The sequence below is a fragment of the Bos indicus x Bos taurus genome, chromosome 26 (genome assembly GCF_003369695.1).
Source record: "Bos indicus x Bos taurus breed Angus x Brahman F1 hybrid chromosome 26, Bos_hybrid_MaternalHap_v2.0, whole genome shotgun sequence".
NCBI lineage: Eukaryota > Metazoa > Chordata > Mammalia > Artiodactyla > Bovidae > Bos > Bos indicus x Bos taurus.
Window position 1 is genome coordinate 31,034,252 of NC_040101.1, and position 1,084,747 is coordinate 32,118,998.

The following is a 1,084,747-nucleotide window of genomic DNA, read 5'->3' on the forward strand; positions in this document are numbered from 1 at the left end:
GCGACTTCTCTGGTGGTTCAGTGGCTAGGACTCCAAGCTTCCAATGCAGGGGGCTTAGTCTGATCCCTGGTCAGGGAACTAGATCCCATGTGCTGTGATGCAGAGTTCAAATGCCACTGAAGATCCCGTGTGCTGCAGCTACAACCTGGCACAGCCAAATAAATACTTTAAAAAGTATATGAGAGAGGAGAGAAGTGAGGGGAGAGATGCAAGGAGATGGTTCCACCAAGACACACCCAGGAAACAAATGAGTTAAGTTGAAGAGAGTGGTTGATAAGCGCTCACTTTCCTTAGCAAGCGTAATCTCAGTACAGAAGGAGGACAGCATCAGCCTAGGGCCTCTACTCTTACCTTCTCGGCCACAATTTAGCCACATGGTGACTACTGAACAGATCTCCTCTTACATTTGATTTTTATTGTTTAGCACACAACTTAGATTCTAAATATCCTACCCTTTATGACAGCATACCCTCAAACACAATCATTCCAAAGTGCTTTTGTGCTTGAGTGCAAAGTGTGATAAACTCCTCTGTCCCTTGACTTCTTGCTAAGTGTAGATCTGGGTATCAGGAGCAAGATTAACTGCAATAAGCAGATGTAGATTTAGTTAGAGGTCCATGCAGTGCCCACTGCTGCCCTGGCTTGCCTCTTACACTACGGGGCAGTGCTGTCTAGCCCTGAAGGCTTCAGATTTCCAAGCGAGTATATTGTTAAAGGGATTCATTCCTGATCAAGTTGTTGCTGTATGGTTCCCACCTCTTCCCTTTCAATTCTTTTGAAGAAAAAAGAAAAAAAAAAGAAAAAGGCAGAAGGGAGATGGTAGGTACAGACAGTCTCTTGAACAGATAATCCTAATGAAGTCAGGAGGCAGGGGAAATACCTGCCAATCTTCCTTCTGACCCTCACTGCCCTTTCCCTGGACTCTTTTCCCTGGCTGCCTATTTGTCTGGGCAATGTTTGCCTCTCAAGAATCCTTTGAATTATCCATTGGCGGGGAGGCAGTCTTAAATCCATTCTAAGTGTTAAAATTAGCGATGGCCTGGAAAGCATTTTGTTTACTTCAATACACAGAGTTTGGTTAGAGGGGCAGCCTGCAGGGCTCAAGACAGGAGTACTGAACTTAATCTCCAAGAAACATATTCACGAGGAAAAAAGCTTGAGACTTGAATCCCACATAATACATAATGTCCTCCCCTAACACCCGGTAACTGTCCCTTTCTAAAACTCAGAACAGATATTATGAAGACATGAAGAAAAACCGCTTAAGGTACTTTACCCTTATCAGCACTGATTTGGTTATGAGGATGTTTAGGTTGCCAATCAATATTTATTTTGGCTTAGCTAAGTTGATAATGTTGAGGTAACCTAGGGTTGTTTTCCCCTCAGTGAATGACGTAAGTAGTGACCATGATATTTTCGGCCAGTGCTGTGAAGACCATACTTTTAAATCAAACTTTGGGAAGGCTGGGCTATAGAACATCCCACTCAGCAGTTGCCCTTTGCCTCTGCTTAGGGAAGCACGTAAAGTTCATTGTCATTTCACCTTCAGTGTTGAACTTGCAATCTTAAAGGAAAGTGCTGTCAATGAAACACTGTGGACAGTTACCTTTAAAACTAGAGGTTAAATTTCTGAAAAAAAGCAAATGATACAAAGGTTGGCAGCTGTTGCACACAGGTCTTCTGGCTTTGTTACTTTGAATGAAAGATTCATTTTGAGATTTGTCATATTATCCAATGAAGCGAGGCTGAAGTATTGCGTTTTTTCCTGAAAAACCAAAAGCACAGGCTCTTCCACCATTTATTGAATACTTACTAAGTGCAAGAAATTAAGGGAGACTAATACAGACTAAGATCTCTAGCCAAGGGTGTGCAGATGTGCAATGATGATAATAGCCAACATTTAGTGAGTGCTTACTATGTGCAACTAAACACTTGATATTTATTAACTCATATAATCCCCACAACTCTTAAGGAAAGTACTATTGTCTCCATTTACTGAGCAGGACCCGAGAGATTAAATAACTTGCCTAGACTTACCTGAGTTGGTAAGTGGTAGGGCTAGACTCTAAACCTAAGTAGTCTGCCTCCAGAGCTGGGTTCTTAACTGGGCGTTTTCTAAAATATTGCCAACAAGATACAGAAGCATAGGAAAGAGAGACGGATTTTAAGCAGACTGAGGGTTAAAGCAAAGCTTTATGGAAGACGCATTTGCTCTGGATCTTGAAGAGAGGGGCTGGGGAGGAAGGAACAGCCTGACTAAAAGAAGACACAGTTTGAGTACCGGCCAGCTGACGACAGCAAGATGTGGTTGAGTGCCCGCGTGGGAGAAAAGCTGGAGGGGGAGGCCGCGCCTGGATCCGGAAGGTCCTTGAGGACCAAGCTCTCAGTAAGGGAAGGGGAGCAAAAATCTCAAACTATAAGGGTGGCAGAAAGGAATTCCTGGACACTTCTCCAATTAGTAGGATGGCCCCCTGTCTGAAACCAAGGCAGGTGGCCCACTAATATTTCTCTCTGGGGAAAACAGCCGATCGAGATGGTCAAGGTCGTCCACGAGGGCTCCAGAGCTGCACGTCCTGGCCCAGGACTCACGTCCGTGCGCAGAGGCCGGATTTAGCTGCCAACCGAGCCGGGCCAGGCTGGGTCAGGAGTGTGCGTACTCCCGGGCCTGGCAACGAGAATACCAGCTTCGCGGGTACTGGAAGGCCAGTCCTCCAGAATTCCCGTCAGCTACCTCTCTCCGGCCTCTTGGCCCTTGAAGGTCGAGGAGGCCACCTCCTCGCTACGCAGCTTGGCTCCTCCCCTCAGCCCCGGGAGGGCTAAGGAACAACGGCCTCAGCGATAGGAGCATGCTCTGCCAATCAACCCTATCCCCGCCCCTTCCCAGCCAGCGTACGTTGCATTGGTTGCATCATTACCGGCTCAGATAAGAGTCTTTTCTTTGATTGGCTAATATCATCCCCGCCCGCCTGTCTTTTTGAGTCAGAAGCTCGCGATTGGTTAACCGCGTTGCCAAGCTCCGGACGCGGCTCGACCATTGGAGGCCGCGGGCCCGCCCCCGCCGGCTAGGTGAAGGTGAGAGTCTCCTCCAGTCGCCGCGGTTGGACCGGACCGAGAGGATCCAGGCGCTGAGTGGAAGCTTTCAGTCGACTCCTGCTTTCTAGCTATGGCGCCTCCATCAATCTTTGCCGAGGTTCCTCAGGCCCAGCCGGTCCTTGTCTTTAAGCTAACTGCTGACTTCCGGGAGGATCCGGACCCCCGCAAGGTCAACCTGGGAGTGGGAGGTAAGGATGCAGTGCCTAAGAATGTGAGCAGCGTGGGAGTGGAGCGGGCTGTGGGGACCGTAGGAGATGCCGAGGTCTAGCTTGGAGACGAGGCAAGATCCCCGAGGCTTAGTTCAACCTGCCCCTTGTTTATGGAGTCCCTGGAAAAGGGAGATGTATCTGTGAACACACAGAATAGGTGTAGCAGTCAAGACACAAACTCATGTTTTCTGATTCTGCATTGTGTATTCATTGTGTATTTCACTGCATTCTTTTGCCTCTCAAGAAATGGGGCAGTCAGGGATTGAAAGGAGAAGGAGAAAAATAAGCCTGATAGGCTTGGAGTCCTGGCTACAGGGGAGTGGATAAAGGAGACCTCTTAGCCCTACAGAGCTCTGGTCTGGGTCAGTGAATATTTGAGTGACTACAAGGTATCAGTCGGGTACTTTACCAAGCCTTGTTCAGGAAAGACTGAAGCTTGGTTTTAGCCCCAAGGAGATTAAAATCAGCAGGTGTTAAGTGAAATAATAAAGATCTAAAATGCTTCTGAGACAGGATAATGCTCCCTTGGGATCTGGGAAGAATGTTTTGGCTGTGGTGGGAATGGGTAGAGATGGTGGAAAAGAGAGGAAAGAATGTGGACAGTAGAAGCTTACTTTCCACACATCCTTGTCATCATTTCTTGCGTGTATTTCTTGGACCTTGGACAGCTGAGAGCATTGGGTTCTTTTTTTATTACTACCAAGAAAAAGATCTGGACTGGAGTGCCTCTGAAGTTCCTTTAACTCCTAATCTTCTCTGAATTTGTTATTTCTATCAACGTCATTGGGATGTTTGCAGCCGCACCGACACTTACCCAAGGGCATACAAAGCAAGCCAAGGAAAACAGCATGAGTAGGATCGTGTTCTGTGCTAGGGAACAGACAGAATAGAAGGACTAGAAATTCAGAAAGAGAAAAATTGAAGTGTTTTGTAGAAGAGAAGAAGTGGCAAGAAGGAGATTCAGAATCAGGTGTCCCACAGTGATTCTGTTCAAAGGATCTGTTAAAGTTTTCACCAGGGAGTATGGAGTAGGGGTGAGGAAAAAGCAGGTAATGGGTACATGGTAATGAAGCAGCAGGTAATGAAGCTGGGTAATGGGTACATGGGCATCCATTATATTATTCTCACAACTTTTGTATATATTTGAAATTTTCCATAATAAAGCATAAAAAGCCAGTTGTACATAGTTTCACCCACAGAGGGAAAGTGATGCTTTTAGCAGGCAGCAAAGTGGGGGTGATATTGAAAGACCTTGAATTGAATTGAAATGAGCACTATTCAAGCTCTTAATTTAAAACCAATCCAGAACCTCCAGATATTTCTTCAGAGCTGGGTATAACATGATGAACTAGTATTGATGTTAATCTAAATACATCGTTTTAAAACTTCAGATTTTATTTCCTCAGTTACCTTTGAACTATCCTACAGGCTTTTGGTGAGGATTAAATGCATTTAAAATGCTTAGAACAGTGTCTTGCACCTAAGTAGGAGTTATGTAAGTACTAGCTATTACTGTGGTTGTTTTGGCATTTCTTTGGGTGGGTCACATAAAAGATGTTTAGTAAAAATTTTCAGCTCAAGAACTGCAAAATGAAATAACCCTGGTTCAGAAATATATTGCCCTTGCAGAATTAAGTACCCTGCCTGCTAAGGCCAGAAGTGATTGACTCAGAAGCGCATTCTGTGGCCCAGATTGGGGTCACTTTAACTGTGAAAGTGCCTTTGTCATGTGAGAACTGAGGAATTCTTTCTCTTTATTAGAAGCAAATGGTTTAAGTGCTCAGGATGACTCTGGAGGGTTGTTTATTACTATTACTGTTTTAGAGGTAAGAAAGCTGAAGCCCAGATTGATGAAACATTTTGGTGCAGGTCATAGGCTGTAAGTGGGAGAGCTGGGATTATAGGCCATGTCAGGTACCTGGGTCTCTGTCCCCTTCTCTATTTTGGGCAGCTTCAGGTGGTCCAGATGGAGCCAGTGCACTGTAGTGAGAAGAGTGAGAAGACTTGGGTACAGGCCTGGGTCTGTAGTCCAATGATGTGACCTTGGGAGTGTTATTTAACATCCCAGGCGGGACTCTGTCTATTAAGTGAGGAGCCAGAAAGGAATGATCTTCCTCTAAAATTCTACTCTTAAGATTCACAAGCATGTTACATGACTGTAATATAGGATAATAATGTTACTGATCTAATCAGATGACTTTGAAGTAAATAATTATGTGTGAAATATGACATATAAATGAAAAGTGCTATATAAATGTTATTTTTATTGATCACTGTGACCCATTTTTTTTTTTTTTTATGGATAGTAAGTGTTCAGATAAGGGTCTCATTAAAGTATAGTGTTGTGAGAAGTCTCTTTATGGCTTTCTTATGTCCTAGCTCTGTTTATACACATCCCAAAGTATATCCTTTGTGAAGGAAATGTAATTAATCTTGCCGACTTTGGGGAAGATGCTTTTTTTTTTTTTCCTCTTTCTAAGTTAAGATAAAGCCTAATGGAAGTTATCCAGTTCAAGTTCTAGTGACGCTGGGCATTTAAAATGAGCTGCAACTCTAATCTTGTTAGCTCATTCCACTTGCAGGTAGTTTCCCCAGGAATTTTTCTTGCTGTTACTATTTGCATAATTTCCATGTAGTAACAGAGCAGAGCATCATATTTTCCAGTGTTGAATATGATGCTAAGTTTCAGAACTTTAAGGGCAGGGGAAATATGTGTCTAGCCTGATGTAGCCTGAAGCAAGACATTTCTTCACAGACTCCAGTCCGTTTATCATGTAAACTTTGTTTTGTTCCAGATAAACTGTGCTTGATTTTATATTTGTTGTTTTTAATGTGGTTTCCTAGCATTTTCAAATAAAACTGTGGGTGAGATGTGCTGTATCAAGTACCCCCGGCCCTTTCCCAGGGACCCTAGTTGGAGAAGGACCTTAAAGAGGCATATGTTCATGGGCTCTTGGATGGGGATGGATGAGGGAAGGAGAGGTGATGGTTTAATCACTTAATTTTCCATGTTCTTCTGGAAATTGAGACCACTGTACTCACCTGAACCTGTGTGACTCCTTAAGAGCTGGTCCTTGGGGAGAAGGCAGTGGTGCATGGAGTTGGGGTGGGTGTGCTGGTAGAAAGACCTCTTGCACAGTCAGTCCCCTGGGGCCTGCTGGCTTCAGGCTTTCCCTGAACATCTCTTGCTCATTAGAAAAAACACAGGGATCCATGCACTTAATAGTATGGCAGCCTAGCCCTTATCATCCTATGATCTTGGGGAAACTTCTGGCCTCAGTTTCCAGATCCCTAAAATAGAGATCATAATATTATTTTGTGAGTTGTTATAAGACTTAAATGACAGTTGTGTTTTTTCTTTTTTAAGGTGAAGTGTTTAGCACAGTGCCCTGTATGTACTAAGTATTCAGTAAGTTCTTGTTATGACTGTGGCTTCAGCCACCGTCCATGTCTGTAATTATAAAACCTTTTTCCATCCTGTACTACTTCCCTGAATGCTGGACCCATACTTGCTACAGTTTGCTGGACACGTTGTACAACCACCTCAAATTCAGTGTGTTTAGACAACACGTGAATTCTACCCTCCCCCCCATCTTTTCTTTTTCTCTTCTGCTTACTTGGTTGCCCCCTCTCCCACCTCACCCCCACCAGTCTTTATTCAGACTGGAGAGACTTTGGAGGTCGTTGGTGACACTTTCATCAATTCTACATCTATTTATTTGGTCATTCAGTTCAGTTCCGTTCAGTCGCTCAGTCGTGTCCGACTCTCTGCGACCCCATGAATCGCAGCACGCCAGGCCTCCTTGTCCATCACCAGCTCCCGGAGTTCACTCAGACTCACGTCCATCCAGTCAGTGATGCCATCCAGCCATCTCGTCCTCTGTCGTCCCCTTCTCCTCCTGCCCCCAATCCCTCCCAGCATCAGAGTCTTTTCCAATGAGTCAACTCTTCACATGAGTTGGCCAAAGTACTGGAGTTTCAGCTTTAGTATCATTCCTTCCAGAGAAATCCCAGGGTCGATCTCCTTTAGAATGGACTGGTTGGATCTCCTTGCAGTCCAAGGGACTCTCAAGAGTCTTCTCCAACACCACAGTTCAAAGGCAGCAATTCTTTGGCACTCAGCTTTCTTCATAGTCCAACTCTCACATCCATACATGACCACTGGAAAAACCATAGCCTTGACTAGAAGAACCTTTGTTGGCAAAGTAATGTCTCTGCTTTTCAATATGCTATCTAGGTTGGTCATTACTTTTCTTCCAAGGAGTAAGTGTCTTTTAATTTCATGGCTGCAGTCACCATCTGCAGTGATTTGGGAGCCCCCCAAAATAAAGTCTGACACTGTTTCCACTGTTTCTCCATCTATTTCCCATGAAGTGATGGGACCAGATGCCATGATCTTCGTTTTCTGAATGTTGAGTTTTAAGCCAACTTTTTTACTCTCCTCTTTCACCTTCATCAAGAGGCTTTTTAGTTCCTCTTCACTTTCTGCCATAAGGGTGGTGTCATCTGCATATCTGAGGTTATTGATATTTCTCCCGGCAATCTTGATTCCAGCTTGTGCTTCTTCCAGCCCAGCGTTTCTCATGATGTACTCTGCATATAAATTAAATAAGCAGGGTGACAGTATACAGCCTTGACGTACTCCTTTTCCTATTTGGAACCAGTCTGTTGTTCCATGTCCAGTTCTAACTGTTGCTTCCTGACCTGTATACAAATTTCTCAAGAGGCAGGTCAGGTGGTCTGGTATTTCCATCTCTTTCAGAATTTTCCACAGTTTATTGTGATCCACACAGTCAAAGGCTTTGGCATAGTCAGTAAAGCAGAAATAGATGTTTTTCTGGAACTCTCTTGCTTTTTTGATGATCCAGCGGATGTTAGGTTCTGTCTTTTCTTTTCCTCATAAGTTTATCGTGAATGTGTCCCCTTTTGTTTATCCCTGTGGCTGCTGCCTTAATTTAGGACATCATTATTTCCTTTGTGGATTATTGCAGAAACCTCCTTACTTAACCATCTACCTCTGTCCTCCTTCCAGTTTGTTTTCCATCATGTCACTCAAATGATTCTGTTTAAATGTACAGCTGTCCATGTCACTCACTTACATGCTTTCAGTGGTTTCCCCATTGAGACAGTGTTCCTTAGAAGAGACTCCCAAGACTCCTTGAGCCATTCCTTGCTGCTTCTCCATGGATCTTATTTCCGAGCCACGAAAATGCAGATCCTCATAAACCTCATCTCTCCAAGCCCCTGGGACCTTGCACAAGTGTTCCCCCTGCCTGGAATGCCCCCTTTCCTTGTCTGTCTTTGAAACTCTTACCATCTTTCATACTCTGTCTTTTGTAAAATCTTCCCTGATCACTTACAGGAGAATTAAGGACTCTATGCTGTGTTTCCTGGGGGGAGACCAGACAGTATCTTGTTTTATCTTACTCATCTCTGCGTAGCTTTTTCTAGTCGGTGCCTGGTTCATGGTGGATTCAGTGAGTACCTGTCAAACACATGAGAGAATGAAAGAATGAATGAGAAGCTCATAGGTCCAACAAACAGGAATAGAATCCCTCTGGCAGAGCAAGAACAGTGGTTGTTGATAATGCCTCTTCCTCACTGCTCTGATCAACTCAGAGTGACTGCAGGACAGTTAGGACATTCAGCAGGACAGTTAGACAAGGCATTGAGAACAAATCTAGAACTGAATCTGGGGGAGCCTGGACAGTGAAGAAGGAAGCAGAGGTGTGAACTGGCCAATTTCTCTTTTGTCACAATATGGACCCAGTGCCTTCCTGCCTCCAGTCATATAACAGGATTTTTTTATAGTTGCATGGAGTATGTTTGTTACTGGTAAGAGCATTCGTATTAGGACTTTTTCTTTATTTTTCATATTTTATTTATTTATAATACATGATTTATAAATGACATGATTTACATGATTTATAAATCTATGTAGCATAATTATATAATATATTAATAGAAATCTTCTAAACATAGATGGGAAGCATAATAGAATTAGTTTTTCTATGGGCACCCATATTCTTGTACATCTAAATAGTATCCCCTCAGTGCTGTAGTCTGGATATACTGCTATTGCCCAGAGTTTTCTGGAAACCTTCTTTTCTAGAGCATGTTGGACCCACAGAGGAGGCCATCTTTTTATAGCTGTTCTCCATTCATATTATTCAGTCCATTCACCCGCCTACTCTGCTGGGCATAATGCAAGTACTCTTTTCAAAGATTAAATTTATGTTCAAAGGATGAAAATATGGGACAGTTGAGGATATGCAGAATAATGAGACATAATAATGCCTCTAAAGACAATTCCAAGAGAATAATTCAGGAATATTTAGAACAATGGTAGCATTGTGATCATAGATGGGGTGATCTCTTTCAGGGACAGTGATTATTTGAGAGTAAGTTATTTCGGTATCTCTTTGAAAAACCAGACCAAACCTCGCCTGATAAAGCAGGATTTTTGAACTCGTTGAAAGGGAGTTAGTTTGGTGGGCCAGTGGGTCTCGTGTGACTGATAGGACTGTATTGTGCATCAGATTCACCTACCCAGAGACTGGTTGTTGATTCGTGGCTGTGTCAGTCTGGAACTCTGTTCACATTTTTATTACTGGCTTGATATGCTTATCAGATTTGCAGATGACACATTCCTGGAGGACAGGGTTAGTGGACGGAATAGAAGACAGACACAGAATCAAAATATCTTACTAAGTCTTATTTGTTGTCTGACTTTTGATCTAGTAATTTTACATCTAGAAGTTTTTCTAAGGAAGCCCTCATGAATGTGTATAAAGATACAGAAATATTTGTTACCTTGTTTATATTAGCAAATAATCAAAAGTAACACAAACAGTTACTAAATTATATGTAGAAAGGAATATTGTCTAGCCACTAAAATTGTGTTGTAAATGGCTCATGTGTATGAAAAATGCCCAAGTACTTCTATGCTAAGAGAAAGGCAAATTTAAACTACGCTGAAATAGCATTTGCACTCTTAAGTTGGCAAAAATTCACTCAGTGGCTGAGGATGTGGGGAAGCAGACACTCTTATACACTCATGGTAGAAATGTAAGCTGATAAAATCCCTAACCTATGGTAGGAATGTGTGACTCAGACAGTGTAAGAATCTGCCTGCAACGCAGGAGACCCGGGTTTGATTCCTGGGTCAGAAAGATCCTCTGGAGAAGGGAATGACTACCCACTCCAGTATTCTTGCCTGGAGAATGCCATGGACAGAGGAGCCTGGCGGGCTGCAGTTTTTGGGGTCGGAAAGACTCAGACACAACTGAGCAACTAACACACACGGTAGGAAAGTAAACTGATGGAATCCCCATAAAAAAGCCCAGGTGGCCGTGTCTATCAAAGCTACAGATAACACAAAGTATGCTTAAAGGTAACATATTTGCATTTAAAAGGACCGTATTCTTTAAACTGTTCATCGATCGCTACCAGTTTCTTCCAGTCAGTTGTCTTAACCATATTTGTCATGTGTTGGAAGTGAAAATCGGTTGAAAGTAGTAAACTAATGTATACCCTCAAAAACAACAACGAAGCTACAAATACACATACTTCTCAACCTACTCTTCCATTTTCAACCCTGCCTCTTACAGCTGTATTTACGTACATGTAAGATGACGTATGTACAAGGCTCACTGAGGAATTGTTTTCTAATAGCCAAGGATTAGAAACAACTCCAGTGTCTATCAGCAGGAGTCTGAATAAACAAATTATGGTGCATTTATCAGTTATGCAGCTCTAAAAAGAATATAGACATAGTACAGAGATTTAGGTAGTTAATGGTGATGAAAGATATTCATAATATACATTTAACAAGTGGAAAAAAGCATGCTGAAAATTCTATATAAAATTGATACATAATTTATAAAAGAGTATACTCATGTAAAGTTTGGAAGGTTATACACCAAAATTTTTATATTCCTCATCTCTGGGTGCTGGAATTACGTGTTAATTATAATGTTTATTATTTTGTTTCTAGGCTTTTCTAAATTTTCTGCAATCGAAATGTGTTGTTCAAAAAACATCAACTACCCTAAAAAGTGATTAGAAAAAAAAAAAGTCAGGGATTAAAGCTGAGCAGAAATCAAGATAAGAATTATTTTAAAAATGTCAGTTTCACCATCCCTTGCCAAAGTATAGGCTTATTGGAGACCTAAACATTCCAGCAGAAGCAAATTCCTGTCAGGAATCCTGCTCAGAGAGGTCACTGGCTTGGATACAGGCCAAAGCAGCTGTCCTCTCAAGCTGTAATCTCAGAATGATCATAAGGTACTATAGGGAGAAAAAAGTCAGTGATAGAGGTAACCCAAAGTAGACTGAAAATAATTGTAGCATAGAAGAAATGCTTAGAAATGTGCTTTAATCACTATTAAACGTTATGAAATAGTTAAACTTACATCAGTGAAAGTGTGAAGCTGAGGAAGTGAGTGGTAAGAACAGTCAAATTGGTAAACACTGGCTGTTATCAAAAATCAGCAAGAGGACAAAGATGTGTTTAAATTGGATGTTGGACGATTGTGTAACCAGTTGTTGGAATCTTCAGTCACAGAGTGTCTCCTTGCCATCTGTCCCATTTCTGCTTTACAGTTCCTCCCTCTAGTGCCCTCTTTCTCCGTGTTGGTGTTTGCAGGTGAGGCGTTCATCTAAAGTAGCACCGAACCCTTCTCCTGGGGAGATGCAGAAAGAAGGCGGTTGCAGGGCCAGTGGCCTGGAGACCTCAGTGCCCTAGTAATATTGACATAGCTAGCATTTGTACGCTATTTTTAATTTGCTAAGTACTTTTGTGTGTACTCTGTCACTCAGTCGGACTCTGTCATATCCCAGTTTTATTTCAGCATTCTACTTGTTGGAGGTAAGAGCTGTAATTTCCAGAAGGATAGGAATCACATCTGTCCTTCTGCCTGTCCAGCACCTAGGCTGGTGCCTGCTGAAAGCAGGCAGTGAGTGAGTGAGCAGCACAGTTCTGCTTTGATTGGAAGGTGGTAGAACTCGCCCTGTTCACAGTTCCAGACTCTTCCTTGGATCAAGCCTAAGGCTCCCCTGTTGTATGTCTCTTTCTTGTGTCCTAGCTTATCGCACCGATGATAGCCAGCCCTGGGTTTTACCAGTCGTGAGGAAGGTGGAGCAGAGGATTGCTAACGACAGCAGCATAAACCATGAGTATCTGCCCATCCTGGGCCTGGCAGAGTTCCGAACTTGTGCTTCCCGCCTGGCCCTTGGGGATGACAGCCCAGCTCTGCAAGAGAAGCGGGTGAGTTTTGGGTGAGGATCTGTTTTCTCTTTAGAAGCTGTGAGGGTAAAAAGAGGTTAAAAATTAGGTATCGTGTCTATTGAACTGTCAGTGAATAAGGGTTTAAAGAGTGTGACCTCAGGAACCTGATTGTGGAAGTAACATGCTTTTGTATAACGCATAGGTTCTTTAGTTGTACACTTTTGCCCAAGAAATGGTCAGATTTCAGCTGCTGGGTTTGAAGTAGTCAGTGGGAATACCAAGCCAAGGGAGTTTAATGAAATGATCAAGACATCAGGGTCTGGATCCAGCTCTGCCACTACTTTTGACCAAAGGCAGCCCCTCCAGCCCCTACGACTCATCTATGAGTTAGAGAAAGACTAGTTTATGGTTCATGGTCCCATAAGGAGTATTTGCATAGGGAATCATTTAAGGGACCTCTGAACGCCCCAAATTCTGAATTTCAGAATTCTGTGTGTATATGTATTCCATACCTTTAATCAGAGTTTCTGAAGGAGCCTGTGGCCCTCCAAAGTCTAAGAGCCACTAGTCTAGATGCTTGAAGATCCTGCCAGTTCTAATATTTGATTCTTCTAGTCTTAATCTCAGCGTCTCTCATTTAAGTGCTTCCTGGTACATAGTCTATGTGTAACTAGAGATACATGGAAGAATACATTTGGCGAGAGGCTGTGTGTGACAGAAAGTAGTGTGATAGAGATTATCAGTGTTATAGGAATCCAGGGAGAGAGACTGGTGGAGTCTGGAGGTGGGGCTTGAGCTGAACCTTGGGGAATGAGACCAGGGCTCATTCTGGTTCTGTACTCTGACTCTGTTACCTAGGTGGTTTTAAAAGCATACTGGTGGCAGGATCCCATACCAGGCTTGTTATCCCATACCACCCTCTGCCCTTTTATTTCCTTTCCCTCCAATTCCTTCCCTTCAAGGGTATTTTTAAAAAGCTCCTCCTTGTGACTCCAAAGGACAGCCAACGTTGAGAACCATAAAGTGCAGAGGAAGAGAAAGGAATATTTGTCTAGAACACTAGGAGTCCAGGGACAAAGGTTGGAGGTAAACAGGTCTGGTGCTGCTGCTGCTGCGTCACTTCAGTTGTGTCCAATTCTGTGCGACCCCATAGACAGCAGCCCACCAGGCTCCCCCGTCCCTGGGATTCTCTGGGCAAGAACACTGGAGTGGGTTGCCATTTCTTTCTCCAATGCATGAAAGTGAAAAGTGAAAGTGAAGACGCCTCTTAGCGACCCCATGGACCGCAGCCTACCAGGCTCCGCCGTCCATGGGATTTTCCAGGCAAGAGTACTGGAGTGGGGTGCCATTGCCTTCTCCGAAGCAGGTCTAGGTTGTAAAAAGACCTACCTGAGTAGAGCTGGGAACATGTTGGATAGATCAGGCAGGCTGATTTGGCAGCCAGGGCAGGGGAAGCCCCTTGAGGGTTTGCGCAGAGGAGTTACCCAATAAGGGTATTTGAAGAAGATAGACCTGGTTGGAGTGTAGGAGGGGGATGAGCTCAGGTTTTTGCAATAGTCCAATTAGGTATTGTGCAATTTAAACCAACTGCCCTATTGCTCTGCTGGGCCAGTGTCAGGCCATTGGAGCAGCCTTCATGCAGGTGCAGCCTTCATGTATGACAGGGACCATGTCTTGGAGTCATTGATTTATTCTCATGCTGTCACCCACACGCCCTGATAAGCACACAGCAGGGTAAAATGAACACTGCTCACTCTTAGATAATGGAGGAGACAGGGAGGCTCTGGATGAAGATCTTGGGATTCAGATTAATGATTAGGTAAGTATCAATAATTAACTTGATGAGGGTTTTATCTGGATTGGTATGAGAGACTGTGAAGGAATACTGATAGACATAGGATAGAAATGGTAGAGATTATGGTTAGCATTGGGCAGTTGCTCTGAAAATCCAGGGTTTCCACAGAGGAAGAGAGAGAGTCCTGATGAAGTTTGAAAATAGGGAACTTTGGTAACTGGGGGTGATCTTTTGAGAGATGGTTGATAAATTAGTTTAAACTCAATTGTTAACAAATGGAAACAGAGATTCTGTGTTGGCAAGCTTCTTCCTCCAAGACTGTACATTTCGTACATGCTTGTTAACTATGCTGGCAGATAGATGCTCGTTCCCCTGCCCAGTGTTCCCCGTTTTCCTCACTTAATACCCAGGGCTGTTGCTGGTGGAACAGAGCCCTTCCTCTTAGTCTAGTTCATCCTGTGTTGTGTTTTTGATCATAGAACAACTTTGAATGGCAGTCCGTAAACATTTGAAGACTTTTACTCTCTTTTTTTGGTAATGGTTTAGGGTACCCTCTTGGCATGTCCAACACCCTAGGTACCCATTGATACTGAGTTCTGAGTACTTCCTCTTTCCCTGAACCTCCCCCAGGTGACTATCTTGTTCAGCCCATTGTCATCCGATTGGATTCTCATAATAGCCTCTGGCCTCTAGTCTCTTCCCCATTCTAGTGTATAATGCACAGTGCAGCTAGAATGATCTTCCTCAGCAAAAAAAAAAAAAATAAGCTGATCCTGTCACCTGCTTCCCCTGTCACACACACAGTGTCTCCTCCATTATCTACAGGGTAAAATGCAGACTCTGCCCTGGGCATGCTGCGTGTTTTGTAGCCAGGCTTCATCCTGTTCTTCCAGTTAGTTACTCTTGCTCCCAGGTCCTGGCGTCCGAAGAGCCTGCTGTTTTCTAGACCCGCTGGGCCCTGCCATGACTTGGCACTTTTGCCTCAGCTGTTCCCTCTGCTGGGAATGCCTCCTTTACTTCTCAGACTCTCCAGTCCCACCTCCAAGTCCTTCAAGGCCTCATTATTTCCATGTTGAATCCTGAGCTCTCTCAGGTGGAGCTAGCTATTTGAGTGCTCTGAGTCATCACAGAACTGCATCGCTGGGGAAATAGCAGTGCTTTCTGGATTTAATGTACAGTTCTGTAAGCCTGTCCCTCCCACAGACCCTAACTTCTTCCAGGGTAGGAGTGATGGCTTATTTGCTGACCTCATAGATCTTCAGCACTTAGCTCCTAGCCTGGCACCTCAGAGACCTCAGATGTTTGAGTTCCGTCATTCGCTCAGTTAACAGATGAGTGCTTACCACTAGGCACTGTTCTAGATGCTGGAGCACAGTGGTGACCAAAACACCCCAGGGTCTCTGCCTGGCTTACAGTTTTGTGGGGAGAAACCAAGATTAAACATAATAAATAGGAGCACAGTATAGTATATTGAAAGGTGATAAATGCTAAAAAAAAAAAAATAGGGCAGTGGAAGGTGTATTAGGAGTGCTGAGGGTTGGAGTGAAAGTTTAACTAGGGTGGTTGTGGTAGAAATAGAAATGACATTGGAGCCAAAACTTGTAGGAGTTGAGGCATGAATGAAAGAAGGAACCAGAAAACAAACAGTAATCACGTCTTTTCTTAGACTGTTCTCAAGATTTCACATTACCATGTCCGTTAACCACTTTGAGGAGCCCTGTTTTCTAGACTCGTCACCGCCTCCTACTGCTTTTCCATCTTCAGATCTTAGAATCTGGACTAAATGTCCAACTTTCATCTCAGCTGATAAACATTTCAGCTTCTGAAATTACTGGGCCCCTGCGGGTAGGAGGTCTTGGAACCATGAGATGGCATCACAGTTTCCTGGCTTGGACCACTGCCTCTCGGAGATTTGGGGTTTTCTCTGTGGCTCTCACCTTGTTATTGTTCAGTCGCCCAGTAATGCCCGACTTTTTGCGACCCCATGGACTGCAGTGCGCTGGGTCTCCTGGTCCCTCACCATCTCCCGAAGTTTGTCCAAGTTCATGTCCATTGCTTAGGTAATGCCATCCAGCCATCTCATCCTCTGATGCCCTCTTCTCCTTCTGTCCTCAGTCTTTCCCAGCATCAGGGACTCTTTTTCTTCATCTAGTTCAGTCCATGTTTATTTAGTGCCACGTGCCAGATACCACCCAACTAACTGGGGGCACCCAGATCAACACATCATAGTGTTGACTACAAGTGGCTCCTAAACGGCTCTCCTGCTCCTCACAGGGAAGTCATTACATCAGCAAATCGTGACCTTGGACAGGCGTTCTAGAGCCAAGTAGGGATTCCTTCCGGCAGTGTGGCTAAGTTGGGAGTACAGATTATACACTGGCATAGTTTTCTGCCAAGTCCTAACTGCATTTCTCTTGTTCTGGATACCCCTGTTTAGCCACCCAAGCCCCATTGCCTGCTCCCTTTGAAGTTTGCATTTATTTTCTTTGCTATTATGGTTTTTTGCTTCATACCAAATACAGGACTTTCTTGGGCTTTAGAGCAGTTTGCCAAAAATCAGTTCACAGAATGATCAAATTGACATACTATTGATTCACCCGAAGTTTGTTCCTGCTAGTTGTCGGTACAGTTTAGAGCAACTAGCGTTTCACTGAATTCATCTAGCGTACAATATATTTTTAGAGAGAATGATAATTTCTTGAGAATTTGATATGTCACTGTCATATACATCATGAATGTCAAGGATTGGTTAATGTTAGTGAAGTGGGTTTATCTCTTCCAAATGTTTTTAATCTAGTGTACTGACTTTCTAGGGAAGCCCAGTTGGCTCAGTGGTAAAGAATCCACCTGCCAAGCAGGAGTCATGGGTTTGATCCCTGGGTGGGGAAGATCCCTGGAGAAGGAAATGGCAACCCAATCCAGTATTCTTGCTTGGGAAATCCCGTGGACAGAGGAGCCTGGCGGACTACAGTCCATGGGGTTGTAAAGAGTCGCTCATAGCTTAGCGACTAAACAGCAACAGTTGACTTTCTGACTTCTCTTAGTTAACGGATTTGCTTTCTAGAGTGAGAAAGGGTGGAGTTGGAAGCTGAGCACAGAAAATAAAACCTATGCCTGAGAATGTCTTCACTGATATCCACATGCCCCTGTCACATATCCATGGTAACTTAAAAACCCTATTCAAGGGAAACCTTGCTCATTCGTATAGGAAATAACACGCACGGTGCTGAGGTGTTTGAAATACGAAATAAGGAATAAAGTTGACATTCAACTTAGTTGATGAGAAATGAAAAAAAAAAAAGTACATTTGGGTTACATGACCCTTGCTAGCCATTTGCACAAGAAATCCAGGTAGATCACACTGTGAAGCCGAAACCTTTAATGGGAAAGTACTGGTGTTTGGGGGCGGGGGTGGGGGCGACTCCTGTGAGGAGCCGTGTTGGATGTGCACTGACCTTTTCCACTCCCGTCCGCGGCCTTTGCTTCTTGCAGTGGACGCCGTGCTCCATTCCTTGTTTCCCTGAATGTCAGTCTCATTTCTGTTTCATGTTTCAGTGTTCTCTCACAGATGCTCAAATCTCTGAATAAAAATAGAGCAGCGGGGAATAAGAGCGACAGTTGGTATCATTGCATGGTTCCGAGCTTACAGGGGATTTCTGCTCATGGTTCAGTGTTCATCATGACATGTGGCTGAATCAAAATTTTTTCAAGTTGCTTTTAGGATGTCTCCATTGGTTCTTGTTTTACTGAGCATTTATATCAGAAATAGCTCTATTTTTCTCTCCTGTTATGATGGTCATTTGGTGACCATTTTCTTTATCTAGCAGACTTAATATTTCTTTTCTCTCGTTTTTGAACATGAGAGAATCAAAGTTTAGTGACACATATACATGGGAGAGGCCTAGGAAAACTGACTCACTCCTATATTTGTTAATAATCACATATTCAAGGGATAACTCATTTGACCAAGGGGTATTTTTAAATGTACTCTTGGATACATAGTGTTTATTAATATTTATTTGGGACATTAATATCCATATTCATGAAAGAGAGCTCTCTTTTTTGCTTTGTCATCTTCTTGCATTGATCTTATGCTAGTTTTTTATTTATTTATTTATTTTATTTATTTTTTTTTATGCTAGTTTTTAAAAAAAAAGATTTTGGAAGCTTTTTTCTTTATCTACAAAGATTTGTTTTTTTCCTTTTTTTGTGGAAAATTTCAAACATATATAAAAGTAGATAAAACAATGTAATGAACAAACCCCCATGGATCCATCAGCTAGCTTCAACAATGGTTTATATTTGGTCACCCAAGTGGAATTATTTTACAGCAAATTGCAGAACATCTAAATATAATTTTTTAGTTATTAAAAAATTTCCAACTAATGCATGAATAGGTTCTCCTTATCTTAAAAAAAAAGAAAAAACATAGATTAGGCCAAAGTCCCTTTGACCACTGTTCCACCTCCTAGCTCCCTCCCCAGAGGTTGTGGCTGTTATTACATTGGTACGTGTACTTCTTTGTCGATAGACTTCCTTATGTGATCTTTTCCTCTCTTTTCTTCTTTAGATATTTAAACAATATGTAACTTACGACATTTCTCCAGTTAGAATTGTGAAAGGGCAGGATTAAAGATGTTCACACAGAACAACAGAAGTGGGGCCCCGTGACTAGATGTAGACTGAGGCGATCTGGAAGTGTGCCCAGCTGTGCTGCTCACCAGCTATAAATCCTCTGGCAAACCACTTCTCTGAGTCAGTTTCCTCATGTATAAATTGGGGATCTAGTACTTATTTTATAGGGCTGTGTGAAGGTCAGATAAGTATGTGTGTGAAGTGAAAATCGCTCAGTCGCGTCTGACTCTTTGTGACCCCATGGACTATACAGTCCATGGAATTCTCTAGGCCAGAACACTGGAGTGGGTAGCCTTTTTCTTCTCCAGGGGATCTGCTCAACCCAGGGATCGAACCCAGGTCTCCCACGTTGCAGGTGGATTCTTTACCCTCTGGGCCATCAGGGAAGCCCAAGAATGCTGGAGTGGGTAGCCTATCCCTTCTCCAGCAGATCTTCCCTACCCAGGAATCGAACCGGGGTCTCCTGCATTGCAGGCTGATTCTTTACCAACTGAGCTATCAAGGAAGCCTATGTGTGTGAAAGTATTTTGTAAAAGGCAAAGTATAGGACTTTAATTATTGCTCAAGTGAGGGCATTCTAAGCCTGAGGAGAGAAAAGTAGTGTTTGCATAGTACCTTTGTTCTATGAGGACATTTCTAAGGATTAATAAGCCTTCATTATGGCGATGAGAAGGGGCATTGCAGATTGATGTTGATGGCAAGCTCAGAACATTATTTTACAGGCTACTGTTGGAGGGCAGTTTTGATCTTGGGATGGGTGCAAAGGAATGAGTTTGCCTTGAAGGCCACACTTCACGTGGCCTAGGTATGTCCTCTACCTCTGTTCAGAGGGATGCTCCCTTGGGAGTCAGACTTCAAGACTGCCTGGGTGAACACCTGGCCTTTCCGCTCAATAGCTGGTAACTGAGGAAAGTGCTTCACTTCTCAGCCTTTGTTGTTGTTCAGAAGATCAGTCGTGGCCGACTCTTTCCAACCCCCTGGATTGCAGCCCGCCAGGCTTCCCAGTCCTTCACTATCTCTCAGAGTTTGCCCAAACTCATGTCTATTGAATGGGTAATGCCATCCAACCATCTCATCCTCTGTCGTCGCTTTCTCCTCCTGCCCTCAATCTTTCCCAGCATCAGGGTCTTTTCTAATGTGTCGGCTTTTCCCATCAGGTGGCCAAAGTAGCTTAACCTTAGTTTCCTTATTTGTAAACGTGGGCAAATAATACTTCTTCGTGTACCTAGGACATTTTATAGAGAGAACACATTTAAGGAAGTGCTCATCATTACTGTATTTTCCCTAATGTTATCTGACCTCACCCTTAAATGACCAGCAACCCTGCTGTCTCTCTTTCAGGTAGGAGGTGTGCAGTGCTTGGGGGGAACAGGTGCACTTCGAATCGGAGCTGAGTTCTTGGCGCGCTGGTACAATGGAACAAACAACAAGGACACACCCGTCTATGTGTCCTCGCCAACCTGGGGTGAGTCCTGTAGCTGTAATGAGAGGAGAAACAGAGGAGCCAGGGGAGTTATCCCCACAAGTCTCACCGCTTACACTGAAAATGTATGCCAGCCCTGGATCAACTAACGGTGAATGGCTTGAGCAGCGGATTATGGCAAGACATGGGTAACCTGATGCTTAAGTTCAGATTGGCAGTGCTTTTTCCCAAGAGTCTTGGCGAACTTGTGTTTTAGTGAATGTTGGACCTTCCCGGAGGAGGGAGATCCCTCTGCAGTGGGGTGTAAATCAGCATGACGACAACTGGTTGAACTTGTTCTTGGTTACAGTCATTCCTCTCCATCTTAACCTCTCACCTCGTGTCCCCCAGTAGACGTGGAGCCTGTGACGGCCCTGGAAGCTGCCTTGTGTCCTTTCCGTTTATGCCTCCTAGTGTTCATTTAACATTTTACCCCTTTGTTTGCAGAGAATCATAATGGTGTCTTTATTGCTGCTGGATTTAAAGACATTCGGTCCTATCACTATTGGGATGCAGCGAAGAGAGGACTAGACCTCCAGGGTTTCCTGAATGATTTGGAGGTGGGTGATTAGAAGAGAAAAAATGGACAGAATGCCAAGGTTTCAGGCAGAGTGGGGGACAGTCTTTGGATCAGTTGATAAGTGAAGAGTCTGAGCATCCTCCCCAAGCCGGTGCTCTTTTCTGAAATGGCACTTAGGAGGGAGTGCCTGTCCTGTGTGCCCCTGACTCTGCCCCACCACGTCCCTGCTGGCGTCAGAGCTGACATGGCTTCCTTCTCCCCAGAAAGCTCCCGAGTTCTCCATCTTTGTCCTCCATGCCTGTGCGCACAACCCGACTGGGACTGACCCGACTCCGGAGCAGTGGAAGCAGATCGCCTCCGTCATGAAGGTAACTGCCTTTTCAGAGCCACTCTTACAGTGGTGTGTATTAACAGTTGATGTATTCAAAAGAAGTACCTGTTTACTGAAGCATTTGGAAAATGGAGAAAAGCCCAAAGAAGAAAGTAAGTATTAACTATAAATTCCATTACCCAAAGAAAGCCGCTGATAGCAATCTGGTATACAGAATGTCAGGCTCTTTTCTTTTTCAATATTTTTAGTGTAGTTATACATGCTTAAGTGTGTCACGTTACACATTGATTAAATCACCTGATGGTTGTTTAGAGCCCAGGTTTCTTATTCTTGTGAACAATATATGTAATAAACCTTTTTATGATTTCTTTGGGATAACTTTCTACATTGTAATTTCTAGCTCAGGGAGTGTGTGTGTGTGTGTATTCATTAACGTATTTAAAGAATGCTTCTTGATAAACTGTTATGTACCAGGGGCCATGGGCGTACAATAGTGAGCAAAGCAGAGGCGGTCCTACCTTCAGAGAGTGTGGCCTGTTCGGGGAGATGCCGTGTTGATGGGGTGCCGTTGAGGCACATATCCCAGACTTTGGGGAGTGTGTGTCTTTGGGAGGGCTGATGGTAGCAGAAGAAGCTTTCCTGGAAGAAATGGTTTCCCTGTTTAGCTTTGAAGGATGAGGATAGGTTGGGGCTGACAGGGAAGGAAGTTTCCTACAGAGGGAAGAACACTGTCAAAAGCCCAAGACAGAGGTCTTGGTCTATTTAAGGAAGAGAAAGTAATTCTTGCTATGGGCTAGAGTTCCAGGGGAGGGGCTGAGTGACAGGCCAGGGGAGGGGCTGAGTGACAGGCCAGGCCCTGCGCTGAAGCCTCAGACTTGATTCTGAGGGCGGTGGGGAGCCCCTGGAAACCTTTGATATCCTGGAGTGACATGATCAGTTGTGCCCTGTTGGCAGAGCAGCATCATGACTCTCTAGGACTATGTACTTAAAGAAATGAGCTTTACTGATGTCATTAGATTTGTTGGTTGGTATTTAGGTGAACAGAGAAACAGACATAAAGTGGAGTTGGATACAGAAAGGAAAGATGTAGGAGGAACAGACAGAATGAGATGTTCCTTCCAGGCATCATTTGGGGAAGGAAGGCCTGTGTCTGAGGTTGGTTCCAGGAACATTTCCTGCCCTGACTCGCTTTGCTTCCTTGCAGCGCCGGTTTCTGTTCCCCTTCTTTGACTCGGCCTATCAGGGCTTCGCATCTGGCAGCCTGGAGAAAGACGCCTGGGCCATTCGCTATTTTGTGTCTGAAGGGTTCGAGCTCTTCTGTGCCCAGTCCTTCTCCAAAAACTTCGGGCTCTACAGTGAGTGCTCTCCTGCATTACAGCCCAGCCACCCCGGCCCCACCCCCGCTGGAGCCCCAGGGCTGACACCTGTCCTTCTTTTTAGATGAGCGTGTGGGGAATCTGACTGTGGTTGCCAAAGAACCAGATAGCATCCTGCGGGTCCTTTCCCAGATGGAGAAGATCGTGCGAATTACATGGTCCAATCCCCCAGCTCAGGGAGCACGGATCGTGGCACGTACCCTGTCTGATCCTGAGCTCTTTAATGAATGGTAAGGGGCTCACGCCCGATGGGTGAGGGGTGGGGATGCAGAACAGAGATTGTCCCATTACATCTCACTGTCTCTTCCTTTTACTTTGGCAGAGGCAGGACAAAACTGCTTGAGCCTCTTTGAGTGTCAGTTATTTCTCTAAAATAGGGCTGGCATCTACATGTGTGTGTAACACAGAATCAGGAATGTAGGAAGGAGGCCTTGGGTGAATGGGAGTTTCCTCTCCTCTCCCGCCTCCCAGGCTTCCTCCTCTTAAAGTCAGGAAATACAGGGAGGGATTTCTGTTAGAATAGCATTAAGTTCGTGCAACAGTTTGGGGGCTCTTCGTTTTTATCTAATTTGTATGTATTTTATCCTATCCTTGAAACAGTAATTGTTGTGTAGTAGCTGAATCTGCAATCTCTACTTAATTAAGCCTGATAAAATATATTATTCTGTCTTGAGCAGCACCTTGCTGAAGTGTGAGTTAAAACATAAGTGGTATTACAGCCAGTCTACTGGCCATAAACTCCATCAGTGAATATAGTCCTTCCCTTCTGTCCAGTAAGTCCATGCCTCTGGTCTCCTTATCTACCCATCCAGGCATCAACACACCATAATAGATAGGTTCTGACTCTGTTTTTAGCTTATAGTTTAGATGACACTTAAAAAATGTTTATGTTGTTGTGTGCCATCTCTGCTGCCTGTGTTGGTATTCATATTGCTGTCCACTCAGGACAGGTAACGTGAAGACAATGGCAGACCGCATTCTGACCATGAGATCTGAGCTCAGGGCACGATTAGAAGCCCTCAAGACCCCAGGAACCTGGAACCACATCACAGAGCAGATCGGAATGTTCAGCTTCACCGGGTTGAACCGTAAGTGGCCCGCCCACCTGGAACGCTCACCACTGGACACGGCACTCCTCACAGGCAGTGCTCCTGGGCTTGGCTCCCTGAGCCGTTGCCCATTTGGCCAGCCAGACTTTGGACTGGAACTAGCTTGATTTTCTCAGTGTGGCCCCCCCCTCCATCTCCTGGACCCCTGGGGTTTCAGAAGAGCATTGTTGTGGCCCACTGTCCTGATCATAACTCAGATATCTTCATTTTGGTGGGCTCGGGAAGTGGCTCAGGGCTGACTGGGAAGTAATAGGATATGTACCTCGGAAGCTTGATTTATGAAACGTCTTTTATAAATGCTCAAGCACCTTTTGGCTTGTCCTTAATCTTAAGTATAAATATTACCTATGATTTTCCAGGGACTTAATTTCTTAACAGGTCTTTCCTAGTCTCCAAGCATTGCCTAGGTTATAACATTCTGTCTTTATAAAAAAGAACTTAGATTTGTAGTTGGAATTCAAAGCCGATTGAAAGTCTAGTAGGCAGCCTTACATGATCTTGGTCAGCCATCAGTGGAGCACATCAGCGATGGGCCATCCCGTCTGATGAGAGAGGACGCGTCATTTAGTAAATTATTCCCAAGCACCTCAAGTCAAGCCACTGTTCACAGGGTGCAGATATGACCTCGGGTGGCACTTGTGTCTGAGTGGCTCTAGAGACAGATATGTGCTTTTGGGTTGTAAGGGAACTGTCAGAGGTGCTGGTAGGTCCTTTAAACCAGGGCCATCAGTGCATCTGTTTGAATTGGGCTCAGAAAAAAATTGGTAGAGATTATAGAGATTATATTTTGTAGACCCACAGAGATACTTTGGGTAAAATGAGGCTACGTAAGAAAGTAAACGGATAGCTTAGTTAACCTTGCGTGTCCTCACCATCCTGATGTGGGGAATTAGTACACTGGGCTAAGGAAAATCATCCTTATACAATTTTTAAGATATTAAGTGTAGTGGAAATGGTAGTAGTAGTAAAATGGAAATGGCTTAGTAGTAATATTCTGAAAGCTCACAAGGTGGAGATGTCGTCCCATAAAATATCCATATTGTCCTGCTGTCCAGCGTAGGGACTTAGTTTTATTATGGATTGGAAAATGCTGAGAACAGATGTGGGCTTATAACATAAAGCTGTATATGTAGAACTTGGCATCATTTACCCACCCCTCCCTTTAAAAAAAAAGAGAAGGGTTTTTTTTTTTTGTGTGCTCCCAACATTTTATTAGGAAAAATTTTACACATACAGAGAAGTTGGAGGAATTGTACAGTGAACTCCATGTGCACACCACCTCGTTCTTACCGTTCTCATGTTGCAGAGCTTCCTTTACTACATTTCATCTATCAGAACAGGGACTTTCATCCTGAAATGATGTTTTTAAAATTGTGTATGTTACCCTTTTTCTAGGGAAGGAGTCCCTAACTTTTACTCACTTCTCAAGTGTGGTACTCCCCTCCCCCACAAAAGTAGAGGAGTTTCATTTCTATTTAAAAAATGAAAGTGGAAGTCCTGTATCCACATCTACCCCTGGGGCATGGGCTTAACAAGCATGCTCTGTTGGGAGTTACAGTGCCTACCTCAAAATTCCAGATCCAGTGAATAGCTGTGGGCCTTGGGAAGGTCACGTAGCTTCCATCTATGCCATCTGTAAAAGGGGGTGATAACTGAGCTAAGATAAAGGGAGTGGAGCACTGCCTGGCACAAGTGCTTGCTCCTCTAATGATTATGATTTTATTACCACGTTAGTCTGCTTGGGCTGCTGTAGCAAAATGCCGTCGACTAGGTGGTTTAAACAAGAGGTTTATCTCTCACAGTTCTGGAGACTGGGAAATCTGAGCTCAGAGTGCCAGCACCATCAGGTTCTGGTGGGGTTCTCTTCCTAGCTTGTAAATGGCTGTCTTCTTGCTGTGTCCTCACATGGGGTGGAGGAGGGAGGGAGAGAAGGGGAGAGAAAGAGAGAGCTCGTCCATGAGTAGGCTCTCTGGTCTCCTCTTAGGAGGTCACTGCTCCCATCACACATGCTTACCCTCATGACCTCATCTAAACCTGACTCCACTTCCTAATACCATCATATTGGGGGTTGGGGCTTCAACATATGAATTTTGGGGGGACACATTCAGTCCATAACTATTAATATTATCCTGTTCTCTCAAACTGATGGTGTCTTAAGGGTGCTAATTACTTAAGGGGAAAAAAATCACCTAAAATCCACTAAATGGCTTTTACAATAAATCACAAAAGCTCTAGAGATTATGGCAGAAAGGAAGTACAGACAGTCCCTTCCCATTGTCCACAAGCGTTTCTGCAGACTCAGGGGAAAACCCTCCTGTGTGTGTGTGAATGACAGTTCAGATGCGCCAGGCCTGAGAGGTCTGTGCAGTTTTCAGCCTGTGAGTTCACATACACAACATTTATCCAGTAGCTCTCATCTCAGGGCCTTGTCCAGTGTACTGTGAAAATGAAGTGTCAAAGGGAAGTTGCTCTAGGTGCTCAGAGTTAAGCAAATACAGTTGAAGAAACAGATAAATGAAGCGATTCTTAACAGTTTTTCATATCGTGGGTTGGTCTTGAGTCTATGGGTTTGGTTGGGTTGATGGGCTATCCCAGTGAATGTAACATTCAAGGTTTGATGGACAGGTAGTCCCAGATTAAAATTCCCATCAGGAAAAACCATGTTAAGCTTTCTGGGGATTAGAAACTTAGCTCATGAGAGTAGCTTCCAGAATCTGTTGAGCATTAGTTACTTCTTGCTATGCCAACCTAACAAAATAACTCCTGTTGTTTTGCTTCTCTGTGAAGGGGGAAAGAAGGAAATTGTCACTATAATGGACTCTTTGGACCTCCATTGCTTAAAGGATTCCTTCTGCTCTGATTATATGTCTTTTTTGGTTTTCAACAGCCAAGCAGGTTGAGTATCTGATCAATGAAAAGCACATCTATCTGCTGCCAAGTGGTCGGATCAACATGTGTGGCTTAACCACCAAAAATCTAGAGTACGTGGCCACCTCCATCCATGAAGCAGTCACCAAAATCCAGTGAAGAAACAGCACTCACACCAGCACCACCAAAGCGGTCCTCTGTTTCATGTGTTCCCTGCCTGCACAGACCTGGTTGTAAACATCACAACTAGATTAGGGACTACTGAGGGACAGAGACGGCTCCTCTGGTAAAGTGGCTTCTGTTTAAATTGGCCCCTCAGGAAAAGCACATCTCTTGAAAAGAAATAGGGGCCTGGGATTAGAGCCATTTTGGAGGTCAGAGCAAATTAAGGTTTTTATTTGAAGAATAAAAAGGTACTTTGATAATGAAACTTAAATGTCTTGCCCCCTCGCTGGAATCAGGAGTACTGCCCGTGTCACTCACGTGCTCCTGTGTGTTGGTTTACTTCGCATCAAGTCGAGTCCCAAAGATGAAGTTGTCTGAAGAGCCAAGTGTGACTGTGGGTGTTGGCTGTGTCATTAAAACTCCTCATCTCGACCCAGAGTGTCTGTCTCCCTGCTCTTTCTGCATGGTTGTGTCCCTAGCCCTACGCTTGAGTTCTTTAGGGTGACCAAGGTAAGAAATGTATTTATGTCTCACCCACACCTTTAACTGAGATGGAAGTTTCACAGAACAGTGTTCACCCTTACTGTGCGTAGTGGATTCTGTCTTCTGTTCTATCAATCGTGTTCCATTTCACTGAAGTAATAAAAGTAAAAGTGCTGATCGAACCCATGGACTTGATTTTGTCATCCTCTAATGGGTCGTAACCCACAATTTAAAATGAATGCTATGGTGGGACTTAGCAGTTGCCAAAGAAAATACTAAAATGTATTCTTGTGGTCTGCCTCCCTTTGTGAACTCACCATCCCACAGCCTTTTGTCAGTTCTGTCCTTCAGGGGTCAGCCATCATCTTATATCGGAGAAGGCGATGGCACCCCACTCCAGCACTCTTGCCTGGAAAATCCCATGGGCGGAGGAGCCTGGTAGGCTGCAGTCCATGGGGTCTCGAAGAGTCGGACACGACTGAGCGACTTCACTTTCACTTTTCACTTTCATGCATTGCAGAAGGCAATGGCAACCCACTCCAGTGTTCTTGCCTGGAGAATCCCAGAGACGGGGGAGCCTGGTGGGCTCCTGTCTATGGGGTCACACAGAGTCGGACACGACTGAAGCAACTTAGCAGCAGCAGCAGCATCGTCTCATATTACACAAGAAACTGAACTTCTGGATTCATAGAAGGGTTGACATCACTCAGGGTGATTCTAAAACTTAATCCCTCCCTCTGTAGTTGGAGTACCTCAGTCTATTGAAACGATTAGAGCCACTTACACATAGATCGTATTTTTCCAGGGAGTCCAAGGCCCTCTCCAGATGATAGTTTAGTAGAATTTCAGCCTTACCTCAAACAAGAGGGCTACGACTTGGCATTTTAAAATATTGAAAAATAACTCTTGTTATGTTAACAGGATCTGCTATGTTATCCTGCTACAAGATCTGTTATGTTGACAGGCATCCTTTTTAGGATGCCTTTGAGTTGTTATAAAATCCTATAGATTTTTTTTTCCAGACTAGAAGAATATATTTGCCATGCATGTCCCTGACAAAGGATTACTATTCTGAGTTACAAAGGATTACAATCCAGGATTTTGTAATTTTTAAAATCCTACATATTAAACATTAAAAGAAAAATACAAATAACTAGAAAAAAATGAACCAAGGACATGAATGGGTAAATCAGAGGGAAAGCTCAAATCAAGTATAAACAACGAAAAGGCTCTGAACATTCCTAGAATAATGGAAATATAATTAAAGTAGCAAGATACCATTTTACACTTACTACCAGATTGGGGAAATGGAAAATATGGCACAAACATGTTGGAGAGCATTTTGGCAGCATTTTGAAAAGCTGAGGATGTATGTACTGTACATTCAAGGGGTCATAAGCAGTTTATGTACACACTTTAGAGAAACTCACATGTGCACATGGAGAGAGGCTTAGGGTTGGACAGTGACCAGGGCACAGTGAAGAGCACATCTGGGCCAGTCTCAGGACTGGACATGGTACCGGAGCTGTGTGTGTGAGTGAGGGTAAAGCTCATGGTTAGTTCTGAGTGGATGAGAGGTGAAATGAGATGTCATTTATGATATCATCTCTTAAAATGTGCTGCACACTGTGGTTGCTTATGAGTACATACGTATGTAATAAATTTTAAAATATAGGTAGGAAAGGTATACCTCAATCTCGGAAAGGTGAAAGGGAGTAAGACGGTGAGATGCTTCACCTGTAACTAATATTTTCTTTAAAAATTACATATCTAAGGGAAATCTGAGAGGCTTCCCCGGTGGTCCAGTGGCCAAGACTCCACGCTCCCAATGCAGGAGACTCGGGTTCGATCCCTGGTCAGGGAACCGTACCCCATGTGCTGTAACTAAGAGTTTGCATGCTGCAACTAAAAGATCTTGCGTGCTACAGCTAAGGTCGCAGACTCCCTGTGCTACAACCCAGACCTGGTGCGGCCAGATATATAAAACTAAATGTTTCAAAAACGAAGGTCTGAGGAAAGACTTCATTGAATATGATTTATTGTCCGGCACTATTCCAAGCCCTTTATATATATCTATGTAGGTTCACTTAATCCTCAATGATAAATCAATGCAGTGGGCATTAATGTTACCATCACCCTCCACTGAGGAGAAAACAGGCACAGTGAATCAAGGGACTTGCCTAATACCAGTATCAGTCACGTGACTCACAGGTGATAGGGATCTGAAGCCAGGGAGTCTGGCTCGAGTCCACAAGTTTAACCTGTTCCTTAATCCTGCTGCTGGGCCTTCCTCTCTGAATCTCCTACAGCAGGAAGGGTGAGTACCGAGCAGCTCTCGGGGTCTCACAGCGTGGCCTGTGACTCCCTCAGTGCCAAGGGAGGGAGTTCTCTGTCAGAATTCAGTCTTTCTGGAGCCTCATCTGAATCTTTGCCCTTTGTGACTCAAAAAGGTACAAGGTGACCACGTTTATTCAGGGCTGCCTCCTTCACTTGCCTCTCCCTTCCTGAAAATACCTGTCCAGTTTTTGACTCTTCCCTCACAGGAAGAGGAAAGACACTCCTCACCAATTCCTATCCCTCACCAGCTCCTCCTTCAGTGTCTGCCTGGAATAGGACACCATGTATCTCCTCCGGGTTCCTGACTTGTCAAATGGCACAGCAACCCCTTTGCCTTTCAAGGGAAGAGCCACACATCCCTCCCCAAGAGCCCAGTTACGCTAGAAGCAGACTTTCCCTCGGTGCAAGGCAAGAGCTCCTCTCCATTCCCTTAGCCGATGAGCAGTGGCTGGAAGCGTTGTTCAGACAAATCTCATGTCACGATGGAGGATTCTGGAAGGAACAGAGGACAGTGGGAAGTCACTGGAATCGGGGACTCTAACGTTACTTAGCACTCAGGAATTATTTAGTCCTTAGTTCAGTTCAGTGTCTCAGTCATGTCTGACTCTTTGCAACCCCATGGACTGCAGCATGCCAGGCTTCTCTGTCCATCACCAACTCCTGGAGCTTGTTCAAACTCATGTCCATCGAGTTGGTGATTTCATCCAGCCATCTCATCTTCTGTCATCCCCTTTTCTTTCTGCTTTCAATCTTTCCCAGCATCAGGGTCTTTTCCAATGAGACAGTTCTTTACATCCGGTGGCCAAAGGATTGGAGCTTCAGCTTCAGCATCAGTCCTTCCAATGAATATTCAGAACTGATTTCCTTTAGGATGGACTGGTTGGATCTCCTTGCTGTCCAAGGGACTCTCAAGAGTCTTCTCCAACACCACAGTTCAAAAGCATCAGTTCTTCAGTGCTCAGCTTTATGATCCAGCTCTTACATCCACACATGACTACTGGAAAAACCATAGCTTTGACTATATATGGACCTTTGTGGGTAAAGTAATGTCTCTGCTTTTTAATATGCTGTCTAGGTTGGTCATAGCTTTTCTTCCAAGGAGCAAGTGTCTTAATTTCAAGCCTGCAATCACCATCTGCAGTGATTTTGGAGCCCAAGAAAATAAAGTCTTTCACTGTTTCTGTTGTTTCCCCATCTATTTGCCATGAAGTGATGGGACCAGATGCCATGATCTTAGTCTGAGCCACCAGGGAAGCATCTTGGTCCTCATGATTACCACAAATAACCCAGAGGAATCTCATACCCACTCCTTGGGCTGTCTTAGAATGGGAAGTTTCTGGGCCAGGGGAGGGGCACCCAATGCCTCAGCCTGGGGATCACTCTGAGGCTTAGCAACCTTCAGGAGCTCCTGTAGCATAGGTACATGGCACTATCCTATAAATCTTGTTAAGTCAGCAAGTCAGGAACACTCAGTGTTGGGCTGCACTCCACGGGCCTGCAAGCCCTGTACTTACCCAGCCTCAAGACAAAAACAATAAAATTTTACAGTCTTTTTATTTTAATTTTTAAAAAATTAAAAAAAAAAAGGTTGCATTGTGCTGCATGTGGAATCTTAGTTCCCCAACCAGGGATCAGACCTGCACCTCTTGCAGAGGAAACGTGGATTCTTAACCACTGGACTGCAAAGGAAGTCCCGAAAATGCTACAGTCTTGAGGGGCCGATCAAGATTTTAGAAGTCATCAGCTGCAGCCTCTCTCTCCCAATGCAAGGGTCTCTTCTGTGTTGTCCCTGACTCACCACTTTTAACTGGGTTGGGTCGGGGGTTGTGTTCTTTCGATACTTGATGAAAAATCCCATTCTGATGGAGCATTTTCATTAAAGAGGTCTTTTACCTTGATCCAGAATTTGATTTCCATCTACCCTATCCCCTGGCTCCCCTCCTCCCTTCCTTTAAACCACACACACTAAATTTCTGGGTACTTTCTAACTGATGACCTTCCAAATATTTGAGAGTAGTAGTTGGTATTCCTTGCTTTTGCTTCTCCATGTGAAACTCCACCCTCCATGATGCTTCAGTGTTTCCGCACAGATTATGGCTTCTAGATCCTTCACCACCCGGCTGGTTCCCCAGAGTCCTTCAGAGAACTCATGTCGGTGTGTGACTGGGTCTGGAGGATGCGAATGGATATGACCTCACACTCATCTCTCCATTACCTTTCATTTTATCTTCCTTTCTATCAGTATTTGTTCTCCTTCCTGTTTAAAAATGCTTGCCCTTCATAAGGGAATGAGAAAAACTGGAGTCCAGTGATTTCTACCTTCTGTTAGAAGGTAGAAAGACCTTCTGTCTTCCCAAACAGCTTTAAACTGAATTCTCAACAGGGGTGATAGGACCTCTAAGGTGGCAAAGATTGGTTCATGAGGGCAAAAGAAGGTCTAAAATATTAAAGTGGTTTTGTGGCCTTCCAAAGCAAAATCCTACTTGACAAAATCTTATTTCTGGGTATCTTATCAAAATCATAATTTCTCTTGTTGGGGAGAATTTGAATTTAGTATTTCTCTCTGGGGGGATTGCTAATGAAAAACCAGTTGGAAACACTTCTTTAAGCCAAAGTATACTTACCAAAGTGTGCAAATGTTTTTAGCATATAAAGAAGTCCCAATCTCATGAGAATCTGGCCTTCTTAATTCTCTTCTTACATGTCTATTCCCTGAAGTGTGTTCCTTTTTCCCACTAGTGTTCACACGAATGGCCTTGGGCAAGTCTGGGAAAAGCTGGCCTTAGCCAGTTACACAAGGTTCTTTACTGCAGGGCCTCCGTGTGCCTCTACATGTAGGCACACTCGTTTCTTTCTCAAAACCACCCTGGGAAGGAGCATGGTCCCTGTGCTGTGTCACAGTCTGTGAAATAGGTTATGAATTGCTCAAGGTTCCATGGCCAGGAAGTGGTGAAGGCTAGGTGCATGAGTGTTGGGCCGATCCTACCTTTCAAGTTCACATAAAACCCCCAACAAAATAGCTATAAGTATCATTTATTTAAGGCTTCCCTCGTGGCTCAGATGATAAAGAATCTGCTTGCAATGCAAGAGATCTGGGTTTGATCCCTGGGTTGGGAAGATCCCCTGGAGTAGGAAATGGCAACCCATTCCAATTTTCTTGCCTTGCTTGGAGAAGGGAAAGTCTACCCACTCCAGTATTCTGGCCTGGAGAATTCCATGGACAGAGGAGCCTGGCGGGCTATCGTCCATGGGATTGCAAAGAGTCGGACATGACTGAGCAATTAACATCACATCATTTATTTACTGTTAATGAACTTTAGGAGCTTCCCAGCTGGTGCTAGTGGTAAAGAGCCTACCTGCCAATTCAGAGGACATAAGAGATGCAGGTTTGATCCCTGGGTTGGGAAGATCCCCTGGAGTAGGAAATGGCAACCCATTCCAGTTTTCTTGCCTGGAGAATACCATGGACAGAGGAGCCCGGTGGGCTACAGTCCAGGGAGTTTCAAAGAATCGAACACTACGGAGCATGTGTGCACAGTGAACTTTACAGCCTGTGGCAGCTCCTGGGAAGAATCGCAAGCAGTTCTCGTGCAGGTCGCTCAGTAATTGTCCTGTGTGCTGGTTGGAGACGGTAGTAGGTGAGAGATTCCAACCTTCCACAAAATCCATCAATACCTCAGTGACTGCCCACCTGTTGGTTGTCCCCTTGTTCCTGTCTTGGTTTATAACTATTCAATAAGCCCTCCCTGCTCCCTTGTTCCTTTTCCCAGCCTCTGGTTGGAAATCACTGGAATTGGGCTACTTTGGCTCCTCTCCAAAGGGCCTGCAGAAGTGAGCCAGTGTGACCAGCACATTGCTTCAAACGCTAGACTGGATCTGGCCGCTAAGACCTTGAACTTGGAAGGCACCCAGTCCAGTGCCTCGCAAACACAGGGCTCCGAAAAATGCCAGCGCTTCTCATTTTCATCCTCATGCTCGTTTCTTGTCTAAAGTCACACTCTGGCTTCTCATCTGGGTTTTACTTTCCGTTTCTGAAATTTGTTCTTGCAAGATCTTACCCATCTGACATCCCAAAGCAGAGCGCAGGGCTTTCCTGTAACCTTACCTGCAACCTCACACCTGGCCTTGAGAGGGGTGCCTCTTCAGGCAGGTGGCCCTCAGGTAAGGTAATTATGTGTGTGCCTCACCCCACCCTACATCTCATACGAAAACTACTTTGGAACTCTGAGATGCGGGGGCAAGGAAAACAGCCATAGTCCAGGAAAAGGATTTTTATTTTATTTAAAAATTATTTACAATGTATTGAGGCTTCATAAATACTTTATTTCAAAATCCTCTTTTTTTTTTAACCTGAAGAAAATCTTGGGATGGGGTGGGGTAAAGGGAGAGGAGTGGTGACAGGCTCTTTAGGGGTTTTGCAAAGAGACGGGTGTAAAGCAACAGCAGTGACCTAAGGGGTAATGAAAGGAAGACCAGCCAGGCGCAACCCTTGGGTCAGTGGCCAGCTGGGCAAGAAGACTGCATGACTGCAGACCTTGTTTGAAACAGCATTCACCGGTTTGGGTCAGAGGCACCCAGCACCAAGGGCTGACACTCTGGCTGTTTCTACCAGGCAAGGGTAGGTGTTGGGGGTGGGTGGTAGCTGTGTTATTTACGAGAAGTCATGCACTGCTGAGCCTCAGGCAGGGCCAGGCAAAGGATGTGAAGTCAATAACACACTGCTGAGAAAGGCAAAGTCCACTTCCACATGCTGTGCCCCTCCTGTCTGCAGACACCTGCTGGGGTTTGGTGGGGACCCAGTTACGTGGGTGTACGCTGTACAATACCATAGGGTATGCCAAGGACTTCTGACGATTTCCACTTGGTGGGTGCCAGCTTTCGCCATCGATTTGATGGACACTTGGGAAGACCATTTACAACTAAAAATCTGTCTCAAACTACGCAGTATTCACTTCATTCTGCATTGCAGAAACTCTGGGCTGAAAGTTCCACTAGTTAAAATAGTGGATTTTAATACTTTACGGGTCTGAGAACTTTGAGAATCATATGAAAGCTTTACCCTCTGGAAAACACACATAAGAAGGCAGACACTAAATTCTGACAGTTAGGGGTTTCATAGACCCTCTAAGTCCAACAATGGACCCCCCTGGAGTGACGGACCCCAAGTTAAGAACCCCTGAGGTAAATGTTCCCGTGGGTAAGCATTTTCTTTTGAGATGCAAATAACCCAGAGGAATGATCAGTTTCTCCACCCTCTATGTGATTATTGATTGAATGGGTATAGGGAGGTGGGAGTAATGGTTTTGGAGGAAGATGAGGGAAGCCTGAGAATTACATCCCCAGAGAAAAGTTAGGGAATGGTTTTGAGATGAGCACTGGATCACTGGATCCCTGATCGAGGGAACCCAATGGGTGGGATATACATCAGAAAGGGATACAGGTGTCCCAAAGACAACCTTCACTTCCACATTTTCCATAAGGCTGGCTCTGTGGTTTCTGATCAGTTTACTCTTCAAGCAGGTTCGTGCAGTCATCCTGCCATCTGGTGGTCACGCTTGGAATTGCACCTGTCCCAAGTGAAGCGAAGCGAGGTTCAAGTTGCTCAGTCGCATCGGATTCTTTGCGACCCCATGGACTATACAGTCCATGAAATTCTCCAGGCAAGAATACTGGAGTGAGCATCCTTTCCCTTCTATAGGGGATCTTCCCAACCCAGGAATCGAACCCAGGTCTCCTGCATTGCAGGCGGATCTTTACCAGCTGAGCCACAAGGGAAGCCCAACATCAGGTGAAAATGGTGTTCAATGTACCAGCTCTCTCTGGTACTTTATTCAGAGATCTGGTACATTCTCAGAATAAAGTACACTCAGCTGACTTGACGGAGTGGAGAAAAGGGTGGGGGTGGGGGAATGGACAAAAAAAGAAGAGTGATTCTTCCATGTTCCTGTGCAATACACACTGAAGCCGCGTGAGAGCTTGCATCCTTCTTGGCTGACCTGGGCACTCTTTGGTTTGTCATGGCTAAAACTTTTCCACATATATATATATATATATATATATATTTTAAAATGTAAAACCTGAAGTTCCATCTCTGGCTCCCAAATGGGTTTCTCTTCTTCTTGCTCCTCCTCTTCCAGAGCAGATTTACTGATGGACTGATGACTACTAATCAGGAGCCAAAACAGATGTGTCCCTGGGAAATACAGTGACTTGAGGGTCCATCTTACATTCTTTTCATTCCAGCCGAGACACACCTCCCAGGCTGCTGGAACCCTCTTCTAACAGGAAACTGGTCACCAACAGTTTTCTGTCCTGTAACGTCACACGGCAGCATGACTGAGTCCCGCTGCTCTAATGTTCTGGAGAAATTCTTGGTGTGTCTCCCGAACTACCCCTCCTACCTGCTGCCCCAGCCTCCTTTGTTCTCTGCCAGTGGCACCTTTTGAGCTAAGGGAAGCATGAATATGGTGCCAAGGGACACCAAGGAACAGGAAGTGCATCAGGGGTTAGCCTAGAGTGGCATTGTCAGCCTGGGGTCATTTCTTCTGCAGTCCCAGACTGTGCTGTGGACGAGATCATTTCCAGCATGTTCCACTGAGGCACCTCCTTCCGTCACGGCCACCGCAAGGCTCTGAGTCAAACTGGAGGCAATGAGAGAAAATCTGCCACACCGATGGCTAGGGGTGAAGAGGTGGTAAAGAAAGCAGTACGCTCTGTCACCAGTGGGAGGCCTTGGGGAGAAGCAGACGACGGGAGGATGGGTTCTCCCCAGCGCTCTGGAATCTCACGCCCCCAGTGGACGCCAACAGCCCTGTCATGTGATGAGAGGCGTTAAGTTGGAGTTCTCCTCAGAGGTTCTCTCTCCATCTGGTGACCTCTTCCTTTTTCGACCACCTGAAAAACACATTTTCTAAGGGTCAGTCTGTAAGGCTGGGAGAACATGAGTACTCTCTCGGGGGCCCAAGCGCTCTTCAAAATAGAAGCAGGAATGGAGACAAAGCCCTCGATAGTTTGGCAGTAGCCTGCATTGTCTCCAGGTGCTGACATCAGCATATGCACGTCTTGAAGGATTAGAATGCACCTTCCACCTGAGATGACATCTCCAAAAAGCCACACGTCCAGACTAGTACCAATATAGGGAGATTTCCTGGACGGGATCGAGCGAGGCCCACACGGTGTCCCAGGAGCATGCCTCCTCATCCTCAGCTCAAATGGTTGCCAGACACCCTCAGAAAGAAGACTGGTCTCACGGACGTTGATGTCCCTGAGCCAGAGGTGGCGGTGTAGCTGGGAGCCATCCCCAGGGACCTGCACTTTCTAGATCAGAGGCAACCTCCCTCTGCACTGGGGTATGTGGGGGTGGAAGGGTACTCTGTTCCCAGCTCCATTGTTTTTGGAAAGGACTATATTTCACCTTGTTCTCCCTGCCATGGACTTCCTTCCACAGAGGATATTGCTCTCCTTTTTATTGAGTTTCCTGAACACAAATTTTCTTTAAAAGACCAGGTTGTAAGTATTTTAGGTTTTGCAGGCCATTTGGTCCCTGTTGCAACTACCCAACTCTGCCATTGTGGCCATCAAAGACTAGTGGGTTCTATAATCCAACAAAGTCAAAGTGAAAGTGTCTGACTCTTTGCGACCCTATGGACGGTAGCCTGCCAGGCTCCCCTGTCCGGGGAATTCTCTAGGCAAGAATACTGGAGTGGGTTGCCATTCCCTTCTCCAGGGGATCTTCCCAACCCAGGGATCAAACCCAGGTCTCCCACATTGGAGGCAGATTCTTTACTGCCTGAGCTACAGGGAAGCCTCCTTATTTTTTATAGGAATGGGCAGGGGAGGAGGTCAGGATTTGATCTGTGGCCATGGTTTACAGACTCCTGCCCTAGACAACTACCCACTGAATGGCACAGATGCCCAAACTATTGAGGGTGCAGTACCTGCCCAAACCCCATTACAGGTTTCCACAATTGTAGCTCATTAGGGTTCCCAAAAGGAGTCAATGTTTTCTCCTTCAGGAGTAAGATCCTAGCATGTTTTCGTACTAACCAGCTGGTGGGTGGTTTTCATCCTGGTAAAGAAGTACTCACTCAAGGTTCTCAGCAACTTCCTGCCCATGGTTTCCTCCAAGTCACTGCTGCAGGGGCTGGCCTCTGTGTCCACGTTGATATGACAACATTCACTATCTGATGCTGAGAAAAAGAAAAGAAGAAAGAACACAAGCCTTTCCACCTGAACACCCAGGGATCCAGGTAGGGTGTTTTTTGTCAATGTTCCTTGGCAGGTGAAAGCTCAAAACCAGAGCCAAGGCAGTGGTGGCTGTAACATAGAAGGGATGTCCAGGAAGAAAAAGGCTCTAATTACTTAGCAAGAGGCTTTTTAGGGCCACAAAAGGAACTAAGAAACAAGAGAAGAGGAGCAGGAATCCAACTTTCCAAGCACTGTTAGGTCAGACAGAGACGGGAACACGAGCATTTCCACTCAGTATCTGCCAGATAAGAAGCACCTTGGAGGACAGGCCGGGTGTCACCTCACACTCCTCTCCTTGCATGGACCGTGCAAAATCACAGGGCTCAGTAACAACTAAGCTCATGTGCTCTCTTCTTCCACCAAACCCAGGGGGGATTCAGAGAACTGCCCGATCTGAGAGCTGGAAAGGGACCCAGGCCCTGACCACCAATGCCTCTGAATCTCATTGGGGAGGCAGATGGTGTGGTGGACTGGGCAAGTCGTTTCCCTTCTCTGGGCGTAGGCCCTTTTGTGTCATATGAGGAGGATAGACTGGAATAATCTCCAAAGACTGGCCCATCTCCTCTATTCTCATTCCTTTGATATAAACTTCTTGCTACATGTGTTAGCTATTAAAATCAGTGTGCACAGGAGGAAAACCATCATTCTAAATTCAGGTCCTGGAGTTGTGATTATGCATATCCTCGATTTTCTGAGTTAGCTACAAGTTCAAACACGTTGTCTCACTGACTTCAAAAGTCTGTGAGCACTTGTCAGGCCACTGCTCTGGACCTGGGGGATCTCAGACTTGCGGACTGGGGTGGGTCTGGAGGCGGGATGGGTGCTGGCCTTGGGGTCGTTGGTGTAGGGGGCGGCAGAATACATGGAGATGACTAGCTTGATGAGGCAAGCATAGAAGGATCTCAGGACTGGTGGGACGCTTGGAGCTTGGAGCAACACTGCAGTCAAGACAGGAGTATTCAGTGTCTCCATAGGAGGTGCTATGATCTCAGAGATCAGGACAGATCCTACAGATTACTGCTAGTCTCAGGGACTCAAAGAAAGGGAAGAGCCCTGCCAGTAAGAGCAAAGGCTGACCTCAGTTTCCTAATCTACGTGCTCAATTGCTCATTTGTGTCCGACTCTTTGCAACCCCAAGGACTGTAACCTGCCAGGCTCCTCGGTACATGGGAATTCTTCAGGCAAGAATATTGGAGTGGGTTGTCATGCCCTCCTTCAGGCGATCTTCCCAACCCAGGGATTTAACCCAGGACTCCTGCATTGCAGGTGGGTTCTATACTGTCTTGAGCCACCATGGAAGCCCTTCCTAGTCTATAAATTAGGCCTAATAATAACTTCCTAATATTTAGGGAGCACAGTATCAGTACTGTGATGCGCCATCCTATAAATGTTATTTCATTTCTGCTCAAAACTACTTCATGAAGTAGCCACCGTGATTTTTATCTATTAACATAAGGAAGAATTGGTTTCCTTGGATGCTCAGTGGTAAAGTACCCATCTGCTAATGCAGGGAAGTTTGATTCTGGGTTGGGAAGTTCCCCTGGAAAAGGAAATGGCAACCCACTCCAGTATTCTTGCCTAGGAAACACCATGGTCAGAGGAGCCTGGTGGGCTACAGTCCACGGGGACGCAAAAACGTCAGACATGACTGAGCGACTAAAAAACAAACATAAGGAAAGATATCTATTAAGCTAACGGAACCGAGTCTCAGGTTAAAGTAACTTGCCTAAAGTTGCCGAACTCCTAAATGGGGAAGCCGAGGTCTGAATCCAGGTGGAAACCTAGCTAACAGTGTTCTGAGAACAAACTACCGCGGATCTGATGCCTGGGAGAGGCATAGTAAGCCTTAATGTTCCTTCCCTGGTAGCATAAGGAAGTGGGGAGTTTTACGTGGGGGCTCTGGTCCCAGACTTCCCTCACCTGGCTCACCTAGGGCCATACCAGGACCCAACGGCCTTGACCCATTCCCCCTTTACTCCCACGGGACTCAGTTTCCCTCCCTGACCTGCTCTAGCGGGCACAGCGGCAGGGGACAGCGAGAGCTGTTGCGTGTTCTGCTCCTCAAAGTCGGTCATTTCCTCCCGGGTGAAGGCCATCTCCTCCATCCTCAGGTACACGACCTCGCCGGGACTTCTCAGCCCATCTGAGCGGCTGCCTGGGGAGGACAGTAAGTGTGTCACCTCCCTGTTCTGGAGGAGACCTGGGGCTCCCTGCGGACGAGACTGCAGCTCTGGGCGGGGCCGAGGAGGGAGGCGGGCAGTCCCTGGCCGGGCTCATCACCTCCCAACCGGCTTACACGGCAGGCTGCTCCGGTGGCTCAGGAGGGTGGCAGCAGGGTCATCCTTGGGAGTCTGGGGTGTGCCCCGGGTCGTGGAGGCCTCCATGTCGGGGGACTGGGGTGAGCTCTCCATGTGGCAGGCGGTGAGCGCGTTCTGGTACTGCTGCCGTGTGACCTGGAAGATGGAGGCAGAGAGGTGGGTCGAGGTCAGAAGTTGGGCAGACCCCTCCCTGGACCTGGCTCACCTTCCTGAGCTCAGAAGCACCCCCAGTAAGGTTCTGTGGAAGCTTTGGCCTTGGTGGTCTGGGATCCATGTTCTGGGGCCCAGCAGTTAAGGGGCAAAGAGGGAACCCCTTTGCCACCAGCGTTCTTCTGTTCATTTTTATTGGCTCTGGACTCTTACACATGGAGGAACCTTCTCCTGAGACCCAGGAGAGGATGGAAGGCCTTTCAGTGAGCAGGCGGTTGCCCATGGGGAGGTTTAAAACACAGGCTTATGTTGTTGCCAAGGGCCCTCTTCCTAACGGGCAGTCAATGGGGACTCAGCAAGAACAAGATCCCCAACTTGTGTAGAGGCTGAAATAAGAAACCTCCATATGAAGAACATAAACTTTGGCAAAACCACGGATGAAGTCACTTTATTACTACTGTTTTTTCTAATGACTTCCATAATCATATAGGAATCCATTTGATAAATCCTTCAAGAAAGTACTGCCAGGAAGAAGCTCCTTTCTGTAGATGCACTGTATACTTCTTTATATTGAATGAGGACTCAAATATCCACTAGGTTTCCTTTTTTTCCTTTTATGACAGGAAGCTCACAAATTTATTTATTTGCAGTAACAAACTCATTCCTGATAGTATTTGCACCAAATTGGCTTGTAATCTCAACTTTTTATTTAAAACATCATTGAGTTATTTATTTTTGGAAATCCTATGTATTACTGGAAGTGCTATAAATATACTAAAGAGATGGAACTGATGATATGATTTTCAGATGTTGGTGAAGTGCTAATGTTACGCAGAAGAGTTTGCTTTTGCAGACAGACATTGTAATATGAGAATAAAACCTTCCATCCATTCAGTGCATTATGGCTTACAGAGCACTCAGGAATGCGTTATCTCCTTTGGGCACCATGGCTGCAGGGGGGTAAGCATGAGAGGTCCTGTGATGCCCATTTTACAAATAAGGAAATGACGTTCAGAAAGGTTGGGGATTTGCCTAAGCTTTAACAGTTAGCAAGCCTTCAGAGTTCCAGCACTGAGATGTGCATTCTGCTTGGGAAAGTGCTACTCATCCTCAGGGGCCAGGGAGAGGGAAAGCGAGGTGGGACTGTAGAATTCCAAGTTCTCTGAGGAGAAACTCCTCAGGGTCTGATAATGGGCAGGATCTGCCCTTGCAATCTGGTCATTTCAGTTTAAAGGGCCTTTACGCTTGCTGTCCAGGGGAAAGCATCTGAGCTCACCTCTGTACATTGTAAATGCATCTGGCTGCATTAGGCTGCCTTTCACAAAACTTTAGGGGAGGTCCCTCCAAAATTGCTATGTTATTTTGGGGGCCCATAGGCATCAGGTGGGAGAAGACAATGGCAACCCACTCCAGTACTCTTGCATGGAAAATCCCATGGATGGAGGAGCCTGGTAGGCTGAAGTCCCTGGGGTCGCCAAAAGTCGGACACAACTGAGCGATTTCACTTTCACTTTTCACTTTCATGCATTGGAGAAGGAAATGGCAACCCACTCCAGTGTTCTTGCCTGGAGAATCCCAGGGACGGGGGAGCCTGGTGGGCTGCCGTCTATGGGGTCACACAGAGTCGGACACTACTGAAGCGACTTAGCAGCAGCAGCAGCAGGCATCAGATGACTGAAGAGAAGTAGGATACATGGTCTGAGCCAAGGTTATTATCAAAACTCAGTCTTCTAATGTTACCATGGGTTTCTAAAGGTGACGCTTTCTTTGGAGTCTTGAAGTTTCTCCTGGCTTAAACAACAGGAAAATGTCCTAAATGACTCTTGGTAAGCTCAACAAAGCACTTGATATTATTCTATTTGGGTTCTTTTAACTAGTTAGTTTAGATTTGGCTTCCAGTTTAGTTCCCTGGTGACTCAGATGGTAAAGAATCTGCCTGCAATGCAGGAGACCTGGGATCAATCCCTGGGTCAGGAAGATCTGGAGAAGGGAATGGCTGCCCACTCTAGTATTCTTGCCTGGAGAATTCCATGGGCAGAGGAGCCTGGAGGGCCACATATAGTCCATGGGGTCCCAAAGAGTTGGACATGGCTAAATAACTAACACTTTTACTTTTTCACTTTTAGTTAAAGACCAAATGATTCTTTGCCTAAAAACTATGGTGTAAAACACACTGCCTATTCAAGACAAAGGCATTGGGCAATGCCTTGGTTACCTGCTCTAGGGATCTCACAGCCTTGCTTTCACAATGCTTCTCTTTTAAGTTAGAAAAGTCACAAACAAATATGATGTCAACGAAAATGAAAGTTGCTCAGTTGTGTCTGACTCTTTGCCACGCCCTGGACTGTTGCCTGCATGCTCTTTTGTCCATGGAATTCTCCAGGCCAGAATACTGGAGTGGGTAGCTGTTTCGTTCTCCAGGGGATCTTCCCAACCCAGGGATTGAACCCAGGTCTTCCGCATTGCAGGTGGATTTTTTACCATCTGCGTCAAAGTGCCACCTTAAAAGAAATTTGAGAAGGCACTAGCCAAATGTATTCAGCAAATCTCTCCAGCTGCATTTCTAGATCCAAGCATCACTTTTTGTCAGTTCCCTCCTTCTGTTCACCTGTGGAGCCTTTTCTACCTAGCACAGTACTATCCAAGAAAAAGATAATGTGAGATCACATAGGTAAATTTTTTTTTGGCCGAGCAGCATGTGGGATCTAAGCTGCCTGACCAAGAATTGAAACCATGCCTCCTGCATTGAAAGTGCAGAGTCTTAACCACTGGACCACTAGGGAAACCCCCACATAGGTAATTTAAAATTCTCTAGTCGTCACGTTTTTAAAAAAGTAAAAGCAAACAGGTGAAATAATTTTATATATTTCATTTAGCTTAACATATCCAAAATAGCTTCACTTCAATGTGTCACCAATATAAAATAATTAATGAGGAATCTTACATTCTTCTTTGTATCAAGTCTTTGGAATCCGATATGTATTTTACATTCTAGCAAACCTCAGTTTGGATGAGCCACATTTCATGTGCTCAACAGCCACCTATGGCCACTGGATTCTGTATCAGACACTGACGGTCCAGCAGATCAACTAGATAGCTCTGCCCAGTTTCGACAGTCCAGCCTGGCACGGCCCCAGTGTCCCGCTGCTTGCCAGCACAGAACCTCTGGTCCGGCTTAGCCCCTCTTTTACATTCCTTGAGTGCGCCATGCTCACTTGCCTCCCATACCCCTTCCTTCCTTCTCCCTCTTGGCCTTGCCTTCACTCACCTTTTATTCCTTCCTAATTCTTAAAGGCCCAGTGCTTTCTCCAGGCAATACAGTGCTTAAAGTGTCATAGGATTTCATAATCAGTTAGATGCTACCCTGCATTGGTCACTGTCGTTTGACTTATGGTTCTTTTCCCCAATTACATTTCTTGAGTACAGCTCATGGTGCCTAGAACCATCGTTAACTGCTTACCAAATACTTACTGATTGGCACCAAGCGAATGAAACCACTGTTCAAAGGACACCATGTTCTTATTCTCTTTTCACTACTGTAGCTACCATTTCTTAGCAATAGCTTGAGTTCAAGTTGTCTTTTACTGTAGCCAATTAAGAACCCAGTTCAGTTCAGTTCAGTTCAGTTGCTCAGTCGTGTCCAACTCTTTGCGACCCCATGAATCGCAGCACGCCAGGCCTCCCTGTCCATCACCAGCTCCCGGAGTTTGCTCTAACTCATGTGCATCGAGTCGGTGATGCCATCCAACCATCTCCTCCTCTGTTGTCCCCTTCTCCTGCCCCCAATCCCTCCCAGCATCAGAGTCCTTTCCAATGAGTCAACTCTTTGCATGAGGTGGCCAAAGTATTGGAGTTTTAGCCTCAGCATCAGTCCTTCCAATGAACACCCAGGACTGGTCTCCTTTAGGATGGACTGGTTGGATTTCCCTGCAGTCCAAGGGACTTGCAAAAGTCTTCTCCAGCACCACAGTTCAAAAGCATCAATTCTTCAGTGTTCAGCTTTCTTCACAGTCCAACTCTCACATCCATACATGACCACTCAACTGTCCTCTAAATTACAAAAGAAATGGAGATCAGTTGATCTCGAAACTAACAGGAGTTAAAGGTACCCTTTGGGACATTTTGACTTAGCAGTCAATGCGTCCAGAAGTTCACCTTTCAGCCAGAGTGATGTTTCCAATCCTCTTATGGTGTTCTGCTTACATTTTCAACTCTTGGGTGGTTTATTCATCCCTCAAGGGCTTCTCTGGTAGCTCATTGGTAAAGTATCCACCTGCCAGTGCTCGAGATGAGGGTTCAATCCCAGGTCAGGAAGATCCCCTGGGGAAGGAAATGGCAACCCATGCCAGAATTCTTGCCTGGGAATCCCATAGACAGTAGAACCTGGCGGGCTACAGTCCATGGAGTCCCAGAAGAGTTGGACACAACTTAGTGATTAAACAGCAACAGAAATTAATTCCTCAAAACACAATTTTGCAATTTAGAGATTCTGCCTCCAGATGGTGATGGGGCATCTGGGCCATGGTTACAATTCACTATATAATGTCTGCCAAATATTCTTAATTTAAAGATGATATTAATATTTATGGAATACATTAAAGAATTCCTAAAGATTCTTTGGTACCTTCATAACTTATTAATGCCTATTAATCATGGCTTTGGGACTTTCCCAGTGGCTCAGTGGTAAAAAATCCACTTGCACTGCAGGAGACTTAGGAGACGAGGGTTTGATCCCTGGGTTGAGTTGATCTCCTGGAGGATGGCATGGCAACCCACTCCAATATTCTTGCTTGGATAATCCCATGGTCAGAGAAGCCTGGTGGGCTTCAGTCCGTAGGGTCACAAAGAGCTGGACATGACTGAAGTGACTGAGCATGCACGCACGCACACACACACAAACACACACAGACACAATCATGGCTTTAATACCTTTCCCAGATACTCACTGGATATTGGATATACCTTTCTTTCTAATTTTATATTGAACTCAAATTACTCCTGGACTTAATGAACAGTTCTAGAAGTTAGTCTGTTGGACAGGAAAAGCCTCTGCAGCCAGTCACAGGGGCTTTGGCCAGTGAAATCACCCCTGAGCTTTCTCAAAAACTCTCTTTGTATTAAAAAAAAAAGGTGGGTTTGAGGAGGTGAGTAAAAGAGCAACCTGAACATGGCCCTAAAAGTCCATTCAGTCAGGAGAAAAATGTCATCTTAACTTATATTAAAAAACAAAACAGAAAAATCAAACCCTTATGTTAAACAAGAGCTTGAACTTACAATGTTCCCTTCCGTAGAACAACCCATTGCAATTGAAGTTTTTAAGTGACTTGAACCACAAGTTGAAAGAGATTTCTGAATAATACTTTACTAGGTTTCTAGCCTTCCCTAAATTTCTACTTCTGACATGTAGCTTTCTCAATTTCAGAATATCTAGGTAGACAAAAGGACCATGTGCAGTGATGCCCTGCTGCCCCAGTCACAGCAAGGCCCTCTGGCCTGAGATAAAGGATAACACCTGTACCTGAAAACTGACCGCGGATTTGGAGTTCTCAGCATGCCACTGGCTCACTGTCAGGAAAGAGACATTCCTTTTAAGTTCCCTGTTATTTATAGAATGTTCCATTTGTTTTTAGGAGTGGATACATGAGCTATGTGAGATCAACTGTAAGTTTTAGGAAAATCCTTACAAACTTAGTGTAGGGTATTCATCCTAACAGGGCTTCCCTGGTAGCTCAGATGGTAAAGCGTCTGCCTACAGTGCGGGAGACCCAGGCTCGATCCCTGGGTCGGGAAGATCCCCTGGAGAAGGAAATGGCAACCCACTCCAGTACTCTTGCCTGGAAAATCCCATGGACAGAGGAGCTTGGTAGGCTACAGTCCATGGGGTCGCAAAGAGTTGGACACGACTGAGCAATTTCTCTCACTCACTCATTCATCCTAACACATTCCATTTTGAGGAATAGCTAAATCCATCTCCTAAAAGTGCTCTCCAAGCTGTGCACTCCCAGAGATCTTTCAGAAAACTCTGGGCTTATCACAGTTGCTCATTACACATGACACCTCAAAATTTCCTTCACTTTTCTCTCCAAAGCCTCATATGGATTTTCTCGACTTATGATACAAATGGTGTATGGACTAGATGTTTGTGTTCCTCCAAAACTCATACGCTGAAATTCTAACTTCGAAGGTGATGACATTAGGAGGTAGAGCCTTGGAGGTAGTTAGGTCATGAGCAGGGAGCCCTTATAAGAAGGAAGCCTGCTTCCTCTGTCTCTCCCTCTCCCTGCTCCTTCCCACCATATGAGGATACACAGAGAAGACAGCCATTTTCAAACCATGAACTGGACTCTCACCAGATACCACTTGGATTGACCAGCACCTTGAACTTGGAGATCCAGCTTCCAAGAACTTCGAGAAATAAATGTTGGTGGTCTGAGTCACCCAGTCTATGGTAATTGTTATAATAGCTAAAATAGACTAAGACAAGTGGAAAGACATGAGAAACGAACTGAACAAAAATTCCCAATGCACTTAAAACAGAATCCAGACCCTGTGCTCTGGCCTAAAGATGCCAGGTAACACTGCTACCCACACTCTATTCCCAACTCAGATCAGCCTCTGTCTGCACATAACATGCCAGGCCAAATATCCTCGGACCACCAAACTCTTTCCTGGCTCTGTCATTTCTGTCTTGAACATTCTCTCCACAGCCCCTTCCAGGTCCCAACAAAAAATGTCCTTTTCTCAGCCTGCTCTAATAACCATTTCTAAAGCAGCCTCCTCGATAAGTCGCAGCATTGGCACTCGCCCAACACCTCATCACCTGAGCTGGTCAGACATGGGAAGAGCACAAAACGCAGGCCCAACTGAGTCTGCGCCTCTGAGGACTACCTGAGTGCCTGAACCTGAGCGGCTTGGACCTGGGAGGTGCATGCAACCCAGGGCCAGCCTCGGATTGTTCCCGGCCGAACAATCTAGAGCATGAGCAGTGTGGCCAGGGAGGCTACACGCGCCATGAGCGGGGGCAGACCCAGTGTGGCTGAGGCACTGTGAGCGCACGCCAGTGTCATTTGTTTGCAGCATCCCTCCCTCCCTCCCCACAGCGCGACTGAATAAAGAGAAGAAATACAGCTCCACCCACCAGAACACCGACACAAGCTTCCCTAACCAGGAAACCTTGACAAGCCACCTCTACATACCCACACACAGCGAGGAAACGCCACAATAAAGAGAACTCCACAAACTGCCAGAATACAGAAAGGACTCCCAAACTCAGCAATTTAAACAAGATGAAGAGACAGAGGAATACCCAGCAGATAAAGGAACAGGATAAATGCCCACTAAACCAAACAAAAGAGGAAGAGATAGGGAATCTACCTGATAAAGAATTCCAAATAATGATAGTGAAATTGATCCAAAATCTTGAAATTAAAATGGAATCACAGATAAATAGCCTGGAGACAAGGATTGAGAAGATGCAAGAAAGGTTTAACAAGGACCTAGAAGAAATAAAAAAGAGTCAATATATAATGAATAATGCAATAAATGAAATTAAAAACACTCTGGAGGCAACAAATAGTAGAATAACAGAGGCAGAAGATAGGATTAGTGAATTAGAAGATAGAATGGTAGAAATAAATGAATCAGAGAGGATAAAAGAAAAACGAATTAAAAGAAATGAGGACAATCTCAGAGACCTCCAGGACAATATTAAACGCTACAACATTCGAATCATAGGGGTTCCAGAAGAAGAAGACAAAAAGAAAGACCATGAGAAAATACTTGAGGAGATAATAGTTGAAAACTTCCCTAAAATGGGGAAGGAAATAATCACCCAAGTCCAAGAAACCCAGAGAGTCCCAAACAGGATAAACCCAAGGAGAAACACCCCAAGACACATATTAATCAAATTAACAAAGATCAAACACAAAGAACAAATATTAAAAGCAGCAAGGGAAAAACAACAAATAACACACAAGGGAATTCCCATAAGGATAACAGCTGATCTTTCAATAGAAACTCTTCAAGCCAGGAGGGAATGGCAAGACATACTTAAAATGATGAAAGAAAATAACCTACAGCCCAGATTATTGTACCCAGCAAGGATCTCATTCAAGTATGAAGGAGAAATCAAAAGCTTTTCAGACAAGCAAAAGCTGAGAGAATTCTGCACCACCAAACCAGCTCTCCAACAAATACTAAAGGATATTCTCTAGATAGGAAACACAAAAATGGTGTATAAACTCGAACCCAAAACAATAAAGTAAATGGCAACGGGATCATACTTATCAGTAATTACCTTAAACGTAAATGGGTTGAATGCCCCAACCAAAAGACAAAGACTGGCTGAATGGATACAAAAACAAGACCCCTACATATGTTGTCTACAAGAGACCCACCTCAAAACAGGGGACACATACAGACTGAAAGTGAAGGGCTGGAAAAAGATTTTCCATGCAAATAGGGACTAAAAGAAAGCAGGAGTCACAATACTCGTATCAGATAAATTAGACTCTAAAACAAAGGCTGTGAAAAGAGACAAAGAAGGTCACTACATAATGATCAAAGGATCAATCCAAGAAGAAGATATAACAATTATAAATATATATGCACCCAACATGGGAGCACCGCAGTATGTAAGACAAATGCTAACAAGTATGAAAGGAGAAATTAACAATAACACAATAATAGTGGGAGACTTTAATACCCCACTCACACCTATGGATAGATCAACTAAACAGAAAATTAGCAAGGAAAAAAAAAAAAAAAGAGGTGTGTAAGGCAACTGGAAATTTAAACATCACTGGATATTTGATGATATTAAGAATTTATTCTTAAAAAAAAAAAAAAAGAAACCAATATTCATTGCAATACTATTTACAATAGCCAAGAAATGAAAGCATGAATAAAGAAGATGTGGTACATGTATACAATGAAATATTACTCAACATTAAAAGGAGTGAAATAATGCCATTTGCAGCAACATGGATAGACCTAAAGATGATCATACTAAGTGAACAAAGTCAGAGAAAGACAAATACATATGATATCACATATGTGAAATCTTAAAAAATGATATAAATGAACTTATTTACAAAACGGACAGACCCAAAGACATAGAAAACAAACTTATGGTTCCCAAAGAGGAAAGAGGGAGAGGGATAAATTAGGGATATTAGATTAATAGATACACTCCTATATATAAATCAGAAAAGCAACAAAGTCCTACTGTATAGCACAGGGAACTCTACTCAGTATTCTGTAATAACCTATAAGGGAAAGAATCTGAAAATAATATGTGTAACTGAATCATTTTGGTGTATACCTGAAACTAAAGAACACTGTGAATCAATTATATTAAAAAAAAAAAACCTACAAAGATCCAAGAGAAGTGCAAAACTCAATTGTTTTTTTATCATATGTCATATTAATTTTACTCCATTACAGTTTACCATATAGTTTCACATATGTTAAGCAATTGCTTTCAACAGCTTACATAGAAGACAGCATTTATCCCTGCATCTCAGAGGAGGAAACAAAGTCAGAGAAGTGAACTCCTAATATTTATCCAAATAAATGTTAGTGGAATGGAAATTAGAGGACCTTCTAGTTCTTAAAAAAATGTGTTTCCATTTCACAACAAATCTTTTTTTACAAAAGGTTTGGAATGGTGGTGGGGAGGGAGTTTAGTATATTGCAGAATATCAGAATTTGGAAAGGCAGAATGGAGAGACATTTAAAAATTGAAAGAAGTGATTTTAAGATGAATAAAATTGCTATTAAGGCAGTTTAGCAAATCTATCATGCAGATAAAAAAAAAAAAAAAAAAAAAAAGCAGCCTCCTTGCCAACTCTGCCCAGGCACTGTTTATCCCATGATCTGATTTATTTCCTTCAGAGCCTTCATCACTCTCCTAAATAACCTAGGTTACTGATGTGGTTACTTGTTTATCACCTTTCTCCTCCTATGAGCCTGGAAGCTCTAGAAAAGCAGGAACTTGCAGTCTTGTTGACCACAGTATCTTGTTGATGCCTAGACAGTGCTGAGCACGAGCAAGTAGTCAGTAGCTACCTGTTGAGCCACTGACTCATATCATGACATTCAATTTCTTTTCCCACAAACCATGTGCCCAGTACTACCAACCACTGAGTTAGCACAGCAGAATTTCTCTCCTCCCACTTTTTCTTACCTCATTTCTGAGGACGGTCTACAATTACAGGGCTTCAGGGCTGGAGGCAAAAGGGAGCAGAATCGTGGGCTGTGGTTTTCTGAGGTTCAACCTCATTGTCACGATAGACTAGTTAAAGTGTCCACAATCATACATACCATGCATACTGTTGGATTAGTTACTAAAGCACTTTCCCCTGGCTCCATCAGCTCTGATTTCCCTGAACTCTCTCAAAGCCCAGTGACTTGAGGGCTTGGACTCTGGAGACAGAGAGACTTAATCTTGCAGCTTGCAGCTTGGTTCTGCCACTTCCCAGCTATGAGATGTTATACTCCTCAAACTCCCACGTGTATGTGTGCTGAGTCACTTCAGTTGTGTCTGACTCTTTGTGACCCCATGGACTGTAGCCTGCCTGGCTCCTCTATCTGCGGGATTTCCCAGGCAAGAATACTGAAGTGAGTTGCCATTTCTGTCTCCAGGGGATCGTCCTGATCCAGGGATCCAACCAGCATCTCTTACGTCTCCTGCATTGGCAGGTGAGTTCTTTACCACTAAGACCACCTGGGAAGCCCCCCACAAGCTCCTACTTCATCTATAAAGTGGGGATGACAGAGTACCTACCTCTTAAGGTGGTTGTGGGACTAAGTGGATAATTCAGATCAAGGACTTAAAGTGCGTGGCACAGGGCACGCCACCAACAGTCATTACCCCAGCCCATTCCACAGGTACAGCCCCTCCTCTGGTAACTCTCCAGGGTTACTTTTATCAACAATGTGTATTTTAGTTCAGGGTGTCTACAGAGTCATGGAACACAGAAAGCCAGTCAGCACACACCACCCTCAAATTATCAGGGTGAGTGTTCTGAACAGAAGGAAAGGACCTTTCCCCACCTTTGTGATTCAGCACACCCTCATCCCCTGTAACCGGGACGACAGTCACCGAGTGAGCACGTTGGGTGTTCAGCTGGACTCAGGTAAATGGGTTCCCTTCTGATCTCAGGCCAAGTGTGTAATGATTTGTGGAAGGCTAGCAAACAAAACCAACAACATAAAACCTATCAAAGCAAGAGAAAGCAGGAAATCTTAGAATGTGTTTGTCTAATATTAAACTCAATGAGGGGTATGAAGAAACAGCTTTCCTTAATTACAAGGTGATAAGCATTGCTGCCTCTCTCATACTTGCAAAGTGATTCTCTTCAGATAGCTCAGGGACAGGGCAAGGTGGTATGATAATTACTACAAAGATTTTCAGCTCACAGACTGCATTGTGTTTTAGATTTCTAGATAATAATATGTGAAACCTGATACATATGTAAGATCATAGCTGGGATTCCCATGTGGCTCAGTGGTTAAGAATCTGCTTGCCAATGCAGTAGATGCAGGCGATGCGGGTTTAATCCCTGGGTCAGGAAGACCCCTGGAGGAGGAAATGGCAACCCACTCCAGTATTCTTGCCTGGGAATCCCCACAGAAAGAAGAGTCTGGTGGACTAGAGTCCGTGGGGTCACAAAGAGTCAAACACCATGGAGCATGCATGGAGGCACTGGGAAGCCACTATACATGACTATATTGTTGTTGATTAGTCTCTAAGTTGTGACCAACTCTTTTGTGACCCTATGGACTGTAGCCTGCCAGGCTCCTCTGTCCATGGGATTTCCCAGACAAGAATACTGGAGTGGGTTGCCATTTCCTTTGCCAGGGATACGCTCTTATATGCTTGGTTTATTAATCCCCTGCAAATGTATCTTGAATAAACCACATCAACCTTGTGCCAATGATGGGGCAACTAAAGGAAACAGTCCTGCTGGCAACTTCTCTCAGGCAAGCTAATTCCCTATCTCTTCCTGCCTCAGTTTCTCCACATGAAAAATGGGGAGACAGTCAGGAACAACCAGGGTTCAAATGAACAAAGGAACGACAATAGTGACAAATAATGAACAGAATAAAACTGACTGGAAAAAAAAAAAACAACAACTGACTAAAACCAGGGCCTTTGGAAAGCCGAGGTATGGGGAACGGGGAACAGAAGGGTGCAGGGTCGGGGTGGGGGTGGGTCCTCTGCAGAGTTACCTTCACGAACTGCACGTCGCTGAGGATGTGGACCGAGTAGTCGGGTGTGTAGAGGTTGTTGCTGCTGCTGCACAGCTGGGTGTTGCTCCCCCCAAAGTCGCTGCGCTCACGGTTCGGAGACTCCGAGCGGTTCAACCCACTGCAGCGGGAAGGGGACCGGTTTACTGCAGACAAGAGAGGAGATGGGGGAAAGGCAAGGAGGGTGGGGTGGGGAGGCAGTAGTGGGAGGAGAAGGAGGGAGAGAGAGGAAGGGGTGTGGTTTACTGAGGTCCCACAGGACATTTAGGTTATGGCAGCATGGGGCCCTCACCTCTCCCCGCAGAGCCCAGGAAATGCCCTGCTGCTCTGTTTCTGAGTATCAAATTCAGACCTCGGGGCTCCACGTGGCTCAGGCTCCTTCCCTCCCCACGACCTCTACCAGCGAGGAGCTGGGTGGCCCACTGCCCTTCTTGGTTCAGGGGTAAGGAAGGGAAGGAGATGAGGACCCCATTGTGAATGTGGGTGGCTACCCCAGACCATGAGACCCTTTATTTACCAAAGTGAGTTATTTTATATAAACTCCATTCACAAACCTTCTTTTAGAAAGGCTGAAGCCTTAGGTTTGCCCTAAAAACCATCTGCCAAGCACAGATAACCAGCCCTCACTGTGGTGAAGCATTTCAGAGGGAATATCAGGCCTGCCTCCAGGCAGGGACCAGCAGAGGCCCACAAACCATATGGATAGATATTTAAATCACATCAATAAACTGTTAAAATATGCTCTACACTTCTCCTTGACAAATAACACCGTCCTGACAACCTAGTAGGCCAGGTCAGGCTCCTTAGAGTTTTGTGCCAGAAAATAGGCTGTAGGGGGAGACCCTGCCCTGCCCTAGGGCTTCCCGGCCTGGTCTCCTAGAGCTGTCTGGGTGGAAAATTCAGGATTCTTGTATCTGAAATATGGTCTAGAAGGAAAAACACAGCTCTGGGTGGTACATCCCTTTGGCTCCACGAACTACTCACCCCGCAGAGAGGAGGTGGAGCTGGGGAGGGCCAAAGTGGAGCCCCCTGTGGGGTGGTTCTCAGGCAGGGCTTTCTTTAGGCTCACAGGCGGGAGGCTGGAACAATGCTCCAGGCCTTTGGTCAAAGGCCTCCTGAATATTCTGAGTCAGTCTCTCTTTCCATTTTCAAGAACAATTTCTTGGGAACATTCAATTATGACCGTATCACTTGGTTTCAAAATGGACTGGGAACTGCCCTCCCAGGATCAATAGAAGAGAGGTTCTAAGGTGACTTTAGCATTACCTCCACCACAGAATAACCCTGAGTGAGACTGCAAAGCCCTTTCCACCGCTCTGCATCCCTCTGACACCACTCTGCATTTCTTCCCAAGAAAGAGAAGTGGGAAGCTGTGGCCTCTCCTGACACAGTCAGTTCAGGGGCGCCAATGAAGAGCCTGATTGTTAAGAGATTAGGCTCCTTGGTTCCTTCAGGGAAGAATTTTAGGAATTTAATTCTGTTTCTTAAGATAATGCTGCCATCCATCAAAATGATTAGCATCTCTTTGGAGTGACTTCCGGTCTGATTAGCTGTCAAGCTGTTACTGTTGTGGAAAGATTAAAATGACAATATGTTGAATCATTTTCTCATTAGAGCCAGAATAATCACTGCCTTGATCAGAGTATAGAATTAAGGGTTCTACCTTCAGTGTTTGCCTTCTCAGTTAAGTGTCATCCGCATATACACTGTTACTTGAACCAGAAACCTGGGAGTCTCCTGCGACTCCTGCCAATCCATCAGCCCCACATCAGGTCTCTGTTTCGGCTCAAGTCCCAGTTACCGTCACTCTTGCCTAGACCACAGTCTGGTCTTCCCACTTATAATCTCATAATCTGTTCTCACCTCAGCTGTCAAAAGCACATTTTCAAAACACAAATCAGGGGACTTCCCTGGTGGTTCAGTGGTTAAGAATCTGCCTTGCAATGTAAAGGACACAGGTCAATTCCTGGTGGGGGACTAGGAACCAAGACCGCATGCCACAGCTAGAGAGTCTGTGCGCTGCAACGAAAGAGCTTGAGTGCCACAACTAAGACCTGATGCAGCCAAATAAATAAATGTTAAAAAAAATACACAAGTCAACTTCCAGTTGAATCTAAGCCCCCATGACTTGACCCTAAGCACTAACCCCACCACGGCTTGACCCCTGCTTTCCCATCTGATCTCCTCCTGGGGCTCCCTTCCCACCATGCTTGTTCTGCTCCAGCCTACTGGCCCCCTTGGGGATTCTCAATCATGTAAGCCTCCCCCACCTCAGTAGATGCCATTTCCCCTTCTCCCTCCTGCTCATTTTACCCTCATGCCCCCTTTTCTCCCCTCATTTTACCCCCCAATCCCTGCACTCACTTTTCAGTCATTCAGTTCAGTCGCTCAGTCGTATCCGACTCTTCGCGACCCCATGAATCGCAGCATGCCAGGCCTCCCTGTCCATCACCAACTCCCGGAGTTCACTCAGACTCACGTCCATCGAGTCAGTGATGCCATCCAGCCATCTCATCCTCTGTCATCCCCTTCTCCTCCTGCCCACAATCCCTCCCAGCATCAGAGTCTTTTCCAACGAGTCAACTCTTCGCATGAGGTGGCCAAAGTACTGGAGTTTCAGCTTCAGCATCATTCCTTCCAAAGAAATCCCAGGGCTGATCTCCTTCAGAATGGACTGGTTGGATCTCCTTGCAGTCCAAGGGACTCTCAAGAGTCTTCTCCAACACCACAGTTCAAAAGCATCAATTCTTCAGTGCTCAGCTTTCTTCACAGTCCAACTCTCACATCCATACATGAGTACTGGAAAAACCATAGCCTTGACTAGACAGACCTTTGTTGGCAAAGTAATGTCTCTGCTTTTGAATATGCTATCTAGGTTGGTCATAACTTTCCTTCCAAGGAGTAAGTGTCTTTTAATTTCATGGCTGCAGTCACCATCTGCAGTGATTTGGGAGCTCAAAAAAATAAAGTCTGACACTGTTTCCACTGTTTCCCCATCTAGTTCCCATGAAGTGATGGGACCAGATGCCATGACCTTAGTTTTCTGAATGCTGAGCTTTAAGCCAACTTTTTCACTCTCCTCTTTCACTTTCATCAAGAGGCTTTTTAGTTCTTCTTCACTTTCTGCCATAAGGGTAGTGTCCATCTGCATATCTGAGGTTATTGATATTTCTCCCAGCAATCTTGATTCCAGTTTGTGCTTCCTCCAGCCCAGCGTTTCTCATGATGTACCCTGCATAGAAGTTAAATAAGCAGGGTGACAATATACAGCCTTGACGTACTCCTTTTCCTATTTGGAACCAGTCTGTTGTTCCATGTCCAGTTCTAACTGTTGCTTCCTGACCTGCATATAGGTTTCTCAAGAGGCAGGTCAGGTGGTCTGGTATTCCCATCTCTTTCAGAATTTTCCACAGTTTATTGTGATCCACACAGTCAAAGGCTTTGGCATAGTCAATAAAGCAGAAATAGATGTTTTTCTGGAACTCTCTTGCTTTTTCCATGATCCAGCGGATGTTGACAATTTGATCCCTGGTTCCTCTGCCTTTTCTAAAACCAGCTTGAACATCTGGAAGTTCACGGTTCACGTATTGCTAAAGCCTGGCTTGGAGAATTTTGAGCATTACTTTACTAGCGTGTGAGATGAATGCAATTGTGCAGTAGTTTGAGCATTCTTTGGCATTGCCTTTCTTTGGGATTGGAATGAAAACTGACCCTTTCCAGTCCTGTGGCCACTGCTGAGTTTTCCAAATTTGCTGGCATATTGAGTGCAGCACTTTCACAACATCATCTTTCAGAATTTGAAATAGCTCAACTGGAATTCCATCACCTCCACTAGCTTTGTTCGTAGTGATGCTTTCTAAGGCCCACTTGACTTCACAGTCCAGGATGTCTGGCTCTAGGACAGTGATCACAGCATCGTGATTATCTGGGTTGTGAAGATCTTTTTTGTACAGTTCTTCTGTGTATTCTTGCCACCTCTTCTTAATAGCTTCTGCTTCTGTTAGGTCCATACCATTTCTGTCCTTTATCGAGCCCATCTTCGCATGAAATGTTCCCTTGGTATCTCTGATTTTCTTGAAGAGATCTCTAGTCTTTCATATTCTGTTATTTTCCTCTTCTTCTCTAAGATCCGGTCTGGCCACCTTAAGAATATTCCCCCTATTTTCCTCTATCACTGTCCCCTGTTCATCCCTTTAAAGCACTTTTCACAAGTTTTAATTAATTACATGTTTGTATTTATTTGTAATGTCTGCTCAGTTCAATGCTAAATTCCATGAGGGCAGAGAGCTTGTCTTTTCTGGTCATTGTTGTATATCTGGTATCTACCACAGTGCCTGGCCCAGAGTAGGTGCTCATTAAAGAAGGATGGAATGAACAATCAGCACCTAACAGTCCCTGAAGGAGTTTTTATTTAGAATCTAAATTTTGTTTTTAAAAAGGTTTCAGACCTTTTAGTCACTCTGGAATCAGAAAGCCTTTTCCAGCAACCTAAGTCATTCCTGGTAGACTGACTTCTTGAAGTGAGGGGTGGGCAGAAGGACACTCCAGGAATGCACTGCCACGGCCCCATAACTCGAGGAATAGGCCTCAGGAAACATCAGAACCTTCTGTTTGTCTATTTAATAAGAGCGTGTGAAACCAGGAGGCCTGGAATCCTACTTACCAGCCGGGTGACGCTGGAGTGACCAGGGGCCGAGAGGGACAGTGATGGTGATGTGGAGAACAGAATAAAGCACCAATGTGACTGTGAAGAGCAGCAGTATTGGGCAGAAAAAGACGCATTTCACATTTGGCCCTGGTCCCTTGAAATAAATGGACAAGGTCTGGCTTGCCTAGACCCACTGTGGCCGTTCTGAGGTGGTGGCTGACTAAGTCAGTTGGTAGTGCTTCCTCAGGTCTGGTTGTCATGGAAAAGGGGGCAGGCAGCCCTGCAGGAGCGTGGCTTCCTTGGTGCAAGAAGAGTCTGGAAAACCACACCTTGATCTGGTAGGTTTTGTCCTCAACTCAGTTTGTAACAAAGAGAGTGGGTGTGAGCAGGGGTTTGTGGCTTCCGTTACCCTGAGAGATAACCACTGCTCCTTGATAATCCTCCACTTTGCCTGGTGGGACCTGTGCCCCACAACCCCACATCTCTCTGTTCTACATTCTCATCCCTTATGTCATCATTCAAGACAGCTTCAGTGAGGCTGATAGGGAAATATATCGTGCCTACTAATCAACTTCCGCTTACTTACAAGCTATGACAAACCTAGACAGCGTATTAAACAGCAGAGACATTACTTTGCTGAAAAATGTCTGTCTAGTGAAAGCTGTGGTTTTTCCAGTAGTCATGTATGGATGTGAAAGCTGGACCATAAAGAAGGCTGAGCACTGAAAAATTGATGCTTTTGAACTGTGGTGTTGGAGAAGACTTTTCAGAGTCCCATGGACTGCAAGATCAAACCAGTCAATCCTAAAGGAAATCAGTCCTGAATATTCATTGGAAGGACTGATGCTGAAGCTGAAACTTCAATACTTTGGCCACCTGATGCCAAGAACTGACTCACTGGAAAAGACCCTGATGCTGAGCAAAGCTTGAAGGCAGGAGGAGAAGCAAACAACAGAGGATGAGATGGTTGGATGGCATCACCGACTCGATGGACATGAATTTGAGCAAGCTCTGGGAATTGGTGATGGACCGGGAAGGCTGGCATGCTGCAGTCCAAGGGGTTGCAAAGAGTTGGACATGACTGAGCGACTGAACTGAACAGAATTAACTTCTGCCTGAATCACTTCCACTTGCTGTTGAAAACAGAGGAAACAGTTTCACCCCTGTTTTTCCCAAAGCTCTTGTCTTCACTGGCACCCAGGGCAGGCATGTCGCCCTGCTGTCACTCATAGGGCCCACAAGTCAAACACAAGCAACATCACTGTTGTGCTGGGAGGAAAAACATATTTCTTGGTTTTTTAAGTAAAGACAATGCTATTGAAGGTTCATTCATAATATCCCAAAGGATTCTCTACAGCAAAAGATACAGCTGTCTTACAAAGGTTGGGTCTATAAAAGCCATCTTTAGAATGAAAAAGAAATCTTCATTTCATGACAAAGAAAGTCCCAGCTCATCTGACTGTTGTGCAAGATCAATGATTTTGTGTCCCAGAGCCTGACATTCCTCAATAGGTAGGACGCTGATGACTCGGCATTTTGGTAATTGTGCACATACACTCAGAAGTTTTTGAGCAAGGGAAATGGAAATGCTTTTAATAAAAAAAAAAAGAGAAGAAATCAGTAACATACGAGTGTCCCAGCAGCATGGCAAACTAGTTCAAGTTGTATAATTCCCCTTGGCATTTTCTAAGAGCACAGAGGCGCAGCTTGGGGGAGTGAAGAGAGAAGAAAAATTCTAAGCACAGGGCAAAGAAGTCTAAGAGGCGACGGATTGGGCAGTGATGCATGAAACTGACCACAGGATCCCTCAATAGGGCTCAGGCCAAGCTGTTGACATCTCCCTCGCCCATCTTGCTCTTACATCATGCTCTCAATTTGGGTGGAGAAGTGTGGCAAGCTCAATCCTGCAGACTTCACGTGGTTTGCCTGTAAGGTACATCTGTCCTGGATGGCAAGTTGGAGTTACTGAGGTTGGGTGGAGAAGACACTGGGGTAAAATCGGGTTGTGGTGAGAGAAGGGGTGGAAGAGGATTTTAAAGAGAAGTCAGGGCTGGATGGAATCTCCCCTCATTCTGTACGGATAGGCAGGGGCCCTGAAAACCTAGACACACCTCTGCGACTCTTGCTTTACTTGTGACACCTGTGCCCAGAGCTCTCACAACTCTATCCCAGGAACAGGAGCCACACACAGAAGAACGCTTCATTCTCCTTTTCAGTCTGGGGATGTGAGAAGAGGTAGGGTTCATCAGCTGCCTGCTTACATCTTTCCAAGTCTCACTGAGGGACAGAGAGGAACAGCCCGATTTGGTCATCATCACTATGCCACAGGCCATCTGTGCTTTCTAAACTGGATGCGGGAATTTAATTACACAGGCTTATAAGAGTACAAACTAGGATTATTAAAATTCATCATTCTGGGGTACTATTCAACATCAGAAAACCAAATGCCAAAAGCTCTCTGTCAAAGCTACAATGTGAACTCTGCAAATCAGCCCAAGTTAGGAGCCCAGATGAACTCGCTCACATTACATGGAGCTTTAATGGTTCCCAAATGTTGACTATGCAAGAGCCGACCCAAAGGAATATTTCCACTTACCACATTTCACAAAGTAAAAAGATTATTTTTAGGTTCTTCCTTTATATTCTGGGGAAAAAACTATCCTCACTGATCTCAAAGTACATTACAAATGCAACTGGGCTTTGAACAAGGACTCTCGCTCGCGGCCTCTCTCTCGCTTTTGTTCTTTCATGGATTCAGAAGGACTGTCATGGGGAACTTGAAATCATCTCCACCATCAGGAGAAGAAAAAAGGAACGAATCCGGGGAGAGGGAATGGTAACTGTAGTGGGGCTGTGTACTCTCAGTGGTTTTAAATAAAAACGCCTGCAAATCTGGCTAATCACATATCGCAGCACACTCTGGAGGTAATCCCCACACACTCTGCTCTCCTTATTTCACCCTCAGGCTCAGCTAGAAGGAAACTGCCTATGAGTAATAGTGGCAATATTTGGAGTAGGGACCACCAGCCTCAATCCAAGGTGAGTACATACCATAGTTGATTAGCACAGCTGCTTTCAAAATGCAAACAAGTCACAGCCCTCTAGAGGGCACAACAGGCCCACATTCAGAAACACAGTAAGGTCCCAGGCAACAGAACAAGGCCTAAGAGAGTTGGATTCTGGTCCTCAGCCCTCCGCATCCTAATTACACGTCTGACACTGAGCCAACCGCTTACTTTCTTAGAGTTGTTTTCTTACCTATTGTCCCCAAACAATTTCTGCCCATCTCCTAAGGTGGTTGTCGGGATTTAAACAAAATAACCAGGTCTTTTAAAACCTAAAAGCCCTCTTAATTTCCAGGGACTCTCCTGGAGGTCCAAAGGTTAGGACTCTGTGCTTCCACTGAAGGGGGCAAGAGTTCGATCCCTGGTAGGGAAACTAAGATCCCGCCTGCCATGTGGTGTAACCAAAAAAAAAAAAGATGGGAGTAAGACATAACAATGAAGACCTCCAAGACCTTTTAGAACTAACACCCAAAGAAGATGTCCTTTTCATTATAGGGGACTGGAATGCAAGAGTAAGAAGTCAAGAAACACCTGGGGTAACAGGCAAATTTGGCCTTGGAATATGGAATGAAGAAGGGCAAAGGCTAATAGAGTTTTGCCAAGAGAACCCACTGGTCATAGCAAACATCCTCTTCCAACAACACAAGAGAAGACTCTACACATTGACATCACCAGATGGTCAACACCGAAATCAGACTGATTATATTCTTTGCAGCCAAAGATGGAGAAGCTCTATACAGTCAGCAAAAACAAGACCAGGAGCTGACTGTGGCTCAGATCATGAACTCCTTACTGCCAGATTCACACTTAAATTGAAGAAAGTAGGGAAAACCACTAGACCATTCAGGAATGACCTAAATCAAATTCTTTATGATTACACAGTGAAAGTGAGAAATAGATTTAAGGGACTAGATTTGATAGAGTGCCTGATGAACTATGGAATGAGGTTCGTGACATTGTACAGGAGACAGGGATCAAGACCATCCCCACGGAAAAGAAATGCCAAAAAGCAAAATGGCTGTCTGGGGAGGCCTTACAAATAGCTGTGAAAAGAAGAGAAGCAAAAAGCAAAGGAGAAAAGGAAAGATATAAGCATCTGAATGCAGAGTTCCAAAGAATAGCAAGGAGAGATAAGAAAGCCTTCCTCAATGATCAATGCAAAGAAATAGAGGAAAACAACAGAATGGGAAAGATTAGAGATCTCTTCAAGAAAATCAGAGATACCAAGGGAACATTTCATGCAAAGATGGGCTCGATAAAGGACAGAAATGGTATGGACCTAACAGAAGCAGAAGCTATTAAGAAGAGGTGGCAAGAATACACAGAAGAACTGTACAAAAAAGATCTTCACAACCCAGATAATCACGATGCTGTAATCACTGTCCTAGAGCCAGACATCCTGGACTGTGAAGTCAAGTGGGCCTTAGAAAGCATCACTATGAACAAAGCTAGTGGAGGTGATGGAATTCCAGTTGAGCTATTTCAAATTCTGAAAGATGATGCTGTGAAAGTGCTGCACTCAATATGCCAGCAAATTTGGAAAACTCAGCAGTGGCCACAGGACTGGAAAGGGTCAGTTTTCATTCCAATCCCAAAGAAAGGCAATGCCAAAGAATGCTCAAACTACTGCACAATTGCACTCATCTTACACGCTAGTAAAGTAATGCTCAAAATTCTCCAAGCCAGGCTTTAGCAATACGTGAACTGTGAACCTCCAGATGTTCAAGCTGGTTTTAGAAAAGGCAGAGGAACCAGAGATCAAATTGCCAACATCTGCTGGATCATGGAAAAAGCAAAAGAGTTCCAGAAAAACATCTATTTCTGCTTTATTGACTATGCCAAAGCCTTTGACTGTGTGGATCACAATAAACTGTGGAAAATTCTGAAAGAGATGGGAATACCAGACCACCTGACCTGCCTCTTGAGAAACCTATATGCAGGTCAGGAAGCACCAGTTAGAACTGGACATGAAACAACACACTGGTTCCAAATAGGAAAAGGAGTACGTCAAGGCTGTATATTGTCACCCTGCTTATTTAACTTATATGCAGAGTACATCATGAGGAACGCTGGGCTAGAAGAAGCACAAGAGGGAATCAAGATTGCTGGGAGAAATATCAATAACCTCAGGTATGCATATGACACCACCCTTATGGCATAAAGTGAAGAAGAACTAAAAAGCCTCTTGATGAAAGTGAAAGAGGAGAGTGAAAAAGTTGGCTTAAAGCTCAACATTCAGAAAACTAAGGTCATGGCATCTGGTCCCATCACTTCATGGGAACTAGATGGGGAAACAGTGGAAACAGTGTCAGACTTTATTTTTTTGAGCTCCCAAATCACTGCAGATGGTGACTGCAGCCATGAAATTAAAAGACGCTTACTCCTTGGAAGGAAATTTATGACCAACCTAGACAGTATATTCAAAAGCAGAGACATTACTTTGCCAACAAAAGTGCGTCTAGTCAAGGCTATGGTTTTTCCAGTGGTCATGTATGGATGTGAAAGTTGGACTGTGAAGAAAGCTGAGCACTGAAGAATTGAGGCTTTTGAACTGTGGTGTTGGAGAAGACTCTTGAGAGTCCCTTGGAGTGCGAGAAGATCCAACCAGTCCATTCTGAAGGAGATCAGCCCTGGGATTTCTTTGGAAGGACTGATGCTAAAGCTGAAACTCCAGTACTTTGGCCACCTCATGCGAAGAGTTGACTCATTGGAAAAGACTCTGATGCTGGGAGGGATTGTGGGCAGGAGGAGAAGGGGATGACAGAAGATGAGATGGCTGGATGGCATCACCGACTTAATGGACATGAATTTGAGTGAACTCCGGGAGTTGGTGATGGACAGGGAGGCCTGGCATACTGCAATTCATGGGGTCACAGAGAGTCGGACATGACTGAGCGACTGAACTGGACTGAAGACATAATATATGTAAATTAATGCATCTGTATTAATAAATCAAGTATGGGGCCAGAATGTTCCCAGAACTGCTTTCTGTAAATCCAATGAGTGAGGCTTCTTCTTCTGCTGAGATGGAACAGAAGTAAGAATGACTGGAAATACTCAATTATAGGATTATACTGATGAACTAGAACTAACCTTTTTTTAAGTAGGAAGTTTTCATTAACTAGGTTTTCTGATGAGCTGAGGGTTGATTTTTAAAAAGTATATTCCAGCTCTCATGCTTTCATTCTTCTTCTTTTTTAATGCTTTGATCTTTTTAGTTGAAAATATTTTAAAAATGTGCATCTTCCCTTTCTGCTGAAACTAAAGAGCACATTATTCATTCATCAAGACTCCCCACGTGGGAAGGATCTTGAAGGTCCGTGATGTGGTCATTTCTAATTTTGCTGGCATGTGGGAGTGACCACTCAGCTGGTGAGGGCACCAGAATGGCATCTCTGATGGGCCATTCTCCTGTAGTCATCATAAAGGCATGAGCTCCCACAAAGTGAGAAAAAAAATTTTATTTATTGGTGGAAAATCACCATGAAGAGAGAAAACTGATAAAATTGGAGAAGGTGGTTAATTTGTTTTATACAGATAAGCATGGGAACCAGATGGCTTTTGATGGAAAACTGTGATTTGTGAGAACGTAGAAGTCAACATAAATAGTTCTGAAGTTGCAAATTTGGGGGTTTGAGGTCTCAGCCTATTTGAATGTTGAGAATCTACTATATACACAGTGAAATACAATTGATTTCTTGATGATGAGGCTATGGTGGGGCCTCAGAATCACTACCATAGCATTGGAATAAGGAAGATGGATGTAGAGGGTGTGGGGAAGTGGATTGTGCTTTAACTTCAGGGTAACTTAAATAAATCCTTATTTTGGTCATTATTTCCTCCATGAAACTAAGAGATCAACTTCTAGGGATGAAAAAAGGAAACAAGTTCTTAACCGATTATTCAGATTTATTATATTCTATTCCATCTTAGAGTTATAGTATGGAGCTGCTTTACCTGATTAAAAGGAAATCGGTAACTTTTCATTAACAGGAGAGGTTCAACCTAATGAAAAGCTGTTCTGAAGTTTTTAATATAGCATCCTTTGTGTGAGCAGAGCCAGAGCGATTATGGTCACTACATAGTAACATTTCAAGGAAGATGAGGTGGGGTTAGTGGTTAACTGAGGTCAGAGACCACGTAGAGGAAAAGACAGAGGAAAAATGGAAATAAAGCATAGCCTTTCATTGTTTTCTCCCATTTTTCATCTGCTGCACCTCTTATCCCTCCTTTCTGCAGTCAGACAAACGATAAGGAAAAACTCAGACCGTTCCTCTCCAGCCCTCCCCATTTCTCACATGGATGCACACAGGCATATCCCTGGGGGCTAAGTTCATAAGTGACACCGCTGCACCAGCAATGCTTGGGCAGTGAGTACCAGTGAGTAGTAGCAATGCATCGTGCCATGCCTACATCCTGGGCGTGTCTGTTGGGAGAGGCTAGTTTTCATGCGGGACAGTGACAGAGACCAAAGGCCTCTTGTAAACCCCATGGATCTATGGAGACCCCATGGATCTATGGAGACCGAGACCCCATGCATGTTTACCTGGGGAGCCTGCCAGAGAGTCCCCTCTGCTGAAGGCGAAGGTACGAGACACAGAGACGGGCACTAAAGAGTCAAGGATTTGTGAGTTGTGAAGGGGAAGATAAACACAAAAGGAGAGAGACAAAGAGCAAAGTGGGTGAGACAGTCTGCTCCTGGATCTTCACAACATCCCATTTCTCTGCCAAAGGGAGTCTTGCCTCTGGAAACATGGAAATCGCATCTTCTCACAAAGTCACTCTCCGGAAAGAAGAAAATAAATAGATTTTGCTGAAGTTCTTCCAGAAAGATGCACAATAATCTCAGAGGGGATGAGACCCACCAGTGACAAGAAAGGCAGTGCCCCAGCAGGGAGTATGCATGGGCAGTGTTCCGTCTGTTCCTTTTTGAGCCAGCACATGTGTTGGGAGCCCAGCACTGCATCCCCTCGGGGCCCTCCAGACTGCCTTAGGGTTTCTCACCTGCGGGAGGGCTGAAAGCAAAGTGCAAGCTCCTGCTAGGGGGGGCATCCTCGAGGAAGAGGAGGCCATCTTCTGCCTCGGACTCATAGGAGTTCCCTCTGTGGGCACAGTGCTGGGGAGGAACTGTGCACAGCTAGAGCCTTGGGACACAGGAAGGGCAGTTTCTAGCAATCTTCATGTGAATCAACTTGATAAACTAAATCAGTCACTTCTTAGCCAGTACAAGTGCTCCAAAGTACCCCTCTTCCTATCCCCTTTTCCTTCGCTCTCTTTCCCCACAGTCTGAAATGGTGCTGGCTATCACTTGGGGCCTGGGTGGAGTGGAATGTGTAGTAATATTCCAGTCCTTCACCGACCTTGATCCTGATCCAGCAGTCCGGGAGGCAATCTGTCTTTATCCCTCTTATCTGATCATTCCCAGAGTCCCTTCCAAGAAACTGAAGTCAGTCTGCAGGTGACAGCACTCTGAAATAGGTGGCTTTGGCAGTCTTAGTTGCTGCACCCAATGATTTGCCCGAAATTACCCAATAGTGTAAAGGGGAGAGGGGAGAGGGGAGAGCCTTATCCTACCTGATAATCATTTATTTTGTCAAGAAATCACATTCTTTGTCAAGGAATATTTAAATGGGCCCCTAGTGTTGCAAGACACACTGGAATAAGAAACCCCATTGTCTCGAGAAGAATCCTCGTACTTCTGGCCTACAAATTAAATATATCTCAGTCAAGCAAATAGGAGCCTTGTTCTCTCCCACTTCCACACCCCTGTGGGCATCTGTTCTGGTCACGCTGAGCTCAGACCCCATTCCTCCGGATTACCAGGCTCACTTTGGTCCTCCTGGGTTCCCTGGCAATCAGAACCAAGACAAAGGAGACAATACTGATTGTGTTTCCTTCACCCAGCACAGGAAAAGCAGAGGGATTGACTTATAACCTCAGACTCAACTTTGAGGCATCGGTCACAGGGCCAGTGTTCTGGCAAACTCATCATCTCATTTATCACCCTCAAGGCTGACAAAGCTCCAGATTGGCATCAACGACAGGGCTAGTTAGGTAGACTGAGACCCTACAAGAATCCATCACTTTGTGGTCCAGCCTTAAGCTCTTTCTTGACCTACAAGTAAGGTTCTTGGACAGTGAAAGATGCTGGGTGGTTGGACCTGGGCTGAGAGGTGGACCTGGAATAAGCAGGGGCAGGGGGGTAGTGGTGGTGGGCTTGGCAGTTATCCACACCTAACTCTATTAGATGTGGAGGGCTCGTGGGGGAGAAAGGAAAATGTCTCTATATCCCTACAAGCTAATTTGATTTCTTTTTCCTCCTGAAGATGGATAAATAAAGATGCTCAGAAGTGTGGGGAGGGAAAGAGAGGTTAACATTTCTTTTTAGTTAACCAGTTTTGAAGGAGAGATTACTATTGCAGGTTTATTCTGTCTCAATGATAAAATGGATTTTGATAGGAAGAACTAGAGACAGGAAGGAAGGAGGAACCAAATAACATTTTCCCACTACTTAAAAAAATTTTTTTTAAAGAAAGAAAGTCATGTAAATTAGATGGGCTTGGGACCTTTACGCAGCAATTTACCCCTAGAGTCCCCACTTCTTTTGGTCTTATGTAAAGGCCAACACATCTAGGTAACACTTTGAATCTCAGTAGTCACTCTACCTTGAGCAAGGACCAATGTGATGGCTGGTGGAGACCTCCTTTAGAGAACCAAGGTCTACTTGGTCCTGTAGACCATCCCTCTCCCATATCTTGACTTCTTGTTCTGCAAACTGATGCTTCCTTCACCAACCTTAATTGACATTTGCCAGTTTATATAACAACATACCAGGGTTTTTTGTTACAGCCCTCCTTCCACATATGTGGGACCACTCCTTGGGTGTGGGCAGCTATTTCAATTTCTTTTAAGTCCTCTGTTGGGCCAGGATGGGAAATTACACTGTAAATTGTCCCAATATTCCCACATAGAAATGACATCCTTGAACATGTTGGATCTAAGATCTGTATTTCATTGTGCTGTTTGAACAAGTCAGGCCACTGGAATGCACTGAGGTAAATAGTTGCATTGAGGTGATTCGGAGCAGGTCATTTCTTTAGTTTCTCTGTTAAAACAGTACCTACTTTTCAGGTGCCGTGGATTGTGATTTCAAGCTTTGGGACCCTCTGATAAATCCCAATATAAAGCACTATGGAAGATTTTCTTTTTTTTTTTATGATGAGAAAAAACACCCATTTGGCATTAAAATGGCCACCATAAACACTAAGAGCTGAAAGCAATGCAAAATTCAGACTGGTGAATCAAAGACAAATCTAGAGAAATAATGCTTTTTGGATCACACTTATATCACAACAAATGCCATGCCCTCTAAACACAAGTACGATAACTGATGCAGGAAGCAGAGAGAAGGTAGAGTACAGAAGGGGCAGAGAACACCCACCAGAAGCCTGTGCCAGCCCCTGCCATCAGCATGCATGGCCAGCCGCAGACCCCTCCCCACCTGCTGAGATGTGGTCAACGAGCAAAGAGAAGCAGATGAGCAATATACGTGCCAGCCTGGGCTTTCCATCCTAAGATCTTGCTGTTGCTGCTTACTAAATGCCACAGACACAATAATAGCATATTACGGTTTGCAAGTAGAGGACAGAAGGTGAATTACCACAGCAGAGAAGGAACGGTTCAACCTCCAGCAGAGCACACAAAACCACCTGCTTGCATTCCCTGGCAGGTGATAGCAAATGGTGCCTCCCCTCACAACCTCCCTCGCTGGGCATTCATCATTTTGCACATGAGCAGAGAAGCAGCAGAAAACATTCTAGACTCTCAGAAACTAAGCTCCCCCGCCCCCTGCCCTGTGGTCTGCGGGTACCTGGCAGAAAGCAGTGTTCCTGGCAGAGCATACAAAGAGGCTGCCAGCATTTATGTTAGTCCCAGCCCAGGCTGAGAGTGGTTGGTCCGGGTCCCCAGCCTGGGCTGAGGCAGGACCTCGGCAGGGAGGACGAGGGAGGGGTTTGAGAGATACATACGAAAGACAGAGGATCCAGCCAGACTTCCAACCTTCCGCACATCGTTATCTAAGGACAGAAGGATGCAGTGTGTTTCAGAGGCAATTCAGAAAACACACCTTCTTAAAGGAATTCTCCCTCTCCCACCCCACCCACAGCACCAATCAACCCTGCAAAAACAGGTAATCAGGTGGAAGTATAAAGAGTAAATGTGTTTTTTCATATTGAAAATTACCACTATCCATCCCTAACACTGGATAATGTTACAGTCTACTATGTACTTCCACTTCTAAAGTCCGGGAAGGTAAAAGGCTTGTCCGGGGTCCATAACAGGAGTCATGACTTGGAACCCAGATGCATTTTCTCCACTATCCCACTGCTTCCCCAATAAGCTATGGCTTGGAAACTGGAATACCTGAGCAAGCAGTGGTCATGATGGCTGGGACACCATAGTAGGTGAAGGCTCCGTTCTCGAAGCGAAGGCCTTCCTTACCAACCTCCACTTCCACTTTACCCTGGAGAAAGAAGGTAGTGTGCTAAGGGTGTGGACAAGCACTTCCAGCTCTTTTAGTGAAGATGACCCTAAGTACTTCTGTTTGGATAATAAGTGGACCTAAAAATCTTATCACAGGAGAATGTGAATTCCATCCAGATATGTTTTGAAACAGCAGCTTTAACTTCAGGAGCCCTTGGCAGTAAAGTTCTTGTTTAGTTAATAAAGCAGTATCCAGTCATGAACATGCAAGCTTTCCTTGAAGACTCTAATGGCTCCTTCATGAGGCAGGTCCAGCTAGCTCAGGACCCTATAAACCCCATAAACTGCTCCAGTGGTATAGTCTGAGACTGCTGCTGCTAAGTCACTTCAGTCGTGTCCAACTCTGTGTGACCCCATAGATGGCAGCCCACCAGGCTCCCCGACCCTGGGATTCTCCAGGCAAGAACACTGGAGTGGGTTGCCATTTCCTTCTCCAATGCATGAAAGTGAAAAGTGAAAGTGCAGTCTCTCAGTCATGTCCCACTCTTAGCGACCCCATGGACTGCAGCCTACCAGGCTCCTCCATCCATGGGATTTTCCAGGCAAGAGTACTGGAGTGGGGTGCCATTGCCTTCTCTGATAGACCATCTCTATTATCTCTAGCTGAGATAAAGCCAGATTCTGTGAGAAGCTTGAGCATATGGTATGCTATTAGGGGTCTGAAACCGTGTGTATGCACTGCATGGATCCATCCCAGACCCTACAAGGCCTGTACTATTTTTACCCCCAGTTTTATAGATGAATCAATTTTGAGGCTCATAAAGATTAAATAACTGAGTCAAGGTTAGTTAACAAGTACCAATATTGGAATTTTAAAACTAGGTCTTTCCAATTTCTGAACCTACCCTCTTGCCCCTATATTTTACCCCCGCCAAGATTTATTTGAAAATGGTTATGTTTATATTAGGCATAAGACTCTACTAGTGTTCCTTGTGTTATATAAACAATGTAAACACCCTTCTCAATTTCCAACAGTAAAGAATGCGACTCCATTTCTGGAGAAGAAGGCATTTTAACGAGGTTATCTGGAAGGATGGGTTTGAGGCATATACCATGTCCGAGCAGACAGGTGGCAGGGGGACTGTAACAGAGAGGCCCTTTCTAAGTCACTGTGAATTTAATTAAGATTTTAAGACAATCATTGTATTTAGGGTTCACCAGATTCTACTGGGAAGAGACTGTGAATAGGGGCGGGGCTAATGGTGGAGCCAGGCCAGGAGGCGGGGCTGGAACCTTGCCTGACATTTATTAACAGGCCTCTCCGCTTATTTACACCCCCTCAGGGCAGGGTGGGTGACTGTACTCATGTGAGTACCAGGAAGATGCTGCAGCTCTCTCATTTGCTTGTTTATTCCCTCATAGCGCCCTTAAGGAGAAGATTAAGGGACTGCAACAGTTGAAGTGTGGCAGAGAGAGTGGACCTGTTTCATGTGCCTCCAGAGAGCAGAGCATGGACCAGTGGGTGGAAATCAGAGATGGTGAGGTTTTAGCTCGACAGAGAGAAGAGCTTAAAACAAGGAGTGCCTGCAATTTGGGAGGCAGTGCACAGTTGCATTCCTGGGCATGGCCAAGCAGAGACAAGAGGTGATAGGGATTTTGTAGGACACCAGTTTAGGAAGTTCAGCAGCAGAACCCCTCGGCTGGGAGTTACCCACTGCACCCCCAACCACAAACATTGCTGACATCAGACTAAATGCCATCAAGATCCCATCACTCTAGGATGCCAGCCAGTCACACCTGTCTCCTTCTGTGAGTCATGGACAAACGCCCGCCCCAACTGGCCTTGCTCCCAAGGCAGCCTTGGAACCTGGCTCGGAGGAGGCATGGGCATTCCTCGTCAGCCTGGAGAAGTCCTACCTTGCCCTTGGAGGGTCCAAGGCTTTCCCACTCACCTGCAGAAGCAGCACAAAGTAGTCCACGGGGCGGTTGCGCTGGTAGAGGTAGTGTTCCGGGGCCTTCTTGTTCTTCTCATCAAACTTCAGCTCCTGGATCACGTTGGGATGTTTCAAGAGCCGAAGCAGGATCTTCTCCGAGAGGTACAGAGACTTAAACGGCTCCACTTCTAGGGGAGGGTGAAGGCAGGAGGAATCGGCAGCAGGGAGGAGTCAGGGTGGACATAACCAGAGCCATTCATGCTCCATGCTCCATCCTGCAATTCCCGTAGGTGGGTGGGTCGGGGGGTGTCTTAAGCCCAAGTGTGCATCTTCGGGCCCTCTGGGGATATGGGTACCTGCACTGGCATTTCAGGTCACTGTTATGACAGTGTCAATTTTGTTATTAATTTTCTCATTCACTTTATTTAAAGCTGCACATAGACTTAAAAAAGAAGAAAATCCTGCCATCTGTGACAGCATGGATGAACCTGGAGGATGTTATGCTAGGTGACATAAGCCAGGCACAGAGGGACAAATACTACACGATACCATTTATATGATGAATCTAAAATAGTCAAATTCATAGAAACAGAGAGTAGAATGGGCTGGGAGAATGAGGTAATGGGGATATTAGTCAGAGGGTACAGAGTTCCAGTTGTGCCAGATGAATAAATCCTAGAGATCTACTGCACAGCATATAGAGCCCAAGAACAATGCTATACTGAAGACTCTTGAGAGTCCCTTGGACAGCAAGGAGATCCAACTAGTCCATCCTAAAGGAAATCAGTCCTGAATATTCACTGGAAGGACTGATGCTGAAGGTGAAACGCCAATACTTTGGCCACCTGATGCCAAGAACTGACTCATTTGAAAAGACCCTGATGCTGGGAAAGATTGAAGGTGGGAGGAGGAGGGGAAAACAGAGGGTGAGATGGTTGGATGGCTTCACCTACTCAATGCACATGAGTTTGGGTAAACTCCGGGAGCTGGTGATGGACAGGTAGGCCTGGCGTGCTGCGGTCCATGGGGTCGCAAAGAGTCCGACATGACTGAGCGACTGAACTGAATTGAACTTAAAATTTTGCTAAGATCTTATATTAACACACATACACACACACACACACACACACACACGAATAGTAATAACACATATAGAAAGTGGCAGGAAACTTTTGGAAGTGATGTTTATGGCACAGATTATGATGATGGTTTTATGAATGTATGTGTATCTCGAAGCTCATCAAGTTGTTTACATTAAATATGTACCATTTTTTGTATGTCAACTATATTGCAATAAAGTGGTTTAAAAAGCAGCTGGAGTTAGACATGGATAAGTAAGCCATGTGAACATGGCTAAAAATGTTTTTGTTTTAATGCTATGATCAAATGAAATACAGAGAATTTAATCTGACTTATTTGTATGATGTATATCTGTTGAGTGAAATGAAATTTCAAGTTAACAGGAACACTTAATTATTTAAGTGGAAAGTTCTCAATAAGAAGCATCATTGCATTGTCTTTACATATTAATAGATATTATTATATACTATATTATTATGTTATGTTATACTATACTATTATATTACGGCATATCATTATATTTACAGATACATTTGCTTTGTTCCAGGAAATCAGATATCCAGTTGACATCTGTAGTCATTGAAAGACTATATTAGAACTATAAAGTCAGAACTATATTACACGTTTAAAACCCTAAAGAAGCTCCAATTTAAAATTTTCTACCTTTTAGCATCTGGAATAGTACTAGCATTCATTATGCACCCAATAAATACATGCTGGATTAATTAAATAGTGAACTTACTAATGTGTGTGATTGTTCTAGGTCAGCACATAATTAGGCATGAATGAGGAGATTAGACAGTTCAAAGACAATTTTACCTTCTTTACAAGAAGGAGAAGTTTATCTTTGGATCCTCTCTTTTTTTTTCTCTAAAGATTCTGGGATTCACAATCCATGTCTGTATTTGAAGAACTCATAGCTCACAGGCCTACATGGCCCCTGGAGAGTCCGGGCCCCCAGGGCTTTGTAGCTACATAGGACATCGCCTGTCCCTCCCAGATGAACCCTCTGGGCCACCAACCCCCACCATGAAGCAGGTAGAGGAAGGGAAAGTGCAGTGGTGGATTCCTCAGCTCTTTTCTCAAGTAGAAGAGAGAAAAGCAGAGTTGCATCATACTCACTTACCCTGAGAAAATCGGAGGCTGAAAACGAGCAAATGTAGGGTCCTGTTGCCCCTGCCCAAGGATAACCTCCTCTTCTGGAACAGAGGTTCTCAGTCCCTGCACTGGACTCGTTGCAAGGTGTTAAGGATGACTGATGCCTGGGTCCCGCCCTCCAGAGCTGCCTTGCCTGCCTGGGGTGGAGATGCAGGAGGGCAGGGTCATCATACCTGTGGCCATGAAGCGGTGTGTGGCCAGCAGAAGCTGTGGCGAGATCTTCACCCTCATCTCTGAGTCGGAAAGCTTAAACAAGGAGAAGTCGTGCCGCTTCCTCTCCCTGTGTGGGACCCTCTGCTTTTTCCGATTGTCTGCTGTGGGGACAGGGGACAGATCGCAACTATCTCAGAGTCACTGTTGATTTTTGGAGGTTTCACCTGAGACAGGTCCTTTGGGACCATGGGGATTTCTGGAAAGTGTCAACAAGGCTCTGTATTAATCGCACTGAAGTGGTGAACAGTGGAAAAGTGGAAGGCTGGCCTGGGGCTCCAAAGTTCAGGCTTCTAGGGCTGGCTCCCCTGCTTATGAGCCGTGCAGCATCTCTAAGCATCACAGTCTTGTGTGCTTTAATTTATACAATAGAGTTAGTGATTAATCATAACTCTTCTGCTCATAAGTTTAGTGTCTGCATGCTTAGTCACTCCATCGTGTCCGACTGTATTCAACCCCAGGGACTGTAGCCTGCCAGGTTCTTCTGTCCATGGGATTCTCCAGGCAAGAATACTGGAGTGGGTAGCCATTCCCTTCTTCAAGGGTCTTCGAAACTCAGGGATAGAACTCAGGTCTCCTGCATTGTAGGCAGATTCTTTACCGTCTGAGCAACCAGGGAAGCCCCATAAGGTTAATGATTAATTGTAATTTTTCTGCTCATCTCAGGTAGTTATTATAAGACTCCCATCAGAATCTATCTGTGAAATGCTTACAAATAACTGTATGCTTACAAAAAGGACTTCACACACGAGGGACTTGTGTTCTTAGCATCAGGGACTCTGGCAGGGCCTGGGGGTTTATGCCTCGGCCATACTCCTGTCCCCAGAGCTGGACTCACCTCGTGTCTTCCCACTGATTGAAACCATGCTCTGAGCGGTACAGACGGATGCCACCCAAAGGAGGTGGGGGGTGGTCACTCCTCTTTCCACTCACAATTCTCTTGCTTCAACCCTGGCCCCTCCACCGGGAGAGAATTGGGGGAAATAAAGGAAAGGAGAAAAATGCAACTAGCTCTATAATCCATAAAGGTGAGTTCTCCGGGTGGGCCTCAGGCAGGAGTATTGTGATTATTGATTGAAAAAAATCTCTGCTTTTTCCAGTTTAATTTTTCTCTCTGCTTTTTAAAATCTTGTCTCTCTCTCTCTAAATATATATATATATATATATATATATATATATTTTTTTTTTTTTTTCCCCCCAGGGGGTGACTTCCCTGGTGGTCCAGTGGCTAAGACTCCACGCTCCCAAGGCAGGGGGCCTGGGTTTGACCCTTGGTCAGGGATCTAAGATGCCACATGCCACAACAAAGTGTTTGCATGTTGCAACTAAAAAGATCCTGAGTGCTGCAACTAAGACCTGACACAGCCAAATAAATCAATAAAAATCTGTTTTGGGATAAAGGGTAGGTTTTCTTTGGTCATATGTCTCTTGCTTTCCCTTAGTACTGAGTAAAATATTGAAACTTTAACCTATCTTAACCTGTGCTAGGGAAGCAGAGAAGCAGATTAGGGTTTTTCTAAAGTTGCCCTGGAGCAAAACAGCGGTTCAGGGAACTCTCAGTGCAGGCTGAACAGACACACTGGAAATGAAAGGGAGAGAACTCCAGGGGACGGGCTCCCTGGGACTCTCCCCCTCCTGATTTCGCTCTGCCACATGACTGAGTTCCCTTCTAGAAGGAAGAAAGTGCCCTCCTTCACACTGCTCTTTTGTGGGCCTGCCTTGGATTTCCGGCCCCGGCTTTAAGGCTCCTTGTGTCTGGTTGCCACAAATGGTGAGATCCCACAGTGAGATCCAGGCCCAGCTGTCCTGAGGGTCAGGATCTGGGGAGAAGCAACACAGTAGTCCTGGCTCCTCAGCCTTCTCACCGTTCTTAAGGATTCATGCTTATTTATAAGAATGGGAAAATCATAACCCTCTCTTTTAGAGAGGGGATGGTTTAGCAAGACAGCAGCAAAGATATCTATCAGACCACTCTTTTCCATTACTAGTAAGTAACCTTCTGATTTATATGACGTGTTCGTCTAAATATTCCCTCTCTCTCCTCCATCAGAATGCTACCAAATAGTTAATCACTGGAGAATCAGTTTCCTCTGATCTCCCTCTTCATTCCTTCTATTTTATTTTATTTATTTTTAAAATACTTTTTTTTGATGTGAACCATTTTTAAAGTCTTTATTGAATTTGTTAAAAATTGCTTATGTTTTATGTTTTGTTTTTTTGGCCATGAGGCATTTGGGGTCTTAGCTCTCCAAGCAAGGACTGAACCCATACCACCTGCGTTGGAAGATGGAGTCTTACCCAAGGACTGCCAGGGAAGTCCCCATTCCTTCAATTTATCAGGTTGTTGAAACAAATGCCCTAGGAAGAGCTTACTCACTTAGACTGCTGTCACTACTATTAACATCAGCCACTAACACTTTAGTGTGAATATTTTCACCAATATATCTATTGAGACACTTGGGATTTCTAAATCTAGAGCAGAGTGATAGTCAGAGGTGGAGAAGGGGAAAAGGACTGGGGGATGGAGAGATCAGCCCCTATTTTAAGGTGATGAGCTGGGCCGGGGCTCCACTGCAACAGCAGACACTGTGACGCTCCTGCTAAGTTTCATCAAGGCTTGGCCCACCTTGGTCTGATCTCTTCTCACCCCAAAGGGAAGCACTCTTTCTGCACCACTCACTGCCTTAGCGTCTTGAAGTTTTTTCTACTAGGAGCTTGTCTCTGAACAGTTGCCCCAGCAAACCAAGGACACAGATCTGGAGTGGGTTCTCTGAGGGGAGGATGGGGACTGCTGTTATACTTGATGAAACTGGGAGGAGGGGACACTTACTGGCCTAGGGACTCCCGTGGATTTGATAACACTCCCATTTTTGAGGAAAGCAGGCCTTTGTAATGTTTGTGAGCAAAGCTTTGATAAGACTCAGTAACGAAAGCAGTCACTATCGCAGGGAGGAACCTGTGTTGTTCCTGGGAGGATTGGGGAGGAGGGTGAGGAGACTAGACCAGAGCCAGGGGTGAAAGGGAGGAGGAGGGGAACCAGGCAGCAGGGTTGAAACATACACAGGACAAGAGCAGCGTCTAAAAGGACGACTTAGGTCTGGCTTAGGTTGTGCTGGGTGATGTCATGAGTCTCCACAGCACGCTGATGTTGTTGTGAGTGAATCATGAGTGGAACCCCCAGGGATGCCGGGGTCTATGTCCAGGTGGACAAAGAGACAAGCCAGGAACAACACAGGGGACAGAAACAAGGGCAGAGAGGTCATCCGAGGTGCACTTCATTTCCTCCATCCAAAGGCCAGGAGGTCTCCTTTTCATAGTCTTGGCTCTGTTCCTAAAGGTTCTCTCTTGATAAACATTTAGCTAGCATACTCTCAGTGACTCATCGGTGGTTCAGGCTGGGGCATCTTGCCATGCCAGCCCCTGGGGCACACACAGCAACACTTGGGGCTTGTCCTGACCCCCTTTCACACTGTTCATTAAATTAAGCCAGCTCTGAGAACCTCACAGGAAAATATGATGGCTTTGGACAAGAGCCACTTACTGTAGAGGTCAGTTTCATCCAGGATCTCTGACTTGATGATCTCCTCTATGATGTCCTCCAGTGTGACGATGCCCATCACCTCATAGAAGGGGTCCCCTTCTCCCTCGTTATTCACCCGCTGGACAATGGCCAGGTGAGACTTTCCTAGAGACAAAGGAAGTCACAGTTAAGCATCTGGGATATTTTCAGAGAAATTTCCTTTTGAGAAAATGATACTAAATTTCTCTCTGACCAATCTTGGGACTGAACCACTGAACCCATTCCAGGATCTCTTTAAAACATGAAGTCTGTATACAACCTCTTATAAATGCAAACTTTATACTTTTATATCACTATCGCTTTTGAAGCAAGTTACTTGGACTTCCCTGGTAGTCCAGTGATTAAGAATTTGTGTGCCTAACAGGGCACATGGGTTTGATCCATGGTCTGGGAAGATTCCACATGCCTCGAAACAACTAAGCCCATATGCCACAACCACTGAGCCTGTGCTCTAGAGCCCTCGTGCTGCATCTAGAGAAAGCCCATGTGTGGGAACAAAGATCCAGTATAGCCACAAATAAATAAATAAATAGAAAGTTATCTGATATACACAACGCCATTTAATTTTTTTTTCCTGTAATTTTCCTATATTAAGAAGTATATCTAAGCTGAAGGAGGATGAATAATCTAATTGAGAGAATTAGAATTTGGAGTTAGAAGAACTAGGTTAGAAGCCTGCAAACCTCCTCGCCCCCATCCCTAACTATCTTAGTGACTATCTGTGCAACTCACCCTGGACAAACCAGTATGTTAAACCTGTACTGAATCTCAAGCTTCTCATCCAGCATTAGAAGATAATACTAAAATGGTGATTTTCAATATGGCTCCCAGAGGCTTTGATATGCCTCCCATTGAGAAGCATGGTCTAATCAACTCCCTCGGGCTTGTGGCTGCTTCAATCAATCGAGAACAGGGAAAGTGAAAGTGTTAGTCGCTCAGTTGTGTCTGACTCTTTGTGACCTAATGGACTGTAACCCATCAGGCTCCTCTGTCCATGAAATTCTCCAAGCCCAAGGGATCTTCCTGACCCAGGGATCAAGCCCGGGTCTCCTGCCTTACAGGCAGATTCTTTACCACTTGAGCCACCAGGGAAGCCCAGAGAACAGAGAAATGTCTGCAATGAGGCTTCTGAGAATGCATCATAAAAGGCATATAGCTTCTGCTGCAGAAACACTCTAAAGAAGTCTGACAACTACCGTGAGGCCACCATGGTGAAGGGGACCCATGTCGGTGCTTAGGTGACAGTCCCAGCTAAGCCTGGCCTTTCCACCATGCCACCAAAGTGCCGGACAGGTTAGAGAAGAAGCCTTCTATGGCGGTGGATCCTGCCCCACCTGCTGGCATTCTCCTCAATCATCTGAGACGTTTCTAACCACGGGCACAATCACTGTGAAGCAGAGATAAGCAATTCCCACTGAATTCCTGACTCAGGAATCTGTGAGCATGATAAAATGGCTGTTGTTTCATGCTTCCAAGTTTTGAGGTGGCTTGTTAATAGCAGCAGTAACTAGTGATTGTGGAGTTCAAATGGCCTAGTGGATGTGTCCAGGATCAGTTGCACAGATAGTCACTAGGGAGTAGGGGCAGGGAGGTTTCCATAATGCTTTCCATAAAGCCACTGTGTAAACTGTAATATGTCATAGGCAGTTAACTTACTGCCCAGCAGCTGACTAACAACAGTTAACATTTATTGAGATAACTACATGCCAGGTACTATTTGGAGCACTTTACATGTATCAGTTCATTTCATCCTCATAACAACCCCTGAGACAAGTACCATTATTATTCCTATTTTACAAGCGAAACAACTGGGGCACAGATTGGTTAACTAATAAGCCTAAAGTTACAGTCTGTAAGTGGCAAAGCTCGACTTTGTGAACCCAGGTAAACTGGTTTTCGGTCCTAATCTAGAGACTGTCTTACCTGAGTCCTGCTTCACCTTGGTTTATTTTCATCCACTGATAGATGCATTTTCTGGATCTGTTTCTCAAAGGACAATCTGGGTGGTTCTTTTCCTTGGCTAAGAGAACATCTCCTTAAATTAGGAGACTATCTAGGGTACGGATTCAGATGTTATTCTTGCCCCTCTCCAAAAAAAGGAAGTTCATGCCTTATCACTGCTACCCTGTATAAGCTTTTGCTCGCCCACTGTTAGAAATATCAGACTAGTAAGCTTGCCAGTGCATAATTAACCATTAAAATTTAAACAACATGAATTTACGTATCAAATACTTCAAATCGCAAGACAGCTACTTATTGGGATTTTTAACGAGACAGATGGCATCTATATCACTCAAAAATAGTCTCTAATTTCCTCTCCACCTTCAACTCATCCTGCGACTTACTCCCAAACTGACTTGATCAGGCCACTCCCCCACTCAAACACCCTCCCTAGTGTGCACAAAGTCAAATCTAGGCTCATTAGTTTGGTATTCTCAAGACTGTAAAATGTAGCACCTCCCTGTCTTTCTAACTGCATGCCCTACCACATCCTCCAAATATCCCGTACTCCAGAGGAACCTCGTTACCTCCAGCTCCTAACTTCCTCCACGTCCATTTTCCAGGTTCTCACTCACACCATCTCCTTTTCCCATTCTGTCTCCTTTATAACTCCATTAAAGCACTTATCACAATTTGCTGCTTCTCATAACTTAAAATGTATGTGTCCTCTACAGCAGCAGTCCCCAAACTTTTTGGTACCAAGGACTGGTTTCGTGGAAGACAATTTTTCCATGGATGGGGAGCGGGGTGGTTTTGAGATAATTCAAGTGCATTACACTTACGGTGTATTTTATTTCTAATCTAATGCTGCCGCCGATCTGACAGGAGGTACCAGTCCGTGGCCTGGAGGCTGGGGACGCCTGCTCTACTGGGCCTACATGTCTTCCTCAGATTGTAAGATTCTTCAGGACAAAGGCTCATACACTTAGTCAGGGTTTTCTCTACACAACAGGCAGCCAATAAGTGCCTGATGAACTGAACTAAGACTGAATAAAAGTCCACAGTTTATGTAATACATGATATTAAAACCAGACAAAACCCTTTTTAAAAACTAAAATACAGTGTGTTTAAATTAACATTTAAACTGAATCAGTGGTTCTAAAATTATCCTTTGAAACAACTACATCCTGCCCAATTGGATTGAAGTGTTTTGTAGCTTAAATTAGATTATGTTAATTGTTAGGATGTGCTCAATTTAAAATTGTTTTTTTTTTTTAACACATGTTCTTAAACTTCTGGCACCTGCTCTCACTTTTCTGCTAACACGTGCTAGCATATGACTAGCATAATGGAAAAAGTTGGAAAAGTGATTTCTTAAAATTATTTTCTATAATTGGATAATTTTTTGTTATGTGGAGCCCAGAATATATATAATACAGCCATACTTCCTGCCACCAAGAGGTTAGTTTATATAATGGGATTAAACAAATCAACATCTTATGTTGTTTCACAAGAAGTGTCCCAACTTCCAAGTGAAAATCCACCTTTGGTCTACACCTTTCAAGGTCAATTTGAGGACAAACTATATGATCATCAGGGAATAATGATTTCAAGTCCTAATTATATGATATTCAAGACAATGTACTTGTATAATCTATTTAGAAACATTTTATAATTCACAATCAGCCTTTATGATTCTGTCAAGTGCCTGTAGAGATCTACAAACAAATGAAGGAAGTCATTGTTTCTTGGGGACAGACTGGAACAGGAATCAATAATCACATACCCCTGTTCTGAGCTGACAATGGGACAAGAAAGCCAGCTGTTCCCATGACACACATACCCCAGGTCCTTCCCTCAAAGCAGCTGGCCTTGGAGACGCAACTCCTGACACTCCTCCTCTTCCTGGGCCCCAGAAGTGCTAGAGCTGTGGGCCTGGGATGGAGAAGGTTCATGTCTCTATTAGAGATCTTACCAACCCTGAGGGATGACCTATGAGTATTCAAAACTGCGGCAGTGGAGGCTCAAATTTCACAAGTGTTTCCATCTTTTGCTGGGCAAAAACTGTTTCTAACATGCTTTATGTCTCCTCGCATGGATGAGTGCTGTGTTTACTTGCAAATGGCACACTTGAGGGAGTGGCTTCAATCTTGGTTAATCCCCTCTGATGTCCTTCTGTGAGGTTCTGTGAATGCTGTCCCTCTACAGACTAGCAGAATTGCTCAAGTTCCTTCTCACAACCACTAGCCTATTAATTTCAATTTCCTTCCAACTTACTAGAAATTTGGGTATCTGTGAAAGAAATTTAAAATATCAATAACCTCAGGTATGCAGATGACATCACCCTTAAGGCAGAAAGTGAAGAACTAAAGAGCCTCTTGATGAAAGTGAAAGAGGAGAGTGAAAAACATTCAAAAAACTAAGATAATAGATTCTGGTCTCATCACTTCACGGAAAATGGATGGGGGAACAATGGAAACAGCCAGAGACTTTATTTTCTTGGGCTCCAAAATCACTGCAGATGGTGACTGCAGCCGTGAAATTAAAAGATGCTTGCTCCTTGGAAGAAAAGCTATGACAAACCTAGACAGCTTATTAAAAAGTAGAGACATTACTTTGCCAACAAAGGTCCATCTAGTCAAAGCTATGGTTTTTCCAGTAGTCATGTATGGATGTGAGAATTGGACTATAAAGAAAGCTGAATGCCAAAGAATTGATCCTTTGAACTGCAGTGTTGGAGAAGACTCTTGAGAGTTCCTTGGATTGCAAGGGGATCAAACCAGTCAATCCTAAAGGAAATCAGTCCTGAATATTCATGGGAAGGACTGATGCTGAAGCTGAAACTCCAATACTTTGGCCACCCGATGCCAAAAACTGACTCCTTGGAAAACACCCTGATACTGGGAAAGATTGAAGGTGGGAGGAGAAGGGGATGACAGAGGATGAGATGGTTGGAAGGAATCACCGACTTGATGGACATGAGTTTGGGTAAGCTCTGGGAGTTGGTGATGGACAGGAAGCCTGGCATGCTGCAGTCCATGGAGTAGCAAAGGGTCAGACATGACTGAGCGACTAAACTGAACTGTGAAATAATTTAGGTTAATGATGATGAACGTTAACATTTATATGCTGCTGCTGCTGCTAAGTCGATTCAGTCGTGTCCGACTCTGTGCGACCCCATAGACGACAGCCCACCAGGCTCCCCCATCCCTGGGATTCTCCAGGCAAGAACACTGGAGTGGGTTGCCATTTCCTTCTCCAATGCATGAAAGTGAAAAGTGAAAGTGAAGTCACTCAGTCATGTCCGACTCTTAGCGACCCCATGGACTGCAGCCTACCAGGCTCCTCTGTCCATGGGATTTTTCAGGCAAGAGTACTGGAGTGGGGTGCCACTGCCTTCTCCATAGAACTAACAATTTGTTAAGATGTTTCACACAGGGTACAGGAGAGTCATGGACATTGTGAGAAGATTTCCTGAGAATTGTGAGAACCCTTCATTTTGTGAATTAGAGATGTTTGGCCCTGCTTTCTCCAGAATCTATTGAGAGACAATAGGAACTGTGTCATATACAAGTGTCTTATGCATATTTTGAAGCAAGATAGCTTCTTTCTCAACTTCTGGATTCTCTCTCATTGGGTGCCCACTTCACTTGAAGAATTAAAAAAGACTATTTCTTTAGGATTGTTACTGTAAACAAGATGGTACATGGAGGACAGTAACGCCGTGTTGAACTGCTGAGGGTGCTTTGCTCAGTACTTTGCTCTGCACACTCCCAGCCTATAGGTAAGTCCAAAGCAACTGGGTCCCTGGAAGAATCACCCTTCCTTTTGCTAAAAATAGTCAAAGTGAAAAAATTTAAGTTTGCTAATTCCAAGGCCCTATTTGATCTGATTAAGATATAAAGACTCAGGGCTTACCTGGTGATCCAGTGGTTAGGAATCCATCTGCCAGTACATGGGACACGAGTTTGATCCCTGGTCCAGGAAGAACCCATATGCTATAGAGTAATTAAGCCTCTCCACTGCAACTACTGAGCCCATGTGCCTAGAGCCCACCCTCTGCAATAAGAGAAGCCATGTTCTCTTATGAGAGATGAGAAGCCTGTTCACTGCAACTACAGAAAGCCTGCATGCACTTAAAAAAAAGATACAATCAGGCAAAAGGCAATTCTTTAAACAGAAAACTCATGAATGCTACCACTTGATGAGGTATTTTAACATGTCCCTTGACCATACTACCATGGCACTGAACACCAACAGATGAAAATCGCTGGATTGAATTGAAAGATAAGGAAACAATGGATCTTACTGCAATGCACTTTCTAGAAATTAAGGCAACATCTGTCTCTGTTGTAAGAATACATTTCATTCTGGTTTAGTAGTGTTCTACTTCTGAACTGGTAGCTACTGGCTTGAATCCCTACCATGTTCCTGGTATCCAGCCTCAGCAGAAGTCCCAGTCCTGTCCTGATGATTTGGCCTGTTGACATGCCTTTCCTGGCTTCCAGCAGCTGTAGACTCCTTAAGCCTTGATTTGCTGCCCTCTAGGCTACTTGCCCGGAGAAGGCGATGGCACCCCACTCCAGTACTCCTGCCTGGAGAATCCCATGGACAGAGGAGCCTGGTAGGCTGCAGTCCATGGAATCGCTGAGGGTCGGACACGACTGAGTGACTTCACTTTCACTTTTCACTTTCATGCATTGGAGAAGGAAATGGCAACCCACTCCAGTGTTCTTGCCTGGAGAATCCCAGGGACGGGGGAGCCTGGTGGGCTGCTGTTTATGGGGTCACACAGAGTCGGACACGACTGAAGTGACTTAGCAGCAGCAGCAGCAGCAGCAGGCTACTTGCCTGGGAGAAGGCAATGGCACCCCACTCCAGTACTCTTGCCTGGAAAATCCCATGGATGGAGGAGCCTGGTAGGCTGTAGTCCATGGGGTCGCTAAGAGTCGGACACGACTGAGCGACTTCACTTTCACTTTTCACTTTCATGCATTGGAGAAGGAAATGGCAACCCACTCCAGTACTCTTGCCTGGAGAATCAGAGGGATGGGGGAGCCTGGTGGGCTGCTGTCTATGGGGTCACACAGAGTCGGACACGACTGAAGTGACTTAGCAGTAGCAGCAGGCTACTTCCTCTCAGACTCTGATTTGCAATCTTCAGCTCCATTGCTGTCTACAGCTCAATGAAACATGCAGTAGAGAATACACACCTATGGCTTAAGACTTGTTTGGACCACAGTGTTAGGATGATTTTGGTGAAACTGGAGAAGTAATCCTCAAAGAAGCATAATGGGTAAGAATATGGGATTAAGTCATACTAAAGCCCTCCATTAAGCAGGGCCACCTGGGGTAGAGGTACCCCAGTGCTTTGGAATACATTCCACCTAGTTCAGTGTTTCTCAATGCTGGCTCTATACAAGAATCATCTGAGAAACTAATAAATACACTCTGAAGACTGGATCTCATGCCCAGATATTCTGATTTCATTTGTTTGGGATGGGGCCATGACACCAATAGTTAAAAACATTCCTCAGGTAATACCAATGTTCAGCCAAGTCTGAGAATTATTACTTGCTTTCCAGTCACGTTCTCAAAGTGTGGTCCCTGGACTATCAGCATCACTCGAAATGCAAATTCTCAGGCCCCACTCTAGACCTAGTAGATCAGAATCTCAGGGGGTATAGTCCAGTGATCAGTGGTTTAACAAGCTTTTAGCTGGTTATGATGCAGGCTAAAGTTTGAAAACCACTGGTTTATAGGTAGGCTCTATGGCACTCTGGTTATTTGTCTGATGACCTCTACTGAGGAAGAGAAACAAGCACTGAGATTTCTAATACAATCCTCATCTTTTCTGTGTACTTGGTTTAAGTCACAAGATGTTAAGTACTCATGAAAGGAGAGGAAAGAACCTCCTGGACAAATGATAGTTGTGTGGCAAGCTGATGAATGCTTTCTCTCATATGATGTGGTGGTTATGGTATTTTGTTACAGGGCATAGAGTGGCAGCTGACTCTTTCATGCTGAGCCTGGAAAGAGGTTTCTTTTTTTTTTAAATATAAATTTATTTATTTTAATTGGAGGCTAATTACGATATTGTATTGGTTTTGCCATACATTAACATGAATCCGCCACAGGTGTGCATGTGATCCCCATCCTGAACCCCTCTCCCCCCTCCCTCCCCATACCACCCCTCTGGGTCATCCCAGCGCACCAGCCCCAAGCATCCTGTATCATACATCCAGCTTTTGTACCAATGAGACAAGTTTGAAGTATTGCACCATCTATTAGGCTCTTGGTATAAGTGAGGTCAATAAAATTTCCCACTTCTGAAAGTCAAACTAGTCTTTTCTGTTGCCTCAAGAATCCAAAGGGTGGTCCTAGTACTGGTTACTGGTAGTGCTCTGTCTTTACCACCTGGCATCAACATGCCCAAGCTATAAGTCAGACTTCTTAGAAAGGTGACTAGGTTTTCAAACATTGCTTTTGAAGCAGTGGTTCTCAACTGGGGCTGATTTTTGCCTCCCAGGGAACATTTGGCAATATCTGGAGACAATCTGGCTTGTCACAACTTGGGGCAGGAGATGATATTGGCATCTAATGGTTGCATGTAGTGTTGCTCTCCAACAGCCTCAACATAAGGAGTGTCAAGGTTGGAAACCTTGCCCTAAAGAAAGTTACAAGTGTCAGCAACATTACAACTGTTCTCTGGTATTTGAAGAAGTTGGAATAACCTCCAAAGGTCCTTAATAAATGTAGCTTCTAGATGGTTTAGGCATATCCACAGAGAAGAGCTCCCAGGTACCCTATTAGCATACCTCCAATGCCTTGAAAAGAAAATCAAATAATTGATTTGCTTTCTCTTTCAAAAATAGTTACAGCACTTTGGTAAGGTAATTGTTCCCAAGATAAAATACAGAAGCCGGGGGAAAGCTTACTGCTTGAAAATAGAGAACCAAGGAAAGCAGAAATCATTTTATGGTTTTATGGTTTCTGCCTCACTTATGACCTTCACCTTGCAAAATCTAGTGGCTTTGCTACATTCTTATTCTTTCTGGTATCCCTGCAATATCTTTTATTCATTTGGTAGGCAGTATTGAGTGCCTCTTCTTTCCTTCCTTTTTAAAAAAAATATTTATTTATTTATTTGGCCGTGCCAGGTCTCAGTTGCAGCCTGAGGGATCCAGTTCCCTGACCAGAGATTGAAACCGGGTCCCCTGCACTGGGAGCACTGGACCACCAGGGAAGCCCCAAGTGCCTCTTCTTCCTTCTGTGGTCTTGGTGACTCTCTCACACTTGAAGTGTGGGACCAGCAGCATTGCATATCACCTCATTCAAAATGCAGGCTCTTGCATTTGAGTCAGTTCTAATGAAGTGGATGAACCTAGAGCCTATTATACAGAGTGAAATAAATCAGAAAGAGAAAACCAAATATCCTACCTTAACACATATATATGAAATCTAGAAAGATGGTCCTGATGAACCTATTTGTAGGGCAGCAATGGAGATGCAGACATAGAAAATAGACTTGTGAACATGGGGGAGCGGCGAAAGAGAGGGTGGGATGAACGGAGAGAGTAGGACGGCAATGTGTACACTACCATGTGTGAAACAGATCGCCAGTGGGGATTTGCTATATGGCTCAGGGAGCTCAAACCAGTGCTCTGTGACAACCCAAAGGGGTGGGAGGGAGGTCCCAGAGGGAAAGGACGTATGTATACCTATGGCTGATTCATGCTGATGTATGCAGAAACCAACACAATATTGTAAAGCAGTTATTCTTAAATTAAAATAAATGAATTAAAAAAATGATGCAGGTTCTTGGGTTCTATTCCTGACTTACAGAATCTGGATCTTGGTGGGTGGGGTCCAGACAGCTGCTTTAATGATATCCCAGGTGATTCTTATGTACATTAGAGTTTGAGAAGCACTGCTCTTGACACTTGCTATTCAGTGTGGCCCTTGAACCAGGCGTCACAGGATCACCTGGGAGCTTGGCAGTTTGAGTCATGATCTGTAGATCCTCAAGATCTCAGGTGATTCTTTTGATCCTTATGGAGTTGAGTATGAGAAGAGCTGGCCAAGACTACCCTGTTTTTCTTTCTGCCCTTATGACTAATATTTTTCTGCTCCCATTGTGGATTCCTTTACTTTATCCTCACCTGAAGGTAAATATTGGAGAAGGAAATGGCAACCCACTCCAGTATTCTTGCCTGGAAAAATCCCATGGACAGAAGAGCCTGGCGGGCTGCAGTTCAGGGCGTCACAAAAGAGTCGGACACAAATTAGTAACTAAACAACAAGCACAATAAAGATAAATATATCTTAAAGACTTTAGCTCAGTGAGTCTTGACACTGGCTGCCTGTGGGAATTAGCTGGGGAGTTTAAAACCTACTGAGACCTGTGTCCCACCCAGGAAAGTTCTGACCTAATCAGTCTGGCGTGTGGTCCAGGCATCGGGATGTTCAAAACATCTTCAGGTGACTCTAAAGTGGGCAGTTGCAGTTAAGAACCTCCATTCCAATCCCTGATCCTCTGCTCTTCTCTCTCCTCTGGATTAAATATCCCTGGGACTTCCCTGTAGTCCAGTGGTTAAGAATCCACCTTACAATGGAGGAAATGTGGGTTTGATCCCTGGTTGGGGAACTAAGATCCCACATGCTGTAAACAACTAAGCCAGTGAGCCTCAACTAGAGGCTGAAGATCCTGCATACAGCAACTAAGACCCGAAGCAACCAAATAATCAATTAAAAAAAAAATCCCAACAGAGCCTTTCAATGTCACCATCACCTCTTTCCTGAACTAAATTTATATCTTAACATCAGAGTCTATTTTGAACTGTCATCTTGTTTTAGACGTTGTGCCTGAGCTTTCCCCTTGTCTTGTCAAAATCACTTATCCAAATAGGAACACACGGTTTCCAAGACCCACTATCCCCACTCTCCCTCCCTCTCCACCATAACAAACGGCACCTTCAGCTGTAACCCAGGAATCAGTTTTTACCTTCTTTTTCTTTGTTCCTATTTAGAAAAAAAAAAATCCCCAAAAACTTCCAATTCTTTCTCCTCTTCATTCTCTCAACTGGTATTTATTAAATACTACTATGTGCCAAGCACTCATCTAGGCACTGGACATGCAGCAATGAACAGATGGACAAAATCACCTTCTTCCTGTAGCTTACATTCTAGTACGTGGGGTGAGAGATAATAAGGCAGATAGATATATGAACTCTATTGCTCTGGCTACGGGAGAAGCACAGCAGGGAAGACTGGTGAGGGAGTGTGTGGATGGAGTGACCATGTAGTACAGTTTCAGCAAGGGATGCCAGATAAATTCCCTGAGAAGCTGGTATATAAATACAGATCTAAAGGCGGTGAGTTAGGGAGCCCTGTGGATACCTGGAGCATATCAGCAGCATAAGATGCAAAGGCCTTGAATTTTGGAAGTGTAACTGATGTGCTTGAGGAACGGTTGCAGAAGTGAAAGAGGACAGTAGTGGGCCAAGGTCAAGGAGGAAAGGGGTGGGGTATTTGTCACTTTGATAGATAGAGCCTGAAAGGTCTTTGTGAGGACTTAGGCTCCTACTCTGGGTGAGATAAAGCCATTGTAGAGTTTTGTGTTTGTGTCTATGTTTGGTTTTGGCAAAAAAGTGATATGATCTGACTTACATTTTAAAAGAATCTCTCCAGCGGCTGTTTGAAGAGTGGACACAAAGTGGACAGAGGTGGAAGCAGAGAGACCTCACAGCTCTGGTATTCATCCAAATGAGAGATGGCTCATGGCATGGACCAGGGTGTATTGGAGGTAGTGAGATGTAGACAGATTCTCTATATATGTTGAAAGCAGAACACATATGAGGGACTGGATGTGTGGCAAAAGAGACAGCGAAGTTTGGGCCTGAAAATCTAGAAGAATGGAACTGCAGTTTAGGGAGTTGGGGCATATTGTGCAAAGTGTAGATTTAGCAAAGAGAGCAGAAGTTCAATTCTGGATAGTTTGAAGTTTGAGATGCCTTTTAAGCCTCCAAGTGGAGATGTCAAATGTCAGTTAGAAATTTAAGTCTGGTTTAGGTTGGTAATCTTTGGGAGAATGAATGAAATAAACAAAGGGAGTAAGAGAAGACAAAGAGATTTATTTCTCAGCCCTGTGCACTCCCAACATTCAGAGGTTATAGAAATGCAACATTCAAGCAACAGATATTTGAGTGTCTGATAGGGGTAGGTCCTGTCCCAAGTGCTGACAATGTATCAGTGAATATGAAATAGGAGGAACAGAAAAGGAGACTGAGCAGGAGTGTCCAGAAGGCAATGAAGCCTCATATTTCCCTCTTTCCAATTGCAAGTATATAGTTAATTTCCATACTCTCATTGTATGCTGGAGAATTGCACCAATATCCTACCCAGTTCTCCTGTTGGTTTTTTTCTGCTGTAATCAATCCTATCCAGTAAAAACAGATTGACTGCCCCCAAACACTACATTCATGAGGTTATTCCCCATCTCAGTAACATGGACAGGTAACCGGGGAAGATCATTTCTGGACTCTTCTTCCTGCCATTAGAGGCCTCCATGGCTTGGGGTATATACGTTGCCTTCTTTCCCACTAACTCTATCAAAATATGTTGTGCCAAAGAATTGAGGCTTTTGAACTGTGGTTTTGGAGAAGACTCTCGAGAGTCTCTTGGACTTCAAGGAGATCCAACCAGTCCATCCTAAAGAAAATCAGTTCTGAATATTCATTGGAAGGACTGATGCTGAAGCTGAAACTCCAATACGTTGGCCACCTGATGCGAAGAACTGACTCATTTGAAAAGACCCTTATGCTGGGAAAGATTGAAGGCGGGAGGAGAAGGGGATGACAGAGGATGAGATGGTTGGATGGTATCACCGACTCGATGGACATGAGTTTGAGTAAGCTTCGGGAATTGGTGATGGACAGGGAAGCCTGGCGTGCTGTGGTCCATGGGGTTGCAAAGAGTTGGACACGACTGAGTGACTGAACTGAACTGAACTGCAGCTTTAAGAGCTTTCATTGATCTGGTATGATATTTGTTTGTAGATTATGTTTTTTTATTTACTGTGCCTGAGGAAGGTCACAGTGATACAGAAGGAAACCTAACTGATGACAGGATAAAACAAATGCAAGGAAATTTCCACAATCAATTTGGTCTCTGGGCCCTATCCAAGGTAAACAGCTGTCATTCTTATTTTCTTATTGTATACAATGACTTCCATATGGGCTGAATCAGGGAAAGCACTTGTTACACAAAATAACTAACTAGATAGAATTCATTTAGGTAGATCAGTGAGGTGAAAGGCAAGTGGGGGAGTGTCTTAAGTACTATATAAGCATAATCTTTAGCCTTCATGTTAATCTTACAATGTAGGATTGTTTTTAAAATATTGTCATTTTAAGAAGGAAGGTAAGCCTCATTTGGAGTGGTGGAGTGACCTGCACTAGTCACACAGCTAGTAAACAGAAGAGCGGGGCCCAGGTTCCTGTGACTATGTCTGGCTGTGGCTCCATGGTCTGAGACAGCGAATCACAGATGTGGCTTCTGGTTCTGCCTCTGTCATTAACACTGAACAGGACACTTGTGTCTCCAGATCCCATGTGCCTCTTCAACAAAATGGGGATAAATTCTACTGACTTCACATGCGTGGTGAACACAAAATGAATTACTGTTTGAAAAGATCTTTGCAAATGTAAATGCTTTGCAACTATAAGGGATTATCATCGCTATTTTTATAATTTGTCTTTTCTGGGCCTCAGCTTTCTCTGCCTTAAAATTAAAGGACGGGGGGATTTACCTGGTAGTGCAGTTGATAAGATCCTCCTGCCAATGCAGGGGACACGGGCTCAAGCCCTGGTCTGGGAAGATTCCACATACTTTGCAACAATTAAGCCCTTACGCCACAACTGCTGAGCCCCCATTCTAGAGCCAGTGAGCCATAGGTATTGAAGCACGCATGCCTAGAGCCAGTGTTCCCCAACAAGAGAAGCCACTGAAATGAGAAGCCTACGCACTGCAAGAGTCAGCACAGCCAAAATAAATAAATAAAAATTACAAAAAAATTAAAGGATGGGTTCAGGTGATCTCCAAGGTCATTTTTCATGCTCTAAAATTCTATACTAAACAGTCCTGGGCCACAAAACCAGTTTGGCTTAACAGGGTGCTTCTTTGTCATGAGATGTGCTTTGCTTAATCACTTAGTCACGTCTGACTCTTTGCAACCCCATGGACTCTAGCTTGTCAGGCTCCTCTGTCCATGGGGATTCTTCAGGCAAGAATACTGGAGTGGGTTGCCATGTCCTCCTCTGGTATGATGATATATGACATACCAAAATTTTAACTGCCAATAATTATAGCCTCTTAAGTTTACAAAGGAGCTTGAACTCCTAAGTTTTATATTTTAATATTAAAGAATAAGATAAGAAATATTACCTTGACACAAGCTAGACTTTAAAAAAAAATTTATACAATCAAATCAAATCACTTTCTATCAAATCAGGAAGAGCAACACAAAAAATATCCTACCAGTCCCGCAGCAACCACCTTAATCTGGAAAAGCAAAACAGTCCCTTTTTCTAGTTTTTTTTAAAAAGTCTGTACTTTGTAGTAATCCTGCCCTACTTCATCAGAAATAATCAATGCATTTATCATAAAAAAACTTCTCGAGCCACTAAAAGGCAATTATAAAAAAAGCCAGCCATGTCACCCAGAACACCATGGTAACCAGCATCACCAGGCCTTGAAGAAAATAGGTGTTAGTCACTAGACTCTAAGCTGGCTGGCAGTCTGTTCTTGCTAAGCAACACTGCAAAAATAGCAGCGTAACCACCCATTATCTGGAGGTGACTTCGCACGGTTTTGAGTCTGGTCCCAGGAGGAACTATTCTAGGTCTGTACACCAACCCCATACCTGAGACTCCCAGTCCAAGCCTAATTAATCATTTATTCAACAAATATTTATTGAAGCCTATTGTACGTCAGGCATATGATTCCCAACCCATGTATTTACTTGGTTTCTCAGTTAAATAGAATGATTTTGTGATGAGCGAGGTGGGGACAGGGCTTTGCTTGAGGCTGACTCAAAAACAACCAGCAGCTGACAGCCAGAGGACAGAGAAAAACAAAAGAGCAGAGAACTGATTTACAACGCAGCATAAAATAACTACACTCTCATGACCATGATCATGCGTCATCAAGAAAAGGTTGTTATATTTAGGATCCTTTATTAAGGCAGGCAGGAATGGGCTTAAAACATTTTAGAAATATCACCACCAAAAATGGTTAACATATACAGTTTTGGCGCTTGGAGAGAACATAAATTATGTTTGACAAACGTCTCGATCTGCCTAGTTTCCCATTTTGCTGGAAGAAAAGGAACAATATAATCACAGCTTTAACAGCTTTTGAAGGTCCTCTCGGCTCCCTTTCCTTTTCTCGCTCAAGCTCCTGCCTCAGCTAAAATGTTCTTTCCCTTCATAACTGCTTATGAGAGTCCCTCTTCATTCACTTCCTCAGAGAAGTTTTCCCAGATCCTTCCAGTGAATCAGTTCTCCCTAGCAGCCAACCCCCCTCACCCCCAGGGGGTGAGGCCCCCAATCACCCATAGATGTTGTCTGGATGCCCTTGTCTGTACCCCAGGCTGCTCTGTATCATTTCCATCAGGGTCCTTCCTCTTTTCATGTTCTTGGATATTTATATTCAAATCCACCTCCCAGAGCCCTGGTAGCTCAGCATTCTGATAACGTCGATAGAAAGAAGACTGGTTGGCAGAGGTGGTGCTTTCCCCACTGGGTGTCAAATGGCCCATGAACCCTGCAGGACACCCGCTTGGCCCTCTTTCCTCAGAGCCTTTGCAGGTCTGTTCCCTTCTGGAAAGCTCTGGTGAACTCCTCTCCACCCTTTAGGATTCAGCACAAATATCACTTGGGGAGGGGGTAGTTTATCCTTACCTGTAAGACCAGGTCAGGACCCCCTATTATATGCTCTCAGAGCTCCCTATACTTTTCCTTCAAATAACTTGTGTTCCTTTGTAATTGTTTATTATTAGTGTGTATCTCCTTACTTGACTGCAAGCACCAGGAAGACTGGAGGCCTCATAGAGAATAATGTCATATGGAAGGAAGGAAGGGAGAAAGAGAAGAATGGAAGGAAGAATTGAGAAGAATCTAGTTTGGAAAGGAATAGCAGGAAATAGGGGATTGAAATTGTTATTAAAGGTCCAGGAATCTCTAAATATGGACATAGAGGTAAAACAGTTTATGAGTACTAGAAAAATCTATTCACCACTAAAAAACTAAGATCATGGCATCTGATCCCATCATTTCATGGCAAATAGAAGGGGAAAAAGTGGAAACAGTGACAGATTTTAGTTTTCTTGGGCTTCACGATCACTGTGGACAGTGACTGCAGCCATGAAATTAAAAGACGCTTGCTCCTTGGAAGGAAAGCTGTGACAGACCTGAAAAAGTGAAAGTGAAAAAAAACAGTGGAAAAAAAAAGTGAAAGCTCAGTCGTGTCCAATTCTTTGCGACCCCATGGACTATACAGTGCATGGAATTCTCTAGGCCAGAATACTGGTGTGGGTAGCCTTTCCCTTCTCCAGAGGATATTCCCAGCCCAGGGATTGAACCTAGGTCTCCCACATTGCAGGCAGATTCTTTACCAACTGAGTGACAGACCTAGACAGTTGTATTAAAAAGAAGAGATATCACTTTGCCAACAAAGGTCTGCATAGTCAGAGCTTTGGTTTTTCCAGTAGTCATGCATGGATGTGAAAGTTGGACCATAAAGAAGGCTGAACACCGAGGAACTGATGCTTTTGAATTGTGGTGCTGGAGAAGACTCTTGAGAGTACTTTGGACTGCAAGTAGATCCAACCAGTCAATCCTAAAGGAAATCAGTCCTGAATATTCATTGGAAGGACTGATGCTGAAGCTGAAACTCCAATACTTTGGCCACCTGATGTGAAGAGCTGACTCTTTGGAAAAGACCCTGATGCTGGGAAAGATTGAAGCCAAAAGGATAAGGGGACAACAAAGGTTGAGATGGTGAGATAGCATCACCGATTCAATGGACATGAGTTTGAACGAACTCCGGAAGATAGTGAAGGACAGGGAAGCCTGGTGTGCTGCAGTTCATGGGGTTGCAAAGAGTTGGACATGATTCAGTGGCCGAACAACAATAGAAAAATCAACAGAACCCCTGCCCTGAGACATCAAATGCTTTAAGGGAGCCAGAAACATGACTAAGTCTATCTGGTTGTTAAAAAATAGAATCAAGGCAAGCTACTATGTCCTCCAAGTAAAAGAGGACCCACAAAACATGATAAAAAGAGGAAATAGAATTTGACTGCAGGCTGTGGGGTTTAGATTAGATATAAACAGGGTCTGATAACAAAGGCTGTTATGTCCTAGAAAGGATAAGTAAATCTAAAAAAAAAAGTGTGAATTAGACTCTCTCTCAGGTCTCTCAGTGCTCCTTTCAGTTCAGATTCTCTTGTTACCTGGTATATCTACTGCTAGGCAAAGAAAAAAAGAAGACTGCTGCTGCTAAGTCACTTCAGTCGTGTCTGACTCTGTGTGACCCCATAGACGGCAGCCCACCAGGCTCCGCCGTCCCTCGGATTCTCCAGGCAAGAACACTGGAGTGGGTTGCCATTTCCTTCTCCAATGCATGAAAGTGAAAAGTGAAAGTGAAATCGCTCAGTCGTGTCCGACTCTTAGCGACCTCATGGACTGCAGCCTACCAGGCTCCTCCGTCCTTTTTTCCTGGCTAGAGTACTGGAGTGGGTTGCCATTGCCTTCTCCAAAAAGAAGACTACTGCATAAAAGTATTAAAACAATCATAATGAAAAGTTGTAAAGAAAGAAATATAAATCAGCAAGTTTAGCACCTTGTATAATTAATTATTTTCACTTTTCCTTCTTTTCTTTTGTTCTTCCTCCCTGGATATGATGGACTATGCTTTGTTTACTGTTACTCTAGTTATTGTTTAGAAGGTAAACATCTTATTCTAAGTTTTACTAATTATTATATAGCAATGTTTAACACATTTTAAAGCATATTACCTCTAATTATATCGGTGAAATATACCTTTGAGTGAAATAACTTTTTATTTTCTTCTATAGAAGACAAAGAAAGGGGCATTAATGTTTTGGCAGCTTTTTATAGAATTAAACAGTGGGATGACTATTCTTTCTGCTAAAATAGCTCACAATAGAATTTGGAGTGATGACGCAGAATACTGACTTTTCAGATTATTCCCCAGTGAAAACGTTACACTGTGTGTCTGTGCCAGAAGTACTTACTGGCTGGTTGGATGTACTTTAGGGAACAAATCACATGCAGTAGACCAAAAATTGAAGTGGACCTTTTTCAGCCCCATAATTGCAGCTCAATGTCTTTCTTGTTCACGTCTATATTCCCAAGTCCCACTCAGGTGCCTGGCCCAAAGCAGGAATTCAATAAATATTAATTGAATGAATGAATGAATCAATCAATGAACAAAGGCCGATTTTGAAAACAGCAATAGGCCATTTACATAATTTTAGATGGCTATGCTTGCCTACAGATCGAGTAACCCAACATTACATGGATTTTGCCATCTTTTGTTTAGGAAGACAGAGCTGTATTGTTTAACCAAGTTAGATACTGGAGCTACAGTACCCAGAGGCCTTCAACTTTGGAACAAAGCTTTTTTCCTTCCACGTGTTATCTATATAAGATTAGTGTTCTCCTAAAAACAATCCAATAAATAGAAGAGTAAATTTTAGAAATTAAGTTCAATAAATTTCTAGGGCTGTGTTTTATGAATTAGTGTTTCCAAATTATAGAACTCAACTCAAGGAGACTACTGTGAAAATAATACCACCTCATCAAAAAATCACTCTTCAGATTAGAATGAGATATTTGATCTCTGGAAGAAGGTAAGACCAGAGGGTTTTTCTTTTATCCTGTTTAAGAATTTGATTAATGTTGTTATTGCATGCAACATGTTTATCATGGCAAAATATTAAAAGTTACTATTTCCAGACAGTAGAATGATTATCTTCTGGTAATTTTCATACTTTGCTCTACAGTTTTCAATTTTCTAGAGTGAATAAGTATAGAAACTTAAAACTTTAGTAAAAATTTTATAAAAGCAAAATAACCCTATCATAATCACTGTCTTCTCCATAGTCTCATTGCACATTAGTATTTCTATTATTTCATTTTTGCTTTCTCTGGTGGCTCAGCTGGTAAAGAAGCCACCTGCAATGTGGGAGACCTGGGTTCAATCCCTGGGTTGGGAATATCTCCTGGAGAAGAGAATGGTTATCCACTTCAGAATTCTGGCCTGGAGAATTCCATGGACTGTATAGTCTACGAGGTTGTAAAGAGTCGAACATGACTGAGAGAATTTCACTTTCACATTTGCTTTAATGATTTATGTACAGGTCTGTCTTATCCACATAACTTACATGTTAAGCTATGACTCATGAAATGTAACATTGTAGGAAGTTGGGGGGAAAGACCAGTTCAGGCTGCTTTCTAGCTTTTCAAAGGGGAAAGCTGTTTTCCCATTAGGCTGAAGGCTCCTTGAGAGGAGGGATTGTGCCTCATATACCCAACTTTTAGCACAGTGTTTGGGAAGGGCTAAAAAATTGTTACCTAAAGAAGTAAAGAAACATAATGCTGCTGCTGCTTAGTCGCTTCAGTTGTGTCTGACGGTGCAACCCTATGGAGTGTAGTCTTCCAGGCTCCTCTGGTCCATGGATTTCTCCAGGCAAGAGTACTGGAGTGGGTTGCCACACCCTCCATCAGGGGGTCTTCCCAACCCAGGGATTGAACCCAGCTCCTGCATTGCAGGTAGATTCTTTTACCACTGAGCCACCAGGGAAGCTCAAAGAAACAAATACATAACACTTTTCCCCTAACATTTAAACTTTGACTTTGTCCTTCTGCATGGTCCAAAGTGATTGGACTGAAGATAATGAATGATTCATTTACTAGAGCTCTGCAGATCCCTTCCATTATATTGAAGTTTAACTCCTTCCAGTCATTCATTCAGTCATTCAATAAAGACTTATTGAAAACTTACTGTGTCATATCCATTGTTAGGTGCTACAGCTACAAAGGTAGATATGACAGCCTCTGCCCTGCAGATGCTCTTTATATGAATGGGTGGCACTTTTCAACAGATACTAATAATACCCCGTTAGTTCAATAATGGAGATTTTGAAGAATTAAGTTGGCCAAATCTGAGGTTTACAGAAGTTTCACAGAGAAGGTGGCTCTTGTGCTGTGTGTTAAAGGAGGGGCTAGAGTAGGAATTGGGCTTCCCTGGTGGCTTACATGGTAAAGAATCTGCCTGCAATGCGGGAGACCAGGGTTTGATTTCTGGGTGGGGAAGATCTCCTGGAGTAGGAAATGGCAACCCACTCCAGTATGTTTGCCTGGAGTAGGGACTAGTCGGGTGATGCATATTTCTGTTAAAGAGGACAGCATGAGTAAAGGGACAAAGGCAAGAAATAGCACAGTGTGGCCATGAAGTTTGGCCTTGCTGGGGCATGAAGCTGTGGGAGTGATGAGTCCGCAGGGGAGGGCTGGGAGCAGGTCCTAAGGGCACAGCTTAGACCTCATCCTGCAGGCAGTGGGGAGGACTGCAGAAGTGTTTGAAGCAGAGGATAATGACACTAGGCATTATTTATTGGCTCCGGAGAGGATGGATTTGAAGGTGGAAAAAAAATTGGAGGACGTAGAACTTCTCAGGAGGCATTTGCACAAATGAGTATGTAATAGATTTGTGCTTATATTTAGTAATCAGGGCTAACATTTATTTAGCACTTATTATATGACAGTTACTAAATAAGCTGTATTATGCAATATTGTCTTGCTGCTGCTGCAATATTGTCTTAATATTATCTTAATATTTCAAATAATCCTGACTCAAACAGGCCCTCTGTATCAACCTAAAGGGATGGGATGGGGAGGGAGATGGGAGGGAGGTTCAAAAGGGAGGGGATATATGTATACCTATGGGTCGTCCCTTGTGGCTCAGGCAATAAAGCGTCTGCCTACAATGCAGGAGACCCGGGTTTGATCCCTGGGTCGGGAAGTTTCCCTGGAGAAGGAAATGGCACCCCACTCCAGTATTCTTGCCTGGAAAATTCCATGGATGGAGGAGCCCGGTAGGCTACAGTCCATGGAGTCACTAAGAGTCGGACACGACTGAGCCACTTCACTTCATGGCTGATTCATGTTGAGGTTTGATAGAAAACAAAATTCTGTAAAGCAATTATCCTTCAATAAAAAAATAGAGTAAAAAATAATCCTATTATTATCCTTATTTTACAGCTAATGAAGCAAAGAGTTAAATAAATTGCCCAAGGCCAGGATGCAACCCAGTGGGGTTTGGTACCAAAGCTTATGCTCTTAATTCCTATCTCATTTGTTTAATTTCTGTCTCCTGTATTAGTATGAAAGCTCCATTCAGACAGGGTCCCTGTTGGTAGTATTCTCCACTGTGCCCACACAATATTATTTATTGAATAAAATTAAAGAATAACCTAAGCGGAATAAATAGTGGACTAAGTTATGCATAGGTATTCAATAAAAGAAATATGCAATATTAGCAAACTTTTTTGCAGACTTTGTTCAAATATGGGGCTGACTTTGGAGATTATTATGGACTGAATGCTTGTGTCCTTTCCCCTCTCCAAATTGACATGTTGAAGCCCCAACCCCCAGTGGGCCTCTAAGGTTCAATGAGGTCAGAAGGGTGAGGTCCTAATCCAAAAGGATGGGTAATTTCATGAGAAGAAGAGAGACCGGGGCTGTTTCTCTGTCTCCCTGTGCGTGTGCACTAAGTAAAGGCCACGTGAGGACACAGTGAGAAGGTAGCTGTCGGCAAGCCAGGAAGACAGCTCTTATCAGAGACCAAATCAGCTGGAACCTTGATCTTGAACTTCTCGCCTCCAGAAAAGTGAGAAAATAAATTTCTGTTGTTTAAGCCATTCAATTTGACATCTGTTGTGGCAGCCTGAAATCACTGTGGCAGACAGTGATTAATAGGATGAGGGTGGGGGGAAGGAGAGAATTTCTAGCCTGGTAGCCTGTGGGCACAGTGGTGCCACTAACTGGGGTAGAGAACCCGGGAAGAGGAAAGATTGGTCACGGTCAATGGAACAACACTAATTATTCTGTACTTAAAGTTCACCTCACTCAAACACAGAAATAAAATTGAAATCAGCCATTTAAGATCATTTATTCAATAAATATTTATTCAAGCTCTTGCCATGATGGCCAGGACTTTCCTGGTGGCTCAGCAGTAAAGAATTTGCCTGCCAACGCAGGAGATGTGGGTTCGATCTCTGGGTTGGGAAGATCCCCTGAAGAAGGAAATGGCAATCCACTCCAGTATTCTTGCCTGAGAATTCCATGGACAGAGGAGCCTAGCTGGCTATAGTCCATGGGGTCATACAGAATCAGATACGACTTAGTGACTAAAGAAGAAGTCATGAGGGCCACTGTGATTGTTCTGAGTACATAGAGTAAGTAAGATTCATTCTCTGCCCTCAAGGAATTCACAGTCTAGTGGGGAGAAATATTGTTCCTTTTTGTAAAGCTAGCATGCTTGCTTTCCTTTCCTCTATGTCTAAAGACTTGGAACTCCTAAGAAATATATAGAGAAAATCTTAAATGGATATGAGCTTTGGAGTTACAAGACCCAGACTTGAATCTGGGCCTTGGAATATACCAACCAGGTGATGATCTTAGGCAGAGCAAGTAACTCTTCTGATTCTTATGGTCCTCACCTACAGAGTTGTTTTACAGATAAGAGAGGTAGAAATTTTTTGTAAAATGCATATTAGCAATTAATGTAATTATAAAAAGCTACATTTCCAACCTGCAGAAACAGGAGGTGAATCAGTCACGGGCAGCAAGTCTGAATTGAAAGACCAGCTTTGAACTCTTTGGATGGCAGGAGTTTTGGGATGGGAAGTGAAATAAGACATGTGGTGGGGAAAAAATAGGCTTTCCGGTCCTTTGATCTGGTTCAAATCATGATTCAGGCAATTATTAGCTCTGGAAAGTTGAGCAAGTCATGTACTCAGTCTGAGCTCTAGTTTCTTCATCTGTAAAATGGAGTTAATAATTCTTACCCAGGAGGGTTGTTCTGAGTATATAAAGAGCTTGGTGTGGTGCCTAGTAGAGCTGTCGCTCAATTAATGGTAACTGTTGTTCCTATTAAACTGACTGTTTTCCTCTCCTACCTCCTAAGGGATTTGTTTGCTAAGTCACTGCTAAGTCACTTCAGTTGTGTCCGACTCTGTGCAACCCCATAGACAGCAGCCTACCAGGCTTCCCTGTTCCTGGGATTCTCCAGGCAAGAACACTGGAGTGGGTTGCCATTTCCTTCTCCAATGCATGAAAGTGAAAAGTGAAAGTGAAGCCGCTCAGTCGTGTCCGACTCTAGTGACCCCATCGACTGCAGCCTACCAGGCTCCTCCGTCCGTGGGATTTTCTAGGCAAAAGTACTGGAGTGAGGTGCCATTGCCTTCTCCGAAGGGATCTGTTTAGGCAGTTAAATTCCCTGAAGTACAAGGGAGTGAGAGAAATGGAAGGGCTGTTATGACTTGACTAAAATGTTATTTTTAAAGATAAAGAAAGATAGTTCAATTCAGTTTTCCTCTCCTAACCTATGATGGAAACATAATTCTTATAAAAAATTACCACTGTATTATATGGCTTGCAGTCAGAGAACACCTACCTTAATAATTATACCTTATATTTATTCTATTCTAAGTTAATCTACCAATCATTGTTAATAAGCTCCTCATAAGGCAATGATTCTCAAAATTTAATGTACACGTGAGTCTCTTGGGGACTTGCTAAAATGCAGATTTTTATTCAGTGGATTTGGAGTGAGGCATGAAAATCTGCATTTCTAAAAAGGTCCCAGGTGAGGCCCATGATTCTGGTTCATGGACCATACTTTGAGGAAGGAGGGAGGTTCTAAGGGGGCATGGAAATATTTTCCTTGGTGTAACTACCTGCTTCTCTTTGGAGATCTACCTAATTGCAAACTAACCACTTGCTGATAGAACACTACCAGGCCTTTTTAAGACCAGATTTAGAAATTCTGCAACAAGACTCATATCTGATTAATTCTGACTTTTTCGAGCAACCTTCTATGCGCAAGGCACAGTGCAAGGTGCCAGAGATACAGTGGTTAGAAAGGCACAATTTCTGCTTCAGGAGACTGCCTTTATTCTAACACTGTCCTCCCTTGGAGACTGTTACCATTCTTAGGGCAATCTTATTGTCTCCCCTGTTCCCTAGCTCTATATAGATGCCCAGTAAATAATTAATGAAGAAATGAGTTCCCAGGAATTTCATTAAAAATGTTGTCTGGCAGAGAAAGGCAAATGCTGTATGATATCACTTATATGTGGAATCTAAAAAATAAAACAAAGTAGTGACTATAAAAAAAAGAAACAAGGCTTATAGATACGGAGAATAAACTGAGGGTTTATTTCTCCAGTGGGGAGAAAAAAGAGAGAGGGGGTCCCATAGGGGCAGAGGACTAACAGGTACAAACTATTATGTATAAAATAAATAAGCTACAAGGATATATAGTGCAAAACAAGGACTATAGCCAATATTTTACAGTTACTATAAATGGAATGTAATCTCTAAGAATTGTGAATCACTATGTTATATGCCTGAAACTTATATAATATTGTATATCAACTATGCCTCAATAAAAAAAAGTCTTGTCTAGCAGTGCATGACAATGAACACTATCTTGGCTATCACATGTAGAAAGTGAAAGTTGCTCAGTCATGTCTGATTCTTTGAGAGCCCATGGATCCGCCAGGCTCCTCTGTCCATGGAATTCTCCAGGCAAGAATACTAGAGTGGGTTGCCATTTCCCTTCTTCAGGGAATCTTCCTGACCCTGGGATTGAACCCATGTCTCCTGCACTAGCAGGTGGATTCTTTACCATCTGAGTCACCAGGGAAGCCCAATCACATGTAAGAGGTGGTTACATTAAAAAGGGGCTAATAGGGTGAGCCTTAGGGCTTCCCAGTCCATTCTAAAGGAGATCAGTCCTGGGTGTTCTTTGGAAGGACTGAAGCTGAAGCTCCACCTCACGCTCCACCTTTGGCCACCTCACTCGAAGAGATGACTCAATGGAAAAGACTCTGATGCTGGGAGGGATTGGGGGCAGGAGGAGAAGGGGACGACAGAGGATGAAGATGGCTGGATGGCATCACTGACTCGATGCACATGAGTTTGGGTGAACTCCGGGAGTTGGTGATGGACAGGGAGGCCTGGCGTGCTGCAGTTCATGGGGTCGCAAAGAGTCAGACACGACTGAGTGACTGAACTGGACTGAACTAGGGCTTCCCAGGTGGCTCGGTGGTGAAGAATCTCCTTGCCAATTCAAGAGATGAGAGTTCAATTCCTGGGCTGGGAAGATCCCGTGGAGCAAGAAATAGCAACCCACTCCAGTATTCTTGTCTGGAAAATCCTATGCAGGAGCCTGGTGGACTACTGTTGATGGGGTTGTAAAAGAATTGGACACGACTTAGTGACCAAACAACAACAAGGGTGAGCCTTAATCCAATCTGACTGGTGTCCTTATAAGAAGAGATTCACACGCACACAGAGACTCCAGGGATGAGCACACACACACACACCCCGAGCGGCCACTCTGTAAGGGCACAGCAAGAAGGCTGCCATCTGTGAGCCAAGAACAGTGACTTCAGAAGAAATCAAGCTTGAAGACACCTTAATTTTGGACTTTCAGCCTCCAGAACTATGAGATAATAAATTTCTGTTGTTTAAGCCACTCAGTCTATGGTATTTTGTTATGGCAACCCTAGTAAACTAATACAAATTTTCATAACTTTTATGCCCAGAACCAAGACTGTGTTCTGGAGGGTACACAAAATGTCAGAAAAATGCAAAGACTGGATGGATGAACCTCCAAGTGCAGTGGGATTGAGTCATGGAAGGACTGGGGGGAAACAGAAGAGGCTGAGATAGTAGCCCAGATTGGGTTAAAACAGCTGCAATACATGTACATTTCCTTTCCCTTCTCATGATCAACACAAAATGTAGGATTGTTCTGTCTCCAAATCTGAGATCAAAAGTAGCTTTTTTGACTTTTTCCCCCTTCTCAGGTTATGTTTTGATATTCAATACAATTTTACTTGTTTAAAAATATTGTGGCAGGAGGAAGACCACAGATTACTCTCTGAATGCAAATTCTTCATATACAAAGAATACCTGTGCTGATAAAATAGGTAATGAGACTGAATTTTTGACAAACAGAAAAATATATCAAAAACACGCAGTCAAGTGAGATTTCTGCTAGGCACAGGCAGCTACATTTGCAACCAGATTCTAAAGTCAAGGGATTAGTTTTTTGCTTTGCTTTGTTTTCAATAAACATGCCAACTCATATGTATAGATGAATGCCTCTTTCAAAATTCTGGGAGGTTCTACACTTATTCTAACTGTGTTACTGTTTTCAAATCATTTCTTGAATTGCTTTAAGGGTCTGTGAGACGGTCTTCTGAAAGCTCTCAGTGGTGACTCATGAAGGTAGATTTGACTTTCAAAACAACCCAGGGTCCTTCTGGGTCAACTCTGGTTAACTAGGGGGACCAGTCAAACTGTAATGTCAAGCAGATCAGCCCTAAAGCTTCCAGGCTGATTTTTCTGGAGTGAATCATTCTCAACCTCAGAAGACAGTTTCCAAAGGCAAACGCCAGATACATAGTAAATATGTTACAGGCATGACAACAAGGGCAGGGGATGTGACTGCTCTGAAGGAAACTCCATTCATTTGGATATGCAAGTTTTTTAGTGGTTTCTTTTACCAGAATATTTCCTCAGATCTAGATCTACTTTAATTTACTTCATGAGACCAGTTTCCAGAAGTCCAAGGATGTCACTACCTTAGTTAACTTTTAATCTCCAACCTGGGTACTTGGTCTGTGTCCAAGACAGCTGATGGAAAGATCAATATGGGGGAAGAATAGCTAAGATGCCTGGGGCTTGCGCTATGTGATTCAAAGGGCAAAACTAGGACCCAGAAAGAAGCTCTGGAGACATAAATTTCTGCTCCTAGTAAGAAATACATTGTCAGCTGCTGGAGCTGTCCAGCAATGGAGTTTGCTCTGGAATTGGAAATGGCGAACTTCCACCCAGAGTGTAGAGTTCAAGGCAAAGACTACTTGTTACAGGAACCTTTAGAAGTTTCTCCTGCAATGGGGAGCTATGCAGTGTCCCCCAAGGATTAGCCCTGAGTCCTACCTGCACAATACCTGACAATTGGTGGGCCCTGAAAAAATACTGGAATGGAATGAATGAGGCATGCAGTGAATCGTGTGAACCACATAAAGGGGAAGAGGCAGGGACTCAATCAGCCTCAAGGAAGGTAGGGAGAAGTGCAATGAAAAGACCCAGGGAGCCATGAGGTAGGACCTTCCTCGAGTTTTTGGTACCATAGGAGAGAAGCTGCTCTGGGTACCTGAAGCCTCACGTGTTTACGAAAGGTTAGGGTCCCTGGGGGGTCGCACCGAGTCGGGCACGACTGAGCACGCAAGCACTCCAATACTTTTAAAGGGGGGAGGAGTGGAGGGAGGAGATAGACCACATGCTCACCCTTCTTAAATTCCTCCAGCACTGTGTCCAGCCGGGTATCGTTGAAGACGCAGTGCAGGGGCCGGTTGTAGAAGCGGGTGACGGTGAGGAGCGGCGTGCAGTCGTCGGGGTCCACGAAGGCCAAGTCCTTGACAAACAGAATGTCCACAATGTTGTGCCGCTGGTCGCCCTCGTATACGGGGATGCGCGTGTAGCCGCTGCGCAGGATCTCGGAGACTGTCGCGAAATCCAGCACCGCGTCGGAGCGCAGCATGAAGCAGTCCCCGAGGGGGGTCAGCACCTCCTCCACCACTTTGGTGCGCAGCTCCAGGGCGCCCTGGATGATGTTGAGCTCCTCTTTGACCAGGTCGCTGTAAGGGTCCGCGGCTCGCAGCGTCTCCAGCAGCTTCTCCCGCGTGTAGAAAGTGCTGATCTCCTGGCGCAGCGCCCAGTCGAGCAGGCGGCCCAGTGGGTAGCACACGGGGAAGGCGGCCGCCATCAGAAGCCGGGTCAGGCACACGCTGTGCGAGGCGATGGCCAGCCCGTGCCGCGAACACACTGAGTAGGGGCAGATCTCGGCTCCCAGGAACACCGCGCCGGTGCACACGAGTGCCGGCAGCCACGGGAAGTGAATTCCCGCGTCGCCGTAGTCCTCCCCCGTGCCCTCGACCCCTGGCGGCAGCGAGGCGTACAGCCAGCCCGCCAGGGCCGCGTTGGCTCCGGCTTGGCCCAGGAGCAGGGTGCAGAGCAGATGGGTCCCCCTGCCGCGCACGGCCTGCACTCGGCGCGCCTGCTCCTGCTCGGCGGCCGAGCCGCTGTTCCGCAGCACCCGTAACTCCACCGGGTCCAGCGAGAGCAGGCTCAGGCGTAGGCCGCTGAACAGGGCAGACAGGGCGAGCAGCAGGAGTGCTCCAAGCGCCCGCAGCCAAGCGGGGGGCAGCAGGTCCCCGCCGGGGCCGTACAACCGCGGGCGGACGCGCAGCAGGAAGCCGCCGGCGGCGCCGTGGTGGTGCCAGGCGCGCCCGTCCCAGGCGCACAGGGAGAAGAGCTTCCCGCCACCGCCCGCGCCGCCTCGCTCCGCCTCACCCTTGCGGAGTTCCCGCACCCGCACCTGGACTAGGGCTGAGCCCGCCACGCCTCCGGGTCGCAGGGGCCCCAGGACCTCCACGTCCGATGCCCAGTCGCTCTGCTCGCGGCAGCGCTGCGGCCCCGGGGGGCGCGTGGGCACAGCGCTGGGCGCCGCGCCGCTCCCTCCCGGAGGCTCCTCGATAAACACGAGCCGTGGAGCCCAGTCTCCGGTGCTGTTCTCCCCCGGGGAAAAGGTGGGTGCAGGTACCGGCGCCGCGGGCGCCGCGGGCCCGGGCTGGAAATAGACGCGCAGGAGGAAGCTGGTGCCTTCGGCGGCGCGCAGGGTGCCCCCCTCTAGGGACACGCGGCCTCCGGCGGTGTCCTCGGGCCGCAGGCCCAGTAGCCAGGCGGCGGCGGCCGGGGGCCGAGGGGATAGGGAAAAGAAGAGCAGGAGCACAGCGCCCCGGCTGCAGCAGTCCCGGAGCCTGACACCCACCGCTGCAGCGGCCGCCGCCATCCTGCACCCGGCGCGGCTGCACGTGATACTGCAGAAAGCCGAACGAGACCTGGAGGGAGGAGGAGCCGAAGCCGGGAACCCGGCCCCGGGCAGGTCACCACGTGTATGCCCCCCCGCGCGCGTGAACCGGAGGCCGTGGGGGTTCAGACCCAGCCCGGGCCGTGGGTCCCCACGAGAAGCTGGAGATGGTCATGCATCATTGCACTGTGACCCCGACCCACTTGAGTACCCAGAGTCGCAGCCTAGGGAAAGCTGGTCTTGGAGCATGGCCTCCTACTAGAGCATTAGGGCACCCCTGGGCGAACTCCTACCCGGCAGTAATTTCCTGCTGGTCCTTCCACTTCACCATTGGCCAGGGAAATTTCCCAGCATTTCGCCTCTCCTCCTGCCTCTTGCGTTCCCCCTCCTGGTGAAAAGATATTCTGGAGACAAGTCTTGAATCTGTGTGTTTCGTCTCAATTTCAGCTGACCTTTCATGTTTTAAAAATTTACGGATTACGTAGGTTAAATCCTTTTTAAGATCCCAATGTCCATTGATTGGAAATTGTGGAATGAAGCTGTGATTCCACTGTGTGATGGAATACTATGCAGCAGGAAAAATATTGATGTGGCTCCACGTGTTCGTGATATGGAAATACCTCTGAAGTAATAGTTGAAAATATCAAGGTGCAGAACAGTGTGTGTCATATGCTACTGTTTGTATTAAAAATATATAAGTATAAATGTTTATGTACACATATACATATATAAAATAATAGATTTAGTATGCAGAGGATACACAAGAAATTTGTAACAGAGTTCAACTCAGGGGAGCAAGCCTACAATACAATGCCAAAAGCAGGAAATTGGCATTGAAGAGTTTTGTCTCATTTTACTGCATGTATAGATTTATATAATCATTTCTGAATCAAAATGCAGAACTATTCTAGCACCATAAAGAGCTAGGAGCGAGACTTTTTACTGAATTCCTTGTATTGTTTGAATTTACCATGGGCTTGTTACCTTATTTTACTTTTATGCATTTTGAAAACAATTATATAGTAAAATTCATCCCCTGGTGTACTATTCTATGAGTTTTGACATATGTTCATATAATGACCACAATAAATACTAGTGCCATGGGGACTTCCTGGTGGTCCAGTGGCTAAGAATCGGCCTCGTAATGCAGGGGACGTGGGTTCTAAGATCCCACATGCTGCGGAGCAACTAAACCAGCATACTTTAGCTACTGACCTCGTGCACTCTGGAGCCCGCTGGGTGCAACAAAATATCCCACATGATAACAAGTGGCAACTAAGACCAGAGGCAGCCAAATAAATAAATATTTAAGAAAAAAAATAGTGCCATCATCCTCCAACTTTCACTCTTTTTCTTTGTGGTTAACTCTGCCCTCCCCCACCCCACTTCTATTTATCATCTAGCAGCTACTGATCTGATTTGTTATCTCCTTAGCTTTATTTTCCAGAATGTCATATTAATGAAATAATACAGAATATGGCCTTCTGGCTCTAGCTTCCTTTACTTACTTAGCAATATGCAGTTGAGAGTCACACATGTTGCTGTGTTTATCAATAGTTCATTCCTTTTTATAGCTGGGTAGTATTCCATTACATTGCAGAAGGAAATGGCAAACCACTCTAGTATTCTTGCCTGGAGAATCCCATGAACAGAGGAGCCTGGTGGGCTACTGTTCATGGGGTCACAAAGAGTCAGAAATGACTGAGTGACTAACCATATTCTATTACATAGATGTATCACAGTTTATCCATTTACCAGTTAAAAAACATTTGAGTTAGTTCCAGCTTTTGGCAGTTGTGAATAAAGCTGCTACAAATGTTTGTATGCAAATTTTTGTGTGAACATATGTTATCATTTCTCTTGGGTAAATTTGCCACAGGTCTGTATTACCTTTTAAAATATTAAAGTAACAATACTTTGGCATACTACCTTTGGCACCTCTAATTAAAAAAAATCATATATGAAATATTTCATCGAATTTCAAAGATACTGATTGAGAAAGACTTGCAAAAGATGAAGCTCAATATGGTGCAGACTCAAAGTTACCTTCTTTTCATAACAAACTCTTATCATCCAGAGTGGAAATAGCCCCCCTCCTTCCTTGTCTGTGACTACATAGGCCTTAGTGGGCTGCTGCTCACATTCTGGTCTCATAGGCTGCTTTTCACACTCTGCAGGGAGGGAGTGTGAAGCAAAGCTGCCATTGCCTTAAAATACATAGATCCTGTGTGCTACAAGCTGCCTCTTGCATGGACTGCTTAGAGAACTGAAGAAACGTTTAATCTAGAGAAGGAACATTGAAGCATTTATTGGAAATGTAGAGGAAAGGGTGGAGGTGTCAGGCATGTGATTGTTTAAGGCAAAAAAACATATTTTCACTTTTGTCCTCACACTTAGATCTCCCTCCTCTCTCAGCACAAAGTTACCTGTTATCATAAGGGTTCTCTCACCTCTTTTAGGTCACAGGACTTTATCATCATTATAATACCAGCTGACACCTTTAGCAAGCTTTGGAGTTACAAAGGGATTCCATATTTATTATCTCACACACACACACATACATGCACACAGCCTTGTGAAGTAGATGCAATTGTACCCATTTTACAGATCGGGTGAAATGACTGGTAAAACTTGTTTGAATTCTAGGTTGATGCTCCCTCGCTCCATAGGGCTGACATGTGCCAAAATAGAAGCTATCAAACATATTCAATTAGGAATTAAAAAACCTAAATGTCTAATATAAAGTATTACATTCCCATTGAAAATAAAGTTTTAATACAGAAAAGCTTACATAAAAATAAACTATAACCCCACCAAGCAGAGATAAACAGTTAATATTTTGACACATTTCCTTTTTTATTTTCCACATAGATAACTGAGAAGAACACATACATCTATAATTGAATACATATTATGCATACAATTTTAGTCTGCTTCTATCACTTAACATATCAGGAACATTTTCCCTAATGTAATAAAAATTCTTTGATAAGCATATTTTTTTAATATTAACAAGTGTTAGGCTTCAGAAAGTCAATTCACAATTCTGGACCCATTTCTTTATCTGTGAAATGAAAGACAGTTTTAAGGTCCTTATCCTTTCATGAATCAGTGAGTACGGACTAATGTACACCAGGTGAAGATAATCTAAAGAGACTCAGTACTTTTCCTTTTCTGAACAAGAGGTTCTGGAAAAGTACTGGGTTTCCAAAGCTTTACTGTAGCTGAAACGATTCCTGGGGACAGATTCAGGCAGTGTGATTCTAGTAAGGAAGAGCTGCCAAAAACAGTTCTCCAGAATCTGGATGTTGATTATCTTTCTAGCTTACAAAGTGGGCAACTCCTCAGTTCTCAGAGAGATGGAGGAAATGATACTTGCCTTTAACCTCATGACTAAGATATTTCAGAATATATGTATTAAAATGCTTTTATTTGCTTAATTACTTGTTCATTCATTCAATAAATACTTGTTAATATTCAATAATCCTTGCCATGACTGAGTTTAGATTCTCCTAAGAATGACAGATGTGAACCAGAAATTGCTTACCTATCTAATTAGTTAGTTATTCCTATGAAAGAGATGTTCAAAGTGCATGCGAGTATATAACCTAGGCCAAAGAGGAAAGCCTGGGCAGATTATACCCAAAATGAAATAAAATGAAAGAGGAAGAACTTAAACATTAGGAAGAACATGAAACATATATTTTGTATCTTCTTTTTTGTAATACTTTTAAAACTATGACAATGTATTAATAATATCCCTGAGAATGATCGCAAAGAATTGGACATGACTGAGTCACTATAGATGGTGACTGCAGCCATGAAATTAAAAGACACTTACTCCTTGGAAGGAAAGTTATGACCAACCTAGACAGCATATTCAAAGCAGAGACATTACTTTGCCAACAAAAGTCCGTCTAGTCAAGGCTATGGTTTTTCCTGTGGTCATGTATGGATGTGAGAGTTGGACTGTGAAGAAGGCTGAGCGCCGAAGAATTGATGCTTTTGAACTGTGGTGTTGGAGAAGGCTCTTGAGAGTCCCTTGGACTGCAAGGAGATCCAACTAGTCCATTCTGAAGGAGATCAGCCCTGGGATTTCTTTGGAAGGAATGATGCTCAAGCTGAAACTCCAGTACTTTGGCCACCTCATGTGAAGAGTGGACTCATTGGAAAAGACTCTGATGCTGGGAGGGATTGTGGGCAGGAGGAGAAGGGGACGACAGAGGATGAGATGGTTGGATGGCATCACTGACTCGATGGACGTGAGTCTGAGTGAACTCTGGGAGTTGGTGATGGACAGGGAGGCCTGGCGTGCTGAGATTCATGGGGTCGCAAAGAGTCGGACACGACTGAGTGACTGATCTGATCTGATCTGAGTGACTGAACTGAACTGACTGAACTGAAGAATATAATCTGTTGACATTTATCAAGTGCTTACCATGTGCCAAGTACATTATCCCTTTTAATTCTCACAACAGATGAGACAACTTAGGCTCAGATTGGGTAACTTTGCGAAATTCCTGTTGCTGGTGGGTAGTGGTGCTCAGTTGGATACACAGTTTGAGTTCAGAGAGTACAGCTTAAAAAGTTAAGAAAACGGTACCAGTTAACCCTTACTATGTATTAGGCATAAACTAACTCATTTAATTCTCAGAAGAACCTTTGGAAGTAGGTGTTATTATTATTTCCACTTTATATGAGGAAGCTAAACTACAGAGAGATTAAATACCATGTTAGCCAAGATTATACAACCAAGGGCAGATGCCTGCCACTGTACCACACAATTTTACACAATACTCTACTACAGCTACCTGTCATATCTTTGCCCATTTACTTACACCGTCTTACATAGTCACGTATATTTCTACAACTATAGTATTCTGTTTCTTTTCATTCATCATTATAACATGTTTTCCCTCATTAAAACTAATTGTAAACATGTTTTTCCTTTTTCCTCCCCACCTCCAAGTCCATGTGTGCTCAGTCATGTCTGACTCTTTGCGACCCCATGAACTGTAGCCCGCCAGACTCCTCGGTCTGTGGGATTTCCCAGACAAGAATGCTGGAGTGGGCTGCCATTTCCTCCTGCATCCCACCTCTGAATTCTGTTGTTATTGTTGATTATTTGTTGGTTTTACCACAAGCACAGAGGATTGAGTAAATCATCTTTTTCAGTTCATGGGCTTTGTAAAGTCCTCTTCCACGCCATCCTGAAAGTTCTTTGGTGGCTCAGTGGTAAAGAATCTGCTTGCCAATGCAGGAGACATGAGTTCAATCCATGTGTCTGGAAGATGTCTGGAGAAGGAAATGAAAATGCACTCCAGTATTCTTGCCTGGGAAGTCCCATGGAGGAGCCCAGGGGGCTGTAGTCCATGGGGTTGGCAAAGAGCTGGACACGATTTAGCAACTTAACAACAAAAACAACACTACATTCTAATCCCAATCCCATCTCCTCCTGCTTCAGGCAGCCATTCCAACTTTTTTGATGTGTCCTTAAAACAAGTATAAAATATTGTTTGGGGCTTCCTTGGTCATCCAGTGATTGAGAATCCATCTGCTAATGCAGGAGACACGGGTTCAATCCCTGCTCCAGGAAGATCCCACATGCCATGGACAGAGCAACTAAGCCTGTGTGTCACAATGACTAAGCCAGCACTCTAGAGCCCGTGCTTCACAGCAGGAGAAGCCACTGCAGTAAGAAGCCCGTGTACCACAACTAGAGAGTAACCCTTGCTCTTCACAACTAGAGAAAGCCCTTGAGCAACAACGAAGACCCAGTATAGCCGTAACTAAATAAATCTTTTAGAAAATACTGGTTTGTGTGTTTTTTTCTTTTATTGTAATATGGTTCCCATACCATAAAATTCACCCTTTTAGGATATACAATTCTGTGGTTTTTAGCATATTCATAAAGCTGTGCAACCATCATCATTACCTAATTCCAGAATATTTTCAGAAACCTCCCCAAAGAGGCCCTTATTTATTAGATGCTTCTCTCCCCCTCACCCAGCCTTTAGCAACCACTGGTCCACTTTCTGCCTGTGCTTTTAATTTTCATTAGAAGTGCTGTAGAACTTGTTCTGCTTATCACGTTTTCACTCAACACTACATTTGTAAAATCTGTCCATGTTGCTGAATTATGACTGATATGATGGTTCTCAATGCTCTTCCACACTGCATTGCCACAACATTAATTTCATTCTAATGTCCCTTAGAGAGGGACACTTAGATTGCCATCAATTTTTATCTACCACCAACAATGCCACAGTGACATCCTTACCATTGCCTTCTGGATCAGTGGGGGTTTCCTCTGATATGTACCCACTGTGGGACTGTTGGGTCACAGTGTATACATATACTCAGTTTTACTCAGTACAGCCAGATTGCCCTTAACCAGTAATGTCTGAAGTTTTCTGTTTTCCTACATCTTAGCCTACACTTAGTATCATTCACTTTTCAAATCCGGCCAAGCTAATGGGCATGAAGTACTTTTTCATAAAAACAACAACAACAACAAAAACTTGCCTGTCTCTTATTTCTAACAACTTTAAGCATCTCTTTATATATTTGTTAGCCTTTCAGTGTGAAATTGAATGGATTGGGGCTGAAGTTTGAGGCTGGCATTAAAGTACATCTGCTCTTTTCTAGGACATATATTCAACAGTGCTTCATATCTGAAAACACTAACTCACGCTTTACTTGGCTTGAAGCCCTGCACCAACCCAGACAGAAACATGGAGAGGGAGCTCCCTGATAGAGCAGGGGTAAAACAGCCTGGATTTGTTAATATCTATAATAAACAGTTAATTGTGTGCACAGCATTTCTCAGATAGAGGCATTTCTAAGAGTTAATAAGAGAAGCCCCTTTGCAGGGCAAAGAGAGATTTATCCCCCTAAAAATGTCAAGAGCTTTTGAGGGGAATGATTACACAGCCTCTGGGCAGTCAGAGGCTTAACTGATTAGTCAGCTGATCAGTTCATTCAACACCTGAATCAAGTAATACAGTGGCGGGATACCAGCCTGGGTCACAAAGAGTTGGACCCAGGGGCAATAACCTTCAGTCAAACAGAAAAAAATATTATTAATATTGAAGGTATTTCCTTTACTGAGTGGGGATGTGGATTGAAAGCTACTTATATGTGATTGGCTTGATGTTGCTTTCCAGGATAACCTGGTTCTCAGATGGGCAGGAGAGAAAGTAAATCTTATTAAGATAGTCTTTAATGCACTCAAACATTAATTTTTTTCGTAGCTCAATGATTCTCAAATTTTTTATGCATAAAAATCTCTTGGGAGTTGTTTTTTTTTTTTGGACAGGTTCTGGAAGAATAGATCGGAGAAGGCAATGGCACCCCACTCCAGTACTCTTGCCTGGAAAATCCCATGGACGGAGGAGCCTGGTAGACTGAGCGACTTCGACTTCACTTTCACTTTTCACTTTCATGTATTGGAGAAGGAAATGGCAACCCACTCCAGTGTTCTTGCCTGGAGAATCTCAGGGACGGTGGAGCCTGGTGGGCTGCTGTCTGTGGGGTCGCACAGAGTCGGACACGACTGAAGCGACTTAGCAGCAGCAGCAGCAGTAGGCTGCTTGCCTGGAAAATCCCAGGGACGGGGGAGCCTGGTAGGCTGCCGTCTATGGGGTCGCACAGAGTCGGACACGACTGAAGTGACTTAGCAGCAGCAGCAGCAGCAAAATAGATAGGAAACTGTTAACAGTGGTTGCCTCTCTGAAGAGAAACTGGTCGCTGGGAAACAGGGATAGGAGAGACCTTTCCCTTTTGACCTTTTAAATTTTGTACAGTTAATATACATTTTCTATTCAAAAATAATTTACATTTTATTAAAAAATGCACATCCCTATTTTGATTCTGTGAGTCTGGAATAGGACCCAAGAATCTGCATTTTAACAAGCATCTCCTGTGGTTCCAATATAGCTGACTGTTGGTTCACTTTTTGACAAAAGATGATATAAGAGTGGCTTTTATTCTTGTTTGGATTTACACACTCCTGTGAATTTCTAATGAAAACTATGGGCCTTTTCCCTAGAGAACTGCACCTGTACTCAAGGACATAATCATGTGAATATGTGGTGAATACAACTGCAGGCATTTGTGCCATTCCGGTGGCATTATGCCATCCATGTTTCTTATGTCAGGGACCCTGATATAGAGGTTTTGTTCTATATCATGGCAAGGAGTTTTAAGAGAGGGAAATTCATAGAATTGAGAAGAATTTCAAGTGGGGGCATTCATGTGTGCATGGGTGTGTGTGAAAGAAAAGAGCAGAGGCAATTTCTACTTTTGATGACGGGGCTCCTTCTCTATTTCTAGAAGCAGTTCCTAATTAATAAGGGACAGAAGATGGATCCCTCAACAATTCCCTTCTAGCTACATCCTGTCCACAAACATGCTAATGAAATCTGCAGATGACTCCAAAAGAGGATATGCTCCAAACACCAGGAAAGCCAAAGAAATTATAGAAAACATTAGCAATATGGCAAATAGAATGACCCTCAGCTTGGGAAAATTTCAAGTTGAAGTATCTAGGGAAAAGTAATCAGAAAGAAAATTTTTCATGGGGAGGGCAACACCTGGAAAATAGTAATGTCTATAGAAGGCCCAAGGGTGATGCTAAATGGCAAATTAGATACATGTCTGTTGTATAATATTGTGAGAAAAATAAGACACTGACCTCTTGTCACAAAGCAGGGAGATAATGGCTCTTTCTGTTTGGCCCTAGTGAGATAGCACCTGGGATGCTGTGTTTAGTTTTGGACACTTCATTAGTGGAAAATTGTTGATTAGCATTTGGGAATTTGGAGGCAAGAAACAAGAAACAATTAAAAGCATACATTTGAAATGACTCAACCATTCAAAGCCAACAGTAAAGAGAGAAAAAGGAATAAGGAAGCTGCACTTAGATTATGCTGCTGAGAAATCAAAAGTCTCTTCATTTCAAGTTCAGCATAGAACCACTGATTATTGGAGCTGGGAGGGACTTTGGAGATGACTTTTGCTGACCTTTAATTAAATTTCTGGGCAGTGCCAAGATTTTAGCTAGGCAGGTTGCTGTTGAGCTATGGATCCCACAGAGATCTAGAAAGGTTCCTCTTAAAATATAGATCTGATATTATTCTCCTAATTAGAACCCTCCAATGGATTCCACAGCATTTAGCATAAATTCAGCTTTTTATCAGGGCCCAAACTGTTCTACTGAATCTGGCCTTTACCTAAATCTTGACTTGTACTACTCTCCACTGAGCTCACCAATGTTCAGCCACAATGTGCCTTCCTCCTCCACCTCCTGCTGTTTCTAGAACTCTCCAAGATCTTTTCAACCTCAAGGCCTTTGCATTTCCTGTTTATTTCTCCAGTTCCTTGCATTATTGATTCCTTCTCATCTTTCTTCCTTCCATAACCATGTTGTCTAAAGGCTCCATCCCCACTCCATCATCCTGCTTATAGTGTTATCACAATTTGTAATTATTTGCATTTAGTTACTTGTTTGTTATCTTTTTCTTCTATAAGGACGTAGAATGCAGGAGAGTAAGGACCTTTTCTATCTCACCCATTCTTATATGTCCAGTGCCTTGAATGAAGTAGTAGCTAACGTATATTGAGTTCTTATTGTATTTCTGAAACTGTTCAGTGTCTGACATGTATCAGCTCATTTAATCCCCACAACAACCCTATGAAATTAAACTATGATTATCTCCACCTTCCAAATGGGGAAAATGAAGTGCAAAGAAGTTAAGTTAAATTGCCCAAGATTAAACAGAAAGTTCTAGGGACAGGATTTGAATTTTGGCAGTGTGACTTGCTCAGGGTCTGAGAAGTTAATGGAATAGTCAAAGATAGCATCCAATACTTTTGACTGCCTTGTGCTCATCTGCCTGGAAAATTGGCAATGGATTAATTACTTGGATAGTTATACACTATAACCTTTTCCTCTATGAGAAATTCTAGTAAATGAGAATTTGCTTCCATATTTGAGAATGTGTGATCTTGAGTCATTCCTTTTGGGGATAATGAGGAAAAGAGGCAATATAGGAAGAGGGACAGGAACAAAAACAGAAGGTTAAATATATGGTGAAATGAGATTTGAACTTTCTGTGATATGGTCTTGTGAGAGGCAAAGGAAGCTAAGAGGAAGTAAAGCAAGGACATATTTTTCTGGACCATTAGGAAGCAGGGAAGTGAGCTGGGATAAGAATAATTAAGGGCATATGCTTTGGCAGAAATTTAATATGGGCCAAAACAAGACCTATATAACCCCATATTTTAGAGAGACAATTGAGAAATACCTTTTAGCTAGACCAAACAGACTAAACAAAATATGTCAAAGGACTTTTTGCATTGAGCATCCAAGTGCCGCAGTCTCTGTGAAACTGTGAGATCAAGAATGTGGGAGTCAGTGACAACCTGGTGTTACAAAATGAGAAAGGCATGTTTGGATAGAGCCAACAGGGACAACATTTTCTTAATTTTCAGATTATCTGTTACCAAACAAACCAAATTCCGAGCCAGCCAAAAACAAACTGGAAAGTTTTAGCACGCATGGTAATTTTAGCACACAGTGTAATTTCAATTACACTGAAATTATTTGGACATATCACTATTATTTATACAGTTCATGAGGTTCTCACAGCAAGTATACTGGGGTGGTTTGCCATTCCTTCCTACAAGTGGATCACGTTTTGTCAGAACTCTCCACTATGACCTGTCCATCTTGGGTGCCCTTACATGGCATGGCTCATAACTTGAGTGACACAAACTTCTTCACCACAAAAAGGCAGTGATCCGTGAAGGGGATAACTGCCCTGTATTTTGGTCATCTGATGCAAACAGGTGACTCATTGGAAAAGTCCCTGATGTTGGGAAAGTTTGAGGACAGAAGGAGAGAAGGGTGTCAGAGAATGAGATGGCTGGATGGCATCACCGATGCAATGGACATGAACTTGGGCAAACTTCAGGAGATGGTGAGGAACAGGGAGGCCTGGCGTGCTGCAGTCCATGGGGTCACAAAGAGTCAGAAACAACTGGGTGACTGAACAACAATGAACAACAACATCACTATTATTCATAGATGTGAGGTGAATGTCAGGAGAGTTCCAGAAAAATGTCTACTTCTGCTTTATTGACTATTCCAAAGCCTTTGGCTGTGTGGATCACAATAAACTGGAAAATTCTGAAAGAGATGGGAATACCAGACCACCTGATCTGCCTCTTGAGAAACCTGTATGCAGGTCAGGAAGCAACAGTTAGAACTGGGCATGGAACCATGGACTGGTTCCAGATAGAAAAAGGAGTACGTCAAGGCTGTATATTGTCACCCTGCTTATTTAACTTATATGCAGAGTACATCATGAGAAACGCTGGGCTGGATGAAGCACAAGCTGGAATCAAGATTGCCAGGAGAAATATCAATAACCTCAGATATGCAGATGACACCATCCTTATGGCAGAAAGTGAAGAACTAAAGAGCCTCTTGATGAAAGTGAAAGAGGAGAGTGAAAAAGTTGGCTTAAAACTCAACATTCAGAAAACTAAGATCATGGCATCTGGTCCCATCACTTCATGGGAAATAGATGGGGAAACAGTGGAAACAGTGAGACTTTGTTTTTTGGGGCTCCAAAATCACTGCAGATGGTGATTGCAGCCGTGAAATTAAAAGATGCTTACTCCTTGGAAGGAAAGTTATGACCAACCTAGACAGCATATTCAAAAGCAGAGACATTGCCAACAAAGGTCCGTCTAGTCAAGGCTATGGTTTTTCCAGTGGTCATGTATGGATGTTAGAGTTGGACTGTGAAGAAAGTTGAGCATCGAAGAATTGATGCTTTTGAACTGTGGTGTTGGAGAAGACTCTTGAGAGTCCCTTGGACAGCAAAGGGATCCAACCAGTCCATCCTAAAGGAGATCAGTCCTGGGTGTTCATTGGAAGGACTGATGCTGAAGCTGAAACTCCAATATTTTGGCCACCTGATGCGAAGAGCTGACTCATTGGAAAAGACCCTGATGCTGGGAAAGATTGAAGGCAGGAGGAGAAGGGGACGACAGAGGATGAGATGGTTGGATGGCATCACTGATTCAATGGACATGAGTTTAGGTAGGCTCCGGGAGTTGGTGTTGGACAGGGAGGCCTGGCATGCTGTAGCTCATGGGGTTGCAAAGAGTCGGACACGACTGAGTGACTGAACTGAACTGAACTGAGGTGAATGTTAACGTTAACAGCCTTAACAGCTTTATTAGCCTGAATAAAAACATACCTACAAGAGCTTTCATTGGTTCAATCTTGATAACCTTGGATTTTTCAACTCCTTTTTCCCTGACTCTAGTCTTCACAAATCAGAGATTGATATTTTTAAAATTTTATCTTAAAAAAATTATTATATTGAATTATAGTTGATTTACAATGTTGTGTTAATTTCTATGGTACAGCAAAGTGATTCAGTTATACACGCATACTTTCTTTTTCATATTTTTCCCATTATTATTTATCATAGGATATCAAATACCATTCCCTACAGTCATTTTACAGTTCAAAGTGATTTATACCATCATTACAGTATTAGAGTATAATAAATCTCACTCTATGCTTTCTTTTACCTGTTAATTTTAAGCTTTCATGTTTTCTGATTACTTATTAGTGTCTTTTCATTTCAGCTTAAACAAATTCCTTTAGCAACTCTTGTAAGGAAGGTGTAGTGGTGATGAATTGCCTTAGCTTTTGTTTGGGAAGAGATAGGTATTCATAAAACAAATCTGATTACATCAACCCTCTGATTCCAAAGGCTCTCTATTTTTCATATGTGGCTTATCAAAGTCCTTCATGAACTGCCTTCTCTTTGCTTTGTCACCCTGCTTCTCCATGATGATAAGTGGCAGAGCTGGGGTTTGAACTCAGATGATTTACTTCCAGAGCCAATATTCTTAATGGCTTGCTTGCATTGCCCCAGCAGTCGGGCATACTGAATGTCCTTTATTGTCTCCAGGGAGCTATGATTTTTCTTGTCTCTAGGCTTTATGACAAGCAGTTGCTTATGCTTGAAACTTTCTCTGTCCACTCTCTTGGCTTGGAAAAGCCCTTTTTATTATCTTTCATATTTTATCTTTCAAGTTTCTCTAAGCTTTATGAGATTCCCCAAGTCTGGGTTAGAAGCCCTTGTCTTATAGTCCTATAAATGCTTTCTCTTCCTCTGACATGTAACTTATTTGTTGTATTATAAGTTCCAGTTTATTTACCTCTTTAATGAGATTTTTAATTCTGTGATTTTCAGAGGCTGGGCTATTTTATACATCATTACATCCCCAGTGCATATAGGAGGCACTGGTAAGATATCTTGTTGTATAAACGAACAAAAAGATCCTATTCTGCAAGTTTTAGAAACTTAATACTGGGGGTTGAGAAAGGAGTACTGCTGTCATTTTCCTGTTTGGATCTCTTGCTGGGGAGGTTCAAAGCACAACCTAAAAAGAACTCAAAGGCAGTCATGATGCTCAGGAGAGAGAGAGATCTGGGATGAGCGGAATTTGGTGCTGCTTTGCTCCTACGGTTTTCTCTCCGTGGCCTTTCTTTGCGGGTGGACCAGTTTTTTTTGGCTGGGCGGAGCCAGAAGCCCCCTCACAGCCCAGAATATCTCGCGGTGCCTCATCATCGGCGAGAGCAGCGCAGAGCCTCCTCACAGCCAACAACGGTCCTGCGTCGTGTCACTGAAAGTGCAGGAACTTTCCACAGGTCGTCGAACATGCGGTGACTTTCCAACACGTGTTCCGCCTCTGCTTGACTTTCTGGGGCGCCCAGAACATGGAACTGAATCCGAGAAAGCCTGCGGAAGAACGATGGTCCTCTAATTGGCGCCCCCTGAGGGGAAGAAACCCGGTGAGTGAGGAAGACCCCACCGAGCCTTGCGGGCGTTGCTGCAAGCGGCCACCCCACGCTTGACTCGGACCTCACCCTCTGCTCTCCCTTGGGCTGAGAACAAAAGGGAAAGCCGGCGCAGGGGAGCGAAAAAGAGGAACCCGCGAGGCGGGTATTTTTCCCTGTCAGCAGTGGTGAAGAGTCCCACGGTCGGTGGACAGAGGAGGGCATGAACCGACACCCGACCGTAGGCTGAGGGACCCTGAGCTGAGGTCCGAGAGCAGCAAGTGGCGACTCAGAAGACAGGTGAGCAGCACCCTCTTTTGAGGACTCCGAGAGGGACTAATGGAAGAGGGGGTATACCAAGAAAGTATGGACTCCCTGTTAGTGAAGGGGATGGGGACTGAGGGCACAAGATTTGGGGTGTGGCCCTGAGGGGATCAAATTTATACTCACCATTCTGGAAGATCATGGAAAATACTGGTTGTATTTAGACTTAGATGTGATGCAATCGGGTGACCCTTTATGGGACTAAGTGGATAGAACTCAGCTGAAGAAACAACTTGTAAAACGTTAGTATAAAATCACCTTAGAAGTAACTCCAAGTACTGTCTGCGAATCTCCAAGCGTATTTGCTTAGCCGGAGTCCAGAGATGTAGCTGTATTTATTTTTTGCTCCTCTTCATTCTGTTTTGTCCTCCATCCTGTCTTCCTGCCCTCGATTTTCACTCCTCTCCTTGCTTCATCTCCTCCTCCTCACTACCTCCTTCCTTCCATCAAACCAGGAGTTCTTAACCTTAGAATTCTGGGGGTCCTGTGAACTATTGTGGAAAGAAAATCACATTTGTTTAACATATAAATAGAATATTTAATCTTTATCAATTATGAAAGTGATTGTAACCACAGGAATATTAGCAGTACCTAGACTGTCATCAATAGAAATCAAGTGATATTAACAGTGCCTGTACCTTTATCACAAATCACAGATGTCATTCATTTTGTGGTATGTAGAAATATTTTTGCTCACTACTATAAAACTGAGTTATTTGACTTGCCACCTTATCTTTTATTCAATACATTGACACTGAAACATATTTAATGTTTTTTTCATTAATTTTAAAAATATTTTGACAACTATGTGTGCATGCTCAGTCACTTCTGTCGTGTCTGACTCTTTGGGACCCTATGGACTGTAGTACAATATAATTCATTGCCTTTGCGTACTTTTAATCCATTCCTGATCTTGCTATGGTGCTTAGAAGGTAAATTGATGATCTTGAGAAAGTGAATGACCCAAATCACTCGACCACAAATCTTTTTCTGATTTAGTTGGTTTGCAGTTCTTTCTTTCAACAAAGTAGAAGGAGGACCTAATGTAGCTGTTAATTGATAGATAATTAGAAGTAATTTTTAGTAATAGGTCACTATAGGATTTTTGGCAAATAAGTCTGGAGATCAAAGAATTATGTGCTGTTGCCATAGCAAAATGATTATTCCTAATTACTTATGTAAACAAGCTTTTTCAGAATTTATATTTAAAAATAAATAAATATAGGAAAGGGATTGATTTTGTAGAGCAACGATTATCAACTTTGCTACTAGGGAAGCCCAGAGCAATTGTTACTGTGGGTAAAAGCATGAAGTCATAAAATAAAAGCTACATTCATCTCACTAAGAAATATGATGCAAATACAATTTTTCTTAGGTTTTGTATCTACATAAATTTTATTATGTTTATACTGTTTTGTTCAATTGCATGCTGGTACTAATTGTAATGACAGTGTAATTCAGAAGAAAGTTTTAATGCTCTGAGCCTTCAGAGCTATGAGAGGATAAGTTTATTTTGTTTTAAGCCAACAAAGCTATGATCATCTGTTACAGCAGCCACAGGAAATTGTTCATTGTTGTTGTTTAGTTGCTAAGTTGGGTTTGATACTGCGACCCCATGGTCTGTAGGGGTTTGTAGTGTATATATTTGTTCAGTTTTTGTAGATAAACCAAATAGTTTTCCAGAGTGGTTGTACCAATTTACACTCCCAGGAGCAATGTATGAGAGCTCTGGTTGCTCTACGTCAAGGGTTGGGGGTTATATATTGAATAACTGGATAGTAAGTATTTTAGGCTTTATGGGCCATGTGATCCTATGGCAGACACTCAGGTCTGCTATTGTAGCATGAAAGAAGCCATAGAAAGAAATAAAGAAAGTGAAGTTGCTCAGTTGTGTCTGACTCTTTGCAACCCATGGACTGTAGCCTACCAGACTCCTCTGTCCATGGAATTTTCCAGGCAAGAGTACTGGAGTGGGTTGCCATTTCCTTCTCCAGGGGCTCTTCCCGACCCAGGGAACGAACCTGGGTCTCCCGCGTTGCAGGCAGATGATTTACCATCTGAGCCACCAGGGAAGCCCCTCTGAGCCACCAAAGAAGCCATGGACAGTATATAAATGAATGAGTATGGTTGCATTCTTATAAAACTTTATTTATGAATAAGGCAGTAATGAGTCTTATTTTGTTGACCCTTGCTCTTTGTCTTCACTAACACTTGGTATTTTCTGTCCTATTCATTTTAGCCATTCTGGTAGTGTGTAGTGGCATCTCATTATGGTTTTATTAAAAAAATCACACATCTCTGATGTTGAGCATCTTTTCAGGTGAAGCATCTTTTCAGGTGTTGAACATTTACATATACACTTTTGTGAAGGGCCGTTCGAGTGTTTTGCTAATTTTTAAAATGTGAGATATAATGTGGGATATAATCCACATACTATCAGATTCAGCCTTTAAAACAGTATACAATACAGTGGTTATAAATATATTTACAGAGTTGTGTTACCATCAACATTACCTGATTTCACAGCGTATTTAAGCCCCCCCCAGAAGAAAATCCCACAACCATTAACAATTGCTTTCCATTCCTTCTACTCCTAGCTCCTGGAGACCACTAATCTACTTTCTGTCTCTATGAATTTCCTTATCCTGGACATTTCATATAAGTGGAATCATAGAATATGTGATCTTTTGTGTCTGGCTTCTTTCACTTAGCATAGTATTTTCAAAGTTCATCCATGTATCTGTAGTAGGCAGAATAATGGCCTCAAAGATGTCCATGTCCTAATCCCTGGTACCTTGAAAGTGTTACCTTATATGACAAAGGGGCTTTACAGATGTAATTAAAGACTTAATTGATATGGAGAGATTATTCTGGATTATCTGACTGGTCCAGTCTAGTAACAGGAATTTTTAAAAGTAGGAGCGCTTTCCTGGCTGTAATTGGAGGGAGATTTAATTACAGAAGAACCATCAAAGAGGTGCAATGTTGCTTGCTTTGAAGATAGAGGAAGGACCCTTGAGTTAAGGAATCTGGGCAGCTTCCAGAAACTGCAAAGACAAACAAATGGATACTTCTCAAGAGCCCTCCTGACAGCTTGATTTTAGCCTAGTAAGAGCTGTGTTAGGGTTCTGATTTGCAGAATTTTAAGATAATAAATTTGTGTTGTTTTAACCCACCAAGATATCAATAACCTCAGATATGCAGATGACACCACCTTTATGGCAGAAAGTGAAGAGGAACTAAAAAGCCTCTTGATGAAAGTGAAAGTGAAGAGTGAAAAAGTTGGCTTTAAGCTCAACATTCAGAAAACAAAGATCATGGCATCCGGTTCCATCACTTCATGGGAAATAGATGGGAAAACAGTGTCAGACTTTATTTTTTTGGGCTCCAAAATCACTGCAGATGGTGACTGCAGCCATGAAATTAAAAGACGCTTACTCCTTGGAAGGAAAGTTATGTCCAACCTAGATAGCATATTGAAAAGCAGAGACATTACTTTGCCAACAAAGGTCTGTCTAGTCAAGGCTATGGTTTTTCCTGTGGTCATGTATGGATGTGAGAGTTAGACTGTGAAGAAGGCTGAGCACCGAAGAATTGATGCTTTTGAACTGTGGTGTTGGAGAAGACTCTTGAGAGTCCCTTGGACTGCAAGGAGATCCAACCAGTCCATTGTGAAGGAGATCAGCCCTGGGATTTCTTTGGAAGGAATGATGCTGAAGCTGAAACTCCAGTACTTTGGCTACCTCATGTGAAGAGTTGACTCATTGGAAAAGACTCTGATGCTGGGAGGGATTGGGGGCGGGAGGAGAAGGGGATGACAGAGGATGAGATGGCTGGATGGCATCACTGACTCGATGGACGTGAGTCTGAGTGAACTCCGGGAGTTGGTGATGGACAGGGAGGCCTGGTGTGCTGCGATTCATGGGGTTGCGAAGAGTCGGACCCGACTGAGCGACTGAACTGAACTGAACTGAACCCACCAAGTCTGTGATAATTTGTTATGCATATGTGCTAAGTCGCTTCAGTCATGTCCAACTCTTTGCAAGCCTATGGACTGTAGCCTGCCAGGCTCCTCTGTCCATGGATTTCCCAGGCAAGAATACTGGTGTGGGTTGCCATTTCCTCCTCCAGGGGATCTTGGATTGAACCCTCTTCACCTGCAGCTCCTGCACTGCAGGCAGATTCTTTATCGCTGAGCCACCAGGGAAGCCCAACAAAAGCTTAGTAGGAATCAGCAAATGCAACACAAAGCAGCACAGCTCCAAGTCTAAACTCTCTAGCAGGCAGCAGCACAGCTCAGAGAGCTTGCTAGCTAGCAGACAGCAACTGTACAGTAAAGTGCACGCACACCAGCAGTCAGCAGAACTAGTTAGCAAGCTAGCAGAAGGAAGGAAAGACCCTCAGTGGCTGTGGTCATCATCTGAACATTCTACTCACAGCACCAGTTGTATTATGGTACCCTGTGAGAGGCAGGATCAACCTCTTTCACCAAAAATTTCATTAGGATGTTGAGATTGATTTTACCACAGATGAATCAAGAGGATAAAAAAGGCTTTATTATTCATGGAATGAGGCTTTCTGGAGGTGAGCAGGGCAGGCTCCCAAGCAGGTCCAAGAATAGCTTGAGAGAGTGAGGAGGAGGGACTAGCTTTAGCTTTCATTGTGGAAATAGGTTAGGGTGTAGATGGGGTGATAGTGGCCCATGATAGTTACCATGGGCCAAGGCTACTGTGTTTTGAAACTTACCAATGCCAAAGTGGGTAGCAGGCAGGCTGTCTTGCTGGCTTGCCCATTTGTGGGGCACAAAGGTGAACAGGGGCGGTAAGGCTTGAAAGCTGCTGGAAACTTTTTATTCCAGTGGATCTTTGATCAGTTGTAGGAAATCCTCCATCATTATCTCTTCAGATGCTGCTTCTGCCTTGTTCTCTCTCTCTTGTTCTTCTGGAGCTGTAACTACATGTATGTTAGATCTTTTGACTGTGTCCCACATGTTTCCATGTTCTGTTTATTTTCTTTCTCTTCATATTTTTTTTTCTCTTCTCTACTACCTCTAGCAGTCCTTTTTCTTTTTGTGCTTCAGTTTGGATATTTTCTGTTGATATCTCTTTGAGCTTACTTCCTGTCTTTGGTTAGGTCAGTTTATTTTTATATATGTCCATTGGGTTCTTAATCTTATATTTTATTTTCAGTTTTAGAATGTCCATTTAATTCTTTATATAAATTTCACTTGCCTGTTGAAATTTTGTATCTTTTTATCTCTATCTTTTCCTTTCTTTTGTTTAATGTATGAATCATTTAAAGTCCTTGTCTGCTAATTCCAGTATCTAGATCACCTGTTTTGCTCTGCTTTTATTGGTTACCAGTCAAGTGGTTATATTTTTGTATACCTAGTAATTTTTGTTTGAATGTCAGATGCTTTATATTAAACACACATACTCACACCCCAATAACAACTTTAGAAGGTTCAGATAATGGAATTTTTTTTTTTTTTTACCAGAGAAGTAAGAGTCTAAGAAGGTTGAATAGCGGCCACCTTAATCCTGTTGCAAACTTATTTAGGTCAAGACTGGTTTTCAGTTTTGGTGAGATCTAGTCCATCTTTGTTTTACTTATTCCGAGGACATGGTCCTTTATGGTTTTTCACTGACAGCATGAGAAGAAGGGGGAAATCCTATGTTTAGAACCAATATTAAGTTTTCACTCTACTTTCCAGAGATATTTGAATTATTCTTTCACCTTTTGAAATTTCAAAATATCTCACATCTTTTGGGGAAAGACTGGCTGTAGGCTTGAAATCACAACTGCCAAGACTACTGGTTACTCTATTTCCTAAGAGCAGCTTTCTGAAGCCTAAATTCTTAGTCTCTGGCTGTGTCCATATCGGAAAATGCAATGAGGAAAAAAGTGATAATAGATGGTAGCATTAATCTGTCATTCCCTCCAATGCTTTCACCTCCCACTGGTTATATTCAAGACCCTTTATCTCCTAAATATCCATAGACTCTAGAAAATTCTACTCTACTTTCTGGAAGTTTTGGCTTACCTTCAGAATTTAGCGAATACTTTGAGGAAGAAACTGATCTTGTGTTTGAGGCTTTTCAAATCCTCAGTTTTGTCACTCCATCCCAAGCAGTTATCAAAGATATGGCTCATTTCTCTGCCCTATAGTAGCATTCCTGTGCTTGCCCTGACTTCAAATCTCAGCTACTGGCTTGTGCCCCAAAATGACAAATGTCTCCCAAACCCTGTGCATTCTAAGATTACTTCTGAATGGTTCTCTGCTCTCTGGAATTTTGCCTCTGATATTTCTTATTGCCTTTGCTGCTCTTTTTTCTTTTTCCTCACTGCATGGCATGAGAGATCTTATTTCCTGACCAGGGATTGAATCATGGCACTGTGCCCCCTGCAGTGGAGGGTCCAGCACCTACCACTGGACTGCCAGGGAAGTTCCACATTTGTAGCTCTTTGATGGTTTTAAATATGTGATTTTTGTAATTTATCCAAATTTTAGTTGTTTTTCAGTCTGCTTCAGACTACTTCATCCTACATGGAAACATAAGTATTCATGTCCATATTAAAAAAAAATCTTTTGGAAGGTTGTGGAGCAATGTTTTGAAGACCACTAAACTAGAAATTGATTAAATAGATAATTCTGGTAAGTATTTGGCATGTTTAAGGAAATAAGTGCTATGAAAGTCAAGGTTAAAGAAACTAGTTTTGGGAGTACACTTTCTGAAGGCACTGTTGTCTAAGATGATTATCTAAATGTTAAGCAGGAATTAGTTGGGCATTGTTGAGGGTAGATTTTTTGAAAAAATTTTGGACTCTCTTAGCTAGCAGACTGCATCTGGCCAATTCCTCATGCTTTCCAGATAGTCGGTCCTGAGCATTTGGAAACTGTGTACTGTGCTTTCTGGTGTTCTGAGGTCTGAATGTGCCCATATCATACTTCCTATTTGCCCTTCATGTTAACCCACCTTTCCTAAAATCCTTATTATTTCATGTAAATTTAGATGTTAGATTCTTGGAAACAGTCCTTTTCAAATTGGATCTGCCAACTGGATTCAACTTTGGGTTCTAATTGCACAAGCCTAGGGTAGCATTGTTTTAAAGGAACTTTACTTTCCAGTGGAGTAGTTCACTTTTCTAGGACACTGGAATGAGGAAAGGAAAGGTTTGTTAAGGTCCCTTACCTGTGCTATGTCAGAGAGGAGTGCAGCTTCTTTCAGGAGTCTGGGAGAGTGAAAAGTGTTTTCACAAGTCTTTGAGGCTGTGAAAGATTACTTTAGTTAATTCTTCAGGACTACAACAATTTATGAAGTAATATTATTACCATTGTTTTACACATGTATAACTGACAGGCTAGGTAACTTTCCCAAGATCATCAGAGTGGGGATTCAAACCCTGCAGATGTAATGCTCATATCTGTATTCTTGACCACTACCTTATTTTGAATATTGAAAATTGTTAGTTGAGGTATACTCTAACTTGATATAATTTAAAAATCAGATTCCACTGGTCAGACAGTGTTGTTGCTTTCATCTGATAGAAATATCCCTAGGATATATCCTTAGGGGTATTTTTGCTCTGAAAAATTTAGCCAGGAGGTGAAGACTAAGGGAAAACCTATAACTTCATTTGGAGTTTACTGCATTAGCCTTGCTGATCAGCAGTGGACCTGGACAAGTATTTGTCCAGTCATATTGGCAAGTGTTTTGGCTGGTGGACTTGGAAAACCACAGAGATAGCCAGGGTTTGGACTGAGAAAGACATTTTTACCACTCTTTGATCATATTTCCCTCTCCTTTCTGTTTCCTGTAATTGGCTATAATCTGGGGCTGACCAACGTAGATAGCATATTCAAAAGCGAAGACATTACTTTGCCAACAAAGGTCTGTCTAGTCAAGGCTATGGTTTTTCCAGTGGTCATGTATGGATGTGAGAGTTGGACTGTGAAGAAGGCTGAGCGCCGAAGAATTGATGCTTTTGAACTGTGGTGTTGGAGAAGACTCTTGAGAGTCCCTTGGACTGCAAGGAGATCCAACCAGTCCATTGTGAAGGAGATCAGCCCTGGGATTTCTTTGGAAGGAATGATGCTCAAGCTGAAACTCCAGTACTTTGGCCAGCTTATGCAAAGAGTTGATTCATTGGAAAAGACTCTGATGCTGGGAGGGATTGGGGGCGGGAGGAGAAGGGGATGACAGAAGATGAGATGGCTGGATGGCATCACTGACTTGATGGACGTGAGTCTCAGTGAACTCCGGGAGTTGGTGATGGACAGGGAGGCCTGGCGTGCTGCGATTCATGGGGTCACAAAGAATCAGACACGACTGAGCAACTGAACTGAACTGAACTGGGGCTGAGGTTTAAAAAATTGTAATTGTATTATTAATTGAAATCTAAATTTCTGTTTTCTTGATCAGTTTTTCAGTTATTCATCTGTGTTTATATATGGTTTTATATTGTTTAAAGATTAAAAACTATTTTTAGTGTTTTCTTTTAAAATTGAAAGCTGTAAAAAAAACTTGTTTTTCTCTTGAGTATTACCCTTAATTGACTCCTCCCACCCTCATCCCTGTTTCTGTACGAAGAGCAAAATGTTCCTATCCACTTCCCCAAAACATATTTTAGGACTGAGTACATAGTCTCCTCAGAGTTTTTAAAAATGCATTTTAAGTCATGGCTTGCTCAAGTTTTCAAATTACGATTTTTGTATGACAAAGGTGAAGTGTTTTAAGTTTTCTTTCAATGTGCCTTATTGGTCTTTCAAGACACAGTTCAAGCCCCCTGCTCTCAATAAAGCCTTTCCTAACTGCTCTGGCCAATCCTAATATTTCTCAATCCAGCTCAGCATTTGCTGAGCATATATATATATGCTATATATAGCATATATAGCTTTATGCTATATAATCATGCTTTTTGAGATAGTTCACATAGTTTGCTTTTTTTTTTTTTGGTTGTTTTTTATATCCTATAGTAGTTTTATTTTATATTATTTTATTTTATATTTGTGGCCCTTTAGATTCAATAGTGGCTCTCAGATAGGTGTTGTATGTGTGTAGTGGTAATGGTGGGGGATGGTAGCTGCTATCAGACTTTACAGGTGAAGAGGATCATATCTTGGAAGAGCATAGAACTTCTGACCTCTTGCTTTAGCCAGTAAGGTGGTTGTTCAGTTGCTAAGTCGTGTCTGACTTTTTGTGACCCCATGAACTGCAGCACTCCAGGCTCCCCTGTCTTCCATTATCTCTTGGAGTTTGCTCAAATTCATATCCATTGAATCGGTGGTGCTATCAAACCATCTTACCCTCTGCCTCCCCCTTCTCCTTTTGCCTTCAATCTTTCCCAGCATCAGGGTATTTTTCAGTGAGTTGACTCTTCACATCAGGTGGCCAAAGTATTGGAGCTTCAGCTTCAGCATCAGTCCTTCCAATGAACATTCAAGGTTGATTTCCTTCAGGATTGACTGGTCTGATCTGCTTGCTGTCCAATGGACTCTCAAGAGTCTTCTCAAGTGTCACATTTCAAAAGCATCAATTCTTCTTTGCTCAGCCTTCTTTATGGTCCAGCTCTCACATCCATACATGACTATTGGGAAAACCATAGCTTTGACTATATAGACCTTTGTCAGGAAAATTAACATTTCTGCTTTTAAATATGCTGTCTAGGTTTGTCATATCTGTTCTTCCAAGGAGGAAGTGTTTTTTAATTTTGTGCTGCAGTCACTGTCAGCAGTAATTTTGGAGCCCAAGAAAATAAAATCTGTCACTGCTTCCACTTTTCCCCTTCTGTTTCCTATGAGGTGATGGGAAATTCCCATGGAATTCTCCAGGCAAGAATACTGGAGTGGGTTGCCATGCCTTCCTCCAGGGGTTCTTCCTGACCCAGGGGTTGAACCTGTGTCTGTTATGTCTCCTGAATTGGTGGGCAGTTTCTTTACCACTAGTGCCCCCTGGGAAGCCCCCATATAGGCTTAGTAGAGTGTTATACACATAGTAGGGATTCAGAAAATATTTGTTATTATATGAATGAATCAAATGATGCTTTCTGATGGAAACTTACCAAATGTTCACTTCCTCTGTTATTAGCTAGTTCCAAGCTGGTTTTCAGAAATTTCCAATGTGATGTATCTGGCTACTTGCCTCTTTCCTTTCCTCTCCTTTTCCCCATCTTCTCCTTTCCCCTCTCCCTGTCCCTGTAAACTTTTTGGGGGGACATCTTCAAACTAAAGCCATTTAGTCAGACCCTTCTTGTTTCTAGATTTTGTTCCTCCTTGCAAATTTCAATTAAAGTTCACTGGAGCTTGCCAAGGGCTGAGAGAAAGACCAGCTTTCCTCTCTTTCTGCCCAGACACCTGCACAGGCCTTTCGCAGTGGGGCTCACTACAGTGTGATTCACTTGGCAGCTTGGAACCCTCTGCAGGCCACTATATTTTTACAACTAAATAACTAAATGGGACTGAGAACGAGAGAAGAAAAGAGAGAATATGAACCAAGCAAGAAAAAGTGCACAAAAATGAAGATAGTCTGAAGATGTGGGTGGTGGTGCCAGCTCAGGTCTTTACTAGATGTGTGATTTGGGGGAAATCTCTTCTTGGAATCTCAGATCTTCATTAGAAAAAATTCAAGAGAGAGGATGACTTCTGTGTTCCCTTCTGGCACTAAAACTTAGTGATTCTCTAACCACTAACCAGAGAGGGCAGAAAGAAACAAATGAAGATCAGACCCTTGTGAATTCAGGATGGGAACTCTTATTGGTTGACACATCTTTTGTGACCTTGTTGCTATATTATTCTAACATCAGTGTTGTAAGGTCTCTTAATCTTTAATCCTGCTTGTTACTCTTTCCTCCATAGTATTACTTCTGGAAACAGAATATCTATAAGAAGAGGGCTCCTCCAGGGTTCACTGTAGGTCTAATTCCTTATGGTTGTTCAACAATTGCTTTTCTCTCTTTTTAAAAAGCTATGTTTAAATACACATAATATCCCCCCAATATTAACCATTTAAAAATGTATAGCTCAGTGATATTAAATACAATCACATGGTTGTGCAGCTATCACCACCCTTTTCATCTTGTAAATCTGAAACTCTATACTTGAAGTGAGGTTAAAGTTGCTCATTCATGTCTGACTCTTCGAGACCCGATGGACCATATAGTCCATGGAATTCTCCAGGCCAGAATACTGGAGTGGATAGCCTTTCCCTTCTCCAGGGGATCTTCCTAACCCAGGGATCGAACCCAGGTCTCGTGCATTGCAGGTGGATTCTTTACCAGCTGAGCCACAAGGGAAGCCCAAGAATACTAGAGTGGGTAGCCTATCTCTTATCCAGCCGATCTTCCTGACCCAGGAATTGAACTGGGGTCTCCTGCACTGCAGGCGGGTTCTATACCAATTGAGCTATGAGGGAAGTGAAACTCTATACTTATTAAATATTAACTCCCCATTTTACCTTCCCCCAGTCTCTGGAAACCCCAATTATATATACTTTCCATCATGATGATTTTGACTGCTTTAAGTTCTTCATGTAAATGGACTCACACAGTGTTTTTCTTTTTGTAACTGGCTTGATTCACTTAGTATAATGTCCTCAAGATTCACTGAAGCATATTGCAGAATTTGCTTTCTATTTAAGGCCTAATAATTTTCATTTTGCTTATCTATTCATTTATTGATGGACTCCTGGATTGCTTCCATGTTTTAGCTGTTGTGAACTGCCATAAACATGGGCATGGATGTGCAGCTATCTCCTTGAGACTTTGCTTTCAATTCTTTTAGGTATATACCTAGAAGTGAAATTAGGGGTCATGTGGTAATTTTATTTTTAATTTTTTTAAGAACCCCCACCATTTTTTCCACAGTGGTTGCACTGTGTTACATTCCCACATACAGTAAGCAAGGGTTCCAGTTTTTTCACACCCTCAGCAACACTTGTTTTCTTTATTTTCTTATATTAGAATGGGTGTGAGGTGGTATCTCATTGCGGTTTTGATTTATATTTCTGTAATGATTAGTAATGTTGAGCACTTTTTCATGTGATTATTGGCCTTTTGTGTATCTTCTTTAGAGAAATGTCTATTCAAGTTCTTTGCTCATTTTTTAATCAGATTGTTTGTTTAATCAGATTGTTTCATTGCTGCATTTTAGGAGTTCTCTAAATATTCTGAAATCCCTTCTGAGATACATAATTTGCAAATGTTCTCTCCCATTCTATGGGTTGCCTTCTTACTCTGTGGGTAGTATCTCTTAGGGCTTCCCAGGTAGTGCTAGTGGTAAAGAACACACCTTTCAGTGCAGGTTAGATGTAAGAGACAGAGAGGTTTGATCCCTGGGTCAGGAAGATCCTCTGGAAGAGGGCACAGCAACCCATTCCAGTATTCTTGCCTGGAGAATCCCATGGACAGAAGAGCCTGGCAGGCTGCAGTCCTTCGGGTTGCATGGAGTCAGACATGACTGAAGAGACTTAACATGCACACACACAGTATCTCTTATGGTACAAAATTTAAAACTTTTCATGAAGTGCAGTTTGTGTTTTCATTTGTTGACTGTACTTTTTGGTGTTATATCCAAGAATCATTGCTATATCCTGTGTTTTCTTCTAAGAGTTTCATTGTTTTAGGTCTTACATTTAGGTCTGTTGATCCATTTTGAATTAATTTTTATGTACAGTGTTAGGTAAGGATCTAATTTCATTCTTTTGGGTGTGGATGTTCAGTTTTCCCAACACCATTTGTTGATAAGACTGTCCTTTTCCCATTGACTGAACTTGGCACCCATATAAAAAATTATCTGACCATATGTATGTGAAGCTTTATTTCTGGGCTCTCTGTTCTGTTCCACAGGTCTATATGGTCTTTATTGCCAGTACCACACTTTTTTGATTGAAAGTGAAGTGAAAGTTGCTAAATCACGTTTGACTCTTTGCAACCCCATGGACTATACAGTTCATGGAACTCTCCAGGTCAGAACACTGGAGTGGGTAGCCTTTCCCTTCTCCAGGGGATCTTCTCAACCCAGGGATCGAACCCAGGTCTCCCACATTGCAGGCAGTTTCCTTACCAGCTGAGCCACAAGGGAAGCCCAAGAGTGCTCGAGTGGGTAGCCTATCCCTTCTGCAGTGGATCTTCCTGACCCAGGAATTGAACTGGGGTCTTCTGCATTGCGGGCAGTTTCTTTACCAGCTGAGCTATCAGCTTTTTTTGATTACTGTGGTATTGTAATAGATTTTGAAATCAGGGAGTGTGAGTCCTATAGGTTTATTCTTTTTCAATATTGTTGTGACTGTTATGGTCCCTTGAAGTTCTATATGAATTTTCTGCAAAAAAATTCTACAGAAATGTCATTGGAATTTTGATAGGGATTGCATTGAATCTATAGATGGCTTTGGGTAATATTTACATCTTAGCAGTATTCATTCTTCCACTCCATGAACATGGGATGTTCATTTCCATTTATTTACATTTTCTTTAATTTCTTTCAGGAATGTTTCAACTACAAACCATTGTAGTCGAAACACTGTACTAGTCTTTCAGCTCCTTGATTAATTTGTCGGCATTCTGGATTGCACGAATTTAACTCAGATGACCATTATATCTACTACTGTGGACAACAATCCTTTAGAAGAAATGCAGTAGCCATCATGGTCAACAAAAGAATCCAAAATGCAGTTCTTGGGTGTAGTCTCAAAAATGACAGAATGATCTCTGTTTGTTTCTAAGGCAAACCATTCAATATCACAGTAATCCAGGTCTATGCCCCAACCAGTAATGCTGAAGAAGCTGAAGTTGAACGGTTCTATGAAGACCTACAAGACCTTCTAGAACTAACACCCAAAATGATGCCCTTTTCCTTATAGGGGACTGGAATGCAAAAGTAGTAAGTCAAGAAATACCTGGAGTAATAGGCAAATTTGGCCTTGGAGTACAAAATGAAGCAGGGCAAAGGCTAACAGAGTTTTGCCAAGAGAATGCATTGGTCATAGCAAACACTGTCTTCCAACAACACAAGAGAAGACACTACACATGGACATCATCAGATGGTCAATACTGAAATCAGATTGATTGTATTCTTTGCAGCCGAAGATGGAGAAGCTCTATAGAGTCAGCAAAAACAAGACCAGGACCTGACTGTGGATCAGATCATGAACTCCTTATTTCGAAGTTCAGACTTAAATTGAAGAAAGTAGGGAAAACAACTAGATTGTACAGGTATGACTGCCGGGGACCAGCCCCGGCTGATCCAGGGATTTCGAAGCGGGGACGGCGTTGGCGAGGATCAGGAAACAACTGCTTAATTAAACGTTTTATTAAGGATATAAAGAGTGGTGAAATAAGGATAGCTCAGCGAAGAAATTCAGTGAAGAAAAGAGGCTGAATAAAATTCCAAAGCAGGGAATTCACGTCACCTACGAAGGCCGCAGGCGTCCTCCCGTTCTCCCGAAGGAGAGGAGACACTAAGGCCTCCCCGGTCAGATCTTAGAAGCCCAGGCAAAATTAGTAGGCTTGACGAGCTTCCCTGCCTCAGAGGAAAAGTTCAGCTAGAAGGTGAAAGAAAGAACGACATGGGGAGACCAAATTCCGGTGAACAAAAGGACATACTTTATTTTCCAAAGCAGTTTTATACCTTAAGTTGTGCATAGAGGATAATGGGGGAAGGGGTAGAGGCATGCAAAGACAGCAGTTCCTGATCCTTATGAAGTCAGGCTTTCAAACTTATCATATGCAAAAGTTTAGGTGATTTACATCATCTTCTGGCCAGGAAGCCTGTTAACATTTTAAGAAACTTATTTTTCTCTAAAGGTGATTATTCTAAAGTCAGGCGCCAGCCTCCAAAAAGCATTGGAGAAAGTTGCATTCCTATAGGGCAAAGGTGAGGTGGGCTCAATCAAGAAAAGAATTAACTCAAGGGTCCAAGATTACAAAGATTGAGGCAACTGCTTACATTTCTATACACCCATTATATCAATCAATACACCGCCAAGGACACAGTAGGTAAGGGATATGGAGACTTAGCAGCAAAGATTGGCCCAACAAGTGAAAAACCCTTCACCAATACAATTTCTAATCAATCTTTTAACTACTCAAAGGAATCTGTGTTTAGACAGTTTAGAACATCTCCTGCCTCTCACAGTTGGGAGGCTCTGAACAATCACATGTTGCCGGAAAAAACCTATTCAGGCAGGCTAGAGGACTTCCAAAGGAGTTTGTAGGTTGAAACACTGTCAAACCCAGGAATTATTAACTGGAGCTGTAAGCTAACTCTTTTTTCAGAGAGAGGTAGTGGGGGACAGCCCCCTGTAAAGTCAGAGGCGTAGGTGAAAGCACAAAGCAGAAAGTAGGCAGACTCTGGTTTTGGGGGTAGATTGCTCGAGAATTTCCAGGGAGACTCCTGAGGCTTGATCCCGCCTTTGCGTATGTCAAGCCTCCTTCCTCATGACCTTTGCCAGGGGCAGAGCTCGCTCCCCACATATGACCTAAATCTAATTATGCAGTGGAAGTGACAAATAGATTCATGGATTAGATCTGATAGAGTGCCTGAAGAATGATGGGTGGAGGTTCGTGACATTGTACAGGAGGCAGTGATCAAGATCATCCCCAAGAAAAAGAAATGCAAAAAGGCAAAATGGTTGTCTGAGGAGGCCTTACAAATAGCTGAGAAAAGAACAGAAGCTAAAGGCAAAAGAGAAAAGGAAAGATATACTCTTTTGAATGCAGATCAGATCAGATCAGATCAGTCGCTCAGTCGTGTCTGACTCTTTGTGACCCCATGAATTGCAGCACGCCAGGCTTCCCTGTCCATCACCAACTCCCGGAGTTCACTGAGACTCATGTCCATCAAGTCGGTGATGCCATCCAGCCATCTCATCCTCTGTCGTCCCCTTCTCCTCCTGCCCCCAATCCCTCCCAGCATCAGAGTCTTTTCCAATGAGTCAACTCTTTGCATAAGGTGGCCAAAGTACTGGAGTTTCAGCTTGAGCATCATTCCTTCCAAAGAAATCCCAGGGCTGATCTCCTTCAGAATGGACTGGTTGGATCTCCTTGCAGTCCAAGGGACTCTCAAGAGTCTTCTCCAATACCACAATTCAAAAGCATCAATTCTTTGGCGCTCAGCTTTCTTCACAGTCCAACTCTCACATCCATACATGACCACAGGAAAAACCATAGCCTTGACTAGACGGATCTTTGTTGGCAAAGTAATGTCTTTGCTTTTGAATATGCTATCTAGGTTGGTCATAACTTTCCTTCCAAGGAGTAAACGTCTTTTAATTTCATGGCTGCAGTCACCATCTGCAGTGATTTTGGAGCCCAGAAAAATAAAGTCTGACACTGTTTCCACTGTTTCTCCATCTATTTGCCATGAAGTGATTGGACCAGATGCCATGATCTTCGTCTTCTTAATGTTGAGCTTTAAGCCAACTTTTTCACTCTCCACTTTCACTTTCATCAAGAGGCTTTTTAGTTCCTCTTCACTTTCTGCCATAAGGGTGGTGTCATCTGCATATCTGAGGTTATTGATATTTCTCCCAGCAATCTTGATTCCAGCTTGTGTTTCTTCCAGTCTAGCGTTTCTCATGATGTACTCTGCATATAAGTTAAATAAACAGGGTGACAATATACAGCCTTGACGAACTCCTTTTCCTATTTGTAACCAGTCTGTTGTTCCATGTCCAGTTCTAACTGTTGCTTCCTGACCTGCATACAGATTTCTCAAGAGGCAGATCAGGTGGTCTGGTATTTCCATCTCTTTCAGAATTTCCCACAGTTTATTGTGATCCACACAGTCAAAGGCTTTGGCATAGTCAATAAAGCAGAAATAGATGTCAGAGTTCCAAAGAATAGCAAGGAGACATAAGAAAATGATCTCAGTGATCAATGCAAAGAAATAGAGGAAAACCATAGAATGGGAGAGACTAGAGATCTCTTCAAGAAAATTAGAGATACCAAGGGAACATTTCATGCAAAGATGGGCACAATAAAGGACACAAATGGTATGGACCTAACAGAAGCAGAAGATATTAAGAAGAGGTGGCAAGAATACACAGAAGGACTATACAAAAAAGATCTTCATGATCCAGATAACTACGATGGTGTGTCTACATCTTGGAGTTAGACATCTTGCAGTGCGAAGTCAAGTAGGCCTTAAGAAGCATCACTAAACAAAGCTAGTGGAGGTGATGGAATATCAGCTGAGCTATTTCAAATCCTAAAAGATGATGCTATTAAAGTCCTGTACTAAATATGCCAGCAAATTTGGAAAATTCACCAGTGGCCACAGGACTGGAAAAGGTCAATTTTCATTTCAATCCCAAAGAAAGGCAATACCAAAGAATTTTCAAACTACCACACAACTGCACTTATCTTGCATGCTAGCAAAGTAATGCTCAAAATTCTCCAAGCCAGGCTTCAACAGTACGTGAACCGTGAACTTCCAGATGTTTGTTGGATTTAGAGAAGGCAGAGGAACCAGAGATCAAATTGCCAACATCAGTTTGATTATCAAAGAAGCAAGAGAGTTCCAGAAAAACATCTACTTCTGCTTTATTGACTGCTCCAAAGCCTTTGACTGTGTAGATCACAACAAACTGTGGAATTGTTAAAGAGATGGGAGTACCAGACCGCTTAACCTGCCTCCTGGGAAACCTGTATGCAGGTCAAGAAGCAACAGTTAGAACCAGACATGCAACAATGGACTGATTCCAAATTGGGAAAGGAGTACGTCAAGGGTGTATATTGTTACCCTGCTTATTTACCTTATATGCAGAGTACATCATGAGAAATGCTGGTCTGGATGAAGCACATGCTGGAATCAAGATTGCCGGGAGAAATATCAATAACCTCAGATATGCAGATGACACCACCCTTATGGCAGAAAGCGAAGAAGAACCTCTTGATGAAAGTGAAAGAGGAGAGTGAAAAAATTGGCTTAAAACTCAACATTCAGAAAACGAAGATCATGGCATCTGGTCCCATCAGTTCATGGCAAATAGATGGGGAAACAAGGGAAACAGTGAGAGACTTAATTTTGGGGGGCTCCAAAATCACTGCAGATGGTGACTGCCGCCATGAAATTAAAAGACACATGCTCCTTGGAAGAAAAGCTATGACAAACCTAGACAGCATGTTAAAAAGCAAAGACATTACTTTGCCATCAAAGGTCCATCTAGTCAAAGCTATGGTTTTTCCAGTAGTCATGTATGAATGTGAGAGTTGGACTAAAAAGAAAGCTGAGCACTCAAGAATTGATGCTTTTAAATTGTGGTGTTGGAGAAGACTCTTGAAAGTCCCTTGGAGTGCAAAGAGATCAAACTAGTCAATCCCAAAGGAAATCAGTCCTGAATATTCATTGGAAGGACTGATGCTGAAGCTGAAACTCCAATCCTTTGGCCACCTGATGTGAAGGACTGACTCTTTGGAAAAGACCTTGATGCTGGGAAAGATTGAAGGCAGGAGGGGAAGGGAATGACAGAAGATGAGATGGTTGGATGGCATCACTGACTCAATGGACATGAGTTTAAGCAAGCTCCCGGAGTTGTTAAAGAACAGGAAGCCTGGCGTGGTGCAGTCCACGGGGTCGCAAAGAGTCGGACATGACTGAGCGACTGAACTGAACTGAACTTCAGCACTTTATTCTTTCTGGTGCTATTGTAAGTGGAATGTTTTTGTAATTTCCTTTTCAGATTGTTCATTGTTTGTGTATGGAGATGCCAGTGATTTTTGTTTGTTGACTTTGTACCCTGCTGCTTTGTTGAATTCATCTATTCTAACAGCTTTATTGTGGAGTCTTTAGGATTTTCTGTATATAAGATGATATTGGGACTTCCCTGGCCTTCCAGTGGTTAAGACTTTATCTTCCAGTGCACTCAGTGCAAGTTGGATCCCTGGTTCAGGAGCTAAGATACCACATGTCTTGAGGCCAAAAAACCAGGATGAAAGCACAGAACTAATATTGTAACAAATTCAATAATGACTTTAAAATCCACATAAAAATAATCTTAAAGATAATATATATAAAGATTCTAATACCTGTAGAGATAATTTTACTTCTTTTATTCCTATTTGGATGCTTTCACCCTTATTTTTCTTGCTTAATTGCTTTGACCAGAGCTTCCAGCACTATATTAACTAGAAGTGGTGAAAGTGGGCATTTTTTCTTTGTTCCTGATATGAGAGGAAAAGTTTTCAGTCTTTCACCACTGGTTATGTTTGCTGTGTGCGTTTCATATGTGGCTTTTACTGTATAGAGGTGGTTTCCTATTTCTATTTTATGTAGGTTTTTATCATGAAAGATGTTGAATTCGGTCACATGCATTTTCTGAATCAAGATTATCATGTTTTTTTCCTTTAATTTTGCTGATGTGATGAATTATTACATTGATTAATTTTCGTATACTGAACTACCCTTGCACAGCAGGAATTAATCTCACTTTGGCATGGTATATAATCCTTTTAATATGTTGCTGAATTGTGTTTGCTAGTATTTTGTTGAGAATTTCTACATTGGTCTTCATAAGGGATATTGATTTGCAGTTTTCTTCTCTTGAAATGTCTTTCTTTGGCTTTGGTGTCAGGGTTATGCTAGTCTCATAGAAAGAGGTAGGAAGTGTTTTCTCCTTTTAATTTTTTTGGAAAAGTTTGAGAATGGTATTAGTTTTTCTTTAAGTGTTTGGTTGCATTCACCAGTGACACCATCAGATCTAGGGCTTTTCTTTGTATGGATATTTTTGATTACTGATTTCTTCATTTACTGATTCTTGGTAGGTTTTGTGTTTCTGGAATTTTTCCATTTCATCTAGGTTATCCAATTTTTTTTTTGCATACAGTTCCTCATAGTATTCTCTTATAATCCTTTTTATTTCTGTATAATTGGTACTAATGTCCCCACTTTCTAATTTTAGTAATTATGTTCTCCTTTTTTAAAAGTCAATCTAGCTAAAGATTTCTCAATTTTGTTGATATTTTCAAAGTATCAACTTTTTGTTTCATTGATTTTTTTTTCTATTTTTCTGTTCTTGGTTTCATTTATCTCTAATCTTTATTTTTTTTAATATTTATTTATTTTTGGCCGCATTGAGTCTTAGTTGCAGCACACAGGATCTTCACTGCAGTGTGTGGACTCTTTGTTGCAGTGTGCAGGCTTCTCTCTAGCTGTTGTGTGCAGGCTGCAGAGCACAGGCTCAGTAGCTGTGGTATGCAGGCTCCCGAGTGTGTGGGCTCTGTAGTTGTGGCACATGGGCTTAATTGCCCTGCAGCGTGTGGGATCCTAGTTCCCTGACTAGGAATTGAGTCCAAGTCTCCTGCATTGGAAGGTGGATTCTTAACCACTGGACCATGAAGGAAGTCCCTCTACTGTAATCTATTTTTTCATTCTGCTGTTTTTGGGTTTAGTTTTTTCTTTTCCTAGTTCCTTCAAGTTGTAAAGTTAGGTTATTGGTTTGAGATCTTTCTTGGTTTCAAGACTTGTAGCTATAAATTTCCCTCTTGGCACTCCTTTTGCCATGTCTTGTGAGTTTTAGTATGTTGTGTTTTCATTTTCATTCATTTCTAAGTATTTTCTAATTTCCCTTGTGATTTCTTCTTTGATATATTGGCTTCTTAGAAGTGCAATGTTTAATTCTCAAAATTTTGTGAATTTTCAGTTTTCTTTTTGTTATTGATTTCCAGCTTCATCCTGTTGTGACCAGAGAAGAAACTTTGTATGACATTTATATTTTTAAATCTATTGAGACTTAGTGAAAGTGAAAGTCACTCAGTCATGTCTGACTCTTTGGGACCCCATGGATGTCCATGGACTTCTCCAGGCCAGAATACTGGAGTGGGTAGCCTTTCCCTTCTCCAGGGGATCTTCCTAACCCAGGGATCAAACCCAGGTTTCCTGCATTGCAGGCGGATTGAGATTTATTTGTGGCCTAATCTATGGTTTATCCTGGAAAACATCTCATGAGAAGATGTGTATGCTGAGAAGAATGTGTATGTTGCTGTTTTTGGGTGGAGTATTCTGTATGTCTGTTAGATATGGTTGGTTTATTGTGCTACTTAAGTTCTCTATTTCCTTATTTATCTTTTGTTTGTTTAATTCATTACTGTGAGTGGGATATTGAGATTCTGTCAGTTTTTGCTTCTTATATTTTGTTGGTCTGTCACCAGGTGTATAAATGTTTATAATTGTTATATCTTCTTGGTGAATTGAACCTTTTATGAACATATAATATCCTTTTTCTTTTATAAACTTTTCGACTTAAAATCTATTTTGTATGATATTAATTTAGCTACTCCTCATCTCTTTTGGTTACTATTTGCATGAAATAAACCTTTTGTGTCTTTGTATCTGTAGTGAGTCTTGTATAGACAATGTATAGATGGATCATGTATTTTAAAACCCATTTTTACAATTTCTGCCTTTTATTTATTTATTTTTAATTTGTTTTTTAAAAAATTTATTTATTTTAATTGGAGGCTAATTACTTTACAATATTGTAGTGGTTTTTGCCATACATAATTTCTGCCTTTTAATTGCAAAGTTTAATACATTTGTACTTAATTGCTGATAAGGAAGGACCTACTTCTGCCATTTAACTATTTTTTTTCCTATGTGTTATATGTGTTTTTCATCTCTTGATTTTTCCACAGCCTCATATTGTGAAGGAAATGAAAGTATCATGGTTTTAATACTTAAAAGTACTTTTTGAAGTGTACTCATTATATGATTCAGTACCAAGATGAGAAAAACTAGTTTTCAAATGTTAAATAGTCTTTAAGGAAAGTGAAACATTCTTGAAAAAGATGAAGTTATTTAAGAGTTCATTTTAAAACAACCATTAGTTAGATGGCTTTATTTAATATTTATAGATGGCTCTGTGGAGATATAGAATAATAGTAATGGCAGTCTCCATTTGTTGAGCAAGGACATGCACAATGTTAAGTCATTACATTCACAGGACAAAGGAACAATGAACTGATTTCTTATGCTTTTCCGAGTGATATTTTTATAATAACAGAAAACAAGTAATATTTATTTTCAAAGTCCTCCCAGTAGATAGCAGAGTCAGTTGGATATTTTTGTGAGTGTTCTCAATAAAACATCTTGTTAAATGTAGTATTCAGTTCAGTTCAGTCGCTCAGTCGTGTCCGACTCTTTGCAACCCCATGAATCGCAGCACGCCAGGCCTCCCTGTCCATCACCAACTCCCAGAGTTCACTGAGACTCATGTCCCTCGAGTCAGTGATGCCATCCAGCCATCTCATCCTCTGTCGTCCCCTTCTCCTCCTGCCCCCAATCCCTCCCAGCATCAGAGTCTTTTCCAATGAGTCAACTCTTTGCATGAGGTGGCCAAAGTACTGGAGTTTCAGCTTGAGCATCATTCCTTCCAAAGAAATCCCAGGGCTGATCTCCTTCAGAATGGACTGGTTGGATCTCCTTGCAGTCCAAGGGACTGTCAAGAGTCTTCTCCAACACCACAGTTCAAAAGCATCAATTCTTCGGTGCTCAACTTTCTTCACAGTCCAACTCTAACATCCATACATGACCACAGGAAAAACCATAGCCTTGACTAGATGGACCTTTGTTGGCAAAGTAATGTCTCTGCTTTTCAATATGCTGTCTAGGTTGGTCATAACTTTCCTTCCAAAGAGTAAGCGTCTTTTAATTTCATGGCTGCAGTCACCATCTGCAGTGATTTTGGAGCCCAGAAAAATAAAGTCTGACACTGTTTCCACTGTTTCCCCATCTATTTGCCATGAAGTGATGGGACCAGATGCTGTGATCTTCGTTTTCTGAATGTTGAGTTTTAAGCCAACTTTTTCACTCTCCTCTTTCACTTTCATCAAGAGGCTTTTTACTTCCTCTTCACTTTCTGCCATAAGGGTGGTGTCATCTGCATATCTGAGGTTATTGATATTTCTCCCAGCAATCTTGATTCCAGCTTGTGCTTCTTCCAGCCCAGCGTTTCTCATGATGTACTCTGCATATAAGTTAAATAAACAGGGTGACAATATACAGCCTTGACGTACTCCTTTTCCTATTTGGAACCAGTCTGTAGTTTGGTGCAAAAGTAATTGTGGTTTTGCATTGTTGAACTTTGCCATTTGATATTGGAATACATTCTTAAATAAATGTACATCATTTTAATGTACATTTCTTTTTTTTTGCTAATGACTTATTACTTGCTGTTTATTTTATATTTATTTAGACTGTAGAAGTGATTTTAGACAGAAAGCAAATTCGAGGGATTTTTTTATTCAAGTTCAAAATGGGTCATAAAGGAGTGGCAACAACTTGGCACATAAACAACACATTTGGCCCAGGAACTGCTAAAAAATGTACAGTGCAGTGGTGGTTCAAGAAGTTTTGCAAAGGAGATGAGAGCTTTGAAGATGAGGAGCATAGTGGCCGGCCATTGGAAGTTGACAATGACCAGTTGAGAGTAATCATCAAAGCTGATCCTCTTACAACTACATGAGAAGTTGCCAAAGAACTCAACGATGACCATTTTATGGTCATTCGGCATTTGAAGCAAATTGAAAAGGTGAGAAAGCTTGGTAAGTGGGTGCCTCATGAGCTGACCGCAAATCAAAAAAATCATTGTTTTGAAGTGTCATCATCTCTTATTCTGTGCAACAACTCTGAACCATTTCTCAATCAAATTGTGATATGCGATGAAAAGTAGATTTTATATGATAACTGGCAACAACCAGCTCAGTGGGTTGGACGTAGAAAAAGCTCTAAAGCATTTCCCAAAGCCAAACTTGCACCAAGAAAAGGTTATAGTCACTATTTGGTGGTCTGATGCCTGTCTGGGGGCTTCCCTGTTGGCTAGATGGTAAAGCATCTGCTTGCAATGCAGGAGACCTGGGTTTGCTCTCTGGGTTGGGAAGATCCCTGGAGATGGGAATGGCAACCTACTCCAGTATTCTTGCCTGGAGAATTCTATGAACAGAGGAGCCTGGCAGGGTACTGCCCATGGGGTCGCAAAGAGTTGGACATGCCTGAGTGACTAACACTTGCCCGTCTGATCCACTACAGCTTTCTAAATCCTAGTGAAACTATTACATTTGAGAACTATATGCAGCAAATCAGTGAGATGCACCAAAAACTGCACCACCTGCAGCAGGCACTGGTCAACAGAATGGACCCCATTCTCCACAACAACTCTTGACCTCATGTTGCACAACCAGTGCTTTAAAAGTTGAACGAAGTTGGGTTACGAAGTTTTGCCTCATATTCACCTAATCTCTCGCCAGACTACCTCTTCTTCAAGCATCTTGACAACTTTTGCAGGGAAAATGCTTCCACAACCAGTAGGAGGCAGAAAATGCTTTCCAAGAGTTCACTGAATCCCAAAGCATGGATTTTTATGCCATAGGAATAAACAAACATTTCTTGTTGGGAAAAATGTGTTGATTTGTAGTGGTTCCTATTTTGATTAATAAAGATGTGTTTGAGCCTAGTTATAATGATTTAAAATTTACAGTGAATTTAAAATTTAACCTGTAATTACTTTTTCATCAACCTAATAATTACAAAAGTAACCTCAGTGATAAGTAACTTAGGCTGTTCTGGGCACTAGTCTTTATTAACTCTTAATTCTTCCAACAACTCATGAGGTAGTTATTTTTTTAATGTGTTAAAATTTTTAAATCATTTTACAGAGGATAAATTGAGGTACAGAAAGGTTAGCTATATAGTTTTTGTAATATGTTCAGTTCAGTCGCTCAGTTGTGCCCGACTGTGACTCCATGGACTGCAGCATGCCAGGCTTCCTTGTCTTGTATTCTTGTAGCTATATGGTTAAGAGAGAACACTTTTCTTTACTGTCTTTTTGAGACTTCCTTCTCAAGCAGTTTTGAGGAACTGTAATTTCAAAGCTAAACACTGAAATTCCATTAGAACTGAGAGAAAAGAATCAGAGAATGGAGACCTGAAAATCGTAAAACTGTTAGTACAGAAAAGGGCAGAATAGAATTGTAGCAAATACTTATTGAATGAGGGAATGAAATCTCATTTAACAGATAAATTGAGGCTCAGGGAGTTTAAGTGCCCTGTTCAAGTTCTCCGGAGAAGGCAATGGCACCCTACTCCAGTACTCTTGCCTGGAAAATCCCATAGACGGAGGAGCCTGGTAAACTGCAGTCCATGGGGTCGCTAAGAGTCAGACACGACCGAGCGATGTCGCTTTCACTTTTCACTTTCATGCATTGGATAAGGCAATGGCAACCCACTCCAGTGTTCTTGCCTGGAGAATCCCAGGGACGGGGGACCCTGGTGGGCTGCCGTCTATGGGGTCGCACAGAGTCGGACACGACTGAAATGACTTAGCAGTAGCAGTAGCAGCAGTTCAAGTTCTCAGAGCTATTAAGTGTGGAAGTTTGGATTTGAATCCAGAGCTGGAAGTTTAACAACTGCATTGCTTTTAACATAAGACTGGTATACTTACTGTTATTTATAACACAGAGTAGCAGAAAGACAGGGCTGTGTTATTACTGTACATATGCAGGGTAGGTAGTGATGATAGGGACTAGTTCCTAATTTGGCCAGAGTTTCTTTGTTGCTATGCTTCAAATTGTGGCTGTTTCACTGTTCCCCAGAGCCTGGGAAAGGTTAAAGGGAAATGTTGTCATTGTTTGCTGATGAAAAGTGTGAAAGAGCAGTTGAAGTGATTATTAGATAGTTAAGATTTGGGGAATGAATCTCAAATATCTGTTTTGTTCCTTTTCTATATAACAGGGAACATTTGAGTCTCTACTATACTGCAGATGTTAAGTAAATAAAGTTGTGTTTTAAAAGATGTGGCATTCATACTCTTGGTGATTTTGCCAAACTTCTCTTTTTGTTCATTTCTTCCATTATTAACCTTATTGAATCCTTCTTCAGATAATCTGGTTCATTCACTACCCCTCTAATAGACCGTTCACTTTCCTTTCTCCGAGCTCTTGCCTAATGGAGGCTGTAATCTCTCTTGTGATAAATCTGGAATATTCATAAATTCACCATCTTGGAAGGGACTGTGAAGAACTTCTGATCCAGAAAGCTGAAGAGACTTGTCCTGCCAGGGTCATACTACAACAGCTAATGACAAGGTTAGTCTCTGAACCAAGTCCTCCTGAACTTGCAGTTATAGGCTCTGTGCATAACTCACTTTTGGATTGCTAGGAGCAGTCTCTAAAGAATATGCTGAGAGGGCCTCTGGGTCTCTTCTGACATCAACTTCAAAATATGTGCCAGTGTGATTTTCATATACAGAGTATGGGATTTTTCAAGAAAGTCACGTCTGTTTTATTTACTCAGTGTAGTCCCTGACAGCAATATGCAAATATAGAATTTATTTAGTCTGCCTCCTCTGGTGACTTGCCAGTCTCTGAGTGGGGAGGAACACATTTCATGTTTCCCATGGGTTTTGTTTGTCATAGCTTGATTTCCCATAATGAAAAAGAGTCCTGGGTAGCCCCATATGGGATGAAGCTGGAGATTATTAAATGCTTCTGTCTTATGTACATTGGGCATTCATATTTACGTATGAAGTTCCTCTATATATTGAGTTTAGAACTTGCCAAAATCTATCACTTAAAAATTGGTTTCTTGGGTATTCTGACAAACCATAGTATTTGACAAAGGAAAGTTAGCTATTTAGTTACAGTGTAAGAAATTGTAACCTGGGTTTTATTTGCAGTTTAGAAATCTTTCTTGGCAAAGTGTACTCTTTTAGGTAAAGAATAAAAGCCTTGGTTCTTATTTAGAATTATGAATTCTTTTGCCTCTGTTTTTGCCCATTACCAGCATATTCTTTTATCAGAATGGATGTTCTTGGTCCAAAATCCAGCATCGTTCTACCTTTCTGTAATTTTTTATAGCATTTCTCTGAAAGAGCTCATTTATGTGCTTTCACTTTCTGTGGTATTAGTAAATTAGAAGCCATTTCTTCTTCCTTTCTAATTGGTTCTGTCATTTATCAAAAAGAACAATTACAACTATGTTGTTCTGAAGTGAGATTTTTTCTGATGATAAGTGAAGATCTAAGGAATTTATATGAGCTCAATGATCAGGAGAAAAATAATGTTTTTTTTTAATAAATTGTAGTTTTGAAGACTTAGTTATCTTTGGTATTTTGAAGTCTAGAATCTAAAGAGGCAATTTTTTTTAAAGGAAATATGTGCCTAGAACATAGTCTCTTTTAAACATTACACTGTTACTCTCTTGTCCTTTTTCATAATACCCCCTTGTTACTTCAGTAAAGGAATAATCTGAACCTTTTATATATTAAACAACTACTGTGTGACAGCTACTTTTATGTAGTTTAACTTATTTAGTCTCTTCAACAACTTTATGAAGTGGTTATTTTTATACTAATTTTTACTGATGAAGAAATAAATGGTGAGAAAGCCCAAGTAATTTGCCTGAATTCACATAATGTGATAGAGCTGGGGTTTAAACCCAGATTTGTTGATTTCTGTGGCAGTGAATGCCAGTTGCCTACTTGGTATTCATCCTCTCTTCTTTCTTATAAACAGAACCCCAGTTTTATTTGAGGTGGCCAAAGACTGTATTTTTCAGCCTCCTTTTCAGCTAGGAGTGGCCATAAGATATAAGTGGAAGTTATTGGATGAGGCTTCAAGGAATGACTCAGCTGGGAGATGTCTTTTGCTCTTCTCATCTTTCCTGTCTAGAAATTAGATGTGATGGCTGAAATTCTAGCATGGGCATGAGGAAACCTTGAAAATGGAAGCTACTTGCCAGTGCTAAGAAAAACAGAAATCTGCAACGCTGATGATAATGTAGTGTTACCATGATAGTTTTGAATTGCCTGCCTACCTTAAGACTATGTTAATGAGGGAAAGAGAGAGGGAAAAACCCATTTGTCAGATCTGTATAACAAGCAGCTGAATGCAGTTTTCTGATTAAGACAGACTTCAAGAACCATTCTACCTTTGTTGTACCAGAGCAGTATAGCTGGTTTGCTTGCCATTTTTTGAATAGCTGAGTGACTAACTTTTAAAGTTTAGTACAGTCCAGTGTCACTATTCAAAGTATAGTGGGTAGACCAGAGCACCGCATCACCTGGGAGTTTGTACAGCATTTCAGGCACTACTGTAGACCTATTGAGTCAGCATCTATAATTTAACAAGATCCCCTTGTGATTTGTATGCCTATTAAAGTTCAAGAAACACTGATTGCCTTATAGTCACAAGAAGTTCTTAACTGAAAATGAATTTGTAAGTATACTTATAGGTATGCCTTGATTTATGCAATAGATGTATTTATAATAAACAGTAGGGCAGTTGAAGCTTTGTAAATTAAATCATATTAAACACACCAGGATAGAGCGGCAATTAAAAAAAATTTTTTTTTGGCTGACATACTACTATATGCCAGTTACTTGCATTAATTCTTAAAAAAATCCAATGAATATAGATACCGTCATCATCATCAAAGCATTGCCATTTATGAATGAAGAAACTAAAGATTTGAAAGTTTAAGTAACTTGCACACTCTCAAACAGCTAGTTTACAGCAAAACTGGGGCTTGAATTAAAATCTGCCAGATTCCAGAACCTGTGTTCTTAAGCATTTAAAATGATCTCATGATGTAGTCTTTGGTAAGATCTTTCTCTTTTTAAATGAAATCCCCTCTGATCTTTTTTCCTTACAGATTTTGATTTGCTGAAACAATTTATGTAATAAATATAAGAATATAATAATGCTGTTAGATATTAAATATCAATTATTACTGGCACTAACAGCATTATTTCTGCTAGAACTCTTTAATTGAACATATATAAAGTCATAATGATAATACTCAGAATACAATCTGCATTTTGAAAGTTCCTAAGTATCCTTCTTTGATTTTATAGTTTAAATTTTATTTCTTACACTTATTTTTTCTGATTATGTGTTTACTATAGAGTGTTTTGGAAATATAGAATATAAAAAAGAATAACATAAAATCCCTTGTAAACCCAGAAATAGCTACGTCTGCCTTTCAAACTTTTTTTTCTTATATATATATTACTTTATACATATTCACTGTCAAAGTATTATAGACTCCTGTTTGAAGTTTTCCCTATCAGTTTTTCTTAAAGTGAGATGCACATACATTAAATAGTATTAAATGATAGACATCTTGAAGATTCATCCTCTTCTTAGGAATTTGAGAATCTGTATTTCATTATATTGTGCATATGGCATTTACACTATAAAGAGTTAGCTAATTGTTCCAAAAACTACTAGGATGCACAAATGGTATTTCTATTATTAAATGTCTTCTAACATGGAGAAGTGGGGTCATTATCTAAAGTACCTTCAGAAGTGGAAGGGCTTGTAGGGATCTCACCTAGTGGGGAACGAATCCCCTTCCATTATCCTATCTTTTCATGGCTTCATCCAGTGAAACTGAGCTCACTATTTCAGAAGGCGTCCATTTCATTTTTGTTGCACAACTTTATTTGGTAGATTTTCTTCAAACTGGGCCCAAACCTTGTTTTCCTTAGTTTTATACCTGTTCCAAAGAATAGCAAGGAGGGATAAGAAGACCTTCCTAAGAAATCAATGCAAATAGAGGAAAACAATAGAATGGGAAAGACTAGAGCATGCATGCATGCATTGAAGAAGGAAATGGCAACCCACTCCAGTATTCTTACCTGGAGAATCCCAGGGATGGAGGAGCCTGATGGGCTGCCATCTATGGGGTCGAACAGAAGCGACTTAGCAGCAGCAGCAGCAGAGATCTCATCAAGAAAATTAGAGATATGAAGGGAACATTCATGCGCAGATGAGCACAATAAAGGACACAAATGGTACGGACCTAGCAGAAGATATTAAGAAGAGGTGGCAAGAATAAACAGAACTATACAGAAAAGATCTTAATTACCCAGGTAACCACGATGGCGTGATCACCCACGTAGAGCCAGACATCCTGGAGTGTGAAGTGAAGTGGACCTTAAGAAGCATCACTGTGAACAAAGCTAGTGGAGGTGATCGAATTCCAGCTGAGCTATTTCAAATCCTAAAAGATGACGCTGTTAAAATGCTGCACTCAATATGCCAGCAAATTTAGAAAACTCAACAGTGGCCACAGGACTGGAAAAGGTCAGTTTTCATTCCAATCACAAAGAAAGGCAATGGCAAAGAATGCTCACATTACTGCACAATTGCACTCATCTCACACGCTAACAAAGTAATGCTCAAAATTCTCCAAGATATGCTGCAACGGTATGTGAACTGAGAACCTGCAAAATACAAGTGCTTCAGCTTCTCTCCGATTTTTCTCAGCATGCAGTGTAAGCATCTCAGGAGAATGAGGTGATCTCATTCAAGTTTTTTTGATTTATATTTTTGTGTACTTTTAATGTACATTTTTTGGTATAGAAATAAATATTTATAATTCATAAATTAGTAATGTATATTGATCTGTTAAAATATGGTCACAAAGTTTGGAGTCCACTTTCTATCCCTCCAATGTCCTTTCAAATTCAGAAGTCTCTCTTTTATAGTATTTCTCTGGGTAATAGTGTCCTGGGAATCTTTCTTCAACTGACCTTCCTAAGATGCTGATTTTAAATTTATACCACCTGGTTTCTTTCCCCAGAGAGTCTCTGGCTTATCAGTACCCCTGCAGATGTGGCCTGCTCTGGTAGAATAACATTTTGTGAGGGTAGACTCTAACAATATATTGTACCATGAATTATTTAACTATAGTTTTATTTAATTTTTTTTTGTTTAAAAAAAAACTTATTTTTAAGTTAGGTCTTAGCTGTGGTATGTGGGATCTTCCTTGTGGCATGTGGGCTTCTCGTTAGTTGTGGTAGATGGCCATGGGCTCTGTAGTTATGGTGTGGAGGCTAAGCTGACCCGTGGCATATGGTATACTAGTTTTCCCTCCAGGGATTGAACCCATATCCCCTGCATTGGAAGGCAGATTCTTAACCACTTGACCACCCAGGAAGTCTCTTAAGTATTCTTTTATTGTTAGATGTTTATGTTCTTTCCAACTTATAAATGATACTGTTTTCATATTTGTATGTGAATTCATGTATCATTCTGATCATTTCTTTAGGATAGTTTCCTAATTGGAATTATTCTATTTAAGACATTTGATATATATTGCCAAATTGCTCCCTAGAAGGTTGAATCGCTTTATTCTTTCACTGGAAATAGATGAGAGTATCCAATTATTATAGCCTTGGCAAAAATGAGTTATATTCCTTGGCATTAATATTTTATTTTACTGTTTTCTAATTAAATGGTCAAAATGAAATTCATTGTCATTCTATTATTAATTTCTTTGATTCTTAGTGTTCTAATTATTTCTATAATTAATTTGTATTGTACCAGATTCTGTCTCTTCTGTACATTATTCTAAAAAAAATTAAAGTATTTATTACTTTACATAGTTTTTCCCCAAAAGTAAAAATTTTAAGTTAAGAGATTTTTTATTGCTAACTTGTTATAATGTTCATGGCAACTAAATGATACTAGAAAAATATTTTCAAACACCAGTTTCTAGAAGTCTATTTCTATAGAACGAGTTTCTTTCCAGAAAGCAATTAAGATCTCATTTGTTAATATGTCACCCTCCCCTTGAAAGTGGTGTGTGTGCATGAGTGTGCACTTGAATGTCAGCTGTGTGTTTGTGTGTTTTAATATATGCAACATAGCAAAACACTGATGGCTTTTTAAAAGTACAGAAATGATCACAAAAGTGGAACACTTATTTTTTCTTTTCAATAATACTTTTCAAAAATTGCTTAATTTTTGAAGTTTGATAATATTAAACACATTTGCCATAGGACAATTAATGAGTCACCATGTGATATAAAATATTTTAAAACATTTTTGTACTCATAACCCATTATTTTTCTATTCTATTGTGACTGTTAAATTAATTGATTAATTTTATTGATGTATAGTTGATTAACAATATTATATTAGTTGCAGGTGTACAACAGTGATTCAAAATTTTTATAGATTATACTATATAAGTTATTATAAAATATTAGCTGTATTCCCTGTTCTGCAAATTATTTGTTCTGAACATTATTTGTTATTTGCTAAATACCCTTTTCCTTGATTTAATTTTTGGGCTAACAACAAATAAATGAAAGAGTATTAATTAAGGCATCTAGGCATCTCATAGAAGTAGATTTTGTCTCTGTAGGAGTAAGGAAGAAGAAAACCTAATATTTGCAGGTTTGAATCAGTGCACTGATGATTTTAAAATGCGGATTATCTGAAGGGAAGTGCAGAAACATTTTACTGCTGTAGAATCAGAGTTTACTTTCTTCCAGGTTCCTACCTAGCAAAATTGTTTTTCCCTCTGTCACAATGCATTCTTTCCTTTTTCTTTTTTTTTTACATTACTCAAGTTGCTCTATAAGCTTTGGGTCTGTGGTGTATGTGTGTGTACATACTTTAAATGCCATAAAATGATAGAGGTGATTGTTTTTATGTTATTTCTCCTCCCACTGCTTGGGGGATATCTTGCTTTGAATGGGGGATAAATTAATTTCCAGCATTTTCTAGGTTTGCTTTAAACATTTTTCCTGTAATTAGATAAAATCTTGCCAGATGATAGTCACTATCCATTTCTCCCACTTTGTCTTATTCTTTCAGAACTGACCTGGTGACTCAAAGATTATGGCTCTGGGTAATATAGTACCATAATTTAGTATTTCTATTCCTAGCACATAATCTTAACAATTACTGTGAATGGTTGCAGTCATCAGTTTTGGCAGGTACCAGTACATGTATTTATATCATCACTGTCACTGATTTAATAACCCCTGTAGAGAATAGAACTCAATATTGTTTCTTTTCTGCTGTTACTAACAGCTTGTTGTTGTTCAGTTGCTAAATCATGTCCAACTCCTTGTGACCCCATGACCTGCAGCATTGCAGGCTTCCCTGTCCTTCACTATTTCCTGGAGTTTTCTCAAGTTCATGTCCATTGAGTCAGTGATGTTATTTATCCATCTCATCCTGTGCTGACCCCTTCTTCTTTTGCCTTCAGTCTTCCCCAGCATCAAGGGCTTTTCCAGTGAGTTATCCCATTTGCCAGCTATGGGGTTTTTAATACTCTAAATACAGATCAAAAACTCCACAGATTTAAAAAAATTCTAGAATCCATAAATGAGCATTATAAATATAATTTGGATGAGGCTATAAATGCTCAAGGTGAGAGTACAGGGGAAAAGAAGAGGCTGATAGGTTATTTAAGACATATATACATTAAAGGAGTTAGTGTGTAGTTAAAAAAAAAACTGGGCTGGAAGCAAGATTCTTTTAAAAATTATGACTAGATAATTGTGCCACACAAGTGCCCAATTATGAAATTTTAACACTTTATTAGAGTTTTTTTATGCCAATGAAATAAAGGCATTTAGTGATACATGGACTAAATCTGTTGGGTTGTAGGTAAACAGGCATTACTATGAAGCACTGAGCATAGTGTCTGGCTCACTGTGTGTGCACGTGTGCTAAGTTGCTTCAGTTGCGTCCGACTCTGTGCGACCCTATGGACTGTCACTGTTTCCATTGTTTCCCCATCTATTTGCCATGAAGTGATGGGACTGGATGCCATGATCTTAGTTTTCTGAATGTTGAGTTTTAAGCTAACTTTTTCACTTTCCTCTTTCACTTTCATCAAGAGGCTCTTTAGTTCTTCACTTTCTGCCATGATTACTAAAAAACCAAAAAATTTTTAGTGTTTGTTTTGCTGTTTTTTCATGCCTGTGTTCATGATAGCATGTACCAGTAGTCAGTTATTAACATTACTAGGGTTTTCATGTGTGTATATGTGTGTGTATGTCTTTCTGTCACACACACATACACACAGAGCAACACACATCTTGCATCCTGTAACAACCTATTTGCTTCACTTCCAGTAAAAGGGTTCTCTTACAGTCTCATGTCCTAAAGATACTGTGGCCGGATGGAGATGATTTGGGTTGGTACCTGGAATGAAGTTGGTTGTCCTAGGGGCAACACTGCAGTCATCTTGCTAGGGGAAAGAGGATGAAGACACAGGAAGGATGCTGCTCAGCTGGTAAAAGGCAGTATTTAAAGTGAATGGACTTTACGTATTCCTGTGATGAGCTCTAAGAGCGAGAGGTTGGAGATCGGGATGGGGAAGATGGAGAATAGAGGGGGATACTTTCTGGCCAAACAACCTAAGCACGTAATACTTAGCAGAGTGACCATAATATATTCCAGTTTGTCCAGAGGAGTCCAGTTTAGATCTTGGTCCTTGTGTACTTATTAATAGTATTCTCTTAGCTTTCAGAAGTGCCCAAATTGGATGATAAACTATATGGTCACCTTAACTTTAGTTTGCTAAGGTGTAGGTGTCAAGGAAGTTCCCATGGCTCATTCTATCTACATGGCCACCTACAGAGAAAATAGAGACATATTGGGGGTAAATGATAACGAGAAAAATTAGCTTCAATCAGTAATGTAAACTTTAAAGATTTAAAAAGTTCTTTTATCTTTCTTATTTTTTAAATTATGAAAATATGATAACATACTTACAGGAGACTTTGAAAATACAGAGCAAAGTTATGTATAGTTCCACTATATATTACAGTTGTTTGTTTTAAGTAGATAAATTTTAAGATTTTTAGCTGGAGTTTCAATATCAAACTCTCAGAAATTTAGAATGAGTGTACATAGAAGTAGAATATAGTAGACCTGAAAACCATTGTGAACCAGTTTGACATAAGATTTGTACAATTGTCACACAACAGTGGGATCTGAATTCTATTTAAGTTCCCATAGACTATAAACTAGAAGACATATCCAGAGACATGAGACTGTGCAGAAATTTCATGGTCTATAAGTATTGAAATCATACAGAGTCTATTCTCTTATTACTGTGAAATTATGTTAGATATCAGTATTAAAGAATATTTTAAAATAACCCACATAGTTTCAAGTACAGTGTGACATTTACCAAGAGAGATCTTTGACTTAGCCATTGAAAGCCTCAATAAAGTTAGAAGACTGAAAAAATCACAAAGGGTAATTGCAGAGAAGAAAGCATTTAAATGAGCAATTATTATAGAAGATACTTTAAAAAATTCCATATGTTTGGAAATTAAATGTCTGCTTTTGAATGAGTGGTATGTCTAAGAAGCCATTACATGGAAAATTAGAAAATATTTGTAATAGAATAAAAACAAAAAGAGAATTTACCATAATTTGTTGCATACAGCTGAGGCAGCTCAGTGCCATTAAATATAATGTGGAGTCTTGAATAAGGTATGAAAACAAATAATGGACATTAGCATAAAATTTTGTGACATTTGAACAAAGTGTGTACTTTAGTCAATAATACTGTATCACAAAATTTTTAGCTAGGCAAAAATTCATAAGTTTTCTAAAATATATTTATTATATAATACATCCTATATATATACATATATGTGAAGTGAAAGTTGCTCAGTTGTGACTGACTCTTTGCAACTCCATGGACTATATACAGTCTATGGAATTCTCCATGCCAGAATACTGGAGTGGTTAACCTTTCCCTTCTCCAGGGGGATCTTCCCAACCCAGAGATTGAACCCACATCCACTGCATTATGGGCGGATTCTTTACCAGCTGAACCATTAGGGAAGCCCATACATATATGTATATATACACAAAAGCCTTTCTACTATACTTGGTAAAGGCTTGAGAAAGAACATAAAAAAGAAGAGAGACAGAGAAATTGGAAAACATAAACTAAATGAAATGGGAACCCTGAATATGAAATAGAAAAAGTGAAACAAACTAGATAAAAGTAAAAGATCCTCATATAGTCCAGTTGTTTTTAAACATGGCTGCTCATCAGAAACACATCTGGAGCTTTAGAGGAAAAAAATGCCTGGGCTTTTGTATTTTTTAAAAAAAATTCCAATATAATTTTGATATTCATCTGAATTTTAAAAAGCGATTACAGAGTTTTCTATTAAATGGTAGTTTTACTGATACAGAATTCTGTTACTTTCTGTTGACCAATCATGATACAGTTATTGTATTAAGCAGAAATCATAATAGTAGAAGATGTTTATCAGTTTTCACAATCAATAGCCAGACAAAAAATATCATTACAATTGCAGGCCATAATGGAAACATGATTAACCTAACCATATAAAATAATTACATACAATTTGGGGGGTTAAGTAAAGTGATGTGGTAAGTGGAAGTGTGTACATGCACATGTTCATTTACCAATCTAGGTCTTTTGGTTCCTGCATTTAATCCATTTACATTTAAGATAATTATCTACATGTATGATCCTATTACCATTTTCTTAATTGTTTGGGGTTTATTTTCTGTAGGTCTTTTCCTTCTCTTGTGTTTCATGCTTAGAGAAATTCCTTTAGCATTTGTTGTAAAGCTGGTTTGGTGATGCTGAATTCTCTTAACTTTTGCTTGTCTGTAAAATTTTTGATTTCTCCATCAAATCTGAATGAGAGTCTTGTTGGGTAGAGTATTCTTGGTTGTAGGTTCTTCTCTTTCATCACTTTAAATATCATGCCATTCTCTTCTGGCTTGTAGAGTTTCTGTTGAGAAAACTGATAACTTTATGAGAGTTCCCTTGTATGTTATTTGTCATTTTTCCCTTTCATATTTTATCTTTGTCTTTAATTTTTGTCAGTTTGATTACTATGTGTCTTGGTATGTTCCTCCTTGGGTTTATCCTGCTTGGGACTCTCTGTGCCTTTTGGACTTGGTTGACTATTTTTTTTCCCATTTTAGGGAAGTTTTCAGCTATTATCTCTTAAAATATTTTCTCAGGTCCTTTCTCTTTTCTCCTTCAGAGACCCCTATAATGTGAATGTCGGTATGTTTAGTGTTGTCTCAGAGGTCTCTTAGGCTGTCTTCATTTTTTTTTTCATTCTTTTTTTCTATATTCTGTTTTGCAACAGTGATTTCCATCATTCTGTCCTCCAGGTCATTTATCCATTCTTCTTCCTCAGTTATTCTGCTGTTGATTCCTTCTAGTGTATTATTCATCTCTCCTTCTTTGTTCTTTAGTTCTTCTAGGTCTTTGGTAAACATTTCTTGCATCTTCTCCATTGTTTTCCTGAGATCCTGGAACGTCTTCACTATCATTATTCTGAATTCATTTTTTGGAAGTTGCCTATCTCCCCTTCATGTAGTTGTTTTTCTCGGGGTTTGTTTTGTCCCTTCATCTGGGACTTTCTGCTTTTTCAGAAGAATTTCAGAATCCTAATTAACTTTCTGTAATGTGGTTTTTGTTGCTGTGGGATTGTGGTTCTTTTTGCTTCTTCTGTCTTCCTTCTGATGGAGGAGGCTAACAGGCTTGTGTAAGCTTCCTAATGGGAGGAACTGTCATGGGAAAAACTGGGTCTTGCTCTGGTGGGCAGGGTTGTGCTCAGTAAAGCTTTAAGCCAATTGTCTGCTGATGGGTGAGGTTGTGCTCCCTGTTTGTTATTGTTTAGCCTAAGGTGACCCCACCCTGAGATCTGTAGGCTCTGTGATAGGGTTAGTGGCAGTTTCGAAGAGGATTTGTGCCAAGGGGCCCCTTCTAGGACTGCTTCTGCCAGTGCCCCTGTCCACATGACAAGCCACTGCTGATTCCCACCTCCCAAGGAGATCCTCCAACACTAGCAGGTAGGTCTGGTTCAGCCTCCTTTGGGGTCACTGCTCCTTTCCCCTGGGTCTTGATGCATGCAAGATTTTGTTTGTGCCCTCCAAGAGTAGAGTCTGTTTCCCCCAGTGCTGTGGAAGTCCTGTAATCAAATCCCATTGGCCTTCAAAGTCAGATTCCCTGGGGATTATGAGTCTCTTTGTTAGATCCCCAAGCTGGGAAGCCTGACTTGGGGCTCAGAATCTTCACAACAGAGGGAGAACTTCTTTGGTATTATTGTTCTCCAGTTTGTGGGTTGCCCCCTGGTGAGTATGGGATTTGATTTTATCAGACTACACCTCTCATACCATCTCATTTTGGCTTCTTTATCTTTGGATATGGAATATCTTTTTTTGATGAGTTCCAATGTCATCCTCTCGATGGTTGTTCAGCTGCTAATTGCAATTTTGGTGTTCTTGCAGGAGGAGATGAGCGAATGTCCTTCTACTCTGCCACCTTGAACTAGAAGTCAAACTTTAAACTTTAACTTCAGCTTGCCCTTATCTCAATAGGAAAAATGAACTGAATGCAGAAGTGCTGAAATTCTTCAAGAGACTATAATACTAGATTTTGGAGGAGCTGAATTCTACATCTAACTCAGTCAGTAATTTTGCTGTATAACTTTTCCTCTTTTGCTGTGCAAGGGCCTATATTTCCACATGTGTAAAATGGAGTAAATTAAAGTATTTCTTAAGGGACTTCCCTGGCCTTTCAGTGGTTAAGACTCCAAGTTTCCAATGTAGGGGCTGCAAGTTCGATCTGTGGTCAGGGAACTAAGATCCCACATACCATGTAGTGTGGACAAATTAGAAAAAAACATGGAAGAGACCTCAGAGACTCCCTCTGCCTTTAAAAAAAAAGAAAATAAATTATTTCTTAGGTCCTTTGCAGTTCTGATATTAAATGACTATTTTTTTCATGAGATGTGAACTGGAAAATAGACCCCTCATAGAATTTTGTTCTAATTTATTAAGTTAGGGATTCCCTGGTGGCTCAGATGGTAGAGTCTGCCTGCAATGTGGGAGACCCAAGTTCAATCCTTGGGTCAAGAAGATCCCCTGGAGAAGGAAATGGCAACACACTCCAGTATTTTTGCTTGGAAAATCCCATGTATGGAGGAGCCTGGCTGGCTGCAGTCCATAGGGTCACAAAGAGTTGGACATGACTGAGCAACTTCACTTTCTTTTCACTTTAAAAAGTTATATCCATGTAAGAGGTATCACTGAGCCTACTTTTGGTGACGTATATAACCCAGCTGAGTGTTGCATCGTTTGACTTTATGCTACATGAAGGCAGTCTCCAGTTTGCTCTGTGGAAATTGAGGAAAAAAATTGTTTTTCAGACATCTGTAGTGCCATCCTTGTTAGAGAATTTCATTACCTGCATTTAGCCTACTAAGATGGTATCTCAGACAGAATGGAAAGTTCTGAAAATATCTGACTGCTCCTAGAGATGTTATCTCTTGCCAAGGCAGTTCTGATGATGAAAGTGAAATTCCCCTTTCTATCTCCATGTCCATTGACTGATAGATTGTAGCTCAGGAGCTCCAAGCTGTTTCTGTTCCTATCTTCTTGAACTCCTTGCTCATACTGATAAATACATTTAGCTATACTTTGTACAAATGGTATCAGAGAAATTGTATCACCACAGATCATTAATGATCTGTTTGCTTTTATCCTTTATAAGGGTTTGCTTCAGATTGGATCTTAGAAGTCATGTCCCTGGCATTAGATATAGTGAACATATCCTCATTGGTCAGAGCATCATGGCTTCCTATTTTCCCTGCCATTAAGTGGTTATTCCCTCTCTCTGTAGCGTTCATTTTTTAGAGGGTCAGTTACTGGATCATTTATCTATCACTCCATCCATCCATCTATCCACTGCCTATCCATTCATTCACCCATTTTATATGTGCCCTACCTAAACATCTGTATCAAGTAACTCCAGTAGAGAAGGCTTATCTCCTTTGTTTCTCTTGGAAACTATTGGACCCGTTTCTCCTAGGTTTTAGTGCCTAGACTTGGACCCTGTTTTCTCGGATTCTGTTTTGTCTGTAATTTGTTAAGCACCTACCTTTAACCTGTTTTATGGTTATTGCGTATTTTAATATTTTGATTTTTTTCTTTTTATTTAAAAAAGCTCCTTTAATGGAGAGTTTCCAGAAGATTCCCAGAATAGAATTAAATAATGAACCCCAATGTTTCTATCACCTAGATTCAATAATTAAAACATTTTGAGGATGTTTTCAGCTATTTTACCTCTCTTCTCTTTTTTCTAGAGTATTTTAAAGCAAATGCCAACATTTTTGAAATTGTGGTTATAAATACTTCCGGATGTATCATTAAGGCTGAAGATTTTTTCCTTTTTTAAAATATTACTATGACATCCTGGGTTTTGCTCCATCTTTGATGTTCTAATCTTTGCTTAAAAGGAGCTTTCATAATGGGAATGATTTAAAGAAAGAATGAAGAGGAAGTTGGAGTGTATATGTGGGGGCATGAGAGTAGCAGTAAAGATCAGAGCTTTTGTTAAAGGGAATTTAAATCTGTCTTTTAAAATTAGATACAAGTGATCAGATGATTCAAAACACAACTGTTTACCTGATATCACCACGTTGCAGTTTTTATTTATTTATTTAAATATTACTTTTGTTTATTTATTTGGCTGTGCTGGGTGTTAGTTGTGGCATGTGAAATTTTAGTTGAGGCGTGTGGGCTCTAGTTCCCTGACCAGGAATTGAACCCAGGGCCCCTGCATTGGGAGCATGGAGTCTTAGCCACTGACCACCTGCGTGCGTGCTAAGTTGCTTTACTGCTACTGCTGCTAAGTCACTTCAGTAGTATCTGACTCTGTGCGACCCCATAGACGGCAGCCCACCAGGCTCCCCCAACCCTGGGATTCTCCAGGCAAGAACACTGGAGTGGGTTGCCATTTCCTTCTCCAATGCATGAAGTGAAAGTGAAAAGTGAAAGTGAAGTCGCTCAGTCGGGTCTGACTCTTAGCGATCCCATGGACTGCAGCCTACCAGGCTCCTCCTCCCATGGGATTTTCCAGGCAAGCGTACTGGAGTGGGCTTTAGTCATGTCCAAATCTGTATGACCCTATGGACTGTAGCCTGCCAGCCTCCTCTGTCCACAGGATTCTCCAAGCAAGAATACTGGAGTGGGTTGCCATTTCTTCCTCCAGGGGATCTTCCTGACGTAGGAATTGAAGCAGTGTCTCTTAAGTCTCCTGCATTGTCAAGTGGGTTCTTTACCATTAGCACCACCTGGGAAGTCCCTACAGTTATTATTTAATCTGACTTGTAAGCAGATGCTTTTCTAGGGTTTCCCAACACAGGTCCAGAACTTGATGATATTCTAATACATATTTCATTATGTATCTCTAAAAGATAAGGTTTTTAAAATCATAACTTGAATTATATAGTTATATCACCTATAGAAGCATATCACTTGAAAGAATTGGCAGTAAGCCATTATGGTCAGCAAATGACCAATTTTCTTTTAAAAAAATTTTATTTTTAATTGAAGGGTAATTTCTTTACAATATTGTGTTGGTTTCTGGCATGTACCATCATAAATCAACCATAAGTATACATATGTCCCCTCCCTCTTGAACTTCTCTCTCACTTCTCACCCCATCGTACCCCTCTAAGTTGTCAAAGAGCACTGATTCGACCTCCCTGAGTCAAACAGCAAATTCCCACTGGCTATCTATATTGCATATGATAGTGTATATGTTTCTATGCTACTCTCTCCATTCGATCCACCTTCCTGTGTCCACAAGTATGTTCTCTATGTCTTCATATCCATTGCTGCCCTGCAAATAGGTTCATCAGTACCATCTTTCTAGATTTCATATATATGTGTTAATACATGGTATTTGTTTTTCTGACTTACTCCACTCTGTATGATAGGCTCTCGGTTCATCCACCTCATTAGAACTGACTTAATGCATTCCTTTTTATGACTGAGCAGTATTCCATTGTATATATATACTGTAGCTTCTTTATCCATTCATCTATCGATGGACATCTAGGTTGCTTCCGTATCCTAGCTAATGTAAATAGTGAGCAAATAACTAACTTTCTAATTGCTTTATAAATACTCTGTATTTTTTTATTTTGTCTGAATTATGTTGTGATTGGTTTATTTATGTATATTTATGGGCTCCCCAGGTGGTGCTAGTGTTAAAGAACCTGCCTGCTAATGTGGGAGACATGAGACTCAGGTTTGATTCCTGGGTTGGGAATTTCCCCTGGAGGAGGGCATGGCGATCCACTCCAGTATTCTTGCCTGGAGAATCCCGTGGAGAGGAGCCCTGTGGGCTACAGTCCATAGGGTCGCAAAAAGTCAGATACGACTGATGCAACTTAACACACACATGCACACACACACACACAGACGTATATTTATGCATATGTGTGTGTAATTGAAGTATAGTTGATTTATAGTTGTAAAACTAATGTTACCTTAGTTTCAGGTGTACAGTATAGTCATTCAGTATTTTTATAGATTACATTCCATTTAAAATTATTATAAAATATTAAACTTCCTGTGCTGTACATTACATCCTTATATCTTATTTATTTTATATTTAGTAGTTTTACCTATTAATTCCCTTTTTCTGTCTTGCTCCCTCATCTCTCACTGGTTTGTTTTCTGCTTCTATGAGTCTGTTTGGTTAAATAGTTCACTTGTTTCGTGAAATTAAAATTCCACATATAAATATTTTATTTATTTTTAAAATTCCACTTATAAATGAAAATATATAGTACTTGTCTTCATCTGACTTCACTAAGCATAATACCCTCTAGGTCCATAAGATGATGTATTTTTTAAGTAAAATGCCTCCCCGTGTACAGTTGTGTGTGTGTGTGTGTGTGTGTGTGTGTGTGTAGAAGAAACTAGATCATTTGTCCTGTAGAAAGGAAACTGAGTCTGGCTTTTCCTATTTGCATTTCCTTGATGTTTAATGGATTTCTTTTCTTTCTGTATTTTCATGTGACCTAGTAATTGAGTTTGGAGATCCAGATTCTTTTTTTATTTCTTCAAAACTTCTTAGATAATGCTCTGTTTTTCTACCAGGTGGCACATTATATCTGATTTTCTCTCTTCTTATAGTGGTATTTTCCTAAGGATCCACAATTCCTCTTGGTAGCGAAATCTGGACTTTAAGGGTACTCATTGCTATATTCAGTACTATAGGATTTTTTACTTAACCTCATATTTGTGTTTGTCTTTTAATATTACATGATATTCTAATTTTTTTTCCTTTTCTTTACTGAGAGCTGTGGTTCTCCTGAATGCTGGATATGATAGAATAAAAGAGAATATTACATGAAAGTTGATTTACTTTATCCCACATTATATATGTAACAGTGTAAGAATAATAATACCAACACTACCGCCAACAATTATAACTATTATAGATGTATAAATTACTGGGCTTTAAAGTCACTGGAAATAGTTCCTCTGTGTGTAGTTATATTGCTATGTGGATACACTTTTAGGTTGCTTTGTTTCATTTTATTTTCAGTTTTTAATGGCTGCTTAAATTTTTTCTTTTATAATTAGGTAAATTATTTATATAGTTCTAAGTCAAATCAGTAAAACAAGCTAATTTAGAAAATTCAGAATGAGCCATCAATATGGTGGAAGAATAGGATGTGAAGCTTACTTTCTACCACAACTACATCAAAAATACATGTGGAACAGTTCTCACAGAACATCTACTGAATGCTGGCAGAAGACCTCAGACTTCTGAAAGGCCAAGAAATCTCCATGTAACTGTGTATGACAAAAGAAGGAAGAAAAAAGAAAGAGAAAGGAATCTGGATGGGACCTGAACCCCTGGGAAGGTGCTATGAAAAAGGAAGTGTTTCAGCACCCTGGGAAGTCCCGTCACTGGTGGGGAGATCTACCAAAATGGAGGGAGATCTTCTGAGCCTTGGAGGAGAGTATAGCAACAAGTTTGCAGAAGGTAAAATGGAGACCTACACAGACAGGTCTGTGCTCATAGCCTGCCCTGCACTCATAACCTCAGATGCTTGCCTGCTGGTACAGGCAGGGGCTGGGTGCTAAAGCTCAGACTTCGGAGGACAGACCCCAGGAGAGGACTGGGAGTCGGCTGTGTGGAGATGGCATGAAGGGGCTGGAGTGTGGTGCAGCCACAATAGAGACTGAAAGAAGCCTGAGCCCATCAGAGGCAAGTTGCCATTGTTGGGGGGCATGTGAGGGGAGGGGCAGAATTGCCATAAGATCTTCTTTCCCTGAATATGTGTGCTCAAGCAAGAAGACACTGCCTACTTGAGCTCTAAGGGTAGATGTGAGCTACTGCTGCCATCATGGGCCCCAAGCTGCCACTACTGCTGAGAAAGCAGTGCTGTCCACAGTCGCTGTCCCCACTGACGCAGGCCCCTGGAGCACATGCAGGTTGGCACATCTGCACGCCCCCTTTCAGGAGGTTAATAGACAGCACACACTGAGGAGAGAGGTGGAAACATCCAAACTAAAAGCCCTTGTGCTGAAAATATTAAACCCATACAAGCTATGCAGGGATGTGCCTGCATATAAATAGCCTTCTAAGACTATAGTAGATAATTGTTTCTCCTAAACTCAGAGAGAGAAATATAAGTAAAATGGAGAAGCAGAGGAACCACTCCTATTTTTAAAAAAAGCAAGAAAATTCCCCTGAAGGAACAATGAAATAGACCTATTCAGTCTAATAGACTGTACCGTCCAATCTACTCTTGATTCCCCCTAGTGTATATTTTATTTCAATTATTGTATTCTTCAGCTCCGTGGTTCTTCTTTATATTTCCTAACTCCTTGTTAAAATCGTCATTGTGTTTATCTATTCTTCTCCTGAGTTCAGTAAACATTTTCATTGTGTAGATTGCTTATCTCCACTTTGTTCAGTTCTTTTGAGGTCTTGTCTTGTCACTTTGGAACATATTCCTTTGTCTCCTCATTTTGCCTAGTTCTCTGTGTTTATTTCTGTGTGTTAGATGTTGGTTATGTTTCTCCAGTAGTAGAGAAGTGGCCTTATGTTGGAGACATCCCATGAGCTATATGCTCTAGGTGTGTCCTCTATATGGGCTACGTGGGTCCTTCTGTTCCGGGGCCAACTACTGTGGGCACCCCGATTGGTGGGGCTGGCCCCTGACCTAGTTAATTGCCTGCCCTGCCTCATCTGGTGACTTCTGGCTTCTTGGTAGGCAAGTATATGTTCTGGCATGGCTGACTGTGTGACCTGGGGGGTCCTGAGGCTGGTGCTGGCCCACTAGTAGGCAGTCCTGGGACTTAGGGTGGCTTGTTGTGCAGCCTAGGGCATCCTGGGTCTGTTTCTGGTCTGTTGGTGGGTAGGGCTGAGTACCAGCATGGCTAGCTGCATGACCTGGGGGACCAGGGCTGATGCTGGCCTGCTTGTAGATGGGGCCAGGTCCAAGCATGGATGGCTGTGTGATTGGGGGAGTCCTGGAGCTTGTGCTGACCCACTGGTTAGCATATAAGCCTCCTTGCACTAATCGTCTAGAGGGAGAACTCCAAAATGATGCATCCCAGTACCAGTGTCCTTATGTTAGAACAGGGTCCCCAGAATGGTTGCCACCAATGTCTTTCCCTAAGGGAGGTCCAAGTTGCCTCCTGCCTCTCCCAGAAGCTCTCCAAGATCAGTAGTTGGGTGTGCCCCAGGCTTCTTTCAAAGCATGTGAGATTTTTGTGTGCACCTTTTAAGAGCAGAATCTCTGTTATATGTAGCCCTCCAGTTCTCCTGTATGCAAGCCCTATTGGCCTTCCAAGGCAGACTTTTTTGGGGCTTGTCTTCCAGTGCAGCAACCCCAGGCTAGGGAGCCTGATATGGAGCTTGGACTCCTTGCTCCTTGGGGAACTTCTGCAGTTGTGATTGTTCTCCATTTATAGTTCACCTACCTATGGGTCTGGGTTTTGACTATACTGTGTTTCTGCCCCTTCAACCTGTCTTATATGGTTCCTTCTTTATGTATTAAGTAGTGAAAATTTTTTTTCTGCTAGTCTTTGAGTCTTCAAGTAAGTCTCAAAGATAGTTGCTCAGTAGATAGTTGTAATTTTGTTGTGCCCATGGGAGGAGATGAGCTCAGGGTCTCCCTACTCTGCCATCTTGACCATACTTATATTCTCTCCTTCACTTTTATCTGAGCTTTCTGTTTCCTTTGCCTAAATTGTCTATGCACTGGACAATATGGATTCTTTTCCCAACTATTTCTCCTCATTATGGGGTTTTGTTTGTGGAAGGGGAGTTTTGGGTGGTTGGTTTTGTGAGTTATCATAGAACCCAGATGCTTCAGGTGTTTTGAACTTCCTGTGGATTCTTTTTCTTTTTTAAAAGAAATTTATTTATTTATTTTAATTGGAGGCTAACTATTTTACAGTATTGTAGTGGTTTTTGCCAAACATCGACACGAATCAGCCATGGGTGCACATGTGTTCCCCACCCAGAACCCCCCTCCCATTCCCCTCCCCATTACATCCCTCAAGGTCATCCCAGTGCACCAGCACTGAGCACCCTGTCTCATGTACTGAACCTGGACTGGCAATCTATTTCACATATGATAATATACATGTTTCAGTGCTATTCTCTCAAAACATCCCACCCTTGCCTTCTCCCACAGAGCCCAAAAGTCTGTTCTTTACATCTGTGTCTCTTTTGCTGTCTCACATATAGGGTCATCGTTACCATCTTTCTAAATTCCATATATGTGCATTCATAACTGTATTGGTGTTTTTCTTTCTGGCTTGCTTTGCTCTGCATAATAGGCTCCAGTTTCCACCTCATTAGAACTGATTCAAATACATTCTTTTTAATAGCTGAGTAATATTCCATTATGTGTATGTACCACAGCTTTCTTATCCATTTGTCTGCTGATGGACATCTAGGTTGCTTCTATGTCCTGGCTATTGTGAACAGTGCTGTGATGAACATTGGGGTACACGTGTCTGTTTCAATTCTGGTTTCCTCTGTGTGTATACCCAGCAGTGGGATTGCTGGGTCGTATGGCAGTTCTATTTCCAGTTTTTTAAGGAATCTCCACACTGTTCTCCATAGTGGCTGTACTGGTTTGCATTCCCACCAACAGTGTAAGAGGGTTCCTTTTTCTCTGAACCTTCTCCAGCATTTATTGTTTGTAGACTTTTTGATAGGAGAAGGCAATGGCACCCCACTCCAGTACTCCTGCCTGGAAAATCCCATGGATGGAGGAGCCTGGAAGGCTGCAGTCCATGGGGTCGCTGAGGGTCGGACATGACTGAGTGACTTCACTTTCACTTTTCACTTTCATGCATTGGAGAAGGAAATGGCAACCCACTCCAGTGTTCTTGCCTGGAGAATCCCAGGGATGGGGGAGCCTGGTGGGCTGCCGTCTATGGGGTCACACAGAGTCGGACACGACTGGAGTGACTTAGCAGCAGCAGCAGCAGCAGCAGACTTTTTGATAGCAGCCATTCTGACTGGCGTGAGATGGTACCTCATTGTGGCTTTGATTTGCATTTCTCTGATAATGAGTGATGTTGCTCATCTTTTCATGTGTTTGTTAGTCATCTGTATGTCTTCTTTGGAGAAACGTCTGTTTAGTTCTTTGGCCCAATTTTTTATTGGGTCGTTTATTTTTCTGGAATTGAGCTTCAAGAGCTGCTTGTATATTTTTGAGATTAATTCTTTGTCAGTTGCTTTGTTTGCTATTATTTTCTCCCATTCCGAAGGCTGTCTTTTCACCTTGCTTATAGCTTCCTTCATTGTGCAAAAAATTTTAAGTTTAATTAGATCCCATTTGTTTATTTTTGCTTTTATTTCCATTACTCTGGGAGGTGGGTCATAGAGGATACTGCTGTGATGTATGTCAGGGAGTGTTTTGTGTACATTTTCCTCTAGGAGTTTTATAGTTTCTGGTCTTATGTTTAGATCTTTAATCCATTTTGAGTTTATTTTTGTGTATGGTTTTAGAAAGTGTTCTAGTTTCATTCTTTTACAAGTGGTTGACCAGTTTTCCCAGCACCACTTGTTAAAGAGATTGTCTTTTCTCCATTGTATATTCTTGCCTCCTTTGTCAAAGATAACATGTCCATAGGTGTGTGAGTTTATCTCTGGGCTTTCTATTTTGTTCCATTGATCTATATTTCTGTCTTTGTGCCAGTACCATACTGTCTTGATGTCTGTAGCTTTGTAGTATAGTCTGAAGTCAGGCAGGTTGATTACTCCAGTTCCATTCTTCTTTCTCAAGTTTGCTTTGGCTATTTGAGGTTTTTTGTATTTCTACACAAATTGTGAAATTATTTGTTCTAGTTCTCTGAAAAATACCGTTGGTAGCTTGATAGGGATTGCATTGAATCTAGATTGCTTTGGGTATTATACTCATTTTCACTCTATTGATTCTTCCGCTCCATGAACATGGTATATTTCTCCATCTATTTGTGTCATCTTTGATTTCTTTTATCAGTGTTTTATAGTTTTCTATATATAGGTCTTTTGTTTCTTTAGGTAGATTTATTCCTAAGTATTTTATTCTTTTTGTTGCAATGGTGAATGGAATTGTTTCCTTAATTTCTCTTTCTGTTTTCTCATTGTTAGTGTATAGGAATGCAAAGGATTTCTGTGTGTTAATTTTATATCCTGCAACTTTACTATATTCATTGATTAGTAATTTTCTGGTGGAGTCTTTAGGGTTTTCTATGTAAAGGATCATGTCATCTGCAAACAGTGAGAGTTTTACTTCTTTTCCAATCTGGATTCCTTTTATTTCTTTTTATTCTCTGATTGCTGTGGCTAAAACTTCCATAACTATGTTGAATAGTAGTTTGGGCACCCTTGTCTTCTTCCTTACTTTAGGGGAAATGCTTTCAATTTTTCACCATTGAGGATAATGTTTGCTGTGGGTTTATCATATATGACTTTTATTATGTTGAGGTATGTTCCTTCTATGCCTGCTTTCTGGAGGGTTTTTTTTTTTATCATAAATAGATGTTGAATTTTGTCAAAGGCTTTCTCTACATCTATTGAGATAATCATATGGTTTTTATCTTTCAATTTGTTAATTTGGTGTATTACATTGATTGATTTGCGGATATTGAAAACCCTTGCATCCCTGGGATAAAGTCCACTTGGTCATGATGTATGATCTTTTAAATATGTTGTTGGATCATGTTTGCTAGAATTTTGTTAAGGATTTTTGCATCTATGTTCATGAGTGATATTGGCCTGTAGTTTTCTTTTTTTGTGGAATCTTTGTCTAGTTTTTGTATTAGGGTGATGGTGACCTCATAGAATGAGTTTGGAAGTTTACCTTCCTCTGCAATTTTCTGGAAGAGTTTGAGTAGGGTAGGTGTTAGCTCTTCTCTAAATTTTTGGTAGAATTCAGCTGTGAAGCCATCTGGTCCTGGGCTTTTGTTTGCTGGAAAATTTCTGATTACAGTTTCAATTTCCGTGCTTGTGAGGGGTCTGTTAAGATTTTTTGTTTTTTTCTGGTTCAGTTTTGGAAAGCAATACTTTTCTAAGAATTTATCCATTTCTTCCAAGTTGTCCATTTTATTGGCATATAGTTGCTGATAGTAGTCTCTTATGATCCTTTGTATTTCTGTGTTGTCTGTTGTGATTTCTCCATTTTCATTTCTAATTTTGTTGATTTGATTCTTCTCCCTTTTTTTCTTGATGAGTCTGGCTAATGGTTTGTCTATGTTGTTTATCTTCTCAAAGAACCAGCTTTTAGCTTTGTTGATTTTTGCTATGGTCTCCTTTGTTTCTTTTTCATTTATTTCTGCCCTAATTTTTATGATTTCTTTCCTTCTACTAACCCTGGGGTTCTTCATTTCTTCCTTTTCTAGTTGCTTTAGGTGTAGAGTTAGGTTATTTATTTGACTTTTCTCTTGTTTCTTGAGGTAAGCTTGTATTGTGTGAACCTTCCCCTTAGCACTGCTTTTATTGAGTCCCATAGGTTTTGGGTTGTTGTGCTTTCATTTTCATTCATTTCTGTGCTTATTTTGATTTCTTTTTTGATTTCTTCTGTGACTTTTTGGTTATTCAGAAGCATGTTGTTTAGCCTCCATATGTTTGTATTTTTAATAGTTTTTTTTTTTTCCTATAGTTAACATCTAATCTTACCACATTGTGATCAGAAAATATGCTTGGAATGATTTCAATTTTTTTGAATTTACCAAAGCTAGATTTATGGCCCAGGATGTGATCTATCCTGGAGAAGGTTCCATGTGCAATTGAGAAAAAGGTGAAATTCATTGTTTTGGGGTAAAATATCCTACAGATATCAATTAGGTCTAACTGGTCCATTGTATCATTTAAAGTTTGTGTTTCCTTGTTAATTTTCTGTTTAGTTGATCTATCCATAGGTGTGAGTGGGGTATTAAAATCTCCCATTTTATTGTGTTATCATTAATTTCCCCTTTCATACTTGTTAGCATTTGCTTTACATATTATGGTGCTCCTATGTTGGGTGCATATATATTTATAATAGTTATATATTCTTCTTGGATTGACCCTTTGATCATTATGTAGTGTCCTTCTTTGTCTGTTTTCACAGCCTTTATTTCAAAGTCTATTTTATCTGATGTGAGTATTGCTACTCCTGCTTTCTTTTGGTCTCCATTTGTGTGAAATATCTTTTTCCAGCCCTTCACTTTCCATCTGTATGTATCTCTTATTTTGAGGTGGGTCTCTTGTAGACAGCAAATATAGGGGTCTTGTTTTTGTATCCATTCAGCCAGTCTTTGTCTTTTGGTTGGGGCATTCAACCCATTTACATTTAAGGTGATTATTGATAAGTATGATCCCATTGCCATTTACTTTATTGTTTTGGGTTCGTGTTTATACACCCTTTTTGTGTTTCCTGTCTAGAGAAGATCCTTTAGCATTTGTTGAAGAGCTGGTTTGGTGGTGCTGAATTCTCAGCTTTTGCTTGTCTGTAAAGCTTTTGATTTGCCCTTCATATTTGAATGAGATCCTTGCTGGGTACAGTAATCTGGGTTGTAGGTTTTTTCTCTTTCATTACTTTAAGTATGTCCTGCCATTCCCTTCTGGCCTGAAGAGTTTCTGTTGAAAGATCAGCTGTTATCCTTATGGGAATCCCCTTGTGTGTTATTTGTTGTTTTTCCCTTGCTGCTTTTAATATTTGTCCTTTGTGTCTGATCTTCATTAATTTGATTAATATGTGTCTTGGGATGTTTTGCCTTGGGTTTATCCTGTTTGGGACTCTCTGGGTTTCTTGGACTTGGGTGGCTATTTCCTTCCCCATTTTAGGGAAGTTTTCAACTATTATTTCCTGAAATATTTTCTCATGGACTTTTTTTTCGTCTTCTTCTTCTGGGACTCCTATGATTCAAATGTTGGGGCATTTGACATTGTCCCAGAGGTCTCTGAGGTTGTCTTCATTTCTTTTATTTTTTCTTTTTTCTTCTCTGCTTCATTTATTTCTACCATTCTATCTTCCACTTCACTTATCCTATCTTCTGCCTCAGTTATTCTACTGTTGGTTCCCTACAGAGTGTTTTTGATCTCAGTTATTGCACTATTCATTATTGATTGATTCTTTTTATTTCTTCTAGGTCCTTGTTAAACATTTCTTGCATCTTCTCAATCCTTGTCTCCAGGCTATTTATCTGTAACTTCATTTTGTTTTCAAGATTTTGGATCATTTTCACTATCATTATTCTGAATTCTTTTTCAGGTAGACTCCCTATCTCCTCCTCTTTTGTTTGGTTTGGTGGGCATTTATCATGTTCCTTTACCTGCTGAATATTTCTCTGCCTTTTATCTTGTTTATATTGCTGTGTTTGGGGTGGCCTTTGTGTATGCTGAAAGTTTGTGGTTCCTCTTTATTGTGGAGGTTCCTCCCTGTGGGTGGGGTTGGACGAGTGGCTTGTCAAGGTTTCCTGATTAGGGAAGCTTGTATTGGTGTTCTGGTGGGTAGAGCTGGATCTCTTCTTTCTGGAGTGCAACAAAATGTCCAGTAGTGAGTTTTGAGGTGTCTATGGGTTTGGTGTGACTTTGGGCAGCTGTATATTAATGCTGAGGTCTATGTTTCTGTGTTGCTGGAGAATTAGCATGGTATGTCTTGCTCTGGAACTTGTTGGCTCTTGGGTACAGCTTGGTTTCAGTGGTATGGAAGCTGTTGGATGAGCTCTTGTTGATTAATGTTCTCTGGAGTCAGGAGTTTTCTGGTGTTCTCAAGTTTTGGATATAAGCCTCCTGCCTCTGGTTTTCAGTCTTAGTCTTACAGTAGCCTCAAGACTTCTTCATCCATACTGCACCGATGATAAAACATCTAGGTTAATGAAGAAAAGATTCTCCACAGTGAGGGACACCCAGAGAGGTTTACAGAGTTACGTGAAGAAGAGAAGTGGGAGGAGGGAGATAGAGGTGACCAGGAGAATAGGGGGAATCAAAAGGGGCGAGCGCAGTCTAGCCAGTAATCAATTCCCTATGTGCTCTTCACAGCCCAGAATACCCAAAGAGATTCAAAGAGTTGGGTAGAGAAGAGAAGGGGGAGGGAGGAGATAGAGGTGACCTGGGAGAGAAAAAGGAGAGTCAAAAGGGGGAGAGGGCAACCAAGCCAGTAATCACACTCCTAAGTAAAAATGGTTACTGAAGATTGGCTTCTTAAAGGTGCAAAATTGATAACAAATACCAAAGAGCAAAGATTAAAAATCTAGAGTAGAGGTTAGATTCTAAAAAATGCAATATTAAAAAACAAAATAAAATCACAAAAATTATAAAAAATATATATGAAATTTGCTTTAAAAATAGGGTCTTTTTTTTTGCAAGGTAATAGTAGGTCATAAAAATGAAACTGAACAGAGTAATAAAGGACTTACAATTTAAAAATTTAAGAAGTGATAATAGTAAAATATATCTAGGAATTTCTCTGGAGCCTTTGTGGGCAGTGTGGGGTCAGTTCAGTTTCAGATAGTTCCTTGTTCCAGCTTATACTTCTTTGTGAGGTCTATAGGCCCCTTCCAATGTAGTTGGTGCTAACTACAGGGTTTTAATCTGTTGCACCTGTCACTTCCAAAGTGGTTCCCTCTATTTTGGCTTCTTCTGTTTGCATGTCTCTTCAGTGTCTAATCTCTGCCCTGACACAAGGGGGCGGAGGTGGTCACTTATTTAGGCTCACTTGTTCAGTTGTGCTGTGGGGAGGGAGGAACACTGCAAACAAATATCACTGGCGTGTGTGGGGAGTGCTTGCAGTGTCTGGGCCATACTGGGTTGTCCCCGCTAACAGTGTGTGTGCTTTCCTGGTCTACACTGCTCAGGCTCCAGGTTGCTCTGCAGGGGAACTGTCTAAAGTGGGCCCTGGGTTGTGTGCACTTCCCAGATCTATGCCGCTCAGGTTCAGGTTGTCGGGTACTCCACAATGGCACAGAGTCAGTTGGGCCTGTGTTTTGTGCCCTTCCCAGGTCTGAGCAGCTCAGGCAACCAGGTGCTTGGCGAACACACTCTCCCCAGGTGGGGCGGTGTGTCTTATCACCTCCCCCGTCCCAGCTGCTCAGTTTCCTGGGTGCGCAGTGGGAACGTTGTTTCAGGTGTGCCATGTGTCTCCTCTGGGGAGCTGGTCTCTGGCTGCAACCCTCCTGGCAGATGTCAACTGTCCAGGATCCCAGGAAGACTTGTTTAGCAACTGGGGGCCTGCTCACAGTTTGGTGGAGGATGCTGTCTCTTGGGCCAAGATTGCCCCTCACCGGCTCTGGCTGTTGCCCACCTGCCTCTCTGCCTCTGGTGGGAGATGGGCCAGTCCGCAGCTGGCTAGCTCTCCTCTGGTATTTGCTCAGTCATTTGTTCTGTGAGCGGCCTGGCATTGCTTTAGGCTAGAGCTTTTTGTGGGGAAGTTCTCTCTCTCTCTATTTTTTCTCTCTGGCTATCTCACAGTTAAATAAGCAGGGTGAAAATATACAGCCTTGACATACTCCTTTCCCTATTTGGAACCAGTCTGTTGTTCCATGTCCAGTTCTAACTGTTGCTTCCTGACCTGCATACAGGTTTCTCAAGAGGCAGGTCAGGTGGTCTGGTATCCCCATCTCTTTCAGAATTTTCCGCAGTTTATTGTGATCCACACAGTCAAAGGCTTTGGCATAGTCAATAAAACAGAAATAGATGTTTTTCTGGAACTCTCTTGCTTTTTCGATGATCCAGCAGATGTTGGCAATTTGATCTCTGGTTCCTCTGCCTTTTCTAAAACCAGCTTGAACATCTGGAAGTTCATGGTTCACGTATTGCTGAAGCCTGGCTTGGAGAATTTTGAGCATTACTAGCGTGTGAGATTAGTTTCACTAAAATTTTAAAGAACTAAAGAAGTTTCAGTATTTAAACATTAAAACATAGATACATTTAGCCTAGAGGAACAAGGTGGAGCTAGCTTTGGCAACCTCTCCTAAAAAATGGTGCTCAGGATCTATTTGCTGTTCTGTGAAGTAATGCTTATCAGATTTGAAATATGAATTTTAATCACTTGGGGAACCTGTGAAAATGTAGATTCTAATTTGGTAGGTCAGAGTGGAGCCTGAGATTCTACATTTCTAACTGCTCCCAGTTTATGGTAATACAGCTAGATCTGTGGACCACATTATGAATAGCAAGGCCTTAAAGCAGAAGTATGATCTGTTCAGATATTCAGTGAGCTATTAAAACACATTTGCTTTACATTTACATTTTTATGGGAATTTATTGTATGTAATATCTTAGAGGCAGATTATTTATATTAAATATAAATATAAAATATAAATGAGGGGAAGATCCATTTACAGTTTTTAGCTTCATTAAGGATAGATTAAGAAGCATATTTAAATTAGTATTAGAGGTTTAGTTTAGCTGTTAAATATTTTTCTGATATTATTAAGCATTTCATTTTTATATGTGCCCTACAAATTACTACAATATCTCTATAAATTGGGTTACTGTTCTTATTTCACATATAAAGTAATTGAGATTTAGGAAAGTTAAACATTTTTCTTAAGGCTTCTTATTATTTAAATAGTAAAGCTGAGATGAATGTAAGTCTGACCTTGAAGCCCATTTGTTTGGCACTCTAGTAAGCTGCCTTCCTAAGATTGTTTTCCTGGGAAATGGGACTTACATAAATGTTTAAACAGGTCTTATGGACCCCTGTAAAGTAGTTTATATGTTTATCTCTCTAGGAAAATTAAGGTAGTTTAGCTTTGTGAGTCTTTACAAAGTGTTGTAAGGCTCACAGAAGTGATGAAAGGGGTATGTGAAAATTCACACACACACACATTTTCCTTAAGTGAGATTCAGTATTGTAAGGAGATATTTCCTCATCTCTAAACCTTAGATGATTTCCAAGATTCCTTCAAGCCCAAATATCCTATAATGTATGTGACATTTTTGTTTTTTAAAATGGATTAAGATAGATAGGGGAATATAAAACATTTTTCACCAGCAGATGGCACTCCAACATTTCTACAGCAAGCAAGCCTTAGCTGTTCCCAAAGTAGAAACTACACAAAACTGGCTTCCCTTGTGGCTGAGCTAGTAAGAAGTCTGCCTGCAATGCAGGAGACCTGGGTTTGATCCCTGGGTTGGGAAGATCCCCTAGAGAAGGGAAAGGCTATCAATACTCCAGTGCTCTGGCCTAGAGAATTCCTTGGACTAGTTCATGGGGGTCACAAAGAGTTGGACACGACTGAGTGACTTCCACTTTCACACAAAACTAGGAACAGATAAATAAGAAAGAAGAAAACAAAAAAAGCCCAAGCATCCAACTCATTAAGGTATGATATATTTCAATCATCATTTTGATGGAAAATTACATGTACATTAAATAATAGACCCCTTGTTGTTGTTTAGTCCCTAAGTAGCGTCTGACTCTTTTGGAACCCCATGGACTGTAGCCTCCCAGGCTGCTCTGTCCATGGAATTTTCCAGGCAAGAATACTGGAGTGGTTTGTCATTTCCTTCTCCAGGGGATCTTCCCCACTCAGGGACTGAACCTGCATCTCCTGTGTTGGCAGGCAGGTTCTTTACCACTGAGCCACTGGGGAAGCCCACTAGGCCCCTATATAAACACACAATAATATTAAGTCATAATCTTTACAGTACTCCACAGCACTTTCACCAAAGTCTATTTACAGCGCTTACCAAATGGATTTTAGTTAACTTGTTTGTTTTCCCAACTGGCCTGTGAGGTTTCCAAGGGGATAGATATTCTTTGCCTCCCAAGGTGGAGAGGCAGACAACACTATCTAGCCTGTAATCAGCACACCCAATAAATATTTCTGCCTTTCACTTTCCAGAAAATGGATTAAGTATTGCCTTGAATGCAAGAAAGTGTTTATGAGCATTGGTCCCTTTAAAGCCTTTTGTTTAATTTTCTTCTTTCAGTGATTACCTTATAGGCATCACCTCTAATGTGTTTGATATATGTCCTTTGATATTTTTTATCCTTATAAAATATATTGTTTCATGTGTGTATATTTTATTTGTGCTAATGGTTATAATGCTATAGCTATGCTTTTGTTTTTTTGTTTGTTTCTCATGTATCATTCTACTTAAAGCCTATCCATGTTGTATGTACATTTAGTTTGTTGCATCTAACTGCTGCCTTCCTTATTTTACCTGTTCATTTCCCTGTGCTGAACATCTAGGTGCCTAATTCCTTAGTATTAAAATCAATTCTTTACTGCCTATCCTCATTCAGGTCCTTTGATGAGCCTTTTGTGAGTTGTTTGGGAATTTATTCCCAGAGTGGGGTTGCTAGGTTGTAGGGAATACACATATGTAATTTCACTAAATATTGCTAGATCACTCTCCAGAATGGGTCAACCAATTTACACTCCCATCAGTGTGCAAGAAGTTTCCTATCTCCCCACATCCAGAGTTAGTTATCCAGTGTTCACATTTTGCCAATAAGATGGTGTAAAGTGAAAACATTTCTTGAATGAAGGAATAATCAGTTGAGAATCCACTAAGCTACTAGGATATATGATATGTACTTGCATAATTTTCCCCCTTTGAGGATGATACCTCACTATTTGAACTTTCATTGTCTAAATGTAGGAACAGAATAGATTAAAAAAATTTTTTTGAATTATCCCTTAGTATTTGAACTCCTCATTATCTGAAATCTAGAAATCAAATAAATTCAAATAATATATCCTTTGTCATCTAAATTTTCTTCCTGAAACTAGAAACCAAATAAAGTTGTATAGCAAGGGATCCAGGATATACTGAGGCCCCATTCCAAATCAGTTACCAGCATATCTGGGGGTGGGCCCAGGCATGATTATTTTTAAAAAGCTCCTCAGGTGATTTTTATTTTATTTTTTTTTTTAATTTTATTTTATTTAACTTTACAATATTGTATTGGTTTTGCCATATATCAAAATGAATGGAGGAAGGAGGAGGGTTCAGGATGGGGAACACATGTATACACATGTATACCTCAGGTGATTTTTAAAAAATTAATTTATTTTATTTTTTGTTGTACTGAGTCTTTGTTGCTTTGTGTGGGCTTTCTCTAGTTGTGGTGGGCGGGATTCTCTTGTTGTGGAGCTCAGGGGCTCTAGGCGGGTGGGCTCAGTAGTTGCGGCTCTCAGCCTCAGTAGTTGTGGCACACAGGCTCAGTTGCTCTGTGGCATGTGAAATCTTTCCAGACTAGGGATCAAACCTGTGTCCCCTGATTGGCAGGCAGATTCGTGTCCACTGTACCACTAGGGAAGTTCTCCTCAGGTGATTTTAATATGTGGCTGAGGCTAAGAATCACTGCCCTAAACTCTCAAATTGATTTTACATATTCCTGAAAGGGAAAGACATTTTTTAAATATTTATTTTCATTTGTTTATTGATTTGGCATGCAGGGTCTTTGTTGTGGCATGTGGGATCTTTTTTTTTTTTTTTAAGTTGTGGCATGTAAACTCTTAGTTGCAGCATGTGGGATCTAGTTCCCTGATGAGGGATGGAATATGGAACCCCTGCATTGGGAGCGTGGAATCTTAGCTACTGGACCACCAGGGAAGTCCCGGAAAAATATTTTTAATTTTTTAAACACAGTATTATTATGGCTAGGCTTCAGAAGATCAAAAAAGAAAGTTAAAGTATCTGATGGAAATGAAACATACTTTCTAAAAGTCACGTCATGTTAATATCTCTAGGTGACCAAAAGGAGTAGAAGAATTGGGAAATTTGCTGAGTGTTAAGGCAGGTATGGTTTAGCACAACTGGCATTGAATGAGGAAGAACTTGGATCTACTTATGTGGGGACAAAACTACTCCAAAGAATTAGGGATCTAGATGTTAGTTTAAGCAGAGGCAAAATACTCAGTTGAGTAAGTATGTATGGATAGAGTGTGTCAGCTGATTTTTATTATTGAGGAGTGAACTGAACCTGTGGTAGTCTTTCTGTTGTCAATATTTATATAACTCCCATTATTATGAACTAAGCACATTAGGGTATTTAAAAAGGTCAAAGTGTGCCATTAGCCTAGGGAGCAAAAGCTATTCGTTTATGTGACACAATTGTGTTCCAGGCAGCTGTTTTATTACAGGCTCAACTTCTCATTGTTGAGGCTGAAATAGGAGGTAATTGAAATAAATATGATATACATATTTTACTTTCTTAGAAATTATCTTTAGTGTTATTTCTTAGAATTATCTCACTCAGAAAGTGGTATAGTGGAAACTATATAATATAAACAACTTATAGTTATTTTAAGGTATGTATAAACAACATAATGAAGTTATAAAACATATGAAAGGCAATTTGAATTTTTGTCCTGGGACTTTATATGTAAAAGTTCTCAGGTATTTTCAATAACAAACACACTGAAAGTGTAGTCTAGTTTTCATTCAGCAGAGCTGGTTTTAGTCTCAGGTCCTTCAAGAAGTGGCATTTTGAATTTTTTGCCTCTTGATTTCCTTACCTGAATTATGAGGAGACAGCTTGTCCAATCTAAGCTATGAGCATAAAATGGGACAGTATATAAATAAGTTATTATACTATTTTCAAACCTTAGATTTCAGGTCGTGTCCGACTCTTTGCTACTCCATGGACTGTAGCCCACCAGACTCCTCTGTCCATGGGATTCTCCAGGTAAGAATACTGGAGTGGGTTGCCATTCCCTTCTCCAGGGGATCTTCCTGAACCAAGGATCAAATCCTGGTCTCCTGCATTGCAGGCAGATTCTTTATGGTCTGAGCCACTAGGGAAGCTCTTATTATACTATTTTGAAACCTTAGATTTCAGGTGAAGGTGTATAAATTTCTTATTTTATCCATGCAAATTACATTTATTTCCAATATGAAATCCCATCAGTGACGTTGATAGCTGAATAGTAACTGTGTGCCAGGAACTAATACCTCATTTAATTCTCACAGTGCACATGGAGGGAAGTATATTTATGCATATTTTATAGATGGGGAAATTGGGGCTCAGCAGGAGTAAATGACTTATTCACCAAAGGTTCACATGAGCAGGCAGGAAACTGTGAACTGGGTTTTAGTCAAAGTCATTTGAGCTGTAGAGCCCATACAGTTTCCAGTGTCACACGTTGCTTTTCAGGACTTACCTGAATGTATAAAGGCAGACAGGACATCTCTTCAGTGAGTGTGACTTAGGACATTAATAATTTTGAGATATTTTTCTGTTACTTTTTTTTTTAACCTATAGCAGTTCTTCAAATCTCTGTCATCCGTACCTCCAAAAATGTTAAAGGATTTCAAATTGAACTCATTAATGAGTTAACTACATCTATTATGGTTATGATCTTCCCCACATAAGTTTACTGGTTGATGGTGACAATGGAAAAAAAATAATCAAGTTAGAGTTTCTTATATAATGAGGTGGAACAATCAGTTACAAATTCTTTTCCCCTTCAACTTTCCATATGGAGAAAGTGTTGCTATCCCTTGCTCCTCTAAGCAGGACAGAGAGCACAGTCTTTCTTATTCCCCAAAACTGTCCATTTTCCACTCCTGTCTTCCCCTCTCCCAGTGGAGAACTGAAGAAGGCACGTAAAACCTATTTAACTTTTCTTCGTTTATCAGATGCTAATCATAGGCAAAAGAGCCGGCAGGGTTAAAATATGTGGAACATACTCATTTTATTACTCCATTTATTGACAGAGTTGACTTTCCCCCCACGTTTATCAATAAGTTATTTATATATAGCTTAATTCTTGCTCCAGTTGTCAATTAAGGGAATATATTTGTGGCAAGTGTGGGAGAAGGAATAAGAAATAACAAGAAACAAGTAGTACAACTGTATAATATTTTAGGATTTATAAAGCACTTTCTCCATACATCATTTTATTAATTTCTTATTTAAAGATATTAATTTTAGAGTCAGCAGCTGTGATTTGTTGTTGTTTAGTCACTAAGTTGTATTTGACTCTTTGCAACCCCATGGACTGCAGCATGCCAGGCTTCCCTGTCCTTCCCTGTCTCCCAGAGTTTGCTCAAATTCATATCCATTGAGCTGGTGACACTATCTAACCATCTCATCCTCTGCTACCCCCTTTTCCTTTTGCCTTCAAATGCAAAAGCATTTATGTTTGGGCTTTCCTGGTGGCTCAGATGGTAAAGAATCCACCTTCAATGCAGGAGACCTGGGTTCAATCTCTGGGTCAGGAAGATCCCCTGGAGAAGGGAATGGCTACCCATTCCACTATTCTTGCCTGGAGAATTCCATGGCCAGAGGAGCCTGGCATGCCTGTATAGCTATGACTTAGAACAGTTTTTTAAAAGTACCCAAGGTAACAAAGCTAGAATATGTAGAATCTGTAAATATAGGACTTAAACTCAGGTCTTCCAACTCCTGTTCCAGGGGTTTTCCCATGAAAAGTTGGGACAAGTTGACCAGTTGTTTGAGGGAATACAGTACTTTAGCCTTAGAGAGTGGTGGTTAACACAGACATATGCTTTGGAGTCAGTGTGCCCTGGGTTTCAATCCTTGCTGACACTTATTAACTGTGTTCAGTTCAGTCGCTCAGCAGCACACTAGGCTTCCCTGTCCATCACCAACTCCAGAACTTTGCTCAAACTCATGTCCATTGAGTCGGTGATGCCCTCCAACCATCTCATCCTCTGTCGTCCCCTTCTCCTCCTGCCTTCAATCTTTCCCAGCATCAGGGTCTTTTCTAATGAGTTAGTTCTTTGCAGCAGGTGGCCAAAGTATTGGAGCTTTAGCTTCAGCATCAGTCTTTCCAATGAATATTCAGGACTACTTTGCTTTAGGATTGACTGGTTTGATCTCCTTGCAGTCCAAGGGACTCTCAAGAATCTTTCCCAACATAACAGTTCAAAAGTGTCAGTTCTTCGGCACTCAGCTTTCTTTGTGGTCCAACTCTCACATCCACACATGACTACTGGAAAAACCATAGCTTCGACTAGATGGACCTTTGTCAACAAAGTAATGTCTCTGCTTTTTAATATGCTGTCTAGGTTTGTCATAGCTTTTCTTCCAAGGAGCAAGTGTCTTTTAATTTCATGGCTGCAGTCACCACCTGCAGTGATTTTGGAGCCCAAGAAAATAAAGTCTGTCACTGTTTTCATTGTTTCCCCATCTATTTGCCATGAAGTGATGGGAACACTTATTAGCTGTGCATTTGTTGCTTAACAAGTCTGAGTCTCCATTTTCTTATATGTAAACTAGGTGTAATAATGAATTGTATCTACCTCTCAGAGTTATTCAAGATCAGTGAGATTTTCCTGAGCACCATGCCTGGACCATAAGATATCAATAAATAGTAGTCATCATGGACAAATACCCAGGCAGCAATGACACAGTGGACTGGCTGCTGTAGCTTCATGCTTCCTGTCCCATTATGGTGGAATGAATTTTTTTTTCTTTTTTTTCCTAGCTATTAGACTTTAAGGAATAGTTCTCTCAGAAGGGAGGAATAGTTCTCTCAGAAGGGGAAAGCAGGCATTGAAATGACAATGATTTTCGGTGTTTAATAGAAGGAAAGGGAGTCAATAAGTTTGTGACAAGCTAAAAATGAGGAAAAAGCATAGGAGACTGGAAAGAAATTATTATAGTCACAACGACCATCATTAAAAAGTATCCTGACTGTATGTTACAAAGTAGAATTTGGCCATAAACACAAGATATATCGTTAGTTCCAGTCACCAGTCATAGTACCCATATTGGTCACTGGCATATTTCCATTGCTCTGAGATGAAATGATAAAATATTATAGTGATTTTTCATGAAGCTAAATTTATTCAGTTTACACACTTGCTGTTTATTTTGACATATCATTTCAGCTCTTTTTTGGCAGTTAATGTCCTTTTCTTTTGGGAAAAAATAGTAATAAGTAGTTGATACATTTAAGGTTCTTACTAGACAAAATAAAAATTTGGCAAATATGTTGGTTCTTCCACACTAATACTTATTTTGAAATCCTATTGTTTAGAAATCACTGGACCAGTTAATCTTCAAGATTTCTTACAAATATGGAAACTTAGACTCCCAGAAAGCAAAATAATTTATCTATAAGGACCAAGGACCATTCAGTAACACCAGGCAGAGCATTTCCAAGGAGAGATTTCAATGCATCTAGTTCCCAGTAATTCATATTTTATACAGTCCCAATTCTTATCCCCTTGGAAATTACAATCTAAGGCAGAAGAGAGATAGATTGTTATCACCTGGCACACAGAAGATAGGATAGAAACATCAATATACGCATTAATAATGAGCTACTTACAGAATATAATTAGGGTTAGATGAGAGGTAAAATAAAAACTGTGATATGGGGAGGGAGGTCCTATTTGGAAAGAGTAGCCCTGTGGAGAGTTATATCCAAACTAGACCAAAGGACTAAGCAAGTCATCTCAGAGTTAATCAGGACTATCTGGGACTCCTTAAATGTTATTGAATCACTTTATTTGCCTAGATGTCCTCAGGCTGGACATGGCTAGAGTTTCAGTGGCCAGGCTAGAGAGATGGTTTTCCTCAGGAAGTAAGAAAAAAAACACTGTTTTGTTGGGTTTGATTTTTATACTACATAGAGGTTCTGGTGAAGACACTGAATACGGGTTAAAGTAATTAACTAGGCCACCGAGAAATTACTGAATGGTTGGGTTACTAACAAAAAATATGGATAAAATTTATAATTAAGCAGATTCTCATTATAACCAAGTTCATTCTTAGTCACAAGAATAGCTATTTTTGAAAGGTATATTAATTATAGACATCTAGTGGGTGAGTCGGAGAAGGCAATGGCACTCCACTCCAGTACTCTTGCCTGGAAAATCCCATGGATGGAGAAGCCTGGTGGGCTGCAGTCCATGGGGTCGCTAAGAGTCGGACACCACTGAGCGACTTCACTTTCACTTTTCACTTTCCTGCATTGGAGAAGGAAATGGCAACCCACTCCAGTGTTCTTGCCTGGAGAATCCCAGGGACAGAGGAGCCTGGTGGGCTGCCGTCTATGGGGTCGCACAGAGTCGGACACGACTGAAGCGTCTTAGCAGCAGCAGTGGGTGAGTGATTTCTTTATTTCATTCAGGTGGTCTTCCTCTGGTCCCGATTAATGTGGCTTCTGAAAGTACATTCACTTGTAATCCAGAAGGTGTTTAAGCCCTTGGAAAATCTGACTCCTTGTTAAAAATATATAATTAGTTTTAATTTTGAGTATAAGCAATGAACTAATGGCTTCTGAATTTGGAAGATAAGTATTTCCTAAAGGAGATGACCAGAAAAATGCTAATAACTGAGAAAACAAATTACTGAAAAGAAACCTAAAAGTTTACTGTCACAAATAAAACTATGCATTTATTTTCACATTCTTCTTGAGAGCAGTCTATGATTTTAGTGTGCTGAGCATGATTTGATTTACCATTAATTTAGCTCACAGGCATTTATTGAATACCTACTAAGTGCCTGGTTCTGGCGATACAAAGATAAGTAAAAACCTTTGTTCATCAGGCTGTTCCCATCTCTAGGAGTTGCTCAGTGCACATTTAAAAATTACAATAATTTCTATTGAAACGCACACTATACTACACACCCTTACATAGAAGCACACACATATTTTCAAGGATCTAGACGTGTTAGACATTTTTAGGAACTGTGGGAAGCAGGTCTTAGGGCCAGAGATCACCTCTAATCCTTCAGTATATTAACATCTTGGTTTTAAATATCATCTTTAAATAATATGCCTTGGTTCCCACCGCCCCCCCCCCAACTTTGGTCTCACTTTATGCAGACTTCCTAAAAGGTCTTCATGGCACTTCCCAGTCTAACCCACCTAAGCTCTATTTCCTGGTTGATTAGTTTGGTAGAAGTGCTTCAAGGAACTTCAGTTGAGGGGAAGGAGGAAGAGGTAGGTTGCCATTTTGCTGTTTTTTGGTGGCTGTGATGCTGCCCTTGGCTCACGAACCCTTGGGGGAAACCTTGGCTCTGCATTTTAAGAGTTTTGCATGTTTGATACCAGTAGGCCCTGGGAGGCTCATGCATTCCCCACACCACATAAAGTAGTTCTCTTCATCTGCCAAGTAGAAGCCCCATTTTATTCCAGAAAGAAGCCGAAAGGTGGAACCTGACAGTATGACTGCAGCAAACCAGGTCTGGCCTCTCTCTCTGACTTTAACTGGGGACCTAGGGCTCAATCCTAGCACCCTGGGAGGTGCTGTGGGTTGGGGATCCATGAACCAGGGCGGGTGGTGCACCCTGCAGCTCTTGGCTGTTCTGGAGCATCCAGGAACTAAGTGTGGGAAGATTCTGGCTTTGGCTCCCGACTAAGTTTGGAAACCTAATTGTGTTACTGTTCTGTTCTGGCACCAGAAAGGTGTAATTCCCGGTGGGAGGGATGAGCCCAAGGTTGATATAGAGGTGGGGCTGAGGGGGTGGCTCTGCTGCTGCAGTGGAGTAGTTAACCAGTGGCTCAGATGGGCGCAACGCCTCCCAGACTAGGCAAGCATAGACAGGGTTGCTTTGACTTGGCCTAAGTCAGTATATAGTGAATCCCCCAAGACATTTTGGCCTCAGCTGCAGGCAGATGGGAACCATGGACAGCCTTTTACCCACACGGGCAGATAAACCTTTTGATCTGGTCACTCTGTGTGTTCCTTCTGGCCAGTCTTTGCCCTATGGAGGTCAGAGGCGGCTTCTGTGTGTCTGCCCAGCGCCTCGCAGAGGTCCATACTTGGATCCATGGAATCTCCCTTTGCTCTCTGTGCTTTGGCAGGAATCACAGTCGCCACTGCAGGACCCCTCTGCAACTTAAGCAGCCTTGCTCTCGCTGCTTTACCCCAAAGAGAAGGGCCTGGAGGAGTCGAAATGCCAGACGCTGTCAGGGCAAACAGGCGAGCGACTGGTGCAGCCTCGACTCCATGGCGCAGGGGCTTTCGCGTCGGGGTCGCAGCTAGAATCGCCCTCCCCAGAGCCTTACTGGGAGGGAAGTAAAAACAAGACGTCCCGCCCGTACCCCAAATGTTACAACGGTATAGTTTCGATCCCTCCCTCCGCTTCCCGAGCCTAGAGGGTTAAATCAGGAGGGTACAACACCACCCCTTCCTCTTACTTCCCGCCTCCCCCCTCCACCCCCTTACCTTTAAAAAGTTAAAAAATGTCTGCAGTCGAAATCTCTTAAAGGGGCGGTGCTGGTGAACGAGTACTCTTGGCACGAGTCTCTGAGAAGGCTGGCTAGGGGCGTGAGTTCGCTCCACCAGCACCAAAACACTGAAGGGAAAAAAAAAAAAAGAAAAAAGAAAAAAGGGAGAGAGAGCTCAAGAGAGGGGGGGAAAGGAAGGGAAAAAAAGGGGGGGGGGAGGCAGACAGACACACACTTTAGATAAGGACAATTAGTCACCAGCGAGACCCTGTAGGAAGAGAGGTTTAAATCAGAGGGATTTAATGAGGGTGCTCTGTGCCTTCCCTGAAGCCATGCCCTCCAGCAACTCCCGCCCCCCCGCGTGCCTAGCCCCGGTGGCTCTCTTCTTGGCTCTGTTGCTCCATCGCTCCCTTTCCTCCCAAGCTGGAGACAGGAGACCCTTGCCTGTAGACAGAGCTCCAGGTATGAAGGAAAAGACCCTGATTCTACTTGATGTGAGCACCAAGAACCCAGTCAGGACAGTCAATGAGAACTTCCTCTCTCTGCAGCTGGATCCGTCCATCATTCATGATGGCTGGCTCGATTTCTTAAGGTAAGGCAGGGGCTTCGATGGATCATTTTTTTTTTTTTAAAGTAGCAACCCCCACCCCTTCCTATCCCCCCATTCCAAAGGGGGAAGAAGAAGAAGAAGAAGAAGAAAATACACCAGGCGGATCTCTCAAAGAGAAGAAAGGTTTTCTTCCTCCAGGAATATTTGCTGTTAGGCTGTAACTGGTGATTGAGAAAAGCAATGTTTTCTATTAAGATGCACATGTTTGCAATGCAGAAGGCATTTCAGAAACTTATCAGTTATGACTGAAAAAATGTTGTGCTTACATATATCCACAATTAGCCTCCCGGACTCCTTCTGAAGAGAAACAAGAGATTCAGGGCAGTTACAAAAGCGAAGAAAAGGTCTCGAGCAACAAAGACCCGAGAGGAATGGGTGTGTGTGAGAGAGTGCGTGTCTGCGTGTGTCTGTGAATGTTTAAGCGGGATTCGCACGAAAGTGGAATTTTCCACGGAAAGATCGTTTCGTCAGTTCTCTCCCACTTCCAGACAGAAAATCAATCTAGGCAGAGGCTTGAGCGGTAGGCAAATTGGTTCGGATGTTTTAATTTTATATCCTCTGCTATCCTCTCCAAATTTAAGGACTTTGAAAGATACTTTTAATAGACCGAATGGTCCCCCAGTCCCTCCTCCTTAAATCTGCGGTAACTGCATAGCTTAGTTTTTCTTGAAAGAAAGAAAGAACCCTCGCTGCGGTCATAGCGTAAAAAAGGAGAGCGGAAAGGGTCCTAGAAATACTCTAGGGATGTTTCGGAGGTCTGAGTCTCGCACCGGTGGATTAGGAAGCCAGGAGATTTATAATCGTGGATTCTACATTACTTTAGGGCTTGGACTCTTAATTGGGGCGCACCCTCTCCCCGGTTATTACTGTTCAGCAGTTAGGCAACCACGATCCCTTCACAACAGGGAGAGAGTTGCATTGTAAAAATAAATTGTCTACAATGTCGAATACAAATGTTGAGTTTTAAAAAATCCCCTCCAAATTGGAGCTCAGCTGTGGGCTCCCTCGAAGAGCTCCGAGCGCTCTCAGTCTCACTTCTCTGCCCTGAGGCCGCGTCCGCCGTGCGTCTTTCGTGAGTATCTTTCACTCTCCGCGAAATTCGAGTTTGCTTCTAGTGTGCGCCCGCCCCTCAGTTCTCCGGGTCTCTCCTGCCCTCGGCCGGGCGGGAGGACGCTGCAGGTAGCGGGAAGCGCAGTTTGGGGCGTTTCTTCCACGTGGAGCGAGCGTTGCGGGAAGGCTGAGTGCTTGCTGTTGCGGCTGCCGAGGCCGTTTCGGTTCCTGCCCGCGCCTCTGCTGAGAGGGCGGGAACAACTCTGCGCGGCCCGGATTCCTCTTCGGCAGCTCTTCATGCAGCAGCGCGCGTCTTTGAGCTCGCCCGGAGAGTTGGGTGGGGTGGGGGGCCGGCGACGGGGGGGCGACTACACTCCCTACTTGCATCGCGGTTCTCCAGCTGCGCGGACTCCTTTGGAGTTCTTTTGCTTCTTATCTTAAAAACAACAACAAAACCTTTACTGTTCTCGCTAAATGCTTGCCTCAGAAAAGACTGTGGAAGGCGGCTTTTCGGGAAAGAAGCCGTGGCGGGGCGTATTTGCATTGGCTGTGCAGGCTTCCGGCTGGATGGTTGTTGGAAACGCCGGTTCCGCGGGGCCGGACTCGCGCGACGGTCTCCTCTGCCAGCCGTGGGCCCACACGACGCCCGATTGCGCCCGCTTGGTAACGCAGTCCTGGAGTCCACGGCCAGGGTATCCTTCTCCCTACTGGGACTTCTCTGGGCGGCCACAGCTTTTGTCCGAAACTCTGAAACCGGAGTCTCCGTTGTTCCCCCACCCCCCCTTTCCTATCCACCGTCTTCAAGATGCTCTTTAGTACCATTTGGATTTGCATTTTCAGAACCTGAACCAGAAAAGCGTTAAAAATAACTTAGAAATCCGAAACTCAATGGCAGATGCCCTTAGCATTAAGCGTATCCGCATTGCTCTTCTCTGCGCCTTCCCTAATTAGCTTTTGGCTTTTAAAAAACCTATTTATGGAAATCCTGAACCTAAATAGCTGTAAATGCCATTGTTCTGATGCTCTTCAGAGTCTGCTGCGACGCGCACGTTCCACATTTCGGCAAACTTCACTTTCCTCAGAGCTTCCAAATGATCCCAAGTGGGAATGGAAAAAGATGGAGCCCAACTGGGGGGGGCGGGGGCGGTGTGGAGAGAAGGTCGTTACCTTACCTGAGATCTGGCTGAGTTATTTCAGGGACCGAAGAGACCTTGCTTTTACTGTGCAAGGGTGTAGGGAGTGTTCTCAGAAAGACAAGGATTTGGGAGATGCATGCAGTTGTTATAAGGTAGTGGAAAAGGAAAATCAACTGGCGTTGAGAAAAAGAAAAAAGAATCAAACTTGATGTCAGATGCCTGGTCTGAGAGAAAGAAGGCGGGTTTCACCTTCTGCATAGAGGTTGCGGTTGCCCCTGGGGCAGAGGAGGCAGATTCCCTCTTTCAGCCGAGAAGTTTGGCAAACGTCGGAGCCCGAGGTCCCTGCGCTGCGCGACTCCTTTCGGAGCGCTTTCCCGGCAGGGGCAGAAGCCCAGCAACTGCGCCTTAGTCCAGTATTCTCAGCAGAAGCGTACCCCCACCTATGCACACACTGTTAACAAACAGTCTAACTCTTTGTAAATACTGCCTTACGTGAGCACCGTCGGGGTGCCTGAAGGAGAGGGCCGCGACCAGCTGGGCGCAGGAGGCGAAGTGCCGGGTCCCTCGGCCCAAAGCTAGGCGGGCTAGGGTGCCAGGCGAAACTCCACAGAGAGTAGAAAGAGGGATTTGCTGGTGCCCTGCGGCCTCTCGCTTGTCCCCCGTATCCTTTCCTTTCTCCTTCTCTACCCCTGCAGCTCCAAGCGTCTGGTGACCCTGGCCCGGGGACTTTCGCCCGCCTTTCTGCGCTTCGGGGGCAAAAGGACCGACTTCCTGCAGTTCCAGAACCTGAGGAACCCGGCAAAAAGCCGTGGGGGTCCCGGCCCGGATTACTATCTCAAAAACTATGAGGATGGTGAGAAACTTGGTTCCCACTTTTGTTGGGTGGGTAAAGTTTGGGGAGTGCAGGGGAGCAATCTGTGTGTGTGTGTGTGTGTGTGCGCGTGTGAGGGGGCGTGCAGATTTGGAGGAGGACCAGGTTGGAGCTCACTTGAAAAACTGGTAGCTGTAGGCGAGGGGACACAGGAGTGTGGGAGTTCTGAAGTGATTAGGTAAAGGGGGCTCCTCAGGTTCTCCTTGTCCAGGCTCCTGGCTTTTCTTGGGCGGATGAGTCTCAGACAGAGGCCCAGAACTAGTAGCCAAAACTTCTGGCTGACTAGTCCTGTGGGGAGAAAGTTCAAGGAATTTCTTGAGAAAATTCTTTCAGGTTCGTAGGCTGTTAAAGGGTCAGGGTCACATTTCCTTCTTGAAATTACAGGAAAAGTTGCCTTTTGTTTTTCTTATTCCTTGCTTTCCTGAGATGAGGCTACCGGTCTTCAGCCGTTTTTGAAATCCACTAAAATTTTCTGGAACAATCCCTTTTAGATTGGTCCCTTGTTGGAAAGGTTTGAAAATCTTTGCAGTGAGTTCTCCTTTAGACTGCCTAATCTCAGAATCACACTTTCCCACCCCCTAAATTTCAAAATGGGGTTATAACTGCCAGCTTTTCCTGCCAGGATCAGAGTTGAGTGCTGGAAGGGCTTTGAAAACTCTGAATCCCATTCTAATATGAGAGGCCAATTTTTTTTTTTTTTTTTAAATATACGAACAGTCTCATTTTTACTAGGGAAAAGTGAAAATAATATTTTTAAAAATTGTTTAGAGGGTTTGGTTTTAATATCAATGAACTTTCTTTGTGGGTAAAATAGGCAAGATGGCAATTGTTGGGTCTTCAGCCACTAAGGTAGAAGATTAGATTCTACCTTAGATTGCATAGAAGAAGCATTAGTGTCCATTCCTGGAGGACTATCTCTGCCCTGCTGTCCCTTTTCATATGTGAGCTACAGTTTTATTTTTAAAGGGCTCAGGGACATGTTCTCAGAGCTCCCTGGATTTTGTTACATCTTGTCCTTATAAATCAGCAAAACGAGGAAAAGCCTGTTGTATTTTCTGGGGCTTTCACTGAACAGGAATTCTGGAGAGTTGGGATCTATTTCAAGGTTGGCTGAGAAACTTTTTTTTTTTTTTAAGTGTCAGATGAGAAAGAGGGCAAGGCTGAGGCTTCTTGAGTTTGAATCCTGAATCAGACTTACTCTTTTACAACATTTGCCAAGTGTGTAGGTGTTTAAGACTACATCTTTTCAAAGGTAAATGTCATTACTATGAAAATGTGGATTGCAGGTAGACTTTGCTGTCACTCAGCATAAAAGGCTGAAAGCTAAAAGACAATCCCGAGCAGCAGCTCTGATGGTAATTTGACCCAGTGCTTTTTAGCTCCCAGGGTCACTGTCAGCTTTGTGTTCAGGTACAAGAAGGGAGGATATTAATGGTTTTCCTGATGAAACTGCTCTTCTTTGAGTCCATTTGAACTACTTCGTCTTTAGTTTGTGAAAAAACTTGTAAGAGTCCCAGGAACCACTGTGGGGGATAGTGGGGGGGCATTATAAGTTTAGGAATTAGCCTTTTTCTCCAAAATTTGTACCTAGGGTTATATTACATATTCACTGAGAATGGGAGATCTGCTTAAAATGAAGGTTACAGTTTGTTTCCATTTGTGAAAGGAGAAAGTGGGCATCACGGGGAGAAAGGAAATTGGTAGAAGGCCGTGCTCCATAAAACTTCATAGAATTAGGAAAAAATCAGAAATAGAAAAGATCTAAGAGGTCATCTTCATTCTTCCCACCACTTCAGGGGCCAGTACAGTATCATTCCATATGGAATACTTTTCTTGTCTTGTCCAACATGGTATTAAATATCTCTAGGAATGTAGTTTTCACCACTCCTGTGGGAGAAAGTTCTTTTGTCCCATAGGTTTTTGTTGGTAAATTTCTCCTGAATTTTCCCTTTATATTCTCCAAATATGTGAATATTCCTTTTTGCACTGTTTTAGACATTTATCTTCAAAATAATTTCTTTGTTGTGAGTGTCAGCTTCAAAAAACAGGTTTCCTCTTAGCTGTTTTTTTATCTAGACTACCTGGATTTAATTCTTTTAAAACTTTCTTTAAAGTCAGTCCTTCCAGACACTAATCTGTTTTATTGCTCCTAGCTGAACTCCTTTTGATTTATGTCTCCCTGGTAATAAGATGCTCTGAACTATATCAGTATTTGAGGCCTTTGCACAGCTAAAGAGAGTAGGAATGCCCTGTTTCTGTCCTTTGATGCTCACATATCCTTAAATCACCCATATTGTCTTGTTACATGTTGTGTTGCAGAATTAAAGGCAAAAATGGTTTTGGTATAGGCTCAGCAATTTTGTAAATATTATACTTCAATCATCACTTTTCATCTAGTGATAACTATCATCATAATGAGCCTCATAAAATAATTAGGTTTTCTCAGTAAATGGCTGTGTAATAGGGTCATTTGGGCATAAGTACCTAATTTTTTTTAAAAAGAGATGTATTGGCTTAAACATAGTGTAGAATAATGACATACATTTTGAATAATTAGATATAGCTACTGGCACATGATGAAACTGAGTGACATAGGGAGGAGAATATGGAATTTGGATTCAGAAAACCTGTATTTCAGGCCTGACTCTATCACTTATGAATATGTGGCCCTGGGCTTGCTGCTTCTGTATAATATATGGATGATGATAATACCTGCTGTGCATTGCTTCTGTGAGGGTTCTGAGAGGTAATGTGTATAAAATATTTTGTCAACTGCAAAGGCTAAATATGAAGGCTAAATATTCCTACTTTTATTAAAGGCAGCTTCAGAAAATTTATAATATATATATTTAATATTTTAAAGTGGAACTAAGAAGTAAATAAAATACAGTAGACCAAAGAAGAAAGACCATAGAAGAAAGGAGATAGAATTAGGGAATTGTTTGAGAGGGTTAAGAAAATGTAGGGAGAATTCTCTTTAAGAAGTAGAGGTGGAGAACATAAGAGTGATTATTTTTTTGTGTGTGGTAATGAGAGAAGAGACTAATACTTGGTTTTGTTATATACTAACATTTAAAGGAACTGATACCCAGCTTGGGTAATGTACACTTTTCTGGTTAATGCATTCATATTGCTACCTTGAAGTGACTTTTTGTTTTTGTTGTTTTTCTCTGAACTAACTGAGCAATTAGCAAGTCATGTGGCTTGTATTTTCTGAATACTTTTAAAGCATTTTAAGGCAGCTGCATTTCCTCTTTCTAAAGTCACTGTTTATATATCACTTTGGGAACTTCTCTAGTTAGTCCTTTAATACAGTTACCTATTCCACTTTAGCTTAGGCAACTTGAATTTCATACAAACATGATGGAAGAAATGAAAATAGGAAATAGGATTATTCTTCATACTTTGGGGTCTTACCCTGTGCCTAACTTCCTTTTGGTTCTATGTGATGTTACGCTATTCTTGCTCCTAACAAAGAAATCATAGGTTAATCTTTTGTTCTTAAATTTATTTTGCTACAGTCTGCTCCTCTTTGTTATATATTCAGTGTGCTTTATTTGTATGCCTGTCTCTTTACTGCCATAATCATATCTTTAATCAAGGTATATACCATTTATTGTGCACATCAAAAGCCAGTTTAATATTTTTAAAATATCATGTTCATCATGTCACTCTTTTGCTGGAAATCTTTTGATTATTTTTGGATTGCTTACAGGAAATGTTCAAACTCCTCAACTTGCCATTCAAAACCTTTTTAAAATCTCAGCTTATCTTTTGTACTCTTATGTTTTCATATACCTTTTATTGCAGCTTTGCTTGATTTTCACTGTTTCCTTAAAACACCTTTATCTCAACCCCTTGTGTTCAGCCATTCTGTATGTGCTTTAAATGCCTTTTTCTTGGCTTTGTTAAAATCTTACAACCCACTTTACCCAATTTTGCAAGTGCCCCTTATTTCCATAAGCCTTTCCTGAACAGGTCATTTCATAGTTATCTTTTCTTTCTTTGGACGGTTGCAGCTTTCTTTCTTTTGGCCCCTTCTGTCTTTTACTTTTTAATAGAATGTAAATTATTAATAGGAAGGGACCATATATAACTGTTGCATATCCCAAAATGTCTAGCATTCTAACACAGAGTAGAACTTCAGCAAATATTTCTAGATGCCTACTAGGTTAAAAGCATGTTAAAGGCACTGGAAAAATGGAGGTTGCCAATGAAGAAATGTGTAAACACATACATAAAAATTCTATTCATTTTTTACCTTCAATGCATTTTCCCATGAAGTCCATTCTTAATATTTATTTAATGACATACTTCATTATTTTAACTGTGTTCTCTTTATCTTTGGTAGTCTAAGTGCCTTGGTTTAATACTGTGTGTTAAATCAAATTTACCACCTGATTTAAAGCCTTGCACTGGAGTCACACTTTTTTTTTTTTTTTATCATATCTGTTTCTTCTTTGCCTTTACTTTAGTTTTGCTTGGTTGACCTTTTGTAGTTTCTACATCTAATTTTCCAACTCACAGTTTAATAGTACCTTTTCACAAATTTAAATGTTGTTTTCAATTTTCATTTCCTGAGAGCTTCTGAAATCCTAAATAATGAATGTGGAGTACACTTTGTAAACTCTAAGGCACTATACAACTAATATTATTGTTCTCCTTTCTCCAGGAAGTTTTCCTAGTTTTAGTAGAGGTGAGGTAGTTAATTCTTTGTCTTTCTATTCTCAGTCCATCCATCAGGACATATGACATAAGAACAGCACAACTGCCAAAATATATATTTGCCTTGAACATACACACTTTGCACTGTCTCACTTTATTTTACATAAATGTTTCTTGAAATTCAACTATGTTTAACAAGTCTTTATTGATTACCTGATCTGTGTTTAGTTTGATGCTGGACAAAATGGCAGATTATCAAACAAATAAAAGATACAGTACCATATCAACATTAGAGCACAACTGTAATTATTGCTGTAGGCAAGATCCACTAATCAGTATTAAAATAAGTAGGCGTAGTTTAAAGCAAAATGGGATATTTGCATAGCATCAAACATTTCTCTCATAGTGTTAATTAATTATTGTGGTGGTTTTAGCATATGGCCACCAATTCTTTGATACATTTAGGATGTGGAGCTTCTGTTCTCTGCTTGAGTGTGGGCTGGATTTAACAACTTGTTTCTAAAGAAGAGAGTCTGTAAGGGGGAAAATAGTAACTTTACAGTGGAGAAGCTGTCTGATATCATTTCAACAAAGTGATCAAGGTTAACATCAGCAGATGAGTCATGTTGATATCATGTATTCCCTGATATCATGTGATGAGAGGACACTTTACCTTTGTGATATTCTCTCCTCAAATCCATAACTCTCTGTAAATATGAGAAAACACTAGTCAAATTGAAGGATACCCTACAAAATACTTGACCTTTCCCCTTCAAAAGACATTGTCCAGCTATCAATGATCTAATAGCTTGTTAGTGAGATAACATTTGACAGGGAAAATAGAGATGAGTACTGGCTGGACTTACATGAGAGTTAGGTTGGGCCTTGTGAAATATAGAGATGAGGAGAGAAGACATTATATTCAAAGGAAAGAGCATGAGGCAAAGCCGAATTATGTGTTTGGGCAATATTACCCTATTTACCACCCTGCCTAAATAGAAGGTACATGTTAGAAATTATCTTAGTTCATATTGCTAGAAGCATAACATTTCTTTTTATAGAAGCCTATTTGCATACTTTTGTTAATTCAGAAATGTGTATAATTTAAGTTATGAAAGGCACATACTAGAAAATATTCTAAGAATATTTTCTTAGAATGAATATTCTAAATGAATAGAATGAATATTCTAAAAATATTCTTTTTCTCAAATGTCTAGTTTGGATTTAAAGAAGTTCTAGTGTAATGTATTTTTGTTAGCTTCAAAATATGTAATTACAAAAGAAGAAAGTACATGTGGAAGAGTAAAGTTTGGTTGGGTAAATCCAGATCAGATGATGGGAATGTTGAATTTTAAACATAGTAAAATGGAATTGGCCCTATAGGAAAATAGAGGCTATTATAAATATTTTTACTCTATTGGAGAAGGGAAGGACATGTTTTCAACATGGGCAGTGACCCTTGCCCTTCCCCATTTTTTTCTAAATCATTGCACACATTCATATATTTTAGCTAAAGTGTGTTACAACTGCACTTGATGAGGTTTGAGTTATGAAGCATGTTTGAAGCACAGATAATTTAAAACTAAATTATTAATTTGGTTCTTATAGGGTATATAAAGTAAAGGTTTTAGGATTTACATGATAATTTTTATCACTCTTCTTTTATAGAGTAAAAACAGGCTACTATTTCATGTTTATTCACTCATGAATATACTCATTGAACAGGAAGCTAGTTCCAGGCTCGTTTGGTGCTGAGGCTGAGAAGATGAATGAGGCCCAGGTACAGTTGTCAAATTATATACTCCTGACCTCTTATCACTTCAGAGCATCAGCCAAAAATAGTTTCTAAAGATTTTTTAGGCCAAGAAAAGCCTCCACTCCAATGTCAGCATTTAGCATTTCATGATTTGTCTGCCAGCAACTTTAGAAGGATTTGACACAATTTAATATTGTATTAAAGGGTGTCAGAAATTACCTGAAGTTTTATGTGTATTTTATTCTGCCTTTTGGAAACAAAGTGGATGTGTTTTCTGTAATTTTTGAAATTTGGTACCCAGGTCCGGAGTGCTAGTTGCAGCTCACTATATATACCCCTGTGAATTTAATGTGGTATCTCACAAAGATAGTTATCATGCCATTTGGTCACAGTTTAGTAATTGTGGATCTATCTAGTGCTGGAAGTGGTAGAGAAGAGATATGAAAACTCTCGTCTACTGCTTGTAGAGTTGACTTAATTTCAGTGAATCAGAAAATAGATGTTTCAATCACAACCACATTTTGCATAATTTATCACCTGATAATTGGGTACAAAGGTAATCCACAAATTGTTGTGTGTTCCTGTTATGTTGCTGTTGCCAATACCAGATACCACTATTTCTCTTGCCATATTTATTTACATCCTATCTTCTCTTCTCCCAAGGCCTCCTGGTGGCATGGGTACCTCATGGAAGAAAAGAAATTTCTTTCAAAATTCCGTGGGCCTCTTCAGCCTGCCAGTCACATGGTCTGGGTTTGTAGAGGCAGGAAGGAGCCTCTTCTGAGAATCCTTCATCAAAGTGGATTAGATGTTAAGACTCTTAACGTCTGTGCTTCTTAGTACCTTAATCAAATTTTCAGCTGTCTCAGTCTGTGAGTAATGGATTGGAACTCTGAATAGTGTGTGTGTATATATGAGACAGAAAGAGATAAAAATAGACAGAGAGTATGAATACATGAGCATGAAAGAATTTTGTGTGTTTTGTTTTTTTTGCACTTGTCCACAGATAGTGATGTAGACAAGTAAATACACATTGGTGGACTAGTAGCTAGTACTGTGGAGGTTCCCTGGTGGCTCAGACAGTAGAGAATCTGTCTGCAATGAGGGAGACCTGGGTTGGGAAGATCCCCTAGAGAAGGAAATGGCAACCCACTCCAGTATCTTGCCTGGAGATTCCATGGACAGAGGAGGCTGGCAGGCTGTAGTCCACGGGGTCACAAAAAGCTGGACACAACTGGGTGGCTAACACAGCTAGTGCTGTAGAAGGTATAGATATCTTGTTGGACTCCTTTGTCTTTTGGTTTCATAATCAGTTTTGTTCACTTTAGTACAGTGGAAGACTATAATTTTGCTTAATTCAATACATGTTTTTTGATTATAAATCATATCCCAAGCTTAGTGCTAGATACTGTGGCTACGCAAGAGGAATAGAATATGAACCATACTCTTAAAGTGGTCTTACATATTCAATAGAATTTTTCAATGGTCTTGAGTATCATGTTTCTTTTTTAATCAGACTAATCTTTGTTAAGTCTTTCCATTTTGCTCATCCTATACCCTCTACCTGAACACTGATTTTCTGTCCTGAATTAAAATTTTTACTTGTCCTTCAAAGCTCTGCCCAAATTCCCTTTTTCATTGAGGTTTCTGGTGGGCCAGTCCTTATTAATCCTCCCTCATTCTCTAAATTTTTCTGAAATTCTTCTCTGAATTATTGATCTAATTTAGTTCAAGTGCCCCAGAATTTATGTTTGATTGACTTAAGCAGACATCATTTTTGTCTCTAGGAATTTAAAATTAAAACACTGGTTGATATACACATAAAAATCCATATAGAGATAACTATCATCACATTGCATGGAACAGACACATGAAGTAAAACGAAATATTTATATTATTTACAAACCTTAATGCATGTGTTTTGCTTTTTGTGTAGTGAAGAATGAAGAATGAAAACTATAAACTGTATATTTAGAAAAGATGGGGTACATATCTGTATCTGTATGTTTGAATTGAGGGATTTGGAAATTGAACCAGTACCTTATTTTTTACTAGCCCTGGAAAGGTAAAAACACCTTGAAAGATGGAAGATGAGATTGGAAAGCTGGGAAAAGTTGAATTGCTCAGATTTGGGTTATTATCTTAGAAATACTATGGAAGGATGGATATTCCCCTGCTGCTTAATAATAGTAATATTATCTAACATTGTTGGGTGCTTCTTATGTGTTAAGTACTATTTTAAGGAATTTAAAGAGATTAATATTTAATCTTATCAGCCCTATGAAGAATGTAGTCTTTTTCCTACTTGATAAATGGGGAAACTGAGGCGCAGATTGGTTCAGTTCAGTTCAGTCGCTCAGTCATGTCTGACTCTTTGCGACCCTGTGAATTGCAGCACACCAGGCCTCCCTGTCCATCACCAACTCCCGGAGTCCACCCAAACTCATGTCCATCGAGTTGGCGATGTCATCCAGCCATCTCATCCTCTGTCGTCCCCTTCTCCTCCTGCCCCCAATCCCTCCCAGTATCAGAGTCTTTTTGAATGAGTCAACTCTTTGCATGAGGTGGCCAAAGTATTGGAGTTTCAGCTTTAGCATCAGTCCTTCCAAAGAACACCCAGGACTGATCTCCTTTAGATTGGTTAACTTGCCCAAAATCACCTAGGTGAAGAGTTGTAGAGTGGGGAGTCAGTGACATCATTTGTTAAACCTGAAGGCTTAAGCAGAGCCTGTGTTAATGAACTTGTTTTTCAACTAATTAAATGGGTCATTGTGTAAGTTGTTAACTTTCCTAAAGTCTTTGTTATCCATAAAATGAAGAAAATGGATCCTAGTGTCTGTTTGGGGCATCTAATTCTAAGATTCTGTGAGTTAGAGATCTCCTTAGACATACAAGGTGTGTAGGAAAAAATAGCAGTCGGCACAGGAAATGATATATTCAAAGGTTAAAGGATGTGGAACAAGCTGTAAGGGCTATAGGATTTCAGAGAAGGAGGTTAAATGAGAGCTGGAGTGGTCAGGACAGGTGCCTAGGAGGAGAGATCTTGATCTGGCCTTAAGGGTAACTAATAATAATAATGCTTAATAATAGCATTTTGTTTTGAGTTCTGTTTTACATATATTATCTCATTTAATTCTTAAATCAATCTGTTGACAAACGTGTGTGTGCTCAAATGTGTAGTATGAAGAAATAGGGACTCAGAAAAGACATGTCACATGCTGAAGGTCATAAGATGAGTAGTTAGTGCAACTAGGATTAGAACCCAGTCCTGTTTTCTCTACACCATGCTTAGATAAGAGAGATCCAGTCTTTGATTCATTCACTAATTCATTTATTTGTCCATTCATCTATCAGGTGCTCAGAAGCCCTATACCAAGTATCATGGAACATTAAAAAAGAAATGTGTATCCATAGACCCTCCCATGAAGGTATTCAAAGGTCTGGTGGGTTAGGACACAAAATATGTGTTAGGAAAAACAAAAGAATAATCAGAGAGAGACACATGAGCAATTAAAAGAGATGGTTGTCACTTTTTATAATGTGTTTGCTTGTGTGCTGGGGTCTAGTTTAGTCTCCGGTTCTTTTTGAACTCTTCTTCATTGACAAACTTCTGGACAGGCTGCAGGATATCATTTTTTGTAGATTTTGCATCTGAATCTCAGAATCCCTTGAGATTGTAATCCAAACCCAGAGTGAGGTTAGAACTAGTTCAGAGAATGACACAGAGGGGACTTTGTAGAGCACTGTGTGGATGCCAGTATCACTTGAGACTTCCAACAAAGAAATTAGAAGCCTTTAAGTTCAGGCATTCATTAGGAATCACAGTGTACCCAGTGAGAGGGATTCATTTACCACAGAGGAGGCCCACACTGAGTAAGCAGTTTAGTCGGTTCAGTTCAGCCACTCAGTCATGTCCAACTCTTTGCGACCCCATGAATCGCAGCACGCCAGGCCTCCCTGTCCATCACCAACTTCCGGAGTTCACTCAGACTCACGTCCTTCGAGTCGGTGATGCCATCCAGCCATCTCATCCTCTGTCGTCCCCTTCTCCTCCTGCCCCCAATCCCTCCCAGCATCAGAGTCTTTTCCAATGAGTCAACTCTTCGCATGAGGTGGCCAAAGTACTGGAGTTTCAGCTTCAGCATCATTCCTTCCAAAGAAATCCCAGGACTAATCTCTTTTAGAATGGACTGGTTGGATCTCCTTGCAGTCCAAGGGACGAGCTGGAAATAGAATATGAGCTTTTGGTGATGGGCACTAAACCATGCGCATTTAACAAAATGTTTGCGATCACCATTGAGATAAATCTTTATGTGTCTCTCAGTACCCTAATGGGCTTCCCAGTTGGCGCTGGTGATAAAGAACCTGCCTGCCAATGCAGGAGATACAAGAGATGTGTGTTCAATTCCTAGGTTTGGAAGATCCCTTGGAGGAGGGCATAGCACTCCAGTATTTTTGCCTGGAGAATCCCATGGATAAGGGAGGCTTGGTCCATAAGGTCACAAAGAGGTGAACACAACTGAAGCTACTTAGCATGCATATGCACAGTGCCCTAATATGTATACTCTTCATCCGAATGTTTATTTCTTTGCTGCTGCTAAGTCGCTTCAGTCGTGTCCAACTCTGTGCGACCCCGTAGACGGCAGCCCACGAGGCTCTCCCGTCCCTGGGATTCTCCAGGCAAGAACACTGGAGTGGGTTGCCATTTCCTTCTCCAGTGCATGAAAGTGAAAAGTGAAAGTGAAGTCGCTCAGTCATGTCCGACTCTTAGCGACCCCATGGACGCAGCCTACAAGGGCTCCTCCATCCATGGGATTTGCCAGGCAGGAGAACTGGAGTGGGTTGCCATTGCCTTCTCCTATTTTCTTTGTAGTTGTTGGAGAAAAAACAGATTGTGGACTTACTGGCCATTATGAATCCTCTAGGAAGAGTAGACTCAGGTTAAATTCACTGTGTTGTAGATTCAAAAGAAACTGCAGTTCAGGTTTAGCCAAGTTATAACCCATAGGTGAAACTAAACATGTAACCTGAAACCATTAGAAAAATAAATGCTATTGTTTCATAGAACATTTGTAGAAGCAAATGAATGGTACCCCAGCCCAAAGGTCAGGATTTTCAACAACTTGCTGTAGAAAACTTACACTTATTAAATGTCACTAGGGGTTTTTGTGTAGTGGATGACTGAGGTCTTTTGTTTCTTCTATTTTCCTCGTGGCAATAAAATTGAAATTTAGAAAGCTTTCAAAATGAAATTTCTCATAGAAGTTATAACCACAGGTTTTAAGTTTTCATCACCTAAATGTGGAACAGAACGATTGACAATTTGCGGGGGAGGGAAAGAGAGATTTGAGGACACATGTGGTGTGCATCAAGAATCAGTGTAAATCAGGAAGGTGTGGTAAGGGGGATTTCCTGTGTTACAGACCTGCTGAAATAATGCTCCCCCACCTGCCATCAGTACATTCCAAATTAAGGTGCTGGCTTTTGCTGACACCTTGCAGGGATGGTGTGCCCCTTACCTGACATGTTGTAGTTTCCTTGAAGCTTCAATCAACAGTTGGCTGCTAGGAGAGGTCATCCTGGGGATAATGTGTTACTTTGATTGTGTCCTTTCTTTTGTACCTGATGAGTTTGGCTGGTACGTACCTGTGGGGCCAGACTAATATTTTGTTCTTTTTTTATCCTTGCCATAGGACAGTTCATTTCCACATTTCCAGTCTGATAATAATAACTGCCAATTATTGAGCACTTATACATCCCAAGTACTAGGCCAAAAACTCTTCAAAGGTGATCGGATTTTTTGTTCCTCACACCCCCTATCCTGTTTGATAGAAGCTTAGAGAAGTTACTCAGTAGTTCTGAATTCTGGCTTCATTCCCCTAGTTAGGGGAGCTTTAAAAATTATTGGGTCAAAGGAGTTAGCAGCAGCAGCAGCAGGCTAATTAAATCAATTTCTGGTGGAGCCAAGGCTTTGTGATTTTTAAAAATCTTTTTAGAATCCAGGTGGTTCTAAAGTGTGCACTGGAGTAAGAATCCCTGGATGAAGTGATTTGCATAAGGTACTCCAGTGGGTCTGCTGTGGAGTTCAAGTCTAGACAGTCTGAATCTAGAGACCAGGTATAGTCAGCTCTACTTCAGTGTGCATGTAAATCACCTGGGTATCTAGTTAAAAATGAGATTCTGCTTTTTCAACAAATTCCCAGGTCTTGCCCATGCTGCTGATCTGGGTACCACATTTGGAGGAACTAGGCTTTGCTACTGGTTACTAGTACTAGTACCTATGGTAGCCAGAAGAGGTAAATGTTCTCTGAAAGGCAGCAGCAAGATGGGGAACTGGGAGGGGCTTCTCAAACATTTTACTTTAGTAATGATGGCAGGGATCATAGGCTGATTATATAGACTTTTCAGAGTTTTCCGAGGGCTAAGGCAATGGCACCCCACTCCAGTACTCTTGCCTGGAAAATCCCATGGATGGAGGAGCCTGGTAGGCTGCAGTCCATGGGGTCGCTAAGAGTCGGACATGACTGAGCAACTTCACTTTCACTTTTTACTTTCCTGCATTGGAGAAGGAAATGGCAACCCACTCCAGTGTAATTGCCTGGACAATCCCAGGGACAGCAGAGCCTGGTGGGCTGCCGTCTATGGGGTCGCACAGAGTTGGACACGACTGAAGCGACTTAGCAGCAGCAGCAGCAGCAAACAACCTGTTTCAGGTTATTTTCCTGTTCCTGAGATCCTTGGAAGTTTAAGACTGGCAAAACTAGTTAAAACATCACTTGTTGAGGTGCTTTCATTTATTCAGTTCAGTTCAGTTCAGTTGCTCAGTTGTGTCTGACTCTTTGCAACCCCATGAATCACAGCACGCTAGGCCTCCCTGTCCATCACCAACTCCCGGAGTTCACTCAGACTCACGTCCATCGAGTCAGTGATGCCATCCAGCCATCTCATCCTCTGTCGTCCCCTTCTCCTCCTGCCCCCAATCCCTCCCAGCATCAGAGTCTTTTCCAATGAGTCAACTCTTCGCATGAGGTGGCCAAAGTACTGGAGTTTCAGCTTTAGCATCATTCCTTCCAAAGAAATCCCAGGGCCAATCTCTTTCAGAATGGACTGGTTGGATCTCCTTGCAGTCCAAGGGACTCTCAAGAGTCTTCTCCAGCACCACAGTTCAAAAGCATCAATTCTTTGGTGCTCAGCCTTCTTCACAGTCCAACTCTCACATCCATACATGACCACAGGAAAAACCATAGCCTTGACTAGATGGACCTTTGTTGGCAAAGTAATGTCTCTGCTTTTGAATATGCTATCTAGGTTGGTCATAACTTTCCTTCCAAGGAGTAAGCGTCTTTTGATTTCATGGCTGCAGTTTACTAGTCAGGTATAAATATGAGTTGTAATTTAGGTATAAATGTGAGTTGTAATTGTTAAATTGGCCACCTTTCAAAACCTCCTCCTCTTTTTTTAGGGAGGCTGAAACAGGAATTCAGAGATGAGAAGTTACAAGAATTCCAGGAAGTTTAAATTAAATGCTCATTCAATAAACATGTATTAAGCACAGTTACTAGGTATCAGCATTGCAGTATGTTCTCCCAAAGGATACAAAACTGAATGGAACACAGTCCTTACTCTGGTAGAACTTACACTTTAGTGGGAAAAATGTCATATGTTTACAATAGATAATGATGTGATGAAAGTATAAATAGACAAACTACAGAGGAAGAAGCAGTAAACTTTATCTGAAATAGTTGAGGAAGACTTCATTGGTATCACTGTTATTACTTCTGATTGTCATAGATGTTATTGTTTCTGATTATTGTAAATATTTATAGGAGTTTAGGTTATTAGAACATTGCTGAGATTTCTTAATGTTTCCTCTATATTACATAATAGTTTTATTCTTTTGAGATTAAGTGTGCAGATGATTCTCATCAGTAACATGCATGAAAAAAATTGAGATTAAATGTATTTTCTTCTGGAAACAATATCAGTAACATCATCAGTCTACATTTATTGAGCACTTCCGAGATGCTATAAGCATTGTCTTATTTAATCTTTAAAAAATGGCTTTATTGGTATATAATTTACATTCAATACAATTCACACACCACTTACACACTCGATGGCTTTTAGAATATTCACAGAGTTGTGCAACCATCACAATCACATTTTCATCACTACAGAGGGAAACCTCACATCCCTTAGTTATCTCACCCAATCTCCTCCCACACCCAAATGGAGGCAACAACTAATGCACCTTCTGTCCCCATGGATTTGCCTATTCTGGGTATTTCAGATAAATGAAATCATACAGTCAGTAGTTCTCTGGGAATAATTACTTTAACTTAGCATAAAGTTTTAAAGTTTCTTCCTTTTTATAACATATATCAGTACTTATTTCTTTTTATTTCTGACCAGTATTAGACTGTATCGATATACCATATTTTGTTTATCCCTAAAAGAATGTTTCTTTTAGTTCATGAGTGTAATGAAACCTTTTTGATGCAATGCTAAATCTCCTGCCTGACTGTTTGATTGCCTTTGATATATCTTACTTTTCCGTTGGTCTTACTGTCGCTGTCTTAGTCTAGACCATCTGCTAAAGTGGTAATCTCCTAATTGGTGTCAGTAGCCCCATTTTCTTTGAAACAAAGGTAATAAACAGTTCTTGAGCACTGACCCTCTGCAAGGCATTTTATATTATGTTTCATTTAATCCTAACCAGGCAGATTTTCTCACCTCTTCAAGTTAAAGAAGTGCTTCCCTGTTGACTCAGCTGGTGAAGTACCCGCCTGCCAGTAGAGGAGACATAAGAGACATGGGTTTGATCCTTGGGTTGGAAAGATCCCCTGGAGAAGGAAATAGCAACCCACTCAAGTATTCTTGCCTGGAAAATTCCATGGATAGAGGAGCCTGGCAGGCTACAGTCTTTGGGATCACAAAGAGTTGGACACACACACACAAGTTGAGGAAACTGAAGTTCAGAGAGGTTAAATAACTTGTCCTATCTTTACAACTAGGACTTGCTAGAATCAGAGTTTATGATTCTAAAATTTGTGTTCTTTTCAGCAATACATGGTTGCTTCCAGTCCATTTTAGAGTTTTGTAGTATCTGGTTCAGTGATGAGTACGTTGTGGGTGGTCAGAATGCTTACTTACTTGTTTTGAACTCCTATTTTAATATACCCTTACAGAATTTAAAAGCCAGAGAGGGACTAATGATCCTCTTACTATAAAATTATAATGCCTAAGGACTCACTCCACATTTCACCTTAGAGTAGACCTCTGTTCCTTGGTATCTCTGCCCTTGAGTGTGTGGTGGTGTTTTTAAAAATCATTATATGCCCTGTGCTAAGCACAGGCCTGGCACATAGTAGGTGCTTGATAAATGTTGAAGGAATAATGAATGAGTTAGCTTGTGGTGATCTGGAATCCATCAAAATTGAAGACAAAGGTCTTTAATTCACGTACCTTGAAGGTAGTTGTCCTTCCAGTGGTCGCTTCTGGATCTGTGTTTGCAATAACCATTAACCAAAAGAACCCCAGAGTCTACAGAGAATCCATGAATCTAATCTAATGAAATATTCACATGCAGAAAACAGAGATCTTTAGGAGTTGCTGCTTCCATGTGAAGAAGGAGCCCTCACATCTTGAGAGTCTTGTATTAGACAAGCTTGTTTATTCAGAAGGAAAAAAAAATATAAAGAGAGACTAAAAACAGACTAAAGCCAAACGGACAACTCCTAGTAACTGGATATGAGGCAGGAATAGAATTCTTGGATTCTGTTCCCAGCCTGGCAGTTGATTTACTCAGCTGCTCCCAGTCCCTGACTTGCCCCCAAGTAGTTGCATTTGCTTTACTAGTATAGGAGGGGGGCTGTGGTGAGGGCATGAAGTGAGCATTGTGAAATCTTGATGACATTGGAAGACTGATGAGTTACCACCATAGACACCAGTTTCATGCTCATTCTTTGACAGTCTTGGTTTACTGGAAGTTAGAAGAGCTCTGGAAATAACTGTGAGCATAGTTTGAGAAATAAAATTTTCTTGAGAATGAAGGAATATAGGGTGGATTTTTTTAACAAACATTAACCTTTGATCCTTTTCATGGGTTTTTAGTTGTGGTCAGGAGTATTTGGAAATGAAGGAATATTATTCTTTTTATCTTTTTTATTTTTCTGTAACTGCTTAATATTTGGGAATTGATGAACTACAGATAATGATTATGTGCCATTGAGTCAGTGTCATTTCCAATATACCAAGGCCATTTGGGAACCAGTTGTAAAAGGCATTCCTTGAAAGATGAAATTGGGATTGGGGATCAGATTGTGCAAGACAATCTGAGAATTAACTTGAGAGTTAAGTAAAGGGGTTTGGGTTTTATTCTTTACATAACAATCAAGGAAAGGTTGTGATTAAGAAAATTATATGTGATATTTTAGGAATATTTGTTTCATAGCTCCTCACAGAACAGAAAGTGGTAGATTCCTAGCTGCAGAGGGACCAAGGAGAGACTAGTGAGAATATCCAGGAGTGAGATGTGGACAGATTACATTAGTAAAGCAGCAATGAGACAGAAAAGGAATAGCTGGGGAGTCATTACAAAGGAAAAATTGACAGGACATGGTAATTGATTTGATATGGATAGTATCCTCTGCAATTACTTTGTGCTCCATTTCTAACATGAAAGGGAGACTCTTTTTAAAAAAGAGATTCATTGGGATCAAACGGAGCTTACAAACTGAGGGATTAATAACATTGGCATGAGCCAAACTTAATTTTTTAAAATTTAGTCAGTGCAAAGCAGGTTTTTGGCTGTCAGTTCAAGTAGAAATAATCTCCTTTTTCACTTCTTTCTTTTCCGGACTTTTCTTTCAAAAGGCAATTAAAGTCAGACAGTTGGATTATTGAGGATGGGGTTAAAAATCTTTTCTAAGTATTAGTACATGGGAAGAAAACACTTTTGTATTTCATACCTGTGTGACAGTTATGAATCTAGTTAACATGTAGGGGGAAAAATCTTTCCTGTAGCTAATATGCACTCTTAAACCTGCCCTGTCATCTTACAGTATTATATTCTTGCTTATAAATAAGGATTAGGTAAGTGAGTGGATGGCTCTGTTAATTGTCATCATCTTATCACCATGTTGGAGGAGTAAATGGCAACCCACTCCAGTGTTCTTGCCTGGAGAATCCCAGGGACAGGAGAGCCTGGTGGGCTGCCATCTATGGGGTCACACAGAATTGGACACGACTGAAGCGACTTAGCAGCAGCAGCAGCAGCAGTATCACCATGTTGTTGTCATCATCATATAGCTTTTTCTTTTTCTTTTTTTTTTACTGATGACTTGTATTAAGCATTTAATGTGAATCAGACATTGTACCCACATTTAATCTACTATTTTATTTAATTCTCATAATTTCTGCATTTACAGACAGCTGATCTTCAAGCAGGGTGCTAAGAATACACAGTGGGGAAATGATAATCTCTTTAATATATGGTGTTGAGAAAACTGGATATCCTCTGCTACTGCTGCTGCTAAGTCGCTTCAGTCGTGTCCGACTCTGTGCGACCCCAGAGACGGCAGCCCACCAGGCTCTGCTGTCCCTGGGATTCTCCAGGCAAGAACACTGGAGTGGGTTGCCATTTCCTTCTCCATTCATATGCAAAAGAACAAAATTGGACCCTTATACTATGAGCAAAATAAACTCAAAATGGGTTAGAAACTTCAAAATAAGACCTGAAACTGTAAAATGTATAGAAGGAAACATAGGGGAAAAGCTTCATGAAATTGATCTTGACATTGATTTTGTTGGTAAAAGTACAGGTAATGAAATAAAAGACAAGTGGGACTACATCAAACTAAGAAGTTTCTGCAGAGCAGAGGAAACAACAGGGTAAAAAGACAACCTGTACAATAGGAAAAAATATTTACAAACTGTCTATCTGACAAGGGGTTAATACCCAAAAATATAGAAGAGGTCCTCACTTAATAGCAAGAAAACAAATAATGCAATTGAAAACTTGGCAAGTTCAGTTCAGTTCAGTAATTCATGGTCTTTGGGACCCCATGGACTGCAGCATGCCAGACTTCCCTGTCCTTCACCAGATTCCAGAACTTGCTCAGACTCATGTCTATCGGGTTGGTGATGTCATCCAACCATCTCATCCTCTGTTGTCTCCTCCTCCTCCCTTCAATCTTTCCCAGCATCAGAGTCTATTCTAATGAGTCAGCCCTTTGCATCAGGTGGCCAAAATACTGGAGCTTCAGCTTCAGCATCAGTCCTTCCAGTGAATATTCAGGATTGATTTACTTTAGGATGGACTGGTTGGATCGCCTTGCTGTCCAAGGGACTCTCAAGAGTCTTCTCCAATACCAGAAGTTCAAAAACATCAGTTCTTTGGTGCTCAACTTTCCTTATGGTCCAACTCTCACGTCCATACATGACTCCTGGAAAAACCATACCTTTGACTAGGTGGACCTTTGTTGGCAAAGTAATGTCTCTGCTTTTTAATATGCTGTCTAGGTTTGTTGTAGCTTTTCTTCCAAGGAGCAAGTTTCTTTTAATTTCAGGACTGCCATCACCATCTGCAGTGATTTTGGAGCCCAAGAAAATAAAGTCTGTCACTGTTTCCATTGTTTCCCTATCTGTCATGAAGTGATGGGACTGTATGCCATGATCTTAGTTTTTTAAATGTTGAGTTTTAAGCCATCTTTTACATTCTTCATCTTTCACCTTCAGCAAGAGGCTCTTTAGTTTCTCTTCACTTTCTGCCATAAGGGTGGTGTCATCTGCATATCTGAGGTTATTGATATTTCTCCTGGCAATCTTGATTCTAGGCAAAGGACTTGGAACAACATTTCTCTATAGAATATATACAAATGGCCAGCAGATCTATGAAAAGATGCTCAACATTACTGATTATCAGAGAGATGCAGATCAAAACCACAGTGAGATATCATCTCATACCTGTTAGGATAGTTATTATCAAAGAAATAGAATATGACAAGTGATGATATAGAGAAATTGAAACCCTTGTGCACTGTTGGTGGGAATGTAAGGTGCTGCAGCTGTTACAGCTGGAAAATAGTATAAAGACTCCTAAAACAAAGAATTGTCATACCTTCCATCAATTCCAGTTCTGGGTATTTATCAAAAAGAATTGAAATTAGGATCTCAGAGGTATTTTCACTCCCATGTTCTTTGTAACAATAGTCTAGATATGGAAAAAACCTAAATGTCCATTGATGGATGAATGGATAAAGAAAATGTGGTATGTACATACAATGGAATATTATTCAGCCTTAAAAAGGCAAGAAATTCTGCCATATGCAATAGCAGGTATGAATCTTGAGGATACTGTGCTTAAAATTTTAAGAGGGTTGATCTCATGCTGTCTTCTTCTTTTTTTTTTTTTTGTTCAGTCATTCAGTCTTGTCCAACTCTTTGCAACTCTATGGACTGCAGTATACCATGCTTCTCTGTCCTTCACTGTCTCCTGGAGTTTGCTGAAACTCATGTCTGTTGAGTCACTGATGCCATCTAACCATCTCATTCTCTGTTGTCCCCTTCTCCTCCTTCCCTAAATCCCCAGCATCAGAGTCTTTTCCAGTGAGTCAGCTCTTCTCATCAGGTGGCCAAAGTATTGGAGCTTCACCTTCAAGCATCACTTCTTCCAATGTGTATTCAGGGTTGATTTACTTTAGGATTGACTGATTTAATCTCCTTGTTGTCCAAGGGACTATCAAGAGTCTTCTCCAGCACCACAGTTCAAAAGCATACATTCTTCGGTGTTCAGCATTCTTTATGGTAGAACTCTCACATCTGTACATGACTGCTGGAAAAACCATAGCTTTGACTATATGGACCTTGGTCAGAATAGTGATGTCTCTGATTTTTAATGCACTGTCTAGGTTTGCCATAGCTTTTCTTCCAAGGAGCAAGTGTCTTTTAAATTTCATGGCTGCAGTCTCCATCCTCAGTAATTTTGGAGCCCAAGAAAAATCTGCCTTTATTTCCATTTTTTCCCATCTGTTTCCCATGAAGTGATAGGTCCAGATGCCATGATCTTTGTTTTTTGAATGTTGAATTTTAAGCTAGGTTTTTCACTCTCTTCTTTCACCTTCAGCAAGAGACTCTTTAGTTCCTTTTCACTTTCTGGCATTAAGGTGGTGTCATCTGATTATCTGAGGTTATTGATATTTCTCCTGGAAATCTTGATTCCAGCTTGTTATTCATATAGCCTGGCATTTCACATGATATACTCTGCATATAAGTTAAATAAACAGGGTGACAGTATACAGCCTCGACACACTCCTTTCCCAATTTGGAATTAGTCCATTGTTCCATGTCCGATTCTAACTGTTTTTTCTTGACCTGCATCCAGGTTTCTCAGGAGGCAAGTAAGGTGGTCTGGTACCCGTCTCTTTAAGAATTTTCCACAGTTTGTTGTGATCCATACAGTCAAAAGCTTTAGCATAGTCAGTGACGCAGAAGTATATGTTTTTCTGCAGTTCTCTTGCTTTTTCTATGATCCAGTGGATGTTGGCAATTTGATCTCTGGTTATTCTGTCTTTTCTAAATCCAGCTTGAACATCTGGAAGTTCTTGGTTCAGGTACTGTTGAAGCTTAACTTGGAGAATTTTGAGCCTTACTTTGCTAGCATGTGAGATGAGTGCAATTGTTCAGTAAGTTGAACATTCTTTTTTGTTGCTCTTCTTTGGGACTGGAATGAAAACTGACCTTTTCCAGTCCTGTAGCAACTGCTGAGTTTTCCAAATTTGCTGACATCTGAGGTGCAGCACTTTCACAGCATCATCTTTTAGGATTTGAAATAGCTCAGCTGAAATTCCATTACCTCCACTAGCTTTGTTTGTAGTAATGTTCCCTAAGACCCACCTGACTTTGCACTACAAGATTTCTGACTCCAAGATGTAGGTGTGTGATCACACCATCCTAGTTATCTGGGTCATTAGATCTTTTTTGTACAGTTCTTCTGTGTATTCTTGCCACCCTTTCTTAACATCTTCTGCTTCTGTTAGGTCCATACCATTTGTGTCCTGTATTGTGCCCATGTTTGCATGAAATGTTCCCTTGGTATCTCTAATTTTCTTGAAGAGATCACTAGTCTTTCCCATTCTATTGTTTTCCTCTTTTTCTTTGTGTTGTTCACTTAGGAAGGCTTTCTTATCTTTCCTTGCTATTCTTTGGAATTCTGCATTCAGATGTGTGTATTTTTCCTTTTCTCCTTTGCTTTTCTTCTTTTTTCAGCTATTTGTAATGCCTCCTCAGATACCCATTTTGCCTTTCTTTTTCTTGGGGATGGTTTTGATCACTACCTCCTGTACTATGTTACGAACCTCCACCGGTAGTTCTTTAGGCATTCTATCAGATCTAATCCCTTGAATCTATTTGTCACTTCCACCGTAAGGAATTTGATTTAGGTCATAGCTGAATGGTCTAGTGGTTTTCCCTACTTTTTCCAATTTAAGTCTGAATATTTCAATAAGGAGCTCATGATCTGAGCCACAGTCAGCTCCCAGTCTTGTTTCTGCTGACTGTATAGAGCTTCTCCCGCTTTGGCTGCAAAGAATATAATCAATCTGATTTTGGTATTGACCATGATGGATGTGAGTTTGAGTGAACTCCGGGAGTTGGTGATGGACAGGGAGGCCTGGCGTGCTGCTATTCATGGGATCGCAAAGAGTCGGACACTACTGAGCAACTGAACTGAACTGATCTGGTGATATCTCTGTGTAGAGTCATCTCTTATTTGTTGGAAGAAGATGTTTGCTATGACCAGTGCGTTCTCTTGGCAAAACTCTGTTAGCCTTTGCCCTGCTTCATTTTGTACTCCAAGGCCAAATTTGCCTGTTACTCCAGGTATCTCTTGATTTCTTACTTTTGCATTCCAGTCCCCTATGATGAAAAGAATGTATATATATATATATTTGGTTGTTAGTTCTAGAAGGTCTTGTAGGTCCTCATAGAACTGTTTGACTTCAGCTTCCTCATCATTTGTGGTTGGAGCATAGACTTGGATTACTGTGATATTGAATGGTTTGCCTTTGCAACGAGCAGAGATCATTCTGTCATTTTTGAGATTTAACCCAAGTGCTGCATTTCATACTCTTTTGTTGACTTCGAGGGCTACTCCATTTCTTCTAAGGGATTTTTGCCCACAGTAGTAGATATAATGGTCATCTGAGTTAAAATCGCCCATTCCAGTCCATTTTAGTTCACTGATTCCCAAAATGTCAATGTTCACTCTTGCCATCTCCTGTTTGACCACTTCCAGTTTGCCTTGTTTCATGGACCTAACATTCCAGGTTCCTGTGCAATATTGTTCTTACAGCATCGGGCTTTACTTTCTCCACCAGACACATCCACAACTGGGCATTGTTTCCGCTTTGCCTCAGTCTCTTCATTCTTTCTAGAGATATTTCTCAGCTCTTCTCCTATAGCATATTGGGCACCTACCAACCAGGGGAGTTCATCTTTCAGTGTCATATCTTTTTGCCTTTTCTTACTGTTCATGGGGTTCCCAAGGCAAGAATGCTGAAGTGGTTTGCACTTTCTTTCTCCAGTGGACAACATTTTGCCAGAAGTCTCCACCATGACCCATCCTTCTTGGGTGGCCTTACATGGCATTGCTCACAGTTCAGTTGAGTTAGACAAGGTTGTGACCCATGTGGTCAGTTTCCTGCCCAATACATAGTAGATAAATAACAAATGGTGTTTACTCTCTTCTTTTACATGAGTCATGGTATGATTGCTACACAAAGTGATCTGTGGCAGAAAGGACTCTGTATGAATTAAGTTAGAAAACAGCCACTGGGAGGCAAGCAGTAGGGGAGATACATGTGGGGCAAGAGAAGCATCAACATAGGGTAGTTCACAGAGGGTTGGAGGCACCCTTTTTGCTTCCTAAACTGGGCAGAGCATCTCTTGGGCCTCCTCTGACTAAGAACAGTGAGAACTCCCCATTATTCAGTGTGGTCAATCTATTGAAAGAAAGGCAGGACATTCCTAGGATATTTAAAGGGTTTTCCTCTATCTCAAAAAAGATATGCCTCTCCCTTTAGAGCCACAGTCAGAGCTCATTTAGAAGAAGATTTTCTACATAAATAAAAATAAACAGGCAAACAAAACATAAAAAAAATCATGCTCGATAGGAATTGGTTATATGTACCATCAATCGAGTTCTTTCAGAATACTAGTTTAGTTAGTTTAAGATGCAAATCCACTCTTAATTTCGGTTTGGTATTGTTTTATGTATAGGCCTTACTCGGCAATCTTCAGACATTGCAACAGAGAGCACTTGATTAGAATTTCCACACAATAAGAAAAACCACTTTAGTAAGTTATGCTTTTTAAACAAGGGCCTCTCTTCTCCCAAACATGTATCTTTTCTTCCTCAATTGTCTATCTGACATGTATAAAAGGAAAGATACATATCTCTGCCTTTTGGAGGAATGAAGAATCTACCATTTAAACTTGCTCTCATGTGTTTTGTCTTCTTGGCCTGTTTATATAAATATAAGAAGCCAGAAGCCAGTGAAAATAAAAATCATGAAGCTATCCATGAGACATGAAGAAGCAGACTCCTTGCGTGATAAACAAGCTCAGCTGCAGGAAGATCTATGGTCTGATATTCATTATTGAAAAACTTCCATTGGATGGACAGTTTGTCCAGATGAGTTAGTTAATTTTAAGAGCTCTCTGTCCTCTTAGAAATATACCATTCCAGATTGGCTGAAAATGTGTTTATTTTGAACATTCATCAGTAATTTTGGGTCAGCCACCCCACAGCTTGGTTTGCTTTGGTGCCAGCTGCATGTGTCAGGAAAGTTAGATGTCTCTTGTTTTGTTAAAAGGAGGAAAAGTCATGTGGGGGAATGGGACTCTTGGAGAGAGAAGGGAGTGCGGAGTTTTCAGTTTGCCTCAGGATTGAGAAGCTATGAGGAGAGGCTAGTCCATATAACCTGTAAGGAATTCAGGGGCTTTTTCCAAGGATAACTTCTCTTCTCTGCAAATGAAATTCCATTTTGATATTCCAAAACTATTTAAACAAATCATTTCACTTGTGCAAAAGCTCTTTTTCTATGCTAGATTTACTAATCCTTACAAGTTCTATTTGAATCCTGCTTTTACTCCTAAATTTTTTGTTATTGCTGCTGCTGCTAAGTCACTTCAGTCGTGTCCGACTCTGTGCGACCCCATAGATGGCAGCCCACCAGGCTCCCCCATCTCAGTGGCTTTGTTAAGCCTTCTCTTGTCTAAAGTTCTGAAGCAGTAGGAGATAAGAACCATTGCCCTTTACCAATGTATTATACTCTTTGTGTTCTCTGGTGGCTCAGTGGTAAGGAGTCTGCCCTGCCAATGAAGGAGACATAGGTTTGATCCCTGGTTCAGGAAGATACCCTGGAGGAAGAAATGACAATCCACTCCAGTATTCTTGCCAGGGATATCCTATGGACAGAGGAGCCTGATGGGCTACAGTTAGTGGGGTAGCAGAAGAGTCAGACACAACTTAATGACTCAGTTCAGTTCAGTCGCTCAGTCATGTTCGATTCCTTGCGACCCCATGGACTGCAGCACGTCAGGCCTCCCTGTCCATCACCCACTCTCAGAGTTTACTCAAACTCATGTTCATTGTGTTGGTGATGCCATCCAACCATCTCATCCTCTATCGTCCCCTTCTCCTTCCTTTAGTCTTTCCCAGCATCAGGGTCTTTTCCAGTGAGTCAGTTCTTTGCATCAAGTGGCCGAAGTATTAGTGTTTCAGCTTCAGCATCAGTCCTTCCAATGAATATTCAGGATTGATTTCCTTTAGGATGGACTGGTTGGATCTCTTTGCAGTCCAAGGGACTCTCAAGAGTCTTCTCCAACACCACAGTTTGAAAGCATCCGTTCTTTGGCGCTCAGCTTTCTTTATAGTCCAACTCTCACATCCATACATGACTACTGGAAAAACCATAGCCTTGACTAGACGGACCTTTGTTGGCAAAGTAATATCTCTGCTTTTGAATATGCTATCTAGGTTGGTCATAACTTTCCTTCCAAGGAGTAAGCGTCTTTTAATTTCATGGCTGCAGTCACCATCTGCAGTGATTTTGGTGTCCCCCCAAAATAAAATTTGTCACTGTTTCCATTGTTTCTCCATCTATTTGCCATGAAGTGATGGGACTGGATGCCATGATCTTTGTTTTCTGAATGTTGACCTTTAAGCCAACATTTTCACTCTCCTCTTTACTTTCATCAAGAGGCTGTTTAGTACTTCTTCACTTTCTGCCATAAGGGTGGTGTCATCTGCATATCTGAAGTTATTGATATTTCTCCTGGCAGTCTTGATTCCAGCTTGTGCTTCATCCAATCCAGTGTTTCTCATGATGTACTCCACATATAACTTAAATAAGCAGGGTGACAATATATAGCCTTGACGTACTCCTTTCCCTATTTGGAACCAGTCTGTTGTTCTGTGTCCAGTTCTAACTGTTGCTTTCTGACCTGCATACAGGTTTCTCAAGAGGCAGGTCAGGTGGTCTGGTATTCCAGTCTCTTTAAGAATTTTCCACAGTTTGTTGTGATCTGCACAGTCAAAGGCTTTGGCATAGTCAATAAAGTAGAAGTAGATGTTTTTCTGGAATTTTCTTGCTTTTTCTATGATCCAGTGGATGTTGGAAATTTCATCTCTGGTTCGTCTGCCTTTTCTAAAACCAGCTTGAACATCTGGAAGTTCATGGTTCACGTATTGCTAAAGCCTGGCTTGGAGAATTTTGAGCATTACTTTTCTCAAAAGTGCAATTGTGCGGTAGTTTGAACATTCTTTGGCATTGCTTTTCTTTAGGATTGGAATGGAAACTGACCTTTTCCAGTCCTGTGGCCACTGCTGAGTTTTCCAAATTTGCTGGTTTATTGAGTGCAGCACTTTCACAGCCTCATCTTTTAGGACTTGAAATATCTCAACTGGAATTCCATCACCTCCACTAGCTTTGTTCATAGTGATGCTTCCTAAGGTCTACTTAACTTCGAATTCCAAGATGTCTGGCTCTAGGTGAGTGATCACACCATTGTGATTACCTGGGTCGTGAAGATCTGTTTTTGGATAGTTCTTCTGTGTATTATTGCCACCTCTTCTTAATATCTTCTGCTTCTGTTAGGCCCATACAATTTGTGTCCTTTATTGTGCCCATCTTTGCATGAAATGTTCCTTTGGTGTTTCTAATTTTCTGACGCCTAAAGAACAACAAATTCTAGTGAATGTAGAGTGATAATTCATGTTTTCATTTTCCTAAATCACATCCCTTATGATTGTACAGTGAAAGTAAGAAATAGATTTAAGGGACTACATCTGATAGAGTGCCTGATGAACTATGGATGGAGGTTCATGACATTGTACAGGAGACAGGGATCAAGACCATCCCCATGGAAAAGAAATGCAAAAAAGCAAAATGGCTGTCTGAGGAGGCCTTACAAATAGCTGTGAAAAGAACAGAAGTGAAAAGCAAAGGAGAAAAGGTAAGATATAAACATTTGAATGCATAGTTCCAAAGAATAGCAAGGAGAGATAAGAAAGCCTTCCTCAGAGATCAGTGCAAAGAAACAGAGGAAAACAACAGAATGGGAAAGACTAGAGATTTCTTCAAGAACATTAGAGATACCAAGGGAACATTTCATGCAAAGATGGGCTTGATAAAGGACAGAAATGGTATGGACCTAACAGAAGCAGAAGATATTAAGAAGAGGTGGCAAGAATACACAGAAGAACTGTACAAAAAAGATCTTCATGACCAAGATAATCACGGTGGTGTGATCACTCACCTAGAGCCAGACATCCTGGAATGTGAAGTCAAGAGGGCCTTAGAAAGCATCACTACCAACAAAGCTAGTGGAGGTGATAGAATTCCAGTTGAGCTATTTCAAATCCTGCAAGATGATGCTGTGAAAGTGCTGCACTGAATATGCCAGCAAATTTGGAAAACTCAGCAGTGACCACAGGACTGGAAAGGGTCAGTTTTCATTCCAATCCCAAAGAAAGGCAATGCCAAAGAATGCTCAAACTACTGACCGCACAATTGCACTCATCTCACACATGAATAAAGTAATGCTCAAAATTCTCCAAGCCAGGCTTTAGCAATACGTGAACCATGAACTTCCAGATGTTCAAGCTGGTTTTAGAAACGGCAGAGGAACCAGAGGTCAAATTGCCAACATCCACTGGATCATGGAAAAAGCAAGAAAATTCCAGAAAAACATCTATTTCTGTTTTATTGACTATGCCAAAGCCTTTGACTGTGCAGATCACAATAAACTGTGGAAAATTCTGAAAGAGTTGGGAATACCAGACCACCTGACCTGCCTCTTGAGAAACCTGTTTGCAGGTCAGGAAGCAACAATTAGAACTGGACATGGAACAACAGACTGGTTCCAAATAGGAAAAGGAGTATGTCAAGGCTGTATATTGTCACCCTGCTTATTTAACTTCTATGCAGAGTACATCATGAGAAACGCTGGGCTGGAAGAAGCACAAGCTGGAATCAAGATTTCTGGGAGAAATATCAATAACCTCAGGTATGCAGATGACACCACCCTTATGGCATAAAGTGAAGAGGAACTAAAAAGCTTCTTGATGAAAGTGAAAGTGGAGAGTGAAAAAGTTGGCTTAAAGCTCAACATTCAGAAAACGAAGATCATGGCATCTGGTCCCATCACTTCATGGGAAATAGATGGAGAAACAGTGGAAACAGTGTCAGACTTTATTTTTGGGGGCTCCCAAATCACTGCAGATGGTGACTGCAGCCATGAAATTAAAAGACGCTTACTCCTTGGAAGGAAAGTTATGACTAACCTAGATAGTATATTCAAAAGCAGAGACATTACTTTGCCAACAAAGGTCCGTCTAGTCAAGGCTATGGTTTTTCCAGTAGTCATGTATGGATGTGAGAGTTGGACTATAAAGAAAGCTGAGTGCCAAAGAACGGATGCTTTCAAACTGTGGTGTTGGAGAAGACTCTTGAGAGTCCCTTGGACTGCAAGGAGATCTAACCAGTCCATTCTGAAGGAGATCAGCCCTGGGATTTCTTTGGAAGGAATGATGCTGAAGCTGAAACTCCAGTACTTTGGCCACCTCATGCTAAGAGTTGACTCATTGGAAAAGACTCTGATGCTGGGAGGGATTGGGGGCAGGAAGAGAAGGGGTCGACAGAGGATGAGATGGCTGGATGGCACCACTGACTCGATGGATATGAGTCTGAGTGAACTCTGGGAGATGGTGATGGACAGGGAGGCTTGGTGTGCTTCGATTCATGGGGTCACAAAGACTCGGACACGACTGTGCGACTGAACTGAACTGAACTGAACTGAATGACTAATGATATTGAACATTGTCTTCTATAGTTATTTGCCTTATATATTTTCTTTGGTGAAATTTCTGTTCCAGTGTTTTGTTTTTAAATGGGTTGTTTTTCTTGTTACTAGGTTGTGGGAGTTTAGTATATTCTGGATACAAATCCTTTGTCAGCCATTTGTTTTGTAAATATTTGCCCCCTGTGTATAGTTTCTCTTTTCATTTTCTTAAAATGTACCTTTTTGAAGTGTAAAAGTTTTGGTAAAGATGGGTGGTCAAAAGAGTAAAAAACAATAATCATTAAAAAAATGTTCTACATCCTTCAATTAGATGAATTCAGGTATGCATTACTAAATTTCCACTTTTGCCTTGAGGACAAAAGGAAGCTCACAGCTAAATTCACTGCTAAATCATACTAAACCATCATTTCCTTAAGTCTGGGATGATCCATGTGCCTTGTGAGGGCAAAGGATGATTTTGTTTTTGTATGTATTTTCAGCATGCCTGATACTGTACCTGGTAATAGTAGTAACATTTATTGAATACTCACTACATGATAGGCAGTGTGCTAAGCATTAGAAAAGTTTTTTGTTTGATAAAGTCCAATTTATTTAAAAGTTAATTTGTGCCTTTTGTGTTCTAGGGTTTACAAAATGAGTTTTAAATGATCAGAATCTACTTTGAGTTTATATTACACAGTTACATGTATGGTGTAAGTACCATATTTTCCCTCCCATCCCTCATGCCATTGATATCATAATTTCATTGTAACATATGCCATGCTTGAAACCTGTTGTTCTTATTTTTGCTTGAACCATTCAGTTATCTCTGAGAGTAACTAAAATAAGAAAACCAATTTTTTTTAACCTTCACTTATCTTTTCTGACACTCATCAACTGTTTTTTACTTCCACTTTTTTTTTTCCTTCTGCCTGAATGCTTTTCTTTAACATTTCTTAAAGAGTAGGTATACTGTCAGTGAGTTTGAGAAAATTATTTCTCCTTTACCTTTGAAGGATATTTTTGCATAGTGCAAAATTTTGGGTTGACCTTTTTTTTTTCTTTTAACACTTTAAAAATTTCATTACATTTTCTTCCATGGTTTCTGTTGGGAAGTTTGCTATAATTCTTGCTCTTTCTTTTTTATTTTTGGCCATGCTGCTGGCCATGTGCAGAATCTTAGTTCCCAGATCAGGAATCAAGTCATGCCCCTTGCAGTAGAAGTGAGGAGTCTTTAACCATTGTACAGAGAAGTCCCTGTAATTCTTTTTGCTCCTCTCTAAGCAGTATATCTTTTGTTTTCCATAAGTGCTTTTTAGATTTTCTCTTTGTCTTTGGTTTTTAGCATTTTGACCTTGATATGCCTAGGTATGTGTGTGTGCATGTTTGATTATTGTTATTTATCCTGTTTTTAAATCACAAATAAGATCTTTTGTTTGTCACCATTAAAAGTCTGCATTTTAAACAGATTCTTGAACTGCTGGCTCATATCCTTCAGCTCATTCAACTTTAGCACCTGTCTCATCCCCAGTGGCTTTTCCAGAACTACAAATTTCACCATTAGCTCCATGAGTTTTCCCAATTTAAACTTGAACTTTTTTAGCATTTTTACTTTTCTAATGAAGACATCACAGAGCACATAAAGAGATTGGCAAGCCTTTTCTATGTCTTTTCCAGTGGTGTCTGAAATCAGTTTATTAACCATCTTTTCCAAGTCACTTGTCTGCACCTCTTGGGTAATGATTTCCATCATCTTCTTGTGAATCTGGCGCACCTGCTGGTGCTGGGCCTAAGAAGTCTTCTGAGTCTGGTTACTGTGATTTTCTGTGTAAAACTCACACAGAACAGATGAATCAAGTAACCATTGGTAGTCGTACATTAATGTGAGCTTCAATAATGGTCTGCCATTTTTTAACTATGGAGCACATTTTGTCACAGGTAAGATCCATGCCATGGAAATTAGTCAGGAAGTTTTTGCCCTGAACATCCACAATAATTAACTTGAATTTTCTAAATGCAATTTCATCATTTTGCAGGTCAACAAGACTCACTTCAAAAACACAACCCTTGAGGCCATCAGATGAGATTTTGGTGCCTTGAGTTCTCGTGACCAGTGTTTTCCTGATATTTCTTATATTGAACTTAGCTGGTGCTTTCAGATCATACCAGTCTTTATTAGAAAATGGGTCAACCACTTTCTTCATGGTTGCCTTTTTGCCTCCTTTTGTAGGGCACTTATTCTTACTGACCACCATTGTGCTGCTCAGAGAGCCAAAAGGGCTATTTATCCTATTAGTGCTATCTGAGTTTGTTGGATCTAGGCCTTGGTTTGTTGTTTGTTGTCTGTCACTAATTTTGGAAAATTGTCAGCCATTATTCTTCAGCCCTCTTGTTCTTTTTTTTTTGCCTTCTAGGATTCTAGTTTTGTGTATAATATACCATTTCATAGTGTTCCTCTGCCCTTAGCTTCTCTGTTCCTTTTTTGTTGTTGTTCTTTTTTTCCCTTCTCTTTGCATTTCATTTTGGTAATCTGTGTTGACTTGTCTTTTGCTGGTTTGCATTGTTTCTGACAAAAAGTCTACTCTACCTTATGTGTCTTTTTGCTCTATCTACTTTTAAGATTTTCCTTTAATCTCTGCTTTTTAGCAATTTGATTGTGATACACTTTGGTGTGTTATTCTTGTTTCTTCTTTTTAGGTTTTTATGGGTTTATAGTTTTCATTTAATTTAGAAGTTTGGACCATTATATTTTCCTTCTCCCATCCTGTTTTGGCACCAATTACTCATATAGTAGGATGCTTAATATTGTCTAATGGCTCTGTGATGCTCCATTAAATTTTCTTGAGTCTTTTCCCTCCTTATATATGTCATTTTATGCCATTAATTTTTTGCAGTGCCTTAAATTCAGTATACTTTTCAGTTATTATTTTTTATTTCTAGAAATTAAGTTTGTTTCTTTTTATATCTTTTATATTTCTAATTTTCACTCCTTTGCTTTCTTTTGTCTTCTTAAATATATAGACAATATTTTAAAACAATTTTTTAATTTCTGTGGCTACTACTTTAATCATCTGTGTCATTTCTGTCTGTTTCTGTTTATTTATTTTTCTGCTGCTTATGGGTCATCTTTTTTTTTTTTTTTCTTTGTGTGCTAGTAGTTTTAAACTGGATATCAGAAATTTAAAATTTTACATTGTTGAATGCTGGATAGTTTGATATTCCTTTAAATATTATTTGTCTTTTTGAGAGATGAAGTTAAGGTCCTTGGGATCAGCTTGATTTTTTTCAAGTTTTATTTTAAGTTTTGTTAGAATAGTCTATGACTAATTTGACTTCTCTGTTGTAGCAATACCTTTCTGAGGCAATACTTTTCTTTTTCTGTACCCTTCTTACTAGAAGCCTTGTATGTTATGAGGTCTTTTCAGTTGCCCAGAATGTGAATTATTCCTGGTCCTGTGTGTACTGTGCTGATTGTTTTACTTATTCCTTCCTGGTGGTTCTTTTCCTTACCTTGGTAGTTTTCTCACATATGCAAGGATGTCACTACTGGAGCTCATGTTCTTTGTGTAACTCCCTCCTCTCCTGTATGCTGCAAATTTAAGTTGCCTTGGCCTCTTGTAGCTCTGAACTCTGTGTCATCAACTCAATAAGACTGCTGAGTTCTGTTTTGGTTCCTTGTTTTGTACTACAAGCCTAAAAGTTCTCTCCAGGTATGGATGGCAAATGATAGGGCTCATCTTGTTTGTTTTTCCTTCTTTAGGAATCACTGTGCTGTGCTTTATGTTTTTATGTCAGAAAGCATTGTTTCGTGTACCTTGGTCCTTTTAAAAAGTTATTCAAGGTAAGGGGGTTAATGTGGTTTCTGTCATTCTAGCATAGCTGGATACTGGAATTTGTGATATGATTTTGAGTTTCCCAGAATGTCTCCCTGTCACCAAATAGATTCCTGACTGCCTTTCAGGAGGTTTATAATTCCATTGTTAAATAATCATTAATTTGGCTGCTTTGGAATTTGAATATTCTGTTAAGATGCAAACATGCCTCATAGGAAAAGAAACATGGCGCACAAGTACCTCAATGAATCAGAATATTAGCATTGACATATATAAATACTATGTGTAAAATCGATAGCTAGTGGGAACCTGCTGTGTAGCACTGGGAGCTCAATTCAGTGCTCTGTAATGATTTAGAGAGGTGGAATTTGGGGGATAGGAGGAAGGCTCAAAAGGGAGGGGAATATACATATACATACAGCTGATTTTTTCCCTTTGTTGTATAGCAGAAACTAATGCAACATTGTAAATTAATTATATTCCAATAATAAAATTAAAAAATAAATATTTATGGGGCACCTGAAAGCATAGAAATGTTAAGGAAATAAAGCTCTGGGTACCTGGACTCACAAACTACTTGTGAACCCTGCCCAACTTATTTAGCTTGTCTGGGCCCAGTTTTATCATTTGTAAAATATAGGGGAGGTGGATTAGGGGATTAGTTGGAATATGGATTAGTTGGCCTCTGGCTGAGAGCAGAAGTAGGCCAGTGCCTTACTCTTTAAGGAACTTAAATATAGTTGGAGAGACACAACTAAATTTCCTTAAAACTCTAGCAAATCATAAAGGACAATTTAGTAGAATGTTATCTGTGCCAAGTGCTATGAGAGTTCAGATATTACCATAATATCTGAACCTAAGAGAGTAATATGTAAGGTCTGAAGGAGTAAGATAAGGCTTTGTGGCAAGGCAAAGGTGAAACTCAACTTGTTCCTTGAATGATGGATGTTTTTGGATAAACCAAAGGGACAAAGGTAAGGGGAATAAGATGTTCACTTTTGCTAGAAAATTTTCATTGTCTAATGAAAGTTTAATTTTCTGAGACTGGATCAATTTCAGGATGTTTATGAAAATGGATATGATTGTTCTTTTCTCTATATCACTAAGAGATAACAACAATTAACATTTTAATAATGGTTATCACTGTTGATTATTTTGAGATTGTTATAGTGTTTTTCAGAGTTAGGAGTTTTGCAGTCACTTCCTAGTGTTTCTTAAACAAATCATAAATTTTGTACCTCAAATAAAACTAGTTACTAATGTTCCTCATTATTACTCATCCCCTTGATTTCTTTTGTGTTCCTTATCTTGGTTAAAGGCATCATCTCCTACCTTATCTTATCCTACCTTATCTCTTAAGGAAAATTTTGAACTATTTTTTATTCTTTTCTGAGCCTAGTCTCCCATATTCATTTGGCCATCAGATATCATAAGTCTTTAACTTAGGCCTTTAACACAGGTATACGTGCATACACGTGTGCTAAGTCACTTCAGTTGTGGCCGACTCTTTGTGACCCTATGGATTGTAGCCCGCCAGGCTTCTCTGTCCTTGGGATTTTCCAGGCAAGAATACTTGTTGGAGTGGGTTGCCATGCCCTCCTCCTCCAGGGGATCTTCTCTACCCAGGGATCTAACCTGGGTCTCCTGCATTGGCAGGCAAGTTCTTTTACCACTAGCGCCACCTGGAAAGCCCCTAACATAGGTGTAGTAGTCTAATTCTGAAATCCTCTTTCTTGCTACTGTGCTGCCAGCCCTTACCATTCCCTTGGAATACTGTGACATATTAATAGACTCTGCTCCCCAGCTCTCCTAATAACATTTTTCATACTACTATCAGAATTATTTTTGTGAATAGTCTTCAATAGGTAAGTCACTTATTTGATTTACAGTCTCTGACATCTCTCCAGTGCTTGGAAGATAAAACTAGAACCTTAAGGGTACTCAAGTCTTAGTATTCTAGGTATGATATATGGAAAAGGGAGAATAATCCAAAGAGGAAGGAGAATTAGCAAAGGCATGAAAATATATATGTCCTGGGATTCTCTATCGGATAGACTTCCATTTTTCCTTTAGTCAAGACTTGGCTAAGAAGTCAACCCCCTTTATCACACACTCCTGAATTCATCCTTTCCCTTTATTTTGCAGATTATAAGTGCATATTACATTGAATCAGAGTTACTTCTGTTCTTACTTGTGTACATAGTAGTAGGCTGTGAATTCCATGAGGGTAGGGACAAACATTTATTCATCTTTGAATTCCCATTGTTTAATATAGTGTGTTGAGCACTATATCCAGGCCAGAATATTGGAGCGGGCAGCTGTTTTCCTTCCCCAGGGGATCTTCCCAACCAAGGGATCAAACCCAGGTCTTCTGCATTGCAGAAAGATTCTTTACCATCTGAGCCACCAGGGAAGCCCTGAGTACATTGTAGGAGCTGATATATTTGTGTGAATTGATCATCAGTATAGATAACAAACACTCTTGAAAGTCTGGTCCATTCCAGGACTCCAGTTCTGTAGGTCCCCTGAGGCTGCCACTAGGAGGCTCCAAAGCCATCCACATGAAGAAATTTGGTTTGCTTCCAAGTTAGACAAGGAACTGATGATGCTTGATAAATCCTTATCAAAAGTTCAGATGTCTAAACTTTTATTTTGATTTATTTAGAATTCTGTTTTGTTTTCTGGTTGACTTTGACATTTAGCAGCTTTGGACTACACATTACCCTTTGGAGAACTTTAAACCTAAATGATGTAAGTCAAGGATATAAACATTCTAGTCCTAGTTAGTCTACCCATACCATGGGGGATGTCAACTTTCAAAGAAGCTAAGTTAGTTTCTCCAGGCACAAAATGAAGACAAATGCTACTGACTCTATTCCAGTGCCTAACTAAGTATTTCTTCGCTTCATCAAAAAGTATGCAGTAAGTATAATTGTTGGTACCTGTCCTTACCTATCATTTTAATATATCAGATTCCAACAGAAATAGCCATCTAAGATTATTACTGCTCAGTCAACAATTATGCCAGACTGTTGGCTTTAGTTGGTGTCATTACTGCTGCTTTGGTGCAGTAAATTCCAAATCATTAGCAGGTTCTCTTTAGAAACTTCTTGATATTGGGATCATCTTAGAGCTTTTGAGTGGATTTTATTGTTTGGGTATGAGGAAGAGAGGCGCTGTTTGTGTAGTTATTAATAACACTGATCGCTTCACATACCTCTCCCTTCACTTTCCACATCTAACACCTGTCTTTTCTTCATGCCCGAGTTCATCTTCTATGAGAGTTTTTCCAGGATGTAGCATTCTCTTTTTTCCCCCCTGAATTTAGACTAACTAAATCTTAGAGTTGGAAGAACTTTAGTTCATGTAGTCCAGTATTCTACCCAAAGTGTGACATATCAAGTGAGGGTAAAAACAACCCCAGATTTGTTGAGTAAATCAGCAAAGCCTTGGTTTTGGCCAAGGCTGATTATGTCGCTTTTCTTGTCCAAGCCCAGTCCTTTTCTGAGAACTACTACATTGCTTCAAGCTGTGTGTATCCCTGCTAATAGCTATTTATTATTACATAGTCCTTCCATGAGGCTTAGTTGCCGTGAGGCAACTTATTTAGCACTTTTGTGAGGAATCAATCAGGTCAAACAAAATAACTCTATAGATGGAATCTTAGCAATTGCAGATGAATGAAAAGTAGATGTTCTATATTCTTATACTTTGTATAGATTAGTATTAGATCCAGTTCTGAAGGATTCTCACTTGAAAATAGACTTCAGGTTAATAGGGTGTAAGCTCTGTTGTACAGATGAAAAATCAGGGCTGTGCTCAATTTTGTGAGGCTGTCCTTAGAAATATCTAGCAGATGAATGATTTATGCTGAGTTATTGTGGGAAGTCTCTGCTTCTGGGTTCAGCCTTTAGCCCAATTGTATTGCATGTTTTCATGAACATTCTTGGGATGAAACCATGGTGTCTTCATCTGGGAATGATGTAAAATTAGAGATATACTGTACACCACAGAGTAGGAAGACAGCTGGAGCGGAGCCTTGTATATTCATGGACTTCTGCCAAGTATCCATATATATTTGCATACATTTAGTAGAAGTGGATAAAAATACTTGCTGAGGCAGATTCTTCCAGGGTGTCATTTATTCTGTTAGGTGTCCCAGTGGGAAGAGCACCAGCAGTTAGGAGGCCTGTGTTCTAATCATTGCTTGGTACAAACTGCTGTGCAGTCAAAATGTTGGGGAAATCACTTCATCCATGACCCCATTCTCTTATCTGTGAAGTTTGAGGATATTCTACTCTCTACCCATCCCTCTCAGCAAAGTACAGCCTGCAGGCCAAATCTTGCAACCACTTGTTTTTGTCAAGTTTTATTGGAGTATGCTACTGCTAAGTCACTTCAGTCGTGTCTGACTCTGTGCGACCCCATAGACAGCAGCCCGCCAGGCTCCCCCGTCCCTGGGATTCTCCAGGCAAGAACACTGGAGTGGGTTGCCATTTCCTTCTCCAATGCATGAAAGTGAAAAGTGAAAGTGAAGTCGCTCAGTCGTGTCTGACTCTTAGTGACCCCATGGACTGCAGCCTACCAGGCTCCTCTGTCCATGGGATTTTCCAGGCAAGAGTTCTGGAGTGGGGTGCCATTGCCTTCTCCATTATTGGAGTATAGCCATGCTCATTTATTTATGTATTGTCTATGGCTGCTTTTGCATTACATTAGCCGACTTGAGTAGTGCAACAGAGGCTATGTGGCCCACAAAACCTAAAATATTTGCTGTCTGGCTCTTTATAGGAAAAGACTGCCAACTCTGACTCTAGAGCATATTTGAAAAAATTGGTGAGGGAAGAGGGGTGGTTCAGGCATCAAGACTAGGGATGCTATTGGTATCTAGTTGGTTGAGGCTAAGAATGTCAAATGTTCTGTGAGGCATGACATAATGAAGAACTGTCTTACATGAAATTCTAATAGTCCCTCCTAGGAATTTCTTTCCTATTTTTAATTCCAAGGAGAACCACTTTGGAAAGCTGTGTCAACTCTTTTAGGCCACTAAAATAGCAGTTTCCCAAGTTAAATGGGTAGGTTAGGAATTTTTTTTTAACAACTTCCCATAACTTGAAAAACAATATACACCAAGAATCTAAATCAATTATTATGCTTAATATTATGGTAAAATGTTAGAATCATTTTTCTTAATATCAGGAAGAAGACAACAATGCCCGTAGGTCACCACTGTACTGGAGGTTATAGCCAGCAGAATAATGTCAAGAACTTTGAAGGATCTGAAATTTTACCCTTCTTGTAAGCTAACACAGTAACTTGCCAGTTTTATGAATGTTGACAGAAGATATGAGACTCCTGTGTAAAACAAAAAGGAGTATATTTTTTATAGCAATAGCAGTGGCCAGAGTATCAGCAAATTTTTGTGTTGTTTTTCTGAGTCCAAATTTCCATAGAAAAACGGGAAGACTGCTAGGTGATACTTGAACATGCAATGGGTTATATAACCAGAGGGTAACTCTAGATTAGGCTTCCCAAGTAGAGCTGTGCTAAAGAATCGACCTGCCAGTGCAAGAGATGCAAGAGATTCAGGTTTGATCCCTGGGTTGAGAAGATCCCCTGGAGGAGGAAATGGCATCCTAATCCAGTTTTCTTGCCTGGAAGGTTCCATGGACAGAGGAGCCTGGCGGGTAATAGTCCATGGGGTCATAAAGAGTTAGACACGACTGAGCATGCACACACAACCATGAGATTAGGGAACCTGAATCATTCATAGTGAGGAGTAAACAGGCATGCTCTTTATTTAGAGGGGAATATTATCTTTATTGCATTGGACATTTAAGTATGCCTGCCCTTTGCTCTGAAGTGAGGTACTGTCTCTTTCTTGTAAGACTGTTAAATATACAAATACCTTTGAAAAGATAACGTGGAACAAAGGCAGCCAGCGTCACTGATTGTAAGGTAAGCAGAAATGCAGGAGTTCCATGTCTTTCAACAAATAGGAAAAGTAAATAAATAAAATATGCAAGAAGAAGGAATAAACAACCTTGTTTTTATTAGCAGATGTGTGATTGTTTACCTAGTGAATTTATAAACTTCTAGTCTCAAATGGCTAGAAATAATAAGAGAGTTCATTGAGATTGCTGAATTCATGCTCCAAATAGCAAAACCATGTGCATTTTTATAAACTAGGGACAAAAGTTAGAATATATTATAAAATGATACTATTTATAAAATCAAAAGCTATACTATCTTTGAATATATCTAAGAAATATTTTGCCAAATTTAAATAGAGTATATTGTAAAATTTATTGAAAAATGGAAGAGAAGCTTACATGGAGATGCAAAATGTCATGGATAGAAAGACTGAGTATCTTTAGTTTATAAATTTAATGCAATTTAAACTCCTACAAGCTTTGCGTGTGTGTTTGTGTGGGTGTGTATGGTGAGTGTGTAACTTACTTAACAGATTGATCATCTCAAAATATGTAGAGAAAGCATTTGATAAGATTTAACATTCATTCATGATATAGGCTCTTAGTAAACTAGGAAGAATAAGGAACTTCCCTAACCTGAAAAAAAGTATCTAAAAAATGCTATGGTAACATTATTCTTAATAATGAAAGACTGAATACTGTTCATCTGAGATTGAGAAGGAGGCAAGATGTTCACTCTCACCACTCGTATCCAACTTCATACTTGCACATAGTGCATTACAGCAAGACAGTGAAAAAGCATGCAGTTTGGAAAGGAAGACATAAAGCTATCTCAGTGTGCAGATAACATGATGATTTACCTTAGGAAATCTCAACGAATCTATTAAAAATTTCCCAGAACTAATAATAAGTTTACCAAGGCTGCAGGAAAGGTAGACATAAAACTGTCTCTGTTTGCAGATAACATGATAATGTATATTGGAAAAAACCCAAAGAATCTATAAAAAATTCCTAGAACTAACAGTGAGTTTACCAAGGCTGTAGGATAGAATGTTAATGTACAGAAGTGAATTATGTTTCTATAAAATGAACATTAGAATCTGAGATTTCAAAAAAGGACATATATAATAGCACCAAAAGGTATAAATCTAACAAAATGTATATTTATGCTGAAAACTGTAAAACAGAGGTGGAAGAAGTCAAATATATGAAGAGAGAGAGAGAGAGAATGTGTTCATGAATTAGAGGACTCAATATTGGTAAGACATCAATTCTCTCTAATATGTAATCAACATATGTAACTCAATCCCTATCAAAATCAAATAAAACTCTTCTATAGGTGTGTGTAATATGTGTGTGTGTGTGTGTGTGTGTGTATGGGTGCTTAGTCACTTCAGTAGTGTCCAGCTCTTTACGACTCTATGGACTGTAGCACACCAGGCACCTCTGTCCATGGGATTCTCCAGGCAAGAATACTGGAGTGGGTTGCCATGCCCTCCTCCAGGGAATCTTCCCAACCCAGGGATCGAAACTGCCTCTCCTGAATCTCCTGCATTGCAGGCAGATTCCTTACCACTTAGCCACTGGGGAAGCCCATATGTATGTGTGTGTGTATATATATATATATATATACACACATGCACAGTTAAAATAAAGCTTCTTAGGTCAGCTCCTTTTTTTTTCTTTCCAAGCCTTTAGTGTGGTTGTGTCATTCATTGTAATAGAGTTAGATTCATTTGTAAATCTACATTCCATATGTATTTACACACACATATATATGTAATATATATTATATTTTAAACTTTATGACAAGTTTATAATACTTATTACACACGGACACACACAGGAATTAGAATAGGCCAAAAATATCTGAAAAAGAAGAACAAAGTTCTTTGAAATTCACATTTTTCAAGACATTATAAAGCTACAATTATCAAGATATAAAGTTTGATAACTTTATCAAAGTTATCAAGTTATAAAGCTACATAGATCAGTGGAACAGAATAGAGAGCTTAAAAGTAAATGCACACAAGTGTTGTGAACTTATTTTTGACAAGCGTGTAAAGGCAGTTCCAGTGCCATTTGTTTTGGAAGGAATAATTGGAAGGAAGTTCTGTGAAAAGATGAACCTTAATACATACCTCATACTTTATATAAAAATTAACTCAAAGTTGATCATATACTTAAATATAAAACACAAAACCTACACAACTTCTAGAGGAAAAAGTAGGAGAAATGTGTGTGGCTTTGGAGTTAGTGAAAACTTTAAAAATAACTATCAAAAGTATGATCCATAGAATAAAAAATTGATATATTAGACTATAAAAACTAAAAACTTGCTGTGTGAAATACCCTATGAAAAGAAGTGAAGCCACAGACTGGAAGCAAATATTTTTAAAAATCACAAATTTGATAAGAGATTTATATCCAGAACTCACAAAGAACTTTTAAAGTTAAAGAAGGTTAGAAGCTGAATTAAAAAGTGGACAAAAGATATGAGCAGATACTTCACCAGAGAAAATATTTAGATGGAAAATAAGTATATAAAATATGTTCAACATCATTATCATTAGGGAGTGGAAATTAAAACCACAATGAGATCCTGTTTCAAATCTATTAGAATGTCTTATCAAACAAAACTGGCAATGCCAAGTGCTATTGAGGATGTGGAACAGTAAGAACTCTCCTACATTATTGGTGAGAATGCTAATTATACACCCACTTTGGAAAAAATTTGGTAGTTTCCTATAAAGCTAAACATCCATTTATCATATGACAATCTAGTCTTGCTCTTAAATGACTCAAGTCAGTTGAAAACTTGTATCTACAGAAAAAGCTGTATTGTAGATGAATGGCTCAGTAAACAGTGGTACATCCATTCAGTGGAATACTGTTCAGCAATATAGAATAATGAACTATTGATTCACAACAACATGGATGAATCCTAAATGCATTTAGCTAAGTGAATGAAGACATATCCCAAAGACTAAATGTTGTATGACTCCATTAATAGGACATTCTGGAAAAAAAATGAACTGTAGGGCCCAAAACCCCAAATCAAAAAACAACAAATCAGTTTGCTAAGGGGTGAAAATGGAGAAAGGGATTGATAATGAAGGAGTGGCATGAGGGAGCTTCTTGGGTAATCAGACTGGTTTATGTGGCAATGTGCTAGTGGATACTTGATTATATGTGCAACTATCAAAACTCATAGAAATGTTACACCACAAAGTGAATTTTACTGTCCTCAAATTTTAAAAAATCAACCAGGGTGATGGGAAACTAAAAATGGAATTTACAAATGAATCTTACCTCTATTGCAATGAATGACACAACTACACAAAACGCTTGAAGAAGACAAGATTATTAATAAGAAACTTTATTTTGACTGAATTCTGCAAGACTAATGAAAAAAAGTACTGAACAAAACCACTGAACTGTAGTTGACAAATTTGTTTCTCCAAGCAATGCGTGTGTGCTAAGTCGCTTCGGTAATGTTCAACTCTTTGTGATCCTATGGACTGTAGCCCCCCAGGCTCCTCTGTCCATGGGATTCTCTAGGCAAGAATACTGGAGTGGGTTGCAGTGCCCATCTCCAGGGGATCGAACTCTTGTCTGTTGCATTGGTAGGCAGGTTCTTTACCATTAGCATCACTTGGGAAGCCCTCTCATAGGGTTATGGAATAGCAATTCTGAAGCTGTTTTTAATTGCTGTTGAACAGATAAGTAAATACAGTAGATGGCAAGCAGGTTTCTCACTATTAGAGAAAAAAATGACAAATGGGAATTCTAGAATGAATCCTTTGGTATCAGATTGGATTTGGAGGCATCTGTATGAACTAATATATTCTATTCCCCCCTCTCCCTGCTTTTAATGTTTATACAGGTAGATAGATACAGAAATAAATATGGACGTGTGGGCATATATCAGTTGTATATACATATGAATTTCCTATCTCCTACTGAGAAGGACCTAGAAGTAGTAATACCCTAATAGTAATGAGCACATGTTGTGCCTAGATGTTGATTTTTAAGTTGTTGTTGTTCAGTAGCTCAGTCGTGTCTGAATGAGTCAGCTCTTCGCATCAAGTGGCCAAAGTATTGGAGCTTCAGCTTCGCATCAAGTGGCCAAAGTATTGGAGCTTCAGCTTCGGCATCAGTCCTTCCAATGAATGTTCAGGATTGATTTCCTTTAGGCTTGACTGGTTTGATCTCCTTGTTGTCCAAGGGACTTTCAAGAGGCTTCACCAACAGAATCAGGGCTTTTGGAGAAGAGTATGATTCCAGAACTGGGGCAGGGAAAATACAAGGTGACCCTGGAACATTTGCAGTGTTAAAAAGTAAGGAAGTGCTTTAAAAAAATGATAGTATGTCAGAAAGACACAGAAGTTAACCTCAAAGTGCTCCAAATAGCTAAAGCTGGAACAACTTGTGTAACAGAATAGGTAAATATGATGATATGAAGAATAAAACACCTATGAATTCATGATAATATAAACAGTGGTTGCATAAATTAGGAGAAGGGACAGCTCTTCTCTTACAGGAGAATTCCAGTTAATAAATGTAGATGGAATGAGAAAAATGAGAAGTCACAACTAGAATACCAGAGGAATAATTGTAGGCAAGATTCACTGATGAATGCTAAAATTATTGAGTAGAAGTTTATAGAAAAATGTAGCATTGCATAGCCTCAAATAGTTTCTCCTATAAAATTTTCATTTAGTTGTCCAGGTATGAGATACATGGTATTAACTGAATTGAAAAAAAGAGGACAACTTTAAGACATTTTGACGCCAAAGTGGATAAACTCAGTGACTTGAAGGGAAAGGGAGAGAGAGGAATTCCGAGATGAGTGGGGATCAGAGACTAGAATATTAGGAAAGTATGTAGTTGACTAGGTCAGGAAAATTAAAGGAAAAACCAGTGGCAGGGGCAGTGAGGGAGGTAATGAATACTTTGGCTTGGAACTCCAGTCTCTTAGCACAGAGGCTCTTCTAGTATCTGTGAATCTTCTCCAAGGGACTAGATAGAATCTTTCTTTTCCTGCTGCTGTTAGTAGAGGCTGGTTTGAAGCCAGGAGGGGAGGAAGTATCTCTAGTCTGTCTCATCCTTGGTGAGTTTGTGTAAGAATAAGCCCCACTTTTTGTTTTTTGGTATTGTTTTCTATAAATCTCAAGCTCATGTTCTTTTGCCTTTTTCTTTTTCTTCCACCCTAAGTCCCAAGGGACTTCCCATTCTCCCCTCTTGAGCATCCCATTTGTGGTCTTCTATTGGCTATGTCCTAGGCTGGATATGCTTGAGGGACTGAATTGTGACAAAGGTAGGCTGATGTTCTTCAGGCCTGCTCCTTATTCTTCTGGATCTGGCACTGCTAATAGCAGCATACAAGATTTTTTCAAAGTTGTGCTATCTAAACTCATACAATCTACAGAGAAAACTGAACATGGACTATAGAGCAATAGCATTGAGGTCCCAAGGTTTTAAGGCGACTTAAGTTTTAAGTAAAAAAAAACAAAACCCTACATTTCTGGTTATTTTTATTACTTAAAAATTTATAATTGTGATAAAATACACATAATACAACTTACCACCTTAATCACATTTAAGTGTTCGATTAAATGGTCTTAAGTACATTCACATTGTTGTGCAACAATCACCACCATTCATCTTCATAACTCTTTAAAAATCTTGTAAAACTGAAACTCTATAGCCATTGAAAAATAACTTCCCATTCTCCCCTCCTCCCAGTTCTCTAGCAACCACCCTATGTACCTCATACAAATAGAATCAGAGTATTTGTCTTTTTATAGCTGGATTATTTCATTTAGCATAATGTATTCAAGATTCATCCATGTTGTAGCATGCGTTAGAATTTCCTTCTTTTTAAGACTGAATTTCTTTGTATATCTACCACATTTTGTTTACTTATCTGTCAATGAACACTTGAGCTACTTTTACCTTTTGGCTATTGTGAATAATGCTGCTATGTACATGCTAGGGGTGGTTTTGTTAGGTTGTACAGTAGGTTTAGGGCTTCCCTGTTGGCTTAGTGGTATGGAATCTGCCTGCAATGCAGAAGTCACAGGAGATGCAGGTTCAATTCCTGGGTTGGGAAGATCCCCTGGAAGAGGGCACAGCAACTCACTCTAGTGTTCCTGCCTGGAAAATCCCATAGACAAAGGGGCCTGGTGGGCTATAGTCCATAGAGTCACAAAGAGTCAGACATGACTGAAGCAGCTTAGCACACACATTAGGTTTGCTGCTGCTGCTAAGTCGCTTCAGTCGTGTCCGACTCTGTGCGACCCCATAGACGACAGCCCACTAGGCTCCTCTGTCCCTGGGATTCTCCAGGCAAGAACACTGGAGTGGGTTGCCATTTCCTTCTCCAATGCATAAAAGTGAAAAGTGAAATTTAAGTCACTGAGTCGTGTCCAACTCTTAGTAACCCCATGGACTGCAGCCTACCAGGCTCCTCTATCCATGGAATTTTCCAGGCAACAACATTAGGTTTAAGTCTGGCTTTTTAAGAAATTGCTAAAGTATTTTCTGAAGTAGCTGTACCATTTTACATTCCCACCAGCAATGTGTGAAGGCTCGTGTTTTTCTACATTCTTGTTAACACTTGGTATTGTCAGTCTTTTGTATCACAGGGGTAGCACTTTATTGTGATTTTAGTTTACATTTTCCTAATGACTACTGATGTACAACTTTTCATGTGTCTTGTGCTTATCCTTAAAGGCCCAGGGAGGCATGAGGCTTCTGAGCCGGTGTGGGCAGAGGCCCTTGATGTCCTGGTCTCGTCCTCAACGCTGGGGCCCTGGTAGCGTGGGAATTTCTCAGATTTGCTTGTCTCTAGCTACAGTAAGCCAGAGGTCTTCCCTGGTAGCTCAGACGGTAAAGAGTCTGCTTGCGGTGCAGGAGACCAGGGTTCGATCCCTGGGTTGGGAAGATCCCATGGAGAAGGAAATGGCGACCCACTCCAGTATTCTTGCCTGGAAAATCCCATGGATGGAGGAGTTTGGCAGGCTATAGTCCATGGGGTCACAAAGAGTCGAACATGACTGAGCGACTTCACTTTTCACTTTAATGACTACTGATATACAACTTTTCATGTACTTACTAGAAATTTGTATATCTTCTTTGATAAAATGTCTCTTTAGATGTTTTGACCATTTAAAATTGGATCATTAGTTTTTTAATTAAGTAGTATTAATATATTTTATCATATATATGGTTTTAAAATATTTTCTTTCAGATGTCTTTTCAAGTTCTTAATTTTTTAAAAAATTGAAGTATAGTTGATTTATAGTATTATATTAATTTTAGGTCTGCAAATGGTGATTCAATTTTTTTTATAGATTATACTCAATTCAAAGTTATTGTAAAATATTGGCTATATTCTCTGTTCTGTACAGTGTATACTTGTAGCTTATTTATTATATACTTATTTTGCCTCTTCCTCTTTCCCTCTACCACTGGTAACTACTAGTTTGTTCTCTGTATCTGCCTTTTTCTGTTTTATTTATTCTTTTGTTTCATTTTTTAGATTATTCCATATATTAATATGTTTGTCTTTTCCTGACTTATTTCACTAAGAATGAAACCCTCCAGATCCATCCATGTGAATGCATTATTAATTATTCAGTTGTATAAGCTACTTATGTATTTTGGATATTCACCCCTTATTTGTCACATCATTTACAAATATATTTTCCATTCAGTAGGTTGTGTTTTCATTTTAGCAGTGGTTTTATTTGCTGTGCAAAAGCTTTTAAATTTAGTTAGGTTCAATTTATTTTTGTATTTTCATTTTCTTAAAGATTAAAATCTTTTACTTTTGGTGAAGCTCAGTTCATTGTTTTTTTCCCCATTCTATATTGTACTTTTGGTGTTATAACTAAGAAATTCTTTATCTAACCTAAGGAAACACACTTTTTCCTATATTTTCTAGAAAATTAATGACTTTAATTCTAATATTTAGACATATCCATTTTGAATTAACTTTTTTTTGTTTGTGGTATGAAGTTAATACCTTCATATAAGTAGGGCATAGCAACCCACTCCAGTATTCTTGCCTGGAGAATACCATGGACAGAAGAGCCTGGTGAGTTATTGTTCATACTGTTGCAAAGAGTTGGACATGACTGAAGTGACATAGCATGGACATGAAGTTAAAAAAGTCTCAAGTTTTGTTTAAACTATTTTGAAATAGTTGTAGACTCATAAAAATTTGTAAAAATGCACAGTAAAGTTAACTAAACTACAGACTTTATTTGTATTTCACCAGGTTTTACATGTATTTATTTTGTATGTGTATTTAATTTTAATGAAATTTTATTACATACATGAATTTCTGTAAAAAATATAGCAATCAGAATACAGAACTACTGCATCACACAAGAGCGACAACCTCATGCTACTTATTTATAAGCTATTCTTTATTGCTATAATTTTGTCATTTTGAAAACATTATATAAATGGAATCATAGTATATAACCTTTCAATATTGCTTTTCCTCTCCTGGTTTTGATCATTTTTGTCTTCTTACTTTGTCAGTCTAGCTCAAGGTTTTCCAATTTTGTGTATCTTTTCAGAGAAGCAATATTTTGTTTCCTTGGTTTTCTCTGTTGTTTCTCTGTTTTCTGTTTCATAAATTTCTATTAGAATAGAAATCAATAGAAATATTTATTATCTTCTTTCTTTGTGTTTAATTTTTAATTCTTCTAGCTTGTAAGTGGGAACTTACATTATTGATTTGAGATTTTTCTTCCTATCTAATAATATAGGTGTGTACAGCTATAATTTTCTCTTTAATCATTTAGGCTCTGTTCCATACATTTTGATATGTTCTGCTTCCATTTTCATTCAGTTCAAAATATTTTTTAATTTCCCTTGTGAGTTTTTGACTCATACCTTGATTAGAAGTTGTTTGTTTGGACTTACTTTGTGGGCTGGCATAGGAATATCCTAATTGTTTCATATATGCTTAGAAAGTATGTGTACTCAGCTTTTGTTTGGTATGTTCTATAAATGTCAGTAGGTTAAATTGGTAGATAATATTTTTCATACGTTTGCTACCCTTACTGTTTCTCTGTCTAGTTCTATCAAATACTGAGTGGAGTACTGAATCTCCAACTCTAATTGTTGAATTACTTTTTAAATTTAGCCAGATTTTGCTCCATGTCTTTTTTTGCTTCATTGCACTTGTTATGTGTATATATATTTATGGTTGTTATATCTTCTTGATGTATTGACTCTTTTATCATTATGATCTGCCCCTGTTTGTCTCCAGTAATATTACTTGCCTTAAAAATAATTTTGTCTTGCACAGAAAAGGAAAGCATCAACAAAATGAAAAGGCAACTTACTAAATAGGACAAAATATTTGCAAATATATTTCATAAGGGATCAATATCCCAAATATATAAAGAACTCTTACAATTCTAGAACAACAGAAACCCCCAAAATTCTCATTAAAAATGGGCAGATGATTTGAGGAGACATTTTTCCAAGGAGGGCCTACAGGTGGCCAGCAGGTACATGAAAAAATGCTCAACATCACTAGGGAAATGCAAATCAAAACCACAATGAAATGTCATCTCATATCTGTTAGAATGGTTATAATAAAAAAAGAATAACACTGTTGATGAGGGTGTGAAGAAACGGGAACCTCTACACTTCAGTGGGAATGTAAATTGGTGCAGCCACTATGAAAAACAGTATGGAGGTTCCTCAAAAAATGAAAACTAGAACTCCCATATGATCCAGCAATTGCACTTCTGGTTAGTTTTCCAAACAAAATGAAAATCCTAACTTGAAAGATATGCACCTGCATGTTATTGCAACACTATTTACAATAGTCAAGAGAGAACCACTTAAGTGTCCATCAGTGGATGAATGGATAAAGAAATTGTGGTGTACATATACAACAGAATATTACTCAGCAATAAAAAGGAACGAAATCTTGCCATTTGTGACAACGTGGATTGACCTTGAGGACATTAGGTTAAGTGAACTAAGTCAGATAAAGACAAATACTGTATGATCTCACTTATATATGGAATCTAAATTTTCAAAAAACAACCATACTTTTTGATGCAGAGAACAGATTGGTGGTTGCCAAAGCAGGAGGTGGGCAAAATGAGTGAAGGAGGCACAAATTTCTAGTTATAAAATAAATAAGTCACAAGGATGTAAGGTACAGCCTGGTTATTATGATTGATAATACTATATTGCATATTGGAAAGTTGCTAAGAGACTAAATCTTAAAAATTCTTGTCATAGGAAAAATTTGTAACTGTATATGGTGACAGGTGTTACTCAACCTTACTGTGGTGATCATTTTACCATATGTACAGATTTATAATGTTATATCAGTTATATCTCAATAAAAAATTCTGATTACCCAAAGCTTAAGAAAAATAAAACTTAAATAGGTTGTCTTTCTCATTCCACCCTTAGAGAAGTTTGGCTAGAAAGACTTACCTATGTGTTAGGTAGTGTGAAAGAAGGGGAAAAAAACACTAGGGCAAACCAAAGTCAAAATCAGTGACTTTTGTTAACTTGATCTGTGGATTCTTTGACTAAAAGGAATGATGGAGGAGCAAAGTTTAACAAGGAATTAGATTTAAAGAATGAACAAACAGAGATGAACAGTATAGTAACTGAAACGAAAAAATATACTAGAAGGAATCAATATCAGAATGACTGAGGCAGAAGAATGAGTAAGTGAACTAGAAGACAGAGTGGTGGAAATCACTGCCACAGAACAGAATAAAGAATGAAAAGAATCGAAGACAATCTCAGAGACCTCTGTGACAGTATTGAATGGACCAACATTTATAGGGGTCCCAGAAGGAGACCTGCTGGGTATTATAGGGCTTCTGGGTACTATAGGGCTTCCCTGATAGCTCAGTTGGTAAAGAATCCCCCTGCAATGCAGGAAATCCTGGTTCAGTTCCTAGGTTGGGAAGATCCCCTGGAGAAGGGATAGGCTGCCCACTCCAGTATTCTTTGGCTTCCCTGGTGGCTCAGCTGGTAAAGAATCCACCTACAATGTGGGAGACCTGGGTTCAATCCCTGGGTTGGGGAGATCCCCTGGAGAAGGGAAATCCTCCAGTATTCTGGCCTGGAGAATTCCATGGACTGTATAGTCCATGGGGTAGCAAAGAGTCGGACATGACTGAGCAACTTTCATTTTCAGAAGTAGAAAAGAAAGAGAAAGGGCTGAGAAGATATTTGAAGGTATTATAGCTGAAAATGTCCCTAACATGATAAAGGAAACACTCAAGTTTAGGAAGCACAGAGAGTCCCATATAGGATGAACCCAAGGAGGAGGAACACGCTGAGACACAAATTAATCAAACTGACAAAAATGAAAGACAAAGAAAAAATACTAAAAGCAACAAGTAACACACAAAGGAATCTCTATAAGGTTATCAGCTGATTTTTCAGCAGAACGTAAGCCAGAAGGGAATGACATGATATATTTCAAGTGATGAAAGGGAAAACCTACAATCAAGAATACTCTATCCAGCAAAAATCTCATTCAGTTTCAATGGACAAATCAAAAGCTATGGATAAGCAAAGTTAAGAGAATTCAGCACCACCAAACCAGCTTTATAACATATTTTAAAGGAACTTCTCCAGGAAAGAAAGCAACTTAAAACAAAGACCAGCAACTTAAAACAACCTTGTACGTATATAGACTGCTGTATCAAAACCTCCTAGGAATAGCAAACCCCCAAACTACAATAGATACACCAACTAAAAAGAAAAAGGATCCCCAATACCACACCAAAGATAGTCATCAAACCACAAGAGAACAAAAGAGGAAGGGAAGAAAAAAGACCTACAAAAACAAACCCAAGACAGTGGGTTTAAGAAAATGGCCAATAGGCATATGCTGTTGTTGAGTCACTGAGTCTGACTCTTTGTGGCCCCATAGACTGTAGCCTGCCATGTTCCTCTGTCCACGGAATATTCCAGGCAAGAATACTGGAACGAGTTGCTGTTTCCTTCTCCAGGGAATCTTTTTGACACAGATTGAACTCGTGTCTCTTGTGTATCCTTCATTGGCAGGTGGATTCTTTACCACTAAACATCACCTGAGAAGCCCTATGTAAACCATAGGTAATCAATTAAAATTCAATTCATTGAGTGAGAAAAGCAATAATATTAGAAAATGCAATCGTTCTTTTTTTTTTTCTATTGAGGAATTAAAAACTCAGTTATTTTATTCCACAAGCTTGAATCTTGCTGCAGATCTTGTAGATCATCTCTCATTTTTTTAAAAAAACAAAATGCACAATATTAAAAACTGAACTAAATTAAGGTTTGGGGGGCTTTTGTATCTTAATGTGTATGCGATACCTACTTGAGGAGTTTGGTTACATTGGTATCTTGATTTTTGAGACCTGACTTAGAATCCGAAGCTGCTAAATTCAAGCAAGGATCTGTTCTCTTAAGCAGTGACTTTGTTCATCTTATGTTGCCATATTCAGTTCAGTTCAGTTCAGTTGCTCAGTCATGTCCGACTCTTTGTGACCCCATGGATCGCAGCACACCAGGCCTCACTGTCCACCACCAGCTCCCGGAGTTCACTCAAACTCATGTCCATCGAGCCGGTGATGCCATCCAGCCATCTCCTCCTCTGTCGTCCCCTTCTCCTCCTGACCCAATCCCTCCCAGCATCAGAGTCTTTTCCAATGAGTCAACTCTTTGCATGAGGTAGCCAAAGTATTGGAGTTTCAGCTTCAGCATCAGTCCTTCCAAAGAACACCCAGGACTGATCTCCTTTAGAATGGACTGGTTAGATCTCCTTGCAGTCCAAGGGACTGTCAAGAGTCTTCTCCAACACCACAGTTCAAAAGCATCAATTCTTTGGTGCTCAGCCTTCTTCACAGTCCCAACTCTCACATCCATACATGACCACTGGAAAAACCATAGCCTTGACTAGATGGACCTTTGTTGGCAAAGTAATGTCTCTGGTTTTGAATATGCTGTCTAGGTTTGTCATAACTTTCCTTCCAAGGAGTAAGCGTCTTTTAATTTCATGGCTGCAGTCACCATCTGCAGTGATTTGGGAGCCCCAAAAAATAAAGTCTGACACTGTTTCCACTGTTTCCCCATCTATTTGCCATGAAGTGATGGGACCAGATGCCATGACCTTAGATTTCTGAATGTTGAGCTTTAAGCCAACTTTTTCACTCTCCTCTTTCAGTTTCATCAAGAGGCTTTTTAGTTCCTCTTCACTTTCTGCCATAAGGGTGGTGTCATCTGCATATCTGAGATTATTGATATTTCTCCTGGCAGTCTTGATTCCAGCTTGTGCTTCTTCCAGCCCAGCGTTTCTCATGATGTACTCTGCATATAAGTTAAATAAGCAGGGTGACAATAAACAGCCTTGATGCACTCCTTTTCCTATTTGGAACCAGTCTGTTGTTCCATGTCCAGTTCTAACTGTTGCTTCCTGACCTTCATATAGGTTTCTCAAGAGGCAGGTCAGGTGGTCTGGTATTCCCATCTCTTTCAGCCATATTAAGATACATATATTGTCTCTGCATAAGTGGGAAGGAGAAACAGAGATAGCAGTTTTCCTTGGAGTGTTTAATATCTCCCCCCTCATAAAACTTGTAACAATTTAAAAGGAGAATAGGAATTCCCTGGTAGTCCAGCTGTTGAAAATGAAAGTTGAAAGTTAGTTGTACAGTCATGTCTGACTCTTTGCCATCCCATGGACTGTAGCCCGCCCGGCTCCTCTATCCATGGAATTCTCCAGGCGAGAGTACTGGAGTGGGTTGCATCTCCTCCAGGTGATCTTCCCGACCCAGAGATCAAACCCAAGTCTCTTGCATTACAGGCAGATTCTTTACCAACTGAGCTACTACAGTGGTTAGGACTCAGTGTTTTCACTTCATAGGCCCAGGTTTCATCTCTGATTGGGGAACCAAGACCCTGCAAACTTTGTGGCCAAAATAAGTAAATAAATAAAGAGATAAATGAAAAGAATAGCATAAACCAAATATTCCTTGAACATATTCATTTACTTGCATTATAAACATTGCTTCAGTAAACTAGATCTGATTGGCTGGAGAAAATGTAAAGTATCCTTATCATTGTTGTATTAAAGGGTATTTTCCTCAACTGCAAAGCACAAATGAAAGTTTTTATACAATAATCTTAACAAATTTCATGAATATCATTCCAAAGTCCATCATCTGATAAGAGAAAAGAATTTTCTTTCTCAATGTAGTACACATTTCACTCTGGGAGGAGTCAGCAATTTCTGGCTCCAAATACTAAGGCACATTTTGGCTTGTACCCCAAAAGGTCATGTCATTCTTACACAACTTAATCATCAGCTACATAGAGAAAAGCAACACTGCAATTTTTCTGATCATTTTAGTGAGGATGACTGGCTCAATTATATTTGAGCAAGTCAGTTATATTTCAATTCAGTCATTGAAATGTAATTGACTGGTTCTCCTCTTATTTTCATAATAGACACTACTACCTAGACCACATTTACTTAACTATAAGAAATGTCAGGAAGAATTGGAACTTTTCTGAGTGTGCCCATTAAAGCTGAAAATATGCCATCTTGTCTTTTACACGAGCTGCAAACATTTTGCATTGTTCTCATTATGCAATACAATATGCAAATATTCCAGTTGCCCTTCTCACCAGACTGCAAGGCCAGGACAATATGCACACCAAAAATGTTTTGTTTGATCTTTGTTAACTTGATTAATATGTGTCTTGGGGTGTTTTGCCTTGGGTTTATCCTGTTTGGGACTCTCTGAGTTTCTTGGACTTGGGTGATTATTTCCTTCCCCATTTTAGGGACGTTTTCAACTATTATCTCCTCAAGTATTTTTTCATGGTCTTTCTTTTTGTCTGCAGATGAATGGATAAGAAAGCTGTGGTACATATAAACAATGGAGTATTACTCAGCTATTAAAAAGAATACATTTGAATCAGTTCTAATGAGGTGGATGAAACTGGAGCCTATTATACAGAGTGAAGTAAGCCAGAAGGAAAAACACCCATACAGTATAATAACGCATATATATGGAATTTAGAAAGATGGTAACAATGACCTTGTATGTGAGACAGCAAAAGAGTAAAGAACAGTCTTTTGGACTCTGTGGGAGAGGGCAAGGGTGGGATGATTTGGGAGAATGGCATTGAAACATGTATATTATCATATGTGAAATGAATCTCCAGTCCAGGTTTGATGCATGATACAGGATGCTTGAGGCTAGTGCATTGGGATGACCCAGAGGGATGGGATGGGGAGGGAGGTGGAAGGGGGGTTTCAGGATGGGGAACACATGTACACCCATGGCGGATTCATGTCAATGTATGGCAAAACCAACACAATACTGTAAAGTAATTAGCCTCCAATTAAAATAAATAAATTTATATAAAAAAACAAAACCAAAAATGTTTTGTTTTATCTGTATCGTTTTCTTACAATTTAGTGTTATTTGCTCAGTATTTTAGAAAACAGGAAATAGGAACAGTAAGTATGTGTTACTGATTTTACTGAATTTTAGTAAGATTGCAGAGTAGGACTGATATCTTTCTTCTCAATAATTAATCTATTTTTATAAAAGTGCAAAATTTTCCTCCACAAACTTACATAATCTAAGGATTAGATAGATGTCATTTGCAAAATAATATTTATGCTGAGAGATTGAGCTTGCAAAATTAATTACTGTAATCTTTAAAACTATGTGAATTATTATATTTTGGAACTTTTATAAACATATCAATTAAAGCTTAAAGAAACAAAAACTATTTGATAATGTAGAACTTTAATGTGCACAAGATTTTGTGTGTGCCCTCCAAGAGTGGAGTCTTTGTTTCTTCCAGTCCCATGGAAGTCCTGCTGGCCCTCAAAGTCAGATTCTATGGGAATTCTTAGTCCCTTTGCTGAATCCTCATGCTGGGAAGCCTAACGTGGGATTCAGAACCTTTATAACACTGGGAGAACTTTGGAATTGTTGTTCTCCAGTTGGTTCATCCAACAAGTATGAGATTTGATTTAATTGTAATTGCACCCCTCCTACCATCTCATTGAATCAATCTCTCTGATAATGTAGGACTTATATAGAGATATAAACTCAATAGTTAGTCCACCATAGAAATATCAATAATTCATAAACCTCTATAAAGGAAACTAAGCATCTTGCCATCAGATATGTTTTTCTTAATGTGGAATATTCAGGATAGAGATGTCATTCATCAGATTAAGTAATAACTAATTAGTTCTATTTCAGTTAAGATAAACTTCTACTCATTTGTAAAGTTTTTTAAAATTAATTTTTGTTGGAGTATAGTTGCTTTCCAATGTTGTGTTAGTTGCTGTACAGCAAAGTGAATCAGCTATAGATATATATATATGTATGTATATATATACACACAGACATATATTCCTTATGTTTTGGATTTTCTTCCCATTTATGTCAACAAAGAGTCAAATTCTGTGTGCTGTACAATAGTTTCTCATTAGTTATCTATTTTATACACGATATCAATAGTGTATATATGTCAATCGCATTCTCGTAGTTCTTCCCAAGCAGAGAGGGAAACCCCTTGGTGTCTATACATTTGTTCTATATGTCTGTGTGTCTATTTCTGCTTTGAAATAATATAATCTATGCCATTTTTTCTAGATTCCATATATATGTATTAATATATTTATTTTTTCCTTTCTGACTTACTTCAGTCTGTATGTGAGTCTCTAAGTCCATCCATGTCTCTGCAAATTACCCAGTTTCATTCCTTTTTATGACTGAGTAATATTCCATTATATGTAGGTACCACGTCTTTATCCATTCATCTGTGAATGGACATTTAGTTTGCTTTCATGTCCTGGCTATTGTAAATAGTGCTTCAGTGAACACTGAGGTACATTTTTCTCTTCACTGGGTATATGCCCAGTCAAAGGCATATATCTGGGATTGCTGGATCAAATGGTAGTTCTACTTTTAGTTTTTTAAGGAGTTTCCATACTGTTCTCCATAGTAATTGTTTCAATTTACATTCCCACCAACAGTGTCAGAGGGTTCACTTTTTTCCACACCCTCTCCAGCATTTGTTTATGGATTTTTGACGATGGACATTCTGCCAAGTATGAGGTGATGCCTCATTGTAGTTTTGATTTGCATTTCTCTAATAATTAGTGATGTAGAGCTTCTTTTTATGTGTTTGTTGGCCAAGCATATATCCTCTTTGGATGAATGTCTATTTAATCTTACACCCATTTTTTGATTGAGTTTTTTTTTTTTTTTTTAATATTGAACTGTTTGTATGTTTTGGAGATTAATCCTTTGTCAGTTGCTTTGCAATTATTTTTACCCAGTCCATAGGTTGTCTTTTCATTTTGTTTATGGTTTCCTTTGCTATGCACAAAGCTTTTAAGTTTAGTTAGGTCCCATTTGTTTATTTTTGTTTTTATTTTCTTTACAGCATGTATCAAAAAGATCTTGCTGTGATTTATGCTAAGAATATTCTGCCTATGTTTTTCTCTAAGAGTTTTGTAGTGTTTGGCCTTAAAAATAGCTCTCAATCCATTTTGAGTTTATTTTTGTGTATGGTATTAGGGGGGCTTCCTAGGGGGCTCAGTGGTAAAGGAGTAGGAAATGGCATCCCACTCCAGTATTCTTGCCTGGAAAATTCCAGGGGCAGAGGAGCCTGGCAGACTATAATCAATGGGGCCACAGAGTTGGACAAAACTGAGGAACAGAACATGCACACATCTATAATATTAACTCTTCCCTACACCCATGGCCTTGTACATCTTTGATAAATATCCTTGCTTTGTGTTTATCTAGTCTTTAATACAATTTAAAACAGATTAGGGTTGAATAAAGAGTCTACAGAGAGTTTAACCAAGATGGTGGAGTAGGAAGACCTTAAGCTCACCACCTCTCATGGGCCTACCAACATTACAGCTATTTACGGAGCACCTACTGATGAGAAAGACACGAATCTAACAGAAAAGACCTTCTACAACTAAAGATATAAAGAAAGACCCACAATAAGATGGGTAGGAAGAGTGGAGCTGTGCTATAGTAGAGACTCATACCCTTAGGTGGGTGACCCAAAAAGGGGAAGATAAATAAAATTGCAGAGTTTCTTCCCAGGGACTCATGGGTCTAAGTCCTACAGCAGGCTCCCCCACTGAGGGTCCTGTACTGGAAAGATGAACCCCTCAGAATGATTGACTTTGAAGGCGAGCAGGGCTTACTTTCAGGAGACCAAGAGGGCTGTGGGAGGTAGAAAGTCCCCTCTTAAAGGGCATACAAAATATCCCACACCCTCTGGGACCTAGGGTTGAAATAGTAGTTTGAAAGAAGCCTGGGTCAGAACTACTTCCTCATCTTGGAGAACCTCCTGTAGAGGCAGGAGGCAACTGGAGCTCAACCTGAGACCATAGCACTGGCAGAAGCCATTTGGGGAGCTCATTATACCATGTGGACACTGATCCTGGCAAGTGCCTATTTGGAATTCTTCCTCTAGCTTATTAGCACCCGGACCTGGTCTCACTTGCAGCCTATTGGTACCAGTACTGAAATGCCTCAGGCCAAGCAACTAGCTGGGCAAGGACACAGTCCCACCCACCAGCAGACAGGCTGCTTTAAGATCCCTGAAGCCCACAGCCACCCTGGGACAAGGCCATGTCCTCCAGAGGGCTGAGGACTGGGCTGCACACACCCCATTACAGGCACTAATCATGGGACACCCAGTGCCCTGCAGCCAGAGACCCTGGCCCATCAGTGGGCCAACATCAGCCCCAGGACAGTTGCAGGCCTTCAGCCTGCATGGCATGACCAAGATAACCCGTCAGCAGGCTGGCATAAGTTTTGGGATACCTTGGACCTGCAACCAGCCCCACCTACCAATGGGCCAACACCAACTCCATGACCTCCAGGGACGTGCTCCAGGTATCTTGGACATGGCTCCATCTACCAGTGAGACAACATTAGCTACATAACTCCAACATCCTCAGTTCTGCCCATCAGTGGGCCAACACCAGCTCTAGAACCCCTGGGCCCAGTAGCCAGAGACCTCAGAATCCAGCTCTGCCTGCCAGTGGACTGACTTTAGATCCAGGACCCAGCTTTACCCACCAATGTGCAAGCATCAGCTCCAGGATTCCCTGGGCCCCAACTCCACTCACCAGTGTGTGGCCACCAGTCCTAGGACCACTGTAACCTTGCAGCCAGCTGTATAGGACCCAGCATGCCCATCAGTTGGTCACCTCCAGCTCTGAGACACCTGAGGTCCCTCAGCCAGCTGTCTTGGGATCTGGCCCCACTCACTAGCAGGTTGATACAAGTTTTGGGATGCCCTGGATCCCTCAGCCAGCTGCACTAGGAGCTGGCTGCTCGCCAGTGGGCCAACACCAATACCCTGCAGGCAGAGATCCTGGGACCCAGCTCTGCCCACAAGTAAGCCACCACTAACCCCTTGATCCCCTGTGCCCTGATGCCATCAACCGGCAGGCTGACACCAGCACTGGGATCCTCTGGGCCTCCTGCCTCACTCCCCCATTCCCACCCCCACAGCAGGCTAACACCAACTGTGAGATACCTTGGACTCCTCAGTCAGCCACTTCATGATCCAGCCTCATTTATCAGGCCAACATGAGCTTTGGGACACCAGTTGTGTCCAAAACGTGCAACTAGTTGTATCAGGAACCAGCCCCACCTACTGATAGGCTGACACTAGATCCAGGAACTCAGGTCCCACCAACTACAGAACCTGACTCTGCCCACTAGTGAGCCAGCACTAGCCCCAGGACCCCTCATGACTCCACAGACAGCCACCTTGTGACCCAGCTCCTCAACCAGCAGCCAGCAACCTCCACACAAGGCAGGACCTGGTAATCAACTGATCCAAGGCCAGCCATGCCTACGGAGGACCCATGCAGCCCACATAGGGGGCCTGCCTAGAGCATATGTTATGGTGACCATATGGAGAGGAGAGTATGCTGCTTGGATGCATAGTATGTCTCCTACAAAAGGTGCCTTCTCCAAGGTCTGGAAATGTAACCAACCTACCAGATGTATAGAAACAAAAACAGCAAATCAGGCAAAATGCAGCAACAGGAACAAGTTTCAAATGCAAGAACAAAATAAGACCCCAGAAGAATTAAGTGGAGATAGGCAATCTACCCAATAAAAAGTTCAAGGTATTTATTATAAAGATTATCAATAAAGATAAAGAATTTGGGAGAATGGATCAAGAGTATGAGAAGTTAGAAATTTTAAACAAAGAGAAAATATAAAGATGAAGACAAAGCAGAGATGAAGATCACAATAACTGAGATAAAATATACACTATAAGGGAGACTTCCCTTGTGGCCCAATGGTTAAGAATCCACCTGCCAATACAGGGGACACAGGTCTAATCCCTGGTCCGAGAACTAAAATCCCACATGCCAGGGGCAACTACGCCTTTGTGCCATGATTGCTGAAGCCCATGCATTCCAGAGTCTGCACTCTGCAACTTCTGGGTGCATGCTACAGCTACTGAAGCCCTCCTGCTCTGGAGGACATGCTCTGCAACAACAGAAACCATCACAATGAGAAGTCCACACACCCTAATTAGAGAGTAGCCCCCACTCACTGCAACTAGAGAAAGCCTGTGCACCACAACAAAGACCCAGCAGCCAAAAATACATTAAAAAAATATACTAGAGAGAACAAACTGTAATTTAAATGATATAGAGGGACAGATTAGTGAGCTGGAAGACAGAATAGTGGAAATCATTGAAACTGAATAGAAAAGAAAAAAATGAGCACAGTATAAAGAGACCTTTGAGACAACATCAGGTATATTAACATTCACATTGTAGGGGTCTCAGAAGGAGAAAAGAGAGAGAAAATGACAGAGAGCATATTTGAAGACATAAGAGTGGAAAACTGCCCTAAACTGGGAATAGAAACACATCTAGGTCCAGGAACCACAGAAAATTCCAAACAGGATCAATCCAAAAGGCCCACACCAAGTCACATTGTAACTAAAGTGGCAAAAATTAAAGACAAATAAAGAATATTAAACAGGGAGGGAGGAGAGAAGAGGGTTCAGGATGGGAAACACATGTATACCTGTGGCGGATTCATGTTGATATATGGCAAAACCAATACAATATTGTAAACTTAAAAAAGAAAATTAAAAAAAAAAGAAAAAAAAAAGCAAGAAGGGAAAAAGGAACGAGTTACCTATAAAAGAACTCCCATAAGGCTGTCAGCCGACTTTTCAGTAGAAACTCTGTAGGTCAGAAGGGAGTGGCATGATATATTTAAAACTATGAGAGAGGAAAACCTACAATTAAGAGTACTCTACCTGGCAAAGGTTTCATTCATATTTGGAGAGATCAAAAATTTTGCAGACAGGCAGAACCTAGAAGAGTTCAAAACCACAAAATCATCTTTACAAAAATGTTAAAAAGGCTTTTCTAAGTGGAAAAGAAATGGTCGTAACTAGAAATGTGAAAATTATGAAAACAAACAGCTCTCTGGAAAGGCAAATACACAGAAAGGGTAGTAAGTCAATGAGATAACAAAGCAAGTGGGAACATTAAAGCACAAAAGTAGTAAAAAGTCATCCATATCCACTGTCAGTAGTTAAGGGAAAAACACAAACATGGAAAGTAAGCAATATGCTACTAGACAACTAATGTATCAGTGAAGAAACCAAAGAAGAAATAAAAAATATCTGTAGACAAGTGAAAATGAAGACACAGTGATCCAAAATTAATGGGATATAGCAAAAGTAGTTCTAAGAAGGAAGTTTATAGTTATGCTTTACCTCAGAAAAGAAGAAAAATATCAAAGAAACAAACTAACCTTACACCTAAAAGAAGAACAAACAAAACCCAAATTTGGCAGAAGGAAAGAAGTCATAAAAATCAGAGCTGAAATTAATGAAATAGAGACTAACAAAAAATAGAGAAATCAGTGGAACTAAGAGCTGGCTCTTGGAAAAGATAAAATTGATAAACTTCTAACTAGCCTCATCAAAAAAATACAATAAAAAGAGAGAGAGAGAGAAGGCCCAAGTCAGTAAAACCAGAAATGAAAAAGAATTTACAGCTGACAGCACAGAAATACAGAGGGTCATAAGAGATTGCTATGCACCAATAAAATGTGCAACCTAGAAAAAAATGGACAAATTTTTGGAAATATATAATCTCCCAACCAAATCAGGAAGAAAGTACAAATAACAGTAACGAAACTGAATCAGTAGTAAAAATTCAAGACCAGATGGCTTCATAGTTGAAGCCAAACATTAATATCTATCCTTTTGAAACTACTTGAAAAAATTTCAGAGAAAGGGACATTTCTGAACTTATTCTGTGAGGTCAGCATCACCCTGATACCAAAACCAGACAGAAAAAATCACACAAAAATAAAATTGCAGCAATTATCTATATGAACGTAGGTGTAAAAATTCTCAACAAAATATAAGCTAACTGAATCCAACAATGCATTAAAGGATCATACACAATGATCAAGTGGAATTTATCCTAGTAATGCAAAGATTTTTCAATGCTTACAAATCAATCAATGTGATACATCACATTAACAAATTGAAGAATAAAGCCATGTGGTCATCTCAGTAGATGTTGAAAATGCTTTTGATAAAGTTCAACATCCAATTATGATAAAACAATCTCAGGAAAATGGGCATAGAGAAAACATACCTCAATATAGTAAAGGCCATTTATGATAAACATACAGCTATTAATAACATCATGTTCAATGGTGAAAAGCTGAGTGCATTTCCTCTAAGATGAGGAACAAGACAAGGATGTTTGTTTACTCCCATCACTTCTATTCAACATAGTTTTGAAAGTCCTGGCCACAGAAATCAGAGAAGGAAAAGAAATAAAAGGAAGCCAAGTTGGAAAGGAAGAAGTAAAACTGTCACTGTTTGCAGATGACATGATACTGTACATAGAAAATCCTAAAAATGCCACCAGAAGACTAATAGAGCTCTTCAATGAATTTGGTCAAGCTGCAGGATACAAAGTTAACATACATCTATTTGTTGCATCTCTATACAGCAACAAACTATCTGAAAGAGAAACTAAAGAATCCCATTTACAGTCACATCAAAAAGAATAAAATATCTAGGAAGAAACCTACCTAAGACCTGTACTAAGAAAACTTTTAAGATACTGGTGTAAGAAATTGAATATAACACAAACAGATGAAAAGATACTCCTTGTTCATGGATTGGAAGAATCAATATTGTTAAAATGATCATACTACCCCAGGCAGTCTGTAGATTCAATACAATCCCTATCAAAATACCAATGGCATTTTTTTCCTCAGAACTAGAACATTTAATTTTAAAATTTGTATGCAAGCACAAAGGACCTTGAATAGCCAAAACAATTTTGAGAAAGAGGAACAGATCCTGTGGTATTATGCTCCCTGACTTCAGATTGTACTACAAAGCTACAGAGATCAAAACCGAATGGTATTGCCACAAAAACAGACATAGATCAATGAAACAGATGGGAGAACCCAGAAGTAAACCCACAAGTTTATGGTCAATTAATCTATGACAGAAGAGATAAGAATGTGCAATGTGGAAACACAGTCTCCTCAGTAAGTGGTGCTGGGAAAATTGGATAGCTACATGTAAATAAATTGAACTGGACTACTTTCTCACACAAAAGTAAATTCAAAGTGCTTTAAAGACCTAAATGTAAGAACAGAAACCATAAAGTTCATATAAGAAAACATATGCATAACACTGTATGACATAAATGATGGAAAATTTTTTTTGGATCTGTCTCCTAAGATAAAGAGAAATGAAAGCAAAAATAAACAAATGGATTTCAAAGCTTTTGCACGGCCAAGGAAATCATTGCCAAAATGAAGACAATCTACTGAATGGGGAAGAATATTTGTAAATCATATGACTGATTGGGAGTTGGTCACTGTTGTGATCTATCTATCTTATCTTTATCCTTTCATCTATTGATGGGTCAGTAGAATATTACTCAGCCGTAAAATGATGAAATCTTGCCATTTGCAATTACGTGGATGGATCTGGAGGGTATTATGCTTGGTGAAATAAATCTGAGAAAGACAAATACTGCATGTTATCACTTACATATGGAGTAATCTAAAAAATGAAACAAAAGAATGAATATAACAAAACAGAAAACACAGATAAAGAGAACAAATTAGTGGTTACCAGTAGGTAGAGGGAAGGAAGGAGGGGCAAAATAGGGACAAGGGATTAAGAAGTACAAACTACCATGTATAAAATAAATAACCCGCAAGGATATATTGTACACCACAGGGAATATAGCCAACATCTTATAATAACTTTAAATAACTATTAATATAAAAATACTGAATCATGAACTTGTATACCTGAGATTAATATAATATTATGAATCAACTGTACATCAAAAAAAAGTCTATATTGCAAATCTATGTTTTCCACAAACATTGTTGAAATGTACTTTTAAAAAGTTTAGGATATACGTTAGGCTGTGCCCATTGTTTTCTTAGTATTCTTAATGTTAAGGTAATTTGTTCATTTTATTTCAAGTTTCTGGATTAAATGGTGTTGAGGGTATCAGTTATTGCTTCTTCTGCCTTCTGAACAATATGTTTGTTATATAGGAAATAGTTTAGTAGATATTCTGTTGTTTGAATTAGATTTCTATCAGAAGATGTCAGGATAATTGAAACCCCTCTTTTTTCATATAGTGTATTTTGGAACAAGTTTTGTAATGTTTTTTGGGAAAGTATCATCCATGTTTTTTTTCTGGATAGATCAGCTGTAGTGTGCTACTGTATAGTATAAGGTTTTCTTTTTGGTTCCTCAGTTTTATTGATTACTATACTATTAAGTTCATGAGTTTCTATATAGGAGTAACTTCTGGAACAATCAGTGAATTTGGCTTTGAAAATTTTGGGATTTGGGACTCATGATTTCTGAACTTGAGCAAGTCACTTAAGCTTTGTGGACCTCGGTTTTTCCATATATAAATTAGGGATAATAATGTTACTCATTATCATTTAGGATTACAAAACAGATTCTTGTTTTTTAGTTGCTAAGTTGTCTCTGATTGTTTGTGACCCCATGGACTGCAGCACGCCAGGCCTCCCTGTCCTTCACTACCTCCCAGAGTTTGCTCAAACTCATGTCCATTGAGTCGGTGATGCCACCCAACCATCTCATCCTCTGCCACCCGCTTCTCCTTTTGTCTTCAATCTTTCCCAGCATTGGGTCTTTTTGAGTGAGGCAGCTCTTCACATCAGTTGGCCAAAATATTGGAATGTCAGCTTCAGTATAAGTGAATGATTATTCCAATGAATATTGAGGACTGATTTCCTTTAGGATTGACTGATATGATCTCCTTGCTGTCCAAGGGACGCTCAAGAGTCTTTTCCAGCACCACAGTTCGAAATATCAATTCTTCGGTGCTCAGTTTTCTTTATAGTACAACTCTCACATCCGTTATATGACTACTGGAAAAACCATAGCTTTGACTATACAGACCTTGGTCAGCAAAGTGATGTCTCTGCTTTTTAATATTCTATCTAGGTTTGTCATATCTTTTCTTCAAAGGAGAAAACATCTTTTAATTTTATGTCTGCAGGTACCATCTGCAGTGATTTTCAGTTCAGTTCAGTTGCTGAGTTGTGTCCGACTCTTTGTGACCCCATGAATCACAGCACGCCAGGCCTCCTTGTCCATCACCAACTCCCGGAGTTCACTCAAACTCATGTCCATCGAGTCGGTGATGCCATCCAGCCATCTCATCCTCTGTCGTCTCCTTCTCCTCCTGCCCCCAATCCCTCCCAGCATCAGAGTCTTTTCCAATGAGTCAACTCTTCCCATGAGGTGGCCAAAGTATTAGAGTTTCAGCTTCAGCATCAGTCCTTCCAAAGAACACCCAGGACTGATCTCCTTTAGAATGGACTGGTTGGATCTCCTTGCAGTCCAAGGGACTCTCAAGAGTCTTCTCCAACACCACAGTTCAAAAGCATCAATTCTTTGGTGCTCAACTTTCTTCACAGTCCAATTCTCGCATCCATGCATGACCACTGGAAAAATCATAGCCTTGACTAGACAGACCTTTGTTGGCAAAGTAATGTCTCTGCTTTTGAATATGCTATCTAGGTTGGTCATAGCTTTCCTTCCAAGGAGTAAGCAATCTTTTAATTTCATGGCTGCAGTCACCATCTGCAGTGATTTTGGAGCTCCAGAAAATAAAGTCTGACACTGTTCCCACATCTATTTCCCATGAAGTGATGGGACAAGATGCCATGATTTTAATTTTCTGAATGTTGAACTTTAAGCCAACTTTTTCACTCTCCTCTTTCAGTTTCATCAAGAGGCTCTTTAGTTCCTCTTCACTTTCTGCCATAAGGGTGGTATCATCTGCATATCTGAGGTTATTGATAAATAATCTCCCAGCAATCTTGACTCCAGCTTGTGCTTCTTCCAGTCCAGTGTTTCTCATGATGTACTACTCTGCATAGAAGTTAAATAAGCAGGGTGACAATATACAGCCTTGACGTACTCCTTTTCCTATTTGGAACCAGTCTGTTGTTCCATGTCCAGTTCTAACTGTTGCTTCCTGACCTTCATGTAGGTTTCTCAAGAGGCAGGTCAGGTGGTCTGGTTTTCCCATCTTTCAGAATTTTCCACAGTTTATTGTGATCCACACGGTCAAAGGCTTTGGCATAGTCAATAAAGCAGAAATAGATGTTTTTCTGGAACTGTCTTGGTTTTTCGATGATCCAGCAGATGTTGGCAATTTGATCTCTGGTTCCTCTGCCTTTTCTAAAACCAGCTTGAACATCTGGAAGTTCATGGTTCATGTATTGCTGAAGCCTGGCTTGGAGAATTTTGAGCATTACTTTACTAGTGTGTGAGATGAATGCAATTGTGTGGTAGTTTGAGCATTCTTTGGCATTGCCTTACTTTGGGATTGGAATGAAAACTGACCTTTTCCAGTCCTGTGGCCACTACTGAGTTTTCCAAATTTGCCGGCATATTGAGTGCAGCACTTTCATATCATCATCTTCCAGGATATGAAATAGCTCAACTGAAATTCCATCACCTCGCTAGCTTTGTTCATAGTGATGCTTTCTAAGGCCCACTTGACTTCACAGTCCAGGATGTCTGGCTCTAGGTGAGTGATCACAACATCGTGATAATCTTGGTCATGAAGATCTTTTTTGTACAGTTCTTCTGTGTATTCTTGCCACCTCTTCTTAATATCTTCTGCTTCTGTTAGGTCTATACCATTTCTGTCCTTTATCGAGCCCATCTTTGCATGAAACGTTCCCTTGGTATCTCTAATTTTCTTTAAGAGATCTTTAGTCTTTCCCATTCTGTTGTTTTCCTTTATTCTTTACATTGATTGCTGAGGAAGGCTTTCTTATCTCTCCTTGCTACTCTTTGGAACTCTGCATTCAGATGCTTATATCTTTCCTTTTCTCCTTTGCTTTTCACTTCTCTTCTTTTCACAGCTATTTGTAAAGCCTCCTTAGACTGCCTTTTTGCTTTTTGGCATTTCTTTTCCATGGAGATGGTCTTGATCCCTGTCTCCTGTACAATGTCACGAACCTCTGTCCATAGTTCATCAGGCACTCTTATCTATCAGATCTAGGCCCTTAAATCTATTTCTCACTTCCACTGTATAGTCATAAGGAATTTGATTTAGGTCATACCTGAATGGTTTAGTGGTTTTCCCTACTTTCTTAAATTTTTCTTACTTTCTTCACTTCAGAGCCCTTCTGAATTTGGCAATAAGGAGTTCATGATCTGAGCCACAGTCAGCTCCTGGTCTTGTTTTTGCTGACTGTATAGAGCTTCTCCATCTTTGGCTGCAAAGAACATAATCAATCTGATTTCAGTGTTGACCATCTGATGATGTCCATGTGTAGAGTCTTTTCTTGTGTTGTTGGGAGAGGGTGTTTGCTATGACCAGTGCATTCTCTTGGCAAAACTCTATTAGCCTTTGCCCTGCTTCATCCATACCCCAAGGCCAAATTTGCCTGGTACCCCAGGTATTTCTTGACTTCCTACTTTTGCATTCCAGTCCCCTATAATGAAAAGGACATCTTTTTTGGGTGTCAGTTCTAAAAGGTCTTGTAGGTCTTCATAGAACCGTTCAACTTCAGTTTCTTCAGCATTACTGGTTGGGGCATAGACTTGGATTACTGTGATATTGAATGGTTTGTCTTGGAAACGAACAGAGATCATTGTGTCATTTTTGAGATTGCATCCAAGTACTGCATTTCGGACTCTTTTGTTGACCATGATGGCTACTCCATTTCTTCTAAGGGACTCCTGCCCACAGTAGTAGATATAATGGTCATCTGAGTTAAATTCACCCATTCCAGTCCATTTTAGTTCACTGATTCCTAGAATGTTGACATTTACTCTTGCCATCTCCTATTTGACTACTTCCAATTTGTCTTGATTCATGGACCTAACATTCCAGGTTCCTATGCAATATTGCTCTTTACAGCATCGGGCCTTGCTTCTATCACCAGACACATCCACAGCTGGGTATTGTTTTTGCTTTGGCTCCATCCCTTCATTCTTTCTGGAGTTATTTCTCCACTGATTTCCGGTAGCATATTGGGCACCTACTGACCTGGGGAGTTCCTCTTTCATTTTGCCTTTTCAGACTCTTCATGGGGTTCTCAAGGCAAGAATACTGAAGTGGTTTGCCATTCCTTTCTCCAGTGGACCACATTCTGTCAGACCTCTCCACCATGACCCTCCCATCTTGGGTGGCCCCATATGGCATGGCTTAGTTTCATTGAGTTAGACAAGGCTGTGGTCCGTGTGATTAGATTGACTAGTTTTGTGTGATTATGGTTTGTGTGTCTGCCCTCTGATGCCTCTTGCAACCCCTACCCTTACTTGGGTTTCTCTTACCTTGAATGTGCGGTATCTCTTCACGGCTGCTCCAGCAAAGCACAGCCATTGCTCCTTACCTTGGATGAGGGGTATCTCCTCACAGCTGCCCCTCCTGATCTGAACATGGAGTAGCTCCTCTCAGCCCTCCTGTGCCCGTGCAGCCACAGCTCCTTGGACATGGGGCAGTGATTTTAGAGCCCAAGAAATAAAATCTGCCACTATTTCCATTTTTTCTCCATCTATTTGCGATGAAGTGATTGGACTGGAATGTTGAGTTTTAAGCCAGCTTTTTCACTCTCCTCTTTCATCTTTGTCAAGAGGCTCTTTAGTTCCTCTTCACCTTCTGTGATAAGGGTGTTGTCATATACGCATCTGAGGTTATTGATATTTTTCCCGGCAATCTTGATTCCAGCTTGTGCTTCATCCAGCCTGGCATTTCGCATGATATACTCTGCATATAAGTTATATAAGCAGGGTGACAATATACAGCCTTGACATCAGATCAGATCAGATCACATCAGTCACTCAGTCGTGTCCGACTCTTTGCGACTCCATGAATCGCAGCACGCCAGGCCTCCCTGTCCATCACCAACTCCCGGAGTTCACTCAGACTCACGTCTATTGAGTCAGTGATGCCATCCAGCCAACTCATCCTCTGTCGTCCCCTTCTCCTCCTGCCCCCAATCCCTCCCAGCATCAGAGTCTTTTCCAATGAGTCAACTCTTCCCATGAGGTGGCCAAAGTACTGGAATTTCAGCTTAAGCATCATTCCTTCCAAAGAAATCCCAGGGCTGATCTCCTTCAGAATGGACTGGTTGGATCTCCTTGCAGTCCAAGGGACTCTCAAGAGTCTTCTCCAACACCACAGTTCAGAAGCATCAATTCTTAGGCGCTCAGCTTTCTTCACAGTCCAACTCTCACATCCATACATGACCACAGGAAAAACCATAGCCTTGACTAGACAGACCTTTGTTGGCAAAGTAATGTCTCTGCTTTTGAATATGCTATCTAGTTTGGTCATAACTTTCCTTCCAAGGAGTAAGCGTCTTTTAATTTCATGGCTGCAGTCACCATCTGTAGTGATTTTGGAGCCCAGAAAAATAAAGTCTGACACTGTTTTCACTGTTTCCCCATCTATTTCCCATGAAGTGGTGGGACCGGATGCCATGATCTTCGTTTTTTGAATGTTGAGCTGTAAGCCAACTTTTCACTCTCCACTTTCACTTTCATCAAAAGGCTTTTGAGTTCCTCTTCACTTTCTGCCATAAGGGTGGTGTTGGTATCATCTGCGTATCTGAGGTTATTGATATTTCTCCCGGTAATCTTGATTCCAGTTTGTGTTTCTTCCAGTCCAGAGTTTCTCATGATGTACTCTGCATATAAGTTAAATAAACAGGGTGACAATATACAGCCTTGATGAACTCCTTTTCCTATTTGGAACCAGTCTGTTGTTCCATGTCCAGTTCTAACTGTTGCTTCCTGACGTGCATACAAATTTCTCAAGAGGCAGATCAGGTGGTCTGGTATTCCCATCTCTTGATGAATTTTCCACAGTTGATTGTGATCCACACAGTCAAAGGCTTTGGCATAGTCAATAAAGCAGAAATAGATGTTTTTCTGGAACTCTCTTGGTTTTTCGATGATCCAGCGGATGTTGGCAATTTGATCTCTGGCCTTGACATACTTTTGCCAATTTTGAGTCATTCCACTGTACCAAGTCTGGTTTCAACTTGTTTCTTGACCTGCATGCAGGTTTCTCAAGAGGCAAGTAAGGTGGTCACAACAAGAGAAGTCACTGCAATGAAAAGCAATGAGAAGCCTGTGCACCACAACAAAATCTATTTAGGATTTCAAAAATAGCTTACTGTTAATGGTTTGGGCTTCCGTGGTGGCTCAGATGGTAAAGAATCTGCATGCAGTGCAGGGGACCTGGGTTGGGAAGATCCCGTGGAGAAGGACATGACAACCCACTCCAGTATTCTGTCCTGGAGAATTCCCATGGACCTGGAGGGGTACATTCCAAGGGGTCACAAAGGGTCGGACACAACTGAGCGACTCAGTACACATTAATGGTTTATACAAATAGTGCCTTTATGTTACATAACAAGAAAGAAAAGATAAGCTTTTCAGCACAAATATGATAGCTCAGTAATGACCTTAGGGGCATAAGCTCACCTCATCTTCCTGTTCACCATCTTTAGTATGTAAGACTTTTGCCCTTGTGCTTTTTGAGTCATTGCCACAAAATGGCTATTATAACTTCGGGCCTTTTGTTATATTTCAGGCATAAAGAAGAGAAAGGACTAAAATGCTCAAGGAAAAAAACTTTTTTTCTTAGTGAGGTTCTCTCTTTTAATTTGGCCAGGGAACCCCCTAGGGATATATGGCTGCACTGCGTTGGCCAGAAGTATGTTACATGGCTACTAATGACTTTCAAGGAAAGCTGGGGTATTGTATATTTTGGCTCTTCACTCTCTATAGTAGAGGAAGGCAAAGGTGAATATACTGTGTTTAGGATATAGGTCAGCTAGTCAACAATGTTTGCTTTCGTCAGTGGTTCAAAGGATTTAATGATGCACTGTATTTTAAAAATTTTATAAAGTGTAATTTAAATAAAAGTTATTTATTATTCCTCTTACCTTTGATTATGATCTTGTAAACTAGAGTTATTTTTCATTTTATTCTAATTTTATATTCAAGGCTCAGAATATCTTCGAGATTAGTTACTTACTTGATTGTTAAATGAGTTCATCTTGTTGCCTACATCATAGAAATTAGTATAAATATGTTTATGTATAAATATTGCATTATTTGCAACCAGCTTCTGTGTTTTTATCTAAAGTGAGTGAGCACTATTCTCACATTTGGGTAATCTTTGTGAACCATACATATTAATGCTTAATTGTCATGAGTTTGTTTTTATATCTGAGCTTCTCTTTTAGGGCTCTTTTGATATGTTTGAAAATCTTTTGCACAGAATGATGGCCCACCATTCATGTCTCCTACCTTGTTTTCTTTTAGGTGTCAATGATATCGCTTAAAGAGCCAAATCTTTCCTATTGGTACTGTTGACATGAGCATTAGTTTTTCTTTTCCAAAGCCATAGATGTCAACAGTTTTGTTTTTTTTTTTAATTTTTAGCATTTTCTCCCTAAAATCCTTCAGTTTGTTATGTAAAACTTGAAAGTTTCTAGAGTTACCTTTCAGATTGCTGCATGACAATGACCTTCATAGTCACTAGTATTCAGGCAAGATTGTATTGTTTTTCCCCATGGTAAAAGTGTAAAGAAAAGGCCCTAGTTTCAAATAATGAAGTCATTCTTCATAAAAAAAAAAAGAAAATGCCCCAGGAGGTAAATAATTCCTGGAGGTGAGCTGAGAAGGGGAACCAAGGAGTGAGAATCTTAAATGAGGTCAGAGAAAACTAAGAAACAGAAGTCTCCAAAGATTTTGAAAATGACCAGAGAAAATTTTAGGATGCATTGTGAAGTGGGAGATGCTTCAGGTTTATTTCCGAATCTTTTCATTTTGATGAAAATGTAGTAGTTTACAAATTCTGTCATACTGGGTGAAACAGGACTTTGTGTATATAGTTTCTGTTTGTTTTTGTTTGTTTGTTTTTGCTGCCTGCCTTCCTTCTTTTTTTTTTTTTAGACATTGTTCGAAGTGATGTTGCCTTGGATAAACAGAAAGGCTGCAAGATTGCCCAGCACCCTGATGTTATGCTGGAGCTCCAACGGGAGAAGGCAGCTCAGATGCATCTGGTTCTTCTAAAGGAGCAATTCTCCAATACTTACAGTAATCTTATATTAACAGGTAAGGGTATTGGAGTCGGCTGAAATCTTAGAGCACTGTAGATTGATGGTCTCCATTGGTTAGCAGCTTGATGCTTGGGAGACACTGAAGTGGGATTCAGATGATCTGTCTGTCTCTTTCCACATATCCTTTTTAAAATCATGATGAGTATTCATATAAAATATTTATTATATTTTGCAGATGTATTTTGACCTGAGGTTATGGGTGGTTTGGCATGTGTGTTCTCAAAAGAAGGACCAATGAAAACCTAATGAAGCCTTGTAAAAATATGACTTTTTAGATGTGTGCCAATAGATTTGAGAGAATTACTAAATTTGGTGTCTAAGAAGCAGCTATTTTCCTCTTTCTGTGTATGCCCTTTCTGTGAACCCAGTGAATATAAAGATGAAATGTAAAAGAGATAATGATCCACAGGCAGAGCTGAGAATGTTCTATTTTTGGGAGAGTTTGAAACTATCTAGGGAATTTGATTTTCTTTTTGAGAGCAAAGAGGCAATGAGACTGAGCCATATTCACTTACATCTTTGGTTCTAGGAGGGAAGTGAATATATGTGAAAGTTTAAAGGAGAAACAACTTTTTGCGGGGCTGCTGCAAACTTTGTTTGTAAAGAGCATGTGAGTGGCATGCCTTTGTCAAACTTTGGAAAAAATTCTAATAGCACACTCTAGTGTGAGAATCATGAAGGACTTGTGATGAACTAAGAACAGCAGTCTGCGTTACCTCCGTTTTCCTAAGGGTACGCAAGGCACATCTGCATTATATTGATTCAGATAAACTTGAATAAATCGAAGTGTATGTTTTTTTTTGTTTATGAATATTAGAAATAAAAAGATGCAATGTCTGATGGGCAATGAACATCTCACAGTTACTTTTGTAAGCTCCAAGTTAGGAAAATTTAAAAATTTTTTACAAACTTGCTGGCATTTCACCAGGAATTACTGAGTGGCAACCAAGTTGTTTTGCTTTTGAAAAAGCGCAAGTCTCTACTAACGTTCCATCTTGTAACTGGTGAAAAACCCAACAGCGTAGATGAAAGCCAGATTTAAATGTGACTTTGGAGAGCAGAAAAGAGGATTATGGGTTTCATAAGTATAGGCCCTATTTTTTGTTCTTGGATAGGTCATTAAGGAGGGAAAACTTTAAAGTGATTTATGGCTAATAAATCCTAAATTGGTTAGTAAAACTATGTTTAAGTTTAGATGTTTGGAAAGAACATATTTTTCTCCAAATTTCTTTAGTCTACCTCAGATGTACAAATGTACATGTGTATAGTATTTTCCAATTCAGTTGTTCTAACATTTTTCAGCATACATTAGAGAGGTCAAATCCTGTGTTCTTTAAGGTGGCATAGAAAGAGCTTAGGGTAATTCTAATCCTAAACTGTGCATCCAGAGTGTGGCTTGAAGGCATATTATCTTTGAAAACACAAATGCTCTATTGAGTTCAATGGAATCTTTTCTAATTCTCAGTAACATAATCCCTTTGGATGTTTATTCACAGTTCAAACTGTTGGAATCAACATTGTCAACTTTTACCCTGACAACTTGCTTACTTTCTACTAAACAAACTTACCCTAGAGAAGAGCCTCTTTCCTGCTCTCACTTCTCCCAAGCTGCTTCAAAGAGCCCTCAGGCATTTTCCACATTTTTCACCCAAATGCCTGTGCAGAGGTGGTACCTTGCTGCAGACAGAGCATTTGGTGTGCCCTGGTTTGTTTACATGAAAGTTCGAAAGGTTTTGGTTCCAGGTGTTGGGAAGAGATGGAGTCATTTCGTTTTAGCACCAGTGGTAAAACTATTTTAATATCTTTTAACTAACTCTTTGATTTTACACAGTGTGGTTTTCTAATTGTTATGAAGTTTAATCCTTGATTTCTTGTATAAATTTTGAGAACATGGTCTCCAGACAGCTAAACATAATATTTAAACATAACTAAACTAACTTTTGTAAATATTTCCCTTTTCGGTGATGAATGTATATTGGTAAGGAGGGTGAGGTTGAAGGGGCAGAGACCTCTCAAATGAAGTGACTTTCTTTACCAACATGTTCAGAACACCTACCCTAGGATTTCTGCTTGGTGATGTTTCACTTATTTTGTATAACTGTGGAATAATGTTTGAAATGTCTGCGATGAAAGTTTGTGGGAATAGGATGAGGAAACTGGGCCTCCAAAATCTCAGAAATAGATCACTCAACCTCTCTCCCCAACTGTTTACAGAATTTCATGTATATGGGTAGCAGTGTATGATAATTGTTTCCTGCTAGTGGTCAGTTATTGGTATAGTCTTTATTTTTAAATTGGACAACTAAGATAACAGTAGAGGAAAAAATTAATAAAGTGATTCAAATGTCAGTATAGTAAGAAATTAATAAAGTGATGGAAATGACAGCTGCTTAAAAGTGTACTAAAAATGATGGCTATTGCCCCTACCTCACAAATAAGCCCTCATTCTTAGGTATTCCATCTTAGTTGATCATACTGACAGCGTTGAGATGAGGTATGCCCTCATATTCTGCATTCTAGCTCACGATCTCTCTTAAACAGCCATCCCTCAGATGACGGCAGATGATATTCTAGCTCTGAGGATCTTCTAAACAACCTTACGGTCCTAGTGACAACTCAGTCAATAGAAACAAGTAGACCTCATTATATTTTTTAAAAAATGGATTGTATTTTTGCCTGATGCTAAACATGTCTTAATATCTTCATGTGAATGATTTACATGGTATGGGAAATAATGTTAGCCTTAGCTAATCTAGAAGGTTTTTGAAGTAAACTCTTAAGGTTGTATGAAGGTGATGGAGGAATTCCAGGAGAACTTCAGTGATAGAACTGTTTTAAATATGCTGTATTCTTTCACACTAACTCTCCAACACATGCGTGTAATCTTGTCCTGTATTATCCTGTAGCTTCTTGAATCTGAGAGTATTAAATATCACTGTGCATGTTACTTAAGGAGTGATAAATGAAAGTGAAAGTTTGGTAGGTGACTTTAAGAAAGAGTAGGAATCATAACTTCTGTATCTTTGTGCTTTCATGATTCTTAATGTGATAATTTTCAGTGTTTGTTGAAAATGTTCTGCTGTATACACAATGAATAAATTCACTCAAAGACTACTTCTTAAGGGTTGATTTGGATGTCTGTTAAGTTTGAATAGGTTCACATATATTATTTGTCTCCCTTCCCTTGGCAAACCCCTCTCTTTTAAGGTGTAAATTGAACTTTTGTGGCAGATGCCTGTACTATAATTAAATCAAAACAGAAAATAAAAAGTTAAAAGCCAGCCTTAAGGGGCAATATACTTTCTAGGATTTTTTTTAGAACATAAATTCACAGAAGGCAAGGAATATCATATTTGTGCAAATATGCATATTGTGCTGCATTCTACATGGTGAGTAGAACATAGTGAATGATCCTGAAATGAAGTCAACTTTTGAAAAATTAATGTTGTAAAGTCATCTAGTCAACTCTCATTTCCAGGCAGCCTGAAATATGTAGCCCTTATAAATGGATGGCATTCGTCAAGATGCTTTCCAAAATTCTTTTTTGAGGACACTTGTCATGTTATTGTCTGGTACTGTAGGTTTTGTACTTCTTCTTTCAGTAATTAGATTTCAAAGTAGACTGGAATTCCTATGGTTAGCTTTACTGTATTACTGTGAAAATGAATTGAGCAAAAGAAGCTCATACTTCCCTGTTATGGTCAATCTTTCTAACTTCAGCCGAGCAAAGGGCTCAAATAAGTGGAATGAAAATTGTCCTTTCAGTTTTCAAAGGACAGGATCCAGATCTGTTTAATTATTTGCATTATACAGTGTAGTACTGAGGGCTTCCCAGGTGGTGCTAGTGGTAAAGAACCTACCTGCCAGTTCAGGAGATGTGAAATGTGGGGTCAGCCCCTGGTGGAAGATCCTTTGGAGGAGGACAGAGCAACCCACTTCAGTATTCTTGCCTGGAGAATCCCATGGCTAGAGGAGCCTGGCAGGCTACAGTCCATAGAATCTCAAAGAGTCAGACATGACTGAAGAGACTGAGCACACATGCAAGCATGAATATTTCATAGTTGTTTAATTGATCTTCTATTGCTAGGCATCAGAGGCGTCTCTAATTTTTAGTGATTATAAATAATGTTGTGATGAACAGCATTGCATATATATCTTTGTGCAGTGCCTGTGAGTATGAGTGCTATGTCAAAGGAATGCACATTTAAATTTTTGATGCATTTAGTAAGTTGACTTTCAGAAAGGTCATGCTGGTTTATACAGTGTATGAGATAACTCATCTTGTCTTTGCTCATACTGATTATTTTCCAATCTTTTATCTGTGTTACTGTAATAGTGATTGGTATTGCATTTTTTTTTGTAAGTGCAAATTGTAATTTTTTTAATATAAATTTATTTATTTTAATTGGAGGCTAATTACTTTACAATATTGTATTGGTTTTGCCATACATCAACATGAAATTACATTTCATTGGTTTACCAGTGAGGTTAATAATCTTTTTACATTCAGTTCAGTTCAGTTCAGTCGCTCAGCCGTGTCTAACTCCTTGCCACCCCATGAATCGCAGCACGCCAGGCCTCCCTGTCCATCACAAACTCCCGGAGTTCACTCAGACTCAAGTCCATCAAGTCAGTGATGCCATCCAGCCATACATTGGTTGCCATTTTTATTTCTTCTGTGAATTGTACATTTCTTTAGCCTATGTTTTTAATTGAGTTGTTGGTCAATTTATTATTGAATAATAAGGTCATTTTTTATATTAGGGATATTAATCTTTTGTTATGCATATTGCCAAAAAATGTATTCTTGGACTTTTAAAATTTATCTTTGTCATATATATGACTAAGGGACTAATGCTTTCTTTTACTTTCACTAAGAATAGTTTAGTTGTTTTTTCATTTTGTTTTATTTTTTTTCTCTCTCCCTTCCTCTGTGTTTATCCTGACAGGCTAACAGTTTGAGGATTGTCTCTATCCTGCCCTTCGTGTTCCTACTCTAGAACTAGGTATTATAATGGTGTTTGGTTCTACTCTGTAATGCTATTGGGGATGTTGTACATCTAGTTCCGGGGCAGCATAACCTGCCTGAGTTAAGTACTTTGCTTTTTTCTTGGTGCTATTTTTGGGAATCTTTGCCTTGGAGTGTGTCAGAACTAGAGGAATAGTGTTCTGTTCTTGTATTTGAATAATAAGATAATGAGTGTGGAGTTACTTCCTAGTAAGAGATTTGTTTCACCTTTTTATAAATGAAGGAATCACTGTGGTCCCTTGGTATAGAAATGTGTAAATGGTTAGGCAGCTTTTAATTCTACCTCGTGTATTGATTCAGCATGTGAGTTTTGAAATCAGATAGTCTGAGTTTGATTCTGGAACAGCTACTTAACAGCTCCGTTAACTTGGGAAGTTTTTTTATCCTCTGTTTAGCTTTAATTTCCTCAAATCATTGTATCTTACATACTTCAGAGACTTGTTTGAAGATTAAATGAGGTTTTGTACATAATTCCTTAGCGTAGTGCCTGAAACAGTAAATATTCACTAAATGTTAGATTTTATTATTGTGATTAATCTTACAATGTTTTCAAATGCACATATTACTCTTGGGTGACTTTGTTGCTTTTGTGGTACTGAAATCTCTCTGCTTTAAGATGTCAGTTGACACAGTATGGTAAGATAAAACTAATCAGAAACAGTTTTGAACTCTGCTGTTAATTTATGGTAGTTTCATGATAAATCTCCTACCACTCTGAACCTTAGATTCTTAGTTGTCTACGATGTGTGTAATAATTAGTAAAATAAAGCATGAGTCACTATGTCCCCTGGAAAATGAAAGTCTGAAAATGTGTCATATATGGGAAGCTGTGTTCAGAATGTCTTGATCAAGCGTTTTGAGTTCTTTGAAAGCATGATACTAACTAGATGAATATTAGTTGGTATTAGAATTATTCCTGAATATCTGAAAATGCAGCTCTGAGGATGAGCAGAACATCAATTAGATGGTATTTTACATATTAAAATGAGCCCAGTGCTATTATCAAAACAGTGAAATGTCTGCATAAAAGTCAGTGGCCATACATAAGTGCATAGTCATGAAGTTATGTAGCACATGATTAGAAGTTCCCCTTTTCTCCAGCTCTTTTTGGTTTTAAGTACAAATATACATACTCTGTTGCTTGTAAGTCCTTATATGAACTATTACATAAGTGAAGATTCTTTTTGAACTCAATTCTTACTACTATATTCAACAGACACAAATTACATTTCAGTAAATGTGATCAGGAAAAAAAGGTAACATAGGAGAAAAGGATATAATTGCAAAAACTGTTCATTTTGTACATTACCACCATTGTACTGACAATAGTACAGAGAATCACTAAAGAATATATATATTTTTAAAGTGGTCACATTCTGCTTCTCTCAGAAGTAAACTTGGGAGCATTGATTGATTTCTGTCCCAAGTTGGTAGAATCTTTGTCTTTATGAATCACAGAGTGAACGTCCTCTTTTTCAGGAGTCTTTGTTAAGAGACTTGAGGAGATGATGATTACTTCCTGCTTTTCACCCATATTCTGTAAAAGATGATGTTGGAAGGAGTCCTTTGAATTTATTTATACATTAGCTCTCCTGTTTTCTTACTATGAGAAGCAGTTTCTCATAGGTTCCTTCATTTAGGTTGATGGCATCACATCAAAGCATAATTAAATAAAAGCAACTTTTTTGGATGGTGAATTAAGTGTGGATAGCCCTCTGCAAGTCTGGTTGAATCCAACAGTGAAGTTTAGTGAATTTAGGTCAGTGATCTCTAAGGTCCAGGTAGGTGTGGCAAAGGATGTATAGGCACTTCAGGATATGTATGAAGAAATCCATCGAGTCAAGATTTTCTGATTACTAGACAGTTAACTTGTCAGAAGATTATTAATTTTATACATTTTAAAATTCTGAGAATAGGGTGAGAATTTTCCTATTTGAGAGTAACTGACAATGTTCCATCATCTGTTAGTTTAAGCATATTTAAACATATTGCAGTTCAGTGTGCACAGCCAAGTGGACTTAAAGGGACTTTTGAAAAGAAACATAATTAAATATAATTCTATTAATAATAATGCCAGCATGAAGCAACAGCAAGAAAATTGAAAAACTGAGAGTTCACCTTTTAGTAAAAACTTTGTCAGCCACAGAATGCAGTAAACATGATCTGGCAATATACTGTCCAAAAAAATGCCTGAATTATCAAGAAGACTATTTGAAAATCAAATTTGCATGTTATTTTTAATAATATGTGTTATTGAAAGTTTATATAATGCCCAGAAATTATTATTAATACTATTTTAAGAATAGGAGCAAAAAGGTGTTTGAATCATTGTTAAAAAAAACACACAAAAAACATTGCTGATGAATTTGAAATTTCTATTTTGATCTATGTTTTATAATGTAACTAAAATATTACTGCAATTGGTGCATAAGTAGTATATGTATGTATCACATATATGTAATTTTATGTTACATATGGATTGTTTATGATAAAAATATTTTACTGGTATGAAATAAAAAAATTTAGGGACCAGAAACCTGTGAAGTCCTCTGTTCCTCATAGCAGTATAGGAGACTAGATATGAATAGGAACCTTAGGGTTAAACAGACCTAGGATTTAATCCGGAGAAGGCAATGGCACCCCACTCCAATACTCTTGCCTGGAAAATCTGATGGACAGAGGAGCCTGGTAGGCTGCAGTCCATGGGGTCACAAAGAGTCGGACACGACTGAGCGACTTCACTTTCACTTTTCACTTTCATGCATTGGAGAAGGAAATGGCAACCCACTCCTGTGTTCTTGCCTGGAGAATCCCAGGGACAGGGGAGCCTGGTGGGCTGCCGTCTATGGGGTCGCACAGAGTCGGACATGACTGAAGTGACTTAGTAGCAGCAGGATTTAATCGTGCACTTACCATGTACTAGTGTGAACTAGGGTAAATTGCTTAATTTCATTCCCATTTGTAAAATAGAGAAAATAATATCTTACATAGTTTGTGAGGACTGGATTAATTTAATGTTATAAGTTCTTAATACAGAGCCATATGCTCAATGAATGTTAATTTTTGTTGTTATTATTTTAATTATTGTATTATTAATAAAGAGATTGTCCTTTTGGGAATCTTTCATAAATAAGCTTATGTCTAAGGTACTGTCACAATGCACAGTGAGAGGAACTAAATAGATTCCAAAAGAAGTAAGTCCTTGAGTTTTATGATTATTGTCAGAAGTAAAGTTTTCTGTGCATTTGTTTTGTGTGTGTTGTGTGTGTGTGTGTATAAGGGTCTAGATTTTGGAGGAAGTAGAGAGTTTATTGTGAGATTATAATTGTGAGATTATATACATGAACACACTTGCCCACTTGCCACACTTCTTCCCCAGAGCAGCTCTTTTCTCTGTTAGGGTTCTAAAGAAGAGAAATGCAGCTATTCTATAGTTTCTTTAGTCTTTGGATCATTTCCTTTGAATGTAATGACCTCAGCTGTTGTAGGTTACATGTTCCTTTTCATAGTATGAAGAAAAGTTGCAGATTTGCAGGTAAAGGTTTACACATAATCTGGGTAAGTGTGGAAGTAAGACCCCATGAATCGCAGCACGCCAGGTCTCCCTGTCCATCACCAACTCACAGAGTTCACTCAGACTCACATCCATTGAGTCAGTGATTGCCATCCAGCCATCTCATCCTCTGTCATCCCCTTCTCCTCCTGCCCCCAATCCCTCCCAGCATCAGAGTCTTTTCCAATGAGTCAAATCTTTGCATGAGGTGGCCAAAGTACTGGAGTTTCAGCTTTAGCATCATTCCTTCCAAAGAAATCCCAGGGCAGGAAATGATAAATTATACTATGCAGGGGAAAATAGCATTTTGTTCATTTGAACAGACATTTGATTGTCCTGTGACTTATGTTGTAAAATATATTGCTGTTACAGTGATTGATAGATGGTACATTGGGGAGAAGATGTCAGAATTGAGAGATCTGGATTTCTTTTTGCTTTATGTGTGTCCTTGGGGCAAGCTTCAGCTTTCTCATTCATAAATTTAGAATTATAGTATCTGCCTTTTGTCAATATTTTTTCAGCCTGTGTCTGAACACCTATCATTAGTTAGAACCACGCTAACCATGGGATCTCTGACGCTGGGAGGGATTGGGGGCAGGAGGAGAAGGTGACGACAGAGGATGAGATGGCTGGATGGCATCACTGACTTGATGGACGTGGGTCTGAGTGAACTCTGGGAGTTGGTGATGGACAGGGAGGCCTGGTGTGCTGCGATTCATGGGGTCGCAAAGAGTCGGATGACTGAGCGACTGAACTGAACTGAACCATGGGATCTGTGGATGATAAGACATGTTCTGATTCCTGCGCTCCCTGGAAATGTAGTCCAATAAGAAGATAAACCGGCAGACAATTATGGCTCACTGTGGTTAGGTTTATATTAAAGGAATAGGAGTGTGAGTTGACCTAGGAGAATCAGAGGGGCTTTTATGAAGGAAATGGTGCTAATGATCTCTAAGTTTCCTACTTTTATTTTAAAATTCTGGTTAGTGTGTGCTTCAGAAATTAAGGATTCTTTTGCAAACTGAAAGGGATTGGGACAGGAGGAGTTTTCTTCAAATTTGTTGATAGCCTTGATGCCTTCAAAAATAATTTAATCCATTTGAGTTTATTTTTGTGTATGATTTTACAGACTGTCTTAATTTCATTCTTTTACATATGGTTGTCCAGTTTTCCCAGCACCATTTACTGAAGAGACTTGTCTTTTCTTCATTATATTGTCTTGCCTCCTTAGTCTTAGATTAATTGACCATAGGAAAGTTAAAGTGAAAGTGAAGTCGCTCAGTCCTGTCCAACTCTTTGCAACTCCATGGACTATAGCCTACCATGCTTCTCTGTCCATGGGATTTTTCCAGGCAAGAGTACTGGAGTGGGCTGCCATTTCCTTCTCCAGAGGATTTTCCTGACCCAATGATCGAACCTGACTCTCCCGCATTGTAGGCAGATGCTTTACTGTCTGAGCCACCAGGGAAGGTGTATGGGTTAATTTCTGGGCTTTCCTTCCTGTTTCTTTGATCCATGTATCTGTTTTTGTGCCAGTATCATACTGTTTTGATTACTTTAGCTTTTTAGTATAGTCTGAAGTCAAGAGAGCCTGATTCCTTCAGCTCCATTTTTCTTTTTTAAGATTATTTTGGCTATTCAGGGTCTTTTGTGTCTCCCTACGAATTTTAAAAACTAAAAACTTTTTTCTAGTTCTGTGAAAAATGACACTGGTAATTTGAAAGACCTAAATAAATATAACAGATACTGTAAAACTCTTAGAGGAAAACAGGTAGAACATACTTTGACAGAAATTGCAGCAATATCTTTCTTGTTTCATCTTTTAGAGTAATAGAAATAAAAACAAAAATAAACAAATGGGACCTAATTAAACTCAAAAATTTTTGCACAGAAATAGAAACCATAAACAAAATGAAAAGGCAACCCACAGGATGGGAGAAAGTGTTTGCAATGATGCAACTGAAAAGGGATTAATCTCCAAAATTTACAAACAGTTTGTTGGGGATTTTCTCCCCGGGACTTGGAAGCGACGAACCTGAAAGAAGGACACTTGGACAGTCTCTTGCAAGGACTGACAAGTTTATTTCTGCAGTCAAGCTTTTTTATAGAAGCAGGAAAAAAGAGCTTAAAGTATGCGGCCAGCAGAGTGCATACGGAGTTAACACCTAATCAGTAGAAACATTTCAAGGACAGCACGCTCTAAATGACTCATGGGCTTCTCCCACAACCTGCTCTCACAAGTAACATCCCTATTTATTATTAACTCTTGGCGCCGAGCATAACCAAAGGCAGGAGATGTCTTTCTGTCCATAGTGCAAAGCCGAGTACTTCTGGCCCTTCGCCATTTTCCCAAGGACTTTCTCCTTTTACGGCTATTTTGCACTACACTTCCCAACACAGTTCATGCAGCTCAGTATTAAAAAAAACGAACAACTCAGTCAAAAAATGGGGCAGAAGACCTAAACAGACCTTTCTCCAAAGAAGACATACAGATGGTCAACAGGCACATGAAGATGTTCATTATCTTTAATTACTCGAGAAATGCAAATTAGTACTACAATGAGGTATCACCTCACATCAGTCAGAATGGCCATCATCAAAAAGTCTACAAACAATAAATGCTGGAGAGGGTGTGGAGAAAAGAGAACCCTCCTACACTGTTGGTAGGAATGTAAACCAGTAATAGCCACTATGGAAAACAGTATGGAGGTCCCTCAAAAGGCTAAAAAATAGAACTACTATGATCCAACCATTCTAAGTGAAATATGTCAGGCAGAGAAAGACAAATATGATATTGCTTATATGCAAAATCTAAAATAAATGATACAAATGAACCTATTTACAGAACAGAAACAGACTCACAGACATAGGAAACACACTTACGGTTACCAAAGTGGGAAGGAGGGAGGGATAAATTGGAGTTTGGGATTGACATATATGCACTACTATATTTAAGATTGATAACCAAAAAAACCCAACTATATAGCACAGGGAGCTCTGCTCAATATGCTGCAATAACCTAAATGGGCGAAGAATTTGAAAAAGGATAGATCTGTGTGTATGTGTGGGTTTCTCTGGTGGCTCTGCTGGTAAAGAATCTGCCTGCAATGCAGGAGATCTGGGTTTGCTTCTTGGGTTGGGAAGATCCTCTGGAGAAGGGAATGGCTACCCACTCCAGTATTCTGGCCTGGAGGATTCCATGGACAGAGGAGCCTGGTGGGCTACTTTAGTCCATGGGTTGCAGAGTTGGATTACTGAGTGACTTTCACTTTCACTTCATGTATATGTATAGCTGAATCATTTTGCTGTACACCTGAACTAACAAAACATTGTAAATCAACTACAGTCCAGTGTAAAATAAAAATTAAAAGGAATAGTTTATAGATAACATATCTTATTTTTTGTACACTAAGATTAGAGATATTACATGTAGGTACCTGTAGATATCATTTAGAATTAAAATTATTGAGCAACTTGGAGGATCTCAGTCTTTCTTCATTCTTGTTCTTTTTTCCTTACCTCTTTGTTTTGCTTGATTGAGGACATACATTAGGGCAGCACCCTCTGCTTTCTCTCTTCAAGTTTTTTTAAGTTTGACTTAAAAAATTTTTTAAATGGGAGGATAATTGCTCTATAATATTGTGTTGGTTTCTGCCATACAATGTGAATTAGTCATAGCTATATATATATATATATATATCCCCTCCCTCTTGAGTCTCCCTCTTATCCCACCCTCATCCCTCCTCTCTAGGTCATCACAGAACACCAGGCTGGGCTGTCACCAGAGAATATTAATTGGTGAGAACTCTCCCAAAGGCCTCCAAGTCAACACTAAGACCTGACTGCACAAAAGGCCAGCAAGCTCCCGTTCCCTTCAAGTTTTAATCCACCCTTATGGTTTGAACTGTCAGTAGAGGTTGAACTGTCCAATCCATTAATAAAGGAGACAGAATAAAAATATCATTTTTATTGTCATCAGAATTCAAGTGGGTCTGATTTGGGCCCTGTAGGTTATAAAATTTTATTTGCCCCCATTTAGACAAAGGATACAAAATTAGAAACTCAAAATTACACACAAAAGTTTATATGGAAAGGCAAGAGACTCAGAATAGCCAGTACAATACTGAGTTAAGAACAAAGTTGAGGACAGATACCATCTGACCTCAAAACTTATTATAAAGCTACAATAATCAAAATAATGTAGTATTGGTGAAAGAATAAATAAATTAGATAATGAGATAGAATAGAAAGCCCAGAAATAGACCCATACAAATGTAGTCAATTGTTTGTTGACAAAGGAGAAAAGGAAATTCAATGGATAATCGTTGGTCTTTTCAATATACTGAGCTGAAACAATTGGACATCCATCCAGTGTAGAAACAGACCCTTCACTTTTCACAAAAGTCAACTCAATGAATCATAAACTTAAATGTAAAATGCTAAACTATGAAACTTCTAGAAGATAATACAGAAGAAAATCTAGGTTACCTTAGGTTTTGTCATGAGTTTTCAGATATATCAAAAGCATGATCCCTGAAATAAAAAATTGAAATTTGAACTCAAAAGTTTCTGTCCTTTGAAAGACATTGTTAAGATAATGACTGTGTTGGTTCAGAACTATTCTGAATTCTTATTTTTAATTTGGAATAATATAAAATGATGTTTTATGTTTGTCCCGTCAGAAATTATTTTCCCTTTCTCCTTGTGATAATTATTACAAAAGGAAAGTTGCTGATCCTTTAAAAAAGTATTAGAAATTTCTATTTTATGAAAGGGAAAAAAATGACCAATAAGGAAGACTTTAATGATGCTTTTAATGAATCTTTTGAATAATTTTAATAGGATCATTTGGCTTCCCAATCCATTAATAAAGGAGAGACAGAATAAAAATATCATTTTTCTTATAAACAATTCAAGTAAAATGTTTATTTTATGCCTTGCTTTCAATTGCCAATTTCTCTTTACCCTGAGCATATTTTCTCAAGATTACTATTTTCTCAATGCATTTTGTGAAAACATATAAATTCTCATATAGATGAGTCTCACTTCCATAAATCTTCCCCTTTCCATTGCACTGAACCCATACTTTATGTTGGAAGAGAGGAGGAGGCTTATTATTCTGTGCTCTTAACGCAAGGACATGGTATACTTGTCAAGCATGGAGCTTTTGCACATACACCCTGAGGAGTCGTTACCATATTTGTGCTATGGCTGCCACTCCCATCTCTTCAGAGAGGAATTTGGGCTGGAGAGCTGACCAGGAGCTGAGAATGCAATTTCCTTTCAAGTGAACCTAGTTGAATGAAGATTATGTGCTAAGTAGGAAATAGTCCAGGAAGCCAGTGTCAAGGAGCATGGGTTTTTCCTTTAAAATATCTTCAAGATTATATTCTCTTAGCAGGAGGAACCCCCAAACTAACACCCTTGTGTTTTTGAGTTAAATAATTCTATTTATGATGTTTTAGAGATGTTTACTGGTGACAGACTAATTTGCTAGCATATGAGTTCTGGAGAACAAATTGGTCTACCTTCCTGAAAGCTTTAAAAAATAGTTTTAAAAATTTATTGAATTATAGTTGACTTATAATGTTATAATAAGTTTCAAGTGTACAACATAGTGATTCCTAATTTTATAGATTACAAACCATAAAAAGTTATTATAAAATATTGACAAAATGCCTTGTGTTGTACAATACATTCTTGTGACTTATTTATAACTGCTAGTTTATACCTTTTAATTCCTTTCACCTATGTTGCCCATCTCTTTATCCCTTTCCCCACTGTGGTAATCACTAGTTTGTTCTCTGTATCTCTGAGTCTGTTTCTGTTTTGTTGTATTTATACATTTGTCTTGTTTTTAGATTCCACATATAAGCTATAACATACACTACTTGTCTTTCTTTATCTGACGTATTTCATTAAGCATAATACTTGCATGTCTCTCCATGTTGTTGCAAATGGCAAGATTTCATTCTTTTTTATGGTTGAGTAATATTCCATCATGTGGACATACTACATCTTCTTTATCTATTCGTCTGTTGATGGGCACTTAGGTTGCTTCCATGTCTTGGTTATTGTAAGTAATGCTGCTGTGGTTAGTGGGATGCATATGTCTTTTTGAATTAAAGTTTTCCTTTTCTTTGATAAATACCAAGCGGGTGGAAATGCTGGATTGTATTACAGATTTTTTAATTTACTTTCCCCTTGTCCCTGTCACATTACTGTCTCCAGATCTGTATTTTGTCATACTCCATATGAGTAAAATAGCAGAACCTGGTTTCTGTGGGACCTCACACAACCAGTGCCATCTGGTAGTGATGTTTACTTTTATTTTTTCTAATTTAATTGTCTTATCTGTGATGATTCTACTTTTTCATGTCCTGGCTTTCCAGTGTATGGAAAAGAAAATTTTTTCTGTCATCATCAACCTCTTAGTAGAATAAGTGAATGGGAGAAGAATAGAGCCCATGCTAGTTATGAAGATAAACTACATTCTGGAGTATTTGGGGGATATTGAATTCTACTAGTTTTGTTCTATTTTTTTTTCCCTTGAGAAGAAATGGCAGTAAGTAGCCAGCCTCACATAGCACAAGAGATTCCTGTTTAGCATTATCATTCCATACCATTTTTGTTTGGAAAATAATCCATTCCACTCTGTGCCAGTTGGGAATGACTCTTGTTTGCCTGGCTGAAGTCATCATTCCAGCATTTGGTACTCTAGGCAAGAATTCCAAGAAGCTCATAAAAGGCTATCCAGATAAACAGTTTTCCAAATTAAATTTATTGCTGAAAGTGTTGTTAGGAATCAGACCAGGCTTGCAATGTTACAGGTAAGTAAACTGAGGCTACTTGTTCAAGGTCACGTAGTTGCCTATGCTATGCTATGCTAAGTCACTTCAGTCGTGTCCGACTCTGTGTGACCCCATAGCCGGCAGCCACCAGCCTCCCCCGTCCCTGGGATTCTCCAGGTAAGAACACTGGAGTGGGTTGCCATTTCCTTTTCCAATGCATGAAAGTGAAAAGTGAAAGCGAAGTCGCTCAGTCGTGTCCAACTCTTAGCGACCCCATGGACTGCAGCCTACCAGGCTCCTCCATCCATGGGATTTTCCAGGCAAAAGTACTGGAGTGGGGTGCCATTGAGGTAGGACTAAAATTCAGGCTTTGGATTTTTGGGTTCATTGCTATTTTCACTACACTTCAAAATACTTTCTCTCCTGGAAATTAAATAACTTCTGTCCAATTGGAAAAAATTATGCAATTAAAGAATTAATTCACATATGTACTCCAGAAGTTTTATTGAGGGCTGCTTTGACTAGTGTAGAAGTAGACACACAGTATGGAGGTAAATACTTTTAGCCACAGATGAGCCAACTGTCAGTCTGTTGGTACAACTGACAGATCCTTGACAACACAAGGAGGCTAAATGCTCTCTCTCAGATGTGGTGATCCAGAGTACTCTACCTGTGAATAGGGAAGTGGACCTTTTGCCTGAGTCTTGAAGGAAGGATATGAACTGTAAAATGCATGATAGGATGCAGGTTAACTTTATTGAAAATGTGACATCATTTAACCCTTTGTGGCCTACTAAGACTTCGAGTCCCTGTAGTAAAGGCATCACTTACAAGAGCATCCAATTTAAGAAACCACTTCAGACTGAGAGGATTAAGGCTATAGGATAAATCCAAGAGGGACTTTTAAAATTCTCTTTAGGTATTTTATTTTAGAGGGCTGGGTGGTAATTGCTACTAGGATTATTTTTTAGGGTAAATGATTAGATTTTAGGCATAGATAATGGAGAAAAACAATATTCTTCAGTTGTATGTTTGTATTTTTAATAGAATTATAATAGTTTACCTAGGTGAGAATACAAATTAGCCATGAAATATATATAGAGACTTTAGAAGAAAGAGATTTCTAAATTTGAGGGGTGTACATATCATGTTACTAAAATAAAGTACTTTTCCCCTTCTAATCAGAGTCTCTCTTTCTTACTTATGGGTTGCTACACATCACTTTCAGTTTACCCTCTCTTTTTAGTTGATGCCTATTACTCCACAGTTGCCAAATTCATGTTTTGTACTTTTCTGCTAATCTCTCTGAACACAAGTAAGCTTTTAACAGACTCTCAGATACTCTCAGCATAGGTCTGTTTTCCATGTCTGTTTTTGTATCTCTGTATTTCTTTGTTCTCAGCTGTTTCCTTTCTTATAGCTCAAAATGACAGTATTTTCTTTTCATTAGCTCTAAACTATCTCATAAAGAGGAGACATGCAATGTCATTGTCTACTTCAACTGTTTAGAATTTCATCTAGAGAGTAATATAGTTTGTTATATTTTATAGGAGTTGTTGTATTTTAGTCACTAAGTCGTGTCAGACTCTTTGCAACCCCACGGACTGCAGCACACCGGGCTCGCCTGTCCTTCACTCTCTCCCGGAGTTTGCTCAAATTCATGTCCATTGAGTTGGTGATGCTCTCTAACTATCTCATCTTCTGCTGCCTTCTTCTCCTTTTGCCTTCAATCTTTCCCAATATTAGGGTCTTTTCCACTGAATAGGCTCTTCACATCAGGTGGCCAAAGTACTGGGGCTTTAACTTCAGCATCAGGAGTTCCATATTTTTATGTCTTGTTTGAAAAAGCAAAATAGATTTAAGCTAATTAAGAAGTCTACTTACAGGTAGTCTTTTCTTATTTCTTGATGTAATATGAACATTTGCGGAAGTCTAGTGAGATGCCTTCTTAGAAAAATGAGTCCAGTGGATCCTTAGTGTTCATTTTTTTCCCTTTTCTCATTCTAAGAAAACCAGACAAGTTCAGTGTGCAAGTCCCTGGGAGATATGTATTGAATGTTCATCCAGAAGTTTCATGACAATTCCAACAATATTCTGTTGTGACTTTGAGCAGTCTTTTATCAATCAATCACTTTTTAACTGAAAATCAAATGTATAAAGGTACAGTGCTGGGAGCCATGGAGAAAAAGAAGTTAAGTATGTATTCTTGATTTCCAGAGTAGCTAAAACAAAGTGTTAAATATTCATTTAAGAATAAGCACCAATATGAAACATCATTTAAAATGACAAAGTTAATCACAAATGTGAAATTAAATTGTTACAGTTTATGTTTAGTGTTGGTTGGGGTCAAGGAGGACATGGTTGTCGAGGAAGACATGGTTCCTTTGGGAAAGGAGTCTATGAGAGAGCAGTAACTCATTTTCTAAATTAGCTGAGAAATGGCAAAGGGCTAGAAAACCAATAACAGAAAATTAAAAAAAAATTATAGTGGCAGAATAGAAACTGATCAGTATATAAAAGTATAGTTAACCTTTCAGAACTGATTATTCTGTTTAAAGGAAAGTTTAAATAGCCTGTTTCAAAAGATGCCTAGACTATTATCAGATTAATGTCACAGAAAAGAACATGGAACATGATCTAGAAAAATTAGTGAAGATTAGCAAATTCTTAAAACATAGGAGTCAGAAAGGCCAGCAGGACTAGAATTCTGATGTTAATATAAACAGTAGGGGTTTGAAAATAACTTTTTAAAGTCTCAGCTTCCTCAGCTATAAAATGGGGAGTTTCATAGATTACTGTGAAGGTTAAGTAATATGCATGCTTAGGGATTGGGGCTTTCCTGGTGGCTCAGATGGTAAAGAATCCTCCTGCAGTGTGGGAGATCTGGGTTTGATCCCTGGGTTGGGAAGATCCCCTGGAGGACGGCATGACAACCCACTCCAGTATTCTTGTTTGGAGAGTCCCCATGGACAGAGGAGCCTGGTGGGCTACAGTCCATGGGGTTGCAAAAAGTTGGACACAACTGAGCGAAGGGGACGGCAGAGGATGAGATGGCTGGATGGCATCACCGGCTCGATGGACATGAGTTTGGGTAGACTCTGGGAGCTGGTGATGGACAGGGAGGCCTGGTATGCTGAGATTCATGGGGTCGCAAAGAGTTGGACACGACTGAGGGACTGAATTGAACTGAACTGAGCAATTGAGTACCACACAGCATAGAAAATCTTAGGGCTTAGCACAGTGCCTAGTTCATAGTAAAACCCTCAAATAAATGGTAACCATTATAAATTTCGTATAACCAAAGCTTAGAAAAAATAGAAGGGGTTTAAAACATAATATTATTTTTAAAAATTTGCACTGTTTTCTCATATTTTAAAATCAGAATTGTTCTTATATCAGGTTATGAAAACCCAGGCACTTCAGTTAACTGATGCAGTTTTTAAAAAATGATTGGGGCACTTCCCTGTTGGTCTAGTCTCTACAACTCTGTGCTCTCAATGCAGGGCCTGGGTTCAATCCCTGGTCAGAGCACTAGTTCCCATGGGCTGCAACTGAGTTTGCAGGCTGCAACTAAAGATCTCACATACCATAGCTAAAGATTCCACATAACATAAGTAAAAAAAGATCTTGAACGCTGCAACTTTAGATTTGACACAGCCATATAATTAGATAAATAAATACTAAAAAGAATTTTAAAATATAGAAATTATAAACCAGAAATTAGTTACAGAAAGAAAAGTGGGAAAAAAATGTAAACATTTGGAGACTATATAACTTGCTACTAAAAAGCTGATGGAACAATGAAGGAATCAAAGAAAATCAGAAAGTACCTCAAAAACAATGAAAACAAAAACATTAAAGGAATTTGAAAAAGAACAAACAAAGTTCAAAGTCAACAGAAGGCAGGGAATAATAAAGATTAAAGAAGAAACAGAGATAAAAACCAAACAGAAAAAAAATCAATGAAACCAAGAGCCTTTCTTTGAAAAGATAAAATTGTTAAGCCTTTAACTAGGCTTAAAAGATCAAAATAAACTAAGAAGTGAAAAGAGGAGAAATTACAACTGATATTATAGAGATGCAAAGAAATAAGAGAATAAAGTTACATGCCAACAAATTGGACATTTTAGAAAAAAGGGATAAATTTCTCGAAACATGCAGTCTTCTAATACTGAAGAAGGAAGAAATAGATAACCTGAACAGGTTGATCACTAGTAGTGAAATTGGATTAGTAATCAAAAAACTCCCAGCAAAGAAAAGTTCAGAACTAGATGACTTTACAGAAGAATTCTACAAACAGATAAAGAAGAGCTAAATACCTATTTGCAAATTTTCCAAAAATTGAAGAGGAGGGAACATTTTCAAATTCATTCTATGAGGCCACTATTGCGTGCATGTGTGCTCAGTCTTTCAGTCGTGTCCAAGTCTTTGCAACCCCATGAACTGCAGCCTGTCAGGCTCCTCTGTCCATGGAGTTTTCCGGGCAAGAATACTGGAGTGGGTTGCCACTTCCTACTCCAGGCTATCTTCCCAACCCAGGGACTGAACCTGCATCTCCTGTGTCTATTGCATTGGCAGGCAAATTCTTTACCACTGAGCCACCTGGGAAGGCCTGAGACCGTTATTACCCTGATACCAAAACTAGGCAAATACACTACAGTAAAAGAAAGTTACAGGCCAGTATCCTCGGTGAATATATATGCAAAATCCTCAACAAAATCCTCAGCAAGCCAAATTCAGCAATATATAAAAAGGATCATACAATGTGATCAAGAGGGTTTTATTTCTGTGATGTAAGGATGGTTCAATATTTGTAAATCAATGTGATACAGACCTTAACAAAAGGAAAGATACAAATCACATGATCATCTCTATAGATTTAGTAAAAGTATTTGACAATATTCAACATCCATTCGTGATAAAAACTCTCACCAGCATTGGTACAGAGGGAACATATCTCAACATAATAAAGGCCATTTATGACAGATTCACAGCTAACATCAAATTTATCAATGAAAAGCTGGAAGTTTTCCTCTAAAATGAAGAAAAGGACAAGAGTGTCTACTTTTGCTACTTCTATTTAGCATAGTATTAGAAGTTCTAGCCACAGCAATCAGAAAATGAAAAGAAGTAAAAGGCATTCAATTGGAAGGGAAGTAATATATCACTATTGACAGATGACATGATAACCCTAAATTCTCCATTAAAAGCATCTTAGAACTAATCAAGGAATTCAGTGAAGTTGAAGGATACAGGATTAATATAGAGAAATCTGTTGCTTTTCTATATACTAATAATGAGTTATCAGGAAGAGAAACCATCTCATTTAAAATCACAACAAAAAGAATAAAATACCTAGGAATTAACTTCACCAAGGAGGTGAAGGTCCTATACTCTGAAAACTATAAAACACTGATGAAACAAATTAAAGATGACACAAACAGATGTAAAAATATTCCTTATTCATGTATTGGAAGAATTAATATTGTTAAAATGTCCATACTATCTGAAGCAATCTATGGATTTCAGAAAAATATCTTATTATATCACTTATATGTAGTATCTAAAAAAACGATGCAAATGAACTTACTTACAAACAGAAATAGACTCACAGATTTAGAGAGCAAACTTAGAATTACCAGGGGGAAGGGTTGGGGGAAGGGATAGTTAGTGAATTTGGGATTGACATGTGCATACTGCAATATTTAAAATGGGTAAGTAACAGGGACCTACTGTATAGCACAGAGAACTCCATTCAGTGTTATGTAACTATCTAAATGGAAAAAGAATTGGAAAAAGAATAGCTACATGTATATGTATAGCTGAATCACTTTGCTGTACACATGAATTAACACATTGTTAATCAACTGTAGTCCAATATAAAATAAAAAGAGAAAAAAAGAAGTTGGGTGTAAAAGTGCACACTGTATGATTCAATTTATATGAAACTCTAGGAAAACAGATTTAGTTTACAGTGACAAAAAAATTAGATGCTTGGGTGCTTGGGTGGGGATAAAGTGATTGGCAAGGAAGGTGCTAAAGAAACTTTTTGGGGTGATGAAAATGTTTTATATCTTTATGAGGAATGTAGTTATATGGGCATACCTTTGTCAAATTTTATCAAACTGTATAATTAAAATGGGTGCATTTAATGTAATTTCTACCTCAATATTTTGAAATAAGTTCTAAATAATAATGCAGTCTCTATCAAATACCTATGACATTTTTCACAAAATTAAAACAAATAACCCTAAAATTTATATGTGGTTTCTATTTATACCACAGAAGACCCTGAATAGCCAAAGCAATGTTGAGAAAAACAATGCTGGAGGTATCATCTCCCTGATTTCAAACTGTAGTACAAAGCTACAATAATCAACACAGTATGTTACTGGCACAAAAACAGAACACACATCAGTGGAACAGGATGGAGAGCCCAGAAATAATCCATACAGTTCAGTTCAGTTGCTCAGTCGTGTCCGACTCTTTGCGACCCCATGAATCGCAGCACGCCAGGCCTCCCTGTTCATCACCAACTCCCGGAGTTCACTCAAACTCATGTCCATCGAGCCGGTGATGCCATCCAGTCATCTCATCCTCTGTTGTCCCCTTCTCCTCCTGCCTCCAATCCCTCCCAGCATCAGAGTCTTTGCCAATGAGTCAACTCTTCGCATGAGGTGGCCAAAGTACTGGAGTTTCAGCTTTAGCATCACTCCTTCCAAAGAAATCCCAGGACTGATCTCCTTTAGAATGGACTGGTTGGATCTCCTTGCAGTCCAAGGGACTCTCAAGAGTCTTCTCCAACACCACAGTTCAAAAGCATCAATTCTTCGGCGCTCAGCCTTTTTCACAGTCCAACTCTCACATCCATACATGACCACAGGAAGAACCATAGCCTTGACTAGACGGACCTTTGTTGGCAAAGTAATGTCTCTGCTTTTCAATATGCTATCTAGGTTGGTCATAACTTTCCTTCCAAAGAGTAAGCGTCTTTTAATTTCATGGCTGCAATCACCATCTGCAGTGATTTTGGAGCCCTCAAAAAATAAAGTCTGACACTGCTTCCACTGTTTTCCCATCTATTTCCCATGAAGTGATGGGACCAGATGCCATGATCTTAATTTTCTGAATGTTGAGCTTTAAGCCAACTTTTTGACTCTCTTCTTTCACTTTCAACACGAGGCTTTTTAGTTCCTCTTCACTTTCTGCCATAAGGGTGGTGTCATCTGCATATCTGAGGTTATTGATATTTCTCCCGGCAATCCTGATTCCAGCTTGTGCTTCTTCCAGTCCAACGTTTCTCATGATGTACTCTGCATTTATGGTCAATTAATCTATGACAAAGGAGGCAAGACAGTATGATGGAAAAAACACAGTCTCTTCAGTAAGTGGTGTTTGGAAAACTGGACAATTACATGCAAAAGAATGAAATTAAAACATTTTCATACCATATACAAAAGTAAGCTCAAAATGGATTGAAGACCTAAATGTAAGACCAGAAATCGCAAACCTTCTAGTGGAAAACACAGGCAGAACACTCTTTGACATAAATTGTGGCAGTATTTTTTTTGGATCTATCTCCCAAGATAAAAGAAAGAAAGTGAAAATAAACAAATGTGACTAAATTAAACTTAAAAGATTTTGAACAGCCAAAGAAACTATCACCAGATCAAAAAGACAATATACTGAATAAGAGAGAATATTTGCAAATAATATGAGTGATAACAGGTTAATATCCAATATATATAAATAACTCATACAACTCCATGTTAAAAAAGCAAACAAAGGCTTCCCTGATGGCTCAGAGGTAAAAAATACCTCTTGTCAATGCAGAGGACATGGGTTCAGTTGGTTCTTGGTCCGGGAAGATCCTATGTGCTATGGGACAACTAATCCTAGGCACAACTACTGACTCAGTGCTCTAGATCCTGTGAGCTGTAGTTACTGAGCCTTAAATACTTATCTTAGTAAAGAAAGAATGAAAATCAGTGTACTAAATACTTAACTCAAAAAATTCAAGAAAGGAAAATATATATATTAATATTAGTATGTATTTACATAAATAAATTAAAAAAGAAACAAGAAGCAAAAGTGATTATCTTAGAGATGGACACAGGTAGGGGAATAGGATGAATAAAAGATTGAAAGGGAAACTCTATATGCCATTTTATGATGTTTTGCATCTTAAACTTTGTGAATGTATAACTTATTCAAAAGTTTGAAGAAAATTTAAAAGTTGGTGTTATTCTTTTTTCAGGAAGATATTCTCATGTAAAAATTCTACAACTATGATGAACAACTAGAGTATAGGTCTGAGAGAGGAATTCTTGAGAGGTGGAAAGGGCTGTACTTTTTAAGAATCATCCTTCTTGGAGAATTAAATAATTCAGTTTGCATGCCAAATGTATATTATATAATTTAAGAGTCTTAGAAGTCAACAAATCTCACTGGAACCATGAAAACATTTATTTTTTGACTGCCTGCTATGTCCTAGGTATGTTGTTTCTAAGTGTTAAAACAACCTTGCAGAAATTGATGGTGATATCTTCAGTTTACATCCTGTGAAAATGTGGCATAGAGGAGCTAAAGGACCCAAGCTGGCTTCAATGTTTGACGTGTGTGCTAAGTCGCTTGAGTTGTGTCCGACTCTTTGCAATGCTGTGGACTGTAGCCCACCAGGCTCCTCTGTCCATGGGATTCTCCAGGCAAGAATACTGGATTGGATTGCCATGCCTTCCTCCAGGGGATCTTCCTGACCCAGGGATTGAACCCATGACTCTTATGTCTCCTGCATTGGCAGGTGGGTTCCTTACTACTAGTGCCACCTGGGAAGCCCTAGGTGAATGTTTAACTGCAAAAGTCACTTAGACTTCTTCACTTAGACCAAGTTGTCTCCCAACACTATTTGATCATACTTTCTGATATTCTGAAGTAGTAGCATTCAGAACTGATGATGCCTAGGTTCCTGAGAGTTTCTTTGAGTATTTTACCCATGTGATTTTTCATTGGAAATTGTAAACTGACATTATTTCCTAGGATCAGTGGATGTGTTTTAAACTGAGCACATTAGGACCACAACTTACCATCTATAGAGAATGGATTAACTGAGATGTGACATTTACTACTTGTTAATGATAGCAATAATAAATATCACTTATTGAACATTTATTGCTTAGCATGCATTATACATGTATTGGATCTTGTGATTTTGTTGTTCAGTTGCTAAGTCGTGTCTCTTTTAACCCTGAGGACTGCAGCTTATTAGGCTCACCTGTTCTTCACTGCTCCCGGAGTTTGCTCAGATTCATGTCCATTGAGTCGGTGATGCTAACCATCTCATCCTTTGCCACTCCCTTCTCTTTTTGTTTTCAATCTTTCCCAGCATCTAGGTCTTTTACAAAGAGTCAGCTCTTCACATCAGGTGGCCAAAGTATTGAAACTTCAGCTTCAGCATCAATGAATATTCAGGATTGGTTTCCTTTAGGAATGACTGGTTTGATCTCCTTGCAGTCCAAAGGATTCTCAAAAGTCTTCTCCACATTATAATTCAAAAGCATCACCTTCTTTATGGTCCAACTCTTATATCTGTACATGACTACTGGAAAAACCATAACTTTGACTATATAGACCTGTGTTGAGAAAGTGATGTTTCTACTTTTTAATATGCTTTCTAGGTTGATCATAGCTTTCTTTCCAAGGAGAAAGCCTCTTTTAACTTCATGGCTGCAGTCACTTCCCTGGTGGCTCAGATGGTAAAGAATCTGCCTGTAATGCAGGAGACCTGAGTAGGGAAGGTTCCCTGGAGAAGGAAACGACAACACACTTCAGTAATCTGCCTGGAGAATTCCATGGACCGAGGAGCCTGGTAGGCACAGTGATGGGGTTGCAAAGAGTCAGACATGACTGAGTCAGTTTTTCAGTCAAAGAAAAGAAAATCTGTCACCACTTCCATTTTTTCCCCTTCTGGTTGTCATGAAATGATGAGACTGGATGCCATGTTCTTGGTTTTTTGAGTGTTGAGTTTTAGGCCAGCTGTCTCACTCTCCTCTTTAACACTCATCAAGAGGCTCTTTAGTTCTTCTTCACTCTGCCATTAGAGTGGTGTCATCTGTGTATCTGAGGTTGTTAATATTTCTCCTGGCAATCTTGATTCCAGCTCGTGATTCATCCAACCTGGCATCTTGCATGATGCACTCTGCATATAAGTTAAATAAGTAGGGTGACAATATACAGCCTTGACATACTCCTTTCCCAATTTTGAACAAGTCTGTTGTTTCATATCTGGTTCTAACTGTTACTTATTGATCCATATACAGGTTTCTCTGGAGATAGGTAAGGTAGTCTGCTGTTCCCGTCTCTTTAAGAATTTTCCGTAATCATTGATCCACATAGTCAAAGACCTCAATGTAGTCAATGAAGCAGAAGTAGATATTTTCCTGAAATTCTCTTGCTTTCTCTATGAGCCAACAAATGTTGGCAATTTGATATATGGTTCCTCTGCCTTTTCTAAACCCAGCTTCTACATCTGGAAGTTCTCAGTTCATGTACTGCTGAGCCTAGCTTGAATGATTTTGAGCATAACCTTGCTAGCATATGAAATGAGCACAACTGCATGATAGTTTGAACATTCTTTGACATTGCCCTTCTTTGGGATTGGAAAGAAAACAGATCTTTTCTAGGCCTGTGGCCACTGCTGAGTTTTTAAAATTTGCTGACATATTGAGTGTAGCTATTTAATAGTATCATCTTTTAGGATTTTAAATAGCTCAGCTGGAATTCCATCACATCCACTACCCTTGTAGTAATGCTCCGTAAGACCCACTTGACTTCACACTCCAGAATGTTTGGCTCTAGGTGAGTGACCACATCGTCGTGACTATCCAGGTCATTAAGACCTTTCTTACATAGTTCTTCCGTGTATTCTTGCAACCGCTTCTTAATCTCTTTTGCATCTGTTAGGTCTTGACCACTTCTGTCCTTTATTGTGCCCATCCATGTGTGAAATATCCCCTTGATATCTCCGATTTTCTCAAAGATATCTCTAGTCTTTTCCATTTTATTGTTTTCCTCTATTTCTTTGAATTGTTCATTTACGAAGGCCTTCCTATCTATCCTTGCTATTCTCTGAACTCTGCATTCAGTTGGGTATATCTTTCCCTTTCTCCCTTGCCTTTAACTTCTCTTCTTCCTTCAGCAATTCATGAAGTCTCCTCAGACAACCACCTTGACTTCTTGCATTTCTTTTTCTTTGGGTTGGTTTTGGTCACTACCTCCTGTACAATGTTAAGAAACTCTGTCCATAGTTCTTCAGGCACTCTGTCTACCAGATTTAATCCTTTGAACACTGTATTATCATAAAGGATTTGATTTAGATTATACCTGGATGGCCTAGTGGTTTTCCCTACTTTCTTCAGTTTAAGCCTCAATTTTGCAATAATGAGCTGATGATATGAGTCACAGTCACCTCCAGGTCTTGTTTTTGCAGACTATATAGAGCTTCTTCAACTTCAGCTGCAAAGAATATAATCAATCTGATTTTGGTATTGACCATTTGGTAATGAACTGGCATGTAATGTGGTCTCTTGTGTTATTGGAAGATGGTATTTTCTATGACCAGTGTGTTCTCTTGACAAATATCCTTTAGCCTTTACCCTGCTTCATTTTGTACTCCAAGGCCAAACTTGCCTGTTTCTCCTGGTATCTATTGACTTGCTACTTTTGTGTTCTAATCCCCTATGATGAAAAGGACATCGTTTTTTGGTCATAGTTCTAGGAGGTCTTGTAAGTCTTCATAGAACTGTTCAGCTTCAGTTTCTTCAACTTTAGTGGTTGGGACATAGCCTTGGATTACTGTGATATTGAATGGTTTGCCTTGGAAATGAACCGAGATCATTCTGTCATTTTTCAGATTGCACACAAGTACTGCATTTCTGAATCTTTTGTTGATTATAAGGGCTACTCCATTTCTTCTAAGGAATTCTTGCCCTTAGATATAATGGCAAGATATATTAGATATAATGGCAAGATATAATATATATAATGGCAAGATATAATATATATACAATATATATTATATAATCCTTTAGAATTCTAAGGGATTCTTGCCCTTAGATATAGTAGATATAATGGTCATTTGAATGAAGTTCACCCATTCTTATATGTTTTAGTTCACTGATTTTTAAGATGTTGATGTTCACTCTTGCCACTCCTGCTTGACCACATCCAATTTACCTTGATTCATGGACCTAACATTCCAGGTTTCTATGCAATATTGTTCTTTATAGCATTAGACTTCACCACCAGACACATCCACAACTGAGCTTCATTTCTGCTTTGGCCCAACTGCTTCATTCTTTCTGGAGCTATTTGTAACTGTCTTCTACTCTTCCTCAGTAACATAGTGGGCATCATCTGACTTGGTGTCTCATATTATGGTGTCATATATTTTTGCCTTTTCATACTGTTCATGGGGTTCTCATGGCAAGAATACTGGAGTGGTTTGCCTTCAGTGGACTTTGTTTGTCTTGGGTCGCCCTGCACAGCATGGCTGATGGCTTCATTGAGTTATGCAAGCTCCTTTGCCATTACAAAGGTGTGATATGGGAAGGGGATCACATTAATATATGTATATATATTACATATATTTACCATTTGTATATAAAACATCTATAGGATATTTTAGATGTTGAATAAGGGGGGAAAAGTTTCATGGTTAATCAGGTTTGGGAAATGCTGAGTTAAAATGACTTTTCACTGAAGGACTTATCAGAGTCTTTAATATGCTTATATGCATATGAATTTCATTGAGGGGATATCGATTATGGTTTTCTCTAACCTTATTTAACCAGTAACCCTTTCTCTCCTCTCTTCCTTCCCCCATCTTCTACATGTTTTGAGATTTGGATTATCTGAAGAATATACTTTCAAAAATACCATCTAAAAATATTTGTTTGGAAACTTCAGGATTCTTAGAATTTGAGTTTACGCATATAATAAAGATAAGAAAACTTTTGAGTTAAAAAGCTTCTAAAAAGAAACCTCAAAGAGAATTAAAAACTCATAGTGAATTTTCAGTTAATGACCAAAATAACATTTCCTTTGTTGAAAGCAAGTATGATAAAAAGACCAGAAAAAAGTCAATGTGGCAGAACTGTGACATTGAGAACATTTGAGTTAAATGACATAACAATGACATTCATGCCCCCCACAAAAGAGTAAATAAAAAGTAGCTGGGGCAGAGGAATATGCTGGCAGTACTATCAAGAAACAACACAATAGGGAAGGGAATACAGAATACCAAGTGGAACATGTGTAGGAGACTTTGTGCTTTTCACTTTAAAATTTTAAATCAGAGCAGCTCTACTTTTTATGTAAAGAGAGAATTGGGCCAAAATTGTTAGTAAGTAGTGGTTGTGACTTTAAAGAATTCTGTTATAGATTGATAAAATAATCGTGGAGTCTGGGGTTCAGTTTTTGCTCTATGAGTATTAGTGAAGTGATTCTGGACAAATAACATAATGTTATTTACCCTCATTTCACAAGGTTTAGAATCAATGACATAATGAATGTGATTCTCTGTGCTACATGCTGCTGCTGTTTAGTCACTAGCTAAGTTACACAGAAGAACTGTACAAAAAAGATCTTCACGACCCAGATAATCACAATGGTGTGATCACTGACCTAGAGCCAGACATCCTGGAATGTGAAGTCAAGTGGGCCTTAGAAAGCATCACTACAAACAAAGCTAGTGGAGGTGATGGAATTCCAGTTGAGCTATTCCAAATCCTGAAAGATGATGCTGTGAAAGTGCTGCACTCAATATGCCAGCAAATGTGGAAAACTCAGCAGTGGCCACAGGACTGGAAAAGGTCAGTTTTCATTCCAATCCCAAAGAAAGGCAATGCCAAAGAATGCTCAAAATACCGCACAATTGCACTCATCTCACATGCTAGTAAAGTAATGCTCAAAATTCTCCAAGCCAGGCTTCAACAATATGTGAACCGTGAACTTCCTGATGTTCAAGCTGGTTTTAGAAAAGGCAGAGGAACCAGAGATCAAATTGCCAACATCCGCTGGATCATGGAAAAAGCAAGAGAATTCCAGAAAAACATCTATTTCTGCTTTATTGACTATGCCAAAGCCTTTGACTGTGTGGATCACAATAAACTGTGGAAAATTCTGAAAGAGATGGGACTACCAGAACACCTGACCTGCCTCTTGAGAAATTTGTATGCAGGTCAGGAAGCAACAGTTAGAACTGGACACGGAACAACAGATTGGTTCCAAATAGGAAAAGGAGTACATCAAGGCTGTATATTGTCACCCTGTTTATTTAACTTATATGCAGAGGACATCATGAGAAATGCTGGACTGGAAGAAACACAAACTGGAATCAAGGTTGCCGGGAGAAATATCAATAACCTCAGATATGCAGATGATACCACCCTTATGGCAGAAAGTGAAGAGGAACTCAAAAGCCTCTTGATGAAAGTGAAAGTGGAGAGTGAAAAAGTTGGCTTAAAGCTCAACATTCAGAAAATGAAGATCATGGCCTCTGGTCCCATCACTTCATGGGAAATAGACAGGGAAACAGTGGAAACAGTGTCAGACTTTATTTTTCTGGGCTCCAAAATCACTACAGATGGTGATTGCAGCCATGAAATTAAAAGACGCTTGCTACTTGGAAGGAAAGTTATGACCAACCTAGATAGCATATTCAAAAGCAGAGACATTACTTTGCCAACAGAGGTCCGTCTAGTCAAGGCTATGGTTTTTCCTGTGGTCATGTATGGATGTGAGAGTTGGACTGTGAAGAAGGCTGAGCGCCGAAGAATTGATGCTTTTGAACTGTGGTGTTGGAGAAGACACTTGAGAGTCCCTTGGACTGCAAGGAGATCCAACCAGTCCATTCTGAAGGAGATCAGCCCTGGGATTTCTTTGGAAGGAATGATGCTTAAGCTGAAACTCCAGTACTTTGGCCACCTCATGCGAAGAGTTGACTCATTGGAAAAGACTCTGCTGCTGGGAGGGATTGGGGGCAGGAGGAGAAGGGGACGACAGAGGATGAGATGGCTGGATGGCATCACCGGCTCGATGGACATGAGTTTGAGTGAACTCCGGGAGTTGGTGATGGACAGGGAAGCCTGGCGTGCTGCGATTCATGGGGTCGCAAAGAGTCGGACACGACTGAGTGAATGATCTGATCTGATCTGAAGTTGTCTCCAACTCTTTGCGACTCCATGGACAGGCTCCTCTGTCCATGGTATTCTCCAGGCAAGAATACTGGAGTACATTGCCGTTTACTTCTGCAGGGGATTTTCCTGACCCAGAGATTGAACCCAAGTATCCTACCTTGGCAGGCGGATTGTTTACTGCTGAGCCACCAGGGAAGCTTTTGAGATAATTCAAATAATGAACTATTAGATATTGCCTGAAGCCAATGGAAAGCTACTGGATTATATTCATGAGAGTACCAGTCTTAGATTTACAGTTTAAAAGTATCATTCTGCCACCTGTGTGGAGAATGTGTAGTATTCAAGATAGGGGGAAAGGAGACCAGAACAATGAGACTATTGCAATTGTCTAGGAAGACAAATGAACAGGGCTAAAAATAGTGAAGCTGAAGAAAAAGGGAGGTGTACTCAGGAATTAGGGAGACAGAATTGAGAGGTTTTGGTGAACTGAATGTTTATGTATTTGTCTGTGGGAGTGGGGGGATATGGGTGGAGATCAGGCTAGGAAGAAAAAGAAGCATAGGATGAGTCTGGGTTTTCCAGGTAGTTCCAGATTGCCACTTTACCAGTTTATCTCCCTGTGTATGTAGTTTTATAAGTGTCCTGAAATTATTAGCATTTACAATTCAATTCAGTGAAAAACAAAAAACAGAAAATAAAATAATTTAGTAGCTACATAAATGAAGTTTATGAACTGAGTGCAGCTTTCATCCTAAAACTCTTAAAAACTGTTTTTAAAATCATCAGCATTAGTTGTAATCTTAGTTTTATTCTCTTTAATTAGGATGTGGGTCCAGAAATGAAAAATCTTGCTCTATGCTGGTTATCAGGGCAGTAGTACACCAGGGAATATAGAGGACTTAAAATCTAGCTCTTTCCTTGGGTCAAAAGGCTACACAGGCTACCACCTGGTTCTGAAGTGCTTCATTTGATCACAGCCTTCATGCATCATTTCTGGTATTGTATGCACATTTAAGAGAAAGAGAGCCAAAATCAAACCAGTCTTAACAAAGAGAATTTCAGCAGTCACATTAGGAATACTCAGAGGACCATAGTCTGCCCTCAAATGCATATCCAGAATTTCCACTGACGTCAGTACTTATTACTCACATGTATCCAAGGGCAGAATCTGGCCCTTAGAAATTAAATTTAAAAACTCCTTGTGTGAGATGCTAGAAAGTATCACAGATCTGCTGAAAGGGACAAGTTCATGACCATGAAAGGGAAGTTTCTCTGTGGTAATATCAACATTGATGGCTTAAGATGGCCCAGAGATGCAAAATACGGGCTCAGCTCATTACTGTTTAAGTTTACAAATACTTGTGATCTGCAAATGCGTTTTCAAGAGTATACATGAGTTTTCAAACATGCAGGAGCTGACTCTAGTAAAGTTTTCATCCTTTGCCTGTTGTATGGTTTCAAATACAATGAAATTAAAATTCTAAACCCAAATATTCCAAAATCACTCTCATTTTATAATTGGAATAAAACAGAGAAAGAAAACTAACTATTTCTCCAAATTGTGCTACATTTCATCTGTTGTTGGGTGTATTTTCCACAATGAAGGTGTCTAGAGTTTGAGAATTGCTGAGAATCTTTTGGATTCAACAAATGGGAAAATGGTACTCTGCGTGATCTTCTGATTTGCAAGTTGGTTGGAGATTGAGTTCTTGCCAATACTCAGGAGAGAAATTGTCAGTTTTTTACATAGTAGTAAATAGAAGGGAGTTTTCACTTTGTGACACAGACACAAAAGTGGGAAACACATTTGTTCTTTGAATGAAGGATGACAATTTGTTTTCTGTAAGAAATTCAATTCAAATACGTACAGAGGTTACCATTTAAACTCTTCAGATGAAAGTTCTCTTGTGTATTACCATATTGAAGCTATTTAATGCTGGTTAATAATACTTCCTTTTCCCCAAATCTTCGGTTCAGTTAAAAAAACACTAATTGTGTGACTCCTTTAAGCCTGTCTCAGGGCTGGTATTCTGGGCTGAAAATCCAGTTCCAGCTATCTAAGTACTTAGTATCTGTTGATGGGGTAGACACAATACACTATGCACAGAAGATAAATGTAGTAAATTCTATAGTAGACATATAAACAAAATTCTTGAAGAGAATAAAGTCGGGGGAAGGGGAAGTTTTCACATTTGCCTGCTGTTTTTGAAGGGCCACAAATAACCCTGATCATCTGTGATGGCACTTTGAAAACAAGTGTGGTTTTCACTGATAACAGAGGTGTAGTTAGGATAATGAGAATAGTGTTCCAGGTGGAAGTGATAAGCCTGAAAAAATAATTAAATGGGTGCTTGATATGAATACTGGGGAACAATGAGGCATCTTGTGTGGTTAGAACATAGAGTGTATTGAGTAGTTATAGTAGAGATAAAATAGCTGGGACCAACTTTGGCCCCTGAATGTCAAGCTGAGGGATTTGGACTTTGCTATGAAAGCACTTCTCAATTTCTTAATGTTTTTGTCCAATCTCAGTCCATATCAGAATAAAATTCTAGTCATTTTTCTTGCATGTTGATGTATGGCAAAACCAATACAATATTGTAAAGTAAAAAAAATAAAATAATAATTTAAAAAATTTAAATGATTAAAAAAAAAGTTTCAGATATTATCTCTAAACCTCTTAATCCAGTTTATATCTTCTCTCTTTCAGTGCATCAAATAAATGTGTTTCTCCACTTATTCAGGAAAGTTTTAATATTGAATAAAAAGGCTTATGAATCAGGATGGTGGATATCATAGAAGGGATTCAAGGTGAAAAACAGTGATGTAAAAAATCTCTGGGTGAGAAAAAGAAACAAATGAAGGAGAAACAGTTTTCAGCTCTTATTTTCTCATTTTAGAGATGATGTAGGTGAATACCATAGGCATGCAGCTAACCCCAGTCTGACAAACTGTGGTACTGGGAAATAATCTTGGACCTCTGTGTTAGCCCCAGCACACACACTTGGACAGATTACTCCACTTCTCTGGGTTTCATATTTCTTAGTTTGAAAATGAGGAGTTGGTCTAAATATGCTCCAGGAACTCTTCCTCTGTTGATTCAATACTGAACAGTCTATAGCAGTCTCTCTCTATATATATACATGTTTGTTTTCAGTTGCTAGTATCTTAATTTCAAATGCAATTCCCATTTCCTGCATTTGTACTCTCTTCTCATGGTTGCTGGTTTTGATATCATATTTGTTTGTGAATCAGATTTGTGTGTGGATGATTTCCTACATTTACTGTATGTTTGCCTTTACCATTGAGCTTTCTCATTTGTGATTTTCTTGTTTGTAGTTGTGCCTTTTTTTGTTTTTTCCCTGACTAGAGAATTTCCTTTAGCATTTGATTCAAAGCTGGTTTGGTGGTGCTGCATTCTCATAACTTTTGCTTGTCTATAAAGCTTTTAATTTCTCCATCAAATTTGAATGAGAGCCTTGCAAGGTAGAGTATTCTTAGTTGTATGTTTTCCCCTTTTATTACTTGAAATAGATCATGCCACTCCTTTGTAGCCTTTTTAATGTGCTGAAAAATCAACTGATAACCTTATGGGGGGATTTCCTTGTATGTTTTTTGTTGCTTTTTCTTTGTTTCCTTTAATATTTTTTTCTTTGTATTTAATTTTTATTAGTTTAATTAACATGTGTTTCAGTGTGTTCCTCCTTGGGTTTATCCTGTGTGGACTCTCTGCACTTTCTGGACTTGGGTGATTATTTCCCTTACCATGTTAGGGAAGTTTTATTACTATAATCTCTTCGGATGTTTTCTCAGACCCTTTCTCATCCCCCTCCTCCTCCTCTACTTCTTGGACTCCTATAATGTGAATTTTGATGTGTTTAATGTTGTCCCAGATGTCTCTGAGACTGTCTTCATTTCTTTGTATTATTTTTACTTTACTCTGTTCTGTGGAAGTGATTTCCACCACTCTGTCTTCCATCTCACTTATTCATTCTTCTGCCTCAGTTATTCTGCTATTGATTCCTTCTAATGCATTTTTCATTTCAATTATTGTGTTGTTCATCTTTATTCTTTAAGTGTTGTATCTCTTTAATAAACATTTCTTGTATTTTCTTGGTCTGTGCCTCCATTCTTTCTCCGAGATTTTGGATCATCTTTACTATCATTACTCTGACTCCCTTTACTGGTAGATTGCCTATCTCCTCTCATTTAGTTGTTCTTGTAGGTTTTTATCTTGCTCCTTCATCTACAACATATTTCTCTGTCATCTCATTTTTTTCTGACTTACTGCAGCCTTTCTGCAGGCTATGGGATTGTAGTTCCTTTTGCTTCTGGTGTCTGTCCCCTGGTTGGTGAGGTTGGTTGAGGGGCTTGTGCAGGATTCCTGGTGGGAGGGACTGTTGCCTGACCTCTGGTGGTTGGAGCTGAGTCTTGTCCCTCTGGTGAGCAGGACCACATAAGGGAATCTGTTTTGGTGTGGCTGTGCACTTAATATGATTTTAGACAGCCTCTCTGCTGATGGGTGAGACTGTGTTCCTTTCTTACTAGTTGTTTGCCCTGAGGCATTCCAGGAGTGGAGCCTGCAGTCTGTTGGGTAGGGCTGGGTCTTGGTGCTGAAATGGAGACCTCCAGTAGAACTCATAGGGTTTTCCAGGTGGCACTAGTGGTTAGGAACCTGCCTGTCAATGCAGGAGACATAGAGACATGGGTTCGATCCCTGGGTTGGCAAGATCCCCTGGAGGAGGGCATGGCAACCCACTTCAGTATTCTTGCCTGGAGAATCCCCATGGACAGAGAAGCCTGTGGGCTATAGTCCATAGCGTTGCACAGAGTCGGATGTAAATGAAATGACTTCACATACACGCATGTAGGAGAGCTCATGGATGAGATGGTTAGATAGCATCACTGACTCAATAGACATGAATTTGAGCAAACTATGTGAGACAGTGAAGACAGAGGAGCCTGGCATGCTATATAGTCCATGGGTTTACAAATAGTCAGATACAACTTAATGACTAAACAACAACAAGGAGAGCTCATGTTTATTAATGTTCCCTGGGGCCTCAGCTACCAGTGTTCTTGCCTCTACAGTGAGTTACAGTCAATCCCTACCTCCCCAGGAGACCATCTAAGATCCCTAGATAGGTCTTGTCCAGGTTCCTATGGAGGTACTGCTTTGTGCTGGGTCTCAGGACACATGAGACCTTGTGTGCAGTCTCCAAAAGTGGAGTCTATTTTCCCCAGCTCTGTGAAGTTACTGCATTCAAGCCCTGCTGGATTTGAAAGCTAAATGCTCTGGGGGTTCTTTTTCTCAGTGCCGGACCCTCAGACTGTCTAGGAGGGCTATTTTTATGTTTTTAGCATGGATAACTGCCACTTCTTTCATTAGGTTTGCTGACTGTTTATCCCCTCAATAGGGAGTTTGACTGGTGGTGTGGTGACCAGAGCCTGCCCTACTACACTGTTGGTTGAAATGTAAATTGGTACCGCCACTATGGAGAACAGTATGGAGGTTCCTTAGAAAACTAAAAACCATATGATACAGCAATTTCACTCCTGCGCATATATCCAGAGAAAACCATGGTTCAAAATTATAATGCACCTCAATATTCATTGTAGCACTATTTGCAATAGCCAGGACATGGAAGCAACCTAAATATCTATCAGTAGAGGAATGGATAAAGAAGATGTGGTACATATATAAAATGGAATATTATTAAGCCATAAAAAGAATGAACTAACGCCCTTTGTATCAACATAGAAGGACCTAGAGATTGTCACACTGAGTAAGTTAGTCAGACAGAGAAAGATAAATATCATATGATATTGCTTGTATGTGGAATGTAAAAAATGGTATAAATGGACTTATTTACAAAACAAATATAGAGTAACAGATGTAGAAAACAAACTTATGGTTACCAGTGGGGAAAAGAGGGGTGGAAGGATAAATTGGGAGAGTGAGATTGACATATATACACTACTATATATAAAATAGATAACTAAGAATGATGTACTGTATAGCACAAGGAATTCTACTCAATACTGTATGATGGCCTATATGGGAAAAGAATCTAAAAGAGTGGATATGTGTATGTGTGTATGTGTGTATGTGTGTATGTGTGTATGTGTGTGTATATATATATATATATATATATAAAACTGATTCACTTTGTTGTACAGCTGAAACTAACACCACATTGTAAATCTACCATATTCCAATAAAAAAAAATACTGAACAGTCAAAGCTACCCCTGGCAAATTTTTCTCTGCTGCTATTGGGCAGTGCTTAGGCACATTAGCATTTCACTCTGGATGCACTCACAGACCTGCAATCTTATGCTGCTCCCTCCCCTTGTCTCATACCTACAGGCCAGGAAGAGTGGTGGAGGAGATGGGAATGGGAAGTACTAGACAGAGAGAGGAATATTGATAGTCAAGGTATACTTTGAGTGGAAGATGTGCAACATATGGACTAGGAGAGGGAGAATTATAACATAGGTAAAACTGATCTTTCTCATTGCTGACTATGTTGCTTTTTAATGTATCTTCTTTGTGTCAGGTATTATTGATAGGGAGTGGCAGGTTGGGGACAGTGTTTGGCTTGTTTTTGTAGATTGTACTCTCTTAACTTCTTTGGAAATCCAACCAGTCCATTCTGAAGGAGATCAGCCCTGGGATTTCTTTGGAGGGAATGATGCTGAAGCTGAAACTCCAGTACTTTGGCGACCTCATGTGAAGAGTTGACTCATTGGAAAAGACTCTGATGCTGGGAGGGATTGGGGGCAAGAGGAGAAGGGGACGACAGAGGATGAGATGGCTGGATGGCATCACTGACTCGATGGACGTGAGTCTGAGTGAACTCCGGGAGTTGGTGATGGGCAGGGAGGCATGGCGTGCTGTCATTCATGGGGTCTCAAAGAGTCGGACACGACTGAGCGACTGAACTGAACTGAACTGAACTGAACTTCTTTGGATACATTCTGCTGGCAACTAAAGGCATGTATTTGTAATAGGTGCTATCTTTGGGGTTACCAGCTTTTTGTTTGTTTCCGTTTTTGGAATTTTGGTCCTTGAGAAATAAGCTTCAAATGGTTGACGTCATTCAGATCAGTTTCTAACCAATGGAGCCAACCTGCCCAGCAAAAATTGTGTCCCAGGGAGGTTCAATATTGGCTTGTTTGCAGAAATATCTAACTTTAAAAATAACCCCTGAGAATAAGGGAAAACCCATGTCCTGTAGATATTTGGTTCCCTCTGTGAGACTCTTTGGTCTACATGGGAGTTAATGGGCATCAAGTGGTTTGTTAGTGAAAGGGGCCGATACATATTTGCATAGCAAAAAAAGTGAAAGTTAAAGTCGCTCAGTAGTGTCTGACTTCTCCAGGCCAGAATACTGGAGTGGGTAGCTGTTCCCTTCTCCAGTGGATCTTCCCGATCCAGGAATTGAACCAGGGTCTCCTGCATTGGAGGCAGATTCTTTATCAGCTGAGCTACCAGGGAAGCAAAAGGGCCACTTTATATTTTAATTTCATGCAGCATTTTCCACTGAGGGGAAAAAGCCTGAAATCATTGTCATTGTTCTTAATTCTCTGGAATTGAAAATATGGACTTCACTGCTCTTGAAAGTACGGGTTACCAAGAAAAGCAAATGCTTCTCTGTGGCATTCTTTTGACATTCTAGAAACATTACTCTGCCTAGCATTTATTTTAGGATGAGAAGGAATCAAGTTTTATGGTCCTCTCTGCCAAGAGCACAAGCTAAACAGATCTCATACTTCTGACCTGGCTGTGAATGGCAGCCTTTTCCCAATAGCTGTACCTTATGTTTCAGGTTGAAGATGGGGTGACCAGGCCTGAAATGACTGTTGGGAGAAAACCTTGAGCACTTACTTTTTTAAATGCTTTTTTTGTACATTCTCATACAGCTTTTTGGTTTAGACTTGCAGATGAACAATGGCTTCTGAATCATAGGCATTTTTCAGCCTTTAGAAAATATTCTTATTTTCTTCTTTGTCACTTGTAATTTTTCTTTTCAGAAAAAAAAAAATTATTGACCCCAAAAGCATATTTTTTGGAGAAAAAGAAACTTGGGGCCCTCTCAGGAAACACTTGTTTCTAGGAAAAATGGTGACACGATAGTTGAAAAGGGATAGAAGGCTTTTCACCATCCTCTGGATTGCCCGTAGTGGATCCAGGAACAGTGTTGTCTGGACTAAAGAAGAAAAGATCTTTGCTGCTTTAATTTTTAGTGTTCTCTGTGCCCTGGATCTATGATTTGTCTTTCATAGCTCATATGTGCATATATATTTTGATCTTACAGTCCATCTGTATAGTTTTTACCTTCACTTTCTGATAATGCACACATTTTACCAACATTCTCTACCTTTGGCTTACTGATGAGTAAGGAAGAACTAAAAGGAAAAATAACAATGGGTTGTCTCTTTTCCTTTCTTTCCATGCCATCATTTTCATTGTAAGTAGTTGTATGTTAATACAGAGAAGGAATACACGTAAGAAAGGATATAATAGGCTTCTTTTGTGAGAATTTCTTAGAATGCCACCTCCTTATTCCTGCATTCAAAGCAGGTTCTAGTTTGAATTGAAAAGCGTGACTTCTCACAGCTATTAGACTCAGTCATGGGCTTCCCTGGTGGCTCAGCTGGTAAAGAATCTGCCTGCACTGTGGGAGACTTGGGTTCAATCCCTGGGTTGGGAAGATCCCCTGGAGAAGGGAACGGCTACCCACCCCAGTATTCTGGCCTGGAGAATTCCATGGACTGTATAGTCCATGGGGTCCCAAAGAGTTGGACACTACTGAGAGACTTCCACTTTCACTTTACTCAATCGTAGATGTAACATGCTTATCCTGGACTCACTTTGAGTCTTCCGGAACTCCACATATTGTGGGTCCATCTGAATTCTGTACTTGTAGAGCAACATGAAGTCTATATGTGAGGTGGCAGGAGATGGTGAGAATTGGGGGTGGCATGTGGAAGATATACATATTATTTGTTACCTCTACTTGTGCACATACTGCATTGTCCCTTGGACTTCACTTATAAAACACAAGTTCAAAGATGTAATTGGTAATAATAGAGATTAAACCAACCATAGGCCCTTCTGAGTGTGGGCCTTGTGTGACTGTATAGTTTACATGTCTTTGAAACTGGTCCTGGATTCTTCACTCACATTTATGATGCCTGGGCTGGAATGACTCAAAGGTTGAACTCAGTGGGGCCTGTTGACTAAGAGACATGTACATGTGTCTTCTGAATGTGAATTTGGTTTCTCCCAACAAGGACTCTCCATGTGGTAGAGTCTTTGTGGCCGCTGCTGCTGCTGCTTAGTTGCTTCAGTCGTGTCCAACTCTGTGTGACCCTATGGACTGCAGTCTGCCAGGCTACACTGTCCATGGGATTTCCTAGGCAAGAAAACTAGAGTGGGTTGTCATGCCCTTCTCCAGGGGATCTTCACAATCCAGGGATAAAACACAGGTCTCCTGCATTGAAGGAGCCACTGCAATGGCTCTTTACCACTGAGCCACCAAGGAGCCACCAGGGAAGTCCTGGTAGAGTCCTTAGAGGACAATTATTCCAAAAGAACCAGATGAAAACCTTTTGGACTTTAATCACCTCATCTTGGATATCATATATCACTTCTTGCCTACTCTATTGGTTCAGTTCAGTTCAGTTCAATCGCTCAGCTGTGTCTGACTCTTTGCGACCGCATGGACTGCAGCATGCCAGGCCTCCATGTCCATCACTAACTCCCAGAGTTTACTCAAACTCCTGTCCACTGTGTCAGTGATGCCATTGAACCATCTTATCCTCTGTTGACCCCTTCTCCTCCTGCCTTCAGTCTTTCCCAGCATCAGGGTCTTTTCCAGTGAGTCAGCTCTTCGCATCAGGTGGCCAAAGTGTTGGAGTTTCAGCTTCAGCATCAGTCCTTTCAATGAATATTCAGGGTTGATTTTCTTTAGGATTGACTGGTTCCTTTAGGATTGATCTCCTTTTAGCAAAAGGGACTCTCAGGAGTTTTCTCCATCACTGCAATTGAAAGCACTGATTCTTCAGTGCTCAGCTTTTTTATGGTCCAACTCTCAAATCCATACATAACTACTGGAAAAACCATAGCTTTGACTATATGGACCTTTGTTGGCAAAGTAATGTCTCTGCTTTTCAATATGCTGTCTAGGTTGGCCATAACTTTTCTTCCAAGTAGCAAGCATTTTTAATTTCATGGCTGCAGTCACCATCTGCAGTGATTTTGGCACCCCCCAAAATAAAGTCTCTCACTGTTTCCACTGTTTCCCTGTCTATTTCCCATAAAATGATGGGACCAGATGCCATGATCTTAGTTTTATGAATGTTGAGTTTTAAGGCAGCTTTTTCACTCTCCTCTTTCACTTTCATCAAGAGGCTCTAGTTCTTCTTCACTTTCTGCCATTAGGATGGTGTCATCTACATATCTGAGGTTATTGCTATTTCTTCTGGCATTCTTGATTCCAGCTTGTGCTTCATCCAGCCCAGCATTTCTCATGAAGTACTCTGCATATAAGTTAAATAAGCAGGTTGACAATATATAGCCTTGACGTACTGCTTTCCCTATTTGGAACCAGTCTGTTGTTCCATGTCCAGTTCTAACTGTTGCTTCCTGACCTGCATATAGGTTTCTCATGAGGCAGGTCAGGTGGTGTGGTATTCCCATCTCTTTCAGAATTTTCCACAGTTTATTGTGATCCACACAGTCAAAGGCTTTGGCATAGTCAATAAAGCAAAAGTAGATGTTTTTCTGGAACTCTCTTGCTTTTTCTATGATCCAGTGGATGTTCGCAATTTGATCTCTGGTTCTTCTGCCTTTTCTAAATCCAGCTTGGACATCTGGAAGTTCACAGTTCATGTACTGTTGAAGCCTCACTTGGAGAATTTTGAGCATTACTTTACTAGTGTGTGAGATGAGTGCAATTGTGCGGTAGTTTGCACATTCTTTGGCATTGCCTTTCTTTGGGATTGGAATGAAAACTGACCTTTTCTAGTCCTGTGGCCACTGCTGAGTTTACCAGATTTGCTGGCGTATTGAGTGTAGCACTTTCACAGCATCACTTTCAGGATTTGAAATAGCTCAACTGGAATTCTATCACCTCCACTAGCTTTCTTTTTAGTGATGCTTCCTGATGCCTACTTGACTTCACATTCCAGGATGTTTGGCTCTAGGTGAGTGATCACACCATTGTGATTATCTTGGTTGTGAAGATCTTTTTTGTACAGTTCTTCTGTGTATTCTTGCCACCTCTTCTTAATATCCTCTGCTTCTGTTAGGTCCATACCATTTCTGTCTTTTATCGAGCCCATCTTTGCATGAAATGTTCCCTTGGTATCTCTGATTTTCTTGAAGAGCTCTCTAGTCTTTCCCATTCTATTGTTTTCCTCTAGTTCTTTGCTTCGATCACCGAGGAAGGCTTTCTTATCTCTCCTTGCTATTCTTTGGAACTCTTCATTAAAATGGGAATATCTTTCCTTTTCTCCTTTGCCTTTAGCTTCTCATGTTTTCACAGCTATTTGTAAGGTGTCCTCAGACAACCATTTTGCTTTTTTGCAGTTGTTTTTCTTGGGGGTGGTCTTGATCCCTGTCTTTTGTACAATATCACGAACCTCCACCTGTCATTCTTCACGCACTCTATCAGATCTAATCCCTTGAATCTGTTTCACACTTCCACTGTATAATTATAAGGGGTTAATGGATAAGGCAATGGCACCCCACTCCAGTACTCTTGCCTGGAAAATCCCATGGACGGAGGGCCTGGTGGGCTGCAGTCCATGGGGTCGCTAAGAGTCGGACACGACTGAGCAACTTCACTTTCACTTTCACTTTATTTAGTTCATACCTGAATGGTCTAGTTGTTTTCCCTACTTTCTTCAATTTAAGTCTGAATTTGGCAATAAGGAGTTCATGATCTGAGCCACAGTCAGGTCCTGGTCTTGCTTTTGCTGACTGAATAGAGCTTCACCATCTTTGGCTACAAAGAATATAATCGATCTGATTTTGGTATTGACCATCTGGTGATATCCATGTTTTGCATCTTCTCTTGTGTTATTGGAAAAGGGTGTTTGCTAACACCAGTGCTTTCTCTTGGCAAAACTCTATTAGGCTTTGCTCTGCTTCATTCTGTACTCCAAGGCCAAATTTGCCTGTTACTCCAGGTGTTTCTTGACATCCTTCTTTTTCATTCCAATCTCCCATAATAAAAAGGACATCTTTTTTGAGTGTTAGTTCTAGTAGGTCTTGTAGGTCTTCATAGTTCAACTTCAGCTTCTTCAGTGTTACTGGTCTGGGTGTAGACTTGGATTACTGTGATATTGAATGCTTTGCCTTGGAAATGAACAGAGATCATTTTGTCATTTTTGAGATTGTATCCAAGTACTGCATTTCGGACTCTTTTGTTGACTATGATGGCTACTCCATTTCTTCTAAGGGATTTTGCCCACAGTAGTAGATATAATGGTCATCTGAGTTAAATTCACCCATCCCAGTCCACTTTAGTTCACTGATTCCTAAAATGTCTATCTTCACTCTTGCCAAATCCTGTTTGACCTCTTCCAATTTGGTAGAAGTAGTCAAAAGACTACTCTAATTCAGGTGATGGGACATAGAGTCGACTTACTGATGGAAAGAGTGTCAAAAAATTTGGAATCATGTTTTAAAATTGCTTCAATGTTAAAAGTTATCAGGTGTTCAGGTGTTTTAACAGTCTTTTTTTCTTTCCCCTCTTTTCCGATTTCTTCCCATGTAGGTCTTTCTCTCTCTTAACGTATCCTCCTCCTCTTTCCTCTTTTATTTACTCACATTGCAATACACTTTCTCTCATTGTTGAACAGGAGAAAAATTTTAGACAATTGGAGAGAATCATGAATGTGGGTGAGAAACTAAGTGGGAAGAAGAGAGAAAGTGAAATTAGCACTTATCTAACTATGTGAATCCCCAGCAGTATTTTAAAATTCTAGATATGTAGGTTATCTCCATTAACTTCATCTCAGTCCCACCTTCTTTTCAAGACATATTGGTGGTTATACAAATTTCCATTTTTAGCATTTATTTCTCATCTATTTGCCTTTGAATATAATCACTTCTACTAACCCTGAAAGATGAACTCCCCAGATTGGTTAGGTGCCCAACATGCTACTGGAGAAGAGTGGAGAAATAACTCCAGAAAGAATGAAGAGAAGGAATCAAAGCAAAAACAACAGCCAGTTGTGGATGTGACAGATGATGAAAGTAAAGTCCAATGCTGTAAAGAACAATATTGCATAGGAACCTGGAATGATAGGTTCATGAATCAAGGTAAATTGGAAATGGTCAAACAGGAGATGGCAATAGTGACCATTGACATTTTAGGAATCAGTGAAATAAAATGAACTGGAATGGGTGAATTTAATTCAGATGACCGTTATATCTGCTACTATGGGCAAGAATCCCGTAGAAGAAATGGAGTAGCTATCATAGTCAACAAAAGAGTCTGAAATGCAGTCCTTGGGTGCAGTTTCAAAAATGACAGAATGATCTCTGTTTGTTTCCAAGGCAAACCATTCAGTATCACAGTAATCCAAGTCTGTGCCCCAATCACTAATGCTGAAGAAGCTGAAGTTGAATGGTTCTATGATGACCTATAAGATTTTCTAGAACTAACACCAAAAAAAGATGTCCTTTTCATCATAGGGGACTGGAATGCAAAAGTAGTAAGTCAAGAGATACCTAGAATAACAGGCAAGTTTTGCCTTGGAGTACAAAATGAATCAGGGCAAAGGCTAACCAAGAGAACACACTGATCATAGCAAACATCTTGTTCCAACAACACAAGAGATGACTCTATACATGGACATCACCAGATAGTCCATATTGAAATCAGATTGATTATATTCTTTGCAGCCGAAGATGGAGAAGCTCTATACAGTCAGCAAAAACAAGACTGGGAGTTGACTGTGCTCAGATCATGAGCTCCTTATTGCAAAATTCAGATGAAAGTAGTATCGACGAAAGTAGGGAAAACCACGAGGCCATTCAGGTATGACCTAAGTCAAATTCTGTACGATTATACAGTGGAAGTGACAGATTTAAGAGGTTAGATCTGATAGAATGATGGAAGAACTATGGATGGAGGTTCGAGATATTATACAGGAGGCAGTGATCAAGACCATCCCCAAGACAAAGAAATGCAAAAAGGTAAGATGGTTGTCTTAGGAGGTCTTACAAATAGCTGGGAAAAGAAGAGAAGCTAAAGGCAAAGGAGAAAAAAAAAGATATACTTATTTGAATGCAGAGTTCAAAAGAATAGCAAGGAGAGATAAAAAATTCTTCCTCAGCGATCAATGCAAATAAACAGAGGAAAACAGTAGAATGGGAAAGACTAGAGATCTCTTCAAGAAAATTAGAGATACAAAGGGAATATTTCATGCAAACAAGGGCACAATAAAGGACAGAAATGGTATAGACCTAACAAAAACAGAAGATATTAAGAAGAGGTGGTGAGAATACACAGAAGAACTATACAAAAAAGATGTTCATGATCCAGATAACTATGATGGTGTGATCACTCACCTGGAGCCAGAAACCCTGGAATGTGAAGTCAAGTGGGCCCTTAGGAAGCATCACTATGAACAAAGCTAGTGGAGGTGATGGAATTCTAGTTGAGCTATTTCAAATCTTAAAAGGTGATGCTGTGAAAGTGCTACACTCAATATGCCAGCAAATTTGGAAAACTCAGCAGTGGCCACAGGACTGGAAAATGTCAGTTTCCATTCTAATCCCAAAGAAAGACAATGCCAAAGAATGTGCAAACTACCACCCAGTTGCACTCATCTCACACGCTAGTGAAGTGATGCTCAAAATTCTCTAAGCCAGGCTTCAACAGTACGTGAACCGAGAGCTTCCAGATGTTTAAGCTGGATTTAGAAAAGGCAGAGGAACCAGATACAAATTGCCAACATCTGTTAGGTCATAGAAAAAGCAATAGAGTTCCAGAAAGGTCCCTACTTCTGCTTATTGACTATGCCAAAGCCTTTGACTGTGTGGATCACAACAAACTGTGGGGAATTCTTAACGAGATAGGAATACCAGACCACTTTACCTGCCTCCTGAGAAATCTGTATGCTGGTCAAGAAACAACAGTTAGAACTGTACAAGGAACAATGGGTTGGTTCCAAATTGGGAAAGAAGTGTGTCAAGACTGTATATTGTCACCCTGCTTATTTAACTTCTATGCAGAGTACATCATGCAAAATGCTGGGCTGGATGAAGCACAAGCTGGAATCAAGACTGCCGGGAGAAATATCAATAATCTCAGATATGCAGATGACACTATCCTTATGGCAGAAAGCAAAGAGGAACTAAAGAGTCTCTTGTTGAAAGAGGAGAGTGAAAAAGTTGGCTTAAAACTAAACATTCAAAAAATGAAGCGATCCCATCACTTCATGGCAAATAGATGGGGAAATAATAGAAACAGTGACAAACTTTATTTTCTTGGGCCCCAAAATCACTGCAGAGGGTGATTGCAGCCATGAAATTAAAACACGCTTGCTCCTTGAAAGAAAAGTTATACTATTCTAGACAGCATACTAAAAAGCAGAGACATTACTTTGCTGACAAAAGTCCATCTAGTCAAAGCTATAGCTTTTCCAGTAGTCATGTATGGATGTGAGAGTTGGTGTATAAAGAAAGCTGAACACTGAAGAATTGATGTTTTGAACTGTGGTTTGGAGAAAACTCTTGAGGGTCCCTTGACAGGAGGGAGATCAAATCAGTCAATCCTAAAGGAAATTAGTCCATAATATGCTTTGAAAGAGCTGATGCTGAAGCTGAAATGCCAACACTTTGGCCACTTGATGCAAAGAACTGACTCATTAGAAAAGACCCTGATGCTGGGAAAGATTGAAGGCAGGAGGAGAAGGGGACGACAGAGTATGAGATGGTTGGATGGCATCACCGACTCGATGGACATGAGTTTGAGTAAGCTCCTGGAGTTGGTGGTGGACAGGGAAGCCTGGCGTGCTGTAGTCCATGGGGTTGCAAAAGTCGGAGATGACTGAGTGACTGAACTGAACTGATTTCTGGTCTTGTGTTCTCTGCACTTCAGTTCCCTCTTAACATTCCTTGACTTTTCTAGAATTCAATCAACATTGTTTCAAATATTCTGTAACTAGCATTATGTATTGGGGAAGGAAATGGCAATCCACTCCAGTGTTCTTGCCTGGAGAATCCCAGGGATGGAGGAGCCTGGTGGGTTTCCGTCTTGGGGTCGCACAGAGTCAGACATGACTGAAGCAACTTAGCACCAGCAGCAGCATTATGTAAAGAGATAAAAGCTTACTCTAAGTAACCTGAAGTGAGATGGAGCTGCAGAGATATTTTGGCCTATATTTGTGAAATAAATCTCATGGCATATTCTAAGAAAATGCATTTGGTAAGAACACGGTCTTCAGTGAAAACTGATAGAGCTGGGTTGTAAAAATCATCTTTAATCCATATGCTACTTGAATGATGGCTTCTGACTCAATCTCCTTATTTCAAAGGATACCACTTGAATATTACCTTAAATCTCAAGCAGCAATCATGAAACAGCACTTTCATTTGCTAAATGGAACTAAATCAGAACCATGTAGTCTTCATACCACTCATATTTACGAAATGGTTGAGCAGTGTCAGGATAATGCCACATAAAATAATGTGATGGATCTACACATTATTCTCTCACATCCCTAAGAGTTCTTGGTTCTGGGCTCTCCAGAGTCAATGCCAAAAATACCCTTTTTTTGACAGAATCTATGGCTTTAAGAAGAAAATGTATCATGGTGTTTGTCCCCAAAGCCATTGTCTTCTACATGTGATAGGCCTAATTTAGATTTTTATTAGATAATAAAGATGGAATAGAAGCATTTCATATTGGATTATTGGTACATAAATTTGTTTTCCATAAGGAACATTAGAGGACCCCAAGAAAATGTTTTTCCATTTATAATAATAAAATATTATTATATTTATTATTATAACATAATATAATTATATTTATTATTATATAATAGAAATTATCTTTTATTTCAGCAACCTAAGACAATCATTTTCATTTTTGATATGGTTAGATAATTACAATAACATGTCCATACCACTTGGTATTTCACTTTTCCCATGAATATACAGTGTGAAGAATGTGGACTTTGGCGCCAGACACATGTGGATTCAAATCTTAACTATATCATGTACAGTCTCTATGGATTTGGTCAAGTTATTTACCCACTTTGGTTCTCAGTTTATGTATAAAATAAGATGACAAGTGACACCTAAATATAGCTAGAATTCAACATAACTAATCTCTGTGTACTATTCTAATCAAAGAAATAGCAATTTAGCAGAAAATTGTAACTGAAAGTAATTAAGATATTTTAAAAAATCAAAATAATAATTTATGGTATATAGTTGTAAGCAATTGATATACAATAAGTTGCATATATTTAAAGCAGAAATTTAATATAGTTAACATTGATATACACCCATGAACTCATCACTGTAATCAAGATAATGAATACACCTATGTTCCCCCAAAGTTTCCTCATGCTCCTTTGTAATACACTCCTTTCACCCTACCCTGGCTCCCTTATCCCTAGGGAGCACTGATCTGTTTTCTGTCATTATACATCAGATTGCAGTTTTAAAAATTTTATATTAATGGAATCATACAGGATGTATTTTTTGTTATTGTTGACTTCTTTCATTCAGCATAATTATTTTGAGACTCATCCTTGTTACTTTCCACTAGTATTATTGTATGGAAATTCTAATTGCTTCACGTGCTTTTCAATACTTGATCTGATCAGTCTTTGTTTAGCTATTCTGACAGTAGGCAGTGGTATCTCACTGTGGTTTTACTTTGCATTTTCCTAATGAAAAATGATGTTGATCATATGCTTATTTGCTACCAAATAAGCATATTTTGGGGACTTCCCTGATAGCTCAGTTGGTAAATAATCTGCCTGCACTGCAGGAGACCCTGGTTCAATTCCTGGGTAGGAAGATCCCCTGGAGAATGGATAGCTACCCACTCCAATATTCTTGGGCTTCCCTTGTGGCTCAGCTTGTAAAGAATCCGCCTGCAATGCGGGAGAGCTGGGTTCGATCCCTGGATTGGAAAGATCCCCTGGAGAAGTGAAAGGCTCCCACTCTAGTATTCTGGCCTGGAGAATTCTATGGACTGTACAGTGTCAGACATGCCTGAGTGACTTTCACTTTCATGTTATTTTTGGTGAAGTATATATGTTCAAATATTTTGCCCTCTTAAAAATTGAGTTGTTTATTATTGAGATATGAGATTTTAAAAATATATTCTTGATAAAGTCCTTTATCAGATATTTGAGTTGCAAATATTTTGTCTTGGTCTGTGGCTTATATTAACATTTTCTGAACAATGTCTTCCAAAGAGCAAAAATTCTTGATTTTGATGAAGCCGTTTATTGTTTCCTTTCATGGGCCATGCTTTTGGTGTTTATTACATTCTTAATGCACAGGAAAACTTAAAAAAGTCTTTAGGCGTTTCTTTCCATATTACTCTGGACAAAAGCACTAAAAACCTTGCTCTATTCTTTTCCCAAATCGCCCCACTATCTAGATATATAGATTCTTTTGTTTGTTTGTATCTACCCCAGTTTCACTCTCTTTATTATAGATAAAACATCCCAATTTTATTTGTCCAAATAAGCAGAGATTTTTTTTACACGTTTACAAAATAAAAAACTGCCACAGTTACAGTATTTGCAGTGTCTACTTAACTCTGTTTGCTGCTGCTGCTGCTAAGTTGCTTCCGTCGTGTCCGACTCTGTGCGACCCCATAGATGGCAGCCCACCAGGCTCCCCCGTCCCTGGGATTCTCCAGGCAAGAACACTGGAGTGGGTTGCCATTTCCTTCTCCAATGCATGAAGGTGAAAAGTGAAAGTGAAGTCGCTCAGTCGTGTCCGACTTTGAGCGATCCCATGGACTGCAGCCTACTGGGCTCCTCAGTCCATGGGATTTTCCAGGCAAGAGTACTGGAGTCGGGTGCCATCGCCTTCTCCGTAACTCTCTTTAGATGATAACAAACATGGGCAATGGTAGCATTATATGAGATAGCACATGACAGTGCTGAGTACAAGTAAATGCTTGATGAGGCGATCATTGTCATTGCCATTCTATGCTGATTTAGCTAAACAGTTTTCAGCATCACTCACAACTGTGAAGTTGAGTGTTGGTATTATATACCTATAACTGTGGTGTATATATAATAAATGTACATATAAGAAGGAAGGAAAGAAGAAGTTCTTTTTTGGAACATACTTAAAAAATTTTTGTTTTAACCTCATATATATGAGATGTTACTTACCTAAACCAATAAGGATGTCCAATATCTATAACATGATTGAGAACAGAGAGGCCCAGCTGTGGTGACTTGTTCCCAATATTGCCCTGTAACAAAATATTTCAGTTACTAACTATTCAGGGCAGAGATAGGGAAAAAAAGTTTTCTTTTGGCCTTTTAGGTAGCTGTTCTCAATTTCTCCATGAGGTGGCCTTAAATATTTAGAGGACTTTTGAGAACCAGGTTGGTTCTAGAGCTTTCTTTAAATGTTCTTAGATGACATTTCTAGCTTCTCAGCTGGCTTTAAGAATCCATTGAAAGCCCAGAGGTATAAGAACTAACTGAGATCTGATCTGTGATCTTGGGTTTTGTTCAGACCAGGTTAAAGAGTACCCTCAGGGGAGCGCTGGCCTCATAGAATCAGTGGGGAATTATTCCCCCCTTCTCCATTTTCTGGAAGAATTTGTGAAGGATTGGTATTATTTATTCCTAAATTTTTAATAGAATTAACCAGTAAATCCATTTGGATCTGGTCTTTTCTTTCTGCAAAAAATTTTAATTACTAATTTAGTGTCTTTACTCATTTATAAGTCTATTCAGATTACTATTTCTTTTTGACTTGGTTTTGATCATTTGTGTATTTCTAAGAATTTGTTCATTTTATGTAAGTGGTCTAATTTGTTGACATGAAATTGTTCATAATACTCCCTTATAATTCTTTTGATTTTTGTAGCATCAATGTTGTGTTCTTTTTCATTCCTGATTTTGGTGATCTGTCTTGTCATTTTTTTCTTAATGGGTCTTAGTAAAAGTTTGAAAGTTGTTTACCTTTTATGAGAAGCATTTTTAATTTTATTTATTTTCTATGTTTCTTTTCTATTTAGTTGAATTGCAGTCTAAACTTTATTATTTGCTTTGGGGTTGAATCTGCTCTTTGCTTTCTAGGTTTTTAAGGTAGAAGCTTAAGGCACTGATTTGAGATCTTTTTTCTAGCAGAGTCATTTAAAGATATAAATCTCCCTCTAAGTATTGCTTAGGTGAAAACAGACAAATTTATTGCTGGATATTTTGTACTTCAGAAGATATAGTAGCAGTTTTTAATCTTGGTTTGGCAGAGACTATCCAGATATTTATTCTGTTTGGACATTGGTGTTGAATATTTATTGCTCTGCCAAAGCTACAATCTTTAGGGGCATATACACTGTTGCTGGGAATTCTGTTTTGTCCCAAACATTTGTCCTCCAGAGAAAGTCTTACAGAGCCATTTTTTCCAGCTGTCTACCTATACCTACTCGGTTTCTGCCCTACATTTGTGATTTTCTTTAGCTTCTCATTTTAAGTTCAGTTGTTTCCCGTGACAATTTGAAAGTAAAGAAAGGAGAGGAAGTGAGGGATATAGTGTTCCAAATGATGAAAGGAATTAGAAGTTAGAAGGATGCAATTTTGTTCCTAACTTCCCTAGTCACCAGGGTCAGACATTATTTTAGATGAATGAGGTGATGTGATTTTAGAGATGTCAAGAAGGTATTCTTCATACATTCATTTCTTCTTCCCACCGATCTTTGACTGGTTGATGCCCCACTTAATGTTAACATCCTTGGCTTAGATATTTCTTCTATAATTTCCACACCCTTTGCACTTAGTGAGATCTTCCATCTTAAAAGACTGTGTCTTAGCCATAACACCCTGTTGTAGCCATCACTACACTTCAGTGTCACTGCTTGTCTGTTTTCCATGTTTTCTGAGGGCTGTTGCTGCTGCTGCTGCTAAGTCACTTCAGTCGTGTGCGACCCCATAGAGGGCAGCCCACCAAGCTCCCCCATCCCTGGGACTCTCCAGGCAAGAACACTGGAGTGGGTTGCCATTTCCTTCTCCAATGCATGAAGGTGAAAAGTGAAAGTGAAGTCGCTCAGTCATGTCCGACTGTGCGACCCCATAGATGGCAGCCCACCAGGCTCCTCTGTCCATGGGATTTTCCAGGCAAGAGTACTGGAGTGGGGTGTCATTGCCTTCTCCATTTCTGAGGGCAGGGCCCATCAATTTGGTTCATATTGTATATAGTACGCAATACTGGGTATGCAAGTCAAATATTTAAAAATAAATATTTGGTTGTGCTGTGTCTTAGTTGCGGCATGTAGGATCTTCAGTCTTCAAAGCAAGAATACTGGAGTGGATTTCCATTTCCTTCTCCAGGGGATCTTCCCAACCCAAGGATTGTACCCGCGTCTCCTGCTTGGCAGGTAGATTCTTTACCACTGAACCTTCAGAGAAGCCAAAAAATTAGTTCCCTGACTAGGGGTCAAATCTGGTCTGCCTGCGTTGGGAGCACTGCATCTTAGCCACTGAACCTCCACGGATGTCCCCCTCAAGTTGAATTTTAAATATCAGTTTTTGATATTTAGCAATTACAGCTTGATTTCTTCTATGTTGTTCACTCATCCATGTTTTTCCTGAAAGCAGGCTTTGCTGGGAGGGAGCTTGGGGTGCCTGGGAGGCAACACCACAGGAGAACTGGGCACAGAAAGGGGTACAGGGAATGCTAAAGACTCCATTTGCCCCTGGGCTTAACATGGTTTATTGAAATTCTTGTTTTTTGGTAAATTTGCAACATTTTATATTACCTTTAGTGATGAAATGCAAGGTGTGTGTGTTTAATTTGCTTATCTGACAAAACTGAGCTGGTGATCTTTTTATGCCTCAGAGAAATATATTCAAATTTAAAATGATCTGACAAACTGAGAAAAGGTAAGATATTAAAAGAAGAGAATTTCAGTCTGGGGTAATTAGTCTAGAAGACAAGTAGGTCAGAGATGGTATCATGTTCTAGGAATAGTAATAATGTCTGTAAATTGCCTTAAGCATGCTGCTGCTGCTGCTGCTAAGTTGCTTCAGTTGTGTCTGACTCTGTGCGACCCCATAGACAGCAGCCCACCAGGCTCCTCCGTCCCTGGGATTCTCCAGGCAAGAATGCTGGAGTGGGTTGCCATTTCCTTCTCCAACGCATGCATGCATGCTAAGTCACTTCAGTCGTGTCCGGCTCTATGCGACTGTATGGACAGCAGCCCACCAGGCTCCTCTGTCCACAGGATTCTGTAGGCAAGAATACTGGAGTGGGTTGCCATTTCCTTCTCCACATTAAACATGAGAATAATACTAAAAAAAAACTGGTATAATTTGCAAGGACATTTTCTCTACACCCTTTTTAAAGAGAACTATAATTCTGTACTTTAAGTCTAGAATCATCATATTTTTAAGGAAAGCTTGACAATTTTTGTTTCTTGACTCAAAGATAATTTTAAGTGAGAAATTTGGGTAAGAAATAATAACACTACATGTTTATTTTCACCTTAGATTCTTTTTGTTGATAAAATATAACAAGATTAATAACAATTATACTTTGCTTTATAATCTGCAAAATATTTTCTTTTTTGTCTTTAAAAATTATGAAAGAAGTTTGGGTAGAGAAAATTACAGGATATATATATATATATATATATATTTTTTTTAATATACATATAAAAATAAAATATAAGGCCTCCTCTCCATATTCTCTAATCTCACTTCCCTGGAATGGATACCATCAACAGTTTATAAATTTCTAGATCTTTTTATATTCACTAGAAACATATTTGTATGTGTATAACATATATAAGAAAGGAATAAGTATAAAATATCTATATGTAAGTGAAAGTGAAAGTCATTCAGTCATGTCCGACTCTTCGGGAAGCCATGGACTACACGTTCTATGGAATTCTCTAGGCCAGAATACTGGAGTGGATGGCCTTTCCTTTCTCCATGGGATCTTCCTAACTCAGGGATCAAACCCAAGTCTCCCTCATTGCAGACAGATTCTTTACCAGCTGAGCCACAAGGGAAGCCCAAGAATACTGGAGTGGGTAACCTATCCCTTCTCCAGCAGATCTTCCCGACCCAGGAATCGAACCGGGGTCTCCTGCATTGCAGGCAGATTCTTTACCAACTGAGCTATCAGGGAAGCCCTATCTATAAGTGCATATTTATTCACAATTAATTTAGTTATTTTATTGGATATCCTAGACATATATTTTTAAGAATTTATAGTAATATTTCTTATTGATAGTTTGCTAGCAGTATGATATCCAGAGTAAAGGTTATTCACATTTTAAATATTAAAAGGAAATTGTCTACTAAGAATTCTCTGTGGAGAATAGGTGAATAGGCTAAGGAGACACTGAACAAAGAAGGATCCATAGAACAAACTGACTGCTCTTCAGGGCCCAGCCATTTGGGCAGCAGTTTTTAAGAAGACTATGCCTAAAGCCGCAGTAATAGCTTTGCAATGGCCTCTAGTTGGTTGTGGTGATACGAGGTGTTTGTAATTCCTTTGGCTTAGATTTGACACCCATTTCCCTTCCTTGCCTTTCCCTGCCAACTTTATTTTATGGCTTTTGGCTCAGATCTTGGATATTAACTTTGCTTACTTCATAATTTCTGGCTCTGATCATTGGCTGTACCTATGGACAGATTATTGGCTGCAATCTCAGTGGATTCCCTGGTTCCAGATCTAAGATTTTGCCCCTGGTTGAAGGCCATGGTGGTGATAACTGGGCTCTTAGATCTTTGTATTAGTGGATGACAGAGGTGGAGAGTTGCACTGGGGAAAATGAAACAGAAAATATTTTAAAATGCCCTCAAAATGTTTAATGAGAAAATTCAGCTACTAGATACCAAATATAAGTGAGGAGCTAGGGGTAGATTGGAAGTGTATGTTTCATTCTTCTTTCTGACTGGGAAGAACTCGCTATTGGCAGTTTACTCTCTCATCATATAAATTCTCCTTAAAAATTTTGTCACCTGTTGTTTGAGAGGAACAAAGGGACTAAAGGAAGCTGGTGTGTACCTCCTAGCCAATCTGAAATTCAGAGAGTAACTAAGTTCTTGTCAAATAGAAAGCAAAGTGTGGAACATTGTGAATAGTATGATTCTATTGTTATAAAATGAAACCCTACCTTAGAATATTAATATCAGTTAGCTAACTCATAAGCAGTAAAATGCAACTCTGGCTAATTGAAGCAAAAAGAAAAAGAAAAAATCTCTCTTGATAGGTATTTTGGTGACAGATTTATAGCAGTCTTTGAGCAATTTCTGCCCATTTTCTCTCCCCATCCTACTACCCCCATGAGCTTACTATGACGTACATACAACCACACTCTCTCATATGCATCAGTGGGGAACAGTAAAAATCTTTTTGAGAAAATATTTGACAAAATATTCTCTCTAATAATTTCCAGCAGATGGAAGTTTCTACCCCTAAGTTAATTTTTGCTAACGAACATTTCTATTTGTTTAGATATTGTTTATTTTTTTATTTTTAAATTTTATTTTATTTTTAAACTTTACATAATTGTATTAATTTTGCCAAATATCAAAATGAATCCACCACAGGTATACATGTGTTCCCCATCCTGAACCCTCCTCCCTCCTCCCTCCCCATACCATCCCTCTGGGTCGTCCCCGTGCACTAGCCCCAAGCATCCAGTATCGTGTATCGAACCTGGACTGGCAACTCGTTTCTTACATGATATTTTACATGTTTCAATGTCATTCTCCCAAATCTTCCCACCCTCTCCCTCTCCAACAGAGTCCATAAGACTGTTCTATACATCAGTGTCTCTTTTGCTGTCTCGAACACCGGGTTATTGTTACCATCTTCCTAAATTCCATATATATGCGTTAGTATACTGTATTTATGTTTTTCCTTCTGGCTTACTTCACTCTGTATAATAGGCTCCAGTTTCATCCACCTCATTAGAACTGATTCAAATGTATTCTTTTTAATGGCTGAGTAATACTCCATTGTGTATATGTACCATGGCTTTCTTATCCATTCATCTGCTGATGGGCATCTAGGTTGCTACCATGTCCTGGCTATTATAAACAGTGCTGTGATGAACACTGGGGTACATGTGTCTCTTTCCCTTCTGGTTTCCTCAGTGTGTATGCCCAGCAGTGGGATTGCTGGATCATAAGGCAGTTCTATTTCCAGTTTTTTAAGGAATCTCCACACTGTTCTCCATAGTGGCTGTACTAGTTTGCATTTCCACCGACAGTGTAAGAGGGTTCCCTTTTCTCCACACCCTCTCCAGCATTTATTATTTGTAGCCTTTTGGATCGCAGCCATTCTGACTGGCATGAAATGGTACCTCATAGTGGTTTTGATTTGCATTTCTCTGATAATGAGTGATGTTGAGCCTCTTTTCATGTGTTTGTTAGCCATCTGTATGTCTTCTTTGGAGAAATGTCTATTTAGTTCTTTGGCCCATTTTTTGATTGGGTCGTTTATTTTTCTGGAGTTGAGCTGTAGGAGTTGCTTATATATTTTTGAGATTAGTTGTTTGTCAGTTGTTTCATTTGCTATTATTTTCTCCCATTCTGAAGGCTGCCTTTTCACCTTGCTAATAGTTTCCTTTGATGTGCAGAAGCTTTTAAGTTTAATTAGGTCCCATTTGTTTATTTTTGCTTTTATTTCCAATATTCTGGGAGGTGGGTCATAGAGGATCCTGCTGTGATGTATGTCAGAGAGTGTTTTGCCTATGTTCTCCTCTAGGAGTTTTATAGTTTCTGGTCTTACGTTTAGATCTTTAATCCATTTTGAGTTTATTTTTGTGTATGGTGTTAGAAAGTGTTCTAGTTTCATTCTTTTACAAGTGGTTGACCAGTTTTCCCAGCACCACTTGTTAAAGAGATTGTCTTTAATCCATTGTATATTCTTGCCTCCTTTGTCAAAGATAAGGTGTCCATATGTGCGTGGATTTATCTCTGGGCTTTCTATTTTGTTCCATTGATCTATATTTCTGTCTTTGTGCCAGTACCATACTGTCTTGATAACTGTGGCTTTGTAGTAGAGCCTGAAGTCAGGTAGGTTGATTCCTCCAGTTCCATTCTTCTTTCTCAAGATCGCTTTGGCTATTCGAGGTTTTTTGTTTTTCCATACAAATTGTGAAATTATTTGTTCTAGCTCTGTGAAGAATATTGTTGGTAGCTTGATAGGGATTGCGTTGAATCTATAAATTGCTTTGGGTAGTATACTCATTTTCACTATATTGATTTCTTTCACCAGTGTTTTATAGTCTTCTATATATAGGTCTTTAGTTTCTTTAGGTAGATATATTTAGATATTGTTTACATACAATGTCTTATTTAATCCTTACAACAATCCTATTTACATATAGGGAATGTGACATACAGAGAGTTTAAATGATTTGCCCAAGCTCATACCTAGTAAGTGGTAGAGCACAGGGCTGTATAGTCTGTCTTCTTCTTCTTTTTTTTTTTTAATTAAAGTGATTTTATTTTATTTATTTTTTTGGTTTTATTATTTTTTAATATAAATTTATTTATTTTAATTAGTTGTTAGGTTGTCCTGCCTGTTATGGGTGAAAATATGGAAAAGGGGGAATTTTTTTTTAACAATAGCTAACATTTATTATTTATTACAATTGCACTTATTTCACATGCCAGTTAAGTTATGCTCAAAATCCTTTAGGACATGTATTACATACTTTACGTATAAAATGTTACTTAAACTTCACAACAGTCCTTTGTGGGAGGCATTATTATTATTATTATTTTTAATTAATATATTTATTTTAATTGGAGGCTAATTTCTTTACAATATTGTGGTGGTTTTTGCCATACATTGACATGAATCAGCCACGGGTGTACATGTGTACCCCTGTCCCAAACTCTCCTCCTACCTCCCTCCCCATCCCATCCCTCTGGGTTGTCCCAGTGCACTGGCTTTGAGTGCCCGGTTTCAGAGGCATTGTTATTATGTTTTATGGATGTAAAATCCTAGTAGCTCAAGAGCATACAACCAGTAATGTCAGTGATGAAATTTAAGCGTAGATCTGTGTGATGCCAGGACTTGTAATGTTAACAGTTCTTTATACTGATGAAAAACAATAAAACTTAGATGCTTTTAGTCTTCTAAGTATTGAACTTATAAACCTACAGTTATAAGTATAGATACTAAAATGTAACTTTCAGAAATTTCTGAGAGTAACAAGAACGGACACACATCACTGGAGGACTTGGTATGAAGTGAGCGTGGTGCATACTGGACCATCTGGAGATAGGAGAATAAGGTTGGAATCTTAGGCCTGCCAACTGATTATATGAATTTGTGTAAGTCAGTTTATCTATCTGGTTTGAAGATGTGTATATGAAATTAAAGCATAGGATTCAGTTCAGTTCAGTTCAGTTGCTCAGTCGTGTCTTGACTCTTTGTGACCCCATGAACCGCAGCACGCCAGGCCTCCCTGTCCATCACCAACTCCCAGAGCCCACCCAAATCCATGTCCATTGAGTCGGTGATGCCATCCAACCATCACATCCTCTGTCATCCCCTTCTCCTGCCCTCAATCTTTCCCAGCATCAGGGTCTTTTCCAATGAGTCAGTTCTTCATGACAGGTAGCCAAAGTATTGGAGCCTCAGTATCAGTCCTTCCAATGAATATTGAGGATTGATTTCCTTTAGGATGGACTGGTTGGATCTCCTTGCAGTTCAAGGGACTCTCAGGAGTCTTCTCCAACACCACAGTTCAAAAGCATCAATTCTTCGGCGCTCAGCTTTCTTTATAGTCCAACTCTCACATCCATACATAACCACTGGAAAAACTATAGCCTTGACTAGATGGACCTTATCTCAAAGGATCTTTCTAGTATTTATTACTGCTATACATTGATTGTAAAGAGGAGATATTAGGCTGTCTTATAGTTTGGTTTTACCTGGCTCTCTACTTGGAAATTATGCTGTGTGGGTCTGTTGAGGGTTATTTTCCAACTGATGGACTCCCTTTGCCATGAGCAGGCATATTTCTTGAAAGTTTAAAAGTGGAAAAGGAATTTATTTTATATATACATTTATTTAGATCTCTGGCATATATACTTGAGAATGAAAAGTTTACCACAGCTACTCATGGTAGGATGTAACACTTTAATTTTTAAAAAATCTGCTCTGAGTAAGGTATCATGTGAGGGTCTTAATGTAAACATTGTGCATTTCTGGAACTAATCCTGGAATAACGGTCTTTATTGGTATTAAACAGGGATTGGCAAACTATTGCCTATGGGCCAAATTTAGCCTACTGACTGTTTTTGTATGGTTTCCAAGCTAAGAATAGTTTTTGTATTTTTAAATGGTTGAAAAAAAATCAAAATAATAATATTTTGTGACATGTTAAAAATATATGAAATCAAAATTTTGGAATCCATAAATTGAAACTTTTGTTTACATATTGCCTTTGATTGTTTTTATTCTACAGTGGCAGAGTTGAACAGTTGTGACAGAACCTGCAAGGCCCACAAAGCTTGAAATAATTTCTATCTGACTTTTAAAAGTAAAAGTTTGCTTTTATACCCCTGGTTTAAAGCAAGATAGAATAGGAGACTAAAAAAAAGTTAGTTGGGCCAGAAATGAAGATAGAAGATAGAGGCATAATCCTCTACCTTTTATTCCTTCCATTGACCTTCCTGTTCCTCAGTAATCTCCTTTTTTCACCTTCTCTTCCCTCATGCACCCCCAGTCTATATTAACAAACACATACATGTGAAAGAAAGAAGACCAAAGTCTTTCATTATTTTGAGGGTTTGCAGTTGCTCTTAAATTTTTTAAATTATATTTTCCTTTACTGTTTTACATCTGGAGTTTGGACCATCTGGGAAAGAAAACTGGGGACCTCAGTATGTAGGCTCTTCGTTTGGCCACAGCTAAAAGTAGTGCTAAGACTAGTCAAGAGGGGTCAGAATGAAAATGAAGCTTAGTTGGCCAGTACTGGGATATTTGGACCAGATCTGACAGTTGGAGCACCATTTTTGACCACCATGCTGGCAATCCTATTTTGTTCCACTGTAAAGAAAACCTTTAGGGGTTAAACTCCTACATTCAGTTCTTTGTAGGGAAACAATAATGCAAAACTAAGGGCTCAGTTTGGAGGAGGAATTAAAACTGATTCAAACAAGATTTCATTAACTAATTTGGGGAGAATTTAGAGCTGTTCTGAGCTATACAGTTACTCCTTTCTTCATCTCCACTGGCACTCTGAGAATCGGATCACCTGGGGAAAGCAGATTTAAAAAATTCCAGATGGTGTGTGTGATGCTCCAGCTGTGGAGACTCTCTCCCAGTCAGGCAATCTGCCTTTCTGCCGGAACCCTCTAAAACTGTGCTGCCCATTTGTCATGCTTCTCCAATTGCAGCCTTCTGGATAGCTTCTCTTTGCCTTGTCTGACTCTTCCTTTCCAGTTTTTGTCATCCCTCCTCCATGAGCTAATGTAGTAACATCTCTTCATTGGCTATAAATCCATAGAAGAACCTGATATAAAATACGATTTTGTGAAGGAAAATTGGAAAACATCTGTTTTTTACCCATAAGATTCAGTATTCACTTGTCTCATATGCCGACGTGACTGTGCATGTGTGAAAAACAAAAGAAACGGGAAGAACGGAGAGAAAGGCTAGCATTAGGGTGAGCGAGAAAAAATTCATGCACATGTTTTTGTAGCTCGCTGGTCAAAGTAAGTTAATTTCCATGTCAGCTTAATTAGAATCCTGGGTTAATGTTGGGAAAGGTCAGTCTCACTGACTTGAATGACCTTAATGGGGCTACCAGAAGAATGATTACTTCTGGATTAGTTCTGGATATTATCTTGATGATAAGCTTTGTCTGGAGTTATTCCTAGCTTATAGTGTCAAGCCTGGAAGCTTATGGACATCTTTTGCGCTCCAGAGGGTTCAGGTGGGCTTTCCTTGGAACCCGGACACTGTGGAGGGGTGAAGGGAAGAAGCAGATACTAGATGAAACCCCATGTAGTTGGTTGCCTGCTCCCGTTGTCGTGTCTTTCTATAGTGAATGTGCCTTAATCTGTGGAATATTAGATGGGTAAATTTTGGAATCTCTCATTTTACCTATGTTATAGGTGATAACTGGAAGTGGACTTCTAGATCCACCATTTTTCTGTTTGTTTTCTATTTGTCCTGGCTTTTATCCCCTCTCCCCTTTTCCTCTTTTTCTGTTTTCTTTTGGATTAATCAACGTTTTAAATGTTTCATCGATAGCTCAGTTGGGTAAAGAATTCGCCTGTCACGCAAGAAACCTGGGTTGATTCCTGGGTCAGGAAGATCTGTTGGAGAAGGGAGAGGCTACCCACTCCAGTGTTCTTGGTCTTTCTTTGTGGCTCAGCTGGTAAAGAATCTGCCTGCAATGCGGGAGACTTGGATTCGGATCTCTGGATTGGGAAGATCCCCTGGAGAAGGGAAAGGCTACCTACTCCAGTATTCTGGCCTGGAGAATTCCATGGACTGTATAGTTCATGGGATTGCAAGAGTCGGACACAACTGAGCGACTTTCACTTTCACTTTGATGACTTTCTAGCTACAACTTTGTATTATTTTTAAATGGCTTTACTAGAGATTACAATATGGATCTTTAAGTGATCACATCTTAGAGTTAATATAGTACAATTTCCAATAAAGTTTTATACTTTAAGTATAGAAAGTTTGTAACAGCAATTCCACATGCAGCCCTGTCCTTTATGATATTGTTGTTACATATTTTTACATCTACATATATTACAATCCCCATAATACAATATTATAATTTTTTCATTAGGTAGTTATTTTCTTCTTTTTGTTGTGGTGAAAAGCACATATAAAATTTATCATCTTATTTGTTTTTAAGTGTATAGTTCAGTAGTGTTACATATATGCAACCAGTTGTTTTTTCAAGGAATTAATAGACGGAAAATACCATCTTTTAAAATTATCCACATATTTACCTTTTCCTTTTATTTATCCTTGTATATAGATTTCCATCTGATGTAGTTTCTCTTCTTCCACAGTACTTCCATTGGCATGAAGAGTATCTGTTTGAAGACAAATCCTCAAATTTTGTTCATATGAAAATTTTTTAGTTATCTTTCATTTTGAAGAATACTTTACCTAGCCATAGAATTCTAGGTTGATAACTTTAAATTTTTGTTTGTTTTTTGATTAAAAAAATTATTGTTCTACTTTCTTCTGGCCGTCATTCTTAATGTTGGAAAGTCAGCTTACATATATATTGTTCTTTCTTTATATGTAATATTTCATTTTTCTGTGGCTGCTCTCAAGATTTTTAAATTATCTTTGTTTTTCTTCTCTTCTACTAAGATGTGCCTAATGAGCCTCTCTTTATGTTTTTCCTGTCTTGGTTTTTTTTAATTTTATTTTATTTTTAAACTTTACAAATTGTATTAGTTTTGCCAAATATCAAAATGAATCCGCCACAGGTATACATGTGTTCCCCATCCTGAACCCTCCTCCCTCCTCCCTCCCCATACCATCCCTCTGGGTCGTCCCAGTGCACTAGCCCCAAGCATCCAGTATTGTGCATCAAACCTGGACTGGCAACTCATTTCATACATGATATTATACATGTTTCAATGCCATTCTCCCAAATCTTCCCACCCTCTCCCTCTCCAATAGAGTCCATAAGACTGTTCTATACATCAGTGTCTCTTTTGCTGTCTCGTACACAGGGTTATTGTTACCATCTTTCTAAATTCCATATATATGCGTTAGTATACTGTATTGGTGTTTTTCTTTCTGGCTTACTTCACTCTGTATAATAGGCTCCAGTTTCATCCACCTCATTAGAACTGATTCAAATGTATTTTTTTTAACGGCTGAGTAATACTCCATTGTGTATATGTACCAAAGCTTTCTTATCCATTCATCTGCTGATGGACATCTAGGTTGCTTCCATGTCCTGGCTATTATAAACAGTGCTGCAATGAACATTGGGGTACATGTGTCTCTTTCCCTTCTGGTTTCCTCAGTGTGTATGCCCAGCAGTGGGATTGCTGGATCATAAGGCAGTTCTATTTCCAGTTTTTTAAGGAATCTCCACACTGTTCTCCATAGTGGCTGTACTAGTTTGCATTCCCACCAACAGTGTAAGAGGGTTCCCTTTTCTCCACACCCTCTCCAGCATTTATTATTTGTAGACTTTTGGATCGCAGCCATTCTGACTGGCATGAAATGGTACCTCATAGTGGTTTTGATTTGCATTTCTCTGATAATGAGTGATGTTGAGCATCTTTTCATGTGTTTGTTAGCCATCTGTATGTCTTCTTCGGAGAAATGTCTATTTAGTTCTTTGGCCCATTTTTTGATTGGGTCGTTTATTTTTCTGGAGTTGAGCTGTAGGAGTTGCTTGTATATTTTTGAGATTAGTTGTTTGTCAGTTGCTTCATTTGCTATTATTTTCTCCCATTCTGAAGGCTGCCTTTTCACCTTGCTAATAGTTTCCTTTGATGTGCAGAAGCTTTTAAGTTTAATTAGGTCCCATTTGTTTATTTTTGCTTTTATTTCCAATATTCTGGGAGGTGGGTCATAGAGGATCCTACTGTGATGTATGTCGGAGAGTGTTTTGCCTATGTTCTCCTCTAGGAGTTTTATAATTTCTGGTCTTACATTGAGATCTTTAATCCATTTTGAGTTTATTTTTGTGTCTGGTGTTCGAAAGTGTTCTAGTTTCATTCTTTTACAAGTGGTTGACCAGATTTCCCAGCACCACTTGTTAAAGAGATTGTCTTTAATCCATTGTATATTCTTGCCTCCTTTGTCAAAGATAAGGTGTCCATATGTGCATGGATTTATCTCTTGGCTTTCTATTTTGTTCCATTGATCTATATATGATCTTTGTGCCAGTACCATACTGTCTTGATAACTGTGGCTTTGTAGTAGAGCCTGAAATCAGGCAGGTTGATTCCTCCAGTTCCATTTTTCTTTCTCAAGATTGCTTTGGCTATTTGAGGTTTTTTGTATTTCCATACAAATTGTGAAATGATTTGTTCTAGCTCTGTGAAGAATACCGTTGGTAGCTTGATAGGGATTGCATTGAATCTATAAATTGCTTTGGGTAGTATACTCATTTTCACTATATTGATTCTTCCAATCCATGAACATGGTATATTTCTCCATCTATTAGTGTCCTTTTTGATTTCTTTCACCTGTGTTTTATAGTTTTCTATATATAGGTCTTTAGTTTCTTTAGGTAGATATATTCCTAAGTATTTTATTCTTTTCGTTGAAATGGTGAATGGAATTGTTTCCTTAATTTCTCTTTCTATTTTCTCATTATTAGTGTATAGAAATGCAAGGGATTTCTGTGTGTTGATTTTATATCCTGCAACTTTACTATAATCATTGATTAGTTCTAGTAATTTTCTGGTGGAGTCTTTAGGGTTTTCTATGTGGAGGATCATGTCATCTGCAAAATAGTGAGAGTTTTACTTCTTCTTTTCCAATTTGGATTCCTTTTATTTCTTTTTCTGCTCTGATTGCTCTGGCCAAAACTTCCAAAACTATGTTGAATAGTAATGGTGAAAGTGGGCACCCTTGTCTTGTTCCTGACTTTAGAGGAAATGCTTTCAATTTTTCACCATTGAGGATAATGTTTGCTGTGGGTTTGTCATATATAGCTTTTATTGTGTTGAGGTATGTTCCTTCTATTCCTGCTTTCTGGAGAGTTTTTATCATAAATGAATGTTGAATTTTGTCGAAGGCTTTCTCTGCATCTATTGAGATAATCATATGGTTTTTATTTTTCAATTTGTTAATGTGGTGTATTACATTGATTGATTTGCAGATATTGAAGAATCCTTGCATCCCTGGGATAAAGCCCACTTGGTCATGGTGTATGATCTTTTTAATGTGTTGTTGGATTCTGATTGCTAGAATTTTGTTAAGGATTTTTGCATCTATGTTCATCAGTGATATTGGCCTGTAGTTTTCTTTTTTTGTGGCATCTTTGTCAGGTTTTGGTATTAGGGTGATGGTGGCCTCATAGAATGAGTTTGGAAGTTTACCTTCCTCTGCAATTTTCTGGAAGAGTTTGAGCAGGATAGGTGTTAGCTCTTCTCTAAATTTTTGGTAGAATTCAGCTGTGAAGCCGTCTGGACCTGGGCTTTTGTTTGCTGGAAGATTTTTAATTACAGTTTCAATTTCCGTGCTTGTGATGGGTCTGTTAAGGTTTTCTATTTCTTCCTAGGTCGAGTTTGGGAAAGTTGTACTTTTCTAAGAATTTGTCCATTTCTTCCACGTTGTCCATTTTATTGGCATATAATTGTTGATAGTAGTCTCTTATGATCCTTTGTATTTCTGTGTTGTCTGTTGTGATCTCTCCATTTTCATTTCTAATTTTATTGATTTGATTTTTCTTCCTTTGTTTCTTGATGAGTCTGGCTAATGGTTTGTCAATTTTATTTATCCTTTCAAAGAACCAGCTTTTGGCTTTGTTGATTTTTGCTATGGTCTCTTGTTTCTTTTGCATTTATTTCTGCTCTAATTTTTAAGATTTCTTTCCTTCTACGAACCCTAGGGTTCTTCATTTTTTCCTTTTCTAGTTGCTTTAGGTGTAGGGTTAGGTTATTTATTTGACTTTTTTCTTGTTTCTTGAGGTATGCCTGTATTGCTATGAACTTTCCCCTTAGGACTGCTTTTACAGTGTCCCACAGGTTTTGGGTTGTTGTGTTTTCATTTTCATTCATTTCTATGCAAATTTTGATTTCTTTTTTGATTTCTTCTGTGATTTGTTGGTTATTCAGCAGCGTGTTGTTCAGGCTCCATATGTTGGAATTTTTAATAGTTTTTCTCCTTTAATTGAGATCTAATCTTACTGCATTGTGGTCAGAAAAGATGCTTGGAATGATTTCTATTTTTTTGAATTTACCAAGGCTAGATTTATGGCCCAGGATGTGATCTATCCTGGAGAAGGTTCCATGTGTGCTTGAGAAAAAGGTGAAATTCATTGTTTTGGGATGAAATGTCGTATAGATATCAATTAGGTCTAACTGGTCTATTGTATCGTTTAACGTTTGTGTTTCCTTATTAATTTTCTGTTTAGTTGATCTATCCATAGGTGTGAGTGGGGTATTAAAGTCTCCCACTATTATTGTGTTATTGTTAATTTCTCCTTTCATACTTGTTAGCATTTGTCTTACATACTGTGGTGCTCCCGTGTTGGGTGCATATATATTTATAATTGTTATATCTTCTTCTTGGATTGATCCTTTGATCATTATGTAGTGACTGTCTTTGTCTCTTTTCACAGCCTTTGTTTTAAAGTCTATTTTATCTGATATGAGTATTGCTACTCCTGCTTTCTTTTGGTCCCTGTTTGCATGGAAAATCTTTTCCCAGCCCTTCACTTTCAGTCGGTATGTGTCCCCTGTTTTGAGGTGGGTCTCTTGTAGACAACATATGTAGGGGTCTTGTTTTTGTATCCATTCAGCCAGTCTTTGTCTTTTGGTTGGGGCATTCAACCCATTTACGTTTAAGGTAATTACTAAGTATGATCCCGTTGCCATTTACTTTATTGTTTTGGGTTCGAATTTATACACCATTTTTGTGTTTCCTGTCTAGAGAATATCCTTTAGTATTTGTTGGAGAGCTAGTTTGGTGGTGCAGAATTCTCTCAGCTTTTGCTTGTCTGAAAAGCTTTTGATTTCTCCTTCGTACTTGAATGAGATCCTTGCTGGGTACAATAATCTGGGCTGTAGGTTATTTTCTTTCATCACTTTAAGTATGTCTTGCCATTCCCTCCTGGCTTGAAGAGTTTCTATTGAAAGATCAGCTGTTATCCTTATGGGTATTCCCTTGTGTGTTATTTGTTGTTTTTCCCTTGCTGCTTTTAATATTTGTTCTTTGTGTTTGATCTTTGTTAATTTGATTAATATGTGTGTTGGGGTGTTTCACCTTGGGTTTATCCTGTTTGGGACTCTCTGGGTTTCTTGGACTTGGGTGATTATTTCCTTCCCCATTTTAGGGAAGTTTTTAACTATTATCTCCTCAAGTATTTCCTCATGGTCTTCCTTTTTGTCTTCTTCCTCTGGGACCCTTATGATTCGAATGTTGTAGTGTTTAATATTGTCCTGGAGGTCTCTGAGATTGTCCTCATTTCTTTTAATTTGTTTTTCTTTTTTCCTCTTTGATTCATTTATTTCTACCATTCTATCTTCTAATTCACTAATCCTATCTTCTGCCTCTGTTATTCTACTATTTGTTGCGTCCAGAGTGTTTTTAATTTCGTTTATTGCATTATTCATTATATATTGACTCTTTTTTATTTCTTCTAGGTCCTTGTTAAACCTTTCTTGCATCTTCTCAATCCTTGTCTCCAGGCTATTTATCTGTGATTCCATTTTGATTTCAAGATTTTGGATCAACTTCACTATCATTATTTGGAATTCTTTATCAGGTTGATTCCGTATCTATTCCTCTTTTGTTTGGTTTGGTGAGCATTTATCCTGTCCCTTTATCTGCTGGGTATTCCTCTGTCTCTTCATCTTGTTTAAATTGCTGATTTTGGGTGTCCTTTCTGTATTCTGGCAGTTTGTGGAGTTCTCTTTATTGTGGCATTTCCTCGCTGTGTGTGGGTTTGTACAGGTGACTTGTCAAGGTTTCCTGGTTAGGGAAGCTTGTGTCGGTGTTCTGGTGGGTGGAGCTGTATTTCTTCTCTCTGGAGTGCAATGAAGTGTCCAGTAATGAGTTATGAGATGTCTATGGTTTGGGGGTGACTTTGGGCAGCCTGTGTCTTGAAGCTCACGGCTGTGTTCCTTTGTTGCTGGAGAATTTGCTTGGTATGTCTTGCCCTGGAACTTGTTGGCCCTTGTGTGGTGCTTGGTTTCAGTGTCAGTATGGAGGTGTTTGATGAGCTCCTGTCAATTAATGTTCCTTGGAGTCAGGAGTTCCCTGGAGTCAGGGTTTGGACTTAAGCCTCCTGCTTCCAGTTATTGGTCTTATTTTTACAGTAGTTTCAAAACTTCTCCTACTATACAGCACCATTGATAAAACATCTACGTTAAAGATGGAAAGTTTCTCTACCGTGAGGGTCACCCAGAGAGGTTCACAGCGTTACATGGAGAAGAGAAGAGGGAGGAGGAAGTTAGAGGTGACCCGAATGAGATGAGGTGGAATCAATAGTGGAGAGAGTGGGCTAGCCAGTAATCACTTCCTTATGTGCACTCCACAACTGGACCACTCAGAGATGTTCACGGAGTTATACAGAGAAGAGAAGAAGGAGAAAGGAGACAGAGGTGGCCAGAAGGATAAAAGGGGGGAATGAAAAGGAGGGAGACAGATCCAGCCAGTAATCAGTTCCCTAAGTGTTCTCCACTGTCTGGAACACACAGAAATTCACAGAGTTGGGTAGAGTAGAGAGGGATTAGGGAGGAGACACATGCAACCTTGTGGAGAAAAAGGAGAGTCCAAAGAGAGAGAGAGCAGTTAAGCCAGTAATCTCGCTCCCTAGTGAAAAATGGGTTTTGAAGATTGGGTTCTTAAAGGTACAAAATTGGTAACAAATACATAAAAGCAAAAATTAAAAATCTAGAGTAGAGTTTGGAATTTCAAAAATATGATGTTAAAGAAAAGAAGGAAAAGATAGAAAAAACGAACAAACAAAAACAAACAAGGTCGCGAAAATTATAAAGAAAATATAGGTACAGAATTGATAACTAATACCAAAAAGCAAAAGTTAAAAATCTAGAGTAGAGTTTGGAATTTCAAAAGTACAATGTTAAAAAAAAGAGGAAGAAAAAGAAAGAGAGAAAACAAAAACAAAAACAAAAACAAACAACGTCGCAAAAATTATAAAGAAAATACAGGTACAAAATTGATATCAAATACCAAAAAACATTACTTAAAAATCTAGAGTAGAGTTTGGAATTTCAGATATACAATGTTATATAAAAGAAGAAGAGAAAGAAACAGAGAAAAAAAAAGTCACAGAAATTATAAAAAAAACTATAGGTACAAAATTGATTACAAATACCAAAAAGCTAAAATTAAAAATCTAGAGTAGAGTTTGGAATTTCAAAAATACAATGTTAAAGAAAAGAAGAAGAAATAAAAAAAAGTCAAAAAATTATAAAAAATATATATATGAAGTTTGCTGGAAAAAAAAAGGGTCTTTTTTTTTTTGCAAAGTAATAGGTTATAAAAGTGAAAATTAAAGGAATAATAGAGAACTTAAATTTTTTTTAAAAAATTAAAAAAAAAAGAATGATCGTAAAAATACTAAAAATATATCTAGGTCTTTCTCTGGTTTTGTTGTGAATATTGTGGGTTCAGTTCATTTTTGGCTAGTTCCTTGGTCCGTCTTATATTTCTCAAAATCTATAGGCCCCTTCCTATGTAGTCGGTAGTAACCACAGGGTTTTAATCTATTGCCTGTAGCTTCCAAGGCGGTTCCCTCTGTTATAGCTTCTTCTGTTTGCTGGTCTCTTCAGTGTCTGGTTTCTGCCCTGACACAAAGGGGATGGTGGAGGACACTTTTTTTTTTTTTTTTTTAGGCTCACTTGTTCAGTCGCACTGTGGGGAGGGAGGGAGGGATGCTGCAAACAAATAACACTGGCGTGTGCTCGCAGTGCCTCAGCCACACTGGGTCTGCCCCCGCTCACGGCGCATGTAGCCTCCCTGCCCACACTGCTCAGGCTCTAGGTTGTTCTGCTGCGAACCATCCGTGGCTGGCCCTGGGCTGCCTACACCTCCCAGGTCCAAGCCGCTCAGGTTCAGGCACTTGGGTAGTCCTCAGAGGCGCAGACTCTGTTGGGCCTGCGTTTTGTGCCCTTCCCAGGTCCAAGCAGCTCAGGTGATGAGGTGTTTGGCGAGCGCGATTGCTGCGACTTATCGCGTCCCCGCCGCTCGGTTATCTAGGTGTACAACCGGTGCACCTTCTCAGGCAGATGTTGACCATCCAGACCCCCAAGAAGTTTTAGTTAGCAAAGAAGCCTGCTTACAGTTTTATAGATAATGTCTCTCTGGGGCTGTGATTGCCCCCTTCCGGCTCTGGCTGCCTGTCACCAGAGGGGGAAGGTCTGCAGCCGGCTATCTCTGTTCAGTCCTTTGTTCCGTGTGCGGGCCTGGTGGTGTCTTAGGTTAGGGCTGGCTTTTCGCGTGGTAGATATCCCACAGTCTGGTTTGCTAGCCCAAATTATTTTGCTCAGATAGCGCTCAGGGTATTCAGGCCAGGTCCTTACTCTAAGCGATGCAGCCCGCGCCACGCCTCCCTGCCCAGCCCCTGCTTGCTAATGGAGTGTGCAGGCGTCTGCGCTGCTTCTCCGCTGTGGGAGTTACTGTAGGGCTTGCAATCTGCGAGTTTGAATTGTTTATTTATTTTTTTCTCCCTGTTATGTTGCCCTCTGTGCTTCCAAAGCTTGGCACAGATTCGGCAGTGAGAAGGTTTCCTGGTGTTTGGAAACTTCTCTCTTTTTAAGACTTGCTTCCCGGGATGGAACTCCGTCCCTCCCTCTGTTGTCTATTTTTTGGTCTTTTATATTTTTTCCTACCTCCTTTCGAAGACTTGGGTTGCTTTTCTGGGTGCCTGATGTCCTCTGCCGGCATTCAGAAGTTGTTTTATGGAATTTACTCGGTGTTTAAATGTTCTTTTGATGAATTTGTGGGGGAGAAAGTGTTCTCCCCGTCCTACTCCTCCGCCATCTTGGCTCCTCCCCTGTCTTGGGTTTGATGAGCATTTTGTCTCTTAAAGTCAGTGTTTTATATCAAATTTGTAAAATTTTCATCCACTACATTTTCAAAAAATTTCCGCACAATTTTGTGCTCTTCTCCTGAGATTCTTATTACACAGATGTTCAACTATTTGATATTGTTCTATATATTAATAAATTCCTTAAACTCTATTAATTTTGTCTGATCTTTTATTCTCTGTGTCTTCAGAGTTAATACATTCTATTGACCTGTTTTTCGAGTTTGTGATCTTTTGAGGGATGCCTCCAATCTTTTGATAAGCCCATCTCTTCAGTTTTTTAATTTTATATATTGTATTTTTCATTTCTAGAGTAGTTTTCATTTGGTTCTTTTTTAAGTTTATGTTTTTCTGCTTAGATGCTCCATTTTTTCATTCAATATGATTATCTTTTTCTTTAGTTCTTGGTCATATTTATAATAGCACCTTTAAAGTACTTGATTGCTGATTCTGCATCATTTTGGGTTTCTTTCTTTTTTTTTGACTGCATTTTCTTTTAACTATGGATCACATTTTTTCCCCCTCTTCCTATGTTTGTGTGTGTGTGTGTGTGTGTGTGTGTGTGTGTGTTAGCTTCCTATGTTTACTAATTTAAAAATTTTATCTGGACATTATATATATATATTACAAATATTTGAATTTGTCTGTGCTAGGTCTTAGCTGTGGCACGTGGAATCTTTAGCTTCAGCCTGTGAGATATTTTTAGTTTCTGCATGCGAGCTCTTAGTTGTGGCATGTGGGATCTAGTTCCCTGTCTAGTTCCCTGACTGGGGATTGAACCCAGGTCCCGTGAATTGGGAACATGGAGTCCTAGCCACTGGACCACCCAGAAGTCCCTGGAAATTATATTTGACACATTATAGAGAATCTGGATTTTGTTCTCTTTCTCTGAATAGTTCTTTTTTTTTCCCTTAATGCAAGGAGACAACTGTTCCTGACTCATTACCTTGAAGCAGTGTAGACGTTGTTTTACACTTTGATAGAGCAGTTCTGTTTTACTTTTTCTTTAAATTTAGGGTGAGATGTAGTCTTTGCTCCTATGGCATTACTCCTTTTGCAGTTTTACTGCAGAATCCAGATGATTGTCAAGCCTTACTGACTTCGAAAAATTCAAATTCAAAGTACTCCTTGTATTTCACATCAACTGAAATCTCAGCCTTTTCAGTTTTTCAGCTGTTGCTTTCCAGCAGACTTTTTGGAGTATCACAGTTCAGCAGTCAGTTTACACTTAGATTTTATACTTAGATTATAATGTTATTTGGAATACATTCAAGTCAAACCCAAAGAAATCTGTTATCCAAAAAATGAGTAACAATGTGAAACTTGCTCCTTCAGTTCAATTCAGTTCAGCCACTTAGTCGTGTTCAACTCATTGCAACCCCATGGACTGCAGCACACCAGGTTTCCCTGTCCATCACAAACTCCCAGAGCTTGCTCAAACTCATGTCCATTGAGTCGGTGATGCCATCCAACCATCTCATCCTCTTTCATCCCTTTCTCCTCCTGCCTTCAATCTTCCCCAGCATCAGGGTCTTTTTCCAATGAGTCAGTTCTTTGCATCAGGTGGCCAAAGGATTGGAGCTTCAGCTTCAGCATCAGTCCTTCCAATGAATATTCAGGACTGATTTCCTTTAGGATTGACTGGTTTGATCTCCTTGCAATCCAAGGGACTCTCAAGAGTCTTCTCCAACACCAGAGTTCAAAAGCATCAATTCTTTGGCATTCAGCTTTGTTTTTGGCCCAACTCTCACATCCATATTTGACTACTGGAAAAACTATAGCCTTGACTTCCCTTGGGCTTCTCTTGTGGCTCAGCTGGTAAAGAATCTTCCTGCAATGTGGGAGACCTGGGTTCGACCTCTGCAGGGTTGGGAAGATCCCCTGGAGAAGGGAAAGGCTACCCACTCCAATATTCTGGCCTGGAGGATTCCATGGACTACAGTCCATTGGGTCTGAACGAGTTGGACACGACTGAGTGACTTTCACTTTCACAACTTTGACTAGACAGACCTTTGTCAGCAAAATAATGTCTCTGCTTTTTAATATGTTGTCTAGGTGTATCATACAGCCTTGACGTACTCCTTTTCCTATTTGGAACCAGTCTGTTGTTCCATGTCCAGTTCTAACTGTTGCTTCCTAACCTGCATACAGATTTCTCAAGAGTCAGGTCAGGTGGTCTGGTATTCCCATCTCTTTCAGAATTTCCAACAGTTTATTGTGATCCACACAGTCAAGGCTTTGGCATAGTCAATAAAGCAGAAATAGATGTTTTTCTGGAACTCTCTTGCTTTTTCGATGATCCAGCGGATATGGGCAATTTGATCTCTGGTTCCTCTGCCTTTTCTAAAACCAGCTTGAACATCAGGAAGTTCACGGTTCACATATTGTTGAAGCCTGGCTTGGAGAATTTTGAGCATTACTTTACTAGCGTGTGAGATGGGTGCAATTGTGTGGTAGTTTGAGCATTCTTTGGCATTGCCTTTCTTTGGGATTGGAAGGAAAACTGACCTTTTCTAGTCCTGTGGCCACTGCTGAGTTTTCCAAATTTGCTGGCATATTGAGTGCAGCACTTTCACAGCATCATCTTTCAGGATTTGAAATAGCTCAACTGGAATTCCATGACCTCCACTAGCTTTGTTTGTAGTGATGCTTTCTAAGGCCCACTTGACTTCACATTCCAGGATGTCTGGCTCTAGGTCAGTGATCACACCATCATGGCTAACTGGGTCATGAGGATCTTTTTTGTATAGTTCTTCTGTGTATTCTTGCCACCTCTTTTTAACACTTTCTGCTTCTGTTAGGTCCACACCATTTCTGTCCTTTATTTTACCCATCTTTGCATGAAATGTTCCTTGGTATCTCTGATTTTCATGAAGAGATCTCTAATCTTTCCCATTCTATTGTTTTCCTCTATTTATTTTTACTGATCACTGAGGAAGGCTTTTTTCTCTCTCCTTGCTATTCTTTGGAACTCTGCATTAAAATGGATATATCTTTCTTTTTCTCCTTTGCCTTTCAGTTCAGTTCAGTTCAGTTCAGTTGCTCAGTTGTGTCCGACTCTTTGTGACCACATAGGCCTCCCTGTCCATCACCAACTCCCGGAGTTCACCCAAATTCATGTCCATAGAGTTGGTGATGCCATCCAGCCATTTCATCCTCTGTCTTCCCCTTCTCCTCCTGCCCCCAATCCCTCCCAGCATCAGAGTCTTTTCCAATGAGTTAACTCTTTGCCTGAGGTGGCCTAAGTATTGGAGTTTCAGCTTTAGCATCAGTCCTTCCAAAGAAATCCCAGGGCTGATCTCCTTCAGAATGAACTGGTTGGATCTCCTTGCAGTCCAAGGGACTCTCAAGAATCTTCTCCAACACCACAGTTCAAAAGCATCAATGCTTTGGCGCTCAGCTTTCTTCACAGTCCAACTCTCACATCCATACATGATCACTGGAAAAACCATAGCCTTGACTAGATGTACCTTTGTCTTTAGCTTCTGTTTTTTTCCCAGCTATTTGTAAGGCCTCCTCGGACAACCATTTCTTCTTTTGCATTTCTTTTTCTTGGGGATAATTTTGATCACTGCCTCCTGTACAATGTCACCAACCTCTGTGTATAGTTCTTCGAGCACTCTATCAGATCTAATCCCTTGACCCTATTTGTCACTTCCATTGTATAATCATACGGGATTTTATTTTAAGTCATACCTGAATGATCTAGTTGTTTCCCTACTTTCTTCAATTTAAATCTGAATTTGGCAATAAGGAGTTCATGATCTGAGCCACAGTCAGGTCCTGGTCTTGTTTTTGCTGACTGTATAGAGCTTCTCCATGTTTGGCTGCAAAGAATATAACCAATCTGATTTTGGTATTGACCATTGCATGATGTCCATGTGTAGAGTCATCTCCTGTGTTGTTGGAAGATGGTGTGTGCTATGACCAGTGCATTCTCTGGGCAAAACTCTATTAGCCTTCGACCTACTTTGTTTTGTACTCCGAGGTCAAATTTGCCTGTTACTCCAGGTATCTTTTGACTTCCTACTTTTGCATTCCAGTACCCTCTAGAGAAAAGGACATCTTTTTTGGGTGTTAGTTCTAGAAGATCTTGTAGATCTTCATTGAACCATTCAACTTCAGCTTCTTCAGCATTAGTGGTTGGTGCATAGGCTTGGGTTACTGTGATATTGAATGGTTTGCCTTGGAAACAAACAGAGATCATTCTGTCGTTTTTGAGATTGCATCCAAGTAGTGCATTTCACAATTTTGTTGACTATGATGGCTACTCCATTTCTTCTAAGGGATTCTTGCCTACAGCAGTAGATATAATGGTCATCTGAGTTAAATTCACCCATTCCTGTCCATTTTAGTTCACTTATTCCTAAAATGTCTATGTTCACTTTTGCCATCCCCTGTTTGACCACTTGCCAATTTGCCTTGATTCATGGAACTAACATTATAGGTTCCTATGCAATATTGCTCTTTCCAGCATTGGACTTTACTTCCATCACCAGTCACATCCACAACTGGGTGTTGTTTTTGCTTTGGCTCAGTCTTCATTCTTTCTGGAGTTATTTCTCCTCTGATCTCCCATAGTATATTGGGACCTACCAACCTGGGGAGTTCATCTTTCAGTATACTATCTTATTGCCTTTTCATGCTATTTCATGGGGTTCTCATGCTTTTCGTTGGATTCTCAAGGCAAGAATACTGAAGTGGTTTGCCTTTCCCTTCTCCAGTGGACCATGTTTTGTCAGAACTCTCCACCATGACCGTCCATCTTGGGTGGCCCTACACATCCTGGCTCATAGTTTCATTGAGTTAGACAAGGTTGTGGTCCATGTAATCAGTTTGGTTAGTTTTCTGTGATTGTGGTTTTCATTTTATCTGCCTGGCAACCCACTCCAGTACTCTTGCCTGGAAAATCCCATGGATTGAGAAGCCTGGTAGGCTATTTATAGTCTGTGGGGTCATAAACAGTCAGACACGACTGAGCGACTTCACTTCACTTCTGATGGAGAAGGATAAGAAGCTTATGGAAGCTTCCTGATGGGAGAGACTGACTGAGGGAAAACTGGGTCTTGTTCTGATGGGTGGGGCCATACTCAGTAAATCTTTAATCCAGTTTTCTGTTGATGGGTGGGGCTGTGTTCCCTCCCTGTTGTTTGACCTGAGGCCAAACTATGGTGGAGGTAATGAATATAACCTAGACCTCTTTCAAAAGGTCCCATGCAGGCATTCAGTGCCCCCGGCCCTGTAGCAGGCCATCGTTGACCCATGCCTCCCCCAGAGACTTCTGGATACTCACGGGCAAGTCTGACTCAGTCTCTTGGGGGTCACTGCTCCTTTCTCCTGGGTCCTCGTGTCCACAAGGTTCCATTTGTGCCCTCCAAGAGTCTGTTTCCTCAGTTCTGTGTAAGTTCTGGCAGTTCTATTCGAATTGTAGCTCTCCTATAAATAATACATCATTTTTCTCTGGCTGCTTTGAAGATTTTTTTCTTTAAGTTTCCAGCAGATTGATTATGATGGGTGCAATGTAGATTTCTTTATGTTTATACTGTTTGGAGTTCTCTGAACTTCTTGAATCTGCAGGATTACATCTTTCATCAAGTGTGGTAAGTTTCAGGCATTATTTCTTTACATATTCTTTCTGCACTACACTTCTCCTGTTCTCCCTCTGAGACTCTGATGACACAGATGATAAACATTTTGGTATTGACCCTCAGATCCTTGAGAATCTTTTAAAATGTTATTCAATCTTTTTGATCTTTTGTTCAGATTGGATAGTTTCTCTTGATCTATTTTCATAGTCACTGACACTTCATCTGTCATTTCCATTGTGCTATTAATCCTCTGCAGTGAGTTTTTTATTTCGTTTACTGTATTTTCAGTTCTAAAATTTCCATTTGCTTCTGTTTTATATTTTTTATTTATTTACTGTGACAGTATATATTTGCATTTATTTTAAGAGTGTCCACCTTTATTTGTTGGAGAATTATTATAATAGCTACCTTAGAGTCTTTGTCAGATAATTCCAACATATGTGTCATCTTGTCATTTGCATCTGTTGATACAAGTTGAGATTTTCCAAGTTATTTTTATGCCATGTAATTTTGAATATATCCTGGTCTTGTTCAGTACTCTGGAGATTATTGATATTTTTGTTTTAGTAGTCAATTCAATAGAGATGAGTTCAGGCCAGAAATCCAAACCAGTCCTCCATGGGTTATGGTTTCAATGAGAGTACTGTTTTCAAAGCCTTTATAGTGCTATTGAAAAATATTCTGCATGTATGCCTCCCCAGCCCCTGTGACAAGTACAGTGGTCCAGTTCTTGGTTCAGTTCTGATAGATTTAATATGGTGATTAGGATCAGATTTATGAATACCCAGCTCAGTGATAAGCTTTTGAACACATAAATAATTCATTTACTCTCCTGAGCTCCTCCTTTTTGAACCAGATTCCTTTGATGTCTGCTTTTCAGTTTTGTTGAGCAGGACCAGAGTAACCTTTGATCCAATACCGATTTTACTCCACCAATGAGGGAATCCCTTAAGAGTAATTTATCCAATGTCCCATTAATTATGAGGCTTTTGACTATGGCTGGTAAAAATATTAACTACTCCCAGACCTGTGTAAACCCCATAAACTATTCATTCTGCTTCTTTTGTGTGTACATTCCTTGCTTCTGACAATTATAACACATGTATGTGCAGATCAGTAATCAGCAGAAAAATCAGTGGGGTCCCACTGAATATCTCCTGAAACTCTCTCTGTGTACAGATATAAATTCTAGCCACCTTGCCTTTTCTGGAATCCTAGTTTAATCTGCTCATTTCAGGGAAACCAAGGAGGAAAGATTCCTGCTCCTTCTACTGAAAACTGGAAACTTTCTACAAGCAGTAAACTGGTGCAATTATTTTTTCCTTTTCTCAGAGATCACTGTCCTGAGCTACCTGATGTGCTATGTCTTCAAAACTTTTATTTCATATATTCTGCCTGGTATTGCAGATATTTCAGATGAGGAGGTAGGTCTAGTCCCTATTACTCCCTCTTGGTGAAAAGTAGAAGTCCCCACTCTTTTGACAGCAAGTTCCAGGTTCTGACCATGAAGAATAATGATTAAGAATGAAGATTAAGACTGATATTGAACTGAAGCCAGAGTGTTGGGCATCCAGATAACATGGGTTCTGAAATGAAATATAATGGCAAAAATAAGGTCAAGTCACACAGGAAAGTAAATTAAGTCCAATGTAGTAGCTGAAGTCACCAAAGATTTGGAAAGAATAGGAAGGTAAGAGAGCATAGACTTTCAATGAGAAAGAGTTGAATTAATAATTTGGAAAATGTCCCCACAACATGATTGCTCTATGAGGGCAAGGACTTTGTCTTAGTCATTGATGTATGGGTTAAACACTGTTATGGGTGCTTGATAAACATTTATGTTGAATGAATATTTGTAGAATTAATATAGTTGAGGCTAACCTTCCAATTTTTCCCCTTGAATATACAGGAATGGGGTAATAAGTTATGCATAGAATACCTATCTTACTTCATTTGAAAGCTAGTTTTTGGTTAATTAGGGAAGATGAAAAAAAAAATAAAAGAATGTATTTAAAAAGAAGGAATCTTCCCATAATAGGACAAGAACCCTTGGAAGAATCTTCATCTTTTACCTCTTAGCCTTCCAATTCTTAGTTAGTCTTCAATTATAAGATGAGCTCAGACATAGTATAGTCAAATAGTTCCCTTCTTTGTTCTAAATCAAAATTACCAAAGAAACTAATACACTATATGTTCTTAAATAGTCTAGTTCTTTGAACTCTGCATGTCAATTACGTGAAAGTAGTATGTCTCGAGTAAAAATACATTTATGCAAAATAAAAGGCAAACATACAGACACTAAACACCAAGTTGCCAAAAGCTGGTTTTCAAATGTAAAGAACCATCTGTGTGAGTGGATTCATGTCAGTTGTCCTAGTTTTTCTACTCCAACAGTTATTTCATATAATCTTATGCAGCATCTCTTGAGAACTTAAATTTTATACTTGCCCTAAAGAAATGAGGAAGTAATTCAGAAAGTCCCTACTTTAAGGAGTTTATAAAGTAATCAAATTTCCATAATACGTAACACAATATTATAACTTCTCTGTAACAAATTCCTTCCAAGAATAAGAGGACACAATGAGGAGATAGAATTTCAGCCGGGACTTGAAAAATGCTTGAATTTTTGTAGGCTAAGATGGAGAAAAGATGGGAGGGAATTCTAAGTAGATGTAAGCATAGAAAGAAAAAGATATAGATCAGTTGTATGGGCCAGAAAACAACCAGTTTTGATAGTACTTGGATTATTTATAGGGTACTTTTGAAAGGCAAAACGGGGAAGGCTGTGGAAGTCCTCAAATACAAAGTTAAACAATTTGTAGTTAAGTCAATAGGTCCATCTCTAAGGTAAATGTAACATACTGGCAATGAAATAGGAATAGGTTCAGTATTTTTTAAGCTTATGTAGAGAATGCCACAAGTTCAAATATGGCAAGGTATTAGTGACTTTTGTTTCTGGGATTTCTGATTCCTTTTTAAGTATGAGAGCAATCACAACATTCACAAAATATGCACGAATCAACCTAGGCTTTTCGCCTAAGTTTGAATGTCTGCATCAATCACACCACATATATCTGCCTGAAGTATAAGCATGATAATCTTAATCTCCACTTGCCACATCATAAATAAGACATTTTAAAGGTGTTTTTCATAGTTACTGCTGAAAGTTTGGAGCACATCATAAGAAAGTGAGAAACAGCTGTTGGATCTAGATTTAGCAGACACATACTTGCACATAGGGCAATCTTTAGAAAATGTCTTCTAACTTGTTCTATTACTTCTTGAGAGCATGAGGTCCTGCTTATATTCATCCACTACTTAAAAAATAACATGGAAAGAAAAAATTCAGCATATAAGAAACTTTGGGTCTACAAAAGCAGAAAATACACCATGATTTAGTCATTAAAAATCAATCTTCAAAGTGAATACCATGGAACCCTAAGGATTCCATTGAAGTATCTCAGGATACCCACATACTCCCTCTCCCATTTATTTCATATCCATATTTACCTATTTTAACATACATTGTCTCTGCTTTTTAAAAGTTTTTAAATATCTTATATTGAATGAACACTTATTGATGTGGAACAATTACACAGAACACAACTGACGTAGAAAAAGCAAGAAAATGCCAGAAAAACATCTACTTCTGCTTCGTTGACTATGCTAAAGCCTTTGACTGTGTGGCTTACAACAAACTGTGAAAAATTCTTAAAGACATGGGAATACCAGACCACCTGACCTGCCTCCTGAGAAACCTGCATGCAGGTCAAGAAGCAACAGTTAGAAATAGACATGGAACAACAGACTGGTTCCAAATTGGGAAAGGAGTACGTCAAGGCTATATATGGACACACTGCTTATTTAACTTATATGCAAAATGCCAAGCTGGATGAAGCTTAAGCCGGAATCAAGATTTCTGGGAGAAATATCAATAACCTCAGATATGCAGATGACACCATCCTTATGGCAGAAGGCAAAGAGGAACTAAAGAGCCTCTTGATGAAAGTGAAAGAAGAGAGTGAAAAAGTTCGCTTAAAACTCAACATTCAAAAAACAAAGATCATGGCATCCAGTCCCATCACTTCATGGCAAATGGATGGGGAAGCAATAGAAACAGTGACAGACTTTATTTTCTTGGGTTCCAAAATCACTACAGATGGTGACTGCAGCCATGAAATTAAAAGATGCTTGCTCCTTGGAAGAAAAGCTATGGCAAACCTAGACATCATATTAAAAAACAGAGGCATCACTGTGCAGACAAAGGTCCATCTAGTCAAAGCTGTGGTTTTTCCAGTAGTTGTTTATGGATGTGAGAGTTGGACCATGAAGAAGACTGAGCACTGAAGTGCTGATGCTTTTGAATTGTGGTGCTGGAGAAGAGAGTCTTTGGACAGCAAGGAGACATAACCCATCAGTCCTAAAGGAAATCAACCCAGAATATTCATTGGAAGGACTGATGCTGAAGCTGAAGCTTCAATACTTTGGCCACAAGAAGCAAAGAGCCAACTCATTGGAAAAGGCCTTGATGCTGGGAAAGATTGAGGGCACTTGGAGAAGGTGATGCCAGAGGATGAGATAGTTGGATGGCATCACCAATTCAATGGACATGAGTATCAGCTAACTCTGGGAGATGGTGAAGGACAGAGAAGACTAGCGTGCTGCAGTCCATGGGGTCGCAAAGAGTTAGACATGACTGAGAGACTGAACAACAACAAAAAAATAGAGTAAAAATCTAGATCTATGTTTCACTCCCTTACCTGCTGTCTCAAGTAAGTAACATACCAACCATGTCAAGCCTCTATTAGAATAGGAACACTTGCTTTTCCTAACTCACAGGACTACTGGGATAATCACATTAGATAGTGCATGTAAAATCTATGAAATGAAAGACAGTAAATATATATATATATTTCCCATTTCCTCTCTGAAGCAGCAGGTACTCTGGGCCGTGATTCTCCTTTGGCCTTTCCAGGTAGAGGTTTAGCGAGATCATCAAGATCATCATATTGCTATGGGTTATAGGTTGTTCAAGCTAGGGACAGCAGCACAGAGAAATGGAGCAAGTTCAGTGGAAATGGACTCTGGGAATCTTGGAATCAAGCAGTAGAAAAGGACAGTTAATACTTATAGTGGAAGGAAGAAATGAAAAGGAAGAAAGTCGGCTCTTTGAATTAACTGACTTATTTCTGATCTAGCCAAACTAAAATAGCTAAAGCGTCAGGGCTTTATTTTTACACTGTAATTATATTCTAGAATATACTTCTCCTTAATTACTCTTCAAAAGTGATTTTAAAGTGTAAATGTCTACCTCTATCCCTTAAAGCTTACATACTAGCTTCAATTATCATTAACCATAAGCAAGAGAGTTCGAGAAAAACATTTATTTCTGCTTTATTGACTATGCCAAAGCCTTTGACTGTGTGGATCACAATCAACTGTGGAAAATTCTGAAAGAGATGGGAATACCAGACCACCTGACCTGCCTCTTGAGAAACCTGTATGCAGGTCAGGAAGCAACAGTTAGAACTGGACATGGAACAACAGACTGGTTCCAAATAGGAAAAGGAGTACGTCAAGGCTGTATATTGTCACCCTGTTTATTTAACTTATATGCAGAGTACATCATGAGAAACGCTGGGCTGGAAGAAGCACAAGCTGGAATCAAGATTGCCAGGAGAAATATCAATAATCTCAGATATGCAGATGACACCACCCTTATGGCAGAAAGTGAAGAGGAACTCAAAAGCCTCTTGATGAAAGTGAAAGAAGAGAGTGAAAAAGCTGGCTTAAAGCTCAACATTCAGAAAACAAAGATCATGGCTTTGGTCCCATCACTTCATGGGAAATAGCTGGGCAAACAGTGGAAACAGTGTCAGACTTTATTTTGGGGGGGGGGGGGTCCAAAATCACTGCAGATGGTGATTGCAGCCATGAAATTAAAAGACACTTACTCCTTGGAAGGAAAGTTATGACCAACCTAGATAGCATATTGAAAAGCAGAGACATTACTTTGCCAACAAAGGTCCGTCTAGTCAAGGCCATGGTTTTTCCAGTGGTCATTTATGGATGTGAGAGTTGAACTAAAAGAAAGCTGAGCACTGAAGAATTGATGCTTTTGAACTGTGGTGGGGAAGACTCTTGAGAGTCCCTTGGACTACAAGGAGATCCAACCAGTCCATCCTAAAGGGGATCAATCCTGGGTGTTCTTTGGCAGGACTGATGCTGAAGCTGAAACTCCAATACTTTGGCCACCTCATGCAAAGAGTTGACTCATTGGAAAAGACCCTGATGCTGAGAGGGATTGGGGGCAGGAGGAGAAGGAGACGAAAGAGGATGAGATGGCTGGATGGCATCACCAACTCGATGGATATGAGTTTGGGCAAACTCCAGGAGTTGGTGGACAGGGAGGCCTGGCGTGCTGCAATTCGTGGAGTCACAAAGAGTCAGACACCACTGAGCGACTGAACGGACCTGAACTGAACTGAACCATAAAATATGTTTTCTTTCATAATATTTTTCTGTGATTTATATATATGCATATATGTACACATATACTTTCACACATACACTTTTCTCTTTGCAAAAATAAGATTATGCTATACAGATGCTCTTCAAATTGCATTTTTCATTTAAGTATATATCACAGGCACCTTTCTGTATCAACTCATATAGTTCTACTGTGTTCCTTTAATAGCTGTACGTATTTCAACTGAACAGATGTACCAAATTTATCTAATCATTCTATTAATGTGCATATACTAGTAATTTTCTATTTTAAACTATGCTACAAAGAAAACTTGTAGTAAAATACTCATGGGCTTATTTCTATAAGACAGGGTCCTGGATTTAGGATTGCTAAGAATGTGCCTCTTAAATTTTATACCAATGTACATTCCTACGAGCAGTGTCCATTTTCACAGAAGTTTATCAGCTTTTTGCCTTCTTTATTTCACATCCATTTTCTTCAATCTGTTGTTCACATTTTTACTTTATGTATTATTTTGTAAAACAAGTATTCTGATGTAGTGAAATCTATTTCCTTTATTAGCAATAACTTTGATGACTTATCTAGATATACCTGAAATTGTGAAAAATATTCTTCCAAATTTTTGTAACATTTTTATAGTTAGAAAAGGAGTTATATTTAGACTTTCATCCAGAGTTTATTTTTGTACATTATGTGAAGCATAAAATTAAATCTAAATTTCTGTTCTTAAAGTTGCAAAGTCCAGTATTAAGTTGTTGTTGTTCAGTCCCCCAGTCGTGTCCAACTCTTTGTGACCCCATGGACTGGAGCATACCAGGCCTCCCTGTCCCTCACCATTTCCTGGAATTTGCCTAAGTTCATGTTCATTTCATCTGTGATGCCATCCAGCCATTTCATCCTGTGATGCCCTCTTCTCTTTCTGCCCTCAATCTTTGACAGCATCAGGGACTTTTCCAATGAGTCATCTGTTAACATCAGATGACCAAAATACTGGAGCTTCAGCTTATTGAATCTATCTTTCCTCATTGATCTAAAGGGTCACAATCTTTTTGATACATTAAATTTCCATATATATTTACCTATTTTCTAGACTCATTCCTCTGAGACATTGGTTTTCTTCACCTTTCTTGGTGTTTTAAAAATTTTACCATTATAATTTCTCAGATACTCTCATATCTTTATTGTAAATAAGTTTTAGAATAAACAAGCCAAATTTCATCCCCTAAAATCCTCTTGGGATTCAGATTGTAATTGTATTACTAACAGTAGGACAAACATATATTATATGTTTGTCACCTAATATATATATGTCACCTAATATGATCAAAGATGAAATATATAGAATTTAGGAAGAAATAACATTTAAGTTTCCTCTTCAAAAATATGGTTTGCTTTTATTTTATTCAAATCTAGCCTTATGAACATCAATAAAACTTTGCTTTTTAAATTTAGATTTCATGTCTTTTTGATTAAATTTATCTCTATTTTAGACCAAATTAACTTTAAAATGTTTATACCTGCTGCTAAGTCTCTTCAGTTGTGTCCAACTCTGTGCAACCCCATAGACGGCAGCCCACCAGCCTCCTCTGTCCCTGAGATTCTCCAGGCAAGAACACTGGAATGGGTTGCCATTTCCTTCTCCAATGCATGAAAGTGAAAAGTGAAAAGTGAAAGTGAAGTCGCTCAGTCGTGCCCGACTTAGCGACCCCATGGACTGCAGCCTACCAGGCTCCTTTGTCCATGGGATTTTCCAGGCAAGAGTACTTAAAATGTTTATACCTACATGTATTCTATTTGAAATTAAAACAATAAAGAAAAATCCCTAAAATAATTCAAGAATAAACAATTATATAAAGCAACAAAATTCATATTTCTTCTCTACAACATGAAATGCAAGAAAACAACACATTACAAAATTTAAGAGGAAATGACTACTGTCGACTACAAATTGGCACTTGCCGAGATCGTTGCCGACGATTGAACAAGGGCATTTGCCATCTGCCTCTGCAGAGACTGAACCCTGCACTCTTGCAGCTGTTGACCTTCAACACTCCCTGAAGGAGTTCAGGGTAGAGTAAGGCACTCTGTGCTCGAGGCAGTCTGGTGGGACAGGTTTTATTTAGTTAGTTCAGTCACTCAGTCGTGTCCGACTCTTTGTGACCCCATGAGTTGCAGCATGCCAGGCCTCCCTGTCCATTACCAACTCCTGGAGTTCACTCAAACCCATGTCCATCGAGGTGGTGATGCCATCCAGCCATGTCATCCTCTGTCGTCTCCTTCTCCTCTTTCCCCCAGTCTCTCCCAGCATCAAGGTCTTTTCCAATGAGTCAACTCTTTGCATGAGGTGGCCAAAGTATTGGAGTTTCAGCTTCAGCATCAGTCCTGCCAAAGAACACCCAGGATTGATCCCCTTTAGGATGGACTGGTTGGATCTCCTTGTAGTCCAAGGGACTCTCAAGAGTCTTCCCCACCACAATTCAAAAGCATCAATTCTTCAGTGCTCAGCTTTCTTTTAGTCCAATTCTCACATCCATAAATGACCACTGGAAAAACCATGGCCTTGACTAGACGGACCTTTGTTGGCAAAGTAATGTCTCTGCTTTTCAATATGCTATCTAGATTGGTCATAATTTTCCTTCCAAGGAGTAAGCATCTTTTAATTTCATGGCTGCAATCACCATCTGCAGTGATTTTGGACCCCCCCCCCCCCAAAATAAAGTCTGACACTGTTTCCACTGTTTGCCCATCTATTTCCCATGAAGTAATGGGACCAGATGCCATGATCTTCGTTTTCTGAATATTGAGCTTTAAGCCAGCTTTTTCACTCTCCTCTTTCACTTTCATCAAGAGGCTTTTGAGTTCCTCTTCACTTCCTGCCATAAGGGTGGTGTCATCTGCATGTCTGAGGTTATTGTTATTTCTCCTGGCAATCTTGATTCCAGCTTGTGTTTCTTCCAGGCCAACATTTCTCCTGATGTACTCTGCATATAAGTTAAATAAGCAGGGTGACAATATGCAGTCTTGACGTACTCCTTTTCCTATTTGGAACCAGTCTGTTGTTCCATGTCCAGTTCTAACTGTTGCTTCCTGACCTGCATACAGTTTCTCAAGAGGCAGGTCAGGTGGTCTGGTATTCCCATCTCTTGATGAATTTTCCACAGTTTATTGTGATCCACACAGTCAAAGGCTTTGGCATAGTCAATAAAGCAGAAATAGATGTTTTTCTGGAACTCTCTTGCTTTTTCAATGATCCAGTGTATGTTGGCAATTTTATCTCTGGTTCCTCTGCCTTTTCTAAAACCAGCTTGAACATCTAGAAGTTCACGGTTTTGAGCATTACTTTACTAGCGTTTGAGTTGAGTACAATTGTGCAGTAGTTTGAATATTCTTTAGCATTGTCTTTCTTTGGGATTGGAAGGAAAACTGACCTTTTCCAGTCCGGTGGCCACTGCTGAGTTTTCCAAATTTGCTGGCATATTGAGTGCAGCACTTCCTCAGCATCATCTTGCAGGATTTGAAATAGCTCAACTGGAATGCCATCACCTCCACTAGCTTTGTTCATAGTGATGCTTTCTAAGGCCCACTTGACTTCACATTCCAGGATGTCTGGCTCTAGGTGAGTGATCACACCATCATGATTATCTGGGTCATGAAGATCTTTTTTGTACAGTTCTCCTGTGTATTCTTGCCACCTCTTCTTAATATCTTCAGCTTCTGTTAGGGCTATACCATTTCTGTTCTTTATTGAGCCCATCTTTGCATGAAGTGTTCCTTGGTATCTCTAATTTTCTTGAAGAGATCTCTAGTCTTTCCCATTCTGTTGTTTTCCTCTATTTCTTTGCATTGATCACTGAGGAAGGCTTTATCTCTCCTTGCTATTCTTTGGAACTTTGCATTCAGGTGCTTATATCTTTCCTTTTCTCCTTTGCTTTCGCTTCTTTTCTTTTCACAGCTATTTGCAAGGCATCCTCACACAGCCATTTTGCTTTTTTGCATTTCTTTTCCATGGGGATGGTCTTGATCTCTGACTCCTGTACAATGTCATGAACCTCTGTCCATAGTTCATCAGGCATACTGTCTATCAGATCTAGTTCCTTAAATCTATTTCTCACTTCCACTGTATAATCATAAGGGATTTGATTCAGGTCATACCTGAATGGTCTAGTGGTTTTCCCTACTTTCTTCAATTTAAGTCTGAATTTGGCAATAAGATGTTCATGATCTGAGCCACAGTCAGCTCCTGGTCTTGTTTTTGCTGACTCTATAGAGCTTCTCTGTCTTTGGCTGGAAAGAATATAATCAATCTGATTTTGGTGTTGACCATCTAGTGATGTTCATGTGTAGAATCTTCTCTTGTGTTGTTGGAAGAGGGTGTTTGCTATGACCCGTGCATTCTCTTGGCAAAACTCTATTAGCCTTTGCCCTGCTTCATCCATACCCCAAGGCCAAATTTGCCTGTTACTCTAGGCGTTTCTTGACTTCCCACTTTTGCATTCCAGTACCCTCTAGAGAAAAGGACATCTTTTTTGGGTGTTAGCTCTAAAAGGTCTTGTAGGTCTTCATAGATCTGTTCAACTTCAGCTTCTTCAATGTTACTGGTTGGGGCATAGTCTTGGATTACCATGATATTGAATGATTTGCCTTGGAAACGAACAGAGATCGTTCTGTCGTTTTTGAGATTGCATCCAAGTACTGCATTTCGGACTCTTTTGTTGGCCATGATGGCTACTCCATTTCTTCTAAGGGACTCCTGCCCACAGTAGTAGATATAATGGTCATCTGAGTTAAATTCACCCATTCCAGTGCATTTTAATTTGCTGATTCCTTGAATGTCGATGTTCACTCTTGCCATCTCCTGTTTGATCACTTCCAATATGCCTTGATTCATGGACCTGACATTCCAGGTTTCTATGCAATATTGCTCTTTACAGCATTGGAATTTGCTTCTACCACCAGTCACATCCAGAACTGGGTGTTGTTTTTGCTTTGGCTCCATCCCTTCATTCTTTCTGGAGTTATTTCTCCACTGATCTCCAGTAGCATATTGGGCACCTACTGACCCGGGGAGTTCCCCTTTCAGTATCCTATCATTTTGCCTTTTCATACTGTTCATGGGGTTCTCAAGGCAAGAATACTGAAGGGGTTTGCCATTCCCTTCTCCAGTGGACCACATTCTGTCAGACGTCTCCGCCATGACCCTCCTGTCTTGGATGGCCCCACACGGCATGTCTTAGTTTCATTGAGTTAGACAAGGCTGTGGTCCATGTGATCAGATTGGCTAGTTTTCTGTGGTTATGGTTTCAGTGTGTCTGCCCTCTGATGCCCTCTCGCAACACCTACTGTCTTACTTGGGTTTCTCTTACCTTGGATGTGGGGTATCTCTTCTCAGCTCCAGCAAAGCTGTTGACCTTCAACACTCCCTGAGGGAGTTCAGGGTAGAGTAAGGCACTCTGTGCTCCAGGCAGTCTTGTGGGACAGGTCTTTAGATAGATGTTTTAGGAACAGATTTTATAATCTCAGTCTTTGCACCTCCTCATATCTAGGAAAGCAATAAATCCTTTCATGGTGACATCAGATCCTAGTGACTAGCAGAAAATGCTTAATGATATTGAACTCCCCCCATTCACCAAAATCTTATATATTGACCTTCTCCTACTACCTCTTTGGAGCAGTGTCTCAGAGCTATCTGAGGTGCTGCCTCCCTGGCTGCAGTCCTCATTTTCCCCCAAATAAAACTCAACTTGCAACTCTCAAGTTGTGCATCTTTTTAGTCAACACTGTGATGACATATTTTTATACTAAGCCAACCTGTCATTCATATATAAAGGAAACAGAAAGATATTCATGGGCTAATATAATAATTCACTCAATTGACCCCTTTAAAATATCTTGCAGATATGAAGAATAGAGGGAAAAAAAGATGGAAGAAAAATTAGTAAAGTCTCAGAGACCTTTAAGACAACTTCAATTATATCAATAGACTATAAAGTAAATCTCAGAGCAGAGAAAAGAGGAAAGGCACAGAAAAATAAACAATAGTTGAAAAGGGTTCCCAAATGATGAAATTCATTCAGATAAATATAAAAAAGCTCAAGAACACCCAAGAAAGATAATTGCAGAGAGATACAAAGTTATACACATCACAGTCAAATACTGAAAGCCAAAGACACAGCAAAAATTTAAAGTCTCAAGAAAAAAACTATCCATTATATAGAGAAGAAAAAATTAGCATTAAAGGTGACTCTAATCAGTATCAGTCGAGGACATGGTACCAAGTCCAAGCTCATTCTGCTCGCCATATGACAGGCCAGTGAATCTGGGACACAAAGCATTGAGGCCAGGAATATGACTTCATTTGGAAAGCTGACTGATGAACAAGATGGTCAACTAATGTCTCAAAGTAACCATATTGTTGAGGTTTAGATGCCAGACTCTTTTATAGAGTCAGAGAGAGAAGCAATGAAGAACTAAAGTCAAAAAGCAGAATAGAGAGGAGAGGCAGTGGGGAAGTAAAGTCAAAGAGCCTTCAGTCTTACAAAGCATCTCTCAGAATGGTCTGCCTCAGGGACGTGATGTGTTAAACTCTTCTTTCACAGGTCAGATTATCTCCCTGTGAGCTAAACAAAGGCACTTTAACAGTCAGGAAGAGGGACAGGGTTCTCTGAGGTAGGACATTATGTATGATTGCAATAAGAAAAACAACAAAAAAAGAAGTTAAGAAACAGTTCTAACATGGAGTCAGAATTGGTTCTTCTCTGCAACAGACAGAATGCAGTGGAAACACATAAAGTGCTGAGAGGCAAAACTGTCAACCAAAGATTACATATCCAGCAAAACTATACTATAAATGTGAAAGTAAATAAAGACATACTCAGATAAATGACCAAAAATGAAAAAAAAAAATTATTAGCAGGATTTTATCATAAAAACTTTTGCTCTTCCAAAGACATGTTTAAGAAAAAATTTTGGAAAATAAGTTACAGACTAGGAGAAGGTATTTTTCACAAATCACTTACATGATAAAGGATTCGTATCCAGAATATGGGTATATGCAGAGTACATCATGCAAAATGCTGGGCTGGATGAAGCACAAACTGGAATCAAGATTGCTGAGAGAAATATCAAGAACCTCAGATATGCAGATGACACCACCCTAATGGAAGAAATTAAAGAGGAACTAAAAGCACCCCACTCCAGTACTCTTGCCTGGAAAATCCCGTGGGTGGAGGAGCCTGGTAGGCTGCAGTCCATGGGGTCGCTAAGAGTCAGACATGACTGAGTGACTTCACTTTCGCTGTTCACTTTTCACTTTCATGCATTGGAGAAGGAAATGGCAACCCACTCCACTGTTCTTGCCTGGAGAATCCCAGGGATGGGGGAGCCTGGTGGGCTGCCATCTATGGGGTCACACAGAGTCGGACACGACTGAAGTGACTTAGCAGCAGCAGCAAAGAGCCTCTTGATGAAGGTGAAGGAGGAGAGTGAAAAAGCTGGCTTAAAACTCAGCATTCAGAAAACTAAGATCATGGCATCTGGTCCCATCACTTCATGGCAAATAGATGGGGAAACAATGGAAACAGTGCCAGACTTTATTTTCTTGTGCTCCAAAATCACTGCAGATGGTGACTGCAGCCATGAAATTGAAAGATGCTTGCTCCTTGGAAGAAAAGCTATGACCAACCTAGACAGTATATTAAAATTCAGGCACATTACTATGCTGCCCATATAGTCAAAGCTATGGTTTTTCCAGTAGTCGTGTATGGATGTGAGAGTTGGACCATAAAGAAGGCTGAGTGCCAAAAAATTGATGCTTTTGAACTGTGGTGTTGGAGAAGACTCCCGAGAGTCCCGTGGACTGCAAGGAGATCAAACCAGTCAATCTTAAAGGAAATCAACTTGAATATTCATTGGAAGGACTGATGTTGAAGCAGAAGCTCCAGTACTTTGGCCATGTGAAGTGAAGAACTGACTCATTGGAAAAGACCCTGATGCTGGGAAAGATTGAAGGCAGGAAGAGAAGGGGATGATAGAGGATGAGATGGTTGGATGGCATCACCAACTCAACGGTGACGAGTTTGAGCAAGCTCTGGAAGATGGTGAAGGACAGGGAAGCCTGGCATGTTGCAGTCCGTGGTCCAAAGAGTCAGACACAACTGAGCAACTGAACAACAACAACCCAGAATATATAAAGAACTCTCACAACTCAATAGTAAGATGAACAATTCAATTAAAATACAAGCGGAGTGAAATGTAGGTGCAAAATATGGGCTAGAGAGAAAGGTTTGGGATCAGCATCATATGGGTAGGATCTTCTAAGTGAGACCACTTAGGGTGATGTGGAGGTAAAAAAGTGATGGGCTTGAACAGTAGCAAGACAAACAAAAACAAATCCTTTAGGATGGAACCTGGCTGTGTTTTAAGTATAGATGAGTGGAAGAAGAAAAGCCTGAGAAAGAATCCTCAGAAAAGTAAGATGCAATCCAGGAGAGGGTAGTGTAACAGATTCAAGGGAGGAATGAGACTGTCCAGAAGAAGGAGCAGGGTGTCAGACACAGTGGAGTCACCAAGAAAGAGGAGGACTGAAAAGAGCCTAATGAATTCAGTTTTCAGATCATTGGTTGATCTCAGCAGGAATAATTGCAATGGGATGAGGCTGAAAAAAAAAACCACTAAGAATCTGAACGGACACTTTACTACTACTACTACTACTAAGTTGCTTCAGTCGTGTCCGACTCTGTGCGACCCCATAGATGGCAGCCCAACAGACTCCCCTGTCCCTGGGATTCTCCAGGCAAGAACACTGGAGTGGGTTGCCATTTCCTTCTCCAATGCATGAAAGTGAAAAAATAAAGTGAAGTCACTCAGTTGTGTCTGACTCCTAGCGACCCCATGGACTGCAGCCCACCAGGCCCCTCCGTCCATGGGATTTTCCAGGCAAGAGTACTGGAGTGGGTTGCCATTGCCTTCTCCAGAATGGACACTTAACCAAAGACAAATGGCTAATAAGCACATGAAAAGATGCACAATATCATTAGTTATTAGGGAAGTGTAAATTAGCACAATGAGATACCACTTCACATTCATTAGAATGTCAAGAGACATACCTCAGAGATATTGCAGATTTGGTTCCAGACCACTGCAATAAAACAAGTCACATGAATTTTTGCCTTCTCTATGCAAATAAGAGTTATGTTTACATTATACTGTAGTCTTTTGTAATAGCATTATGTCTAAAAAATGTACATACTTTAACTTAAAAATACTTCATTGCTAACAAAAATTGCTAATCATCTAAGCCTTCAGCCAGTCTTAATCTTTTTCCTGGTGAAGGGTCTTGCCTTGGTGTCGACAACTGCTGACTGATTGGGGTGGTGATTGCTGAGGGTTGGGATGGATGAGACAATTTCTTAAAAAGAAAACAATGAAGTTTGCCACATTAATTGACTCTTCCTTTCACTTGAACACCAAGGGGCCATTTTAGGGTTTTTTACTGGCCTAATTTCAATATTGGTATATCTCAGGGAACTATGGTTTTTCCAGTAGTCATGTATGGATGTGAGAGTTGGACTAGAAAGAAAGCTGTGCACCAAAGAATTGATGCTTTTGAACTGTGGTATTGGAGAAGACTCTTGAGAGTCCCTTGGACTGCAAGCAGATCCAACCAGTCCATCCTAAAGGAAATCAGTCCTGAATATTCATTGGAAGGACTGATGCTGAAGCTGAAACTCCAACACTTTGGCCACCTGATGCAGAGAACTGACTCATTAGAAAAGACCCTGATGCTGAGAAAGATTGAAGGCAAGAGGAGAAGGGGGGTGACAGAGGATAAGTTGGTTGGATGGCATCACCAACTCCATGGACATGAGTTTGAGTAAAGCTCCAGGAGCTGGTGATGAACAGGGAGACCTGGCGTGCTGTAGTCCATGGGGTTACAAAGAGTTGGACATGACTGAACAACTGAACTGAACTGAACTGAACAGTTCGAATAAGTACAGGTTTCTCACCAGAAACAGTAATGGCCAGAAAAAAGTGAAACAACATTTTAAAAATGTTGAAAGAAAAGAACTCTCAACTCCACACTCTGTATTAGGTGAAAATATCCTTTAGAAAAAGATGAAATAAAGATCTTCTGAAACTAATGAAAATAATTCATTTCTTGGAAACGTCTTAAAAAATTGCTAAAGTGAGTTCTTTAGCAGAAAGGAAATGGTATCAGAAAGAAGCTTAGAAGCTCAGAAATGAAGGAATATTAATAGAAATGATAATTTATTAAATGCATTTTATTTTGAAAGTGAAAGTGTTAGTCACTCAGTCATGCCCGACTCCTTGCGACCCTTCTGTCCATGAAATTCTTCAGGCAGGAATACTAGAGTGGGTTGCCATTTCCTTCTCCAGGGGGAACTTCCGGATGCAGGGATCAAACCCACATCTCCTGCATTATAGGCAGATTCTTTATGGTCTGAGCCACCAGGGAAGCCACAGTTAAAAATCCCTAGAAGAATGGAAAAAGTTTATACTCATTCCCAGTATCTGATTGGTTCCAGGACAACTCCGCATGGATACCAAAATCCAAGGATGTTCAAGTCCCTTACAGTTAGCCCTCTGAATCCACAGGTTCTGTATTCTGTAGATTTAACCAACTGCAGATTATGTAGTATTTTTACTATGCAGTTGGTTGAATTCATGGATGCAAAATCTGCAGATATGGAAGACTGACTGTATATTGTGAAAATGCTAATAAAAAGAAATTTGTAGGGGCACATTAATATCAGACAAAGTAGATGTAAGAGATAAGAAAATAAAAGATAAAAGGTAAAGAAGGATCTTGCATAATGATAAAAGGATCAATTAACCAAAAAAATATAATCATCCTAAATTTGTATGTACCTGATAACAGAGCTTCAGAATAAATGGATCAAAAAATTACTGGGATAAACTTATTATTTAGATAAGTTATATTTGGCATGATTCTATTTATTGGAAATTGCACAGAATGTAGACTAATTGACAGCAACAGAAAATCAGATCAATGGTTGCCTGGGTACAAAAGAGTAGGATTACCAAGAACCACAAAACTCTGAGGGATGATGAATATGTTCATTATCTTGACTATAGTATTGTTTTCTTATGTATATAGCTATATTAAATTTATCAAATTAGTACTTTAAATATCTGTTTATTGTATATTGATTATGACTCAATAAAGCTATACAGAAGCTTAAAAGATACAGATTGGAACAGCTCCAGTCTTCTACATTTGTCTTAGTTCATTGTCTGTATGATTCTCCCTATTCCTACTCTTCTTCCTTACCAAATCTCTTTATCTTTTTTGTATCTCTGGTGTCTTGACCACTTCAAGCTACTTCTTTGCTTCTGGATAGCCCCTTTCTAGGCATATATTAAAGAAAGTCAAGGGACTTAAGGAAGTTCTGGATTGTCTGACTTTATCATTTCAGCTGAGAAAATAGAACCTAATCTAAAAGAAAAGGGTATGGGAAGGGCAGATTGAAAATAATTTTTTTAAGATCTTGTATCTTGAAATCACAAAACTGCCCAGTTATTTATTAGGTTGATCTACTGGAAGGAACCAAAAAAGAAGAAAAAAAACCCCCACAAAAACAAAAAAACAAGCACATTAAAATATGCTCAATATCATTAGTCAGTTAGGAAATGCAAATAAAAACCCTAATGAAATACTACTTCACATTCACTAAAATGGTCCATTTTTAAATAGAAAATAAGTGTTGGCAAGGATGTGAAGAAATTGGAATTTTAATACAGTGCTGGTAAATTGTATGCTTATGGTCTGAATGTGTGATGTGCTATCTCAGGGATATGATCTGTAGTTTGAGTTGGTGTCATATGTGCTTGTATTTGTATTCATTAAATGATTGTAGAAAGACTTAGTAAATAAGTGCTGTCTTTAGGACACTCTAAATTAGTGAGTAATGCAAAACAGAGGGCCCAGACCAGTGTTAGGACTCTAGAAGAGTCCTAGAAAGGAAAACATCTTAATTTCAGAAGATTATAATTGGAAGAGTAACTTGTATAGTCATAGAATATTAATAACTAATGAACACTTACATGAATATTCTGAAATTTGAAAAGCATTTTACTGTGTGTAATCTCATTTGTTCTTATAATGTCTCAGTGATATAAGTGGCATAATATGAATACTTATTTAATGAAAGAGAGAACTACTTACATTTTAGTACACTTATTGCCAGCCTAATTAATGTGTTTTTTTGCTGGATTAAAGATCACTTAATGCTACCATCAATGAGAGAGAATCCTTTCCCTCTTAAATATTTTCCATTCTTTTTGAAAGGTAAGATCCCTTCCTAGAGCTTTTGCAGTTTAAGGCAAACACTTGTCTCTAACTCCTTCATCCTTTGGGCTGAAGAAACAATTGGATAGTCACTACTGATGTGAAGACTGCAAATATTGCAGGGAGAAAATAATACTGAATCAGGCATCTTGTGCCTCAGTGAGAGAACCCTTCAGGATAGGATGTGTAGGATTAATGGAGAAGCTGTTGTGTTTGTCATTTATGATGTGTACTATGTAAATGGCGGCTCAGAGGTTAAAGCATCTGCCTGCAATGTGGGAGACCCAGGTTCGATCCCTGAGTCTGGAAGGTCCCCTGGAGAAGGAAATGGCAACCCACTCCAGTATTCTTGCCTGGAGAACCCCATGGACGGAGGAGCCTGGTAGACTACAGTCCACGGGGTCGCAAAGAGTTGGACACGACTGAGTGACTTCACTTTCACTTTTCATGTAAGGTATAGATATTTAGAGAGAAAATACTGCTGGGAAATGTGAACTTGTTGATATGGATGGTTTGATAGTAATCTTCACTCTTTGTGTAAGCCTTGAATATATTATTGTAAGTTGATGTTTTCTCATCTATAAAATAGAATTAATATAGTGTCTGCCTCAAAGGACTTCTCTGGAGGATGAAAAAATATCATGCACACAAAAAATATAAAATCAGACCTGATGTGGAGTAAGGAATTGATACATATTAGCTATTAATATTAATATATCATTATGATGAAGACAAAGGTTAGATACTCTAGTAGTAGGAAATCTGTTAGAGAGCAGTTGGAAATGGAAGAAAGACTATCATAAAGAACACCTTTAGCTAGATAAAAAAGTCTTGGAAGAAAGAGAAAGTCACCTCACCCTGGCAAATCTCCATGAATAAACATTTGGACCTCCAGTGGCACAGCCTGATCTAACTGCAAAGATAGATCTTGGAAAGAGAAAGGAGAAAAGATCTCTACTCCTAATCAGTTATGAAAACAATGAGGTGGAGTATTCCCTGGACTTGGGGATGAGACTTGAAGCAAGGATGGAATTAGGAAAGGAAGCAACAGACAATAGAAGTCTTATCAGTGCATTTATCTTGATTGAGCTGATTTAGGTAGTGAGATTCTATACTTGAAAATTACTTATTCTAGATTATCAAACACTGTAATTAAATAGAATCAGAATTTAATTAAAAAGACATTTATTGAGTACTTTTTACTTGTAAGGCAGTGCCTTTTGTACTTTGTTAAACTTGATATGTCAATATAAGACAAAGCCCATGTTCTTCAGTCCCTTGCTTAAATGAACAGATGAATTTGCAACACAGGTGACCTTTTGGATGAGAAATACTGAGAGAACTGACAGGGAAAGAAGTTCTCCCAGCAGCATGGTCTAAAGAAGAAAAATACCTGAAATCAGTCTTGAGTGTTATTGGTAATAGGAACTGATTATAACACAGTGCTTGGAGTCTTTGTTTTGGGGGACTGCCCAATTTGTTTATTCATAGTTTTTCAAGCTAGATATAGCTACACTTTAAGCATCGTATTTGTACAGTTGCTCAGTCAGTCATGTCTAACTCTTTGCGACCTTATTAACTGCAGCACGCCAGGCTTCCCTGTCCTTCACCATCTCCTGGAGCTTGCTCAAACTCATGTCCATTGAGTCGGTGGTGCCATCCAACCATCTCATCCTCTGTCATCCCCTTCTCCTACTGCCTTCAATCTTTCCCAGCATCAGGGTCTTTTCCAATGAGTCGGCTCATTGCATCAGGTGGCTAAAGTATTGGCGCTTCAGCCTCAGCATCAGTCCCTTCAGTGACTATTCAGGATTGATTTCATTTAGGAATGACTGGTTGGATCTCCTTGCAGTCCAAGGGACTCTCAAGAGTCTTCTCCAACACCATAGTTCAAAAACATCAATTCTTGGGTGCTCAACCTTCTTTGTGGTCCAACGCTCACATCTGTACATGACTTGGAAATACCATATCTGTGACTAGATGGACCTTTGTCAGCAAAGTCATGTGTCTGTTTTTTAATATGCTATCTAGGTTTGTCATAGTTTTCCTTCCAAGGAGCAAGTGTGTTTTAATTTCATGTCTTCAGTCACCATTTGCAGTGATTTTGGAGTCCAAGAAAATAAAGTCTGTCCCTATTTCCATTGTTTCCCCATCTATTTGCCATGAAGTGATGGGACCGGATGCCATGATATTCGTTTTTGAATGTTGAGTTTTAAGCCAGCTTTTTCACTCTCCTTTTTCATCTTCATCAAGAGGCTCTTTAGTTCCTCTTTGCTTTCTGCCATAAGGGTGTTGTCATATACATATCTGAGGTTATTGATATTTTACCTGGCAATCTTGATTCCAGCTTGTGCTTCATCCAGCCTGGCATTTCACATGATATGCTCTGCATATAAGTTAAATAAGCAGGGTGACAATATACAGCCTTGACATACTCCTTTCCCAATTTGGAACCAGTATGTTGTTTCATGTCCAGTTCTAACTACTGCTTCTTGACCTGCATACAGGTTTTGCAGGAGGCAGGTCAGGTGGTATGGTATTCCCATCTCTTGAAGAATTTTCCAGTTTGTTGTGATCCACAGAATCACAGGCTTTGGCATAGTCAATGAAGCAGAAGTACATGTTCTTCTGGAATTCTCTTGCTTTTTCTATGATCCATGGATGTTGGCAATTTGATCTCTGGTTCCTCTGCCTTTTCTGAATCCAACTTGAACATCTGGAATTCTTTGTTCACTTACTGTTGAAGCCTAGCTTGGAGAATTTTGAGCATTACTTTGCTAGGATGTGAAATGAGTGCAATTGTGTGATAGTTTGAACATTTTTGGCATTGTCCTTCTTTGGGATTGGAATGAAAACTGACCTTTTCCAGTCCTATGGCCACTGCTGAGTTTTCCAAGTTTGCTGGCATTTTGAGTGCAGCACTTTCACAGCATCTTCTTTTAGGATTTGAAATAGCTCAGCTGGAAAACCATCACCTCCACTAGCTTTGTTTGTAGTAATGCTTCCTAAAGCCCACTTGACTTTGCACTACAGGATATCTGGGTCTAGGTGGGTGATTACACCATCGTGGTTATCTGGGTTATGCAGATCTCTTTTGTTTAGTTCTTCTGTGTATTCTTGCCACCTGTTCTTAATATCTTCTCCTTCTGTTAGGTGCATACTGTTTCTGTCCTTTATTGTGCCCATTTTTGCATGAAATGTTCCCTTGGTGTCTCTAATTTTCTTGAAGTGATCTCTAGTCTTTCCCATTCTATTGTCTTCCTTTTTGCATTTCTGACTTCTTTCCATTGTTCACTTAGGAACAATGAGCATTTTATTGGCTTGCTATTATATAACAGACTGCTCCAAAATTCAATATCTTTAAACAACAAATACTTACTATTATTCATAAGTCTGAAGGTCAGCTACCTGGGGATTAGCTGATCTATTCTTGGCTTTATTTAAGTGTCTCTGCTCTTTGGACCAGTGAAATAATCTGGCTATATTGTTAGAGTGGTGGTAGAAAGCAAGAGAGCAGATGAAAGCCTCTTAAGGCCTAGATTAAGATATAAGTCAGATATAGGTCAGTGTCATATCAGCCTCATTCTGTTAGCCACAAAAAGTCACCAGACTAAGGTTGGTTGCCAATCAAAGCTAAGATTGACTCATGGAAATAGAGGAGAGTCAGTGAAAATTTCTGGACAGTTATCTAATCTTTCAACATTAAGCTCTGAAAACACTGGCAAAGGCTCTTCAAAAACCCAAATATTTGGGGCACATTACATTGATTTCCATCATGTAAGTCATTCCGTTGACTAAAATCAGAACTTTTAACAGAACATTTTATTTGGCTTCCCAGGTGGCTTAGTGGTAAAGAATCCACTTGCCAATGCAGGAGATGTGGATTCCATCCTTGGGTCAGGAATATTTCCTGGGGAAGCAAATGGCAACCCACTCCTATATTCTTGTCTGGGAAATCCCATGGACAGAGGAGCCTTGTGGGCTACAGTCCATGGGGTTGTGAAAGACTCAGACATAACTTCAGTTCAGTTCAGTTCAGTTCAGTCGCTCAGTCGTGTCTGACTCTTTGCGACCCCATGAACTGCAGCACACCAGGCCTCCCTGTCCATCACCAACTCCCGGAGTCCACCCAAACCCGTATCCACTGTGTTGGTGATGCCATCCAACCATCTCATCCTCTGTCGTCCCCTTCTCCTCCTGCCCCCAATCCCTTCCAACATCAGGGTCTTTTTCAATGAGTCGGCTCTCCGCATCAGGTGGCCAAAGTATTGGAGTGTCAGCTTCAACATCAGTCCTTCCACTGAACACCCAGGACTGATCTCCTTTAGGATGGACTGGTTGGATCTCCTTGCAGTCCAAGGGACTCTCAAGAGTCTTCTCCAACACCACAGTTCAAAAGCATCAATTCTTTGGCGCTCAGCTTTCTTTATAACAACTAAAATAAAAATAAAAAAAATTCCGCTTGTGTAGCAAATTAAAATTTGCAGAGAACTTTCACAAGTGTTATTTCATAACTTCTTATTAGTATAAGAAGAGATTATCATTTCTAAATAAGGTTCAGAGACATGAAAAGGCAATCCCAGGTTAACAGTCTTTAGTGATGAAGAGACAGGATTGGGTTCCACCTGATTTAATACAGAAGAAATTCTGAAACGTGGGTAGTTATAACTCAGGAGCCATCTTGGGCCCTTGAGCAGCAAGTCGTCCTTTGTCTTAGCGTCAAGGGCAGAAGGATTGGAAGAACTGGCTTCTACATATTTTCTTCTCTTAGACTCTGAACTCTAAGAAAGAAACCATGTTTTTCTTTCTTTGACATCAGATCGGTGGAAAATGGATTATTTTGTTTGCTTCTACAGTTTCTTTTCATTCCAAAAGCCTAGAAGGTTGGAATTGATTACTACTTTGCCTTTGGAAATAACTAGATTTGAAAGCATTTGTCAAGTAGTATTTGGCAGTGGTTAGAAAATGCTTCAGTTTATATAATTCAAGTTTTACTTTGGATTTGGTCTGAGTATGTAGCAGTTACTACTAGTTTTCTATCCAGCAGCCATTCCTGCCCTTCTGCTTGTTAAAAGGTCCTTACATATACTCTGGTTTCTTTTCAGCTCATATAAATCTTTTGCTTTTTTTCAAAGGATGTCACTTTTGTTTAGGAACAGGCGACTGTATGCTTCAGGGAAGCTGATTCCTTCTCAACCCTAGGTAGGTAAATATTAACTACTTTAAGTCAGTCGTGGTAATTCTAATCTCTTTAACAGTGATTGATTTGGGAATGGCCAATGAGGTAAAAATGGAAGTCTACTGGTGAGGTGAAGCCTTCTGGGGGAGGTTTCTGCACTTCTGAAAGAAATGCACTCAGAAAAACAGTTCCTTTTTTGCCTCCAGACACCACAGTGTGAGGAAGTAATGCCTGTAGTTGCTGCAGCCATCTTGCTAGCATTAAGGGCCATACCTGAAAACAAACCTAAGCACTCTGATGACAGCAGAGCAGGAATTGGAAAGGATTTGCATCATTGAAGATATCACTGAACCATTGAAGTAATCAACCATGAAAACACCTTACTTCAGGACTCCTCTTTGTATGTGAGATATTACTTTTATTTTTTGTTTACAATACTTTGTTCTTGTTTGCTGCTGAGAGTGATCTAATTAATTGAGAGTAGGACCCTGTAATGAGGTACTCTACATCTTGCCCTGACTTGATCCTGAAGGAGAAATTAAATATAGTGATCAGGAGCATGAACTTTGAGTGTGTTAGACCTAGGCTTGAATCCTGCATCTTGCTTTTTATGAGCTGAATAACCTTGGGTCAGTAATATAATTGGAAGGACTGATGCTAAAGATAAAGCTCCAACATTTTGACCACCTGATGCAAAATGCTGATTGATTGGAAAAGACCTGGCTGCTGGGAAAATGGAAGGCAAAAGGAGAAGGGGGCTGCAGAAGATGAGATGGTTAGACATTATCACTGACTGAATGGACATGAATTTGTGCAAACTTCTGGAGATAGTGGAGGACAGAGGAGCCTGGTATGCTGCAGTCCATGGGGTCGCAAAGAGTCAGACATGACTTAGTGACTGGACAACAATAAAGCCTTTTTGTTTTCTCATCTGTGAAATGAGAATAATAATGTTAGCCATCTTATAGGAACCTGGAATGTTAAGTCATGAATCAAGGTAAATTGGACATGGTCAAATAGGAGATGGCAAGAATGAACATTGACATTTTAGAAATCAGTGAGCTAAAATGAACAGGAATGGGCAAATTTCATTCAGATAGCCATTATATCTATTACTGTGGGCAAGAATCCCTTAGAAGAAATGGAGTAGCCCTTGTAGTCAACAAGAGTCTGAAATGTAGTACTTGGGTGCAGTCTCAAAAATGACAGAATAATCTTGGTTCGTTTCCAAGGCAAAACATTCAACATCATAGTAATCCAAGTCTGTCCCTAACCACTAATGCCAAAGAAACTGAAGTTTCTTTGAAGAAACTGACTGGTTCTATGAAGACCTATAAGACCTTCTAGAACCAACACTGAAAAAAGATGTCCTTTTCATCATAGGGGACTGGAATGCAAAAGTAGTAAGTCAAGAGATACCTGGAGTAACAGGCAAGTTTGGCTTTGGAGTACAAAATGAAGCAGGGCAAAGGCTAACAGAGTTTTGCCAAGGGAACACACTTATCATAGCAAACACCCTCTTTCAACAACACAAGAGATGACTTTACACATGGAGATCACCAGATGGTCAATAGCAAAATCAGATTGATTATATTCTTTGCAGCTGAAGATGGAGAAGCTATATACAGTTGGCAAAAACAGGACTGGAAGCTGACTATGGCTCAAATCATGAGCTCCTTACTGTAAAATTCAGACTTAATTTGAAGAAAGTGGGAGAAACCACTAGATCATTCATGTATAACCTAAATCAAATCCCTTGATTATACAGTGGAAGTGACAAATAGATTAAAGAGATTAAACCTGGTAGATAGAGGGCCTGAAGAACTATGGATGGATGTTTGTAACATTGTACAGGAGACAGTGACCAAAACCATCCCCAAGAAAAGTCAAAGTGATTGTCTAAAGAGTCCTTGTGCTGAGAAAAGAAGAGACGCAAAAGGCAAAGAGAAAGGGAAAGATATACACATCCGAATGCAGAGTTCTAAGAAGAGCAAGGAGAGGTAAGAAAGTCTTAAGTGAACAATGGAAAGAAACAGAGGAAATCAATAGGAAATGGGAAAACTAGAGATCTCTTCAAGAAAATTAGAGATACCAAGGGAACATTTCATGCAAAGATGAGCACAATAAAAGACAAAAACGGTAAGGACCTAACAGAAACAAGAGATTAAGAAGAGGTGGCAAGAATACACAGGAGAACTGTACAACAAACGTCTTAATGACTGGATAACCACAATGGTGTGGTTATTGACCCAGAGCCAGGCATCCTGGAGTGTGAAGTCAAGTGGGCTTTAGGAAGCATTACTATGAACAAAGCTAGTGGAGATGATGGAATTTCAGCTGAGCTATTTCAAATCCTAAAAGATGACACTATTGAAAGTGCTACACTCAAGATGCCAGCAAACTTGGAAAACTCAGCAATGGCCACAGGACTGGAAAAGGTCGGTTTTCATTTCAATCCCAAAGAAGGACAATGCCAAAGAATGTTCAAGCTACCGCACAATTGCTCTCATTTCACATTCTAGCAAGATAATGCTCAAAATCATTCAAATGAGGCTTCAGCAGTACATGAACAGAGAGCTCCCAGATGTTCAATCTGGATTTAGAAAAGGTAGAGGAACCAGACATTAAAGTGCCAACATTTGCTAGATCATAGTGAAAGCAAGGAAATTCTAGAAAAACATCTACTTCTGCTTCATTGATTGTGCTACAGCTTTTGATTGTGGATCACAACAAAGTGTAGAAAATTCTTAAAAGAGATGGGTATAACAGACCATGTTACCTGCCTCCTGAGAAACCTGTATTCAGATCAGTAAGCAACAATTAGAACCGGACATAGAACAACAGACTGGTTCCAAATTGGAAAAGGAGTATGTCAAGGCTATATATTGTTACCCTCCTTATTTAACTTACATTCAGAGTACATCATGCGAAATGCTGGACTGGATGAAGCACAAGCTTGCTTGGAGAAATATCAATAACCTCAGATATAAGATGGCACCACCCTAATGGCAGAAAGCAAAGAGGAACCAAAGAGCCTCTTGATGAAGGTGAAAGAAGAAAGTAAAAAGCTGGGTTAAAACTCAACTTTGAAAAACTAAGTTCATGGTATCTGGTCCCATCATGGCAAATAGAAGGGGAAACAATGGAAGCAATGACAAACTTTCTTTTCTTGGGCTCCAAAGTCACTGTGGGTGGTGACTGCAGCCATGAAATTAAAAGACACTTGCTTCTTGGAAGAAAAGCTATGACAAACCTAGAGAGCATATTAGAAGAGCAGCGACATCACTCTGCCAACAAAGGTCCATATCATCAAATCTGTGATTTTTCCAGTAGTCCTGTACGGATGTGATAGTTGGACCATAAGGAAGACAGAGGGCTGAAGAATTGGTGGTTTTGAACTGTGGTGCTAGAGAAGACTCTTGAGAGTCCCATAGACAGCAAAGAGATCAAACCAGTCAATCCTAAAGGAAACCAAGCAGAATATTCTTTGGATGGACTGATGCTGAAACTGAAGTTCTAGTACTTTGGCCACTTGATGCCAAGAGCTGATTCATTAGAAAAGACCCTAATGCTGGGAAAGATTGAAGGCAGGAGGAGAAGAGGGAGACAGAGGATGAGATGGTTGGATGGCTTTACAGATTCAACAGATGTGAGTTTGATCAAGCTCTGGGAGACAGTCAAGGACAGGGAAGCCTGGTGTGTTGCAGTCCATGGGGTTACAAAGAGTCTGACATGACTGAGTAACTGAACAACAACATAGGATTCAGTTCAGTTCAGTTGCTCAGTCGTGTCCGACTCTTTGCGACCCCATGAATCGCAGCACGCCAGGCCTCCCTGTCCATCACCAACTCCCGGAGTTCACTCAGACTCACGTCCATCGAGTCAGAGATACCATCCAGCCATCTCATCCTCTGTTGTCCCCTTCTCCTCCTGTCCCCAGTCCCTCCCTGCCACCTGACCTGCCTCTTGAGAAATCTGTATGCAGGTCAGAAAGCAACAGTTAGAACTGGACACGGAACAACAGACTGGTTCCAAATAGGAAAAGGAGTATATCAAGGCTGTATATTATCACCCTGCTTATTTAACTTATATGCAGAGTACATCATGAGAAACGCTGGGCTGGAGGAAGCACAAGCTGGAATCAAGATTGCCGGGAGAAATAACAATAACCTCACATATGCAGATGACACCACCCTAATGGCAGGAAGTGAAGAGGAACTAAAAAGCCTCTTGATGAAAGGGAAAGAGGAGAGTGAAAAAGTTGGCTTAAAGTTCAACATTCAGAAAACGAAGATCATGGCATCCGGTCCCATCACTTCATGGGAAATAGATAGGGAAACAGTGGAAACAGTGTCAGACTTTATTTTTTTGGGCTCCAAAATCACTGCAGATGGTGATTGCAGCCATGAAATTAAAAGACACTTAGTCCTTGGAAGGAAAGTTATGACCAACCTAGATAGCATATTGAAAAGCAGAGACATTACTTTGCCAACAAAGGTCCGTCTAGTCAAGGCTATGGTCTTTCCTGTGGTCATGTATGGACGTGAGAGTTGGACTGTGAAGAAGGCTGAGTGCTGAAGAATTGATGCTTCTGAACTGTGGTGTTGGAGAAGACTCTTGAGAGTCCCTTGGACTGCAAGGAGAGCCAACCAGTCCATTCTGAAGGAGATCAGCTCTGGGATTTCTTTGGAGGGAATGATGATGAAGCTGAAACATAGGATTAGGATTATGTAAAGAAATACATTCCAAGCCTTATCATAATATCTATTCAAGCTAAGTGCTCAGTAAAGTTTTCTTATTTATTAATGTTTGAAAATGCAGATTGATGCCACTGTCCACACAAGGGCAGCTTGTTCTGTCTTGTGGAGACAAAAATCTAAGCTGTGAGAAGACTTATATTTATTGCAGAAAATTTTAGAATTTATAGGACGTTGTAAAGCTCCTAATGGAGGGACTGACTACCTGAGACTTACCTACTTCCATGTCCTTTCCTCCTCCTCTGGGAAGGAGTAATTGGACTACCTGATTTGGCTACTTTGACTGTGGAGATAATGCTTCAGAGGGACCTGACTCTGCTGTTCTTGCCAAGAAGCATCATCCTTTCACATAGTTGGTTGCTCTGGTTTGCCAAGTCATGTCCATGGCCTCTGTGTTCCCTGGCCCTTTAGGCTGAGCTGAGTCACTATTTTCAGCCAGTATTTAAGACAGAAGCTTGTAGTTATTCTCAAAAATCACTTAGAATGCTATCACCTATTCCCAGATATACTTCTTTTGCCTTTGGGAGGTTATCCTGGTTCCTAGAGAAAAGCTGTGTATGCACTGCTTTCACTCATGTAGTCTTGAGTGTTCATAACAATTTAGGAGACCTCCATCATGATGTTGCTTCTAGTTACACTGCCCTCAACCACACCTCCCAACACACAAGCATATACCCTCCCTGTCTTTCCTCTAGGTATGCCTTTAAGGAGAAAAGCATTTTATAGCTTCAGTAGGAGGTAAAAAGCTTGGAAAGACCTGCTGTAGAGAAGCTGCTACAAGACTGCCTTGGAAATAGAGTATCAGATTATCTTTCACTCCAGGGGAAAGACAGTGAAATGCACTGGGGTACAGCCCGAAACAGAACTGGGCTGGGAGCCAGGAGAACCGTTTCTATAAAAGATTTACTGTGGGACCTTTGGAAGTCACTTTGCCTTTCTATGTCTATTTACTCATCCTCAGTTAATAACTATACATTAACTGAATTAACTTATATAATGACTATAAAATTTTGATTTATGAATTATACATTCATTTAAATAATTACTTAGTGTTTTATTATTTAAGTGCCTCCAAGAGATCAGGAACAATGTCTGGGTCTACTCACTATTGTAACTGTTAGCATAATTCCTGATTTAGAATAAGTTTAAAAAATAATTATGACTGTAGGAATGAATATTTAATAGAAGAAACTCTGTAAGAGGATCCCTAAAGTCCCTTTTGTTCTGTAAATAAAAGGAAAATTATATTTCCTCATGCCCTCCTTCATGTAAAATGGAAGAGTGCCTCTTTTAGAACAAATACAAAAGAATATTTGAGGAGGGAACTATCTCAGTCCCTGAAGTATCAAGATAACTGGGGCATATGAAAGAACTTTTGAGGAAAAATTGGCTATTTTAACTTGACAAGAGTGAATTTGGCAAAGCTAGAAAGTATATACAAGTATGCACTTATCTTGAAGACCAAGGTAGGATCATGTACAGGTAAGACCATTACTTTGGACTATCTGGTCTCAATGAGAAATAAGAGAAAGTTCAATTCTTCATATTTTGAAATAAGTTTGGGAGCTTCCAGAAAAGTAGTTGGGAAACAGAAGAATTCTGTAGAAAAAGTTGACCCCTATATATGAGATGTCTCTGATGCAGAGGACATCTTGAAGTAATATACATCTTTGATGACACTTCTGCAACACTTAGTAAATCTGACCTTTCCTTTCATCTGTCATTATGCGGAATCACATAGCCTAGCAAGCAGCTAACACGTTGCAACCAAACTTCACAACTGTGGGCTGGGAATTTGTGCTGTCTCAGATTGATTAGTGATATTATCAGTGTTTAAACCCATTTCCTGTCACCTCGGAGGATGTCAGTTACTTGACAGGAAGTCATACAGCAGGGCTGCCAATGCAGTTGTTTAAACTTGTCAGTGAGTAGAGTGGTGGCCAGCTTTACTCTGGTCTAAAGCTTTTGCTTTTGGAGAAGGAAATGGCAACCCACCCCAGTGTTCTTGCCTGGAGAATCCCAGGGACGGGGGAGCCTGGTGGGCTGCCATCTATGGGGTCGCACAGAGTCAGACACGACTGAAGCGACTTAACAACAACAACAACAGCAAAGCTTTTGCACATGTTGAGTAATGTAGGCATTTAGCATATCATGGAAGCTCCTAGTTTTGATACTAACAGAATGTACATTTGCTTGAGATTTCTAAGTTCTCAAAGGTTTTGGCAAATGCTGACACGGAGACTGTTGTAGTTTAAAATGAGCCTTATTTTGTGTTTAAAGAGTCATTCTGCATTAGCTGTATCTTCAAGTCAATTTTGAAAAATCACCTCTTTGGGGAATGGGCAAAAGAGAAATCCCAAGAGGCAGCACATTTCCTCTAATAAATTCAAGCAGCTTTTTCTTTGTATTGAAGATATTATTTGTCATACATTTTCCTTGTCATACTGAGCATTCCCAGACCATCATTTAAAACAGATTGGTAATTTGGCCTTTAATTTTGGCACCTGTACGTCTTTTAAAGCTCTGGTCTGTGTTTGGAGACTTAACTACTCTGTAAGTTAATACCCTTTTAGGGCCTAAACACCACCATTAACAGCAAATTGGCCTCTTAGGATTCTGGATAGAACCATTTTTTATATTTATTTGTTTAATCTTTATTAGCTTATGGTTGTCCAGCAGCTCTAAGGGAGTGAATTGCCCATGAGGCTTGGAGGCATGTTTAAATCTTTCTCTATAACTTCAGGTTGAGGAGAGGGTTTGAGCATTGTAAGTACTTTGGACTGCTTATGAGTCTAACCTTGTTTCTAGGCAGCCTTTCAAACCCAGCCTAAGTTGTTCACATTCTCTGGCCTATAGGCCTAATAAGTCCTAGATTTTCACAGCTGAAGGATACCACAGAGATCATCTGGTCAAAACCACTTATTTTATAGGTAGGCAAACTGAAGTCCAAAGAAGGGAAGTTATTAAGCTGCTAGAGTCTTAAGTTATTTCTCTTCCCAGGGTGTATTTGCTTTTTAGTGGTAGTCTTCTAATATGAATTCTTTAAAAAGCAAGGAAAAGAATTCTTATTAATGGAGTTTCACAAACTGTCAAATGGTGGGGAGCTATTCCTAGACAGGGAAGCTCTTCAAGTGCCTATTTCTTCTACTTTTCCTGTTTATTAATACTAATTCCGCCACTGCTAGGGAGTAAGACTCGTTAAAATTAAAGAGGCTTCATTCTACATAATACCTGGGTGTGTTTATTTTAGGAAAACAATTAAGCACAGTGCCTGGAATGAAGTAGGTGCTTAAAAATGTGTATTTAAAGCATATATCAAAATAATTGTAAAGATTTTGGTATAATGAAAAGTAACATTGTATTTAAGAACATTTTAACTGAGTCCAGATTTCCAATTCTAATAATTGCTCATCTAAGCATGACTGATGATTGCTGAGTTGTCAATATTCTGAAATTGTGTAGTTAACATTTGTCCTCATGAGAGTTTTGTGTCTATTCTGAAGTATCTGACTAATCTTTTGCTGATTCTTGGTTTGTAGGGGTTGAGATGAAAACAAAATCCTAGATTTTTAGTGTTGGATGACTTCTTTGAGGTCATCTAGGTCAAGCAGTTATTTAAAACTTGCTTGATTTCTCTTTGCACTAAACCTGTGAAATTATTAACCAGATTTTGCTTAAAGCACTTCCAAGATTGGGTGGCTTCTCATATCATGAGAAGGTTCAACCAGCTTTGAACAGACTTATTAGAAAGTTTTATCTTTTAAAAATAAGTTCTTATCTTTAGCAATGCTGTTAATATCTTAAAATTTCTACCCATTGATGATAGTTCTGATCTCTGGAATCAAAATACAAGATTCCTTTTCTACAAGACTGAAGTTCATAAGTCTGTTTTTTTCCCAAGCTTAGAGGGTGTATTGTTAACATTATTCCTGCTTCTAAGGAAAGATGAAGATTCCTAGTCAGGCTGATTCAGTTGTAATTTTTCTTTGTGCATATGTTTTATTTACCTTTTATAATATTTGTGCTTAAAGATTTTCAAAGTAGTAGCTAATAACACATTTAATTTCCTTGTTAGTCTTTAGACTTTCCAAAATTTCATTTCTTCCAAATTCAACACCGCCCCCCGCCCCCCCCCCCCCCCAAAAAAAAGACTGTGTTTTGGATTATTTCTTCATGGGAGAGCAACTGTGATCACAACAGAGAAAATTCTAAAGGTCTGCCATTAATAACTGGTCTTTGGATGATTCCACTTTTCAATCCAAAATAAGTGAATGAATAGACAAGGAAAGAGTATATACTTCTCTGCTTAAAAAAAATTCAGCTGATCGTGAATGTTTTCCATTTATGTCTAAATGTTGCTGAATGTAGTGTTACTTACAATATGATCCACAGATCGACCTCGTCAACATTACCTGAGAAATAAATTCTCAAGCTTCACCCAGACCTATTGGACCAGAGTCTCTGGTCTCCCAAATCTGAACTCTGACAAATTTTCGGGGAATTCTTATGCACACTAAAGTTGGACATGCATTGGTGTAAACTTAGATTGACATTCAACATCTACTGAAATGCCAAAATGACCTTTCTTATTCTTTCCTTATTATCTGCTTTCAAGGTTTGCCCAAATTCAAATGCTTGATATTACATCATAGATCCTTAACTTACTTTTCTGCTAATTTCTGCTCACACCATTTACTTGATTATGTATGTCGTTATTGCCTTCTTTTTTTTTTCTCAAGACCCAGTTCAAATGTGGCCTGTTCTATAAATCAGGAAGTCCCCAACTATAACTAGTTCCTCCTTTTTCTCAAACTTTCATAGCAATTTGCATCTCCCTGCACATTACATTCTTCTCTAAATTAGAATTGTTACTTGTCTCTTCTCCAAACCTACACTTACTACCCTGTTCAACCCTGACCATAAATTTTTCAGGAGGGTTCTCTTTTTAACTTTTCCATAAGCATATAGTCAGGGATCAAGGAGTTCATTGAGCAAATGAAATAATCTGCTATCAATGGTAAAGCAAAATACTCAGAATTTAGAGAGCTGGGTTTTGGTCCATTCTCTGCCATCAGTCAGTTTTATTTCTGTGAGCAGTTCTTCACCTCTCTGGAAGTCAGAGTTCTCATCAGTAAAGTAAAAGGTTTAGACTAGCTGTTTGTTTCCCAAACAGTGGTCTATAAATGAATGTTAGTGCATGATGAATTTTTCAGCAATTTAGGGTGAAATGAGAAAAAAGAAAAATGTAATAAATTTTTAATGAGGTTAAATTTATTTAATTTTTAAGTTCCATGTTTATGTCCTTCACATATTTTTGGTATTAAAATGTAACAGCTGAAATGGTGCTGATAATTAGCGGTAGTAGCTATTTTAGTCTTTATTTTGGTAAAGCAAACACCTATGAAAAAATGAGTAATCATATTTTGGTGCCCTCAATATTTATTTTTTTGAAATGTTACTGGTCCATGAAATCTCTAAGTATGTGAATCACTGGCTTAGATGCTCTCCAAGTTTCCTCCCAGGGTTAACATTCTATAGTCTGTGAACTGTAGTTGGATCAGGTTATGTCCAACTGTGGTTGGACATAAAACCCCTATGGAGAATCCAGGTGCTGTCGAAACTGAAGTTTGGAATTCTGCAAGAGACTGGCTGCATTTGTCTCTGTGGTCCACCATTGATTCAGTACTTCAGGATGATGGCAAGGACATGTGGCTGCCAGTAACCCTGCTCTGGGGAGAAATTGAAAGCTGGCCCTAATGCTCAGGCCTCTTTTAAGATCCTCAGAAAAGCTTTAAGAGCTTTGTCACTGAAAAACTACATAATTGAACTAAAATGTAGATTTCAATAACCACGCCCGCCCCCCACACACCACCCCCCCACCCCCGCCCTGCCCCACCAACCTCGAAAAGTATTTGGTTCACACTTGACAGGTCAGTAGGGAATTTACAGGTATAAGTTAAGGAAGTGGTGTCAATTGATAGTAAGGAGCAATTTTTCTAAAGTGATGTATGTTTTCAGATACGAAAATTCTATTGCAGTAATAAAAGGACCATTTAAGAAAAGCTTATCAAACTGTCCTCAGAATTGCTTCATTCTATTTCCATTTCGGTCTTCATATCCATTCCAGTCCCCCAAGCACTGAGTCTAGCTGCTTTAATGTTCAAGCAGGCTTGACTCAAGAGGCTTTCTGTATCTAATTTTACAGTAGCATATCTCTCAATTATTAACACATTAAAGGCAATATATTTGCAGTTTAGAAATCTGATATTCATTGGCTTGGGATATTTTATTTAAAAAATATTTTCCAAAGGGGCTGTGAATTGTTCAGTTTTTTTTATCCAGGACTAAAGAAAACATTAATTCTGCCAGGAAAAGTTTGTTCAGCAGGGCAGAAATATTAGCATCTTGGAGTTCGCCTGTCAATCTTGTATTTTCATGTCCTTTGCCTGGAAACAAACCTACAAGCTAGTTGACTTCTGTTCTTTTCCTCTTGGCCTCTCATTTTTCTGAACATAGAGACTCAAATTAAAACAAAGATAAAATTCCAGGGGAAGCTGGCATTGATCAAGATTTGGATTAAATTAAATTAAGTGCTTTTATTGAACTCAGAAGTATTAGTTATTAAAACCAGAAGGCTTTAGCCTGGTTAGTGTAAAAAAAGAAAGCAATGACTCACGCTGCAGCACAGACTTTATTGGGAAATTAAAGCAATCATTTTCCCTTATTTCATTAAAACTTTTGCAGACAAACACATGTAAACAAGATCAGGAGATGGAAAGCAGTGAGGAGTCACTCTTCTTGGGCTCTGGTGCTTTGTGGGTTCCAGCTTTCGATTACAAGAATTTAGGGGAAAAAATCTTATCTGGGAATTGAAAATAGGAAGGCATAGTAGAATTTTCTTTTTGGAGAGGATAAGTTATATGTATTGACTAAGTGCTGAATAAGTGTTCCCGTATTTCTGTAGTGACTTGAAATTATGTATATAGGGAAAAGGAGAGGGCAGCAGCATAATGTAGCATAAAAAGCATTAGCCAAAAAGTTAAACCCCAAAATCCTAGCTTTAGGTCCACTGCTTACAGGCTGGTTGAACTTGGGTAAGACACTTAACCACTCTGCTCCTGTTTTCTCAGTTATAAAATAAAGTGCTAGACTGGATAGTCTCTAAAGGCTGTGTTCTCATTCTGTCATCTATTTCTATGTTTTGTTTTGTGCTTTGGATGACCACCATGACCTACAGTGAATACAGCAATTAACCAAGGTTCAGTTCAGTTCAGTTCAGTTGCTTATTTGTGTCTGACTCTTTGTGACCCCATGGACTGCAGTGCACCAGACTATCCTAGAGCTTGCTCAAACTCATGTCCATCGAGTTGGTGATACCACCCAACCATCTCATCCTTTGCCATCACCTTCTCTTCCTGCCTTCAATCTTTCCCACCAACAGGGTCTTTTGCCAGTGAGTCAGTTCTTTGCATCAGGTGGCCAAAGTATTGGATTTTCAGCTTCAGCATCAGTCCATCCAATGAATATTCAGGACTGATTTCCTTTACATTTGACTGGTTGGATTTCCTTGCAGTCTAAAGGACTCTTAAGAGTCTTCTACAACACTACAGTTGAAAAGAATTAATTCTTCTGTGCTCAGCTTTCTTTATAGTCCAACTCTCACATCTATATATGCCTACTGGAAAAACCATAACTTTGACTAGATGGACCTTTGTCAGTAAAGCAATGTCTCTGCTTTTTAATATGCTGTCTAGGTTGGTCATAGCTTTTCTTTCAAGTAGCAAGTGTCTTTTAATTTCATGGCTGCAGTCACCATCTGCAGTGATTTTGGAGCTCCCAAAAATAAAGTCTGTCACTGTTTCTATTGTTTCCTCATCTATTTGCCATGAAGTGATGGGACTGGATGCCGTGATCTTTGTTTTTTGAATGTTGAATTTTAAGCCAGCTTTTTCACTCTCATCTTTCACCTTCATTAAGAGGCTCTTTCTTTGCTTTCTGCCATAAGGGTGGTATCATCTGCATATCTGAGGTTGTTGATATTTCTCCCAGCAATCTTGATTCTAGCTTGTGCTTCATCCAGCCTGGCATTTCTCATGATGTACTCTGCATATAAGTTAAATAAACAGGGTGACAATATATAGCATTGAGGTATTCCTTTTCCAATTTGGAACCAGTCCGATTCTAACTGTTGCTTCTTGACCTGCATATAGATTTCTCTGGAGGCAGGTAAGGTGAGTGTGGTATTCCCATCTCTTGAAGAATTTTCCACAGTTTGTTGTGATCCAAACAGTCAAAGGTTTTAGCATAGTCAATGAAGCAGAAGCAGATGTTTTTCTGGAACTCTCTTGCTTTTTCAATGATCCAATGGATGATGGCAATTTAATCTCTGGTTCCTCTACCTTTTCTAAATGCAGCTTGAACATCTGGAAGTTCTTGGTTCATGTACTGTTGAGGCCTAGCTTGGAAAATTTTGAGCATTACTTTGCTAGCGTGTGAGATGAGTGCAATTGTGTGATAGTTTGAACATTCTTTGGCATTACCTTTCTTTGGGATTGGAATGAAAATTGACCTTTTCCAGTCCTGTGGCCACTGCTGAGTTTTCCAAATTTGCTGATATATTGAGTGCAGCACTTCCACAACATCATTTTTTAGGATTTGAAATAGCTGGAATTCCATCACTTCCACTAGCTTTGTTCATTGTGATGCTTCCTAAGGCCCACTTGATTTCATACTCCAGGATGTCTGACTCTAGGTGAGTGATCACACCATCATGGTTATCTGGGTCATTAAGATCTTTTTTGCCCATCTTTGCATGAAATGTTCCTTTGGTACCTCTAATTTTCATCAAGAGATCTCTAGTCTTTCCCATTCTATTATTTTCCTCTATTTCTTTGCATTGATCATGTAGGAAAGCTTGTTTTATCTCTCTTTGCTATTCTTTGAAACTCTGCATTCAGATGGATATATCTTTACTTTTTGCCTTTGCCTTTTGCTTCTCTTCTTTTCTCAGCTATTTGTAAGGCCTTCTGAGACAACCGTTTTGTCTTTTTGCCTTTCTTCTTCTTGGGAATGGTTTTGATCCCTGTCTCCTGTACAGTGTTAGAAACCTCCATTCATAGTTCTTAAGGCACCCTATCTATCAGATCTAATGCCTTGAATCTATTTGCCGCTTCCACTGTATAATCATAAGGGATTTGATTTAGCATATACCTGAATGGCTCATGGTTTTCCCTACTTTCTTCAATTTAAGTCTGAATTTGGCAATAAGAAGTTCATGATCCGAGCCACAGTCAGCTCCTGATCTTGTTTTTCTGACTGTATAGAGCTTCTCCATCTTCGGCTGCAGAGAATATAATCAATCTGATTTCAGTATTGACCATCTGGTGATGTTCATGTGTAGAGTCATCTCTTGTGTTGTTGAAAGAGGGTGTTTGCTATGACCAGTGTGTTCTCTTTGCAAAAGTCTGTTAGCTTTTGCCATGCTTCTTTTTGTATTCCAATGCCAAACTTCCTGTTATTACAGGTATCTCTTGCCTTCTTACTTTTGCATTCCAATCCCCTATGATGAAAATGACATCCTTTTTGGTGTTGGTTCTAGAAGGTCTTGTAGGCATCATAGAACCGTTGAACTTCAGCTTCTTTAGCATTATTGGTTAGTGCATAGACTTGGATTACTGTCATATTGAAAGGTTTGCTTTGGAAATGAGCAGAGATCATTCTATCATTTTTGAGACTGCACCCAAGTACTGCATTTCAAACTCATTTGTTGACTATAAGCGCTACTCTATTTCTTCTAAAGGATTCTTGCCCACAGTAGTAGATATAATGGTCATCTGAGTTAAATTCACCCATTCTGGTCCATTTTAGTTCACTGATTCCTAAAATGTCTATGTTCTCTCTTGCCATCTCCTGTTTGACCACTTCCAATTTACCTTGATTCGTGGACCTAACATTCCAGATTCCTATGCAATATTGTTCTGTACAGCATTGGACTTTATTTACATCATCAGTCACATCCACAACTGGGGGTTGTTTTCACTTTGGTTCAGCTTCTTCATTCTTTCTGGAGATAAGAGTTTTGTCCAGGTTGGCCCAGGCCAAATTTGGCCTGCCATCTATTATTTTCATTTTTAAAAATAACTAAAGAAGTATATATCTTATTCAGATTTCCTTAGTTTGTACATATGTTCTTTTTCTGTTCAGGATCTCACCCACATTACCATATTACATTTAGTTATCTGACTTTTTTTAGGCTGTTCTTGATTATGACAATTTCTCAGACTTCTCTTTGTTTTTGGTGATTTTGTCAGTTTTAAAGAGAACTGTCAGAAAATTTATAGAATGTTTGTTTATTGGCATTTTTCTGGTGTTTTTCTCATGACTAGACTTAGGCTTCTGGTTTGGGAAAGAAAAGCACAGAAATAAAGTGTCATATTCTCATTGTGACATATTAAGAGTACATAGAGCCAGCATCGGAGAAGGCAATGGCACCCCACTCCAGTACTTTTGCCTGGAAAATCCCATGGATGGAGGAGCCTGGTAGGCTGCAGTCCATGGGGTCACTAAGAGTCGGACACGACTGACCGACTTCACTTTCCCTTTTCACTTTCATGCATTGGAGAAGGAAATGGCAACCCACTCCAGTGTTCTTGCCTGGAGAATCCCAGGGTTGGGGGAGCCTGGTGGGCTGCCGTCTATGGGGTCGCTCAGAGTCGGACACAACTGAAGCGACTTAGCAGCAGCAGCAGAGCCAGCATGACTTATTTCTGTTCGCATGGACCTTGATAGCCTTGCTGAAGTAGTGTTTGTCAGATTCCTCCACTATAAAGTTACTCCTTTTTCTCCTCTTTCTATAATATGTATTTTTGTAAGGGAGTCCTTATGTTCAGCTCACACTTGAGTGGAAAGTTTTAACTTACCTCCTTGAGGATGGAGTAAATACATAAATTATTTGTATTCTGCATGGAACATTCATCTCTTTCCCCTTATTTGTTTATTTACTCAGTCACTTATTAATATCAGTATGGACTCATGGATAGTTATATTCTTTTGATTTTATTTCAGTATTACTTTATTTCATTGCTCAAAATGTTCCAACTCTGGCCATTAGGAGTTCTTTTTGTTGGCTCCCGTATCCCTTTGACATATTCCATCATTAAGTTTGTGTTGTTGTTATTGTTGATGTTAAGCACTTCTGTTTGCTGCCTGTTTTTGTAAATACAATTTTAATGTAACACAGCCACACTCTTCTATAACATATTCTGTGGCTGAATTTGCAATAGAAAGGCAGAGCTATGTCAGTGCAATAGAGACTCTATGACTTGCAAAACCTAATTACTATCTGAACCTTAACAGAAAAGTTTGCTGATTGTTTATCTTAGACTATTCCCTATGTTTTCTAATGTTGCATTATAGCTGTAGCTTGATGGAATATAGTTTCCAGCATTTTCAGATTTAACTTTATATAATGTTTTTACTCAGACATGATCTCGGCAAGCCTTCACTAAACACTCATGGGTTTGGGTAGCTATGTTTCTTTGGCTATGACTGTTTCCTTTACCAGGGTACTTGACTAGTTGCAAAGTGCCTGTTCTGTCAGCAGTTTTTTCATTGAGAGGATACGTTTAAGTATCAGGTCTATTGAGTCTTTATTCCTTTTACTAACTCAGAATAAAAGAATTCATATAACCAAGGTCTGAGGTATTTAGTTGCCTATATCTTTGAGAAATTCCTAGATGGTAGCACTAGGTTTTCCCCATGGAAGTAGACAGGTGGAGAATTTGATCTGAATTGAGGAATGTTGTTTCACACAAGTTCATCAAGCTTCTTTCACTGGTAATTTTACTCAAATTGGAACCAAAGGTTCCAGTAGTGAAATATGAGTACATTAGCTCACTTCTTTTAAGTGTTCTCTAAGCCATATGCTCTGACCTATAGAGAGAGAAAATAAATCATCAGGCTCCATAGTGGTGTAATATGTCTAAACATCTGGATTTAGATATAAATCTTATTTCAATATGGTTTTCACGCTCCTATGTCATCATCTCACCAAATTGGTAAAGTTGTCAATAGAAGGTGATTACAGAAATGGGGTGATTTATTTCAAATAATAAGTATATTAATGTTCCAATGAACCAACATTAGTGTTATAAACTCAAATTACAGTTCAACCCTGTATTAACACAGATAGGACTGGAGTGGATAAGGATAATACTCACAAGCTTTCTCTGGTGTATTGAGACTGATATCCTGTATAATAGCATGCACACAGGGGACAGGATTTGACCCGCAGTATAGCTTGATTCAGATTATAGCATAGTGATTCTTTATAATAGAATTTTAATATGAAAATAAAAATAATGGACTGAGAAAGTTGAAGTTCTCCCAGGTACATTAGCACATAATATAAAGTCCTATTTTTTTTTTCTTTCACTGCCAATCTTTTCTAATATTATCTGTAGTCTGTCTCATAACCTCCACTTTTAATCCACACTCTCATTAGTTCTCAGAAATCTGCCTTTTTTTCTGATTGTTTGCCTTAACCAGAACATTTGAAGATCGCTATGACCTAATTGCCAGTTAGAATTGTCTTTTTTAAGCCTTGGTTTCCTTGATTTAGATGCAAATTTGAAACTGTTTCGCATTTCTGAATATGTGTGTGTGTGTTTTCGTATGTTTGTTTTATTTGTAAAATCTAGCTCTTAGCCATTAACTTTTGTCACTCTGTACGATTTTTCTTGGTGAACTTGTTCCCTACTTGGTTCATAGCAGATGGTGTGTGTGGGGGTGCTAAGTAGCTTTAGTCATGTCCAGCTCTTTGCGACCCCATGGACTGCAGCCTGCCAGTCTCCTCTGTCCATGGGATTCTCCAGGCAACCATACTGGAGTGGATTGCCATGCCCTCCTCCAGGGATCAAACTTGCGTCTCTCATGTCTCCTGCATTGGCAGGCAGGTTCTTTACCACTGAGTCAGCGAGGGAGTGAAGTCGCTCAGTTGTGTCCGACTCTTTGTGACCCCATGGCTACCAGGCTCCTCCGTCCATGGGATTTTCCAGGCAAGAGTTCTGGAGTGGATTGCCATTTCCTTCTCCAGGGCATCTTCCAGACTCAGGGATCAAACCCAGGTCTCCCGCATTGCAGGCAGATGCTTTACCCTCTGAGCCACCAGGGAATGCTTCTTTACCACTAGCACCACCTAGATAGCAGATGGTGGTCAAATCTAAATCTTCAGTCTGATCTTTCTCCTGAGTAATCATTTCTATCAAACATTTTCATGTGGTGTCTTGAGTTGTCTCAAATTTAGTGTGTCTTTGACCTGCCTTGACCTTCGAGCAGAATGGAAGGAGACAAAGAACATGTCTTTTGATAATAATTAATGAGTTTACAAGGTTGGAATCTCTTTAGTATCCTCTGTTATCCAGGAGGTGTCACTACAGCCTCATATGCATCCTGAAAGTATAGAACGTATCTTTTTGCATGAGTGGATCTCTTATTGTAGGATGGCAGTCTGAATACTAGGTTATCATTGTCTGGCCTTTCAAATAGTGCATGCATGACTATCAAGGAGGAAGCATTGAAATTCAAGACACAAATCCTTATATACTCCTGAGAAATGATGGGGAGTTTCTGGAAGGCTGAGTGATCTGGTTCAATTTTTATGTATGGGAAAAATGACTTTAGGTCTAGCATCCAGAATAGTTTAGAGGTAAACAAAGGAGGATTTATGTTTCCATAGATGTGAGGCAAAAGTGTGGTGGTTATTTGCAGGCATGTTTATGCCCTTCTTAAAAGAAGCTTTCATATACGGATAGTACTGGCCAAAAGCACATGAAGAAGTCTGGTCTTCTTTCATATCTTCTACATCTAGAATTCTTCTCTACGTTTCTTCTCAAAAACTAGATGAGCTTGTCTTCAGGAAGGTATTTGAAGGCTATCACAGGAGGGGAATGCAGTCAAAATTATCTCATTTAATTTAGTAAAACTAAAGAAATAAAACCAAGAATTTCAAAAAAATACCTAAAAGGAGAGTCTTGGATGACAATGTGTTTATCTGTACTTCTTTAACCCAAATTACAGCTTTCTCTGTCCTATTTGCCTGTGGTGAAATATATCCAACCAACTATTGGCTTGACCTTGTGACATCAGAATAAAGATCTTGTCATATTTCAGCACATTTAAACTCGTGTGCAGTTTAGTATCTGGAAAGGAGACCTCAGAAACGAATGATTTGAACATGGCTAGTGGGAGCATTTTTCTTGTATTAGAAATAAACCAGTGCTCCTGATGGAAGGGAAAGGTCACTGTGCTGTGGGGTGTGCCTTCTGTGACGTGAGGTTTTGACCACTAATGACACTTGTGCTTTTCATTACGACAAAGGTGTTAACCACACAGTGCTGGCTGTGCTCCAGCCCACGCCATTGCAGCCTTCTGCTTCTACAGTCTTCCTCCTCTTTGCCTCAGTTGGCTGTAGAATTCTTCACTTCCTGTCCTAAAGTTTTGTGAGGTGTCATGGCTGTTAAACAGCTGCCATGTTGCAGGCCAGATGTCGCTGCATTTTAGTGTGCATGAAATGTTTCTCCTACAAAATATTAGATAGTTTAAAAATCTGTTTTGAAGGTTTGTAAAACACTTAGGATTCCCTCAGATAAGAGGGCTATTTGTATATTCTTAAATTATCTGTGAAAAATGTGCCAAAGTATAACATACAAAGAGTGGAAATACTGTAGTCCCTCAATCTCTTGATAGTGAAGATAAGTTGACAGCTATTTTGCGGGGAAGAAGTGGGTGTAATGCAAGTAAGACTTTTAAAAATCTGTAGCGAGGTTTCTAATCAAAGGCCTTTAAAATAAAGTCATTGCACAGTTTTTGGAGTGAGAAGGGTCTGTTTGGACTGAGGAAGGGACTTTATTTAGGGACAGGAAACAAATTTAGGGACAGGAAACAAAAGGAAAGAATAAGGCATAATCATATTATTTTAAAAACTGGTTTATTGAGGTATAATTTTGCATAACGTGAAGAACAGATATCTTAAGAGAGTAAGTTGGATTAGCGTTCACAAATGCATACTCTTAAGTAACTGCATCCCTATTGGCATCCAGAAATTTCTATCACCTCCAGATAGTTTCCTCATATCCTTCACTGGTGAGCACTCACCCTATCCCACCCTCAAACAACCTCTGGTCTGATTTCTCTCACCATATATTGAGTTTGACTTTTCTAAGAGGACTCCATATAAATAGACTTACTCAGCATGTACTTTTTTGCATCTGACTTCTTTCACTCAGAATGATGTTTTTGAGATTCACCCATGTTGTTGTTTATATCAGTGATTTGTTCCTTTCTTTTGCTGCTGAATAGTACTCTATTTGGAGAAGGCAATGGCACCCCACTCCAGTACTCTTGCCTGGAAAATCCCATGGGTGGAGGAGCCTGGTAAGCTGCAGTCCATGGGGTCACTAAGAGTCGGACACGACTGAGTGACTTCACTTTCACTTTTCACTTTCATGCACTGGAGAAGGAAATGGCAACCCACTCCAGTGTTCTTGCCTGGAGAATCCCAGGGACAGAGGAGCCTAGTGGGCTGCTGTCTATGGGGTCGCACAGAGTCGGACACGACTGAAGCGACTTAGCAGCAGCAGCAGCAGTACTCCATTATATATATTACAGTTTGTTTATCCATTATTCTGTTGATGGCTCTGTGGATTATTTCCAGTCTTTGGTTATTATGAATGAAGTTTTCATGAATATTATTGTGGAAGGCTTATTTGAGACATACATTTTCATTTTTCTCATATAGATACCTAGGAGTGGAATTGCCGAGTCAGAAGGTAGATAAATATATGTTTCATGCTTAAACAAACTGCTGAACTGTTTTCCAGAAAGATTCTACCATTTTATATTCCCACCAATAATATTCAAGAATTCTGGTTGTTCATGTTCCCTCCAACATTAATTCTTTCTCACTTTACCAGTTCTAGTCTATGTAGAGTGGTACTTCACTTTTTAAAGGTTTTTATTTTCAATAAGTTTAGATTTATAGAAGTTTTAAAAACTTCTGTAAGTTTGGCTTTGAAAGTTCCTATAAACTTTTCACTTAGCATCCCCTAATGTTAACGTCTTACATCTCCCTGGTACCTTGATCAAAACTAAGAGATTAAAATATAATGTCATGTCAATTATACTTCAATAAAAATTAAGAGATTACATTGTTACAGTACTATTAATTGATCTACAGATTTTATTTGTATTTCCTCAGTTTTTCCACTATTGTCATTTTTATTTGTTATTGTTGTCCTAGGATCCAATCTAGGATACCATATTGCATTTAATCTCATTATGGTTTTTTAAATTTGTTTTTGGCTTTGCTGGGTCTTTGTTGCTACATGGGCTCTTCACTAACCGCTCTTTCGTTGTAGTGGATGGGCTCATTGTGGTGACTTCTCTTGTGGAGCACAGATGCTAGGCATTCAAACTTCATTAATTGTGGTTTGTGAGCCAGTAGTTTGGACTCTCGGGCTCTAGAGTACAGGCTCAATAGTTGTGCACAGGCTTAGTTTCTCCAGGGCTTGTGGGATCTTCCTGGATCAGGGATCAAACCTGTGTCTCCTAAATTGGCAGGCAGATTTTATTTTTACCACTAAGCCACCAGGGAAGCCCTCATTATGGTTTTGATTTGAACTTTTCTGGTGACTATTGATCATTTTCTTCATGTGTTTTTTGGCCATTTGTAGATTTTCTTTTGTGAAGTGTCCAGGTGTCTTGTTTCTTTTGGAGGGGAATTTGCTTTTTTTATCATGGATTTTAAAGAACTCTTTATTTGTTCTGAATATAGTTCTATTGTCAGATATACATGTTGTGAATATTTTTTTCCAGTCTATGGTTTGTCAGTTTTCTTAATGGTATATTTTGCTGAGTAGAACTCAGTGTTTATCTTAAGAGGGAAGTATGTTAGAATTCCTATGGATCAGAAAAAAAGGCTCATTTAATATTTTAAAAATTAACCTGTAAGGAAGAACATACAATGACTTCTTCAAAAACATAGGTTGAACTAAGTTTGCCTGGACATTGAGACATAAAGGGGGACACTTTAGGAATGTGCTTAGTCTTTCAGTCATGTCCAACTCTTTCTGACCCTTTGGACTATAGCCTACCAGGCTCCTCTGTCCATGGGATTTTTTTCAGGCAAGAATACTGGAGTGGTTTGCCACTTCCTTTACCAGGGGATCTTTCTGACCCAGGGATCAAACTCTTGTCTCCTGTGTCTCCTGCATAGGAAATGGATTCTTTACCTACTGAGCCACTGGGGAAGCCCGATTTCAGGAATGGGCCTAATAATAGCAATAGTAGCTGCTAATACTTGGGCACTTACTCTGTAGGAAACGCTTTGCTTATTGCTCTATAGCATTTCATTTTATCCTAACAACAATCTTATGATCATCCACTTTTAAAGGTAAGGAAACAGAGGCTTAAAGAAGTTAAATAATTTGTTCAAATTGTGGTTAGAAAATGGTGAATTGAGGTAGTCTGACTCCAGAGGCTGTAAGCTTAATTTCAGTACTAACCTGACAGAAAGAAAGAAAATCTGTGAACTTCAGTGTGTGTGGCTATGAGCATCAAAGCCAAGGAACACTGCTTCCTGATATCATTGTTGTGGAAAAAGGTGTATATTGATAATTTTCTGGAAAACACTATTTTATTTTTGGAGAAGATAGATGCCCTTCTACCTAGAGCATTGTGTATAATTTTTTTGGACACCAAAATTAAAAATGATAGAATCAGAAAGGACTAAAATAATAGAGGGGAGGAAAGTGTAGTGATGGAGATGTTCAAGAATAAATCATGTAGATTGGAACTGATGTATGAGATGAAGAGCTACAATAACCAATATAGAAAAACAGCCAGAGTATTAGCGAAATGAGCATGGTCTTAGTCATTGAGTCCCAGGACTGTAGGTTAAGAGGGCTATCATTGAGGCTTCTTTCATGGATGGAATCTCAAGTAAAATAAAAGGAAAAAACTCTTTTATACAACTTAAAGAACTTGTTAACTGAAGAGGTTGTAAAGGGTGAAAATATATTCAGGAGAAAGATCGAAAGGTTTGATGAATGGCAGTTCCATGGATTATTTAGGAGAACCTTGGACTTCCCTGTAGCTCAGATGGTAAAGAATTTGCCTGCAGTGCAGGAGACGCGGTTTTGATCCCTGGGTCATGAAGATCCTCTGGAGAAGGGAATGGTGACCCACTCCAGTATTTTTGCCTGGAGAATCTCATGGACAGAGGTCCCTGGCAGGCTACAGTCCATGGGGTTGCAAAGATTCGGACACAACTAAGCAACTAACTCTACTATTACTACTACTAGGCTGTCACAGAGATAGGACAGGGCTTTGAAGTTGATATCCAAGAGGACATCTGTGTTTCCTTTTAGCATATTTCAGGGTAAAACTTTCAGTTCAGTTCAGTTCACTCAGTTGTGTCTGACTCTTTGCGACCCCATGAACTGCAGCACGCTAGGCCTCCCTGTCCATCACCAGCTCCTAGAGCTTACTCAAACTCAGGTCTACTACGTCAGTGATGCCATCCATCCATCTCATCCTCTGTCGTCCCCTTCTTCTCCCACCTTCAATCATTCCCAGCATCAGGGTCTTTTCCAGTGAGTTAGCTCTTCACATCAGGTGGCCAAAGTATTGGAGTTTCAGCTTCAGCATCAGTCCTTCCAGTGAATATTCAGGACTGATTTCCTTTAAGATGGACTGGTTGGATCTCCTTGCAGTCCAAGGGACTCTGAAGAGTCTTCTCCAACACCACAGTTCAAAAGCATCAATTATTTGGTGCTCAGCTTTCTTTATAGTCCAACTCTCACATGCATACATGACTACTGGAAAAACTATAGCTTTGACTATACAGACCTTTGCTGGTAAAGTAATGTCTCTGCTTTTTAATATGCTATCTAGGTTGGTCATAGCTTTTATTCCAAGGAGCAAGTGTCTTTTAATTTCATGGCTGCAGTCACCATCTGCAGTGATTTTTTGATCCCCCCAAAATAAAGTCTATCACTGTTTCCACTGTTGCCCTATCTATTTGCCATGAAATGATGAGACCAGATGCCATGATCTTAGTTTTCTGAATGTTGAGTTTTAAGCCAACTTTTCACTCTCCTCTTTCACTTTCATCAACAGGCTCTTTAGTTCTTCTTTGCTTTCTGCCATAAGGGTGGTATCATCTGCATATCTGAGGTTATTGATATTTCTCCCGGCAATCTTTATTCCAGCTTGTGCTTCTTCCAGCCCAGCGTTTCTCATGATGTACTCTGCATAGAAGTTAAATAAGCAGGGTGACAATATAGAGCCTTGATGTACTCCTTTCCCGATTTGGAACCAGTCTGTTGTTCCATGTCCATTTCTAACTGTTGCTTCTTGACCTGCATACAGATTTCTCAGCAGGCAGGTCAGGTGGTGTGGTATTCCCATCTCTTGAAGAATTTTCCACAGTTTGTTTGGTCCTCACAGTCAAAGGCTTTGGCATAGTCAATAAAGCAGAAGTAGATATTTTTCTGGAACTCTCTTGCTTTTTTGATGATCCAACGGATGTTGGCAATTTGAATGGTTCCTCTGCCTTTTCTAAATCCAGCTTGAACATCTGGAAGTTCATGGTTCATGTACTGTTGGAGCCTGGCTTGGAGAATTTTGAGCATTACTTTGCTAGTGTGTGAGATGAGTGCAATTGTGAAGTAGTTTGAGCATTCTTTGTTATTACCTTTCTTTGGGATTGGAATGAAAACTGACCTAGGACATTCTATATGCCTGAACAACTTGTCTTTTCCAGAATATGATGTTGTTTTTTTGGTTGTATAAGCAGCGCTGTCTCACTCAGATGCCTAGCCATCTTCATCCTTTAAGACTCAACTTGAAAGCAGAAACACCATGCTCATTAAAAAAAAAAAAGACTCAACTTGAAAAGCACCTCTTTTGTGAAGCCTTGCCCAGCATTTTCAGGAAGTCAGTTATTCTCTACTCAGTGCTTCTTGTAACTTTTTCTATTTTAGTTCCAATTACAGTTCTTAGGCAATCATACAGCCTATTTTTTACTGGTAAATAGCTAGATGGCAGATCTTGTGGTCAAAGAGATAAAAACAGGAACAGGAAAGTACAATCCTCCTATGTACCCAGAACTAGAATACTGAATATTGGTTAACTTGTAGTAATTCCCACCACAACTACTATCCATACTGTGAGCTAAGGCTCAGAGAAGTTAATTTGTCCAAGGTCAAATAGCTGCAAAGAACTATAGTCAGATTGTAACTCTTTGCAGTCTAACTTCAAACCCTAGCTTTTAATCAGTGCAATATGAAGATGTTTTGACTCCTGAATCACATTTTATTTTACTCTATACTTGACTATCATGGAGAATACTTGTAGGGAAGAAGGATGTTACTCCTTTCCTTAAGTGCTTTGTGCCTCTGTAACAGGCATCATTATTTCTTGTATATACTTTCTTGTTTAATAAGGTCTTTGAGTGAAAGAATTTTCTTATCTTCACTCTGTAGATCTAGCACAGCCTTGGACATGATAGGTGCTCAATGAAAAATTTATTGAATTGAATTAAATATTTCTGTACTCTAGTCATCCAACACAGAGGCTGGGCTATGACTTAGAAATAAAACTCTCATTGGTTTTAGAAATAAAACTCTCATTGGCTTCAGCTTCCTTACAGATCTCTCCAGTAAATGACTGGCAGCAACATAATCTCATGCCAGTGTTCTGGAATACATTAGCATTTTCTATTTTAATATGTCTTATTTTGGCTCTTTTAGAGAGTTATTACTAAAGAAGTTCTATTGTAAAATGCTTACTGTGAAAAAACAATGGTTTAAATTATAAAATTGATTCTAAAGAAGGCAGAAAGTTAAAGGAAAGGGGGATATTCCAGTCCTCTGAAGCCCAAGGGAACAATAAAATACTTATACGGTAAATTTTATTTTTGTCACTTCTAACATTTATTTTAAAAGATAGCCTTGCCTTACATATGACTGTATCATGTATTTAGGAATATGTAGCAACATATTGTTTTGCTTTTTGAAGAAATAAAAGTCTGATTGGGAGGACAAGATAAAGTTAAAAGTTGCAATTGATGAAATATGCAATTTACTTTTTTTCTACATGAATGGAAAAGAATCTATATATCTTTAGAGAAATATTTGTGGAACTTATGAAATGGAAGAGGTGGTTGAAACCTGGAATGGTCAGGGAGGGTTTGGGAGAGAGTGCAGCCTGCTTCAGCGCTGCTCCAAAGCAGCTTTACGCGGCTAGAGAAAAACACCCCCGTGGTAAGTAACTAGTTTTGTTTTAATGTCATGATTGTTGTTGTTATTGTTTAGTCACTCAGTCGTGTCTGACTCTTTGCAACCCCATGTACTGCAACATGCCAGGCTTCCCTGTTCTTCACCATCTCCCGGAGCTTGCTCAAACTCATGTCCATTGAGTTGGTGATGCCATCCAATCTTCTCATCCTCTGTTGTCCCTTTCTCTTCCTGCCTACTATCTTTCCCAGCATGAGGATCTTTTCCAATGAGTCAGCTCTTCCCATCAGGTGGCCAAAGTACTGGAGCTTCAGCTTTAGCATCAGTCCTTCCAATGAATATTCAGGATTGATTTCCTTTAGGGTTGACTGGTTTGATATCCTTGCAGTCCAAAGGACTCTTCAAGAGTCTTCTCCAACACCACAGTTTGAAAGCATCAGTTCTTTGGTGCTTAGCCTTCTTCGTAGTCCAACTCTCATATCCATACATGGCTACTGGAAAAACCATAGCTTTGACTAGATGGACCTTTGTTGGCAAAGTAATGTCTCTGCTTTTTAATACTCTGCTAGGTTCGTCATAGCTTTTCTTCCAAGGAGCAAGTGTCTTTTAATTTCATGGCTTCAGTCACCAGCCGCAGTGATTTTGGAGCCCAAGAAAATATCATGATTAAGCTGAAATAGGTCTTGGTGATGCCCAGCAATCTTACTCTTTTTCTTGTCCATTCACTTGCCTATTCTTTCTCTTCTCTCCTCAAAACACTTCTTTTTCTCCCTCTATCCCTTACTTTAATTGGCCTAACAAACATGAGTCCTTTAAACCTAAGTCGGACCATGTGATTCTTCTGCTCAAAATCTCTCAGTGGCTTTCCATGTCTCTCAGAGTAATTCCACAGTTCATAGAGCGGTATGCTGGGCTCTGTGGTCTGCCATCCATACTCCTCCCCCACTCCCTTATGCCTGTTCACCGTATGACCTATCTCTTACTACTCTCACATTTGTTTCCTCCTCTGACCTCCTTGCTTTTCCTTGAAAATACAGAGCATGCACTTATGTAAGGGATTTTGCATTAGCTATTCTTTTCCTTAGACATTTCTTCCCTCAGATGCCTGTGTGGGTTGTCTCTTACTTTTTTCAGGCCTATGTTCAAATGTTAGAGAGAGTTTTATGTAGAATACCAAGCCCCACTCTCACCACACTCTCCAGCTCCCTTACTCTGCTTTATGTCTCTTTCTCTCTTTATATATATATATATATATATACATATATATATATATACACACACACATACACTTGTTATACACACACACACTTGTTTATCTATTCAGTATCTGTCACTTCTCATTTAAATAAAGGACTTTGTTATATTTTTTGTTACATTCTCAGAACTTACATGTCATACACACTGCATTTTGAATGAATGAATGAGCTAGTAGACATTTGAAAAATGGGTGGACATTTGACAGATGAAGGCTACGCAATTCATTTCATGTTAGGGAAATGGTATGAGAAAAATATAGAGATAGGAATATGTATGATCAATTGTAGAGACACTGAGTAGACCAGTATGACTGGGGCATTGAGTTTGAGTTGAGAAATGGTAGTACAAAATTTGGAAAGTTATGCTTGTGTACAGTGTGAAAAGTTCTGAAGAACAAACTGAGGTGTTTATTTATATGTGTAGTTAATGTGAAGTGATGTCTGATTTTAGAAAAATGGTGTGTGTTTTTCCTACCACTGGGACAAAATCCGTTAGACACACTTGACAGAAACTTAACAGTCTGTCCAGTGTCTCCAGTACCAGAGTTTCAGCAGCTTGCCTTATTTTGAAATATAGATGAACAGGTTTTAATTAATTTTCAGTTTTGAGCTGGAAGATAAATTTGACATATCATTCAAACCATTCGTTGCATGATATTATAAGTACTCTCATAGCAAGAACCATTGTTTAGCACATTGTCTGGTGTTTAGTAGAAGCCAGGATTTATTAGCAGTATACACGCTATCAATATTTGTTATGTGGAAACAAGTCTCTAAGAATTTAAGTGATAAAGAATCTGCCTGCAATGCAGGAGACCCAGGTTTGATCCCTGGGTTTGGAAGATCCCTTGAGAAGGGAATGGCAACCCACTCCAGTATTCTTGCCTGGTGAATCCTGTGGACAGAGGACCTAACAGGCTATAGTCCATGGGGTCGCAAAGAGTTGGACACAACTGAGTGACTAACCCTTTCTTTCTTCACTTTCACTTTAAGGTTACTCAACAAAGTAGTTCACAACTGTAAGGGCTTTTGCATTAGCTATTCTTTTGGCAACTGTTCTTTATGGTTTCTTTACGGCCAGTAAGTCAAAAGATTAACCATATAATCCAGAGTTTAGAATTAGAACTTTTCCCCCTTTGACGATTAGCTATTAAAAATACAGCTGTATTTGTTATATTAGAGGTAAATAACAAAATAAAATGTACTTTGGATTAAAATGGAATGGGATAGAACTGTAAGCATGAGTTACTTTTACTTAGTTGATTGCTAATTACGATTATAATCTTATCTAGAATGCATAGTGAATTTTATTTACATAACTTTTGTCTTGGCCTCTGCTTGGTTAGTTACTGGCAGCATTGACATTAGAATGTTACATCTGTTTCTAGGCACCTAAAACCTCTTTTCTATTGATTGCTGATGTTCCTTTATTCCCTGTTAGCAAGAAGGAATACAGTTTATTTCCCTTGCTTTAAGATATCAGACACTTAGTAACTTTATCCTAAGAACTGAGCCAGGAATCTGCTTGTCTCTGTGAAAATCTTGTGTTATGAACTCTATATAGAATTCCTAGACAAAACTTACTCCATAGGGCTTCTCCCTTGCCCCTAGCTCTTTCATCTGTTTTTATTGTTTTTTTGTGTGTGTGATTGATTTAAACATATTATAACTTGGCAACTTTATATCCATCTCTCTTCTCTCTGCTCCAGATTTCTCACAAGACTGTGAGGAAGACAGTGTCTCTGTTTCTCTGTGAGTATGTGCTATAGCAGTTGAAAGAGAGATTTATATGTCATTATTCAGAGTATACATTTTATTTTTTGTGACAGATGATCTTTTTTTTGTTTGTTTTTCTGATTTTCTGATGGAAGTTAAGTCTTTTTTTCTCTAAAAATATTTTGAAACATGTATTGAGCAAGATGGAAGAAAACCCAATTTTTGAGGGAAAAAAGGGATAGAAGAAGTATCTTCTGATGGTAGTATCTTCTCATTTGGAAGTATCTTCTCATTTGGAAACAGTTATTTAAAATGAGCATGGAGTTAGACACCAGTCAAGTGAGCAGTTTGAGGAAAGGAGGCCAGTGAAGAGAGTATTGTTTAATCCAGGACTCAAGTATTAGTGTTAAGGAGATTTTAGAGAAATAGAAAATACTGTATGAACGGAAGGATAAGATTTTTTTTAAGAGTTGTAGGAGAGGAATGAAAGTAGTGGAAGATATAAGGCATTTAGGAGGGCAAACTGGTTTTAGATATACTGGGGAGAAAAGAGGAGATGGGCATAGGGTGGAAATAGCCATGAGGTAGGTGATGATATTGGACAGGAAATTAGAAGAGATATCAATACTGGGAATAGAGATTTGAACTTTCAGTACTCTAGTAGTCTTTTACCTAAAGACTGTTTGGATCTCATGGTGGAATCAGAGTGAAAATGAACAGGAGGAATTAACATTTTTTGAGCCTTTCATTAAACTGGTTACTATATCACTTCATAGCAAATAGATGGGGAAACAGTGGAAACAGTGGCTGACTTTATTTTTCTGGACTCCAAAATCACTGCAGATGGTGATTGCAGCCATGAAATTAAAAGACACTTACTCCTTGGAAGGAAGGTTATGACCAACCTAGATGGCATATTAAAAAGCAGAGACATTACTTTGCCAATGAAGGTCTGTCTGGTCAAGGCTATAGTTTTTCCAGTGGTCATGTATGGATGTGAGAGTTGGACTATAAAGAAAGCTGAGTGCAGAAGAATTGATGCTTTTGAACTGTGGTGTTGGAGAAGATTCTTGAGAGTCCTTTGGACTGGAAGGAGATCCAACCAGTCCATCCTAAAGGAGATCAGTCCTGGGTGTTCATTGGAAGGACTGATGTTGAAGCTGAAATTCCAGTACTTTGGCCACCTGATGCAAAGAGCTGACTCATTTGAAAAGACTCTGATGCTGGGAAAGATTGAGGGCAGGAGGAGAAGGAGACGACGACAGAGGATGGAATGGTTGGATGGCATCACTGACTCGATGGACATGGGTTTGGGTGAACTCCGGGAGTTGGTGATGGACAGGGAGGCCTGGCGTGTTGCGGTTTATGGGGTCACAAGGAGTCGGACACGACTGAGTGACTGAACTGAATTGATTCTAACCTTTCATACATGTTATTTCGATGATTCTTACTTAATCCTGTGAGGGTATGAGCCTCATTTTTCTGATGAGGATGTCAAGGGACTTGCTAGCATATGGTTAAGCCAGGCTTAAACTCAATATTTTGTTTCCAAAGTCCATGCTTTTCCTAGTCACATCATTGATTCTGACACCTAGGAATGGAAAAGCTGGAAAGGAACTCTGGGGGTAAGGATTAAGAAATACACAAGGATAATAGTTTTGGTATTAGAAGAGTAGATGGAGAGTATGGAAGAATTGTTTAAGAAAGAAAATGGGGTTTTGCTAAGGCAAAAGTGCTTCCCTCATGGCTCAGCGATAAAGAATCCACATGTCAATGTAGGAGGCACAGGAGATCCCTCAGGTTTGATCCCTGGGTTGGGAAGATTCCCTGGAGAAGGGAATAGCAACCCACTCCAGTATTCTTGCATGTAAAATCCTGTGGACAGAGGAGCCTGGTGGGCTATAGTCCAGGGAGTCGCAAAGAATTGGACACAACATGTATGGATGTGAGAGTTGGACTGTGAAGAAAGCTGAGCACCGAAGAATTGATGCTTTTGAACTGTGGTGTTGGAGAAGACTCTTGAGAGTCCCTTGGACTGCAAGGAGATCCAACCAGTCCATCCTAAAGGAGATTAGTCCTGGGTGTTCATTGGAAGGACTGATGCTGAAGCTGAAGCTCCAATACTTTGGCCACCTCATGCGAAGAGTTGACTCATTTGAAAAGACCCTGATGCTGGGAGAGATTGGGGGCAGGAGGAGAAGGGGACGACAGAGGATGAGATGGCTGGATGGCATCACTGACTCGATGGACATGAGTCTGAGTGAACTCCGGGAGTTGGTGATGGACACGGAGTCCTGGCGTGCTGCAATTCATGGGGTCACAAAGAGTCGGACACGACTGAGCGACTGAACTGAACTGAACTGAGTGACTGAGCAAGGCAGTATGAGAGTGCTGATTTACTAGCAATATTTTTTTCAAAACCGGGATATATAAATGTGAAATTGATTCTACTTGAAATCTTTTTTTCAGTTGTTTGGTGGCTGATATGCTTGAGTTCTTCTCTCAGTATTTCATATACTCAATACATTGGAATGTTGCCACCTAACATAAACATATTCCCATCTTTAGCTAAAGGTTCCACGAGGAAAGTCAAAACATTCTCTGACATAAATTGTCTCCCAAGGCAGTAGAAATAAAAGCAAAAATAAGCAAATGGGACTGATCAAACTCACAAGCTTTTGCACAACAAAGGAAACCATAAACAAAGTAAAAAGAAGACCTACAGACCGGAAGAAGATACTTGCAAATGAGATAACCAACAGGGGCTTAATTTCCAAAATATACAAACAATTCATAAAACTCAGAATCTATAAAACAAACAACCCAATCAAAATATGGGAGGAAGACCTAAATAACCATTTCTTCAAAGAAGACATATAGCTGGCCAGTAGGCATATGAAAAGATGCTCAGTGTTGCTAATTATTAGAAAAATACAAATCAAAACTATGATGAAGTATCAACTCATACTGGTCAGAATGGCCATCATTAAAAAGTCTACAAATAACAGATGCTAGAGAGGATGTGGAGAGAAAGGAACCCTCCTACACTGTTGGTGGGAATTAAGAATAGAGTTGCCATATAATCCAACAATCTTACTCCTCGGCATATATACAGAGACAGCTTTGAAAGATACATGCACCCCAATCTTCATAACAGCATTATTTACGGTAGCCAAAGACATGGAAGCAATCTAAATGTCTGTTGACAGATAAATGGATAAAGAAGATACAGTGTGTGTGTATGTATATACATACACATACACACACATGTATATAATACATATAATGGACTATTGCTCAGCCATAAAAAAGAATGAAATTGTGCTATTTGCAGCAACATAGATGGACCTAGAGTAGAGACTGCCATACTGAGTGAGGTAGGGCAGATAGAGGAAGACAAATACCATATGATATGTGTGGAATCCAAAATGGGACACAAATGAACTTATTTACAAAACAGAAACCGATGCACAGACATAGAAAACAAATGTATGGTTACCAAATGGGACAGGGGGTAGGGGAGAGATCAATCAGGGGTTTGGGATTAGCAGGTACAAACTACTATATATAAAATATATAAACAAGATCCTACTGTAAAGCACAGAAAAATATATTCAATGTCCTGTAATAAACCATTATGGAAAAGGATATGAAAAAGAATATATGTGTTTGTGTGGGTGTGTGTATAACTGAATCACTTTACTGTACACTAGAAACTAACAACCCACTCCAGTGTTCTTGCCTGGAGAATCCCAGGGAGGGGGGAGCCTGGTGGGCTGCCGTCTCTGGGGTCGCACAGAGTCGGACACGACTGAAGCGACTTAGCAGCAGCAGCAGCAGAAACTAACACAATATTGTAAATCAACTATACCTCAATTAAACATTAAAAAAATTAAGCATATGAAATGAGTGCCATTGTGTGGTAGTTTGAACATTCTTTGACATTGTCCTTCTTTGGGATTGGAATGAAAACTGACCTTTCTAGTCCTGTGGCCACTGCTGAGTTTTCCAAAGTTGCTGCCGTATTGAGTGCAGCACTTTCACAGCATCATCTTTTAGGTTTGGAAATAGCTCAGCTGGAATTCTATCACCTCCACTAGCTTTGTTCATAGTGATGCTTCGTAAGGCCCACTTGATGTCTAAGGCCCTCCAAGATGTCTGGCTCTAGGTGAGTGATCACACCATCATGTCTATCTGGGTCATTAAGATCTTCTTTGTATAGTTTTTCTGTGTATTGCCACCTGTTCTTAATATCTTCTGCTTCTGTTAGGTCCATACTGTTTCTGTCCTTTATTGTGCCCATTTCACATGAAATAGTCCCTTCAGTTTAAGACTTTTCCTTATTACAAGATTCAGACTTAAATTGAAGAAAGTAGGGAAAGCCATGAGGCCATTCAGGTATGACCTAAATGAAATCCCTTACAGTGGAAGTGACAAATGGATTCAGGGGACTAGATCTGATAGATAGAGTGCCTGAACTATGGGTGGAGGTTCATAACATTGTATAGGAGGCGGTGATCAAAACCATCCCCAAGAAAAAGAAATGTAAACAGTCAAAATGGTTGTCTGAGGGGGCCTTACAAATAGCTGAGGAAACAAGAGAAGTGAAATGCAAAGGAGAAAAGGAAAGATATACTTATCTGAATGCAGAGTTCCAAAGAATAGCAAGGAGAGATAAGAAAACCTTCCTAAGTGAACAATGTAAAGAAATAGGGGAAAACAATAGAATGGGAAAGACTAGAGATCTCTTCAAGAAAATTAGAGATACCAAGGGCCACAGGACTGGAAAAGGTCAGTTTTCATTCCAATCCCAAAGAAAGGCAATGCCAAAGAATGCATAAACTACCACACAATTGAATTCATCTTATACGGTAGCAAAGTAATGCTCAAAATTCTCCAAGTGAGGCTTCAACAGTATGTAAACCGAGAACTTCTAGATATTCAAGCTGCATTTAGAAAAGGCAGAGGAATCAGAGATCAAATTGCCAGTATCTGTTGAATCATAGAAAAAGCAAGAGAATTCCAGAAAAACATCTACTTCTGCTTTATTAACTACACCAAAGCCTTTGACTGTGTGGATCACCACGAACTGTGGAAAACTTTTAAAGAGATGGGAATACCATACCATTTACCTGCCTCCTGAGAAACCTGCATGCAGGTCAAGAAGCAACAGCTAGAATTGGACATGGAACAATGGACTGGTTCCAAATTGGAAAAGGAGTATGTCAACACTGTATATTGTCACCCTGCTTATTTGATTTATATGCAGAGTACATCATGCTTGAAATGCCAGGCTGGATGAAGCACAAGCTGGCATCAAGATTGCCGCAGAAATATCAATAATCTCAGATATGCACCACCCTTATGGCAGAAAGTGAAGAGGAACAGAAGAGCCTCTTAATGAAAGTGAAAGAGGAGAGTGAAAAGGATGGCTTAAAATTCTGCATTCAAAAAATGAAGATCACGGGATTCAGTCCCATCCACTTCATGGCAAATAGAAGGGAAAAAAGTGGAAACTGTGACAGATTTTTTCTTGGGCTCCAAAGTCATTGCAGATGGTGACTGAAGCCATGAAATTAAAAGATGTTTGCTCCTTGGAAGAAAAGCTATGACCAACATAGACAGCATATTAAAAAGCAGAGACATTACTTTGCTGACAAAGGTCCCTATGGTCAAAGCTATGGTTTTTCCTGTAGTCATGTATCAATGTGAGAGTTGGACTGTAAAGAAGGCTGAGCACCAAAGAACTGATGCTTTTGAATTGTGATGCTGGAGAAGACTTTTGCGAGTCTCTTGGACAGCAAGGAGATCAAACCAGTCAATCCAAACAGAAATCAACCCCAAATATTCATTGGAAGGACTGATCCTCAGTATGAAGCTCCATTACTTTGGCTACCTAATGCAAAGAACCAAATCATTGGAAAATATCCTGCTGATGGAAAAGATTGAAGGAGAAGGGAACAGCAGAGGATGATTGTTAGATAGGATCATCCTCTCAATGGACGTGAGTTTGAGCAAATTCCAGGAAATAGTGAAGGACACGGAAGCCTGATGTGCTGAAATCCATGGGGTTGCTAATGTCAGACATGACTTTGCAATTGAAGAACAAGAAAACATAGCTGTTCATAAATTTGCAAGTAGCACTGAATTAGGGAAACTGGGCCATTGCTCCTGGGTGAGCAATACAAGGAGCAATACAAGCTCCTATGAGCTTCTGATCACATTTTCTTCAGCCAGTCAACACACAGCCTTGTTTATATTTGTTTTGTTAAAAGACATTTTATTTGATATGCACTTCCTACAAATAATTTTGTTATCAAACGGAACTCAGATCTGCTCACCCATGAAAAGCAAAGCCAATCTACGGACACGTGATTGTGGTAAAGAAAAAGTACAGTGTATATTGCAGGACACCATAAAGGAGAATGGGCAGTTAATGCTCAAAAGAGCCAAACTCCCTGATAACTTTAAGGAAATATTTAAAACAAACAAACAAAAAGAACATTGGTATGAGGGCTCTCGGATGTGTGATGATCTCATGGACTTTCTTCTGAGCGGTTGATGGTGCAGTAATGGGGTGACGTTTGGGAATCTTAATCATCAACCTTCTGGTTTCAGCCAGTCTGGGGTGTATTTTCTTGTGGTCAGCATGTAGTCCTCTTCTTCCACCTGGATGGCAATCTTAGTTTCTGCAGAACAACTCAAAAAATGTGCATCAGATTGTTGCATAGATCCCTTGGGGAGGAACTCAAACTCTATTTTATTGCTAAACATTGTTTAAGCTATCATTACTTTTCTTGATTGACTTTTTCTTTATTTCTGCATTCCCTCACTTCCATAATTGTTAACTTCTTGTTAGAACTGCTCTTAGAACTTGAAAAAGGCCTGGGAGACTAAAGCTGTTTTTTTCTTCAGACAAGAAACAGGGGACATGGAAGGGCTTTTACACCCAGGAAGACCTTACAAGGGTCTCCTCAGTTTCAGTTGTATGGAGTATTTCTTTATAATAAAACACTAGCTCAAAAGATAGTAACATATTCATGACCCTGAATACTGTGACTGTAAATTCCTTTCACTTGAAGCCTCACCACCACATTTTTGAAAAATTGGTCATCATCATGTGAATCCACACATTGACTCACTTTTCCATCTTTTCCATAGCTTCACCACACACTATTGATGTTATTGTAGCACTGTTGAGAGTGGCCTTTCTCTTGAGGTACTGTATTATTGATTTATTAACATTGACCTCAAGACCAACAAAACCAGGATTCACTTTCTGATGGAAGTTTATCTGCTATATGTAGTTCCTCTGGAAGACACATCACAGCTTTCTTATACTTAAGTACACTAGAGAACACTTTAGCGCTGTGCTTGGGGACCACGTTAAATAATGATATCACCAAAAAAAGCACAAGAATGTGAAAAACATGGCATAAAATAGACTGAGAAAAGCGTACTTGTTTACAATTTGAAAACTGAAACAAGAAGGCAGACCATCACCTTATTTGACTTCTGTTGGGAACATGCGAATGGAATGTCTAAATTTTGCCATGCTGCACATTTCTGCAAATGAGCATGAGCGCACCATGAGTACTGACTTTGAGGTTACAAATAAATACATTTAGCAAGTACACAAATGAGCAAATATAAAGTCAGCAAAAATAGCATCAAAACTTTGATTGGGCTTATCACAAACCAATTTTTGTGCTTTGCAATTTTCAGGATTTTTATGATGCTTTGAATGAATTAGGTAATATTTTAAAGTTACCACATGCTTTCAGTTCAGTTCAGTCGCTCAGTTGTGTCCGACTCTTTGTGACCCCATGAATCGCAGCACGCCAGGCCTCCCTGTCCATCACCAACTCCCGGAGTTCACTCAGACTCACGTCCATCGAGTCAGTGATGCCACCCAGCCATCTCATCCTCTGTCGTCCCCTTCTCCTCCTGCCCCCAACCCTCCCAGCATCAGAGTCTTTTCCAATGAGTCAACTCTTCGCATGAGGTGGCCAAAGTACTGGAGTTTCAGCTTCAGCATCATTCCTTCCAAAGAAATCTCAGGGCTGATCCACACACTTTACTACTGTGTATTTCTCAGGGTAGCCCTGTAAAGAGAAAATTTTGACTCTATTATCAGATTACTATTAGACAAACAGAAGCTGAATAAATAAAGGGATAATTTACATATTTTAATATATTTATTTTTTAAATGAAGGATGAATAGTTTACAATATTGTGTTGGTTTCTGCTGTACATAGCCACATATCAGCCATAGGTATACATATGTCCCCTCCTTCTTGAACCTCTAGGTTGTCACAGAGCCTAGTTTGAGTTCCCTGAGTCAGACAGCAGATTACCACTGGCTATTTTACATATGGTAGTGTATATATTTCCGTGCTTCTCTCTCCATTTGTCCCACCCTCTCTTCTAAAGGGATTATTTTAAAATCACAGAATAATCCACTGTTTAGTCAAAAAGCATCAGTGGCAAAACAGCACCAGACTGAGAGGGTGTTTTGCCCACTTCTACTGATGCTACCCTACATCCCTCTCTTTTTTTTTTTTCAATATCGCTGATGGAAAAATCATTTCTTTGAGACTATAGCCTTTTCCCCCTCTATATCTTATGTCTGCTCAAAAGTACATTTTTATCCAACAAATTCTCTTTCAAGGCTTTATCTATCAGTTACAGTTTTTGACATTTGTGTAACAAGTATGATGTGGTGGTTAAAACCGCATTGAGCCTGGTTCAAATGCTGGTTCTGCCTTTTACTAGCTATGTAGACTTAGGCATATTTATCATCCATAAGTCTGTCTCTCCATTTTTAAAAATTGGTGAAATAATGATATTAATATGAGTTGACTCATTGAAAAAGACTCTGATGCTGGGAGGGATTGGGGGCAGGAGGAGAAGGGGACGACAGAGGATGAGATGGCTGGATGGCATCACTGACTCGATGGACGTGAGTCTGAGTGAACTCCGGGAGTTGGTGATGGACAGGGAGGCCTGGTGTGCTGCGATTCATGGGGTCGCAAAGAGTCAGACATAACTGAGCGACTGATCTGATCTGATATATATATAAGTAATAATTGGGCTTCCCTTGTGGCTCAGCTGGTAAAGAATCCACTTGCAATGAGGGAGACCTGGGTTTGATCCCTGGGTTGGGAAGATCCCCTGGAGAAGGGAAAGGCTGCCCACTCCAGTATTCTGGCCTAGAGAATTCTATGGACTGTATAGTCCATGGGGTCGCAAAGAGTCAGACACAATTATGTATAATCATATACATAAATAACCATTAGGTTGTCCTAAGAGTTAAATAAGGTAATTTGTATACGATGCACAGCACAATGCTAGGTATGTATAAACATTTTATAAGGAGTAGGTATTATTATTATAGAGAACCTATTTTAAATAAGGACACAATAGTTCTCTAAAGCAGGAAGTGTTTGTATTGTCTCTGTTATTTACTATTTGTTGTATCATGAAGTCTCAAAGAAGTTAAGTGAATTGTTTCCCAGACTCCACTATCTTGGAGCTGTCCCTTCTATAAATTTATAATGAATACTGCTCTTCTACTGTTAGAGTATTAATTACAGGAGTTGGATATGACTGAGCGACTGAATTGAACTGAATGTAATAAGTCACCCAGAATGAAATGTGGGCAAGGATTCATTTGTTGTATTCATGGTTGACTTCCTGATTGCCCAGTTCATTGTCTGGAACATAGTAGGCCACACTATATGATTACTAAATGAATAGATTAAATCTCAAGGTCACAATTTTTATGTAGTAAACTCTTTTTCCATTTCCACTCTTATTTCCCCAAATTATTGCCATAAGACCCATGCCTTTTAGGCACTACACTAGGTTGAAAAAGTAAAGAGTATCAGTTCAGTTCAGTTCAATCACTCAATCGTGTCCAACTCTTTGTGACCTCATGGACTGCAGCACTCCAGGCTTCCCTGTCCATCAGCAGCTCCCAGAGCTTGCTCAAACTCATGTCCATCAAGTCAGTGATGCCATCCAACTGTCTCATCCTCTGCTGTCTCCTTCTCCTCCTGCCTTTAATATTTCTCGGCATCAGGGTCTTTTCCAATGAGTCAATTCTTCGCATCAGGTGGCCAAAGTATTGGAGTTTCAGCTTCAGCATCAGTACTTCCAATGAATACTCAGGACTGATTTCCTTTAGGATTGACTGGTTGGATGTCCTTGCAGTCCAAGGGACTCTCAAGTCTTCTCCAATACCACAGTTCAAAAGCATTAGTTCACTGGTGCTCAGCTTTCTTTATGGTCCAACTCTCACATTCATACATGACTACTGGAAAAACCATAGCTTTGCTTCCCTGTTGGCTCAGAGGTTAAAGCATCTGCCTGGAATGCAGGAGACCCGAGTTCGATCCTTGGGTTGGGAACATCCCCTGGAGAAGGAAATGGCAACCCACTCCAGTACTCTTGCCTGGAGAATCCCATGGAGGGAGGAGCCTGGTAGGCTATAGTCCATGGGGTCGCAAAGAGTTGGACATGACTGAGCGACTTCACTTTTACTTTGACTAGACAGACTTTTGTTGGCAAAGTAATGTCTCTGCTTTTTAATATGCTGTCTAGGTTGGTCATAGCTTTTCTTCTAAGGAGCAAGCATCTTTTAATTTCATGGCTGCAATCACCATCTACAGTGATTTTGGAGCCCAAGAAAATAAAGTCTGTCACTGTTTCCATTGTTTCCCCATCTATTTACCATAAAGTGATGGGACCAGATGCCACCATCTTTGTTTTTTGAATGTTGAGCTTTAAGCCATCCTTTTCACTCTCCTCTTTCACTTTCATCAAGAGGCTCTTCAGTTCCTCTTCACTTTCTATCATTAGGGTGGTGTCATCTGCATATCTGAGTTTATCGATATTTCTACCAGCAATCTTGATTCCAGCTTGTGCTTCATCCAATCCAGCATTTCTCATGATGTATTCTGCATTAAATTAAATTAAATTAAATATGTGGGTGACAATATATAGTGTTGACATACTCCTTTCCCAATTTGAAACCAGTCTATTGTTCCATGTCCAATTCTAGCTGTTGCTTCTTGACCTGCATACAGGTTTAGTAGGAGGCCAGTAAGGTGGTGTGGTATTCCCATCTCTTTAATAATTTTCCACCGTTTGTGGTGATCCACACAGTCAAAGGCTTTGGCATAGTCAATAAAGCAGAAATAGATGTTTCTCTGGAACTCTCTTGCCTTTTCAATGATCAAACAGATGTTGGCAATTTGATTTCTGATTCCTCTACCTTTTCTAAATCCAGCTTGAACATCTAGAAATTCCTGGTTCACATACTGTTGAAGCCTAGCTTGGAGAATTTTGAGCATTACTTTGCTAGCGTTTGAGTTGAGTACAATTGTGTGGTTGGTTGAACATTCTTTGGCATTGCCTTTCTTTGGAATTGGAATGAAAACTGATATTTTCCAGTCCTGTGGCCACTGCTGAGTTTTCGAAATTTGCTGGCATATTGAGTGCAGCACTTTCACAGCATCATCTTTCAGGATTTGAAATAGCTCAACTGGAATTTCATCACCTCCACTAGCTTTGTTCATAGTGATGCTTCCTAAGGCCCACTTGACTTCACATTCCAGGATGTCTGGCTCTAGGTGAGTGATCATACCATTGTGGTTATCTGGGTCATTAAGGTATTTTTTGGTAAAGTTCTTCTGTGTATCCTTGTGACTTTTTCTTACTATCTTCTGCTTCTGTTAGATCCATAGCATTTCTGTCCTTAATTGTGCCTATCTTTGCATGAAATATTCCCTTAGTGTGTCTAATTTTATTGAAGAGATCTCTAGTCTTTCCCATTCTATTACTTTCCTCTATTTCTTTGCATTGATCACTTAGGAAGGCTTTCTTATCTCTCCTTGCTATTCTTTGGAACTCTGCATTCAGATGGGTGTATCTTTCCTTTTCTCTTCTGCCTTTAGCTTCTTTTCTTTTCTCAGCTATTGTAAGGTCTCTTCAGTAAACAGTATAAAGATACACAAAACACAGTTCCTGTGACTGCAGTAACGAAATGCCACGAATGTAGTGGCTACCACAGTAGAAATTTATTCCGTCACAATACTGGAGCCCAGAAATCCAAAATCAAGGTGATGGCAGAACTGGCTTCATTTAAAGTCAAAAGGGATGTTCTGTCCCTTGTATCTTCCAGCTTCTGTTGGCTCTAGATGTTCCTTGGTTTGTGGCTGCATCACTCCAATCTTGACCTCTATGATTCCATCCCTTCCTCCTATCTGTTCTCTTTATATCTCTTATCCACTTGTCATTGGACTTCGGGCCCACCCTGATACTCCAAGATGATTTCCTCTCAAAATCCTAGATTACATCTGCAAAAACCCTTTTTTCATGTAAGGTGACATTCATAGATTCCAGATATTTGATGTGAATATTTTGAGGGGCTATTTTTAACCTATCACAGCTTGCAGTAACTGTCAAATTTGTTTTTATGAGGGTGCAAACAGTTCCTTACTTCAGGTGTGAGAAACGATTATGTTGCCAACTACAAATGGGAAGATGGCAGTATGTACAAAACACCGCTCAGCCATGCTTAATTGTTGTCTTTTTAAAGTATGTTAAGTTTTGAATATATTCCCAGCTACTTGTGCTTAGTTCTTACTGAGAAATTTAATATGCAGTTCTGCTCATCACAAGCCTCTACAGCCAGAAAAGACAGTGGAATTCAGGCTCTGGTATGAGATTGCTTGGCTATAGATCCCTGGCCGTACCCCTATCATTTATTAGCCATGTGGCCTTTGGCAAGTTGTGCCTGGAAATGGGAATTATGATAGTAGTTGCCTCACTGAGTTGTTGTAAGGATTAAATAAGTTAATATGTGTAAAGCATTTATTATAGTTGCTGGCACACAGCATTTAATTAGTTAATGTTTATTAATTATTTTTAGCTATTGTTGTATTTGCCTTTGTGAGGATATAGGAGAAATATAAGACCTGGGGCTTTTCCTTGAGGTCTCTAAAATCCTGTGGAAAATACAAGACTAATATAGTTGGGTTCTAGTTGTAGGACGAGAGACCAAAATTATGGAGTCTATACTAGAGATGGTTATGATAAATCTCATAATGAGGTAAGGATGCTTGATCTTGTGCTGTGATAGAGAATGGAGTAGAAGGGTGGGATGAAAAGTGAAAATGTTAGTCATTCAGTTGTGTCCAATTCTTTGCAACCCCATGGACTATAGTCTGCCACACTCCTCTGTCCTTGGAATTCTCCAGGCAAGAATACTGGAGTGTGTTGTCATCTCCTTTTCTTGGGATCTTCCCCACCCAGGGATTGAACCCAAGCCTCCTGCACTGCAGGCAGATTCTTTACTGACTGAGCTACCAGGTAAGCCCTAGAAGGTGGGATAAATGAGTAATTTTAATGGAAAAGTGGGCCAAGGCTTGGTCATTTAATTTTACTTCGCTATATGGGAAAAACAATCTTTCTTAGTTCCATTCTGTTTCTAAAACCAGCATTGGTTGGTCTTTTTACTAAGGTAAATTAATTATAAGATTCCTTCCTGATCTCAAGTTTTCTGAATCTGAACTCTTCTGGTTTTTTAAGAAATCCACCAGATCAAACAATTTGTTTAGGTGAACTGAGTGCCAGAAACCTAACCTGTTCTAGCCTCTGCTGTTGTCTGAACTATACTCTTTGGATTAATCAACCCATATACACACTCAATCCTGCTCTTATAACTCTTGAAACACATGAACTGGGTCTCAAATCCCTCTATATGGGAAAAGATTAACTGAATAAATTATATATGCATATATTTTTCTATAAAAACTTCTCTTTCCAATCCCCTCTTCTGATGGAAATACAGAGAAATGGCCTAGAATAAATAGCAAAAGCCTTCTGAAATAGGTGGGCGTTGTTTCTTTTCATGAGCAAATAGTGTGATCTTACAGTAGTTTTCTACTTTGTAAGAATGCAGCAAAGTACATACTTATTCAGCCAGATACATGAACATTATTATTTCAGCAATTGCTATAGTTTCTCTATTAAATCTAATAATATTTCATGAAAAGCTGGCACCCAAACAAAGTGAAAAAAGGAATCAATTTAGGAAATAAAGTTGAATATAAAATTAAAATTAGAACCTCCTTTATTTTCATAGTTCAGCCTTTATGTAGCTGTTATACAGTCAAAGGAGATAAATCTAACATTTCATCTGCTGTAATGAACACCAGAATAACAAAACTAATAGCATTAGGTTTTCCCATTTATAAAGGTTTGATGTTATCTTTATTTAGCATCAGTTCCCTGCTTCCAAAACAATGCATCTGTAGTCAATCTTAAGTTAGTGGTTGTAGCTGGAGAGATATTAACAATAAATGGGAACAAGGTAATAAGATTTTTATTTATTTTATAATGAGTATATTGGTGCCTAAAGTTGAATTACTGGGATTAATATAATTCAGAGTTTTTCACAGTGTCTTTCTATGATCACTAGGTAATTTTTTTCTCTATAAAGTTGCTTCAGATTTTCAAAATGTCACATTAAGAGTATTTTATTTGGGATTTCAAATCATCCTCTTTGCTCACTCAAGCTCCCCTGGACTTTGAACCTCTCTCTTTTGTCACTATGGATACTTTTGGTAGTGTTGGTGGTGGGAATATGGATGAACACAGTTTTTTAAAAGAAATTATTTCATTTTTTTGGTATATTTTGTATACTAAAGGAAATTTGAAAAATACAGACACATAGAAAGGAAGGTTAAAGACAGTACTCAAATATCCTCCTGAAAAATTCCAATGAAAAACACAAGATTCTTATTTTTACCCTTGGCAAAATGCTGTTCTTGCTTTTAGAACTTGTTCACAGTTGGTAAAGCAAATTTGCAGTTTACCTTTTGTTGTTACTAAGACGTGATCAAGACCATCTAGTTCAGAAGTGCTATTTGTACAGCAGACACTTTTTAAAATTTTGTAGACCTAAGTATCTTGCTTTAGAAGCAGTATCTTCACTATACACAAGAATTTACCTTCAGAAACAAAGGCATGCATGAGCAGGAAATTCTTTGAACATTATCAGATGGTGATACATTGGAGGGATATTCTGAAATTAGTGAATCAGCATGGATGGCAGCTTTCTTCTGAAGGATATTTCTTTGTGTCAAAGTTGTTATTTCCAGTTAGTTGATCTAGATGGAAAATTGCTTATCTATTGAGGTAATTTTGACATGTGATTGTGATTATATAGCTCAAATGTAGAAAATTACAGACTCTTTCAATTTTGTACTACTACTTTATTGAGGGTTTTCTCAGCAAGTATTATTACTGTAGCTTCTGATTGATGGAAGACACAATAGACCTTAAGTTTATATTATTATTTATTATATTATTATATATATATATTATATATATTATATTATTATATTATAGTTTATTAATGTAGTTTATTATCATTTTCACCTGATTTGTGCAACAAATTTTTATAAAATTATATTGTAATTTTATTGTACAATGGAGGTCACTGGAGTCCTTGTAAGAAAAAAATTTCACAGTTTTTTTTTTTTTTGGTTGCTTAGTGAAATCTAGAATATATACACAATTCAGTACAATGGTGTTACTATTACTTGACTTAGGAATTAATATATGAATTTATTATCTTAAAAAAAGCATTTGCAATTAGTAATTTTGGTAACATTATAAAAACAGAGAACTATTATTTTTTACATACTAGACTGGCCAAGTTGGAAAGTTTAACAAAGTCAAGTTTTGGTGTGTGGATATAGGAACCCTTGTGCACTGTAAGTGGGACTGAACAGGGATAGATGTTCTGGACAGCAAATGAAAAATATCCTTACTCTCTTATTTTGAAATTCCACTCATATGTGTTTACTCCCATGGAAATTCTCATGTGGATTCATAAAGGAACATGTACTAGGGTATTCACTGCAACTTTATTTGTGGTAGAGAGTTGTGTAAACTGGATGCTCACTACTGGGAGCTTGCATAGGTAAAATAAGCACAGAGAGTATTATGCAACAATTAAAAAGAACCAATTTGTTGTTATACATAACAACACAGATGGATCATAAAAACATTGTGAAAGAAATAGTGATATAACAATATCATTTATGTAAATTAAAAAAATGCTGACATGATAAAAGCATATGCAAAGAAAAATAAATAAAGCACATTTAAGTGGTTTTCTCAGAGAAGGCAATGGCACCCCACTCCAGTACTCTTGCCTGGAATATCCCATGGATGGAGGAGCCTGGTAGGCTGCAGTCCATGGGGTCGCTAAGAGTTGGATACAACTGAGCGACTTCACTTTCACTTTTCACTTTCATGCATTGGAGAAGGAAATGGCAACCCACTCCAGTGTTCTTGCCTGGAGAATCCCAGGGACGGGGGAGCCTGGTGGGCTGCCGTCTATGGGGTCACACAGAGTCGGACACAACTGAAGTGAGTTAGCAGCAAGTGGTTTTCTGTCTTCAGGATAGGGGAAAACTTTAATGTAATGTGGGTATAACGATAAACAAAAAAACTAAATGCAATAAGCGAGGGGATTTGCAAAGATTCATGATGATATGTATCATGAACTGAGTATAATTAATTCTGCCTTCTGAATTTGAGATTATAAGTAAAATAAGAAGCAAAAACAATAACAAGTTAAAAAATAAAAACCATCTATAATTCTTTTACAAATTCTATATTGTTTGAAAGAATGGTTTTGTTGTTGTTGTTAACCTTTGTAACTCTGGTACCTGAAACATAGTAAATTTTTGTTAGTTAAATGAGTAAATTGGATGGATGAATTAATATAAATAATTATTTTTCAGTGATCTTATGTTCCTTACAGTTGTTATCTCCATGGTTTAAACTGCTGAATCAGGGAAATAAATATAGCCTCTCCATTTTGGTGGCTCTGCATGTCATATCACAAATTGTTTTAATTAAATCAGTGGCTTTATAAAATGCAAATTTGCTTACTTCCATGACTAACTGCTTTATTAGCTCCGTTTAAGCTTTTAGAGGAAAATGAGGTTTTTTTCCCTCTTTTTAAAACTTTTAATTTTATATTGGAGGATAGCCAATTGACAATGTTGTGAAAGTTTCAGGTGCACAGCCACATGACTCAGCCATACATATACAGGCATCCATTCTCCCCTAAATTCCCCACTCATCCAGGCTGCCACGTAACATTAAGCAGAGTTAAAACTCTGTTAAAACTTAATCTGCACATGATTTCTTCTGACTATATATATATTTTTAAAAGATATATTATTTGTTTGTTTTATTTTTGGCTGAAGAGGGTCTTCATTGCTGCATGCAGGCTTTCTCTAGTTGTAGCAGCAGGGGCTACTTCTTGGTTGTGGTGCATGGGCTTCTCATTGAGGTGGCATCTTGTGTTGTGGACCACAGGCTGTAGGTGCACTCGCTTTGCTAGTTGCAGCACGTGGGCTCAGTAGTTGTGGCTCATGGGCTCTAGAACACTGGGGCCCAGTAGTTGTGGTGCTTGGATTTAGTCGCTCTGTGTCATGTGGGATCTTCTCAGACTAGGGATCAAACTGGTGTCTCTTGCACTGCATGGTGGATTCTTAACCACTGGACCACCAGAGAAGCCCTGACTGTTATCTTTTTGCTTCATCCCTTTCCTCAAACACTCTGAACTCCATGTCATCAGGAATTTGTTTTATTTTACAAATATGATATGTTTGGTAACTAGAATAATGATCTTTCACCCAAGAAATTTACAAAGTGATTTCAGATACTTGTGACAATCAAAAAAGTCTGTTTCAAGCCAGTTACTTTTGTTAAGCACTGTCCTGGATTAAGGAGCTGCAGTGATAAAAGAGTACATTGCTTACGTCAGCATGCTTTTTAGTATCAGCCCACTTCTATTGTGGAGGGTTGTTCTTTTTTTTTTTTCAGTTGTTAAGTCATGTCTGACTTTGCAACCTCATGGACTGTGGCACGCCAGGCTGCTCTGGCCTCTGCTATCTCCTGAAGTTTTCTCAAATTCATATCCATTGAGTCAGTGATGCTATTGATATCTAACTGTCTCATTGTCTGCTGTCACCTTCTTCTTTTCCTTTCAATATTTGTGCAGGGTTATCAAATCATTCATTTTACACTAATATAACCCTTTCCTTGACTTTATTGAGCCAGAGGAGATCCTGTAATTACAAAATTTAAGAATTGCAAAGGGTCTTTGAGATCACTCTAATGTAAACTCTCATATCACTGGTCAGGGACTGAAGGCAATAGACATTATTCTGTCTTCAGAATGTCACAGTGTATTCTGTCTTCAATCAAGGCTACTTTCTAGAAACTACATCATGCTCATTTTTAGTTAACCTCAAATAACCTATAAATGAACAGTGGAATTTTTATTCTGATACTGAAATGGTAAAAGGAAAGGTTAGTGTGGAAGGTCCTTGGTTGTTAAGACTTGACTTATGTAAATTTGGCTTTTTGGTTTTCCATAAGCCAAGATAAATTTTTCATGGTGCATAACATGTGTGTCTTGCTTATCCTTGAGTAGTCTGTTGTGTGAGGGATGAAAAGACTCAACAGGAGTCTCACTGAGAAGTCATATTTTCTCTCTGTCTCTTTTAATTGTAGATAGTTGTCTAGTAATGTAAAGTGACTTTTTGTATGCCAAGGAAAAAAAAAGTACTTACTGAGAGTTTCCACAGTAGTCACTCTATGAAAGTCAGGGATTTTTAATGATAAGAAACCCAAACAATATAGCTCTGGGATTCAGAGAGTGCTGATTACTCCAAAGGCAAACTAATCGTATGCTTAGGGTTCTAGGGAAAATAGATGTACCAGATTTTAAAAAATAATATTATTTTTTGAAAGCATTGAAGTGATTGTCATGGGGAAAATTAGATATTTCTTTGACTTTCTTACACTTTTTTTTTATACAGGTTGGCATTGTTTTTATTTTGAATTATATAGTGGAAGATGTATAGGGAGAGGAGAGCCCATAATTCTCAGTCCTGCAAAGGTTTTAGTCTCTAATCTGAAAAATTCATTATTTAATCCAAGAGTTTATGAATCGTGTGTGTGATAGACTTATTTAGAGTATTCCCAAAGGCCTCAGAATTTCAATCGTTAGTGGATCAGGCATTCCTCCTCATCTCACTTCTATCCTCTGGTCAATTTGGAAAGACACCCACCATAATTGGGTTGTTTCTGAACTCTCCCAACTCAAAAATCTTACAAGGCATCTATCCATAACAAGTGGCAGTTTGGGGTCACTAGTGGTTACTCAACTGAATCATCATCCAAATATTTTACTTTATTTGCTTTACCAGTTCATTATTTGAATTGTTTTTTTTCCAAATTTAGCTTAGAGTCTGTCTGAAGCTTGACCACATGTGAAGTTTGACATTTTGAAGGTCAGCTGGTTTGAGTTACTTGTATGTAAGCATCAACAGACTTTTTTTAAAAAAAAAAAAAAAACAGGGAAATGTCTATTGTTTTTTCCACTTGAAAAACTAAATAAAACATACAAATATCTCATGAGCTTTTCTTGGACTTTCCCAGAAAGAATCTTCATTTATGCTGAGACAGAGCACAGAGAAGTTACAACCTCAGATGGTTTGGAGACAGTTCACAATGCAATAGCTGAATAGTTAGATAAGGGGAAATCTGTGGAAGGAAGACTTCTAGTGACTTAAGTGGAGAGAAGAAAATATGACTTCTTTGTGTCTATGTTATAGCACTCTACAGTGTCATAAACTCTAACACGGAACCACATTTGGGACATGGTTGGGGTGGGCCTAGTATGTCAATATGTGCTAAGCTATTTCTGTGATATTCTGTTGCTTTTTGGTTTACAACTAGCTCCCATATCCATATGATCTTTTTGAGCTGAAGCCTCTATGGAAACTCTTGGCTAAACAGTTTGGAAGTCTCCCACCTTCTTCTAATCTCTCTCCTCTAGATCATAGTTCATATAGCAGAAAATGATTTATTAGAATGCCAGGAAGATCATACACTCCTTTGCATAAAACTCACCTTTTTTCCCCGTAGCCTGGGAGTGCCAAGCATGATCTGAATCCCGGCTGAGGTAGAGAGAGGATCAGGGAGGGAGTAGACCAAGGGATCCTGGCCATTGAATGTTAGAAAAACTATGGTTTAAAGGGCGGATTCATTTTGATATTTGGCAAAACTAATACAATTATGTAAAGTTTAAAAATAAAATAAAATTAAAAAAAATCACTATTTAACTACTCTTTTTGTTACCCTAGCAGTTTTCCTATTGCTATCTTTGAAGTCTTTTCATTATAGTATTAACAGCTATAATTTAATGTATTATTTGTTGTTGTTATTCAGTTGCTAAGTCATGTCCAACTCTTTGTGACACCGTGAACTTCAATGGCACTTTGATAGAACATGTTCAGGGTAAACAACTGCTTCCCCTTCTCTCCCACTTTACTGTGTTTCAGTCTGGTCTCTTTCTGTTTCTCCATGTCATCTCTTTTCTTAGTTACTTTAATTGGCCAAGCTGTTTCTGCCCCAGGAGCATGACACAAGCTATTCCTTCTGCCTGAAGCTTTCCCTCCCACTTTTTGCCTTGTCAGTTTCTACATATTCTTTAGAACTCAGTATAATTCAGTCCTCATCAAAGAGGATCTTCCATGAGTGATTGAATAAATGCTGAGAGATACAAAGAGGAACAATGCAGAGTAGTAGTCCTCAAGGAGAATGTAATATTGCCAAGACGATACATTCCGAGTAAGTGAAAAGTTTATGATAAAAAACTAGCTAGTAAGTTGAGATCTAAATGCTTGAAAAAGGTAGTGATGGTTTTCAGTTGAGGTTTTTGTTATGGACTTTACAGAATAGGTACGTTTTGAAAAGAACTTGAAGGATGCTATTTGCATAGATGTTGAAGAGGGGCATAAGAAAATGGAATTCCTGTGCGGGAGAGGTGAATAAGGGAATTGGATTGGAATTGGAATTTGAGAGACTGAGGAACATTGAACTTTAGAGAGAAAAAAGCTTATATTGAGATTCAAATGACTTTGAATGCCTATCATATGTCAAGCATATTAATAATTTTTACCTAATTTTATTTACTCCAGGTATATGAAAACACTATTACTTATCTTTAAGCAGCTTTCCTTATCTTTGAGATTCATAAAGGTTAGTTGACTTGCCCATACAGCTAGTAAATGCCATAAATTGGAGTTTTAACTTTTTATCTCCTTACTTAGAGTCTAGTTCTCTTTTCTCTTCCCCATGTTACTTATTACAGTGGTTTAGTTGCTAAGTTGTGTCTGACTCTTGCAACCCCATGGGCTGTATGCAGCCTTCCAGGCTTCTCTGTCCATGGGATTCTCCAGGCAAGAACAATGGAGTGGGTTGCCATTTCCTTCTCCAGGGGATCTTCCCAATCCAGGAATTGAACCTGGGTCTCCTGCATTGCAGGCAGATTCTTTACCAACTGAGCTACAAAGGAAGTCCTTGTATATATAGACAGTCCCAAAATAATAATCTTGGGTTGGAAATGGATTGTAGAGGACCTGAATGTGAAATCTGAGCTTTATTTTTTTTAGACAAAAATATCTTTAAAAATCTTTGATTACTTTTTTTTTTGATTGTGGAAATTTCCTGATTAAAGTAATATTTTAGCAGGATTATTCTAGTAGGCATGTGCAGGGTGTGTGAGAAATGGGAGAGTTTTGACAGAGATCCTAATAAGGAAGGAGTTGGAATTGTCTAGGTATGAAGTAATATGTGGCTCTATCTGGAAACAGAAACATGGGAAACAAGTTATAATAGAAATTAGGAAGAGGAGCAAGGGCGAATCAGCAGTGCCTGGTGAGGATTAAATATAGTCAGCTGGAAAGAGAAACCATTGGTGATTCCAAGATTTTGAGTCATCTGTAAGAGAATGGTTTACTTCTATTAAAAAAGAAAAGGAAACCAGGGATTGATATTGATTTGGGGGAAAATGTCATGGACCTGGATTGTTTATATGATCCCAGCAAGACATAGAATTGGAGATAAGAAGATGTGACTAGAATTTGGGAGAGAAGTCAGAACTTGAGAGATTTAACTAAAAATAATTAATAAGTAGTAGCAAATGTCATGAATGCATTTGAATTCTCTAGTAGAAAGGGTGTGGATAGTGAAGGGAAGTAAAATATACCACTTTGGAATATTGATTATTTTAAAGTTACTTAAGAAAGGGCTGGTGCAAGAAGGACACCTGACCCTCCTTTATCCACTTGCAAGCAGGAAATAAATCTTCCATGTGAAAGGTACCCTTCCTGAACCAGGAGGGTAGAAGGGAATTTAGTGTCAAGAAAGCTTTATAAACAAACTTTGTTACTTTTTTACTAATTTACTGCCTCAGATTCAAACTCCTTTGTTCTCATTGTGAGTGCATGGGTGCTAAATCACTTCAGTTCAGTTCAGTTCAGTCACTCAGTCATGTCCAACTCTTTGCGACCCCATGAATCGTAGCACGCCAGGCCTCCCTGTCAATCGCCAACTCCCGGAGTGCACTCAGACTCACGTCCATCGAGTCAGTGATGCCATCCAGCCATCTCATCCTCTGTCGTCCCCTTCTCCTCCTGCCCCCAATCCCTCCCAGCATCAGAGTCTTTTCCAATGAGTCAACTCATCGCATGAGGTGGCCAATACTTTGCCAATACTGGAGTTTCAGCTTTAGCATCATTCCTTCGAAAGAACACCCAGGACTGATCTCCTTTAGGATGGACTGGTTGGATCTCCTTGCAGTCCAAGGGACTCTGAAGTCTTCTCCAACACCACAGTTCAAAAGCATCAATTCTTTGGGGCTCAGCTTTCATCACAGTCCAACTCTCACATCCATACATGACCACAGGAAAAACCATAGCCTTGACTAGACGGACCTTTGTTGGCAAAGTAATGTCTCTGCTTTTCAATATGCTATCTAGGTTGGACATAACTTTCCTTCCAAGGAGTAAGTGTCTTTTAATTTCATGGTTGCAATCACCATCTGCAGTGATTTGGGAGCCCCCAAAAATAAAGTCTGACACTGTTTCCACTGTTTCCCCATCTATTTCCCATGAACTGATGGGACCAAATGCCATGACCTTAGTTTTCTGAATGTTGAGCTTTAAGCCAACTTTTTCACTCTCCTCTTTCACTTTTTCAAGAGGCTTTTTAGCTCCTCTTCACTTTCTGCCATAAGCGTGGTATCATGTGCATATCTGAGGTTATTGATATTTCTCCTGGCAATCTTGATTCCAACTTGTGTTTCTTCCAGCCCAGTGTTTCCCATGATGTACTCTGCATATAAGTTAAATAAGCAGGGTGACAATATACAGCCTTGACATACTCCTTTTCCTATTTGGAACCAGTCTGTTGTTCCATGTCCAGTTCTAACTGTTGCTTCCTGACCTGCATATAGGTTTCTCAAGAGGCAGGTCAGGTGGTATGGTATTCCTATCTCTCAGAATTTTCCACAGTTTATTGTGATCCACACAGTCAAAGGCTTTGGCATAGTCAATAAAGCAGAAATAGATGTTTTTCTGGAATTCTCTTGCTTTTTCGATGACCCAACGGATGTTGGCAATTTGATCTCTGATTCCTCTGCCTCTTCTAAAACCAGCACGAACATCTGAAAGCTCACAGTTCACGTATTGCTGAAGCCTGGCTTGGAGAATTTTGAGCATTACTTTACTAGATGTGAGATGAGTGCAATTGTGTGGTAGTTTGAGCATTCTTTGGCATTGCCTTTTTTGGGGATTGGAATGAAAACTGACCTTTTCCAGTCCTGTGGCCACTGCTGGGTTTTCCAAATTTGCTGGCATATTGAGTGTAGCACTTTCACAGTATCATTTCCCAGGATTTGAAATAGCTCAACTGGTATTCCATCACTTGCACTAGCTTTGTTCATAGTGATACTTTCTAAGGCCCACTTGACTTCACATTCCAGGATGTCTGGCTCTAAGTGAATGATCACACCATCGTGATTATCTGGGTCGTGAAGGTCTTTTTTGTCACTTCTTCTTAATATCTTCTGCTTCTTTTAGGTCCATACCATTTCTGTCCTTTATCGAGCCCATCTTTGCATGAAATGTTCCCTTGGTATCTCTAATTTTCTTGAAGAGATCTCTAGTCTTTCCCATTCTGTTGTTTTCCTCTATTTCTTTGCATTGATCGCTGAGGAAGGCTTTCTTCCCTCCTTGCTATTCTTTGGAACTCTGCATTCAAATGCTTATATCTTTCCTTTTCTCCTTTGCTTTTTGCTTCTCTTTTTTCACAGCTATTTGTAAGGCCTCCCCAGACAGCCATTTTGCTTTTTTGCATTTCTTTTCCATGGGGATGGTCTTGATCCCTGTCTCCTGTACAATGTCACGAACCTCTGTCCATAGTTCATCTGGCACTCTTTCTATCAGATCCAGGCCCTTAAATCTATTTCTCACTTCCACTGTATAATCATAAGGGATTTGATTTAGGTCATACCTGAATGGTCTAGTGGTTTTCCCTACTTTCTTCAATTTAAGTCTGAATTTGGCAATAAGGAGTTCATGATCTGAGCCACAGTCAACTCCCAGTCTTGTTTTTGCTGACTCTGTAGAGCTTCTCTATCTTTGGCTGCAAAGAATATAATCAGTCTGATTTCGGTGTTGACCATCTGGTGATTTCCATGTGTAGAGTCTTCTTTTGTGTTGTTGGAAGAGGGTGTTTGCTATAACCAGTGTGTTCTCTCAACAAAACTCTGTTAGCCTTTGCCCTGCTTCATTCCATACTCCAAGGCCAAATTTGCCAGTTACTCTAGGTATTTCTTGACTTCCACTTTTGCATTCTAGTCCCCTAAAATGAAAAGGACATCTTTTTTGGGTGTTAGTTCCAAAAGGTCTTGTAGGTCTTCATAGAACCATTCAACTTCAGCTTCTTCAGCGTTACTGGTTGGGGCACAGACTTGGATTACTGTGATATTGAATGGTTTGCCTTGGAAACGAACAGAGATCATTCTGTCGTTTTTGAGATTGCATCCAAGTACAGCATTTCAGACTCTTTTGTTGACCATGATGGCTGCTCCATTTCTTCTAAGGGACTCCTGCCCACGGTAGTAGATATAATGGTCATCTGAGTTAAATTCACCCATTCCAGTCCATTTTAGTTCGCTGATTCCTAGAATGTCGACGTTCACTCTTGCCATCTCCCGTTTGACCACTTCCAATTTGCCTTGATTCATGGACCTAACATTTCAGGTTCCTATGCAGTATTGCTCTTTACAGCATCGGAACTTGCTTCTATCACCAGTCACATCCAGAACTGGGTGTTGTTTTTGCTTTGGCTCCATCCCTTCATTCTTTCTGGAGTTATTTCTCCACTGATCTCCAGTAGCATATTGAGCACTTACCAACCTGGGGAGTTCCTTTTTCAGTATCCTATCATTTTGCCTTTTCATACTGTTCATGGGATTTTCAAGGCAGGAATACAGAGGTGGTTTGCCATTCTGTTCTCCAGTGGACCACATTCTGTCAGACCTTCTCCACCATGACCCTCCAATCTTGGGTGGCCCTACATGGCATGTCTTAGTTTCATTGAGTTAGACAAGGCTGTGGTCCATGTGATTAGATTGACTAGTTTTCTGTGATTATGGTTTCAGTGTGTCTGCTCTCTGATGCCCTCTTGCAACACCTACCGTTTTACTTTGGTTTCTCTTACCTTGGATGTGGGGTATCTCTTCACGGCTGCTCCAGCAAAGCGCAGCCGCTGCTCCTATAGTATTGTTCAAATCCATGGTTTCCTAATTGATTCTTTGTCTGGATGATCTGTTTGTTGTTTGGATGATCTGTGCATTGTTGAGAGCAGGGTAAAGTCCCCAACACTTACAGTGTTACTATTTTTTTCTTATCTGCTCTGTTAATTTTTACTTCGTATATTTAGGTGCCAAAGAAGGCAGTGGCACCCCACTCCAGTACTCTTGCCTGGAAAATCCCATGGACAGAGGAGCCTGGTAGGCTGCAGTCCATGGGGTCGCTAAGAGTCGGACACAACTGAGCGACTTCACTTTCACTTTTCACTTTCATGCATTGGAGAAGGAAATGGCAACCCACTCCAGTGTTCTTGCCTGTAGAATCCCTGGGACAGGGGAGCCTAGTGGGCTGCCGTCTATGGGGTTGCACAGAGTCGGACATGACTGAAGCGACTTAGCAGCAGCAGCATATTTAGGTGCTCCAATGTTGGGCACGTACATATTTAAAATTGTTACATCTTTGTTGATGTATCGACCTCTTTATCATGATATAATGCCCCTCCTGTCTTTTTTTGTTAAAAATCACTTTTAGCTTACAGTCTATTTTGTTTGTTACCATTTTCTTGAAATGTCATTTTCCATTCTTTTACTCTCAGTAAAAGAGTGTGTATATTTAAGGCTAAAGTGAATTTCTTGTGGGCAGCATATTGTTAGATCTTATTTTGCTTTTTAAAATTCATTCAGCTATTCTATGTCTTTTAATTGGAAAACTTAATCTGTTTACGTTAAAGTAATTATGCAGCTAGGAACTTACTATTGTCATTTAAAAAATTGTTTTCTGGATGTTTTGTAGATTCATTGTTCCTATTTCTTATTCTGCTGTCTTTTTTGCTTTGATAGCTTTTGGTATCAGTATTCTTTGAGTTCTTTATTGTTAAAGAATTAATTGTACAACTATGACAGGATTTTACCTTGTAATTACCATGGGGCTTTCATGAAATAGCTTAAACTTATAACACCATATTTTAAACTGATGACAATTTAACTTCAATAGAATCTATAAACTTTACACTTTTTCTTCTTTTCCCCCTCACATTTTAGGTTTTTACTTTTAAAATTTACATGTTTTAAAAAAAATAAATTGTGTAACTAATAATAGATTATTGTATATATGGTTGTTTTTAAAAACTTTTTTAAAGTGAGAGTTGTAAGTGAATTATACACCATGATTAGCATATTGCAGAATCTAATTATGACTATATATTTATCAATATCAATGATATTTATACTACCTTTTAATAGTTTTATAATGTTCACTAGTGTTCTTTTACTGCCACTCAAAGAACTTCCTTTAGCATTTCTTATAATGTGGTAATGAACTCCGTCAACTTTTGCTTGTTTAGGAAAGTCTTTATCCCTCCTTTGTTTCTGAAATACAACTTTGCTAGGAATAGAATTCTTGTTAATATTTATTTTCTTTCTATAGTTTGAATATATCATTCTATTTCTTCCTGGCCTGAAATTTTTGTTGAAAAATCTGCTGATAGTCTTATAATGTTCCCTTGTATGTAACTTCTCTCTTTTTTCTTACTGCTCTTAAAACTTTTTTCTTTTTGTCTTTTGTTTTTGAAAATTTAATTTCATGTGTCTTGGTGTAGACTTTGGGAACATGGATCTGGATGTCCATTTTTTTGACCAGGTGAGGGAATTTTTCAGTCATTATTATTTTACTTGCTGTTCCTTTCTCTTTTCTCTTTCTAAAATTCCTATTTTGCAAATGTTTCTTTTTGTTGTTTTCTGTAATTCCTGTAGGCTTTTTACACTCTTTTTCATTCTTTTTCTTTTTGTTCCTCTGACTGCTGAATGGGCTATGCAGCTCTCTGTGTGTTGTGGTTAGGTCCTCTGGTCAGACAAGCTGAAGGCTGTATTCAGCAATGAATGTGGCTACAACATAGATTCCCTGTCTGGGTGCATTGGGAGAAGCAGCTCTAAAGCCAGTAAAAGACTTTTACCTGTTGTCTTAAGCTGACAAGACTGAGCGACTGATCTGATCTGATCTGATCTGATAAGCTGACTTGCAGCTCAAGTTTCCTAACCGAACAGGGTCACCGACTTTGCAAAACTATCAGTGCTGCCTGCCTGCCTCTCCACATGGGTGCTTCTGGGCTGTACAACTTTCGGAAATTGTCTCAAGCCCTCTCAGTTAGACAGGGCTATGTCTCCATACTCTCCACAGTAATTGGGCTCCGTGTCAGCTCCCTTGCCTAGGTGGGAGAGAGAGGGGCTGTTCCAGGTTACTCTCAAATTTTTGAGGTTCTCTGGTTGGGAGGGGTCTGGGAGCTACTTTCAGCCTTGGACTATGAATTAATCCCCCTGCCTGTGCATAGCATAGAAACGCTTTATGCCCCAGGGCAGCTTTGCTCTGGAGGGCGATCATCTCTGCCCATTCACCTCTTGGCTTGATTGCCACTGGACCACACTGATTCTAGGAGTTGTCTCTAGCTCTTCTGGCCAGGTGGAGCAAAAGTGGATGGCACTGTGATTCAGCTCTTCGTCTCGATATAGATAAACTGAGATCTAGAGTTGACAAAATTCCTCATTTGAGGACCCAAATCAGGCAAAACTGTACCCTACCTAGTTGTCAGGTCAGAGTGCACCTCTGATTTGGTTCTGCAGATTAGCAAAGCCACTGGCTGGGATTACTACTTGGGCACTGCAGGTATGAACTGGTCTGCCAAGACCATGTGCTAATTGATGCAAGCCCCCTTCCCTCTTCTCCATCACAGTCAGATTCCCAGTTCTTGAGCCCTACAGATCCCCTGCAATCCCTGTGGTACACAATCAGAGTAGGGACTCCCACAAAGTAACCCACAATGCTTAAGGCAGTGCTGGTTGTACTCCTGGGTTCTCTTTTCCACTGGAGGAACTGTACTGGTCTGGAGGAGGGGCAGTGCAGTCATCATGTAGCCATTTCTTTTACCCTTTCAAAAGAGTGTATCTTGGTCTTTGTGGTACAAGGTATGCTTTAGTCTCACCCCCATGTTCTAGGATTCTGTCAGTGGTATCTTGTTCTTGAATAGTTATTAATTGTTCTTCTTTTAAGGAGAAGCAGTGTCAGGAATAATCTTTGTCTCCATCTTGGTGATGTCCCATAGTAGAAGTTTAATAAGTCTATTTTACTGTTTATTGACTGATATTTAAATAAAGTGATGAAAACCATGTGGTATAGAGAAACCTTCTTCTATTTGGGTCCTGAGGATACTTAAAGTAATTATCAGTATTCTGCAGGTGGGATCAAGATGAAACAGGTTCCCTATTCAACAAACATTCAGAGAATGTACTTTTATATTACATAGAGGGGATCTGCACATATCAGCAAGACTTCCAGGAGCTAACTCTATTTAGAGAAAATGAGAAACGTACCTACTACAATTCAAAAAAGGTGAATTCATGGTGTGTGAGGCACAAACAAGGCAGTGTAACCACACATGAGGGAGAGGTTAGCTCTGCTTTAGGGTAGTAGAGGAATATATTTTTAAATCTTCTGTTTCCAGATTATATAATAACTAGTATCTCTCATCTCATCATTCTCAACTCACCTTCATAATTTCCTTTTTATCTGTATACCATCTTTACAGTTGATCCATCTTTTTAACTTTAATAATTCAAGTAAATGAATTAAGAAATTAAACTTCATCTTAGTACTATAAATGGAAAACCAGTTCACTTGCCATAAAAAGACAGTAACTAAAAATAAAAATGATATAAACAAAATAGTGTTATTAAATTCTATCTAGGTAGTGTTGCCTGTTCCTTGGCTCTGAGTCTAAGTCTTTATAAAAAAAAGCTTAGCGAGTGTTGGAGAGATGCTCATGACATATTAGCATGGCACTGAAACTTGTTTCTTAACAAATCAGAAAATTAGAAAAAGAATTTAGAATGCCATTCTCACTATGTGATTCAGTGCTATCTAATGACTTCTCTTACCATTATTGGTATCAGTCTCACTTTTTAAGAAGTTTTTTGGTGAATCAATAGTCCAGATTTTACATCTGATGGATATGATATCAGTAGAAGAGAGGCAAATTTCATGGAAGAAGTCATGTTTGAGGCATTTGGTTGACAGAATCTAAGGCAAGGATATTCCTATGGAGAAACTGCACAGAAAGTATAGTGGTTTCTACGGTGGCAGTAGAAAGAGGAGTGAGAAGACTTGCTTTTTATCTTACAGTCTTATTTTTCTGCCCCTTGAACTCATTCTGGGCTTCCCTGTTAGTTGAGCTGCTAAAGAAATTGCCTACAGTGCAGGAGACCCTGGTTCGATTCCTGGGTTGGGAAGATCCCTTGGAGAAGAGGTAGGCTACCCATTCCAGTGTTCATGGGCTTCCCTGGTGGCTTAGCTGGTAAAGAATCGGCCTGCAATATGGAAGACCTGGGTTCGATCCCTAGGTTGGGAAGATCCCCTGGAGGAGGGCATGGCAACCCATTCCAGTATTCTTGCCTGGAGAATCCCCATGGACAGAGGAGCCTGGCAGGCTACAGTCCATGGGGTCACAAAGAGTCAGACACAGCTGAGTGACTAAGCACAGCACACAGCAGCAGAACTCATTCTGGGCCTAGAAATAAGGTTGAGCTGAATGCCATTTCTCATTTCTAATGAGGTGAGCTCATTTCTAATCCCTTTCTCTTAGGTGTCTCCATCTAGATGAAGGCCACCACCTTCAATACCGCATCAGCTTTAGACTATAAATACATTTACAGATGTGATTAATAGGTGCCTTTTCAAATGTATATGACATTGAAAATGAACTTCACTAGTGGGATTTCTTAGAGTCTGTCAGCTTTAGAAATACAACCTCTCAAGTGCAGATCATTGAACACATTAGTATCATTTCACAAAACATTTTGGGGACCAGTTGTCCTTTGATGCTTTGAAATCCAAGATAAATGCTGTCAGTCAAGATAGAAAATGATATTTCTTTATGGGTTAGACCTTTGAAGAGATATGGGTGTTGAACTTGGCAGCCTATCAGCAGCCACTGGGACTCCTTTCCATTATCCATTTTTTCCCAGAGATAATTTTGACAAGAGACTGGAAAGAATCCTTCTCAGTTCCCTGGGGAATGTAAAATTATTAGATTTATAAGATTTATCTTGTTTGCCTCAGAAGAGCCCAACTTTGAGCTTGTTAAGATGCTTGGGGCTGGTGCACTGGGATGACCCAGAGGGATGGTACGGGGAGGGAGGTGGGAAGGGGGTTCAGAATGAGGAACACGTGTATACCTGTGGCGGATTCATGTTGATGTATGGCAAAACCAATACAATATTGTAAAGTCATTAGCCTCCAATTAAAATAAATAAATTTAAATTTAAAAAAAGAATTATAATTTGTAGGAGAACGAAAAGTAATAATGAAACCACTTCCTTAGAAAGGATGAATTCACAGCTCATGCTAATGTTCAGAAAATATGATCAATATCCTAGTCATTCTCTTCTTGGAATAATAATAGTAAATCTATGGGTTGCCATATTTTTATTGCCTTTTCTGCTTAGTCTATACCAGACACTGTTTTTCATTTCACACACATTAACTTTAATCTTCACATCAACTTTGTAGATTCTTTACCCATTTCAGATGAAGAAATTGAGGTTCCTATGTAACCGGCCAAGGTCATATAGTTAGGAGTGGTTGAAGACAATACCTCCTAATTTTATAAGTCTGTGTCATTAAATTTGGTTCCTAAATTTGACATGATAATCCATGTGAGGTGTGGTAAGAATATAATCCAGTAGAAATAAACTTTTAATATAGCTTAAGTTTAGTCTCTCCTCTTTTCTACCCTGTCTTGCATATTAGCATCATGTAAGGATCTGCCTGCATTGCAGGAGACCGGGGTTCTATCCCTGGGTTGGGAAAATCCCCTGGAGAAGGAAATGGCAACCCACTCCAGTATCTTGCCTGGAAAATTCCATGGACAGAGGAGCCTGGCAGGCTTCAGTCCATGGGGTCACACAACTAAGTCGGACACGACTGAGCGACTAATAATAAGCATAAGAAGTTGTTAGAGAATAAGATTTAGAGTGAGACAGATCTGGATTGAGTCCAGCTCTATCACTTACTAGTTCTCAGACTTGGCAAGAGATTTAATCTTTCTAGTACTCAGTTTCTTTAACTATAAATCAGGTGTAATAATAGTGCCTGTCTCTTGAGGTTATTATTATTAATTGAGATAAGGTAATTTAAATGCTTAGTACTTTATCTAGTATGTAGTTAATGTTCAACAATTGCATGTATAATAATCACTATCATTATTCACTTATTTAATCAAAGTTTGACTTTTCCTCTGTGGCAGCTTCTCCTTTCTTCTGTAGTTCTTTGAGTGACCTCCTTTTCTGTGTATGTTGTTTTAAACTCCATTATTTGGTTAACTAATCCTTGACTTAAACTTGTTCTCTACAATGCCCAGCCAGGTTCTACAAATGTGTTAAAAAAAAAAAAAGTCATATGCCAATTACTTGGCCTGGTGTAGCTATTGCATAGGTATATAAATATATGCAATTGTTTGTGTGTGTGTGTGTTTGAGTGTGTAAGTGAGTGATATATATAGAGACAATGAAAGACCTTTGAGACACTAACCTTATAGGGCATTATTTTGTTAATAGCCCTGCTGATCTCCTCTTGGAAATCCAGATCCATTTTTAAACAGCTAAACTTTCTGGAAGGTCTATGACTCAAATTGTCAAAGTTTACAGAGAGCAAATGCTGGAAGAAGAGACAGCCCCTCCAGCTGTTCCCTTTCCCCTCTCTTTGCAGATGGGAACATGTTCGACAAATCCTTATATGAAATGTGTAAGAAGCAGAAGGGAAACTGTTGAACTGTTTATTTTATTGCAAACAAAGGTTAGGATAGTCTTTGCTGAATATTTTTCTAGGGAGCTGAGAATGAAATCTTATATTAATTGACCAATATGTTTATTTTGAGGGAATTTAAGATTTAACTACCTTGAATTGTATCTCTGTTCATAACACACCTACATGATCTTCTTTAGCCCAGGCACCCCAGTGCAGCAGTTGGGAAAATCTGCTAAGGAAGTAGGGGGAGGAGGAATGAGAATGAGATGAAGACTCAAGAATCATAAGTCACTTTATTGATGGAGCATGTAGAATTAGAAGACTATTCATGACAAGGGAACAAAGATAAATCAGGTGTTTGATGGTCTCAGATTCAAGGATGATCTTGTCTATCCATATTACAATGAGCATAGCCCTTTCAAGAGAACTGAACATACTCTATTCTAAACTTATTTCTCTGAACTATTTATTATAAGGTCTAACATGCTAATCTCCTAATTTCATTCTGTAGTACCCTTTCCCTCATTCAGTTTTCATCAGTGTCCTAGTTTTCTTTTGATTCAAAGATACACAGAGTTCATTCACACTTTAGGGATTTTGTACTCATCTTTCTCTCTTATTAAAATGCCTACTTCCAGGTCTTCGTGACTACCTTCTTCTCATCACTGAGGCTTCAAGCCATGTGCTAACTTATCAGTGAAGCCTTCCCTGACCACTTTTGGCAGGAATGCTTTTTGCTTCCCAATATTCCTTTTACCTTTCTTCCCTTTTTAAATACTTTGGCATACAGCCAAACAGCTATATTAACCAGGTTCTCTGTAACTAGGTATTCTGACCAAAGAAATGTAAGCCAAAGCATAATGTGGTGCTTTGAAAACAATCCCTAAAAAGAAGGAGGTTCATCCTTCTTTCTCCCCATCTCCCTGGAACATCAAGTGTGGTGACTAGGCTCTAGGAACTATCTTTAATCATGGATAAAAAGGCATTCACTTTGGATTTGCATTTTTCTGTTGGAGCAGAGATCTGGAAAGTGTGAGTGCCTGATGAATTTGTGTCTCTAAACTTTTCATGGGTTGTCTACTTAGAAGCTTCTTTTAAATAAAAGAGAAATAAACTTTATCTCATTTAAGCCATTGCTATATATGTATACAAATATATAATTTGTATATTCATTCATATCTACACAAAACCATAGATTGCCTTGGGTAGTATGATTATTTTGATAACATCGAATCTTCCAATCTATCTTTCTATCTGTTTGTGTCATTATTTATTTCTTTCATCAGTGTCTTACAGTTTTTGGAGTACAAGTCTTTTGCCTCCTTAGTTATGTTTATTTCTGGATATTTTATACTTTTTAATGCAATGGTAAATGGGATTGTTTCCTTAATTTTTCTTTCTTATCTTTCATTGTTAGTATATAGAAATGCAACATATTTCTGTGTATTAATTTTTTATCTTGCAACTTTATTAAATTCATTAATGAGCTCTAGTAGTTTTCTGGTAAAGTTTTTAGGATTTTCTATATATTGTATCATGCCATCTGCAAACAGTGACAGTTTTACTTCTTTTTTCCAATATGGATTTTTAAATTTCTTTTTCTTCTCTGATTGCTGTGGCTAGGACTTCCAAAACTATGTTAATGCAAGTGGTGAGAGTGGACATCCTTTTCTTGTTTCTGATCTTAGAGGAAATGCGTTCAGCTTTTCACCATTGAGTATGATGTTAGGTGTGTCATGTATGACCTTTATTATGTCGGGGTAGATTTCCTCTATGCCCACTTTCTGAAGAGTTTTTATCATAAATGGATATTGAATTGTATTAAAAGCTTTTTCTGCATCTATTGAGATGATCAAATAGTTTTTACTCGTCAGTCTGTTAATGTGATATATCATACTGATTGATTTTTAGATATTGAAAAATCCTTAATCCCTGAAATGAATCCCACTTGATCCTGGTGTATGATCCTTTTAATTTATTCTTGTATTTGGTTTGCTAGTATTTTGCTGAAGACTTTTGCATACTATTTACCATAACCAAGATACAAAAACAATTTGACACTGGTGAAAGAAATCAAAGAGGACACTAATAGATGGAGAAATATACCATGTTCATGGATTGGAAGAATCAATATAGTGAAAATGAGTATACTACCCAAAGCAATTTATAGATTCAATGCAATCCCTATCAAGCTACCAACAGTATTCTTCACAGAGCTAGAACAAATAATTTCACAATTTGTATGGAAATACAAAAAACCTCGAATAGCCAAAGCGATCTTGAGAAAGAAAAATGGAACTGGAGGAATCAACCTACCTGACTTCAGGCTCTACTACAAAGCCACAGTTATCAAGACAGTATGGTACTGGCACAAAGACAGAAATATAGATCAATGGAACAAAATAGAAAGCCCAGAGATAAATCCACGCACATATGGACACCTTATCTTTGACAAAGGAGGCAAGAATATACAATGGATTAAAGACAATCTCTTTAACAAGTGGTGCTGGGAAATCTGGTCAACCACTTGTAAAAGAATGAAACTAGAACACTTTCTAACACCATATACAAAAATAAACTCAAAATGGATTAAAGATCTAAACGTAAGACCAGAAACTATAAAACTCCTAGAGGAGAACATAGGCAAAACACTCTCCGACATACATCACAGCAGGATCCTCTATGACCCACCTCCCAGAATATTGGAAATAAAAGCAAAAATAAACAAATGGGACCTAATTAAACTTAAAAGCTTCTGTACATCAAAGGAAACTATTAGCAAGGTGAAAAGACAGCCTTCAGAATGGGAGAAAATAATAGCAAATGAAGCAACCAACAAACAACTAATCTCAAAAATGTACAAGCAACTCCTACAGCTCAACTCTAGAAAAATAAATGACCCAATCAAAAAATGGGCCAAAGATCTAAATAGACATTTCTCCAAAGAAGACATACAGATGGCCAACAAACACATGAAAAGATGCTCAACGTCACTCATTATCAGAGAAATGCAAATCAAAACCACTATGAGATACCGTTTCACACCAGTCAGAATGGCTGTGATCCAAAAGTCTACAAATAATAAATGCTGGAGAGGGTGTGGAGAAAAGGGAACCCTCTTACACTGTTGGTGGGAATGCAAACTAGTACAGCCACTATGGAGAACAGTGTGGAGATTCCTTAAAAAACTGGAAATAGAACTGCCTTATGATCCAGCAATCCCACTGCTGGGCATACACACTGAGGAAACCAGAAGGGAAAGAGACACGTGTACCCCAATGTTCATCGCAGCACTGTTTATAATAGCCAGGACATGGAAACAACCTAGATGTCCATCAGCAGATGAATGGATAAGAAAGCCATGGTACATATACACAATGGAGTATTACTCAGCCGTTAAAAAAAATACATTTGAATCAGTTCTAATGAGGTGGATGAAACTGGAGCCTATTATACAGAGTGAAGTAAGCCAGAAGGAAAAACATAAATACAGTATACTAACGCATATATATGGAATTTAGAAAGATGGTAACGATAACCCTGTATACGAGACAGCAAAAGAGACACTGATGTATAGAACAGGCTTATGGACTCTGTGGGAGAGGGAGAGGGTGGGAAGATTTGGGAGAATGGCATTGAAACATGTGAAATGTCATGTATGAAACGAGATGCCAGTCCAGGTTCAATGCACGGTACTGGATGCTTGGGGCTGGTGCACTGGGACGACCCAGAGGGATGGTATGGGGAGGGAGGAGGGAGGAGTGTTCAGGATGGGGAACACATGTATAATTTTTTTTAAATTAAAATTGAATAAAATTAAAAAAAAAAAAAAAACCATTTGAATGTCCACTGACAGATGAAGGGATAAAGAAGATGTGAATTATATATTTACAATGGAATAATACTCAGCCATAAAAAGAATGAAATAATGCCATTTGCAGCAACATGGATGGATTTAGAGATTATCGTACTAAATAAAGTAAGTCAAACAGAGAAAGACAAATATCATATGATATCAGTTATATTTGGAATCTAAAAGAAATGATACAAATGAATTTATATGCAAAACAAAAATGGAATCACAGTCATAGAAAACAAACTCATGGTTACCAAAGGGAAAAGGTAGGGAAAGAATAAATTAGGAGTTTGGGATTAACACATACACATTACTGTATATAAAATAGATCACCAACAAAGACCTGTTGTATAGCATAGGGAACTATACTCAATATTTTGTAATAACTTATGAGGGGAAAGACTGAAAAATATATATACATATCCTATGGATATGATTATATTATACATGTATTATATATATTATGTATGTATATAACTGAATCACTTTGCTGTATACCTGAAAATAACACATTGTAAATCAAATATATTTCAATTTAAAAAAACTGCACAAAATCAATTTAAAGTATCCCTCTCCTGCTTCCATACGCATTTCTCTATTAACCATTACTCTTTGACTTGTCTTCTTTTTATATTTTTAATATTTTTATATATTTATCTAATTTTATTGGAGTATAGTTGATTTACAATGCTGTGTTAATTTCAGATATACAGAAAAGTGATTCAATTATACATGTACATATATTCATTCTTTTTTAGATTCTTTCCTCATCTAGGTTATCAAAGAATATTGAGATAGTTCCCTCTGTTATTCAGTATGTTAGTCACTCAGTTGTGCCTGACTGTTTGTGATCCCCATGGACTGCAGCCTGTCAGGCTCGTATATCCATAGAATTCTTTGGGCAAGAATACTGGAGTGATAGCCATTCCCTTCTCCAGGGCGTCTTCCAGACCCAGCAATTGAACCCAGGTCTCCCACATTGCAGCTAGATTCTTTACCATCTGAGCCATCAGAGAAGCCTCATGTTATTCAGAAAGTTCTTGTTTATTATCTGTCTTTTATATATATATATATATATAGTAGTGTGTGTATGCTCATCCCAAGCGCCTGACTTATCTCCTCTCTCCTGCAATTCCTTTTTGGTAATCATATGTTTATTTATGATATCTGTGAGTCTGTTTTGGAAATAATTCATTTGTATCATTTTAAAAATTAGATTCCACATATAAGAGATGTCATATGATATTTGTCTCTGTCTGTCTTACTTCGCTTAGTATGATAGTCCCTGGGCCCATCCATGTTACTGCAAGTGGCATTACTTCATTGTTCTATGGCTGAAGAATACTCCATTGTGTATATGTACCACATCTTCTGTATGCATTCTTCTGTCAATGGATATTTAGGTTGCTTTCGTGTCTTGGTTATTGTAAACTGCTGTTCAGTCACTCAGTCGTGTCCAACACATTGCGACCCCGTGGACTGCAGCACGCCAGGCTTACCTGTCCTTCACTCAGCACGCCAGGCTTACCTGTCCTTCACTGTTTCCCAGAGCTTGCTCAAACTTATGTCCATCGAGTCAGCGATGCCATGCAACTGTCTTGTCTTCTGTCATCCACTTCTCCTCCTGCCTTTAATCTTTCCCAGAATTGGGGTCTTTTCAAATGAGTTGGCTTCTCCCATCAGGTGGTCAAAGTATTGGAGCTTCAGCTTCAGCATCAGACCTTCTAATGAATATTCAGGATTGATTTCCTTTAGGATTGACTGGTTTGATCTCCTTATAGTCCAAGGGACTCTCAAGAGTCTTCTCCAATATCACAAGTCAAAAGCATCAATTCTTCAGCACTCAGCCTTCTTTATGGTCCAACTCTTACATCCATACATGACTACTGGAGAAACCACAGCTTTGACTATACAGACCTTTGTGTTGGCAAAGTAATGTCTCTGCTTTTTAATATGCTGTCTAGGTTTGTCTTAGCTTTTCTTCCAAGGAGCAAGGGTCTTTTAATTTCATGGCTGCAGTCACCATCTGTAGTGATTTTAGAGCCCAGGGAAATAAAGTCTGTCACTGTTTCCATTGTTTTCCCATCTATTTACCTTGAAATGATGGGACTGGATTCCATGATCTTCATTATTTGAATGTTGAGTTTTAAGCCAGCTTTTTCACTTTCCTCTTTCACTTTCATCAAGAGGCTCTTCATAAGGGTGGTGCCACCTCCATATCTGAAGTTATTAATACTTCTCCTGGCAATCTTGATTCCAGCTTGTGCCTCATCCAGCCCAGCATTTCAAGCATGATGTACTCTGCACATAAGTTAAATAAGCAGGGTGACAATATACAGCGTTGATATACTCCTTTTCCAATTTGGAACCAGTCTGTTGTTTCATGTCCAGTTCTAACTGTTGCTTCTTGACCTGCATATAGGTTTGGTAGGAGGCAGGTTGGTGGTCTGGTATTCCTATCTTTTTAAGAATTTTCCACAGTTTGTTGTGATCCACACAGTCAAAGGCTTTAGCATAGTCAATGAAGTAGAAGTAGATGTTTTTCTGGAACTCGCTTGCTTTTTCTATGATCCAATGGATGTTGGCAGTTTGATCTCTGGTTCCTCTTTATTTTCTAAATCAGCTTGAATGTCTGGAAGTTCTTAGTTCTCATACCATTGAAGACTGGCTTGGAGAGTTTTGAGCATTACTTTGCTAGCATATGAAATGAGTGCAATTGTGCGGTAGTTTGGACATTCTTTCTGCAATGGACCTTGGGGTGTGGCCTGTCTTCTTCATGACACTTTTTTTAGTTTGTTTGTTTTTTATTTATGACACTTTTTAACAGTTGGAGAATTCTGATTTCTTTCCTTCTGTATTGCTTGTTCCTCTGATCTACAATGTAGATAAGAGGGGAGGGACCTTATCTTCTTTATTAACTATGGTGTCCTCAGAACTAAAAAATATCTAGTAGGATTCACAGACATAGAGAAAAGACTTGTGGTTGCCAAGGAGGAGGGAATGTGAGGGAGGAATGAACTGGGAGTTTGTGGTTAGCAGATGCGAAGCATTGTAAGTAGAATGAATAAACAAGGTCCTACACTATAGCTCAGGTGCATGCTAAGTCGCTTCAGTCGTGTCCAACTCTTTGTGACGCTATGAACTGTAGCCTGCCAGACTCCTCTGTTCATGAGATTCTCCAGGCAAGAATACTGGAGTGGGTTGCCATGCCCTCCTCCAGGAACCTTTCTGACCCAAGGATCAAACCCACATGTCTTATGTCTCCTTCACTGGCAGGTCGGTTCTTTACCACTACTGCCACCTGGGAAGCCAATAGCTCAGGTAACTACATTCAATATTCTATGATAAATCATAATGGAAAAGAATATGAAAAAGAATGTATATATATATATATATATATATATATTTGTATAACTGCATAATTTTGCTATGCAGTGTAAATTAACACAGTATTGTAAATCAACTATATTCCTTAAAATAAATTTTAAAAACATCTAATAGGAACTCCATAAAAAATTGTTGAGTGAATGAAATTTGTAGGCTAAAATTCCTGCTGCTTGGATCTGTAGTTGTCTCTGATTCTGTTTCTATGGTTGACCAGTGGTCCTATTAATCATACCTTCTTCCTTTGGAAATAATAATGTATTGCATAACTCTTTCTAGCCTTGGCATGCCTTATGTTATTGTCTTTCACTTTGTTGTATTTTCCAGGTATTGCATTTTTACAAACTGAATGTTTGTGGCAACCCTGCATTATTAAATGATGGTTAGCATTTTTTAGCAGTAAAATATTTTAAATGAATATATGTTCTTTTTTTAGACGTAATGCTATTATGCACTTGATAGACTGTTGTATAGTGTAAACATAACTTTTGTATGCACTGGGAAACCAAAAATTTGTATGGCTTTCTTTATTTCAAAATTTCACTTTATTGTACTCAAATTTGCAATATCGCACAGGTAGCTTGTATATTTGCTGATGCTTTGATCTATTGGGTATTTAACACTCACTTTAACCTTTATTTCTAATTTTTTTGAGGGGGACATCCATTTTAATCTTTAAGTATTTAAAAAGATAAAATTTGAATTATTTTTACTGTATAACCTAAACTATATACATTAGAAAGAAACAGGGTGGAAAATGCTGGGTTTTGTTGTATTCACTTCATATTTATAACTGTTGCCTCAAATAGAATGAATGTGTTTTTATTTTCTTTATTTCTCACTAATGTGTTAAATGGGACAAGGCTGGTACTTTGTAGAGTTGTGCTTCCAGGATCCCAGCAGCTACATGTTGCTAACTCATGTCCAACTTGCCATCTCTTTTGACCTCATACAGAAAAACACACTAGATCTCCCTAAAAATGAGTCAAAGGCAACAACTGGTACAATGAGAAAATGTTTAGAATACTTTACAAGTAGTGGGAAACCAAGGGACACTTTGAAATATTTCTAATGTTTTAAAGGGGGAAAATTAGAAGCTACCCAGGACCAGTGATATTAGCATGGATAGGTGATCTCTGAGAAGAGATGATAAAATATAATGCTCTATACCCAACTCATAGTACCGAGAATTGAGAATGAGTTTCTCTGTATACATAGGGATACGACTAGATTGTGAAAAGGGCTTCTCTAGTGGCTCAGTAGTAAAGAATCTGCTTGCTGTCAATGTAGGAGATGCGGGTTCCATCCTTGGGTGGGGAAGACCCCTGGAGAAGGAAATGGCTACTCACTCCAATATTCTTGTCTGGGAAATCCCATGGATAAAGGAGCCTGGCAGGCTAGTCCAGGGGGTTGCAAGAGTCAGACACAACTTAGTGACTAAACCACCACCAGTACCACAGAGCTGGAGAGCAGAGCTATCCCCCTCAAATACTACATTTCAGTACCCTTGTGCATTCAAACAGGGATGCCACTTAGGGATATTGCAGCAAATGGTGAATTGAATTAAAAAGGTGTAACACATCTTCTCAGTGTGACAACCATCAGTGTCATACCTTATCTCACATTTCAAAATGAAAGAAACAGTTTCTTTAATTATATTCCTTCATATGAATCAATAGGCTTTATATACCAAAGTCACAATAGCCATATTTAAATAAATTTGTAAATTACCTTTGTATTATAGAAAAGTAAAAGCATAAGAAATAAAGAAGCTTCAGAAATACTGGAAAGTAATTTCAACCAATTGATGACTTCTAAAGCTTACAACTTACTGTGTTCTTCCTAACAAACTAGTGTTGTCATTTTTTAGTAAACCTTGATATCTTACTATCATATTTAATCAAGAAGATTTCTGGTTACCTATTTGATGACACTGCTGCTGCTGCTGCTGCTGCTGCTGCTAAGTCGCGTCAGTCATGTCCGACTCTGTGTGACCCCATAGACGGCAGCCCACCAGGCTCCTCTATCCCTGGGATTCTCCAGGCAAGAACACTGGAGTGGGTTGCCATTTCCTTCTCCAATGCATGAAAGTGAAAAATGAAAGTGAAGTCGCTCAGTCGTGACTCCTAGCGACCCCATGGACTGCAGCCCACCAGGCTCCTCTGTCCATGGGATTTCCCAGGCAAGAGTACTGGAGTGGGGTGCCATTGCCTTCTCCCTTTGATGACACTAGGGCTCCCAATAGAAGGGAAAAGGGAATGAAGATTTGGGGACCTTCTCATTTTGCTTCCTGTATCCCTTTCCAAACTCTTAGTGTTCTTTTCTCCCCACTCATCTCTTCTTAATGATAATAACTATTATATATTGAGTGCTTATTATAGATTTCACACTCAGCTTGCTTGCATTACCTTTTTAACCCTGGCGAAAACTATGTGAATTTAGAAGAGGGAGAGTGATGTCTTACTCTCTCCATGCACACCCACTGAGGAGAGGCCATGTGAGGACAAAGAGAGAAGGAGGCTGTCTGAAATCCAGGAAGAGAGCTCTCACCAGAATCCGGTCATGCTGGCACCCTCATCTTGTGCTTTCAGCCTCCAGAACTGGAGGAAATACATTTCTGTTAGGTAAGCCACCCAGTCTATGGTATTTTGTTATGGCAGCCTGAGCTGATGAATGCAACTACTTTATCATCAGAGCCTTTGTCCTCAGTGTCTTGTTACTTTCTTTGGCCAGAGCAACAGGAATTCTTCAGTCCCTAAAAGAAAAGCAAATTGATCAATGTAATTCACACTGATTTGTAAATGACTGACAAGTTTAACCTGAGGGAGGAGGAATTTGCCATTTTAAAGTGAGATTTGTTATAGCCCTGTCTCACTTCTTCCCCAACTCTGTCCCCAATCCTGGCTCATTTTGTCCAGCTATACACACACACACACAGATTTTTTCTTGAGAAAAGAATTCTTCTTCAATGCCCTTGACTTTCTTGACCACCCTCTTTTCACACACTTGGGAACAGTGGGACATGAGAAAAAGAGGTGATCTGCTTAGCATCTCACTTGTCAAAGTGAGTCCGCCTCTGACAGTAGATTGTTTTTTTCTATCCATGACATGAAAAACAAAATCCTACGAAACCTAATCAGGAAGAGGTCACTCATTATCCCCCTCTAGAACTAAGAACAGAAATTCAAGTCAGCGATTATTTAGCATACGGTTAAGAGTGGAGAAGGAAATGGCAACCCACTCCAGTATTCTTGCCTGGGAAATCCCATGGACAGAGGAGCCTGGCAGGCTACAGTTCATGGGGTCGCAAAGAGTTCCACACAACTTAGCAACTTAACAGCAACAAAGAGTGGTAAGACTTTGGAATTGGCTACTTGGGCTTGAATCTTGTCTCCACAGATTATAGCTGTATGAACTTGGATAAGATTTTACCTCTCACAGCCTTCACTGTATCATCTTTATAACATGGAGTTTAACTGTTTGAAGGGGTGTGGGATTTAGTTGGATAATCTATATTAAGCTTATAGCAGAGAATCTGGTTTTCTAAGTAGTCAATGAATGTTAGCTTCATTATTATTTACTAAGCACTTCCTGTAAAGGATACTTGGAAATACATAGATAAATAATGTTCTGTTCCTACCTGCAGGGAGCTTACAAGTATGAATAACAGCGTGCAGGATTCCTATGAGGTTAAAGGACTCTACTAGACACTAAGCCTTTTAAAACATTTTCAAAATTCCTGTTTTCCAGAAAAAACTACTGTTATGCTTTCCTACACACTCAGTTTATCTATCTTCCTAGGCCTTTTGAAGTCAGTTCCACTAGACTTTTTTTGCATCTTTACTTCTAACCCTGTATACAATGTGGCCAAATATTATACCTCATGTATTATTTTTTTGTCACTTCCCTGGTGCTTCTCCAAAGCATGTACAGGAGAGAGACTTCCTTGGAAGAACATTTAGTCCAAAGGCTCCACATATCACATATGCTGACTGTCATTTCTTCACAAAGATAGTGTATTATCTTGAAACAAACAAAACAACACTTCCGTTGAAATGATCAGCATATCTTAATGGTACCAATTAGCATAAAAATACTTTGCTTCTCTTCTATGTTAGAGCCAAGGCTGCAGTATTTCTGTAGTCACACTGTTGTTGTCTAGACAGGGTTATTGCACTGTGCTTTTTGTTTGAGAAAGAAAGGGAGCCAGTGTTTATCTCCTTGTGCTTATAAAATGGCTCTTTCACTTTCTAGCTCACTTTGAACCTCTCTTCCTTCTATATTTAAACTAATAATATGCTAAAGGGGCTAACTACCAGTTCTTGTCACTTTTCTTAAAGGCGTGGCTTACATAGCTTTTGTGTGAAATTTCCTTCATTACAGTCTCTGACTTAAGGTGGCACTGAAAGCTAGACAGAGGTCAGTGCATGTATAAACAGTATTTAGAACAGTGAAGGGGAAAAAGTCCAACCCGCTTCTCAATGGGCTAAAAATCACAAAGATACTATGTGGTGTGTGGTGGAGGAAGCATGTTTCAATTCATGGCTTATTTAAATTGCTTATCTTCCTGAATGAGTTATTTGAGATAGAAATATTGATATTGTTGAGTGAGCACATATTGCAGTAAGCCAATATTGCACTGAAAAAAAAGGTGATGGTACATTATGCCATCATATGATAGCATAATAAAATGCCAGGTTGATTATATTGTTTCTGGGATTTTGTACATTCAGAAAGTCAATATTAGGGAGGTCAGAATAGCCAGAGAGATACCAAGTAACATTTGGAAATATTGATAACATATGCAGGAAAATGAAAACAGGCACTCTCATTATAGTATCATTTTTTCTTAATTCTATTTAATCATTCAACAAGTATTTACTGAGTTTCTCCCAATGATTCTGAGACTTCATCAATTACACCCTCTTCCAACAACACAAGAGAAGACTCTACACATGGACATCACCAGATGGTCAATACCGAAACCAGATTGATTATATTCTTTGCAGCTGAAGATGGTGAAGCTCTATACAGTCAGCAAAAACAAGACTGGGAACTGACTGTGGCTCAGATCATAAACTCCTTATTGCCAAATTCAGACTTAAATTGAAGAAAGTAGGGAAAACCACTAGACCATTCAGGTATGACCAATATCAAATCCCTTACAATTATACAGTGGAAGTGACAAATAGGTTCAAGGGATTAGACCTGATAGACAGAGTGCCTGAAGAACTATGAATGGAGGTTCATAACATTGTACAGAAGGCAGTGATCAAAACCATCCCTAAGAAAAAGAAATGCAGAAAGACAAAATGGCAGTCTGAGGAAAGCTTACAAATAGCTGAGAAAAGAAGAGAAGCAAAAAGTAGAGGAGAAAGGAAAGACATATCCGTCTGAATGCAGAGTTCCAAAGAACAGCAAGGAGAGATAAGAAAGCCTTCCTAAGTAATAAATGCAAAGAAATAGAGGAAAACAATAAAATGGGAAGACTAAAGATCTCTTTAAGAAAATTTGAGATACCAAGGGAACATTTCTTGCAAAGATGGGCACAATAAAGGACAGAAACACTATGGACCTAACAGAGGCAGAAGATATTAGGAACAGGTGGAAAGAATACACAGAACTATACAAAAAAGATCTTAATGACCCAGGTAACTACAATGGTATGATCACTCACCTAGAGTCAGACTTCCTGCAGTGTGAAGTCAGGTGGGCCTTAGGAAGCATTATTATGAACAAAGCTAGTGGAGGTGGTCGAATTCCAGTTGAGATATTTCAAATCCTAAAAGATGATGCTGTTAATGTACTGCAATCAATATACCAGAAAATCTGGAAAACTCAGCAGTGGCCACAGGACTGGAAAGGTCAGTTTTCGTTCCTATCCCAAAACATGTTCAAACTACCACACAGTTGCACTCATCTCACATGTTAGGAAAGTAATGCTCAAAATTCTCCAAGCTGGGCTTCAACAGTACATGAACTGAGAACTTCCAGATGTTCAAGCTGGATTTAGAAAAGGAAGAGGATCCAGACATCAAACTGCCAATCTACTGGATCATAGGAAAAGCAAGAGAATTCCAGAAAAATATCTATTTCTGCTTCATTGACTTGCTAAAGCCTTTGACTGTGTGGATCACCACAAACTGTGGAACATTCTTAAAGAGATGAGAATACCAGACCACCTGACCTGCCTCCTGTTAAATCTATATGCAGGTCCAGAAGCAACAGTTAGAACTGGACATGGAACAACAGACTGGTTCCAAATTGGGAAAGGAGTATGTTAACACTACATTGTCACTCTGCTTATTTAATTGATATGCAGAGTGCATCATGCTTGAAATGCTGGGCTGGATGAGGCACAAGCTGGAATCAAGATTGCCAGGAGAAATATTAATAATGTCAGATATGCAGATGACACCACTTTTATGGCAGAAAATGAAGAGGAATTGAAGAGCCTCCTGATGAAAGTGAAAGAGTAAAGTGAAGAAGCTGGCTTATACTTAACATTCAAAAATTAAGATCATGGCATCTGGTCCCATCACTTCATGGTAAATAGATGGGGAAACAATGGAAACAGTGACCAATTTTATTTTATTTTATTTTTTTGACTCCAGAATCACTGCAAATGGTGACTGCAGCCATGCAGGTAAAAGACACTTGCTCCTTGGAAGAAAAGCTATGACAAACCTAGACAGCATATTAAAAAGCAGAGCCATTACTTTGCCAAGTCATGTAAGGATGTGAGAGTTGGACCATAAAGGAAGTTGAGCGTCAAGGAATTGATGCTTTTGAACTGTGGTGTTGGAGAAGACTGCTGAGAATCCCTTGGACAACAAGGAGATCCAACCAGTCCATCCTGAAGGAAATCAGTCCTGAATATTCATAGGAAGGACTGATGCTGAAGCTGAAAATGCCAATACTTTGGCCACCTGATGCAAAGAACTGACTCATTGAAAATGACTGTGATGCTGGGAAAGATTGAAGGTAGGAGGAGAAGGGACAACAGAGGATGAGACGGTTGGATGGCCATCAACGACTTGATGGACATGAGTTTGAGCAAACTCTGGGAATTGGTAATGGACAGGGAAGCCTGACGTACTGCAGTCCATGGGGTCACTAAGAGTCAGACAAGACTGAGCAACTGAACTGAATAGAACTGATTATCATTTCAAGTACCACTATAGTGACAAATACCTCTGACACAGCTCATTGATCCCTACCTACTATATCAATGCCCTTGGGTAATCCTTGAGTGTGGACTGGACCTAGAACTTGCTTCTGCACAATAGAGAGAAAACAGATGGGTTGTAATTTCATAAGTTGGTTACAAAAGATCATGACTTTAATCTTGCTAAGACTGTCTCTCTTTCTGGCACTCTCCTTTGCCTTTATGCTTGTTTGTTCTTGTAAAGCAAGCTGCCACATTGTGATGTACTCTGTGGAGAGGTCCACGTGGATCAGAGACTGTGAGGCAGAAGATGCAGTTAAGCTGCTCCTGGATAAGATACACTTTAAAAAGGAAATGCCGAGATGGAATTGGCTGTTATGAAAGATTCTCAAAAGTTATTTTTCTTAGCAATTTAGAAACACTTGCTCTTTCTTCAGTTTCAACTAGACACAAATGCCATGGGTGTGTGTATATGTGTGTGTGTGCGGTATTTTACAGCATATTTCCCCATTTGCCATACTTCTATGTCTTTCTGTTTTATGTATTCACTTTTTATGACTTTTTTAGCTGCTTTTTTTGTTCCATGGAATGCAGCTTGTCTTTAAAGAAAATACATGTGCTTCAAGGCTAAAGCTTACTGACTTTGCAGTCTTACTTATTTTTTCTGAACCTTAGGTTTCCTGTGTGAATTTTCTTTTGATGTACTCCTTTCTCAATTTTGAACCAGAATACAAATATCTGCTATATTAGAAATTACCTTTGTATTTTAAGTGAGAGAAACCCAACTCAGACTAGCTTAGATGAACAATAAAGTAGAAATTTAGAAATGTATTGATTGAGGTAACTTCAGAAAGGGGTATAATTGAAGCTCAGGGATTACTGACATCTGGGACTGTAGTGTCATAGTGTAGTGTCATAAAAACTGTCCCTTTTCTTCTATGAACTCTACTACTTTCTGGTCAGCTTCATTTTCTCAGACTGGCTTCTTTCACAAGGCTGGTAACTTGGTTACAAGCAGCCCTTACTTACATCTATGACATAGGCTTGCCACCAGAAAAGGGAAGAATTTCTTTTCCAAGATCCAATTTAACAAATGCCAAGGAAAGTCTTATGGCAGAAAGCAAAGAATAACTAAAGAGCCTCTTGATGAAAGTGACAGAGGAGAGTGAAAAAGTTGGCTTAAAACTCAACATTCAGGAAACTAAGATCATGGCATCCGGTCCCATCTACTGCTGCTGCTGCTAAGTCGCTTCAGTCGTGTCCGACTCTGTGCGACCCCATAGATGGCAGCCCACCAGGCTTTCCTCTCCCTGGGATTCTCCAGGCAAGAACACTGGAGTGGGTTGCCATTTCCTTCTCCAATGTGTGAAAGTGAAAAGTGAAAGTGAAGTCGCTCAGTCGTGTCCAACTCTTCGCGACCCCATGGACTGCAGCCTACCAGGCTCCTCCGTCCATGGGATTTTCTAGGCAAGAGTACTGGAGTGGCTTGCCATTGCCTTCTCCGCCGGTCCCATCACTTCATGGCAAATAGATGGGGAAACAATGGAAACAGTGACAGACTATTTATTTATTTATTTGACTCCAAAAGCACTGCAGATAGTGACTGCAGCCATGAAATTAAAAGACCTTGCTCCTTGGAGGAAAAGCTATGACAAACCTAGACAGTATATTAAAAAGCAAAGACATTATTTTGCCAACAAAGATCCATCTAGTCCAAGCTATGGTTTTTCCAGTAGTCATGTATGGATGTGAGAGTTGGACCATAAACAAAGCCGAACACCAAAGAATTAATGCTTTTGAACTGTGGTGTTGAAGACTCTTGGGAGTCCCTTGGACAACAAGGAGATCAAACCAGTCAATCCTAAAGGAAATCAGTCCTGAATATTCATTGGAAGGACTTAAGCTGAAGCTGAAATGCCAATAGTTTGGCCACCTGATGCGAAGAACCGACTCATTGGAAAAGACTGTGATGTAGGGGGAAAGGGGATGACAGAGGATGAGGTGGTTGGATTGCATCGCCGACTCAATGGACATGAGTTTGAGTAAGCTCCAGGAGTTGGTGATTGACAGGGAAGCCTGATGTGCTGTAGTATATTGGTTGCAAAGAGTCGGGTATGACTGAGTGACTGAACTGAACTGAAGAAAAGACTGCACCTTGGGTTCCATGGTTGTGGAAAAAGACAGAAGCCTATATATGTGGTAACCCTCAAGGAAATTGCCTAGTCATCATGTGTGAGGGGGGCATTACATCATTTTTGGAAAGATTATTGTGAGTTACAAATAAAAATTCTTCTGAAGTATTTTTCTTACATTATTATTGTTATTTTTCTATGCTTGTGGAAAGAATACTCTCATCTGTAGATATGTGAAATAGAAACTGTAGATCTGCTCTAGATTCATCACCAACCAATTTTGAGAATTAGAATAAAATCATCAGTGGTAAATGTAAAATAAGAGTTAAGTGTTTTCTAATTGTCTTTCTTTGCATGCATGCTAATTCGCTTCATTCGTCTGTTTGTCCTGTGGATCCTATGGACTATAACCCGTCAGGCTCCTCTGTTCATGGGATTCTCCAGACAAGAACACTGGAGTGGGTTGCCAATGCCCTCCTCCATCTCTCTCCTTAGGTATTATTAAATGTCTTCTAAAAAGGGGTTCAACATTGAGAATATTTAATATAAGATTAAAGAAAAACTTTGAGGAAGAAAAACAATTACCCAGAAACCCATTTACTTGTTGTGTTTTTGCATATATCCTTCCAGGTCTCCTCTACATCCCCAAAACACCCAAAGAGTTATGATTGTATTTACCTATTACTTTCTATCTTGCTTTTAATATTATGTGATAAATATTTCTTACCTAGGTAGCAATCAGAATGATAACATTATGCTATTCAGTTGTGTTGATAGTCATAATTTATGTTGTACTTCCTATTTATTGGCTGGATTTTACAATTTGTTGTTCAATCACTAAGTTGTGTCTGCCTCTGCAACTTCATGAACCCCGCACACCAGGCTTTTTTGTCCTTCACTATCTCCTGGAGATTGCTTGAACTCATGTCCATTGTGTTGGTGATGCCATTCCACCATTGCATCTTCTGTTGCCCCCTTCTCCTCTTGTCCTCATCTCTCCCTGCATCAGTGTCTTTTCCAATGAGTCGACTCTTTGCATCAGGTGGCCAAAGTATTGGAGCTTCAGCATCAGCATCAGTCCTTCCAGTGAATGTTCAGTGTTCATTTCCTTTAGGATTGACTGATTTGATCTCCTTGCTGTCTGAGGGACTCTCAAGAGCCCTCTCTAGCACTGCAATTCAAAAGTATCAATGCTTTGGTGCTCAGCCTTCTTCATAGTTCAACTCTCACAATCCTACATAACTACTGCCTTGACTATATGGATTTTATTTGCAAAGTGACATCTCTGCTTTTTAATATGCTGCCTAGATTTGTCATAGCTATTATTCCAAGGAGCAAGTGTCCTTTAATTAATGGTGACTGTAGTTACCATTTGCAGTGATTTTGGAGCCCAAGAAAATAAAATCTCTGTCACTGTTTCCAATTTTTCCTCATCTATTTGCCATGAAGTGATGGGACCAGATGCCACGATCTTAGTTTTTTAAATGTTGAGTTTTAAGCCAGCTTTTTCACTCTCCTCTTTCACCTTCCTCAAGAAGCTCTTTAGTTCCTCTTTGCTTCCTGCCATTAGAGTAGTATCATCTGCATATCTGAGGTTGTTGATTTTTCTCCCAGGAATCTTGATTCCAGCTTGTGATTCCTCCAGCCTAGCATTTCACATGATGTACTCTGCACATAAGTTAAATAAATAGAGTGACAGATAAACAGGATGTACTTCTTTCCCAACTTTGAACCAGTCTGTTGTTCCAGGTCTGGTTCTAACTGTTGCTTCTTGACCTGCACACATGTTTCTTAGGAGACGGGTAAGGCAGTCTGGTATTCCCATTTCTTTCAGAATTTTCTACGGTTTGTTGTGATCCACACAGTCAAAGGCTTTAGTGTAGTTAGTAAAGTAGAAGTAGTTTTTGTTTGTTGTTGTTGTTGTTGTTGTTTATTTCCTTGTTTTATCTATGATTCAATGGAAGATAGCAATTTGAGCTCTGGTTCCTTAGCATTTTCTAAATTCAACTTTTACATCTGGAAGTTCTCGTTTCATGTACCACTGAAGCCTAACTTGAACAATTTTGAGCATAACCATGAGAGCATGTGAAATGAGTGCAGTTGTATGGTAGTTGGAACATTCTTTTGCATTGCCTTTCTTTGGGATTGAAATGAAAACTGACCTTTTCCATTCCTGTGGCCACTGCTTAGTTTTCCAAATTTGCTGACATATTGAGGGTATCAGTTTAACAACATCATCTTTTAGGATTTGAAATAGCTCAACTGGTATTTCATCACCTCTACTAGCTTTATTTGTAATAATGCTTAGGGCCCACTTGACTTCACACTCCAGGATGTAGGCACTAGGTGAGTGACCACACTATCATTTTTATCCGGGTCATTAAGACCTTTTTTGTATAGTTCTTCTGTTTACTCTTGGTACCTCTTCTTAACCTCTTCTGCTTCTGTTAGGTCCTTACCATTTTTGTCCTTTATTGTGCCCATCTTTGCATGAAATGTTCCCTTGATATCTCCAATTTTCTTGAAGAGATCTCTAGTCTTTCCCATTCTATTGTTTTCCTCTATTTCTTTGCATTATTTGCTTAAAAATATTTCTTAGCTCTCCTTGCTATTCTCTGGAACTCTGCATTCAGTTGGGTATATCTCTCTCTTTATCCTTTGCCTTTCACCTCTCTTCTTTTCTCAGCTATTTGTAAGGCCTCCTCAGACAACCATTTGCCTTTTTGCGTTTCTTTTTCTTGGAGATGATTTTTGTAACCACCTCTTGTTCAATGTTATGAACCTCTGTCCATAGTTCTTCAGGTAGTCTGTCTACCAGATTTAATCCCTTGAATTTATTTGTTACCTCCACTGGATAATCATAAGTGATTTAAGTCATACCTGAATGGTCTAGTGGTTTTCCCTGCTTTCTTCAATTTAAGCCTGAATTTTAGAATAAGGAGCTTATAATCTGAGTCACAGTTAGCTCCAGGTCTTGTTTATGCAGATTGCATAGAGCTTTTCCATTTTGAACTGCAAAGAATATAATTGATCTGATTTCAATATTAACAGTTAGTGATGTCTATGTATAGAGTCATCTTTTGTGTTGTTGGAAGAGGGCGTTTGCTATGACAAATGTGTTTTCTTGGCAAAGCTCTGTTAGCCTTTGCCCTAATTCATTTTGTATTTCAAGGCCAGACTTGGTTGTTACTCCAGGTATCTCCTGACTTCTACTTTTGCATTCAAATCTCCTGTGATGAAAATGATATCATTTTTGGTGTTGGTTCTAGAAGGTCTTATATGTTTTCATAGAACCATTCAATATCAGCTTCTTCAGCATTAGTGGTGGAGGCATAGACTTGGGTGTTATGTGTTTTGCATTGGAAACAAGCCAAGATCATTCTGCCATGTTTGGGATTGTACCCAAGTACTGCATGTTGAACTCTTCTTGACTATGAGAGCTAATACATTTCTTCTAAGGATTTCTTGCCCACGGTAGTAGAAATAATGGTCATTTGAATTAAATTCTCACATTCCTGTCCATTTTAGTCCACTGATTCCTAAACTCTTGATATTTATTCTTGCCATCTCCTACTTGACCACATCCCATTTACCTTGATTCATGGGCCTAACATTCAAGGTTCCTGTACAATATTGTTCTTTATCGCATTGGACTTTACTTTTACCATCAGGCACATTCACAACCGAGCATCATTTCTGCTTTGCCCAGCCTCTTCATTCTTCCTGGATCTATTTTTCTGGTATTCTCTAGTAGCATATTGGACACTTACTGACCTGGGGTCTCATCTTTGGTGTCATATCTTTTTGCCTTTTCATGTTGTTCATGAGATTCTTAAGGCAAGAATACTGAAGTGGTTTGCCATTCCCTTCTCCAGTGGACCAGGTTTTGTTAGATCTCTCCACCATGACCCATCCATCTTGAGTGGCCCTGCACGACAGTTTAATTTTGGCTGTTGTAGATAACATCACATTACATTGTTAGCAGTGTACTGGATATGTTGTATGTGCATAATGTTGTTCACAAACAGGCAATTATAATACGGCAAAGTGTTTAATAAGCACTTGTTGCATAAGTGAATGTGTCAAAATATGGTTTCATGGAAGTAAGTAGAGTTAAACATGGAAAGAACATTGGACTGAGGTTAAAAAGAGAGGAAAACTCATGTGCAGTTGAAAATTGTGGTAAAGGAAAAAGGTGTTAAAATTAAGATGCTTCCTGTATCATGAACCTTGACTTCTGTGTATACCTTATCGGTGTCCTTGGACAAGACCTTTACTCTCCTGAGCCTCAGTTTCTAAAGAATATTTGAAGTTACTTTCAAGTAAAACAATTAGTTTGCTGTCTGATGTTGAGTGTATGTAGACAGTCTAACCAAAGAATAGTTATCAATAATGCTTTTCTAATACAGATTACAAAGAGCAAACTATAGTAATTCTAAACAATTTAACTATCTTGATGGCTGCTGGAAGCTAGTGTCTACCAAAGGCAGGATATTTTATAAATCCTTTGCATGTTCGATTGATTTTTTTTATGTCTATGGGAGTAAAGAAAGAAAGCAGTGAGAGAATCTTTGTCATCTACAAATGAATATGATAAGTAGGTAAAGCTATCAAGAGATCAAATGTAAGCAAAATATTTTTAAGGGAGATGAATGAATTCTGGAAACACTAGAGTGATTTATATGTTCCAATATGCGTAAAAACAATGTAGAGGACTATGAAGCTTTTACTTTGTGGACATTTGGAGGAAAAACTAGTGATCAATAAAAGCCATCTTGTGTTAAGAAGAAACTCTGCCAAAGTAAATTTGGTTCCTTATTGTTTGGGGTTAGTGGCTTGATATATTGGATATTCTCATACACAGGAGTTATATTGGTTTCAGAAAATCAATTTACAAAGGCTTCCATGTCATACATCTTGTAGCTGAAATGATGAATTTGTATATACTTAAGCGAATTTACAGTCGATTAAGCAACCATTGTAGTATGACAACAAAGCAATCTAAGCAATCTTATGCTCCATTCATAGATGTTTAATGTCCATAAAGAGGGAAATAATGATCCCCTTGGTTATTAAAGTTAACAGTGCTCAGGAAGGTCCTTAGCTCTCCAGGTGCCCTTTCGTTCTAAAGACAGCACTGAGAAAAAGATAAAAGAATAGATGGGGAAGCTTAAATAGTTTAGAGATGAAAAAACTGGAAGCTAACTTACAATTTTAGAGATGGATAAAGAAAAGAGGTAACTTTCTACTTAAATCAAAAGGCAGGTGGTATTGAGACACCTGCCTTTTGATTTAAGTAGAAATAGTGTCAGACCAGGCAGAATGAGTGTATTGTGGGTTTCCTAAGGAATGATATTGCATCTTATTGAGCATTGGAATTCATTCTTATCCCTAAGGCCTAGCACATTATGCCTGGAACAGAGGAAACAGTAAACAATTATTGAATAAATGATAAATGCAAAAACTTGAACAAGAGTTACCTTCCAAACTGAGAACACGCCCTGACAATATGTATCTTCACCTCTCAAGGACAATGAAACAGTGTAAATTATAGTTTGCCCAAGACAGTGCTACTGCCTCTGCTGCTGCTGCTGCTGCTAAGTCACTTCAGTCGTGTCCGACTCTGTGTGACCCCATAGACGGCAGCCCACCAGGCTCCCCCGTCCCTGGGATTCTCCAGGCAAGAACACTGGAGTGGGTTGCCATTTCCCTCTCCAATGCATGAAAGTGAAAAGTGAAAGTGAAGTCGCTCAGTCATGTCCACTGCCTCTAGCATGGTGGAAAGAGAATACTGCAATGGTAGAGTTTATAGGTATCTTAACAAACTTTCCTTTCTAGATAGGGAACCAAATCCCCAAAAAGACCAAGAGGCTTGTGCAAGATCTCATAGCTAATTAGAAACACAATTGGTTTAGGAAATGTTTATCTTTTGTTCCTAGCGCAACAAAGCTTTCCGTGCCTCCTTCCTGCCCTGCTGATCTCAGCTGTTTCATAAGCAAGTCTTTGAATCCATTTTCCACCTGAGCACTTGATGTAAATTGATTCCTGTCCATCACTCCGGAACTCATTCCCTATCTCCACTCTTTGCCTGCTAAACTGATTTGGATTCTTATTCTTGTGCTTATTTTGTCCCTTAGTAGAGGCCTGCTGAGAGGCCTTCCCAGGAACACCATTGCTCCCAGTCTTGGGTTTTAGTCAACATCGTCATTATCCTTTTTCTCTTAGATCGGCAGAGATGATGGTTTTATTAGTTATCTATTGCTGTGTAACAGACTACCCCCAAATTAAGTGCCTTAAACTACGAATATTTATCATCTTGCAAAAAGCAATTGCAAAAGCAATTAAAATTAAAGCTTTTATTATTGGGGAATATATTTGTGTAGTCCCCAAATAGAAAACAAAAAATATTTGTTTTTAAATGTGTTATTTATTTATTTAAAAATATTTGTTTGACTGCCTTGGGTCTTAGTTGCAGCATGCAGGATCTTTTGTTGTGGAGTGCGGGTTTCTCTCTAGTTGTGGTGCTTGGGCTGTAGAGCACACAGATTCAGTAGTGACAGCTGCAACACATGTAATCTTAGTTTCCTGACTGGGGATCAAATCAGCATTCCCTGTATTGGAAGGTGGATTCATAACCACTGGACCACCAGGGAAGTCCCATCATCTCATTTTCTGTGGGGAGGAATCTTGTAGATGCTTAGCTGGGTGGGTCTGGTTTAAGGCTTCTCATGAAATTACAGTCAAGATATTGGTTGGGGCTGTAGTCTCATCTGAAGGTTCAGCATGTGGAGTGTCCATTTACAAACTCATTGACATGGTGTTGACAGACTTCACTTCCTCACTGGCTGTTGGCCAGAGGCTTCAGTTCTACACCACATGGACCTTTCCATAAGTTGCCTAAGTGTTCTCATAGCATGGCAGCTGGTTTCTCCCAGAGCTGATGAACTAAGTGAGAAACAGAGAGAGGGAAAGAAAAGCCATGTTTTTTATAATACAACCTCAGAAGTGAAATACCATCTGTTATGTGATATTTCTTACTCAGACTTTCTTGGTTACAGAGAGGGAGGAGATTACCAAGGATTGGAAAATTCCATGGGTGGAGGAGCCTGGTAGGCTACAGTACATGGGATCATAGAGTCGACCATGACTGAGCAACTTCACTGGTTCACTGGATGAATACCAGGAGGTGGGGATACCTTTGGGGTCCATACTGGAGACAGGCTGCCACAAGAGTACAGGAGTGCTCTTTGGCAATGATGTCCCAAAGCAATTAAAATTAAAGCTTTTATTATTGGGGAATATATTTGTGTAGTCCCCAAATCAAAATAATATAAAAATACTCAAACAAGATTCTTATTCTTGTCCTCATCTTTGCCCCTTCTTATAGGTAACCATCTAAAAAAGTTTCTTTTATATTAATTAAGAGATGAGAAAAACATTTTTAAAAAGAATCAGATGGTAAATATTTTAGGCTTTATGGACAATTCAGTCTCTGTTGCAAGTATTTTAATTCTTTTGTTGTAGGATGAATGTACTCAAAGACAATAATAGTAAGGAAGAGATCCTGTCTGTGTGTAAATAAAACTGTTTATGTACACTGAAATTTGAATTAAATTTTTTTTTCTGTATTATAAAATATTCTTATTTTGATTTTTTTTGGTCATTAAAAATGAAAAAATAATGCTTAGCTGTGTGTTGTTTTAAATCAGGCTGACATTACTTTGCCAACAAAGGTCTGTCTAGTCATGGCTATGGTTTTTCCAGTAGTTATGTATGGATATGAGAGTTGGACTGTAAAGAAAGCTGAGTGCTGAAGAACTGATGCTTTTAAACTGTGGTGTGGGAGAAGACTCTTGAGAGTCCCTTGGACTGCAAGGAGATCCAACCAGTCCATCCCAAAGGAGATCAGTCCTGGGTGTTCATTGGAAGGACTCATGTTGAAGCTGAAACTCCAATGATTTGGCCATCTGATGCAAAGAACTGACTCATTTGAAAAGACCCTGATGCTGGGAAAGATTGAAGGCAGGCGCAGAAGGGTACAACAGAGGATGAGATGGTTGGATGGCATCACTGACTCAATGGACATGAGTTTGGGTCGACTCCAGGAGTTGGTGAGGGACAGGGAGGCCTGGCCTGCTGAGGTTCATGGGGTCCCAAAGAGTCGGACATGACTGAGTGACTAAACTGAACTGAACTGATTTTGCCCACTAGCAGTAGTTTATCAACCTCTGTTTTAGATTTTCTTTATGCAAATACAAGCAAATATGATTATATAGTTTTCTTTTTTCCCCTTTATGGACATTAAATAATTCTGGGTCACTCCAGAGCAAGCCCCTTATCTGTAATCTCTTCTTGGTATTTATCTGAAGAAACTAAAAACCCTAATTAGAAAAGATAAATTCCCTCTATATTCATTGCAGCATTATTACAATAGCTAAGATATGGAAGCAACTTTAGTAGCCATCAATAGAAAAAAATGAATGAAAAAGATGTGGTGTATAATACAATGGAATATTAGCCATAAAAAGAATGAACTCTTGGTATCTGAAACAATATGGGTGGACCTGGAAGGCATTATGCTATGTGAAATATGTCACATATAGAAAGATAAATATCATATAATTTCATTTATATATGGAATCTGGTGGGGGTGGGGCTCGTGTTCCAGTGTCCTATCTTTTTGCCTTTTCATGCTGTTTCTGGAATTCTCAAGGCAAGAATATTGAAGTGGTTTGCCATTCCCTCCTCAGGTGGACCACATTTGGTCAGAACTCTCCACAGTGACCCCTTCGTCTTGGGTGGCCTTGCACGTTACGGCTTATAGCTTCATTGAGTTACACAAGGGTGTGATCCATGTGATCCTTTAGGTTAGTTTTCTGAGATTGTGGTTTTCATTCTGGAGACCATGGGATTGTAGTTTTTGCTTCTTCTGTTTGCCTTCTGATGGATGAGGATAAGAGGCATTGTGTGTGTGTGTGTGTGTGTGTGTGTGTGTGTGTGACATCATGTGACATCGTGGACTGCAGCACACGAGGCTTCCCTGTCCTTCATTATCTGCCAGAGTTGCTCAAATTCATGTCCACGGAGTCAGTGATGCTATCTACCATCTCATCCATCCTCTGCTGTCCTCTTCTTTTGCCTTCATTCTTTCCTAGCATCAAGGTCTTTTCCAGTGAGTCAGGTCTTTGCATCAGATAGCCAAAGTATTGGAGCTTCATCTTCAGCGTCAGTCCTTCCCGTGGATATTCAGGGCTGATTTCCTTGAGGGTTGACTGGTTTGATCTCCTTGCTGCCCAAGGAACTCTCAAGAGTCTTCTCCAGCACTATAATTTGAAAGCATCCATTCTTGGATGCTCAGCTTTCTTTATGGTCCAGTTCTTACAAATCTACCAGAAAAACCATAGCTTTGATTATATGGACCTTTGTTGGCAAAGTGATGTCTCTGTTTTTAATATGCTGTCTAGGTTTGTCATAGGTTTCCTTCTAAGGAGCAAGCAGTCGCCATCCACAGTGATTTTTAGAGCCCAAAAGAAAATCTGTCACTGTTTCCACTTTTTCTCCATCTATTTTCTATGAAGTGGTGGGATCAGATGCCGTAATCTCAGTGTTTTTAATGTTGAGCTTCAAGCCAGCTTTTCACTTTTTTCTTTCATCTACATTAAGAGGCTTTTTAGTTTCTCTTTGCTTTCTGTCATTAGAGTAGTATCATCTGCATATCTGAGGATGTTGATATTTCTCCCAGCAATCTTGATTCCACCTTGTGATTCATCCAGCTCAGCATTTCACATGATGTACTCTGCATATAAGTTAAATAAGTAGGGTGACAATATGCAGCCTTGATATACTACTTTCCCAATTTTGAAACAGTTCATTGTTTCATGTAAGGTTCTAACTGTTGTGTGTTGATCTGCATACAGGTTTCTCAGAGACAGATAATGTGGTCTGGTATTCCCATCTCTTTAAGAATTTTCCCCTTACAGTTTGCTGTGATCCATACAGTCAAAGGCTTTAGCATGGTTAATGAAGCAGAATAGATATTTTTCTGAACTTCCCTTGCTTTCTCTATGCTTCATCAAATGTTAACAATTTGATCTCTGGTTCCTCTACCTTTTTTAAACCCAGGTTGTACATTGGGAAGTTATCAGTTGACATACTGCTGAAGCTTAGCTTGAAGGATTTTGAGCATAACCTTGCTAGGATGTGAAATGAGCAAAGTTGTACAGCAGTTGGAACATTCTTTGGCATTGCGCTTCTTTGGGATTGAAATGAAAACTGACCTTTCCAGTCCTGTGGCCACTGCTGAGTTTTCCCAATATCTGACATATTTAGCATATAACTTTAACAGCATCAAATATTTGTATTTGAAATAGCTCAGCTGGCACTCCATCACCTCAACTAGCTTTGTTCATAGTAATGTTTCCTAAGGCCCATTTGACTTCACACTCTAGGATGATGGCTCTAGGTGAGTGACCACACCATCATGGTTATCCAGGTCATTAAGAATCTTTTTTTTGTATAGTTCTTCTGTGTATTCTTGCCACCTCTTCTTAATGTCTTCTGCTTCTGTTAGGTCCTTGCCATTTCTGTCCTTTATAAAGCCCATCCTTCCATGATAAATAGTGGGAGACTAAAGACTTCTATTCATAATGTAAGAAGAAGTGTTACAATGTAACTTTGTTGTTGTGGGGACCTATTTTATCACCTTTACATACAAATAATCTTAGCATTTGTCAATCACAGATGCCCTAAAAGCCCTGAGGTGGGGGCAAACCATTTTTGTTCCCTTTAGTTTTCCAGTAATTTTATAGAATATGATTCAGGTAGGTGCTGAGAAGCCTTTATTTGTTTTCTTCCTTCCCCTCTATTCTTCCTGACTCCTCATGGATGTCTGTTTCATGTTGCCGCCTTGTCTGTGTTCAGTGATTGTGAGAATCCGCCCACTGTGTGTCCATTCATCCTGTGTTTCAGAGTGGGACATCTTTAAGGCAAAGACAAATGTATCTGTTATGCTTAACCTGATGGCCTTTTGTAGTTTAGCTTCAATTTGTTAGGCTCTGAGACACATTTACTAAGTGAGGAGAGGTTACAAAGTAGAATACCCTATCCTGTTATTTTTGATAGTCACAATAGTTTGGTGTACTTTATATGAGCAGAAACAATGTACCAAGCACTGTGCTAACAGCACAACACACATTATCTGTAGTAATCCTCAACTACCCAACATATAATGATGAGGAAATGGAGACCAAGGGAGACTGAGTGACTTGTTCAGGGTAATAGATGCAGTAAATGGCAAAACTGAGACTCGAACCCTTGTTTCCATAATATCAAAATCTGCATATGACATTCTCCAGATATCTTTTCAAGTTAGATTCATAGTTGAACCCACTATAGAACCCACTCTAGCTAGTTTAAGCATCAGGGAAATTTATTAAAGGATATTAAGTAGCTCACAGAAGCTCTGGGAATGCCAGAGAAGCCCAGGATTTAGTCCTTTTCTTACAGCTGATCACTTGCGTAGAGCACAGAAATCTTTCCTCACAAATATTCACCTTAATAATTTATAATGATTCAATCCTTATCTTTTTTTTCTCTTTTGCTGTCATTTATTATTTTTATAACCAGACAAAAATATGTAAAAGTTTTTAAAAGCCTTTTGGGGCAGATAATTTTTTTTTTTTGTATTCCAAATTTCTTATTCATCCAATAGTGTCTCAATAAATATATATTTTTTAAATTTAAATTTATTTATTTTAATTGGAGGCTAATTACTTTACAATATTGTATTGGTTTTGCCATACATCAACATGAATCCGCCATGGGTATACATGTGTTCCCCATCCTGAACCCCCCTCCCACCTCTCTCACTGTACCATCCCTCTGGGTCGTCCCAGTGCACCAGCCCCAAACATCCTGTATCCTGAATTGAACCTGGACTGGAGATTCATTTCTTATATGATATTATACATGTTTCAATGCCATTGTCCCAAATCATTGCACCCTCTCCCTCTCCCACAGAGTCCAAAAGACTGTTCTATACGTCTGTGTCTCTTTTGCTGTCTAGCATACAGGGTTATCATTACCATTTTTCTAAATTCCATATATATGCGTTAGTATACTATATTGGTGTTTTTCTTCCTGGCTTACTTCACTCTGTATAATAGGCTCCAGTTTCATCCACCTCATTAGAACTAATTCAAATGTATTATTTTTAATGGCTGAGTAATACTCCATTGTGTATATGTACCACAGCTTTCTTATCCATTCATCTGCTGATGGACACCTAGGTTGCTTCCATGTCCTGGCTATTATAAACAGTGCTGCGATGAACATTGGGGTACACGTGTCTCTTTCCCTTCTGGTTTCCTCAGTGTGTATGCCCAGCAGTGGGATTGCTGGGTCATAAGGCAGTTCTACTTCCAGTTTTTTAAGGAATCTCCACACTGTTCTCCATAGTGGCTGTACTTGTTTGCATTCCCACCAACAGTGTAAGAGGGTTCCCTTATCTTAAAAGACAACATGGGAACTTCCCTGGTGGTCCTGTGGCTAAGACTTCGCACTCCTACTGCAGGGGCCCTGGCTTCAATCCCTGGTCAGGGAACTAGATCCCAGGTGCCACAGTGCCACAACTAAGAGTTTGTAAGCTAGAACTAAAAAAAATAAAATAAAATCCCTCATGTTGCAAGGAAGATTGAAGATCCCACATGCCAGAACTAAGAACTGGCACAGCCAAAAAATTAAAAAAAAATTTAGGTCAACGAGGATTTCATGAAAGCAAAACCTTTAAAATTTGTATTAAACATTCATGTGTCTAACTGAAAAAAAAAATGAAAGAAGAACATCAGCATAGATGACAGGACATCATGGAGAATATCTTCTTAATAAGGCTGTTTAGCACTCATGGGAGGAGGTCTGTGACTGCACTGATTTCAGAGATTTCCTCACAGGACGCTGGTTCCAACTGCTAGAGAATAGACTTTGAAATGAGAAGATCTGTGCTGATAAGTGATGTCACATTTGGGCAAAGGAGTATGCGCTAATGAACCATGCAAAGCCCTAGTCACTAAAGTTGGAGTTTTACAGATGTGTTTTTATGGCTCCTTATTTACCATGAACGTTTAGATGGTAATTGGAGCACAAATTGTCTGTTAAAATAGTTATTTCAGCTTTCCCCTGACCATCATAATCTTTTGGTAATCCCTGTTTGGGCCCTCTCCAGCTGTCTGCCCCTTATTCAGAGAGAGATCAACTTCCCTCTTGCTGTTGTGAGTGAAGGCTGAGTCTTAATGTGTGGCCACTTATGTCACTTCTCAGCTTTCTAGTCAAAAAAGGGCCCAGATCACTCTATATGGTCACTGGCTTCTCCAACGTGGAGAGCAACTCTTTTCATTCCCAGAGCCAACATTCCCACTGATGACAATGACATAAATAATAATAATTTTCAGTTACTGATTATTCAGTACGTGCCAGCAACTGTGCTAAATACTCTCTCTGCCTTGGCTTATTTAATCCTCACAAATGCTCAAGATGGGTATTGTTATTATAATCATTTTACAATTGAGGGAACTGAGGATCAGAGAGGAAAATAAACTTCCCTCATAGCTCAGTTAGTAAAGAATCTGCCTGCAATGCAGGAGACCTGGGTTCAATTCCTGGTCGGGAAGATCCCTTGGAGAAGGAAATGGCAACCCACTTTAGTATTCTTGCCTGGAGAATCCCATGGACAGAGGAGCCTGGCAGGCTATAGTCCATGGGGTCACAAGAGTTGGACATGACTTAGCGACTAAAGAGAGAGAGAAGGTCACCCAGTTTGAACACCTAATGAAGCCAAAATTTAGACCCAGGTGTGTAGGAGTACAGAGCTTGTACATTTAACTATCATGTGAGACTACTTCCCTTGACTAGAATTCTTGTGTATTGACTGTGAGGCAGTGTCGTCCAAATATTCTCCTGGCAGCTGGATGAAGCTTCTTGTAGCAGGAAAGGCAAATTCTCCTGAGAAATGGATGAATGTTGTACTCCACGGAAGACTATGTGGTCTGCCTGAATTGCTTGTGCCCCTGGGGCTCAAAGAGGAGGCTATGATTATTTTAGTTGAGAATTCACTTGATTTAAAACAAAATTCTTATGGGTAGAGTTCTCACTATTTTTAGTTCAACCCCGTTTTTATGGAAAGTTTAATCTAATTTAGTTAAATTATATAAAATGTTAGTAAAAGATGTTCTGGAAGTTAGAATGGAACATATGACCCAAGGGAGGTGGGTTAGTCATTAGGAATAGAGTGTCTGTCTGTGAGAGCTGTCCAACACTGGGCCATTGTATCATCTCTGGAAAATCCTGAGGACTAGCTCCATTTCTGTCTTATGGAGGTGGCTTTGGTATGAGATTCTCTGTGGAAGACCTTGTGTTTTTTTGTGATTCCTATTCTTTGTTCTTTTAGTGTCTTTATTTGGTTTTTATGTCAAAGATATTCTAACCTCATAAAGTGAGTTGGGTTATTTTCTCTGACTTTCTAAGTTCTGAAACCATTTCATAGGGTTTGACTGTTATTGTGAAACATTTGAGTCTGGTGTCTTTTATGGGGGTAGTATTTCATTATTAGTTTCATTTTTTTAAAGGGAATTAATTTGGGACTTTTATAATTCGTTTTGAGTAAATTTTGGTAATTTAAATTTTTCTTGAAAATTGTGCATTTCAGTTTCACATATATTGGCATGGGTCATGTTTCCTAATTTAAAAAAAATTGGAGTATAATTGGTCTACAACACTGTGTAGTTCTAGGTATAATTCTTAATAAAATTACTTAAACAGGTGTCTCAGTTCAAGTCCTCTGAGAAGCAGATACCAAGAGAGAAATTATATATGTATAAGGTTTATTTGAAGCACCCATGAAACGTAAGGCGAAATGAACAGTAGGCAGGGAGAGCCTTCAGCCGGTGATGCAGGTCCAACACTTGTGAGAGGAGTAGGAGAAGGAAAGAAAATTGGTCAGGAAGAGCTTCAGACCACTGTGCAGTTCTGAGAAAGTCTGGATCAGGCTGTTGAGAGTCTTTAGGCAAATGTTCTTTGTTAGAGATATCTAGGAAGATGGCCTACCTCTGCTGCATCTTTTGTACTTGGGAGCAGAAGGTCAGGGATAGGACTGGGGGCATGGCCTCAGTGAATGCTGTTGTGGATCTAAAGGTGTTAGATAACTAGGCTTCTAGCAGTAGGTTTTCTTGAAGAGAGAGCTGAGTGGGACACCTTCATGTCTGCCAGTTATATCAGTTACAGATTGCATTGATAAACTGGGGTACGTTCCCCAAATTTACAGCTGGTGTCAAGTGAACCAAGAAGCAGACTTTCCATTTCAGTGATATTTCCCTCTAAATATGAATCCTCTGATATCAAAGTACATTGCTTATAAGAATCCCCTCATCTCTTCCTTTCTAGACACATCTTCAACTATCTGACTTTTTTAGTTTCTGGAGTCTATTAAAGCTATGCCATTTTGGTAGCTAATAATTTTTCAAAATGCTTCAAATTTCTGTTCTGGTTTGAGTAGAAAGAACAATCTTGTATATACTTTTCACTTTCATATAAATATTGATCAATCTACAATGATAACTTTGTCTCTTGAATATATTTAAAAATTGTTCTTTCTCTCCATTCCCTGAGCTATTAGATTAGTTCATTTCCCTCATCCTCATTTCCTTGGATTATTCTAGTAGCTTTTAGTCTGTTCTCTCGGAGAAGGCGATGGCACCCCACTCCAGTACTCTCGCCTGGAAAATCCCATGGACGGAGGAGCCTGGTAGGCTGCAGTGTATGGGGTCCCTAAGAGTCGGACACGACTGAGCGACTTCACTTTCACTTTTCACTTTCATGCATTGGAGAAGGAAATGGCAACCCACTCCAGTGTTCTTGCCTGGAGAATCCCAGGGACGGGAAGCCTGGTGGGCTGCCGACTATGGGGTCGCACAGAGTTGGATACGACTGAAGTGACTTAGCAGCAGCAGCAGCAGCAGCAGCAGCAGCAGTCTGTTCTCTCTTCTCTACAGATACAAAACACAAATCTGACCCTTGTATAAAACTTTAATGGCTTACTTGCCTTAAGAAGAAAAAAATTCCAAGCCTCCTAGTGTGGTAAGTGAGAGAGGCAGTTTCTAGTTGAACCCTCCTCACCTTGCTAACCTTACCACTTTCTTTTTTCTCGCCTGTGCTTCCTAGTAAGGGTACCGAACCATTTGTAGTTCTGCTCACTACATGCCTGTGTAATGCCCCTTTCTTTGTCGAGACTGGACTCTTTTGTGTCCATTTGACATACTGCTGTTAAAAATCTTGCCAGGCATGACATTCTCTTCTCAGTTTTTCCAATTTCTTTTCAGAATTGATCACTTCGTCTTTCGTATTACTACTGAATTTCCTACCAGTCTCCATGTTTTGTATTGTAATTATTTGTGCCCTTTTCCTCAAGGGCTCAGGCTGTATCTTATTTTTCTTTACAGCCCTTGTACCTAGCACAGTGCTTGGCCCATGAGAGGTGCTCATTAAATACTGGTGAACTGAACCAAAATTTGTTACATTCTTTGTATTGTTTACAGTGTCTACCACAGTTTCCTTGAACAAATATTTGTATTATGGGATGTAAATGAATAAAATGAGGATATAAATAAGGAACCATAAGAAACCTCAATTTTAATATTCGTTAACTGGACTTATTGTTGATGTTTAAATCTTATCATTTTCAGTACTTGATCATAGTTGCCTTACTTGCCTTGCTAAGGGGTCAACACCATTCATGTATGTATCACATGTGTATATATAAGTATGATGGCAACAGGCAAAAATTGAGGGCCTTAGTTATTTGGCAAGTGTGACCCTAACATGATATCATTTTCATATAATATATACCTTAATATTAGATTGTATCTGCAGAAAAATGTCACTAGTGATATGTGATTGCTCTTCATTAAAATTTTTGTGGGCCATCAGACTAACAAAAAAAGAAATGCAGTTTCCTTGCTAGGTACCCCCTAGAGTCTATTCTCTACAAGTGTTACAGTGTGTTTCTTTTTCTTCTTTTCATTCATTTCATTAATTCATTCATATTTCAGCCTATAATAGTAAGTAAAAACATTACACCAGAAAAATAATAGTAGCAATAAGAATAGATGCAAGTTGTTGAGTGCTCATTCAGGTACCATACTAGGTGGTTTAATCCTCAGAACAACTTTATGAGGTACCAAATATTATTTTCATTCTAAAGATGAAGAATTGCATGTTCAGAGAAATTAAGTGGTGGAGGAAGGATTTGAAGGCAGGGGTTAGTGCTTTGAAATAGCTCTATTTCACGATTGATTTCAGACTTACCTATTTCAGAATCATTTCCACCTATTCATCTGAAGATTGTTTATACTATTTATATTGCTGAGGTTTTATTTTTTTTCCACTCAATCCAGGACTCTGATGATACCAACTTCTAAATAAGATTAGTCAGTCAGTTCAGTCGCTCAATCATGTCTGACTCTTTGCAAACCCATGGACTGCAGCACGCCAGGCTTCCCTGTCCATCACCAAACCCTGGGGCCTACTCAAACTCATGTCTATCGTGTCGGTGATGTCATCTAACCATCTCATCCTCTGTCGTCCCCTTTGTCTCCTGCTTTCAATCTTTCCCAGGATCAGGGTCTTTTCCAATGAGTTGATTCTTCGCATCAGGTGGCCAAAAATATTGGAGTTTCAGCTTCAACTTCAAACCCTTCCAATGAATACTCAGGACTGATTTCCTTTGGGATGGATTGGTTGGATCTCCTTGTTGTCCAAGGGACTCCCAAGAGTCTTCTTCAACACCACAGTTCAAAAGCATCAATTCTTTAGTGCTCAGGTTTCTTTATAGTTCAACTCTCACATCCATACATGACTACTGGAAAAACCATAGCCTTGACTAGATGGATCTTTGTTGGCAAAGTAATGTCTCTGTTTTTTAATATGCTCTCTAGGTTGGTCATAATTTTTATTCCAAGGAGTAAGCATCTTTTAATTTCATGGCTGTAGTCACCGTCTGCAGTGATTTTGGAGCCCCCCAAAATAAAGTCTCTCTCTGTTTCCATTGTTTCCCCATCTATTTGCCATGAAGTGATGGGACCAGATGCCATGATCTTAGTTTTCTGAACGTTGAGTTTTAAGCCAACTTTTTCACTCTCCTCTTTCATTTGCATCAAGAGGCTCTTTAGTTCTTCTTTGCTTTCTGCCATTAGGGTGGTGATATCTGCATATCTGAGGTTAGTGATATTTCTCCCGGCAATCTTGATTCTAGCTTATGCTTTTCCAGACCAGCATTTCTCATGATATACTCTGCATATAAGTTAAATAAGCAGGGTGACAATATATAGCCTTGACATATTCCTTTGCCAATTTGGAACCAGTCTGTTGTTACATGTCAATTCTAACTGTTGCTTCTTGACCTGCATACAGATTTCTCAGGAGGCAGGTCAGGTGGTCTAGTATGCCCATCTCTTTAAGAATTTTACAGTTTGTTGTGATTCACACAGTGAAAGGCTTTGGCGTAGTCAATAAAGCAGAAGTAGATGTTTTTCTGGAACTCTCTTGCTTTTTCGACGATCCAACAAATGTTGGCAATTTGATATCTGGTTCCTCTCCCTATTCTAAACCCAGCTTGAACATCTGGGAGTTCTCAGTTCACATCCTGTTGAAGCCTGGCTTGGAGAATTTTGAGCATTACTTTGCTAGCATGTGAGACGAGTGTAATTTTGTGGTAGTTTGAACATTCTTTGGCATTGCTTTTCTTTGGGATTGAAATGAAAACTGACCTTTCCAGTCCTGTGGCCACTGCTGAGTTTCCAAGTTTGCTGGCATATTGAGTGCAGCACTTTCACAGTATCATCTTTTAGAATTTGAAATAGCTCAACTGGAATTCTATTACCTCCACTAGCTTTGTTCATAGTGATGCTTCCAAAGGCCCACTTGACTTCGCATTCCAGGATGTCTACTTTGCTGAGTGATCACACCATCATGGTTATCTGGGTCATGAATATCTCTTTTGTATAATTCTTCTGTGTATTCTTGCCACCTCTTATGAGATAATGTCATACAAAATTAAGTTCTGAATCATACTCCTCTTTATTGGACAGCTAATGTATAGAGTTCGGACATTTGTAATTTAGCTCTTATTTTACCAAGAAGAATTGTTTCTATTAAAAATGCTAGAGATTCTCCCTCAACATCTCCCAGTTTTCAACCAGCTAATGGTAAATTGGTGTGGTGGAGATGGTGTCTGCATTTAAATCAACAATGATAAAATAGTCTTGGGTGGATCTGTTTGTGTATAACATTTATAAATGGCTTCCTCCTTTCCTGCTTCCCCCACCAAAAAAGGAAGAACCGAAAAACCTGTCACAATTTGGAATAGTTAGTTGCCAAGTCGCCAGGTGGGGCTTCCCAGGTGGCTCAGTAGGTAAAGAATCTGCAATGCAGGAGACGCAGGAGTCATGGGTTCAATTCCTGGTTTGGGAAGATTTCCTGGAGTAGGAAACGGCAACCCACTCCATTATGAAGATCCTCTGGAGTAGGAAATGGCAACCCACTCCAGTATTCTTGCCTGGAGAATTCCATGGACAGAGGAGCCTGGTGGGAGTTTGTCCATGGAGTTGCAAAGAGTCAGACACAACACAGCACAGATATATAGCATGTGAGTCATTTATTTTGCGTTTAATAAAGATATGCTACAATATGGGACTTCCCTGGTGGCTCAGAGAGTAAAGTGTCTGCCTACAATGCAGGAGACCCATGTTCAAACCCTGGGTTGGGAAGATCTCCTGGAGAAGGAAATGGCAACCCACTCCAGTATTCTTGCCTGGAAAATCCCATGGAGGGAGGAGACTGGTAGGCTACAGTCCATGGGATCACAAAAAGTCGGACACGATTGAGCAACTTCATACTACAATATAGCCTAAGGGGAACTCAAGTCAGACCTGTAGCAGCCTCATTTCCTCCCAGTAGGAGGCACGGCAAGGAATGTTTCTGAGGATAGATGCTTCAGATATACAGCAATGTTAATGTAGAAAGTGCTGACTGAGAAGGGGAGAAGGGGCTGAGCTCTGTGTAAAGGCAGGGGCCAGGCCAATGTGTTAAGACTAATCAGAATAGATGATCTGATGATCTCCCAGAATATAAACACTCCCAAAACTTAATGGTTCTATTTATGTTGAAAGAAATCAAGAAACAAACTTTGTTATGTTATTTGGAATAAATCTGTGCAGATGGTAAGCAGAACCAGAAACTGTTTGAAGTTTCACGACAAGCAACGGGCATGCATGAATATGATAACCTTTTTTTTTTGAATGAGCTTGATTTTATCAACTTGTTTACCTATCTGTCACAATAGAGCATAAAACCTAAGCGTTGTATAGACTGATATCTGAGAAATGTGTTTCTGGTAGCTGAGAAGCAATGAGAGGGTCATATATCAGTTTTCTGCTCTTTGTTAAATGCAGTAATAAACTAGTTTTTCAAAAATCACCTAACTGGTTGTCAAATAGAGTGTGACAGTGGACAGATTTATAGCAAGGAGTAGACATTGTCTGTGAAACAAATTGCTCTCTTGCACCAGTATTTCATGCCCTGTGCAGATAAATAAAAAACAATTTGTCACATTCTCAAAAATTCACTCCCATTAAGTTGTTAAACAAAGCAAGTAATTGCAGTACACAGTTTTCTGTTCTTTACTTTTCAACTGAAGGACACCATCTAGGCCTCTGACAAACCTAGAAGGTTACTGTAGCTGGAGCTGAACTGGTTAAATCTTATTCTGCCTTCCAAAAGGGAGCTAAAAGTAATTGCAAAATATTTCGTCCCTCTTGGCTCTGCGTGTAGATTTAAAATTAAATTGGTTCTGGTTAGCAAGCTAGAACAGGGCAACTAAATTGAATTTTCTGAGGAATGTTGTGAATCCTATATGAAAAACACACACACACATGAAGTTTGTATTTTTCCTGCTATCTTTTCTTTTTTGCTCTCTCTTCATTATAATCTTTCTATACTCTACCCCCAGTTGGTAAGGCCAGCCTCAAGTCTATCTCATTTGGAGTTTTATTTGCATTTTTACCCATTCATACTTCTCCAAAAGTTTGTCACTCATTTGTCACACACTTTTCAAACACTCTCCCTCTCCTTCTTAAGTGCACATTTCTCTCCTTCTTTCTCTTCTCACTTACACACTCTCCATGGAATGAGATTTTTATTAGCATTTTGTCGAGTTTGCACAGAGGAGAAACAAACACAGAAAGACCAGTGGCTGGAGCATGCAACATGTGAGGCTGTTTTTAAAGCATAATCACAGAGTTTTGGTGATGCTAATTTTCCGAGTTTATGATGATGTTCTAAAGAAAATTCTAGAATTATCCCCTTAGAACTAAGTGTTACCCCTCCCTCTTATTTTTCGTTTTTCCATTTGATATTTTTTGTTTGTTTGTTTTTACTGTAAAGCTAGTTGCTTGCTCGTTGTAGAAAAAATGTAAAATTCAGAAGAGTATTAAATTATATCAGAGTTTATTGGGGTATATAGAAGAACATAGAAGAAAAAAATAATCTTACCATTAAAGACAAAAACAATGAATTATCATATATCCTTACAGTGTTTTTGCTTTTTAGTATATAATGCGTTGCTGTTAAGATTATACTGTGTATATTCTTTTGGTTGTTGCCTTAACTTTGGAAAGTTTTATAATAGTTTTTTCTTCAATTGATCTTTGGTATAGGGGCCTGCCTGGCCTTGGGATGAAGTCTACCACATAGCTCCCTTCCATTATTTTATGAGTGTTTAGCTAGTAGGACATCTGGAATGGGATAAAACTGGCTTCAGTTGGGCAGTGGATGGATGTCCATTTTCTAAGCTCTTCCTTCACCCTTGAGTGTAGAGGGTGAGTACCTTAGTGCTGCTACAGTTCAGATTTCTCAGCTTCCACTAGGGTGCTTTTTCACAGGACTTGGGCAGATTCTCTTATTAAGTGTTCATTCTGCATATCAAAAGATGCGAGATCAGACATACATCTGAAGTTACAGCGAATTGCTCAGTGTAGCTAACTTGGAGTAAGAAATGTTTGCTGTTTGACATTTAGGTAACATATTGGAGCCATCTTAATTTTTATTTTATGCTTCCTTCCAGGAAGATAAATGCCCAACTGATACTAAATTGTGTGGATCTGAGAAAATCAGAGTGTTGTTTGTTTTGTTTATTTTGCCTCTTATTTTTGTTGAAGAAATAACACTAGATCTTACAATACTGAAGCCCTCTATTTTTACCTACTAAAATTTCATTTCCTTCACTGATCTTATGAGAAAGAGGGGGGAAAATTAGCTATTTACTTTATCCCCCTCAATTATTTCTGGATTTGAGGCTCCACTAGTCATTCAGTATGGTACTTGCTGGGTTTTATTAAGACATCATGCCCTTCTTTTAAGTTCTTTAAAACTTTCCTTTCAAGAAATATGTTTAAAAAGTTTTGAAGAGCCATCTCAGATTCTCCCAGAGAAGGCTTTAATTTTCTTTTATTTGCTCTGATTCAGGCATTTTCAAGCCATGTGGGTAGCCAGTTTTCTACATCCCTGGGTTTTTTTGGTGGCATTTGGGTTGTTCATTTTGGAAAGTTTTAGACTAATTTTTCTCACAAATCAAATGTCTTTAGGGTGATATTTCACAATATTTCAGAAGGAAACCAAAAACCAGAAATAGTTCAGTCTTCTCTTAGGTCAGTTCATTGTCAAAGTATTGTCAGGCCTGCTTTGCCTCTACTGTGCACTAATTAAAGAGCCTAAATTGTTTATGTGTTTCTTAAGAGCAGGAGCCAAATCCTGATCTTTGTACTGTCTCCTGTAGCTCCTAGCAAACAGTTTGGTAGTGGTCACCAAGTAAATCGCTGCCCCTAGAAAACAAAACCACATTATATCTTGGTTGAAGAAATAACAATCCAAGAGTAAAGTGACATTTGGTGAGATCTTGTTTCCTCTCCAAGCCACTTCTATACCCAATAGACTTATTTCTCATTGTTGTCTGATATTTTCTTCTCTTTCCTTCTCTTCTTTCTTGGCTAAGCTCTTCTTTTTTCTGGTTTAATTCTGTCTTCTATTTCTGATTCTTTGTATTCTGCATCACAAGGACTAGGAAAATATTTTCTTGTGGAGATAGACATTTCTTTGGAATGACTGGTGGAAACTCAAATCCACACACAAAAAAAATGAGACAAATAAACATCTAATAAATATTTTTCTCTTTCTCATATAATCATTGAGGAAAATGAAATTTTAGTAGGTGAAAATGAGAGTCCTGGTTCTGTGTTCTACAAAAGTAAGACACAAAACAATACAAATAACACTGTAAATTTCTTAATCCCATACTGTTTACTATCATTGGGCCATTTATCTTCCCGTAGGGTGGTCACATGAAGCTGAGCAGACAAACTTAATACCTTTTAGTTAAGCAAAGTTTTCTTAAAGGAAGATTCAGTGCTCATGCCTTAAGATTTTAAACAAAGTAACCTATGTATTTTTGCATTGAATTTGGTCTACTGGAAACATCACCGGATGGTCAGCTGACCTGGGTTCAAGGTCTCCGTTCTGGGTCATTCTGAGTCTTAACTGTGGTAGTGATGTAGAAGCACTTTGGAAGCTACAAAGCAACGCACTGACACTGAGTAATTACTAATTTTCTGGGCCTGTCCTTGGCAAATATTATCTATTACTATGTGTGAAGAGGCTTGAACTCTCCAAGGCAACTATCAGTCTTAGGCTTTTACTTAAGTATCTTAGATGTTTTGCATCTGCCTGTTTGCTACTGAATATTCTAAGCACTTTTAAAGTAATTTTTAATTCCCAAAATAGGGTGATCTCTATCATATAAGTGTAACTACAGTGGTGAAAAGGAGATCTTCAACAAACACTGGGTGGTTGTTGGGGATACAAGGAGGGAAAGGAAGTAATAGTTTGTTGAACACCTACCATATGTCAGGTACTGTTTTTCACTTTTATACCATATCTCACGAAATTCTCCTAGTAACTCTGTGAAGCAGGTATTATTATCCAGACTGATTAGATAAGGAAAATGAGGTTCAGATAATTAATTCAAGATCACAAATGCTAGTAAGTAGCAGGATCAGAATTTAAACTGGGTCTGTCTCCTGTCAAAGTCTCTCTACTACTCCAGGATGCCTCTAATTTATACCAGGATGCCTGTTGCACTTGTGATGTTAGTGTGGAATAATGTGCAGTTTTTAGGCCAGGCAGGGACAGAGCAATTCCAGCGACTGTTGTTAATCACCAAGAAAAGAAACCTAAAGTGAGAGTTCGTTAAGCTTGAGAGCTGCTTCTCACTTCTCCGTCATCTTTTTTTTTTTTTTTTCTTCAAACATTTTTGATTGAGAACTAGAAAGAACTCTTAACTTTAGTTTACAAACATTCAACCAATGTACTAGCATTAAAAACAATGGATAACATTCTACCTCCTTACTCTGGGTGTATTGGCCACATTGCCCTGAGACCTCAATTATGAATATGTATGAAAACACAAATCCAATTACCCCTCAGAATTTTCAAGTTGATTTCTTACCTTACTGGCCATTTAAAACTCAAGTCTGGATTGCTACAGAAATTTGGGGAAATTTAAGCACAATTGTCATTTAAGCTTCTTTCCCCTCTCAGTTATACTCCTCCCACCCTAGGGGGGTCTCTGTAACCTCACTAATGACTGATGTAAATTACCCTATGATAAGTCTCGTTTCCTTTGTCTTTTTTCCTTCTGCTTAATCTAGATCAGTTTGTGGACCAAACCTGGTATGTTCTGAAATCTGCATGTAGTTTTTATATTTAAAGTGTTGGGAAAGAGAAGAAGAAGATGTGACAGATCCTGACAGCCAAAGATATCTACTATCTGGCTTTTTAGAGAAAAAAGTTTGCTGACATTTGATCTAGTTTTCTAGCAGATTAATCTATGGGAAAAGACCTCAGAGGTACCATGAGGTATATGACAAATGGGATGGACAGTAGCCCTGGACTGTGAATTCTTGGCTTCCAGTCCCTGGTTAACCTTCCTCTGACTGTTTCCTCATTTAGAAAAGGATGTGGAATAATATGATCTAACATTTGTGTTTTTTTTTAACTTTTAAAATTATATTAGTAATTTGTATGTAAGAGAAATGTTTTAATGTAATATAGAATATATATATATGTATGTATGTATGTGTAGATAATCAATCTGATTTTGGTGTTGACCATCTGGTGATGTCCATGTGTAGAGTCTTCTCTTGTGTTGTTGGAAGAGGGTGTTTGCTATGACCAGTGCATTTTCTTGGCAAAACTCTATTAGTCTTTGCCCTGCTTCATTCCATATTCCAAGGCCAAATTTGCCTGTTACTCCAGGTGTTTCTTGACTTCCTGCTTTTGCATCCCAGTCCCCTATAATGAAAAGGACATCTTTTTTGGGTGTTAGCTCTAAAAGGTCTTGTAGGTCTTCACAGAACGATTCAACTTCAGCTTCTTCAATGTTACTGGTTGGGGCACAGACTTGGATTACTGTGATATTGAATGGTTTGCCTTGGAAATGAACAGAGATCATTCTGTCGTTTTTGAGATTGCATCCAAGTACTGCATTTCGGACTCTTTTGTTGACCATGATGGCCACTCCATTTCTTCTGAGGGATTCCTGCCCGCATTAGTAGATATAATGGTCATCTGAGTTAAATTCACCCATTCCAGTCCATTTCAGTTCGCTGATTCCTAGAATGTCGACGTTCACTCTTGCTATCTCTTGTTTGACCACTTCCAATTTGCCTTGATTCATGGACCTGACATTCCAGGTTCCTATGCAATATTGCTCTTTACAGCATCTGACCTTGCTTCTATCACCAGTCACCTCCACAACTGGTATTTTTTTTTCTTTGGCTCCATCCCTTCATTCTTTCTGGAGTTATTTCTCAACTGATCTCCAGTAGCATATTGGGCACCTTTTGACCTGGAGAGTTTCTCTTTCTGTATCCTATCATTTTGCCTTTTCATACGGTTCATGCCTTTTTTTTTTTGCCTTTTCATATTGGTTCCAAATGGGAAAAGGAGTACGTCAAGGCTGTATATTGTCACCCTGCTTATTTAACTTATATGCAGAGTACATCATGAGAAATGCTGGACTGGAAGAAGCACAAGCTGGAATCAAAATTGCCGGGAGAAATATCAATAACCTCAGATATGCAGATGATACCACCCTTATGGCAGAAAGTGAAGAGGAACTAAAAAGCCTCTTGATGAAGGTGAAAGAGGAGAGTGAAAAAGTTGGCTTAAAACTCAGCATTCAGAAAATGAAGATCATGGCATCTGGTCCCATCACTTCATGGGAAATAGATGGGGAAATAGTGGAAACAGTGTCAGACTTTATTTTTGGGGGCTCCAAAATCACTACAGATGGTGACTGCAGCCATGAAATTAAAAGATGCTTACTCCTTGGAAGAAAAGTTATGACCAACCTAGATAGCATATTCAATAGCAAAGACATTACTTTGCCAAGAAAGGTCCATCTAGTTAAGGCTATGGTTTTTCCAGTGGTCATGTATGGATGTGAGAGTTGGACTGTGAAGAAAGCTGAGCACCAAAGCACTGATGCTTTTGAACTGTGATGTTGGAGAAGACTCTTGAGAGTCCCTTGGACTGCAAGGAGATCCAACCAGTGCATTCTAAAGGAGATCAGCCCTGGGATTTCTTTGGAAGGAATGATGCTAAAGCTGAAACTCCAGTACTTTGGCCACCTCATGCGAAGAGTTGACTCACTGGAAAAGACTCTGATGCTGGGAGGGATTGTGGGCAGGAGGAGAAGGGGATGACAGAGGATGAGATGGCTGGATGGCATCACTGACTCGATGGACATGAGTCTGGGTGAACTCCGGGAGTTGGTGATGGACAGGGAGGCCTGACGTGCGGCGAATCATGGGGTCGCAGAGTCGGACACGACTGAGCGACTGAACTGAACTGATGTGTGTGTATCTTTAAAAGTCTAGGTAAAACTTTTCGAGCCTTTTGCACACACATGTATACATACACATATAAATATATATTTACAGTATTTTACAACTCAATTTGTTCTAGATATCCTAACTTGTAGTGTATTAGAATATTTCATGTCTAAACGTGGCAGTGCAGTGGTCTATTAACACTCCAGGTGCGTACCATGGCAAATGGAAATTCTGCACTTGTGCCTTGAAACAAAAAATTTTGCAAAGCACTGGTTTGGGCTATTTAGGGCTACTTGTGCCTTGAAACAAAAAATTTTGCAAAGCACTGGTTTGGGCTATTTCCCAGTCTTAATAAAAAGATAGGGCTAAGTTAATCCATGTAAGTGAGAGTTATTGTTTCTTTTCAAAGTCTTCTCTTCCTCAAACACGCCATGCTTATTCTTGATCCTTGTTCATGTTATTCTGCCTTGCTTAAATGACCTGCTGTATTACCTCACATCTGTCTGATTCTACTAGCTCTAATCTTTATCTTTTTTTTTTTTTCCTGAGAACTTTCACATCCCATTGCTTAATTTATTCTGTTTACAGAATTCCTACTTTTTTGGTCTCCTCTATTTTCTAGAAATATGAGACTTATCTTTTAAAGGGAATGCATATATGAATGTTATTTCTGCCCCTAGTTTTTCCCAAATTACTTACTCAGAGCAGTTTCCTTTAAGTGAATAATAGTTTAGTTTCTTAAAGATATATAACAATATAAAAATTTTTATCCTGTTCAACAAAAAATTATAAAATCCTAGATTTTATTGACCAGGGGCATCAGTTGTTTTTCTGAATACCTTTAGGCAAAAAAAAAAAAAAAAAAAAAAAAAAAACGGTATCATTATCTCTGCTGCTAAGTTGCTTCAGTCATGTCCGACTCTGTGTGACCCCATAGATGGCAGCCCATCAGGCTCCCCCATCCCTGGGATTCTCCAGGCAAGAATACTGGAGTGGGTTGCCATTTCCTTCTCCAATGCATGAAAGTGAAAAGTGAAAGTGAAGTCGCTCAGTCGTGTCCGACTCTTAGCGACCCCATGGACTGCAGCCCACCAGGCTCCTCTGTCCATGGGATTTTCCAGGCAAGAGTACTGGAGTGGGTTGCCATTGCCTTCTCTATATGACACAAATAGCAACAGAAGCTCCAAAAGATTCTATGATTGGTCAGAATCTACATCAACTAGCCATTCTTCCCATTGGATTAGAGAAAATTAAGCATATCCTTTCATTTTCTCAGATTCTAACACAACACACAAAATATATATGTACCCAGAGGCAGTAGTCTGGATTGTGAGTTTTAGAGTCAGAAAATCCTGGGTTGGGATCCTTATTTTATCATTTTCTAGCTGTGTAACTTTAGACAAGTTACTTTATCTTTGTAAGTCTTGGGAATTTCTTTATCTATAGAATGGGCATAATAATAATTCTTCCTCATAGCACTGTTGTAAAGATTAATTACTTAAATATGCTGTATGACATGCTCAGCATAGCTCTTAACATAGAGTGAATTCAAATTATTTTATTTTAAATGGTATTAAATGAATAATCTAACTTCATTATCAGTTATTCTAATATTCTATCACTTTGAATTATTGGCAAATCTTATATCTAATCTATATCCTCTATACTAAAATTTTATTTTCTAATCTTATATTGTTGGTTTTCTCCCTGTCAATTGTCTTGAAATAAGTAATTCCAATTCCTTTTGGCACCTCTGACTCTCCAGGTTTTCCATAGGTTGATAATTAGTTGTCAGGTACTGAATGAAGACCAAGAATGGGGAGGAATTTGATAAACTTCTTAGTGTACTGGACTACCTAGGGACCTTTGATATTACTAATATCATAATTTATTCACAATAAAACTGCATAGCAGTGGTTCAGTATCTCCTTGACTTGCTGGTTGGGTTTCTCACAAAGCAGATTCTGAGGTAGAGACTAACATGGACAGAGTTTTCTGAGAAATGCTCTCAGTATCAATACTTTAGGGGGAAGGAAAGGAGTCAGAATTGGGCAGAGGGAGAGGCTGGTCTGTGGTAACATTCCAAACAAATGCTCTGCAAACTCCACCAAAGCTCTGGAGCTGGGATGGTCTTTCAGGATTGAGGTGAGGGAGTCAGAACTTCAGACCCTCACATCAATCAAGCAGTTATTGGATGCAGGCTGTATGACTTTGGAAGAAGCAACTCTTCAAGCAAGGACAATTCCTGGAGAGGGCAGTTAGCTGAGGATTGTCAGCTGGTAGCACTTCAGTAGCCAAGGAAATAAATTCTTCGGTCCTGAAGGGGGATCTGGTAGCTGCAATATAGCATCCATTCCAGCATGTTTTGTACAGTTGTATCTAGTAGCCCTGTAGGGCATGTCTTCCATTGTTTCTGTCAAATATCAGTTTTTTACTTTCAAATTCTATCTCCAGTTGTGTCCTTCTAGTCTTGGCTCAGGAACTCTATAAACTCTAAAATCTGAGCACAGCAAAAGGTTAAAAATCTAGGGCCAGTAACTCTCCACCTAATCCTCTCCAGCCTTTATTAAATAGTGCCATGTTGGTACTACTTATGGAAACTAATTGAAAAAAATATTTATAACTAATTTTCTAATGCTAATTTAGGAGAGAAGCCTCCCCCGCACATATGCCATGGGTGATAGTACTGCCATTCCTATAGGCTAGGAGGATTTGGGCCTGAACATTTACGTAACATCTAGGTTATGTAAATAAAACACCTCCCTTTTCCTAAGTTTAGTTTTTTTCCCCCCTCTCATCCATCAGTTGCTGGGCTCCAGTCAGAAGCACCTGTTAGGACCCATGATAAGTATTAAATAGGAATAAATGCAAACATTTAGCCCATATATGTGACTGATGTTATTTGTGGGCTGTAATTATTACATTATCTTATTATATCCAGCTAAGTGAGAACTTGGAATAATATATTAGACATTAAAGAATTTTTTGGAAATATCTTACATTTGTATGTCATTAAGATTGAAACACACACACACATATATATATATGAGTTGGGACATTGAAATATTAAATGTCAAATAGTAGTATTAACTCTATTATTCTGTTATTTGAGATTATAATTTATTTGCCTCTCTTTAATATATATGGTCTGTAGAGCTAGTTTGCCATTGTTATTATTTTTAATTTTTGTCTTTATTCAGATTTATTGGTTAACTTGTTCTTTAGCTTATAGTTTATTTGGTATTTAAACAGAAAGGAAGGGTAGAAAATATACAGAGACTCCACAAATTTCACCAGGAGCCACCACTATGTCAGTCAGTTCAATTGCTCAGTCGTAATCGACTCTGTGATCCCATAGACTACAGCATGCCAGGCTTCCCTGTCAATCACCAACTCCCAGAACTTGCTCAAACTCATGTCTATCGAGTTGGTTATGCCATCCAACCATCTCATCCTCTGTCATCCCCTTCTCCTCCTACCTTCAATCTTTCCCAGCATCAGGGTCTTTTCCAATGAGTCAGTTCTTCATGACAGGTAGCAAAGTTTTGGAGCTTCAGCTTCAGCATCAGTCCTTCCAGTGAATATTCAGGATTGATTTCCTTTAGGATGGACTGGTTTGATCTTTTTGCTGTCCAAGGACTCTTAAGAGTCTTCTTCAACACCACAGTTCAAAAGCATCAATTTTTTGGTGTTCAGCTTTCTTTATAGTCTAACTCTCACATCCATACATGACTACTGGAAAAACTATAGCCTTGACTAGACAGACATTTGTTGGCAAAGTAATGTTTCTGCTTTTTAATATGCTGTCTAGGTTGGTCATAGCTTTTCTTCCAAGGAGCAAGTGTCTTTTAATTTCATGGTTGCAGCCACCATCTGCAGTGATATTGGAACCTAAGAAAATAAAGTTTGTCACTGTTTCCATTGTTTCCCCATCTATTTGCCATGAAGTGATGGTTTGAATGTCAGGATCTTCATTTTTTTGAATGGTTGGTTTTAAGCTAGTTTTTTTCGGTCTCCTCTTTCACTTTCATCAAGAGGCTCTTCAGTTCCTCTTCACTTAATTAAACTGACCAGAAAACATGCTGTTCTTATGTCTGTGCATGTAGCTTCTTAGTTCTTTGTTTCTGGGAGATTTGAAATACAGTAGAACTTTGTGCTTAAGTTACTCTTGGAAAGGACATTTCCTCACTGAGATAAATTCACTTTTATATGTTAAAAGAAAGTGTATGTGATTGATAAGAGTATGGCAAGCTCATAGCTCTCATTAAAATTCTTCCTCACTTTCAAAGTCCTGCCTGCAATACCATGTTTTCTACCCCACCTATGTTCAGTTCAAGCTTGCTATCCAGTTGGGCTTTGTCTCTTCCAACCATGATCTAAACCTTTGTCCATGTTATTCTCCATCTCCTCAGTCAGTCTTGAAATCATTACATTTCAAGATGTTTCCTTTTGTTCCAGAAAGTATTAAAATTCCATCTGTTATTTTCAGTTATAAGAAAAATATCATATTATTTTTTCTCAGATCTTAGAGCACATTACTTACTTTATCCTTACTAAATTGCAAAGAAAGTAGATGAAGCAATAATTATTTTCAAAATATTATTATCATGGTATACTAGAATATATAGTTTATAAAGTATTTTCATATTATGTTTGCATATGATTATCACACAAACCTGGTAAGGTAGATGGCATTTTCTCCATTTTACTGGGACTTCCCTGGTGGCTCAGACGGTAAAGCATCTGTCTACAATGCGGGAGACCCAGGTTCTATCCCTGGGTTGGGAAGATCCCCTGGAGAAGGAAATGGCAATCCACGCCAGGACTATTGCCTGGAAAATCCCATGGACTGAGGAACCTGGTAGGCTACAGTCCATAGGGTGGCAAAGAGTTGGACACGACTGAGCGACTTCACTTTCACTTTCACAGGGTAATTAAGTGACTTGTTTAAGATTTCAAAGCTATTAAACCTACTTCACTTAACCTAGGTTTTCTGGCTTTAAGTGTAACAGCAAAGTCTTCTCTCCCTTAGCTCTTTTACTTGCTTCAGTTATGGTACATGTTGATTTATATATGAATTATCTGTTTATATATCTGCCTCCCTTAATAGACTGCAAACATTTTGAGGGCAAGCACCAGGCGGTTTTTTTGAGTTTATACCTTAGGTGCTTAATAGAGTGTCTGACATGACATAACTACTCTATACATTTGTCAAATGAATTAATGGAATCAAGAAAGCCTCAAAAATTATTATAGTTCAAGCACAAAGGTGAAATAAAACTAAAAAAAAAAGAATAAAACTAAAAATAAAAATAAAATAAAACTAAAAAAAAAGAAATCTAAGGAGTAGTTTTCCAGGAATATATAAGAAAGTTTAAGTGCCTCTGAAGCAAAAGACAAGGGAAAGAGTTGGTGAGACCACTTCTTGACCAGAGAGCTAATGAGACATAGGGCAGAGAAGAGACCAGAGAGAGACTGGATAAGTTTTGACATGATTTTCAATTTTTTACAGCTTTGTTGAGGTATAATTTATATACCATACAATTCACTTATTGAAACTGTAAAATTCATTGACTTTTAGAACAATTACAAAGGATGTATCTATCACCACCATCAATTTTAGAACATTTTTACTGTTTCCAATCCTGTGAAAACCCTGCAGTCATTAGCCATCACCCCAAACACTCATCTCCTCTAGCCTTTGGGAATAACTAACTTTCTGTCTCTATAGTTTTACACTTTCTGGACATTTCATATAAATGAAATTATACAATAAGTGGTCTTTTGAGATTGTGTTTGTTTATTTAGCATAAAACATTCAAATTTCATCCATGTCTTAGTATGTGTCGATACTTCATTCCTTTTTATGACTGAATAATATTCTGTTATATGAATATATCACATTTGTTTATCCATACACCAGTTGATGAACATTTAGGTTGTTTCCACCTTTTAGCTATTATAAATAATGCTATTATGAACATTGTGTTCAAGTTTTTATATGAGCATATGTTTTTATTTCTCTTGGGTATATATCCAAGGGTAGAATGATCAAGTCACATGATTACTCTGTGTTTAACTGAGGAACTATGAGCCTGTTTTCCAAAGTGGCGACACTATTTTACATTTCATCCAGCAGTTCATGAGAGTTACAGTTTCCTTATATCCTTTCCAGTATTTGCTATTGTCATCTTTTCATTAGCCATTTTTTTTTTTTTTAATATTAGGGACTATATTACGGACTGTGCTAAAAAGATTAGGGAGGAGAATCTTGCCATGTGCTTGGTATTTATGCACATTAAGTCATTTCAGTCATGTCTGACTCTTTGCAACCCTATGAACTGTAGCCCATCAGGCTCCTCTGTCCAAGGGATTCTCCAGGCAAGAATATTGGAATGGGTTGCCATTCCCTCCTCTAGGGGATTTTCCCAACCCAGGGACTGAACTTGTATCTCTTACCTCCCCTGCATTGGCAGGCAGGTTCTTTACCACTAGCACCATGTAGGAAGCCCAGGGATATGTAGGATTACCAATGTTGTTTGAATATGTAAGAAGAAATCAGAATCGTGGGGTATTTTTTCTGATATTTAAAAGATTACTTAACTACTGGGTTTTTTTTCAACATTTTATTATGAAAATTTCATAGACCCAGGTTGACAGAATTTTGCAGACTTCCCCAGTGGCTCAGAAGGTAAAGAATCTGCCTGCAATGCAGGAGGCACAAGAGATACGGGTTCAATCCCTGAGTCAGGAAAATCCCCTGGAGAAGGGAATGGCAACCCACTCTGGTATTCTAGCTTGGAGAATCCCTTGGACAGAGGAGTCTGGTGTGTTGCAGTCCATGGGGTCACAAAGAGTTGGACATGACTGAGCAACTATTCCAGAAAAACGTCTGCTTCTGCTTTATTAATTATGCCAAAGCCTTTGACTGTGTGGATCACAGCAAACTGTAGAAGATTCTTCAAGAGATGGGAATATCAGACCACCTTACCTGCCTCCTGAGAAATTTGTATGCAGTTTAAGAAGCAACAGTTAGAACCAAACATGGAATGACATGGTTTCAATTGGGAAAGGAATACATCAAGGCTGTATATTGTCACCCTGCTTATTTAACTTATATGAAGAGTACATTATGCATAATGCCAGGCTGGATGAAGCACAAGCTGGAATCAAGATTGCCAGGAGAAATATTTAATAACCTTAAATATGCAAATGACACCACCCTAAGGCACAAAATGAAGAGGAACTGAAGAACCTCTTGATGAAAGTGAGAGGACAGTAAAAAAGCTGGCTTAAAACTCAACATTCAAAAAACGAAGATTATGGCATCCAGTCCCATCACTTCATGGCAAATAGATGGGGAAACAATAGAAACAGTGACAGGCTTTATTCTCTGGGGCTCCAAAATCACTGCAAATGGTGACTGCAGCCATGCAAGTAAAAGACGCTGCTCCTTGGAAGAAAAGCTATGACCAACTTAGACAGCATATTAAAAAGCAGAGACATTACTTTGCCAACAAATGTCTGTCTAGTTGGAGCGATGGTTTTTCTGGTAGTCATGTATGGATGTGAGAGTTGGACTATAAAGAAAGCTGAGCACCGAAGAATTGGTGCTTTGAACCGTGGTGTTGGAGAAGACTCTTGAGAGTCCCTTGGACTGCAAGGAAATCCAACCAGTCCATCCTAAAGGAAATCAATCCTGAATGTTCATTGGAAGGACTGATGCTAAAGCTCCAATACTTTGGCTACCTGTCATGCAGAACTGAATCATTGGAAAAGACCCTGATGCTGGGAAAGATTGAAGGCAGGAGAAGGGAATGACAGAGAGTGAGATGGTTGGATGGCATCACCAACTCGATAGACATGAGTTTGAGCAAGTTCTGGAAGTTGGTGATTGACAGGGAAGCCTGGAGTGCTGCAGTCCATGAGGTTGCAGAGACGGACATGACTGAGCAACTGAACTGAACTGAGCGACTATCATTTTCACTTTCTTTGACAGAATTTTATAATGAACCCTCATATACTCACCACATAGATTCTACCATTAACACTTTTGTATAGTTTCTTTCTCACCTTTCTAACCCTGCGTCCATCCATTTATCCTTCTTATTTTGGGTGCATTTTAGCAGAAATCAGTATAATTAATCCTTAAATGTGTGAGCATGCATATCATTAACTAAAGTTTATCATTTGTATATAGAGTTTTCTTTGATGTCATAAAAAATTTGTATCTAATGGAATGTGGAAATAATAAGAATCTATTGACTAAGTTTTAACAAATACATACTCATGTGTAACCTGGGTTATAGGGTTTTAAGTTAGAAAAGAGCTTGGAGAGCTTTACATTATCCCCCCTCCTCCCATTTTACATATAGGAAACTGATGTCCAAAGAAGGGAAATAGCTTGGTCAAAATCAAGGGAGGAATAGAACATCAGCTTAACATGCTTTGACTCACATTGTCATCCAGAGCTTAGGTATTGAGGTTGCTATGATCCATAGGCAGCCCCCTAATGTGGCAATAATCTTAGACTTTAATCTCATGCTTATTGTACGTAGGCTTAAATGAAGCAGGGCTTTATATGTCAAGTGTGAAGTTTCTTTTCAGAGCACTTCATGAAAAGAAAATAAATTAAGACTCTGGAAAGTCTAACCAAGATCACAAATTAAATTCTCCCTTCTTTCTTTAATCAAACACACTGTTATTTATATACTTTATAATCTGCAAAATCATATTCAAGTACTATTTCTGCTGAAACTTTGTTTCAAGTCTTTTTTCTAATCCTTTTACAATTATTGTTTGTATCAGATAATGAATGCCTCTTAAGTCAGCATTTTGTGATTGTGAATTGAAAACTTAAGGCATATTTAATGTTGAAAGAAAAAAAATGGATGACTGTGTAGGTTGTAATTACATTAACAATTTATAGCATTTTCAAGCAATCTGGATGTCAAATGCTCTGGAATTAAAATCTTAATGATTGAGGTACATGCGTTGATTAGTCTGGTTAATATGCCAAGCATTATGTGAAGAGCTTTCCATGCATCATCTCCTTAATTCTCATAACCCTCATAGAGCTATTATTATGAATATTTTACAGCTGAGGAGACTGAGGTCTAGCAAGCTTAAGTAACTTGCTCAAGTTCACTAATAAGTGGTACGACCAGAATCAAATTCAGATCTGTCAGATCTCAGAGCCCATGTTAAAACAGCTCTGCTATACTCCAAGACAGGTATCTTTGAATATTCTACTGTTGTCAATAAGATTATATTAAGGTAGCTGCTGAGTGGAGAACTTATACCATTAGAGGGAAATATGTTTAGACTCAGCATGAGAAGTTTTTCTGACAGAGCTGTCATGAAGTGGACAGGGTAGCCTGTGTAGCTGCAAACTTCGGACGTGAGAAATATTCAGACAGTGGTAGGTGATTATTGTAGAGAAGATATTTGCATACAACTGGAGGTTAAGTTTATTCAGAGATTTCTTCCCCAATGCTGGAATCACTTGGAGGAATTTTTTTTTTTTCCAAACCAACTTTATTGAGGTAAAATTAACATACAATAAATGTACCTGTTTTAATTGTACATTTTGTATAAATTTGTACAATCATGTAACCACTACTATAATTAAGATGTCAGTCAGTCATTTTAGTCACTCAGTTATGTCTGACTCTGCGACCCCATGGACTGCAGCACGCCAGGCTTCCCTGTTCATCATCAATTCCTGGAGCTTGCTCAAACTTGTGTTCATTGAGTAGGTGATGCCATCCATTCTCATCCTCTGTCATCCCCTTCTCCTCCTGCCTTCAATCTTTCCCAGCTTCACGGTCTTTTCCAATGAGTCAGTTCTTTGCATCAGGTGGCCAAAGGATTGGAGTTTCAGCTTTAGCATCAGTCCTTCCAATGAATATTCAGGACTGATTTCCTTTAGGATGGACTCGGTTGGATCTCCTTGCAGTCCGAGGGACTCTCAAGAGTATTCTCCAACACCACAGTTCAAAAGCATCAATTCTTCAGTACTCAACTTTCTTTATAGTCCAACTCTCACATCCACACACGACTACTGGAAAAATCAAAATGTAAAACATTTCAATGTCTTCAAAGTGCCCTTATGTTCCTCCCCAGTGAATGCCCCCTCCATTCCCATCCTCAAGCAAACATTAATATGTTTCTCTTACCATAGGTTAGCTTAGTCTTTTCTAGAGTTTCATATGAATAGTATCTTAGTGTATGTTGGGTTTGGCTATTCCCACTTATAATTCTGAGATTCATTCATGTTGCATGTGTCAGTATCTCATTACTTTTTACTGCTAAGTAGTAGTCTTTTATATGGGTATACCACAATTTCTCAATTCATTCACCTGTTGATTTATTTCCAGTTTTTGGCTACTATTAATAAAACTACCATGAAGATTATATACACATTTTTGCATGGGAATTTGTTTTCATTTCTCTTCAGTAGATAGCCAGGAGTGGAATTCATGGGTTGTATGGTAAATGTAGGGGTTTCCCTGGAAGCTCAGCTAGTGAGAAATCCTCATGTGATGCGTGAGACCCCGGTTTGATTCCTGGGATGGGAAGTTCCCCTCAGACGGTAAAGAATCCGCCTGCAATGTAGGAGATCTAGGTTCAATCCCTGGGTTGAAAGATTCCCTGGAGAAAGGCATGGCAACCCACTCCAGTATTCTTGCCTGGAGAATCCCTATGGACAGAGGAGCCTGGTGGGCTTCAGTCCATGGGGTCTCAAAGAGTTGGACGTGACTGAGCGACTATGCATGCATGCGTGCACGCACACACACACACACATATGGCAAATGTAAGAAACTGCCTGTTTCTGAGGTGGTTGCACCATCTTATGTTCTCATAAGCCTCATCCTAAAAATGAGGGTGATAATACCTATTTCATAATATTGTTTGCAAGAATTATATGAGATAATGTACATGAAATAGTTGGACCAGTTATGGCACTTGGTAAGTACTCATTAGCTACCCCCTTCCTCCCTGTTCCAAGAGAGGGGACGATTCTACAAAGGTTTAACACCAAAAAATAAAAGTGTTAATTGCTTTTTCAACACTGTACTTCTCACTTCTGTCACAGAAGTTAGTCACAATTCTTGGCTACAGAGATAATTAAAATCATTCAGGGGAAATGAGACTTGTCATAAGGCAATTTATTTTCAATGTCAGACAGTTAACTGGTTGATGAATTAGTTTGTGGTTTTTGGAAGTTGGGTCTGTAACTGAACTCAGCAGAAAAGACACTGGCACAGCTTTGAATATCCTGATTTTTCCTATATTGATCTGTAAAGGATAGTAGAGGGTTCTTCTGTTCAACAAAGGCCTGAGAGTTCATAATCTGGGAGATCCGGAGAGAAGGGTTCATATTTTTTCGTTTCTGGTATATTTGCTGTATTTACTCCCATGCCTTGCACATTGTCATGTGTTATTGTATTAAGTAGAAGATTGACTAAGCGATGTCAGGATATATTGAAGAATTTTTATTCTAAATTTATTCCAAAACTCATTTAAGATTGCTGGGATTGTGATGACGCTTTGGTTATCATATTAGGTGGTGACCTTGGATGACCGAGGATTTGGATAATGCAAATGGGATATAGTACGCCTAATCCCAAGGGCCCTATTATTTTCTGATAGCATTTATTTAATTTAAATAAATGCTTTTCTCTTTTGAAAAGAATTTTTCGACTTTTTGCTCATTTTTTTTTTTTTTTATGTTTTCCATCTCTAGTTTTGTGTCTGAAAGATTTGTGGCAAAATGCTAGAAGTATAAGATAATTGGCAATGGCACTCCACTCCAGTACTCTTGCCTAGAAAATCCCATGGACGGAGGAGCCTGGTAGGCTGCAGTCCATGGGGTCGAGAAGAGTTGGACACGACTGAGCGACTTCACTTTCACTTTTCACTTTCACACATTGGAGAAGGAAATGGCAACCCACTCCAGTGTTCTTGCCTGGAGAATCCCAGGGATGGGGGAGCCTGGTGGGCTGCCGTCTATGGGGTCGCACAGAGTTGGACAAGACTGAAGCGACTTAGCAGCAGCAGCAGCACACATTTAAGAATGTAACAACTGTTAAACCCTTTACTTACATTCCATGAGTCAGTTAGAAATGAATGTTCCACATCCATGGGCTTTCATCTACACTGATTCTGCATGGTTTGAATTATTTATTCAGTTTATTCTTAACCCTTCTATGCTTATGGGATCACTTTGAAATTTTGATGACCTGCTATTCAAATGGTTTTCTTTGGCTATTGTTGCTCATTTGGATATGATTCTCTTTTTTGTTTGTTTCTAAGTTCAGTGGATATTGAGTTGCTATTGGAGTAAATGGAGTGGCCAGAAGAGTTTAAAATCTAGCTCTGTCAGTAAAATAATCACGACAGAAGCATACCTTCTAATGTCCCTGTGCATACAGTGTAGAAATGTGTAAACTGTTAGGATGTCCTGGGCTTAATGCCCCCTTTATAATCCCAGATGAACCCAGACTGTCATGTATTAATGTTATCCTTTACCTGAGGGCTTCCTTGGTGGCTCAGACAGTAAAGAATCTGCCTGTAATGCATGAGACTTAGGTTTGATCGCTAGGTTGGGAAGATCCTCTGGGGGAGGAAATGGCAACCTACTCCGGCATTCTTGCCTGGAGAATTCCATGAACAGAGGAGCCTGGTGGGCTACAGTCCACGGGGTCACAAAGAGTGTGACACAACCGAGCGACTAACACACACACACACACACACACACACACACACACACATCCTTTACCTGGAAGGTTTTTTTCTTTTGTTTCTTTCATTTGTTTTTATGTACTGAATTTTTATGTGCATTATATAACAATACCACACTTATATTGAAAAAAAAATGTTTTTAAAGAAAAAACCAGGATAATTCAATTTATCCAAATAATCAACTGATTTCATTTTCTGTGTTCTTTTCTAGTCCTTATATACATGTATGTACATTATTATATAGTTGAAATCATAATATAGAAGCATTTGGGTCATGCTTTCTTTACTTAGCATTATATCATACACTTTTTCTCATGATATCATCTACCCCTTGTAATAATAATTTCAGTGGCTTATTTCTCTATCAAGTGTATAACCACTTTTTAATTGTCAAACATTTAAATATTTTGCAGTTTTTTTCCTGCTGCATTCAGTAATACCACAAATTATCTCATTAAATGCTTCATTTGTTCTTTATAATTATTTCTTAAGAATAAATCCCCAAGAGTGAGGTCACTGGGCCAAAACATAGTAAAAAACATTGGCATATATCTTGAGCACTTTCCATATGCTGATTTATGAGTGGAGCAAATCTCTACCCAGATTTAATCTTCACAATAACCTTCAGATAGCTGTATTATTGTCTTTAATTTATGGCTATGATAACTATGTTAAACAACTTAACTAAATAGGCATTGAATCCTGCCACTTTGAAAACAGCAAAACTGCAGCTTGCAACCACTATCTATCTGACTCTAATGTTCTAGGTATATTTTACTAAATTTCTCTTCTAAAGAATTCCATTAATTTGTAGCAGTTCTCCACCCTGTCCTGTCCACCCAAACTATGAACCTTATAAAACATTAACGGCACCCCCCTCCCCTCTGTCACACTCTACTCAGTCTTGTTAATTTATAAAAAGCAAAAGATACCCTGTAGTTAATCGAGAATATTGGAGCTGGAAGACAGCTCCTGGAATAGCATCTTATTGATTAATAAATTGTAGTTCAAAGTTCAAGTTTTCTGAAACCAGTCTGAGATCCTTAATTCCCTGGGCTAGTGCCCTTTGCAGTGTACTTTGCTGCCATCCAGCTGTTCATGTCTTCCTTCTGTGTTCTGATTCTTGTTCTCACTTGGTCCATGCCCACAGATCAGATCAGATCAGATTAGTCACTCAGTTGTGTCCGACTCTGCGACCCCATGAATCGCAGCACACAAGGCCTCCCTGTCCATCACCAACTCCCGGAGTTCACTCAGACTCACATCCATCGAGTCAGTGATGCCATCCAGCCATCTCATCCTCTGTCGTCCCCTTCTCCTCTTGCCCCCAATCCCTCCCAGCATCAGAGTCTTTTCCAATGAGTCAACTCTTCGCATGAGGTGGCCAAAGTACTGGAGTTTCAGCTTGAGCATCATTCCTTCCAAAGAAATCCCAGGGCTGATCTCCTTTAGAATGGACTGGTTGGATCTCCTTGCAGTCCAAGGGACTCTCAAGAGTCTTCTCCAACACCACAGTTCAAAAGCATCAATTCTTCGGTGCTCAGCCTTCTTCACAGTCCAACTCTCACATCTATCTATACATGACCACAGGAAAAACCATAGCCTAGACCAGATGAACCTTTGTTGGCAAAGTAATGTCTCTGCTTTTGAATATACTATCTAGGTTGGTCATAACTTTCCTTCCAAGGAGTAAGCGTCTTTTAATTTCATGGCTGCAGTCACCATCTGCAGTGATTTTGGAGCCCAGAAAAATAAAGTCTGACACTGTTTTCACTGTTTCCCCATCTATTTCCCATGAAGTGGTGGGACCAGATGCCATGATCTTCGTTTTCTGAATGTTGAGCTTTAAGCCAACTTTTTCCACTCTCCAATTTCACTTTCATCAAGAGGCTTTTGAGTTCCTCTTCACTTTCTGCCATAAGGGTGGTGTCATCTGCATATCTGAGGTTATTGATATTTCTCCTGGCAATCTTGATTCCACCTTGTGTTTCTTCCAGTCCAGCGTTTCTCATGATGTACTCTGCATATAAGTTAAATAAGCAGAATGACAATATACAGCCTTGACGAACTCCTTTTCCTATTTGGGACCAGTCTGTTGTTCCATGTCCAGTTCTAACTGTTGCTTCCTGACCTGCATACAAATTTCTCAAGAGGCAGATCAAGTGGTCTGGTATTCCCATCTCTTTCAGAATTTTCCACAGTTTATTGTGATCCACACAGTCAAAGGCTTTGGCATAGTCAATAAAGCAGAAATAGATGCTTTTCTGGAACTCTCTTGCTTTTTCCATGATCCAGCGGATGTTGGCAATTTGATCTCCGGTTCCTCTGCCTTTTCTAAAACCAGCTTGAACATCAGGAAGTTCACGGTTCACGTATTGCTAAAGCCTGGCTTGGAGAATTTTGAGCTTTACTTTACTAGTGTGTGAGATGAGTGCAATTGTGCGGTAGTTTGAGCATTCTTTGGCATTGCCTTTCTTTGGGATTGGAATGAAAACTGAGCTTTTCCAGTCCTGTGACCACTGCTGAGTTTTCCAAATTTGCTGGCATATTGAGTGCAGCACTTTCACAACATCGTCTTTCAGGATTTGGAATAGCTCAACTGGAATTCCATCACCTCCACTAGCTTTGTTCGTAGTGATGCTTTCTAAGGCCCACTTGACTTCACATTCCAGGATGTCTGGCTCTAGGTCAGTGATCACACCATCGTGATTATGTGGATCATGAAGATCTTTTTTGTACAGTTCTTCTGTGTATTCTTGCCATCTCTTCTTAATATCTTCTGCTTCTGTTAGGTCCATACAATTTCTGTCCTTTATTGAGCCCATCTTTGCATGAAATGTTCCTTTGGTATCTCTGATTTTCTTGAAGAGATCCCTAGTCTTTCCCATTCTGTTGTTTTCCTCTATTTCTTTGCATGGATCGCTGAAGAAGGCTTATCTCTTCTTGCTATTCTTTGGAACTCTGCATTCACATGTTTATATCTTTCCTTTTCTCCTTTGCTTTTCGCTTCTCTTCTTTTCACAGCTATTTGTAAGGCCTCTCCAGACAGTCATTTTGCTTTTTTGCATTTCTTTTCCATGGGGATGGTCTTGATCCCTATTTCCTGTACAATGTCATGAACCTCATTCCATAGTTCATCAGGCACTCTATCTATCAGATCTAGGCCCTTAAATCTATTTCTCACTTCCACTGTATAATCATAAGGGATTTGATTTAGGTCATACCTGAATGGTGTATGGTTCTCCCTACTTTCTTCAATTTAAGTCTGAATTTGGCAATAAGAAGTTCATGATCTGAGCCACAGTCAGCTCCTGGTCTTGTTTTTGCTGACTGTATAGAGCTCCTCCATCTTTGGCTGCAAAGAATATAATCAATCTGATTTCGGTGTTGACCATCTGGTGATGTCCATGTATAGAGTCTTCTCTTGTGTTGTTGGAAGAGGGTGTTTGTTATGACCAGTGCATTTTCTTGGCAAAACTCTATTAGTCTTTGCCCTGCTTCACTCCGTGTTCCAAGGCCAAATTTGCCTGTTACTCCAGGTGTTTCTTGACTTCCTACTTTTGCATTCCAGTCCCCTATAATGAAAAGGACATCTTTTTTGGGTGTTAGTTCTAAAAGGTCTTGTAGGTCTTCATAGAACCGTTCAACTTCAGCTTCTTCAGCATTACTGGTTGGGGCATAGACTTGGATTACTGTGATATTGAATGGTTTGCCTTGGAAATGAACAGAGATCATTCTGTCGTTTTTGAGATTGCATCCAAGTACTGCATTTCGGACTCTTTTGTTGACCATGATGGCTACTCCATTTCTTCTGAGGGATTCCTGCACGCAGTAGTAGATATAATGGTCAATCTGAGTTAAATTCACCCATTCCAGTCCATTTCAGTTCGCTGATTCCTAGAATGTCGACATTCACTCTTGCCATCTCTTGTTTGACCACTTCCAATTTGCCTTGATTCATGGACCTGACATTCCAGGTTCCTATGCAATATTGCTCTTTACAGCATCGGACCTTGCTTCTATCACCAGTCACATCCACACTGGGTATTCTTTTTGCTTTGGCTCCATCCCTTCATTCTTTCTGGAGTTATTTCTCCACTGATCTCCAGTAGCATATTGGGTACCTACTGACCTGGGAAATTTCTCTTTCAGTATCCTATCATTTTGCCTTTTCATACTGTTCATGGGGTTCTCAAGGCAAGAATACTGAAGTGGTTTGCCATTCCCTTCTCCAGTGGACCACATTCTGTAAGATCTCTCCACCATGACCCGCCCATCTTGGGTTGCCCCACGGGCATGGCTTAGTTTCATTGAGTTAGACAAGGCTGTGGTCCTAGTGTGATTAGATTGACTAGTTTTCTGTGAGTATGGTTTCAGTGTGTTTGCCCTCTGATGCCCTCTTCCAACACCTACCGTCTTACTTGGGTTTCTTTTACCTTGGGTGTGGGGGTATCTCTTCACGGCTGCTCCAGCGAAGCGTAGCCATTGCTCCTTACCTTGGATGAGGGGATAGAGAAGAATAAAATTCTAAGGAATAAACCTACCTAAAAAGTCAAAAGAACTGTACTCATAAAACTGTAAGATGCTGATGACTGATACCAAAGATGACACAAACAGATGGCACAAACATATACCATGTTCTTGGATTGAAAGAAGTAACACTGTCAAAATGACCATACTTCTCAGATACCAACTATAAATGTTGCAGAGTAAGGTCAAGAATGAAAGCGTAAAAACAAGAATAAATCCAGTCTGTATGACTGAATCAAGCTCATTTTCAGTTCATTTTTATTGGAGGAGGAGCAAGAGAAAAAAATCTAAAACCTAAGTCCATATTGTTTTAGAAAAGAAAGTGATAGGTATCCCACTGATATCACTGGTGAGATGGCTAATTCTGGAGATGTGACTCGAAATGACTAGTTTTCATCTATCTTTTCATCAATTTCAAATTGAAAGGCATATGAAATTTAATTGACTTCCTGCAGTTCCTTGTTTTTGGCAGAGGAATGCCCTGTTCATAGTTAACAAGAGATTTATTAAAGCGTTATGGACTGTAGAGAAATATCTTTTGATATCCAAATGAATTATGTGTTTCAGTGTGTTTATGCCACTAAGTTTGAGGAGGAGAAAAGGAGAGGATAATAGAGAAATTAATAAGTGCCATATTTGTGGTTAACAACAGATATTATCATTCCCATTTTACAGATGAGAAAACCAAAGCTTAGAAAAGTTAATTGACTTAGTGTCACAAAAGATAATTAAAAGGTGAGATGGTATCTCTCTGATTTCCTTATGGTTTCTTCTCTCATTGACACTCAATGACATTTTTGCCTAATTTTCTAGTACAAAAATTGGTATAGTCAATTATGACTATCATTTTAAGTGGATAAGTCAAGATTTTTAGCTGGAGTTTCAATTTCAAGTTCTCAAAAGTTAATAGAATGAATAGATAGAAAAGTAAAAGGATATAGTAGAAAAGCATTATGAACCGATTCAACATAATTAATATTTATACAATTTTCACAAATTCTATTCCAGTTCCCGTAGACTATAAACCAGGAGACACTGGAACATATCCAGGGACATAAAACAAGGTGCAAAAATTTCATGATCTAAAGGTATTGAATTGGGTTTCCTGGTGGCTCAGAGGTTAAAGCATCTGCCTGTGTCTGCCTGCAATGCGGGAGTCCTGGGTTCGATTCCTGGGTCGGGAAGATCCCCAGGAGAAGGAAATGGCAACCCACTCCAGTATTCTTGCCTGGAGAATCCCATGGACAGAGGAGCCTGGTGGGCTGCGGTACATGGGGTCACAAAGAGTTGGACATGACTGAGCGACTTAATATAATATAATATAATATAATATAATATATATATATAAAGGTATTGAAATCATTCAGAGTCTGTTCTTTTATCACTGTGGAATTATGTTAGAAATCAGTATCAAAAGATATTTGAAAATAACCCACAGGTATTTAAGTGCAATGTGACATTTACCAAGAGAGATCTTTGACTTAGCCATTGAAAGCCTCAATAAAGTTTAAGAGACTAAAAAAACACAGAGGGTGATTGCAGAGAAGAAAGCATTTAAATGAGAAATTACTATCAAAATGAGAAATTCATATCAAGAATGTTTTTAAAATCCCATGTATTTGGAAATTAAATGTCCATTTTTAAATGATAGGTGTATCTAAGAAGCCTTAACAAGGAAAATTAGAAAATATTTGTAACAATAAAAATGAAAAAGAGAATTTATCAGAATGTGTTGCATGCAGCTGAAGCTGCTCAGTGCAACTAAACACAATGTAGAATCTTGAATAAGATATGGAAACAAAGAGTGGACCCATGAAATTTTGTGAAATTTGAACAAAATCTGTGCTTTAGTTGTTAATACTGTATCACATGTTACTTTTCTGTGTTTTTTTTTTATTGTTGTTGTTTTGCAGCATAGTATTTCTTTGTATTCTCAGAATTGAATTAGAGAATTCAGGCCTGTCCCCCCCAAATTTTTTTTAATCCTAAAATAATAAGCTTTCTAGACTTTTAGCAGTAGTATTAGATGTTTCAAAGTTCTGAGTGAATATAAATTTGAAATCTACCATTCTAGTCATGCTTAGTCAAACAAGTATAACGAAAATGTTATAAATTCTTTAGCTAAGCAAAAACTTAACGTTTGCTAAAATATATATATTATGCATACAATTATATGTATAATGCACATGCAAAAACAAAAGCTTTATATTATATGTATAATACACACAAAGAAAAGCTTTTCTACTACATTTGATAAAGGCTTGAGAAACAACAAGAAAAAAGAGACAGAAATTGGAAAACAAACTAAATGAAATGTGAGCACTGAATACAAAATAGAAAAAGTGAAACAAACTAGATAAAAGTAAAAGAGTATCATAGTCCAGTTGGTTTTAAACATGGCTGCTTATTAGAATCGCATGTGGAACTTTGGAGAAGAAAACAATACCTGGGCATTTGTATTTTTCAAAAAATTCCAAGACAATTCTAATGTGTATCTGGATTTAAAAAAGTGTTTACAGGTTTTTCTATTAAATGGTAGTTTTTTTGATATCGAATTCTTATTTTATCAGTTTATCAGTTTGATTTCTCTGTCAAATCTGAACCAGAGTCTTGCCTGGTAGAGTATTCTTGGTTGTAATTGCTTCCCTTTCATCACTTTAAATCTATCATAATATTCCCTTCTGGCTTATAGTTTCTTTTAAGAAATCAGCTTATAACCTTATGGAAGTTCCCTTGTATGTTATTTGTTGTTTTCCCTTGTTGCTTTTAATATTTTATCTTTGTCTTTAATTTTTGTCAGTTTGATTACTATGTTTCTTAGTGTGTTCCTCTTAGGGTTAATCCTGCCTTGGATTCTCTGAACTTCCTGGACCTGGTTGACTATTTCCTTTCCCATGTAAGGGAAGTTTCAGCCATTATCTCTTCAGATATTTTCTTGGCTCCTTTCTCTCTATCTTCTCCTTCTGGGATGTCTATAATGTGAATGTTGGTGCCTTTAATATTGTCCCGGAGAAGGCACTGGCAACCCACTCCAGTACTCTTGCCTGGAAAATCCCATGGACAGAGGAGCCTGGTAGGCTGTAGTCATGGGGTTGCAAAGAGTCAGACACAACTGAGCAACTTCACTTTCACTTTTCACTTTCATGCATTGGAGAAGGAAATGGCAACCCACTCCAGTGTTCTTGCCTGGAGAATCCCAGGGATGGCGAAGCCTGGTGGGCTGCCGTCTATGGGGTCACACAGAGTCTGACACGACTGAAGTGACTTAGAAGCAGCAGCAGCAGCAGCAGGGGTCTCTTAGACTATCTTTCTTTTTTCATTCTTTTTTCTATATTCTGTTCTGTGACAGTGATTTCCACCATTCTGTCTTCCAGGTCACTTATCTGTTCTTCTGCCTCAATTATTCTATTGATTCCTTCCAGTGTATTGTTCATCTCTGTTTGTTCTTTTGTTGTTCTAGGTTTTTGGTAAACATTTCTTGCATCTTCTCCATTCTTTTTCTGAGATCTTGGATCATCTTTACTATCATTATCCTGAATTCTTTTTCTGGAAGGTTGCCTATCTCCACTTCATTTATTTTTTCTCTGGGGTTTTATCTTGTCCCTTTATCTGGAACAAAGTCCTCTGCCTTTTCATTGGATTAATTTTCTGTGGTGTCATCGTCATTCTAGTGGCTCTTCCCTCTGGTGGATGTGACCATGAATCTTGTGTAAGCTTCCTGATGGGAGGAGCTGGCAGTGACAAAAACTGGTCTTGCTCTGGTGGGCAGGGCCACGTGCAGTAAAACTTTAATTCAACTGTCTGCTGATGGGTGGGACTGTGCTCCCTCCCTGTTTGTTGTTTGGCCTGAGGCAACCCAGTCCTGAAGTCTACAGAATCTATGGTAGGGTTCATGGCAACCTCCAAGAAGGCTTATGCCCAGGAGTACCTCCCAAGACTGCTGCTGCCAGGGGTCCCAACCCCACAACTGCTGACTCCCGCCTTCATAGAAGACTCTCCAACACTAGCAGATAGGTCTGGTTCAGTCTCCTGTGGGATCACTGCTCCTTTCCCCTGGGTTCTGGTGTATGCAAGATTTTGTTTGTGACCTCCAAGAGAGGAGTCTGTTTCCCCCATTGCTGTGGATGTCCTGTAATCAAATCCCACTGGCCTTCAAAGTCAGATTCCCTGGGGATCCCTAGTCCTTTTGCCAGATCACCAGGTGGGAAAGCCTGACATGGGCCTCAGAGCTTTCACAACAGTGGGAGAACTTTGGTATTATTATTCTTCAGTTTGGCTTGCCCACCTGGTATGGGATTTGGTTTTATCATGATAGCACCCCTCCTACCATTTTGTTGCTGTTTCTCCTTTGTCTTTGCACATGGGGTATCTTTTCTTGGTGGGTTCCAGTATCCTCCTGTTGATGGTTGTTCAACAGCTAGTTATGATTTCAGTGCTCTCGCAGGAGGAGATGAGTACACATCCTTCTACTCCACCATCTTCAGCCTTCTTCCTTATAATTATCATTTTTAATAAGTAGACAAAAATATTTATCTTTTTCTGACTTTAGAAAGTATGCTGAAGTAATCTCCTTAAATATGGGAATGTGAGTGATGAGATTCCATGGACAGATTTCAATGGAAAATAGATGTAGAGAGAATGGAAAGAAAAATCTGTTTGCTAAATTTCCTTCAGGGCTAATTACCATGTACTGCTGGGCTTTCTTTAGAACTTACCCTGATGTGTGTGTGTGTGTGTGTGTGTGTGCGTGCGCGCATGTATGCAAGTACATGCATATTTAAAGGTCTTTCTCTGTATTCATTGATTTTTGCAACTGGTCTTTTTGTGTGTTGAACTTTCATTTTAAAATTACGTTCCTTGTATTTCCTTTGGCCATATTGTTTTCACTGAGGCTTACGTTTCCTGTTTTCTAAAGGATACATTTGTGCCAAGTTTGGCAAATGCTTGTTTTTCGTCTCCTCCCCCATGCTGCTTCTCTTATTTTCCTCTCTGTAAGTTTTTTCTTTACATCTTCAAGATTCATCATTTCTGTCCCTCCTCCCTTTTTGCTTTTTCTGTTTGTTCCTGGTTGCTGAATTGTTTTCCTTCAAAGGCCATCCCTGTGAATATTTAGATCCTCTTTCTTTCCTGACCACATGGCTTCACAATGCCTCTCTGTCCATCCTTCTTGCTTCCCATTTACTAGAGTCATTGATCCTGTGTTGTCCCACATGGTTCACATTTTTTAAACCAGAAACATCTGCATGGGGAGGAGATGCTAATAATAAATAATTAAATTTAGCACTTTCCTGTGTCTTAGGCCTCTTTACTAATGTTACTTAATTCTTTTACACAACAACAGAGTGAGTTGGCAGTATCATTTTTTTCCCACTGCAGAAACAAAGGGCCTAATGACTTGAAGAAACTGAGTTAAATTGAGATCCAACCCTGGAATTCATGAAGTGTTGCAGCTAACATTATGAGTCCTAACTTTGATTTGAAAAAAATACATATTGTATGATTGTATTCTATAGAGAATGAATCAGAGGTGATACAGCTTTTGTGATACAGGAAAACTCATTGTTTAGTATCTTAATCATTGGAAACTTGTGACTTTTTAAACAATTAGCACTGAGGTATTCCTTTGTGTTATTTACAAAGGAACCAAAACCGTTACGTCTGCTTTACGTTCTTTAGAAAACAGAAGATTGAGAAGGGTCTGACCATCTTGTTTGTCTTTGTATGTATATAACTTATTGCAAATGAGACTCATTAAAACTGGGAACTATTTTTTGACAGTTAGTTCAGCTTCCCTGGTGGCTCAGATGGTAAGAATCTGCCTGCAATGCAGGAGGCCTGGGCTCGATCCCTGGATCAGGTAGATCCCCCCGTGAAAGAAATGGCTACCCACTCCAATGTTCTTGCCTGGAGAATGCCATGGACAGAGGAGTCTGGTGGGCTACAGTCCACGGGGTCACAGAGAGTCATACACAACTGGGAGTAACACCTTCACGTCACTTTTTATTTCTATTATAGCTTCCAAATTCATGATTCATCCTAAAACTTGCCTCCTTAGAAATAACATTCTGGCTTCCCATTCTCTGTTGAATTAAGGAAGTACTCTAGGAACCATATGTGGCTGGCTCTGCATTAAATATATCAATCTTTTCTTATGCTTGGGTGGCTTTGCATTAAATATATCAATCTTTCAATCCTTTTCTCTTCCCGAATCTCCAATCTTATTAAGTTACTCATCAGGCTATTCTACTATTTAGCACCAAGCCTGGCACATGGTAAGTCATTTCAGCTCTCCATTCTATGTATGGATGAACATCACTATCCCTTCTAATGAATCCTTTTATCTCTCTTCTTAGGCTTTGTGTTTGATTCATTAGCGTGCATTTCTTCTGTCGTTTTATAGATCTTTAACTCCTTATTAAAGCATTATACTCAGTAGATGATCTATAAATTTATTGGGAGTTAGGCATATGTGAAAATAATATATCTTTATTCAACATTTTCTACTAAATTAGATTGGCATGCCTTTTATTTAGTCCAAGCAAATGTATTTTTACCTTATATGCCTTGGGTGTATCTATATGTTGTAAATATTTCATTATGCCTGTTTTATAGATGAGAAAAATAAGTATCAAAGAAATTAAATAATTTGCCCAAGGTAGTGGATTAAAACCTGAATTGACCTACATCCAAGCCAATAAACCATCAAAAAAAAAAAAAAAACTTTGAGAACTTTTACTTACAATAATAGAATATACCTTTTCATCTTACTGCATTTCCTAAAATGATAACAACTGAATTTACCAAAGTAGTCTTTTCAATCTGATACTTCACTTATAAGTATTATGAAATAGTTCCTATAGTCTTTATGTTGTACAATAATAGCTATAAATGGAGTATAACCTTTAAAATATTTTTATTTTTTAACTTTTACTTTGTGTTGGAGTATAGTTGATTTACAATGTTGCTTTCAGGTGCACAGCAGAGTGATTTGGTTATACATATTAACATATCTATCCATTTTCAGATTATTTTCACATTTAGGTTATTACAGAATATTAGTAGAGACCCCTGTGGTATACAGTAGGTCCATGTTGATTATCTATTTTATATACAGTAATGTGTAAATGTTAAACCCTAACATCTATAGTTTATCCCTTTCCTCACCTTTCCCTTTTGGTAATCATAAGTTTGTTTTCTAAGTGTGTGAGTCTGTTTCTGTTTTATAAATAAGTTTGTATTATTCTCTAAGATTTCACATATAAGAGGTATCATATGATATATGTCTTTCTTACTTCATTTAGTATGATAGGTCCATCCATGTTGTTGCAAATGGCATTATTTCATTCTTTTAATGGCTGCATTATATTTCATTGTGGCTACTCTTGTTGAGGAGCATGGCACTAGAGTGCAGGCTTCAGTAATTGCAGTACACAGGCTTAGTTGCTCCATGGCATGCGGGATCTTCCCAGACCAGGGATTGAACCCACGTCTTTGGCATTGGCAGGTGGCTTCTTAACCACTGGACCACCAGTGAAATCTCTTAAATTTCTATTTTAATTAAATATTTTTAGAAATCTTTTACTGTAAGCCATCTACAATTCTATTTGCAGGTACAGAGTACTAGGAGGCAATTTAGGTAGCAATATAGTGAATACACATGCTCAAACTGTGTCCAGATTCTGGCTCCATTGTGTCCCAGCTCTATTATCTTGACATTTTACTTAACCAGTCTGGTCTTGGTTTCTCGTCAATTGAATGGGAATAATAATAGATACCATCTCATAAGTTTGTTGAGAAGATTAAATCAGTTAATGCTTAGTATGGTACCTGGCAAATCATAACTGAAAATAAATGCTAGTTGTTTTTCAAAAGTAATAAATGTGACACTTCTGCATTGCAGGCAGATTCTTTACTGTCTGAGTTACCAGAGAAGCCCAAATTAAATAATAAGTAGGATTTAATCTTGATGAAGAGTAAACTGATAAAGAATTTAAATAGTTAAAAATCAACTGTGCCATTTTTTAAACTTCTAAACCAATGTGCCAGTTATTTGTAGAATTGTGATTTGCCAAGGCCGGTGTCCTACTTTAGGTTGAGTAGCAGATATGCAGTGAGTGAGGATATTTGGGGGCAGTTTACATTCAACTTTTAATTTATTCAGCATCTACCATATTCCCTGTGTTGCTCTGGGATCTAGGGATTCAGAAATGAACAACAAAAATCTTAGCCCAATGGAAATGTGCATTAAGCTTAAGAGTATATCAGGGGAAGAAGGATAGCTTCTGGGGGGTGGAAAAAGGATCTAAACCACAGAGAATGTTAATATATAGTAATTACAAAGGAAAGTATGTGAGATCTAGTCTTTAAAACTAAACTGGAATGTCCATTTCCAGCCAAGATGGAATAATAGGAACCAGAATTATGCTCTTGACTTAAATAAGTAAAAAGTTGGACACAGTATAGGTAGGTTTCAGATTCTGGACAACAGACAGCACAGGACTATCACTGAGAAAAGAGAGAGAAGTGTCTCCAACTTATTGCCTGCAAGTAGTTTCTAGGTCATGTGTAGGATATATAGGATGCTATTTTTGTTGTTGTTGTTTAGTTGTTAAGCTGTGTTTGACTCTTTTTCGACTCCGTGGGCTGTAGCCTGCTAGGCTCCTCTGTCCATGGGACTTCCCAGGCAAGAATACTAGAGTGGGTTGCCATTTTTTTCTCCAGGGCATCTTCTCAGCCCAGGGATGGAACTTGTGTCTCCTGCATTGGCAGGTGGATTATTTACCACTGAGCTACCAGGAAAGCCCATAGGATGCTATGCATGCTAAGTCTCTGCAGTCATGTCCAACTCTTTGCAATACTGTGGACTGTAGTCCGCCAGCCTCCTCTGTCCATAGCATTCTCAAGTAAAGAATACTGGAGTGGGTTGCCATTCCCTTCTCCAGGAGATCTTTCTGACCCAAGGATTGAATGTATGTCTCCTGTGTCTCCTGCATTGCAAGTGGACTTTTTACTTCTAAGCCACTGGAGAAGCCCATAGAATGCTATCTGGATGTATAATAAAGGGATATAATTCTTTTCCTGAAAAGAGGCTTCCTTGAGGAAGTTAAATTTATGCTGAAACCTAAAAGTTTCATTTATCATTCAACACATATTTATTGAGCATCTGTCATATTCATGCAAGGGCTTCTCAAGTGGCTCAGTGTGTGGTAAAGAATCCACCTGCCAAGCAGAAGATGCAGGTTTGATCCCTAGGTTGGGAAGATTCCCTAAGAAGGAAATGGCAACCCACTCTAGTATTCTTGCCTGGGAAATTCCATGAACAGAGGAGCCTGGAGGATTACAGTCTATGGGGTCGGAAAAAGTCAGACACGACTTGGTGACTCAGCAACAACACATTTATGCGTTGTTCTAGGTGTTAGCAGAGAAGGCAATGGCAACCCACTCCAGTACTCTTGCCTGGAAAATCCCATGGATGGAGGAGCCTGGTAGGCTGCAGTCCATGGAGTCGCAAAGAGTCGGACACGACTGAGCAACTTCATTTTTACTTTTCACTTTCATATACTGGAGAAGGCAATGGCAACCCACTCCAGTGTTCTTACCTGGAGAATCCCAGGGATGGTGGAGCCTGGTGGGCTGCCATCTATGGGGTCGCACAGAGTCGGACACGACTGAAGCAACTCAGCAGCAGCAGCAGCTAGGTGCTAGGGTGGCAGAACTGAACAAGATGACAAGGTAGGTAACTTGCTCTCATGGACTTAATTCCTGGTGATGGAGGTTAGGGATGGCATAACCACTTAATATTTTATACTGAAAAAATAGAAGCTTCAATCACCTAGAAGTGAGAGAGATCCTAGTATGTCCAAGCAATTAAACATTTAGTTTGATTAAAATGGAAATACAGAGGACAGGTTAAGAACTGCAATGAAGCTGGAGGATGATGCAGGGGTCAGAGCGTGCAGAGGGTTATAGGCCATGCTGAGAATATGGTACTTTATCCCAGTGGTAACAGGAAACCTGTTTTTGAAGCAAAGAAGAGATTGATTCAGTTGCTGTTTAGTTGCTAAGTTGTGTCCAGTTGTTTGCATCCCCATGGACTGCAGCATGCCAGGCTTCCCTGTTCTTCATCTCCTGGATCGTGCTCAAACTCATGTCCATTGAGTCGGTGATGCCATCCAATGATCTCATCCTCTGTTTCCCCCTTCTCCTTTTGTCTTCAATCTTTCCCAGTATCAAGGTCTTTTCTAATGAGTTGGCTCTTTGTGTCGGGTGGTCAAAGAATTGGAGCTTCAGCTTCAGCATCAGTCCTTGCAATGTATATTCAGGGTTGATTTCTTTAGAATCAACTGGTTTGATCTCCTGACTCAATTACATATTATTAAAAAAGCCTAGTCAAGAATGAATTGGAGTGGACAAGAAGCAGGGAGATCAGTTAGCAGGTTAATGCAGATGCCCCAGTGAGAGGCTGTAGAGACTGTATGACAGTAGTATGAAAAGAAGTAAATGAGTGAGATAGATTGAATGCTAGATCAACTGTCTGGGGAAGGGTGAAACAGAGGGATATGAGGGATGGCATCCCTGTTTCTGTCTTTAGCAATTGGGAGAATAATTTTTTTTTTCTGAAGAGACAACTCTGAAGAAAGCATATATTTGAGGGAGAATAAGTTTAACTTTTACAAAATTGCATTTGAGATGCCTGTGAATACCCACTTGGAGTTGTCAAGGTAATGAACACATATGTCTAGGGCTCAGGTGAGAGTGCCATCAAGATATGGGAGACTTAAGCATGTAGACAGTAATAGAAGTCATGGGTGTTGATAAAAGGAACTCTGTCCCCAATAATATGTCTAAGCATCTATTGTTTTGATTTTGCTTCTCTGTATGCTTAGTGGTTGTTTTAAGGTATTCCACCCACATCTGTATTCTGTAAGCGATGCTTTTAGTCTTTGGTTTCTTTTAGAGGACTTCCTACTTCTTCCTAGCTTCTTGTGTAAACTTCTATACATAGTGCAAGTACCATAAACACTTTTGGTAGAGAAACCAGGAAGAATTATTCCTGTTCCAACTGATGACTGGCAAGGATTCACTTTTTTCTCTAACAGGTTTATCATTCCACATTTGAGGCAATAGTTATCTTAGGCATTACAGAAATTTTGATGGATTTTTTTTTCTTTTGCCATCACGTGTATTCTGGCAAAATAAATGTTCATTCCCTTATTGGATCAGGCGGCCAGGAATGTAGAGTTCAGGGAAATCCCTAAAGTAATGAGCTCTGCAGTGTAAAAACCCATGTGAATCATTTTCAAGCACGAATTGATTGAGCTTGTCCCCAAACTGGCAAAGGTTTTATGGAGCAAACATCTGTGGCTTTGGTGGACCTCAAGAAAATAGGCTTACAACTTAAAATTTTTGAGTTAATACTGGGGAACAACTGTGGCTCTGTGTGTGTGTGCATGTAAGATGCATTTCTTCAGAATTCTGTTCCAATGAGGAACATGAGTTTTACATTATGATTGTTTCCCTTTCTGTACATGACTTTGCCTTCAGTCTTTTGCCTGTTGAAGCTGCAGTGCTGGTCTATTCCGACGTTTCTTCAGTGCAGCTGGAGGCATGTCTTTTGGCAAGGGTCTGTGTTTATTATAATCTCTGTGATGTGCAGAAGTAAATTTCTTCTTTAACTTTCTCTTTAAATACTTAGAATTATGAATGTGGTTTTAATTAAGGATTTCAAATTGAAACATTTCCTTTTCCTTAGGACAGTTTTTAGTTAGAATATTTTAGAGTTTTGAGAAATACCAGACCCTAACACATAAAATGCAAAAAAAAAAAAAAAAATCATCAGTCAGTCCTTTAAATTGCCATGGTGTGGATAAGGTTATAGTGCATGGATTTAGGTCACAGTCACAGCTAAATAACTCTTCTTTGGCCCTTTAAATGACTACAAGCTATTTGCAGACTTGGAAAATCTTCCCTAAATAATATGGTGAACATTCCTTTATGTAAACTCATGCCTGTAAGGCTTAGGTCTTATTCCAGGTCTGGCTTTTCATATCCCACACTAGCTTTTCCTTTCTTAGGCTCATGACCTTGACAAGTAAGTTAGCCTTCATGAACCTCAGGACATGCATATGTGTAACTCAGGTGTTTTGCTCTTACCAGCCACAAAATGAATACTCAAAATTAAATAACTCTATGTGCTCTGCTTCCTCTTGGTTATTAAATCCATCTATCTACCTACCTATCTATCACCATCTATCTGTCTCGATACTCTCGTAAAATTACACTGAAATAACTCTGCAGAGCTATTACAGAATCTGAATAACAATTGTTGCCTCCAGCAATTGACTAGAGGTAAGAGGGAGACTTATTTTTCACCATATGGATATCCTTTTATACTACTGAATTTCCCCCCCTCCTCCATGTTTAAGTATTTTTAAAAAGCAGCAAAGCAAAATCACTATGAATAGAAGCCTCTATCTTTTGAATTGTGAGGATTATTTTCTGTTCTTGGAATTTGTTTTTTTCAGATATTCCTAAGATTACCCTCCCAGTCCTAAGTGGTCAGTCCTCTTTATTTTCAAAGGAAAGTCTGCTATGCCAACAAAGGATTTGTATTAATTCTTGTTGCTGTTGCTGCTCTCTCTATCTCATAGTGTTCTCCTGTATTTGAGGATAGCTTGTAGGACCCACTAGTTCCTGCCCAGAAGCATTGCTTTGTTTGCTTATAGTTTTGAGCCTCCACTCTTTTCTCCTCCACAGTCTCATGGCTGCAGCACAGTCTGCAAGCAGCTGCTAAGGAAGAACTCAGAAAGAATGATGAAATAGAATTGCCAGTGTTTTCAGGAGGTCTACTCTTGCAGAAAGCTATTGGCTCCTGTTTCGTGGGTGGGGATTCCACAACTTCCCTGGATAGATGTGGTCCAATTGAGTCCTTCCATCCTATGTTGTTAGTATAAAATTTCTCTTGCTGACTTGGATGAAGATAGAGTACATGTATGAAATGAAGGTGATAAAATCAGGATCCAAAAATATCTGAGTAGGCTGCAACTAAACTAAGTATCCCAAGATAGACTTAAATATACATATAGCCAAGTGATCTATCACTTAAGGAAAGAGATGTTTGAGCATTCACATATGAAAGAGAACTAGGATTTTAGGTGAAAGTGATGGGCTACCGAAAATGTAAATGCTTAGGTTCTTTTAAAATAAGAATACCTAGAATGAGAACTATAATAATCCCATCCTGTCAGATAATAAATAAGCTTTTATTTTCTGTAGCAGCATCTTATTTTTGAGGAGGTAGTAACAAATTGTGTTTATAGGAGAGTAATAAAAATGGAGAATAGCCTGAATCATTTTGATGATGTTTAATTATGATAGCTAGTACTTGTTTTCCAGTTGCTGTGCATCAAACATTCTTTTAAGTGCTTGTATTAATTTTTATTGTGTAACCGTGGTAGATTAGATTATTGTTTAGTAAATATTTGCTCCTCCATCACCCCAAATCCATTAGGAGAGTAAACTTTCCCACCCCATTAATGTTGAGCAGAGCTGTGTGACTTGCTTTGGACACATGGTCTGCAGAGTTTATTTCCTCTCCTCTTGACTTTGAGCTTGGGCATATGACTTTCTTTGACCAATGGTAAGTTAGTAGATGTGATAGGCAGAAGCCCAGCTCTTTTTTAAAATTTATTTTTAATTGAAAGATAATTGCTTTACAGCGTTGTGTTGGTTTCTGGCATACAACAACATGATTCAGCTATCAGTATACGTATGTCCCCGTCCTCCGGAACCTCCCTCCCACCCACTGCCTTATTCCACCCCTCTAGATTGCTATGGCACACCAGGTTGAAGATGTCTCTGTTATATAGCAAATTCCCACTAGCTGTCTGTTTTACGTATGGTAAAGTATATGTTTCAGTGCTACTCTGTCAGTTCGTCCCATCCCCTCCTTCCCCCACTGTGTCCACAAGTCTGTTCTCTATGTCTGTGTCTGTATTCCTGCCCTGCAAATAGGCTCATGAATACCATTTTTCTAGATTCCATCTATATGCATTAATATACAAAATATGTTTCTGACTGACTTCATTCTGTATAAAAGGCTCAAGGTTCATCCACCTAAGTTCAACTGACTCAAATTTGTTCCTCTGTATGACTGAGTAATATTTCATTGTATATATGTGCCATATCTTTTTTTTTTTAATCCATTTAGCTTGCCTTCATGTCCTGGCTATTGTAAATAGCACTGCAGTGAACATTGGGGTAAAATATGTCTTTGTGGAGTATGGTTTTCTCAGGTGTATGCCCAGTAGTGAGATTGCTAGGTCATATGATAGTTTTATTTCTAGTTTTTAAAGGAGATGCCATAGTGGCTATATTAATTTACATTCCCACCAACAGTGCAAGAGGGTTCCCTTTTCTCTACCTCCTCTCCAGCATTTATAGTTTGTAGATTTTTTGATGACGGCCATTCTGACCAGTGGGTTGATACTTCATTGTAGTTTTCAATTGCATTTTTCTAATAATGAGTGTTATTGAACATCTTTTCACATGTTTATCTGCTATCTACAAACAAAATCTGTTTGTAGAAGCCTAGCTTTGTGTGTGTATATGTGTGTTTTCTTAGTTTGGTTTCCCCCCTTACACTCCTGCTTTTCATCGTGACATGAACTTGTCTTAGTAGCTGCTCATTTGAGGAAAATAGGACATATCTGGAGCAGACCCAGACCCAATCAGCAGCTTTTGGAGAAAATCACAGCTAAGACTAGTGTATAGCTCAGCCCCAGTCAACCTATAGATGAGAAGGCTAGAATAAATGCTTATTGTTTTTGCTATTGAGTTTTGGGGTGTTTTGTTATGCAGTATTACTGTGGCAATAGTTGATCAGTTTTGTAACAGACAACCTAAAAGTCTTCATGGCTTACAACAAGAAATTATTTTTCTCAAAAGTTTATAAATCAGTTGTGGGCTTCCCTCATAGCTCAGTTGGTAGAGAATCTGCCTACAATCCAGGAGACATGGGGTCTATCCCTGGGTCAGGAAGATCCCCTGGGAGAAGGAAATGGCAACCTACTCCAGTATTCTTGCCTGGAGAATTGCATGGACAGAGAAGCCTGACAGGCTACAGTCCTGGGGTTCACAAGAGTTGAACACAACTTAGTGACTAAACTACCACCACCACCATGAATCAGTTGTGGTTCTACTGGATTTGGCTGAGCTAGTAGGGTAGGTTTGGCATTATAGTTCCAGTTGGGTTCAAGTATGCTTTGTGTGTTTTCCTACTTTCCTTGTATTAGTGACTTCCTGGTCCCATGTTCTTATGAAAGATCATCACAGCACATGAGAGCAAGCAAACCAAAAGTTTCTAAGTCACTTCTGCTAGTGTTACATTGGTGAAAGCAAGTCATTTGGCTAAACCCAACATCACTGATACAGGTAAGTATGCTTCACCCACAGTGTAGGCCCTGCATGCATTGCAAAGATGAATGTTTACTTCTAACACAGAGAGGCATGAAAAGTTGAGGACAATGATTGTCCAGTCTACTCCAGTGATATGCACTTAATTTAATCTTTACAACAACACTATGGAATCAATACCATTACTATTTCTCTGTAACAAATGGGGTAACCTAAGATATAGGGTATTAAGTATCCAAGTATCACACAGTCATATGTTGTTATAGAATTTGAACCTTTGGAATATAACGCCAAAGACTGTACTTTTTGCCACTATGATTCACCTCTTCCCAAACTTGGCGTATGAGCAATGTGTAAAGGAATTAGAGCTGTTTTGTTTGGAGAGGAGAGGCCATGTGTTCACCATCCATCCTCCTACCTCTGAAGGGCTATCATATGGAAGAGAGAGATTAAATACTTTTTATGTATCTTCAAAATGTAGTGTCCTTGGTATTGGTAGCAGGTAGAGAAATCAAAGGGATATAAATTTTGGCACAATTAAAGAAAACCTATATAACAGTCAAATGTTCTCAAAGATAGAATGCGTCCAAGCAGATACCTAGATGACTACTAGGTATAGATGTTATAGAGAAGGTTCATGTGATTAATCAGGTTAACTTGCGAGAGGATTGAAATTTCAGCCCTTCTAGCCAAAACATTCTGTAATTCTATTAAAATGTTAATTGTTCTAGAAGTATTCATTTGCAGTCAATAAAAACTGAAAATATAATAAAGCAGAATTTCTGATGTTTGAAATGGCTAGAAAATTTTAAAAGTTTTTTATTTTATATTGAAGCATGGTTGACTAAAAATATTGTATTAATTCAGGTTTATAGCAAAGTGATTCAGTTATATGTTACATATATCTATTCTTTTTCAAATTTGTTTCCTATTTAAGTTAGTACAGAATATTTAGCAAAATTCCATGAGCTATACAGGAGGTCCTTGTTGGTTATCTATTTTAATTATAGCAGTATGTACATGTCAAGCCAAATCTATTCCTCCTCCCCCATCGATCCCCCTAGTAACCTTAAGTACGTTCTTTATGAGTCTGTTTCTCTTTTGTAAATAAGTTCATTTGTATCATTCTTAAAAACGATTCTACATATAAGCAATATCGTATGATATCTGTCTTTCTTTGATTTACTGAACTTAGTATGATAATCTCAAGGTCCATCCATGTTGCTGCAAATGGCATTGTTTCACTCTTTTTAGTGACTGAGTAATATTCATTGTATATCTGTACTATATCTTCTTAATCCATTCCTCTGTCGATGGATGTTTAGGTTGCTTCCTTGTCTTGGTTACTGTAAATAGTACTGCAATGGACAGTAGGGTGCAAGCATCATTTCCAATTAGAGTTTTCTCCAGATATATGTCCAGGAGTGGGATTGAAAGATCATATGGTAACTCTATTTTTAGCTTCTTAAGGACCCTCCAGACTGTTCTCCATAGTAGATGCATCAATTTACATTCCTACCAGCAAAGTAGGAGGGCTACTTTTTGTGCACACACTTTGCAGCACTTATTGTTTATTATTTGACAGCCATTCTGGCTGATGTGAGAAAAGACCTCACTGTAGCATTGATTTACATTTCTCTAGTAATTAGTGTTGTTGAGCATCTTTTTATGTGTCTGTTGGCCCTCTGTATGTCTTCTTTGGAGAAATGTCTATTTAGGTCTTCTTCCAATTTTTTGATTGGACTGTTTGTGTTTTTTATATAAAGCTGTATGGCCTCTTTGTTTACTTTGGAAATTAATCCCTTGTCAGTAGAATCATTTACAGATATTTTCTCCTGGTCAGTAGGTTGTCTTTTCATTTTGTTTATCAGATCAGATCAGATCAGTCCCTCAGTCGTGTCTGACTCTTTGCGATCCCAAGAATCGCAGCACGCCAGGCCTCCCTGTCCATCACCAACTCCCGGAGTTCACTCAGACTCACGTCCATCGAGTCAGTGATGCCATCCAGCTATCTCATCCTCTGTCGTCCCCTTCTCCTCCTGCCCCAATCCCTCCCAGCATCAGAGTCTTTTCCAATGAGTCAACTCTTCGCATGAGGTGGCCAAAGTACTGGAGTTTCAGCTTTAGCATCATTCCTTCCAAAGAAATCCCAGGGCTGATCTCCTTCAGAATGGACTGGTTGGATCTCCTTGCAGTCCAAGGGACTCTCAAGAGTCTTCTCCAACACCACAGTTCAAAAGCATCAATTCTTCGGTGCTCAGCCCTCTTCACAGTCCAACTCTCACGTCCATACATGACCACTGGAAAAACCACAGCCTTGACTAGACTGACCTTTGTTGGCAAAGTAATGTCTCTGCTTTTGAATATGCTATCTAGGTTGGTCATAACTTTCCTTCCAAGGAGTAAGCGTCTTTTAATTTCATGGCTGCAGTCACCATCTGCAGTGATTTTGGAGCCCAGAAAAATAAAGTCAGCCACTGTTTCCACTGTTTCCCCATCTATTTCCCATGAAGTGGTGGGACCGGATGCCATGATCTTCGTTTTCTGAATGTTGAGCTTTAAGCCAACTTTTTCTCTCTCCACTTTCACTTTCATCAAGAGGCTTTTGAGTTCCTCTTCACTTTCTGCCATAAGGGTGGTGTCATCTGCATATCTGAGGTTATTGATATTTCTCCCAGCAATCTTGATTCCAGCTTGTGTTTCTTCCAGTCCAGCGTTTCTCATGATGTACTCTGCATATAAGTTAAATAAACAGTGACAATATACAGCCTTGACATACTCCTTTTCCTGTTTGGAGCCAGTCTGTTGTTCCATGTCCAGTTCTAACTGTTGCTTCCTGACCTACATACAGGTTTCTCAAGAGGCAGATCAGGTGGTCTGGTATTCCCATCTCTTTCAGAATTTTCCACAGTTTATTGTGATCCACACAGTCAAAGGCTTTGGTGTTTTTCTGGAACTCTCTTGCTTTTTCTATGATCCAGCGGATGTTGGCAATTTGATCTCTGGTTCCTCTGCCTTTTCTAAAACCAGCTTGAACATCAGGAAGTTCACAGTTCACATATTGCTGAAGCCTGGCTTGGAGAATTTTGAGCATTACTTTACTAGCATGTGAGACGAGTGCAATTGTGCAGTAGTTTGAGCATTCTTTGGCATTGATTTCCAAGGAGATCAAACTAGTCAATCCTAAAGGAAATCAGTCCTGAATATTCATTGGAAGGACTGATACTGAAGCTGAAGCTCCAATACTTTGGCCACCTGATACGAAGAACTGACTCATTGGAAAGACTCTTATGCTGGGAAAGATTGAAGGCAAGAAGAGAAGGGGACGACAGGGGATGAGATGGTTGGATGGAATCACCGACTCAATGGACATGAGTTTGAACAAGCTCCACGAGTTGCTGATGGGCAGGGAAGCCTGGTGTGCTCCAGTCCATAGGGTTGCAAAGAGTCGGACATGACTGAGTGCCTGAACTGAACTGATAGTTTCCTTTGTTGTGCAAAAGTTAATTAGGTCCTATTTGGTTTTTTTTTTTTTTTTTCCCCATCACTTTAAGAGATGGATCCAAGAAAAATATTGCCTCCATCTTATGTCAGAGAGTGTTCTGCCTGTGTTTTCCTCTAGTAGTTTTATAGTATCTGGTCTTACATTTAAGTGTTTAATCCATTTTGACCTTTGTAGTGACCCCACGGTAGTTCACTAAGAATGTTCTGCAGTGTCGCTTTAGCCACTTTGAAAAAACATTCTTTTCCTTTATGTAGTATTTTTATAAAACTTTGACCTGCTTTTTAACAAAATATCACAGTGTGGCACAAATAACAGGTATAATTAGCAACGTGTTCTACATTTATTCTTCTGGTGCTTTTCAAATTAAAATCCCGGTTGGTTAAACTTTAATATACAAAATTTAATTTATATAGAATCCCAGTTAAAACAGGGTGAGGTCTGACAAATCATTCAGGCTTCTAAAATACTGTCTAGAATTGACTCCTTTTGGGGCCCATTTTCTAGAATACATACCAGTTAGAAAATTAAAAACAAGCAAACAAAAACTTTCCTGCAAATGGCAATTCTTTATATGAAAACTAAGTTTTTAGAGGAAAAAAACAGATCTCATCTTGAAGTATCAGTGGTCCTCAATATCTGTAAATTTATAGAAAATAAATTTATTGGATGCCATACTTTTTGTTCTAGATACTTAAGACAGTTTTCCATTTAAATATTATTAAACTGTTTTCTGTTTTGTTTTTCAAATTTCCTTTTATTGCTTTCATTAGAATAACATACAATAAACAAAACATTCATATTTAACAAATATCTATTAATATTCTCAAAGTGAGCAAACTTTCTTAACATAGGAAATACTAAACTACTTTAATACTCCCATTATATTTGTTTCTTAAATTATTTGTTTTATTCTTACTCAGATTAAGTTCAGTTTATTCACATCTTCTAAAAAATAGCTTTATTGAGGTATAATTGATATGCAGTGAACTGTACATATCTAAAGTGTCTTATTTGTTAGCTCCAAAATCACTGCAGACGGTGACTGCAGTCAAGAAATTAAAAGACACTTGCTCCCTTGGAAGAAAAGCTATGACCAACCTAGTTCAGTTCAGTTCAGTTCAGTTGCTCAGTCGTGTCTGACTCTTTGTGACCCCATGAACCACAGCACACCAGGCCTCCCTGTCCATCACCAACTCCCAGAGTTCACTCAGACTCACGTCCATTGGGTCAGTGATGCCATCCAGCCATCTCATCCTCTGTCATCCCCTTCTCCTCCTGCCCCCAATCCCTCCCAGCATTAGAGTCTTTTCCAATGAGTCAACTCTTCGCATGAGGTGGCCAAAGTACTGGAGTTTCAGCTTTAGCATCATTTCTTCCAAAGAAATCCCAGGGCTGATCTCCTTCACAATGGACTGGTTGGATGTCCTTGCAGTCCAAGGGACTCTCAAGAGTCTTCTCCAGCACCACAGCTCAAAAGCATCAATTCTTCAGACCAACTTAGACAGCCTATTAAAAAGCAAAGACATCACTTTGCCGACAAAGGTCTGTATAGTCAAAGCTATGGTTTTTCCAGTAGTCATGTGCGAATGTGAGAGCTGGACCATAAAGAAGGCTGTGAAGTGAAGTGAAAGCTGTTCATTCGTGTCCAGCTCTTTCAACACCATGGACTATACAGTCCATGGAATTCTCCAGGCCAGAATACTGGAGTGGGTAGCCATTCCCTTCTCCAGGAGATCTTCCCAACTCAGGGATTGAACCCAGGTCTCCCACATTGCAGGTGGATTCCAAAGAATTAATGTGTTTGAACTGTGGTGCTTGAGAAGACTCTTGAGCATTCCTTGGACAGCAAGGAGATCAAACCAGTTAGTCCTAGAGGAAATCAACCCTGAATATTCCTTGGAAGGACTGATGCTGAAGTTGAAGCTCCAATACTTAGGCCACATGATGCAAAGAGTTGAATCACTGGAAAAGACCCGGATGCTGGGAAAGATTGAATACAGGAATAGGGGGTGACAGAGGATGAGATGGTTAGATGGCATCACCAACTCAGTGGAGTTTGAGCAAACTTGGGGAGACAGTGAAGGACAAGGAAGACTAGCATACTGCAGTCCATGAGGTTACAAAGAGTCAGACATGACTTAGAGGCTGAACAACAACTTCTTTAAATGTGGGTAGAATTGCTAATGAAGCTGAAGCTATCTAGACCAATTTTCTATGGGGAAGCTTTTTTTTTTTCCTTAACTAGTTTTAATTTCTTTAATAGATATAGGGCTATTTGGGTTATTTACTTCTGTTATCTGTAAAATTTGCAATGACATCTTTCTCCTTCCTATTACTAGCAATTTGTGTCTTTCTCTCTTTTTCTCCTGATTAATCTGGCTTGTGATTAATCTGGCTCAATATCAGTTTTATTGATCTTCTCAAAGAACAAGCATTTAGTTTCATAGATTTTTCTGTTATTTTTCTGTTTCATTGATTTATACTTTTATCTTTATTATTCCCTTTCTTGTAGTTACTTTGTCTTAAACTTGCTTTGCTTTTTCTAGTTTCCTAAGGGAGAAGATGAGATCTAATATAGGTATTTAATGCTATAAATTTCTTCCTAAGTACCTCTTTAGTGGTATTCCATAAATTCTGATTTATGTTGTAATTGTATTCTGGTTAAATAAACATTCTAATTTTCTCTCTCTTTCTCCATGCATGCATGCATTCTAAGTTACTTCACTTGTATATATGCTTCATTTTTCAGAGAAGTTTTAGGTTCACAGCAAAATTTAGTGGAAATACGGAGTTCCCACATACCTCCCTCCCCAACAGGCATAGGCTCCCCCATCCTCAAAGTGGTACTCTCCCTCATCAGAGTGGTACATTTGTTATAATAAATAAGTCAACATTGACACATCATTATCAAACCAAAATTAATTGTTTACATTATGGTTCACTCTTAGTATTGTAGTCCTGTGAGTTTTGACAAATATATAATGACATGGCCCAGTGGCTCAGCAGTAAAGAGTCTGCCTGCCTTGCAGGAGTTGTGGATTCGATTCCTAGGTCAGGAAGATCCCCTGGAGAAGGGAATGGCAACCCACTGCAGTATTCTTGCCTGGAAAATTCCACGGACAGAGGATCCTGTTGGGTTACCTTCCATGGGATCACAAAGTTTTGGACATGACTAAGCATGCCCGCATAATGACATGTATCCTCTGTTATAGTATCATACAGAATTATTTCCCTGCCCTAAATATCTGCTGTGTTCTATCTGTTCATCCCCACTCCCACCAACCCCTGTCAACCACTGATTTTTTCTACTGTCTCCATAGTTTTGCCTTTTCCAGAATGTTAGTCACATTGTTGGAATAATACAGTACATTTTCAGATTACCTTCTTTCACTTAGTAATATGTATTTAAGGTTCCTCCATGTCTTTGTTGGCTTGATGGCACATTTCTTTTTTGTGCTGAATCATATTCTATTGTCTGGATGTATACAGTTATTTATCCATTCACCTATTGAAGGACATCTTGATTACATCCAAGTTTGGGCAATTATTAGTAAAGCTGCTGTAACTATCCATTGCAGATTTGTGTGGAATTAAGTTAAAATCAATAACAGAAAGACCTTTAGAAAAAGCTTAAATATTTGGAAATGAAATCAAACATTTCTTAATAACATACAATTTAGCAATTGCACTCCTTGATATTTACTCAAAAGAATTGAAAATTTAATTAATGCAAAGAAGCACTAATATTATTTTTTACATTGTCTAATCAGTGGTTAGCCCCATCTCCTGTATTTTTCAACTCACACATTGTATATTTTGTCTCTAGAAATTTGATTTTTTTTTTAATATCTTCCGTGTCTTTAGTTAACTTCCTGGACAAATGAAACACAGTTACAGTAAATGTTTTAAAGTCCTTCTTTTCCAGTTCTAGCACACCTGCCAGTGTGGTTTGGTTTTGATTAACTGGCTCTTTTCCTTGGTGTGGGTCGTGTTTTCTTACCTCTTTGCATGCCAGGTTGACTGAATGCCCAATATTATGAAAGTTACCTGGTCAGAATCTGTTTTTGCATTCTCATATATTTTTTTGAACTCTGTTTGAAGATAGAGTTAAGTTATTTGAAAACAGTTTGATCCTTTTATGGCTTGCTTTTATGATTTGGAAGATAGCTTTGGAGCAGTTTTCAGTTTAAGGGTAATATTCTCTAAAACTGAGACAACTCAGGCCTTCCTGAGTACTTTATCCAATATGTGGCAAATTATTACTATTCCCAGTCTGGCTGGTGGGAATTAATACTATTCTCAGTGTTAGTGAGCATTAGATACTGTTCCGTATTCTTTTGGTTGATTCTTTCCATGGCCTCAGGTGTTTCTTCATACCCATGTGCTGATCCGTTAGACTCTGTTGAAAGTCTCTGAGAACTTTCTACAGATACCAGGGTCATGTTTCCATGCATCTCTCTCCTCTCTGGTACTCTGAACTAAGTGACTTGGTCTCCTAGACCTTTATCTTCATCTCTAATCAAGGAGTCTACCAGGCTCCCTCTCACTTCCTCCCTGTGTTGTGGCCTATAAGCCCTTTCAAGACAGAAAGATGGATATTTATAGCATCACCTTATTTATTTCTCATTTCTTAGAGTGCATTGACTTTTGCTGTCTGATAGCCAATGTTTTGAAATTCATTATTTCGTATATTAAGTCTGGTCCTTGTTATTCCATCCTAGCTGGAAGCAGAAGACTCCCACATTTTCCTTTAAACTGCATTTAGTAACTTACCAATGTGAAAATATCTTAGGAATCTGTCAATATACCCTCTATTTCTTAAATCTGGAATTTTTCTTTTTATGGCCACTTAGATTAAATTAATTCTTAAGAGAAATTTCTCAACTATAACTCAAGTTTTAATTATTCTTCTAACTTAGGGGTATTATTGTTGGGCCTCTGTTGAGATTATATTCTATAAAACTTTTAAACACCAACATTTTGTGCATCTGTTTTCCTGTGACAATAATTGCAAACTGTTTTGATAACCAAATAAAAAATTTAATTTGACCTAATTAGGTATCATTACTGCCTGATAAAATTACCCAGTGGTAAAACCTGCTATCATATCTCCTCTAAGGTATTGAAGGAGATGACCTGAGAGTTATAATTCTTTAAATTCTTTAGATTATTAGGAAATGAAAATTTCAAAACATTTAAAAATGGTTTTAAATAGTGCACATTTGATCAGTAGAACTCAAAATTTTTCTAATACCAAGTTGGAAAAGACTTTCTAGGCTTAATCAAATCATGAATGTCAGAGGGAAGAAACCTAGCCATTTATACAGCAACTTCATCTGATGCAGAATGTGTGGCTTTGACACAATTATTCATTAGGGGCAATTTGTATTTGTGGGTATCCTATTGACTGGTCTGGGAAATGTGCTGTGCATAGTGTTTTAATATAGTCCTCATGTGAGCATATTAAGTCTGACAAACTGGGTTAGTTTAGTCTCTCTCAGCCTCATTGTCTTCATGTATAAAAGTGGGAATAATAGTAATACTCATCTTAGTATAAGGAAAAAATAAGATACTTCCTTAGTCCATGCATTCTCAGTAAGGGCAGTATAGCCTCAACTTGGTTAAAAAAAAGTTGGTTCTTAGGGAAATGTGTGAAAAAAAAACACCTTTGATATTACAATGGTTTATTCCCCTCCATAGGGCTATAGTAATAAAACAGATACACAGTATATATGTAGCATTAAAATTTCATGGGGGAGGGAGGGTAATTAAGAAAAATAAATATCTAAAAGGCTCTTGGGAGAAAGGACAATAAAAAAGGCTGAGACTCACTGCCTTAATCCAGTATTTAGCCAATATAATTAGGAGTTTGCTCGATCAATTAGAATGCATTTTTTGTGTATATGTGAGTTTACTGTTATAAATCAGTGGTTCCTAACATGGGGTAGAGTTTTCTGGGAGCCTCAGAGTTATAAGGGGTCTTTGAATCCATTTATATACTAATTATTACCTTATAGGCTAAATGAATTTTAAGTTTTGTATAGTACATATAAGTTTTAGCTCCTTAAACTTGGTATAAGTTTGGTAAACACACTTATAAATGAGAGAGTTTTTTAGACCAGCATTAAAGAACTATTTAACCTGTAGGATAGCTGAACGACAATGTTGATTGTGTACTTGAGTACCCTGAGATGAACACTTTCTAAACTTGAAGCAGGAAGAAATGGAGACTAGCTGTTACTGACTACCTTTTAGTAGTACTGGACAGGGTGAGTAGGAGTAGTCACAAAACAGAACTGTGTACATATAGGTAGCTGAGTTGTTCCTAAATTGGAAAAAATGTGTCTTGATCATATATATTTATTCCTTTTATTTTTGTCAGGTCTATTCCTGTTTCTTTTTTTAAACATAAATTTGTTTTAATTGGAGGCTAATTACTTTACAATATTGTATTGGTTTTGCCATACATTGACATGAATCCGCCACGGGTGTACATGTGTTCCCCATCCTGAACTCCCCTCCGACCTTCCTCCCCATCCCATCCCTCTGGGTCATCCCAGTGCCCCAGCCCCGAGTACCCTGTCTCATGCATCAAACCTGGACTGGTGATTCATTTCACATATGATAGTATACATGTTTCAGTGCCATTCTCCCAAATCATCTCACCCTCACCCTCTCCCACAGAGTCCAAAAGACTGTTCTATACATCTGTGTCTCTTTTGCTCTCTCACATACAGGGTTATCGTTACCATCTTTCAAAAGTCCATATATAGGCGTTAGTATACTGTACTGGTGTTTTTCTTTCTGGCTTACTTCACTCTGTATAATAGGCTCCAGTTTCATCCACCTCATTAGAACTGATTCAAATGTATTCTTTTTAATGGCTGAGTAATATTCCATTGTGTATATGTACCACAGCTTTCTTATCCATTCATTTGCTGATGGACATCTAGGTTGCTTCCATGTCCTGGTTATTATAAACAGTGCTGCGATGAACATTGGGGTACACGTGTCTCTTTCAATTCTGGTTTCCTCAGTGTGTATGCCCAGCAGTGGGATTGCTAGGTCATATGGCAGTTCTATTTCCATTTTTTTAAGAAATCTCCACACTGTTCTCCATAGTGGCTGTACTAGTTTGCATTCCCACCAACAGTGTAAGAGGGTTCCCTTTTCTCCACTCCTTCTCCAGCATTTATTGCTTGTCGACTTTTGGATAGCAGCCATTCTGACCCACGTGAGATGGTACCTCATTGTGGTTTTGATTTGCATTTCTCTGATAATAAGTGATGTTGATCATCTTTTCATGTGTTTGTTAGCCATCTGTATGTCTACTTTGGAGAAATGTCTGTTTAGTTCTTTGGCCCATTTTTTGATTGGGTCGTTTATTTTTCTGGAGTTGAGCTGCAGGAGTTGCTTGTATACTTTTGAGATTAATTCTTTGTCAGTTGCTTCGTTTGCTATTATTTTCTCTCATTCTGAAGGCTGTCTTTTCACCTTGCTTATAGTTTCCTTCATTGTGCAAAAGCTTTTAAGTTTAATTTGGTCCCATTTGTTTATTTTTGCTTTTATTTCCAGTATTCTGGGAGATGGGTCATAGAGGATCCTGCTGTGATTTATGTCAGAGAGTATTTTCCCTACGTTCTCCTCTAGGAGTTTTATAGTTTCTGGTCTTACGTTTAGATCTTTAATCCATTTTGAGTTTATTTTTGTGTATGGTGTTAGAAAGTGTTCTAGTTTCATCCTTTTACAAGTGGTTGACCAGTTTTCCCAGCACCACTTGTTAAAGAGATTGTCTTTTCTCCATTGTATATTCTTGCCTCCTTTGTCAAAGATAAGGTGTCCATAGGCACATGGATTTATCTCTGGGCTTTCTATTTTGTTGCATTGATCTATGTTTCTGTCTTTGTGCCAGTACCACACTGTCTTGATGACTGTGGCTTTGTAGTAGAGCCTGAAGTCAGGTAGGTTGATTCCTCCAGTTCCATTCTTCTTTCTCAAGATTGCTTTGGCTATTCGAGATTTTTTGTATTTCCATACAAATTGTGAAATTATTTGTTCTAGTTCTATGAAAAATACCATTGGTAGCTTGATAGAGATTGCATTGACTCTATAGATTGCTTTGGGTAGTATACTCATTTTCACTATATTGATTCTTCCAGTCCATGAACATGGTATATTTCTCCATCTATTTGTGTCCTCTTTGATTTCTTTCACCAGTGTTTTATAGTTTTCTATATATAGGTCTTTTGTTCCTTTAGGTAGATATATTCCTAAGTATTTTATTCTTTTCGTTGCAATGGTGAATGGAATTGTTTCCCTAATTTCTCTTTCTGTTTTCTCATTGTTAGTGTATAGGAATGCAAGGGATTTCTGTGTGTTAATTTTGTAGCCTGAAACTTTATTATATTCATTGATTATATTCATTGATTAGTAATTTTCTGGTGGAGTCTTTAGGGTTTTCTATGTAGAAGATCATGTCATCTGCAATCAGTGAGAGTTTTTCTTCTTCTTTTCCAATCTGGATTCCTTTTATTTCTTTTTCTGCTCTGATTACTGTGGCCAAAACTTCCAAAACTATGTTGAATAGTAATGGTGAAAGTGGGCACCCTTGTCTTGTTCCTGACTTTAGGGGAAATGCTTTCAATTTTTCACTATTGAGGATAATGCTTGCTGTGTGTTTGTCATATAGAGCTTTTATTATGTTGAGGTATGTTCCTTCTATTCCTGCTTTCTGGAGGGTTTTTTATCATAAGTGGATGCTGAATTTTCTCTGCATCTATTGAGATAATCGTATGGTTTTTATCTTTCAATTTGTTAATGTGGTGTATTATGTTGATTGATTTGTGGATATTAAAAATCCTTGCATCCCTGGGATAAAGCCCTCTTGGTCATGATGTATAATCTTTTTAATATGTTGTTGGATTCTGTTTGCTAGAATTTTGTTAAGGATTTTTGCATCTATATTCATGAGTGATATTGGCCTGTAGTTTTCTTTTTTTGTGGCATCTTTGTCTGGTTTTTGTATTAGGGTGATGGTGGCCTCATAGAATGAGATTGGAAGTTTACCTTCCTCTGCAATTTTCTGGAAGAGTTTGCGTAGGATAGGTGTTAGCTCTTCTCTAAATTTTTGGTAGAATTCAGCTATGAATCTGTCTGGTCCTGGGCTTTTGTTTGCTGGAAGATTTCTGATTACAGTTTCGATTTCCATGATTGTGATGGGTCTGTTAAGATTTTCTATTTCTTGCTGGTTCAGTTTTGGAAAGTTGTACTTTTCTAAGAATTTGTCCAGTTCTTCCAAGTTGTCCATTTTATTGGCATGTAGTTGCTGATAGTGATCTCTTATGATCCTTTGTATTTCTTTGTTATCTGTTGTGATCTCTCCATTTTCATTTCTAATTTTGTTTATTTGATTCTTCTCTCTTTCTTTCTTGATGAATCTGGCTAATGGTTCATCAATTTCATTTATCTTCTCAAAGAAACAGCTTTTGGCTTTGTTGATTTTTGCTATGGTCTCTTTTGTTTCTTTGCATTTATTTATGCCCTAATTTTTAAGATTTCTTTCCTTCTACTAACCCTGGGGTTCTTCATTTCTTCTTTTTCTAGTTGCTTTAGTTGTAGAGTTAGGTTATTTATTTGACTTTTTTCTTGTTTCTTGAGGTAAGCCTGTATTGCTATGAACCTTCTCCTTAGCACTGCTTTTACAGCGTCCCATAGGTTTTGGGTTGTTGTGTTTTCATTTTCATTCATTTCTATGTATATGAGGAGAAGAGGACGACGGGGATGAGATGGCTGGATGGCATTATCAACTCTATAGACATGAGTTTGAGTGAACTCCGGGAGTTGGTGGTGGACAGGGAGGCCTGGAGTGCTGCGATTAATGGTCGCAAAGATCCGACTCTTTGCGAACTGAACTGATGCATACTTTGATTTCTTCTGTGATTTGTTGGTTATTCAGCAACGTGTTGTTCAGTCTCCATATGTTGGAATTTTTAATAGTTTTTCTCCTGTGATTGACATCTAACCTTACTGCATTGTGGTCAGAAAAGATGCTTGGAATGATTTCCATTTTTTTGAATTTATAAAGGCTAGATTTATGGCCCAGGATGTGATCTGTCCTAGAGAAGGTTCCATGTGCACTTGAGAAAAAGGTGAAATTCATTGTTTTGGGGTGAAATGCCCTATAGATATCAATTAGGTCTAACTGGTCTATTCTATCATTTAAAGTTTGTGTTTCCTTGTTAATTTTCTGTTTAGTTGATCTATCCATAGGTGTGAGTGGGGTATTTAAGTCTCCCACTATTATTGTGTTATCGTTAATTTCCCCTTTCATACATGTTAGCATTTGTCTTACATATTGTGGTGCTCCTATGTTGGGTGCATATGTATTTATAATTGTTGTATCTTCTTGCATTGATCCTTTGATCATTATGTAGTGTTCTTCTTTGTCTCTTTACACAGCCTTTATTTTAAAGTCTATTTTATCTGATATGAGTATTGCTACTCCTGCCTTCTTTTAGTCTCTATTTGCGTGGAATATCTTTTTCTAGTCCTTCACTTTCAGTCTGTATGTGTCCCTTGTTTTGAGGTGGGTCTCTTGTAGACAACATATATAGGGGTCTTGTTTTTGTATCCATTCAGCCAGTATTTGTCTTTTGGTTGGGGCATTCAACCCATTTACATTTAAGATAATTATTGATAAGTATGATCCCATTGCCATTTAGTTTGTTGTTTTGGGTTCAAGTTTATACACCCTTTCTGTGTTTCCTGTCTAGAGAAGATCTTTTGGCATTTGTTGGACAGCTGGTTTGGTAGTGCTGAATTGTCTCAGCTTTTGCTTGCCTGTAAAGCTTTTGATTTGTCCTTCATATTTGAATGAGATCCTTGCTGGGTACAGTAATCTGGGCTGTAGGTTTTTCTTTTTCATCACTTTAAGTATGTCCTGCCATTCCTGCCATCCCCTTCTGGCCTGAAGAGTTTCTATTGAAAGATCAGCTGTTATCCTTATGGGACACCAGAGAACTCCTGACTCCAGGGAACATTAATCAATAAGAGCTCATCAAAAGCCTCCATGCCTACACTGAAACCAAGCACCACCCAAGGGCCAACAAGTTCCAGAGCAAGACATACCACGCAGATTCTCCAGCAACACAGGAACATAGCCCTGAGCTTCGATATATAGGCTGCCCAAAGTCACACCAAATTCACTGACATCTCAAAACTCACTACTGGACACTTGATTGCACTCCAGAGAAAAGAAATCCAGCTCCACCCACTAAAACACTGACACAAGCTTCCCTAACCAGGAACCTTGACAAGCCACCCATCCAACCCCACCCACAGTGAGGAACCTCCACAATAAAGAGGAACCACAAACTGCCAAATAAGGAAAGGCCACCCCAAAGACAGCAATATAAACAGGATGAAAAGGCAGAGAAATACTCAGCAGGTAAAGGAACAGAATAAATGTCCACCAAACCAAGCAAAAGAGGAAGAGATAGGGAATCTATCTGATAAAGAATTCTGAATAATGATAGTAAAATAATCCATAATCTTGAAAACAAAATGGAGTTACAGATAAATAGCCGGAGACAAGGATTGAGAAGATGTAAGAAATGTTTAACAAGGACCTACAAGAAATAAAAAGGAGTCAATCAATAATGAATAATGCAATAAATGAGATAAAAAACACTCTGAAGGGAACCAACAGTAGAATAACGGAGGCAGAAGATAGGATACGTGAGGTAGAAGATAGAATGGTAGAAATAAATGAAACAGAGAGGAAAAAAGAATTAAAAGAAATGAGGACAACCTCAGAGACCTCTGGGACAATGTTAAATGCCCCAACATTTCTATTATAGGAGTCCCAGAAAAAGAAGACAAAAAGAAAGACCGTGAGAAAATACTTGAGGAGATAATAGTTGAAAACTTCCCTAAAATGGGGGAAAAAATAGTCACCCAAGTCCAAGAAACCCAGAGAGTCCCAAACAGGATAAACCCAAGGCAAAACACCCCAAGACACATATTAATCAAATTAACAAAGATCAAACACAAAAACAAATATTAAAATCAGCAAGGGAAAAACAACAAATAACACACAAGGGGATTGCCATAAGGATAACAATGGATCTTTCAATATTCCTGTTTCTTAGCCATTAGAATTACCAACAAGATCTCCCAGAAATTATGTCAAGTCTCTATCTCTCTCTGGAAGTCAGCTTCCTGCCTATTTTCTTGTGCTCTCATGCTATGGAAATGGCAACCTACTCCAGCATTCTTGCACAGAGAAGCCTGGCAGGCTACAGTCCATGGGGTTGCAAAGAGTTGGACATGACTCAGCATGTATGCACTCACATGCTATGGGGCTCATATTTAGTACTCTTGGGGCTCTGGTTCCAGAATACTAAAGATCCTAGTTCCACACAATGGATATCTCTCTGAGCCTTGGCTCCAGCCCAGCCAATACTTCTGTTATGAATTCATTTATTGCTATGTCTGTTAACCAATATTTCATTAGGAGCACATAATTATTTCAGTTGAGGTGTCAATTTTCACCTTAATATCATACTAGACAACTCATTCCTGCTAACACTAGAGAGCTTATATTTCAAAGATTCAACTCCTCCAAGAGATATTTAAATCATGAGGCATCTTGGAGTCATAAGTAACAATGACAACATTATTTACCATTCGTGGCACTAGGGTTAGCCTGCCACAGTGTTGAGATATTGCCCTCTGAGTCATTTTTTCTGCACCCCCCATCTTGTTAGTGCCAGAATCATTATCTTTAAGCTGTCCAGTGGCCATGTGATATGGTTACCCTCTCACGTCTGTTTTCTCTTGACCTCAAAAACTTCTCTTGGTCTCAATTTCCCAACCTGTAGATGGGCAAATTAATAGTAGCTACTTCATTGATTTTTGTGACAATTAATTTTAAAAATACCTGTAAAATTTTCAAAACATAGAAAAGTACTTGATTTTGTGAACTCATGTTCAGTTCAGTTCAGTTCAATCGCTCAGTCGTGTCTGACTCTTTGCGACCCCATGAATCGCAGCACGCCAGGCCTCCCTGTCCATCACCAACTCCCAGAGTTCACTCAGACTCACGTCCATCGAGTCAGTGATGCCATCCAGCCATCTCATCCTCTGCCGTCCCCTTCTCCTCCTGCCCCAATCCCTCCCAGCATCAGAGTCTTTTCCAATGAGTCAACTCTTCGCATGAGGTGGCCAAAGTACTGGAGTTTCAGCTTTAGCATCATTCCTTCCAAAGAAATCCCAGGGCTGATCTCCTTCAGAATGGACTGGTTGGATCTCCTTGCAGTCCAAGGGACTCTCAAGAGTCTTCTCCAACACCACGGTTCAAAAGCATCAATTCTTCGGTGCTCAGCCTTCTTCACAGTCCAACTCTCACATCCATACATGACCACGGGAAAAACCATAGCCTTGATTAGATGTATTACCTTTTTTATTTCAGGGGGAAGAGTATTCCAAGTTGACTGAACAGCATAAGCAAAGGTCTGAAATATGACTCTTAAAATTTGCTATCTTTTCATGTGTGTATCTATTGTAGATATTTGGTTTGCAGTTACCATGAGGTTTTGATACAGCAGTCTATATATAAACTAGGTAGTTTTAAATTGCTTGTCTCTTATTCAAATGTACCTCCTATATTCTGCATTTGTACTCTTTTCTTCTCACAATTGCTGGCTTTGATATCATATTTGTATGTGGATGATTTCCTACTTTTACTGTTTTTTTTTTTACTTTTAGCAGTGGGCTTTCCCATATATTCTTGCTTTTAGTTATGATCTTTTCTTTTCTGCCTCAAGAAGTTCCCTTAACATTTGTTGTAAAGGTGATCTGGTGGTTCTGAATTCCCTTAGCTTTTGCTTGTCTGTAAAACTTTTGATTTCTCTTTTGAATTTGAAGGAGAGCCTTGCTGGGTAGAGTATTCTTGATTGTAGATTTTTTTTCCTTTCATCACTTTAAAAATATCATGCCACTCCCTTATGGCCTGTAGAGTTCCTGCTGAAAAATCATCTGATAGCCTTGTGGGAGTTCCTGTGTATATTATTTGTTACTTTTTCCTTATTGCTTTCAATATTTTCTCTTTATCCCTAATTTTTGTCAGTTTGATTACGATGCTCAGTTCCTGAAACTGTCCTAATTTGTTTTTATTCTTTTTTCTTTGTTCTGTTCTGCAGCAGTGATTTCCACCATTGTGTCTTCCAGCTCATTTATTCATTCTTTTGCATCATTATTCTGTTATTAATTCCTTCTAGTGTATTTTTCATTTCAGTTATTATATTGTTCATCTCTGTTGTTTTTTCTTTAAATCCTCTTCTCTTAACATTTCTTGTACTTTCTTGATCTGTGCCTCCATTCTTTTTCCAAGATCTTAGATCATTTTTACTATCACTACTCTAAATTATTTTTCAAGTAGATTGTCTATCTCCACTTCACCTAGTTCTTCTAGGGTTTAATTTTGTTCTTTTATCTGGGACGTATTTCTCTGCTATCTCATTTTGTCTAACTTGCCAAGAAAACTCCCACCAAGGAATTCCCCTGGGCCTCTGCCACTAGTGTTCTTTCCCCTGTGGTGAGCCACAGCCAACCCCCACCTCCCCAAGAGATCCTCCAAAACCCACAGCTAGGTCTGACCAAGGGTCCTGTGAAATCACAGTTGTGCTCTTGGTCCCATTGCATGTGAATCTTGTTTGTGCCCTTCAAGAGTGGAGTTCCTTTTCCCCCAGTCCTGTGGAGCTCCTGCACAGAAGCTCTGCTGGCCTCAAAGCCAAGTGCTCTGGGGGCTCCTCGTCCCAAAGCCAGACCCGCAACCTGAGGACCTGATTTGGGGCTCAGAACTCTCACTCTTGTGAGAGAACCTCTGCAATATAGTTATTGTCCAGTTTGTGGGTCACCCACCTGGTGGGTATGCAATATGATTATATTGTGAAAGCACCCCTACTGGCATCTTGCTGTGGCTTCTTCTCTGTCTTTGGGTGTAGAATATCTCTTTTGAAAGGTTCCAGTCTTTTTTGTTGATGGTTGTTCAGGAGTTAGTTGTGATTTTGGTGTTTTTGTGGGAGGAGGTTAGCTCAAATCATTCTACTCTGCCGTCTTATCTGCTTTCAACCCTGAAAGATTTTTCTGGTATTCAGTGCTTCCACTGGTGGACTGCCACCAGAGTTCTCAAAAGAGCTCAAAGCATAGACTTGGGGATGGTATTAACACCACAGCACAAACACGTTTTAAATGATATCACTTTTTTGCCAGATAATCTGGGAATATACTAACCATTTGTAATGAAATCAGCAAATTAAATTATTTGTAATGAAATTGGATAAATGAAATTTTTACTGTAAAGGGCCAGATAATGTGTGAGTTCATGCTTTTGTAACCCATAATGTCTCTGTCACAACTCTGTTGTTATGTGTGAAAGCAGCCATAGAAATACATGAACACATGAGTGTTGCTGTATTCCAATAAAACTTCAGGGACACTCAAATTTTAATTTCATGTAATTTTCATGTGTCATGAAACAGTAGTCAACTTTTGACTTTTTTTCACAATTAAAAAAAATGTAAAATTCATTTTTAGCTTGTGAGCCATATAAAAACAGGTGGTGGTCCAGATTTGGCCTTCAGACTACAGTGTTGATCCCAGATTTGGAACATTGTTCCCCTGGTGAAATTAATTCTGCATTCTAAACAAGTTACCTGGAAACCAATTTTTGTAATACAACTTGTTGGTAAGGTAGGGTCTTTGTAACCTCTGTGTTTTCTAGCAGTCCCCTTTGCTGATTGTTATTCACAAATGTCATCATGAACGAACCAAGGTCATTCTGTTGATTTTGAGATTGTACCCAAGTACTGCATTTCAGACTCTTTGGTTTGAGGGTCCACTTCATTTCTTCTAAGGGCTTCTCTCCCACAGTAGTATTAATAGATATAATGGTCATCTGAATTAAACCACCCATTCTCGTCCATTTTAGTTCACTTATTCCTATGATGTTGATGTTTACTCTTGCCATCTCCTGCTTGATCATGTACAGTTTACCTTGATTCATGGACCTAACATTCCAGGTTTCTATGCAGTATCATTCTTTACAGCATCAGACTTTACTTTCGCTGCCAGACAAATCTAAAATTGAGTGTCATTTTTGCTTTGGCCCTGCTACTTCATTCTATCTGAAGCTATTAATAATTGCTCTCCATTCTTCATCAGTAGCATATCGGACACCTTCCAACCCAGGGGCTCATCTTGTGATGTCATATCTTTTTGCCATTTCGTACTGTTCATGATGTTCTTGAGGCAAGAAAACTGGAGATCAAACCAGTCAATCCTAAAGGAAATCAACCCTGAATATTCTTGGTAGGACTGATGCTGAAGCTGAAGCTCCAATACAAACTCCAGTACAGCAGAGGATTAGATGGATAGTGTCACCAACTCAATAGACGTGAATTTGAGCAAACTCTGGGAGATAGTGAGGACAGGGGAGCCTGGTGTGCTGCAGCCTATGGGATCACAAAAAGTTGGACACGACTTAGTGACTGAACAACAATAAAAACATCATGAACAGATTCTCAGGAATTCATTCTGCTTACAAATAATTGTAATATCAGCTCACATTTACTAATAATGTTTATTATGGCATCCTTTTGCACAGTTCCAAAGAATCTTTTCATCTAGTTCGTAGTCTCTGATACAGACTCCTTGTCCTTCTCCAATAACTTCTTATTGATTTCTTAGTGAAGGTTTTAGTCTAAGGCCATAGAAGTCAACCTACAAAGAACAAGAATGAAATTCTTACTGTCAAATTTGGTTTTCTGTTAGTTGCCCTAAAAAATCACTTTTCAAATTTAAAGTCAATTTTAAAGTTGCCAAAAATCAAAGTTTATTATATTTCAGGGTTTTGTTGTTGCCTGTTTGTTTCTTTTTGTTCTTAACAGACTGCTAATTACCAGTGCTTACTCTATGTCAGACAATCCAAGTCAAGATTGGCAGAATTTATAGTTTCTGAGTCAACCCTATTCAAACTAAATGTCAGCCTTCAGAGGTAGGGATGCTAATGATTAAGACAGATTCATTTACATAAGCATTCAACAATCATTACTATAGCATTGGGCACACTACTTAAGCTTTTTGAATTTCAGCTAGCTTGTCAGTAAATGGTAAAGAATCTGCCTGCCAATGCGGCAGATGTAAGAGATGCAGGTTCCACTCCCTGGAGAAGGGAATGGGTACCCACTCCAGTATTCTTGCCTGGAGAATTCCATGGACAGAGGAGCCTGGTGAGTTACAGTCCGTGGGCTCATGAAGAGTCAAACATAACTGAATGACTAACACTTTCACTTTTAAAATAGGAAGAATAGTTATTTTGAAGGATTGTTATGGATTGAATGAAATGGTATGTGATATCTGATACATATTGATAGCTATGATTTTTATTTGGTAGCTATTATTATTATTTGCCTCTAAGAAACTGTTTTCCTTTTATAAAACTGTTTCTCAAATAGTTCAACCTCCACATTTTTTTTTTCTATGTACAATGTTTTGTGAGATCGTGTTACACTTGCTCATCTCTTTGACATTGTATAAAATAGGAAATTTTCTGTACTCTACAGTTTCCACTCTGCATTCCCTGTTTCAAATAATGCATAAAAATACTAAATAAAACTGTCTTAGATCAGATCCTTAGGTAACTCCATTAGTAATACTTCTTTGCTAAAAGCCATACACATTTAACTTTCATCTTTGCTTCTGATCATTAGTATAATTCTCTTTCTACTGTAAGACACAACTCTGTTGAGATCCATACTGTACATTTTTTATGTCTTTGGAACTAGATTTGGGGTCCATGTGCATGTGTGTGCTTACTAGTCTGTATTTCGAAGTTTAATTTTTATGTGGTAAATGTTGTACTTGTATTAATATACTTTGGGGAGTGATCTAAAATTTTATAGTGTTCAGTGTTCTCAACCAATAAAGAGATTTTTTTTTGCTCCAAAAATATACTCTTCCACTCCAACTAGTAATTGCAAAACTGAATTGCCTTCACATTGTTGTTTAGTTGCTAAGTCATCCCTCTAATTGGTGCAAGAAATGATTTTCTAGATTATCTAACTTTTTCTTGTCCTTAGAGTGGGAATGAAGTTTCCTGTATTCTAAGAAGTTATCAAAAAGTCCAATGAGTTGCCACTAGAACTTTTAAAGAGGTGAAATAGATTAATTTATCTCCTTTTGTTAGCTTCATTGATTATTATCGGTGAATGTTATATATTTCTGCTTTATTGACTATGCCAAAGCCTTTGACTGTGTGGATCACAATCAACTGTGGAAAATTCTGAAAGAGATGGGAATACCAGACCACCTGACCTGTCTCTTGAGAAACCTGTATCCGGGTCAGGAAGCAACAATTAGAACTAGACATGGAACAACAGACTGGTTCCAAATAGGAAAAGGAGTATGTCAAGGCTGTATATTGTCACCCTGCTTATTTAACTTATATGCAGAGTACATCATGAGAAACGCTGGACTGGAAGAAGCACAAGCTGGAATCAAGATTGCCGGGAGAAATATCAATAACCTCAGATATGCAGATGACACCACCCTTATGGCAGAAAGTGAAGAATTAAAGAGCCTCTTGATGAAAGTGAAAGAGGAGAGTAAAAAAGTTGGCTTAAAGCTCAACATTCAGAAAACTAAGATCATGGCATCCGGTCCCATCACTTCATGGCAGATAGATGGGGAAACAGTGGAAACAGTGGCTGACTTTATTTTTCTGGGCTCCAAAATCACTGCAGATGGCGATTGTAGCCATGAAATTAAAAGACACTTACTCCTTGGAAGGAAAGTTATGACCAACCTAGACAGCATATTAAAAAGCAGAGACATTACTTTGCCAAGAAAGGTCCATCTAGTCAAGGCTATGGTTTTTCCAGTGGTCATGTATGGATGTGAGAGTTGGACTACAAAGAAAGCTGAGCACTGAAGAATTGATGCTTTTGAACTGTGGTGTTGGAGAAGACTCTTGAGAGTCCCTTGGACTGCAAGGAGATCCAACCAGTCCATCCTAAAGGAGATCAGTGTCTTCATTGAAAGGACTGATGTTGAGGCTGAAACTCCAATACTTTGGCCACATGATGTGAAGAGCTGACTCATTGGAAAAGACCCTGATGCTGGGAAAGATTTAGGGCAGGAGGAGAAGGGGACGACAGAGGATGAGATGGTTGGATGGCATCACCGACTCGATGGACATGGGTTTGGGTGGATTCCGGGAGTTGGTGATGGATAGGGAGGCCTGGCATGCTGCGGTTCATGGGGTCACAAAGAGTCAGACACGACTGAGTGACTGAACTGAACTGAATGTTATATATAAGGAACCTCAGTGGTTTAGAATAACTCTTTATAAAACTAGGTGACTCAGTCAGTAAAGAATCTGCCTGCAATGTGGGAGACCCAGGTTTGATCTCTGGATAGGAAAGATCCCCTGGAGAAGGGAATGACTACCCACTCCAGTATTCTTGCCTGGAGGATTCCTTGGGCAGAGGAGCCTGGTGGGCTACAGTCCAGGGAGTCCAAAGAATCAGACATGACTGAGCAACTAACACTTTCACTTTTCATACTTTTTTATAAAGCTAAACCTCAGGGACTTCCCTGGTGGTTAAGATTCCACATTTCCACTGCAGGAGGCATGGGTTCCATCCCCGGTTGGGAAACTAAGATCTTGCATGGCACAGAACAAAAAAACAAAGCAAAAAGACCCTAAACCTATAAGTACGAAAAACTTGGTTTTCTTGCCCCTCACTAGTAGTGTCTCTTTCATTTTAGTGCCCTGGTTTACATATATTTCTCAGTATGCTCCTTACATGTTATATATCCTTCTCTTTTCTCCCTAATAGAGTTTCTGCTCCTTTAGGGCAGCAGTTATATGTACTTTTCATATTTATTCTTCCCAACCCCCCAGCATGCTGCCTATGTATAGCAGTAGGTTCATACATTTTTGCTAAATTCCAATTTAAAAAAATTTTTCTTAATTATAGATCACTAGACTACTGGGCATCACTGACTCGATAGACATGAGTTCGAGCAACTCCATGAGTTGGTGATGGACAGGGGAGCCTGGCCTGCTTCAGTCTGTGGGGTCACAAAGAGTTGGACAAGACTGAATGACTGAACTGAGACTACTGGGTCTTTAGAGACATTTCACTCCCTGAATGGAAAGTTGAAATATCATGAGTTGGCCTTGACAAGCAAAGATATGCTGTCATTAATGCCTAATGATACATTAAATAGAAAACAAAACAAGACACAGGTTTCTGTCTTCTCTGTGTGAGTAGAACATTTAGCAATTCATAATTGAATTTCTTGTAAGTGAACCTTGAGACAATTCCCTCTCTACTTGATTACACGGTAAACCATTTCTCATAAAAGAATCATCAACTCATAAAATAGTCATTATGATATAAAGTGTGCATGAAATGTGCAATATGGGGAAAGCAGTGTAGAGAAAATTAAGAGAAAGAGCAGAGGACATTCAAGAAAACTTCACTTTTAACTTTTCATTCTTGCCTATAACATCACCAGTTCCCAGAGGAAAGAAGGCAACTTTTTCTTGTTATATTATTTTAGATTGTTTTTCTTAATATAATTTAAAATTGCTGAGATACAAGTCTTGCTTATTATCTTGATTTTTCTGATGAACGTACTTAGAAGATGAAGAAGATAATAATATTTCCTTTCACTTGTTTATCACTTGACAGTATACAAAACAATTTCACATACCTCATATGTGAGGCAGGGCCTTTAGTTTCATTTTACAGATAAAGCAACTGAAGCTCAATGTAGATATATGAGTGGACTAAAGTGATGTAGTAAGCAGTGGAACTGAACCATCTCCTCTGGCTTAGCATCAGAAATTATCTCTTTATAACTTCCCTATCCTTTGTTAGGATTATTTTATATGTATGTTGACATTACCAATTGAATAGTTGGTACTAAGGAAGAGATTACTATGGGTATGCGAGGTTCTTAGGGGAGATGGCAGTTTTAGTTTTTCTTGACCATTTTACTATAAACCATGTTACTGCATTATGCCAAAACATTTTTCCTAATAATATTTCTGGAAAGGAAAGGGGATGGAAAGAAAGGAGAGGTGATAGGAGATGAGGCGAAAAAAGAGACTGAGAAAAAGATGAAGATAGGAAGCTTGTTTTTTTCTGTCTACTATCAGTATCAGAGGCAGTAACATTGCCTAAAAGAACTTGGATTAGAACTTAATTCTTCAGGAGCCTTTTTCATTGAAGCACCTTGCTTCTCAGGAGAGGAATAGAAAAATTGCCCCTATACCTCATTTAGCTTTTTGACAGACATAAGAGGAAAAGCATCTCCCTTTGTCTGTGTTTTCTTTACAAGCTCTCCACAAGTGCTCAGAACTTTGGGGGGAAGTTTTTCTGTTCCTCCTTCATTTAGCTGTGAGAATAAAATAGTTCAGCCTTCTATAAATAGGCTATTTTGTAAGAATTTTTCAAAGAAGATTAATTGCACAGATATTTTTGAAAATGTCTGTGTGATTTTCATTTGTAACTATTCAGATATGTGGTTTTTGCCATTTGTGTTTAATTTACATTCTGAAACTTTTGTGTTGGAGCTCATCCAGACAACATATAGCCCTGTAGAGGGCTTTGAAGCTGTGAAAACAAATAAATGATGCAATGAATGTTATGTACATATAGGAAACTTTTCAGCTCTTGTTCAAGGAAGTCAGCAGCTCTCTAGTTGCAGGCGAGTAGAAAAGCTCATCTAGCTTTTTCCAGTTTCTTCAGTTTCTTCCTTCAGTTTGTAGGTTGTTAGAAAAGATGAAGAACTATGAGGTTTGTTAAATCTTCACTAAAGAGAATTAGTTTTTTGAGTGTAAATGAAAATAGGGGCTACCATAGCTGGACAGTCTTGCTAACATGGTGAATTCATGATAAACCTTACATTTTTGGAGTCATTTTTAGTCTCTTTCTGGTTTATCTCCCAAGTATAGCATCTATGTTCCCCAAGTCTCTTAGAAGGCAAAGTAAAGGAAGAAATTCTGTAAAGTTGGCAACTTGTTCTCTTATGAGTCTGGCAAAATACGGTAAGACAGACATGACACAAGCTGGTCTACAGAGTAGGTCACATATCATATGTAGAGAGATTAATACTTCATAAAATCTGGTCCCATCACTTCATGGGAAATAGATGGGGAAATAGTGGAAACAGTGTCAGACTTTATTTTGGGGGGCTCCAAAATCACTGCAGATGGTGACTGCAGCCATGAAATTAAAAGACACTTACTCCTTGGAAGAAAAGGTATGACCAAACTAGATAGCATATTGAAAAGCAGAGACATTATTTTGCCAACAAAAGTCCGTCTAGTCAAGGCTATGTTTTTTCCAGTGGTCATGTATGGATATGAGAGTTAGACTGTGAAGAAAGCTGAGCACTGAAGCATTGATGCTTTTGAACTGTGGTGTTGGAGAAGACTCTTGAGAGTCCCTTGGACTGCAAGGAGATCCAACCAGTCCATTCTGAAGGAGATCAGCCCTGGGATTTCTTTGGAAGGAATGATGCTCAAGCTGAAACTCCAGTACTTTGGCCACCTCATGCAAAGAGTTGACTCATTGGAAAAGACTCTGATGCTGGGAGGGATTGGGGGCAAGAGGAGAAGGGGACGGCAGAGGATGAGATGGCTGGATGGCATCACTGGCTCGATGGACATGAGTCTGAGTGAACTCCGGGAGTTGGTGATGGACAGGGAGGCCTGGCGTGCTGCGATTCATGGGGTCGCAAAGAGTCGGACACGACTGAGCGACTGAACTGAACCGAACTGAATGACGCATTACCTAGGGCGCAAATACTTGATACATTTGTCACTGCTACCACTTTCACCCCTTCATTCATACAAGACATCAATAAATGACCACAGTTTTTCCCCACTGAAGTTATACTTTGCCTTGCTGCTAAGTCGCTTCAGTCGTGTCTGACTCTGTGCAACCCCATAGACGGCAGGCCACCAGGCTCCCCCATCCCTGGGATTCTCCAGGCAAGAATACTGGAGTTGGGTGCCATTTCCTTCTCCAGTGCATGAAAGTGAAAAGTGAAAGTGAAGTCTCTCAGTCTGTCCAACTCTTAGCGACTCCATGGACTGCAGCCTACCAGGCTCCTCCGTCCATGGGATTCTCCAGGCAAGAGTACTGGAGTGGGGTGCCATTGCCTTCTCCAATTAATCTCCATAAGCAGCTGCTTTTCGCAAGATATACATCACATCCTTCCAAGCAAGTAAGGTCATAAAGCAGAGTAACACCTTTAAAAGCTCTAATATATTTTTCTGGGTCCTCTAAATAGTATCCCATCACTTCATGGGTAATAGATGGGGAAACAGTGGAAACAGTGTCAGACTTTATTTTTCTGGGCTCCAAAATCACTGCAGATGGTGACTGCAGCCATGAAATTAAAAGACGCTTACTCCTTGGAAGGAAAGTTATGACCAACATAGATAGCATATTGAAAAGCAGAGACATTACTTTGCCAGCAAAGTCTCGTCTAGTCAAGGCTATGTTTTTTCCAGTGGTCATGTATGGATGTGAGAGTTGGACTGTGAAGAAAGCTGAGTGCCGAAGAATTGATGCTTTTGAAGTGTGGTGTTGGAGAAGACTCTTGAGAGTCCCTTGGACTGCAAGGAGATCCAACCAGTCCATTCTAAAGGAGATCAGCCCTGAGTGTTCTTTGGAAGGAATGATGCTAAAGCTGAAACTCCAGTCCTTTGGCCACCTCATGCGAAGAGTTGACTTATTGGAAAAGACTCTGATGCTGGGAGGGATTGAGGGCATGAGGAATAGGGGACGACAGAGGATGAGATGGCTGGATGGCATCACCGACTTGATGGATGTGAGTTTGAGTGAAATCTGGGAGTTGGTGATGGACAGGTAGGCCTGGCATGCTGAGATTCATGGGGTCACAAAGAGTCAGACACAACTGATCGACTGAACTGAATTGAACTGAAATAGTATCCCAGATCCTGCCTGATTCTTTGTATTTATTGATAAGAAAAAGGCATATTAACTCTCATAGACTGATTTTTTCTCCCTGTGGGTGCTTCATGAAAGGCAACAGCTTGTGTGGCTGTTCCTCAGTCTCTCTGGCTGCTCTGTACATATGATCCCAGAGATAGATTGGAGAAACCTGATTTTCTTTATCTCTTTGTCTCCTGTCCTCCATCTCATCTAGCAAAGTAGGAGGACAGGAAGGAGCTAAAGGAGTCACACACAAATCTATACCCTTAGGACATAAGTCTGGCATCTTTCACAGAGAGAAAAAGGGCAACACATATGCTACTTCTACCCATTTCCCTTGTTTTCTACAGAACCAGTCTAATTGTAAAACAGTATTATACTTAAGCGGAGAAGGCAATGGCAACCCACTCCAGTACTCTTGCCTCGAAAATCCCATGGACGGAGGAGCCTGGTAGGCTGCAGTCCATCGGGTCGCCGGGAGTCAGACATGACTGAGCGACTTCACTTTCACTTTTCACTTTCATGCATTGGAGAAGGAAATGGCAACCCACTCCAGTATTCTTGCCTGGAGAATCCCAGGGACGGGGGAGCCTGGTGGGCTGCCGTCTCTGGGGTCGCACAGAGTCAGACACGACTGAAGCGACTTAGCAGCAGCATTATACTTAAGAGACCCTCCAACCCGCCACCGTTTGCCATCCTCCAATGGATACCGTGGCATGCAGTATCACATAGGAAGACCAGGTGTGTCTTCTTTAAACCCTGAGGATCAGATCTATCCCAGTTTTTCAGGATACAGTTCAAAGGAGTGAGGCTGGACTTGTTAGCTCCCATCTTGTCCTGAAGAATCCTGGATCAGCCCTCAAGATGACAGGTTGTTGCTGAATCACACAAAGACGCCGGGATTCTTGGCCGCCGGAGGAGAAGAATTCAATCCGGGGCCAGAGATGAGGCTTGATCACTCAGAGATTTTGTGTAGCTTTGCCTTAGAATCCAGGAATGTATCCCTAATCCAAGTAAGTTGGCATATAAAATGAAATCCAACAGCCATGCCTGGAGTAGTGGTTAAAACCATTAGCTTTAGTGTTTAGGCAAATTTGTGTTCAATCCCAGCCCAATTGCTTATTAGATGTGTAACTTCTCTTAGCCTTAATTCCCTTAGTTATTATATGGAGATAATAGTAAATGTCTCCTAGGATTGTTTTAATTATTAAATGATATAACATGAAGTACTCAACAAATACCTGACACATAACAAGTATTCAGTAAGTGGTAGCTGCTATTATGATTAGGATTAAAAGAGTTACTAAATGCATTTTGGGAGATAGTATGAACCATCCCTAACTGAAAGGCAATGGGACGTAGATTACATTCTTAAGAGCACATACAGTTATACAGCATTTATAACTATCTAGAGTTATATAGAGTTATACAGCATCTGCATAACTCTGGGAAACCTTTTTAATTTGGACTTTGTGTCTCTTGTCAAGTGTTTTCATTGAATCTGAAAGTGGATGGTGAATTGAAGAGATGAATGTCCCAGATTGTCAAGGATATGCTTGGGCTAACTTTAGGCATTGGTATTCTTCTTCTGTAGTTTATACTTGCTTGGAACTTCTCTGAAGTTGTGTTGTATCTGCAGATACACACTCTCTAAACTTGCCCAGAATATTGTGGAATTCAGTTCCTGCACTCATCAGTGTAAACCCTGTCAGTGAAAATAATGTGCCATTACAGCAGTTTGCAGCTGCATTTGCTCATTTATTTGTTAATCTTAATCTATTTATTTGCTTGGCTTGAGTTTCAGTAACTTTTTGATTTTCCAGATTTATTGAAAGTTTTTTTCCTTAAAAATTAAAATGTTTAAATTGTACATCAGTTATTCCAGCAATCTCTCCAAAAGATCCTACACTATTCCTAGGTTTCCTGGATAACAGGGGAAAAAATGTACACAGCTGTGTATCAAGGCATGTCTCCATGCTCAGCATACTGAAATATAGACTTGTGCTGTATTTTAAGATTCTTCTTTAATAATGAACTTCAATACCTGGATCATGAGAAAAAAAAAAAAGAAATATAACCAAATGTAGGAAGTAGCATAGCATAACAGAAAGATCTAGGAGCCTTGGATTCTAGTCCCAGATCTGGTATTAACTAGTTGTCTGACCTTTCTTGCTTAAATCCCTTAATTACCCTGGGCCTTAGTATCTTTATCCCCTATGTGAACATATAGGCCCACGGTACGGATTCTTGGTAGTGCCTCTGGGGCATTTTAGAATGCCATGTCATATGAGTAGTCTGAAAAGGTATATTCAATATTGTTATGTTATAATTGAAAAGCAAAAAATATATCATTCCCATAAAGAAACAGAAACTAGTTTCATTCTTTTACAAGTGGTTGACCAGATTTCCCAGCACAACTTGTTAAAGAGATTGTCTTTAATCCATTGTATATTCTTGCCTCCTTTGTCAAAGATAAGGTGTCCATATGTGCATGGATTTATCTCTGGGCTTTCTATTTTATTCCATTGATCAATATTTCTGTCTTTGTGCCAGTACCATACTGTCTTGATAACTGTGGCTTTGTAGTAGAGCCTGAAGTCAGGTAGGTTGATTCCTCCAGTTCCATTCTTCTTTCTCAAGATCGCTTTGGCTATTCGAGGTTTTTTGTATTTCCATACAAGTTGTGAAATTATTTGTTCTAGCTCTGTGAAGAATACTGTTGGTAGCTTGATAGGGATTGCGTTGAATCTATAAATTGCTTTGGGTAGTATACTCATTTTCACTATATTGATTCTTCCAATCCATGAACATGGTATATTTCTCCATCTATTAGCGTCCTCTTTGATTTCTTTCACCAGTGTTTTATAGTTTTCTATATATAGGTCTTTAGTTTCTTTAGGTAGATATATTCCTAAGTATTTTATTCTTTCCGTTGCAATGGTGAATGGAATTGTTTCCTTAATTTCTCTTTCTGTTTTCTCATTATTAGTGTATAGGAATGCAAGGGATTTCTGTGTGTTGATTTTATATCCTGCAACTTTACTATAGTCATTGATTATTTCTAGTAATTTTCTGGTGGAATCTTTAGGGTTTTCTATGTAGAGGATCATGTCATCTGCAAGTAGTGAGAGTTTTACTTCTTCTTTTCCAATTTGGATTCCTTTTATTTCTTTTTCTGCTCTGATTGCTGTGGCCAAAACTTCCAAAACTATGTTGAATAGTAATGGTGAAAGTGGGCACCCTTGTCTTGTTCCTGACTTTAGAGGAAATGCTTTCAATTTTTCACCATTGAGGATAATGTTTGCCGTGGGTTTGTCATATATAGCTTTTATTATGTTGAGGTATGTTCCTTCTATTCCTGCTTTCTGTAGACCACTTTCTAACACCATACACAAAAATAAACTCAAAATGGATTAAAGATCTAAACGTAAGACCAGAAACTATAAAACTGCTAGAGGAGAACATAGGCAAAACACTCTCCGACATATATCACAGCAGGATCCTCTATGACCCACCTCCCAGAATATTGGAAATAAAAGCAAAAATAAACAAATGGGACCTAATTAACCTTAAAAGCTTCTGCACATCAAAGGAAACTATTAGCAAGGTGAAAAGACAGCCTTCAGAATGGGAGAAAATAATAGCAAATGAAGCAACCGACAAACAACTAATCTCAAAAATATACAAGCAACTCCTACAGCTCAACTCCAGAAAAATAAATGACCCAATCAAAAAATGGGCCAAAGAACTAAATAGACATTTCTCCAAAGAAGACATACAGATGGCTAACAAACACATGAAAAGATGCTCAACATCACTCATTATCAGAGAAATGCAAATCAAAACCATTATGAGGTACCATTTCACACCAGTCAGAATGGCTGCGATCCAAAAGTCTACAAATAATAAATGCTGGAGAGGGTGTGGAGAAAAGGGAACCCGCTTACACTGTTGGTGGGAATGCAAACTAGTACAGCCACTATGGAGAACAGTGTGGAGATTCCTTAAAAAACTGGAAATAGAACTGCCTTATGATCCAGCAATCCCACTGCTGGGCATACACACTGAGGAAACCAGAAGGGAAAGAGACACGTGTACCCCAATGTTCATCGCAGCACTGTTTATAATAGCCAGGACATGGAAGCAACCTAGATGTCCATCAGCAGATGAATGGATAAGAAAGCAGTGGTACATATACACAATGGAGTATTACTCAGCCATTAAAAAGAATACATTTGAATCAGTTCTAATGAGGTGGATGAAACTGGAGCCTATTATACAGAGTGAAGTAAGCCAGAAGGAAAAACATAAATACAGTATACTAACGCATATATATGGAATTTAGAAAGATGGTAACAATAACCTGGTGTACGAGACAGCAAAAGAGACACTGATGTATAAAACAGTCTTATGGACTCTGTGGGAGAGGGAGAGGGTGGGAAGATTTGGGAGAATGGCATTGAAACATGTAAAATATCATGTAAGAAACGAGTTGCCAGTCCAGGTTCAATGCACGATACTGGATGCTTGGGGCTAGTGCACTGGGACGACCCAGAGGGATGGTATGGGGAGGGAGGAGGGAGGAGGGTTCAGGATGGGGAACACATGTATACCTGTGGCGGATTCATTTTGATATTTGGCAAAACTAATACAATTATGTAAAGTTTAAAAATAAAATAAAATTAGAAAAAAAAAAAAGAAACAGAAACTAAAACTTAAAAAGTCTCTTCTTGGTTGGTAGGACATGTGTTAAAAAAATTAAACAACAAAACTTTGCAGGTATCTCTGCCCTCTTCTACATTTATTTGCCATGTTAGAGATGCCAGGGTTTGTTTGAATTGGTGGGTTCAAATGTGAGTACAACAAAATTTCTATTATCTAAACTAGCTAGGAGCTAATTAATTAAACATTGGTACTCTTCTACCCTTACTTTCCAGTCTCTGCTCCTTGAACTGTTAAAAAAATTTATTATTTCTTATTAATTTTAAGTCATCATTTGTAGGTAATATAACAACTGCCATTTTAAAGCTTTTTTTTTTTTCCCCCAAAGTGAAAATGAAGCTGCTCAGTCATGTCTGACTCTTTGCGACCCCATGGGCTGTAGCCTACTATGCTCCTCCATCCATGGGATTTTCCAGGCAAGAGTACTGGAGTGGGTTGCCATTTCCTTCTCCAGAGGATCTTCCCGACCCAGGGACTGAACCCGGGTCTCTCACATTGTAGGCAGACACTTTACTGTCTGAGCCACCAGGGAAGACTTATTTCCCAAAAGCATTCATTAAAAAGTACTCTGTGTTTTCGATTTCAAAAATCCAAAACATGAAATCAGAACATAAGATAACAGTTATACTTTTAAATTTCTAACTAATGTTAAAGAATGTTCTACTTAAAAGGGGTGAAAAATCTTCACTCAGTATTTATTAATATAGCTATCAAAAGAGAACTTAAACTAATTCATATATCATCATGGTCAATAAAGTCATTAGGCTTCATTTTCTTTATAGTATGTATGTATGTATGTATGTATATGATATCAAGTAATTGTATGTTAAATCTAAACAGAACATTTTGACTTTCAAAGCACTTACAAGTGAATCTGGTGATCCCAGGAGGTAGGCAGGCAGGGCATTATATAGCTATCAAAAACTTTAGCTTTGACCTGCTTCTTTTTTAAAACTTTCAAAAACTGGTGTAGGCTTTTTAGCCTGGCTTCTTTTCTTGTTAAGCTATATATTAAAAAACAAAAATTTTCTATCAGTAAGTTTGTGATAATATATTTCTCTACAGAATCAGCTATGACAAACTTCCATCTAATGGTGAATAAACTCTAGCTGTAAAGAAAATCTGTAAAGTTATCTTGCTTGATAGGAAACAGAAATCCCACACCACATGCCAGACTCCAGTTCCCTTATTCTACATCTGTTCAAGAGGGAAATACTTGGAATGGAAAAGAATTCCTATTGGTTGGGAAACACAACTACTGGTAATTAAAAATTCTGATTCCTTTACTGAGCAGTCCCAAGGCAATCAGGAGAAGCTTGTGCTCTGAAGACTCCAGCTGCCTTTAGGCTACAGATGACCCAGTTCCCAACCTGATGTTAGTGCATGTCACACCTGTGCACTGGCCAGGAGACACTGGAGAGTAGACGGGAAGTCCCTTGTCCAGGCTGCTAGCAGCCACATCAGAGACATACACCAGGTGTCACTGGAAAGTAATGAGGTTCAATCAGAATTGAAGCAAGACAACTGGACCAAAAATAGGATTTCTGCATTCAATTGAGGATAGTTTCTCAAGGTGATGGCCTCGGAAAACATAAAATGCTGTCATTGCTCATAGCACTTTTAGAGTGTCTTCTTGGGAGTGACCTTTAGAGATTATGAGCTCTAGAAAATTTGTTCATTTCTTAAATACTCAGCTGTCAGTCTTTTAACCAAAAACTTTGTGATATATATAGATCTGATGCTCAGATAGGAGGTCCACACAGGAGATATATACCACCAGAGATGCCTTCATTGCCACAGACTACCTGTTAGAAACAACAAAAGGAGATGAGAAACCAATGTTGAAAGTCATCTTTAGGCTACTCACCCAGTTGTCATCACTGAAACATTTATTTGAGAGGAATGAAGTATTGAGCCCTTCTGCCCTAACCCCATGCTCCTAATTTAGTTGGGCAAATTACTTTTTATTTCCCTTTTTCTGAATTCTTCCTCATCCCTGACTAACTGAAGAAACTCCCTTGTTATTAGCCATCCCTTAGCACCTTTCTCCTCCCAGTTGCAACTTTAGGAGTTAACCTCCATTTCATTTGGGTCACACTTGGCAATATATTCAGCTAGGAAATTAAAAATCTTAATGGACTTTAACAACTGCCTTACTTTGCACATAATAGAAAAAGATATTCTTGATGTAATTTGTTAATAAGTTAGGGTTTTTAGTCAGAAGGTAAGGTTTAGAATCTTATTATTCTTAAGTAATGTCACCACTCTGAGTTTCAGACTCCTCATGAGAATAATTAAACCAACTTTTCAGATCTGTTGTAAAGATTAAGTATTAGGAATATATTGGTAATGTAAACCTACATAATGCCTAGGACATAATATGTATTTAATACGTAAAGTGAAGTGAAGTCACCAAGTTGTGTCTGACTCTTTGCAACCCCATGGATTATAGCCTACCAGGCTCCTCTGTCCATGGGATTTTCCAGGCAGTAGTACTGGAGTGGATTGCCATTTCCTTCTCCAGATTTAGTATGTAGTAGCTGTTATTAGAAGTAAATGCTTACGTTCTCAGAGGCTGAGTTTCCCAAGGCAACATGACTGATTAGTATCCTGCATAGACTTGGATTCAAGTGTGTTGTACCTCTGATTACTGCTAAACTAGGTGTTGACTTTTTCATTTCATTAATGTTTGTCTTTGTCTCTGAAGCACAGGTCAAAAATAGATAAAGGTCTAAGTTTTCAATCTTCTGTCTAATTCTAAGGAAATTACTTTTAGACATACAGCTATCATTTAAATAATTACCACATTACATAAGACTATGGATAGCTTAATATCATAAACTCAAGCATAGCCCACAACCCAAAAACGTAAGCAGTTCTAAATGAAGTCAAAGGGTTGAAGATTCCATACACACTGAGTTGTTCTTACTAAAAGCTCTAACTTTGCACATGCCTTCTTAGGAAATTCTGCTCCTTTTTATACTTCTCAATTCAGAGAATATCAGAGCTGGAAAAGACCTCAGAAATCATCTAGCCTATTTCCTCAGTTTATAGACGAGGGAACTTAAGCCCAGAAAGGGAAAGTGATTTGGTCACATAAGTAAGGTCATATAAGTAAGAAATAGAGCCACATCAATTAATGACTGATTTAAAAGAGCACTTGCCACCGGTAACTCCTTAGAAGCACCAAGGAATTCCTGTCTTCCGATGAAACTATCATCCTAGGAGTGAAAGATAATACTTTAATCGGAATTAAAATTGTGATAATACTTTCTAAAAATATAAGAAATGTATATCTAAAATTAAGTCAGAAGACTCAGGATTTTATTTACCTTTGATCACCAGACAGTAAACTCATCCAGTTGGAGGCTTTAGAACAAAAGCATTTGAATACCCTTTCCCCAACCTGGGAAAAGAGTCATGTACAAATATAAATATCTAGAGAGAAGACAAAATTTATCATTTGTAAATTTATGTAGAATGCAATTTTTCTCATGAGAGGTAATGTTATGTTTACTTTCAACAGTGAGAATGGGGATGGGCATAGCTGTAGTAGGAAATGGGAAATTTGAAGAGCCTTTCACTACATTTCTTTATGTTATGGTTTAATTTAATTATTGAAATGTGATATAATTAAGAAACCTATCCATATTCAAACATAAGCCAAATACAAGTATCTTTTGAATTAGCTGTAACACTCCAGTTTCACTCCAGTTTTGTTATAACTGAGAATGTATGTATTGTATCCTATATTGGGTTATTCTTTCTGTTATCAGCCATTTCCTTTATATCCCAATACAGAATTTTAAGTTAGGAAGGATTTAAATCTCAATGAATCCAATATCACATCATTGACATGACTATAAAATATGAGGCAAATTTTTGGCAAACTCAGCCACAACCAGTTTATCCAACTAGACACCACTGTGGCTTATAAAAGTGTACTTGTGGAGTCAAAGAGCATAGCCATGAGTGGGTTGTTGCTCCTAGGTCAGCACATAAGAGGAGAGTATCTTCTGATCTTCTGATGAGCGTCTCTGTCTTTGGATCACTAATGTTTATGTATTACTAGTTCCCATTGCTTCAGTGTATGTAAGTAAATATTTTTTGGCTATCTATTGTGAACGAGGCAAGGAGACACAGCATGGAATAAGAAAGACAGCTGCTGCTGCTAAGTCACTTCAGTCGTGTCTGATTCTTTGAGACTCCATTGACTGTAGCCCAGACTTCTCTGTCTTGGGATTCTCCAGGCAAGAATACTGGAGTGGGTTGCCATGCCCTCTTCCAGGGGATCTTCCTGACTCAGGGGCCAAACTTGTGTCTCTTATGTCTTCTGCATTGGCAGGTGGGTTCTTTACCACTGGCACCACCTGGGAAGCCGTGTTAGCATATTACGTGAGAATTATTGAAAAAGGAATCCTTATGGAGAAAATTCTCAAGGGAGTAACTGTTCCCCCTGTTTCACTCACAGCTACAATTCTGGGAGCAAGACATTAATTAGGATTCCACAATGCATTATAGCTACATAGAAGTGAGGCTAAACCTTAGCAACGTGAGTGAAAAAAGTAAGTCCCAGAAGATTACTTAAAATATGAGTTTAAAAAGTTATTTTGTCTTTTCTAAATGATGCTAAATTACAACCGAAACTAAGAAATACATACAGTTTTTAGGAATATATGTGTTATTAACCTATATTTTTAAAAAGGCTACGGGAATCATAAACAGAAGATTGGGATAGTAGTTACCTTGTAGTAACTACTCAGAGATTCTGTCAGAAAGGCAGAGAGAAGTGATAGGGAAGGAGCATGTACATAAATGTTATCATCATTATTACACTGCTTGTGTTGAGCGTTGAGTTCTTAAATGTTAATTAGTTGACTAAATAATAGAGTGTGCCATGAACCAACAATTGTGGTTAATTCAATACTATGTACATTAGATTAAAACCAATACAATATTGTAAAGTTAAAAAATAAAATTAAATTAAATTAAAAAAAATTTATTCCTTCTTAAAGTTAAGTGACCGACCTTTAAATAAACATGGCTATCCTGTGTTCCTGTCATTTCTTAGTTCTAGGATAGATGAGCTGATTTCTTTAACCACTCTCATTTATCTCAGTATGACTAAAAGTCACCTTATTATCTTCTTCCCATTTTTTTCTTCTGTATTTCTTGTTTAGGTAGATGACACTATCTTCCTCTGAGCCACTCAGACTTGAAAATTTGGAGTCATTTCTCTGAAGCCTACTTTTTTCTTTTGTCTCCTCCCGAATCCAGTTTTAAAGCCCTGTACAGTCTTTCCTGGCCCCCTCTTCTCTATTCCCATTGTCATCGTCTTTGCTGAAGCTCTGTTATCTCTCTTACAATACAACTACTATCTCTGACTTTTGTCTGCCACCTCTCCCAACCATTTTCATGGTGCTGTCAGATTTATTCTCCCTTTATACTTTCAGACTTCATGGCATGCTTCTGCTCAGAACTTTTTAGCACTTAAGGATAAAGTCCAAACTCAATAGCTTCTGCCATCTACCACTGCCTATTTTCAACCATATTTTCTACTCTTCTCTTTTTATCCATTATATAAAACAGCTCAACTATTAACTCATTTTTCCTTATAAAAGATTTCCTGCCCTATCCTGAGAAGAGATTTTCTTAATTAAGGATAATTTGTCTACTAGAATGAACAATGAACATGAAGTACGAAAACTTGAGATTAAGTTCACCAGCTACAGGATCTTGAACAAGTCACTGAATTTCGCCAAACCTCAATGATCTTATCTGCAAAAAATGAAATCCAACTGAAGATTTTCATAGGTTTAAATAAGAATGTATATTAAAATGTAAATGTGTATTTTTAAAATGCTTTGTAAAGTATTTAAAACTGTAATCATGTGCTTAGTTGCTCAGTCATGTTCAACTCTTGCAGCCCCGTGGACTGCAACTCGCTAGACTCCTCTGTCCATGATGATTCTCCAGGCAAGAATACTAGAGTGGGTTGCCATGCCCTCCTCCAGGGGATCTTCCCAACCCAGGGATCAAACCTAGGTCTCCTGCATTCCAGGCAGATTCTTTACTGACTGAGCCATGAGGGAAGCCCCAAAATGTAATTAGGTACTCTGATTTTTGCTTCTCAAAGATGATCTTGAATGCCTTTCTTGGAAATTTTCTTTTTACTATCATCACCTCTTCCTCCAACTGAATGTAAGCCCTTCTTTCTTTGAACCCCAGTAGCCTTTTCATGTTACTTGGGTAACAACCAGCATACCTTTCATTATTAAAGATGTATGTTTATGTTTTAACTCTCCTAATAAATTGTAAGGATCTGGAGAACTGGGTTCCAAATTATAGTTCATCTTTGTTTCTACCTCCTAGAACTTAGTATAGTGTCTTGAACACTCTGAGTGTTCCCTTACACTTAATAGATGAATGATAAATTTGAATTTATGTTTATAAAAGTATTATTCACCTTTTTGTAATATTTCTTAAAAAAAAAAAAACTCCATCTTATCTTTCAAGAACAGAATACTGGAGAGGTTTGGGAACGGTTTGAATCTGATAAGACTTTAGAGCTTCATGTGCATGCATGTGTGCTAAGTCACTTCAGTTTTTTGGTGCTCAGCCTTCTTTATGACCCAACTTTCACATCCATACATGACTACTGGAAAAACCATAAAGAAGGCTGAGCGCCAAAAATTGATGTTTTTATACTGTGGTGCTGGAGAAGACTCTTGAGGGTCCCTTGGACTGCAAGGAGATCAAACCAGTCAACCCTAAAGGAAATCAACCCTGAATATTGATTGGAAGGACAAATGCTGAAGCTGAAGCTCCAATACTTTGGCCATCTTTTGTGAAGAGCCGACTCATTGGAAAAGACCCTGATGCTGGGAAAGATTGAGGGCAGGCAGAGAAGGGAATGACAGAGGATGAGATGGTTGGATGGCATCACTGACTCAGCAGATATGAGTTTGAGCAAGCTGCAGGAGATGATGAAGGACAGAGAAGCCTTTCTATGGAGGTCGCAAAGATTTGGATACAACTTAGCAACTGAAGGATGATCAACAACAAGCAGTGCATGTCCATTTTGTTATATCATCTGAAGCATCAGCCTGTAAGTTTACTATGACAAAATTATAAAAAATTTTGAGTATTGTACCAGATGCTTTAAAAGTCCAGGCCCCAAAGTGGTATATATAACTTACAGCCACATTCCTCATTGGCTGAATTTAATCACTTTTGCTACTTAATTGTGAGGGATGCTGGGAAGTATAGTCTTCCACTGTGCCTGAGAAAAAGTGGTATGATGAATACACCAGTGCCTCTGTAACATTAGGTAACTTAGTTATCATCTGTATCTCAGTTTTCTTATATATAAAATAAGGACAATAACAAAGTCTTGTTATTATAACAAATTACTTTACAGGGTAATATTAAGACTTGAACAAGTTACTGAAAAAATATTTCATTCAGTATAAGTGCTCAGTAAATGTTACATATTAATAATATTATTTCAATAGCAATGTCTTAAATGCTTAATATGTTCCAGAAGTCTGAGCATGATTAATCCTTAAAAGGCATTCTTTGGAGCATGCTCAGATTTAATAAGCACAGAAGGTTTTGGCAACTATATGGATGCTCTAAACTAATCCCCTAATGAAGCCATCTTTTTTGAATTCACCTTAAATTGTCAGGTCAAAGAAAAAAGGTCTCTAGGAATAAGACTAGTTGGTAGTCATGGATTGATTTTTGCTTCTTCCCTATAGGATCTGGTTCCATTTTTGTCTCTCTGACAGCCTCATGGATTGTTAGGTGTTTGGAGAGCTGTCTGCCTCTTGACTATTTGAGTATGCTTTAAAAAGTTTCCAGAAACTGATGTTTGTTGATAAATTGGAATAATCAGAAAGAAGAGTATTAGTGAAACTGTAAAAGTAGGAACAAGATTTTATGCAGTGGTGCCAGCTGTCATCCCACTTAGGAATACACATCATAGATTTCAATGCTTTTCAGACATCTGCTTTCTTAGCCATATAAAACAGTCATTCTGTCAGCAAAGTCCTGGCACAAGAGCTCCATTATTTCAGGAATCACATTTCCAGGCCTGGTGCCTGTATCTTCATAGTTATGGATATGGAGAAGTCCCACAATATTCTTTTGCAAAACTAGCCCATGACCTAGTACTTGTATATACATTTTCTTATTCCATGGTTGGAATTCAAGCTTCTTTCTACATTAGCTAAGTAGTCCTAGGTCACTGGTATGTGGGCACCTTCTCTGTCTCATAATCTGAAAAGAGTAGCCACTATCTAAATCCTTTCCCCATGTGGATCATGACCACAAGTTGTCTCTAATCATCTGGTGCAGATTCTTAGCTACTTCACCTAGACTGTAGAATCCTCCAAGCTGAACTCATTTCTCATGACAATTATCTAAACCCTTAACATTTTGAGATTGAACGCAGATCTTGCAGTTTATTTCAAGCTGTTTGTCAGCTTTCACTTGAACCTAGAAACTATTGTTGTCATTTGAACTCTTTACCATCTGACGATTGAAACCAGACCCCCAAGCTGGTCTTCCAAGCTTTTTAATGACAAGCGATTGAACCCAGACCTCATTCCTGACATCCAAAACTCTTGCCATTTGAGGATTAAATTCATTCTCAAGTATTGTCCAAACTCCATGCCATCTGAGGACCAAACTTTAGGTCTTAGGACTTATATCTGTATCCTTTACAGTTTCTGGATTTAGCCCATGATGTTCATATGTTATCAAAGTGTTGTATCAATTGAAGGGAGAGTGACTGCATAACAGAAGGCAGACAGCCAAGCTCTTTAGCAGTTAGATATTGAACCCAGACCTCATTGAAGTTTGTCTTCCAAGTTTTGTGCCAGCTGGATTTTGAGCCTGGCCTGTGGTTGTCTTCCAACTCCCTTATTGATGAGGGAGAAACAGAGGTCCCAAAACCATATTAAGCATTCTATCTCAAGGGATGAAACCTATCTGTGGTCATTATCCAACCTCTTTACCAGCTGTGGATTGGACTCGGCTGTCAAAAACCAAGCAGAAAGATTGGTTGAAAGCCTGTTTATCATTTTCAGCTGCTAAATTATTTTTTTTAAGCTGCTAAAATTTTTGAATGATGATATTAGTAACTCTGAGGAGCAGAACTTCTAAAAATCTGGTTTTCTACCACCTGCATCAGAATCACCTGAGGCTGCTTATTAAAAGGCAGATTTCTGGGTTCCCTCCCAGTTCTTCTGGCTCAGAATTCTTAGACCTGTGACCATGGAATCTGCATTTTTACAAGCGCTCTAGCTGATTCCAGGCACACTAAAATTTGAGAACCATTGCCCTTGAATAAGGTCTCCCTTTATCTGTTGAAGGGCAATCTCAGATCTCCCAGCTGCCATCCAGCTGCTCACCAGCTGGGTCTAAAATGCAGATTCTTATGAACATACTGTATCAGTACATTACTAACTTGGATGTATAAGCCAAGTTTTTCCTAACCATTATTCAGTTGTGCTGGTTTATAGGATGGGACTCATTCCCCTGGTTCAATAAATATGGGGATGGGAGTAAGCTGCGTTGTGGACGGCACAGCCAACTCTGCCACAGGGATTTCATTTCCCACTCAGAGAGGACCACCACCACTACAGTATCCTGCCTTGGGGGAAGCATATCAGCAACCCTGAATGCGTTTTCTTAGGACCCCACCGTCCTATAAATATAGAAAGGCCAGTATAACTTTCATGAAGGTAAAACTGGCCCTCCCCCAGTTTCACTCCAGCAAACAAGCTGGTCAAATTGGCATATTGGGTGAGACCCTAGTTCTTTCCTATCCTACTTCTTCCCTCTTTCCTGCAATCCCCCAGTATAAAAAAATCAGAACATTTACAAATGTACTGTTCTGTAAGGAAATGCAGAGGGGCGGAGAATGAAAAACAAACAAATCTAGATGTTAACATCTGGAGCAGACCAAATTAAGACATAAGAACTCATTATTGTAGCAATTACTTACTAAGTCTGGGAAACTTAAACCTAAATCTGGGTTGAAATTTTTCAAGCATGTCTTAATATAAAAATAACTTGGGAAAAATATGCATGGACTATTGTGAATCAAATTGAATTTCATGTCCACTATTGAAAATGCATGGCCTTACTTTCCCATTGATTCTGAGGGGAGAATCATGCTCTCTAGAGCCGACATGTGTGTGTGTTTGTTTTTAACCAAGAGATGTTAAGTTAAAGACTATTTTAAACCATCAAGTCTTTTTCCCACACACAAGATGGATGTTTATTTTTAAGTTTCTTTGTTAAAGTGAAGCAAAATTCTCATGTTTGAAATTTTGTTAATAAGCCTTTCTTGTTTCTATACAAACACTTTTACCATGGAGTTAGATTCTGTAAGTTGTTCAATCGATAAGTTGAATCCAACTCTTTGTGACCCCATTGCAGCAAGCCAGGCCTCCTTGTCCTTCACTATCTCTTGGAGTTTGTCCAAGTTCATGTCCATTGAACTGGTGATGCCATCCAACCATCTCATCGTCTGTTGCCCTCTTCTGCTTCAGCAAGAATCAAGCATAATTCTTGTAAATTCTTCTCCTTCTTCCCAGGAGGTTATAACCACTGAAACTCAGGGTTCTGTCACTGAACCTACTGTTTTCAGACTGCAGCCTTTCGGTTCTGAATTGCATGGTGTCTTTTGCCCATGAAATAGAGGAAGTGAAGGGCTTCCCGGGTGGCTCAGATGGTTAAGAGTCTGCCTACAATGTGGGAGACCTGGGTTCAATCCCTGGTTTGGAAGAGCCCCTGGAGAAGAGAACAGCTACCCACTCCAGTATTCTCGCCTGGAGAATTCCCTGGACAGAGGAGCCTGGCAGGCTACAGTCCATGGGGTCACAAAGAGTCGGACACAACTTTGAAACAGAGGAAGGAATGATGCTAATCTAAAATAGTACCTTCCTCTCCTTTAAGTCCTATTCCTTATCCTGGTTTCTTCTTTACCTTCCACTCATCTTCTTCCTCTTCTTACTTCTTCATTATATTTATTATTATTTTTTTCTGTCTTCCCCACTAGAATATAATCTTCATTAAAACAGGGACTGAATCTGCCTCATTCACTACAGTTTCATTGTGCCTGGCACAGAATAATATTTATTGACTGACTGAAAGACTGCCTGATTAAATAAATGAATGGATGAGAACATCCAGAAAAGAAACAAGTTACTTAAAAAATCCCCAGTGATTTGGGAGAATAATTAAAGATAAAAATTTCCTAAATCAAGATGGCATTGAAAAATCACTTTGAAAATACAATCTAAGCCCTTATGATAAATGCTGGATGGGATTTTCAAGGGTCTTTGTTTGTTTGTTTGTTTTGAGGGTTTTGGATATTCACTTTTTAAATTTTATTTTTTATTGTGGTAAATATACCTAAAATTTATCTTTGTAATCAGTTTTAAGTGCACAGTCTCGTAAGTGCATAGTGCTAATGGAAATTACATTCTAGTAAGGAAGAAAGAAAACAAGTACCTTATGTATAATATCATGTATGAAATGAGTCGCCAGTCCAGGTTCGATGCACGATACTGGATGCTTGGGGCTGGTGCAATGGGACGACCCAGAGGGATGGTATGGGGAGGGAGGAGGGAGGAGGGTTCAGGATGAGGAACACATGTATACTTGTGGTGGATTCATTTTGATATTTGGCAAAACCAATACAATATTGTAAAGTTTAAAAATAAAATTTAAAAAAATAATAAAAAATTAAAAAAATAAAAAATAAAAAAGACATTCACATCGTTGCACAACCATTACAATCATCCATCCACAAAATGTAAAACTGAAAAAATTTTCATTTGCAAAGTTGAAGCTCCATAGCGATTAAATAACACCTCATTCATACAGAAGGTAGGATGACATAGCAGCAATAATCTGTACCAAGAATCAGATGATTATGACTTGTAAGCCAGGCTCTGCCACTTAGCAACCTTGTGACACTGGAAGAATTCTTTAACTTGAACATCCTTGAAAATTTCACTCTGCTGCCTTTCAAGATTATGGACATCCAATAAGAAAATACATATAAATTGTTGTTGTTCAGTCATTAAGTCATGTCCGACTTTCTACAACCCCATGGACTGCAGCACACCAGGCTACCCTGTCCTTCACAATTTCCCAGAGTTTGCTCAAACTCATGTTCATTGAATAAGTGATGCCATCCAACCATCCCATTCTCTGTCACCCTCTCCTCCTCCAGCCCGCAATCTTCCCCAGCATCAAGATCTTTTCCAAAGAGTCAATTCTTCACACCAGGTGGCCAAAGTATTGGAGCTTCAGCTCCAGCATCACTCCTTCCAATGATTATTCAGGGTTGATTTCCTTTAGGATTGACTGGTTTGATCTCCTTGTAGTCCAAGAGATGCTCAAGAGTCTTCTCCAACATCATAGTTCAAAAGCATCAATTATTCAGCACTCAACCTTTATGGTCCAACTCTCACTTCCATACATGACAACTGGAAAAACCATAGCTTTGACTATGTGGACTGTGTTGGCAAAATGATGTCTCTGCTTTTTAATACACTGTCTAGGTTTGTCATAGCTTTTCTTCCAAAGAGCAAGCGTCTTTTAATTTCATGGCTGCAGTCACCATCTGCAGTGATTTTGGAGCCCAAGAAAATAAAATCTGTCACTGTTTCCATTTTTTTGGACTGTATGCCATGATCTTAGTTTTTAGAGTATTGAGTTTTAAGCCAGCTTTTTCACTCTTCTCTTTCACCCTTATCAAGAGGCTCTTTAGTTACTCTTTGGTATCTGCCATTAGAGTGGTATCTGCATATCTGAGGTTGTTGATATTTCTCCCGGCGATCTTGATTCCAGTTTGATTCATCCAGTCCAGCATTTTGCATGACATACTCTGCATATAAGTTAAATGATCAGAGCAACAACATACAGCCTTGACATACTCCTTTCCCAATTTTGAACCAGTCTGTTGTTCCATGTCCAGTTCTACCTGTTGCATCTTGATCTGCATACAAGTTTCTCAGGAGGCAGGTAAGGTGGTCTGGTATTCCCATCGCTGGAAGAATTTTCCACAGTTTGTTGTGGTCCACGCAGTCAAAGGCTTTAGCATAGTCAGTGAAACAGAAGTAGTTTTTCTGTAATTCTCTTGCTTTCTTTATGATTGAACGGATGTTGACAATTTGATCTCTGGTTCCTCTGCTTTTTCTAAATCCAGCTGAACATCTGGAAGTTCTTGGTTCACATACTGTTGAAGCCTAGCTTGAAGGATTTTGAGAATTACCTTGCTAGCATGTGAAATGAGTGCAGTTGTACAGTAGTTTGTGCATTCTCTGACACTGCCCTTCTTTGGGATTGAAAAATGCAAAGCTTTATGCAAAGAAGAAGCGATGTATTGTTAGAGGTTTCTAGAAAACAGAACCAATAGGATGTGTGTTGTGTGTGTGTGTGCATCCTAAGAAAGAGTGCTTGAGAGAGACTGGTTTATTTAAAGGAAACAGCTCTCACAATGTAGAGGCAGGCAAATCCAAAATCTGCAGGGGTGTGGAGTGTGGGCTGATGGGCTACAAATCCAGGAAGGAGTTGAAATTTATATCCAAGGCAGTCTACTGGCAGAATGCCATTTGCTCTAAGAGGTCAGTCTTTATTTCTATTAAGACCTTCAACTGATTAGATGGGGCACACCCACATTATAGAGGGTAAGCTATTTTACTCAAAGTCTACCGATTTTAAATGTCAATTTCTGTGAAGGTATTTTTTGACCTAATACTTGGGTACCATAATGTTTGACCTAGTATGTAGGTACCATGACCCAGAAAAGTTGATACATGAAGTTAAACACCACATGGTCATATAGTGGGCAGATACATTACTTGGTGAAACTACTGCCCCAGTAATCTCAACTATTATTTATCTCAACATAGCTAAAAGCAGCTTTTAACTATTAACTTTCAGTTCAGTCACATAGTTGTGACAGACTCTTTGCAAACCCATGGACTGCAGCACGCTAGGCTTCCCTGTCCATCACCAACTCCCAGAGCTTACTCAAACTTACATCCTTTGAGTCAGTGATGCCATCCAATCATCTCATCCTATGTCATCCCCTTCTCCTCCTGCTTTCACTCTTGCCCAGCATCAGGGTCTTTTCCAATGGGTCTGTTCTTCGCATCAGGTGGCCAAAGTATTGGAGCTTAAGCTTCAGCATCAGTCCTCCCAATGAATATTCAGGACTGATTTCCTTTAGGATGGACTGGTTTGATCTCCTTGCAGTTCAAGAGACTCTCAAGAGTCTTCTCCAACACCACAGTTCAAAAGCACCAATTCTTTGGTGCTCAGTCTTATTTATAGTCCAACTCTCACATCCATACATGACCACTGGAAAAACCATAGCTTTGACTATATGGACCTTTGTCAGGAAAACAATGTTTCTGCTTTTTAATATGCTGTCTAGGTTGGTCATAGCTTTTCTTCCAAAGAGCAAGCGTCTTTTAATTTCATGGCTGCAGTCACCGTCTGCAGTGATTTTGGAGCTCAAGACCCTGTATACGAGACAGCAAAAGAGACACTGATGTATAGAACAGTCTTTTGGACTCTGTGGGAGAAGGAGAGGGTGAGATGATTTGGGAGAATGGCATTGAAATATGTATAATATCATATATGAAAAGAGTCGCCAGTCCAGGTTCGATGCACGATACTGGATGCTTGGGGTGGATGCACTGGGATGACCCAGAGGGATGATATGGGGAAGGAGGAGGGAGGAGGGTTCAGGATGGGGAACACATGTATGCCTGTGGCGGATTCATTTTGATATATGGCAGAACCAATACAATATTGTAAAGTTTAAAAATAAAATAAAATTAAAAAAAAAAAGAAAATAAAGTCTCTCACTGTTTCCACTGTTTCCCCATCTATTTGCCATGAAGTGATGGGACCAGATGCCATAATCTTAGTTTTTTGAATGTTGAGTTTTAGGCCAGCTTTTTCACTCTCCTCTTTCACTTTCATCAAGAGACTCTTTAGTTCCTCTTCGCTTTCTGCCATAAGGGTGGTGTCATCTGCATATCTGAGGTTATTGATATTTCTCCCAGCAATCTTGATTCCGGCTTGTGCTTCATCAGCTGGCATTTTTCATGATGTACTCTGCATATAAGTTAAATAAGCAAGGTGACACTATACAGCTTTGACCAACTCCTTTCACCACATGATAAAATGTATAATTCATTCACTTTTTCATTTCCCAGTCTTTTACTAATTTGTAACTAAATTTTAGCTGCTCTTTAGTAAGCATTTTTCTACTCTTTTCTGTTGAAGGCTGTTACAGTTTTCTGTTGCTGCATAGCAAAACACTCCCAAATCTAGTGGTTTACAGTAATAATTATTCAGCTCACATCTTAACACAGCCAGCTGCACATCTTAACCTGGGAACTGATGATCCACTTCCAGTGTGGCTGACTCATGTGGCCAGTAAGGTGGAGTTGGCACAATACCTGCTGGGGTTGATGGCTAGGGCCCTCATTCCTTTCTACATGGATCTCTCTGTGGGCTGCCTGTCTTTCTCATAAAATGATGTCTGGGTACCAAGAGTGAGCATTATAAAAGATAGAAACAGGAAGCTCCTGGCTTTTAAAAAGGCCAAATATTGTCTCATTGTCACTTCTGGAGTATTACAGAGTCTAGATCCAGAGCCTACATCACAGAGTCTAAATCTAGATCTTGACTTATGATGTAAATTGGTACTTTCCTTTCACCATGAAAAAATTCCTTTAGGGTATAGTGGCTGCCGCTTATCTTCTGCTTCCAAATTTTCCATTAATTCCTTTTTGGCCAACTGGGGAAGGAGACATGGGGGAATGTTTCCAACTTAATCAGGTTAGCACAAAGCAAACATCACACTCAGATTGTCATTTTCCTCCAGAAAGTATTTACTTTTTTTTCTAATTTTATTTTATTTTTTTAAATTTAAATTTAACTTATTTTAATTGAAGGCTAGTTACTTTACAATATTGTATTGGTTTTGCCACACATCAGCGTGAATCTGCCACAGGTGTACACGTGTTCCCCATCCTGAACCCCCCTCCCACCTCCCTCCCCGTACCATCCCTCTGGGTCATCCCAGTGCACCAGCCCCAAGCATCCGGTATCCTGCATCGAACCTGGACTGGCGATTCGTTTCTTGTATGATATTATACATGTTTCAATACCATTCTCCTAAATCATCCCACCCTCTCCCTCTCCCACAGGGTCCAAAAGACTGTTCTATACATCTGTGTCTCTTTTGCTGTCTTGCATACAGGGTTATCATTACCATCTTTCTAAATTCCATATATATGCATTAGTATACTGTATTGATGTTTTTCTTTCTGGCTTACTTCACTCTGTATAATAGGCTCCAGTTTCATCCACCTCATTATAACTGATTCAAATATATTCTTTTTAATGGCTGAGTGATATTCCATTGTGTATATGTACCACAGCTTTCTTATTTTTTGTTATTAAACAAAGTAGGAACCAATTACCTTAATCCATTTTGGGATGGAGCTGACCTGAAACTTGTTTCAGTCTTTGTGAGGACTTCTGTTTCTCATTAATTCTTTCAACTAGAATACATCTTTTCAAGACCCCAACAGAAAGCTTAGGATAAGTGTTATATTTTCGTATGGTGACACCGTGCTCACGTTCTCAGCCCTTTAGCTGCTCCTTTCTCCTTAACTCTGCAGCTTATTTCTGCACACACATGAATCAGCAAATACTCTGAGTGGAAGACCATGAAAGAATATTCAGCTAACCTCAGTAAGACACCCTTCTTTCATAGATCTACCTCTCAGGTCCTGACTTTTTTTGATGACACTCCAATGCCTTCAAACTGATTTTTTTTTTTTAATTTTTTTTTTTTTTAGTTTTCTGTTTTTTTTTTAAATTTTATTTTATTTTTAAACTTTACAATATTGTATTAGGTTTGCCAAATATCGAAATGAATCTGCCACAGGTATACATTTGTTCCCCATCCTGAACCCTCCTCCCTCCTCCCTCCCCATACCCTCCCTCTGGGTTGTCCCAGTGCACCAGCCCCAAGCATCCAGTATCGTGCATCGAACCTGGACTGGCAACTCATTTCATACATGATATTATACATGTTTCAATGCCATTCTCCCAAATCTTCCCACCCTGTCCCTCTCCAACAGAGTCCATAAGACTGTTCTATACATCAGTGTCTCTTTTGCTATCTCATACACAGGGTTATTGTTACCATCTTTCTAAATCCAGTTTTTCTAGCAAGAGGAAGAATAGTCTGATACAGTATGACTCTTCATAATCAAGAATGGAAGTCTCAGAGTTATTTTTAAATTTATTGGCCACGAGGGTATAACATAATAGCAGGTTATATTGAGTGATAAATGGGAAGGGGCAGAGATAACACTAAGAAACAATAAATAATGGTTATTTTACTGGATGACTTCTCTATTGCTAAAGATAATTGCTTATATACAATAAATAAATAAATCTCTGCTGCCTCTAAGTATGGAGCATCATAATACATATATTTTCCCAAATGAAAAGCAGGTCATAAATTGCAGTTTAGTATGTCTGCCCTTAATGTGCTCCTTAATTGATTGTTTCTCTGTCCCTGGTATTTTAATAAGTGTGTCCTTTCCCTTTGGTCATTTTTGGATAGATTATTAGTCTAATCACAAGTCACAGCCTCAAAGTTGGTGAAAATCCATAAAGTCATTTTTACTTAATATGATACAGAGAAATAAACAGACAATGATGTTTCTGTAGACTGGGTCTGTATAATCTACAAAAATGCTAGCAGGACTAATCAGTGAATTTGGCAAGATTGTAGGCTATGTGTTCAGTATACAAAAATCAATTATATTTTTACATACTAGCCACAGATGACTGGAATATAAAATTTTAAAATACCATTTTCAATAGCAGCAAAAGAAAATATACATAGTAACAAATTTGATAAATTGGATCTGTGAAAATTTACATAATACAATTCCAATAACTTGTACAAGCTTTTGGGGTTAAAAAATTCAAACCGTACCTCTTAACTGATTACTAGCAGGATAACATTAGATAGGTACTCAGCCTTCCTAGAATTAGGTTTTCCTTTTTGTGAAATTAAGGTAGTAAAAATTACCTCAGAAGGTTGAAATGTGTCAACATATATGGCACATAGCAAGTTCTTAGTAAATGTTAGTGATTCCTCTCTTCTCTGAATAATAATATAGGGATATGCTCTACTTTTGAGTTTAAAATATTTTACTTAAAATATGGCCAAATTGGCTATCTTAACCTTTTTAGATATCAGTTGATTTACTAAAATAAAACATAATGAAAGAACGAATACCATTAGAAAATATAATAACTCATCTTTCCTTTTCTCCTTTGCCTTTAGCTTCTCTTCTTTTCTCAGCTATTTTTAAGGCCTCCTCAGACAACCGTTTTGCCTGTTTGCATTTCTTTTTCTTGGGGATGGTCTTAATCACTTCCTCCTGTACAATGTCATGAACTTCCATCTATAGTTTTTCAGGCACTCTGTCTATCAGATCTAATCTCTTGAATCTATTTGTCACTTCCACTGTATAATCGTAAGGGATTTAATTTAGGTCATACCTGAATGGTCTAGTTTTTTCCCTACTTTCTTCAATTTAAGCCTGATTTTGAATTTAAGTCTGGATCACAACAAACTGTGGAAAATTCTTAAAGAGATGGGAATACCAGACCACCTGACCTGCCTCCCGAGAAATCTGTATGCAGGTCAAGATGCAAGAGTTAGAACTGGACATGGGAAAACAGACTGGTTACTAATTGGGAAAGGAGTATGTCAAGGCTGTATATTGTCACCCTGCTTATTTAACTTATGTGCAGAGTACATCATGCAAGATGCTGGCTGGATGAAGTACAAGCTGGAATCAAGATTGCCAGGAGAAATATCAGTAATCTCAGATATGCAGATTACAGCACCCTCACGGCAGAAAGCAAAGGACTAAAGAGCGTTTTGATGAAAGTTAAAGAGGAGAGTGAAAAAGTTGGCTTAAAGCTCAACATTCAGAAAACTAAGATCATGACATCCGGTCCCATCACTTCATGGCAAATAGATGGGGAAACAATGGAAACAGTGGCTGACTTTATTTTTTGGACTCCAAAATCACTGCAGATGGAGACTGCAGCCATTAAATTTTAAAGATGCTTGGTCCTTGGAAGAAAAGCTATGAACAACCTAGACAGCATATTAAAAAGCAGAGACATTACTTTGCCAACAAAGGTCTGTCTAGTCAAAGGTATGGTTTTTCCAGTAGTCATGTATTGATGTAAGAGTTGGACTATAAAGAAAGCTGAGTGCCGAAGAACTGATGCTTTTGAACTATGGTATTGCAGAAGACGCTTTGAGAGTCCCTTGGACTGCAAGGAGATCCAACCAGTCAATCCTAAAGGAAATCAGTCTTGAATATTCGTTGGAAGGACTGATGCTGAAGCTGAAACTCCAATACTTTTGGCCACCTGATGCGAAGAACTGACTCATTGGAAAAGACCTTGATGCTGGGAAAGATTGAAGGCAGGAGGAAAAGGGGATGACAGAGGATGAGATGATTGGTTGACATCACTGACTCTATGGACATGAGTTTGAGTAAGCTCCGGGAGTTGGTGATAGACAGGGAAGCCTGGCATTTTGCAGTCCATGGGGTCACAAAGAGTCAGACACAACTGAGTGAATGAACTGAGTTGAACTGATATCAATTAATTCATAAAGCAAAGGCCAGAGAACTGTCATATGGAAAATACTGCTTTATAAATACTGATAGTGGCAACCCACTCCAGTATTACTGCCTGGAGAATCCCATGAACAAAGAAACCTGGTGGGCTACAGTCCATAGAGTTGCAAAGGGTCAGACACAAGTGAAGCATCTGAGCATACATGCAGTGACAAAGAAGGCTATTTATGGAGAGACAGTAATTTGGAACCCATAGGATAAAGTAAAGCATGTTCTATTGTAATAACAATATCTAATAAAATCATTTAATTATCTTAGGGATATCTATTACTCCTTCAAAGAAATAATTTTTTTTTTCTATAACCTTTAACTCTATCAGACCCATAGAGCATAAGCTCAATTCACAGGTATATTTTTGTAGCATTATGTTCCAAATTACCTAAAATATTTTTAGTTAGCAGTCGATTTCCAGGAAAGCTGATTGTGAAATTCAGTATGAGGACAGGAGCAGATATACGATAGATTATAAAAGGTCGTTGCATCCAGTAGATCATCTGGCTTCTTTTAGACTAGTGACTACATGAGAGCTTTAAAACACAAAATATATGTATTTAGTTTATATGTGTATATATATAAAAAGACACTTGCTTCTTGGAAGGAAAGCTATGACAAACTGAGACAGGATATTAAAAAGCAGAGGCATCACTTTGCCAACAAAGATCCCAATTATCAAAGCTATGGTTTTTTCCAGTAGTCATGTACAGATATGAGAAGGCTGAGCACTGAAGTATTGACGCTTTCAAACTGTGGTACTGGAGAAGACTCCTGTGAGTCCCTTGGACTACAAGAAGTTCAATTAATCAATCCTAAAGGAAATCAACCTTTATATATTGGAAGGACTGATGCTGAAGCTCATGCTCTAATAATTTAGCCACCTGATGTGAAGAGCTGACTCATTGGAAAGACCCTGATGCTGGGAAAGTTTGAAGGCAAAAGGAGAAGGGGGCAGCTGAGGATGAGATGGTTGGATAGCATGACTGATTCAATGGACATGAATTTGAGCAAACTCCAGACGATACTGGAGGACAGAGGAGGTTGGCATGCTACAGTCCATGGGGTTGCAAAGAGTTGAATACAACTTAGTGACCGAACAACAACAACAGCAATATATGTGTGTGTGTGTGTGTGTGTGTGTGTGTGTGTGTGCGCGCGCGCGCGCGCACGTGCGCACACGCCTGTGTTAGTCGCTCAATCTTGTCCAACTCTTTGCAGTCCCATGGGCTGTAGCTCACCAGGCTCTTCTGTCCATGGAATTCTTCAGGCAAGAATACTGGAGTAGGTTGTCATTCCTTTCTCCAGGGGATCTTCCCAATCCAGGGATCAAACCCAGGTGTCCCTCATTGCAGGCAGATAACGTACCATCTGAGCCACCAGAGAAACCCCCAAAATATATATAATTTATATAAGTATATGAATAATTTGCTAAATCTTATCATAAATAATTTAATCAGTAAATAATCTTTATATAATTTATTATATACCACATCTAATTATATAAATATATGTTTTACACTTTATAAATTATTTAAATAGATATATTTTGTACATACATATATTAGCATTAAGCTGATTGCTAAGAATTTAGCTGGAGATGGAGATGGCAACCCATTCCAGCATTCTTGCCTGAGAAATCCCATGGACAGAGGACCCAGGCAGGCTGCAGTCCATGGGGGTCACAAAATAGTTGGATACAACTTGATGACTGAACAACAAAAACAAGAATTCAGCAGTGAAGAAGTCAGACATAAATTTATGGTGAAGCTACTAAAGCTTAGACTTTAAGATCCATCACCTACTAGTGTGTGAGTACCAGTAATGGGAAAGGAAAGCCAGGTTGCAATAAGGATGCATTTCTATGTAAGCATCTCTAGTAAATTGTCTAAAGAAGTCTCAGAAGAGAGGGATCATAAACTCTAAAGCCTCAATAATCTGTTGTGATTTCTCTTCTCATTCTAAATAATACACATGTTTATACATAATTCTGCATATTTTGTGCTTATAATTTATATCCTTTTCTTAAAGAAGGCTCCCTAAGTTGTATTAGATTCAGAATCCACAAAATTTGGACCTTTCCTGGTTGCTGCTTTCTTGCAGTCTTACAGGGAACGTGCATAATATGACAGCTAATTTGATAGAAGAAAGTACTAGACCCAGACATGGATGGGAGATAGTGAAAAGCAGGGATACTAGGACCTGAAGGGTATAAGAATTAGTAGATACCAAAACAAGGAGAGGTACAGATCCCTGAGTACAGACAGTGAAGTCCCAGTGTCTTTCGGCCAAGCAGAAAGTTAGCAGCTACAGGTTGCCATGGAAATCGACTGTGATCATAATTTTGAAGAAAATTATGAATTTGGACCAGACGAAAGGGGCAAAAAAAATCTTTTACGGCTTTCCTCCATCTGTTCTGCCTATAACAAGGAAAGATCAAAGAATTAAGTAAAACCTTGCCAGGAAGTAACAGAAGGCAGTCCCAGATAAAGTTGGTAGGGAAAGCACTTAATTAAAGTCAATGCCTTGAGAGAATAGGTCAGATAAACAGATTGGATTTTACCTTTATTATGTAGCATGCTTTGAAGTATAGATATATATCTTTAGTATTCCTCAGTATTTAATATTCCCAAGAATATAAGCCTCTAGGTCCCTATAGCATGGAAGGTATTAGTTATTAATATAATTATTTTCTTTATTTTTCAAACTTAACAGATGCTAGTAAAAGTTCAAACCTTATTGCAGTATATCGAGCAAGATGTGCTCGTCCACTCTTATTCCTCCTAATTCTGGGGGTTATCTGTCAGTTTCGTGGGCCTCTGTTTAGACCTTTATCTGTGGTAATGCAAAAATATATACTCATAAACATATGGAGAGCTTTAAAAATCCCCAAGAGGAGATAAATAAACTCATTGTTTATTTATTCATTATTATTTGCACTTGACAATGTATCATAGCTCTATTTCTGAGTATAGATCAGCCAATTAATTGTTTCTAGTGTTACATTATATTCATAGTAGGTTTATCCCTTAATTTGAAAATTTTTTATGGAAAAATGCAAACATACACAGAAAAGCAAAGATAATTGTATAATAAAACTATCACTCAATTTCAACAAGAAACAGCTCATGGCAATTTTGTTGCATCTGTATACTCACCCAGGCTTCCCTGGTGGGTCAGTGGTAAAGAATCTGGCCTGCAATGCAGGAGACCTGGCTTTGATCCCTGTGTTGGGAAGATCCCCTGGAGGAGGGCATGGCAGCCCACTCCAGTATTCTTTCCTGGAAAATCCCATGGACAGAGGAGCCTGGCAGGCAGTAGTGCACAGGGTTGCACAGAGTCAGACATGGCTGAAGCCACTGAGCAGCAGCAGCATGTACTTACCCACTCTCCTACCCACTTACGAATTGACATTGTTGTATCTAAGATTTTACTAAATAAGTGAGACTATAATGTATATATTTGTAATTGTATCTATGCATGCATATTATCAGAACTTTGAGCCCCAGAGCACTGGAGTGAGTGAATGTCAGTTGGGGTATTCTCTGATGGAAGAGTCACCTGGGAAGGTAAATGTTTAGACTGTACTCAGTTGCCTGAGAAAAACTAAGCAGAAAACTAAAATCTGGAAGTTAGCTGTTTTGCATAGCTGGGAGCTTGGAATGGAAACCAGTCATTAGAGATAAATGTTTTCAGTTAAGATAAGCTCTAGCTTGCATGTTAAGCTAGTAAACTAGAACTTCAGAGCTATGTAACTAGGACACTAATTGGAGATTATCAAGACTGGAACTTTATGGCAACTTTGAAGGGCTCTCTAAATGTAATAATGGGAATATAAGTTTTTATGTAGAGACCATAAAATTAGGGAAATGTGAGCTATATTTGAGAGGGCCCAGATTGCACTCAGATTTTGTTAGTGTGATTTCTCTGAAGATTATCAGATGTTTGCATTATTCAGACCTAGTTATAAAATAACATGCTTTACCAATAAAGAGAACTCTGTTTTATCTGACTCAGAAAAAGGATCTATATCTTTTTAAACTCTCCTAAGTGTTAGTTGAAGGACTGTTGAGGCATGATTGACTTCTAGAAGAGTTCAGAATTCTGATTTCTTAATTCAGAATATGCTAGAAAAGCAAAGATAATTGTATAATAAAACTATCACTAGATAGTGATATATATGTGATACTTTATATCACATATATATTTATTTCTAGCATATATATATAGTTTAGTGATATATATATGCTAGAAATCATATGTGATTGACCACACAAGCTATTGCATTAATTAGGTTGTAAGTTGTAATGTTTCCAGTTAATGGAGTTGGGTAAAGTGTGGAGCAAATGAAAGAATTATTTCTAAGGAGGAATCACTCTTCCTTGGAATTGAATTGAACATAGGAGTTAGGGATTTAAAAAATGGAATGATGAGGCTTTTAGGACACAGTGACCAGGAGAGTGATGGTACGATCAACAGAAAGAGGATTTCTGGGAGGGAAAAGGGAGTTTGCAGGGAATAGTGACGAGTTCAGAAGATTCTTGAAGTCAGAGAATTGTGGACTGTGGATGTTGGTTTTAGAATGGCTCATATATAGAGCTTTGACTGAAGTCATTTAAATAAGTCATCTACTGGAACTTGTAAAAGAACTTAAGGTTGAGGAGTAGTTCTTAGAATATCTTCCCATTTAGTATGCAGAAAGTTAAAATGAAGCTGAGGAAAACCTGTCAGAGATGAGAGAGCCTAGACAGAGCAGTGACCCAGAAGAGGGGAGCCAACCCTTTCCTGTGTCTTCTACAGTGGCTTAGTTATTAAAGGAAAATCAAAAGTGTTTCTTATTTTCTCATCAACAAACTTGAATAAGTTATTGTATAGAGTTGAGAAACTCCTCACTTAGGCTACCAGAACTTATTTTATTACTTTTATGATTAAGCACTGTCACCAAGACGTAAAGAACTTCCTCATCACTTCTCTGTGTGTGTTAGGTGGTCAGTCGTATCTGATTCTTTCCAATCCCTTGGACCATAGCCCTCCAGGGTCCTCTGTCTATAGGATTTTCCAGGCAAGAATACTGGAGTGGGTTGCCATTTCCTTATCCAGGGGATTTTCCCAACCCAGGGATTGAACCCAGGTCTCCTGCATTGCAGGCTGATTCTTTACCATCTGGGCCAGACAGTTATCATATTGGAAACTTAATTAGGTATATATGTCCCACCCAGATAGGATACAAAGGAACAATGAAGAAATGTCAAGAAAATATTCCAAGTAAAACTTGAGAGTTGTCACATTAGTGACATAGAATCCACTGTGTTATCAGCACAGCATTGCTGGGATCAGTCATACCATATGAAGGGTGCAAGCAAGTGAACTAAGTTATTGAGTGCCTGCTATGTAATAACAGAGTGCTTTCTTTAAACTTAACAGCAACTTTGAGAGAGAGGTGTTATGATACTCATGAAGAAGAACTGAGGGTTAGAGCAAAAAGTTGCATGTGAATTTGGATGGAAATTGAAGTGTTAGATGTCTGATTTAAACCATGAGATTTTCAGATCATGGAGCCCAATAGGTGGAGAGTAGGTGGAGGTTTGGTGCATGCTTAATTGCTCAGTCGTGCCTGACTCTTTGAGACCTCATGGACCATAGCCCACCAGTCTCCTCTGTCCATGGGATTTTCCAAGCAAGAATACTATGTATCTACCTGCTCCCCTCCTATTTCCTCCATGATATGAGAATCTAATAGCTGTGCTATTACATAGTAGGCATTCAGTAACTTAGGTCACTTGCTCGCACCCTTCATATGGTATGACTGAATGCATGGATTCCATGTCAGGAGATTTAGGTAACATAAGAATGGCAGACACAACATCTGAATGTGCTTATTGCCACTGAACTGTACACTTAAAATGGTCGATTTTATATTATGTATCTATTACCACAGTAAAAAAAATAAAAGAGTGGTGGAATTTTGAAGATACTGATGCTGTGTGAAAGATACATGGGGATTCATTATATTTGATTCCCTGTGTATATATTTGAAATTTTCCATAGTCAAAAGGTTAAAAAGTAAGATTCTTTAAAGTCAGATTTAAATCATGCAACATCTTTGCTGAAGCATGGGTATTAGTATTCAAACTGTCTGTTATACAACATCCGCATACCATCTACTTACTTGAAAAACATATATCTTTTTAACCATATTGTTACTATGAGATCATCATAGTCACAATTAAACTTAAGTCATGCTAATGTGCTATGCTAAGTCGCTTCAGTCGTGTCAGACTCTGTGTGACCCCATAGATGGCAGCCCACCAGGCTCCCCCACCCCTGGGATTCTCTAGGCAAGAACACTGGAGTGGGTTGCCATTGCCTTCTCCAATGCATGAATGTGAAAAGTGAAAATGAAGTTGCTCAGTCGTGCCCGACTCTTAGCAACCCCATGGACTGCAGCCTTCCAGGCTCCTCCGTCCTTGGGATTTTCCAAGCAAGAGTACTGGAGTGTGTTGCCATTGCCTTCTCTCTTAATTCCTTAAGTCATAGGAATTAAACATAGTCACAAGGAAACTTAAAAGGCATGAAAATCAAAAGAAATATGTGTTCCTGGGTTGGATCAATAAAATTTCTGTGAAGGACATTTAGGTCTATAAATTAGATAATAATGTTGTTATATAATTTTTGTTAATGTTATTTTTTGATTTTGATTGATTATTTTAGTGAAAATTTCCTAACTTTGATAATTACACCTTCATACTTGCCATTGATCTTAGGAAAAACACACGAAAATTTTTAAGAGTTAAAAAAAAAAGTCACAATTCTTGAGATCCCTCACGTATAACTTCTTCATGATTTAGCTGTGTGAGCATCTCACCTCAGGATAGCAGTCTTTGACACTCAAACAAAAGCAGCTTTCCACCCAGTCTCCATCAAATTTACCTGATTTCTTGTCTTCATAGGACTGCTGCTGCTGCTGCTAAGTCACTTTAGTCATGTCCGACTCTGTGCGACCCCATGGACAGCCAGGGCTCCCATCCCTGGGATTCTCTAGACAAGAACACTGGAGTGGGTTGCCATCTCCTTCATAGGACTACTGCCATCCAAATTTATCTTATTATTGCCTATCATCTCCCTCAATCCCCATCTTCCTTTCCTCCTTATTTAGTGTATAGGTCACTGAAAGCAGGGACCTTGTCTGTCTTACTAATTTCCATAGACCCATTGTCTAGAACGGTATCTAGCACATAACAGGTACTTAGCACTATTTGTCAAATGGATGAATGCATTTATATATACAAAGATGAGATGAATAGCAGCAGAAAAACATTGGTTGTAGGAATTGATGTTATAGATAACTAAAAAATTTATCAAATACCACTAGCCAGTTGATTTTGTAATTGAAAATGCCCATGACTCCAAAATAATTAACACTTGGAATGCGATCTGCTATAATGGTAGCAATGATTGGTTACTTTCTTTATAAAGCAAAAGCCTAAGGAGATAGGACATGGCATAAGGATTAGGGAAAATTGGATTTCCAAACTTAACTGGTGTAACAGTTAGGGGAGAATGCCTGAAGTCCAAACTATCCTGGACTGTTCCTGGAGCACTACATATGCCCCTGAGAGAGAAAGGGTCTCCAGGCTGATGAAACAGAGCATTCATACACTTTGAAAACAGCTCATTGGCCTGAGGGCCCATCCTAATGAAAAATTTCACATTCCAACTTACTTTTTTGTCTGTTAAGTGGGCATGTCTTTATTACTTTGCCATATTTTGAGGCATGCTAGAGAAGAGCTAAGGCAAGCATTTGTTTAATATAGGCATTAAGTAACAACATTCCTCATTTCATCTTCTTCTGACCTTTTCAAAGCTCTTCTTCAAAGCTATTCTCTGAGGCTATATTTACCCCGTATTAAATGTCTCTCTGAGTAAATTCTTTGGGTAAGGATCAGTCTTCATGGTGTTTTGCTAATGCAAGACTTTGGAGCTATCTATAAATGACAGGTCTCCCTTGTACAGTTGGTGGGAGCAGTACCACCACTCTGACCCCTGAGTAGCAGGAACCATTTCCCAGTCTTCAATTTTTGAAGGAATTTGTAAGGAGCTGGACTTCATTAGACTCTTAAATGCATAAAAAGGCCAACCACATTTTGCAGACATGACGTTTTCAGACACTTGTGACTTCAAAAATACCCTTTATTCTTTCCAATGCAGTAAGAAGGCTGTTCCCCCATGGAGGCCTAGCGACAAAGCAAGCTTGAAGTTTTCTTTCGTTTGGCTTATATAGAATTACTGATGAACTAGCTAGAAGTGCCCCCCCACACCCCGATGCCACACCCTTTTTTGTTTGAGGTGGAGGAGGTGAATGGTAGAAACAAAGCTAAAGTTGTCTTCATTTCATTCTTCTTTATGTCTAACATGATCAAATATATTTTTACATGAATATAGATACCAATAATGTTTTCACCTTGATGATCAGTAAAAGATAAAAACAAGTAGCTAATGATTGGATTTATTGGCTGAAAGGAAAACTGTTTTGGATCATTTAGTAGGACTGTATTCTGGCAGAAGTATCTACACATCTAATCAACAGGCATAGGATTTTACCTCTTTAGTGATACATTAATTCATCAGTTCTTTTGGAGAAGGGAATGGCAAACCACTTCAGTATTCTTGCCTTGAGAACCCCATGCTGCTGCTGCTGCTAAGTCACTTCAGTCGTGTCCGACTCTGTGAGACCCCATAGACGGCAGCCCGCCAGGCTATTTCAAATCCTAAAAGATGATGCTGTGAAAGTGCTGCACTCAATATGCCAGCAAATTTGGAAAACTCAGCAGTGGCCACAGGACTGGAAAAGGTCAGTTTTCATTCCAATCCCAAAGAAAGGCAATGCCAAAGAATGTTCAAACTACTGCACAGTTGCACTCACCTCACATGCCAGGAAAGTAATGCTCAAAATTATCCAAGCCAGGCTTCAACAGGATGTGAAACGAGAACTTCCAGATGTTCAAGCTGGATTTAGAAAAGGCGGAGGAACCAGAGATCAAATTGCCAACCTCCATTCAATCATCAAAAAAAGCAATAGAGTTCCAGAAAAACATCTACTTTTGCTTTATTTTGACTACTCCAAAGCCTTTGAGTGTGTGGATCACAACAAACTGTGGAAAATTCTTAAAGAGATGGGACCACCTGACCTGCTTCCTGAGAAATCTGTATGCAGGTTAATAAGGAACAGTTAGAACTGGACACGAAACAACAGACTGGTTCCAAATGGGAAAAGGAGTACGTCAAGGCTGTATATTGTCACTCTGCTTATTTAACTTATATGCAGAGTACATCAAGAGAAATGCTGGGCTTGATAAAGCACAAGGTGGAATCAAGATTGCTGAGAGAAATATCAGTAATCTCCAATATGCAGATGACACCACCCTTATGGCAGAAAGTGAAGAAGAGCTAAAGAACCTCTTGATGAAATTGAAAGAAGAGAGTGAAAAAGTTGGCTTGAACTCAACATTCAGAAAACTAAGATCATGGCATCTGGTACCATCACTTCATGGCAAATAGATAGGGAAACAGTGGAAACAGTGACAGATTTTATTTTTAGGGGTTCCAAAATCACTGCAGATGGTGACTGCAGCCATGAAATTAAAAGACACTTGCTCCTTGGAAGAAAAGCTATGACCATCCTAGATAGCATATTAAAAAGCAGAGACATTACTTTGCCAACAAAGGTCTGTCTAGTCAAAGCTATGGTTTTTCCAGTGGTCATGTATGGATGTGAGAGTTGGACTATAAAGAAAGCTGAGTGCTGAAGAATTGATGCCTTTGAACTGTGGTGTTGGAGAAGACTCTTGAGAGTCCCTTAAGCAGCAGGGAGATCCAACCAGTCAATCCTAAAGGAAATCAGTCCTGAGTATTCACTGGAGGTACTGATGCTGAAGCTGAAGCTCCAATACTTTGGCCACCTGATGTGAAGAACTGACTCATTGGAAAAAAAAAAAAAAAAACCTGTTTCTGGGAAAGATTGAAGGCAGGATAAGGGGATGACAGAGGATGAGATGACTGGTTTTCATCACCGACTCAAAGGACATGAGTTTGAGCAAGCTCTGGGTGTTGCTGATGGACAGGGAAGCCTGGCATGCTGCAGTCCATGGGTTTGCAAAGAGTTGGACACGATTGAGCAATTGAACTGAAGTGAACTGAACTGAATTTGTCAGTTCTTCTTTTAAGCTCAGCTCAAGGGCTTCCTTTGTAGCTCAGCTGGTAAAGAATCTGCCTGCAATGTGGGAGACCTGGGTTCGAGCCCTGAGTTGGGAAGATCCCCTGGAGAAGGGAAAGGCTATCCCACTCCAGTATTCTGGCCTGGAGAATTCCATGGATTGTATAGTCCATGGGCTCACAAAGAGTTGGGCATGGTGAGTGACTTTCACTTTCACTTTCAAGGTTATATTAGGTTTTATAAAAATGAGAAATGGTAATGAACATATTTTCCCATACTATTCCAGACACAGGTAATGTTTAACTGTTACATGTCTTGTATAGTTTGGAAAATATACAAAACAGGGTAATTTCAAGGAGCCATTTTCATTTTGTGCATGCTATAAAAATAAAATTAGATAAGTAGAAACTTGAAATAGAAATTGAGTGACAGGAAGAATAATTCTAGAGAAGGGGTGTGGAATTATGCATCAGAAAACTGGCCCACAGCTCTGTTTCTATGCAATATTAGGCAAATTTTGAGATCTGTAGGCTTTCATTCAAACACTCACTGTGTGGGCAATATAATATGATGAATAAATATGAATTTATTTTGAAAAGAAAGAAGTGCTATAATACTGGGGAACCAAAAGGGTTATTTAGTTAAACACACGTATTTCTGCAGCAGAAATGCATTTACTTTGTAGAGATACTGTTGTATGAGATCAAGTGCCATTTAACAGGTAGTTTGGTTAAGTATTTGAAACTTATGAATAAGGCAAACAATGTTTCATTTGGGAAGTAATCACTTTCAAGGAAAAAGTCTACCTGTCTTCCATCCTGTCTTTCCCAGCAGATGGGCTAAACACATAGTCTGTCTGCTTTTTCAGACGTTATTGGTCCTCAACACTAAGCCATCTGGCTTCCATTTCCATCTGTATTAATTTTATTGAAGCTAATTGGTCTTCATTTGATGGCTGGTCCCAAAGCCTTTTATTAAGACTTCGGTACTATCTGCTATAGCATTACATTTGTTCCCTCCTCCAGATTCTAGTACCTCCCCCACCTCCCCACTCGTTTCTAACATTATGTATTCATATTGTAAAGGGGAAAACAATGATAAGCTGTGGGGGAATGATAGAAAATGAGACACAAGGTTATATGTAAGTTGTGAAACATAAGATATCCTCTTTGTTCCGTGACAATAACATTTTTGTAAAATGTTTATAGATAGAAACTCAGAAAAAGAGGAACTATGAGTGCCATCTTGTGGCAAGGCATGCCCTACCACAGCTAATTTGACATACTTCACCCACTGCTCTTCCCCTGCCCAAATATTGTATAGCTGTATGTGTTCTGCCTGTATGTGTCATTTAATACTGATACTATTCCTTTTTGAAGCTTTTTAAAAAATCTGTAGTCTATTTGTCACTGCAGTAGTTCTCAGTCTTTATCTTCTTTTATGTATCTTCTTTAATTTTCAAGATTTGCTATTATATCCACCTTATTATATTGAAAATCACCTTCTTCTTTGGATCTCATTGCTATTCTTTCATCTTGGTTCTTGAATCATTCTATGACTTTCTTTTATCTCTTCTTGACAATTCCACTTACTTCTCTCCTGACAACTATAGCTCTACACTAAGACTCAGCCCATAGTAGAGTTGTCAGATAGACAACAGGACCTTCCCTGGTCCAGTGTTTAAAAATCTGCCTTGCAATGCAAGGGACCTGAGCTTGATCCCTGATTGGGGAACTAAGTTCCCACATGCCTTGGAGCAATTAAGCCGACATGCTGCAACTACTGAGCCCAGGTACTCTGGAGCCCATGTGCCACAACCCAACACAGACAAAAATATAATAAATGTTAAAAAATTTTTTTCAGGTTCCAGCCTCCAGTTTGTGCACAGACTACTATGTCTGAGTAGGGCTGAGCATGTGTGGACCATTCCAGGTGATTGCTGATGCCTTTGAGGGCAGGATGCAAGTCTTGTAAGAAAACCTGAGGGATAATATTGATAAAAATTTAGAAATGAGTAATTGGAACAGGAGGGAGAACAAGATGGGGGAGGAGTAGGTGGATGTGGAGTACATCTCTCCCCACAGATACATCAAGAATACACCTTCAGAAACAGAAGTGCATTCAGAACACCAGCTGAGAATGGACAGGAATACCTGACCAGAGGAAAAGAATATATAGAACCACTCAGAACTTGGTAGGATGAAGGAACTAGTGGGAATAATAGAAGTGTTAGTAGGACTGGACCTGCCCTTAGTGGGTGGGGGAACTGAAGCAGGGGTCCAGCCTCAACATCGGGGCAATGGTCTGAGTCAGAGGAGAAACATTTAAGGCCAAGAGTTAAACAGTTGATCTGGGGCAGCCTAAATGAAATGAGAATCACAGTCCTTGCCGCAGCCATACATACCCCAGATAGAGACACAGGTCCCCTGGAAGGTGCAGCGGCTGGGAGCTGGAGTTTAGGGTTTGTGGAGCAATCTAGGGCGAGGGCTGCTGTTGACTATGGAGAGACTGATCAGGGGATGTGAGGGAGGAGATTGTGGTAGGAAATGCCTGTGGAGGAAAGCCGGGCAGCCATGGAAGCAAGGTGATACTGTTGAGTCACGTGTAGGGGTGGAGCCATCACCACAGCCTCTCTCTCCCCACAAGCCAACATCCGCAGCTGAACAATAGGGAGGCTGGTCCATCAAACGGCTGACACACTGAACTACAGAGCAGGACGCCACCCAGAGTGCTCCTTTCAGTGACTGATGTGCTGAACTACAGAGTAGGACCCCAGCCAGGGGTGCCCCTCTACTCACCGAACAACAGAGGAGTCCAGGCAAGGGAGCCCTCTAGGTTCCTGAACGGGCGGAGCTACAGAGAAAGACTGGACAAAGAGGCCTTATGATAGCCAGCTACAAGAGGCTCAAAAAAAGACTCTGATAGGGCCATAATTCCTGCGGTGGAGGCAGTCCATGTCCCTGCACACTTGGCACCACCAGGGTCCCCGCAAACCAAGCAGCTGCGCCACCTTCACGCTCAACTCTCACTGAAGCAGAGCTGCCACAGGCAAAAAAAGTCTTGCATCTATAAGTGCAGGGTTGCTTCAGTAGTGTCCGACTCATTGTGACCCTGTAGACTGTGGCTTGCCAGGCTTCTCTGGCAGGAAGGGGGGGGTTTTCCAGGCAAGAATACTGGAGCTTATTGGCCAACACTGGTTGCCATACCCTTCTAAAGCACTATATTTCCTGCTGCCCTGGCTGCCAACTCCCCTGAGTACCTAATGCTGCCAGAATCCCTGCGACCCAAGCAGCTGCACCACTCCACACCTGGCCCTCACAGAGGCAAACCCAAGTCCTCCAGGACAACCTCAGGAGCAAATCCCAGTGGGCAACCCACGTACAGAGGTGGAAATAAAACCACAGTTGAAACCCAGGGGCACTGTGGCTAAGGAAGAAGACACAAAACCTTCCCACCAGCTGTACAAGCTGCAGATTAAATCCACACGATCAACTAGGCAGACTGGGTGTCTATGGAATACTTAAAAGGGCGTTGAGGGCGCTCACAAAAGAAAAGCATTAGTTCTGTTAGCTGTGGACATTGGAGGCAAGAACACACAGGGGTAGGACCAGATTAGAGTCTGAACTGCCACCACAGCAGGTCCAGAGATCAGCACAGTGTTGGAGGGCATCCTAGGGAGGTAAAGTGGACTGTGACTCACAGCAAGGGCAAGGACTCTGACAGCGATGACTCAAGAAAAACATTTTTTATTCTTCTTGACTTGTTATGTAGATTCTTTTGGATTTATTTTATTTTTTCCCTTTCCCCTGCTGTTGTAGTTGTCAATTTTATTGGCACTATGAAATCTAATTAAGCTTTTGAGCTTTTTTTTTTTTTCCTCAGTCACATTTTTTATTGTTGTTATAAACCTTTGTCTCTATGTTGGTTTTTTGCAGTTCTCTGGAGTTTTCCTTTTTTTCCCCTTTTTTCTTTCTTCTTTTTTTTTTCTTTTCTCTTTTTTTATAATTTCATTAAAATATTTTTAAACCTATTATATTTTTTTCTACATTTATTCCTTTGTTTGCTTTTCCTAGTGTTTTTTTCCCCTTTCAGTTAATCTTTAATGTATATAAATCTTCTACACCTACCACTATTTAACTGTGCATATCTATTCTTTCTTTCTTTACTTTCTTTCCTTTCCTCTCAACATTTTGTTAGTTTTATTTTCATTGCTTTATTTCCCAATTGGTACCCTGCTTTAGTTTCATTTTCCAGTTTGTGCTTTAGTTAGTTTTGTTCTAGTAGATACAATTTTTGATTTCCTTTGTTCTCAGGTCAGTCTATTGTACTTTAGTTTTGTTGGACTGTTTTCATTTTGCTTATAGGTGTATATCTATATGTTTATATTCAGTCACAGTTTTTATTGTTGTTATAAACCTCTGCCTCTACATTGGGCTTTTGCAGTTCTCTGGAGTTTTCCTTTTTTTCTTTCTTCTCCCATTTTTTTTCTTTTCTCTTTTTTATAATTTTAATATTTAAAGCCTGTTATTTTCTACATTTATTCCTTTGTTTGGACAAAGTCCCACATTTATTCATTTATTTCCTACTGTTCTTTTCCCCTTGCAGTTAATCTTTAATGTGTATAAATCTTCATCTACCTCTATTTGACTTTCCATATCTATTCTTTGTTCTTTTCTTTCCTCTAAACATATTTGTTACTTTTGTTTTCATTGTTTTATTCCCCACTTGCTTTAGTTTTGTTTTCTGGTTTGTGCTTTAGTTAGTTTTGTTCTTAACTGGCATACATAATTTTTGATTTCCTTTGTTCACCAGGTCAATCTACTGTACTTTACTTTTGTTGGGCTGTTTTGACTTTGCTCATGGATTTATATGTATATGTGTATGTGCCATTATTTTAATTATTATTTGCCTGATTTTCTAACTGTCATTTGTCTGGGGTTCATCTTTGGTTTCTCATTTTTGGATATTTGTTTTGATCTCACTTAATGCCATAACAAATCACTTGTTGAATCTTTGTTCCTGACCAAAGATCAAGCCTGAGCCTTTGGAATAGGAGCACTGACTCCAAGACCCTAGGATATCAGAGAATTAACTCTAGGGAGTATCAAATACTGAGAACTCACACAAAGGAAACCACTTGAATACAAGACCCGGAATCACCCAACCACCAGTAGCAACCTGTGCAGGATGCCTCGTCTAAACAACAAACAAAACAAAAATACAAGCCCAATCATCAGCAGACAGGATTACCACCTCACTCAGCCTTGCTCATCAAAGACAAACAAACAAATAACAACAACAACAACAACAAAAGTCAGCACAAATATCACTCTATACCAACCTTACACAAACCAGTGGACCAACCTTAGGAGGACAGAAACCAAAAAAGAAAGAATTCAGCCTTGAAGCCTGGGAAAAGGAGACTTCAAACACAATAAGTTAAAAAAAAAGGAAAGGCAGAGAAATACTACATAAATGAAGGAACAAACTAGAAACACAGAAGTCCAAATAAATGAAGAGGAAATAGGCAAACTATGAAAAAGAATTCAGAATAATGATAGTAAAGATGATCAAAACTTTGAAGACAAAATTGAGAAAATTCAAGAATCAATTAACAAAGACCTAGAAGAATTAAAGAATAAACATACAGAGACAAACAAGACAATTACTGAAATTAAAAATAGTCTAAATGGAATCAATAGCAGAATATCTGAAGCAGAAGGACAAATCAGTGAGCTGGAAGATGAAATGGTGGAAATAACTTCTGAAGAGCAGAATAAAGTAAAAAGAATGAAAAGAACTGAGGATAGTCTCAGAGACCTCTGGTACAATATCAAATGCACTAACATTTGAAATATAGGGATCCCAGAAGAAGAAGAGGAAAAGAAAGGGTATGAGAAAAATTTTTAAGAGATAATAGTTGAAAATTTCCTCAACATGGAAAAGAAAATAGCCAATCAAGTCCAAAAGGCACAAAGAGTCCCATACAGGATAAACCCAAGGAGAAACACACCAAGACACATACTAATCAAACTCACAAAGACTAAAAACAAAGAAAGAATATTAATAGCAGCAAGGGAGAAGCAACACGTAACATACAAGGGAAGCCCCATATGCTTAACAGCTGATCTTTCAGCAGCAACTCTGCAGGCCAGAAGGGAATGGCAGGATATATTTAAGTACTGAAAAGGAAAAATATATAATCAAGATTACTGTACCTGGTGAGGATCTCATTCAAAATTGTTGGAGAAATAAACAGCTTTTCAGACAACAAAAGTTAAGAGAATTCAGTACCACCAAACCAGCTTTACAACAAATGTTAAAGTGACTTATATAGTCAAGATATGAAAGAGAAGGAAAAAAATCTATAAAATCAAACTCAAATGATTAAGAAAATGGCAATAGGAACATATATATCAATAATTACTTTAAATGTAAATGGATCAAATGCTCCAACCAAAAGACACAGACTGGCTGAATGGATATAGAATCAAGACCCATATATATCTGTCTACAAGAAACCCACTTCAGACCTAAAGACACATATAGACTAAAAGTGAGAGGATGGAAAAATATATTCCATGCAAATGGGAAGAAAAGAAAGCTGGAGTAGCAATCATCATATCAGACAAAATAGGCCTTAAAATAAAAAAGATTACAAGAGATAAGGAAGGACACTACATAGTGATCAAGGGATCAATCCAAGAGGAAGACATAACAATTGTAAATATCTATGCAACCAACATAGGAGCACCTCAATACGTAAGACAAACACTAACAGACATAAAAGGAGAAATTGGCAGTGACACAATAATAGTAGCAGACTTTAACACCCACTCACATCAATGGATGCATCATAAAACAGGAAATTAATAAGGAAACACAAGTCTCAAATGATACATTAGATGAGATGGATCTCATTGATATCTTCAGGACATTCCATCCAAATGCAGGAGAATATACCTTCTTCTCAAGTGCACATGGAACATTCTCCAGGATAGACCACATCTTGGGTCACAAATCAAACGTCAGTAAATTTAAGAAAATGGAAATCATAACAAGCATCTTCTCTGACCATAATGCTATGAGACTAGATATCAATTACAAGAAACAAACTGTAAGAAACACAAAGACATTGAGATTAAACAACTCATTTCTAAATAACCAACAGGTTACTGAAGGGAAATAAAAAATTTTCTAGAAATAAATGACAATGAAAGCACAACTCAAAACCTACAGGATGCAGCAAAAGCAGTTCTAAAAGGGAAGTTTCTAGCAATACAGTCCTACCTTAAGAAACAAGAAAAACATTGAATAGACAACCTCACTTTACACCTAAAACAGCTGGAAAAAGAAGAATGAAAAAACCCCAAAATTAGTAGAAGGAAGGAAATCATAATGATCTGAGCACAAATAAATGAAAAAGAAATGAAAGAAACAATAGTCAAGATTAATAAAACTAAAAGCTGGTTCCTTGAGAAGGTAAACAAAATTGACAAACCTTTAGCCAGACTCATCAAGAAAAAAAGAGAGAAGAATCAAATCAACAAAATTAGAAATGAAAAAAGAGAGGTTACAACAGACAGTGCAGAAATACAAAGGATTATAAGAGACTATTATGAACAACTATATGGCAATAAAGTGGATAACCAGGAAGAAATGGACAGATTCTTAGAAAAGTTCAATCTGCCAAGACTGAACCAGGAAGAAATAGAAATTATGAACAACCCAATTACAAGCACTGAAATTGAAGCTGTGATCAAGAATCTCCAAAAAAATCAAAAGCCCAGGACCAGATGGCTTCACAGGAGAATTCTATCAAATATTTAGAGACAAGCTAATGCCTACCCTTCTAAAACTCTTTCAAAAACACTACTGAGGAAGGAACACTTCCAAACTCATTCTACAAGGCCACCATCACCCTGATACCAAAACCAGACAAAGAGAACACAAAAAAAGAAAACTATAGGCCAACATCACTGATGAACATAGATGCAAAATTCCTCAACAATTTTAGCAAACGGAATTCAGCAACATGTCAAAAAGCTCATACATCATGATAAAGTTGGGTTTATTCCAGGGATGCAAGGATTCTTCAATGTACACAAATCAATCAATGTGATACACCATATAAGAAATTGAAGGATAAAGCCATATGATTATCTCAGTAGATGCAGAAAAAGCTTTTGACAAAGTTCAGCAACAATTTATGATTAAAACTCTTCAAAAATGGGCATAGAAAGGAACTTACCTCACCATAGTAAAGGCCATATATGATAAGCCTACAGCAAATATTATTCTCAATAATAATGAAAAGCTGAAAGCATTTCCCCTAAGATCAGGATCAAGACAAGGTCCACTTTACCACTAGTATTCAATATAGTTCTGTAAGTCCTGGCTACAGCAATCAGAGAAGGAAAAGAAATAAAAGGAATCCAGATTGGAAAAGAAGAAGTAAAGCTCTCACTGTTTGCAGATGACATGATGCTGTACATAGAAAACCCTAAAGATAGTATCAGAAAATTACTAGAGCTAATCAGTGAATTTAGCAAAGTTGCAGGATACAAAATCAATACTCAGAAATCATTTGCATTTCTATATACTAACAATGAAAAATCAGAGAGAAATTAAGGAATCAATACCATTCACCATTGCAACAAAAGGAATTAATAACTAGGAATAAACTTACCTAAGGAGACAAAATAACTGTATACAGAAAATTATAAGACACTAATGAAAGAAATCAAAGACAACATAAACAGATGGAGAGATATTCCATGTTCCTGGGTGGAAAGAATCAATATTGTGAAAATGACTATACTACCAAGGGCGGTCTACAGATTCAATGCTATTCCTATCAAATTACCAATGACATTTTTCATAGAACTAGAACAAAAAATTTCACAATTTATGTGGAAACACAAAAGACCCTGAATAGCCAAAGCAGTCTTGAGAAAGAAGAATGGAGCTGGAGGAATCAACCTTCCTAACCTCTGATTATACTACAAAGCTACAATCATCAAGACAGTATGGTACCGGCACAAAAACAGAAATATAGACCAATGGAACAAGATAGAAATCCCAGAAATAAACCCATGCACCTATGGGTACCTATTTTTGACAAAGAAGGCAAGAATATACACTGGGACAAAGACAGCCTCTTCAATAAATTGGGCTGGGAAAACTGGACAGCTACATGTAAAAGAGTGAAATTAGAACACTTTCTAACATCATCAGATCAGATCAGATCAGATCAGTCGCTCAGTCGTGTCTGACTCTTTGCGACCCCATGAATCGCAGCACGCCAGGCCTCCTTGTCCATCACCAACTCCCGGAGTTCACTCAGACTCACGTCCATCGAGTCAGTGATGCCATCCAGCCATCTCATCCTCTGCCGTCCCCTTCTCCTCCTGCCCCCAATCCCTCCCAGCATCAGAGTCTTTTCCAATGAGTCAACTCTTTGCATGAGGTGGCCAAAGTACTGGAGTTTCAGCTTTAGCATCATTCCTTCCAAAGAAATCCCAGGGCTGATCGCCTTCAGAATGGACTGGTTGGATCTCCTTGCAGTCCAAGGGACTCTCAAGCATCTTCTCCAACACCACAGTTCAAAAGCATCAATTTTTTGGTGCTCAGCCTTCTTCACAGTCTAACTCTCACATCCATACATGACCACAGGATAAACCATAGCCTTGACCAGATGAACCTTTGTTGGCAAAGTAATGTCTCTGCTTTTGAATATGCTATCTAGGTTGGTCATAACTTTCCTTCCAAGGAGTAAGTGTCTTTTAATTTCATGTCTGCAGTCACCATCTGCAGTGATTTTGGAGCCCAGAAAAATGAAGTCTGACACTGTTTCCACTGTTTCCCCATCTATTTCCCATGAAGTGGTGGGACCAGATGCCATGATCTTTGTTTTCTGAATGTTGAGCTTTAAGCCAACTTTTTCCACTCTCCGCTTTCACTTTCATCAAGAGGCTTTTGAGTTCCTCTTCACTTTCTGCCATAAGGGTGGTGTCATCTGCATATCTGAGGTTATTGAGATTTCTCCCGGCAATCTTGATTCCAGCTTGTGTTTCTTCCATGCACAAAAATAAACTCAAAATGGATTAAAGACCTAAATGTAAGATCAGATACTATAAAAGTCTTAGAGGAAAACATAGGCAGAACACTCGATTACATAAATCAAAGCAAGATCGTCTATGACCCACCTCCTAGAGTAACGGAAATAAAAACAAAAGTAAACAAGTGGGACTTAATTAAACTTAAAAGCTTTTATACAGCAAAGGAAATTATAAGCAAGGTGAAAAGACCACCCTCAGGATGGGAGAAAATAATAGCAAATGAAACAACTGACAAAGGATTAATTTCCAAAATATACCAGTAGCTCATACAACTCAATGCCAGAAAAACAATCCAATCAAAAAGTGGGGAAAAGACCTAAACAGACATTTCTTCAAAGAAGACATACACATGGCTAACAAACACATGAAAAGATGCTCAACAATCACTCATTATTAAGTTCAGTTCAGTTCAGTTCAGTTGCTCAGTCGTGTCCGACTCTTTGTGACCCCATGAATCGCAGCATGCCAGGCCTCCCTGTCCATCACCAACTCCCGGAGTTCACTCAAACTTACATTCATCGAGTTGGTGATGCCATCCAGCATCTCATCCTCTGTTGTCCCCTTCTCCTCCTGTCCCCAATCCCTCCCAGCATCAGGGTCTTTTCCAATGAGTCAACTCTACTCATTATTCAGTTCAGTCACCCAGTCGTGTTGGACTCTTTGCGACCCCGCGAATCACAGCATGCCAGGCCTCCCTGTCCATCACCAACTCCCAGAGTTTACTCAAACTCATGTCCATCAAGTCGGTGATGCCATCCAGCCATCTCATCCTCTGTCGTCCCCTTCTCCTCCTGCCCCCAATCCCTCCCAGCATCAGGGTCTTTTCCAATGAGTCAACTCTTCACATGAGGTGGCCAAAGTATTGGAGTTTCAGCTTTAGCATCAGTCCTTCCAATGAACACCCAGGACTGATCTCCTTTAGGATGGACTGGTTGGACCTCCTTGCAGTCCAAGGGACACTCAAGAGTCTTCTCCAACACCACAGTTCAAAACCATCAATTCTTTGGAGCTCAGCTTATAGTCCAACTCTTACATCCATACATGACCACTGGAAAAACCATAGCCTTGACTAGACTGACCTTTGTTGACAAAGTAATGTCTCTGCTTTTTAATATGCTATCTAGGTTGGTCATAACTTTCCTTAAAAGGAGTAAGCATCTTTTAATTTCATGGCTGCAGTCACCATCTGCAGTGATTTTGGAGCCCAAAAAAATGAAGTCTGACACTGTTTCCCCATCTATTTCCAATGAAGTAATGGGACCAGATGCCATGATCTTAGTTTTCTGAATATTGAGCTTTAAGCCAACTTTTTCACTCTCCTCTTTCACTTTCATCAAGAGGCTTTTTAGCTCCTCTTCACTTTCTGCCATAAGGGTGGTGTCATCTGCATATCTGAGGTTATCGATATTTCTCCTGGCAATCTTGATTCCAGCTTGTGCTTCTTCCAGCCCAGCATTTCTCATGATGTACTCTGCATATAAGTTAAATAAGCAGAGTGACAATATACAGCCTTGACATACTCCTTTTCCTATTTGGAACCAGTCTGTTGTTCCATGTCCAGTTCTAACTGTTGCTTCCTGACCTGCATACAGGTTTCTCAAGAGGCAGCTCATGTGGTCTGGTATTCCCATGTCTTTCAGAATTTTTCACAGTTTGTTGTGATCCACACAGTCAAAGGCTTTGTCATAGTCAATAAAGCAGAAATAGATGTTTTCTGGAACTCTCTTGCTTTTTCAATGATCCAGCGGATGTTGGCAATTTGATCTCTGGTTCCTCTGCCTTTTCTAAAACCATCTTGAACATCTGAAATTTCATGGTTCACGTATTGCTGAAGCCTGGCTTGGAGAATTTTGAGCATTACTTTACTAGCATGTGAGATGAGTGCAATTGTGCGGTAGTTCGAGCATTCTTTGGGATTGGAATGAAAACTGACCTTTTCCAGTCCTGTGGCCACTGCTGAGTTTTCCAAATTTGCTGGCGTATTCAGTGCAGCACTTTTGCAGCATCATCTTTCAGGATTTGAAATAGCTCAACTGGAATTCCATAACTTCCACTAGCTTTGTTCATAGTGATGCTTTCTAAGGCCCACTTGACTTCACATTCCAGAATGTCTGGCTCTAGATGAGTGATCACACCATCGTGATTATCTGGGTTGTGAAGATCTTTTTAAAATAATTCTTCTGTGTATTCTTGCCATCTCTTCTTAATATCTTCTGCTTCTGTAGGTCCATACCATTTCTGTCGTTTATCGAGCCCATCTTTGCATGAAATGTTCCCTTGGTATCTCTAATTTTCTTGAAGAGATCTCTAGTCTTTCCCATTCTGTTTTTTTCCTCTATTTCTTTGTATTGATCACTGAGGAGGGCTTTCTTATCTCTCCTTACTATTCTTTGGAACTCTGCATTCAAATGGGAATATCTTTCCTTTTATCCTTTGCTTTTCACTTCTCTTCTTTTCACAGCTATTTGTAAGGCCTCCCCAGACAGCCATTTTGCTTTTTTGCATTTATTTTCCATGAGGATGGTCTTGATCCCTGGCTCCTGTACAATGTCTCGGACTTCTGTCCATAGTTCGTCAGGCACTCTGTCTATCAGATCTAGTCCCTTAAATCTATTTCTCACTTCCACAGTATAACCATAAGGGTTTTGATTTAGGTCATACCTGAATGGTCTAGTGGTTTTCCCTACTTTCTTCAATTTCAGTCTGAATTTGGCAATAAGAAGTTCATGATCTGAGCCACAGTCAGCTCCTGGTCTTGTTTTTGCTGACTGTATAGAGTTTCTCCATCTTTGTCTGGAAAGAATATCAATCTGATTTCGGTGTTGACCATCTGGTGATGTCCGCGTGTAGAGTCTTCTCTTGTGTTGTTGGAAGAAGGTGTTTGCTATGACCAGTGCATTTTCTTGGCAAAACTCTATTAGTCTTTGCCCTGCTTCATTCCGTATTCCAAGGACAAATTTGCCTGTTACTCCAGGTGTTTCTTGACTTCCTACTTTTGCATTCCAGTCCCCTATAATGAAAAGGACATATTTTTTGGGTGTTAGTTCTAAAAAGTTTTGTACGTCTTCATAGAACTGCTCAACTTCAGCTTCTTCAGCATTACTGGTTGGGGCATAGGCTTGGATTACCGTGATATTGAATGGTTTGCCTTCGAAACGAACAGAGATCATTGTGTCATTTTTGAGATTGCATCCAAGTACTGCATTTCTGACTCTTGTTGACCATAATGACTACTCCATTTCTTCTAAGGGATTCCTGCCCACAGTAGTAGATATAATGGTCATCTGAGTTAAATTCACCCATTCCAGTCCATTTTCGTTCACTGATTCCTAGAATGTCGAAGTTCACTCTTGCCATCTCCTGTTTGATCACTTCCAATTTGCCTTGCAAGAAGCAAGATAAAACGTATGTGTGTGAGTATATGTGTGTGGGTTTTTTTTGTTTTTTGTTTTTTAATGTTTGTGAGAAAGCAGAGCAAGTTTTAGAAACAGTGGCCAGGGAAGGAATGTTAGAAACTTAGGTTCGGTGGTTTAGCCCAACAGTTTAGTTTTTGTTCATAGGAAGACTGATGTAGATGATTCCTCACTCCATTCTGTGAGTCAGCATTCAGGGCCTCTTCCACACTGTGATGCTGCCACACAGACTTATAGCTTCTAAGGGCAGAGGGAGACAGTAGCCAATACGTTACTTGTCCTGGAAGTGACACAATGCTCCTGCTTATGTTGCCTTTTGCCAAAATTAAATCACATGCTCCCACTCTTTGCTACAGGGATACCTAGCAAAGGTCCTCCTGTATACCCAGAAATAGGAAATGGTGCAATGAACATCCCATTTTTGTTACCTGCCACAAATAGCTTTACTTAAAAAGAGACATTTGAATAAGACCTGAAGGAATTTTCCTAGAATTTTTGCTCTTCTTTAAAGTTTGTTCAGTTGAGTTCAGTCACTCGGTCGTGTCTGACTCTTTGCGATCCCATGGACTGCAGCACTCCAGGCCTCCCTCTCCATCGCCAACTCCCAGAGTCTACTCAGACGCAAGTCCCTTGATGCCCTCCCACCATCTCGTCCTCTGTCGTCCCCTTCTCCTCCTGCCTTCAATCTTTCCCAGCATCAGGCTCTTTTCAAATGAGTAAGTTCTTCACATCGTGTGACCAAAGTATTGGAGTTTCAGCTTCAGCATCAGTTCTTCGAATGAATATTCAGGACTGATTTCCTTTAGGATGGACTGGTTGGATCTCCTTGCAGTCCAAGGGATTCTCAAGAGTTTTCTGTTTCAAATATGTTATAACTCAACCTGTTTCTCATTGAAAGCTTCAAGTTATATTGTGTTCTTTTTCTTCTTCTCTATTTAACCAATAAAAAGTCTGACTCTTGTGTATAGTGTTGCAATAATCTCCTATATTCTATATCTATCTCTAGACCTTCTCTGTTTCCCAGCCCCAAATGCATCTTCCATGCCACACTTGGAGTGAAAGTTTTAAGGAAAAAGTCCTGTTGATGTTGCTTTTCCTTAAACTTTTTAAAATTGGTATAAGGACACCAATTGTAACCATGCATTTGTGATTTTCCCACTATTAGTAATACATTTTTAAATTTTTTATGGCTGTTAATATTCCATTGTATATGTGTACCACATATTTTCAGTTTTATATTAGAGTATGGTTAATTAATAATTTTGTGTTAGTTTCATGTATACAGCAAAATGAGTTAAACATATACTTCTATCTATTCTTTTTCAAACTATTTTCCTATTTAGGTTATTATATTAAGAGTTCTCTGTGCTACACAGGATGTCCTTATTGATTATTTATTTAAGTATAGCAGTGTATATATTTAAATTTGTATAGTTTGTACATTTTGGAGATTAATCCCTTGTCAGTCACATTGTTTGCAAATACTTTATCCCATTCTGTGCATTGCCTTTTCGTTTTGTTTATGGTTTCCTTTGCTGTGAAAAAGCTTTTAAATTTCATTAGGTCCCTTACTTATTTATTTATTTTCATTACTCTAGAAAGTGGATCCAAAAAGATATTTCTGTGATTTATGTCAAAGAGTGTTCTGCCTATCTTTTCCTCTAGGAGTTCTGTAGTATCCAGTCTTGCATTTAGGTCTTTAATCCATTTTGTGTTTATTTTTGTGTATGCTGTTATAAAATGTTCTAATTTCATTCTTTAAAATAATTTTTTTTGGAGTATAGATACTTTACACTGCTGTATCAGTTTCTGCTGTACAGTAATGTGACCCAGCTATACATATACATATGTGTTCTCTTTTTTTGGATTTTCTTTCCAGTTAGGTCACCACAGAGCACTGAGTAGAGGTCCCTGTGCTACATAGAAGGTTCTCGTTAGTTATATATTTTATCCATAGTAGCCAGCACCACTTATTGAAGAGACTGTCTTTTTGGATATTCTTATCTCCTTTGTCACAGATTAACTGACCTAGAGGTGCATGGGTTTATTTCTGGGTTTTCTAACTGAGGTAGATCATGGCAAATAGATGGTGAAACAATGGAAACAGTGAGAGACTTTATTTTCTTGGACTCTAAAATCACTGTAGATGGTGACTGCAGCCATGAAATTAAAAGACACTTGCTCCTTGGAAGAAAAGCTACGACCAACCTAGACAGCATATTAAAAAGCAGAGACAGTACTTTGTTGACAAAGGTCCCTATAGACAAATCCATGGTTTTTCCAGTAGTTACGTATGAATGTGAGAGTTGGACCATGAAGAAAGGTGAGTGCTGAAGAACTGATGTTTTTGAACTGTGGTGTTGGAGAAGACTTTGAGAGTCCCTTGTACTGCAAGGAGATCCAACCAGTCAATCCTAAAGGAAACAGTCCTGAATATTCATTGAAAGGACTGATGCAGAAGCTGAAACTCCAATACTTTAGCCACCTGATGCGAAGAACTGACTCATTTAAAAAGACCCTGATGCTCAGCAAGATTGAAGGCAAGAGGAGAAGGGGACAACACAGCATGAGATGATTGGATGGCATCACCAACTCGATGGACATGAGTTCCAACAATCTCCAGGAGTTGGTGATGGACAGGGAAGCCTGGCGTGCTGCAGGCCGTGGGGTTGCAAAGAGATGGACACAACTGAGTGACTGAACTGAATGCATGCATGCATGCTATGTGCTTCAGCCATGTCTGACTCTTTGCGACCCTATGGATCATAGCCTGCCAGGCTCCTCTGTCCATAGGATTCTCCAGGCAAGAGTACTGGAGTGGCTTGCCATTTCCCTCTCCAGGGGATCTTCCCAACCCAGGGATCAAATCTGTTTCTCCGTATCTCTTTGCACTGAACAACCTGGGAAGCTTTTTGATTACATTTGCTTCATAATATAGCTTGAGGTCAGGGGGCCAAATACCTCCAGCTCCATTTTTCTTTCTCAAGATGGCTCTGACTGTTTGGCATTTTTTTGTGTGTTTTCATACAAATTTTAAGATTTTTTGTTCTACACCTGCAAAAAATGCCATTTGTAATTTGATGGGTATTACATTGAATGTGTAGATTGCCTTAGGTAGTACAGTCATTTTAGCAACATTGATTCTTTTAATTCAAGAATTTGTATCTTTCCATCTGTTCCTGTCATCTTTGATTTCTTTCATTAGCATCTTACAATTTTCAGAGTACAAGTCTTAGGTTGGTTTCAGTTCAGTTCAGTTGCTCAGTCGTGCCTGACTCTTTGTGACCCCATGAATCACAGCACGCCAGGCCTCCCTGTCCATCACCAACTCCCAGAGTTTACCCAAACTCATGTCCATTGATTTGGTGATGCCATCTAACCACCTCATCCTCCATCATCCCCTTCTCCTCCTGCCTTCAATCTTTCCCAACATCAGGGTCTTTTCAAATGAGTCAGCTCTTCGGATCAGATGGCCAAAGTACTGGAGTTTCAGATTCAACATCATTTCTTCCAATGAACACCCAGGACTGATTTCCTTTAGAATGGACTGGTTGGATCTCCTTGCAGCCCAAGGGACTCTCAAGAGTCTTCTCCAACACCACAGTTCAAAAGCATCAATTCTTCTGCACTCAGCTTTCTTTATAGTTCAACTCTCACATCCATACATGACTACTGGAAAAACCATAGCCTTGACTAGACAGACCTTTGTTGACAAAGTAGTGTCTCTACTTTTTAATATGCTGTCTAGGTTAGTCATAACTTTCCTTCCAAGGAGTAAGCATCTTTTAATTTCATGGCTGCAATCACCATCTGCAGTAATTTTGGAGCCCCCAAAAATAAAGTCAGCCACTGTTTCCCCATCTATTTGCCATGAAGTGATGCCATGATCTTTGTTTTCTGAATGTTGAGCTTTAAGCCAACTTTTTCACTCTCCTCTTTCACTTTCATCAAGAGGCTTTTTAGTTCTTCACTTTCTGCCATAAGGGTGGTGTCATCTGCATATCTGAGGTTATTGATATTTCTCCCTGCAATCTTGATTCCTGCATGTGTTTCATGCAGCCCAGCGTTTCTCATGATGTACTCTGCATATAAGTTAAATAAGCAGGGTGACAATATACAGCCTTGACATACTCTTTTTCCTATTTGGAACCAGTCTGTTGTTCCATGTCCAGTTCTAACTGTTGCTTCCTGACCTGCATACAGGTTTCTCAGGAGGCAAGTCAGGTGGTCAGGTATTCCCATCTCTTTCAGAATTTTCCACAGTTTATTGTGATCCACACAAAGGGTTTGGCATACATAGTCAATAAAGCAGAAATAGATGTTTTTCTGAAATTCTCTTGCTTTTTCTGTGATCCAGAGGATGTTGGCAATTTGATCTCTGGTTCCTCTGCCTTTCTAAATCCAGCTTGAATGTCTGGAAATTCACAGTTCATGTATTGCTGAAGCCTGGCTTTGAGAATTTTGAGCATTGCTTTACTAGCATGTGAGATGAGTGCAATTGTGCGGTAATTTGAGCATTCTTTGGCATTGCCTTTGTTTGGGATTGGAATGAAAACTGACCTTTTCCAGTTCTGTGGCCACTGCTGAGTTTTCCAAATTTGCTGGCATATTGAGTGCAGCACTTTCACAGCATCATCTTTCAGGATTTGAAATAGCTCAACTGGAATTCTATCACTTCCACTAGCTTTGTTCATAGTGATGCTTCCTAAGGCCCACTTGACTTCACATTCCAGAATGTCTGGCTCTAGGTGAGTGATCACACCATCGTGATTATCTGGGTTGTGAAGATCTTTTTAAAATAATTCTTCTGTGTATTCTTGCCATCTCTTCTTAATATCTTCTGCTTCTGTAGGTCCATACCATTTCTGTCCTTTATCGAGCCCATCTTTGCATAAAATGTTCCCTTGGTATCTCTAATTTTCTTGAGGAGATCTCTAATCTTTCCTGTTCTATTTTTTTCCTCTATTACTTTGCATTAATTGCTGAGGAAGGCTTTCTTATCTCTCCTTGCTATCCTTTGGAACTCTGCATTCTCCTTTGCTTTTTGCTTCTCTTCTTTTCACAGCTATTTTTAAGGCCTCCTCAGAGAGCCATTTTGCTTTTTTGCATTTCTTTTTCTTGGGGATGGTCTTGATCCCTCTCTCCTGTGCAATGTCACAAACCTCCTTCCATAGTTCATCAGACACTGTGTCTATCAGATCTAGTACCTTAAATCTATTTCTCACTTCCACTGTATAATCATAAGGGATTTGATTTAGGTCATACCTGAATGGTTTATTCCTAGGTATTTTATTATTTTTGGTGTAATGGTGAGAGGGATTGTTTTCCTAATTTCTCTTTCTGATCTTTCATTGTTTATGTATAGAAATGCAACAGATTTTTGTATATTATTGTAGTATTCTGCAACTTTATCGCATTCATTGATGAGGTCTAATATTTTTCTGGTAATATATTTAGGATGTTCTATGTACAGTATCCTGTCATCTGCAAACAGTGATAGTTTTACTTCTTCTTTTCCATATTGTATTCCTTTTATTTCTTTTTCTACTCTAATTGCCATGGTTAGGACTTCCAAAATTACTTTGAGTAATAGTAGAAAGAGTGGACATCATTGTTTTGTTCCTGATCATAGAGGAAATGTCTTCAGTGTTTCACCATTGAGAACCATGTTAACTAGGCCACATATATTTCTCATTTATGGCCTTTATTATGTTGAAATATGTTCCCTCTATACCCACCTTATGGGGAGTTTTTATCATAAATGGATGTTGTATCTTGTCCAAAGCTTTTTCTGCATTTGTTGAGATGATCATATGGTTTTTATTCTTCAATTTGTTAATGTGGTGTATCACACTGATTGATTTGCAAATATTGAAAAATCCTTACATCCCTGGGATAGAGTCCACTTGATCATGATATAAGATTCTTTTAATATATTGTTGGATTTGCTTTGCTAGTATTTTGTTGAGAATTTTTGCATCTATCTTTATCAGTGGTATTGCCCTGTAATTCTCTTCTCTGTGTTATCTTTGTCTGGTTTTGCTATCAGGGTGTCAGTGGCCTCATAGAATGAGTTTTGAAGTGTTACTTCTTTTGCAATTTTTTGAAATAATTTCAGAATGTTAAGTGTTAACTCTTATCTAAACACTTCATAGAATTTGCTTGTGAAGCCAGCTAGCCCTGAATTTTGTTTGTTGGGAGTTTTAAAATCATAGTTTCAATTTCAATACTTGTGATTAGTCTGTTCATATTTTCTATTCCTGGTTCAGTCTTAGGAGATTGTACCTTTCTAGGAATATGTCCATTTCTTCTAGATTGTTCATTTCATTGGCATGTAGTTGCTTGTAGTACTCTCTTAAGATAGTTTGTATTTCTGTGGTGGGGATTTTAACTTCTTTTTCACTTCTGATTTTTTTAGATTTACTTATTTTTAATTGAAGGATAATTGCTTTACAGTTTTGTTTTGCTTTCTACCAAACATCAACATGAATCAGCCATAGGTTTTCCTATGTCCCCTCCCACTTGAACAACCCTCCCACCTCTCTCCCTATCCCACCTCTCTGGGTTGTTACAGAGTCCAAGTTTGAGTCAGTCCCTTGAGTCATACATTGCCATTGGCTGTCTATTTTACATATAGTAATGTTTGTTTTCATGTTACTCTCTCCAGGCCCTCTCCCTTTTTTTCTTTGGTGAGTCTGGCTAAAGGTTTATCAATTTTGTTTTATCTTTTCAGAGATCTGATTCTTAGTTTCATTTATCTTTTCTATTGTTTTTTCTCTATTTCTACTCTGATCATTTTGATTTCTTTCCTTCTATTAACTTTGGGTTTTGTTTGGTCTTCTTTCCTACTTGCTTAAGGTGTAAGTTTAGGTTGTTTGAGATTTTTCTTTTTTTCTAGTGTAAGATTGTGTTGCTATAAACTTTCCTCTTGCAGTTGCTCCTGCTGCATCCCACTGGTTTTGAATTTTTTTCATTTGTCTCTAGGTATTTTTTTATTTCCTCTTAAATTTCTTCAGGATCCTTTGGTTGTCTAGAACCATATTGTTTAGCCTCCACTTTGTGTGTGTGTGTGTGTTTTTTTTTTTTTTTTACTTTTTTTTTTTTTTCCTTGTAGTTTATTTCTAGCCTTGTAGCACTGGGGTCAGAAAATTTGCTTGATGTGATTTCAATTTTCTTGAATTTACTGAGTCTTGCTTTATCACAGCATGTGATCTGTCCTGGAGAATATTCCATGTGCACTTAAGAAAAAGAATATATATTCTGCTTTTGGATGGCATGCTAAATATCAGTTAAGACCCTCTGGTGTCTTAATGTGTTATGTAAGACCTGTGCTTCCTTACTGATTTTCTGTTTGGATGATCTGACATTGATGAAAACAGAGTGTTAAAGTCCCCCACTATTATTATGTTGCCACTGATTTCTCCTTTTATGGTTATTAGCATTTGTGTTTTATATTGAGGTGCTCCTATGTGGGTGCATATATATTTATCTTCATTACATCTTTGTTTTGGACTGATACCTTGATCATTATGTAGTGTCCTTCTTTGTCTCTTGTAATAATCTTAATTTTAAAATCTATTTTGTCTGCTATGAGTATTATTACTCCACTTTCCTTTTAATTTTTATTTGCTTGAAATAATTTTTTCCATCCTCTCACTGTCAGTGTCCCTAGGCCTGAACTGGGTCTTTTGTAGACAGCATATATATGGGTCTTATTTTCATATCCATTCAGCCCCTGCCTTTTGATTGGATCATTTAATCTGTTTACATTTTACATTTAGATTTTGGGGGTGTGGTTATCATGAGGTTTTGATAAAGCAGTTAATATTTATATACAGTATTGTTTTATGTTTCTCATCTCTTAATTTCAAGTGTATTTCCAATATCCTTTATTTATACTCTCCTTTTCTCATGATTGTTGGTTTTGATATCATATTTGTGTGTGGATGAATTTCTATCTTTACTGTCTGACTTTACCAGTGAGTTTTCCTATTTGTTAGTTTCTTATTTCTAGTTGTAGCCTTTCTTTTCTGCCTAGAAAGATCCTTTAACATTTGTTGTAAAGCTGGTGATAGTGCTGAATTCTCTTAGCTTTTTCTTGTCATTAAAGCTCTTAATTTCTCCCTTGAGTCTGAAAAGAGCCTTGATGGGTAGAATCTTCTCTGTTTCAGGTTTTCCCCTTTCATCACTTTAAACATATCATGCCACACCCTTCTGCCTACAGAGTTTCTGCTGAAAAATTGGCTGATAACCCTATGGGGATTTCCTTGTATGCTATTTATTGCTTTACCCTTGTTGCTGGTAATATTTTCTTTGTCTTTAATTTCTGTCAATTTGATTACTATGTGTTTCAGTGTGTTTCTGTTTAGGTTTGTCCTTTATGGGACTCTCTGTACTTCATGGATTTGGGTGACTGCTTCATTTCCCATGGTAGGAAAATTTTCAGCTATTATTTCTTCAAATATTTTCTCAGGCTGTTTCTTTTCCTTTTCCTTTTCTGGGACCCCTATGTTATGAATGTTGGTGTGTTTACTGTCATCCTAGTGGTCTCCTAGACTGTCCTAATTTCTCCTCACTCTTTTTTCTTTATTGTATTCTGCAGAAGTGATTGTCCCCTTTCTGTCTTCCAGCTCACTTACCTGTTTTTCTGCCTTAGTTATCCTGCAATTGATTCCTTTTAGTATATTTTTCATTTCAGTTATTGTATTATTCAACTCTGTTTGCTTGTGCCTTATATTTTTTAGCTCTTTGCTAAACATTTCTTTTATCTTCTCAGTCTGTGCCTCCATTCTTCTTCCGAGGTCTTGGGTAATCTTTACTATTATTATTCTGAGTTCTTTTTCAGGTAGATTGCCTATCTCCAGTTCACTTAGTTGTTCTTTTGGAATTTTATCTTGTTCCTTCATCTCAACATTTTCCTCTGCTGTCTCATTTTGTCTACTTTTTGTGTTTGTGGTCTCCATTCCACAGGCTGTGGGACTGTAATTCCTCTTGCTTCTGATATCTGCACACTGGTGGGTGAGGATAGTCTAGAGGCTTGTGGAGGCTTTATGGTGGGAGGGACTGGTGCCTGCCCACTGGTGGCTAGAGCTGGATTTGTCCCTCTGGTGATCAGGGCCATACCAAGGGGTGTGCTTAGAGGCAGCTCTACTTTCAGGAAGACTTTAGGCAGCCTATGGACTGCTGGGTGGGGCTGTGTTCCCATCCTCTTGGTTGTTTTGGCCTGAGGCAGAACCAAAAATGGAACAATGGACTGGTTCAAAATTGGGAAAGAGTACTTTGTCAAAACTGGGCAAAGAGTATTTTGTTATCCTGCCTATTTAACTTATATACAGAATACATCATACAAAACGCAGGGCTGGATGAATCACAAGCTGGAATCAAGATGCCAGGAGAAATATCAATAACTTCAGATATGCAGATGATACTACTCTAATGGCAGAAAGTGAAGAAGAAATAAACAGCCTCTAGATGAGGGTGAAAGAGGAGAGTGAAGCTGGCTTAAAACTCAAGATTCAAAAAACTAAGATTGTGGCATCTGGTTCCATCACTTCAGGACAAATAGAACGGGAAAAAGTAGAAGCAGTGATAGATTTTATTTCCTTGCACTCCAAAATCATGGCAGATGATGACTGTAGCCATAAAGTTAAAAGAAAAAAAGAAAAGCTAAAAGCCTAGACAGTATATTAAAAAGCAGAGACATCACTTTGCCAACAAATATCCATATAGTCAAGACTATGGTTTTTCCACCCACTCCAGTGTTCTTTCCTGGAGAATCCCAGGGACGGGGTAGCCTGGTGGGCTGCCGTCTATGGGGTCGCACAGAGTCTGACACGACTGAAGCGACTTAGCAGCAGCAGCAGCAGCATGTATGAATGTGACAGTTGGACCATAAAGAAGGATGAGTGTCAAAGGACTGATGCTTTTATTTATTTATTTTTTTCAAATGTATTCTTTTTTTTTTGTCACCCTGCTTATTTTTTTTAATTTAATTTAATTTTTATTTATTTTATTTTATTTTTAAACTTTACAATATTGTATTGGTTTTGCCAAATATCGAAATGAATCCGCCACACGTATACATGTGTTCCCCATCCTGAACCCTCCTCCCTCCTCCCTCCCCATACCATCCCTATGGGTCGTCCCAGTGCACCAGCCCCAAGCATCCAGTATCGTGCATCAAACCTGGACTGGCATCTTGTTTCATACATGATATTTTACATGTTTCAATGCCATTCTCCCAAATCTTCACACCCTCTCCCTCTCCCATACAGTCCATAAGACTGTTCTATACATCTGTGTCTCTTTTGCTGCCTCGCACATAGGGTTATTGTTACCATCTTTCTAAATTCCATATATATGTGTTATTATACTGTATTGGTGTTTTCCCTTCTGGCTTACTTCACTCTGTATAATAGGCTCCAGTTTCATCCACCTCATTAGAACTGATTCAAATGTTTTCTTTTTAACGGCTGAGTAATACTCCATTGTGTATATGTACCACTGCTTTCTTATCCATTCATCTGCTGATGGACATCTAGGTTGCTTCCATGTCCTGGCTATTATAAACAGTGCTGCGATGAACATTGGGGTACACATGTCTCTTTCCCTTCTGGTTTCCTCAGTGTGTATGCCCAGCAGTGGGATTGCTGGATCATAAGGCAGTTCTATTTCCAGTTTTTTAAGGAATCTCCACACTGTTCTCCATAGTGGCTGTACTAGTTTGCATTCCCACCAACAGTGTAAGAGGGTTCCCTTTTCTCCACACCCTCTCCAGCATTTATTATTTGTAGACTTTTGGATCGCAGCCATTCTGGCTGGTGTGAAATGGTACCTCACAGTGGTTTTGATTTGCATTTCTCTGATAATGAGTGATGTTGAGCATCTTTTCATGTGTTTGTTAGCCCTCTGTATGTCTTCTTTGGAGAAATGTCTATTTAGTTCTTTGGCCCATTTTTTGATTGGGTCATTTATTTTTCTACAGAGTTGAGCTGTAGGAGTTGCTTGTATATTTTTGAGATTAGTTGTTTGTCGGTTGCTTCATTTGCTATTATTTTCTCCCATTCTGAAGGCTGTCTTTTCACCTTGCTAATAGTTTCCTTTGATGTGCAGAAGCTTTTAAGGTTAATTAGGTCCCATTTGTTTATTTTTGCTTTTATTTCCAATATTCTTGGAGGTGGGTCGTAGAGGATCCTGCTGTGATATAGAAAACTATAAAACACTGGTGAAAGAAATCAAAGAGGACACTAATAGATGGAGAAATATACCATGTTCATGGATTGGAAGAATCAATATAGTGAAAATGAGTATACTACCCAAAGCAATTTATAGATTCAATGCAATCCCTATCAAGCTACCAACAGTATTCTTCACAGAGCTAGAATAAATAATTACACAATTTGTATGGAAATACAAAAAACCTCGAATAGCCAAAGCGATCTTGAGAAAGAAGAATGGAACTGGAGGAATCAACCTACCTGACTTCAGGCTCTACTACAAAGCCACAGTTATCAAGACAGTATGGTACTGGCACAAAGACAGAAATATAGATCAATGGAACAAAATAGAAAGCCCAGAGATAAATCCACGCACATACGGATACCTTATATTTGACAAAGGAGGCAAGAATATACAATGGATTAAAGACAATCTCCTTAACAAGTGGTGCTGGGAAATCTGGTCAACCACTTGTAAAAGAATGAAACTAGAACACTTTCTAACACCATACACAAAAATAAACTCAAAATGGATTAAAGATCTAAACGTAAGACGAGAAACTATAAAACTCCTAGAGGAGAACATGGGCAAAACACTCTCTGAATCAGTTCTAATGAGGTGGATGAAACTGGAGCCTATTATACAGAGTGAAGGACTGATGCTTTTAAATTGTGATACTGGAGAAGACTCTTGGAAGTCCTTTGGACTGCAAGGAGATCAAACCAGTCATTTCTAATGGAAATCAACCCTGCATATTCACTGGAAGGACTAATGCTGAAGCTGAAGCTCCAATCCTTTGGCCACCTGATGTGAAGAGCCTACTTATTAGAAAAGACCTTGATGCTGGGAAAGACTCAGGGCAGGAGGAGAAGAGGGGAACAGAGAATGAGATGGATGGATGGCATCACTGACTTGATGAACATGAATTTGAGCCAACTCTGGGAGATAGTGATGGACAGGGAAGCCTGGCATGCTGCAGTCCATGGGTTGCAAAGAGTCGGACATGACTTAGCAACTGAGCAACAACAATCCCAGCACTGAAGCCTATAGGCTGTTGGGTGGGGCCAAATCTTGGTGTCAAAATGGCAGCCTCCAGGAGAACTCACACTCATGAGTATTTCCCAGTACCTTAGTCACCAGTGTCCTTGTCCTCACAGTAAGCCATAGCTGCCCCCTGCCTCCCCAAGAGACCCTCCATGACCAGCAGGTATGTCTGGCCTAGGCTCCTATGAAGTTATGCCTTCTCCCCTGGGTCCTGGTGTACCCTTGGGTACCCTCCAAGAGTGGCATTTCTATGTCCCTCTGTCCTGTGGAGTTTCTGGGATCAAGCCTCACTGTCCTTCAAAACCAAATGATATGGAGGTTCCTCCTCCTGTTACCAAATTCCCAGACCATAGAGCCTGATGTGGGACTCAGAACTGTCACTTTTGTGGGAGAACCTCTGTGGCATATATGTTTCAGTTTGTGTGTTACCCACCCAGTCTATTGGGGTTTGATTGTATCACAAAGGCACTTTTCCTACCATCATTGATAGTCTTTGGATCTTGTTTTTGGATGTGGAATATCTCTTTTGGCAGGTTCGTCTTTTTTGTCAATGGTAGTTCAGCAGTTAATTGTGATTTTGGTGTTTTCATAAGAAGAGGTGAGCTTAAGGGCTTCCCTGAGAGCTCAGTTGGTAAAGAATCTGTCTGCAATGTAGGAGACACTGGTTTGATTCCTGTTTTGGGAAGATCCGCTGGAGAAGGGATAGGCTACTCACTCCAGTATTCTCAGGCTTCCCTTGTGGCTCAGCTGGTAAAGAATCTGCCTGCAATACTGGAGACCTGGGTTCAATCCCTGGGTTGGGAAGATCCCCTAGAGAAGGGAAAGGCTACCCACTCCAGTATTCTGGCCTGGAGAATTCCATGGACTAGTCCATGGGGTCGCAAAGAGTCAGACATGACTGAGCAGCTTTCACTTTCACTTTCAAGTTCTTCTAGTCTGGCATGTTGTCTCCAACTCATGTATACATCACAAAAGTTACAACAAAGAGCAATATTTTAAAAATATATAAGCACTTAAGTAAAAGTGAAATAACTTTCTAGTAAAAGTTTAGTGATTTATTAATTGTTGCAAACATTAATTGATAAAACAGTTTTTTCCATAAGAATTAATGGTTTTCTATTTGGATCTTCACTATGGTTTCATTTGTGTCTGCACCTTGTAAGCTTCTCTTCACTCTTACGCTATCTGCCAGTAATTTATCATAAAGAACATATCACTTGTTTTCTGACACTTTGTAAATAGTTCTCAGAACCACTTAATTCTTCCTTCCTGCATATACTGTTTCTCCCTCTTTCTCTTTCTCACTCTTCCCCAAATATGTTCTTATAGAGGAAACAATTTTAATGCCCTGTAACTTAAAATTTTCTCAGAGAATTTCAGCTCGAAGGAGACAAAAAGCGTGTATTATGTGAGACCTGCATTTTTGGAACCAATATGTGGCTCTCTAGTAACTCTTTTTGAAATCAAGAAGCCCTCTACTCTTTGACGTCAGCTTTTTGATAAAACTATCTACGTGAGCTTCAGTGATTTGGCTTTGCAACTAGATATCCTTAATGACATTAGCAGTATTCAGACTGGTTTCTAGTTTGTGGGATTAGGGATTGTGTCATTCATTCTTGTATTCCCTTTACCTCACTCAATGTATTCTATTACTAGGCTTTCAATAAATGCTAAATAATGAATGAATTCTCCAGCTAGTTTTGCTTCTGAACATCTAAAAACATATTTCAAAATTAAAGTTTTTGAACTACAATACATATTAATTAATTTTCTGATTCTCAAGGTAATTTCCTAAGCATTGAACCTGTGGTATGTATAAACACATCAGCATTTCCTAGAATTATTACTTGCTTGAAATCTTCCCTGAATAGAAAAGTGAAACTGGAATATAGTTTCCCTCATTTGTGTTACCACTTCCCACAGTGAGTGAGTCAAATAATATGGGAATGCTTCTTCCTCTAGCTTTATTACAATTGATTCCTCACCACCCAGGTTTCAGTTTCAACGTGTGGAAGGAGCTCTGAGACTTTTGGAAGGAAGAGAGATGGAGAGATTGAATAATTTCAAGGTGTTTCTGTGTTAGTGACCTGAGGAGCTAATCTTCTCCAGAGCTTTTAATGATTTATTTCTGTGTCTAACAGATGACGGAAAATGAAACACTAAGTTTTCTCCTTCATGGGCTACAATCATATCAGCACATTTACTACGTAGACGCACTGCCCCCTGAGCCCATTTTCTGCCTGATAGCCAAAGTGGAGCTAGATTTCATACTGCAACTTAAAACTAATCTCTCATTTCACATGTTTCACAATATTATTTAGATTTTCATATGTAATTTGATGTAATCTCCAAAGATAAACACATTTTGGATTTATGTTGTATCATCAGTGAAGTCCATTAAACTTGATTGTGAATTGGAACTTTATCCTTCATTTGACTTTCACAACTTATTCGAGATGATTTCTCTTAAGAGGGGGGAAATCTCTTTTATACCAGAATTTATCACACAAATCTCTTGTGCTTCCTCTAGAGCAACTTCATAGATCCATGGACATTGAGAGAAGTAAGGAGATGGACATGTGAGATTATCTGATTTAATCACCTCCTTTTATAGGTGAGCAAATTGAAGTTCTGTGAGGACAAGGGAGTTGCCCTAATAACCATCCTAGAGGCAGAATCTTGGTCTTCTCACTCCTATGTATAGATTTGGTCTTGAGTGTTTTTGTATTTGATATGCTTACATTAGCCAAAGCCATGGCATAAGGAGCCACATCATGTTTCCCCTGATTTAAACGTTACCAGGCATGGAACAACTGACTGGTTCAAGACTAGTAAAGGAATACGTCAAGGTTGTATATTGTCACCCTGCTTATTTAACCTATAGGTAGAGTACATCATTCAAAATGTTGGGCTGGATGAATCACAAGCTGGAATCAAGGTTTATGGGAGAAATATCAACAACCTCATAGATGCAGATGATACCACTCTAATGGCAGAAAGTGAAGAATTATGAGAGTTTCTTGATAAGGGTAAAAGAAAAGAGTGAAAAAGCTGGCTTAAAGCTCAACATTCAAAAAACAAAGATCATGGCATCTGGTTCCATCACTTCATGGCATATAGCTGGAGAAAAAGTGGAAGAAGTGACAAATTTTATTTTCTTGGGTTCCAAAATCATTGCAGGCAGTGACTGCAGCCACAAAAATTAAAAGAAATTTGCTCCTTGGAAGGAAAGCTATGACAAACCTAGACAGTATATTAAAAAGCAGAGACATCAGTTTGCTGACAAACGTCCATCTAGTCAAAGCTATGGTTTTTCTGGTAGTCATGTACAGATGTGAGAGTTGGACAATAAAGAAGGCTGAGCACCGAAGAACTGATGATTTCATTTAAAAAAGTATTTATTTTAATAAGAGCTAATTACTTTACAATATTGTAGTGGTTTTTGCCATACATTGACATGAATCAGCCATGGGTTTACATGTGTTCCCCATCCTGAATCCCCTGTCCACCTCCCTCCCCATCCCATCCCTCTGGGTCATCCCAGTGCACCAGCCCTGAGTATCCTGTCTCATGCACTGAACCTGGACTGGCAATCTGTTTCACATATGGTAATATACATGTTTCAATGCTATTCTCTCAGATCATCCCATCCTCGCCTTCTCCCACAGAGTCCAAAAGACTGTTCTATACATCTCTGTCTCTTTTGCTGTCTTGCATATAGGGTTATCGTTACCATCTTTGTAAATTCCATATATATGCATTAATACACTGTATTGGTGTTTTTCTTTCTGGCTTACTTCACTCTGTATAATAGGCTCCAGTTTCATCCACCTCATTAGAATTGATTCAAATGTATTATCTTTAATGGCTGAATAATATTCCATTGTGTATATGTACCACAGCTTTCTTATCCATTCGTCTGCTGATAGACATCTAGGTTGCTTCCATGTCCTGGCTATTATAAACAGTGCTGCGATGAACACTGGGGTACACGTGTCTCTTTCAGTTCTAGTTTCCTCAGTGTGTATGCCCAGCAGTGGGATTACTAGGTCATATGGCAGTTCTATTTCCAATTTTTTAAGGAATCTCCACACTGTTCTCCATAGTGGCTGTACTAGTTTGCATTCCCACCAACAGTGTAAGAGGGTTCCCTTTTCTCCACACCCTCTCCAGCATTTATTGCTTGTAGACTTTTGGATAGCAGCCATTCTGACCCGCGTGAGATGGTACCTCATTGTGGTTTTGATTTGCATTTCTCTGATAATGAGTGGTGTTGAGCATCTTTTCATGTGTTTGTTAGCCATCTGTATGTCTTCTTTGGAGAAATGTCTATTTAGTTCTTCGGCCCACTTTTTGATTGGGTCATTTATTTTTCTGTAATTGAGCTGCAGGAGTTACTTGTATATTTTTGAGATTAATTCTTTGTCAGTAGCTTCGTTTGCTATTATTTTCTCCCATCTTGAAGGCTGTCTTTTCAATTTGTTTATAGTTTCCTTCGTTGTGCAAAAGCTTTTAAGTTTAATTAGGTCCTATTTGTTTATTTTTGCTTCTATTTCCATTACTCTGGGAGGTGGGCCGTAGAGGATCCTGCTGTGATTTATGTCAGAGAGTGTTTTGCCTATGTTTTTCTCTAAGAGTTTTACAGTTTCTGGTCCTACGTTTAGATCTTTAATCCATTTTGAGTTTATTTTTGTGTATGGTGTTAGAAAGTGTTCTAGTTTCATTCTTTTAAAAGTGGTTGACCAGTTTTCCCAGTGCCACTTGTTAAAGAGATTGTTTTTTCTCCATTGTATATTCTTGCCTTCTTTGTCAAAGATTAGGTGTCCATAGGTGTGTGGGTTTATCTCTGGGCTTTCTGTTTTGTTCCATTGATCTATGTTTCTGTCTTTGTGCCAGTACCATACTGTCTGGATGACTGTGGCTTTGTAGTAGAACCTGAAGTCAGGCAGGTTGATTCCTCCAGTTCTATTCTTCTTACTCAAGTTTGCTTTGGCTAGTGGAGATTTTTTGTATTTCTATACAAATTGTGAAATTATTTATTCTAGTTCTGTGAAAAATACCATTGGTAGCTTGATAGGGATTGCATTGACTCTATAGATTGCTTTGGGTAGTATACTCATTTTCACTATATTGATTCTTCCAATCCATGAACATGGTATCTTTCTCCATCTATTTGTGTCCTCTTTGACTTCTTTCACCAGTGTTTTATAGTTTTCTATATATAAGTCTTTTGTTTCTTTAGGTAGATATACGACTAAGTATTTTATTCTTTCCGTTGCAATGGTGAATGGAATTGTTTCCTTAATTTCTCTGTTTTCTCATTGTTAGTGTATAGGAATACAAGTGATTTCTGTGTGTTAATTTTATATCCTGCAACTTTACTATATTCACTGATTAGCTCTAGTAATTTTCTGGTGGAGTCTTTAGGGTTTTCTATGTAGAGGATCATGTCATCCGCAAACAGTGAGAGTTTTACTTCTTTTCCAATCTGGATTCCTTTTATTTCTTTTTCTGCTCTGACTGCTATGGCCAAAACTTCCAAAACTATGTTGAATAGTAGTGGTGAGAGTGGGCACCCTTGCCTTCTTCCTGACTTTAGGGGAAATGCTTTCAATTTTTCACCATTGAGGATAATGTTTGCTGTGTGTTTATCATATAGAGCTTTTATTGTGTTGAGGCATGTTCCTTCTATTCCTACTTTCTGGAGGGTTTTTTTTTTTTTTATCATAAATGGATGTTGAATTTTGTCAAAGGCTTTCTCTGCATCTATTGAGACAGTCATATGGTTTTTATCTTTCAATTTGTTAATATGATGTATTACATATATTGATTGGAAGATATTAAAGAATCCTTGCATCCCTGGGATAAATCCCACTTGGTCATGATGTATGATCTTTTTAATAAGTTGTTGGATCCTGTTTGCTAGAATTTTGTTAAGGATTTTTGCATCTATGTTCATCAGTGATCATTGGCCTATAGTTTTCTTTTTTTGTGGCATATTTGTCTGGTTTTGGTATTAGTGTAATGATGGCCTCATAGAATGAGTTGAAGTTTACCTTCCTCTGCAATTTTCTGCAAGAGTTTGAGTAAGATAGGTGTTCAGTTCAGTTCAGTTCAGTCTCTCAGATGTGTCCGACTCTCTGAGACCCCATGATCGCAGCACACCAGGCCTCCCTGTCCATCACCAACTCCCAGAGTTTATCCAAACTCATGTCCATCGAGTTGGTGATGCCACCCAGCCAACTCATCCTCTGTCGTCCCCTTCTCCTCCTGCCCCCAATCCCTCCCAGCATCAGGGTCTTTTCCAATGAGTCAACTCTTTGCATGAGGTGGCCAAAGTATTGGAGTTTCAGCTTCAATGAACACCCAGGGCCAATCTCCTTCAGAATGGACTGGTTGGATCTGCTTGCAGTCCAAGGGACTCTCAAGAGTCTTTTCCAACACCACAGTTCAAAAGCATCAATTCTTTGGTTAGCTCTTCTCTAAATTTTTGGTAGAATTCATCTGTGAAGCTGTCTGGTCCTGGGCTTTTGTTTGCTGTAAGATTTCTGATTGCAGTTTCAATTTCTGTGCTTGTGATGGGTCTGTTAAGATTTTCTATTTCTTCCTGGTTCAGTTTTGGAAAGTTGTACTTTTCTAAGAATTTGTCCATTTCTTCCAAGTTGTCCATTTTATTGGCATATAGCTGCTGATAGTAGTCTCTTATGATCCTTTGTATTTCTGTGTTGTCTGTTGTGATTTGTCCATTTTCATTTCTAATTTTGTTAAGCCTGTATTTCTATGAACCTTCCCCTTAGCACTGCTTTTACAGTGTCCCATAGGTTTGGGGTTGTTGTATTTTCATTTTCATTTGTTTCTATGCATATTTTGACTTCTTTTTTTATCTCTTCTGTGATTTGTTGGTTATTTAGCAGTGTGTTGTTTAGTTTCCATATGTTGGATTTTTTAATAGTTTTTTTTTCCTGTAACTGACATCTAATCTTACTGCATTGTGGTCAGAAAAGATGATTGGAATGATTTCATTTTTTAAAAATTTACCAAGGCTAGATATATGGTGCAGGATGTGATCTATCCTGGAGAAGATAGAAGTGTGCACTTGAGAAAAAGGTGAAATTCATTGTTTTGGGGTGAAGTGTCCTATAGATATTAATTAGGTCTAACTGGTCCGTTGTGTCATTTAAAGTTTGTGTTTCCTTGTTAATTTTCTGTTTAGTTGATTTATCCATAGGTGTGAGTGGGGTATTAAAGTCTCCCACTATTATTGTGTTATCATTATTTTCCCCTTTCATACTTGTTAACATTGCCTTACATATTGTGGTGCTCCTATGTTGGGTGCATATGTATTTATAATTGTTATAACTTCTGCTTGGATTTACTCTTTGATCATTATGTAGTGTTCTTCTTTGTCTCTTTTCACAGTCTTTATTTTAAAGTCTATTTTATCTGATATGAGTATTGCTACTCCTGCTTTGTTTTGGTCTCCATTTGAATGGAATATCTTTTTCCAGCCCTTCACTTTCCATCTGTATGTGTCCCTTGTTTTGAGGTGGGTCTCTTGTAGACAGAATATATAGGGGTCTTGTTTTTGTATCCATTCATCCAGTCTTTGTCTTTTGGTTGGGGCATTCAACCCATTTACATTTAAGGTAATTATTGAGAAGTATGATCCCATTGCCATTTACTTTGTTGTTTTGGGTTCGAGTTTATACACCCTTTCTGTGTTTCCTGTCTAGAAAAGATCCTTTAACACTTTTTGAAGAGCTGATTTGGTGGTGCTTAATTCTCTGAACTTTTGCTTGTCTGTAAAGGTTTTGATTTGTCCTTCATATTTGAATGAGATCCTTGCTGGGTACAGTAATCTGGGTTGTAGGTTTTTCTTTTTCATCACTTTAAGTATTTCCTGCCATTCCCTTCTGGCCTGAAGAGTTTCTATTGAAAGATCAGCTGTTATCTTTATGGGAATCCCCCTTGTGTATTATTTGTTCTTTTTCCCTTGCTGCTTTTAACATATGTTCTTTGTGTTTGCTCTTTGTTAATTTGATTAATATGTGTCTTGGGGTATTTTGCCTTGGGTTTATCCTATTTGGGACTCTTTGGGTTTCTTGGACTTGGGTGACTATTTCCTTCCCCATGTTAGGGATGTTTTCAAATATTATCTCCTTGAGTATTTTGTCATGGCCTTTCTTTTTGTCTTCTTCTTCTGGAACTCCTATGATTCAAATATTGGGGTGTTTGACACTGTCCCAGAGGTCTCTGAGGTTGTCCTCATTTCTTTTAATCCTTTTTTCCTCTATGTTTCATTTATTTCTACCATTCTATCTTCTACCTCACTTATCCTATCTTCTGCCTCCGTTATTCTACTGTTGGTTCCCTCCAGAGTGTTTTTTATCTCATTTATTGCATTATTCATTATTGATTGACTCTTTTTTATTTCTTCCAGGTCCTTGTTAAACATTCCTTGCATCTTCTCAATCCTTGTCTACAGGCTATTTATCTGTAACTCCATTTTGTTTTCAAGATTTTGGATATTTTTACTATCATTATTCTGAGTTATTTTTCAGGTAGACTCCCTATCTCCTCCTCTTTTGTTTGGTTTGGTGGGCATTTATCATGTTCCTTTACCTGCTGAGTATTTCTCTGTCTTCTCATCTTGTTTAGATTGCTGTGTTTGGGGTGGCCTTTCTGTATTCTAGCAGTTTGTGGTTCCTCTTTATTGTGGAGGTTTTTCCCTGTGGGTTGGGCTGGATAAGTGGCTTGTCAAGGTTTCCTGGTTAGGGAAGCTTGTGTCAGTGTTCTGGTGGGTGGAGCTGGATTTCTTCTCCCTGAAGTGCAATGAAGTGTCCAGTAGTGAGTTTTGAGATGTTTATGGGTTTGGTGTGACTTTGCGCAGCCTATATATTGAAGCTCAGGGCTATGTTTCTGTGTTTCCAGAGAATTTGTGTGGTATGTCTTGCTCTGGAACTTGTTGGCTCTTGGTTGGTGCTTGGTTTCAGTGTATGTATGGAGGCTTTTGGATAACCTCTTATTGATTAATGTTCCCTGGTTTCAGGAGTTCTCTAGTGTTCTTAGGTTTTGGGCTTAAGTCTCCTGCCTTTGGTTTTCAGTCTTATTCTTAGAGTAGCCTCAAGACTTCTCCATCCGTACAGCACTGATGATAAAACTTCTAGGTAAATGGTGAAAAGATTCTCACAGTGAGGGACACCCAGCGAGGTTCACAGAGTTAAATGGAGAAGAGAAGAGGGAGGAGGGAGATAGGGGTGACTGGGAGGAGAAGGAGGGAATCAAAAGGGGAGAGAGCAATCTAGCCAGTAAACAATTCCCTATGTGGTCTCCACAGTCTGGAACCCTCAGAGAGGTTCACGGAGTTACATAGAAAAGAGGGAGGAAGGAGAGAGAGGTGAGCAGGTGAACAAAAGGGGGAATCCAAAAGAGAGAGAGAGATCTAGGCAGTACTTTGTTCCCTAAGTGTTTTCCACAGCCTGGAACACACACAGAGATTCACAGAGTTGGGTAGAGAAGAGAAGGGGAAGGGAGGAGATAGAAGTGAACTGAGGGAGAAAAAGGAGAATCAAAAGGGGGAGAGAGTAATCAAGCCAGTAATCACACTCCTAAGTAAAAATGGGTACTGAAGACTGGATTCTTAAATGTACAAAATTGATCAGATCAGATCAGTCGCTCAGTCGTGTCCGACTCTTTGCGACCCCATGAATCACAGCACGCCAGGCCTCCCTGTCCATCACCAACTCCCGGAGTTCACTCAGACTCACATCCATCGAGTCAGTGATGCCATCCAGCCATCTCATCCTCTGTCATCCCCTTCTCCTCCTGCCCCCAATCCCTCCCAGCATCAGAGTCTTTTCCAATGAGTCAACTCTTCGCATGAGGTGGCCAAAGGACTGGAGTTTCAGCTTTAGCCTCATTCCTTCCAAAGAAATCCCAGGGCTGATCGCCTTCAGAATGGACTGGTTGGATCTCCTTGCAGTCCAAGGGACTCTCAAGCGTCTTCTCCAACACCACACTTCAAAAGCATTAATTCTTCGGCGCTCAGCCTTCTTCACAGTCCAACTCTCATATCCATACATGACCACAGGAAAAACCATAGCCTTGACTAGATGGACCTTTGTTGGCAAAGTAATGTCTCTGCTTTTGAATATGCTATCTATGTTGGTCATCACTTTCCTTCCAAGGAGTAAGTGTCTTTTAATTTCATGGCTGCAGTCACCATCTGCAGTGATTTTGGAGCCCAGAAAAATAAAGTCTGACACTGTTTCCACTGTTTCCCCATCTATTTCCCATGAAGTGATGGAACCAGATGCCATGATCTTTGTTTTCTGAATGTTGAGCTTTAAGCCAACTTTCTCACTCTCCTCTTTCACTTTCATCAAGAGGCTTTTGAGTTCCTCTTCACTTTCTGCCATAAGGGTGGTGTCATCTGCATGTCTGAGATTATTGATATTTCTCCCAGCAATCTTGATTCCAGCTTATGTTTCTTCCAGTCCAGCGTTTCTCAAGATGTACTCTGCATATAAGTTAAATAAGCAGGGTGACAATATACAGCCTTGACGAACTCCTTTTCCTATTTGTAACCAGTCTGTTGTTCCATGACCAATTCCAACTGTTGCTTCCTGACCTGCATACAAATTTCTCAAGAGGCAGGTCAGGTGGTCTGGTATGCCCATCTTTTTCAGAATTTTCCACAGTTTATTGTGATCCACACAGTCAAAGGCTTTGGCATAGTCAATAAAGCAGAAATAGATGCTTTTCTGGAACTCTCTTGCTATTTCCATGATCCAGCGGATGTTGGCAATTTGATCTGTGGTTCCTCTGCCTTTTCTAAAACCAGCTTGAACATTGCTGAAGCCTGGCTTGGAGAATTTTGAACATTACTTTACTAGCATGTGAGATGAGTGCAATTGTGTGGTAGTTTGATCATTCTTTGGCATTGCCTTTCTTTGGGATGGGAATGAAAACTGACCTTTTCTAGTCCTGTGGCCACTGCTGAGTGTTCCAAATTTGCTGGCATGTTGAGTGCAGCACTTTCACAGCATCATCTTTCAGGATTTGGAATAGCTCAATTGGAATTCCATCACCTCCACTAGCTTTGTTCGTAGTGATGCTTTCTAAGGCCCACTTGACTTCACAGTCCAGGATGTCTGGCTCTAGGACAGTGATTACAGCATCGTGATTATCTGGGTCATGAAGATCTTTTTTGTACAGTTCTTCTGTATATTCTTGCCATCTCTTCTTAATATCTTCTGCTTCTGTTAGGTCCATACCATTTCACTCCTTTATCGAGCCCATCTTTGCATGAAATGTTCCTTTGGTAGCTCTGATTTTCTTGAAGAGATCCCTAGTCTGTCCCATTCTGTTGTTTTTCTCTATTTCTTTGCATTGATTGTTGAGGAAGGCTTTCTTATCTCTCCCAAATACCAAAAAGCAAGGATTAAAAATATAGAGTAGAGGTTAGATGCTCAAAAATACAATATTTAAAAATAGGGTCTTTTGTTGTTGTTGTTGTTTTGCAAGGTAATAGTAGGTTATAAAAATGAAAATTAAAGGAGTAATAGAGGACTTAAGAAAAAAGAAAAAAATTAAAAAAAAAATTACAATCATAAAAATATATCCAGAAATTGCTCTTGAGCTGTTGCAGGCAATGTGGGCTCAGTTCAGTTTCAGATAGTTCCTTGTTCCAGCTTATACTTCTCAAGATCTATAGGCCCCTTCTGATGTAGTCGATGTTAACTACAGGGATTTTAATCTGTTGCACCTGTCACTTCCAAAGTGGTTCCCTGTGTCTATTTGGCTTCTTCTGTTTGCAGGTCTCTTCAGTGTCTAATTTCTGCCCTGACACAAGGGGGTGAGGTGATCTCTTGTTTAGGCTCACTTGTTCAGTCTTGCTGTGGGAAGGGAGGAACACTGCAAACGATATCACTGGCACTTGTGGGGAGTGCTTGCAGTGTCTTGGCCACACTGGGTTTGCCCCCGCTCATGGCGTGTGTGCTTTCCCAGTCTACACTGGTCAGGCTCCAGGGTGCTCTGCAGGGAGCGGGCCCTGGGTTGCGTGCACTGCCCAGGTCTAAGCCGCTCAGGTTCAGGTTCACGGGTACTCCACAAAGGCGCAGACTTGGTTGGGCCTGTGTTTTGTGCCCTTCCCCGGTCTGAGCAGCTCAGGCGACCAGGTGCTTGGCGAGTGCACTCTAACCAGGTGGTGAATGAGTCTTATCACCTCCCTGGTCCCAGCCCTTGGTTTTCTGGGTGGCAGCGGGAGTGCCCATCTCTGGTGTGCCGTGTGTCTCTTCTGGGGAGCTAATCTCTGGCTGCAACCCTCCTGGCAGATGTCAACCGTCCAGAATCCCAGGAAGTCTTGGTTAGAAACTGGAAGCTTGTTTGCAGTTTGGTAGGGGATGCTGTCTCTGGGGCCGATTTTGCCCCTTTCTGGCTCTGGCTGGCGCCCCCTGCCCCCTGCCCCCTGCCTCTGGCGGGGGATGGGCCTGTCCGCAGCCTGCTAGCTCTCTTCTGGTATTCACTCAGTCCTTTGTTCTGTGAGCCGCCCAGCAGTGCCTTAGGGTAGGGCTTTTCACGGGAGTTCTCTCTCTCTCTCTCTTTATTTTTTCCTCCCTCTCTCTCTCTCTGGCTATCCCACAGTTTAGGTTGCTATCTCACATTAACTCCCTCAGGTTGCCCTTAGGGCATTCAGGCCAAGTCCTTACACTAAACAATGCAGCCCTCTCCTCCCTGTTCAGCCCCCACTTGCTGGTGGCGGATGCGAGTGTCTAGGATACTTTTCTGCTGGGAGTTGCCTTTAAGCATGTAATCTGTGAGTTTTATTTATTTATTTTTCCTCCCGGTTATGTTGCCCTATGAGATTCCAAAACTCCCCACAGACCCGCCGGTGAGAGGGCTTCCTCGTGTTTGGAAACTTCTCCTCTTTAGACTCCCTTCCTGGGATGGCTCTCCATCCGTAACTGTTTTGTTTCTCTTTTTTTCTTTTATATTTTGTCTACCTCCTTTCAAAGACAATGGGCTGCTTTTCTGGGTGCCTGATGTCCTCTGCCAATGTTAAGAAGTTGTCTTGTGGAATTTGCTCAGCGTTCAAATGTTCTTTCAATGAATTTGTGGGGGAGAAAGTGGTCTCCCCATCCTAATCCTCCACCATCTTAGGACTGCCTCTCCATTGATCCTGATGATTTCAAATTGTGGTACTGGAGAAGACTCTTGAGAGCCCCCTTGGACTGGAAGGAGATCAAACCAGTCAGTCCTAAAGGAAATCAGCCCTGAATATTCACTGCAAGGGCTGATGCTGAAGCTCCAAACCTTTGGCCACCTGATGTGAAGAGGTAACTCATTGGAAAAGACCCCGATGCTGAGAAAGATTGCAGGCAAGAGGAGAAGGGGGTGGCAGAGGGTGAGATGGTTAAATAGCATCACCACCTCAATGGGCATGAATATGAGCAAATTCCAGGAGACAGTGAAAGACAGGAGAACCTGGTGTGCTGCAGCCCATGGGGTCACAAAAATTCAGACACAACTTAGCGACTGAGCAACAACAACAAACTATTACCAGTAAATGCTGGTGGCATGAGAGAACCTATGTTTGAAGGAAGTACAAGTAGTTAAGTATGGCTACAACATAGGGAGTAAAATGGGGATGTGACAAAGGAATAAGAATTACAAGGAGACAAAAACTCCATCATAAGGAAACTTCAGGTTCCTATCCTAAGTGCAACAAAGATTGTATCATGCCTTAATGTAGTTTTTTTTTTTTTTTAATAGAAAAGCTTTGTTGTTGTGAGGCAGAGTAAAGCTATAATATAAAGGACAAATAGCAAATTAATACTGCTATAAAAGAAAAAAGGATTCAAGCATCCTGCTTTTAAAAGGTTAACATGTTTACCTTTAGAAAACATCTCAGTTCAGTTCAGTCACTCAGTCGTGTCCGACTCTTTGCAACCCCATGAATCACAGCACGCCAGGCCTCCCTGTCCATCACCAACTCCCGGAGTTCACTCAGACTCACGTCCATAGAGTCAGTGATGCCATCCAGCCATCTCATCCTCTGTCGTCCCCTTCTCCTCCTGCCCCCAATCCCTCCCAGCATCAGAGTCTTTTCCAATGAGTCAACTCTTCGCATAAGGTGTCCAAAGGACTGGAGTTTCAGCTTTAGCCTCATTCCTTCCAAGGAAATCCCAGGGTTGATCGCCTTCAGAATGGACTGGTTGGATCTCCTTGCAGTCCAAGGGACTCTCAAGCATCTTCTCCAACACCACAGTTCAAAAGCATCAATTCTTCGGCGCTCAGCCTTCTTCACAGTCCAACTCTCATATCCATACATGACCACAGGAAAAACCATAGCCTTGACTAGACGGACCTTTGTTGGCAAAGTAATGTCTCTGCTTTTGAATATGCTATCTATGTTGGTCATCACTTTCCTTCCAAGGAGTAAGTGTCTTTTAATTTCATGGCTGCAGTCACCATCTGCAGTGATTTTGGAGCCCAGAAAAATAAAGTCTGACACTGTTTCCACTGTTTCCCCATCTATTTCCCATGAAGTGATGGGACCAGATGCCATGATCTTTGTTTTCTGAATGTTGAGCTTTAAGCCAACTTTTTCACTCTCCTCTTTCACTTTCATCAAGAGGCTTTTGAGTTCCTCTTCACTTTCTGCCATAAGGGTGGTGTCATATGCATATCTGAGGTTATTGATATTTCTCCCGGCAATCTTGATTCCAGCTTATGTTTCTTCCAGTCCAGCGTTTCTCAAGATGTACTCTGCATATAAGTTAAATAAGCAGGGTAACAATATACAGCCTTGATGAACTTCTTTTCCTATTTGTAACCAGTCTGTTGTTCCATGACCAATTCCAACTGTTGCTTCCTGACCTGCATACAAATTTCTCAAGAGGCAGATCAGGTGGTCTGGTATTCCCATCTTTTTCAGAATTTTCCACAGTTTATTGTGATCCACACAGTCAAAGGCTTTGGCATAGTCAATAAAGCAGAAATAGATGTTTTTCTGGAACTCTCTTGCTTTTTCTGTGATCCAGCAGATGTTGGCAATTTGATCTGTGGTTCTTCTGCCTTTTCTAAAACCACCTTGAACATCAGGAAGTTCACGGTTCACATATTGCTGAAGCCCGGCTTGGAGAACTTTGAGCATTACTTTACTAGCATGTGAGATGAGTGTAATTGTGCGGTAGTTTGAGCATTCTTTGGCATTACCTTTCTTTAGGATTGTAATGAAAACCGACCTTTTCCAGTCCTGTGGCCACTGCTGAGTTTTCCAGATTTGCTGGCATATTAAGTGCAGCACTTTCATAGCATCATCTTTCAGGATTTGAAATAGCTAGATACTAGAAAACATCTAATATCACCTAATAATGTACTTATTTGTTTGACAGTTATAAAAACTCTAGGAAATAATTCAGTTTGATTTTTCCTTGGTTTTCTCATCTCTAAAATGAAACTAAATGTCTCATTTGGTTATGGAGATTTGATGAGAGTTTGCTTGTAACTGTTTGTATTGCTTGTATTCTTTGTTGTGAAAAAGATGTCTAGCTTGAACTCACTTTGTTGAACTACCTGCTTGCTAAATTGCTTCAGTTGTGTCAGGCTCTTTGTGACCTTGTGGACGGTAGGTTGCCAAGCTCCTCTGTCCATGGGGATTCTCCAGGCAAGGATACTGGAGTGGGCTGCCATGCCCTTCTTCAGGCGATCTTCTCAACCCAGGGATTGAACCATATCTCTCAATATCTCCTGCGTTGGCAGGTGTGTTCTTTACCACTAGCACCACCTGGGAAGCCCTGAACTACCCAACCACTTTTATATAACATCTTCTAAGTCTAGCATTATTAATTTACATTATTGTGCTTACTTGGGAATTAAGCTTACCTGTGGTACTGCGGCGGAGAAGGCAATGGCACCCCACTCCAGTACTTTTGCCTAGAAAATCCCATGGACGGAGGAGCCTGGTAGGCTGCAGTCCGTGGGGTTGCTAGAGTCGGACACGACTGAGCGACTTCACTTTCACTTGTCACTTTCATGCATTGGAGAAGGAAATGGCAACCCACTCCAGTGTTCTTGCCTGGAGAATCCCAGGGACGGGGGAGCCTGGTGGGCTGCCGTCTATGGGGTCGCACAGAGTCGGACACGACTGAAGCGACTTAGCAGCAGCAGCAGTGGTACTGGGGATGAGAGGAAATGGCTTTGATAAGTCAACCTTATTGACCTCCTTACCTTTTTTTTTTTTTTTTCTAAAATCTCCAAGAAATTTAAGGACTTTGTGGACATAGAAGATATCTACTGGAAAAATAGTTTAGCAGTGGTGACTGGATGTTCTCTCTCTCTTCTTGCCTCCACAACTTTCTATTTTGAAAACATTTTAAACTTGAAGATTGAAAGACTGCTGCTGCTGCTGCTAAGTCGCTTCAGTCGTGTCCGACTCTGTGCGACCCCATAGATGGCAGCCCACCAGGCTCCGCCGTCCCTCGGATTCTCCAGGCAAGAACACTGGAGTGGGTTGCCATTTCCTTCTTCAATGAATGAAAGTGAAAAGTGAAAGTGAAGTCACTCAGTCGTGTCCGACTCTTCTCGACCCCATGGACTGCAGCCTACCAGGCTCCTCCGTCCATGGGATTTTCCAGGCAAGAGTACTGGAGTAGGGTGCCAGTGATTCACCAATTATTTACAGTTGCCTCATTTAATTTCTTTCTGTCACCTCTTCACCTGTCTATGTAATTTTTTCATGAATTGTTTGAGAGTGAGTTGCAAACATCATGACATTAACCCCTTAATACCTTAATATATATCTCGTAGGAACAAGAACTGTCTTCTGCACAACCACAGCATCATTAAAATACCAAAGAAACTCGATTTCATTGATTCACTATTATCTAATGTATAGTTTCATATCCTAATTTCCATTAATCATCCCAATAATGTCTCTGGTAGGTATTCACACCTGCTTTCCCTCAATCTGCATCCAAACAAGGATGATGTTTATATTTAGTTCCCTTGATCTTCTTTAATCTAGAACTATTCACCAATTACATTTTGTCTTTTGTGACACTGACATTTTTAAGACTCCAGCCCAGTTTTCTTATAGAGTGAACTTAAATCTGAATTTATCTGATTGTTTCCTTATGGTTAGATTCTGTTTGAATGTGTTTGGCAAGAATACTACATAGGTGATGTATATATCTCCTTTTTGGAAAACTCTGTGGGCTGCAGTATGGAAAAAGGATTGAAGGATGCTAAATGGGGCAAGTGTGGTAGTTATTTGTGTGAATGATATAGTGGCCTATATTAGAGGAAAGATGGTAGGGACTGAGGTAGGGAAAATCTGGGAAAAGTTTAGAAGATGAACTTCATTATGTTGATCGTAGAGAAGAAAGAACCTAGGATAATTTCCAGGGTTGTTGATAAGTGACTTTGTTATTCACCAATTCAGAGAATATAAAAAAGAAAAATGTTTATCAGAATATCTGATGACTTTATGTACTATTTGAAATGCCTATGGATCATTCAGATAGAGATGACTGATATGAAGAGTCTGGAGTTCAGAAGATGAACGCTGGACAGGAATTTAAATTTGGGCCTAAAATATTAGCATACAGGCAGGGTGTAAAGCCATAGGGATGGTTTAGATCACCTGGAAAGGGTATTACATGAAGAGAGATGGGGTGATAAAGCTTTCTTAATTAACATTTAGCTATAGCTATTAGTTCAGGACTCTTTCTGTAGAGTTTTTTCTTCAATTCAGTTGGTCACTCAGTCATGTCTGACTCTTTGCAACCTCATGGGCTGCAGCATGCCAGGCTTCCCTGTCCATCATCAACTCCCAGAGCTTGCTCAAACTCATGTCCATTGAGTCGGTGATGCCATCCAACCGTCTATCCTCGGTTGTCCCCTTCTCCTCCTGCCTTCAATTTTGCCCAGCATCAGGGTCCTTTCCAATGAGTCAGTTCTTTGAATCAGGTGGCCAAAGTTTTGGAGTTTCAGGTTCAGCTTCAGTCCTTCCAATGACCATTCAAGACTGATTTCCTTTAGGATTGACTGGTTGGATCTCCTTGCAGTCCTAGGGACTCTCAACACCACAGTTCAAAAGCATCAATTCTTCAGCACTCAGCTTTCTTTATAGTCCAGCTGTCACATCCACATATAACTACTGGAGAAACCATACCTTTAACTAGATGGAGCTTTGTTGGAAAGTAATGTCTCTTTTTAATATGCTGTCTAGCTTTGTCATAGCTTTTCTTCCAAGGAGCAAGCATCTTTTAATTTCATGGCTGCAGTCACTATCTGCAGTGATCTTGAAGCCTGTGAAATTAAAGTCTTTCACTCTTTCGATTGTTTCCCCATCTATTTGCCATGAAGTGATGGGACCAGATGCCGTGATCTTAGTTTTATGAATGTTGAGTTTTAAGCCAACTTTTTCACTCTCCTCTTTCAAGTTTATCAGGAGGCTCTTTAGCTCTTCTTCACTTTCTGCCATAAGGGTGGTGTCATCTGCATATCTGAAGTTATTAATATTTCTCCCTGCAATCTTGATTCCAGCTTGTGCTTCATCCAGCCCACCATTTCACATGATGTACATTGCATATAAGTTAAATAAGTGGGGTGACAATATTCAGCCTTGACGTACTCCTTTCCCAACTTGGAAATAGTCTGTTGTTCCATGTCCAGTTCTAACTGTTGTTCTAACTTCTTGACCTGCATGCAGATTTCTCAGGAGGCAGGTAAGGTGGTGTAGTATTCCCATCCCTTGACGAATTTTCCACAGTTTGTTGTGATCTACATGGTCAAAGGCTTTGGTGTAGTCAATAAAGCAGAAGTAGATGTTTTTCTGGAATTCTCTTCTTTTTTCAGTGATCTAATGGACGTTGGCAATTTGATCTCTGATTCCTCTGCCTTTTCTAAATCTGGCTTGAACATCTGGAAGTTCATGGTTCACATACTGCTAAGGCCTGGCTTGGAGAATTTTGAGCATTACTTTACTAGCATGTGCGATGAGTGCAATTGTGCAGTAATTTGAGCATTCTTTGGCATTATCTTTGGGATTGGAATGCAAACTGACCTTTTCCAGTCCTGTGGCCACTGCTGAGTTTTCCAGATTTGCTGGCATATTGAGTGCAGCACTTTCACAGCATCATCTTTTAGGATTTGAAATATCTCAACTGGAATTCCATCACCTCCACTAGCTTTGTTCGTAGTGATACTTCCTAAGGCCCACTCGACTTCTCATTCCATGATGTCTGGCTCTAGGTGAGTGATCAGACCATCATGGTTATCTGGGTCATGAAGATCTTTCTTGTATAGTTCTTCTGTATATTCTTGCCACCGCTTCTTAATATCTTCTGCTTCTGTTAGGTCCATACCATTTCTGTCCTTTATTGTGCCCATCTTTGCATGAAATGTTCCCTTGGTATCTCTAATTTTCTTGAAGAGATCTCTAGTCTTTCCCATTTTATTGTTTTCCTCTATTTCTTTGCACTGATCTCTGAGGAAAGCTTTCTTATCTCTCCTTGCTATTCTTTGGAACTCTGCATTCAAATGGGTATATCTTTCCTTTTCTCCTTTGCCTTTCACTTCTCTTCTTTTCATAGCTATTTGTAAAGCCTCCTCAGACAACCATTTTGCCTTTTGCATTTCTTTACTTGGGGATGGTCTTTATCCCTGCCTCCTGTACAATGTCACGAACCTCCATCCATAGTTCTTCAGGCACTCTATCAGATCTAATCCCTTGAATCTATTTGTCACTTCCACTGTATAATCATAAGGGATTTGATTTAGGTCATACCTGAATGGTCTAGTGGTTTTCCCCACTTACTTCAGTTTAGGTCTGAATGTGACAATCATGAGCTCATGATCTGAGCCACAGTCAGCTCTTGGTGTTGTTTTTGCTGACTGTATAGTTGTTGCTTAGTTTTTCAGAATTTAAGTTCCAAGGTTGTTTCACTGATTTGGTCTTAATTCACCCAGTAAACTCAGAATTGTTGAGCCTCATCACAAACTGCATTTGTCCCTCCAGTATTCTTTTTTGAAGAATCTCCATGGACAGAGGAACCTGGCAAACTACAGTCCATGAGGTAACAAAGAGTAGAACATGACTGAACTACTAAGCCCACACACACACAACTAGGACAATCACCAGCACTGACCCCATATGCATAATAATTCATGTTTAATCCAGGTACTCTGATTAAGTGTGGGACCATCTTCCCCAAATGAGCCACATTCTAGTTAAGATGAGAGTACCAGACCTCTCCCACTGTTAGTGGGTTCAATCCCAGAAAGTTCTGAGGCACATTATGCAGATCAACCAAACAAGATAAAGATGATCATGTCAGCTGTGCACGTGCACATGCTTCTGCAATCTGGATTGCAGCTCTGCTATGGAAAAGTTCCAGACTGACCTAGCAGAAGAGAAAGAAAAAGAATGTTCTCTCAGCTCCATTTGATTATTTGACTTTATTCCCTCCCCACTCCTCCAAGATATCTTTTATTCTTCCTGCACAGGAAGCCTAGGTCACCAACACCACCAGAGAGTGTTGTGTGTTCTGTTAGCAAAATCCTTCCTATTCCCAACACATTTAGAATTGTCAGGTGAATATCAGCAAAATGGAAATTCTTATTCAGTGATCTCTAAAGAGGAGATGAAGGAGATCTAGACAAGGTAAGTAGAAAAGGGAAAGCCTAGATATTTTGTACAGGGAAAGGGAAGGCTGAGCCCATTGGGGAGGGCTGAGTGTTCAGCTGCCAATACTTGTTACTTAAGGACTGACATTTTCCAGATCTTACTTCAGGGAAGGCAACACCTGATTTCACTTAAAATGCAGCATCTGCTCTGCCGCTTTCCCTGACCAGGCCCATGCCTCACCAGTCAGAACCTTGGGGGCTAGACTAAAACAGGATGCAATTATTGGTGAGTGGGCGTTGGGATGAGTGGGAACCTCTTGAGAGCCTCCATTGGAATTGTGATCTGATTGTGCAGTTGACGCAGGAGGTTTCTCCCACACACTACCAACATAGTTAAGTGCTAAAAAGTGAGAAAGATAGCTAACACAACCATTTATATGTAGTGCTATATATTTTCTTTTGGTGGTGGTGGGATTTGTTTAATAGTTCTCTAGCTTCTGCTTTTATGAATTACCGACATTGCTTTATATGTGGATCAGTTTGTAATTTTTATCTTAAATATTATATTAGCCTTGCCAAGGAGAGCTGTAAAAGTTGATCAGGGCACTAATGTTCAAATATTTTGTTTTCTATTCTGGTCTTTAAGGTCTTCTCGGCCTTGTGTACACCAATATATACACTGAAGGCTGAGAATACCTTAAAGACCAGAGTAGAGTACAGGTGTTTATGTATATGGATGTGCGCATGCTTAGTTGCATCAATTGTGTCCAACTCTTTGTGATCCTGTGGACTGTAGACCCTCAGGCTCCTCTGTTCATGGGATTCTCCAGGCAAGAATACTGGAGTGGGTTGCCATTTCCTTCTCCAAGGGGATCTTCCCAACCCTGGGATCAAACCCAGTTCTCCTACATCTAATGTATTGGTGGCAGATTCTTTACCCACTGAGCTACCAGAGAAGCCCCAATTATGTATATATATATATATACAAATGTAAAAATATTTAAAATATAGTATATATTAATATATAATATATACTTTATATATATACAGTAGATATACATTTACTCAAAATATGACCCAAATTTCCTGATGTCAATTTTAATCTAAAAGATGTCCATTGAGGCTGTAATAAGACAAAAGCCCAAAATTGCAGCAATGCAGAAAATTTTTAAAGCTCAGAAATATTTGTTGTGAATTTTTTAACAACAGAAGTATTATATTTTTTGTTCTGCAGGCTGTTGTTTTTCACTTAGCTATATGTTAATTTTTTCATGCCAAAAATATTCACTTTTCTATAGTGCGTTTATTGAATTCTATCTTGCGGTTAGTCACTCTCCTATTGGAGCCAGTCACAGTGTCTCCCTCTTTCTCTCTCTTTCTTTCTGTGCCTTTAAATATGTCTGTAATGAACATTCTTATGTAGTTTTCATGCAGTTCTATATATTTCCTCAGAGACAATTTTTAGAAGTCAATTTTTATTTAAAGGGTATATGCTTTTTAAAAACCTTTGATACACATTGACAAAGTGTTTCTTTACAAAGGAAATTTTACAATCTTTTGATGATTACCTGATCTGAAATTTTTACAAATAAATTGAGATTTAGAGCAAAAGATTACAAAATACAAGAGAGTTTATTACTGTCTATACTAAAAGTATCTAGACCAGAATAACCAGGACAGTTGTCATTGAAGACTATGCAAGAATACATCCTATTTACCTTTCTGGACTGGAGCAAAGAAAGAGATCTAATCTGAGAATTGGGCCTCTGATTCATTATTGGTGATGTACTTATTGAAACATAATTAGTACTGAATGAACCCACTGGGTCTGAGATGCAGAATATTAAGCCAAGATTCTTTTTTTTTTAAGTAATCTAAGAAAATATAAGGAGATAGTATAGTAAGGAAATAATTAAACTACGAAAAAATAGATGCCTGCAATGCCCACTGGATTAAATACTTCTGATATACAGAATAACCTTGACTGCTGGATGAAGGTTCATATACCTCTGTCCAGGATCTTGAAAACAGACTACCATAATGGAGCTTTTAAATGGAGAGCAGATAAAGTAGAAGTTAAGGGTCTCTGTGAGAAAAGGAAATAAATCTTTCCTAATCAATCATAATTATTTGCTGGCCTTGTTAGTTTACTGTGACCTAATGAAAAGCAGATACATTACTTTGCCAACAAAGGTCCGTCTAGTCAAGGCTGTGGTTTTTCCAGTGGTCATGTATGGATGTGAGAGTTGGACTGTGAAGAAAGCTGAGCACTGAAGAATTTATGCTTTTGAACTGTGGTGTTAGAGAAGACTCTTGAGAGTCCCTTGGACTGCACGGAGATCCAAACAGTCCATCCTAAATGACATCAGTCCTGGGTGTTCATTGGAAGGACTGATGTTGAAGCTGAAACTCCAATACTTTGGCCACCTCATGCCAAGAGTTGACTGATTGGAAAAGACTCTGATGCTGGGAAGGATTGGAGGAAGGAGGAAAAGGGGATGACAGAGGATGAGATGGCTGGATGGCATCACCGACTCGATGGATGTGACTTTGAGTGAATTCTGGTGATGGACAGGGAGGCCTGGCGTGCTGCGATTCATGGAGTCGCAAAGAGTCAGACACTATGACTGAGTCAGACACTGTGACTGAGTGACTGAACTGAACTGAACTGAATGGAAGAATTTATGCCGTCAAACTGTGGTGCTGGAAAAGAGTCTTGAGAGTCCCTTGGACAGCAAGGAGATCAAACCAGTCAATCCTAAAGGAAATTAACCCTGAATATTCATTGGAAGAACTTATGCTGAAACTCTTCTTTGGCCACCTGATATGAAGAGCCAACTCACTGGAAAAGACCCTGATGCTGGGAAAGATTGAAGGCAGGAGGAGGAGGAGACAACAGAGGATGAGATGGTTGGATGGCATCACCAACTCAATGGACATGAGTTTGAGCAAGCTCCCAGAGTTGGTGATGAACAGGGAAGCCTGGCATGCTGCAGTCCATGGGGCTGTAGAGAGTCAGACGTGACTGAGCAACTGAACAGCAATAACAATGGAAGAATCATCCTTGCAATTCTCATCTTTTCTAAAAACCTCTGGTGTCTAATAAATTTTTATTCAGAGTTCCAACCTCCCAGCAGTAATTCTCATACTCAACACATTTTGTTAATGCTATTTTTGTCTCTAGAATTTGTACATGGAAGGTTACTTTCTGTAGTTTTGTCCAAGGGTGGACACTCTCTATTTTTCATACCCATTCTTGGAGTAAATCAAATCAATCAAATATTATAGTAAGCATCTAATTTGCATTAAGTACAATTCTTGGACTCCATTTTATTACCTAACCTTTACAATTTGCATTCTGTTATGAGGGTCATTTTGACACTTTGAGTCTCCAGGTATCACTGTCCATTCAGATCGTGTGCTAAATATTCCTCAGAATATCTGGATATTCCTTTTTCCTTAGTGTATAGTCACCTGAGTAAATGACTATAAGACACTTTGAGGAAGGAGAATCATTGTAGTTTATGATGCTGCAGACATAAAAACCTAGCTGTATCTTCACTCAGTGGGTTCTGGATGATCTGAAAATTGGCTCAGGACCAAGAAGTAGCAAAGGAGGAGGACTTTTTGTTGAGGCAGCCATCCTCAGCCTCCTGCTTTCCGTATTTGTCCTTTTGTGGTTATAGATATTAAGTAACACTACTGTTGGCTGTCCATCTGTTTGCCATTAGAGAGGTCATGCTCTATTAACCATTTCCATAGCTCCTTGCTAGTCAGCCCCCTTGGCTGTTCCTCTAGCTTTATTGGCTATTATGGTAGTTGCAACTTTTGGCTTCTTATAGTTAAGAACCACTGCCTGAGCTCTTTTGCTTTCCCTGACTCCAACCCCCCCAACCCCCCACCACTCTATCATCATGGTTATTAACAAGCTCAAACATGGCTTTCAAATAAGAGCAATCATTGGATTTCTTAGTGATGCTGTACCCCTCTTACCAGCACATTCCTAATGGCCTTGGTGGAATGGTGTCCTTTGGGTTCTTCCCTGGACCATAATCCTCTGGTGGGCCTTCTGGCTTTATTAATTTATCTATTATAGCATGGTCACTTCCCTCTGTCTCTTCTATTTCTCCCTCTACCACCAGTCTGGCAACCCACTCCAGTGTTCTTGACTGGAGAATCCCAGGGACAGGGGAGCCTGGTGGGCTGCCGTCTATGGGGTTGCACAGAGTCGGGCATGACTGAAGCACCTTAGCAGCAGCAGCAGCTACCACCAGTCAGGGTAACTCCAACATTTCTACTTTGCTCAACATGGCCATTGCTTTTTCTAGGCTTCTAAAATCAGTCTGGTAGCAAGTTTGCCCCTTCTCCTGGTATCCTTGCCAGGGTGTTAAATCCCATGTCCTAGGAAGATATCCATAAGTCAATGAATTCTTGATTATCTGGTCTTATATGAATAAGGTATATTATCAGGCATCTTTAAAATCCAATCCCAAGAGTACGTCCTCAGCTCCTATTGATACATACTAGCTAATTCTCACAACTCCTTGACTTCACAGTCTTCATTTTCTGCTTTTCCTAATGCTGGACTTTAGTTCTAGTCCTCAGCCTTGTAGCCATAAAAAGAAGTAGGGCAGGTCCTGAGAGGTGTCACCTGCTGTTTGACAGGGAGAGGCTTTTGAAGTGTTTTCCAACCCAGGGCAAGTGCTACCTATTACTAGGGATGTATAGGACACTTTGTAAATGAAGTTTGGATGGGTGTTCAGCCCCAACATCTGGAGCATCCATCCACGTGTCTCTGTTTCATATTTCATGGTACTTGGCTTTTCCAACTAGGGCCCTGATATTACCATTTCAGACCTGTCTTGACTGAGCTTTCAAATGTCTCTGAAGCCCTGTAACTCTGTCAGATCTTCAGTCTTCTGCTTAGGTATATCTGTTCCTCTACTACAGGATATAAGGGGACCTTTATAAATGACCAGAGAAGTTTTCTGGCTCTCACACTTACCTATTAGTTACTTGTTGACAGCCCTCAATTTCTCATTATTTTTATTCAGAGCCTCAATACAAGTTTGCAGTAATCTTCAAATATTCTGTCTTTATAGACATCCCGTCCACATCCCCCCCCCCCCCACATCTTTTAAATTATTGCAGCTGCATCCCGCTACTTGGCTGTTCTCTCAACTCACCACTACTGAAATCTTTGGCACTATCCATCTCACTCAAAATGTGTAGTGGATGAGCCAGTCCCAAATCTCCATCTACTGCCTGCTTTCTATGACTATTCTTACTATTATTCGTGGTAGTTTGAGTATGCCAAGAAGCAGACACAAAGATAGAATTAGATTGCCAGAGATTAGCTGGCAGTAGGGGCAGGGAGGAAGTTGGCCAAAGTGAAGAAAATCTCCAGACTAGTCTAATGTCTGTGGCGAGAGGAAAGGAACAATAGAGTAGGAATATTGAGTTATAGCATGATTCCAAGAAAGGTTCGGTTAGGGCAATAGAAACTCCTCTAGCCAGATTTGTCTGCAGGAGTCCTTTGGCCACCATTTTCAGTCATTGACTGGGAATAGCTCAGAGGAAGTGTAGCCTCAGAATGAACACAGTGGTGAATGCAGAAGGGAAACAACTGGAGCCGATAACCATTTATACCTCCTGTAGCAGGATTTTGAATGACCTTTTTCATAGTTCACAAACAGAATCATTGCTTAATATCAGTGAATCTTCATGTTCAATACTAGCAGATGAGAGCATCTGAAGAGCTATATCCAAGAAAGGGGATTCTAGCATCTACAATTCAAATTCAGAACACACACATATACACACACAGTACACCTAGGAATCACTCTATCATACCATTAGTATTATAATTTTTTTAATTCAGAATGGATTTGTATAGCATTTCTTGGCCAGTCCAAAGAAATTGACTCCCATTTGTGACTTGTATTTGTATGTGAAAATATGTACCAAGTTTCCTACAGCTTACTGATAAGTGCATCTTTGGAACATAAGAAAATTACAAATGGAGAACTCCTGTGGTCATGAGACATCACTTGAATTTGTGGGCGTTTGATAATGTAAATGATCAAGTGTGTCTTCTAATCACTATTTTAGTGCTTAAGCAAAGGGACTTCTCTACCCATGCATTTTCTGCACAAAGACTCTTCAAGGTTAGCATGATGCTGAAGCTGAAACTCCAGTCCTTTGGCCACCTCATGCGAAGAGTTGACTCATTGGAAAAGACTCTGATGCTGGGAGGGATTGAGGGCAGGAGGAGAAGGGGATGACAGAGGATGAGATGGCTGGATGGCATCACTGACTCAATGGACGTGAGTCTCAGTGAACTCCGGGAATTGGTGATGGACAGGGAGGCCTAGCGTGCTGCGATTCATGGGGTCACAAGGAGTCAGACACGACTGAGCGACTGATCTGATCTGATCTAATACAAGTGTAGCTTTTGTATGTGACTATTGAGACTAGCGTATGTGTTTTTGTCTCATTATTCTATACTGCACTGATAATCTGCTGGTTATATCCAATTTACTATATGTCAGCCTATAAATTCCTTGAAAGCAAGGACCATGTCTCATCTTTGATTACACTCAATATCCAAATGACTAGTTCAGTGTCAGTAACTGTTTGGTGACCTCTTTTCTTAACTATCTCCCTCCTTCCCTGTATCAGCTCTTTATTGTTCCCTATTAGAATCACAGTCATTGGAGAGACACCCCATATTTCTCTATAAACATTTCTTTTCCCTGCATAATTTAGCTCCCAACCCTTTCACTCATGGGAGAGCTGGGTCTATCCCAGAGCCAAAATGATTTTAGGCTAGGTAAGAAGTGTACTTCTTACTGCCATACAGTAAGATTTATCACTGCTTCAGGGAGACCTATGCCAAAACCTGGTTAGTATGTCACTGTGGCATCTTAAGAAATTTATCCCTAAGAAAATGGCTTTATGACTAAAGAAGCAGTTTTCATATTGTCCCTAAACAAAAATATCACAACTGCCACCTCTACTATCCACCCCATCAGAACAAGCCATATTCAGAGGCTCTACCACACATTTCTGCTCCTTCTCCAACTACCACCTATCTTAGGCCCTCTCGAGGGCAATGATCTTCATTAAAATATGTTAAACAATTTTTTTTTCTTCCTGATAAAAACACTAAAAACTCAGGAAGAAAAGAAAACTCTGCAAATGCTATAGAAAATAAAGAAATAAATATTCATCTCCCCACCATTAACTAACTTTGTTAAGATTGATATCTTTTTATATGTACATACTTCAAATCCTATTTTTTTAAAGAAAGAAAATGTTACAGATATAGGTAAAGCAAATTTGAGTATTCCTCTCTAATCCCATTACTTTCCATCTCAGCATAGAGGTAACCACTAACCATTTCTCCTCACTTTTTACTTTATATTTGCATGGTAAACATATAGGTGCATATGTAGTATACTGTCAGTTTGGTTCAGTCACTCAGTCTGTCCTACTTTTTGTGACCCCATGGACCACAGCACGCCAGGCCTCCCTGTCTGTCATCAACTCCCAGAGTTTACTCAAACTCTTGTCCATTGAGTCGGTGATGCCATCAAACCATTTCATCCTCTGTCTTCCCCTTCTTCTCTGCCTTCAATCTTTCTCAGCATCAGGGTCTCTTCAAATGAGTCAGTTTTTTGCATCAGATGGCCAAGGATTGCAGTTTCAACTTCAGCATTAGTCCTTCCAATGAATATTCAGGCCTGATTTCCCTTATGATTGACTGGTTGGATCTCCTTGCAGTCCAAGGGACTCTCAAGAGTCTTCTCCAACACCACAGTTCAAAAGCATCAATTCTTTGGTGCTCAGCTTTCTTTTAGTCCAACTCTCACATCCATATATGACTACTGGAAAAACCATAGCCTTGACTAGATGGATCTTTGTTGGTAAAGTAATGTCTCTGCTTTTTAATATGCTGTCTAGGTTGGTCATAACTAGTCTTTGAAGGAGCAAGCGTCTTTTAATTTCATGGCCGCAGTCACCATCTGCAGTGATTTTGAAGCCTAAAAAACATAAAGTCTCTCATTATTCACCATCTATTTGCCATGAAGTGATGAAACCAAATACCATAATCTTAGTTTTATGAATGTTGAGTTTTAAGCCAGCTTTTTCACTCTCCTCTTTCACTTTCAAGAGGCTCTTTAGATCTTCTTCACTTTTTGCCATAAGGGTGGTGTCATTTGCATATCTGAGGTTATTGATATTTCTCCTGGCAATCTTGATTCCAGCTTGTGCTTCATCCAGCCCAGCATTTCTCCTGATGTACTCTGCATATAAGTTAAATAAACAGGGTGACGATATACGCCTTGACATTCTCCTTTCCTGATTTGGAACCAGTCTGTTGTTCCATGTTCTGATCTAACTGTTGCTTCCTGACCTGCATACAGATTTCTCAGGAGGCAGGTCAGGTGGTCTGGTATTCCTATCTCTTGAAGAATTTTCCACAGTTTGTTGTAATCCACACAGTCAAGGTCTTCAGCATAGTCAGTAAAGCAGAAGTAGATGTTTTCCTGGAATGCCCTTCCTTTTTTGATGACCCAGTGAATGTTGGCAATTTGATCTCTGGTTCTTCCGCCTTTTCTAAATCTGGCTTGAACACATGGAAGTTCATGGTTCACATACTGCTAAAGCCTGGCTTGGATAATTTTGAGCATTACTTTACTAGCATGTGAGATGAGTGCAATTGTGCGGTAGTCTGAGCATTCTTTGGCATTGCCTTTCTTTGGGATTGGAATGAAAACTAACATTTTCCAGTCTTGTGGCCACTGCTGAGTTTTCCAAATTTGCTGGCATATTGAGTGCAGCACTTTCACAGCATCATCTTTTAGAATTTGAAATATCTCAACTGGAATTCCATCACCTCCACTAGCTCTGTTCATGGTGATACTTTCTAAGGCCCACTTGACTTCGCTTTCCATGATGTCTGGCTCTAGGTGAGTGATCATACCATCATGATTATCTGGGTCATGAAGATCTTTTTTTTAAATAATTCTTCTGTGTATGCTTGCCACCTCTTCTTAATATCTTCTGCTTCTGTTAGGTCCATACCATTTCTGTCCTTTATTGAGCCCATCTTTGCATAAAATGTTCCCTTTGTATCTCTAATTTTCTTGAAGAGATCTCTAGTCTTTCCCATTCTATTGTTTTCCTCTATTTCTTTGCCCTGATCACTGAGGAAGGCTTTCTTATCTCTCCTTGCTATTCTTTGGAACTCTGCATTCAAATGGGTATATCTTTCCTTTTCTCCTTTGCTTTTCAGCTTTCTTCTTTTCATAGCTATTTGTAAGGCCTCCTCAGACAGCCATTTTGCCTTTTTGCATTTCTTTTTCTTGGGGACGGTCTTGATCCCTGCTTCATGTATAATGTCATGAACCTCTGTCCATAGTTCATCAGGCACTCTATCAGTTCTAATCCCTTGCATCTATTTGTCACTTCCACTGTATAATCATAAGGGATTTGATTTAGGTCATACCTGAATGGTGTAGTGGTTTTCCCTACTTTCTTCAATTTAAGTCTGAATTTGGCAATGAGTTCATGATCTGAGCCACAGTCAGGTCCTAGTCTTGTTTTTGCTGACTGTATAGAGCTTCTCCATCTTTGGCTGCAGAGAATATAATCAATTTGATTTCAGTGTTGGTCATCTGGTGATGTCCATGTGTAGGGTCTTCTCTTGTGTTGTTGGAAGAGGGTATTTGCTATGACCAGTACATTCTCTTGGCCAAACTCTATTAGCCTTTGTCTTGGTTCATTCTGTACTCCAAGGCCAAATTTTCCATTAATCTAGGTGTTTCTGGACTTCCTATTTTTGCATTCCAGTCCCCTATAATGAAAAGGACATCATTCTTGGGTGTTGGTTCTAGAAGGTCTTGTAGGTCTTCATAGAATGATTCAACTTCAGCATCTTCAGTGTTACTGGTTGGGGCATAGACCTGGATTACCGTGATATTGAATGGTTTGCCTTGGAAACGAACAGAGATCATTCTGTCGTTTTTGAGATTGCATCCAAGTACTGCATTTCCAACTCTTTTGTTGACTATGAGGGTACATGTATAATGTATTTTCATAATGAATGTATACTATTTTTCATGTTTTTGCAATTCATGTAAATAATATCATAACACGTGTATCATTCTGCAACTTACTCTTTTTTACCCAAGGTTTATTCTTGAGATGTTTCTCTTCCAGTACTTGTAGCTCTGGATCATTCTCTTTAAACTACTTGTCAATTCTCATTGATGGACATTTAAGTTGTTTCTAATTTATTGTTAATGCAAACAACATTTCAGTCAAAATTCTTGATCTTAATCCTTATTCACTTGTGAAAAATCCTCTCTGGAAGGAGGAAGCTTTCAGTTTTCACATTTAGTATGCCATTGGCTCTAGATTTTCTTTAACTCTCTACTGAGGTATGATTGAAATATGAAAAGCTGTAGTTATTTAATGTACCGACTGGATGTGTTTGGAGAAAAGTATACTCCCATAAAACCATCCTTACTATCAATGCCATCATCTTTAATCATCTCCAAAAGTTTCCTCCCACTCCTTATATTTTTGTTTGGGTTCATTCTTTTGTGATAAGGGCATTTAACACAAGTTCTGGTCTCTAAGCAAAAGTTTAAGTACACATCAGTATTGTTAACTAGAGGCTCTATGTTGTACAGTAGATCTCCAGAACTTATTTATTTCATTTTCTTTTTTTTTAATTGAAGTATAGTTAGTTTACAGTGTTGTGTTAGTTTCAAGTGTACAGAAAAGTGATTCAGTTATATGTCATCTGCTGATATTCATTTAGGTGCTTCTGTAATCTTTGGGGTGCATGTATATTTTTGAATTAGCATTTTCTCTGGCTGTACACCCAGAAGTAAGATTGCTGGGTCATATGGTAGCTCTCTTTTTAGTTTTTCAACAAAACGCCATTCTGTTCTCCATAGTGGCTGCCCCAGTTTACATTTCTCAACAATAGTGTAAGAGAATTCCTTTTCCCCCCCACATCCTCTCCATCATTTATTGTTTGTAGACTTTTTATGATGATCATTCTGGCTGATGTTTAGTGATACCTCATTGTAGTGTTGACTTGCATTTCTCTAATAATTAACAACATTGAACATCTTTTCATGTGCTTTATTACCCATCTGTAGGTCTTCCTTGGTGTTGCCTGATGTCAATTTTATATGTCCATTCTTCTACATTTATTAATATATATTCTGTGAAGAAGAGCTGTTCCTCCTTTTCCTTTATTTATTTAGTGAATTATATATTTATACAAAATGACTTTCAGATATTTATTTCATTCTGTGGGTTATAATCCAGTGCTACCATTATTTATTTTGTTGTTCACATTGTCTCATCTTTGGCCAAGGTAGGGATCCTTCAAGTTGACTCCTATGTCCTTTTAACATCCCTTCATCATTTTTGAGCATTCCTTATTTTCTGGTACCACAAGATGGCCTAGTCTCTTTTCATGTTTTCTCTGACCTAGCTCTGGCATCATCTGTTTTTCCAAGGAAATCTGGTTCCTTTTATTAGAGAATTATATTTAAAAACCAAGCTCTTGGTGCTGGGTGTGTTCATTGATACTGGAGTGTCATTGCTTCCAGGCCTGTTCAATGGATAGGAAATGTGTGTAAATATTAAAAACACCCATATATACACATATTTTTGTTTCTATTCATCTATACATATATTAAAACCATGAGTTATACTAATACCTCCATATATCCATCTCCACAAGGCTTCTTGTAGCCTTCCCCATTTTCTTATTTAGAACCCCTTCCTGTAACATAGATTTATTATTTGATTAACAAGGCCCCACTTGATAGGCATTTGGATTGTTTTCAGTTATTGATTACCAAAAAGAGTGCTGACTGTTTATAGTGGCTAAGACATGGAAGAAAAGTAAATGTCCATCAACAGATGAATGGATAAAGAAGATGTGGTATATATACACAATGGAATACTATGCAGCCAAAGAAATGAATAAAATGCCATTTGCAGCAACATGAATGGACCTAGAAATTATCACACTAAGTGAAGTAAGAAAGGGAAAGCAAATACCATATGTTTTCACTTATGTTTGGAATCTAAAGTGTGACACAAATGACCTTATTTATGAAACAGAGATAAACTTACAGACAGAGAAAACCAACTTATGGTGACCAAAGGGGAAAGAGTGTGGGGGAAGGATAAATTAAGAGTTTGGGATTAGTAGATACAAACTACTATATATAAATAGATAAACAACAAGGTCATACTGTATAGCACAGGAAATTATATTCAGTATCCTATAATAATCCATAATGGAAATGAATATGAAAAAGAATACATGTATACTTCGTTTATATATGTGTATATGTATATACATATATATATGTATAAATCACTTTCTTAAGAGTACATTTCTTAAAAGCAGTCCTAGCCATTTTAATAATGTCAGTGCCTCTTTTACTCTTTTCCTGTCATCATTTAGACAGAATTCTGATGAGATCCAGAGGTCTTACTATACTCACTGCCATTTAGTTTTCCCTTTAATCTAGTTAACTTGATTAATGCAGTAATTAGTCTCTAGCCCAGAGCCTTGTATTAATATAATATTGTACTTTTTATTCACAACGTTTTCCAAGTCTCATTCACCTTCAACAGCTTCAGTCAAATTATAGGCATTTATGCTGATTTCTTTATAACCTAGTTAAGGTTTCATTCTCCTGACTAAACTGGAGATATTCTTCTTTGTAATAAAATTAGCTCTCAGCTTAGAGATAGCTTCACTCTGTGAAATGTCTGTGTTTTCCTCCCAGGCAATTCTCAACCTGTTCTCTCTTAATAGCTATGATTAAAATGCCCTACTTCTTATTGGTTGTACTCACTAATTCTAATGGTTCCCCGCTAACTGATGATGTCTCTCTGAATTACAAAAAGCAGAGGTAGTTCAGAGTTCGCCTCACTCTGTTTTTACTCTCAATTTCTTCCCCCTGGCTTCCACCAGAAATTCCTCTGTTCTTCCAGTTTCTATTGAATAGTCACCTGTGCCTCCTCAATATTATTCATTCCAAACTGAACACTTAAGGTAAATTGAGTATATGATTTAACTGCATTTAACAGCATGTAGTAATAGACCATAATCTAGAGGGAATTTGCTACCATGAACAATGATAATTCAGGTTGGATTATGTATAGGGTGAGGACAGTCTGCAAGTGGTATTGAATGGGCCTAAATAATACCTGTATGAGTCACACATTTATTAAGGCTTATTGTGTGTTATATACTGAAATAGATGCTAAAAAAGCAGACATGGTACCTTTTTTTTTTTTGTAAGTGTTCCAATCTGCCTTGAGGGAGGGACACAGAACTGAACAATGATACAAAGATTGGCTATGGCTGTATCAGGAGCCAACAAAGAGCAGAGAGAGATGAAAGGATGGAGCCCCAGTGTCTCTATCTTGGGGAATAAGGAAAGACCTCACAGAGAAGGCTATAGACCTAAGCTATGAAGAATGAAGAAAAGAGGAGAAAGGATATTCTAGGCAGAGATAAAAAGCTTAGATTAGTGAGAGCCAAGGAATAATGTGGTTTGTCAAGAAATGATGAGGAGTTCTAACATGGCATAAAGTTAATCAGACTAGTATTTGAGGAATTCTTTGGCCAAGTCTAAGCAAGTATCATGCAGAAAACATAGTTTGTTTGTTTTAAAGGCTCAATCCAGTCTTATACATTTCTGAATCAAACAAAAATATCCAGTTTTGTTAGTGACTATTTTCTTCTTTTGAAAACTTCTTGTGAAAGAAGAGTGCTTTTTCTGTGTGGCTAAGGATTTAAACATGTGTTTCTTACTGTCAGCTCTTAGAGAACAGTACTGAACTTCAGAAAGGGAAACTGGTGCTGAGTTCAACAGAGTTGTTGTTGTTGTTGTTTAGTTGCTAAGTTGTGTCTGACTCTTTTATGACCCCATGGATTGTAGCCCACCAGGCTCCTCTATCCATGGGATTTCCCAGGCAATAATACTAGAGTGGAGTGTCATTTCCTGCTCCAGGGAATCTTCCTGACCCAGGGATCAAACCCGTGTCTCCTGCATTTCCTGCATTGCAGGGAGATTCTTTACTACTGAGCCACCAGGGAAGCCCATTCAACAAGTAGTATCAGCTTATTCTAATTATGAGCACATGAGAATATGAATAGAATATCAAGTCACGTGAAAAGCACAATGTAGAAATGGAACATACTTGAACAGAGCTCAGCTGATACTCTGACATCCTCTGAGGCAACTACTCCCTGCCCCACCCAACCCCTTCAAAGAAAAAGTTGCACTTAGTGGAAAGGGGCATGTTTGGGGTAGGGTTAATACTGGCATGACTTCCTATATATTGAATTATGAAGAGACTTTAATGCCTCATCTTGACAGAATTCTGGGGAAGCACAAATTACTTAGAAAGTCACTGTTTAATTCCCAGGTGACATTTATGCCTCCATAATTTCTATAGAAGAGGATTTAAAAGTGGCTATCAGGAAGGACACTTTCAATCACTGATGGGACCATCAGTGATGACCAGACCATGGGGTTGCGAAGAGTCGAATATGACTTGGTGACTGAACAACAACATCAGGAAGGAAAAGGATGAAGGCAAATATATAAGTTTTGTTCATGTAGCAATTTACATAACATATAGAGAGTTCTGACAAAATGTGGCCCACTCGAGAAGGGAATAGCAAACTACTTCAGTATTCTTGCCTTGAGAACCCCATGAACAGTATGAAAAGGCAAAAAGATAAGACACTGAAAAATGAACTCCCCAGGTCGGTAGGTGCCCAATATGCTACTGGAGATCAGTGGAGAAATAACTCCAGAAAGAATGAAGGGATGGAGCCAAAGCAAAAAGAATACCCAGCTGTGGATGTGACTGGTGATAGAAGCAAGGTCCAATGCTGTAAAGAGCAATATTGCATAGGAACCTGGAATGTTAGGTCCATGAATCAAGGCAAATTGGAAGTGGTCAAACAGGAGATGGCAAGAGTGAACATTGACATTTTAGGAATCAGCAAACTAAAATGAACTGATATGGATGAATATAACTCAGATGACCATTATATCTACTACCGTGGGCAAGAATCCCTTAGAAGAAATGGAGTAGCCATCACAGTCAACAAAAGAGTCCAAAATGCAGTACTTGGATGCAATCTCAAAAACGATAGAATGATCTCTGTTCATTTCCAAGGCAAACCATTCAATATCACGATAATCCAAGTCTATGCCCCTACCAGTAACACTGAGAAGCTAAAGTTGAATCATTCTATGAAGACCTACAAGACCTTCTAGAACTAACACCCAAGAATGATGTCCTTTTCATTTTAGGGGACTGGAATGCAAAAATAGGAAGTCAAGAAACACCTGGATTAATAGGCAAATTTGGCCTTGGAGTACAGAACGAAGCAAGGCAAAGGCTAATAGAGTTTTGCCAAGAAAATGTACAGGTCATGGAAAACACCCTCTTCCAACAGCACAAGAGAAGGCTCTACACATGAACATCACCAGATGGCCAATATCAAAATCAGATTGATTATAATCTTTGCAGCCAAAGATGGAGAAGCTCTATACAGTCGGCAAAAACGAGACTAGGACCTGACTGTGGCTCAGGTCATGAACTTATTACCAAATTTAGACTTAAAATGAAGAAAGTAGGGAAAACCACTAGACCATTCAGGTATGACCTAATCAAGTCCCTTAGGATTATACAGTGGAAGTGACAAATATACTCAAGGGATTAGAACTGATAGACAGAGTGCCTGAAGAACTGTGGACAGGTTCATGACATTATACAGGAGGCAGGGATCAAGACCATCCCCAAGAAAAAAAAAAAAATGCAAAAGGCAAAACGGCTGTCTGAGGAGGCCTTACAAATAGCTAAGAAAAGAAGAAAAGCAAAAAGCAAAGGAGAAAAGGAAAGGTATACCCATTTGAATGCAGAGTTCCAAAGAATAGCAAGGAGAGATAAGAAAGCCTTCCTCAGTGATCAGGGCAAAGAAATAGAGGAAAACAACAGAATGGGAAAGACTAGAGATCTCTTCAAGAAAATTAGAGATACCAAGGGAAGATTTCATGCAAAGATGGGCTCAATAAAGGACAGAAATGGTATGGACCTAACAGAAGCAGAAGATATTAAGAAGAGGTGGCAAGAATACACAGAAGAATTATTAAAAAAAAGATCTTCACGACCCAGATAATCACGATGGTATGATCACTGACCTAGAGCCAGACATCATGGAAAGTGAAGTCAAGTGGGCCTTAGAAAGTATCATTACGAACAAAGCTAGTGAAGGTGATGGAATTCCAGTTGAGATATTTCAAATTCTAAAAGATGATGCTGTGAAAGTGCTGCACTCAATATGCCAGCAAATCTGGAAAACTCAGCAGTGGCCACAGGACTGGAAAAGGTCAGTTTTCATTCCAATCCCAAAGAAAGGCAATGCCAAAAAATGCTCAGACTACCGCACAATTGCATTCATCTCACACGCTAGTAAAGTAATGCTCAAAATTCTCTGAGCCAGGCTTCAACAGTATGTGAACCGTGAACTTCCAGATGTTCAAGCTGGATTTAGAAAAGGCAGAGGAACCGGAGATCAAATTGCCAACATCCATTGGATCATCAAAAAAGCAAGAGCATTCCAGAAAAATATCTATTTCTGCTTTATTGACTATGCCAAAGACCTTGACTGTGTGGATCACAACAAACTGTGGAGAATTCTTCAAGAGATGGGAATACTAGACTACCTGACCTGCCTCCTGAGAAATATGTATGCAGGTCAGGAAGCAACAGTTAGGATTGGTCATGGAACAACAGACTGGTTCCAAATAGGAAAAGGAGTATGTCAAGGCTGTATATTGTCACCCTGTTTATTTAACTTATATGCAGAGTACATCATGAGAAACACTGGGCAGGATGAAGCACAAGCTGGAATCAAGATTGCCGGGAGAAATATCAATAACCTCAGATATGCAGATGACACCACCCTTATGGCAGAAAGTGAAGAAGAACTAAAGAGCCTCTTGATGAAAGTAAAAGAGGAGACTGAAAAAATTGGCTTAAAGCTCAACATTCAGAAAACTAAGATCATGGCATCTGGTCCCATCACTTCATGGCAATAGATGGGGAAACTGTGGAAACAGTGGCTGACTTAATTTTTCTGGGTTCCAAAATCACTGCAGATGGTGACTGCAGCCATGAAATTAAAAGACGCTTACTCCTCGGAAGGAAAGTTATGACCAACCTGGAAAGCATATTGGAGAAGGCAATGGCACCCCACTCCAGTACTCTTGCCTGGAGAATCCCATGGATGGAGCAGCCTGGTAGGCTGCAGTCCATGTGGTCGCTAAGAGTTGGACACAACTGAGTGACTTCACTTTGGACAGCATATTAAAAAGCAGAGACATTACTTTGTCAACAAAGGTCCATCTAGTCAAGGCTATGGTTTTTCCAGGAGTCAGATATGGATGTGAGAGTTGGACTATAAAGAAAGCTGAGCACAGAAGAATTGATGCTTTTGAACTGTGGTGTTGGTGAAGCCTCCTGAGAGTCCCTTGGACTGCAAGGAGGTCCAACCAGTCCATCCTAAAGGAGATCAGTCCTGAGTGTTCATTGGAAGGACTGATGTTGAAGCTGAAACTCCAATACGTTGGCCACCTGATGCAAAGAACTGACTCATCTGAAAGGACCCTGATGTTGGGAAAGATTGAGGGCAGGGACAGGAGGATGACAGAAGATGAAATGGTTGGATGCCATCAGTTACTCAGTGGATATTTAGTTCAGTTCAGTTCAGTCCCTCAGTCATGTCTGACTCTTTGCAACCCCATGAATCTTAGCACACCAGGCCTCCCTGGCCATCACCAACTCCCGGAGTTTACCCAAACTCATGTCCATTGAGTCAGTGATGCCATCCAGCCATCTCATCCTCTGTCGTCCCCTTCTCCTCCTGCCCCCTTTAGTTTGGGTAAACTCCAGGAGTTGGTGATGGACAGGAAGGCCTGGCATGCTGCAGTCTATGGGGTCGCAAAGAGTCGGACATGACTGAGCGACTGAACTGAACTGAATAATTACTGATGTTGAGCATCTTTTCATGTGTTTCTTGGCCATCTGTATGTCTTCTTTGGAGAAATGTCTATGTAGATGCTCCCCCTAAATTTTGATTGTGCTGATTTTTGGATATGCAGTTCTATGAACTATTTGTGTTTGTATATTTTGGATACTAATCCTTTGTCTGTTTCTTCATTTTTGTTTTATTAATGGTTTCCTTTGCTGTGCAAAAGCTTTTAAATTTAATTAGATCCCATTTGTTTATTTTTGTTTTAATTTTCATTACTCTGCGCTTCCTGATCTTTATATTTGGACATTTCTTAAGGTTTTATCCTGACATCTTGTCCTACAAAAGTCTCAAGAACTTTCACAGCATCAACTATCTCAGCACTGTATAGACTCCCAAGCCCCTCTCTTCCATCTCTCTCAGATTCCAGCTCCTCATCTAGCTGCGTGCTAGACAAGGCTCCTTAAAACTCTGTTCCTATGAGATGCCAAGGCAATCTGACTATTGGACATAGAGGTATTGTACTCTAGTAGAAAGAGTAGAAGTCATCTTTAAATATCTGCTTGGATGGAACTGACAACAAATGCTCCAAGAAGATTCCATTTGTTGAGCATCTACTAAATGCACTGTATTCAAATATATGTCATTTAAAAATAAACTCCAGGGTATATTTGTTGAGCTAGTAAGAATAATTATTAGACATATCTTTTATCAGTAACTTTCAGTTTCTTATTACACCATTTTCGTGAAATTTCATTTCATGAAATCACATGTTTGATGTGCTTTTGTGTTTGATATGTGTTTTTCTATTACACATGAAACAAACACAGAAAATCCTCATTATGTCAATATTTAATCAAATATTGAGTATCTTTCTGATAAAATAATTTAACTTTTGTGGCACAATTTAAAATATTAAAACCATCAAAGTAGACCTAGTTAGAGATTTTAATATTCAAATTATTTTTTGAGTAATTTATTTTGTTATCACTCTTGTAAGTTTTCTCTTGTTTAGTTAACTGATATAATTCTTCTGGATCTTTTTTAGTGGATTGGCATGTAACTTAAACATTTATCAATCATTATTTTCATTGATCTCACAAAATCCTGTGTCTTTTGCTCAGATTTGCCATTTGACTTTCCTACAGCTTTGGAAATATACTGGGTTTACCGTATATTGGAGAAATTAACAGCATCATTGATAGTATTCGTGAGGATATTAGTGAGGATGTTGCCAAGTAGAGGGAATGTTTAAGTCAATTCTCAGCTCAACAATCACTATTTTAGTGTTCGGATTACTTTTTTGCTATGTATTCTTTAGCACTAGGGCAGCCTTCTCAAACGTTTTATATCAGATACATTTGAAATATTCTCAAGTATCAGGGGACTCCTAGATGAAAAATGTAATCACTTAGTTGTAGATACTATAATTCAATAATAACTGCTAGTGCTTTTTTAAACAGAGCAGTGTTTTCCTGAAAAATCTGCTTAGTTTGGCTGACATTTTAGCCTATTCTTTTGTTGGTCCCCTCTCCTTGCATATTTCAGTGGTATATGTAGAAGAGACTTCAGTTTTCCCCTTTTAAAATGTCCTCCTTGACTTTTTGGTACCTTACCCAAGTAAGATTAAAAGCATTATCAAAACTTTCTGTCATATAAATGCTATTGAAATATAGTATGTGATATATGGTAAGTTGCAAGCTTAGGATTTTTCCTGCCTATTTAAAATGAAAATGATTTTTTATACAGCCTTTTTAGAAGAGGGGGAAAAGCCAAGTAGTTAACTTTGTTTCTTGAAATTAATCCCTTTTTTCCTTTTTATGAATTTGCAAAATTTTAAGGCAAATATAGATGGGGAAACAGTGGAAACAGTGTCAGATTTATTTTGGGGGGCTCCAAAATCACTGCAGATGGTAACTGTAGCCATGAAATTAAACGACGCTTACTCCTTGGAAGGAAAGTTATGACCAACCTAGATAGCATATTGAAAAGCAGAGGCATTACTTTGCCAACAAAGGTCCGTCTAGTCATGGCTATGGTTTTTCCAGTGGTCATGTATGGATGTGAGAGTTGGACTGTGAAGAAAGCTGAATGCTGAAGAATTGATGCCTTTGAACTGTGGTGTTGGAGAAGACTCTTGAGAGTCCCTTGGACTGCAAGGAGATCCAACCAGTCCATTCTGAAGGAGATCAGCCCTGGGATTTCTTTGGAAAGAATGATGCTAAAGCTGAAACTCCAGTCCTTTGGACACCTCATGCGAAGAATTGACTCACTGGAAAAGATTCTGATGCTGGGAGGGATTGGGGGCAGGAGGAGAAGGGGATGCCGGAGGATGAGATGGCTGGATGGCATCACTGACTCGATGGACGTGAGTCTGAGTGAACTCCGGGAGTTGGTGATGGACAGGGAGGCCTGGCGTGCTGCGATTCATGGCGTCGCAAAGAGTCAGACACGACTGAGTGACTGAACTAAACTGAACTGAATATGTTTTTGTTAAGTAACTGGTTTAAGTCAAAATGGGATATAATATTTCTAAAGGTAGGTTTGTTAGGTTTATTTAAATAACATTTATGAACTTACATTAATGTTGTTTTCAGTAGGAAAATAAATTAACAGTTGAATAACAAAGTTACTAAAACTATATGTCAAAGCAATATGAGTAAAATTATAGTCTAAGACAACATTTTCTAAGAGACTTTGAAAGAAAACATGTTCTTACTGAGTGGCAATGTCAGGAGTATGTAGATAATTATAAGATTGATATACACATGTGTTGGTTTCATGATCATTTTAATAGGCCTAAAAATGCACTTTAATTTTAATTGCTATTTGGAACTAAAAATAAATGATTAATTTTTTTAAAAGAATGATTATGTTTATTTCTTTAATGTGACACCTATGCCATTTTTTGTTGTTGCTTATTTACTTGATTCTGGGCTTAATGTGAGATAAGTTCCCATGGATTTTATTTTCAGCGAAAATGAGACAATTTCTGTCCTTTTTTTGATGTTTCTTAAAAAATATTTTCTCATACATTGTTTTTGCTGTTGTTGTTCAGTCACTAAGTTGTGTTCAACTCTGCAACACCATGGACTGCACATGCCAGCTTCCTCTGTCCTCCACTATCTCCCAGAGTTTGCTCAAATTCATGTATGTGAGAATTCTCATACATATATACAGAGATAAAGACGGCAGCAAGCCCTGAAACCCACTTCAAAAACTGATAATCAGTTCAGTCCAGTTCAGTTCAATCGTTCAGTCGTGTCCGACTCTTTGCAACCCCATGAATCGCAGCATGCCAGGCCTCCCTGTCCATCACCAACTCCCGGAGTTCACTCAAACTCACATCCATCGAGTCAGTGATGCCATCCAGCCATCTCATCCTCTGTCATCCCCTTCTCCTCCTGCCTCCAATCCCTCCCAGCATCAGAATATTTTCCAATGAGTCAACTCTTCGCATGAGGTGTCCAAAGGACTGGAGTTTCAGCTTTAGCATCAGTCCTTCCAAAGAACACCCAGGGCTGATCTCCTTTAGGATGGACTGGTTGGATCTCCTTGCAGTCCAAGGGACTCTCAAGAGTCTTCTCCAACACCACACTTCAAAAGCATCAATTCTTTGGCGCTCAGCCTTCTTCACAGTCGAACTCTCACATCCATACATGGCCACTGGAAAAACCATAGCCTTGACTAGACGGACCTTTGTTGGCAAAGTAATGTCTCTGCTTTTGGATATAATCAAATGATCATGGTCCTGCTTTATAAGACTAAAAAACCTATGTGTCCATGCTAAGTTGCTTCAGTTGTGTCTGACTCTATGACCCACTGGACTGCAGCCCACCAGGCTCCTCTGTCCATGGGATTCTCCAGGAAAAAATACTGAAGTGGGTTGCCATGCCCAGGATTGAACCTGCATCTCTTATGTCTCTTGCATTGGCAGGTGGGTTCTTTACCACTAGTACCATTGTGGGAAGCCCTAAAAAATCTATAGCAGCCACTAATGGAGCACCGTGGTCACTGTGTCATCTTTTGCAGAACTCCCTAATGACATCTTATGGAGCCCCACATGGTGTTGCACAGAATTCCATTTGAGAAACTCTGCCCTAGGGATTTGGATAATATATACGAGGATAATGTGAACCCCTGTAATTAATTATTAACCTAAAATTTTTTTTCAGTCTGTATACCACTGAAAATTGTGTCATCCATATTTTGTGAAACAATATATAAAAGGGCAAGTAAAATCTGGATATGTTTAAAAGAGGGGGGAAAGGCATGACAAATGAGAATCAGGACAAAGGCCAGTAGGGCAGGGATTCTATAATAAATAGAACTGGATAACACCCACAAAGAACTTTTTGACAAAAGTAGAGGGGCCTGAAGTTGGGGAAAAATTATGGTTGCGTTGTAGAGGCTTTGAATTGAAAAAACCAAAGGTCTTGAAAATCTACTAAGATTTTGAAGAGTAAGTGAAACTTATGAAATTGATTGGGAAAAGATGAATCTGGCAGTGTGGGAAGAATCTAAAAGCAGACAGGCAAGTACATTCTTGTGATAATTCATGCAAGTGGAAATAATAGCCAGAACCAGAATGGTGGCAATAGATGTGAAGGAATGGGTTGGGTATGGAACATATGGTGAATAGCTTTCATGATATCTGGGGTCAACCTGACAATGAACATATTTCTATTCGTGGTTATGGTATTAATATATCTGTTTTCAGAAATATTAAAAATGTGAAATTGAGTAAATTTTTTGGGAAGTGTTTCTAGGCTGAGCTGTTTTCTGAGACTCCCCAGCCAGTCATCTTTCCTGGCCTTGTCTCCTGACACTGTTCCTCTCATTTCATTTCATTAGAGAGTACAGATCCCACAGTGCCAGATTTTTAAATTTTTTGAGAAGAACTGTAAATCTAGCTAGTTTGTGATATCTTCCCATTTCTAAATGTTAGCAATTCAATTTTTTTAACAAATAAAATAAAATATACTATATCTTATGTACTAGACTTGGTTGCCAATTTGTGACCTTTATCTGGAGTTGTGTATGCTGCTTTCAGAAATCACCTTGAAGTGAACCCTGAACCAAATGGTAATAGTCCCTTTTGGAAGCCTCTGTATAATTCTTATTAGCAGGAAGCTCATAAAAACATTTTTTTTAGTAGTTAATAGTTTCGTTTTGTTGGGATGTTGATTTGAAAGTTACAAGCCTTTCTCTGCTTCTTCCCAGCCAGGTCTCTAGACAAACTGTATAACTTTGCTGATTGCTCTGGACTCCATCTGATATTCGCTCTAAATGCACTGCGTCGTAATCCCAATAACTCCTGGAACAGCTCTAGTGCCCTGAGTCTGTTGAAGTACAGTGCCAGCAAAAAGTACAACATTTCTTGGGAACTGGGTAATGGTAAGTAAGGATGTTATTTCCTCTGAATTGACAAGATAAAAGGTGAAAAATAAATTGGCTTGGGATATAGTCTCAGACCATATCTAGTACATCCCAGAAAGCACTGGGGTTGTTTGACCACTGAGTTGACCTTCCAAATAGTAAAAGACCAAACAGTTGGAGAGTAGATTTAGTGAATCCCACTATTTGCATCTACAGTTATCTCTAGTTGCCTTATTCCAAATGTAGGGGAAATGCCATATGTGATGGAGAAAGCAATGGCACCCCACTCCAGTGCTCTTGCCTGGAAAATCCCATGGATGGAGGAGCCTGGTAGGCTGCAGTCCATGAGGTTGCTAAGAGTCGGACATGACTGAGCGACTTCACTTTCACTTTTCACTTTCATGCATTGGAGGGGAAATGGCAGCCCACTCCAGTGTTCTTGCCTGGAGAATCCCAGGGAAAGAGGAGCCTGGTAGGAGGCTGTCTATGGGGTCACACAGAGTCGGACATGACTGAAGCGATTTAGTAGCCATATGTGACTTATAATTAACAAATTGATGTTAAATCAGATATAGCCTATCTGCACAGCCTAAGCTGCATTTTACAATGTGTCTCTCTGGAACACTGGTCCTGTAAGATGACCTTATAATAATTCGAAAGAGTTTGGTGAAGTATATTCGGGAACTGATCTTCAGTATATGTACGTCTTGAAGGTTCACAATGCACATTAGCATATAAGAGACTCTGTGAAGTCCTCCTGCAATGAAATCTGTGTAACATTTTTAATCCAGCATTAAAAATGTTTTATTTCAAGACAGCATCTCTTTTTTTAAAATTTATTTATTTTGACCAAGCTGTGCAGCATGCAGAATCTTAATTCCCCTGACCAGGGATTGAACCGCTGCTCCCTGCATTGGGAACACGGAGTCTTAACCACTAGACCACCAGGAAAGTTTCAGCCCAGCATTTTAAAAATCATTTTGAAAATAGGTTTTGGTTGGTTTCAGGGGAATGCATCTTGTGTAGTCACATATGATCCCATGCTTAGAAAAGAATCATGCTTGATTTAATGCTCTTCTATTGCCATCTTATTTTTAAAATAAAGGGATCTACATTTTCATTTTGCATGGGGCCCTGAAAATTATGTAGCCAGTCATGTTTAATCATTGCAGTCTGTGTATTTGTGTGTGTGAGACAGACCTATTATTATCTCATGGAACAATGTTCCATGGAACACACTTGGGAGAAATACTGCCTAAGTCACACTGTTTTTCCTAGTGGTATGAATGTATGATTTGTTATATATATGATATTCTATAAATTCCATGACTGTCTAATATTATTGAGTCAACTAATATGGATTATAGTTAAAATTATGGATAATTTAAATTGGAAAATATTCTGATTCCCTAATTAAAACATATTTTGGTAAATCTTAGAACAAAACAATTGAGTCTAATAAACCAAGAATTCTTTCAAAATTACTGTTACAAGTTGATATTAACATTTTGGTCCATGACCTGGTATATATATAGCTAACTCATATTTGTTCGGAGCACTGAGTGTGTTTGTGTACACATGCACGTGTGTGTTTTTATGCACTCTAGAATTTGAAATTCTCATAAGGAAGCAGGAGATGAGGATTTTTTCAGAACAAGTGTCTTTTTTTCCCTATCAGTAACCATTTACTGGAATGTAGCTCTCTCTTCCTTCCCTGGAGTCAGGGAAATTGGGAGATAGTTAGCTACCAAATGGAGACTTGAGCTGAACTGAAGCTTATTTGGATACAGGGAGCAAAACTAGGGTTACAGGGAGCGTAACTAGAGTAGCCTGAGATTTTTCATCTTCCCAACCAGTCTAAGTATCATACATTCTAGGACAAAAGCAAGCATGATGTGGTCAGCTTAGAATGAGGCAAAATTATGACACAGCAAAGAGATTTACTGATCCCTTCCCATCCTATCTTCTATTTCATGTCAGAATATCTTGACATTCTTTGGTATTTCGTGTTGTCTACCCATGACTACCGTACCTAACCTTACCCTGTTCCTATATTAGACTCTACCCAGCTTATCTCTTTTCTCCAAACACAACAGAATACTGTTCAAACAATGCATTCTCCAAACAGGACATTAGAGCTCTCATGAGGGACAATGTTTAAAACGAGTGAGTGAAAGACAGTAAGGAGTGGTAGGGCCTCTGGTGAGCTACAGAATACATGCTCTGCCTAAACTATTTGTTTTCTTTCTAAATTATTTCTAAATAAAATTTGTTTGTAAAAGAATCTCAGCTGTATTGTAAAGTAATTATCCTCCAATTAAAATAAATAAAAAGAATCTCAGCTGGTTGTAGATAAGCACAAAGCAATTAAAACTTACTTACCAGTGACTGATGGGAGTAATTCCTCCAGGGTTTTTGGCATCTCTGAATTTGGGAGCTTATTAAACTAAGTAAATCTTTAATTGATATAACTGAAGTGATTTGGTGGCAGGAGGTGGGTGGGGAGAGTATATGCATCTTTCTGTATATTTCTATCTGTTCCAAATAACTGAGAGTCTGCCTCTTTCCATCCTTCCCCCAAATTACATTGAACAGTTTGGAGATGGAGCTAATTGCATTTTAAAAATGTTCAGTCACCTTAGCCACACTTGATTCTCATCATCATCTTTTTGGTGTCTCTTCAAGGATGAACAAAAACAAAGAATCAGTTTTGAGGAGGAGAAAAGGCATGGTCATAGATAAGAAAATAGGGATATAGACAGGAATACAGAAAAATAACCAAGGCTATGAATTTAAAAATTCGATAAGATAGAAAGTATCTGGTAAAGTTTCTTGTGAGAATTTCCATCAAGGTAGATATAGATAGTTTTTTGAGTTTCTAGTCAAGAAGACTGGAGTTGATTGGTTTACCCCTTCTTCCTTTTATTTTAAAAGCTGCATTTCTATTTTTTGATATGACAAATAAGTAGTCTGCCCAACTAAACACACCTTTTAGGGTTTGAAGATTTATCTTGTAGCTTTTTCTAATTCATTTTAAACTACTGATAGTTTTTCTCATGCTAGCACCATATCCCTAGAGATATCCAGTGTATTCTGCTCACAACTATTCTATGTTGTATATTCAGGTCCTTGCCCCTCAAAAATTATCTGGTCATCTTCCTGGCCTGGATTGTCTCTCCAATCTTTTACCCATTTTCTTCTCTGTAACCTTATCTTTTTGGACAGATGTAATAGTTTAACGATTATATCCACATTTAGGGACAGACAACAGAACTGGTCAGTTCTCTTATCACTCAACCTCCCATATACCTACATCCTATTAACAAGTACTCCAGAGTAAATCTGGCCTTGGAAAAACTGAAGTAGATATTTCTTTGGTTGTTTCTCTTAGAGTAGCTAAACTTCAAATGACTTACTTTTTTTCTTCTTTAAAATTGGTGAATAGTGTGGGCTACAGACCATGAAAACAAAAACATACTTAATTTCAAGAGGTGAAAATTTAGTAAGCTTAGGATGTCAAAGTCCATGAAAGAATGATTGCCTTGACACAAGATTTTTAACAACTATGTTTTGTAGATATGAAATGTTTCCTTGCATGTCATGTCTGACTGTTTGCAACCCCTTGAACTATAGCCCGCCAGGCTCCTCTTTCCATGGAATTTTCCAGCCAAAGATACTGCAGTGGGTTGCCATTTCCTACTCCAAGTCACCACTTTACCTGCTTACTTTTTTCCTTTCCCTCTCTCTGCTTGCTTCTCACCTTCATCAACTATCTTCTCTATTCTTTTTCCACATACTCCCATCTACATATATACTCTCAACAAGTTCATAGACCTATACAACTATTTCCACAGTCCAATTTTAGAACATTTCCATAACTCCAAAAAGATCCCTCATGCTGGTTTTCTGTAACCCAGTCTCTGTAACCATTCCCAGTCCCAGGAGACATTAATCTGCTTTTGGTCTTTTGTGGACATTTCATGTAACTGGAATCGTACAGTATGTAGACTTTTGCATCTGTAGATTTCTTTCACTTAGCAAGTTTTTGAGGTGTATCCGTGTTATAGCATGTAAAAGTAGTTCATTCCTTTTAATTGCTGAATGCTATTCCAATGCATGAATATACACATATATTCATACATATATACGTGTATACATATACATGTGTGTATATATATATATATATAACATTTTGTTTTTCCATTCACCAGATTGCAAGCATTTAAATTGTTTCTGTTTTTTTATTATGATCGGTAATGGTGCTGAAATATTCATTTACAAGTCTGTGTGTGGTTGTATACTTTCATTTCTTGTAGGAAGATACCTCAGAGGGGAATGGAGTTGCTAGTTTGTATGGTAAATTTATGTTGATTTTTGAACAAATTAACCACACTACTTTCCAAAGTAGTGGTAGCGGTACCATTTTGCATTTTCCTCAATAATGCATGAGGATTACAGTTTTTCTACATCTTTGCAAACACTTTTTATTGTCTATCAGATTAGAGCCATTTTAGTGGGTTTGAAGTAGTATATTAATATGCCTTTAATTAGCACTTTTCTAATGACAAGTGATATTGAGCATCTTTTCACATGCTTTTCAACCATTCTTACATTTTCTTAGGTGAAATGTCTACTCAAATCTTTTGTCTTTTAAATTAGGTCATCATATTATTTAGTTGTAAGAGTTTTAAATATATTCTGAATGCAAGATCTTTATCAAACATATGATCTGCAAGTATTTTCTCCCAATCTGTAGCTTATTTTATCATTTTCTTTATGGGATCTTTTGAAGTTCAGATGTTCTGAATTTTGATAAAGTTCAGCTTATCAACTTTTTTTGATGTGTTATGCTTTTGATATTATATCTTTGCCTAATCCAAGATCACAAAGATTTTTTAACCCAAGGTCACAAAGAGTTTTTTCTATTTTTTCTTTTAAAAGCTTTATAGTTTTTGCTTTTGCTTTTGGGAATAAGATCCAGTAGGAGTTAAATTTTGAGTATGATGTGAAATAAGAATCTAAATTCATCTTTTTGCACATGGCTATTAAATTGTCTCAGCATTGTTTATTTAAAAGATTTTCCTTTCCTTATTGAATTCTCTTGACATTTTTGTCAGAAATCAGTTGACCATAAATAGGTTTATTTCTGGGCTCAATTCTTTCCCACTGATCTGTATGTCTGCTCTTGGACTACATTGTTTTTTTTTTTGATATATGTATTTATTACAAAATGATCACCATGATAAGTTCAGCTGACATCCATCACCTCACATAGTTACAAATACTTTTATCTTGTGATAAGAACTTTTAGGATCTATTCTCTTATCAAATTTCAAATATATAATACAGTATCATAACTATAGTCACCAGGATGTATATTATATCCACATGACTTATTTATTTTATAAAGTAAGTTTGTACCTTTTGATCATCCTCACCCATTTTGCCACCCTCATGCCTGCCTCTCTGGTATAATAATCATGTGCTTAGTCACTCAGTCATGTCCGACTCTGCGACCCCATGGACTACAGCTCACCAGCCTCCTCTGTCCATGGGACTCTTCGGGCAAGAATACTGGAGTGGGTCACCACTTCCTACATGCGTGTATTCTTTATGATTTTCTGTATACAAGATATATTGTGAGAATAAAGATGGTTTTGCTTCTTCCTTTCTAATTTAGATGCCTTTTTATTTCTTTTTCTTGCCTAACTGCACTGACTATAATCTCTAATACAAATGTTGAATATAAGTGATAAGAGCACACATCCATGTCTTGTTCCTAATCTTAGGGGGGAAGCATTCAGTATTTGAATTAAGTATGATGTTTTACCATTAAGCATTCAGTATTTTACCCATAAGTATGTAGATTTTTTTTAGATGCTGTTAAGCATCTCCCTTCTATTGAGGAATTTCCCTCCTATTCATAGTTTGTTGAGAGTATTTATCAGAAATGAGTGTTGGATTTTGTAAAAGAGCTTTTCATTTTGTTTCTTTGTTGAAATGATAATGTGGTTTTGGTCTTTTATTCTGTTAATACAGTATTTTAATTAGTTGGGTGTTGCTATTAAATCAACTTTGCATTCCTGGTGTAAATCTCACTTGGTCATGATACTATAATACTTTTTATACATTGCTGGTTTCATTTGGAGATATTTTGTTGTGTATTTTTGAATCTGTATTTATGAGAGATACTCATCCGTAGTTTTCTTATGATGCTTTTGGCTTTGGTATCAGGGGAATATTGGCCTCATAAAATAAGTTGGGAATTGTTCCTTCTTTCTCAGTTTTCTGAAAAGGTTTGTGAAGGATTGTGCATTATTTCTTCCTTAAATACATTATAGAATTCACCAATTAATCCATCTGAGTCTGGGCTTCCTTTGTGGAAATAATTTTAATGACTGATTAAATGTTTTTTGTAGTTATAGACCTATTCAGATTTTCTATTTTTTTTTTTAATTTGGGTTTCGTAGTTTGTGTCTTTTCTAAAAATTTTTTCATTTCGTCTAAGTTGTGTAAATTATTGGCACAAAGTTGTTCATTTCTTGGTGGCGGTGTTCACTTGCTGACTGTGTCCAACTCTTAGTGACCCCATGGACTGCAGCACACTAGGCTCCTCTGTCCTTCACTATTTCTCAGAGTTTGCTCAGATGCATGTCCATTGAGTCGGTGATGCTATCTAACCATCTCATCCTCCACTGCCCACTTCTCCTTTTGCCCTCAATCTATCCCAGCATCGGGGTCTTTTCCAATGAATCAACTCTTCACATCAGGTGGCCAAAGTATTGGAGCTTCAACTTCAGCATCTGTTCTTCCAGTGAATATTCAGGGTTGATTTCCTTTAGAATTGACTGGTTTGATCTCCTTGCAGTTCAAGGGACCCTAAAGAGTCTTCTCTGGGACCACAGTTTAAAAGCATCAATTCTTCAGCATTCAGCCTTACATTCCTACAGCTTCTTACAATTCTTACAGCTACCCACTCCAGGATTCTGGCCTGGAGAATTCCATTGACGGTATAGTCCATGGGGTCACAGAGTCAGACACGACTGAGTGACTTTCACTTTCACTTCTCACAGCCTTCTTTATGGTCGAACTCTCACATCCATACATGACTACTGGAAAAGCCATAGCTTTGACTATATAGACTTTTGTTGACAAAGTGTTGTCTCTGCTTTTTGATATGCTGTCTTGGTTTGTAATAGCTTTCCTTCCAAGGAGCAAGTGTCAGTAGTCCCTTATCCTTTTAATTAATGTGAGGTCCTTAATAGTATTTCCTCTTTCATTCCTAAATTTGGTCATCTGTTTCTTCTCTCTTTATTTTTTGGCCAGTCTAGCCAAAGGTTGTATCAATTTTGTAGATCTTTTTAAAGAACCAACTTTTACTTCAGTGGATTTTTCTCCTTTATTATATCATTGATTTCTACTCTAATTTTTATTATTTTCTTTCTTCTTGCTTTGATTTTATATCCCTCTTCTTTTTCTCTTTGTTTTTAAGAGAAAAACTTAGATTATTGACTTGAGATCTTTCTTATTTTCTAATATAGGAGTCTGTAAGGCTGTAAGCACTGTTTTTTTTCCTAACCAATAAAAAATGTTAGAAGTCTAACATATACGTATCACCAGAGCTTTCCCCCCACCGAGATCTGTTTCTTGGCTTACAGATGGCCACCTTCTCACTATGTCCTCACATGGCCTCTGCGTGTGTATCCCAATCTCTTATTGCTCAAATTAACTTTTTAAAAAACTTTTTAAAAGAACGGTTTTAGGTTCACAGCAAAACTGAGAAGGTACTGAGATTTCCCATATATTCTTTGCCCCCACACTTGGGTAGCCTCCCCCACTATCAATATCCCTCACCAGAGTGGTACATTTGTTACAGTTGATGAACCTACATTATACATCATAATCACCCAAAATTCATAGTTTATATTATGGTTCACTATTATGGTTCACTCTTGATGAGTACATAGTATGGGTTTGAGATGTATAATGACATGTATCCATCATTATAGTATCATGTAGAGTATTTACTGCCCTAAAAATCCTTTGTGCTCCACCTATTCATCCCTCCCACCTCTCCCCAATCCCTGGCAACCGCTGATCCTTTTACAATCTGTAAAGTTTTTCCTTTTATTTTTATGATATAAGAATATCATATAGTTGGAATCATACAGTATTACAGCTTTTTAAGATTGGCTTCTTTCACTTAATGCCAGCTTCCCTGGTGGCTCAGACAGTAAAGAGTCTGCCTGCAATGCAAGAGACCCAGGTTCAATCCCTGAGTCAAGAAAATCCCTTGGAGAAGGAAATGGCAACCCATTCCAGTAGTCTTGCCTGGAAAATCCCAAGGATGGAGGAGCCTGGTGGGCTACAGTCCATGGGGTTGCAAAGAATCCGACACTACTGAGTGACTAACACTTTCTTTCACTTAATGATATACATTTAAAGTTCCTCCATAGAACCTTTCATGGCTTGATGGCTCATTTCTTTTTAGTGCTGAATAATATTCCATTGTGTGAATGTACTACAGCTTATTTATCTATTCATCTACTGAAGAACATCTTGTTTGCCTCCAACTTTTGGCACTTGTGAATACAGATGCCATAAATCCATGTGCAGACAAAGTGAGGACATAAGCTTTCATCTCCTCTGTGTAAAAGCACGGAGAAGGCAATGGCACCCCACTCCAGTACTCTTGCCTGGAAAATCCCATGGACGGAGGAGCCTGGTAGGCTGCAGTCCATGGGGTCGCTAGAGTCAGACACAACTGAGTGACTTCACTTTCACTTTTCACTTTCATGCATTGGAGAAGGAAATGGCAACCCACTCCAGTGTTCTTGCCTGGAGAATCCCAGGGACGAGGAAGACTGGTGGGCTTCCATCTATGGGGTCGCACAGAGTTGGACACGACTGAAGTGACTTAGCAGCAGCAGCAGCAGTATAAAAGCAAGGCACGTGATTGCTGGATTATATGCTCAGAGTATGTTTTGTTTGTAAGAAACCACCAAACTTCCAGAGTAACCATATCATTTTGCATTCCCATCAGCAATAAATGAGAGTTCTGTTCCTCTAATTCCTCCATATTCTAGCTAGTATTTGGTGGTGTTAGTGTTACAAATTTTGGCCATTCTTAATAGGTATATAGTGGAACTTCATTGTTGTTTTAATTTGCACTTCCCTGATGACATATAAAGTAGAACATCTTTTTTCATATACTTGTTTGCCATCTGTATGTCTTCTGGTGAGTATCTGTTAAGATCTTTGGCATATTTTTAAATCAGGTTGTTTGTTTTCTTAGTAAGTCTTAAGCTCTTTCTATATTTTTAATAAGTCATTTATTAGGTATGTCTTTTGTAAGTATTTTCTCCCGATCTTAAGCTAGTCTTCTATTCTCTCAACATTGCCTTTTGCAGAGCAAAAGTTTTTAATTTTAATGAAGTCCAGTTTCTTAATTATTGCTTTCATGGATTGTGCCTTTGGTGTCATCCTATACATTTTTATGTATTATATTTTCATTTTCATTTCATTAAAATATTTTCTAATTCTTCTTGCAATTTCCTCTTTGACTCATGGATTATTTGTCTGATTTCCAAATATTTATAGATTCTCAAATTTCTTTCCATTGTTGAATTCCAGTTTAATTCTATTATGGTCAGGGCACACATATATTAACATACACTGGTGTTCTTTATTTCTCTGTGTGCTTTTGGATCACTATCTGCTGTCATTTTCTTTCAACCTAAAAGATATCCTTTCTTATTTCTTGTAAGACAGATTTTCTCACAACAAGTTCTGTCCTTTGTTTTTCTGGGAAGATCTACATTTTGCTTTCAGCTTTGAAGCATAGATTGCTGCATACAGAATTGTTGATTGATGTTTTTCCCAGAATTTTGGATGTATCCTCTCACTGTCTTCTGGCCTTATTTCTAATAAAAATTCAGCTACTAATTCCATTGTGTTCTAAATGTGAAGAGTTGTTTCAGTTCCAAGATTTCCATTTGATAATTTTTTGTAATTTCTACCTGTATTTATTTTTAGTATCTCTATATTTATATGTAATTAGTCAGTAAAATCATACCTTAATTTTTTATTCTTCCATTAGTTCTTTAAGCATATTTATAAAAGCAGTTTTGAAGTCCTTGTCTGCTAAGTCCTATATCTGAGTTCCCTAAGAAATAGTTTCTTTTTTCTTTTTTGCTTGCTTATGGGTAGTACTTTCCTATTTTTTTACATGCTGTCATTTTTTGTGGTTTAAAACTATACATTTTAGATAATATGTTGGGGGTAACTCTGGATTCCAAATCCTCCTTTCCAGAGGTTTTTTTGTTGTTTCTTTTCTGTCTGTTTAGTCACTTCCTGGACTAGTTCCATAGAGTTCATTTCCCTTGCATCATGTAGCTACTAATATCTATTCGTGTTTTTTTTTTAATTTTTCAATTATTTTTTAATTGTAAAGCCGGCTTCCCAGGGGTTACCTCTGCGTCGGCATAGCTTAGTGGTGAGGTGACGAATGATCAGAGGTTACGCTTGCCTTGAGCTGTTATGGCTTCATCTTTACCATTAGATCTGTGTATAGGTTTGTGAACACATTCAAAATTCAGGCATTTTGCAAGTCTTACTGGCTTTTAATTTCTGACCTGCCTTTTCATGTGTCCTTTATGAGTATATTATGTTTCATATTCATCTGGGAATGTGTAGATAGCTAGTGCCCTCTCCAGTCCCTCCTGAGAACAACTTTCCAGACTATGAGGGGTATTTGTGGGTTTACCAAAATCCTCAGTGATTTCCTCGCTCCCCAAATCTCCCTGTTACATTTCTTGTGAGTCTGCTGATCTATTTCTTGCCCCTACCAGTGTCAAAACCTCCAGTGAACCAAAATGTTGGCCTTCTCTGGGATATGTCCTTCATTGCAAATCAAGTTAGCTCTTCCAGCAGTGGAGTTGCTGGAGTTTAGGACTTTCCTTGTCGTTTTAGGACTACCAAGTTAATAGGAACTGGGCGAGAGGATTACACTCAGCCACTTTGCTATAATTGAACGTTAAATTTTTTCTGTCTTTTTGACACAAGGATCATCTTTATGAAGCGTTCCCTTCTTACCATTTGTATTAGTTTTCTAGGCCTGTCATGACAAGCTTAGTGGTGTAACACAAGAGATATTTATTCTATTACAGTTTAGGAAGTCTGAGATCAAAGCATTGCCAAGGTTAATTCCTTCTGGAGACTTTAAGAGAGAATCTATTCAGTGCCTCTCTCTAGCTTCTAATAGCTACCAGCAAGCCTTGGAATAGCAGTATCCCTTGAATTCTTGCCTCCATTGACACATGGGCTTCCTCCCTGTGTGTCTGTGTACCTGAATCTTCCTCTCCTTTCTCTATAAAAACACCAGTCTTTGGATTTAGGGCACATCCTAATCCCATATGACCTCATCTTGAGTAATTACTTCTTCAAAGGCCCTATTTCCAAATAAGATTACATTCTAAAGTTTTGGATTGGCATTAATTTGGGGGGATACTGTTCAACTCAATATGCCATTTATTATAAACTATCATTTGAAAATCAGTATGGTCTTTCTGTTGTGGATTAGATGACCTTTTGTGAAGATTAGTTTGAGAATAAATAGAATGATAAAATGGCACTTGACTTTTTTGCTGGGATAGTTTCTCAAGTTCAGCTAGCTTGCACCCTCCTTTGGTTATTTTATTTACATTGTTAAGAAAAAAGGGAGAGAGATCTGTGGCTAGGAAAAGGTTGGCAGAACCTCACTCTTCCCAACTCTGACTTGCATGTCTGCTTTTAATCTAGAACCAAATAACTATCGGACCATGCATGGCCGGGCAGTAAATGGCAGCCAGTTGGGAAAGGATTACATCCAGCTGAAGAGCCTGTTGCAACCCATCCGGATTTACTCCAGAGCCAGCTTGTATGGCCCTAATATTGGGCGGCCCAGGAAAAACGTCATCGCCCTTCTAGATGGGTAGGTCAGATTATTTAGCAGTTTTTAAAACGTTTTTCATTACATGTAATGAGTTAATGTATTTGTACTCTTCCTGGTTATTTCCGGTCTTAAGAAGGACAGAGAGACTCTTTCAAAGTGAAAATTCCCACCATAAACCAAGGATTCTCTACAAACAGTGCAAGAACTTATCTCTCCAGGCCTTCCACAGTCAGCAGAAGTGGGTGGGATTGGGAGGAATATCGCAAACTCCAAAACAGGTTGGAAAGGCTGTGTTGTTTTAAAAAGCACATTTAATATTATAGCATTGCATAATATAACTTAATATTTTTTAAAGGGCAAAATATTATCTGCTATACTCTTGGGAACTCTTATAGAAAGTAAAATTTGACAAAATCCTGGACACTGAAACTAGGTTAAAAAGTTGAGAAACACTACAAACATCTGTACATTAAAGCATAGCTTAACAAATTTGTTAGGTATTCTAGAGAATTACTATCGTGTGATTTATTTAATTTTGACTGAATCGAACAATCATTTATTAAGCATTGGTTGTGGATGGTCACTGTGTTAAATGCTGTCTTCCCCAGTGCTGCTGGTGGGCCAGGCCCAGATAAAATAAGTGGAATATTCATGCATGTTGAGTCTAATTATGCAGGGTTGGAGGGAATGTCACAGGGAATAGCATGAGGAAGACTGGAGTTAGATGTTGAATCCAAGACCCAAAGTGGAGATGTGACTATACCTGGAAGGGCGGGAACAAGGAAGGTGGAAGAGGCAGGAGTTCATCTGGCATACGTTTTATGCAGCATCCTGTCATATTCCGGGATAGTTATGGTTATTCCTATAAATTCAAAAACAAGTAAGGTGTTTTCCAGTGAATTGTACAGCCCATGAGGTTAGATAAATGCTATACAAGTATAAACAGATATATCCCAGTAGAAAGAAACCTATGGCAACCTCCTTAATGGTCCTTCTGGCTTGATGGCTCTTATGACTCTCTCTCTTCCCTTTTGTGGTAGCTTAGTCTTGATCTAAGCTAATTAACATAGCAGATGTTATTGAAGGCTTGGGAAGGTGGAAGGATTTACACTGTAACATTAACAGTCTGAATTTTAATTTTAGGTATTTTCCTCTTTACAAAGACTCCCCAAGCCTTTATATTAACTCCTGTCCTTCCTTCACCTTTTTTTGTTTATCCCCCTCCTTCTAGTTCCCTTTTGCCTTGCAGAACAATTTTTCTGACCTTTACTCCTACCTACAAGTACAAACTCTGGGCTTCCTTTTGCATACTTTTGCTGAACTTTTAAATTATCTCGTGTATGTGGTGGAGAGGGGGGAGGGTGATGAAGAAGTTGGCCTTATTTTACATGTTGTAATTAGGGGATAAGAATCACATATTTAGAACATTTTCATAGTTCATAATACATAAGCAAAGCCAATAACTAAGTCCACATAGTTATTCTTTTAGATTATATCTTTTCTTTAATGATCTGATTAATATAGTTTCATGGGACTGATAGTGTCTTCTCAGTAGCATGACTTTGTATCAGTAATTCATTCATTCTGCAACTACTTCTTGAGTAATTGCTATGTTCCAGGTACTGTGTTTTAAAACAGGAGTGTTATAATAAACAAAAACAAATACTTTCTCTACCTTCATGGAGTATGTCCTATGGTAAGGGAGACATAGGCAATAATCAACTTATCTTAAGACTGAAACAATAACAAGGAGAGGAACAAGGTTCTATGAATGACTGTAAATGCTGAGATTTGACCAAGTTAGGTGGTTGGAAGTGTTCTCTAAAGGATTAACACGTAAGAGGAACAACCACATGAGAAGATGCTGAACGTTGCTTATCATCAGAGAAATGCAAATCAAAACCACAACGAGATAGCACCTCACGCCTGTCAGAATGGCTATCGTCAAAAAGACCACAAATAACAAATGTTGGTGAGGATATAGCGTAAAGGAACCCTAGTCTACTGTTGGTAGGAATGTAAATTGGTGCAGCCTCTTTGGAAAACAGTATGGAGATTACTCAAAAAACTAAAAATAGAACTACCATATGATCCAGCAATCCCACTTATGGGTATATATCTGAAGAAAATGAAAACACAAATTCAAAAAGATATATGTACCCCAGTATTCATAGCAACATTATTTAAGATATGGAAGCAACCTAATGAATGGATAAAAATTTGGAATGGAAATATTGCTCATCCATAGAAAGGAATGAATTTGCCATTTTCAACAACATGAATAGACCTGAAAGGTACTATGCTTAGTGAAAAAACCAAACAGAGAAAGATAAATACTTTGTGTTATTACTTATATGTGGAAACTAAAAAATAAGCAAATTAATAAATATAAAAAACAGAAACAGTCACAGATATAGAGAACAAACCAGTGGTTACCAGTGGAGAGAAGGGAAGGGGAAGGGACAAGACAAGGGTAGGAGATTAGGAGGTACAAACACAAGCTTATGTATAAAATAAATAAGCTAACAAGTATATATGGTACAGCATGAGAAATATAGTCAATGTTTTACAGTAACTTTAAATGGAGTATGATCTATAAAAATATTGAATCGGTATGTCATACACCAGAAATAATATAATGTTGTAAATCAACTGTACTTCAATTTTTAAAAATTCATTTAAGTGTAATTTGAACTTGAATGAGTGTTAACTAGACCAAATGAGAAATGAACAGTGTCAGTGTTCTTGGAAAATGAAAAGCATGTGCAAAGAGCCTAAGGATGAAAAAGGGGCCAGATTGACAAAAGAAAGGTATATTTAGAGAAGTAATTATGTATATCTATGGCTGATTCATGTTGAGGTTTGACAGAAAACAACAAAATTCTGTAAAGCAATTATCCTTCAATAAAAAATAAATGAATTAAAAAAAACTAAACAAAAAAGAGTTATATAGAGACTTATAGGCATAATGAAGGGCTTAGAATTTCTTCTAAGCACAGTGAGAAAGATACTGAATGTTTCTAACCTGGGGAGTGAAAAAATCTGATTTATTACACAGAAAGTATTCTATGTCTCCTCTATGACAAATAGATTGGAGAGGAGGCAGGGAAATCAGTGAGAAAAGCTGTTATAGTGGTACACATAATGATAGGAACCTGAAATGGGTTGTGGAAATGGAACGTGTCATTGGCAGTGGAAGCCACAGGACGATATGTTGGATAAGGGTATGGTGATGTGCTCCTTCATGGATCACAGCTGTGTTGTGGTGAAGGGACTCTTGTGTAACTCAATGAAGCTATGAGCTGTGCCCTGCAGGGCCACCCAAGACGGATGGGTCATATTGAAGAATTCTGTCAAAATATGGTCCACTGCAGAAGGGAATCGCAAACCACTCCAGTATTCTTGCTACGGGAACACCATGAACAGTATAAAAAGGCAAAAAGATATGAAATTGGAAGATAAGTCCCCCAGATCAGAAGGTGTCCAATGTGATACCAGTGAAAAGTGGAAGGCAATTTACATATGGCTTCAGAAAGAATGAAGTGGCTGTGTCAGAGGAGAAATGACGCTCAGTTGTGGATGTCTCTGGCAGTGAAAGTAAAGTCTGATGCTGTAAAGAACAATATTGCTTTGAACCCTGGAATGTTAGGTCCATGAACCACGTTAAATTGGATGTGGTCAAGCAGGAGATGGAAGAGTAAACATCAACATCTTAGAAATCAGTGAACTAAGATGGACGGGAATGGGCAAATTTCACTCAGATGACCACTGTATCTACTACTGTTCAGTAATCCCTTGGAAGAAATGAAGTAGCCCTCATAATCAACAAAAAAGTCTGCAGTACTTGGGTGCAGTCTCTAAAATGACAGAATGATCTCAGTTCATTTCCAAGGCAAACCATTTAACATCACAATAATCCAAGTCTATGACTAGAGATCTCTTCAAGAAAATCAGAGATACCAAAGGAACATTTCACGCAAAGATGGGCTCGATAAAGGACAGAAATGGTATGGACCTAACAGAAGCAGAAGATATTAAGAAGAGATGGCAAGAATATACAGAAGAACTGTACAAAAAAGATCTTCACGATGCAAATAATCACGATGGTGTGATCACTCACCTAGAGCCAGACATCCTGAAATGTGAAGTCAAGTGGGCCTTAGAAAGCATCACTACGAACAAAGCTAGTGGAGGTGATAGAATTCCAGTTGAGCTATTCCAAATCTTGAAAGATGATGCTGTGAAAGTGCTTCACTCAATATGCCAGCAAATTTGGAAAACTCAGCAGTGGCCACAGGACTGGAAAAGGTCAGTTTTCATTCCAATCCCAAAGAAAGGCAATGCCAAAGAATGCTCAAACTACCACACAATTGCACTCACCTCACACACTAGTAAAGTAACGCTCTAAATTCTCCAAGCTAGGCTTCAGCAATATGTGAACTGTGAACTTCCTGATGTTCAAGCTGGTTTTAGAAAAGGCAGAGGAACCAGAGATCAAATTGCCAACATCCGCTGGATCATGGAAAAAGCAAGAGAGTTCCAGAAAAACATCTATTTCTGCTTTATTGACTATGCCAAAGCCTTTGACTGTGTGGATCACAATAAACTGTGGAAAATTCTGAAAGAGATGGGAATACCGGACCACCTGATCTGCCTCTTGAGAAATCTGTATTCAGGTCAGGAAGCAACAGTTAGAACTGGACATGGAACAACAGACTGGTTACAAATAGGAAAAGGAGTACGTCAAGGCTGTATATCGTCACCCTGTTTATTTAACTTATATGCAGAGTACATCATGAGAAACGCTGGACTGGAAGAAACACAAGCTGGAATCAAGATTGCTGGGAGAAATATCAATAACCTCAGATATGCAGATGACACCACCTTTATGGCAGAAAGTGAAGAGGAACTCAAAAGCCTCTTGATGAAAGTGAAAGTGGAGAGTGAAAAAGTTGGCTTAAAGCTCAACATTCAGAAAACAAAGATCATGGCATCCGGTCCCACCACTTCATGGGAACTAGATGGGGAAACAGTGGAAACAGTGTCAGACTTTATTTTTGGGGGCTCCAAAATCACTATAGATGGTGTCTGCAGCCATGAAATTAAAAGACGCTTACTCCTTGGAAGGAAAGTTATGACCAACCTAGATAGCATATTCAAAAGCAGAGACATTACTTTGCCAACAAAGGCCCATCTAGTCAAGGCTATGGTTTTTCCTGTGGTCATATATGGATATGAGAGTTGGACTGTAAAAAAGGCTGAGCGCCAAAGAATTGATGCTTTTGAACTGTGGTGTTGGAGAAGACTCTTGAGAGTCCCTTGGACTGCAAGGAGATCCAACAAGTCCATTCTGAAGGAGATCAACCCTGGGATTTCTTTGGAAGGAATGATGCTAAAGCTGAAACTCCAGTACTTTGGCCACCTGATGGGAAGAGTTGACTCACTGGAGAAGACTCTGATGCTGGGAGGGATTGGGGACAAGAGGAGAAGGGGACGACAGAAGATGAGATGGCTGGATGGCATCACTGACTCAATGGACTTGAGTCTGAGGGAACTCTCAGAGTTGGTGATGGACAGGGAGGCCTGGCATGCTGCGATTCATGGGGTCACAAAGAGTTGGACACAACTGAGCGACTGATCTGATGCCCCAACCACTAATGCCAAAAAGTTGAAGTTGACCCTAAGTTCTATGAAGACCTATGAAACCATCTAGAACACCAAAAAAAAAAAAAAAAAGATGTCCTTTTCATCACAGGGATTGGAATGCAAAAGTAGGAGATCAAGAGATACCTGGAGAAGCAGGCAGTTTGGCCTTGGAGCTCAAAATAAAGCAATGCAAAGACTAATAGAGTTTTGTCAAGAGAACACACTGGTCATAGCAAACACTCTCGTCCAACAACACAAGAGATGACTCTATACATGGGCATCATGGAAATGCTGCTGCTGCTGCTAAGTCACTTCAGTCATGTCTGACTCTGTGCCACCCCATAGACGACAGCCCACCAGGCTCCCCCGTCCCTGGGATTCTCCAGGCAAGAACACTGGAGTGGGTTGCCATTTCCTTCTCCAATGCAGGAAAGTGAAAAGTGAAAGTGAAGTCGCTCATCCGTGTCTGACTCCTAGCGACCCCATGGACTGGAGCCCACCAGGCCCCTCCATCCATGGGATTTTTCAGGCAAGAGTACTGGAGTGGGTTGCCATTGCCTTCTCCGTCATGGAAATGGTCAATATCAAAATCAGATTGATTATATTCTTTGCATCCGAAATTGGAGAAGCTCTATACAGTCAGCAAAAACAAGACCTGGAGCTGACTACGGCTCAGATCATGAGCTCTTTTTTGCAGAATTCAGACTTAAATTTAAGAAAGTAGGGAAGACCACTAGACCATTCAGGTATGACCAAAATCAAATCATTTATGATTGTATGGTAGAGATGATGAATAGATTCAAGGAATTAGATCTGGTAGACAGAGTGCCTGAAGAATTATGGAAAGAGGTTCTTAACATTGAACAGGAGGCAGTGACCAAAACCATCTCAAAGAAAAAGAAATGCACAAAGGCAAAGTGTTTGTTTGAGGAGGCTTTACAAATTGCTGAGGCAAGAAGAGAAGTGAAAGGCAGGGAGAAAGGGAAGGATATTCCCAACTGAATGCAGATTTCCAAAGAATAGCAAGGAGAGATAAGAAGGCCTTCTTAAGTGAACAATTCAAAGAAATAGAGGAAAACAATAGAATGGGAAAAGCTAGAGACCTTTTCAAGAAAATTGAAGATACCAGGGGAACATTTCATGCAAGTACGGGCTTTATAAAGGACAAAAATGGCAAGGACCTAACAGAAGCAGAAGAGATTAAGAAGAGGTGGCAAGAATACACAGAAGAACCATACAAAAAAATCTTAATGACCCAGATAACCATGATGGTGTGGTCACTCACCTACAGCCAACCTCCTAGAGTGTGAAGTCAAGTGGGCCTTAAGAAGCATTACTTCAAACAAAGCTAGTGGAGGTGATAGAATTCCAGCTGAACTATTTAAAATCCTAAAAGATGATGCTATTAACATGCTGCACTCAATATGTCTGCAAATTTGGAAAACTCAGCAGTGGCCACAGGACTGGAAAGGTCAGTTTTCATTCCAATCCCTAAGAAAGGCAATGCCAGAGAATATTCAACCTACCTTACAATTGCACTCATTTTACATACTAGTAAGGTAATGCTCAAAATCCTTCAAGCTAGGCTTCAACAGTACTTACCCGAGGACTCCCAGATGAACAAGCTGGTTTTAGGAAAGGCAAATGAATCAGAGATAAAACTGCCAACATTCATTGGATCATAGAAAAAGCAAGGCGATTCCAAAAAACATCTAATTCTGCTTCATTGACTACGCTAAAAGCTTTGACTGTGTGGATCGCAACGAACTGTGGAAAATTTTAAAAAGATGGGAATACCAGACCGCAAAGAGTCATACATGACTTAGCGACTGAAAAACAACAACAACGGAAATAGAGGAGATTAGTTAGAAAATATAAAGAAAAGAGCCAAAGGCTTAGGAGAGAGCTCAAAGGAACTATCATGTTCAGAGATGTGAGAAAAGAGGGATGGCCTCATATGTAAGAGAAAAGGGAGAGAGAGAGGTGTAGGAACCAAGAAAACAGAGGAGATGCTGCTGGAAGGCCAAGAAGACAAGTAACAGGAAGACAGAAAAGTGCCATTGAACCTGGGAACATGCAGGTTGTTGGTGACCTTGAAAAATATAATTCAGTGGGGTGGTGGAACTGAAGTCAGATCACAATAGTTTGTAGAGTGAATGAGGAGTGAGAAATTGGAAACAATAATGTGGACAGCTCTTAGGAAAATTTGTACTGTGAAAGAGAGTAGAAAAATGAAGGGAGATTTGGGGTCAAGGGAGATAATGGCATTTTTCCATTTAATTTAATGTGGGAGATAGCAGAACAGGTTTGTATGTTGAGACTTATATAGGAGAGAAGAGCTAGATGGTATAAGAGATAAAGGATATAACCAAATTAGAAGTTTTTTAAGGCTAGAAGAAATAGAATCCAGAGGAATTGGACTTTACATTTAATAAAGGCCCATTTAAGAGAGATAGTTACACCAGGGTAACAGAAGGTAAGAAACAAATATTTCTCTATGTCAAAGATTAAAAAATCATACTGAGGAGATATAACGTATAGCTAAGGCATCCTAGTACATGGTGTAACTGTGAGCATATAGATGTTAGCTTGCTGTGAATAAGAACTTGGACACAATCGTAAGGGACAGTTTAAAGAATGAGCATGTGACCAGGTGGTATGGTGACAAGTGGAAAGGCCTAGTTTTCCATACATCTAAACTAATAGGACTCAAGAGGCTAGAAAAAATTACACAAGGCAAGAAGGAAAGGTACTGATGAATACTTTTTTTTATGTTCCTGAAAAAATGGAGATTTACCTTTCTTAATGTATATGTACTAAATACACAGTGCAGTACAACTTTAAATGCATAAATATTCCCAGTGACTCAACTAACAATAACAAAAATGTCAGCACTCTAAATTACCAGCTCTGTAGTTTCTCCAGTCCTCCTGGTTATACAGATAAAATTTTACATAGTTGTGATCATTGTATACGCATCATTTTAAATTCTGCATTTTTTGCTCATTGTTTTATATTGCCCTTGCCTTATTTCTACATAGTTCTCGTATTTGTCATTCTTAATACCAATCAAATATTCCAGTGCACTGATGTCCTGAGTCTGCCTAAACAAGCCCTCACTGTTGGGCATTTGGGCTGTTTCCAATTTTTGTCTGGAATATATACCACAGTTGTAAACATCTTTATACAAATAGTTTTTTTTTATTTCTTTTGAATTACATCCTTGGGCTGTATTCCAAAAAGCTGAGTTTCTGGGTCAGAGCAGATGATAATTTTTTATGGCTCTTGTATTTGTTGCCAGATTTCTTTTCAGAACAGTTTCACCAGGTTGCAGGGCAGTAATGTATCAGTGCATCTTTTCCCCCAATACCCCACAGCAATGAGTATTATTTTTATTAATGTACTATATTTTAATTAATGCAAGATTATATGTCATGGTTGTTTAAATTTGAATCCTGTTAACTGGGAAAAGAACCAAACATTTCCCAAAACTTAACGGCGTCTCCTTTCCCCTTATCCCACATTGGCCTAAGGACACAATCCCCGTTTTGCCGGAGGGCAGACTAGGTGGTCATTTGAGATGCATTCCTCTCCTTTGTCACAGACTCCATGTGCTGTTGCTGTCCAGTCACTAAGTCGTGTCTGGGTTTTTGCGACCCCATGGACTGCAGCATGCCAGGCTCCTCTGTGCTCCTTTATCTCCTAGAGTTTGCTCAGATTCATGTCCATTGAGTTGATGATGCTATCTAACCACCTCATTCTCTGCCGCCCCCTTCTCCTTTTGCTTTCAATCTTTCCCAGTACCAGCGTCTTTTCCAATAAGCCCACTCTGCATAGGTGGCCAAAGTATTGGAGCTTTAGCAACAGTCCTGATGAATATTCAGGGTAGATTTCCTTTAGTATTGACTGGTTTGATATCCTTGCTGTCTAAGGGACTGTCAAGAGTCTTCAGCACCACAATTCGAAGGCATCAATTCTTCAGCTCTCAACCTTTTTTATGGTCTAACTCTCATATCTGTACATGACTACTGGAAAAACCAAAGCACTGACTATAGGTACCTTTGTCAGCAAAGTGATATCTCTGCTTTTTTAATATGCTGTGCAGGTTTGTCATAGCTTTCCTTCTAAGGAGCAAGTATCATTAGTTAGTTATTAAGTTTTGTTTTTTCTGACTTGTTAGTATCACTCATATCCCATCTTTTCATTTTTATTTTAAACCTTATCATTTTTCTTCTTGAACAGATTTCTCCTTACCTAGATTTTTAAAAATGCAACATGTGGTCAAGTCACTCTTGCTTGAAATTCAAACCCTTTCACATGCACCCCTGGCCTTTAGGGTCCAGTGCCTGCCTTCTTTGCAGCTAGTCAGCAGCTACATACCCTTGCACAACCTGCCCTCAGTACATCAAAAAGATATATGTCCATCTTAGAAGAGGCCATACTTTTTCACCTTTGCACCTTTTGGTTTTGTATCATTTTCTTTAGAATACCACTCTCTTCCCTCATTTTCCAGTAGATCTTCTCTGATAACTTGGGGCAGGATTTCTTGTCACCCCCTTCTTTCCTTATATGGTACTTTACTCTTCTGCTATAGTACTTACCAAATTGATGATAACTTTTTATTTACATATCTGCCTCCCACAACAGACTGTCGACTAGGATCAGGACTCAGTCTATGTTTTATTGATTCTGAAGCCTTCAGGATGTAGGAACAGATTTAGTGTTTTAGAACCAAACTAATTTTTAAGTTTAAAAAAGTTTAAAACTCCTTAGGTATTTACTGGACTATACAGGACTGTTTCCCCCAGTGAGGATATGAAAAAGCTGAGATAGAATCTTCATGTTTGTGTCTTCAGGGACTACCATGTTGCCTGGAATATGGGAAGTACTTAATAAAATGCACATTTTATTATTTTCATTTCCTCATTCAGGAAGTGGCCCTTCCCAGTTATTGATTTTTATCTACAGGCATGAAGTCGTGTTCTTTAGGCTTTTATCATTTTTCTCTGCTTTTCTTTTTCAAACTTTTATGCATCGTGTATGTAATGACAATTTTATCTTAATGTATCACTTTTCTTATTACCTTGAATATGTTTTTATTATTTCAGAAGTTACTTTTTATGATAGTTGTTCTTGTCTATTTTCTTATTGATTGTCTTCTCTGTTTCCTTCTTTATACAATTAGGATAAAGCTTTCAATTTTATCTAGCCTTTTACAAATGTTTCAATTTTCAAGGTTAGGCTCTTTCAACTTATTTGGAGTTTATTGTTGGATCTACTATAGAATGAGGACTGAATCTATTTTTGGTGATGTGGCAATGTCAAGAAAAGCAGTTATTCAATGAATACAGGTTCACTAAGGCTTCTTTGGGGGCTTTTAAGTTATAGTGAAATTAGTACTAAATTATCTCTCAATAAACATTTATTGAACACCTATTTTGTGTTTGATCCTGGCTTAAGTGTTGGGTTTATATTAACGAATAAAGCCAAAGTAACTCTTACTCTCTTGGAGCTTAGCAAGACAATAAAAATAGTGACAGTCACACAGTCATGGAGTCTTTGCAACTCCATGGGTTGTAGCCCTCCAGGCTCCTCTGTCCGTGAAATTTTCCAGGCAAGAATCCTGGAGTGGGTAGCCATATCCTTCTCCGGGGAATCTTCCTGACCCTGGTTCAATGCAGGGATTGAACCCGGATTTCCTGCATTGCGGGTAGATTCTTTACTATCTAAACCACCAAGGAAGTCCTAAAAAACCGAACCACAGTAAATAAGAAAACAAATTACCCCAAATTGTGTGTAATTCTGTTAATTAAATGGATACCTGGAGTTGGAAGACTTATGTGGACAAGGTAATCAGAGACAATTTATCTGAGGAACAATATATTTAAGTCAAGAATGAAAAAATGAGAAGGAACCAATTGTTCAAAGTGTAAAGTGAAGAAAGTTTTAGTTAGAGGTGGTCGGTCATGTTTGTCAATGTCCTGAGTCAGAAACAAAATTAAGGCATTTGAGCACCAGAAGGATGGGCATTATAGTGACCAAAAGGAGAGCAGTAGGAGATGAGACTGCATAGACAAGCAAAGATCATATTATTACTGAATCATGTATACCATGGTAAAGAGGTTGTGTATTTTATCCTCTGAGCAATGGAAAGCTATTATGGAGTTTTTATAAGGGCAGCAGCATGTACCAGAATCTACTATATTTTGTGTGCCAAATAGATTTTAATGTGCAAAAGTAAGAAATCAAAAGAGCTCAGTAAGGAGGTTTTCACTATGAGGTATGTTTAATTAGATTAAGGTAATGGCAGAAGAAATGGAGAGAAGTTAAGATAGACATGCTTTATTGATGGAAATCTCAGTAAGGTGGAGGTGAGAGAATAGGAGGAATTAATAGAGGATGATTCCCACCTTTTGAACAGTTAGCATCTCTCATTCAAGAGCCATCACGTGCAGAAAAGGGACATTTTCAAAAGAAAGATACACCAAAATGAACACATATTCATACTCAGGAAATAATATCTCTGTAGCAACGAAAAATGATTTTAAACTATATTGGGTGTGCTTCAATTTGAAGATAGTGATCTGATCACAAGGTCCACTTTCTTCTGGTAAAACCATCCCAACTCCTTTTAAAAACTGATAATAATAATTAATAACAAACACACAAAAGAGGGATCATCTGCAGGTGAGAGACTTTTGACAGATTTCTCTAAGACAATTAACAGATGAAAGCTTATTGACAGAATAATCAGAGTGAGGAAGTGGCAACCCAGAGAACATGGACTCTCAGAAAAGATGAGAATTTGCCTTGCAGATAGGCTCAGAGTCTAGAGAGGGTGAGGTAAGAAAGGGTGACCAAGCCAAGGGCTTAATATGAAAATCTGTCTGCAGAGGGACAGACAGATGTGGAGAAAAGGAGGCCCAGTAAACCATGCACGTGGAGTTAACCTTTGGTTAGAATGACTTATGGCAGCATTTCCTTAAATATGCTCTGGAAAATACCAGTCCTGCAAAACAATAGCATTATGTGGAGGGAGGGGGAAGTAAAATTTCCATAGTCAAGTAAGTTTGAGAAATATTGAAATACACAAATGTACTGAAACACTTCCTAGCATCTTTATTAAATTAGTTTACATTCTGAATCTCCAAGAAGGGTATTTAGCATGCAGAATTTTAAAAATTTATTTGACCGTAGTCTTGTTTTCAGTGAATATCTTGAGAGACGAGTGTTCCACTAATGTGTTTGGACAACGCTGACTTGGAATGTGAGCCCTGCTGCTGACTTGGAATGTGAGCCCTGCTTTAGGTGAGAGATGGCCATAGAGAAAACAATAACAGAAGAGTTATAATTTGGAGAACTCAGAACTTGGACCACTTCAATAGCCCCATGACTGGTCTATTTGCTTCTATTCCTGTCCTCTCTAACATTGCCTGGTGGCTCAGATGGTAAAGAATCTGCCTGCAATGCAGGACTCCTGGGTTCAGCCCCTGGGTCAGGAAGAGCCCCTAGAGAATGGAATGGCAACCCACTCCAGTATTCTTGCCTGGAGAATTTCATGGACAGAAGAGCCTGGCAGGCACAGTCCATGGGGTCACAAAGAGTCGGACATGACTGAGTGACTAACCCACTGTCCTCTCCAATCTATTCACCACACAATTGCCAGAAAATCTTTTAAAAACATAATTCCCATGCTGTCAGTCATTTGATAAAGACTCTTTAATGACTATTCATTGCTCTTAGAATAAAATTGAATCTCCTTGCCATACCAACAAGGCTCTATGACAAATGATCTGGCTGCTTCTCAGCTCTTCATTCTTCTCCATATTTCCCTTTTTCTTACTACACTCAAGCCTCACTGACCTGGCATGTGCTAAGCTTCTCTCTCTCCCTCTTTTTTTTTCAGCAGGGTGGACAGGATGGGGTTGTACAACATATACGCTTCTTTCTACCTAAATTATTCTCTCAGCTTGCCACATTACTGATTTCACCTCATCCATCAGAGTCCTTTCTTGAATAGCCTTGCTAAGTGATTCTCTATCAGCACACTGTTAGTTCCCATTATGGCATTTATCACAAAACTGCATATTTATTATTTGTTTCATAGAGATTATAAACTTCATGAGAGCAGGAAGTTGTCTGTTGTATTTACTAATGTATATTCAGTAGTGGCAAAAAGCCTAATATAATACTTTGTGGGTGCTCAAAGTTGTTGAATGAAGAATGGAAGTTATCCTAACATTCTATAGACTTGCTGGTAGCATATTCTAACTTGAACCTGGGTTAGAACAGAAAGCTAGACAGGGCCTTTAGCTCCCATGGAGGCCCAGAAAGCTATGGAAAGTATTCTAATTTGGGCAAAGATGATAAAAGCAGAAGAGAATTAGGAAGCAAATAATGGTCTTTTCCATCACAGTAGACCACATGATATATGCTATAAACTCAGTAATCTGCAAACCAGAAATAGAAAAATTGCCTTTTTCTACCCAGAATTTCTATCTTTAGTTGCGTCTAATTACCAAAACTTGTGTGAAGCGCCTAATGCTAATTCATAGGCTCCACTTGTACTCAAAGTGGCAAATAAACAATAGTGAAGGCAGTATGGGTGGGTAAGGATGGAAAGTTCACTATGTTCCGATACACAAGCTCTCATGACTTCTGTGGGCCCTGGGCGTTTCTGACCTCATGGGTCCCTTCCTCCAGAAAAACATTAACAGCAGCTTTCTGTTTTCTGTAGTGAGCCAGTGTAGCAGGACTGAAGACGAGGGTGGAAATAGCAGAATGGTAAAGTGCATACGCTTTGGAACTAGATGAGGCCCAGATCAGCATCCAGTCAGGTCACCTTGTTGCTGTTCAGTCGCTCAGTCGTGTCCTGCTCTTTGCGACCCCATGGACTGCAGCACGCCAGGCTTCCCTGTCCTTCACCATCTCCTGGAGCTTGCTCAAACTCATGTCCATTGAGTCAGTGATGCCATCCAACCATCTTGTCTTCTGTCGTCCCCTTTGCCCCCTGCCTTCAATGTTTCCCAGCACCAGGGTCTTTTCTAATGAATCAGCTCTTCACATCATGTGGTCAAAGTATTGGAGCTTCAGCTTCAGCATAGCCCTTCCAATTAATATTCAGGATTGATTTTCTTTAGGATTGATTGGTTTGATCTCCTTACAGTCCAAGGGACTCTCAAGCATCTTCTCCAAAATCACAGTTCAAAAGCATCAATTATTTGGTGCTTGGCCTTCTTTATGGTCCAACTCAAGGTCACCTTGAGGAAATCTTTAATCTCTTTAAAACCTCAGTCTCCTCACTGGTAAAATGAGGCAAATGAAATTACCTATTTCTTAGGCATGTTGTGAAGTTAAATGAGATAATGAATTTAAAATGCTTAGTGTGGTTCCTGGAGAAGGCAATGGCACCCAACTCCAGCACTCTTGCCTGGAAAATCCCATGGATGGAGGAGCCTGGTGGGCTACAGTCCATGGGGTCGCTAAGAGTCGGACACGACTGAGCGACTTCACTTTCACTTTTCACTTTCATGCTTTGGAGAGGGAAATGGCAACCCACTCCAGTGTTCTTGCCTGGAGAATCCCAGGGACGGGGGAGCCTGGTGGGCTGCTGGTGGGCTGCCGTCTATGGGGTCGCACAGAGTCGGACACAAGTGAAGCAACTTAGCAGCAGCAGCATAATGAGGGTGATCACAGCTCCTGCCTGCAAACCTACTTATACCGAATTTTTGTTTGGAGTGGGAAGTTGCACAGCTGGGGACAGTTTGGTGCACAGAGAAATTATTATTAACAGTTATTCCTAATAACCTTTCTGTTTTATTTCAACTGTGAAAGAGTTATATGACTTAAACTACAAGAGGAGAAAACAATTTATTCCTCTTAGTTCATAAGAAAAGAGTTTCCATCTCTGCCTCTAGAGAGAGGCAAGGCCTCCCAGCAGCTGTTCAGTACTAATTAACAAGGAAGCACTGGCTACTGCAAAGGTCTGCTTCCTAGCTGAGAATTATGCTAATAGCATATGCCAGTTATGCTAATATTATGCTAATACCCACTTCTAAACTTACTTTCTTTTCTTTTTCTTTTTTTCCTGGACAAAACTTCTTTCTTGATTAAAGAAACAGCCTAATTCCTGACCCAAGCTGAAGGTTAGCAGTTATTACTATTATGATGAAGGATGTTTCTCTCATCTTCTGTTGTCAGAGAAGTCAGATAGGGAATAGAAAGAATATTGTAGAAGGCGACTGGAGTCCTGGGTCATAGATTAAAATTTAACACGTATGGTCTTGGGAAATACTCTTCTTCACTTTCTTTTTTGCATTTCTTTCCTCACTTTCCCATGCTACTTCCCCTTAGAACCTATTTTTTTTCTGTATGAATGGCCTATCCTAATAGGTGTTGGTAAGATCATTTTGTAAAAGGTGTGGCCCATAGTTGTCCTGCATTGGAAGTACCTGGAGAGCTTCTTTAAAATGCAGCATGATATTTAGTCCAGAGAAATCCCAAGTGCCCTTTACCCAGTTTCTCCCAATAGTGACCTCTTGTGAAACTATAGGATAGTATCACCACTAGGACACTGGCATTGATACAGTAAAGAAACAGACAATTTCCATCACCACAGGAATAGCTCATGTAGCTCTTTTTTTCATGTAGCTCTTTTACCCTGCTCATTCTTCCTGTTTCTTAAAACTTCTGCCAACACTTACTTGTTCTCTATTTTTATAATTTTGCAATTTCAAAAATGTTATGTAAATGGAATACTGTAAATACAACCTTTTAGGACTGGATTGCCACTCAGCATAATTCCCTGGATATTCAACCAGGTTGTTGTGCATGTCAATAATTGGTTCCTTTTCATTGCTGGTTAATATTCCATGATGTGGGTGGACTACACTTTGTTTAACCATTCACTCACTGAAGGACATTTAGTTCTATTGTTGTTTATTATGAACAGAGCTGCTATGAGTATCTTTGTTTAAAAATGCAACATGATTCTTAGTCTCCAGCCCAGACCTACCAAACCAGAATATGTGGGGATAGGACCTAGATGTTGGCATTTGAACAGGAGAACCAGGGGAAAAATAAATCAGCATTTTATTTGTTCTAGAGCTTAATATATAATTAACCTAGTATAGCTTAATATATAATTAGCCATGGAAATGGAAATGGCTTTGGACTAAATGGAAGATGCGTGGTTTGCTGTAACTCAAAATGAATAATTTCCTCACAAGCTTTTCCTAGCTTTTGTGTAGAATGGCTGTCACATGTTATTCATGTTAGTTACATAACCAAAGATTCTCTTTGTGAGCAAGGAAAAGAAGGATCAGGCTCCTACACTCTTATTGAAGTTTATAGTCATTTAGACATCCAGTTCCTCATGAAGGATTTATCCTCTTTCCTGGGAGCAAAATTCAGAAACTAGTTTTTAGGGTTACACTCTGTGGTCCAAAAGTAGAATTCAAACCCCAAAGACCGTGAATAAAGATGTGCCTTATTATAAGAGGGAGCTGTGATATGCCCTGGGAGAGAAGGCTCAACAATATTTTAGATACGTCATATGTGCAGGTGGATAACAAAGGAAAGAAACTCTCCCAGATTTGGGGTCCCTTGGGGGAGGAAAGGAACTCTCACAATGTAAGGGGATATTTTGGTTTTTTCCATAGCAGCATATTTGCTCCAGTGGGAAAGATCCCTTCAACCTGCCTGAAAGGTCTACCTGGCATTAGCCAATTTCCTTAGGTAGAGGTCCCTGCCTCTCGCTTCTCTTGTCCCTTTTTGCATGACTGGATGTCAGCATGAAGGCAGACATCTTCTGTTCTCTGAAATAATCATCCAGGATTCCTGCTTTCATAATTCAGGTATGGAGACATCCAACCTTGGAAAACCCAAGATTTTCCCTTTTTGTCATTATTCACATCCTAGGTCATCTTTTACTTGTTCATTCATAGACCTAAATCTAGGGATTAGAATGGAAGTGGATGGTTGAAAATCCTTGGATAATACTGGACCCTAAATGGAATTTCACTTTCCCAGTGGTATTTCACTCCTGACAGCACTAGTCTGTGTGCATGTTATTCCACCTCTAATATTACTATTGCTGAGCATTCTGCAGCTGTGTTGAAGTTATTCATTTATGTGGTTTGGGCCAGTTTCTGAGAAACAGGCAAAACTAGGGAGCAGAGGAATCCATCAATGTTAGATTTAAACAAAGAAATTTATAATCTTTTTGGACTTGTCGTCTTGCTTATTGCCAGGATAGATATAAAAACAGAGTATGGAAATGATACAGATACACAGAAGATATAGAAAAACCCTAATTTTCAGAGGGGGAACGTGGGGCTAAGAAGTCACCAAAGTTAGTGGCTTTAGTGTCTATTCTGTGGAGTTTTATCAGTTTCCTTTTAAGTATTATTTCTGTGCTTGGTTTTTGTTTTTCTAGATTTTAAAAAAATCATTCAAAGGGTTCTGAAAGCAGAAAATTTGCTCCATTTTAGGTGAATTTTCTATACTTCTCAAAAAACAAAAGTGTGTTTAGTGATCCTGGTTGCTGTTGTTCAGTCGCTAAGTCATGTCCAACTCTTTGTGACCCCTGGACTGCAACACACCAGGCTTCCCTGCCCTTCACTATCTCCTGGAGTTTGCTCAAATTCATGTCCATTGAGTCGGTGATGCCACCCAATCGTCTCGTCCTCTGTCACCCCCTTCTTCTTCTGCCTTCATTCTTTCCTAGCATCAAGGTCTTTTCCAATGAGTTGGCGCTTTGCATCAGGTGGCCAAAGTATTGGAGTTTCAGCTTTAGATCAGTCCTTCAGATGAACATTATGCTTGATTTCCTTTAGGATTAACTGGTTTGATCTCCTTGCTGTAGAAGGGACTCTCAAGAGTCTTCTCCAGCATCACAATTCGAAAGCATCAATTCTTTGGTGCTCAGCCTTCTTTATAGTCCAACTCTCATATTTGTATATGACTACTGGAAAACCACAGCTTTGAATACAGGGACCCTTGTCAGCAAAGTGATGTCTCTGCTTTTTAATATGCTGTCTAGTTTTGTTATAGCTTTTCTTCCAAGGAGCAAGTGTCTTTTAATTTCATGGCTGCAGTAACCATCTGCAGCAATTTTGGAGCCCAAGAAAATAAAATCTGTCATGCGACGAATAGACTCAAGGGATTAGATCTCTAGACAGAGTGCTTGAACAACAATGGACAGATGTTTCTAACATTGTACAGGAGGTGGTGACCAAAACCATCCCCAAGAAAAAAGTCATCCTGGTAGTAGTATTTGGAAATGCAAATTTTGTTTGACATTATTTCTGAATTAGATTCTTCTTCCTCAGAATAAGAGTAGAAATGTTCCCATGTTTTTGAAGTTGTTCTCATTATTTTACTAAGAAAGAAAAAGGAAGAACATAGTTTACAAAAAGTTTCATGTGAACAAATATTTAATAATGTTTTTCCCTCAACTTTCCTACTGCTTAAATATGCTACCAAAGTTAAAATAATAATATTGGTCTAAACATATTAAATTGTGATTGTCATATTTTTTAAATATTTATTGAAATGAAACTATATTTTAATATTTTGATTTATTTTACAAAATAAGACTTTAGGTAAGGATCTAACTTTACTTTTTTTCCAAATAGTCACAAATCACATGACACCATTAAAAATATGCTTCAATTTTTCACATACTAAATTCTTTTCCATGTAATAAATTCTTATATAAAAATTTTTATAAAAATCCCCTTTTGTTCCATAGATATCCTTACTAATTCCTGATTTCTTTACTAATTCCTAAGATCTCCTGACTAACTCCTAGGAATGTTTTAATAATTGCAGGTTTTGTGGTGTATTTTAATATGTGGTAGATCAAATAAATATCCCTTTGGTATTCCAATTTTTCTTCAGAACATTCTTGGCTTCTTTCAGATTAATGTTAGAATGATTTTGCAAAGTTTCAAAAATATCTGGTGGGATTTTTTTTTTAATTAGAATTTCATCAAACCCATAAATTAGGTTAGGAAGAATAATTGATTTTCCCAGTCCAGGTCATGGTAGGTGTTTTCCTACACTCAATTTAAAAATATATCTCTGTAAACTATATAATATTACATATATGGATCCAGTGTATTTTGTATTTAATTATAGATTTTCTTTGAGGATGAAGTAGGAGTGTGGGGAGAAAACTTTTGCATTACTTTAAATGCTCCTGATGCTAATGCTAGTTTTCCCGTTCTTTTTGTAATGTAACTTTTGATAACGGAAGGTTATTTAAAGACTTAATTATCAACCTTTAGCAGAACAAACTATCCAAAGCATGTGAGGAACTCCAGATCATAGTATCATGGAAGACAAGTTTCCAGCTTCTAAGACACCAAATGTGATGTGTTCTTAATTGCCTGTCCAGAACCTTTTAGCCAAAAAGGGCATTTCACCCCTAATTTTCTTGTGAATGCATAACGGTTACCGTCAGTGACCATTTGCTTCAAGTCCTCTGTGGCATTTTCGGAATTGGAGTACATTCAGCAACGCCAGCATTAAAGTCTGTCCCTGTATTGCCCGTCTTAGGCAATGGTATTACTGCAGTTAAAACTTCAGGATTCTCTCTCACACCCTGTCTTACCCTTTCCTCACTTAAACTCACCCTTGCCAACCCCCCTTGGATGCACCAACAGTGTTTTTTCAGTTGTGTCTTTTCTCATTCCCACATTTCAAAGCCTCCCATAACTCTGCAGTCATCTCCCACCAGTGTGTCCACACCACTACTTTTCACCTTTACTGTAGCCAAAGTAATCTTCTTAAAACTCATGTTCCAGCCTGACACCCCCCTCACTTGCTTAAGCACAGGATAAATCCAACAGGCAGGAGGAGATGTATTTTACAATACTGTGTTGGGTGCTAATCATGCAGAGATAAACAAGACGTCAACTTGTACCAAGATGTTAAGGAATGATTAAAGGCCAGATGTGTCAGCATCATGGACCAGCTATCTGACCACTCTGTCAGATAACTTCCTACCTGTCCCCTGACATCCACATATCCTGGACTCCTGAGAAAATATTCACCTTGACTCTATCTGGCTTTACTCTAGCTGTTCCTATGCCTGACCTGCTCTTTAGGGCAAAATCCTACCCTTCTTTCAATATGAGATTCAACGTCTTGTGAGATACGAAGCTTTACTCAGTGCTTGTCCCTCTTTTAACGCCGTAGAAGGTAGAGCTAGCTACTCCCTGACTGCTGTCCCCCAGCAGTTAGTTCACAGCAGGAGTGCAGCACAAAGGCACTGTAGCTTATTTGTCTCATTGTCCGTCTTCTCAGCTTTACTGTGGTTGATGCAAAGCAGAGGCTCTGACTCAGTCACCTTTCGACACTTTTGCTCCAGTACATTCCTTGCCTTACAGATAACACTGAAATGCTCAAGTCTGTGAGAGGAAGTCAACAAGCAAATGAGGTGCTGAAGCCTTTTTACTTTTTTGAAAAATATAGGGTAGTGCTTTCTTAAGGCAAAAATTCAACTTATTTTTTTGCATTTTAGAGTTGTATATACTTCTTGGCCTCAGTGAAAACAGCTTGAAAACAACATAGCATTCGGAATCAGAAAAACTGAATTTAGTTTGCATTACTATATGAATTTGAACAAGTCGCATAACCTCTATGTGACTTAGCCACCTCCACTATATTATAAGAATATCTGCCTACCAGGGCTGTTTTGAGAGTTATGTGAAATTATACACAGAGAAAGCTGAAAAAAAATTTAATGAGAAAGCACTATAAATGTCAGTGTAATTTTCATTATGGTCATTTTTGTATGTAAATAGAGATGATTTTACTTTTCAGAGATTTTAGAAATAATTTTGTAAAAGTAAAGCCCATGTAAACACGCACACACAAACACACACGCAGGGTTGGCCAAAGTGTTTATTTAGCTTTTCCTTAACACCTTATGGAAAAACCCAAACAAATGTTTTTGCCAACCCAATACTTAATGACACTTGTGTCTAAGTTTGTCTAGGCTTTCTAATTTCTGAAATATCCTGGGAAGGGGGTACTCAATTTCATTTCCCCTTCTTAATTTTTGGGTTTTCCTACTTGGTCTCTGCAGCTTAGAGTGCATATATGACAGGGATAGTATTTTGGATCCTAATCTGTTTTCCCCTCTCCCTGGACTTTTCCATTTTCCTCCTCTGTATTCAAGCAGATAGCTGATTGTGTACTTATTGGCTCAGGGGTGGGACATAAAAAGACGGAGAAGAGAAAGTACAAGCCTTTCTGGCTTTTGAATTTTAAAGAAAGAATTCTGGGCATAGAACTTGAAATAGTGAGGAGCGTGGAGCTATTCTCCCAGATTCAAGTGATTTTTCTGGGCTGGAGAAAGGAGAGGAGAAGAGAAAGAGAAATCCATGGGCTCCAAAAGCAGAGGCTACCTGTGTCCTGCTTCCAAAAGAAGTACTCCTAGAAGGGGTGGCATGGGTCCATGAAAAAGAGCTGATTAGGGTGTCTAGAAATACTACTTCTCTAGCCAGTTGGGCTTCCCAGGTGGCAAGTGGTTAAGAATCTTCCTGCCAATGCAGGAGACTAAAGAGACATGGATTTGATTCCTGGATCAGGAAGATGCCCTGGAGTAGGAAACATATTCTTGCCTGGAAAATTCCATGTACAGAGGAGCCTGGCTAGCTACAGTCCATGGGATTGCGAAAGAGTCAAACACGACAGAAGGACTAACAACAACAATGACGACATGGAATCTGTGTGGCCTTGAGTGCTTTCTTCTGGCCCAGTGTTTCTGATAGAACCTCAGAGGGCACAGGAGGGTGGCGAGTTGCTAGCAAGACTTTGCTGCATGCCTTTCAGGAAAACAGCTAAGCATGCTGATTGGGAAACTCAGTTCTCTATTTAACTGTTCCAGAAATGGTTAAATTTCTCTATAGGAAGAGAGGGTTTTCAAAGGCTGTCTTCCTTAGAAAATGTTATTGTTTATTTCTTAGTAGATCTCAAAGTCCTCAGAAAATAGGAGATGGAAAAGATAGGTGGTGATCACAGGGAAAGCAATGTGGGAGCCATCAGGCATGAGATTGGGAAAACAGGCAAAGATATAATGCTATCTTGGAGTCTTGATTTCCAGATGATAAAGGATGTATGGAGAGCTGGAATTGTGATTGCTTTCACCTTCTGCACCTTTTAACCTTCAAAGGCTATGGATAGACCATGAAGGTGGACCTCTCAGAAAGCGCAGTTGCCCAAGAATTGGCCTGATCTATGTCTCAGCTTATTTCATCCCTGGGGATATGGCTTACTTTAAGTTGCAACATCTTTGTTTTTTTCTGTTTCTTACAGATTCATGAAGGTGGCAGGAAGCACAGTGGATGCAGTTACCTGGCAACAGTAGGTATTCACCTTTTTTGCTCTTACTTATTTTCAAATGCTGTGAAATGAAAGATAAGTAGTTGTCATGAAGTTATAACTGACATTTAATAAACTATCCTTCATCCTCCAAGAAAAATAGTTAAAATTAACTCCAAAGTTATTATTATGATACATAGGCTCTCATAGTAATATAATTTTATTGTTTCCAAAAATGAAAACAAAAACAGGGTAACATTTTGGAAAGCTCAGCTATTGTGTACACTTTTAAACTAACCTTGCATTAGTGTACAGGTTATGGGAATCTAAGCATGCCACCCTAAGCTTTTTTGGGGGGAATAAATTTCCTTAAGAGAGTAAATAGTTTTAATTATCTAATATATCATAAGAAAATAAAAACACTTTATTATATTAATGGTAGTAATCTAGAGAGTCACTAATGTGAAGCAATACATGCACACACACACCACACCACACACACACACACACACACACACACACACACATAGAGAGAGAGAGAGAGAGAGCAGTTTTGAGAAAGGATCAACGTTCCAGGGAATAAGCTTACAATGGCAGAGACCTGTTACTCGAGGGTAGCTTAACTGGTAAAGATAATTATCTGATATATAAATTTAAATTTTCTTTAAGTCCCCTTACAAACTTTGTGCTGGAATGTCCAGCATCTCACAGTGTCTCACTGATTTTATACTGGAATCCTGCCCTTCGTTTCTGTAAGAGATCTGTCACATAGCATCTTTCAAATCATCTCTCATCTGATGTGGTCCTCACAGCTCAGACATGACTCCCATTCTGGGCCCTCAGAGCTGTCAGCCATGGCCACCTTTCCCAGTCACTCTCATCCTGCCTGCTTAGCATGCTTACTTCTGTCCTTCGTTTTAAGTGGGTCACAGAATCCCTTAGGATTCATGACAGTTATGAAACAAAGAAAAGTGAATGCAATTTTATTAAGTATCCTAAAAGATTTTTTGGTTGTTGGCAATCAATAACTTTTATCATAATGAAAAATATTTTATTCTACATTTATATTCTTAGTTTCTGTAAACAAGAAGTTCCAAATACTTGGAGAAATTCTTATTCTCCTTCAGTTTGTCTTTGTGAGCCTTGGATTGAGTGGGTTTGAGGATCTTGTCATTCCTTTGCTTAAATTCCCTCAAGTTCCTTCCCTTTGCATGTAGACCACAAGGTAGACTCTCAGACTTTCTACTCCCACCTTTAAGGCCCTTTATGTTTGATTACTGCTCTCTTCTGATCCCACCCTGCCCGTACTCATTCTGTCGCAGCACTGGTGAGGTCTTTCAGTTGGTTGAGGGTTCACATGAATGTCTGCCTCAAGAACTTTGTATGTATCATTCCCTCTGCCTGGAATGCTGTTTTCTTTATTTTGTGTGTAGCTGACTCTTTCTCATCTCTTAAGATTCAGCTTATGCGTCACCTCCTTCAGGAGGTCTTCCCTGATGATTCTATCTAAAATAGAACTCCTATTTAATTCTCTTTCTTTGTTTTTCCATAGTACTTACCATAACTTACAGTTACTGTTTTTTTAATACTGGTTTTTGTAATTTGTGTGTTTTATCTTTTACCAAAATAATGCTTATTCAGTTCAACAAGTGCTTATTTGGACAATTGTTAATTGGGCATTTACTATGGGAGAAAATAACAACAAGGATAATAATAATAGCAATGTGGTAGAAATTTTAATGTATATTACTACATCTGATCCTCGAAACAAGTAAATGAGATCAGGACTGTTTTTATCCCTAATTTTCTACAACTTAGAGAACGGTGTATAAAATCCAAAGATCACAAAGAAGTGGCAGATTTTGAATTCACAGCTGGGTCTGTCTCACTCCGTGGGCTTCTCCTAACTGTTACTGCTTTAGTAACCGGTCAGTGATCCTTTACTGGAATTCTAGTTGCTATAGTTGTTTCGTTGCTTAGTCATGTCCAACTCTTGTGACCCCATGGACTGTAGCCTGCAAGACTCCTCTGTCCATGGAACTTCCCAGGCAAGAATGCTGGAGTGGGTTGCCATTTCCTGCTCTAGGGGATCTTCCCGAACCAGGGGTTGAACCTGAGTCTGCTACATTGGCAAGCAGGTTCTTTACCACTGAGCCAGCAGGGAAGCCCATTACATTCTAGGGTGGGGGATAGGGAATTAAAATCCTCTTCAGGGTCTTAACCAAAAGCTATCTGGATAATGTAGCATAAAGACTAAAGAATGAAGACTTTATAGTATTTAAGAAGAAGTAATGAGATCAGTGTATAAAAATTAGTGGATAAGAATGTAGGGCTTGTTCAATTATCATGGCTGACAGGGAGGGATCAGAAAAATTTTTTCTCCCCTACTCAAGTACTTTCCATAGTACAAATGCAGTGAAGTGAGCAAAATATTTTTTAAAGGAAAAATAATTTTTTTTTGCAAATACAGCCTATTAGCTATTTTAAAAAAATATTGGCCATCTCTCAAGATAAATATCATGTATTTGTAGCTACTCTAAAAATACCCCCAAAGAAGGCATGGGGTTGCATTTCTTTTGGCTCTAAGATCAACACTTTGTTGGGGACAACAAGTAGTACCTTGTCTCTGCCATTTATTCCTTACAGCCATAATCTTCAGTCAAGACTTGGGATAGTCACAGAACAATTCTAAGAAATCCTGGCTAGAAGGACTCGGTGAAAATTAAAGCCAAATGCCATGTTTCTCTAACCCTGAGTATGCTGAGGTGAATATTTCTTAATAATGTAAAGTAAATCAAGAGTCATTGTCAGGAAAAAAAAAAGGAGCATAGAATTTGTTGATATACATCGGTCTATGGTAGCCAAAGGTACTGAGATATTGAGCTTGGAGCCTGAACAACCAGAGCTCTGAGTCTGAAGTCATAAATAAATAAGTCTATATAGTTAGACTATTTTGATTTGGACTTTCATGCTCTTGGATTTACACAACTTGATGATTTGTTCTGCCCACCAACCCATGCCGAAAACCCAGAAGTGAGATGAAGTTCAGATTACAGGAATGGTGGAATAGCTTATATCAAATATCAATGATAAATATGGACAACAAATATCAATAAATAAATAAATACACACACACCCAGAAGAGAGATCAAAGAGCTAGAGGAAGTTATTCAATCCCTGAAAGAAGTGAATGACACTGGTGAGATCTGTGGTTACTTAAGAATCCATACAGTATGAGATGGCTTTAAACTCAAAATAAATTCATGGTCATATTGGCTTGAGATGTTGAAAAAGGGAGTCAAAAGGTAGAAATCTCATAAGGAAGAAGCTATGGGGAAACATACCAAATATGCATATAAACTTCCTTTCAAATCTTTGCCTAATCTCTGAACTGTACATATATAAGGGAGACTCCAAGGAGCCTGGTAGAAAACAACAGCTGGAAGTCTGAAAATGTTGAACAGAAATTTCAGCTGCTGTCTGTCACATGAGGGACAGAGATTAAAATTTGAATCTCACAAGTTTAGAAGGGCCTGATAAACAGCTCGTGCTTTCCAGTGAAAACTAAAAGACTATGCCCAGGAGTAAAGTCCGTGTCCCAGGTCTAAGGATTTGCCTTAAGTCTAATGTGTAACCAACACATGTAATATAAATTGTTAGAGTCACCGTAACAAATTCTAAACTGCAGCTGCCACAAGACCAGCTATTCATCCAACTGCCTACCCGGATCCCAAACTAACACTCTTCTATCCCTACAGCATATCATCCACACTTTCCAATATACAATTTACAAATTACTAGGAATGCAAAGAAACAGAAAAATGTGGCCCATGGCCAAGAATGAACAATAACTAGAAACTCTGAGATGACCCAGATAGTAGAATTAGCTGACAAGGATTTTAAAGAAGCAATTGCAAATATATTCAAATAATTAAGAGAAAATGTCCATCTTGAGTGAACACAAAGGGAAATATTGGCAGTAACATGGAAACAGTATATATGTAAAAGTACCAAATGAAATTATTAAAGAAAAACAGAATAATAACTGAAACGATGGGAATTCCCTGATGGTCCAGTGGTTAGGACTCCATGTTTCCAATGCAAGGGGCATGGGTTTGATCATTGGTCAGGGAACTAAGTTCCTACAAGCCATACAGTGTGGCCAATATAACTGAAATGAAAGACTGTCTGGGTGGGCTTGCTAAAAGATTAGAAAATACAGGATCCTCTATGACCCACCTCCCAGAATATTGGAAATAAAAGCGAAAATAAACAAATGGGACCTAATTAAACTTAAAAATCTGCATAACAAAGGAAACTATAAGCAAGGTGAAAAGACAGCCTTCAGAATGGGAGAAAAATAATAGCAAATGAAACAACTGACAAACAACTAATCTCAAAAATATACAAGCAACTCCTACAGCTCAATTCCAGAAAAATAAATAACCCAATCAAAAAATGGGCCAAAGAACTAAATAGACATTTCTCCAAAGAAGACATACAGATGGCTAACAAACACATGAAAAGATGATCAACATCACTCATTATCAGAGAGATGCAAATCAAAACCACTATGAGGTACCATTTCACACCAGTCAGAATGGCTGCGATCCAAAAGTCTACAAGCAATAAATGCTAGAGAGGGTGTGGAGAAAAGGGAACCCTCTTACGCTATTGGTGGGAATGCAAACTAGTACAGCCACTATGGAGAACAGTGTGGAGATTCCTTAAAAAACTGGAAATGGAACTGCCTTATGATCCAGCAATCCCACTGCTGGGCATACACACTGAGGAAACCAGAAGGGAAAGAGACACGTGTACCCCAATGTTCATCACAGCACTGTTTATAATAGCCAGGACATGGAAGCAACCTAGATGTCCATCAGCAAATGAATGGATAAGAAAGTAGTGGTACATATACACAATGGAGTATTACTCAGCCATTAAAAAGAATACATTTGAATCAGTTCTAATGAGGTGGATGAAACTGGAGCCTATTACACAGAGTGAAGTAACCCAGAAAGAAAAACACCAATACAGTATACTAATGCCACAGGACTGGAAAAGGTCAGTTTTCATTCCAATCCCAAAGAAAGTCAATGCCAAAGAATGCTCAAACTACCGCACAATTGCACTCATCTCACACGCTAGTAAAGTAATGCTCAAAATTCTCCAAGCCAGGCTTCAGCAATATGTGAACCGTGAACTTCCTGATGTTTAAGCTGGTTTTAGAAAAGGCAGAGGAACCAGAGATCAAATTGCCAACATCCGCTGGATCATGGAAAAAGCAAGAGAGTTCCAGAAAAACATCTATTTCTGCTTTATTGACTATGCCAAAGCCTTTGACTGTGTGGATCACAATAAACTGTGGAAAATTCTGAAAGAGACAGGAATACCAGACCACCTGATCTGCCTCTTGAGAAATCTGTATGCAGGTCAGGAAGCAACAGTTGTAACTGGACCTGGAACAACAGACTGGTTCCAAATAGGAAAAGGAGTATGTCAAGGCTGTATATTGTCACCCTGTTTATTTAACTTATATGCAGAGTACATCATGAGAAACGCTGGACTGGAAGAAACACAAACTGGAATCAAGATTGCCGGGAGAAATATCAATAACCTCAGATATGCAGATGACACCACCTTTGTGGCAGAAAGTGAAGAGGAACTCAAAAGCCTCTTGATGAAAGTGAAAGTGGAGAGTGAAAAAGTTGGCTTAAAGCTCAACATTCAGAAAATGAAGATCATGGCACCCGGTCCCATCACTTCATGGGAAATAGATGGGGAAAGAGTGGAAAGTGTCAGACTTAATTTTTCTGGGCTCCAAAATCGCTATAGATGGTGTCTGCAGCCATGAAATTAAAAGACGCTTACTCCTTGGAAGGAAAGTTATGACCAACCTAGATAGCATATTCAAAAGCAGAGACATTACTTTGCCAACAAAGGTCCGGCTAGTCAAGGCTATGGTTTTTCCTGTGGTCATGTATGGATGTGAGAGTTGGACTGTGAAGAAGGCTGAGCGCCAAAGAATTGATGCTTTTGAACTGTGGTGTTGGAGAAGACTCTTGAGAGTCCCTTGGACTGCAAGGAGATCCAACCAGTCCATTCTGAAGGAGATCAACCCTGGGATTTCTTTGGAAGGACTGATGCTAAAGCTGAAACTCCAGTACTTTGGCCACCTCATGCGAAAAGTTGACTAATTGGAGAAGACTCTGATGCTGGGAGGGATTGGGGGCAGGAGGAGAAGGGGACGACAGAGGATGAGATGACTGGATGGCGTTACTGACTCGATGGACGTGAGTCTGAGTGAACTCCGGGAGTTGGTGATGGACAGGCAGGCCTGGTGTGCTGCGATTCATGGGGTCGCAAAGAGTCGGACACAACTGAGCAACTGATCTGATCTGAACACATATATATGGAATTTAGAAAGATGGTAACAATAACCCTGTATACGAGACAGCAAAAGAGACACAGATGTATAGAACAGTCTTTTGGACTCTGTGGGAGAGGGAGAGGGTGGGATGATTTGGGAGAATGGAATTGAAACATGTATAATATCATATATGAAATGAGTCGCCAGTCCAGGTTCGATGCATGATACTGGATGCTTGGGGCTGGTGCACTGGGACGATCCAGAGGGATGGTATGGGGAGGGAGGAGGGTTCAGGATGGGGAACAGATGTATACCTGTGGCGGATTCATTTTGATATATGGCAAAACCAATACAATATTGTAAAGTTAAAAAATAAAATTAAATAAAAAAAAAGAAAACAAACAAACAAGAAAATACAGAAGAAAGGGTTAGTGAACTTGTGTATAGATCATTTGAAATTATATAATTTAAGAACAGAGAAAACATTGGAAGAAAATTATCAAAGTTTCAGCAGCCTCATTGCCAATATCAAGTAACATCTATGCAGTTAGAATCCAGAGGACAAGAGAGAGAGAGAATGGGGCATAAAACCTTTAAGAAGCCAAAGCTGAACTTCTCTCAAATTTGGTGAAAAACATTAACTTATAGAACCAAGAAGCTAGGCAAGCCCTAAGAAGGATAAATACAAGGAAAATCACACCTGGGCAATAATAAATTGTTGAGAACAAAAGGATGGAGAAAATCTCCAAAGTATTCAGACAAAAATGACAGCATAGAGAACAAAGACAAAAATGATGGCTAACTTGACATCAGAAACAATGAAGGACAGAAAACAGTGGAACTACATCTTTTTAAAGGCACTAAAGAAAAAGTCAAGATAGAATTCTCTGTCTGAAAAAATATTCTTTTAAATGAAAGTGAAACAAAGATGTTTTTGGCAAACAAAAGTCAACCAGACCTGTGCTACAAGAAATACTATAATAAAGGAAGTTCTTCAGACAGCATCAAAATGGAAGTTGGATCTCAAAAAATAATGAAATGTCTTGGAATGTAGAAATTTATAGATAAATATTTTTTCTCTTAATTTATTTAAAAAGTCTGACTCATGCAAAATATAACATTGTAGTATGGGGATTATACATAGATGTGAAAATATATGGCAATAATACCACAAAAGATGATGAAGGCAGGAGGCTGTAAATGGAGTTATACTGTTCCAGATTTTTTAATGTGAAGTAATACAATGTTTAAGAAGACTGTGAAACTGTATTTCTAGAATTAAAGTTTCAGATAGAACTAAGGTTGCTGACCTAAACTATGGAGGTTATCTTAGATTGTCCAGATGGACCCAAAAATGACTATTAGAATGAAAGAGGCAGTCAGAAGAGAGGAGGCATAGGAAGATTTAACCACAGAAAAGAAAGTCAGAGGGATGTGATGTGAGAGTTATTTGACTGCTGTTGTTGCTTTTCAAGATGGAAGAAGAGGGCGATGAGCTAAGGAATGTGGACAGCCTCTAAAAGTTGGAAAAGTCAAGGAAATGGACTCTTCCCTAGCATTTCCAGAAGGAATGCAACCTTCCCAACACTTGGATTTTAACCCAGTGAGATCCACGTTAATTTCTAACCTACAGAAAGGAAAGAAAGTCGCTTAGTCGTGTCTGACTCTTTGAAATTCTCCAGGCTAGAATACTGGAGTGGGTAGCCATTCCTTTCTCTGGGGGATCTTCTCAACACAGGGATGAAACCCAGGTATCCCACATTGCAGGTGGATTCTGTACCAGCTGAGCCACCAGGCAAGCCCAATCTACAGAACTGTAAGATAATAAATTTGAATTGTTTTAAGCCATTGCTTGTGATAATTTGTTTAGAACAGCAATGGAAATACAATACCTAATAACAGAGATTCAAAATATCCCATGAAAAAACTAAAAGAACAAAAGGAGAGAAATAGATAAATCTTTTGTTACAGTTGGGGATTTAAAAGCATCTCTTACAGTAATTAACAGGACAACTAGATTAAAATAAAAACAGAAAGGATAAAGAAGATTGAATAACATCATCATTAAGCTTGACCTAACTGACAGTTATGGGCTGCATTTGAATGTACATTTTTTCCAGTGCACATGGAGCATTCAACAAGATAGATCATATATGCTCATCTGTAAAAATAAGTCTCAATAAGTTTGAAAGGATTGAAGTCATGCACAAGCTTTTAATTGAAATATAATTGATTTATAATATTATATATTAATTTCAGTTATACAACAAAGTGATTCAGTTATATATATATTTTTTCTAATTATTTTTTATTATGGATTATTACAGAATGCTACATACAGTTCCCTGTATTATATAGTATATTTTTGTTGCTTATCTATTTTGTATATAATGGTGTGTATCTGTGAATCCTATATTCCTAATTTATCCCTCCCCCACTTTCCTCTTCGGTAACCATAAATTTGTTCTCTATGTATGTCTGTGAGACTGTTTCTGTTTTGTAAATAAACTCATTTGTACTACTTTTTAGATTCCATACATGATATATCATATAATATTTGTTTTTCTCTGCCTGACTTTACTCAGTATGATAATCCCTAAGTCTACCCATGTTGCTTCAAATGACAATATCTCACAACACTTCATCCTTTTTATGGCTGAGTGATATTTCATGGTGTGCGTGTGTAATACACACACACATCCTCTTTATCCAGTCACCTGTTGATGGACCTTTAGGTTGCTTCCATGTCTTGGCTATTGTAAATAGTACAACTATGGACATTGGGGTTCATGTATCTCTTCATATTAGAATGTTCATCCTTTCTGGATACATGTCCAGGACTGGGATTGCTGAATCATATGGTAACTCTACTTTTAGTTTTTTAAGGAGACTGCCTACTGTTTTCCATAGTGATTGCACCAATTTACATTCCCACCAACAATGTAGGAGTGTTCCCTTTTCTCCACACCCTTTCTGGCATTTATTATTTACAGACTTTTTTGATGATGGCTGTTCTGACCATTGTGAGGTCATGCCTCATTGTGGTTTTCAATTTGATAATTGAAATGGACAAATTCCTTGAAAAATACAACTTATCAAAAATGACACATTAAAATTCTTAATATCATTAAAGTATATCTGGTTCATTTTGGAATATCTGGCAATTTCTAAAATATACCTATCCTACAAAAAAGCAATTCCATTGCTAGGTATTTACCCAAAGGAAGTGAAAATATGCCACACAGAAACTTTTATATGAACATTCATAGTGGTTTTATTAATGTTAGACAAAAACTAGAAACAGGTGTCCATCAGCATAGAGTAGATTTAACAAATTGTTGTATATTCATATAAAGGAATGGTACTCAGCAAGATCAAAAAACAAAGTAATGATACACTTCTTAACATGAATGAATCTCAAAATCATGCTAAACAGTGTACCCCAATGTTCATCGCAGCACTGTTTATAATAGCCAGGACATGGAAGCAGCCTAGATGTCCATCAGCAGATGAATGGATAAGAAAGCTGTGGTACATATACACAATGGAGTATTACTCAGCCATTAAAAAGAATACATTTGAATCAGTTCTAAAGAGGTGGATGAAACTGGAGCCTATTATACAGAGTGAAGTAAGCCAGAAAGAAAAACACCAATACAGTATACTAACACATATATGTATGTAATTTAGAAAGATGGTAGCAATAACCCTGTATACAAGATAGCAAAAGAGACACAGATGTATAGAACAGTCTTTTGGACTCTGTGGGAGAGGGAGAGGGTGGGATGATTTGGGAGAATGGCATTGAAACGTATAATATCATATATGAAACAAAAAAAAAGAAAAAATGAGATTTTATGTTCCTTCACCATATAAATGTTTATGTTCAGAGCAATAAAATTAAGATCGCCAAAAAGAAAAAAAAAAAAAAATGGGAGAATTTAGGTAGCCTAGGGATAATGTGTTCCTTGAATGTTTAGGTGAATATTAAAGTGTATGTCCCATGAAAATAATTAGACCTAATGTTTTTAGGGAGAGTTTCTTTTAGAATTTTCTTAACTTCTTATATCTTTATTTGATTTCTTAGGATTCTACTTCTTCTTGAGTAAATTTTAGTCATCTATATTCTTCTAGGAAATTATTTTTATCATAATTTATATATTTTACCATTTTTAATATTTTGAAGTTTTTTCCCCCAATATTTTTTTCTCTGGTCATAGTCTGTATAATCAGGTCATTTGCTTTGGGTCTTCTTTTTCTAATTAGATTTGCCATCAATTTAGCTATTAGATTTATACATTCATTTCCTTTTTAATTTCTATTTTTTATTTCATTTCATTTTGGTTTTTTCTAACTAATTAATTTCTTTGTTTTTGTTGTTCCTATATCTTTATCTGTATGCTTCATTTTTTTTTCAATGATAAAAGCATTTAAAGTTCTGAGTTTTCCTGAGAGCAACTTTGAACACATCCCATTATGTTCTGATGTGTGCTGTTGTTATTATCATTATTATTAAATTGTCTATGAGTAGAATTTTGATTTATTCTTGGATGTAGAATTTATTTAGGAGAAGCTTTCCTTAGTTTCTCTATTATTTAATATTTTTTAATCATCTTATATTGGTTTCAAATTTTATTGCAAGGTGTTCAGAGATGTTGGCCTATAAAAACAGTTTCACTTGGAGTTCAGTTTTTTTGTATAAAATAAAATTAATTTCTAAAACTAAAAAAAAAAAGCAGCACATGTGTGTTATACCAATTATATGAAGTTATGGAATAGATTTTGAAAATTAGAAAATTAACTGCCTCTGTGGTTGTAGGCGGTAGAGACATGGATTGAGAAGGAAAGGCACAAGAGGGACTTTCCTTGGGTGATTGTAATGTTCTGTGCTCTGATAGGGATTTGAGTTACACAGGACTCTATATGATTTAGTCAGACTTCATCAGACGATAAACATTTAAGTTTTGTGCAGATCGTTATATGTGAAATTTACTTAAGAAAAAGAACCATATAGATATTGAACTGCAGTTAATAGTATGACTGATGAAGTGTGTAGGATAAAGTGTACTAAAGTCTACAACTTACTTTGAAATGCCTCAAAATATAAAATAAGTCAGTGGATGGATAGAAGGATAGACTGATAAGTGTGTGATGAAGCAAATGTAGCAAAATGTTATAGAACCTAGGTGGTACGTATATTGTTTTCACTATACAAATCTTTCTATCTGTTTCTATTTGAAATCTTTCATAATAAGATATTGGAAAAAAGCCTAAATTGTTATACCTAAATAAATAATATTATATATTATTAAATAATATATTGTGAAAATAATTATGAAAAATGGTAAAATGCTTTTAAGTGACTAAAATAAGATATAACATATACAATTCATACCTCAATAATGTAAAAACGCACAGGATTCAAAGAAAGGCACTGATGGGTTAGCAGTATTAACCTTTAGACATAGAGAACATAGGAACACTTATGGTCATCTTACTTTTCTGTAGTTTCCAATTTTTCTGTAATAGGGTTGTGTATTTCATTTTTGTTTATAATAAAGACCATCAGTACCCAGCTCTACCCTTCACAACCCCAACTCCCCCTCCCCAGAAGCAATCATCACAATTTTAGTCATTTCTGATATTTGTTTCTATATTTCTAAATAACAATCTAATGGTATTTTATATTTTTTGCAAGTTAAATATTATCAATTTCCTACTACAAAGGATGAGAGTTTAGCTCTCACATCTCCCTTACTCCTTACACACTGAAATGTACTTACATTTCCCTGTCCTCTAATATTTTATATCTTAAGTATTGGGTAGATCAGAATTCAGTGATCACAGTTTTATTGCCATGTAAATATGACTTGCAGAAGAGAATGTTTGTGCAATGATTACATTTTCTTTCTTCCACAACTTTTTGTTTTCCTGCAGTTAATAACTCTTTCATTTACTTAATTTCCCTTAGTCTTTCCCCAATTCATCCCTAAACTCTGTACCAGAGGGGTAAATCTTGCTCTTTGTGCAAACACTCCAGGTAGCCATCAGTTTCATCTCGTCCTTGGAGATGTTCTCCTGGAGCATTCTCTCCTCTGGTCCCATCTGGACTAGTTGATCTCCGTGCTTCCTGCACAGCTGTTGTCCTGGGATCTCCCTTTACCATCATCCTAGGGATTCCTTTTGGCTCTCTTATTTGTTGGATCCATGCCTTTTTATGAACTTCACTCCCCATTTTGGTGGAACATTTTTTTCCCAAGAACTTCCTGAGAAAAGATAAATGAGAGGTAAACATGTTGAGACCTTGTATTAGAGTTTGATTTATATTTTGGATGAATATGATTTCCCTTGGATTTTGATGCTTTGGCTCCATCTTCTTCTAGCTTTTCTTGTAACCTTTAAGAAATCGGATGCTTTTTAAATTTCCAGTCCTTTTATTTGCCCTGTTTCTTCTCTGTTGGTACTACTAAAATCTTTTTGTCCTCGGTGATCCTGTGTGTGACTCTCTTTTTATTCTGTTAATAGGTATGTGGTGGGCCCTATCAATCTGAAACTCATGCCCTTCAGTTTAGGGAAATTTTTCTGAATTTCCTCTTTGATGATTTTCATTATTATTTTTTGTGTGTGCTCTCTCTCTCTCTGTCTGCAATTTCCACAGTCAGATACCAGAACTCCTCAAGCAGTAGTCTTGTTGTTCAGTCTCTAACTTGTGTCCAACTCTTTGTGACCCCATGGACTGCAGCAAGTCAGGCTTCTCTGTCTTTCACTATCTCCCTGAGTTTGCTTAAACTTATGCTCATTGAATCAGTGATGCCATCCAACCATCTCATCCTCTACCACCCGCTTCTCCTCTTGCCCTCAGTCTTTCCCAACATCAGGGTCTTTTCCAATGAATCAGCTTTTTGCATCAGATGGCCAAAGTATTGGAGCTTCAACTTCTGCATCAGTCCTTCCAATGAATATTCAGGATTGATTTACAGATTGACTGGTTTGATCATACAAACAGTAGTCTAATTTTTATATATTTTTCTCTTGTTTTTTTTTCTTCTGTTTTCTGTTAAATCTCCTTAATCATCTAAATTTTCTGTTGAAATTTTCATATCTGTTATCATATTTCTGATTTTCAAAAACACTTTTTATTCCTCAAAGCTTCCTTTTTTTTTCTTTTTAATGTACTTTTTATTGAAGGATAATTGCTTTACACAATTTTGTTGTTTTCTGTCAAACCTCAACATGAATCAGCAGTAGGTATACATATATCCTCTCCCTTTTGAACCTCCCTCCCATCTCCCTCCCCATCCCACCCCTCTAGGTTGATACAGACCCTCTGTTTGAGTTTCCTGAGCCATACAGCAAATTCCTATTGGCTGTCTATTTTACATGTAATGTAAGTTTCCATGTTACTCTTTCTATACCTCTCCCCTACTCTCCCCATGTCTTAAAGTCTATTCTCTATGTCTGTTTCTCCATTGCTACCCTGTAGATAAATTCTTCAGTACCATTTTTCTAGATTCCATACATGTGTGTTAGAATGTGGTATTTATCTTTCTCTTTCTGACTCATTTCACTCTACATAATAGGTTCTAGGTTCATCCACTTCATCAGAACGGACTCAAATGTGTTCCTTTATATGGCTGAGTAATATTCCATTGTGTATATGTACTACATCAACGCTTCCTTTTTATGGCTTCTTATAGCTTCTTTCCTTGTTTCTGAATGCTTCTATCAATTTTAGTTGTGTTTGTTTGTTTCTTTTCTTACTTTCTCTTTTCTTCCTCCCTCCCTCCTTTTTCTTCCCCCTTTCCTTCCTTCTTCCCACTCTCCTTCCTTCTCTCTTTCTCCATTTCTTTCTCCCTCTCTTTCTCCCTCTCTCCCTCCCTTCCTTCCTTTCCTTTCTTCTCTGATAGTTTTTCTTATCATTTCTTCATTTAACTTTTTACCTCTGTATTCTTCCCTCCTTCCCTCATTTCTCTGTTTTTATCTTTCACATTAAAGATTTTCCTCAAATGTAAAATGATCCTTAAATCTCTATTCCTATTTAAGAGAGAGGCATGAAAACTGATTGGATCATTTTTGCTCATGAACATTTCTTCTTAGCTAGTTGGACGTCTATTTAGGGCGATCTGCCTGAGTTATTACTTTACGGGACTCCTAAATGTTCTTATCTTTTGGTCCTTTCTCATGTGCAATTTAGTTTTCCAGAGAAGAATTCTCTCTTCTGAGAACTTGGAAGTATAAATCTCCTAGCACCCTCACATCTAAGAAAGGAGCTGTATATCTCATTGTTTAGTGTGTAGCCTTTCACTCAGTCCTCTTGTTTCACCTCAACTCTGTTTGATGGTCTTAACTCTAGCTCAGCCTCCAATGCTCTGCTGTCTTGGAAATGGGACAGTTTCTCAACTATGTAGCACAGTGGATCATATTCATAGATACCACTGTATTATAATTAAAATAGAAACTTTAAAAATATTTATTTTAAAATAAATTCATTACTATTTACCACAAATTATGTATTTTTTATAAAATAACTATATTTTCCCAGCAATCCCACTGCTGGGCATATGCACTGAGGAAACCAGAATTGAAAGAGACACATGTACCCCAATGTTCATTGCAGCACTATTTATAATAGCCAGGACATGGAAGCAACCTAGATGTCCATCAGCAGACAAATGGATAAGAAAGCTGTGGTACATATACACAATGGAGTATTACTCAGCCATTAAAAGGAATACATTTGAATAAGGTCTAATGAGGTGGATGAAACTGGAGCCTATTATACAGAGTGAAGTAAGCCAGAAAGAAAAACACCAATACAGTATACTAACGCATATATATGGAATTTAGAAAGATGGTAACAATTACCTCCATGCAAGACAGCAAAAATAGTCTTTGGGACTCTGTGGGAGAGGGTGAGGGTGGGATGATTTGGGAGAATGGCACTGAAACATGTATATCATCATATGTGAAATGAATCACCAGTCCAGGTTCGATGCATGAGACAGGGTGCTCAGGGCTGGTGCACTGGGATGACCCAGAGGGATGGGATGAGGAGGGTGGTGGGAGGGGGGTTCAGGATGGGGAACACATGTACACCCGTGAAGGAATCATGTCAATGTATGGCAAAACCACTACAATATTGTGAAGTAACTAGCCTCCAATTAAATAAATTTATATTAAAAAAGTAAATATATATATATAATAAAATAAAATAACTACATTTTCCAAAAAAGTTAGTGAGAAGAGTGGCATTATTTTTATTCTTGAAAATCTCTTTAATGCCTAGCTGGTGGCTCAGATGGTAAAGCGTCTGCCTGCAATGTGGGAGACCTGGGTTTGATCCCTGGGTTGGGAAGATCCTCTGGAGAAGGAAATGGCAACCCACTCTAGTATTCTTGCCTGGAAAGTTACATGGACGGAGGAGCCTGGTAGGCTACAGTCCATGGGGTCACAGAGTCGGACATGACTGAGCGACTTCACTTGATTGAAGATATGTGGATTCTTATATCTTCCATGTTTTGTAGCAATATATTGTTTGGCTTAAGATTATGCACACAATTTGCCCTCACAGAGGTATGTAGCTTAAAAAGGGAGGAGTATTTAAATAGCCTTTTTCAAATTCTTGTGGCTGTTCTCAGATACTATACCAAAATTCAATAAGTGATAGCTTCTTAAAGTTAGTTGCAATGTGGATGGATTATGAAGCCATATCTATGAACTTCTCATACTCCGATGCATAAATTTTCTGGTTTTGCATTTTGAATGTATCTTTTACCCAAGAATGATTTTAACATTATGCATTAATCATTTGGAAAATACTGTTTTGTTAGGTTGTGACACGTTGACACATTTTATTATGAAATATCAAAAAGCACATTTATTAATATCACCCCTGACCTAATCAGAAAAAGCCTTTAAGTTTTGAGAAGCTGACAGCCTCATGGTGGCAGACACAAATATTCTAAAATTCTAATTTTCACTTAACAGTTCTAACTTTATAATCACCAACAAGTTCTATCTTGTTTACCTTGAGGTGACAGACTTATTTTTTTTCATTTTGAGAAAAATGTCTTCTAAGTACCCATCTGAATAACCATAAGTTGTCTGTCAGTCACTCTTTCAAGTAAAAATTTTGCTTCATGAAAAACATGACCAATTCAATTTGCAACCCAAATAATCATTTACTGTTTATCCTTGAGACAACCATTATCATAATTAGCTGTGAAAGTGACATCTTTTATGAATATTTCTCATTTAGTCATATAGAATATTTCTAAAACGTATACTCAGAGGTTAAAATTTAATAAAATTTGTAATTTTTATTACTCTATCAAAGGAATTATTAAGTAAAACTGACATTTTGTTTTAAGTATGTGACTTGACCACCAGCATGGTTTGATGTTCCTGCCTTGATCTGTATTAAGCTCTTGGGCTCATTGTTGCTTTTGTACCATCAGTCCAAGTGTCAAGCAGTTTTCCCAGTACAAACCATGAGAGTCAAATTATTTAACACTATTTAATCACCCTATGTATTTAGTGCCAAGCATTTGTGTTTAGTGACAATACACCAGGCGTATTTTACTGTCAGTCACATGAAAGAATTTATTTATCAATGATTAGTTGGTGCTGATGTTGGATAGATACAAGAAAAAGCTATGTCTGTAGATATGAGATATTAATATCCAGAGATGTTAACTTTGTCTTCATGATTGCAGTTAAACTTTTAATTTAATGTGTGTTGTTAAGAAATAGCCTGGGCTGATTTCTTTTACTAACTTTAATGACTTTTCATCTAGCAGGTATTCAGCAATGTCAGCCTCTATGAGTCTTCTGGCTACCTTGCGTATCTTTCTAGTTGGTGCAGTATGAAAACCTATTCTTTAAGATGCTTTTCTAAATTTATGTATACACTTCTGTATTTTAAATAGATAACCAGCAAGGACCTACTATATAGCACAGGGAACTCTGCTCAGTGGTACATGGCAGCTTGGATGGGAGGGGAGTTTGGGGGAGAATGGATACCTCTATATGTATGGCTGAGTCCCTTTGCTGTCTACCTGAAACTATCACAACATTGTTAATCAGCTATACTCTAATATAAAATAAAAAGCTTAAAAAATAAAGTTATTTTGAAGACTTCTCTAGATTTTAAATTTAGACAAGTCTTAAATAATTTTGAAATGCTATTTGCAAAATAAGACAAAAATGTTCTTACTTTCATATATGCCTAAGAAAAACATTAGAATTTCAAAATAACTTATTGGATGATTTTAAGGTTACACAGATGATAGCAGGTAAAATAAAAATAGCTTGTAATAATACAGTAGAAGTATTGAGAACAAAGTGAGTTAACCTGTGAAAACATACATATCTATACCCCAAAATATCATAGAAAAATCTAGAAACAAGAATAAATAAGTACATATTCCATTATGTCAGGGCAATGACATTGTCACATGTTATATAGATTCTTATGAGAAAGTGAGAGTGAAAATGGCAAATAATTGTCATCATGTTATTATGAAAATAGCTTTGATCTCATGGACTTCCAGAATCTTGGGGACTCCCAGGTGTCCCTGGACCATACTCTGATAACCACAGATGTAGAGTGAGGGTAGGCATCAGAGAGTCTGGTTGTTTCTCAATATTCTTGTTTCCAGCCCCTCTTCTCCCCTATTCTCAAAGGCACCTGGTGCTTCCAGCTTCTGAAACTTTATAGGGTTCCACAGCAAGAAGCAGCCTGCTTTTGGGTTTCCCTGAAAGGATTCACAGGTGTAAAATTCAGCCTCCTCCAGTTAGCTAAGTCAGTTACCACTCTTCCTTCTGTTTTCTAATATCAACATTTTTACTGTGGTATTTTCCTGTCCTGTTCTCTTAGACCTTCTGGGTTAATACCTTTCTCTCTCTCTCTCTCTTTCTTTTTTTGGTCCCATTGCCATTGTTTCAGTGGGATTTTGGGAGTGAGCTTAGGAAATCCTGTTTTTAAACACCATATTTGACTTGAAATTCTGCTATCTGCTTTTTTGATCTTCTAGGATTATTTTTAATAACAGAAAATTTAAAGATTAATTTAAAAATATGAAGTTAATGTTAATATTTAGCCACTTATATATGAACACATGTGTGCTCAGTTCTGTCTGACTCTTTTGCAACCCCATGGACTGTAGCCCACCAGGCTCCTCTGTCCATGGAATTTTTCAGGCAAGAATACTGGAGTGGGTTGCCATTTCCTACTCCAGGGGATCTTCCCAACCCAGGGAGAGAACCCACGTCTCTTGCATCTCCTGCACTGGCAGGCACATTCTTTACCACTTGCGCCACCTAAGAAGCCCCATTTATCAAGTTAGGCAAACCCAAATATTCTCTCTGCTTAGGCCTCATCAGAGACAAAGAGAATAAAAAATTATAGCTATGTAGCCCAGACATCAGGATTTTGAAATTTATTACATGCTTCTGACATTTAGTGAGGACTGAGAACTACTGCCCTGGATTCTTCTGATTGAGCAGGTAGCCTGTGAGCACTTGAACTCCAGAGAGCACACTCAGCATACAGCTTCTAGACCACCACCAGCAGCAGCACCACCTGGGGGCTTGTGAGAAATGCACATTCTCAAGTCGCATTCCAGACTGACTGAATCAAGGCCCAACAATCTGTTCTAGCACACCCTCCACATAATTCTGATGCTCTCTGACCTTGAGAACCACAGAGGATGACTGCCTGCTCTCTAAGAATGCATTCATCACTGAATTTTTTGGCATAAAACTTTATTCAGTAGCTTCTCTTCTGACATGGCAATGGGACAAAAGAAGCAAGAAAAATTTTCTTGGGAGTTAGCCTTTAGAAAATTCCTGCCTCTTGTAATCAAAGACAGAGCTTCAAATTATCTAATTTTCAAGAAGTTTTTCTTTCTTATAAGAAAGTCCTATATTAAAGTCTTTCTTTCCTATAAGAAAGAGAAAAGAAAGTTTTCTCTTTTTGGTCTTGGTCTGCACTTATATACCTCACTTCTGCTGTTGTAAGAAAATTAAATATGATGCATATAATATAGCTGTAGGCTTAAATAGATCAATTTTAAGAGATCAAGTGTATAATTTAGACTTTTGGCTATATTTAAAGGCATAAAAATGAACATTTAAAAAAGTCATCGCAAGAGCAACTATGGGTTTGCACACAATGTAAGTAAATGTGAGCAAAATGACCCTGAGAATAGCATCTATTTGAAAAATCATGAACATTTCCAGAGGTGATTGGACATTAGAGTGACTTTGTAAGCAACAATTCTGCTTAAAGGAAAAAGCTGAAAGAATCTCACATAGGTAATCCGTTTTAGAGAAAAGAGTGCTAATGAAATGCAAGCTTTATTTACCAAAAAAAATGGAGAAAAAAGCAATGTGATTCACAGGAGTGTTAAAACTTATTTAAAACACTATTTTGGAAGTGAAGAACTTCTAGGGCTGCATCTTATAGTTTGGAAGAAAGAACAAGAACTTTGAAGTCAAATAGCCTTGGGCAGAATCCCTCTGATTCTTAGTAGGTTGTGGCCTTGTGAAGAAACAATCTTTCAGAGCTGTTTCCCATCTATAAAGTAGGGCTAATGTCTACTTCACAAAACTGTTATTAAAATTAAATGAGGTAATGCATGAAAAGCACTTTGTGCAGTGCACACAACAACATATTGAGTCCTCATGAAATGTTGAGTTCCCTTTTCCTTTCCCCTTCTGTCTTTCTGTGACCCTTCCTAATCTCTCTGTTTCTGGAAGTGTCTTGCTATATAATATACAGATGTTTAGGACCTATTCTATTACTGAACATCTTTATATTGGATTGGTCAAAATGTTAGCTTGGGTTTTTTTTTAACATCTTACAGAGAACCCTGACGAACTTTTTGGCCAACCCCAATAGCACTGTGTGGACGCTTCAAGTCTTTTGCTTATAGTCTTTTCAATCAAAGGAAGAAACTGAGTGGTTCTGTGAGGTAAACCTGTTGTGTTTTGTTTATTAATTCATTCAAGAGATATTTATCGAGCATGTGTTATATCAGGCATTGTGCTAGATCTTAAAGATAGACTCAGGAGAAAAAATGAGACAAGAGCCTTCCCCATGAGGAGCTTAGTGGTCTTCTAGTTAGCAAAGAGTTTATCCCTCCAGTGATCACTTCTATAAGCCATACCTATTCTTCTGGAAGAAAAGATAGAAAGGGAGAGGTGCTCCTGGTGGAGGAAATAAGAATGACAATAGGAAGCAAATCTTTGTGGGCCCCAGAGAGAGCTATGCCTAGATAAATGTCTGCGGCAGAGCATTTAAAAAGGAAAGGATAAGGAGGAAAGGGAGCCGTGAATAACATGGAGCTTGACTGCAAAAGAATTAGAGAAAAAGAAAGAGAGGAAAAAAGATCTTTCTAAAATAGTGTTGAAGAATCAAAGAAGCTCCATTTTAAGAAAGTGAAGATTGGAAATTCCCAGTGGTCCAGTGGTTTCGAGTCCATACTTTCACTGCCTAGCCTGGGGTTCAATCCCTGCTCAGGGATCCTGCAAGTCATGCAGAATGACCAAGGGGGCAAAAAAGTGAAGATTATACACACACACACACCTGTAAGGATGTATTTTATTTAATTGGGCCTTTTCTGGTGTCAAACTCTGTGTTAAGTTCTTTACAGAAGTGTTTCAGAGCGTGGGTTTGCTGCCTAACAGACTGAGTTCAGGTCCTTAGCACCTACTGTCTGTGTGACCTTGGGCAAGTTGCTCAGTACCTCATTGAGCCTCAGTGTCTTCATTTGTAAGTTCAGTTCAGTCACTCAGTCGTGTCCGACTGTGATCCCGTGGACTGCAGCACGCCAGGCTTCCCTGTCCTCCACTATCTCCTGGAGTTTGCTCAAACTCATGGCCATTGAGTCAGTGATGCCATTCAACCATCTCATCGTCTGTCACCCTCTTCTCCTGCCTTCAATCTTTCCCAGCATCAGGGTCTTTTCTAATGAGTTGGCTCTTTGCATCAGGTGGCCAAGGTACTGGAGCTTCAGCTTCAGCATCAGTCCTTCCATTGAATATTCAGGATTGATTTCCTTTAGGATTGACTATTTGATCTCCTTGATCAGAGCACATACATATACATAAAACCAGAAAGAAGGCTAAATGTGGCATTATCTCCAGGTTCTCATAGGGGTCTCCTCTGCCTAAGGAGGGAAAGTTTGAGAAATGCCAATCTAGGGCTTACACATAGATAATAACATCTGCCATTCATTAAAGCTGCCCAAGCACAGGATGTACATTATATCAAGGGTAACTGCTACCTGTATGGATGTTAAATGGCTGCATGTGGGGACTTACTAAGCTTGAAATTCTAAGATCACCCCTCTATCGTTGTGCCAGGTCCTGACTCTAATGCTTAATTATCTTGTACAAGTCATTTGACTGCACTGTCTCAGTTTTTCTGTAAAATAAGTACTCATTAAAAAAATTTTTTTACTCTGTGCCAAACACTGTTTCAGGTTCTTGAGATAGATCAGTAAACAAAACATACAAAAATCCCTGTCCTTATGGAGCTTAGATTCTGGCAGGGAAATAGGGATTGGTTGGAAGGTAGAAAAGATGGGTAGGTAGAAAGGCAATAAACAATAAATATAACAAAATTTATGTTATAAAAAGTCAAAAGTTGAAATAAAGGAAGTACTGTAGGGAGGAGGCCAACTGCAGTATTAAACAGAGTGATCTATGAGAAGGTGAGATTTGACCAAAGATGTAAAAAAGTTGAGGAAATTAGCCAAGCTAATACCCTGAGGAAGTGTGTTGTAGGCAAAGGAGAAATTAGATCAAAGGTTCCAAGATGGGAATGGATCTTAGGTATCATATTCATTCCCACCATGTAGAATTATTGTGAGGATAAGTGAAATAATGCATGTATAAAGCCTTCAACACTTAAAATCATGAGTGTTTAATATGTTTTGGTTACAATTATTATTTATCATTTTTATGGAAGTCAGATTTCTAAATATCAATATGTTGTAGAATCTTTCAGACTGATCGGCATAGTACATGAATGGAAATGGTGCCTCTTTGAAACTGCTGTTTTCCTCCCTACATAGTCTTGACTTTTATACATACTACTATGAGATGAAAAAATGTATTTATTGTCTTTGAACAATTTCCTTCCTTGGCAAAAATCATGCAAAAAGTGTAAACTGAAGCCAAATGGTAGCTGTAACCATTTTCCCCAAGTATTCAGTTGCTTTATCAGTCTCTCAGTGGTTACTGTCTGAAAGGTCCATATGGTGAAAAGCATAACCATTTTCTATGGAGGACTTACCAGTATTCCCAACCAATCTAACCATTTTTCCTTTCCATATCTCTTTTCTTTTTTAGAAGAAAAGAATGTGAGATGTTAATGTTATTAGAATTTGATTTTGGCTGTCTCAAACTCTCAAATCCTCAGAGGAATCAGAGCTCTCTATACATAGTGTTTTATATAATATATTGTGTGGGGTAAGGATGATGAAAATTGAACAGATGAGTACTAACTGAAAACCTTCCATCTGCCAATGTTTAATACACCAGATATTGTTGTATTAAATCCTTGAAAACCCTGACTACCTTTTTGTTCAAACTGTGGTCCAAACCAGCAGCATAAGCACGACCTGGGAGATGTTAGAAATGCAGACTCTTGGGCCCCACCCCAGACCAGCTCTTGACTCAGAAAACTTGCATGCTCTATCACTCAGTCGTGTCTGACTCTTTGTGTCCCCATGGACTGTAGCCCGCCAAGCTCCTCTGTCACTGGAATTTTCTAGGCAAGAATACCACTTCCTATTCCAGGGGATCATTCACACCCAGGGATTGAATGCCCATCTCATGTCTCCTGCATTGGCAGGAGGATTCTTTAGCACTGTGCCACCTGGGAAGCCCACTGAGTCAGATCTGTATTGTAATAAGAACCCCAGGTGTTGCACAGCCACACTGAAGTCTGAGAATTACTGCCCTGATGAGACACATAGCATTAGCACCATCCTTCTCAGATGAGGAGAGTAAGCTTCCGAGAGAGCAGGTAACTTGTCTAAACACCACAAGTAAAGGGTGATGCAGGAATTAACTGAAGTCTCTCCATAGAGTCCAAACTCTTTCTACTACATTCTTTCCCTCACGAGTTCTTTTTAATAGGTATATTTCATAGTCTATTTTATACAGAAAAAAGTAAATTAGCTTCTATTTGAACCTACTTTGAAAGCCTCTGCCTAGACAGTCTGAGATAAACAACTGGTCCATAGAAGCAAGCCTAGAAGATGATAATTGAGTTTGTGTGTGGCTGTGGGCGGATGAGTCACACGCTCTCCGGCTCTTAAGAGGTAAGCTGCCTCTCTGTTGAATTAGGAAACCCAAGTGTAATTGTTGGCAGGATTCTCCCCAAATCCTGTTCTGATGAGCAGAAGACAAGAGCAAATGGAGAAAGGCAGACCATAGCCTGAGGAGATGAACAATCTGGCGAACGAGTCAGGAAATGTCTTTTTTTATGAGCAAGGAGGTATTTATATGGTTTGCCTTGAGTCAGTCGCCTCTGATGCTGGGAAAACAGACTGGGAACAGCTGGACCACACTTTGGATCAGTTGCCACAACAACTTGATACATTTGTCTCTGGTGTCATTTGATCACTTTGAATGCTGTTATTACCTCTGTGTGGATGTTTGACTTTCAGGCTTACTTCGTGCAGTGAGCACGTCTGTTTGATTGTGTTCCTCAGATTACATGGAGTGTTGATTATATCTTTTGGGAGTTTGGGTTCTAGGATTACAGGACATGGCAATCTCACAGGTGCCTGGATCCGAGGCTCCCATAGAACCACTGTTGTATTTACCATTATCAGAACTCTGATTTCCAAGAATAAATCACACCTGATGGTATCTGGGAAAATCGTACAGATATTCAAAGTCATCTCCAAATTTCAGTTTCTCCTCGCCGATGATTTTTGTGAGCAACACCTTGCAAACTTGATCTCAGCACAGAAGTGATGGTTGTTACTATTATTTAGTATTTACCTTTTTCTTGGACAAGTTAGGCAAGACCCAGTTTGAAGGTTTGCAAAGTAAATTGAATGCATTTGTGTGATTTAAAGAGCTGCTTAAATCTTTCCTCCAAAGAAGTTTAGAAATGACTGGTCTCTTGATAAATTGAAAGTGAGCCCAGCTACTGTCACAAGAAGAAAGGCTGAAGGTTCTGCATGAATCATTTACCCCAACAGACATTTGTTCTCCTTAAGAAAATTGGCTGTTTTCTCTTTTCTGATAAGAAATGATCCCAGCTCCCAAATTTATGGCAGCTGAAACTGAAGGATATATTTATATTACCAGGCCAGTGCCCCCCACCACAACATTCTCTAAATGTCATAGTTGGGCTTCTTTCTAAGGAACAAAATCTCAGAGAATTCAAGTAAGCAAAGAGAAAAAAAAAATTATGTCATTAGAAGCTAGGGAGGATGATTTTGAGCATGTGCAGGATGTAATTTCATTATTGTCTAGAGTTACACGGCTGTTTCTGGAATCAGGGAGTTTCCTAAACAGAATATATTGTTGTTAGATGGCAGCATAACTGTGGTTTTCTGCTGGTATTTTAGTGCGGAGGTGGATAGCTGTTTCCTGTAATTTCCACCCCCCCTTTTTTTCTCTCTTCCCACTTCATTTTGTATAAATAAAAGGAATCAAAAGAGTAACAAAAGAACCACCACCAACAAACATTTCTGTTAAAGTTCTAAACTTGGCCTAAAATTCAAGGAATTCAAATTTTCTATCATTTGAAAAAATTCATTTATATTGTGTGTAATTAACATAGATTTTCAATGCTTGTTCAACTTTTACATAAGACGCTTTAATGTGAATCACATGAAAAATGTGGTCAAGTATTATGAGCACTTTGACATTTGCATTTCCTGTTCTGTGTGGGTAATTTTGTAAATTTGGGGTTAGCCTAACAGACTGGGAGGGGGGCAAAGAGGAAGTTGGCCAGCTTGTTTGGAAAATGCCCTTCCTTATTGAGTATTTGGCATGCCCTAAGTGAAGGGCTGGTGATTTCCCTGCAGCATGGGGAACGTTATCTCATGAAGAGCCAAGTTTTACCATAAGGAGAGCATAAAAAGCCTCTGTTCCAGCAGGGCAGTATCATCAGTGTCACCAACAGCAGCGTTCTTTCAGTGCTTGAGAAAACCAACTTACTGAGTGAGCAGACTATGGACTGGAAGGACTCAAAACCCAGGAAAGACCTCCAGGTCAAAACCCCAGGAAAGACCCCCAGATTCTTACACAGTTAACCACAAGAAGCCAGAACTACATGCTGTTTCTTTGAGTTTAAGACACTTTTAAGGTAATCAATCCTTTTATAATTGTAATGAAAGTTGTTGGTTTTCTTAGAAAAATGTATGTGTATGCAAAAATACACCCACGCACATACAATTTTACCTGTGATTTCAAGGTGTTTATGGATCCCCTGAAGCCCATCGATGGATCTAAAGGAATTCAAATACCCTGTGTTAAGAATTAGGTTTGAGCAGCCTTCTTCCTCAGAGAAGACAATGGCACCCCACTCCAGTACTTTTGCCTGGAAAATCCCATGGACAGAGGAGCCTGGTGGGCTGCAGTCCAGGGGGTCACTAAGAGTCGGACATGACTGAGAGACTTCCCTTTCACTTTTCACTTTCATGCATTGGAGAAGGAAATAGCAACCCACTCCAGTATTCTTGCTTGGAGAATCCCAGGGACGACGGAGCCTGGTGGGCTGCTGTCTATGGGGTCACACAGAGTCAGACACGACTAAAGCAACTTAGCAGCAGCAGCAGCAGCAGCCTTCTTCCCATCATACTACTAACTCTCATACCCTCAAGTCTTCTTTTAAAATGTCTTTGAAGTAGAACACATAAAGTCCCAACAATCTCAATATAAATTATTATTGTATAAGAAGAGGCAGAAAGGGGTTGTGGGAACCAGAAGAAAGAAATCTTAGTCTCCCCTCCATCACTTCACTCCATGTTTTGTTTATGATTAGTGTTTATTAATCCACCCCACTCTAGTACTCTTGCCTGGAAAATCCCATGGACAGAGGAGCCTGGTAGGCTGCAGTCCATGGGGTCGCTAAGAGTAGGACACAACTGAGTGACTTCACTTTCACTTTTCACTTTCATGCACTGGAGAAGGAAATGGCAACTCACTCCAGTGTTTTTGCCTGGAGAATCCCAGGGACGGGAAGCCTGGTGCGCTGCCGTCTATGGGGTTGCACAGAGTCGGACACGACTAAAGCGACGCAGCAGCAGCGTTTATTAAAGCACTATGCAGAGAAATGGACATGATACGCAAAAAAGACACATAAATGTCTGAGACATTTTATTTTTATCTTACTTTATTTTTCCTGGAAATATATTTGCCAGAATTTGGATGTGAGAGAAAAGCAGGCAGTGAAATGTTTGTATAATCTCATGATCCATACAATTTCTATGAATTCCTCCCTTATAGATTCATGGAATGTTGCTGGTAGGCATGTATTCCTGCCCAGAACTTCTGGGAACATCTATAAGGACAAACATTTTACAATCGTAGTAAGAGTTTTAATTAACATAAAATAATGCACAACCCATATATAACAGATATTTAGTGAACAGACTGCAAAAAGCTGCTGATTATTCTGGCACAGCATCATTTTGCATTATCTATAATTAGCGATTGCTTTCTGCTGTCTTGCTTCTGTGATTGAGCTTCTGCACTTCTAGAGATACGCTGTGTGCAAGTTTAGCAGAGAGACAGGAAAATCCTCTGGATGCCATCTCATCCCTTTCTTTCCTCTCCATTCAGTGCTCTGTCTACCTCCATTTACTCAGATCATGATCACTTTCTGTCTCCTGGGAACCCTCAATTCACATGGTCTCTGTTGCTTGCCTCCTTGGTCTCTGCCCAAGGCACATACATAATTAGAGCTATAATTCTAGTGTCTCCAGGAAGAAGGAAACTGATATCTTTTTATATGTAATTGTCATTTTATTTCATCTTTGCTACTTGTCAATGTCTTTGGAGTCTCTTGTCTTTCCAGCCCCTGCCCACTTTTATTACTAAATACTATCATTTTAATTTATATATGGTTTTGTAGTATGGAAGAAATTCCATTCGACTTGGGAAACAGAGATCTTAGCCTTCTATCTATAATCTGCTATTCAAAAGTTGTAGGGCCTTAGGCAAGTCAGTTCATTTTCTGAGTCTTGATTTCTTCATAAAATGAAGGTAATATCTTCCTCATAGAATTATTGTGCAAGAAAAAGAAGTGACATATGTTAAAGTATAAGGTTGAACCAAATAAAATTGACAATATTCAATAATTTTTGGCCCACAAGAAAGGCAATTTCATGTGGTTCAACTAATATCAAGCACAGTTCAGTTCAGTTCAGTCGCTCAGTCGTGTCTAACTCTTTGTGACCCCATGAATCACAGCATGCCAAGCCTCCCTGTCCATCACCAACTCCCGGAGTTCACTCAAACTCATGTCCATAGAGTTGGTGATGCCATCCAGCCATCTCATCCTCTGTCGTCCCCTTCTCCTCCTGCCCCCGATCCCTCCCAGCATCAGAGTCTTTTCCAATGAGTCAACTCTTCGCATGAGGTGGCCTAAGTACTGGAGTTTCAGCTTTAGCATCAATCCTTCCAATGAGCACCCAGGACTGATCTCCTTTAGGATGGACTAGTTGGATCTCCTTGCAGTCCAAGGGACTCTCAAGAGTCTTCTCCAACACCACAGTTCAAAAGCATCAATACTTCGGCGCTCAGCTTTCTTCACAGTCCAACTCTCACATCCATACATGACCACAGGAAACCATAACCTTGACTAGACGGAATTTTGTTGGCAAAGTAATATCTCTGCTTTCCAATATACTATCTAGGTCATAACATTCCTTCCAAGGAGTAAGCGTCTTTTAATTTCATGGCTGCAATCACCAAGTGCAGTGATTTTGGAGCCCAAAAAATAAAGTCTGATGCTGTTTCTGCTGTTTCCCCATCTATTTGCCATGAAGTGATGGGACCAGATGCCAGGATCTTAGTTTTCTGAATGTTGAGCTTTCAGCCAACTTTTTCACTCTCCTTTTTCACTTTCAACAAGAGGCTTTTTAATTCCTCTTCACTTTCTGCCATAAGGGTGGTGTCATCTGCATATCTGAGATTATTGATATTGCTCCTGGCAATCTTGATTCCAGCTTGTGCTTCCTCCAGACCAGCATTTCTCATGATGTACTCTGCATATAAGTTAAATAAGGAGAATGACAATATACAGCCTTGACATACTCCTTTTCCTATTTGGAACCAGTCTGTTGTTCCATGTCCAGTTCCAACTGTTGCTTCCTGACCTGCATGTAGGTTTCTCAAGAGGCAGGTCAGGTGGTCTGGTATTCCCATCTCTTGAAAAATTTTCCACAGTTTCTTGTGATCCACACAGTCAAAGGCTTTGGCATAGTCAATAAAGCAGAAATAGATGTTTTTCTGGAACTCTCTTGCTTTTTCCATGATCCAGTGGATGTTGGCAATTTGATCTCTGATACCTCTGCCTTTTCTAAAACCAGCTTGAACATCTGGAAGTTGACGGTTCACGTATTGCTGAAGCCTGGCTTGGAGAATTTTGAGCATTACTTTACTAGCATGTGAGATGAGGGCAAAAGTTTGAGCATTCTTTGGCATTGCCTTTCTTTGGGATTGGAATGAAAACTGACCTTTTCCAGTCCTGTGGCCACTGCTGAGTTTTCCAAATTTGCTGGCATATTGAGTGCAGCACTTTCACAGCATCGTCTTTCAGGATTTCTGGAATTCCATCACCTCCACTAGCTTTGTTCGTAGTGATGCTCTCTAAGGCCCACTTGACTTCACATTCCAGGATGTCTGGCTCTAGGTGAGTGATCACACCATTGTGATTATCTGGGTCAAGCACAGACCCTTGTAAATTGGAAATAGTCAACAATGTTGGATCTGAATCTGTTTCAATTAGGGGTAATGGAACAATCATTACAAGGTTGCTTCTTAGATATCTTCCCTGATAGATATCTTCCCTGATCACACTGAAAAACACACACGAAGATTCCTGAAGAACACCCTTCACAGTGCTGTGGGAAGACACTTAAGGTCTATTCTGCAATATATCCCAACTTTCCCCTGAGGATAAAATATGAAAATTTCAGGATCACAGTATTAGATAACAGAAGGGATTTCAGGCCCTCTAGAAAAGAATAGCCTTAAATACTGCACTTCTAAATTTTTCAACCTTCTTGCCAAAGTTATATTGGTATTTAATTAATAAAATTATGTTATAGCACATGTATTAAAGAGTACTTAGAACTTTGTTTTGGTCAAAACAATATTATTATTCAACTTTGCAGATGATGAAAAAGAGGTTGAGAAAAGTTATATAATGTAATAAATGTATCTTTGTTACAATATAATAATTCATCAATTAATATATTTAGTTAATAGCAAAGCCTTTACCAGAACCTAGATTTCTAGAACCTCATGTTTTCTTCATTTCTTTACTCATCTGGCACATATTTATTAAATACCTGCTATATAACAGACTGTGTGCTTCTTCTGGTCAGTCCCATGTTGCAGTTCATCAGTTGGAACTGATGCTTAAGTGGAGTCATCTCCAAGTTCCATTTTAGTTCTAGATACAGTTCTATTCTTAATAGAAACAAGACAAAAAACTGTCAGAATTTCCAACAATTTCTGTTAGAATGATACCAGTGCTGCTTTTTAACATTTTGCCCAAAGAGATAAATTGAGCATCTAATAATAGATTGGAAACAAAATTGGTCTAATCCATGTTGTGGTGATATAATATGGTACTTTATGATTAGGTGTTATATTTAATTTGGATATTAATATATAAGGCAATGAAATAGAAGAAGATAAAGGTACAGAGGAACAGGAACAAAGAGAGGAAAATGATCATTTATGATGCTTCTTTTTAGAAGATGCTTTTCTTTTTTCAACACTCACCAGGAGGACATTTGAAGGGAGATGAAAACTAAAAGTGCTGAAAACAGACTTATTCCTTAAAGATGATCAGTTTTCTCAAGGCTGAGCCTGCCTTTAGTATGCACATTAGGAGATGTTGGGTTTGGGGAGAGATTAATACCTCAAATCAGTTGTAAATGCACACACCTCCAGTTACAGGTGGTCCAGAATAATAGTTGTACGTGTCCTAGAAGGGCATTAAAAATAAAATCAGTGGGTTACTTTCTTCAAGTGGTAATTTAATTAAAATGTGAAACATCAAGGAGGCAGAAAACTAGCCCCTACCCTTCTCATGTCCATTGGCCATCAGCTAGCTCTTCAGGGCCAGTTAGCACTGTAAGTAGCTCCTCTCTCTAACGTTTCTCAAGACCCAAGAAACTTCTCAGTTAATTGACATGTTCCTAGAACACTCACTGCAAAACGCTGTTTGTACTTTTAAGAAACTTGATACATGAATTTTATTCCTTATAAATTTTAAACCATAAACATGGTTTATGACATGCAAGGCTGGCTATGTGGCTATGTGACCTGTACAGTTTCACATAGGGCTCCATGCTTAGAAGGGCTCTGTACTTAGATTAATGTTTTATCGTCAATGTCCTGAAATTCTTTGTTTTTAACAAGGGGTCTTGCATTTTCGTTTTGTACTGGATCCCACAAAGTATGTAGCTAGTCCTGTCTCCTTATAATCATTTTTAGACTTTTCTTGCTCTGTTTAAAAATTTTCATGAAAATGCTAAATTTTGTTGCGAAGATTATCAAATAATTATCTAACCTGATACAGTAAGGGGCATGAAGGACTAAGAAATGAACAGTGTGATTCAGTGTGATTCTTCTCTGCTTCCAAAATGTCAAATACTAAAATTCCCCATTCTCAGATTAATCTTTCCCAAGTCATTTTTACTACAAAACTAGCCCATGCCTTCTCCCTGGTGAAATAGTTATATGTGTCACATACTGATTATATGCCTTGTACTTTATATGTTTCATCTAATTTAATCCTCATAACAACCATGGATGGTTGGTAGTATTATACCCTGAGGTATAATGATGAGGAACGCAAGGCTCAGAGGGCTTCACTTAATTTGCTCAGGATTTAAAGCTCAGTCTAATTTTTGGTTGGTTGGGTGTTTGCATAACCAGCATCTGTTCCCCAGTTACACAGAGATCCTTCTTTATGTAAGACCAATGTTTAGTTTCTATTGAGTCCTCTCTAATTATCTCTCAGTCCTGACCCCTTTCATTTTCTTTGTCTCATCTCCTGACTTCTCCCATGTTCTCATTCTTTTTTCCCTTGTTTCTTACTCCTTCTAGACCTAGACTCCCCTTTCTCTCTCATTCTCTAGTCAATGCAAATTCTCTTTCACTGTAAAGAAATTCCTACATATCTCTAAGCTTTTCACAAATAACCACTTTGGCTGCCTTTTACAATTTTATGACTTTGATATCATCTTGTAAACAAAATTTATGTAAACCAGCCATCCCTGTAGGAAAGCAGTAACTATTTTGCATAAATCATGGAAAATATTCTTCTCCAGGTAGTCAGTTACAGCAATTTTGCTATCATTATCACTGCATATTGATTGATTTCTCAGCAAACAATGTAGATCGGATACTGTTGAATTAATTAATGCCTTTCTACCTTAATTTTACAAATTAAATACCCTGGCATGTCAGTATTTTTAAAGAAAATAGAGTTGTTATTAGCATTCAGTTATTTAAATTCTATTCAACAAAGTTCCTTTTGATTATAATAAAGACCATTGTGTGTGTTAGTTGCTCAGTCATGTCCAGCTTTGCAACTCCATGGACTGTAGCCCACCAGGCTCCTCTGTCCATTGAATTTTCCAGGCAAGAATACTGTAGTGGTTTGCCATTCCCTATTTTGTCTCACCTAGACTGTCAATATTCAGCTAACTAACTGGTCTCCCTGTAACTTCCCATTTTCTCCTTGGTAATCTCAACATTTTAGAATGACATGTTGGGTTTATCATAATCTGGATGTGATTTATCATTCCAGTTTTATCCTTCTCCATTCTTCTGCCTCCCTCACCCCTGGGCATGCTATTTTCCAATTGAGATAATGGTTCTTCTTCCATAGTATGCACTTCCATGCTAGTGCTATTTCTTCTTCCTGGAATGCCTTTCTTTCCCTTCTCTGTCTTACAAAAGCTTACCTCTCCTTTAGAGTTGAGCTCCCATGTCAGACTTCTAAGTCTTTCTTAAGTAATCTCCTACCTCAAAATAGCAACCATTAAATTGGAGTTTCCTTCTTTTTTGCCCTTCCTTTCTTGATCTTTGCAACTGGGGCTTGTTATTATGCACTAAATTTAAAGATTCATAAGAAAAGTAAAAAAAGTAGTGGAGGATGAAGAATTACAAAATTCATTAACAAACAATGCAGCGTACAATTCATCTCGGCTTATTATTTGAGGATTAGTTATTTTCAATCAGTCGGTAAACACTGGATGATATGTAAGGATATTATACAAGGCCTCTGCCTTCAAGATACTTACAATATAGTTCTTTACATCAAACTAAATGAATAATACAAGAGTAGATAATTACGTACACTAATTTTGAGACCTAGATTAGCCAAATTTATAGATTTTACAACTGAAGGCACTTCATGAGATCATTTGACTTGGCCCCCTAACTCCAAGAAAGAACTTAGTGACCCCATTCCGTCGGTGGGACAAATAAGAGTCAAAGAGGAACCAGAACCCAGTATGTTTCCCTCCTTGTGTGGAGTTTCCCTCCTCCCTCTTGGCTCTATATTATCATCAGACAATTCATCAACAAATTCTGCTAGTTCTACCTTCAAAATGTATCCAGAGTCAAAACACTTCTAACCATTTTAACTACTACCATCAATATTTAAAACAGCTTTCATTTCTTAACCAGATTATTGCAATAGCCTCCTAACTGATCTCTTTGCTCCCACATATAGCCTATTTAAACAAGCATCTAGAGTGATATTATCATTCCTCTGCTCAGAATCCTGCAATATCTCTTCATCTGTCTTAGAAAAATAACCAAAGTCTTTAGGTTGGACTATAAGGACCTACATTAACCGCGTCCCTGAATTCATCTCCTGCTGCCATCCTCCTGCCTGCTGTCAACTCTACTTCCTTGAACAGGACAGCCACGCTCCCATCTTTGATCTTTTCATTTGCTTTTCCCTTTGCCTACAGTCATCTTCCTCCAAAATCCTCATGACTCTCTCATTTCAGTATTCTGTTCCAATGACCTCTAATGAGAGTGGCCTTCCCTGGCCACCTTTTGTAAAAAGGCACAATTTCCCTCAGTCCAATACTTCATGTATCACCTTTTTCCTGCTTTATCTTTTTCTTCATAGCATTTATTCCCAGTCTAATACATTTATTATTTTATTTTTATTTTTTCTCACTCTTCTAGAATGCAAATTCCATGAGAGTAGAGGCATTGTCTATCATATTTAATGCTATATTTAATGCTATATCATATTTAATGCTATATTCCCAGTACCTAGAATACTGCTTGGTATTAATACCAAGTAGTAGATCCTCCATAATGAATTGTTGAATGAGAGAACTGAAGGAATCTTGCTAAGGACTGAAGCCCTAATCAGTGTGCCCACACCATGCCTTCTGTTTTCTTGACTCTTGGAATGTCTAACTCTCACACCTCTGCCATTGAATCTGTTCATTCTTTGTGACCCATATTAGACTTCACCTCCTCTATAAATTTTAAGTGACTTTTATCTATCTCTAAACTCTCATATTCAACATGGGACAATTTTTTGACAACTCATCATACCCTGTTTTAGTTACTTCATCTTTACTTTCTTTAGATATTTTGAAATTTATTTTAGAACTTTGTATTACCTTCCTCACCAGATCACTGTTTAAAACAAACCAAATAGTATTTATTGTGCTGTACTATTTAAGCATGTGTTAGATGCTGAACATACAACCTTGAGCCTTTCCAATTCCATAGCTCTAAAACAAGAAGAGGTTAGACTAGACTCTCTTTTTCCAAAGTGTACTTTAAGGAACGTCAATGGTTGGTTCCTGTATTAATCAGGCTTTCCAGAGAAACAGAACCAACAGGACCTGTGTATAGATACAAAAAGAGATTTATTGTAAGGAATTGGCTTGTGATTATGGAGACTGGCAAGTTCAAAACTGCAGAGTTGGCTGCCAAGGTCAAGACTCAGGAGAGCTGATGGGGAACTCCAAAGGCATCTGCTGGACTGCCTTTTGCTGTCTCATTCAGGGAAGCCAGTCTTTTTGGTCTATTAGCTCTTCAACTGACTGGATGAGGCCCACTCACTTTATGGAGGGCAATTTGCTTACTGAAAGTTCATTGATTTAAATGTTAATTTCATCCAGGATTACTCTCCAAGTAGATACATAAAATTAACCATCACAGACTCTGAAAAAAATGACCCCATTATGAAATAAATTTGTGAAACCCTGGATTAATTAATGTGTATTCACTGTGGTCTCAGATTCTAATGTGTGCTACTAATTTTCAGGGTGCACATCCTTTGGGACTAGTGTTGCATGCACATGCTTTGGGGAAATGCTAGAGCAAATGGTCATTAAGATTATTTTCCTTTCTAAAAGGTCAAAATCCTAACTGAATTGCTCAAGGCCATAAGGCTACACAGCATTAAAATTTAGACTACAACTCAGTCCTTTTAGACATGCGTAAGATTATTTACTGTAATTTTGTAATAGCAAAAGATTGAAAACAACATAATGCTTTGTAAAGAGGAAAGTGGTTAAATAAAAATCATTTTATATGCTCATAAAAGATACTATGCAGCTTAAGTGACTTCCATAGTGGCTCAGCAGTAAAGAATCTGGCTGCAATGCAGGAAATGCAGGTTCGATCCCTGGGTCAGGAAGATCCCCTGGAGAAGGGCATGGCAACTCACTCCAGTATTCTTACCTGGAGAATCCCTTGGACAGAGAAGCCTGGCAGGCTACAATCCATAGGGTCACAAAGAATCAGACACAACTGAAGCGACTTAGCATGCATACACGCAGCTTAAAGAAGAAGCTCTTTGTGCACTAATATGATGCAGTCTCTAAAATATATCATCTAGTTGAAAAAGGAAAAGTCAAGAATGATATGTATAGAATATTACCTTTTGTGTCAAAATGTATGTATAGATAGGGGGTACTTTCACTTTTCACTTTCATGCATTGGAGAAGGAAATGGCAACCCACTCCAGTATTCTTGCCTGGCGAATCCCAGGGACTGAGGAGCCTGTTGGGCTGCCATCTATGTGGTCGCACAGAGTCGGACACGACTGACGAAACTTAGCAGCAGCAGCAGCAGCATGGGAGGAAATAATATGCTTTATTTATACATGCTTAAAATCATTTATAACATTTTTTGCCTCCAAGAAGAATAGGGTCACTAGGACATAGAGATGAAAAAGAGACTTTTCATTACATTCCTATATACTCTTTTTTCCTATTGATTTTTTAAACTTGTGAATCTATTGCATATTCAAAAACAAAAATTAAATAAAAAGCAAGCTCAGGTGATTCTAATGAAATAGAGATTTGGAAACCACCAGACTACATGTTGTCCTCCTAGATTAGAATCCTTTGAGACCAATAGTTCAAGTTTTATCATGCTGCCTCTGGGGACTTTGCTTATGTATTCTTTTTGAAAAAAATAATCATGCCCTGCTCCCTTCTCCTGAATCCCCAACTTCTCAGCCCTCAGGAAGGCTTGTGATTCTCTGGGGGAGCACCAGTGCTGGTTAGTCTGTATCTGCCAGGCTTAATCCAACCTGGAAGGAAGGCTGTGTGTGGCAGGGCAAGGAGGGGCCAAGGAATGACTAGTAGCTCAGATTCAAGGTGGGCCTGGGGCTATGAGCCTTGACCTGTGGTACCAATTTAGCATACTCCCTTTTTGTGTTTCAACTTTCTCCTCTGGAAAATTAGAAAACAAGATTTGACTTACTTGTGTCAGGCAGGGTTTGAGGCTCCAATGAAATTATAGACGAAAATGTATTTGGCAAACACAAGGGGTTCCATATATATGGAAGAGATGGATTTGTTGTGGAGGGTAAATTGCTTCAGGTGCATCCACTAACATGACGATGAAGCCGTTTTGTTCCTGGCACTGCACTACCATCCCACATAAAGGAAGCAGAAAGCAGCCATATCTTCTTCAATCTCTGGAATCTCACCCTGAGTTTATAAAGGACATTATGGGGGAGCTGAAGTCCAGACATCCAGCTGATGCCAGGAATTACCTCCCCTGTTCAAATGGGCTCACATGTCAGCCCTTTGCCAAGGTCTTTTCTGTGGCCAAGAAAGGCTATTATGTGTCAAGGGAGCTTTTTAAAAGCTGCCTTTTTAATAGGGATGGAATAATTTTAGAAGTAGAACGTGGAATTATTTTCAGAGGCGTTGGAAGGAGACCATGTAATGAGTTGTATGATCTTAGACCAATGATTTCACCTCTCTGGGTCTCAGTTTCCAAGTCTGCAAATGAGACAGTCCTTAAAACCGTGTAGACCCTTCCAGTTCTAAAGTAAGAAAACTACCCAGCACAAATGGAAAAAGGAAAACAGAAATCCCAGTTATTTATGCAATTCTGTGCTCAAATTGTCATCAGATTTAGAAAGTAAATTTGCAGTGAGTTGATTGTGCTGAGAACCACTCCAGGATCAGTTCTATTTCATTAACAAGAGAGTATTCTTTTCTTTGCTGTATACTTCAGTTTGATCTGCCTTACCAGCAGCACTTTCCTCTCTTCATTCAGACAAACAAATAAATAACCAGCCTAGTAGCCAAGAATGAAATTAGTAGCAGGTGGAACAGCTTAGTTTTAATGATGCTGCAACCAAATTTTAATTGAACAAAGACTCATAACTTTCCTGTTTTTAGCCCATTAGAGCCTCACAAGTACTCAGTGAAGTTGGCACACCTAAGTCCCAGGGAGGAAAATGCTAATATTCTTGACATCCTTTGTCAGCTCTCCTTTCCATCTCTAGAAATGAACTCGTTTTCCTGGAAAGCTTCAATTTCTCTTTGGCCTGGGTTTTGTGTGTTTTCTTTATCTTTAAGAAAAAATTTGTGTTGAAATTTTTTTCAGAGGAAGCTCTTTACTGCCTCTTTTCCTGAAGTGAGAGGGTGATTTCAAAAGAACCATTTGTAGAATCTTCTTTCTGATTTGTTTTATGAGAAGTCAAAAATGGTTGCAGAAAGAATTATGTAAAAACATTCATTTCTCCACACTCGTAATTAATGTTTTAGTATTTTTAGGTTTTGCTTATGACATTTTTATATAAAACAAAATATTATAGATATAAAATTGAGGTTTACCTATTCCTCTACCTTGTCCCATTACTTCCTAGCATGCATTCTGTCAATAGGTTTTATAGTTTTACTAAAGCCATGGGAATCTTTATCTATTGTATTGCTTTATATACTTTAAACATTTATGTGAATTATATAATTGAAAATTATATAGAATTACATAAGTATAGGGTGATAACACTACATGTTCAATAAATTTCTTTGTTCAACATGTTTTTAAGATCTGTGTATACTGTTAAATATAAATTTATTTCATTTATTTTCTCTCCTATACAGTATAATAAAAAACATTTCCTATTATAAAATCATAAAGATATTCTCCATTTATTTTTTAGAGTTAAAAAAAATTTTTTTTAATGACATGACATACATGCTCAGTCATTTACAAGACCATGGATTGTTCCAGGCTTCAATATCCATGGAATTTTCCAGGCAAGAATACTGGAGTGGGTTGCCCTTTTCTCCTCCAGGGTAATCTTCCTGACCCAGGGATCAAAAACACTCTTGCATCTCCTGCACTGGCAGGTGTATTCTTTACTGCTGTACTACCTGGGAAGCTCCAGTTTTAAAGCTTTTTTTTTTTTTTTTTGATACTTAGGCCTAATTCCATCTGGAATATATTTTTATTTTTAGATGTAAACTAAAACTCTGATCTTATAGTTTTCTTCATATAGTTCCTACACATTGGGATAAATTTGTTCCTAAGGATCTTACAGGTTTGCTACAGTTGTGAATGTCATTATTTTCACTATGTCTTTTAATTAGTTGTTTTTAGTATTTGGGACGGAGAAGGCGATGGCACCCCACTCCAGTACTCTTGCCTGGAAAATCTCATAGGCGGAGGAGCCTGGTAGGCTGTAGTCCATGGGGTCGCTAAGAGTTGGACACGACTGAGTGACTTCACTTTCACTTTTCACTTTCATGCATTGGAGAAGGAAATGGCAACCCACTCCAGTGTTCTTGCCTGGGACGGGGGAGCCTGGTGGGCTGCCATCTATGGGGTTGCACAGAGTCAGACACGACTAAAGGGACGCAACAGCAGTATTTGGGAATGCTATAGGTTTCATATGTTAATTTTTAAAGTTATTATCATGTTAAATTTCCTCTCTGGTTTTCAGTTATTTTCTATAGTTTATTTTTGTTTTGTTTGTTTTAGTCACTAAGTGGTGTCCGACTCTTCGTGACACCATGGACTGTAGCCCACCAGGCTCCTATGTCCATAGGATTTTCCAGACAAGAATACTGGAGTAGGTTGCCATTTCCTTTTCCAGGGGATCTTCCTGACCCAAGGATTGAACCCATGTGTCTCCTGCACTGCAGGCAGATTCTTTACCCACTGAGCCATTGAGCTTTTCTATAGATCATTGTATTGCTTACAAATTATAATCAATTGGTTTCTTTCTTTCTAATAGCGATGTACTTTTGATTTTCTTTGTGGGTTTTGTCTATTTTTTTTTTAACTTGTTAGGATCTTCAGTATGCTGTTAAATAGTGAGGGTGATAGAACGTATCCTTGTTTTTTCTTGACTTGAGTGGGAATAACTTAATTTTCACCATACAGTATGATATATTTTCTGGGTTTTTGGTTGATAGCCTTTATCAGTTTAAGAAGATCTTATCTCTGTTAAAGAATTGTTTTATTATTTTAAAATTATTTCTGTTTTTTTATTTGGCTTATCAAGGAGTAGAGTTTAATGTCTTTGAATAAATAAGACAGATCAAAAGAACCTTTGCCATGATCAAAGGATAATGAGTGATTATCTTTTGGGAGAGTCATTTGGAAAAGGTTGAAATGACAAAACTTTCTACTAAATATAGGAATATTTAAGATATTTATTTTTAAATGTTGAGGAAATGCCTTTTGATGAACTTTAATCTACTTATTTTTGGTGCCATATCCTTTCAGCATTTGCATTTAGTCAGACATGTAATTTTAATACGACTAGGTTTTCACATAAGTAAATTAGCATTACTTTATTTTTTAAATTATTTTCCCTTTGTGTAAATATGAGACAAGTATAAAGTTCATATTTCTTTAATAAAATGTATGTATGAAAAATCACCAGTAACTTAGCCTGTGTATGGAGTATTCTTTCTTTTTGGTCTTTTAAGCTTGCTTTTGTATTCCTCTTGAGTTGTTTTTCTTTTTTAGAAAAGATTTTTATTGGAGTATAATTGATTATTATTTTTGAATATTACTTTTTAAGTAATGGAAAGTGTCAAATTTTATCTAACTCTTTTTTGTATCCACTGAGATGATTATGTGATTTCTCTCCTTTAGCACCTTAAGATTGTGTATTACATGAACAATTTTTTTGACATTGAATCATCTTTCTATTTATAGGATAAACCCTATCTAGATGGGAATTTTTTTTAATACGTTGCTAGCTTCTATTTGCTAATACGTTAAGATTTTTGTTTCTATATTCATAAAGGAAATGATTCTATGATTTTATTTTCTTGTTCTATTCTTTACCACATTTAGAATCAGAGTTCTACCATCATAAAATGATTTGAGTAGTTTTTGTTCTTTATTCTTTGAAACAATATATTCTTTTACCACAATTTAATGTAGGGATTATTTGTTCTTTAAAGGTTTTGTTAAACCGGTTTGTAGAGAGCTTCTGGTCTGGTCATGAGAGAATAGTTTGTATTGGACTGACCCTCCCATCAAAAACAAATCAAAAAGGTGGTCAAATAATAAAATAACTTCTCAAAGGCATTGGAGTATAGTCAACACAGAGACTTAGAGAGGCTGCTGCTGCTGCTGCTGCTAAGTCACTTCAGTCGTGTCCGACTCTGTGAGACCCCATAGATGGCAGCCCACCAGGCCCCCCCATCTCTGGGATTCTCCAGGCAAGAACACTGGAGTGGGTTGCCATTTCCTTCTCCAATGCATGAAAGTGAAAGTGAAGTCACAGTCGTGTCCGACTCTTCACGACCCCATGGACTGCAGCCTACCAGGCTCCTCCATCCATGGGATTTTCCAGGCAAGAGTACTGGAGTGGGTTGCCATTTCCTTCTCCATTAGAGAGGCTAGGACTTGAAAAAAGGTAAATCTATGAAGTGAACTCCCTATCACCATCATCCCTAAATTTCTCCCTAAGGAATTTTCCAGATTATTACCTAGAGGAATAGAGTTTAAACAGAAACAGCATTCTTTGGGGCTGGGGAAATAGAATATGGGCCTGCCAAAGTGGTTGTGGTATTAATGGGCAAAATCCCGGAGAAAAACAAACCACAAAGAAGGAATCCCAAAATATGATACAAATTCTCCACAAGTGACTGGCCAACTCCTCAGCTATATGTATAAGTGTTGAGATCCCTAGAAATGAAGCAAAAAACCATAGTTGAGAGGCTGGACAACTAAACAAAAATTTCAGCAGCCACATAAAATAGTAGAGAAACAGATTAGAGCTCAAGTCCCGTCAATAGGCAGGAGATAAGCCTGGTTGAGAGTCTCAGACTCTGAAAGCCTTATCAGTTCAGTTCAGTCGCTCAGTCGTGAATGACTCTTTGCAGCTGCATGGACTGCAGGCTTCCCTGTCCATCACCAACTCCCAGAGCTTGGTCAAACTCATGTCCATTGAGTCGGTGATGCCATCCAACCATCTCATCCTCTGTCATCCCCTTCTCCTCATGCTTTCAGTCTTTCCTAGCATCAGGGTCTTTTCCAATGGTTTATACCCTGGGAGTAATGACCACGCCCTGGAAGTAAGAACAGTATCTTAGGGGTAAGGGTTAATCCAAAAAGACCAAACCTACCAAAGCCTTAAACTAAACTTTAATAGGATCAAGATGATCTGCTAGTATTCTCTGTTCTTTCTAAAAGTGAACATAACTGTCTTTGAAAATGGCAAATTGTCCATAGCCTTTACAGCTTTTAATTTGCAATGTCCAATATCCACTTGAAAATTATGAAGCCAGCCAAAAAAGCTAAGAGAGAAGCTAAGAGAGAAGAAACACACTCACAGACATGTGCATGTGTGCACTCATGTGATTCTGGCATTTGTGTTGTCAGATGGAACTTGAAATAATTCTGATCAACATGTTCAGGAAAGTATAGAAAATATGAATAAAGGTTAAAGACAGGATTTAAAAAAAAATTGGAACCCATTTTACAAAAATCAAATGGACAATCGCAAGTGCAAAGGTATCTGAAGTTAACAACTCTTTGGATGTGTGCAACAACAGACAAGATATAGCAAAAAAAAAAGAAAAAGGATTAATCAACTTACAGACAAGTTAATAGGAAATATCCAAAATGAAGCACAGGAAAAAATAAAAACAATGCTGAAAGTGAGTATATGGAATATGTGGGATACAGTCAACTTCTACTGTTGACTTTTTTTTCTGGAGTGCCAAAATAAGAGGAGAGAATGCAACAGAAGCAATTTTTGAAAACATAATGACCAAGAAAATGCCACAAATTGAAGAAGCTCACATGTTTAAAAAGTTAGAATTAATATCTGACTCAGCTCTTCTTAGAGTTATATATTCCAAAGAACTGATAATAGGTATTTTTAAAATCGCAAGCAGGTATTCTTAAAAGCAAGTACTTTTCCATGAATGTTCATAACAGCAATATTTATAAAAGGTAAAAGAAGTCTACCTTTTGAATACATAAACAAAATGTGGTATATCTATTCATTGGGATAAATACTGGTACATGACATGACATGGATAAACTTTGAAAACATTATGCTAAGTGAAAGAAGCCAATCACAAAGGACCACATATCAAGTGGTTCCATTTATATGGAATGCCCAGAATATTATATCCATAGGAACAGAAAGATTAGTGGTTCCCAGCGGGTGGTGGGTGGAGAAGGCTATGGCACCCCACTCCAGTACTCTTGCCTGGAAAATCCCATGGACGGAGGAGCCTGGTAGGCTGTAGTCCATGGGGTCGCGAAGAGTCGGACACGACTGATCGGCTTCACTTTCACTTTTCACTTTCATGCATTGGAGAAGGAAAATGGCAACCCACTCCAGTATTCTTGCCTGGAGAATCCCAGGGACGGGGGTCTATGAGGACGCACAGAGCCAGACACGACTGAAGGACTTAGCAGCAGCAGCAGCAGTAGCAGGGGATGGTGGTAGAGCAGAATGAGGATTGACTGCCTAATGGATATGGGGTTTTGTATTCAGGTGAAAATGTTTTGGAACTAGATACTGATGATGGTTGTACAACATTATGACTGGGCTAAATGCCACTGAATTATAAACTTTAAAATGGTTAATTTTATGTTACACAATTTTGGCTCAGTTGAAAAGCATTTATAGAAGAAGCTCAGCAAATTGTTATAAGGATACGTACAAAGAAAACCACACCTAGATAAATCATAGTTGTACCAAGAAAAAACAAAATTAGCCATTGAAAGAACTCTCATTTCATTATCTTCTATCTTCTATAGTTTGTGTTGAGAAGTCAAATGTAAGTAATATTGCTCTTTTGAAGGTGAAGTCTTTTTTTTTTTTTGGCTGGTTTTAAAATTTTTTCTTGATTCATATCTCACACCAGAAATGTTGATTAAATAGATTACAGAAAGATAAAACAAAGCTTTAGAAGAAAACAGTGTATTCTCATGACCTGAAGACAAAGATGTCTTAAGATATAAAAATCACTAACTCTGATAAAAAGATTGATTAACTGAACTTCGTTTCAATGAACAATCTCTTTTCATTAAATTTTTTAAAAGACACCATTCAGTTCAGTCAGTTGACTCAGTCAGTCATGTCCAAATCTTTGCAACCCCATGGACTGCAGCATGCCAGTGGAAAGGCAACTCACAAACTGAGAGATGGTATTGGCCATATAGTTACAACAGAAGGATTGCATACAGGATGTGTAAAATATCCCAGCTAGTCAATAAGAAAAGACAAGAGATTAGATCTTAGAAAGAGAAAAAGATACAAACAGGGTCTTCACAAAATGTCCTGTTTCGTGTATGGAACATTCCTCTGAGTTTTCTGATGTAAGTTATAGCCCCCAGTCCCCTTTCTTGTGGCCTATGCTTAATTCAGGTTCTCTTGATTCTACTTACTATTCTGATTTTGAATCCCTATTTATATCTATTTAGAGATTTTTCTTCATTTCAGAAAAGTTTAGCTTATATTCTTTGCTTTATTTGTGCAGCATTTCTATATGTATAAGATTGGAAAGGGGATTCCTAGTATCCACTCAGTCATGTGTGTTTACTTAGAAGTCCAAATTCCATTTTTATGAAGTCAGTTTAAATTAGAGTGGGTGATACAGCTTGGACTGTTTCTGGATTCATAACTATATTACTGTAAATCATTGTGGGCACAGTCAGTTAAAAGTTCACAAAGAAGGAAGCTATTTAGAATAGGAAGAGAGAAATAGAGGGATCTATCTAGAGGTTTATACAACCATTGGAAACCAGTGTTGGCAAGCCAGTGCCAACTGTCTTTGCTGGTTGACCATATTTTGAGTGCTTGATTTTTGTCACTAGGGACCTAGTGGGGTTTTGTTTATCTGTTTTGTATAAGCAAAGTACCTAATAATTTACAGTGATCCAGTGATTTCTCATGGAGAAGGCGATGGCACCCCACTCCAGTACTTTTGCCTGGAAAATCCTGTGGACTGAGGAGCCTGGTAGGCTGCAGTCCATGGGGTCGCTGAGAGTTGGACACGACTGAGCGACTTACCTTTCACTTTTCACTTTCATCCATTGGAGAAGGAAATGGCAACCCACTCCAGTTTTCTTGCCTGGAGAATCCCAGGGACGGGGGAGTCTGGTGGGCTGCCGTCTATGGGGTCGCACAGAGTCGGACACGACTGAAGCGACTTAGCAGCAGCAGCAGCAGTGATTTCTCAAGGATTTGAATCTAGTCACAAATTACATCACCTGGGATGCTGATTAAAAATGTAGGTTCAAGAGCTCCACCCAGAGCAAGGGAATCTACATTTAGCATGCTTTCTACAATGGAGGTTTATATATTGGAGTGTGAATATCATTACGGATAGGTACCAGAGATGTGTATGTTAATTAACCCTACAAGTGGTGATTGTATATCAACTGTGGGAAATATGACAGATAATGCTTTAATCCAAGAGAATAACTGATGGATTTTTAGCTGTGGAGAATTTTAATTGCTTAGAGCATCAGGGATTTTCAACCTATAGACTATAGGCCAAATCCAGCCCATCATGGTTTTTTGTTTGGCCACCCGGTTTTACGAAATGTTATTTGTATATGTAAATGGCTGGAAAAAATCAAAGAAGAAAAATACTTGTCACATGTGAAAATTCTATGAAATTTAAATTTTAGTGTCCATAAATAGTTTTATTGGAATACAGCTATGCTTATCAATTTATGAATTATCTATGGCTGCTTCTGCATTATGATAGCAGAGTTACAGTGTTACAGCAGAGACCACATAGCCCCCAAGGCCTAAATTACTGATTACTAAATTACTGATCTGTGTCTTTCAAGAAAAAGTCTGTAGACGCTTGGGCAAGGCTATAGGCTTTCACCATACTGTGCAGGCCAATCAATCTGATAACCCCAAGGCTGTTTCCACTTCTCTACCTCCCCCAGCAACCCCCCTACACAGAGAGAGACACACACACATACATTCTCTCTCTCTCACTCACACACACGTACACCCTGACTGAATGTCCATCAGAAAAGCCCTGGACTGTCTTGTTCATTGTGAAAGAAGAAAGCAAAACTGTGCTGTTCTCACTCAGAAAGATTCTGTAAGTTTACCTGTGAAGTATTCTGTGATCTTTGGGAAATCTGTTCTGGAAATATCAGTAACTCTCATTATATTAATTCAACCCTTACCAACACTTGGTGCCACTTAGAAGAACTGATTTTAGCCCCAGGAAAACATAAAAATGTCTAAAAAGTCTTAAAAGGGGAAATCCATTTACGACAAGCTAAAGGTTAATGGATTCATTATTCAACCTCAAATTGTATTGTATCAAATAAATCATCTGATACAACAAAGAAAAGAGTGTTTTTAAACTTGATAAGAGAATAGGGCTTCCTGAAGCTTTCCCAAATATTTAATAAGATTAAAGATAGATTTTGGAGAAAAGAAAATAAAACAGAAAAGAAAACTAAGGGGCTTTGCTTTGTTTTATGTGTATAGAGGGCCAGATAATTATGAATTATTGAGTGCTTTTTTTCACAGCTTCTCTCAACCTTCTTTCTGGTCACTTTTCTGTCCAATAGCAAAATGATACAAATAAATAAATGAGAAAGTAAGAGTAAACAGAAAACAGAGTTAGAAGAATAATAAAGCAATGGAAAAGATTAACACTCTAATGTATTTCAATGGCTTTATTTTCTTGTTAGATATATGCCACAGATTTGATTTTCTGCTTTCAAATAGCCAAAAAAAAGCAGAAACTATAATTTAGTGTCCATGAGTCAAAACCTAAGCTAATTTTTCTTAAAAAAAATATCGTTTTCCTGATACTAAACCTTGAGATAAATGTTCCTGGTAGGTCCTCATAAAAACTCTTACTGTGTGATGACATGGATGCTCTTTTATGCATGCACACACACATACACATACATATATAATATAGATACTTTTTGTCTATCCTATTCTTTCAAAAACATGAATACAAAACCTACATTAAGGTAAAGGCATGGTATAGGGTCTGAGGCAGTACAAAATAGTAATTTCTTGATCTCATAAATAAATGAAGGTGTGGAAGATCAAACTCAAGTAGGAAACTTACATGAGATGTTTGGGCAAGTTATTTTGTTTTGCTTTCTTCATGTGTTGAATATATTCCTGTGTGCATCTGTTGGACAACACCATGTGAAAGTGTTATTTTCTCAGTTGTGTCTGACTCTTTGCAACCCCGCAAACTATACTCCACCTCTGTCCACAGAATTTGCCAAGCAAGAATACTGGAGTGGGTTGCCATTTTATTCTCCAGGGGATCTTCCCAACTCAGGGATTGAACCCAGGTCTCTTGCATTGCAGGCAGATGCTTTACTGTCTGAGCCACCAGGGAAGCCATACGCAAACACAACTTCATTAATACCAATTGAAATGTAGTAGTCTCACAGATATTGAGGGGATAGCACATGGTATAATTTCACTCTGTGTCAATGAGGAGACCTTGAGCTTTGGATATTGAAAAGGCCTTAGAAATCATCTTAGTCAAAAATGGCAAATGTGTGACATATGTGCCTATGTTCTTTATTCTCAGTACCATGGCTGCTGCTGCTGCTGCTAAGTCACTTCAGTCATGTCCGACTCTGTGCAACCCCATAGACGGCAGCCCACTAGGCTTCCCCGTCCCTGGGATTCTCTAGGCAAGAATACTGGAGTGGGTTGCCATTTCCTTCTCCAATGCATGAAAGTGAAAAGTGAAAGTGAAGTCTCTCGGTCGTGTCCGACTCTTAGCAACCCCATGGACTGCAGCCTACCAGGCTCCTCCATCCATGGGATTTTCCAGGCAAGAGTACTGGAGTGGGGTGCCATTGCCAGTACCATGGCAGACATTACTAATTGATCACATTAATACACAGGTGGATAATATAAAGTGGCAATAAGGCTATTTCTCAACAAAACCCTTAATACAAGTACTGTATCAAAAGATCAATGCTGGTTGGACTTCCATGGTGGTCAAGTGGTTAAGAATCAGACTGCCAGTGCAGAAGACATGGGTTCAATCTGTCGTCTAGGAAGATTCCTCAAGCAACTAAGCCTGTCCACCACAATTACTGAACCCATGTTCTAGAGCCTGTGTTCTTCAATAAGAGAAGGCACCACAATGAGAAGACCATGCACCACAACTGGAAAGTAGCCCCACTTGCTGCAACTACAGAAAGCCTGTATGCAGCAACCAAGACCCAACACAGTGAAAAATAAATTTAAAAAAATCAGTGCTGGCATGCCTTATAAGAGGCTTTTAATGGATTTCTGGTTTTAGTCCCAACATGTAAAGAGGTTGGAAGTTGTTACTCTCACTCACTGAACTAAAAGAAACTTAACAATTTGATAATGAATGAATTTTCTTAGATCCATCAGAGAATTAAGATTGCAGGGCAAACCACCACCAAGAAATCTGGATATAGATGTGAATCCAGAGAATCATCACCAAAATTTGCTTACCTAGAACAGAAAATTGCTATTGTTGTTGTTTAGTCACTAAGTCATGTCTGACTCTTTTGCGACCCCATGGACTGTAGCCAACCAGGCTCCTCTTCCATGGGATTTCCCAGGCAAGAATATTGGAATGGGTTGGCATTTCCTTCTCCAGAGGATTTTCCCAACACAGGGATCAAACTTGAGTCTCCTGTGTCTCCTGCTTTGCAAGTGGGTTCTTTACTACTGAGCCAAGAGGGACACCCATAGGATGCTACCCGGACATCACTGGATCTTTTATTTAAGAGGGGGTGGATAGAGCTGAATCCAACAAAGAACCAAAACTTGTGCCATCAACATAAGGCATTGAAACTGTAGCTTGTCCTCCATCTCATATTGCTGATGATCCTTTAGCTCTATCATCTCCCACCTCTTCTCCTCCTCCAGTCAATAACCCTTCTTGCCTGTTCATTCAATGATACCAGCCCCTATATGCCAGCTGTTGAACTGCTACTGTACATTAGTTTCTCTATTTGAAAGGGGATGTTCTGCTAAAATGGTGGAGGGAATTTTATTGTTTCTAAGAGAGTGATGCCTAGCATTTCTCCTAAAGTGGTCTATCTAGCTATCTTCTGGTAATAAGCTTTAATGTAGTCAAAGATACTTAAAATCAAAAATCTAATATTTAAGCTCCCTCATTTTTATGGAGGACTCTTATATCATCTGGTTATATGTGCCTGATTTGTCTTTCAAAAATAGAGGGAGCAGAAAGCAGTTTTTAAGCATACAGGAATTTAGGGAAAATTTAGCTATGCACAAGGCTTTGAAGAAAAGTCTACTTGAAGATGAAGCAGCCAAACAAAAGGAATCATGATGGAGAAATTATGGTAAAAAAAAATTGATTGTAAATATCAAATGAATTTTATGTATTTAAACATTCAGATTAAAATTACAATTCAAATTGTTGGAATTATAGTTAAAGACAAATATAAAAACTTTCACTTTAAGAATGATGGACACAGCCCCAAGCTAAGAAGCAGGCACAGCCCTTTGGCCTTGGGAACTCTGGTCTGAAGTACCTGGAGCGAGGCCTCTTCATGCAGTATCCTGTGGGCAAGTGAAACTACAGGAAGCACAAAGCGGGGGAAAAAAAGGAGCGTATGAGAGTTCCTGTTGCTCCACATCCAAGCCAGCATTTGATGTTGTCAGTGTTTCAAGATATTAGCCATTTCTAATAGATGTGCTTGAATGATACAACAAATTTTGCTGATGGTACGTCACTATAAATGATTCTAAATTGCCACTGACAGCACTATCAAAATCTCACAGGGAGAAATCGAGCCCTGAGCCTTTGGAGTGGGAGTACTGACTCCAAGACCCTAGACTATCAGAGAATTAACTCTAGGGAGTATTAAATAGAACTCACACAACAGAAACCACTTGAATACAAGACCTGGCATCACCCAACCACTAGGAGTACCCTGTGCAGGACGCCTCATTTAAACAACAAACAAAACAAAAATACAAACCCAATCATCAGCAGACAGGATTACCACCTCACTCAGCCTTGCCCATCAGAGGAAAAACAAATAACTAGACAACAACAACAAAAACCTCAGTACAAATTTCACCCTATATGAAGCTTTCACAAACCACTGGACCAACCTTAGGCAGGCAGAAACCAAAAGGAAGAAAGAATTCAACCTTGAAGCCTGGGGAAAGGATACCTCAAACACAGTAGGTTAAAAAAAATAATAATAATGAAAAGGCAGAGAAATACACAAATGAAGGAACAAACTAGAAACACAGAAGTCCAGATAGATGAAGAGGAAATAGACAAACTACCTGAAAAAGAATTCAGAATAATGATAGTAAAGATGATCAAAACCTTGAAGACAAAATGAAGAAAATGCAAGAATCAATTAACAAAGGCCTAGAAGAATTAAAGAATAAACATACAGAGACAAACAACACAATTAGTGAAATTAAAAATAGTCTAAATGGAATCAATAGTAGAATATCTGAAGCAGAAGAACAAATCAGTGAGCTGGAAGATGAAATGGTGGAAATAACTTCTGAAGAGCAGAATAAAGTAAAAAGAATGAAAAGAACTGAGGATAGTCTCAGAGACCTCTGGTACAATATCAAATGCACCAACATTTGAAATATAGGGATCCCAGAAGAAGAAGAGAAAAAGAAAGGGTATGAGAAAATTTTTTAAGAGATTATAGTTGAAAATTTCCTCAACATGGAAAAGAAAATAGCCAATCAAGTCCATAAGGCACAAAGAGTCCCATACAGGATAAACCCAAGGAGAAACACACCAAGACACATACTAATCAAACTCACAAAGACTAAAAACAAAGAAAGAATATTAAAAGCAGCAAGGGAGAAGCAACAAGTAACATACAAGGGAAGCCCCATATGCTTAACAGCTGATCTTTCAGCAGCAACTCTGCAGGCCAGAAGGGAATGGCAGGATGTGTTTAAGTACTGAAAGGGAAAAATATGCAGTCATGATTACTGTACCCGGCGAGGATCTCATTCAAAATTGATGGAGAAATAAACAGCTTTTCAGACAAGCAAAAGTTAAGAGAATTCAGTACCACCAAACCAGCTTTACAACAAATGGTAAAGGGACTTATATAGTCAAGATATGAAAGAGAAGATAAAAGATCTATAAAATCAACCTCAAACAATTAAGAAAATGGCAATAGGAACATATATATCAATAATTAACTTTAAATGTAAATGGATCAAATGCTCCAACCAAAAGACACATATAGCTGAATGGATATAGAATCAAGACCCGTATATATCTGTCTACAAGAAACCCACTTCAGACCTAAAGACACATATAGACTAAAAGTGAGAGGATGGAAAAATATATTCCATGCAAATGTGAAGCAAAAGAAAGCTGGAGTAGCAATCCTCATATCAGGCAAAATAAACCCTAAAATAAAGAAGATTACAAGAGATAAGGAAGGACACTACATAATGATCAAGGGGTCAATCCAAGAGGAAGACATAGCAATTATAAATATCTATGCACCCAACATAAGAGCACCTCAATACATAAGACAAGCACTAATAGACACAAATGGAGAAACTGACAGTAACACAGTAACAGTAATAGACTTTAACACCCCACTCACACCAATAGGCAGATCATCAAAACAGAAAATTATAAGGAATCAGTTCAGTTAAGTTCAGTTGCTCAGTCGTGTCTGACTCTCTGCGACCCCATGAATCACAGCACGCCAGGCCTCCCTGTCCATCACCAACTCCCGGAGTTCACTCAGACTCACGTCCATCGAGTCAGTGATGCCATCCAGCCATCTCATCCTCTGCCGTCCTCTTCTCCTCCTGCCCCCAATCCCTCCCAGCATCAGAGTCTTTTCTAATGAGTCAACTCTTCGCATGAGGTGGCCAAAGTACTGGAGTTTCAGCTTAAGCATCATTCCTTCCAAAGAAATCCCAGGGCTGATCTCCTTCAGAATGGACTGGTTGGATCTCCTTGCAATCCAAGGGACTCTCAAGAGTCTTCTCCAACACCACAGTTCAAAGGCATCAATTCTTTGGCTCTCAGCCTTCTTCACAGTCCAACTCTCACATCCATACATGACTACTGGAAAAACCATAGCCTTGACTAGACGAACCTTTGTTGGCAAAGTAATGTCTCTGCTTTTGAATATGCTATCTAGGTTGGTCATAACTTTCCTTCCAAGGAGTAAGCATCTTTTAATTTAATGGCTGCAGTCAAGGAATCACAAGTCTTAAATGATACATTAGATGAGATGGATCTCATTGATATCTTCAGGACATTCCACCCAAATGCAGAAGGATACACCTTCTTCTCAAGTGTATATGGAACATTCTCCAGGATAGACCACATCTTGGGTCACAAATCAATCTTCAATAAATTTAAGAAAACTGAACTCATAACAAGCATCTTCTCCAACCACAATGCTATGAGACTAGATATCAATTACAAGAAAAAAAAACTGTAAGAAACATAAACACATAGAGATTAAATAACCAACAGATTACTGAAGAAATCAAAAGGGAAATCAAAAAAAAATCTAGAAACTAATGATAAAGAAAACACAACAACTTAAAACTTATGGGATGTAGCAAAAGCAGTTCTAAGAGGGAAGTAAGTATATAGCAATAAAATACTACCTCAAGAAACAAGAAAAACCTCAAATAGACAGCCTAACTTTACACCTAAAACAGCTGGAAAAAGAAGAACAAAGAAAATCCAAAATTAGTAGAAGGAAAGAAATCATAAAGATCTGAGCACAAGTAAATGAAAAAGAAATGAAAGAAGCAATAGTAAAGATTAATAAAACTAAAAGCTGGTTCTTTGAGAAGATAAACAAAACTGACAAATTTTAGCCAGACTCATCAAGAAAAAAAGAGAGAAGAATCAAATCAACAAAATTAGAAATGAAAAAGGAGAGGTTACAACAGAATGCAGAAATACCAAGGATTTTAAGAGACTATTATGAACAACAATGGACGGAGGAGCCTGGTAGGCTGCAGTCCATGGGGTCGCTAAGAGTCCGACATGACTGAGTGACTTCACTTTCACTTTCATGCATTGGAGAAGGAAATGGCAACCCACTCCAGTGTTCTTGCCTTGAGAACCCCAGGGACAGGGTAGCCTGTTGGGCTGCTGTCTATGGGGTCGCACAGAGTCAGACACGACTGAAGCGACTTAGCAGCAGCAGCAGAAGAAGAAATGGACAGATTATTAGAAAAGTTCAATCTTCTAAAACTGAACCAGGAAGAAGTAGAAATTATGAACAACCCAATTACAAGCACTGAAATTGAAGCTGTGATCAAAAACTTCCAAAAAAACAAAAGCCCAGGACCAGATCACTTCACAGGAGAATTCTGTCAAACATTTAGAGAAAAGCTAATGCCTATCCTTCTAAAACTCTTTAAAGAAATTGCAAAGGAAGGAAAATATTTCCAAACTCATTCTATGAAACCACCATCACCTTGATACCAAACCAGACAAAGAAAACACAAAAAAGAAAACTACAGGCCAATATAACTGATGAACATAGATGCAAAATTCCTCAACAAAATTTTAGCAAACAGAATTCAGCAACACATCAAAAATCTCATACACCATGATCAAGTTGGGCTTATTCCAGAGATGCAAGGATTCTTCAGTATACGCAAATCAATGTGATACACCATATTAACAAGAATTCTTCAATATATGCAAATAAATCAATGGGATACACCATATTAACAAATTGAAAGATAAAAACCATATGATAATCTCAATAGATGCAGAAAAAGCCTTTGACAAAATATAGCACCCACTTATGATTAAAATGCTTCAAAAAATGGGCATAGAAGGAACCTACCTTGACATAGTAAAGGCCACATATGATAAGCCCACAGCAAACATTATTCTCAAGGGTGAAAAACTGAAAGCATTACCCCTAAGATCAGACACAAGACAAGGGTGTCTGCTTTCACCACTAGTATTCAACATAGTTCTGGAAGTCCTAGCTACAGCAGAGAAGAAAAAGAAATAAAAGGAATCCAGATCAGAAAAGAAGTAAAGCTCTCACTGTTAGCAGATGACATGATACCATACATGCTGCTGCTGCTGCTAAGTCACTTCAGTCGTGTACCACTCTGTGTGACCCCATAGACAGCAGCCCACCAGGCTCCCTCGTCCCTGGGATTCTCTAGTCAAGAACACTGGAGTGGGTTGCCATTTCTTTCTCCAATGCATGAAAGTGAAAAGTGAAAGTAAAGTCACTCAGTCATGTCCAACTCTTAGCGACCCCATGGACTGCAGCCCACCAGGTTCCTCCATCCATGGGATTTTCCAGGCAAGAGTACTGGAGTGGGGTGTCATTGCCTTTTCCAGATACTGTACATAGAAAACCCTAAAGATAGTACCAGAAAATTAGTAGAGCTAATCAGTGAATTTAGCAAAGTTGCAGGGTACAAATCACTTGCATTTCTATATACTAACAATGAAAAATCAGGAAGAGAAATTAAGAAATCAATCCCATTCACCATTGCAACAAAAGGAATTAAAAATCTAGGAATAAACTTACATAAGGAGACAAAAGAACTGTACACAGAAAAAGAGATCAGATCAGATCACTCAGTTGTGTCCGACTCTTTGTGACCCCATGAATCGCAGCACGCCAGGCCTCCCTGTCCATCACCAACTCCCGGAGTTCACTCAGACTCACGTCCATCAAGTCAGTGATGCCATCCAGCCATCTCATCCTCTGTCGTCCCCTTCTCCTCCTGCCCCCAATCCCTCCCAGCATCAGAGTCTTTTCTAATGAGTCAACTCTTCGCATGAGGTGGCCAAAGTACTGGAGTTTCAGCTTTAGCATCATTCCTTCCAAAGAAATCCCAGGGCTGATCTCCTTCAGAATGGACTGGTTGGATCTCCTTGCAGTCCAAGGGACTCTCAAGAGTCTTATCCAATACCACAGTTCAAAAGCATCAATTCTTCGGCAAAGAAATCAAAGATGACATAAACAGATGGGGAGATATTCCATGTTCCTGGGTAGGAAGAATCAATATTTTGAAAATTACTCTACTACTAAATGCAACCTACAGATTCAATACAATCCCTATCAAATTACCAATGACATTTTTCACAGAACTAGAACAAAAAGTTTCACAATTCATATGGAAACACAAAAAACCCTGAATAGCCAAAGTCTTGAAGAGAAGAATGGAGCTGGAAGAATCAACCTTCCTGACTTCAGATAATACTACAAAGCCACAGTCATCAGGACTGTATGGTACTGGCACAAAACCAGAAATATAGACCAATGGAACAAGATAGAAAGCCCAGAGATAAACCCATGCACCTATGGGTACCTTATTTTTGACAAAGGATGCAAAAAATATACAATGGGGCAAAGACAGCCTCTTCAATAAATGGTGCTGGGAAAACTGGACAGCTACATATAAAAGAATAAAATTAGAACACCTCCTAACACCATACACAAAGATAAACTCAAAATGGATTAAAGACCTAAATATAAGACCAGAAATTGTAAAACTTTTAGAGGAAAACTTAGGCAGAATGCTTGATGACATAAATCAAAGCAAGATCATCTATGACCCACCACCCAGAGTAACAGAATTAAAAACAAAAGTAAACAAGTGGGACCTGATTAAACTTAAAAGCTTTTGCACAGCAAAGGAAACTATAAGCAAGGTGAAGAGACAGCCCTCAGAATGGGAGAAAACCATAGCAAATGAAACAACTGACAAAGGATTCGTTTCGATTCATTTCCAAAGTATATAAGCAGCTCATACAACTCGATGCCAGAAAAACAAACAACCCAATCAAAAAGTGGGGAAAATACCTAAACAGACATTTCTCCAAAGAAGAAATACACATGGCTAACAAACACATGAAAAGATGCTCAACATCACTCATTATTAGAGAAACGCAAATCAAAACTACAATGAAATATCGCCTCACACCAGTTATAATGGCTGTCATCAAAAGGTCTACAAACAATAAATGCTGGAGAAGGTGTGAAGAAAAGGGAATGCTCTTGCACTGTTGGTGGGAATGTAAATTGATACAGCCGCTATGGAAGACGGTACAGAGATTCCCTAAAAGAACAGAAATAAAACTAGCATATGACCCAGCAATCCTACTCCTAGACATATACCCTGAGGAAACCAAAATTGAAAAATACACATGTATCCCATTGTTCATTGCAGCACTATTTACAATAGCTAGAACATGGAAGCAGCCGAGATGTCCATCAACAGATGAATGGTTAAGGAAGTGGTGGTACATATACACAATGACATATTACTCAGCCATAAAAAGGAATGCCTCTGAGTCAATTCTAATGAGGTGGATGAACCTAGAACCTATCATACCGAGTGAAGTAAGTCAGAAAGAGAAGGATAAATATCATATTGTAATGCATATATATGGAATCTGGAAAAATGATACTGAAGAATTTATTTACAGGGCAGCAATGGAGAAATAGACATGGAGAATAGACTTATGGACATGGGAAGAGGGGAAGGGAGGATGAGATGTATGGAAATAGTAACATTGAAACTTACATTACCATATGTAAAATAGATAACCAACAGGAATTTGCTGTATGGCTAATTCAGGGGCTCTGTATCAACCTAGAGGGGTGGGGTCAGGAGGAAGACAGGAAGGAGGTTCAAAAGGGAGGGGATATATGTATACTTATGGCTGATTCATGTTGAGGTTTGACAGAAAACAACAAAATTCTGTAAAGCAATTATCCTTCAATAAAAAAAAAAGAAGAATGATGGAGTATACACACTTTTCCTTATTCCTCTGATTAAGTACAGAGGGAAAAAACTTAGGTATTATTTATAAAACAAACATGAAAAAATTCTGAAAAGTGAAGAGAGTAAAATAGGCTGGGAACCAGGGAACAGTATAGTGGTGAGTTTATTGGTTTAGGGTTTTTTGGGGTTTTTTTCCCTCTTATAGCCCAGACTTGGTTCTAGAAAAGCTGGCAACCCAGAAGCACCTACAGATCAAACAAAAAATGTGCCAACAAAAGCCTGCTCTCTCTAGCCAAAGGACCAAGAAAGGAACAAGCTAGCAAAACAGAAAACTTTTAGACAGTAACCACTCTACTCTAGTCACACAACCATAGCGGGAGAAAAGTGCAGTACCATCCCCACCCCTACTCCTGCCTGCAAAAGCCAAGCAGGAAGCCAGGACTCTTACCCCGGAGGGGCTATAATACAGTATCTCTGTGCCTCCATCAGTGAACACCTAGTGAAGAATGCCAGGGCTTTTCATTACTGCTAGGTTGTAATAAAGATCCTCCTCACCATCCCCACTCATCGTTACTGGAGACCAAATGGAGAGCTGGGATTCCCATACTCGGCTGTTAGAAATGAGGTGCCTTTTCCCCCTCCCTGGGGTGCAATCAGAGGATGCCTAGTAGAGAGTTAGGACTTTCACCGCCACACAGCAGTAATGTGACTACTCCCCACTCTTGTGAGTGGGTGCCATGTGGGAAGAAGTAACAAGGCCCTCCTACCCTTGAAGTCAGGCTAGTATATCAATGGAAGCCTAATGGGGAGCTGGAACTCTTACACCCACACTCCAGTAAGGAAGTTCCCTAATCCCTGAGTGTTAATGGAGGACAAGTGGGGAGCCTAGACTTCTACCCATACCAGGCAGTAACAAGGCAGTATTCCTTCCTTATCCTTTCTGAGTGGTGTCCTAGGAGGCCAACCAAAATAAAAGATTTAAGACCCAGAGTCCTATGATGCAATACCCAAAATGACTAGATATCATGTGCAAATCACTTGTTATACCAAGAACCAGAGGAATATCAACTTGAATGAGAAAAAGCAATCAATAGATGCCAACATCGAGATAACAAGAGATGTTCAAAATACAAGGCTGTTAAAGCAGCTGTCATAAAAATATTTCAATAAATAATTACAAGTATTCTTGAAACAAATATAAAAAAATAGAAAGATAGAAAATAAGTAGGAAGTCTCAACAAATAAATGAAGAAGAACCAAATTGAAATTTTAGAATTGAAAGTACAAAAAATGAAATAAAAAACTCAGTGGATAGGCTCAACAGAATGAAGGGAAAAGATGAAAAACAATCAGTGAATTTGAAGATACAATAACAGAAATTCCCCAATCTTAACAACAGAAAAAAAAACACAGACTGGGTTAAAAAATAAAAATGAACAAGAGTCTCAGAGATCTGTCGGACCAAAAGATTTAACATTTATGTTGTTGAAGCCCCAGAATGAAAGCTGGTGAGACTAAAAAAATACCTAAAGAAATAACGGCTAAAACTTGCTATAACTGGGCAAAAGATGTAAACCTTTAAATTTAACAAGCTGTGTAAACCCCAGATACAGTCAAAGAAATCCATACCAAGATACACCACACTCAAACTGCTGAAAGCTAAAGACTGAAAAATCTTGAAGCCAGTGAGAAAAGTGGCACCTTGCATGGGCTACTCAGTTACTTCAGTCATGTCCAACTCTTTGTGACCCTATGGACTGTAGCCCCCAGGCTCATCTGTCTCAGGGATTCTCCAGGTAGTACTGAAATGAGCTGCCATGCCCTCCTCCAGGGGAGCTTCCCAACCCAGGGAGCAAACCTGTGTCTCTGTGTCTCCTGCACTGGCAGGTGGGTGGTTTACCACTAGCATCACCTGGGAAGCCTGCACTTTACTTATAGGTAAAAAAAAGAAAGAAAGAAAAAAAAAATTTAAATGGCGGCAGATTTTTTTTAATCAGAAATAATGAGGTCAGAAGAAAGTGGCAGTTTTTAAGGGCTGAAGGAAAGAATTGTCTACCTAGTCTGTATCCAGCAAAAATACCTTTGGAGAATGAAAGGGGAATCAAGACTTTTTCAAATGATGGGAGTCTAAGAGTGTATTGACAAAGACCTACCTAAAAGAATGGTTAAGGTAAGTTTTCTTTAAAAGAAAGGAATGATAAAAGACGGAAACTTGGAGCATCAAGTAGGAAGAAAACTAAAAAGGCAAAGAGTGAATAAATGCAATAGATTTTCTTTCTCCTCTTGAGTTTTCTAAACTATGTTTGATGGTTGAGACAAAAACAACAGTCTATTGTGATTGTCAGTGTTGTAAAAATATAGGAATAATGCCCTTACCTTCCACAGAGGCAGTTGATATATACTATCTAAAAAAGTTGGACATAGTAAAAGCAAAAGCATGAATCCATTTAAAAAATTTATAAAAAACATTTTAAGGAACTAGTGTCTGATATATAACATAATATATAATGTCACTCTAAAATTATTGATATTAGTATTTTTATTATTCCTACATGTATTTATACATGTATTTGTATGTATATACAGGTGCATGTATACAGACATACAGAACTGACTGGCATGATTTTCGCTGAATGTTGATAAAGTTGGTGCACTGAGATTTGGTTTAATCACCAAATTGTTTATACTTTTCGTTGTCATGTTTAAGTTTTAAAATGTGTGTATTTTTTAACAGAATTATTTTTATTATATTTAAAAATCATGAATCAAAAGAATAAAAATAATTTAAAGGAAAATTACAAAATATTAATGATACTCAAATTTAATTATACAAAAATGCAAATACTGAAATTTAAAATAGTTTCTTTGGGGGCTCAATTCACATTCCATACAGCACAAAAACCAACTTTATATTTATCCAAATCTTGAAGTCTAATTAATAGATGGATACCTCTCTCCCCCTCAGTCTGTCCCTCTTAACACAAATAAACACATATACACACACATGCGTGTTTGTTCATGATAAATGTTATCGTGTTCATCATAAATAGTTTCTTTCAAGGCCTTACATGGGGAGAGCCAGCCTTTCTTTTAAAATGAAGACATGGCTATTGTTGTGAAAAGAATTATACTGGTGTAAGGTTTTTCTCTAGGTGCAATATTCTACACAGTGTCTATACTTCAAGGTGTAGCTCTATGACATTGAGTTTGCTGGGAATAAATGTTAAATGTTGTTTTCTAGTTGCTAAGTGATATCCCGGAGAAGGCAATGGCACCCCACTCCAGTACTCTTGCCTGGAAAATCCCATGGATGGAGGAGCCTGGAAGGCTGCAGTCCATGGGGTTGCTAAGAGTTGGGCACGACAGAGAGACTTCACTTTCACTTTTCACTTTCATGCATTGGAGAAAGAAATGGCAACCCACTCCAGTGTTCTTGCCTGGAGAATCCCAGGGACGGGGGAGCCTTGTGGGCTGCCGTCTTTGGGGTCGCACAGAGTCGGACACGACTGAAGCGACTTAGCAGCAGCAGCAAGTGATGTCCGACTCTTTTGCGACCTCATGGATTGTAGTCCAACCGGCAAGAATACTGTGGAGGGTTGCCATTTCCTTCTTCAGGAGGTCTTCCTGACCTAGGGATCAAGCCCACGTCTCCTGCATTGGTGGGCAGATTCTTTACCACTGAGCCACCAGGGAGGGAACTAAAATATACAGAGTATTGGTGAATGCAGCTAGAGCAGCAGTTTGTGTGTGTGTGTGTGTGTGTGTGTGTGTGTGTGTGTGCACGCATGTACAATTATGAGTGCTGGGTGTCTAGAAATAAGCAACATCATCATACAGAGGAGAGCTGAACCTCTGCTTTTCCTGCTTGTGTGATACATGCAAGTTAGGATGTGCGATTTCATTGACAATATTGATGCTGAAATAAATCTACCTCAAACTATGGCTGGCCTTCAAAGGAAAACTCAGGTTTTCACCAGCAGCCTAGTGGAGGACTCTGGATGTAAGTCAAAAGGCTGCCACCCACTGATAGGTAGCTTCCATTAACTGACCTCCCTTCCAATATTCTAGATTCCATGTCCTCTCTGGTGATTAGTAGTCACCTTAGTCATTGTTTCACCCTGAACTCAGTTTGCCTAGATATAGAAGAATAAGAATCATCTCTCCCCTCCTCAACTGTCCTTGCATGATATTAGAATTCAGCCCATTGTTGACAGTTACCTAGACAATTCAAACTAGAGTTCTCTGGGTTAATCTTTTTATTTTCATAACAGGGACCATTTTCTCTCAAAGGACAACCTTTTTATTATACACTATTGATCAAACATTGGTGTAATGGAGCTTCGTAGTAATGAATACGTATGTACTAGGAAATATAACAACATTGTTTTCTTATAAATAAACCCCAAAATATCAGTGGCTTAACAATTAGACATTTGTTTCTCAATAATGTCACATTCAATGCTGAGGTACCTGGTGGATGGCCTTTTATGTGATTTTTCAGGATCCTGATTTTGTCCATCATGTGACTTCTCCTTGGAGACTCTTCCATTCATCTGGCAATGGAGGAAAGAATATATAAGGAAGGACATGGCTTTTTAATTTCTGCTCAGAAGTGATACACATCTCCAGCTACTCTAGCCTAAGGTGACACATCACTTCTGCTCACAATGCTTTGACCTGTTAGTCTGATGGGCACCCCTTTTGTGATCTAGGCAGAGGTATAATAGGTTCTGGCTAGGCTGCTGCTTCTTGTACACAGCTCTGCACTGTGGAAGGGGAGCACAAAATTTGGGTGGTCAATAAAATATCTCCACCCTCTCCAGAGGAGCAAGCCCAGGTAAATGTGGGGCTCACCTCAGGTGCCATGCCTTTCTCAAGGATCACAGCTTGAGTTGGCTGCTGTCTGACCAAAGAGTTGTTATGTATTTTGTGTTCAATTTTGAGTTGTCTGTGACTGGAGGGTAATTCTAATCTAATCCATGCTGGCTGGAACAGGAAATACTACTTAACTTGGTTTTAATCCAGCATTTCTTAAACTTATTTTTGACCATAGAGCCCCTTTTCTTCATATAACAATTACTGATAAAAAAAAAAACTTTGAAAAACACTTGCAAGAAAAAGAGTAAAGTTATACCATCTCCATTCCTTTACTTATCTCCCCAGGTTTTTGCTTTTGTTATTGTTTTGCTTGTGCTTTTATTTGTTGTAATTGTTTCATTTTCTTTAGCTCAGTATTGTTTAGGTATTCAGGATAGTTGAAATAGGTAAGACTAAAGGAAGTTGAAAAGCAGCAACTTGATTACAGATAAATGAAGTAAGCACAGTAGTCTTCATAACCCTCACACTTGCAGAGCAAAGTAGAGGGGAACGTTTTTGGTATCTGTTGCCTAGTACCTACTTGGTCTCTGGTCTCCTAGTTACCGTGTTTCTTGTCTTTTTTTGTTGCACTGGACCTTTATTGTTCTGCTGGGGCTTTCTCTAGTTATGGGCAAGTGGGGGCCACTTTTGATTGTGGTGCATGGGCTTCTCATTTAGGTGGCTTCTCTTGTTGCAGAGCACGTGCTCTGGGGCACAAAGGCTTCAATAATTGTGGCACACAAGATTAGTTGTTCCAAGGCATGTGGAATCTTCCTGGACCAGTGATCAAACTCATGTCCCCTTCATTGGCGGGCAGATTCTTATCCACTGTACCACCAGAGAAGTCCCTACTACATCTCTTTGAGCCACAGGTAATAATCTGCAAAACAGTAAGTGTTCAGAAGGTTAAATGAGACACCATATGTAAAACAGCTAGCAAAAAAAAAAAAAAAAGGGAATTTAATACATATATGGCTCCTCCCTTCCTCATTCTCCTCTCTCTGTTTTCCTAGTTAGTAATGCACTAATTATAGTCGAGTTAGTTGTGCTATTCAGCTACAATGGCAATTATATGAAAAGAGGTCAGGGAAAGATTGTGGTAACTGTATAAGCTCCCAGTTTACAAACACTGAATGAAAATAAATACTGCACATAGATGGTTAGATTCTAGTAACTTAGATCGTGCCAATCCTATTATTGATGACCCCACAGTTAAACTGACCAGGAAGCTAATGACTTAAGCTTCAAGCCCTTCCCTTGCATTGATTCCTAGGAATGCTGGGAGTTGCTCAGAACTGTAGAATGTTCTAGGTGGTGAGGGGGAAGCTGCTGCTGCTAAGTCACATCAGTCGAGTCTATGTGCGACCCCATAGACGGCAGCCCACCAGGCTCCCCCATCCCTGGGATTCTCCAGGCAAGAACACTGGAGTGGGTTGCCATTTCCTTCTCCAGTGCATGAAAGTGAAAAGAGAAAGTGAAGTCTCTCAGTCGTGTTCGACTCTTAGCGACCCCATGGACTGCAGCCTACCAGGCTCCTCTGTCCATGGATTTTCCAGGCAAGAGTACTGGAGTGGGGTGCCACTGCCTTCTCCAGAGGGGGAAGCATTGCTGTGTAAACATTTCTGGTAAATTGCGTAAAGATCGCTCAGAAAAAGAGGGATTTGAAAGAAGTTTCTGGGAGTTTGTTGTGATTTATTTTGTCATTCTAAATAAATATTTACTTTTGTACCTAATTTTGTGTTTTGTACTTCTGATTTCCTTTTCTTAAAGAGGGTCCCACAAATTGTTTACATTTCAGACTCAAAACACACAGATACACCCCTGCTCACACTTTTGGTGCCATCACGTGCTACTACTCTGAAAATTCCCAGAGTTGCCCCCCTCAGAGCCTTCTGCAGATGGCTTTCCTATCCCTCTCCTTCCCTGCTCCCCTGGAGCTCTTCTTAGCACTGCTAGGATCAAGGACCAGCTGTTTGAGTCCCTGCCAAGACAATGTCTCTCCACATGCATTGTGTCCACTGGGGAGAATGATTAGGGCTCGAAGCTCAGGACCCAAAGTGTGCAAGGAATTAGGAGAGAGAAAGATTCAAGAAAATTAGGCCCTTGTGACTGTACTCAAGACTCAGGCCCACTCTTTTGGTGAATTGTGGGTTAGATTATACAGACACCCATGCTTTCATTAAATATATCTTTTGAGTACTCATTACGTGCCTGATGGATTGCCTACCACCTTGACTGTTACTTGTATAATTTTTCAATGATAACATTTTACCAAACTCTGAAATTCCTGTACCACAACCCTTCAGTCATTTGGGTGACTCCTTTATAGATAATATAAGAACTGGTTGAAGAAAGCCAAAAGACATCTACATTTCATAGGACCTTTTTTTTTCCCTAACAGCATTTATTTCATCCAAGCTCTACTTCTCAAAGTAGTTCTGAACACAAGATAATAATGTTGACCCATAGCAAAGACGATCAAGAATAGTGCAGCCTCAGAAAGCAAACCAAAGGTAAATATGAAAATGTGCTCAGTGGGAACCCAGAGGGAGGCCCTTGGAGGAGGGGAAGATAACAATTTATAAAGCTTTGGAGAGACTAGCATCAGCCTCTCCAGTGTTTGACTTCAAGGTGTCAGAATAGCCTTTATAGGTCAATAGGGTTGTTCTAGTGATTATCCAAACTTCTCTCCGATCCAGTGGGGAAGGCCCCAGTTTTATGGCATTACCTGCCCAGGCAGGAGGCAGGGTGTTAGAACTCTGAGTAGACAGCCCCTCCTCCCTGAAAGCAGCAGGCAGCAAAATAGGTCCGGAAATTCCTGAGCTTTGGAAAGCCAGCACTAATGCAATTACCTGAAATAAAAGAAGAGGTCAGATAATAAGGGGCAAAGGTTTTTCCTTTTAAAGTAAAGAGCCAGGTAAACAAAACCAGCTGCCCCTGGAGCCAACAAGCTCTCCTCATTAAATGTTTTAAGAGGCTAATGGGCATAAGTGGCTAATTGGAGTGCAATCCTGAAGACTAAATCTAGGGGCCTAGAGAAGGGGGAAGGGGACTCAGGGTTAAGCAAAGAAGAAAGGAGATGAGACCTGCTCCTGGCAGAGGATCCTATCTGGCCAGAATGGAATGGAAACAAGAATAAGATGATTTCATCTGGAGTCTCTAATATTTGTTTGGATCTCTGTGATACCGGCTTCTTGAGAATCAGCTGGGACAATTTTATGTTTATATGCTAGTGGAATAGGATCTGGAGTCAGTTTTTAAAATAACTAATTATGGGAAATTTTATGTACATTTATGATGAAAAGTCTGAAAGGGTACAAGTCAAAATGTTAACAATGAGTTTCTCTAGGTGTTGGACTTACCAGTGATTTTTCATTTTCATATTTTAATTTTATGTGCATTTCCTATTTTGTCTATAATGAGCACTTGTTTCCTTTATAATAAACAGATAAAGGGCAGACTTTTAAATAGGATGAAAAGCATTAAAAAATAAAATTTAGAACAAAAGAGAGCAAGAGAGTCGGTGAATGCACTGGTAAGTAGCTCCGTTTACTTTGTATACTCTGTCATCTTTGCTGCCTTCCCAGGTATGTGCTTGGCATGAGCTACTGATCTGGAGGCCAGCAGAGGAAGGGATGATGGTCACTGGTACTGAGTCGGACAGGCTCTTTGTCCACACACATGTCCACACCATTGTCCACACACAATGGTTTCTAGCCCATTGTGTTTGTAGTAGTAGTTCACACGAAGGGTATTTCTGCACAGCCTCTCCTTGCTTCAGCTTTTAGTGGAATATCTCAGCCATTTGTGGTGTGATCCTAAGAGATGCTGAGATTTCAAGAGAGCTTAGAGGAGGACTATGATTTAGAGGAGGACCTAAAATTATCCATCTAAGCATTTCTAGAACCAACCTTTCTGCCAGGTTTATGTGGAAGATGCCAAAGCACATCTTACTGGCAAATTCCCTTCCTCTGTCTTTCCCTTCCTTTCCTCTCTGATTCTTTTGGTCCTCTGGTGCCTTTGTAGCCGTCACTAAGCTAGTTACCTGTTGAGAAGAAACCTTGGCAGCTCAGAATCGTCTTTACCCTCCCAGTTAGGAGGACAGAGGAAAGCACATCACTGGACAGTCAGCTGGAATCCAGTCCCACTTCCACTTACCCAGTCTTGGTTAGAAATCACCATCTTTTCATTTTTAACAATTTATTCTTTCCAAGTGGTTATCATAGGCTCTTATGTCCAAATCTAACTGATATATTGAGCCCTTTACCATAGGCAGCCACTATCAGAGAGCCAAATTTCTGGAATAGGCAACATTTTTCAAATAACTACAAACTGCTGACACTGAATGTTTTCTAAGAAGCTTCACATATATAAAGTCCCAGGGTACCCAAGAAAAAGGCTCAGGTATTTATCAACTCATACCTATGGTTCAATTGTCTCCTCTCTTAAAAGGGAATACTAAATTCTGTAGGACCAAAGTTCTTATTGGCAAATAGATGGGGAAACAGTGGAAACAGTGGCTGACTTTATTTTGGGGGGCTCCAAAATCACTGCAGATGGTGATTGCAGCCATGAAATTAAAAGACACTTACTCCTTGGAAGGAAAGTTATGACCAACCTAGACAGCATATTAAAAAGCAGAGACATTACTTTGTCAACAAAGGTCCATCTAGTCAAGGCTACAGTTTTTCCAGTAGTCACATATGGATGTGAGAGTTGGACTATAAAGAAAGCTGAGCACCAAAGAATTGATGCTTTTGAACTGTGGTGTTGGAGAAGACTCTTGAGAGACCCTTGGACTGCAAGGAGATCCAACCAGTCCATCCTAAAGGAAATCAGTCCTGGGTGTTCACTGGAAGGACTGATGTTGAAGCTGAAACTCCAATTCTTTGGCCACCTGATCCAAAGAGCTGACTCATTTGAAAAGACCCTGATGCTGGGAGGGATTGGGGGCAGGAGGAGAAGGGGATGACAGAGGATGAGATGGCTGGATGGCATCACCGACTCAATGGGCATGAGTTTGAGTAAACTCTTGGAGTTGGTGATGGACAGGGAGGCCTGGCGTGCTGCAGTTCTTGGGGTTGTAAAGAGTTGGACACAGCTCAGTGACTGAATTGAACTGAAAGTTCTTATTTCCCTAGTACAATATAAATGTGGATTTATGTTTGCAAATGAAAGTTGGTGAAACTTCATGGTAATATGGGGTTCCTTTGGCATCCAAATGTGAATCTGACTCAGACTGCAATTATTAAAAAGACACTGTGATGGTCAGGCTGGGGAAGGGACTCTTATTCAGGCCAAAGACAGAGGCAATGTTCAGGGCCACAACTGAGAAGCTTTTAGAGGATCTCCCATTTCTGTTAACTTCTCTGATTCCCTGAGAGAGCTCATCTATGGCCATGACTTCATTCATTATTTACAAACTGAAGAAAAGAAAACAGCAAGGTCAACATTTTCTATCTCAACTTTTCTCTATGCTGACTTCTCACATCTCCAAGGACCTGTTTTCTCTTGATATTCTCTGTGTCTTTGATATCTCAGGCAGAATAATTTCTCTCCTTTGACAAACCTAAAACCTAGTCTGAATGGCCGACATGTCCTTGGCACCAGTGTCCTCTAAGACATTCTCTCTCATAAGCTCATGATCGTCACTGACTCCCTTCCCATCTCTCCTACACTCTACAGCTTTATTTTATTAGTTCTTTCTTCACAGGCTCTCACTTCTACTTTTTCTGTGACCTCCCATACTTAGACTCAGATTCCTTCTTGCCTGCACTGTTGAGATAAGATAACCTCGTCGAACTGGTTTCCTGCCTAGAGTTCTCTAGGCTCTCGTCTAATTCATGGCCCTCAGGATAGCCTGAGACCAACTGAGAATGATTGAATCCAGCTTGTTAGGTTAAGAGTGGGGCCAAGAACAGGCTCTAAAATGCTTAAGCTAAAATTTTTACTGGAATTCCTCCCCCACATGTCACATGAAGGAGGAGATGGACTATTGCTGGGTCCAAGAAAACAGCTGTTGAGTGAACAGTAAGAGGAAGCCAATGTTAGACCATGGTAGAAGAACCTTTCCTGGGTTCGAGCTGTGCTACAGTGGATCTGTACTAGTAGGGTGTGAGAGTCGATTCCCTGTCCCAGATAATCACTCTCAGGGATGTTGTCACTGGCTTACCTACTTTAGACCACATGACCACTAAGATCTTTAGACTCCAGACTTTTGCAGCATAATCACAGCCCTCCCCATTTCATTATCTCTCTCTCTCCATCTCTCTCTTTCTTTCTTCCTGCCCACCTACTGGAAATCCAGACTTTGTTTTTGCTCCTCCATAATACCCTCATTCCAGATCCTACAGTGGATGAACAGTGTCTTTCTCCAGATAGGTGTTTCCCTGCTCACCCCGTCCCATTGCTTTTTAGTTTGGGTTGCTACCACCTTGGATATTTAAGGAACCTGGAGGACAGATTTGGTTATTGAATACCTTCTGTGTGCCGTGTTCTGTTCTCAGCATTTCTCCTGATTTTTATTCACAGGGTACAGTAACCCTGTGAAAATATATGTTTGGGTTCTTTTTAAACCAATTTTAAAGAAGGGGAAGCCTAGTATCATATAGGTAGTATATGGCAAAGCTGAGCTTAAACCAAGGCTTTCAAACTCCAAGTTTTGCATACTTGAGAAAAGTGACCAGAGGAAGGAGGGGGAGACCGAGGCCCCTCAACCCTGGGTCATGGACTATGCGGGATAGGATGCATATTCACAGGGAATCCTACATATTGAAAGAGTACATCTGGCACTTTTATCTCAAGGAGCATTAAACTATATGTGCTGCCAGCAAAACTTATATTTCTGATGTTTAAAATAGTTACTGGGAGCAGACAAAGAAAAAAGAGGAAACTATAAAGTATTTGATCAAAACATAAAAGAACACTAATTACAGTACATTTTTAACATACACATAGTCATTATGTAATATAATACAAATATTTATGTCCTTCATTATGTGTTATATTAACATTGCACGAATTATTTTTTTATTTAAACACTGCAGTGTTTTCATATGCCTAGCTTTCAGGTAGTAAGCTGTCTAATCACAACTTAAAAACAATTGGAGGTGCTGACAGTGGAGTACTAATAGAGTTGTGAGGTGATGGATATGGACATTACCAGCTCTGTGTGTTACACATAGTAAATGTTTATTGGATCTGAGTCTAGCATCTAGTACCAGGAATGAGGTGAAAGGTCCTGTCATTGGTTTGTTTTATTCCCTAATATAAGTAACCACCCAAATTTTCAAAAGCATGTACCCTTTGCCACAACAATCTCACTTTTAGAATTCTATACACATGTAATTTAGTCAATCTCCTATTGTTTATGACCCCATCTTTGTGAGCTGAAAATTTAGAGAAATCAGAAAGAACTAGAAGTTGTTGAATGCTTACTGTATGCCAGATACTTTAGATTTATCTGTTTAATCTTCAAATAATCCTGGGAGGCAAATAGGCTACCTCTCTTTTAAGAATAAGAAAACTGAGGCCCATAAAGGCCAGGCATGTTGTCCAAGATCATATAGATTGTAAATATCTGATATGGAATTTGAATTCAGATATCTCTGGCTCCAAAACTTGGACTCTTTCCAATATACCAATGATTTAAACATTAGAGTCTGTGGAAATGTGTGACGTGGTGAGGGAGGCCAAGGGGAAGGCTGAATGGGAGGCACTCAGCTACCACCCACACTGCAACCAGAGCACCTGGTTCAAAGTGTGATTACAAGGAATTTTAACCATTCCACTACATCACGTATTGGAATGGCAATTTAACATTACAAAGGATTTTCACATGGTTCTATAACATGTACTGAGAGGTTGGTGACTAACTAAAAATGACATGGTCTATCATTGTTCATCAACCAAGGAGACCTAAGTAGATTGGAAAATGCACCCAGGAGTCATAAGTTTTGACTTAAATTAAATTGATTTAATTTGAAATTTTGCAAAGATGAGTATTGGGATGTTTAAGATAATGAAGGTCACTTAACCCTGGACTTAGTCTTCAGAGTAAGAATTCTCAGAGAGTCACACAAAGCCGGATGGACTTGTTTTGGTTGAATGTTAACAGTGTAGCGTCAGCACAACTTGATGTTTCACTTAAGCCATCTAGCAGAACCAGGGACACTGCCACCCTGAGGAGTGCCAACTGTTGCTATTTTAGTATAGGGCACCTGGACTTTAGTCTGTCTTTCTTATTTGTTTTTTCATTTATTGTAGAGGTAGAAGGAGGTTGACTACAAGGTTTTTGCCAGGGAAGTGAACTGGAGATGAAATTTTTGTGACACACTCACTGCAGAAGGCAATGGCACACCATTCCAGTACTCTTGCCTGGAAAATCCCATGGATGGAGGAGCCTGGTGGACTGCCATCTATGGGGTCGCTGAGGGTTGGACACGACTGAGCGACTTCACTTTCACTTTTCACTTGCATGCATTGGAGAAGGAAATGGCAACCCACTCTAGTACTCTTGCCTGGAGAATCCCATGGACGGAGGAGCCTGGTAGGCTGCAGTCCATGGGGTCGCGAAGAGTAGAACACGGTTGAGCAACTTTACTTTCACTTTTCACTTTCACCCATTGGAGAAGGAAATGGCAACCCATTCCAGTGTTCTTGCCTGGAGAATCCCAGGGACAGGGGAGCCTGGTGGGCTGCCGTCTATGGGTCGCACAGGGTCGGACATGACTGAAGTGACTTAGCAGCACTGCCCTAAGTCTGATTTTTTGTGGTTGGTGTTCTCTTATTTAAAGATGTGGAAACCTTTCAAAATGTTTGAATAGTCTTGCAAACCTCTCACATACCTTCATTATTTTAAAGTGGGAGTAAGGATGGTATGGAAGGGATGTTAAATTACTTTCCCTATGGAGGAAACAAAATAAGCTTTTCCCCATTAACCAATTCATGTTATGGATTCCTATCAGTTCCTATAGAGCAATAAATGCAGTTTCAATGGACAAAGGCTGAAAAAAATCACAGTATTAGCCCACAAATGGACTTAAAAATAAAGAGGATAAGATGTTTATTTTTGTTTGAAAAGTATGCAGGATCCAAACTTTTTTGAATGTAAAAGCTCAAGTGAACCCTGGGTTGCTGTTTCTCAGGCAACAGAGACCTCTGGCTAGAGAAATATATTTGTAATCTCCTGCTTGAGATTTTACCTGATTCTTATTTTATTTTTATTCCAGTTGCTACATTGATGGCCGGGTGGTCAAGGTGATGGACTTCCTGAAAACTCGCCTGTTAGACACACTCTCTGACCAGATTAGGAAAATTCAGAAAGTGAGTAAAAATCTCTGGGGAAGAAGAGGAGAGAGTTTGGGAGTAAGGCAAGGAAAGGTCACAGGGTTCCAGCTAGATGGTAGCACTGTGGATAGTACAGTCTAGACTTGCATGGCCACAAGCTACCTCTCACAGTTGATGATTGTTATTTATTGTTTTTAGATTGAGAAGGATTTGAATGTGCCATATCCAGGTTTAAATGCTCCTATATTTAATAACAAATACTTTGTAATAGTTTGCTTCCAAATTGTGAGTTTCTTAAGGGAAGGATAGGTTTACTTTCTTTTTGTAAGAGTTTATTTTGGATTAGTTTAAGGAGAGGATGATTACATTCATTTAATGGAATTGTGGTCTAGGGTATTGGCAATTTTCAGCCACATGTACAGTACTCCTAGGCATCTTAGAATCAGCCAAGTAACATCTTACTTTTGTAGACATAGATTAAGCAATCACATGTAGGTCATATTAGCAAGAAACCTGTGGTCAGTAGTTCTCAAACTTGAGTAAAATGAAAATCACTAGAGGCTGCTTGTAAAATTTCCACTCTCACTTCTGATGTTTTGACTTAGTGTGTCTGGAATGGATCCCAGACATCTCTGCCTTTTAATAGTCATCTGTCAAGTAATTCTACCCAATGCAGATCACATTTTGCAATACACTAGATTAGTTAAGTCTGAATTGTGAGGATCTTATATCTACAATTTCCATCTGCCTCTACAAAATAGTATCTCATCTTTCTTTAGTTTCCTAGTCAGGTACTTTTCCAGGGAAAAGTGAAGGTGAAAGTCACTGAGTCATGTCCGACTCTTTGCAACCTCAAGGACTATACAGTCCATGAAATTCTCCAGGGGAAAATACTGGTGTGGGTAGCCTTTCCCTTCTCCAGGGGATCTTCCCAACCCAAAGATCGAAACCAGGTCTCCTGCATTGCAGGTGGATTCTTTACCAGCTGAGCCACAAGGGAAGCCCTTTCCAGGGAATGGAGACCTTTTAAACATTCAACTTCCTCTTGGGCAAATTAAATACATCTTTGCAAAAAAAAAAAAAAACAGGTAGGCCCCCACTAATATGGGATGAATGGGGGAAGTTCCCTGGTAGTCCAGTGGTTAGGAATCCATGCTTTCAGTACCAAGGTTTTGGGTTCAATCCCCAGCCATGGCATGGCCAAAATATATATATATATATATATATATATATATATATATATATGGGATGAATGAATAAATGAATGGGTAAATAAACAAATGGCTCATTATAAAATTAGTTGTGTAAGAAAATACTATTTGGAGCAATCATAGAAAAGCACTTAATGTCTTACTCAGATTATAAATAACCCTTTGAGTCTTTAGAAGCTGTGAGGCCTCAGGACTTCTGAATTTCTACATCCCAGTCTGATCCCTCTGGGGATCAGGTGCGTTGACCAGCACCCTTATCTGTCACTGTCTCCTACTAGGCAACGCCTAGGAGAACTAAATGATTTGAAATGTCTGTCAGTCTCTGCTTGACATTCACTTAGTTTTTAATATTTAACTAATATTTACTGTGCTTTTAACAAGTAGCAGGCATAGTGCCAGCTGCTGCGGATACAAAATCGAATGAGACATGGTCTTTGTCCTTGAGGAACTTACAGTTTCAAGGTTTAATACTTACTTTGAGCAAGCTGAAAAACATATTACCTAATGGAGTAGAATGTCAACCTTTTAAACTCTAGAGTTTTCTAACAACATTATGCTAATCCAGTATTAGTCTCTAAAAAGAGGGGAGGAAATTTCTTTCATTTATTCACTTGTTCCTTCTTTCATTCAATGGATATTTACTGTTTACTGTGTTCCAGCTACTATTCTAAGTTTTTGTATTACAATAGTGTTCAACATAACAAGTCGCTATATTTTTGGTTTTTCCAGCTTTGAGTCTAGCAACCTGATCAAAGGATTATCACTGGAAGTAAAATGATTCAGTGGTGTCATGGCACTGTGAGTGAAGGTTCTAACTGTGTTCATGTAATTCTTTAAGTATAACTAGGTCAAAACCAAGACAAATGAGTTAGGAGTTAGATTCTCCTCTTTCTCCCCACAACTTAGTACTCTCCACCACTGAATATTCCTTCACCATCACAGAATGTCCAGAGACTGAAATAAGAGGCTAAACTCACTTCCTGATTTGTCCAGGCAAGGCTGAAGAAACTTAAGGAAAAGGTCTCAAATTCTGGGCACAATTGAAATTCAGATCTTTAAAAACACGTCTGATGCACACAGAAAAGGAGAGCCAAGTGTGATTGCAGAAAGGAGCAGTGGAGCCTCGAAGAGAAATGGCCTATGTATACAGAAGGCACCTGGCAGGGGGTAGATAGAATTAGCAGTAGGGCCTGGAGCCACCTTTTGGCTCTGGCAAATACAAAATGCTCAGCGGTCCCCTCAGGCTTACATTTCTGTTCTGGTTATGTCTTGCTGTGCAATAAATTATCCCAAAACTTAGTGACTTAAAACAATCATTTATTATGACCATGAATTCTATGCGTCAGGAATTCCCATAGGATGGCTTTTCTTTGCTCCATTAGTTTCAGCTGGAAAACATGAAGGCTAGGCTAATTCAAAGGCCAGTGACTGGAATCATCAGAAAGCTCATTCACTCTGAAAGTTGATGTCAGTTGTCAACTATCATCTTTGTGGGGCTGATAACCAGAATACCTCTCCTTGTAGCCTTGGACTTCCTCTCGAGGTTTTAAAGTCAGATGCCCAAGAGAGCGAGTCAGGTGGAAGCTCTATTAACTTTTCTACCTATCCTTAGAAGTCACAGGGCATTGCTTCAACCATAGTCAACTCATTAAGACAGTCACCAAGACCCTTAGGGATTTAAGAGAAGAGGAAGTAAACCTTCTTGATAAGGGAGTGACGAGGTTCTGGAAGGGCATATAAGACCAGAAACATTTTTTCAGTCACTTTGGGAAAATACTGTCTGTCAAAGTTTCATCCTCCTTGTTTTATTTAGTAGCCCATTCAGTTCTCTCTCTGACTGGTTTTCTTTTTCCAAATCTCTTTTATAAAGCTCTTGCCAGAGATTGTCTTAAATGGGTATCTGCTAGGGTCGCTGCTAGATCACAGATTCATTGAGGTTTGACTCATAGGATAGACCTTCTACTGGCTACAGTAACCTGGACCCAGTTGTTAGGGCCTTGAGAAGGGGAGTCTCTCACCACAGCAAAGGATATACTAGGTAGTGGCCTGATTTGGGGAGATGAAGGCTAGGAGACCAGAGAAGAGTCATCAAGCTTTGTCAGTTGAAAAGTTACTTTGGCTGTTCCTGAAATCCCCTGTGGGTGGAATGGGGGTTTGGGAAATTTGATACTAGGGTACAGTCTGGGGCAGAGTGATCAAAGTTCTTTGCTGTGAGCCCCCCCAGTCAGCTTGGAGATGGACCAAGTAAACATTTTATTAGGTATATACATGGAACTCTCATCCAAAAGCTAGAAATGCAATCTCTGTTTCTTTTTTTATTTTTAGAAGTTCAGAGAAATCTTAATGATCTCTCCTTAGGTCCTAGTAGTGGAAAAAGGGTAGATTTCCTACCCAAACAAATTCATGCAAGATTGGTTTATATAAGACAGTGGTGAGGCTGTTTGAAGAAGAGATAGGAGACAGGATTTGAAGTCTAGTGGCTTGAGTTTTATGACCCTCAGCCATTCACTTAACCTTTCTGATTTTCTTTCTTCACCTGTAAAATGAGATTGCTAAGAACAGAGCTCTCTCTATCTGTATCTGTGTGTTCTGCATCTATGGATTCAACCAAACACTGATTGAAAATATTCCAGAAAAAAAGCACTTTAGAAGGTTAAAAAAAGCAAAACTTGAATTTGCCAGGTACTGGCAACTATTTACCTAGCATTTTCATTGTATTAGGTATTATAAGTAATCTAGAGATGATTTACAGAGAAGGCAATGGCACCCCACTCCAGTACTCTTGCCTGGAAAATCCCATGGACGGAGGAGCCTGGTAGGCTGCAGTCCATGGGGTCGCTAGAGTCGGACACGACTGAGCGACTTCCCTTTCGGTTTTCACTTTCATGCATTGGAGAAGGAAATGGCAACCCACTCCAGTGTTCTTGCCTGGAGAATCCCAGGGACGGGGGAGCCTGGTGGGCTGCCGTCTATGGGGTCGCACAGAGTCGGACATGACTGAAGCGACTTAGCAGCAGCAGCAGAGATGATTTAAAGTACAATACATGGAAGAATGTGCCTGGGTTATACTATAAACACTACACGGTTTTGTATATGGGCCTTAAGCAACTGCAGACTTTGATATCCACACCAGTTCCCGGAACTAGTACTTGGTAGTAACCGTTGTATATCCTCCTTCCCTCTTAAGGAGATTAGGAAGATCACATGAGACTCTGATTTGTTCATTGCTAGTGAATGGTAGTTCTTATTGCCATAATTATTGTTGTTTCAGTTATTATGGTTGTTTTTTAATAACAATTCATTTTACTGGAGAAGCTTCATGTTACCTTTATTCTCAACTTGTTCTTTGCTTTCTTCCTCTTTCCTCTTTCTTTGAACCCTGGAGAATAGATAGGTGATATTTTTGGCACCTGAAAGACAATGACTCAATTGCTAAAAACAGCTGTGGTTTCCAAATTTGGACTGCCACTTAAGAATGTTTAGTTTTCTGAGCAGTGGGTGAATTCTGGTTATATGAAAATCTCCATGATGCATTTGAAAACCAAACAGAGACAGTGTTTGGACAACCCACTCATCTGGGTGATTCACACACTCGCTCCTTTCGATTAGAATGAGAATAATTGTCTGTACTTTGAGAGATGAGGGAAAGAGTTGAGAATCTCACAATGCAGCCAATAGTCCGATGGGAAAGTGAGAGATGTTTAGGATACAGTGCAGATGGTATAGTGTGGATAGCTGGGCAGACTCCAAAACAATAACATAAGAACCAAGATGAACCATTTTGGCTCAAGTCACTTGGACTCTATGATTTGTATCTTCATTTCCTAGAGGAATCAGAGGAGGAAATAACACTTTTTGATATTATTTTCAGCAATTCAATAAGCACAGGAAGGAGTTGGTGAAATCCCAGTCATAAGGGAAGTATTTTCAAAAATACTGTCCTTATGATTGTATTTTGAATACTAAATAAACTGAACAATTGGCTTCCCTACTATTTGAATATTTCCTTCCCTCCTCCCTTCCTTCTTTCTTCCTTCATTTATAAACTATAACATTCTTGTGTATTCCAAACTCCTGAGGATAAAACAATGAGCAAGAAGGATATGGTGGTTATACTCACAGACTTTATGGTCTAGTGGGAAAATAGTTAATGAAACAAACAATGATAGTAAGATGCAATGACTCACATAACAGTGGAATTCAGGGTGCTTCAGGAGCCCATGGTGGGATATATCTACTGTAGTTTGTAAAGGAAGGGAAATTTCAGATATTAGGGAAGCCAATATTTTTTGTTAATATCATCATATTTATGATTGCTTATAATAATAAAGAGTAATTCTTTTGAAATCTTAATAGATACAGTAACATTATAGCACTTTTTCCAATATATCTTAGTGGCAGGATCATGGACATAGGTAAGGCAGAGAAGTATTTAATCCTTTGGAAGTAATGAACAGATTAAAAAGGAAACTTTTTTCTCAATCAATCTCTGGTTTACCTACTAGTTATATCAAAGTATATCAAAGGGGAAGAGAGTAGAAGAATAACAGTTACTCTTAAAGGTCATAGAATAACTGGATGCACAATTAAAGGAAAATGAGGACAATGACAATGTTAACCTTCTCTAATGAAGAAAACTGAAAATGAAAACACACTAGTTGGTTAAGAATGGTTGTATTACCACTGGAAAAAAATCAGTGTTTGATTGATTAATGTATTGACTGATTCATTCAATAATCTATATATATTTGCTCAGTTCAGTTCAGTTCAATTGCTCAGTCATGTCCAACTCTTTGCAACCCCAAGAACTGCAGCAAGCCAGGCCTCCCTGTCTATCACCAAGTCCCGGAGTTTACTCAAACTCATGCCCATTGAGTTCATGATGCCATCCAACCATCTCATCCTCTGTTGTCCCCTTCTCCCACCTTCAATCTTTCCCAGCATCAGGGTCTTTTCAAATGAGTCAGTTCTTCACATCAGGTAGCCAAAGAATTGGAGTTTCAGCTTCACATCAGTCCTTCCAATGAATATTCAGAACTGATTTCCTTTAGGATGGACTGGTTGGATCTCCTTGCAGTCCAAGGGACTCTTGAGAGTCTTTTCCAACACCACAGTTCAAAAGCATCAATTCTTTGGTGTTCAGCTTCCTTTATAGTCCAACTCTCACATCCATACATGACTACTGGAAAAACCATAGCCTTGACTAGATGGATTTTTGTTGGCAAAGTAATATCTCTGCTTTTTAATATGCTGTCTAGGTTGGTCATAACTTTTCTTCCAAGGAGTAAGCGTCTTTTAATTTGCTCAGTCATGACCATTTCCATCTCCAGGGCATCTTCTCAACTCAGGGATCCAACCTGAGTCTCCTGCATTGCAAGCAGATTCTTTACTGTCTGAGCCACCAGGAAAGCCCATGTTGAATGCTTGTTTCAATGTGCCAGTGCCTACTACGGTGCCTATCACTTAGCAGGCTCTCAGTCAATATTAGAGGGAGACACGGAAGGGAAGGTGAATGAACAGAGTAGAATAGTGGTAGAAGTGTGGAAGAAGCAAAGTAAATCTTTTTCTCATCTCATTCGGATGTGCTATCTCTGCCTTCAAACCCAAAAGAATCTAATTCACTACTGATTTTGTAGCATAGTGTTGAATAGACAGAAATTGATTTAGGCAACCATAGTGGACTATGAGGCTTCCCAGGAGGTGCCAGTGGTAAAGAACCCGCCTGCCAATGCAGGAAATGCAAGAGACATGGATTTGATCCCTGGATCAGGAAGATTCCCTGGAGGAGGGCATGGCAACCCATTCCAGTATTCTTGCTCGGAGAATCCCACGGACAGAGGAGCCTGGTGGGCTACAGTCTATAGGGTCACAAAGAGCTGGACATGACTGAAGTGACTTAACACACACAGCACACAAATGGGCTATGCCTATATGTGGGCATAGTAGGAGAGTTTCCTCTGGGTATGTCTTTAAGGGTGAAACAAAGGTCTCTTTGTGGCTCTGAGTAACATTTTAGTCAGTTTGCTAATGCCAGATACTTTACTTTAGAAAAATATTTTTTGATTCTACTTTAGCGGGAGAAGCGACTTCACTTTCCCTTTTCACTTTCATGCATTGGAGGAGAAAATGGCAGCCCACTGCAGTGTTCTTGCCTGGAGAATCCCAGGGACGGGGGAACCTGGTAGGCTGCCGTCTATGGGGTTGCACAGAGTCGGACACAACTGAAGCAACTTAACAGTAGCAGCAGAATGTAAATAACCCAAGGAGAGGTAAACTACACTGATTTAAAGTCACACTAAGGCCTTAATATAAAATAGATGATCCTTTTCCAAAAGCAAGGTTATTTCCTCTGTGATAATTTTATTTTACTAAAATATTTTATTGAAATATAGTTGAGTTACCATGTTGTGTTAATTACTGCTGTACAGCAAAGTGACTCAGTTATACATATATACATTCTTTTTCATATTCTTCTCCATTATGGTTTATCACAGGAAATTGAATAGTTCCTTGTGCTATACAGTAGGGCCTTGCTGTTAATGCATTCTGTAAATAGCGGTATGCATCTGCTAATCCCAAACCCCCAGTGAATCTGTCTCCCAGCCTCCGCCCCTTCACAGCCACCAGTCTATTTTCTCTGTCTATGTTTTTGCTTCTGGTTTACAGTAGGTTCATCTGTGTCATGTTTTAGATTCCACCTAGAAGTGATATCATACGGTATTTGTCCTTCCCAAGAGCAGGTTTGGATAGAGGGGAAGAGAAACACAGGCCAAGGGAGAACTCAAGAGACAGAGGACCCTGAACACAAACTGTGCCACACTGATACCTTAGGTGACATCCAGGTGTGATTCTAAGTTTTATGGGGCTGGCAACTTATACAATGGGGACCACTTTAAGAAAAAGAAAGCAAAACAAATTTGCATATTTTAGAAATATATCTGACCATATGAACAAATTACTAGGGCCCTTCCCAAGACATTAACAGAGGCCTGGGGAAATGGGGAGCTAAAGTTGATGAGCTTCACAGTAAATTGTTCTCTGTGACTCCACTTGACTATGCATCTGAAAATGGGAGAATATGACCCAGTGGAACTTTTGGCTCTTCTCTTTCAGATATAAGACACTGATGATAAATAGGGGAATCTAGCTGGAAAGATATGTTTACCACAAAAAAAACTCCAAAGTTTTGCTCAGTGTCATTCTGTGAACTATATTTCCTTGATTCTTAAACTCAAACAATGATAGAATTCCAGCTAAGCTATTTAAAATCCGAAAACATGATGCTGTTAAAGTGCTATACTCAATATGCCAGCAAATTTGGAAAACTCATCAGTAGCCATAGGACTGAAAAAGGTCAGTTTTCAAAGAAAGGCAATGCCAAAGAATGTTCAAACTGCCATACAATAGCATTTATTTCACATGCTAGCAAAGTAATGCTCAAAATCCTTCAAGCTACACTTCAACAGTATCTGAACCAAGAACTGCCAAATGTAAAAGCTGGGTTTAGAAAAGGTAGAGGAACAAGGAACAAATTGCCAGCATCCATAGGCTTTCCTGGTGGCTCAGATGGCAAAGAATCTACCTGCATGCAGAAGACCCAAGTTCAATCTCTTGGTCAGGAAGATCCCCTGGAGAAGGGAATGACAACCCACTCCAGTATTCTTGCCTGGAGAATTCCATGGACAGAGGAGCCTGTCAGGCTACAGTCCATGGGGTTACAATGAGTTGGACATGACTAAATAACTAACGTTGGATCATAGAAAAAGCAAGAGAATTTAAAAAATAAACATCTACTTCTGCTTCACTGATTATGTGACAGGCTTTGACTGTGTGGAACACAACAAATTGTAGAAAATTCTTAAAGAGATGGGACTACCAGACCACTTTACCTAACTCCTGAGAAACCTGTGTGCAGGTCAAGAAGCAACAGTTAGAACCAGACATAGAACAACAGACTGATTCAAAATTGGGAAAGGAGTATGACAAGGCTGTATATGTCACCCTGCTTATTTGGCTTCTATGCACAGTACATCATGTGAAATAGTGGGCTGAATGAATCACAAGCTGGAATCAAGATTTCTGGGAGGAGTATCAACAACCTCAGATATACAGATGATACCATTCTAATGGCAGAAAGCAAAGAGGAACTAAAGTGCTTCCTGAGGAGAGTGGAAAAGAAGAGTGAAAAAGCTGGCTTAAAACTCAGTATTCAAAAAACTAACAACATGGCAACCAGTACCATCACTTCATGGCAAATAGATGGGGAAAAGTGGAAACAGTGACAGACTTTATTTTCTTGGGCTCCAAAATCACTGCAGACAGTGACTGCAGCCATGAAATTAAAAGGCACTTGCTACTTGGAAGAAAAGCTATGACAAACCTAGACAGCATATTAAAAGACAGAGACATCAATTTGCCAACAAAAGTCCCTAGAGTCAAAGCTGTGGTTTTTCCGATGTCATGTATGGATGTGAGAGTTGTACCATAAAGAAGGCTGAGTGCCAAAGAATTGATGCTTTCAAATTGTGATGCTGTGGAGACTCTGGAGAGTCCCTTAGACTGCAAGGAGATCAAATCAGTCAATCCGAAAGGAAATCAACCCTGAATATTCATTGGAAGGACTGATGCTGAAGTTGAAGCTTCTATACTTTGGCCACCTGATGCGAAGAGCCAACTCATTGGGAAAAACCCTGGTTCTGGGAAAGACTGAGGACAAGAAGAGAAGGGGACGACAGAGGATGAGACAGTTGGATGGCATCACTGACTCAATGACATGAGTTTAAGCAAACTCCAGAAGGTAGTGAAGGACACGGAAGCCTGGCGTCCTGCCATCCATGGGGTCGCAAAGAGTTGGACATGACTTAGTGACTGAACAATAACAGCAACCTTAAATTTAATAATAGCTGGAGGGAGAGAGTAAACAGCTGGCTAGTTTCTTTTGATGGAAAACATTCTTATTTCAAAACCATTTGATGCATTTTAAAATGTATCAACTTACAGAACTATAGTAATTGTATTACCTTTTAGGTTACAAATTCCATCCACTGAGTGCATCAAATATTACCAATCCATTGAAGAAACCAGTAAGTTTTTTGAAGGCCACACTTGCTAAGTAGTAAAATTAGAACTCCTAATTCCAAGGCCCACACTGTATCCAATACACCATTCTGAATCTCCCATGCATGTTGACCATTAATTTTGTAACCCATGTAATATTTATATTCCTGACCACCCAGGATTAGGAAACCTTTTTAAAAAGAATACTGAATGTTCTTGGTGAGAGAATATCAAATTGACTTCAGTCAGTTGATATAATCTGAGGTGGGTGTTCTAGAAGTGAGGGCTGAATGAAAGTTGGATGCTACAATATTAGGTGATATATAATATTATCACAATCTTAGAGAGTGGAAGAGGACAAGGATTTCCAGGGAGTGATTTGCATTCATTCACTGGACTCCATTCATATGTTTCATGTACATGGTTTTTGGCCAGCATATAGTGAGGTCCTGTTGTGTGGAAGGCAATGAGTATATTAAGGACATATCGGAGGACTAGCCCTCAGAACAAATTGCTCCTTGAAACAAAAATCTTCTTCATGAGGAAAAGGCAGCTTGGGGTGACCGTCTAACATTTCCACATGGAAGTGGGGAGATTACAGGGTTTGTCCTGAGCAAGAGGAACTTACCTCTGAGGCCGCTGAAACTTAGGACTTGTCAGTAGGTAGACAGTCCAGTAAGCCTGAGGGGTTGGTTAGTCACAGAAAAGGACTGGAGATGGGAAGAAGAGTGATTTATGTGCAGGTAGCTGCTGTCCAGTCTTTCCCTCCACCAAGCGCTTATTCTTGAACATAGTCATTGCTTTGGTACTGTGAAACTTTCTTCCTCATTTTCTTGCCTATGCTCATAATTTCCTTGTCTCCTCTGTGACTTTCCTTTTTGTGTATTTTCCTATTTTAATTTTATGTTTAGTTGCAATTACACTCAATTGCTTTTCTGCAGTTTGAGATAACAAGAGCAGAGAATGCAATTTTAAATCCTAAAAATGACACAGAAACAGAAGCCACAAATTAAAAATTGATCTGATACCAAAAGAAAATGGGCAAATACGGCACTCCGGAACAGGGAGATGATAAAAAGAATTATACAGAAAAAAATTAATGAAACTGACAGGAAGTACATTAGACAGAAGAAATAAATCGATGAGATATTGGAATCACTGAGCTCAGAATAGCTCAGCTTGTCTTACCTGAGAAGAACATATTAAATATGGAGGCAGTTTAGTGAACTAGAAGCTTCTAGCTCTTCTCAAACAACAAAATTCAATTAGAAAGTGAACAGAGTTCTGAGCTGAAACTGTGAAAATTTAATGTTTGTTCTTATGATTCTGAAATTATTAGTTATATTTTTTGATACTCAGCCTTTCCATTGGTAAAATATTACCTCTCTCACTTATTAACAAGTAAACTACTTCATTGTCTCATTATTTAACAAGTATTTAATAAGCAAAGTGACTGACAAAAATTCTATAAGGCATGCAAAATGGGAAAAAATATGGCTTTCTCAAGCTGCTTATAGTGTAGGAGGCTAGGCGAACAGAAATTTACAACTCAGTATAATAAGGTCAAGAATAGTGATAGATTCAAAGAACTTTGGAGGCCAGAGGAGAGAATTAATATCCTAAAGTTTTGAGAGAAGTTTCACAAATGAGATCACATTAGAAATAAGCCATGAAAAAAACAATGTCTCAGACAACATGGTTGAGGAATGAGTAAAGGAGAAAGTGATCAGTGAAATCCTAAAAGAAGATCATGTACTGGAAAAACAGTGAGTCCATTGTGTTGTGAACCTCAGGTCTTGTGGGGAGGGAGAGGAGGAGGCAGCTAAGGGATGGTTATGAAGGGTCTTAGATGCCAAGTTAAATAAAGCAGTTGGCGTCATATCCCATAGATCAGTGGTTCCCATCACCATTTCACCATGTTTAACATGCTTTCGGACCATCTGACCTGCCTCTTGAGAAACCTGTATGCAGGTCAGGAAGCAACAGTTAGAACTGGACATGGAACAACAGACTGGTTCCAAATAGGAAAAGGAGTACATCAAGGCTGTATATTGTCACCCTGCTTATCTAACTTATATGCAGAGTACCGGAGTAGGCAATGGCACCCCACTCCAGTACTCTTGCCTGGAAAAATCCCATGGATGGAGGAGCCTGGTAGGCTGTAGTCCATGGGGTCGCTAAGAGTCAGACACGACTGAGCGACTTCCCTTTCGCTTTTCACTTTCATGCATTGGGGAAGGAAATGGCAACCCACTCCAGTGTTCTTGCCTGGAGAATCCCAGGGACAGGGGAGCCTGGTGGGCTGCCATCAATGGGGTCGCAGAGAGTCAGACACGACTGAAGCGACTTAGCAGCAGCAGCAGCATGCAGAGTACATCATGAGAAACGCTGGGCTGGAAGAAGCACAAGCTGGAATCAAGATTGCCAGGAGAAATATCAATAACCTCAGATATGCAGATGACACCACCCTTATGGCAGAAAGTGAAGAGGAACTAAAGAGCCTCTTGATGAAAGTGAAAGAGGAGAGTGAAAAAGTTGGCTTAAAGCTCAACATTCAGAAAACTAAGATCACGGCATCTGGTCCCATCACTTCATGGCAAATAGATGGGGAAACACTGGAAACAGTGTCAGACTTTATTTTTCTGGGCTCCAAAATCACTGCAGATGGTGACTGCAGCCATGAAATTAAAAGACTCCTACTCCTTGGAAGGAAAGTTATGACCAACCTAGACAGCATATTAAAAAGCAGAGACATTACTTTGTCAACAAAGGTCCATCTAGTCAAGGCTATGGTTTTTCCAATGGTCATGTATGGATGTGAGAGTTGGACTATAAAGAAAGCTGAGCACCAAAGAATTGATGCTTTTGAACTGTGGTGTTGGAGAAGACTCTTGAGAGTCCCTTGGGCTGCGAGGAGATCCAACCACTCCATCCTAAAGGAAATCAGTCCTGGGTGTTCATTGGAAGGACTGATGTTGAAGCTGAAACTCCAATACTTTGGCCACCTGATGCGAAGAGCTGACTCATTTGAAAAGACCCTGATGCTGGGAAAGATTGAGGGCAGGAGGATAAGGGGACGACAGAGATTGAGATGGTTGGATGGCATCACCGACTCAATGGACATGGGTTTGGGTGGACTCCGGGAGTTGGTGATGGACAGGGAGGCCTGGCGTGCTGTGGTTCATGGGGTTGCAAGGAGTTGGACACAACTGAGCGACTGAACTGAACTGAACATGCTTTCGTGGACAAATGAACAAAATAGACTACGAGCTGTGTGTAGTTTACTGGCTCCTTTGCTTTCTTTCCATGTTAAGGAAGCATTTCATAATTCTGGCTAATGAAAGGAATGTTATTATGATAACTTTGAACCTACTTTATTTTATCAATACTTTTAAGTAAGTCATTCCCCAAATTACTGTTTTAAATATTATCTGAAGCAAGTCACTCATAACATGTCTGCCAACTAGTCACACAGACCACTCCATGAGCACATGATTGAGTTCTGCTGCTGGTAATGAGAAGTCATAAAGGTTATGAAGCTAGGGTGAAGCTGGTTAAAAGACAGAAGCAGTGTAGAGGAAAGTCTTGAGAAGGAGGTCTTCCTTGCAGGAAGACCAAGGGAGAAAGGATAAGATCCGGAACTCAGAAGGGGACAGTAAGAAAGGAGAGGGCAGAATGGAATGATTTTGTCTTCATCTAACATAGTAGGTAGCTTAGAGTCAAAAACACACAAGAAGGATGGAAAGAAAAATTGTAACATTATTGAGCTCTCACCTGGACGTTTTATGAATACAATAAGGAATAAAGAGACAGGAGCACCTCCAAGCAGAGCCCTGTCCATGGGTAAGGAAAGTTTAAGAAGTTCCCTAAAGCTATTCAGCTCCTTCTAACCAGTGACGTAGGGGACCTGGTTGCTTAAAGAACCACTGCTTTTCCTAAAGTCCTAGGGAAGGTTGGTTTCCAACTATATGAGATGCTGGAATTAATGGACTCCAGCTTCCTTTGGAGGGTGGGCCTCTTGCCAGGCCTGATTAGCCCAGCTGGCCTGTCCACTATTCCTGTTTTATTGCTTCCTTTCTCATTAAGGAAGGTGTTGGGTTTGGATAACCATAAACAACATGTCTGCTGCTACAAGGCTACCATCACTTGCATAGCCAGTGGCTGAAACCAGGCTCTCAGGAGTCTTTTTTAAAGACAAATCACAGTTTTAGAGAGACAGGAAAGGGAAGCCCAGGTTTGAAAATGTGCCACAGAAATGGTTATTTTCCTATTTTTAACTGTTTCCTTTAAAAAAAAAAATTTCAAAGTGGCAGGGAAAATAAAACTTTTTAAAAAGTCAAAGCTATTTTTCTCTCTCACCTCTCCTTTTTCAATATAGCCATACGAAACAGTCCTGATGTCTTCAACCCCTGAAATGAGAGGGAGGGAGCTGGAGGGTTTCCCTTCACACCACCCTGCCCCCAGCAGGCTGAAGGATTCTGAACAGCCACTGGCAACCTGCTGAGCTGTCCTGTGGGTGCTTCAAAGCTCCCTTGTGCACATGGGCCTAAGAGCTGAAGTCTGTGGGGGATAAAAAAACTGCTGAAGGGAGCCAACCATTCAACTCCCCTCTCCCTTCACTTCAATAATCTCGGCATTTGGGCATTTGTACTTCTCCCTCCCCAGACAATGTGTTCCTTAAAATAACCTTTGTTGGCACATCATTTTTCACCAGGAACTGTACCCTTGCTCTTTGCAGTCCTGCAATTTTCTCTCTTCTAGCACAGGGGGAATCATATTTACTCAGAAAACCGCAGTGTTGAACTATAGCCCTCAGTTTCTTAGAGTTTCACTTTCTAAGGGAATTTTGCAGCTGGTTCCATCTGTTTTTCCTGATTTTTTTCCTCTCCTCTTCTGCCCATACTAATTTCCTCTCTAGGCCCAACCAGCACCCAACCTCAGTACCTCCCCGACACATGACTATGATAACCTCTTCTTGTCTCACAGTAGACACAATATTCATTAAGCCTCTCACCATGTCCCAAACAGTAAATGTTCAGAAAATCCTTGCTGACTCATACCAACTACTCCCAGAACCTCTAACACAGATACTTTCTAGGAATTTCTCTGCCATATAACATTTCATATAACTGGCTTGGTTTTGTATCAAAGCACACTCTCCCTGTGTTTTTTTGTTGTTGTTCATGTATTAATAGCTTCTCTAGAAAATGACAAGAATTGCTCCTGTGCTGAGTGGATAAACAAACTACTCTGAATGCTAATTACATTAACGTGAGCTACCCATGTAGATTTTAAATTCTAAATAGACCTTTCCCTACTGCTTAGCACACATCTGGCCTATTACCTACCACCACAAACATATCCAAATAAAAGCAACCAATTCTAATGTTAGATTGCCAATCACAATCTCATGTAGTTTGGACAAAGAGAGTGATCTAGGTAACATTTGCTTTACTTTAAGAGCCTATCATTTGCCAGACACCTTTCCAAGTGCTTTACAAATATTAGGTCACAAATATTTTTAAAAATGCACATTTATTATTCTAATTTTACAGCTAAGGAAATTAAGGCACAGCAAGGTCAACAGTGCGTCAATGATGAAACCAGGATTCACACCCAGGCAATGTGTGTGCAGACCACTAACTGCTAATCAATTCTACCTCACTAATTATAAGAAGTGTTAGATTGTCTCCTTCCAAATCTTCCTGCAAGTCAGAAGAGAATTCAAATGATGTGTATTTACACAGTGTCTGTGTCCTTGATGAGTCCTGTGTACACAGTAATTTATAAATCCATCCATTTTCTGGAATCAAGTCCTTATTTAATGGAGCTTAACTAAAGTCCTTATATAAAGGTGCTAGAGGGATCTTTCCTGACCTTCATCTAAAACATCAAACTTCCTCTCCTTCCAAGGCACTTTCTGTCAGATTAATCGATTTTATTTTCTCCTAGCACTTCCTATTTCTAAATTTATGTTTATGTGTCTATTGTCAGTCTCTTCCCCTTGACTAAAATATGAGCTGATGAGAGCAGAGACTTGTGTTTCATTCACTGTTTGCCCCTAGAATTCTGCTTGGCATATAGTAGGTGCTCAATAAATATTTACTGAATGAATGAATAAATCCATTTGATAATGCCTTCATGTTTTTGCATAGACAGCCTTAGCCCTTCTTTGGTAGTGATGGTGGTCTAGTCGCCAAGTTGTGTCCAACTCTTGCAACCCCATGGACTGCAGCCCGCAAGGCTCCTCTGTCCATGGGATTTCTCAGTCAAGAATACTGGAGTGAGTTGTCATTTCCTTTTTCAGGGCATCTTCCCGACCCAGGGATCAAGCCTGGGTCTCTTACATTTTAAGCAGATTCTTTACTGCAGGCGGTCTCCTACAGTGCAGGCAGATTCTTTACCAACCAAACCGAAGCCCAGTATAATTTTAAATATTCCTCTTAACTAATTTCACCTACTCCTGTGGCTTTTTTCTACCATTCCCAATAATTACCTCTAGCCAAGATCTTTATTTTTGAGATGACCAAATCTGGCTTTTTTGTCTCCTATATTTATGTTATTTTAATTTCCATAATCAAATTTACTCTTGACATTTGGGGAATAGGAGCCAAGGGGACATGCACAAGCATTACAAAATACTGATATATTTTATATTTAGAAAGGACTTACATTTCATCTCCTCCAAATACGTTACTTTATATGTTGGTGAAGAAATTGAAGTCCAAGATAATGATTCTACAAGCGTCTCATGGCCGCTGTGTGGTAGAACCCCAGATTTTCAGAATTTATTCCCCTTTCCACATCAGTTATCTACCTATTAGGGTCTACCTCTCCTATTGTTAATGATACATATTACACACTCAGCTCTATTGAGATACAATTCACAAACCATGAGATTCACCCTTTAAAAGTTTGAAATTCAGTGGTTTTAGGTATATTCACAAAATTGTGAAACTGTCACTATTTAATTTTAGAACATGTTCATATCCTCCAGAGAAACCCCATACCTGTTTGTAGTCACTCCCCATCTTCCCCCCTCATTCTCTTTCCCTTTTTCCAACCCTAGAAATCCATTAATCTACTTTCTGTCTCTATGGATTTGACTGTTCTGGACATTTCATATAAATGAATATAATATGTGGCCTTTTGTGTCTGGTTTCTTTCACTTAGCTTAATGATTTCAAGGTTCATCATCTTATACTATTTACCTTTTTGTTTTGTTTTTTTAACAAAACCACTTTTCTCTGACTGCCTTAATAATCTCTATATCTGTCTTCGAACAAAAATTAAACTTTGAATATCCTAGAAGCCAAAGGCAAAAAAGAAAAACAGAAATATATTACTCAGTTCCAGTTAATCTTAAAGGAAACACAAAGTTTATCAAAAGCATGAATGTTTTAAGGGGAATCATTACTGTAGACCTTTACTTTCACAATATGACTCTGTTTTCTAATCATTTAAGGTATTTTTCTTGCTTTCTTATTTATAGTATTTCCAGGTCTCCTTGGGTTGGGCACTCTGAGCAGTGTCAAGAAGAGGGAGAGGACCACCTTCTTCTAGGTGCAAGGGGAAATTCTTCTTTAATCTTTAACAGCATTCCAGTTTGACCTCCACTATTAATTTTCACTGAAGGGTTTTGTAGTCAACTTATGTCCTAGAATATGCACTTGTTCTCCTGTCACAATGTCACTTTGGTTCATTTAGGAGAAAAAAATGATCATTTCTTTGAGTGAACATGAATCAATATTAATGTGTGTGTGTGTGTATTTGTGTGCCAGCTGTATGGGCTGTATCAACATGAAAAAAACACAGATCATGACCACCTGGGAGCAGAGGATCAGAGGAACTTTAAGAGAATGTATGGTCCTTCTCATTTAGGAACAGTTTTTTAAAATTTCATTATCTCCTTCTGCTTTTGTTGTGTGAACAGGTGGTTAACACATACACCCCAGGAAAGAAGATTTGGCTTGAAGGTGTGGTGACCACCTCAGCTGGAGGCACAAACAATCTATCAGATTCCTATGCTGCAGGATTCTTGTGAGTAGAACTTGTAATTTCACTCCCAAGGGCACTGAGGAAAGGACAGTGAAATTGCTTATTATTCTGCCCTTTGGATGGGGTGGTGGTTCGTTTCCTACTGAAAATTCTTCATCCATTTCTTTGTAAATGTGTTTAAACACTCAACAAACAGTGATTAGGGACTTGTCTAAATAATAAGATCTCAGGTACAGGCATTAGAGCAAGAATAATAATGGTAGTTATTAGTAATAAGGTTAGTAATAAGTAGATAGTAATAGAGTTTTATTTTATGTCTACAGTGCAAAATACAGTACAGACAGCATAAATTTTTTTTCTTGTAATTTTCACTAGAGTCCTGGGAGATAGGTAAGAATAAGAGGGAGGTTTTGCCCTTTAGAAACTTAGACAACTGGAGGAATAGAGATGGAGGGTAAGAAAAGCTATTGGAGATAAGTTTCATCATCATAATTTTAACTGCATAGTGCTTACCATGTGCCGAGGGCATATTTAATAGTGCTTTGTGCATATTTAATGATTTAACAACCGGTGTAGTAGATGCCCTTATTTTATAAGAACCCAGTGAGATAGATGCAATTATTAATTAATGGCAGAGCTTGGACTCAAGTTATAGCAGTCTGCTCCAGAGGCCTACCTTTTTGCCATTAAATTATACCATCTCTCTTCCTTCCTTACATGGTCTGACCACACAAGGGATAGACATGCAGAGGAATCAAGAATTTCTGACTGCTAGTATCAGGAAGGACTTGGTGGGGGAAGAGGCAAATGAGTGGAACATTAAGAAATTTCTCTAATTTCTGTAGGTGAAGGTTGTTGCTGAGGGTAGTGGGGAGCACTCTAAACTGAAGGAACATTATGAGGAGAAATGATTAGCGTGAGAAAGCCTCAGTATCTGCAGGGGTTAGTGAAGGTATGACTGTGCTAAGCCACTTCATTTGTGTCTGACTCTTTGTGACCTTATGGACCTTAGCCCACCAGGCTCCTCTGTCCATGGGATTCTCCAGGCAAGACTACTGGAGTAGATTGCCATGGCCTCCTCCAGGAGAGCTTCCTGATTCAGGGATCAAACTTGGGTCTGTAATGTCTCCTGCATTGGCAGGCAGGTTCTTGACCACTAATGCCACTTGGGAAGCCCAGGTATGATTAGGGACAGAGTTTTACCACCAAATCATAGAAGACCTTGAAAACCAAGGATGCAATATGAGGCCTTATTCTATACTCAGTGGCAAGCCATTGAAGATTACAGAGGAGGAAAGAGGTCCTACAGAGATCTGACCTGTACTGAAAACACTGGGTTTGATAGTTTGTACCAGTTTGGAGAGGCAAGAGATAGGAAAATGAATTTGAAGGCTACTACAGTTATCTGGAGAGCAACTTAAGCCAGAAGCACAAGGGCTTCTGCCTGGCCTCCCATTGTCATGAGACAGGGACAAACCACTCGGGACCACAGACTGACCAGGTGACCTGTTTCTGGTCCAATCTAGTCTGGGGTCCTGGTTTTTCATCTGAACAAAGTTCTCCTAAGAACTGCAGCTCTGCCCTCAACTACACATTTCACTACTAACAGCCACTTCTAATTATACAGCTATAGTTCCTCTCCATTAAGGCAGCTTCTTTATTACATTTGTGAAGGGCAAATCAGGCTGGTCAAGCAAATATCTTTTAAGATGGAATCCTGGCAGATGCAGATGAAGATAATGAGTCAGTGGCTGCATGATATGCCTGGGGTCTTCCAGCCCCATGTCCTCACATGGAGCGGCACAGAGAGGTTGTTCAGTGTTGCTGAGGGTTTTCTTTCAAAAATACTCTGCTCAGCAGGTTTCACTGTGACAGTTGGGTTGGCTGCTGGAGGCCCCTTGAATCAGAAGAACATGGCCTTTGCTTAGTGGTCTCAGAACTCAGCTGCAGGGCCTAGCAAGTAGTCCGTTTGTACTGAGTGTTTTCATGAACATTCTTCCCTTAAAGAGTGATGTGAAATGAGAAATAACACAGACCATCATGGAGAGAGCTAGAGAGAGACTTGCCTTTTCGCTAGCATCAGCTAAATATCCATAGATCTCCACAGTCACTTTTGTGAACACAGATTAACATCGTTGTTTAGATTTTGGTGTAGTTCAGATGTTCCATGCTTGGTTGACAGATCAAATGAAAAGCAGCTCATTCTGCTCCTGGTCTTCTCTCTTACCTTTTCATCATCCACTGGCTGTAAGCTCTTCTGGCAGTACCCAGAAACATGTTCCTTGAGTCCAATTTTCCAAGGGGTATAAATTGCTTCCAGGAGAAAAAAAATGTACAGCATTCTAGGAAGCTCCAGAAGGCTAGCAAGGAGTTGGAAAGAAGGCATTTTACAGCCCTTTTTCAATATATGGCATAAATATAAGCTTACCAGGACACATTCACATGCATGCATAAATTAGAATTCTCTGCTGCCAATATGCAAGGGTAGTTTTCCCAATCAGGACTTTGAGATTCTTTGATGCCCTACCCTTGGCATACTGCTGTGTCTGCAGCACCTACATGTCTGTCATGTAATAGATATTCAATAGTGTTTTGTGGATAGAAAATAATAGCCACAGAAGTATCCTTGGTGAGATGTGTCAATTATCTTGCCACTTTTCGCTAATTAAGTATAAAAGGGAGACATGGAACACCATTTATTTCTCCTTCTCAGGAGACTTATTATTACAGAGGAAGATGAAGACAATTCCAGAACTAACCATTCTATTCTGAAAAGCTATGGAGAAGCAGGGGCTCTGGCCATAGTCATTTGTTAATGCCCTAGACCTGGGATGTGCATATAGGATGTGGGTTTAAAGAGGAGAATGAATATTCTTCCCTCTCTCTTTAAAGTTCCTTCAAAAACTACCCATATGCTCTCAGGAGAAAATCCAAAAAACTCAGATTCACAAGTTAGTGTTTATTTGTTGAATATATATTCTTTATATTTCACTGTGCTAGGCTCTGTAGAGGTCACAAATAGGAATTTGATAACATTCTTGTAAATGTGTAGGTACAGCTACATACCCGGTCCTTTACAAATGACTTATGTGGTCTCACAGGCATTTTTTTTTAATCTATTCTTAATGCTAAGAACAAGATCTAGCATTTACAGTTGATGAATTCATATTGTTGGATGAATAATAAATGAATGAACAAATGGGATCTTATCACATGTACAAATACAAATATTGACATCTAGATGCCACTAGAGATAGGGATTCACATATATGTGATTATGTATTTACTTATCATTTTGTCTCTTCATTCATTTAGTAAGCCTGGGGATAGAAGGGTGAGAAAGACAAACTTGTTTGGACATAGAAATACTTGTTATTTGTTAGAACCTACTGTATTTGTGCTATTTCAGTGGAGAGAACACTGACTTAGGAGGCGTCAGCCCAGAATTCACGTTCCAGTTCTACCACAGGTCAGCTAAACTGTGTCTCAGAGGCTAAAGCAAAGCTAAACCTGTTCTCCTGACTTCACAGTGTTGCCAAATGAACAAAAATAAGAAAGACAAGTAGCTTAGCCATGTGATATTCCAAAAGCATTTTCAGTTTCCTTGGGTTACAATGTCCCAGTCTGAACAACAGCAACAAAATGGTTCTACTATATTTTTGTCAGATTTCTTTTTGGATTTATAACTTTTGTCTTTGCATTTTACTGTGTTTGTGTGTGTGTTGTATGTGATTCATTATCAGTAGGTATTTGTTAGTTTTATCAGAATAAAATATAATTGTCAATGTGGAAAAGATTTGAAAATATTTTATAATATTCACTCATAATGTAAAAATTAGCAGTGGTCTTTAGTGTTAGAAAGATCACTGGTTTGGAGCTCCATATTATTTCAGATTTGGGGAATCATAACTATGCATGATTTGTCCCTAGTATGTAAATGGTGATTCTCAAAATCCTAGAATCTAATTTTATCCAGATCAGTTTCAACTTAGACTGTTGAGCACCTATAGTGTTCCAGAAACTGTGATGGTTGTTTGGGGTACAAAGCTAAAACGTGTCTATTCTTGATGAGCTCATACCATCTGGGGAAAGACAGAGAACTAAGTAATTATCATTAAGCGGGCCAGCAGAGGGTATGAGTAAGAGTTTTTAAATGTATTGATTTTAAATGTATCGATATGGTTTTTTTCCCCCTTGCTTTTCAGATGGCTGAACACTTTAGGAATGCTGGCCAATCAGGGCATTGATGTTGTGATTCGGCACTCATTTTTTGACCACGGATACAATCACCTTGTGGACCAGAATTTTAACCCATTACCAGTAAGTGTAAGATCAAGATTCCCAACTCCTTTCCCATGTCCTTCAGTTCTTTTGATCGTGCTCTGATCCCCACTGGGAGAATTTTTCTCCTTCTGTTACTCATTAATTTCACAAATTGGACAGAAATATTTTTGACCCATTTTACAGACTTTTAGCTTTACCCCCCAGACAGACCCCAATATATACTCACATGTGTGTACATATGGGTTTATGCATATACACATTTATGCATTTATATATATTTACCACTATTATTTTAACAAACCTTGTGCAGTTGAGATTCCAAATCTACTTGTGGCCTGTTTGAACTCTGCTTGAGAGTGAATTTTTCCAGATTGTTTTCTTTTAATGCTAATAGGAGACATTAGTTAACGTCAGATGCAACATGTTGAAAGCAGATGGGCGAGTGTTGTCCAAGATCAGATATAGTAGAAACCCATCCCTTGGAGAGTGGCTTAAGTGCACTCACACTGGATGTTGATCCCTGTGTGATGAGGGGATTTGCCCAGGTGTCACCTACTCTAGGAGAGCAGAGAAAGGGGAGGCTAAAGAAGAATGGCAAGAGCAGAGAGCTGGGCATGTCCAGCGACTTTATTGACTCATCAAAGAAACCCCACTTAGTCCAGAAAAGCTGTGCTTATCAAAAATATTATGTGAGTTATCCTGCTTACAGACATCTTGGTCATGATAAAAGGCAAGTCCTCTCATTAGCCCATAGAACGTCAGAGCTGGGATTCCCCTTGGAGATGATCCAGTTCCACCGCATGTAACAGAGGGACTGGTAGCCTGGATTGGGAGAGGGGTGTATAGTGCCAGCCCTAGTGCCCGCTCCTGTGCCCTGGCCCAGTATTCTTCCTACAGAATTACTGCTGCCCTGGGGTCCACAGTAAACAAACCCAGCTGGAACCCAGTGAGCATTCCTGCCCTTTGCTTCCCTCTGCCCATTTCCACCCTCTGTGTTCATCTCACCACCCTCACCCCAGCCCTTAACTAGGAAGCCTCCAAGTCCAGAACAAAGAACAGCTTGGCACCCAACAGCACCATTTCTATGTCTGGAAAGAATCCCTCTAGTTAGTGTACTAAGGAATTATTTTATCTCTGATTGTACATGACTCCAATTAAGTCACCAATACTAAAGCTGACTGGCACAGTTGCTTTTATGCACAAGGCCAGGATACCTCTCTCTTTCAGCGTGTGGGGGGCTGGGGTATGGAGGGACAGAGAGGAAGTTTTCAGTTTGGAACCATAGGGGGTTCTGTTTGTTCATTGTTTGTTTTGAGCTCATAAACTTGTGGTGATAAAACAAAATAATGATTAGAAAAGCATCTATGAAATGTAAGCACAGAACAAATATAATGCCACACAAATGTAAATATTTATTGACCATCAGGCACTGGGGAGGAGACCAGTAGTAGATAACTGAATAAATAGTAAGAGAGGGTCAGTGAGGGCTCCTTTAGAGAGTGTACAAGGAAGTCTTCTCTGAGAAGGTGACACTGAAGCCAAGAGTCCACCTACAAGAAGGAGCCAGACATGCAGATTTTTGCAGAAGGGCTTTCAGGCAGGGGAAGGGGCCAGCACAAAGATTCCAAGGCAGGAACAGAGTTGGCATGTTTGAGGAAATATAATCGTGCTAGAGTGCTGGGGGCCTGGCAAGGAACAGGGGGACTGGTTGGACATGGGGCCAGCTTGGGTCAGATCACACAGGGCTTTGAAAGCTAAAGGGAGTTTGACTTTTATTGTAAGTAAAATGAAAAGCCACTGGAGGGTTTTCTGCAGGGAAGTAACATGATCTAACTTACATTCTTAAAAGATCACCTTGGTATAATTAATGCATCAAATGTTAGTTATATGTTTAAAGATGTGGTTGTTTGCCTGAGTGCTAAGTTGCTTCAGTCATGTCCAACTCTTTGTGACCCTATGGACCATAACCCACCAGGCTCCTCTATCCATGGGATTCTCCAGGCAAGAATACTGGAGTGGGTTGCTATGCCTTCCTCCAGAAGATCTTCCTGACCCAGGAATCAAACCTGTATCTCCAGTGTCTCCCGAAATGCAGGCGGATTCTTTACCACTGAGCCAAAGGGAAGCCCAATAATGTGGATAATACTTAAAATTTTATAGGGCACTTTCATATACAGCGGGCTTCCCTGATAGCTCAGTTGGTAAAGAATCCACCTGCAGTGCAGGAGACCCCAGTTCGATCCCTGGGTCAGAAAGATCTGCTGGAGAAGGAATAGGCTACCCACTCCAGTGTTCTTGGGCTTCCCTTGTGGCTCAGCTGGTAAAGAATCTGCCTACAATGTGGGAGGCCTGTGTTTGATCCCTGGGTTGGGAAGATCCCCTGGCGAAGGGAAAGGCTACCTACTCCAGTATTCTGGCTTGGAGAATTTCGTGGTCTTTATTCCATGGGGTTGCAAAGAGTCGGAAACGAATGAGCGACTTTCACTTTCACATACAGCACATCAGTAATACTACAAACATTCTTTCTTTCCCTCTGTTCATCTTTTTCTCCTGTCTTTCCTTCTTTCCTTTATTCCTTCCTTCATACATTCAAATCTCATTCACTCCTCTTGATCATGTACTACATGCTGAACACTATTTCTGACAATGAGCCACGATGATGAACCAAAAAGACAAGGTCCTTGAATTACTGGAGCTTGTAGTCTAGTGAAGCATACTAAGAAGAGGAAAGTATATAAACAAATAACTGCTCTTGGACATAATTGTTCTAAAGTGAGCTGGTGACATAAGTGTGCCTTTATTTTGCTGAAGAGACACTACGGTTCTTTGAAGTTGTTTAGCAACTTATCCAAGGTCAGAGAAGTAGTGAGAGCTGGAACAAGGAATTTTGCAGTTCAAAATGTTATTTACTTTCAACATGCCACACTATTTCTAGCAGTACTCTCTTTGGTGTCTGTGATGGGGTCTGAGGCCACTGTTTGTCTCAGAATTGGGTTTAGAGTTGGGAACAGGCATCTCGAGGAACTGGAGAGAAGAAAACCTAGGCTAGAAGAAAACCTATGGTCTTTGGGTGACTGGACAGTCTTGAGTTTCAGAGCTGGACAAACCTGGATTGCGTATCAAATCTCTCTGTACCTTTGCATGGCCAGCTGTAGGTTAAAGATGCAAGATCTCATGATTTTGTTCTCCCCAAATGGGAGATAATGCAGGTGACTTTCTTTAAAAGCTTACCATGAGACACCTTGATTGATAGGTAGTAACAGCACAGATTATGACCAACCTAGATAGCGTATTGAAAAGCAGAGACATTACTTTGCCAACAAAGGTCCATCTAGTCAAGTCTATGGTTTTTCCAGTGGTCATATATGGATGTGAGAGTTGGAATGTGAAGAAAGCTGAGCGCCGAAGAATTGATGCTTTTGAACTGTGGTATTGGAGAAGACTCTTGAGAGTCCCTTGGACTGCGAGGAGATCCAACCAGTCCATTCTGAAGGAGATCAGCCCTGGGATTTCTTTGGAAGGAATGATGCTAAAGCTGAAACTCCAGTACTTTGGCCACCTCATGTGAAGAGTTGACTCATTGGAAAAGACTCTGATGCTGGGAGGGATTGGGGGCAGGAGGAGAAGGGGACAAGAGAGGATGAGATGGCTGGATGGCATCACTGAGTCTATGGACGTGAGTCTGAGTGAACTCCGGGAGTTGGTCATGGGCAGGGAGGCCTGGCGTGCTGCGATTCATGGGGTTGCAAAGAGTAGGACACGACTGAGCAACTGAACTGAACTGAACTGAACTGAACAGCACAGAGGTTCTTTGGAAGCTAAAACAAGTCCTATGGATTTAGCACAAAGGCTCAAGTGATCTGAGCAGCTGTATTTCTGGAAACACCAAGCTCTAATAAAGAAACTGTATGTAAAATCACTTTAAAAGGTAGCAGACTTTTCTTTTTATCTTTCTTTGGGCTAATAAATTCTGCACCTTATAAGCAGAGAACTTGGCAGCTGGGAGAGTGTGTCCTAAGTCTCCTGGAAATAATTTACTAGGCTAGACCAGGGCACCAATCTGACAGACCTTGCCAGCCAGCCCCTGGGATGTGTAATGGACACACCTAGGAATCATACTGGTTGCCATTTCAGAGATTTGTACAGTTGAGGTCCAAACACTGCTGATAAAAACTTTGGATTTTACATTGTGATTAAATCTTCAAGAGTGTTAAGAGTTTGTGTGTGTTAGTTGCTCAGTCGTGTCCGACTCTTTGTGACCCCACGAACTATAGCCTGCCAGGCTTCTCTGTCCATGGAATTCTCCAGGCAAGAATAGTAGAGTGGATTGCCGTTCCCTTCTCCAGAGTTGAGTTTAGGGCCTTACTAAACTGTTTTTTGGTTAGCTCCCAGAAAAATCAGTATTTTCTATTCCAGTTCCTTCAAATTCAGCATTTCAGGAAAAGCTCTTATTAGCAAATACTACTTTTTCCTGTTGTTGTTGTTATAGGGTCTTAGCCTAATAGCTTCCCAACTTATATACCATATGACCCAGGCAGCTGAGTATGTAGGATTCCAATCCAGTGGCAAAGCCATTCCAATCTAAGGGAAGAGAGAATATTGAAGGTAGCTCTTTAAAAAAAACAACTTATTTTGAGAAAAGGTCACTTTCCGCTACAGCCCATGTTCTTTCTGGCTGTTCCTCTAGAGAAGTGCCAACTCTCCTCCTGTTGTGAGATTTTCCTTCTCCTGGGAAGAGAAGAACATTTAGTCCAGCAGTGTTTCATCACTCGACTCCCACCCCTTTCCCCTGACCCCCTTGCCGTTGGGAAAGAGGGAACGTGTGAGTCTCCACAGCCTGTCGACTAGTCATGGGCTCCCTTGGGAATAAGGGATGTTTGTGCAGAAGAGATCTGCACATTCAGTGGACATAGTCCAGACCCCACCAGCCGTGGGCATTTCTCCTAAGCGAGGGTTTTGGAATTTAGCTTGCTGCTTTTTTTAAGAGCTTGATTTACAGAGCTTTCAGGGAAAGGAATGGTGAATTACTAGTCAACATCTTCTTAACTCTCAGGCTGACCTAGCAGATATAATTCAATTCAAAAAAGCATTGACACTTGAGATGTGTCTGGCTCTAGGCTAGGTATTCTGGGGACATGCAGATAAATAAGATTCAGTTCCCTCATCTGTAGAGCTAACAATCTGGTATGTGTTTGTACTTGAGGGATTATAGTTTAGTCCTTAGAATGAAATAGAAAACAAGTTCCCATCAGATAGCCTTTTCTATACTGAGTGTAGTGGTAGGGATATTTACATTTACTGACAACACTCTTTTTTGCTGACCGTCCCTTATGAACAACAATAAGCATTCACTTCAGCCCAGTACACATTTATTGAATTGAACACTCACTGTGTATGTTCTAGAATACAGTCAGTAGTCATGGATTAGTTTATAACTCGCTAGTCTATGGTGGGATTGAACCTATAGCTGTGGTTCCCATAGCAACATGGCTATTGGAAAGAAACTCTGCATCTTAATGTTATCTGCATAGCTCTGTTAGGGATGAGAAACTTGCTGCTCTATCCTTGTTTCCCTTTGAAACATTAAGACACTGTTCTTTATGCACTACACAACCATGATGTGGACACAGGATCAGCTTAAATCTGTCCCTTCCCTGAGGAAGAACATCCAGTTACAGACCCACGTCCCACTGATGCCGGATGTTGTGCAGCACTGCCTAATGAAGAGGCCTTGGGAAGCAGCAGGAAGGGGCCCAGTACTCTGACAAGATTCACAGGTTCTAGTCCTAGATCTACCATCCATTAGATGTGTATCTCTGGATTTTAGTTTTCTTTATCACTCAAATTGTAATAAAAATGTCTCCTCTATCTGCCTCCAAAAGACACTGTTATAATTCTTGTGAGAACTAGATACGACAATAGGATTCCAATTTCATATATACATATACACATAGAAAATTACTGCAAGGGACTACATCTAAATGTCAAAGTGGTTTTATTTGGGCCGTGGGGTTACAGATAGTTTCCATTTTCTTCTTTGTGGATTTTTATGAAAATTGCTGCAATCAGCATTATTGCTTTCATAACCTGAGCAAAATAAAGGCTATTTTAAAAAGGAAAAATAGAGCAAAAGAATTAGGTGCTTTATTACACTTGTGCTGTATGCTTGATACAGTGCTAGACACTGGAGAGTATCCCTGCCCTCAAGGAGCTTACAGTGTGGATAGGAGATCGGTCAGCAGGGACAGTGGCTGAAGTGCTTTAGCAGGACAGGAGAAGGATAGAAGCCTGCCAGGATAAAGGGCAGGCATGGGGCATCAAGGAAGACTTCCTGGAGGAGACAATGCCTGAGCTGGATCTTGAAGGAGAGGAGCAAGTTAGCCCTAGGAAGAGAAGTTTGAGGTCTGGGGAGAATCTTCCAGAGGCAGTAATATGTACAAAGGGTCAGAGGCATTAATTTTCCAGAGAGTCATGGTCAATGGTTTATGAAAAATTTCTTAGGAAAGTTTTTCCCATTGGTGTCCATTGGCCACACAGGGTGTGTAAAAATTAAGGAATTTTAAAGTAACGAATCTGGAGGTGGTGGGGCAAAAAGGTGTTAAAAAACCTTGCCAAACCGGCCTGTGACCTATTTCTTGGCGTAGCTTCATTTCTCTTTCTTTTCTTTCCCGTGGGAGCCATCAGGAAGATGAAAGAAGCAGAGTACCTGTTTAGGGGTAGCTGTGATGTGAAACCCAATCCTCTCATCAGAGGCCCTGACAAAGACTTCTCCATGTGCAACCTCCCTTTGTGGAAACCTGCGGCTGCTGAGAGAAGGGCACCCTCAGCTGCAGGATCAATCACTGGGACTTGGGCCGGTTCCACGTCAGTGGCTGAAGTGCCTGGGCTGCATGCCCAGTGGGCATGACTTGCTTCTTTCCCCTTCTGTGCCTCTGAACTCTGGCCTCTCAGACCAGAGCCTGAGCCGGCACCATGTGACCAGGCATGCAGCTCTCTTTTGCCCCTGATACTTTAAGGAGAAGCCCGTCTCATTTTTAACTACCAGTCCTCATCCGTTGCTTATTTATTAATCCAAATGGTGTGAATGGATGTCAGCAACCCATACCAGCAGTTGAACAGCTCACCCTGGTGGAAGCTGCCCTAGGAAGAAGAAAGAGCTCTGCTACCTGGAATCAAAAGATGCAGGCTCCACGGTGTCTCCACGGTGTCCCCACGGTGTTCCAGTTGCTTGAGTTTGCATTTCCTGCTTTGTAAGATGGGGCTAGTGTGCTGAAGTCACAAAGTGGGGAGTATCTGAAGGTAGTGCTTAAAAATATTGACTTTGGAAACAGACTGACCTGAGTTTCAAACCCAGATCTACCATTTACTATTGTGTCCCTGGGCGGATTACTCAGCCTCAACAACCATCCATTTCCCTTCATAAAAGGGAGACAATGAATAATCTATCTCAGGGCACTATTGGAAAGGGTTGAGTGAACCAATGCATAAGTATCTTTCACCACCTAGAAAGTACTCAACAAATGTCAGCTGCTATTAATATTTTATAAAATAATTTTGTAAAATGTAAAATTCTGTAAGTTGGTAATAATCATCATTAATAACTTGAATATAACTGTGCCAAGATAATATACAGTTGAATATTCATACAAATATCTGAAAATCAATCAAGTAACAATAGCCAAAGTATGAAGAGTAGATTTTTTTTTGGTAAAAATTAAGTGATGAGAAAATTAGAACAGAAGAGGAAAGCTCTGATTCCTGCACTTGAAAGGAATTGATTGCAAATGGTTAAAGACAAACTAAAAATTACATTTTATTTTCCTCCAGAGAAGATGCTGCCAACCTTACCCAATGAAGGCAATTAAGACAGTAGCCTCACTGCAACACTAGCTCTAACACCTTCATTTGGTATTTATAAATGGCCCAATAAGCCCTGGAAGCCGTGATATGTCACATCAAAGCGCTAATGACAGCACATTATGTGAAGCACTGAGGAGCAACAATTGAAAATCTCTCTCTGCCATCAACCATTTATATTGCTCCCAGATTGCAATACTGAGGGATTACAGATACAGCAAGTTGTGCCGCAACCTAAATAAATGAGGGAGAGGGAGAAGAAGCAATTACAGCCCCACTGTGCTTGAGCTTAGCAGCAGAGCGCACCACCCCCAAAGCAACCTTCAGAAGACGGAGGAGCATGACCAGCGCTGGAAATGAGAAAAGTCGCACCTCACCCAGCTTCATCAGTTCACCTGAAATGCTGGAATGTTACCTAAAAATAATCTGACTAGAAAGCTAGGAAGGGAGAGAGGGAGGAAGGAAAACAAAGATAGGAGCGGAAAAGTGGGATGTCTTCTGGTAGGCTGTAAATGTCTTTTGCCAGTGGCACAACATGACAAACTTGAGGTTTTTTCATGATATTTGCAGACATCAAGGGCACAGTGATGTCTGGTTATGACATTAGGAATAGGGATCTGATAGAAGTCACCATGAGAGCCAAACATAATACATTGTTTTTCTAACTCAGTTAATGGGATTCTATTTTTGTTTGTTTAAATAAAAGCGGAAATGTTTAAAAATAGAATTAGAATATTGTTTTTAATTCTTATTTGAATACACTACTCTATTTATGTATGTGTGTGTTAGTCACTCAGTCATTTCCGACTCTGTGTAACCCCACAAACTATAACCCACCATGCTCCTCTGTCCATGGAATTCTCCAGGCAAGAATACTGGAGTGGGTAGCCATTTCCTTCTCCAGGGGATCTTCCCAACCCAGAGTTCAAAGCCAGGTCTCCCACATTGCAGGCAGATTCTTCACCTTCTGAGCCACCAGGGAAGCCAAAATCTATAAGTCATTAGGTATCTCACTCACTAACTTTCAACTATTACCAATCTGTTCATCTCTGATCTGGTTTTAAGCACTGAAAAGACTAATATAGCATATCATTTTGACTGACTATGAACTTGACTTCAGCAGACCTATCTTCTAGTCCAAATTCACTGCCTTTATCTTAACCTCAAAATCTTTGCAGCTTTTCTTCATTAGAATAGTGATTCTTAAGCCTATGCTCGTTATAGTAACCTGTGTGCATGCATGAGTGCATGCTCAGTCATGTCCGACTTTTTGCAACCCCATGGACTATAGTCCACCAGGCTTCTCTGTCCATGGGGTTTTCCAGGCAAGAATACTGAAGTGGGTTGCCATTTCCTCCACTAGGGGATCTTTCTGACCCAGGAATCAAACCTGTATCCCCGGTCTCCTGCATTGACAGGCAGATTCTTTACCACCGATCCACCTGGGAAGCTATAGGGCTTCAAAAAAAATACCTAAGCCACCCCCAGGGATTCTGATTCAGTTGGTCTATAGAGGAGGGCAGATGTTTGTATTAAGCTCCCCCCTGATTCCAATATGCAGTGAGAATTGAGAACCACTGAGTGTGCCATTTACCCTGATTAAATTAGAAATTATCCTTTCCTTTTCTTGTACTCTTGTGTACCCAACTTGCGCTTCAACAATCAAAACAACAAAAATCCTTTTTATAATGTTATTGATTTATTTGACTGTATGGGGTCTTCCTTGCTGTGCAGGCTTTTCTCTAGTTGCAACAAGCAGGGGCTACTCACTAGTTGCAGTGGGCTTCTCATTGCAGTGGCTTCTCTTGTTGGAGAGCACGGGCTCTAGAGCGCTGGGACTTCAGGAGTTGCAGCTCCTGGACTTTAGAGCACAGGCTCAGGAGTTGTGGCACACAGGCTTTGTTGCCCCGTGGCATGTGGGATCTTCCCGGATCAGGGATCGAATCCGTGTTTTCTGTACTGGCAGGTGGATTCTCTACCAGTGAGCCATGAGGGAAGCCTAAAATATTAGCAGAATTTTTAATTCACTTGCCAAGTATTTACTGAATGTCTATTATGTGTCAGACAGTTTTCTAGTTTCTGAGGAGATAAAGGTAAAGGAGAAAGATAAGATCCCTGCCCTCATTGGAGATTACAGTCTAGCAGGGGAGACTAAAAATGAACAAGTAAACTAACACTAAAATAATTTATACAGTGTTCAGAATGGTGTGTAGGAAGCAGACAGGCCGTGAAGTTGAAGAATAATGAGGAGAGGATACCTCTTAAGAAAGTGTGACCGAGGAAGTGTGCACTGAGGAAGCAGCCGTTGGAGAAGCTGGTAGAAGAGCAGTGTTCTGGCAGAGGGAGCAGCATCTGCAAAGGCTGAGGAAGGGAGAGGCTCCATCACACCGTGGCCAGGCAGCTGGCACAGTGCTGGGCACAATTTATCTCAAGCTCCCCATGCCTGATTCCCAACCCTACCCGTGTCATCACCACTTGGCAAACCGCCTTGCTTCCTGTCCCTTCCTGTGAATAGTGGTATCCCATCACCTGCCGCTGTGTCCAGGGTCCTCGACCTAGCCTGTTGCCTACTGCATTCCCTGTCACCAACCTGGCCATTTTCAGGTGCACCCTCTGCCACCTCTCAGCAGGATTTGAAATAAGAATGGCAGAATAACAGTACTTGTGGAACCTGGTGGTGAACATTTGGGAGTTTGTCATACAATTCCGCTTTTGTGTGTGTGTTTAAAAATTTCGATGATATTTTAAATGTCTTCATGCTAGGGTGTTGTGAAAAACAATAAAGTAAAGCACTGCTTTAATTGCTCTGGGACATAAAAAATAAAGTCAGACTCTTTCTCTCCATGTTTACAATCTTTTTGGGATGACAAAACAGAGAGCCTTTGAGAGAGAGCTAATAGATGACGCACTAAGGTCTGTCTTGCTCGCTCAGTATCTCCAGAGCCAGACCTCCAAGTAGGAGATATTACTGTTGGCTGGAAAGAAAGCGCTAGAGAGGAGAATCAGGGAAGGCTTGTACAACAAGATGTCATTAGTGGACATTTGTAAGATTAGTATCCAGCAGATACATGTTTCAAGCAAAGCTTCTTGCCCATAGGGCACCCTCTGCTGAGACAGTGAGAAGGAAGGAGTGCCTTAGAATGGATGGAAGACCAGGTGTTCCAGATCTGATCTCAGGTTCTACCACCAGCTCATTCATCCCAGGGTGCTGGGCACTCTAGGTTCACTGCAAATGTGGGTGTTGAACTCGACCATTCGAGGTCTCCTTCAGCTCTGATGTTTTCCGATTCATTGTCAAGATTTCTATACCAGGATCTTCAAACGTTCCTCCCAGCTGAACTGATACTAATAAAGCCTTTTAAAATAAAGCTAAACCACACTGTTTTACTTTGAAATCACACAAGGAGTGAGTCCTCTGTTTTTAAGGCTCTTGTAACCCCATTATCGCTTTTGTTATTAGAATTGTTTGGATACATCTAATTTCCTCTCTCTGACTGAAAGCTCCTTGAAAACATAAGCCATCTCTTATATCTTTAAATCTCCCACAGCGCCCTGCTCATAGTCAGTCCTTACTGAATTCTAAAGATGCTAAGTGACTGGGGAATCTGGGGGCTTCAGTGCACTGCTCAGTAATGGAAATATGGAAGCAGGCATTTGTTGTCAGGTGTTACACGCACACTGTGTACAGGGAGATAGTCAGCTTGGTCCTTAAGAGTTTGGGCTCTGGAGCCAGATCTGGATTTTTTAATTTTATTTTATTTTTAAACTTTACAATATTGTATTAGTTTTGCCAGATCTGGATGTTAATCCAATTCCACTGTCTACTTGCTCTCTCCCATTGGGAAGATTCCTCCATCTTCTATCGTCTGTATAATGAGGATACCAATGGTTCCTACATCTCAGGGTTCTTGTGAGTGCATAAGATAGCACCTGACAGTAAATGTGTAAAAATGTGACCATTATTACCTATTCTAAATACATGAAAATGATTTCTTGGACATAAATTATAGAAATATTTTCTTAGGTCAGTCTCCTAAGGCAAAATAAATAAAAATAAGCAAATGGGACTTAATAAAACTATTTGTCTTTCACTGTTGAGTTGCAAGTGTTCTAGTAATACAGATCCCTTATTGGATATGTGATTTGCAAACATATTCTCCAATTCTGTGTGTTATCTTTTCATTCTCTGGACAGTGTCTTTTAAGCACAGAAGTTTCTAATTCTGATAAAATCCAACATATTTGTTTTTCTTTTTCTCATTTGTGCTTTTGGTGTCTGATCAAATTTTAATTCTGTGTTTTATTCTAAAAGTTTTATAGTTAGCTTTTACATATAGATCTCTGATCCATTTTGAGTTAATTTTTTTATATGATGTGAGATAGTGATTCAGTTTCATTCTTTTGCTCATGCACATTGAATTGTCTTGGGACCCTTGTTGAAAATTAGTTGACCATAAATGTAAGGGCTTTTTTCCCCTGTACTTTCAATTCTGTTCAATTAATCTAAATGTCTGTCTTTATGCCAGTACTACACTATCTTGATTACTGCAGCTTTGTAGTAAATTTTGAAATTGAGAAGTACGAGTTCCATAAAGAAGACGTTTTTCAATTTCAAAATTATCTTAGCAACTACTTTCAGTCTTGAGCATTGTGTCAGCTGCTCGCAGCTCAACCAAGTGAACTTGAGTGGTTCACCCGAAGCCCCATATTGGGTGGCAAGGTCGTCATTACCAACATCACCTATTTCAGCTTTAAGGAATCCTTGGCTCAGTAACCTCAGCTACATTGTCTTCAGGTTGGAGTCACAGGGCTCACTGTCCCCATGGTCATGATAATATCCCTTTCCTCACCTTCCTGGGGAGAGTGAAGGAATGAAAAATAGTCAAGCTACAGTTTTGGTGGCTTATCTCAATCCTACCCCTCACTGCTCAGCTTCTAAATATGAAATTAACTTTTGTTTATTAATAGGCAGGACACTAAGGGACCCTTACTTCCCAACCTCACCCACTATTGGGGTGAGAGCATTCACCACCAGACCCTAGGAAAACTTCTTATATCCCTGAACCTAGTCTGCAAAGCCTTTGTCCCTCCTCTTACATAAAATCATGCCACTGTCTACATCCCATCCTTATCACTGTAGCTGTCAAGAAGTGTGAAGGGCCTGAGATTTTTACCTACTTGCAACCTAGTATGTCCACTTTTGCTGCTTCATAAATGTAGGCAGAAGACACAAGACTCCCGGGTCAGCAGCAAGAGGTTATATACTCACACACAGCAAACATTATGACATTAGTATATTTGTATTGATTCTCCTGGCCACTAGGCCCCACAGGGGCAATGCAATGGGCCCAAATGTGTGCTCCCCATGCAGTGGGTTTGAGTTGCAGCTGAGGAATTCAGGACCAAGGACCAAGCACTTTTTGAACAAGCAGAAAATATTGTAGCAAGCAGTACATAAGCCAATCTTCCTCCGCACCAAAGTATGTATGGTAGTTATATTCTGTGGTCATGTTGACCCAATTTGTTGCTTATGTGAGTAACTGCGTAAACTGCTCTTTATTTGAATACAGATAAGCCTTATAGACTAGCACACTCACCAAGATCATGCAGGAAGAGTCAGAACTGGTGGCCACCAGGTTGGTGGCCTCTCCCAACAGTCTACCCCTTGGCCCTGTATGTTTTTGGATGAACTCCAAATTTACATCCAAGTGTGACACTCTGGGAGTCACTCTGGTTAATCTGACTGACAGAAGTCTGAGACCAGATTTGTTCAATTTATCTCATATAATATGATGGTTAATTTTATGTGTCAAGTTGGTTAGGCAGTGGTACCCAAATATTTAGTCAAACATTATTCTAGATATTTCAGTGAAGGTATTTTTAGATGAGATTAACATTTAAATCAGTAAACTTTAAGTAAAGCAGATTACCCTCCATAATGTGGGTGGGCCGTATCCAATCAGTTGAAGGCCTTAATAGAAATAAAACTGACTTCTCCTGAGCAAGAAGGAATCTGCCAACAGACTTCCTTCAGACTAACCACAGCATGACTCTTCCCTCGGTCTTCAGTCTGCTGGCCTATCCAACAGATTTTAGACTTGCCAGCTCCCATAGTCATGAGTCAGTTACTTAAAATCAATCTTTCAGATAGATAGATAGACACAGAGAGAAAGACACACACATAACATCATAATGGTTATTTGTTCTGTTGCTCTAGAGAACTATTACACGTATAGCATTTAACTAGTTACTATCAGAGGGACCTTTGTATCAGTAAAATACTGACAGTATTGTATTACAATTCACTCATTCATCTTTTTTCCTTTTCCTCTCCCAGAAGAGGGAGAAACATTTGAGTTGAAAGAGATTGTGAAACTTTGGGTACAGAGACTTTATTTTAGTAATCTCTCTGTTCCTCAAACACAGTACACACTCAATAGAGATTTGTTGAGTGAGAGGGACTGGGTGTGTCAGTACATGATTGGCATTCTTCTATTGCCTATGGTTGCCTTCCTAAACATCTCCATCCAGTGAAAATGCCTAGCTATCTTTCAAGCTTTATATCACAGATAAAGTTTCACAAAGCTTTTCTTGAATTCTTCTAGGTGAATGTTTTCTCTCTTGCTTCTAAATTTCATTAACATTTTATCTGTATTCCCTTTATGCATTTTGTAGGTATCATATTGTCTAGAAATATTCATAGTCATTTGAAATCTTGTCATATTTCCCTTCCCAGAATATAAATTCCTTGAGAGAAGTATACTGATATACTGATTCTTACATCTCCTCTAGCACCTAGAGGAGCTAGATACAATTGGTATCTAATAAATAGTCAAAATGTGAAGAAAGCTGACTGCCGAAGAATTGATGCTTTTGAACTCTGGTGTTGAAGAAGACTCTTGAGAGTCCCTTGGACTGCAAGGAGATCCAACCAGTCCATTCTGAAGGAGATCAGTCCTGGGTATTCTTTGGAAGGAATGATGCTAAAGCTGAAACTCCAATACTTTGGCCACCTCATGCGAAGAGCTGACTCATTGGAAAAGACTCTGATGCTGGGAGGGATTGGGGGCAGGAGGAGAAGGGGACGACAGAGGATGAGATGGCTGGATGGCATCACCGACTCGATGGACGTGAGTTTGGGTGAACTCCGGGAGTTGGTGATGGACAGGGAGGCCTGGTGTGCTGCGATTCATGGGGTCACAAAGAGTCAGACACGACTGAGCGACTGAACTGAACTAAACTGAACTGAAACAGTGAAAAATTGCCGATTTGGGCTGTCTCAAACCAGAATAGGGAATCACTGTTGCAAATATGCTGCTCATCCACATCTGGTGTTAAAGGTGTTTCTGATTATTAGTCAGCAGTTCAGTTTCCCTTTCGGAAACATGGCGCTTTCGCTAATGATCACTTTAACTACCACACATCTCTGTAATGACTGGTTGCTTTTAAAATGAGCCACTAACTAGATGTTTATAGAGATCATACATGTGAAAGACCTGTGAAGAGAATACCCAAAAGCTTCAGAGACTCGATAGCACGGGTGTTGAATTTTTCTAGAAATCCTAGTTCATGTGTCTCACTATCATCTTCATCTTCTAATCTACCATGAAATGAGAATCTTCTGTATGCCAAGAACTAGGTCATTTCATACCATGTTTTTTAATCTTTAAAACAACTGGAATTTTCTTTGTTGCTTTTTAATTTTAGATTTATTTTTATCAAAGTAACATTGGTTTATAACATTTTATGTTTCATGTGTACTCCATTATATTTCTACTTCTGTATGCCATGCAGTGTGCTTGCCACCAGAGAACGAGAAATACTGTCTTTTGTCTGCTATTGAGAAAACGGAGACCTAAGGACTTTAGGTAACTTACCAGAGGTCACTCAAAGCTGACCTAATCTTCATTGTGTCTTCCAGTATTGGAGACATAGTCATGTCACCTTCTTCAAAAACCTTTCTTAGATTCCCATTGCCCTCCAACCTCAAGGATTCTTGTGATCTGGACTTGCCCTCAGTTTCTAGCCCTATTTTTGAACCAGTTACTCCCAGATTAATATCCCCAGTAGGAATCCCTCACTCTGGTTCTCTAGTAGCACCTTAATTATGTTGTATCTGGTTCTTCAACACTGTCTATCATAGTTGTAAATATAGGTCAGTCTCTCCTTTTAGACAATTAACAAATTTAAGGCAGAAAATATTATGACTTATTGTGCTTACCACATAATAGTGCATAAGGAAAGATCTTTAAATTGTCTGAATTAAATTGAAATGAGGCTGAATTTTGGGTGACTAAGCCATTAGAACCCATACCCCATTTTGAGGAACAGTTGCAACTGCTGCCTAAAGGGAACTGATTATAAATTCTCTAATCATTCTCTATACTGTAAGATGCCAACCATTCGGGCAGTTGTGTATCAACTACAATATGGACAGAATGGATCTGATATATTTAGGACTACTTTCTTTTGCTAGCTCTGAAAAGAATGAGTGCCATGGTGCCATATTAACTCAACTAAGACTTGGGAGGGGATTTGGAGGGTGAGAGAGAGGTAGCTTGCCAAATGAAATGTCTTAGAAACACCAATTTAATGACTTACATATAAATTAATCATAAACATGTGGATTAAATTTCCTCAGAAAAGGCATGTTTTGGCTCTCTGTGGACCACAAATGATTGAAAAATGATTGGAGATATTTCCTGAGCCCAAAAATGAAGAGAGCGCAGGTCTATTAGACTTTTTAACTATGAATATTAGTGCAATAGATAAATTATCCAGGGGGTCTGGGGAAGCTAGAAATATGCACAGGAAATAAGAAAATGAGATTCAGCTTGAAAGTATGCTCCAGGTACATCTGGGGCAAAATAATCAGAAACAGAGAGATTTTGTTTGAGGGAGAACCCAATAAAGTTATAGAGACTACCAGACATTCAGGATAATTTCTACTTGGCATGACCCATGTGATAGAGAGTAGGTCATTCTTATTCCTGAAGATGTAAGACAAAAGGCCCTGGACTATGGGACATGAAACAGCACTCATTGCCCACAGAATGTAAATAAGTCTTTGCTTTTGGTTACATCAAGATTTACCTGGAAGAAGAAAGATTTGGCTAAAATTGGACTAACTTTTACAAATAACTCAAGGAAATAAATGATCAAAATCAAAACTAATCTTTTGAGCATAGAGTCCAGAGGCAAGATGGAGTCCGAGATCCAAAGCAATAGAAACTGAAGCTCAAGTTCAAGTGAGATATCTTCACAAGGATAAGATGTAATCTTTGTTTGATGCCATGAACACTTTATGGACCATCAACAGGAGACCTTCCTAGAAGTGTTTATCCTTATCATTTGAAAACACTTTTGGAGAGAGTAGACATCTAAATAGGCCATACTAAAGTCCAGTCATTATAGGCAAGTTCTGACCTTGGAAACTGGGCCATGCAGTTTTATATAGGAACATTGAAGTGAAAACCAAATGCTCTAATGACAAAGAAATACAAAGAGGTTTTCTTCAAGTCTGGAAAAGAGAGTTGAATAATCTGTTGCCTTCCAGGAGGCAGGATATCTTGATCTTATAAAAGTCTCTGATCGATGATAATTATAATCTACATTTGTACCATGTGTTGCTATTTACCTCGTGTTTCTTATACATTGTCCCATAATCTTCTCAATAACCACCAGACAATATGACTATTTCATTTTTACAGATAAGAAGCTGAAGCACAGAAATGACAATTTGTTAGCTAAAGGCAGTGTCAGGGACTCAAGACTGGTTCTTCTCAGCCTTAATCCAGTATTCTTTCTGTACCTAGGTAATTCCTTACTGTATCAGTATAACTCTATATGGAAGATTACTACGGCTTGTTGAAAGTTTCTTTACATAGTTTAAATTTCTTGGTGGAATTGATTGGATAGTCTAAGTGTTTTACTGTACTAACTCATTTAATACTCTTATACTTTGAGGTAGTCCCTATTATTACCTTTATTTTAAAGATAGAGAAACAGGTGCAGAGAAATTAAGCAACTTGTCCACTGTTTAGTAAGTGGAGCAGCTGAAATTCAAATCTAGACAGTCTGACACAAGGACTTACTCTCTTACCATTCTCATTTTCCCTGGTGAGGAGAAATCCATAACAAAATGAAGTCAGCATCTAACTCTGGGTATATCAATCCTGAAGTACAGATTTCAATTAACTGCATGGTTCTGTACTGGAGAAAAGCTAATGTGATGTGTCTATCAGCAGATGACATTGTGACCCCAGCCAGACATGTAACTCTAGTCCCAGCTACTATTGTAACTGCTAAATCCTAGCAGAGAGAGGATTCCACAGTATAACAATAAGGAATGACATTTAAGTAGTACAATATTTAAATGATATGACCCTGGAAGTATGATCAGAGATTCCCATTGGCAGGATGGTGCTTTTTCCTTCTTGGTGGGGAGCAGAGAGAATGGAGTTCCCTTTTGTGATTAGGAGAAAAGGGGACAGACTTTGGGGTTTGATGTTGGGGTGCACAAATACCCTTGCCTTACTCTCTTATTTTTCTTTTCTTGTTCTATAGAGAAGTAGTGACCAGGGGACTTGAACCCAATGGCTGACCCACTAATTCAGCTCCTCTTTGTTTAAATATGCCAGCTTAATGGAGACAAGGCAAGGAAAATTACGAACATCTGGATAGCTGACTCACAGCTGCCAGAAGGCGTTTTCCTAACAGACTGACTAAAGTCTGCAGTAATTCTATAAGGGGTTCAAGTCAAAGATGAGGATTCAAAGGGAATGAGAAGACCCATTCCAATCAAGGCTGAGAATAAAAGTGTAGTATTATCAAGCAGTGACGTGCAGCAGTGTGGAATGAGTGTGAAGGGAATATAGACAACTTGCAACAGCTTGTAGGCAGACTTATCTGGATGACTCCAAGTCATATGATATGAGTGTGGGTTGAAAGTCTTGAGGAAAGTAGGTGAAAGAAGGGCACTTACAGGTGATATGCCGACTGTCTTCTGACATTTGAAAGGCTGTCACGTAGGAGAGTTTAGATTTCTTCTATAAGACATAGATTTCCTGCAATGCACAGAACTGCACCCCTGTGTGGAAACTAAAAGGAGGATTTCAACTCCTGCCAGAAGTGATGAACCAGGATCTGAAGCCCAAGTCTGACCCCAGAGCACTTCACCTTTTCTCTTACTTAATTTTTATTTTATCTTGGAGCAGAGTCAGACACACTAGGCAACTAAACAACAACAATAGTTGGTTTACAATGTTGTTTGTTACAGGTGTACAGGAAAGTGATTCAGTTACACATACACATGTATCTATTCTTTTTCAGATTCTTTTCCCATGTAGTCTATTACAGGATACTGAGTAGCATTCCCTGTGCTATACAGTAGGTCCTTGTTGATTATTTTATATACAGTAGTAGTGTCTATATGTTAATCCCAAACTCCTTTCTGGCCTGAGAACTAGGGGATGAACACAGGGTCTCTTTTCTGTGATCTAAGCAGCTTCCTAACACAGATCTCTTTGCCACCAAACCTTCCCTATCATATTCTTAGTCCTCTCTACAGTAAGAGCTCCCATGAAATTTTTATATTCAGACTTCTGAATTTTGCTATGTTAAGACTAGTTTTAAAAATTTAGGGGGGAAAGAAATTAACGGAATCTGTTTTCCAAAACTTTGCCTCATGAAGCTTTCTTAGGCTAATTTGAAACTTGGAGCTGAGTACCGCCCCTGTTGTTTTAAGTGGTTTCTGAACTTCTAAAGAACCGTGAATGTCTTTGATTCAATATATAAAGAGCTGAATCAATATATTAAGATTTACAGGGAATAAAAGCTTAAATTGGTTATAGAGAATGAAAACTAAATTGGTTATTTTATATATTCTTTGTTTCAAGAAATATTTTGTAATAAAAATTTTAAATACATTGGTTTAATCTTAAAATATCATTCTCATTATACTTTACTGCCTTCTGTAGTAAAGAAAATCAACCCAACAGCCTGTTAACATGTCTTTTTCCAAAGTGCCAGGACAGAAAAGGTTCCAAAGGAGCTTTCTGACTTAAGGAAGCCAGGCAGAAGTTTTCAATAGGGCTTTAGCAAGAGGGGTTAGCCGAAGTTCAGCTAGTTTCGGGAACAGTTGGATCAAGACAGTTCTAAGAAGAGCAGAGAATTGCACTTGTGAGTTAGCAGCCATTGTTTGGGCAATTTGAATTTTATTAAGAGTAGAGAGGAACAGCTGGTGGAAGACAAGGACACGCTGGGGCCATTGTGGAAAATCCTCTGGACTTAAGTGTCTCTTAATTTACAAAATGGACAAATATACCAGTTGTCTATTCAGCATATAAAAGGCTGTTTTCTAATGATGTTACCCTAACCTACTGTGAGTCCTCTGTCTTTCCATAACCAAATTTGTGAACTTTTTTTCAAATACTGGTATGGTTCAAAAAGCTTTGAACACAGTAGGTTTTCAATCAATGTCCGCTTTTTAAAAAAAATAATTAATATTTTTAATTGAAAGATAATTGTTTTACAGAACTTTGTTTTCTGTGAAACCTCAACATGAATCAGCCATGGGTATACATATATCCCCTCCCTTTTCAATGTCTGCTTTGTCTAAGAAAAGGCCCTACCTTTGAAGAACTCACCAAACAACAAATGAGACAGATATAAACAAATTATTCTATCAAAATGAAAGAATATTCAGAGTTTTGTGATTTCAGGGAAGAAATTGGCATGTTTGCCAAGGGAATGACATTTGATTTATACCTTAAAGGATGATAATGGTGATGATAAAGACAATAATATTAATATAAACTCCTGTTCATTCAGACCAATCATGTGCTACTCATTCTGTGTACACATGATCTCAAATCTTCAAAATATTCCGCTCTTTTCATCCATTTTCACTGCTATAACAAAAATCCCATAAACTGGCTAGCTTATGAACAGTATAAGTTAATTTTTCACAGTTCTGGAGGGTCAGAAGTACAAGATCAAGGTACCAACTGATTCCATATCTGGTGAGGCCTGCTTTCTGGTTCATAGATGGCTGCATTTTCTCTGTGTCATCTCATAGAGGAAGAGGAGAGGGATGTCCCAAGGGTCTCTTTTATAAGGACCCTGATCCCAATCAAAGTGCTGCACTCAATATGCCAGCAAATTTGGAAACTCAGCAGTGGCCACAAGACTGGAAAAGGTCAGTTTTTTTTCCCAATTCCAAAGAAAGGCAATGCCAAAGAATGTCCAAACTACCACACAATTGCATTCATTTCACACACTAGCAAAGCAATGCTCGAAATTCTCCAAGCTAGGCTTCAAGTGTATGTGAACCAAGAACTTTCAGATGTTCAAGCTGGATTTAGAAAAGGCACAGGAGCCAGAGATCAAGTTGTCAACATTCACTGGATCATAGAAAAAGCAAAAGAATTCCAGAAAAACATCTACTTCTCATTTATTGACTACACCAAAGCCTTTGACTGTATAGATCACAATAAACTGGAAAATTCTTGCAGAGATGGAAATACCAGACCACCTTACCTGCCTCTTGAGGAATCTATATTCAGATCAAGAAGCAACAGTTAGAACTAGATGTGGAACAATGGACTGGTTCCAAATTGGGAAAGAAGTGTATCAAGGCTGTATATTTTCACTTTGTTTATTTAACTTCTATACAGAGTACATGATGTAAAATTCCAGGCTGAATGAAGCACAAGCTGGAGTCAAGATTGCAGGGAGAAATATCAATAACCTCAGATATACAGATGAGGCAGAAAGTGGAGAACTCAAGAACCTCATGATGAAAGTGAAAGAAGAGAGTGAAAAAGCTGGCTTAAAACTCAGCACTCAAAAAATGAAGATCATGGCATCTGGTCCCATCACTTCATGGCAAATAGATGGGGAAACAATGGAAACAGTGACAGACTATATTCTTGGGCTCCAATCACTGCAGATGGTGACTGCAGCCATGAAATTAAAAGACACTTGCTCCTTGGAAGAAAAGCTATGACCAACTGAGACTGCATATTAAAAAGCAGAGACATTACTTTGCCAACAAAAGTCCATCTAGTCAAAGCTATGGTTTTTCCAGTAGTCATGTATGGATGTGAAAGTTGGACTATAAAGAAAGCTGAGTGCTGAAGAATTGATGATTTTGGACTGTGGTGTTAGAGAAGACTCTTGAGAGTCCCTTGGACTGCAAGGAAACCAAATCAGTCAATCCTAAAGGAAATCAGTCCTGAATATTCATGGGACAGACTGATGCTGAAGCTGAAACTCCAATCCTTTGGCCACCTGATAAAAAGAACTGACTCATTTGAAAAGACCCTGATTCTGGGAAAGATTGAAGGCAAGAGGAGAAGGGGACAACAGAGGATGAGATGGTTGGATGGCCTCATTGACTCAATGGACATGAGTTTGAGCAAGCTCCTGGAGTTGGTGATGGACAGGGAAGTTTGGCGTGATGCTGTCCATGGGGTCACAGAGAGTCGAGATGACTGAGCAACTGAACTGAACTGAACTGACCCCAATCATGAGGATGGAACCTCCCAAAGGCCCCACAGCCAAATATCATCACATTTGGGGATTAGGATTTCAACACATGAATTTTGAGACGAGGAGCTCATTCAGTCTATAGGCCCCAACTGAGGTAGATCTTATACGGTACTTAAGAAGAAGTAGAAAGTACAGCTCACAGAGGTTAAGTGTTTTGCCTAAAGCTAAATATATTAATGACAGAGCTCAGATTCCAGCCCAGAACAATCTGGCTCCAAAGCCTACCATTGTTCTCAATGTACCAGTGTTTGCAAAGTGGGGGACAGACGTGCTGTGAACAAGCTTAAGAGAAACAAGGCATAGCATTACATAACACTGAATTCCATAGTGGGGGGAATTATTCCCATTTAATTGTTCTGTTAACATCTGGGAGGAAGTTTCAGTTTGATGAACTATGTCCTTAAAGCTCTTTATTCCTGCCAACCTCTCATTTTACAAACAGCCTCGGGCTCACAGCATTTGGTAACTTTCTGGCTAGAATTTAATAATGTGTTTTTTCAGAGTACTTATTTTTTTGGTTACCTTCTAATCATAGAAAATGATGCTTTTTAAAAATTTACATAACTCTATGTGAAGTTTCCAATTTATGCACTTAAGTAAGAAGTAAGTAGTTTTTTTAAATATTGAGAAATTGCTGGTGGAGATGGATGTTGAAATTGTGATAGTGGCCTGTGTGAATGACACTGGGGACCCTGAGGCACTGCACCTCACTCAGTGAGACTTTATCAGTAAGCAGTGATTGTGGGGAATGGCTGCTAGTGGTAAAGTGAAAAGAGCACCCCAAGAAGAGATAATGAGTCATAAAATGAGAAGCATATTAAGATATGATGGATTTGTAAATGGTGAACAGCTTGGGAAGCTAAAATATATATGGTGCAGGTTGAGGCATGAAACTGGCAGTGTTACTGTTGCATAATAATTTCACAATAGAAATGTGATTGATATTAAATACCATCTTTGTGTTTCTGGCTTTCTATTGTGAAATTTCCTTTCCTTTTTTGTAAGAAGATGCCATAACCTTGATTAAAAACTTGAAAAGCTTCATTCTGCATAAGCAGGTAAGAGGTGAAGATGAAAGGAATCAAAATATACCATCCCAATATATACCACTTTAGCTATATTGTTTTAGGCTATAGGCAGTTGGAAAGCAGCAAATGCAGGAAGTACTATCTGCCTCCCTTCATTGGCCTATCATGAAGGTCTTCCCCCTTCCATCTCCCATACCATAAGCAAGATAAGCAGTGACGATCACTGAAGACAGAACATCAGCACAAATAAACCTTCCCAAAATAACCATTATCTTCTGTTATATATAGTTTCCCCCATATATTTACCTTCCCATAGTCTACCACTCCTAGAAGCCCAATATCTTTTCTTAGTCTTACCCCTTCTCTATAAATCCAGCACTTTTTGCTAAAATAGTGTATACCCTCTGAGACTAACTGCTTCTGTGGGTTTTCACTTCACTTCTATGAAGACCTCCATCACATGTAAAAATTAAAATATTAACATTAAATAAAATCTGTACGCCTTTTCTCCTGTTAATCTAGCATTTGTCAGTCTAATTCACAGGCCCCAGATGCAGAACCTCACAGGATAGAGGAAAAAAATTTTTTCCTCATATATAAAGCCCTTTTAAAAAAATTAGCCATATCACAAACTTCTCAGAAAGGAATGCTGGGGGAATAATTAGGCTGTTTTTAGTTTGAAAAATATGCCCCCAGAGTGAGGTATACCTGTCTCCTTGAAGAAATGTGTTTTAGGACAATTCATGATATTTTCCAATCCTCTACCTCCAGTTGCTTCAGGTAAAATAATAGTAAAAGAAGTATGTGGTAACTTATACACAAGGTAGGTTATATTCATTTCCAACTAATAATAAATAAGTTAATTTTCTGAGAAAGGCCAAAGACAAGTGGTTTGGTTACAGTTAAATATTCTCATGTAGAAAGCAAAGACTGAGAGACCATTAGGCTCGCTGGAGTATAGGGCCCTCTTTCTCTTTGTTTCTTCTCTCTTCTGTGACTCGTACAGAGGAAAAGGAGTACCTTTGAGAGAGAGGAGGTAGGAAAGAGAATTGAAGCTTTCTTATGATTTATTCGAACACCTTACTGCTACTGCTACTGCTAAATCACTTCAGTCGTGTCCGACTCTGTGCAACCCCAGAGACAGCAGCCCACCAGGCTCCCCCATCCCTGGGATTCTCCAGGCAAGAACTCTGGAGTGGGTTGCCATTTCCTTCTCCAACTCATGAAAGGGAAAAGTGAAAGTGAAGTCGCTCAGTCGTGTCCGACTCTTAGCGACCCCATGGACTGCAGCCTACCAGGCTCCTCCGTCCATGGGATTTTCCAGGCAAGAGCACTGGAGTGGGGTGCCATTAGATGAGGTAAATAAAGAAATACAGTAAAAGCCATAAATAACAGTATCTCTGTGCTGTGATACTGGTCCTCAAGATGAAGACAGAAAGGACAAGTCAAGCTTAAGGCATATGTATGTCTTTATCCCAGGATGGTGGCAACTTTTATCCTCCTCATTTAATCATTGTTGATTAACTAAGTTAATCACTTACCAAAAATACGCCTCTGTTTTAAATTTACTTTTTATTGAAGGATAATTGCTTTACAGAATTTTGTTGTTTTCTGTCAAACCTCAACATGAATCAGCCGTAGGTATACATACATCCCCTCCCTTTTGAACCTCCCTCCCATCTCCCTCCCCATCCACCCCTCTAGGATGATACAGAGCCCCTGTTTGAGTTTCCTGAGCCATGCAGCAAATTCCCGTTGGCTATCTATTTTGCATATGGTAATGGAAGTTTCCATGTTACTCTTTCCATACATCTCACCCTCTCCTCCCCTCTCCCCATGTCCATAAGTCTATTCTGTTTCTCCATTGTTGCCCTGTAAATAAATTCTTCAGTACCATTTTTCTAGATTCTGTATATATGTTAGAATATGATATTTCTCTTTCTCTTTCTAACTTACTTCACGTTGTATAATAGGTTCTAGGTTCATCCAATATGCCTCTTTAATATAAAACATGAAGCCTCAGATTAACATCAGGCAATCATTTCCTTTAAAAGACACTAACTTAAGAGCAACTTTTAAAGCAAAGAAATACTTATGGTATAATTTGGCACCTTTTTTACTTATGATAACTTATCATGTAGCAACTAACCCAAGATTCAGGGCAAACTGTATTACTGAAGGCATTCTGGTCAAGGCTTACTACCACCACCTGCAGTAACAGACCGAACTGAGGGGTGTTGGGGGGCAATGATTAATTTATTAAATTATTGGAAATCTCTAACAGAACTTGTAGATTTAATATAGTTTAAATTTTGTTTTCTATGTTTGCTTTTATCATTTCACACTGTTTGGGTTTTTTTTTACTATCACAGTATTTTATGACTTTTAAAATTTTATCCATATTAATACAGGAAGCTTTTACTAAGGAACCTTCATTCCTAAGCAGGTCTGGCCTTTCAGATAGGAAGACAAGACACTGTCTCCATATGTATTGGGTTGATCAAAAAGTTCCTTCTGGTTTTTCCATAGGATGTTACAGAAGAATCCAATGAACTTTTTGGCCAACCCAGTACTTGGGTTTGTTGGCTTCTTTTCACAAATATCCACTGTTGAATGCTAGCTTTCCAGAATTTCTCCAAAGCATTCTCTTGGTAAGTTTGTTTTAGCTGGTAAGGAAGATACGACCTAAACTGAACCTTGGTATAGCAGTAAGGAAAGCATTATCTAAAGAGTCTTGGTAGCATCTCAGAGCAGGAAGGGCAAAATTAGGGTATTTATGAGACTTTGGAAGTCTGGCTTAGGATGGGTGCTTCATTGTGGGAGCTTAGGACTGGGCAAGGATCATGATGTATTAGTTCAGTATTGGTGGACAGCCAGGTGAAGATTTTGACTTGAGGAGTTCAAAGGAGTCTTGAGGAATAAACTGTTGTTTGCTACTTTCTGTTGAGGGGTTGATGAGTCTTCCAGGAAGTTCCTGGAGTGCACAATTAAATGATTTCCAACTTCTATCATTTATTCTTGGACAAGAATTTCCTGCTGTAGTAATGTTATATTGATAACTGATGAAGTGGAATAGTTAAGTCAGGTTACTGTGGATGGTAAGCTGTGTAGATATAGTTTCAATTCATGCCACCCAACTCCCCATTTCTGCCCTTACACTGCTGAAGATTCATTCAGGTTTTTTGGTCCTCATGGTAGCACACTGAGAATTGTGATTAGGATCAGGAGTTAATATATTTTGTATAGCCCAGTGCTCAGCAAGTGTTCATTTCCTCTGCTTTCAAAGGCTTCTGTTAAGATGTGGAGCAACTGGAATGCTCTCATACGTTGCTCATGAAAATGAAAAATGGTGCAGTGACTTTGGAAAACAGTTTTGCAGTTTATTTAAAAGATAAACATAAACTTACAGTACAATCCAACAAATCTACTCCTAGGAATCTACCCAAGAGAATTAAAGACATGTGTCCAAACAAAAGCTTGTGCATGGATGTCCATAGCAGTGTTATTCACAATAGCTAACAAGTAGAAACAACTCCAATGCCCATCAGCATTTGAATGGATAAATAAAATGTGATGTGTCCATGCAGTGGAGTATTATTTGGCAATAAAAGGAATTAATTATTGTATATGCTGCAACATGGATGAAACTTGAAAACATTATGCTGAGTAAAAGAAGCCAGTCACATAAGACCACATATTTTATCATTGCACTTCCATGAAATGTCCAGAATAGGTAAATTTATAGACACAGAAAGTAGTGATTGCCTGGGGCTAGCAGGTGAGAAGAAGAAGATGAATTGGGAGGAATGAGGACTGACTACCAATGGTCATGGGGTTTCTTATTTGGGGTGATGAAAATGTTCTAAAATTGTAGTGATGATTGCAAAACTCTGTGAATATACTAAAACTAGGATGGTATGTTTTCAGTGGGTGAATTTTGTCATGTGTGAATTACATCTCAATAAAGCTATTTTTTTTAAGTGTTCCCATAAAATGTAAGTGTTCATTAGAGAGAGTAATGCTGTAAAAGAATATGTTAACTGAGTGCTGAGAGTGAAATTTCAGGAAAGGAATCTTGGATTTGGTAAAAATTGGGACAAGGAGTGGGAAGGAACAGAGTCTGGAAAAGGACATGCCTGTGGAGCTAGTGAACTGGCACCACCGACCTCTCTTGGTTCAAACACTGTCTGGGCTTGCGCTTGCAGTGGCCAGATCACACAGGGGTGCACTCTCTGTGCTTTGACTCCTAGAGGAGGGCCATTTTTCAGAATACTCATTGCTCAATATGACAGCTATTTGTAGTGATAATCAGTAATAGCATTATTTTCTTGATGCTTTTTTTAGTATTAAAACAGCTGACCCTGTAGAAGAGTGAATATGTTTTTATTTTAAAGACACTTCTATTTATATAGATTTTTCAAATTCAGAAAAGATTTTAGTGTAAATTAAAATTTGCATTTATCAATCAGGGAGAGTACACCTTACAGCTTGTATTCTGTTTCACTGTTTAAATTTTAAACAAAAATCTCCAAGTGGTCATATAAAATAACAGTACTGAAATAACTCTAGCTCTGTTTTCTCATCTTTAAGATCACTGTGCAATCACTGTTTATTTAGAATCCCCAGTTTAAGTGTAGGAATATGTAGCCTCACAGGGTTGGAGATGTGAAGTGCTGGCTGAAAGAGAGTTAACACAATTCCGAGCAGCTCACACTGTTCTGAGCTCATTTTCAAAAGGAACATGTGTAGCCAACTGCATGTGTGTAGGAGACCCGCTGAATAACTGAGAGCCCTCAGAATAACTTCCATGTAGAATACAATGTTTTACTAACAGTTAAATTATTAAATTGTGCCAACTTGAAGCTTACACATACATTATTACAACTCAGGGGTAACTTTGAGACAACCATTGTGGTTGTCTCAAAGTTAGGCCAACAAAAGACTTTTTCAGGGAGGAGTACTTTATCACTGGCAGTGTTTAGAATTGTTGGCACATGGTGATAATAAAAAGCAGACCAACCTTTAGTCGGTTTTATTACTGTGTTTGAGATCTCTACACGTAATGTACCCCACTCCGTGCCTGTACCAGGGCAGACTGCTCCCTCTACCCTACACTGGAATGCCCCTGATGTTGCTGCCTAAGTCTGAGCAGATGTAATTGTATTCATGGTAAGTGATGGCTTATGTATTCTATTAATAACAACTATAGTTACTGCGAATAAAATATGTAAATCTGAGAGTAAAAAATTGTATCCCTTAAGTCTAAATGTGCTATAAATGTGTTAAATAAGCCTAGCACTGAAATTAAACAGTTAACTTTTGGCAAACTTCTAAGCTCACAGAGATTCTAAAGCCCACATTAAGTTGTAAGAGTTAAAATGGGTTTTCCAAGGTAAAAATTGGTTTTGTTCATTAAGAAGAAAAGACTGACTTTTTAAATTTTAGTTTTTATCAAAGTGTAGTTGATTTATAGTGTTATGCCAATTTCTGCTGTATAGCAGAATAACTCACTTATGCACATATAGACATTTTGAATATTCTTTTCTATTATGTTTTATCACAAGATATTGAATATAGTTCCATGTGCTATATAATAGGACCTTGTTTGTCCATCCTATATATAATAGTTTACATCGCTAATCACAAACTGCCAGTCCTTCCCTCCCTCACCTCACTCCCCCTTGGCAACCGTAAGTCTGTCCTCTGTGCATGAGTCTGTTTCTATTTCATAGATAGGTTCATTTGTATCATATTTTAGATTCCATGTATAAGTGACATCGTATGGTATCTGTCTTTCTCTTTCTGACTTCGCTTAGTATGATAATCTAGTTGCATCCATGTTGCTGCAGATGGCATTATTTCATTCTTTTCTATGGCTGAGTGACATTTCATTGTATATATGTATTCCATCTTTTTCCATTCATCTGTGAATGGACATTTCCATGTTTTGGCTGTTGTGAACTGTGCTGGTATGAACATAGGGGTGCATGTATCTTTTTGAATTATAGTTTTGTCTGAGTATATTCTCAGGAGTGATATTGCTGGATTATTGTTGTTGTTTAGTTGCTAAGTCATATCAGACTATTTGTGACCCCATGAACTGCAGCATGTCAGGCTTCCTTGTCCCTCACCATCTCCCTGAGTTTGCTCTAACTCATGTCCATTGAGTCGGTGATGCCATCCAACCATCTCATCCTCTGTCACCCCCTTCTCCTCTTGCCCTCAGTCTTTCCCAGGATCAGGGTCTTTTCCAATGAATTGGCTCTTCGCATCAGGTGGCCAAAGTATTGGAGCTTCAGCATCAGTCCTTCCAATGAATATTCAAAGTCGATTTCCTTTAGGATTGACTGGTTTGATCTTCTTGGTATCCAAGGGACAAGAGTCTTCTCCAACACCACAGTTCAAAAGCATCAGTTCTTCAGCACTCAGCCTTCTTTCTGGTCCAGCTCTCACATCCGTACATGACTATTGGAAAAACCATAGCTTTGATTATACAGACCTTTGTTGGCAAAGTGATATCTCTGCTTTTTAATATGCTGTCTAGGTTTGTCATAGCTTTTCTTCCAAGGAGCAAGTATCTTTTAATTTCATGGCTGCAGTCACTGTCTGCAGTGATTTTGGAGCCCCCCGCCAAAAAAAATCTGCCACTGTTTCCACTTTTTCCCCATCTCTTTGCCATGAAGTGATGGGACTGGATGCTGGATTATATGGTAATTCTATTTTTAGTACCCTGAGGAACCCCCATACTGTTTTCCATAGTGACTGTACCAACTTACATTCACACCAACACTGTAGAAGAGTTCCTTTTTCTCCACATCCTCTCCATCATCTATTATTTTTAGACTTTTTAGTGATGGTCGTTCTGACCAGTGTGAGATGTTGCTGTGTTTGTGCTGTGCTTAGTTGCTCAGTTGTGTCCACCTCTTTGTGACCCTATGGACTGCAGCCAGCCAGGCTCTTCTGTCCTTGGGAATTCTCTGGGCAAGAATACTGGAGTGGGTTGCCATGCTGTCCTCCAGAGGATCTTCCCAACCCAGGGATCGAACCCAGGTTTCCCACATTGCAGGCAGATTCTTTACCAACTGAGCCACCAAGGAAGCCCAAGAATACTGGAGTGGACAGCCTATCCCTTCTCTAGGGTATCTTCCTGACCCAGGAATCGAACCAGGTCTCCTGTATTACAGGTGGATTCTTTATCAGCTGAGCTACCAGGGAAGCCCTGTGAGATGATACCTCACTGTAATTTTATTTTGCATTTCTTAATAGTTAGTGAGAGCTTTCCTGGTGGCTCAGCAGTGAAGAATTCACCTGCAATGCAGGAGACACAGCTGTACCCCTGGGTGAAGAAGATCCCCTGGAGAAGGAAATGGCAGCCCACTCCAGTATTCTTGTCTGGGAAATCCCATGGACAGAGGAGTCTGGCAGGCTACAGTCCATGAGGTCACAAGAGTTGGACACTGCTTAGTGACTAAATCACCACCACCACAATAATTAGTGATGTTGAATATCTTTTCATATGCCTACTGGCCGTCTGTGTGACAAGAGACAAACTCTCACAAACTACTTAGAAACAGATGTTGGGCTCTTTGGGCACCTGACACACATTTTATTTTTAAATGTTGAAAATATTTTAGTATAAAAAATAGCTAGAACATGAAAGGAGAAAATAATAAACAAACAATTGTAACAATTCTGTATAACAGCATTTGACATAGTAAAGGCATATTGTCTGGGTTTACCTATTTTTCATTGGAAAGGTGTATGAAATATAAGATAAATATATACAAGGAAAAGCAAAACCAATTGACCCAAGACCCTGAACATTAAGAATTCTAGAGATGTCTTATAATGTACTCATATGTTAGAGATCTAAAGTTTGTTTGAACAACTAAAATATCCCATCAACTCACCCATCCATTCTCTTTCTTACCTGCCTACCTTTCTGCCCTTTCTACTTTTCTTGTTTAAAAAATTCTTCATTCATTCAGTTCCCCTTATATTCCAAGCACTATGCTAAGTAGTAGATCACAAAGATGAATGTTATCATTTCTTCCCACAAAAATCTCTCAGTCTGATGGCAAAGACAGACACACAGACAACTTATTATAATTCAGTATGGTTAGTGCTGCAATGTAAGAATGTACAGAGAGCTGCAGGAGCATCAGGGAAGGGGTGACTAGCCTTTTATGGGCAGAGAGGAACTCGATAGGAGGTGACATCACACTGGTTGGGAACTTCACAGGTGGCTAAGTACGGTGGGGTGGGAGGTGGTAGATGAGCAGAAAGAAGATATTCTCCCATGACAGTTCAAGACCTGTTTTGCTTTCTTCTTATGTTCTTCAATTTGGTATGGAAGTAATTTTAAAACTAATTTATCTTCAGTGTTTTACTGAGTACCTCAAATGGGCAACATTCAGTTAATGGGAAATCCCTGGATTATTGACAGCTTACATTAATTGATTTTGTATTTTTTTTGTAAATTAATTTATTTATTTTAATTGGAGGCTAATTACTTTACAATATTATAGTGGTTTTTGCCATACATTCACATGAATCAGCCATGGGTGTACATGTGTCCCCCAAGATTTTGTAGAACAGGTTGTCAAGCTCGCTTAAATAGGACCTTCATAAACTTGAATTCTTACTCAAACATTTTCTTTCCGCTCAGCTCTATACACAAGAATGATTTGGGGTAAGTGGTACTTTATAATTTTTCCCATCTCCATCTTTCAGGTTTAAGGGGTCCTATTAATTCTAATTGTCTATAACTTGACACACAAAACTTTTTACACTGCTTAATTCCTTTGAGAACAGGGTTCAGTTCAGTTTGGTCACTCAGTCGTGTCCAACTCTTTGTGACCCCATGAATTGCAGCATGCCAGGACTCCCTGTCCATCACCAACTCCTGGAGTTCACTCAAACTCACGTCCATAAAGTCGGTGATGCCATCCAGCCATCTCATCCTCTGTCGTCCCCTTTTCCTCCTGCCCCCAATCCCTCCCAGCATCAGAGTCTTTTCCAATGAGTCAACTCTTCGCATGAGGTGGCCAAAGTACTGCAGTTTCAGCTTCAGTATCAGTCCTTCCAATGAATATTCAGGATTGAATTCCTTTAGAATGGACTGGTTGGATCTCCTTGCAGTCCAAGGGACTCTCAAAAGTCTTCTCCAACACCACATTTCAAAAGCATCAATTCGTTGGCACTCAGCTTTCTTCACAGTTCAACTCTCACATCCATACATGACTACTGGAAAAACCATAGCCTTGACTAGACAGACCTTTGTTAGCAAAGTAATATCTCTACTGTTGAATATGCTATCTGAAGTGAAGTGAAGTCGCTCAGTTGTGTCTGACTCTTTGGGACCCCATGGACTGTAGCCTACCAGGCTCCTTATTCCACGAAATTTTCCAGGCAAGAGTACTGGAGCGGGTTGCCATTTCCTTCTCCAGGGGATCTTCCCAACCCAGGGATGGAACCCAGGTCTCCCGCACTACAGGCAGATGCTTTACCATCTGAGCCACCAGGGATATCTCTGCTTTTGAATATGCTATTTAGGTTGGTCATAACTTTCCTTCCAAGGAGTGTCTTTTAATTTCATGGCTGCAGTCACCATCTGCAGTGATTTTGGAGCCCAGAAAACTAAAGTCAGCCACTGTTTCCAGTGTTTCCCATCTATTTGCCATGAAGTGATGGGACCGGATGCCATGATCTTAGTTTATGAATGTTGAGCTTTAAGCCAAGTTTTTCACTCTCCTCTTTCACCTTCATCAAGAGGCTTTTAAATTCTTCACTTTCTGCTATAAGGGTGGTGTCATCTGCATATCTGAGGTTATTGATACTTCTCCCGGCAATCTTGATTCCAGTTTGTGCTTCCTCCAGCCAGTGTTTCTCATGATGTATTCTGAATATAAGTTAAATAAGCCAGGGTGACAATATACAGCCTTGATGTACTCCTTTTCCTATTTGGAACCAGTTTGTTGTTCCATGTCCAGTTCTAACTGTTGCTTCCTGACCTGCATACAGATTTCTCAAGAGGCAGGTCAGGTGGTCTGGTATTCCCATTTCTTTCAGAATTTTCCACAGTTTATTGTGATCCACACAGTCAAAGGCTTTGGCATAGTCAATAAAGCAGAAATAGATGTTTTTCTGGAACTCTTTTGCTTTTTCCATGATCCAGCAAATGTTGGCAATTTGATCTCTTGTTCCTCTGCCTTTTCTAAAACCAGCTTGAACATCTAGAAGTTCACGGTTCATGTATTGCTGAAGCCCAGCTTGGAGAATTTTGAGCATTACTTTACTAGCGTGTGAGATGAATGCAATTGTGCAGTAGTTTGAGCATTCTTTGGCATTGCCTTTCTTTGGGATTGGAATGAAAACTGACCTTTTCCAGTTCTGTGGCCACTGCTGAGTTTTCCAAATTTGCTGGCATATTGAGTGCAGCACTTTCACAGCATCGTCTTTCAGGATTTTAAATAGTTTTGTTCACTAGCTATTGTTCATAGCTAGCTTTGTTCATCACCTCCACTAGCTTTGTTCATAGTGATGCTTCCTAAGGCCACTTGACTTCACATTCCAGGATGTCTGGCTCTAGGTAGTGATCACACCATCGTGATTATCTGGGTCGTAAAGATCTTTTTTGTACAGTTCTTCTGTGTATTCTTGGCACCTCTTCTTAATATTTTCTGCTTCTGTTAGGTCCATACCATTTCTGTCCTTTATTGAGCCCATTTGCATGAAATATTCCCTTGGTATCTCTAATTTTCTTAAAGAGATCTCTAGTCTTTCCCTTTCTATTGTTTTCCTCCATTTCTTTGCATTGATCACTGAGGAAGGCTTTCTTATCTCTCCTTGCTATTCTTTGGAACTCTGCATTCAAATGGGTATATCTTTCCTTTTCTCCTTTGCTTCTCGCTTCCCTTTTTTTCACAGCTATTTGTAAGGCCTCCTCAGACAGCCATTTTGCTTTTTTGCGTTTATTTTTCTTGGGGATGGTCTTGATTCCTGTATCCTGTACAGTGTCACAAACATCCATCCATAGTTCATCAGGCACTCTGTCTGTCAGATCTAGTCCCTTATTTGTAATTCTGTTTATATAACATTCTTAAAATAACAAAATTATAGAGATGGAGAAGAGTTTCATAGCTGCTGGAGATCAGAGATGGTGGGGGTTGTGGAGTGTGTGTGAAAGGAAGGGGTGGCGTGAGGGAGATCTTTATGGTGGAATAATTCTATCTCTTGATTTTGGTAGTGGTTGCACTAGTGTACACTGGGATAGAATGACATATAGCCATACACTTTACATTATGTCAAATTCTTGGTTTTGATGTTGTATTATCATTACATTAAGATGTAACCATTAAGGGAAATTTGGTGCAGGTTACATGAGACTGAACAACAGCAACATGAGACCTAGCAAACTCCAAAAACTCCAAGAAATAGTGAAGAGGGAAGCCTGGCCTGCTACAATCCATGGGGTTGCAAAGAGTCAGAAATAAGTAGGCGAATCAACAGCAACAACAATGTGAGACCAGTCTGCATACTATCTCTGCAACTTCCTAAGATCTTTGTTCAGTCACTAAGTCATGTCCAACTCTTTGCAATCCCATGGACTGCAGCACTCCAGGCTTCCCTGTCCTTCACTATATTTTGGAGTTGCCAAAGCTCATGTCCATTGAGTCAGTGATGCCATCCAACCATCTCATTCTCTGTCACCCTCTTCTTCTCCTGTCCTCAATCTTTCCCAGCACCAGGGTCTTTTCCAATGAGTCAGTTCTTCACATCAGGTGGCCAAAGTATTGGAGCTTCAGCTTTACCATCTGTCCTTCTACGAATATTCAGGGTTAATTTCCTTCAGGATTAACTGGTTTGATCTCCTTGCAGTCCAAGGGACTCTCCAAAGTCTTCTCCAGCACCACAGTTCAAAAGCATCAATTCTTCTGTACTGAGCCTTCTTCTTTTTTTTTTTTTAAATTTTATTTTATTTTTAAACTTTACATAATTGTATTAGTTTTGCCAAATATCAAAATGAATCCGCCACAGGTATACATGTGTTCCCCATCCTGAACCCTCCTCCCTCCTCCCTCCCCATACCATCCCTCTGGGTCGTCCCAGTGCACTAGCCCCAAGCATCCAGTATCATGCATCGAACCTGGACTGGCATCTCGTTTCTTACATGATATTTTACATGTTTCAATGCCATTCTCCCAAATCTTCCCACCCTCTCCCTCTCCCACAGAGTCCATAAGACTGTTCTATACATCAGTGTCTCTTTTGCTGTCTTGTACACAGGGTTATTGTTACCATCTTTCTAAATTCCATATATATGCGTTAGTATACTGTATTTATGTTTTTCCTTCTGGCTTACTTCACTCTGTATAATAGGCTCCAGTTTCATCCACCTCATTAGAACTGATTCAAATGTATTCTTTTTAATGGCTGAGTAATACTCCATTGTGTATATGTACCACTGCTTTCTTATCCATTCATCTACTGATGGACATCTAGGTTGCTTCCATGTCCTGGCTATTATAAACAGTGCTGCGATGAACATTGGAGTACACATGTCTCTTTCCCTTCTGGTTTCCTCAGTGTGTATGCCCAGCAGTGGGATTGCTGGATCATAAGGCAGTTCTATTTCCAGTTTTTTAAGGAATCTCCACACTGTTCTCCATAGTGGCTGTACTAGTTTGCATTCCCACCAACAGTGTAAGAGGGTTCCCTTTTCTCCACACCCTCGTACTGAGCCTTCTTTATGGTCCAAGTCTCACATCCATACACCACTACTGGAAAACCATAGCTTTGACTATACAAACCTTCGTTAGTAAAGTGATGTCTCTGCTTTTTAATATGCTGTCTAGGTTTGTCATAGCTTTTCTTCCAAGGAGCAAGCATCTGTTAATTTCATGGCTGCAATCACCATCTGCAGTGATTGTGGAGCCTAAGTAAATAAACTCTGTCACTGTTTCCACTGTTTCCCCATCTATTTGCCATGAAGTGATAGGACTGGATGCCATGATCTCAGTTTTATGAATATTGAGTTTAAGCCAGTTTTTTCACTCTTTTCTTTCATCCTCATCAAGAGGCTTTTTAGTTCCTCTTTACTTTCTGATAATTTCAAAATAAATTTGAACTGAGTTTGAACTCAGTTATTTGAACTGGGTTTTTGTCTCACTCTCTTAAAATCCTTTCAGACATGTAGGGATTTGATCTTTATCTCTGTTTAAAAATGAAGAAACTGAGTCTCAGAAAGGTTTTGACTTTCCTAAAGCCACATGGCTAAGATGATTCTGGAACTGGGTCTCTGATTCCAGTTCCAGTGTTCTTTCATTCAGGTTTTAGTAGCTTAGCTTAGCTTAGCTCAGCTCTGAGGATCAGAAGCTTAAGGTTTCTGTTCTTCACAAATGCTAAATTAGGTGAACTTTTCATGTTGTATTCAATAGAAAGTTTTAACTATCTGAATTTATTAGATAGTGTATCATTTTATGAAATAGCCATTTGTAAAATTAATCCCTTATTTGTATGACTGGAAATGTTATATAACCAAAAGAGCATGAATTATCTATTTGAGTGCTAAGCTTGAGTTCAAGATCTTTTTTAAAAACCTATACAATATTTGGAGCTTCAGGGCCTAAAAAATTGAAAGTCTCAAGATATTTGGAGGTTTCTGTCTGCAGAATGGCAGGTCAAGGTACATTTTTTTTTTTTATCATTTTTGTAGTTTCAGTATTTATACAGCTGAAAAAAGAATATAAAACTGCTAATCCAAAATGTGTATCAGTTCAGTTCAGTTTAGTCGTTCAGTCATGTCCGACTCTTTGCGACCCCATGAATCACAGCATGCCAGGCCTCCCTGTCCATCACCAACTCCCGGAGTTCACTCAAACTCATGTCCATTGAGTTGGTGATGCCATCCAGCCATCTCATCCTCTATCGTCCCCTTCTCCTCCTGCCCCCAATTCCTCCCAGCATCAGAGTCTTTTCCAATGAGTCAACTCTTTGCATGAGGTGGCCAAAGTACTGGAGTTTCAGCTTTAGCATCATTCCTTCCAAAGAACACCCAGGGCTGATCTCCTTTAGAATGGACTGGTTGGATCTCCTTTCAGTCCAAGGGACTCTCATAACTTCATACAAAATTTAGGATTATTTGTTATACTTCAGTGAAACATGCTATGGGTATTTTGATAGGGATTGCACTATATCTGTAGATTGCTTTGGGTAGTATGAACAGTTTGACAATATTAGTTCTTCCTGTTTATGAAGCATTTAATTGTGTCATCTTCATTTTCTTTCTTCAGTGTCTTATAGTTTTTTCAGTGCAAGTCTTTTGCCTCCTTAGTTAAATTTATTCTGAGATAATTTATTCTTTTTGATGTAATTGTAAATGTGATTATTATCTTCATTTTTCTTTCTGATAGTTTATTAGTATATAGAAATGCAACAGAATCTGTATATTAATTTTGTACCTGAAACTTTACTGGATTTATTAGTTCTAATCATGAATGAGGTTTTTTTAGTGATATCTTTAGGACTCTGTATATAGTATCTTGTCATCTGCCAATAGCGATGGTTTTACTTTTTCCCATCTGATTTGGATGCCTTTTATTTCTTTTGTCTGATTGCTGTGGCTAGGACTTTCAGTACAATGATGAATAAAAGTGGTGAGAGTGGGCATCCTTATCTTATTCTTGATTTTAGAGGAAAAGCTTTCAGGTTTTCACTGTTGAGCATGACGTTAGCTTGGGTTTGTCATATGCTGCTGCTGCTAAGTCACTTCAGTCGTGTCCGACTCCGTGCGACCCCATAGATGGCAGCCCACCAGGCTCCCCCGTCCCTGGGATTCTCCAGGCAAGAACACTTGAGTGGGTTGCCATTTCCTTCTCCAATGCATGAAAGTGAAAAGGGAAAGTGAAGTCGCTCAGTCGTGTCCGACTCTTAGCGACCCCATGGACTGCAGCCCACCAGGCTCCTCCGTCCATGGGATTTTCCAGGCAAGAGTACTGGAATGGGGTGCCATTGCCTTCTCTGTTTTGTCATATACCTACAGCCTTTATTATGTTGAGGTATGTTCCTTCTATACTCAGTTTGTTGAAGTTTTGATGTTGACTTTTGTCAAAGGCTTTTTCAGACAAGAAAATCCAAAAAGCACCAGCTGTGTAGCAAATTTACAGAGCAGATGGTCCAGATTGGAGCCATTGGAAGATGAAGACTCCAAGAGGAGGGTTTCGGGGGAGAAAATGGCAATTTGACGAAACAGGCAGTATGTTGGAGATTTTTGGAAAAACTGAAGAAAGGCCTTTTAGAAACTCTGAGTTAGAGAGGAAGAGTGAGAATAAGGAGAAAACCATATGAGAAAGCCATATTCAAATATGAGCAAACTAAAAGTTGATATAACTTTCAGCAGGTGATTTTCTAATTTTTAGTAATATAAAAAGATATTCATGGTTATAGAAAAGACCATTAATATCGTCAGCCTTGGGAAAATGTGTAAAACCAAGGCATGACCGATAAAAGTTGGAAAGTGGAAGGTGAGAGGAGAGATGGAGAGAAAGATGAGAGAACTAATGACCTTCTCTTACAAAGTAGAGTTGCTGCTGCTGCTAAGTCACTTCAGTCGTGTCCGACTCTGTGTGACCCCATAGACGGCAGCCCATCCAGGCTCCCCGTCCCTGGGATTCTCCAGGCAAGAACACTGGAGTGGGTTGCCATTTCCTTCTTCAATACAAAGTAGAGTTGAGTGTCCTGCAAATACCACCGAAATAACCTGTTAATGTGGCAAAGATGAGTGAATTGCTTACTGTAGTAATGGAGATAATAGAGTATATTACCTTGGCAAATCTTACTCTATTTTTGTTCTCAGACTCTTTTAATACACAGTGAAGTATTAATGATCTGGCAACAGGACTCTTTCCCATTCTAGATTTTGCTTGTGTATATATTAAATCCCCTATTTCTGGCTTAAGGCCATTCACAAAAAGTGAAAAGAGAGCTAGAGTCACCCTCTGCTTCGGGATCAACTCCTGAATGTTGTGTAAAGGTGTGGGAAAGTTTATCCTGGAAGTTTCAGATGGACTCATCCTTTCTTTACTTACAGGACTGAATCTGAGCTTCTAGTGCAGTTCTAGATCTTTTCAGTCACCCTCAGGGTCTTCCCATTCTGCCTTCTCCATCTGATTGTTTGCAACTGAGGTCTCCACTGATGAATTAAATAGTGGGTGTGGATTTGGGAACTCTGTATTATGTACAACCAAAACTACTCTATAAATTCCTCTGCAAATTTCACTAGATCTTGTCTAGACTTTGAAAAGTGTTATTTCACTGGGTGCTCAGCTAGGGAAACTAAAAGTTTCTTTTAGCAGAAACTAAAAGCTAGGGATTTTCTCTGTTCTGAAAGGGGTTTAATGTTAAGGAGCTTTGAGGATTTCTGGCTGGCCAGGAGAGTAGTAGAGTGGGTGAAGAAGAGACAGAAGCAGAGTAAAATGGAAGAAATTCTGGTGAAATTATGCCATTTACAAAATAAGCTCAAGAAGCAGGAATATAGCCCGGAAGGTTGAACCATTACATTTAGACTGAGACAAACTCATGAGAGGTTGGAAACGGTTGTTAAGTGTCATCATGCTCCTCATGACCTGCGTCCCCATCCAAATGGCTGGGCCATTGCCATTGGAAAACTTGATGGATTTCCAGTTCCCATGGAACAGAAAGTTTGAAGACAAGATCTCTCCCTGAATCAAAGTCTCACAGACAAAATAGCAAGAGTGAGAAATTTTCTTACAAGGTTTTGAAAACTTACAGGAAGCATAGTTTACCCAAAGCATACTGGTCAAGAAGAAATAGTTAGGGTTCAGAATACAGTATCCCCAAATATGGCCCCTAGGTATGTTGAATATTATAAGGTGAAGGAGTTGGAGACAACAGCAGAAGCATAAAGGTCACGCTGACCTCTCTCCCACTCTCCTTGGCAGGGAAGCCAAGAAAAATTCAACAAGCCTTGCTAAACTTCCCTTCTTTATTGCACTTATCTCATACTCTTTGACCAATCACATTTCTCAGTGATTATCCACTCGTCATCAAACCTCACATAAAAATACTCATGTTTTAAACATTTCCTTGGGTCTTCATTTCTTTATGAAGGCTCCTGTGTCATGCAAAAACTTACATTAATATATTCATTTGCTTTTTTCCTATTATTCTGTATTTGTCAGTTTAACTTTCAGACTCAGCCAGGGACCCTAAGAGGGCTGAAAATTTTTCCTAACAAAACCTCCTGAACTTCTTAGTCCTTGGGGCCAGTTTGAGGAACAGACTCTGAGTCTTTGTCCTGTTCTCTTTGAACTTTCATCTTAAAGATGCACAGTAAAAAAATGAGAAGGGCATTCAGAAGCAAATAGTAGTGTTTTTACTAATAAGGCAAATTTTCATCAAGGATAAAAGTTTTTCCAATCTGATCAGATAATCAAAGGATTCTTAAAATGGCTTTCATATTCTTAGGACACAAAGTAAACTCAACATTTGAGGGGCTCAAAGAAGTGAAATAAAAAAGCAATCAGAATCGGGCCAAATGCAGGACTTTTAAACTTAAGTGTTAGTATCAAAGAGACCCCAGCAGGAGGCTGAGGGTGTCTGAGAAGCGCTGTTTTTGAATTGAGAGCCTTGAGTCCTAATGGTGAAGAATTCTCAATTGGATTTCAGTGGGAGTACCAAAATTAATGAATGCTGACTCCAAAATACCAACCAACCTATTGGTAAGGCAAAACTGAGTTTATTGTGATGAGAGAAATACCTTTACAAAGTCTCAGCACCATCTCAGGGGGTGAGAACAAAGTCAGGATGTTTATGAAGATGTTGAAGTCTGATTTAAAATAGGTCTTTTGATGTGTGGGCTCGCTGAGGTTTGGGTAAGTATCTTGACATAATAGTTTAGCACTAGTGGATACAGCAAAGCAAGGGTTTTGAGGGGAGTGTTTCATAGTGTCTTGGAGAGTAAACAACCAATTGATAATTTCCTGGGTGGCCCAGTGGTAAATAATCCACCTGCCAAAGCAGGAGCCACAGGAGACACTTGTAGGATCTCTGGGTCAGGAAGATCCCCTGGAGGAGGAAATGGCAACCCACTCCAGTATTCTTTCCAGGATAATCCCAAGGATGGAGGAGCCTGGTGGGCTACAGTCCATGGGGTCGCAAAGAGTGAGACACAACTGAATATGCACACATTGAAATTTTGAGCAGTCTGATGTTCCTTTAAATGGGTTTTCATAGATACTGAAACAAACAATAAACTTATTTTCAAGTTGTATCTTCCTGGGCAAGAGCTTGAAATAGTAAAGTCATGTTGATGAATACAGTGAAATAATGAAGACAGTGGGGTATCAACAGGTAACTGTGTGTGTGTGCATGGTAAGTCAGTTCAGTCATGTCCAACTCTTTGTGACCCTATGGACTATAGCCCACCAGGCTCCTCTATCCATGGGATTCTCCAGGCAAAAATACTGGAGTGAGTTGCCATGCCCTCCTCCAGAGGATTTTCCCCACCCAGGGATCGAACCGTGTCTCTTATTTCTCAGGCACTGGCAGGCAGTTTCTTTCCCTCTAGCCCACCTGGGAAGCATTGTTGCTGTTCTTGCTCAGCTGCTGTCCACTCTTTTCCTCCTGCCCTAATCTTTCCCAGCATCAGGATCTTTTCCAATGAGTCAGCTCTTCGAATCATGTGGCCAAAGTATTGGAGCTTCAGCTTCAGCATCAGTCCTTCCAATGAATATTCAGGACTGATTTCCTTTCGGATTGACTGGTTTGATCTCCTTGCACTCCAAGGGACACTCAAGAGTCTTCTCCAACACCACAGTTTGAAAGCATCAATTCTTCGGTGCATGGCTGCTAACTAAAGAATTTATCTGTTTAAATGTCCTGTTGAAAATTACAGAGATGAACAGTAGAGGAAGTGAAAACACAATTTAACCCTATCGGAAGAAGGGAAAAGAGGGTGGGGCTTTAAAGAACTAAACACTTATACAAGAAAATCAGGGATAATTTTCAAATTTGATAATTTAAAAATGGTAGTATATTTGGCAAGAGAGACAGTACTCTTCATTATGAACATTTGTTTTTTTTTTATATAACTTTGTGAATGTATGTTACTCTAATAATTAAAAAATAATAATAAGTTTAGTTGCTTGGTCATGTCTGACTCTTTGGGACCCTATGAACCATAGTTTGCCAGGCTCTTATGTCCATGGGATTCTCCAGGCAAGAATACTAGAGTGAGTAGCCAATCCCTTCTCCAGGAGAGCTTCCTGACCTGGAGATTGAACCCAGGTCTCCTGCATTGCAGTCAGATTCTTTACCATCTGAGCCACCAGAGAAGCCACAATAATAATAAAGGAAGGGCTAATCACTGCAGATGGTGATTGCAGCCATGAAATTAAAAGACACTTACTCCTTGGAAGGAAAGTTATGACCAACCTAGACAGAATATTAAAAAGCAGAGACATTACTTTGTCAAGAAAGGTCCGTCTAGTCAAGGCTATGGTTTTTCCAGTAGTCATGTATGTATGTGAGAGTTGGACTATAAAGAAAGCTGAGTGCCGAAGAATTGATGCTTTTGGACTGTGGTGTTAGAGAAGACTCTTGAGAGTCCCTTGGACTGCAAGGAGATCCAACCAGTCCATCCTAAAGGAGATCGGTTCTAGGTGTTCATTGGAAGGTCTGGTGTTGAAGCTGAAACTCCAATATTTTGGCTACCTGATGTGAAGAGTTGACTCATTTGAAAAGACCCTGAAGCTGGGAAAGATTGAAGGTGGGAGGAGAAGAGGACGACAGAGGATGAGATGGTTGCATGGTATCACTGACTTGATGGACAGGAGTTTGGGTAAACTCTGGGAGTTGGTGATGGACAGGGAGGCCTGGCATGCTGCGGTTCATGGGGTCACAAAGAGTCAGACACAACTGAGCGACTGAACTGAACTGAACTGAATTAGCGATTGATTGTTCAGTAGAAAGACTCTAGACAGTGAGGGCTTTGGTTAGACAAAGAGTCGTTGAATATCTTCTCCAAGTTTAGTGAGGGGGAGGGTTAAGGAGAGCATGGGGAAAGGGAAGAAGGGGAAGCAAAGTGAGAGCGTGAGCAGTTAGGCAGCAAGGAAACAGAGCACTAGGACAGTCTGAGGAGGGCACTCGGGGGAAGGTCTGCTGGTGACAGACGCAGGGGTGGCCGGGCCAACCGAGAGTCCGCTTTTCTGCCCCTGCATTCCCTCCCTCTTTGCTTCTCCTTTTCCTCTTTCACTGGCTGTACCATGGGCCTGAAATAGATTTTATTACAATTTTTGGTGTACTTATTGACTATAGTTTTATGTTTCCTGTTCATAATTGAAAAAGCAGATGAGTTAAACGTTTTCTGTTTCTCACACACAAAAAATACTAAACTAAATTGAGTTGCTTTTTATTTCTCTGTGGTCTTCAGTTGACTTCCTTCTGTGGGTGAGTCGTCTTCAAAGACTTAACCCCCCCACCCCCCAACCTACACTATTTCTTTTGGTAAATGTAATCTGCCTTCTCATATGCCAGGATTTTATTGTTTCCCAGGTGATTTGTGCTCTTTTATGACACTTTTCATTATTTTAACCAACTCTAAGTTTATCTATGAGGTCATAAGTTGGTCACTTTGTAGCTTAGGATATAATATTCAAATTATTTCTAAACTCATTTTTCACCTTTACCTATATTTTTCCAGTAGAAAAGTGAAGCAGGAGTTTTATTCCACTTAGTAAATCAAGAGTAAATTTCAAGTTTTAGTTAAATACTGAAAACAAACACCTAAATTATAAGTGTCAGCATATAAAAATACCAACAGGAAGTGTACAAAGTTTGAGCAGAATTCTAGCAGAATATTATTTATTAAAATAACCTTTTGTCTTTATCATATAAATTTAGCTCAAATATACAGTTAGAAATTATAATAAAAGATTAAGTTACCTGTATTCAGTTTGAAAACTTATTAGGAGTTAAAGGCTCCAGTGTAGGAAGCCTAGGGCAAGAAAAGTCAAGAATTGGCATCATGGCCATAGCATGGCAGGAATATTAGACTGGAATCAGAAGACATGAGGTATAGTTCTAGCCTCTTACTAGCTCTGCGACCTTACTAGCTATCAAATTACTTAATCTCTCTGAGAATCTATTTCTTTATCCATGAAATGGGGATAATAATAGCCTCTATATCATAAAGCAATTGTGAGAACTAATTGAAATAATGAGTATGAAATGCTTGACATAGCGCTTGGCGCATAGTAAATATTTAATAAATATTAACTTTCATTTATATATTATATATTTATAATATTTATGACTTGTTATGTGTAATATATATATTATATATACATAACAACCTTTGAGCAACATAGGTTTGAACCATGTGGATCCACTTATATATGGTTTTTCAATGATAAGTACGACAGCTGTTGTTTAGTCACTAAGTCATGTCTGTTTTGTGAACCCATGGACTGTAGCCCGCCAGGCTCCTCTGTCCATAGAATTTCCCAAGCAGCACTGGAGTGGGGTTGCCATCTCCTTCTCCAGGGTATCTTCCCGACCTGACCCAAGGATCGAACCTACATCTCCTACATTGGCAGGTGGATTCTTTTCCACTGAGCCATCAGGGAAGCCCAAGTACAACAGTACTACACGCATGATACAAAGTTGGTTAAATCTGCGGATGCAGAATCACACATGGACAAACAGCATATAAGGCAGGCCAGCCATGTTGTTAGACATGCATTTTTGACTGCATGAAGGGTTGGTGCCCCAACCCCTGCATTGTTCAGAGGTCAACTGATTGTATACTATATTTAATAGACTATAATATTTTATTGAAATATTAAAATTGTTCTATAAGGATAATTAATAATTTGCCATCAATGTTACTATGACTGCTGCTGCTGCAAATTCACCATTTCGCTTCAGGTAAATGATTTTACCTATTTGGGTGTCGGTTAGGATATGAGTTCTCGCATCTCTGTTTTAATGTGATACTCCAACTCGGCTCTCTTTTGCTTAAGACTTACCGTGGACCACCCCAGTTAGGTAGTGGTCTGTGTTCTGTCCACACATATGGCGATAGCGGACATTCTTTTCCTTCTAAGGTTATTACATAAGCAAATTCAGTGATACTTAGGCCTTAAGCAACAGGAGAGTTTATTGACAATGAACCTGAATCCTTTTCATGATCTATAATTATTTGCCTAAGCCCAGGGTTCTATCTGATGTCTTTTCCTTGTCAAGGCTGCTCAGCCTGTTTTCTTAGGGGTCCTCCCCTACAACTAGCTGCAGATCTAACTCACCCAGATTCTTTCTTCCCTATCCCAGAAAATAGTTTAAAAGAAAAAAGTTCCTTTTCTCTTTTGGTTTTGAGAGTTATTCCACTAATCTCTGGAGACTTCTGAGGTTGAGGTAGTTCCCAAGGTTCTAGAAATTGGATCCTGGTTTCTGTGTAATCACCCTGGGCAATGAGTTCCTGCCGCCCTTTCATTTCCTGGTAATTTCTCTCAATGCTCACAGGCCCCAGACTACCACTTCCATTTAAATTATAGAAAACTGAGGACAACTTGGGAATGTCCTGAAGTTGAAGTAGATCTTGTTCCTTACTCCCATGCTCAGAGGAGAGCATCTCTTTCTGGGCTTTCCTCTGGGTCTGAATCTTATCCACACATTGGGTCAATTGAGCAGGTCTGTGATGTCAGAATGGTTCCAAGTTCTTCAGGATGCATCAGGGCACCTATGACTTTCTGTTCAGATTCCTTCCAGGTCTGTCCAAGGAAAACTTCCACTTATCTTTCTGTCTCTCTCTCTCTCATTTCTAACATTCTCTTTTTCAGTTTCTATTCTCTTTGCTTTTCTATTTTTGAGGATTCTATTGACATATCCTCTAGCTCAGAGATTCTTTCCTCGGCTGGGTCCAGTCTATCAGCAAGCCCATCAGTGGCATTCTTCATTTTTTGTTACAGTATTTTTGATCCTTATCATTTCTTTCTGGTTCTTTTTTAGGACTTCTTGGAAAATCTCTCTACTTACATTGCTGTCTATTCTTGCATGCGGTCTTCTTTATCCATTAGAGCCCTCCTTACTTTATCTATTGATCATAGTTGTTTGAAATTCCTGGTCTAATAATTTCTAGCATCCCTGCCAGGTCTTATTCTGATACTTACTCAGTCTCTTCAAATTGTGTTTTTTGCTTTTTGGTATGCCTTGTAATTTTTACTGATAGCTGGGCATGGTGTACCGAGTGAAAGGAACTGCTATATATAGGCCTTTAGCAATGTGGTGGGAGATGTCGGGGAGGGGAAATGTTCTATAGTCTCATGATTAGGTCTCACCCTTTCAGTGAGTATGTGCTTCTGGACTGCAAACTTCAAGGTATTTCTCAATTTTTTTTTCCCCTCCCCTTAGGTGGGACAGGATGTCCAGAATGTTTTGACGTTGGGTATTTCCCTTCCCAACCTTTAGGTCATTTAGGCTCTGATAATACCTCAGTAGATAAGGCTCTGGTTAACTAGTTTCCCCTGAGGGTAGACCTTGTTAAGAACAAGAGTACTCTGCTGTATTTCAATATGCTTCCTTTTCTCCACTTCCTGCTGAAAACCTGAGGGATTTTTCTCTAGCATTTACTGTGGGAACCTGGTTGAGATCCTGGTGGTATATCTCAGTATTGGAGCCAGTGGGCATGACTGGGTCCCTCTGGAGTTTTTAACTCAGAGTCAGTGACAGTTCTGGTTTCCCTGCTTGGCCTCTGGTTCCCAAGATGGTTTCCACTCCCAGGTCTCCTCTCTGGTTAATGACATGTATTTACCATCTGACTCTCTAGTCTTGGAAGCAGCAGTGTGCCCTGTGTCCTTCCCTCCCTTATAGACCCAAGAAGAATTGTTGATTTCTCAGCCTGCTCAGCTTTTTACTTATTGTTAGGATGGGATGGCAATTTCCCAGCTTCTTACATGTGGAACCAGAAACTAAAAATCTAATGTTCTCTTTTTTAATTAACTCTTAATTATGAAAGTAATACATGAATAAGCTATTCTTGAAAAAAATATATATTCCAGATAAGAGAAGCTTTCTTTTTATTGCATCCCCAGTCTTATTCCCATCTCCTTCTCCTTAGAGGTTTCCACTTTTACCATTTGGTTGTATATTTTTACAAATTTCATATGTATGTTCATATTTGGAGACCTTTATAATATAATGGAGGGCTTCCTCAATGGCTCAGATGGTAAAGAATCCACCTGCAATGCAAGAGACACAGGAGACGCAGGTTCGATTCCTGGGTCAGGAAGATCCCCTGGAAAAGGAAATGGCAACCCATTCCGGTATTCTTGTCTGAAAAGTCCCATGGACAAAAGAACCTGGTGGGCTACAGTCTGTGGGGACCATGGGGTCACAAAGAGCGAGAGACAACTGAGAACACAAGCACAAAACATTAATATGATAGACCTGTCTAATGCTTTAAAGCACTGCAGTCATCTACAGTATGGCTGCACTCTGCTTTATTTAGCAATTTCCCTTTTGACAAACTTTGGCAGTATCTCTGACTTCAAGAAATAAAGTAGTGCTCAGTGAAAGAAGCCAATCACAAAGGACCGTATATTGTATGACTCTGTTTATATGAAATATCCAGAATAGGCAAATCTAGAGACAGAAAGTAGATTAGTGGTTTCCTGGGCTGGGGTGAGAGGGAGAACAGTGTTGGGAGTGAGGGATACAAGATTTCTTTTTAGGGTAGTGAAAATATTCTAAAATTGATGGTGTTGATGGACAGATGATTCTGTGAATATACTAAAAGCCATTGAATTGTACACATTATCAATGACTTGTATGGTATGTGCATTATATCTCTATGCTGCTGCTGCTGCTAAGTCGCTTCAGTCGTGTCCGACTCTGTGTGACCCCATAGACGGCAGCCCACCAGGCTCCCCCGTCCCCAAGATTCTCCAGGCAAGAACACTGGAGTGGGTTGCCATTTCCTTCTCCAATGCATGAAAGTGAAAAGTGAAAGTGAAGTCGCTCAGTCGTGTCTGACTCTTAGCGACCCCATGGCCTGCAGCCCACCAGGCTCCTCAGTCCATGGGATTTTCCAGGCAAGAGTACTGGAGTGAGGTGCCATTGCCTTCTCCATTATATCTCTATAATGCTGTATAAAAGAAAAAGAAGTATATTAATTATCTCATTAGATATGCTTCTTCAGGGCTGGTTAAATCAGAGACTATCTCCAAGGTCTGTCTACTGGTGCTGGTGGGTTTTACCCTCAGCTCCTCATCTATACAGGCAGCATGTTCTGTGATAAGCCTAGTCTCTTTAGCAGTTAAAGTTATTTTAAGTTTAGGCCATGAGCTATGTGACCATAACCTTTGTAAAGAAGTGAGGAAAGGGATAGACAGGGGCTGAGCGGTGTAGACCGCTTGTGGTTTCCATCATCTATCCTAAGAGCTGGAGTCAAGCGGGAAACTTGCTCTCACCCCACTTCACTTGTGACTCTAGAATGGAAGGCAGCAAACTCAATGTCCCCCTTTTATCCCTGTGGGCCTGAACAACAGACTACACTTCCCAGAGTGGGTCTCCAAAGAGTTCTTCATCACCTCCTGGTAAAAATGGGCCCTTTCCTTAGGAGTACAAAGATGTTCTATATGCCTGGCCCAGAAGTCAGGCTTACCAAAGAGGCTGGAGCAGTTTCTGTCTCCTTTGAACTAGAGGCCTCTCTGTGAAGGCTTTTCTACAACAGAAGTGGTTTCAGATTTTGTATTGCTGACTCTGAGGCCCTAATAGTAAACACTGCTATTATATTAGGAAACAATAAATAATCAATCACCATATGTTGAATGCCTAGTATATACCACTCATACTAGTAAATTCTCATAAGAACCCCTATGACAAAGGTATCATCTCCTTTCACAACTGGGAAAAAATGAGGTTAAGTAGCTGATCTGAAGTCTTATATATCTAGTGCCCCAAAGCCTACACCCCTTTGGCTACATTATGCTGTCTTCCGTGTATTTTAGCCTTGAAAATCATGCTAAGGACTTGAGGACAAGAGGTCAGAGGCCTTACGCAACTAATCCCTGTCTCATTCACCACCTCTTGCAAGCTGCTCAGCACACAGTTGTTCCTGGTACATGTCAGTGGAAATGTACTCTTAGAATCTCCTGCCTTACTTCATCTGTGCAGGCCACGTCTGAGCATGGCCATGTACTACTTGAGGCACGAGTTCCCTATTGGGCTCATACAGGAGGCCAGGTGGAGCCTTTGACTAACTCCGAGAAAGGGATTTTCTTTTTAAAAAGAGTATGTTAAGAAGAGTCTAAAAGGAAATGTTAGAAAATTAAAATCTGTGGAATCAGCATGAAGGCTGCTTATGGATTGCATTAGTCATGGAAGGTAAATTCACTCTGAAGAAAGCAGAAAAGTGGAGAGATGGGGAGGATTCAATTCAGTTCAGTCAGTTCAGTCGCTCAGTCATGTCCGACTCTTTGTGACCCCATGGACCGCAGCATGCCAGTCCTCCTTGTCCATCACCAACAACTGGAGTTTACCCAAATTCACGTCCGTTGAGTTGGTGATGCTGTCCAACCATTTCATCCTCAGTCGTCCCCTTCTCCTCCTACGTTCAATCTTTCCCAGCATCAGGGTCTTTTCAAATGAGTCAGTTCTTTGCATCAGGTGACCAAAGGATTTGAGTTTCAGCTTCAGCATCAGTCCTTCCAATGAATATTCAGGAGTGCTTTCCTTTAGGATTGACTGATTTGGTCTCCTGCAGTCCAAGGGACTCTCAAGAGTCTTCTCCAACACCACAGTTCAAAAGCATCAATTCTTTGGTGCTTTCTTTATGGTCCAACTCTCACATACATACATGACTACTGGAAAAACCATAGCCTTGACTAGATGGACCTTTGTTGGCAAAGTGATGTCTCTGCTTTTTAATATGCTGTTTGCTAGGATGCAAATGACAGGTATAGGAGATAACAAAGAATCTTCAGAAGGAAGAAAACCAACCACAGTCATCCCTAGTGCACATGAGCGTGTGTGTATCAGATTAGGAAGGAGAGAAAATTAAAGGATGGCCAAAGCAGAATGATGCACATTGAAAAATGGTTACATGTTCATAGAAACCAATAAAACTGACCTCTGAAACACACAGATTCTATATCCAGACAAAAACCAAATCATCAACTATAGCATCTTGCCTTGATGGAAGGTAGAGACTACTCTATTTGGAAAGTAGTTTTGTTCTGAAATTAGAAGTAAGGCCAGATAAGAACAGAAAAGGATTAAAGGAATCCTCTTCCTCTGGATTAGAACGTCAGGTCTTGGAGCCCAGAATAGATAAAAGTCCTCCTGAGAGAGACAGCTTTGAAAATGAGCCTGGCCTAACTGTCAGGGCCAGAAATGAATAGGGCTGGACTTGAGGACCCTTCCTGGCCTGCCAATTATTTTGTGTGAGTTTTTTTTTTTCAATGTGACTTTTTTAAAAAGGGATTTTTGGATGCCCTCTGTTCTGCTTGTAATTTCTTCATCTCATGAAATAAGCCAGTGGTCCATGAACATTGTGACTTCAAAATTGGAGACTGATCTCTGGAGTAAGTAAATCTTGAATTCAGTCCTAGATCTGCTATGGACACATTATGAGACACTAGTCAGTTCCTCAATTTTTTCTCAACGTCTCCTTTTGTAACAGAGATAATGTAGTTTTATTGGTCAGTGACCTCAGGATAAATGCTTTGAAAAATGTAAAATTATTTTACTCCTTTGAAACCCATTCAACAATGATTCATTAAATATGGGTCTCCTTTGTGCAAGGTATAGGGCTAGAGTCTCTGCAACATGATCCCAGCTTAATCCACAGGATTATTGTACCAGGCAGCAAGTGGACCAAGCACTGACATGCATTAGGTCTCTTCTACTTTCTGTTCTAGAAATATCTCTCCTGGAATCCGCCTCTGGTATTTCCTGAGTTTTCCAAGTTTAGATAATAAATCTTCCATTGCACTAGGATAACTTAATACCTTTATTTGCCTGAATTATATTCTAAAAAGAGTTATATAGTCCTGCTGCCCTCAATGAGGCCACAGTAAGCATATTTCATTAGATTTATACACTTAGATTTTACACTGTACAGTACCAAGAACTTTAAACATTCAGTAATTAACACTATACAATTGGAAACAGAATCTGCAAAGGAATAGTATTTTAAAAATTGTGCAGGATGGATTATTTTGAGCCTCAAACTTCGAGTCAGAAAATCCAAGGTGCAGTTTGGTCACCATCCAGTTGACCTATACTTGTTAGTTGTCTTGCCCCTGAGCCCCTCGTCTCTGGCCACAGGGTCACATTATACAAAGGGCCGCTTCTGTGGTGACCATCAAATGGCTCTGTTTAATGAAAAAATTAAGGGAATGGGTAGATTGGGGCTGAGCAGACAAAACAGTGAATTTAACTACAAGGCTACCACTAACTGCTGGTTTCCAGTTCTTAGCACATGGACAGTTAATTAACAGCTTGTTTTAAAAAGAAAAACAAGCTTTCTCATAGTTCAGAGGGAGAGCTCTGAAGTAACCAGGGCATATTTCTTAAAGAAGAAAAGTCAAGTCAGCAAACATTCATTTGAACACCTACTGGGTACAGCATATCATACTATGTGGTGAGGGCGCAAAAGCAAAGGAAGCTGTGCCACATATTATCAGTGAGGGCAACATAAGGCACCATGACGAATGAAGACAGATCAGGTAAGTGTGGAAGAAGGCTCCTTAGGGGAAGACTTCCTGCAAGGAGAAAGAACTTTCAGACCTGGCTCTGGAAAGAAGTGAGGGTCAAGGAAGGGGCAGCTTGGAGAGAGGATTCCAGCTGCCAGGAAAAACCCTTTGAGACAACAAGTGGGTATATTGGGAAGTGGCCAGAGATGCCAGTGAGATATAAAACAGCTGGTCCAGGGAAGTTCTCTTAGATGGACTCAGTTAGCAAGTGGGACTATGTTGGATTCTCAATTCCGAGAGGAAGGTCAATGGAAGTGGTGTTTGATAAAGCTTATTTTGCACATTGAGAAATGGTTACAGGGACTCTCCAGGGTCTGGGAGTCAGTGGGGTAGGAGAGTCCAGGAGGCAGGACAGTCTTTTGGGCATCAGCCGTGGTCTAATTCTGAGACTGGAGCTTTCCTGGAAGAAGTGAATGGGAGAGACTTCTGGGTGGAGGAGTCCCCAGTAGTATCCTATTAATATCCTCCTTCACCTCCTCTTCTCTACACCCTGAAGCCTGGTCCCATGCAGAATAGACAGAAGTAACTAAGCACTGGTTTTATACATGATTAGAGAGAGGATATTTGCTGGTGGAGACCAGGAAAGGCTTTGTGAGATAAATCTGGAAAGATGAATTGAATTTTGACAGGTACAATGATACTTGATGAGGAGGAGAGAGAGAGTGAGAAGGGATATAGATTTTCAAGATAGAGATGATATTTAATCTTGGTTCAAAATGCTATATGGTATGTTATGGCCCTTTATAATTTAATTAAATTTATATTTTATCATTTAAATTTTTAATTTAATTTTATAATTAGATTATAATTTATATTTCAATTAAAATTAGAGAAAGAAGAATGGAAAGCTAACTTGATAATCTCAACTATTTTATAACAGCTTTATTGAGATATAACTCATATAACATGAAATTCACTTTAAAGTGTACAGTTCAGTGGTTTTTAGTATATCCATAGAGTTGTGCAACCGTGCAACTCTCCAGTTGTAGGACATTTCATTACCCTAAAAAGAAACCCCACACCTATGAGCAGTAAACTGAACTATTTTATTTTAACTCACAAACAATGAGAGTAGAGGCTTCAATTGCCAGGAATTCTCTGTCTTCCTTTATCGTTGTTGTTCAATCACTAAGTTGAGTCCGACTCTGCTTCCCCATTGATTGTAGCACACTAGGCTTCCCTGTCCATCACCAACTCCCAGAGCTTGCTCAAACTCATGTCCTTTGAGTCAGTGACGCCAACCAATCATCTCATCTTCTGTCATCCCCTTTTCCTCCTGCCTTCAGTCTTTCCCAGCAACAGGGTTTTTTTTCCCAGTGAGTCAGTTCTTCACATCAGGTGGCCAAAGGACTGGAGTTTCAGCTTTAGCATCAGTCCTTCCAATGAACACTCAGAACTGATCTCCTTTAGGATAGACTGGTTGGATCTCCTTGCAGTCCAAGGGTCTCTCAAGAGTCTTCTCCAACACCACAGTTCAAAAGCATCAATTCTTCGGTGCTCAGCTTTCTTTATGGTCCAAATCTCACATCCATACATGACTACTGGAAAAATCATAGCCCTGACTAGATGGACCTTTGTTGGCAAAGTAATGTCTCTGTTTTTTAATATTCTATCTAGGTTGGTCATAACTTTTCTTCCAAGGAGCAAGTGTCTTTTAATTTCATGGCTGCAGTCACCATCTGCAGTGATTTTGGAGCCCCCCAAAATAAAGTCTCTCACTGTTTCCATTGTTTCCCCATCTATTTGCCATGAAGTGATGGGACTGAATGCCATGATCTTCGTTTTTTGAATGTTGAGTGTTAAGCCAGCTTTTTCACTCTCCTCTTTCACTTTCATCAAGAGACTCTTAAGTTCCTCTTTGCTTTCTGCCATAAGGGTGATGTCATATGCATATCTGAGATTATTAATATTTCTCTGGGCAATCTTTATTCCAGCTTGTGCTTCATCCAGCCCGGCATTTTGCATGATGTACTCTGTATAGATGTTAAATAAGCAAGGTGACAATATACAGGTTTGACATACTCCTTTCCCGATTTGCAACTAGTCTGTTGTTCCATGTCCAGTCTAACTGTTGCTTCATGACCTGTAAACAGATTTCTCAGGAGGCAGGTAAGGTGGTCTGGTATTCCCATCTCCTTAAGAATTTTCCACAGTTTATTGTGATCCACACAGTCAAAGGCTTTAGCATAGTCAATGAAGCAGAAGTAGATGCTTTTCTGGAATTCTCTTGCTTTTTCTATGATCCAACAGATTTTGGCAATTTGATCTCTGGTTCCTCTGCCTTTTCTAAATCCAACTTGAACATCTGGAAGTTCACGGTTCAAGTACTGCTGAAGCCTCGCTTGGAGAATTTTGAGCATTACTTTGCTAGCATGTAAGACGAGTACAATTGTGCAGTAGTTTGAGCATTGTTTGGCATTGCCTTTCTTTGGGATTGGAATGAAAACTGACCTTTTCCAGTCCCATGGCTACTGTCTAGTTTTCCAAATTTGTTGGCATATTGAGTCCAGCACTTTCACAGCATCATCTTTTAGGATTTGAAATAGCTCATCTGGAATTCCATCACTTCCACTAGCTTTTTTGTTGTGATGCTTCCTAAGGCCCACTTGACTTCACACTCCAGGAGCTCTGGCTCTAGGAGAGTGATCACACCATCATGGTCATGTGGGTCATTAAGATTTTTTGTATAGTTCTGTGTACTCTTGCCACTTCTTCTTGGAGCTTCAGCTTCAGCGTCTGTCTTCCTTAGACGGATAGAAACTTTGAATGACTCTCCTTAATCTTTGAGTCCATGTCACTGCTTCTCTAGGGAGAAACATTCTGATGTGAGCAGATTGCAAGCACGGAGAGGAAAGGGCCTGGAACACTGGAGCCTGGAAAGGAGGGACAGGTGAGAAAGCTTCGTGGACCCTGAGGGAGGGAGAAGGAGAAGCCAACTGTGGTTAAAGTTGTGGAGCAGAGAGCAAGGCAGCACTTCCACAGCAGCCCCAGTAATGCAGGGATCTTACAGGACAATCGCACAACCGCTCTTGCCCCACAGACCTTCCGGGGCTCTCCTGAACAGGAAGTCGTTTCCCTATTTCTGCACCTCCATCCTGGAGCAGTTGGGCATGCTCATCTCTCCCTTTCTGCCTTGGTGCCAGACCTGAGCCAGGAACTGTCTCTGAGTTATCGCCCAGAGGTAATTAATCCCTACAACAACCTTATGAAGCTAAGATGGCTATCCCACTTTTGGAGAGATTAACAAACTAAAGCTCATAGAGTTAAAGAAATTTGCTCAGAATCATACACTAGATAAGTGCCAGCATGTATTTCAAACCCAGGACTCCAACAAGGACTCAACTAGCTTCTGGGTGTTTACTGTCACTACTTCCATGGGGGTCGGTGTCCTTATGCAACCCTCTTGACTCCCCAGGACAGAGAACCAAGGCATAAGAAAAAGTCTACTACCCAAGCCTGATAAAAGCAGTGTGGTGACTAAGGTTAGAAAAATCTTTGAACCCCTCATTAATGCTTTTGAGAGCGATGTGATCTTCCCAGCAGTGTCTTTTCTGTTAGCCCTTTGCACATCTGGCATGCTAGGTCCCAGATGTGTGATTTTCATCCCATGTGGTGGGGCCACAGCACTGGGGATCCTGCCGGTTCAGCTGTGCTCAAGAAGGCCTGTTTCTTTGACAGGGCCTGCAGGAGGTGGCTAGTGGTGGTTTTGTAGCCCCTGATTTATTACTGTCTCCAACCAGAGACAAGTGCTACATGATTTTGTACACACACACACATGTGTGCATGCTCATACACCAACCCACACACACTCACACACACACACACTCCATCCATTTGGAGAGGAACATGAAGAAGAAAACATTCACAAGGCATCACCATTGATTTCTCTTTTCTCCCAGATCAACTGGTCTGACTTCTCCCTGTTGCCTCCTTTGCCTGTGGTCTGTCAGCTGGAGGTGATGACAAGGAATATTTCAGACTCTTTCCCCATCTGCTCCAAACACCAGGAAGCTGCAGGCCTGCTTCCCTCCAGGCCAGCTTAGAAATCCTGGTGTCAGGATAGAGCAGCCTTCCAAAAACCAACCACAGAACATTTAATACCTGTGCAAACCCCACATAGAATTCATATGCCATAGGGTCATGGCTTTATGAGTGTTTCCATGACATGGTATTATTACACCCCAGATCTCTCACCTCATATGTCACTCAAGCATTCTCTGTCAGGAAACCAAGGAATAAACATCCAAAAAGAAGATTAATATTAGAGAGACTAAAAGAGTAAAGTTCACCCAAACCATATGGTGCAGCTCAGAAGGGATGTGCGTCAGCCCTACTCTCTCCCCTCACCCCTGCCTTCCACCTCATCTCCTCTCACACTCCAAACAGGAACCCCTTTACAGTAATGTTGCTTGGTTACTTGTGTCAGAATCAGCGAGGAAACTTGTTAAAGATGCAGATTCCTGGGAATCAGCATTCTGGGGGCGTGGCCTAGGAAGCTGTGTTTCACAAGCTTTCTTCCTTTGTGACTCCACACACATCCACCCCTGTTTCAGTGTGCACTGTCACTACTTCCTTGGGCTGCTGTCTAGTCTAAGATAATTGTAATGAGGGGAAAGACCTCTTTCACTGGGCTTTTACTCCTATGTTTCCTCTTCCCTCTGGAGCCAGAGGGACTGTCACCTCACTTCCATTGGAGAGCATCTAGCTTAGACCCTTCCGAGTCTCAACTCAAGAAAGAGAGAACTGAATTCACTCACAAGACTGGTATAGCCAGTCAGGGCACAGCACTGAAGCAAAAACTCTGACCATCTGGGGTCTTGCAGAGGCCTGGAGCTGAGTGTCTTTGTTTAAAGCCCACTCTCTGGACTTCTGTTACTGGCAGATCCTGTATGCATACCCTTAGGTAAGATGTTCCCACTCTCTGTGACCCGTTTCTTCACCTGCAAGAACAAGGATGATGATGATAATGATATTATAAATTTTGTGAAGACTAAACAAAATAATACTTATAAAGCTCTCACAAGAATGTGTGGTATATATTAAGTGCTCTATAGGTATCATCATCATCGTCATCATTGAGTGTGTAGACAAGGAAAAAAATTCTTCAAGCTTTGCCTACTTAGGCTTTCTGCTTGCTATTTTCCAATTCCACAAATTGACAAAAAAGGAAAAGCTTAAGAATAAAAGGTTGTTACATGGACCATGAGAACGAGTTGTTCTTCTCCAGTGAGTATCAAGTAAAATGACATGGGCAGCACTCATCACGGGAGGGACTACCATTAGTGCGGTGACTGGATGTCCCAGCAGTTTGCCCAGAATTGCCTCACTTTGTTCCTGTTGTAACTATTAATACCTTTAAAATGTCCCAGTTTAGATGATAATTGTCAAGTCACCCCAGACATTAGATTTTCAAAAGACATTCAGTGTGGATTGGAAACATTAAGACAGGTTACTAAGAAAGCTTGTAGAATCTCTTCCTTGGAAATATTTAAAACATGACCATCTGGCTGGGATGATTTAGAATAACTGCAAATAAGTACTCATTTATAAACCCCTAAAATGCTTTGTTTGGTTTGGTTTAACTAAACTGCCTTGCCCTGCCTCCAGGAGGTATGTAGGTAGTAAAATTAATGGAAACAACATTCTTAACTACTCAATTTGCCAAACAAAAATTGCTTTGTGCTGTGGGCTAGTGGATGTGAAGGAGCAACCATTTTGAGTGTAGAGCCAATGACACTCTGCCCCAGATTGTGGAAAAGAAATGCTGTAGGTTTTAACAAATTCTTAGACAACTAAACATTTGAAATAAGAAGGCAGACAACTACTTGGGTAAGAATATTGTAAGGATAATTAACAATGGGCCAGGTACTGTATAGATATTAATACATTTCGTGTTCAAAGTGCTGCTGCTGCTAAGTCGCTTCAGTCGTGTCCAACTCTGTGCGACCCCATAGACGGCAGCCCACCAGGCTCCCCCGTCCCTGGGATTCTCCAGGCAAGAACACTGGAGTGGGTTGCCATTTCCTTCTCCAATGCATGAAAGTGAAAAGTGAAAGGGAAGTCGCTCAGTCCTGTCCAACTCTGCACGACCCCATGGACTGCAGCCCACCAGGCTCCTCCATCCATGGGATTTTCCAGGCAAGAACACTGGAGTGGGATGCCATTGTCTTCTCCTTCATGCTCAAAAAACCCATAAATTTAGTCCTACTATTATGCATAGTTATAGATAAGAAAATTGAGGCACAGAGAGAGAAGTAAGTTGCTCAAGTTAACAACAGAGGCACAATTTGTCCCAGGAGGTTTGGATCTAGAGCTTGTGCTCTTCACCATTATACTTACGGCAAGTTTCCTGGAGACAGAACTGCTCTGTTTAAATGAAGTAGGGACAATAGTACCAGTTAGCTTCTAGTGTATCTGAACTGGTTACTGGTGACAGCAGACTGCCTTGCAACTGAGGGAAACAAATTGGTCTTCACTGAGGTATAATTGAAGAAAAATTCTGTTTAATCCTCATGGCATTTAATTCTCATGACATCCATGGAAAGTAGGTATCAGCATTTACATGTCACAGTTAAGGAAAGTGAGGGCTTGAAGAGGTTAAGGAGTTTTCCCAGGCCCCTTAGCAAGTTAGAGACAGAAGCAAGATTCTTGACTCAGGAAGCCTACCTGAGTCCAGAGCCCCTGCTCTTAGCATCTGTAGAAAGTGCCTTTGACCACTATCACTCCAAACACACAGCCTGCAAACTTGAACTTAGAAAGTTACCCTAACCATGTGTGTGTGTGTTTGGGTGTGTGTGTGTGTACACACATAAAAGAGGTAAGAAGAAAGTACAACAATAATGTCCATGGTGGTTTATCTGTGGATAGTAGAATGATGGGTAATTTGTTTCTTCTGAATATATTTTCTAAGTTTTGCTTAATGAACATGTATTTTATATAATAGCTTGACAATTTACATGCCATATACTTCACTCATTTAAAATGTACAATTCACCTATGTTCTCCTCTAGGAGTTTTATAGTTTCTGGTCTTACGTTTAGATCTTTTTATTGCTAAATAATCATGCATTAAATGGAGGTATCACATTTTACTCATCTACTCATCAGTTGAATGTTTATGTCCAATTTTTGCCTGTTATGAACATTTATGTACAAGTTTTTGTATCCACCTATGTTTTTATGTTTCTCTTAGCCATATAGGTAGGAATTGGAATCATTGGGCCATATGGTAATTCTCTATGTAAATTTTTGAGGAACACATGTATCCTTTTGAAAGCAATATTTAAAAAAAAAGCCAGGACCCTCAGAGCCACTTATATGATATTTGGAGCACAGAAGATCATCTTAAAATCAGATGTTCCATGTCAAGCCTCATATAAAATCAAATAAAGAAAAGAGAAAAATGAATAAAAAATAAGACACTCATCCTCAACAGAGATTGAAATGTACATCAAATCATTTGTCTGTTCATGTTACAAATATTTTTGGTATCTATTATATACCAGAAAAGACCAATGGATTTGAAGTCAAAAGATCTAATCGTTGCCTTTCTGGGGCCTCTTGAAAGGTGTCTGTGAGGCTCCGGGAAGACTGAATGCTTAGTATACTATAAATGGCTGTTCAGCTGTGAAGGGGTTATAGTAGGAGTGTTCTCAGGAAGGTGACATTTTCCTGAGGTAGAACAAGAAAATACACTCAATGGAGAAGAAAAGGCTTGAGAGGCAAAGAGAAGATGGGCCCTACATGGGAACAGGACTAGGCTTTGGTCTCAGGCTGCTCAGGGATTATCAGGAGGCCCCAAAGAAAGGATCCAGGCCCAGGACCACCCATGAAGTGCATCTCAGGGCAGAGACAGGCCTGTGTGGCTTCATCTCTTCCCCTGCCTGCCTGCCTGCTCTTTATCCCACTAAAAACTGGTTGGGAGAAGAAGGCACACATCGCCTGATACTTCAGGAGATTGCAATTTTATTAACAAAGGACTAGGGAGAAAGAAGCAAGTTGTGACCATCATTCCCAGTTCCTAGGACTGCTGTCTGTCTGGGGGAGAAGATTTTCAAGGAGATTTAGGGATGCAATCAGTAGTAGTGATAGGTAGAGCTTCCGAGGTGACCTCGGGATTTAGAGAGTGAGAAAAGAGATCATGGATGAAACAGAATCTTTATAGCCCCAGCTCTGCACTCTTTTCAAAACCTTCCAATAGTCTGTACTACCTATAAAACAAAATAAGTCCTTAGTGGCACGATGACCCTTCAAGATCTGACCCCAACTTTATTTTCCAGCCTTACTTCCCCTTGCTCCCCTTTAGTACCTCCAGCCACACTGAAGTATTTACTCTCTCCCAAATAAGGACAGAATCTAGGCTTTGTCTCAAATTAGTCTCAAACTTTCCAGGAAACATATAACGCTTTCTCTGAATAGTGATACTCACAGGTTGTCTTTATTTCTTATCAGAGTGTAGGTCTCTCAGGGGCAAAGACTGTCCCTTAATTCACCTGTCCCTGATAAGAGTCTGGCATGTAATAGCTATTCAGTAAATGTTTGTTGAATCAGTGGATGGATGACAGTGAAATAGAGATATGGATAAGGGGAGTGAGAAGAGGGTTGGGGAATGGGAGGTTGAACATAAGCAGATAAATGCCAGTGCAGGCCATGAGAGGAGGCTTCAAGGTGTGAGACATGGAGGCATGCTGAACTTTAGTCACCTGGGAGTGGAGATTGGTAGTGGGGTGCACAATTGGACAGAGGAGAAAGGAGCATTCAGGACAAGACGGGGATCTATCCTGGGACTCAGACCTCAGCTAAAGAACCAATTGACAGAACGGCTTTCATCTCAGGGATGAATTCAGATGCCTACAGAGACTGAACAGGGAACATGGATGAGTAAGGTGAGGGTAACAATGTGAGCCTTCTCTGATGGGCACCGCCTCTGCACAGCCACAGAGGGTTCCTCAGGTGAACCACCATGGATAGATCTTAAAATGTTTTCAAGAGAAATCAGAAATATATATTTTAGTGAAATCTCCCATTCGTGAAATATTAGAAACTGAGTAGGATTCTTTAAAAGCATTTTATTGAAACATATATACAAAAATGTACATATATCTAAGCAAATTTTCAATTAATTTTCACAAACCAAACACATCCATGTAACTAGTAGTACTCTGATCAAGTATCAGAGTATCATCAGCAATTCAGGAGCATTACTCAAATGCTCCCTTCCAGTCCTTACTGTCTCAGCAGTAACCACTATCTTGACTTCCAATATCACAGAATAATTTTGCCACTTCTGTACACTATGTACATGGAGTCATGTAGTATTTTGTTTTGTGTGTGTCTAGGTTCTTTCATTCAACATTATGTTTGAGGATGTGGTTGTGGATTGCTCCTTCTCAGCTGTATAATATCCCACCATGTGAATGTAGCACAATTTATGTCTGTTCTACTGCGTTAAGATATTTAGTTTCAGTTTTTTAACTGTTACACATATAGTACTACTAGGAACATCTAGTAGATGTCTTTTGTGAACATATGTGCACACTTTCTACTGAGTATATATCTAGGAATGAAGTAGCAGTCATAAAATAGGTATATGCTCAGCTTTAATAGAAACTTCTAGAGTGTACAGATTTATATTCCCACCAGCAATGTATGAATATTCCAGTTTCTCCACAACCTTGTCAACCGTGATTTTTATTTTTCATTTTAGCCATTCTCATGGATGTGTAGTGGTATTAACATTATGGTTTTGATGTATATCACCCTGATGAATATTGAAGTTGAAAACCTTTTCCTATATTCATTGGCCATTTAGCCTATTTTACGAGGTTCAAGTTTTTCTCTCATTTTTCTACCAAATTGTCTATCCTTTGTTTTCTATATTCTGGATGTGAATTCCTTTGAGAGATAAATGTACTCTGTGTATCTTCTCCCACTCAGTCACATGCCTTTTCACTCCTTGAGTGTACCTTTTGATAAACACAAGCTCTTAACTTTAACATCATCCAATTTGTCAACTTCCTTTTTATGATCAGAATTATTTGTGTCTTGTTTAAGAAATATTTGCAAACTTCACTGTCGCAAAGATGTTATCCTATGTTTCCTCTAAAAGCTTTATTGTTCTACCCTTCATATTTAGCTCTGCAATCCATCTGGAATTGTTTTATTGTATGATATAAGGTAGGGTCAGTGAATATTTTTCCAGATGGATGTTGGATTGTCTCAACACCATTTACTGAGAAAAATCATCCTTTCCCCAATACTCTACAACGTTGCCTTTGTAGTAAATCAGGTTATTGTTTATGTGAGGATCTGTTTCTGGACTCTGAATCGCCTTTCATTCGTTACTTGGTCTATTCTTGCCCCCAGACCTCAGCGTCTTAATTACTATAACTTTATAGTAAGCCTTCATAGCTAATGGTAAGTCTCTAACAGCCTTGTTTTTCTTCTTCAAGGTTGCTTTGGATATTTTCAGCCCTTGGCATTTGACTTCTGCATGTGAACTTTAAAACCAACTTGTTGCTTTCTTTTTCCAGTAAGCAGCCTGCAATGACCTCTAAAAATGAGGCGCTATTCACTAGACCCAGAAAACCCCCACAAAATCATGCAAATCAAGAGGTTCGAATCTTCATGTTCACTTTAAGAACACTAGTGAAACCACCCAGGCCTTTAGGGATATGCATATCCAAAAAGCCATCAAGCATCTGAAGGATGTCACCTAAAGAAACGATGCGTGCCATTCCGTCATTACAGTGATCAAGTTGGTAGGTGAGCACAGGCCAAACCCTGGGACTGGACGCAGGATAGGTAGCCCAGAAAGAGTGCTCAATTTATACTGCACGTGCTCAGAAATGCAGAGAGCAATGCTGAACTTAAGGACTTAGATTCTCTGGAGGAGGGAATGGCAACCCACTCCAGTATTCTTGCCTGGAAAATCCCACAGACAGAGGAGCCTGCTGGGCTACCGTCCATAGGGTTACAAAGAGTCAGATACGACTGAAGCGACTGAGCAACAGAGTTGATCAGCAGTGTTGTGCTGGTTTCAGGTGTACAGCAAAGTGATGCAGTTATACCTGCTGAAGTTTTGATGGAAGTCGCTTTATGACTGTAGTTTAATTTAGGGAGAATTAGCATTTTCTCATGGTATGTCTTCCATACCATCACTCTGATAAATCTCTTCATTTATCTAGGTTTCTTAGTTTCTCTCAATAATATTTTATAGCTTTTCAGGGTAGAGGGCATACCCACTTTTCATTAGATATATTCCTAGGTATTTGATATTTATGTTATAGCTTTTATTGTTTTATTTTCTATGTAGTTGTTGCTTATAGCAATCAAATTGATTTTTATATGGTGGCCTTATATCTAGTGATCTTGCTAAATTCACTTAATTCTAATAGTTTGTAGATTCTTTTGGATTTTCTACATACATGATAATATTATCAGCAAATAATGAGAGTTTTATTTTTCCTTTTCTGATTATTACTCATCTTTGATCAGGGCCTTCTCTTTGCTGAAGAAATATGCTTATGGGGGTGATCTATAATTGCTATTGAGAGTCTTTGTTCATACCTCCTTCCACCAAATTCATATTTCCTTTGCTCTGAAAGTATGCTCCTTCCTCTGTTCTCTGTATCCCAGGGGTCAGTGTAGCTCACAGTAAATCCCTTTAGATCTAGACTCTTTTAAAATCTAATAAGCTCACCCTCTGCATTATTATCACCAGTCTCTTTTGGCTAGAGGCACATGTGGTAAACAATAAAAGTGAGAAGTCAGCATGATTTATTATTCACTCAGTCTTTTCTGGATAGGGAGCTAAGTCTCTGGTAGGGACAGTCTCCACTTCTCTGGTGGCCTACCTGTGCCCTTAGGTTTCTTAGTGCTAACAAGAATATAGTTTCAAGACTGGCTTTATTCTACCTCAGGTGAACCAGCTTAATGCTTGTAAAGATGGTAATTATGGTGTATGGTGCTAATGATGGCATACTGTGGTTGTTTCCTGGTTTCGTGGATTATGGCCCTTCTTCTTAATGCTGTTTTTCACTCTCTCTGTTTTTGTCAGTGGGTTTTGAAGGAGGGGAATAAAGTTTAAATTCCTTTATTACATCATCTGTAACCAGATGTCCCCTTCACTTTTTCCCTGTTCACATTTCTGAAAAATAAAATTTATAGTTTTTTATTATAAGCTTTATACAAACTCATTGTAGAAAGTATAGAAAATAAATGGAGATGCACAGAAGAATCGTTAAGAATGGAATAATAAGGACTTATTTGCCTGAGGAGAGGGCAGCAAAGACTTCGGTTTAACTACAAGACAAGAGGTGTTAATGGACAAAAGAATCCCTTAGAGAGCCAGACAGTGCCAAAATATACAGCCCTCAAAGGGGAGTTTAGTTAGACAAGTCCACAGGACAAGCTGGGTGTGCAAACATAAACAGCCCTCAAAGGGGAAATCTGGGCAGGCAAACACAGAGGGCCCTGCAGGAAAGGGGAGGTTGCAGAAAAGGCAGAAGGTGCAAACAGCCCCGCTCAGAGGGGAGGCATAAAGAGGGTGGAATCCCAGGCGTTAGAGGTGCTGGAAGGCTTATTAAGTTACATTCCGTTCCCTGGGGCTAACGCTCACTTCTTTCCAAAGAAGCATTTAACGCACTTTGCTAAATGGCTTAAGGGGGGCATGATGTCCCCAGAGAAGACAGAACTGTTTTTGCTGGGAGGGACCTCAAGAAGGACCTAGGCCAAAACCTCGTAAATAATGGTCCATGTGCCACTGCTGGCATAAGGAGTTATTTTAATGGTACACGGATTTTTTTTTTTACTTTCACAGTTATATTTATTTTAGTTTATGTTGGAAAAAAATTATAGCTAACACAATGAAACCACAGTTTCACAGATAGCCTTATTTAGGATGAGGCTGAAGTTGTTAGTCATGTTAGGCCTGGGTTGATTGAAAAATTTAAAAAAAAAAAAACAACTTAAGCAAATAAAGCACAGGTATTGTGCAAACATTGCAAAAATCAAGACGCTTTGGGAAATACTGAACTAGAGCAACCCGTCATCCAGCTATGAGGAAACTAAGCCAGAGAAGAAACAAAGCAGAAACAAGACAAACACTCATGTTTCTTAATTCCCAAACCAGTGTGCTTTCTTTTGTAACTGACTAGATTTCCTAGTCGGAGAAGGCAATGGCACCCCATTCCAGTGCTCTTGCCTGGAAAATCCCATGGACGGAGGAGCCTGGTAGGCTGCAGTCCATGGGGTCGCTAGGAGTCGGACACGACTGAGCGACTTCACTTTCCCTTTTCACTTTCATGCATTGGAGAAGGAAATGGCAACCCACTCCAGTGTTCTTGCCTGGAGAATCCCAGGGACGGGGGAGCCTGGTGGGCTGCCCTCTCTGGGGTCACACAGAGTCGGACACGACTGAAGCGACTTAGCAGCAGCAGCAGCAGATTTCCTAGTTAATGTAAGATAAATCAAAATTGGAAGAGTTTCTAGATATTCAACTTACCCTTCTGTTGATTTAGCCTTGTAATACTTGTTTAGCTATAAACAAACTCTCTGCCTTTGTGTAGTCATTCATTGAATAAACATTACAAAGCATTGTAGGGAGAAATATAAGGAATAGTAAGGTAAGATCATGGAGTTCCTGATCACAAAGAATGTAATTTTATGGGGCATTAGATGGTTAAGTGAAAATAATTATTCAGGACACAGTAAAATAAATGTAGATATAGCAATACAAGAGTAGAAGGACAGAGGAAGAGGCAGTTCTTTCCAGGTGGAAACTGAGAGACTTCATGAAGTAGGTGCTGCTTGAATTAGGCTTGGGTGAATGAATAGGATTTCAGTGGGCAAAAAGGAGGGAGAGGATTTAAATAGATGTTTGTACAGCCATTCATGTTCATAGCCACATTGTTTGTAACAGCTAAAATGTGGAGGCAACCCAAGTGTGCACTGACAAATGAATGGATAAACAAAATGTGGTATATGCATGCTATGGATTATGTTTCAGCCTTCAAAAGGAAGGAAATTCTGACACATACTACATCATTGATGTTGAGGATATGATTCTAAGTGAAATAAGCCAGTCACAAAAAAGACAAACACTGTATTAATCCACTCATGAAGAAGTACTTTAAGAAGTCAAAATCATAGAGGTAGAAAGTAGATGGTGGTTGCCAGGAGCTGGGGTAGGAGGCAAATGGGGAGTTGGGTGTAAGGGTATAATATTTCCATTTTACAAAATAAAAAGTATTCTACAGATAGACAGTGGTAATGACTGCCCCATTTGAATGTACGTAGTACCACTGATGGAGAAGGCGATGGCACCCCACTCCAGTACTCTTGCCTGGAAAATCCCACGGACGGAGGAGCCTGGTAGGCTGCAGTCCGTGGGGTCGCTAAGAGTCGGACACGACTGAGTGACTTCACTTTCCCTTTTCACTTTCATGCATTGGAGAAGGAAGTGGCAACCCACTCCAGTGTTCTTGCCTGGAGAATCCCAGGGACTGGGGAGCCTGATGGGCTGCCGTCTATGGGGTTGCACCGAGTCGGACATGACTGAAGTGACTTAGTAGTAGTAGTAGTAGTACCACTGAATTACACATTTGAAAGTAGTTAAGATAGTAAGTTTTATGTTATATGCATATTACCACAACAAAAAAAAGAATTAGAGGTAAAAAAGGAAGGAAGGAAGAAAACCCCAGACTTAAGTAAACAACAGGAACAAAGATTGAGAGGTGCCTGCGTATATGGTGAGTTTGGGAAATAGTGATTTGTCTGATCAGCTGGAGGCCTATGTAGAGGAGTCAGTGTGTAATGTTCTGAGATATAAGAATTGAAGGACAGGATGAGTCTGAGTTTTGGTGGCCAATGGATGCAGTGCCAAGAAATTTGACTTCTACTCTGTAGATAATGAGACAATGTAAATGGGACTGAGGAGTCACATAGTGACAATTACATGCCTATATCCCCACTTACTTAACACTAAGAGTACCTGAAGTACTCTTTGGTGTGAATCTTTGGTGAGTTCTGAGGAGGACAGAGTACTAATGAACAAGGTCATGAAGCCAGATCATATTATAAAAAGAAACAGGGGCTAGAGGACTGATCAGGCAGAGACACGGTTGGCTGTCCACCTGGACAAAAAGAGTTCCAGAGAGATGGAAAAGCAACTCTTCAACCAGCACAGGAAGAGCCACAGAGAAAAACACAATAGCAGTCATTGTGAGGACAAGTACATTCTCTTTTCTGTTGTGACACTAGAGAGGCCTCAGCAGCTTAAGGCCTCGGAAAAGAAGGAAGGGTAATGACTGCATGTGATCTGAGGATCCAAAAGGAAAGAGGTGAAATCAGGGCTTGTCCAGTGGGATGGCAGGGCTTGAAGTGGTAGAGAGGAGGCTGGTAAGAAAAGTGAGCTGGAATAGACCATGAGAATTCACCCAGCCATTGCCAAATTTGAAGTTTGCTCTGTGCAAAGAGTAGGCTTAAGGGAGAGATAAGCCCTTTATTTCACTTAAGGAAGCATGTCTGGGAATGTAATTGACCCCTGGGGATCCTGGAAGACTGAAAACACAGATAAGCCACCCAAAGTCACACATGTCAAAAAGAAAGTAATACAGCTTCCAAAACAGGCAGAAAGAACAGACAATGCAAATTGAGATCACTCAGGAAGAATAAGCATCTACCACAATTTGCATAATTAATCATTAATATATGTGTGAACATTGTTCTCTGTTCTCAGTATAACTTTATGGTAAGATTTCTGGTCCTATCTTTTAAATTCCTAGGAATGACAGGAATATGTTTTCTTGAAGTAGTTCAGATAATCAGCTATCTGTGGAATTCATGTGACAGATGCTTTGAATCATGTATAATGTTAGTAATCTGCAAATAAGTGTGTTTATACATGTCAGATTAACTAAGGGGTGGGAATAGTGATGAGGCTAATTGCAAAATATCAGAAATTCTACAAATAATTGGTATCCTGCTTTTTAATCCAATTTAATTCAAGCACTTTTTATTGTTTTCCTTCTACAGGCAGAGTCATTTAATGTGTCCTTGGAGAAACTAAAAGGAAAATCAGGGGCTTTCATGATCCTTGGGGGCCTCACAGTCTTGTAGTTGACAGACATCTCTAATATAGGAAGACTGGAATAAACGTGATGGGGAAGCTCATCTAGTGTGTCTTGAAGGTTCAAAGAAGAGAGACCACACTTCTATAGCTCCTAAAATCTAGCTACTGTCAATTGAGAGATACACCACTATTTTATTCCCCACTCAGAAAAAAAAGAATTCTGATAATTAAATTATGACATATCATTGAGTTTAAGAGGCATTCCTTTTCAGGAGATGTTAAATCACTTTAGAATTGATGAAATGTGGTAATTGAAGAATTTTGGCAGTTTGAAATAAGAGAGAAGGCCCACCAAGCAGGGGCTCTTCTGTTTTTTATATACTACATACTTTCTTTGATCATTCACATGACTTCAATCACTCCCTCTAGGATCGTAACTCACAAATCTTCATTTCCTGCCAGAATTTCTCCCCTTAAATGCATATCCTTATATTTAATTTCATTTCTTTCATTTAGCACTCATGTAGTAGTGCCTATCATGCACCAAGCAGCATTCTGTTTTATATTGTGTCATAAAAGCCTCTGAATAAGAGTTATTATTATTCCCATTATAGAGATTAAGTAACTTGCCCAAAGTTGTACAGCTAGTAAGTGGCAGAACTAGAAAAAAAAATGGATCTGAGAGACATTGCAAATCCACAGGATTCAAATCTAAAATACTTGTCAACTGAGTGGGGATGGAAGCTGAGAAAGGACAGTTTTAAAAAGGCGGTTAACAGGAAAAATCATGGCTTTAGTCAATTCAAGCTGCTGTAACAAAATGCCATACACTAGGTGGCTTAAACAACCTGAATTTGTCTCTCAGGGATCCAGAGCCTGAGAAGTCCAATACCAAGATACCAGTAGAGTCAGTTCCTGGTGAGAGCCCTTTTCTTGACCTGTAGATGGCTGCCCTCTCGCTGTGTTCTCACAGGATGGAGAGAGAACAAGCTCTGCTCTCTCTTCCTCTTCTTTTAAGGACATTAATTTCATCATGGGGCCACACACTCATGACTTCATCTAAATCTAATTACCTTCCATTGGCCCTATCTCCAAAGACCATCACACAGCAGGGTTAGGACTTCAACATATTCATCCAAGTAGGACATAAACATTCAGTTCACAACAATCATCAATAGGGATAAGGAGGTAAAATAAGAAAATTTCCTTTGGAAGGAAAAGATTTAAACTGGACAAGTCCAGTTCTTAGTGCTACAAGAAATGCAGGTGCAAATATCCTCTACTCAGGTGGAAACACAAGTGTGTAGATTTTGGTAGATACTGGGCTGGGACATTGACTTGGGAGTCAGATGCAGAGCTGAACTTTTTGGGAACAGATGATACGGCTGGTAGAAACGAGCTAAGGACAACTTGAGGAAACTCTACATCCAAGAGAGATAGAAGAGAGGCTCAGTCTGAAGTAGGAACCGTGGAAGGTTTCAGAAGGCAAAGAAGAGAGTTTGAAGAAGGAGGCAGTTTGACCAACATGAAATGCAGAGGTGGAGAAGAATGACTCAGTAAAACCCTAATGTAAGGTGATGAGAATCTCACTGGTGATGAGAAAGAACTCTTGCATCAGACTGATTCGATGGGGACCAGAGGGTAGTACTATAGTACGAGTGAGGAAACAGGTTCTTAAAATGGAATTTTGATGTGGTGAGGGAACTGGCTTAATGGAAATGTCAAAATATAAGATGCAGATAATCAGAGGAGTTGACTTCTGAAGGAGGCTGGAATAAAGGGGCATCTTAACAAGGAGGAAACTTCATTCTCTGCAACGGAGGGATAATAACAACAGTATTATTATTTTCAACTTTTGCTAAGTATCAAGAATTATTCTAAGTAGTTTATGTGTGTAATCTTATCTAAAATCCTATGGAGTAAACACTATCGTTTTCCTCATTTTACAGATGAAAAATTTTTTTTATTTTTATTTTATTTTTAAACTTTACAATATTGTATTAGTTTTGCCAAATATCGAAATGAATCCGCCACAGGTATACCTGTGTTCCCCATCCTGAACCCTCCTCCCTCCTCCCTCCCCATACCCTCCCTCTGGGTCGTCCCAGTGCACCAGCCCCAAGCATCCAGTATCGTGCATCGAACCTGGATTGGCGACGCGTTTCACACATGATATTATACATGTTTCAATGCCATTCTCCCAAATCTCCCCACCCTCTCCCTCTCCCAGCAGAAGAGACACTGGTGTATAGATCAGCCTTACAGATGAAAAATTTGAGGCTTAGAGTTTTAAACAACTTTTCTGAGGTTTCAAGTATTATACACAAGATTTCATTCTCAGTCACTTGATTCCAGAATCTCCAGTCTAGACCAGCACACTGTAAGATAATAAAGATTTTGACATGGCTTTTGGGGGGTTTCCCTGGTGGCTCAGCTGGTAAAGAATCTGTCTGCAATGCAGGAGACCCTGGTTTGATTCCTGGATCGGGAAGGTCTGCTGGAGAAGGGATAGGTTACCCACTCTAGTATTCTTGGGCTTCCCTGGTGGCTCAGCTGGTAAAGAATCTGCCTGGAATGCAGGAGACCTGGATTTGAACCCTGGATTGGGAAGATCCCCCAGAGAAGGAAATGGCAACCCTCTCCAGTATTCTATTATTCTGGCCTGGAGAATTCTATGGACTATGTAGTCCATGGGGTCACAGAGTTGGACACAACTGAGTGACTTTCACTTTCAGAATGGAAGTTTAGGATACGTGTGTCAGATAGCCTAAAACTATGCAGTAAAATGGGGCTTCCCAGGTGGTGCTAGTGGTAAAGGACCCGCCAGCCAATGCAGGAGACGTAAGAGACGTGTGTTTGATCTCTGGGTCAGGAATATCCCCTGGAGGAGGGCATGGCAACCCACTCCAGTATTCTTGCCTGGAGAATCCCATAGACAGAGGACCCTGCTGGACTATAGGGTCGTGAACAGTCCAACTGAAACAATTTAGCATACACATATGCGTAAAATAGAATTTGAGGCCATCTGTGGCACATGGGCGAAGGTAAGATTGGAGGCCTCTGTGGGAACAGGGAAAATAGGGACTCTACTGTAAGGAACTCAATAGAGAGCTGTCACGGGGTGAATCAAAAGAGTCATGTCCTTCTTACCTACCATAGTGAGAAAAATGATTGTTAAAGGACAATTAATGTGTTTGTTTTTCTTGATACTTCTAAGATGTATCCAGATGCTAGAATACTTGATTGTAGAATTAAGGGTGGGGGAATGGGCCTGTTGTCTCAGCTTCTCAATGTGCTAAATAGGATTCTGACCATGGTAGGCCCATATCAGTGTGCAAAGGAGCTCTTGCACCTCTTTACTTAAAGGTTAAAAATTGTATCCATCTCTGAATCTCTGAATTTCAGCAGGAAGATAGAGGGGAAAGGAGTTTGCCCACCCAATGTTAATAGTATATTGTTTACTGACATTCTTCACTAAGTCAGAAAATCAAGATGATGGCAAAAGTTTTATAAGAGCTATTAGACATGACCATTATATCTACTACTGCAGGCAGGAATCCCTCAGAAGAAATGTAGTAGACATCATGGTCAACAAAAGAGTCCGAAATGCAGTACTTGGATGCAATCTCAAAAACAACAGAATGATCTCTGTTTGTTTCCAAGGCAAACCATTCAATATCACAGTAATCCAAGTATATGCCCCAACCAGTAACGCTGAAGAAGCTGAAGTTGAACGGTTCTATGAAGACCTACAAGACCTTTTGGAACTAACACCCAAAAAAGATGTCCTTTTCATTATAGGGGACTGGAATGCAAAAGTAGGACGTCAAGAAATACCTAGAGTAACAGGCAAATTTGGCCTTGGAGTATGGAATAAAGCAGGGCAAGACTAATAGAGTTTTGCCAAGAAAATGCACTGGTCATAACAAACACCCTCTTCCAACAACACAAGAGAAGACTCTACACATGGACATCACCAGATGGTCAACACCGAAATCAGAGTGATTATATTCTTTGCAGCCAAAGATGGAGAAGCTCCTCTATACAGTCAGCAAAAACAAGACCAGAAGCTGACTGTGGCTCAGATCATGAACTCCTTATTGCCAAATTCAGACTGAAATTGAAGAAAGTAGGGAAAACCACTAGACCATTCAGGTATGACCTAAATCAAATCCCTTATGATTATACAGTGGAAGTGAGAAATAGATTTAAGGGTCTAGATCTGATAGATAGAGTGCCTGATGAACTATGGACTGAGGTTCGTGACATTGTACAGGAGACAGGGATCAAGACCATCCCCATGGAAAAGAAATGCAAAAAAGCAAAATGGCTGTCTGGGGAGGCCTTACAAATAGCTGTGAAAAGAAGAGAAGCAAAAAGCAAAGGAGAAAAGGAAAGATATAAGCATCTGAATGCAGAGTTCCAAAGAATAGCAAGAAGAGATAAGAAAGCCTTCTTCAGTGATCGATGCAAAGAAATAGAGGAAAACAACAGAATGGGAAAGACTAGAGATCTCTTCAAGAAAATTAGAGATACCAAGGGAACATTTTATACAAAGATGGGCTTGATAACGGACAGAAATGGTATGGACCTAACAGAAGCAGAAGATATTAAGAAGAGATGGCAAGAATACACAGAAGAACTGTACAAAAAAGATCTTCATGACCCAGATAATTACGATGGTGTGATCACTCACCTAGAGCCAGACATCCTGGAATGTGAAGTCAAGTGGGCCTTAGAAAGCATCACTACGAACAAAGCTAGTGGAGGTGATGGAATTCCAGTTGAGCTATTCCAAATCCTGAAAGATGATGCTGTGAAAGTGCTGCACTCAATATGCCAGCAAATTTGGAAAACTCAGCAGTGGCCACAGCACTGGAAAAGCTCAGTTTTCATTCCAATCCCAAAGAAAGGCAATGCCAAAGAATGCTCAAACTACCGCACAATTGCACTCATCTTACACGCTAGGAAAGGAATGCTCAAAATTCTCCAAGCCAGGCTTCAGCAATATGTGAACTGTGAACTTCCTGATGTTCAAGCTGGTTTTAGAAAAGGCAGAGGAACCACAGATCAAATTGCCAACATCCGCTGGATCATGGAAATAGCAAGAGAGTTCCAGAAAAGCATCTATTTCTGCTTTATTGACTATGCCAAAGCCTTTGACTGTGTGGATCACAATAAACTGTGGAAAATTCTGAAAGAAATGGGCATACCAGACCACCTGATCTGCCTCTTGAGAAATCTGTATGCAGGTCAGGAAGCAACAGTTAGAACTGGACATGGAACAATAGACTGGTTCCGAATAGGAAAAGGAGTACGTCAAGGCTGTATATCGTCACCCTGTTTATTTAATTTATATGCAGAGTACATCATGAGAAACGCTGGACTGGAAGAAACACAGGCTGGAATCAAGATTGCCTGGAGAAATATCAATAACCTCAGATATGCAGATGACACCACCCATATGGCAGAAAGTGAAGAGGAACTCAAAAGCCTCTTGATGAAAGTGAAAGAGGAGAGTGAAAAAGTTGGCTTAAAGCTCAACATTCAGAAAACGAAGATCATGGCATCCGGTCCCATCACTTCATGGGAAATAGATCGGGAAACAGTGGAAACAGTGTCAGACTTTATTTTTGGGGGCTCCAAAATCACTGCAGATGGTGACTGCAGCCATGAAATTAAAAGACTCTTACTCCTTGGAAGGAAAGTTATGACCAACCTAGATAGCATATTCAAAAGCAGAGACATTACTTTGCCAACAAAAGTTCGTCTAGTCAAGGCTATGGTTTTTCCTTTGGTCATGTATGGATATGAGAGTTGGACTGTGAAGAAGGCTGAGCGCCGAAGAATTGATGCTTTTGAACTGTGGTGTTGGAGAAGATGCTTGAGAGTCCCTTGGACTGCAAGGAGATCCAATCAGTCCATTCTGAAGGAGATCAGCCCTGGGATTTCTTTGGAAGGAATGATGCTAAAGCTGAAACTCCAGTACTTTGGCCACCTCATGCGAAGAGTTGACTCATTGGAAAAGACTCTGATGCTGGGAGGGATTGGGGGCAGGAGGAGAAGAGGACGACAGAGGATGAGATGGCTGGATGGCATCACTGACTCGATGGACATGAGTCTGGGTGAACTCCGGGAGTTGGTGATGGACAGGGAGGCTGGCGTGCTGCAATTCATGGGGTCGCAAAGAGTCGGACACGACTGAGTGACTGAACTGAACTCAACTGAATATATCCTTCTCTGTGGCCTTAGTGCTTTGGCCTTTTATGGAATATATAACTTTCATTATATTATGCTTTTTGTGGGAATTTTTTGTCCCCCTATGAGACCATCTGCTGTGGAAAGCAGGGGTTATGTAGTGTCCATATCTGTATTTCCAATGCCTAGATTCTTATAAGTGCATAGTAAGTCTTTAAATTGAGTTACTATAGAGGAGAAAGACTTCTTACCCTACTTCTTGGAAATTATGTCTAGTTCAAATAATCCTGAACTTAAATGAATTCTTGGACATGGACATGTCAGTTTCAATACTGTCACTTTAGATATTATTTAAGTAATCTGCAGAGACAGTTGCAATGTTTCAATAAATATGCTTCTCTATGGTTCCGAACTTGACATATGCAGCATATTTCAGGGGAGTAAAGTTCAACTTTGAAAAATTAAATTTTAGCAATTAAACCCTGACTTAGCAGTTTAGGACTTCCCTGATGACTCAGTGGTAAAACATCTGCCTGCAATGCAGGAGGCTTGGGTTCAACCCCTGGGTCAGGAAGATCTCCTAAAGAAGGAAATGGCTACCCACCAAGTACTCATATCTGGAGAATTCCATGGACAAAGGAGCCTGGTGGGCTATCATCTGTGGGGTCACAAAGAGTCCGACATGACTGAGAGATTAACACTTTAACTTTCAACACTTCAGCAGTAGAAGGATATTCTAGTGTTAAAGTCTTTAAAATTATGAAAAGTAGAAAACTATTTTCCAACTGTAGTGACTATAAACATTTATGCCACACTAAATTATCACACTGAAACCCCATTTTTTAAATTATATGAAGAGAATTAATAAAAAGTTCTTTAAGTATTCATCTGATACTAAATAAGGATTATTTCTAAAGAATAGCTATTATTCTTCTTCACATTGTTCTTGCTTTGCCTTTATAATTTGATACAGTTTATATGACAGTCCTTAAGTCTATACAATCTTAAATTTAATTATCCTGATATTTCCTTTCTATATCTAGAATCCAATTATATCATGGTGGATACATTTGAAACTATGCACTTTAAACTTGCTGTTTCCTAACTGGATTATAAGTCTTAATGTGCTATGGTTTAGTTGCTTTTGTTTACTTAATTTTCTTACTGTTTAAGTTTTGCTTCATCTTGCAAACTATATTTTCAGAGAGCAAACATTATCCATTTAAGTTATTTACATGCTTTTGAGGGAGTTTGTTTTCTATCATTGGTTTACTGCTACAAGATCCTTTGGACTCTCTTCTCTATGCATGTAGTCTAGAAAGATTCTTTTGCTTTCTTCATATGCTCTTGATTTCCTCAAAAATGTGTTTAAGACACACTTATAAATGGTTTTAGGGAATGGTCAAGCCAACCATAATTGCTTTTGGCCCACTCCATCTTCTTCATGGTCCAGCAATGGTCAAGGTCACACACCCTTTACCACATGGGCCAGTTTATGTCACACCATTTACAGATCACAGTCCTTGCTCATGACCTTGTTCAAAATTCACACAAATGTATGTTTTTAAGCACAAGAGAAACTAGAGTAAAACATATGTATGAATAAATCTGAATCCAACCCATGGCTTAAAAATGATTCAATTATGTGCTCTACCATTGATGGCTTATTCAAGCAACAAAGTTATTCATTTATTCAACAAAAGTTATTAACTTCTTCCTATACTCCATGTACTCTTTTAGCTACTGGATATACAGGAAACAAAAGAAACTACTCTAGTTCTCATGGAATTTTTATAGCCCCCACCCTCACAATATATAATAAACATGATAACTAAGTAAGATATATAGCATGTAACATAAAGATAAATGAGAATAATTTCTTAAAAATAGTAAGAGAGATGGTTAGAAAGTATTAGTGAGAAAAGTGAAATTTTACATAGAGTGAGATCTCTGTGAATATCTTTCGGGCACCTGCTCTGTTCCATGCGTTTGGTGAAGAGGCAGACACAGTTCCTGCCTTCAGGAACAAATATTGAACAGATATTGAACAGATATTGAACAAAAAATTACAGTCTGATAAGTGGCCTAAAAGGGGAGAGTATAACTAGGTACTATTAATATAAGGGATGCCAACCTAGGATTCAGGGGAAATTTACTTAAAGAAATGATATTTTAAAAGAGACCTATTGGATGAAGGTTTAGCTATGTGATAATGAAGAACAACATTCCAGGTGAATCAGTATAGTCACTCTGAAATGCCCAGTTAAAGTTCTAGAATCATAGAACTCAGGGGACCTTTAGATATACTCTCTCCAAATTCTTCATTTCATGTATGGGAAAACTAAACCCCCAGAAGATCCAGTTATTTACCCGAGTTATACAAGGAGTTTATTTTTGGGGGTTCCAAAATCACTACAGATGGTGACTGCAGCCATGAAATTAAAAGACACTTACTCCTTGGAAGAAAAGTTATGACCAACCTAGACAGCATATTAATTAGCAGAGACATTACTTTGCCAACAAAGGTCCATCTAGTCAAGGCTATGGTTTTTCCAGTAGTCATGTATGGATGTGAGAGTTGGACTATGAAGAAAGCTAAACACCAAAGAATTAATGCTTTTGAACTGTGGTGTTGGAAAAGACTCTTGAAAGTCCCTTGGACAGCATGGAGATCCAACTACTCCATCCTAAAGGAGATCAGTCCTGGGTGTTCATTGGAAGTACTGATGCTGAAGTTGAAACTCCAATCCTTTGGCCACCTGATGTGAAGAACTGACTCATCTGAAAAGACCCTGATGCTGGGAAAGACTGAGGGCAGGAAGAGAAGGGGACGACAGAGGACGAGATGGTTGGATGGCATCACTGACTCAGTGGACATGAGTTTGAGTAAGCTCCGGGAGTTGGTGATAGACAGGGAGGCCTGGCATGCTGCAGTCTATGGGGTTGCAAAGAGTCGGACATGGCTGATCGACTGAATTGAACTGAACTGAACTGATAAAAGGAGTTAGGATCAGGATTAGGACTAAAACCCAAATTTCTGAGGAAAGCTCCATAGAAAAGGGATTCTCACCTGTTTTTTTCACTGCTACATTCCTAGAACAGTACCTAGAACAGTAATAAATATCTCATTGAATTAAAGAACAAATGAATGGCCTGATTGGTTTGTCAGTGTTGTTTTCTTTTCCATTCTGTCATAAAGCTCATACATAATGCTGTGCTAGGGCCATAAGGCCGAGTGTGATGCATGAAGCTAAACACATACATTTCCTGTCCTCCAATAGCTTGTCATATGAAACAGCAGGTCTCAAACTTCTTAATCTCAAGCTCCCTGTACACTCTTAAAAATAACTGAAGAACCCAAAGATATGTGGATTAAATCTATCAATATTTACTTTATAGAAATTAAAACTGAGAAAAATGTAAGTATTTATGTATTAATTCATTCAAAAATAATAATAAATTCCATTATATGTTAATATAAGTAACACTGGGCTTCCCTGGTAGTTCAGATGGCCGAAGAATCTGCCTGAAATGCAGGAGACCAGGGTTCAATCCCTGGGTCAGGAGGATCCCCTGGAAAGGGGAATGGTTACCCACTCCAGTATTTTTGCCTGGAGAATTCCATGGACAGAGGAGCCTAGCAGGCTACAGTCCATGGGCTTGCAAAAAGTCAGACATGTTTGAGTGACTAACACACACACATAAATAAAATAGCTGTATTTTCAAAAACAAAAAATTTATTAATGAGAGGCGTGGCACTGTTCTACATTGTTTTTCAAATCTGTTTCATGTCTGGTTTAACAGAAGATAGCTGAATTTTCATCTGCTTCTGCATTCAGTTTTCTGCAATATATTGTTTCTGTTGAACCATATGAAGAAAATTTGTACTTTTACAGACATGTAGTTGTAAAAGGGAGTTATTCAATAGGATTTTCAGATGATTCAGATATTGTTATTTGATACTATGTCAATTAGCAGTGATTTTTCAAAGGGTAATTGCAATGTGGAATCCAGACCTCTACCAATGAACTTTTTATACTTTGTTGCATTAAAATCCATCCATCTGTCTTGTTATTTGAATGGCTCTTTTAATCATGCATGATTGTGTATTTAACATCATTCATTGGTCATTTGGAAAATATTGGTTCACTGGGCTATATGGATCCTCCAAATATTTTATTATTGAATTACATAATATGAAAAAATCTCTTTGTTGACATCTCTACCAATCTCATCAAGAAGTTTTTAATTAGTGGGAAACTATCATACTCACAGAGGTAGCTCAAAGTTTTCTAAAATTCTCATCTTCACTTGAAAGTCATTTTCCTTGAGGTGAGAGACTCACTTCATTGATTTTGAAGAAAATGTCTGTTAAAATGCCCAAGGCTGAATATTCATAGTTTGTCTGTTAATCATTCATTCAAGCAAAAATTATATTCCATGGGAAAAAAAAAGCAGTTAGTTTAGCTAGAAGTCAGTCGCATAAGCTCTTCTTGAGCTTTTCTTGTGCTTTGTTGCATAGCAGGAGTCCATTTTGCATACTTATTTTATCACAGGGAATATTTTTAAAAGAATTCAAGGGTCAAGAATCAATAAACATTTTTTCTACTGTTTCATCAAGAACATCCTTAAGTGAAACTGGTTTTGTTGCTGTTGCTCACTGCAAGTGTGTGTTGGTGAATACAACTGCTAGTACGCTTTGGTGGCTCTGCTTGGATGTGTGCCAAGGATCTATTTTTACCCTCTGTTGCTTTTCCACCATCAGGCTAAATGCAGCCCAGTAATGAGGCAAATGTGCATGCATGCATGCTAAGTCGCTTCAGTTGTGTCCAACTCTTTGTGACCCTATGGACTGTATCCCTCCAGACTCCTCTGTCCATGAGATTCTCTAGGCAAGAAAACTGGAGCAGGTTTCCATGCCCTCTTCCAGGGGATCTTCCTGACCCAAGGATTGAACTTTATGTCTCTTATGTCTCCTGCATTGGCAGGCAGGTGCTTTACCACTAGCGCTACCTGGGAATGAGGCAAATAATGACTTAGTATTGGAGAAATAGCTTTGACTTCACAGACCCCATGAAAGTCTCAGATCCCCTGGAGTTTGCAGACCAGCCTTTGAAACCTGCTGAATTAGACCATCCCTAACAGTTCTTCTAGTGTCTCAGTATCAGTAGTTCTATAAAATTGATTTTTTTCCCCAACATTTTAAACTTTTTATTCATGTTAACATTTCTGATTGGCACTTAAATTAGGGCTTTACCCTCTCACTGAAGTTTTCCATGAATTCATCTTATTCCTTTTCCATGCTCCTCATTACATGAATGGATCTTTTACTCATTCATGTAACAGTTGCTTCATACAAGTCATTACTGACGTGGTTGAAGTAAATATGCCTTCCGGCCTGTCCTTCCAGACTCCTTTTTAATTGCATCCTTAGTGCTATTCGCTCATCCCTATTTGTCTTCTCTCAGCCTTGAAAACCTAGAACCTTGGAACTATGAAATTGGACAGCTTCTCCAAAGCAGAGCTGGAAGTGATATAGGCAAAAGAAGATGGGACAGAATTTGGGGGTTCCGAGAGCAATCTTCTTATATCTCTTTAGGCAGAGGAAAGTGGAACTGGCAGCGGTTTCATCAGCATATATTCTGATATCACGGATCTGGAATGTGACCCTGACATTGGAATTTTTTAAAAAGCTTTCCAGATGATTCTACCATATGCAGTCAAGATTATGAACAGATAAGGAAACTGAAGCTTATCAGTGCTAAAGTGGCTTATTCCAGTTAATACAACTGTCAGGGTGGAGCTTGAATTCCAGATTTCATACTCCTCCAATCAAGGACTTTGCTGCCATAATGCCTCCTCTTAAAGTTGAAGTGAGACTTCAAGGTTCAGGGAGAATTGTGGATGACAGAGCTAAGAAATATGTACTTAATAGTGTGTAAAACCAGGAGTGAATATGGAAATTAAAAGAAGAGGCAAAGAGCTTAGGGCAAAGTGCCAAGTAACTGAAAGAAGCGTATGTGTGGGAGACAGAGGAAAAAAGAGAAGGAAGTGGAGGGAAAGAGTGAAGAAGGGAGGTATGGAACAGTGAGAGCCAGGGTCAAAGAAAGAAAGAGAAGCAGACATGACAAGGAAAAGGTGGAAACACTGCTGAGGTAGAATGACACCCACACTCTTCTAATAATATGAAAAAAATGTTAAAAATAGCATCACACAAACAGCCTTCTTAAAATGCCTTTCAAGGATGGATAAGCATCATGCCTTGCAGTGTTACATGTCATGGCATTGATTTGTTGATAAAAGGATTCAACAAGAGAGGGCCATCAATTTCCTGAGCCTAATATTTAGCAATCACCTATTGCTTTCCCTATGTGATGAGTCAGTAATTCTAGAGAATGATACTCTTATCAATAATTTTCTATTTGGTGCTGCTACTAGAGAACCAGCCTATGTCCAACAATGGACAGTTAAGACGACACATGTCAGAATACTTGGCAGTACATGAGAAACCATCTGCTGCAGTCCCACCAACATCTTCGCTACCCCAACAAATGGGTATGCTCGCTCCATTCACTTGCATTCCTCAAAAGCCTGCTCAGACATTTCACTTCTTCAATTAAGCTAAACCAAGCAGTTATCTAGAGATGAATGCATGTCCTTTATTGGGAAACTGATGCAAGATCAGAACCCATCTTAATTAAGGTCAGTTGTTCTTAGTCTTGGCTACACATTTAGGATCACCTGGGGAGCTTTTAAAAATTCCAATTGCTATGCAACATTCCTAGGCAAGAGGTAAGACCCATTTATCAGTATTTTTTTTAAACTCCCCAGATAATGATAGTGTACAGCCAGGGTTCAGAATCTGGGCCTTCTTAATGATATATACTGGACGACATTACGGAGACCTAAAGAATGAACAATCTGCCTTGTTTACTCCCAGCTGCCCCAAGAAAAAAATGTAAAATTATAATAAATACATTCCCAAATCTACTAGTGATATTAGGCAAATCAAGTTTCAGGAAGTTTCATGACTATCAGGACCCACAGGAAGATGAAGAAAGCCCCATGGAGAAGGAGACTGATGGTAGATGCTTAACTTTGAGACACCCTTCTTTCCTGGCTCCTTGCCTGTCTCTCTGGCAACATTTCATTTCCCTTTACAAGCTCTTCGTCCTCTATTCATCCCATAAATGTTAATAGCCTTTAGGGTTCTTTCTTAGTCTTTCTTTTTTCTTATCCTACATATGCCTTATATAAGCTCATCCACTCACATAGCTCGTTATTGATATCATCCATAAGTGCGTTTGTCTAGCCCGTTTCTCTCTTCTGTCTTTGAGCTTCCTACTGAATACATCTGATTGGATACTTCACGGGTATGTCTGTATACAAACTCAACATCTCAATATCCCTACCTCTCTACTCCCTAGGTCCTCCTGTGCTACATCTAAAGGAATGGCACCAACAGCCAAACTCACCCAATTGCCTGAGTTAGAAATCTTGACTTCTCCCTTCATCTCACTCCCCACGTCTTCTTAATTTGCTCTATCTTTCTGCTATACCTCTCTTCAGTCTATTTTCTATACTGCGATCAAAGGTATTATCTAAAACCCAATGTCTATTAACACTTGCTTAAAAGCCCTTTAATTCATTGCCTCTTGAATAAAATTCAGATTCATTAAAATGGTGACCAGGGACTCACATGAGGTGGTGTCTACCCACACCTCTAATCCCATTCCTGCTACTCTTTTTCTTACACTCTGTGCTCCAACTACATTGAATGTCTTTTAGTTCCTTGAATGTGATACTTCCTTCTCATCTCTGGATAAGCTCTGTTATGTTCATTGTGGCAATTCCAGGGCCTCCCACAGTACTTGGTACAAAGTAATCACCAAGGAGCACTTGGGGCTTGTGTGTGTGTGTGCATGAGAAACTGAAGCCTTAGAATGTTCTCCTTCCTGACAATGTGCTAACTCATTAGCACTAATATATTGATTCGCTTTCTGACCCTTATGGCAGAAAGCAAAGAAGAAGTAAAGAGCCTCTTGGTGAAAGTAAAAGAGGAGAGTGAAAAAGTTGACTTAAAACTCAACATTCAGAAAACTAAGATCATGGCATCTGGTCCCATCACTTCATGGCAAGTAGATGGGGAAACAGTGACACTTTATTTTGGGGGGCTCCAAAATCACTGCAGATGGTGATTGCAGCCAGGAAATTAAAAGACGCTTACTCCTTGGAAGAAAAGTTATGACCAACCTAGACAGCACATTCAAAAGCAGAGACATTACTTTGGCAACAAAGGTCCGTCTAGTCAAGGCTATGGTTTTTCCTGTGGTCATGTATGGATGTGAGAGTTGGACTGTGAAGAAAGCTGAGCGCTGAAGAATTGGTGCTTTTGAAGTGTGGTGTTGAAAAAGACTCTTGAAAGTCCTTTGGACTGCAAGGAGATCCAATTAGTCCATCCTAAAGGAAATCAGTCCTGAATATTCATTGGAAGGACTGATGTTGAAGCTGAAACTCCAATTCTTTGGCCACCTGATGCAAAGAACTGACTCATTTGAAAAGACCCTGATGCTGGGAAAGGTTGAAGGCAGGAGGAGAAGAGGATGACAGAGGGTGAGATGGTTGGATGGCATCACCAACTCAATGGACATGAGTTTGAGTAAACTCCTGGAGTTGGTGATGGACAGGGAGGCCTGGCATGCTGCAGTCCATGGGGTCACAAATAGTCGGACATGACTGAGCAAGTGGACTGAACTGAACTGAATCTACTGATTCAGAATAATAATGCTCCTCTTACCCTACTTGATTCTAATCTCTGTTTTTTTTAACCTTGGCTGAGCAAACCTCGCTCTGGCCTCTTATCCTATTGACCTCATTTCTTGATGGTTTACCACCAACCCTGACCTTTTTATTTCTTCCCCATCTCTGACAACCAGGTGCATCACTGCTTAATTCTGCCTTAATAGTTTAGAAGGAAGGACATTAATATCCACTGTTCACATCAGAAACACTCTGTCTCTTTCTAGGATCACCTCAAAGTCCCCTATCAGAACTGTGCTTTTAGTAGTTTTGTCCAGGTTCTCTATTAATGCAACATAAAGCATTTCAGCTATGTCTGAAATAATTTTCCTAATCATAAACTGAGTATATTGTTTCAGCTGTGCCTTGGTTCTGATTCTCATTGTACATTTGCTTTTGAAACAAAGGGACTGTTTTGTTGTCCATGTCAACTGAGGCCCCAGCCCCAAAGTTGAGGTCAGCTCCTTAACAGCTTAGAAGTAGGGACAGAAAGAAAGTTCTTCCTCTCATCCCCAAGCCAAGTGAGAGGACTCCTCAGCCGCAGATATGTTCTAGAAGGACTTGATGCGTGTTCTCAGAAGCTTGGTTCACACAGAGTCCAGTGCCGTGTCCTCACCTGGAAAGGTCTAATGAAGAGACTGGCTAGAGACATCTGACAGCTGAATGAGGTGAGACAGCTTGGGCTAGAGTGGACACTATGGAAGGCAATCACACCAGTTGTCTTTAAAGAATCACGTGCAGCAGAAAGAGTTTGTGAGAGATACATCATAAGGGTAGATGTAGAGGAGTTTTAGAGGGTCAGTCATAAGGCCTATTGCCTGTGTAAGCAAGCAGTACCATATGCAGGGTCTCAGCAGGAAAACACTGGAAGAACCTACAAAAGTGTCCCCCAAGAGAAGGATCCATTACTTGGACGTCTCCCTCAGGGGGTACAGCAATGCCAGAGTACTATAGCACTAGTCAGGAGGGTTTTTGCCCGGTTTACCTTTCTTCCATACCTCTACTCCTTCAGGAACTGCTGGAGAAGTGGATTAAAAGCAAACAGACAAAACTATGTATCCCCCTGCTCCATTACAGTTTCTGATTTATGTCAAGCCTGTACTGGTCAGGATATGAATAGAATTGGATGAAAAACTAAACTTTTGATACAATTTTGAGCTGGTATTTTTATTACCTGAAAACTGAGATTAATATCCAAAATCTAAGAACTAAGTTTCAAGAGGAGATTCAGGGATAGGAAACTGGCTTTGAAAGACAGTGGTTAAAAAAAGCATGAAGTTGTTTGCTGTGGGTATCCCACCAAGTTGAGCCCTTTCAGGAAACTATTACTCTAGTACTGCTAGTTTTTAATGGGGCAGGAAAAAAGGGCATATGACGTAAGATTAGTAGATAGTGTGCTAACTTTTTATCAAACATGCCAGAACTAATATACCCAAATGGAGTTCTCTTCAAGAGGATTCACTTCAGAAGGTTCTGCAGTTCTTTTACTAATACTGCCTTTGCTCAAAATATGTCTTAAACATCTCTTTAGGAATTGCTTCCTGGGTTTATAGCATATTATTTTGCAACTTATCTATGGATAATCTTCATCCTGCAAATGTGGGCTGGATTATTTGAAATACTTAAATGTTTTTTGGAGCCAAGTCTAATGAGTAGAGTGAATAAGTTAGCTGAGAAATTCCACTTGGGGTGAAAAAAATCCCAGGTTATGACTATGAAGTGGATTTCTTCCATGACTTTTACTGGCTGAAAAGGCAATTAAAATTTAAATATCCAAATGGTTGTGAGTCATGGCAGTGTTATTTGAAGCACAAAGTGACCAAGTTGGTGTCCAACTTTAAGAATTGAATTGTCCTCAGTCTCTTGGTAGGACAAAAGCAGGTGGGAGTTGTCAGATCTTCAGAGAAGATACCATCAATCCTTCAGGATCATGGTTTTTGTCAGTTCTTCTAATTGTGATGTCCTGGCATTTAAAGCTTTATGTCTGACCCTTATCTGTTACTTTTTAAACCATAAATTTCTTCTTCTCCTGAAAAGCTAAGTCATCTCCCAGCCTCCTTTTCTTTAGACAAAACAACAAGCACAGTTGTTGAACAGCAACGAAAAATCTGGTTAATTGCTCTCTGAGGACTGAGTGAAACTGTTTCACATCATTAGAAAAAAATGAAAATGGTCATTTTGAAATTCAGAATGACTATTAATGACCAATAAAATCAGTATGCTCTCCATCTGCAGTTAAAGTCCCCATGAAAGGATTCACACATTGGCTTTCACTGTTCTGTCCAATTTTGAAATTTCCAGAACCTACCAAAGTCTGCCGGATAGCTTCCTAACTCCCTCCATCCTCAGAGTGAGTAATCTTCACTGAGCTATCCCAGGCCTTCATGCTTTGCTTCCGGAGGCACCTTTTGCAGTTCCAATGCTGACCCTGTTGCTGGAGTGATCTGAGGAGTTCTCCCCATCTTGAATACCAATCAGAACCACCTCTGAAAAATCAGCCCCTAACTTCATCGAAGAGTTAACTGCTGTTTGGAACCATCCAGGTCTATTCAATATAAAAAACATATGTTTAAAATTGACATTTGGACCAATTTTTGCATTCATTAGATCCCAGATTTAGAAGAATTGCATGTGATTAACATTACGAAACATAAACACTGTGTTCCAGTGATTCAAAAGAAAGCCAGGAAATTTTGTATTATGGTGTTTTTATATCTTCAGAATGTCCCATGTGACTCCCATAAATATCTCCCTCAAATATACCTTATTCTGTAAAATTCTACTTTATACTGTTTGAGCCTCAAATTTTAGTGATGCTTCTTGACATCACAGCTACTTCATTTAGAGTCTAGCCCATTGGCTGAAATCTTTTTTGCCCACACTGCCTTTGAACCATCTGGCTTTGTGGTGGTCATAGCTAAATCTCCACTGGAAAACGGTACCGGTGGAGACTTGCAAACTTACAAAACAATGAAATTAGAGGAGACCTTAGAGATCATCCAATCCCTAAAACTGAGACTGCTGAGGATGCAAGAAGGGGAATATCTGGTCCTAGGTCCTCAATAAATATCAAGATACCAAGGGATCAGAGTAAATTCAGAGCACCTGAAAAAATGAAAACAGACCCAGAGCCAGGAAGGGAAAGAAACCAGCTTAGCCTTTGGCCCTGAGAACCAGTAAGGCCAGAAGCAATAAAGGTCAAAGTAGACAAACAAAAGGAAACTTTTCCAGGGTCTGCAGTCTATTCTCTGAACACCAGAGAGAGAGAGAGAAGGCTATTTTTCCACCCTCTGAAAGGTAAGATGATAGGCTAAAATCAGCTGATTCAGATGTGGGAAGAATCTTTTGAGATCATCCTCGCCTAATCCTTTATTTTATTTTAAAAGAGGAAACCAAGGCCCCAGGAGGTTGTCTAATATAAAGATGGCTAGTGGCGCACCTGGACTAAGAATCTGTTACCTCAGCTTCCAGTGTAACCTTTCCGTTACGCTACAGCGCAGTCCTGCTCAGTGCTTGCCACGTGCCAAGCGCATACTAATGCTGCTTGACCCAAAATATATCATTTAATCTTCCTGACAACCTCCTGATGGTCAGTACTTTTATCATCTCCATTTTTTCAGCTAAGTAAAGTTCTACAAAGAGAGGTTAAGGTACGTGTCCAGGATCACAAAACAGAGGCAGGATCCAGACCCACACTGACTCAAGAGTCAGAGACCTTGCCATTCCATATTCCCTACAGAGAAAGAGGCCTTTCAAGACTTCTGTGCTCATCATTGTGTTGTAAATTATCCCTTAGGACCTGATGTACCTTCTCTATTTTTTCTAACTTTGTACCTTATAAACCATTTGGAAGAAGTGTTAAAGATATACTAGAGACAACATATCAGGAAGAGGAGAGTTTTATTCCCCCGAGCTCTTAAATATCTAAAGAAGTCCTCAGTAACAGAACGTAATTAGGGCCCTCAAGTTGAAAAGGCAAACACTGTGCATGGCGTGTCTAGGAAGGGCCCTTATGAAATTCAGATAGAGTTCTGAATTAAAAATATGGGGGGGGGGGGAGTAGAAATTAGCCCTAGAAGGCTAATTTGCTTAGGTCAAGTGTTAATAGAAAAAGAAAAGAAAAACAACTAATAGTTACTAAGTGCTTACACTTATTAATTCATTTAATTCTCACAACATCCCTATGAGTTTAGGTATTATTGTGATCCCCACTTACGGATGAGGAAAATTGAGGTACAGAGAGAGAAAGCGACTTGCTAAAGGTTAGACAATTAGGAATTAGGTAACAGAGTGGAAGTTCAGAATTCACTAGATGGTTTTCTGTGTTGTATTTTCAGTTAAATATTCATTAAAATAACTGTTCCATTTCCTATGTCATGGGATCTAGGTAAAGAAAGCCCACATATCTAGTAAGGCCACATCTTACTAGTGTGGGTACATGTTTGAAAGTGAGATGTGTAAGACAACTTGCTGTCCTACATTTGGAGAACCGGTCATCTTTCCCTAGGAAGACCCCCTTTGAGGTTTTAAACTATGCATATTGGTCATGAGCTCCCCCCACACACATTTTTAGCATATGTACGTGCTAAAATTGTTAGGCCCAAAGTAAAACCGATCTCGACAGCAGCTGCAAACTTAGGAAACTGACAAATATCCCTGGAGGGCAGCTGGAAAGATCTGATGCTTTGATGGCACTAAGGAAAAGCTCGGAAACACACTGTTTCCCATCTTCTGTTTGCCAAAGCAGGCTCCTTGCTTCTCCCATACGCCTCCTGTGGCCTGCTGAAATGGCAACCTCTTTTTGAAGTCTTACTTATATCTCCAGTTAGAAATGATTGTTCCTACTTCCATCTCCCTGTTCTGCCATAGGTTTACATTTTAGCACTTACTGCTTTTGATCTTCTGTGGTTAACGACTTAGATGTCTGTTTCCTCCACTGGGGTATAAACTATTAGAGGGTGGGGACCAGAACATCAGTATCACCTGGGAGCTTATGGGAAATGCAGTTTCTTGGGCCCACCCCAGTCTCACTGAATCAGAATCTCTGGGGATGGGGCCCAGGAATCTGGGTTTTAGCAACTCAGGTAATTCATTATGCACCCTAAAATTTGAGAACTACTAGAGCACCAATCCCCAACCTTTTTGGCACCAGGGGCCAGTTTCATGGAAGACAATTTTTCCAAGGACAGGATGGGGGATGTATGATTCAGGCAGTAATGCAGGTGTTGGGGAGTGATGGGAGGGGCAAATGAAGCTCCGCTCGCTCGGCCACTGCTCACCTCCAGCTGTGCAGCCCAGTTCCTAACAGGCCATGGACCAGAGCCAGCCCACAGTCTAGGGATGGGGGACCCCTGCACAAGAGGATTTAAAGCCGTGCAAGTGGACAGGCGATGGAGCACAAGTGAACTGCAGTCAGCTGGCTGGGCTTAGTACCTTTGAGTGGAAGAGACCACATAGCTCACCCTTCCCTATCCCCATCTATTATACATACGCCCCTCCATTATGTCTGTCTATAAATACAAGTGAAGCAGCCAGAAGGAAAGAAGCCAATGGGCACAAATGAGGTCTGCAAGTTTTCGAATGAGACAAAGCCCAGGCAATTGGTGAAGATCACAAGACCTGGCCCAGAGGCATCAAGGATGATTCTAATCATGTCAGCAACTTACAACTAAAGGCACCTCCATGTTATCACTGTTAGCAGAGGAACAATGGGAGAGTTACCTGGTCTGTGGTTTTTAAATCATAAAATGTTACAAAGAGGTTAAATTTGCTCTGATAATCTTCCTGGCTGCCCAGATTAAATTTTTTAAAGCTCAAAGTCTTCTGTGATCCTCGAGCTCCCATCCAGTTAATGCACGCCACTTGCTCTGCATACAGGGTCCTCCCTGACCTGGTTACAATGCCACCTTTCCTACCCATCACACAGAACACAGTTATTTGTAGTCACATCGAGTGAACATTCTGGAACAAGGCAGAGCAAGTCTCCATCAATTAATGAAAATGATTACTTACACATGTGTCTTTTACCCCTGTAGTTTCTATCAAATAGGAATTAGTACCCCCTTGGAGCAGGAACACAATACATAGCTAAGTTTTTGTTAATTAATATACATTTATATTTTTATTTTAAAAGGTTTTTCAAATTATAAAAGTAACACATAATCTTGATAGGATATTCAAGTTGTATGTGAGGACACAAATGATTCCTTTAAACAGAAGTATCAGCTGTTAATAGTTTCTCATTTTGGTTTCAGAAACTTTGCACGTACATGCAATAATATATTTGTTGTAGTGTAAGCCTTTTTAAATACCATGTTCTACAGTTCACTCTTTTCACTTAATTTATCCTGGATGGCTTTCTACCTCAACAAATAGTTCCACCTCTTACTATTATAAAGATATGCCATCATTTATATAACTATTATTCAGTTCAGTCGTTCAGTCGTGTCTGACTCTATGTGACCCCATGGACTGCAGCATGCCAGGCCTCCTTGTCCATAACCAACTCCCAGAGTTTACTCAAACTCATGACCATTGAGTTGGTGATGCCATCCAACCATCTCATCCTCTGTCGTCCCCTTCTCTTCTTGCCCTCAATCTTTCCCAGCATCACGGTCTTTTCAAATGAGTCAGCTCTTTGCATCAGGTAGCCAAAGTATTGGAGTTTCAGCTTCAGCATCAGTCCTTCCAATGAATATTGAGCACTGATTTCCTTTGCCTGAGTGCTCAGTCGTGTCCAACTCTTTGACCCCATGGACTGTAGCCCACCAGGCTTCTCTGTCCATGGGATTCTCCAGGCAAGAATACTGAAGTGGGTTGCCATTTCCTTCTCCAGGGGATGATTTCCTTTAGGATGGACTGAGTTGGATCTCCTTGCAGTCCAAGGGACTCTCAAGAGTCTTCTCCAACACCACAGTTCAAAAGCATTAATTCTTTGGTGCTTAGCTTTCTTCATAGTCCAACTTTCACATCCATACATGACTACTGGAAAAACCATAGCCTTGACTAGAGGGACCTTTGTTGGCAAAGTAATGTCTCTGCTTTTTAATATGCTGTCTAGGTTGTTCATAACTTTTCTTCCAAGGAGTAAGCGTCTTTTAATTTCATGACTGCAGTCACCATCTGCAGTGATTTTGGAGCCCCCAAAAATAAAGTCTGTCACTGTTTCCATTGTTTCCCCATCTATTTGCCATGAAATGATGGGACCAGATGCCATGATCTTAGTTTTCTGAATGTTAAGAGACATTTAAATTGTTTACATTTTTGCTGTTATCATAATGTTCTAATTAACACTCTTGTATTCATTTACTCAAATATTCATCAATAGTTATTGGTCTCTTTATGTGTGACATAAAGTGGGAAGGACTAGGTATATGTACCCAAATAATATTCCTTGCCTTGTGGAACTTACAATCTAGTAGCAGAAATATGTAGCATAAATGAAGATAATATAATTACAAACTAGGGAAAGTGCTATGAGAGAAACGAAGTGTACTAATGTAGAGTTAGCTAGGAACACTTACCTGAATACAGAGCCAGAGAAGGACTTTTTGAGAAGCTGACATTTAAATTAGGGTCCCAAAAGTGGAAGCGCATTCCAGGATAAGGAACACCATTCGCAAAGCCCAAGGTGCAAAGGAGCTTAACATTTTCCAGGAATGGAAAAGAGTCCAGTGTGGCCAAAAAACAGTGGATGAGAGAGTGTGGCATGAAATAACATTGGAAAGGTAGGCAGAGACCAATTGTAAAGTATCTTGTAAGCCTTGGTTTGAAGTTTGGGTTTTACCTGAAGTGTTATGGGAAGCCAGTGAAGAAATTCATTCAGGTCAGTAATATGATCAAATATATTAAAAAATACAGATATGAATACAGATATAGGTGTATAAAAGACTACTCAGATACTCTGTGGAGAACAAATTATAATGAGACAAAGGTGAAGCCAAGAAGGAACCAATTCCAGTACTAGAGGCAAGATAGCCTGGTTTGGGCCAGGCTAGTGGCAATAGAGATAGACATATTTAAGATCTATTTACAAGGCAGAATTGACATGAATAACAGGAAGGGATGAGGGGATTAAAGAAGAGAAACCTAGACAATTAAGGAGTAGTGGAGATATTCACTGCGTGGGGAAGATTAGGAGAGAATCTGTTTTGGGGGAAGGATGGATGAATCAAGGGCCCATTTTGAGCATGTTAAGTCTGAGATGCTTGGGAGACATCCAAATGTAGCATTGAGTATGCAGATTAATCACAAGTTTGGAGCGCAAAGGAGATGTTTGGACTGAAGATATAAATTTATCAGTGTATTTAAAGTCAGGTGAAAGTATGAGGACTGATGACACATGCGAGAAACAGGATGAGAGATGTAGACCAACCTTCTTTAGGAGAAACAGTGCTCTGACTTGTATCGGAAGAATAGGATCCAGAGACAATCGTACATGAATTGAGTGATGGGAGGAAAGGAGCTCTCAAATCATGATTTCTTATATTGCTTAAAGTATAGGCGAGGTCGTGGACTGGGAGGAAGGGAAGTGAGTAGAGAAGAGGATTTTAATAGAGGGGAAATGTACAAAATTTTGGACTTCCCTGGTGGCTCAGATAGTAAAGAGTCTGCCTGCAATACAGGAGACCTGGGTTCCTGATCCCTGAGTCAGGAAGATCCCCTGGAGAAGGAAATGTCAACCTGATAAAGAGGTTAGAGAAATATCATAGGATTACTGATAGCACCAAGAACACATATGAGGTGTGGAATCATATGACAATATTTAAGGTGAAACCTGTCTGCCTGATTATATGCTTTTATCCAGCTACATTCAGCTGCTTGGGTACAAAAATGGGGAAGGCAGGTGGTTAAGGATGTCTTCGTGTATTTGTGAAGTCAAGTGGGCCTTAGAAAACATCACTATGAACAAAGCTAGTGGAGGTGATAGAATTCCAGTTGAGCTATTCCAAATCCTGAAAGATGATGCTGTGAAAGTGCTGCACTCAATATGCCAGCAAATTTGGAAAACTCAGCAGTGGCCACAGGACTGGAAAAGCTCAGTTTTCATTCCAATCCCAAAGAAAGGCAATGCCAAAGAATGCTCAAACTACCGCACAATTGCACTCATCTCACACGCTAGGAAAGTAATGTTCAAAATTCTCCAAGCCAGGCTTCAGCAATATGTGAACTGTGAACTTCCTGATGTTCAAGCTGGTTTTAGAAAAGGCAGAGGAACCAGAGATCAAATTGCCAACATCCGCTGGATCATGGAAAAAGCAAGAGAGTTCCAGAAAAACATCTATTTCTGCTTTATTGACTATGCCAAAGCCTTTGACTGTGTGGATCACAATCAACTGTGGAAAATTCTGAAAGAGATGGGAATACCAGACCACCTGATCTGCCTCTTGAGAAATCTGTATGCAGGTCAGGAAGCAACAGTTAGAACTGGACATGGAACAACAGACTGGTTCCAAATAGGAAAAGGAATACGTCAAGGCTGTATATTGTCACCCTGTTTATTTAACTTATATGCAGAGTACGTCATGAGAAACGCTGGACTGGAAGAAACACAAGCTGGAATCAAGATTGCCAGGAGAAATATCATAACCTCAGATATGCAGATGACACCACCCTTATGGCAGAAAGTGAAGAGGAACTCAAAAGCCTCTTGATGAAAGTGAAAATGGAGAGTGAAAAAGTTGGCTTAAAGCTCAACATTCAGAAAATGAAGATCACGGCATCCAGTCCCATCACTTCATGGGAAATAGATGGGGAAACAATGGAAACAGTGTCAGACTTTATTTTTCTGGGCTCCAAAATCACTGCAGATGGTGACTGCAGCCATGAAATTAAAAGACACTTACTCCTTGGAAGGAAAGTTATGACCAATCTAGACAGCATATTCAAAAGCAGAGACATTACTTTGCCAACAAAGTTTCATCTAGTCAAGGCTATGGTTTTTCCTGTGGTCATGTATGGATGTGAGAGTTGGACTGTGAAGAAGGCTGAGCGCCAAAGAATTGATGCTTTTGAACGGTGGTGTTGGAGAAGACTCTTGAGAGTCCCTTGGACTGCAAGGAGATCCAACCAGTCCATTCTGAAGGAGATCAGCCCTGGGATTTCTTTGGAAGGAATGATGCTAAAGCTGAAACTCCAGTACTTTGGCCACCTCATGCGAAAAGTTGACTAATTGGAGAAGACTCTGATGCTGGGAGGGATTGGGGGCAGTAGGAGAAGGGGACGGCAGAGGATGAGATGGCTGGATGGCATCACTGACTCGATGGACGTGAGTCTGAGTGAACTCCGGGAGTTGGTGATGGACAGGGAGGCCTGGCATGCTGCGATTCATGGGGTCGCAAAGAGTCGGACACGACTGAGCAACTGATCTGATCTGAGTGTATTGCTATAGGTCTATAGTAAAAATACTTGGAAATAAAATTACTTAATCAAAGGGTGTGTGTTTAGTCACTAAGTTGTATCCAACTCTTTGCAACCCCATGGACTATAGTCCACCAGGCTCCTCTGTCCATGGGATTCTCCAGGCAAGAGTACTGGAGTGAGTTGCCATTTCCTCCTCCAAGGGATCTTCCTGACCCAGTGATTGAATCCTGGGTCTCCTACGTCTCATGCATTGCAGGCAGATTCTTTGTGCTGAGTCATCAGGGAAGCATCTGCATCAATACATTTGCAGATTTAAGTGGACAGTTTTTTTAAAAAAAATACTATTTTCATCTCTGTCTCTTTCAATGCAACAAAAACAAAACAGTAGCTCAGCTGGTAAAGAATCTGCCTGCAGGAGACCCTAGTTCAATTGCTGGGTTGGGAAGATCTGCTGGAGAAGGGATAGGCTACCCACTCCAGTTTTCTTGGGCTTCCCTGGTGGCTCAGCTGGTAAAGAATCCACCTGCAATGCGGGAGATCTGGGTTTGATCCCTGAGTTGGGAAGATCCCCTGGAGAAGGGAAAGGCTACCCACTCCAGTATTCTGGCCTGGAGAATTCCATGGACTATACAGAGTTGCAAAGAGTCACAAAGAGTTGGACACAACTGAGAGACTTTCACTTTCAACTGGATAACAGTATTATCTAAGACCAATAACTTAGAAATTTCAAAACAGAAAAGCTTAATATGATTTAAGGAGAAAAGCAACTTCCTTGTATAATTTATCCAGTGTATATGAAGTTTTTACTGCAGGTTAGTTGACTGAGTAAGGGTTCGGGGTGTTTGTGTGTGTGTGTGGTTGAAAATGCAAGGTGACCTACCTTGCCCTGAACAGATCCAAAGATACCCTGATTGAGCCCAGAGTGTACTCATAGCGGTTTGCGGTTATTACCACTGATTTTTCACAGTGCTTTCCCACTGTGCATGTCTGTGTCAGCAAAATAGAGTGGTTTGGCGAGATATGATTGGGATTTGCTATGAGTGGGGTGGAGCTGTCAGATTTATATGGATTTTTCTGTTAAAAATATATGGCCTTCCTCTTTCACTCGCAGTAACTGTGAAGCTCATTTGGGGCTGCTGCTTCCCAATCACTTGGCTCCCCATGTTCTAATGAATTACAGTACAATTCTCAGAGGGACTACACTTCCGGCTGACACACCAGACCAGAAACTCAGAGTGGTTTCTTCTCCAAATTTCTTTCCGGGGGTCCACAATTTCATAGGTCTCTCCTGTCACTTACCAGTCAGAGGTTATTGTAACTAATTGGGTGTCTGTCCTCCACTGGCTCTCACAGTTTGATTTGCACACACTTAGCTCCACTGATGGAATCACCATGTGGCCTAAAGTGATGATCCTCTTGTTCTCCAACTCTTTTTAAAAATAATTCCAGCTCTGCCTCCGGAAATGCCCTCTTAAAACTCACATCACATGTTTTTCGATAAAATGACATGACTCAGAGAATATAAGCATCTAGAATTGTATCTCATAAAGCTCAGCTTTCAAAACTTAAGTGTGTTGAATTGAAGCCAGTCAAATGAACTACAAGCTGGCTGGAGAAAGACAAACAAAGAAGAGTGATGAGTGACTTTGGGCTGAACAGAGGGATGCCTGCTGTGAGGCTGTCAGGGATGAGGAACCATTTAATTGTTGTCTCTCTCATCATCATTCATAATCTAGAAGGCAGATGTTAAAGTCACCTTCATGAGAATGTAGGTGACACTGAATTTAAAGGCATTCTCCAAGGCATAGAACATGTTGGTGGAAAGTTCACAAAAGAAAAGGATATTTTCTCCAAAGTGGTCACTGCTGTAATAAAAGGTTCAGAGGTTATCTGACCATGCATGATATCTACCTGTCCCAGATCTGAAGGGCCTCAGATAAGCAAATTGGGAGCTTGAAAACAGGGTTAATTTTACTGTCCACGTGCATTCATCAACTCTGTGACTGTAGACCACAGGATACAGACATCTATTTTTAAAATATGGTGGGCACTGCAGTGGCCTTGTGCTAGGAACTGAGTTTAAAGTAATGCTCAAAATCTCCAAGCCAGGCTTCAGCAATACATGAACCGTGAACTTCCAGATGTTCAAGCTGGTTTTAGAAAAGGCAGAGGAACCAGAGATCAAATTGCCAACATCTGCTGGATCATGGAAAAAGCAAGAGAGTTCCAGAAAAACATCTATTTCTGCTTTATTGACTATGCCAAAGCCTTTGACTGTGTGGATCACAATAAACTGTGGAAAATTCTGAAAGAGATGGGAATACCAGACCACCTGACCTGCCTCTTGAGAAAACTATATGCAGGTCAGGAAGCAACAGTTAGAACTGGACATGTAACAACAGACTGGTTCCAAATAGGAAAAGGAGCACGTCAAGGCTGTATATTGTCACCCTGCTGATTTAACTTATATGCAGAGTACATCATGAGAAACGCCGGGCTGGAAGAAGCACAAGGTGGAATCAAGATTGCCGGGAGAAATATCAATAACCTCAGATATGTACATGATACCACCCTTATGGCAGAAAGTGCAGAGGAACTAAAAAGCCTCTTGATGAAAGTGAAAGAGAGTGAAAAAGTTTGCTTAAAGCTCAACATTCAGAAAACGAAGATCATGGTATCTGGTCCCACCACTTTATGGGAAATAGATGGGGAAAAAGTGGAAACAGTGGCTGACTTTATTTTTGGGGGCTCCAAAATCACTGCAGATGGTGACTGCAGCCATGAAATTAAAAGACTCTTACTCCTTGGAGGGAAAGTTATGACCAACCTAGATAGCATATTCAAAAGCAGAGACATTACTTTGCCAACAAAGGTTCTTCTAGTCAAGGCCATGGTTTTTCCAGTGGTCATGTATGGATGTGAGAGTTGGACTGTGAAGAAGGCTGAGCGCCAAAGAATTGATGCTTTTGAACTGTGGTGCTGGATAAGACTCTTGAGAATCCCTTGGACTGCAAGGATATCCAACCAGTCCATTCTAAAGGAGATCAGTCCTGGGTGTTCTTTGGAAGGAATGATACTAAAGCTGAAACTCCAGTACTTTGGCCACCTCATGCGAAGAGTTGACTCACTGGAAAAGACTCTGATGCTGGGAGGGATTTGGGGCAGGAGGAGAAGGGACGACAGAGAATGAGATGGCTGGATGGCATCACTGACTTGACGGACGTGAGTTTAAGTGAACTCTGAGAGTTGGTGATGGACAGGGAAGCCTGGCGTGCTGCAGTTCATGGGGTCACAAAGAGTCGGACACGACTGAGCGACTGAACTGAACTGAACTTAGCTATTCAACACATACTTACTGAGTACCAACCAGCCTTGTGCTAACACCGTGCTACTTTCTGGGACTATAGCTATGAAAGAAACAGATATGAACTCTTGCTCTCAAGCTCAGAGTCTATCTAGGGAAGAGACATAATAAATAAGTGACCAGATAAATAAAATAATTACTACAGATAATGAGAAATGCAATGAAGGTTTAGAGAAATCTAGTGAAGGGGCTATTTTGGATAAAGTCATGAAAGATAGATCCCTGAAGATGGACACTTAAGCAGAGACCTGAAGGATGAAAATGAGGTAGTTTCAATAAGAGCTAAAGGAAGCACTTTTGTGCTGGGGCCTTATAAGGGAGGAAGCCCAGAGGATTCATAGAACAAAGAGGAAGCAAGATGTAGCGAAGCAGGAGAAGAGTGACAAGACATGGGGTTGGACAGCTAAGCAAGAACCAGCTGGTAAAGGGAGAAAGATCACCATGAAGAGATCACAGCATCATCTTTTAGCTATTTCAAATCCTGAAAGATGATGCTGTGAAAGTGCTACACTCAATATGCCAGCAAATTTGGAAAACTCAGCAGTGGCCACAGGACTGCAAAGGGTCAGTTTTCATTCCAGTCCCAAAGAAAAGCAATCCCAAAGAATGCTCAAACTGCCTCACAATTGCACTCATCTCACACGCTAGTAAAGTAATGCTCAAAATCCTCCAAGCCAGGCTTCAGCAATACATGAACCATCAACTTCCAGATGCTCAAGCTGGTTTTAGAAAAGGCAGAGGAACCAGAGATCAAATTGCCAACATCCGCTGGATCATGGAAAAAGCAAGAGAGTTCCAGAAAAATATCTATTTCTGCTTTATTGACTATGCCAAAGCCTTTGACTGTGTGGATCACAATAAACTGTGGAAAATTCTGAAAGAGATGGGAATACCAGACCACCTGACCTGCCTCTTGAGAAAGCTGTATGCAGGTCAGGAAGCAACAGTTAGAACTGGACATGGAACAACAGACTGGTTCCAAATAGGAAAAGGAGTACGTCAAGGCTGTATATTGTCACCCTGCTTATTTATATGCAAAGTATATCATGAGAAACGCTGGGCTGGAAGAAGCACAAGCTGGAATCAAGATTGCCAGGAGAAATATCATAACCTCAGATATGCAGATGACACTACCCTTACGGCAGAAAATGAAGAACTAAAGAGCCTCTTGAGGAAAGTGAAAGAGGAGAGTGAAAAATTTGGCTTAAAGCTCAACATTCAGAAAACTAAGATCACAGCATCCAGCCCCATCACGTCACAGCAAATAGATGGGGAAACAGTGTCAGACTTTATTTTTCTGGGCTCCAAAATCACTGTAGATGGTGACTGCAGCCATGAAATTAAAAGACGCTTACTCCTTGAAAGAAAAGTTATGACAACCTAGACAGCATATTAAAAAGCAGAGACATTACTTTGCCAACAAAGGTCCATCTAGTCAAGGCTATGGTTTTTCCAGGAGTCACGTATGGATGTGAGAGTTGGACTATAAAGAAAGCTGAGCACTGAAGAATTAATGCTTTTGAACTGTGGTGTTGGAGAAGACTCTTGAGAGTTCCTTGGACTGAAAGGAGATCCAACCAATCCATCGTAAAGGAAATCAATCCTGGATATTCATTGGAAGGACTGATATTAAAGCTGAAACTCCAATGCTTTGGCCATCTGCTGTGAAGAACTGACTTATTGGAAAAGACCCTGGTGCTGGAAAAGACTGAAGGCAGGAGGAGAAGGGGATGACAGAGGATGAGATGGTTGGATGGCATCACTGACACAATGGACATGAGTTTGAGTAAACTCCTGGAGTTGGTGATGGACAGGGAGGCCTGGCGTGCTGCAGTCCATGGGGTTGCAAAGGGTCAGACATGAACTGAACTGAACTGAAGAGCTTGGATTTTAGTCTAAGAGCGATTAGCAGCCTCTGATGGGATTTTACAAGGAACCCATCTGATCTAAGTTTGAGGCGGATTACTTTAGCTGCTCTGTGGAGAATGGATTGTAAACAGTCAAGAGTAGAGGCAAAGAAGTCTAGAGAGAAGGCTGTTGCAGACCAGATGGAAACTGATGACTCGGACTAGGGTAATGGAAATGAAGAGGGCTGAAGTGGGCAGATGAGAGCTGGAGTAGGAGGTAGAAATGAACTGGATGGGAATTAGTAAGGATAAGAAAAGAAACATTTTTTTATATTCTGCCTCCTTTTATGCAAACCTCTGAATAGTATCATCTTAAATCACAACAGTGCTGTACACCCCCCAGAATGGGTTTGAGTCTCCTGAAAATATTTCCACCCTCCCCAAGCAAGGCTGAAACTTCTTGCAAGGGAGTTGAGTTGGTGTTAGCACAGTTGGACACTGGCCCCTGTTGCAGAGTGGTAGGCCCCAGAAATTTATACCAGCGTCATCTCCCTCAAGCCCAGTGAGCACTGATCCTAATCTAGTCATGACCATACAAAGGCAGTCCTTTACCATCATTCACTTTTATGGTTGAGATTTTCTCTCCAGGCCTCTACCCTGCATTTATTTCTATGTGAATTCCTAACCCACCCTTCTTCCCATTAGTGTCATCTGTAAACTTAATGATGACCACATTCTGTATTTTAGCCTCCAGGTCGTTTAGAAACAATGTTCTCTGTATTTATTTTTGAAGTCATGAGCAGATGGCTGTGCTATATGAACACAGACACTGAAATCTGAATCAAGGAATGAGACTCGTTCCCCACAACTCGTGCTAAACTTTATACTATAGAGTTTAATTTAATATTGAGTTAGTGTTATAACCAAAATAAAACTTACATCAGAGTTGATCTGAAACATCTAATAATGTGATTGTTATAATGCCACGAGAAATGATGCTTGTGTAAATGACTTATATACATTTCTCTTCCACAGTTGTACCAAAGCTATAAAGCTGTATAGTTTTCTTATAAGAATTGTTGGTTATTGTCTCTATCACCCACCTGAACACAGCTCATCGTAAAAGACAATTGTAATCACTGTAGTTACAGTGATGCGGTTCCCTTGCTGCACCCAGTCCTCTCCTATACCTTCCCCCTACACCAGGTCCTCAAGTAGCACGCTACTTAAAGAGCACACTTCCAGATCCTTAAGGAGCATGCTTCTACATCTAACCACACTGGAAAGAGAGAGATAGCAGAAACTCCAGCTTCTGAGGCTGTGGACTTTTTGCCTGAAACAGTCATAATATCCCTGTTCTGTGGCATGACTAAGGAGTTTATAATGTTGGGAAATTACGTCTTAGACAATACATTCTTAGACAACCCTTGATATAATTTTGCCTTGCTACTGTGGGAGCATCTAACCTACAAGAGAGGTATTCTTACTGGAGAGTTACATCAAAAATTTTAGGTTGAAACCTTATTTATATGGATGTTAAAAGCTGCCAAATGCTACTTCCCTCATGCTGCCAAATTCTCATATTCCTTTATGGAAGTGAAATATTGAAGAATTTTTCTACCAGTCTCGCCCTTCTGGGGTTTCCCAGGTGACAATAGTGGTAAAGAAATAGCCTGCCAATGCAGCAGACTTCAAAGACACAGGTTCGATCCCTGGGTTGGGAAGATCCCCTGGAGGAGAGCATGGCAACCCACTCCAGTATTCTTGTCTAGAGAATCCCATGGACAGCGGAGCCTGGTGTGCTGCGGTTTAAAGGATCACAAAGAGTCAGACACAACTAAAGCGACTTAGCACACATGCACACACATGCCCTGCTGAGCTCACAGGCTCCTCAGCCCACCCTACTCCTAATTTTTCATTTCCTGTTCTTCTGAAACCTGAAGGCCACAGAAGTAGATGTATGTCACGATAGCAGCCCATGGGTCTGCTTTGCTTTCTCTGAAACTTGTGGGCTTCACTTATCAGACCCAAGTTTCACTAGAGAAGAATCCTTCTATTTCCCTTATTAGCAGCTGCTATCTTTTCTTCTACTACCATGGCTTTTCCTTTTATAGTCAAAAGCCCACTTAGGATCGCCCTTAGGCCTGTCTTCCCAGAAAGCAGCCCATCATTCTTTCTTGTGTTTTTTGGACTCCCACCCTATTTTACGGTATCTGCCTATGAAACATACAAGAAGAAGAGCTATTACAACGCCATAGCATTGTTAAGAAAAGTGAAGACCGATCAGGCCACCTACATAATCTGCAGGACCCCATGCAAAATGAAGATGTGGGACCTCAACTTTTAAAAAATGCCATTAAAGGCACTAGAATGCAAAGCTTTTTTGCTTTCTGCCAGTCTCTTGACTCTGACATCTTTCACTTGCTATTTAATGTTGTTCTACGTAAAGAAATAAAATTTTAAATAATTAGCATGAATTTTGCCTTTCATCTTGATATTGTGCACGTGAGACTTAATTGTTAATAGAGCATTTAGGTTGTATGTGAATTACCAAATTTATACAATTTATATTTTATAGCCTATATATATGCATATGTATTTCGTTCTTACCGTAACAGTGGGATCACTGCACAAAATTAACTCAACTATTTTTACTTCACTTCTTGACATGTAGACATTCTACCAATGTTCCCTACCTTCAGATTACTGATAAGAAAGGACTGATAGAAATAGGAACTGTGGGTTGCTCTAGCTTTCCCTTTACTTCTGTTTTCATCTTCAGCAAAGTGATCGGCTAATACAGAGAAGTAATACGAGTAAGAAAGGACTTGATAGGATTCTTTTATGTTTCATAGAAAGCCTCTGCCTTCTTCCTGTGTTTGAAATGAGTTCTGGTGTGACCAGAAAGTGTGGCCTCTTGAGGCTCTCAGCCCCTCTGCTTCTCACTCGCACACACTCGTCTTGCACTCCCACAGGTTATGGATTCACCAGAATTCTGTCCTTGTGGAGCTCATCACAAACACTCTATGTTAATTGGAGAGCAGAGAACTATAAACACACATATTGGTACATCTGCTCTGCTCACATGCATGCTTCCTTGTCTCATTAGATTTCATTTACAAAACACAAAATGAAAGACAAAGTTATCAAGAATTTCAAGACAGCAACAGGACAGCATTAAGCCAAATGCAGGGCTCTTTCGAGCACAGGGCCCTTCTGAGTATGAGGACGAACTCTTATAGGATTGGGGAGTTGGGAAAATAGGTGGAACAGAACCTTGACTTCGCCAAAGGAAATCTCATTATGAAAATCCCCTAACCTATTGGACTTTCTGCTCCAGTTTCTATCAAGGACATCTGAAAATTTTGTTTATATCTTCAGCTAAGGAAGTAGAGAAGATAGGCGGGAACTCTGCCAATTTTTTCATTCCAATTTACAAGGAAACTTCACGGAGGTCAAAGTGAGAGACCAGGTAGTGAACCTATATAACACAGACTACTTCTTAATTATAAGGGAAATTTTAAATGCATTTTCAGTGTCCCACTTATACTTTTAAAACAACTGCTGTCACTTAAAACTAAGAAATGGTGATCAGAGAAAAATTAGAATAAAATTTTCCATCCAGCTTCTTTTGTAGGGAGAATTTGACTTGTGCAATTCAAGACTTATGTCAGTGCTTTTGCAAATGTCAGAATTATCAAATTATGTAATGAGGTTTATAATAATGTCTTCATCAGGGTTCAATAAGCTGTTCTCCAGCTGGCAGTTTCCTGGAACTGGACTTTCTTTTGAACTTCGGAAATTTTGCACATTTAAAAGAGTCCATATTTTATTTCACACTGGGTTTCTGTGCCAAGGTTGCTGTTCTTTCCAGCTTCCCCATCAATTAATATTTCTTTGCGCAAAGTCTGTAAAGCCCCGTAAATGAAGTTCTTACGGTTTGTAATGATTGATTTCCAATATGTGGGGAATATTAAAGGTAATTACTGAGTTCGTACTTTGACTTCCCATTTGTACTTATTAAGAATAATAATATATATTGGCAAAGTACTTGTTCCAAAGTGTTCCTGTCACTAACCTTCAATCCCTCCCTGAATAGTAAGGATGAGGTAATGGCTGGAAATAAAAACCTCTTCCAATGGTTCTGTGCTATGTCCAACCAGGAGGACAGGTTATTGTCTCTGTTCAGAGGGCAGCATCATTAAAGAAAAAAATCAAGCCCCAATCCAGAAAAAAATTGCCATACAAAGGACTACTTTGGTTAATCTCATTTCTAGTGTATTTTCTGCTAGGGATGATCCAGGTTGGCAAGATGGCTTTGCCAGTTAGCTACCAGTCCTTCTCTTCACTTGATGTTGACAAAAGTGGTCACCATGCCTAGACTCAAGGCACAGGATAGACGCAGTCTCTGTTGCCTCTGTCTCCTCCTCTCAAGATTCCCTGATGGAGGTGGCTTTTTCCCACAAGACCTACTTACTCCCATCCCAGAACTACCTCGAAACCCCACACATTTCTTTGGTTTTCATAAAAAGGAACAAAGTACCTACCAGCATCAATTATAGGAAATGAAGGGGAACAAAGGTTCTCTGTCCATCCCCAGCTTGATTCTTCATCTTTTCCATATTTCTACACACATGCCCTGGCTTTGGAGTAGTAAATATACTTTGGTGACTGAAAAGTTAATTATTATTTTAAAATCACAGAATGTCTGATAACAATGAAAATATCCTAAAAGCCATTAGATACACAGTGTCTCCTTAAATGACAGATCTTACCTTGCACCTTGAAGTCTGATATACTGCGAGGCCTGGATCCACTCAAGATGGGCCTTGTAGAGCCGAGTCTGGAATCGAGACAACCTTAATGAACCCCATTCCAGCACAGACAGCATATCCTACACTTAAAACAGTAAAATATGAAGTTATTTGGGACAATTTCCTGACAACTGGTTTTTAAATCTCTCTTCAGATGATCCTAGGGTCTATCAGTTGTGGCCTTCCCCAGCAATTTAACTTCTGCCCAGGAGCAAGGGGAGAGGTGGGGAGACTAATCTAGTTATCTGCAGCCAGCATTTCTTTTCCCCAGGAAAGATCTTGACCTTAGAAGTGACTGAAGCATTGAAAGCCCCTTTCCAGTGTTCAGAAAAAGTAAAGGGAGCTAACCCCTTCTGCTAACCCCAGCTGAGTGTGAGGTGTATTTGTCCTGTGGAAGATGGATTGATAGACAGAGCTGCAAGTTGGTCATGCTTTCCCACCAGTTACACATTGTAGCCATTTTAGCTTCAGCCATGCATGCCAAATTGAATTAAACGCTTTTTAAAGTCTCCAAAGCAGGAAAACATCTTTCTCCAACTGGGTTTTTTTTGTTTTGTTTTGTTAATGAGTGTCTGCACAATAAAGATGTGGTCTGTAGCTTGTTTTCCAAGGAGAAATCCAATTTGGCTCTCGGGGATGTTGCTGCTACTCAGATACAGTTTAATTCTTTAATTGAAACAGCTGCAAAATAGCTTGTGGACAATGGAATGTTCCACAGGCTTTCCTAGAGCTGTCTGGGTGGAGACCACCTTCACTTTGGAGTTCTGAATCCCCTGAGCTCATCAGATTTGTCAAGAAAATATCTCCTCTGGGATTGGTTGACCCTGACTTTGGCCTATTGGAGCTGTGGTTAAGTCTGTGGCTGACTTCAATGGGCTTAACTCGACTCTTTCTTATTCAGAAAGGTGCTAGCATTCTGCTGCCCTGAACAAAGGCATGAACCAGCTCCTCTCTAGGCGCTTCCAGGAATCTCTGTCTTCTGTAGCCTGTCCAGAAGGCAGCCTGTTATTATGAGCCTCTTCTCTAAGCACCTCACATGCACTTCCCTGATTTGTTCAAATACTTTGGGGACAAAAAAGGTTTGGTATAAATGAGGAGATCTGCTCAAGGTCACACACTTGTACCCTCTGTCTACCAACACCCAAAGGATAAGTCAGTTAGAGAGATGGGACCTCAGAGTTTACTCAGAATCTTCTTAAAGACATCACTGGCTTTCACCAAGGTAAATTCTTGAACTCTTCAAGGTGTGAAACTGTGTCCTAGTTATTTCTGTTTGTACAGAGTATCACAGGTGCTCAGCAAATGTAGAATGATGATGATATCTAGGCCAAAAAAATCTACTACCTATTTCTTCATTTCTGTTGTTCAGTCGCTCAGTCGGGTCCAACTCTTTGTGACCCCATGGACTGCAGCAACCTCACGGACTGCAGCACATCAGGCTTCCCTGTCCTTCACTATTTCCTGGAGTTTGTTCAAACTAATGTCCAATGAGTAGGTGATCCAATCATCTCATCCTCTGTCTCCCCCTTCTCCATTTCTAGTGACTGATGATAATGATGATGATATGTAGACCAAAACCATCCACTACCTATTTATTCATTTCTAGGAAAAACTTGTCCAAGAGTGTGATCACACAAGTAACTGGGCCCCAGCTCTTTCTTAAAAGTGGCACTATTCACTTTTAACCTTTATCCTTTATGGCCCACTTTTTCTTTCTATCTTGTTCCTGTGTTTTTCTCCCATATATACTTAATCCTCTGTTTTCTTTTGATTGGCTAGTTGCTTGAATTATATTTTGTCTACCCTGGGCCTTACTTTTCCCATCACTCATCCTTTCTAAAATATATTCAAATACAATACATATTGTTATTTAGTTGCTAAGTCATGTCCAACTCTTTTGCAACACCATGGACTATAGCCTCCCAGGAAATCCATGGGATTTCCCAGGCAAGAATACTGAAGCGTATTTCCATTTCTTTATCCAAGGATTTTCCCAACCCAGGGATTGAACCCACGTCTCTCATATTGCAGGCAGATTCTTTACCACTGAGCCACTAGGGAAGCCTCAGTTCAGTTCAGTTCACTTGCTCAGTTGTGTGTGTGTGACTCTTTGTGACCACATGAATCGCAGCATGTCAGGCCTCGCTGTCCATCACCAACTCCCAGAGTTCACCCAAACTTATGTGCATCGAGTCGGTGATACCATCCAGCCATCTCATCCTCTGTTGTCCCTTTCTCCTCCTGCCCCGAATCCCTCCCAGCATCAGGGTCTTTTCCAATGAGTCAACTCTTCTCATGAGGTGGCCAAAGTACTGGAGTTTCAGCTTTAGCATCATTCCTTCCAAAGAACACCCAGGACTGATCTCCTTTAGGATGGACTGGTTGGATCTCCTTGCAGTCCAAGGGACTCTCAAGAGTCTTCTCCAACACCACAGTTCAAAAGCATCAATTCTTCGGCGCTCAGTTTTCTTCACAGTCCAACTCTCACATCCATACATGACCACAGGAAAAACTATAGCCTTGACTAGATGGACTTTTGTTGGCAAAGTAATATCTCTGCTTTTGAATATGCTGTCTAGGTTGGTCATAACTTTCCTTCCAAGGAGTAAGCGTCTTTTAATTTCATGGCTGCAATCACCATCTGCAGTGATTTTGGAGCCCCCCAAAATAAAGTCTGACACTGTTTCCACTGTTTCCCCATCTATTTCCCATGAAGTGATGGGACCAGATGCCAGGATCTTAGTTTTCTGAATGTTGAGCTTTAAGCCAACTTTTTCACTCTCCTCTATCACTTTCAACAAGAGGCTTTTTAGTTCCTCTTCACTTTCTGTCATAAGGGTGGTGTCATCTGCATATCTTAGGTTATTGATATTTCTCCTGGCAATCTTGATTCCAGCTTGTGCTTCTTCCAGCCCGGCGTTTCTCATGATGTACTCTGCATATAAGTTAAATAAGCAGGGTGACAATATACAGCCTTGACGTACTCCTTTGCCTATTTGGAACCAGTCTGTCGTTCCATGTCCAGTTCTAACTATTGCTTCCTGATCTGCATATAGGTTTCTCAAGAGTCAGGTCAGGTGGTTTGGTATTCCCATCTCTTGAAGAATTTTCCACAGTTTATTGTGATCCACATAGTCAAAGGCTTTGGCATAGTCAATAAAGCAGAAATAGATGTTTTTCTGGAACTCTCTTGCTTTTTCCATGATCCAGTGGATGTTGGCAATTTGATCTGTGGTTCCTCTGCCTTTTCTAAAACCAGCTTGAACATCTGGAAGTTCACAGTTCACGTATTGCTGAAGCCTGGCTTGGAGAATTTTGAGCATTACTTTACTAGTGTGTGAGATGAGTGCAATTGTGCGGTAGTTTGAGCATTCTTTGGTATTGTCTTTCTTTGGGATTGGAATGAAAACTGACCTTTTCCAGTTCTGTGGCCACTGCTGAGGTTTCCAAATTTGCTGGCATATTGAGTGCAGCACTTTCACAGCATCATCTTTCAGGATTTGAAATAGCTCAACTGGAATTCCATCACCTCCACTAGCTTTGTTCGTAGTGATGCTTTCTAAGGCCCACTTGACTTCACATTCCAGGATGTCTGGCTCTAGGTGAGTGATCATACCATCATGATTATGTTGGTCGTGAAGATCTTTTTTGTACAGTTCTTCTGTGTATTCTTGCCACCTCTTCTTAATATCTTCTGCTTCTGTTAGGTCCATACCATTTCTGTCCTTTATCGAGCCCATCTTTGCATGAAATGTTCCCTTGGTATCTCTAATTTTCTTGAAGAGATCTCTAGTCTTTCCCATTCTGTAGCACAGCATTTATAGAAGATGATTATTAATAGTAATATCAGCTGGTATTTTTCAGTGTCTGTTACTCACTAGGCACTGGGCCTTTGCTTGCATTTTTATGTTAATCTTCACAACATCTTCAGAGGTAGGCACAAGTGTTATCCTGTTTTACAGATGACAGTCCTGAGGCTTGGAGGGGAGAGGAACTTGCCCAAGGTAGTAGTCACACCCAGCAAGTACTGAGGTTGGACTCAAATCCAAGTCTGACTTCAGTTAGGTCTGTTCCATTATAGATCACAAAAATGATGTCAGAGAGGTCTCCTGAGTGAAACGAAACCGCTGTACCAGCCGCCCCCTCACTTTGTGAGGACATTCTCCTTGTCAAAGCCCTACCCACTCAAGCCCAGTCTTCACTTACCGCCTCTCAACTTCTTACCCACTTGAGGTGAAAGCTGTTAGTCACACTCAAGAGGCCTCCTTGATTTTCCCAGCATGACTTTGCCACCTGCTCTATCTGTTTCAAGAAGCTGAAAGAATATTCTGGGGCACTAGCCACTGGGATGAGAGTTTCCCCTTACTCCTGCTTCCTGAGTGAAAAGCACCAAAAGAAAGAAAACATTAATCGATAGGAACTGCTTCTACCTTCCAGAACTGGGCCAAACGTTTTCCCAAACCTTGTCTCATTTAAAGTTCATCATGATCAAGCAAGAAAGGTCCTCATGGTTGAGGAACTTGTGGCTTAAAGCAGCTGAGTTATTTGCAATGATCACAGATAAATGAAATTTATATAACTGGAATTTCAATCCCAGTGTGCTTAACTCCAAAGCTCCTGCTTCTCTGCCTCTGCTAGGATCATACACAAGTGTCTGGAAATCCAAAGAGATCCAGGGAACTAACTCCATTGCAAAAGCAAAGAGCATAGTACAAGTTTTCCATGCTTGAAAATAGTTAACTAGGGTGATTAGGAGGAATATTCCTAAATCATTCTTAAGAACTTAGACATTCATCAAACAAAATGTTAGGTTTAATGGGATACTATTTACTTCCACTGCACACTGCTGGTAAAGAATCCACCTGTGATGTGGGAGACCTGGGTTTCATGTCTGGGTTGGGAAGATCTCCTGGAGAAGGGAAAAGCTATCCACTCCATAAATAAACAAGTATGAGTGCATCCACAAATATTTATGACACACTCTATGAAGTGTGGGATGCACCAGTATTTTCTACTTTCCGCTTTTTAGGTCAGAGGTTTGCCAAATAAGGACCCCCAGGGGAGACTTGGCAGTATCTGAAGACACTTTTGGTTGTCACAACTAGAGGAAGGGTATGCTACCGGCATCTAGAAGTTGTAGGCTGGGGATGCTGCTAAATATCCTGCAGTGTGCAGGACAACCTGCCACAACAGAGAATCATCAGACCCAAGCTACCAAGAGTGTTGAGGCTGAAAGACTGTGCTCTGTGTTTTAAGATCAAGGAAATGATATACTTTCTCCCAGGGTTCTGGCATTCTAGAGAAGGGATTATTCCTAGCATATTCCCCTGCATCCTGGATAAAAAATAACTGCCTGGAACCAGGTATGTTTAGGGGAAACTCACTATTTTTTCATTTACTCTCACACTGCTGCCATACTCATAGCAATTCTAGCACAGCATGTGGATTTTTTTTTTTTTTTTGGTACCAACCAATTATCTGACACCAGCTGGGTGCCCTACAATTCAGTGCAGTTCTGGCACCATCTATCTGGCGTTAGTGTCACATCCCACAACTTAAGGACTCTGTCTTACAAGACTGCCCCAAATTCAGATGCCAATTGCAAGTCCCAGGTTGTCCCTGGTACTTTTGACCAACACCATCTCTAAATCAGCATTCCTTTGACTTTCTTCCTCAGATTTGATAACTTGCTAGATCAGCTCACAGAACTCAGGGAAACACTTAAATTAATCAGCATATTATATGATGAAGGATATAGATGAATAGCCAGTTGAAGACATACATAGGGTGAGGTCCAGAAGAGTCTTGTATATAGGAGCCTCCAACACATGGATGTGTTCACCAAACTAGAAGCTTGCCAAACCTCATATTTTAGGGATTTTATGAGGGCTACATCATGTAGATAGTATCCATCATTAACTCCAATTATAGTTCCTCTCCCCTCTCCAGAGAATGGGGGAGTAGAGCTGAAAGTTACAAACTTCTAAATATACTTGGTCTTTCGTGACCAGCCCCATCCAGGAGCCCAGTAAGAGTAACCTCATTAGAACAAAAGATGTTCCTGCTGTTGCTGCTGCTAAGTCACATCAGTCGTGTCTGACTCTGTGCGACCCCATAGACGGCAGCCCAACAGGTTTCTCCGTCCCTGGGATTCTCCAGGCAAGAATACTGGAGTGGGTTGCCATTTCCTTCTCCAATGCAAGAAAGTGAAAAGTGAAAGTGAAGTCGCTGAGTCATTTCCGACTCTTAGCGACCCCATGGACTATAGCCTACCAGGCTCCTCCGTCCATGGGATTCTCCAGGCAAGAGTACTGGAGTTCCTATCACCTAGGAAATTTAAGGTATTTAGGAGCTCTGTGTCAGAATACAGGTTAAAAGAACCAGGAACTGAGGGTAGATAATAATAATGTATAACTTATTACTTCAGAGAATCCCTCAGAGAATCAAGAAGAACCCAGTGAATTTTGGAAATTTGACAATCCTTGTGAAAAGCAGATTTATTATTATCACTGACTTTTCTGTTTGCTGAACCCCAACTTAAATTGAGATTCTGGCAGCCTGCACTCTTTATCTTCCCTGCAGTTCTCAGTTGATTATCACTTTTGTCCCAAGTTAGTTCTTCATATTTTGAAGAACTATGAATTCTTCATATTCTTCATAGCCCAGGCCTATTCTGGGCTCTGCTCATGTCTTCAGAGTGCAGCCAACAGGGTTACAGGGCATCTTAGGGGGTAGATCAGCAAGGAGGAGGGTGTTTACCTCTTGCTTTTCCCTGTATCTAATTCAGCCAGTGAACTATGGCCTGCCTCTATTTTACTAATTCATAGCATTCGGAAGGGGGAGTGAGGATGGGACTGATTTTTATCTCCTGGCAGCACTTGCTCTGAATTTTTAAGGGAACTTCAGACTGAATTCCGGAGAAGGCAATGGCACCCCACTCCAGTACTCTTGCCTGGAAAACCCCATGGACGGAGGAGCCTGGTAGGCTGCATTCCATAGGGTCGCAAAGAGTTAGACACAACTGAGCGACTTCACTTTCACTTTTCATTTTCATGCATTGGAGAAGGAAATGGCAACCCACTCCAGTGTTCTTGCCTGGAGAATCCCAGGGATGGGGGAGCCTGGTGGGCTGCCATCTATGGGGTCACACAGAATCGACACGACTGAAGCGACTTAGCAGCAGCAGCAGACTGAATTCACTAATCAGTGAGACAAGATGTTTGGCTGCATACTGACATCTTACCCATTTGATCAGGCCAGTATATTTAATTCTAGCAACACTTTTTAATCATAAATTCAGAGAACTGCAGTGGTGAAATTTATCTAAGTAATTTTAGTATTTTCATCCATTAATTCAAAAAATATTTATTCAACACTGAGGTTAGAGCTACAATTCTGCCACTTCAGTACCTTGCTTTATATCCATGTCTAAGCCTCAATATCCTCACCTGTAAAAAGAAAAATAACAGTGCTTCCTCAGGATTTATTGGTGAAGTCAATGAGATAATACATGTGAAGCACATATTAATCACTCAAGAAGTGTTCGTTGACATTGTTAAAACAAATATGGACCCTGGTGTCACTGAGGGTCTAGTGGAGAATACACTAGTAAATGGGCAATTAACAAGCACTATGAAAATCGCTATGAGGGGGAAATGTCTGGTTTCCCAGGATCACATACAAGAGAAGCCCAAACCTGGACATAGGCTTCAGAGAGGCCGCTAGAGGAAATCCCACTTAGGCAGAAACCCCCAAAATGAGACAGAGTTAGCTAGGTAGGGCATGGGGGAAAGAAGTACTCTAGACTAAGGGAGTGGCATTTCTGAAGACCCAGAAGTGTGGGAGGATAGGCCTTTCAAGGAACTGGAAGAAGGAAAGGAGAACTGCTCAGAGACAACTGTTTTCATTCGAGTGTATATCCTTCAAGTTTAATTGCAGAGACACTTTTTTACCCCTCAAAAATAGAATCACTCTATTTTAGAGTCTCCTTTTTCTGCATGCTATACTGAACATCTTTTGACGTTGTTAAATACTCTTCTAAAATAGAATTTCTAGTGACTAGTCTAATTTCTAGTCACTAAGGGTCTTATGGTCATGCATTGTAGACAAGCCAGGCTACAAGCCCAAACCCTGATCACATCTCCATCAGCGGCTGCCCCTTGCCACCTTTCCAGCATAGTGGTGCACACTCCAAAGCTCCAGTCTGCTCCCAGGAAGCCAGACCCCAGGTTGAGGTCCAGACTGGTTCTGGCAACAAAACTTCTTCCCTGGCTGTACCCCTCCACCCCATACTGGGCCACACCTTCTATGATACGGTATGGTCTCTTAGATTTCTCATTGCCATTAGCTCTAACGAAATTCACCACCTAACTCACCGGCTTAAGGACTATTTTTCTTGCTAATATTATAAACTTCATGTTGGCAGGAACTGAATTTGTCTTATCCACCACTATATTCCTACTGCCTAGTATGGAGCCTTAAACATAGTACCCAGTCCATAACTGAATTCAAGCACCTCCTGTGAGTCAGGCATTCTACTAGGCATGGGCTTTAGGAATGGGTAAGTAGTCTTAGACCTCAAGGAACACATGGTTCAGTGATTAATCCAGTAAATTCTGCAGCCTTCCGTCAGTTTCTTTCTCTTTTCCCATTTATTTTGGTTCAACTTACTCTATATACTGCATTTTCTAGCTCTCAGACCACAATTGACTTTTTGACAAATACTGAAGAAAAAGAAAAGATTTAAAACCTCTGTCGTTCTAGTGTCATCTGTTATTTGTTTTCCCCCTCAAACTAATAAATGGCCAGTGTTTTTCTTCAGCCTCGCCTCACGCCTGATACACTTAAAGAATGTCTGTCCAGTCTCTCTTTGTCCCTTGAAAATTGCAATGCAGTCCTTGCTTTGGATCTTCTTTCTTGTTGACGTGAAAATCTCATATATTTGCTTTCCTTCTTTATGATTCTTATTGTTTGAAAAGTTCTCTTTATATTCCATCTTTCATGCAATGTCTTTTTGTTGTTTTTGTTATTAGATATATATGTGTGTGTGTGTGTGTGTGCGCACCCTATGCATAAAGATTTTTTCTTCACTTTTCATGTCATTTCCTTTAGAGATATTCAGGAATTATTCCATTTGTTTAATTTTATTTGTGATTATATAAATGACACATTTGTAGCAAAATAAAAGAAAGAAGAGAAAGGGAGGAAGGAAGGAAGTATAATTTGATTCTGCTGGTTTACATGAGGGAGAAATAAGGACAGTGAGAGAGGGAAAGGGAAGTTTTTTTTTAAAAAGGTTGGATAGATAGGGACCTGAGAGTAGAATGAGGGTGAGAAAGGAGTCTGCAAACAGTGCAGAGAGCTAAGAAAAGGTGCAAGTTTGATGTTCACTTTGGCTTTTAACCTACTATCAACTGACTTACCAGCCCAAATCCTAGACTCCCCCCGGGAATCTAGACTGATTAAAGACTTAACTATGAAAGAAGAAACTCTAAAAGTTTTAAAAGAAAACGTAAAATATCTTTATGAACTAGACATGAATAAGGATTTCTTAAACAACATGCAAAAAGAAATGGATATTTTATGCCCACTGGATTGGTAAAAATTAAAGGTCTGAAAATAACAGGTGTTAGCAAGGCTGTGGATCACAGGGAACTCACACAGACACTGTTGGAGGACGTGTAAGTTGGAATAATTGGAATCACTTTGGAAAATAACTTGGCATTATCCTGTAAGCCTGAATATTTGTATACCTGCATGTAACCCAGCAATTCCTCTCTTCGGTTTGTACTGTAGAACAGTGCTTCTCTAACCTTATCAAGCTTCTGAATCACCTAGAAGGCTACACAACTTGGGGGCCTCACCCCTGGACATTCTGATTCGGTACATCCATGATAAAGTCCATGGATTTCATTTCTAAGAAGCACCCAGGTGATGAGGCTGCTGCTGCTTTACAACCACAGTTGGAGTAAGTAAAGCTTCTCCAGATTTCTTCACCTGGGTCTTTTGGAAACAGAAACAAGAATGTTCAAATAGAAAAGGCAAAACACAACTCAAATATCTATTGGAAGAATGGATAAATAAACTGTAGTATTTTTACACAGTGGAGTATCATACAATATTGAAAAGGAATACTAAGTGGGCTTCCTGGGTGATGCTAGTGATGAAGAATCTGCCTACCAATGCAGGAGACATAAGAAGCACAAGATTGATCCCTGCGTGGGCAAGACCCCCTGGAGGAGGGCATGGCAACTCACTCCAGTATTCTTGCCTGGAGAATCCCATGGACAGAGGAGCCTGTTCGGATATTGTCCATAGGGTCACAAAGAGTTGGACACCACGGAAGCTACTTAGCGTGCACAAACTCTTAGTATGGGTACTACCTGAATGAATCAGGGCCTAATGTTACATCACAAAAGTAAGTCACAGAAAATCACATATCATGTGATACCATTTTTATAAAACTAACAAATTAAATAATATATTGCTCAGGTGCAAATAGAGAGATTAAACTATGAAGCAAGACAGCAAAAAACAAAAATGAGAAAAGGAAGACTCACATAACTAGATGCAAGAGTGTGGGTATTCTGGTAGCTTTTGAGAAGGGTGATGGGTTCTCATGTGCTTCAGAATTGTCATTAAGTTACATATATGCTCTTGTATATGGAAAGCAGATACATAAGAATTTGAAGCTATATTTAAAGAAAATTCTCACAGATTGAAGAAAGGTCTTGTCTTTCCAATTAAAAGTAGTCCCCAAATACAGGCAAATTAATGCAGAAACTCACATTGGCACATTCCTGGTAAAATTTCCAATGTCAAGAATAAAACGTGACTCCTATAAGCATCCTGATGGGACACAAGAGATAGAAAACAAGGAGGCTAACCAAACACAGAATAAAATTTGTGCTCACTTCAAACTTCTCTGCAACAATAACCACTACAAACAAAAAACTTTCAGAATTTACTTAAGGAACGTTTGAAAGAAAAGGAAAAATTATAATGCAGTAAACTTGAATCTGCAGATTAAAATGCTAATTATTATGAAAATGATATGAAACTGATATTTTTTAAATGGAGAGTTCAGTGGAAGAAAAAATAGAAAAATCCATGTAAAATGGATTTATTATATAATATATATAATAGTTCTCATCAATATATGTATCATGATATACATATCATAAAATATATTATATCTGCATGTATTTATGTATATATTTGTGTGTGTGTGCTCAGTCACTCAGTCGTGTCTGACTCTTTGCAACCCCATGAACTATAGCCAGTCAGGCTCCTCTGCCCATGGGATTTTCCAGGCAAGAATACTGAAGTCAGTTGCCATTTCTTCCCCCAAGGGATCTTCCCAACCCAGGGATCAAACTGCATCTCCTGCATCTCCTGCATTGGCAGGTGGATTCTTTACCCCTGAGACCTGGGAAGTCCTTATATATATTTATATATGTATTCTATATAGCATGAGATTTTATGATGTGTTATATAATACACAGATTATATTTGTATCATTTATATTATATATCATAATGTATTGTATATTAGTATGTGTATCATGTATCAGTATATATATCTGTATATACTATATATATACTATGATATGCAATATTATAACAGTGTAATAATCAGGGGTCATGAAGAGTTGGACACAACTGAGCGACTTCACTTTCACTTTTCATTTTCATGCATTGGAGGAGGAAATGGCAACCCACTCCAGTGTTCTTGCCTGGAGAATCCCAGGGACGGGGGAGCCTGTTGGGCTGCCATCTATGGGGTCACACTGAGTCTGAAGCAACTCAGCAGCAGCAGCATATAGCATAATGTATCTATAATATACATTAAAATATAGTATATATGGCATATTATAACAAATATGGTAATGTATATTATATAATACACATACATATTTCATGCATATAAAATTTAGTTTGTGGTAAAGGTGAGTTTAGGGGTAGATTATTTACTATATGATGCTACAACTAGTAAATTATTTAGTCAATAATAGTCATGCCCAACTCTTTGCAACCCCGTGCACTGTAGCCTACCAGGTTCCTACATCCATGGGATTCTCCAGGCAAGAATACTGGAGTGGGTTGCCATTTCCTTCTACAGGGGATCTTCCCAACCCAGGGATCGAACCCAGGTCTCCCACATTGCAGGCAGATGCTTTAACCTCTGAGCCACCAGGGAAACCCAATAGAGTCATTACCATGCACCAAAGTATTTTCTCAGTGAGTTAAAAGGTTAAATTTTTAAATGGTAAAATAAAAAGAACTAGAAAAAGTGTCAGTGAAGATTGATCTGATCCTTGTGTGAGGAAGGACTTTCTAAGAATAAAAGAAAAGGAAAAAATCAAAAGAAAAAGATTGATATGTTTTTCTATAATTTGTTTTAATTCTCCATGTCATAAACATCATAAAAAGCGATAAAAAGCAAACTACAAACTTGTACAGAATATTTGTTTTATAAGTATTCCAAAGGATTCTTCCACTAATATTTAAAGTTGTGTTACAAATCATTGAGAAAAACACAGACATCCCATTGGAAATATTGTGACTATGATAATAACTTCACAGAGGTTGCTTCAAACCAAATTATAGTCAAGTAAGAGCAAATTGGACCAATGAGCTTTTCTTTTCATCTGCATGATTGACAATGATGACGTATTTGCCATTTTAAATATAAGGAAACCATATCTAACTGCCATCCTAAGGGCACTTAAAGTTAAATAAGGTAAATATTTGGTCAGGGGTTAGTGCTCAGGGAAAATCTGGAGCTATTCTGGTGACAAAGGAGCTTTGAGACTTTGTTCAGATTTATGCAGTTCACTAGAACTTTTTAAGCACCTGATGTTATAAATGACTACAAAAGTTGGAGGGGGGGAGATTATTAAGAGGCTCTGACTGAAAAGATGAAGGCTCAGAAAACAAAGTTGATGTCTTTAAGATCTTGAATAGCATGCCTGCACTCAATAGGATGTCCACTGAACTCCAGAATTGGCGGGGAAGGAGGAAGCTCCTAAACAAACTAGGAGGCCCTGTTTATGTGATGAGTTATAAACACTTAAGTCATTACCCCATAGTAGGATTTAAAAGCAAATACAAAACAAATACAAAATATGTTGTGTGTCAAATATAACAATAAAACATGATAATAGCAACAGTAGAAATTAAGGTGGCAGTAAATAGGCTTTTGTAAGTTCAAATACATGTGTGGATTGCAGATTCAGTATTTATTAATCAGTTACAAATGGACCCTGGAGTGGTTAAAAGAACTAAACTTTTTAGTTTAGATTTATTTAGGATGACCAAGAATTAGCACCATGGTTTGCATTCTTCTGTTTGCATTTTTGACTCTGGAATTAGGACTCTGGGCTTTCCTGATAGCTCAGTTGGTAAAGAATCCACCTGCAGTGCAGGAGACCCCAGTTCAATTCCTGGGTCAGGAAGATCTGCTGGAGAAGGGATAGGCTACCCACTCCAGTATTCTTGGGCTTCCCTTGTGGCTCAGCTGGTAAAGAATCCACCTGCAATGTGGGAGACCTGGGTTCGATCCCTGGATTGGGAAGATCCCCTGGAGAAGGGAAAGGCTACCCACTCCAGTATTCTGGCCTGGAGAACTCCATGGACTGTATAGCCCATGGGATCGCAAAAAGTCGGATATGACTGAGCGACTTTCACTTCGCTTCACTTCAGGACTCTGGTCTCCTGTCTGATGGAGCTTCATCCTCCTCCCACCACAGAAACATCTTTAGTGACAATATTTGGAAGATGACATTTTGGATTCTCATATTGGTGACAATCCTAAAAGATTGGAAACCTTACATTCTATAATTAAACAGAAGTCATAAACCAGTATGAAAGTAACATTTGTGTGTTAGTTGCTCAGTAGTCTTGTCTGACTCTTTGTGACCCCATGGACTGTAGCCCATCAGGCTCCTCTGTCCATGGGATTCTCTAGGCAGGAATACTGGAGTGGGTTGCCATTCCCTTCTCTAGGGGATCTTCCCGATCCAGGAATCAAACCCGGGTCTCCTGCATGGCAGGCAGATTCTTTATCGTCTGTGCCAAAGGTAAAAGTCATAGGGAAAGAAAGTTGAAAATTCAAGGCCCTAGCTGGTTGTTCTTTTATATGTGAAAAACGGATTCATTTGCTTTGTGTGCCACTCTGGGTTTGCCCCATGGGCATTTCCTCATTTGGTCGGTTCCAAAGGCCTCTTTAGATAGTGCCCATTTCATATGAACTGAAGCCGAGTGCTTCGTTGTGCTGACCTTGCTTACAGGGTTAGAGCCTTCCCGTCCTGATTCCCTGTACTCCTGGTATGAAGTGCTTTCTGGCCTTTGTGTTTGTATGTTTACTCAGAACACCTGAGTATATGTCGCTCTCTGACTCTGTTTCTCTGTTCCCTTCAGGACTACTGGCTCTCTCTCCTTTACAAGCGCCTGATCGGCCCCAAAGTCCTGGCCGTGCATGTGGCTGGGCTCCAGCGGAAGCCCCGGCCAGGCCGAGTGATCCGGGACAAACTAAGGATTTATGCTCACTGCACGAACCACCACAAGTAAGTGTTCAGAGAGACGGCACAGAGACCACCCCTGAGAATTTTTAGGCCGGTCTGAGAACTTCATACTACACTGGACCCCTTCAGGACGCTGAAAACTGCTTCTGATTTCACTAGACCCACTCTTTGCAAGTTTCAAATGATTTCTGATAAACAGTTTTTTCTCCAAGTAAAACCCCTTTCTCACACTTAGAGGAATTATTCATAAAATGTTCATAAAGATACATGCCATTTTTATTTACTTCTTCATCCAACAAATTTTTATTGAGCATTTTCTCTCAGCCAGTTGATGTAATGCCCAGGAGGCTTATTTGTGTGCCTACGCCTGAACCAAAAGTAGAGATATAAAATCTGTTCCTAAGATATACCAGCAGAGCTAGAGGAAATAAGCCTAGTTTTCTAAGATGCATGTTGGAGAGCTGTACCACTAGAAACCTAACCATGTACCAGTACATCCCAAGCTGGGAGTGCCCAAAGCTAGACATGTCAGCTTTACAGCCATTTCAGTATTTTGAAAACCATTTCAGCTATTTTAAAGGTTAGACGGTTAAATAAAATAAATCTAGGCTTCCTTTTTTTAGGGGGCCAAACCTTGAATGATCAGCACAGTAACGGGGATGGTTATCCTCTTTTTCATCTGAAGCTGAGGTTATTGGGGTTGTCTTTTAAGAAGTAGGAAACATAATTAGTACATAAAGTTTAGCAGATAAAATATTTTAAAACATGAGGATCATAAGGTAGAAACTTAAAACAGAGCCTAAAGCAAAACCCACCTGACCAAATATGGCTTTCTTACATCGCTTCCAATTTAAGGAGCAGAGTAGGCAGCCCTGGAAATAAGAACCCTTTCTCTTAAGGCACAGAAACCTTGTGTGGACTGGGAGTGAGGAAGAAGGAAGCAAGTGCCTCCAGCCAGACCTTCATTCCAGTGAGCCTATCAGGGCCGATCACCGGCAGTGGTGAGCACAAAGAGTCCCCGCGGTCAGGTTACAACAGATACCCCTTCCCTTCCCTGATGACAGAGAAGCCATGCCAATTAATTTATCCTGATAAGATTTTTCAAAGAATCACTCTGAGCACAAGGGGGCCAGGGGCCAGTTGTCTTGTCTACAGATACAAGTGCCTATTGTGGATGAGAGGAGGCTGGATTGGGCAGAGGCCAGAGGCTTTCAACGTCCCTTTTGCTCAACAGGAAGCTCAATCCAATAGCTGACAGAGAGTGACTGCTTTATGGCCTTGGTTGGAGTTATCTGATCCACATACAAGGAAACATTGTGTTCCTTGTCTCCACCCTGGCCTTGAGGTAACCACCCAAAAAGTGGACTCCCAGCTTCAAGAGAGGAAAAGTTCTCTTGGTACCTTTTGTCTCTTTTGGGAAGCATATCAGTCGGTGCCCTTTATACTACGGCTCTGCGGACTCAGGAGAAAATGTCAGTAGCCAAGCCATGGGCTTAGCAGAATTTCAGGGGTCCTCAGAGAGGTCTCCTCACTTGGCTTCATCCCAGTGTTCATCCTGATGCTCTTTGACATTCTTGTGGGAAGTTGTCACTGATATTCTGAATATACCATGCACTCAGGGCCAGTGCTTCATGCATTTTTGTATTATTGGCGTCCCACAGAGTGACTGGTCTGAGGAAGGTGTCAGTGAATGTTTTATGAATGAAAGCAGAAACAGGGCATCAGGGCATCGCTGATGCTTTATACTTCTAGCTCTCTTTCCCTTTGCGGTCACCACATTGGCCAGAAGAAAGGGATTTGGTGGAGTGCTTAAGAATTTTGCATTCACCAGCATAAAATCATTCATTGTATTCAATATCCTTTCTCCATCACCAGATCTCCTGTACTTTCTGTGGGAAGTCATTCCAGAATCTCTCGGGGGAAACTGTGCTTCTGCCAGTTCCATTCCTCCTCCCTATTAAAAAAGAAAAACAAAAGAAACAACTTTACTAATCTGTGTCACCAATGACCTTAGATTACTGGGGTGAAGGTCTTTTTGTTCTTATTAGAGAAGAAAGCCCCCAGTAGACACACTGCGCTAGCTAAGGATGAGCTGGCTGAGTCTGCAGATCTCCTCCATGTCAGCGGGTGTCCAGAGCCTTAGACAGATGCGCACAAGGATGAAGTGTCTCTGCCCCTCTCTGTAGGAAGCCATATTCCCTATCTGAGCCCCCTCACCCTCCACAGTAGTATCAGGAAGCACTCCTGATCCACTTGGTTTATTTGTAGCCAAAGAGACCAAGGTCACAAAAACATCCCAGAGTGGGCATGTTAGCTTCATGCTGTTCAGTCTTGACCAGTCAAAAAGTACATATCCTTGGTCAAAACAGGGGATTGATGAGAAAGTATAAGTTTATTGATAGTATAACCCAAAAAAAAAGGTCTTTTAAAATAGCTCCTGCACTAAAGTATATGTTGAACATTTGCTATGTGCCAAGCCTCTTGCCAATTATTTGCATTAGTGTAATCGTATTAAATTCTAAAGGTTCTACAGTATCACATGTATATACAAACAGCAACATTAATAATATAAAGAATTTTATATTTGGAAAGAACCCTTAGAGATCTTTGGCCTGTTGTCCTGTATAACATAGAAATTCCCTTTATAGTCTCCCTGACAGTCATGAACCTCTACTTAAATACCTCACTGCTTCTCATGGCATCTCGTACATTGTGGGTCGTTTCTGACCTAGTAAAGCACTGTCTTTTATGACTGATTTAGGATAACTGAGTCAGATACTCATAGCCACACTAGCAGGTGCTTTTCTGCTTTCTGTTCTAGAGCCAACAAATTAGGACCTGGCAGCACAGCAGTTCTCACCCTAAGGCTTCTTATTCAGAGAACAAACAGGTTTTGACTAGGAAACAGTCTTTTTATAAACCATTCTGCTAACACAATGTATGTATCTGGGGAGGAGCTGAGATCCTCAGCCAAGTTTAGAACCAGTTGGAGCCTGGTGGACACTGAAGAAAAATTGAGTCTTTTGGGGTTCCAGTTTGTTTATTGTTGGCAAAGCACAACTTCCTGTTTTTTCAGAAGAAGTTTTTTTAAAGACTCATAAAAAGGTTCCTGAGGCTTCTTGGACATCAAATGGCTCTTACAAAACAATATTTTGATGAGTTAAGTGTAAATGAATCAAAAACATGTGGATTAAATTTCCCTTAAAATACACAGGGGCTTTGAAATTGGGAAAAAGATGTTTGGCAAAACATGGCCTGACTGTTACCGAACCCAAAAACTTTGAATTAGATTTGGAGAAAATGGACCAACCCAGTTTTCAAATACGTAGACTTTCACTGGAAATGGACATGGATTTCAAAGCATCGTCCTCCCTTCCCTTTCCTAGTCTCCCAGCTTCACTGGAAGTATTTCTAGAATAGGGACTGTTTTTCATCTATAAGTCAAGAGGCACCTCCCAGTATGACACCCCTCACCTCTAATATCCATGACATTCCAATTCCAGCCCCCATCCTGACTCACTTCCTCCTCCTCCCATGGCAACACAGAGATGTCAGCCCGCAAAAGAACAGCCGGAAAGATGAACTCCAGATACAGGCCTTTCCTGCTAGTGAAAAAGTCTCACTGTGAGTGAGACAATGGAGCAAGATAGATGTTCTACCAGATAGAAAGGGGCATTAACTAGGAGAACCAAAAGCCACCTGGACTTGACGACATCAGAAGGTCAGCAGTTGCCTCCAGGCCACACCTTCGATAAGACCCCATTTTCTTAGCGAGCAGACACTCCTTCAAGATTATTTTTCTGTCGGCAGAGAATGGACATTCTTCAGGAATCTGGATTCTCAACATAGTACTTTCAGGTTGGTGCTGCATTCCCCAGCCAAGAATGTGTCTTCACAGCCAAAAGGCCTCTGCTTAACGTCCTTGCCCACCAGCCAAGCAGCAAAAAGGACTGACAGGGGGGTCTTCAGTGTCAGGTCTTCCCTGAGGAGGCTCCATGAGCCCTATGGGAGCCTCCGCAAGTTGGTGTCTGAGCTGGCTTTCAGTGCTGGTTTGTCTCCCCCAGGGAACTATGGAAATGGAAATCAGACCACTGCCAAGCAGCTTGAAAAGATAGCTTTCCCTGAAGCAATGCTGTGATTTCAGGTCTCCCTCCCACCCACCACTTCCCCACATCCTGCCCTTCTCCTCTGCGGTCTCCAAAGGCTCATTCTGCCCTAACTCTGCAGAGGAGAAACTCATAAACGCAAGCACGCAGCTCTCTCCTCCTGGGCTGCTGGCCTTTGAGAAGGCTGTCTGATGATAGTTAGCAGAAGAGTTTACCACAGTCTGTGAAAATTGGTACCCTCACTTGCCTATTTTTGCTCACACTTTGAAGCCTAGAGTACCTGTAGTTAATGGTGTCTTCTTCAGTTTTGCACACAACTTAAAGCCCACCAATGGAAATAGTTGGTGTTTTTTTAATGATGATGGTACCGGCTTCCCTGATAGTTCAGTTGGTAAAGAACCCACCTGCAATTCAGGAGACCCTGGTTCAATTCCTGGGTCAGGAAGATCCGCTGGCGAAGGGATAGGCTACGCACTCCAGTGTTCTTGGGCTTCCCTCGTGGCTCAGCTGTAAAGAATCTGCCTGCAATGTGGGAGACCTGGATTTGATTCCTGGGTTGGGAAGATCCCCTGGAGAAGGGAAAGGCTACCCACTCCAGTATTCTGGCCTGGAGAATTCCATGGACTGTGTAGTCCATGGGGTCCCAAAGAGTTGGATACAATGTGACTTTCACTTTCAATAATGGTAAATGCTGACATCAGCTAGCAGCATCTTTCTTCAGATCTCTGATGACACAAGTCCACTCAAAATAAATTGGCATTGTCTTCTGATTGAACTAATTTAGCTCCAAAAGTTGGTTCACATGCTTCAGGGGTTTGAGAAGAAAGACCAGAGGAGAAAGGACTAAATAGAAGGGTCATTTAATAATTTATCACTTAATAATTTTTCAGAATATCAGTGCAGGCATCCAAAAAGCCTTGAATGCAATAACGTACCCTCCTACAGATGCGAGAAAAATCATCAGACGCACAGCCAAAAGGATATACACTGGGAATTAATCACATAATCTTAACAGATTACCCTAGGCAAGTAGTTCCCAAACCAAACTCATCTGCCAAATATACTGAGATTTTTTTAAAATATCAAGTCTCAGACACAATCACAAATGGATTAAATAACGGAATGAGCCCTGGAAACCGTATTTTTTAAAATCTAAGTTATTGTGTTAACCTGCTGTTGGTCAGGAGAAGGCAATGGCAACCCACTCCAGTACTCTTGCCTGGAAAATTCCCATGGACGGAGGAGCCTGGTGGGCTGCAGTCCATGGTGTCACTAAGAGTCGGACATGACTGAGCGACTTCACTTTCACTTTTCACTTTCATGCATTGGAGAAGGAAATGGCAACCCACTCCAGTGTTCTTGCCTGGAGAATCTTGGGGACGGGGGAGCCTGGTGGGCTGCCGTCTATGGGGTCGCACAGAGTCGGACACGACTGAAGCGACTTAGCAGCAGCAGTAGCAGCTGTTGGTCACTCAACTCTTAATTAGCACCTTTAGAGGCATACATGAGTGACTCAGAGGCTGAGGTGTGCTCTTTTTGCAGAGGATGATATTTTCCTCTGGGCTCAGTTGACTTCGAGTTTCTTGGAACTCGTCCTTTTAAGGCAGGATAAGGCCATTTTTTCTACTTTCTCTCATTAACCCATCCAGAGGGGGCCCTAAGGGACCCCTTAGAAACAAAGTCCTTTTTCCTACAAGAGAGAAGGAAATCATTGCAATCTTGTTGACAATGCTAAAGGCTGTTGCGTACAAGCATGTAGTTCTCTCAGGTTTCTGAATGTCCTGTACTGGTTTAGAAGGATTCCGAAACAGTGAATAGTTTTATAATCATGGAGTAGATACAACAGCAAAAGTAGAAATCAAAAAGGTTAATAAATTTGACTACCTAAACGTTTTTAATTTTTGTACATCAGAGTACAATGTAAACAGACGGAATTAGTCAAAGAAAACTGGGGGAAATTTTGCAATATACCTGAAAACAAAGGATCACTATCTTTAATAAATAAATAGTTTTAAAAAATCAATAGAAAAACAGGTAAAGGGCATGAACAGTCAGTTCACAAAGGAAGAAATGAAATGGCAAAGAGGCCAATAAGAAAAATACTGTGCCTCAGTGTGAATTTTTTAAAAATACAAATTAATACAACATTGAAATCCAATTATCACCTCTTGGGTTTGGGAAGTGATAGTTTAAACCTTAAACTGTAACCTTTTAAAAGGTTATTATTAATATCTGATGTTCTTAGGGATATGTGGAAATGGGTGCTCTCACGCATAGGTGATCAGAGCAAACTGATGCAAGCTTTCTAGATAATATCAGTATTATCAAAATGTATTAGTCAGGATAGGCGAGGTTATACCGTGATAACGAAGGAACTGCAAATCTCCATGGCTTTCACTAAGAAAATGTATTTCTCTTTCACACTACTTATCTGTCACGGCTCAGCTGTAGCTCTGTTCCATATCATTCTCATTCCAGATCAATAGAGCAGCCTTAATCAAGAACATTGTCAGACTTCTGGCAGAGGGGAAAGAGACGTGGCAAAATATGGACTGCTTACTAAAGCCTCGGCCCAGAGGTTTTAACATGTCCACCCACATTGCGTTGACCAACACCAGCCATGTGATCACTCTAGGCTCAACAGAGCAGGGACAAAAAAATCTTCCCACAGGGAGGAGCCCCGCTGAGAATGAAGCAGCAGATTTGATGAGGAATCATGCACTGCATCCCCTGTGACCTAGTGTTTACAACTTCCGGCACTTTATCTGAAATAATCATGATGTCCAAAAAGTTTATGTAAATAAAGTCCTTCATCACATAATTTATAATAGCAAAAAAATTAAAAACAACTATATCCCCAAAGGAGGAGGCTAGTTAAATAAATTTCTACGAATGAAGAACTTAGCATTCTTGTATAAGTAGAAGAATATATAATACAATAACATGGCAGCATGTTGAAGATGTTCATGAACTTAAAAAAAAAAATGCTAACAATGTGATCCCAATTATGTAAAAACTGAGAAATATATATGTATGTGTCAAAGAATTCAGTAAATATTTGTCAAATTATTAAACTAAAAATACTGGAAAGTTGTCAACCAAAATGTTATCATATCTTAAAACACTTGGATTATGGGGGACTTTTCTTTTCCTTCTCTGTGTTTCTCTGTATTTTGCCTTTTTTTTCCCCAGTCAGCCTTCCATATTCAGAAAAAGATACTTTGTTTTCTAAAATCATTGTAATATATTTAAGCAAAAACAAAAGGCATATGGTGGGAAGTGGGTATCTTCTTTGCAGGAAACCACAGTAAGAAGGCCTTTCTGTCTTTCAAAGTCCAGGATGGCCAAGAACCATGAAGTAAATGCCCTTTCCTGGGGTGCTCCTGTTCTGTGCAGCCCATAAATGATTTAGAAGCGTCTAACAGACCACTTTCCATCTTTCCCTCTCTCTCTCTGGATACCAGCCACAACTATGTGCGAGGCTCCATTACACTTTTTATCATCAACTTGCACCGATCAAGAAAGAAAATCAAACTGGCCGGGACTCTCAGGGACAAGCTCGTGCACCAGTATCTGCTGCAGCCCTATGGACAGGAGGGCCTGAAGTCCAAGTAAGTGCCAGCCCAGAAACAGCTTAGGAGGGAGTACAGTAGGAACTGGGTGTGGAGGGAGTTGGATGGCCGCTTTGCTGAGGGCACCAAGGTTGCTGCTCATTCATTCACTCAGGGACGGCTTACTCCCTTTAGCACCCTAGACAAGCCCTTCCCAGCCCCTCTAGGCTTGGGGTCCCCAACAATAAACTCAAATGATGGACTAAATATATCTCAACAAGGGCATTCTTGGTATCTGGACTAGAGGACTCTGCATTATGCCAGATGATCACATTTCAAGCTATTTAGAATCCTTGGTCCTTACCCACTAGATGCTAATAGTGCCCCCAGTCATCTAACAACCAGAAACGTGGTAGTTAAGAACCACGTCCCTTCCAGGGGAGCGTTCTATTCTACCGTAACAATTTGTCAACATCTACAAACCTTGTGAGGTAGAGCACCTCTAAAGGACAGAGCACTGGACAAAAATCAGAAGTTCAGAGATCAAGAGTCAGTTCTAATAAATTGAAAATTTGGATTTAACCAAAAGATTTAATTTGGGATTAATTTGGATTAATTTTTAATTTAATAAAAAATAAATGTGAATAAAAACCTGGAGAAAGAAATAAAATACTGTAAGAAAAAATAAAAGTCAGTTCTGCCCCAACTTTATAACTCTGGGCACTTCTCCTCTCTGGAACTATTTCCTTATCTATTCTGGGAGCTCTGTAGTCTCTTCAAACTCTGTAATTATATGATTCTGTGACACTCGCTACTGCCCTCAGTCTCATCTAGAGACTCTGGCAGCACTGACCTCTACCAACAGAAGGCAGCTCTGGGCCACCCCATCCTGGAGGGAGGCCTCCCAGGAAGGACATGAGTGCTGTACAGACCGGGAGCGCTCCCATTCCACTTTTAATGTTTACCAAGTTTAACAAAGCTGTAAACTTGGAGCAGGTGGCTTGAACTCCCACAGCTGCCCACAACTATTTGCGCTGTAATTGTTCACCATTTCACTGCAACCTTGGTGGCTTGCATTTGGTTTCCAACCGTATGCGATGGGAACAAAACACAATCTGGGAAGTCACTTACTGGGTCTCTTTAGCCCACCCTGCGTTTGTTATTTGCAGTCTCGGTTCACAGACTGGCTCTTTTTTCTGGCTGCGTGTCCATTACTCTCAAGCCTACCTATCCCAGCAGAACTCTCGAGTATTTCATCCCCTCTCTCCATTTCCCAGTAGTTCACGATTGGCGTGCTGAGTTTCTGGTCTTCATTCTAGGCCCAAGACGCTGTTCTGGTTCACTAAATAACCTGGGCAAATCCTTTAGTCCTAATCCTCAGGCCTCAGTTTTCTCATCTGCAAAATTCATTATATATATGGTGAAGTCCCTTCCAGCTCTAAAGTGCCCGTCCTGGTCTGATCTTCTGAGGCCTGTGTGCTTAAGTTTTGCACTGCCATTCAGTCATGATCTGCAAAGTCACATCTGGCAGAGAGGTGACTCCAAACAGTGATTGTGATAGTTCAGGGTCCTTTAGAACCCAAGATGATTGGGAGCTGAGCCTGCCCTGTGTCCAGAAGACCACGTGTACCACATGGAAGAAACTAACCAAAGGCCTTAGTCTAACAGGCTACGGGGTCAATCCCTGCTCTACCAAGGACACACATGCTAGCTGTATGTCCTGAGACAAGGTACTTGATCTCTGTGAGCCTCAGTTTCTTGAGCTGTAAAATTTTTTCTGTGGAGAGGAGCAAATGAATTCTTCTATACAAATTTCGTGACACATAGTAAATGCTCAGTAAATACTCACCGCCTTCCTTTTCCTCACCTCAGACCTCTAGCCAGTTGGGGATGAAGAGAAGAAGAACTGCTCTAAGGATGTTCTTCAAAAGTGGCATCTTCTTAGATTTTTAAGATAATATGTGGATAAGACATTTGTTAAGATTATGATAAAAAGAAATGATAAGACTTGCATCAGTGCAAAACCATGAAACATGCAGAAATGGTGGCAGGCAGCATCATTTTATGAGCTTGTTTCTCCATCACCCAAGGGCACAAACCTCTAACCCTGTTTGCCCAACTCTACATTCCTGCCTCCAGGATTACAGCTCTGATGTTTGAACTGCCCACATCCTGGCTTCTGTCCTGCTTCTGTCTTTAAAGTGACTGAAGTGACTCTCAGTGGCTACTGATATGCTGCATTCCCAGTTACACTGTCTTGTACCTCACCTTGCCATCATATTGTTGAGGAGCTATGTAATGGCTTTATTAGATTGTCAGAGAGGGACAGGAAAAAGAGAATTTCATTCCACAAGGGTCCTGAAGAGGAATTTGGTAACACCAACTGAAATTAAATAGCAATGTCACACAATTGGAAGAAGAGGGAGCTGGAACCAGGAAGTCTGGCTATAAATCCAGCTGCTACCATTTACCTGTGTGACCTTAGTTTGCTCACCTGTCAGACAAGATTATTGTGAGAATCAAGTTAGAGCATATGGGTGAAATGAAGCCTTCTACAAATAAAAATTTCACACATCCATGCATACAGATATATATATACCCACAGACATTCACATATGATTATACCTATATTGTCTTAAAGAGAGTTTGAAATTGAAAGTCTACAGAACTGGAATCCAGCCCTAATCTTGCCACTGCTTCACTATGGAACTTTGGGCCCTTCACTCCTCCAAGCAGGTTCCTCTTCCTGTGAGCTACTGCTCATTTAATGCCTCTCTCATTCTTGAGAGAACATGCTGTGCCATCTCTGACTGCAGGCTGCCAGACAGGGACTGCCGTGTACCCGCTCAGTGCCCACGTCCCACTGTCCCGCTCAGTAACTGCTAGTAAGAGTGGGAGCCCTCAGTGGTTCTGGGATGCGGGTCTCACAGGAAAGGTGCCGTTTCAGTGCAGCGAACTCTGCAGGAAAGGATGAAAGGAAATGCTAGGAAGCGACTTCAGCCTTTGGTGTCTCCTTCTCTGTTTTATAAGCCTCTGGGGCCAGATTCTGTGTTCTTCGCCTGCTAATTCCTGCTGTCGCCTGAAGCCATGTTAGTTCAGAGCAGGGATGGAAAGCTCTGGGAACCTGTAGCTGCTCCTGTCAGTAGCAACCAGGAAGAGGATATAAAGCAAATCAGTGTGCCAGTTAGGCTACCAGTGGGGCCTTTTGGCCTGGGGCTTTAGGAGCAGGGAGATACTGGCAAACTTTTTCAATTAGTAGAGAACATGGGGTAATTCTCCTTCTCTTGGAATTGCCATCAAGGCTGGAAATAGTTCAGGTCTTTAAAGGGTAGTGGCATGTGAACTTGGGGCACTGGGTCGTCAGGTATTCTATAGGTAACAGCCTGAGGCCACTCAAAAGGCCTAGTCCAGGCATCCAGGTCCTCAGCGAAGGTTCCTGTTTCTCATCTCGGTGAGCAAACTAGTCAAGAGACCCACCACTCAAATCTCAACTCTTTAGGTAAGAGATTGTTCTCACTCGAGGGACCAGACAAAAAGTGAGTGCCCTGTACCCTATGGGATAGAAGCAGGGAAACTTAGAAAACTGCAATGTAGATCAGAGAAGGGTGTTCTGTGTCTGGAGTATATATTCTTCAGGGATGGCTGAAGAAAATGGGGAGATTTGATTTAGACAAGAAAAATAAGGTAACTTGTGAGGACTTTCTTTGGATATTCAAAGGACTTCTAAGTGAAAGGAAACAGATTTGGCCTAGGATCCTCTAAAATGACAGAAAACCAGGGACTACAATTTAAAAGAGAAAGAGCTCACCACAAAATGAGCTCATTTTTCAAAGGCTTGCCTGGTTTAACTGGGGACAGGACAGGCTTCCTTAGGAGGTAGACTATTAATCAAAGAATGAGCAACATGGCCATCTCAGGGGTGCTTTAAGATTCCTTACTCAGTGGGAGGTTGAGGTGAAAGATTACTGCTTCCCATCAAACTCTAAGATTCTATTATTCTCGTCCATCCCCTCCCCTCAACTTCCACTTCACTTTTGGAGCCTACAGTCTCTACGGTCACCAGGAGAGTAGCTTCTTCAAGCCATCAGAAGGCCACACAAAGAAACGATGCTATAAGAGAAAGTGGTGGTAATACCAGACCAGTTCCTGTCCAAAAAATCTCCAGCTGCAGGTCCTTCCCCTGCCATTTTCACTGCTTTCTCATCTTTCTGAAAGAAGGACCAGCCATTCACACCTAAGACAGTAATAGTTCCCCCTCTAGGTGAGTCTAACAGCAACTTTGGTGCAGCTCTCCCATCCACTAGGGAATCTGCCCAATGCCTCATGTGATCACAAATCAATGAACATCATCCTCTAGGGAATCATCTCTCCCAAGACATAAATATCTCTAATGTCTTTCAACAAACAGGAAGGCAACATAAAGTTGGGCCAAAGAAGGCAAGTTGTATCAAAAAACAGGAGGACTCAAACCAGGACTCTGTAACAACCTAGGGGAAATAGGATGGGGTGGGAGGTGGGAGGGAGTTTCAAGAGGAAGGGGACATATGTATACCTATGGCTGATTCATGTTGATGTTTGGCAGAAACCAACACAATTCTGTAAAGCAATTATCCTTCAATTAAAAAGTAAATTAATTAAAAAACAAAACAAAACAGGAGGACTCACTTTGTAGGGGAAAGTCAAACCAGGAGCAGGTTTGGTCAGATCCCAGCATTTTTCCCTGTGTGTCATATTCAGTTCCATTTGGAGGGAGAATGATCCAAAAACTGGAAAAGAAGGAAACAACTTTCATCACGCTGGCTCTTTTATTCTGACACACTGATGCTAAGAAACCTGTGGTGGGCTAACATTTTGTGGCGGTCTGGTTCACTCCCCTGCCCCCTGTCTGTGACTAGGACATCTGGACCAGAAGATGCCCTATGTCTAAAGACCCCTAGGAAAGGAGTGCCCACAGTTTCAATCCTGTCTGAACATTTAATTTTATAAGAACACTGGGGCCAGCTGTGCCTGTGACTGGGACTTTATAGATAATAAACAGCATCAAGAAGCATTTTAGGGTTGAAGAAATGGAATTTTAGGGCCCTAAGTGACTTATTGAAGAGTGACACAGCTAGTAACTGATAGAGCTAGAAAGTGCCTAGTGTCCAGTTCTCCTGCGTCAACTGTACTTTATTCAATGCTGCACTACCCCAAAAGTCAGGTAGTATAAAATTATAATGATATTGCAAACATACACTATTTACAAATATATATATTTGTATATAAATATACAAATATATATACATATACATTGATAGCCAATCTCTGTCATGACACTGAGGTCATTCCATCTTAGAATTACGAATATAATATGTATTCATGATACATTATGAGTTGATTAGAAAAGTGTTTGGTGAGCCATCAGTTTTCTCTCCTTTAGGCTAACTCATCCCAGTTCCATTAACTTTTCTTCAAAAATCCTAACTTCAGATCCTCATCAAAAGTTCTTCTCTGAGCTGTTTTTAAGATTCCATTTCCAAGTCACAAAATTTTAGTGAAAACTATTTTTTTCTCAACTAGATGGAAGAATTCCCTTCTGTTTATTCTATGCTCTTCTCAAACAAAGATTACTGAATACCAGGAGTGACTGTAAGTTGGTTTGATTTGAGGTCTCTAAAAATCACTCTCAGCATATTATATTCTGACCCAGAGCACACAGACACTGCCAGCTCCCTAAACCTAATGGACCCCCTCCTCAGAGGGAAAGAAGCTGTCAGAGGAGGCTTCCCAGGGAAATGAGGGTACCTATCCTCATCCACTCATCAACTTGATTGAGATCCTACTTGTGCCACACAAAACTGTTTCTCTTCAGCACTCTAACTTGCAGTGGCAACTAATCTGGCTAAATTCTTAATGAATGTGGTCCCATAACTAATAAGAACTAAGGAAACCCAAGTAGATAAATTAGAGGGAAAGTCTGAATGTAAAGTTTAATGTGATATTTCTTGATTGTCTTAATGCCAGGCCACGTCATCACCTGACCTTCAAGAGCTGTTTAATAGGTTCATTTGAGGGGAAGGGATTAAAGTTCAGCTCTATTATTAGAAACAAAAAACTAACAGGAAGTAGACTGTGGGTGGTGCCATGAGAGAGGTGCAGAATATTTCTGCTTTGAGGCTAATAATTTTCATATTAAATGATCAAATTTCATACCTGCATGAGCCTCTCCTTCAGCTGCCATAATTTTTAACTGAAAGAATTTCAAGCCTCCTATTATGAACCAAGAATCTTTTTGCCTATTCTGCAAAGAAATGAACATACTTTTTTCCTTTTTCTACATACTGCTATTTTTTTCATCTCTCTGGGATATAACTTTTGCTTTGATTTCACCCTCATTAAATCCTGTATCAAAGGAAAACACTGGCATCTAACTGCATGCCTTTAGAGAGGTGTCATTTGATGTTAGCCAAACATACTGGTTCTGAAAATACTGAAGTAACTCCCAGGTGCTAAGACGTTAAAAATATCCTCATGTCCCTGCTGGAACAGACCACATTAAGATACTTCATCTCCAAACTCAGAGTTTGGCTAGTAATAAAAGTCCTAAGGGCTGAACTGGCCACTGCCGGACCCACCACAGTTAACAGGAAGCATCACATTTATTTTGGGACGTGGACAGATATGGCAAAAGGAGCTTTGGGGAAAACCTTACCTTTTAGAATTCTCACTCAGAAACAAAACATAAAGACCTGTTTTCTGGGACTGAAGGGCCATTACTCCATACATCTCAGCAGACTCATGATGTCTAAGTGTTTAAGTACTAGACTGCAGATATTAGTTGGTGGAAATTTTGAACACTGGTCAACCAAATGTACTCCCTGCAGGTTTCCATTATCTTCATTTGTCTGGGATCATTTAGTCTCTTCTTAAAATAAACCATTCTATGAAAGTTCTGCTGTTATTAAAAGATGACTTTAAAAAAGGGAATTCTGAAAGTACTGAGAGTACTTCTATAGCATCCCTGACAAAAAGCCTGTCAGTTTGTGCTTGACGAGACTCTTCATCTCATGAATTGAGTTGAAAATGAGTTGGCCCACTTTAGAACTAGTCAAGTCTGATTATAGGAAAGATCCTCCTTACTTGTGGCCAAAGCGCATTTTCTTTCCATTTCTACCCTTGCTTTAGAAAAATTAAGAAATCTATGTCATCCTTATAACAATTTTCCAATATGTCTGCCCTTAGGCTTCAAGTCTCTCAGCTTTTTAACCATTCCTACTCTTGCCTGGAAAATCCCATGGACAGAGGAGCCTGGTAGGCTGCAGTCCATGGGGTCGCTAAGAGTCGGACATGACTGAGCGACTTCACTTTCACTTTTCACTTTCATGCATTGGAGGAGGAAATGGCAACCCACTCCAGTGTTCTTGCCTGGAGAATCCCAGGGACGGGGGAGCCTGGTGGGCTGCCGTCTCTGGGGTTGCACAGAGTCAGACACGACTGAAGCGACTTAGCAGCAGCAGCAGCAGCATAGAACCTTATCTCTTATAATTAACCGTTCAATTTTCTTACCTCATACAAGCTTAGTTGTAGAGGTCTGAAAAGTAGGAAATATGAATATTTTGTTATTACAATTTACCTCAGCAATGCAGAACAGTAATATTCTAAAATCTTTCCTAACTTCATAATGAATAGTACTATTTTAAGTTGTATTCTTTAAGTATTAGTGAAGTGAAAATTTTTGTGTCTATTAGTATTTTATTGCTCTTGTGAATTTTCTACATCCCCTTTATTTATTTTTCTATTGGGCTGTTATCCATTTTATTAATGATTTGCACATTTTTTCTAATCATGTTTACCATGTGTTAAAATATTTTCTTCAGCGTTTTGTTATTTTTCCAACTCTTTAATTTTTAAGGTATTATCTTGACATGCAGAAGTGTTCCCTCTTTATATAGTTAAATTTATCTTTTGCTTTGTGGTTCCTTCTGTTCCATTTATATGTTTATTTATATTCCTGAAATCAGAAAACTACATAGCTTTACTTTCTGTAGTTTCTTTTTTGCTTCATTCGTTATATTCATCTCTTCAATGCATTTGGCATTTGCTTTGATGTTCTGTAAGATGTGAGGAACAATATTGCTGTTGGAGCTGCGAGTGTGTGAGGAAACCTGTTAACCTCTGCAGGGCTTCAGGTGTCCGTTTTAAAATGTCAGGGGGGGAAAAAAGAGGATAGAGACTGCTGTTTCCTGGAGGAAAAGGCCCTGCTGTTACAGATGGAAGCATGTTACCTGTAGCTCTTCTGAAAGGCCACTCAGAGGCCCTCGGGAGCACAGAGGAGACTCAGAGACTGGGAGCACAGAGTGGGAAGAGAGATGCCTGGGACTGGGGAGATCCATGAAATGGTTATGAGTGAACAGAAAGGTAATACTTCTAACCAGCAAAGTCCAAGCAGTGTTCCAGTTCAGAAGGTCTGAAATTGATGCTGCGAAAGTATAAATATAAATACATATGATATACGTAAGCCTCAGGGTCAGTCTGTAGGAAAAATAAAGAGAAGTAAATATAGAGAGAAATACGCCTTCCAAATTTTACTTAGTGAAAGCTTACTCATCAAAACTTAGAGGAGTTTGGATTATTTTCACCCTTGTGCTTATTTGAGGGTGTTTGGTGGCTCCTAAAGAGTTATAGCCAACATACACAGAATTACCTAAGTAAATAATTATATACATATCTGGAAAATACAGTGAGGGCACTGACTGATATATTTAACCCCTTAGTTCCTTCTGCCTGAAGAGAGCTTGAGCCACTACTGGTCTGTGTGGAGCTCTCTGTGACACAGCCCAAGACCCGAGAGAAATCTACATGACTTTAGAGACTTTGTCCTTCAAGCAGAGCAGTTTTTCTTTTCAGTGCTGAAGAAACGCAGAGTTTGTTATCTGTGCAAATGCTCCATCGGCTTTGGTCCTGAATTCCTGCTGTAAAGTCACACACACACGTCCCTGGTCCATGCTGAGGAGCACGTTCATCCCACCAGAGAACTCACTACAGGGAAGGCATGCAATGAGGCAGTTCTGCAGAAATAGCAAAAGTGCCCACTTCTGACTATTCAACAAGAAATTCGCCTTTGAAAAGTTCACATCTTTGTTTTAGTTTTTAAAATGTGGCCTCTTACATGGTACTCCAAAAGAGTAAGAAAAGATCTGTTTATTCAAAATAAATTCAGAATGTAATGGTTAGAAAGCTATTTGATTCCCTGCCCCCCGCCAACCCCTGCCCCAGCTGCAAACATATTCCCACTGTTTCTTCATCAGCTCCTGCTGCTCAGCCATGGCTGCACTTTGAATTACCTGGGGAGTTTTAAAAACCCCAGTGCCCAAGCCGTCCCCAAGACCAATTAAACCTAAGTGTCTGGGCTGGGACCCAGACACCAGTATTTTTTTAAAGCTCCCAAGTTAATTCAAATATGTGGCCAAAGTTGAGAACTATTGTCCCTTTAAAAATGCTGGAACAAGATTCCAGCTGATTTGCATATTTGATTTCACCCAGGTTCTATTCTTCATGCAGGCACGAGGCCATTTTGCCAAAGGTGTGAACATGCCAGGAGCCCCTGGGAGCTCTCTCTATGACTAAGTGGAAGGATGTGTGCGGCTCCCAGATTTTGCTGTTTGTTTGTTTTAACTCCCAGATTAGTAGTGTACAGATCACTGTACAGATTAGAGGATTATAAAACACTTTTATATTTTACAGTGACTTGACATCTTAAACCAAGATGCTTAGGAATCCAACGTCTTCACTGTTATTTTCTGAGAGATTTCATTTGTTCTCAGCTCCAGAACACATTTTCTTCCAGATCATTCCTAGCAGCTGGAATCTCTCCGCATAGCTGAGCATCAATACTGTGGTGTCCCCACCCCAGCTCCACTCACATGGGCACCCTCATTGCAGGCAGAGATTTCCACTCTGTTCTGGATGACCCAGATGAAATTCTGGTGAAGGAGCACTTCAGAGCAAAGCTAACATGTTTCCGAGCAGTTGATTCTACACTGAGGGGCAGGGAAGCTGAATACATAGGCAGTTCTGGTGGGCAGAAAAGTAAAGGTCCTTGTCTTCTCCTTTCTCCTCATCTTCCAGAGGCTCTGGTTTAGGTGACAGACCAAGATAAGCCTCAAGGAACTGAAAAGTCCTAAGCTACCTCATCCCTATAGCAGGGCCAGGGCCTTGAGTCAGCATTTCTTTGGCTGCCAAGCATCAGGAGTCCACAACAGGATCTGGTTCATTCCAGACAAGGGGCTGGAGCACCAAGCTGTGGACCAGTTACCAAACCCCAGCAGACACTTGGCAGCCTACATCTTCCCCAGTGACCTTCTCAAGAATGACTCAGAATCACCACACTCCTTGCACGCTGACGTCTATGGGCCCTGGAGCAGAACCTGTGCCACCTGAGACATCTTATTTTTCCCTTTTAAGAGTATGCCAGTGCTCCTCATGTGCACTGAGGGAACACTGTCAAAATCTGATAAAACCGAGGTATTTATCCCGTTGGCTTAATGTATTTGAATAGGTATCCGGGAAGCCGAGCCTTTACAGTGTTGCTGTTGTTGTTGTCTAGTCACTAAGTTGTGTCCGACTCTCTGCGACTCCATGAGCTACAGCCTGCCAGGCTCCTCTGTCCATGGGATTTCCCAGGCAAGAATACTGGAGTGGGTTGGCATTTCCTTCTCCAGGGGATCTTCCCAACCCAGTGATTGAACCCACATGTCCTTCAAGTGTTTGTGGCCCAGATGGTAAGCGTCTGCCTGCAATGCAGGAGACCCAGGTTCGATCCCTGGGTCAGGAAGATACCCTGCAGAAGGAAATGGAAACCCACTCCAGTACTCTTGCCTGGAAAATTCCATGGACGGAGGAGCCTGGTGGGCTACAGTCCATAGGGTCGCAGGACACAACTGAGCAACTTCACTTTCACTCTCCTGCTTGGAAAGCAGATTCTTTACCCCTATGCCGCCTGGGAAGCCCCCATGGTTTTTGTAGCTGGTTTCTCTCATGGTTTGAGTGTGATATACCTAAGATGTGGAGCTCCGAGATGGTCACAAAATCAAACTTTCTTCCCAAAGTGCCCCCAGATGACTCCCTCTCATCTGATGGAAATGAACACTATCAGTATAAATCCAGATTCCTTAGCTAAGCTCTCATCTTCTCTGCCAAGTGTGCTAAGTTATTTTGAACCACTAGAAGCAGATGGTAGGATCCCATGATGGTTTAGACCATTATCACACAGACTTGGATAGAACACAGTTCAAATCATGACTCCCAAACCTAACTGCCAACAGGAAAAGCTTATATCCCTGACAACCTGCCTATAAAATCCTCAGCTCTGCTTGCATAAAGGAATCCGAGTGTTTTCCCTGTTGAGCGATATAAGAAGTTAGATCAACACTCCTCATTTCAATATGCTCTCCAAGAGTAGGACTTAGGGAAAGTGATCGTATCCACCTTAAACTGTTCAAGTGGCCAGGAACTTCATATATGATGAGGGCTTTTTGAGGGGTAAGGGGAACAGGAAGCATTCACCCCCATTTTTCAGTCTCCTCTCTTTAACAACATCAGAGGAAGGGACTGGAGTGTCCAAGCAGCCACATGAGAATAGAGACTGACTGAGTGGAACTCGACAAGAATTCATTTAAACTACTATCCTGGGCAATAAGGCACTGAGCCACGTGCCACTGAAAATTTTAAAAAAGAGAACAATTAGTTTAGCAGGTGAAATGACTGCAGCACAGAGAATAAATCTGAGATGTCGCATGCTGAAAAGAAGCTGCCAAAAACGTGCCCCTCTTCCAGCTGGGGCTCTCAGATAAGGTTGGGGTGGAGGAGGCCACATTCAAAGGGGCCTGGAAGACACATCAGGCTTTTTGACAGTCTACCAGATTTCAGGCAGAGCAAAAAGCACATAGGTCTCCCTTGGGAGGAAATCATCTTCCCTGTGACCCCTGAGGAGTAGCAGCTCTCTCAGAGGGTCATGAGCATCCTACCGCCTTTGCTCCAGCTGGGCAAGTGGGGACCAGGAGACACGAGGCTGCTTGCAGCCACTTGTGAGCAGTCCTCCTCAGCGGGTAGTCTCTCACGGCCATTTCAAAGGAACCTCCCTCCTGTCTAAGCTACTCCAGATGCACAGCCTCTCCCGGAGAAGCAGGGGAACGGAGCGGAGCAAGGCCCCTCTGTCCTCAAACCAGGCCGGGCTCCCTCCCGGCTCTAACCTGCCCCTGACCTGGAAAAGGGCAGGGCAGCTGCACACACCAGCTTCCTAACTCAGCGAGGGGGCCTCCAGGGGCAGCGGGACCTCGGGGGGCCTGTAAAGCGCACACAGGTGCTGCCGGCGGGAGGGCGGGGCGCCAGGACCGGGGTTGGAGAGCGGGGCGCCGCGAGCCCCGCACGAGCGCGGGCCCCTCCCTGCACGCCGGCGAGGAAGCCGCTCCCTCGGCAGGAATCGCTGAGGATTTTGCATGGTTCCTTAATATTAGCCACATGGCGGCGCTGGGGGGGGTGGGAGGCGGTTAATGGACCGCAACGAAGTTTTTGCCGGGATTGGACTGATCCTGAGGTTTGTAGCTCCAAGAGGCCAAGCGCCGGGCCCGTCTCCGGGGCTCCCCGGGACTGGAGAGCGGGCTGGAAGGGCAGAGGCAGGAGCTCCGCTGCCTGGGAGCCTCCGCGCGGGCTCTCGGCACCGTTGTGAAGAGCAAGAGTGCCCTCTAGTGGCATGCGGGCGAGCCCGCTGGCGCTAGAACTAGGAGGTTGTAAGGGTTATGCCCTCCAGTGTCCCCACCACCACTCAGATTCTTACACCTTCTGCTTTCTCTTCTCCTTCCTCCCTCTCTTCTGCTCCCTACTCCATCTTTCCCTCCTTCTCTCCCTGAACAATCTAGAAACCCCAAACCAGAGCCAACTGTGACATTGCTAGACCTTCACGTGTCATGCTCAGAATGTGAACTGTAACTCAAGTCTCTGTCCTCCCACCCTAGTGTCTTTTCCTTCCAGATTGTGATTTATCTACCCACATATTTACATCCAGGCCTTCTTTTACTGAGCACCTGCTGTGTGAGTTGGTGGACGGGAGAGCGCAGGATGAGCAGGACCGACACAGGGTCTTCCTAACTAGGGGAGAGGCTGACAGGCAGTCAGCAAGCCGGATACTGTGATGAGCGCAGAGACAGAGAAGTGCTAGGTGATCGGGAGTACTTTGCGGGCACCTGACCTGAAAGACAGGTAGGAATTAGTAAAGAAAAGGAAGCCGGAAGCAGGGAGGGAGTACAGAGAAAGTTCCAGGCAAAATGACATGTACAAAAGCCCTGAGAGTAGAGAGTTTGTGACTGGAGGAAGCTTAACACAGAATGAAAGGAGGTAGTGGGTAGTGGGGAGCTTCAGTGGGCAGGAGCTCGGGGAGCCTCTAAGGCCTTGCTTATGGGGTCTCCCAAGGCCCTTGGAGAATGTTCTAAGACCAGCAGGAAGTTACTGAACATTTAGACAGGTGAACGTCATAATCAGATTTCTACCTGTGCAGGATCACTGAATTTGGCTTTAAACTCTGCTTCAAGCTAGCTATTAGACTGTGGGCAACCCACCTGAAAAGTATGGGAACCAGAAAGAATCTTAGGGTTCACCTAGTCTGTCTTACAGACAGAGAAACCTAAGTTCACAGAAGGCAGATCACTTTCGCAAAGTGGTGGAGATGGAACTAGTTATGTCTGAGACCTTTCACCTCCCATTCAAGGCCCCAGATATGCCAGCAGAAACCTGTCACTAGCTCCCCAGGCTGCTCCCAATAATACACAGGCTTCCCTTGCCTCTGTCCCCACAAAAATCCACCCAGAGCCAGACCAACAAATTATCTTCAAGACTGGCAAAGAGCATGCTCACTAGAGTTGCTTCCCTGAGACATCAGAAGAGCTGAAAGCTTACTTCAGTGTCCACAGCTAGCAAGAACCTTAATGAGACCAGAGATTGTAGACAGGTGGTGGGGAGTGGACGGTGACCTAGCCAGGGGGATCCCACAGAGACCCAGGGAGCAGAGGGCTTGAATCCAAATTGAGACCTGGAATCCCATTTCAAATAGCATGCAGTGTAAAGAAAACAAGTTTAGGAATTGCAAAGCAACTCAGACTTTGAAAAAACAGATGGTGATTTAAGAAAAAAAAACAGCACAGTTGTCCTAATATTTGGATAATTTAAAAGCCCTCAGCAGCTAGGGAATTAAGAAAAATAGCTCCACGTAGGCTGGATCATTTAGCATCTGGTTTGAAAAGTCACAGGCTGGGAAAGAGGTCCCAGAATGTGATGAAAATATGATAAGAAAGGTTTTAAAAGAAAGAAACATGATCCTCGTGAGTGCCATGTGGAATTGGGGAACAACACAAATAATAGAAACAGGTGTCAAGAGGCCTGAACCCAAGACTAAGCTTAGCCAGCTATTAGCTGTGTGACCTTGCCCAGGCCACCTAACCTGTCTGACCTCATCTCAATAGTGAAGTTAAAATAATAATAATAATACTTGCCTATGTACCTCACCGGGCTCTTTAGCAGTCACAAGGGAGGTATAATGCTGCAGGCACGTCTCAGCTCCACCGCTGAATGGCTGCACGACTTGGGTGAGTCTTAGATCCCTCTAAACGTCAATGTCTCCATCTGCAGGGGTGCTAACACCTGCCTCGGCTGGTAGGTGTGAGGACTTCACGCAATAGAGTAAATCACAGCATCTCACCTTTGGCATAGACAGTGCTCAATAATCAGTGGTTTTTATCATTCACGTGATATGTTTGCAAATTGTTCAGTGCACAGAAGTGAAAGATAATTGTGATATTTAGTGTGATATGACTTAACTGGGTAATAGGATAAATATTACAATAAAAACATAAACAGGAAAAATAGAATGGAGGTGGTATAGCATACTGTCCATCATTATAATGAAGGAACTTTGTAGATAAGGACATGTGAGGACTTAAAGTCTCACAAAATCAGCTCATGTTGGCTTAGCTAAGAGATGGTCATATAGATCTTTTTTAAGATGAAAAACTCTAGCGATGATCAATGGTCTGTGTCTGATTGGGATAAGGTACCTAGTGAGTGACTGTGAAAATCAGCGATAATTCAGGTCTTATCTAACATCTCCAGGGCCACTGAGAGCGAGAGTAATTGGTACATTAATGAAATCTGTAAAGACACTCAGCGAATGTCTAGGAAGCCTCTTTAGAATCGGAGAAACTCAGCCCAGGAATACCAGAAATAATGTGAAAGGGCCTCAAAAGTCCATTCACTCGTTCAGAAAATATTTCACCCCAATTCTATGCCAAGAACCTGAGTATTCAGGGTGAAAGGCACCATTCCTTTCCTCACCAAGCTCGCAGCCCAGTGAGGGGCACAGGGCAAGTCCTACCATTCAGTGAGGTGGTTAGAGGGAAGTTTGGGGAAAAAGAGAGCCCATAGTCGGGGCTGCTGACCCAGGGCTCAGAGAAGGTTCCCCAGAGGGGACAACAAAAGAGCAGGCTCGGCAGGGACCCAGAACAGTTGTCCCACGGAGGAGGAAGATTGACTGTGCTCCAGGTGGAGGGAGTACCACACACGATGACCCGGATCACGCAGGGGCAAAATGCACCCTCGAGTTCTGGGAATCCTTTGTGATGTCAACAGATGTCGATGGCCCTCCCACATTATAGTAATTGTCCCTTTAAAAATCTCCAGCTTGATAAAAGCACATGATGCCCCCTTCTTCCCAAAATACCTATTAGGAATCTTACAACAGTTTTAAATGAACTCATCTCTTATCCCAGCAGTGTCTACAGGTATTTGCATTTGAAAAATATTTACTGTTCTTTTAAATGAACTCATGTATTTTATTCCCAACAGGATCTACTGACATTTTCATTTGAGAAAGATCTACCTCATTTATGTACAAAGCTTAACTGTTTTTCATCAGGAACAGTCTGTTCATTCATACACTGATGATGTCCTTACAGTGACTGCCAGCTCACCCCAAACCCACCTCCAGAGGTCTGTGATCTACAGTTAGCCCTGGAGTAAGGGGCAGGGGCAGCATCTGAGACTGGGGAGGTGCCCAGAGCTTGGCTTCATCATCCGGATTAAGGGAAGGGATGGCGTTGTTGGAGAGTTTGAAGCATGGACAGCCACAGATGGCTCTCTCAGCAATGTGGCTGGCATGGGGGATGAAGGCAAGGCCAGGGGCCAGAGACAGGTCATGGGGACGTTCTGAACTAAATAATAGCAATGAAGAAAGAGGAAGAAGCAGATTTGAAAAATATTAAAAGGTAGAATTGGTTGGATTTAGCAACTTCCCAGGTGCCTCAGTGGTAAAGAATCCTCCTGCAATGCTAGAGACACAGGTGACGTGGGTTTGATCCCTGGGTTGGGAAGATCCCCTGGAGGAGGAGATGGCAACAGGCTCCAGTGTTCTTGCCTGGAAAATTCCATGGACAGAGGAACCTGGTGGGTTATAGTTCATAAGGCTGCAAAGAGTCAAACACAACTTAGCAACTGAGCAAGCGTGCAGCAACTCCATACCTGGGACCTGGAGGAGAAGACCCAGATGACTCCCAGGTTTCTGGCTTAGGTAATCCGACAGATGGTAGAACCAGCCCAGAGATTAAAAAGTCAGAGATTTGAGGAGATCTTGATTTTGGACACAATGACTTTTGAAGTTCCTTTGGGACAGTTAAGCAGAGGTATGTAAATCAGAAGAAAGATGCAGGCTTCAGATACAGATTTGGGGAGCAGCAGCATGCAGATAGTAATCCAAGTCCTGTGTGTGGGTAACAGCATCCAGTGGGAGTGTGTCGTATGGAAAGCAGAGAGGTCCAAGGACCAAGCACCAGGAGTCCCAGCATCTGAGAGGCAGGTGTAAGGGAATAGTCCCCCTGAAAAGGAAATGGCATGCAAAAATGAAGGAGAGAAACAGGAAGAGGGAGACACGCAGACAGACAGACTGCTACCATGAGAGCCAAGGGAAGACAGTTTCAGGAGAGGAGCCGTGAAACTCGCCGTGTCACAGTACAAGGACCAAAAAGTTCACCTACCCGGCATGACCATGAATAACGACAGAAAACACTGTCTCCCACGTAATGGCTCACTATGCTTTCAAAGCACTTTGACATTTATATTTCATTTCAATTCGTTCTACAGCCCATATCGCCTGTCTTCTCACAGATGCAAAACCGCAGGAAGTGTGATGAAGAGCTTTGCAACCACCATCTAGGAAGTCAGTGGCTGGCTCCTGGAGTTAGAGATCAGTCCAGAATCTTGGTCATGCTCCCTGGTTCTGCTTACACCTGAGTCACCTTTTTAACCAACCAATATCCCTGGTGGCTCAGACAGTGAAGAATATGCTGTCTCCACCAGAGACGGTTATAAAAAGTTCTCGCATTCTGAGGAGGTCAACACTGCTCTTTAGATCCCGATTCTTATACCTCTGCATCTTCCAGAGGCAGGCCTGGCTCTCCATGCAGGAGACCCTTGCTTGTTCATGCATTCCTCAGTCATACCAACAAGAGAGGGGGGCTGCCCCAGGCCCTTCAGATCTGGACCAGGCCGGAACTGGTCCATGTCAGGCTGGGCCTGGAGCTGCCACTCTGCCCCGCTCTCCCTGGAGCAATTTATATTTCATGTACCTCAAGGAGTTCACGGCTCTGCTGAGCAGGGGGTCTGATCATGAATCTCTAAACCCATCTGTCATTCAGAGCACAGAAGGGATGCGAAACCAAGACCTCTTATCAGTTTCTAACAGTTTTATTCTCTTGGCAGCTCAGATGATACCACGGCAGTGTCACCCCACTGGAGGCTGGGCGAGGCCCAAAGACAGTCGACACTGTCATGCTGATTTTCCAAAAGTCGCTTGCAGCCGTTATTTACAGCTAGTGGCCTGGTTCTGGCCTTTTCTACTTACCCAAAGAGCTGAGCTTCATTCTGGGTGCGTGGCTTCCCAAGTCACATCAGAAACAGCTGGGAGCTTGTCTGGATTCTGTACCACAGACCCCAGACGGGTGATGAGCCATTTCCCTTTGCTGTCTAAGTCCTTCTCAGGGCTGAAGATGGCTGGTACACAGGAGGGATAAAAGCAAACAGGATAGGTGAACTGGGGTCACAGGTGCCTGCTTTATCACTTACTTCATGGTGTCCCTAAAATGGAAACATCCTTTAAATATTAGACATGGAAACTCGTACTCAGATTAGAGGAAGGTAGGTGGTTACGTAGTCACTGTCCTCCTTTAGAACTGCCGGGGACAAGTGACACGATGTCAGTTCTCTCATCTCTCAAATAAACTAATGAAGATGCAGTTATATAGGAACTTCTGGAGCCGTCTTCAGCCTGTGTGTTATTCCACTCTTCAGGTACAAGAGTCCAGTTCAGTTCAGTTCAGTTGCTCAGTCGTGTCTGACTTTTTGTGACCCCGTGGACTGCATGCAGCATGCCAGGCTCCCCTGTCCATCACCAACTCCTGGAGTTTATTCAAACTCACGTCCATTGAGTCAGTGATGCCATCCAACCATCTCATACTCTGTCGTCCCCTTCTCCTCCCGCCTTCAATCTTTCCCAGCATCAGGGTTGCTTCAAATGAGTCAGCTCTTTGCATCAGGTGGCCAAACTATTGGAGTTTCAGCTTCAGCATCAGTCCTTCCAATGAATATTCAGGACTGATTTCTTTTAGGATGGACTGGTTGGATCTCCTTGCAGTCCAAGGAACTCTCAAGAGTCTTCTTCAACACCACCAACTGGACTGCTATTATGGTTTTAAAACAATAGGCATCAGACACTTCTGCTTCTGCCTCAGAGACTTTTTATTTGTCTGAATAAATGATGCGTCTCTGGAACTGGACTGCTGCTGCTGCTGCTGCTAAGTCGCTTCAGTCGTGTCCAACTCTGTGCAACCCCAGAGACGGCAGCCCACCAGGCTCCCCGGTCCCTGGGATTCTCCAGGCAAGAACACTGGAGTAGGTTGCCATTTCCTTCTCCAATGCATGAAAGTGAAACGTAAAAGTGAAGTCGCTCAGTCGTGTCCGACCCTCAGCGACCCCATGGACTGCAGCCCACCAGGCTCCCCCATCCCTGGGATTCTCCAGGCAAGAACACTGGAGTGGGTTGCCATTTACCTGTGTTTAAATCCTGGCTCCCAGGACTACAAGATGTATAGCCTTGGGCAAGTCACTTAACCACACTAGGGAGAATGGGACCAGGACCATTTCTTCCTCAGAGCATTGCTGGGATGTTCACGTGCATTGTTTGAGTGAAGCACCAGCTGAAAGGCTGGGCAGAGCTGGTGTCAGTGAGTGGTCACTGTCTGGGCACGGTCAGCGGACAGGGGCAAGCTGAGGCTGCCCAGGCTCTGCTGCCATGGCTTCCTTTCAAGACAATAACAAGTCCCATGCTGTTTCTTCTCACTGTAGGTCAGTGCAGCTGAACGGCCAGCCCCTAGTGATGGTGGACGATGGGACCCTCCCAGAACTGAAGCCCCGCCCCCTGCGGGCCGGCCGGACATTGGTCATGCCTCCAGTCACCATGGGCTTTTATGTGGTCAAGAACGTCAACGCTTTGGCCTGCCGCTACCGATAAATCCCCTTACACTCACGAGTCACCAGCAGGCCTGCCAGACTACTTTCCACTCTTCTGCCCTAATGGTATCAGTATTTTTTCAGGCATCTTCTGAGCAACCAACCAGTCTCTGCCAGCCCATCCTGCTGGAATCAACACTGACATGCTCTCCAAAGAGACAAATACCCTAGCATGAGCTTAGCCTAAGTAGGTCACTCCCACCCTAAGGGAAGAAGTGGACGTCCCCGGCACCTGTGTTAGCACGAATGCATGTGTGTGAAGCTGTCTGCAGCCTTGTCCACGCACCATGAGAACGAGCTGACGGTGCGTGCCCAGGACAGATACAACTCCCCACAATCCTGCTCGCGTAGCAGAGTAACTACAGACCTTGGCCTGTGGCTGCTGCCCTCGGCAGAAGATGAGGAAGGAAAAAACCCTGTGGACCTTTGAGAGCCCAGTCCCGCCTAACTCCTTTCCTTTGTCTGTTCCCTGCTGTTGCCTTGGGTTTCATATCACCTCTCCTCCCATAGGGGAGCAAGTGGGTGAGTCAGTGCTGGCCTGCTGGGCGAGCTGTTTATGTAATTTCCTGGCTGATGTATGAGTGTGTGCATCTGGGTTTCTGACAGTGGCATCAATCACTAGCTATTCCTCTGGGAAGCGGGTGCTTCTAAAGTAAAATTGCAATCATACTCCAGATTTTGCAAGAAGGTTCTATTCCTTTGTGAATCCAGATTCCCCCAGGGTTGGGACGGGAGTCAGGTAACAGTATTCATTGAGTGGAGAGCAATGTATTAGGCACCAGAGAAAGCAATCATCATCTGTCACGTAGCTGCAAGGGAGAGTTTTAGAGAAAGCACACCCAACCACCAAACACAGACACACAGACACACACACACACATACACACCCCAACTGAACCAAGAAAATAGACCTATCTCAACTTTGAGAGAATATTAAGGGCTTGATAGGGCAAGCCTTTAATGGTTTGGTTGACCAAAACCATCTTTAAAAAAGGTACAAATCAAAGGTCATCAGAGCTGTAAGACACAACTGAATCTAACAACTTTCTGCTGCTTCCCAAGTAGCTGAGTGCTCTCAATAGCTTATATTAGGCAGAAGACTAATGTGCTCATAAAAGATGACCAGATCCATGCTCTCCCAGACCAGCTTATTTGAGCACAAAAAAACACTTTCAGTTCACCACGTTGGGGAAGGGCGATCAGGAGGCTGAGGTCTCGTGGGGAAACTGTTGAAGAACAGGAGATGGAAGGCCCTCTGGGTTGGGCAGTGGGGAGTGGAGTGGTTTAAATTTCACAACGAAGACCTTCTGTATGATTCAAGAAGTTTGTGTGGGTCTTTGCAAACAAGTTACAACTGAAATGACTTTCTTTTCTGTGGATGTGATTTTCTTTTGCAGGATAAATGACAGGATTTTTTTTTTAAAGAGCAGGTATCAGACAATGTCATAGGATTCCAATAGAGAGAGACACAACTTCTGCTGATGTGGAAGGATAGCAATTAAGGAGGGGGCACAGTGGCTGAGGCCAGAGGCCGCAGAGACTGCCTGAAAAAGAGTTAAGGAGCAGGGCCAAGCCTTCAGAGTGAATGATAAGGAAGATTAGACAAGAAAGGAGGGAGCAGACTCTCAGTGTGGAAAGCTGGAAATTGGAAGAAGGAGTGGAGTCAGTTTCAACAAGCTTATTACTAGGTAAGGAGCAACAGCACCAGGAGGTGTGAAGTGGGAAAGGGGAGACCGAGGACCAGGCTGGACCCGGTCAGTGGTGGCTCAGTGCAGCCCACTGATGCTTCAGATGTGGGAGCAGGAGAGAGAGAAGTGTCAACACTGGCGGTAGAAAGGCAGGGAAGAAGCAGCCAAGAAAAGCGAAGAAGAAAAAGGAAAAGAGGAGTAAGAGACAAAGAGGTTGTTTCCCCCAATTTAAAAAACTCAGTGCAAATATCAAAGTCTTTTCTGTAATACATACTGGTGCAGGTGCAGCTGCAGGCCCTCATGATAACAGGAGTGACCAGAGGTCCCTGCGGGCCAGCCTTGAGCTAGTTTGCTTTCCTAACATAGCAGCCCTTCAGGGAGATACTATTCATATCTCCATTTCTCCTGTGAGGCCTGGAGTGAGCCTGTAGCTGCCCAGGGTCACCCAGGGAATGGGTTGCTGAGCTCAGAACAGTCCAGAGCCTGTTCATTTAAGCACCCAGCTCAGTGGCTGCCTGACTCACAGACTTACCTCTTTCCTTTTTCATAGGTTCCACAAATCAGTACAGCCAGAACCTCTGAAGCTCCACTCAGACACACCTTCTGTAAATAAGTGTTGACTTTTCACTAAGACTCTAAATGTTGCAGGATATAGGCAGTCTCTGCTTCTTTTGTCTTTATATATTAAATATTGCTCCTAAATTTTGGTTTGGTTTTTTTTTTTCTTCTTCTTTTTTAATTAATAAAAAGGGAGGAGGGAATCAACAGAGTTTATCTTTGGAGTTCTGCAATTCTAACTTTGCAACTGCCTCCTGGAAGAAGTATTTGCATAGTTCAAAATATAGCAAGAAACTCACTATGACATCACATTCCATAGGGATTTTAGTGCGGGGCATCTGTCCTGGCTTTCTCATCTGGGAGTGAGGGGTAATTACTAAATCACTGGGGATCCTCCTAACAAGGGATTTTCCTACTACACTCACTGCAAAAGACGGATTGTGGCAGAACTCAGCATCACCCTGCACGTGACAGCTTGCACCCAGCTTGCCAGGCTGGGCCCGAGGACAAAAGAGCTCATCTACCAGCTTCCTCCCATCATTTTTATCCTCCCCAAACAAGACATGGCCAAGATATTCTTTTAAGACTTAAGACCCATTTTATTTTAAACCAAAGAATGGGCTTGCACAAATGCTTATTTGAAAGCATAATAATGTATAAAGAGAAGTTTGTGCCTTTTGCTGAGATGATTTTCCACCCCTTTCCTGCCTCTAGGAATGATTTTCTTTCTCCTTTCTTATCACAAAGGCTCAGAACAAATTCTCATTGTTCCTTGAAGAGAAAGTCTCAATTCTTCTAGTGCCCTGAAAAAGCTGCAAGTGTGCGATATTAATGTTATCTCCAGCTGGAGACAAGCTGGAGAACACCAGACCTGCGCTCCAGTGAGCATGTGCCCAGGACCCCCAGAACCACCATTCCCGAGGCGCACTCGCCATCTGTAGCCCTAGCCCCTCCCCGTGAAAGCAGTCCTTGGGCAGATGAGCCCCAGCCCTGCACCCTCCAACATGGCAGAGGGTGTCAGCAGGTTCTGCCTGAGAGGCCTCCCCGACTCTGGCTCTCAATAGCAAGGACCCTCAGCAGTGGGGAGGACCCCGCAGGCCTGTGAACTGTTGAGCGGCCATGGGGGCCGGGCCAGCCCAGCAGCTGCACGTTCACCCTGCTACCTGCACCCAAGGCCCCTGTATGTGGGGTGGATGCCTCTGCAGAATTCACTTTGGAGACGCAGCGAGAGCAGCTTCACATCTGAAAACAAAACGGAAAGTGTTTCATCTCCGCAAAAGCCAAGGTGAACCAGGTGGGTCACTCAGACCATAGAAACACTGGGACACAGAAAGACTCTAAAATTTTGAATCAACAGAGCAAGCAAAAATAATAGAGCTGTGTCTTGGAGAAGGTAAGGGAAGAAGAGGCATAAACACATCCCTTTCTCCAACCTCAGCACCACTGCCCACTGCTCTTTTCCACTACCTTCTATCCAGTTCCACAGCCTCACCTCTGCCAGCCACTCTATCCCCTGTCCAGAGCCCAGGGAAATCCATTGTACTGAAAGGGAATTACGTTTTGATTGTAGAATAGTTCACACGGTCTTAAGAAGTACCAGAATTACAAGATGGTAAGGAATACTCAAAGAGAGACAGTTATTATAAAGCCCAAGAGTGTTAAAACCCCTCCTCTGAGTTCCACTAGCAGTTTCTGTAACTGCTCTGCCCACTCCTGGTGGTGGGGACTAGTTAGAGTGTTTGGAAGGACCAGAGTGGCGACCGGTCAGAGCCCCAATTCTGCTCTCATGGTACTCTGCTCACTCTTGCTGGACTGGCTGTGGCCAGCTTCCTCTCAAAAGGAAGTTTTTTTTTTCTCTGCTGCCCACAGCTAGCTCTCTTAAGGTCCTTTGTGTGTCCACACGGAACACTGGTGGTGCCTTCACCCAGGAGAGTCGATCTCGGGGCCTGGAGGACCTGACCAGCAGCTCTGCTGAGTGGTGAGTTGAGGTGTGACCAACCTTAGATGTAGAATTTTGAATCCAGGCTCACCTTGGCCCTCCCGATGTGCTCCTCTCTGTCTTTTCTGGAGAGCAATTTAAAGGGCCACTTCTGCCACTACTACCCACGGCAGGTGATGACTTGGTATCCTGAAGTCGTGGAGGTAAGTGGCAGAGCTAGTCAGCACCTACACAGGTACTGCCTCTGAGCACTGCTCCTCCTCTCCTACCACCCAGAGCTTTGGAAGTCTCTCTTCACCTTCCCAGACTAAATAATAAATCCAGTAACTATGGCCCTTGGGGTAGTATTTGCAAATATCACTGTAAAACAAATAAAAAAAAAGCCAAAATACACCAAACCAGCTGCTTTGGCATCCACTTTCTTCTAAACATCAGAGTAGCCCCAGGAGCCCAGGAAGCATTAGGAAGGAGCTGACCAAGTTCCACAGGACTGGCTCAAGAGTACATCCCACTGTCCTGCGCATCCAGCAGAGAAAAGGGTCTTCTGTACAGACCACGTCATGCTCGTTATTTTCCAATTACTAGTCATGAATATATTCTCATGTGCTTTTCTACTTGTAAATGTTATATAGTAAATTATACTTTTGGAAGAAGCAAAAAGAAGTCTTAGTTTTATTCATCTGGAAGTAACAAAATAAGTGCATTAACACCTCCCAGGGAAATGTTCTCTGTGCAGGGGATTTGAAGAGGGGTTAATATTTTCTTCCAGGGAACAGATTATATTAAGGTTTATATGAGCCTAGTAATGGCAGAGAGTTTGATTCCACAAGGCAGTTTATATTTTGAGGTAATGTTTGTAAGTAACAAAATGTGACTACTCTAACTTTCTTCACAGGGTGTTCTGTGGGGAAAGGGAGGCCACCATTGTCCACACCACACCTTGACCTGAAGCCTGATTGCTGATGAACTCAGATATGCTGGGGATCTTTGGTTTCATGGCGTGCTACCTTCTTCCTCTACTTTCTCCCCCATAAGTATTGCTTCAAGCACTCCAAGTGGAAATTCAATTTTATTATTCAAATTAGATGTCATTGACTATGTTAAAGTAACTGTTAGCTGCACACAGGTAAACCCTAACCTGTCAGAGGCCTAACACAATTAAAGTTTATTTCTTGCTAATAGATCACATAAAGTTTAGTTGGTGGTGATGGATAAAGTGGACAGTGTTTCTCTTCTCTGTAGTCCTTTAGGGATCCAGACCGATGTAGGCTCTCTGTCATCTTCAGCACTTGGCCTCCAAGGTCGCTATGGCATCAGTATGCAGTTGGAAGTCAGGGAAAGAGAGTATGCAGATCATATGAGAGCATTATGGGGGGTCTCACCTGGCATAAATTCCTCCCCCTCGGTTCTTTAGGTCATAAGTCAGTCACATAGTCCCATTGAATGGGGGTCGAGAAAATGAAGTCCCTGGCTGGGCAGCCACTTCCCCACAACAATTATGTTTTGTTCCTATAGACTGGTTGAATGTCAATGTCCCTCTAGAATTCACAGGCTGAAATCTAATCCCCAACATGATAGTACTTGGAGGAAGGGCCTCTGGGAAGTGATTAGCTCATAAGGATGGAGCCCTCATGAATAAAAGAGACCCCAGAGGGCCCCTCTGCCCCTTCCACCAAGTGAGGACATATCCAAAGAACACAGCCTATGAACCAGGAAGTAGGCTCTCACAGACACTGAATCTGCCAGAACCTTGGGCTTGGACTCCCCAGCCTCCAGAATTATGAGGAATAAACTTCTGTTGTTTACACGCCACCCAGCCTATGGTATATTTGTCATAGCACTCTGAATGGACTAAAACATTCGTGAAAAAAGAGCACAAAACTTTGATGGACAGCTAGGCGGCCAGAGAATGAATCAACGATACTGGGTCCTTCCAGGGGATTTGCCATCGAGTGAGTGTTATACGCTGTGCAGTGCTATCTAAATTCAAAGGACCTTTTTTTAACATACTTCATAATGACCTCAAGGAGCTTTCTTTTCCATCTCCCCCAGTCCTTAAATCCCTTTTCTAGTATTTGGCTTGGAGAAGGAAATGGCACCCCACTCCAGTACTCTTGCCTGGAAAATCCTATGGACGGAGGAGCCTGGTAGGCTGCAGTCCATGGGGTTGGGAAGAGTCGGACATGACTGAGCAACTTCACTTTCACTTTCCACTTTCATGCATTGGAGAAGGAAATGGCAACCCACTCCAGTGTTCTTGCCTGGAGAATCCCAGGGACGGGGGAGCCTGGTGGGCTGCCGTCTATGGGGTTGTACAGAGTCAGACACAACCGAAGCAACTTAGCAGCAGCAGCAGCAACAGCAGTATTTGGCTGATTTTTAGCAGAAAATGCTTTGTGTTGTCCCACTGCCATCCAGTTAGGCTACTGGATACTGTGCCCAGTATCTACTGCTGCTGCTGCTGCTGCTGCTGCTAAGTCGCTTCAGTCGTGTCCGACCCTGTGCGACCCCATAGACGGCAGCCCAACAGGCTCCCCCATCTCTGGGATTCTCCAGGCAAGAACACTGGAGTGGGTTGCCATTTCCTTCTCCAATGCATGAAAGTGAAAAGTGAAAGTGAAGTTGCTCAGTCGTGTCCAACTCTTCGCGGCCCCATGGACTTCAGCCTATCAGGCTCCTCCGTCCATGGAATTCTCCAGGCAAAATTACTGGAGTGGGGTGCCATTGCCTTCTCCACCAGTATTTACTAGACACATCAAAAATACCATTTAAAGCCTCAAGTAGCAAAGTGGTTAATGGTTCACTGGCAAGTCATAGAGGCCTCAGCTGTAGCCAAGATGGGTACCCATACCTGGAGATCCCACTGATTGAATCCATCTGAGGCAAGCAGGAACTCGAAGAAGGCTGCTCTGACAGAGACCTTGATTCTAGTCCCAGCTCTCTAGCAACTGACTGTGAGATGTCAAACAAGTGACTCAGCCTCTCTGAACTCAAGTGTCCTTCTCTGTAAAATTAGGACTTTGGATTAAGTGAACCCTAGGGTCACCTGAAACTCTCCGTTTCCAAGCCTATGTCAGATGGTCCCTGTTCCAGCTGCTATTGTCTTCCTGTATAATTTCATACATATTGCATATGAGAAGAAAACAGTAAAATATGCATATATATATATATATATACACACTCAATTCATATATTAACTATGTCTTTTTGAGAGTTTTCAAAACTAGCCTTAAAACTTTTGACAGTATTTCTACATATATGCAAAGTGCATGTGAAGTTCAACACAACACATTTTGATGGTGGTTTCTTTTTTTCTGGAGATATTGTCATGATTTTTCTTTGAGTTAATTATGTGACTTCTTCCAACCAGTTTCTTCCAAGCAGTGATTTACTGCAAATTTAATGTAGATGAAGCATGCCCCGAGGTACACTCACTTTGTTACTAGTTTTTAAAAGAAAAAGATTGACCTCACTTTTAGAAATTAGTTAAACTTTAAGACACATGCATGGAATGACTACAGCAGCACCTAACGTAGTATAGTAGACTTTTATCATGGTGTGAGCCTCATGTCCTGAAATTCAGCTAATTACAGCTGGTGCAGGCAGGAGGTGGGAAATTGGAGGGACGATGAAAGGAAAGATTCCGGGGAAGCAAAAGAATGAATAATCACAAAAATGCTAAGGGAGATGCAGGAAAGAATGAAGAGCAACATAAAGGGCAAATATGTGGGGAAATCTAAATATAAAACAGTAGCAATGTCTCATGAGACTTAATATAGAGAATTTAAAATGCATTACAGTAGTAGCATACATATTGAAAGCAGGTAAATGGAAAGTATTCTAATATTTTTTCCATTTTTGAGGAAGAGGTAAAAGTACCAATTTATATTAAACTTTGATAAGTCAAGGATGCATATTTTAATCTCCAGGGTAACCACTAAAAGAATATTAAAATAGGAATTACTTCTAAGTGAATGGTTGGGGAAGTGGAATCATAATTAAAAATACTTGATCTAAAATCAAGAAAGAAGAAAAAGACAACAAAGAACTGGTGGAACTAATAGAAAGCAAACTGTAAAATGATGAATTTAAACACAAAATTATTTGTAATATTATTGTCAATAGGACAAATGCTTCAATTAAAAGACAAAAATTTTCAGATAAGAAGAAATGAAGTTCAACTAAATGCTGTTTGAAGAAAAATCTAAAATATAAAAAGGTAAAAGAATTAAGGAAAAGCTATATCATGCAACGAAAGGTATCGGCTACATTGATATGAAACAACAAATGCTTTTGGAAAACAAAAAGCAGTGCTAATAATAGAAAGGGACATTTTATAAAGAATGAAATTTGATTTAACAGTAAAAATTCTAAATTTGCATGCACCTAATCCCCTGGAGAAGGAAATAGCAACCCACTCCGGTATTCTTGCCTGGAAAATCCCATGGACAGAGGAGGCTGATGGGCTACAGCCCATTAGAGTTGCAAAGAGTCAGACACAAGCAAGCAACTAAGCACAGTGAAGTACTCTATGTAAAGTAAAACCTCACAGAAATAATAGGAGAAATAGACAAATCCACAATTATGATAGACTCTTTTACATATTATACCTCTCAGAAAATACAATGAACAAATTTCACCTAAGTAATATATATAGAACAGTAGAGCTAACAAATGAATACAAAATATTTTTTTCAAGAGTACACGGAAACATTTACAAAACTTTAACTACATGCTGTGACATAAAGTTTCAAAAAAATTCAGAGAATGGTAACATATAAAGTATTTCTCTGATAACAGTGAGTTACAGGTGGAAAACTTTTTAAAAGATAACTGGAATACCTACCTGTGCTCGTGATTTAAGAAACAAATCTATAAATAATCCATGAATCAAAAAAAAATCAGAAATCACAATAAAAAAGAAAATATTTCAAACTCAATGGAAAATACTACATATCGAACTTTGCGAGAAGTTCCAACTTCTGGTATTAACATTAACATTTTATCAGACGGATCCTTTTGCCAACAGCAATTCTAAACTCTTGACAAGATACAAAAAAAAAAACCCCAGAAAACCACACAAGCACACACACACACACACAGCTCTTTGAAGGCAATGGGGAACAGCTGAACGTCTAAAAGTAGGCATAAACTGCAGGAGCCAAGACCCTTGAATGACAGAAATCACACAGAGTAAGAACCAGATTCATCTGGCTTTTCCTCTAAAGGAATTCCCCCACTTCACAACAAAAAGGGAATTGAGGTTAAGCAGAAAGCAGCTGTGTATTAGACTGTGAAGTAAGAAACTGGTTTTCAGGAATGACTGAGCAGCTGAAAATGGAAGGGAGTAGAAAAAGGAAAAACAATGAAAATGAAAGTCGCTCAGTCATGTCTGACTCTTTGCGACCCCATGGACTGTAGGAATTCTCCAGTCCAGAATACTGGAGTGGGTAGCCTTTCCCTTCTCCAGGGGATCTTCCCAACCCAGGGATCAAACCCAGGTCCGACACTGCAGGCAGATTCTTTACCAGCTGAGCCACCAGGGAAGCCCAAGAATACCGGAGTGGGTAGCCTAGCCCTTCTTCAGTGGATCTTCCCAAACCAGGAGTCGAACCAGGATCTCCTACATTGCAGGTGGATTCTTTACCAGCTGAGCTACCAGGGAAGTCCTGGAGAAGCAATGGGAGAAGCCCAGAAAAGCTGGTGCCAACTGCCCTCAAATATTTGACTGACTTCTGAACTGTGTATGTGCAGAGTGAGACTCCAAAACTCTAGCAAGAAAAAGAGCCAGAAGACTGAGAGAGCGGCAGAGACAGAAATTGCTGCTCAGTGCTGGGGAGAGGGCTTGAGTTCAAGTCCTACCAAGTTAGAGGAGCTTGGTAAACACTTCAGACTTCCCACTGAAACCCCCAAAAGGCCACACCTTAAGAGTAAGGATCACACCCTCTTAGGATTAAGGAAGAAAATGAAATACGCCATTCTAACAAAGCCTAAGATCAAGCCTGTACAATCAAAATGAACTGCCATTGATTCAACTGCCTTGTACAACAAAACTCAACACTTCAGTGGAAGATAGAATTCAGAGTCTTTTCAATGCATCCCTTACAATGTCTGGTATAAAAGATAAAATTAATAGACACACAAGGAAGCAGGAATATGTGACTCACAGTCAGTAATAGTGTTGTGTTGAGCTATATCGGAGACTGAGGCAACAGGAAAAACCATAAATAATGATCATGTTTATGTTTGAAATTTTGATATTTTATTCATCATGTATTTTCTATTAATTTTGACTTTTAAAAACATTAATTCATATGTATCTTGATTACCAACTTTTTGACATCCCTTTAAATTTTGCATTCATGATGAGTATCACATTCTCACCTCAGTCCTAGTCCTGAAGCCAACAAAGGAGAGAATACAGAACCATAAAAATACCAATAGATTTCTTGAAAAAGGCATAAAAAGATGAAAGAAGGAACAAAGAACAGACAGGACAAGTAGCAAACAAATAACAAGATAACAGACTCATAGACTTAAACCATGTTAGTAATCAAAGTAGACTGGCTTAACATATAATCTGACAATTTAGTCTGGCAGAGATTGTCAGTCTGGATAAAAAAATTAGATCTAACTATATGCTGGCTACCAAAATACACACTTAAGATATGAAAACAGAAGTATGTTAAATGTGAAGGGATGGAAAATTACATATGTAGGAGAGGTAAAGGGGCTTCCCTGGTGGCTCAGCAGTAAAAAATATGCCTGCAAAGCAGGAGACCCAGGTTTGATCCCTGAATCGGGAAGATCCCCTGGAGGAGGGCATGGCAACTCACTCCAGTATTCTCGCCTGGAGAATCCCAAGGACAGAGCCTGATGAGCTACAGTCCACAGGGTCACACAGAGTCGCAACTGAAGCAACTGAGCAGAGCACAGGGGAGGTGAAATTTCTCCTCAACCCTCTGAAGATTTCTGGCTGGGACTGACACAAGCAGATTAACAGGAGAAAGGCATACTGCTTTTATTTAGTAATTTTTTCACATGCACGTGGAAACTCCCACAAGGAAAACGAAGACCCAGAGGAGTGGCAGGATCGACGTGCTTATATACTGGGTTCAACAAAGTGTGGCAATTGTGGAAAAGTAACTAAACTATTTGGGGAGACTAAAGAAAGCTAAGAATTTTTTTTAACAAAGTCTGTTTGTACAGATTTCTCTCCGCCTGGACTCCTCATTCCTGGAGACAAGGATGTCTCTTTTCTCCTGATATGAGGAGGGTGTCTTTCACACAGGAATTTAGTTTCGTGCCCTGCTTTCAGGAAGAAAAGCGAAGTACATCTGCTGTTTTTTTTTCGAGTGCCTTTAGCTCAAAATAATCAATATACCAAAGTGACATGTCCTGAACTTCTTCACGTGCCATGTTAACACTAATCAAAAGAAAGCTGTGATAGCTATACTATTCTCAGACAAAGTAGATTTAGTGCAACAAAGATTGCCAGAGATTAAGAGATAATTTCATAATAGTATAGGAGTTAGTACATTGATAATAATATACTACCATAGTTATTATAATTATTATAACATAATAATTATAAAGTGAAAGTTGCTCAGTCATGTCTGACTCTTTGTGACCCCAGGGCCTGTACAGTCCGTGGAATTCTCTAGACCAAAATACTGGAGTGGGTAGCCTCTCCCTTTCAGGCAGATTCTTTACCAGCTGAGCCACAAGGGAAGCCCAAGAATACTGGAGTGGATAGCCTATCCCTTCTCCGGTGGATCTTCCTGACCCAGGAATTGAACCAGGGTCTCCTGCGTTGCAGGCGGTTTCTTTACCAACTAAGCCATCATAATGGTCTCATAAATATAATAATAATAATCATAAATGCTTATGCATCAAATAACAGAGTTTCAAAATAATATGAAACAAAAATGACATGACTACAGGGAGAAATAGACAAATCCACAATTACGATTAGAGTTCAAAACTCACTCAATATTTGATAGAGTAAGATCACAGAACACCATCAAGGATATAGAAACCTTGAATACTGCTATCAGTCAACTTAACCTATTTAACATTTATAGATCCCTCAACCCAGCAAAACAAGAAACCATACGCTTTTCAAGTATACATGGAACATTCACCAAGACAGACCATACGCTAGACCATCAATAAACGTCTTGATCAGATCAGATCAGATCAGTCGCTCAGTCGTGTCCAACTCTTTGCGACCCCATGAATCGCAGCACGCCAGGCCTCCCTGTCCATCACCAACTCCCGGAGTTCACCCAGACTCATGTCCATCGAGTCAGTGATGCCATCCAGCCATCTCATCCTCTGTCATCCCCTTCTCCTCCTGCCCCCAATCCATCCCAGCATCAGAGTCTTTTCTAATGAGTCAACTCTTCGCATGAGGTGGCCAAAGTACTGGAGTTTCAGCTTTAGCATCATTCCTTCCAAAGAAATCCCAGGGCTGATCTCCTTCAGAATGGACTGGTTGGATCTCCTTGCAGTCCAAGGGACTCTCAAGAGTCTTCTCCATCACCACAGTTCAAAAGCATCAACTCTTCGGCGCTCAGCCTTCTTCACAGTCCAACTCTCACATCCATAAATGACCACAGGAAAAACCATAGCCTTGACTAGACGAACCTTTGTTGGCAAAGTAATGTCTCTGCTTTTGAATATGCTATCTAGGTTGGTCATAACTTTCCTTCCAAGGAGTAAGCATCTTTCAATTTCATGGCTGCAGTCACCATCTGCAGTGATTTTGGAGCCCAAAAAAATAAAGTCTGACACTGTTTCCCCATCTATTTCCCATGAAGTGGTGGGATCGGATGCCATGATCTTCATTTTCTCAATGTTGAGTTTTAAGCCAATTTTTTCACTCTCCACTTTCACTTTCATCAAGAGGCTTTTGAGTTCCTCTTCACTTTCTGCCATAAGGGTGGTATCATCTGCATATCTGAGGTTATTGATATTTCTCCCGGCAATCTTGATTCCAGTTTGTGTTTCTTCCAGTCCAGCGTTTCTCATGATGTACTCTGCATATAAGTTAAATAAACAGGGTGACAATAAACATCTTGATAAAAGTATTCAAATCACACAGAGCATATTATCTGACAAAAGGGAATTGAAATAGAAACCAGTAACAGAAAGATACATGGAAAACCTCCCAATATTTGGAAATTAATAACACTTTCAAATAACTCATGGGTGAAAAAATCAAAACAAAAATTAGAAAGCATTTTGAACTAATGAGAAATGAAAAGACAACATATCAAAATTTGTGGATGCTGAGAAAGCAGTAGATCGGGGAAAATTTATAGCAGTAAAATCTTTACTTATAAAAAATAAAACTTCTCAGATCATTGGGTCAGTTTCTACCTTAATAAACTATTTTTTAAAATAGTAAATTAAATCCAAAGTAAACAGAAGAAAGTAAATATCAGCACAGAAATTGGTGAAATAAAACCAGACAACCAATGAAAGCTGATGAAACCAATAGCTGTTTTCTTCGAGAAAAATCAGTCAAATCCTTAGTGTGACCTGAATCCTTCTAAATTTATTGAACAGAATAGAGTCCGCAAATACATCCACACATGTATGGTCATCTGATTTGAGACAAATGTGTCAAAGTTAATTCAGTGATGAAAAGATATTTTTTCAGCAAACGATGCTAGAAAAACTGCCTATTTGCAAAAACAAAAAACCCAAACCCTTCCTTTACACCACCTACAAAAATCAATTCAAAATGGATCACTGACCTAAATGCAAATCCTAAAACTAAAAAACTTCTGGAAGAAAACAAAGGATAAAATCTCTGTGACCCTAGCTTCAGTTCAGTTGCTCAATCGTGTTCGACTCTTTGCAACCCCATGGACTGCAGCATGCCAGGCCTCCCTGTCCATCACCAACTCCCAGAGTCTACTCAAACTCGTGTCCATTGAGTCAGTGATGCCATCCAACCATCTCATCCTCTGTCGTCCCCTTCTCCTCCTGCCTTCAATCTTTCCCAGCATCAGGGTCTTTTCAAATGAGTCAGTTCTTTGCATCAGGTGGCCAAAGGATTGGAGTTTCAGCAATGAAAACTCAGGATTGATTTCCTTTAGGATGGACTGGTTGGATCTCCTTGCTGTCCACGGGACTGTCAAGAGTCTTCTCCAACACCACAGTTCAAAAGCATCAATTCTTCAGTGCTCAGCTTTATTTATAGTCCAACTCTCAAATCCATACATGACTACTGGAAAAACCATAGCTTTGACCAGATGGACTTTTGTTGGCAAAGTAATGTCTCTGCTTTTTAATAAGCTGTCTAGCTTGGTCATAACTTTTCTTCAAAGGATCTAGGGTCTTTTAATTTTATGGCTGAAGTTCATCACCTGCAGTGATTTTCAGTTCAGTTCAGTCACTCAGTCATGTCTGACTCTTTGCGACCCCATGAATCGCAGCACGCCAGGCCTCCCTGTCCATCACCAACTCCCGGAGTTCACCCAGACTCACGTCCATCAAGTCAGTGATGCCATCCAGCCATCTCATCCTCTGTCGTCCCCTTCTCCTCCTGCCCCCAATCCCTCCCAGCATCAGAGTCTTTTCCAATGAGTCAACTCTTCGCATGAGGTGGCCAAAGTACTGGAGTTTCAGCTTTAGCATCAGTCCTTCCAAAGAAATCCCAGGGCTGATCTCCTTCACAATGGACTGGCTGGATCTCCTTGCAGTCCAAGGGACTCTCAAGAGTCTTCTCCATCACCACAGTTCAAAAGCATCAATTCTTCGGCGCTCAGCCTTCACAGTCCAACTCTCACATCCATAAATGACCACAGGAAAAACCATAGCCTTGACTAGACGAACCTTTGTTGGCAAAGTAATGTTTCTGCTTTTGAATATGCTATCTAGGTTGGTCATAACTTTCCTTCCAAGGAGTAAGCATCTTTTAATTTCATGGCTGCAGTCACCATCTGCAGTGATTATGGAGCCCAAAAAAATAAAGTCTGACACTGTTTCCACTGTTTCCCCATCTATTTCCCATGAAGTGATGGGACCGGATGCCATGATCTTCATTTTCTCAATGTTGAGTTTTAAGCCAACTTTTTCACTCTCCACTTTCACTTTCATCAAGAGGCTTTTGAGTTCCTCTTCACTTTCTGCCATAAGGGTGGTGTCATCTGCATATCTGAGGTTATTGATATTTCTCCCGGCAATCTTGATTCCAGCTTGTGCTTCTTCCAGTCCAGCGTTTCTCATGATGTACTCTGCATATAAGTTAAATAAGCAGGGTGACAATATACAGCCTTGACGTACTCCTTTTCCGATTTGGAACCAGTCTGTTGTTTCATGTCCAGTCCTAACTGTTGCTTCCTGACCTGCATACAAATTTCTCCAGAGACAGATCAGGTGGTCTGGTATTCCCATCTCTTTCAGAATTTTCCACAGTTTATTGTGATCCACACAGTTAAAGGCTTTGGCATAGTCAATAAAGCAGAAATGGATTTGGAGCCCCCCAAAATAAAATCTGTCACTGTTTCCACTGTTTCCCCATCTATTTGCCATGAAGTGATGGGACCAGATGCCATGATCTTAGTTTTCTGAATGCTGAGTTTTAAGCCAACTTTTTCCACTCTCCTCTTTCACTTTCATCAAGAGGCTCTTAAGTTCTTCTTCGCTTTCTGCCGTAAGGGTGTTGTCATCTGCATATCTGAGGTTATTGATATTTCTCCCGGCAATCTTGATTCCAGCTTGTGCTTCATCCAGTCCAGCATCTCTCATGATGTGTTCTGCATATAAGTTGAATAAGTAGGGTAAGAATATACAGCCTTGACGTACTCCTTTCCCGATTTGGAAACAGTCTGTTGTTCCATGTCCAGTTCTTTTTTTTTTTTTTCCCACGTCCAGTTCTAACTATTGCTTCTTAACCTGAATACAGATTTCTCAGGAGGCAGGTCAGGTGGTCTGGTATGCCCATCTCTTTAAGAATTTCCCACAGTTTGTTGTGATCCACACAGTCAAAGGCTTTGGCGTAGTCAATAAAGCAGTAGATGCTTTTCTGGACCCTAGCTTAGGTGAAGACTTTTTAAATAGGACACAAAAAAGCACAAAAATTTCTGTTCCTCAAAAGTCACCATAAAGAGAACAAAAAGACAAAGTCACAGATTGGCTAAAATAAGTAATTAAATAATGATAATAATGCAAAACAGATACCTGATAGTTTGTATCTAAAAAAAGAAATCATAGAAATAATAACAAAAACAATCCAATTTAAAAATGAGCAAATGATTTGAATGCTTCACCAGAGAAGATATACAGATGGCATATAAGCACACGAAAAGGTCAATGTTATTAGTCCATTTTCGAGGAAAATGGAAATCAAAACCGCAATGAGATACCACTGTATACCTATTTGAATGACTAAAGTTAGAAAAGGGCAATATCAAGTGCTAAGGAGGCTACAGAACAACTAAACTCTTAGTCTTGCTAGAGGGAATGTAAAACGGTGCACGCACTTTTGGAAACAGTTCAGCAGGATAATATACACTTACTATACAGCCCAGCCACCCCACTCCTAGGTATTTACCCATGTAAAATAGAAATTTATGTTGACACCAAAACCTGGACAAAATACAAATATTAGTAGATAAACTGAGTTACAACAAAATTGAAAATTTTTGTGCCACAAGTGATAACATTAGACATACCACATAACGAGAGGACATTTTTGCAAATCTTATATCTAAAAAAAGGTATTGGAGTGCAGAATATATAAAGGACAATTAGGACTAGATAATAAAAGAACGGTATCAAAACAGGCAAAGAATTTGCATAAACATTTCCCCAAGAAAATAGCCAAAAATCGAATGAAAATATGCTAAACATCATTAGTCTCAGCATCAAATCTCAATCACAATGAGCTATAACTTCACACCCACTGAGAAGTTAAAGCGAAAGTCACTCAGTCCTGTGTCTGACTCTTTGGGACACCATGGACTGTAGCCTGCCAGACTGCATGGAATTCTCCAGGCCAGAATACAGGAGCAGGTAGCTGCTCCCTTCTCCAGGGGATCGAACCCAGGAATCAAACAGGGATCTCCTGCATTGCAGGCGGATTCTTTACCAGCTGAGCTACCAGAGACGGCTAAATTAAAATAGACAATAACAGGTGTTGGTGAAGATGTGGACAAACTAGGTTGCTGATATGTGGCTGGCGGGAATGAAAACTACCCGTAGCAGAAGTAAGTAAACAGCAGCACATTCATTTGATGGAATTTATTCAGCCATTGAAATTCATGCTCAGGAAACGTCTGACAGAGAGAAACATGAGTGAAAAGAGCAGGATATAGAGGGCGCAGCCAGAATGACCCCAACTGTGGGCTGCAGAGAGCGATGCCTGAGCGGGGCATCGCATTTTATAGCATTTACGTGCTGTAAATGGAGAGCTGCAAGGTCTGGGGCTTACGGTGGGCTGGGAGGGGCGGGCGCCGTGGAGTGGAGAGCGATACTCCCTTTGCGTGCAGGTGGTGGAGGCATTAATTCTTGGCCCCGGCTTTGTCCCAAGTAGTGCTCAAGCTGCTGTACCCCAGCCAGTCCTCACAAGTCATTGCTTGCTGGGCTGTGCTTAAAGCTCCCAGGGGGCACCGGGGCATTAACAGGTGATTTGGGTGGGACTTTCGACCCTGCCGTGATCTTCATCACTCTTCCCAACCTTCAACCATTAAAAACATTCGCAATTGTAAGAGACTCTAGCAAACACAGGTTCAAAACAAAGACCCTAATGTGCACCCCACCCCCAAAATGAATTGAGAACCCTTATAAAGAAAGCCTAGTGCTGGAACTCTGGGCATAACTGGGTCCTTCTGCAGATTGTGTCTTTTCCAAGGAACCCAGGAAAGCAATCACAGAGGAGCAGCTCTCACCCTAGAACTGTGGTTCAGCAAAAAAAAAAAAAAAAAGAGGGTGAGGAAAAGACGGGGAGCCAGGAGACCTGCATTCTGATGCTAACTCTGTCCTCAACAAGTGATTTCTTCTCTCTGGGCCTCAGTTTTCGCTTCTGTAAAATAGGGACGTTCCCAGAACCTAGGTGGGGAGTGGCCTGCGCTTAGGCAGGTGGCGGGGCCCAGCGCAGTGGCCGATGCAGCAGGGGCCTCTGACGGCTGCCGGGGAAGCCCGCACACTGTGGGCCTCGGCGCCCTCCTCGTTGACCGGAGGGCGGTAGCCACTGTCCCGCAGGAAGTGAGGGTCGCAGCCAGGGCTCGACGGTCCCTGTTACCTAGCCGGAGCAAAGTGCACGGCGGCTGGCAGAAGCCTAACCCAGCTAGAGGCGGAGCGAGCTTCCAATCCGGCCCCAGGCGGTCACGTGGGCGGTCACGTGACCACACCCGGAAGCGCGGCGCGGACTCCTGGCAGGCTGGTAGGTGTTTGGCTACGACTCGGTACGCACAGTCCGAGGGCCTCGGTAGGCGGCGGGGCCTCCTCCGGGACCCCGGCACGGCCCTCCCGGAAGTAGAGGGGTCCCTACCGCCAGCCTCACCCACCCGGCGTGGGAACGTGGCGGGTCACTTCACTTCTGGTAGTCAAAGTTTCTGCTGCCACGAAATGGGGCGGTTGCCACTCTGAGGTTCGGGGAATTGAGGGGTGAAACTGCTGCATAAACTGAAAGTGCCAGGCAAACAAGAAGGCTGCCAGTGGACAGGTCCTACTCCTGCGTCCTCCGGCCCTTCAGGGGCGGCGGTCATAAGGGCAGTTTACAGGGAGAATGGTGAAAATGAGTCGGGGGGCGGGCGGAGAGAAGGGGCAGAGAGGTTCCCCAAGTTGCCCCTGCTCCATCTAAAGCTTCACTGAGTCCTGTGTTCCCTCCTTAGAGCAGAGAGCAGGGAAGCCACAAAATAACACCAGTGAGGTTCTCTTTCCAACAGACCTTTTGAAATAAAAGTAGAACTTAATGTCAACTAAAGAGGATTTCCATGTTAATGGGAAGACGGCGTTAAGGTCAGTCATGCCAGTGACGTAGTAGTGAAGTCTCATGTTGCACAAGATGCTGAGCCCTTAACAGCCCTTTCTTGCCTTCTGTTTGCTTGCAATGTTTGGCTTCCTGATTAAGCTAAAGCTTTATATTGTTCCTGCTTTTTATCATCGAAATATGAGTGGTTCTGGAACTAGTTTAGTTCACCCTGTTTTTGAGGAGGGGAGCTGGGAAATAAGAATAGTGACACCCCCACCTCACCTCTCTGTGTAAGAAGAGCTTTCCAGGTGGCCCAGTGGTTAAGACCCTGCCTGCCAGTGCAGGAGACACAGGAGATGTGGGTTCAGTCCCTGGGTGGGAAAGATCCCTCGGAGAAGGAAATGGCAATCCATTCCAGTATTCCTTCATGGGAAATAGCATGGACAGAGGAGCCTGGTGGGCTACAGTCCATAGGGTTGCAAAGTGTAGGACGTGATTGAGCACACACTTCTGTAAGAAAGTAGTTTGCTAAGGATGTGACTGCCTGGTTGCTCCCTGACTCACTAGAACCCTGGAGGGAGATGGAGCCAGAGGTTGAGCCCAGAGAGGTGTAAGTGCCTTGGCAAAGCCAGAACTAGAACCAGGTCTCCCGTGCCTGTTGCGTTGGTTTACTGCCATTCACTGCATCATCCTGGGGTATCTCCTGTCTTCCAGGACTGCATCTCTGTCTCCCTGGGATGTGCTGTGCTATTGCCTAATATTAGTCACTCATAGCAGGCTGCCTGGGGGTGCTCAGGGTAGGCTTGCTGACCACACCATGGTTCAGAGTGACCCACAGGGAAGTGAGAGTGCTCAGGAGGAAACAGTAGGTGAGAATTACCGTTTGTGGCCACCGGCTACGTCCAAAGGACTGTGCCTGCTGGGTCCATGTTCTCCATTGTGGGAAGGCAGGGGTGAGCAGTATGTGGAGCACAGGGACGCCTGGCAGTGGGGAGTGTGTTCTGAGCAGGCTGCCCAAGAGCCAGAGAGAGGCCTTTGACCACTCAGCCCTCCACCATCTTGTCCACTCCCCGGAACGGGCAGCAGTTGAAATGAGAGCCTCTGCTTACTCTTAGCCCCCCTCCCCCTCCACCCCGTTTTAACCAGGTCGTGGAATGCTGTGCTGCTGTCCATGAGCTGGTCACCGAGGCTGTCTCCTGCAGCCCTTTCTGAGCCTTCGGCTGTCAGGAAGCTCTGCTGTGCTCCTTGCCACGGTAGGTGATCCTGCCTGAGATGCAGGCAGGCGGCACCCGCCCTGGGGCTCCTCGGACTATGGGAGGTGGACAGGGTGAGGCAGGCAGAGGACTGAGCTCTCTCAGGCTCTGCAGAGCTGTCAGCCCCGCCCCCTGCCTGCCCCAGCCTGCATCCTCATGTCACCTTTGCCTGTTCTGCTCTCCCTCCCTGACATCTAGGTGATCATCACAGCCCGTTGCTGTTGTTTAGTTGCTAAGTCATGTCCGACTCTTTTGCTACCTCATGGACTGTAGCTCACCAGGCTCCTCTGTCCACGGGATTTCCCAGGCAAGAATACTGGCGTGGGTTGCCTTTTCTATCTCTAGGGGATCTTCCTGACCCAGGGATTGAACCCACCTCTCCTCCATTGGCAGGTGGATTCTTTACCACTATTCCACCTGGGAAACCCCATCACTGCCTACCAAACCTCTAAGCTACACCTCCTGAATCAGCCCCTTCCTCCTCTCAGTTCAGTTCAGTTCAGTCACTCAGTCGTGTCCGACTCTTTGTGACCCCATGAATCGCAGCACGCCAGGCCTCCCTGTCCATCACCAACTCCCGGAGTTCACTCAGACTCATGTCCATCAAGTCGGTGATGCCATCCAGCCATCTCATCCTCTGTCGTCCCCTTCTCCTCCTTCCCCCAATCCCTCCCAGCTTCCTGCTTTGGCCTTCAGCAAAGAGTGGACCCACGTTAGCCCACACCAGGACTACTGGCCTCCATAACCTTGGCCCCACCCATCCACGACACATACCCTTACCAGCCTACAAGGACTCTCTGTTGTTCATAGACTTCATTCTACAGCCCACTGTTCTCCAGTGCACGCACTCCCTTCCCACCAGGCCAGCCCCTCAAGTCCTGAACCTTGCCAGGCTCACCTGGGAGTCCCAGGGCAGCCTCTTCCGGGCCCACCTGCCCTCATGCAGCAACCTTCCCTTTCACGCTCCATTGCTGTCGTGGTCTCTGCTTTGTGTGTAGCAATTCCATGGGAGTAGGCTACATTCTCTTTTTTTCACTGTGCTAGAAACACTATGAAGCTAGGTGCTCTGAGTTAAAGTTGATAATCCAACTGGAGATTAGGGAGGTACTCAGTAGGAACCTGGAGAAGGCATTGGCAACCCACTCCAATACTCTTGCCTGGAAAATCCCATGGGTGGAGGAGCCTGGTAGGCTGCAGTCCATGTGGTCACTAAGAGTCGGACACGACTGAGTGACTTCACTTTTCACTTTTCACTTTCATGCATCGGAGAAGCAAATGGCAACCCACTCCCGTGTTCTTGCCTGGAGAGTCCCAGGGACGGGGAGCCTGGTGGGCTGCCGTCTGTGGAGTTGCACAGAGTCGGACATGACTGAAGTGACTTAGCAGCAGCAGCAGCAAGTACCACCAAGCTGGTCACCTAGGGGATCCTGAAGAGTGTAACTGAGTCTGAGACCTCGAGATATAATAGTCCTTCTGAGGAAACTGAATGTCCACCCATGGAAGAGTTAAGAGTGGGGCTTCCTCATCACTGTCATGTCTTACCACACGTGTAATGTGCTCGTGTCCATGTGACATGCTGAGGTACAGGATAAGGTCTGAAGCCCCTGCCTGGGGCAAGCAGCTGGCCCGAGAGCTCCGGCTTCACCAGACGTGGTCAGGCTGCCCCAGGAGTTGAGAAGGTCAATGTCTTGCTGTACCTCAGGGGGCCAAGGCCCAGAGTAGGAAGCTGTGGATTAAAAATCTACCATGGTGAATAAGAAAACACATTTTACATAATCAAGCATAGTGTGTTGCAGAGAGGGAACATGTGTGGGTGATGGGGAACGAGGTCTGAAAGGGCAGAAGATACTGGTGGAGGTGGCTGAGGAAGCAGCAGCTAAGCAGGGGTGAGAAGAACTGTGGCCAAGGTCACGCAGCCTCTGTGTCCCCCAGGGCAGGAGGAACTTGTGACTGAAACTCCCGTAATGCTGAGCCCACTGCCTGTGGGCTTTGGAGCTGGTACTCTGGAGCTGTTTTTGACTTGAGTGGAAGTACTGGGCTGCCCAGAGCGAGGTGCACTAGCTGCCCAGTGTTCCAGACCAGGCCTTGACAGCCTGCCTCCCTCGTGCAGTCGACCCCATGTCCAGATCACCAGCTGGGTCCTTCTTTACGCTTGATCCCAGCGGGCTGGTAGTGTGTCTGATGCTGTGTTTAGAGAGCCGGGATAACACAGGAAAGAGCTCAGCCTTGGTTTTCAGTTCAGTTCAGTCACTCAGTCGTGTCCAACTCTTTGCCACCCCATGAACCTCAGCACGCCAGGCCTCCCTGTCCATCACTAACTCCGGGAGTCTACTCAAACTCATGTCCATTGAGTCAGTGGTGCCATCCAACCATCTCATCCTCTGTCGTCCCCTTCTCCTCCTGCCTTCAATCTTTCCCAGCACCAGGGTCTTTTCAAATGAGTCAGCTCTTCGCATCAGGTGGCCAAAGTATTGGAGTTTCAGCTTCAACATCAGTCCTTCCAATGAACACCCAGGACTGATCTCCTTTAGGATGGACCGGTTGGATCTCCTTGCAGTCCAAGGGATCTCAAGAGTCTTCTCCAAGACCACAGTTCAAAAGCATCAGTTCTTTGGTGCTCAGCTTTCTTTATAGTCCAGTTCTCACATCCATACATGACTACTGGAAAAACCATAGCCTTGACTAGACTGAGATTTGCTGACAAAGTAATGTCTCTGCTTTTTAATATGCTGTCTAGGTTGGTCATAACTTTGCTTCCAAGGAGTAAGCATCTTTTAATTTCATGGCTGCATTCACCATCTGCAGTGAATTTGGAGCCCCCAAAAATAAAGTCAGCCACTGTTTCCACTGTTTCCCCATCTATTTGCCATGAAGTGATGCGACCAGATGCCATGATCTTAGTTTCTGATTGAATGTTGAGCTTTAAGCCAAGTTTTTCACTCTCCACTTTCACTTTCATCAAGAGGCTCCTTAGTTCTTCACTTTCTGCCATAAGGGTGGTGTCATCTGCATATCTGAGGTTACTGGTATTTCTCCTGGCAATCTTGATTCCAGCTTGTGCTTCTTCCAGCCCAGCGTTTCTCATGACGTACTCTGCATATAAGTTAAACAAACAGGGTAACAATATACAGCCTTGACGTACTCCTTTTCCTATTTGGAGCCAGTCTGTTGTTCCATGTCCATTTCTAACCATTGCTTCCTGACCTGCATACAGGTTTCTCAAGAGGCAGGTCAGGTGGTCTGGTGTTCCCGTCTCTTTCAGAATTTCCCACAGTTTATTGTGATCCACACAGTCAAAGGCTTTGGCATAGTCAATAAAGCAGAAATAGATGTTTTTCTGGAACTCTCTTGCTTTTTCGATGATCCAGCGGATGTTGGCAATTTGATCTCTGGTTCCTCTGCCTTTTCTAAAACCAGCTTGAACATCTGGAAGTTCACAGTTCATGTATTGCTAAAGCCTGGCTTGGAGAATTTTGAGCATTACTTTCCTAGCGTGTGAGATGAGTGCAATTGTGCGGTAGTTTGAGCATTCTTTGGCATTGCCTTTCTTTGGGATTGGAATGAAAACTGAGCTTTTCCAGTCCTGTGGCCACTGCTGAGTTAAAAATAGGAGTAACTGAAGACTCCTGCTTTGCTGTGAGGGTGCTGCGAAGTAACACCAGGAAGGCCCTCGTGGTAGTGCCCGCCCACAGTAAAATCCAGTAGGCATTTGCTGGGATTATAATTTTTTTCATTCCTCAGGCTGAGTCTGTGGGTGTGGGGCTGGAGGTGACCTTGACCTCACTTCTCCTTGGCAGATGAAGTGCGTCTTGGTGGCCACAGAGAGTGCGGAGGTCCTCTTCTACTGGACAGATGGGGAGTTTGAAGAGAGTCTGCGCCTGAAGTTTGGACAGACAGAGAATGAGGGCGAGAAGGTGAGTGCAGGGCAGGAGGGTCGGACGGGGGGCTAGCGCAGCACTGTCAGGAGGCGGGGAGCCTGCCCACCCGCCCTGGCGGCCGGAACGGCGAACAAGGCCGCGTGTGTCTGCACCTCTCGCACCCACACGTCCTCAGAGGTTAGCCCTTGGTGCTCTGGAGGGCTGTGCCCCACCCTCACCCCATGAGATTTTAAGCACCTTGTCATGTGCTTATTTTTCCATCTTTATATCTTCACTAATGAAGTGTCTCTTCGGGTCCTTGGCCTATTTTTTATTGCATTGATTGTTTCTTATTATTCTTACCAAGTTTTGAAAGTTAGTGGATACGTGTTGTGCAGATATTTTCTTCCAGTCTGTGTCTTGTCTTCGTATCTACTGCACAATATCTTTCAAAACAGATATTTTTAATATGATAACTCCATGTTATCCACTTGTTGCTTTTATGGATCATACTTTTGGTGTCATATCTAAGAAGCCTTTGCCCAATCCAAGATCACAAAGAATTTTCCCCATATTTTCTCCTGGAAGTTTTCTAGTTTTAGGTTTTGTTTTTTTTTTTTTAGTTTTAGGTTTTATATTAGGTCTGACGATGCACTTTGAATTTTTGTATGTAGTGTATAGATTGAAGTTTATTTCTTTGCATATAGATATCTAGTTTAACACTTTAATGTGATGACTCGAAGATAGTTGTCCTTTTCACTTAGATAAGTTCTACTGTACATTCTAAAGGAATAATTCATTTTGAAATTTTTTTCCAGATTAATTTTGGATTGAACACTTTTTTACTGAGGATCCAGCAGAGAGTCCTTGCATTTCTGCGGCCACACAAGCTGGTTGCCTCTCAGTGTCCTTCCTGGTCCAGTGGGCCTGGTCATCAGCTCAACTAGTGCCGTGTCAGCAAGTTAACTGACCTCAGCATCGCTGATGCTCTTTAGGAGTAATACAGCGTATCAGAGATCATAGACATTTAAGTGATTTTATTTAAGCTAAAAACAGGTCTATCTGTTAGGCGCCTTTATTTTTTAGTAGTCAATATACATAATTTTTAAATTAAGAATTTCTAAGTATATTAGTTCCTTAACCATTGCATCAATATGGTCTAAAAATGGCGTCACCGACTCGATGGACGTGAGCTTGAGTGAACTCCGGGAGTTGGTGATGGACAGGGAGGCCTGGCGTGCTGCAGTTCATGGGGTCGCAAAGAGTCGGACACGACTGAGCGACTGAACTGAACTGAAAAATTTAAGAGGCAAACGATTTGATAGTGTTTCTCTGCCTCTTTATTAAAAACCTCAGAAAGGGACAAATTCTGATTTTTCAGTTCCTAAATGACTGGCATAAAGAAAAAAAGTCTTCAAAGTTTTATTTCTCTTGGATACAACACTTTTTCCCCTGGTCCTGTAAATAACATGACTTAATTGTAGGAAATTTGGGAAGTAACAGAGAAATAGTTTTTAAATGACCCATAATTCTTCTACCTCGAGCTATTAGCTCTTCAATATATTTTCTTTGGGTCTCTATCTTTTACAAATAGTTGAGCTCATACCACAGTTACAGTTTTAATTCCTGGGTTTTTTTCAGTTGCCATTATAGCAAAAGCATTATTCCATTTTGTTAAATATTGTCAAAAGCATAAATCTTAATGGAAACATTATATTCAGTGTATGAATAAATATAGCATCATTTATTTAGCCATTTCTCCAGTACTTGACATGTATATTGCTTCTAGTTTGCTATAGCTATTACTGTTGGGAACATTTGTGCTTGAATTTTATCCCACATCTCATTATTTTCTTAGGATAAATTCCTAAAAAAGAATCATTGATTCAAAAGCCATTCAAAGATATTGTACCACTTTATAACCACACCACATATCAATAATACAGGAGAATTCTCTTTACACCCTAGCTACACCAAAGATTATCATTCCCCCCACCACCCCACCAAAACAGAAGAATTCTTGTCACACCTGTACACCTAGTGAAAGCTACTGCTTTTAAAATGAGTTTCTGTACACCATCTAGGTTTTTAAGTCACATTTCTATTAATGTAATTGATTCATGACAGTTCCAGAAAATTATGGTACATGAATAATTCAACCAGCATTTGCCTATGTGAAGGGATATTTGTTCAACAAATACTAATCGAGAATCCACTATTTGCCAGCCTCTTGGGGCCAAAGCAGTGAATGTAGCAACATGACCCTGCACTCACAGAATTTAGAGGATAAAGATGAACCAGATGGCAAAAAAACACCGTGGGTTTTTTTTTAACCAGAGTGTGGGATGGGGCAGGCTGGGGTGGGGTGGGCCTAGGGATGGTCAGGAGAGGAGCCACCTGAGCTGGGACCTACTGAAGGTGACTGGCAGCCCCTACAATGGTGGACACAGGCCTGGGTTCCTGAATGTCAAGTCTGTGGGAGGAAATTACGCCCCATGTGCCGTAGTCCCCTCATATTTCAAGTGCCGCACAGTACCCCTGGTTGCTTGCCTGTTTTTCTTTTCAAGGCCAGGTCTTACTCAGCGCCTTGTATCCAAGTGAAAACTAGGACTCTGCTTCCTCCCTGTTTCGGTCAAGGCTCCTGAGATCAGCATGGGGAAAGTCAGCTGTGCCCTTGTACCTGTTCATTCTTGTGTCAAGAACTTGACTTATTACCATTCACCCTGACCTTATCCCATTTTCACTCACAGATCTTCAGCACATCCGTCCAGTTTCTTTTTGGTTTTGTCTGTTTGTTCTGTTCTTTATTTGGAAGGCAGGGAGAATGGATGAGGGAAGAGATTATAAAAGGAAAGGCATGCTTGCCACCAAACTAGGAAAGTACAGAAAGATATAAAAACTAGGGGGAGAAATCAATCCTGATCCTCCTGTTCAGAAGCAATCACTTTAATGATGTTGAATTTTTAAATGTTTTTCAATAATTAGTTTTTCCTGTGTACTTGAATGTACAGAGCGTTCACAACCTTCTTTTAAAAACATTACTCTGTATCGTAGGAATTCTCCACGTCACTGAAGTGCTCTGATGTCTTAAGTGCTTTGTATCTTCCCTTCGTTCAGATGTACTGCTGTATATTTAACTCTTCCCTGGTACTGGACATTGACATTCTCTCCAGTTTCTTCTGCTATAAATGATGCGGCGGGGAGCATTTTGCTCCTGTATTGCTGCCCCGTTTCTGATTGTTTTCCTTAGGATACTTTCCCTAAAGGAGACTTACTGTGACAGGGGGCCCGGACTTTGGTGCACATGTCAAACTTTCTTAGAGTCAGCTTCCTCTGTGGAGGCGTGGCCTAATTCCTTACCTTTCCTTCCAGAATTCAGGCCTGAACAATGCAATTAGGTGCCTGACCTTTCCCAGTCTTCCTGACCCAAGATTTGGGGTCTCCCTGTCAGGACAGTGACAGCCTCCTGGGTGTGCCTAGAACTGCGGAGCCCTTGACGCCAAGTTCTGGGTCTTGTCCATTCCTTCGGCCCCCGTGTCTGGCCCCCTGAGCAGTGTTGTTCTCTGGCCCCGCTTGCAGCCTCCCGCCCTGGAGGACCAGCTTAGCACCCTCCTGGCCCCGGTCATCATCTCCTCTATGACCATGCTGGAGAAGCTCTCGGACACATACACCTGCTTCTCGACGGAAAATGGCAACTACCTGTATGTCCTTCACCTGGTGAGTGTGCCTCCCTGGGGCCCACGTTCCTCTGCCCCTTGGTTCCTTGGACGGTCCACACGCCTCTTCTTCATCTTGAACCTCAGACTCCTTTAGAAGGCAGATGCTGCATCTTAGCAAAATCCCCTGGGATCTGACCGCCCCCCGCCCCCTCTCCCATCTCTGTCCCGGGGGCTGGCTGACATCAGCTGATTTCTGTGCCTGCAGTTTGGAGAATGCCTATTCATCGCCATCAACGGAGACCGCACAGAGGGCGAAGGGGACCTGCGGCAGAAGCTGTGCGTGCTCAAGTACCTGTTCGAGGTGCACTTTGGGCTGGTGACTGTGGATGGACAGCTCATCCGAAAGGAGTGAGTCCTGGGGTACTGTACTGAGCCCCTCTCGAGGCCTTGGTGAAGCTGCTGGTCCCACTCTGCCCCTGCTGCTTCCTGGCACCTCCCTGGGTCTCTCTCGCTGGCATTTGTCATGTATGTGTGAGCGAGAGGCTGAGAAGTGAGGTGAGTTGCTCAGGCACCCGCCTCCCGGTTCCACCCCCGTCCCACTCTGCTCCATGGCAAGAGCACAGCCAGATGCACCCCAACTGTGTGTGGGTCCCCCAGTTGTGGTGTGGCTCCCCCACGTGTGTTGTGTGGGTCCCCCAGGTATATTATGTGACTTCCCCCCCAGGTGTGCTGTGTGGCCCCCCAGGTGTGCTGTGTGGCCGCCCAGGTATATTGTGTGACTTGCCCCCCCGAGGTGTGCTGTGTGGCCCCCCAGGTGTACTGTGACTCCCCCAGGTGTGCTGTGTGGCCCCCCAAGTATACTGTGGCCCCCCCAGGTGTGCTGTGTGGCCCCCCAGGTGTACTGTGACTCCCCCAGGTGTGCTGTGTGGCCCCCCAGGTGTACTGTGACTCCCCCAGATGTGCTGTGTGGCTCCCCCAGGTGTGCTGTGTGACTCCCCCAGGTGTGCTGTGTGACTCCCCCCGGGTGTGCTGTGTGACTCCCCCCGGGTGCGCTGTGTGACTCCCCCCGGGTGCGCTGTGTGGCTCCCCCCGGGTGCGCTGTGTGACTCCCCCAGGTGTGCTGTGTGGCTCCCCCACGTGTGCTGTGTGACTCCCCCAGGTGTGCAGTGTGACTCCCCCAGGTGTACTGTGTGACTCCCCCAGGTGTGCTGTGTGGCTCCCCCAGGTGTGCTGTGTGGCTCCCCCAGATGTGCAATGTGACTCCCCCAGGTGTGCTGTGTGGCCCCCCCAGGTATATTGTGTGACTTGGCCCCCCCAGGTGTGCTGTGTGGCCCCCCAGGTGTACTTTGTGACTCCCCCAGGTGTGCTGTGTGACTCCCCCAGGTGTGCAGTGTGACTCCCCCAGGTGTGCAGTGTGAGCCCCCCAGGTGTGCAGTGTGAGCCCCCCAGGTGTGCTGTGTGGCCCCCCAGGTGTGCTGTGTGGCCCCCCAGGTGTGCTGTGTGACTCCCCCAGGTGTGCAGTGTGACTCCCCCAGGTGTGCTGTGTGACTCCTCCAGGTGTGCTGTGTGGCCCCCCAGGTGTGCAGTGTGACTCCCCCAGGTGTGCAGTGTGACTCCCCCAGGTGTGCTGTGTGGCCCCCCCAGGTATATTGTGTGACTTGGCCCCCCCAGGTGTGCTGTGTGGCCCCCCAGGTGTACTTTGTGACTCCCCCAGGTGTGCTGTGTGACTCCCCCAGGTGTGCAGTGTGACTCCCCCAGGTGTGCAGTGTGACTCCCCCAGGTGTGCTGTGTGACTCCCCCAGGTGTGCAGTGTGACTCCCCCAGGTGTGCTGTGTGAATCCCCCAGGTGTGCTGTGTGGCCCTCCCAGGTGTGCTGTGTGGCTCCCCCAGGTGTGGTATGGGGTTTCCCCCAGGTGTTTGTCACAGGAGCTTGCCCAGCTCTAACAGTGAGCTCAGACTGCTCCTTTGGTTGAAGCTGGGGATGCCACTTTTCTGTGGGTCTCCCTTGCTCTGCCCCAGGCTGCGGCCCCCGGACTTGGAGCAGCGTGTGGAGGTGTGGGAGCGCTTCCAGAGCCTGCTGTGGACCTACACCCGCCTGCGGGACCAAGAGCAGTGCTTTGCCGTAGAGGTGATGCTGGGTGCGGGAGTCCTCGGGCCACGGAAGTGTCAGGCCGCGGGGGCTGGGCAGCATTGAGACCATGCTTTGACGTCTGTCCCCCACCCCAGTGAGTGAGGGCACCAGCAGTCCCCAGGCTCATGCATTTCAGAGGGCTGCTGTTTCTGGCTTCGTGGTGCGTTAGGCACTCTGATGGGCCTCCCTATAATAACATGGCTAGACTTTGGGTAAAACAGATTTCTTAGTGCAGTTTTTGGGCTCTCAGTAAATTATGGAAATTTCTGAAGTTAGCTCCCTCGCCTCTGATCCCTTCCCCCAAATTATACTGAGCTGAAACTAGAGTAGAAAATAGTAAAAAGTAAGCAGCACTAAAGATTGCCTGAGTGCAAATGATGGTACCAACCTACAACCAGCAAACTACATCTCGGGCCAGCAGTGACAGGTGCGCTGAGCCTCGGCTCCTACTTAAGCGCAGATCTGAGGAGTAGGCTGGTCGTCAGTAGCACCCCCCTTGCTCCCTGTTGTAGACAGATTCTCTGTAGATCAGTGGTTCTCCTCTTTGTATGCATCAGAATCATCTAGAGGACTTATTAGGTTCCTGGGCTTCACTTTTCTCAGTCACTGTAGGCATTGAGGGTGGGAGGCTCTATAATTTGCATTTTGAACAAGTTCCCAGGTGACGCTGGTTATGCTGGTTTGGGAACTACAAGTTGAAAGTCACTGAGTTAGAGGACAAATGAAGAGCAAACAAGTATGAGCTCACCATTAATAGCCAGGTGCACAGGAGAGTGAGCCGTGAGTGAGTGTCAGGGGCATCCGCCCCCGGCAGATGTAGACCCCGCAGGAGCCTGTTACACCGGTACAGACTGAGCCCCTCAAGAGCACAGCCTGTGTTGGTCTGAGCCTCCCTGCTCCCAAGCGTCTGGCACGTGGTGTGTGCTCACTGTGGCCCAAGTGAATGTATCACTAGACTTTGGCTGGGACGGGAGGAATTGGGGTGACATGGCTTCCATCCCCCTGTCCGCGTGCCCAGGCTGTGGAGCGGCTGATCCACCCTCAGCTCTGTGAGCTGTGCATTGAGGCACTGGAGCGGCACGTCGTCCAGGCCATCAACTCCAGCCCCGGGCGGGCTGGCGAGGAGGCCCTGCACGCCTTCCTGCTCGTGCACTCCAAGTTGCTGGCTTTCTACTCCAGGTGAGCCCCAGGACCCCTCACATTCACCCTTTCTTGCGACCCCTTCCTGAAAAGCACCACCTCCTGGGCCAGGGAAACCTTCCAGACCCATCACTTCCAGGAAGTGTTGATTCTTCGATTCTCAGTTCTTCATCCCCCTCGGTTCGCTCCCCTCTCTGAATTACTCCTTCCTGGAATACTGTCTCAGAGTCTGAACTTAGGGTTTCCTGATACGCCGTTCCTGGTCCCTGGTGGTTTTCCGCTGGTCATGGGTTTTTTTTTTTTTTCAGCACAACCAAGTTTTATTTTTAAAAATGAATGAGTTCGTTAATTTTGTATATTCCATGTCTTTCTCAGAAGAGGATAAAGTCAGCTGGCACCTTTATAAACTATGGAGGGCAGGAACCCTCTCCAGACCCCCTTACTTGCCTGCTCCCATCCACTGTTACCTGCGGGCAGGGGCAGTGGAGACGTGCTGACTGGCTTCCTGTCCTCTCCACAGCCACAACGCCAGCTCCCTGCGCCCAGCCGACCTCCTGGCCCTCATCCTCCTGGTGCAGGATCTCTACCCCAGCGAGAGCACGGCAGAGGACAGTGACCCCCAGGTCTCTCTCGGGGCAGCTCTCTGGGCAGTGGGAGGCCACCAGAAAGGCAACTCAGATGGCCAGTCTGGAGAGCGCTGGGCAGGCAGCTGGGGAGACTGGTTTCTGAGTCTCAGTCCTGAATGTGTGGTTAGGCATGACTTTTCTACTTGCTTTCAGGTGTAAGGGGAATTCTAGAAGGCAGGTGGATTAGAGGGTTAAAAGTACAGGTTTCTGGAGTCACGTAGTCCCCGCTCCGCCACTTAGCTGTTTGCTGTGCAAGTACTCACCCCATGGGAGCCTCAATTCCCTCATCTGTGCAATGGGACAACCATGGCATCTACTTCTCAGGGTTACTTGGAGCCCAGCAGTGCCTGGGGCATAGTGAAACACTTAGAAAGTGCTGGCCAGCCTGGTTGCCACACCACCCTCCTCATCAGTGGCAGTGTGGCAAGTGATTGGGATGCCAGTTTGTTGGACTTTGTAGAATTTCTGTGGTTCTGGAGAAAGACTAGAACTGAAACATCCCTGGGAAGCAATGGCGCACACTCGGGGCTGTGCAGTGGAGTGGGCGCAGGGGCCGGCAAGCTCCCCCGAGGGCTGTGCCATGAAGCGCTGGCAGGAAGAGAAGCCAGTCAGCAGCTTTAACCAGCATCCGCGGGCCTGTCCTGTCACAGCCTTCCCCACGGAGGCTCCACCGCAGCCAGAGCATCCCCGTGCGGCAGGCCTGGAGCTCCTGTGCTGCAGACCCGACCAGGAATTCTGCGGGGACCGTATGTGCTTTGTACCACGGCGGGGGACCAGGAGGGAAGAGGAGGGGAAGGTCTGCCTCTCCTGGGAGAGCAGGGTCCAGGGCTGAGCCCCCGGGAGAACCTCCCTGAGCCCTCAGCCCAGGTGCCCCTTCTCCCTCCCAGGAGACAGACAGCTTCTCCCCGACTGAGGAGTACTTCACACCAGCTCCTTCCCCTGGGGAGCAGAGTTCAGGTGAGACCTAGAGTGGAGGAGGGACCCTGGATGGTGAGGGGGAGGAGCTGGGTGCCAACTGGTAGCCCTGGGAGTCTATCTTAGGGGTCAGTGGATCCCAATGCCCTGTAAAAGGCCAGGCACAGACACCCACATTCCTAGAGTCCAGGACGCTGTCTGCTGCAGCCCCTCTGTCTGTCTTGCCAGCTCCAGCTTGAATTCAAGGACTACTGAGGCCACTTCAGTGATCCATAAAACTTTTTATGAAAGTTGATTTCATTTAAAAGTTCAGCTCGCATGTGTGTACTCTCCTGCCTTCTGTTTCTTTTTTGTAGTTAATAAGTAATCAGCTAATTAAGTAAGTTTCTTTCCAGCACAGTGGTTTAAAATATCAATATTCAATCTGTATAGTTTATACTTTACTTCCAAAGTAAGTGGATAAACAAACAAAAAAAAAAACCAAAATGTTTGAAATATTATTAACAAAACAAAAAAGGAGCCTGGGACCTCTGAGACCACATGGCAGCTCATCTCTGCTTGTCCACTTCTCCAGGGCCAAGGTCGCAGCTCTCCTGGGTTCTGTAAGCTTGCCACGAGCCTAAGCACATCAGAAAGCGCTACTTTGGGGTGACGGCTGAAGTGGTTTTCTTCCCACTGCTTCCTCCCCTTGTTCCTCGTCCTGACCCCTTTCTCTCAGTGGTTAGTTTTTTCATGCCTCAAAGCTGTAAACAATTCCTGTTCCACAGCGCACAGAACTCAGCTTACAAACAGCTTGAGTTGCTTTCATCCATTTTAAGACAGGTGTTTGAAACATAGATACAGGCTTTCCCCAAGAAACGTGATTATGAATGGTGGTTATTTGAAGTGAAATATACAAGAGAACGCTGTTAGTACAAAGCTATAATATTTCAAATACGTACTTGGTTCAGTAGTTTTTGTGAGCTGTCCTAGGAAAAGAAGTCTAGTTCGGTTCCCAGCACACAGTAGGTGCTTCAGTAAAAGTTTGCTGATTGACTAAATGAATGGGGAACTATAGACGGTTTCTGCTGCCTCCGAGCAAAGAGTGAAAAGGCACTGTTATAGCCAGGGAGGGGCTCGAAGGGGTAGAGAAGACAGAAGCAAGGAGGGGATTGGGGGGGCTGAGTAGGGGTCTGAGGGACCTGCCCCCCCACTGCGAGATACAGGGAGAGGAACTCGTGCCTGGCAGCCAGCTTGGGCAGGGGGGAGCGGGCAGGGGTGCCTCTCTTCCCCAGCCCAGGCTGCCCTAGCTGTGGTACCACAGAGGGAGCTTGCCCTGCACTCGCCAGCTTGGGGTAGAATGAGAAGGGGAAGGCTCTCCAGTTCACACCAAGGTGCTGTGCCCAGCGAGGTGCTTTGAGCTGCCAGTGGGGAAGGGCCTCTTTTCCATCGTCCCCTGCTGGCAGGCTGTTGGGCCAGTGTTCACATTTTCCCACTGTTTCTGTCGTTCTGTTATTACCTACGGTCTGTCTGCAGGTAGCACCATCTGGCTGGATGGGGGCACCCCACCTACTGACTCTCCCCACATTCAGGTGAGTTTTTCCTGGGGGCCCAGGGCGCTTGGCCAGGGTACCAGCTGATTGGAGATGCTGCAGTGGGCCCTGGTGGCTCTGGGGGCTTCCCCTGGGGTGACGCTCCAGCCATGCCGGTCTTCCTGGTGCTGTCTCACGGCTGTCCGGCCAGTGCAGGGAATGGAGCTCAGCCCAGAGGTGGGGGCCAGGGTAGGGTGAGGCGTGGTGAGTGAGGGTGGCCTTCTCCCTCCCACCTCCCCCTCCCCCAGACACACAGCCTCCACTCCTGAGAAATCCCCACTCTCACTGTTCTTGGGAGTGAAAGTCTAACTTAATTTTTAATTTTTTTTTAATAAGAGAGTAAATATGTTCACTGTAGAAAAATTGGGGAAAACAATTAAAATATGGAAAAGGAATAAAAACCACTCAGTCCCAACCCCAGATGTTAGCTACTGTTAAACACATTTGGAGTGTTTCCTTCTAGGCTTTCCTATGACTTTATAAGTGTATTTATACACACACACAACATATATATTTTTTCTTTTACCTGATTTGAATCCTAATGCTCTGCATTATTTTTTGTTTTTGAGCATTTCCCATTGATGAGGCAGTCCTTGGCAATGTGGTTTTTAACGAGACTGTTCAGAATGCATTGCCTGCATTATGTTATTATTTATTTAGCAAATTCTTGGAGCAACCAGTGTGTTGCGTCCAGTCCTTTGCTGTCATCATAAGACTACCATGACTTCCTTACAAAGAAGCTTTTGTGGCATCCCTAATGATTCCCTTAATTTTCCACTTTTGCCCACTGAAGACTCTTACCCAGAGCCCTCATGAGGCTAGAGTTTTCTCATTTAGTCCAGGAAGCCCTCACTTGCACCCTTAGAATGACTTTTGGAGGTCCGGAAGGTGGTCAAATGATCAATTGTTAACAGGCTTTAAACCCTTTGTGTACATGAAGTTGGGGAGGAGCCTCCCCCCCAGCTCATGCCGCTCCATCTGCCTTTCCCACTTTCCTTTCTTCCTTTTCCCCTTTTTTACTACCCACCACCCCTGTGTGGCATCCAGTCCTGACGCTGTGCAGAAGGGCCCCGAGGATCCTGAGAGAGAGAGATAGACAGCACGACGGGAGCTGCCAGGGGAGCCTCAGCAGAGGGCCAGCATTTAGGAACTGGGACTTTGTGGGCTAGAAGAGTTTGTCCCTCGAGGTTCTGAGGGAGACAGCAAGTGAACAGCTGCAGGGGGACCCAGCCTGGGGAGGACCCCCAACGACTGCCCCTCCCCTCCCCTTGACAGCTCCTCTTCCTCCTCAGATGGCTGAAGACACCCTCCAGACGCTGATCGCTCACTCCCCAGGACCCTCTGGCCCCAGAAGGATTTTCCTGGATGCCAGCGTGAAAGACAGCTACTGCCCCCTGGTGCCCCACACCATGTACTGCCTGCCCCTGTGGCCAGGCATCAGCATGGTGCTCCTGACCAAGGTATCAGCGCCCCCGCCTGCCCTGGGGCCATCCCGGCCTGGACACCTGCCCCCTGGCCACCCCTGTCCACCCCGCCCTGCTCTTCTCCCCTCAGTGCCCCAGCACGGCCCTGGCCCTGGCCCTGTACCAGCTCCTGGATGGGTTTTCTCAATTGGAGAAGAAGCTGAAGGAGGGGCAAGAGGCTGGGAGTGCCTTGCGGTCCCACCCCATCATGGCGGACCTCCGCCAGAGGATGGACAAGTTTGTCAAGAATCGAGGTGGGCAAGAACTTCAGGTGAGACGCAGGCCCCGGACGCCCCACCTTGGGGAGGGGAGGCCTGTTCTCATCACACCTGAGGGGCCAAGGCTCAAGGGGAGGGGGCTGGCCTCTGCCCCACCCCACCAGAGGACTGTGCTCTGATCCCCCGCAACTCAGCAGTACACTGTATATTTCCTAAACGTTCTTGTGTAACTTCGGCAGAACACAGGTTCCAGCTCCCATGTTTCAGGTAAGGAAACCAGGGAGGGACTCAGATAGATGGTGATTTGGCCAAAGTTACTGGACGGGTGAGCAGTGGAGGTAGAGCCCAAGTCGAGGGCTCAGGAATGGCCAGTGGCCTGCCCACTATGCCCCTCACCACGTGGCTGGTCTCACAGGCTGCAGGACACAGGGAGGCCGTCCTACCCACGGGGGGCTTAGAGCCCAGATAGGGTCGTGAGGCCCAGACACAGGGACAGTACATGAACAGAGGAGGAGACAGGCGCAATCCAGGCAGGAGCCTAGGAGGGAACTCGCCAGATGAGAACCCTGGGCTGAGATCTGAGGCCGTTCAGGAAGCTGGCAGGGCTTGGGTCTGTTTGAGGAACTGAGATTCATTGTGGCTGAAGTTTGCACTGGTTTGAAAATAAGCAGGGGATTAGACGAGGCAGAGCAGGTGACTGAAGCCCAGTCAGTCCACAGCGCCCCATGTCTCCTGGTGCCCGGCAGCCCCAGTGAGGTGTCAGGAGGCAAAGACCCCTGAAGGGGATCAGCACCCCCGCCCTTGGCTGCATCCAGCCCGCCCTCGAGGCACTGACCTGCCTCTGGACAGCACTGGCTTACGTGTCTGCCAGTGAGGCCGAGAGCCTGCGGCTCAAACCCAGAAGCTGCTTTTTAAGTAAAAGCCTGCTGAGTGACTAGACCGTGGTGTACAGTGGGCTGCAGCGTGCTGGGGGCCCTGCCAGAGACCCAGCCTGGCTGTGGACAGCAGCTATGTGCTATGCATGGAGATGGGGAGCCTTCTAGAGCCTGATGTCAGAGCCCCCCTGGACCTCACTGTGAGAACATTGTCAGGAAGCCGCCTGTCACTTGTCTGCTTACAGAAAACCTGGCTGGAGTTCAAGACCAAGGCCTTCTCCAAAAGTGAGCCCGGCTCATCCTTGGAGTGAGTGGTGGGCCCTGAGGTCAAGGAGGGCATCGTTTGGACGAGACGGCAGGTTTCCTCCAAGCCCAGGAGGAGAAGATGCTCAGGGAGGCGCTTCTGAGGACAGAGGGGGTCCTGGGAGGGGGATCCAACCCCCACGATGCTGAGGGGAGGCTGGGGGCAGAGAAGACAGAGGTTGAGGAGCAGGGCCTGAGGACCGGACACCACTAGCAGAGACCCAGCTTCCACACAGACCCAGCGTGACCTTGGGCAAGTCACTGCGCCTTGTTTTTCCATAAAATAAACCAGGAGGTTGGAGGAGATTTGAGTTTCTCAGAGCCCCATGTCGGGGGAACGTGGAAGCTGACTCCCAGCTCAGTGAGGGCCAGGGTGTAGTTCATCAGCCGTGTCCATCAGTCCAGGAGGAGGGTGACCACAGGGATGGGGTGCCGTCCTAGCTGTGCCCTCCAGGATCCTTCCCTCTGTGACAGTTCATCTCTGGCCCCCAGGCTGCTCCAGGCGTGCAGGAAGGTGAAGCGGCAGCTATGCGCCATCTATCGGTTCAGCTTCCTAACCATGGCCCCGGGCCGCGGGGGCCCCCACCTGCCCCAACACCTGCAGGACCAAGTCCAGACACTCATGCAGTAAGTGGCAGTGTGACCCCTTGGCGGCCAGGGCAGGAGCCGGGCACGCCTCACCCTCCTGCTCCCCTGCTCCCTCGACAGAGAAAAGCTGGCGGACTGGAAGGACTTCCTGCTGGTGAAGAGCAGGAGGAACGTCACCATGGTGTCATATCCTGATGCCCGGCCCTGGGCTGGCCGTGAAGGCCCCTTGGGCTGCTGCCTCCTCTGCCCCTCACTTGAATGACAGCAGCTTTAGGGAAAGAGCACACACATAGTTGGCACCTCAGCTTCCTTTTGCTGAAGAAAGTGAGGAGACTTTAGTGTCCTGTTGGTGTCCTATCTGTAGGAATGCTCCGAGGCCGGAATTTCAGAAATCCCTGGTGTCCCAGGATTACTTCATAGAGATCATCTGTGTAGATGTCCAGCCAGCAAAGTGGCAGTGGGTCTCCAGGAGGGGCAAGGGCCTGGGGTCAGGTAGGTTTGAGGGGCCGTGTCCCCCTCCTTAGATGCTACAGTACAGAGGAATATGAAGGCTCAGAGAAGGCCTGCGGTAAGGGTGTTTATTGGTCCCTGTTTAAAAAGCCATCTCCAAGACGTATCCTTTTATTAGAGAACTAGTTTTATCAATTACTGATCTTCCCTGAAACTTTATATGAAGCAGTTTTTTCAGTATTAAAATTTCCTGAGACTTGAGTCCTCAGCGTGCAGGCGGAAGCGGTGACAGAGGGCCTTGCCAGCCACCTGCTGCTGCCTGTCCTCAAATGGAGCCTTCCAGCCCAAGATGAGGCATGGGTGGCGGCCAGTGAGGCTCACTCCTCAGCTCCGTAGCTCTGCTCCCACCCTGGCCTCACCACGTGTGTCATTTAAACTCATCCTGCATGAAGATGGTAAAACATAAACATGCTGTGTTCCTTGGGAGCAGAATTCCCGGCGTTAAATGTGCCAGAGCCAGAGATCCATTGTGCTTGCACCTTAGACCTTCTTGGGATTGGGAGTTCAAAGCGAAAGCGAGACCTGGGAAAGAGAGTGTCCTGGGAGGGTAGGGTGGCTGAAAAGGAAACCTATGGGGCAGGGGAGGGGGACGCTTGAAGGAAGCCTCGGTGGATGGAGGAGCTCCTTCCCTGGTTCTGGCTTCAAAAGCACCTTAACTCGGCCCCTCACCTTCCTGGAAGACTTCCCAGGCCTGGTGCATTTCATCTACGTGGACCGCACCACTGGTCAGATGGTGGCCCCTTCCCTCAGTAGCAGTGAGAGGACTTCATCGGAGCTGGGCCGGGGGCCCCTGGCCACCTTCGTCAAAACCAAGGTAACCTGGCCCAGCCCAGGCACGCTCCCCACGTGTCAGACGAGGCGTGCCTGGCCCTGCCTGGGAGGGCTAGTCCCCGCACTTGGGCCCCCGCCCGGGAAACTCCGAGCACCCCCATGGGAACTCTTCCTGCATTCTTCCCAGCCCAGGCACGCTCCCTGCGCATCAGACGAGGCGTGCCTGGGCCCTGCCTGAGAGGGCTAGTCCCCGCGCTTGGGCCCCCGGGAAACTCCGAGCACCCCCATGGGAACTCTTCCTGCATTCTTCCTACCTCCGCACCCAGCTTTGTAGGCTCCTAAGAGAACGGTCCTGTCTTTGTCACCCTAGGGCCCCGGCCAGCATGTGGGGCCACCTCCCCAGATGTGTTAAAGTTCCTGGAGCAACACTGGGTAGTGAGGCCAGGGAGGGAGTGGCCGGGGCCCAGGAAGGGTTTGTTGAGTTCACTAAGACAGAAAGGGGACACACAGGTTAATGGATTTGAGTATCAGAATGTAAAAGTAGGAGGTTTCTACAGAGGAAACAGTCTCCAGGGCTCCATTTATTTTCTTTGATTCATCTTCATGGCAAACTAGTATTTTTGGTGGGGAGGCCTCTGCCAGTTTATAAAAATCTGTATTTTATACATATATTATACATATTATGTTACTATATATTATACGTGTTACATATATTTTACATTATTATATATGTGTATTTTATATATCTAAGTAAAGTGTATCATAATGGTGCAAACAAGGTCGCCGACAGCCCACTGGAGACCCAGCTCTGCCCCTCACTAGCTGTGTGGCCTGGGGCGGTAGGGAGTCTTAAGTTTCAGTTACCTCTTCTATAAAGGAGAACGGGAACACCAGTAACATCGTGGAGTTACCCCGTAGGTTACAGATGCACACACACGGTGATGCACAGCAGTGGCCCCGGAGGTAGCTGGGCTTGGTCGAGCGTTTCCTGGGACCGTCCACACCAGCGTCCTCGTCTCCGTCCGGGGTAGTTGGGCTCGTCTTGGTGCCTTTCTCTCCGCCGTTTTCCTGTGCGGTTTGTTGTGGTTGAGGTCATCCTGCATATGCATGTGTTTCCCGCATTTTTACTTCACTGTGTATCTGGTGCATTTCCTCATGTCATTAATTCTTTATCAACATGATTCTCACCGGCTCCACGGCAGTCCATCATGGGAACGCAGCACCATGTACTTAGCCGTTTCCCCAGCGTTGAACACTGAGACTGTTCGCAGACTCTGTCATAAATAATGCTGGTGCACACACCTCTACGTATTTATCCTTGTCCTCATCTCAGATCATTTTCTCAATGTGGATTCCCAGAAATGGAATTATGAAGTCAAGTGGGAGGAATTGTTTTTAAGGTTACTGATATACATTGTCTAATTGCTTTCCTGAAAAACAGAGCAAGTCCATGTTATTTGTTTGCATTTAATTAGATGCTGTGTGTGATCAGGTTGGGAGGGGCTCATGTACACCTGTCACCAAGCGTCTTGGTTGGAGTGCAGAAGGCCTTTGCCAGCCCTGGGAGGTGGGGGGTGGGGGCAGAGGTGCCCCCTGCTGCCAGCTCCCTTCGGGCAGCTCACAGGCAGCAGCGGAAGTCCTTGAATCAGGGAGGAGAGCCTCGCAGAGAGGACCTGAGGCACGTTGACCCTCAGTCACTGTTCCCATCAGTGCCCTTGGTGAGCCCTCGTTCAGACTTCACCTCAGAGCAGAGGGTGTGCCAGGGCCAGGGCACTGTGCATTCAAACACTTTTCTAGCACCTTCTTGGCATAGAGCCGTGCCAGAGACCCTCAGCCCTGAGGGTCTGTGTGAGCCCTCAACATCAGGAGAGTTCCAGGGGGCTACCCTCTCATCTCCGCTTGTGTCCCGGGCTCTGTTCTGGCCTGAAAGATGAATTTGCTACTTTATAGCTCGTGTATATAGTACAGATTCATAAAGTGTTGATACATATATTTTGTCCTTGCAGTAATGAGAGGGATAGGTAGTCCATCCATCCATCCATCATCTGTTTACTACTAAGCTCCTGCTCTGAGCCAAAGCTGGGCCCAGGCACCAAAGAGGAAGAGGAACAGGAGAGGCCCCTGGCCCTCCAGGAGCTCCTCCTCTGAGTGCTTTTCTTCACTGGGATTTGAGAGCCCGAGCCCAGCCCCCGACGTGGGGTAAGGGCCACCCTCGGGCTGCAGAGACAAGCGCTGTCCCCTCTCCCCAGGTCTGGTCTCTCATCCGGCTGGCGCGCAGATACCTGCAGAAGGGCTACACCACGCTGCTGTTCCGCGAGGGGGACTTCTGCTGCTCCTACTTCCTGTGGTTCGAGAACGACATGGTGGGTGTGGCTGGCCCGGGCAGGGCAGTCCTGAAATTCTCCCTTTCTCCTGGATTCTGTTCAATCTGTCTCTCCAACTCTTCTTGACACCAGTGGGACTGACAGCGAAGCCCAGCTGGCTGGGACCCAGAGCTCAGGTCCGCCTTTGCGCTCAGGCTCTGTGACCCCTGCCCCCAGTTCTCTGAAAAACTCACACTGTTGTTCAAGAGGCATCCTGGTGACACATGAACAGACCTCCATGCCCCGCGCAAGCAAGGATGCTCAGCCCACACTTTGTGTGATACAAGGCCTCGCTTCCTGCTCCCATTGCTGAGACAGATCAATGGAGGCTGAGAGCAGTTAACCAACCTGCCCTGAGCAAAGCTGCTCACACCTTGCATGCCCTGTCTCTGCTCCTGGCAGCATGCCCTGCTTCCCCTCAGCCTGAGGTCGTGGCGAACCTTTCCATGGTGCAGTGTGGCTGTTGGGATCTTGCTGCTCTCACAGCCTCACACACCTGCACAGCCCATGTGTTGGTTGGGACAAGTGTCACTGATCCCATTTTGCAGGTGGAGGAACTGATGCCCTGAGATCAAACACCACGGCCAGGGCACCGAGGTTCTAAGTGATGACGTCAGAACCCAGGCTTGGCTTCCTGGCCTGCAGGCTCCCATCTTTGCCCTGTGCCCTCCTCAGAGGTGCCCAGGACGTGGAGCTGAGCGTCACCTCAGCCTCTAGGGAGAGACAGGCTCTCTGTGTGTGTGGTTGGCTCCATGGGGTAATGGGCGGGCCTCACCATCCCAGTGGGCACAGGACTGCAGGAACCCCATGACGATGCCTGGCACATGGTGGGAGCCCAGCCGAGCCTGAGTCGCTTCCCTGGCATGTCCTTCCCTGGGATTCCCAGTCCTTTCAGAGAGAGACTTGGCCTTTGGTCACACTTTGCTTTTACTGACACCTCCCCAATCACCATCCTTCACACTGAGCCAGGTCCACTGGTTGGTGGGAATGAGAGCTACCACCATGGTGCCCGGCATGACCCCAGGAACTTTATGTTCATCACATCTAATATTCTTGGGAGTTTATTCTTATCCCCAGTTCACAGGTGAGAAGACAGGGTAGAAAGAGGTCAGTGCATTTTGCCAGTGCTAAGCACTTGCTAAACAGGGCTGAGCTGGGCCTCGGACCCGCTGTGTCTGACTCAGGCCCATGGTCTTCCCGCCGTGCCCACCGCCTCCCCACTCAAGAAGCTCTCCTCCTCCCCCAGGGTCACAAACTCCAGATCATGGAGGTGCCTGTGCTGTCTGATGACTCAGCGCCCGTCGGCATGCTGGGAGGGGACTACTACAGGTGAGGCCGAGCCGGAGGGCCGCTGGGGACAGGGGGACAGGTGACAGGTGATACGCGCCCATCTCAGCAGAGGCAGCAGCCCTCCTTCAGGAGTGTTTCCTTGGCCCCCCGCCCCGAGCCCAGCCCCCCTTGTTAGAAGCTCCTCACGGCCGGGCAGTCAGAGGAAGAGAGAGGGGTGCTCTTGGGGTTCCTCTCCTCCTGTTGCACCCTGAGACAGCATTTGCAGCTGTCTCTGCTGGGCTCCTGGGACCTTCCCTAGCTGGCTCTGTGGCCCCATAGCTGGGGCCCTGCCATCCAGGGTTGGGATTCCAGAGGGTGGGCCCTGACGGCCTGGGGCTGAGCCTCAAAAATGGGGAGTCAGCAAGGAGCAAGGAAGTCCTTTCCAGCCTGGTGCTGGAGTCCAGTGAGGGGACCTCATGGCCATGTCTCCCTCGTGAATCCTGTCCTCCTTTCCCCTCTCTCCCCCAGGAAGCTCCTGCGGTATTACAGCAAGGGCCACCCGGCCGAGGCTGTCAGGTGCCACGAGCTGCTGGCCCTCCACCTGTCGGTTGTGCCCACGGACGTGCTGGTGCAGCAGGCCGGCGAGCTGGCCCAGCGCCTGGGCGAGGCCTCCCGTGTCCACCTGCTGTAGGACCAGGAGGGCTGCCCCGTGCATCCGCCTGTGCCCCTGGTTCTCCAGGCCTACCTGGCTCACAGACATCACCACGGCAAGAGCCTCCTCTTGTCCACAGTGGCCCTGGGGATGGTACTGTCTCCAGGGCAGCCCCAGGATTTCTTAAAGAAACTCATTTAGAGCCACCTCCATTGCGGGTAACAAGCAAACCCCCAAACCTTTCCTTCTGGAGAAAGAAGAAGGCCAGTCTCCTTAGCTAGAGCAGCTGTGGATGTGACCTTAGACCCAGGGCCACCCCACTTTGGGAACTGCCTCTCTGTTTACCCCAGGAGACCAACAGGAAGTGCCCAGCTCTTCTTGGAGTGGGGAGAGCACCTCAGGAAGCCGTCTCCTCCTCGCGTGAAAGGTGCTCCCCTGGCTGGGTTGAGCTCTGGCTCTGCCGTGTGCTCGCTGTGGCTCTGGACGCTGTGGCTCTCTCCCCCACCTCTGAGCCTGTCTCCCCACAGTCAGTGTGACTGCGCCCCCGTCGGGACAGTCGTGGGGCTGCAGGATGGCGGCAGGCACGAATAAATTCTGGTCACGGTTATTGTGGTTCCAGCCCCGGCCTTTCTCGGTGGCCTCTTTGTTCCCTTCTTGGTTCTCGGCTCCTGCCCCAGCCCTGCCCCAGAGGTTCGTGTCACTCAGTCCCACAGATCCCAGGCTGTGAGGTTTCTCAGAGCCTCCTGGGGAGGGGGCGGGGGTGGTCCTGGCGTGCCCTGGATTGAGAGCACTGCCCTGGGTACAGCCCCTGCTCTAAAGTCCCCCCGGCCCCCACCAGAAAACAGGCCCAAGGACAAGGGGCGGGCAGAGCCTGGGACCTGGGCGCGCCCGCTGCCAGGGCTGAGAGGCCACGGCTGGGACTGAGGGAAGCGAGCCAAAAGCGAGCATGACGCAGTAGAGCCGAGGGCTCACGTATGACGCCAGAGCTGAAATGGCGTGATTGCTGAAACTCAGGCAAGGACTGTTCTTTCCCTGTAAGTGAGCAGCGTGCGGGGTCGTGGGTACTGGAAAAACTGGAACCGCACCTTGGGCTAAAGGCCTCAGAAGGTGGCCGTGAGGGACAGTCAGGAGGCAACGGGGACTGCCTTCCTCCTCAATGTCCCAACTTCACCGATGGGGATTACCACATGATTGTGGACAATACAAGAGCAAAAGGGGAAGGACTAAAGCCTAGATCCCACCGCTGTTTAGGATCCTCCGTCTTGTCACCTGCTGTTTTCCCTTACCTTTTAACCGCTGTGTGATGTGGCATGTCCAGTTTAACCAGTCTTCTTAGTTTTTCAGTATTATAAATAACACTGAGGAGGAGGTCCTGACTTGTATTTTAGCAGAGATACACAGAGTGTAAATTTTCCATGGCGTGTGGAGGGGTGTCTGAGTTGAGAGTAGAAATGTCCCCAGAAGTCCCTCTTACCCAGAGGCAGTTTTCCACATTTTCTCCTAATTGTGAAGTGCACTTCTAATAGCGGGTTTCTGGAAGGCTGACAGATGTCAGAGGTGTACAGAGACTCCCAGCCCCTAGGGTGCTTTTATCCTGCATGGGGAATGGTCTAACCAGTGGGCAGGGAGCAGAGGGGCCCCTAGTTCAGGACAGGCCACAGGAGAGTGAGCACTTAGCTGAACCTTTTTACAGATGTGCTCTTTAAATCCTTGAGGATTCTTGGGAAATGAGAAAGGTAGCAAAACACGCAAGAGAAATGTTCAGACCTTCAAAAGAAAAAGGCAAACCCCAGAATCACAGAGAACTGAACTAGCCCCCCAAACCTTGCCAGCTTTGTGAAAGCCTGTGAAGCGGATGGCGCTAAAGCATTTGGGCAAGGACGCGGGGCTCTCTGGATGTCCCGGGGCAGATGGCCCCCCTCCCCCTGCAGTGTTGCCGAGGCCCTGGTCCTGCAGGCAGCGGATCCCTGAGCCTGCCGCAGGCATAGAGCATCTACCCTCTTACAAGCTGCAAGGACAGGAAGTTGGACCTGAGTCCCTCTCTTTACTTGGATTCCCACCCCCAGCTCATCCTGGACATTGAATTCCTTAATGAGAAGCAGGACAGCACAGAGGAGGGGACAGCCCTTTGGAACACACATGCACACACGCGCACACACACACACACACTTGTCTGAGCCTCAGTGCTCCCCGTCTGGGGCCCACGTGAGGGGTTGCATGACTGGTCGGCACAGCACCTGGCACAGCGGAGCCCTAGAGAATGAGCAGCACAGTGATCACTCTGGAGGTCTGCAGGCGCAGGACCTCTGCTGGGTTAACAGGTGACTGCCCATGACTCTGCCCCGGGTGGAAGGCCGGGCCGCGGGCAACTCAAGTGTCCCCATTTAGTCGTGGCCCAGGGCCAAGTACGGCAGCTGGGCTGCAGCTCCTCCTCTTCCTCCTTCTCCCTGCTCCTCCCCCTGCCTGGAGAGGCACAAAAGGCTGCTTGCAAGCAAGTTCCCAGCCTGGTCCTGGGCAGAAATGACCACATGTGGCCGGGGGCTCAGGAGGGCCGTAGGCGCCTCTCCCCGCCCCACATGGAGACGAGCTCTCTTGGACACCAGGGGACGCCTGAAGCCTGAGTACGATGCAGTGGTGGTAGGCGCAGGTAAAGTGGGCTGGGCTGGAGTTGAGGGGCCAGAGGGCAGCCTGCCCAGAATCCTGGGGTGGTGGGGGGGGGCGTGCCCATCCACGCCCCTGCCCTCTCACTGCTTTGGCACAGGCTGGCCGGGATTTGGGGTGAGAGCAAGTTGCTAGGGTGAAAACTCCACCCGTCTGCGAGCAGATGCCAGGATTCTGGAGCTGGCTCTGCCGTCGACTTGCTGTGTGGCCTGGAGCAGATTTTTGCCCTCTCTGGGCTTGAGTCTACCCATCTAAAATGACCAGGGAGGATTAAGTGAGTTCAGGAGTTTCCATGAATCTCCTGTGAAATTAGCTAGTTGCTGCCACATCCTTGGAAAGCATATGGTAGGTAAGGGTTGCGAGGAAGGAGCCCTGGTACAACAGACCTTTGAAATCCTGCCGCCCCAAGTGTTCTAGGGCTTCCCTGGTGGCTCAAATGGTAAAGAATCTGCCTGCAGTGCAGACCTGGATTTAATCCCTGTTGGGAAGATCCCCTGGAGAAGGAAATGGCAACCCAGTCCAGTGTTCTTGCCTAGAGAATCCCATGGATAGAGGAACCTGGCAGGCTACAGTCCACGGGGTCACAAAGAGTCAGACACGACTGACTAGTGTGAGCAATTAACACAAGTGACTTGAGTTCTGGTCACCAGTACCTGACCACTGAGACCATCCTGAGGACACTACAGTCATTCCGTCAAGGGGAGTTAGGGGAAAATAGACACGAGTCCCAGAGGTCCTCTCGCCTGTCTGCAGAAGTGACAGCCCTCACTGCCTTGCCCACCTGGGCTGTACAGGACCTGCTGCGGTGACCCCGCTGCGCTTTGCTGAGCCCCAGGGTGCAGGGCACTGGTTCCACCTTGAGCCTGTGAGGCACCAGGCCAGGACCAGGCTCCTTTTCTCGGGGCCTTCCACTCACAGCCTCAAATTCTACTTCTGACATTATTTCCAGCTGGGTTTATACAGAAAGAGGATGACAGGCCTGGAAAGACCTGCTCATCACATGGCTTTAAAGCTGCATCCCTATTTGGGCCTTTCTTCATTTTCATCCCTACGGAGAGCTGTCCTGTGCTGGTAAGTGCTTACCAGTAACCTCTCCAGGGGAGAATGTGTGCATATATATCCATACATGTTTATTGTAAATACTGAAGTCAAAGAAGTGTAGCACAGTTTTGCAGGTGAGATATACAATACTCTAAATTCCAGGTGGCCAGTCCACTCAGCAAGTGCTCGTGACTTTTGCTGAACTCAGTGACCAACCTACGGCTGCAATTTGACAAATGAAAATAGTTTTGAAGGAAACATTGTATGATATTTTTATTTTCTTTAAAGAGCAGAAAGATAGTGAAACAAAGATTTATGTCAGAACTTCTCTCCTCCTTCAACAATTGGAATGATCTTACTCAGTCAAATAATATTTTGCGAACAGGAGAACAGTTCCTCAATTGTTTGTTTCACAAGGTAACTGCTGTGGGCACAACTGCCAGTTAAGTTTAATTTGCATTATTAGCATTTTCTCCATCACTTTCTTAAGTCTGCTGCTGCTGCTAAGTCACTTCAGTCGTGTCCAACTCTGTGTGACCCCATAGACGGCAGCCCACCAGGCTCCCGTCCCTGGGATTCTCCAGGCAAGAATACTGGAGTGGGTTGCCATTTCCTTCTTCAGTACATGAAAGTGAAAAGTGAAAATGAAGTTGCTCAGTTGTGTTCGACTCTTCGCGACCCCATGGACTGCAGCCCACCAGGCTCCTCCGTCCATGGGATTTCCCAGGCAAGAGTACTAACAACCAACAAAATAACAACCCAGGCCCTGGTGTGTAGTGTTCGTGGATTTCCATGGTGTGACTACTCCCACTGCAGCCTTTTTCTAAGTTACCAACGTGATGTCTCTGTGAATTTGGGAGAGAGATGCAGCCAGGCATCATCAGGCAGCATGGCCCCTGTATGTGTCCATGGATGTAAGTAACCGTGAAGACATAGACAACAGGAAAATATAGTAAAACAGTTAGGAAATGACAAGCTTTGAGTATTTATTACCTTTGTCTTTAATATCATTATTTCATTGTAAGTTTATATAATTTTTATCAGGGGCTGTTTGACAACTGTCTCACCAACTTCCAGGGCTGGGGGACTCCAGCTCCAGTGCCCACTGACTGGGCTCAGTAAACGGAAGTTCCTCCCACCTTTTCTGCCCTTGGAGACAACCCACCCCTGCTGTCTCTTGGCAGAGAGGGTTGATCCTAGGTCCCCAGGTACCTGGGTGAATGGCTCACAAGTGTGTTTCTCAGGTGTGAATTTTTCTTCAACGTTGCTTCTCTGATTGCCAAGCAAGGCAGGAAACCTGGTTTGAAGACTTATCCAACCTGAGTGAGGAGCACAGCGGTATCTTCTGAGATACAGATCATCTCTGCTCCCTGAAGTCACACCAGTAACCTGGCCATCATCCTGATTCAGTTATTTGACCAAATTTGCCTAAAGGATGACCCAAGGAGCTTGTTAAAATGCAGTTTAAGGGCTCCCTACCTGGTGATTAGAGTTCTGAGGGGATCATCACACCTAACCAGCTCTTGGAGTGGATCTGATGTGGCACCTGCAGCCCACACATTCGGGAACCCACGTTCAGCACACCCCTCCCCCCACATCCCTCTGTGCCTGCTGCCTAAGGAACTCTGCAGTCAGGCCTGGAGATTAGCTGAGCCTGCAGCTTAAGACTCCTTGCAGGGGAAGGGAGAGGTCACCAGAAGCCGCAGGACAAAGTTTCAGCCACAGCTAGAGTGGGGGAGTGGTGGAGGGAGGAGGAACTTGGGCTCTTGGATCCCTGCCCTTTGCCATTTGAGGTCTGTTTGTGCATTTGTGGGCTTACACGTGATGACTGAACTGGACCCTGTTGCCTGGAAGCCTTTATTAGTTTTCCAGGATTTATGATCAGCACTAATTATGGGTCTGCTAAGGCACAAGTGCTTTAGGTATATTACTGGTCATCCTCCCTGCGACACTGCAAGCCCAGCAGGCCCTCTGTTTACACGTGAAAAAGACGCCAGACAGCAGGGCGAGCCCAGGACAGTCTGCCTTTAATCTGTTGTATGTGTTTGAGAGCACGGCTTTTCAGACTTCAGGTTGCAATTCATTCATAATTCCCATCCATCACACTTTTTTAACTTTCTTAAGAAAATTATCAAAAGCAGGTTAAAAACAGTAGTCTATCAACTAGCATTTTTAAATGAAATATACAAATAGATCATGACGTGCTTATCACATGATGATTCGATGTTAGTTCATGAAACACGTGCTAGGCCTGTGGTCTGAGACCACCTGCATCTGAATGACCAGGGAGCTTCTATGAAGTCCGTCCTAGTCCCTGCCCCCAGCCTGCCCAGTAGATTCTGGGGAGGGCTCCGGGAATCGGTGATGACGCTCGTTCTTAAGTGACCCTGAAGCTTCTCAGAGCTGGAGAAGCACTTGCTAGCCGTGGACTTGGTGTGGGATGTGGGACCCCAAACCAAGTTCAGGGCTTGCACCCCAGGGGCTGCCTGCCTAAAATTTTTGGAAAGAAACTTTATACCAGACAAAGCTGCCCAATCGTCTAGCACCCTGAAGCACACTCAGCAATTCTAGCGAACGTTGACGCTGTATGTGTTGAGTTCATTTTGAGCTGTTCCATCTCAGGAACACTGGAAACTGACAAAGATTCCCCTTCTGGAGCCCTGTTGTGCGGCATGCTTGGGCAAAGCAAGCCCTGCTTGGCGGCAACTGTCCACATGACCAGCACTTACCTGGATGACCAGGGACACCAGCATCAGAGCACGATCAGGCCTCCCTCTCTTCCTCTAAGTCAACTCTGACGCTTCCTCCGACAGTCATCTGCTCAACCTCCCTTGCTGGAAGCCCAGCAAGGCTTTGTGGGGTCACTTTCATCTGATGCCTGCGGGTTCCCCTTGTCCCCACTCCAGCATGAGCCATTGGCCAAGCCAAGGTGACAGGACTTTTTTCAATTTGGGGCAAGAACCAGGGTTTTGTGATTCCCCAAAGACCAGGTGTCTTACAGTGTCAAGCTAGATGCTGTTCCAACACCCAGGTTCAGGTGAGGGGGTCCCGCAAGTTCTGCTACCTCGCCAGGATCCTCATGGGTATGGGGACAGGGGTGGCGGGCCACACTCCTCAAGGAATGTATCTGCCCGCTGACCACGGTCACTTTCCTCCCCTCTCCTCTGTCTCGTTGCAGGACACAACGGGCTGGTGGCTGTGAGTCCCTCCCCCTCCGCCCCACTTCACTGGCCCCTGGGTGTGTGGCTCCCAGCAGGAGTGTAAGGAAGCCAGCAGGATGAGGGTCGCTGGGGGGAAGCAAAGGCCGGCTGGTCCCCTCACCCCGGTGCTGACCAGTGACAGGCTCAAGAGGACATCCACAGCCCTTAAAGACGATATAGGATTGCTGGCCTCTCCTTAATGCTCATAGGTTTCCCCCTTGACCTTTCAAAAGCAAGGTGATAAACAGCTGGGAAAGTGTGTAATGGACATAACACAGGAGGCAGGTTGGAACTTTAGGGAGCAAGTAACTGGGGCCGGGGGCCCTTTGACTCCAGATGGTGGGCTGTCCTTGTGTACAGAGCCAGCAGGTCTAGGCCAGGCACCACCTTGGGGAACATGCAGCTGCACATGGTCCAAGGTCCACCCTGGAGGCAGTAAGGGAGCCAATCCAGCAGAGAAGGCAGGGCCCTGCCCCGGCACAGCTGGCGTCTGGGTCCCCAGCTGACCGCAGGCCAGGGTGACCCTGAGGCTGTGCTTCTCAAACCAGAGTCCATGTACCCCTAGGAGGCCATAGTGTGTGATCAAGGTTCAGGCCTCAAGATTCACACAGAGCATTCTGAGCAGCGTCTGCTCCAGAATATCAGTGCAGGGGATTCAGCAATGTGGGGAGCCAGGAGACCTGTGTTACGTCTTAATACTTTCCCCAGTATAGCAGTTTTATTCGAACATGTTACAGCAGACATTATTTAACTCAAGTGAAAGTGAAAGTCGCCCAGTTGTGTCCAACTCTTTGCGACCCCATGGACTGTATAGTCCATGGAATTCTCCAGGCCAGAATACTGGAGTGGGTAGCCTTTCCCTTCTCCAGGGGATTGTCCCAACCCCAGGATCAAACCCAGGTCTCCCACATTGCAGGTGGATTCTTTACCAGCTGAGCTGCAAGGGAAGCCTAAGGATACTGGAGTGGGTAGCCTATCCCTTCACCAGCTTATCTTCCTGACCCAGGAATCAAACCAGGGAGTCCTGCATTGCAGGCAGATTCTTTACTAACTGGGCTATCAGGGAAGCCCCCTATTTAACTCAACTGATCAGTAATTTAAAACACTGATTTTTGTATTAATATGAACATGGGTTTGTCTCCCAGCTCAGCCACTTTCCACCTGTGAAGGTTAAGGCCAGTCAGCTAATCTCTCTGACCCATGATAAAATGAGAATTAAAATGCCCACCCTCACTGAATTGAGGGGAAGGGAAATAGATGGTGTGCCCTGAGGCCTCAGCTCAAGAAGCCTTGCTCAAAAGGTAACCTTGGGGCATCCCAGGATGAGAGGATATAGGAAGAACTTAACTCTAGGTCGTGCACTTCGCTGGATGATTTGAGGCCAGCTTGAGAAAGTAGGCAGTTGGCCCTAGATTGATTACTGTTGGAGAGTTGGGGGCATCTCTGAACCATGTCTGCAGGGAGGGGAGGCTAGCATGCAGAGTGGTCGCCACACACACACAGCATCACACATCTTGGCCACGAGAGCCAGTGATTGGGATCTTGAGGTGACCCACAGACCTCGTCTCGTCTTTGCTAAGACACAGCTGTGAAGTGGCCCTGCCCTGTCACCTGTATCGTGGTCTCAGACCACCTCTGTCTGCCGTCATCACTGTGGGACTGTTGACGTCTAACGGGAGAAACACGGCTCACCTCTGAGGCCAGTTTCCAGATGTGACACCGAGGCTCCTCTTTCTCCTTTCTCGTTAGGATATGTCAGGAGCATAGATTCTATGTACAGACCGGGTGCAGTTTCCACACCTCTACTCATCAGTTCTGGGAACTTGAGCTGTTAGCCTCACTGAGCCTCACTTCCTCCTCTGCGAAATGGGGAGAATCACGGTGCCTACCTCTAAGATGGATCATATGAGACGATGCTCGCACAGCATCTGGCATAGTAGTCACCAAAAGTCTACCTTCTGAGCTACACCATCCATGTGGTCACCTTGGTTGTGGTGATGGTGGGAGGGCCAGCATTTTAGGTCAGTAGATGGAGGGCTAGTTTGGTTCAACAAATATTTATTGATTTTCCACCAAGTGCTAGAGAAAGATGAATACTCTCCCCTGAAACATTTGTTCCCCAAAATGACGCCATATTATAATCATAGCTTCATTGACCGAACACATCCCCATGTGCCAGGGACCCATGTCTAAGTTCCTTCTAGGGACCAACTCAGAGAATTCTCACAGCAGCCCTGTGAGGCAGGAAAAGTGGGTGTTGCTATCATCAGCCCCATTTTTGCACAGGAGGAAATTGAGGCCAGATGGATCAAGTACTGAGGTCGCCCCAGCAGGAGAAGAGGGGAGTGGAAAGGTGTGCTCTGTGCTCACACAACACGCCCCCCGTGCTGCCTGCTGCAGGCTAGGGAGGAGGGCGAGGCTTGCCGCCACCCTGCCCAGGAAATGGGCACGAGCTCACAGAGGCTCCAGACCTTGCAGGAGGGAAGGTCACCTGGGGCTGGGAAGTGGAGGGGCACGAGCAGTCATGTCAGGCCTCAGAGGACATCTGAGGAGGTGGGCATTTATGAAAGGGTGGGGGAAGGGCATCTCAGAGGCAGGGACAGCTCGAGCCAGCCCTGTGGTGAGGTCCCTGAGACTGTGGGTGGACCCCAGGAATAAAGGGAAGGTCTGTGTGCCTCGTCCCAGGCGGCATACCTGCAGAGATTTGGAGTGAACACGGCGGTCTTCGAGAGACGCCACGTGATCGGGGGTGCGGCTGTCACAGAGGAGATAGTCCCAGGTGAGCCAAAAAGGTGGGTGAGGGGCATGGGGGTGACCACTGGTGATCCCTGTGACTGTCTTCATCCAATTCATCTTCAGGGTTTAAGTTCTCCCGAGCATCCTACCTCCTCAGCCTGCTACGACCGCAGATTTACTCCGAATTGGAGCTGAAGGTAGAGTGTGTGTGTACATGTGTGTGTCCATCCACCTGCTCCATGGCCTGAGGGCTGGGGAAGTGGGCAGCTGCTACTCTTGCCTCTGAGGGTATGTCTATCTCCCCTGCTGTCCTTGATGCCTGCCCACAGATGGGCTTTTTCTGGCCCACCTGGTGTCTTAAAGATCGAGAAATTTCATACATAAATCAAATGTCTCAAAGCCCATGTTCCTAGATGCCGCACCAGCTGACCCCTTACATGAATGCCATCTTGGCAGTGCTTTGTCCATCACTCCCCGGGGCCCTGTCCAGCCCCCATAGGAACCCTTGGGCACCTGGGCACCTGAGTTTGCTGCCTTAGGTCCTGGGCCCACCTGCTGCCCTCCTTACACTTGAGAGCCAGTCACCATCCTCGGCAACTTGAGCAATCAGACTTTCAGCTCTTCAGGCTCCTGAGCCGTTGTAGGGCATCCTGGGAACTCCCAGTCTGCCCCTGTAGACTCCTCTTAGCCTTGCCTTAGTCCACAGTCTTGCCCCCGCCCTTTCAGATTCCTTTTACCCCTAGCTGCCTTTTTGACAAACACAGTCATGCATTCCTGGAGCCACTTAGCTGCTTGGTGCCTCTGTCACCCACCACTCAGAGAGGGTCCTGGGTGCCATCTGCATATGATGCTGACAGCACTTCAGCACCAACTCTGTGCTGAGTTCGAAATTAATAAGACATTAAGCCATGGTCACCATGAGAGAAATTACTCTTTGAGTTCCTGAGACCGCTAGCACACCTGTCGCCAGCCAGGATCAGGTGGAATCCTGCCGAGGCCTGGGGACGTGTCTCTGTCCCCAGACAAACCAGCCTATCACTGAAGGCAATTTTCAGACACACTAGCTATGCACCGTGGCAAGTGCATGAGTAGGAGTCCCCATTTTATGAGGGAACTCAGGGGATTAAGCTCACACACAAGGAAATGACTGAGGAGCCAAGTCTAACCAAGCCCTCCCCCTTGTTCTGAGCTCTGATGTGCCACCGCCAAGGGCGTCTTGATGGCCACCCTGCTCAGCCTCGTGCACTTTGCCGGTGGCCATGGGCCAGGTCTCAAATGTGAGCTCTCAGGACGGACCTCTGTCCTGGGTAGAGCACAAGGCTGCGATTTCAGCCTCTGGACCCTACCTGCTCAGTTTTGAATCTCTGCTCTGCCATTAGCAGCTGTGTGACTTAGCCTTGCGGTGCCTTGTCTTCCTTATCTGTAAGATGGGGATGTAATCTTACCAGCCTCAGAAGGCTCTTGTAGTAGTTGGTGTTCGCGCATCATTAGCACGGTGCCTGGGGCAGCCGGCTGGGGCTCCAGTACTTTGGCCACCTGATGTGAAAAGCCGACTCTTTGGAAAAGACCCTAATGCTGGGAAAGAGTGAGGGCAGGAGGAGAAGAGGGCGGCAGAGGATGAGATGGTTGGATGGTATCATCCACTCAATGGACATGAGTTTGAGCAGGAGATAGTGAAGGACAGGGAAGCCTGGCATGCTGCAGTCCATGTGGTCACAAGGAGTCGGACAGGACAGTCACTCTCTTTATGGGAAAAAGTCCTGGAATCAGACAAATAAATGAATCGTGTTCAATTACTTAGACCTTAAGCAAACTCTGGGTTCTTCTTGGATACCTTTTTGGGGGGTTATTGATTCATTCATTCAGCAAATGTTGCTGAGCATCTGTCCTGTGCCAGGCCCAGGGAGAGACATGTGGACTGAAGGTGGTGAGGGAGGGTGGCAAGACTGAGCGCTTAGTGAGAGAACCTCAGGTGGAGGTAAGCACACCTACAGAAAGGAAGCTAAGGCAGCACGACAGTGAGGGCCTGGACGCCCAGCCTGGACTGGTGACCAGGAAACCCTCCCTTGGAGGCGGGGGGAACATCTGAGCTGACATTCAAACGCCAAGCAGTCACCAGCACTGTGGACATCTGAGGGGAGGATATTCCAGGCAGAAGGAAGTGGAAGTGGACAGGCCTCAGGGAAAGGAAGGTCAAGCGGCCAGAGCAGAAGTGCCAGGCAGAGGGGCAGCAGGCAGTATGGGAGGTGGGCAGGGCCGGAGGAGACTGGGCCTTGTGGGCTGGGAGGAAGGGCCTGCGTTTTATCTGAGCACAGCAGGGAGACAGTAGAGGTGCTGAATCGGGAAGTGAGGTGATGGGATTTATGACTTTATGAAAGATCAGTCCTCTTGGTGGATGGCGTGGATTGTGGTGGAAGCGGTTGCAGGGCAGCTCAGAAGGTGGCAGCTGGGCTGAGGCAGGGCAGGGAGTTGGGGAGATGTGGATGAGGTCTGGAGGCTGAGATCTGAGACTTGGTGATGGATGGGAGGCCAAGGGTGAGAGGCTCAGAGGAACTGAGGGTGCCTCCTGCGTGTTAGAGTGTTCACTGTATCAAGAGGAACCAAGCTGGAAATTCCTCCAGTTTGTAATCAAAGAAATTTCCCATCTCAGCATTAGGAAGGATCCTGTGGGTCTCCCAGCCCCACCCCTTCCAACACTTGGATGCACCTCCACAATGCTCAGTCATGGAGATCCTGCCATCTGGAATGCCCATGGTTGGGGGGAGACTTCTGCTGTAATATTGGAAAGGTCTCTTTGGGTTTCTGTGTGTTTTCCTAAAACTTCTGCTCACAGATCTCATTTCTGTCCTCTGGGGTGGTGCCCTGTCTGCAGCAGTGCATTTAGTTAGTCAGTAGACTACGTATTGATCACATGGTGTCTAGATGCTGCAGATACAGCACTGAGAAAAAGAGACTCAGCCCCTGAGTTCAGAGAGCTCACATTCTACCTGTGTAGACAGAGGAAAACTAAGTGTGTCATTGACCAGGTGGTGATCAGAGCCAAAGAGTCAGGGGGAGCTGAGCATGCTACTCAGGTAACATCTGAGCAAAGACCTCAAAGAGGTGGGAGCAGACCAAAGTGTATCTGGGGGAAGAAGTCTCTAGAGGCCAAATCTTTCAAGCTGCGTACTTTAAATACATACAGCTCCTTGTATGTCAATCACTCATCCAAAAAGTGGTTTAGGAAAAAAGTCTCTAGAAGGAACAGGATGTCTTTTATTTGTAGGGGTTGCACAGGCCCCTTTTGTTTTATCTCCACCTTCTTTGAAGAAGTAAATGTGCTCTTGGAAAGTTCTGTGTACTAATCAAATATTTGTAAATCAACTATTTTAAATGCATCAAGGGAACTTCCATTTAAAGTGACCATGGAGTAAATGAGTCTGCAAAGTAAATAAAAGGGTTTTTTTATGTGAATAATTTATCTACCTAGTAAGTATGGATTTTCACATAACTGTGGCTTTATTGTGTCTTTCTCAGTCTTAATTATTACTGAAATGGGGGCATTTAAAGACTACTGCTGAGAGCCAGGGCTTTGGAGTCACAGGGATGTGGTTTGAAACCTAGATCCACCTCCCAGTGTGACCTTGAACACGTTTTTCACTTCTCTGAGCCTCTGCTATTGCATTTTACAATGAGGATGATATACTTACAGAACCACTGTGATGGTTCTGTAACCATTGTAACCACTGTAAGCCCCAGTACAGTCCCTGGCACTGGGTAGTGTGGCATGGTGCGATGTGGCATAGCATGGCATGTACGTGTGGCGTCGCATGGTGTGGTATGGTCTGCCACAGTGTGCCTGGGCAAGAAGGATTTTTATACACTTATATCTAAGATAGGAACCAGGACCACATGCCTTGGGAAACTACATGTATATGTTCATGCTAAGTCGCTTCAGTCATGTCCAACTCTCTGTTACCCCATGGACTGTGTAGCCTGCCAGGCTCCCTGGTACGTGGGATTCTCCAGGCAAGAATAATGGAATAGGTTGCCATTCCCTTCTCCAGGGGATCTTCCTGACCCAAGGATTGAACCCGCATCTCATGTCTCCTGCATTGGCAGGCGGGTTCTTTACTACTAGCGCCACCTGGGAATCCCCTGGGAACCTGCATACAGGTACCTAAATACATACAAGTCAGTTCAGTTCAGTTCAGTCGCTCAGTCGAGTCCGACTCTTCGTGACCCCATGGACCACAGCATGCCAGGCCTCCCTGTCCATCACCAACTCCCAGAGTCTACTCAAACTCATCTCCATTGAGTTGGTGATACCATCCAACCATCTCATCCTCTGTCATCACCTTCTCCTCCTGCCTTCAGTCTTTCCCAGCATCAGGGTCTTTTCAAATGAGTCAGCTCTTCGCATCAGGTGGCCAAAGTACTGGAGTTTCAGCTTTAGCATCATTCCTTCCAAAGAACACCCAGGGCTGATCTCCTTTAGAATGGACTGGTTAGATCTCCTTGCAGTCCAAGGGACTCTCAAGAGTCTTCTCCAACACCACAGTTCAAAAGCATCAATTCTTCAGCATTCAGCTTTCTTTATAGTCCAACTCTCACATCCATACATGACTACTGGAAAAACCATAGCTTTGATGAGACTTTTGTTGGCAAAGTAAAGTCTCTGCTTTTCAATATGCTGTCTAGTTTGGTTATAACTTTCCTTCCAAGGAGTAAGCGTCTTTTAATTTCATGGCTACAGTCACCATCTGCAGTGATTTTGGAGCAAAAATAATACAGGTCACCCAAGCACAGTCAGAGAAGGGTCATGGGCAGAGCCCTTCAAATGTTACCTGTGCTGTCTGTGTTCTGCAGAAACATGGGCTGAGGCTTCATCTTCGAAACCCCTACTCCTTCACCCCCATGCTGGAAGAGGGCACAGGGGGCAAGGTGCCCCGGTCTCTTCTGCTGGGCACAGATATGGTGGAAAATCAGAAGCAGATCGCCCAGTTCTCAAAGAAGGATGCCCAGGTAGGGAAAGTGACCAGCGATGGATCTTCTCCTCCATCTCAGCCTGGAGGCTGCTCTTTTTTCTTTTTAAACATTATTTTCTGAGAGATGGGCTGTCTTAAAAAAAAATTATTTGACTGCCCTAGGTCGTATAGTTGCGGTATGTGGGATATTTAGTTGCAACATGTGAAAACTAGATCCCTGACCAGGGATTGAACCTGGGGCCCCTGCATTGGAAGTACAGAAACTTAGCCACTGAAAGGGGAGTCCTTTGGAGGCCACTGTTGAAAGGAAATGGGCCTGGTTGGAATTCTCCCAGAGCAAGTTGTCCAAGGCCACAGGGGTGTGGACAGGCCACCCCATCTGCCCTACAAGGGCTCCAGTCTGTGCCAGCCTTTGATCTTGGGCACTGCAAAGAGAAGGGGTGGAGAACAGTGGCTAAGACCAGTGGACACGGGAGACCCTCAAACCAGTGTGTGTTTAGCATGAAGCCACTGTTCAAGTTTCAAAAGGGAGTCCACTGATATGTCCTTATATTGTATGTGCTTTCTACCTCTCCTTTCAGACAGAACTCCAAGTGGTTTTCCATATTAAAGCACATGAAGGTCAAAAAGAAAAAGGGGGGATCAGAGACAGTTAAAGATAGAACAAACTGGATCAGGAATTTAGGACAAGAGAGTTATAATAAATATTCATCTATTTTGGCATCATTCCCTGGCAGCCCAAGGCAAGAATGTGCCCAGGATGATGAGCAGGTCTGATGGAGAAGGCACAGTTTTCCCTTGGGACTGAACTGCGAGGAGTTTCTTGGGTAGCTTTGTCTAGATGAGTCATTGAATGTAATGGGCCTGGTGTGATTGGTTTTACAGACAGAAAAAGATTCTCTGAGTGGCCATTTGTTGTACCAACCTAGATACAAGCTGACGGCATAGCATTAACTCATATCTTGGTGGAGACATTTTTCTAAGAAGAACCTGGGTTAAGCAATCCATGGGGGATGATTTTTGTTCTGTTAATCTACTATTGGGTAAAACCAAGAAAACCACATATCCAGCCTCTCTCTTTAACCAGTGGTTTCCTAACCTGGTGGACAATCAGGTCACTAGGGCAGCTTTGCTTTTTTTTTTTAAGTGCTTTGCACATGATTCTTTTGTACAGTTGCACTCTGTAGGTTGCACTCCCTACACTCTCCTCCAAGTCCTACCCATCTCAGATACACTGGAGAGGATTCAGGACAAGACTGGGTCCCTGAGCTAGAAGACAGTGGCCGTGGCCATGGCTGGTGACCACAGGAACAGGAGGCAGAGGCCACATCTCAGTGTGGAAAGTCAGGAGCAGAATTCTGGTTTTGTCTTTGCATGTTGTCACATTGAAGACCTGTTGCAGAGGAAGCTATTTACCTTCATTTTAATCAAGAGTCTCCAGTGCAATTCAACACAGAGCTTTTCTTAATGTAACAGGTGTTAAAATTCCATGGATATATCCAAGAGTTCTAGAATGAAAAATTAAAAGCTCTGAGCTAAAAAGTAAGATAGGGCCTCGGGTGGCATAGATGTCCATCCCTGCTCCTGTCACCCATCCAGGGAAGGGGGGTCATAACCAGGCTGTCATATGCATTCTGTTGTAGGAAATTGCGGGGTAAAGGGAGGCAGGGTTCTGTTCCTGCTGATGATGAAAGGATGTGGGTGGTGGGGTTTGCAGACCAGGAAGGAACAGTCAACATGCTGGGGTACAGAGCAAGAGATCTTACTTCTACCAGTGAGATATAGAAAGACAGGAGAGAGAGAATAAACTTGTAAGTGGTCTTTGGTTTATCACAGAGACCATGTCCTAGGGTACTTGAGTTTTCCATGGCCAACAGCTGGCCAGCCTTAGGCTCTTGTGCCTGCCACCCCTGGTGACCTCCTACTATTACTATGCAGACCCTCTGTCACCTGCCCTAGTGCTGACACCAGTGCACAGACCTAGAACTGGGAGTAACTCTGCACAGCCAAGCGGAGTCATGCTTGGCAGGGCGTGGGGCCTGAGGAATCATCAAGGCTTGGCTGGGAGGCACAGGCCAGGTGGTCTGGAGGGCAGATCATGGGGACAGGGTCCTGTGGAATTCTAGGCAGTGGGACCTTGACTCAGAGCTCTGTTCCAGGCCTTTCCCAAATATGAGGCATTCATGGATCGCTTGGCATTAGCCATTGACCCTCTCCTGGACTCAGCCCCCGTGGACCTGGAGGCCTTCCAGCGGGGTTCCCTGCTACAAAGGCTCAAGTCGCTGTCCACCCTCAAGCCCCTGTGGCAGGCAGGTAAGTCCAAGGGCAGGTATCAGGGCATGATGAATGCCTTCATGTGGCTGAGCCCAGTTTCTCCATGATTGGACATAAGCCTGAACCTCCGAGGCAGCCTGCCAACTTCTGTCAATTAATAGGGCCGCCTGGAGCACTGTAAGTGAGATGGTCTTATCTTAGGCTGGCATGCTCTAAAAATGGAGCCTGAACCAAGAGCTTATGTTCAAGTAGTTCATTTTGAAGGAGGATCCTAGGGAAAGGAGGAGGAACGGGAAAGAGGGAGAGTCAGCACCAGGGTGTGTTACTGAACTGGCCACCACTGTGCGTGATAATGTCCTGCCTGGACCTTCTGAGGAGCCTTAGGGAATGCACGTGACAACGTGCTCAGGGGAAGAGAGGGGAAACATTTGCCCACTGGGTTCTCTCCCCCAGCGTTCAGAGGTTGCCCCCATGGGTATTAACTCCCACGTGAGGCATTAACTTCTGGGTTGTGCATCCATGGGTGCCAAGTGAGTCCCATGGGTACCCTGTCCTGGTGTCAGGGAGGCCCCAGGGAAGACATGAAGAAGAAGTGCATCTTACAGGCCTGAGGTGAGATGTGGTCAGGTTGCACTGCGTGCAGCTGGCTGGAGCCTGCATGGAGCTCGGCACCATAGCCATGGCTGGGGGAGGCTGAGAGAGATGGGGCCGAGAGAGTTTGAAGAGATGCCCCCATACAAGAAGGATGCTGGATGACTGGACTCAGCAAGAAAAATATCTGTGGCCAATTAGTGATGTCTGCCGTGGGTATGAGAAGGGAAGTCTCACCAAGCCTGCTATTACTTTCTACCACTCGTCTAGGGTACAAAGTGTACCCAAACTGTGGTGCTGGAGAAGACTCTTGAGAGTCCCTTGGACAACAAGGAAATCAAAGCAGTCCATCCTAAAGGAAATCAACCCTGAATATTCATTGGAAGGTCTGATGCTGAAGCTAAAGCTCCAATACTTTGGCCACCTGATGTGAAGAGCCGACTCACTGGAAAAGACCCTGATGCTGGGAAAGATCGAAGGTGGGAGGAGAAGGGGATGACAGAGGATGAGATGGTTGGATGGCATCACCGACTCAATGGACATGAGTTTGAGCAGACTCTGGGAGATAGTGAAGGACAGGGAGGCCTGGTGTGCTGCAGTTCATGGGGTCACAAAGGGTTGGCTACAACTGAGGAACTGAACAACAAACAAGGATACAAAGACCAGTTAAGCGTCTACATTCTACAAAAATACTGAACCAGTTAGCTGTGGTCACAAAGTTGCCACATAACAAACTACAACATTCCAGTGGCATGTAAAAATGAACATTTATTTCTCATGTGTCTGCATGGTTCAGCTGGTCCCAACTGGGCTGAGCTGGTCTGAGCTGGTCTCATGCGTGCATCCGTGGCTGGAGCAGCCCTGCTCCAGGTGCCTCTCATCCTCTTCTTGGAAAATGCAGGCTCGTCCAGGCATGACCTTCTTATATCCATGACAAAAGTGCAGAGGGCAAGCCCCGATGTGCAGGCCAGTTCCAAGCCCCTGGTTGCATCATGTTGGCAAACACTCCAGTGGCCAAGCAAATCGTGTGAGCCCAGAAGCAAGAAGTAAGGCAGGTCCACTCAGCTATGGTGGGAGGCAGTGCAGTTACAGGGCAAAGTGTGTGGACCCGGGGAGGGTGACGGAGTCAAGCTGGTAGAATCTATCACAAATGTCAAGAGCAGACATTGCCTCCCACATCACCAGTCCAAGGAACCTCATGCAATAAACATGCATTAAGCATTCATGTAGTCAACATTTATTGAGCAACTGCTCTGTGCCAGACAGCAAGCTCAGCACTGGGGCAAAATGCCTAGAGTTCATGACCTCTACCTTCAAGGTTCTAGTGCCCAGTTACTCTCTGAACTAGTTTATTTTTTTTTAATTTTATTTTATTTTTAAACTTTACATAATTGTATTAGTTTTGCCAAATATCAAAATGAATCCATCACAGGTATACATGTGCTCCCCATCCTGAACCCTCCTCCTTCCTCCCTCCCCATACCATCCCTCTGGGTCGTCCCCGTGCACTAGCCCCAAGCATCCAGTATCGTGCATTGAACCTGGACTGGTTTCTCGTTTCATACATGATATTCTACATGTTTCAATGCCATTCTCCCAAATCTTCCCACCCTCTCCCTCTCCCACAGAGTCCATAAGATTGTTCCATACATCAGTGTCTCTTTTGCTGTCTCGTACACAGGGTTATTGTTATCATCTTTCTAAATTCCATATATATGTGTTAGTATACTGTATTGGTGTTTTTCCTTCTGGCTTACTTCACTCTTCTGAGCTAGTTTAAATCAGTGTCAGAGAAATGGGTTAGCCAAACCACTGCCTCCCAGGGTACAGCCTTAGAGAATTCAAAGAGAGTAAGATACAAATTAAAAATGGCCCCCAAATAATTCTAACAGTTAAAATGTACTAAGTGCCTATAGATTTAGAAATGCTTTACCTACCTCATTTAATCCTCACAATAGCTTTTAAGGGTAGAAAATATGACTCCCATTTTATAGATAAAGAAGCAGGTGCAGAGCCATTAGGATCCAAGTGTTCCCTTCTTGCCTGTCTCGGTTTGCATCTTATGAATCTCGTCTTTCAGGTTGCATCCTGGGAGCCCAGCTGCCCCAGTATTACCAGGTCCTCACAGCTCCAGCCGCCAAGGTGAGCGGTGCCGCAGCCGCAGGCTGGACCTCGCCGGGACAGGGCCTCTGCTCCCAGGTAAGCCCTCTCCATGCCGCTCTGCTTTCCCAGGTGCTGGATCAGTGGTTTGAGTCTGAGCCTCTAAAAGCCACTCTAGCAACGGACGCAGTGATTGGAGCTATGACAAATCCCTACATTCCGGGAAGTGGGTGAGTGTGGCAGGTGAGGGGGGGCAGCAGGAGGGGCGCAGTCACCCCCACAAGAGCGAAAACTATCACTCACTGAACTCACCCGATGAACCAGGCAGGTGCCAGCTACTTCACACAGGATTCATTTAACCCTCAAGGCAACACTGGGGAGCTGTGGTTCAGAGAAGGGAGATAACCTTCCCAAAGTCACCCAGCTAGTAAGGGCAGAGCTGGTTCCCAGCCCGACTTGTCCGAACCCCGCATCCCTGCCAAGTCTTCCTTCTTAGCCACTGCTCCCCACTGTTGCAGTAGAAGAGCCTTGGTCCTGCCTCCCGCTGTGATGTCTCAACATGAGTATCTTCTCTATCTATCTATGCATCATCTATCCATCTACGTATCTATCTAGGCTCTCTTCCCTTCCCACGAAGCCCCGTTGCCTGCCGCTCTCCCGCAGGCCCTTTCCCTGGGTTCCAGGATGCGCACACACACAGACACCTCCACATGGATGGGAAGCTGCCTCTCCTTGTGAGTGGAGGTGTGCTGACAGCCTCATCCGAGAGGGGGCAGTCAGACATAATGAAGCGTGCAGTTGTGGTATGCCTTAATGAGCCCTGAAGGAGCAGGAATGGAGGGGGTGTGTGTGTGTGTGTGTAGGGATAGAGGATGCTGCCAAGTCTTGGGCCATTTCCAGGGCACCAGAAGATGCAACTAGAAGCTGTCAGTGTGGCTTATCTCTCAAGGGATAAGAGCACCCCTCAGAGGTGGTTTTTCAACACACACTAAGCCAGCCCCAAATTTCCCAGGGCCATGGAAAAGGGGGGTGTGCGTTGGCAAGTGCTTGCAACACCTTGACCAAGATCAGCCAGCCAATTAGGAATTTCCAGCTGGGGCCTGCAAGTCCTTTTCTCTGTGGGTGTCCAGGAGGCTTCGCCACTGCCCAGTTTATGAAATGGGCCTTTAAGACATTTTTTTTCCCATTAATTCTTTCAATAAATATGGATGGAGCAGTTGCCTGCACTAGGTGCTGAGGACATCGTAGTGAATGGAGCTCAAAACCCCATGGGAGAGGCAGATACAGAATGTGGAGTGGAGGACTATTTGCTGTGGGCGTTGTGATGGGAAAACGAGGCAGCGGGCAATGTGATCCAGGCTCAGAGGAGCCCCCATGCGGAAGAGATATCTCATCTGAAACTCTAGGGACAGGAGGAATTAGCCAAACAAAGGAAGAGGGAGGAGGGGCTCTAGATTCCAGAACAGCGTGTGCAGATGTAGAACTGCAAGTGGACGATGTGGTCCATTCAAGGCACTGAGAGAGAGAGAGTGTTTGCACCTAGAATTCTGGGGAGATTATACCCCATCTCCAGCCGCTGATTCTGATTATCTGTCCTCAGGTATGTGCTACTCCATCACGTGATGGGGAGTCTGGAGGGGGTTCGGGGGGCCTGGGGCTATGTCCAGGGTGGCATGGGTGCCCTCTCTGACGCCATCGCAAGCTCCGCCACCGCTCACGGAGTCAGCATCTTCACCGAAAAGGTGAACACCCCTTGATGCCCACCCCGATTTTTGGCAAGTATCTTAGAATGGAACACAGTCGCAGATTCAGAGGGTCCTTAGTTTACTGATGGACAAGGCTGGGTCTGGGCTCTGCAGACTGTCGCTGGCTGAGCAGCTGTGACCCAGGCCTGTCCCCTTTGAATTTGCACTACCATCGCATATTTGGGGTGAGCCTTTGAATTGGGGAGTGGGCTGATGCCTCACCAGGATCTGCAGGAAATCGGCAAGGGATGAGAAAGCTGTAGGTCCTAGGAGCAGCACAAACAGCAGAAATCCCCTAAAGCCAACCCTTGTTTCTCCTCCCGGGGGTCCTGGGACTCCTACTGGCGGCCATAGACAGTGGCTAAAGTACAGGTGAGCAGTGGAGGGCGCGTTCAAGGAGTCGTGCTGCAAGATGGCTCGGAGGTGAGGAGCAAAGTGGTGCTGTCCAACGCGTCGCCACAGATCACCTTCCTGAAGTTAACGCCACAGGTGAGGCTGGGGAGGTGAGGCGTCTCCCAGCACGGGACGGCGGTTTGGAACCTGGGGGCTTCAGGGGGCTGCATCAGGGTGGGAGATGTGAATGCCAAGTCTCCCCACATTTGGGGAAGCCCGTCCTTCTCCGCTTACCTGACAGGCAGGTAGCAGCAAGCCTCACAGATGAGGGAAAGGTCCAGGGAGGTAAGGCGACCGAGCCCAGGCATTTGGCAATTGGCAGAGCCACAGCTAGAACCCAAGTCTGACTTTCAACCCAGAGTTGTTTCTACAGCTTTCTGCTATCCTGATTTTTCCCCTCTAGCCAGCTCTGATTCCACTGTTTATGTCAATAACCCATCATCACATGAACGTTGCATAACAACCACACAACTGCCGGGCGTATCACAAGAGTTACGGATTAGTACACAGAGCAGGAGCAATCAGTTGATATTGACTGAGTTCAGCTGATCTGGGCTCACCCACACATCTTCCAGCAGCTGAGGGGCACTCATGGGCCCTGCTGACGGCTGTGGCTAGTCCAGGGGTCTCAGTCAGAATGTCCGGGATGACTCAGCTCTGCTCCATGTGTTTCTTATCCCCCAGCGCAATAGTCCAGACATGTCCTCAGGGTCTGGCACAAGGCAAAATGGAGCAAACTCAATCACGCAAGTGCTTCTGTTTGCTCCCTATTTAACATTAGCCTTGTCTCAGGACCAAGCTCAGAGTCATGCTGCTGCTGCTGCTAAGTCGCTTCAGTCGTGTCCAACTCTGTGCGACCCCAGAGACAGCAGCCCATGAGGCTCCCCCGTCCTTGGGACTCTCCAGGCAAGAACACTGGAGTGGGTTGCCATTTCCTTCTCCAATTCATGAAAGTGAAAAGTGGAAGTGAAGTCGCTCAGCCGTGTCCGACTCTTAGCGACCCCATGGACTGCAGCCCACCAGGCTCCTCTGTCCACGGGCTTTTCCAGGCAACAGTACTGGAGTCATAGTGGAAGGCAATAGAAGGGGGTGTCCGTGTAGGGAGGGGTGGGGACTTGGAACAGCTTTTGCAATTGACCACATGTGCCCTGTCCCCCAAAGATGTGCTAATATGTGTATGAACATGGAGCTCCCAATGACGTGGGGTTTATTCTTGGGGACAAGGCATCATTTTTCTGAGTGATTCCACTAATAAAATTCAACAAACACCAGTTTCAAAAGCATCTTAAGACAATTTTGAGAGCATCAAGACTTCCAAGAGCTTAGAGGCCAGAGGAGAAAGAGGCTGCAGCTCTTGGGCCACATCCATACCAGGAGCTGGTCTGGGCCACTTACCACCAGGACGCTGGCAAAGTACACAGGAAAAAGTGGTTAACACTGAGTGGGAGGAACCCAGGAGGGCTTCACAGAGGAGGTGTTTTGGCTCACTCTGAGGCAGGGAGAGGATCTCCTGCAGTAGAGGTTGAGGGACCAGTCTGAGTAAAGGAGGAAGGCAGCTCCCTTGGGGCCTCAGCCCCCACTAGGGTGGAACCTTCTCTTTTCAGGAGTGGCTTCCTGAGGAGTTCGTGGCGAGAATCGCCCAGCTGGACACCAAGTCGCCTGTTACCAAGATCAATGGTAAGAGGCACAGTGGACAGCAGAACTGTCTTTTCTGAGGTTTTCTGAGCGGGAAATCTCCATGTCTGGGAAAGACTGACCTGTCTCTATTCCCTGCCCCCCAGCCTACCCCCTATTTGAAGATGAAACACTTTTTCATGCTTCTTGTTTCCAGCCCACCATGTCGGGGAGCAGGCGATGGGTAGAGAAGGAGGGCCCTGGAGGGGCTGAGGACCCAGGCCCCTGGGCCCTGACCCTCCCCTTTGGTCTCTCAGTGGCTGTCAACAGGCTGCCTGACTTCCTGGCAGCCCCCAACACTCCCGGGGACCAGCCATTGCCCCATCACCAGTGCTCCATCCACCTGAACTGTGAGGACACCCTCCTTGTCCACCAGGCCTTTGAAGACACCCTGGATGGCCTGCCTTCCAAGAGGTGGGGGACCTGGAGACGCTTGAGCCCCTGGTTAGAGCACAGGGTGTGTGTGGGTGGTGGGGTGCAGGGCCCACTGCACATTTACCTCCCTGGGCCGGCTGGGACCCGAGAACCTGGAGCCTGGAGATCTGGCTGAGTCAGGGACCTGGGGATGAGAGAGCTCCCCATGGGTGGTCTGGACTGTCCTACTGGTCACCAAGCCTGCGCAGACAAACACCACCATAACCTTACGGAGATGATCCATCCGGCCCCAGCATCCCCAGCTCAGGTCTTCATTTTGTCCCATCATCTCAGGATGGCTCCACGGCCCCTTCTCTCAGGCAGGCATTGCTCTTCAGGCCCTGCCCTCTCCTCCCCTGTCGTACACAGACCTCTGATCGAACTCTGCATCCCTTCCTCGCTGGACCCCACCCTGGCTCCCCCCGGCTGCCACGTCGTCTCCCTCTTCACTCAGTACACGCCCTACACACTGGCTGGAGGCAAGGCCTGGGATGAGCAGCAGAGAAACACCTACGCAGACAGAGGTAAGGCGAGCTAGACCGTCGGGTCTCCACAGTGACAGCTGGCTGAGTGGCCCAAATGGGCCCCTCTCCTCCTGATGGCCCCACTCCGGATTAATACCTGCAAGGCCTGTGCCAAGGAAAGAGGAATACCCAGGGAAACCAAAATCAACACAGTGAGTGCCTGCTGGGGTCAGGCTGTGGGCTAAGAAAGGCAAAAAGACATGGTTCTTGCCCTCAGGTTGCTCGCAGTCCAGTGGGGGAGAGTAATAAACCAACCTTACAGTCAACAGACTGTGTGAACCAAAGGAGGAGCCACGAGCCAGAGTGACAGGAAAGCCTTCCAGAGAAAGGGACATTTGAGCTGGGTTTTAAAGGGTGAATAGGAGTTGACCAGACAGCAAAGGGCATTCCAAGCAAAAGAAATAACTTGAGTGGAGCCATGAGGTGAGGAAATCTTTGCATATTCAAGGGGAGACAGAGTTTAGGGCTGGAGTGTAAAGGTGGGAAGAAGTGGGAGGCTGGGGTGATCTGAGACCCACAGGCCTTCGTAAAGAATTGTTTATTTGCTGGTGGACTCTGTCGTTTTGTTGTTGTTGTTGTTTTGCTTATTGAGGTATAATTTGCATATGAAAATATTCATTTTAAGTGTAGCGTTTAACGAATTTAGTAAGTTTGCCAAATTGTATAATCATAAGCCTCTTCTCTTCCGTAACGCTGTCTCATTCCCCTGTGTTTGGCACCTAGTGTTTGATTGCATCGAGGCCTACGCACCCGGCTTCAAGGGCTCCGTGGTGGGCAGAGACATCCTCACACCCCCTGACTTGGAGAGAGTCTTTGGGCTTCCTGGGGGGGTGAGTTCGTATAGGACGGGAGGCTCTCGTCACACTCTGCCTTCACTCTCTTTGCACCTCCACTCCCTGACATGCCCACTTGGCTTTATCTTGGCCCTCCACACCCAGCCTTAGGCAGGAAGGGAGGACAGGGGCAGAGACCACAGCGGAGAGAGGACAGAGACAGGGTCAGTTGCAGGCAGTGGGGGAGGAGAGAAGAGATGTAGACGGGAGAGGCAGCGCCCACTGGAGAGATCACCTTACTGTGGGATTTCCGCCCAGACGTCCACATCAGCATCTCCCATCTGCCTTTCTTCAGAGGGGCCTCCCCTCCCCTGAGCAGCTTGATCTCACACTTCTCTTCAATTTATCAACAACTCACTGAGCCTGGAGGCAGGGAGTGGGTAGGCCACCAGAGCCAGTATGGCAGCGACTAGCTCCGATTGGCCATTGCGTACGTAGACGTGGCCAGGCCAACGTGAGATGTGTTTCAATATAAAATGCACCCCAGATAGCAAAGACAAAAAAAATGCAGCAAGTCTCATCAATAATTTTAATATCGACCACATGTTGAAATGATATTTTGGATCTGTGGGGTTAAATTAAACATATTATTTAATTGGGTTAAATTAAATGTATTATTAACACTAATTTCACCAGTTTCTTTTTAAGTGTTCATGTGGCTAATGGAAAATCTAAAAGTACATGTGTAGCTCCAGTTATATTTTTATCAGACAGCATAGGCTGGCTAGAGAGTGAAGGAGGCCAGGCAGTGGAGAGGGAAGGGAAAGGGTTGAGGTGGAAGGCTTGGGGCAGGTGGATTGAGACATCTTGATAAACGCATGTGTAGAGAGGGGGCTGGAGGGGATGTAAAGGGTCCACCTGGAGGCCGAGGAGGGGGCGGTGGTGCTGTCCATCCATCCATCGAGGAGGAAACTCCAGGGAAGAAAACGAGCTCAGCTGGGGACACACTGAACGGGCAGGTGACGATCACCCCCACCATGATGTCCAACAGATGTTGGTCTTGTCAGACCTACCCCTCGGGTGTGACCTTCCCCGCCCCCACACCCCTCTCCTCGTCTGGTCTGACCCAGGCCACTGGAGTAGAACCATACTCGGTCCCAGCACCCTTGTCTGCCACTCCACTCACTGTGACCTTGGACCCCGGGGCCCAGGCTCAGATGGGTGTCTTGGCCAAAGAAGCACACATCAGCAGTCAGAATAAATCAAATTCCTCTACTTTTCAAACAGAGTGGGGCGGGGGGGGGGGGGGGGGGTGCGGTTCATAGTCCACAACACAATCTTTCAAGTCTCCCTTTTCTCTCCCATTCAGTTTCCTCACCCTCTGAAGATACACCCAACCCTTCCTCCTTCTTGAAAAATGCCTCTAGGAAAATTGCCCCCCAGCCCTGGGACATGTGCCTGTTCCCTCTCTTCCTCTTCTCATTCTGCATCATGAGAGCCCAAAAACACCCTGGAAGGAGAAGAACCTTCCTTGGAGAACAGGGGTGGGGAAGGGGGTGGAGACTGTAAGACTCCTATGTTAATGACTACAGCCCTGCCTCTGCAGAACATATTCCACTGTGCCATGAGCCTGGACCAGCTGTACTTCGCGCGTCCTGTGCCCCTCCACTCTAGCTACTGCAGCCCGCTCCGGGGCCTGTATCTCTGTGGAAGCGGGGCCCATCCTGGTGAGTGAGCCTCGGTCCCACTACCCCTGGTGGCTGGCGAGGGCTGGCCAGATATCAGAAGCTTGCAGACTGTGGGACAGGATGAATAAGGCGGGAGATGAGAGGGAGGGGAGCGGGGAACTCCCCGGAGAACAAGCCCTCCCCTGCATTGAGAATTCTCCAGCCAGACCCCTCGGGTTCGCTCAGCCCTCTTCGTGAGGCCTGGGGACACGTCCTAGTGGAGGTATCTCTCCAGTTCCCGCTGGGGGTTGTGAGGGACCCATGTCTCTAAATTCTGCATCCATATCTGAGACCAGTAAGGATCGGCACAGTGCAGTTTCTCAATTTTAAAATTCTTCCCTGCTCCCATCCCAGGCCTAATTGACCCCGTGGAGGCTCATCTCATACGGGTGCTTCCTCTGAGCTACTGGGTCTCGGCCTCCCAGACAGGCCCATACCGCCAGGTCTTCCCCTCAACCCCTAGTCCCACATTCTACTTCATGTGCTGGGAGTCTTGCCCCTCAGCTCTCAGGCTGGGAAGGCAAGGGGGACACTTGCTTGGACCAGACACTGGCCCTTCCTGCATGGATTCAGGAAGCCTGGAGGGGAGTCCAGGATCTGTTTTGATAATCGTCCCAGGTGGTTCTGTTACCCATACCCCAATACCACCCTTCAGTCCTCCCTGTTCTGCTTTGTGGCTGGTGCCTTGGCAATCCCACAGAGGGGATAGAGGGGTGGGAGGGGGGTGAGCACAGCTTTGGCTCATGGGAGGCTCCCTTCCAGGAGGAGGTGTCATGGGAGCCGCTGGACGCAATGCAGCCCACGTGGTCTTCAGGGACCTCAGGAGCATGTGACCTCGAACTAACTCTGACCCAGGAAGATGAATTCACCCTTGAGACGTCAGTTTCCCAGGATATGGCCTGAGGCAAGCAAGTCCTCAAGGCCCAGGCCACTGTTCTGGAAGAAGCGTACAAGTCACATGGGGTCCTGGTTAACCTCTCATCCACAGCTTCATGAATAAACTGGTTTTGCTTTATATAGATAGCTTGCATTTTTTCTGTGTATTAGTGGAATAGGTAATATGTAATAACCACATGGGGTAGACTTGTCTGGGATACTCAGTAATCTCACAGCATCAGCTCCAAACAATCCATTTGACCAACTAGCATCCTCTTCTCACTGCCAGGCCCCCACTACCAGCTGATCAGAGGCCTGCCCTGGGGAGGCCCAGTCTACTGCTGTCGCACTTCTGGCAAACTGTATAAGAAAGGACCCAATTCCCCAGTGCCCCACAAAGTTACCCACAGGAGCCACTGCCTGGAGCCATGCGTGGCCTCTCCGGCCATCAAAACCTCCAGAATCAGGCAAACAGCAGGTGGGGTGAGTGCAAAGTGGGTGCAACTGAGGGTCGTCTGGGGGCCCACGCTCCCAGTCTAGAGACGCAGCCTCTCACTTGCCATGAGCAAACCGCGCCTGTCACATTACTGAAATCTTTCCTTACAAACTTGCATTATTCTAAAGTGAGTTGGCTTGTCACTCTCGGTCTGAAAGAGTCCCGCAGATGTCCCCATAGAAACGCACCTCTCCTAGCCAGCCCCTTCCATCCTAACGGCCAAGGCCGTGATGCAGAGGCCCCAGAGCAGAGCAGGTGGGAGATTCCCCGGGCCATCTCCTCCCACCATGAAATTTATACAGAGTAACATAGACCTGCCTTACTACCAGGAGAAATATCAACAACCTCAGATGTGCAGATGATACCACTCAAATGGCAGAAAGGGAAGAGGAACTAAAGAGCCTCTTGATGAGAATGAAAGAAGAGAGTGAAAAAACTGACTTGAAACTCGACATTCAAAAAAAATAAGATCATGGTATCTGGTCCCATCCCTTCATGGCAAATATAAGGGGAAAAGTGGAAGCAGGGACAGACTTTATTTTCTTGGGCTCCAAAATTACTGCAGATGGTGATTGCAGCCATGAAATTTTAAAAATGCCTGATCCATTGAAGGAAAGCTATGACAAACCTAGACAGTGTATTAAAAAACAGAGACATCACTTTGCTGGCAAAAGTTCGTATAAGCAAAGCTATGATTTTTCCAGTAGCTGTGTACATACACAAGAGTTGGAGCATAAAGAAGGCTGAACGCCAAAGAATTGATGCTTTTGAATCATGGTGGTGGAGAAGACTCTTGAGAGTCCCCTGGACTGCAAGGAGATCAAACCAGTCAATCCTAAAGAAAATCAACCCTGAATATTCATTGAAAGGACTGATCCTGAAGCTGAAGCTCCAGTATTTTGACCGTGTGATGTGAAGAGCCAACTCATTGGAAAAGACCATGATGCTGGGAAAGATTGAAGGCAAAAGAAGAGCATGGCAGAGGATGAGATGGTTAGATAGCATCACCAACTCAGTGAACATGAATTTAAGCAAACTCCAGGAGACAGTGGAGGACAAGGAAGCCTGTCATGCTGCAGTCCATGGGGTGGCAAAGTGTCAGACACAACTTAGCAACTGAACAACAACAAGCCTTATTACATAACTTCAATAAACCCAGATTTCTCACCTGTAAAGAGTTATTTTAAAGATCAAATAAAACAATAGATCACTATCTGTCATAGGATAAGTATTTGGTTCACGGTGGCGCTCTTGCTGCTAATATTGTGGCTGGAGATATTATTGTCATTTCTAGATTCTGCAGAAGGCAGTCTTTTCGACATCCTTTTTAAACCTGGCACCAGATTGAAGCCAGCCAGCTAGAAGCAGTGTGACCAGAGAAGAGCAGAGCAATCTTTGGGTCCACTGAGATTTTCCCACAAGAAGGGCTGTCAACCTTGTCCTGTCCCCTTGCTCCATGCAGTATTGGAATAGCTAAAATTTTGAGCTTGTTAAAAATTTGGTTTTAGCCTGGGTTCCAAGATTTGCTTTCCTCAAAAGACTTGCCAGGGCACAAGGGGGAGGGAGAAGGAAGAAAGAAAGAAGGAAGGGAGGGAGGGAGGCCTCGGGGGGAGGGTAAGCACTTCCTCTTAACACTTAGGTAAAGAGAGCAGAACTGAATAACAAATAGGAACTTGTCAGATCCCAGGGGCCTGGGGCAGATCACATCAGACTTGATCTTTCAAAATACTATTTTCTTGTAAATAAAAGTTACAGATGCTTATTGTAGGAAAATTTTTAAATATAATAAGAAAGAACATAAAACTCAAACCTAATCTTACCTGCAGAAATCATCACAGTCACCATTTTACAATGGTAATTTCCAGCAATTTTACATAACTGGGATCATATTTTATATTCTATAGGTGGGTTTTGCACCTTTCTTTCCTTCATTTTACTTCATGTCACGAGCATTTTTCAGTCTCATAAAAATTTTTGGAAAACATTATTTTTAATGGCTGCTTGATATTATCTTGTAAGGATTATGCAGGACTTATTTTAGGACATTGAGGGTAGCCTTGGCCTTGACTGCTAATTAACCTCCCTTTTATCATGTCCACTCTGACTTACATGACTCGCTCTCACCCCTAAGAGGGTGCTGCTGCTGTCCTGGCATACATTTCATCTGAAGGAGGAAGAACTTGGAGGAGGGGCCGGGGTAAGCCAAAGAGCAGCGTTAGCAGAGAGAGGAAGAATTTCCCACTGTTCGGTGACTTCCTGTCTCTGTCTCACATCTCTGGAAGATAACAGTTGGTTTCCACTGAGATATGTGATCAGGGCCCGGCCCTGTGGGGTGCCTGGATTTCTGCAGGCCCCAGCATGCCGCCAGCTGAGCAAAGGGGATTGCGCTTTCCCAAGATAATGACTGCAAATTGGCCGTGGATCGGCCAATGGGTCCCTTGCTGACTTCAGAATATAAAACTCTTATAAGGATAAATAAGTCAGTGCCACGCTGTTCCCTGATTTACAGTTGCCTATTTCCCCCAAGCAGTAGGAAACACTTCCTCTGAGGCACAGCGGAGCACATGTGAACCTCACCTGGTTAAGTCATCAGGTGCCGTGGCCGGCCCCTCCTGCTCTGACGGTCCCTGGGTGATGATCCAGAGTCTGAGTGAGATGGAAGGTTTGCAGCTCTGGGAGGGATTCGGGCATCCTAGCTGGAGGAATGACAGATGTGGCTGGCCAAGCCACCTGCGGCCCTTGTGAGTGTGCATTTTTCTGACACACGTTCTGTTTGCACAGTGCTTGACTGTGCTGAGTTCTGTGGGACACTGAGAAGACTCCTGTGGTCAAGGCAGGAGCACAGCAGGCAAGAGGCTGGCCCGAGCACAAGGCATTCTGAGAGAGTGGGGGACACGTGGCAGAGCACAAAATGCAAAAGAGGGAGAAACGTGAATGGACAGCAAGTCTGACAAAATGTATAACCTCACCAGGAATCAAAGTCAAGCAACTGTGTTTTACTATAAAATTGAGAAAGATCATTTATAATAGAAAATTACCAGGGTGTTAAGAAAAGACACTCTTTTATGCACTGGCAGCAGCATAAATTTGATTTTGATAATGAGATTCAAAAGCCAACATTCAAAAGCCAACCCATTTGGTAGGTTATTCAGCATCTTGTCATTTAGCCTGAGGAAAATATCAGAGATGTCCCCCAGGAGTTAGGTACAATCATATTCATGCAGTGTTATTGACAAATGGCAAAATATTGGAAAGAGTTTAACTATCCTGAAATACAGAATTAATTAAATTAATCATGGTGACTGCATTGATGGAATATCAAAGTGCAATATTTTCATTTATTTGTTTATTTTTGGCTGCACTGTTTCTCCACTGCTGCTCATGGACTACTCTCTGGTTGCTTTACACAGGCTTCTCATTGCAGTGGCTTCTCTTGTTCCAGAACATGGGCTCTTGGGCACATGGGCCTCAGTAGCTGTGGCTCACAGGTTTTGAACCTCGTGGCACATGGGATCTTCCTGGACCAGGGATCAAACCCATGTTCCCTGCATTAGCAGGCAGATTCTTAACCACTTGACCACCAGGGAATCCCAAACAGCAATATTTTAAAAATCATGCTTTTGAAGTAACTTTTTTAGTCACATTGGAAAAATGCTACTTCCCTGGTGCTCCAGTGGCTAAGGCTCTGTGCCCCCAGTGCAGGGGCCTAGGTTAAATCCCTGGTCAGGTAACTAGATCCCACATGCTGCAACTAATACCCAGCACAGCCAAATAAATGAAAATAATTTTTTTTTAAGTAAGATACAGTGGAATCCCAATTTTTTCATATTAGAGAGATATAAAGATAGACATCTTTCTGTCACTCTCTAATATATAGGAAAGTGAAAGTGTTGGTTGCTGAGTTGTATCCAACTCTTTGTGCACCATAGCCCACCAGGCTACTCTGTCCATGGAATTCTCCAGGCAAGAATACTGGAGTGAGTAGCCAATCCCTTCTCCAAGGGGTCTTCCCCACCCAGGGATCAAACCAGAGTCTCCTGCATTGCAGGCAGGTTCTTTACCATCTAAGCCACCATATATTTATCTATGAGATATATGTATATGGGAGATGTATGAATGGTATGTATATCATACATACACATATAGTTAGAGAGATAGAGAAAGAGAGACAGAGATGGAGAAAAATAGAAGCAGACAAAGGGGAAAGACCTGAGACACTCATATGTCAGCAATAGCTTGAAGTCTTTCTGGCCACATGGTGGCAGCTTAGAAAGTTCCTTTCTACTTACATGTGACCTATCTTCAGTTCGATTCAGTTCAGTTGCTCAGTCATGTCCGACTCTTTGTGACCCCATGGACTGCAGCACACCAGGCCTCCCTGTCCATCACCAACTCCCAGAGTCTACCCAAACTCATGTCCATTGAGTTGGTGATGCCATCCAACCATCTCATCCTCTGTCATCCCCTTCTCCTCCCGCCTTCAATCTTTCCCAGCATCAGGGTCTTTTCAAATGAGTCAGTTCTTTGCATCAGATGGCCAAAGTATTGGAGTTTCAGCTTCAACATCAGTCCTTCCAGTGAACACCCAGGACTGATCTCCTTTAGGATGGACTGGTTGGATCTCCTTGCAGTCCAAGGGACTCTCAAGAGTCTTCTCCAACACCACAGTTCAAAAGCATCAGTTCTTTGGCACTCAGGTTTCTTTATGGTCCAACTCTCACATCCATATGTGACTACTGGCAAAACCATAGCCTTGACCAGATGGACCTTTGTTGGCAAAGTAATGTCTCTGCTTCTTAATATGCTGTCTAGGTTGGTTATAACTTTCCTTCCAAGGAATAAGTGTCTTTTAATTTCATGGCTACAGTCACCATCTGCAGTGATTTTGGAGCCCCCCAAAATAAAGTCAGCCACTGTTTCCCCATCTATTTGCCATGAAGTGATGAGGCTGGATGCCATGATCTTAGTTTTCTGAATATTGAGCTTTAAGCCAACTTTTTCACTCTCCTCTTTCACTTTCATCAAGAAGCTCTTTAGTTCCTCTTCACTTTCTGCCATAAGGGTGGTGTCATCTGCATATCTGAGGTTATTGATATTTCTCCTGGCAATCTTGATTCCAGCTTGTGCTTCTTCCAGCCCAGCGTTTCTCATGATGTACTCTGCATATAGTTAAATAAGCAGGGTGACAATATACAGCCTTGATGTACTCCTTTCTCAATTTAGAACCAGTCTGTTGTTCCAGCTCCAGTTCTAACTATTGCTTCCTGACCTGCATACAGGTTTCTCAAGAGGCAGGTCAGGTGATCTGGTATCCCCATCTCTTAAAGAATTTTCCACAGTTTATTGTGATCCACACAGTCAAAGGCTTTGGCATAGTCAATAAAGCAGAAATAGATGTTTTCCTGGAACTCTCTTACTTTTTTGATGATCCAATGGATGTTGGCAATTTGATCTCTGGTTCCAGATCAGATAGTGAGCAAGTGACAGTCACTTGGTAGCTTGCTGTGTAGAAATCTTCCAAAATAACGAGTCTCTTAAGAAAAAGTAATAAAGAGGGTTGTCAATAGTGAAAAAGCATTAGAACCAGACCTACACTTCCTCCACTGGGCCTTTGCTTCTGCCTGATCTCTCAGGAGCTCTGGAGGAAGTGCAGGTCTGGCTCAAAGGCTGGCGTGCGTAAAGGGGCTGACAATGCCTTCCTCACAGAGGGGATGTGAAGATTCTATATATAAACACAGCCCATAGAAACACACCCACCCTACAACCCAACAGTGACACTCCCAAGTATGTATCAGACAAAAGTGCTTACAAGCATTCACCGAAAGATACATAATACACTGCTCATAGCAACACTATTTGTGATACCTCCAAACTGGTGGCAACTCAGTGCCCATTAACATGTAAGCAAGTTATAGCATATTCATTCAAGGGAATCCTGTTCAGCACTGAGAATGAACAATCTAGAGCCACATGCCACAGCACTAAAGCAATAACAACTGGTCATCTGTTTGCCGCAGGGCTAAGCCTGGAGTCTGCCGTCACTGAGGTCATTTCTCAGAAACGCCGGGGGTATGGACGCTGGTTCTACTACCAGCTGACCTTGGGAAAACTCCTTAACTCCTCTGAGTCTCAGTTTCTTTTGACTAATGGGGATAATGATCTTTTCCCTGGTGTAAGGCACACAGCAGAGACTAGATTTCTTCCTGCCTTGCAAAATGACATGTTACTGCACTCAGAAGGTTCAGACAGACTGAGAGGCACTCTGGAACATTCTGGACCCACAAGAGGAATGAAATTAAAGCCACTACATGAAGAAATGGAGTAGGAGAACTTCTAGTGTCAGGTTTGAAAATCGCCCAGACAGAGGGCCCCCAAGCCAGGACCTTCCATCCTGGGACAGCACACACACACCCCCCTCAACAATAAAGCACCAACTCACACACGCAGATCAATTTATCAGGGCAAGAGAGAAAGAAATAGGCAGGGCAGTTTGCCAAAGATGGAGTCTCTGTGTGGGCTGTTGAGCTGTATTTCAGGTCCAGTGAATCAATCTGCCTTGAAAGAGCTCTTCCAAGTCCATGACTGTAATCAGAGCTATCTTCCTCGGGGTTTGTTTGTTACTTTCAAGGTCAGGTGACAAATACGGATCTTCAGAGTCACGTACAGTCACTCTTCACCTGCCTCTGGAAAAACACTGCAATATCTGGAGAATCAGCTAAGAACTAGTCTGACTGCAGGCGGTTGAGAAATAGGTTTACCTCTAATTTCTCTCCTTATTGGATCTCCAAGCCTCACTTCAATGTTGCCTCTACAATGCCTCCCCTAAAACCAAGATCACCATTAATTCACTATTTGTTGAGTCTTACTGTAGCAGGGATACCTGGGCACCAGACCAAAAAAGAATCAGGTAATAATAATGGCTGCTGTTTATTGAGACCTGATTCGGTGCCAGCCAATGCACCAGCCATGCCTTTCACATGTGTTCAGTTCAGTTCAGTCGCTCAGTCGTGTCCGACTCTTTGCGACCCCATGAATCACACCACGCCAGGCCTCCTTGTCCATCACCAACTCCCGGAGTTCACTCAGACACACGTCCATCATGTCAGTGATGCCATCCAGCCATCTCACGTGTTACTTTGTTTAAATTCACAACAAACCAAGAAGCCAATTACCCTGGGTGTCTGTTTTCACAGGTAAGAAATAGCCCAATGAAGTTAAATAGCTTGCCGAAGGTCATAAAGCTCAAGAGTTGACACAGTCAAAATTAGAAGTGAGGTCTTTAAGACACCAAAACTCACTTTCAAAACAAGGAGCTACACTCTGGACGCAACTAGTAGATAACTGGTTGTGTTAACCTCAAGTCCCACTCATTACTGGCCTTCTGCTGTGAAGGGTTCTGCATGAATGTGAGGTCCCTCGTCTCACAGCACCCACAGGATAGTTGGGGGAGGCAGAGAACACTTATGTCAGGATTAACATCTCCAGGGCCAGACGAATCTGTACAGAGCATACTCATAGAACCTGATGGAGACACAAACTGCCTGTGAGTACATAGGGTCACAGAGTATTTCTTCCAGCAGAGGCTTCCTGAGCTAGAGTCAGATCACTCCAGACTTACTGGGTGAAAAGGATGAAGAGGGCTTTCTAGTTCCTCCAGGGCACCAGGCAGCAAAGGCAGGGAGTTAGCAATGGGCAGAGAGCTCAGGATAATTTTGAATGTGCTTTTAAATTGGTGTGTGTACTAAAATATATGGCTTTCCCGATGGCTCAGCGTCAAAAATCTGCTTGCAGGAGATACAAGAGACACGGGTTCAATCCCTGGGTTGGGAAAATCACCTGGAATTGGAAATGGCAACCCACTCCTGTATTCTTGCCTGGGAAATCCCATGGACAGAGGGAGCCTGGTGGGCTACAGTCCATGGGGTCACAAAATGTTGGACACAACTGAACAACTGAGAACACACACACACACACATACACACAAAGATGGGAAGTAGGCAGGACAAAAGGCTCAAACCTGGCTGAAGGTTGGCTTCATTCCACAGCCAACATAGAGTTAATCCGAGAGGACACTGGGGATTGTATACGAGTTGGAAGGTCACAAACTCTTCATTTGTTTAAGGCACCACATTCACAGTGTTGGCAGAAACCCTCCGAGGCTAGCTTATAGGCTGCCTTCTCTTGGCTTCTTCAAAGCCACCCAACTGAAATGGAAGTGAGTTAGGAATAGGACAGTGTCTCCAGAAGGTTAGAATCAGATCTTCAGACCACTACCCCGGCTGTCTGCTCAGAGCAGGAGCTCAATGTGGGGGTGTCCACAGGAGGCCAGCAGGGATCCTTCTGGTCTCGATAGAAGAGACCTGTCACCAGTAGCCTCAATGCCAATGCTTCCTTGCTCACCCCTGCCACAAGAAAAGGGAGAGACCCTGGCCTCTATGGGAATTCCCTACTTTGTAGAGATGTTTGTAAAACCTGGTAAGCAGTGGGCCCATAAGCCCTTTATTCCAGAAGCAGCCCGGACGCATCAGTCGTTGAGCACCTGTTTTGGGACGGTGCAACCGACTTGCATTTCAAGGATGGAGGTGGGTGAGAACCCAGGGGCTGGGTTTGTCCTAGAGAAGGCGGAGAGTCATCTGCACACTGTCTAAACTGAAGCAGCCTGTATTTGGAGTTGGTAAGTTTAATAATAGTAAACAAACTTCCTTGGAAAGGGGTGACCTAAAGGGGAACCGTTTATTAGGAGAAAAAAAACCCAACACCACTAACCCTCCTCAGTCTATAATGAGGAAACCTCTCTCCTGTATAAACCACCTCCTAACATGAGTCACCCCAAGACCCAGCTCCCAAGCCTCAGCCCAGGAAGTAGGGCACAGAGAAGCAGTCAGGTATAAATTACAGGAGCCCTTCAAGGCAGGAAGCAAGGTGAGTTATAATGGTAGAGTAAATTAATTTCACATAAGTGGGATTAGCAGTTAAATAAATAGCAGTCCCACCACTAGCCCTGTCTGGAATGCTGAATATCTGTCCCCTGGCAGGAGACAGAAAAACCTTACAGCTGAGCAGGAATCAGGTCACAACACAGTCACCTACCCGCACTTAAGGACATGTCCTCCAGAAATGTAGGGCAGAGAAATATTTGTATTTGAAAAGACATTCCAAACTGAGAAGAGATGTATGTTGGGGGTGGGGGAAGCAGCCACCTTTTATGGTGGCCACGATGCCCCAGGAGCCAAGGGAGCCCTAAATGCAACCAAAACAGTAAGGGAGGAGCCACCCAGTACTTGGGGTGAAGCGAGCGTAGGCAGTGAGTTATAAGGACGGGCCCCTCAGCAGCTTTCATGCCAGGCTGAGTACGTGTTGGTTTTATTTCATATTGTCAACCTGTTTGTTTGGGCTTTTTAAGTCTTCTGCTCCTTTCACAGTTTGAGAGCAATCTCTGCTCAAGCAAGTGGAGCCCTGGGTTCTTTGTGACCCCAGGGTTTGAGGTACATCGGGCCAAGACAGTAGATTCCTCAACTACAAAGTCAGGTCAATCACACTTCATAGAGCTGCTGTGAGGATGAACGTAAATTAAGTCAGAAGCAAGAAGCCCCTTATCTGAGCTCTGCCGTGCTGAAGGTGACATATCAACAAATAGCAGCTCTCTCCCCGCGCCCCGCTTCCCATAAAACAGAGGATGGGTGCTGGATACTCTCCAAGGAGGCTAAGCTTTAAAATCTTCCTAAGGGGGCAAGAATTACCCTTGCTTTGGGTAATTCTCGGTCACACCTGCAGGGAAGCTTCACAAGGCCGTGGTCCTCCCTCTGCATCTGTCGAGAACCTTGAGCTAAGTCAAGGTGGATCTGCAACCCGAGGCTGCGGTGGAGTGGCAGCAGGAGGAGCATTACTCTGCGTCCCTTACCCAGGGGGTCCTAAACTTTTTTGACTGTACGCCCTTGGGCGACTCCAAAGAACTCCCAGTTCACGCCTATTTGTTCCATGCTTCTCTTGCATAATTGGGGCAATGAGCTTCTAGGGAAGACAGTGAGAGTCATAGAGAAGCCCACTGAATTTGCTGCACTGAACTTGCTGAACATGGGACATTGGACTCACTTACCATCTGTGTTAAAGGAGAAGAGCCTGGCGTACACTGGGCTTCACGTGGTGAGTGCTCTCCAGTCTCAAAAATAACCCTACTCCATTTTATTACACTAACCTCAACTGTGAGATGCAAGTTACTAGAGCAGCATAAAACCACAGGCAAGCAAGCCACTAAGCCAGTGTCCCTACATGAGAGTGTGACCAGTGGTGCCAGGTTGCCCGGATTTTCCCAATGTTAGTGTTGGAAGTTCCACATCCTGGCAACTCCCTCAGTCCTGGGCTGACTGGAATGGCTCGTCACTCTACAATCCAAGCAAGCTGTAAGGGACTGTACATCCATCTCGTCAAGCAATTGGGATCTGTATGGGATTACTTCCTTAATTACATTCATTTATACCCACATCTGAATGATGAACAATTTATAGGACCAAAATACTCACCACAGGACAAACCCAAAGCCTCTTATCAGACTAAAATGGATGATGAAGGCATAAAACCATAGCAATTTATAAATACAATGTATGAATAACAGCTACTGGAAACCACAACAACTCAAAACAAATGCCAAGCAACTAACCAAAAAGTCTCCTTCCAAAATCTGGAGGAATCCTGCCTGTATATAGCATGGAATGACAAATTTGAATCCTTGGTGAACCCTGTGGACACTAATTTTGGCTTATGAATACCAAATTTTTTTAGAATTCCTGGCAAGTAGCCTTTAACTGTACCTGAGAAGCAACACGTGTGAGTCACCTGCAGAAGTTAGGAGAAAGACTGGCATTCCTGGGTCATTCATAGTCATCAAAACAACACTTAGTTCCCACCAGTGTCAAGGCTGACACCTTCAAAGGCTCATTAAATGGTAGCTCAGCTGGCAAAGGGGAGAAGGCAATGGCACCCCACTCCAGTACTCTTGCCTGGAAAATCCCATGGATGGAGGAGCCTGGTAGGCTGCAGTCCATGGGGTCGATAAGAGTCGGACACGACTGAGCGACTTCACTTTCACTTTTCACTTTCATGCTTTGGAGAAGGAAATGGCAACCCACTCCAGTGTTCTTGCCTGGAGAATCTCAGAGACAGGGGAGCCTGGTGGGCTGCCGTCTATGGGGTTGCACAGAGTTGGACACAACTGAAGTGACTTAGCAGCAGCAGCTGGCAAAGAATCTGCCTGCAATGCAGGAGACCCCAGTTCAATTCCTGGGTTGGGAAGTTCCCCTGGAGAAGGGATAAGCTACCCACTCCAGTATCCTTGCCTGGAGAATCCCCAGGGACAGAGGAGCCTGGAGGGCTACAGTCCATGAGATCTCAAAGAATCAGACACAACTGAGGGACTAAGCACAGCACAAGGCCCAGAGGAGTTGAATGACCTTTCTAAAGCTATAATTGTCATAAAGACACCAAAAAGATTTTGAGTAAGAGGTGTGTTAGGAAGCAGAGTTGTAGGAATGTTAGATACTCAACCTGTCCTATTTATTTAATAACTCACTCCAGGTATACGCTGGACTGGAAGAAACACAAGCTGGAATCAAGATTGCCGGGAGAAATATCAATAACCTCAGATATGCAGATGACACCACCCTTATGGCAGAAAGTGAAGAGGAACTCAAAAGCCTCTTGATGAAAGTGCAAGAGGAGAGTGAAAAAGTTGGCTTAAAGCTCAACATTCAGAAAATGAAGATCATGGCATCTGGTCCCATCACTTCATGGGAAATAGATGGGGAAACAGTGGAAACAGTGTCAGACTTTATTTTTCTGGGCTCCAAAATCACTACAGATGGTGACTGCAGCCATGAAATTAAAAGACGCTTACTCCTTGGAAGGAAAGTTATGACCAACCTAGATAGCATATTCAAAAGCAGAGACATTACTTTGCCAACAAAGTTTCGTCTAGTCAAGGCTATGGTTTTTCCTGTGGTCATGTATGGATGTAAGAGTTGGACTGTGAAGAAGGCTGAGCACCAAAGAATTGATGCTTTTGAACTGTGGTGTTGGAGAAGACTCTTGAGAGTCCCTTGGACTGCAAGGAGATCCAACCAGTCCATTCTGAAGATCAGCCCTGGGGTTTCTTTGGAAGGAATGATGCTAAAGCTGAAACTCCAGTACTTTGGCCACCTCATGTGAAGAGCTGACTCATTGGAAAAGACTCTGATGCCAGGAGGGATTGGGGGCAGGAGGAGAAGGGGACGACAGAGGATGAGATGGCTGGATGGCATCACTGACTCGATGGATGTGAGTCTGAGTGAACTCCGGGAGTTGGTGATGGACAGGGAGGCCTGGCGTGCTTCGATTCATGGGGTCTCAAAGAGTCAGACACGACTGAGCGACTGATCTGATCTGATACCTAAATAGTGAAAGAGGATGGTGGTCCCTAAAAAAGAAATGTCATGGTTCTAAACCCCAGTCTCTTTATTGGTGTTGCAGGAAAAAGTCAATTTTGACTTCATGTTGAAACTGTTTCTTTGACTTACTTTTTATGGCTTTTGTTATATTGTTGGTGTTCTACTGTTCAATTGCTCAGTTATGTCTGACTCTTTGTGACCCCGTGGACTGCAGCACACCAGGCTTCCCTATCCTTCACTATCTCTGGGAGTTTGCTCAAACTCATGTCCATTGAGTCAACGATGCCATTCAACCATCTCATCCTGTCACCCCCTTCTCCTTCTGCCTGCAATCTTTCCCAGCATCAGGGTCTTTTCCAGTGAATCAACTCTTCACATCAGGTAGCCAAAGTATTGGAACTTCAGCTTCAGCATCAGACCTTCTAATGAATATTCAGTGTTGGTTACCTTTAGGATTGACTGGTTTGATCTCCTTGCTGTCCAAGGGACCCTCAAGAGTCTTCTCCAGCACCACAGTTTGAAAGCATCAATTCTTTGGCGCTCAGCCTTCTTTAAGTCAGTACATAACTACCAAAAAAACCATACCTTTGACAATATGACCTTTGTCAGCACATAATGGCCTGCCTCAGAGAATCTTGCCCCTCTGCCTGACTGTTAAACTAAAGAGCCTTTGTTCAGGACCCTGTCCACCTGTAGCTGACAGGAAGAAGTTAAAACATCCCCTGCCTTAGACTATTCTAGGAGATATATGCAAGACGAATGGCCTTTTTACATTGTTTCCTCACCTCCCCCCATCTCTGATCTATAAAAGAACCTGGCACCCAGACCCTGATCATATGGTTAGTTTGGGACATTAGACTGCCACTGGTCGTATTCTTTGCACCAGCGCCTCGTCCCTCGGTGTCCTGCAGTGAGCAGAGCGAGCTTGGACTCTAACATTGGGAAATAGGGTCTGTGCAGACATAAACAGGTTAAGATGCAGTCATTAGGGTGCGTCCTGGTGCAGTATGACAGATGTCCTTACAGCAAGAGAGAGACTGAGAGGCGCACTCTGGAGAACATCCTGTGAAGACAGACAGAGGGAAGACAGCCACGTGAAGACAGGGGCAGAGCTCTGAGTTATGCTGCCATAAGCCAAGGGACGGCTGGGGCTTCCAAAAGCAGGAGGCAAGGAAGGATCCTCCCCTAGAAGCTTCACACCTGGACTTCCAACTTCTAGTCTCCAGAATAGTGAGACAAGAAATTCCTGTTTTTGTTGGTTTGTGGTACTTAACTTGCGGCTGCTCCAGGAAACTAATGGCTTCCCAGGTGGCTCAGTGGAAAAGAATCTGCCTACAATGCAAGAGACAGGGGTTTGATCCCTGAGGTAGGAAGATCCTCTGGAGAAGGAAATGGCAACCCACTCCAGTAGGCTTGCCTGGGAAATCCCACGAACAGAGGAGCCTGGTGGGCTATAGTTCATGGGGTCGCAAAAGAGTAGGATCTGATTTAGCAAGTAAACAACAACATGAACAGGAAGAGGCCTCTAGTAGCTCACAGCCCCAGAGACTGGATGCCTCGCAAACACAGGGGGAGTGGCAGCTCCTCACCAGAGTCTTCACTGTGTCTTTCCCTTTTCTGTGACAGCAGCATCCAAGAGCTCTGGAGCCTCCCTCCCCTCTGTGAGGGGCACACAGCCCAGGCATGGAGAGGGTGGATGATGTCTGGGCACCAGGAGGTTGGGGGGACCTGGCAGGCACCCCCTCCTCCTCCCCGGGGGTGCCATTCTTGGTCGGGTGCCTCTAGCAGGACCACTTGACATTTTCTTGTCCACACACCATTTGGCAAGCGCGTGGGATTTGATGAGCCATTCTGCCCTTTGCTGTTTTTTTCTAGGACAAAAGCAAATTGTGCATCAGATTATCAGGGGAGGGGCTACGTCTGTGGAAAATGAGAAGATTACACATTATTTCAGTTTCAGGTTTAACATTTTGTAAAGCACCATGCAGGACTTGATTGGGTTACAAACTACTCTGTGATCTGACTGCCCATGAACTTCCACCCAGAGGAGGGAGGAGGCTTCCCCATTGCGACAACAGTACCAGCCAGTGTGAGGTCAGTGGTTATAGATGTTCACCAGATGTAGAGTATGACTCTAATTTTATACAATAAATGTACTTATGAATCTATCTGTATATGAAAATGCCTAGAAAGGAAACACCAAAGTGTTCTCTCTCCAGGGTAGAATTATAAATGTTTTTATTTTACTTTTATCACTTTTCTAATATTGCTGCAATAAACTAGGAGGAATGATGTAATAAAACTAACAAAAGGAAAACCACCCATGTTACAGCTCTTGAGCACAAATATTGTAATTATTTTGATGCTTGATGGACAGATGAAAACAGGAGAGAGCTATAATAATGTATGCAACTACACATAATCTGTAACATTAACCCTTTCTTACTCTATAAAGGCATAAAGAGGACTTTTTCCAGTGAACCACTTTTCTTCCTAGTTGTAAACACATTTCCCAAGTTTAAAAATTTGTGGTTTCACTTGAAGTCATCACAAGCATTTCCTGTGGTTCTTCATTCTTAATAATCATGATATTTAACAGGTGCATAACAGTCATTAAGTACACAATCCTTTATTTACCCAGTCTCTATAGTTGAACATTCTAATTTTAGGTTTGGAATTTTAAACTTGCGAATTTTGTGTTTCAGTTCTAGCATCAAAAATCCAGAGCACCAGACAATTTGCAGGTTGTACCATCCCCTTTGTAATCCCATTGGTTTATTTTTGTTGCTGCTGCTGCTAAGTCGCGTCAGTCGTGTCCGACTCTGTGCGGCCCCATAGACGGCAGCCCACCAGGCTCCCCCATCCCTGGGATTCTCCGGGCAAGAACACTGGAGTGGGTTGCCATTTCCTTCTCCAATGCATGAAAGTGAAAAGTGAAAGTGAAGTCGCTCAGCCGTGTCCGCCTCCTCGAGACCCCATGGACTGCAGCCCTCCAGGCTCATTTATAACTCTCTGCGGCTCATATGCATGTGTTTGTCACTATCTCATCAAAGTGTTATCCCCTTTTCTTTAAATTACAACTTTTTTTTTCAACTTCACAGCATTTTGTGTCCCCAGATGCAAGTTGACTTGCTCTCCCTCATGGGATGGCAACTTACCTTCTCCTGAAGCTGAGAGAGGCCTGCAGAAATCAGTTTAGAGCTGAGATTCTCCTGACACGTCTGCTCCATGAAGTTGGATGTACCTGGTCCAAGGGACGAGGGTCTTCGCTGCTCCGCCATTGCCTCATGCTCCCGCCAACACTCATGAGCTGAAAACCAGCCGAGCTGCTGCTGTAGCTGTTTGACGGAAGTTTGGATTTGAGACTGTTTTGCTCCCTCTTTTGCCAGGTGGCATTCATGCCACTATTTTTCACTGTGCTACTAGTCTTGCTGGAATGAAAGTGATTTGAACGTCAATTGATACTGAATAAAAGGATACTATTTCTGCCACCGTGTCTCCACTTTCCTGAAACACCAGGGCTATTTTTGAATCCCGCCCTCCCTTCACCCACATGACTCCCCTCACTTTCTGCAAGGAGCCAGATATGTGACAATGTCACTCTCATCCTGTGCCTGTGGTCAGATCACCAAATGGTCACTGCGTTCTTTCTGGCAAAGCCTGGACACAGCACTGGTTGGCAGGACACCTGAGGAAGAAAACCGTATGATCCTTGGACTCAGTGATGCTGTGTGTCTCTTTCAGTGATGGTATTCTGTGAACCTCTATCCAAATCTTTCCACTTTCCCCTTTTTAATTTAAAATCTGGATTGTGTAGGATTTCAAGCAGAATATAAGAAGTCTCTGCAGTGACACAAGTCCTGATTCTGCTGCAGGGAGTGGAACTTCCCTAGACCACACAGTGAGGGGCAGAAGCAGCCTGGAAGCTGGAGGGAGAGGCTCCGTGAGTGGTACACAGACAATAAACCCAGACCAGCTGAAAACAGGGGCATTTCCTTAATGGTTTTTCCCCAATCCTTGGTGAGGAGTGATCGGAAATTAACGTCAGAATCCCACAGTATCGCTGTATAGTTCACAACATGTAATTAGGCTTAAGTTTATTTTACAGTCAGCTGTCAGTGATTCTCATTTCAGAGTGAAGTTTCAAATGGTCTCAATTCCTTTGCCCTCTTTAGAAGTTCTACAGTAAAAATGCTATTGGATGTCATTATAATTATAAATCTGTAATAGAGGGTCCCCTAGTGACATCCAAGGGAGAAGGCAACGGCACCCCACTACAGTACTCTTGCCTGGAAAATCCCATGGACAGAGGAGCCTGGTAGGCTGCAGTCCATGGGGTCGCTGCGAGTCGGACACAACTGAGCGACTTCACTTTCACTTTTCACTTTCATGCATTGGAGAAGGAAATGGCAACCCACTCAGTACTCTTGTGTGGAAAATCCCATGGACGGAGGAGCCTGGTGGGCTGCAGTCCATGCGGTCGCTAAGAGTCGGACACAACTGAGCGACTGAGCGACTTCACTTTTCACTTTCCTGCACTGGAGAAGGTAATGGCAACCCACTCCAGTGTTCTTGCCTGGAGAATCCCAGGGACGGGGGAGCCTGGTGGGCTGCCGTCTATGGGGTCGCACAGAGTCGGACATGACTGAAGTGACCTAGCAGCAGCTGCAGCAGTGATGTCCAAACAGGAGAACCCTTATCAGAATTCTGCTTTCACGATGCTTAGTTTCTACCGGAGATACTGCTTGTCACAGCAGTGTCAGACGGCTTATCCATGCAGGTGGGCCCTCACTTCACAAGCATGTATTGAGCACTTCTGATGGGGCAGGTACTGCGCTGGGTGTTAGGGATACAGCCAAAAATAAAACAGTCCGTAAACCTCAGGAAGCCTCTCGGAATTAAGTAAGCAATAAAGACATGAATGAGAATAGGATTTTAAGAAGGGATCTGGAATACTCACTAAGGGACAAGGATTTGGAAATCAATGAGAAAATAGTAAAAAAAAAAAAAGTCTGATGTTTGACCAAGCCAATCTTGTGACAGACCAGGTCCCTAGAATCTGTATGGAACATTTAAGATGAGATGAGAGGGCTGCTTTCTGTCTCATGCTCTGAGGGCATACACAGCACAAGCAGTGAGATTTTGAAGGATTTGGATAGCTTTGAACATCAAGATGTCAGGTGGCAAGTATCCTGTAGTGTGTGCAGATGGCTTGAAGTGGGGCATGTGAGCGAGGGGAGGAATTCACGTCCCCCTGGAGTAGGGAGAGATGAAGCGATTAGGGAGCGATGACTGAAATGCTGATCTTGGAGCACAGCTGCAGGAAGCCTGGCCAGCGAGATCCAGGCAGGCGATGGGAAAGGGATCATTTTATCAGGTTTCAGCCTTGCCCAATGCCAAGGGGAGGAAGGGAGGATGAGAGGCAAGGAAGGGAGTCTGGAGGCAACCCAGCTTTGTTAATGCTCAACCTCAAGAAGTTTAATTGCCATGAAGGCTTTAGCACTTGGGTTCTCAACAAAGGAGAGAGAGCTTAAATCAGAGCTTCTAAAACGACTGTTGGAATTTGTAAGTCTGCCCTCAGGCCATTTGGCCTTGGGATGTGTGATGGAGTCTATTGAAACCTCACCTATTTGAAGCACTTGACCTTGAGAAGAATCTGACAGTCTAGATGACTGCCCTCCAGGCTCCCACCCTCCACTCCTCAAAACCTCCCCTCAGTTATTGTGGTTTCTAGCTGCATTTCCTGCCTCTGTCCACTTATCCGAATGGCCTGGCTTCTCTTGATAATAATGAAAATTATAGAAATGCCTCTTTGTATCTGTATATAGCTCACAGCTTACAAATTCCGACAGTTTTTACTTCATTTGCTAGAACGACATGTAGACTGAAGCAGAGTACATGTTATATCTCCCCATTTTACAGCTGAACAAACTGAGGCTCAGAGAGTAGATGGGTGTTTTCTCAGAGTATCATAGCTGGTAAGTGTGTTAGACGTCCAATTCAAGTTGTTTGATGATAAAGACCACTGCATTGTGACTGAGTGGTATTTATAAAACAGTTGTGTCTACACCCTCGACTGTGAGCAGCTGATTGGTCTTCAGTCTTAGCTCTGGATCTTAAGTTTTCGAATGAGGACTAATTCCTGAGAGAAGAAACACTCCCTCCCAGCAGCCAGGTTTGGAGGATAGAAAGGAGATGGTGCTAATGATGGTGGCCACCCCAATGGCAAGACTGAGGCTCAATGGGCAGGGCCCTGCCCCAGCCCTAATCCAGTTTGGAGTGGCCAGGATCTTAGTCCCCAACACCTGGAAATTTTGGCATAGTAGTTTATTTGTTGTTTGGGCACTCAGCATCCATTTGACTTCATTTGCTAACAGCACATAGAGAGCTAGATGTTTATCTGTGCCCGCCCCGCCACAGCCCCTCCACTGGTACCATCTTGGGGCTCTTCTCAATCCTGGCTTCACTTCAGTTCAGTTCAGTTCAGTTCAGTCGCTCAGTCATGTCCGACTCTTTGCGACCCCATGAATCACAGCACGCCAGGCCTCCCTGTCCATCACCAGCTCCCAGAGTTCACCCAGACTCACGTCCATCGAGTCAGTGATGCCATCCAGCCATCTCATCCTCTGTCGTCCCCTTCTCCTCCTGCCCCCAATCCCTCCCAGCAGCAGAGTCTTTTCCAATGAGTCAACTCTTCGCATCAGGTGGCCAAAGTACTGGAGTTTCAGCTTTAGCATCATTCCTTCCAAAGAAATCCCAGGGCTGATCTCCTTTAGAATGGACTGGTTGGATCTCCTTGCAGTCCAAGGGACTCTCAAGAGTCTTCTCCAACACCACAGTTCAAAAGCATCAATTCTTCGGTGCTCAGCCTTCTTCACAATCCAACTCTCACATCCATACATGACCATGGGAAAAACCATAGCCTTGACTAGATGAACCTTTGTTGGCAAAGTAATGTCTCTGCTTTTGAATATGCTATCTAGGTTGGTCATAACTTTCCTTCCAAGGAGTAAGCATCTTTTAATTTCATGGCTGCAGTAATCATCTGCAGTGATTTTGGAGCCCAGAAAAATAAAGTCTGACACTGTTTCCCCGTCTATTTCCCATGAAGTGATGGGACCGGATGCCAAGATCTTCGTTTTCTGAATGTTGAGCTTTAAGCCAACTTTTTCACTCTCCACTTTCACTTTCATCAAGAGGCTTTTGAGTTCCTCTTCACTTTCTGCCATAAGGGTGGTGTCATCTGCATATCTGAGGTTATTGATATTTCTCCTGGCAATCTTGATTCCAGTTTGTGTTTCTTCCAGTCCAGCGTTTCTCATGATGTACTCTGCATATAAGTTAAATAAGCAGGGTAACAATCTACAGCCTTGATGTACTCCTTTTCCTATTTGGAACCAGTCTGTTGTTCCATGTCCAGTTCTAACTGTTGCTTCCTGACCTGTATACAAATTTCTCAAGAGGCAGGTCAGGTGGTCTGGTATGCCCATTTCTTTCAGAATTTTCCACAGTTTATTGTGATCCACACAGTCAAAGGCTTTGGCATAGTCAATAAAGCAGAAATAGATGTTTTTTTGGAACTCTCTTCCTTTTTCCATGATCCAGCAGATATTGGCAATTTGATCTCTGGTTCCTCTGCTTCAATCCTGGCTTAGGACACACAAATGGTCCTGATAAAACCAGTCAGGCTGTATCCTGGGACTCTGACAATTCCTCAAAGTGAGACAGAAATTGATAGAGCAAATTTATCCCAGGGCAGTGCCCCAAGGCAGTGATTAATTAGTTTCTCCTGCACAGGCCCCAGACAGACTCTAGTTCATGCCCCTTTCAAAGCCCTGTTCTTGGACACGTCACTGGATTCTGAAAGCCACGTTGTGCCCCTCTAAAAGATTCCCTTAGATGTCAGTTTCTGTCGCTTGCAACCAGAGACCACCTCTGCCTCCCTTCCCTTCCCCACATCCTTCTTCTCCTCTATCTCCCTCTTAGGGGAAGCAGAATAGCATAAAGGAAAGAGCCATAGAATCTAAGTAAAAATCTGAGTTTGAATCTAATCTCTGCCAAGGCCTAGATTTAACATCAAATTAACCGTGATTTACACGCACCTGGGACACTTTTAGTGGTGCTTTTATCAATAGATCATGAGACATCAGGTCAATTTAAAACAGTTTCTAAGATAAGTAAGACTAAGGAAGTAATTCATAAAGCTGAGGGGAGAACTGTTTATCCTGGGACAGGGCGCGGAACCGGAACAGGATCCACAGGCCTCTCTCCATCTGTGAGGGGAGCTTTGTCCTAGATACTGTGGGAAAGAGGACAGGCTTGAAATATCCTCTACAAAGAAGAGTAAATATGCCGGGGAGCCAGGGCACCAAGCGACACAACCGTCCCTTTCACTTGGGATAAAGAGGGCACTGAGCCGGGGATGGCGCCAGTGAGAGTCGGAAATTGTGTGTGGCGACGTCAGGCTGGTACCGGCTCAGGAGGCGTGTCTGGGGGCCTGGACAACCCTTTCCTGTTGTGCCTGGTCTCCTGTTTCACGCCACATGTGGCAAGGTGGGGTGGGGAGGGGGTGTCACCGGGGCTGCGTGCATTACCCAGAGGAACATGTGGGTCCCCAGGCTGTAATTAGGCTTCAGGAAGTCAACAGACAGCTGAAACATCAGGGTCTGACTCACGACTTTGAAATGTGGAGTGAAGTCCAGGGCTACTGTGCTTCTGTCCCTCCCGTTTCGGTTGCCATGAGCCGTTCCTGCTCTGTACTCATCACTCTGAGTCTCTTTCTGTCCAACTTAAAAGCAGCATTTTTGGGTGTTTGTTTAAATTTGGTTCCACCAGCCCTGGAGGCTGAAGCATTTCCTGCAGGAACAGCAAAAGTCCCTCTGGGCTGCCCACTGGCCCCTCCTCTGTTCGGAACCAGAGTTCAGTTCAGTTCCCTCAAGTGCTGTGTGTGCCTGGTGGATGATCGTGCCCAAGTAAGCGCTCCAGGGTGGGCCTCCTGGGAGTTCCTATCAGATGGGGGCTATGGGAATTAAGCTTCCTCATCCCTAAATGGAGATACTAGTGCTTAGAGAACGGTGGTGATTAAATAAGATAAAGTGGGAAGCATTTGGCACAGTCCCTGCCATATAGTAAGGGTCTGTAAATGTTAGTTCCCTTTCTGTGGTTGCTTGATGGTAGTAATGACCACCATCTGTTCCCTGGGGTCAAGACAGGTCAGTATGAAAGAACACCCTGATTGATTAGTGAGGTCTGCATGAGCATTGGAGTGGCAGCCTCCTGCAGGTATTTATCATCTCTGGGCTGCTACTGCTGCTGTGCTGCGTTTAACCATGTCCAACTCTTAGTGACCCCAAGGACTGCAGCCTGCCAGGCTCCTCTGTCCATTTTTTCCAGACAAGAAGAGTGGAGTGGGTTGACATTTCTTCCTCCAGGCAATCTTTCCAACCCAGAAATCGAACCCACATCTCCTGTGACTCCTGCATTGCAGGTGGATTCTTTACCACTGAGCCATCGGGGAAGCCCACCATCTTCAGGCTAGGTAACATTTAAAGTCTCTTTGGTTTTTAATGGTCCATGACTAACAACATTTATTTTAAGACACAGCCATGCCACCCAGAGTCCAAGTTACTTAGGGTGGTCATGGGAGAAGGAATATGGGTATTAAAATTTTCTTGTCTGGGTTTTTCACCCAGAAAACGGAAAATTGGTTAGTCTGGTCTAAAGTCCTGCCCACTGCAAACATGTTGGCCACTATGTCCCAAACAAGCAAACAACCAGAAACCTTAGAAAACAATAGATGGAAAGAAAAGTGGAGGAAGGATTAACATAAAATTCAGTTGCCTTTGGGAGGAGAGAAGGCAATTCCACTGGGGTGAGTAATATTCTTGGTAATATTCTATTTTTTAAGCTGGCTATTAAGTACTTGGGTGTGTAGTATGTGAATATTTTGGGGATATTCACAAAGTTGTGCAACCATCACCATGATCAATTTTAGAAAATTTCCATCACCCCCAGAAGAAACCCCATAACCATTTCTCTCTAAGCCTCCCAGCTCTAAACAACAAGTAATCTACTTTCTCTCTGTAGGAATTTACCTATTCTGAACTTTTCATATGAGTGTGGTCATACAGTGCGATATTTCATGATTGGCTTCCTTCTTTTATCACGTTTTCAAAGATCCTCCTTTTGGTAGCATATATCAGTACTTCACTTCTTTCTAGTGCTGAATAATATTCCATTATGTGGACAGACCACATTTTATTTATCCGTTTATCAATTGATAGACATTTGGGTTGTTTCCACTTTCTGGCTGTTACAAATAATACTACTATGAATATTCATGTACAAGTATTTGTGTTCACATGTGTTTTTACTTCTCTTGGGCATATACCTAGGAATAGAATTGCGGTTATATGATAAGTCAATGTTTAACATTTTGAGAAACTGCTAAACTGCTTATCAAAGTAACTGTACTGTTTTACATTCTCAATGTATACAACAACGGATAAAGGGCAGTATTTCTTCACATCCATGGCAACACTTGTTATTGTCTTTTTTAATACAGCCATCCTAGTCAGGATAGAGTGGTATTTCAATGTGTTTTTGATTTGCATTTCCCTCATGGCCAGTGATATTGATCATCTTTGCATGTGTTTAGTGGCTGTGTGTGTATCTTCTTTGGAGAAAGGCCTGTTCAGATCCTTTGTACATTTATTTGTCTTTTTATTATTGAGCTATATGTGTTATTTATATATTCTAGATACAAGACCCTTTTCAAATACAATTTGCAAAATTTTTCTCCCATTTTGTGGGAGAAAATTTTTTTCTTTTCCATTTCTTGATCAAGACTTTGGTCTTTTTAAAAAAAAATGTATTTATTTATTTATTTGGATACGCTGAGTCTTAGTTGAGGCACACAGGATTGTCAACCTTCATTGTGGCATGGGGGATCTTTTTTCTTTTTTAAGTTGTGGCATACGGGACCTAGTTCCCTGACCAGGGGTTGAACCTGGGCACCCTGCATTGGAATCTTGGAGTCTTAGCCACTGGACCACCAGGGAAATCCCAAGACTTTGGTCTTGAAACACAAAAATTTTTGGTTTTGATGGCGTCCAGTTTATCCACTTTTTTCTTTTTGTGTGTGTGTTTTTAAGAAACCATTGCCTAATCCAAATTCATAAAGATTTTCCTGTGTTTTTCCTGAGAGTTTTATAGTTCTAGTTCTTACACTCAGGTATTTGATCCATTTTTTACTAAATTCTTTGCATATGGTATGAGATAAAGATCCAACCTCATTCATTTGCATATGGATACAATGTATTTATGACCTAATCTCAAAAGTGACTTCCATTATTTCTGCCATATTCTATAAACCACACAGGCCAGTCCTCTTACAATATGGAGAGATTACACATCCTCCTCTAGTCACGAAGACTATGAGTCACAGGACATAATCTCGGAAGCTGGTTATCATACCACAGACTTTCAATATTCATAAATTAGAGAAATCCCTTGATATTACTTTTGCTGCTGCTGCTGCTGCTAAGTCACTTCAGTCGTGTCCGACTCTGTGCGACCCCATAGACGGCAGCCCACCAGGCTCCCCGTCCCTGGGATTCTCCAGGCAAGAACACTGGAGTGGGTTGCCATTTCCTTCTCCAAAGCGTGAAAGTGAAAAGTGAAAGTGAAGTCGCTCAGTCGTGTCCAACTCTTCCTGACCCCATGGACTGCAGCCTACCAGGCTCCTCCATCCATGGGATTTTCCAGGCAAGAGTACTGGATTGGGGTACCATTGCCTTCTCCACTGATCTTACCTTTACTGAATAACAAAAACGAGATTACAGAATACTCTCTCAGCTAAGAAAAGTGAAAGTGAAGTTGCTCAGTCATGTCCGACTCTTTGTGATCCCATGGACTGTAGCCTACTAGGCTCCTCCGTCCATGGGATTTTCCAGGCAAGAGTGCTGGAGTGGGTTGCCATTTCCTTCTCCAGGGGATCTTCCCGACCCAGGAATCGAACCCGGGTCTCCCGCATTGCAGGCAGACACTTTACCGTCTGAACCACCAGGGAAGCCCTCAGCTGTAAATGACAGCTAACCTCTTCCTTTATTATTGATTTACTTTCTTGTGTATCCTGGTAATATTAACATTTATCATTTCTTGGTCAACTATTTGGTTCCAGTCAATATTCCTAACCATTATTTCTAGTCCCCACCTATTACTGGTTACTACAAGCAAAGAATTTTTTAAAATAGACTTTTAAAATAATTAATCTTATTTTTGGCTGTGCTGGGTCTTCATTGCTGCATGCAGGTTGCTCTAGTTGTAGGGAAAGGAGCTACTTTCTAATTGTATTGTGCGGGCTTCTCATTGTGGTGGATTCTCTTATTGCAGAGCACAAGCTTCAGGAGTGGTGGCACACAGCCTTCGTTGCCCTGTGGCATGTGGAAACTTCCAAGACCAGGGATCAAACCCATGTCCCCTGCATTAGCAGGTGGATTCTTATCCACTGTACCACCAGGAATGTCTTTTATATCCATTAATTGAGAAAGGAAATGAAGAAGGGATTAAATGACTTGTCCAAGATCACCCACCCAGCCAGGAAGTGGTAGTCAAGTTCTAAAACCTTGACTTAAGAGGCTTCAGAGTCCTTCCTTCCACCTTCCCTAGCTGCTGCCCAAAATGTTCCTCTGAGGGTGTATCAGATCTGCTTCTGTCTGCTTCTCTGCTCCCTCCATGCCACTTCAAGCTGCTCATTCTTACAATCAGCATCCTCAGAATGCTCAGACGTAGATGCTGAGGTGTCCTCGGCATTAGTTTGCATTAGATCAAGCTGAAAGGTCTGGAGAGTGGGTGCAGTGTCGGTGCTGGGTCCCGGGGGGCCTGCTCAGTTCAGCTGCCATTCTTGTTGGCACAGCAGATTTCTAAGGTGTGTGCCAAAGCTCAAACAGACTCCAAGTACATTTTTATTTGCATTTTATAGTTTATTTTGAATAGCCAAGCTCCTGAATAGTTATCCAAAGTGTATTATTTTCCTTTAAAAGCACACTTTAAAATGTTTCACAGCATCAAATACAATTTTATTACATCTTAGAATCAAAGTGTTTTCTAAAACTAATGTCTGATTTTATGACTCAAGACTATGGGAAAATAAGCTGAGTTACACATTCAAAAATTACATTACTGGATACTTCTGTGTGTAGTGGGTGTGATATGCTCCCCGCTTTCTCTCCTTCATTTCAGGGAGGGTCAGAGACTAGCCGATGGACATAGAGACTACAGGACTATTTTTGACTCCCAAAGAAACTGAAAGCCATTTTCAAACATTAAATTCCTTGTACCTTTTTGAAAAGATGAGACATCGCAATCTGGATCTTTTTCACTGTAAGTATTTGCCAATAAAACAAAAACAAAAAACAAACAAACAAAAAAAACGGCTGATGTTTCTCTCCTTTAAAACACACACAGCAAACCACACAGGCAGGGATTCTCGTTGTGCTCCGGTTCTTCCCAGCTTACCTTCTAACCCCTGGGGATTTTATGTTTCCAGGGAGGGGCAGTATATTACAGATCTGATTCACCCAACAAACTTCAGAAAAAAACAAAAGTGGGTTTTTTAATAGCCATAAAATGGCTCATTCATTTTGCTGTATTTAGTTGCTTCATGGCCCTCAGGTGACTCCCAAGTCCCTCCAGGTCACAAAAACAAGCCTGTGGTTTCAGAGGGATGCCTGCAGCTGCAGAGGGCGTTCTGAACAAAGGCACCCCTCGTTTGTCATTGGTGTTGCTGTTCAGTCGCTCAGTTGTGTCCTGCTCTTTGTGATCCCATGGACTGCAGCACGCCAGGCTTCCCTGTCCTTCACCATCTCCTAGAGTTTGCTCAGACTCATGTCCGTTGAGTCGGTGATGCCATCCAACCATCTCATCCTCTGCTGCCCCCTTTACAAGAGATCCTGGATGAGGCTGGAGGGCAGCAGCTTGCTGAGATCACTGCAGAAGCCTCCCAGCTGGCCTTCCTGCTTCGCAATCTCCCTAACTCTGCCCAGATTCCACTTTACAGAGAGCCCTTTGGGAAAATCCCAGTGTTTCTCTTCCCAGCACAAAATCATACTGATGCCAAGAAGGGAGACAATCGGGCATTACTGAAACTGATTGGTGTCATTTCCAGGGCTCCGAAGAGCTCTGGCACCATAGTTCTTTATGTCTTCATGCAGAGAAGAATTCAGGAAGAGCAAAGTGGTAGATAAGTGATTTATTATAATAAGACACTTGGGAGGTTTACAAGCAAGCGAGTGAGAAATGTTGCACCCCCAAGAACTTAGTGGCTACACTTTTATAATCAAAGGAAAAATGGGGAAGGAGAGAAGACCTTCTTTGTCTGTCTTGAGAAGACGTCACGTTTCCATCACCAGTTCCTCCCCATATAGAGCAGGGAAGTTTATTTGTCCCTCCCTATATGGTCAGGCCAGGACTGTCATAACACTTTGGAAAAATATTTTCAAGTCTCAGTACAATGAGAGTCTTTCATTTTGAAAAGTTACCTTCCCATAAATGATTGTTTTTTGTGTGCACAGAGCCTGTTTTGATGGTCATTACCCTGATGACATCATTGGGCAGGTTGTATTATTTTCTCCAACTGTTTTATTGTTTGGGGGCATTGTGCAAAGAACATGTCTTAGGGGATAAACAACATGTTTTGGGGGTTACTAACTCACTGAACTCACTGGGCGGGATGTAGGTCTCATGTTCAGTTCAGTTCAGTCACTCAGTTGTGTCCGACTCTTTGCAACCCCATAGACTGCAGCACGCCAGGCCTCCTGTCCATCACCAATTCCCAGAGTTTACCCAAACTCATGTCTATTGAGTTGGTGAATCCATCCAACCATCTCATCCTCTGTTATCCCCTTCTCCTCCTACCCTTAATCTTTCCCAGCATCATGGTCTTTTCAAATGAGTCAGTTCTTTGCATCAGATGGCCAAAGTATTGGAGTTTCAGCTTCAACATCAGTCCTTCCAATGAACACCCAGGACTGATCTCCTTTAGGATGGACTGGTTGGATCTCTTTGCAGTCCAGGGGACTCGCAAGAGTCTTCTTCAACACCACAGTTCAAAAGCATCAGTTCTTTGGCGTTCATCTCTCTTTATAGTCCAACTCTCACATCCATACACGACCACTGGAAAAACCATAGCCTTGACTAGACAGACCTGTGTTGGCAAAGTAATGTCTCTGCTTTTGAATATGCTATCTAGGTTGGTCATAACTTTCCTTCCAAGGAGTAAGTGTCTTTTAATTTCATGGCTACAGTCACCATCTGCAGTGATTTTGGAGCCCAGAAAAATAAAGTCTGTCACTGTTTCCACTGTTTGCCCATCTATTTCCCATGAAGTGGTGGGACCGGATGCCGTGATCTTCGTTTTCTGAATGTTGAGCTTTAAGCCAACTTTTTCACTCTCCACTTTCACTTTCATCAAGAGGCTTTTGAGTTCCTCTTCACTTTCTGCCATAAGGGTGGTGTCATCTGCATATCTGAGGTTATTGATATTTCTCCCGGCAATCTTGATTCCAGCTTGTGCTTCATCCATCCCAGCATTTCTCATGATGTACTCTGCATATAAGTTAAATAAGCAAGGTGACAATATACAGCCTTGACATACTCCTTTTCCTATTTGGAACCAGTCTGTCTCATGTTACCATTGTTTTATTGTTTTGGGTCATGGCTTGTGTTTCTGTTGCATGGTTTTATTGTTAAACAAAGCCTGTTTGGTTTTGTGGTTAAGCAAACCTGCTTTCTCAAGTAATTATTAACTTACAAGGGTCTTCCATATATTTCTACTTTAAATCCCCTAGTGGGATTAACTATTTAATCATCTATTTAGTCTCTTTATTCTGTCCCTATCATTATGGCCCTCCTGAAGTAGTCTGGGGGGTGAGGGCAGAATCAAACCCGAATCTGATGACAATTCTAGCTCTAGCTCCTAATTTACAGGAGACACAGATAGAAGCACATGTTAAATGACACCGGGGACATGCAAAATTCAGACTGTAGAACTCTATAGGGCAAATGACCAGTGTGAAATGAAATATTTCCTGCCATGTTGGTGGGCAAAAATATGTCACAGCTATCCATGATTCTAGCCCTTCAAATGTGAATTTCTGAGCCATGCAGTGCCGCTTCCTGCATGAAGTACTTAAGGATGTCACAATCATCAGCAGTTACAGCCCTTCAGTGTGAGCCAGAAGGCCCTAAGAAAATTCAAGAAAGAGAAAAGTATGCAAGATGCTAGCCCCAAAGAGCTGAGATACATATGAAAGGGAAAACTTCAATAATCCCAGACTCTTGTGTGTCCCTATGCATAAAAGAATACTAAATTCTTTAACTTGATATCTGGTTTTCCTTAATTAGCAATAATCTTTGATGTTCAGACTGCCTGCTCCCTTGTTTACGGCCTGACTCCCTTTCCCACCTCCTTGGAACACTATCTCGGGGCTACTGAGATGCTGTCTCCCAGGCCTGGAGTCCTTAACATTCCCACCAAGTGAAATAACTCTCTAATTTTAGATTGTGGCTAATTTTTTAGTTGACACCAGGTTTCTTCAACAAAAATTGGAAGAGAATGAAAAAAAGAGAAAGAAATGAAAGGGGAGCCTATGATTTAAAAGAGACTATAATGACCAACTTACGAACTGTATATAGATCCCTAATCAAAGAAGCAAACTGTTAATAAACGTAGGCAAATGTGAGCACTTGACTGTATAGTTGATATTAAGGAAACATTTTAGAGGACTTAAGTTTGTGAGTTTGTTTTTTCCCCAAGAATCCTTATCTTTTAGAGACACATACTGAATGTTTACAGTTGAAACAATATAATGTCTGGAATTTGTGTTGGTTTAATTCAAGAGAGTGGGAAGGGATGGAGGAATAGCTGAAATAAGACTGGCCGTGAGTTGGTCATCACTGAAGGAGGGCATTTTGAGTGTGTTATATTGTGTCCATTATTTTTGGTATATTTGGGAAATCTCTATAATAAATAATTTTTTAAATGACATGATGGGTCCCTTTTGGTCTAAATCAGCAGGGAGGGACCTCACTGAGACTCTGATTAAAATATAGGGAGTCTCCCTTTAAAACAATGTGTGTACAATCAGCTATTTCCATACAATCTGGGAGAACAGATTCCTGTTTCCCCTACACTGGATGTCAAGTTTGAGTATTAACCACTGCTCTTTGCCGTCTGGTCCCAACTACTTCTCCAGCTTCTCTCCACCACCTGCCGCAGGCTACCCACACCTGGTCCTGCACACTTCTGTCTGAAAACTCTCCTAAGAAGGCCCTCGTCAAATCGCCCTCCTTTCTCTGGTTCTCTTTCGCCAGCAGCCACCCACTGGGTGCCCAGAATTCTCCAGCACCCTGCCCTCCCGTGGGTGGCTCATTGCCTAGTTCCCACCAGCCCTGGACTAGAAGCCTGGGCTAGCAGGTTTGTTCCTGTTATTCCACGAGCTCTCCCAGGGCCAGTTCACTGTTTGCTTTTCTGTGCTGAGCCCAGAGCTTTGCACAGAGCCAATAAATGTTGGTTAAAATGAATTCAGTGGAAAATGTAAAGCCCCAGGGTCAGGGGAGAGCTAATGAGATCTCACAGCTCAAATACTACTTGTCAGAGCAGGAGAATAAAATGCTGAGCTCACTGAGAGCTGGTGAGCCAGTCTCAGTGGCATTTGTCAAGTGCGAAGTCTGTGTCCCAGGGTAGCAGGGGTGGAGGTGGGGACCGCAAGGCCTCAGCCTACAGGGATTCTGCTCTTGACCTCAGCCAAAAGGTGAAGACAGAGAGAGATTCACTCAGTCATGACCAATTCTTTGTGACCCCACAGACTGTAGCCTGCCAGGTTCCTCTGTCCACAGATTTCTCCAGGCAAGAATACTGGAGTGGGTTGCCATTCTTTTCTCCAGGGGATCTTCCCAACCCAGCCAAAAGGTGAAGGCTGTCTAAGTCTGGGAGCCAATTCAAGTCCCATGGCCAGTGTTTCATTCTCCCCCTTGAGTCCAGGGAGAATGTGTCTGTAGATGAGGAAGGGGTCCTTGGGCAGGGGGCAGTCACGCTGCTCCTTAAGGTGTGCACTGGCCTGCAAACCTGGCGACCACACACCAAGTCGTGCACACCCACTCCCACAGCTCTCACCCCTCCCGTCCTCCTGAGCTGCAAATACATGCATGAGCTCAGCCTCATTTGCCCCTCCGTGTAAATCAGTGCAATTTACTGGGCTGAGGTGAGATGGAGAACTGAATGAAACACATTCAGGAGACAGCCTGAGACCCAAGGCTTCTGGGACTGCAGAAGCAGGATGTCAAAGAAGAGTTCAGAGAACTGAAGAAGGTTTCATCTAGGGCAGACAGAGTGGCTGAAACTCAGAAAGAAGCCACCAGGCCTCAGGGGAGTGAGCACAGGGCTCCATGAGAAAGAGACCCGGCCGATGACAGGGCCCAAATGTGGCTCTCAGGGGCTCAGATCCCCACCCACTCATTATGGCATTTGCCTGGCACTTGGTATTTCTTTTAAACAGTTTACCTTTCCTGATTTTCAAAGGTACATCTAGGCTTGAAAAAGATGGGAGTGGGCCAAAGGAAAATACGGTGACTTCTCTGAGCTTGTCTCAATGGCTAAATCACAGTGTTAGGCTACTACTACTACAGTCTGGGCTACTGCAAACAAAGATTCCCTTAACCTTGGTTTCCCTGAATGCACTGGAAAGGGAACCATTTTCTTGAGCACAGTACTGAAGTGTAGCCCTGGGCTCTGCACCTGTTATCTTCGGAAATCTTCTTGATCATCCTCTGGCGGACACAATGTCATTCCCCCTTTGTGGCTGAGAACACTGAATCTCAGCGAGTAAACTAAGTAGTTAAGTCCCTTTCCAAGGAGACAAGGTTAGCAGGTAGAGGCACCAGGATCAGAAGTCAGGTCTGACATGCTTAGACACCCAGGGCCAGTCACACCATCATTTTCTAAATGTGGTTGTTGCCTTTCAGGCAACGCGACTCCAACCTTCTTCAGGGAACTTTCTATGCCTTGAGAATCACTCCCTCAGCTCTCACCACAGTAATGTAGCTCAAACACCAGCTGGTATTAAATACCAGTTCTCACAAATGTAGCTTAGTAAGGATAGGGAACTGTCCATCCAAGCTAAAAGAGGAGCCAAAAGGGAAGCTGACCCCAGGAGCTGAGTGGGGTCACGCTTACCACTATAGGCTTGGCCAGGGTTTGCTCTCTGTGAGCAATGAGGCGAGAACTGCTGGGACGCAGTTCTTTGATATCTGTTCCAGAACTGGATCTTCCCCTCCACGGCCTCTCAGTCCCTAGGCAAGGTTTCTGATCCCCAAATCCCTCCCTTCCCCTTCTGTCACTAGCGTCTTAGGAGGGACACCCAAACTGTGTTCCAGTCTCAGTCACACTCACATTCTCTGACAGATCTGGAAATCGCCCTTATTAATCTCTCATTATCTCATCAGCCACGTGGTCTCAACTTGCCCCACTTTGTCCTTCAAAGCTGTGCACCGCCCCGCCCTCCTCCCCAGGGCGCAAGAAAGGATGTCATGAAGAATGTACTCGGGAGGAGGGCTGGGGTTGTTTCCTGCCCTCCTGTTCTTGTCTGCAGAACTTTAATTCTCGTTATTCATTCTCACATTTTTTCTTTAATCATAGATCTCCGTAGCCTGACATGCATACTTACCTTTTTTTTTTTTTTTCTTTTCTCTTTGAAGACTTTCATGGTCACTTCCCAAGTCTCCTGAGCCTGTTCCGCCCAGAGCTTGTCCTGTGTGTATTTTTTATGATTTCCTTTGTTGCAATTTTAACTCTTCTATAGCAATTCCAACATCTGGAGCAGAGCCCACCTTTCTAGCCTCTGTACCTGGTCCTTCTCCCTGGAAAATGGCCCCAAACTCCAAAACTGCTGCTTCTTCATGTGTCTTAATAGCAATGCCACCTGCCATTGCACAGTTGTGTTACAATTTTCAAAGCCTGTTTGCTGTCCCAGGTAATCCTCACAGTAACCCCATGACTGTTTCACAGAAGGGAAACTGAGCTTCAGCGACCATGAAAGGTTGCACAGCTGTAGTTAGAGGTGACCCTTCAGGGTGAAACCAGTAAGACCTGGGAGAGCCCAGTTCCCACAGCCAGATATCCCTCCCTGGAGCGAGATTCCCCCAGCACAGTCTGTCCTCTTGTCCTGGAACTTGCCTGAGCAGTTGAACACACGAAGTGCGTGTCTTGTTAGGGGAAGGGCAGGACTGGGAGACCTTCCTGTGCGTGCGACACACCCAGGAAGTAGCCCAGGGGAATGTGGCTCCAAGACAGTCTCCAGCAGAGCCGGGGTGAAGGCTGAAGCTGTGGGTCTAAGAGGTAGTGACGTGTCTTAAAGGGCTGTGGTGAAGGGCAAAGGGGAACTGGCAGAAGGGTCAGCAGACAGCTTTGGATTTAAAAGCAGGGCATTTAAGGAAATGAAATCTCCAAACAATAGCCATCCTAGTCATAGCTTTTCCCACCTATCCCCCTTTTTTTCCTTTCTGGTCTGGCGCTGTTTATCTTGAATTAACTACAGATGCAGAGGAAGTTTCAAAGATAGTACAAAGATGTATCAAGCTTTGTTTTGTAGATTTCATACCAAAAGATAGTGCAAAATGTCACCCAGTTTCCCCCAGTGGCTGTGCAACTATAGGACAATATTGAAACCGGGAAACTGACACTGGGACGATGTGTGTCTACAGTCTGTGCCATTTTCTCACATGTGTAGATTTATGTAACCACCACCACAATCAAGATACAAAACTATCCCATCATTACAAAGAATACAGCTTCTCTTTTGTTCCAATTGCTGTGCTAAGTATCATCTCCTGTACTTCCTGTAACACCCACCCTACCAGACAGGGACAATAATTATCTCCATTTCTCACATCAGAAGACTGAGGTTCAGGATGGTCAGGTTGCTCACCCAGGAGCAAGCAGCAAAGAGAGAGAACTCGAGTGGGGTCTCTGTGTCCCCATCACATGGCCAACCATGTGGTCATATCTCTGGGCACAGGTCACGAGGCCCCTTTAGTCTAAGTCAGCCGGGAGTCAAGTGAGCTTGGACTTGACTTGGAACTCAGAGACCAAGCAGAACATCATCTGGGTCTGCCTTGTCTATGATTTATCCCCAGAACTTGATGTTCTTCTGGTTCACATTAACAAAACTCCAGTGAGGAAAGTGATTGGTGGAAGATAGTGGAAGAACTATACACTTTAAGAAGTCTGTACTATCAACTCTAAATCAGAGAATGAATTTGTAAGGGATGGAATTTCTCCTGGAGAATAAGGAAGGGCAAGCATTGGAAGAGGTGTGAGCCAGAGGCTGTAATGAAAGAAGGATGGGCCGAGCAGCATTGAAGTTGGGAGGGGGCATTGCCAGAAGTCTCTAGGGGCAGGACAGGAGAGCTGGAGCTCCTATAATGCTTGTTCAGGAAGGGGCCATTGACACACAAGTTCCTGCAAATCTCAATCTCTTTCCTACCATGGCAGCAGTGGTCCTGCTCAGAGCAGACTCTTGGAGTACTTGCCCCAATTTCTGCCTCAACAACTTTATTTTGTAAAAGAAGGACTTTTCCACTTGCATCATCAACTGACTTGGAGGTATCAAAACTTGATGCCACATTTCACCACTACTGGGTCTAGCCAGGCAAAACAGACAAAGGACCAGGAACTGTGAGCAATTCCAGTGTGCTGGGCCTAAAGGAAGACTCTCCTGAATGGTAAAAAGTGCGATTTAAGTCATCACGTGTGGACTTATGGATTCATCATATATTTCATAGTATACACTCGTGGGTTCATATAATAACATGGATATGGATTCACTCATATGGACTTACAGATTTATTCCACCCTACCCAAGCTGCAGGTGGCTCAGGGTGAAGAATCCACCTGAAATGCAGGAGACATGGGTTCGATCCCTAGCTCAGGAAGATCCCCTAGAAAAGAGAAATGGCAACCCAGTCCAGTATTCTTGCCTGGGAAATCCCATGGACAGAGGAGCTTGGTGGGCTACAGTCCAGGGGTTGGGAAAGAGTCAGACATGACTTAGCAACTAAAACAATAACCACAACCCAAGTTATAAGCTTTAGTCCTTAATTAGCACAACCAGAATGTAACTCCTTTTTCTAGAAGATAAAATCCCCAGGCCATTAGCCATCCTAGACCCATTTGATGAACTTCCTGCCTTGTGTGAGTTCCCTCACAAGGCAAGCAGATTTTCTCTCATTTCAGTTGATCCCTGTTGTGGCCTTCATTTCCCCTTTAATAACTTCTTTCTCTCTCCCTCCAGGAAATCAGTACAAAATATAAGTGAAATGATGAGAAATCTCAGATATATTTTGTCTTTTTCTTCCCAGCATGAATTCTTTACTTTTGAAACAAGTGAGTTGTAACATGTCACACCTAATTATGACAATGCAGTTTGAGAACCAACCAACCTCCATTATTTTTCCTGCAGTATAAGTCACTATTTTCTAACATGAAATGCAAGGGTATCAGAGACTCTACTATGCTGACCATGATCAGAATCTCTGTGTAGTTAGCGTGGCTGCTGGCAGAACATCACTAATTTTGAGATGCCTTTAAGGCAGTTTCTACCTTACGCTTCCCTGGTGGCTCAGATGGTAAAGAATCTGCCTGCAATGTGGGGGACATGGATTCAATTCCTGGGTTAGGAAGATCCCCTGGAGGAGGGCATGGCAACCCACTTCAGTATTCTTGCCTGGAGAATCCCCATGGACAGAGGAGTCTGGCAGGCTACAGCCCATGGGGTAGCAAAGAGTTGGACACGACTGAGCGACTAAGCACAGCACAAATAGGATGATGCTGTTTGGTGAGACAGAGCTTGTGGAAGTGGCTCAATGTGGCCGTTCACACAGCCATTACTTACACATAATTTTTTTCCCTTCTCTTTTTATGGCTGCAACATTTTATAGTTACATGTTAATCACATTTTCTACTTCCTTCTCCACTAAGCTCAGCCCAGGCAGTGATCTGTTTAAGAGCTTCCTGTCAGCATGAAGCAAGGATGCCTGAATTCTTGGTTGACAGCAGTTTGTAGACTTGGACACTTTCCCTCTGTTATCTTGGAGAATGTGGGCTTGTTTGAGGTCAGGATGCGGGAAGTGTCTGTGTTGGCTAGACCTGCTGGGTCCCTGGGGAGCCATACTTCAACAGCAAGAAAAATGTACAGCTCTCGCTCTTACTAGCACGTCCAGATGTGCACACTCTGATGAGACAGCCTGCTGAGAAATGTTCAAGGCCAGCACTCCGGGCAGCTGCTCTTCAGAAGCGAGGTCTACAATTTGGCACCAGGCACACTCTCCTGCCGTTTGTCTGGAATTGACATTGCCGTTCATTATGTTTTGAAATAAACAGTAAATCTCTCCCTGCCTCTGATTTGATCTAACAAGCTGCTGATGCTTATGGGTCGAGCGGGTAGGTTGCCTCCGCAGTGGGGGACCTCCAGCTGTCCTTCAGGGGGTGGCCTCAGGGAATGAATTACAGCCTCCGGGCCATGAGCATTACCTGGAAATTGTGCACATGGAATCATGACCTATGTCTGCAGGTCTCAGGAGGGCCGGAGAATGTGAACGTCCTCGGCAGACTGGTTGATTGACTTAGCTGTGATTCCAAAATTCTACGGAGAGGTGCACACAAAGGCTTCTTGGACATGGATGTCAGGAGAGGCTGGCATTGGGAGACAATGCACAGGCTTCCTCCAACCCAAAGGGTAGCTGATAAACAAGTGGGAACTTCAAGTTCAATGTCCAGAGGGAGTGGTCTTGATAGGGGCAGGTGGTTTATATCATGGCTGTTGTTTTTTCTTCTAAGTAATCTCACCAAGAAATGCTCTTGCCTCAAGATGAAGGTATTTTCCTTTAAATCTAACATTTTCTAAGGTAAAGTTTTACTGTGTCCCACATACCCTATGTATGACTTCTCCCTCCTCACAAGAGATTTCCATGGTAGGTGTTGAGATCACTGAGAGTCAGAGAGAAAAAAACAATGCGCCTGAGGTCCTCCCAGTAGCAAGTGGCAGAACTGAGGTTCAAATAATGCTTTATTCTTGAAGTTACTTTACCTCTAAGAGGGTGTATTCATCTGCTTGGTCTGCTGTAGCAAAATACCACAGTGGCTTAAACAACACAAACTTTCTCAGAATTCTAGAAGGTGGGAAGTGCAAGATCAAGGTGCTTATCAGATTCAGTTGCTAGTGAGGGCTATCTTCCTGGCTTGCAGATACCTGCCTTCTTGCTGCTGTGTCTTCACATGGAAGAGAGAAAGAGCAAACTTCAGTGTCTCTTCTCATAAGGACACTAATACTCTTGGATCAGGGCTCCACACTAATGACCTCATTTAACCTTAACCACTGTTTTTTAAGAGGTCCCTTTTCCAAATATAGCCACACTGGAAGTTAGGGTTTCAACACATGAATTTTGGTGGAGTACAAACATGTAATCCATGAGGAATACCATATCCCACTTGGTATGAATATTTTGAAGTTAAATGCATGAAAAGCCTTCTTATGAAGTAAACAGCTCTCTTGCTTATACTAAAGGAGACCAAGTGGGGAGCTGCACCTAGGAAGGTCTGATGGGAGGGAGTGACTGAGGATTGGGATGACCAGAGTGGAGGACTAGACTTAGGCTGTGTGACCCAGCGAGAGGCATAGATCTGCCTGGAGAAGGAGCATGTGAACCACAGGTTGTTCTGAGTTGGGTGTGGGTGGTGTCTGAGGTTCCCCAAGGGGGACGAAGTATTGTGGATAAAAAAGATTCTCAACAAAGCAAAACCGCAGAGGTCCCCATATCTTCCCCTTCTTCCCCTGAGCCCCTTTCCTTTCCCTATGATTTTATATTATTTATTTATATTGGGCTTTGCCTCTGGAGCCTTATAGGCAGAATTAAATAGGGCCATGGATGCCATTTTATATCCTATCCAGCATCATAGTAATCCACCTACAACATTAGTGCCACAGATTCATCCAGCTTCTTCTTAAATATCTCCTCTGGCGAGAAACTCATGCCTCCTGGGCCAGCTCATTTTCAAATACCTTAACTAAAACATGCTCCATCTCTCTGCAGGTCCCCATCTACCTTCTGAGGCACCCCAGAAAGGGTCAGTCCTCTAGGAGACATTTAGTACAAATCTTTCCCATCTCAAAATTCACCTGTTCCTCAGGCTCAGTGTGTCCACCCACTTTTCTGTCTCTAAGATGATCTGGTCACTTTCTAAGACATATTTTTGCTTCTACACCAGCAGCAGGCTCTAGTTAGATCAGCATGCATTCACAGGAATTAAGCCCATTTTAACTACTCCCTCCACTGCTTCCCCTTGAGCCAGAAAGCTGTCATTCTGCCACTCCAAGACTACTTAATGACATTATCGATGTACCAAGACCACCCAAGGCGTGAGAGCTACAGCTCTGAGATACAACAGTCAGAATTTCTGCTCTCATTGAGCTTTGAGGCTAATGGAGGAAAGAGGTAATAAACAGGCAAACAAGAATGTCAGGTACAAAATGCCATGAAATAATAGCATTTCCTTTTGCAATCAAACTGCAGTTCTAAAGTCTAGTGAGCACTTATTTTAAGCAAGGTACTTTGCTCATTATAGAGCTAATAATCTTGTATGCAAGGATCTTTTTAAAAATAAGCTTCATCGAATTTTACAGTCTTCGATCCTCACAATAATCTCATAAGGTAAGTAGACTGGGTATTGTTTTTGATTATTAAGCCCATTTTGCTGACAAGGAAACAGACTTATTCCAGCAACAACTCAATCAGTGGGTGCATGAAAACTTGAAGGCCTTAACACTGTTGCTGGCCAAAATCTTGGTCTTATCTGCGTACAGAGCAAAAAAAAAAAAAAAAGATATGGAAGCAGGGTTTGGAGGAAATAGAAAGGTGGCTTTAATTCTCAGCTGGCAGAGAGGGGAACACAGGAGGCTTATGCCTCAGGAACTGTTCCCTGCCTCCATGAGTAATCTGCTGCTGCTGCTGCTGCTAAGTTGCTTCAGTCGTGTCTGACTCTATGCAACCGCATAGACAGCAGCCCACCAGGCTCCCCCGTCCCTGGGATTCTCCAGGCAAGAACACTGGAGTGGGTTGCCATTTCCTTCTCCAATGCATGAAAGTGAAAAGTGAAAGTGAAGTCGTTCAGTCATGTCCGACTCTTAGCGACCCCATGGACTGCAGCCCACCAGGCTCCTCTGTCCATGGGATTTTCCAGGCAAGAGTACTGGAGTGGGGTGCCATTGCCTTCTCTCATGAGTAGTCTAGGGACTTACATACGCAAGGGCTCCAAGTCAGGAGTTGGTGATGAGGAACAAAGGTGAGAGGATCTTGATTTCTTCCTCTTGCATTGTTTCAGATCGTCATAAACTGGCATCAGTAACCCAGTAATTGAGTCTGGCAGTTCGGTGGTGGTGGCTCTGCAGTTTTTCTTTAACTAGGCTCTGCAGCCTAGTTAGATATGTAACTACAAGCGGAAGGGTGTTGTAAGGGAAAACACCAGATGGGGTCATATTTAGCATACAGTCAAAGGAGAAATTGTGAACTGTAGCTCCTGGAGAGTTAGGGGGCAGAAAAGCAAACTTAGTGACAGACACGCAGAGTTCAGTTCAGTTCAGTTCAGTCGCTCAGTCATGTCCGACTCTTTGCGACCCCATGAATCGCAGCACATCAGGCCTCCCTGTCCATCACCAACTCCCGGAGTTCACTCAGACTCACGTCCATCGAGTCAGCGATGCCATCCAGCCATCTCATCCTCTGTCGTCCCCTTCTCCTCCTGCCCCCAATCCCCCCAGCATCGGAGTCTTTTCCAATGAGTCAACTCTTCGCATGAGGTGGCCAAAGTACTGGGGTTTCAGCTTTAGCATCATTCCTTCCAAAGAACACCCAGGACTGATCTCCTTTAGAATGGACCGGTTGGATCTCCTTGCAGTCCAAGGGACTCTCAAGAGTGAGGAGCAGTTAAAGTAAAAAAAAAAAAAACAAAACAAAACTAGGAATGTTCAGGCCTGCTCACTGTTCTCTTTATCTTCTTTGTTCTCAGGAAAAAGGAAAGAAAAACTCATTCCCCTCTTTTACTTTTCACTGCAACAACACTAGCACTCTCTTCATGGTGTCTGTCTGCCACAAATTAACAAGTTTGCTGGTCGCTTACCTGGTTTTCCCCAGCCAGCTCTGATTCAGTCATTAGCAGTATTGTGTGCCCGTTCTTGACAAACGTATGCATTCATATACTTGTGTAGTGCCTTTGGTGGTTTGAAAATGTATTTTGCATCTCCCTGTCACAATCAGCCTTTGTAGGGAGGACCCTGATGTAGAGAGTTGGGAACAGGCTTGCCAGGATCAAGAGACACCACCGCAGAGCAAGGAGGCTGGTTTCTGAGTCAGGAAGTGCAGCCTGAGACATGTGGGGAGGTCAAGCAGCCACTCGTTCAATAGCCAGGACTCTGGGGCAGGTGGAGAGCCCCAGGCAGGCAGGTCACAGCTGCGGGGGAATAGCCAAGCTGGGTCTGCAGATTGCTGGGGCCATGGGGATGAGCGTCTCCCAACGCTGAGGAGGTGGCTGCCTTTGGAAGTCTGTTAAATGAGGTGGCAAAAAGCACTCTGGCTCCCATTCTGAGTGCTCGATTTTTCTGGGACCTAGCATTTCCTCCTTCTTTTTGCTCGCTCAAAAAAGGACAACCCAAAACAATGTGCCCATCTTTCTTTGGTTTTCTCGTTTGAAAAAAAAAAAACAACACACAGGACATGTTTTATTCATTCTCGGATTGGTTCTGTAATCATTTTGCCGTGTAGCCTCTCCATGACATACACACACACAGAGCTATCTATCAGTCCCTCGTATTTGCAGGTACAGATCAGTTAGCTGAGCCAGTACCCAATGGGGAAACTTAGGTAGATTTGCCATTAAGATGGGGCCAAGCTCTGTCAAAGACAGGAAGCATGCTCCATGCAGGAAACCAGGCAGAATGGAAAGACTTGCCCTTGGGCAAGGGAGAGCAAGTTGATGCTGCAGAAATGGGGGAGCAGAGACTTTTCATTTTTTCCCTGCTGACTTGGCCAGTTGGATGCAGACCCTGCAGAAGATCATCTTTGCCAAAGTAGCCGGGTCAGAGCATCAGAGAGTCAAGGGGTCTGAGCTACAGTAATTAGCATTATACTAAGGCAATGGCACCCCACTCCAGTACTCTTGCCTGGAAAATCCCATGGACAGAGGAGCCTGGAAGGCTGCAGTCCATGGGGTCACTAAGAGTCAGACACAACTGAGCGACTTCACTTTCACTTTTTACTTTCATGCATTGGAGAAGGAAATGGCAACCCACTCCAGTGTTCTTGCCTGGAGAATCCCAGGGATGTGAGAGCCTGGTGGGCTGCCCTAGAGCTCTATGGGGTCGCACAGAGTCGGACACAACTGAAGCGACTTAGCAGCAGCAGCAGCAGCAGGGCTTCCCTGGTGTCTTAGTGGTAAAGACTCTGCCTGCAAAGCAGAGGACCTGGGTTCCATTCCTGGATTGGGAAGATCACTTGGAGGAGGGCATGGCTGCCCACTTCAGTAGTCTCATCTGGAGAATCCCATGGACAGAGGAGTCTAGCAGGCTACAGTCCGTGGGATCACAAAAATGTCGGATACACCTGAGCATGCACAGCAGCAGCAGGAAGATAGGAGGCCTGGGAGCTGCTGAGTGAGCTTTCAGCCATGCATTCAGCAAATGGTTAGACTCTGCTTTTCTAAAGCAATCAGGATGTCCCGAAACTGACACGTGGAATAAAAGTAAAATGTAAACCAAGGGAGTAAAGAACAAAGCAAACCATTAATTTAGAAGAGTCTAGTGCTGACAACCTTTGATCAGTTTGATGCCATTTGATAAGTTGTTTAATTAGCCGCGGGAGTCTCTTGAGCCCACTTCTTAGCCTAGAACAGTACAGGAAGGAGTCAGAGGAACTCCAAGATCCCTCCATCTCAGAGATACTGGGTTCTTGGGAATAAAACTGCAGGATAAATGAGGGGGGCAGAAGAAAACTCATAAAGAATTCTTCAAGGACACCAGATGCATTCAAATCTTGCTAATTTGCCTTCTCTCTGCATCGTCGCATTTCACCGTGTACAGTGTTTTCACATATATTAACTCCCTCATTAAATCCTCACATTGACTGGAGGCCTCCTTGTTTCACTGATGATCGCTCAGTGGGTGGAAGTAACTCAGTTACCCAAAGAGGCGTGCGTCACAGACCAGTGCACACACAAACCCAGGGAGTCTGACTTGGTCGCCCTTATTCAGTGAACCCATCAAATGATCCTACTTTGCTCTCCATGCCTTCATCTGTTCTTCATCTTATGCACTCTCAGATTCTTACCCTGACTCCCGCCTACAGCTCATATTCCTGCCCGCTCCCTGCCGTCCATTCCCGTCCTTGGGGTGCATTTGTTCTTGTCGATCCAGGCAATCCTCAGTTCAGACCCTGAGGCTTACCCTGGTTACCTGCATAAAGCAAGAGGTTCTTTCTGCCACATCTCTGAACAAGAAAATCAATTCAACAAATATTTATTGAGCACTTACTCTGTGCAAGGCACGGTCTGTATATTAAAAAGAAAAATGGTATGGCTTTGAGGTGGTGGGAAAAATAAAAACAGGGTTCAACTAATTTATAAATGTCTGGGACAATACAGGGAGCAAGGGTGGCTCTATAAAGTGCTTGTCCAATCAGACTGATATCTCGATTTGTTCCAGAATACGAATAATGACATCTTGAAGGATATGTCATTCCTTTGGCTGGCAGTATGACTTCTGTTCCAGATACCAAACAAGGAGCTACATCAGGGAGTGTTCTGTGCCTGAGCTGAGTGGGGGTTCAAAACACAAGGGGCCCGAAGGCAAAGGGAGTGGAGTTATAACCAAGTGGCCTCTAGTGTTGAAGGCAATATTAACAGGGAATGTTGTACTGTTTGCATCTCCTTACCCACTTTCCCACCATCCCTGGTGCCTCAGAGAGTAAAGAATCTGCCTGCAGCACAGGAGACCCGGGTTTGATCCCCGGGTTGGGAAGATCCCCTGGAGAAGGGAATGGCTACCCACTTCAGAATTCTTGCCTGGAGAATTCCATGGATGGAGGAGCCTGGCAGACTATAGTCCATGGTGTCACAAAAAGCTGGACACAGCTGAGCGACTTCCACTTTTTTTCTTAGCCACTTTTCCAGAATCTTCCCTTCTTTCCAATTTAGTACTCAATTTGGCTCTATGTGCATCTTATACATCCTTTTTTTTCCTCACAGAGGGATCATCATCCATAAACTTCTTGGCACATGAAACTAAGAGATTAATTCAAGGCTTCTAGGAATGTGTTTGACTAATAGAAATTGGAAGTAGAAATAAAAGAAAGCAGACGGTGACTAAGACCCCTGGAGAATATCCTCTTAGCAGTCAGCCTTAAAAAAAAAACAACAAAAAACCCCCCACAAAATCCTGCCTTCTGATGCACCATGTGGAATCACAGAACTGCAGGGACATCGAGAGCACGTGACTCAAGTCCCTGACATCACTTCCAGCAGAGGGCCCCCAGCCTCAATCCAAACACCTGCCCTGGCCATCAACACGCTTGCTGGCCAACCGGACAATCCTCCGGCAGCTCTGCTTATGCAAACTCCCTCTTGCAACTCACTTCCTCAATCACTTCCACTCTGTGATCACAGCTTCTGCCCCTTAAGGCCATAACGAACAAGCATAATTGCTCGACTTTTCAGTGTCTAGGACTCTAACACAAGATGAAGAGCCCCTAGTGTGTAGGTACCAATTTAAACATTTGAGATCTTTTCAAAATCATGAAAGAAATACAGCTCGCTGTAGAAAATTCCAACCACACCGTAAAAAACATTCAGGTCTCCCCGTACCCCTTCCCCAGAAATACCCACTATGAGCAGTTTGATAGGTATGCTTCCAGACTTTCGTTAGCATTTCTATTCACCAAGAGTGTGACTTGGTCCAGTTTCCACTTTTGAAAAGCTCTCTCTGGCTGCAGGATGGAAAATGGATAACTGGAGGAGCCTCCAGTGAAAACAGGAAGTCCACTTAGAGGAGGTGAAAAATAATGACTTCCTGAACAAATATGGCAGCAAAGGAGATGGAGTCAAGTGGGCAGATCCAACGTATTTTAGAACCAGTAAATAATTGTTGAGTGACTCACTGAACAAATGTTTGAGGTGACCTTCCTTTGCTGTGCTCCTCTTTTGTCCACCTTCTCCCTGGCAACAGTCAAAAAACCAGAGATCTTTAAAAATAGACCTGAGTTTCCCCTCACCTGCCATCCAAACCAGATCCCTGGATAGCGGGGTAAACACCAGCACAGGGAATTGTCACCACTGAACATGGAGGAAACTTTCCGTCTAAATCTCTATTTTTGTAAATGCTGAATGCTTACTAGAAAGTGACACTTCAATGAGCACATATATTTGGTTCATGACAGTTTCTGACCCAAGAGCGGAATTTGAAGAGGTCAGATACTTGGGGAAATAACCAACTCACACCACCTTTCGAATTGCCCGCCCAACCCCACCCCCACCCCAGGGTTATCCCTGGCGTATGAGCCTATTTGCAGATTTCTTTTTGTCTTCCCACTTGTTTTCAAGTTGCTGAGTCGTCCCTATACATAGCTAAGGAAGAGGCGGCTTAGCCATGAAAATAGCTGCTTAGAGAAACAGAGCAATTTGGAATGAGCAAAAATAGCTCTTTGTGGTCACTTGAGTGTCTCATTTTCGATACCGATTTCCGTGCCCTCTCCAGTGTGGTTTTTTGGACTCTCATGTGAAGGCAGGTGATGGCACCACCCTTGTTTATTTCCTGGTCCACACAACACTTGGGAGCTCTCTGGTTTGAATGTTTTGAATGCTGAAATAAACCCAGGGAGCAGACTTATTTTCATGGGTGGTCATAAGGTAGGTACCACATTTGTGATGCTCCATGGATGTCTTATAATGTGGTTCAGACACTGCAGAGCATCTCATTTTTTTCTGTGAAATATGATTCTCACCACCAGGTTCTGCTGAATTCCTTCCGTTTTGCTTTAGTGTTCACTGCCCAGGTGACTTTTGGAAATTCGTGGCATTCCTCGAGAACAGTGATCTTCAACCACACCACACCTCAGACCTATGAGCCCCTGGGAATGAGGTCTAGGTGCTTTGCATGTGCAAAGGCTGCCTGGTTTGTGCCCTTGAAATCCTGCTGCTTTTGAGCCATCTGTACTTGTATGCTACTGTGACACAGGGAGCATCTGAGTGCTCAGAATGCAAGCGTTAGAAACCCCAGCAGTTGTGAGTGTACACTTAGAAACCCAGCCCAGACATTAAGGAGGCACTCCACTGGCCCACATCTCTCACCTGGAAATACTTTGTCCATCATGTGTGGAGAAAGGGATGAAACACCCCAAACAAGTCAATAATAAACAGGATGGATGAATCTCAAAATAATTATGCTGAGTAAAAGAAGCCAGACCGAAAAAAGCAAGTGCATATGGCAGGATTCCATTTATAAGAATTCTAGAAAATGCAAATGTCTCTAGTGACAGTGATCAGTGTTTTTCTGGGCAACAAGGAAGGAGGAGGAGGGGTGGATTATAAAAGGGCACAAGGAAACTTTTGGGGTGACGGGTATGTTCATTGTCTTGATTGTGTTGATGGTTCCATGGACATATACATATGTCAAAACTTATCAAATTGTACACGTTCAAGTATGTGCAATTATACTTCAAAAAATTGAAGGAAAAACAAAAGACTGCTTCAAAAGAATGAGATTGGGAGTGCTTTTTTCTGAGCCATAGGAAGTGCATTAGACTACAGTAACATTTCATCCCCAATACCACTCCAGACCAGTGCTAAGCCTTCACATGCATTATCTCATTTAATCCTCATAACAGACCCAGGAGGAAAGGGAGGTGTAGAAACAATGAGTTGTTTGCTCAAACTCCCCCAGTGAGTGAGTGATAGTGTTGGGATTGGACCCACATCCAACAATTCCACAGCCCAAACCCCAAAGTCCAAAGAAGTACTTAGTCCTGGCTCTGCCAATAAACAGCCATGGGAATGAGCTGAGAGGGTCCCCGGCAAGTATCCTTTTGGGGGCCTGAACATCCTCCAAGTGATATCTCTTTATAATAAAGATTTTCCTTTCTTGGTGAGGTCCCCAATTGTCCTCCAAGTTAGTCAAAGCCTGTGGGTCTTAAGTAAAAAACTAGCTGATGCCATTTTACTATCATATGGCCGTCTGAATGTAGGAGACACTATACGTTTGAGATGTAAAAGTGCATCTTACTTGCAGCTCGATCCTTTTAAAGCATGGTGGGTTCCTCATACCTGGGCAGCCCAGCCATCCAGTGGGAGTCCCTGAGGGCCATGTTTCTGGGGGAGCCCCACAGACGGAAGGGCTGCTCCCCTCCTCACTAGAGGAGGAAGAACAAGAATCTCAGAGCCCTTTGGGCCTTCTCTACACCCTAGTCCTCCAACCTGTTGGAGAAGGGATTCAAAACTTTTCTTTCTCTCCTATTGGGTCTCATACTTGTTTTGCCCACACTTATAAATCTCCAGTGTTCTCCAAGTCACCGCTTTCTCCATTTATTGGGGAAAGAGCCTGCTGATAATTTTCCTTCAAAACTAAAACACTATCCCTTCCTCAGACTAATGCTGGACCAGTGTCTTCAGATGCAATAAAAATAAGAATTAAGGAAATGACCCAGGGCAAATCTTCTAACCTCTATGCGCCTTATTTTCCTCATCTGTAAAATGGGAATAAAAATATTTGCCGTCATATGGTTAGACATGTGATTGTTATAAAGATTAAATGAAATAATGGAAGTGCTCAGAACAGAGCAGAACACATAACTATTCATCGTGGTTGAAATGCGGTTTACTTTGCCTTTTACAGAGAGCTTTAAGCGTTGATTTTACACCCACTTTATAGAAAAGGGACCCTAATGGTCAGGAAAGTTAGTGAGTGAGTACAGTTAGAATTTGAGCCAGGAATTGCCTAGATAGTGAGAAAGTTCCCTCCTGCTCTAGCACTGGGTGGTTTTTCTTCTTTTTTTGACATCAGTGATGTTAACTTTGCAATATCCTTCCTAAATGGTATCCCAAGTCACTAACAGTTCTTGGGTGGTATGGGAGAGGGTGGGATGGAGGAAGAGGAGAGTGAGCAGGGGCCCACTGGCATCTGTTGGCAAGTCAGCTAACCCTGAGGAGTTTCCTTAATTAGCAGTCGGCTTCTGCTTGCTTGGAGTCCACTGCTTCCTGTAAAGGGGATTAATTTTTACCTCTGAAATTATCTTCTGCTAGTGAGTTTGCAAACTTTTTCTCATGTGAACTCTGAAGTTATTTGGAACTGGATGTAAGGCACCCCCGGTAATCTTGAATCAACAGTAATCCCGAAGGACACTCAGACCCTTGATTTAGAAGGCATCTTCATGAAGCAGAGTACAAATCGAGAGTAGTAATGCCAGAACTATAACTTCTGATTCTTCTTTATTTACTGCCGCAAAATCCCAAACCTTATCTGGCAATTCAGTGGTCTAGTTAAGAGGAACATTTTTCAGGAACAAAAGTGGTGAGCTGAGTTGGCCTTCAAAATTGAAAGGAAAAAAAAACAAACGTGTCTGCTCGTTGTCAATGCTTTCACACTCAGCGTTCCGGCTTCTGGGTGCAAGAAGCAGAAAGCCATTTGGGTAATTTAATTTAAACAGTAATGGAAAGAGCAAGGAATATCTAAAGGCCACAAGTTTATATACTCACATCCATATCCTTTTTCTTAAAGAGGACTCCCAAGTTGTAAGAGCCTCAGGCTCCACACAAGCCATTCCTGTGCTCTTCAGCTCTCTCTGCAGACTGCTCTCGTCTGCTGGCCCACCCACCCATGTGTAGTGGCTGTCATGTCATTCAGCACAAGCCCCAGGTTTGTCGCCTAGAGTCTACCACCTTCGGCCAATTCCTTGATAGAAAGAACTCAACAATCTCCACGAGTTGACGGCCAACCAGTGCCTTGACTCCCCCCATCCCCCACCCCACCCACCTATCACTTGGAAAAGTGGAGGGGATGGGAGTCCTTTAGTATAAAAATAAGCCCATCCCTTTAGCACAGTCTAGGAGTGAGGGTGATATCCAAAGAGCGTGGCCTCAGATTTGGATAACTACAGAGGGAAGCAAGATAGAATGATCCTGAAGAAAATGACCAAGTTCTTAAAGTCCTATTCCCCCTCTTCTTCATCTGCCTTTCTCTTTCCTTCCCTTGGAGGTGGCAGTCTAGCTGAGGGCTAAGAGGCAGCAGGGCCAAGGAGGTGATGTAAGGCCCTAGACGCAAGAAGCTGCCATGGGCTGAGATGGTTGTGGCTGGGATGGAAACTCAGAGACCGCAGGGTACCGAAGGGGGAGGGAGTAAAGAAGCAAATATCTTGAGGCTAATTGGGACCAAGTTTTTCACTGTGGGAGAAGAGATTTACAAACATGGACAAAGGGAAGGATAGGAAAAAGTGATAGACTATAGCTGGAAGAGATGATGTAAACTTGAGGTCAGATAAACAATTGGATGGATAGATGACTAGATGGGTGGATAGGTAGTAGATATAGATAGATGATTAGACAGATGGATAGATAGATAGGTGATTAGATGAGTGAATTGATAGATTGGGCTTCCCCAATGGCTCAGACAGTAAAGAATCTGCCTGCAATGCAGAAGACCCTGGTTTGATCCCTGAGTCAGAAAGATCCCCCAGAGAAGAGAACAGCAATGCACTCCAGTATTCTTGCCTTGGAAATCCCATGGACAGAGGAGCCTGGCAAGGCTATAGCCTACAGGGTCGCAAAGAGTTGGACACAACTGAGCAACTAACGCTATGCTATAGATAGATAGATATAGATAGATAATTAGATAGATGATGGATGGATAGATAAATCAATAGATGGTAGATAGATAGATGATAGACATGCATAGACAAATAAACCAGAAAATTTAATTCTTCTTTACCATAAGATGTCAACAAGCAAATGTGGAAGGAATGATGGAAATTGATTATCACTATAATGATAGTGATAATGGTTTGGTTTGATAATGGTTTGGCAACCATCTTAGAGGTCGTTGGTACAGGCATCAGCATGTGCTAAGGCTGAGTAGACATTTGATGGGGAATAAGATATGGCATAGGCTTAGACTATCTCCCCACAAAAAACATGTCAACCACAAATGGGGATTAGTGAGCTTATAGCAGAGGAGTCTGGCAGACACCACCTTGACCAGACGATGGAGAGTCCATCCCAGTGGAGCAAAGGGTCAACATTATGAGCCCCTGAGGAAATGCACCGAGAAGATCTCAGCCTCATTTTTGTGTCTTTCCTGTCAAAATGCATGGCCTGAGTCTACACATGAGGAAATGCTGGAAAAACCCAGGGAGAGATCTGTACTCCTTATAAATTGCCATGGTCAAGAAAAATAGGGAAAGATGGAGGAACTGATTCATATGGAAAGGAAATGAAGACACGTGACAGCCAGAAGGAACATGTGCTTCTGGACTGGTCTTGAGCCAGAAAAGAAGAAGAAACATTGTTGGGACATTTGGCAAATTCTGAGTGAGATATGTGAATTGGAAGGTCCTGTCGTAGCGACATCATCTCCTGGTTTGGAGGACTTGTGGCTGTTATGTAGGAGAGTGGCCTTGACTTGGGAAGTCACACACTGAAGTATTTGAGTGTGTGGGGGATCACATCTGTAACTTGTTCTAAAATACCTCAAAAAAAGAATAATTATAATGGGTATATACAGAGAGAGAGAGAGAGAGAAAAGAATGGAGCAAGTGAAACAACGTGTTAACAAATGGGGAATCGGCGTGAGAGGGTGATGGGAATTCTTGGTATTGTTCTTGCAATATCCCTGTCTGAATGTACTTCAAAATCAATTATAAAAATCTGTTTATTAAATTACCAAGACCTGTGATTGCCATCCACACTCCCAAACCTTTGATAAAGGGAAGGGAGGGCTTCACCATGATGAAGCAAAGCCTCTTAAAAAGGTCTAGCCATTATCCACTCCAGTGAAGCAAGTCCAGCCCTCTCTTCTGCTGACCAGTGCAAAATGCCAAAGCAAAATAGAATAAATTTTAAATCTCTCACGAGAGTAAATAGGAATCAGAAACTCGTCCTGCTTTGGTAAGATACTCTGAAATGACCCTTTGTTTACAATATCAAAAGCAAACAACTGATGCATGCCAGAAATAGAAAGCCTTTAAAGTTTTAAAAACAAGTGCTTCTAGCAAACAATTGGAGCTGATCAGTGCCAAGACAAAGGCATTGCCCTAAATATTTTCATCTACTTTTGTCATATTATAAATACTGGCACTGAAGGAGATTTCATGGCAGAGCATAAAGACTCATGCTTGGGAGTCAGACATACGTGGGTTAAAATTCTGACTCCTCTGCTTTTTAGCTGTGTGTCTTTAGGCAAGTTACTTAACTATTCTGAACTTTAATCGCTGCATCTATCAGGTGTGGGTAATAACAGTTCCTTCCTCTGGTTGGGGGTGAGGTTTGATGAAATATATGCAAAACATCCTGCATTTGGGAGACTCTCAATAATACCTGTTTCCTTGTTTCATGAGAAAGCTTTAAGGCCCAGACGGATCCCTGGATCATTCTTTAAGAACCATCTCAGCAATGAGGCACTTGGCCGGCTTCATTTGTGTCTTGCCAAACCCAAAACTCCTGTAGTCTGTGATTTCTTGCTTTTCCCCCAATGACATTTTTCTTGCCTGTCTTTATTTCAACCAACCCATCCCTTCATCTCATGGCCCCAACTCCAGACAACACTTCTGACATGGCCAAATTTATTCTTTTCCCTTGAAGACATTTCCTTTCACTCCTCATGGCTTATAAGCTAGGGAAACCAAAAGGAAAAAGGTTTGTCTGTCTCAGCTGGTCTGCAAAGAGGAGCCACATGGTAAGAAATTGGACTGAGACGAATTTTCGAAAGGCTGAACTTAATAGCAAAAAGTCAAGTAAATCTCAAGGAGTGTATACACAAGACACCAGAGCACTGCTTTGGGTCCTCGTCTCTTAGAAGCCGGTTGATCCTGAGAAGAACATGTCATCTTTTAAAAGCCAGCCTGATGTCAGGGTCAGAAATTGTTCTTGGTCTTTCTTCCCATCATTTCTCATGCGCAGTATAATAGGGCACTTCACCCAGAAGCCACTGTTTCAGGACAAGCTTCAGAAATCAACTCCTACCGAATCCTTTACCATCATGTCCATCGGAATGAGAAGGGAGAAGGATGGATTTGCTGGGCTTTCAGACTCTCATACGAATTGCTTCAAGCCCAGGGAGGACAAAAAGGAAACAGCAGAGGAGATAAATGGCCAAGATCCTCTGGTTCTATTCAGCTCCAACTTCCTGTCCTGAAGCCTGCAAGCCTGTTCCAAATATGCTTCTTACAGAGCATCTCAACACGAGGGATGTTCCTTAGGTTTTCAGAAGACAGAACTATGAAATAATGCTGCTTTGGGAAAAAAAGAAGCTTTCTTCCGCTTCTTTCTTCTTACCAAAGAAATGCATAGTCATACTAGTTTTCATTTAACAAAGAACTGCAGAGCATTGTTCCTTGTCATTAAGAATCCTTCCAAGCTATTCTTTGCGTTCCTTAGGATCAGAGTTGAATTAATTAAATCTCTACTGGTGAGGATTTAGGTTGTTCCCCATATTTTAGTATTGTGATAATGTTGTAAGGGTTATTTTTACAGCACAGTCTTCACATGTGGCCATGATTATTTCCTGAGAATTAAGTTGTTTGTTGTTTAGTCGTTAAGTTGTGTCTGACTCTGCAACCCCAGGGGCTGTAGCCCACCTGTTTTCTCTGTCCATGAGATTTCCCAGACAAGAATACTGGGGTGGGTTGCCATTCCTTTTCCAGGAGATCTTCCTGACCCAAGGATCGAACCCATGTCTCCTGCATTAGCAGGAGAATTCTTTAGCACTGAGCCACCAGGGAAGCTGAGAATTAAGTACCCACAGGTAAACAACAGTATGCACATCTTTGAGACTCCTGCCACATACTGCCAGCTCTCCTGCCAGAGAAGTTGTCCCAATGAAATAACACGTTCTTATTTTCAGGAGATCACAGCTGCCAAGTTCTTCCGTTATTTTCTTTATCCCACTGTGAAACTAACACATGTGACTTATTTACACAATTTGGAAAGGTGGGTTAGGTTTGGTAGCTTGTGGAGAAGCAGAAAAAGAAAGAAGAGAGTGCTTTAAGCATCTGTTCAAGAAAACATGGGCTGTTGCTGGTGATAGTTCTCCACCACTTAGAAATATAAAAAACCAGCATTTAGAAATCTTTTTTTTTTCTTTTTAAAAAAGTTACACAAGGTCAATCTAGAAAATTTGAAAAGTAAAGAAAACCACTAAACATCCTCCAAAGGTCCACAACCCAAAGGTTAGCACTATGAACATCTTGGCAGATTTCCTTTCAGTCTTTTTTTCTTTACATACATGTCTTGTTTGTATAAATGACTAATATATTCCATTCTGTACTGATTTGTATTGCTTTGTCCAAGGGCTTTCTTGATCTTCCCCTGCCTTGCTTATCTCCAATGCCTTTGGGGGACATGGGCAAGATGGGGCCCTGGGCAAGAGGAATGCATTCTTAGCCTGGCCTCCAGGAGGAAAGCCACACATCTCTCCAAGCCTCTGACCTCTGGCTCCAGCCTTTGAAACACTCCTAACTGATCCTGCCTCTACAACAATCTATAAGCCATTAGCTGGGGCTATATTAAATCCAGAAGGGTTCATCCCTAAGACCTCAGCTTTTATCCAGGGTCGATATAATAAACGACCAGCCGAAGAACATTTTTGCATCTTCTGCAGAAGTCTCTGGAGGGAACGTCTATTATGTGCCTCACCGTCCTTATATTGAGATTCTCACGATAAATTTGTGCTCATGTTGAATGTCAGGGAAAAGTTTGCCTCTCCTGATGAATGGCTATGCTTCCTTTTATCCAATAACTCATCACATTTCCCCTTTCGCTTTAGCTCAATTTAATGCACAATTGCAGTAACTATCCTCTGCCGGGTTTCTGCTTTAATCATTTCCTCCCTTCATCCAGATGACTTTGGAGATTTCATCTTTAATCTCACTGTCCTAGGGCCTCGATTTTTAGGTGTCAATCATCTCAAATTTGTTGGAAGTTAGCGACAATGCAAATTAGAAATAAATAAACAGCAATCTTGACCCCTAGGCCATCTCTTTAGAGTCATAGCTGCCTTAGTAATTAATAATTGCCTTCATTAATGCCAAGTTCCTTCCTGGTATTTCCAGGTAACTGTGCCCAGAGAGCTATTATAAGATGCAATTGAGCATGTTAAGCCTGAATGAGAAGACTGGAATTTTTTAGGAATGAATCACTTAGTCTTTTTCCTATATAACTAAAGTCCTAGTAAATCCCTCTGGTGGAAAACACCTCTTACTGATACTGCTATCGTTTAGTTGCTAAGTCATGCCCGACTCTTTGTGTCATGAACTACAGACCCCAGACTCCTCTGTCTATGGGATTTCCCAGGCAAGAGTACTGGAGTGGGTTGCCATTTCCTCCTTCAAGAGATCTTCCAGACCTAGGGATAAACCTGTGTCTCCTGCTTGGCAGTTGAATTCTTTATCACTGAGCCACCAGGGAAGCCCCTTCTTACTGATGTAACAGTAGATTACTTCCCTGCAAGGATGATAGCCACACGACTTCCACGCCAGCCCACTTGACAACTGATGAAGTGGAATGGAGAGAGGGGCCTCTTGGCAGTACCCAGGGACCATGAGAGGGACCACTGTTGTCTCTCCCTGAGCCTGATCTGTCATTCGCATTTCCTCTCTCGTAAAGCCTTGACTTTCCTTGGTGTGTGTCTCTCTACTTCGATGATCTCTCTGGCTCTCATAGCCACTCCCCTAGCCCCATCAGGGCCCACTGTTTACATGGTAGATTAAATTAGAGACCACAGTTCCTCACCCCTCTCTGCAACCCCTGCCATGGTCTCAACATGGAACAGAGTGGATTTTTCCCTCTCCTTGACTTTAAGCTTGGCTCCATGACTTGCTTTAGTCAGCAGAACGGGGCAGAAGTAACAGCGGACCAGTTTTAAGCCTAGGCCTTAAGAGGCCTGGTGAGTTTCCGCTAGCTCCCTGTGCCATGAGACGAGCATGGGCAGAGCTTCCCCAGATGACTTGTAGATCCATGAGCAAATTAAATGCTTGTTGTTGTATGCCACTGAGATGTTGTAGCACTCCTATGTGCAGTGTCCCAGCTCAGATCAGAGTCCTGGGCCTCCCGTTTGTCCCCTGGGGGCTGGAACCTCTCAGACATCCTAATCACAAGTAGGAGTAGAATGCATGCATCTTCATCTCTGGAATTTGGGTTCCTGACACCAGACAGTTAACACTTACTGAACATACAATTATATACCGTAACATGCCAGCCCTGCACTAAGGGCCTGTGTGTGTTATTCCAGTTACTCCCCTAGAGTTTTGTGGTTTATTACATCTTTGCTGTACTCACAAGGAGACTGATGCACTTCAAAGTAAGTAATTGCCCATGACTCACAGTCATATGGAGGGAGAACTTGAACTCACTGATGTCTAGCTCCAGAGTCCACACCAACACCACGCTGCTGCCCTTTTGTTTACCTAGATTGTGTGTCTCACTCTGTGCCCCAGCAACTAGACTGGCAGACAAAGCAATCTCCATCATGCTGGGCTCTCTACCCATCTCTGTGCCCTGGGCCAGAAAGCCTGGTAAGGGCCCAGGTCCTGGGTCTGATAAGTGGCCGTCCCTATGTGGCTCCTTCCCCGACTCCAATCCCCCTTCCTTCCCCCCACCCGCCCCCCCGCCCCCCACCATTGCAGGCAGCCTCCTAGACACAAATTGTGACAGGAGCCTGTATAGGTCTCATCTAGCCCCTTCCCACCCCCTGTGCCGCATCCTGCTGAGTAGTAGTGAGGCCTTGGGGAGCCACCCTGTGGCCAGTGTAGGCTGAAGAATCAGAAGTGAAGAATGATAGATAGTCAGGAAGGCCTTCCAGAAGCTTCGGGGAGGAGTTTCATGTGGCTTATGGAAAGTTTGTATCATACTTCCTCTTCCAGGGCAATGCCTGAGCCCCCCGCTACTGCCAAAACCCATGGAAAAACAGTAAGGCACCACGGGATATGGCCCTCAAGAACTTCAGTGGCAGATGGGAAAACCGAGGCCGGTTTCTCTACATGCAGGGTCCCATGCTTCACTTCTCAGCAAGGTCAGGAAGAATTACACTGCTGAGGCAGCATACTGGTCCCCTTACTGAGGCTTTTACCAGCCTTTGTCTTTAACTTGAGATTATATTCCTTAATCCTAATGCCGCATCTTGTGCACTCCTTACTGAAAATGAAAGTGTTAGTTGTTCATTCGTATCTGACTCTTTGCAGCCCCACGGACCTGCCAGGCTCCTCTGTCCATGGAATTCTCCAGGCAAGAAACACTGGAGTGGATAGCGCATCCCTTTTCCAGGGGATCTTCTCGACCTGGGGATGGAACCCAGGTCTTCTTCATTGCAGACAGATTCTTTACCATCTGAGCCACCAGGGAAGCGCTCATTACTGTCAATGCACTAATTCATCCACCTGAGACTGAGTGTGTCAGTCCCTCTCTGGGCCCTGGGCCACTGAAGGTGGCATGTGTTTCTTTAGAAGCTCTGATCAAGCTGGTGTTTTGTGAAAACCAGGGGCCCAGATGACTGCTCCTCCCAGGGACTGTGTTTCTGAGCAGACACGGGCCAATGTCATCCCGAAGAGAAGGAGGTCCTCCTCTTTCTTCATTTCCCTCATCCTCACAAGTCTGCCACCTACCTGGTGATGAGGGGTCTCACCTGAGAGATGGTGTTCATTGCCTAAGAGACTTCCTCCCCACAGTGGAGACCAAAGGTAAGCTCTGTTTCTGATTGAGAAAGTTCCAGGTCTCTCTTAGAGAGGAAGGCTGAGATCTTCTCAGGAAAGTCCCCAGAGGTCACCGCCCAGCTATCCCTCAGCAGGGATCTGTGTCCTCACTGCCTTTTGACAGGTCTCAGGAGGTGACAGCCTCCCAGAGGTCCTCTGTCTTTCAGAGCTGCCCCTTGCCTCTCTCAGTCTCCTCTGATGGGTGTAAATTGGTTCACAAATCCTGCAGTTCTTTTAGCTCATGCTCCACTGAGTTTCCTCGGCGATTTTCTGGTTTATTGCCCATTGCCTGGTTGCTAAGATTCCTTGTAAATTGCGTTGCCCTCTGCTCTGCGCTGCCATTCGTCCAGACTCGACGTGGAAGCCGTGGTCCTGGCATTTGCCGTGAGCTGGCCGTGAATCGCTCTAGAGCAACGGCCCTGCTGCCGGCAGGTCCTCCGCCTGCACAGCACGGAGGCTGCACGGTGGACAAAGCCCCAAGGGCACAGAGCTAATTTATGCCACCAGGCAGAACTCATCTTTCTTGCCTGTCTCATTCTGGAGGAGGAATCAATATATTGAGGTAGTGGAATCACTCAGCGCACTCGAAATGTTTCTTGACACCACCCCATTACACCCTGGGGACTGCAGGTAACTGAAAGACAGATAGATGGCCCTCCTCTTGCACTACAAAGACAGATAGGGAAGATGCAAATGGTGAAAAAGAAGAGGTGAAAAGTGCAAGTTCTAGTCAGACAATCTCGATTCAAATGCAAACTCTCCCACTTCCTGGCTGTGTGATCTTGGAAAAGTTACCTAAGCTCTCTGTGCTTCAATTGCTAGTCTACAAAATAGAAGTAACAAGAGCACCTGGATTGTTGTGAGGTTTAAATGAGATCGGGCATAAACTAAGTACTCAGTAAATGTTAACTATTTTCACAATGATCATCATCAACATCATCATCCCAAAGTAGCATGCGTGAAGCCAGTGAACACCGCACCCTCTGCAGCCCTTCACCCAGCTGATCCATCTCCCTGTGTCAGCACTATTATTCTGACTGCTCCTTTGGCTTGGTGTTGCTTGCTACTTCCCTCCCTTGTCCGTCTTTCTCTCCCCCTCCCTCTGGTTAACACAGTTTCTTCATATTTCCTTGCACCCTTTAATTGGGAGAGGCAAGTCACTCATCATAACAAAAAGAGGGGCCCAGGCTTTTACTCCCACCTCTTCAGAGCAGGACTGTAAATTACACATCACATTTCTATAGATGCCATATAGTTATATAAATTATAGGCAATGCTCTTAAAACATACACATATGAACCTTTATATAGATAAAATATTTATGTGCGTCCCTATAGAAAGGTTGATATACCTTCTCCTGACATAGACCATTTCTCAAATGTTCTCAGCAGTCACCAGCAGCCAATGTGCAGATGAAAGCATTGTTCCCCATTGACCTTCCTCTTACCTCTTTATCAAAGAGCTTTTAGAAGCTGGGCTTCCCTGGTGGCGCAGTGGGTAAAGAATTTGCCTGCAATGCAGGAGACCCTGGTTCAACCCCTGGGTCTGGAAGTTCCCCTAGAAAGGAAATGGTTACCCACCCCAGTATTCTTGCCTGGAGAATTCCATGTACAGAGGAGCCTGGCGGGTCCATGGGGTCATGAAGAGTCGGACACGACTGACTGACTAACACTTTCACTTTCGACACTTTGCAGAACTTTGAGGGCTTAGAAGTCTCTACTTTTGCAGAGCCCTTCATGGGCATTCAGAGGTGAAAGAAACCTGAGTGGGCATTGAATCCAAACTCCTACCACACCTAGAAACACTTTTCCAGTAACCATTAGTCAAGTGATATTATAAATCTACAGAGGAAGAGCCTGTTCCATCAATGGGAGGGCAGGTCAAGATGTTAGTTATTTTTCAAGTTGAACCAAAATGTCCCTTCACCATTCCTCACCCTGCACCTCTTGGACAACGATGGAAAATATCTGACCTTTTAAACACAACTGTGTTTCAACCATTTGACTCTGCCATCCCATCTTTCCTTAGCCTTCTTTTCTCCAGGCTTTAGCCCACAGTCCCTCAAACATTCCAGGTGGGGCTTCCTGCCTCTTCTCCATCGTGGTCATTTTCCTCGGGCCACACCCTGGTGTATTCATATGCTCCTTAGAGTGGAGAGACCAGCGTGGGATGCCTTCTTCTACCTATGTGGTCTGACCAGCCCAGTGGTGCTCCCCTCCCTCGTGATACCATCATGAATTTAGAATCCTTCTGTAATCCAACATTTGAATTGGCTTTTCAGTTGTAGCTTTGACAACTAAAGCCTCTTCAGAGCTTCCTTGCTGGTACCTGATACCCAGTCATGACTCCCCTAACCTGTGCTTGCAACATTGATTTTTTTCTGATGGTAAAAGTGGAACTTTACATTTTTTCCTTGTGATCTTTAGCTCAGCATCTCCATTTCTTCAAGCAATGAGGACTTCATGCAAAAAGGGGGTGGACTCAACCACTCCAGCACTTCAAGAAGTTTGAATCTTTACAGTGACCCCGGGCCATTTGTTTCTCTTTCACCAGTGTCTCTCGTGGTGCTATGTACACAGTAGGCACTCAGTAACAGTTGAATCAGCATCCATCCTGCTGTGTCACCCCTCACAGCATGAGCTCACGTATGTGCTGCCTGTGAAAGTGCTTTGAATATCCTCAGATACTATGCGGATGTCAGTTATCGTGAATATTGCTATTCATATGGCTGTGTGCTCGGTCGCTGTCATGTCCAACTCTTTGTGACCCAATGGACTGTAGCCCACCAGCCTCCTCTGCCCATGGAATTTTCCACACAGGAATACTGGAGTGGGTTGCCATTTCCTACTCGAATTCATATGGCTGTTAGAAGTTTATTGAAGGCAAGAGGTATGGATTGTTTTTCTCCATTTCCGTAGTAGCTGGAATGATGTCTTTTATACAGTGGGTGCTCCACAAAAGCTGTTGGCTGAACTGAATTGAAGGAGTTGGCCCAGCATCCCAGACACAGACTTAGAAAGACCAAGCATGGAATAGAAGGTTCTGGCTAGGCTACAACTGGAGATGACTTCATGGCACAAAAGGGGAAAGAAAGATGGGAAGTGGGGGCTATGCTGAACGTAAAGGGCATCATTTCCCTGGGTATCTATACTACATCAGATATGACTCCATAACTAGCCACTCCATGGCAAATGGCTTAAAAACAACAAGCATTTATAACTGATTGTTGGACCTTGGGTCAGCTGGGCCTATCTAAACCAGGCTTGGCTGACCTTGACTGGGCTCAATCTTGCATCTGTGACCAGCTGGTGGGTCAGCTGGAGGCCCCTGACACACATACTGGTGGGTGGTTGGCTGTAGGCTGTGATGGGGTGACTGGACCATGTGTCTCACATCACCCAGAAAGCCATATCATGCTTATTCACTCAGCGTTTCAACAGAGTTCCAAGAGAAAAGGCAGAAATGCACCAGATGTCTTGAGGTCTTGACTTGTTACTTCCACTGCATTCCATTGATCAAAGCCAGTAACAAAACCAGCCCAGGTTTGAGGGAAGGAGGAAGAAAAACCTCTACCTCTCATATGAGGAGCTGAAAGTCACACAGCAAAAAGAGTGAATGTAGAAGAGTATGAAGAACTGGAGGCATTTAAATTATCAGTTAATCTCATCCTCACTTCTTTCCCTGCTTCAATCCATTCTTCCCCTCCCTCCCTCTCTCCATCCATCAAATACACACTGACTGGACACCTACTACAGGACAGGACCATGCAGGTTTTGGAAGCGTGGCTGGAGAATGTTTCTTCCAAACTCTAGACTTTGGAAGAAAACCACCGCTGTCTCAGATTAGGAGGAGGGCGACTGGTAGCCATTGAATTGCTTCCAACAGGCATGAGTAGCCTCCATACTGCTGGGGTCACAGTGCGATGGTCCCTGGGCACCTGACCTGTCCATGTGCGTTTGCATCTGTGACCAGGCTGAACTCTGACACCCGCCCAGCATTGCTGCTGCTGCTCCTGCCAGAATCCTGAACAATTTATGAAATCAGCCAGTCACTGTGCACCCTGCCACGCCACGTGTCAATCCAGCCCCAGTGAGGATATAAACAACCTGATGGGTCCTTTGAGGACTCGAGGAGCTTGGCAGCTTTCATCGGCCACAGAACTCCCCCCGAGTGACTGGGGACAAGGCTGGGACCGCCGGGTCGGGTGCAGCGCAGGATGGAGAGCCCCGTGCAGAGCTGTTGGCAGCATACTGTTATAGCTCAGTTTTATGAGCTCTTAAATCTCAACATTTACTAAAATGAGGGAGCCAGGCAGGAAGATTAAGCATGGCTGGGCCCTTTAAATCATCAGCACCAGCCATCCTGGGGGCTAGATTTGCTTTAGGCCCTGGCATGATCTCTGTGTCCAGGACCAAGGGGAAGGAGCAGTGGCTAAGAGCTTGGGTTCCTGGCCAAGTTCTGCCATTTACCAGCTGTGTGATATTGAGCAAATGACAGAACATCTCTGTGCCTCAATATCCTCTTCTATAAATGGGGCTGTAAGCACTTGAAAGAGAATGCCTCTTGTAGTTCAAGTATGCTCTTATAGAATCCAATGACTCTGGGGGCTCTTAGTGGCTTCCAGCTTCAGGAAGAGCCCCTCCTCTCCCAGCTCATCCTGCAATGACTTGGAGCTACGAGAGGCCTGGAACTCATGTTTCCATAGGAACCGTCAACTCTTAATCAGCCAGAGTCAGAAAGAGATGCTCTCCTCCAAATGTAGATGACCCCAATTCTGGAATATTGTCACTCAGAATTGCTGGGTAACTCTGGACAAGTCACTTAACCTCTCTGAGCCTCTAAGAGGTATCATAATGCTCCCCAGGGCTTTGGTGAAACAAACAGTGCATTAGGGATGAAAACCCTTCAGCACTTGTAAATCTCTGTGTAATTTATTCATTTGGTCAACAAACTTACTGAACACTATGCACCAAGCACTCGGCAGGCCCCGGGGATAGAAAGATGAGTGAGCCTCCCTCCCAGCAGGTGCTCACAGCCATGTGGGGAAACAGGCAGTCTCCAAGCTCCTCATAGGCACAGGGCCAGGGGAGCTGGAGGAGAGGTAGCTGATGAGCCTGGGTGTCAGAGAGGCTTCACAGGGGAGGCAGGAGCAGTTCAAGTGTGATGACCCAAAGGGGGAAGCCAGCCCAGAGGCGAGTATTCCCCCAGAGAGAGCAGTGGGGAAGGACAAAGAGGGCAGGTGACAGCATGGCTGATGGGGACGTGATGGGCAACTGCAAGCTGTCTGGCTGGGACCTTATCAGCAGTGAGGAGGTCAGGGTGGGAGAGGAGAGGGCGAGCTCACAGAGGGCCTTGCGGGCCATGCTGAGGGGGCTGGAGTCTAACCTGAAGGTCACAGGTGTCCATTAGCAGCTGCAGCAGCTGTTCTTGTGGAGTCTGTCTTGTGCTCACCAGGAGGGAGCCGCAGCGCTCCCTCCTGAGCACTTACTCTGCACAGTGCTGTGCCACAGGCTCACCGTCCCCTGCAAACTCACCTGGAAGGGAGGGTGGTGATTAACTGGGTTTTGCCCATGAAGCGACCTTGTATTTTGCCTGAGGCCACGCAGTGAGTCAGAAGCAGTGCTGGCTCTGCCAAGATGCTTTACCGCCTCTCTGGGAGCCTGGATGAAGTACAGCCTCCCCCACCTTCCCAGGACCCCAGGACAAGTCTCTGTCTCCTCAGTCCCCTGGTTTCACACTCCCAGCCTGCCCATCTCCCTCACCTAAAGAAGTCACCATCCAATCTGAATTTAACCTCCCTGCCAGGGACTAGACTGGACCTACCAGGAAACTCCGTCCCTGAAGAGCACACTTTGAAATCCTCTTCATTAGACTCCTAATGTGGGAAATTAAAACTGCGAGCTTGAAGCTTTTCAGGGCAGCCAAGAATATTTACGGTAATACCATTTTAGAAGATCAAATATTTATAATAGAGTAGACTCCATTGTGCTACCCATTGTCTCAGCCTCTGGGGCTGCGGCAGCTACAGCATGATGGGCTTGGTCATTAAAATGCTTTCAAAACCATATGTGTTTGGTAGCTCCTCTCCGAGAGGCACGGCGTGGCCCTGCACAAGGAATTTCACCACGTGACCATGAAGATGTGCCCCTCTACCCTTATCGCCCCGCCTGGGAGATGCCCCTCTACCCTTATCCCCCCGCCTGGGAGATGCCCCTGCCTTGTGCAGATGCTGGGTTTCCCATCAGGACCCTTCCCATCAATGCACCTGATGCTGTAATCACCACCTCCTTCCTGGATGCCCACCAAGGAGCTCGTTTCTTAAAGGGCAGATAGTATCTGTCTTCCCCAGGACCCAGCACAGGGTCTGACACATGGTAGGGATGGACGAGACTATTACTGAATGAGCAACAGGCCCCAAACTCATAATTTTCTTTAAGAGCTGATTGTGAACCCGTTGAAGACGGGTTTTGCTGAATCTTTTTTTTTCCTTTAGCTGTTTGCTGTGTAGGCTTTCTTGTAATCCACTCCAAGTTGCAAGAGTACTTTTTTGTTTGTTTGATTTCAAGTCATCCTTTCTAGGTCAAAAGTGGATCTCTTACTTGCTTTTTCTAAACCATCTTCTTCTTTCTCATCATCATCTGATATTAATCAAATAAGAATTTAATTCTTTGTATGGTCTAATTATTCTATTGATTTTTCTGCCATTTGCATCCCAAATTACCACCCCATTTGTCCTCTGGAAACTTCCTGTTTGAACTGACTCTGATGTGGGGATGTCCTGTGACCAAGTTGCATACCATACTCCCCTGTGGCTGGTCCACTGCTAGGTTCGGAAGGAGAATAATGTTTTTCTGGCAGACGGTCAATCAATGTTCAGGTTTCTTGGCCTTTACAGAATGTCTTCTTAACAATAACTGAAAGGCTTCTATGTCCTTTTCCAGGGTTTTATCTGATAGCTCAGTTCAGTTCAGTCTCTTAATCGTGTCCAACTCTTTGCGACCTCATGAACCACAGCACGCCAGGCCTCCCTGTCCATCACCAACTCCCGGAGTCCACCCAAATCCATGTCTATTGAGTCAGTAATGCCATCCAACCATCTCATCCTCTGTCATCCCCTTCTCCTCCTGCCTTCAATCTTTACCAGCATCAGGGTCTTTTCCAAGGAGTCAGCGCTTCACATCAGGTGGCCAAACTATTGGAGTTTCAGCTTCAACATCAGTCCTTCCAATGAACACCCTGGACTGATTCCTTTAGGATGGACTGGTTGGATCTCCTTGCAGTCCAAGGGACTTGCAAGAGTCTTCTCCAACACCACAGTTCAAAAGCATCAATTCTTCAGCGCTCAGCTTTCTTTATAGTCCAACTCTCACATCCATACATGACCACTGGAAAAACCATAGCCTTGACTAGATGGACCTTTGTTGGCAAAGTAATGTCTCTGCTTTTTAATATGCTGTCTAGGTTGGTCATAATAGCTCAGTAGAATACAACTCAGGTCCAGGAGACAACAGCCCTAATCCCAGGAGAGTCACTTCTCTGGATGGTGCTTCCTGAATCAAGGATGAGAAGTGGAGTGTGTGTGGACTGTGGGGCTGGGGACCAGCATCTCTGTGTGGATTTTACACATGCAGCATCTATTTGCATGGACAGGCTGACAAGGACACATCAGAGTGTGGCCAGGAAGTCATGAGGCTATGCTTGGCTCGTGAAATAATGAGACTGATTTCTGGCTTAGCTCTGAAGGCCAAAAGAGGGCTTTGAGAGGGTTTCACATCAATTCTATTAGACAAGAAGTCTAATCACATACTCTTTGAAATATTTAAATAATTTAAATTTATTAGTTTGTCTGTACCCATATTCAGTTTCCACCTCCCAGAATGCTGATGGGTTAGTGACAAATGGCTTCTTTCGAACAACCCGCTTGCTTGTGTGTTCAATGATTTTACCCTTTATTATAGATCAGTGGTTCTCAAACTTGTCCCTGTGGCTGAGCACCTGGAAGTTATGGGGCTCTTTGCGGAACACCATGAAATACTGACATATTTAATCCCATTATATGAGCCAGCAGCAATTTTACTAGCAGAAAATATGACTATATTAATTTGTGCAGTATAATATGCAACCACAAACACACGTGTCCTAGAAGAAGAAAAAAAAGGCTGTCAAGCTGAGATTGGCTGTGTGTGTGATTTATCTTTTGTATTTGTTTGCTGCTTGTTCATTCATGCTGTTGTCTCCTGAAGCTGCCCAGCAGTCAGGGAGCAGTAGGTACCAAAGCTTTAAGAAAAAAAAAACAAGAATCTGGATGAGAATACTGAGCATTTGTGAGCAGCAATCTGGGCCATGAAGGTCAGAAAGCCCCTTCCAGCTGCCCAGACATGGAGCTCTGATCTCAGCAGTCTCCAGGAACTCAGGCAGCCCCCAGCACTGTCCGGAAGCCCTACAGCTACTGACATATCTGGTTGAAGCACTAGATTCTGGTGTGAGTCAGCTCCCACGGAGATGACATCGCTGCTACTCTATATTCTCCAGCATCCTTAAGTCTGTTGGGCAAATCTCTTCCTCATGAGCACAACAAGGCAGGTAGATATAGCTAGAAGGATGGAGAAAGCAGGAGTCAAATGTAAGTCACCATCTGACCACCCATGTTGCCCCGGAGAGGCCCTACCCACGTAATGCAGGAGCTCTCACCTTTGGCCTGAGCTTGTGCTGCCCGAGGAAGAGGACAAGAGGCTCTTCATCTCTAACCCCTTGTTTCCTATAACAACCCTGCCTGGGCCCACTGCCTCAAAAGATCCTACCTATTTGAACCCACAGTCTTTACAGGTTCCAGTCTTCAACCAATGTTTCCACCACTTCTTTCTATACCCACTGTGACAGTTTCTTAAGGGTCTCACAACAAATTACCATACACTCAGGGCCTTAAAACAGCAGAAATTTATTCTCTCACAGTTCTAGGAGCCAGAATTCCAAAAATCAGTATCCTGGCTCAAAATCAAGGTATCAGCAGGGCTGTACTCCCTCCAAATCTCTGGGGGAGAATCCTTGCCTCTTCCAGCTTCTGGTTCCCAGTATTCCCAGGTTTCATGATTCTAATCTCTGCTTCTGTCTTCACATGGCTTTTTGGTTCTTATAAGGATTTAGGTTTCAGTGTGTCTGCCCTATGATGCCCTCTTGCAACACCTACCGTCTTACTTGGGTTTCTCTTACCTTGGGCATGGGGTATCTCTTCACAGCTGCTCCAGCAAAGCGCAGCCGCTGCTCCTTGGATGAGGGGTATCTCCTCACCACCACCCCTTCTGACCTTGAACGTGGAATAGCTAATCACACTAGGACCACAGCCTTGTCTAACTCAATGAAACTAAGACATGCCCGTGGGGCCACCCAAGATAGGTGGGTCATGGTGGAGAGGTCTGACAGAATGTGGTCCACTGGAGAAGGGAATGGCAAACCACTTCAGTATTCTTGCCTTGAGAACCCCATGAACAGTATGAAAAGGCAAAATGATAGGATACTGAAAGAGGAACTCCCCAGGTCAGTAGGTGCCCAATATGCTACTGGAGATCAGTGGAGAAATAACTCCAGAAAGAATGAAGGGATGGAGCCAAAGCAAAAAGAATACCCAGCTGTGGATGTGACTGGTGATAGAAGCAAGGTCCGATGCTGTAAAGAGCAATATTGCATAGGAACCTGGAATGTCAGGTCCATGAATCAAGGCAAATTGGAAGTGGTCAAACAAGAGATGGCAAGAGTGATCGTCATCATTCTAGGAATCAGCGAACTAAAATGGACTGGAATGGGTGAATTTAACTCAGATGACCATTATATCTACTATTGAAGGCAGGAATCCCTCAGAAGAAATGGAGTTGCCATCGTGGTCAATGAAAGAGTTTGAAATGCAGTACTTGCATGCAATCTCAAAAACGACAGAATGATCTCTGTTCGTTTCCAAGGCAAACCATTCAATATCACAGTAATCCAAGTCTATGCCCCAACCAGTAACACTGAAGAAGCTGAAGTTGAATGGTTCTATGAAGACCTACAAGATCTTTTAGAACTAACACCCAAAAAAGATGTCCTTTTCAGTATAGGGGACTGGAATGCAAAAGTAGGAAGTCAAGAAACACCTGGAGTAACAGGCAAATTTGGCCTTGGAATACGGAATGAAGCAGAGCAAAGACTAATAGAGTTTTGCCAAGAAAATGCACTGGTCATAGCAAACACCCTCTTCCAACAACACAAGAGAAGACTCTACACATGGACATCACCAGATGGTCAACACTGAAATCAGATTGATTATATTCTTTGCAGCCAAAGATGGAGAAGCTCTCTACAGTCAGCAAAAACAAGACCAGGAATGGACTGTGGCTCAGATCATGAACTCCTTATTGCCAAATTCAGACTGAAATGGAAGAAAGTAGGGAAAACCACTAGACCATTCAGGTATGACCTAAATCAAATCCCTTATGATTATACAGTGGAAGTGAGAAATAGATTTAAGGGACTAGATCTAATAGATAGAGTGCCTGATGAACTATGGACTGAGGTTTGTGACATTGTACAGGAGACAGGGATCAAAACCATCCCTACAGAAAAGAAATGCCAAAAAGCAAAATGGCTGTCTGGGGAGGCCTTACAAATAGCTGTGAAAAGAAGAGAAGCAAAAAGCAAAGGAGAAAAGGAAAGATATAAGCATCTGAATGCAGAGTTCCAAAGAATAGCAAAAAGAGATAAGAAAGCCTTCCTCAGTGATCAATGCAAAGAAATAGAGGAAAACAACAGAATGGGAAAGACTAGAGATCTCTTCAAGAAAATTAGAGATATCAAGGGACCATTTCATGCAAAGATGGGCTCGATAAAGGACAGAAATGATATGGACCTAGCAGAAGCAGAAGATATTAAGAAGAGGTAGCAAGAATACACAGAAGAACTGTACAAAAAAGATCTTCACGACCCAGATAATCACGATGGTGTGATCACAGAGCCAGACATCCTGGAATGTGAAGTCAAGTGGGTTTTAGAAAGCATCACTACGAACAAAGCTAGTGGAGGTGATGGAATTCCAGTTGAGCTATTTCAAATCCTGGAAGATGATGCTGTGAAAGTGCTGCACTCAATATGCCAGCAAATTTGGAAGACTCAGCAGTGGCCACAGCACTGGAAAAGGTCCGTTTTCATTCCAATCCCAAAGAAAGGCAATGCCAAAGAATGCTCAAACTACCGCACAATTACACTCATCTCACATGCTAGTAAAGTAGTGCTCAAAATTCTCCAAGCCAGGCTTCAGCAAAATGTGAACCATGAACTTCCAGTTGTTCAAGCTGGTTTTAGAAAAGGCAGAGGAACCAGAGACAAATTGCCAGCATCCTCTGGATCATCGAAAAAGCAAGAGAGTTCCAGAAAAACATCTATTTCTGCTTTGTTGACTATGACAAAGCCTTTGACTGTGTGGATCACAATAAACTGTGGAAAATCCTGAAAGAGATGGGAATACCAGACCACCTGACCTGCCTCTGAGAAATCTGTATGCAGGTCAGGAAGCAACAGTTAGAACTGGACATGGACCAACAGACTGGTTCCAAATAGGAAAAGGAGTACGTCAAGGCTGTATATTGTCACCCTGCTTACTTAACTTACATGCAGAGTACATCATGAGAAACGCTGGGCTGGAAGAAGCACAAGCTGGAATCAAGATTGCCGGGAGAGATATCAATAACCTCAGATATGCAGATGACACCACCCTTATGGCAGAAAGTGAAGAGGAACTAAAAAGCCTCTTGATGAAGGTGAAAGAGGAGACTGAAAAAGTTGGCTTAAAACTCAACATTCAGAAAACGAAGATCATGGCATCTGGTCCCACCACTTCATGGGAAATAATCAGGAAACAGTGGAAACAGTGTCAGAATTCATTTGGGGGGGCTCCAAAATCACTGCAGATGGTGACTGCAGCCATGAATTTAAAAGACGCTTACTCCTTGGAAGAAAAATTATGACCAACCTGGATAACATATTGAAAAGCAGAGACATTACTTTGCCAACAAAGGTCCGTCTAGTCAAGGCTATGGTTTTTCTAGTGGTCATGTATGGATGTGAGAGTTGGACTGTGAAGAAAGCTGAGTGCCAGAGAATTGATGCTTTTAAACTGTGGTGTTGGAGAAGACTCTTGAGAGTCCCTTGGACTGCAAGGAGATCCAATCAGTCCATTCTGAAGGAGATCAGCCCTGGGATTTCTTTGGAAGGAATGATGCTGAAGCTGAAACTCCAGTACTTTGGCCACCTCATGAGAAGAGCTGACTCATTGGAAAAGACTCTGATGCTGGGAGGGATTGGGGGCAGGAGGAGAAAGGGACGACAGGGGATGAGATGGCTGGATGGCATCACTGACTCGATGGACGTGAGTCTGAGTGAACTCCGGGAGTTGGTGATGGACAGGGAGGCCTGGCGTGCTGTGATTCATGGGGTTGCAAAGAGTCAGACACGACTGAGCGACTGAACTGAACTGAACTGCACTGAAGGATTTAGGACCCACACAGATAATCTAGGATGATTTTTAGTTTGATCACATCAGCCAAGACTTTTTCCAAATAAGGCCACATTCGTGGGTTCTGTGGAGAAAGAAATGGCAAATCACTCCAGGCGGGCTACAGTCCATGGGTCACAAGAGTCGGATATGACTTAGCAACTAAACCACCACCACATGGGTTCTGGGAATGAAGATGTGGACATCTTCATGTCCACATCCCCCCTCTTTAGAAGGAGGGGCACCATTCAATCCACACCCCCCCAAGACAAGGTCACCCCAGCAGGAAATCTCAAACCAGGTATGATGCTAGTTCACCCAACATCGCTGCTGGATTCCCTTTCCCTCAATCTGCTCTTCATCCTCCTCTTGCCAACGGGGTCTCAGCTTAACCATATTGTTAGGGTCTAGATCACACATGGACAGGGCAGCAGCCACCTCGGTGAACAAACCATCCAGCAGGCAAACCTAACAGTTACATTTACCTTCATTCCCATCTCACCCTAAGGTCAGCACCTCATCCTGACCTCCTAGAAGGACATAGATTTTCCATACAGACTGTGACGTATCCCCAAATGATAATTTTTTAATTAAAATTTTAAACTTAGCTCCTAAAGATGATCTTTTGGGTACAAGGTTGATAATACTAAAGAAAAAAAGTATTATCATTTCTTTTCTACCATTAGGATCAGAGACTGAAATTCTCGCAAGGTTAATTAAAGCTGAGAATTTCTGGGGGTCATTGGAAAGTCTTGTCTCCTCTGCTGCCAGAGAAATACTGTCCTTAAGATCATGACAATTATAAAGCAGGTGATACTTAAGAACAGAGTTCCACCTCTGGGTGATTCCTTCAGGTGCAGCAAAATGGAAAGGTGAGCCCCTACCAAGCCCAGCCGGCTGACCAGACCTCCACCCCAGTGCCAGAGGAATTCTGCTAGGCCCAGGAATGAGGGTTCCCAACTTCACCCCACTAATCCTCTTCTGCTTTATCGCTTCCAAACTGCTCATCATTGCCAGAGAATTATCCTTTCTTGTGCTGCTTGTCATCAGGCTGTTAAACTTCTTGCTCTTATGTATTCATTTCAGCCATTTGGATTTTCCATCTCATTGTCTCCTGTCTGCAGTACAGAATCAAAAAGGATCCTCTGCAACTCTTTCCAGTCCCAACGCGGTTCTTCTCTCCTTTCAGAAGGTGAAACTGTTCACCCCATGGGATCAGGATGGTCAGAGCATTTGCAGACGGTCCCACCTCCGGAGCAAATATGACCTCAGTGCATCTTGTAGGGTGCAGGGAGGCAGGAAATTCAGACACCGCTACTTGGTAAAACTCAGCATCACTTCCTAGCCGAGTCATTAGGAAATTATCTGTTTCTTTTAATGTCTGTGTCTCACCAGACTGTGAACTCCCAAGGACAGAGATAATAATAGCTCTAATAGCCACCACTTATTCAGCTCTCACCTGTGTGCCATGCAGTCTTCTAAACAATGTAATGTACCTAATCTCATCTAATCCTCCACTGCAGCTCGGAGAGCTGGGTGCTGCCACTGTCTTCAGTTTGGGGATGAGGATGCTGATTGCAGAGAGGTTAAATGACTGGCCTGGGGATGGAGCTGGAATTTGAATTCAGTCCAATGTGCTCCAGAGCCTCTGCCCCTTAACCCCAGCACCAACCACAGCGCCTGCCACACAGCAGGGGTTTCATGCAGTGTGATGAAAGGAGCAAGTAGGTGAATGAATGAATGTGCTCCCAGCTTCCCCTGTTCTTCCCAGGCTCAGCCTGTACAAGCATCTCCCCACCCCACTCCATCCTGTTTCATCAGCCCTGCCCTGCGGGGCAACTCTGCAGCCTAGCCCTTCCAACTGTGTCCAAGGTCTGCACCCTGATCTCTGCTGCAAAGACCTGAGCCTGATGCCTTCTGCATTGCCAATGAGGTACCAGAACAAGTGGGTGATTCTAAGGAAGAGGAAATTATCACGACTACACAGTGAAATGCCCAGAGGATCCAAGAAAAAGAAATCTAAATTCCCTGCTGGCACTCTAGTGAGTCTGGCATCACAGATGGAAGGTAGGTGACTCAGTTCACCCCATCATCACATGTCTCCCTTTCATGAGTACGCTTTGTTTTTTTTTTAAACTATTTAGCCTTGGGTCTGGGCTGCCAAGGAAAGAGGCAGAAAGTAGGTGTGAGCAGACGTCTGGTCCCCTGAGTGTCCCACTGAGTTGGACACGATGCTCCTGGGGCTTTCATGGACTCAGAACCTCAGAGAGCAGAGGGCTCCTAAGGGTGCCAAGGAGCACAGGGACACGGGTGGGCTTTGGAGGCAGGCAGGTCCAGGGCTCCCTCCTAGCTGGGTGGCCTTGGACAAGTCTTTAAACCCTCATCTGCAAAGCAGGACAGTAAGGCCTGTCTTAGTCATGCAGATTAATAAAACATCAATACGTAAAGGGCCCCTCTAGTTCTCTAGAGGCCTGGTTAGGGATGGGCTGTGTTTCGCACTTTGGCCCTGCAGTGAGTCTGAAACCACAGCATTGTGTGGAACGCTGGTTAGATGCCCACGCCCTAGAGTGGGCATCCTGGGGCAGGTCTCAGCTCTGAAGGTCACTAGCTGCGTGGTGGCAGTTTTCCTCAGTGCCTCAGTGTCCCCAGCAATAAATAAGGAATCAGCTGCCCTTCCTGGCAGTTGTTGTGAGGATTAAATGAGACAAAAGTCTCGATCAATGTTCCTGTAACCAGTACCTCCCAGCAGAGTTCATGGCAGTGCTTTCATTACAAACCTCTCCTCATCACCAGGAAATACGGGAGTACTGTCACCTGGAGGGCCAGAGCCAGAAGACTCCTCCTCCCTCCCCAGTCCCCTCACTGGGGCACCTGATCAAAAAGCCCCAGGAAACCACCGGAGCCCTCAGAAGCCTGTGCCCACCTAGAACGTTCAGATCCCTGCCCCCAACCCCCAGAGATGTCCCAGCAATGATTCAGAGCTGAGGTCTGGGGTTCTGCACAGACCCACCTGGGTAGGAATCCCAGCTCCTCTACATGTGACCTGAAGCTAGGGACATAACCTGTCTGGGTCTCAATTTCCTCATCTGTAAAGTGGGGAGAATCATAGGATCCTATATCATGGGGTTGTGGTGAGGCTTAAACGAGATAATGGAAGTAATTCATTTAGAACAGACCTTGGCAAATAATGAACACTCAATAAAGTTTAGCTATAACCCTTTCTACTGTACAGCCCTTTACACTGTATAAAACATTTTCACATGCATTCTCTCTTCTTGACAATCCAGTCATAACAGCAGACCCAGGATGGGGGACCCTTCAAATTCATCAAGTGCTAGACATATACCAAGGCAGGAATTACCCTCTTTGGCAGAAAAACCCCAGGCTCAGAAAGATCACATGACAGTCCTGAGCCAAGCCTGCGTGACACCAGAGAACATCCTTTTAATCACTGTGCCAGAGTATTTCCCCACCAAGGAAGAATGTCACCACACCCGTGAAGGCATTTAATTTTGTTACAGCCCTACGCATCTAGGTCACTTCTCTACACTGGCTCTGCTGGGTAAACAGCTCTGCTACGTGTCACTCCAAGAAGAAGCCACTGTTACAAGCCAAAGGGTGTTGACATGCTGGAAACAATTGCCACCTATTTTCATTCTGCAAATAAACGCCATGGTTCTGGCCAGGGGCAGAGTGACCTCAGTATAGATGAGAGCCAAGCCCTGTTGACGAACCCCTCCAGGCTGAGATGATGGCCCCTGCTTGGCTGGTTTCCAGTATGTTCTCCCTATTAATATGCAGGCTGTCAATTTCTTATTGGAAATTGTGTTCTTGCATACATCATGAAAGCCGTGACCATATTCACATCCCTCAAACACTTGGCTGTCTACCCAAGAGATCCCTTTATCTAAAAGGCTCAAGGCCTGAGTAATCCCTCAAGTTCACAAGACACCCTTTTAAGAAAGCAGCTAAGGCTAAGCCCAAGCAGCAGACACATCTTCTGCCCAAGAGAGGAAAGAGTGGGAGAGATGAATAGCCCCCAAAGGTAGAACCTTCTAATTTACTTTAAAAAATGAGAATGTATTCATTCTTAAGCCTTGTAGTCCCATCATGGAGCTGCCCCAGGCCACACACCATGTCCAAAATATGTTCTATGGAATACTCTGAGGATGTTAATAAATAATTCACTGGGGACAAAAGGGCAGTGGTGGTGAGGGGGACTCATTGCCAGTTAAGTTTGGGGGGACTAGAGAAAATTATGCCAATGTCCTTCCTTCTCAAGCTTTTGCGAAGGCTGGTGTGGATGAGCTACTAGAGAAGGGCCCAGCATGTGATGCTCGCAAACTTGTTTGAAGACCCTCACTCGAGGATGCCATTCAATACGGTGATGCCAGAAGCACCTCTGCCCCACTCTGGAGAACTCTGTAGAGATAGAGACCTGCCTCATCCATCTCTGCTTCCCCAAAGCACCTGAGCCTATAATAAAAGTTTGTTGAATTGAGCAGAATTCTAAGCCCCTTAATTCTAAAGCTGTTTGTCAGCAGCTTTCCAAGGACTCTGTCCTTGGAATTCTCGAAACAGATTTTAAATGCTCTCAAGTGTCTCTGATTTCTTGGAATAGTTTCTACTTTTGCCTCGATTAAATACAGCTTAGGTTCCTGCCCAGGATGTTACTGGTTTCTAAGAACTCCCCGCTAGGATACTGAGCCCTTATCCTTAGAAACAAGAGAAAGGCAACCAGCCCAACACAAGTTCAAGACTGAGCTCCTGTCTTCCCTGGTGTGGGGCCCTGGGTGAGTCTCTGCTTCTCATCTGGAACCTGGGCTTGATTACTTCTCAGGCTCATGCGGAGGCTTTAATAAGAGAGTGCAAGTGACATACCTGGCAAGTGGCAGGCCCTTCCTCAATATCAGACCCTTCCCTGTCACACTTCCAAAGGCCTGAATCACAGAGACAGGCTCAGCCTAACGGCTGGGAGGTCCCTGGTGGAGGGGAAAACGCAAACCTTTACCTGACAGTTATGACCGACGCCATGGAAGAGCTCGGGAACATGAACTCCACCAACAGCAAAGTTATGCACATCTTAGAACCCAGACCTGGATTCCCAGCCAAGAAAGCCCGGCTTACAGAGGCCGCCTCCTCAAGGGAAGGCGTTTACACTTTGTCAAGACCACAGAATGCCTAGTACTTAGCCTGAGGTTTTAGCAAATAGTTCATAAGCCTCATCACCAAACTTGGCTTCCCATTCGGAGCACTTCCGTTTACGCTGTGCAGTCAGCAGCTCCTGGCCAGCAAAACTGGGGTGGGGGCCCACACCTGGCCCAGGGTCCCCACCTAGCCACTGAGTAACTGTGTGATTTGAGACAAGCTACCAGCTGAATGGACATGAGCTTGAGCAAACTCCTGGAGACAGTGAAGGACAGGGAAGGCTGGCATGCTGCAGTCCATGGGGTCGCAAACAGTCGGACACTATTTAGAGACTGAACAACAACAAATGTCTTTAAGCCTCAGTTTCCTCACCTATAAAATGAGAATCCTAATATCTATGAGAAAGTCATCACAAAGGTGCATGAAAGGACTTTGTACACTGCATAGTGTTCAAAGAGAGGTGGTCTTGGCCCCGACGACAGACTAACTCAGCACCTTTGCTGTTCCCTGATCCGCTGGGCGATTCTGAACGTGATCTTCTCGCCCATCCAACCTGGCACATGGAGCAACCTTCCCTTTCACGTTCAATTCCACCAGAGCTACAAGAGCACCTACTGTGTGCTGGATGCCTGGCCAGACTTGGGGATGACCAGGACCCAGCCCTTGGCTCTCAGGAGACTGTTTCATGCGCAGAGCCAAGGCACATGCCCTCTCTGGAGGACCGCAATGCCAAGCAGAAAAAATAATGCCGAGGAAATAATTTTAAAAGAAGAACAGTCTACATGCACAAAACCATCCTTTAAAATGACACATTTGGATAGATACATAGTTGTTAATTTACCTCTGTAATTTTTAATTGCTTTAAAGCACAAATTTTCTTCCAAATAAAATCTCTCCCAGAGCTCCAATGTATTGCAATGACAACAAGAACAACAAAGAGGCTGTGGAAAACATATAAGCAGAGCTCCTGGGGTTGAATGAGCAGTCGGATGTCACCCCTTGCCCAGATTGAGAACTCCCAGTCTACCTGACAAAAAATCAGAGCCACTAAAAATTATTGTTCTAAGGAATAGGTACCAGCAGAAGAAAATGATCATATAATGATAAAAAATCAAGAAGAAAATACCAGGTGCACCTTGGCTCCTACTGAGGGGCTGCACATCGAGGTGTGAGTCGTGGGGTTTCAGGTTGATTTTAAAAGTAACTGTGTCTTGCCAGGGGAAGACAGGGAGCATTCGTCCGCTGGGGGCATGCAGTGGAGGAGGAAGTAGGATTTTCCAGGTGGGATTGAAGGTGCTTCAGGGAAGGAACCTGCATTTGTAGATAAAGGGACTAACTGAGCAGAGATCTGGGGACTGCGAAGTCTGGAGGTTAAATGGAGCGCAAAGTCAGAGGAGAGAAATTGGGAGGAATGAGGCAGAGGAACCTGTCGTTGGTGTTTTTCTTTGACTTCCAGGCAGCAGAGAGCTGTGTTGGGGGGTGGGGTGGGGACATGGAGCTGTCTCTGTTCTCTTGTGGAAAGAGGATCCAAGGGTGCTTCCTGACATGGTCCCTGGGGGAAAGAGCTCCCCAGCTTCCCTCTCTGTCTCTCCTAGGAGCCAGGGCCCTGGACATCCTTGCCAAGGTCACTGGTGAACCCCAGGGAGCTCTGTAGCAGAGGCTGGCTCAGGGGCGGCCATAAGAGGGCAGGAGAGGGCTGGGAATGGGTCGGCAGGCAGCCCCAGCTGGTGTCCCGGCCAGGCCTGCAGCTGGAGACCCTGGCAGCCTGCTCTGGCCCGGAGTCTGTGTGTAGGTGGGGTGTAGGGAGGAGAGAGAGAAGGGAGGAGGAACAAGACTAACACTACTCTTTGAGGACAAAGGCCGGGACAAGAACGGGACAACGTCAGCCAGACTTGGGCTGGATTCCCAACTGAACCACTTCCTGGCCATGTGAGATCAGATGAGTTAACTGTCTTCTCTGTGCCTCATGTCCTCTTTGGCAAGTTGGGAGATGCTAGTAGCAAAGTTATGGAGGTGTTAGTCTTAATGTACTGGCCAATGCCAGTCCTATATACACGGGCATAGACCGAGGGCTGTGTGTGGTCAGGGCCGGAGCTTCTCTCACCTTTACTGGAAGAGAGTCCCCTGGGGGCCCATGGGCAGCTTCCCCAGAGCCTTTCTCTGCTGGACCACACACACTCCTCTTACCCACTTCCTCTCACTCCACCCCCATCACTTTCTCAGTCAACACCAGGAAACAACTTACCCACCCAATGCCCTGACTGCTAGGAACCCAGCCTCCAACCTGCTGGAATGTGCTCCCAGGTGTGGGGTCCCATCCAGGGTTCCCTCCAGACCTAGGGCCCCATCTGCATGGTTCGCTTCCCCAGAATGAGTGAGACCAGAGTGCACACACAAACACACACAGGCTCTCTGAGTGCAGACACCAGAAGGAGGCCTCTCCAGTGAGTGGCCTACGACAATCAAGGTCCCAGTCCCTTCCTCTTCTGCGCCCTACCCTCCCTCACTTTGTCCCTTTTAGGACTTTGCTCCCCAAAACTACAGGTTAGGGACATGTGCAATGGATCCCCCTTCACTGACTCCCCCAGGGCATGGAGATGAGGATCACCCTGTGTCTCTCTCTCCTTTGGGTTCCTAGCCCCTAACAGAGGGCCTGCTTATTGGTTCACACTTGATATATGTTTGTGGGCCAGAGGTCACTGGATTATGTTCCTGTCACCTGGGACAACCAGGGGCCACTAACTTCCTTGCATCTCACACAGATGCGCCCGCTGCTCTGTCCTCCTCCCCCGCCCTCACCCCAGATCCTGCAAACAGGAGCAGGAAGCCCCAGGTCCTCTCTAGGTCCTTATAATCAGGCGGTCACAGAAACCTTTGAGAACCTGACGAAAGCAATAGAACTTCTTCCCAGAAAAAGTCACCTGTGCATTCTTTTCTACACACATTTTTAGAAAACCTAATGGATGCCTCCACCCTCCCACCCCTGCCAAGGCCACTCCTGAGCCCTCCTGGGCAAGAGGCCCTGCACCAGTTCCTAGCATAGCTCTCCTCACCCTGAGTGTCAGATCAGGACTAGAACTGACTCTGCAACCAGAAGCAATTTAGTTTGCCTCTGTGGGCCTCAGTTTCTGCATCGTAACTGGTAGTGAGGATAAACACAGAGCTGGCTTTACAAAGTCATTTAAGGAGCAGACGTGCTCATGTGCAGAAGCGCTCTGGCTTATCTGGAGGGCAGCCTCCCTTCCAGGCTCTGAGGAGGGTGCATAGCCCCTACCCTTGGAGAGCTATTGTTAGAGGTCCAAGCTTCATATCTAGGACATAAAAGGAAGGACTGTATCCTTGGCCCCAATCCCCCTGTTCCTCCAGTTTTCTGTCTCTAGCAGTGCCCAGGCTAGAAGCTTAGGCTCTTTTTCTCCCCAGTGCCCTGCAGCCTCTCCTTCACAGATGTGCGTCTTTTATCCCTTTGTTTTTGCTGTTTCATCACTCAGTCATGTCCAGTTCTTTTTGTGACCCCATGGACTATAGGCCACCAGGCTCCTCTGTCCATGGGATTTCCCAGGCAAGAATACTGGAGTGGGTTGCCATCTTAGATATCTCTTAATTCTGTCCTGCTCTCTCCCTCTCATTCTCTTATCTGGAGGGCTCCAACAGTCCCTTGTCCATAGACCTGCCTCTTCAATCGATTCTCAGAAGAATATCAGGAGGTGTCCCTAAAACACCAATATGAGCGTGTCAGTTCCTTTCTTAGCACTCCTCAGTGGCTCCCCACCCACCCACCCCTCCGAGGAAAAATCACACACATGGCCCCTGATTACTCACTCACGGCCCCTGATTCATGAGGCCCTGCTGACCCCATCTCCCCGTGGTCCCTGAGGACTTGAAGCTCATGAGTGTTTGCTGCTGTCTCCGGCCCCTGGACCTTCGCACATGCCATTGCCCTTTCTAGCACACTCATCCCTAGCCTTCCTTCTCTTCCCCGTCTCCTCCCACCTTCTCCAGCCAGCTGCTAGGTGTCCATCATCTCTCCACTTAAACCTCACAGGCCCTGGGAAGCCCTCCTGTCCCTTTTCCCCAGGTCTGGATTAGTAGCCCTTGCCCTGTGCCCCTCTGCCAAAGCACCAACTTCTCTGGTTTAGGTCAACCATCATCCTGTTCAGGCACAAGCTCCACAAGGGTGGGGACCAAGCCAGAACTATGGCAGCCTCAACCCCTAGCAGTGCCTAGCCCGTGGTTGAAGGATGTTCCAGAAGAGTGAGCTGAATAAACGGATGATCAAACGTACACGTGGGGTGAGAGGAGGCACATGAAACCGAAGCCATGGCGTTGGAGGACTACCTTCGCCCTGGCATGCTCAGGGACAGTACGGTTCCCCATCTCCTCTGCTGTCCTCTGTGACACATTCCTTATCCTATAGAAAACCCCTATCCCAACAGTAAACTGCAAAGAAGCTTGGAACCCAATTAACTGATGGAATAAAAATAACCAGAGCCAACATTTAGCTGCCCTGGGCATTGTGCTGAGCTTTCTACGGGGGGCACTCTATTTAATCCTCAACAAAAGCTGTATGAGGCTGCTGTCCCATTTCACAGATTAAAAAACCAAGGCATGGAGAAGGTAAGGGGTTTTCCAGGAACCCTCAGTGGGCTCTCACAGCCTAGCTGTCTCATCTGAGGGCCCAGTATTTATCCCTCCCTTCACTCCCTGTTCTTACCCAACTGAGAACTAGCCCCACCAAGGCCATACAGCAGATTCACAGAGATCTGGACCATACTCTGGGTCTAGGACTCTCACCCTCGCCACCCTGCCTGCTCTGGGCAGCCCCCAGGTCCAGAGGTTGCCACCCATTTCCTTCTAATGGACTATTACCTGGACACCCTGAGGTGCTCCCGGAAAGCTGAACTCCTCTCCGGACCAGCAAGCGTATGCGCATGAGGTCATGCATATTACCCCGGGTTCCTGCCCCCAACTGGCCATATAAGGAGCTCAGTTCTTCAGGAGGCTTGATGGTGACTGCATCACAGCTGCCAGGATCTCATCCCAAACCCCTCTTGGCCCAGCAACCCTGTTTGGAGCTGCATCCCATCCCCGTTTTTGTATCCCCCTCCCTGGCTCCTGCCTGGACACTGTCACTCCCTCGTATGGGATTCAGGTTTTCCAGCTAAGCCCAGGGAGCCTGGGGAGGTGCCTGCGGCGGGGATGGGGTGGCAGAAAAGGGCCCAGACCCTCCTCCACGTCATTCAAGAGGCTCCCTGCTGGAGCTGTTCGTGGAACAGAATTCCACGTATACTTTTGTTTGAACAAAGGATTTTTTCTGACTGTGAGAAAAAGCCTTCAAGCCTCTAAAGCCAGCTCCAACCCTGAGCAGCTTCTGCCCTCCCTCCAAGCCTCCAACCTTAACATCAGTGCCCAGCAAAGACGGATTCCAGCCTCTCTCCCTTGTTGTCAACTTGCAGATATTTATAGCATCACCGTGTCCACCAGAGAGCGTAATGGGCTTTTTAGGCTAAACCAATTAAACTCTCCTCCCGTAAGTCATGTCTCCTGGATCGCTTCTGCTGCCCTTCTCTGAACTTGTTCTGTCTTCATTATCTCGGCTCTTCGTGCGGGGAGGACAGGACCTGGGAGTACACACTGGTTGCTGGGGAGTGTCTGCCTCTCTTTCCAGCCCTGCCAGCATCTCTCTGCCACTTCTCATTCCTTGGTGGTGCGGACACGCTCCAGATCTGCTCTATGCAGTCAACCCCCTTGAAAACTGGGAAACAGAATATTCTCAAAGAGGGGTCATTGATCTTTCCCTCCTTTTTATCCTTGCTCGCCCCAATCCACAACAACGCAGCCTCTCAACCTACAGGAAACGTGCTGGGCCGGCACCATGAAGGGTGCCACGTGCAAAGATGATTGAGTTCTGGGATGTGCCCCCAGCCCCACAGTTTGATGGAAGTTGCTGCAAAGCACTTCCCAATGGTTGGTTGTGATCCCAAGGGCTCCTGAAGTTAATGCAAGGAATTCATCCGCTTAAAGGCAATGATACTATGTTCCCCTTTCTTTTCCAAATTTGTAAAATAATTACTTTTTTAAATGGGATGGTATGAGTGCTCAGAAGGCATGCCCATGAAAGGGTACCTACCTTGAGTCCACTGAGGTCAGATCAGCCTGCTAACATGGGCTCATCACTCAGCCATGGTCGAGAACCATCCTGGTGGCTTTCACTATCATGCAGTATTAAATTCTCTTTATGTTTAGTCATACTCTGTTTAATTTACACTCAGTATGGACCATTGATTTAAGACAAGAAGCATAAGGAACTCTGAGATGGAAATACAATATCAAGTTAATGAGGAACATAAAAAACAGAATAATTTTGAAATTTTTCCTAGAACTCCATAAACCAATGCTAAAAAGAGAAAACATACAGTGGCAATTATAGTCAACTTGGCTTTTTTATTTATTAAGAATGAAGATGCTCCACTTCTGTAATATGTTTTTGAAAAGTGTCTACAAATAGCACTTTCAAACTTTCTCTTTCATCTATCTCAATATCGAATGGAACAAAACTCTACATTTAAAAAAAAAAACTGATTTTTCAAAACACAAAAATTTAAATAACTCCAAACAAGAGATCCCAAGAACAGTTTTTATGGTACAACTATAATTACAACCTGAATTTCAAAATATATTTGCTCCCCAAATGAAACATAATGTATCAAATTAAAATTTGTCAACAAATCACCTTTTTATATAATTAAACAGCATTTATCTCTTATTCAATGGGGAAAATGCCCAAATTCAGCTTTAAACATAATGGATATGTTTACTCTTTAAAGAGTAAGTAAAGAGTAAATAAACTTTATAATATAACCTTTAATAATACACTGAACTAAAATTACATTTTAAATTCCTGTCTTATATACCAAAGAAAAATTACAAAATAATTTTAAAATATTCATTAGTGTTGTTCCAAGTGGGAATATATGAGATTACCTATCTCTTTATTCCTAGATAATCTCTACCACTAGCAATAATAATGCAGTGGGTCAAGCTTGGGCCTTGGGGGAAAACACACCTGTGTCTGAGGCCTGGCCTAGCTACTTACTAGCCACGTGGCTTTGGTAAGTCACTTAACTTCTCTGAACTTTGTTTCCACATCTTTTAAAATAAGATGTACCATACCCAACAAATAAGATGTACCTTTTATTGGTTATTAAAAGGATTAGAAACAGCGTGTGGAAAAGATCTTGCATCAAGTCTAACAGAGACGGGATAGAAATAGAAGACATTATAAGATATTTTAGTAAGCTTCTTTTATCTGCCTAGCACCCCTTTTCCATGTCTCTTTCTTTGGCAAACTACTCCTTCCTCTGTCTAATCATGTGATCCTAGTGAGGCTGCCAATATCCCTGGCCTGTGCCTGGCTGAAAGGATGTGTGTGTAACCAAGGCCACATCAATCCTCTTCCCCGTTCATAGTGATTGGTCAAAGGGCTAAGAATGTGACTCAAGAGGGCCCAATCAGAACACTCTGGTGGGGTTGGATATAAGGACAATGGGAGAGAGATTCATCCTCCATGGACAGTGATCAGTGATGCAATAAGCTAGAGCTGACAGTGGTCAGATTCTCTACCACATAGAGAAGGTTCTTCAGTGGAAAAGAATGAGGTCTCTGTATAGAGAGAAGAGCAAAGAGATGGAATAATGAGAGAGGGGTGGGGAGGAAAAGAGAGATGGAGGAAAGGAGAGTGAGAGAGACAGAGAGACAGGAGAGAAAGGAGCTCCCATCACAGCCACCCTGTATCCATCCAGCCATGTCTGACGCTAGTACCCGCTCTTTATTCCTAGTTACGTGAGTCAATACATTCCATTTGGGTTATGCTGCTTTGTGCCGAGTTTCTGTTGGTTACCATCAAAAGCATCCTGATGAATTCAGACATGTACATGTAACACAGAAGACGTGCACACAAATGTAGCACAATTCAGGCAGAATGGTAAGCACCATAGAAGACATACCAAAGGTGAGCAAAAGTACAGGAAATGGAGCAGTCACATCTGACTGGCTCAGGTAGGTGGCAGTCAGGAAGGGCTTCCAGATGGGGGAAGGCATTTCCAGCAAAGCCTTGAAGAAGAGTAAGCAATCAATGGATGTTGTATTTATTATTTCATGTTTTAAGGGGCAGTGAAAGCATACTTCCTCTCCCCCAACCTCATCGCTTTCAGACCCACACAATAAAACCAGAAGGTGATGTGACCTTCTCCTATTTCACCACAACGAAAGATTAGTGTTAAAGAAAATGTTTCAGAAAAGTTCCCAGAGAGATTTTTCCTGAGCTTTGCAGCTTACCCACATTCCCCCCAACCCTAAATACTAATTAGGTGCCAACAAGGTGGGAGTGTGAAGGATATGCAGAGAAACCAGATTCACCCACCAGCTTCATGGACAGACAGCCCCCTGGGAGTGGCTGAGGGCATCACATCACATCACTGGGGAGAGCCGTGAAAGAAAGCAATGAGAAGAGAGACAGGAAGTAGCTGTAGGGTGGAGCGTGCAGGGAGCCATCTCAGATAGGTGGGCCAATGCTTTGTTCAGGACTGGATAGAGAGAAGGAGACCATCACTGGCTCATCAGGGCAAAGGACCAGCGTGTTCAGAGGCTCAGAGGTGGGGAGGAGCATCTATTAGGGGAATTGAAAGAGAAATATGGATACAACAGGACAAGAGCAAGGAGGTTGGAAGGGAATGAGGCCTGAGAGACAGCCAAGGGCTCAATCACACAGAGTCATGACGGCCACAGAAGGAGTCTGGGTTTATTTTGTAGGAATAGGAAGCCCTGTTTTCTTGGGATCCAAAGTCACTGCACACAGTGACTGCAGACATGAAATTAAAAGATGCTTGCTCCTTGGAAGAAAATCTATGACAAACCTAGACAGTGTATTAAAGCAGAGACATTTCTTTGCTGACAAAGGTCTGTCTTGTCAAAACTACGGTTTGTCCAGTAGTCATGTATGGATGTGAAAGCTGGATCACAGAGAAGGCTGAGCACCAAAGAACTGATGCATTTAAACTGTGGTATTGGAGAAGACTCTTGGAAGCCCCTTGGACTGCAAGGAGATCAAATAAGTCAATCCAAAAGGAAATCAACCCTGAATATTCATTGGAAGGACTGATGCTGAAGCTGAAGCTGAAGCTCCAATACTTTGGCCACCTGATGTGAAGAACTGACTCATTGGAAAGGACACTGATGCTGGGAAAGACTGAGGACAGTAGGCAAAGGGGGCGACAGAGGATGAGATGGTTGGATGGCATCACCGACTCAATGGACATGAGTTTGAGCAAACTCCAGGAGATAGTGAAGGACAGGGAAGCCTGGTATGCTGCAGTCCATGGGGTTTCAAAGAGCTGGACATGACTTTGTGACTGAACAAAACCAGGGAAGCCCCTATAAAGATTTAAGTGAGGAGATGACAAGATCTCTCCCACCCCCATTGCTTCAAGCCCGAATCCTAAATTTTGCCCCATCAGCCCCACATGGAGAGACCTGATGGGGGGCCCAATGCCACTCACCTGGGGGGGCACCTCTGGGAGCCCCATCCCACTGTCCTGATGGCCAGCACTCGTCTCGTGTCTGTTGCTCAAGCTCCAGCCTTACTTGTCCTGAAGTCCATTTTCTCTGAGATTTGGGCCTTCCCAGCTCTCATCACTTCTCCTGGACTGGAGTTTCCAGAAGTATCACCCCCACACACAAATACACATACACACACAAGCATCTGAATCAGAATCACCCAAAGACCTTGTGTAAAACCCACTCCAGAAGCCCCTCTCCAGAGAGGCTGGTTGGGCAGGCCTGGTGTTCTTAGTTTGTTGAAGCTTCTGAAGGCTTCAGAGGAATCTCCGAATGTGAGGTAGGGCTCGTCACCTGGCCTCCCTCCCCAGGGCCGACCCCTACATGCTGGCTTACCTGTTTGCCCTCTTGCTGGACATGCACACATGAATAACCTTCCCAGAGCACCCCCACCTCTCCAGATTCCAGGTAGCCAAGCTTGTCTGCCAGCCCCACACCCCTGGGTATTTCCTGCATGACACCCACCACCACCACCAGCCAAGTGCTGGACATCTGAGCCACCAACACCTGTCGTCACTCTGTCCTCCTCCCCATGGGTTCTGGCTGCTCAAACTTCCCCTCCCTGCAGCATGGGCTCCACAAGCCCCACAGGCAGGTCTGCTCCCTCATACTGCATGTCTGAGCATGTGCTTTATGACTGCACAGCCCTGACTTGGAATCCTGGCATTGTTACTGACCAGCTGGGCAGCTACAGACAAGTTACTCTCTCTGAGCTCCCATCTCTTGTCTGGGGAATGGAGCTAATAGAGTTTTTGCTCTGAAGATTAAATGAAATAATACATTTAGCAGTTTCCAGCACATAGCCAGTACTCACTAAATGTTAGCAACTATTGCTACTATTACCATGATTACTATTATTATTTCTGGCCAGGGGAGATGTGCTTGACAACCATTCTCATGAATAGTGACAGGAGCCCTCCCTCCCTGAGTGAGGAAACTGGTCCACACACTGTCACAGGCGGTTCGGGAAACGGGAGATGGCAGGAAGTTATTGCTCCAGGAACCAGTTGTCCTCTCCTCTAGGGTGGGGGTAGCATATGCCTGGTGCTGAATTTTCAGGAAGGAAAGGGTCTGAGTTCCCTGTTCCCTCCTCCCACTTCTGCTGCTCTGGCTAAAGTCTATTTTTATCAGCTTTGTATTCCCCTAAGCTGAGATGTTTGGCTGCAGGGAACAGCTTCTCGGGGGGGGGGGGGCGGGGGGGCCGGCGGGGGGAACTCATAACCTCCAAGCCTCTCTCTAAAATCAATTGCATGAGCGGTTCTGCTGCCCTGGCACCTCCGTGTGCTCCAGCTGGGGGACCAGCTGTCTAGGAGTGGGGGCTGCCAAGCTGGGCTGAGGCATGCCCAGCCCCGGATGGGAGAGGAATGCATTTCCTTCCAACCCAACTGCCTGAGGGTGGCCTGAACACTCCAGGGCCAGAGCCAACATGGACACAAACCCACATGTGAGCCATCTCCTTACCTGGCACCTATAGGCTGTGTCAGGAAGTGAGCTGCCCGGAACCACACCTATTAGAGTTGGCAAGGACCTCAGAGATCATCCCTTCCAATCCCTCCATTGACTTCTGGGGATCTGCATCCTCACTGAGGCAAAGCCACAGCTCCTGGCCTCACAGTGACCTCCCTGGAGACTCGCTGGCTGTGCTGCTCGGCCAGGTCATCTGTTGACTAGAGTAACAGCTCCATACCTGGCTCGAGCAGCACCCCTTTCCAGACATATGGTTGGCCCTTGGTCCCTCTCTGTTTACTGCCAGCATCGCCTCTCTGTTTTTTTTCCCTTACGGGAAGAGCCAAAGGGGCCAGACAGGGCCACAGCTACTGAATGGCTCTTCTGAAAAGCAGACTGTTACTCCAGCAGCTCTGGAATGTCTAGAAGGATGAAATGGGACTGCTGTGTGCAGAGGTGGGGAGTGCCCTGGTCCCTGCTTCAGCTCTGTGTGTTTAGGGTTACAGTGCTTAAACAATGCCAAACCCCAGATTCCAAAGCATGTGGGCATCATTTTCACACTCGCACCTCCCAACATCCCTGGGAGGGTAAGGTCAGGGGCTTTACAGCAACCACAGTCTGTAGATCAGCATCTGAGTTTTGCTTAGTCGAGTGAGCAGCCCAGTCCATGGCTCCCATACTTCCTACACTGAATTGAGAGGTTGGAAACCAGTTTAGTGCCACATTCCCAGGGCCAGGCACAATTGGTGGCGTGAGATGTACTCTATGCATGGTGCAGCAAGTCCCTCAAAATTTATGGGGTTTCCAAACAGGTATTGGCCCTTTCTACACCGCATCCTTGGATGAAATAGAAAATGGTTCCCCTTCCACAATTCTGCTGAGAAATTGTTGTAATATACTGATTTTGTTAGTACAAGACACCTGAGTGCCAGGAAACTGTCACAATTCATTTACAAGTCCACAATGTATACGACATGAACAAGGCCCCCGTGACTGTGGATCTGTCCCCTGCACAGTGGTATGGGGTGACCTGAGCTGACAGCTCTGCTCTTTCTCTTATCTCAGATTCTTCCAAAACGGCCCCATCGAGACCTCTGATTGTCTCCTTCCATTGCCTGAACAGTTGGCTCGGCCTGGGATGGTCAACCTGTGGTTCCCCATAAATTCAGAGAGCAGATTGATGGGTCCCTAAGTGCCTCCTCTGCTCTCCCCAACCAGAGGCCCCCGGGTAGAGGGAGGAGCACAAGCCAACATCTGCTTGGAACAGGAAGGGGGCAGGAGGCTGGAAGCTGCCTCTGGCCATGTAAGTAAAGGATGCTGATGGAGGCCATAGGTACAGAGAGTCAGGACAGCATGGGAGAGAAATAAATAGAGACGCAAAGCCAAATGGATCCAAAAAGCACTGAGACTCTCTTTCCAAGGTCTCTCTCTAAGCCGGGAAAGGAAAATTCTAGCTAACTTCCTCCCCAGAGGGGAACATGAGAGGAGAGGGCCAGGAAAGCTGACTCCTGGGCCTCAGGCTCCTACAGAGGCTGGGAAAGAACATTAAACTCCTGGATACACTCCACCAGCATCTCTCTGAATCGGGGGAGAAGAGAAAAGTCAGGCAGTGGGTTAGTTAATTTTCTGTTTCCTTTAGGAGCGAGGAAGACAGCTTTGCTCCCACTTCCCCTCATTCACCCCACCCCCTTCCCTCCATCTGGGCCCTCACCCTGGTCACTGCCTGTGGGCTCATTATCTGCCCACTGATATTCAGAAGGATTTCATTACATCGCAGATGCAGTCATGGAGAACTTATTAAGGAAGTTTGAACTAGCCAACACTTCCCACAAAAAGCCAACTTAAATACCATGCAAAGGCTCCATTTATGGTGTCAAGGAAAACACCCAATGCATAGGGTCAAAGAAATGCTGTTGCTCTTGTTTGATGCAGAGGGTGCTGCCAGAAAACCGAGGGAATATTGCTAATATCTATTTGGGGAAAACATGGATTAAAAATAAACAGACTGAGCTGAGGGCAGACATGTGATGATGGAGCAAATGTGAAAAGCAAGTGTAAAGATGCTCAGTCACAGATTTTGAGCCTGAATGATCAGCTTTATTTGTTCCCTATACAGCTCATAATTTTAACCTTTTATTATGCAAATCAGCCAGTTTGGCTTTACACTGCCGAAGGAGGCTTGGCATGATTAACAGATCACATTTGCCAGTCACTTCATCTATGAAAAGGTGGGTTAGCTTGAAAGAAATTATTTAAGTTATTTTCAATGATTTGAACATGGAGACATGGACAGCCTGAGTCAGCATTCTTTCCCAAAAGCTGATGCAGAGAAACACCTAGGTAGGGTGTGGGAGTGCATGGGACGACCCGGATAATTTCTGGGGTCCAGAGGAATAACCCTCTCCCCCTCCCACTCCCATATATGCCAGTGAACAGCCTTCAGCCTCCTGAGGTTCATGACAGAGGCCAAGCTACCTAGGTAGGAGGGTTTAGGCTTTGTTGTCCTTGGGAGCTCTCCAGGGTCCTGAACAGCTTCTGCTAAAACTCTTTCTGACCTAGCAGACCCTCAGGCCTGGAGCTGGGCCCACCACCTCTGTCTTCCAGGCTTTGCCCTCCGGATACCAGCTACACCAAATATAAACAGCTTGCCAGTGTCTGCATCCTCCTCAGTTTTACACCACATGAAAAAGCAGTGAAGTGTAGTTGAAAGAAGCTGGACTTTCAAGTCAGATAGACCTGGGTTTGAATCTCAATTCTATACTCATTTTGTGAATTTGGGCATGTTGTCCCTTCCCTTTGAGCCTCAGCTCTCATTTCTAGAAAATGAAATAATAACATTCGTTGTTTAAGGTCATTGAAAAGATTCTAATAGTTGGTGACTATGAAACACTCATCTTGTGTCTGACATACAGTAGGTGCTCAGTAACAAATGCCTAACATTATTATCCAGTTAGCTTCAATACTATGCCTAGGCTGCTTTAGCAACCTGTCAGTCCCTGGACTGGTGACTCCTTTCCCTGCTCATAAGTTAGGATTCAGTGGTGACAAGGAAAAGAAAATGGGTATTGGTTTATGTTTTTTGGTTTTTTTTTTAATGGGCATCATATTACAAGGACATGGGAGTGTCTGATGGAAGCCAAGACCCCAGTGCACTAACCTCCCCAGGACCCGCCACCATCTCCCATCTCTGCTTTTCTCTGACATCTCCTTACTCAATCTGCAAGCGGCTGTCTCTGTTCTTCCAACCATTTGGCAGAATATGCCGTCCATTGTTCATGTGTATTCACTTTTTTGGTTGAAAATAAAGACTGGGTAAGACCGGCTCCACTTTCTCAGTCCCAACTGCAGTTTACTAGAGGGGAAAAAATCTGACTGGGCCAGTTTGGAAGGACCCCTGATCCAAACAAGCCAAACTAGAGGCAGCTCACCCAACAGGAAAATGACCACTGGGCAGGGAGAGCCATCCCCAGGGGAGATAACCATTCCCATTCCCACAGACAGTAGCATCCTTGGATTTCCAATACAAACTACTTTCAGATGCTGGTTGATGCATAAAAGCTGTTAAATTGTTGTCCCATAGGTAGATAGATAATAAATGACAGATAGGATTTTAGGAGTGATAGAATCAAAAGTACTTTAGTCACATACATTTTACATGTGTTTTTCTTATTATCAGATTCATGCAAAATAAAAAGCTAATGGTCTTGTCAAAGTGGGACTTACCAATGCCACCTGATAATTTTCACTGTGTCGGGGCTGTGGTGGAAAACATTGCAACCTTGTATTGAATACTTTCACAGAAGTTCCTTGTACTTTCACAGAGCTCCCTGTCTCCCTGGCAGGGAGGATGTCAGAGTGGCTGGGCCTCTGTCTGTGGACCAGGTGCAGTGTGATCCCAAAAGAGACGCTCCTGACCAAGAAGGGCTGACCATACCTAGAGAGACCTGAATCTAGCGTCTGTCCCCACACAGCATGCTTTGGGAGAAATATTCAGCCTGAAAGGGCCTAACTGCACAGTCTCATCCTCCAGGTTCTTCAAACCCTTCTCTGCATCCTTTTTTCCTACCAATGTATTCCATCTGTCTAGGCAGTGCTTCCCAATTTGTATGAACATCAGAATCATTTAGAGAGTCTTTAAAAGAACAGAGATCCTAAGACAACCTCCTGCTTCCCAGGGACTGTTTTGAAGCTCAGTAGTGCTGGGGGGTGAGGAACAGAAATTTACTTTTAAACAGCTTCCCTGGTGATTTGGATTTACATCAGACTCGAAAGTCCTGAACTAGGGTAAACAGTCTCACTCTGCCAACATCAGTTGAGCCTAACTGTGCTATGCCGGGGGTAAAAGCGTTAGATGTGATTTCTAAGAACTGCCTCTGCTTCACTCCTCAAAGGAGATGATGGCTTTCCTTTTTCTGCACTAGCAAGCTTGCCAGAAAGCAGTGCCTTGGGGAGCACCTTAGGCTAAGCCACAGGATGATGACTTGTGTACTTTTGAGGGTGGCACCCCATCTTCCCCAAAATCCTCAGAAGAATGATAGCCACAAGCCTGCAATTATAGGGGGAAAAAAAAAACAGTCTTTTAGGGAAAGACAGCTTAATCAATGCCCATGGAGCAGCGAGGCAGGGACTTGCTATGATTACAGGGTTATACGCTGGGCTGAGCCACTGTTTACATAACCCAAGAGCCAAGACTAATTGCTAAGGGTTACCTGCAAATGGGGAAGTGAAAGCCCCTACCCCTGTAAGAGAGATAGAGAGACCTAGGGCTGGGTGGGAGAGGGCAGTTAGGACCAGCAGAGAATCGGGCAATAGGGGGAGCAGGGTGGACCAGAAGTACAGAATAAGAAGCTCAGAGGAAGCTCAGGGCTAAATCAGAGGAAGCAGAGAACTAGATAGAAAATGCTAACTTGTAAGGAAGTCTAGGAGAGAAGGGTACTGCACAGAAACAGGCTGACCTCAGCTGGCCTGCAGAGGCTTTCAGGAAGGGTAGTTTCAGTGTAGCTCATGGAAAGACCTTGGAACTCCCCCCACTGAGACACAGAATTTGGCCCTAGCCCATGTTAGGGCTTGCCTCTGACAAGCTGTGTGACCTTGGGCGAGCTGCCTAACCTCTCTGTGTCATGGTTTCTCCATGGGTGGGAGCCGTTGATCTCTAGGTTCTCATCCAGTCCCAAGATTGTGGATGCCCCGGTCTCAGCCCTGTGGGGACCTTTCCACCACACCGAGAGGACCTTCCCTAATGACTGACTAGGAGGAGGGAAGGTGGCAACCTGGGAGGGAGCCATGGGAGTCTCGAACCTGAACAGGTGTGAGCCATCTGGGGAGCAGAGAGGTCTGCAAGAATTAGGAGACCTGAGGCCAAATCAGTGCTCCCATCATGATCTCCACCCAACCGCACCCCAAGGATCTCGAGGGACCCAAGAAGCCTCACTACTTCTAAAGACAGAAGGGAACACCTCCTCTGCTCATGATCAGGTTACAAAGGCTGACCAAGGCATCAAGGTTTTTTTTTTCACTTTGGGCTGGAACAGCCTCATGGCAGTGTGGTAACTGGGTTAGCTGGCAGCCTTTGATGACGAAAAACAGATGGTGAATTACAGCTTCCTCATGTAGTCTGTTGGCAGCCATGGGGTCAGTATCTGATCCAGAAAACAGAAACCACAGCAGTTATTTTAACAGAGAGAATTTGATCTAGAGAATTGCTTAAACAGATATTGGATGACTCAAAAAGAGGAGAAAAAAGGAGGGGAGACACATGGAGAAAACAGAATGAACACAGGCAAGAGCTGCCACCACCCCAGGACAGGAACAAGGAAGGGTTGGAGATGTCGGGATGTAGAAGCGTAAAAGAAGGGCTCAGGGGGAGGCACTGGGCCCTGGGCTTCTGAGGGTGGGTGCTGCTGGCTGGCTGGGCATCTGAGTGGGCACAGGAGGCTGATTCTAGAAGTGAGACAGAAGAGCTAGAGACTGGACCTGACTCTGCTGCCAGGATGAAGAACCACTGTCAGGGTGAGGATGACAGGAACAAGAAGCAAATCCTGTCCAGGGGGAGCAAGTCCCAGCTCCCTCCACCTCCTGCCTCTTATCTCTTCTGGCCTCCTCATCAGCAGAACCTACCAGGGCCGCCTGGTTTGCAGGGACCCAGCCAGGGCACCCCAAAGCCCCTTCTAGAATAGGGGCAGCCGTGGGGGCCAGGTGGGGAGGATTAAAAAGACCTGGGGTGCAATGTGACAAACAAGCTAAAGTCTGCTTTGATGGGATGCTCGAGGCCTATGTAACATCAAGGCCCTGGTAGCTGGTTTATGTAGTGAGATCCAGGCTCGGCATGGCCGTGGGCTGCTGGCTGGTGCTCCCAGAACTCAGAGCTGGACAATCCTACTTTGGAGAGAGGAAACTAAAGAGAGGTTGGCTTGCAGGCTCCTTACTTTCACCCTCAGCACGTCCTCTTCTTCCTTCCTGTGTAGGCACTCATTCGTGTCCAACTCTTTGTGACTCCATGGACTGTAGCCCACCAGGCTCCTCTGTCCACAGAATTCTCCAGGAAAGAGTACTGGAGAGGGTTGCCATTTCCTCCTCCAGGGGATCTTCCCAACCCAAGGATCTAACTCGCGTCTCCTGTGTCTCCTGCATTGGCAAGTGGATTCTTTACCTGCTGAACCATCGGGAAAGCCGCCTTCCCTATGGGAGACAGGAATGAACTGTGAGGAACTAACTCCTTGATGTGGATGCAGGCAGAAAGGAGTGATCCTACTCTAGGAAAATCACCCCCTGAACTGCCTGCCCCAGGGTGGAGGGTTGGGCACTGCCTTTGCCTCCATCAGCCATTCTCCTTGCTGGGCCAAACCCTCTCTCCCAGATGGAAGGAGAGAGGACAGGTACTCTCTTTCCTTTTAGAGAAGCCTGGGACACATCCAGGGGTGTTGGCCATCTTTACTAGCTGCAGCGCCTAGGAGTGTTGAGTCTAGGAAGCAGCCACCTGCATGGGCCAGACACGGAAGTGCAGCCACTGTCCCTCAGCCTTTACCACCTCCGAGCTGGTGGCCCAATTTCCTTCTCTCTCCCTGCTCCCCCGACCCCCCTTAGCACTGCAGCCTGCTCTGCTGTGGAACTGGCAGCCCCTAATCAATGCCCAACGGAGTATAAATACCCCAGTTCCCTTTCTCCCAGATGGGCTAACTCTGAGTTGCTGGTCTGGGCTATTTCCCAGCAGAATTCAACCCCTGATGCCCACAGTAGTAACTCACTCAGTCATCTTCTCCTTCCTCCCATGCGGCCTTCCATCTCCAGCAGGAGTGTTTCCTAGGATCACCTCCAAGGGTCTCAGCATCCAGGTCTGGGGGAATGAAAATGGGAAAAAGGGAGAGAGGCTCTGTGTCCAGATAGAAGCCAGGCCCAGGAGAGGACCTGGCCATGGACGGTGGGGTGGGCTGAAGCCTCACTCTCCTCAGGGGCCCCAGAGGCCCACAGGAAGTGCCTGCAGCCGGGCTGCCCTCTGGAGTCTGGCCCAGCCCGCCGGGCTTGAGGTTTCTCTGAGCGAGGCTGCTGCTGTGCTTGGATGGTGTGTTTGCCCCAAGACTCTGTCCTGCCCGTGTATCTACATGACAGCCGGGTCTTTGAGCTCTGAGCATACTTTTGAAAAGGGAAAATCTGGGTCACGCAATCACCATCCAAGTGAGGTTTCAAAGACTTTCCATCCCTCAAGCTTTTCCCTTTGAACTTGGCCAAAACTTTCCTCCCAGACTGATGTTTCTTCCACAGAATGGTAGCCCAAAGGTGAAAAATGCAGGGCAGTGTTCACCACAAGTGGGTGGAGTTGTTTTTTGAGTCTGATGAGTAAGTGGGGGAAAGTACTGGCAGCCGATGCCGGCAGCCCTGGCCCCCTTGGGGTCACCCCCCTCAGTGCTGAGGCCTGGCCTGTCACTCATGACACAAGCTGCCACTCAGAGAGCCCCCTTCTGGGAATCACCGCTGGTTAAAACCACCAGCTCGGTCTTTTCTCCTCCTGCCTCCCATACGGCCCTGTGGTATGTGGGTCACCCACAGAGCTCCAGCTCACACAGGGCCGGAGGGCACTCACTGCCAACATCAGTGTCACTGCCCTGGGGGCTCTTCCCTCATGGGTCATCTGTGCCCACAGTGCTCTAAGCTCCCAGCTCAGTTGGCCAATTCAGGTGCTGTGGGAACTGTTCTCAGACCTAGGGGCAGGAGACGCATGTGATGCAGAGGAGGGGACCCATTCTGGCACAGGCGGTAAAGACATCTGTGGTTGTATCTGGACTTTCTCTCTGGACCACCCAGTGCCTCTTCCCTTCCTCGTCTCCCTGGGTCTGGATCTCGAGAATCAAAGCCTCCACACGCCTCACCCCTCAACAATAAGCCCCCAGAGCAGAGGGCTGAGAGTTCAGGCTCGGAACCAGGGGGACCTCACTCAGTGCTGAGCCCCTCTCTGGCTGGGTGACCATGGACAAATCACTCACCTTCTCTGGCTTCACTTTTCTTGGTTGTAAATGGGGAAATAACAGTGCCTCCGACATAGGGCTGTTCCAAGGGTCAAACAAGGCCATGCCTGGGCAGCCCTCAGGGTGGGCCTGGCACACAGCGAGTTTTCAGAAAAGGGCAGTTTTGTTTGTTGCCTGCTTGTTGTTACTGTTGTTTTTTAAACTTCAAATAAGGATGTTGGGCCTCAGATCTCTGTCTTCTGGTTCTTGAGTTCATTAAAAAAGACTGGGGCCTACTTCAGCCATTGTAGAAATTTAAAGTTATGCCAAATTGATTTACTGACCCCAGGAGCTGCTCCGGAAGAAGGGCTAGCTCTGGCCCGGTTTTAACTACTGAACCCAAACTGACTCAGCAACAGTTTTGTTGACTATTGAAAGACCAGGAATTCTCCAGCTCCTCCACCTTCCTCCTGCAGGTGGAAAGAGTCACTGTTGAGAGGTCAGAGGCCCAGGTCAAGCATTTCTGAAGGCTGAATGAAAGAGCAAGAGGGGATCTGTGTGCTCCTATCGCCATCCCCCATCCCCCACATGCATCTATCACCCACAACCCACCCTGTTCTTCAGTGGATCTCCAAACTTATGTTTTAAGTCATGGAAATTTGCTTCTGGACTTTGTTTCAGCCACATGAGATGAGGGAACATTTAACCACCCTGATCTTGTAAATATGCAAACAGACTTCATTTTGTTTCAACAGGTGCCCCAAAACTGCATAATAAAAGGGATTGTAGTAAAGCAGCCCAAACTTTTCCAGAGGTCCAGAGTTGTAATTGGTGGTTACTGGTCTGATCAGCGGTGACTTAACAGCAAATTTATACCACCACCAATGTCATAAAAGCAAATACTGTATGTCTCCATAATCGCTTGCAATACTTCAGTTATGCTCCGAGTCCTATAAAATGGGTATAAATATACCCAACACTTTATTACATGAGAGGAACCAATGGCCTATATGCAATATATGTGCAGCTATAAAAAATACAGCCATGTCATAAATTTGAACTAAAGCCAGTATTCCAGCCTTAACGGGCATCAATTAAATATTTAATTAATGCCAGTTTCTAACCACTTGCTTTGAATTCCAAATGAATTTGAGTAGCTCAGATCTCTTTTAAAAACTGCCCAGGGAAGTTTGAGTGGTTACTTTTGCTTCTTAATATGTATGAAGGTCCCAGAGGTGGCAGAAGATGGAGCTCAATGCATTGGACTCTGAGCTAAGTGACTTGGTTGTTAAGAATGGCATTTATCCCACAGAAGAGGACGTGCCCCACACAATACTCCCCTGGCCTCTCCATCTCTGAAGGGGAAGCTGCCTTCCCTAATGAGGCTGGCAGTTGAGCACCTGAGTTATAGGAGGGAGGGAGGGCGTTTGCCCCAGGGGTGTTGCTAGGGACGACTGACATGAGAATCATGGGAAGCTGGTTAAAATGCAGATGTCTAGGCCTCCCCCTGACATCCTACTCTGTATGGCTGGGATGGGGCCTAGGAACCTGCATTAAACCAGCCCCTTGGTAACTCTGGTGCACAGCAGGGTTTGAGAATCCCTGAAATTGGGGTCATTCCCATCTTACCCTCTCCTGGCCAGGCATTACAGGCCACCACTATTTCCCAGCTCTACAAAAAAATCAGTTCAGTTGCTCAGTCGTGTCCAACTCTTTGTGACCCCATGGACTGCAGCACGCCAGGCTTTCCTGTCCATCACCAACTCCCAGAGTTTGCTCAAACTCATGTCCATCAAGTCGGTGATGCCATCCAACCATCTCATCCTCTGATGTCCCCTTCTCCTCCCGCCTTCAATCTTTCCCAGCATCAGGGTCTCTTCAAATGAGTCAGTTCTTCGCATCAGGTGGGCAAAGAATTGGAGCTTCAGCTTCAGCATCAGTCCTCCCAATGAATATTCAGGACTGATTTCCTTAAGGATTGACTGGTTTGATCTCCTTGCAGTCCAAGGGACTCTCAAGAGTCTTCTCCAACACCACAATTCAAAAGCATTAATTCTTCGGTGCTTTGCTTTCTTTATGCTCCAACTCTCACATCCATATATGACTACTGGAAAAACCATAGCTTCGACTAGATGGACCCTTGTCCGCAAATAATGTCTCTGCTTTTTAATATGCTGTCTAGGTTGGTCATAGCTTTTCTTCCAAGGAGCAACTGTCTTTTAATTTGGTGCCTGCAGTCACCATCTGCAGTGATTTTGGAGCCCAAGAAAATAAAGTCTGTCACTGTTTCCATTGTTTCCCTGTCTATTTGCCATGAAGTGATGGGACCGGATGCCATGATCTTTGTTTTTTGAATGTTGAGTTTTGGGGCAGCACAAAAAATTTGGGGGACCAGGGCCCTGATCACACCATGCTACAGCTACTCTCCCTTCCCTACAGGTAACCCTGTCAACTGTTGTGCATCTTTCCGGACCTTTTAAAAATGTATGGATTTCCCTGGTGGTCCAGTAAACACTGAAATCTGCCTGCCGGCACAGGAGATAGGAGTTTGACCTCTGGTTGGGGAGGATCCCACATGCCATGGAGCATGCCCGTGCATCACATGCCCTAGAGCCCATGCTCCACAACAAGAGAGACGCCACTGCAATGAGAAGCCCGTGCATTGCAACTAGAGAGAGCCCCCACTCACCGCAGCCACAGCCTGCACACAGCACCAAAGACCCAGCACAGCCGAAGACAAATAGACAAATACGTAAGTAAATACAATTAAACAACCAAAAAGTGCATCTGCATAGTCACATATGAACCACACATAATGAGTTCTTACCAGGCACACCGGTGGCGTCAATCCATAGGCATGGTTACGGAACTTTCGCTTTTTCACTCTGTATAAAGTGTGCGAAAACCACTCTGCCCATGTGCGGAGACTGCCTCATTCTTTCTCTCTCGCACCATATCCTACTCCAGGGCTGTACCATCTCCCCTCCCGCCTTCTCCTGGTTACCGACCATATTTCTCTGTGCAGACCTTTGGGATCATTCACAATCTGTCACTTCCCAGGCCTCAGCCCTGGGCTGGGAATAGGAGGAGGGAGCAATGGCCTGGGTTGTTGATGCTCCACACCTCAATGAAAAGCCTTTAAACAGTCACTAGGCCCTTAGCTCAAAGATTAGCTTCTCTTACCAACTTGCCACCTCCTTAACTGAGAGTCCTTATCATTTCACCCTGGGGTCACCTCCCAGCTATTTCTCCACACAGCGGTCTCCAGCCTGTGCTGCCGAATTGCTCTTCCTAAGCCCGCCCGTGACTGTCTCATCACCTGCTTCCTCTGCAGCAAGAGATAGGGCCCTGACTCCACACCAGGCTGGTCTCGCTCAGCCCAGCCCTGGACCCCCTTTCTAGACTTACCTCCTTTTGGTCCCCTGCACTGATCTGATTCTCCCTCAGGCTGAGAGTCTCCATGCTCTCAGGCCCGTGTATGAGGCTGTGGGCATGCCTACCCACCCAGCGTGTACCCCTGTTGGTACCAGCCCACTCCTCAGGCCCCATGCACAGCACACTCCCCCACGGGACTGCTCGCAGTGCACGCTTCCCCTCCATCCTTCTTGCTCCCCAGACACTCACGTCCCCTCCTCTGCTGAAGGTCTCCCCTCCAAGCAGGGCTGTTCCCTGGGTGCAGGTCTCCTCTTCCAGCCAGGGGCAGCCCTCAAAGGCTGGGAGGGCCCTTGCCCTGCACAAATCAGGGCTAATTCAGTGCAGTGCAGACACTCTGGACCCGGTGAATGGGTTCTGAAGGGCTCAGATTCTGCACTCATCTCGTTCACCCCTTCCCATTTCCTACTCAGGATCTAAACCTACCTGCTGAGGAGTAACTGCAGCCCCAGCCCTGTATCTCTCAAAGTCATGATGTCAAGACATCCGAATGCATGTCGTAGCTGGCCACTACGACTACCTACACAGGGGTCTCTGTGTGCCTGGAACAAAATAGGGAACCTACCACCTCCCCAGCCTCTGTGGTCTCAGATGCAGCAAAAGAGCATGGCCACCCAACCCTCCTCCCACCCAGGACAGGCCTCCGAAGCATTTTCACTCTCAGCCTCCACTGTGCCTGTCTCAGCGAGGGTAAGCAGGGCTCTCAACCTGCTGAATCAGGCTTACCTCCGGCACTTAGCTCCCCCTAAACAAATCTATCAACGAGTGAGGAGGAGATACTCATTCTGCATGGCAGTAGTTCTCAGCTGTCACGTGCATGAGGTTCATCCAGAGGATTCGTTAAGACACAGATTGCTGGGACTTCCCTAGTGATACAGTGGATGAGAATCCGCCTGACAGTGCAGGGGATGCAGGTTCGATTCCTAGTCTGGGGAAGATTCCACATGCCTCAGAACAACTAAGCCGATGTGCTACAACTACTGAAGCCTGGCACCTATAGCCCATGCCCCATGACAGAAGAAGCCATCACAATAAGAAGCCCGTGCACCACAGAGATGAGCAGCCCCCGTTCACCACAACTAGAGAAAGCCCGCACACAGCAGTGAAGATCCAGCACAGCCAAAAAAAGACACAGATTGCTGGGCCTTGCCAGAGTTTCTGATTCAGAATGTCTAGGGTGGGGCCTGACCACTGGCATTCCCACTAAGTGCTCAGGTGATGCTGAGACTGCTGATCTGGAAACTGCTTTTTGAGAACAACCACTTTAAAGGGTTTGGAACTGGCTCCTGCTGCCCTAATTTTTGGGTCAGGAAAGTCTGAGGCAGATGCCTAGGTATTTCCCGTGTGTGCTAAGTCACTTCAGTTGTGTCTGACTCTTTGTGACCTTATGAACTGTAGCCCACCAGGCTCTTCTGTCCATGGGATTCTCCAGGCTAGAATACTGGAGGGGGTTGCCATGCCCTCCTCCAGGGAATCTTCCCGACCCAGGGATGGAACCTGCATCTCCTGTGGCTCCTGCATTGTAGGCAGATACTTTACCACTGAGCCATCTAGGAAGCCCTAGTTACTTCACACCTGCCTCCAAATCTTGTTCTTCTCTTCTCTCAGCGGGTTTCAAGCAGCTGATAGAGGATACCCGGCAGGGCTGGTGGCCAGGCTACCCAGCTGCTGAGCTAAGGATGGAAGGGCAGTTTTGTGGGGTTGTAAAGAAATGCTACAAGAGACTTCTGGTATCAGAATCACCGTAGCTTGAATCCCCACCCCCACTTCCCTGGCTCAGACCTTCTGTCTCCTTTATGTCCATGCTTTGTGTCCTCTGAAAGGTCACAAGTCACTGTGAGAATCTGATGAATGCAATGGACTCCTCTGCCTAGAAAAGTTTACATGCAGATAATTTTGCACGCATTTTCAGGAGACATCAAAGATACCCGCAAGGCCCACCACAGATCTCAGGTTGAGGGCCATACTAACTCAGTGATCCTTAACCTTCACCATGCAATAGAGTGTCACCTGGGAACTTCAAAAATACAGATGCTCCGAAAACCAACCCCCATCTCCCAACCCCCCTCTGCCATGAGTGTGGGGTGGGACCACGGCAGAGGTTGATCCAGGGGATTTGTTAAGACACAAGTTGCTGGGCATGGGTCCTCTTCAGGACCCATGGGTCCTTTTAGTGCAGGTTGAAATGCTGCACTTGCCTTCTTGCTCTGACCTAGCCCTTCCTCCTCTTTCCACGCTCCTGCACCTGAGGCATCTCTAGGTCCTCCAATCAGTGGGGTCACTGGACAGTTCTGAGCCCTGTTGCTGCCATGATGATTACAAATGGATGGCGTGACTTGGTCACTTGGTGACTCTGTCCAAGGTCACCTCTTCTCAATTATCATCCTCACCAGGGTTCACAGCCAGTCTCCAGGCTGCATCCTGTAATGTTTCTGCAAGGGCCTTTGGAGCAGCCAATCCCATCCTTCCCACCTGGGAACAGCTATATGCACCATTAACCCGGCCGCTCCTTCCCACTTAGATTCAGATTAGCAAGAGAAGGAGCTGCGATTCTGTCCTGTCATCAGATACAATTAAGATGAGAAACTATCCCAAGCAACCACATGGAAAGGTCAGCTCCTGCACCGGGTGCTCACACGCCTATAAGACCCCCAGTGTCAGTGACAGCATCATGGGGGAATGTGCTAAGATTTCCAGAAGGTAGGACCCTACAATCAATACCTGGAGACAGCACAGACCATTGTCATTGATTAAGTGAGGTGCTTAAATAGACCAATCACAGTCTAATTATCGCTCATCGCTGACTCAAGGCATCCTGTGAAGTTATAAAAAACAATCCGTGGCTTCTCCTTACTCCTTCCGAGGAACTGAGCAGGAAGGAGTAGAGATCGGGGGTGGGGAATCATGGTGGGAAGAGGAACAGGAAGCCGGCTGTTGCCCCTTGCTCGGGCAGCTGGGGGTCCTGTCTACCCAGTGTCCCCTCCCCTTTGTGGTATCATCACTGCAGTTTCCTTTTGAGGAACTACCCTCCCCCATTCCAAGTTGCCTTGGTAGCTCTGTCAAAGCACCCCCTTTCCACCCCACTCCCTTGTCCCTGAGCAAGCTCTGATCATCAGCCCCAACAAGAGCTTTTCCAGTCAAATTGGAACTTGAGTGAGATGACCTGGCGTCCTAGGCGTCTCAGTGGGAAAGAATCCGCCTGCCAATGCAGGAGATGCAGGTTCGATCCCTGGGTCAGGAAGATCCTCTGGAGAAGGAAATGGCAACCCATTGCAGTATTCTTGCCTGGAGAATCCCATGGACAGAGGAGCCTGGCAGGCCAGAGTTCATAGAGTCGAAAGAGTCGGACATGACTGATCAACTGAGCATGAACACATGAGATGGCCTGAGGACATTCCACAGGCAGCAACTTGAATCAACTCCTCTTTAATTCTTGCTCATAATCAAGTTCCCTGGAGCCGTTAGCCTGTCTTATGCCAGCCTACACTATTTAGCTTTTCCAGTTGCTTTTCAATAAATCCCTTCTTTATTCAAATTAGCTGAAATCGGTGCCTAGATTTTCCAATCCCTACTAGGAAAGGTCAGAGGGATGACAGATAAGAGATTGTTTCTCAAGTCTCTATCAGAATAGGGCCAGGGTGACTAAGCTTCAGGGTTATACAAGAGGAGTTGCCATGCAGAATCAAGGCCATATTGAGTAGGTACGAAGACCACAGACGTGTCAAAGTTCAGTCACATTAGAGATGAGGTTCCGGAGGCCAGCAGACTACTGAGAGGATATTTCCCGGCATCCAGAGGAGACAGAGCCACGGGGCAGCTGCTCCGTCTTTGAAGTACTTGGTCCCCTCACAGCAAAAGTTTTAGTTCGTGGTCAGTGTGTCAGCTTCCTCTGGCTGCCATGACAAGTGACTACAAACCAGGTGATTGTAACAACAGAAGTGTATTCTCACGCCGTCTAGAGGCCAGGTGTCTGAAATCAACGTGTCAGCAGGGCTACGCCCCCTCTGAATGCTCCAGGGGAGGGTCCTTCTTGCCTCTTCCAGTTTCTGACCTCTCTACTTCTCTGACTTGGGAGCATAACTCCAGTCTTTGACTTCATTTTCACATGACTTTCTTCCCTTTCTGTGTCTCAAATCTCCCTTTCTTTTCTCTTGTAGACATTAGTCACTGGATTTAGGACTCACCCTAAATCCAGAATAATCTCAATCTCTAGATCTTTAACTTAATTGCATCTGCAAAGATCTTCTTCCCAAATAAGATCACTTTCATAGATTCAGGAAGTTAGGACTTGGATATATCATATTTGGGGCCAATTCCATAGGATAAAAAGTCAATGTGCAAAAACTGATGATACTTTTATATGCCAGTGAGGATCAAGTAGAAATTTTTAAAAAAATTAAGTGCTGTGTACAATAGTACCAAAATGTGGAATACCAAAGCATAAATCTAACATGTGTATGTTATGTGTGGGATCTTTATGCTAAAAACTACAAATCACTGATTAAATAAATAAAAGGAGAAAAATATATATGGAGACTTAACCCATGTTCATGGATCAAAAGGCCCAATTTCCTTAAAATATTACTTCTCCTCACTGATTTATAAATTCAGCACAATCCCAATCAAAATTCTGGCAGGCTTTTTTGGTAGAAATTGACAAGCTGATGCTAAAATGTATATGGAAAGGTAAAGGATCTAGAATAACTAAAACAATTTTGAAAAAACAAAATTGAAAGACTCACTGTGTGATGTAAGAGTTACTGTACAGTGACAATGATCAACAGAGTGAGGCATTGGTTTTAAAAAAAGCCATAAGCCAGTGGAACAGGCTAGAGTAAGAGGCCACAGAACAGCACCATCTGGGAGAGGCATTTTCCTCACTTTGTACCTTGAGAATCTTTAGAAGTGTCGATAACTAGTCCCACTGGCTTGGATATCAGCATTTTCAGCTTGTGAGCATGAGCCACAAATACTTGAAAAGTTTTTCAAGAAGCTTCTCAGGTAACAGACATCAGTGGTGGTGGGGCAGTAGAGAGTTGCAAACTGGGTGGAAGATTATGGAAGATGCTGCAATCTAACTGCAGCTTACAGTCTGTTTTATGAGTGCATGTTGACCACTCCCTGAAAACTCCTAGATGTAAACTGAGTGAGGCTTGATTGGGGGAGGGGGTCCTGAATACGCTACCAGAATACTATAGAGAAGAACCTAGAAAATATGGCCTTTACCGTTAGTATGACCCCAGTAATACCCTGGAGTCTGGGAAACTTGGGTTAAATTTACTTTTCTAGATTTCCCAAAGCAGTTCCATAAATACTAGTTGCTCAGTAACTATCATTGAGCAAATAAGTAAATGAACAATCTCATCCATACATACAGGCAGATTGCACTGGCTGATGTAATTCATATAATTCATATGATATAAACAATTCATGACTTCTGTGGTTACTATTGAGGACAGGAACTGGGTCTTTATGTCTCTGAGTCGGCCTTGTGCCTGCCTATACCTTGCAAAGTGTTCTCTGTTATAAATATGGCAGATCAACGCCCAATATTTAGTAGAGGATGATGCCCCAATTTGAACAAGGAACATTCGCCTATTAGCTCCGGTTTACAGAACCTTGCCAAAAGCATAAGGCGTTAACACGAAGTTCCCATCACCCTACCTCACCAGTAATTCAGCTGGTGGGCAGAGGCTTATGTTCATTAATTGGTAATGAGGAGAGGAAATTATTTCCCCTAAGAAGTGAAGTTTCTGCTGATATCTTGATGGAATTCCTTCTCTCCTGCCTTGTTTACTAGTACTCGATGCTAAAAGGAGACATCATCTATTTATATTTTTTCTGGATAGTTCGGTCAACACTTTAGGGGTCAAGCTGTCCTAAGAAAAGTGGTTTTCAATTTAATGGCTAGGAAATGAAGTTTTTCTTGTCTTTTCTGGGCAGTTTCCTTTGTGAACAAATCAACAACCCTGTAACTGTTTAACTCTTCTTTGGCCACCAGTATATCCAGAAGGGTCCAGGGCTAAGAATCGTTCCTGCAACTCAGGACTCACTGCAGGTTATGAAAGGCAGGACCAGCTGTGAGTGGAAGGAGAGGGCATTTGGAACAGGTGCCAGGCCCCTTCTCCCTGCCCAGAGCTGGCAGGCATCAATGACTCCTGTCGCCCAACCTCAGACACTCAGTTATGTTCACCACAGCATAGATTTTTGCGGTGTTGGATAGATGTCGAACTTCCGATCATGGAGGAAGATTCTGCCAGAATCTAGATGCTGGCCTGACCTCCTACTCCTGGCCCAGCACAGGTAGGGCCTTCTGAGGACAGTAATGAGGAATCCCCCACGACCACCACCCCAGTGATGAACTCCTTGGGGACATGAGCTCTCTGTAGAATTCTCCATAGACGATAGGGCCCTACCACCCCACATGAAAGGACTAACACCCCTTTGCGACTAACTGCCGTATAGAAGACTGTGATCCCAGAAGATCAGCCCATCATCCATAGAGGGGGGCCTTCATGATGGAAGACAGCCACTGAGAGGCGTTGAGCCCACCAGACAGGTCTGAGACTCCTAGGAAAATGGCATCCACAGGGCTCCAGACTCTGTCAGGGCAAACATTTCCTGAGGGGGTGGACTTGAGAGGTGGTTCTCACATTTAGCCGGCGTTAGAATTCCCTGAGCCAGCGTTAGAATTCCCTGAAGGACTTGTTAAAACATAGATGTTGGGCCCCTTCCAGGGAGTACCTCATTGAGTGGCTCTGGGGTGGGGACTGAAACTGGCATTTCTAACAGGTACCCAGGTGATGCTGACGCTGCTCGTCTGGGCCACACTGGGAGAACTGCTGGGCCACCATGTGCGACTGCCTGCCTGCCTCTTGCCCTGTCTGGTCTGAACAGGCCCATCATTAGCCCCACAAGTCCCACCCATTAGTCCTACCTTCTGGTGGGGCTCGTCTCCCACCCCTGCACCCCAGACTCCCTCCTGGTTTGGCCTTTGATTGGCCTGATGCCAATGGCACCCCATCTCACCTCTGGCTCTCGGCCTCTGTCTTGGCTGGCTCCTGCTTCATCCAGGGATTTCCCTTGACCTCTATCCTGGCAGGTCCCGCCCTCTGCCTGTGGCAGGCCTGGTAGGGAATTCCCCATGGGACAGCTCCTTGCTGCCCCCTCCTGGTTCTCAGGACATTGACTGGTTGCATGGAAAATTAACCCTTTGTAGTCTGTCAGTCCCGCCCTTAATCTTACATTCTAGCCGGGGAGATAAAACCAATTCTTCACGAAAAGCCTTAAAAAATTTTTTTGCAAATCTCTAGATCAACAAACTCAAATTAGTCAATTAATTCTAGAGACAATTCACAAACGGCCGATCTGGGGCTGTGAATGGCTCCTAATACTTTAGTGTTCAGTTTGGCTCTGCTCCCAAGCAGTCAGCGATCTTCCCAAATGGGCCAAGCCAAGGTGAGACCTGGGTAAGGGAGTGTTGTGCAAACTGCGCGGTCCCCAGGCTAGCCCATTAAGGCCGACTGACCTCATCTGCCACAGGAAACCTGCAGAAGCAATGCGGTTATTCTATTAGTCATTTTAAGAGATCCAGGAAAACAGCATGGAATAAGAAATGTTTTTTGTCTGGTGTTGCTTGAGGAAAAAAAGAGTTCAATTCCTGACGGGTGAGACGGTCAGCACAGACTTGTGTGAGATTCTGAAGGGATCTCGGGGGCTTCGGGGCTGTGGCACTGAGTCTTCAGTGTGTCTCTTTTCCTCCAGGAGTTACAACTTGTATTTACCTGAGCAGGAGCGTGTCCAGGCACTGTGCCTACATTCAGCTGCTGAGACAGGAAATCTGGAATTTGCGGGTGGACCTGGGTGGGGCATGAGGGAGAGTGGGAGGGGGACCTGAAGAAGAGCTGGGGGAGAGATTAGAGAGGGGCGTGGTCTTCTCCAGTGACTCAGATGGTGAAGAAGCCGCCTGCCAATGCAGGAGACCAGGGTTTGATCACTAGGTCAGACGATCCCCTGGAGGAGGGCATGGCTACCCCTTCCAAGATTCTTGCCTGGAGAATCCCATGGACAGAGGAGCCTGGTGGGCTACAGTCCATGGAGTCAGACATGACTGAGCGACTCAACACTTAACACTTGGAGTGGTGTGTGGCTGAAAGCAAGAGGCAGAAAGAGAAAAGGAAAGTGGGGAGCAGGGCCTGGGAAGGGGTCTAGAGGGAGAGGGAGGGAATGGTAATGGGGAGGATGGTGACAACCTTCCTCACCCAGGACTTACACCTGAGAAATGGGGTAATGCACTAAGAGCGTGTACCTTCTTCAGGGGGCTGCACAGAAAAAAGACTGTGGGGCAAAGATGAGGTAAAACCACTGGGATCAAATCACACTGCACATCCAAACAGCTGTGGAAACTCAGCGCCCCTGTGCTGGAGGTCCAGAGGTGGAAGTGGAAACAGGGGGGTCTCAGTTGGATTTTCTGCCTTTAGCAGCTCACAGGTTACTAAGATCCTCCCTGTCCTCCCCGCAGATAACACCCTTTCCCAGACTCTGCACCCTCCCACCAAAAGGTATAAATCTGTGGAATTAAATTCCAGCTCAAGACAGTACCAGGAAGAAGTAAGGCTCCTACGGCCCAGTTCTAATCAAACCCACACCCTGCTGCTGCTACTGCTAAGTCACTTCAGTTGTGTCCGACTCTGTGCAATCCCATAGATGGCAGCCCACCAGGCTCCCCCGTTCCTGGGATTCTCCAGGCAAGAACACTGGAGTGGGTTGCCATTTCCTTCTCCAATGCATGAAAGTGAAAAGTGAAAGTGAAGTCGCTCTGTCGTGTCCGACTCTTCACGACCCCACGGACTGCAGCCCACCAGGCTCCTCCGTCCATGGGATTTTCCAGGCAAGAGTACTGGAGTGGGGTGCCATCGCCTTCTCCAAAAACCCACACCCTACCCTCTTCCAAAAGCTTCCGTGGCTCCCCTGTCTGCCGAGGTAGTATGAGGGCCCCCACCTGACTCTGGGGGCTGCACAGCCCATGGACTTCTAAACTTGACTGATTTGATTCCCCACCCAGCCCCAGAGCCCACCTCTAAGCCACATTCCCACCTCCTCGTGGCTCTTCCTCCCCAAGACTGTCCTTAGACTGGGCAAGGACTCCCTGCTTCAGGGGCCAGCACTCCAGCCTCATCCAGTCATGCCTTCTCCATAGGGCATGGTTTTCACAGAGTCAAGGGAATGTGCCCACTGGAACTCCCATCCCACTTCTAAACCCGTGCTCCACTGGTATTCTTGCCCATGGGGCCCGAGCCAATTCCCAGCCCTTACTCCTGAGGGCAGACTGTACCCCCAGGCTGCGCACCCAGGCTCAGGGCACGAAAGGGCCACTGTTGCAGAAGTCTGGACAAAGCCTGCTGAGCTGGTGTTCCAGACACAGAAGGCCCCTCGCTGTGTGGGATGCAGGAGAGGGTGGGCGAGGGGGGCCACACTGGGGCCCAGGGCCAGCAGTAGATACTCCTTGTAATAACATGTTTGACGCAGAACTTCAAGAAGTAGAAAAGTTCCGGATTCACACCTGGCCTTCCAGGGCTTTCTGAAGGTTTATTTGTCAAGGCAGGAAGACAGACTGTGTTTTGTATGACAGTGAGTTAGTTGATGTTTAACTCTTGAATATGTAAGCATATGATATAAGGCCCCCTTTGACTCCTGCCCAAGCCCTGCAAATGCTGAGCGGGCCTGTCCAACTCCAAACGTTTTTTGTCAGAGAGATTTTTCTGAAGCTTTCAGAGGAACAGGGGTAAGATGACATTACATACCACAAAGCACAACTTGCTGACATTTCCATTGAATCAGGGGCTTCCCTGGTAGCTCAGGTGGTAAAGAATCTGCCTGTAATGCAGGAGACCTGGGTTCGATCCTTGGGTCAGAAAGATCCCCTGAAGAAGGGAATGGCAACCCACTCCAGTATTCTTGCCTGAAAAATTCCATGGAGAGAGGAGCCTGGTGGGAGTCAGTAACATTGCAAAGAGTCGGACATGACTGAGCGACTAACACACACAGCTCTTCCCGCACATGTCCTCCCCTTAACTCAGCCAGTTCATCTCTCCTTTCTCCCTAAGGCCCATCTCCTTGGCTAGCCTCTCCAGCCTGACCAGATCCACCTCCTCACTGCCCATCACCTAGATTTCTCAAGGTCCCCTCACCTCCCACTCGCCCAACTCTGATCCAAATCCCTGTGCCTGACAAATAGTTTTCAGGAAAGAAAAAATCTGTCCTTTGTTGAAACAGTCTCATCTCCCCCATTTGTCCACTTCGTGTTATCACAATCTACTCTCCACCACAGCTGTGTCTTTGAGTCATCTCTCCCACTAGACGGTGAGCAACTCGAGGCCAGAGATCGTGTCTGGTCCAGCACCATGACTCGATCAGCACCTTATATTTTGAGAGCATTTATTCAAGCTTTCATAGATGAATTTACAGAGGAGTTTAGAATCAGGGTGAGGCCTGAAGGGCAGATAGAAGGTGAAAAATGAAGTCAGGAGAGGAAAGGAGTAGAGGGAACAGGAGGAGCAGTGGATTCTTCATATCCTCTGGGCAACAGTGAGCCACTGGAGATTCTTGAACGAGGACATGACAACATGTTAGGAGGATCCATCTGCACAGGATTTACTGAAGCCAGGGTCTGCAGAGATTCAGGGAAGAGAAAATTTTGGCTCTGGGATGCCAGAGGGCAGGAGTGCGAAGGCAGGACAAGGGGATGCAGGAAGCCATACACTGGGCTCAGCAAAACAGCTCACGGAGGCCACACAGCTCAGCCAGAACTAGAATTCAGGACCCTATTTCCAGACTGTACAATTTCCTCCATACTGAGTCTCAGAGAAGATGGGGCCAAGTCCCAAAGGCCGCTGAGAGGGAAGGTTTGCCCAGCGGGCATGGCACGAGGTACGCTAGCCAGGTGCTCCCCAGGGCTGCTGGCAACGTCCAATGTCACAGATTTGTGCGGGAGATATGGGCCTTCCCACTTGGGAGGGAGGCACAGGCCCCAACTCAGGCAAGGATGAGGAATACCCCATGCGGAAGGGATTCCTGTTAGCTACTGATTAAGCTCGCAGTGCCTCACTCTAAGGGGGTGGGCAGATGGTGATGCTTCCACCCGGCCCCCTGGAGGACTGGGTGGGGGCTGAAGGGAGACGGGAAACTCCTGACATCTGTACAGTGCTCCATGACTCCCAAAGCTTTATTCATGACCACCTCCCTTTCCCCCCTCTCTACGTAGTGAATCATATCCATCCTTCAAGGCTCTTCTTCCATGAAGACTTCAATCCTCAGATTTCCCTCCTCTGTAACCTTACAGCCCCGTGATTAGGCTCCACTTGCTTACCCTCTGCCAATAACAGCTGTGTGACTTCGACCAACTCACTTAAATTCTCTGTGCCCCAAGTTCATCATTTGTAAAAGGAGGGTGATGAAAGAACTGTCCATATGGATTTTTTTTTAAGATTTATTCATTCATTTATTGGCTGTGGTGGAGTCTTTGTTGTTACACACGGGCTTTCTCTAGTTGTGGTGCATGGGTTTCTCATTGCCATGGCTTCTCCTGTTGCAGATTACAGGCTCTAGGCGTGCAGGCTTCAGTATTTATGGCACATGGACTCCGTAGGTGAGGTACACAGGCTTAGCTGCTTCGCAGCATGTGGGATCTTCCCAGACAAGGGATTAAACCAGTGCCCCCTGCATTGCAAGGCAGAAGATTCTCAGCCCCTGGACCACCAGGGAAGCCGTGTCCGTAGGAATTGTAAGATTAAATAAAGATGATACACGGAAAAACTGCTCCACACCCGCTGGCTGTTATGATGACAGTGATGATGCCTCATCTGTTGAGTGTGTGTCTGTCTCCACCATCACTCTGCAAATTCCTTGAGGACAGGGACCTCACATCCAGCTTGTCTGCCTCTCCCCAGCTCTGGCTCAAGAACCAGCCCAAAGCCAGCCTATTTATCCAGTCCACCAGGACTTATTGAGCCCTTGCTATGGATGCCAAGCCCTGTGATAGAAACTGGGTTTAGAGATAAATAAGAGACTCGAGGGAGCCCCAGAGTCGAGGGGGACACAGACCTGTATACCAAGAGTGCAGTAGAGGGTCTCGGCTGAGGCTGTGAGCACAGTTAGGTACAAAGGAGGGAGCGGGCTGTCTCCATCAAGTCAAAGCTTACTGAGATGAACTGAACTGTCCCATTGACCCCCAGAGCAATAGCATTTAAGGACAAGGAGACGGCCACTCAGCTGAGACAATCTCACCACTAGTAAGTAATGGAGCTGGGCCAGGGACCTAAGTCCCTTGCTTCTCAAGGAGGGGGCTCACAGTGATCCCTGGGAAGTCCTTCCTTCCCCTGCTCCCCAACCTCAGCCTCTGCCCAGAGACTTGTAGGTTAAGGGACTTCCGGGAAACATCCATTCATTCTCTGGGCTCCAGACCAGGCCAGCCTCTGGCCTCCAGGGTATTTTTAGTTCTGGGCGGCCAGGTCTGGAGGGTGATTGGCAGCAGATGGAGCCCATGTTTTCTGAGCTTTCCGTGTTGTTCCTGGCTCCGCATGAGAGGTGGCTAGGCATGGGGAGGGGGCCAGGGCATACCTGGCACTCCAGCCCACAGCTGCCTCATTGTCCCTGGGGGAGGGGTTGGCCCGCTACTGCTGCCACTGACCCAAGGCTGGGAACATTCTTTCCTGTTGATTCATCACAGGGAATTCTTTGGGCCCAGTTGGGGTGGGGCAGGGCCATTGGGGGGACATCTGGGGCTGGGGTAGCCAGGGGTGAACAGTAGTCCTCCAGTGGCCAGGTTGGTGTGACCTGGATGTCACCCAGAAATCAAATAAGTCTACCTCCCCAACCTAGCCCTTATCACAATCTGCCTTATAGCAGTGTTTGTTTACACATCTGCCTCCAGACCAGACTGGAAAGCCCCTCCCATCCACCCCCAGCAATGTCTAACACTCTGGCCCCCTGTCTAGAAAGTAGGAGAAAATCAATAAAGATTTGCTGAATGAATGAGCCTTTGGAAGATAGTCAGGCAAAGTTGTAGGGTGGGGAGTTGCAGGATCAGGCTGTACTGATCTGGCCTTGGGAGGAAGCTGGGAGGTTGGAACTCGGCCTGTTTTACAGACGGGGCGACAGGGGAGGACAGACGAGGCACGGGGAGGAACCAGAACTGGGGGAAAGAAATTGGGACGAAAGGGGCTATGAGTCAGGTATCTGGGTACCCAAGGAGGCTTATGGGACTCCCCTCTGTTGACCTCTCCTACTTTTGTCTTATTTCACAGACTCCCCCGACCCCACCCTCCACACACGCTCCCCCCGTTCCCCAAGGGCCAGAACATCCTCATTCAACTCTGTAAGGGGTTGTAATGGAGAACTGAAGTTTTCTCCATTACAGTTTACTATGCTAGGGAGCAAGTCCTATCTCCTGGGGCTCAGTATTCCCAACTGTACAATGGGGAGAACAGAGGCCTCATGCCCCGGTAGTACTCAATAAACTCAGAGGGTGCAGGGCAATGAAGAGGACCGCCTGTTACTCCAAAGACAGCACACCTGCACCACACCATCCCGGACCTAATTAGCACTGAGTCGCCTGGGCCCCTTGCTGGTCCCTGCAGAAGGGAATCTGCGTTGTCCTAAGTAACCAAGCTGGCAGGACTCGGCCCTTCGAGATCCACTGAACATAATTCCCAGGTCAGCCCTGGGGTTGTGTGTACCACCCGGTTTGCAGAGAAGGAAGCT

At 41.3% G+C, this 1,084,747-nt stretch overlaps 5 protein-coding genes and 1 pseudogene across 17 annotated transcripts; 4 read left to right on the plus strand and 2 right to left on the minus strand.

Annotated features, from left to right (window-relative positions):
• Nucleotides 1–3,004: 3,004 nt before the first annotated feature.
• GOT1 (glutamic-oxaloacetic transaminase 1) lies at nt 3,005–27,457 on the plus strand. Its single transcript, XM_027528671.1, has 9 exons — nt 3,005–3,281; nt 12,389–12,570; nt 20,303–20,426; nt 20,871–20,983; nt 21,207–21,311; nt 22,479–22,629; nt 22,715–22,880; nt 23,596–23,738; nt 26,647–27,457. Exons 1-9 carry the CDS (start codon nt 3,164–3,166, stop codon nt 26,784–26,786), a joined length of 1,242 nt encoding a protein of 413 aa, XP_027384472.1. The 5' UTR covers nt 3,005–3,163; the 3' UTR covers nt 26,787–27,457.
• A 6,411-nt stretch (nt 27,458–33,868) lies between these two features.
• Nucleotides 33,869–106,924, minus strand: CNNM1 (cyclin and CBS domain divalent metal cation transport mediator 1). 4 transcript variants are annotated; one of them, XM_027529003.1, is made up of 12 exons: nt 104,350–106,919; nt 76,697–76,840; nt 73,119–73,259; nt 70,726–70,895; nt 68,714–68,813; nt 68,320–68,367; nt 64,839–64,901; nt 52,562–52,725; nt 40,156–40,312; nt 39,865–40,014; nt 37,700–37,801; nt 33,869–36,506 (listed from the first exon to the last, which is right to left on the minus strand). In XM_027529003.1, the coding sequence occupies exons 1-12, from the start codon at nt 105,911–105,913 to the stop codon at nt 36,427–36,429; spliced, it is 2,883 nt and encodes a 960-aa protein (XP_027384804.1). In that variant the 5' UTR covers nt 105,914–106,919; the 3' UTR covers nt 33,869–36,426. The 4 variants fall into 4 exon arrangements, with proteins under 4 accessions (XP_027384804.1, XP_027384807.1, XP_027384806.1 ...); XM_027529006.1 differs by lacking the exon at nt 39,865–40,014 and having other exon boundaries at nt 104,350–106,924; XM_027529005.1 differs by lacking the exon at nt 64,839–64,901.
• A 78,553-nt stretch (nt 106,925–185,477) lies between these two features.
• HPSE2 (heparanase 2 (inactive)) lies at nt 185,478–905,850 on the plus strand. Of its 3 annotated transcripts, none has more exons than XM_027528882.1 (12): nt 185,478–185,883; nt 188,783–188,940; nt 260,076–260,237; nt 630,171–630,344; nt 642,126–642,297; nt 665,233–665,280; nt 735,422–735,515; nt 753,681–753,787; nt 757,951–758,065; nt 876,117–876,262; nt 883,791–883,937; nt 903,297–905,850. In XM_027528882.1, the coding sequence occupies exons 1-12, from the start codon at nt 185,594–185,596 to the stop codon at nt 903,460–903,462; spliced, it is 1,779 nt and encodes a 592-aa protein (XP_027384683.1). In that variant the 5' UTR covers nt 185,478–185,593; the 3' UTR covers nt 903,463–905,850. The 3 variants fall into 3 exon arrangements, with proteins under 3 accessions (XP_027384683.1, XP_027384685.1, XP_027384684.1); XM_027528884.1 differs by lacking the exon at nt 185,478–185,883 and adding an exon at nt 186,353–186,973; XM_027528883.1 differs by lacking the exon at nt 185,478–185,883 and adding an exon at nt 187,320–187,643.
• LOC113884348 lies at nt 219,184–220,097 on the minus strand (annotated as a pseudogene).
• A 16,109-nt stretch (nt 905,851–921,959) lies between the features above and the next one.
• On the plus strand, nt 921,960–947,357 carry HPS1 (HPS1, biogenesis of lysosomal organelles complex 3 subunit 1). 8 transcript variants are annotated; one of them, XM_027528400.1, is made up of 20 exons: nt 921,960–922,043; nt 923,721–923,827; nt 927,625–927,741; nt 931,264–931,401; nt 931,609–931,751; nt 933,363–933,471; nt 934,493–934,653; nt 935,135–935,237; nt 935,891–935,986; nt 936,128–936,197; nt 937,671–937,726; nt 939,019–939,186; nt 939,281–939,460; nt 940,528–940,589; nt 941,078–941,212; nt 941,294–941,359; nt 942,353–942,497; nt 944,704–944,817; nt 946,064–946,146; nt 946,615–947,345. In XM_027528400.1, exons 3-20 carry the CDS (start codon nt 927,625–927,627, stop codon nt 946,775–946,777), a joined length of 2,109 nt encoding a protein of 702 aa, XP_027384201.1. In that variant the 5' UTR covers nt 921,960–922,043; nt 923,721–923,827; the 3' UTR covers nt 946,778–947,345. The 8 variants fall into 8 exon arrangements, with proteins under 8 accessions (XP_027384201.1, XP_027384205.1, XP_027384206.1 ...); XM_027528402.1 differs by lacking the exon at nt 921,960–922,043 and adding an exon at nt 922,057–922,202; XM_027528403.1 differs by lacking the exon at nt 921,960–922,043 and adding an exon at nt 922,232–922,250.
• A 1,824-nt stretch (nt 947,358–949,181) lies between these two features.
• On the plus strand, nt 949,182–974,579 carry PYROXD2 (pyridine nucleotide-disulphide oxidoreductase domain 2). The gene is made up of 16 exons (XM_027528408.1): nt 949,182–949,385; nt 953,619–953,638; nt 956,326–956,419; nt 956,500–956,573; nt 961,225–961,380; nt 963,503–963,656; nt 966,289–966,350; nt 966,441–966,538; nt 967,909–968,050; nt 968,408–968,542; nt 970,051–970,123; nt 970,378–970,534; nt 970,904–971,058; nt 971,782–971,888; nt 973,438–973,558; nt 974,321–974,579. The coding sequence occupies exons 1-16, from the start codon at nt 949,259–949,261 to the stop codon at nt 974,389–974,391; spliced, it is 1,746 nt and encodes a 581-aa protein (XP_027384209.1). The 5' UTR covers nt 949,182–949,258; the 3' UTR covers nt 974,392–974,579.
• Nucleotides 974,580–1,084,747: the final 110,168 nt, after the last annotated feature.

Excerpts from the sequence above, each read along its gene's own strand:
- PYROXD2 (XM_027528408.1), top strand. The coding sequence starts at position 949,259 with ATGACCACATGTGGCCGGGGGCTCAGGAGGGCCGTAGGCGCCTCTCCC. Across the intron at positions 956,574-961,224 it reads ACTCCGAATTGGAGCTGAAG|AAACATGGGCTGAGGCTTCA; the intron begins GTAGAGTGTGTG and ends TGTGTTCTGCAG. Across the intron at positions 966,351-966,440 it reads TCACAGCTCCAGCCGCCAAG|GTGCTGGATCAGTGGTTTGA; the intron begins GTGAGCGGTGCC and ends CTGCTTTCCCAG.
- CNNM1 (XM_027529003.1), bottom strand. The coding sequence starts at position 105,913 with ATGGCGGCGGCCGCTGCAGCGGTGGGTGTCAGGCTCCGGGACTGCTGC. Across the intron at positions 68,368-68,713 it reads CATGACCACTGCTTGCTCAG|ATAACGATGTGCGGAAGGTT; the intron begins GTATTCCAGTTT and ends TTCTGTCCTTAG. Across the intron at positions 40,313-52,561 it reads GCGACGTGCAGTTCGTGAAG|GTCACACGGCAGCAGTACCA; the intron begins GTAACTCTGCAG and ends TCCATCTTCCAG.
- HPSE2 (XM_027528882.1), top strand. The coding sequence starts at position 185,594 with ATGAGGGTGCTCTGTGCCTTCCCTGAAGCCATGCCCTCCAGCAACTCC. Across the intron at positions 753,788-757,950 it reads TCCTATGCTGCAGGATTCTT|ATGGCTGAACACTTTAGGAA; the intron begins GTGAGTAGAACT and ends CTTGCTTTTCAG. Across the intron at positions 876,263-883,790 it reads CACTGCACGAACCACCACAA|CCACAACTATGTGCGAGGCT; the intron begins GTAAGTGTTCAG and ends TCTGGATACCAG.
- HPS1 (XM_027528400.1), top strand. The coding sequence starts at position 927,625 with ATGAAGTGCGTCTTGGTGGCCACAGAGAGTGCGGAGGTCCTCTTCTAC. Across the intron at positions 934,654-935,134 it reads TTGCTGGCTTTCTACTCCAG|CCACAACGCCAGCTCCCTGC; the intron begins GTGAGCCCCAGG and ends TCCTCTCCACAG. Across the intron at positions 944,818-946,063 it reads TGTGGTTCGAGAACGACATG|GGTCACAAACTCCAGATCAT; the intron begins GTGGGTGTGGCT and ends CTCCTCCCCCAG.
- GOT1 (XM_027528671.1), top strand. The coding sequence starts at position 3,164 with ATGGCGCCTCCATCAATCTTTGCCGAGGTTCCTCAGGCCCAGCCGGTC. Across the intron at positions 3,282-12,388 it reads GGTCAACCTGGGAGTGGGAG|CTTATCGCACCGATGATAGC; the intron begins GTAAGGATGCAG and ends CTTGTGTCCTAG. Across the intron at positions 20,427-20,870 it reads TGTGTCCTCGCCAACCTGGG|AGAATCATAATGGTGTCTTT; the intron begins GTGAGTCCTGTA and ends CTTTGTTTGCAG.